Below are 1,064,597 nucleotides of genomic sequence, written 5' to 3'. Positions count from 1 at the left end.
CTTATTTGGGAAAAGTAGAAGACTAACACCTACCTGTCAGGAGAGATTCAAGTAATGGACTGAATACCCAGTTCAGAGAAGCAGCTCCACAATATTCCACAGTATTCGCCACAATTAGCAATAGGGCCCCTCCTGGTATATCTGTCTTTATATTCCCCAGCAGCCCAGCTAGGAGAAACGCCTACAGGTGCTTGCTGGCCACCCAGTGAAACAAACCACTTTGGCAGAGTTATGGATATGGCAGGAGACACTGGACTGCTGGAGGGGGGCACCCATTAGGGACTTGGTGTGAGGGTGGCAGCCTAAAATGATCACACATCTTTGCTGACCCCAACTCATTTCTAAATAACTGAGGAGTATCATCATTCTCACCTAATCATAACCATGAACATGCCCTTGGAGTCCATTGGAGTGAAAGGTGTGTTACACGTTATAGTGTGGAGCTAAACTGCTGCGCCACCCGGGCTGCCCTTTTTGCCCCCTTTTGCTAGGAGAACCCTTTGGCCAGTAATAGGTACTACAGACACACTCCAGGATGGAGGAGAGGAGGGTTCACTGCCACCTCAAAAGTAAAATGCTCATTATTCCATCTGGTTTGAAGATCCCTCTAACACTAGAGGGCAGTCTGGCCTCGTGGACCTAAGAAGGTCTGCCTTATACCACAAGGCCATCCTCAGATGCTCACCTGGAGACTAAGTGAAATAACTTTCAGAAACCAATTTACCTAGAGGATAAGAATGCAGGCTTTTTTTTTTTTTTTTTTTTTTTTTTAGATGAAAGACAGAACAGGTTTGGACCTTGATTCTGCCATCTTCTGGCTGTTTGCCCTGGGGTAAGTGTCTTAACTTCTCAGAACTTTGATAATACTTATTTATAAATGGATTTTCTGAGATTATATGTAAAGCACTCAACACAATGTCCAGCCTTTGGTAAGCCTTCAATAACTGTTAGTTGTTAAATTTATTTTGTTCTAAGAAATATCTTTTTCTTATTTCTGGACATTGCTCTTTTATTCAAAGTACAAACATCTCTTCCTCGGAATTGTGGTTGGGGACACTCTGAGGAGATATCTATTATGTATCAGGCACCGTAGTAGGAGCCTTACATGTGATGCCACAGCAATCTCAATGAAAGAATTATTATCCCTAGGATAAGAGAGGTTGAGTATATTGCCCAAGGTCACACAGTTAGGAAGTAGTAGAACCTAGATTAGAACATAGACAGTCGGGCTTCAGAGTTCTTCCCCACCACAGTGGGCTCTAGCAGTAATATTTCCCTAGAAGCTTCTTGTACCTTAAACCAAGGTAAGTTGTAAGGCTGAAGAAAGAGGTTGCTGTAGCTACTAACTGGACCCCTTTTCAAGTAATCAGATCCCAGGTCTGCTCCAGTTTGCAAGAGGAGATGCTTGTCTGGAAACTCTCCTCAGCACCTGCCCCTGGAGGGAGCCGGCTGCACCTGAATTATTTAAAGAATCTCTAGACACTTGATATGATGAGCAGGTGTGGATGCTTCTCTGACTTTCCCTGACATGCCTTTACTTACCTTTTTTCTCTCTGCTTAGTTGCCTATAAGGAAAAGGAGGCATCAGCCTTCTCCACAGTGTGTACATGTCTATCTCCTCCTGAAAATTATTTGTAAGTAGACCATATTTCTTGCAAATTTCAAAATCATGTTGATCTGAGTGGAAATTAGTGTAACCAAGACTCCAACTAGTAAAAGGATAAGTTGTCTTTTCCTATCGATACACAGGTCCTTTCCCTCTATCCTAAGTTTATGTAAGTCAAACTTGAAGACTGAGGTTGTAAGGATGAAAAAACCCCAGCAGGTAACATAAATATTCATACCATAGATTCCACCTATGTAAAAAAAACAAAACAATTATGCTTAGGAAAAAGACTGGAAGGAAACATGAACATAAAGGTCTATATATAGACTTGGACTATAGATTTTAGGCCATAACAGCATAAAGAATAGCATAATAGCCGTTAATAAATCCAATGATTAGGGTCATGGGCTTTCTAGGATCCGCTCCCCACTCACGCATGCTCACCCAGTTGCTCACATCTACCTCTCGACCTGACCATCCATCCACCGTGTCCTCTCTCTCACTTCCTGTTCATGGACCACTGCGCAACCTGCAGTTGTCCTAGTGGCGAAAAATCATTTCCACATCTGCTCCTGATCTTCTCTATCCAGTCTGTGACTCCATATTGTTATCAATATCCTTTGCAAAAACCCCAATTAGATTTCAATGTGAAATCAGACTGAATCCATTGAATCCTAGTTAATAATATTTTAATCGTGGATCTCTTTACAGTGAACTATTTGAAAACAACTAGCCATTAAAAATCTTGTTCTTCTTGTTGTTTTTAAGTAGGCTCGAGCCACCCAAATGCTCCTAAAAATCTTGTTTTTATTTATTTATTTTTAAAGATTTTATTTATTTATTCATGAGAGACAGAGAGAGAAAGAGAGAGAGAGAGGGAGGCAGAGACATAGGCAGAGGGAGAAGCTCCATGCAGGGAGCCCAATGAGGGACTCAATCCCTGGTCTCCAAGATTACGCCCTGGGCTGTAGGCAGGCGCTAAACCGCTGAGCCACCCAGGGATCCCCAAAAATCTTGTTTTGAAAGAATATTTATTGATGTGGGGGAGAGGCTCACTACAAAAAGCTGAATAGAAAAAAGCTAGGCGGGATCCCTGGGTGGTGCAGTGGTTTGGCGCCTGCCTTTGGCCCAGGGCGTGATCCTGGAGACCCAGGATCGAATCCCACATCGGGCTCCCGGTGCATGGAGCCTGCTTCTCCCTCTGCCTGTGTCTCTGCCTCTCTCTCTCTCTCTGTGACTATCATAAATAAATAAAAAAAAAAGCTAGGCTATAAAATAGTATAATTTTTAATCATATAATTAATATTTCTCAATTATCGATATTTGGTTAGAAAAAAAAAAAGACTGGATAAAAATATGTCAAAATATAAAGAGCCATTCTTACCAGTGAGACTACTAGTGAGTTTTGTCATTATTCTTTTCTAAACTTTCCAAAGTTTCTACATTACTGACTGAATTATTTTTAGAATATTTTTCCTTTTTTTTTGGAAACAACAAACTTTATAGGATAGAATATTTTTCCTTTTTTCACAGCTACTGGTATTTATTCCTATGGGAAATTATTGGTATGATGGCAAAAATAAGGTTTGTCATAACAATCTTTTCAATCTAAATAGAGGTTTATGTTTCTATGCCATCCACCTTTGTAAACTGTCTTTTACAGGCAAGAAATCAAGGCTCAGGGGATAAGTCCAGACTGGCACCCAGGGATGGTGGCCCAAAGGAGAGACTGAACTAGTTAGTTCTAGGGCAACCCTAGCCTGTGGCTGTCTGCTGATGCTCTGGTTTCCCCTGACCTGTGCTCACAACCCTCCCAAAGCAAGAGAACTTCAGAAAGCCATGAAGTTTTCTTGCTCCGGGTACTTCTCTGGACTCTAGTTTTCCTTCTCTAACTCACAAAGAAGGCTACATCTCTGACTCTGTGTTTCCAGATTCTGTTTCAACGCAGGCAATTAGATGGTAAATAATTCAAGAGAACGGAAACTGGCAAAGTGGTGTGTGATGTCCAAATAGCTATCTTGTTTACCCTCTGGTGTAAACCTCAGGCTCATCTGCAAGTCAGGAGCCCCAGGAGTAGGTAAAATGTACAAACCCAGGAATCTTCTATTTCCATTCCTTCCCATCTTTGAGTGTTGAGGGTAGGAAGCAGTTTCCCAATTTGGTTAACATATAACAGCATGGCTTTGGCAGACAGATTTGGATAACTTCTTAGGCAAGTCTGAAGTTCTTCCCATAGTAGGCTGGGTATCCAGAATTCAGAAGCATCCATCTCTTTTTGTGGTAAGGATTCATGATTCAAAGTTGAGATCTCAGCACTAGTCAGCAACCATCCCCCATCTCTTCCTACTGTGCAATAAGGGAGATAGCTTTCACTAGGCCCTTCTACACCTGCCCATCATTAAAGAAGCAGTCTTATTTAAGACTCTGAGTTACAGGTAACATAAGCCACCTTTGCTTTGCTTAAGAAGGAAAGGATAACATATCATATGGACCTAGAATGTTTTATAAACTCAAGGGCAAAAAACACAAAGCTAACTCAACCTCTCAAGAGACTGGAACTAGCTTTGGCAAAAAAAGAGATCTGTGGCTCTGGTAAGCAAACCACAGCAAACGTGAATGAGTAGAATCAAGGACTCCAGCATCATCTGAGAAGCTCCTGTGCTTCTCCTTTCTGCATGAGTGCTTCACTTCCTCCTGCTAGAAACTGGCTTATTCCCTGAGCATGAGACTGAGCCAATGGAAACTTCCAGACTTATTCTCACAGCTTTATCCTACCTCCCACCCACTGCAAAAATAAAAAGGCTCTGGCTCCCAGTTCCAGTGCAGAAGAACTTTGGTTGGTCTACTTGGGCCACTTGTCCTCGCTGTAGTAGAAATGCCGGAGAGGAGCTGTGCCATGATCTGGATTGATTCACCCACATATATCTCTGTATGACTATGCATGGCTAAATCTTGAAATAATTTCATAGGACTTCCTCTCTGGATAGGATGTAGCATAGGTAGCAACAATCCAATGTTCCTGCTGAAGCAACTAGAAAAAACTGGGTAAGTTATAGAAATCATATTTTAAAAGACATTGGAGAATTGTAGCAGCAAGAAAGACTGATTAATTACATTCTAGAGAGAGGGATGCCTGGGTGGCTCATTTACTTAACTGCCTTTGGTTAAGCATCTGCCTTTGGCTCAGTTCATGATCCTAGGATCCTGAGATCTTGCCCCATATCAGGCATCCTGCTCAATGGGAGCTGCTCCCCTTGCTTGTGCTCTCTCCCACTCTGTATGTCAAATAAGTGAATAAAATCTTTAAACGTAAAATAAAATTCTGGAGAGAAAAGAGACTTTTCTGAATGAGGTGATAATCTGTGACCATTTGCTTCCCTGGGGCAGGCCAAGGATAGAGGTTGGCCCAGAAGTAAGGCCTTTACTGGGACAAAATGAAACTGGCAGAGCTTTTGTTGGTCAATGTGATCTGGAGCAGCCTAACACTGGAATCTAGAGTAGTTCTAAGCACACAGCCAGTTTTCCTCCTGGGGACATTTGCTGAATTCTGAGATGGAGCAGGTGACGCTGGGCTAGAAGTATCTACTAGTGAAGGAAAGTTTTCAGGCCAGCAGTATGTAAGAAACAAAGTCCTGTTAGAAGGAGGAGGGTTGCATCAAACACAAGATGGGTATCTCCCTCAAGATATTTGCTAAATTTTGAAACTGTGTGGGGCAAGAGATCAAAAAGCCTGAAGTCCTAGGAATAGAGCTGAATCTTTCACAGGCTTTGAGGGTTGGAAAGACAGAGATCTGTCAGGCTGTCAACCAAAAGCTTACATGGGCTCTTTCTAAGGAACAAGATAACTCAGTGTTGGAATGGACTCATAAAGATGTAGTCAAGCCTCCATGCAGCTGAATTCCTGACTAGATTGGGGTGATCTGTCCCTCACCTCATCTCCTATCAGATGAAAAAGAGAATCACTACTGGAGGAAAATAATATCTATAGCATTTATGGTTCTTTTATATAATTATGAGACATGGGAAGAGCAGAGAAATAATGAAGAGAAAAATCAGACTATGAAAGCAGACCTACAAACAATTCTGATATTTGAGTTAGCAGACAAGGACTTTATAATAAGCATTATAAACATGTTAAAAAAAAAAAGGAAAAGGATACAATGCATGTAAAGATAAAGAATTTCAACAGAGAATTAGAATCTAGAAAAAAGAATCAAGTAGACATCCTAGAACTGATAAGTGCAGTATCTGAAATGAAGAACACATTAAATGAAATATTTCCATACCGGTTAATTAATGCCTACTGGTCCCAGTCTCTTGAGTTTCCTATCCTCCCCTTCCATGGCCATGTGGCTCTTCCTGGAACAACCTGGATTTCCTCATGATCCAACAACTCCAGAGAGTTCTGTGCAACCCAGCCAGAGGCCTCCAAGACCTGCTTTATTACTGTTGCAAATGTCTCTTCCGATTGTTTTGGGGTTGTACTTTCCCATTGTCATCTATTTTGATGTCTTTTCTTGGCACTGTCATTTAAAATCCCCACTAGAACCAAATGATTAAAGCTTGGTAGAAGGAATTCCCCAAAGGAGGCAATACCAAAATCAGAGGAAAAATGGGAGGACAAGGAAAGGGATGTTTGTTCATTTATGATACTCAGAAAGCCAGAAATCTTGGATTGGAGCCTGCTGTTGTTCTATATTCCTTCTCCACCATGGCTGAAGAGAATTGAGCAAGCAATTGGAGAAGGGACTAAATGAGGTGTTGGACTAGCTGGATAAATTTGCTCTGTTGCTTGGTCCCTTGAATCTGACTTGCTGGGAGTTCCCATACCAGTTGTTCTCAGGTTAACAGCCAAGATAGCCTTAGTGACTTGAGTTCTTCAAAGGCCAAAGAATCTAGTGAGGACTGAAAAACAAAACAAAAAGCCCAGAACCTAGTGAGGACTAACTGCTTCCCAGAGCATAGGTTAAGAAACTCGGTTTGAGAGACAGTTCTACGTTCAGATTCCATTTGCCATTAGGTTAAAAAAAAATAAAGATATGATGATAGGATGTAAGTGTCAGAGGTAAAGGAATGAATCTGGGTGCTTTGGCTCCTTAGTGCTCCTTTTTTTCTTTTTTTTAAGATTTTATTTATTTATTCACAAGAGGCACAGAGAGAGAGAGGCAGAGACACAGGCAGAGGGAGAAGCAGGCTCCATGCAGGGAGCTCGATGCGGGACTCAATCCCAGGAACCTGGGGTCACGACCTGAGCCAAAAGCAGATACTCAACCACTGAGCCACCCAACATCCCACTCCTTTTTTTTTTTTTTAAAGATGTTTTTTAGTTATTTGAGAAAGAGAGAACAAGCAATGTGGAGAGAACAAGAGGAAGAGAGGAGAAAGAAAGAAGCAGACTCCTTGCTGAACAGGATGCCTGATGGAAGGCTCGATCCCAGGACTCTGGAATCATGACCTGAGCCAAAGGCAGCCACTTAGCTGCCTGAACCATCCAGGTGTCCCTCCCCTCCAGTGCTCCTTATAGCAATGGTTTTATTTATTTATTTATTTATTTATTTATTTATTTATTTATTTTTAAAGATTTTATTTATTTATTTATGAGAGACATGTAGAGTGAGAGGCAGAGACACAGGCAGAGAGAGAAGCAGGCTCCATGCAGGAAGCCCGATGTGGGACTTGTTCCCAAGTCTCCGGGATCACGCCCCGGGCCAAAGCCAGATACTTAACCATTGAGCCACCCAGGTGTCCCCTAACAATGGTTTTAATTAAGAGTTTTGTGCACGTGCATGTGTGTGCACATGTGTGTGTGCATGCAGGCAATAGAAACTGACTTAGATTAGCTCATACTAATAAAAAATAATCTTTTTGAAGGCTGTTGAGTGTGTCACCTATCTGGAGGAAGAGATGAACAAAAAAAATAGAGGCAAGGAAGACATTAGGACAACTCCAGGCTGCTCAGTAGCCAGCAGCCATGGACCTCATGCCATTGATGTGACTGCTTCAGAAATGCTTGGCCTCTGCATCTCTCCATCTGAAGTTCTCAGATGAGAGAGTTTGCTTGAGGTGTCTGCACCAAGAGTAATGAGCTATGGCCAAGGGGCAGAGTCATGCAGATATGACCATTGAGGAGGTCCCCCTTGGTTATCAGAACCCTTCTGAAACAAGGCAGAACTATGGTGAGCCCAAAATATGCCTCAGGCTGCTGCCACTATGCTCTTCCAAAACTGCAGGTTTCCACCAACTTTAAACAAAAAGCAGCAGCCCCAATCCAAATTCTAAGCATGCTCAGAATTCAATAATGCCAAAGACAGACTGCTTTCATGATGCCTTGGAACAGAAGAGGAAGAACTGGGTTAAGGGACTAGACTGGACTATAGAGTGTAGAGCTCCTTCCTTAGAGCATCCAAACACTGACTTGGAATGTCCAAGCCAGACGGACCAGTGCTGCCTAACATTTGTAAAAATGCAAATATTGCCCCATGTACCATATGCCTAAAAGTGTAAAAGCTATAAATTAAAGCTATGCCCACTTCCATCCTGTGCTCCAATCAAGCTTTTCCCTCTCCCCATAGCCAACTCCACTTCTTTGAGATATGGAAACTAAAAGAACAAGGTTCTCCCTGGGTTGTTCCTGTCATCTGGACACCTGAGTCATAGTTCTCATAGACATGCTGGGGAGGATGGAAGCTGGCCCCAGGAACCTGGGGGATGGCTGGATGCATCCAATCCCAGGATACAGACTGATTAAAGTTAGGGCAGGCAGATACCCTCTTCCACATCTTACTTTTCCAATTCAAAAGTGCCAGGCAGTTCTAAGCGCCTCCCAAATCTATGGCAACCCAGCCAAGGAACAGGGAGTGGGGAAAGGGGAATGTGCAGGAAGGTAGTTACAGAGGAATGAGTTCAGTAGACACCCATTTGGGTTGATTTGAGGGGCCAACTTTAAATTGAGGTAGGCATGCTTTCTTTGATTTTCCTGGGCAGAGGCTATGATTTTGTCTCCCATTCTTCCTCTTCACCCCTCCTGGCCAAATCTTTGGCAGCCTCAGCCCTCATCCTCTGGCCTGAGGGGACCAGTTGGGCTCACACATGACCCCTCCCCTCCCTGATTCAATCAGTCACCTACATTTCAGAAAACTTTCCTATGAGACCTGAAAAGAGGAAAAAATACTTTGTGTCTCAATGTATCTAATATATATGGCCAAGGACAAGGGCTCCTATTTCCCTGGTCCAAGGGCAGTGGTAAGGAGGACATTAGAGATTATCTCTAAAGTTGAGTCTACAGAAACTAAGAACCTACCAACCACCACCAGAGCTGGTCTGCAGGACTCAGGAGCAGATTGGAGGCTCCCACAATGCCACTGGTCAATGATGGGATAATCAATAAGGATTATAATTGCATCAAACTCAAACTCCTCAAATATGTTTAAACCCATGAGTTCATAGTAATGCTTAAAAAAAGACCCTCTCATTTATCATCTCTTGAAAGATGCTAGGGCATCAGCCTATTATTTTGAAACTAGTAAACAAAGGGAAAGAAATAGCATTTATTCTGCTGTTCTTACTCCAGCAGTGTGCCAGAATAACAAAATAGTTGATTAGGAGAAGTTTTTCTGTATAGAAATATGCCGGATATAAATATAAAGTTTTTCTTTATAGAAGTAAATGAAGAAGAAATGAAGCTAAGACATGAATTCGCATATCAACATTTTGCAACTGAGCCACCCAGGTGCCCCTAGATTAAGTTTTTTGATCTAACTACCAGTTTATAGGAAATACAAGGTAAATAATAAAATATACAAGGCAAGGGGCAGCCCAGGTGGCTCAGCGGCTTAGCACTGCCTTCAGCCCAGGGTGTGATCCCGGAGACCTGGGATCGAGTCCCACGTCGGGCTCCCTGCATGGAGCCTGCTTCTCCCTCTGCCTGTGTCTCTGCCTCTCTCTCTCTCTCTGTCTCTGCATCTTGTGAATAAATAAAAATAATTCTTAAAAAATTATACAAAGCAACCAGCAATATCCAGAATTTGGGAAAGTCTAGGGCAAGGGATCTGGTCCCTTCAACAAGTAAATCACAAGGAATATATGTGTAGGGGGTTTCACGTAGGGTGACTCTAGATTAAACAAAACTTTTTAAAAAAGATTTATTTATTTATTCATGAGAGAGAGAGAGAGAGAGAGAGAGGCAGAAACATAGGTAGAGGGAGAAGCAGGCTCCCCATAGGGAGCCCAATGTGGGACTCAATACAGGATCCCAGGATCACGCCTTGAGCCAAAGGCAGATACTCAACTGCTGAGCCACCCAGGTGTCCCTTTAACAAAACTTAATATACATTTCACCCAGTTTGCAATCTTTAGAGCTTAAACAAACCTTTAAAAAATATCTAGGACACAATCAGGGACATTTGAATACTGAATTGATATTAGATGATATTTATTTTAGGCATGATGATACCGTATTTACAAAATGCTTACTTTTCAGAGTGACGCATTGAAATGTTTGTGGGTAAAATTATATGGTATCTGGAACTTGCATCAAATAATCTGTGAAGAGGTTTAGAAGTCACTTGGGTAGAAGCACAGAAAAGCTAGAAGAATCATTTTTGATACTGAGTGATGAGTACACAGGAGGTTATTGGTGGTCTCTCTGCATCTGCATTTGATGGAAACTTAATGAGCACTTAAGGAGGTGCTGTGCTGGCAGTAGAGATCTTTAAAACAAAGCCAGCAGGGTCTCTACTCTATGGTGTCTTACAGTATAGTTCCCAAACTGTTACTGCCGAGTACCTCTTTTTCCTGATGAGCTTCATGTTTGAATGATTCTGATCACTAAATAAATGCACTTGTTATGTAATACTTTAAAAGTACTATATCCTTTGTGTGGTTTGAAATACTCATTTTTCTTTTAGAAAACCTTAAAGGAACGCTTAGCTGGGAACCCCACAGTGATCCAAGTTTTTAATTTGACAGAGTTGGAAACTGAGATAGACAGGGAAACTGCCAAAGTCCCTCTTTGGCAGGGGTGTCACCAGAGCCTCCTTCTAAACTGAGGCTATTGCTTTTTCCAGGGCATCACTGTCCACTGAGCACAGAAGGTGTTTTTGGAGTGTGTCGATGATCTAGTTTACTGTTCCAGAAACAGTCACTATATTAGCCTGTCACTTTCTCTTTTTAAGGCTGAGGTATGTTAGTTCCTTCAACTTTTCCTCATAGATTTTATTTACTTGTCACCTTCTGAGACTATTCCAAAACTGTCTGACACATTACCAGTTGGTTTGAATTTTCCCCTTATGACGGGTTACTTAGCACTTACTCTCCCACCCCTCGTCAGTTAAGAGTGGAACTAATTAAGGAAGTCAAGCACAATCAACTCTTGGTGATCCAGGAGCAGATTGACAAATTTTCTGTCAATCATGGTAGAAACAAAACAAAAAACCACAAAGCCACCATGTAATAGGAATAGAATAACTATCAATAGATGCCACACAGTATAATTCTGCTTAGCATGTCCTTTCCTTTCACCAATTCCACAGTATATGCAGGTTGGTTTATTGAGAAATATCTGAGTGTTTAGCACTTTATTCTGGATGTGTGTCACAAATGCTTTTACCAAAGTTTTTCATTGTTAAAGTGTACCTCAGCAATGTTTCGATTGCAACCTCTTCTCCATCAGAAAAGATTTTCCTGTCAAAATGGCAGAACCACATTTCTATCAAGCTGACAATACAATACAGAGTGAGCAAGCCAACCTCAGTTGCCAATATTCTCACATGCAAGATTGAAATCTTTAAAAGCCATTTTGGATGGTACTGTGGTCAACTCTTGTCTCTGTTGGGAATTATTTGGTTTCCTTCCTGAATTTCCATCGGGGGGAAAAAAAAAGAGGCTTGATCTGCCCACAGCCAGAACAAGAAGTGGCTTTCACAGCAACTGATTGGAATGGAAAACCAGGATCAAATCCACCTCCAAAAAGCTTTCACGTGAAAAGGGATGAAGTTTCAGTTATGTGCTCCAATTCAAGAAGCTCCAAAGGCTTCTTGAAAATCCAGAATTGCGTATTTAAATTAATAAAAGAAGAAACAAGAACTATAACTAGAGCCAAGTTTTGTCATTGCTACCCTCAAGGGTCTAGTAGAGTCTTTGAATCACAGTATCACACCTGGTCTGAGAGCAGAGTATGAAGAATACTATTGGTACCATGACAGTCCCTCAGGACCGGATGCTGCATCATCCTCCAGCCTACCTGCTTGGCCTTAATTCTTTCTTCTGATATTCCTGGGCTACCTCCCAAACCAACCTACTTATTACCCTGCTTTCCTGGTTTTCAGTGCTTTACTTCCAATCTAGAAACTCAAGCCTACTAACCACAATGACATATCATGTAAGCTTAGCAAACTAGATATAAAAGAGAACTCTCCTCATTGGATAAAAGCTATTTAGCACAAAGCCGAGGGGGAAAATTCATAATTAATGGGAAAATACTAAAGGTATTTCCATTAAAATCAGCCTGCTTTTCTTGCCCTACCAGACAACTATCACCGTTGTGTACTAATGCAGTGGGCAAGAAAAGCAACCAGAAGCACATGCATAGGGGCAGGGGAAGGAGAGCTTCCTATTTCTCCTCTGCCCTCAGAGCTGCTGTCTCCTCATTCGACCTTGAATTTTACCACTCAGTCTGTGGCAAGGAGCAGATAGAAAATGCCTGTAGCTTAAGATGACTATGTGGTGAGAAAGGTAGCATGTACAGATTTCATTGTCACCAGGTCAATCATTTCCTCTTGGTTCTCTGGAGCCCAGGTAGAAAGCAGAATAAAAAATGGAAAAAAGAGAGAGAGAGAGAGAGAAATTTCTGGTTAGAGTTTCTATGACATAAAGAAAGATAAAGGGGGCAGGGCTCCTAGGTGACTCATTCAGTTTAGCATCTGCCTTTGGCTTGAGCCATGATCCCAGGGTCCTGGGATGGAGCCCTGCATCGGGTTCCCTGCTCTGCGAGGGGTCTGCTTCTCCCTCTCTCTCTGCTGTTTCCCCCACTTGTGCTCTCTGGCTCTCTCGGTCAAATAAATAAAATAAAAATCTTTATTAATAAAAAAAAAGAAAGATAAGGGAGAACACAAACAGCAAGAAAGAATTAAGTGAGCAAGTAAGGAGGAAAGGGAGGATGGATATGTGGTGGATATGCATGAGCAGCAAGGAGTAGAAGTAGAATCCAGAGGTGGAAAGTGAGGAGAAAAGAGGAGAAATAATAACCAGAAAAACATCTGGATGCAGCACCTGGAAGCCTCATCATGACTTAAGGGGTGCAGAGGTGTCTGAGATGGAGCTGGGTTAGCAGGAGGATGTGACCAGAAAAAAGGAGAGCTATCATCAGATCAGAGGTAAAATCTGGGGAAGCTCCCAGGTGTGGTACTCTGCTCATGGTTTATATATGTTGTCTTAGTTCATTCACCCTTATACCAGCCCTGTTACTTAAGTGCTTTTATTCTTCGCATTGTACAGATAAAGAAATTGGGGTCAGAGAAACTAAGTGTTTCACTCCAGATCAGTGATTTAACAATAAGGATTCAAACCTGGGTCTGCTGATTCTGGCTAGGTAAGCTTTGGTTTAGCTCAGATTCTTATCTGGCTTGACCCAATTTACCTTCCAAGACTGGGTGTATTCGGCACAGTATGGGACAGATAGCTCTGCATTGTGTAGCTAGGTAAAAAGATTTTTCTCAGAGCAGTAAAATTATGGATGCCAACACTCTAAAAATCCATGTCATAGGAGGAACTTTTGGAAGAGCTGGTTGATTAATCCGGAAGTGAGAAGGGTGGGATATTGGACATTTAAGGGACTGACAGGACAGAGGCCATGGTTTCCTGACTTGTCCCAGAGAGGAGACCAGTTGGTGCGACAAAGAAGCAGAGTACAGTTCGGTCTTGGGACAGGCTTTCTATCCTAGTATATATGCTGCCAAAGCGAGCACTGGGACAGGCTTTCTATTAAAGTTTCCTGGAAGTGGGATGAGCTGCTTTATGCTGTAGAAGATCCGCATTGCTGAAGGTGTCCAAACCAATTCCCATCATTCACCCATCCATTGATACAAATTTTTGTGGAGGATTCACAATGTGCCATCTCTGTTCTGTGGATTAGAGTATGAAAGGCAACAGGACAAACGTACTAACTACACTCCTAGCGAATTCATTTTAGTGGGGAAAAGAGACAATAGGGATCCCTGGGTGGCGCAGCGGTTTGGCGCCTGCCTTTGGCCCAGGGCGCAATCCTGGAGACCCGGGATCGAGTCCTGAGTCAGGCTCCCGGTGCATGGAGCCTGCTTCTCCCTCTGCCTGTGTCTCTGCCTATCTCTCTCCCTCTCTGTGTGACTATCATAAATAAATTTAAAAATTAAAAAAAAAAAAAGGAAAAGAGACAATAAACAAGTAGAGAGAGACAATTCTATAGACTACTTATAAAGTAGTGTTCTGAAGGAAACGAACAAAGGCCTGAGACAGGACATAGGGAGGGAACAGGAGAGGACCCAGTTGGCGCTTTGTCAGGGGTCTCTGTCATGCTCTCATCGTGCCAGTCTCCCAGCTTCAATGCACTTTTGCTAAAGTGACTGGTTCTTGCAACTTAGTTCCGAAGATAGCCCTTGAGTCCCTGAAGCTCTTGGGCCACAGAGAGCTCCTCCTAAGCCTCCTTGGCCCAGGACTCAGCTAGTAGAGTAAGAATATGAAAGCCCAGCCCTTATCTTCAGCAGGAAGGACATTCTGGAAACAATGTAGGCTTCCAGACTTCTTTGCTTGGTGTCTTGTGTTTCCCTGCTCAGCTTCCCCCAATCCCTTACTGGCTGTTCCTGGAGCATTTTTATTTTATTTTTTTTTAAGATTTTATTTATTTATTCATGAGAGACGGACAGAGAAAGAGAGAGAGAGGCAGAGACACAGGCAGAGGGAGAAGCAGGCTCCATGCAGGGAGCCCAACATGGGACTCGATCCCAGGTCTCCAGGGTCACACGTGGGCTGAAGGCGGCGCTAAACCGCTGAGCATTTTTATTTTTATTTTTATTTTTTAAAGATTTTATTTATTTATTCATGAGAGGCACAGAGAGAGAGAGAGAGAGAGAGAGAGGCAGAGACACAGGCAGAGGGAGAAGCAGGCTCCATGCAGGGAGCCCGACGTGGGTCTCAATCCTGGGCCTCCAGCACTACGCCGTCGGCAGAAGGCAGGTACCAAACCACTGAGGTATCCAGGGACCCCCCACCCCCTGGGAGCATTTTTAAATGAAAACACTTTCTCATGAATCCTTGTCTCAGGGATTGCCTCTGGAGAACTCAACTTGAGGTAGAGAGAGAGTCATGGTCAGATTTACAGTTTTAAAAAATAGCCTGCTTGGGATCCCTGGGTGGCGCAGCGGTTTAGCACCTGCCTTTGGCCCAGGGCATGATCCTGGAGACCCGGGATCGAGTCCCACGTCGGGCTCCCGGTGCATGGAACCTGCTTCTCCCTCTGCCTGTGTCTCTGCCTCTCTCTCTCTCTCTCTCTCTCTCTCTCTGTGACTATCATAAATAAATAAAAATTTAAAAAAATTTAAAAAAATACCCTGCTTCGGGGAGAGAAGAGATTGGGGAGTTGGAAGTGTGGGCAGAAGGAGGCCAGTTGGGGCTAGTATTCTAGGCAAAGGTTAGAGGAGGCTGGCTCTGGGAGTGTGGCAAAGGCAATAGTGGGAAGAGGAGAGATCTAAGATCAGTTCTTTTTTTTTTTAAAAAAAAGGTTTTATTTATTTATTCATGAGAGACACAGAGAGAGAGGCAGAGACATAGGCAGAGGGAGAAGCAGATTAAGATGACTGGGAGAGGGATGCCTGGGTGGCTCACCCGTTGGGCATCTGCCTTTGGCTCAGGGTGTGATCCCAGTCCGGGATCTAGTCCCATGTGGGCTCCCTGAGTGGAGCCTGCTTTTCCCTCTGCCTGTGTCTCTGCCCCACTCTGTGTTTCTCATGAATAAACAAATAAAATCTTAAAAAAAAAAAAAAAAAAGGAAATGATTGGGAGAGAGTGGGAATCCAATGACACCTGGATGACTCAGTGATTGAGCATCTGCCTTTGGCTTGGGGAGTGATCCTGGAGTCCGAGGATCAAGTCCCACATTGGGCTCCCTGTATGGAGCCTGCTATTCCCTCTGCCTGTGTCTGTGCCTCCTTCTCTCTGTGTATCTCATGAATAAATATAAATCAAATCTTAAAAAAAAAGAAAGGGGGAATCCAGAGTATCTCCAAGGGACATATAGGGATATTATGCATAGAAATCCCCTCATTGGGTTGCCTGGGTGGCTCAGCAGTTGAGCGTCTGTGGTCTGCTGTGATCCCGGTCCCGGGATTGAATCCCACATCGGGCTCCCTGCATGGAGCCGGATTCTCCCTCTGCCTATGTCTCTGCCTCTCTTTCTCTCTGTGTGTCTCTCATGAATAAATAAATAAAATCTTAAAAAAAAAAAAAAAAAAGAAAGAAAGAAATCCCCTCATCGAGGGGGAAGTAGAATCAGGTGACTCCAAAGTCCATACATCCATTTGAAAATATATCTGCAAAGGCTGGATTTAGCATTGAAAGATAGCTACACTTGAGAGTAAACATAAAACACAGGGAATGCACAGACTGGCAGGTAGCTTGCAAAACTCATCAAAGCCCCCCAAATAAATTTTGAGTCATCTAATAGGGGGTTTCCATGTCCTGCTCCTGTGGACCCCACCCACTTGAATCCAGACCACACCTGGCCTTGTGGAGTGTGCTGGGCCTTGTCTAGGAGGAAAGTGTGTGCTGGCCTTTTGGCTTGGCTGTCTCATGCTCTTGCTGACTGATCACCTTGCTTTTTTAAAGAACGGATGCTAAGCTGTTGTCATTCCTCTGATTGATTGAGCACTTGCCAAGCACCAGGCAATTTGCTTAGTTCTTTGGTTGTATAACCTCATCTAACAGCTCTTCCAGGTGGTGCTCTTGCAGCCCTTTTGGAGGCTGAAACCATCATGACTTCGCCACTTGTCTAGAACCAAATAGTCTAAAAGTGGCTATGTTGGGATTGGAACCCGAAGTCCCATACCAGAACCCAAGTTCTCAACTGGTATGGTTGGACCAACTGAAGAAAAGTTGGAGTCTGAATGCTCCCTCTGCCTACACAAAACTGCAGTCACTCCCCGCTGTCGAGCTCCAGAGCGGCAGGGCTGGTTCTCATCCCCATCCACTGAGCCTCTCAGTAGACAGACGCACCCACTGCCCTCTATTCCCACCCAATCCCAGCCACCCCATTCCTCAGGGCACCCATCTTGATCTGCTGTACAAAACAGGGCTCCCTGATCCCATTCTTAGGTTCCTAGTGAACAACACAAGCTCTTGAAGACATTCACCCCCTCCATGGTTTAGGAATTTCCTTGAAGACCCTAAAATAATCCAATTAAGGGCATTTCAGATCCATTCAACCCGTGTTCACCAAGTACTTGCCATGTGCTAGACTCCATGTTTGCAATGAGGGGAGGAAAACTGGTAAACATTGTCTTTGACTGCAGGGAACTCAGAATGAAATGTCAAGCATGTTGCCAGGTGACATATATCTAGAAGGCTGACTATCCTAATTCTCTGGAGAGACTTCAAGGGTCTTTTCTAGTCTGAGGGGCTAACAAGGGCCGAAAAGCTTCCTGGCACAGATGAAAACAGTAAAGGATTGGTTAACTCACTGATAGAAGGTTCCATACCAGGAAACATTCTTGAAGGCTTTCAAAAGAATTCTGAATCACATGGGTTCCATAATATATTGTTTGGATACTATGATACCATTTACATTAAAAAAAAAAAGATAAAAAAAAAAAAGATAAAAAAAAAAAAGATACATGGTGTTCCTGGCTAAGAGGGACCTTAAAATAGTGAAATTCCTGATGGTTTTTGTTTTCTTCATTATGATTGGCTTTACATATTTGATTTGAAAATAATTCTCTCGGGAGAAACATGCGGCTGTTTACTGCGAGGCTGTTCTCAGGACCTCCACCTTCGCCCTCAGCCCTCAGCATTGCTCTACCAACACATCAACCAGGGGAAGCTATGGAAACACATCAAGCACAAGTACGAGAATAAGGACTAGTTCCTTGGAGACCCCTACCTACACTGAAAGGACCAGATTCACACACCAGAACCAGGTGCCTCAGATTGGAGATGATGCTCAGGTTGCTCTTCATCAGTCACCTTTAGCTGTTGGCAGGAAATGGCTTCACCTGACAGACTCTAACTTCTGCCACATTTGAAGTATGTTGGAGTCGTCAGCAAATAAATGTAAATTATCCTGAAAAAATTTTTTTTTCTCAGAACCCTATCTACAAAGGCTATACGTACTGTGAGATTCCAACTCTAAGGCGTTCAGAAAAGGCAGGACTATGTGGGAAAGATCAGTGGTTGCCAGGGCGTTGGGTGGAGGGAGGAGTGAGGAATGAGTAGGTGGAGCACAAAATTTTTAGGGCAGCGAAACTACTCTGCATGATATAGTAATGATGGATACATGTCATTATACGTTTGTTAAAACCTATTAAACGTACAACACAAAGAATGCCCCCTATGTGAACTATGGACCTTAGTTTTTTAAAGATTTTTATTTACTTATTCATGAGAGACACAAAGAGAGAGAAGCAGAGGGAGAAGCAGGCTCCGTGCAAGGAGCCCGATGTGGGATTCCATCCTGGGACTCCAGGATCACGCCCTGGGCAAAAGGCAGGCGCTCAACCGCTGAGCCACCCAGGGATCCCCTGACCTTACTTAATAGTAACGTACCAATATCAGTTCCATGGTAGCCAAGACACCACCTCAGACGAGGTGTTCCTTCCTAATGGGGCGCCTGTGTACGCGCTGGGAGAGGGCTGAGAATGTGTAGAGCTCCCTATACTTTCTGCTCAGTTTTTGTAAGCCTAAACTGGTCTACAAAATAAAGTCTGTTAACTCAAAAAGTAATAACCTATTCTACACATGCAGAAAAATACAGAGACTATAACGAGCACACATTTATTCACCACATAGATTTAATGTCTTAAGATTTTGACATATTTTCTTTAGATCATTTTTCAAAGAAATTACAAATTATAGAACCAATCAAAGCCTCTTTACATCTGTCCCTAATTTCAACCTCTAACCTCCCTCTCCAAAGAAAATTCCTTCTATTTTATTTTCCTAGACCTTTTACATGTTTGTCAACATTAACAATATATAACATAAATGATATACAGTTGTATTTGTGAATATTACCTTTTTATTAATCTTATATCAAGAATCATTTGTTTATATGGGCACCTGGGTGGCTTGGTCGGTTAAGCATCTGCCTTCAGCTCAGGTCATGATACCAGGGTCTTGGGACTGAGCTCCACATCTGGCTCCCTACTCAGTGGGGAGTCCACTTCTCCCCTTCCCTCTGTCTGCCACTCCCCCCTGCTTATGCTTGCTCTCTCTCTCTCTCTCTGTCAAATAAATAAAGTCTTTTAAAAATGAAAATAAAGGGGATCCTTGGGTGGCTCAGTGGTTTAGTGCCTGCCTTCAGCCCAGGGTGTGATCCTGGAGACCCAGGATCAAATCCCACATCAGGGTCCCTGCATGGAGTCTGTTTCTCCCTCTGCCTGTGTCTCTGCCTCTCTTTCTCTCTGTGTCTCTCATGAATAAATAAATAGAATCTTTAAAAAAAAGGAAAGAAAAAATCTAAAAAAAAGAACTATTTGTATATATGTGAAGTTCTAGGTTATCCATTTTAACTGCTGTATAGTATTCCATCGTGTGAATGAATATGTCACAATAAGAAGTTTTAAAATAATGCTTGGGAATATATCTTAATAATAAAGGAAAGCACTCACAATATTAAGTGAGAAAAACAAGACATAACATATTATTTACAGTCTAATACAAAACACATACATTCAAAATACAATGCTGCAATGACAAATATAAAAGTTAAACAGTGCTGTTTTTGGATTGTGGATTATGGATAATTTTTCATTTTCCTAACCTTATACAGTGAATAAGCTTTGATTTTATATTTTTTTTAAAAAAAGAAATAAGGCTAAAAACATGCTGCATTACTGAAACAGGAACATGAGCTGCATGTCCTCTGGAATCATTACCCCCTCCCACCTCTGGAGGCAGAGCCCCTGGTAATCTGTAAACCGCCCTGCCCTGTTTTCATCCATTCATCTCACAGGGCAGCTGCTGGCCCAGCAGCCCCCATCCCAATAGCCCTATCTCCCTGGACTCTGCAGCACATTTGGTTGTTTTTTGGTGTCTGATATCCGCATCGCAATTAGAGGATTGGCTATAATTATGCCTGCAGCGATATTATAGGATTGGATATAAATATACTTGCTACATCTGAAGAGATTTTATTTCTGCTCCCAGTTTACCATCTGGCTGCGGCACACCCTTTCCTAGCCGGGAGGGGGAGGAGCACTATTCAAGCCAGAGGTGAAATGGGAGTCTGATTTGAGGATTTAAATAATCAACTTCTGAAAACTCATTTCAAGGTACGAGGTGGGGCCGTAGTGTCAGGAATGACAGGAGGGAGGTGGCAGGTTTATACCAGGTCTATCCTGTTCTTTCTCTGCTCAGAGCCTGGAATGTAGTTCAGGTAGGGGGGTTCAGACCTTCCTAAATCATGGTAATCCCTGCAGGTTTGTGGCCTTGCTCCTCACAGAGGCAGCCCTGTGTCCAGCTGGCCTTCACTACCCTCTGCAGCTCAAATCCCACATTTCTATTTGCCTACTGGATTGTTTCATCTTCCTGTCCTTCTGTATCACCAAACTAAATTCAGATTTTTTTTAAACGATTTTATTTATACATTCATGAGAGACAGAGAGAGGCAGAGACATAGGCAGAGGGAGAAGGAAGCTCCTTGAGGGGAGCCTATTATGGGACTCCATCCCAGGACCCAGGAATCATGCCCTGAGCCGAAGGGAGATGCTCAACCACTGAGCCACCCAGGTGCCCCTAAATTCAGAATTTACTTCTCAGATGCCCAAGTTAGGTCTTCTGATTTCTCTGTTTCTCTTACCGGCAACATGATGATCCTCGTCATCTAGGGGATCATCTTTGGTTGCTCTCTGTGTAGCAGACAGTCACTTGTATCCCAGCAGGCGACAAGTCTTGCCATATCTTCCTTTATGAGTTTGGTGACTAGATCTAGTACAGTATCTGGCTCTCAGTGATTAATAAATACTTGTTGATGAATGAATGAGTCAATGAATGAAGTGTCTCTTTCTTTCCATTCCCATGGTCACCTCCCTAGTTCTAGTTCTTATTACTTCAGAGCTGGACTATTGTAGTCACTTCCCATCTGTTGTTCTGTCTCTGGCCTTTCTTGGCACTAATTCATCTCACTGCTGCCACCAGATAGGTGGCACCATGCCACCTCTGTCTCACCACTCCCTTATTTAAAAACTTTTTGTGACTCCTCACTGGCTGTTAGATAAAATTGGAAATCAGGGGGATGCCTGGGTGGCTCAGTGGTTAAGCATCTGCCTTCGGGTCAGGCTGTGATCCTGGAGTCCTGGGATCGAGTCCCACATTGGGCTCCCAGCATGGAGCCTGTTTCTCCCTCAGCCTATATCTCTGCCTCTCTCTCTCTCTCTCTGTCTTTCATGAATAAATAAATAAAATCTTTAAAAAAAATTTAGAAATCATGAGCTTGGCTTTCAAGGCCACTGTACTCTAGCCTTATGCCTAAAACTCCCATTCCTAGACCTCAGTTCTGTTCTCACACATCTCATACTCAACGATCTCTGGGATGATTCTCAGGCCCCTCTCTTGGTCTGGACTGACATTCTCAATGTTACCTGTTCTCCAGAGGAGATAATATCTAAGCTAAGATCAGAAGCATGAGGAGGAGGAAGTAGAACTATCATTCTATTACTTAGCAAATACTGAATTTCCACTCTGCTGGGCACTGGAGCTGGCATATGTTGCTCCAGCCCTTGTTCTCAAGGAGAGTTAAACTACTTCAGATTATCCACAGGTTCTCTGGAACCCTAGAATGGCCTCCCCCTGAGATTCCTTGGTCAGACTGAGTTTGGGGGTGTTAACCTATGCCCTTGGTTTTTTGGCCGCCTTTGAGTTTTACCTGCTGACCCTGCAGGAGAAATGGGCCATTGTTTAGCTCTAATGGTTGCCTTGGAGCGAGCTGACTGGTGAGGCCTGTTGGACTCTCCTTGTCTGGAACCCTGTTCCTGCAGGACACCCCTGGTCTGGGATCAGACTTCGTGTGACCTATGTCCTTCCCCACTTCCCTGACCTCAACCCTTCCAGCCAGTCCTTCCAAGGACTAAATGGGCTTCCAAACAAACAGGGCAGCACTGGGGGCCTGGCCTTCCCAAGCAACTGTGGAGAAGGCCTTCTTAGAATAAGCAATTCCAACATATCACAATTTTTTTTAAGTAGGTTATATAGAACAGATATGTGTTACCTGGTTTTATTTTATTTTTTTTAAAGAATTCTATGTGGAGAGAAATCTGGCAAGATATACATAAAATTTAATAGAAATTATTTACATTATAAATTTTTGCTCATCAATAGTTTCTAAATTTTTCACAATGATCATATCTCACCAGTAGAATATTTAAGGGAAAATAAACTTGGTGGCACAAAGAATGATGGAATATTAAAAACATCACTCTATATTTTATGTTTTATAAATGTGAATTACTAACACAATACTTTTGTGATTTGCTCTCCTGGAAAGTTCATAATTATGTTCCCTGCTAATTACATCACCTGTTAGAAGGGGTGGTTTAGAAACACAGGTTAGTGTTTGCTTACAAAACTAAAAGTCCTCATTTCTCACATGTTGGCTGCCCAGACCTCTTTGTCATAGCCACTAGATCTTGGCATATATCAAGCCCTGGGTACATGAAACCCTGGGTGAGGGAGTTCTCGTGGCCTGGCCTACAGAAGCTTAGACAAGAATTGCCACAGAAGCATCAAAACAATAGAATGTGATGTCGTGGGCATCCCCGGGGGGAAATGACAGTAGGTTGAAATGCATTTTTGCATCATTGATTTTTCCCTGCTGATTGAGCCCTGTTTATCTCATTTGGCAGATCAGCCTCAAAGTGCATGAACTATTTGTGCCTCATTAGTTTCCAATAGATTGATTTTGCTAGGATTGCGAATTGGCCATCTTGAATTGCAGGCTGCAGAAGCCAGCTCTGGCTCAGCCTCGGGGGCAGCACACCCAACACAGCAGCTGCTGTAGGCTCCCCCACCAGAGAAAGAGGCCGGAGAGCTGGTGTGAGGCTACAAAGGCAGCGGCGCCTTCAATTTTTCTCTGCAACCAGACAGGATAAAATATGGAGCTATAAGAAAGCAAACAAGGGTCTTGTCTGCTCTTTTTTCTTTTCCGCTCGTGTATCCTCCTTGACATTTCACTCCTCAAATGCTTCTCTCTCTCTCTCTCTGTCACCTCTGCACCCCCTTCAAAGGTAAGAAGAATAAAAATAACATTTTAAAAAGAAAAACACAAAATAAATTTGAAGACTACTTTATAAACCAGTGAACGCTGAGCTACTTATAATATGATGACCAGAGAGAGAAGGAGAATATAAAATACAAAATATAGAATATATTAAACTGAACATACGACATGACACTGCTTCTTTAAAAAGCATACAGAGGAAAAAAGAAAAAGTTTAAAAGGAAAAAAGCCAAGTGGGAACAGTGGTAGCTTCAGGCAATAGGGATATGGATGATTTTCATTTTTTTTTTCTTTTAAGCTTTTCTGTATTTTCAACATTGTCCGAAATGATTAGTAGTATCTTTACCCTCAGGAAAATCTTATAGAAATATGTAAAGCAGTAATACACACACAACTAAGTAAAGTGGTCCATGCCTTTCACTCAGCAAGGTGTATTGGCCTCTGCCAGTTAAAATAGCAAAAACTTAATACAAGTTAGTCCAGCAGTTCCTCAAAAAGTTCCCATATGGCCCAGCAATTCCACTTCTAGGTATATGCCTGAGAGAACTGAAAACATATGCCCACACAAAAATCTTCATTATGACATTATTCATAATAAACAAAAAATGGAAACAACCTAAATGTCTATCCACTGACGAAGGGGTAAACAAATTATGATAATACACGCAGTGGAATGTTATTCAGTTGTAAAAAGCAACAAAGTGCTGATACCGGCTATAGTAAAGATGAACCGTGAAAATATGATAACTAGGGGCACCTGGGTGGTTCAGTGGTTGAGCGTCTGCCTTCGGCTCAGGGCGTGATCCCAGGGTCCTGGAATTGAGTCCTGCATCAGGCTCCCTGTGGGGAGCCTCCTTCTCCCTCTGCCTATATTTCTGCCTCTCTCTGTGTCTCTCATGAATAAATAAACAAAATCTTAAAAAACAACAACAACAACAACATGATGCTAAGTGCAAGGAGCCAGACACAAAAGGCCATATATTCTATGATTCCATGTGTATGAGATGTCTATGACAGGCAAATCTATAGAGATAGAAAGCAGATTAGTGGTTGCCAGGGACTGAGGGGAGAGGGAAATGGGGATGGCCTGGGCAGTAGGGGGATGATTGCTGGTAGGTATAGGGTTTCTCCTTGTGGTGATGAAAATGTTCTGGGATTTGATTATGGTAGGGTTGTACAACCTTATGAATATGCTAAAAAAAAAAAAGCCACTGGATCATATACTTTATTTTTTTATTTTTAAAGATTTTATTTATTTACTCATGAGAGGCAAAGAGAGAGAGAGGCAGAGACACAGGCAGAGGGAGAAGCAGGCTTCATGCAGGAAGCCAGACATGGGACTTTGATCCCGGCTCTCCAGGATCACGCCCTGGACTGAAGGCGGCACCAAACCGCTGAGCCACCCGGGGTGCCCTGGGTCATATACTTTAAAAAGATAAATGCTCTGCTATATGGAGTACATCTCAATTTTTAAAAAATTTTCTAGAATACTGTCTTGTAAATTTTTTTTAATTTAAAAATTTTCTAGAACACTGTCTAGTAATTGCCTGTAAATTACTAGAATGCCTGTTTTGTGTGGGCATATGTTTTCAGTTCTCTCAGGCCTGTGTATTTATTGGTCTCTCCCAGTAGCTTGTAGTGTCTTGAGGATTATTCTCTGGTTTTTCAGCACTGAGTAGAGGGACTGGAACACAGTAGGCACATGATATTGGTTAACTGAATGATTTGAGAGTCCTCTTCCCACAATGCCAGGGCTACCTGATGGCTCAGCTCCCCACTCTCAAGGAATCACCTGGGGGTTAGAAGCTCTCATCCAAATATAGAATACTCTGGAACCAAAGAGTGGAGCAGCTTATCCCAGCAGTCTGAATACCAACTGGTGGTATCACATTGTTTAACTCCATTGAGCTTTGTCTTAGGGTCACATTGAGTTCAATAATGGGGCTGGCATTGACCTCCCAGGGGTCCTTACTATCTTCTTATTGGAGGGTTCACCAGGAATAATAACTTCCTTCTTTGAAGGTGACAGCTTGGGTTGTAACAGGTTTTGGGAACCTCATTTTAGCATGCTTTCTGGTTCTGCTCTACTTCTAATCAGGGTCAAATGAAGGAATCCTTGGTTCTTTCCGCCTAAGGGAGGAGATCGTTTTATCTGTCCACTTCTCTCTTGTAGAAAGTACAGTTACCTTCAATCCCTTGGCTGTAGAACACAATTCTTTCAGATTATCTCCTTCTTACAGGGCCAGATAAGCAGGTAGGCCACATAAGCACTGCTGAGATAGCCAGTTTGAAGAGGGCTCCAGATATCCCTGGAAATAGATGACTTTCTGAGACTTCTTGTCACAAAGAGCTGTTGTATGCCTGGGTGAATCGCTTGGTTCTGCCTGATGGAGAAGCAGATGGTAAGATCCCTAAGGGAATGGCACGATGACTAGAGGTGGTCACTAAGCTGCTATTCACAAAAATGGGTTGAGGTGACCCAGGTTTAGGAGACAGGGCAAACAAGTTTGAGGGCAGAAGAGATTTGCTGAGGTCATGGAGAAGGGGCTGATACCTGGTGGGCACGCCCGCCATCTTTCCTCCTGCCCTTTCCCCACACAGCACTTGGCATCTCCCCTTGATAAATGCTGACAAAGAGTTATTAACCTTCCCAGGGCATCCATGTGACTCAATTTGGCCCTATGTAATGAGTTCCTTCAGTGAACTCTTCCAATCACCTCTGACAAGCTTCCAACAGCTTCCAGAATGTCAGTTATTCCCTTAACACCATTGTTGTTGATTTTTTAACCTTGTTAAGGTTATAACAGTTTAGTGAGGCTAGTTGCCCTGTTTCTGAAATTGTGTATTTTTTTTTTTTGGCCTCAGGACATTCAATGATCTCTCTTCGTCTTACTTGCCATTGCTCTCACTTTCTCTTGCTCTCCTTGAACCACCTTTTTTTTCCTCCTCCCTCCTTGTTCCTCCTTCTTGGCTTCCTCTGTTTCTCTCTCCAGCCTCAGTCAGAATGCCTGTCTCAGAGTTGGCAGCTGGATCCACCAACCTTAAAAGTGCTTTCCTCAAGGAAATACTTCATGGGATCCCTGGGTGGTGCAGCGGTTTGGTGCCTGCCTTTGGCCCAGGGCACGATCCTGGAGACCCAGGATCGAATCCCACGTCGGACTCCTGGTGCATGGAGCCTGCTTCTCCCTCTGCCTGTGTCTCTGCCTCTCTCTCTCTCTCTGCGTGACTATCATAAATAAATTACAAAAAAAAAAAAAAGGAAATACTTCATTGCCTAAATTACTTTAGAGTAGTAGAACTTCTAAAGTAAACCCAGCATATTCTAATCAATGAATCCCTTGCCCAGTCAGATGGCCCCCTCTTTCCTCCAAAATTCCTGACCTAGTCAGGCCCTCCCATTAATTCAGTGACAGTGGACAGACATGTGTTTCTGTACTTCTGATTTCTCTCAAAGGTCCACCCAGGTCAATTGTTTGACATTTTAAATGTCTTATTTTGACTAATTGCAGAAAAAAATTCTCAAAACCAAACCATATGTACTTGGTCAAATACAATTGCATTGAATTAGAATTCTATTACGTACACGTTTTCTTTTTTTTCTTTGTTTCTTTTTTTTTTTTTTAAGGAGAAGCAGGCTCCATGCAGGGAGCCTGATGTGGGACTCGATCCTGGGACTCCAGGATCATGCCCTGGGCTGAAGGCAGACGCTAAACCGCTGAGCCACCCAGGTGTCCCCGTACATATGTTTTCATCCAAGAAACAACACAAGATATGCTGGAGCAAGTATTTTTATCTTCTATATTTTTTAAAGATTTATTTATTTATGGAGGGAGAGGGGCAGAGGGAATCTTCAAGTAGACTACCTGCTGAGTATGGAGCTCCATCTCACAACCTGAACTGAAACCAAGAGTTGCATGGATGTTCAACCTAATGAGCCACACAGGTGCCCCAGAGCAAGTGTTTTTAGATTGATAAATGGAAGTCTGTCACTAGACTCTTGGGGTTACTGGTTCATACTCATCTCAGTGCTGCTTTCTAAGTCATCACCATGGCTCCTCTCATTTCTGGTCCCATAGACTTCTGACCAACCTCCACCCATTTCATCAAACTTCCCTAAGGCAGTATCTGCCAGTCCTGACCTCCAAAGAATGTGGAATTCTTGGGTCTGGCCTTCCCCTATCTTCAAGTCAGTTCTGTGCCCTTAGGCATGAGAGTGAATACTCACTTTTTCTCAGTAATTAACCAGCAAGAAATAAGAGAATCTTTTTCTTTCTTTCTTTCTTTCTTTCTTTCTTTCTTTCTTTCTTTCTTTCTTTCTTTTTCTTTCTTTCTTTCTTTCTTTCTTTCTTTCTTTCTTTCTTTCTTTCTCAAATATTTTATTTATTTATTCATGAGAGACACACAGAGAGAGGCAGAAACACAGGCAGAAGGAGAAGCAGGCTCCCTCCCTCCTGATGTGGGACTCTATCCCAGGACCCCAGTATCACGACCTGAGCCAAAGGCAGACGCTCAACCACTGAGCCACACAGGTATCCCAAGATTCTGTTCTTTAAGGAAGTTTTGCTCTTTCCACTACTTGCTTCGCTTTCTTCAAGATGTTACAAAAGAAACTAGGTACAAATGGTCACCAGAGCTTTAGTGATATATCAGCTAAACTCTTTGATACATAATTCCCTTTCTCTTAGCCTATTTTCTTCTCCCCCATCCTGGCTTTCTCAAGCTGATATTTCTGAAAGTGATTATGGTTCAGCTTTTGGGTAACTGGGGAAACAAGTTAACAACGCCAACACATTTTAGGAAAGCATCTCTCATGACTTGGCCTCCTAGTAATATTAGTAATAATATCCACTTACTGAGTGCTTATGCGTCAGGCAGTGTATAAGCACTTTATATGCATGCTTTCATCTACAGCTCACAAGTAAACCTTGGAGGGTTGTGTATTCCTCACGTTGCAGACGAGGGACCCAAGAGCTTACATGAGATTCCATATTAGGTGTTGGAACCAGGATTCCGTCCACAGGCTTAACCACCATGCTCACTGCCATCTCTAGATCGTCTTGTTTACTTCCCTCTCCTGCAGTCTGTGTGACCCTAAAGATGGAGGAAAGGCTGACAACTCTGGCATTTCCTCTGCAAAATTCTCTCTCTTCCCCTAATTCCTCACAGTTACGGCCTGCTTGGGGGATGCTTCCTACAGCATGTTTATGATGCCAGTTTGTGTGTTCAACTCTCTCGCCTGATACTGTTATTTCTCTCCAGCAGCGGAAGGACTGCTGGGAATAATCTGATGCACATGAAGAGAAAACGAGGAGTTACTAATAAGATTAAATTAAGTTTAAACACATTTTTAACAGTATGTAAAGCACAGTGCTAAGCACTGTTGGAGATGAGTAGACACAAGCCAGGACCTCATGGAATTTACAATCTGGTAGGTAGAGAGGATGAAGAATAGGACTATACACATATGTACGTGAGTTCATGCCAAATATGGTAAATTCCATGAGAAAGGAATAAGTGAAGGACTGTAGGACTGGAAGGCAAGAATGCTCACTTTCCCTGGGAACCAGGAATGAGCATGTGATATTAAGATATGGGATGAGATGGGGTGCCTGGGTGGTTCAGCGGTTGAGCATCTGCCTTTGCTTCAGGGTGTGATCCTGGAGTCCTGGGATCAAGTCCCACATTGGGTTCTCTGCGGGGAGCCTGCTTCTCCCTCTGCCTGTGTCTCTGCTTCTCTCTCTCTCTGTGTGTCTCTCATGAATGAATAAACAAAATCTTTTAAAAAAGAGAGAGAGAGATGGGACGAGAATGGAAAACCCTGAGCTCCAGGCTTGGTTACTAATACACTGAGAACGGCTTGGTGTTTCTCCTTCCCAGGACAGGCCCCAGAATTTACAAGACACAGTACAAAATAAAAATGTGAGGCCCCTCACTTGACATGAGGCATTTCAAGATGGTAATAAACCGAGAGCGGGACCCTTCTCAGCACAGGTCGGACACCCACGGAGCTGGCCTTCCCTGCTGCTGCTTCCTCAGGGGTTACCTTTGGGAGGTAGGGAGTTGGGTCTCACCAGCCCAGCAGCACAGGGCCCGAGACTCAGATGAGTCAGTGAATGACTGGAGACAAGAATGAATTGACACAATTATGTCTGCTGATTTCTTGGGTGACTTTTAGTGTTAAGATGTTATTAGACCGTGACTCTGAATACTTTTTTGGAGGAGACATTTGAAATGAGCCTTGAAAGATAGTAGGATTTTTCTTTCTCTCTGTTTTCTGTTCTTCTCTTCTTCCTGTCCTTCCAGTATTTTTCCATTTATCTGAAAACATACAGGCTGGAACCAGCAGAGTTTGATATCTGAGGGATGACTCAAAGACTTAGACTTCACTTAGGATTCCTCAAGACACTTTCCCACTTATAGCAATAGCCTTGTCTATATATAGAATTTCCAGAGGTACAGTCCAGTTTTGCATTTTATAATTATTTTGTTTTATTTTAATTAAACAATTTGATAGATGTTTATGATGAAAAAGCAGAGATGAGTAAAAAATAATTACTTGCAATCCCATAGAACTCTAATGGGATTGCAGTACTAAACTAGCTTTCAATCTACTTTCCTGTCCAATAAGGTATTCGGTACACCTTTACGGGTCAGGGTCATTTTTCGTGGCTGTGTGGTAATCTGTCATATGGTTGTACTGAATACATATTCATATGCAACTAAAACTGGACGTTTGAATTGCTTTGATTTTTTTTTCTATTCTGAATGGCATTGCCCTGAATTTGTGAGCTAGGCAACTTATTTAGTTTCTCTACCTATTATTTTCCTCTTCCGTGGATAACCTCAGGATAACCATTGGACTCCATCTCCAGGGTTGTTGTGTGGTGTGAACTAATGCATGTAAAGCTCTCAGTGCAAGTATAGAATAGTGCCTAGCAGACTAGATGTGCTTGATTAAAAGTCATGCTATTACTTTACAGGCCCAGAAGGAACTGCCTTGTCTGGATCGTGGAGTAAGCCAATCGTAGAGCCTGGGAAGCCTGATTCCTAATCTAGTCTTCTTTGCAAAGCAGCAGGACAAGGTGAAAGTGGACGGAGACATGGGCTGGGAGCTCCCTAGACTGAGTGGTTTCCTGGTGGTGTCTTGTCTCCTCAGCTGTACAATAAGCTCCCAGGTGGCTATGAGTGTTCTAACTTTTTTTTCTTTACACAGAAGAGGACAGCCGATGCTCAGCAAAAGCTTGTCACTGTTCATTGACATCTAAGAACCTTAGCAGATGTGTTTCCTATCAGCCCATGCAGTCATTAAGGCCTGTCTTTACCTCCCCACATACAGCTTGTTAACTGGGAATGTGCTTTGGCTGAAGATTCTTGTCAATGGCAGCTGACAAAAGTCAGTTTTGTTCAGCCCAAGGGATGACTGCTCTATCTTGGGGGATGTCTCAGGGATGCTAGAAGCTAGGCGTGGCTGCTTGCGGCCCTGAGACCTTGGGCAAGCAACTTCCCCTCTCTGATTCCTTTTCTGTAACACTGAGGGGGTATCGGAGGAGGTCAGGGTGTCCAGCAGTTAGCTCTGAATTCAACCTAACAAAGGACGCTTCTCTTCCTTGCATATTACCTTCTCTTATTTTATTCACTCAGTTTCACATTGTAGTGATTTTATTTTTTCACTTGTCTCCCTTACTAAAATGGAAGCCTCATGAAGGGAAACTTCACTGATTTTTGCTAACCCCAGGGCCTATCATATGCCTGTCATGGAGTCCCTAAATGTGTGTTGCCTGAATGAAATCTCTGCGCCTGGGTTCAAATCCCAATTGCGTTGCTTTCTCTGTAATCTTGAGCAAGCCATATAAACCTCAACGGTTTTTCCACTTGAAAATGGGGGTGTGTGTGTCTGGGTGTCCCAGTGGTTGAGCACCTGCCTTTGGCTCGCGTCCTTATCCCGGAGTCGCGGGATCGAGTCCCGCATCAGGCTCCCCGCAAGGAGCCTGCTTCTCCCTCTGTCCATATCCCTGCCTCTCTGTGTCTCTCATGAATAAATACGTAAGAAATCTTAAAAAAAAAAAAAAAAAAAGAAAGAAAATAGATTAGTGACAGTGCCTTTTTAATAAAGCTCTGAGGACCAAATGAGAAAACATCCAGGAAGCATTAAGGACACTGCTAAGAGTATAATTATGACAGTCGGCCAGGCACTGACCTAAATGCTTGACGTAGGTTAAGTGTGTTCATCCTCGCTGCGTCCTACTGTTAGGCCATTTTACAGATGAGCAGACTGGGCACAGGTTCAGTAACACGTGCACTCAAGACAGGTTGGCTGTTGTCTTTATGCCCTGGGTTCCCTCCCAGCTGTCCGCGGCGGAGCCCTCGCAAGGAGCAGAGGGCTCGCGGGGCCAGCCTCGGGGCTCGCCGACCGCGGGCCAGGACAGGAAGAGTCACCGAGGCCGCGCGCGCCTAGTCGCCGAGCATCCGCGGGCCCGCGCCCGCCGCTCACAAAGCCGCGGGCCGGGCGGCCGGGCGCTTCTCCGCCTCCCACTGGCGCACACGCCCCTTCCTGTCACGGCCGGCCCGGCCCCGCCCCCGGCCCCGCCCCCGGCCCCGCCCCGCCCCGGCCCCGCCCCCCGCCCGGGCGCCGCCGGAGTGGAGGGTTCCAGACGCATGCTAATGAGGGGGCGGCCGCCGCAGCCCATTGGCCGGCCGCGGAGTGTCGGTGAAGTCAGCGCTGAGTCCCAGAAAAACAGAGCGGGGCCAACTGCGGCGTGTAGTGCGAGTGGGGCAGGACGCGCGCCGCCCGCCCGCCCGGAGACCCGCAAGGTAAGCCCGCGCCGGCCGCCCGCCCGCCCGCGCTCGCCCGATCGGCGGCCACGGCGCCGGGGGCGTGCGGCGGCCCGGCCCCCGCGGGCGGCGCCTTTGTTCCGCGCGCGGAGGAGGCGCGTTTAAAGGGCCAGCTGTCGGAGGGACTCGGGGGACGCCCTCCCCCAGAGCATCCTCCGCGGTCTCGGGGAAGGCCGTGGTTCCCCCCGGGCCGGACCTTCCTTCCTACGGGGTGGACCCCCTGTCTCTCCAGGGAAGTTCCCCAGGGTGCGGGCGGTCCCCGGGATTCAGGTTCTGTTTTATTTTTGGTGGGTGGGGGTTCGTACGATCATGGCCACTGCTAGGAGACAACGTCCGCCTGCTTCAGGCTGGCTGCAGTATGGGTGGGTGGAGGAGACATCAAAGCCCGGGTAGGTCTGCGCTGTAAAGTGAAACTACCGAGGAGGGGCTCCTCTGCAGCAGCCGGAGGAAGAAGGAGGGAGCGAGCGGCAGGATGGAGGCGTCGCAGGTGCGTTCATTCATCGGCATCCCCCGGACGAGAGGGCGGCAGGGGGTGCGCCAGGACGATCCGTCTGGCCTGCGACCCGCCTGAGGGAGCGGGGGGTGCGTGGGTCCGGGGACCCCGTGCGCATCCGCCAGGCCGCTTCATCCCCCGGAGTGACGGGCATCTTGCTAGGCAGCTCGCCACCGACAGGGACGGAAAAGCAACTCCTTTCCCCGAATTCCCCGGCCGTCCCTGGCTCCCACCTGGCTGCTTTCCGATGTGGCTTCCTTGATGAGCGGTAGCGCCATTCAGGATTGAGGGGGAGAGAGGCTTGAAGTCATTGTGCACCTTTCATGGGGGAATGCACTGTCGAATTCTGCCTCTCCCCTGTATCCGCTGCTGTAAGATGGCTTTGAAATTCACCAGTGCGTGCTTCCTTTGGGCAGACAGAATTTATTGCGCTATTACATTGCTACATGAAAGCAGAAGGGATCCCACTGAGTGTGGCTTCTTTTATCCAGACCTTGGGTTTGCCCAGCATGTTCTGGTTGAACCTTTGGATTTTTTTGTTTTAAAATGAGCGCTGGGATGCTCCTGTTGTCACAGGGCCGACCTGCTGAAATTGCCAGAATTGATTTCACTGCCAATAGGAGGGAGGTTCATTTAGAGATATCATGGAACCTATCTGGCAGTCAGGCCTCTGACATCACTCCCCCACCCCAAACCTTCGCGTCCTTTTTCCTCTCATAAGTGAAGGCCAGGGATGGCTTGTCTGTCTCCACTCTCCTTGGTTTTCAAGTTCCTCTATTTAGATTCAATTTATTTATTTATTTATTTGTTGATTGGAAAGGCAGCTTGGTGGTGATTGAAGAGAAGGGGATGGTTTAAAAGTGGGGTGGGCAGCAGATGGGGACAGCAGCCTCAATGACAAAAAGCACATGCTGGACATTTGGAGACTCCAGATCTACAGCCCTTAGAGACACAGGTGAGATAGATGGCTGTCTACCCACTGAGAGGCGTGTGTGTGTGAGTGTGTGAGCTTGAGGGAGGGGTGGAGGAAGAGGATGCTGCCAGCAATTTTCTGCCCCACCCTCTTGATGCTGCCTTAAATAGCTCCTTGCCAGCCAAGCTCTGCTGTCTCAGGCTCTTGGCCTGAGGGGATGGCAGAGAAGGGTGGGTCTGTTGGCACTTTTGCTCTGGGCACTTTAGAGTGGACGGTTAGCAAAGGGGTAGTTCTGGGGTTGTGGAGAGCTCATTTCTCAGCTGGAGGGCCCAGAGTTGAGTTGTCTCTGTGACTTCCCCTCACGGAATATGCAACTGAAAAGAAATGCTTTCTACCCTATAGGGCAAAGCTATGGAGGGTATTGTCATTTTCCCTTCGACCCCACCCCCTGTTGGCCCTGTCTTTTACCTGTTCTCTTTCATGCTAGTTGGAGAGTTTCTGTGAACTTTTTTGAAGGGATTGGGAATAATGGGGGAGTGGGGAGGTAGTGAGGTTGGAGTTCTGGGAAGGGATGAGCAGATGCTTCTTACTGGCAGAACAAAGAACTGTTCAGCCTCCTTAAAATAGGGTTCCATATAGATAGTGGAGTCTGGGGTTTTCTTTGCAGAGCATGAATAGGCAGGGTTCAGGAAAGAAGGCTTTTATTAGGCCACATTGGTCTGGTCATCCAAACTTAGCTCTGGACCCTTCCCTGGACATGGAAATAGATTTGCTGTAGAGGGCACTCACTAGTCATTTGGGATTTAATCTGTGTCTGTAAAAGGAAATGGATGGTCCCAAAAAACTTTGGTGGAGGAGCTCTGGACCAAAGATAGGACAGCTGGCTTTGAGCCAGGGCCACCAACCTGCTTTGGGATAGTGGCTTTCACTCTCTGGTCTGTGTGCTTGTTGGAAAAAAGGTAGAAGGCTCTGGAGGGTTTCTGACAGCGTTACTGTTCTTGGATTCACAAGTCCAGTTTGTAAGAGCATTTTAAGATTGTTTTGTTTGTTAAACGATGTTAAATTCATAGTACTGCTCAATGGCATGAAAGAAGTATTCCAGGACTCGGGCTTCTGGTGGCTTCAGACGTACCTTTTCTTTGATTAGTATGATTTATGAGGATTTACTGTATGTCCATAATTCAGAGCCAGAATGGCCTGGAGTGAGAGGCACAGACTTTCTGAGGCGCAGTGGGCTGGGGAGACTTGAATTGGCAGGATGCTAAGGAAAAGGAGCCTCTAGAATCCATTCTGTCATCCTGCGTATGTTTAACTCCCTGCTTTATTTATGATTATACAGGTGAATGTTCAGGGATTTAGAGTATGAGCCTTGGAAGAAAACCCTGATTGCCAGGTTTCACATTCCCCTCCCCCCACTGAGGAATTTGAGGGATTGGGGAAGTTTGGTGATTTGTCCAAAGTCACACAGGTAGCAAGATGCACAGCTGGGGCAGGAGGCCAGGTGGGGAGTTTCTAGGTCCTGTGTTCTAGATGTAGCTCTTGTTCCCTCCTCCTCTGATGAGATTCTAAAATGGGATAGAGAAAGTGAGGAGGAAATGGGGCTGAGGAAGGGAGAGATTGGAGGCAGGTCAGGTGGAGAAGGGGAAAACACAGCCTCCAAACTTGGAGGAGGGAGGGATGGAGCTGAAATGGGGCTCTGCCAGCGGTGAAATCAGGTTTCAGCAGCTCTTGGAGTGAAGGAAGAGAGGAGAGGCTTGACTTAGAGGATGGAGTGGGTGGACCGAGAGGCCTGTCGGGGCTGGGGCTGATGTGGGGTCTCCTTAAGACCTCTCCCGTTGACCCTCCAACCGCTGAGTGTGGGAGAGGCTGCTTTGTTTTAGGGTCAGCTGAGCTGAGGCCTTTGGAGCCACTGGGGTACATGGAACCTGAACATGCAGGAAGTCAGGTGTGCTGCTGGTGATGCAGGAGAATGCTGAGGTGGGACCCAGTTATGCTGAAGTCCCAGGTTTTTTTTTTTTTGTTTTGTTTTGTTTTGTTTTGTAAATGCAAAACGAAAGAAAGTTCTCTGTGGTATTTATTTTCAACTCAAGCAGTGTTTTCTCCTCTGTCATCGGTATTTTGCATGTTTTATGGGACCCCGCTTCCCATCCTCTCTTCAAAGGGCAGGCTTGGAGGTAGCTGATTCAGGAGGTGGCTGATTAACTGAGCTGTAGCTCACCTGCGGGGAGCTTCAGGCCTGGGACAGAGCTAAAGCCTGGGAATGTTTCAATGAGCAATTAAGGAGCTGTGAACAGTGGTTAACCGGGTCAGTAACCATTCAAAGGCAAGGATGAAAGGTGATAATACTTTGAAGTCTATAGCCCAAGCCAACAGCTGGCCTGTATGATGTAGTTTCCTTTGGCTGGATATTTTTTTCATGCCTCGGAAGTGTCTGTAGATTCCTTGAGTTGTTCCCTCTTTTTGTACATGGATAGGCATGTGTGTCTGTGTATCTCCCCGTCTTCCCATTCTTGCTTTCCCATGGCTTCCTCCTCTCTACATTTCTTTCTCTCTCCTCCTGCTCTTCTCTTTCTTCTTACCTTCCTCCCCGCCTTCTTTCTTTACTGTCAATAATAGAGCTTTGTAATGTATTTTAATGTATTTACTGTTATTAAAATTTAATCTTCTCTGTTCTTAATTTACAGTCAGTTGAGTTCACTCTCTTTCGATGTGTGGTTATGTGTTTCACACACAAAACAAACAACCCTAACCCAATTAAATTGCTTTTTACTTCTTTATGTGTGGCCCTCCATTGATTCTGCTCCCCCCCCCCCCCCCCCCCCGGCCCCTTTTCTTCTGGGGTTGGTAATAGCTCTTTATAGAAAAAGAAATTTCCCAGCTCACTGTCATGTGGATATTATTGTTTTTATAACAAAAACAGTTACAACAATAGAAAAAGTTTCCACCCCTGTATTGTGGACACAAGGGACACCCTCTCCCAAGAGATGTGCCCTATTTCTTGACTTCCTTCCATGGAAAGAGTGTCTGTGATGTATTCTCCAATAGAAGTCTGTACTGTAAAAGTTCGCGGTGCTGATGGTGAAGCTGGGGCTCTTGTCTGCGATTCTCGTAATGCTTAGAGTCCAAGAGGGGGGTTGGCTTAGGACCAAGAGGGTACATTTAAGAATTCATTGTGATGGTTTTTCTTTGTTTTCCTAAACTGGGCTAACCCAACAGTCAGTGTAAAGATCCAGATCGCTTTGGAAAAGAATGAGATGTTTCTCAACTTTCTGATTCATTTCGGTTGGGACCCAGGTTAGGCACAAGGAGGATAGGTATCCACCCACAGGTTGCAGGTATGAAGTCCCAGGTGCTTTGTTGGATGCATGCATGTTGTAGTGCTTTAAAATTTTCTTCTGACTCAGATTAATTACAGAGAAGATTGAGTCTTGGTGCTCAGTAGTCAGCAGGTAGTTTAGCATCTACAGCTGGCCTTGCAAGCAAGTAGTCACCTTGAAATCTCTAGTTAATATGTTAAAAATTCACATGAGTTTTGTATTCTACTCTATAATATGTCAGTGCTGGGTTTAGTATAAAGGTATTTGAAATGCTTTACTGTTGGGGTGCCTGGGTGGCTCTTTCAGTTAAGCACTGACTTCGGCTCAGGCTGTGATCTTGAGGTCCTGGGATGGAGCCCCATTCCAGCCACCCACTTAGTGGGGAGTCTGCTTCTCCCTCTCCTTCTGCCCCTCTCCTTGCTAATGCTCTCTCTCTCAAATGAATAAATCTTTTTTTTAAAAAGATTTTATTTATTTATTCATGACAGACACACAGAGAGGGAGAGCGAGAGGCAGAGATACAGGCAGAGGGAGAAGCTGGCTCCATGCGGGGAGCCCGATGTGGGACTGGATCCCGGGTCTCCAGGATCTGGCCTTGGGCTGAAGGCGGCGCTAAACCACTGAGCCACCCGGGCTGCCCTCAAATGAATAAATCTTAAAAAAAAAATGTGCGTTACTATTGAGTACAAGTGATGATCCAGGAAAATGCTGTGTTTATATTGGGCTTTCAGTTGTCCATGTCCACTTTAATTATGCACAGCAGGTCCCAAACCCCAGCTGGAGAAGCCAGCAGTGGGGCAGGCATCAGACCTGGTGGTGTGGAGAGCTGCCCACTGCCTCCAGCTCTTCCAGAACCACTGAATATCCCAGTCGCTAAGACCTCATCCACGTCCCTAAAGACTAGGTTCTCCCTCCCACCAGGGCTTGTTCCCTCACCACCAGGCCTTTTTCTGCTTTGCCTGGGTGACTCCTCCTTCTCCTTTCAGACCCTCCTCACATCTGAAAGAGGTGCTTTTCTTTCTATGTTCACCAGTAGCTGGTTCCCTGTCTCTCTTTTCTACCAGATTGTGAGACCTGGCAAGATAGAATCTGTGTTTTATGTCTTTTTAAATTCATTTTTTAAAATTTACATCAAAGTCTTTATTTATATATATATGTCTATATATGTGTGTGTATTTAGTGGGTATATATACTCTTAAAAGTGTATATATATATATATATATACACACACACACACACATATAAGTATATATATGCGTGTGTCTATACTTTTAAAAGTCAAGTAACACTGCAAGGCTTATAAAGAAACGCTGTGTCACCCCTTCTCATTCCAGGGATTACTCCCCAGAGTCAGTCACTGAGATTTTTTATTGCTGCAGTAACAAATTACCACCAGCATAGTGGCTTGAAGCAAAATACATTCATATTTTGGTTATGTAGGTTAGAAGTCAGAAAAGGTTCTCACTGGACTAAAATAAAGGTGGTAGCAGGGCTGTATTCCCGTCTCCGAAGAGTCTTTTTCCATGTTTGCATCTTCTAGCTTCTAGAGACTGCCTGCATTCCCTGGCTCCTGGCCCCCTTCCTCTGCCATCAGAGCTGCCAAAGGCTCGTTGAATTCCATCCCATTGCTTCACTCTGACTTCTCACATAGTCTCTCATCTTCCTCTGCCTCACTTCTTTCTCCCTCTTCTCTTATTTTATTATTTTTTAAAGATTTTATTTATTTATTCATGAGAAACCCAGAGAGAGAGAGGCAGAGACACAGGCAGAAGGAGAAGCAGGCTCCAGGCAGGGAGCCCGATGCGGGACTGGATCCCTGGCCTCCAGGATCATGTCCTGGGTCGAAGGCAGGCACTCAACTGCTGAGCCACCCAGGCGTCCCTTAAATATATTTTTTTATATTTTTTAATTTATATTTTTTAATTTTTATTTATTATTTATGATAGTCACACAGAGAGAGAGAGAGAGAGAGGCAGAGACACAGGCAGAGGGAGAAGCAGGCTCCATGCACCGGGAGCCCGATGTGGGATTCGATCCCGGGTCTCCAGGATCGCGCCCTGGGCCAAAGGCAGGCGCCAAACCGCTGCGCCACCCAGGGATCCCAAATATATTTTTTTAAAGTAATCTCTACACTCAACATGGGGCTTGAACTTCGAACCCTAAGATGAGCATTACATGCTCTACCAACTGAGCCAGCCAGGCTCCCCCAGTTTATAATTTTAAAGTCAATTATTTCTTGTTTTTCATTTTATTTTTGTTTTACTTTTTGAGAGACCTCTTCAGCTTCATTCTTAGCCGTTTTGAATTTTCAAATTTATGTTTTCATGGTTTTGCATGAAACATGCTTGCATGTTTACTTTCTAGAACTCCCTAGTTTGAAGCTCATTTTTTTTTTTTTTAATAGTATCTTGTTCTTGTTTCATGGGTGCAGTAAGTTCACTCAGGTTAGGTGTTTGTTTTTGTTTTTGGTGTTTTTCTGCTGTTTTCTGCTTTGTCTTTCTTTCCTCCCAGCCCCTTTTTTGGCTTGTTTTGGTTACTGAATTTCCCATTGGAGGTGTTCTTCCACTGATCCTTGACTGTCCATTTATATTTTAAGAGTGCCAATTGGTCATTTGTGTGACAAAGAAGGGGGCTTGACTTCATTGTAGGGGTCCAGGAGAGAGCCTACTTTATGTTTTATTTTTTTAAAGATTTTATTTATTTATTTATAGAGACACAGAGAATGAGAGGCAGAGACACAGGCAGAAGGAAAAGCAGGCTCCATGCAGGGAGCCAGACGTGGGACTCCATCCAGGGTCTCCAGGATCACGCCCCGGGCTGCAGACAGCGCTAAACTGCTGCGCCACCCGAGCTGCCTGAGAGCCTACTTTAAACATCAGTGCCTATACATCTTTTCTCTGGGGTGTTGGGTTTTCATGGAGAAAAATGTGGCCTGGGGGTATAATAGTTCAATGCCTTGCATTCTGGGAGCCTTGATGGGGAAAGAGGCTGGGTACCCCATTTGGTATGCAGATTTTCACTGGGCTCTTTCCTGAGGTTGCCCCCTGCTCTCCCTTCTTATCTCTGTTGTGTCCCTCCCTCCACTGTGTCTGAATCCAGAGTCGCTCCAGTAGTTTGCCTAAACAGTGCATCTCTGCCTTCTTTCCCCTGGGCTGCAGTGGCTCATTCAACAAACTTTTAGCAGACTCTCTTTTTAGCCCCTGTCCCGTTGCCTCTTAGCCCTTGGTGCCTCCAATTCCTGAGGCTTCTTCTGTGTCTGTGGCTTAAGCCCCCACTTGTTTAGTGTTTTCCTTCCCTGCTTGCACTTAGCAGAGCAGAAACCTGAATCAGCTACTGCAGGGCAGTCAGCTGTCTGTCTTCCAGAGTTTTGTTGATAGATCCCATCTGCCTTTGTCTTCTTTCCATCAAAAAATCAAAGCTTTCTCCTGTCCTTTCAGTGGGGTTCTAGGAGAGAGTAAGGATAAATACGGGTGTTTAAGCTTCTGATTTGACCAGAAGTTTCATCTCTTTATCCAAACCCTTTAATTGTTACCTGATAGATGTAGTGTATATTTTGGAGAAACACAGGTTCACATGTTTCTAAGATGGCATTCATACAGTTAGTCATGAGATTTCAAGAGAGTCCCAAGCACACAGTCTTACAAAAAAAAATCCATTGTTTATTCTGAGATAGATGTAGTAACAGGCAGTGGAACCTGCCCTGCTGCCTGTGTGGTGTAGGATAACCACAGTGAGGCAGCGTTGTAGGCTGTTGGGCTGGAGAGTGACAAAGCTCAGGTGCTATCTCCAGCCCCATCACTCATGACCTGGGTCACCTTGAAAAGTCACTTAACCTATCTAGATCTCGGTTTCCCCAGCCTTAAAATGAGCTCTTGGTCAAGATTTGATTCAGTTCACTGCCATAAATACCTGCGGTGTCAAGGCCTGGTGCTAGGATTCTTCTGGGTGTCTCTTCTAAGGGAGTGAGGTCAGTTAGGGCATTTGTCACACTGAATGACTGTGGCTTGTCTGTCTTTCTCCTGATTGTAGTTCTGTGCCTTGCACAGTCAGTACTCTGCAGATTTGACCTCTCCAGATGGCAGGCTCCATGTGAGGGCCACATTGCTGTCATCTTTGTATCTTTGTGTCTGACATAGCCCTTGGTACATAGGAGGTATATGGTAAATGGTAGGCTTTTCCACAAGGAACTATGAAAACGGGAGTTGCTCTGCCAGATTCCCCAGACCCTGCTGGAGAACGAGGCCTTGCTCCTTGGGAGTCCAGCTTGCATACTTCTTGGCTCACTTACAGAGCTGGGGGCTCACATCTCAAATGACTTGATGGTAAAGTCAGCAGAGATGGTGGTTCTGTACCACAGCCCTGACATTAGAGGATTGTCTCCCCTAAACAGGTCACAGTCATGTATTTGTTTAACTAGCCTCATACTGTTACAAGTTAAGATCAGATTCATCTTAACTAAGAAAGTGAATTGCAGATAAAATCCTGTGTTTATAGTGTTTACGAATGTTTAAGTGCTTTTTCATAATTTATTTTGGTTTTCCTAAACCTGTGAGCTAATGTGCCAGAACTAGTAAGTAGTAACTTCAGGGAGATAAATTTGGCTTCATAGAAGCACTTTTCATCGTGAGAGCCATTCTCTGCTGTACTGCATTTGGGAGGCCCCGAGCTCCTAGTCAAGCTGAGGTTAGATGTCCATTGGCCAGCGAGCCTGGGAAATCAATCCCGGAGTGGGAGATGCCGTCTCATTAGAGCATCTGAAAAGTCCTTTGCTTTTGATTTGTTCAACAAATAATTACTGAGCACCAACCATACACCAGGGTCTGTGCTGGGCTCTGGCAATATAGCAGTGAGCAAAGAGACTTGGCACTGCTATCCTAGAATTTATACACTAGAGCTGAGCTTTCTAGTGTGGTAGACACTAGCCATATTCATTTTAAATTAGTTGAAGTGAAATACAGTTTGTCTTTTTAAAATATTTTATTTATTTATTTGAGAGAGACAGCAAGTGAGAACATGAGTAGGGGGAGAGGCAGATGGAAAAGAAGAGGCAAGACTCCCCTGCTGAGCAGGAGCCTGATGCGGGGGCTCCATCCAGGGACCCTGGGATCCTGACCTGAGCCAAACACAGATGCTTAACCGACTGAGCCACCCAGGTGACCTGAAATACATTTTAAAATTCAGTCTCGGGGATCCCTGGGTGGCGCAGCAGTTTGGCGCCTGCCTTTGGCCCAGGGTGCGATCCTGGAGACCCGGGATCGAGTCCCACGTCGGGCTCCCGGTGCATGGAGCCTGCTTCTCCCTCTGCCTGTGTCTCTGCCTCTCTCTCTCTCTCTCTCTCTCTATCATAAATAAATAAAAATAAAAATTCAGTCTCTTGGTCACACCATCCATATTTCCAGTGCTCATAGACACAAGTTCCCGTCATCTCAGGAAGTTCTCTTAGGCAGCCTGTGCTGGACTAGGGAGCTAAGCTTCTGTGTTCCTAGACCGGGCATCTGGGATTAGCCTTGTTTCACAGTGGAGGCAGCTGGTACAGAGAAAAGCCATTTGTTTAAGGTCATGTCACTGGATGGTCCCGAGTTGGAACAGATCTCTTCTCATGGAGCTTGGCTCTTCTTGCTTGGAAGTGAGGTGGGGAGCAGAGTGACCGAGAATATGGTCTCTGCTCAGGCTGCTTGGGTCCAAATCCTGCACCTGCTGCTTCCTAGAGCAGGTTATACTCCACTGTGCCTCACAGGCTTCACCTGTCAACTGGAGGAAATAATGGTACCTACCGCACAGGATTATGGGTGGTCCAACCCAGATCCTGGGTACTTTGGTGGTTGGATCCTAGGCTTTTCTTTGAGGTTTCTGTTGCTCGATGATTTGCTCAGCCTTGCAAGCAGGTCTACCTGGTGGGGCATGATGCACTCGAGGTGCCCTGTTTCGAGGAGGAAGAGAGCTCTGCTGTTAGCCCCTGGGCCAGGAGGGTGCCCCATTTGATAGGTGAATCCCTGCTTTCACATGGAAATTTAATTGAAGAAGTGCTTTAATAGCGATGGGTGCATTTCATCTTTTGAACAAGTGTTGCTCAATGTGTAGACATGGCCCCCACCCTCTTGGACTTTTTTCCTCCTTAGCACTGAGAGTGCAGGGCTCTTGTCTTCCCCTTCAGGCATTCGGCAGTTTGTCGCAGGTTTTGAAGTAGGAAGGTTCTGGTTTGACAACGTGTGTGTGTGTGTGTGTGTGTGTGTGTGTGTGTGTTTGTGTGTTTGTGGGTGTAGGGGGGGCAGTGGCGGCCTTGGAGATGCATGTAACTGATATGGCATCTTGCTTCAGCCAAGTGAGGCACACAGGGCAGGTTCTGGAGTAGGGCCAGGGACAGACCTGAAGTCAGGTGTCTGCTGATGGTGGCCAGGGGGCTGAACTGTGTGGAGGCCACTCCTGGCAACCTGGATTCCCATCATGCCATAACCATGCAGCCTGAGGACCCACGATCCGGAGGATTGAGCACTTGCGCGTTAACCTCTAACTGGCTTTGCCGATCTCGTTCTCGTTTGGGTCTTCACTTTCCAGCATTCATGGATGATGTGCTAGCTCGGAGCAGCTGTAACAGGCATGGGTGCTTAGAAGATCCCGGAATTGCCCACGTGTCTGTGCATAAACTCATTACTCATTTATATAATGCCTCGTGCATTGATTATTAACATTAGCCTGTAGGCCAACCTTTGAGTTGGTTTCCCAGTAGGGTCACTAGGACATATCTTTTGAAATCCAAATAGTTTCTCTTGTTGCCTGAAATTTCTGCAGAACCTGGCAGCCTATGAGCAGTTTCTTAGTGTGACATGTAAATGGGTAATTCATTCGCAGATTTCGCTTCTCCATTTAGTTTGTCTTTCTTGGGGGCAGATCCAGGCCTGGGTGACTGTTTCCTGTGAGCACAGAATGATGGTCAGGGGTTTTAGCTATTTATGTGAACTTGAGGGGGACAGGGTAAACATTTTCATGTTATGTCGATGTTCAGGAGTCTTTCCCAGGCTGCTGTAACATATACACTATTGGCTGTTCTGTGCCTGCGCCTCTTTTTATAGGCTGTACACATAGAAAGCTGGCCATAGGAGAGGATACCGCAGCTGGTGCAGGAGGTGGTGAGGGATGGGGGGTGGGGAGGTGAGACAGGCCCGAACTGGAGTTGGGAGATCTGTCACTGCCCCAGGGGCCTAGGCAGTGGGCTTGAGAGCAGGCCAGGGATCTGGATAGAGAAGCCAAGGCAAAGTGGGAACTGGGCCGCTCTAAGCAGGACACAATGAATAGAGTCTCCAAAGAAAGAAAAACCCCACCAGGGACAGAAAATAGAGTAGCTAGAGAAAGCTGGACTCGGGAGGCCTGAGGGCCTAAGCAGGGTTGGGTGCCGGCTGCTGACAGTCAGGTTGCCAGGCCCGTGAGCCTGGGCCAAGACAGTCTCAGGCCTTCTAGGACAGTTGTGTATTTGCTTTGTGGGGCCTTTATGTTGGGCATGGTGCATTAGTGAGCCAGGACTGGCAGGTGTGAGGGGGCGAGGTCCCCCAGGAACTGGGAAATGTTAGTCATGCCTGAGCACTGATAGAAGATACGGCTCCTCTTCAAAACAGCTGCCGCAGGGGGAGGCCTTGCAGCCCGCCAGCCTACGTTACAATCTACAGTCTTGGTTTTGTCTTAAATTATTAAGGTTGTGGGCTATTTCAGCACTCACCTGAAGCATCATTACGAATAATTTTCCCTTCCTGGAGTCGAAGGAGCTCTGGTAGAGAAGAGGTTTTGTGACCATGGTTCTGGATTCCCCAGGCTGCTCCCTCAAGGAACATACACCTGGCAACCAGGAAATCCAGAGGTTACCCTGGAGGGCAGGGTATGCGCCTCCTTGGGCCAGCTTGTAGGGTATTTTTGCTGGGTGTTCCTTTCGACTGTAGCAAGGAAGAAACAGTGCTGTTAGGAGATGTAAAATATTTAATACTCTCTTTAAAAAATTAAACTGCCCAGGAGCCTTTGATTGGTGGTGCCCATAGCAACATGCATGGTTTTTTACCTAAGAAGGAGAGCCTTCTTAGGGCTTTTCAGCTTCTTAGGAGGGGTGTGGGACCCCGCTCCTGGCAAGACCACCTGGGAGGCCTACAGCCCACTGCCTGCTTGGTTCAGAGGCCCAGCAGTATTAGGACTGAACGACTCCTTTAGAAGCTGGAAGCTAGAGTCTGTTTTGGTAAGTAGTGAGGAGTAAAGGGGGGGAGAACTTGCTATCCTTTTGGGGCTTGTTGTTTTATTGGCTTGTTAGTTCCTGGCATTCATGCTTCTCCACTCAGCTCTGGACTTTGGCCTGTATGGTTTCCTTAGTCTGGAGCATTCTTTCCTCTCTTTACCTAGTTAGCTCTGCTCATCCTTCAAATGTCATCTGCAACACCATATCCCTGGGGAAGCCTTCTCTGATCCTCTGGACAGGTTAAAACCTCCTGTTTGAGGCTCTCATGATTCAGTGGTTCTGGACAGATCATTTTTCATAGCATCTGTCTCGACTGCTTTGTTACACTTGTTTGGGAAATCATTGTTTGTCTGCATCCCCCTCCACCAGTCTGTAGGATCCAAGATGACAGTGGCCACATTCTGTCCCAGTGCCCAGCATGTGCCTGGCCCACAGAAAGGGTTCACTATCTGTAAGCAAATTAATTCATTTACTAAGTTTTGGCTTCTGTAGCAGCAGATTCTGGGAATATAAAGAGAACAAAACACCCCTGCTGTCCTCACGTTGTTCCTAATCTGGAGCAGTGGGTGAGCTCTCAAGAGATCGATTGAGTGGCAGGAAGAAAACATCAGTTAAAGTTCTATTTATTCTTTAATTCAAACATAAGAAGAATGTATCTTTCCTATTTATAGTAGCACAGATTTTATAATTAACTTAAAAGTAAATATGCTCAAAGCTATTTTATTAACAGGAAGGTATGATCGAAAAGTTTGGTGACCAGTGGTCTGACGGGAGAGGTAGGCACATAAAAAGGTTTTTGGGCCCAGGTGTGATAAACACTAAGTCATTAGGACAAATACCAGGGCCACCATGGAGGTGGGAGGGGGCTGGAAGAGGACCAGAGGAGAGTGTTCCTGATAAAACACAGGGGTGCCAGCATGAACAAAGGCAGGTGGCATGAGAAGGCTTTGTATTGAGAGAGGTCAGTACTTTAATAATAGGGCTGGGAGTCTAAGGCCGTGGTGGTGGTGGTGGTGGTGGGGGCCCTAGATGCCCCTACTGGTTTGTGGAGGGATTGAGATTTGGGAATACCAAGATCGCTGAGACAGGGCCCCTGCTGGCAGGGTGGATGGCAGGGTGGATGTAGTCTAGTTGGGGAGAGAATTGGCACACACACCCTAAGGGGAAGACAGTGAGTGAGTGCCTGGATTCCGAAGAAGGTGGATATTTGGATTGGAAGGTGGATCAGACTGGGCATGCTTTCAAAACTGTCCTTGACCAACCACGCAGCCTTCTCTTTCACAGAAAGGGAAGGGGCCAGGCTGGCCAATGATTTCAGGCCTCTTTCGAAGCCCATCTCTGGGTTAGCTCTCCATGAAACTCTCCATCTACGCCTACCTGGTGAGATTTTTACCTTAATGTGACTTAGACACCTCCAGGGTTATTTTCTGGGTTACAAAATTGTATATGAACAGAAAAATGGCATATGGTATGTAGAAATATGTGTATTTGATGTGTTCACTTACCTGTGTAATCATAGTCCTTTTTCTTTCTTTCTTTCTTTCTTTCTTTCTTTCTTTCTTTCTTTCTTTCTTTCCTTTTTTCCTTAAGTCTCAAGGCTTGAAGTAATTATGTAATTAGAATCCACATAGAGTGTGGTTAGATAAGGTGTAATTAAAGAGGAAAGCCTAATTTTGGAAGAATGATAAGAGGTCATTTGATTCAGTCTGGGCCCAGATCCAATCGTGGAAGAACAGTAAGAGGTCGTTTGGATGTACGGAGCTTGGGGCCACCCAAGAACCCAGACTGGCTTGGGAATTGAGCTGATCCTGTTTCTTTCAGTTCATTGTGAAAGCTACTCATTGAGCATCTTCTTGGTATAGGGTATTGTAGGAGGCCCAGCCAGGGGTGAGGAAAGGAAAGTCTGGATCCAGGGAGGACATGGGAGTAGTGGGAAGATTGGCTGGGGAACAACCAGGAGGTCCTAAGGTAGAGAGATGAAGATTCCTCTGTGGGGGTGAGGGAGATGGTGGGGAGGTTGGGGAAGGATTCACAGAGCAGGTGGCATTTAAGATTTCTTGAAGGGTAGGAGGGTTTCAGGAGCAAGGACAAAGACAAAGAGTATTTGTGAAATGAATGCCAGGCTGAGGTTGGAGGTGGAAGGAAAATGACCAAGTTGCTGGGTGGCCATTTACAGTTTGGTGATGAGGTAAAGTTCATTCAGCTCAGGCAGGACGGGGACAGCATGAGACCTAGAGGACACCAGGCCTTTAACTACCTAGCGGTGACTAAGTGCAGAGGAGTTAGAGATTGCTGTGGGCTGTGGAGGTCAGGGGAGGTGTCCTCATGGAGGGGCCAACAGGATAGGAGGAAGAGGGGAACAGAAGACTTGGCAAAAGAGGGGAGTGACATGGGCAAAGGTCTAGGGAGGGAACCAGGAGATCATCCAGGAGAGAGGCGAGGGGGCACATAGGGGAACAGGGCAAAACCAGGTGGGCTGGAGTAGGTGAACTAGATTCCCAAGCCATGGTGGGTTGTTGGACAGGAGAGTGGCATGGCAATGGTATATTGAGGGAAGAGGAATCTGGCCCTGCTGTGTAGAATGGACTTCTGGGAGTTCAGCCTAGGTTCTTTGTCATGAGGTGATGGGAACCAGGCAATGGGTTTGGGAGGGTGGGGCTGGCTGTCTGCAGGCCCTGATTACAGAGCGCTACTGGTCTTGGTGATAAGATGAGAGAAATAGGGCAGGGGAAGAAGCAGAGGTGACCATGGAGTCATTAAGTCCTAGACTTGGGGCAAAAGGAAGGGTCTGGACTGGAGATTTGCAAGGCCCTCCCTTTGGGGTGGGGGGAGGAGAAACCACATAATCTTCTTCCTTGCCTTCCTGGAGTGAGTAGGCAGTGAGCAGTGGGAGGGACTCTGGGTGACCGAGTTTTAGGGGGAGAGGATGCTGTCCCGACTCATCCTGTCCATCTCAGGGCAGTTATGAGACTCTGGCGTAATGAGTATGTAAACTCCAGGCCTACACAGATGTTGTGGTCAGTGTTCCATTTTGGGGGTGGAGCAGGGGAGGGGTTAATCTTTCTGAATTCACTGAAAGGAAATTCTCAGGGCAGGGAACTTCTTCCCCTCCTCTCCTTCCCTCCCCAACCCAGTCTATGGGAAACTTATGGCCTTGGACCTTTAGAGACAGAGTCCATGCAGAGAAGGCTTCCTGGCAGAGGAGGACTTGGGCAGAGCCCTTGTAATGGAGAGAAGGAAAGACTTTCCAGAGGAGGAGGAGGATGACATGGGGTTATTATACAATTTCGAATAGAGTCCAGAAAGGAAAAGATAGGTGTGTATACCAGCTCCGCACCAGGTGCTTGCATGATGTTTGTCTCATAATCTTTACACCATTTCTGCCTCTATTATTATCCCATTTTACAGATACGGCGACAGTATTAATTTGCTCAAGGTCTCAGTGGTCTGGTTGGATTTCATTTTGTTCAGACCTGACTCCAGTGGCAACAAATACCCACTAATATATTCTGTAAATACTATATTCTTCTGTCTCTTGGGGGGATGTAGGGCAAAAGATACTGATTTATCTTTGTGACCCTTCTGCCCACTTCACGCACTTACTTGAAATGTGGAGACAGCTGGTGTCCACACACAGCACTCTGACACAGATGGCATCTTGGAGAATGGGAATGGGAATGGGAATAGAGCTCCTCATTGCACAGATTAGGAAACAGACCCAGCAAGGAGAAGGCGTATGCCAGAATCTGGGCAGAGGGGGGTAAGAACTAGAAGAGTCTGGAGGCTTCGAGACTTGTGGCTCTTTTAAGGCCTCCCTGTGGAAAAGTTTGTTTTTAGACAACAATGGAAACCTTTGTCTGGTGAGTTGGTCTGGGCAGGGTTGGATCTGAAAGGTTCTCTGTGTGTGCGTGTGCGTGTGTGTGTGTGTGTGTGTGTGTGTGTCTTTCCTTCATTTTAACCTCAGATGCCTTTGAACCAGCAGGAAGGATTCCTTAAGACCAAAGGTTAAGAGCAAAGGCATTTAACAGGTGGAAAGGGCAGAGGAAGAAGGGGGAAGATCAGAAGCCCCAGAAATAGAAGACTACACTCTAGGCTTGACTAAAAGGAATTTCCCAAGCCCATACATAATCACTAACATTTACTGAATGTTAAATTCACTTTCCGTGCCAGGCAATCTTTACATTTCATGTTAGGTAATTGCCAGGGCCTCCCTATGAGGTAGCTGTTTTATTGCTCCCATTTTAAAGATGAAGGAACTGAGGCTCAGCGTGGCTAAGTGACCTACCTAAAGTAGCAGAGGTAATAAGACACAGAAAGGCAGGGCTCCAACCCAGGCCCACCCAATCCAAAGGGCAGTGTTACCCCATGGGCCATTTGGCAACGTCTGGAGAGACGGTTTCTGTTGTCGCAGTGTATAGGAATGCTACTGGCCTCTGGCGGGTGGGGGCCAGCGTGCTCCTGAACTTCTTACAATGCACAGGGCAGCCCACAACAAAAAAGTATCACATGCCACGTGTCAGCGTGTTGAGATTGAGGAACTTTGCCCTTTGGGGACCTGGTTATGTTTTTACCTCAGAGCACAGGGCTAGTGGAAGGCCATTTGGAGAGTCCATCCAAAGAACTCAGGTTGGTCTCTTACCTTCAGGGACTTATGTTGTTGTACCTTAGTGGATGTTTGTAGTTTGGGCCCCCACCTACTGAGCCCTGAGAGGCTGGAATGGTGGTGATGGTGGATGGAGGCCAGGAAGAAAAGTTCTAGCATGGTGTGGCAGGCCAGGGTGGCCCAGGGCTGCAGATGAGCCACAGCAGGTGACAGGCAGGTGGGGCCCAGGCCCTGGCTGCTGAGAACCAATTTGGCTGTTTCTTTGCATGTAACGGAAATAACCAAGGTCCAGGGAATTGTGTCATTCAAAATGCCTTTATTAAATTATTACTAGGACTACTCAGCATCGGAAAGGTCTGAGAAAGGGGTACCCGTGTTGCACATGTAAACTTGGGTACTACCGTGCTGCTTGCCAGACTCCTTTGTTACTGTATAATCTGGTCTGCCCGGTGCCACACAGGGCAGCGCAACAAACAAACTTGGAGAAGCCCCAGGACCCTTGGCCTTTACCTGAGCTTCTCCGAGCAGCTTCAGCTGAGCATTGCTGAATCCCAGTAGGCTGGCCAGAACGGCCCACTGCTTGGGCAGTCCTGTGGAAAGCCTGCTTGCTTCACCCCAACTGCTCTTCCTTCAGGCTTCTCTGTCAGGTCAGACATGGAAAAGCTGTGTCTGTGTCCTGGGCTTAGATGGTATATACATCACCAGGTAAGATTCTCGCCTCCTGTTGTGACCCTGGTTCCTAACAGGCCCTCCCTGGCCAAGCTACCTTCCACAGTGCCTTTCTTCCTGCTGGCCTCGCTGACAGAAGCGGTCCCCCTACTATTTTCCAGCCCTGGGCCCCACCCCAAAGCTCTCTGGCCACTCCTGCTAGCAGGATCCCCTCCCTCCTCCAGATACCCTCTGCTCCATTGAGTCCTTTAGTCTTTTTCCAGTTGTTAAATTCTAGGTTTCATGTGTCATCTTTCCAGTGGTTCAGTCACTAGCTGTGTGACCTCGATGAGTCAGACAAGACATTCTCTGGTCCTGGTAGAGAAGGCTTGAGCCCAAGAAGGCGCAGTAGTGTTTGAAAAGGAGACCTCTGGAGAAGCAGCATAGGATTGAACCAGGTCAGGTGACTTCAGTTTGCTTCCAGCATCAGTGTTGAATGAGAATCACAGGTGTAGGACCTGGGGCGTTTCTCTAAGGTTGTTTGCAGTTCAGGTTCCCCTTCGATCCCATGCAGATTCATGGAGGACTTAGAACTGCTTATTAAGAAACTATCTTCAGACCAACTAAGCAAGCTTCTTTAATATTAATTCTTTACTCAGCAAATGTTTGTTGAGTGTCAGCTATAATCAAGGGTCTGTGGTAGGTTCAGTAGGGCTGTAAGATGGGGCCTCTTGGGCTTTGTCCTCAAGGAGCTCACAGCCTTGTAGGGGCCAGGTATGTCTATATCATGACAGAGTAGACTTGCCAACATATCACCCCCTGTCCATCCTTAGTACCAGTTATCACAATTGTACACACACTCACTTTCCCCTGCCCACGAATTAAAGTTCTTTGGAGGTTGAATATCTTCAGTCTTGTTCACTATGTACGTAACACAGAGTGAGCAGTCAGATTTCTGTTGAATGAGTACAGTAAAAAATGGTGCCATTGACTTGGGTTTTGAAGGAAGGGTAGGAGTTAGATCCACATAGATGGGGGAGGGGGGGTTATGGAACTGATGGGGGATAGATATCTGTGGGTTGGTGGCAAGAGAAGGAAATGTATAAGCAAATCACAGATGTAGCAAGGCCCAAGGTATGCTGGGTAACTTGCCAGTCCATTGTGACTGGACCCTGTGATATGATCAGTATCAAAAAGGCTAGAAAGGTAATTCAGGAGAGTCCTGAATTCAAGCTGTATTAAAAAAGGATTGGATTTATCTGTCCTACAGTAGGATGACCTCATATTCCAGTTTCCCAGTGTGGCTTTGTCGGTTGTCCCCATGTCATTAGTAATAGTGCCCCCTTTCTCTCGTAGGTGTCCCTGTTTGGATGATAAATTGTATGGCCCTGCAATCCTAAAGGCTATGTGGAGTCCCTGAAGGGTTCACAATGGGATGTGGTCCCGCTGGTGTGGGGAAGGTCAGTGCTGGGTGGCGCCTGGAGGCAGGAGACAAGACATTCTCTGGTCCTGGTAGAGAAGGCTTGAGCCCAAGAAGGCGCAGTAGTGTTTGAAAGGAGAGGGTTGCAAAAGGACTAAGGCCAAAGTGACACCACCCATGGTCTCTAAGATGGCCCCAGAGTGGCTCTTCTGACGATAGATGCATTCTGAAGTTCAGACCTGCTGGATAAGTGGTATTCTAACTTGAAGTTATGACTGATAAGAAAAACATCTACATTGTGCCTGTTTCCTGAGCAATTAAAAGTCAGAGAAGCTTCTCCCCAGCCTCTCAAACGTTCTGGTGAAAACACACTGGTATTCACTTTCCTAAACCCCAGCATTGTTCCTTGGAATTTAAAATAGGTTATGAATGTGCTTGATGTCAGGAAAGATAAATCTGTGAGGAGGACTGTAGTCAATACATTTCCTTTTTAAGTAGAAACAATATAAAGAGCTTCATTCAGTCCCGAATCAATCTCACTTTGTTGCCATGATTGTGTAAAACCTGAACTGCTTTATGTCCGTCTCATGCTGTTTATATTCCCCTGATGTTCCCCATCTCAACTGGCCCTGCACGGAGTCAAAGCCTTTTTAGGCCATGTACAGCTCACTTCTCACAGGGCTGTTTTATTGCATGCTGCAAAAGGGCTATGCTCTGGGCAGTGAGTTCATTTTGTATCTAGGGGTGCTCTTCAGGGCAGCTATTCTGTGGTGCCCCCAAATGAGCTTCCTCTGTCTCAGAGTCGGAAGGCCAAATTCCTTGGTTCTTTAAATTCCCATTAAAAAGATGGTTACATTTTAAGATTTTTTTTTATTTTTGAGTAAGTCCTACACCTAGTGTGGGGCTTGAACTCACAACCCCGAGATCAAAAGTTGCACACTGCACTGAGCCATGCCAGACACACCAAAAGATGGTTACATTTTAAAGTAGTTGATACATAACATGGTTCAGAAGTCAAAACACTAAATGTATGCATTGAGAATTTTCTTTGTTTTTAATAGTTGAGAGAGAGCATGCATGTGCGAGGGAGTGGGGGGCAGAGGGAGAAGGAGAAGCAGACTCTCTGTTGAGCAAGGAGCCCGATGTGGGGACTTAATCCCAGGACCCCAGGGTCAAGACCTGAGCTGAAGGCAGATGTTTAACCGACTGAGCTATCCAGGCTCCCCTGCATTGAGAATTTTTATTCTTACTCCTGTGATGTCCACATCATTCCCTCCTCCAACTTGGCCCCTGGTAGATGGGCTGAATATAATATTCCAGTTTACTTATGACAGCCCTAGTTTGTGTTCTCCATCCCAGTGAATGATCAGTAACACCTGTTTTCACCCTAAAAAATGTCCCCGTTTAGGGGCACCTGGTGGCTCAGTGGTTGAGTGTCTGCGTTTGGGTCAGGTCGTGATCCCAGGGTCCAAGTCCCGCACCAGGCTCCCCATAGGGAGCCTGCTTCTTCCTGTCTGTGTCTCTTCCTTTCTCTCTGTGCCTCTCATGAAAAAAGTCCCAGTTTAGGTATTAAATGATATACGGACAGGTAATTATTTTTATTAGTTTCTTAGATTTCCTTCCAGTATTTCTATATGCAGATATATATGTCAGGAGTGTGTGTGTGACTTACGTTGCCTTTGTCACTGAATATCCTTGGAAAACTACCTATCAGTAGAATTGGGGTGTCCTCATTCTGCTGAAGTATCTTTGTGTTTGTAGAGACTAGTTAGGCAGTTAACTTCCCCTTATCAGTTTAATTGCTATGTAGGAGTTGCTTCTGTTTACTGAGAGAGAAACAAAAGACTGTGGGAAATGAAGCCAGCTTCCTTCCCTTAGGAAAGCCAGTTCAGGAGTAAACTCATCCAGGAAGCTTTAAGGCACCAGCTTGAATGAGGTGGGTCCTGCCTTTATCTCCACTTCTCTAAATGTTTCAAGATCCAACTCAGATACCTCAGCCCTACAGGAAGCCTTCCTCGATTCCTGGTCAGAATTCTTTGGCATCCCCATCCATCCACTCATCCGTCCACTCATCTGTCCATCATCTATCCATTCATCCATTTCAGTAACCAGCCTTCACTGAGTGCATCCTTGTGCCAGGATCCTTGCTAGAGAGGAACAGATGAGGGGCCCCTGCTGTAGCAGACAGAGGCAGGTGTGTGAGCAGGCAGTTACAAGGCAGTGCTCAAGCTGTTGAGGAAGCACAGAGTGAAGGGTGCCCAAATCCTATTGAACTTGGGGAGGAACAGGGAAGCTTTCTGAAGACATTTCCCGTAATGGGACTTGCTTTTTACGTTCTTCTCTATTTACCTTATCTTCACTATTACACTGAGGTCCTTCATATCATCCTCAGCTCTGGCCCCTTCCCCTGTCACTGCACACCTGGTGTAGTCATTTGCATTTAATAGTCATTTAAATATTTATTGAGTAAAAAAGTCCAGATTAAGGAGACCTCGCCTCAAAAATCTTAATATCAAAAAAGAGCAGGTGAGATGTTCTTTGTTGCCGTTGTCCTTCATGCTTTATGTAGGTAACTGGTATCCTGCCAAAGCCCCTCTAACTTAATGCCTGCCCCCTCTTTGATCTCCTTCCCTCCATGCCAAGCGTCCACCCTCTGTCTGTTACTTTCGGGGTGGTAAGGAACCTGACTGACTAATGCTGACAAGAAAGAGCTGTGTGAATGGGAGCCCCAAGTCCCACCCTCCCTTTGGTCTTGGTTTTGCCCTTGGAATGAGGGGGGTAGGGTATGACCCCCAAGGACACTGAATGACACCTCTGACATTTCAAACACAATGATTTCAGGAATCCGCTGTGGCTCAGCCAGCTCCTTCTTTTATTTCTTCTAATAAATGCAGCTTCCCCTGCAGTTTCCTGGTGCCACAGGGGGTGATCAGTCCAGGATAAGAAATAGCCAGGCCAGGAAAATGACCTTTTAATAAAGTTGAAAGGGCCACTGGGAGAGAGCAGGGATGGCCAGACGTGTGGCCGGCAGCCACCGTGCTGTGTGCTGTGGTCTGCACTGAAAGAGTCCCAGGTAGTGACTCCGGCAGCTGCAGCTGCTGAGGAGGGAACAGAGTCAGGTTGTCACGGAAGAGCGTTTTGGCTCTTATGTTAGCAGATGTTTTTCTAAAAATGTGCAGAGCAGCCTTTTGCTGGAAGAGGTGAGATTTGTTTGACAACTTACACTCTTCCTTCTCTGTTGCCCTCATGTGCTCTTCCTGCAGTATCTTTATGTAGGAAATAGGATGGTGGGATGGTGTTTCTCAGGTAAGTCCACTTTGGACTGATGCTTAGTGTTGACTGCATGCCTGGCACTGCACTGGGCGTCTTCACATTCTGCTCCAGCAGTGGTTCTTAGACTTTGGGGAGCATCTGAATTCATCTGGGGTACTTGCTAAAAATTCATAGCACTCCCTGGTGAGGCCCAAGGATTTGAATTTTTAACATGTTCTCTAGGTCATGCAAGTTATCTCCGGATGTTGTCAGCTGCGAACAACAAACTCCAGCTCAGACTGGCTAATAGCAAAACTCGTTTCTCAAATGGGAGGGGTACATTGTATAACTCCAAGACCCACCAGTCCTGTGGGCTGTGGATTGCTCCCCCTGGAATTGGCAGGAGGACGCTTCTGAATCTAGAGGTAGGTGGGCTTGTTTCAGTGGCTCAGTGACGTCAGCAAGGCCCCAGGTTCTTCCCATCTCTCTCATCTTTGGCGTTGGCTTCACCTGCAGAGAATAAGACGGCTGTAGCATTTCCAAACATCTTAGTTAGACAATCATAGCCAGAGGAAGAAGAGGGTTCTAGATGGACTTCTGGCTCTCCCCAGAGCCAGGAAGCTTCCCGAGGCCCCTCCAGCACTCTCCCATGATGCCCCCTTGGCTGGAGCTTGGTTTCACGTCCACCCCTGAGTTCATCACTGTTGACCGGAAGGTGCTTATGCTTCTGGAGCCATCTGGAGGAGAGACAGGTATCCGAACAAAATGGAGGCTCTGTGAGGAAGGACAGAGCAGGGGCTGGAGGTTGGGAAGGCGATTACCAGGGCTCAGCATGCAGGTGGCCCGAGGGACACCGCCTCCATCATCCTGAGCAGCCAGGCTGTGGGTAAGGTTATCTCTGTTGTGCAGATGAGGAAATGAGACTCCCTGAGCTGCAGTGCCTTGCAGATAACATGGCCGTAGCATGTGGGGCTTGGCCGGGAGGGAGCTTGAGGTGTTTGTGAGTCCTTCTGAGCCTGAGGAGAATAATCATACTTTTGTTTTTTTGTTTTCTGATGCGTCGGAGCAGCCTCCTTCATTTCTGATTTCTCTTCCGTGAGTGCCATTATTCATGGCAGGGGGCCTTCCTCTCTTTTTCCTATGGGAAGATTTCTCAGGGTGTGAGGAAAAATCTATACTGTGCTTCCTCCACATCCACTTTGGTTGTACCTGAAAGCAGTTGAGATCACGATTATCGACTCCCAATTTTGGGGGGAAAGGGGGTGGCTTCCACATCAGCCCCTGTGCTAGATGTAGTGCTTTCATCATCTTAAGTCCTGGCAACAACCTATGAGGTTTTATTCTCCTCCATATTTTATGGATGGGGAAACTGAGGCTCAGGAAGGTGAGGCCGATTGTGGTGGGTTGCACAGCTCAGGGGCAGTGGAGTCAAGCCTGTGGCTCCAACTCCATGCCTTTTCCCTGTTCCACACTGGGGCTTATCAGCGGCTGCCAGCCTTGTTTATGCCCCTGGAGGAAGGGTCTCAGGGAAAGGGGTTTTAGTGTCAAAAGAGTTCCTAGGGGCTGAATGTTTCCTATGGGAATAATTCTCAGGGCACCAGGAAAAAAATATCCTGAGCATAGTATACACAAGAAAGAAACAGGAAATCTGGTTTGTTATAAAGCAGCTAAAACGCGACTAGGAAAATCCTCAAAAAAGCCTAAAGTCCTGTTGGATGTGAAAATGGATGGCCTCGATTGAGAGGGTTGGAAACCCCCATGGGTTTGGGAAACTGATGAATGTGGACCATGTGGGAGCCAGAAGGAGTGCTGGGTGGAGAGTGAACACCTCGCTTTTTCCCCGGTTCAGCTTTCCACTGGGTGATCTCGGGCAAGTCACTGAGCCTTTCAGAGCAGCGTCCCGGCTGGCAGCCAGGCAGGCAGGGGGGCCAGAGACGTAAAGGGTGGAGCGGGCCTGGCCAGCCATGCAGGGCTTTGCAGGGGTGAAGGAGTGTCAGGTGTATGCCACAGAGCTGACACCCGAGTGTTAGACTTAATGCAGCTCTCCCTAGTTGTGAGCTATTAGTTGCCGAGTGCGGGCATGACAGGGGCTGCTGAGTCTGGCTTCGGCTTCATCTCAAGGAGAAATCAGCCTTGCCTGGTGGGGGGAAGCCCCCTTTTCAGCTCTGGACACTTGGAGTCCCTCCCTTAGCACATTGCCCAGCCTACACCTTGGGGAGTATTGTCCACAGATGCCCAGGGGGAGATAACGATAGTACAAAGTGGGCCGAGATAAGTGCCCCATGCTCAGTACAGAAGGTACAGGCCATGACTGCTGTGGGAGGACCCTGGGGACTCAGGAAGTGCTGGACAAGCTGGGAGGACGGAGCTAGCAAGGTATGTTGAGGATGGATCACGGGTGTGTGTGTGTGTGAGAGAGAGAGGGACAGGTGAGGCCGTTTCCAAGGGCAGCCAACATACCTCTCTGATTGTGGTGGTGCTCCAGACATAGTGACCTGACTTTTCAAATATGAGTGTAGGAAATAATAGGGAATCCCCCCACCCCCATGAAGCATATTTGCAGCTTCATAGGATTTTGAGTCTGCAGTAAGAGATTTAGGGTTAGTTTCTCCCTCCCAGCCTTCCTATCCTTCCCATTTATATGTGACAACTTCTGCATAGCAAGCTGAGCTTGGTGCTGAGGTTTCAAAGACCAAAATCATAGCCCTTGAGGAGGAGTCTTGTAGATAAATGGGATTGTTCCAAAACGGTGTGATAAGTGTTAACAGGTATGTACAGGGTCCTCAGGGAGAAGTAGGAGGGAACACCTGGTTGGGTCAGGTGAGGGAGGGCAGTTATTTCTCAGAGGAGGCGACACCTGAGCTGGGGCTTGAAGGCTGGGAGGGAAATGTGCCAGGTGGACCAGGCTTTTGGAAGGGAATCTAGGCAGAGGGTAGTAATAGCTTTCACCTGACAATAAAAGCAATTCCTGAAAGCCTGCTGTGTGACAGTGGTGAGGCAGAGTTGATGGGACTCTGTCCTGGCCCTGCAGGTGCTCACAGTCAGGGGTGAATCAGAAATGACAGTGCAGGTGACAGTGTGATTGGCATATGGACAGAGTCTGTGGAAACTGGGGCCCTGCTTAAGTCAGTTGTGATATTTGCTTATCGGCCATTTTCCTAGGAGGCCCCTTTGCCGGTCTTTCGTTGGTGAGAGGCTCTGTTGAGGGAGCTAGTTTGCTGAATGCTGCCCTGGGGTGGACTGTGTCCTCCAACAATTTGGATTATTCTGTGAGACATGTATTCATACAGATTTTTTTCCTTGTGGAGTCTGCGCTGGGCTTAGGAATTTGGACTTAGGCAAAACCCTTCACCGGTCTGGGCTTTTATTTTTTCTCACTTATGAAAGAAAGGCTGTTGGATCAGGTCAGTGTTTCTCAGACAGCAAGCCAGGGACCAGCTACTTTAGGATGGCAGAGGTGCTTGTGGAAATGCAGAGTCCTCTTGGAGTGGCACCTCCTCTCTGTTCATAACGCCATCCCTCCCCGTAAGGCCTGGGATGTTGCATTTGACAGACACTCCAGGTGATTCCTAAACATCTTAGAGTTCCGGGACACCTATACCACATGATTGCAACCTCTGATCCTTTCAGCCCTGATCTCCTCAGTCACATATATGTCCACAGGAACTGGGAAGACAAAATGTTAGCTTCCTTAATGTTTTATCCATACAGTAGATGCCTTCACCAAGCTGCTTCATAGTTGAGGTGTCCTGGCTGGACCTAATCCACAGGATGGTTTTGATCTTGCTGAAGAAAGAAAAGCTTTGCTAACCCACACCCAAATGTGACTGTCAGAATCTGTCTATGAATCATTACGATCACCAACACATCTTGGCTTTTCATCTTGCCTCTGAATGTTTGACCCACTTCCCTCTTCTGGGCCCTTCCCCCTCAGCCACCTGCATCCTTACAAGGTCACCTCTGCTTTGACTCCCTTCCGATCATTGCGAGGTTATTAAGGGAAGTTCATAATATTTTAATAACTGCCATGTATGAACTTATTATTTGATATTGTATCTGAACACACAGTCTGTAACATTCAGAGTAAATAAGGGCTATATAGGGGCGCCTGGGTGGCTCAGCGGTTGGGCATCTGCCCAGAGTGTGATCCCGGAGACTCGGGATCGAGTCCCGCATCGGGCTTCCTGCATGGAGCCTGCTTCTCCCTCTCCCTCTGCCTATGTCTCTGCCTCTGTGTGTCTCTCATGAATAAATAAATAAAATCTTAAAAAAAAAAAATAAGGCCTGTACATAGCTGCCTGGGAATCTTCACCATATTCTTATCCAACCCTCCCATCCACCACGAAAGTCTAATAGCCCCTGAGATGCCACAGTGCCGGTCACTTTGAGAAGCTATTGCCTAAGACCACTCTCAGTCTGACCCCCTCATTGTATTCAGGTGTGAATGAGGTAGCCTTCGGTGAAGGCTGGACGAGGCACATTGCTGTAGTTTGGCCCATTGTAATGATGAATGAAACCTAGGCACCTGGTATTCCAGATCTTAAAAATTGAGAACTTTCCTCTGGATCTTGGTTCAATTCTGGTTCTACTATTCTGTGTTATGGTTTTCCGTGTCAAAATCAATCCATAAACACAATTCTATACTAGTAAATTCTGACGAACGTTTCAGCATTACCCAGGTGGGAGAAATCCAAAGCTGGTTTTAAACGATGTAAGTGGTAGATGTAGGAATGCGTGCAAGCAGACAGGGCTGGCATGACGCTTCTCTGTCTTCCCTGGGGGGCTTTCCCAGTTCTCTGCCTATGGTGTGTGCCTGGTGTGTGGCTGCTGGGAGGATGGATTTTTAAAGAATGATAGACTGGTGATTAAACTGGTGAAAATATGGAATTCAAAGGGTGAACAGTATGATTTTGAATTTGCCCTTGGTTCTTAAGTTTAATTTTCATGGAAATATCATTAGATGCAACATTAGTTGCACTGCTGAATGGCAGCAAAGAGAAAAGGTAGACGTGGTGTGCATGTTAAGTACTTTGGTACATCTGTTAGTTGTTTATTATTTGCCAGTCATTAGATAATCCTCAGAGACTGACAAACCCCCTCATTTTGTGTCCTGGGAAACTGAGGCATGGGAACGAAGTAATTAGTGTAAATGTCCATAGTGAAGCTATTGGCAGACCAGTTGACTAATAATCAAGGAGATTTAGGGTACCATTCTACTAGAATACACAGGAATTAAAGTTTAGCTTTGCAAAAGCTGTTAGGGGTGCAGGAGGTCACCTTAGAGTCTATTGTTGCTTTGTGGCATTTCTGTCACTTAGCTGTTTAGCTTTTGCTGGTGTGTCTCCAAGGACAAGGAGCTCACTCACTATTCATGGAGACAGTTCCTTATATTTTTTTAATGCTTCTAATTATTAGAATTGTTTAATACGAGCTATCATCAACTTGTCTATTAATTTTCTCCTTTAGGACACATTTCTCACTATATTTGCATGCCACGATTCATTCATTCAGGCATATGCCTTGAGCACAAGGTAGGTTTTATTTATTTATTTTTTAAAGATTTTATTTATTTACTCATGAGAGACACAGAGAGAGGCAGAGACACAGGCAGAGAGAGAAGCAGGCTCCATGCAGGGAGCCCGATGTGGGACTCGATCCGGGGATTCCAGGATCATGCCTTGAGCCAAAGGCAGATGCCCAACCACTGAGCCACCAAGATATCCCAAGGTAGGTTTTAGATTCAAAAGAAATAAGAGTAAATAAGATAGAGTTCTTGCCTCCTGGAGCTTAGAGTCTCATGTTAGTATAGTGGAAGGAGCATTGAACTAAATGTCAGAAAATGAAGAAATTTACTTTAAAAGGAAGAAAGAAAAAAAGCAAAGGTTTTTGTACTTGCAACCTGTGTGAACTTGGCTAAGACACTTGAGTACCACTTCAAGTACCACTTCATCTTACAGAGGACATTATCCCCTCGGACCTTCTAAAGCAGTAAAAGTTCATTAGGTTGATGTATCTTACAGAGTATTAATTGATGATTATTACTAGGAGCAGTGGTAGCTGTTGCTTCTAGAGCAGTAGTTCTCAAACCTGGGGTTGGGGAGATACCCAGGCCAGCAGCATCACCATCACCTGGGAGCCAGCTAGAAATGCAAATTCTGTAGTACCACCCCAGACTTGCTGGCCCAGAAACTCAGAGGGTGGGGTGGGTGCTGTAAATTGTTTTATCAAGGGCTCCAGGGTATTCTGATGCCTGCGTAGTTGGAGAATCATTAGACTGAACTGCGCCTTGGATTCATCGGGGAGCTTGATTTTTCAGCCTCTGGCTGCTGTGCCCTGAGGAGTTAGGTCAGAATCCGAAGGCAGAGCCATGTAGAAACTGCCTGGGAACTTCTCCTTCGCAGCCAGGCCTGGAGGAACCAGTGGTTATAGGGTAAGGAGCCCAGGTGGTGGAGTTACTTTGCTTTGAGTCCTGGTTCTGTGCATTATCAGCTCTGTGGCTTTTAGCAAGGAGATTCTGGGCTCAGTTTCCTTATCTGTATTACAAGGATAAAAATGCCCATCCCTTAGGGTTGTCTTAACAGTCAAGTGGGATGATGTCTGTGAGTCTCCGAGGATGTGTCTGGCATACTGTTAAGTGAACCAAGGACTGAAGTTACTGGTGGTAGCGTGGATCTTTGAAGTTGATGTTGCTTGTCTTTTCTCCCAGCCCTCTTTTCTCCACACTAAGCCTCTGTTCTTCCTTCTGGGACATAGTTTCCTACTCCCTTCTTTTGGGAAACTCCATTTTGTCTATGACTGTCTTTAAAGGGCAGCGCCCCATTTGACAGTATGCATCACAATTACAGATGCCTCTGCTTTTTATAGTTTCTGTGCTCAGAATTTGTCCTACAGATAGACTAGCAGAAGTGAGAAATGATGATGTATGTTGATTTCTTACACACTGAGGTAGCCAAAGACTGGCATAACCTAAACGTCAGTCTAGAATTTCCATGCAGTTGAATCCTGTGCAGCCCCAGGAAGAATGAACCTGCTCTTCTGACACAGGCAGGGAACTCTGTAGGATTGATTTTTTTTTTTTTTTAGGTGAAAGAAGCAGAACTGCATATATGGTATGCTACCATTTGTGCATTAAAAGGGGAGGACAATATATATTTATGTGCTTGTATATGCATATAGTACCCATATGCAGGACAGAAAAATCTGTAACATTGTCTCTGAGGAGGAGACTGGGTGGCTGCAGGATTGGGCAGATTGGGGACTTTTCACTGTAACTGTTGGGTGCCTTTTAAATTATGTGATTGTAACCCATTGAAAAGATCATTTGAAAAAAAGTGTGGCGTCCTGAGCTGAGTCCTCCACTTGTGGCTGGACCGCTGCAGGGTACAATAGGAATATAACTACTTTCTTGTGAATTGGAAGTGTCCTACTTTTGATGCCATTTAAGATTGCATTACTCTTGGTACTGTGGCCTCTGATGGACCTTGTTTAGCAACAGCACCTAGCTGTGTTTTGTGTGAGTGGCTGCCAGGTCAGGTCCCTCAGACTGGAGGAAGTTTGGAACTGCCCCCAGTCTGTATTTTTGCACAACTGGCTTTGTATCTGGCCCAGGATGCTAGGCTGTTGGGATCGTTGAATCTAGATTTGGTTGCCTGTAGCATTAGCTCTTCTTCTCAGCTTTGTGCCATCTGGGGGTTTGATGAGCCTGCCTTCTGTGTCCATCTTTAGTCAAGTCATCATCAAGAAGACATTGGACAGGGTGTGGCTGAGAATTGAATACCATGTCATGCTGTCAGTGACCTTTCTCTAGCTTGTCATCAAGCCATTAAAGATGGCAGTGTTTACTCACCAAGTATTTAATGTGTGCCTGCCTGTATGTGCTAGGCACTATGCTGGTGCTGAGGGCATACAGAGGCGTGAGAGCACCTTCTTGCCTGAGAAGAGATCATCATTTGGTACAGATGCTAGATAACTTGTTTCTAAAGGGCCAGATGGTAAATATTTTTGGCTTTGTGGGTCATACATACAGTCTTTGTCATAAACTCTTAACTGCCTTTGTGGCACTAACATAGCAACAGACAACAGGGGAACAAATAACATGGTTGTTCTAGTAAAATGTTAAGTGGCTGGTTGGATTTGGCCTGTGGGCTCTGGTGTACTGACCCCTGGTCCAATAGGAAGGCAGACTACTATCAGCTTAGTTAAGTTTAATAAGTGCTATGAGAGGGGTATGGGTATGTAAAAGAAGAACAGTGTGACCCAAACAAAGCAGGAGGGAGTGATGTATATTTTGTGGAGGTAGTTGCTCAGTAGGCTACATAGTCCTCCACTAACACAAGCTGCTTGACTCTATTTCCCTAACTGGTGAATCATGCAAGTTGAAGATGCTTTGCTGACATCATGATACATTTTATCTCACATTTTACCTGGCCTACCAATTTGGTTATCACAACAAGAAAACATTGATTGCTTTTTGGCACAACTCGATCATGTACCCGTGTTCATATTCTTTTCTAACTGTCCTCATATCATTTTTTATATAATTTTGCCAGGAGTCATTATTGGTTTGTAGTCTTCAGGGCTTATTTATTTGTAGGTGTCAAGATCACCTACTTTGCTACTTTGAAACGGGGACATTTGCCCATGTCACCTGCCATCAGACCCTTTTCTCCTTTGTGTGATTTTGAAGTTGACCAGTTGCAGTTCTAAGAAACTTTTATAGTCAAATATGTGTGAAAGAAATTATAGATTGTGTAAAGAAAATTTGGAACCACATCAAAAAAGTGGAAGGAATGCTAAAATAAATCAGTTCTGGTGCACCACTCCAACTTGGCCCCTGGTAACATTTTGGTTCATTTCTGCCAACTATTTGAGAAATAATCAAAGCTTACAATCAGACTGCTTTGGAAGTGCTTTGGTTTGTAGGGCAGGGAGCCTGATGTATAAGCTTATTACTAAAATTTTAGAGGAGCATGGTTCAAGTGTGTTCAGAGGGTAGAAGCAAAGAGGAGCAAAGGGTCAGTTTCACCTGGGTAGGGAGATAGCTTAGAAAGGCTCCACTGAACAGGTGACTCTCAATAATCAAGCAAAAGCAGTAGTTGGAGGAACAGGAAACTGAATTGTATATAAGCTACAGTCACAACCATGTGCTAAATGTATGTGTGTGTGTGTGTGTGTGTGTGTGTATATAAAAAAACTCGCAAGGAAATGTCCCAAAATAATACTGTGGTAGGAATGTTGGCGAATGTGGTTTTATTTTCTCTGGTGTTCCAAATGGCAGTATATTGCCTCTTTGTTAGTTTTTTTCCTAATACCGCACACATGTGCCCCAGTCTTCGGTGAGTCAGGGTTGCAGAGCGTGGCTGCAGGCCTGCTGCAGGGGCAGGAACTCGAGCCAGGACGGCAGGGTTCATGCAGCCCTGTCACTTTCATCTGCGGTACCTGAGGGTGAAGCTGAGAAGCTGATAATGCTCCAGTAGTCCAGATCCCTAGGAGTAGTCCAGTATTAGCTTTGACATTTGAAAGTTCTAAGCAATTCTTGGATGTCACTTGAGTAAAATGGCACAGGTTGCCTCTTTGCAACCCAGTCTGATTAGGTCAGACCTTGCTTTTCCATGCTGTAGTCATTTACATACCAAGAGTTACTTTCAAAATGTTCAAGTGCAAAAGCTTGAGATAATGGTTTGAGAGGTAAGTGACATTACTGGGGACATAAGATGTTTACATTCCCATTTCTCCCTCCCTCCCCCCACCCTTAAAAATCATGAAAACAACCAGGAATTTACTGCCACCATGCCTCATGATACTTTTGGCACCTAGATTTCTGGTCATCAACATTCATTTCCACCAGCCATGTCCATACACAGAAAAAAGGCACTTAGAACTGGGGAAGGCCTTGCCACATGTGCTGCAGACCTTGAGTCCTGTCTCATCCCTCGCCTCCACTGGGGAGAAGAGAGTTGTTGGGTCACCCTGGGTCCAGATTTGGCTTTGCCTTTTCCTTGCCGTGTGACTGTAGGCAAGGTGTTTGTGCTTGGTTTTCTCTCTCCATTAAATTGGGATGGTAAAAATTGACCTCACAGTTGTTGCAAGGATTGGACCAAGTAATGTACGTAAGCACTGGCCTAATGCCCAACCTATGAGCAGGTGCTCAATACATCATGGCAGCTGTTATTCATTATTACTATTTGATTGTTAATGCCAGCCTTGCAAATCAGCTCATGTGTGTCCTGGGGGCGGTTGTGCAGAAAGAGCTCTGGCCCTGCATTCATTATCAGTACTTTGCACTGATGATTCCGAATACTGACATAAAGTTGGTTGGGTGTGGGGTACTGATGGGAATTGTCCACCTATGTAAAATAACATTTGGCAGAATTTCACTTGGAGAGATCATGTTTCATGAAAGACTTCCTACAAGACCCTTGAAGGCTGGATGTCAAAATGTAAGGTGCCATGTACAGTTGCATTATGTTGATGATCAAGTGGGGAAAAGACGTAAATGTTAAGGCTTCAGGGCAGCCCTGGTGGCTCAGCAGTTTAGCGCCGCCTTCAGTCCAGGGCGTGATCCTGGAGACCTGGGATCGAGTTCCGTGTCGGGCTCCCTGCATGGAGCCTGCTTCTCCCTCTGCCTGTGTCTCTGCCTCTCTCTGTGTGTGTATGAATACACACACAGAATAAATAAATGAATAATAATAAATTATTATGAATAAATAAAATCTTTTAAAATAATGAATAAATAAATAAAATCTTAAAAATTTTTTTTTAAATGTTAAGGCTTCAGATATGTGTTGATTGACTATAAAAACAAAAGGGGAATAATCAACGGGAAAAGAGAGAAAAGGTGGCCCTTCTGGGTTGGGTCTTGGGACCCTGTGAAAGCTCCTCACCCTTCTTGTCCTTCTCTAACCTGTAGAGGGAGCTGGCTCTGAGCAACTGTCAGCCTCTTAAGATGAAAAAGCCCTCTTGGGGCACCTGGGTGGCTCAGTGGTTGAGCATCTGCCTTTGTTTTGCTCCTGTTGTGATCCCAGTGATCCTGGGGTCCTGGGATCGAGTCCTATGTGGGGCTCCCCACACAGAGCCTGCTTCTCTCTCTGCCTCTCTCTCTCTCTCTCTCTCTCTCTCTGTGTGTGTGTGTGTGTGTGTCTCTCATGAATAAATAAATAAAATCATAAAAAAAAAGAAACCCCCTCTGAATTAGGGCTGACCTGTTCCTCCATTACATGGAGCACTGAGCTCTTGCTGTGTGCCATGTACCTGGTGCTGTTAGCTATCAGCTGTAACTGGAGGCATGGTGTGACCTTCAGTCCTCTTCTTCCATTCTTACCCTTGGCATGGCTGTTTGGGGACTGGGAAGACAAGGAGTCAGGCAAAAGTGGGACCTTAGCCCTGAGAGTTGGCATGCAATAGTGTTCATTAAACACTTCTGTCTCGGCATCTGGCACGGGTCTCATTTGTGGTAATTATGTTCGATTCAGGGCCCAGATAGAACTAGAACCATCCTTTGGGTCTTCTTAATATGAACAGGCAAGGAGATGTTATTCAGAGGACTCAGGTCAGTGTATCAAAACTACTTTAAATATCTTTGTGGAAATAACCGTGTTAACTCAGTTTCTAGAACGTGTAAATCTGTCGTTCTGAGTTTAGCTGTTCACATCCCTGTTTCCTGCTCTGTGGGACCAGAGCTGTGGACTTGACAGCTGAGGTCTGTTCTCGATCTTCCTGCAAGTCCCTGCCAACCCCCCAGCATTTATGCCCAATCCTGGCAGTTTGCTCTTTCAAGTGTGCATGCAGTAACACTTGATGTTCATAAACCTTCACATTTTTACTTTTTAAATGTGTATTTTGTTATGTAAAGGGGTTGCCTGCGTATGTTTAGGCATTTAGAACTTATTTTAGGAGCTAGAAAATGTCTTCAAATTCTGTGTCTGGTATCTGGCTGATGGGTCCACCCCAGCATTTGTCTGTTTGCTTTTCTTCTTTTGCAGGAGATTGGGTGCTCATGTAGTACAGTTGGGTTATCAGTTTGTTATGTCTGTGATGGTTGATGTTTAGGGGGAATCGCAGACCTCCCTCCTCAGCAGCCTGGGTAAGTAGGGCCGAGGCAGCGACCAGGCTACCCAGACAGCTTTGGGGGCTGATGTGATCCTTGGCTTCCTCCAACCCCATTCTGTTTTTCCTTCTCTTGTGTGATTTTCCTTGTTTCTCTGGACTCCTGTGCCACTGAAGTATTTTGTATATGTTGCTAGATTTAGCACATTGAGGCTTGTGAAGAAGGGGGATGTTCTATCCCCACTCTGCCTTCTGCTGTTCATCCTAGTTCAGGCGTTATTTACTTTAAAATATGTTTATTTGTTTAGCAATCTCTATACTGAACGTGGGGCTCCAGCTTATGATCCCGAGGTCAAGAGTGGCATGCTCTTCCAACTGGGCCAGCTAGGTGCCCCACTCAGGCTTTATTTTGATGAACATTTTACAAAAAGGCTTTGGTAATTTCCCTATGCCTTACTGTGCTTGTAGAAGTCTGTATGGATTTTGCAAAAGATGTGATGGCTCAGGGGTCAGCAACCTTCCCAAAAATGGATGTCAACTATTTGTGACTCCTATTTTGGTGCTAGGGGTGGCAGTGCTCACCCTTGGCAGGGACTGGAAGGAGGTGGTGACTTTCACAGGGGATGGTGGCCAGCACCAGGTTCTTTGGATCCTGCTGTGCCCGTTGCTGACTCTGCTTTTCAGCTCTTGGGTTTTGGCTTCTGAAGTGTCGTTTGTATTGGCCATCAGGTCTGTGCTGTTCCACAGCCTTTTCATCGTAGGAATTACACAACTTGAGCATTTTTGACCTTGTAAGGCTTGGTAGAGAGACTGTAAATCCCAGATCACTCTGTACAGCAATGCAGGGGCTGACACCAGGGAGAGATCATTGCTTGAATGGATGGCTTTGGCCTCTGAAGGCTGATCCTTCAGTTTGCCTTGGCTTATATGTTGAACACATCCTAGAGCTGAGCTGATACTCTCTAGGTTGCTGGTGGGTATGAGCCGAGGGAATTTAGGGATAGACACTTGCTTCTTTGACAGCAAAGGATATTTTTTCATTTTCTTGCTGTGGAAGGGAGGTTTGTGTTTAATGAAACATATGGTTTCTTTTATTGCTTATCCTTGGTTCAGTCCAAGCCAGCTTTAGGGGGGCTTGTAGAAAAGTCAGTGACCTCTGTCCTTCCTTCCCGACCAGAAAGCATAAGCTCTTTTGCTCTAGTCAACCTCCACTTTGGGGGGAGGGAGCAGCCACATGGTGGGGTCCTTGGTGAGAGCCTAGCAGATGTGATCAGTTTGATGGGCAGGTGTTTGGATGTGGCCAACAGCACTGGCTCTCCTCTTGTAATGCTCATTGGTCCTCTCTTCTATGTTACTGGGAAGGAAGTTTCTCTGGAATCCAGGGAGGTAAAATGACTTACTCTGGGTCTCATGATAGCAGAAGAACCCAGACTAGAATTGTCTGCTTTCTGCAGTGTGTTTATGCCATTACATTGGCTCACCAAGGCCTGTATGTCCTTCACAGTCTGGAGAAACTTGCACCACATCAGCATGGGGATAGGTAGCTGAATATGATTAAGAGTAAACACTTTGCAATCTAATTTGGGTTCCAATTCTGGCTTTGCTGCTTATTAACTATATGAGTGTGAGTATACTCCTAACCTCCCTGATTCCATTTCCTCATCTCTAGAATGGCAGCCATATCCCTGTCTCAGTTAGGTTTTGTGGATCACCCTGGACCGTTCCCTGGCACATATAGACAATTATTATGTTGCAGCTAGCAGTAGCAATTGCCATGCCTTGGTTCTGAGTTCAGGCTGGGATGAGTGTGAAGTCTTCCCTCCACTTTAACGGATATTGAGGTAGGGAGAACTGGACTGGACTCCAAACCTGCCTGGACCCCTGCACCATCTTTGTAAGGGACTTGCCCTGGGAGCAGAGGAGGCTCTGGAGGATGTGTGCCCATTGGAAGAAGACGCCTGTGGGTTTCACAATCCTCCTTTACTGGCTGAGGGATATGGCAGAGGCAGATTGATTTTATTGGGGCAGAAAGAAAAGAGTTGCATGCTTCTCCAGGTAGGCCTGCATCTCAGACCACTGGCTTCTGAGTTATCTGCACATGTGAACAGCCAGCTGCACATGACCTCCTGTTCCCTGTACCCATCCCTGCCCAGCTGCCCTGGTATGATTCATTCTCTGAATGTTTGAGTACCTGCTGTGTTCAGGCACAGGGCAAGACACACTGGTGAGCATAAACAGACCTAGGCCTTGATTCCATGGGGCTTATGAGGTTGTGGGGAAGATAGATGTTAAGCGAATAATAAAGTTATTATAATTGTAAGGTTGTAAAGAAGTACTTTGGGGGCCTTTGGAGCATACACTATAGAAATTTGACCCAGTCTGAGAGGCCAAGGAAGATTCCCAAAGAAGTCACCATGGAACTAAGAGCTGGAAGACCAGAGGGGAGAGTGGTGGGTGACCAGCCACCTTCCTTCCTTTCCCTTTGTCTTTTAGGGAGGCAATCAGCCCTCCTCCAGTCAATCCTTTTATAATTTCAAATGTTTGCTGTTTTTTTTTTAATTGCATAGTTTTTAGGGCAAAAATATAGTATGGGTGCTACTTTAAGAGTTCAGCAAATGGTGGGATCCCTGGGTGGTGCAGCGGTTTGGCGCCTGCCTTTGGCCCAGGGCGCGATCCTGGAGACCCGGGATCGAATCCCACGTCGGGCTCCCGGTGCATGGGGCCTGCTTCTCCCTCTGCCTGTGTCTCTGCCTCTCTCTCTCTCTCTCTCTGTGTGTGACTATCATAAATAAATAAAAATTAAAAAAAATTTAAAAAAAGTTCAGCAAATGGTTATAGTTTATATTTTTACATGTCTATTGTGTGGCAAGCACTGTACATACAATGTCATTTAATTTTTCTCAATAACCCTGTAAGGTGAGGATTCTGATTTCTAAATGAAGAAACTGAGGCTCAGAAAGGTGAAGGGATTTGAGCTTTGTCTTCTGTTGGTTAATGATGGGAAAATTGGGATCCCTTTTAGGCCACTGCCAAATCTACCTGTGCCTTCTGCCTCTCCCTCTTGCAGATAGAATTTTGTGGCTTGACCTGGAGATCCAACCACTATCTCCATATTGTGTCCATGGGGAAAATGCACTCAGTGCCAGCCCTCCAACTTATAAATGAACTTTTGGAGCATGGCCCACTTGTCCATTGAGGATTGTGTCTGTGTCAGGTCAGCACTGAGATTAAGTGGACCTGTCTCACAGTGGTTTTAAAATCACTTTTTCAGTTCAAATCCAGCATTAATGGAGGATGGTCTTAGAAATGGTCACTTGAGATGAGTGACAGTGGGTCAAATAGAAGAAATGCCAATTTCATTCCCGCTGCCTGCAGTCTCCCTGTGGAACATAGGGAAAGAACTTGGTGTGGGCTGGTGATTTTTAATTACTTAGAGTTAGGTCTCCATCATTCTTCTGTGGCTTGTCAGTGAGTGGGCTCTGGGGGAGGGTAATGTGTGTCAGTCACTTCATCTCTCTGAGCTTCCATCTCTTTACCTATTAAATGAGATGGTAATGCTGCTTTATCTCTTCAGCATTGCTGTGAGATTCAAATGAATTATAGGACCATAGGACTAGAAGAGGATATCTATAAGATAATGTTTAAACAAGCATGTTTTGTAGGCCTATGTGAATGGACGCCACTCTTGTTGATTTACCATTATGGTTCATATTATTAATAGCATAGCATGTTGCTTCTCAAACTTCAGCTGTATCAGAATCACCCAGAGGGCTCATTAAGCCACACGTTGCTGGGCAGGTCCTCCAGAATTTCTTATCTATCAGCTCTAGAGTAGGGCCAGAGGATTTCTATTCTTTTTTTTTTTTTTTTTTTTAATTAATTAGAGAGCATGTGTGAGAATGAGGTGAGCAGGGGGAGGGGGAGAGGGAGAGAATCTTCAAGCAGACTCCCTGCTGAACACGGAGCCTGACACTGGGCTTGATCTCACGACCCAGAGATCGTGAACTGAGTTGAAACCAAGAGTCAGAGGCTTAACTGACTATGCCACCCAGGTACCCCAGGATTTGTATTTCTAACATGTTCCCCTGTGATCTGATGCTGTTGGGCTGGTATGACCACACTTTGAGAACCACTGAAACACGCCAATTAGATCTGGAGCCCCTTGGTCCTGCCACTGCCCAGGCCTAGAGAGTGATTGGTGAAACCCATTGACTGTTGGAGGATGTATGTGTGGTGGTCCGTGCAGGCCCAGGTTGTAGCCACATGGAGCTGCATGGCATTGGTGACCCTAGCTCAGTGGCTGTGGTGTCTAGAGTTAGGTGGGAATAGCTCAGTGTTTCTTTGAATCCCTGAGGACTTAGGATGGCTTTTGGTAGTTCCCACTACTCAGGGGCAGAAGGTATCTCTTGCAGGTTGCTTTGGGCCAAATTGGACAGTCCATCTGCCTTGGTTGAACTCTTTCATTCTTTAGACTGGTCCAGATCCACCCTGGGATCCACCCATCCAGATCCACGCTGGGCCAGTCTAAAGCTGAGAAAGCCCTCTTTGGTTCCACTAAAGGAATTACCTTTCTTATGATCTTCCATAGGTTGTAGTGGAGGGAGAGCATCCCTGCTAGGTGGGCTAGGTGGCTCATCTTCATATTCTCTCTCTTACCCTAAGAAACTTCCCACTAATTCCTCAACCACTTTCCTCCCTCTTTCCATGACATGTGTGGTTTCTACTTAAATCTCTTTCCTAATTGAGATACCCAGCCTTTCTCATAATTACCCCCATTTCAGAAGAAGATAGGCTAGCAGCAATTCTCACACTTTTGGGATCATAACGAGTGGCTTGCTTAAAAAATAGATTCCCAGGCTATACCCTGAAAGACTGATTTCTTAGGTCTGGAGAGATTTTTAGGGATCTGAGACCTAGACTTAGGGAGACAATTAAAGAGAAATTTATTTGGGGCACCTGGGTGGCTCATTCAGTTAGGTGTCGGCCTTCAGCTCAGGTATGATCCCAGGGTCCTAGGATTTAGCCCCACATTGGGCTCCCTGCTCAGTAGAGTCCACCTCTCTCCCTTTCCATTTGCCCCTCCCCCCCTCAAGATAATAAACAAAATCTTTTTTAAAAAATTAATTTATTCATGATAGAGAGAGGCAGAGACACAGGAGGAGGGAGAAAGAGAGAGAGAGAGAGAGGCAGAGACACAGGAGGAGGGAGAAGCAGGCTCCTATGCCAGGAGCCTGACGCAGGACTCGATCCCGGGACTCCAGGATTGCACCCTGGGCCAAAGGCAGGCGCTAAACCGCTGAACCACCCAGGGATCCCCAATAAACAAAATATTTTTTTTTTTAAGATTTTATTTATTTATTCATGAGAGACACAGAGAGAGAGAGAGACAGAGACACAGGCAGAGGTTCTGAGAAGCAGGCCCCATGCAGGAGCCCTATGTGGGACTCAATTCCAGGTCTCCAGGATCACGCCCTGGGCCAAAGACAGATGCGCAACCACTGAGCCACCTGGGCGTCTCCCCAATAAACAAAATCTTAAAAAAAAAAAAAAAAGTTGACTTGCTTTTCAGTCTGACAACATGTGGTGGGCACTCCAATCACCTAAGAGCCGCCGCTTGGGTGTCCGTCCTCCTTTGAGGTTATATTCCATCCTTGAGAGAGAGAGCTGTGAAACTGGGAGGGGAGAAGGTTTGCTTAATGTTGGGTTTCTTGGACCTGGCCATTGGTTCTCTAGGGAGAAGAAAGCCTCGGGTTTCTGTCTTGGCCTCTGAAGAGAGCTTTTTCCCTTCCATCATTCTACTTACACAAACTATGCCTACCCCAAGGCCCGGTGCAAAGTCTGGGTGACCTTTGTAGCTAACACTTGATCCATCTCTTAAATTCTTGTGACTAGTAATGGGTTTTTAACTTCTTTTGTTTTGGTTTATATTGCTGTCTCACTAGCTCTCACTAGGCTGTTTTTATCTCTGAATTTCTATTATAAGTGTCAGGAAAGTTATAATGTCTACATGGCACTGGGCATATAAATCTCTAATCAGTGGTGGGATAGGTGGGTTTACTCTGACATTTCTGGGTTGGGATGGCCACTACTGATGCCTGTCCAGATCTCACAATCATGGCAATGAGGGCCTAGAACTGGCTTATTTCCAGTGTCTTAGATGGAAAGTCTTTTGTGTGTGTGTATGTGTGTGTTCTTTTTAGTACAGGCCCTTTTGAAATTTACTGTCAAATAGTACTTCCAAGGAGGGAGCTCCAGGCAAGTCTGGGCCCTAAATGAAGTTTGAGGTTTTAACCACAAATAGACCAGCATCAGGAAGGGAGCTGGTCAGATAACTGTTTCACTGCATCAGTGGTTGGCAGAGGCTGCTGGCTACGACGGAGTTAGCTGGGCATCATCTCTGGCAGTGGATTACTCATGAGGCTAGTTGAGTGTGTGTGTAGGAGAAAGAAAGAAAAGGTCCTTACTTCAAACAGCATTCTTCCTGTGTCTCCCAAGGATGGATTTTGTCCCTTCAAATGCTTCTTTTTTTCATTTTTTTCTACATAATAGTCAGTGTTCAAGATTGTGGGGAAAATTTCAGGCAACAACCCAAAAACTCAATTTTCAAAAGTGCCTGGGCAAACCCTCAGCATTTTGCAAAGGGCTCTTTCTAGCCTAGATCCTCTCTGTGGTGGCATGCCAGGTCCCTCCGGCAAGATTGTCAGTTGCTTTGCCCATTTCTTTGCTGCTGGCCTAAAGTAACTTCTCAGTTCATTCTAATTTTCATGGCTTCTTGCATTTGGGTAACTAAATTTAAAGTGAGAACATGGAATCCACAGACCCCAAGACTGTCAGAGTAGCAAGAGTTCTTCCCAGATGGTCCTGGCTGGCCTATAGAGATCCTGCAGCTGCTTGGGGCCACTGCCCCTAAGCCCAGGTGTCCTGTGTCTGAATGGAATACTCTTCTCCTGCCCATGCTGCCATCGCAGAGATCCTGGTTCCTTCTACCCCGCCGCTTGGTCCAACTCAGGTGTGGCCAGTGGAGAACAAAGGGCTTCCAGGGCCAAGGGCCGATGGAACCACTTCTGTTCAAGGAGACTAATGAGGAAAGGGGTGGTGTTCAGATCGCATTTTAAAATGAGTTGGGAATAACACTGGCTGTAAAAACATGATCAGAAATCTGCAAAATCAACACTCTTTCTTCCTGGTAAACATGAAAGCCTGGCAGCTGCACCTCCCTCACACGTGTTTGGCCAAACTGTTGTTCAGGACATCATGCCTCCTGCGGTGGCGTCTGGGAGCTGACTGAAGCCAGGCTTGGCATTCCAGCTCTTTGCTGGGTGGGACAGGGCATTTCAATGCTCTCAAAAGCTGTACCAGTTCAGGTGGTTGTTGAACTTAACCTGGAGTACATATGCGCCCATCTGGGGTTACATGGACACTTGGAGATGGCTCCATGTCCCTGGTCAGCTTTGTCAAGTCAAGACCCAGTGCAGGTGGAAGAACGGACCTCACGTATAGTCAGAGGTGATTTGTGTGTGATTTCTTTTCCGTCAGAATCCTCACCCTCTTAGTCACCCCTAACCTCTGTTAGACAAGAGAATTTTGTTTATTTCAGAGAATCAGCCCACACACAGGTTTGAAGCAAATCCAAAAGGAACATTTGCCACTGTATAAAAACGCGTCTCATCTTGCTGCTCTTTGATGAGAACTGGTCCATCCTTCTATTCCCCCCTCCTTACTCCCTCCCCCAGTTGCCTAAATCTTACGTAGAAACCTTACTGGTTTATTACCCATACCTGAAGCTAGTGCTTGACTTTCTTAAGGAAAGCAGAACCGCTTTATTTGAGCTCTCATTTTTCTTTTTTTCCTATAAGTTTTTATTTATCTTTGTGAAGAGATGGCTTGGGGACAGTTACGGAGGAGAACGCAGCAGTAAAGGACCAGTATTAATTCCAGGAGTACAAGCCTGTCAAACAGATCATATTCATTTTTAGGCTCTGGGATGTGCAGGAGATAACAGTACCGTGTGTGTTGAAGCGGCTAATGGGAAGAAGCTCATTAGTAGCCTATGGCTAAAATGGGAAATGAGGGCTGGGTGATAAAGCTGCAGGTAGATTCACTGCTGGCCAGATAACCACAACAGATTCGCATTCTCTGTGTGGGAGACTGATTGTTGCAGACCTAGGATTGTGCCTGGGTCTGTCCTGGTTAGTGTTTTTCTCAGACACTTGGAGCTGTTGAGGGCAGCCATATGAAATGCACAGACCTCTTAGGGCTGGGAGAGAGTGCTTACATTTCAAAGAGTAACCAAATCCAAAAAGCTCTTTTAAGATATGTCCAGCATCTGGATTATAAAAAAATCTCATATGTGTAGGATGGGGGTGACCTGATTTTAAAAGAAGCTCTTGTGGGGGAAAAAAGACTCATTTTGGAAGATCAGAAAAAGAGGCAGGTCCCTCTTAGAAGGATGGAGAGAGGAGTAGGTGGTTCTTTAGCTGGATGCCCTGACAGTTTTAGGTTTCCTTCTGGAGCTACTACTCCTACCCTCCAAGGTAAAGCTGGGCTGGGTACATGCCCTTTCTGCCTGCAGGCAACCCAGGTACAATGTGAGTTGGCTTTGACATTGGTCTTCCTCCCTGGCCTCTCTGAGAAACCACCACCTTGCCTACACAGAGCCTTTTACATGTTTGCACTGGCTTTTCCATGTAGGGGTCTGAGCTCTTATTTCTGAAGGTTTCCTCATCAGGCCCTAGGCCCTGGGGCTAACAGCTGCCTTTGTTTAAACACACACACACACACACACACACAAAACTGCAGCAGCATCTATAGAAAATGGATAAAGGGAATGCTTTGTATTTGTTTTAAACTTAAAGACAATCTGTTCTTCCAGTGCAAAAAATAATTAGAATATGAGTTCAGTTCCATAGTGCACCAGGTTAAGTAAGGGTGGAGGAGGAAGGTGCAAGTGTGTGAGAGGGGAATAAAACAGGAAGTGGGGGAGAATGTGGGAAAGACAGCTAGTGACAGGTAGGCTGGGAGAGAGAGAGAGGCAGAGAGACTTGCACAGAAGGAAACAAGACACAAAGAGTCAGAAAACAACACAATTTGAGATGAAAGCAATTTGCCTCTCCCTCCCTCCCCCCACATTGCTGCAATTTTATGTCTAGGAATTCTGAGGAAATCCCAACCACTGTCACAAAAGGATTTGTTTTTTCTTTGTTAATGTACCATGTAGTTAATAGGACAACTTGATCTGCCTGTCTTACAGAAAGAAGTCTTTATTGATGGTTTAAGAAGCTAAGACCCAATTTAATACTTTGGAAAATATTCTTTCTCCCTCAAAATAAAAGCCTTATGATCATTGGATGAATCCAGAGTTAATGAAATTTGTTTTTATTGATATATGTATATACATATGCACATATGTAAAAAGAAACTACTTCTAAACCATCTAGTGGTTCTCTCTGGATGGTGATAAGTATTTTGTTCTCCCTTTTTTGGAAGGGTATTATTTTCTAACTTTTTTTTTTCATTGAACAGTATTACTTTAATCAGGAAAAAAGTTATTAAAACATACTCTGGAAAATGAGAAATAATATCATTTAAAGTATTTTTCTCCCTCCCCAACCCTAAAATATATTTTTTAAAGATTTTATTTATTTATTTATTTGAGAGAGAGAGAGAGAGAGAGAGAGAGAGAGCAAGCACAAGTGGGTGGAAGGATAGAGTAAGAGGCAGACTCCTTCCTCAGTAAACAGGGGGCCGATGGGGGGTTTGATCCCAGGACCCTGAGATCATGACCTAAGCTGAAGGCAGCTGCTTAACTGAGCCACCCAGCTGCCCCTAATGTATTATTTTTTTTTATAAAAACTTAAGTTGGGAAATAGATGCATCCAAGGTACCCTAACCTTCCCCCCCTTTTCTTTATTTTAAAATTTATAGTTCTTATCAAAGTTACACATGTGTATAGTTTCAAGAACCAAATAGTTCCACCGGGTGCAGTTTCCTGTCTCCTCACCTCTACCCCAGTTCTCCAGTAGCACTCACTTAAAAATCTTAATGGATTCTTCTAGTATTTACTTCCACATTTTTCAGTAACTTGCATGTTTTGCTGCTTTGGGGCATTATCTATTAACTCCTCATCACAGAAGATGAGCATTTAGCTCTCTCTTCCCTCCTGTGCACTACTACTGCCTTTTGACTCTGAAGGGAGAAAAATCCTGTCCTCTCTAAAAGTCCTGATTATCATGCCTTATCCCAGAGGGACAGAGTTTCCTTATGTGGAGTGACATGCACATTTTTTGGCTTTTCATGATCTTGCCCATGAGACTTTTAAAGTAAGTCCAAAATTCTAAGCTCTTGGTTTGAATTGAGCCACGTGTTGTTTCTAGCTCCATGGACCAACCAAAACCAAGAGTCTTTTGGAATCTGGATTGAATTAGGGCATCTCTGGGATGTTGTTTTTTTGGACCAAATATTAACTTATTCTGTTATCCTTTGCTTTTCCATAAAAATAGAGTGTAGAGAAAAATCCAATGTCCTAATTAATGGTGGGCCATTGTTGGCTAGACTTGGGGATCTTGGACACTCTCAAGGAGATGGCTTCTGTCTACATTTCATTGGTGATTACCAAAGTTTGTGAGATGGTAATAGGGTGTCTGGGAACCCTGAGGAATTTATATGAAGTCTTCAAAGTGCCACCTTTTTCAGAAAAGCTGCTACAGTCCAGGCTCTGGGTAGAGCATGTAGACTCTACTCTTGGGTCTCTAAAGTTTCACTTTGTTCCCAGAGCCACCAACGGATACCTCTGAATTCTTTATCCAAACCTAGAGGGCATTCCTCTGGCCTTACTTGTTTTCTCTAGGCTGGTGAGTGACTTCTACCTCCTGTCATTCGTCTCTGTTTATGGCCCTTCTAAGTTCTGGAGAAGACTTCGCTAGGCTTACAGCAGTTGATCTTTTTCTTTCTTTTTTATAAAGATTTTATTTATTCATGAGAGACACGGGGGGGGGGGGGGGGGCGGGCGGGCAGAGACACAGGCAGGGGGAGAAGCAGGCTCTATGCAGGGAGCCCGAAGCAGGACTCCATCCCCGGTCTCCAGGATCAGGCCCTGGGATGAAGGCAGGTGCTAAACTCCTGAGCCACCCGGGCTGCCCTGATCTTTTTCATTCATAAAGAATGAGGAGGACAACAGGGCAGGACTTCCACTGTAAGAAATGAAGACTTTGAATCTTAAAGTTGTAAGGAACCTTGGAAACAACAAGGTTTGTTCAGCTCTGTGTGCATACTTCCAGCAGTAAGGGGGCTACTCTTTCAAGAGGCTACCTCTTGCTTGCTTGCTTGCTTTCTCTTTCTTGCTTTCTTTTTTTCTTGCCCCCCCCCCTTTTTTTTTTTAAAGATTTAGTTTATTTATTTATGAGAGACACAGAGATAGAGATACAGAGAGGGGCAGAAGGAGAAGCAGACTCCCTGCTGGGAACCTGTTGTGGGACTTGATCCCAGGACCCTGGGATCACTCCCTGAGCTAAAGGCAGACACTCAATCACTGAGCCACCCAGGCGTCCCAAGAGGCCACCTCTTTCAATGTGGGGTGCCTCTCTCATTGGGAAGTTCTTTCCTACCAGACTGATGTCCTTGTTTGGGACTCCCACTAAATAGGTGAGGGCAACCTTGAAGGTACAGTTTGTTGAAAATAGTCAACAAATTATTCCTCCTATTACTCTAACATAAGCAGTATTAAAAAGGGTTTTAAGAGGCAGCTGTAAAAGATGCTGGTAAAAATTAATGTTTTCTAAGCACCAAGTTATTTTGCCAGAGAGGTTCAGTTTTGTTTTTCTTTTTCATTATGATTTTGATTTGAGTCTGATAGAATGGTATCAGTGGCATGAAGAATAATTACAGTATCTTTTGAAATTCTATCCTGGAACCCCATCAGGAACCGACCCAGATTCATGCCAAGGAACACTTCATAGGTTTTGGGTTTTTAAAAATGTGTTTTTAAAAATGCTTGTTTGAAATGCTAGACTTTCTGATACTTAAAGAACATTGTTTTAGAGGGTGTAGTTCTTTTTTGATCCTCTGACTTTAAACTTCTTAGTTCAGGGGTGGTGATAGTGAATAATCCTGTATTGTGAGTTTAAGAGGCCTCTCAGAAGTGAGACCTGTGTGTGTGTATGTGTATTTGTGCACACTCGCCCACACGCATGACTATCTCCCTTTATCAACCAGGTCTAAATTTTCCTTGATTCCTACTGCTTTTACTAATTTTTCAGGGATTTTTGCCATCTTAGGAAAAGTATATATATTCTTCTACCTTTTTATTTTCTCAAGATTTTGTTTGTTTATTTGAGTGGGAGAAGCAAAATCCCTGCGGAGCAGGGAACCTGACATGGGGCTCAATCCCAGGACCCTGGGATCTTGACCTGAACTGAAGGCAGATACTTAACCTACTGAGCCACCTAGGCACCCCATGTATAATTATTCTTTAAATAAAAATGACTTGCCAGAGGGATGCTTGGGTGGCTCAGTGGTTGAGTGTCTGTCTGCCTTTGGCTCAGGTTGTGATCCCTGGGTTCTGGGATCGAGTCCCACATTGACCTCCCCACGAGGAGCCTGCTTCTCCCTCTGCCTATGTCTCTGCCTCTCTCTCTCTGTGTTTCTCCCGAATAAATAAATAATAATAAAAAAAATAGTTTGCCATAGCGACACTGGCAGCAATAAATTAACATGTTAACTTTGGTAGTTGGATCATTGTGTTTCCTTTGAGACTTCCTTTGTTTGCACAGCTTTCTATGATGAACATATATTAATCTATATTAGAGAAAATTATTTGGGGTGGGGGTGGGGGGAAGCATGGTTGCTTTCAAAATTATTCCTAATCTGCCAATGAGGTACTAAGGTGGAGAATACAGGAGGGATAACAGATTGGAACCCAGGCACGTTGGGAGCCAGCGCTGCCATGGGAACTGTTGGCCTTTTTACCATAAAAGATGCCTCTCCTTTATTTTTATACTTATTTGTCTTCTAAATGTCCCTGCTTTGAAAGATTTCATCTAACCCAACATTGTGTTTATTAAGTAGTAATTCCCCCATGGTGGATCCCTCAAGGATAGACTAATTGCCTATAAGAGTTGCCTGGGTTGCTTTATGGAGTTGATGCCGTTCCAGTTGGGGATGAAGATATGATGTTTGGTGCTCCTATTAGGCAATCGTCTATGTTCTCCACATTTTTTGCTGCCTTTGTGGGATTTTCCGAGCCAGGGACCCAAGATTCCGGTTCTGCAGTTAGAGCTCTTATATGTTCGGGCCCAGGACCCTGTATTCCCTCTAGTACTGATATCTCTTCCATAAACTTGCCTTGATTTTGTTTCTAATGCAACAACATCGAAACAGCCCCAAACCAGTACTGCAGTAAGGCTTTGTGACTGTGCTAAGCTTTCTCTGCCTCGTCATTATCATACGATGCTAACAGTTGGCATTCAGTTGAGTGAGCACATACTGAGTACCAGATCCTGTGTTAAATGTCTACACGGATCTCATTTGATCTTCACAACTCCTCTGTGAAGCAAAGACTGCTCATTAGCCCCCGTTTTATTTTTTTATTTTTATTTTTAAAAATTTTTTAAAGATTTTATTTATTCATGATAGACATAGAAAGAGAGAGAGAGGCAGAGACACAGGCAGAGGGAGAAGCAGGCTCCGTGCAGGGAGCCTGATTTGGGACTTGATTCCGGGTCTCCAGGATCAGGCCCTGGGCCAAAGGCAGGTGCTAAACCGCTGAGCCACCCAGGGATCCCTAGCCCCCATTTTATTGATGGAGAAACAGGCTCTGAGAGGTTGAGTAACTTGTTCAAGGTCATGAAGCCAAAGAGCTGCAAAGCCAGAATTGAAATTGCTTCTTATCTCTCACACCTTCCATACCCTTCTCTTTAATCCCTTTCCTCTTTGATCAGCTCTTTCTAGATCAGGACCTCAGCTTCAGATTTTATTCACATCCCAACACATCACCTGCTCGTGGGTCTGGAGTCTGTGGGCTCTGTGTTTATGGGTTCTCAGCAGGAGGCACGTGGAAGGTGGACAGACCCCGACAGTGGGGTTGTGGGGCTGTGGCTGCTGCCTCTGAACCCTGACCAGCCAGGCCGAGGGGGCTTATTCCCAAGTGTGTGAAATTGGAGTTGGGATTTAGTCTCTCCTTCTAATCTCCCACTTTTAGAATGGAGGCATTGCCCAGCCTCAGGAATGATGACTTTGTACCTTCAGTGCTGTTCACCGAAGTTCTTGCTTTTTTCTTCCCTCCAGGAGTACGGGGCATAGAAAGCCTCCAATCCCTTTCTTCTGGAAAGGAGAGGAAGCTAGGGGAGATAACTTCTCTGCTCAGAGGATCATATCAGTTCCATTAAAGAAGATGTGGAACAGAGATTTTTTTTTTGTTGGGTCCCAGACCCCTTTGAGAATCTGATGAAAACTTTGGACTCCTCCCTAGAAAAACTAGAGTAATAATAACTAATGTTGTGTTATAAGCACTTAAGCACGTATTATTACCTCTTTTAATCTTCCTCTTAACCCAATGAGGTATGGATACTCTTGTTTTCCCTATTCTACAGTCAAGGAAACTGAGGCATTGGGATGTTAAATGGCTTGCCTGTGGACACGTTTAGAAAGTGGTAGGGCCTTGTCATAGGATATCGGTTGGACTCCAGGAGCTAGAGTGCCTCAGTTCTAGGGTACAAACCACCTCCTGCTTTGCTTACAGATGGAAGTGTGTATGTATAATAAGATAGCAGGTAGATACCTCCCCTCTCCCCCACAGTTGGTGATCAACCTGCTCAGTCAAGGTGGTGGAGGAAGGAAAGGCTGCTCTTGGCTCCCCTTCCAGAATCTTCCCCCATCCTCTTGGACCAGTTAGGTGCATCTGCGTGGGATTTCTAAGTGTCCCAGCTTTGCGGGGATCCCACACAGTTATCTAATTGGCATTTCATGGTGGGTGGGGAGTCAGACAATCTGGGCTTCTCTCCTGGTTTTGCCCCTCCAAGCTGTGTGGCTTCTGGAGTCACTCAGATGCTTCTGGGCCTGTCTGCTCACCTGCAAACCACAGCAGATGAACTCTGGCCTTCACTAGGATAAGGAAGGTCTTACCACCGTGGGAAGAAGGCACTGCCCTTAAACAAATGGCCTGTGCCAAGTACAGTGTGCACATCGTTTTGTTAAGATTAGTGAGTCCAGAGACTGATCTGTGGTTGCTAACCATGTTTGACAATTGCAGCTTTAGAAGCTAAGCGAGTATTTTCCAAACCGTGACAATGAGTGATCCTAACAAGATTTTGGAATAGTTTGTATTCTGTACTCTTCTTCGAGGCTGCCTTTCTATTCTCTACCAGTTTGTTCATGACCCCCACAGCAGGTTTCCCTAAAATCATAGATACCTGGAATGGGAGTGCTGGAAAGGAACTCCGATCACCTATGGCCAGTCTTCTTATTTTGCAGGAGTGGAAATAGGCTCACAGCGGTATAGGAACTTGCCCCAGGCCACACAGCTAATCCATGGCAGAGCCAGAATTTAGGTTAGCAATCTTTCAGTTATGTCATATGGCTGTCCCTGTGTCAAGCAGATACAACTCTTCATCGGTTTTTCCCTTATCCCTTCTACTTGCTTCCTTGAAAGTAGAGGCTGGGTCATTCTCATCATAGTTTCTCCCTCTTTCTTCTCACCGCCTCAGTGAGTGGCGAATGAAAGAACCAAGCCATCTGTGTAGGCAGAGCCTTCTCAGGAGACCTTTATGGTGCTAGGCCCACAAGTTCCACACATTCATATCCCTGTAACTTTTCCATGCACCTGGATGAATTTCTGCTGTTGACAGAGATCTGGGAGATACTCTACTCCATATGCTACATTATCCCCATTAATGTGATCGTGAATTTACCCAGCTGATGTGTTACTGGAAGCTTTTGGAAGCCAAGCTTGGTTTATTAATGGCTGTGCTGGTCTGCTGTATGCAACAGAGGTCTAATCTGAATATAAAGAGCATCTTTTCTGAAGCTGGACCAGCCGATCTGCATGGTTGACAGCACTACTGAGCATTAGCTTAGCTTGCACTGCCCCTTGCCACAGGTCACTGAATGTCCGTGGGCTTTCTCTTCTCTTTGCTAAACAGGTCACCCACTTACTCTACATTCTTTGGAGAATTTTATCTTGGTTACCTCAGTTCTTGGGCCTTTTTCATCTAGAATCGGGGCAAGAAATAGAAGCAGAGGTGGAGGACCAGGTGCTGGGGGTGAGATGTGTGTGTGTGGTAAGTGTGTAAGTGTAAGGAGGAGCTGTATTCATATCTGAGAAGGCCCAATGCTTGTGTGACAGAAGGCATGCAGGATAAAGGAAAGGAGAGGGCGGGAGAGGTGTTTATGGGGCTGAGGGTTGGGAAGAGTGGGGAGCAGAGGAGTCAACTTGGAAGAATAATTGCTGTGTAGAGGAGGAGAGTTTTAAAGATCACTCTCCGTGCATGAAGACTTTCATTCTCCCCCACTGAAGTTCAATAAAAGATGCAGTAACATTTTGAATTGTTACTGTGTTTAGACTGGGTTGTTCGCGTTCATGGCCACCAAGTGGACACCGGGCTACGTGGAGAGCAGGCTGTATTAGTGTTCCTCTGGTGTGTTCTGTCTGGGAGATGGAGGCTGATTGTGGGGCACAAGCTTGTGAGAAGCAGACTCTAGAGCAGGCCAATCTGGGGGGAATGCCCTGTCGTGGGGTTGGGTGTGCTAGAGGCCGTGTGCAGATTGTATTCCTGTCCTCTGAACAAACTCTAGATCATTTTCCTGCACTATAAATAAATATGTCAGAGTTCTCAGATTCAGTGGTTAATTGCTTTAGTACCATATTTGCAAAAAAAAAAAAAAAAAAAAAAATACAAGTCAGTTCAGACAGTGGAGAAAGAGTGCGGCAATTCATTCGGATTGTATTTTTTCCAGAGAGATTTGCCCTAAGAAAAACGACAATGTTGAGTTTCTTGGCTATGTTTTACTGACAGAACTCTTATTGGGGAAGAATATTTAATTTTTGTTCTTTGAGAAATTGCTCTCTTGTGCTGAGTTGAGAGGGAGATGGCTTAGCAAACAGGGTTTTTAAACCAAGGGAAGAAACAGTGACAAGTTCAGATAAAAGTTCTTTTTTCTGCCAGTGTGCCTCTAGGGGCCCAAATGATGTGTGAGCTCTGCTGTCCTGCCTTCACATTCAGTAAGACCCTTCTTCCAGCACCTGGAGGCCCTGGAGGAAACAGGCTGTTGGAACTTGCAGGTCTGTGTGTGAAGTCCTGGCCCCTTCCTGACCTCCAAGGAGAGCTGAGGAACGCTTCTAGAGAAGAGCCCAAAGCATTGACCTGAATTCAGAGAGTTGAGGCAAGCATTGGTGTTTTTGGGTAGTAGGCAAGGGCAGAAAAAGGACCTGCCCTCGTTCCTCTCATGTGGCTTGGGAGGGTGGGATGCTTAGTAGAACATTTTTTGTTGTTTCAGCTCAATTGCCAAGCTATTGGGGACCTTGAAATTATATTTTTTGATCCTCTTAAGGGGCTTTATGTGAGGGCAGGAAGTGTCAACTGCCTTCTGGTGTTTGAAACAATGTTTAGGGCACACGGTCATTTCCTACCTAGCCTTAAAAGATGTCAGGAAAGCAGCACTCTGCAGGGGAAAGGCCCAGCTCAGTTCCTGGCCTCTCCATGGGCCACACCTGCCTCGTTCAGGCTGGCCCAAATCACTGAGTTCAGGACTCTGATGTTGGTCACATGGATTTCTCAGAGGGACTCCTAGACCATGGGCATCAGAATACTCCATGGCTCTTGTAAGTAATGCATATACTAAGTAGACAGAGTCGGAGTCTCTGGGGGCCGGGGCTTCCTGGGTGATTGTTTATACCCACTGAATGGAGAACCACTCTGCCATCTGTAGCCAGTGTGTAGAATTGGACATTGTGGTTAGTAAATTTGATGCCAGGAGATCCTGGGTGCAGATTTTAGGGCCTTAAGGAAGTCGGAGAAGGAAGGGAAGTGTGCAGGAGTATCAGCTGTTGGAAGATGCATTGCCATTTTTATTTATACTCAACCCAGTGTGCTGGATGTTATGATGCTGTGTACAGGGGAGGAAACAGTATCAGTTTAGTAACTTGCTTAGGATTGTGCCCTGGAGTTGGTAGGTGGAGACCAGGCTTGTCCAAAGTCCTCATTTTTTTCCATTATGGCTGTGATCCCCATGTTGGAATGTTGAGTGTGTCCTTGAATGTAGCTGTGAAATAGAAGTACAGTATGAGCCATATATGTTAAGATTTTCTAGTAGCCACATTGGAAACGTAAAAAGAAATAAGTAAACTTAATTTTAACTACATATTTTCTTTAACCTAGTACATCCGAAATATTTCAGTATTTAAATATAAAAATGTCAACAAACTATTTTACTTTCTTTATTTCCATATCAAGTCTTAAATCCAGTGTGTATGTTACCTTCACAGAACATCTCAAGTCACACTAGCCACATTTCAAGGGCTCAGTGGCAATGTGTGGCTAGTGTCTACCTTACAGAACAGCACAGTTCTAGCACCTCTGGACTGGAGAGGTGCTTCCTACCCTGCTGTCTCAGGTAGCAAGGGGTTTCTAAATTAATGGTTTACAAAGGCAGCAGGAGGACCCAATGCTGGGCAGTCTGCATGAGTGTCACCGGAGGAGGGGGTTTTACAAGTCCTCCGTTTAGGGTCCCAGGTGATTCTTCTATGTAACCTGATTGGAAACAGCTGCACTAAATGCATTCCCTGGGCAATTTACCTGGGTTCTGTGGCTTTGTCCCGCCCCCTTTTCAGGGACACTTGCATTCCGAGCACGTTCTCTGCGGGTGGGGTGGTGGTGTGATGGGAAAGGTGGGGGAATGTGTGCCCTGAAGGCTCTTTTCCTTCCCTACCAAATAGAACTGCAGTTTCAATAGAAAAAAAGGACTGCTTATTTATCTGGATGTGATCATGCATAAGGGGTGGGACCTTCCCTTTTGGTGGTGAGAGCAGGATCCTGTGTTCTGGGGAAAGGTAAGATGAAAAGAATAAAAATATTTAGGGGAGAAGGGGATACTGTGTATACTTAAACTGTGTTCTTTTCCAGTGGTTTGGTTTTTAAATATTTGCTGACTTAGTGGAAGAAGTCTGGTCCCAAAGAGTTACGGTCCTGGGGTCCAAACATCAAATGCCTCTGAGGTCCGGCAGGTAACGAGTGATGAAGGGCAAGAGATTTCAACTCCTGTTTTAGGAATGTTCTTCACTTTCACAAAGATATTGTGGTCTCCCCTTTTTTCTGGAAATCCAAGACCCTCTTGGTCTGTCCTTACTGTTAATAGAGAAATATTTCTCTAAGGGAACAAGCAGTGCAAGCATCATGATACATGGCAGTGACACACACTTGGTGTTTAGGGAGACTGATCTAAGAGCCTCTAAGCTACTACTCAGCCTCATCTAAGCTGTTGTCCTTGACACCTAGCATTATCAGATCTTGTTATTTTAAGGAGAAGCTACACATCTAGAATATTTAAAAGGTAAAAATCTTGGTCCTTCTTTTTTTTTAATTAGAAATACAGATGAATCTTGAGCAATAGAAATTTGCATGGATTTCCCTCACCCAGATTATTTACAGTACTGTAAATGTATTTTTAATTTTTAATTCCTTAGTTATTTTCTTAACATTTCCTTTTCTCTAGCTTTGTTGTAAGAATACAGTATATAATATATATAAATGTAAAATATGTGTTAATTGGTTATGTGATCAATAAGGTTTCTGGTTGGGCAGCCCGGGTGGCTCAGCAGTTTGGCACCGCCTTCAGCCCAGGGTGTGATCTTGGAGACCAGGGATCGAGTCCCACATTGGGCTCCCTGCATGGAGCCTGCTTCTCCCTCTGCCTGTGTCTCTGCCTCTCTCTCAACCTCTCTCTCTCTCTCTGTCTCTCATGAATAAAGAAATAAAATCTTAAAAAAAAAATAAGGTTTTTGTTCAACAAGAGGCTATTGGTAGTTAAGTTTTGAGAGTCAAAGTTATACATGGATTTTTGAGTGAGGAGGTGGGTGCCCCTAACCCCTGTGTTATTCAAGGGTCAACTGTAGTTATAGGTTCACAGGAAGTTGTAAAAAATAAAATAAGTCCAGGGGTTCTTGTATGTCCTTCCCCCAGCTTCCGCCAATGGGAAGACCTTACATAATTATAGCACAGCATCAGAACCAGGAAATGGTTACGCTTGCAGTCTACAGGGCTTAACGTGGGTTTCACTAGTTGAGTTTATATATGCACTCATTTGTGTGTGCGCATGCATGTGTATATGTTCTACGTTAATTTTATCAAGTGCAGATTTGTGTCCCCTCCTCTACAGACAAAGTCTTTGGCTTTTCAGTTCTGCAGATATATCAAAAAGTCTGTTTAGGTCTAAAGCACATGCCCTAGGCCTGGTGGAGCCTGCTGAGCCTTCTGTTTTCAACCTCCGTTCTAGTCTCTCCCTCTCTCTCTCTCTCTCTCTTTTTTTTTTTTTCACATAAAATTCATGTAACAGAATTCACTACTTTAATCCTTTTAAATTATCTAATTCAGTGTTTTTCAGTATGTTTATTATGTTGTACAACTGTTATTACTGCCTAATCCAGAACATCTTCATCACCCCCAAAAGAAACCTATGCCCATTAGTGTTTGCTCCTTCTCTCCCTCCCCTTATTCCCTGGCAACTGTGTATCTACTTTCTGCCTCTATGAATTTGTCTTTTCTGGACATTTCATACAAATGGAACCATAGTACTCTATGTACTGGTCTTCTGTGTCTGACTAGCCCTTTCATTTTGTAGAGAATGAGACTTGAAGCCAAAGAGGGAAAGTGGTGTGCCCACTAATATACTGCTAGTAAGTGGCCAAGGCTGGACTTGAACCAAGAAACAGTACTCTTGGTACCATACCTTTCTGCCTCTCACCATTCAGGTGTTTGTTTTTATATGATAAAACTACTTTAATAAACATGTAACAACAGAATGTCTTCTATTGTGCTGAGTGTTAAGGTTCTTTAGGGAGTCACTGTAGAAATGAAAATTGTCAAAGAGAAAATAAGATAATACAATTCAGTATGCTTTTACTGGGTACCTACTGTGTACCAGGTTCAGGCCAAGAGGGGTGAGTTAGATTGGACCCTAACCAACAAAGAATAGTCAGTTGAGGGAAACAAAAGAAAAAATTTCAGGATATTAAGGTAAATATTATGACTGTGGAGTAGAGGGGAAGAGCACCAGGCCCAAAGTGGGGGGGCTTTGAGGGATGCAGGAAGCTAACAAATACTGAGGCAGCAGGAGAGGCCTGAGGAAAAATTTCAACTATAGGAATGGTAGGTGCCCACACCTTATCAGTGAGCTGATTAGTGGTGATGGGGATGGAAATGGGGGAACTGGGGCATTGGAGGTATAGCTGGAAGAGTGGGCTTGGGTCAGAGTTCTGCAGGTCAGCTATCCCTGTGGATGCCTGATTTTTCAAGCTCAGGATGGCTGGATGGAAGCAGAATATGAGAAACCAAACTTGGGAGTTGAGTCTTTGGAGGAATACCCAAGTCTGAGCAGTTGGGGTAGGGGAATATACAGTGGTAGAGCTTCACAGGCAGAGAGAATAGCAAATGCAAAGGCCCTAAAGGGAAGGAGTTTCTGGCCATCTGCAGGTGAGCACTCAGGGCTTTGTCAAGATTTTCTCAAGGGCCTCCAAATCAGAACAGGTATTTTGTGGAGGTATCCTGTTTTGGGAGTGGAGGGGGAGGTGGGAGGGAATCTTTGTGAGGAAGAAAACCATATCCCAGTGGAAGAAAGTATGTAGTCATGCATACTTAAATGATTCACTTAAAGTAGGCGTGCTTTTTTTTTTTTTAAAGGGGAGCTAAAAATTATTTTGCTATTTTCCAACTAATTTTATTTTATTTTATGAGCTTTGTGTCATTCACAGAACTTGGAAACCTTCATTCTGCTTCCTACTGAATCTGAAGTAGGTAGGAGGGCTTTAAAAAGTTCCTCCAAACTCACTTTCCTCTGCCAATGGGTGGAGAGGGAGGACAGCTGGGTAAGGGGACCAGAGGCAAGACCTGTTTGAGCTACCTTGGCATTGAGCATCTGGGCATGGTCCCAGTGGGATTTGTTCTGGGAAATAGCAAAGGCTTTCCTGGCCAAAACAGTTCATTTTGCATATATTAGAAAATAATCTTAAATAAAATGATAAACACTGCACAAAAGAAATAAAGATAATTATTTTGATTTGTTTCCTTCCCAAGTTGGTCAGCCTCACGGCCAGTTGGGGATTTTCTTCAATTCTAGACTAGGTTTCTGAACAGAGTTCTTCAGAGTCTACTAAATTAGTGAGCTAGTTCGTGGGTGCCTAGATTTCAGAGGCAAGAGGCAGAGGCAGGTTTGAGTAGTGGGGGGGTGGGTTGGCTTGATCATCCTTCAGCTGGGAGATATGAAATTTGAGGTGTATCTTGAAGGAACCTGGAGGATTTGAAGGCATTATATTCACATACAGTAATTAGCTGGGCAAACAAGCAAAAGACTCCTTAAAAAGTAAGCAACAAAAGTGGTAAGCATGAGTCAGTGCTTTGTGCTATGAAGGAGAGGTACATGGTGCTCTGAGGACCTATAACCTGAGAGGCTTCCATTGGACCAGACCTGTTAGGTGGTCCTAACCACCTGGTCTAGATTGGTAGTAATGAAGGTGGCTAATGTGACTTTCACAACATCTAGCATTGTTCTATATTCTTGGGGTAGGATAGAGAGGAGGATGTAAATGAGAGATCATGATTCAAGGTGTTTGGCTGGGCCTGGGGCAACTCTTGTGATTTCTTTTGGAGGGATAAGTCAAAGAGATGTCTTGTTTTAGGCAAGGAGAATGTTACTGCAGGAAACAATGGATCTCCTAAAAATTGATGACAGCCAGTAGGGGCAGATTAGTATCTTGAGTTTTTCCTAGACTTCCTTTCTCACCTATGTTCTCCCAAATTTGCATTATGGCTCAAGTGGAGGACCCTTAGGTTGAAGGGGATGTGTAAGTGTCCTTGTTCTGGTGAAGGATACTATGGATTGCTGCTGGGCCTTGGGATCAGGAAGGCTGACATTGGTCATCATATCACGTGCCCTCCCCAGTGCCCATCACCCATACCTACTCTCTGCATGATGTGATGAACACTGAGTGTTGTGCACAACTGATGAATTGTTCAGCTCTACATCTGAAGCTAGTGATGTACTATATGTTGGCTAATTGAATTTTAATTATAAAATGAGGAAAAAAAGGAAGGTTAATGTTGGTCAGCCGTGGGTTTCCCTGGTGCTAGGCTGTCTGGAGGTCACCTGGTAACATCTGGTGATATCAGGAAAGAGCTTCTGTAGGTTGGCTGGAACCAGCTTACTACTGTCTGTCATCTTTGTGGCACACAGCATTTACTTTGCCCTTCTTGGCTTGAGATTGCTCAGGCCATCAGTTAACCACAAAGTGGAAATCTAGAAAGAGAAGTGTTTAGCTGGCATGGGAGGTTTCTAGGCATTGCATTGATCTTCAGCATCTTGCTCTTTGGTGGGCAGTAAGGACTTGTGGCAGAGTACTTTGTGCCTTAAAGCTGTTCCTCGAAGGCCGTTTTGATGACTGGATGCTCCCAGACCCTTTGCCCTACATGGTGAGCCTGCATAAGTGTGAGGACTCCAATCTGTGGAGACTGGACAACTCCAGTAGTTTATCTAGAGGTGCTTGCATTGGGTCATGGTATACAGCGACTGAGGCACAGGGAGCCCCCTTCACTGATTGCTGGCATTCTATGTTTATGTATTTAGAATGAAAGGAGTTAAGTGATGGCTCTCATAATTGATGTAGGGAGTGGGTAAACACACTAAGAATGTACAGTTCCCCCAAAAGTTTGGATCCTTGCATCCTGCCTGGAGGATGCTGAATTAACGAGCTTGAGGAGATTGTTCTGGGGCTCCTGAAGCACCTGAGTGAAAGTTTTTTTTTTTTTTTTTTTTTTTTTTTTCCAAATGGGTAGGAGTCTGGGCATCAGAATCACCTGAACAATGCTTGGGTCTCCAAATCAGAGATTCTGACTTAATGAGTCTGTGGTCCAGGATTTTTTTTTTTCTTGGTGATTCTAATTTTTAGCCAGATTTGGGGTCTGCCCACCAGTTACAGATCCAGAGAAGCTCTTCTTCAGGTGAGGTGAATTTTGCCTCCTTGCTTGCTCAGTTTGGCTTGAACCCTGAGCAGCCCTAACCATGGCCACATCTTTACTCCTCTTTATGTCCCTTTCAAAATGTGTCTTTTGGGGGTGCTACCCCCTGGCTTTGCTTCAGCCTAGATTGGGACTGCTGTCTCATCCCTATCCCTTCCATGAAGAATGGAAGAACTCCACCTGGGAATTTTGATGGGCAGGTATTTGGAACCTTTTCTTAAAAAAAACTTCCTGCTGGAGGCTTGACTGTGTAGTATATTCTGGCAAGAGAAATCCAGGCCCTGAGGTAGATACAGGATGGTCTTGTGACTGGCACAGGACAAAAAAGCAAGCTATCAGCTGTCTTCTCAGAGACATCATGGAAGTGCTAAAAATACTAGAAGGGTCAGTATTTCTATGGTCATGTTTCTTGGACCCTGCAGGCTCTGGAACAGCATTGGCTGCCCTGAGGGAGTCATAGGTGGGCATGCCCAAAAGCAGGGCTGATTTGGTGGCATTCTTAATATGGGCACTTGAACAGATAAAGGTCCAAGAGTGTACATGACATCTCAGCAGATACTGGGTCAGGTGGCAGGGGCTTTTTTTTTTTTTTTTTTTTTTTTAGAAAGAGCACAAGCACAAGCTGGGGGCAGGAAAGGGGAGAGAGAGAACCTCAGGGAGACTTCCCATTGAGGGCAGAGCCTGACGTGGGGCTTGATTGCACGGCCCTGAGATCATGACCTGAGCCAAAACCAAGAGTTGGGCCCTCAACCGACTTAACCACACCCAGGTGTCCCCAGTGGCAGGGGCTTTTACAACTGATGAGGTAACGCGAAATCTGGATGAGACCGAATTGGAGGGGCTCTTCACTCCTTGCCTTTGCCCATGTTGCCCCGTGGCCTGTAATTCTCACCTTCTCCTCTGTTGTCACCTGCCTGCTCCACTCTCTCTTCTCTGCTTTAGGATTTCCTCAGTGTCTGTCCGTGCTGGGAGGTGTCTGTTTACCTCAACTGCTCTGGGAGCCCCAGCTCAGTGCTCTTATGTTTAGGCTTACCCATGTGTTAGAGCTCTTTGTGAGTGTCCCATCTGTGTTTTACCTTGACAGCAGCTTCAGGGCTAGGACTGGGTCTGGTTCATTGTTGTGATTCCATCACCTTGTACATGCCTGGTGTGTAATAGGGTTCAGTAAATATCTGTTGAGTGATCCGTGAATCAATACATTCTTTGAGGGGATGATATAAATATCTCCTACCAAGATCTTATACTTGAACATTGTTTATTATAGCCTAGTACCTCTATAAACTTATTTGTAGCCTTGTATTCAAAATGGATTTTTTAAGATTTTATTTATTCATAGAGAGAGAGAGGCAGAGACACAGGCAGAGGGAGAAGCAGGCACCACACAGAGAGCCTGATGTGGGACTCGATCCCAGGTCTCCAGGATCACGCCCTGGGCTGCAGGCGGCGCTAAACCGCTGCGCCACCAGGGCTGCCCCAAAATGGATATTAAGGGACATTTTTCTAGCATAAAGAGTATTTCAGATAGCTTGGGACATTGGGCACTTTTGAAGTAGAAGATGCATGCTATTTATGAGAAATTAATTCTTAAAGGAGCAGTTTTCTTGAAGTGAACCCTTAGGGAACTTGATGGAATTGACCTTCATTTGTCAAAGAATAGAAGAGGGTGGCAAGCCTTTCAGTGGAGTGGGTTGGATACTTCAGCGTAGCTCCTTGAATTTAGTATTAATTTTGAAAGACCCATACATACATGCATGTGTATATGATATTATTTTTGTTTTTTGTTTTATGTTTAATTATTTATGAGAGACAGGCAGAGACACAGGCAGAGGGAGAAGCAGGCTCCTTGGGGGGAGCCCAATGCAGGACTCGATCCCAGGACCCTGGGACCATGTCCTGAGCCAAAGGCAGGTACTCAACCACTGAACCACCCAGGTGCCCCAAAATATTTTTTGTTTTATAATATAAGACTACTATGTGGTGGGGCATAGAGGAAGAGTCCTGGATTGGCAATCAAAAGACCTAGGTTCTAGAATTCGCTCTACTTTTAACTGTGGGAATAGGCAAGTCAGTTTCCTGCTTACACTTTTATAATATGGAAGTGTTGTCTTATTCAGGGATTGCACATGTCTTCCAGAGTGGGAGTACTGACTTACGTTGTCGTTGGTGCTGTGCCATTTTTTTTTTCCTCTTGCAACTCTGCCCCTTTTTCTTTTAGGTTTCCACTTTTGTTGGGTAGAGGGAAATATTTCTGTATCACACACATACAAAAGACCAAAAAGCCCAGTAATATAAGGGCAATGATAGCCATAGCGCTCTCTATGGTGAGACATTAGGGAGTGGTAGGGACTGTGGCATTTTGGTGTAACCAAGCCTGCCTGTGAAAGGCAGTGCTACTTAGCATAGCTGATCATTTTTAGACTGTATGAGGGCCATGTTGACTGATTTTTTTGTTTTGTTTTTAACAGAACTTAGAAGTCTGGGTTTTTATGTGACCTGTCTGATTTTTAAGTTTTGGCTCAAATTTTCTAAATTTTCTCTCCTTAAATCAATGTAATACTGTTATAGGCTAGATGTAACCCACTGGACTTTCAGTTTGTGATCCCTGTTTAGATGATCTCTAGAGCTTCTTTTTGCCCAAGGTCCATTGATTCCAATGACGGCCATTTCAACTGGTGAACTAAGGATTCTTGTTCTATTTGGGGAAGTCAGGGTGAGAAGGGAATGGGGCTAGAAGAGGAGGATGGGGGCTGAAGCCGAAACAGGATGCCTGCCAACTGGTTTTTTTGGCTGGCCTCCTTGGGGAGAGGCCATAGGGTGCCTGATTCACACCAGATATTTTTTATGTGTGTCATTGCAGGAGCTGGCATTTGTTGGAGGAGTCTGTGAAACCTTCTCTCTGCCCAGAGCTCAGGACCAATGCATCCCACCACCTTAAACTGGTAAATACATGTTTTGTTTTGTTTCTTTTTCTCTTCTCTTCTCTTCTCTTCTCTTCTCTTCTCTTCTCTTCTCTTCTCTTCTCTTCTCTTCTCTCTCTCTTCTCTTGAGAGGGACAGCACGTGCGCAAGCAGGAAAGGATCAAAGGGAGAAGGAGAATCCACTGAGTGTGTAACCTGACATGGGACTCGATCTCATGACCCTGAGATCATGACCTGAGCAGAAATCAAGAGTTCGATGTTTAACTGACGGAGCCACCCAGGCGCCCCTGTTTCTTTTGCTGTAGCAAAAGGAAATATTTCCGGTGGACTGTAGAATGTGATTTTCAGGAAAACACACTGTCCTTACTGTTACAGAAGGAAGAACACTGGGCTGGGCCTAAGGCATATCTGGGTTCTGGTACCTACTTGGTTCTGTCACTTCTCCTGTGGGATCTCAGGTGAATTGTTTGACCTCTCTGGGCCCCAGGCAGAGAAGTGAATCCTGCCCTGCTAAGAGAGATTATGCATCTGAGAATGCTTCAAACAGAATAAAGTGCTGGACAAATATAAAGTAATCCTATTTAGCTTTGAGATGTAGAGCTGGGCACTTCTAAGCTAACAAATTAAAATGTGAACACATACGTTGGAAACATGAATTTTAAATACCTGTTTTCTGAGTCTTCCAGAGTGGTCCTTTAAGATATTTGCGTTTCCTTTTCTCCCCCTTCCCAGCACTGCTGCAACTGCCGTTGTCTTGAAAGATTGAATTAACTACATTTCACAATTACCTTCATTTTTATGTGAGATCAGATAATTTCAGTAACAGATGTTCTTCTTTTTTCCAAAAGAAACTTAATTACTCATCACAGCAGGTAAGCATCTTGCTTCTGTGGCAGTTGAAAGAGGCAAAGTTACGTCCTTTACAGTAATGTGCATCAGTGCTGAGCTGAGGATGCTCCAAGACACCCTGGCTAGTTGTTGTTGAAGGTGTTGAGAGAGCTATTTGAGGAGAAAGGACCACATGAGCCAAAGAAGCAGTAGGACCTGTGTGTCTTAATTCTCATCACTCTTTGTTGAGAAAAGCTGGTTTATTTGCTGACTGTTGCCTGGTCAGCTGCCACCCTGTGGACCAATGTGCTCATATGACCCAGTGAGACAAGTCCCAGTGACATGGTGGTGTGGGGAGCTTGCTGAGTGCTGGTGTTGGTACAGGAAGGACAGGCAGTTAGGATAGGCAGGCCCAGGGTTAGAGATCCAGCTGAGGCATGGGAGACTAACCAGATTGGTGTGTCTAAAACGACACAATGGACATTCTGGATCACACAACCAGAGTCCCATCTGGTGGGCAAGAAGAGCTCCATGGTGGGGATCCTCAGAGAAGCAAAAGGTCTCAGGTGTACAGGATACTACCCATTCAGCAACTATGCATTAATGCCTACTCTGTGCAAAGGCATTGCTCTGGGAACTGCAGATTCAGTGGTCTCTAGGCAGACTGTGCATTATCTCTGGAGCTTAAATTCAAGTCGGGTGGCAATTAAGAATGTGAGCTCCATGAGGGCAGGAATCTTTGCTTATATTGTTCACTGGATATCCCCAGCCCTTAGAAGAGCACCTCGAGTGCAAACATGGTGGGTGCTCACTAAAAATTATTTTATGAACAAAGTAAATCACTAAATAATAATTTCAGGTAGTAATAAGTGCCATGTGGTGGACGGAGAATGACAAAATGAAAGGCTAGAGGGACTGTTTTTGAAAGAGTGGCCTGAGAAGACTTCTGTGCATGGGGGAGAGAGAGGAAGAAATTATGTGCAGAGATCTGAATGAAGTGAAGGAATCTGGGGGGAAGTGTGTAGGCAGAGGGAACAGCGAGCGAAAAGAGAAGCCTTTGACGTAAGCTGAGCTTGGTGTGATAGAGGAACAGGAGGGCAGCCGGTTTGGCTGGCCTTGAGCTGGGCGGTAGGTATGGGGAGAGTGATACGAAATGAGATCAGTGGCAGGTGGGAGCCAGATCTTGTTGGCCATGATAAGGAGAGTGTGATTGGATACCAGTGGAGAGTTTGAGCAGAACGGTGATCATCTTTGTGCTTTACAATTATTTCTCTGGGTCCTGAGTGGAGAACAGACTATAGAGGCAAGAGCAGAATCAGTATAAACTGAAGGGGTCCAGGCAGGAGATATGGGCGTGACCTGGATTAGTGTGGGGATCATAGAATGATGTGAACGGGTCAGGCTCAGGATATATTTTGAAGGTTGTCCCTGCTGGATTGGGTGTGGGGTGTGAGCAGAAAGAGTCAAGGGTGAGCCCAGTGTTTTAGGCTGGGTGAATGGTGTTGCTGTTTACTGAGATGGGTGACAAAGAGGGATATGTGGTGAAGGACCCTGAGGGTTCAGTTTGGACATGTTAAATATGAGGTGCTTATTTGGTATTCTCCTGGAGACCTCGAGTTGGCTGGGGCTGGAGATAGTACCTTTGAGAGTCATCAGCCTGTGGATGGTATTTAAAAGCTATGAGACTGAGATTACTTAGGTAGAGAAAGGAGGGCTATGTCGGATTTGGACAGAAAACGAGGGAAAGGGTGGGTTTTTTCCATATAAAATCCCTTAAAAGTGAGTGAAGACACATGCTAATGAATATGGTATGACTTCATGGAATATGAATATGAATTACTCAAATGAGATAATGATATAAAAGTAGTAAAGCCTCACCTTATATAAAAAACTTGAAATACCCAAATCAAGAGAATTAGTTTTAGTTACATAATTTTAAATCAGGTCAGCTGAGTGAATTATAAACTGCATTTATGCAATTGGCACATGGCTTGCCTTTGGCTGGCAAGCAGAAGGTTCCAGCATCTTTTGCCATTAATAGCCTGTAAACTACACTGTTCTTTATCTGTACTGGAATTTCTGCAAGCCATTTTGATGACTAAGTTTAATTCACTGTTAATACATTTTGGATTTTTCATCCTATAACCATACCATCCAAAACTTCGTGGTTTTATTTTGGGGGGGGGGGTGTGGGGGGAGAGAGAGAGGGCGGGAGGGAGAGGGAGAGAGGGAAGCAGGGGGAGAGAGAAAGAGAGAGAGAGAAAATATCTTAAAAGCAAGTTCCACGCCCAGCACAGAGCCTGATGAGGGGCTTGATCTCACAACCCTGAGATCATGACCTTAGCCAAAACCAAGAGTCAGATGCTTAACTGACTGAGCCACCCAGGTGCCCCAAAAGTTCATTAGATGAAGGCTCACTAAAGTGAAAAAGCATGAAGGTCATTTCTTGTGCAAAGTTAGATGTGCTAACATTGTGTGAAAAGGCCAAATGCCTTTTTTTGGTTTGTAGAACCACCATGTAGAAAATATTTAGAATATCTCTGATATATCAAGGGTAAATGTTATAAGATAAAAAAAAAAAGCAGCAAAAATATACCATGATGAAAAAAAAAAATATATATATATACCATGATGGTTGTAGGATAGAGAGGTGTTTCAGGTAGTACCCATATCCCTCAACTGTTGTTGACTGATGGGAGGTAATCGGTTCTGAATCACATACATTTTTATCTATTTGTGGGCTTTGGTCACAAAATGCAGCTGCTTCATATTGTATTTGTCCTCTAAGAGAAATCACCCCATTGAGCTTCCTGTACATTCTCCTTGGGTTCTTTAGTTTTTCCATTTATACGCCACCTGGTGAGTTTCTTTAGTCTTGTAATCTCCAGGCCCCATGGACCTTTTTAACCTTCTCGAAGTCACCACTCAAAGTTGGCTGGCCACCTCCCTGTCAGCCTGGACTTCATCTCTGGCCTCCCTGGTGAGCCTCCCAGCTAAGCCCTCCCCAGAGGCTTTTCAGGATCTTTTAGGAATCCGTTCTTTCTGGACACTGTCATTTTTCCTCCAGACCTAGTCTTTTCATGCCTTTTGTGGACATGACAAAAGAATAAGAAACCCATGCAACTGTTGAGGGCAGTGTGATAAGCAACTAGGTTCTAGGATGTGCTGTTTCAAATTGCTTGGGCAGTGGGTAGCCCTAACTCGTATCTTTATTTTATTTTAATTTAATTTTTTAAAAAGATGTTATTTATTTATTCATGAGAGACAGAGAGAGGCAGAGACATAGGCAGACTGAGAAACGGGTTCCTTGTGGGGAGCCCAATGTGGACTCGATTCCCAGACCTGGGATCACAACCTGAGCCTAAGGCAGGTGCTCAACCGCTGAGCCACCCAGGCGTCCCAACCTGCATCTTTATGTATTTCAAAGCCCTCATACTTCACTGAAAATATTCTCAATGGGACTTCTGGAGCATCTAATAAGCATTGATTATGTAGCATTCTCTACTCATAACCAATGGTTTATGGGAAAATGAAGGTTTCAGTGGAATGGTATTCATGATGAATTGACACCAACCCAGGGTTTGTCTTTTCTCATAGAGTGGAACTTAAATATGATTAAAAAGAATGAAATTTACTGACAGTCATGGGAAGAGGATTTCTCCCTGCCTGATTCCTTCTTAGTAAGTGCTTTTAGAAATTTAAAAAAAAGAAAAAAAGCAAGCACCTTATCATACCGCCTGGAGACTGAGTAGTCAGGCATTAGAAAATGGTGGTGTTCTCAAGTTGAAAAGCAGAATGGTGCTTCAGTGCTTGTATGCTTGTAGACCATCTCAGGAGGACATGTGGGAGAGAAATAGCCTTGTGGGGAGGGCAGTGGTGTAAGAAGGATGCTTGCCTTTCACTCTATACCCTTTTATACTTTAAAAAAAAGAAAAAAGAAAAGATCCAAAGTGGAGTCACTTGTGCTAAGGCCCATGTCAGCAAACCAAGACTTAATACCTAGCCTAATTATGTAATCTTTAAGAGTCAATCTGGAATTACCTGGTCAGCACTAGTGAGGAGGTAATCTGTGGGATAGACCCCTCTACCTCCCCCCACCCCCCCAAGGAAGGCAACCTTGCCTGGAACAGTCCACTCTTTACTAGGATAACTTCATTGCCCCACCTCCTTCTGCCTATAAAAATCTTTCATTTTGTCTAGTTCCTCAGAGCTCTTTTCTGCTACATGGGGCACTGCCCGATCTGTGAATCATTGGATAAAACCAGTAAGATCTTTGAACGTTCTCTGTTTTATATTTTAGCAACTTATGATAGTTTTTGTTTTTTGTATCCTGTTTATGTATTAGCTTTAAAAAGCATGGAAAGGATCCCTTTGAGCTTTTTTTTTTCCTTTGAGCTTTTAATACATGATCTAGAAAGCTTAAAGTTCCTTCATTACTCAGTTTTCTAAGTACTTGTTCAACGTGTATTTTGATTGAAGACTACCTGTTGAGTGTCCATTGCCTTTATTCATTCTGAGGTTCCATGTTCATCAATAGGTTGGGACTGGGCTTCTTGAACTTGAATTTCAAATTTTGCATATATTTTGCATAAAATCAGTCCAGTTGCTTTCTTCCCTCCTTCCTTCCCTTCTTTGTAGAAAGGATTTAAGGCTGTTTCTAACTAATATTTTATTCAGCAGCTTTAGACAAATGTGAATTTGAAATGCAGTGGACTTGCCATGAATAATTTGTGAACTACAAATTATTGCTGCTTCACCCAGACATCTCTCGGCCACCCTTTAGTTTAGAGCAAAGTATTGTTGCACTATGGAATAAGACACGGGATTTGGAATCCAGTAATTGATAGTTTCTAACCCCAGAGCTCAGTCCAATTTAAAAGCAACCTAAACTCATATTCCTTAAGAATCTCAGCTACTAAAGGGATATGCTTGACATGGAGTTTGCATGAGTTGTCACCTTTCTTTAAGTGAAGAAATTCAGGATGTAATACCTGAATGTTGCTGGTCCCTATGCCTCTGTTGATTTGTGTGAGCTCTTGGGGGGCAGCTTCTGCAGAGGTCACTGTCTAAAAGTATCTCTCTGGGCTTGCTGTATTGGTTTGTGTTACCAGACTTTCGTATGGCCACGTTTAGGCCAAAGTTATCATGTCCTGCAAAGAATGCTATCCATTTCTGTCAGCAGCAACATTTTTGAGGTATTGGTATTTCTCCAGGAGATTTACACATTTGATTTTGTACTTTTCAAACAGGAAGTTTTATCACATTTGTCTGCCACATGTGAAAACAAGGTATTTTCTCCTTTTCCATCCAGTGATTACAAATAAAGAGTGAGTAACCTCTTTTGCCTTTCTTTTTCCTCCCTGTCTTGGGGAAGTAAACATTAGATCGTACTTGTGGCCGTCACTAAAACGGAGAGCCCATCATCATCTCCTGTGATTACTGAACATCATGGGAAGAAATGATTCTCATCCCTCCACTGAGTAATTTGGACAAGGCACCATCTGATACCTACCTCTCCGCGTGGTGCCCTCATCCTGCAGTCTCCTAATCAACAAGGAGGTGACTCACTCTGTTTTCCTCCCTCAGAGAGATTTTCTCTGGTTTGCTGATTATGGCAGTGATTAAATAAAAGATGGTTCCTGCAGAGGTACACTTAAAAAAAAAAAAAATGACTACATTATTTGTGCTCGAACTTGCACAATTGAACTTTCACTATTATAATCAGGTATTAGTTCTTAGACATTTTTGGAAGAGAGATCAAGAAACCCCTCTAAGGTACATATGCACATACCTAATTGGCATATGTCATATGTTCACATTTTTAGGAGGTGACACCCAGTTGTCCTGCCTTACTTAGTCATACAAACCATTAGCATATCCTTATAAAAGTGGTTCTGAGTGGCAGGTTACCTGCTCTGCATGACATTTCTTTTTTTCTTTTTTCTTTTTTTTTAAGATTTTATTCATTTATTCATAAGAGACACACACAGAGAGAGAGAGGCAGGGACAGAGGCAGAGACATAGGCAGAAGGAGAAGCAAGCTCCCTGCAGAGAGCCTGATGTGGGACTTGATCCCAGGACCCCGGGATCATGACCTGAGTCAAAGACAGATGCTCAACCACTAAGCCATCCAGGTGCCCCTCTGCAAGACATTTCTATTAGAGAAAGATTAAGATGATAGCTCTGTTCAAACCAGTCTAACTTCATTGAAATTTGCAACTGCCAGATTTGTCCCAATGTGGACTCAAAAGCTGGAAATACTCTTGTATTATTTTAATACAAAAAAGGTAAGTGGCACCTTTATCTTTTTTACTTTCTGACAACTAATTTCATGTTTTTCTCAAGTTCATTTATTCCTTCTTTCTGCCTCCCTCTTCAAGAGAAGAGTTATTATGGAGGAATATAGATGTAAAAAAAGTGTAGAGTTCAACCTTCGTTTTCCAACAAAGTTTGGGTTTCTAGATATTGCATTTGTTTCCTGAGTTAATTACGTTTATGGCATCATATCTGTTGTGGTAGGTTGCAAATTAGCTGCCCACAAAACACCAGTTTTAAGTTTTTGAAGTAAGTGGCCAGAATTTTAAAAGTCAGGAGATTTCACGTAATTTGATTTCTAAATCCTCTTGACAATTAGACTATGTTGTAATATCGAGCTGTATTCTTGCATGGGAGCGCCATGGGTAAAGTGAGAACCAGGGACTGTCCTCTCCTTGGAGGAGTGCAGGGGCGGGGGGGGCATTCAGGTCCTAGTTTGCCTTAGTCTTCACACCACCCACTTGTTACCTGGTTGGCCCTCTCAGACTTTTGGTTTTGTAACCCATGATTAAGAATATCAGTTTAAAGCCCTATCTGAAAAATCAGAGGATCTTGAGATTCAGCGAAACATCATTTTGCTATCTTCCTTTCTGCATAATGGAAACATAAATTTAAAATGATAGGGAGAAAAATATTTGGGGCAGTGGAGTAGTGAAACAAATATTTTTTCCTTAAAGAGATTTGTGCGTTTTTAAATGGGAGGAAGGAAAGAAAGCAATAATGTAATTTTTAGAGCATCCTTTACAAATACCAAGTCATTATATTAGTTTTGAAGTGTATCATGTACTCTGCATAATATGGTTTGCCTGTAAAATTACCATGTTGGGAACATTTGTATAAATCTAATTATGTTTTCTCTTAAATATTTCCCCTTTTCTTCTTTCAAATAGACCTGAATTAGTGAACTTGAAGGAGCTGAACATTTTTAATTTTTTTTTTTTTTTTTTTTTTATGATAGTCACAGAGAGAGAGAGAGAGAGGCAGAGACACAGGCAGAGGGAGAAGCAGGCTCCATGCACCGGGAGCCCGATGTGGGACTCGATCCCGGGTCTCCAGGATCGCGCCCTGGGCCAAAGGCAGGCGCCAAACCGCTGCGCCACTCAGGGATCCCGAGCTGAACATTTTTTAGTTTTTTTTTTTCCCCCCTTTTCCCCTTTGTATAATAAGAACAAAACCTAACACTGGAAGACAGAAGTCACCATTTTCATGGAATACAGTTGTTAGTTTTTGAGCCCTGGTACCTTCCAAAGTAACTAGTAGGTTACAGGAGAGGAACTTCACACAAACATGATGAAGCAACAAGCCAACCTAAAACTTTAATAACCATGTGATTTTAATCTGAACCATTCTCATTTTATGAGCTTTGTGACAGGCAATTTGTTTCTTGTAATAATGCCTTTTTTTCCTCTTAAAATTATTCTTGTAACCTTCTGAAAACAAAATGCTATCCAGGATACAGTGTCTCTGTGTTTCAGCTTTCTGGTTTAGAGTGTGAGCCCATCACAGAGGAGCCTGGTGTCCTCACCCTGGCCCCCTGCCACTTACCTTAGAACCACCTCCCCACCCTGGGCTTCATTTGTTTCTTGTATTAAGTGAGATCGTATTTGGGTTTCCCCTCAAAGGCTAACTGTCTAGAATTCTCTTGCTCTGTCACATGTAGCACACACTCAGTTCTGGGCATGAGTTTTGGGAAACTCTGGTGTACTGGCCACGTAATAGGTTCTGTGGGGCTTAGAAGAGCGGAGTCTCAGTGGAGAAGCATTCCTCGTGTCATCATGAATTCCTCGTGGTTGCCTCTAATATCCATGGGAGAGCTAAGGGTAATGAAATCTGTACTCTGTAAGCTTGTGGTACGACCCCGCACTCACCACACTGGGAGAGAACTTGGTAGCTCTGCTTCGTGGATGGGGCAGAAATGAACTAAGAAGGAGGATTTTTGGGCAGCCCTGGTGGCTCAGCGGTTTAGTGCCACCTTCAACCCAGGGCGTGATCCTGGAGACCCGGGATTGAGTCCCACGTCAGGCTCCCTGCATGGAGCCTGCTTCTCCTTCTGCCTGTGTCTCTGCCTCTCTCTCAACCTCTCTCTCTTTCTCTCTCTCTGTTGTGAACAAATAAAATCTTTAAAAAAAAAAAAAAAGAAGAAGAAGAAGAAGGAGGACTTTTATCTTCTTGCCATTCTGTAGGATATTTCCGATCATTGGTGCTCCCAGGTGTGTAAGTGGATCCATGTTCACTGGCTGGACTGTCACAACACTTGAATTGGACAGCCCTGGGTCATACTTTTCCTTTATGTCCTTGTGGCAGGTACATACCTCTTGGCTCCTGTGTGGCAAAGCTCTTGACCAGAACAAAAAATAAATGCCCAGCAGAGAGGCTTTAACAGAATAAACGATCCATGTTTTAGAACGTGATCAACACAGGATGGTGCCACAGAGGCTGCTGTGTTTTTTGTTGGGCCTGTGTCCACAGTTGGCTGAGAGTGTGGTCTGCTTCTTTTTATTGGCTGACCACTTATAATGACACAAAGAGCATGGAAATATAAAAAAAAAAAAAAAAAAAAAGAAATATAAATATATACACATATATACACATACAACATATGTGATATATATTAAATGTGTATGTATTTTATATTAAATATATTGGTGTATTTTAGGAAATTTCAGAAATAAATGGCACTACAATGATTCTGTGCTGCTTAGGGGGGCGCTAAATGGGCTGTGTCTGTAGGGGCCCAGCAGGGACCAGAGTCTAGGCTTGCAAGGGCCTTGGGATTGTTTTAAAAGGCTCTTGGCAGATTCTAGGCTACATTCTTGGTTCACATGTCTGAAGGTACTGTGGATTTTGCACGCTTGAGATTGTCTCTTCAACATCAGATTTCTTTCTTCCTCTCTCTCTCTCTCTCTCTGTCTCTTTCTCTCTCCTCTCTCTCTTTCTCTCTTTCTTTCATTGATTCATGAGAGATACACAGAGAGAGGCAGAGACATAAGCAGAGGGAGAAGCAGGCTCCCTAAAGGGAGCCCAATGTGAGACTCGATCCTGAGCCTCCAGGATCACGCCTGAGCCAAAGGCAGACACTCAACCACCGAGCCACTCACGTGTCCCAGATTCACTGATTTCTTTATTGGTTTATTCAGACAACAGCTCTAGAGTAGCTGATACTTATGTAATGTTGTTTGGCATATGGAGTGTATCTATGTACCTTATCCCACTTAGATGTGTTCATTTCAGAGTCCAATCAGATGCATGGGCAATAGCCTGCATTGGTTGATGACTGTGGTTTTTGTTTCTTAATAGAGTCTTTTTACTTTCTTTTGTTCTTGTGAGCAGATATACCCACAGCTTGGCCTGGGCTATTTAGAAAGGAAATTGGGACAGGTGGACAGAAGGGTTGCTATGTGAGCTGGGCTTGGACAGTCATGCCCAGGAACGGACGAGGTAGGAGTCCTCTGCTGAGCATGAGTGGGGTGGGTGGGATGCGCTTGTGGTTCTGAGGAAGATGGAAACTATTTGGAACAGCTGCCATGGGCTGGGCATTAGGGGCTGAGTGAGAGCTGGGAGCAAGGCCTGAGATGAGAGCGCCTGGGAGAAAGCCGTCGTGGATAGCAGGTGTGACTTGGCTGTGTGACTCCGGGACAAAGGGAGAGGCTTGAGGGGGGGAGGGATTGGACTGTTGCTTGATGGTTGACTGGATATAGGCATACCCCAACCCTGAGACTGTGGCCATACTGGGAGCTGTAGAGGTAGACAGCAGAGAAGTTGTGAGGGGACCTGGAGGTGCTGGGCAGTAGCTCTTCTTAGTATGGCATGTAAGGCCCTTTACCTCTACATTCCTCCCACTGTGCATGCCCTGTTGGGCCACTCCTGTGTGCTTTTATATATATTATACCCCCCAGCCAAATTTTTCCCTCCTCCAAGCACTGACCCAGTCATTATTGCTAGGAAGCTGTTCCAGCTTGCACTCTGCTCCAGTCTCTGCTGGGTCAACTGACCCTTCGCCCTGTCCACATGTCTCTTCCATGGTGCTGTAGAGAGTTGTTTACAGGCTGCTGGGATCTGTGGATCGATTGGTTTCTTGAGTACAGGACTGTCCTAGTACCTAGACATACAAAATGCATTCCACAAATGTTTGCTGAATGGAGGAACAACTGCTATGTTGCAAGGTTAGTTTATAACCGAATATAGACCTGGAGGAAAAGTATAAGATCAGCTTGTCCAACTTATTCTTATGGTTCATGGAGAACTGAAACCCAAAGAGGTTGAGTGCCTGACCTGATGTCATCACTGCTTGCTCAAGGCAGAGCTAGGTAGGACTCACACTCACCTCCTCTGACTCCAAATGCCATGTTCTTTGCACTGCACCATGGCATTTTCCAAATGTGTCTGTGCATGACCTCTAAGCGCGTGAAGATGGCAGGCCTCTGCCGAGCGCGTGCTTACAGCCTCATGTCACTGTTCGTAGGGGTGTGTTATCTCATTTTTCTCCTAGGGAGGAAAACCGTGTCCTGACAACCTAAGGAACTTTTCCTCTGCATTGTGCCAGGTTTACAACAGCCCTTACCTCACTGCTTCCCCTTCCCTTTCCGGGTTTGTCCTGGTTTATCTTTGGCGAGGGCAAGCATCAGCAACTGTTTCTAAGTAAATAGAGGAACTGCAGATTCAGGGTTTGTGGTTTCCAGCTTTTGGTGCTTTCGCCTGTCCCCTCCTGGCTGCTGTCTTTGCTGCTTCTGTCTCCCAAGTTGCCCTGATTTAGCACGTATCGAAGACTGGTAGGGCACAGTGGGAGTCTCCTCCTTGGAGCAGGCAGAACGGACAGAGCTCTGAAAAAGGAAAGCTTCAGAGAATGAGAGTGGGCCTAGGTCTGAACCGTTCTGTATCAGAAACCTAAGGTATCTGTTGGTTTCCAGACCCATCCTTGGAGAGTGGGATAAGTTTGGGGGTACCTAGAAATGTTTGTTGTATATTTTCCATCTCTAGAACTTATCTTTGAGCTTTTGGATCATATTTAATGTTTAGAATGTCCTGTCAAGGGTTAAAGTCTCAGTGTGACAGAGGGTGGGGTGTGGCTAGTTCTCTTACTGCCTATTCATGGATGACGCAGTTTTGTGAGGTTGGTTCCAGTTCACTGCAGATCATCTCAACTCCCTGCCCATCACCCTTGGTCTGAAGTACCTCGGGGTCAGTTGCAGGACTAGTAGGTCCACTCAGTCAGTGCTGGGGGTGGGGGTGACTGTTTTGAACCTTTGGGCTCCTCTGTAAATTGACCAAACAATATATGGCAACAATTGCCCGTTTTGGGGAAAAATGCTTTGGAGACTAGGGTTTTCAGATTTTTAATTTTTTATATTTATTTAGGGAGCTCTGCAGTGTTGCTCTCCCTTAGCACTTCCATATTCCCCTTATCTTTTCTCTTCTCTCTTCTCCTCTCTTCTCTTTTCTCTCTTCTCCTCTCTTCTCTCTTCTCCTCTCTTCTCTTTTCTTCTCTTCTTCTCTTCTTCTTCCCTTCCCTTCCCTTCCCTTCCCTTCCCTTCCCTTCCCTTCCCTTCCCTTCCCTTCCCTTCTCTTCTCTTCTTTCTTCTCCTTTTTCTTCTTCCAGTGCCCCCTTTAGCTCAGAAATCCTGTGGCTTGGAAACAAGCCCAGTGTCTTTGGTTTTATAGGGCTTCTGAAGCCACCGTGGACCTTCTTGGCTCCCAGCCACTAGGGGGCCTGTTTCTGATTCTCCCTGGGCTGGTCTTGAGTTCCAGGTATTTGAGCTGGAAGTACATGAGCCAAGGATTTGAATTGCATCAGGAAGTATTTTGATTTGCTGTATTTTCTGCTTGGCATCTACTCATTTCCTTCAGGGACATCCCCTTCCTTGGGAAAAATAACTCCAAAGATGCTTGTTTGACCAATGAGCTAATAAGAAGGCACTTCCCTTTAGGAAATCTTGGTTTGTCAGTCACAGGTCACTGGGTGAGAAGGGTATCACCAAATGTAGAATGCTCCTGACATCTGCTCCTCCTTGATCCACCCTGCCAGCAGTAGTTCATGTGCTGGCCAGTTAGTTTGAGAATGGCATTCCTGGGGCAGAACCAGCTTTGACTATAATAGCAGACCAGAAAGTATTTCTAAGGTGTCAAGTCGTCACACTGCTGGTATCTCCTCAAGGTACCCTAAGTAGTGGCTTCTCTGAGCCCCAACTCTGAGCTCTCATCCAGGTGTGTGTAATCTTTCTCTGTAGTTATGAATGAGAGCATTAGAAGGGGCTCTGCTGGGGTCCCAGAACTGTGTTGGGATCTCATCTGGAAGCTCTCTGAGGATCATCACAAGGAGCCTCCTACGGTTAAACTTGACTGCTCTTCCCAGGAACCACTTCAGGCTCTAGGTTTGTGTGAAGCATGTGGTCAGCCGAAGTACTACCTTCTAGTCCTCCTCCCCAGTTTTCCCCCAGGAATAGGTAGACTTCACAGGTATTCATCATAAATCTCATCTTGTTAGATTCAATTCATCTCACAACCTACAAGGAACTCTTCATAGCCAGCCTTTGTCCTCTAACAAGGTGACGAGCCCTCCCTCGTATATATTGCCTCTAGATACAAGTTGTTGACTCAAATGTACAAGACAAGACTGAGTCTGCATGTGTACAGACTGGTGGCTCATTCATCTCTATACAGATCTGCCTCATTACTCGTATTCACATTTGCAAAATATCCTTGAACTGTTAAAGCCTGGTTCAAGGAAAGTTATGCTCATCTGAACTATCAGCCTTATAAATCTAACAAACAAGGGAATTGGTCAGTCTGATATTTACAGTGAACCTCTGTCTGTTTTTGGTGATTGTCACTCTTACGTGGGTATTCACCTGTTTATACTCCAGGCTAGAATTTTGCTGGTCGCTAATGCCAAGCCTCTTGGCGTATACTTCTAGAAGTATATATGTTCTTCCTTTTGTTAATTATTTAGTTCCTGATCTTTGAACACCATTCCTTTCTTTGACGCTTCTGAAGGACTCCTGACAGTGATTCATCTATGACATGCGTCCATACTTTGGCTGTCTGTGGATGTGATTCATCTGAGCCTAGAAACCTGACTTGACTTAAAGTGGTTCTGGCTTTCTTAGCTCCACACCTGTCTTCCGCTTTAGGGATTTCTTACCAGAGTATGAAGAACATTCCCTCAGCACAGGCGAGGAGCTGCCTTTCTTCCCTGCTCTCTGTAACATTACACTGGGCTGCTCCAAGCAGGCCTATACTTCTTTGCTTTCCTTGTCACTCTGATCGTAGCTTTGCAAACAAACCAACAAACAGAAATCTACCCCGGATGGTTATTCACATTTCTCACATGTTTTAACTCATCCTGGATGTTAGCCTTTTGGACCTTCTTCTGACTGATAAATGCTACTGTCATTTGTTCAGCCTCAACTCTCTTCTGTCCTCCTGTGGCCCAGACATGCAAATAGAGCATTCCATGCTAGGAGTGCTTTGCAGCCGTTTAAAGGACTTTCCAGGGCCGTCTGGCTGTGGTTCTTCCTGGCCTCTTCGGACTGGGAGAGTTTTTCTCCAAGTTCAGATAGCCTCTGCCTCTCTGTTTGCCTTCCCAAAACTTCTCACGTGACGTCGTGTTCTCTCTAATTTTAAATAGTGACTGGCTTCCTGGGCTGCCTGGTACATAACCACACAAGGCTGAGTTAGTCACTCAGGACCGGAGTCAGCCATGTTGACCGCCCAGAACTTGTATTCCCACCCTGACTCCCCAAGAGACCAGCTCTTCCAGAACTCCCACCCAGGGCAGGACTGGGCTGGGTCCACTGATACGTCTGCCAGAGTTGAATTCTCAAGGAGCATGTGGGCCTCTCCCTGAGCTGAGGCAAAAGACCAAGGCTGCCCCAGCCCCTGGGTCAGAGAGCCAAAGGAAGGGAATAGTCCAGGGGTGGGCCAGCGGAGCAAACGGGCTGGCTGAGCTGTAGGAAGGACATCTGAGGGAAGCTGGAAAGTTTGCTTTCTATAACTCTGAGGACTCTAATCCAGGCGGGCAGGGGACAGCAACAGGGCGTTCCACTTTTTTGTAAGAGGAACTCAGAATTGGGAGCATGCCCTCTGAGTTGCCATCCTGTTTTGGGATGAGTAAGTCAAGGAGCAGCTCTATCCTGGAGCCTGGAAGTGCTTCACATTTCCTCGTTTTAGACTTGCCATTCCTATAGAGAAAAGCATCTTAACTTCATTACAGATTCTGGATCAGTAAGACTCAGGCTGGGTGAAAATTTATTTCTTTACTGTCTATGGACAAGGATTTACTGAGAAAAATCTCAGTTAAGGAATGTTGGTTTAGGGAGAGCTTTTTAGAGGACCCACTTTAGGAATGTGCATTTGCATACAAACAATGAAAGTGCTAATTAAAATGATTCTCACATAGTCATTTTAGCAGTGCAGGGACTGCTGCTTGGCAACACTTGTATAGTGGAAATGAGTGTACTTGGAAATAAAGTATTGCTCCTTTCATCCATCTAACCAACTAAGACATATTGAGCATCTTCTGTTTGCAGGGAACTGGGCTAGAACCAGGGGGTTGGGCATGAAAAGGTCAAGAGTACAAAACCTGATGTTTGTCCTCTAGGGTGACTGACCGACCAAGGGGTTTCCTGGGACATGAGACTATTAGCAAAGTCCAGGGAGAACTGGGGTGATCAGTGACACTACTTCAGAAGTTGAAAGATTAGTAGGAATTAACAAAGTACCTAAAATGTTCTACTTGTTGATAGAGACCACACCTGTTCATACTGTTTTAAAAATTGTCTGTTTTCTGCCATTAGGGTTTTTCTCCGTCCAAATTGAATATTCAGCTTCCCTTTTGAAACTACATACTAACATTGAAAGTATTTCTGTCATCATCCTCCTCCTTGTTGGCATCAGCTATCACAGGGCACCTGCTGTGTGCAGGGCTCTGGGCTTTGCTGTGTAAGGTGGGGCTGCTTTAGCATTGAGGTGCTGTGAAAGCCAGCTCCTGAGGGGACACCACTACCAACTCCTTGCCTTTTTAAAAAAGTCTTTTAGGGCACAGAAGGTGCAGAGTAAATATTTATGGATCAAAGCTTATTAGCTTTGCGGTTAAGCGTGCAGAGTCTAGAGTCACATTGACTCAGTTTCAAATTCTGTCTGCCATGTACTCGCTTTATGATTTTGGCTTGCTTGCAACTTCACCTCTGAGCCTCACGGTCCTCATTTGTGGAATCGGAATTAATACAAGGGGTTTATTATAATATGTCATCATCATCATAACAAATACGATAGGCTGTGTAGTATAGCGTATAATAGAACATACTCTGGACTCAGACTGCCGAAGTTCAGATCCCACTCCATACTTATGTGACCACGGCAAGTTACTGAGCCTCTCTGGGCTTTAGTTTTCTTATCTATGTAATGGAGATAATCCTAGTACCTGTATCAGTGGATCGTTAAAAGTTAAGACTTGCACGTGAGTCCGTGAATCTTCCAAGTGATGAGGGTAAGTTAGTATGACAGCATTCCAGGCAGCTCCTGCCTGCAGTTTTGGCAAAGTAAAGCCATTGTTTGGGTCTCAGCGTTCAGTGAAAATTCCGATGTAATCTCAGGCCTTATTTTTAACCCTGCCCGCCCTCATTTCCCCTATTCTGATACATGATCATGTATGTCTAAATGCTGTATATACATGTGTATCTTAGAAAATGTACAGCTCATACACCACCTTGTGCCTGGCATGTTGTGTTACATAAACATTTGCTAAATTTTTTTAACTATTTTTATTTTTTTTAGATTTTATTTCTTTATTTATGAGAGAGGCAGAGACATAGGTAGAGGGAGAAGTAGGCTCCCTGCAGGGAGCCCCATGCAGGACTTGGTCCCAAGACCCCAGGACCACGCCCTGAACCAAAGGCAGATGCTCAACCATTGAGCCACCCTGGTGTCCCACGTTTGCTGAATTTTATAAACTATAAAACTTACTTTATTTTGGTTATTCTAGAATTGCTGTAAGATTAGACAGGGCTGATGTTACTCCCTTGTCTATTTGCTGTTACATTTGAGGGGCAGAAATGAGAATCTGGTGGGTTAAATGGTTTGCTGAAGGGAAGCTGCCTAGTAAATGTTGAAAGTGAAAGTGGGCCTAAGATCCATGGTGTTTGCGATAAAAAGATACCAGTGTACCCATGCACATCAATCGAGCATATGGGTGTGCACAAAAACATTAAACGTCTGATATAGTAAATCTAATGACAAGTGGATAGTGTATTGACTTCTGTACCCACTGCTTTTGCTCAAATGTGCCACGATCCTCTGGCATTCTGCTAACTGATGCCTTCTGTGAATTACAGCATTGGGCTTGTACCCTCCGGTCGTGTCTCTGAAGATTACTAAGGTTGCCAGTTTAAACCTCGTCCAGGGGCATCTGGGTGGCTCAGTGGTTGAGCATCTGCCTTTGGCTTAGGTAGTGATCCCGGGGTCCTGGGATCGAGTCTCTCATCGGGCTCCCTGCAGGGAGCCTGCTTCTCCCTCTGTGTATGTCTCTGCCTCTCTCTGTGTGTCTCTCATGAATAAATAAAATCTTAAAAAAATAAAAATAAAAAATAAACCTCTTCCAGATTCTAACTGCCTACTCTGGTTGGACTCCCTTTGGAGACCAAAAGATCCTACTGTATTTAGGTACCTTATATCAGAGCCCCTTCGAGGAGCTGTTTCATTCAAGGGGAAGCCCAGGCTAAATAGGAACACCCTCCTCCCCCTGCCTTTGTATTTGATAGTGACATTCTTCACTTCTTATAAGAAACTGGATTATGAAAGGGATGTTTCAAGGAATGGGAACATAGGCTTAAAACATTTGCATTTGCCAGTCTCTCATCACTTAGGCAGATATCCTTAGATTAAAATATGTTCACGTGTGTTCATGAACACGGACACTTAAAAAAAAGTGCTGCAGTGTCGGGTTAAAATATAAATATTCTATATGAGCAGTGAAAGGTGGTTTAGTACTTAAGTCCTATTTTTGAGCTCTGGAATTCAATTCCTTCCTGTTACCAGCTGAACCTGGGGCTGATGTATTAGATGAAAATATAGTCCTATCTTCAAACGTGGACAACAGGACATTCTGTCCTCCAAATTTCAGCGTTTGAATCGGGTGTTGCAGGAAACTTGGCACCCTCTCTTTCTTTTCAAAATAATAAACAGAGATGATGTGGCCTCAGGTTTCATCTGATGGGGCTTAGATGCTCTTGCCTCATAAAGGCTGATTCATAGACAAATGGGAACTAATTATAGTAACTTAAAAATAATGTCCCCATTTAAATTTGGCAAGACAAGATGCCTTGCATGTTTTGTAGGACATGAGAGACTCCGTTTCTTTAGTGGCATGGAGGTGACATACCCATTGCTATTTTAACCACACAGTGGTTGTGCTGGGTCACTACCTGTCGTCTTTATTTTTTTAGGGAGTTTTCATGCTCTCTCATGTACACCCCATGCACAAACATTGAGATACCTCTTACTACCATCTACACAGGAAATTCTTTCTTGCTGTTTATCCATTGCATTTTTTAAGAAGCAAGTGTCTGAAGTGAAGAAAGTGGATGGCATTTTTTTTTTTTAAGATTTTATTTATTTATGAGAGAGGGAGAGAGAGAGTACCAGCAAGGGGGGGAGGCAGAGGGAGAGGGGGAAGCAGGCTCTCCACTGGGAGCCTGACTTGAGCTTGATCCCAGAATCCTGGAATCATGACCTGAGCTGAAGGCAGACACCCAACTATCTGAGCCACCCAGGAACCCCTGGATGGCATTTTTTAAAAAGATTTATTTATTTATGATAGACATAGAGAGAGAGAGAGGCAGAGACACAGGAGGAGGGAGAAGCAGGCTCCATGCCGGGAGCCCAACACGGGACTTGATCCCGGGACTCCAGGATCACGCCCTGGGCCAAAGGCAGGCACTAAACCGCTGAGTCACCCAGGGATCCCTGGATGGCATTTTAAATTTATTTTTTAGCTCTAACTATTTCAGAATTTCTATTATGAAAAATTATTGGTGAAATGAATAGAGAATTGTCCTGGGATGTTCTGGTCACTTCTCACCCTCCTACTGAGAATTATTAGGCTGAAAGACCTTCTACAGTGATTTTTTTCAAATACTTTGTGTCTTTGAATTTGCTTTAAATAAGTAGGTAATACATGACCATGTTCAGAATTCAAAAATCAGAAAAATATTTGTGACAAAAAGTAAATCTTTCCTCTCTCTGTGTCTCTCTCTCGATTCCTGTATCCAGCCCTCTCTTCAGAAGCAATGCTGAGCACAGGTTCCTTATAAACTATGCTGGAGATTTTTCTCAGCCTCTGTAAATCTGTGTATGTCTATTTTCTTCATACAGATGACTTTATACTATTCACAGTGTTTTGAACTTGGTTTTTCTATTTTACCATAATCTTAGAAATAATTCCATCTCTGGGCAGCCCCGGTGGCTCAGCGGTTTAGCACCGCCTTCAGCCCAGGGTGTGATCCTGGAGACCCAGGATCGGGTCCTACATTGGGCTTCCTGCATGGAGCCTGCTTCTCCCTCTGCCTCTGTCTGTTCCTCCCTCTGTCTCTCTCTCTGTGTTTCTCTCATGAATAAATAAATAAAATCTTAAAAAAAAAAAAAAAAAAGAAAGAAAAGAATTCCATCTCACATTTTGAGCTACCTCATGGTCTTTAACAATTTTGTTCTTTATGGTGAGTAGATGTGTCAGAGCACATAAACAGTAGTCTGTGAGTAGTATTTAGTCTGTTTTCCTCTTTTGCTACTAAAATCATGGAATACTGACAATCTCATACATCTGCCATGGGATAGGCACCGCCTCTCAGTGGTTATTGGGGTGAGCTTTAGAACCAAGGGCCTGGGGTTAAGTCTTAGTTTCTCCATTTACTGTTGAACTCTATGGTCTTGCCCAGTTACTTCTTTCTGGGCCTCAGTTTCATCATTTCTAAGATAGTATTTGTCTTTGTGGCAGGCTGTGATAATTAACAACCTTAGTCTTACAGACAAGCTAATAGACAAGCTGATAGAAAGCTTATAGACAGTGCCAGGCATGCCAACAGATGTCTAGTGATATTGTTTTACATGATGTGGAAACATCTGAATTTGAAGATGTACTTATCTCTGTATGTTTCTGAACCACTAGTAATACACAGTTTTTGATTGTGTGGGTTCTGTCTCCTAAATTTACTAAAAGGTCATGGTCTTCCTCCCCTTCCCCATTTCTTTGTGTACATCCTGGAGGAGAAAAGGAAAGATTGTATTTCTGGACCCTCTACTCATGTGTCCAGACCCCTTCAAACGCATAAAATATATTGCCCATGGTGATCATTTTTAACAAACAGTTCAAAAATTTCCCCCATGCATAACTAGCTTAGAATTTTATGATACTAAAATATAATTTAGGCAAATACCTTGTGTGTGTGTATGTGTAGGACTCATTTATTTAATGATTTCACCATATTTGAAATTATAAATCTTTGGCAAAGACTGGAGAGTATACTGACCCTGGTTTAGTTAACGTCAGTGGAAGGTACAGGGTCTTATGTCACCTGTAAATCTTACATCATAGAAGACCACCACTTCTGGATGCAGACAAACCAAAGCTAAAGTCCCCATGTTGGTGTCTGCCAGCTGTTTGATCTTCTCCTTGCCAGGCATTGTAAATGAAGACATCCATCCATCTCCTAGGACTTTGAGGATGATAGGAGGGGTAGGTAAAGGACCCAATGGTGTATGGCACAGAGCAGGTGCTCACAAATCATCAGTTCTTTCCCCTTACTGTCCTGCATCCCACTGCCTCCTGCCATCAGCACAGTGCCTTGGAAGTAGACTCTTCCACCTAAACCCAGTGTTCTTCATCTCCACTCTCCTCCTGACTTGCCCTATGATGAACCAGTGTGCTTTCTTTGCTTCAGCTGGGAGGGCAGTTGATATCTCAGTGATTCTCAGTAGCATCTTACCTTATGTTAACCAGTTGTCAGTGAACACCAGCAAGTGAGTGAGAGTCAGGCTTGTCATTTACCCGCCCTAGTGAGGTCATTACTGTTTGTTTGAAAGCAGTAGCTAGCAACAACATTGTGGGATTGCAATTAGGGGCCATGGTGAGTTATATGCTAGCTCCTGAAGTGATCATAGCGAATGGTATTTTCATTCTTGGCTATTTCTTTTGAGAAACTTTGCTATAGTCAACTTATAAAAATTGTTTTCCTGGATCATTCTTTTTTGGGGGTAGGGGTGTGTATGGGGGAGATGTCTTGAAAATGCTTCACTTCATCAAAGCTCCATTAGAAGGCACTTGCAGGAGGACTGTTTTAACTGTTTTATACCCACTTCCTAAGAAAAGCATGAGGCAGCTGATTTATAGACTTAGTGACTAGCTTTGGTTGGCCCTTGGTTTAATGTCTTAGAGGTGGGCTGCTGGGGACCCAAGCAGGGGTAGTGAAGCTACCACTGGAAAGGGAGCAAAAGACCTTTGCTAGATCCTCCAAATCACTTCTTGGGAGGGGAGCTGCTTTCTTTTGCATGGAGTGTTTTGTCTAAATTTTTGAAATAGCAGTCACACCCATATTCAAATGTGAGAACCAGGGTGCTCTCCAAAGACATGCACAGCCAGGTCCCTTCCATTCTGCAAACAAATATTTGGATAATAGGAACCATTGTTGCCACTGGGAATGCTCTTCCCAATTATCTTTAAAAAAAAAAAAAAAAAAAACTACTCAGGCTTTCCTATCCTTTCACATCTAGGTAATTCCCACTGTCCAGTTTTTTAGTTTTTTGACTCTGGGCTGTTTGGCTATTTGTTAGTTGAACTGGTAGTTTATTAACCTTGTCGCTAGGCTCTTTCCTGTGTTGATACCTTGGCTTCCCCGCCAGGTCTTCCCTCCTCAGGCAGCTCCTGTGCCACTGTAGATGGTGGGCAGAGCAGGGGTTCTCAAAGCGGGCTTCCCTCCTATAACCGCAACCCCCACACACTCTTCGAAACACACACCAGACCCACCAAATGAGACAGTCCGTGGGCAGGGCTCAGCAGTCTGCCACTTAGCAAGCACTCCTGGCTATCCACTGTGATGAAGTTAGAGACCCTCTGGTACCATGAGAAGGACCAGGGTTTGGGGGTCGGAGAGGTCTAGGCCTGATGCCACCTCTTCCATTTACTAGCTGACCTTAGGGAAGGGAGATTTTCTGTTTCTCTTCTGTTCCAGGGGTAGTTTGTAGAAATTTGTTCTGCAGGATGTTAATGGGTGCCCCAGAGGGAGGAGGGGTAAGCAAATAGTTCCATGGGCAAATATATTAACAGAATGCTGCTTTAGTCCATTTCAACAGGATTCCTCATGGCCAGACTTCTCAGATACCTAAATATTTCACTGAAGGTCACTGAGAGTCGCCATGGAAAGATGTTGTGAATGTGTCAGATTCTAGAACATCTTTTCTGCTGTATGTTAGCTTTTCTGGCAACAGGGTTTTGTGGAGCATGTTTTGGGAGTTGCTGGCCTACGTGATGTGGAAGGGTCCTGTTAGCCTTGTGATTTTACAACCCTGTAAACAAATGTGAAACTCTGAAACTTCAAACATAGGGTAAATCAGACATGATGCCAGAATTTATAATTTGGGTAAACCAGACTTACACAACAACTTGGAACAAAATGGAAGTAGCTAAACATTGAAGAATAAAAGGTTATATATTTTTAAAGCAGTGAGTTTTTCTTAGATAGAAAACCATAAATACTAGGGGAGAAGAGGGGAAGACAAGGAAAATGTCACTTACTGAGCATATTTGGAGTCCTGGCAGGAATCCTATGGCACATTCAAATCAGGTAATTTAAGGAGATTTAAATAAAGCAACTATTTATAAAAGATGTAGGCAGAGTTTGGTTAAAGCAACAATGGTTGACACAGGGCTTATCCCTCTGTATATGCAAGGTTTTTCACCTATCCAGTTCAGTCCTCAAAATCACCCCAAAGTTAGGTTTTATTATTTCATGCTTTGCAGAAGAGGAAAGTGAAGTTCAAAGAGGCAGAGGAAGTCACCCTTGGATGTTAGCTGGGGAATGGAGGCACAGTTCTAACTGCTCCGTCAGATTTGCCACCCTGCACTTTCCCCACACTTTTCTTTAGCGGAATATCCTCTTTCCCTCCATCTTTCTCTGTGTGATGAGGCTGAAAACACTGCTCTCCAGAAGCTCGTGTTCTGAACCAGATGTGTTGCTCTGAGCAATCCAAGACAGGAGAAGATAGTGCATTAGACAAATACGTAAATTAACAGAAGTGTGCAGCCTCTGTAAATGAGGGAGAAAGAAAGGCGGTCAGCATGTAGTTCCAGTGTCCAGGTGGGTTGGGGCTGTAGAAATCTGTCATCCATCCTTTTTTGGGGGGCTCGGTCCCACTCTAGAAAATATTTTTGGAAGGCTATAGGAGCCATTTGAAGGGCATGAATGAGTCAGCTTAGCTTGTTGGGGCTGGGACAAGGTAGAGGGAAACTTTTGAGACATATGGCACAACTTGGGAAGGCTTTGTTATGGGAGTAGCATGAGAGTGCTCTATTCCTAGGCACCTCCACCAAATGGAAATGGTGCTGGTGGTAGGAGGTGGGCAAGCATGTGGGAGATGGAAGAGGTCATGGTGGGACCCTCAGGTGCTTCTGAGTCCACTTTTTATATTAGGGTCCCACTGGTCCAGTGAAGTCTCCTTTTTTTTTTTTTTTTAATTTATTCATTTATTCATGAAAGACAGAGAGAGAGGCAGAGGGAGAAGCAGGCTCCATGCAGGGAGCCCAGTGTGGGACTCAATCCTGGGACTCCAGGATCATGCCCTGGGCCAAAGGCAGGTGCTAAACCGCTGAGCCACCCAGGGATCCCCCACTGAAGTCTCCTTTAGCCCAAGACCCTTGTTAGAAAATGGTAAGGGTTGAATTTTGTAAGACCTGATTTTACCGTCTTCAGGAAGTTTCAGATATGAATGCTTCATTCCTCTTAGACCCTAAGAAAGAACATTTTAAAGTCCTGTTTTTGAGGAGGTTACTTTCCCCATGTCATTTTGAATTTGGGTTGGCTTTTACTGCTCAATTAGAATGTATCTTATGGTCAAGCCCTCTTTATTCCAGAAAACAAAAACACCTCTCAAATACTGTGCACAAGCCCTGCCTTTGAAAACATCTGGTAAAAATAACAAGTCACTTGGAAAACTGTGATTCTCAGAGGCGACCCCTGCCTCTTTATTAGCAGGGAGTCAGTGGAGTAAACCTTTATTTCCTGTTGCTTCCACACAGCGGTCCTTCACGGAAATATTTTGCATGTTTCCTTAGGCTGCAGGGAACCTTGCAGGGCAAACAGAGTCTGGAGGCCCCAGATAGGAACAGAGATGCTGTCTTGGCCCAGCCATGCCTCGGAGGGGCCAGGAGAGCCTGCCTGGGCTTTGGAGCTTTGAAGCCGTGCCAGGCCTCTGCCCCAAACCGCTCAAAACTTCAGCTCCCCCCCAGGCACCAGCAAGGCCTGACCTGCCACACCTCCAGCTCTTTTTACAAGAGAGGTGTTTTAAAATAGTCTTAAATGTCAGACGTATTTTTTTCCCCACAACATTCCTCAGACATCTCATAAATTATTCTGCAGTGAAACTTTAATGGGGACACTTAGAAAATGAGTTCTGTCAATGGAGTTTTTGGTAACTTAGTTGTTAACCCTAACCCCTCCTGCTTTCTCTACCCCAGAACTCATTGAAGATGATCATGAAGTAGAGATAATTTTCCTGAAACTGTGCTTGAGGCTGTCTTTGACTGAGGTCTTATGTTCCCTCATGACATTGTATGTTAATTTGAGTCATGTGATAACCCAATATTTGACTCTTTTTGACTACTCTAAGGGCATTTGTTATGGTTCAACCTGATAATAGTAAAGAAAGTTGAGGAGTTTGGTCTTGGTGTTTTCTGGCTTCACATTAATATCATGAAAAAAGGGGGGTTTGGGGGGTTTGTTTTTTAAGAAGTCTGTTACCGACCTTCTTAGGAAAATAGGTGATTAAAGATTCTGGTTGTAGAATTTGCGTTGCTGCTCAATCTGTGTCTGCTGTCACATTGGCTCCACACTGGGGCTTTTACAAATATGTAAAAGCCACCCAGGGATCCCCCACTGAAGTCTCCTTTAGCCCAAGACCCTTGTTAGAAAATGGTAAGGGTTGAATTTTGTAAGACCTGATTTTACCGTCTTCAGGAAGTTTCAGATATGAATGCTTCATTCCTCTTAGACCCTAAGAAAGAACATTTTAAAGTCCTGTTTTTGAGGAGGTTACTTTTTTTTTTAGTCTATTTTGTCTAATGGTTATATTTACATAATGCTTACTGACTTTATTTGGTTACTAGTTTCTGGAAAACTGGAATTTGGCGGAGAATTTAAATTATTTATTGGTGCAAAGAGAAAATTTGAATTTGGAGCTGGCCTAATAGTTTTTAGTATGTGATACAATGCAGAATCATGGCCATTGATGCCCAGAGTCATGTTCTCTAGACACCTTTTGGTTCAGAGAAAGGTAAACTGCATTACGGATGCTAGGATATGTCATTTCATGTTATTTCTCATTTTTCAAAAATTGGACATTGTACTTAACCAGTGTCTTAGTTTTTTCAGGCCACTATAACAAAATACCACAGACTGGGTGGCTTCAATACTGTAGAAATCTGTTTCTCACAGTTTTGGGACATTCTAGGTCAAGGCACCCGCACGATTGTGTTCTGGTGAGGATCCTCTCTCATGCTGCAGACTTTTTGTCATTGCCTCACATGATGGGAGGGAAGAGGGATCGCTCTGGGTCCTCTTTTAAAAGGACACTAACCCCATTTATGAGGGCTGCACCATCATGAGCTAATCACCTCTCAAAGACCTCACCTTCTAGTATGATCACCTTGGATGTTAGGTTTTCAACATATGAATTGGGGGGGGGGGCAAGCCTTTAGACTATGGCAACAATTTTTATCTTCTAGAACATCCCATTCTTTATTTGTATATGGAAAGTTAGTATCTAGAAGAATTTTTCATAGGGTATATTTCTTAGCATCATGTGCCTTTTTATATAAAATCAAAATATACATTGCCTCTTTATTTAAATTCAAGGCACTGTATAAAAATTCAGAAAGACTAATTGTAGTAAAGAATTTTGTTCCTCTCGAAATATGATGTTAGCATGACATTCTCTGTACCATTTGGCCAACAGAAAAATGAGGCAACATCCTTTGGGGGAGGAAAGAGTGCTGAATTGGGAGTTAAAAGCCTTTGTTTTATTCCTGTCCAGGTCACAAGCTCACTCCAACCATGTGGGCAGGCTTCTCCTTTCTCACCTGGATTGCTTTCTCATCTTTACAGTGAATGTGTCAAGCTGGATTATTTCTAAGGTCTTTCATAACAAAATAAACCCAACATGATTCTTTTTTTAAGATATATTTATTCATGAGAGACACAGAGAGAGAAACAGAGACATAGGTAGAGGGAGAAGTAGGCTCCCACAGGGAGGACTTGATCCCAGATCCTAGGGTCCTACTCTAGGATCAGCCGAAGGCAGATGCTCAGTCACTGAGCCACTCAGGTGTCCCCCAACACTGATTTTTATTGAATACTTCCCACTTTGTAAGTTACAAAGATAGTTCCAAATAAGTATGAGAGTCTTGTACTTCTGTGAGTTTTTAAAGGTTCCTCACAGCTAGATAAACAGAAACAAAACCCCAGAACATTTATTGACCATCCCATAAAAGCAGACCACTGCAAAGAATAGAGTGAACATGTAGAATACTTAGCCACCCTTCAGAGAACAATCCTTGTTTTTACAGAAGAGTGAACAATATGAGAGTCGACACGTAAGTGGGGAAAAAAGTGGATGAGGCAGTGAGTGCCCTGAATCAAAGCTGTCATTAGTCAAGCACTGCACTGTGCCCAGCTTTGTGCCAGGTGCTTCCAAGTGTTTTACCAGTGTTACCCCAAGCCAAACCTCCACATGAGAGGAATGCTGTGATTACTCAATTTACAGATGTAGAAACCGAGGTAACTTGCCTAAGTTCACAGTAACTCATTGATACTGAACTACGTTCTTAATCACCAGACCTCGGAGGGAAGGTGAGGGCATGGGGGGAGGGAAGCAGCAGGCCTCTCTCACTGAAGGAAAGCATGGACTTGCCAAGGGTTAGTGATGGAAGAAGAGGACACTCATGACCATGAACCACCAACACAGACCCATTTTCTTTGGTACTCTCACCTAGGTCACCTTCCCTGCCTTGCTCGGTCACTGGGGAATACTGCCTCCCTGGTAAGGCCGTAGCCCACATTTGGCCAAAACCACCCCTTCTCGCCTCCCCCCAGCACTCCTGCCAGAGCTAAAAAGAGCCGTGTGTGTTTACTGGAACTTGGGATATCTTTGCCACTTGAGTTGACAAGAGTCAAATCAAGGAAGTAAACAGCTGAACATAAACAACTACATGGTATTGGAGAGTGACTCTGACAGCATAACTATAAAAAGTTTTTAAAGATTGTTTTCAAATTTTCCAAAACTCCATTTTACTTCAAACTAACATTTCCCTTTTAACATCTCCATTTGTAGAGCCCCAAAATTCTACTTTTGGAATCTGCTGTGAAAGGCTAGTCCTTAACTAGTTCTCAGTTAATTCCATGGACCAGAGGGGTCACTTGTATCTGCTTGCAGGCGTTGGTCCAAGCTTCTGTTCTGTGTCACTCTCTCAGCAGCCAGCCACAGACTCTGTCTAGGATCACATGGCCTTCACAAAACAAAAAAACACCATCTCGCTTTCAAATACCCTCCACGGCTTGGATTGTAGGCCCCCCGAGGGCAATGGTGGCATTCATCTCTGTAGCCAGTGCTGAGCGATGTGTATGGTACTAAGCTGACACTTCATAAAGGCCGGGTATGTCTGTGGAATGATTTGTCGCACTCATTCCCTTAATCACCGAGAAAAAGGAATGCTGGGTACAAAATGAGTGGGGGAAGTGGGAAGAAGAGAAATGTGATGCGATCCTAGTATGAGGTGGCCTTTAAGAGTCTGGGATTTAATGTCCCATCAGGTTTCATGTCACAGTTCCACAGCATACTGGTCATGTGACCCTGGAAGACCTTGAACCATTGCCTCCTTCCTTTTTTTTTTTTTTTCTAAAGGATTATTTATTTGAGAGAAGGAGAGCAAGTGTGAGCACACATGGAGGGGAGAGAGAAACTCAAGCAGACTCTGTGCTGAGTGCAGAACCCGATGCGAGCTCGATATCACAACCCTGAGATCATGACCTAAGCTGAAACCAAGAGTCAGACCCTCAACCAGTTGAGCCATCTACGTGCCCCAGTTGCCTCCTTTTTACACTGGTAGCAGCAATACCTACATCATAAAGGTTATTAGTGTTAAATGAAATATCATATGTAACATGCTAAGCATAGTGCCTATGCTTAAAAGGGGAGCTCTTGATTGATGGTAGAAATAATTATATTTTATTTATTGCTAGGGGGACAAGTCAGATTTGGCTACCTTTCAAAAGAAACAGCAGACTTGAGTATATGGCTCTCCAGCAACCCAAGTTAAAAAAGTTTACATATTGCAGAGTGGTGTAATTCTGAACACCTGGCAGGGGAGGAGTGGTATTTGTCAAAGTTTTGTCCTATAGATGAAGAGGTAGTGTTAGGGTGGTAGCAGTATGGATCTTTGTCTTTAATTTTCAAATGTTTAATTCTCTGCTTATATTTATTTTATACTGTAAAAAAAATTAAAAACCCATTAGATCTAAAAAGAACTACTACTCTGAGATGAAAAAGATTCTTCTAAAAAAGAGTTTAATGCTTAATCACTTTTTGAATTTTTTCAGTTTTAACTGCTTTTCTAGAAACAGTTTAGAAGATAGTAATCAAATCTAGAATAGAAATCTATCTAGAAATTTTTTTCAGTTTTAACTGCTTTCCTGTTGCTGAATAGTTAATAGAACTGTCTAGTGGAAACACACTGAGAAGTTAGGAGTTTGACTTGGGTAAAACATTTCCCTTATAATAATATGATAAAGTATTAATGGACTTTTAGAAATCACAATCTATTTTTATTTTTTAAAAAGATTTTATGTATTTATTCAAGAGAGACACAGAAAGAAGCAGAGACATAGGTAGAGGGAGAAACAGGCTCCCCTCAGGGGGCCCAATGTGGGACTTGATCCCAGGACTCTGGGATCATAACCTGAGCCAAAGGCAGACACTCAACCATTGAGCCACCCAGGGGTCCCTCAAAGTCTGTTTAATTTAAAAAAAAAAAAATTGCTCTTTAGATGGCATCAACAGATGTATCAAAGTATATCTTTTTTTTTTTTTTTTTTTTTTTTAGAGGATAGTCGTTTTATGACTTATGGCATGAAACAGTCCTAAATTTGGGGTACATTTGATTTCTTGGCTTTCTCAATTATCGAGTTTAGGAATATTTAAGCTAATAGATGAATGTACTCCTAGTAAGTCTCTCATTTGGAAACCCTGTGCCAGACAGTGTGCAGATGGGGCAGCAATCATGCCTGGCAGGCCCTGAAAGTGGGATTGCATTTGCACATTGTCTTATGCGCTGCGAACATTTTGCAGGGAAAAAAGGAAAAACTGTCGCCTTGCTTAAATGAAATTCTGACACAATCGATGCAAATTATAAATTATATTTAATTTGATGCAACAAATTCATAGTCATTTCCAGCTTTGTGTCAAGTATGGTGGTGGAGCTGTTGGGCGTTTAATACTTGATGCTACAGTAACTTGGTCATATTGACTGGTGTTTCTCAAAGTATGGCCTTAAACCCTATTTGCCAGAAATGCAGATTCTAGGCCCCCCTGGAACTTCTCTATCCATATATCTGGGGGCAGAACCTATAATCCACATTTTAAACAAGTGCTTCCTCCACATGATCAATGTGCAGCAGTTTTTGCAGTCCTCTAATACAGAGGGAACATTTTTGCAAAGGTTATTTTGGTTGTAATTTGAATTGAGAATATTTTTAAACCCAGAGAATTCAAATTTATAATAAAAATTGAAGTACAAGTTAGAAATTTAGCTTAAGGGCATATTGTACAAATAATTTTTAAAATGTTCTTTTGTGAATTCGCTGATTTGTCAGAGTTGACTAGGAATAGCATCGCAAGTAGTACTTTAAGAAAACTTTTTCCGTATCCACAAGAAAACTTACATTTGGGGAAATCAATGATGGTTAAGTCATTTTTTAATTTAACAGATATGATTTATTTGGCGGCAAAAGTAAAGACAATAGCCAGTTTTCTACAAAAAGACAATGATGGTTTCAGTAGGCTCTTCCAACCACATAGCATTTTTGGCTTTTAAAGCAATGAAAGTAAAGTAATGAAAGTATCCATATTATGGATACAGCTTTTAAGGAAAAACTAATCAGCACATGAGAGAAAAAAATCACGTTATTTTAAAATTTCTTTGACTTAAAAAATGACTTCATATAACATATCCATATTTAAATATAATTTCTTACTGTCATTTGTTTAGATTTCAGTGATAGAAGAAATGAATAAGAGTTAAACAAAGGCTTTTTACTTTAGTGAAGAATTTTATATGTATTTATATAACTTTGATAATAATTCTTGTAAAGAATTGGTATTTTTTGTTGAAATATTGAGTTGGTCTGCTATTCATCGCTGTTTTACTGGTCTTTGGGGACTCCCTGCCCTTCCGCCTGTATCTTCCTCCATCTGTTCTCCCTCCCCAATTACAATGGACCCAGCACATTCTAAGAGAAGCCACACTTTATTTCCAGTAGGAGCAGAGCAGCACTCTAATGATTTCCTTATCTTTCATACGGTTGCCTGAAATCTGCTGTCTAGCACTGTGATCTGTGAGCTCCCAAGACTCAGGCAGTCCGTTTTCTTTGCTAGGAATTTCCAGAGCCATGGCTGGGTCACCCTTTGCCTTTTCTGGCAGCTGGTTTCACTCTGAATTTAATGAGGGAGCCAAGCCGAATGGCTAGAGGAGGGTTTCCCTGTCTGGCCCCTCATTGGAAGGACTCGGCCACTTGTCCATGTTCAATGAGTAAATGCCCACTGCTGTGCAATTCCAAGAATGGACCCTGCCAGCTGGTTTTTGTCTGGTCAGTGTCTGGGGCACCTTCCTGAGCCCGCCTGATCCTCCCTCCCTTCTCTTTGGACTTTGGTGTAACTAGCAGTGAAGCAGGAGCAATGAGTATTTTAAATCACACCTATATGTAAATTTTGGCATCACTGGGATGCTCTGTCCTCACTCACTGGTTGGACATGACAATCTAGCAAAACCTGTTGGCAACCTTCATGTAGTACTCCTGGGTTTCATACTCTCCAAGCCCTCACTGCACCTGATTCTCGTATTTAGGTTTGCCAGTTCTTTTTTAGAGCTGTGATATTAGCAGGTGGGAATTTGAAATGCTTCATCACCATGCTGAGAGTTCAAGTATTTTTCATGTCTGTTTTTAAGAATTTTAAGCTCTTATTTTAGTTTCTTCCCCTTATAATGGAGTGTATTTACTTAGGTTTTACATTTTTACATAAGAAAAAACTTATTTTTGTGCTTTTATTATTAAACAGGAAGAAAGTCTATAATTATGTGCTTCTTAAACTGGATTTCCTCCAGAAGTGTAATATATTCAAAACTCCACAAATACTGCAGCTCTCTGGAAGAAGATTGGGAACCAACCCAAGAGTTCTAAAGTTACATTTTTATGACAGATTTTTGTTGCATACTTAAAGAGCAGGGGAGATTTTGTATGGGACATTTATCTTTCCTCCATCTCTGCAGTCTTCTTAAAATGCCCTCTGTTAGAATCTGGTGGTTTGACTTCCAAATACGTATGTAACAACATACTATAAGTTAAAATAGAAGAACCACTATTCATTCCTCACATTTAGTGAACTTTTATTGAATGAATTAATGGGTTCAGCCAGCACCAAAGGGCATTTGATTGTGTACTTGCCTTAAATTAATGATTTATTTTTTAAAAAGGAGAAATCCATGTATTCCCCAACTTTGTACTTGTTATATAAGATTTTAGATTTTCGTTTTAAAGACATTTGGACTTATAAATGTTATGAAACCTTAAAGTTTAATTTTCTATTGCCTTTTTTTTCCTTTGAGGAAAGAGAATGCCATGATGAAAGTTTTAAAGATTTTATTTTTTTATTTATTCATGAGAGACATAGGCAGAGGGAGAAGCAGGCTTCCTGTGGGGAGCCCGATGTGGGACTCGATCCCAGGATCATGACCTGAGCCAAAGGCAGACGCTCAACCACTGAGCCACCCAGGTGCCCCAATTTTTTTTTTAAGATTTTATTATTTTTTTTTATTTATTCAGATGAAGGTTTTAAAAGCCATTTAGAATACTTTAATGCCCTCATGACTTACAAACTCCTGTGATCACAGATGCTTGTCTTCAGGGAGCTTAGCTTCCAGAAAGCACAGCAGGACCACAAGCATAGGAGTTGTAACATCTATCGCTGACTTGCTTGGCTTTCCCCCATAACTCATCCGGTTGGAAGAGTTTGTCAGGGTAGGGGTTCTTTCTGTTTCAGAGAGGAGGAGATTTGCTTTCTCATTTCAATGGATTGGTCAGGACTTCAAGATTCACAGCATTTGGTAATTGTGCTCCTTTCCAACCCTGACATATTCTGATGTTCTGGGAGTCCTTTGGCCACATGAAACCTTCTTAAAGACAGACCACATTGCATTTTTTTCCTTTTTCTTTTTTTAATTGAACTCAATTATCTACCTTGCAGATAGCCAAGGGCACTGCTGTTCTATAATCTGCAAAGTTCCGTACAAATGTTGGGTGCTGGGTGGAACTGTCACAAGTTTTGTGTGTTTTTTGTCCAAGACCAAAAGCCTTCATTCTTGGCAGTACCCCTGCCTCCTTCTAGCAGAATCCCAGTAAACTGTTGTTGTGGTAAAACAATGACTGACTAGAGCCTTTTATTAACCAGCATTTCCACCCACATCCTACTCTCGTTTTTAGAGTTAGAATGAGACAAATGAGAAATAAACCAATTATGTCAACACAGGATCGTTTGAGTTCTTACCATGTGCAAGTACTGTGCTACATGGATGATGCTTGGCCCCATTAATCCTTAGAGAAGCAGAGAAGTTCTATTTTAATCCGTGTTTTACGTGGAGGGGAAATGGAGGTTCATAGTGGTAGGATCACTCACTGCCTAAACACCTAGAAGTATTTGCTGAAAGAGTTCAGTGTGAGGCATTTAACATTCTCTTAATCAGGATCTCAGAGTCATCACTTCCTCTTCCCCCCAAATCCCATATTAACTGTAGTTGGAGACATAGTTCTCTTCTTCCAGCATGTTTTGTCATATTTGTGTGAGTAGTGAATTGTGAATACAAGGCCATTTTTGTTGAGAACTGTTCTCTTTAACATGAGTTTGAAAATGATAACTGACTCTGTCATCTTTTATTCTGTTTTAGGTGTTAATTGTAGTGTGTCTGGTTAGTGAGCTTCTATGAGTTATAAAGGATTTTGGACACCTTTTATTTTCTGATAATTTTATGTCAGCCACCAAGGCAGTTGGGCAAAAATAAAGGTTGGCTGTGGGCAAAAGTGGCAGAATGAGATTTAAGGAGTAAGCTCAGAAAAGCAAATTCTCTGTGAGCAGCAGTTTTTGCTGCAAATAAGACAAGACAAATGTAGAGATTCTCAGCTGTGGTTTCTGTAATCAGTGCTTGTGTGGAGCTTTTCACAGCCAAAAAATGGGCAAAACAAGTTTGCTGGAAGCTGCTTTCCTGGGCAGAGAGGGTATACATGTGGTTGATGGAAATTGGAAGAGGAGATATGATAAAAAAAATTGTAGAGGTCAATGCCCCTCCTTTGGCCTGGCCTCACCTCACATACTCCCTGCACCAGTGCCCCTACCTGTGTAGTTCATCCTACATGCCTCCCTCAAATTGATCTTGAATTAGGACAGTCTACAGAATTCGTCTTGGGTTCTGTGGCCTGATAGAAGCAAGCACAGATGCTGTTGCCTGGCATCTGAGGCCAATTTGTGGCCCATGTGCCCCATCTACCCGATGTGATTTCCACACACTCTTCAGTAAAAATCCTTTCTATCAGCTGGACTGGACATGGGTTTATTCTGAATACATTCCATGCTGTGGACCAAACTCCATCTATGTGGAACCTGCCTTGGAAAGCCCAGCTCAGGCACTTTTGTGAGAGTGGCTTGTGCCTCCCAAAGGACACAGAAGATGATAAATTTTATATGGGGGTTGAGTGATAGCCTGGAACGTCCATGAGAATGAACTGATCTGTGAAAGAGTAGGCCAGTCACACGGTCTGTCTTTCCCCCTCCCTGTTGATGAATATCTGCTCAGAGAAGCCAGCTCAGGAGGAAGTGGTTTTTGAGCATCCCTATTAGATGCTGCTGCTGACGATCACACTGCAAGCAGCTAACTTTTATTGAGCACTTTCTAGTCCTGTGATGGGCCCTGGACATGCTCGCTTTCATGGTTAATGCTCACCATAACCCTCTGAGACCAATGGCTGCTGTCATTCCCATTTTATAGATGAGGAAACAGGCTTGCGAGTCTACCTGGAAAACCTCACATCAGGCCTCTAGTAAGTGGCAAGAGCAGCAACTGAAATCCAACTGATTTTAAGAGATCTCTACACATGTTTTAAGGTGTGTGTGGAGGGCATGGGGTTTTGGTGGGTGTCACTGGTTCCTAAAGGCTGCTAGAAAACGTTCTGGTTATCACATTCAGTGTGGCCTCCTCTAATAAACACTTTCTAGAGAGAAGTTGATATGAGAACTGCAGGGTGTTCTGCACATTCAGAAAGGGGTGCTTTGGTCAGCACGTCCTGGTCTTTCCCAGGTAAGTCCCGAAGCATCCTCTTAGCTTGCATATTTGTACAGCAGATGCCAATCCGTAGGTCCTCTTCCATGCTGTCTTCAGCCATTCATCAAGGTTTCCAGGTGCTCAGTCTTCTCTCTCCAAGTAGAATGTAAAGTCTCTGAGGGCAGGAACTGTCTCTTGTTTTGGTTGATTAATTTGATTATTGCCACAGCTGGTTACAAATGTGCATGAGATGATCATCTCTCTTCTTTGGTCATATGTTCTCTGAACAGCCTTCAGGTTGGAGTATCTTTCTTCAGGCAGGGACCATGTTCTGCCTCTCTGAGGCCACTTTGTGGAATGGGAATGGGATGGAAAGAGCACAGACTTGGGAGCCAGCCAGCGCCAGAATCTGTATTCCATTTTCTTTCATTGCTTCTGCAAGACTCTTTCACTTTCATTGAGGCTGAGTTTTTCTATTTGCCAAGTGGGTATGGAAATTTTACAAGGTGCTCTCAAAATGAGAGATGACACATGTATAGTGGTTGGTTCATCTATCTGCTCTGAAAGCATGAGCACAGCATCTCGCCCAGAATGCATGCGCAATAGATGGATCTGGGTAAGAATGGCTGGGTTCCTTGAGACCTGACCTTGAAGAGAGAGCAACCATGAAGTATCTTTAAAAACCACAAAACCTTTATTGAGAGTGTCCTTCATTGCCTGACTTTGCACAGGGAGGCAGAGCCAGGGATGAATTTCTTGGTTTTTAGATGTGACTTCAGTTTGTAAAGCTTAATGTTTTGTACAGGTAAGCATTGTCAAAGCAGTAGACAAAGGGTAGCAGGATTAGACCAGCATCTTCTTTGCTAGAACAGTTTGTCTTTTATAACACAACTTACAATGTTTCGTATATATCTAGATCGTAGAAACCCCTTCTGAAATTAGGCATATCAATTTCCTTTTATAGGTGAGTAAACTGAGACTGAGACACTAAGGGATTTCCCAATTTGCACAGCCCTGGCAAGGTTTGGATTCAAACCCCATTCTCATCCTTGATTTTTGTTGTTTTCTTGCAACCACTAAACACATGTAGCAATTGTTAGCATGGTAAATTTTCTCTGTGCATTTATTTTTAATCCATATGTGTCTTTGTAGTCAAAGTGGGTTTCTTAGAGACAACATACAGTTGGCTCTTGTTTTTTTTTTTTTTTTTTTTTTATCCATTCTGACAATCTGTCTTTTAATTGGTACATTTAGACCATTTACATTCAAAGTGATGATTGGTAGAGTTGGATATACATAGAGCAACTGAAGTCAGAAATGTGCCCGTGTATATGCATATATATATATATATATATATATATATATATATATATATATACAATTTCTATTTAAATGAAAATACATAATAGATGCCAACCTATTTCTAAGTAGTCTAGTGTGAGAGTTGTCCTATTTAAAAAAATACTTTTATTGAATGTTGGCGATGTTTAAGCATTTCCTTAAAATGCTACTATATTTTAGTGGTTATAGCGTAGTTTGAAGAAAACCCATTTTGGAAATTTGTACTGTATTCTCAAATGCTTAGATGCATTTGAGAGCTTTTATACTGATATATTGAAAATTTTCCTAAAATTAGTACAAAATAAAATGGTGAGAATAGAGAAAGGTAGCTTAAAAAATAATTACTGACTCTTCAATGATTAATGGAAGTCAGAGCCTCCCATTCATTACTAGTTGGGACGAACGATCTGACGAAGTCCTCAGCCTCTAAGACCTGAGTTAAAGCATCATTCATTCTGGGCCTGTCTATATGTGTTTCACCTCAGTTATTAAACAGATGCCACTAAGAAGAGATTTTCTCAGAAAAGATACTGTTTTCTGTGTTTCTTCTTGGCTCTTTGCTAAATTAATGTTACTTTCAGTAAAATTTCAAAACTCCTTAAGGAAAACAAGCAATTCCTGAATAAGCCAGTATTATGAAGTATTTAAGTTATGTATTTGCAAAAGACCCAGAGTCTTTTTACTGAATAGAACTTCTGTTCCTTCATTCCTGAGCATGGTATGGGCCTATACCGCAGATGTCCATGTGATATATGATGTGGTACATAGTCTTAGGAGTTTTGTGGTTCAAAAGCCAAGCTGAGTGGGAACTATGGACTGTCTATAAGAGTGGACACCTCTCCTGCAATATCAAACCCACCCTTCTTTTCTACTCTCAGCTTCTAACAGACCTCTTTTCAGCCTTTTAGAATTTTTTTTTTTCAGCCACACACATTAACTTCTTAGTCTCCTTTTCCTGTATTGCAAACTCTGGTCTATCCTTGACTCTTCTGAAAATTTAGAATGCCCATGGCTGTGCTTTCCCTACAGGTCAGCATCGCTTAGTGATCTGCAGAAGAAAGGCATTGTCTGTATCCTGGACTTTGAGGTTATGTGTTTGCAATTAAAACTAGCTAAGATGTTTTCCTTTTATCTCGAGAATTTGGGAAATCTGCTCTTGTTTGAATTATCTAGATGTCTCAGTGGAGAGTTCCAAATGTGCAGGATGCTGCAATTAGACATCTTTGTTTTGGTTCTGTAGACACAGCCATATTTGGGAAACACAAATGGACCAGTTTTTGTATTTAAGACTTGTCTTGGTTAACAATGCATGTTTAAGAAACTTCGTGTGCCCAGAGTTGTACATATAAAGAGTTTGAGAAGGAGCTCAGGGCTCTGGAATGCCATGGAGTTGGGTTAGGGGCAGGGAATTGGCAGCAAGCAGGCCAAGGGAGCAATGGGGTACTGTGTGTGTTGTCACCTGGCAGCTCCTGCTGACTATTTTAAGATGAAACGTTTTGGTGCAATTGCTTCTTAGGAAATCTGGCTGAACATTCTAATCATTTTATTGCCCCACCTTGTCCTCATAAGGAACTACATGGGAATAGTTTGGCTTCATTAAACAAAATCTATCACTGGCGATTAATGATGGAATCCCACATTTGGGGCATTTGCTATTAGTCCTGTAGAAGATTGCATCATGTGGGGCTGCATTCTAATGGACAAGATTGTTAGTGGCGTGTTTTTTTAGTTTTTAGTTCGTCACCTAAATTTTCTCTTGATTGTTCTATCACATAATTGCATTTAAAATGCTAGTATGAGCTTAATAAAATTACTTTTCATTTAAAAAGTAATGCATTATAAACAATCTGGGGAATAGAAATAAAATTTAAAAGTTGCCTGTAATTCCACGCCACCAAATCATTATTAGAATTTGGTCATATTTTCTTTCAAATATATGTCTATGTCTTTTTGTTTGTTTTGAAGATTTATTTATTTTAGAGAAAATGCGCATGAGCCTAGAGGTAGGGGCAGAGGGTAAGGGAGAAAGAAACTCTAAGCAGACTCTGCACTGAGCTTGGAGCCCAACGTGGGGCTTGATCTTACAACCTGAGATCACAACCTGAGCTGAAACTGAGTCAGACACTTAACCGACTATGCCACCTGGGTGCCCCTGGATAGGTTTTATTTTTTATGTAACTATAATCACAAATTTCACACAGACCTATACCCTACTTTCCTCACCTGCCCTTACAAGAGGTGTCTTCCCATAATGTGTGGTCTACGTGACCATTATTTTTTTTATAACTGTTCAGTAGTCCACCTAGGGGTGTGTGTGGCCATATAATTGATCCCCTGTCACTGAACACCAGAGAATGTCCAGGTTTTCACTATTATTAGTAAAGCCATGGGAAACATCTCTCTGTAGCTTCATTGTTATTTGGGGGTCCTTTCTTTGGGCTAGATTCCCTTGAAAGCACAAAGGGGTTGAGGTGTATAGCTCTTAATGTGCTGTTCTCAAAACAGGGATGACAATTTACAGTGTTACTGGCCATGCAGGTAAATGCTAATGCCTTTGCTTTTGTCCACAGTGAGTGTTAGTTAGTATTTTTAAATTTGTGGACTAATTTAAGAAGTGGAAAAAATAGTTATTATTTGCATTAAAAAAAAAACAAATCAGGTTAAGTGAACATTTTTCTGGTGGGTTTGTTTGAATTTTTTTCTGGGAATTATTTCTTCATGCCTTTAAAAATTTTTTTCCTGGCAATAAATATGAGCATACTGTAAGTTAAGGATACTAATCCTCTCTATAATGTATACTGCAAACCATGTATTTTAATACATAGATAACATATGATTACAAGTTACCCAAATTCTGTTGTTTAAAGCTCAAATAATATTGCATTTATAAGCCTTGAAACTATTTGAGGGCTATATTTTGCTTATAGGCAATTTTGTTGGCAGAATCAACTTTGTATGTTTATTTAAAGGCTCCATTTAAGTGTAAAAGATAGAACATGCAGCTAGGTAATTAGCTTTCCAGCTCTAGATCTGACCCGTCTCTCTGGGAAGGGTCTGGGATGAGAGTGTGATGATTTTAGTGGGAACTTGGGCATCAGATTTCTAAATTCTGAGATTGGAAATTAGTCTCACTGAAATGAGTTCCTTAGTAGCATGACTTCTAGCGGGGATTAAAAACAAAACGCTACCCCCCCAAAACCCTTTCCTTTTTGTTGGGCCAGTGCATTGGCCACCTAGGGTTGGCATTAAAGGTTGGGGAGGTGAGGGACTGGGTATTAGTGGGACAAAACCACGAGATGAAAGATTGGAGAGGGGAACCCTTGGTCAAGGTGCAGCAGGGATGGCAGATCCGGCACTGTGGAGTTCAGGGCTCACTGAGTACATGGGGGAGACCAGCTGGAAGACTCAACTCACCGGGACCTTATCCTACATGGCCTTATGGTGTGCTCAGGAATCTGGACCTAAGTTTTCAGACCAGTGTTTCCCAAAGTGCGATACCTGAAGTTAGCTGAGCAGTATGTCACTGAACATTTGAAAATGTTAGCATTCATTCCTTGATTCTCTGTCCCCTTGCAGAACGTATTTCTTCTCTCTGCGGTCTTGAACCTCTTAGTTCAGATTGCTGGCAGAAGGGCTACCCTCATGTTATATATTTCAGTGGGCCGTGCCTGTCACCCTCCAGCTCTGCAGTGACCTCAGAGACCGCAGCTGTGTGATTCATGCTGGTCTCCTCTGGGCAAAGCACCGTCCTGGGTACATAGCAGGAGTGAGAGAAATACCATTTGAACCATATCACCAGGCCTGTCCGTGCCTTAGCTACCATTATTCTTTTCTAGGAGTTTTTGTGCCCTTTTATCGTTTTGCCCTGTACTGCCCAGCCAGCCCCTCTGAGCTCATAGGGGCTCTCTGGATTGTTTTCCCTGTGAAAATTTGACCCCTAGAAATCTTCCATGGCTAAAGTCACAATGTGGCGCTCCTGGGCAGTATAGGGTGGTTCTGAGGCTCCTCAGGCCACTGTAATGGTCTAGGAATGAGGTGCTAGAATACATTGTGGGATTGGAAAGGCTGAGGTGGCTGAGGCACATGACTCATGAAGAAGGAAGAATTGACTAGACCAGGCAGCTCGTCAGGTGTGGGGTGAGAGGGGAGTGACAAGGGAAAGAGGAGAAAGCAGTGCATTCTGACATGTGTGGGGGCAGTGATTCACTCCACGGTTAATTGGGTGCTTGCCAGGCATCGTAGCAGATATTGGGACACAGTGATGAGCAAGACCCTGCCTTGCTGGAAGGTGCTCACTGTTTGTGGGGCTCAGTGCATGAGGCCTGATTGGAGGGGCAGAGAGACTGGAAGGCAAGATGGGGGCAAGTTGGGTAACCCATCTCTTGTAGCTGATTATCAGGACTTGGTGTTCAATGAACAATGGGGTGATGTTGAAAGGATCTAAAAAGGGAAATGGCCCTGGCCAGTCTGTGCATTAGCTGTGGAGGACTGATTCTCATCTGGAATTCTGTATCCATTGCCAAGAGGACAAAGGCTGTAGGTGGCCTGAGGAGGAAGAAGAGAGATAGGGGGCTAAGTAGAAGGAATAAAAAGCAAGATAAAGAGAAACTTTTTCTGAATCTCGGTTTTTGTACCCCAGTAAGGGTGTGGATTAGATTTCTGGTTTTTGAGCCTTTTTCTTTTTTTTATAGCCACAGGGCCCAATCATCCAAGGAAAACTCAGGAAATATAGATGAATGAAATCAACAAAAGCACAGCTGCCCTGGTTGAAGTGAAAGGTGGGGAATGGGTGAGTGGGTTACCAGCAGTATGGCACAAGGGGACTCATGGAACCTCCTCCAAAACAGGCAGAAAACCAGAGAAATGGGTTGGGTGAACTGCATGGGTCCTTCTGGCTCTCGTATTCCAGAAAAAAAATCCCCAAGGAAGTGAGCAGGAAGATAGGAATGAAGACCCAGTGTGCAGTCTTCTAGGTCTTTAAACTCCTAGAAGAACTGTGGAAGCCCTGATCCAGAAAGAAGATCCTCATGGCCTGATGTAAACCAGTCCACAGTGACACTTAGAAACAGGACCAAAAAGTATTTGTGGGAGGAAGAAGGAGTTAAGTGTTTTAAATTCATTGGAAAAGGTCAGTGAGGCCCTGACCAGTGCAGAAGCCAGTGTTGGGCTTGGCCGTGGGTGCACTGGAAATCTTTCTGAAGGCCATTTCAGATAATTGGTTAGAGCGGAAACCAGTTGGAGACACTCCAGGAGGAAATGAGAGGATGTGGGGGATGGCCTTTCTGATAAGTTTTTCTATGGCTCCCTCTCCAGAAGCATTGGTCTCTTCACAAAATCCTGGTTTTTGTGAAAACCACAATGTTTTGAGCTCCCAGCTATGCCATGGGGTTCCATACCTAAGTTAATGTCAGGGCTGAGTATGTATTCTGTCTTCCTCTCCTTGAAAAAAGGCAATGTCAGCGACTCGGTGTTTATCCTTTCTGGCTTTCTGAAGAACCTTCTGCACCCTCTTCAACAATGTAGAGAGTGCATTGGGAGGGAAATGACCATTAATAGAGATTGAGAAGAGGATGAGCTGTTGAGAAGTTGAAGAATTTTGACTTTGCTGTGTGGGTCAGCAAAGTGTAAAAAGCAATAAGGCCAAGCATTTATCCTGGGGCTTTGTGAGCTATTACTGTTCTTTTCAAGCCATTGGAAGGAAGTAGCTACAGTTCTATATCAAATCAAGTCCCAGATTGGATTTCAAAGCCAGAGTATAACCAGAGTTTGGTTGGAATGGGGAGCTGGCTTGTTTTTAGGCAGCTACATAGGATTTAAGGAGGGTCCTGGTTATCTTGAAGTGAAGACTCCAAAATTTGTTCTAAAGGCTAAATAGAGACAGGACAGAGTTCATGACTGAGCACCCACTGAGTACTTGGCCCTGAGGATGACACAGTTTCTCTCCTATGGAAACTTAAAAGTGTGTGTGTGTTGTGTATGTGTACATGTGCACATGTCCTTAGTATGTATGTGGGAGAAGCAGTAGAAGCCAAACACAAAGGGCACAGGAGAAGCTGGAGCACCTTTTGTGAGAGGTCTGTCCAAGATTCCTTCTTCTCCAAGAATATTTGCTGGACCTTGAATTCATTTTTACAGACAAACTCAATTCTTCCTTGAACCATCCATATAAGGAAGGATCTTCTTTCCTTCCCCAATAAACAGCCCATATTTAGTTATTGGATCCTATTTGAGCTGGAAGCATGAGTATAACTTTTGCTTTTTAGTAATTATTCACTTTGTGTCATCAAGACTTATCTCAGAATTATAGGGTCGTGGAATTAGGGAGGGACCATGCAGAACCATTAATTATCCAGATGCATTCTTAACAAGCCTGGCTACTTCACATTTTGTTCTTCTGGTGGAATGTCTATGTTGATGCTGTGGCCCTTTACCCAAGTACGGTAGGTCCTGACTGCCCAAGCTTGATCCTTGCTGGCGCACCCCAGCTGTGACACTGTGGAGGCTCCTGCCATTTCCTGTCCATGGGATAGCTGTCCATGTTTAGCTGTGTGGTTTTGCCACGAGATGGCACTGTTCATCTCTTTGGCTTTTACCCAAAGGTGCCTGCCTCCTTTGGAGGCGACTTGTGGGAGAAATTCCAAAGACATGCCATCATATTCACAACCAAATCAAACCCTTTACAGCTTAGTTTTTAAGTAAATATTAAGTGTCAGGAGGTTTTATGTAAAATAAACTCTCACATTCTACATATGATTTTAATAGCTTGCATTATCTCTGAATAAACTGCGGAGACTAGATTAGGATGTTCAAGGCTTACGTCCTGCTGGTCAGACTCCATTTGTGCAGCTTCCTGATCCCATCCTCGCAATGCTGACTCTGAGCTCTCCAGGTTGAGAGACAAAACCCTTAGCTGGGGTTCAGATCTGGTTGGCCTCACTTCAGGGGAGAGGAATGAAGATTCTCCTCTCAGAAAAGAAACCTTTGGGACTCTTTCCTCCCCCTTATCTTGTGTCAGTCAAGATTCTTGGGTTGCAAATGACCAGAAACTGCCTCTAGTTAACTCAAACCAAAAAGGGATATATTGGTAAGATCTTGGGTAGTTCAGAATTTGTGGGAGGCTGGAGAACCGCACTCAGAACAGAGGCGGGAATTCAGGAGGCTGAGTTAGATGCAGTGAGAGCTGAAATCAGGCCCTGCAATAATCTAGATAGGAGGTCATGACCATAGCCACCACTGGTGAGGACTGGACACTGAGCACCCTCCTTGGCACAGCTGCCACTGCCACCCTTGCTGCAGATTTTATTTTAAACTGCCCCCTCCTTCTTTGTGTCACCTGCTACAGATTTAGTCACCAAATGAGAGCATGCAACAGAACCTACTACCCAAAAAGTCTGTATCCAGAGCTCGTGCTCCCCTATGCATGGTCATTGTCACCTATCACTGTCATGCTAGTTCTGAAAGTATTAAAATGGTATCCTACCACCCTGGGTCCATTCTCCTTCCGTCTTATGATCTAGCCACTAACTAGTTAACACCTGGCATTGGGGTGAGGGGGCCTCCCAGAGAATGGCTACAACTGGCAAGTTGCTGGGCACTTGTGGCAAAGTAATGGTACTTTGGTTATTTTCCCTGACCTGGATGTACAGTTTGTAAGCAAGAGTGGGGTTGACACTTAGAAATCACTAGTGTTTATTTGAAAAATATTGCATGTGCAAAGGGCTACCCACATATGACAGTGATACACACTGTGTGTGAGTTGAGGCATCTATTTCGTCTGGTTCGTGGGACATTTCCATTCATCTCTTTCCTAGCCTGAGAGGCGTTTGTGCTATATACTTATTTTTAAAATTAAGATGAATTAAACTGTTCAGAGGGAATTGGTAAATGAATTATGGAAGGTACATACAATAAAATATTATATAGCCATTAGAAGAATGGATATGATAGTAAAAATCCAGAAAAATGTTCTTGAAATCTTTGATTTAAAAATTAAAACACAAAGCTGTCTAGACATTACATTTATGACTGTGTAAATGCTACTCCACAGATAGAGGTCAGAAAGGACTGTAAAGAAAGAAAATACACATTCTATTAAAATAGCTTCATGCTTAGGTCACTTCTTTAATCGCTTTAGAAGGTAAAGAAAACCTGGGATGCCTGGGTGGCTCAGCGGTTGAGCGTCTGCTTTTGGCTCGGGGTGTGATCCTGGAGTCCCAGGATCGAGTCCCGCATTGGGCTCCCTGCATGGAGCCTGCTTCTCCCTCTGCCTGTGTCTCTGCCTCTCTCTTTTTGTCTCTCATGAATAAATAAATAAAATCTTAAAAGGAAAAAAAAAGAAGGTGAAGAAAACCTTAATGAAATTATTAAAATTATTTTAAAAATGAAAACATTTGGATGCTATCTTGATAGCCCTTTGGCCTTTCCTGGAAGCCAAAAACCTGGGTGCCCTGAAACCAGGATTGGAAGCCACTAGAGCATACAGAACACAGCGAGTTGTGTTCCTTAACGAAAAGAACAAATGTTTGCACAGGTTGGAGGCTATGGAAGGTCATGGATAGTCTCAGGTGTGTTTGGCAGAGACAAGCTACTGCTTATTTGGGCAGCAGAGGACTTGGAATGATTTCCTTTTGCCCTTAGCATTCTACTCTGTTCCAAGGACAGTAAGCAAGGCAGCCATCCAGAAAGGAAGCCGGTGCCTGGCTTCAGTGTGTTAAAAAGGAAACTCCTCACACAGACCCTCAGACCATACCTTGGCTGCCTTATTGCAGAATTCATGAACTACAGAGTTGATTTCATCTCCCTCATTGATTCTCACATTTTAAAGTGCAGAGAGACCAGCTGGAGATCTTGTTAAAATGCAGATTCTGATTCAGTTGGTGCAGGGTCGAGTCTTGAGTTTCTGCATTCTTAATAAGCACCCAGCTGATGCCAGTGCTGCCATTCTGTGGACCACACTTCAAATAGCAAGGTTCTGCATATCCCAAAGTCTTGCTTTTCACATTGTCCTTCCAGTATGTTCCTCTAGGCTTTTTTATCCAAAATATGTGCAAGACCAATGCTTTGAAAACTACAGAATCTTGTGGAGAGAAATGAAAGACCTGCATAAAGGGACAGAGGGTCTACTCTCATGAATTAGAAAATTCAATGTTGGTAAATGTTAATTTCCCTCCAGATTGACACATAGATTCAACACGATCCCAATCAAAAGTCCAGCACGATTTTTGTTTTGTTTTTGGTAGAAGTTGGTAAGACTCTAAACTTTGTGAGAATGCAAAGGATCTAGAAGAGCCAAAAATGATTTTGAAAAAGATTGAAGTTGGAAGTGTCGTACTACTGGATTTCAAGCTTAATGCTAAAGCTAAAGTAGTCAAGACAATGAGTTATGGGCTCAAGTCAGATCAGTGGAACAGAGTAAAGTCCAGAAATAGATCCACACACATACGGCCAGTTGCTGAATGGTGATATGCTAAGTGAGAGAAGCCAGGTGCAAGAGGTTCCATACACTGTGCTGCCATGTGTATAACGTTCTAGGAAAAGGGTTAGACTAAGGTGATAGAAAGTAGATCAGTAGTTACTTCAGACTTGGGATGCGACCATACTAAATGAGGGGGGTAATTATCTTTGTGGATAGATAGAATACATTCCTACCTCAGGCCAGTAGAGTATAGAACCTAACAGTGTGGCCTTGGAGGCGGTCTGTCTGGGTTCCAGCATCCCTCCCTGTACCTCAGTCTCCTTATCCATGTAAACTAATACAATGTCCGTGCTTACTCTGTAGGGTCACTGGGAGAATCAAATGAATATATTTAAAGCATTTAGAACATTTCCATATGCACAATAATATGTGTATGCATGTAACTTACTATCTTTTGATAATCATTTTGTGTTGTGATTCTACTTTTTCCTAAAATTTTGTTCTTTCTTTCCTTTACCTTCTCCTTGACCCATGTGCATTCATGGAGCTTGAGGTTTTTAGTAGAATCTCAGAAATAGATTTTAGTAGATTTTAGTAGAATCTTAGTAACCAAGGAGGAGACCTTGCTTAGTATCTCACTCAACCAAGTACGGGCGACAAAACCGAGGCCACAGAGGTCGAGTGCTGTACCCAAGGTCAACGTCATGTTGTAGGTAGCCAACCAAGGACTAGAAGCCTGGCCAGGTGACTCCTGCTTCTATTCTGTTTTTTTTTTTTTTTTTAATTTATTTATGATAGTCACAGAGAGAGAGAGAGAGAGACAGAGACAGAGACACAGGCGGAGGGAGAAGCAGGCTCCATGCACCGGGAGCCCGACGTGGGACTCGATCCCGGGTCTCCAGGATCGCGCCCTGGGCCAAAGGCAGGCGCCAAACCGCTGCGCCACCCAGGGATCCCTCTATTCTGTTTTTATCAAGAGTTATATCCATGGGGATTTACTGTGACCCTGCATTCATCAGCTCTCTTGTGTTGTTGTTTGTTTTCCTGCAGAGCAGTTTGGAGCCCCAGTTGTAGAAGACTTGTCCTGTCACCACCATGAGCTCTGGTAAGTCATTTTAAACCCTGTTTTTCGCTTCTGGACAAATCTACACAACTGAGTAGTTTATCCAGGTTTCCCACTTATTCTTAAGGCCCCAACTGCATTTCATTTATTTTTTGAAACCTGGGCAAGTGCCAGAGCTTCATCATAAGTTATCTTTGCTACCATCACCTTCATCATCAATGATTTAATGAGTGCCTACTATGTGCTAAGCACCAGGCTCTACATTTCACGTGCATCATGTCCTAATTGTTTTTAATATCTCCCTTTCTCTCATTTTAGACAACTTTATTGAGATATACTTGGCTTACAGTGAACTGCAGAGATTTTCAGTGTACAGTTTGATAAATGTTGACATGGGGGGCATTGTTTAATCTGGGTGATGGCAGCAAAAGTAAACAAATTGATAATTGCCCTGGGGTCCCAGCTAATAGAACACTTCCTGCATTGAGTCCAGAAGAGCAGTTTGCTCACATTTTTGGTGTAGGCCTTTGGTAGTGGAAATCAAGACCTAAAGAAATGACCGGTTTTGTGTGTTTTTAGTCTAGAGCTGGGGTAGAAAGCACATGGCTGGGTAAGTCATAGAAGGAACAGGTCCCTGCTCATTGTGCAGCTGTCAGCTTTCCAGCCCAGAATTCAAGACAGAGAAGTTTCCATCTGGAGATTAAGGCCCACCTTGGCTCTGAGTGTGCCCAGGGGCCTCCTGAGGCCCACAGGCTGTGGGGGTGTTGGGCAGATGACCAAGTAGCAGCTCATTCAAGAATGGATCTCCTAATTCTGCATTATCTCTGGAGTGTGATCAGAGATCTCTGCAGATTAAAAACAAGCCTTTCCATTTATTTTTTTTTAAGATTTTTACTTATTTATTAATGAGAGACACACACACACATAGAGAAAGGCGCAGAGACACAGGCAGAGGGAGAAGCAGGCTCCGTGCAAGGCTCCCGATGTGGGACTCGATCCCGGGTCTCCAGGATCAGGCCCTGGGCTGAAGGCAGCGCTAAACCGCTGAGCCACCCAGGCTGCCCAGCCTTTCCGTTTATTGACATAGTGCCCTTTTAGCTGAATCCTAAATTGTGCCAGACACTGTATGCTTAGGACCAAGGAGGACTCCAGGTGGAACAGTGCAGGGCTTGGTTCAACTGGGCTTCCTTTCAGACCAACTGTGTGGCCTCTGGGCGGTGGGGAACACTTCTCTGCATTCTCCTCTGTGAAACAGACATCATGAAAGCACTGGCTTGTTAGGACTTTGTAAGGATTAAGTGACACAGTCCTTCTGAAGTACTAAGCCCACAGCATGGCCAGTGTTCCATCCTAGGCTATTAGCTCAGATTTCCTCCTTGCAAGGAGGGGGACTTGGCTTGTTCTGATTCCTTGAGCACTTTTGCTGCAGATGAAGAGGCTACATACCCTCTTTTTCCCTTCAAGCCAACTTGGGTACTGCCAGGAGCTCCTGCTTTGTAACTCATTATTTCTTTTTATTTGCTTGTTTTTTTGGTTTTGTGGTCATTTAAAACAATCCAGGATGCTTTTCTTTTGTTTTTGTTTTTTAAAAGATTTTATTTATTTATTCATGAGAGATACACAGAGGCAGAGACATAGGCAGAGGAAGAAGCAGGCTCCCTGTGGGGACCCCGGTGTGGGATTCGATTCCAGAATCCCAGGATCATGCCCCGAGACAAAGGCAGATGCTCAACCACTGGGCCACCCAGGTGCCCCCTCCAGGACGCTTTTTTTTTTTTTTTTTTTTTTTTTAAAGCTTTTGCTTCGCAGCTTAAAATTTCTGGATCTTTTGTCAGAATTTGCCTAAGCTGGTATTGCCAATCCTGGCATGCTTAAGGGCAGAAGGAAGAAGAAGGGAAAGGCCCGGCAGGAGGGTGAGGGTGTGGACAGGCCTGTGGGACTTCTCCCAGGTTCACTCTCAGGCGTGGTGCTAGGAGGCATTTCATAGAAAGAGTCCAAAAAATCAAGACCCTTTGACCTGATAATCCTATTCTTGGGAATTTCTGTCTTAATTTGGAGTAAACAAACATCACCCACATGAAGGTGGGGAATGAGTCAGTTCATTATGTGTATTTACTTAATGGAATGTTATGCCACCATTAAAAGTGATCATTAGAAAGAAAGCAGCTATATAGAAAACATTTGTGTTTTAAACTTTGGTGCAAAGAGAAGCATGAAAATGATGCATTCTTTTTATTTCAAGTTTGGACTGGGCTGCCAGTCAGCAGGGGAAGTGCTTTGCCTGTGTTCTCTCATTCACTCTAGCAAACCTGCAAAGGCCAGCATGGTGTGTGCCCCTCTCACTCTGTAGATGGGGAATCTGAGGCCTGAGAGGTTGAGGATTTTTCTAGGCTAACCAGCCAGTGTGTGGTGGCGCTGAGGCAAAGCCAGGCTGTGGACATTAACACGCTGTGCCACAGAGGTTTGAATTGGAGGTGCTGGAATTATTTGGCAAATTTTCTTCAAGTTTCTCTATGTTTCATGAGAAAGAAGAAAAGAAAGGAAATGCTTGGGGCCAGGTGTGTAGCAGCTTAGAGCCGGCCCCAGTGCTAGCATGAGGGGCCCTGAAGCGAGGCTTAGAGCCCCAGAGGGGAGATAGTGAAGAGGAACTAGGACAGGTGCAGGGAGAAGAGAAAGTTATGGAAAGAACAGATGGGGTGATGGAACCTGTGATATTTCTTTCACTTGGATTTCTGGCCTTCTTGCCAACACTCTCCTTCCATCCACCCCTAAAATGTAGGTGCGAGGGAGATTTTGGCATCTGGGAGAATTAACCTTCATCTGGAGGTGGAAGGGGGCAGCGAGTAACACAGAACCTGTGGGGCCAGTGTTCGGAGGTCCAGGCTGCTGGTGGGGAGGGTCAGTGGCCCTGTTTGTGTCTGGATCCAGGAGCATCTGGGCTGGCCCATCAGTATGAGCTGTGTCAGGGAGGGTGACCTAGTCTCAGCCAAGAGGAGCACCTGGGATTTGAGGAAATAGTATATAAGCTATTTCATATAGAATATATTTAGTTTGTGTTTATAGAATATATAGGAGCCGTTTTTTTATTTTAAAAATTTTTTAAATGTTTCTTCCTACTGGGGGCAAGATGCCCTGTGGGATGGAGCAGACCAGAATTCAGACCATAACTTAGGGATCTTGGACAAGCCTGGCATCCTCTCTGAACTTCAAATTTCTTATCTGTGAAAGAGGAGTTCCTAATTCTCAGCTCCAGGAGACCGGGTCTAAAGGATAAAAATAAGATGCTAATTATGGAATGTTAGCATGGATCCTCAGATCCAGGCAAATAGATGTTTAAGAAACCATAGCTGTTATGATTATATTTTTGGTTTGGTTGGCTCTTGGTTGTTGGTGGGGGCGGTTACTCCAAGCACACGGGTCACATGGCTCAGGGCAGCAGGTCCTGTCTGCCTACCCACTTGTCTTCCTGGGCCTGCCTGCATGGGTTCTGGGATGTGGAATGAGGTGGGACTTAGATGCTCTCTGAGCCTTTCTTTAGCTGAGCAGAACTCAGAAAGGTCTCAACTGACCTAGAGGTAAGCAAGCCACGAGGAGAATCTCCCCAAGGTAAGGAAAGGGGAGGGAGGTGTTCCTGGCATGGGCCTTGCAGGGAACCAAACCTAAAGGACTGGAAGTATCTGACAAGCTCAGGGCTTCGGAGGAGATGGGCATGACAGGCAGGGGAGGAGGGAAACATGGCAGGAAAATGTTAGGACCAACGGGTAGAAGAGCCCAGGATCCAGCATGAATCGCCAGGCTTTGTCCCCTGGCGAGCAGCTGGCCACTGGGTCTTGTTTGCTTGCTCTTAATTATCAAGAAGATCCGGGATGCCTGGGTGGCTCAGTGGTTGAGCATCTGCCTTTGGCTCAGGTTGTGATCCTGGGGTCCTGGGATCAAGTCCCACATTGGGTTCCCCATAGGGAGGCTGCTTCTCCCTCTGCCTATGTCTCTGCCTCTCTGTGTCTCTCATGAAAAAATAAAATCTTAAAAAAAAAATTATCAAGAAGATCAGTTAAGTTAAATATAACCAGGTAAGCCAAGATAAAAGTCCTTCCACTTAATAAAAAATTTGTATTCCAAACAATCATTTGACCATTTTGGGGAACTCAGAATACATTTTTTCTTCATAGAAATAATATATGTGACTGAATTCCCAACAAAAGACCAATATTTTTGTTTTCAAAACAGAAGTAAAATACCATCTACTTAAAGTAGAGTTGTTTTTAGAAGATCCTATTGCAGTGTCTTGTTTCACTTTCATCTGTCCTGCACCCTGTGGCTTTTTAACCCAGGGAGGGCCATGGTTAGATCAGGATCTAGAAACTGCTGTTTGGATGCAGACTGACAGTGTAGGAGAAACGAAGGGACAGAACGGAGTGGGGGGAGTGGTCAGGAAGCTATGTCATCTCTGGGACAGTGACATAAGAGCCTCAATGGGGGACAATGGACAGTGGGCGGGGGAAGAGAAGCCATGTCCAGAGATGTTCCAGGGGGCAGATAATATGCCTCTGATGTGGGACAGGGGGTGAGACGGGGGAAAGGGGGATGTGGGTGGGAGGAAGGGAGGTGTCAAAGATCCCGAGGTCTCTGTCGTCTAACGGCTCTCACTCTGGATGCCCCGGGATACAGTTGAGTTGGCCTCTGAATGAGTAGATAAGCCTTTGTCATTCAGGAAGTACCATTTTGGGGGAATTAAGCAGATTTTTTTAAAAATGTCAGAAATGAAGCCGTAGCAAGGAGGCAGGAGAACTTAGGTCACCTATCGCATACCTTCCATCGCCAGACAGCTTTTGCATTCTCTCCTGGTTCAAGCCACAGAACATTCTCAGAATTTTCCTGTGGCACCAAAGGGGGCCCTCCCCAGGTATGAGAAAGCCAGCATGTCCCCAACATGTCCTCCCAGCAGGACTCAATAAATGTCGGGGAGTCATAATTATAAGCCTTATTCTCCTTGTGTGTCTTTCAGAATGTGATGTTGGTGCTTCTAAAGCCGTGGTCAACGGGTTGGCACCAGGCAGCAATGGGCAGGACAAAGGTAAGCTCTTGAAGGGAACCCTGGCTGGTATTCAAAAGCAGTTCTAGATGGGACAGAGTATGTGGGGCCTGGCCGCTGACCTGGGACGAGCAGTCACTGGTTGCATTGGTCTGTGAACTGGAGACCTGTTTCCGATGCCGACTTTGAGACTGGGCACATGTTCTTGCATCTCACAGGTCCAAGGCCACTCTTTCCCGCTGTGGGGTCACATGTTAAAAACTGTCCCTCGCTCACAGGATATGAATAACAACAGGTCAAGTACACAGATGAGGCCTTTGCCAGGTGCGAGTGGCATTTATCAACCTGGAGTCTCCTTTCCCGGCATTTTACCTTCACTGGCAGTAAATAGTGACACGTTCACAGTCCTGACCCTGAGGCAAGAACCTCTGATTGCTGAAATAACTTATTTCCATGGCATTTGTTTCATGTGCATCCTCAATGTTTAGTTTTTAAAAGTTTTAGGACAAAAAAAAGATTTCACTGGGAAGTGAATGGTGGGTCAGATGACCTTTGAGGTCCTGTTTGCCCTGTGGTTTCTTATCCTCAGCGTCTCAGCATGGCTGCCCAAGTAGCCAGGCTTCAGGGCCCCTATGTCACTTCGGCAGTGTGCCATGGGTGGAATGATGAGTCCTGGTTCTGCTCTCACAGACAGACATCTGGGGAGGTCCATTGTCTTTACGGGCATGAGTTCCCTTATCTAGAAAATCAAGGAATTAGATGTTCTGCAGTGCTTATTCCTGCTTCAAATTCTGGGTTTTAGTGATTCCATCCATGCTCATCTCACTAAATTTTGTGGTATCAAAGAGAGGGAGTAAAAGTCCTGTCATTGGGCACGCAAGTCAAAATGCACCATCTCTCAAAGAATAATTTCAGAAAGTGACATGTGTGGCCTTTGTAATTTCCATCTGGTTCAGCCAGGTATTCCTCTTGAGACGAGGTAAAGCATAAAGTCGGGAAGAGCAGCCAGGAAGGGAAGGCATAGAACACATGAGGAGCTGGGGAATGGGGGACCCAGTGAGTTTGGGGGTCGGTTCCTCTGTGGCAGGAGGTATCTCCTGCTGCTGCTCTGTGCTTCTTGCCACCTTGCTCCCTCCCCAGCTACCCTTCTCCACTCATTGTGTGGGACCATGTTCTCAGGGCCTGGGACAATTTTACTCTTGGGAGTTTTGAAGGGCCATGTCTATTGAGAGGCCCCAGGGGCATGTTTAAGTATCTAGGGAGCGTAGGGAGGGCTTAGGGCTCTGATGCTTTTAAAACCTGTGGGGCCATTAACCCCATCCCTGTGAATTCATCCGTAGAGGACACTTGAGGGCTGTGGGAGAAGGTGGCAAGTGGGGGTGGATTCCACTCTCAACTTGGGAAGACTCAACCCTCCTTTGGAAAGGAGGCAGCAGATGTAACCCTGAAGGTCATCATGGTGGCCTAGGGATGTCACTGAGCCAGGTGCCCAGACAGCTGAGCTCCAGCCTCTTCGCCTAGGAGCTGGATGACTCTGAGTAGCTCTGAGCCTCTTGCTTCTTCCTCTGAAAATGGTGACATGAATCTCCCACCAGCCAGTCTCCCAGGTGGTCATAAGGAGCAGACAATGGAATTGTGCAAGCATGTTTGTATCTCGATACATGCAGCCTTGTCATCGTCTACTTAGTCGTCAATGGCTTTATGCTATGTGACTGCCTTTTGAAGCGGCAGCATGATGGACTGGAAGGTGAACTCTCCATGGCTGACGGGCCTGCCTCCCACCTGTCCCCTTGACAGCTCACTGGCATGATTCTGATGTACTAGTGATAGTCTTGCTTCCCAAACAGCCCTTACGCCCCAGTTATTGCATAGATGTGGGGCCATGAGACCTCTGAGTTTTGCCGTTGGGGTGACCCTGGTGCCATGGCACATGACCTCCCATCTCTATTTGCTGCCATTAGAGAGAGAAAGAGTGAGGGGAGGCTTCCCCACAGGCTATGAGAAGGAGAGTTTGGGATGTGCCCACCATGGAGGCTCCAGGGTCTGGGAAGGTGGGGGGCCCAGGGAGGCCTGCAGATGGAGAAGTAGGGGCACCCTACAAGGAGAGCAGCCTTGACCACGTCCCAAGAAGTTATGCTAGTTCTCTGACAGCCAGGCGTCAGGAATCCTGGGCTGTGTATTTGGGTGCAGCCCTGAGTCTTGAGTATGCACTGGATACCTGGCAACCTCTCGTCCTGGAAAGGCTGGGTTTAGGCAAGACCATCTGCTGCCCAACAGATGGAGGTTCTGATTTGCTCGGGGACAGAGGACCATCGTTGTCAGAACAGACACAGGAAGGACCCCAGAAGTTGTGATGGTGGGGAGGCAGCTATGATGTCTGAGAGAACCGGGCAGTGCACCAGCTTGTTCCCTTCTGTCCCCCATTCCTCACGGTCCTCCCCCCTGGCACAGACACCCCAGCATCCTCCCAGGAGCCCCTTGGACCCTGGGTGTTCTCCCCTTCCTCTATGTGCCAGGCCATCTGTGTGTCTGGAAATCTCCTTGTCCAGAGCTTTGGCACATTCCTGGTGTATGTGACAGGAGACACAGATAAACGCTGACCCTGCGTATGGTGTTGGGGCTGGGGGTTTTGCCATCTTGGCATAGAACTCAGCAGAGAGAAAGCAGGCTATTTTAAATGACCACATCTACTGCTCTTCATATTGTTCTTTTTGTGTGGGTGACTTCCTCCTATTGTCCCTGCCCAGTTCCTCAACTGCTCGAGTGTTTCCCAAATGTTCTGTCTGGATGCACCATTTATCCTTTTGTGTTTTCAGCAACTGCCGACCCTTTACGTGCACGCTCTATTTCTGCTGTTAAAATAATTCCCGTGAAGACAGTGAAAAGCTCTTCAGGCCTGGTACTCCCTCCAGGTATCTCTCCTTGGGTTGGTTTCTCTTTTTCCTTTTTTTTTTTTTTCTTTTTTTTTTTTAATTATTAGCAGATCATGCATGGTTTTCCTTTCTTCTAACAAAGACGTGGAGGCTTAATCCTTGCATGTTTAGGAGCTATTCCCTCTCACATCCTTAGCCGGTTTCCTTTCTTCCTGTGCATGTGTGCGTGTGCGTGCGTGTGTGTGTGTGTGTGTGTGTGTGTTCTGTGAGCCAGCAAGTCTGGGGAAGAACTGACTGATGCCTTGCCCCTCCTATCTTTAGGAGAAGGGTCAGTCCAGAGGCTAAACACTGATGCTGCTGTGGGTCTCTGGTATGTCGGGTATGTGATACACAGAGGTGCGTGAGGTACATGGCTCTCCCTGGCAGCTTCCAGCTCCCAATACTTTATTTAAAACTTCAGAGTTAAAAACAAACAAACAAACTTCAGACTTCCCTGAGAATAAATGTGTCTGCACTGGGAACCTCTGAGTAGGGCTGAACTTGAGGCAGCTGCCTCAGATGCCAGTGGCTCACTGGGCCAATTCCCTCCCCAACCCCTGACTTCACCTGCGGTCACTTCCTGGCCCTCCTCTCCAAGGAGGGGGTTCTGTTCCATTGTCAGCTCTGGTGTACAGCTTCCTTCAGTGTGAAACGGCCTAAGTGAGGCCCAGGTAGCGCTTTATCCCAGTGGTGCTTTCGTGAGTTGGGCAACTCTGGCCAAGCATCCAGGAATCTAGGATGGGCTAGATTTGTCATTTGGCTGCTCGTCCTTTTTGAAAAGACCATGTAAGAGTTTGCCCAGTACTTTTGTGACCTCAGTCACTTATCCTCTTGATAGGTTTGGACAAGTCACATGGTCACCAAGGGCACTGCCTGCCCTGCCATACATTGTGTTTTTGTGCTTCGCTTTCAGTGGGAAGAGGTGCTGATAGGGCAGATCTGTTCTCTTCTGTAACACCAGTGGTCATTCCGTCTGAATTGGAGAGGCTGCTGGCCTGGAAAAGGAGGAGAGGAGGCTGTGTTTCTCTCTGCCCTGGCACAGGGATGGGGAGGAGTTGACGTCTGAGCCTGCATCCTGCCCTTTGCCCGCCTTAAGCCTTACCCCATAATCCCAGCCTTGACAACTTTAGGTCAGAGATCCAGGCTACGCTGTGAGCAATTTGAAAAAAAATGAGCTGTGGGATTCAGTTCAACTGAGCTGTATAGAAGGAAACACAGGCCTTTTAGAACTGTGTGGTTCTACATTAGTTTCTTGACTCCTCATCACTGGTTTTCCTAGAGGAGGAGCATCCGGATCTTCTGAAGCCTATTTTGAAATCCTTCTCAGTGGAAATCTGAAAGATGACCTGAGTTTGCTATAAGCCATTGTGAAGTGTGGGAGAGGTCGGCCCAGGGAAGGCTCAGCTGGGGGCCTAAGGAACGCTGTTCACTGAAGGGTTTGGTATTTCTTGTCATTTTCTTTGGTGTGAATTTTCTTCATTAAGTTTGGAATGTGAGGCTCTCACCCATGATCTTTCTCCACAGGCAGCATATCCTGTCATCATTTTAAGGATCTTGACTTACTGGTAGAAGCTCTTCTTTTCCTTTTTCCACTGGAGAACTGCAGGGAGCAGTGATTTTTTTTTTTTTTTTCTTTTCCATAGAACAACTTGATTCCCCATGTTGCCAACTTGCTCTTTCATAAGAAGGATGGAACGGAAGCTTGAGAAATCTCTCATAAACTCTTCCTTGAATTGTGCCTTACTAATTGGTCAGAAGTCTGCTCACCAACCTAAGTCTCATCTAATAAAAGGAATTAACCTGCTTTCATTTTGAAAGGTTTCAGCTGATAATTATAACTCATACAAAACTCATTGTTGCCTCCATTTTCCCTGAACCTCATGATATGTGGTAAAACCTCTGAAACCGGGATTTATCTCTCTTCCACCCACAAATTAATTCTCATTGACCACCACATTGATCATAAGACTTTGCGTGGCTGTCAGCAGGTTCATCTCATTCCCCGGCTATAATGAGTTGCTAACTGACTATTGCTTTAATCTTTCAAGAGCCTTGGATTCAGGCTTTTCTTTTGCATCTTTCCTTTTCAGACATGGATCCTACAAAAATCTGCACTGGGAAGGGAGCAGTGACTCTTCGGGCCTCATCTTCCTACAGGGAAATCCCGAGCAGCGGCCCCACGAGCCCTCAGGAGACCCCACAGCATGAAAGCAAACCAGGTGTGTGACCTCTCCCTGGGAGAGGTGTTCACAGTCCCACTGGGAGGGAGCGAGGCTCTCATGCTTTTGCTCGGAAGGGTGTGAACTCACCAGCTGCCTCCCATTATCCCAGAGGTCTCTAGAACACCAGCGCCTTGTTCCATCTATGTTCCATCTATGATGGGTGGTGATCGGTGCCCTGAATTAATAGGTACTCACTTGCTTCAGACAGAGGAATGGCAGTAGCCACCATTTTGTCAGCTTTTGACCAGAGAGAGGGGGAGAAACCTCGTTACAGAACTGGTGGCTCTGCAGACTGCATTCCCAGGGACCAGAGGTGTCTTAAGGACATGGGAGGAGAGTGGTGAGATGGGCTAGAGATTAGGTTTGTCCGAGGCCATCCCTGCTTTTGGGAACAGGGCTGGGGCGGTAGAGGGAGAGAAGCCAAGGGAGGTTAAGAAGTGCAGGTGCCTGACTGACCTAGCTCCGGGGGGAAGAGGTGGGCAGGGGTGGGGCGGGGCTCAGGCCTGGGGAGGAGACCTGGCAGCTGAAACAGCAGGATCAGAAGAGCAATTCCAAGGCCGCTGCACACCAGGATCTACGGGAGACAAGCCCATCTGTAGCCCACCTCCCATTGTGATCCATTGTTCAGGGTGTCTAGAGAGTGGTGTTGAGACCTGGGACTTTGGAACCCAATAGATCTATGTTCACATCCTGCCTCTACCACCTGTGGCCATGCTGTTGTGGACAGGACATTCCCTGACTCAGCCCTAGTGGTCTCTATAGAACAGGCTTGATAATTGTACCTGCCTCATAGCATTACTTGAGCATGGAGTGTGTACAGATTTTGCACCTGCTAGTAGCACAGAATGAGCATTAGATTTGAGCTACTTTTAGGTTATGATTGTAGTTATTTTGACCTCTCTACAAAGTGTTCCAGAGCTCCCCGACGTGTTCTGGGGGTTGAGAAGCACTAAGGTGTGACGGGCAGCTAGCTTAGGGTGGGGCAGTCCCGCCCCCCTACCCACTAGTTCTCACACCTGAGCCGCATCAGAATCACCTGGAGTAAAAGGCCAGGGTGCTGGACCCCAGGCCAGGGCTTTAGGATTAGCAGTTATTCCCATTTACAGGTCTGAGGTATAGGGTCTAAGGGTTTGCATTTCTGACAAGTTCCCAGTCTTGCTGATGGCCCAAGGATCATATCTGAGAGCTCCTGCTATAGGGGAGGGGGATTTTCTTATCTTTCTTGAAGGAAATGAAGGGAGAAAGGAATGAGGGGTGAAGACTACTCCTTGGGACTGGAGACAAAAGGCAGTGGGGCACACAAACTCTGGTGCAGTGGGGAGCAGTGTGTTGTGATGAGATGGAATTCTGGGGAGGGGGATGGCCAGCGCCCAGCATCCTAGAAACTGACTTCCTGTCCCAGCCACCTATAAGTAGCACCAAAGCAGATGCCTAAGGACGAAGTCAGGCTAGGGTTTGCACATCAGCCCCATTCTGATAATGTTGTGCCCTGTGGAGGGCTTCTTTTTTCCTGGTCTCAGGGAAGGCATAAGTGGCCTCTAGCACTACAGGTTGAAAGTAGCTTCTTGGCCCCATATCCCACAACCTATGCCTGACTTTTGCCCCACTCCAGTTGGCCACTCTAGCCTCCTAGAAAGTAGAACAAGGAGTGAAGGCAAAATTTCTTCCTAAGGCTAGCTTAATCCAGCCTCTCCTGGCCTAACTAGGAAGATCCAGCTCTCCCAACGATGTTTTGGGGAAGAGAGAATCCTAAGGGATAATTTGAAGGAAAAGACCATGGCTATAGCCCATGGCTCAATAAAATGACCTTATCAAGTTCAGGTCCCTTCCTCTGGTGGTGAAAGGTAGCACCAGTGGGAGGAGAGAGTCCTTGAGCTCCCCCTCCTGGTTGTAGGGTAGCACTAACAGAACACTGGAGAGTAGCCTTCACCCAGCAGTCTGTGGGCTTGGGCTTACAGTGCCTTGCAATAATTTGAGCACTTTGGGAAGCTCCCTAGTCTCTGAATAATTGTCTATCTTACAAATTCTGACAGCTAATTTGGGTGGAAAAAAAATCTTGTTTTAAAATGAATACACTGAAGAATTAGGGGATAGCTGTCAGTCATGCACACCTCTACAGTGAATCAATTTTCATAGATTATTTCTTCCTGGTAAGTGGAGATCATTGATTCCAAGTCAACAGACATTCATCTCTGTGCCAGGCACTAAGTAGTCACTGGGAATTGTGGTGAGAAAGAGAGAGAAAGGAGGGAAAAGGAGAGTAATTCTGGGTGCATTAGATGAGGACAGAAGTCCGTTTGCTTGCAATGGAAGAGTCAGGTGTGGGCTACTAGCCTACTACTGAGTTTTCTGACTGTGGGGAAGCCACACCTTTGAAGCCCATGTAAAGCATGATGGATCTAGGAAAGATGGTTTCCAAGCCTTTCTAGTTCTAAAATGCTCTGTGACCTTGGAAGTGTGTGAATTAACCTCCCACAAACAGAATCCCATTCACTGAGGACAAATTCGAGATTACATACCAGGGCATTTTGGGTGGAAGGAGCAAGCTGGATTTGAGCAGAGAGGAGTTCCAAAGAGGCTGGAATGAGTCAACACTGGAGTGAGGTTGAAAAGGGATGTCACTTTAGAGATGGGACCTTCCAGCTGGAGATCTTGTCTTCCTACCATACTGCTCATTGACCAGCAGTCTGCTGGCACTTGACTGGCTGTGTCTGTGTGGCTCCCTAGTTCCCCTCTCATTCCTCTCTGCTCCTTGCACCTGGGCCTCTGGATGACAACTTGCTTTCCCCCATCAGTCTCCAGTACTGTCATAGAGCCTGGGAGTCCATAGACCTTGATAGGCCTCATGAAAACAGGTTCCTACAGTATTTGTAGGCAGCCATGTCCAGCCTGGACCAGGAACCCAAATATAAGGCAGCAGGTGTCTCTTGCCAATGAACGATTGGGCATGCTTCCTACTCCCAGTGCCTTCCCAAAAAGCTAATGTCACAGAGTGTTCAGCTCCCTTCCTTATCCCCAGGGCCAACCTTTGTCCCCTAGCTGCTCTGTCTGCCTCCTCTCTGCCTTGCTCCCTGGCTTCACCACCTTCTTCTTTCTCTGCAGGTCCACAAGTGGCTGATCAGTTGCCCAGACTGGAAGTTCCAGTCTTGTACTACTGCCCAGCACCTGTGTCCTGGTTTCTTCCCTTTCATGACCCCTTCACACCCACATTTCAGAAGTGTCTCCTATTCCCACTCCTTCCTCCAACTTCCTCATCTTATGAGACGTGGTCTGGTTTTACAGTGACACAGCCCCCCTGTCATGGCTCAGCTCTGCCTCTTCTGTCTTTGTGATGTGGGCAACTCATTCAGCCTTGGCAAGCTTCAGTTTCCTCATCTAGAAAGTGGGAATGACCTTGGGATTCAGTGAGCTCTTTCATACCAAGATTTAGCGCTGAGCCCGGGCACATAGCAGGTGTTCTTTGATGGCAACCTTTCTAGTTATGCACAGCCGGAGGCCCTGAAAGCCTTCCAATAATTTCAGTTAGAGGCCACAAGGGCAGTGGAAATGAGAAACTGGGGCCAGGGTGAAAGTACATTTGGACGAGTGAAGTGAAGTGGCAGTGCTCCATGCAGTGTGTTTGAGGAGCACTGAAGGGCAGGACTCCCTGCTGAGTAGGCGTTGTTTCCCCTGGTTGACCAGGAGAATGGTATTGTGTTCCTGGAGACTATGGCTTTCTGGAGGGAGAGAAAGGAATCTTGAATTCCATTGTTGGACATACTGAGTTTTGAGGCAAGGGCAGGACTTCTAGGAGGAAGTTATTTGTTGTTTTAAAGATTTTATTTATTCATGAGACGCAGAGAAAGGCAGAGACAGAGGGAAAGGGAGAAACAGCCTCCCCTTTGGGGAGCCTGATGTGGAACTGGATCCCAAGATCCCGGGGTCATGACCTGATCAACCATTGAGCCTCCCAGGTGCCCCTAGGAGGAAGTTTCTAATAGGCATTTGGAAATTTGGAGTTCAGAATGTGGATTTAAGAATCATATGCATCCAGACGAACACTGGGAGGATGGAGGTGCTCTCTGAGGTGGAGCGAGATGGAGCCCTTGGAGTTGCCCAGTTTAAACCTACCCTCCAGACTCTTGCCTACAAGTGGTACCTTGACTCTGGATCCCCAACCATGGCTTCCTGGCCAGCCTTCTAATCTCTCAATGTGGACCTTGATTGTTGGATTAGAAACATCTAGAAAGAGCTTGAGTAATCTTAGTGCTGACTCCCTTCCTCTGGGAGAGGTGTTACCTTATCCCTGCTTCCTGATATCATTTGCCTACCAGGTCTAGATAGAAGAGACAGGAAGCCTAATGAACTGGTTGGTGTGATACTAAGCTTCCTTTCTGGTCTAGCCTGAAGGTTATCAGTCCCTGTGTTCTGACTCACAAGCCAAAATTCAGTTCATCCCTTACATTTGGTTAATCATGTGCCAGTTTACTCCAGTCCTTCTTGGTTCTTGACTACCATATTAGCTTTGGAACTAAATCAACCCATTTCCTCTGGTTTGACTTACAGGTTTGTGCTCTAGAAATGGTAGTAGCAAAAAGATACTATGAGAAAATTGACATGGAAACAGTTAAAGACACTCTCTGCCCCCTAATAACTCAGAGTCCTCTTTATGAATGTGCCTGTACAAGAATTTGGGCTGAACTCAGAAGTTGGAAGGAAAAGTCTCCATAACGGCAGCCCCGGTGGCACAGCGGTTTAGTGCCACCTGCAGCCCGGGGTGTGATCCTGGAGACCTGGGATCAAGTCCCACATCGGGCTCCCCGCATGGAGCCTGCTTCTCCCTCTGCCTGTGTCTCTGCCTCTGTGTGTGTGTGTGTGTGTCTCTCATGAATAAATAAATAAAATCTTTTTTTTTTTTAATTTTTTTTATTTATTTATGATAGTCACAGAGAGAGAGAGAGGCAGAGACACAGGCAGAGGGAGAAGCAGGCTCCATGCACCAGGAGCCTGACGTGGGATTCGATCCCGGGTCTCCAAGATCACGCCCTGGGCCAAAGGTAGGCGCCAAACCGCTGCGCCACCCAGGGATCCCAATAAATAAAATCTTTAAAAAAAAAAAAAAAAAGGAAAAGTCTCCACAAGAGAACATCCTTACTACTACTTTTTTTTTTTTTTTAAGATTTATGTATTTATGAGGGAAGGAGGGACAGAGGGAAGAGAGACAGAGAATCTCAAGCAGACTCTCCACTGAACACAGAGCCCCATATGGGGCCTGATCTCACAACCCTGAGATCATGACCTGAGCCAAAATCAAGAGTTGGATGCCTAACCACCTGAGCCACTCAGGCGCCCTGAGAACACTCTCACCTCTGACACCAAATGCTAGTTGAAGGGATTCCTAAAACTACCCTCAGGTTTTATAATTTGCTAGGACTCAACTCATTGAAAGTTATTATACTCGTAGTTATGGTTTATTCCAGGGAGAAGATACAGATTAATATCTGCCAAGATAAGAAGCCCAATGTGGAGTCTAGGGAAGAACCAACCATGAGGCCTTTCATTGACCTCTCCTAGGGAGTCAGGATGTATTACTTCCCAGCATTGAGATGTGACAGTGTATTTAGACTGTTGTCCAGGAAATTCTCCTGAGCTGTTGTGTCCAGAGTTTTTATCCACTGTTCATGTGGCTGATCTCACTCTCCAGTCTATTTAGGAGGTTGAGCTCTTGATGGCTCAAAGCCTTCATGCTAAATCATGTTACTGATCTGGCACACAGACCTCTCCCCCATTGGGATGACATTCCAAGGGTTTAGAGATTAATTCCCAGAAGCCAGAAGGCAAAGGCCAGACCTCTTTATGGGTAAGGTTAAATTCTTTACCACACAACTAGAATAAAAAAATAAACACAAATGAGATTTGGAACACCATTAGGCCCACTTTTAATACCTCATCTAATTCTTAGATACTCCATTAAAACACATCAGATCTGACTCAGTAAAAATTGTCCTAAGATCCCAAGAAGAACTGATCAGCAGAACAACTTTAAAGCAGACCAAAATGAAATTAGCACAGAATGAGAGAAAAGAAAATATCAGGAGGCTGTGGCCACAGCTGTATAAAAAAAGAGAGGGAAAGATAAGATAAAACAAATTATACTTGTCCTGGAAAGTCTCAGTCTCTTAAAGGGCTGCGAAACCTATCTAGAATCCAACTTTCCTAGGTTCTCCTCCCCCTTTAGGAGCTTTGAGGTAACACTTATAGAAAGAAGCATTTTGACAGTCTTTTCAACCAAAAGTTAATAATTGATGATTATGTATGTAAAATCTCACCTGCCACACTCAGGTACAAATGGCTATGGGCTGCTGCCAACCTTGAAGTTACAGAAGACTAGGTAGCAGAGGATGATATACGTTAGAAATTTAACTTTCCTTCAATAAGGAAGAGAGGAATGCCTAGAGAGGTCCTGGGAACTGCCTTTTCTGGGGCAGGATGAGGGGAATGGTTTTAATGACTTGGAATGAGAAGAAAAAGAGGGTTGATCCCTAAGGATATTATGTTCTCAAAGCTATCTGTCACACAGCAGATGTCAGCAGCTCTTACTTATTTCTGTGTTTGGGGAAACTTTTTCCATATTCTTTGGAGTCCAATTTTACTAAGCACATACTTCATGCCAGATATTCTCATTTAGTCCTCATGACTCAAAATAGGTAGATAACCCCTCGTTTCACAGGCAAGGCTGTCATTGGCTGCAGGATGTGCAGTTAGCAAGGTCTCAAACAAGGCAGTATGATGCCAAAGTGGTAGTCCCTTTATGACTAGCGCTTTGGAGAGACAGACTCCACTCAACTGTCCACGACACATCTGTTAGTCAGTGCCACCTGAGACAGAAGCAACCCAACCAAGAACCAGAGAGCATGGAAAATAATGTGTCCCCATATCCACGTAGAAAGCTCACATCTTTCACTGGATGGCCTCTCAGAACCTCTTGAGATTCAGGATGTGTGTGTAGATATAATACATTTGACAAAGGTGGATAAGAAATAACTTAGGAAGACAGAGCAGAAGTTGATGGATGCAGGGGGGTAAGGGTGGGGAGTCATTGTCACATTGTATCACCTAGTGGTTGATGGCCTGCCAAGTGTAAGGAGATGTCTGGGCCAGGGATCTGGTCATGTTTAGGGTCCTTCACATGCCTGATCTCTAGATCTTCAGCAACCATGTGAGGTGTCCATAGGGTAAAGATCATATTTTATAGGTGAGAAAAAGGAAGTTCGGAGTGATTAGCAGCCTGCCATCAGTCACAGAAGCCAGTACATTGTAGTAATGTGTGTAAAACTCAAGTCCTGTAAATTCTCCAGCTATGTGATTGGAAAGAGAAGACAAATACCTAAGGATTATGTATAAGGGGATGGCAGAAATGTAACCAGCAACCCGCTAAAGGAGTATACAACTGAAACATGCTGTAAAAACTCTGCTTTAGAGGAGAAAAGAAAGCAAAAATGGATATGGGATAGTTAAAAGCTAATAGAAAACAGGTTCCAGAAAAGATGTTTTTTGAGTATCCTTTTATCATGGTTTTCAAAGTGTGGACTGTGGACCGGAAACCTTACCATCACCTGGGAATCGTGTTAGACTTGTCAAATCTCAGGCTTTACCTCCTCCCGTCAACGGAGTTAGAAACGCTGGGGGTGGGGCCCAACAGTCTGTTCTAACAAGCACTCCAGTGATTCTAATTAAGCCAAACTACTGTACTTGGATGCAAATCATTTGAAACCTTTACCTCTGTGCCTTGCCTTCTGTTTTAGCACCTTCTGGCTCCTACCACCTCCCCGGAACATTGGCGGCTGATGGTGGGGTTGGTGGCTGATGGTAGTAGGCAGAGTGCTGCGCTGGATTCTGGAAACCTAGGCTACTTTGTGTTTCCTGGCTGTGTGATTTGTGGCAAGTCACGTGGCCTCTATTTCCTCATTGTTGAAGTCGAGTGATCACCTACCTCGCAGACTTGTTGTATACACTAAATTAAATACTAAATGGGCACAAAAGTGACTAACAGTGTCTGGCACTTAGATTGGTGGTCAGTGATATTGGTAAACTCAACTGGACACCTGGAAAGCCCACCCCCTGGTCCTTGCAGGCCCCACATTGAGATGGGGCTAGGGCTATGAGAGCTGCTGTGTTAATCCCTCTTCGTCTCTATCCGGTAAGATCAGAGTAGGTAGGGCACAAAGAAGGAAGTTAAGGGATTGGCTAGTTCAGAAGTTGGCAAACTGGACTGAAGGCCAAATCTGGCTCATACCTATTTTTGTACAGCTCATGAACTAAGAATATTTTTAGGAAGAAATGGTTAAAAGGAAAATCACAAGAGGAATGGTATTATATGCATATGAAAATTATATGAAATTCAAATTTCAGAGTCCATAAATAAAAGTTCTTTGGAATACAGCCATACTCATTCATTTACATATTATCTGTGGCTTCTTTTGTGCTAGGACAGCAGGGTTGAATAGTTGTTGGGACTGAGACTGTATGGCCCACAGTGCCCAAAATACTTATTGTCTGGACCTTTATAGAAAAAGTGTGCTGACCTCTGGGCTAGGTGAAAGATAGAGCATAGAGACGAGGTGATGCGGAAGATGATAAATAGCAAACATTTACTGAGCTCTGGCAGGCACTGTGCTAAGCATTTCTCATGCATTATGTCATTTAATCCTTATAGCAACACTTAGGAACATCATTATCCCCACTTTTCAGATGGGAAAACAGGCTTAGAACTTGTATGGGTCACAGAGCCCATTGGTGGTAGATCCAGGATTTGAGCTGAGGTCAAGCTGGTAACCACTGTGCCCTGCTGGCTCTTGGTGCTAGGTGGGTCATGTTAGGAGAAGTTCTGGGCCTCTGAGATGGGCATGGCTGGGAAGGCAGGATGGTAGCCGGCTAAAGGGAGACAGGGGTGCCTTGTAGCATGATGAAAACTCAGGGTGATTAGATTTTGAATTGTTTATGTGGCTCATTTAATGGAAAGAAGAAAAGCAGGCAGGGAGAGAAAAGAAAAAAAGTCCTTATCACAGCAGATACCTCTGGGCTTAAATCATGCTCTCCCCCTAGCCCAGTGCCAGTCGCCACAGAAAAAGTGCTTATCAACTTCTCCTCTCCCGTGTCTGTTCATTAGCCCAGCCTGCTAATGAGGAGAGGTCATTCCAAAGCCCACATCAGGGTTGGAAAAGGGGAATGGGAGTTACTAGGAACCAGGAGGGGAGAGTTCTGTTGCCTTTTTGTCTGTAAAATAAGAATGTCAAGGAACAATTGTTTCTTCATTACTGTGAATGTGAGCCTTGTGTTTTCAAAGGTCAGCGCCTGTGAGCACATCATGGTTTAGAGTGGGTTCCTATGGTAATTAGGCCATCGTGACTGAGGGCATTTTGTGTCCGGTGACGGGTGCTGGATTTTCCTCTTTCTCTGTGGTACATGCTTGTTTGCTGCAAGTGTAACCATTTTTATTTGCCCCCCTTTTCTTCCTGTTTTCATCCTTTCTGCACCACACGTAGTTCTGGACTCAGAGACTCCCTCAGCAGGTAGGGCTTGCATTCTTTCTGCCTCTGCCTACCACCTGGGACTTAGATTAGAGGGGAACCAGGGAGTGTACCCTCTGAGTGAGGGGTTTCTCTCTTTCTTTTCCCCCCCATCTCTCAGATGAGTGGAGGCTTTCTTCCAATGCCGATGCCAATGGAAACGCCCAGCCCTCCTCACTTGCTGCCAAAGGCTACAGAAGTGTGCATCCCAACCTTCCTTCCGACAAGTCCCAGGTAGGCATGTGCCCACGGGTGGGGTGGGGAATCTGTGAGTGGCACCTGTTCTTGAATCTACACTTGTGACTTCCTGCTTGCCCAGCTGAATAACAGACTAGATTCTGAGTCATGCTTTTGGACAGCTCTGGAAAAGCTCTCGAAGGCCAGAGTGAGTAAAAAGTTGGGGGTCGAGAGTAGCAGAGGCATGGGATGAGGAGGGTCTATACCAGGGGATAGGAAATGTAAGCCCAGTGTTTTCTAGGGTTGAAACACATGTGGAAATGCTCTGAAAGAGTCCATTTAGCTCTGAGGAAGGGGGAAAAGGTCTGAGCCTACGTGTTTAAAATTCTGGATTATGATAGTCAAAAGAAGAATACATTCTTGTGTTTATTCTGTTAATTTGCTGTAAGGGTTCCAGCAACTCTAGCCATACAGATCATGATCAGGTAACTGTGGGCAGCCCTGAATCCAGCAGCCCAGAGCAGGCAGACAGAAGTTTGGCCGGCAGTGCAATACAGCCTCCACCACCCCGTGCTAGCCTCCGGAAGAACACCCCTAAGCTTGTACAGCTTGCAGTAGGGATAATTTTGCTTCAGTCTATCCCCTAAGTTGTTTTCCTGATCTTTCTTCCTTTTCCTCCCTGTTGCTACTCTGCCATTTTGATGAACCTGTTTTAATTCAGGTGATACGTGAAGAGTGTTTTTTTACATAGGAGTCACATCTGTGGAACAGCAGTACTTTCTTTAAAAGCAAGCTGTGCTACTCAAAAAAGTGTGGGGAGACTGTGTTCCTTGTGTGGCCCACTTCCCTGGGCCCGTCTTCTGTGAAGGTGCTCCCAGAACTCACGAAGAGTGTGTGGATTCTGAAGGCCACTCTGGTTCCCACCCCACTTCTCCAGTGATCCTCTGGCTCCTGCTCCTGAGGGCATAAAATTGCACAGAGTCAAAGATGATGTCTTCCTTCCTCTCCGCAGACCCTGTCTTTCCAGGCATAGAGGTGTCTCTGAGCCACTTCATTAAGCTTTCCCACCACTGCCATGCTCGTCTCCCCTAGGCACAGCCATGTGCATGTGAGGCCGGAGCTGCAGGTGTGCTTGGCCTCCTGAATCCCTCATTGGATGCAGTTGTCTAGTAAACGACTTACCATAGTTGTTCCATTTCCAAGACCTTTCCTAGTGTGTGAGTGTGCTGCCAGGCTCCTATCTCTGCAGTCTCAGGAATGGGTACAGTTGGCTCTATATGAGTTAGGAAGTGGTGCTAATTAATTCAAGGCAAATTTGGAAGCCCATCCTCCTCCCCTATCAGTGACTTAGCCCAAAGGCTAATTCACTCATTCCTTTTGGCTTCTTAGTTCTTCTAAAAGAGAATTTTAAAAGCCTATTAAGTAAATAAAAATTCCTCTTAAATACATTTATTACTGCAGCTTTATTGAGCATTTGTGTGTTCAGATCACGATGTGAAATATTGCTGTCAAAATGAGCCTTATCATGAGGGTGAACATCCTGTAATATTGCCTACAAATCGTGTATTTTATTTTCTTTTTTTTAAGATTTATTTATTTTAGAGAGAATAAGAGGGAGGGTCAGAGGAGAGGGGGAGAGAGATAATCCCAAGTAGACTCCTCACTGAGCTGGGAGCTCCATACAGAGCCCTGTCTCATGACCCTAAGATCACAACCTGAGCTAAAATCAAGAATCAAATGTTTAACCGACTATGCCACCCAAACCCCTACAAATAGCATATTTTCTTGTCTGTCACTATCCAGGATTTTTTTTTTTTTTTTTTTACTGGGGTGTCTTAAAGGGAACCTGGCAAATTGCTGATACAGAGGTTTTATTCTGTATATTCAGTATAAAATTGACCACTATAAATAAATAAATAAACAAACAAACCACCCACCCACCCAACTTACAAGAACTTTAGGTCATACATTATTTCTTGGATTTGTTTTCTGAAAGCAAAAATGGCTTCTTGTCCATATAGCCATTGCCAAAGCTGTTAAGTATACACTGGCTCAGACAAAACCAGTTGGGTTAGGCTAGTGACTGCCCTGGCTCAGTTTCAGATGAGGACAGCTCTTAGAGCCCCACAGGCCTGGCATCTCCTTATAAGGAATGGGTTGGGGTCCAGGACACCCAGGGGCCAGAGGGGAATCCTGTCTCCTGGAGCTCCCTTTTGCTATCTTTCCTCCTGCTCGTATGGACCTGCTACCCTGCTCTCCTCATCTCCAAGAACAGGGAACCAGGGCTTCCCTCTCTCTGACAGCATCATGGTGATCTCCAGTGGAGGCAGAGATTGGTAGTTTCTGGAACTATATAAACTAGGAACATATCCAGTTCTTCAAGCAGCCCCATTTCTTCCCCTCCCCCACCTTCTACAAAGATAAATGGAATTTCATCAGTTGCCAGCTGATGGCAGGAATGGAAACAGTGTATGTAGTTCCTGCAATGTTTACAATAAATCAGAAAGTTCCTTCCCTGTAAGATGACAGTGTCTGTCCCCCTCCTTCTTTAAGACAGGAAGGCCTTTGGCTCTGAGTACATTGTCAACACTCTGGGGAAGCATTCTCGCTACAGGGCCAAAGCCCTGGGAGGGCTTGTGCCTGATGTAATGCAACCCTGGCACCTTATATGGCCATAACCAAATTAAGTTAAAAACTTATTGAAACTGATTCCTATCTTTGGACAAGAAGGAATCACATGTGGGACACTGGAGCTCAAAATAGAGTAAATCTGAGCCAAAGTCAAAGTTATCTTTTGCTTACCTCCCTGACAACCATCACTCAACTTAGCCTATAGTCCCTTTGTTGCATGCTAGTTTGAGTGTTTATTATTTATAGAGAGGTATTGTTCAGTCTGAAACTGCCACAACCTCCAGTGCATTTCACCGAAACTAAGTCAGTCCCAACTTGAGGGTTTTAGCCCTACTAACTACTGATATGGGGCCACTTGTTTTTGTATTTTTGGCTGGTATGCATGGCCTCATTCCACTGGCACCATCATGGGCACCCTGTGGAAAGGATAGGCATCGAGTTAACCTAGGCTATCCAGCTCATTTCTTCTTGATCCAGGTTATTTGTAGCTAGAGAACAGAATTTGTTATGGGATAGGTTGTTCCCTGGTTCTGGGGTTGATATTCTAATCCAGACTCAAAATGCTTGATTTCTTGCCTATTTACCCTTTGCCTTTCTACCTGCAATCCACAAAAAATAAAAAACAACCTTCAGGTAGACCCGTACCCCTGCACTCTCCCAGTTTGGGGATATAACCCATATACTAGGTAGTGACCAAACTCTTAATAAACCTCATCTATGCAATTTAGACGACATTCTGGTTTTCCTCTGGTACCTGGCTCAGTTTCAGATGAAGATAGCTCTTAGAGCCCCACAGGCCTGGCATCTCCTTGTAAGAAATGAGTTGGGGTCCAGGAGACCCAGGGGCCAGAGGGGAATCCTGTCTCCTGGTACTCCCTTTTGCTGTCTTTAAAGATAGGATAGGTACCTTTAAAAATAGGAACCAGTGAGGAAAAATCTAGGTGTCTTAGCTTGGGCTGCTATGACAAAATACCATAAATAGGAGTCTTAAACAACAGACATTTCTTTTTTTTCTTAAGATTTTACTTATTTGATGGAGCACACAAGCAGGGAAAACAGCAGGGAGAGGGAGAAGCTGATTCCCCAATGAGCAGAGACCCCGATGTGGGGCTTGATCCCAAGACCCCAGGATCACGACCTGAGCAAAGGCAGATGCTTAACCAACTGAGCCACCCTGACACTCTCAGACATTTATTCTCACAGTTCTGGGGTCTGGGAAGTCCAAAGTCAAGGTGCCAATTGATATGGTTCCTAGTTAGGGCTTTCTTCCTGGCATATACTTTTTCACTGTGTCCTCACCTGATGGAAAGAATGAGCTCTCTTCTTCTTACAAGGACATTAATCCCATAATGGGACTTCACCTTCATAACCCCATCTCACCCTAATTATCTCCTATAGGCTCCATCTCAAAATACCATTACTTGGGGCAAGGGGTTCAATATATGAACTTTTGCGGGGACATGCACATTTAATCCATAACACTAGGAAATAAGCTGTTCTCATTTTATGGTCCAATTTCCAGTTGAGCCACCAATTGACAATTCTCATTGAAATGAGGATTGTTCAGGAGATTTACCCCGTTTCCTCTACCCCACTGAGACCCAAGGAGGAGCTAGGACCTGTGTTGAGGGAGAAGGAATAAGATGTGACCTACAGCTTCCTCTCAGTCTAGAACCGAGCTTTGGGCTGAAGCCAGGAGTGTGGGGCTGGTCACCCCACTGTGTGATTGTCTGTTTGGTGGTGCTCTGGATGGGAATGGGGCAAGGGCTGGACTTTGATGAACAGTCCAATTCGGTACTCAAATCAAGTGCTTCATTGTCTGGTCCCTTTGTTCTGTGTGCATCAAAATGGGAGACTACGTGCTTTTAATCTTACGCCTGTCTTCCTCCTAATAATTAGTTCCATCAAATTGTTTCCTTTGAGAAAAGAGCACATGTGGATTCTAAATCCTTAGCATTCTCTTCTTGGTGAGCTTTAATTTGTTATGCTTATGGAATTGAGTGCTAAATCTCAGTGATTCAATTAAGACATCTGTCTCCTGTGAACACAAATAAGGATGCTTCTTCCAATTCTCTATTTCCTAAGGGAAGAGAATGAAAGACATTCAAGTGTTTCAGTGAACTTAAACTTTTAGTGCTAAGGGCATGAAGAAGGAAATCTTTGAGAAGAGTTTGAGAACACTGGGGGGCTCTTGGGGCCTCTTGCCCCAACCTTGAGACCTTGGGCACCCATCAATCAGGAGGGCTGACGAAGGGTGCAGGTCAGCCAAGGATCGCCGTCAGACTGACTTAACACGTGGCCTCTCCTGGGCTGAGATGTGAGAGAGTCAGGCCTGCCTCTCCAGGTGAGTAGGATTCAGCCGTTGGCCTCATCCAGAGGAGAAATGTAAGGACCACAAGGAGTCTAAGCTCAGGGTTTGCTTAGAAACATATCAAGAATTGTTTTTCTTCACATCATGTTATGCTGTTATTTCTAATGGTCATCCTTCTTTCCATTTCCTTCCTCTTTCTTTTTTCCCCAATTTGATACTATTTCTTGAAGATAATGCTAAAGGTTCTCTCCCCCCCTCGGCCTCCTCTCCCTAAAGAGGACCGCTTTGCATGGCAGTGTCCCACCACCCCCAGTCCCTCCAAGGACTCCCTCTACCTGAGCTCACCAAAGCCTTACGTCCCCCCCAGCACCCCCAGCCAGCAGAGGCCCTCACGACCGCAGCCTGTCCCCATCTCCCTGGCAGCCAGATCCACTCCCAAATGTGTGCCGCACCCCAGGCCGTCGCTTCCAGGGTCCACATTCTCCCGTGCTTCCTCCCAACCCTGGCACTACTGTGTGGCCACCAGGACAGTTGACAGTGAGAATGTGAGCTCTAACCCACGTCATGAGGCAGTTGGGAATAAAAAGGTCAGCAGCTTATATGTACCTTGTTTATCCAATAACATCTGCCGGGTGGCAGCGGAAAAGGCCTCTCGTGTTGCACGTGACCCAGCCACGGGCACTCCCTCGGAAGCTGCAGGCGCTCGAGCACCGGCTCCCGGCATTGTCCCCCGCACAGCCAGCACGGGAAAGCCACCCTCTGCTCCTCCTGACCCTCCCAAGCTATTCTCTGACATCCATAAAGATGCTGCTAACTGGGGTGCGAGTCCTTCCCTGTGTGCCCGGCCTCCGTTCCCAGCTGCGATGAGACCACCACCTGTGCTAGGGCCCCAGCTTTCCTCTGCTCCCGAAAACCGGAAGAGAAAAGAACCTTACCTTTTGCAGCCGTGTTATCCAGACAAGGCAAGGACTTAGGAATGTGTGTGTGTCTTCTACACCATCTCTCTTGAGATTCATGCAAGCAGCTCGCTCGTTTTCTGGGCTGCCTCCCCTCCCTCTCCTTGTCAGCATTGCTGCAGCTTGAGTCCCGAGTTCTTCTCTCTAAACACCTCGGCACAGTCCTCTCTGTCCCCTCCCTCTCTTTCCTGGTAGTATGTAAGTATGCTGGAGTGTGGGATCCATATACTAATAACGTGGTGAGATTCGGGGTGTCGGTGTTTTATCACAAGGTGCCAAACAAATTGTATTTGCTCCCAAGCTTTTGGGCTCTGCAAGCGGTTTGGGGGTAAAACACAGCCTGCCTGCCTGTTCTGTTGTTCTTTTTCTCTCTCTCTAAAGTGTTAAAAGGAGTCAAAAATAGATGGATGGAAAGTAAACTTGGATGGGGTTCCCTCTGTGTCATGGAGTGTCAGGAGGCCAGCTGGCCAGCACCGGCTGTCTCATGTACTCTGAGGAGCGGGCACTGATTAAATAGTTCTCAGAGTACATCACTGCATGTCCAGTCTCTACTGTTTAAATATGGAATTCCTTCTTCCCTGCCATGCCCCTTTACATAACGACCCCCTTATTTCCTACAGGACGCCACTTTCTCCAGTTCAGCCCAGCCTGAGATAATAGTTGTCCCTCTCTACCTGGTTAATACTGACAGAGGGCAAGAAGGCACTGCCAGACCTCCAGCATCTCTGGGGCCTCTTGGCCCCCCAAGCCCGGCGACTGCCCCTGCCGCCCCACTTCTGACCTTCCCGACTCTAGATGATTTCATTCCCCCTCGTCTGCAGAGGCGATCCCACCACAGCCAGCCAGCCAGCGCTCCTGGCCCCCACTCCCCCGTTAGCCAGACACCACCATCCTTCTCACCACCTCCTCCGCTGGTGCCCCCGATACCGGAGGGCCTCCGCAGAGCCTCGGAGCCTGACCTCACGGGAGCTGTTTCAAGTACCGTAAGCTTGCCGGAACCCCCTCCTCACAGCTTTCCTGAATGTCTGCTCCTGGCAGTGAAAAACCCCTTTGTCACTGAAGTACTAAGTCGTGAGGAAGTGTCCACTGCCACTGTGCTCGTGTGGTGACTGGACCCCTGTTTGCTTTCCTCAGAGTGCATGCCTCCTGTGCGTGTGCGTGTCGTCTCCTTCAGCTGCTCACGAGCCCCTTGCGTGCCTCTGCCTGTCCTGTTTGGAATGCACATCTTCTGGAAGAACCCCGTTTTCCCTCTGAGAACCTCCGTGGCCTTTCCTTTGGCTCGTGATGCTCTTGAGAGGCCAAGCAGATGTGGCGTTGAGAGCCGAGGAAGGCTGAAGAGCTATGTAGGAAAGCCAATGGCAGCCTCTCCACCAGGGAGCAGTGAGCTTCTAGGGGAGGAAGATTCCCTCTTTTGTTGATTTAGCAAGTAAACTTTTATATATGCCAATGGCAGAGAATAGTTAAAAAAAAAAAAAGTTGAGTTTAATTGAGTAAATGGCTCTAAAAGACTTGCACAAATGTTGGGACTGTTTTCTCCAAAGGCAAAAAAAGTGCTGCGTCCCCCTGACTAGTGGCTCTCAGGGGCCTTTGCGGCAAAATGTTGCCTCAGGGGTCAAGTGAAGGTAAAGGGCCTTGATACGTCAGGTCCCATCCCTTGAGGGGTGAGTCCCCATTGTAGGTGGGGAAAGTCCAAGTGCTTTACAGGAGAGGTTGAATCAGGGTCTTTATTTCTCCTCAGGAGTCCTGAGAATCAAGAGGATCTCAGAACCTCAGAGTGAATTGTAAAATGGGAATGTGTGGATCTACTCAGGGGCCTGTGGGGTGCAGTGGGACTGAGCCTGTTAGAGTTGCTAGGATGGTGCTTTCCCACAGAGAGAGAGAATGCTCGATAACTGTTAGCTACATCGCTGAGGACTTGCCCTTGCAAATGGGGGCCAGAGTCCCTCAAAAATAAGTTATTGGCTAATTAACAATTAATGAGCTCCTACAATGTTCCAGGCATATTGCCAGATTCTGTAGGTACAGCTATGAACAAGGCACAGCCTTTGTTCTTGAAGGGTTTTTTTGGGTAGCATATTGGCTCCGAAGCTTAGCATACATGGGATTATCTGAGAGTCAAGGAAGCTGGTTTACATCGTCAACTCTAGGTTATACTCCTAGAGTCCTAATTGAGTGGATCTGCAGAGGGGCCTAGGGCTCTGATTTCATAACCCACATCCTGAGGATTCTGATGCTGAGGGTCCTTGGACCACATTTTGAGATATAGTGGGTCATGTAATTGGCTGATGCAGCTAAATGCTTAGTAACATCCCTTTGTGTAAAGGTGTATGCCTACCAAACTGGCTCTCATGATTCATTGAGCTGAAGCCAGTCATGCAAAAAGCAGAGAAACTCCTTTTTGGCTTGTAGAAGAATTTGTAGCCAGATACCAGGCACACCAGAGCTGGGAATGGCTTCATTCTGGTCTGGGACCTCTTCTCAAATCTCTAGGTGCGACACAATGCAATTAGGTCAGGACTCAGCCAAACATGGTCCAGGGGCTTTGGATATCCTTTCAGCTTTGAGCTTTGCAGCTCAACCCTGATGAAGGAAAATGCTAGATTGTTTCTAAGCACTCCCCTCACCCTAGCCCAGCTTATAGGCGTATTGAGAAGCTGCTCTTATTTCGGAGGGCACCCGAATAATCTGTAGATATTCTTCCCTTTGGCACAGGGTGTTTCTCCAGAACAGTATATAAAGTGAGATGTTTTTAGTGCCATAGTATACAATTGTGAGTAGTTTTGTTGTATGCTCTATAACTTATCATCTGTATAGATCTAGATGTTCATACTGAGTTTTGTTTCAGGGGTGCCAGGACAGGTCAGTTAGGACAGTGTCCTCAGTTTCTCCAGCCTGACTGATCAGCCTGGTATAGACTTCCAGGGGGGACTTCAGCTGATGACTTATTTGGTTTGGTCCCAAGTAATCGTAAGGTGAAAAAGGAAACTGTTTGGGATCCTTCACTCAATGAGAACTGTGAGGAAGAGCACGAGCCCCTGGGGATGGTGGCCAAGCCACAAGTTGAGATTTGCTCCATCTGTAGCTATTTGAGAATAAGAGGGAAGAAGAAAATTCATGTGAATTGATCCAGATTCTTTTTGTTTGTAGCCATTTTTGTGATGTTCCAGAAATAAGACTTGGGCCACAGAATAAAATTTTGTAAAATACTTCATGTTCACATGATCTATCCAGACATCACAGTAGGCATTTATACCTTAGGGAGCCACATGCCTGATTTTTGTGTGTGTGTTTCTCAGGTGCATTATGGCAGTGTTTTCACGGGTGTATCATTTATCTTTATTAAATCACTTGGGAAGTAAATTAAGGCAAGTGTAATTTTTTTCTACTTTACAAATGAAAAAATGGAGATGAAGCACTTCTGAACAAGATCATATTATGCCTCTCAAGCCTTGGGGAAAGATTTTATTCACTAAATTGAGCTGTTGCTCATAACTAGCAGCTGCAACATTAGGGCACTTTCAGAATTGACTGAAGCCCCTACTGTGCGTCAGGAGCTGTCCCTGGTCCTGATACGTTCTTTCTTTTATGGTCACATGTTTTCTTGCTGCAAAAGTTGTTCAGAAACACCTTTACAAAGAGATGGCTCCAGTCATTCAAGTGATATTTATTTAACAAGCAACAACTGTCTGCAGAGTCTTATGCTAGGTGCAGGGGTCAAAAGGAGGAAGGGAGGCATGGCTTTCGTCTTCTCTGGAGCATACTAATTGCTTTGAGCCATACATTAATCTGGAGAGTAACAATCAAAGTCTTGCCTTTCAAACTCCTTAAGAATGACATTCTGATATATAAAAAAAAAAAAGAGAGAATGACATTCTGGCTAGAGGTCCAGAATAGAAACTTTCTAAGAGTTACAAGTGTGATAGGTGAAACTGTGTATATATCCTTACTTACTACATATTGAGGTCTTGTTTTTCTGTCTTTAAAAAAGACTAGCATCATTCCCTTCATGCAAATTATAATGTTAATAGTAACAGTTCTATTGGTTTTTATAGCTGAGACCTCAGGTTTTTGAAGTCAGGATTTTCTTTTTTTTTTTTTTTTAAGATTTTATTTATTTATTCATGAGAGAGACAGAGAGGCAGAGACATAGGCAGAGGGAGAAACAGGCTCCTTGAGGGGAGCCCAGTGTGGGACTTGATCCTGGGACTCTGGAACCATGCCCGAAGGCAGAGGCTCAACCATGAAGCCTCCCAGGCGTCCTGAAGTCAAGATTATTATGTCTTTACCATTTCAAAGATCTTTGTCATTCAGTACTGGAGTGGGGGGGAGGGGGGGAACTCAGGATAGAACCAGGTAACACCCAAATCTCAGAATCAAGTGCTAGTAAGGTTGTTGAGTGATGCAAATAAATAAGAGTGGCTTTCTAGGAATACCAATATGTAACTTTTCCCTACTCACATCAATGGCTTCTTGTCCTCATGTTGTCTCATGTTTCTTTAGACAAGTATACTAAACTTTCCTGATTTTTCCCTTAAACCAGCTCTCATTCTCGGATCACATTTGGAATTGCATGAGTCTTGCATGTTGTTCTATTTTGTTTTGAATTTCCTTTTTCAGTAACCGGATTGATCCACAGCTATTACCAGGCGAAAATAATGATGTTGCTCAGACTTCAGTTACACTCACCTTCCCTCTCTACCCTTACTAACACCAACAAAGAGACTAAGCATTCCAGATTAAACTCCTAACTGGAATTAGTGACGTCTCATTGATTACATTTCTTTTTATAATTAAGGTCCTTGTAAAGCTATACATTTCTTCTTTTTAAAAAGAACATTAGGTTTCACATACTTACAGTTGGTCACAGTGTTTGTTCACTTTTCAGGATTCAAGTCCTCTACTAAATGAAGTTTCTTCATCCCATGTTGGAACCGATTCCCAGATCGCTGCACCAGTTAGCAAGTCATCATCTGCCTACCCCTCTACGACAATTGTCAATCCTACTATTGTACTCTTGCAACACAATCGAGGTAAGGGAACTTCTCAGAGCGCCCCCCACTCACTGGCATCAACAAAGCTATTCTGTGACTTCCAGGGGCAAGAATTCTCCCATTCCAGAGAAATTGTCACAAATCTCCTCCCTTCCTCGATACTGTCTGCCCCTGTTTAGTCACTCCCATGACCCACAGAGTAGACCACAGCAGGGAGACCGGCCCCTGATATGAGATGATGTCAGATACCTGTGTAAGTAAGCTGGTGTAGCGCGTATTCCGCACCTTGGGTGTTTACGGTTGTTTTCAGATGGTAGCACCAAAAGAAAGAAAAGACAGAAGGGAAAAAGTCTGTGCACCTTAACTCCTCATCATGAGAATTTGAATCAGAGCTTTGCTGGGTAAATCTAGGTATAGCAATAATATCTCTTTTAATAAGTCATGTAGTTCTTTGACATCATGAATTTTCTAGAAAGCAAAATTTTGAGTACCCAATTTTTTTTTAACTTTTTTTTTTACTTTTTATTTATTTATGATAGTCACACACAGAGAGAGAGAGAGAGAGAGAGAGAGGCAGAGACACAGGCAGAGGGAGAAGCAGGCTCCATGCACCGGGAGCCCGATGTGGGATTCGATCCCGGGTCTCCAGGATCGTGCCCTGGGCCAAAGGCAGGCGCCAAATCGCTGCGCCACCCAGGGATCCCGAGTACCCAATTTTTTTTTTAAAGCATAATGGGTGGAGACCTTTATAAAATATCAAACATGTTTTTGTGCCTCTAAAGCAGGCACTGGACTTTCTCTTAGTGACTCGCTGGCCTAGACTCTTGCCAGCATTTATCACACTGGGCTGTCATTCAGTGCGCCCTTTTGGGACATGAGACTCACGTGGCTGTGTGTGTCCCGTATGCTGTGTGGCCGATAGAGCTCTGCTGAGGGTGTCCACATTTGTTTTCTATAGTTCTCTTACATCTTCTGGCTGGTTCTTCCCTTCTCTGAAAGGGCATTTAGGTAAAGCAGAAGTGCTTTGAGGTAATAGTTGTCTATGTTGACCCTTCTGCTTTAAAATTTCAGAAGATGACCTTAAGTCTCAAGTTTTTACTAGTTGGAATTCAGTAGAGAGAGAAACTTTTCCTTCACAAAAATCCTTTACAGTGTAAAGTGTAAAGTTGTCAAGCTGTTTCATAGAGCAGAAAGGGTTTTTTAGTCTGAGTTTCAAAAAAGCTAGGCACCAAACCTCTCCTTTTCTTGATGCGCTGTTTGCCTACTGCATAGCTCCCCCTGCCCCACCCCCACATTACTTGGATCAGAATGGAACTGGAGTCTATTTTTAATTGTTTTCCATATTAAATGGAGTTTTCTGTTTCCTGTTTCTAACTTGTAAAACAGATGAATGAAACATTTCCTCTCACTTAAAATCTTCCCACTTGAATCTTAGTTATTTTAGTAATTTTATTTTTTTTTTCACTACGCATAGCCTCCATATTAACTGTCCTCCACGAATCTTGTTTTTTCAAAGATGATAAGGGTCCCAAGCCCCACACTAAACTATATAAGACTCCATTCTCCTTTCAGCAGGGCCATACTCCTTACTGGCAAGAGCTTTCTCTGCCCAGTGTCCATAATGCAGGACAAAGTGAAATTTTGGTTCTTTATGAACTTCTTTATGACTTGTCTTTTTAAAAAAAATCCAGAAACAATTTAGTTCAAAGAAGGAAAGGCAGTTTCTCTAAAAATGGGATTTATTCCCAAGGCAACTTGGTTTTTGGGAAATGCCAAGTGTAATGTCAGCTGCTTCCACCAGGTCCCTCTGTTGACACCTAGTGAGACATCTTTGGGCACAAAAATGCTTGTAGTTCTTTTTTGTTTCTTCCCTGGGCAAATGGATTCCTCTTACTTGCCTAAATGCCTTTGGTTCTTGCCTTTTTCTTTTGTGCAGTCCTGCCCTTTGGGTTTAAAGATCAGAATTGTGCTGCCTGAATCACACATCCTTCAGTAAAGGATACAAGTATATTAGTTTTTTGGAATCAAAGTAGCTTTTCTTAAAGAGCAAACCATATGTTCCCTGTGGAGGTGGAGCAGGAAGAGAAGAGGAGAATGGAAGCGCCTTGCCACCTAGCCTTGGATTACTAGTTGTCACTGGGGTTTAGGTCATGTGTTTCTGGCCTTGCTTTGGAATTTACCCAACCTGACAGCAGTGCTCATAGAAAGTACCCGTAAAAACAATTTAACTATTGCAAAATCTCCTGAGAGAATGATAACTTTACTCTACTTCTGGAAGTCTAGTTTAGTCATCCTAAAAAAGATTCCCTTTTTTTCTGGCCTAGAGGGCCAGGGCACAGTGTGACAACAACCCTCTCTCTACAAGCTAGGTCCCCCAACTGTAGATAAATGAGGGGGTGCTATACATCTGCCCTGGCACTGATGAGTATGCACAACACAGCTCCTCGTCCCTCTTCTCATACCACATATGTGAGGGCAGATGACTTACAATCAGTCTAGAAGGAGGATTTGAACCAGAAAACTCAGGACTGAAGAGGTGCATGGGTCCCCTAGCTCAGAGCTTCTCAGTCTTTGGTGTATGTGGTCTTGGGAGTACATACTTGCAGATTTGGATTCAGGAGGTCTGAGGCAGGGCTGAGATTCTGCATTTTTTCAGCAATTTGCAGAACACATCAGTGCTTCTAGTCCATAGACCACACTGGAGAACAAGAGCTTAGTGGTTCCCAGACTCTGGATCTCACGGTCACATGAAGCAGCCTGGAGCCTACCCTAGGGTTGCTAATTTCTAACTATAGTAAATCACAACTCTGAAAAACAACTACTGTTATCCATATCACATGTCATTCTCTGAAAGAAGGGCCATTTCCACTGTGAGCCTCTAGCTCAGCAGTGCCTGGAAAGGGGGTGTGAGCAGGCATCAGAATCTCCTTCTCTGAAAGAAGGGCCATTTCTCAGAAGTAGGAACATAGTCTTTTAAGTTGAATAAATTTGCTTTTGCCTGGTGAGGAAGCCCTTGCATCTGGTTGGCAGACTGGACTCTGGAACCATAGATCCGGTGGACATTTTGATCCAACAGATGAGGAAATTAAGGGAAGAGTTTACATGATTGGCCAACATGCTCTAGCAGGTTGCTGGCAGAGCTGAGCCTAGAGCTCAGCTGGGCTTATGTTATCCAGCTCGAGTGAACTTCGTCCACATCCAGAGGTGGACAGGCTGTTCTGCTGGCTGGAAGCACCCCTGCTGCTCTGTTTACTTCTTGCCCACATGGATTCTGGAGGGAGGGTGGGGCCGCAGCCAAGGGGGATGATGACAGCACCCATGGGCTGGCAAATGCTCTATTTATATCTATGTAGCTGCTTTAAATTTAGCAGCTGTGGAAGGTAAAGGTCATTTTTGTGCTTATCCCAAAGCACGTACACACAGAACTTTCAAAAAGAGAGTGGCCTCCGTCCGCGGGTGCCCAAGAGAGTGAGGAACTGATAGACCATCGTGTTGGGGAGCATGGTGGCCTGGAGATCAGGATTGAAAAGAATTCTGCACTAGGAGTTGGGGACCCAGGTTCTAGGTTCCCCCTCTGACGTTCAGCGACATCATGGGTAGTTTGTGCTGCTTATCTGAGATGTCTCAACCCACTAGATTTAAAGTGTTAACATGTGTGAAAGCTCTTAAAAACAATGTCTGGTGTTTGGTAAAGCTCTCAAGAGGTGGTAGCTGCCATGACAGTTCTATTTCCTTCAAACTTAATGAGACTGGGGTCATTATAAGGTCCTGGTCCCTTAAAACCAGGGGAGTTAAGATAAACAAACAAACAAACAAACCAGGGGAGTTGGGAGGGTCTCCTTCCGTGATCAGATCACCTTGAAACCAGGTGTGAACAACAACCAAACAGTGACTGTTCCCTGAATCTTGGTGCAGATGTAGGAGGGAGGCTTGGAGACACCACACCTGGGTAACGGAAGCCACGTCAATGCCCCGATATCCAGCTGGGGGTGGTGGCTGCCACACAACATTTCAGCATCTAAGCCCAAGGGACAGTTAGGATGCCAGTTTGGGGTGCTAACAAGTTGTGGCAGGACTTCCTGGTCTTACCATGTCTGTGTGAATCTCACAATGTGTATCTTTTCTTTTATCACAGAACAGCAAAAACGACTCAGTAGCCTTTCAGGTAGGTGCCAAATATTTATTTATATGCTAACACCTTTGGTGTGTGAGCCACAAAGTCTGAGGAGTTCCTCCAGTGTGCTAGGGATTCTGTTGCTGGATCACAAGGACGATGGAAGCGTGACAGTCCTGCCTCCTTGCAGTTTGAAGGGGTGGAGGAGGCACACCAGATCAGTAACCCCAACTAGCACACATGTCCTGGGCAGCCGTGATAAGTGCCTTGATGGGTAAGAACAGGACAATCTGAATAAAAAAGAACAAAAAGTTATACCTTAGGTGGAGCATTCGAGGCAGGCCTTACTAAAGAAGTCCCCTTTCTGTTGATTCCAATCCCTCTTCTAGAATTGAGTCAGTCAGGGTTAGGGAATGTAGGCAAGTTCTTTTCTTGTTGAGTGGCAAGCCCAGGTGCCAGTAAATGACCCTGCATGACAGACCCGGGTGAGAGCCTCTAGCCTAGCAGTGCCTGAAAGGGGGTGTGAGCAGGCATCAGAATCTCCTGGAAAGCTGGTCCAAAACCCAGATTCCACAGCTCCAGAGATTCAGATTTAATGTGTTGGTGAGAAAAAAATAATAATGTGTTGGTGAGAACTTACGTTTCTACCCGGGTCCCCAGTGATGCTAATGCTGCCTGTGTACTGACCACCTTAAGGAGCGAGTCCCATCAAGAACTGGCAGTGGTGGGCATTGATCTGCTAGATAATCAGGTGTCAGGGTGCCCTCGCTAATAAAGTGTGGCCACACATGGCCAGAACTGTGGGGAAACCCAGGGATGGGAAGGTTTCACCGTGTCCTTACGGCTTTCTGTAGCCATTCTGCTTTGAGTCCTTCCCAATGGTTAGGGGCTGGCAGCTTTAGGCAGGCTGCTAATGATCTAAATCACAGGTCAGTTCTTATCTGCCAAATGGGAAACGCAGTAATGCCTCGGAGGTTCTGCTTATGAGCAGCCTACACCGAGCATTGTCACTCACTAAGTGCTTGGTGGATGTGAGTTTCCATTATCAGCAGGCACCTCCATGGATTCATGCCTCATTTTATTGTCTACTCTGTATCAGGCCCTGAACCAGGCTCTGTATCCATATCTAGGAACTGTGCTGCCCCCCAGCAGCCCACAATGTGGTATAATGGTTCATAACCATTTTTTGGTGGTGGACTCATTTGGAGAATCTAATAAAGCCGGTAGATTCATTTATAGAAAAAGCCTCAAGGTCAAGTGTGCACCTGGTGGATTTACAGATACGTGTGAATCTGGAGCAAGAATCCCTTATCTGGTAGATACACAAAAGCCTGAGCTGCTTCACGATTTCTCTGTTACTTCATGTTTGCTGCCCTTGTGATTCATAGAGAGCCCTGTGGGGAGAACATGGGGTTCTCACACCCTCTCAGCTTTATCGGGACTTGGCCCCAGGGCCAGGAAGGCTGTGGTTGAACACAAGGTGCCCTTCACTGCCCCCTCCTGACTCTGCCACACCAAATCACTTCATTCCCTGGCCCCAGCCCGGGTTGCTGAGAACAGGGTGGCTCTGAAGCAAAGGTAGCTCCTGTGAACACCTTCCTGCCTTTGGGATTTGGAAAAGAGCCGTGGAACAGCTGAAACAGGTGCACAGACACAAGTTAGGAGGCACACAGTTGGGTCCTGGCTCTCTCCTCTTATGACGTTGTTTATCCCCAGGTAAGTGACTTTACCTCTCTATGGCATAGTTTCCTCATGTGGGAAATGGGGATGATAATCCTCATCCTTTCCTCAGAGTTGTGAGGATCGTGTGCGACAGGAAGCAGGGTATGCTTTGCACACTGGAAAGTGCTATGCAATGTTAGGGCTTCTCCACCAGTCTGGCAGGCTCAGGCCACTTCCTTGGCTTCAGAATAAGCCTAATGTTTCTGTCTTCCTTGAGTTTTGGAACAGACCCATTAACGATATTTGATAGAGTGGGACGTAAAGTAAGTGCTCAGTAGATGTTAGTTTTTGTTGAAAAAGAAGGAGCACCGTTCTGTTCAGAAGCTCTTGAAGGAAGAGGGCTGGCTGGGCTCCCTTCAGTCTGCTCCCTGGCAGCAGTGGGGCTTTGCCCATCATACCTGTCATGATGGCACTTGATGGGCCAGCCACCTCCCTTGACACCCCCCCCCCCATCCCATCCCAATCTTAACAGGTTTTTATTGAGCCTTTATGGGGCTTTTTATTTTTCTTTTAAGATTGTATTTATTTATTCATGAGAAAAAGAGAGGCAGAGATATAGGCAGAAGTTGAAGTAGGCTCCCTGTGGGGAACCTGATGCGGGATTCAATCTAGGACCCAGGATCACAACCTGAGCCAAAGGCAGACACTCATCCACTGAGCTACCCAGGTTTCCTCTTTATGGGGCTTCTTGTTCAATGAGATTCATTCAGAATCGAGAGCCACATGGTGTTTGGCCACCTCAAGCTCATGGTTCCCTTGGGGAGATGGACAGAGAAACAAGTCAGGGCTGGGGCAGAGGGTCTAGCCTTCCTTAGGGAGGTGTCGGCATTTCTGTGGTCCTCAATCACTGAGCTTTGGGTGTGAAGGAAAGGAAGCTGCCCACAGGCACTGAGGCCCTGTGCCAGGTTGCCAACATTGTCACTTATGTAGTGATCCTTTCCAGCACCTTCCTTTTATAAAAGCTCAGTGTAAAACTGGAAGGAAATGCTCCAGGATGTCCTGTTGAGGTTTTGGTATTTGCCTCGTGAGCTATTTCTCACGAAATAGCTCACGAGGCCCTCATTGTCCTATACATGCCAAATGTAGTCCTGTCACCCTCATGGTACAAGACCTGTTGTGTGAGGTTTTCACTATATGTAAAACAAGAAACAACTTTCTTTCTTTGAGGCTGCAGTTCATCTCTCTGTACACTGAAATCCACTCAACCAGGAGTCACATGATCACAGTCTTCCAAAGTAAAATAATTCAGGGCTAATTTTTGTAGAGCCGAAGAACTCTGATAGCTTTAGAACAAATCTATGAACTGTCAACTTGAGTTTTGTAGTTAAGTGATTGTTGTTGGAGCCACCTGCTCCAACAATTTAAAACATTTCTCTGGGTCTGGAAACCCTGAGAATGCCAAGTTTGTGATCTGTTACTTCTTAAGAGAGGATGCTGGAGTGAGGAGTGTCAACGCCCCCAAGTACCAGGTGAGACAGTTTGAAATCAGCCTCCCCTGCTGCTTCCTGGTGACACTCAGGAAGACCTTCCCAGGCAGGAGGAGAATGCTCAGCAGAGCCATGTTTAGGGTAGACTTCAGTAACTTGAAATCCCCTTGCACTTCCAGGCTTCCTGCCAAATCCTTGGCCTTCTGTGGGAATTGCCTAGGAACATGAGAACTCATCCCAAGAGTCCAGTCTGGTCTCAACATCCTTCAAAGCTCATGGCTATGATGCCAGGGATCCAGTTGTCTGAAGCATACCCTGAGCTAGGTCTTGCACAGAGGGTTTAGAAACCATTCTGCCGTCACAGAATGAGTACTTGTGTGGGAAGTCAGTTTGAAATCCAGGCAGGGTAATGCTACCAGCAGGGCCAGTGGTGAAGGTTGTCGTACCTGAGCATGTGGACGTACTGGTTCCCCACTTCCCCAGCCCCTCCTACACGCAAGGACATCTCTGACTAGGGCACAACCTCACATGTGCCCTCAGGCCCCTCCTTTTTTACTGGATTTTGGTCTCTACCAGCACTCTGCACCCTTTCCTTTATCAAGGATGAGATGCTCTCCCTCAGTCAATGAACAGAAGCTGACTGAGCACCACCTGATTGCCAGGGTGCCTCTTGGCCCTGTTCAGCCTCCCCACGGGAGCATCACCACTAGGATTTTGACTCCCCTGGCTTAGACCTTTTCGATCCCTAACCTCTCGACTTCTGTGGTTCCCACCTGCCATTGTCTGTGCTTGTGTGCTGACCCCCTCCCTAGATACCTCCCTACTTCCTGCTCACATGTTCATCCCTTTCTCTGCGGTCTGGCCATCCATCCCACTGCCCTCTGAACTTGAACTTGCTCCCCCCCCAGGTGATCCCGTGACTCTTTTGCCTAATGGAATGGCCCTGTCTCTGCTTCAGTTTCCCTTCCTCCCTCCCTCCCCCCTCTTCCCTCCCGCCCTCCCTCCCTCTCTCCCTCCCTCCTTCCCTCCCTCCCACCCACACCATCCATCCATCCATCCATCCATCCATCCAACCATCCATGGGTGGAATCACTCACTTCTTGGAATCTTGTCCTCTCTGGCTTCAGTGAAGCCTCGCTATTCCTTTCTGGTTCATCCCCTCTCCCTCTGATAACCCCTACATCCTTTGGGGGATCCCTTTTGCTCTCAAGCCTGTCACCGTAGCATCCCTCAGCATGTGACGTCAGCCCTTGATTCTGCTCACGTTTACTACTCTACAAACTCTTCCATCTATCTCCCTGACCTCTTCCATCACTTTTATGCTGATGGCTCAGGAATTGCACTCCTGCCTGGGCCCCTCACAAGGGCTCCGCTCCCCTATTTCTTCTAGGGCATTTTTATTTGGACATCTCACTGTCTGAGTTACTGTGTTGGAATGGAAGCAGCCATCCCTCCCTGCCTTCCTAGCCTAGTCCTTTTACTAACTTCTGTTTGAATCAGGCCGGGCCTGAAGCCTTGGTGCCATCTTTGAGGGAGCTACGACAGGATATGGCTCAGAGAGAACCAGTGGAGTCAAGTGTCCCTAGAGCAAGTCCCAGCTTGAACACATGGCAGCCGTATGACCTCAGCAGGTCCTTACTGTTTTTAAAAATGGACAGGTAATGGTTTCTTTCTCATAGGATTATTGGGAGGAGAACTGAGATAATGTATATGAAGAATTTAGCACAGTGCCTGGCACCTGGTAACCTCAGAATAGTTCAGAGGCTCCTTGCATTTGCTAATGCTGTTCCCTCTGCCAGGGGTACCCTTTACTTCCTGTTTGGCTCTGAAAGGTCAGCCCTGAACCTAAATTCCTCAGCTAAGTATGATGTGGACTCTACCCACCTCTGATCATCTTGCATTCTCATAGCTACCTCTCTTGCCCTTTCTGTCCACTGGCCATTAGCTCCTTGAAGGCTTGCACTCTGGGAGGTTTGCCCTCATGGCCACAGGACATGTGCATGCATAGCCACAATGCCTTCCCATAGTAAGTGACAGGGTTTGGGATTACAGAGTATACAAAGTAGTTTTATAATCTGTGGGCTACACCTGTTATGTTTATTAGCTCTCTGTAACCTCTAGTTCTGAATCAAATTTTATTTTATTTATTTTATTTTATTTTATTTATTTTATTTTATTTATTTTATTTTATTTTTTTATTTTATTTATTTTATTTTATTTTATTTTATTTTATTTTATTTTATTTTATTTATTTTATTTTATATATTTTGTTTATTCATGAGAATACACAGAGAGGAGAGAGAGTGAGAGGGAGAGGGAGAAGCAGGCTCCATGCCGGGAGCCTGACATGGGATTGGATCCTGGGTCTCCAGGATCAGGCCCTGGGCTGTAGGCGGCACTAAACCACTGAGCTACTGGGGCTGCCCCTGAATCAAATTTTAATGTGCATTTAGCAGTTTAAAGGGTTAGGTGATAAATATTTCAGTCTTCGGGAGCCATAGTTTCATTTCTAGCTACTCAGCTCTGCCACTGTAACTTGAAAGCATCCATAAATAGTACATAAACGAATGGATGTGGCTATGCCCCAATAAAACTTTACAAAAACAGGTGGCGAGGCCATAGTTTTCTGACCCATGCTCTAAGTGAAACTCATTCCAATTGGGAATTTGCAAACACACTTCCTCCAGCTGGATTGTTTGGGAGAATTTTGCTTCACAGCCACCAGAAGAACTTCAGCTAATGACTACTTCTCACTTCTAGATCCTGTGTCAGAAAGAAGAGTGGGAGAGCAGGACTTGGCACCAACCCAGGAGAAACCCACCTCCCCTGGAAGAGCTACTGAAAAAAAGGCAAAGGATGACAGCAGGCGGGTGGTTAAGAGCGCTCAGGACCTAAGCGATGTTTCCATGGATGAAGTGGGCATCCCACTCCGGGTATGAATACTGACCCATGAGTCCTACTTAGGCTTTTTCCTACGCCAGGGACATGTGTGTATCCAAGTACATGTGACCCCACTTGTGGCTTGCAAAGCCCTCATGAGAAAATCCTCACTTCTGTCCACTCTCTAAACCCACTGAGGCCTGCAGAGCTTCCCCGAGCTATGTGCCAGCATCCTATCCCACCTTGGTCCTGGGCTCAGAGTACAGCAGCTTTCTCCAAAGCATGTTAGGCACTAATGAATCTCATGAGAAAAAGGTTTTGGGTTCAAGTGACACGAGGAAAAGCAGGGTGGAACACAGGTAGAGCAGTTTCTCTGCAGCAGCACTTCTGAGAAGCTTCAGGCTGGTGCATGTTCAAGGGGAGAACATTGTGGGCGGTGTCTCCCAGTCTCTGGCTTTTGTCCTTGGAACATGCTCAGAAATTGCAGGTCCAGGAACCCTAGGGAGAATGTGGGGCTCAGGGTCTTTGTTTATGGGTTTATGAAGAAGTTCCCCCGAGTGGGAGATACCCCATCATTCAGGGTAAGCAACAGACTCTACAGAAGCCACAGAATGAATCCAGGCTGCCCCAGTTCTTACCCCTGCACAGATGTGCTGGTGTTCTGCAGGCCCTATGGAATTCAAGGGAATTTGAAACTGGATTATGGTGAATCCCCTTTTATTCCATGGGCCCCTCAGAACACTAGCTACAATATGTTTCTCTCTGGTCTCCATGTAATGAATGGACTGTTTTTTGTGTCCCTTTGGAGGAGGAGTAGAAACAACAGTGGGCTAAGCCTTGAAAGAACTGTTGTTTGGTCCTAAGTAATACTAAGTATATAATAACAATAATAAGTAGAGAGGGAATTTTGATAGTAGAATGGTCATTGCCACTACCGCTTGCTGACTGCATGATCTTGTCATTGACTCTCCAAGGTGGACACTGATGTAATTCCCATTTTAGAGATGAGGAAACAGGGACTCGGAGTGATTATGGTCCTTGTCCAGGATTGTACAACCTGTGAGTGATGGAGCAGTCTCTCTGACTCCCAAACTTGTACCCCTAACCATCATGTGAGGCGGCCTTCCCACTCACCTTCTTACCAGCTCTATGACTTTGGGCATCATTTTGACTTTGTACCTCATTTCCTCATCTGTAAAGTGGACGTGAAAATGCCTGATCTAACCACCGATCTGCACCTTTCATTGTATTATTTTGGTCTTAAATCAACAACAGCCCAGCTTTGTGGTTAGGATGAAAACTCTCTGGCATTGGCATTGGCTGGCAGAGTGGGATACGTTTGAATGTATGTGTTCTAAATCTGGCCCTCTCCTAGGTAATATAGCTACACTTCTACAGAATAACCCAAAATGGGTAGGTGCATGCAAATATTCTTTGCCTCTTATGTTTCTAGGAGGCTTTACTTCCATTTAGTTGTCTCTCTAAAAAATGAGATTTTAGGGATGCCTGGGTGGTTCAGATAGTTAAGTATCTGCCTTTGGTCATGATCTCTAGGTCCTGGGATTGAAGCCCATGTCAAGCTCCCAACTTAGCAGGGAGTGTCTCCCTCTGCCTTTGACTCTTCCCCCTGCTTATGCTCTCCTGTTTCTCTCTCTCTTAAATTAAGAAATAAAAAATATTTTAAAAATGAAATTTAAAAAAATTGAATGAACACATTTCAAGAGGATCTTTGTTTACTTTTTCAAAATCTGCATGCTTTTTGGCCAAATATTACTCTGCAGATTCAGATCTGAGTCTCTCGGTTTAGCTTTTTCTTTTTTTTTTTTTTTAATGATTTTATTTATTTTGTTTTAGAGAAGGAGAGAGTGCATGTACATGAGCAGAGGGATGGGCAACGGGAAAGGAAGAAGGAGAGAAGCAGACTGCCCATTGAGTGTGGAGGTTACATGGGGCTCCATCTCACGATTCTGAGATCATGACCTGAGCTGAAATCAAGAGCCAGACGCTTAATAAACTGAGCCACCCAGGCACCCGTTGGTTTAGCTATTCTTCCTCAAAAGTTTTGCATTTTTAATAAAGATTTAACTGTGGGATCACTAACATGTATAGAGTTATGTGAGTTTTGACCTCAGATGTCACTTTCCAGTATGATTTTGTCATCATAGAAGTTCTGAAATGTGCTGACATTTCCATTGTATTTTACACTTTGCCTTTGTTTTTCTCTAGAACACCGAGAGATCAAAAGACTGGTACAAGACCATGTTTAAACAGATCCACAAACTAAACAGAGGTACTAATTTTGATTTCTAGAAGCTATGCTGTGTTCGTACGTTGACTATCATAGTGAGGACTTAAACTTGGTTTGTTAGGATGTCGAGAGACTGGGCCTGACACTCAACTTATTGGGCACCAGCTTGCCTGAGCCCAGCCATACATCTGCAGAGCAGGGAGGAAACGCTTGTGCCCTGCCTTACATGGGGGATTTGAGGTCAGCTCTCCAGTCCTGCCTCCCAGATGTTGTGGGAGGTGGCAGGTTGAGCCCAGCACTCTGCCTGTGCTCCAGCATCTGCCTGCCCAAGATGTGAGCAGCTCCGACTCCCCCATCTGCTTCCCGCTTTAGATGCAGCTCCCTGTGTCAGCCCATGACTGCCTTGTAGGCAGAGCAAGTCACTGAACTAGGAGTGAAGAAAAACTGTCCTCACCTGGATTCAGTACCCCCAAGCACACATGTGACCCCGGGCCAGTCATGTAGCTCCCTGCATTCAACCCCCCTCCCTTCCTCCAAGGGCTGTTGCAGGGTCCAAATGAAACCAAATTCTACCTTATAAAGTAGAATGTATGGTACACCTGTAAGGTGGTGGTAATATGAAAAATAATCTTCCCCACCTGGGAGCCAACACTTGGCAGGTAGCCCAGAGAGTCAGTCAAGAGCTGACACACCAAAACCCTCACAAGCTTCAAGAGAAGCACTTCCAAATCGGGGGCAGATGATCCAGCATGGTGGGAGAAGCCCAGGCCAGTGCTCGGGCAGCTCCTGACCCCACCAGCTCCCATCAGCCTGTGCTGCCAGTCAGCTGATAGGCAGGAATGCAGCTGCACCATGGGAAGGGCACCACTCTTCCCATGGGCAGAGCATCCTGTCGTTCCCTGTAACCAAATCCAGTCTGGCCGCCTGGCACAGATGACACATGAAGGCAAAGAAAAAGCATTCTGGTCGGTGTCGGCCTAAGCCGCAAAGAACTAGTCTCTCTGATTAGCTGCAGATACCAGCTAACATCACCGTTAATGAGCTCCTGCAATGTTCACAATGAACCTGGCTGTGCCTCTCTTCAAACTCTTTCAAAATACTGAGATGTTCGGTGTTTAGTGTCTCTAAACCAAGAGTAAATCCACTATGGTTGGATGGATAAGCTCAGTCATGGTAGTGATGCCAAAAGCTGGGTCTCTGATTGGGTGACATCAGTTCTATTGGTCACTTCCTAAAGCCCAAGTCCTTTTCCCCCAGCACTCTGTGACTCTGTCATCTTGAGACCTGGCTTTGGCAGCCCAAATGCCAAGCCACAGGTACATATGTGAACAGTATGTGATTCTGTCCCTGCAGGCAACATCATTTCTCTTCTGTTAAAGTGATTAACTCAACCTAAATTACATGTTCTAAACAAAACCAGCTGCCCTAATGGTAGACGGAGATATGTAAAAATTTAAGAATCTACTGTTTGTTTGGAAACTTGAAGCTTACTAGAGCCTGTATTTATGTTATTCTTTGTCCAAGAGGAAAAATGATATTGTCTCTTTAGATGTGTCTCAGTAATTCAGGCAAAAGGACTGGATTTTGCAATCTGAATTCTTTCATATCGCTAGTGAAGCTTAGTATGTTCCAGAATTCAAGGAGCCTTAACTGTGTGTGAATCCCTATTCGTTCATTCTCTCCATTTGTATCTTCCTCTATTCTCTCTCCCAAACCTGCTCCTCTGCCTAGACACTCCTGAAGAAAACCCTTATTTCCCTACGTACCAATTCCCTGAACTTCCTGAAATCCAGCAAAATTCTGAAGGTACCACAACCTTAGACAGTGTATCTGTTGTCCTAGCCTTAAATTAATTCTTATAGTTCCATTATAGGAATAAGGTTTGGCTTTTAGATTTTGTTTTAATAGTCCTTTTTGGTTGGTGGAAATTTTTTTTCACTCATTTGCATGATGTGCTGTATTAAAATAACTAAGACCTTTCTAATTCATTAATCTCATTTTAAGTGTGATGCTGTGTGCTTTAATAACACTAAAATAGGTAATCGTTCAAAAGAATCAATTGCGGATTTGTCAGTTCCTCCACTTCATGGTGGGTAGTTTCAAAATCCACTGCTTTTCTCTGCTACAGAGGACAATCCTTACACTCCTACCTACCAGTTTCCAGCATCTACTCCTAGTCCTAAATCTGAAGGTAATTAAAGGAAATCATGTGCCTCTCTTTGTATTGGTACTGTTACTTTCTTCTTCACCTTGGGGTTCTTTCTGGTGACTAATGGGCTGTCTCCCAGTCATTTGCTTCTCCCAGCCTTGTGTTTTGTGGTGTAGTCTCACTCCTCGCTGACTGTATTACCTGAGTCTATCCAGATGAGTATTAGTACTGTTCTCTTGGAGTTTACATGATTAATGGGGTAACCAGTGTAGCTTATATGATTAATGGGGTAACCAGTGTAGCTTAGTTATAATGTTTTGAACATGTGGGGCTCTGGGAAAAGCTGCCAGTATTTGGGGTGGTCACATGGTGCTGATGGCTGGGCAGTGACTCAGGGAGGCAATCATGATGGCTGGTACGGAGTGGGTAGGCATGCCTGCTGTCAACAATAGAATAATTACCCAGTTTCTATATGTGCAACAACCCGTCACTAGGCCCTCTTATCGTGGACCTTCAGGGCATATCTCCTTGGTAGGGAATTTCCAAAGAGGTATCCAGGTATGAATTTCATTCATGGCAGGAGATGATGTCTCTTAAAAATAAGGGTTTTTTGGCCAGCTAGAAAATGTTTCATGGAAGAGGTGGCTAGGAATTTGGACCTGCTGGGAAAGATGGCCACACTTGTATCTAAGAGATACTCTTTTCTGAGGCAAAAAGTCTGGGTATCAAAGAGGGTTCTAAAAGGTAAGTTAAAGGCACCATCCTGAGAATTACCCTAGTCTCCCAGAGATTATCCGATCTTTGGATGAGTGACCCGAAAAGAGGGAAGTAGAAGGGGTATGCAAGAGGAAATTTCATTAAATGCTCTCCTAGGATGAGATGTTGAGCACTCTGAACTTTACTTATTCGACTAGTACTGAACACTTGCAAGCCCTATGCATTGTTGTTGGAACTGAAAATAGTGCCATGAGTAAAGATATGTCCTCTGTTCTCTGCATATCTGGCAGGGATTGGACAAGGCCCTGCACTATGTCCAGTGTGGTGGCATTTGCAAGAGCATGTGTCCAGAAGGCCAGAGGAAAGCTGGTGCAAAAGAGATCCTCAGTATATACCTGGTGAATGTTGATGAGTGAGCCTTGGGACTATGGTACCACAGTTCTTTTTTAGGGATGAAGCCCTGTCTTGCCACCTCGGTATTTCTCTGCTCTAATTAGCTGAGCAAACCATTCTCCACAGTCCTTCTCATCACTGGTAAAGTCATGCATTCACTCTTTCACCAAATTCTTATTACCTCTCATATATGAAAGGATGCCTTGGGATGCATTAGATACGGTTTTAGTTAAAATACCAGATTCCATTTTGGTTCTCCCTTTGATGTGCTTGCTGGTCAGTGGTTTCCAACCATTTCATATCTGGTTTTGAATGAGAAGTCTACCAAACAAACCCAGACTTCCAACTGGATGCTGATGATTTCATTGTAATCAGTGACCTCCTCTTCCAAAAAGAATTTGTTTAGCGTGCGATAACCTTGTCTTTTTATCCTGGGGTGCTGATTCTAGCCAGAGGCATTGCTTAAGGAAGAACTGACTGAGCTGAATGAAGGAGACATTTGGGGGAGTAATTTTGACTAAATGTGATTTTTGACTGGTGCTTCATTTGCACTTGAGAATCCAGCAGCCCACTTCTAGAGTAGGACTCCCTTGTGGGGAAGATGACAAGTGCATGGCAAGCCTGAAGGCAGAGTGTCTCACAGGCAGGGGAAGGCCACCTGGAGAAGTCCTGTGGAGAAATACAGTGACTCCGTCAAACTGGAAGAATGCCATAGGCCACCGTAGGCGGTGCCAGCAGCTTCCACAATCAGCCTGGCTATTGGTCTGAAGACGGTGTTTCATGGCTTCACACCCAGAGCTGCCATGCCATTAGCTGCTACACTTAGCAACCCTGGCTAACAATGACGTCTGCTTTTTGGTACACATCAAGTCAGGCACAAGAGGGAATTGGGGTTATTTTGCCTTGAGGCATAAACAGTAAGGGACAATACGATAACATTTCACCTATAATGTAAGAAGCAGACCTTCGTATTTTTTATTTTCAAAGACCAAAAAGGATGAAATTGTCATAAAAGCTCAAAAGGAAAAAAGTTAGATTGAACATAAAAGATTAATAATAACCAAGATGATTAGGCTTTAACACAAGCATCGGAGAAGTTTTCTTCCCTGGAGATCTTTTAAAAATAGGGGAGATTTTATCTCAGCCCTGCTCCTGCTGAAGATGACAGATCCAGACATAGGCCACATATGTATTCAGTTACATGAAGGCTTTTCACAAATGAGTGAAATGTTTGAACTAGATCACTTTAAAGAATTGCTATTTTTCTTTCTTTCTTTTTTTTTTTTTAAAGTAATAAGAGATTCTCTGGTCCTTCTCAGCCCTGTGCTTCTGACAGGTGGCCCTGGGCTCTGCACACCCTTCTTAACGTGGGAAATATTTATGCCTATCAAAGAAAGGTGTTAAGGACAAATTAGCACCTAGCCGGGGTTCTACCCACACATTTTAATGAGCATTAAAAAGTAGATGGCTTTACTGAGAAATGTGAGCTGTCATTCCAGAGTCTTGTCTTCTGCCACAAGGCAACTCGTTGATGCTGGGTTTTTTGTTTTGCTTGAACTCAAAATTTAAAACTAGGATTATTTGCAGTAAACCTACCAAAACCTAGCATAAAGGCTGCCTCCTCTAAATTCTCGTTGTTCATACAGTATAAAAAAAGCTTTCTAAGTGTCTGAAAGCTGATCTTCCTAAATAGTAAAAGATTATAGGAAAGTTTGTTTATGCCGGCTTAGCAACCTTCCCCTTGCGCTCCCCAACTATAATGAAAAAGCAAATTTGTCCAGACTTTCAGAAGATAAGTAGAATTTATCACGTCTTAATCCGTGAAGTTTAAAATGTAGTTGAGAAGAAATCAGTAAACTCCCAACAGGGAGCAGTCCCAGCTAATCTCATGGTCTCACACCCATGAGACCCACCGTGGGACAGGAGCAGATTGCTCTTTGTTTCATGAGGTAGTTGGGAGAAACTGGGGCTAGGGATTTGAGGAAGAGCAGAATGAATTCAGGAGACTGACTTCTTGAAATTTCATTGTGTACCCTGGTCACTTGAAAACTTATCAAAAATAACTTCCCAGAAATCCTTTGGGACTAACTTCCGAGTAGGGCTAAGCAAATGAGTTTTTTCTTTCTTTCCTAATCTTCCCTTGACCCACCCTCTCCTCCCCATCATTCCTTCCTCTGTGACCCAAAGCTGCTTGTCTGTGAATTCCATCCTGTTCTCTCTCTTCGAGGCAGAGAGATGTCCTTCTATATCATCTGAGATGTCTGGTCAGAAGGATTGTGGGGGTGAAGGGTGTTGACAGCCACCCGAACCAGCCCCACCCACTGCCACACCCAGACGTGGAGGGGCTGCAGGGGTGGGTCTTCAGATGCCCTGCCCATGATTTCCTCCTGGAGTGGGAGCAGGAGTGGGAGGAGCGAGCTGTGGAGGAAAGGCCTTAGACACGCTGCGGCTGCCTATTCCTCTGCCTCCTGCTTTAAATAACAGCAGTGTGGTGGCTTGGACCTCAACAGCCCACAGGCATAATAATATTAATAATAATAACAACAGCGTAACCACCACAGCGCCTTCCACGACTACTATTTATTTAGCCCTTACTGAATACAAGGCCTCACATGCCGAGTGCATCACAACTGTTACCTTGTTTCGTCCTCGCAGGGACCCCACGAGGTAAGTCCTCATTTCATCAGTAGAGGCTGTAAGGCTCTGGAAGGCTAAGTAATTTGTACAAGATCACACAGTAAGTAGCAGAACCAGGTTTTAAACACAGATCTATAGGGACCCCAAACAGGACCACTTTCTTACTCTGTTCTGCTGCACTGCTAATTCCTTTACCTCTCCTTGCTGCACTCTGTATTCTTGACTAACCCCTCCAGCCAAGGGCTGTCTGACCCCTAACTCCAGCATCCAGCTTGCCCTGCTTCTAAATCAGTCGTGTTTCACTCAGCTGAGCTGGGGTCTCCCACAGTGATGTCTAGGAGTGTGTAGTTAAGAAACGTCCCCAAGTGATCTAACACATGGCCAAGACTGAGAACCACTGGAACGAAGGAATACCACCCTTCCCACACTCCAAGAAAGAGGGCATACTCGCCAGTGCAATCTGGGGGATTTGGATACAGAATTTGAGTGGAGACTACAGATTCAAAAGAGCTAGCCTTCCCACTCTGAACATGGCCAAATGATGTTGGCTCTCCTGATGTGCTTTGTGTCCACAAAATGGCAGAGCTTTTCAAATGACGCCTCCATATCAGCACAAAACCGAGTATCTGGTGTGTTATTCCATGGTCCATGGCCTCTGAGAATACATTTGACCTTGTCGGAGTGGAGGACTGTCCTGTCGGCGAAGGTTGAAGTCCCAGAGACCAGCTTTTCCTCTTGCATTTGGATGCTGATGGCGACCACTGCTGCCTTCTGGTGAAGTGTCTCAAGGCATCCCCAGGTTGTGGTGACCTATCATGCCATGGTGATCTGTCTCCTGGAGCTTTCTCCTCATTCCTAGATGAGGATGTACGGGGACAAGGAGTTAGGAGGCACGTCTATATTTGATTTTCCCAGGCACATCTATATTTGAGGAAAGTAATCCTCTACTGGCCTTACAGGATTTCTAAGAATAGCCTTATTTCGCTTGAGTTCAAGCAAATAGTTCTATTGTGAAGATGCCTGGGCAGGATCTGTGCCTCCTGCCCATGGCTCCAGCTAGCACTGCCCGGGGGAGGCAGGGCCGGGGTGGTCACCTTTGCTCTCCTGGGGAGAGCCGAGCAGGGCTCCGCCTAGCAAGTGCTGAGTCCTGGCCAGTCTTGCAGGATAGTTGAGAGACGGTAGCAGCTACTCCCTCTCCACCTCCACGGGCCAGGAATGCCGCTGGAGATGAGGACGGTGAGTCTCTTTCCAGCCCTCTGGTCCTCCCCAGGTCTTCCTCCTTTTACTTCTTTCCTTCTCCCATCATTCTCTTCTGCTTCAGATTCTTTTTTTTTTTTTCCCCTAATTCCTTAAAATTTGCCTTTAACCAGAACATTAGGCAGCTTTGGGAATGCTTCCCCAGCTCCCTGGACTATTCCTTATTCCTGACCACCTTGCCACATTTCTCCTTTTGCTTATTCTTCCTCTCTGATCCCACCCAGACTTTGTCCTCACTTCTGCATACATCTTTTTCTTTGCATATTTTTGTGGGGTGAGTGTGTGTGTCTCTCTTGACCCCTTGATCCTTTCTCTTCCTAAGTGTATGAAGTAAAAGCAGGAGAAGGAATTAATTTGAGCTATAGAAAGAGATTGTGTCAAAAATGAGCCCCTGACTTTAGAAGAGTAAGATTGTTATAAATTCTCAAAAAAGAAACCCCCCAAATCCGGAAAAAGTCTTTTTTTCAATGTTCATTTAAAGTCACTGTGATTAAAAAACCAATTATGTACTTCCTGGCAGTTTTAGGAGTAGCTGATCCCCAAATTGAGCCTCCAAGGATAGATTGCCAAAACCTAGAGGGCAGTCATCAGTGTGTAAACATTGGAGCCCAGCAGGAGCCTTTGGGTTCCAGAAGTGGATTGTTCACCCTGAGTAAATCCCGCTGAGCATTAGAGCTTCCTGGAAGTTGTTGGCACCGGAAGTTCTCGTTGTTGCTGCCAAGGCTTAGTGTTTGCTGCTTGGGGCTCCGAGGGGCATCGTCAACATGTAGTGCTGCCACAAGCAGGAATCACAAGATCCCAGCTCAGCTGAGCCCCCTAAGGCACAGTTTTAAAGAACCCTTGGAAGAAACCATAAAGGCAGGATTTCAGACATAGACAATGTCTGTGTTCACAAACAACTTGAAAAACCTTTCATTTACTATGCCTTAACTGTACTTAAAAACATACAGTCCATTTGCCTAACTCTGCAGAAATGCAGGAGAAATTATCTTCGTACCCAGTTTTCCCATTCATTGGTATTTTTAACATCCTATCTATCCATCTCCCCCAGTGTGGACTTAGCCTGCCAGGAGAAGGTAGCAAGAGAAGCAGCAAGTGGGTAGCAAGAGTGACTCAGTTTGGCACATTGTCCCTGGAGACCAGCAGAAAAACCAAAAGTGGGTAACTTAGAAAACTTGCTTAAGCATAACCAGGGAGAGGATGATGCAGAAAAATAGAGCAAAGGCTTCAAGGGCTAGAAGTCAGTCTGGCCAACACCATAGTGTGTGACTTGAGTTTCAAAACAACACCCCCCCCCCCACCTCTTCCACAATAAAAATTATAATGGAAGGACCACAGCTTTTCCCAGGATTGGGTAGATGAGGCTAGGGGAGAAGTAGAATAAAGCACACATACCTGTCATAGGGCTTAGAGGCAGCACAGGGAAGTGTAGTTGGATAGAGCTTGAATTCATTCCATTTGTCTTTTTCTCACTGTGTGGCTAAGGGCACATTTTCTTAACTTCCCTGTGCCTCATTTCCTTGTCTGTGAGATGAGAGATTTTATGTACCTCCAGGAGTGTTTGTGAGGATTAAGTGAGAGATCATTAGGAAATTACCAGGTACTGTTCGGCACTTAATGGAAGTTGCTATTATATGTATTCATAAGCAGAGGTAAAATTTAAGTAAATTTTACATCCCCTGGAAGTTGCCCTAATTGCTTTGCTAGTGTCCTTTTGTATCCGTGAACTTCTGTTTGCCATCTTAAAAGTCAAACTGAAATCCAGATGTCAGACTCGGATCCCATGGACACAGAAATGAAGAGCTTGCTCACTCAGAAGTGCTCCTGGCCTGTGTTGGCCTTAGCTGGGTGGCATTTTTTTTTCCACCCCCACCAAATAAGAAGTAGTATTAAGAGTGTTCAGTCATTCGAATTCTCTTTGCCTTCACCCCTGTTTAATTTACTCCCCAAGCTGTGCTATTTTTTTTCCCATCTTGTAAGAAGTATTTACTTCCTTCCAACAAATCTTATAGAATTCTACATAAGGAAGCTCTAGAGAGAAAAACTGATAAAGAGCTTAAACTTATTTTAAATCTAAATGCCATGTGTACCCCATGAAAACTTTGCTTCTTACCTCCAAGAACCAGGTAATAATTTTAAATTAACCCTGACCTTACTACCATCTATGGATAGGCTGTCATTCTGTGATTCAGAGAGATACAGGGTTTTGAGCTAAAATGCTAGGCTGGATTTTAAGCAGTACACCCATTGGTTCGTAAGTAAGCTAATTTCTCATTTGGCAGCCACCGTTTTTCCAGTCAGATCTCTGTAGGCAGAGCTGATTTTTTGTTTTCTTTGACATCATGGTGTTTTCAGTAGGATAATCAGAAGTTCTATTAAAAAATAGAGGGCACCTGTTTGGCTCAGTGGTTGAGCATCTGCCTTCAGCTCAGATCATGATCCTGGGGTCCTGGGATCGAGTCCCATATCAAGCTCCCCATGAGAGCCTGCTTCTCCCTCTGCCTACATCTCTGCCCCCCCCTCCTCCCTCTCTCTCTCTCTCTCTCTCTCTCTCTCTCTCTCTCTCTCTCTCATGAATAAATCAATAAAAACTTTTTTAAAAATAAAAAACAAAAACAAGCAAGACAAAATTCTTCAGAACAGTACTCCAGAAATACATTCCTGGATCTCATTTTACTTCTGCCCTATTCTCAATAGTTAATGTAAATCAGCTTGCACCCTGCATTTATAGCAGGGTAAGTCTTATCCAACTTTGGTATCAAGTTCTTATCCTTGAAGCAGAAGGATGGACGGAGGGAGGGAAAGATAACTTGGTACTATATACCTTTCCTTTAATTGGGCTGGGGAAGACCTGGGGCAGATAAAAATAAGGAGAGGAGAGGAGGGGGGAAGAAGGACTGCCAGAGAAGCCATTTTTGAATAATACTCAGAATAATAGCAGTGTTAATTTATACTTCACAAAACATCCCAGCCTTTCCTGCTCTGAAACAGAATGATTTGCAGAGAGATAGGACTTAAGACTTGGTCAGCGTGTGACTTTGGATTTTTTGGCTTGTGTTTGCAGGTGACTTCATGTTCTTCATTAAAGCTTTAAGGGAGGGAGTTTGGGTCTTCATTTCCTACTTAAGGATTCTGAATTCGGGTTGACAAGATACTAGAAAACGGGATAGGAAAAAATAATAATTAAAAAAAAAAAAGAAAACGGGTTAGGCTGATGGATGCAGCCTCACTCTTATTTGAAAAGTGCTTGGGGAGAGGGGATGATTATCATGGGATATAGTGACTCAATATCCTACATCCTCAGGACAGTTCCAATTTAAAAATCCATTTCCGTAAACGTACATGCACTCTCACTTTGAGTTCAAGGCTGCCACTTCCCTGAGGGGCTCTGCTCCCGTCTCAATTCTGTAAGTGTCCATGTCCCAGAGTTCTCTGTATCAAGGGATGCTTGTCTCACCCTTGCAAGCAGTCCCCAAAACCGTGTGAGTTTGATTTGTTGCAGAGTCCCAGTGCAGACACTTAGCCTGAGCAGTACCTTTGCAGAGCAGACCTGCAAGGGTGTGCTGTGTTGCGAAGAAAGCAAGCTACTCCAGGAACTGGGTTGAGGTGGAATCAACACAAGTGATCAGGAGGGTCTTCTCAGCCCGTTTTCGTAGCCACAGCCCCTCTTTGGTAAATGGTGTTGTGTATGGGACTGCAGCACATAAGACAGGTCACAGCCAGTGTGGGCAGCTGAAACCGCATCCCTGGGCCTCCCAGGCCTATCCAGTAGTGGGCCTGGCCGGTTCTGGAACTCAGCAGACTGGACCAGAGACTCAGCATGAGCTTTCGGGGGCCTGTCCCTGCTCCTGTTTCCGACCCTGCCTCTTTGTCCCTATGCTTCCTTGGTGTCAGGTGGCAGTCAGCCCCATGTCATGAACGGACCTCCCAGAGTGCGGGTCGGCAGGCCCTGTTTGGGTGGGTGGGCTCTCGGGGGGCTAACGGTGGTGTAGCTTCTGGCCCTGGGCTCCCCCTCGGTCTTTTGGGTTCCCGGTGTGGCTGCGTGCCGGTGCAGGATGGTGCAAGCGGGGGACATGCCACTTGGTTCCCTTCCCTCAGCCGGATTCCTCCTGATTATGTTTTGTTCTGTTCACTAGATGATGATTCAGATCTGTACTCACCTCGGTACTCCTTTTCTGAAGACAGTAAGTGATGGAGAATTTTCTGCTTGTGGGGGAGAAAGAGGGGGTGGCAGGTGAGGGAAGACATCTTCCCATTTTTGCTTTTCTTCACTGTTGAAAGTCTTTTGTACCCACTTTTCTTCTCCAGCAAAATCTCCCCTTTCTGTGCCTCGTTCAAAAAGTGAGATGAGCTACATTGACAGTGAAAAGGTGGTTAAGAGATCGGCCACCCTTCCCCTCCCAGCCCGCTCTTCCTCACTAAAATCAAGCCCAGAAAGGTAAGTGCTCCATCATAATCAAGCTACCAGTGAAGTGCCCTCTCTCTGCTGGGTCAGGCAGCCTTAGAGGCAAGAGTCACGCAGACCTGATTTTGAATCCCTGTGACTTATTCTGAGTCTCAGTATCCTCATCTGTTAAATGGGGATGTATATGGCAAGGATAAAACAAGGATAAAACGCCTAAAACGTTCCTAGTAGTGCCCGGCTCACAGTATGGGCTTAATTAACGTTGGCTATGATCATCATGACTTTTTACCCTTCTCACCAGAGAAATCTTAGCTATAAAATGTATCATGTGTTTATATACTCTGTGCATACTGACAGGGCTCATACCAGAGAATATAATTTTAAAATGAAGTCATGCTTACTTTTTTTAAAGATTTTATTTATTTATGTTAAAGAGTGTGTGTGTGCGCGCACAAGTGAGCAGAGGAAGGACCAGAGGGAGAGGGAGAGAGAATCTCAAGCAGACTCTATGCTGAGCACAGAGCCTGATGCTTGAGCTCAAAAGCGATCTTGACATCATGACCTGAGCTGAAATCAAGAGTCGGTTGCTTAACTGACTGAGCCACCCAGGCACCCCAAAGCCATGCTTGTTAATAATTATGCAACAAGACTCATTGAAACATAAGGCTTGGAGTGGTTCTAATGATAGTGTTTGTCATCTCCTAATAGCTGTGCTGAATGACCCATTTTTCTTTATTGAGTTCTTTTGTGGCACCTTTTTATGCCATCTGGACTGATGTCCATGCATGTTCTGGCTCCCTCCTCACCACTTCCCAACAAGGCTCTGGCCAAACTAAATTTTTTTTTTCTAAATACACACTCAACTTCACACCTCCATATCTTTTCCATCTTGATAGACAAATGATATGAATTTCATATATGCAAGTGGCATCTGCCTAAAGGTTTTGATAGTCAATTTGAAAGGAAGGCTGGGTATACCCTTAGGTTCTTGTGGATACACACACAAGTGCATGCATCAGGCATCTTCTAGGTACATTCTGTATGCAGATTGAACCAGAAGCTGTGGGGGAATATAAGTATATATAAATCACTGATTCTGCCTTCAAGATGTTTATAGCTTTGCAGGGGGAAAGTAACTATACTCACAGTGCCAAATGCAATAATGTATGTGCATTAAAAATTGGTAAACAGCTTCCAAAGGTTCATGTATGCTCTGGAACCCACTGCTGGCTCAGGTTAAGTACCTGCACCCAAGACTGTGATTTGGGTGACTGCTGGGCCAGGGTGTGGAATAGGGAAGAACATGCTTATTAATAGCAAATCCCATTTATTCAGTGCTTACACCATGGGTCTGGTGCTCTGCTAAGTGATTTACGTGTACTGTCTCATTTAATCCCTACAACAGCTCCATTTTTCAGATGAGACTAAAGTAGCCATGGGCAAGGTATGTGGCTCAGATCACCAGGCTAGTGAGTGGTGTAGCTAGTAGCTAGCGAGTGGTGTAGGCTAGAGACTGGAACCACAGCAAACTGGCTTCAGGACCTCCATTCTCTCAGACTGCACTAGCAGGAGTAGGAGGTTCAGGCATGTTTGGGGATCGATAAGCTCCTGAGTGGAGGGCCAGCTTTGCTGCCACCGCTTCCCACCCTCCTCCTTGTGTTCTCTTGTCTGTGTGTCTGGTGCCCGGTTTTGAGCACGGGACACCTCCAGCCCTTTGTGAAACGAACACAGAGATGTAAGTGGTTATTTTGAGAAAGAAACCAGCACAACTAAAGGCTTCGCACAGAGCCCGATTTTATGCTTCAGATATAAAAACTCCTTGATTAGACTGCAGTCAGCCAAAGTCAGACCATGTCGGATGCCAATTTTCATGAAAATAGCTCTAATAGGATTTTCCTTCTACAGAAACGACTGGGAGCCCCCAGATAAGAAAGTGGATACGAGAAAATATCGTGCAGAGCCCAAAAGCATTTACGACTATCAGCCGGGCAAGTCTTCTGTTCTGACCAACGAAAAGATGGTAATGTGTATATTCAAGTTCTTTGTCTCCCCTGCCGTGTTCTCTAATCCAGATGCATTGTGCACTTGGATGACATTTTTCTCCCCTGAGATAGATTTGCTATGTTTAGAAGACAATGAAAAAATGAAGTATTTTTACCGTTTTCATTTCTGCAGGTGTCTATAAAATAAGTCCTGAGAGTCTGCTATGAAAGAAGCCATATTGTGCTTTGTTGTTTTTTTGTGTGTGCATGATTTGAACTAATTTAAAATGTTCTGCTAATGGAAGGATTTTGCTGCTGTCTTTTTAAAAACATCTAACCATTAATTTATCAGGCTTATTACTAACTGGCCTAAAGTGAGGGGTTTTTTTTTTGGTGACTCTTATTTGAACGTGCATAAATTTTGTAGAAGTTACGAGCACATCATTAAAAGCTAAATAATGAATATGATGTTGTGACTTGGGAAGAAAAGACCTAGGCCATTAGAATATGTCTTGTAGGTCTTCCTTTTCTGACAAGTGCAATATTGAAGATGAATTTCATATTCAGTCTGGTTTCTCATTCTCTACACACATTCACATTGCCAGGCAATTGGCAGTGGGGCAAATGGCCTATCTGGGCATAAAAGACCACCCTAGAAAAACGGCTTCTTCTGTGAAATGGGAAAGAATTTTTACAAACTGATTAGTTTCTTATCTGCCACTCACGCTTCCTTTTATTCACCCTTCATTAGGAAAGCTGGCTCAGAATTCTGATCATGGTTAAAGGGATTCTCCAAAGCTCTATAAATACTGCAGCCCTCCAGCCGTGCCAGCAGGATGGAATTATCATGCTGGGGATTGGTTTTTATTAAAATGCGGTTGCCACACTGAGAACAGATTAAGTAGGCCTCTGAAATGCAGGTTCAAATTATTTTCCCTCCACCTCTTCTGCTCTACATGGTTTAAGTGATAATTGATTTGACTTTTACTAAAATAAAAATGTGACATCTTTAAAAGCACAAAGGGATAAGTAATTTTAATTAGGAAGAAAGGTCAGCAGTTCACAGAAGTGCTTTAGAGTTGTCATTCTTTAGCATTTACTGTGCGCCACAGTTATTTTAAGCAAAAAAAGTTCAGAAAGGAACAGAGAATTTTGCCTCTGGCTCTACCCTGCCCTAGGGGTTGTCTCCCTGTTAGATCCTACACACAGGTGTGCCTAGAAAGACAGTCCTGTGTTTTAGGAACATTCCTGACACTTGAATAACAAGCCAGGCGTGCACCATCACATAGCCACACACTTAAATGATGTCGGAGACTCCAGAGCCCTTTGGATGCTTTTGTTTGGGGGATATTATTGTTCCTAGGTGGTCATTGCTCTAATGGAGGGCTTGCTACCTTTAATTCCTCCATTTCCCTCTCCTACCTTGGTTCCTTATAATTTGACCACTATTCAGCATTGAGAAAAAAACGAGTTTTGTTTTTCTCGTTGATACCACATTGGTTACAAACCCTGGAAAGTGAGAGTAGTGCCCCTGTGGGGGGCCTCTGGAGGGTTGTGGCGACCGCGCTAGGGGACTGCGAGGCACTATGCAGTGCTTCTAACACAGGAAGCTCTCCTGTGTTCCAGCCCTGGGCCAGCCCAGTGACGAGATGGGGGGCGGGCGGGAGGGGGTGGGGCACCAGGGCAGCCACTTAATTCCATGCGGTTGGCTCTTTAGTGTTGTTCTTCCCAAGAGAAGCCTTTCATTTTAGAGAGAAATTTCAACCAGCTCTGCATGTCATAGTCTCCTGTTCCCAGCAGTTGAATTAGTCCTTTATTCGCTTATTTTTTTTCCTTGCTATTTTTGCCACGTGAACAGGAAAGTTGGAATGTGTCAGTGTGGCCTGCCTTTCTGCATCCAGTATCTGGTCTGCCAGAATTCGAGGACACCTCCCACCCCCACCCCCACCCCAACCACCACATACACACACTTTTGTTTTGTCGTCAACTGTGGATAAGTGTGCTAACTAGTAACAGATACAGAATCTAAATTTGCTCTCAGAAACGCACAACTCTTTGAGGGGAAAGCTGTTTTGTTTTTCCGATTTGAAGCACTCCTGTCCTGTTAGCCTACAACTTAAGTGATGATGTCACAGGCACATGTGCCTGTTGTTTACAGGCAGGGTTGATGGTAGACAATAAAGGCCACCTAAGAGCTTGTCTTGTCCTTGGGACAAACCCAGACATCACAGCCAGAGGAAACATTGTGCTACCTTCAGGATCCCCCCGAGTAGATTTACAGCCTTATGACCTCTTCAGCCATGTCGCAAACTCCTGTGACATTTTTCATAACTCCTGAGCTGCCTGTCATCGCAATCTGAGTCCATCGTCTTGTCCTCTGGCCTTGGGATTGGAGATCTGTGGTCAGGCCCTGCTTTGTCCGAAATGGCCTCCTTTGGGCTTTATCTCTTTTACACTCCAAAGTTCCTTCTAGAACCTCAGCTCAATTCAACAGACATATATAGAATGACTTTTATGTGCCAAGCCCTGGGCTAGAGGTTGGAGATCCCTGCTGCACGCACAGGGTTATACTGGGAAGGAGAGACATTAAAATAGAACTTATGGACACGATACAGATTCGCGGATTTACCCAACTTGGTTTTTCCCCAGTACATGGTCACTTGGAGTTCCTTCCTGGCTTTTCAAGTTTGTCACTTTCCCCTGTTTTAGCTTGGCATCCTCTGCAAACGCAGAGGGTCTACCTCCTTCTCAGGATGTTGAGAAGGGGCATGTTATATACCGTAAAAGAGCAGTGAGCTAGGAATTGGAAAATCTGAGTTCAAATTCTGCCTTCAGCTGTCTTGGGGCAAGTCCTTTAACTTTTCACAGTCTCAGGGTTTTCATCTGTAAAAAAGAAGTATTACTTAGTCTGCCACTGCTATTGAGCAGGATTGCATACTCATTGAAGTATGGAATGAGAGGACTAAGGTGTGGTAAAATGTGTAAAAGCTGTGAACATTATAATGGGCTGAGCAAATGAACATACCACACTCAGATTGTTTAATTAAAAATTGAAGCTAGCCTCTGGCTCCCGTCCAAGAGGAAAAAAAAAAACCGTCCTTGAGGAGAATCAGGCATTTTTCTGGCAGGACATCTGCCCTTTCCAAGGATTTTGCCAAGCTGGGGCAAACAGCCCACGGTAGCAGATAACTTAGCCTGGCATTGCGGAATCTGCTCTGCTTGACAGTACAGAGATCCTGCTCTGCGTGTAGAAGGAACGTTTCCTATTTGTCTGTTCTGTAATTGGATCTACAGCTGAGTTATAAATGACAAAATCAAATGCAGATGTTAGTGCTGTGTGGTATTACCTCTTTCACTTTCTCCCCAGGCAGCTGCTCTGGGCCTGAGCAGTTGACATACCTCTTGATTCAGTTCTCAGCACAGTGTTTAACCTCCACAGGGAAAACAATCCGCAAGCACCCTTCGGCAGTAAAATGGGCTGATTCTTTCAGGACACTCAGGCCATTTCCTGAAAGGGTTGGTACATTTTATCTAAAACAACAAAAACCTAACCTATTCACAGGGAGCAGTTTATAAAGTGTGTTTAAAAATAATAAACATGAGGTAGGTTTCATGAAGCTCCATCCTATAAGGATCTAGGATGTCCCAGTGTCTGAACTGTGCCTCCTGAAGAGCTGTGTCCTTATAGATATTGTACCTCATTTCACTGAATAAATAAAGAATCCATTTGGAATCCAATGTTTCACACTATTTCACACCATTTCAGAACCCAGTGAAAAGGAGCATACCTTCTCCTTCGAGATTTAAGCCCCTGGGTCCCTAAAGATAGTTAGAGGAGGTTTGAATCTGGATGCAAGAGGACAGACTCTGTTGCAGTAGACATTTCCCTCTGATTTCCAACTAACTTATGTTCAGTGAATTTCAGTTAAAGAAAAGTTCTCTGTCATATCTTCGTCCTTTTAAAACAAAAGTAGAATTAATGGTAAAGACCCTTCTAAGGATTTTAGAAGAAGGGATTGGTGAAGGTCACAAAGAAAGCTTACAGCCTTTTCTACAAACCACAAAAGGCCTGTTAACAGAACATTGAGAGAAACGTGTCCCTGAGGAGCTGCTCTGTGAAGCAGTGGCGTTGAAAGTGTGGCCAAGTGTGGCCAGGGGACTTGCAATTTCCTCCACGTGTTGTTGCCCTGGGGGAGTGAAGTTTCTTATGCATTGTTTCCAATCTAGGTGCAAAGTGTACATTTTGTATTTCATATGGCTGCCAGAAATTCACCATGTCTCTGTCCTTTAGTGACTGCCCAGGTATTTTGAAATGGATATGCATATATGAATTTCGTGACGCCATGAGCCTCTAACGCTTTTTGTCTGATGTGAACTTGCATCTCCAGTTTATGAAAGGGAAACCTGATTTGCTTTCCAGGCATTCATTTCCAACTAATTATTTCCAGATACACATGTTATTCCACAGAGCAAGGTATTAAGACTATAAATATCTGACTCAGTATGAAACCCCATGGAATCAAATTTTCAGCCTGTGTGAACTGCCTCCTCGAGTTATATGAAGTTGAGATATCTGACTTATTTTTGTAACATAACCCAGAAGTTTTTTCCGCCCCCTGTTCTGCTGTCTGTCTTGTTCAGCTTTTCCCTCACTTTATTTTTCCCAGTTCTTTAACATCTATTTGTGAAAACACGAAGTATATTCTGTCTGTATTCCTCCCCTACGGATGCTCGTTTAAAATGTGTTTGCACTTGTGTCCTCTGTTTTTACTTACACCATCTTCCACTTTATTGTGTATGGGACATGATTTCTCACCTACTCATGTGCCATTAAAGATGCAGTATTAACAAATTGGCTTTGATAAAGTGTCGGTATTTGCATTTATTTTGAAAGCCTTAAGGCAGCTTTGTAAGTCAAGTACTAAAACTATACTAGCCAATAAAAATTATTTGCTCTACTCATCTGGCATAGATGGCTAAATGTTTGGTGTGCTCACCAGGTTATTTGCTCCTAACAGTTCTTCCTAAAGAGGAAAAAGAGGGCTTTCTTTTCTCCAGATGCAGTTACTGAGGAATATGCCCATGTTCTGCTCTGTCCTGGAGGGCAGCAGTGCGGTGCAGAATTCTTCTTGTGTGGCCCATTAGCCTTCTGCCTTAGGGCTGAGAATGATTCACTCACTGCTCCCTGCCTCCATTTTTCTGTTTTTATAAACTCATCCTCTCCCACCTGTTGTAGCTCCTTGTTTTTGCTGATGTCCGTAAAATGGATGATTGCTGCGATTGGATACAGTTGCTGTATATCCCTGGAAACCACTGCATCTCTACTGGCCTGTTCCTATGTAATCTCTGCATAATGTTATCCTTCTCTCTCTTCCATTTCCCTATCACCAACCCCTATAGAGTCGGGATATAAGCCCAGAAGAGATAGATTTAAAGAATGAACCTTGGTATAAATTCTTTTCGGAATTGGAGTTTGGGAAACCGGTAAGTTTAATAGCTTCAGTGGTTATAGACACCTTTTTAAATAATGCTGTTGATGCATTGCTGCTGCTAAAGAATCAGATCTATTTGTAAGGAATGCAGGAAGTGGGGAGCAGCCATTTCAGTGGGCAATAGTGGGATTGTCTCTTCTCACTACAACCTGTAAGCTTTCCCTCACTTTGTATCACCAAGAAATGAAAGTGAGCTCTGGGATTATTTCTTGTCAGAAAATCACAGAGGAACATGACTAAATCATTGCTTGTCTTAGGACCTCCCATCACTAGCAACACATTTCAGACACCTCGTAGATGGCATTATTTGGGCCATTGGTTCAATTACTTAACCTAAGTCTTCATGGCAAGCTGAAGACAAGCTGGAAAATGCATTACATACTAAGAGGAGCAACATTGTTACTGCTTTACAAAGATTTAAGTACATGGCAAAGGAAGTGCCCAAAAGAACCACTGTGTGTAGATATGATCCACAAATGCCTACCCATTATGAGGAATGATCTCTATGAGTTAGGGTAATATTTTCTAAAACTTGAAATGGGACTTAGGCTGAATGCTGTATTTGCTAGAATTCCTGTTCTGCGTTTCCCTGTGGTATTGCAGAGCTGGCCTTTGGCACTTAAGGAGGATTTTCTTCACCCTGCACCAGACGTTGTTATCAAACAGAAGGGAGAGTTCATTTTTCCACTGGAGAGAACTAGAAACTGACTTTAAACCTCCAGTGACTTTAACATCTTACTACAGCTGCAAAAAGAATTTACAGGTGGAGGAAGTAAATGTATAAAAATAAGATATTTTGTTAGATGTTTGCATAAAACTTTAACCATTGGAATCACTGCAGTGTGAAATGATAGTTTTATTTGCAGACAGGAGTTTATAGTTCAACAGAATGTTAAATTCGACGGTGTAAATTTTTCGTTAAGATGAAGACAAAGACAAATGAAGTGGGTGCTGTGGAATTGCTAGTTTGATTCAGCAATGCTGAGCTTTGTTAGAAAGTTGAGGCAGCTTCTGAGTTAGGAGCGCCTGACTTGCAAACATCCTGCTAGCGTCCTTCGTGTCCGGCCCCCACTCCGCCCCACCCCCTCGCTGCAGGAAGGAGCTTTCCTCCTGCCTTGTCCTCTGCTAGACGCTGGCTCCTGGTAGCTGCGAAGCTGTCCTGATCAAACAGCACCACCTAGTGACCAGTGCAGAGGGAAGTGTCTAACCTGGAGTCTGCACCATTCTCTCCCCAAAGCTCTGGTGCATAGCTCATTTCTCCTTTCTCTCCCTTTTTCCTATTCACCATTCAGACATCAAAGAAGTCTACCTCGGGCAACCACCTCCACACTCAAATATTGAACAGTATCTTACCCCTTGTCTTTTTCCTAAAACTTGCTCAATTATCTCACACAGAAAGCTACTTTTGAATTGTGTTGTCCCTTCCCCCCTCTGCCAAACAAACAAAGACCATGGCCAGAATATGTAATAATAATGCTATCCTTTCATCAGGGAAAGCAAAAACTATCAGCTTTAAATTATGTATAATAAAGAGTCTGTGACATTGATTTTGGAAAGCCCCCTCAGAATCTACACATTTCTAGCCATTTCTCACTTGCTGAATAACTTAGTTTTATATGAAATATTAACTTTTAAGGAAAGATATGAAACAATCCTTATACTGTGATTAATTTGTTTTACCTAATCTGTCATTGCAAATGATTCCATTTTTGTTAGCAAAGGGCAGTCTCTGAGTCCCGGCATACATTAAATCAACTCTATAAATAGCCTGGTAGATTAACACTGTTTCTGCTGGAAACCGTGGTCTGAGCACCACACAGCCCATCTAAACAAATATTGAGAACATAGTCCATTTGTGTAGTGGGACCTTCCTAGAATTTGTAGCTCTACTCTGTTGTTCTAGCTGCCTCTTAATTATTTAAATGATGCTTTTCTAAAATGCCATTTCTTCTGAAGCTGTAATGTTCCTTGCAGAGACTTTAGAGTCCTCCTTAAATGGGACTTTTTGAGAGGGTCTTTTAAAGTAATAAAGGATAATATTGTTGAAGACTTGCCAAAATAACTCAATCAGTGCCCATATCCTGAAGAACAGTGCTGAGATGAGCAGTTCCTTGTGGTCTGAAGCATCAAAGGGTGGGCTTATCATCCAGTCGAAACGACTTAATGCCTGGCTCTTACTCCCAAGGTTGAGGAAGAAGGTGTGGTAGGGAGAAATTTTTTCTTTACTTCTGTCCTACCTTCATCACTCTAGGCTATAATAAAAGTAAGAGAGACAAAGTGGTATAAACCATGGGAGTTGTTTTGGAAGGCTTTTTTCAGTCATTTAGAAGCAGAATGAAATTAAAACTCCTACCGAATCACGTGGATCATCATTTCTACTTATTTTTTATTTCATACCAACTCAGGACCCACTTCCCCCAAGTGAAGCCTGCCAGAACTTAGACACTAAACATTTACCCTGAACTCCTTTCTTCCTCAACTCTCGCACTTAAAGCCCACCACCCAGAATGAGCTGAAATTTTAGCAAGATCCTGGCTATAGTCCCCTTTAGCTCTGATATGTTGCTATAGAATGTCAAATAATTCAAGACTCCGAGGACCATTTTTGTAAGAATTTAAAACCAATTAGATTTGTAAGCATTGCCTTATTATTTTTTTTTGTAGTAAAAGAAAGGAGTAGGTATCATAAGTAAACAGTCTGCTTCTCCAGGTGAACAGTCTAAGTGTACTAAGTGCTTAAAGATGGATGATAATTGTTAATAGCACGCACTTTACAAATTGTAGAGTATACATCTACAGAGATAGCATTACTGACCCGTCACTGTCAGTGATGAAAGTCTCTTGGATGCAGATTACTTTTCATTTGCAGATTCATTACTAAGAGTCTGAATGTTAGGTTTTTTTTTCTTTTTCCCTCCTCTAATTTCTGCAGAAATCCATGTGATTTCCAGAAGTAAGCTTAAGGCAAAATGCCACAATGTGAACCAGTATGAATGCTTGCATAGAGTTAAAATGATATTTGCACAAAATGCCAGGAGCTACTAATGATCTCATTTTTTTCAGGGATCATTATATAAGATGTATCAGGTCTAAGTAGAACAAGAAGGTCTAGACGGTGGGGGAGAGGTTCCAGAATTACAAGTGGCTTGTAATTTCCAGATGTCCTACCCTCTGAACCCTTCCCTCCTTAAGCTCACAGTTCTGGCAGTTTTGTTTGAGGAATGCAGCTCTAATTTTAACTTACAGAGTTAAAGGAGAAAATGAACATAAACCTATAGTCTGCTGTTCAAATTCAAATTATAAATTGTTCTCTGAGGTAAATGGAAGGCATAGCTGTACCACCAGCCATGTTATCAAAGTCTGGTCAAGCTGTAAAAGGAGACTGTAAGTGTTGTCTAGCAGAATTGTCTAGTTACACAGTACATTATTGAACACCTATTATGTACACGGGTTTTATTGCCACAAACCACAGAAAGCACATTTGTCTCAATTTATCCTCCCCTGGCCAAATCTCCAAAGTCACACATTTATTAAACATAATGAATTTTGCCATGGAGAAGACTGCTTCATAAACGTAGACTCTCAGTGTCAATCTCAGTTTGAAAACAACAGTGAGGATGTGTGTCAACTGTACTTCAATGTAAAAAAAGAAAAATAAGGAATTTTAAAGTTTTGGTTTTTGTTCAAATTGGTGGTAATGCTTTCTTTTTTTTTTTTTTTTCTATTTTCTTTATCTGTTTTTTTTTTTTTTTTTAAGTTTTCAATGTTTAGAATCCAATAATGACTTACTCTTGAGATGTAGACCTAGAAACTTCCCAGTTAATGTTTCCAGCTCCTAAGTTCTACAGAATCCCTCCCTGGGCAGCCTCCTCAGGAGGCAGAGTGCCCACTCCCTGTGCTTTTGAGTTCACTTTTCTGTGTTGATACAGTTCTAGCGTGCCCCTCTTTGTTTGAGCCAGTCTCCATGTTTGTCTTTATGTCTTTATGCTCATTTCTTCATTTCCTCCTCTGCTTCCCGTCAGCCTCCCAAAAAGATATGGGATTATACTCCTGGAGACTGCTCTATCCTTCCTAGAGAGGATAGAAAGGTAATTCTGCTGTGCCTCCTCCGTGGGCTGTGTGTGTGTTCTCTAGCCTGGTTAGTGTGAGTGTGTTGTGGGGTTTGTTTTTTTCTTTTCTTAAATCACTTTTTTTTTTTAACTTGATAACTTTTTTTTTTTTTTTTTTGGCTTGGTGATAAACTATTTAACAAAGTCTCTACGACTTCTACTAATGTTGAGAGGTTTTTAAAGCAATGCCTTACTCTCCTGACCTATCCTATTTGTCACAGTCACTATACTCTGAAAAGAGAAAAAAAAATAGGTCTTCTGCAAAAGGTAGGTTTTCGTGGTATTTGTAGTTCTCTCTAGCAAGTAGAATAGACTTTTGAAGCTCTGATAACTTCGGGATTTATATTTTCTCTGCCTAATGTTGCATTCTCTGTTTTCACGTCTTTACCTGATTTCTAGTGAGCTCTTGTGTTCAGTCATGCCATCTTTGCCTTATTAAAACATAGCACTAAACAAATTCATTTTTCACATTTAACCTGCCATTCTTTCTGCCTGTTCTCTAAAATGTTCTTTCCCATCTTTTCTTTCTTGAACCAGACTAATCTAGAAAAAGATCTCGACCTCTGCCCAGCAGAGTTAGAGGCACATTTAGAAAACACGGAGACACTTAATAAAGCACCCAGTGCAAACCTGTCCCAGGTATTTCCTAGTTTTTCTCACGCTGTCCATTCTCCTTCCAGCTCGGTTTTTTTTTTCTTCTCTGCTCTCTGGTTTCGATATAGTCGAGGCAATGAATGGTTATGCTGGTTCTTTATAAGCTGCATGGCTTTCTGACTCCTGTTTTTCGATTCCTCTCCCCCTTACCTAATTTTTGCTTGGATTTCTTTTGAGCTTGGGATCTTCCTTAAAGGGAGTTTTTCAAATATATGCAGGGTGGCTGGTGACTTAAACGATCCCACCCCCTTATCATTCTGTTTCTCTGCTCTCAGGAGGTGACCCTTTTAACTTCCCTTCCTTTGCCTCCATATTCTTTTTCCAAATTTTCAGGGAGCCATTTTTGGGGGCAATTTCCTTGTCTTTGTTTGCAGCCCTGGGAGATACCAACCTCAGAGATCATTTTCAAAAACATGGTGGCAGTGATTTGAGTGCCTCTTACATGCATGGTACTGGCAGAGTAGTTGTATTTGTCATTTGAAAGGTCAGAAAGTTCTCAGTGAAAAGATGCACTCCAGAGACCAGACAGCCTGACCACAAACAAGCATTTGAAACTCAACCTGTATTGACATTTTTAAAGGGGGCTATGTCAAAATGTGATTTATTAAAGGATGTGTCAGAGACTCAGTCCAAGGTAAACAGGTTTCCAAGGGGAAGAAAAATACCAAGTATTTGGAGAACCACCACCAGGGCTCCCTGACAAAACAAAAACTTTTACAAGGAAAGAATATCTTTACAGAAAATAAAAAAGGAAGGCAGACTCTGCTAAAGAGGCTAGGAAGACCAGCAGGAAAAGTGGAAAATGCTATGGGTTGTGTTATATTTAAGCAGAACTGAAACAAAGAGGGTCAGATCACCAGCATGAGTGACTCAGGTTATGAAAAGTCTTGAATGCCAGACCCTCAAGCCAGGGAAGAAGAGAAGAACCCACGGGGTTATGCTGGCAGCTAAAGAGGGCTGAGATAAGGTCAGATGCTGAGGAACTGCAAGCAGATCAGGGAAGTTGGGGTTCGGAAATCCAAAGTCACGGAAGGATGAGAGCACCCAGGTCCCTCTTCAGAACTTGAGGGAGGCACAAAGGTGAGCCACAGTGTGTGCACAGTCAAGGCAGATAGGTTGTGGAGCAAGAAAGATAGGGTGCTCAGTTTCAGCCAGGGTGGAGAATGGAACCAACTGTAGCCACTGTGGGATGGAAGGTCTGAGCTAGTTCAAGAGTGAGAACTAGGCAGGTAAGTCCTAAAGTGCTGCGGGGTGGGAGGGGAGTGCTAAGATTACAGGTCATAAAAGGAATCAAGGGTCACTCTTCAGAGTAGTCTAAGAAGAGCAGCTCTGTCACACATGTAAGGATGGAGGGCAGCTGGAGGATAACTGAGCATGTTGAGGCCTCTGTGAGGTTAGAGACAGCTTCTAGTGCCTGAACTCCTACCCGGGGCAAGGTGAGCACAGGGAAGGGTCTGATGCATGAATGGGTCCTCTTCACATTGGTTCAGTTGCATGTTCCCCAGCAGTCCCTCATATGTATAGGACGTGCTGAGAGAGGCTCTGAATCAGCATGGAAACAACTCTGCCTTCAGGAACATGACCATGTAGGCACACGCAAATTAAAAATCCCCCGAGTACACAGCAGTGTCTGTGAAGAGCTGAAAGAATGGCATGGGCTCTAAGTGTCAGGAGGAACAGTGATCTTGTAGAAAATTAAGGCAGACTTCTCAAAAAAGCCAGGACAGGATCCATACAGTGTAAGTAGGTACATGGTAGAAATGGGGAACATCCATCTGAGGCACAAAAAGAACACAGAAGAACGTGTTTAGCATGTATTCAAGGAATAAAGTAGGGGTGCCTAGGTGGCTCAGTTGGTTAAGTGTCTGCCTTCATCTCAGGTAGTGATCTCAGGATCCTGGGATAGACCCCCACATCGTGCTCTTTGCTCAGCAGGCAGTTTGCTTCTCCCTCTGTCCCCCCACTCTCATGCTCTGCCTCTCTCAAATAAAATCTTTGAGGGGGAAATGGAATAAAGTAAAAGATTCAGCTGTAATAGAAAATTTGGGGTGGTAGTAGTGATAGGTGTGGGCAAGAGGGTTGACTCTGGATTGTTCACAGCATTAGAAAATACAGTTCAGGAAATGATTTTGTCCACAGACCAGTGATGTAGTTCAGGAATTGTTTTAGAAAGGTCAGTGTCCTTACTCTAGAGAGGCCAAGTTAAAGGGAGAACCTCCAGTTGGAGGTGCAGAGAGCGAGGAGGCCACTATGCTAGTCAGGCCGTGGAGTGATGTGAGCACATACTCCAGTGGCACCAGCATGAAGGGAAGGAAGGGGTAGGTGTGAGAGTGCTCACAGAGGACATTGCAGTGGGACATTTTAATTGGCATGAAGAACAAAGAATCCGGGGATGGAATGGGGATAGAGACAATGCTAAGGTTTTGGCCAGGAAGCTGGAAGGATGAAGACATCAGTATGTCACAAAAGAAAGATGAGGAGAAGAATCAGTGCAGAGGTAAGATGGAGTTATTTTTAAGTGATTTATTTTTGAAGTGTTGATTGGGTATCTCCTAGGGGATATCCAGTAGACAGCTGGAAATAGAAGATTAGGTCTCCTGAGAGAATGGGGCCTACAAAGTCCATTGGAGTCACTTGAAGAGAAGTGATGGCTGAAGCCCCAGGAGCAGATGAAAGGTTGAAGGACAGGAAGGACGAGAGCAACACCTACCCCCTGGGATGTTGGGTGACATGGAACAGAAGGGGAGGATAGGAGGGTAAGCATCTCAGAGAAGTAGGAAGAAAAGTTGAGTGGTGAAACAAGAAAGTAAGACAACTACCTGGTGCTCCAGAGAGGTCCCTTGAAAGTAGACTCTGAGGAAAGGTTAGTGGATTTGATAACCAGGAGGTTCCTAAAAACCTTGGAGGCTCCTGGGTGAGTAGTTGCCGGACTAGAGTGGGGAAGTACCCTGGGGATCCCCCAGGGGTACAGCACTGATTGAAAACATGTGATTGTGGAAGGAGGGAAGGAAGGGGGACTTCCCAGAGGACTCTGCAGGGTCACATAGAAGTTTTTCTCAGATGGAGACCAAGGCATCATCCTCAAAGTGGATGAAGACCCAGAAGGGGACGGGTGCCAAGGTGGTAGATGAGCAGAAGACACCAGTGGGGGCAAGAGGGCTGGAAGGATGGATGTGGATATGGATGTACCTTCTCTGAAGAATAGTGGCAGACGGCTGGGGCTGGGGGAGGGCAGAGTCCTCATCCTAGGGCAGAGGTGCCCTCCAAAGTGAGAGGACCCCACAGGTTGAGGGTGGGTGTTCAGCAGGCACCGAGTGGGGGAGCTCCTGGTGAAGATGGCTTACCCTCCCATTCCTCTCTTCCCTCTTGGACAATCTACCTTTTCCTTCTGCTGTTTCTCTCCTTTCCCCCAATATCTCGTCTCCTCCAGATAGCATCTTTTCCTTGACGTGATCAGTATTAGAGATAAGAGTGTCTTTAAAAGTTAACCTTTTCATGATTTATGCAACTACCACATTATTTTTTAAGAAATATATTGAGCCCTTTGCTCTTTTTTTTTTTTTTTCCCCTCCAAGACAACAGAAACCTTAACCTACTTGATTATGTTGCCTTTTCGCTGCATGTAACTCTTGGTTGGTTTCTTTCTTTTGCATAGTAGCCTGTAATTTTATAAAATGCTCCCCTACTCATAGGTTTTGTGCAACTGCATTTCTCCTCATTTCCACATTCTAAATATACAGGAATGAACAAATTATCTAAATGCAGTATGGTCTTTTCAGATGCATTTTTGTATTTTCTGTACCTAAGGTGTTGGGTGACCCTCTTTCTGGATATGGCATCTGGGGTGCATGAAGGAGTCTCTGGTGGGCTTGGCCAGGGGCTCGGAGGATTGGGGTTAAGCTGATGAAGATGATATTGTCCATGTCACTAATGCATGTTGGCCAGATGGTGGGCTATCCACTTCGTGGATCTATATTTATATGAAAGATAAGTCGAAGCCAGGAGACCATCTTCCACTGCACCCAGAGAGCGAGAGTGCCCGTTGGCCCAGAAATCCTCCAGCACCAAGACCTTTCCAGCCAAGGGCCCCATCTCCCAAAGGTCCTTGGCTACATCAGGAAAGGAAAAGGGGCTGCTCTCTTTCCCCCTTGACTTGGAACATCTGACACAAAATAAATGATCTACATTTTTTTCTTTGTTTGTTTGACATTTACAGAGTTCGGCAATCAGTCCCAGTCCGGAAATTTCTTCAGAGCTTCCTGGATAGTAAGTTGCCAGCACATATGTGGCTTAATGTATTAATGTCAGAAACGGGAAGAGGCTTATGTTTTGAATCCAAGTATGTTTTATTTGTATCAGTCTAGTAGCTTTGGTGATAAGTAGCAATTTAATCACAGCCTTGAAATTATTTTTCTTCTGTTTTCTCCTCCTTCTCCAAATTAATTTTGTGATGATTCCTATTGCCTTTGGTAAGCTTTTGCCTATGTTGGCATCTTTACCTTTAGAATGTGAGTTTGAATTTGGAACCAAAGCTCACATCATTTGCTGGTTCTTGGGTGGGATGTGTGACTTGAGGCTGCACTGGGTATAAAGGTGGGGGGATGGTGGGGTTGGGTCCTCAGGTGGCACCAGTCACAGGGAAAGATGGGCCCAGGAAGGGCCTAACTTGACTGATGCTGAAAGGTGTGGATTTATTTCCTCATACCAATCATAATTCTGCCTGGGTGATAACGTGCATACCCCCTCACTTCGTGGCATAACCACCAGCCTCTTTTCCCCCTCTTCAGACCATCCTGAGCCCTGTGCCAGATTACTTTTCTCAGTACTTTGCCATGTGGCCATCATCCCAGTTGAGAGGTCTCAGTGCTGTCCCCCACCCCTTCTCCATAGTACACGTAGTGAGCACTAAGCTCCTATAAATAAGCCCTGAGCCTGTACCCAGTTTAACGTTAAGCCCTCTTATGGCACTTCTTCTGTCACTGGATACCTGAATCGTACTCATGTATTTTTATGACTGCTGATAGACTCCCTGAAGGCAAGGGCTGCATCTCCACAGTACCAGGTGCACCCAGTGGGTTTGGGAACTTGTTCTGATGGGAACAACTTCTTATCACCATCATATCTCTACCTCATTCTTTGAGGTATGATGAGGAGGAAAGGCACATCTGTTGCTTGTTGCTCCCCTGGGGTTGGGTAAGCTCACAAGGAGGAAAATTCACCTCCTCAAATAGAAGCCTGGCTTGATCTGAATCAACCAGCTGGGATTAAGGTATTTCAGTGGAAAACTGGAAAAATCTTGTTTCTTTTAGCATAGTGACCAAATCTCTAACCAAATCCATTCTGTTCATTTTTCTTCTATAAATATGTGTTAATGATGATGATTAATTTGCCCTGGCATGGGAATTGAGAAGACATATTAGAACAGCAGCTAGAAAGGAAGCTACCTGCCTTAGGGTACAGTCCAATCTTGGAAAAATCTAGGCATAAAATCTTGTGCCTCCTGTGGTACCGTGGGGTTGATCATCAGGCCAGCAATGTGACAGACATCACAGCTCAGATACAGCATCTGAACGCCCTTCCCAATCTCCCTCCACCCTGGGCTCTGAGGCTTGCTCTATTTAAGGAGCTAGTTGAAGGATGCCTTCTACAAGAATGACAAGTCATGGGTCCTCTCGGTCCCCAGAGACGTGCTTTCAGAGGTGAAGTCCACCAGATGACCTTAGGCTACCTGCAGATAAAGCGCTTCTTCAAGGCCACGGCTCCCTGCAAACTCTCCTTGGTCTCTGAGGCTACCTGGTTGTCACTGGACAGTCCTGACTGCGCATTAACTGCTCCAGATCTCTCCCTGCCCCTACAATCCTGTTTTCAGGGTTGCCCAATGTTAACCTTTCTGCCTGGTATCCCCCATCAAACCACTTTCCTTTCCCCATCTCCCCAGAGTGCACAGGACAGGAAAGGCCATTTCTGGTGGCTGGCTCAGTGAATCCCTTAGTCAGTTCCCTTAGTGAATTCTTACTAGATATAAGGCACTATGCTCAGTATTATCAGAGGAGCATAAGATACAGTCCCCTTAGTAGTTTTGGCAACAACACCCCCCCCCAAAATGTTGGTAAATGAGAAGGCAAAGTGGCAAATGAATGAAGGGGGCCAAGGATTAAAAGTATTCGGGGTTGGGCCCCCTGAGGTATAATCTATCAACATAATAAGTTAATAAATATAATAAATTATAATTAAATCATAAATGTATTCAGAAGAAAAAGCAGTGCCCACAGGCTGTCAAAGTTAGGAATGTAGGTCTTGAATGAAGTAATTCTAATGATTTATTGGACATTTACTATGTGCCAGGCCCTACAGTTAGCATTTTATGTACATTCCCCCATGTAATCCTTTCACCATTCCAGAATCGAGCATTATTTCAACCCCTACTTTATAGGTGAAGAAACAGGCACGTAACAGCGTGTGATGCCGCAGCTGGTACCTGGCAGAGCTGTGGCTGGAGGTGGAACAATGATGTTCCAGGCTGAGGGATAGTGCTAGCAGTAAACTCTCCTCTGCACCATCCTGATTCAGAAGTGGGCAGTAAATTCACAGAAAGCATGCTGCAATTCACTGGTTTTGAATGATTAAAAAAGAATATAAGTAACTATTTGTAATACTGTGTTAGTAGGATTGAGGGGGCCTAAGGCAAACTGCTTCAAAGAGCAAATTGCTTTCAGACATTCTGAGTATTTGTGTACCTAAAGATACTGGCTGTGTTAATTCATCAAGCACTCTTATTTATGTCATTGAAACAGGTCTCCAAAGACCTCTGTGTTTCAGCCATAGCCTGGCTCTCATGAGCTACTTGGCAGGAATAGATGGGTTCTATCCTCCTGCTGTTCTACCAGTTGAGGATTTTTCAGTAAGTTAGGTGGGGTTTTCCTCCAGTTTATTCAAATGAGTAAGGTTTTTCTGTATTTGGAATTGGTGGGGAGCCAGCCTCCATGCAGTGCCTGACACACAGGGAAGTGCAGAGCAAATGTTTGCTGAATAAACAAATGTGCTTGTGAGTCTTAATTCATGAACATCCAACTCGCTCAGCACCGAGGCCAGCAATTTGCGGACTGAATCCGGCCCCTCTCCCTGGATGGTTGGAAAGGATGTGTTGAAAGAAACATTGGCAAGACTTGACTTAACCCCAGGGATTGAAGGAGAAGACTCAGGACAGCCCAGGTTCAAAAACATTGATTTAAAAAAAAAAAAAAGTGGTCACTGGAGAAGTTAAGTCCACTTTCATATCTTGGACAGACTTGCAGTTTAGAATTTTATTAATTAACACAATTACCTATTCACAATGTTAAAAGAACATGGGTATAGAGAGGAAGAGATTTATAACTGCCAGTCCTTACTCTCAAAAAATATGTTTTTACACTTGCCATCAGAGTGTTCAATTTTGTATTTTATTTCCCTAGAGCTATCAGATCTTAAAGCAGTCCTGAAGATTATTTTTTTTTTTTTTTGGTCTAACCAAAGAGCTTTCCTCTATTTGGCCAGCAAGTGGCACTAAAGAACAAGCTGCTTTTTTCCTCAAAAACAAAACAAAACAAAAAAACCTACTTCTTTCTCTTCACCTAATATCAAAACACGGATCATTACCTGAAGAACTAAATGAAACATTAGAGACTCCCCTGGGCCTTGAAAATGTAATTTTCATTTCTCAGAAATCTGCATGGAAGCATTTAATTTTATAGAATCATTTGTTCTACTAACATTTATTGAAAAGCAGTGCTGGGCACCAGGCACGCAAAGATTGATAAGGTAAACCACCTGTCCTCAAGGGGCTCAGAGTGTAACGGGGACACAGACTTGTAAATTGCAATTAGAATCCAGTGTGGTACATGCAGTGATGGGACCCAGGAGAGAAGGAATAACTATCACATAAATCTAAAAGATCATTTCTTTCATGCAGTATATAAAGGCTAAAGATGAAACTACCCTCCCCAGATTTCCTAGGCTCCCTCCCCCAAAGCCATAGTTAAAAGCAATTGTTGTTGTTTTCCCCCTTTCTGAAAACCACAAATGGTTTTGGACAGTGAATTCAGTGAAGCTAGAATTTTTTGTCTGTTTTGTTCCCTGTTGAAGCTCTGCCTAGGAGAGTAATTCACATATAATAGGTGCTCAGTAAATATTTGAGTGAATAAACTGAGCAGTGGATTGACTTCACAAGATCTTTTCTAGAAATATCCCTAGCAGTGAGTTGACTCCAGATGACTGACTGGAGGACTGAAGGTTCGGGAGTGGGGGTATGCTTACTGGAGAAGCCTACGTGAGCAGTGGTGAGGTGGTGGCCAGGGAGGTCTGGGGAAGGCAAGGGATTAATGCCAGCTGTGTCAGGACTTGGTGACTACTTAGGCTTGGGGAGCAAGGAGAGGAAGAAAGGGGTTGCTCCCTGGCCTTTCTGGCTTGGCTGATGGGAGACAAGGAACAGAGTTGGGTCTCATTTGGGGGGCGTGTGGGGTTTAAGAAACCTGAGAAATACCCACATGAAGGTGTCTAGAAGGCAATTGAATGTATATGTCTGGAGCTCAAAAGAAAGGTCTATGTGATAATAGATTTGAAGGTGGATTTCTTGGACAGTCTTACCATACCTATTGGTTTTACAGATGCAAGAACTTGAGAAACAGATTGTTTCCAAGTGTTCAAATAGAGTGGGTTATCCTTAGCTCATTGGAGTCAGACTGGAGTCCTCTAAAGCCCCTCTGGTCACACGATTGCAAACAGTTGGCCCTAAGAGGATCACGCCATTCTCTCCCTTTATTCTTCCAGTGAGTGTGTTTTTGTTGAATCCCCTTGAAACTCAGCCGCCTTTGCATCTTAGCCAGAGATGGAATTGATGAAGCTGTCTCCTTCTGGCCTGCTGTCTTTGAACTGGGAACTAGCTCAGCCCAGGCTGCTGAGAGCTGAGTTCCAGTGCTGAACTTGGCTTCTTCTGTTATGTGATTGGTAGCTGCCAATACTGATTAGGTCTTTCTCATCAACCCCACTGCTTTTCTCATCCTGTCTGATCTGTTTGAACACGGCAAAGACCCAACAGCTCTGTGACCTTCGGCACTCTGGTCCTCAGTTTCTCCTTGCCACAGTGGGACAAATGAGATCTGTCTTTACACCATTAGGAGATCTGAAACCAAGGATGCATTTGAAAACATTGTTCCAGAGCCTGTAGATGTGTTTGTAACCAAGGAGGGCCTCAGTTGGGAAGTATTGCACATCTGGAAAAAGTGTGTTGGCTTTGGTATCAGAAAGAAAACAATTAGGTATAGCAAATCCATTCTGAGAGGTTTCCTGAGTGCTGGTCTGTCATTCTGGTGGGGAAGCAGGACAAAATGGTGATAATGGATGGAATAAAGCCAGAAAGTAGAGTGGCTGCAGGTAGGGAGGGGATTTCTGATGAGTGGTGAAGTAGGGGAGATACCAAGTCAGGCAGCCTGGGTACACCCAAGAGTTGTGACCAAATGAAGTTAGGCAGAGCTGGAGAAGGCTGCCATGGAAGTTATGACCAAGGCTGAGGCGCTTCAAAGGACAGCAGGATAGAAGCCTCTGGCGATCCCTCTCCAGAGCTGAGGGAGCTCTGGGGACCCCAAACCAAGGCCAGCAGGGCCTAAGAGACTGTGTCCTCACTAGAGCTGTTGGTGGCATGGCTAAAGGATACCCGTACACAGATATTTTAGAAGTTTAGGTTGTATAAAAAGGAGTTAAACTGAGGTTAATTGAAGGACAGAATCAGAAAATGCAACCAAAGCAAGGATAGGCTTTAAAAGAGAAACTATAATAAGGAACAGATTTATCTTTACTTATGAAATTCAAAGTTAGAGTCAGTTTAGATGAGCTTACGTTGATTTAAGTTGGCATATAGTGCCACATCCTTCCGAGTCACCTTTAACGGTCCTCCTGCCGTCTAGCTGGTGTTGATGCTTTTATCAGTCAGGAGGCTGGAGGAGATATCTTCAAGCACCCCTATAGGTAGGAGCGGGAGAGCAAAAGCTGTGTGGGTGGCAGCCCTTGTCCCAAGGCCTGTGAACCTGGCAAAGCCAAGCCTCCACCTCCAGGGGTGAGAGTGGAGACATTCAGTGAGAGGCTAGGGCACCGGTAAGGCCAGCCAGCCTACACCTGGGCCGTGCTCATTCCCTGTAGTCACTGTTCCCACCATTCTGATGGCTCCACAGTCACCGATGTTAGCAGCCAAGAGCTTAAGTGACTGTGATGAAATTCTCATAGAAAAATTTCTAGAAACATCTTAATCAGATCATGTTTGCCAATTTTACTTTCAGAAAATGTAACTTCATATTCATTGAACAAATATTTATTGCGTGTACTCATGGGCCCTCTCGTGGGCCCCTGCAAATAAAAGCACGGCCTGGGGGAGACTTGCCCTATCATGCCCCTTACGGAGGTTTCTCCTCCCTGAGACACACCCTGGAGGCTACTCTCTTAACTTACTTCAATCTGCATGCTTTTATGGTCTCAGCTTTGAGAGTTGATTTTCTTTTCCCTTAAATGTTCAGTAATGTTCTGTCTAGGCGGAGAAAAGGGAAAAAGCATTTGATCCCCTGACGTAAGCCAGAGAGAATGAAAAGAAGGGACTGGAGGGAACCCTGACCGCCTCCGCAGGCTGCTGAGCATGGAAAGTCCTGAAAGCCAGTGTTGGGCACATGATAAGAGGCTAGGAAGTGGTGGCTACCTAGTGCCAGAATCAGTGTATTGCTCAGGAAACTTACCTCCCCTGAAGTGGAGACATTACTTGTTGCACCAGAGTCACCCCTTTTTTATTTCTGACTTCTGGGCTCTGGGGCCTCTTGTCATGGCAGGGGACAATTGGCAGTGATGTGGAGCTCCAGCATCCTTAGGCCTCCTGTGGTGTGCAAGCCTGGGCTCCTGGAAGGCACTACCTCCTCGTTCATAGGGAAATGTTCTATTTAAAACTGTTGTCGGGGCAGCTGTGCAGTTGTAGCCCTGCCATTCCACGGACCTGCTTCGGCAAGTGCTTGGATCTCCTGGTGCCTCCTTTCCTCGTCCAGAAATGGGAAAAGAAGGATTGTTTGTGAGGATTAAAGAGAGGATTGTCAAGCCTCCCACATAGGACATCTCACCAATTTGGATAGAGTCGTTGTTGCCATTATCTGTGACCACAGGGACTGAGAGGTTGTGTGAAATTAAGAATAATTGCATCACTGATGGATGGGTAGAGGGAAAGAGATGGATGTGCGATACAGCAAATGCAGCCTAGTTCTGTGTAGAATCTAGGGGTCCAGGATATGTGAGGCTTCACTATTATAATTCCTTAAGCTTTTCTATACACTTGATAATGTTCATCATAAAATGCTGGGACAGAGAAATTCCATCAAGCTCTTTACATCTTCAGAGTTAAAAAATAAATAAATAAAATCAACATTGACACCAGTCAGCTGAATTCCATAGGACTGAAAAGCAGCCAAGCAGAAGCCTGAGTACTTCTGTGGGAAAGGGGCCATTCACTCATCTGAGTGAGGGTGTATTCTGTGTGTCTCCATGTGTCTGTGGGCGAGGGCAAAGAAAACTGGGATCAGGAGAAAGGAGGGGCACAGTGAGTAAGCGCTCTTCATTTTTTCTGTGCCCTACCTCATTCCTAAAAGGATTTGTGGTAACTTGCAAAAATACCTAGAATTTCAACAAGGTAAAAATATATGAAAGATGTAAGTGAGCAATAGTTTATGCTCCTATTGCATGTCTTAAGGCTCTGACTACAAATTTTGAAAGAAGCTGATGGAGAATGTGGCTGGGATGCTAACAGTGTATACAATCCCAGATTCCCCTTTCACTTGGTGGCTGACTTTCCTGGAGACCCAGAAAAATCATTAACGTCAACCAAAGTGCTTGTGAAGAGTAATCCAGCAAGATAATCCAAGTGGTGAACTTGAAGTCACCAACTCTGGCTGGTGACACGTCAGAGGCTCCACTCATGTCCTGGGCTGCACCATCTTGTATGTAGCCACTGGGCCCCCAGCAGCCACCCCCGCCCCTCCTCCCCAGGTGAAGTTTCTCAGAGTTACTCTTTGGAAGCCCACATGCAGTCATCTCAATTAGCACTTTGCTGTTCTGGGCAGATTCCTGAGCATTGAGGGCCACCCTTGGCTAGACATCTTGTCTGAAGAACTCTATCTTAGGTAAGAATGCCCTTTAGAAAGGGCAGTGCTTGCCTAGGGTGCCAGAGAATGTGCTGCTTGTCCTCAGGTGGTAACATGCTTTTTAGAAAAATGTCAAAAATTCTAAGTCCCATTCTTTTTTTTTTTTTTTCCTCTCTTCTCTATTTTAAAATTACATTGTCTTTAGTCTATATTCTTCCAACTTCCATGCAGTGAAGAGGGAATCAGATGGGGCTCCTGGGGATCTTGCTAGTCTGGAGAACGAGAGGCAGATTTATAAAAGCGTCTTGGAAGGTGGAGACATCCCTCTCCAGGGCCTGAGTGGGCTCAAGCGACCCTCCAGCTCAGCCTCCATGAAAGGTAACTGGGTGAAGCCTGCGGGGCTCTGGCCCAGCCACATAGTGGTCCGGATGCCTCTCGCCCGTCCAAGCCCGTGTCGGGGTGTCAGTAGCGGGTGACTTCCAGCTACTGGGATATCCTTTGCCTTGTGTGGGTCCGTTTCCAGGCCTCTGAGCCCCTTCCCCCAGTGTTCACCGGCCATTTTTCTTTCTGGTAGTATTTTCCCTTCCTTTGAACCCCAACCTTGCTCTCCCTAAAGCATCTCTCTCTTTTTTGTTCTGATTCCCTTCTCTTAGAACTTAGCTGAGCCTTACTTAGCCTTTCATAACTCTAGCAGGGTGGCCATTTTTCGTTGCATCTTTGCACCTGCTTTGCAGCACAGATTATTTTGCTTCCGGACAGCGACTGGAAATTAAAACAACACACACATAAGAAAAAAAAAAAACCCTTATGATAAATAAGCATGTGACCTCTCCTTTTTTTTTTCTTTTTTTTTAAAGCAGCTTTCAGCTTTAACCTAATGGGTCTGTTTATTTTATTCTGCATGCTTTCCAGTGGATCGTAAAGGTGGGAATGCTCACATGATTTCTTCATCTTCAGTTCCTAGCCGAACAGTTAGCGCTAGCAGTGCATTAGGCCCCATGTGTAAGCACAAGAAACCCCTGTCCGCTGCCAAAGCCTGCATTTCGGAAATCCTTCCCTCCAAATTCAAACCCAGGCTCTCTGCTCCCAGCGCTCTTTTGCAGGAACAGAAGAGTATCTTATTGCCAGCAGAAAAGGCTCAAAGCTGTGAGAACCTTTGTGTTTCACTGTCTTTGAATGATTCCAAAAGAGGTCTCCCCCTCCGAGTTGGGGGGAGCATCGAGAACCTGCTCACGCGCTCCCGGAGGGATTGGGACAGCAAGTCGAGCAGCACCGTGAGCCTGCAGGAGTGCGGCACCAGCGCCAGGAGGCCCTGCCCTCTCTCCAGAAAGGCCGGGATGCAGTTCACCATGTTCTACCGGGACATGCACCAGATCAACCGTGCTGGCCTCTTCCTGGGCTCCATTTCCTCCTCCAGCGTGCGAGATCTTGCCTCCCACTTTGAAAGGAGCAGCCTGGCGTTGGCCAGGGGCGAACTGGGCCCCAGCCAGGAGGGCTCGGAGCACATCCCCAAGCACACTGTCTCCTCCCGCATCACCGCTTTTGAGCAGCTGATTCAGCGGTCCCGGTCCATGCCGTCCCTGGACCTGTCCGGGAGGCTGAGCAAGTCCCCCACGCCGGTGCTGTCCCGGAGTGGCCTGACCTCAGCCCGCTCGGCCGAGTCCCTCCTGGAGTCAACCAAGCTCCGGCCCCGGGAGATGGACGGTATGAACCCCGGGGGGCTCTATGCCTCCCGCACGTGTAGCAACGTGGCCGAACCCACCTTGGGCTTCAGGGGCCTCATGCCTTCTGAGCCCCTCTCTGCGTGCTCTGACGATCTCGACCACTGTTCAAACGTCTCCAGCGACAGCAGAGAGGGAAGCAGCAGCAGCGTCCACGGAGACTTTCCCAAGCACCGCCTCACCAAGTGCAAGGGCACCTGCCCGGCCTCGTACACCCGCTTCACCACCATCCGGAAGCACGAGCAGCAGCAGACGTCCAGACCGCCTGACTGGCGCCCAGATCTCAGGGGGGACAGGAGCACCCTCCTCAGGAACATCTACCTAATGAGCCCCCTCCCTTTCCGGTTGAAAAAGCCCCTCCAGTACCACCCCCGGCAGCCTCCCCCTGGTGACTTCTCAGCCCCCCCGGCAGGCCAGAAGCCAGACCTCCCCAGCCAGCCCCGTCAGGACGAGACCCCCTCTGGGGGGAAGCCCTCGGTTCCCAAACGCCTGTCTTCCCGACACACCATGGCGAGGCTGAGCCGGATCTCGGAGCCCCCTCAGGGGAGACCCGCAGTCCCAGAGGACTGCCTGAGGGCCTTTCATAATGGCAACTCCATGCCGTACTCAGACCCTGGCCTGGACAGGAACAACAACCCACAAAGTGAACTGGGAACGTCCCTCGGAGGTGGCATTTGTGTATTTGCCCAGTCTCACCTCCCCCGTCTCTCTACTCTGCTTGCTTTGTCCCTTCTTCCCCCTGTCCCCGTGGTGCTCATTTTCTGGTCTGTCCTTTGTTTTCTGTTTGTTTTGCTTGGCAATTAATCATGGCTCGTAGTGGCTGCACTTCTTTAAAAACAAAGCCCCCCATGTCATTCAGACTAACCACCAAACTCTGTTTCGAAAGAAAAATTGGCCGTTTAGCTCATCTGAGAAATTTGTCCATTTGAATTCTTGAACCCCATGGAATTCACACCAATCCTCAGTCACCCTGTGGTTTTTTGAGAGGCAGCCTCTTTCGGTGGCCCTGTGCGTGTGTGTGAGTGTACGGTGTGTCCCTGTAAGATCCTGCACGCCTCTTAGTAGGGACACTTTTCAAAGAAGGTCCTCTCTCTGCTCACTTTTTGCCTTCCAATTAGTTTTCTTTGTATTAAACTGGCTTTATAAGTAAATCCAAAAGCGGGGGGTGGGGGGTGATTGGTTCTTCGGAATTTGATTATTGAGCAATAATCCATGAACTGTAAAAACATGTCTAACGGATGCAGGGTGAAATCTTCTCCCAGTCTGTTTTCCCACTAAATCTTTGCGTGTTTTAATTCTACTTTATTATTTTGAAGATTCAGAATCACCAAGACATTTTATACCTGCCGATTATTTGGAATCCACAGAAGAATTTATTCGGAGGCGTCATGATGATAAAGAGGTAAATGCCATCTTTAAAATCTTTTAGCTCTTAGAGAAAAATACGAAGGAAACAAACATTCTAGACATCTGTCAGAGAGGTGATATGACCTAGCAACGGGAAGCAAAGCATTTTCACAAATGGCTTTTTATGTGGCATAAGCTCAGTTGTTCCACCAGTCCAAAAAGGAGGACTGATTTCCCCACAGGCAGTAGATTCTCAGTGCAAAGTCCCACTGGCTGGGTAGGGGCTGGGGGTGGAGGGAGGGTTCACCACTGCATTCAGTGCCATGTGAGGGGACTCCCGAGTTGGCTCTATTCGCTCATCCCCTCCCCAACCCCGGCCTTATTATTTCTCTAGGGAAATATTTCCCCACATATTTCCCCAGTATTTCCCACTCTCCTGTTGGCACAAAGCACAATTCCTATTGGGGAGGGTACAGCAGGAGAAAGGAAACCGAAAAATAATAACTAATGACCACTGCATGATACATTATAAAACAATTTGAAGAAGTTGCCTTTAACTCAGAAGAAGAGATACCCCCTTAGATGTTGGGAAACCCCCAAGAACTTGAGGACATGCACCTCTTCTAGCAGCTGCTGAAATGTCTACACTGCAGTGAAATCACTGACCAGGCTGGGGGAGGAGCACATTCTCTTGAGATTTCAGGAGAGACAGTTCTGCGGATCAGTTCCCTGGGCAAAATCACAAGCTTCTGCTGTGATAAAGTGGTGTTTTGAGGAATGCTTTCTGGATTTTGCATTTTAGGAGAAAGGGTCCTATAGATTAAACCAGCTCCAATGACCAGTTTTCCTGTATCAAGTTAGGAAGGTAGAAGAATTGCGCTGAACCTCGTGGCAGGAGGAGAGCGTGCCTGTGTGTACACAACTCTGTCCCTTGCCCTGTCAAGTCTGAAGCCCCCTTCCTATGTTCTGTTTTGTTGAGTGCTTTCAGGGTTGAGATGGATTTTCCTTAAGGACTTAGCATGAAGGCTGACCCTGAGTGGGTCTGGATGATGATAGTCCTTGCTGCTGAGACAGAAAGACCATAGCTTTCCCCCTCTCCAGGCATAATACAGTCTTCATTAAGACTGTATCTGTCCAGGGAGAGAATAAGGAAGCAAGTGATGTGCAGACTTATTGGTAATAATGAGGCAACAAACTCCCAGTGAGTATCCATCAGGCCACAGACCATTTCAGTTCTAGTTACTGTCACTGAGATACAAGGTTCCCACCAATGTAAGGTAAAAGAAGGTGACATTCCATGTCATTAGTATAAATAGGAGTATCCAGCACGGAAGCCTTTGTGATAGGATCATGCCTACCACACAGGAGACAGGTTTTACTTAGTTGGTTTAACAATTACTATGTTACAAGGTGCTTTCAGAAGGTGGGAAGCCTGTTCCTTGAATAACACTGGCTCACAGATTCTTAAAAACATTGTGTCTTTATTCATGGTATTTCGCTTCCATGGTTAAACTGTGGGAACAATGGATTTGCTGAGGTCCAGTTCAAGAACTGGGTTGGGATCTCCACTCCCATTTGCTGTCCCTGATCTTCTGTACCCATGGCCCGAGCGCCAGGGGCATGGCTGCCTCAAACATCAGTCCATTCCCCTGCTACAGAAACAGCTCACACTTCCAGCTAATGGAGTGTCAGTCCTGACATTTTTCTTTGCAAATGCTTTGTTACTAATATTGACAGTGGTGGCATTTCAGAAAGTGAGTACGTGTCAGTCCTGCAAGGGACACTAGTAGTTCTCTGGCCAAGCCCCTTGTTTTAGCCAGGAAAGGACTCCAGTGGGGTAGTGACTTGCCCAAGGTCACGCAGCAAGTTAACTGACACCAGAGGCACAGTTAGAAACCAGGGCTCCAGATTCCTGGGCCAGTGCCCTTTTCATGGCACTGGGCTTTGCAAAGCACTTTCTCATGTCTTTTCTCATTTAATCTTTACAACAACTTATCCAAGCACTGGACATCCCACAGCCATTTGAGAAGTTGGTTTTTGTGGGTTTTTTTTTTTTTTTTTTTTTGTAAGATTTTATTTGTTTACTTGAAAGAGAGCAAACTAGAGAGAAAGAGGAAGCCGGTGCAGGCAGGGCAGAGGGAGAGGGAGAAGCAGAAACAGACTCACCACTGAGCAGGGAGCCTGGCACGGGGGTCCATCCCAGGACCCTGGGATCATGAGCTGAGCGGAAGACAGAAGCTTAACCAACTGAGCCACCCAAGTGCTCCTGATTAAGTTGTTTCTTGAGTATTTGTAGCCCCTGGAGAAAAATGGAAAAAATCAGGCCCACTATCCTTTGAGGCTGGGTGTCACTTGAAGCATTTAACTGCCTGCTGGAAGAAGACTAATGCCTTACTGAAAATGCTAAGAATTACCAGTCCTAATTATTGCTTTTCTTCAAGGAATGTTAATCCCAGGAATGTATGATTGATACAGAATTAAAAAACACATTAAAATTCTGTTCCATAGGGTCACTTCAATAGGAAATGAGGACATTTGGTAAAATGCAACATTGTTTAATTATTGAGAAAGCCTTTAGAAATAGAAGTAGGTGACTATTTCCTTACTTTGGGAGAGCATATTTCTTCTAAACTGAGGTGTTATTATTCCGAGTTCATCTTTTATATTTATATTCTACATCACTCCTTTAAAGTCAGCCTCATTTCACCGAATGAAGAAAGAGTTACATAAAAAGTCCAGTAAGAAAGTAATTGATGTTGTCTCTCTGTCACATAGGCAGCCTTTGATGCGTGTACTAAGGCCTCCTAGACATTGTGCCCAGAGGAGGGGTTGGCCAGCCTCGGAGAAGGGTACCATAGTTTCTGAAATGGGCACCTCTACTCTCTGGAACATATTAGAGTAACAGGCCTAGGAAGTGCAAAAAAAATGACCTAGTTGCCATGGATCCTGCATAGTAAGAACCCAGATTTGGGTGGGAGGAATTGGCCAGCCCTGGCCCCACCATGGGAACACACTGGGAGCTCAACACTGCCTAAGTGAGGTGAGGTGGGCAATCCCAGCCTCCCAGCCCAACATGTTTGTGGATGCCCTGGATATAGCCCCCCACCAGAGGGCGTGGACTTCGTGGCCATATATTGGGGGCTGGAGGCTTTGGCTGAGCCAGGGGATAGTTTTCCAGACAGTGTGACTGGAATTCATCCCTCCTCCGCGTCCCCAGTGACATCCCCAAGTATCCCGTGCGCAGTGCTGTCTCCCTCCTCCGTAGAGCACGTGGGGTGTGGCTACACAGGAGACGTGGTAGTTGTGGCCAGAAAGCCCCTCCTACACCTGACCCTTAGTGTTTCCTCCCTCTTCACCCAGCACCTTTTTCCTTAGTTGTTTTGTTGGCAGTTTTCCAGTACCCTGGACCAGATGATTCACTGCCCATTTTATGCAATTTCATGGCAGAAACTTTTAGCGGACCAGAGACGACTTAAGCGTGAGCAAGAAGAGGCCGATATTGCAGCTCGTCGCCACACGGGCGTCATTCCGACGCACCATCAGTTTATCACTAATGAGCGCTTTGGGGACCTCCTCAATATAGACGATACGGCCAAAAGGAAATCTGGGTCAGAGGTCTGTTTTGGTTGCCTCAATCTGCTGCTTGACCCAAAGCAATATCTGCCTCCCCTCAGCATTGCCTTCCGTAGGCCAAATTAGTTCTCCGAACGGCATCTGTCATCCTGGCTTCCCGTAGGCTTGCTTTGGCTCTTCTGTGGCTGGTCATGGACATGAGTCACATTATGTCCTGTGCTCTGTATGTTCAAGCATGCCTGGCTGTGGGACCGAATCTGCTGGCGCACCGCCCCCCCCCCCCATGCATGCTTTGAGAGCATCGGCTGCCTTCATGAATCCAGTCCTCTACATCTGCATTTTATCATGACACCATGTTGCCTGTGCATTCTGCCTAGAAACCTTAAACCTTAGTCCGTGTGTGTTAGTACCTATAGTGTGGGCAGTTACAAGATAATTCTTTGAAGAAACAGTTTTGTGAATCTCATTATAAAAGTTAGCAAGCAGTGCGTTGTTTACGCCATTTACCCAGGTCCCGAAATGTCAGAGAATAATATTGCCACTCGGTATTGGATGAATTCATTGAATAAGGTGTTTAGTAGTGCTGAAGACTCACTGAAGAATTTTGAAACCCAAGGAGTTTTGCAGTTAGGATAAGTCCATGGAGGGTAAGAGAGCTCTTTGAGAGACATTTCATTTGTTCCCTTCATTTTGACATTTCTTAGCTGAGATTACAAAGCTTAATATTATAAAAGACGCGAAGAAAGCACAAACCTTTGAAGTGATTTTATCCAGGCCTTGGCCTCCTGTCCCAAAGGCCGTGTTGAAGTTCTTATGCCGGCCAAATGCTGCTGCTTGTGTCAGAGTATGTTTTGCCATGTGACCCCAACTGGTCCCCTAAGGGTTAGCTCCTTTCGGGGATGTGTGCATGTCTGGGGCTTGGGAGGTAGGGAACTAGGGGAGTGACACCAAAGCATATACAGCTTTATAATGTTTCAGTGTGATAGATTAGTATTCATGCTTCTGCCTTCTGAGTGACAGAGGCACTGGCTATTCATCAAATGGTTTGGTTTTTATTTTGTTTTTAAAGAAATGGAAGGTTTCTTTGACAAAGGAGAACCAGAATGAAAGAAAAGCAAGGAAGAAGGGGGAGGACACTAAGGTGATGGAGAAAAAAAAAACGTAATAAGGAAGAAGTTAGCAGGTGTTACTCAGATGCAAGGGAAAGACAGCCCTCAGCATCCCAGCTCCTCCAAACCACCCTATTCCAAAGCCTCTGGTGATAGATTATCCTTGTTCACACACCTGCCCGCTTGCAAGTGATAGAAAAGAAGAGAACATGCAGGGCACCATAGGGCTGCATAGTTACATGTATAGGTGACACGTGCACACAGAAATGCCACTGGGGTAGAACAGCCTTGGAGAAAAGCAGGCAAACTGCCTGACCGATCCCACCTCCTTTCCAAAGCTGTGATTCACAAACCTGAGCACTCATCAGGATCTGCCAGGGACTTGTTAAAATACAGATTGCTGGGCCACATCCACAAATGTTGTAATTCTGGGGTGGCACCCAAGGATTGCATTTCTAATCAGTTCCCAGGCGATGTTGTTGATGCCAGTTTAGAGACCACACTTGGAGAATCACTGCCCTAGATGCTGAGTGACAGACATGGGAAAACAGGAACCACCAAGGCCCAGATGCATTTCACTCCTACTGAGTAGAATGTAGTGACCACTAATTCTGTGCAAGACCCTGTGTAGACATGGAAATTAGGGCCCAGCCTGTGCCCTTGGGAAGCTGGGAGACTGGTAGGGGAGGGCACCCTCATGATCTTTGTCTCTACTGGAGCCACGGGTGACATGGGCAGGGAAAGAGGGAGATGCTGCTTTGCACAGACCGATGACTCATTGTCTGTCTCAACAGTGCCATGGAATCAATGTTTCTTAGCTTTGAGTAACGTATGAATTATGTTTAATGGAAAAAACAATTGTTTTCACCAATCCCCGGTATGGGTCTAAGCCAATTTATAAATTAAGTAGTTGATTTGTGTAAAACTTAACTAATTTAGCCAGTAGGTGATATCCTTTTGACTAAACTCAGTTGCCACTCAAAGTGGGAATATGGTGCTGTTTGGTATACATTTTGTAAAGTTCCCACAGCTCTACAGCTGGCTGTCCTTGGGTAACCACCACTTTTTAAAATTTTTTTTAAATTTTTATTTATCTTTTTTTAATATTTATTCATGAGAGGCAGAGAGAGAAGCAGGCTCCATGCAGGGAGCCTGATGTGGGACTCCATCCTGGGACTCCAGGATCAGGCCCTGGGCTGAAGGCAGAGCTCAACCACTGAGCCACCCAGGCGTCCCTTTTTTTTTTTTTTTTTTTAATTACTGTGAAATTTTTGTCCTCACAATGTTGGTTGTCTGGCTTTTTCTTGTGAACTTGTCATTTATCACTAATTCCACATCCATTCTTTTTTTATTTACATTTATATAGAGAGAGACAGATAGATGGAGACAAAACATCAACATGAAAATGTAAAAATAAATTCCTGTGGGGAATTCACCACCCTTAAGAAAATCCCTACAAGATCCCAGCTTGAGGAGCCTGCAAAAAGGGGACATATCACTGAGAGGTTTAGGACCTAAAACTAAGCTTGATGGAGCTTTTAAATACCACTCTTCTCTCACTGAGTCTCATTCCCCCTCCCCCTCCATTTTGTCCTCTAATGTTGAAGAGGAAGTGTGTGAAATTGGGGAGAAATCACTCAAAGACCTTAACCCACGTCAGGAATTGAAATTTGATCTGAGGGATACTTGAGAGCCTCTGCCAACTTCAAAGCAAGGAAGTGATGGAAGGAAGTATTTGAGGAATGTTATTTGTGCTCCTGAGTAATAGTAGATGAAAGTGAAGAAAACATGAAGTCAAAGGAGGCTTTGTGTGTGTGGGAGCTCGAAGTCAGACTTGAGTGTGCTTGTGGAGGGTTCTAGAGGGAGGGTTGGCATGACTTAGTGACAGACTTGAGTAGCTGGAGTCTGAGGAGGACTTCCAGGCCTGGAGTCCAGAGAGAGAGAGCTGTCCCAAAGGAAAGGAAGCTTTAGAGAAAGAGAAGGAAGTCAGGGCTCACTTTGGCTTTTGGGATATCTCATAGACCATGAGAAATTATATGGAGTCAAAGATGACGTGAGAGGTGAATCGGGGTTTCATCCACTTGCGGATCATAATTAAGTCAGTCGAACAGAGGATGTCCCCCCAAAGAGTAGGCATGTCTGAGAACTTTCTGGCTGACTGGTGTGTGTGCGTGTGTGTGTGTGTGTGCACGCACATGCACACATTGTTTTTAATATCCATGATCAGCATTGGGGAGCCAGCCCTTCAGCTTTGGGACTTCTCAAAGCATCTCCTCCCTAAATCTGGCCCTCCTTAGGGATATTCTCATGCATGACATAGTTGATCAAACATTCATCTAATGTTCTGCTGAGATCAGATAAGTGGAATTTTGCCCAGATTTCTACACCAGAATGAACTAGTTAGAGTGAATTTTTCTGCTTTGCTTTCTAGAAGCTTATGAAAATGTGTCCTTTTCATTGTACATAAATTGTGGTTTTAAATTGTCACTGTTTCTTGTGTTTAGATGAGACCTGCTAGAGCCAAGTTTGACTTTAAAGCTCAGACCCTAAAGTAAGTACCACCAATTTGTTTTGTTTTGTTTTTAACTGCCTCTTTGAAGCACAGCTCACTTGTGAAGAGATGGAGAAAAACAATGATTCAAAACAGTAATTTATAGAGTTTGCTACATGCCAAGCACCATTCAAGTTACTTACATATGGTAACCAATTCAGCTCTCACCAGAACCCTCTGGGGTTGGTGCTGTTATTATCTGCCTCACACTAATGGGGAAACCAAGAGTCTATGGGGTTAAGAAACTTGCCCAAGCTGGTCAGTGATAGAGGCAGGGGATTCAAACCTGGGCAGCCTGGTGCCAGAGTCTGGGCTCCTACCACTGTGCCACCCTGCCACCTCCTATACAGGGACTCAGTTTGCTTGATGAAGTGGTGGCTTGATCTGACCCACTCTTTATATGGAAGGAACTAGATCCAGGATCTAGGATGGTAACTTTATCAGTTTTGCTACAACATCTTATGACATTCAAAATTTGTGGGAACCCACAGGAAACCAGTATGTTCCTCAAGAGGCTAGCTCTGTAAAACATTTCTCAAAAAGAGTCTTCCATCCTAGAAATGAATCTTCCATCCTAGGAACCACTGCACGCTATGTCTATACTTCCCCATGCCCCTTTCTCCCCAGAGAGACTTTGCTATTGGCATTGTAATGGCTCTAGAAGGCTTTCAATGAAGAAACTTGATTAGCTTGTTTAACCCAGTGTTATCTAAATTTAGATAACCAGGAAGCCTTTCTCTTCCATGGAATGAAATTTGGAAAAGCTACCAAAGACTGGGTTCTACAAGGAACCTGCTCACTTCCTATCTAATTATGGAATAAAGTGGACCATGAATTTCTGTTGGTAGCAATAATCAGCCATCGCATTGCCCTGATGAGGAGAAGCCCTACCTCTCCATTCTTGATGATGAGAGGAGAAGCTCTCCATTCATTGGACACTGAGAAATGCCATGATGAGGCAACTCACCCATAATTCTTATCTCCTCTAACACAAAATGAGTGACGAGACAACAATCTCCAGACGTTGGCACAAATCTGGCATGTTGGATTTGTTTATAATCACTCCAGTCTCTTAGCTCATCAACTAACAAGAGGCTGCAGCCTAGTGTGCTGGAACGATGGGCTCTAGCATTAAGAAGTCCTGTGTTTGAGTTGTGACTGTGCCTACTATCTCTGTGACTACGAACAAGTCACCAACCTCCACCTCAAATTTCCTCATTTATAAAATGGACATAAAAATGCCACTTTGCAGGGCAGCTGAGGTAATATTTATAAAACATTTTGCATAATGTAGCAAAAGTCAGCATCTAACAGAGTTACATAAATTAATTTTTAGCCTAATCAAGCAGTACCTTTTCCCTTTCCCCTTTTTTTCTTTGAATTAAGAGAGGTCCACAGAATCATTGAATGGTATTGTGATGATAATATATTTATGTAGGTTTCATTAAAAAGTCTTAGATCAATTTTCTTCTTAGAGCAACTTTGTCAGATATAAGAGGGGAGAATTCCCGATTGAGAGGGAATTGTCACCATTTATCAATAGTGCTTATGAGGGGTGCCTGGGTGGCTCAATCAGTTAAGAGTCCAACTCTTGATTTCAGCTCAGTCACGATCTCAGGGTCATGAGATCAAGCATGTCAGGCTCCGCACTGGACGTGGAGCCTGCTTAAGATTCTCTCTTTCCCTCTCCCTCTGCCCCTTCCTACCCAGCACATTCTCTCTGTCTCTAAAAAAAATAAATAAATAAAATAGTGCTAATGCTGGAGAGAAGAGTCCTTCCTCCTAACTCGGTGCTATTATTATCCCTTGCTCCCTCCCAGAAAAGTTAATAAAACTTTTTTTTTAAAGAGTAAATGACAGATCCATTGACTTGAGTCTTCTAAAAACGTTTAATCACTGGCTTCTACTTTTCTCTGTAGTGTGTTACTCAAAAAAGTGTTCTGTAGGAGCACTGGAGTCAACAAAGTTAAACAGGTTTCTTAACCTGCAGGACTTCTGCAAGCCTCTACCATGCTAATATACATGGTGACACTCCAGAAAAGATCTGAAGTATATCATATTGGTTCTCGTACCCTATTACCACCAGACCTTAACATGTGGTTCTCTGGGAGATGGGTATGAGGTCCACAGTGCAGGAAGGATGACAGCCCCAAGCACCCTATGGCACATCTCCTTTGGCCATGACTGCAGACCTCTCAGCACCCCCACAAGCTGTCCTCCTTGCTTACTTACCAGTGGGGCTGTGACACTCCCACCTGCCTCTACAGCTGCAAGTCACTTAGTGTGGCAGAGTGGGGAGCATACAGATCTGTAGCAGAGGTGGATATGCCGAGGGCCCTGCACATCCATGTGCCCATGGTTGGGGGGTAAAGAGAGGAGGGAATTCAGAACACCCCCAAGGAGAGCTATAGCAAAAAACTGGCCAGAGATATTCTTACAGAGACACATGCCCCAGATCCCCTTCATGGGCCTCCTCAGGATTAGAATCTTGGCTACCAGTGTGAGACCCACAAAGGCTGCCTTGTTCTTGCACTCAGAACAGTGCTGACTTTGTGTAAAGTCTTCCAGATGTGCCCCCATTGTTTAGCCAGCATCCCGCACATAACCGTGGGACTTCCTGGCACGCTGCAAAGTAGGCACATCCCCTCCAAATTGCAGTGGAGCTTTTCTTTCCATGCTGTTGGTTTGATGCAAATTGAAAAGATCTAGGTCAGTTTTTTTAAATAATTTTACTTATTTGAGAAAGAGAAAGAATGTGTGCACACACAAGCAAGGGGAAAGGGAGAGGGAGAAGTAGGCTCCCCGCTGAACAGGGAGCCCAAAGCTGGGCTCAGTCCCAGGACCCTAGGATCATGACCTGAGCCCAAGGCAGCCACTTAATCGACTGAACCACCCGGACGCCCCTAGGTCTTTTTTTTTTTTTTTTAATTCAAAAAACTTTTCAAGGTACAATTGTTATCTTCCTTTTAAGTTTCTATTTTGCTTATAATTTATCTTTTTAATCTTTCTTTTTAAAAAAAAGGACCCTGGTTAGAGGAAAACAGCATCATTATTAAGGCAAACAAAGGGATGGAAGGAGATGGAAAAGCTGCAAAAATATGTGAAGAATATTTTAAGGAAAATCCATTTTTCTTTCCAAGGTTCCTTTCCCATGTTGAGGGGGATGTAATGAATTAACACTTACTGAGTACTAACCCTCTAATCACAGACACTGTGCTAGGTGTTTTTTTTGTTTTGTTTTGTTTTGTTTTGTTTTGTTTTGTTTGTGCTAGGTGTTTTACTTGCAGTTTGTTGCTAAATTTTTTTCAACAACTTGAGTTAGCTCTTATATTCAGATAAAGTATCTCAGAGAGATCAAGTATCTCACCCGACATCTCAGAGCTAGTAAATGTTATATCTGGCCTTTAAGCCCAGATCTGCCTGATTTTAGAGCCTTTTGACTACATGATGTAGATAAATGGATGGATGCAGGGTGATGTGGAGGGTGGATGGCTGGCTGGCGGATGGAACAATATAAGGATGTCAGTATATCACAAGTAATTTGAAGGTAATTTCAAAGAGGGCATAGAAGGAGGGTAGTGAAGGCAGTGAAAGTATCCACAAGGAAACATTTGTCATCGTTCCCTGGACATCAGCTGAGTCTTCTGGGTGCATTGTTATGTGTTGCATTAACATTCTGAGCAGCAGACAGCATTCACAAAAAAATACATTGAGAAAACCCCAACAAACCCATAAGGCCTGTGAGCACTTTGGAGTGGGGAGTCCCTTTGAAAGTTAACATCCGTCCCACGGAAGACTGGAAAGATGCCAAAGGAGATGTAACTTCCTGAAGAGCGGGCTCCACACTTCCAAACATGGAGCCCTGTCTTCTATCATTTGTCCCCTCTGACCTCACTCCGAGTCTCCTTTTGCTAAAAAATGGAGTGTCTTCATCTTACCCATTTTGAAAGCTCTGCTAAAATGCCTCCACCCTCTTTTGACAGGGAGCTTCCACTGCAGAAGGGGGACATCGTTTACATCTACAAGCAGATTGATCAGAACTGGTACGAAGGCGAGCACCACGGCCGGGTGGGCATCTTCCCGCGCACCTACATCGAGGTACTGTAGCTCCTCCTATTCCCATGGGACGGCCCGCTCACGCCCGCCCGAAGCACCACTCATGTCCCAAGAGCCTGGGTCTCGTAGCCTCCCTTCCTCTCATCCCCTCACTTCCTTCCTTTGCCTTTTCTGCCTCTCGCCCTTCCTCAGCTCCTTCCTCCTGCCGAGAAGGCTCAGCCCAAGAAGTTGGCTCCGGTGCAGGTGTTGGATTATGGAGAAGCTGTTGCCAAGTTCAACTTTAATGGTGATACGCAAGTAGAAATGTCCTTCAGAAAGGTAAGCGCCCTCTCTTCCTGGCCCCTGGGGCTCCGTTGGATGGCCCTGTTGTTGTGGGGAAGTGGCATTACCACGATGTACTAGTCTGGTGGCACTGTCGGAGGGCCTACGAGATGTGCCCCACTGAGGATTGCATTACGGGCAAGTGGAGAATCTTCCGAGGTGAGATATTTAAAAAATAAACCCCAGGCTTAGTCAGGGTTTAATTACATTAAGTTCACTGACTAGAAGCAGTATTTCTGGAGTCTCAGACCTCTTCAGCCAACATTTATTGAGCATCCAAAGATGTGATAAGTGTTCATGACTAGGTTTTATGACATATTAATATGGCCTACTGGAAAAGAGAAAGTCCTTTGATGACAGGAGGAGTTTAAAAAACTTTGAAGCCAAAAGTCACAGGTTATCAACCATGCAGCTTTTGGGGAGTTAAAGAATTTTTCCAAACCACTCTTTGCTCATATGTAAAAAGAAGACAAATGGCCTTCCCCTAGAGCTGTTTTAAGAGATTAAGTGAAACCACATCTGTGAACCCCACAGCATGGCACATGGCATCCAGTCAGTACTCAGCAAACAGGCCTTGCCAGAGTTCTCATCATTGCCCACAAGTAGCTCACCGTGCTCGTTTTGCATACTAGTCAGGTGTGCAGGGATGCCATTCTTCTGTGGGACCAGACACTCTCTTCTCGTGTCAAAACTCTCTGGCTTGCTAAAGTTATTAGTCACTAATTTTAGTGAGGATTTAGGGAAATGAAAACCTGCCTTAGAAAAAGATGAACTACCTGATGGAAGAGAGAAGCCCTGGAAGTACCCTCAGTGCCCACTATCAGGAGACCAGGAATTAAGTCATTAGATGTGTGTACAAGAATAGCCTGCAGTGGGCCATGACGCTGTTGCTGCAATAGCATTAAAAATGTAGAATTCTATTTCTTGACAAAGAAGGAGGTTCACTCTACATTATAAAGTATGAAAAAGAAGGTTGGAAAGGGGGATGCAGTGCATACTCAGTTTTCATAAGAAAAAAAAAATGTGCAAGTCTAATTCACTTGCCCAGAATTCAATCTAGGAAATACATCAAAATATTAACTGTGGTTACCCCGAGTGACAACCTTATGGGTAGTATTTGTTTTCTGCTTAATGTTTGTGTTTTAACATTTTTATAGCAGAAAAGATAAAGTTCTAAAAAGGAAGAAAAAACGATAACCCTCAAAACCTTTGCTTTAGCGAAATTGGAAATCAGTTTTGTGATGGATGAGGCAAAAACCCTACCCTTGGCTGTTAGCTTGGGGGGGATGAATCTGACTTACTCCTGCGCTGCAATATTTAAAGACTAAGCTTGACTTCCCAGCTTCCAGGTAGCTCTCCTGCTGTTAGCATCTCCATCTCAGCAATACTAATCTTATCCGGGTCTAGCAAGGAAGGTTTTTCTAAACAAACGTGATAAATAATGAAGGATAGCATAGGGTGAGGTAAGGCCCTCAGACATGCCAAAGCACAAGGGATCAAGGACTCTTGTCTCCCATGTCTTGTAGGGTGAGAGGATCACACTGCTCCGACAAGTGGACGAGAACTGGTATGAAGGGAGGATCCCAGGGACATCCCGACAAGGCATCTTCCCTATCACCTATGTGGACGTAATCAAGCGGCCACTGGTGAAAAACCCCGTGGATTACATTGACTTGCCTCTGTCCTCCCCAAGTCGTAGTGCCACCGTGAGCCCACAGGTACCTAAGCTTCTTGACACCAGTTTCCATGCTCCTCACGACAAATCCACAGTGCTGATGGCACACAGCCCCTCTGGGTGCTTCTTCAGCACTGTGGTTAAGAACCATCTGCAGTAGTGCAGAATATACACACCAGGGTTTGTTTTCATGTGTACAAATGACATTTTTTGAGAACTTGGGAGGGAGAACTATTATCTTTGGGAAAAGAAAGAGCTTAAGGTGATTGTTCTGGGGATAAGATGATTAGGACAAAAGAAATGAGACTTTATCAGTTGGTCCAACACTCTGTGTGGGAGCATCCTACCTTGGGTGAAGCTGGTTGTCTGGGGACCACCAGGGTCCCAAACATACAATGACCCAGTGTGGTTCTCTTCATCATCTCATTAGTCAAGGCTGGCCTGCAGAAGGCAAAGATTGAGAGAATGTCATGTTCTCATCCTCACACTTATAGACCATATCTGGAGTATTCTTTGCAAGCAAGAACCAGACTATGAAGAAAGGTATAGCATCTCCATCTACACTGGGACAAAAGGAAGTAGGCTTATAGACATACTAAGATGTTCCTAAGATGTTTGCATCCCTAAACATTAATTATGAACAAACTTGTTTTAAAAAATACAAATTTTTCCAAACCTATCCCCAAAGCCAAGAAAGAATTAGGACGTTGGGTTCAGAAGAGGTATGGTGGGGTGATTTCCTGTGAAGGACACTAAGCATACCACCCTGGTAAGTTGTAGGGAGAATGGCCAGAGGAGTGAGAGCAGGACCTGGACCCGGGATGACACTTGGATGGTGCCTCTTTTCTGCCATCCTTTCATTATTTCCTCCCTCTTCCACCTGCGCATCACTGACCCCAGGGATGGTTCTTGGCAGAAAGCATTAGACGGGCTGGCTCAGGGCTTCCTGCACAGTGAGATCCGTCTTGTGAGATCTCATGGAGAGAGGGCGTGGGGTCGGTGCAGGTCATTCTGCTTTGTACTAAGAAGAGGAACTCAGCGAGATTTTTTGCTTCACTGTAGCCAAGTACAACTCTAAAACAAGAGGACTCCACTGCTCGTACCCCTCTCTGGAAAGCTCTTTGCTGAGAACTCTAGAGAAAATAAAAGCCCAAAAAAGGGGCAGGGCAGTGGCAGGGCACCTTTTTCCCTTTGTGGTTGCTGGTCAGGGCTTCTTCGGTTGCAGAAGCGGTTGGGTGAGGTGGGGTGGAAAGCTTTGAATGATCCCTCTGAAAGTGTGATTCTGCAAACCGGGCCAGTGCCATCTGCAACCTCCGTGATGCACCCCTTTCTCCCATCTCCAGACCCCCTGCTTCACCCCTCCTTTACCACCTGCACACACCATGCACCCACACACATGCACCCACATCCCACTTTCTCTCCAATCTAACTAAACGATTTCATTTTGGGGGCACCAGAGTGTCCTCGTCCTTTGCATTCCATTCCTCTTTTTGTACATCCCTTGTGATTATTTTCCTCTTTTCTTCTTTATGCTGACACTTGTACCTTTTGCTTCTTTCTTTGTTTTCCTCTCTCTCCTTTTCTTTTTAAGTTTGCCAGTCACAGCAAGCTCTTCATGCCAGCCCCCTCATCTCTGCCCCATCCCCACCGAGCCCTGTCCCCCGAGATGCACGCTGTCACCTCTGAGTGGATCTCCCTGACTGTTGGGGTTCCAGGCAGGCGACCTCTGGCTCTGACGCCACCTCTGCCTCCACTGCCGGAGACTTCTGTCTATGACACTGACCACTTCGCCTCGTGGGCGAGGCCCGGTTCCTCTCTCTCTCTCAGCCTTCCCCATTCAAGCTGGCCAGACCGTTCCGTCCCTCGCTCCATGGCTTCCCCACTGGCCCTGCCTCCCCCACACAAAGCCTCCTCCTTGGCGCCTGGTGCCCCAACCTCCCTTCATGTCAACGGGGACAGTGGTGTCCACGTGCCACCCCCGGGTGTCCGCCAGGATAGCTTCTCGCAGCTGCTGCCGGGGAGCTCTGATAGGGTCATCTCGGAGCTCAGCAACGCCTTTAGCAGCCAGGGTAAGCGGCAGCCGAGGCGAGAAGAGCGCGGACAGTGTGACAGGAGAGCAGAGCGGGAGGCAGGTGAGAGATGGCCCGGAGCACCCAAGATCTCTAAGAAGAGCTGCTTGAGACCTTCAGACGTGGTCAGGTGCCTGAGCGCGGAACAGAGACTCCCAGATCTCCACACCCCCGAGGAGAGCCGGCCCAGCAAGCCCCTGGGTAGCCCTTTTCCGGGAAGGGAGGCTGAGCAGACAGAGCTGCATAGAGGTGGCGAGCAGGCTGAGAGGAGGGCCACTCGGAGTGCTGTGAGCCAGGTAGGCCTGCAGCATGACCACGTGTGCCTTGGCATCTCAGTTGGCAGGGTGGGCTGGACGTCTTGCCCGTGGCCCGTCTACCACGGCCCAGTGGATGCCGGTGAGAGCCCTTTGCTTGTCTTGGGGGCAGAAATATTATTACCCAGGAGGGAACGGAGGGGTCCTCGGTTGAGGTGTCAGGCTGGGGACAGTTGGAGGCAAATGACAGTCTGCACTCTGGCCTCTGGAGGGGATTCTGGAGTCACTCCCACTTTGGGTGCCTCCTGGCCTAGTGCAAAAGTCCCATGGGAAGGAAGGCCTTCCTCACGCCCATTCATGCCTTGGAGACTTTCATCCATTTGCTCTAACACAGCTGAGAACACCAGGCTTCAGTCTGGCTCTGTGTGGCTTGGTTTTGTGTGAGATGCACTTTGTTTCCGTAACCCATGGCGCTCTGCCAGTGTTCGGCTGTCAGGTCTTCGTCCTGTCTCATGTTCGTGTGGGAGCACAGGGCTTTTGTTCACTGATGAACAAATGCATTTTGGTCCTAAGGTGCATGCAGGCCCAGCACTGGGGCCCTGGCAGGTATAGAGTCCTTGAATGGGCACACCAGGTTTTTGGGTAACTGTCCCATTTTCTCTCTAGGTCAGCTACCAAGATCTCAAGGACCCAAGTGGCCTTAGGGTGTTTTGAGGGCTAAAAACTGGGGATGGGGATGAGGATGAACTTGGCAATTAGAGCATGATTCTAATTTTGGCTTTGCTGTTTAATGCCCCCAAAGTCAAAGACTTTGGGCAGCTTTTCCAAAGTAGCTGGGGTTGAGTGCCTGTTCACCTCTTACCATCTACAGAGAGCTACTTCCCCTCTCTGAGCCTCATCTGTAAAACAGAGATGATAACCTGCTTCACAGTGTGGTTGGTTGAGAGGATTCCACGAAGTGAGTGTATGAACTGCCAAGGGCAGGCACTGGGAACAGAACGTGGTCAGCACTTTGGAAGCTCTCCATTTTGGGTGATCTAGAGCTGCTTCTGGCACTGAAAACATTCTAGAATGCCTTTAGTGTCAGATGGAATTCTTGAAGTCTCATTTTGTCATTTACCGTGTACAACGCCCACAGTAGACTATGCTTGATCCTCAGACCCACAACCTTAGTTTTTCTCTAAAGTTTCATTTAGCCACTTGGCAGATATTTATTTGAGACCTGTAGACACCGCTCTGTATCAGGGCAGGGTTACCAGGGTCAGTGCCTTCTCGCTGGAACACAGACACAGCAGCAGTATGACTGCAGTATCAGAGATTTGCTGAAGGCCACAGGGCCACAGAAGCTAGAGACACAGACGAGGTCAGACATCCAGGTCCAGCCTAATGGTTGGGAGAAGGTTGCTCCCCACAGGAAGAGCAGTGTGGGATAGTGATAAGTAATCAGACTGCGAGCCATGGTTTTTTTATGTGCAAAGTAGGAGTGGAGTGAAAGCGGTCTCTCCTTCATCAGGTGGTTGTAAGGATTAAATGAGGTAAGTGTGGTGCCTGGCATATGGGAAGGCTCCATAAAGTAGATGGTTTCCCAGCTCTGAGCGTGGGGCCGAGGGGCAATAGCAGAACCTGGGGAAGGCCTTGCCTGGTCCAAAAGAAAAGACTGTCCAGTTAAGCAAAGAAGAGTTGGTTGTAGAGAGATGGTGAAGGGGCTAGTTGAAAAGAATTCAATGTCTCTGACACGGAAACAGTTCCGTAACCATTCTAAGTCAGCCCACAGTGCCTGGAGACCTCGTTATCATCAGCCATGAGTCATCAGCACAGCCTGATTCCAGGACCCAGCGTGTACAGGAAGTGCACATAGGCCCGGAGCTCTGGGCGAGCTTAGAGGTATATACTTTCCACTTCCTAACAGAGGATGGAGGGGCAGTGGGGGGAGGTAGCCGGCAACATGGAAAGACAGGCCTGTTCAAATTGGTTTTCCTTTCTTGGTGGGCCTCCAGAACTCAAGTGTACCACTTCCTGTCCCCTCCCTTCCTGCTGCTCTCCCAGCGCCAGCCCTTTCTCTGTGGGTGTGCCTAGCCCTGGCCCTGGTCTTGCTCCCTGGTGAGAGCTGGAAGGTTGTGTGGAAGGGACCCCTGCGCCATGTCTCCCGCCCAAGCCCTTTACTTTCCCCTCCTGTGGGAATAGGAGCCAGCCACTCGCAAAAGGGGGACCTGCAGAAGCCCCCTGCCCCTTGAATGACGGAGCTAATAATGACGGGAAGGACTACAGGGACAGCTGTTCTTTGGTGGCCTGTCAGCTTGCCGTGGCCTCAGGCTGTATCACGTATTTGAGCAAATGCATTCCAAACCAGTGTGTCTGATCAGGAAGCTTGCCAGTCACCCTTCTCCTTGCTGTGGCGAACTGAACAGAAGTTCAGTTTTAGCTGTTAGGAAGCTATGTTGAACGTCCAGTAGGTAGAGGGACTTTAGCTGAGTAAATGAAAAGACATTCTGAAATGCTATGATCATTCTTCCATGCTAATATATTGAGGGTGTCATGTGATCTGGCTATTTAGACAGCAAGCCAGCTGCACCTTCCAGAGCCTCCCTGCTGGTTTGCCTGGATCATTCCCACCTGTCCTTCACTTCTCCACTTAGATGTTACTTCTTCCAGGAAGCCTCTCCTGCCAGCTTCCCCCTGCCCCAGCAGGACTGGATTAAGTACTCCAACTTTGTGCTTCCATGTCCCCTGCACCTGACTAGGTCAGGTGGGGGCACTTCTCAGCTCTATTGTCTTCTTACCTCTGCTTGTCTGTGTTGCCATTAGAGTGTTAGCATCCTAAGGTCAGGGACCATGACCCCTGATATATGGAAGGTACTCATAAATATTGGTTGAGTGAAAAAAATATTAAAAAGTGACCCCAGGGATCCCTGGGTGGCGCAGCAGTTTGGCGCCTGCCTTTGGCCCAGGGCGCAATCCTGGAGACCCGGGATCGAATCCCACATCGGGCTCCCGGTACATGGAGCCTGCTTCTCCCTCTGCCTTCGTCTCTGCCTCTCTCTCTCTCTCTCTGTGTGTGTGTGACTATCATAAATAAATAAAAATTTAAAAAAAAATAATAATAATAAATAAATTAAAAAAGTGACCCCAATTAAAGCTATGTATGCTCTCCATTGTGGGGGGAGGGGATAAGATATATTCACAAATAATTATAATACAGACAGAGTCCAATAGTTCACTCTGGAAGTTCAAGATGAAGAGAAATAATAAGCGACATAGAAGATGGCAGTCTGGTAGACTTTGTAAGAAATGTAACATTTGACATGGGGCTTAAAGCACAGGGAGATTTCTAATCGAACAGCATAAGGGTATCATTTAAGGCAAACCAGTAACCCAGCCAAGACCCACAGGTGGGAACGCGAAAGGGAGTGTGAGGAATCATGAGAATCATGAGCTTTGGGTGAGGCTTAGGGTGTCCACAGGTGGGTAGAAGGGGAGAATCCGGGAGCAGAGCTGGGAAGGGCTTCTTGGTACGGCACGTAGACACTCACCAGCCCCTCCTAACACTGACCAGTCCCCTTCCTCACAGTCACATGCCCCTGGTGAATCACTTGTCAGACATCCCTGTTCGGTGCTAAGTCCCTGCGTAGCTATTTCCTTCCCCCTTCATTACCTGTCCAGACCCACCCTTGCCACCTCCAACTCTCTGCAGATGTGTGAACACTTGTGAAAAGGTCTGGCTTTTCACTCCTTTGTAGACTCCCAAACTGAAACGACATTGGGTCAGTTGCTCATGTGTTTCGGTGGGTGTTCTTTAGACAGTGGAAGGCGTGAATGATGTACAGGGGATGTTTAGAGGAACCACGATATAGTGGGGAGAGCACTGTGTTGGAAGTCAGGACCCCAGGCTCTGGTCCAGCTCTGCTGTTGGCCTGCCATGTGTCTTTGGATGAATCACTTCCCTTCTCTGGGAGCTTTCTCATCCATAAACAAAAGATGTAGACAAGGGAATTAAAGGTCTTTTTAGCATTGGTGTTCTATGATTAGCTAAAAATCCCATGTGAATAACAGAAAAAAAAGGACAAATGCAAAATTTTAAGTAAGGGGTTTACTGAAGACCTTTAGGCCTTCACAACAGAAAAATGAAAAGTTTTCCCCTTGGTTTGGGGAGTGTAATAGGACAAAAACACACATACAAAATGCTCAAGAGTTCAGAATTATCAACAGAATCCTTGGATTTAAAAAAAAAAAAAAAAAAAGAATTCTTGGATTCTGTTGGGCATCATTTTGGCCAAGAAGATTTAGGGTGATCAAGACAGTGAAGGGGAAGATCATCTTACAAATCTCAGTCATTAGCATCATCATCAACTTACTGAGCTTTCCCAAGAGAGAGGCACTGTTTGCTGACTGGCATCCAGCCTTGGTTTTTAAGAGTTCCTAAAATTGGCATGGGAGATCTCATAGAATGTCTGAATTAAAAAGAATCTTTGCAGATCATCTACTCCAGTGACTCATAGCCTTTTCTGGATCACAGAACCTTTGAGAATCTGAGGTCAGCTGAGGACTCTAGGCCAGTAGTCTGGGGACGACGAGGGTAGCACACACCCAATTTTGCGTCGAGTTTCAGGAGATCCACTCCTGAGTCCATCTGAGAGCTTCCCAGGAGTCTGTGCCCCCTAGGTCAAGAGCCCCCAGCCTATTCTACTCTCATGATGAGATGAGAATAGTGACAAAACTTTTGTAGTATTTATTTGGGTTCTAAAGGGAAGGAAGCACAATCAACAATAAAATCAGGGCAGCTCCGGTGGTGTAGCGGTTTGGTGCTGCCTGCAACCTGGGGTGTGATCCTGGAGACCCGTGATCCAGTCCCACATCGGGCTCCCTGCATGGAGCCTGCTTCTCCCTCTGTCTGTGTCTCTGCCTCTCTCTCTCTCTCTCTCTCAATAAATTTCTTTAAAAATCCTTATGAATGAATGAATGAATGAATGAATGAATGAATAAAAATCAGTATTCAGGAAAGCCGTATATCCTCAAAGCATCTGAGAAGCACCAGAACAAACTACTGCATACCCGTAGAGAAAGATACTCAGGTGATGACAGAAACTGGCTTTGGGAGATTCAGAGGGAATATGCCTATGTGGAAGCTAGCTTTGTTCCCAAAAAAATCAGCACAAAGACAGAGGCCTGCTCTGGGCATGGAAATTAGAAATAGAAGGGAAAGCATGTGATGCAAGTTACAAGAACAAAAAGGAAATAGAAAGAGGTAAGATACCCAACTAAAAATGGGAAACATTTTCCTTTGACTCACTCAGAAGGGAAATCTCTAAATATGTACAGAGAGTGTTTAACAATTTACAGGATGGGGAGAGGGGTTGGCTACAGTTACAGAAATAACCAGCGGGTATTCTATCAACACTTGAGGTACGGAAATAAGAGTTAAAGTTGGAAGTATCCACCCCTAAAAAGGTGTTAGGAGCAATGGTAGGTACCCAGAGCAACCTTGGTGCCAGCTACAAAGTACTTCCTGAGATGACCTCCTTCCTGATCAGTGACCCCTCCAGCTACTCTGATGTGTCCTTCGAGTACCACACAAGCACAGAGAATCAGGGTATAGTGGGACACAGGACTTGGGGTCTGAGAGCCCAGGTTTCACATCCTGGCTCTTCAGTTCCCAATTCAGACATGTTGGGTCTTAGTTTTGTAAGGTGAGATAAATGTGGACCACCTTGTTGACTTACAAGGATGAAATGAGAGAACATGGAGGCAAACACATCCAGCACAGAGCGTGTCACTGGGACTCAAAAAATACCTGTTGTGTGATATCCAGGTAATGGGGCAAAGCAGCGGAGGCAGTTTGCTTTATCCTCTTTACCCCATCCCACCTAAGAGGAGATGGGGGTGGGGGGAGAGAAGAAAGTAGAAGAGGGAAGAATCCCTCCACTTTATGTGACACAAATCCAGAATCTAGAAAACTGTGAATTTGCCTTCTGTAGACGTAGTGCTTCTTCCTGTTCTCTCTCACCTTGAGTATGAAGGCATCCTTTTGGAAAGATTTCGGTTTCTTCATCTTTGGATATACGTTTGCCATTCCTTGTGTGGTTACTTTAGGGGAGGAAGCAGACCACACGCTACAGACCATGACAAGAAGGCTGAGCGTCTGAGTTTAGTGTTGCAATCAGATTCAAGTTACAACAAAGGCGTGTGTTCTCTGTGGAGTGGTTGGCAAGGGGATTGTGTCTGGGCTAGGTGGGGAACACGTGAAGCAATTGGTTGTAATTTATTTTAGGGGTAATCTGGGATCTTTTTCTTAAGCTCAGGGAGAACTTGGAGGGGTCCTGTTTTGAGGGTCCTATGGAAGTGTTCTAGAGCCGAAAGCCAGGAGCCCGAATCATTCAGGCCTCCAGCTCCTCTGGCCGAGTTTGCCTATGGTGTTCCAGGAGCTGCGACTCTGCTGCCATCAGGGCAACCACTCCCCTCCCCCACCTCTGTCCACATCTGGAGGCTGCAGTCAGAGGCCCTCTTCCCAGTCCTCAGTGGGCCTCAAATGAAGTGCCTCCATTCTTAAGCCAGGTCAGCCCTGCCCCCCCACCTTGGTTCTCAATTCACAGGGACGCATGCACTCTGACCCATATGTTAGAACCTTGGAGCCAAAAAGGATATTTACATAACTCATGTCCAATCCTCTTATTTTACTAAGAATTTGAAATCCAGAGAAATTAAGCATTTTACTCGAAAGACAATGAATATTAGTATCATAGACTGGCCTGGACCTCAGATTTCCTTGCACCCAGTCTGATCTCCCCTGGGATGCCAGCGGAGGTCCCCAGAAAGAGGGGTGGGGTGGGCTCTGAGCAGATGACAAGATAGGGATGTGCAGTGGGTTGAGGAATGCCATCTCTGAGCAACTTGGGGTGGGGGCATTAGGAGGGCAGAAGTGACCTGTGATGTTTCCCGGGTGTGGGCCACACTGAGGTTGAGTTCCTTAATCTTGTTCACATCTCCAGGACTTCCTGCTGTTCTTTACACTGTGGATGGTTTATTTGGGATTTCAAGGCTTTGGCACATGCCCAAAGCTGGGACAGAATGCGTACTAACTCCTTGGTAGCACCAGGTGTTTTGTGGATCGAGGGATGAATAGGGGGATCCCTGGGTGGCTCAACAGTTTGGTGCCTGCCTTGTCCGGGGCATGATTCTGGAGTCCGGGGATCGAGTCCCGTGTCGGACTCCCTGCATGGAGCCTGCTTCTACCTCTGCCTGTGTCTCTGCCTCTCTCCCTCTCTCTCTTTCTCTCCCCGCCCCGCCCCCCGTCTCTTATGAATAAATGAATAAAATCTTTAAAAAAAAAAAAAAAGAAAACGAAAACAGGGATGAATAGTCCCAGGAAGGCCAGTGTGTAATTCTGGGGGGGGGTCTTCTGTGAACTGAACATAGAAGGGCAGCAGCCCAAGGATTCATGCAGGATTGCTTGCTCGGGGGGAATAAAACAAGCACTCCAGTCCAAGGGGGGCGGTTTATGAGTGCATGTGCAAATATGGACTTAATGCAATTTCCGGATCAGCAGCTAAGCACCTAACCCCTGCTTACTGTTCGGCCGGGTTGGGGGCGGTGGTAGGGGGCGGTGCATCGTGTGTGTGTGTGTGTGTGTGTGTGTGTGTGTGTGTGTGTGTGTGTGTGTGTTGGGCTGATGGCTGGTTTTCTAAACGTGGGGAAAATAACTGGGGTGTATTTCCAAAAGTCTAAAATATACTTGGTGTAAGATAATACTCTCTATTCTTAAAAAAAAAAAAATACTCTCTATTCTTAACCCTGGATGAAGTCGTAGTTAGAATTTTGTCTACTATGAGGCTTAAGGAAGGGCAAGAGAGGGTTCAGAGCAGAGCAGCACTATCCAATAGGAATAGAACATGAGTCACGTATATAACTTAAACTTTTCTAGGGGCGTCTGGGTGGCTCAGTGGGTTAAGCATCTGTCTTCAGCTCAGGTCATGGTCCCAGCATCCTGGGATCGAGCCCCATGTCGGGCTCTCTGCTCAGCGTGGAGTCTGCTCCTCCCTCTCCCTGCTGCTCATGAACTTTCTCTCCCTCTCATTCTCTCTCTCTCTTAAATGGTAAATCTTAGGGAATGCATTTCAAACAAGGAGAAATTGACTCTTAGCTAATAGGATAAATGTTTATCTTGCCTTTGTCCTTCATTCCACAGACTGTGAGGAGTCAAACCATCCTTACCTCTCAGGGATGACTTAAATTTTACTAGATGTCAACTTTGTCTAGAAGGCTGTGATGATGATTATCCTCTGATTGGATATGACCCCAGACCAAGGAAAGTATTAGCCGAGTCAGTATCCCTTCTAGTACAGTGAATCCTTGAGTTAAGGATTGGACCATATCCATTACCACACACTGTACCTTTTACATAAAGGAAAGGTATTCAGGAAGAAAAGTGACAGCGCCTGTTGTCTCAAATGGCAGAAGGTAGGTGTTGCTATGGTCATAGCTATCCCACCGGACTGGAGAGGAAGGTGCTATATGTCCATTAGACACCGAGGACTCAGTACTCAGTGGCTTTGTCCCCTTGTGCAAATCTTCACACTTTCTTGAGCCCTAAAAGTCCTTTTCTACTCTCTCCAAGTCAAAGGATTAGTACAAAAGTCAGATGAGGTAATGGACCTCTCTGTGCTTTTGAAAGCTGTTGTTATTTGTTTTTAAAATACTAGGTCCTTTTTACTATATCTGATGTACCAAACCTCTCTTAAGCACCAGATATTTGCATGATGATCTAGTCACTCCTTTGAGATTGAGATCATTAAAAGATGCTACAAGGCTTCAGTAAGCTATGGACAGAATGTGAAGAGGTTGTCTTGTCCGCATCCTCTCTTTGATCTGCCTTTGACCTGAGGTCATTAGGCTACTAGCCAGAGTTTGGAAATATGTTGGTTATTATGAGAACTTTCATTTTCATGTGGTGTGACCCACACTGATCAGTCTTGGCACACTGTAGCCAAAGAATCTCAGTGAAAGATAATGAAGGTCCTCTACAGCCTTATTCCCCGAATTGGTGTGTGGACCTGCATCATGGACATTACCAATAGAAACGTAGAGTCTCGAGGGCATGTGATGTAATGAGCACTGGGTATTATATACAACTAGATGAATCTCTGAACTCTGCCTCTAAAATTAATAATATACTATATGCTAATTGACTTTAAATAAAATTTTAAAAGTAAAATGTAGGGTCTCAGGATGCGCCCCATGTGTGTCAAGTCAGAGTCTGCATTTTAACAGGGTTTCTGGGTGATAACAGCATATACAAAAGGTTGAGAAGCAGTGCCCCACAGCATCCCATGGAGTGATAGCACAGCCTGTTTCACCAGCCACTGGGATAGGTAGCTCTCTCCCTCCCCAGGCAGCCTTTCTACTGGACAGCTCACACTTTTAGAGTTTTCCCTTTTGTCAAAATCTGCCTATAGGTATCACCCAGAATATATTTCCTTCCTCTACTACATCAAAGCCCACATAGCCAGAGCTTGGAAATGTCATTACTTTCCTCTGTTACACAGAAGCCTTGATCCCGAGGCTGGATGGGCGGTGAGTGGGGCCACACAAGGTCACCTGGCAAAGGCCTGCAGATCCAGAGACATTGGAGAAAAACCAAAGAAAAGGCTCCTTGCAGTTCCAAATCTTCCTTTACTCCTGCCAGACTCCCTGGTTTAAAGGATTGCAGTTTTGAAGAAGTTTAGAGAACTTGAAGAGGTTTCCCAAAAGGACAGGAGTATAGAAGTGATATCTGGGGTTGAAGTTGGTCCTATAAGACATGCTAAAGGATGAGGCCGTTTACAGCAGAGACGAAGGAGGGGATGGTGTGGTGACATGCAAGAGGCAGCCCAGCAACTCGACCTCTTGCTAGCCGTGGGACGTTGGGGCATGCACTAAGCCCCCTGAGCATCAGCTTCCTGGGTTTTAAAAGCAAATAGGATGATAAACCCTATTCTGCCTGTTTTCTGGGTTTCTGTGAGACTCATGGAAAATATTATCAATGAGCACTCTTAATGATGTGGGAAATGGTCCAAGGATAAAAGAGAAGGTCCAGTGGAACAGTAGAAGAATCCAAAAAACAAATCTCCCACTGACTTGCTGTGTGACCTCAGGGAAGGCACTGGGCTTCTCTGTGAATCAAGTGGGTCATGTATAAAAGATCTCTGAGTGCCCTTCTAGAAGGACCTGGAGTTACCATGATTTGTTGCTATTAGTACACATTACCTAGAGTATTTCTCCAAGGAAGATGGCTCGTCAAATATTTATTTAGGGATATTTCTTAGAGCTTGGCATTGAATCCTTTCTCAGGGAAATGATTCCAAACACACTTCCTGACCTATCTGTTGGGAGACCCAGTTTAAAAGTGGGTCTGCTTGGCCATAATTGCACCTGTGTTTCCATATCAGCCTATGGTACCTGAGCTGGTGAGTGAAGAGGGATGGTTTCATTTCTATGGCTGTGTCAGAACCCACAGTCCTATTTCTGGAAGCAAGCTCTGCCCTGTGAGATATCTGAACTCATACCTGGCTGCAGTGTGTCATGTGCAGACTTCTCCAGGGGAACAGTCTTGTTTGATACCTCAGATATTACCAAGGAGTTTTGCAGAAGCATTTCTGTTTGTTTTCATAAATACACAAATGTGGCATACCTGTTAGTGTTCTGAGGCTTCTTTGCCAAAGGAGGCTTCCAGTCAGTAAGATAACTGAAACCAGCTTTGGGTACAGCAGCCCTTCCAAAGTTGCTTACCAGGTGAGAGCAAAAGGACCAATGTCTGTGTTTCTGGAGGGTCATAACTGTTCCTTAAGGCAGCCCTTCTGTGTCTCTTTCCTGCCAATCTGGGGACCCTGTGTTCGTTTTCAACTCATGCACTCATATTCCTAACTTCCCATTTCATTGCCTGGATGCTTGCTTCTAATTCTGTGCATTGCGTTTTCTCCTGTGCACCCACCGTGTTGTCATGGAAACTTGATGGCCATAGGCCACGAGTATCCAGTGTCATTGAGTGTGATGGTGTGGTACGTGTATTTGCTCACACTTTTATTTTGAATCCGTTCCAATGTGACATCTGCTAAAATGTCTCCCTTATAATTTGCTTGGTGATCACAGCCTTCTCATCATTCATTGAGAGCAGGACCTGATCTCACAGAATCTGAAAAGTGCTATGTGGTAAGATGCCTGTTGAATAAGACTGTAGCTTTTCTAAAGAGAATCCTTACTGACTTCTAGAGTCTCCATTGGAGTAATGCCTGGCTAACTCACAGAGGCATTATTTGCAAGAATTGTATGACTATTGTCCTAGAGGGAAATGTTCGGCCACCCCCTTCCCTCTCAGAAAGCAGAGGAATTTTAGAGGCAATATTTGTACTCTGCCTACATTATGGGATTAAATTAATGGTTAGTGCATGACTGGGGATACCTACTTGCATTTCTATCCTGAAGTTATTCCATTTGTGGTAATTACTCACTAATTACAGGCTTTTATGCTGCTGCCCCCCTTTTTTTTTTTAATATTCATACTAAATTCCAAATTCTGTATCTTACCTGTTTTTTCCATGCTTACGCCTGGATCCCTCCTGCACTCCACTACTGGAATATCTATTTTTATAACCTGGATCTTCAACTCTGTTGTTTTCCTGGACTTATGTGCTTCGTCTGGAATGTTACATCTCTTCCTCTTTCTTTCTTTTTTTTTTTTTTTTTTTTTTTTGTTGTTGTTTTTTGTTTTTGTCCCCACGTTGACTGTTTTATGGGGGTTTCTGGATATCTCGGGGCCACTCACAGGAAGCAGTTTGCAATGAGATCATAAACATTGCCGAAAAATCTGTTCATTACTGCAGCACTGTTTCTCATCCCCTTGACTTTCATCACAAAGTATCCCCTTCTGACAATAAATCATCTTTAATCATTTCTCAGCAACCTCAAGCCCAGCAGCGAAGAGTCACCCCAGACAGAAGTCAAACCTCACAAGATTTGTAAGTACACTTGGCGAGCTTCCCTTCTTACATTCTTAGTAGACTGTTGGTTTTAGAGAGTGGGTCATTGACCAAGTATGGGGGCAGCCATCTGGGGGGAATGAACAAGTCACCCCCAGCTTCTCTGAGGATTTCTAGTTGAGGCCATGTTTCCCATCAGCCAACATGAAAAGGTGGTGGGCAGGTGAATAAAGGAGATCACAGACTACTGAGAGATAGAGACCAGGAAAGAATGAACTGCCATCCAGGGGCAAATGAGGGCAGTGCTGACTGGCTTCAGTCCTAGTGTGGGAATATAGAGGAATGAGTCATTGGTTCTGCCTGAAGAATAGTGTTGATCCACTCATTAAAAAACGACGACAAAAAGGCGACATTGGCTATCTCCTATATTTTAAGCATATAGAGGTAAATTCCATTCCCAGAAGAAGGGAGATTTGGAATGAGCATTGAAAGACAAATTGAAGGGGCCGCTGACTGGCTCAGTCAGTAGAGCATACAATTCTTGATTTCACGGTCATGAGTTCAAGCCCCACATGGGTGTAGAGCTTAGTTAAGAAAGAAAGACAGAAAGACAAATTGGGTTTGAGAGCTAGAAAGGAAAGTAAAAGATCTTCCCAGCTGAGGAAACCACATATGCAAAGACCCAAGATAGACAGTGTGTTTGGTGAACTCGGAGAAGGTCCATGTGGGGAATGGACTCAATGGAACAGCACCCTGAGCAGCATGAGGCTCATCCAAAATTAGAGTTGATTGGGAGACCCAAGCAGCAAGGTTGTGGGATGTTGGCCCAGCAGTCTCAACTGTCTGGGAGTAAGGATAGAGAAGCAGGTATCAGGAGTTATTTCCCAGGGTTGAGGCTAGCAAGGCAGCCACAGTGAAAGTTAAGAGAAGGATAAGACATTCTAAGGAGTCCAAGTAGTTGTATGGAGACAGTAGGCAAATATGGAAATATCAAAAATATGTTTGCTTACCAACTGGTAATCTGTCTGCATCTCTTAATTCTTCATTGGAGACAGTTCCATCGACCAAATTATCAATAAATTTGGATAAATGTATAAAATCAAATGGTCCCTTTGTTTTAGCAGAGGAAAATGAACCTCTCATTCCTGGGGGCTGGCTCCTTTTACGTGTGTCTAGTCTCATTTGCCCACTCTCTGGAAATCACTGGCATCTACTGGAATTGGTACATGGTTCGCTCATTTGCCAAGTTTTGCCCTTTGTTGTGTTTTGAATAGTAAGTACACAGAATTGTAAACTGGTCCACCATAGTTGCTCCTTAAGTATTTGTCAAAGGAATAAATGAAAGTTTTCCTTGGTGCCCAAGCACATACGGGATTTTACCACACTTAGGCCAGGCTTCTCCAGTGGGCTGCTGTCAGGACAGACAGAGCAGCACCGATGCACTTGCCTTAGGCCAACTAACAAGTACATAAAAATCTGAATTGCAAACATCACTGGGACAGAAAGAAAGCAAAAAGCTTTCAAGAATTTCAGAAAAATGACATCATATTTAAAAACAATTAATGAGGAGCCCCTGCCTGACTCAATCAGAAGAGCATGGGACTCTTGATCTGGGGGTTGTGAGTTTGAGCTTCACTTTGGTTGTAGAGATTATTTAAGTTAATAAATAAATAAAATCTTTAAAAAAATAGAAACCATTAACGTACTATGTATCAGCATACTAAGAAACTCAAGGTAAGCAATTGGAATGTACTTTTTACATCTTTAAGTCAATACAGCAATTTTATATGTATACAGCAATTGCTTTATGCTCTCCAACATATATAACCAGAATATAGTGTTTATCTCTGGACCTAAGGAACTTCTGATTATATTATCCTTGATAATCTCTCTCTATTCTCCTATATTAAGAAATAGCCTTGGTTAACTTTAAGGAGGAGACATCTAGACAAAATGCTTAGCTATGATAACCAAATGAAACTAAATAAAAGGACTGATCATAACCTTGCTTGTCAGAGGCTCCCTATCCCTGTCAGTCTTTATTTCCTTATTATATGCTGAGTGGATCTCCCCAAATGCTACAGTATTAAAGAAGTAACCAATAAAATAACTCTCATCCCCACTGATGTGTACAAAAAAGTGTTGATTTAGCTGAAATGGGCATTGAAAATTCATTATTTGATCCTATCCGTGTTTGACTCAATGTCTCTGATTTTTAGATTTAGCTACCAAGCATTATATAGCTATATACCACAGAATGATGATGAATTGGAACTCCGAGATGGAGATATTGTTGATGTCATGGAAAAATGTGATGATGGATGGTTTGTTGGTAAGTGATCTCCTCATGCTATTTTTTTTACTAATTGTGTATTGAAGGAGTAACTAGGAATGATGAGCCACACAAAAGGCAATATTCTCTGCACAGAAAAAAGAGCATTCTCAGATCTTGTACTGCTGTCAGGAACACTGGGCCACCCACTCTGTGCTTGTTCTGAAGACAATGTGGATGATACTAATGATACTGGACCCAAAACCCAAATATGCCAACACAACTGCACAGAAGGGCAATTGTCAAATTCATTGAGTTCTGTTTGTATTTCTATTGTGCATATATCTGTTCTACATTAGAAAATTTAATTTCGGGATCCCTGGGTGGCGCAGCGGTTCGGCGCCTGCCTTTGGCCCAGGGCGCGATCCTGGAGACCCAGGATCGAATCCCACATCGGGCTCCCGGTGCATGGAGCCTGCTTCTCCCTCTGCCTGTGTCTCTGCCTCTCTCTCTCTCTGTGTGACTATCATAAATAAATAATAAAAAAAAAAAGAAAATTTAATTTCTTCAAAACTCTTATGAAACAACATGAGAAAATTTGAGCTATGATCTCAACTATGAAACTCAAGTGTATGTATAGAGATTCTAAAGACCTCATTTACTGCAGGCTTCTAATAACTTTGATAAAAGCAACCTGCTTAATACAAAAGATTCACCATTATAGAACAGGAGAGGAGAGGTCAACATTTTTTGAGATTTTGTTACAAAGCAGATACTTCCCCACACACCCCCGCCCGCCCCGAGGGGTGGGCAGCCTCTCGGGCCTTCTTATCCTCTTCTTTCCAGCCTCCCCCACTGCCAAACACACAAATGAACCCTCTGTGCCCAGCCCCTTCACGGTCATGAGACCAGGAACCCAGCCCTGACACCCACCCTGTCCCCCTTCCAGATCTCCGCTCCGCTCCCTCCCGGTCACACTGAGTGATCTCAGGGATCTGCTTAGCAGGCCCAGCCCTGAGAGCTGAGGCAGGCTCCTGAGAAGTCCAGACTGGTAGGCTGAAGTCTTCAGTGACCGCCAGGTCCCCAGAATGGGAGAGATTGTGTACAAAAGCCCCAAGTGTTGCAAGGATTGGTATGTGAGATTCCCGAGTACACAAGGCTCCAAATATGAGGTGCCTGGAAGAGAGTGTGTGTCCATGCAGTGGGCTGGCCCCCATGGCCCCAGACGTGTCTTGCATGCTGGTAGTCATCCCCAATTCCTGTCTCCCCTTCCTCTGGCCCAGCCCCCAGCCCTATCCATCCTCACTGGACACCTACTCACAATTCCTGACAGGGGAAGACAGCTGCAGGAATGTCCTAGGGGCTCAGTTAAAAGGAGAGTCTCGGACAGGTCTGGAAATCAGTCAGAAAGAAGCTCATGGAAGGTCTTGGGTCCCAGGCAGCCTGACAGCTGGTCTTGGGTATTGGGGGCAGGACAGAGAGATCACTCTTCAACCACAGTTGTCCTTTAAAGGCTGCCATCTCCCACCCCTCGTCCCTGTGTGCTGTGAGCCCCCACAAGTTCCCTTCTGACCACTCAATACCCCTGTCCCCAGCCCTCTAGCCAGTTTTTGGCTATCAACTGTCACAATATACATTGATAATAAAATCCACCCCCCCAAAAAAGCAGATACTTGCTTAATATACTTATTGAAGTTCTCAACAAACAGCCTATAAGACAAGAATTATCCTAAGTTCACAGACTCAAAACCAAAGCCCAAAGGTTACATAACTAGCCCAGGTCACCCAGGTAGCCAGTAGCAGAACCAATACTTGAACTCAGGTGTATCTGTCCCCAAGCCTCTATTCTTTCTCCTCAAGCATAAATACGCTATTGGGAGGCACTGACTTACTTATTGCCTCTGTTCTCCTCTTCTGCAGATAGCTTTACCTTTATCTTCTTTCTAAGACCAGCTCTCTCCTGATGCCTCTAGAAAAATATTTGCTAAAGTGAAGTCCTATCAGGCCTGGGGTAGTAAGAATGGCAAGGCCACAGCATAAGTGGGAAACCAGAAGGATTTGCCTGGGCCTCACCAGCCTCTTAGAAAGCTGCGCCATCCTCCGCAGGCTCCCAGAAGCCTGTGGCCCCTCACTACCTTGAATTGCTCTGATCAGAAGGAGGCCAGGTCTGGGGCACCTAGGTGGCTCAGCAGTTGAGCGTTTGCCTTTAGCTCAGAGTCCCGGGATTGAGTCCCACATGGGGCTCCCATGGAGAGCCTGCTTCTCCCACTGCCTGTATCTCTGCCTCTCTCTGTGTGTTTCTCATGAATAAGTAAAATCTTTAAAAAAAAAAAAAAAGAGGCCAGGTCTGAAAAGTCAGCAGCACTCCAATGGAGTGCAGTCCAATGGAAACAGAATACAAGCCATGTGTGAAATTACAAATTTTCTGGCAGCCACATTGAAAGAAGTAAAATGAAACCAGTGAAATTAATTTTAGCAATATATCTTATTAAAACCAATGCATTCAAATATTATCATTTGAACATGTAATCAGTATAAAAAATTGTTAGTACAAAAGGAAGAATGTAGAATATCTCACTAAGCCTTAGAAGTCTGGTGCATATTTTACAGTTACAGTGTAGCTGAGTTCAGACTAGCCCTGTTTCAAGTGCTCAGTAGCCTCTTGTAGCTATCGTGTTAGAGTGCAGCTCTGGTATAGATTAGCACCTCAGGGTGCCTGGGAGGCTCAGTCAGTTAAGCACTTACCTTCAGCTCAGGTCATGATCCCAGGTCCTGGGATCAAGTTCCACATCAGGCTCCCTGCTCAGCGGGGAGTCTGCTGCTTCCTCTCCCTCTGCCACTCCCTTTGCATGCACATGCATGCTCTCTCTCTCAAATAAATAGATTTTTTTAAGATTTTATTTATTCATGAGAGACACAGAGAGGCAGAGACACAGGCAGAGGGAGAAGCAGGCTCCCTGAGGGGAGCCCAACATGGGCTCCAACTCGATCCCAGGACCCCGGGATCATGACCTCAGCCTAAGGCAGACGCTCAACCACTGAGCCACCCAGGTACCCTAAATAAAATTTCTAAAAAGTAAAAAAGATTAGCTGTTAAACTCTTTCAAAAGTAGTTATATTTTTTACAAGAACATGGGGTAGGGTGATGGACACCAATTCTCTCCTGGAGGCATGCCTGGCAGCTAGGTAAAGGAAATATTCCTCAATCCCTCAAATGCTTTAAAACATAGCCTTGTGCTTAAAGTAAAATAAGAAACCCATGGAGCTCATTTTTCTCGTCCATAAGGAAAGCTGTGAGTCTGCTGTAAGGAGCCCATCTCTAGCCCTCATCTCAGTTCTCTGCAGCCTCTTTGGCAGTTCTCCCTAGGGATTCAATAGTTCTTTTCAATGTCTTTAGCTTTGACGCTTTCTTTTAGCTTTGGGCAATGACTCCAATCTACTGGTAGTGACTGCTTGAAATGCTCTGTTCAGCAGGGTTTTGAAGCTGTACCCAAGCCAATTGGGAAAAGGATGCAGTCATCAAATTGTGATATCTGCCAGTGAGGGGAATAATGATATGGCACGTATCTGCCACCACCCTCACCCCCAGCTTTAGAGAGTCTGTTCCAAGGGAAGAAAGTAGGTCAGGGATTCGGCAATTGGGGATGTGGAGCAGCAAAGGAAGGGCTTTGTGCCCAGGTAGCTCAGTGCTCCTGGCTCAGCAGGAACCTTGACGAGGTTGGCAGCAAAGACAGGGAGTCGATCTGGGGCTTGGGCACAAGCTTCGAAGAGGAATTTCCTTTTCATGTGTGGTCATATCCAGTGGACTTTTAGAAATCCTACAGTTTGGAAATTCTAAATCGTTGGTATCTTGTGTTGAATAAATGTACTCATTTTTCCAAAAAGGAGAAGTATCAGAAAGAGTAGTGGGTTGGGAGTCAGAAATCCTGGGTTCAGAGCCTGCTTCTGATGCTTGCTAAGCTGTGAGGCTTAAGCTCTCTGAGTTTTGCATTCCTCATCTGAAAAAGGGAGTATTGAGAATGCCTGCCTGGCTTATCACTCTTTTGCAGCCTAATTTTATCTCTATTTTGAGATAAGATAGAGAAAACCATACACTGTCCTTCATGCTGCAGGGTTGTTATCAAAAGGCTCTCTCCAGGGGCGCCTGGGTGGCTCAGTCAGTTGAGCATCCAAATCTTGACTTTGGTTTGGGTCATGGAGTCAGGATCATGAAATCGAGCCCCAAGTTGGGCTCTGCGCTCAATGGAGGAGTCTGCTTAGAATTCTCTCTCCCAGGGCACCTGGGTGACTCAGTGCTTAAGCATTTGCCTTTGGCTCAGGTCGTGGTCCTGGGATCAAGTCCCACATCAGGCTCCCCCACAGGGAGCCTGCTTCTCCCTCTGCCTGTGTCTCTGCCTCTCTCTCTCTCTCTCTCTCTCTCTCTCTCATGAGTAAATAAATAAAATCTTTTTTTAAAATAATTCTCTCTCCCTCTGCCCCTCCCCCTGCTCGCTCATTTGTGCACTCTCTCAAATAAATAATTTTTAAAAGGGGGGGGCTCTCTCTGAACTCACATGGATGCATCTGCTGATTTTGCTAATGTTTTGTTTTGTTTTGTTTTTTTATAGGTACTTCAAGAAGAACAAGGCAATTTGGTACTTTTCCAGGCAACTATGTAAAGCCTTTGTATCTATAAGAAGATTGAAAACCAGAGATTATTTTTATTGGAGGATGAAGCATAATTCATGAACTGGTCTCTTTATTTAAATGTTGAGTCAGTAGGAAAACTAATGCAGTGGATAAAATGAGAAGCAAAAGAGAGGGACAGAGAAGTGTTGTGTCTGAAGCTGGAGCCTATCTACACTTCAGTGTATCAGGCAGGCCGAACTGAGGAAAAAGAAATGAGGCAAATCTGTATTTACTTAGCTGCTTCTGGGAGCCACTCCAAGCCTTCCCTGCCTCTCCCCCTCTTGGGTAATCTGACCTGTAACACAGTCCAGGATCAGTGAGGTCAGAGACACCTTTTGCTGCCCCAGCCTCGACCAGCTCTGGCTCAAAGCAGTCATTTAGCCTGAAGCAGCCCTCGGAGTGCCAGGCAGATAGATCCCCAGCCATTCTTCAAAGGCTCCACACCCCAGCTGCCCCGGATCCCACCGATTTCCCAACATTGCTAAAGATCTGTGTGGGCTGCCGAGCCATCCCTGGACGGTGACAGAGGTCCCCAGGTGACCCAAGACCATGTGCCTTGCACCCAGGTACACGGGGAAATGGAAGCAGAACGTAGGTGCCCTGTACATTTCAGCCTGCGTGCAGCATTGCCCTGGATGACCCAGGTGTTCAGACAGAAAAGCACATGAGGTTTGCCCATGGGAGTGGGGTGTATTTGTAAATTTGCATCACCAAGTGACTAAGTGAAGACGTTCTATAGCTGTCAAGGTCACTTGCAGTATGGTCCTTTCCTGTTATCACTGACTTTTAAAAGCGGTCACCTGTAGCACAGTTTGATTTATCAGAATGCCAATGCTAGCCTTTCTTTTCTGGATTGTTTTGGCCCGGGCAGTTTGAGGTTGATAGGCGTATTCTCACAAGAGAACCAAGGATGGCGTTCAGTGAATATTTAATATACATTGATGTACGCTGATGCCAGGGCCACTGACGAGCAAGATGTGGACTCACCGCGCCTTCATTTTTACTCCCCGCAGTAGTTCAGGGACAGCTCACAAGGTAGTAACCCAGGGTCATGAATCCCATGCACCCTGGTGAGGCTCCTCATCGGAACAGAAGGCACACACGCAGTGGCCCTGAGTGCGAGGCAGCATTTCTGCCACTCCTGGGACGTCTGTCCTTTGTGGGGCCACCTCTGAGGCGGGGGGAGCCTCTGTGTGACACCTGGAGTGCTTGGTCACAATTCCATCCAATTCAAGGATGTTTACCAGCCTCTCTGTTAGACCCCTTGAAGAAATAGAGAATGACCCACCCACCTGCCAGGAACTCCGAGGTGATTGGAGAGGCAGACATACAAAGATACTGGATTAAGAGAGACTGTGATACGTGCTAAGAAGGGTATGAGAGAGGAGGTGATTACCTTTCCCTGGAGAGACTCTAGAAAGCATTCTCGTATTTCTCCATTAGCTCACTCTTGAACAACTGGGCTGTGAGAAGAACCTTTATCTGAGGATAGTTTATGGCTGGAAATTCTCGGAACTGTTTCCAGAGTCTTCAAACTCTCGTCCTCCCCACAAATACACATCCAAGGTCACAAATAGGAACAGCAGTTGTAGGTGGTAGGGTGTATACAGGAACCCTGGCCGTCTGCATATAGCTCATAATTGCCCCAGGACCATTGTCCCAAAGTCTGGAGTCTTTACAAGTAGGTGGAGAGTTTGTCTTCAGTGCCTCTGCCATCCATCTGCTACCCATCAGCTGTGCACCACCCCCACCCCCCCATCAGACAGCCTCATTCTCTCCCTGTCCTCCCTTCCAGTCCCAGTCTCAGGAAAGAAACTGCCACTGACTCCTTGACACTGGGGTGGAAATGAGTGATAAGAGGAATGTGTTACTTCTTCCCAGAGACATTTGTTTTTTAACTAGGACAGAGCAGAGCCTTAACCTCAAAAAATGAGGCTGTGGAACTAACTGTGATAAGGGAGTGCAGGTGGCGGTGGAGGCGCTTCCTGGGTAGAAGGAGCCTTTTTGATAGTCTTTGACTAAGACTCATTGTTTTGGAAAGTCCACTTCACCATGCCAGGGCGCTGTTTGACTCTCCCTGAAGGAACATAGTGCAAGTGCATATGCACGTGCGTTTTGCACAACAGCATCTCACTCATTTTTGGAATGTAATTCCTCTATTGGCTAACGTGTTTCCTGGTCTTTCTTAGATACAAACCATTAATAACGACTTTATCCTAATAGTTTTTTTGAGGGGTGCTTCTTAATTAAGTAGGTAATTTTGAACACCTCTTTAAATACAGCTAGAAAATAAAACCAATTTGTAAAGCCACATTTGCATATGATGCCAGCCTCATGCATTTGTAGATCTCCAGATACCCAGGTATGCCTCACCAATTTGCCCGTCTTTAACAAAATCATGTTAAAACTTGCATCAAACTTCAGCTTCCTATGTATGACAAAACAAGGAACAAAGGTTTCCAATTGCTCTTTTTGTCTTCAGACATTTAGTAATATAAAATACCTATTTTTATGCTGAAATATTTATACAAGTTTATTAATAGCAAGTGCAACTAACTGGCACCATGCCTTGCAACACATTTTGATATATTCGCCATGCTTCTGGGTAATAACAAGCCCCCAACTACTTATCTTTTGCAGTCTCTCTCGGATCAGTAAAAGAAAAAATCACATGCCTAAGAGGTAGGACTGTAAATATGTATATTTAACTTTGTATAGCCCATGTACCTACTTTGTATAGAAAAATAATTTTAAAAATTTGAACTGAAGGGGGGTAAAATAAGGAAGTCATGAAGTTTTTTGCATTTTTATTTAAATGAAGGAATTCCAAATAACTCACCTGCAGATTTTTAGCACAAAAATAGCCATTGTATTGTAAAGTGTTAAAATTTCAAATAATCATTCTGGGAGAGAAGGTAATATTGTTATCTCAGTTATAGGGGGTTTTTTGTTTTTTATTTTTATTTTTTTGGTGTTTTTTTTTTTTTCAGTCCTATTTATCTACAGTAGGTATTAAGTTCTTTTGCTAGAATAGGTTACTACAAAGAAGATTATATGCTGAAAGAAAAATAACATTATATATAACCAGTTAAAGTGTTGCCATTTTACACACGGAGAGCATGTACTATGCCGACACAGATTGTTCTATTCATTTATTTTTCTTTATTGCCGTGGATTGATTTGATAAATGAAGGTGTTGAGTTACTACATTTGCTGTACATATTATTTAATAAACTTTATTCAGAATTGGGTGGCATACGTTTGTTCTTAACATTCTTGTTTCTTTCCTTCCTTCACCATGTTTCTCAAGGGAGGCTTATATTCACTGCTTCAGTATCGCATCCTCTCCTTTTCCATTCTCAATCACATACCATCTGGCTTCCATCCGGCTCCTGGAAGACCCCGCTTCTTACCTTACTACTTTTTCAATAAGCTAACTGTGACCTTCTCTAAATTGACTGCTGTTGACCATCTCACCATTCTTTCTATTCTGATTACAAAAATAATGCATATGTCTTTAAAAGCAAAAGTGAAAAGATGTGTAATTGGTTTTGATTTGCTCCGCAAAACATGGGCACAGGAGATGATATAGAATTTGGTTTTTCTTTTTTTTTTTCTTTTTTTTTTTTTTTTTTAGAGAGAGAGAGATTGAGAGGCAGAGACACAGGCAGAGGAAGAAGCAGGCTCCATGCTGGGAGCCTGATGCGGGACTCAGTCCCCGGTCTCCAGGATCATGCCCTGGGCTGAAGGCAGGCGCTAAACCACTGGTTTTTCTAAATTGAGCTAAATTGGCTATGAGCCTTCTCTTGCTGTGGTGGGTCAAAATGCAGTCAAACCAAGTGTGTCAAGATGGTGGCATAGGCCTCCAGCCTCCCCTGGCATCCCAAGGCAAGGACCCCACCCATCTCAGTGTGGGGCAGGGCCTGTTGTGCATAAACCAAACCTCCACCTGGTTCTGTCCTCCATCTCTGTCAACTCAGAGCACTGCCACCTCTGGTGGTGACTCAGTGGCATCCCTTTCAGTAGGCTTAGGCCTCAAGTAGTCATGGGAGAAGGGTTGTCTTCTTGGGGTCTGACAGCCCCAGGACTGAGCCTGGGGGCACAGGCACTACTTTCATGCTGTTCATCCCTTACAACAAATGCATCAGCTGTACTCTCAGAGTACATTTAGAATCCAATCATGACAAGTCATTTTCTTTCTGGATCCTTGCGCTCACTTTCTAACTCACCTTCCTGCTTCTCCCACCCACCACCCATCCCCTTGCTCCCTCTACTCTGGTCTTTTTTTTTTTTTTTACTCTGGTCTTAACAGAGCAACCAGAGTGATCATTTGAAAGTGTATCCAAAATCCTCTAGTGGCTTCTCACATCACTAAGTAGTACCGTGTCCTCAGGTCCATTATTATGCTGTCCGACCCCTGTCCCTTACCTCTGGCTTCATTTCTCCTTGTTCCTTCCACCCACACAGTCCTTATGGCCTCAGAATCATCAAGCACACTTCAGGATCTTCTGTCTGTATCCAGAAGACCCTTTCTGCTGGAGCTGCATGGCTTTCTTCCTCCCTCCTTTTACATCTTTATGTTGCCTTCTCAACGAGGCTTTCTCTGAACACATTATATATAACAGAACCCTACTGTTCCATACAGCATCCTCTCCCCCTTCTCTTCCTCTGTGCTTCATAACTTGTCAGCATCTGCTCTTTGTTTCACAATCCTATAGAACCCATGAGGATAATGATTCCATTTGGCTTTCATATACCCAGCACCAAGAAGCGTGCCTAACAGATAGCACTCAGTCGCTTGATCGAGTAAATGAGTAAATAAATGAATGAACCCCTGGGGCCGGAGATCTGAGAACTCACAATACTAATAGTGAAAGAAGGGATATGTTATTAGTCCTTTTCCTTACAGCAGCAGAAATAGAACAGCAATTAATCTCAAATTATTCTGGGCTCGTACAAATAGGTGAGAATTTTCTGTAATGACAGTCCCCTCCCCACATACTACTGTGGCTGACTACCCGCTATACAGTCCTCTGAGGTTACTTTGCACAGTAAGCACACACGTCTATAAACAAATGCTTCACATAGTCTTACATTTTTTCCCCTTAATAATAGAGCTTGGACATGATTCCATAATTTACTTAACCAATCCCCTATTGGTGATGCAAATACTGCCAGCTTTTATTCCCCACAACAAACAATGCTGCATTGAATACAATCGTTGGCTCAGAAAGCGATAACCTTTCAAATCTTGAGATACTGCCAAAGTGCCTTCCAAAATAGATCACACACCAATTTCTATTCCCGCCAGGTCCATGGGAGTGTCTGTTTCCACACCACCCAATTATCTGCTTCCATGGAACGCATGGTTCGCTTGCCTTTTCACTGGCCAGCCCTCTCTCTAGATCTTCACTTGCATTCCCAGCCATCTGTTATTTTCTCTTAACACATCCTTCTTCAGGGAGTAGATCCCTCACGATGTAATTTGGCAGAAAGAATCAGTTGTATGAAGGCTCCTGTCAATGATAAGTGGTAGAAACCTAACACTACTGGCCATTCTTGGGTGAAATCACCGGAAAGAAGGGAGTTGGAACGAGCCTTAGGCAGGAGTGAATCCAGATTCTCAAACTCTCGTATTTGTCTTATTCTTGGCACTGTTGGTCTTATTTGGCTACATTTTCGCCTACTGAGTGCAGCAATAGGAAACATGAGCTGTAGGCAGCTCTGGACTCATTCTTACAGATCTCTGACTCCTTTTTCTAGGCAAAAGGGCCTTCCTGTTGCACTTCCCTGAAAACAATTCCAGAACCTGCCATGTCCAACTTGGATAGTTATCCTTCCTTTGATAATCACTTGCTAAAGCGGGTTGCAGTGTGAATGTCAGCCTCACCAGCACCATGTGGACTGGGACAGAGTAGGAGGCCAGGGGAGGGGTGTGCTGCTCTAAGAAAAAAGAAGGCAGCTGGATCGATAACCCAGTGGTCCACACTGCAAGCTAGACTCTGACAAGCTTTGGTGACAAGCTTTGGAAAGTGGAATACTATTGCCCTATCAATACAAATGTCAGTGAGCTCTATGTAGGCCACATACTGAGGCTCTGCTGGCCAAAGTCTTGAGAAAAACACAGGCACAGGATGGCCACCCAGACAAGTGGTTTGATGTGATCATGAGGGCACGACACAACTGTATCACATGCTAAAAATATTAGCACTCTTCTGAAGGAAAAAGGATTAGCATCCCAAAAGTCAAAGAATGTTCGTGTGAGTTGTACATAGGTATATTTGCTAAGTCTTAGCATGTAGAGATCAAACCTGTCTCAGGAACGGTTAGCTGAGGCCTTTAAGACAAATGAAAGAAGTTACTGCTTGATACAAGTCATCTGTGGAATGGATTAGCCAGGCAGATGGTTCAGATTAAAAATATTCAAGAAAATTTAAGAGGAACCCAATAGATGGAAAAAGCCCTTGATGAGATACCTCTGAATAACCATGTAACACTGGTTTATGATGTCTGTCCTGGAGGACAACCACTGCTCCTCCAGCACTCTCACCCTGGTGTCATCAGAGGCAAAATACTGGGCAGATTAGGAGTCTCTGGCCCTCTGGCTTACTGGTTTTTGAAGTGAGACTGACCAGGGCTCCTGGCTGGCTCAGTGGGTGGAACATGCAACTCCTGATTCCATGAGTTCAAACCCTAAGTTGGGCGTAGAGACGACTTTTTAAAAAAATGAGACTGACAAACTTAGATGAATCTGCAAAAATGAGATAGAGCTGAGAATCATCTTTCAAAGAGTAGCAGAAAACAGGTAGATTGACATGAGCTTGTATCATCAAGGTCACTGAATCCCCAAGTATGGTCTGTGGACCTGTTGGAGTTCCCAGGCCCTTTCAGCAGCTTTAAAAGTCAAAACTGTCTTCACAATAATGTTAAGATGCTCGTGGTAACCAGCTTCCAAAAATGCCTTTGGCAAAACCCACCTCCCAGTATTCACACCCTTCTACATTGTCAGAGCTGATCGTGGAACCAGTAGAATGTGACAGAAGAAATGGTGTGTCACTCCTAAGGCTAGATCATAAAAGCCATTGTGGCTGCTGTCTCTTGTTCATGGGGACAAGCGGACCACACTTTAGAAGTTCTAAAACCTAGTAATCTTACTGGATAAATGTGCTAATTCTTCCTGGAAGAAGAGGTATTAGAACAATGGGCTGAAAGTCAGAAGGCCTGGGTTCAAGTGCTGCCTCTGGTACTTAGGTTGTGAGACCTCAGAAACTCCACATCAGCTCTCTGAGCTGGGGTGGAGGAGGAGACACCTGAACCAAGGTTGGTTCTGTTAAGAAGGAGGAAAACAATGTGATGTTTGAAAGGCAACCTGCAGTGCCCACCATGGAGCATCCCTGTCCCTCCAGTGTCTACCCCGTACCAGCATTTCTCATGCATTTTTTCATTAATTTCTCATGCCGACCCTATGAGGTAGGCATTCTGATCTCCAATAACAGGGGAGGCACCTGAGACGGAGGGTTTTGGCCCAAGGATACCCAGCAAGTAACTGGATCACACCGCACTGCCTCCAAGGGGCAGAGAGCAGAGAGGGATCTGCCAACCAGTACACCTCGGAACACCTAAACTTCACCTAGAGATTATAACGTCTCCAAGAATGATCTCATGGAATAACGACAATAGTGATCACCATTTGATGAACACTTATTGTGTGCTTAAACATTAAAAGTTCAAAAACAGGTCTGTTTCCTCAGTCTCCTGCCAGGGTCAAGATCGCAGCAAAGGCACAGAAGAAGTCTTCAGGTATCCCTGCTGACTACATGTCGTCATATCTCCTACCACTCACAAGCCTCTCAGAAGTGTGGTCCAGCCTCGTGGCCTGTACTTCCTCACCACACCAACCCTTTGTCACCTGCACAGTGCCTCCTGTATGTATCGTTTATAGATCTGCAAAGCTCAGAGGGGCCCGAGAACTTTGTACTCTCCCTATTATCTGCCAGTGAATGACTTCAACCACAATAGCAGATGGCCCCCAAAAGTGACAGTTTATGGTGACAGATGTGTCTCATTATCTCACAGAAAAGAAGACAGGCTCTGGGTTAGTATATCTGACTCCCCCCCGGCCTTTCTCTCGTGATTACAAGCTGGCCAGGTGGCAGCCCCAAGCATAGCATCCCATACAACTGCATTTGAAGGCAGGAAACAGGAAACAACACAGGACAGAAGTTTGGTCTGTTCACGCCTTCCTGGAGGAAGGAAAATCTTTTCCGAAAACCCCCAGTACATATTTTCCCACATCTCATTGGCTGGTGCTGATCCCATGGCTACTCCTACCTGTAAAGAAATTGCCAGAGGGCGATGGGCGAGGTGGAAGACAGTTGGGAATGACTTTGGGTAGCTAACCAGCAGTGAAGATCACAAGCAAGCCATTCCTGGCATTCACTTGGTCTTTGGCTTCCATCAGATCTTCCTGCCTTTCCCCTCACTGGTTCTTCAAATTCTTTCTCAGCTTTTCCTCCTCTACTCACTCCTTCAATATGGATGTTCCCCAAGCTTCTTCACATAATCTGTTGCCTGGGCAATTTTATCTATTCTCCTAACGTTAACATTACCCCCTTTTTCTATGTTACTTTTTTCCTACTTTTTAAATTAAATAGTACAAAGTTATCAAAGCCATACACTTATCATTACCATTGAGATATAACCTCCTGTGTTCTACACATACGTGTGTGTGTGTAACCTGCTCTTCTCACTTAACAAAAACACCTTTCTTGACAAGATATATTCACCCCTACACCTTAATTTAACTGTTACATGGTATTCCACGGTATAAATGTGCCATGATATACCTTGCAGTCCTCTATTATTGACACTTAGGATGTTTCCAATATTTTGCAATTATGGACACTTCTATCATGAACAACCCTTTATATACTCTTAGTACTTTGAATGCCTACTTTTTTTTTCTAGGCAAATTCCTAGTAGTGGAATGGCTAGATCAAAGGGCACATCATGTTTAGGGCTTTCAACACATACACATTGTCATATATAACTGTTGACAAGACCTGTCAGTTCTTCCTTGGCACTTCTCTTGGATTTGTCTTTACCTCTTAGTCATTAAGAATTCATCATCTTACACCCTCCGTCAACTGATAGCTCTTCCTGAAAACTCTTCTTGCTTTATACCCACAAAATGATCATGGGTTTAGAAGTGCCCTCATCACCTTCAGCTTGGGAGTCCAATTGTAGATGAATGGCTTTAGTATTCTTGAAAATTTCCAAAGAATTAAAGTGGGGCTCCTTAACACAGGGCATTGGGATCAAGGCAAGCAGTCATAGTACAGGTGTTAGAATTTTGCTAGCCTACCAAAGCTCTTAGTCATGACCTTCAATGACTTTAACAGCATTAATCCCATGGACGGTTCTCAATTCTCAACTCCTTGGACTTTCACAACACACCTGACTACTCCTTCTTCCTTGAAATACTCTCCCCTTGGCTCCCAGGACGCCGCTCTCTCTCTCAGTCTTGGTCCACCTCACAGCTGGCTCCTTCCCCATCTGCTTTGGCAGCTCCTCCTCATAACCCATTCCCTGGGCCAGCATTCAACGTCGGGGCTCCAATGCCCAATCCCTGGCCCCTGCTTCTTGCCCCCCTCCCCAATGCTTTCATCCACTCCTAGGTCTAAAATCCTTCCTGTGCCCATCTCTTGCCTGGGTCTCTCCCAGGCACCCCAGACTCCTACCTACAACTGCCCGTTCCACATCTCCATGGAAATCTGTACCAGGCATCTGATACTTAGATATGTCCAGAACCAAATTCCTCAGCACACCCTCAAAGCTGCTTCTCCCACAGGCTTCCCCATTTCAGTGAATGGCAATTCCATCCTTGTAGCTGCTGTTCAGGCCAGAACACATGAGCCATCCGTGATCCCCCTCCTGTACTGCATTTCCCATCCATCAGCAAATGCTTTAAAATAGAGCCAGAATCCAAGCACCGCTCACAGACTCTGCTCCCACCCTGAGACCCCGCCAATAAACACCTCTCGCCTAGATTATTGTAACAACCCACTTACTGGTCCCCTGCTGCTGCTCTTGCCTCCTCTTCCATTTGTTTCAGCACAGCAGGGTGAGGGAAATGAAAGGCAGATCATGTGAATCCACAGCACAAAGCCCTCAGACCTTCCTCTTGGCGGTTCTTAGGCAGTTCTTAGACGGCCCACGCAGGAAGCGCAGGAAGCGCACTGCCCAGCCAGGTGCCAGCATTCCTCTGACCTCACCTCTACACCTGCCTGCGCTCTGCTCCAGCCCCCTGCCACCTTGCCAGGCTGGTTCCCATTATCTTCATGCTATTTCCTCTGCCTGGAATGCTCTCCGCCACCCCCCCCCCACCCCACCCCCAGATAGCTACATACTCACTCACCTGTTCAGGTCTTGACTCAGATCACTTTCCTGGAGAAATCCTCCCTCATCACTTTCATTATTAACATTTGCAATCCATACTTTTCTGCATAGAGTATAATACCTTTCCATAGAGTATAATACCATCTGTCATTCTATATGATTTCCTTTAAAAAAATTTATTTGGAGATCAGTTCAAGATCACAGAAAAGGGGACACCTGGGTGGTTCAGTGGCTGGGTGTCTGCCTTCCGCTCAGGGCGTGATCCTGGTCCATGGATCGAGTACCAAGTCAGGCTTCCTGCATGGAGCCTGCTTCTTCCTCTTCCTATGTCTCTGTCTCTCTCTGTGTGTCTCTCATGAATAAATAAAATCTTTTAAAAAAAGATTACAGAAAAGTTCCAAGAATAAGGACAATACAAAGAATATCCATCTATCCTTTACCTGTCTCATTTGCACCCTCCCTCCCTTCACACAAACACACACACATAAGATGTACTCACCCGCAACTTTTTCCTGAACTATTTGAGAATAAGTTGCATACACATTCCCCTTTGCCCCTAAATGCTTTAGTGTTCATTTCCTAAAGATAGGGATATTCTCTTACACAGCCATAATCTAGTTCTCTACCCATAAATTGAACACTGATACAATACTTTAACCTCCCACCTATATCCATTTTTCCCCTCCAGTCCAGGTCAAGTGTCCTCCAAGATACATTGCATTTATATGGTCTGACTCTTTATTCTCCTTTAGTCTGGAATATTTCTAGAAACTTTGTCTTTATGACATTACCATTTTTGAAGAATATGGTTCCTCCCCGATCCCTTTAGATTTCAAAGGTGGTGGTATGATGTTTCCTTATGATTAGCGTTAGAGTATACATGGAATGTTACATGAGTAATATCATGTCCTTCTCTGGATTCCATATTTGAGCCACACAATGTACTTTTGCCCCTTATCAGTGATGTTAATTTTGACCTTCTGGCAAGGTGGTGTTAGATTTTGCCACCTGTTGTTATTTTTCCCTTTGCATCTAATAAGCAATCTGTTGGGGAGATACTTTAAGATTATTCAGGGACACCTCAGTGGCACAGTCTATTAAGTGTTCGACTCTTGGTTTTAGGGTATGATCTCAGGGTTGTGGGATCGAGCCCCGTGTTGGGCTTCACGCTCAGTGCAGAGTCTGCTTGCAATTCTCTCTCTCTCCCTCTTTCTCTGCCCCTCCCTCCCATACTCTCTCTCTCTAAAATGAAGAAATAAATCTTAAAAAAAAAAAGACTATGCAAATATCCTGCTTCTCATCACACTCTCATCCTCGATTTTGCCTTCAGCGATGATTTGTGCCCAAATTGATCTTTACTATGATAGCTTCACAATGATGATTCTCAAACTCTGTTACGCCCTCTACATTTACTGGTTGGAACTCAAAATTCTACTGTAAGCGATAACCTTTCCTTCCCCTTCCTTCCTGCCTCCCTACCTGCCTTTTTCTGTCTGTCTAATCTCTCTAGCTATTTATCTACTGTATGGACTTTTAGATTCTTATTTTTCCCAATAGGCTAGAATGCCTTATTATTTAATAAATTGTCTCAGACTTGGCCAGGGAGAGCCCTTTCACAGGCTTCTGTGCCCCCTCCACATTTTCACCCTTCCTTACAATATAACAATCTATCCCAGGTTAAGCATGTAGCTCTCCTGCTGCAGCTCTAGAATTTCTTTGAGAAGTCCTGGATTCCTTTTATGGTATTTAGAAACCAAGATCAGGATGCCAGGTATGCTCATTGCTCTGGAGTATCTTTGTTTATAGGCCCTTTTGGCCGGAAAAAAACATATGCATGTAAATACACATACATATACTTATTTAAATACATGTACACCTACATAAACATACGTACACAAAACATACCATATAGTTTACTTATTTTGTTTGTCCATTACACTAAAATGCAATAAGCTCCACAAGAGAGAAAGTCTGTGGCTGTTTAGTTTGCTGTTGATTTTCTAGCACATAGAACGGTGGTGGTGCGTAGCAAATGGGATAAATCGTTGTTAACTAAAAGAGAAGAGAGAAACAATAGGCTACATGACTTGTCAAATTGTCACAGCTGACAAATGGCAGAACTCTCTTTTCATGATGCTTGGAGGACACAAAATAGAAGCTGAACATCTGACTAGGGGAGCAGTTATCTTCATTTTCTCACCTTAATTTTTTCTGTACTTTTCTACCAGAGTAGAAGAGTACAGACAGAAGTCTGGAGATTTATAACTTCAGGTGGTCAACAGGTGGGAAGTGAAGGCAGAGGCTAGGTGGCTAGACTTGGGAGTAGAAGACCCCAGGCCCACATCACCCAGTGGTGAGAGCTGAGACCTCTCCTCAGCCTGGAATGTGGTCTAACACAGGGAGTAGGGTGACAGGTGGTGGCATTATCATCACTTGTTGGCCTCTTGCTCTGTTCTCACGTGGCACCATCCCTGATGCTAAGGAACCACTACGTGGAAGTAGAGAGCTAGAGGTTATAGAAAAGGAGATGGACCCAGAGCTGGTGGTGGGGACCCAGCAGGGAGGAAGCCACCCTGTAGGAGCCCTGGCGTCATGGAAACTGGCCCTGCCATTCTGTCTGTCCTCAAATACTATAAATAGTTGATTTCAGTATCAGCCACTGCCAGACCACGCCAGCAGCACAGGCCAGCCCTGAGAGGAAATGGATTCGGGGGAGGATATCACAGAGAGAGAGAGAGAGAGAGAGAGAGAGAGAGAGAGAGAGAGAATGGTTGGAATGAGATGAGGCTAAGGGAATGCCTTTGCATGTCCCGATTACACAACACATCAGGTCACTGACATTCAGAGCCCTCCCCACAGAATTTTCCAGCCTGCCTGACATCCAATAATGTCACTCCAGCTGACTGTCTCCTGCCCCTCCTACTACCTTGTCCTGTTTCCGCCACTTGGTATGGACTCTCTACTTCCATATGTGCTAATACTTTTAAAGTTTATTGCAGGAGTGCCTGAGTGGCTCAGCCGGTTAAGTGTATGCCTTTGGCTTGGGTCATGATCCTGGAGTCCTGGGATGGACCCCCACATCAGGCTTCCTGCTCACTGGGGAGTCTGCTTCTCTCTCTCTCTCTCTCTCTCTCTCTCAGTGCCCCTCCCCACTGCTCATTCTTTCTTTCTCTCTCTCTCAAATAATAAATAAAATCTTAAAAAAAAAAAAAAGAAAAGAAGAAAAAGCTTATTGCAATTTCTACTTCCTCCGTGGAGGAAGTCCAAAAAGCCATTCCTAAGGATCTAGTCTAGTTGATTTGCTGGCATTTGGGCTATGGGAGTCCTTGCTGGTAAAACAGGAAGATCTGGCCCTTCATGAATTCTGGGCCTGAGGCATCTTTCTGGGATCCTAGGAACCTCTGAATAGCCTCCTGCCCCTCCCTCTTCTAACACAAAGCCCTTCAGACCCTATTGCTCCTCTCTACTTCTCCAGCCCAGACTCTGCCCTGTTACTTGGCTACTGAGTGATTTTAGGAAAGTCTCTTAACTTCTCTGGGCCTATCGTAGGCTGGGTTCACTGGTCCCAGAGACAGTGTGTAGCATGCAGGATATTTATGAAGAAGGGTCCTTATAGGGACACCTGGGTGGCTCAGCGGTTGAGCATCTGTCTTCAGCTCAGGGTGTGATCCCGGAGTCCCGAGATTGAATCCCACATTGGGCTCCTTGCACGAAGCCTGCTTTTCGATCTGCCTGTGTCTCTGCCTCTCTCTGTGTCTCTCATGAATAAATAAATAAAATCTTGAAGAAGAAGAAGAAGAAGAAGAAGAAGAAGAAGAAGAAGAAGAAGAAGAAGAAGAAGGAGGAGGAGGAGGAGGAGGAGGAGGAGGAGGAGGAGGAGGAGGAGGAGGAGGAGGAGGAGAAAGAAGAAGAAGAAGCGTCCTTATATGTCTGTGGAAGAGAGTGGGGAGGAAACTGGATTGAGCAGACGGTGTATGAGCTGCCACCTAGACCTGACAGACTCGACCTATTCCACAGGGAGCTCTGGGGCCAAATGATCCATCAGAGTTGTCCCATCTTGGGCCAAACGGTCACTTCATCATCCCCACCTAGATCAGTCACCAGACACAGGCTGCCTGGGGCTGGGCATGCCCTTGGGCAAGGCTGCTCTTGACAGTTGGAGGCAGCTGGAGGCCTGAGGCTGCTCACCTCCCAGGAGCTGGAACAACAAATCCTCCCATGAAGGGGGTCTGGGCAGTGGCCCAGTGCCTCTGCTTCCTCCCATAATAAGGGCATCAAGACACTTCTCTTGTCCTGATGAAATGAAAGGTTGTATGTCAAGTTCTAGCGCACACTCTGACTCATAGTCACTGTTAGTAACGAGGACAATGTTTATTGTCTGGGTATAGGGCTAGAGTCCTGGGATTGGGTAACTCTGACCCCAAGCTACCTTTCCTCTTTGGCAAGGGGGAGGAGCAGAAAGGTGGCTCCAGGTGAGCTAAAGACTCAAATTCAGACAGGAAATTTGTCTAGATGAGGTTACATATAAAGCCACAGAAATACAGAACACAGCAATGAAATATGTTCATCACACATAAATGGGACCTATAAATTCAGGTCCCATTAGCAGATAAATTACATTATTAATCCATTAATTATCTTGTGAACAACACTATTACATGACATTGTCTTTTTGTTTTAACTTCTTCAATATAAGACTTTAATGTGAATCACCTATCTGTGATCCAGTTTTGGAATTTCTTCTCTTTTTTAAGATTTTATTTATTTATTTGAGAGAGAGGGGGACAGAAATGGTGAGAGAGACAGGAGCTGGAAGGAGAAGGAGAAGCAGACTCCCTGCTGAACTGGGAGCCCAACGAGGGGCTCCATCCCAGGACCCTGGGATCCTGACCTGAGCAATGGCAGATGATGAAACCGACGGAGTCACCCAGGCGCCCCTGGAATTTCTTCTTTTACTATGCAGGGATGCTTGAAAAATGGTAGTGGTCCAGGCATCTTCTCTGCCTTTGGCAACTTTTGTGCCACATGTCAAGGGAGCCAGGAGGCGGGTGGACTAAAGCGCTGCTTGTCTGCTCTGCACAAGGCCAACCCGGACACCAGCCCACCTGTCTACACCCCCCCAGGCCCCGGAGGCTGCCGCCGGTCGCTGCTGAGGTGTCCTTACGGCCCGGGGCGCCACGGGGCATGCTCAGAGCGGGCTGGAATCCCGGGGCGCCCAATCCCAAGCGGCCACTTCAGGGTTTCCCTCGGGGCTGCGGCAGGAAGTGGGAGAAGAGCGAGCGTTAGGACCGCCCGCCGCGGGTCGCTGGCCCAGCCCGGCGCCCGGAGCGCCCGGAGCGCGGATCCTAGTGAAAGGTCCCGCTGACCCTCGGCGCAGGGCTGGGGACTGGAGGAGACGACTGCCGCGCTCGGACGGGGCAGGGAAAGCTGCCTTTGCCAAGCCCGTGAGCGGGGGTTTCGGATCTTCTGAAAGAACAGAGGAGCTAGTGGCCGGGATGTGGTTTGACTAGGGAGCCCCAGGCAGCTGCCCCTGTCTGGGGACCCGGGAGCTGCTGCGTCCCCCTCGGCTGCCCCAGGGCGGGGCCGGCCCCGGGTCCCCGCGCCCCCGCGCACGCAGCCCCTCCAGCCTGCAAGAACCGCCCCGCCCGGGCCGGGCCGCGTGGCCACCCCAGGGATGGCAGCTCTGCATCCTCTGGCCGAGTACAGGACTTGTCCTGGAGATTAAATAAAATCATCGTATGTCAAGCCTAGGGGCACAGTCCTGGACTCCCAGTCCTTAAGACCTAGGGCTGTTGTTCCAGGAAGCAAAATCTCCGCAGAGAGGCTCTGGAGGGTCCTAGCAGGGGCACCCTGGATGGGGGGTGCTAGCTCTGCAGAAGGCAGCCGGGACCCCACCGCAGTGACCTTCCACCGGGTCCACATTGTAAAATTGAGAGCTGGGAAGGCCCACTGTCCCCCCGACTTCCTAGACCACTTCTTCCTACCCTCCTTGCTTCCATTTCTCCTGAATTCTGCAACCCTGCTCCCTCCATACTCAGATATTTGATGGAGGCTGTTTAGGTCAACAAACGTTTATGGAATGCATAATAATAATAACAACCACCAGGCAACTGAATTTCAGAGAGATTGCTTAAGGCCATTCATTTAGTATTGGGCAGGAGTTAAGGGTGAGAGGGAACTAGAGGGTATAGATAAATAAGTAATAGTGTTGAAGTTAAGACAAGGTTGCTTGCATTTGGGGTCAGAGCTGTCAGTCTGTTAGGGGGTATTTTCTGAATACAAGCTGTGTGCCCAGCTCAGAGCTCCTTCTGTGGCACAGGAAGAAAGATAAAAAAGATAGCAGATGAAGTCCCTAGCCCCCACACAAAGATTAGACTAGCCTTTAGTCTCCATCTAAGGACCTTGATTTTTATTTTGAAAACTTTACATCTTCATTACAGGAAATGATCTTTTAAACATCCCCAGTTCCACCCCCCAATACAAAGTTAGTTTTTGTACTTTCTCCTAATTTTTAACAACAGGTAGACATGGTTTTTATTTATTTTTATTTTTTAAAAAGATTTTATTTCTTTATTCATGAGAGACATAGAGAGAGAGGCAGAGACACAGGCAGAGGGAGAAGAAGGATCCCTGCGGGGAGTCTGATGCAGAACTCAATCCCAGGACCCCAGGATCACAACTGGAGCCAAAGGCAGACGCCCCCATGAATTTTATTTTTTAACATAAAATTTACAAATAATTTTGTTTATAAATCAAAATATTGGGTTTACAAGTAATTTTGTAAACTTTTTTTTTTTTTTTTTTACCTATTTTGAAAGCACATTTCCTTGCCTGCGCATAGTCGTCACTGTTCTCATTTTCATGCTGTGTACTATTCCCTCATGGTGATACCATATTTAGCCACTTTCTGCTATTGCTTGATTCCAGTTTTTTGTCATTATAAATAATGTGGCTATAAATATCTTTGTACATATAGCTTTTTTTCTTCTTTTAAGTTATGTCCTGGGAATCAGTGCCCAGAAAGAGGATGAGTGGGTCAAAGGGTTGACGTTTATAGCTCTCACTATGGAAAGCCAGACTGCAACTGAGAACATTTAACAGCTAAATGAAGCAACTTGACTCCCAAGTGCTCACAGAAGTACTAGTGCCCTATATGTGTAAAGAATATTATATAGAATAAGCACTTATTGGCACCTGCGATGTATCAAGTTCGTGCTAGCATAATACCTGGGGGTAATAAGAGGCAGCCCCCACCTTTGGGGAGCACAGAAGCTGTGGCTTTTCAACCTTCTTCTCCCCCTAGGATACAAAATATTCAAATTGGGTGCACATCTCAGGGCAGACTCAGAATTTAGCGATTCTCCAAAAGTCTGCGCGGACTCAAAACACCAACATGTTTTCTAATCAATAGAATCCAATCAAAGAGGGTATCTTTTTGGCTTTGACAAAGCAGGGGACTGGTTCCTGGCTGTACCTCCATCCCTTTTTCTCAGATTCAAGAAAGAATTCCAGGATGCAAGGGAATGAGAGGGATGTGTAGATAACATAAATCCACTCTGATTTCTAAAAACAAGCAAACCACTCCCAGATATATGCATTTGTGCCATGACACAATTGGACAAGGGAGGTAATCCATTTATGTGTAAATCTGTGCACAGGACTCCTTGGCAGGTATGCCAGGATTACAGGGAGACACAAAATGCGTTGAGCATGGGGTCTGTGCCAAGCATCATGCTGGGGCCTGGGTGCCACTATGAATGAAGTGCCAAGAAATCTATGAAGACCCTGGCCCCACAGAGGGCCAGTGATCATAAGGTTGGCCAGTGTATTGCATTCTTAGATACTAGGTGTCAGGCACTATTCTAGACACTGGGATACAGCAGTGATCAAAACAGTTAAATACTGCTACCCTCATGGAAGTAATGCTTAGGGATGGGAATGGGACAAACAAGTAAAATATTAATTATGTCACGTGGTAATAAATACAGTGGAGAAAAATAATGTAGAGAAGGTGAGAGGGCAGTCTAGAGAGAAGGTTTTAAATACAGTGCTCAGAAATGGCCTCACTGGTGTGATGACATCTGAACAAAGAGAAAGCCATGGACGGCTGGGAGAAGAGCATTCCAGACAGAGGCCCTACTGGGAGGGCCACGCCTGGAGGCAGGAGCCAGGCCTGTGTGGGGTGGGGGGCAGCAGGAGGATATGAGATCAGAGAGGGGGCTGGGCCATTCTGTGGGTGGCCCTATAAGCATTTTAAGGACTTCAGCTTTACTTGGAGTGGGGAGACCCAGGGGACAGCGGGGGTCTGGTCTGGCTGGTCTGGTGTGGGGAATGCACGCAACGGCCAGGATGGCAGGGAGCCCAGTTACAAGGCTGGTAGCAAGCTGGGAACTCAGGTTTTTGTCCTCAACCCAGGGGTCTTTCCATGCACTTAGCTTTTGGCCCACCCCAGACCCGAGGTCTGATTTGTTGGGAAGGTCAGAACCTACAGGGAACTCCGGCCTGGAGGAGCAGTTTCTGGGAAAGTTTTGATGTCCAGTTCCAGCGGCGTGCGATGGTCTTATCAGCATTAGAAAAGTTCCAGGCTGAGGTTCTCCAGCGCGCGGAGCCCCGGCAGCGGTACGGTCACGTCCCGGGGCAGCTGTGTGCCCCCGACCCACCAGTCTTCTAACTTGGCGGGCCCAGTTACTTCATCTGTAAAATGGGGCTGAATGCCCTGACTGCTACATCGCATCAAATGAGATCATTGGAAAGGACCTTTTAAACATCATTGCCCCTTACAGGCGGCAAACGTGGAAATGCGCTGGCCTCAGGGGGTCGCGCTGGCACCGCACTTCCCAGCTCCCCTCTGAGAGCGCCGAGCCGGGCTGGGGGCTGTCCCCGGGCACCCGCGGCGGCGGCGGCGGCGGGGAGGGGGCGGCCGGGCGCGCGCTGGGGCCGGGCCGCGGCGAACCCAGGACCCGCCCCCCGCCCCGGGCGCTCCGGGCGGGGCGCGGCCGCGGACCGCGGGCCTGCGGGAGGCCGGACGGCGGGAGGGCGGGAGGGCGGGCGGGGCGGCCGAGGCGGAGCCGCCCCCGCCCCCGCGCGCTCCCTGCTCCCGCCCGCCCAGGCTCCCCGGGCCCGCGCCGCGCGCTCCTCCTCCGACAGCTGCGGGGAGCCCAGGCAGCGCGTCCTGCCGCGTCGGTTCCCGCGGGTCGCCGCGCCATGTCCACCCAGCAGATCGTCCTCCAGGGCCCGGGGCCGTGGGGCTTCCGCCTCGTGGGGGGCAAGGACTTCGAACAACCCCTGGCCATTTCCCGGGTAAGGGCGCGCGGGGCGCGGGGCGCGGGGCGCGGGGCGCGGGGCGCGGGCGCGGGGCGCACCGGGCTGGGCGGCGGCGCGCGGGGGCGGCGGAGAGGGCCGGGCGGAGCGGGCGGCGGCGCGCGTCCAGGTGCGCCTCGGCCCCAGCCCCGACCCGACCCCACCCCGCAGCCCGGTCCCCGCCGCTGCTCGTTGGTTGGCCCCGAAGCGCGGCCCGGGAGGGTCCCCGCAGACCCCGCGCGCCCGCAGGTACCCGCCCCGCTCCTCCGCGGGTCTCCCGGTGGCGCGAAGCGGACTGGAAGCGGCTGGACAGCCCCGAGGCGGGGCGGAGTGGGCGGGAAGGGTGCCCGGGCAGGTGTGGTGAATTCCCGAAACCACCGGTGAACGCTTAGCTCACTGGCCAGATCGCACCTCCCTCATACGTTTTGCAGAAAAGCCCAGATTTTTGAGACAAGCCCAGATGGGCGCCCTGGGCATTCCCTTCCCGCCGGGAGGTGGCCGCGCCGTATTCTGCCCCGCGTCCCCAGATGGTCAGGCGAAGAGCCGCCGGTCCGGAGTACTGCGTGGGGCGGGGCTCCCACCCTGCGCGCCCGAGGGGACGGGTACCTGAAGACTTTTTTGGCCGGGCCCCCTTGCTTTGGGAGCGCCCAGGTTCGATCTGAGACCACCAGGCCCATTACCCCCCTCAATAAAGCAGAAACCCCAGGGAGACTCAGACTCAGGGTTTGGAGGCCCAGGCTTTGGTCACCTGGGCTGGACTAACTGTGATGTCCAGGTGGGGGTTGCCCTAATCACTGCCTGCACCTACAAAGTGGCCAATAAATACTTTCCGACCTAAAGAAAAAGGACAGCAAAAAGCATTCTGTAGTGTTCACGCCCTGCCTAGAAGCCTCCCGTTCCATTCTTGGGGCCATCTGCTTGCTGAAGCTGACCCTAAACTTGCCTCCTCCGCTATCTGAACATCTCTTTATTCTTTAGTAGGGAGGATGGAGTGGGAAGGGGAAGATCCCTGTGGGGTTTTGTTTTGTTTTCTTTGTTTTTGTTTTTTTTGCTTGAATCCCTGCCTCCAGTAGCTGAAGGAATATGGTGGGGGGTGCAGGAGGCAAAGACTTGGCTTCCCTGCCAGCCACAGTCCTGGCCACATTTCCTTCCAGTGGGTCTAGCCCAGTAAGCAGGTCTTTTCTGACCATCCCATCCCCTAAGGGGCAGATGCCTGGGTTCTTAGGCCGTATCCCCCATCTCTTCCACCTGCTGTCCTGAGGAGACTTCTTTGATTATCCTTGCAGGTACATGCTGTCTGCTCAGCCACCAGGCGAATTACTCAAGCGTAGATACTGTAGACCCCCCTCCCGCCCCCCAAGCCTGGCATAGAGCCGAACCTGGCAGTTCCCAGTAAACGCTGGCAGGCTTACTAATAAGTGTTGTCCAGGGAAGGCACATTTAAACTTGCTTACCTCATAGTCCATTTGTCCTTGCTCTTTGTGTCTATAATTAACCTGTCAGCCCTTTCCACTTCTGAATTTATATAGGACACGAAACCCTTTTTTAAGAGGTGGAGGGTAGATTGCCAATCTGTTAAAAGGGCAGTTACCGCCTATCTTTTTAAGTGCTTTAAAAAGTCAGCGCGAGTGGCACTGTGCAGGAATGACAACGTGGCGTGGAAAGCACAGCACTGAATTCATTGGTTTGTACCTTCATGTATTTCTTCATTTCTCTATGAGCACATGTTTAATGAGCATATACTGTGCAAAGCCAGGGGAGGGGTCCCCAGATATGAGAGGACACAGCTCCATTTTCAAGGTGTTCATGGGGAAGTGAGGGAAGCTAATCTTTACAATGCCCTTGGCAGTTGCTTTAATTAAAAAGTGAAAGTGACTCAGTGGAGGTGACACTCGTGCTCAAGGTAATTCACTTGTTTTTTCATCTCATTATTTCCACACGGAAGGAATGTGTGCCTCGTCACCTCTTGGGGACAGGAACGTGGTCATAGAGGGGCCTGTGGTGGTCTGGTTTCTGCTGCTTACTTGAGCCGTAGCTGGATGTGAACATTCTACTAGCTGAGGCTTCCCCCTCGGTCTCTGAAATGGGGATGACCCCAACCACTGGCTGTGAGTTAAAGAAGATGAAAGTGCTTTGTTGTTGTTGTTTTTTGATGAAAGTGCTTTGGAAGCAACGGACAGGAGTGAGGAGGTGTGAGCAGTGACAAAGAGGTACACACACCTTTTGGTTGGTAGGTGTGCTACACTTATCATTGTGGGCAGATACACTTTGTTAGTATGGTATTATGTGTGTAGCCTGTGAGTCTCCACACCAAAGCAAATGCTAAAATTAGGGGAGGAAAGGAGTGCCTTTCATTTAGGTAACAATGTTTGCTTTCTCTTGCATGAATTATTCTGGTTCTGGCTCCAATCTTCTGTTAAACTGCTAAAGCTCCTGAATGTAACTGTAATCTTGTGTGTACTTGAGATTGTTTTCTTTTTCTTTTTTGAAATAAAAAAGTCATAAAATATAGCTGCATGGCCAACACTTGTAAATACCTGTGTAATCTTCCACCCAGATCAAGAAATAGAAGGTTGCCAGCACCCCAATAAGAAATAGAACAAGCACACCAGACATAATCCTATCGTGATTTACAGTAACCAACTTTCTTGTTTTTCTTTATAGTTTTACCACCTAAATGTGCATCCTGAACACCATAGCTTAATTTTGACCTGTTTCTGAGCAGAATCCTATGGAGCATAGGCTGTGTTTGTGAGAAGAGCTGCTTTCACTCATTGTTTTCATGTGTGCTATTGTGATAAGCTTAAAATTTCAATCCAGGTTTTCAGCTTTAAATGGACATGAGCCAACTTTCTTCCTTTTCCCAGTTTTTCACTTGGGCCCCCTACCTTGGATTCCCTGATGATCTAGCCACACATTGTTTCTGTCCCCTGAGATTTTTTTTCTGTTGCTTCTTGCTCCAGATCTACAGTTGTCCATCTCCTTGAGGTTGTGTGTGGGTTTTTTTTTTTTTTTTTCCCATATCAATTTCTTATTTCCTCTAGTTGCTTTCAAGGGAAGCCTTCAGAGAATCCACACCCAGGCCAAAATTGCTGCTCAATTTATGTTGACTGTTTTTCTCTCTCAGCAACTGACAAAAGACAGGAAGGGGTGGGGCCAGAGATAAGGGGGTGCTCTTCAAGGGAGGAGCTGTCATTTGCCTCTTGAGTAAGCCTTTGCTAAGAGCAGTGTGGTTTTATGGGGGAATGCCTTACCCTTTGTTCTGGCATCCTAAGGGAAGCTCAATAATGGACACTTTGTAGCCAAAGGGTCTTCTCAGATTTTTAAGAGTGTTATTTTCATACTCAAGTAGATTTATATCAGGTCCTAAAGGTGGAAAGACGGGGCTCGTGTGTCAAATTGTGAAAGGCAAGACACGTCCATAAAGGCCGATTATGTATTAATAGCCCTCGCCCTGCACTTTTTCACCTGGGAAATATTAGCTGCTCCCGCTGATTGTGGTTGATCTATGAACAGAGGAGGAAGAGGGTCAATCAAAGGGAATAGCCCTTAAGTGCTTCCAAAGAATTTTTTTTTTTTTAAGTAATCTCTATGCCAAATGTAGTGGGTGCCCCTGGAATAGCACTTAAGTGAATACTTGAGCCTGCTGGCATGACATCCACCAAGCTGTGTTGGGACTTTGTGGACAAATATTCTCCTCTTACCCAACCTCCCAGATGTCAGGGTTTGTCTTTGAGGAGAGGGGAGAAAAATGGCTCTCCGGTATTATAGCAAGGCAGATGACCAAGAGGAGATTATCACCTAACCGCTGAGGTCACACTCTCCTCAGCTGATCAGGACTCGGGAGAGCACTGAGAGCACTGCACACGGGGCAGGCTGGGACTGGCTTCCAAGTTGTGCTCATTGCCTACACCATCTCCTTACTCCCGGAGAGGAAAAGAGGGGAAGCTTGGTGCCCATAGGTTAGGAAATTTGCTTGAATTTACATAATTTTTCATTGACTGAACTACTTCCTTATAAAGGAAAGGGTAGAAATTGATTAAAAATGAGCAAAAGCAGCTATGTCAGAAAATTAATTTTTAAAGGATGATTTGACTTCAGTGTGTCTCAGAGGAAAGCCTGGGGAAGCTGCCAGAACATTTGTATGGTGCCTGGTAATGTGTCCAGGGCCAGGAGTCAAGCTGAGCTCCAGTCCAGTCCTAAGCACCACACCGGGTGACCCTGGGCAAGTCGCACACCTTCTCTAGGGGTCAGTTCTTTGTAAAGATAAAATAATAAACAAGCCCACTGGTTTTTACCCTTTGCATATGCGGGCTGATTCTTGTTAAAAAAAATGTTCCAGCATATGGCATTGGTTGTGCCTTCAACTATGAGTTGATTAAGAAAATGTATTATGAATTCAGGAATGTTTTCAGATGGATTTACCTTACGTTACTCATCTATGAATATCCGTGTTAAGATGACTCTTGTATTATGGGTGCCTGGGTGGCTCAGTCGGTTAAGTGTCTGCTTAGGCTCAGGTCATGATCCCAGGGTCCTGGGATTGAGTCCTGCATTGAGCTCCTTGCTCAGTGGGAGTCTGCTTCTGACACTCCCCCTCCTAGTGCTCACTCTCTCTCTCTGTCAAATAAGCAAAATCTTAAAAAAAAAAAAAAAAAAAAAAAAGATTCTCATATTAATCACAAGAGTCTTGGTTTGTACTTGATTGTGTGAGAAATATTTTTTGACCAGCTTGTGATAATGACCATAGTTAAAATGTATATAGGACTTTTTATATGCCAGGCACTGTTCTGTGTGCTCAGTATATTCCCTTAGTGATCTTTACACATATCTTATAAAGCAGATATAATTATTAAGATACCCATTTTGCAGATGAGGAAACTGAAGAATGAAAGTGTTCAGTACAAGGCCTACTCCATACAGTAGTAAGAGATGGAGCTGGAATTGGCTGACTGGTCTGGCTTCAAAACCCATGGCTTTAATCTCTATTTCATGATAACCTATTTATTTATTTATTTATTTATTTATTTATTTATTTATTTATTTATTTAGATTTTACTCATTTATTCATGAGAGACAGAGGCCGAGACACAGGGGGAGAAGCAGGTTCCTCACAGGGAGCCTGATGTGGGACTCGATCTCAGACTCCAGGATCATGCCCTGAGCCAAAGGCAGATGGTTAACTGCTGAGCCACCCAGGTTATCCCCATAATAACCATTTTAATAGTGGCTAACATTTCTTGAATGCTCTCCCTGTGCTATGTGTGCACTCGCATTGTCTTCTGTGCTCCTCACAACCCATGACACAGACACACAGGGCAATCAGTAAATTGACAAGCTGGGATTTGAAGTGAGACAGACTGGATCCCAGGCCAGCTTTAACCACTATATTCTGCCTCTTGACAACCCATAACTGTTGGTATTTCATTGGTGATATCTTGGCACACAGCTCTGCTCCAAAAAGTGCTAATGATGGTGCAGGTATAATATGAGAGGTAGAGAGGACCCTCTTGGGCTCCTCACCCGAGAGCCTGCTGTACCCATGAGGGTTAGCTGTGGTGGCCTCCCACCTGCTTTGTGGCCTCAGCCCTGGGGCTCCTGGGGCTCAGAGCATCTCAGAGAGTACCTCTGCTCCCCAATCCCCTGAAAAGCCAGAAGCCATTGCCTCACCTGCGAGAATTGACAGTCCAGCTGTGGGATTCCATGCCCACGTGGACAGTGGAGAACAGAAGTGCAGAGGATTGGAAGGATTAGAGAGAAGGCTGCCAGGGTGGGTAAGAGGGGATTTGGGGACAATTTTTGTGTCAAATGAAGATGACTAGGGATAGACAGATCCAGCCTGCCCAGCCAGTGGGCCTGGAAAGTTTTAGCCAAGCCAAAGTCAGAATGAAATATACCATGAACGCCTAAGGGAAAAGAAGGTAATTTCTGTATGGCACTTAACACCCTGTGTGATTGTTGATATTGTTGTTAGCCTTATCGTGGGTGAGCTGGAACACTCCTCTGTACTGAGGCCTGCAGTGTACTTTCATGGATATAGTACACCACCTTCTTGGTAAATGTGATAAACATTAAAAATGATTTCCTGAAGAACTCTAGTCTTGAAGGAGCCCGCGTACTTGACCATGGACTCAGGACCTAGTTCTTACAGATATAACTGCTCATATACCACATGAGATGATAAGGACTTAGATATGATGTATAGAAGATAAAGATGTCTAAAAGGTAATCAGATGGATCAAATTCAGATGGTGCTACAATGATTTATATCCATTTCTTTTTAAAACAAATTATAAAAGATACTCATGCTTCTAAAGCTGAACATACCCATGCCCTAGGACCAACAATTCTGCTAAATACTCCATAGAAATGTGTCCACATGGGCACCAAAAGACATGGCAAGAATTTCCAAAGCAGCACTATTCACAGTAGCCCCAAACTCAAATAATTTCAGTGTCTAACAACAGTAGAAGGGAAAAATAAATGGTAGTATAGTTATAGGATATAAGACACCAACAGCAATTGCAGGAATTGCAACCATGCACAATGTCATGAATGAGACTGTGTTGAAACACTGTGTTGAAAGAGTTCAAACATAAAAGGGTACATATTATGTGATTCCACTTGCATAAAATGAAACTGGCAAAATTAACCCATGTGTTAGAAGTCAGGGTCAGAGGTTAGTGAAGGGAAGAAAGCAGGAGGGGGCTTTGGAAGTTCAGGTTTTTTTGCTTTTTTTTTTTTTTTTTAAGATTTTATGTATTTATTCATGAGAGACACACAGAGGTAGAGACACAGGGAGAGGGAGAAGCAGGTTCCTGTGGGGAGCCTGATGCGGGACTTGATCTCAGGACCCTGAGGTCATGACCTGAGCTGAAGACAGACACCCAACTGACTGAACCACCCAGGCGCCCCTGTTTTGTACTTTCTGCCTTATTTTTACTGAAGCAAATCAAGAGTTAAAGACATCTTGATGTCTTGGAGAAATGCAATCTCAGAATCAGCCTGCTCTGGGTTTAGATACTGTCTTGTCCATTTCTTAGCTCTGTGTTAGCACCCTCACTTGTAGGGTGGGGATAATAGTACTTGTATTCAAAGGCTGTGGTGAGGATTAAGATGACGTATACGGAGAGCCTAGTGCTGTGGCTAACATCTAGAAGGCATCAGGATGCAATGGTATTATTAAAAAAAACACCAGTGGTGATCTGTGTATTGAGTGCTTATTACATGCCAGACACTGTTCTAAATTCTTGACACCTATGATGTCATTTAATCCTCCCAACAACCTAATGAGGTTGATGCTAATTATGAATTTCATTTGATAAATGAAGAAACTGAAGTATAGAGAGCAACTTGCCCAAGGTTATGTGTTTGGTCAATGGTTGGGCTTTGGGTTATGGGTGCTAATTATTGGAGCAATTTAAAAACATGGGGTGGGGCACCTGGCTGACTTAGTTGGTAGAGCATGTGACTCTTGATCTCAGGGTTGTGAGTTTGAGCCCTATGTTGGGTATAGAGATTACTTAAAAATCTTAATAAATAAATAACACGTGGGTTCATAAGGGCTTGTTTTAGAGATTTGGTGATTTCTTGACAAATTAGGGTGTTCTATTTTTTTAAAGTCATTTTTAATTATGTTCCTACCTAAGAAATGATGTTTGGTCTTTCAGACTAGGACAGCAGTCACTCTGAACTGCCACCATTCCTTAGTGTGAGTAGCTTCCTTTTACAGTGAGCTTCAGCAGGACTAAGGCACAGCTCATCTACAGGCACCTGATCCCTACTCTGTTACCTCTTTTTTTTGTTGTTAATTAAATGGTTATAGAGTAACCAAGACTGTTTTGAAACATTCTTGGGGATTTTCAGGGGAATTTGTATAAACTTATACAGCTTCTGTGGCTATAATGTAGCTTCAAAGTCTGTGCCATAGCCTGGGCCCACAAACAAATTGAGCCAGAAGTCTGACTCAGGAGAGTTCAAATTCCATATCTAAATGGCATACTGCAGGGTTGGGTGCTGTGCTGTTGGCCAGCTCAGAATCTTTTAAATTTCTAAAAGAAATTTAGAAATTTATCTTCTACTTTGATACAGCCATTAAATCAATGGAGGTTGACCCTAAAGACACATGGCACTGAGACTGATTTTGAATTCCAACTTCCCTTATACCAGTCTTGTTTTATATAATGGTGAATTGTAGCAGTATTTATACTATTGCACCTAAGAGGAATTTAAGGTGATTTACAACACGTATTTACAATATTTCAACACAAAAACACACATAATAATATTTTTTAAAAATTGGAACATAATAAAGGAAAAAAATGCACCAGGACCTTTAAATCAAGTGGTTTCTGTAATTGCATGTTGAGCTGTTAGGTTCTAACCAAGGCAAAATAGCAACCATGTTGAGTGATTCAACATCTGGAATGAAATTGCTTTTACACTTTGCAGTTTCTTTTTTTTTTTTAAGATTTTATTTATTTATTCATGAGAGACACAGAGAGAGAGGCAGAGACACAGGCAGAAGGAGAAGCAGGCTCCATGCAGGGACCCTGACGTGGGACTCGATCCAGGGTCTCTAGGATCACGCCCTGGACTGAAAGCAGAGCTAAACCACTGAGCCACTGGGGCCGCCCTACTTTGCAGTTTCTATATCACCTTCAAGGATATTGATCATGTATATACACATGTGCATATATATATACACCCATTATGTATGGGGCCATATACATACAACATATATATGTATATATAGGGGGCATATACACATAATATACATATATATTCATATATATATATATGTTGGCCCCTATCATATTGTTCACACACACACACATACACACACACACACACACACACACACACACATATATATATACTTTTTTTTTTACTCTATTTTAGTAAGATACAGAAATACTATTCTAATGTTTCTTTCAAGGGCCTTCTACATCACTTAATAGGAGTGTAAGCCCTTGAGGTTGTTTCTGGAGGAGCTAATATTTTAGAGTCTAAGTATTTTTATCTTACAACTTCATTCAGGGAGAGAGCTTCAGGATAGTCACCATCCTTCTGAATGTTTCCAAACCTGGAGAGCTTCAGCATTTTCTGGGAAGCTTTACAAAATAGATAGGTTCCTGGCATCTGTGTAGAACCTCTTCAGCAGATTTGAGGTGGGATGTAGAGATCTATTTATATTTTTAAAAACTCCAGGGGATCTGATGACTGACCCGCTTGGGCACAGTTGCTTCATCCTTGCAAATATCAGAGTTCTCCTGAATTACTGGTGAGTTGGGTCCGTTTCTAGCTTGAAGTGTAGATGCCAATTCCAAGGGGCAAGGTTAACAGTGTCCTGTGAACATTCAGGAAATTGCCCTATATTCCTGTCCACGGGTAAAAACCTGAATAGAGATAATTTTTCCCTTAGGGAAAAAAGGCACTGCACAAAACTGTTTAAACAATTTGACAAATAGTTGGCTAAAATCCCCTCTCTGTCAAAAGGGCCTATAATTCAGTTTATCATCCAGACTGGAAGACAGGTAAAGGTGAAATGGGGTGCCTTTCATAATGAAGCTGGGAAAATAGGTTAGTGTCCTGGGCATACCAGGATATTTCATGGTCCTAGTTATAAAACATTTCTCCATTTAATTTTGTTTTACATAATTTTAAAACTAAGCCAGTGGTCACAGGGACATTTGCATGAAGGGGTCAGAAAGCACTACAAATGAGTTTTGGCTGGAGGGTGAGGTCATAAGAAAATTAAATTAATAGCTGCAGGAGTGGTTAGTGGTTTCTGTAATTGCACACTACATCCAGCTGTGAATTTTCTGATGATCAATGGCAACTGGTACAACGTTCCCGTTTCCATACTGTCAGGGTCAGTACAATGTGGTGGGGACTGTGCTAAATGAAGAGCCTATGCCTTATCTAAGAGGGCAGAGGCTCCTCAGCCTGTGCTGATTATTTGGGTGCAGAATTGCCTGATTTTTTACAAGAAGCTGAGAACGTAGGGGTCTCAGTGAAATTTACCAATATGTAAATATTGGCAAGTTTTCCATTGTTTGTCAAAGTACAATCTTGCAGAGTCCTTACAGCCTCATCCCCTTCTCTCCCTTTACTTCCTGTGTTTTATCCACACAGGGCACACTATTCCCCACATCCTCTAGTGCCTTTACACGGTTTTAAGCAACACCTTCTCTTGGGAGTCTTCCCTGATTCTATCTTTAGGCTCCCACAGCCTCTTGCTTTTGCCATCACAGCACTTACCAGCCATGGTACATGCCTGTCTCCCCCAGGAGATTGTGGTAGGCACAATCTACCTGTGGTGCCTTGATGGTAGGCACCATCCTTTTCAGGCCTTTGTTTCAGTGCCTTGTGTGGTTCCCAGAATCTATAAACAGTAGCTTGTGTTTCTAGAGCTTGACATTGTACTCTGCCTGAATCATTTCATGTATCCTCCTAACAGCCTTCCCATGCCAGGACTGTTACCACTCCTGTTTCCTAGATGAGAAGAGGTGAAACATCCTGCCCAGGGACACTTAGCTCACAACTGGCAGAGACAGGACTCGAACCCTGGCCGTCTGTCTCCAGAAGCCACATCTTTTTTTAATAATTTTTAAAAATTTTTATTTATTCATAAGAGACACTGAGAGAGAGAGAGGCAGAGACACAGGCAGAGGGAGAAGCAGGCTCCATGCAGGGAGCCCGACATGGGACTCCAACCCGGGTCTCCAGGATCAAACCCCGGGCTGCAGGCGGCGCTAAACCGCTGAGCCACCCGGGCTGCCCCAGAAGCCACATCTTAATCAACAAGCTACATTCTCTTTCAGAATGTACTTAAGGAATGGCTGGTGAATGAAAGAACAAGAAAGAGAAAATGAGGAAGAACAAGAAAGAACAGAGGAGGGATAAAATAGAAACCTGCCATTATCACAGAGGAGCAAGAGTATCAGTTCACTTACGGCCAGAGGGTATGCAGTACATTCAGTTCTGCAGTACAGGGTGGTTGTCCAGGTTGGCCACTGAGCAAAGTGTCTGCCTTGGGGGCCTGGAAGGGTGAGAGAGACCTGAGTCAATTCTGCAGAAAATGGCAGGTTGTTCGTTAGTGGAAATTGTCATGCCTAAACCCATTTTTTCTCATGCAGCAAGAGTTATGTTGTATGGTCTCTGGGGAATAGAGCCAAACGAGAGAGTTTTCGAGGATGTTCATTGAGCTAATGGATCTATTTCTTTGGAGGGACATCCAGAACTGAAGCTGGCTCCATTGTGAGCTGGTTCTAATGGCACTTGACGGTCGGGAGGAAATTAAACCAGACAGTGTGGGATCCTGGGTTAAGTGGATGGAGCCCCCCAGCTGTGTAGCCTCATGCAGAGGGCTTTAACCTCTGCTGCTTCATTGCCTCATCTGTAATGATACTGGTACTCGCCAGCACCGTGTGAGGAGTGGTAAGTGAAGCCTTGCCTTTAAATACTTAAACTGTGCCTGGCAAGAAGCACTTTGTAACTGACAGCCGTGATTATGATTGATTATGATTATAACAGTTATATGTCATGAGGCTCAGAGCCCACTGTTCAGGATAGGGACTAACCAGGGTTGGAGAACCAGGGCTCTTCTCTTTCTTAGAGACCCTTCCAGGGTTGTGTTCTGATTTGGGTATTTTAGTAGGGTGGGGTTACTGGGCCCCGCCCTGTAGAGGGCAGTTGAGATGATTGTCCTGCTATGCGGAGACACCCAGCCAGCGGCAGGGGGTTGTGACGCCAGTTTCTCCAGTGGAAGGCCACAGCAGAGGAGACAGAGGTGTGGCTTTAAATTTGGATTTCTCTTTGGCTCTGTCAGTTAGATTGTGAGCATCTGCTTGGTAAACAGAAAGGGAAAGGGATTTGGAATGAGGGCATGTGGTTTCAGGTTCAGGCTCAAGTCTTTAGCTGTGAGCACTTGGACCAGTCACAGCTTCTCTGAATCTGTTTCCTTATCTGTGAAGTTATCTTATATGTTGGTGGTAAGGTCATCAAAATGAGATTGTATGGAAAAGGGCTTTAGGATTGTTTAAATTCATTTTTCCCCCAATAGTAGATGGCTCAGAGAATGTGAACTTCATTTGTTTCTGTGTCATTCCATTTGAGTCCCAGCTGATGATATTGTCTTGTAACTTTCTGATACTAACTTTGACTTCCCATCCGTTTGTCGAAAGAAAGAAAGAAAGAAAGAAAGAAAGAAAGAAAGAAAGAAAGAAAGAAAGAAAAGGAAGGAAGAAAAGAAAGGAAGGAAGAAAAGAAAGAAAAAATCAGACCAAAAAATGGGATGGCCAGGCCTCGGTTACTCCAGCTTGGGACTCTTAAGGCTGGTTCTAGCTTGTCTAGGACATGTCTGGATGATGTACTTAACAGAATTGCATCTCACACAAGACAGTTTGAATCAATGCTGGAAATTTCAGAGTTCTTAGCAGCTGAGCATATGAAAGGAAAAGAAACTTCTATTTTTATTTTCTCAAGCTTCCCCCCCCCCCCCCCACTACCCTTGTCTCATCATTTTAGTTTTGAGGGTGGTCACCTTCCAGGATAGTGATGTTGAGGGAAATGATTATTTGATTCCTTTTGAAATAGTCATTCCTGAAAGAGTATAATGAAGCAGCATGATAATATATTTAACAACACTAGATATTTTAGATTCAGTCATTCATTGGACAAATATTTATTGAGCATCTACTATGGATAACACAGTGCAAAGGGCAAAGTCCTGCCCTCCCACACCTTACTGTTTAGTAAATGGGCCCTGAGACATTAAATAAATAAACCCACAAAATAGATTTGTAAACATAATGTGACAAGTGTCATGAAGAAGAACAGTGTGTTAAAAGGAAGGCGAGGTTCTACCTTGGATTGGAGGTCAGGAAAGGCCTGTGAATGGTCATTTACGTGTGACCTGGAGGAAGAGTCAAGGTTAATGAGGCAGAGGTTACAGTAAGTGCGAAGACCCTGCAGTGGGAAAGAACTAAGGAGGGCTATAGCTAGAGCTTTGTTGGAGGATGGGGAGGATGGTGGCATGAGGAGGGTGAGGAAGGAAGCATGGTCTTTATGGGCTTGTTAGTGATTTTGGATTTTATCCTAAGGGGACTTTTTAATGCTCTTAGATTTCATACTAATCGATTTCACACTATTAGATTTCATGATAGATGGATTCCATCAGGCTGCTGTCTCCGGAGACAGAATTTGCCAACAGGATTATTAAAGTCCCAGAGTAATGCTTCAAGGTCTTTTTTAAATTTTATTTATTTATATTTTATTTTTTAAGTAAAGCTCTACGCCCAACATGGGGCTTGAACTCATGACCTTGAGATCAGGGCTTGCATGCTCTACCAACTGAGCCAGCCAGGTGCCCCATCTAGGACCATTTTTTTTTTTAATTTTTTTTTTTAATTTATTTATGATAGTCACAGAGAGAGAGAGAGAGGCAGAGGCACAGGCAGAGGGAGAAGCAGGCTCCATGCACCGGGAGCCTGACGTGGGATTCGATCCCGGGTCTCCAGGATCGCGCCCTGGGCCAAAGGCAGGCGCCAAACCGCTGCGCCACCCAGGGATCCCTCTAGGACCATTTTTAAAACAAGAGGGTATATATGGTTCTTGAGAAAAAAAAGTGAAATATACATGAAGTCGCACCAGATCAGTCTTCTCAGGGAGAGGGGCAGAAAATGAATTTGTTTTCAGGTTCATCCAGGGACCGACTCTGCCATATGGACTTGGGGAGAGCAGCCTGCCCTTGCCTAGATAGAAGAGCTTTTCCCCGTGGCTGGATGAGAAGAATGTCTGAACCTTGGATCAGGGGCTCTTGCTTTTTGTTTATATATTGTGTATTTTAAAGATTTTATTTTTTATTTTCTTTTTAAGATTTTATTTATTTGAGGGAAAGAGAGCACAGGAGAGGGAAGGGGCAGAGGGGGAGGGAGAAGCAGACTCCCTGTTGAACATGGAGCCAGACACAAGGCTGGATCCCACGACCCTGGGATCATGACCTGAGCTGAAGGCAGACGCTTAACCAACTGAGCCACCCCAGCGCCTCTTTAAAGATTTCATTTTTAAGTAATCTCTATACCCAACGTGGGGCTTGAACTCACAGCCCTGAGATTAAGAGTCACATGTTCCACCAGCTGAGCCAGCCAGGCACCCCAAGGGCTTTTTGCAAAGACAGATCTCTAGTAAACAGATGATGGGAAAGCCAGAAAGGGAGGTTAGGAGGTCAAGATCTCTGCTCTGGCTTCCACATCCTGCTACATTCCAGAAGAATTTTGCCTGATAAAGTCATAGCATATGTGAACCGGAAGAGACCCCCAAGTATCAAGCCATCCACCCTTTACTTTATGGGGTCAAGGAGCTGGTGGTGGGGGAAGGGGGGGATGGACCATGACAGCAGCATCACAGCAGCTACCTCAGAAGGGGCCAGTCCCTGGAGATACCACAGCGCAAAGGGCAGACAAATTTTCAGATTCACAAGGGCTGATTAGAAACCATGGCTGCTGAAAACTGCATCAGATATGGAGGCCTAGGGTGTAAAACCTTGTGTTCTAGTTTGGTGCCTCAGGGGGCTTCTTACTCATGGTTCAGCCTTGTGGAGACACTCAGGTGTTCACAAGATCTTCCACAGTTGACTCCAAAGTGGAGGTGGGGGTGGGGTGGGGATAGGTGTTGGGTGGGGATGTGGGGGTGTAGGGGCGGGGACTAGGACCCTGTGAGTGCTGGGGGTCTGTCTGTGTGTGTTGCCACTATTCTGCACCTGGAGTTCTTGCAGTCCCATCAAGGAAGGTCTTTTTTTTTTTAATTTTTAAGTTTGTTTTTTTTAGATTTTATTTATTCATGAGAGACAGAGAGAGAGGCAGAGACATAGGCAGAGGAAGAAGCAGGCTCCCCATGAGGAGCCTTATGCAAGACTCGATCCCAGGACCCCAGGATCATGCCCTGAGCTAAAGGCACAGATCCACCTGTGGATCCCCTGAGCCCCCTGAGCAACCCAGGCATCCCAAGGAAGGTCTTTTAATATCAAAGTCATGGACCAATACTGGGACAATAGTAGTATTTTTAGTATACCTTGGTTTAGAAAATACCTAGTAGCAAAATATTGCTCTGTGGTTAGTACTACTGCAGAATGAGTTTGTGCCTCATTCATTACAATATCCTCTGTAATTCACTTGAAAAATAGCTGCACATCTGTGTGTGAAGCATGAGATTTATTCCATCCATGTGTCATGCTCAGCTGGCAGATGGATTTGATGGCCCACTGTAGTAATGGACTGGCTTTCCCCAAGCATTGGTAGCCCATAAATTTGGCTGGTTTGGAAGATTTGGCCTGCAGAAAACTAGACACCTATAGGGGATGATCCTAGTCATAATCAACTTCTTGGGTGAGAGGAAATGGACCAGTAAGCCATATTACCACCTTTTAAAATATTCTTTATCGTTTTTTTTTTTTTTTTTTAAGGAGGCTGCAGGCCCAGTGTGGAGGTCAACATGGGGCTTAAACTCATGACCCTGAGATCAAGAGTCAAAGGCTCAACTAACTGAGCCACCCAGGCATCCTTCTGTTCCTTTTTTTAATTACAAGAGTAATCCAAGATTATTGTAAAAAACAAAAACATTACAGAAATATATAACTGTGAACAGTTTGCAGTGTTCCAATTTTTTCTGTGCATAAATAATGTATTAAGATTTTTCTAGAAATAGGCTGTTGCTGTACATAATGTTCTCTACATGTATGTGTGTCTTTAATGTACTTGGTAACTTATTTTAAGGAAGCAGTGAAGTTCAGCCAGAAGAACTTTGGGTCTGGCTTCAGGGTTGGGTTCTGGCTCTGTAAATATACTAGTTGGATGGCTAGTAATACGGTGATACACTAGTTGGATGATCCCAGGTACATCACAGATTTTTCTGAGCCTCAGTGTCCTAGTCTCTAATGTATGTGTCCTTTCTTAGAAGGTTGTCCTGAGGATCTGATGACAGGATATATAGACAGGGTATATGGGGCTCTGTGACCCATAACGTATGATGTGGATGTAAAGGGTTGTTATTATTGAAACGTATGATTTCAGCCCTCTTGTTTTTCAAATGCTCTGATCCACATGAGCGAATACTTCACCCAGTAGTGACTTCCTCAGTGGTTTCCTTGGTGGCAAAGAGGCACTAACCTGCTCTTTCGTTTTTTCCAGGTCACTCCCGGAAGCAAGGCTGCGGCAGCTAACTTATGCATCGGAGATGTAATCACAGCCATTGATGGGGAAAATACCAGTGGTATGACACACCTGGAAGCTCAGAACAAAATCAAGGGCTGCACGGACAACATGACCCTCACAGTCACCAGGTGAGGCCCATGAAAGCGCTCAGCCACCCGCTGGAGGCTGTGTATGGGCAAGGTTGCCACCCCCAGTCCAGTGCCATGTGTGCGCGGACAGGCTGGCAGGTCTGTAGGAGTGGAATTTCCTCAGGTTGCTCATTTTCCTCTCACATTTCCCCAGTGCTGCTTCTAGTTGGACCAAGAGTGGGTGTCGTTCTCTAGGAGCTCTGCATTTTCACTTGCTTCAACACAACCAGCCAAAGCTTTGGGGAAGTAAAATCAGTTAAGTATTGTTAGGTGAGGGATGTGTGGGTGGCTCAGCAGTTGAGTGTCTGCCTTTGGCGTAGGACGTGATCCTGGGATCCTGGGATCGAGTCTTGCTTCGGGCTCCTTGCAAGGAACCTGCTTCTCCCTCTGCCTATGTCTTTGCCTCTCTCTCTGTGTCTTTCATGAATAAATGAATAAAATCTTTTTAAAAAAGTATTAGCTCAAATAAATGAAAATTTCTTCCTGGAAACCATTGGGAATCTCCTGAGGGTGCTGCTTATGCCACCCCACACCAAGCAGGGGGTACCATGCCAAGAGGTTATAGTCGCAGAGAAAGATGTCAGCAGCAGCTTACACAAAATGCTGCCTGTGAGCTTCTGTGTGCTACAGAGAGGGAGAGTTGGATGTTCTCAGGGGGTTGCCATGTGAGGAGAGGGCCCTGGGAATTGTGACGGGGTGAGGTCTTGGGAGGGGTCCTACACGGGCATGATTTCAGGAGAGCTTCGGTTTAACCCTTACTGGCTCCCTCTTTCCTGTTGAATCAAGTCCATACTCTTTATTCTGATCTTCTGTTAACCTGCTGTTTGGTTGTGGGTTTTTAAACAAGACTTTATTTATTTATTTAAGAGAAAGCCTGAGCAGGAGGAGGTCAGAGAGAGAAGCAGATTCTCTGCTAAGGGGGAACCCAATGTGAGGTTTGATCCTAGGCCCCTGGGATCATGACCTGACGTGAAGGCAGACGCTCATCCAACTGAGCCATCTAGGAGCGCTGTTAACCTGCTGCTTAATGGCATTAACCTTAGCTTCTACTGTTTGTTTTTTTTTAAAGATTTATTTTTATTTATTTATGATAGACATAGAGAGAGCAAAAGAGGCAGAGACACAGGCAGAGAGAAAAGCAGGCTCCATGCCTGGAACCCAACGCGGGACTTGATCCCGGGACCCCAGGATCGTGCCCTGGGCCAAAGGCAGGCGCGAAACTGCTGAGCCACCCAGGGATCCCTGCTTCTACTGTTCTTCATTGTGAACATTTGCTCAGGTTATCTATGAAATAGGTTTTATCGCTTTTTCTACCTTGTAGGACTGACAGGGAGACCAAATGTAGGGGAGGAGGTCAGGATACTTTGTATACTTCAGAGCCCTGGTCCCATAGAAGGTGCACCTTTTTTTTTTTTTTTTTTTTTATAAGTAGGCTCTACACCCAACATGGGGCTTGAACTCATGACCCTGAGATCAAGAGTCACGTGCTCTACCTACTGAGCCAGCCAGTTGCCTTGCACCATTTTTTTCCTGTCCCCTCAAAAGCACATTTGTCCCTCATTCTCATCTCCCTTTCTACCTCAGTCCAAATGCTTTCCAAGACATTCATTCGTTCATTCTTTTTTTTTTTTCATTTGCCAGTGAATTCAACAGGTGTATCTTGTATCGGTCCAGCACCGTGCTTGGCACTCTGACCATACAGGATAGACATAAATGTTCTTTTTCTCAGAGAGGAAAGAACTACACTATTGAAAGCTGGGACCAGACTAAGGTTGTTGCTGTGTGATCAGTACAAAAAAACCCTTTCCCGCTCAAGATGGGAGGCATTGCTGTTATTTGGGCCAGCGTGGTGACCTGTTATTCACAAATAAGTTGGTTATGTGGTATGGCTCAGGAGCCCTGGGAGAGGGAGAGGAGAAGCTCGTCTCGTCCTGATAGAGGTGGGACGGCATGAGGCTGCCCAGGAGCAAGGCGGAGGCCCGTTCGCAGGGCCGTGGCCCAGGGTAGTAAGAGCAGGTGAGGCTGGGAGAGGTCCGAGCCACAGGGAAAGTCCTTGGGAGTGGTGCGGCAGCCGGCAGACGAGATGTCATCAGGTTGGTGCTTTGGAAAGACCTGCTGGGGGCGCGTGGAGGGAGGGCGGCCCAGTGCTGGTTTGGAGGCGGGGGTCAGGCAAGAGGGCACATTTTCTTGACTTCAGGATATGTTATTTAACATGGATGAAACAAGCACGTTGTCAATCTGTCACAGGTCTGAACAAAAAATCTGGTCTCCCCTGGTGACAGAGGAAGGGAAACGTCATCCGTACAAGATGAATTTGGCCTCGGAACCCCAAGTAAGTACTCGGTCGCCCGCCAGCCTGCCGAGGTCTCCCCTTTGACACGGCTTAGCGCGCTCCCATTTCTCCTGCCCTGAAGGCCTGGGCGAGGCTGAGGCCTGGAGAGCCCCGCGCTGACGCCGCAGGGACCTGGCTCTGGTTCCCTTCTTCCCGTAAGGAGCGGGAGGATGGCGCTGGAAAGCCCCAGGGCAGTGACGCCTGAGTGTAGGAAGTGATACAGGAAGTGGGCCGAAGCCTTCCTGCGCGGAACAGGGTGGCAGGACAGCAGTGAAATAAAGGAGCTGGCTCGGCTCCCGGTGGGTTTCAGATACTTGCCCATCATACCAGGGAGAAGACCAGTGTAGGTCCTGAGGCCTGGAGCCGAGAGGCGAAACGTGGTCGTCACCCCGCCTCTCCTCCCTGGGCCCCACTCTCTGGTTGTCCTGAGCCTTCCAGTGGAACTCTCTCCTCTTTGTAGAAGCGAGACCCTAAAATCACAAAATAAAGTGGCAGTTCAGACTGACACTGTGGTAGGCAGTCAGTGTACGGCTTGTCAGCCAGATAGAATTTCTGAGCAAAGTAGACTATCTGAAGATCCCGTATTTGTAAACAAATCTCAGTAGTTAGATCAAAAGTGGTTTTATTTCTTTATTCCTTAATTGTATCTTCTAAATTATCTATAACGAATGAGTATTCTTTTGAAATAAGGGGAAAAGAAACTTCAGAATGTTTAGAACATTTTTGCAAAATTCCTCATGCCTGACCTGTCTCCCTTTTACAAAGTTTGTGTCTTGGATACATGAATGAATTGTTAATGATAAGTTAATAAAGAGGAGAGCCTGGCTGACTCAGTCAGTGGAGCACTTGACTCTTGATCTCAGGGCTATGAGTTCAAGCCCCATGTTGGGTGTAGAGATTACTTAAACAAACAAAAAGTTAAAGTTAATAAATTGATAATGGCTTTTAAAAACTACTCTTAGGGGCATGTGGGTGGCTCAGAGGTTGAGTGTCTGCCTTTGGCTCAGGTTGTGATCCTGGGGTCCTGGGATTGAGTCCTGCATCAGGCTCCTCTCTCTATGTAATTACTCTATCTCACGAGTAAATACATAAAATCGTAAAAAAACAAAAAACAGAAACTACTCTTAGGGTGGTTTGTGATTGTTGTTATACATTTAACCCCATTTGAAGATTTGAACTTTAACTTTTTTTTTCTAAATTTGGGATATGACTTTTTATGGTGAGTCAAGATAAAATAAAAAGATAGCACGTAGCTAGCTATCCTTTATACATGATGGAAACTTCTATGAAAATGAACTCATGGGCAGCCCGGGTGGCTCAGTGGTTTAGCGCCGCCTTCGGCCCAGGGCCTGATCCTGGAGACCCAAGATCGAGTCCCATGTCAGGCTCCCTGCATGGGGCCTGCTTCTCCCTCTGCCTTCTCTCTGCCTTTCTTCTCTCTCTGTGTACCTCATGAATGAATAAACAAAATCTTAAAAAAAAAAAAATGAACTCATGAAAAAAAGAAAAGAAAATGAAATCATGGAGTGTATTGTGTGAATAAATTGAGTAGTTGTTTATAAGTCCAGTTTTCTCAAAGGTATCTGTTAAAATTTCTGAAATGTAGTTACACAAAATTTTTTTCAGTAATACATAAAAGTCATACTCAGGAAATCCTAAGAGTTATATTAAGGACCATTTTGCATCTGGCATTTCAAAACTGGCATAAACATGTTTTTCCGTATAGCTTTGTAAGGAAAGCTGATAGAATGGCACTCAGCCTATAAACCAGCAGTTGTACAAACTAATTTTATTTTTTTATTATTTTTTGAAAGTTTATTTATTTTATAATAAGGTCTACACCCAACATGGGGCTCAAACTCACAACCCCGAGATCAAGAGTCACACACTTTTCCAACTGAGCCAGCCAGGCACACCTCATGTAATATGTCACCATTAATTCCAATTTCCCAAGGAGTTCTTTCTTAGCTACTTCACTGAATTTACTATAAATGTTAAGTTTTAGTGTGTTATGTTCTCATACATTTTATAATACATAAGGAATTTTGTTTTAATTTGGTCTACCTAAAATCTTATCTTCGCTTAAATAAGGTAATACTTAATGTTTCAGTTAATACTTTTTATATGTCTTATGCTTGAGTTTTCATCATAAACATATAATCTGGTCCCTGTATTAATATTTTGGAAGGTACTTCCCTTCTTTAAAAAAAAAAAGAATTTAAAAAATTCTTTACAAATACTTTAGCATCTAACTTGAGTATATTTTTCTTTTGATTCCAGTAATTCTTCATTCCTATGAAAAACTTCCCACTCTCCTTTTTCCAAAACCTTCCACTTCCAGTCATTCTAAAATAAAGGAATGAGTAAGAGCAGAGTTCATCTATAATTAAAAGATCTGTTAGTTCATGTAATGCCAACCACCACCCCAGCTTATCTGAGGTCAGAGTAGTTACACACCTAGTTTATATTTCCTCATTATTGAGTTTCCTTGGAGACTGATAAATACAAAGCCCAAACAATTACATCATCCTTCCCAAAGGCCCTGAATTAACCGCCTGACTTCTGGACAGACCAGTATTCACATGGGGTTAGAGATATTCCTTTTATGTACAAAACAGATACATTCTCAGAAGATTCTCTATAAAGTGAAAACTCAGAATTTCCAACTGGAATAATTTTCTGTTGACGTCCGTTCTAATTGGAAAGGTGTTTGTTTCTAGGGAGGGAGAAGGGACCCAACACTGGTTGAATGTCTGCTACGTGCCAGTCACTGTGCTTGGTATGCTAGTATGTCACACCAAGTCCTTATGGACAAGGTTTTATTTACTTCATTATAAAGATGAGAAATGGGTTCAGAGAGCTAGAACTTGCCCAAAGCCAAACAGGAAGTGATGGGAAAATTGAGTGGAGACAGAAAAATAGGAATCTTCCTTGGTGCTCAGCATCCTGCTCTGAGGAACTGCTGCAGAGAGAGAGAACAGAACTGCGACTATGGCTGTGTCTGTGTGTCTATCCCACGCTGCCCTGACGTGCATGCACCAAAGTCCCGAAGCCACCACCAATCTACAAATCCACCGCTGATCTACAAATCCCCTGCTGTTAATGACTATTCCTCAGGGGTAGTCATTCCGTAAAATCCACTTAACCATGCTTTGATTACTGCTGAAGTTACTCTCCTAACTAATTAGACCTCCCCCTTTATGAAGGATCTATGTGTACTTTGCTTTTGTCCAAGGTGGACAAAGTGAACTCAGCCTTAATTTCTTTTTTTTTTTTTTTTTTTTGTATTTATTTATGATAGTCACACAGAGAGAGAGAGAGGCAGAGACACAGGCAGAGGGAGAAGCAGGCTCCATGCACCGGGAGCCCGACGTGGGATTCGATCCCGGGTCTCCAGGATCGTGCCCTGGGCCAAAGGCAGGCGCTAAACCGCTGCGCCACCCAGGGATCCCTCAGCCTTAATTTCTACATTAAAACCTCACTGTTTCCAACTGGTTAAAAAGGAAGCCTATCTGAATAGTGAAAAAGAGACTGTAATCAAAATATTTTCTTGTGGTCTTTTATTTTAAATCAGTACATGGTGAAGTAGGCCATTACTTTTCATCATAGTGTTTTTAAGAAGGCACAAAAGACTTGAAGTTTTGACAAAAAAGAGAGAGGGGGAAAAAAAGGAAGAGCAACAGAAGACCAGAACTCTTTGGGGGCCGGTTGTTATCGGCCTTGGTGTTAAGAAAGAGTACACGGTTCAGGAAAGTTCTGTATCGGGGAACACAGAAAACATGGTGCATGTCGAGTTCAATAGCTGCACAGTCTGTGTAGTCGGGTTGGTCCAGAATATTTGTGCGGAAAGCATCTTTCCAGTTGGATTGTCAGAAAAGCCATGATTTTTAAGAACAGGAATGTTAGTTTAAAAAGTGTGTGTGTAAGTGTTTGCAAAGAAGCTCTGGGCTGTTGTAGTGGCAGGAATTACCCAGGGCTCCTGGCAGCCCAGGGAGGGGTGGAGGGCACTGGCTCACGTTCTGGGAGGGGCCGGGTGCAAGGAGCTCCTGGACGTGCCCCTCTAACCGGTAGCTCCAGCCTCTAGCTCCAGCTTCTGCCTGCCCAGCCGAGCCGTGGCCTTCTCCTGCAAGCAACCGTAGACCCTGAGCTCCTTCTACCCCTTCCTGCCAGAGCACCAAGCCACCTCTGTCATCTCAGCAGCTGCTTTGCCCGGTGGCCTCACAGGCTTCTTATCTTGCTTGTCTGACCCACTGGATCCTGGCTAATTTGTTTCCACATTTTATCGTTTCCTGCTCCACACTGACCCAAGCGACTGCCTGTTCTTCTCCTCCTTGTACCGTAATCCCTCTGGAATGTGCCCTGAAAGGGTGTATCAGCTCCAGCTTGAATCATGACAGCCCAAGGCACCTGGGGGTGTCGTGCCCAGGGGTGCCCAGCTGCAGATCAGGCCTGACTGGGCCCCAGGGAAAAAGGAGAAGCTGGAGCTGGTGTGCGACCCAGGGCCACTGTAGCTCATCAGAACACCTTTCTTTCTTTCTGCAATCAGCCTGCACTGTCCCTCGAGGGGTGTGCACCAAGTGCCTGCTTGATTTCTCTTCTGATCTCTGCCGACAGGAGGTCCTGCACATAGGAAGTGCCCACAACCGGAGTGCCATGCCCTTTACCGCCTCGCCAGCCTCCAGCTCTGCCCCCAGGGTCATCACAAACCAGTACAACAACCCAGCTGGCCTCTATTCCTCTGAAAACATATCCAACTTCAACAACGCCTTGGAGTCAAAGACAGCAGCCAGTGGGCAGGAGACAAATGGCAGAGCGTAAGTAGGCCCCTGAAATCCCCCACAGACCAGTCCTGGAGAAAGCTGTTCGCAGCAGGACCAGGTTTGTCCAGACAGATAGAGGGAGGTTGAGTCTCCAGTCCAGAGAGGAAAAAAAAAAGTCTCCTTTAGTGCTGTTGTCTCTGCATTCATTTTCCTTATTTCTTTTATTTTTATTTGTTTTCATTTTCCTTCTTTCTATAAAGGGGCAAATACCACTGCCTTGTAGGTCTGCTGTGAACGTAAGAAGTAATGTGTGAAAACACCTAGTACTGTGCCTGGCACGAACTAATCAGTTATTCACTGAGACCTGTGTTGTTCTTTTCTGGATTTCTCTGGTCATTGCCATCTTCTCAGTGATCATATTCCTTCTTTGACAGCCCTACTGATTTCTTGAAAATTCGTTAGTATTTATAGTTTGGGGCTTCTGCTTGTGTTCACCATCTGATCTGAGCAAGGGACAAGTACTTCATGATGCAGTTTTTGTGAACGAGTGTTTGCTTTCTTCTCCAGAGTGGCCCAGTGGAAACAATAGAAGAGAAGTTTGTGAGGATATAAATGTGTGTCAGTCAGAATGGGTTCTGATCTGGGGCAGAGGTGGGTTGGGGGGAGCTGCAGGTGGACAGGGTAGAGAGGTTTAAGGAAGTATCTTCCTCAGGGCTCAGGAGGCCTGTCCCCTCCTGTCACCAGCCATGTGGCCATAGTTGCCTCCGACTCTTTATCCGAAGTATCCTCTGGCTTCCCAGCAGAGAGGGCCCAGTGTCTGCTCCATCCCAGTCTCCACTCCATCCCAGTCTCTTTGTTTGTTTGTTTTTTGTTTGTTTGTTTTTGTATTTTATTTATTCGTGAGAGACACAGAGAGAGAGGCAAAGACATAGGCAGAGGTAGAAGCAGGCTCCCCGCGGGGAGCCGGATGCGGGACTCGGTCCTAGGTCCCCGGGATCACGCCCTGAGCCAAAGGGAGACGCTCAACCACTGAACCACCCAGGTGTCCTGGTTGGATTGTTTTTTAAGTAGGCTCCACACCAAGCATGGAGCCCAGTGCGGGGCTTGAACCCACAACCCTGAGATCCAGACTTGAGCTGAGATGAAGAGTCGGGTACTTAACTGACTGAGCCACCCAGGTGCCCCTTCCCAGACTCTTTGAAAATGAACCCAGGAATACTGGGGATACCACAGCCCATAGCAAAGGATCTGGGCTTGAGGATGGAGAATAAATAGGAGGTGGGACCAGTTCTCTGTGAGTGAAAAGATGATGGACTAAGTCATGAGTTGCCCCATCAGGTGCCCAAAGTGAGAGGGAAGATAAGGACCTGAGGGCAGAGCTCAGAGTGCAGACAAGGGGACACAGAGTGGCCTATAAGCAGCTGAACGTGCAACACGCCCAGAGTGGCTCCCGCAGCTCTGCTCAATTAGTTTCTGCTGATTTAATTTCACTGAAATGGAAGCTAGAAAGCCTTTTTTTTTTTTTTTAATCTAAGACCTCCTAATTTTTAAATGTAGGTGACAGATTTGTTGGAAAATACCATGTGGTCCAAACCTTGTCTGATCTCTGTTCAAGGTTACTGACATTGTAGTAATCGAGGCAGAATGGCTTACCTTGCTTTTGGGTGCTTCTTCCCCCAAATTCTGATTTCCGCAGGGCCTTAGTGGCTTAAGATGATGATACCCTTCGAGGTGACACAGTACTTGAGAGAGAGCATCATGCTGCCCCCAACCCTGGGCTTTCCATGAACATGACCTGAAGGGAAGCTTTCTCTTAGGCAGCTCCGTTGGGGAGTCAAATGGCCGAAACTCCAAGGGCTATGATCCCTGTTGTTTGCTGCTTTGGGGCCAGGGGAAGCTGAGAACATGACCCTCTTTTACTGTCCCGCAGTGGAATGTTCCATGATCTGGGTTTAATAACCCAGGAAATGACACATCCTTAATTGAAAGAGCTGCTATGCATTGGGAGAAATATGAAGCTGGGGCGTATCTTTAGTCTGGCTTTGGTGGCTATTCCTTTCTTAATGTCTTCTTTCTTCTCTCATGCTCCCCACCTGCTCCCCCCTTCCAATCTGAAACAATTAAGTCTGAAACTGTCTGGGCACTTGCAGGCCTTTCCTGTAGCCCCTGTCCCCTCCTGTCATGGACTTTCTGGCTACAGCAGACTCTGAGTCTTCTTAGTATCACGGCTTTCTTTCCAGATTTTCTCAGCACAGGGGGCCGAGCTTCTGCCTCATTCCAGACTCTGAGGATAAATCTAGAAACAGATACCAGCAGCCCATGGCAGAGGCAGAACCCGAAAGGGCCATGCTGCCCGTCGTGGGGCTCTGCTTACCAGCCCACTTTAGAGAGGCCACTGGTGTGTTCTCAGCAGAGAGAGACTCCTGCGCAGCCAGCAGCCCCTGGGTAGCTTGCTTGCTCAGTCAGCAGAAGTACCAGGCGCTCACTCAACTCCCACTGTTTAGTCTGTAAAATTCACTGAGGTTCCAGAATTGGCTCACTTCATACTTTGCATCTGAGGTCATCACCGATTCCCTGGGGCTCACTCTGAGTTTCTTTGTCCCATACACTTCAAAGCAGCCTAGGGTGTGTGTGGCTCCCTGTCTCATTGGGCATCCCCATGTGACAATACAGACAGCATTGCTGTTTCCAAATTAATTAAACTGGGATGGCAGGCAAGAGGGCACCATCTGTCGCCTGTCCTCCCAGCGCGCGGGCACACACACATACACACACACACACAGCTGAGTGGGAGGGCCTTGGGGGCAGTTCAGCTTAACAATCATCTATTGAGTACCTACTGTGTACCACGTGGCTGGAGGAAATATTGCTCAGGTCAGCCGAAAGCTTTTACCTGCCCTCTGACCTCTTTGAACTAACTGACTTTAAGGGCTCTAGTCATTTTCTGATAATTCAGGGCCTGGACTTCCTTGTAGATGTGATGCTGCTTTATACTATCCTAAAGGGACAGGCTTCGTAGACAGAGGGCAGGTGAATTCCGGGTAGGCCTCAGACCTGGGGCAGACCATGTAACTTCTCTAGACTCAGCCTCCCCATCTCTGACATGCACCTAATACTTTCTACCTCATCAGCAGGTCATTTAAGGAATGCAGTGAGGTGTGCAAAAAAAGCACCCAGCACAGCCCCTGGCCTCTGGCAGGTGCTCAGTGAATGCCGGTTATTACTGATTTCACTGCCTGTGAGGACTCCATACCCATCACTTCTGAGTACTGGGGGCTCTGGAAGGCTAGAAGCACATAGATTAATGTTCTGGGGAAGATTTTGCTATGACTTATGGTAGACTGCCTTCTTTTCAACATTGTAGCTTAAGTCCAGCTAACCAGCACAGTCTATCGCCTTCCTGATGGAGTGGTGGCCTCGCGTGGAAAGAGTGGGCTCCCTTCACCAACACAGTAGTCCAAGGATACCAGCTCTTCCGGCTTGTGTTCTCAGGCTGAACCCTCCCCCCACCCCCCCCATATACTCAGGAGGCATACTGCTAAGCAGGTGCAGTGGGAATAAAGGGATGCATTGTTCTCTATTCAAATGATACCAGAGGGATTATATTAACCCTGACTCATTCAGAGCTGGATCAGAAGAAAATCTCCATCATGATGGTGACTGTTTACCCCCTAGCTAAACTTGCTCACAGCCCCCAGAGAACTGGCTCTGGAGTCTGGGTGTTCCTCCCTCCTCTCCTGGTGCCCATAATCACTCCTCTGGTTTCTTATTACAGGTCCCTCATCTAGGCCTTTGAAGACTGAAACTTAGGGAGACTTCTAGCTAGGCTCCTTTCCCAAAAAGGATTAGCTAGCGTTTCTCAGTGCTGTGTGTTTTGGTGAACAATGGGGTAACCACGTTGAGGCACCTCCAACATGAAGAGGTTTTCTGAGTCAGCCTGCATCCTTCATCCCCGCTGACCTAACAATCAAGGACCAAAATCTCTCCATTATTTCCAGTTAGTACTTAATGTCCCTCGTGTGGGGAAAAGATTTCTTAAGCTTAATTGAACTTTAAAAAGATTTTTATTTATTTATTTGACAGAGAGCAAGAGAGTATAAGCAGGGGGGAAGCAGAAGGAGAAGCAGGCTCTTCACTGAGCAGGGAGCTCTCACATGGGGCTCGATCCCAGGACCCCCGGGATTATGACCTGAGCCGAAGGCAGACACTTAACTGACTGAGCCACCCAGACGCCCTAAACTTTTTATTTTAAAGTAATTGTAGATTTACGTGCAGCTGTAGGAAATAATAGAAGTCCCCTATGCCCTTTGCTCATGGTACCACCTTGAAAATTATAGCACAATATCAAAAGCAGAATACTGAGGTCAGTAAGGCCAAGACAGAGATTTCCTTCACCACAGGGGCCCTCATGTTGTCCTTTTATAGCCACACCCAACTCTCCCCACCCTCGCACCCACCTTAACCCCTGGCAGCCACTAATTTGCTTTCCATTTCTATAATTTTGTTATTTCAAGAATGTCCTATTAATGGAATCATACAAGAGTTGACCTTTTGGAATTGGCTTTTTTTTACTCAGCATAATCCACTGGAAATTTGTTTGATTTATTCAGATTGTTTCATGTACCAATAGTTCCCTCTTTTTCCTGTTCTAAGGATTTTTTTCGTTGGGGTAAAAAATACTTAACATAAAATATGTGATCTTAACCATTTTTATTTATTTTTATTTTCTTAAAGATTTTATTTATTAGAGAGAGAGAGCTAAAGAGAAAGAGAGAACACAAATGGGGAGGGGGGAGAGAGAGAAGCAGACTCCTGCTGAACTGAACAGGGAGCCCAATTCGGGATTCCGTCCCAGGACCCTGGGATCATGACCTGAGCCGAAGGCAGACATTTAACCCCCTGAGCCACCCAGGTGCCCCATCTTAACCATTTTTAAGTGTACAGGACTGGTAACTATATGCACATCATTATGCAACAGATCTCTAGAACTTTTTCATCTTGCAAAACTGAAATTTTGTATCCACTGAACAGCTCCCCTTTGCTCTTCCCCTCTTTTTTTTTTTTTTAAGGGAGGGGGCAGAGAGAGAGGGAGAGAGAATCTTAAGGAGGCTCCTTACCCAGGGAGGAGCACAGTGTGGGCTCCATCTCACAACCCTGAGATCATGACCTGAGCTGAAATCAAGAGTCTGATGTTAACTGAGGCACCCAGGCACCCCTTCCACTCTGCTAGTAAGAGTGACCACTTTAGGTACCTCATATAGGTAGAATCATGTGGTATTTGGTGTGTTGTGAAGGGTTTATTTCTCTTGGCAATAATGTCATCGAGGTTCATCCACATTGCAGCATGTGACAAGATATTTTTTTTAAGGCTCAGCAATATTCCATCCTCTGTATGTACCACATTTTCTTTATCCTTTCATCTGTCAGTGGACATTTAGGCTGCTTCCACGCCTCAGCTATTGTGATTAATGCGTTGAACATGAGTGTGCAAATATCTCTTTGAGATCCTGACTTAAATTATTCTGTGTAGATACCAAAAATGGGATTGCTAGATCACATAGTAACTTTATTTTTTATTTTTTGAAGAACCTTCATAGTGTTTTCTATATATAGGGCAGCCCCCATGGCACAGAGGTTTAGCGCCACCTGCAGCCTGGGGTGTGATCCTGGAATCCCACGTCGGGCTCCCTGCATGGAGCCTGCTTCTCTCTCTGTCTGTGTCTCTGCCTCTCTCTCTCTCTCTCTCTCTGTGTGTCTCTATGAATAAATAGATAAAATATTTAAAAAAAGAACCCCAACATAGTGTTTTCTATGGCACTGTGCTATTTTACATTCCTACCAACAATACACTGGGTTCCAATTTCTTGGAATCCTCACCAACATTTGTGGTTTATTGGTATTTTGTTTTGGTTTGGGGATTATTTATTTATTTGTCACAGGTGTTCTATATCCTTTCATATGGTTGCTGGCCAGTGCGTGTCTTTTTGGAGAAATATCTGTCCAAGTCCTTTGTCCATTTTTAAAATCAGGTTATTTGGATTTGGGTTTTTTGTTTTTGTTTTTTTTTTTTGTCCTGGAGTTGTAGGAATTCTTTATATACTCTGAATATTAACCCCTTATCAAATATATGTTTGTAAATATTTTTTCCTATTCCATAGATTGCCTCTTTACCCTGTTGTTTCTTTTGCTATGTAGAAGCTTTTTAGTTTGATATACTCCCATTTGTCTAATTTTGATTTTATTGCCTATGCCTTTGGTATCATGTTCAAGAAATCATTGCCAAGACACTTGTCACAAAGCTTTACCTCTGTTTTTTTCTAGCATTTTTATGGTTTCAGGTCTTATAGTAAGTCTTTAATCCATATTTTAATTCATTTTTGTATCTGATGAGATAAAGGTCCATTTTCATTATTTTATATACAGATACCCAGTTTCTCAACACCATTTTGTGAAGAGACTATCCTTTCTTTCTGCATTGTGTATTCTTGGCATTCTTTTCAAAGGTCATTTGACTATATTTACCAGGTTTTTTTCTGGGCTCTGTATTTTCTTCCATGGTCTATATGCCTGTTTTTATGCAGGTACCACACCATTTTGGTTACTATAGCTTTGTAATATGTCTTGACATTAGAAAATATGATCTCCCTAGTTTTGCTTTGCTTTCTCAAGATTGTTTTGGCTATTTGGGGTCCTTTAGAGATGTCATATGAATTTTAGGATGCTTTTTTCTATTTCTGCAAAAAACACCATTGAGTTTTTTGTTTTTTTTTTAAAGCACATCAATAGTAGGAAGTATTTTTTTTTTATTTTTATTTATTTATGATAGTCACAGAGAGAGAGAGAGAGAGGCAGAGACATAGGCAGAGGGAGAAGCAGGTCCATGCACCGGGAGCCTGACGTGGGATTCGATCCCGGGTGTCCAGGATCGCGCCCTGGGCCAAAGGCAGGCGCCAAACCGCTGCGCCACCCAGGGATCCCACCATTGAGTTTTTGATAGGGATAGCATTGACTCTGTAGATTGCTTTCAGTAATATGTATATTTTAACATTATTATTTCTTCCAGTCTATAAACATGGATGTCTTTCCATTTATTTGTGTTCTCTTTAATTTCTTTCATTGCTGTTTTTTAGTTTTCATTGTACAGATTTTTCATCTCCTTGGTTAAGTTTATTCTCACAGATTTTACTCATTTGATGCTATTGTAAATGGGATTGTTTTCATAATTTTCTTTGTGGATTGTTCATTGTCAATATATAGAAACACAATTGATTTTCATGTGTTGATATCAGAATTGATTCTGCAGCTTTGCTGAATCCCTTTATTCTAACAATTGTTTTGTTTGTGGATCTTTAGGATTTTCCACATATAAGATCATGCCATCTGTAAACAGAGATAATTTTACTTCTTCTTTTCTAATTTGGATGATTTTTATTCCTTTTCTTGCCTAATTGCATAGGCTAGGATTTCAATATTATGTTGAACAGAAGTAATGAGAGTGATCCTTGTCTTTTTCCTGAGCCTAGAGGGAAAGCTTTCAGATTTTCACCGTTAAGTATGATGTTAGCTGTGGGCTTGTCATGCATGACCTTTATTATGTTGAAATAATTTCCTTCTATTCCTGATTTGCTTAGGGCTTTTATCATGAGAGTGTGTTGAATTTTGTGGGATGTGTTTTCTTGATTAACTAAGATGATCTTGTGGTTTTTATCTTCCATTCTGCTAACGAAGTGTATTACATTGATTGATTTTTTTTATGTTGAGTCATCTTTGCATTCTAGGAATAAATCCTACTTAGTCATGGTGTATAATCATTTTAATGTGATGTTGGATTCCATTTGCTGAGGATTTTTGCATCAGTACTATTAGAGATACTGGTCTGTAGTTTTATATTCCTGTGGTATCTTTGCCTGGTTTTGGTATCAGGGTAATGTTGGCCTCTTAGAATGAGTTTGAAAGTATTTCCTCCTCTTCTGTTATTTTGAAGACTTTGAGAAGGATTGGTGTCAATTCCTTTTTAAAGATTTTTTGAGGGGGGAGAGAGAGGGAGCATGAATGAGCATGGGGAAGGGAGAGGCAGAGGGAGAGGGAGGAGGGAGAGAGAGAATCCCAAGCAGATTCCCCACTGAATGGGGAGCCTGACACAGGGCTCAATCCCACAACCCTAGGATCATGACCTGAGCTGAAATGAAGAGTCAGACGCCCAACTGACTGAGCCACCCAGGTGCCCTGATGTCAGTTCTTCTTTAATTGTTTGGTAGAATTCTCCAATAAAGCCATCTGGTCCTGGTTTTGTTGTTGTTGTTGTTGTTGTTGGGAGACTTTTGATTACTGAGTCAATCTTGTTAATTATTATAGGTCTGTTCAGATTTTTTCTTTCATAATTTGATTTTCGCAGGTTGTGTGTTTCTAGGGATTGATCTGTTTCTTCTAGATTATCCGATTTGTGTATATTGTTCATAATAATCTCTTTTGACTCTTTATTTCTGTCATCTCCACTATAATGTCTCTTCTTTCATTTCTGTTTTTTGTTATTTGGGTCTTCCCTCTTTTTCTTAGTCTAGCTAAGAGTTAATCAATTTTGTTGATCTTGAAAAAAACTCTTAGTTTTGTTGATGGTTTCCTATTATTTTTCTCTTCACTATTTTGTTTATTTCTGCTCTGATCTTTTTTTTTTTTTAAAGATTTTATTTATTTATTCATGAGAGACAGAGAGAGCGGCAGAGACAGAGGCAGAGGGAGAAGCAGGCCTCATGCAGGGAGCCTGAAGTGGGACTCAATCCCCGGACTCCAGGATCATGCCCTGGGCCAAAGGCAGGCACTAAACTCCTGAGCCACCTAGGGATCCCCATTCTGCTCTGATCTTTATTATTTTCTTCCTTCTGCTAACTTTCGATGTAGTTCTTCTTTTTCTTTTCCCTTGAGGTATAAAATTTGCTTATTTGAGATCTCTCTTCTTTTTTAATTAGGTATTTATTGCTATAAAGTCCCCTCCTCGCTTTTGCCACATCCCATAAGTCTTAGTATGTTGTTTTTTTTCACTTTTATTGGTGTCAAAATATTTTGTAATTTCCCTTGTGATTCCTTCTTTGTCCCATTGTTTGTTCAGGAGTGCATTGTTTAATTTCTAATTTTTGTGAATTTTCCAGTTTTCCTTCTGCTGTTGATTTTTTGCTTCATTCCATTATAGCCAGAAAAGATACTTGGTGATTTCAGTCTTCATAAATTTAGGATTCTTTTGTGGCCTAACATATAATCTGTCTTGGAGAATACTCCATATGCACTTGAGAAGAATGTGTACTCTGCTGTTCTGAGGTTTAGTGTTCTATATGTCTGTTAGATCCAATTGATCTGCAGTGTGGTTCAATACCTGTGTTTCCTTATTGATCTTCTGTCTAGCTGTTCTATCCCCATTTGTCTTTATTCCACGGTATGGATGTACCACAGTTTGTTTAACCATTCACCCACTGAAAGACATCTGGATTATGTCTTGTTTTCAGCTTTTATAAATAAAGCTGCTATAAACATTTATGAATAGGTTTTTGTGCAACCATAAATTTTTATCTCTTTGGGATAAGTGCCCAGGAGTGCAATTGCTGGGTCATAAGATAGTTACATGTTCAATTTTGTAAAACTGCTAAACTGTTTTTGCAGAGTGTACCATTTTACATTCTTACCACAGTGTCTGCATAATCAGGTTTTTCTGTATCCTCTCTAACATTTGGTGTTGTCACTATTTTTTATTTTAACCATTCTTAAATAGGAGTATAGTAATTATCTTATTGTGGTTTTCATTTGCACTTCCCTAGTAGCTAAAGATGTCAAACATCTTCATGTGTTTATTTGTCATCGGCATATCTTCTAGTCCTTTTTTGAATATCTTGTTTCAGTTGTAGCTTCTCAGCCTCAGCTGCTTTTTCAGAAGCTGCCACCCTCTAGGGAAGAGGAACAGTAGGCCTGATGGGGCCAAAGAGCAAACGTCAGGGGGCGATGCAGTGTACCGATGCAGACAGTAGGTTTGTGCCCAAGCACATGGTAATCTGTGGGCAACAGAGCTCTGTGCTGCCCAGCCTGCCAGGCCACCTCCCAGGTTTAAGGAGGAGGAGGCAGCGGCCCCAGCAGTCTTCCTCAGCAAGCCTAACTACTCTGTCTTTGGAGCTGAAGCCACTTTTACAAGTGCAAGTGAATCACGCCACTGACATTTACTCATTCACTGCCCACCCACCCGCCCATTGTGTCATTTGTTCACGTTCCCTTTTAAAAAGAAAACAGGTATATGGATAATTATAGAGATAATTCTCCTCAGGTTACTTCTCCTTCTCTCTCTCTCTCTCTCTCTCTCTCTCTCTCTGTCTCTTTCCCGGTCAGCCTCCCTGGGACACTTGGGGTACTCAGGTCCCAGCTGGAAGCAGAGTCAGCTGCATCAGTGAAAGCTCAAAGAGTGGAAATGCTATGCTGCTGCCAGGGAAGGTCAAATGGAAGTAGGGAGACTCATCAGCGGGTCACTCATGCTGGCTGCGGTGGGGGGAAGGGAAGCCAGCCACCAGCCCCGTCCACTGCTGCTGGTTGGTCCCTGCCTTTGTCTCTCTCCCTCCTACCCACAGGGGCCTGTGGGAGCCTCCCCTCCCCCAGGCAGGTGATGGGCTACCTGGATGAGCGGTCTCCACCAAGGGCCATGGTCTTCCTCTTGGACCACCTGTTCAGCCCTGTTATTTGATTTGTATGTCTCTCTCTGTGGGTCCTGAGTTCTGAGCTTGCCCTATATAAATATATTACATTCTTTTTAATAAATCATTTTTCCTATTACACTTAGAACTATTTTAAAATCAAGATCAGACCCTGGAATGTTCTTCGGAGAATTCTTCCCCTTCTTTGGTGTATGTTGTTATGTCTGGAAGCCACCAGGGGAACACTAAAAATGACAAAACTCAAACCATAAGGTCATCATGTACTCTTCCAACAAATAATCCTATAATATGTTTCTGTGATTTAAAAAAAAAGGAAAACAATTTACTATTTATTTTCAAGTACTGATTATATTACTCTACCATTTGACAATTTATAAAGCACATTCAATATCCATTCCTTGGGCAACCTGGGTGGCTCAGTGGTGTGGCGCCACCTTCAGCCCAGGGCCTGATCCTGGAGACCCAGGATCAAGTCCCACGTCAGGCTCCTTGCATGGAGCCTGCTTCTCCCTATGCCTGTGCCTCTGCCTCTCTCTCTCTCTTTCTCTCTCTCTCATGAATAAATTTTAAAAAATCTTTTTAAAAAATAGTATCATTAACAAAACAAAGAATAAAAAGGACAAACCAAAAAACTCATAACTATAGAGAGAAGGAACTGATGGTTACCAGAGGGGAGGAGGTGGGGGAGTGAGAGGATGGGGGAAACAAGTGATAGGGATTAAGGGGACACTTAAATATACTGGGATTTAAAAAAATCAATATCTTCTTTAAAAACAAAACAAAAATAAAAATAATATCCTGAATATGTTAAAAAGTAATTCCAGAACAAAAACATGCCTAAGAAATGGAGGAAAAAGAAAATCATTCTCATTTTTCACATATGGTGAGAACAATGGAAGAAAGGATTCTAGTGATAAGGGTTCAAAAATATAATGGATGTGACTGAGTCACCAGGAAAAAAGGAGAAGGGGTCGCTGAAAGTTACCACATTCTTCTGAACTCAGTCTTCACCATTTTTAAAAAAGATTTTATTTATTCATGAGAGACACAAAGAGAGAGGCAGAGACACAGGCAGAGGGGGAAGCAGGCTCCTCAAGGGATGCCTGAACATGGGACTTGATCCTGGGACCTCAGGGATCACAACCGGAGCCAAAGGCAGATGCTCAACCACTGAGCCACCCAGGCATCCCCAGTCTTCACCATTTAATAAGATACAAGCTTTTAATCAAACAAAACTCCTTCAAAAGACAGACAGCTCCAGGATGCCTGGGTGACTCAGACTCCTGGCTCTGGGACAGGATCCACACAACAACCCTGGGATGAAAATCCATTCCGTCGAAACAATGAGGTGGCCAGAATGGAGATGGGAGGGGCTCTTTAATTTTTCTAAAACTTGAGCCAGCACCTGTGCAGCAACTCGATGATGTGTCTATAAATCCCAACTAAGAAAAGCAGGCCGTCCAGACTTCCACCCTCACCAGGCTGTGACCAGGATCATGAGGACCTGCCAGGGTGGCATCGGAAAAGGCCCAGGTTTCAGCCCTATGCAGCCGAGACGGAAAATCCTGGTGGCCTGGGCAGCCCGGGTGGCTCAGCGGTTTAGTGTTGCCTTTAGCCCTGGATCTGATCCTGGAGACCAGAGATCGAGCCCCATGTTGGGCTCCCTGCATGGAGCCTGCTTCTTTTTTTTTTTTTTTTAAAGGTTTTTTTTAAAGATTTTATTTATTTATTCATGAGAGACACACAGAGAGAGAGAGAGGCAGAGACACAAGCAGAGGGAGAAGCAGGCTCCATGCAGGGACCCCAACGTGGGACTCCATCCCAGGTCTCCAGGATCACAACCTGGGCTGAAGGCGGCACTAAACTGCTGAGCCACCCGGGCTGCCCATGGAGCCTGCTCCTCCCTCTGCCTGTGTCTCTGCCTCTCCCTCTCTCTTTGTGTCTCTCATGAATAAATAAATAAAATCTTGAAAAAGAAAAAGCCTGGTAGGAAGAGAGGACCCGGCCCACCACTGAGCAGTAACAAGGCTACCACTCAGCCCCAGCGACGGCGGTGGGGGCCACGTGGGCAGCCAGACCTCTCCCCCTGTCCAGCGCTGAGGAGTAGCCTTGAGTAACCTCATGTGTCTCAGAGGCAGAGTGGGGACACTGGACTCTACTCGAGTCCACCTCAGACCACTCATCCAGGTGGCCCATCACCTGCCTGGGGGAGGGGAGGCTCCCACAGGCCCCTGTGGGTAGGAGGGAGAGAGACAAAGGCAGGGACCAACCAGCAGCAGTGGACGGGGCTGGTGGCTGGCTTCCCTTCCCCCCACCGCAGCCAGCATGAGTGACCCGCTGATGAGTCTCCCTACTTCCATTTGACCTTCCCTGGCAGCAGCATAGCATTTCCACTCTTTGAGCTTTCACTGATGCAGCTGACTCTGCTTCCAGCTGGGACCTGAGTACCCCAAGTGTCCCAGGGAGGCTGACCGGGAAAGAGACAGAGAGAGAGAGAGAGAGAGAGAGAGAGAGAAGGAGAAGTAACCTGAGGAGAATTATCTCTATAATTATCCATATACCTGTTTTCTTTTTAAAAGGGAACGTGAACAAATGACACAATGGGTGGGTGGGTGGGCAGTGAGTGAGTAAATGTCAGTGGCGTGATTCACTTGCACTTGTAAAAGTGGCTTCAGCTCCAAAGACAGAGTAGTTAGGCTTGCTGAGGAAGACTGCTGGGGCCGCTGCCTCCTCCTCCTTAAACCTGGGAGGTGGCCTGGCAGGCTGGGCAGCACAGAGCTCTGTTGCCCACAGATTACCATGTGCTTGGGCACAAACCTACTGTCTGCATCGGTACACTGCATTGCCCCCTGACGTTTGCTCTTTGGCCCCATCAAGCCTACTGTTCCTCTTCCCTAGAGGGTGGCAGCTTCTGAAAAAGCAGCTGAGGCTGAGAAACAGGAGAGATCTGGGCCCAGGAGGCCGGGCTGCCAATCCCCACCACCCTACGCTCCAGCCCTGGCACACCCCTAGGAGGTCCTGCTGCCCTATAGGCTACCCTGTGATGCCATAGGAGTAGGGATAGGGTGTAGCAAATTGATATATTTGGCCTTTTCCCTTCACTCCCCTCGTACCTGCTAAGCTCTGGCCCTGTGCCAGGCACTGATCCAGGAATGGGACTGTGCTGGTGAACAAGACAGACCAAGACCTGTCCTCATGGGGTTCACTGTCTGAAGGGAGAAAGGCAGTGAAGAAACCGTCAGATGCATGTAGAGTCAGTGGGACAGGGGTGAGAGACAACAGGGGAATGTGCCATAGAGTGAGGGCAGGGGTGGGATGGGAAGGGGGGTCCTCTCTGAAGAGGGACATCTGAACAGAGATGGGGAGGGGAATGCGGCTGCCCTGGGCAATCTGGAGAGAGAGCCCTCCAAGCACAAGGAGCAGTAAGTGCAGAGGCTCTGAGGCTGCCTGTGTTCTGGAAACAGCACGGAGGTTGATGTGACTAGAGCCAAGCAAGCAAGGGCTGGCAGGCCATGTGTTTGGAGAGGGAAGCAGAGCCACATTCTTCAGGGCCTTTCTACATTCTGTAATGAGTATTTACTCCAAAGGAGATGAAATTGATTAAACTTGCATTTTGTTATTAAAACTGTAAGTATTTGATTCTAAGTCAGATGAGAACCCTTGGAAGCACATCCCGACACAGTGCAATTCTTGTGTTTAATAGATTACTGTTTGGAAATAAGACTGTCTCGGCACTAAGAATGGCAGCTCAGGGACAGGTGACAAAGGTGGTCCGTTGCGCTGGTCAGCAGTAGCAGCTTGGCCACATGGTGGAGGTGGTGGTGCTGAGCCCCGGGGGGTTCAGGACACACTGTGCAAGTAGTTGACTGGAGTCTCCTTCCCTTTTACCCCTTCTGAGAGCAGGCAGCAGAGGCCCGTGGCCTGGAAAATGAGCTCTGGGGGCAAGTGGCCCTCGCTCGGCCTGCCTTGTCCTGGCCTGGGGTCCTGAGCTCAGGCCTCAGCCCCTCCCTTCCATCGGACAGCACTTACTGCTTCCGGACACTTGTGTTTTTCATCCTTGCCGCCAACCCTGGGAGCTGCTCTCTGAGTTGTCGGTGAGGTGCCCAGAGAGTTTCTGTGAGAGTTTGTGGAGATAGAAACCCACTGGTATCACGTCGAAACACATTGATATCAGCAGGAAGAACACTGATTTCTGCTCCGTGAGAAGAATGCGTGCGGCCCATACCGAGGGGACCCAGCCGAACTTTTAGTGGTCAGGTTGTGGCTAACATTTTTCCTCTTCTAAATCTTCTTTTGACGTAATGTTGTTTATGTAATTAAGAAAGAAGCACAGCATTCCCATTCCATGGGATTAGGCCAAAAAGTAATCAAATTACTGAAACTATTTGGGGAAAATGGCCTCTTACTACATTGAAGCAACAGCCAGCCCTGACTACGGACACCTCATAATAGTGGCAGGCAGTCTGTGGCTACGTTCAGAGAGGGCTTTGTCCAATGGGATCATTTCTAGCCCCCCCCCCTTGGATTCAGGGGTGTCTTCATGGAAGGGGGTGAAATTTTTCTAACTTCTGACATGTCCTAATGAATTTCCAAACATTCTTTACAGCTTAGACCATTCTCAGCCTCCAAGTGGACTCGTCATCGACAAAGAATCTGAAGTTTACAAGATGCTTCAAGAGAAACAGGAGTTAAATGAGCCCCCCAAGCAATCCACTTCATTCCTGGTATTGCAGGAAATCTTAGAGTCTGAGGAGAAAGGTAATCAGCCCTGCATGCATGCATGAGGTCAGAGACTCTTGGGCAAGACCCAGGTCAGGGTCATTCGTAGCTGAAACAAAGGTGAATACAGTCCTGAGTGGGTGGAAGAAGCATGTTGGAAAGCATGGCTTTTAAAATGCTAAAAGCTCTGAGAGAGAGAGAGAGAGAGAGAGAGAACGCATGAGCTTCCAAATACACCTGGCCAGCTGTTTCCTATTACATGAGTTTAGGAGGCTGACGTCAGGGTGAGCTTCCCTATGGTGGGATTCTGTTCGTCTGTCTGTTGTCCATTAGTTTGATTTGAGCCCATACCCCATGATTCTGTGGTGGCTGATGTATGTGACTGGGCGAAGGTCGTGGCCGTGGCAAGCAGAACGAAAAGGAATCAGCAACACAGTGAAGCTGCTGGGTGGTGCATTTGTTCTTGCTCTTGGGTAGATGGACTGATGAGAGCCAGAGAACCCCCATTTTGGCCACATCCTCCCTGTGTGACCTTTCTGGGCCTGTTTTCTCTTTGGTCAGTCAGGGGCAGAAGTACTCTCCTCTAAAGTTGGCATGAGGATCCAGGTCCTACACAGCACCAACACCTGCCAGCGTGACCAGCACGCAGGTGGTGCTTCATGCCTCTGATTTTGTTTTCAGACCTTGTCAAGAGGCACTAGGCCAGCCTCAGCTTGTCCCAAGTGTGCACTCTGATGTACGGCTCTGCATGGCCCACAGCACACACACACACCCGCCCCCCCGTGTCCCTGGCCTTCCCTGAGGCTCAGGTGCTTCCCCAGAGGCCTCCCTTCCCTGTTCTCTCCCCCTTTCCCAAGACGTGCAGTGAAACCTGCTTCACCTCGCCCCAAGGAAAGGAGCAACTTGCTTGCTCTGAGCCGCCAGTGGGAGCCACAGCCCAGCACCCCCTGCCAGAGGAACCTCCTTCTCCCTGACCCCCAGCTCCAGGTTTGGCTTCCTGGGAGTTCTTCATGAGCTGAGAGTTCCCTACTGAACAAACCCAGACCCAGGCTTCCTCCCCACTTGGGTGGGTGTACCTTAGAAAAATTGGCAATTTATAAGCACAGGAAGTTACAGGAAAAGTTCTCTTTTTATGCTAAACGGATATTGTTTTACCAGCAATTTCCCCCCTTTGCTTGTTGTACCTGTGCATTTTGGAAGGAATGAGTCATAGTCTATATTAAGTTCCAGTATTAGGGCTGTCAAGTGATTTCGGGACCAACCCTGGAGGATGACAGTTTTATCAAACATGAGAAACCACAACTTATTCTACTCTGATTCAGTGGGTGCAAAACCCTTCAATTAAGGGAGGAAAAGTCAGTCCATTCTAGCCCAAACTCAGACATAGTGCAGAACACATCTAGTCAAATGCCCTCATATCGTAGAGAAGGACCTAAAGCCCAGACTCAACCAAGCTGCCCTGATATGGCAGTTCCATGCTCATCAAGATCTGAACTCATTCCATCTTGTTCTCCATCTACCAAACCCATGGCTTCCATTCTCAAGATTATCTCACGGCCCTGGTTGGCAGCTGGTGCTCCAGCCGTCATGACCACATCCAGGCACTGGGAAGGAAGAAGCTAAGCAGGGATTCCTCCTTTCAGACACGCCAGCTGCTTCTTTCCCAGAAGTCCCACACTAGCATTCCATTTCACATGACCAGAATTTGGTCACACGGCCACATCTAGTTGCAGGAGAGTCTGGGAATTATAGTTCTTTCCTCCTTGGGATGGATATCTTCTTGTTCCAAAGAAAATAAAAATTTTGCTAAAAAGAAAGGAGATAATGGATTTTATAGTCTCTTCCATTCCTCTTAATATGTAGTTGCAGTAAATTTTCACCGAATAGAACAGTATAAGTTCCAGTCCATACATCCATCACATACATGCAGAAGGCTCTCGGGGGAAGGAGCGCAAATGCCTATTTTTATTTGAGATGAAATGGTCGAAGTTCAGAGCAGTGTCTGGTCCGTAACAAAGCACTCAGTGAGGGCTACCGTATTTCAGGAAGGCCTCGGGTTCATGAAGCAGCAGTGCTCCAGCAGCACTGGCATCCAGTCTCTGCCTGTGATGTGCCTGGAGACCCCAAGCAGGCTGCCCATCTCTCTTAGCCCTAATTTCTGCACATGTCCCAGGAGGGAGGTTAATAATGGCTACTTTACAGACAGTTTAGAGTGTTAAGGGAAATGGTGCATGGAAAGCGCCAGGCCCACTGTCAGTGAGGCCCACATGGGAGGCTTGGCTGCAGCAGGGTTTGCCAACAAACCTCCGAAAACATGGGTCTTCTTATTTTGGGTGAAATTCAGCCTCTGGACTAGGTGAAAGGGCCCAAGGTCTCTCAAACTTCATCTTGCTCTGGATGAAATGCCAAATTTACAGGGAACAAGGATACTTTTTTTTTCTTTAAATTGTGGTGAACTATAGCTAACATAAGATTGACTGTCTTGAACATATTTAAGTGTACAGTTTGGTGGCAGTAGTTACATCCATACCATTGTGCAATCATGAGCACTGCCCACCCACAGAACTCTGTCTTGCAGAACTGAAGTTCTGTACCCATTGAACACTAGCTTCTCAGAGCCACTACCCCCAGCCTGTGGAAACCACTATTCTACTTTGTTTCCATGAATTGGACTACTTCAGGCACTTCCTGGGAGTAGAATCTTATGGCATTTGCCTTTGGTGACTGGCTTGTTTCACTAAGCATCATGTCCTGGAGGCTCATCCATGTGGTAACAGGTGTCAGCATTTCCTTCCTTTTGAAGGCTGAATATTCTACAATGTGCCTATAGCACATCTTGTTTATCATCCGTTCGTCCATTTAAGGGGACTTTTAACAAGAGGAAACTTAGAAGGAGGCATCAAGGACTGAGAAAACACAGTGGGCACCAGGGGCTCTGAGATGACTTGCTCAGGATGTATCAAGGTATCCAGGGCTGCAGGAGAATCCTCACATCCTGGAGTCCCATCCTGGAAGACCACCAGCTGCTTAAGGACCATGAATTGGGTTCTTTGATAATGTGGACCCACGGAAGGTGGTTGAGCAGTGAAGTAGATAGAGAAAAAGTGGATTAAAAGGGGGCTTTACTGAAGGAATTTTCACTTTTTTTCCCAGAAAGCTTTGACGTGCAAGTTTCCACAGAAAAAGAGAAATTTGGAAATTTTTATAGCTTCGCAAAGTCTAAAGGGGGCTAATATTTTTACTCTAAGCTTGTTCAGAAGGACAAAATGAAATTTCTTTGGGTTTGCAGTATTGTCTATAAGTGAGAAAAGAAAATGGAGCCAGCAGGTGGAGCTGTGGGTCTGAACACACTGCTGCTGGTTGGCTATGTCCTGCACACAGCTGCCTCTTCTCAAGCTGTGCCCAGTTTGTTTGTTTTTCTTTCTTTGTTAAAAAACCATGTCTACACCTATCCTGGGGCTTAAACTCATGACCAGAGATCAAGAGTCCATGCTCTACTGACTGAGCCAACCAGGTGGCCGCCCCCCCCCCCCCCCCCCATGCTCTGGCTCTGTTTTTTGTGTGTGTGTGTGTCATTTTTAAATTTTTTTTCAAATATTCATTTATTCAGAGAGAGAGAGAGAGGCAGAGACACAGGCAGAGGGAGAAGCAGGCTCCTTGCAGGAAGCCCGACGTGGGACTCGATCCCAGGTCTCCAGGATCACACCCCAGGCTGCAGGTGGCACGTTGCTAAACCGCTGCACCACCGGGGCTGCCCTCTGGCTCCAGTTTCATCCAGTTACTTCTCTTTATTTGAAGAAGGGATATGGATTCTCCTACCAAGTTGGGCTCTCATATTCTTCCTTCCTTCTCGCCTCCCCTCTTGCAAATGCAACTCTTTCCTGATAAATTTTCTGCTGATCAAATGAATTATGTGAAAAACAGCCCCATCATCTGAAACCACAACCTCACTGAGCTGGTTCCCTGGGCAGTCAGTTTCCCTTCCAAGCCATCTGGGTATGCAGAGATGCCACAGAGATGCTGCATTTCCTTCTTTCCCAGGGTAGGCAGCCCGGGTGGCTCCAGCAGCAGGAGCCCGCACATGAGGATGAGACTGTTTGGGATGCCTGAGTCATGATGTTGGCCACCCAGGCCTTTCTGAGATCCCTGTAGGGATCCAGGATTAGGGTGACAAAGAGGGAGGCATTTGCCTTGGGTATAGAATTTAAGGAGTCACCAAAAACCTCAATAATCAAGACAAAAATGATACTTCAATGCAATATTTTTTAAAATTACAACGCAAAAAAGTCTGTAACAAAGTTGGGACTGTGGCCAAGGAAGGGAGGAAGGTTTGGGAAGGCAAAAACATACTTGGGCTTGGGATTACCAAAGCACCAAAGGCACCTGATGGGGGGAGGCGGGATGGTGACTGGGCCCCAAGCCTTTGCTAAGCCTAACTGTAGAGCTTCTGGCTGAAAACAATGGAAACTCTGGAGCTTCCTGACATCTGCCCATTCTCCTGTGTCTCCAGATGGACATCTGTGTCGATCAGTTTCTTGGCGCAGGATGCATCCCTGCATTAATGGGGGAACCCTGAGAGACCATGCCATCAGCATCCATGATAGGACATTTAAAATGGGCTGCTTTTAAATATTCCCTCTTACCAGTCTCCATAAGGCATCAAAATATCCCCAGCGAGCTGTCAGCTTGCATTAGCCAGCAGTGGGCTGCAGGATGCATTTCTTGTTCATGTTCTATGGGGGCTGCCAATCGGGCTATGGATCGGCCCAGTTTGGCAAGGCTGGGCGTGGCTCCATGAGTCTTCCCATTCCAGGAGCCCAGCAGAGGGAGGTGTCACTCTTGGGGCCTTGCTGTTTTTAGGCAGAGGTTGGAAGCTACATAGGGACAGGACCAAACAAGGTTTCTCAGCTTGGTGCTATAGGTATTTGGGGCCACATAAGTCCTTGTTGTGGGGCTGTTCTGTGCATTTTAGGACATTGAGCAGCACCCCTGGCCTCCACCCAGTGGCCAGAAGCACTGCTCTCTAGTTGTGACAACCAAAACTTCCCTGAGGGGCAAAATCACCCCCAGTAGAGAATCACCGATCCTACTGGGATGTGTGGCAAGGGTAGGGACGGTATACATAATTGTGGACAAAATATACAGTTTACCATCTTAACCAATTATAAATGCCCCTTATTTGAATTCATATCAATTTTAGGTCAACATATGGGGACTTATTTTCTAAAAGAACAAGAGAACCAGACCCCTCATTTGTCAGCCCCAGGATTGCCCAGCCTGGCTGCAGCTACAGGATGACTTTCTTCACCCCCTCACCTTATACAGAAGACCATTTTCTTGCTCTTGTCCAGTGGTTCTCAACGTGTGTTTCCTGGGCCAGTAGCATCAGTGGCACCTGAGAACTTGTTAGAAATGCAAATTCATGGACCCTACCTCAGGCCCACTGAATTAGAAACTGGTGGGGAGGCCCAGCAAGCTGCAGGGCCTTGAGTCAGCCTTCTACATCATTCTGATGCACAGAATGAATTTTAGAACTGCTGCTTCAGTTTGAAGAAGTGGGTTTTAACCAGGGACATAGAGCAGGGTCTCCTGAGGCCCTGTACCTGGAGATGTGCCTTCTGCAGCATTGGGGAAGAGCCTGGTCTGTGAATTTTAGGAAATCTTTCCTGGTGCCTGGCATGCTCACAGATGCCTGTTCAGAACCATTGGTGTAGAGACTTCTCTGGCTTCTGGGGCCACAGTATGTTGGACTAAGGTAGGGACCCTCAAGTATCTGTCACGGCATTTTACTGTTCATTTAGCCTCTAAGTCTCATGCTAGGCTTATCAGTCTCATGCTAGGCTCTGTGCAGTATTATGAAGTATATAAAACAGGGTTCTGGTGTCCCGGGAATTAGCAGTCCAGTCACAGAGACGTGTAAATAGCTGACAACAGTACTGCTAACCAGCTGAATAAATACAATAATTTTAATAGCCTGCTATTGTTAATAGCTACCATGATATAGGGCTCTGAAGACGTGCTGGACTGGGCTTTGGTTCAGTACCCAGCGACTAGGAGCTTATTTTATGCATACAAGGCTGATGGCAGGAAGGTTGCTTTCTCTACTGTGGAGCAGGTGAGTTTTATCTGGCTGCTTGTAGATGCTCAACTGTAATGATTTTGTACTTCTTGTGATATGGTTTCTTTCAGCGTCTAAATACACTTTTTTTTTTTTTTTAAATACACTGTCTTTTGATCATCAGAGAATTTATTTATTTATTTATTCCAACTGTATAAGTCATTTTTAAGCTCCCAAATCCGTATATGCGTGCATCTAATTAGAATGAAATGTAATTTGTGTTTTGAGGGCTGACTTTTTGCCAGGTACTGTGGGAGGGCTTTCTGTGTATTTTTTAATCTTTTTGTGCCACTGTGAAGGGAAAAATAATCTCCTCTATATAAAAGGAATCTGGGGACCAGAGAGGTTACGTAACTTTTTCAGGATCACGCAGCAGAGTCAGGTCTGTTGGATTCCAGGAACTTGCTGGAATATAGTATAAGTGACTCTGAAAAAGCTAAATGAAATTTGTGCAATCCCACCCTTCCTGGCCAACCCAAGTGTTTTCCTTGTTATAGGGGATCCCAACAAGCCATCAGGTTTCAGAAGTGTTAAGGCTCCGGTCACCAAAGTGGCTGCGTCTATTGGAAACGCCCAGAAGTTGCCCATGTGTGACAAATGTGGCACCGGCATTGTGTGAGTATCAGCCTCGCCCAGGCATTGGACGCCCTGCAGGCTTGGTAAACCATGCTGGTGTGGAAAGCGCCAGATACTGTACATTTTGGGTGTGATGGGGAAGAGTTCCTGCCTGGAAAATGGAGTAGGGAGGCCACGTAGGCCCTCTGTCCAGAGCCAGGTGTGAAGGTTTTCCTTGGCCCTGGAACCTTAAGGGTTGAATGATGTGACGCCAGAATAAGGGCTGCTCCGTGGAAGCAGGAGGGCTTCGAGAGCAATGTCTGTGGAGCCCAGGAGTGAGCAGCTGCTTTGTGACTGGAGGCCGGGTCTGAGGCCCTGATCCACTTGTGGATGGGCCTCTTGGAAGGACCCCCATCCCGTGCCCCCAAGGCCATGATGCTTCTCGCAGGTGCTTGTCACTAACGGAGCCCTTTCCTGCCTCCCCCTCCCTCCTGCAGCGGTGTGTTCGTGAAGCTCCGGGACCGCCACCGTCACCCTGAGTGTTATGTGTGCACTGACTGTGGCACCAATCTGAAACAGAAGGGCCACTTCTTCGTAGAGGATCAGATCTACTGTGAAAAGCATGCCCGGGAGCGGGTCACACCCCCTGAAGGCTACGACGTGGTCACAGTGTTCCCCAAGTGAACCGGCAGGTCCACACCTGTTGCAACTCGATCTCTAAATGCTCTGGCCCTCTCCTCTCTTAAAAGTTCTTGCTGACTCTGGTTTTATCCCTGCTCATTAAACACCACGTCTCCCTGCCTCTGCTAACTGACTCACTGGCTGTGTGACGCCTGCTTTTACAATTAACAGAGGATTGTTTTGTTCAGTGGCCCCCTTGCCAGCATCCCTGGGTCTTCTCTTTACCTCAGTTCATTTCTGCTGCAGATGGACATCAGCCACATTTGAACCAAACCGAACTGAATATGTCTGACATTGATTTGTTTTTACTCAATAAATTTATAGACTCCAAGGCGGTGTGGTGTCTCTGTCATTTCCCCATGCGTCCTCTTTCCTGTCTCAAGCCAGGTGAGATTCCCGAGGCCTCCCCTCTTGTTTTGGGTTCTGCGCTTCTCTGAGCCTCACAGGCCTTCTCCAGGTGTGAAAAGATTGACATCTGAATGAGCCATATTCTCACCTTTCTTAGAAGCTTGCTCCAGATGATCTTTCTCTGGTGCTAACATAAGATCAACCTCATTATGTTGTAATGAAACAATGTCTTTTCTATCTGGCTGCTCTGGGACGGGAGTTTTACCAGCTGGCCTTAGAGTGTTCCCTAATGAGGGGCACCTGGGTGGCTCAGCGGTTGAGCGTCTGCCTTGGGCTCAGGGTGTGATCCCTGGGTTCTGGGATCGAGTCCCACATCAGGCTGTCTGTCAGGAGCCTGCTTCTCCCTCTGCCTATGTCTCTCTCTGTGTTTCTCATGAATAAATAAAATGTGTAAAAATATATATATATTCCCTAATGAGTCCCTCTCCAGGCTGGTTGCTGCCACCGTGGCCCCTCTCCTTTGTGAAGGGAAGCAAACTGAGGATGGTTATCACCTACATGATATCAGACACCTCTTGGTAGTCCCTTGTGGCATTTTGATGGCAAATAGACAAGTTCAGCAGTCACAGCTTAAGGAGGACATGGGACCAGTGGTTAGGGACCTGCAAGGATGAGGCTCTGGGTCATACTGTCAAGTAAGCCTCAGACACACAGGCGCTGGGTGAGGGTGAAGGGAATTTAGAATGTGTGATGGAAACTGGAGTTAACGAGCCTGAGTTACCAACTGTCTTAAGGGGCAGAGGCTGTATCTCAGTGACCTTCCTTTTCTAAGCTTCCCACAGGAGAAGCTGGCCCACCAGAACGTAGGCGGGGCTGCCTTCAGAAGTTGCATAACACTGAAAGTTGACACCTGCTGCATCACTCAGATACCATCTCAGAACCCAAGGACTCTGTTCTTGAGCTGCCAGGAGAGTTGCCAGCAGAGGGCACGTCCATCAGGCTTCTTCCAGAGTGTCTGAGCTGAAGAGGCTGCACATGTCGCCTTTCTCAGGTGGTCCAGTGCTTGGGGAAGCAGGCATATCTGGGCCTGGCCCCCTGCCCCAGCCCTGGAGAGCTTTGAAAGTGTCAGCTGAGGCCTTCATGCAGGCTGTATTGCTCATAGCCAACTTCTCCCCCTGCCTAATTCTACTTCCCTCCCTCCCCCACCCCCACCACCCCAGGTCGTGGTCCCAAGGGCACCCCTCCTAAACTTTCCTCACACTAACCACCAGGTCACAGTTTGCTTCCTAGGAAAATCAACTTGTGACAACCATGACAGAAACTTTGAATTTTTTTTTCTTTGATGGGATTTATTTGGAGGTTTTTTTTTTTCACAAGGACATACTTTAAACTGACCCATTCAAATGGCTGGTTTTATTCCATGTCAAAAACTCACCATCATGGGCAAGAGGGAAACAAACTAGGCCCAAACTACTGCCTTGGTCCAGGTGGGGAATGGAAAGACTGGCACAGGGTAGTGGAGGTGGGAGTGGGGAGAAATCACTGGATCTGAGGCAGATTTTTAACATAGAACAGGCTGGCTCGGGCTACCCTCTTCCTGTCTCCTTCCTCGGCCAGACAACAGCGTCTCCCTCTGCAGTGGGCCCCTAGAGCAGGAGACCTGTCAACTCTGCTGGCCCCACTCCTCTATGCCAGGAGCGCACAATGGCAGGAGGAAGTGTAGCAGGTGCAGCCTGGTGTCCCCCATCCCTCAGGCATGAGCTGAGTTCGCTCCCTCAGCTGCCCCATCATCCACCTCCGGGAGTCCTGCTCTAGAGGAAAGAGTAGCATCTAGAAAGTACATCAGGTATGATGGTCCCTTACACTGATGGTACTTTACAAAATGCACTTATATTTGTTGTGTTGCTGTGAGAGCATGATAAACCCTACTAACAGGCGATTTCATGGGTGGGGAACCAGGGACTCTGTGCAAATGAGAATTAGAATGTATTGAGTCATGAATGAGCATGTGCTGGAAGTTACAGCAAACGCTGAGGTTTCTGCTCTGGAAGAATGCCTGTGGCCAAGGACTGAGAGCTTCAGGGGATTTGTTGCGGTGGTTAGGTTGTGGCTGACTACCCTCCTCCCTCTAAATATTCTCTTGGTGCCATGTCATTGAATCAATTGGAAAAGAATTAGAGCTTTTCTAGCCAATGGGATTAAGCCAACAAGGAATTGAATTGCTGAAACAATTTGGCAGAAGACACTGCATTGAAGCAACAGCCAGTTCTGGTGATAAATATACTTCAAAACCTTGGCAAAAACATCTGTTGAATTAAGAGAAGGTTTATTCCATTGTGGCTACATGTATATATCCTGAGATTTGTGTTTAATGTTTTCTGAAGGGAGATGCATGGTGAATTGTTTCTAACTTCTGACACATCATGAATTTCCATACACTCTTCACAGATGAAAGCATTACACTCTTGGCAACCTTGGTGTAGGCCAAGAATCTGAGGTTTGTGAGATGCTACAAGAGAAACAGGAGCTTAAAAAGTAGTCCACCTCATTCCAGCTTCTGCAGGAAGGCCTGGAGTCCAAGGAGAAAGGGCAACCAGTCTGCATGTGGTCGGAGGCTGCTGGTCAAGGCCTGGCATGTGGGTCAGTCATTGCTGAAACACAGGTGGGCAAAGCCTAGCAGTGGGAAGAAAGAAAACCATGTGGGCCATTAAACACTGATAAATAAAGTAATCTTGGTCTGTTCTTCTTGCCTTGGCCTGTTACAGAAGCTGCACATCTGGCTGTTTCCTGTGGTGTGTGTACCATAAATTATGAGGTAAATTATTTTGTGGTGGGATTCTGTTGGTTTGTCCCAGAGGCCTTCTTTGATTGGATTTGAGCCTGTCTATCCTTCCTGCAGTAGTTGGTGGGTGCAGATAGCAAAGGCCAAGGGCAGTGGAGGGACTGAAGCACAGCGAGTCACCAGCAGAATGAATCCGGGCTGTAGGCTCCACCTTGTGGCTGAAGAGATGACGTGTTCTTTTTGTGCTCCAGTGTGTTGGGCACGTTGGAGTCCTGTTTCTATTGCTCTCCCCTCTCCCACTATACCTGTCTGCCATGGGAGAGTCCTCCCTCCTGAGAGGGATCTGGAGACCTGGGGACTCATGGAGAGAGACCTGTCTCTGCCAGATTTTCACTCCCCTGGACTCACCCCACTCTGAAAGGAACCAAGCTTTTCTCCCAGGGCAACCAGTTCCACCACTCCTAGCCATGAGAACTTAGCCAAGTCACTCACCCCTTCTTGACGTAGGGACCCTGTATTGTAATTTGTGTCTTCTGTCCTCTGGATCAGTCTTCTTTTTCGTTTCTATTTGACTTCTGTAGTCATCTTTATTATCTCCTTCTTTCTCTTTGCCTTGGGTTAGTATGATCTTTTTCTGGTTATTTTGAGGTAGACATTTAGATCAGTGGTTTGAGACTTTTTTTCTTTCCTCACACAAGTGTTTAGTGGTATATATTTCCCTTTATGCACTCCTTTGGCTGCATGCCACAAATTTGATAGGCTGTGTTTTCATTTTCATTCATTTCAAAATAGTTTCCCAATTTCTCTTGTGATTTCTTCTCTGACCCCTGGAATATTTCTCTTGTGATTTCTTTTCTGACCTCTGGGATATTGTGTTTAATATCTAAATACTTGGTGGTTTTCTGTCTTTCTGTTACTGATATCGAATTCAATTCCACCATGAATTGGAACTAAATCCTTTTCAGTTGATCAACTCTCAGTTTCTTTTATAGCCCAGATCATGCTCTAAACCGGTGACTGTTCTATGTGTACTTGAAGAAGATGTGTACTCTGCTATTTAGGATTAAGTATTTTATAAACTACATTAATTAGGTCAAATTGGTTGATAGGTTCAGGATAATTAGGCTCAAGTCTTCTATCTTCTTACTGATTTTCTATCTACTCGTTCAGTCATTTACTGAGAGGGGACACTGGAAATCTATAGCTATGATCATGTCTTTTGGTTCTGTCAGTTTTGTTTTATATCTTTTAAAGCTCTTTTTTAGGTGCATATACATTTAAGATTCTTCTATTTTGTAATGAGGTAACTCCTTTGTGCTTATGAAGTGAACATCTTTATCTCAGGTAGTATTCCCTCTTCTGAAATTACTTTGATATTAAAAAGCCGTCCCAGCTTTCTTTGATCAGTGTTTGAATATCACATCCTTTTAATTTTTCTAGTCTTTGTATTGAGTTGATTTTCTGTAGAAAGCATTTGTTTGATTGAGTCTTGCTTTTTCATTCAGCCTGACGATCTCTACTTTTTAGTTTTGACTATTTTTATTTCATTTACTTTTTACTTTTTACTTTTTCTTTTTTTAAAGATTTTATTCATTTGAAAGAGAGAGAGAGAGAGCATTAGTAGGTTGGGGAGGCAGAGGGAGAGGGAGAAGCAGACTCCCTGCTGAGCCAGAAGCCCAATGTGGACTGATCCCAGGACATTGAGATCTTAATCTGAGCCAAAGACAGATGCTTAACCATCTGAGCCCCCAGGCACCCCTATTTTATTGAATTTTTTTATGTCATTGGGTAAATGTCATCTTGCTACTGATTTTCTCAGAGTCATTTTTGTTGTTTTCTTTTTTTAACCTGCAGTTTTTGGATCAATTGTTGATTTTTTATGGTTCCATTTTATCTCAATTATTTATAAGCTCCATCTATTCTTTCTGTTGTTGTTTTTTAGTGGTTTATAATTTATATCATCATACTCTATCAAGCATGGTATATAAACCTTACAGTAGCATAGTCATTTCTTGCCTACCATATTTTATATTGTTATATATTTTATTTCTACCTGTGTTTAAACCCAACAATAGTCTTTAAAAGAAATTTAAAAGTTAGTCTATAATACTCTAAACAATTTTATGTAAGTAATTCCTTCATGACTCTTTCCAGTGGTCTTCATTCCTTCCTACAGATCCATGCTTCCATTTGGGATCATTTTCCTTTAGCATGAACAATTTATTTTAGTCATAATCTTAATGAGTGTGGTCTGCTGTGATGAATTTACTTCATTTTGGAATGTCTGAAAATCTTTTTATATAGCCATTTTTATTGAGGCATATTTTCAATATATAATTTTATGTAGTTTTAAAAAATCAATTGTGAATTGATTTATAAACACCAAAATGATATAGGAGTGTAAGGAAATGTGAACTGGGTTATGAGGCTCATCCTTTTGTTCTTTCTGGTGTCATTGAGGTGAGTGGGCAAATACTACTACTTGAAAAGCATTCGTGGCAGCAGGGACCTTGTGCAGGGACTTACACTAAGCATCATGGGGGACTTTCAGTCTTGTAAGGGTAGAGAGAGAAAACATGGTCCTTGTTTGGTAAGTGGTAAAGGTGTAACTGAAGAAAGGCAGAATATATACATTCTTACATCTTGGATGAAATAATCGTCCTTTTTAAGGAGCAGCACACACAAAATACCGTGTTCTAAGGTGAAGCTGTGATTGATGACTGACCAGAGTGCAATCATAGTGTACTTAAAAGAAATGATGGCAGAGTGGCACTGGGATGGTGCGTTCGGTGAAACGTCAGACTCTTAGTTTTGGCTCAGGTGGTGATCTTAGGGTCGTGAGATCAAGCCCCACATCAGGCTGTGTGCTCAGCTCGGAGTCTGCTTAGGATTCTCTTTCCCTCTGCTCTGTCTGCTCCCCAAATAAATAAATAGATCTTAAAAGGAAATTAGGGATGGCATAAATAGGCCAGGAAGGATAAGGAAGGTAATTTCAGATGGGGTAAAGACAAGCTCAACTCTGGACAAGTGGACTGGGAAGGAGACTGGGTAGAGAGAAAGAGGACTTTGGACTGACAAGGAATTGGAGTTTGGTATTTATGGTCTGACCTGAATACAGAGTTAGAAATTTTTAATTTGAGGGCAGCCCCGGTGGCACAGCAGTTTGGCACCGCCTGCAGCCCAGGGTGTGATCCTGGAGACCTGGGATTGAGTCCCACATCGGGCTCCCTGCATGGAGCCTGCTTCTCCCTCTGCCTGTGTCTCTGCCTCTCTCTCTGTGTCTCTATGAATAAAAAAAACTTTTTAAAAAATCTTAAAAAAGAAGAAATTTTTAATTTGATTAGATAGAAATTTGAGCAAGAGGGCAGCCTGGGTGGCTCAGTGGTGTAGCGCCGCCTTCAGCCCAGGGCCTGATCCTGGAGACCCGGAATCAAGTCCCACGTCAGGCTCCCTGCATGGAGCCTGCTTCACCCTCTCTCTCTCTCTCTCTCTCTCTCTCTCTTTGTGTGTGTGCGTCTCATGAATAAATAAATAAAATCTTAAAGAAAAAGAACCGTAAGGTGCCCCGGAACCGTAAGTAATTTAGCAGAGTGAAGGAATTTACAACCCAAATCTCTCATGAAGTTTACCCATGAGAAAGAAGTCAAATTACCTATACAGAATCCTTCAGAGATTCAAGATTTGAAAGTGCCAGTTCTCAAGGAAGACAAAGCATAGATGAAGCTAAAAGAGTACAGTGTATTAAGATTCTGTGTTCTGGGGCGCCTTGGTGGCTCAGCGGTTGAGCTTCTGCCTTTGGCTCAGGGCGTGATCCTGGGGTCCTGGGATCGAGTCTCACATCAGGTTCCCCACAACGAGCCTGCTTCTCCCTCTGCCTGTGTCTCTGCCTCTCTAAGTGTCTCTCATGAATAAATAAATGAAATCTTAAAAAAAAAAAAAAAAAGAAATTCTGCATTCATAGCTGTTGCTACCTCCATTTTTCCGCTATCCTTTGCAGAGGATGCACATCATGTTTGTTCCTATAGGATATAGAATGTTCACTCTCTAGAGTAGGGATTCTTTACCTCAGTACTTGATATTTTGGACAAGTATCTGTAGTGGGGAGCTGTTTTGTGCATTGTACTATGTTTAGCAGCATTCCTGACCTCTACCCTCCAGATGCCAAAATTAATGGCAACAAATAACATCTTAAGACATTGCCAAATTGTCCTTTGGGTTGTGGGTGGACAAAAATCACCCCAGGTTAAAATCTGTTCTAGAGAAACTAAAACGAGACCCCCTGGACCTGGAACAGCTGGCATAGTGAAGTCAGAATGAGGTACAAGGATGAAAACCTGGGCATTGGACAATGGTTCACATATTGATTTCTGGGATCCCTAGGTCCTTCTTCCATTCTGCTTCCAGTAACCCAGGAGCCAGGTAACAGAAGACTATAGGATTCTTTTCTAGGGAAACTAAATATCCCCAGAGAAAAAACTTCCATATACTGATACCTAGATAGAAAGGGACTATAAAGCTCACAGCACAGTGAAAGAAAAATCTCAAAACACAACGATCATAAAACTTTTGATTGCTTAGATTAAATAAATCTTAAAAGCTCCCAGAGAGAGAAAGAGACATGCAATCATGTTTTTGGAGTCAGAGTGCTTTCAGAATGTATAATCATCACTGGGTATATCAACAGCGCAGCCATAGCTGCATAAAATTCTGAGAGAATAATGGTCAACTAAATTAGGTATCTTTGATGATAAATGTTAATACCTTGTATGTCCTGATCTGCACCTTGATTTTCGAGTTACTAGAATAACTTGGAAACTGTTTCACATCTGTTCACATAGATCTACCTCAGTCAGAGGCAGGATAGTATGGTGGTTAAGAGCTCAGACCCTGGAGCCAGTGCATCAGTTCAAATTCCAGCTCTGGCGCCTACTAACCATGTGATATTGGCATACTGGTTAGTATCTGGAATACCATGTTTTCATCTCTTCAAGGAAATGAATTATTACAGTATTTCCTTCATTGGGAGTTTATGTGTGTAGAGTGAATCAGTGTGTCAACCTAAAGTCAGCTGATTGTCCATATTAACCACATCTCCAAAGTACCTTTACAGTAATATTAAATTAGTATTCAATTAAATAATTGAGTACTATAGCCTAGCCAAGTTGGTACACAATACTAACCATCACAATCCACCTCTTATAAATTTGGCACCCATACACATCTCCTTAAATCATACGTAATCTCTAAATAAAGAAATAACAGAATCATACTTCTATCTAACATGATACAACTATCCTGCATACTAAAACAAAACAAAACAAAAAACAAAAAACCCCCAAACCAAAAACTAACTCTTTAGACAAAAGAAGATGTCAAGTCCTTGGGTGATGTTTATTCTTCTCATTGATATCCTAACAAAGATCACACACACACACTTATAACAAAGTGTAGCTGTTCATAATAACTACAGTCCTTGATTCTGCAACTGGTCATTTGATTATAGCTAATTTCTTCCTTCCTTCCTTCCTTCCTTCCTTCCTTCCTTCCTTCCTTCCTTCCTTCCTTCCTTCCTTCCTTCCTTCCTTCCTTTCCCTCTCTCTCCCTCCCTCCCTCAATCCCTCCTTCCTTTGTGGGACCCAGGAAATTTAACAAAAATCCCCTACCCCTGGACAAGCAGAGCAGGCTAACTCCATTTTGTATTACACCCGCCACCTCCTGTATGACCCCCACCTGACCTGCTTATTGCTTAAGGCGCTGCCCCACCCTAGTCAACCGCTGGGCGCACCCTTACCAGAAATCGGCTCATAACAATGTAACCCTGCCTTGTGCCCGCCAAAACTGCGCGCCGATTCTGACCACAGTAACAGGCCAGCTCAAGTGGATACTATAGGGTAAGGTGTAATTCAATCGGCCACCTGCGTGTGGACCGACATGACCGAGCAACTACCTGCGTATCCCATGGCCCACTGGCCCCTATAAACCTGCTACGCCTCTTAGCCTGGGGTCCAAGTCCCTGCTCCAATGTGTCAGGTGCACTTGGACCCAGGCTCGAGCTTGTAAATAAACCCTCATGTGATTGCATCCGTGTCGGCTCCTTGGCGGTTTCTCGGATTCGCAATCTTGGGCACAGCATTTGAGGGCTCGTCCGGGATCCGAGAAACCCCAGGACCCCATCCGGAGGGTTTCACGCATGGTGAGTGCACTCAACTTTTCCCACCTTTCCCGTGCATATTCTCTGAGAGCTCTAACCTGTAGGAACTCCAATCTGTATTGAGTCGGCATTGCCGTAGGCGGACGCGCTGGCGGGCCCTCGACCGGGGGTCTGGAGGAGACGTCCCCCGTCCTCCAGGCGGGGTCCTCATCTTTAAGGAGGACGGGGGTCCTCGTCTGTAGGGAGGCCGGGGGTCCTCGTCTGTAGGGAGGCCGGGGGTCCTCCTCTGTAGGGAGGACGGCGGTCCTCGTCTGTGGGGTCCTCGTCTGTAAGGAGGCCGGGGGTCCTCATCTGTAGGGAGGCCGGGGGTCCTCGTCTGTAAGGAGGCCGGGGGTCCTCGTCTGTAGGGAGGCCGGGGGTCCTCGTCTGTAGGGAGGCCGGGGGTCCTCGTCTGTAAGGAGGCCGGGGGTCCTCGTCTGTAGGGAGGCCGGGGGTCCTCGTCTGTAGGGAGGCCGGGGGTCCTCGTCTGTAAGGAGGCCGGGGGTCCTCGTCTGTAGGGAGGCCGGGGGTCCTCGTCTGTAAGGAGGCCGGGGGTCCTCGTCTGTAGGGAGGCCGGGGGTCCTCGTCTGTGGGGTCCTCGTCTGTAAGGAGGCCGGGGGTCCTCGTCTGTAAGGAGGCCGGGGGTCCTCGTCTGTAGGGAGGCCGGGGGTCCTCGTCTGTAAGGAGGCCGGGGGTCCTCGTCTGTAGGGAGGCCGGGGGTCCTCGTCTGTAAGGAGGCCGGGGGTCCTCGTCTGTAGGGAGGCCGGGGGTCCTCGTCTGTAGGGAGGCCGGGGGTCCTCGTCTGTAGGGAGGCCGGGGGTCCTCGTCTGTAGGGAGACCGGGGGTCCTCGTCTGTAAGGAGGCCGGGGGTCCTCGTCTGTAGGGAGGCCGGGGGTCCTCGTCTGTAAGGAGGCCGGGGGTCCTCGTCTGTAGGGAGGCCGGGGGTCCTCGTCTGTAAGGAGGCCGGGGGTCCTCGTCTGTAGGGAGGCCGGGGGTCCTCGTCTGTAAGGAGGCCGGGGGTCCTCGTCTGTAGGGAGGCCGGGGGTCCTCGTCTGTAGGGAGGCCGGGGGTCCTCGTCTGTAGGGAGGCCGGGGGTCCTCGTCTGTAGGGAGACCGGGGGTCCTCGTCTGTAAGGAGGCCGGGGGTCCTCGTCTGTAGGGAGGCCGGGGGTCCTCGTCTGTAAGGAGGCCGGGGGTCCTCGTCTGTAGGGAGGCCGGGGGTCCTCGTCTGTAAGGAGGCCGGGGGTCCTCGTCTGTAGGGAGGCCGGGGGTCCTCGTCTGTAGGGAGGCCGGGGGTCCTCGTCTGTGGGGTCCTCGTCTGTAAGGAGGCCGGGGGTCCTCGTCTGTAAGGAGGCCGGGGGTCCTCGTCTGTAAGGAGGCCGGGAGTCCTCGTCTGGAGGGAGGACAGGGGTCCTCGTCTGTAGGGAGGCCGGGGGTCCTCATCTTTAAGGAGGACTGGGGTCCTCGTCTGTAGGGAGGCCGGGGGTCCTCGTCTGTAAGGAGGCCGGGGGTCCTCATCTTTAAGGAGGCCGGGAGTCCTCGTCTGGAGGGAGGACGGGGGTCCTCGTCTGTAGGGAGGCCGGGGGTCCTCATCTTTAAGGAGGACTGGGGTCCTCGTCTGTAGGGAGGCCGGGGGTCCTCGTCTGTAGGGAGGCCGGGGGTCCTCGTCTGTGGGGAGGATGGGGGTCCTCGTTGTAGGGAGGCCGGGGGTCCTCGTCTGTAGGGAGGCCGGGGGTCCTCGTCTGTGGGGTCCTCGTCTGTAAGGAGGCCGGGGGTCCTCGTCCGTCAGGAGGCCGGGGGTCCTCGTCCGTAAGGAGGCCGGGGGTCCTCGTCCGTAAGGAGGCCGGGGGTCCTCGTCCGTAAGGAGGCCGGGGGTCCTCGTCTGTAGGGAGGCCGGGGGTCCTCGTCTGTAGGGAGGCCGGGGGTCCTCGTCTGTAGGGAGGCCGGGGGTCCTCGTCTGTAGGGAGGACGGGGGTCCTCGTCTGTATGGAGGGCCGGCTGCCAGCCCTTCGGATTACTTTCTGTCTTGTCTCGGTGGCCGCAGTAGAACGTTTGTGTGTTACTGTGTTCTTGTTAACTGTGCGTTTGACTGTGTTATTTGTTAACTGTCATAACTGTCTGTGCCTTGGTGTGGACGGGGCACATATGGGGCAGATGGAAACCATACCCTTGTCTCTTATGCTCTCCGACTTCTCGGATGTTAGGGAAAGAGCTCGTATTCTGAGCATAGACCTACAGAGAGAGAGATTGCAAATTTATTGCATATCAGAATGGCCAACCTTTGACGTGGGATGGCCCCGTGAAGGAACTTTCCACCTACCTATTATCTTACAGGTTAAGGCCGTGATCTTCAGGGACAAACCAGATGGCCACCCTGACCAGATGCCCAACATCTGCACCATGTTGTACAGCAGATATCTAGAACTTTACATCTTAGGTAACTGAAACTCTTTGCTCATTGAATAGCAACTCCCTATTTCCTCTTCCCCCGAGCCCCTGGCAAAGACCATTCTAGTCTGCTTCTAGGAGTTTTGGCTATTTTAGATATTTCATTTCAGTTTAATCATGCGGTACGTCCTTCCATGACTATTTTATCTCACTTAGCAAGGTCTGGCAGCAAGGATCAGGCCAACGAAGGGCTTGTTGGCTGTTGCAGGGCCCCTGGCTGTGTGTGCTGTCCCAGGGCTGCACACTCTCCTACCAGGTGTGCACGCTGCAGTGAAGGTGGGTGCACGGCTGGAGGGGCTAGCTACAGGTGCACATGGTGTTGCAGTCTGGGACGAGACAGGGCTGACCTGGGCAGCTGCAGAGGCCTTGGCTGTCAGCACGTGCCCACATGGCTTCATGCTTGGCCTTGGGAGGAGGGGGAGAGTTCTAAAGATTGCAAAGGGACAAACTTTTCTGAACTCTCCTTTTTATTTACCCACTGTGAAACTGTCAACTCTCTAACTAAACAAATTGTTTAATGTCAAAATCAGATTGCAAGATACATGGTATTTACTCGACAGATGTTTGGTAATTTAGTTGAAATACTTTCCAATGCAAAGTTCGTAAAGTCATAGAGTTTGACCCTTGAACAACACAGGGGCAAGGGAGTTCAACCCCTGTGTAGCTGAAAATCCACATATAACTTGACTTTGAGGGCAGGACACAGCTCTCAGAATGCTGACACTCCCTTCATTCTGTATTATCTTAAATATTTTATTTAAAACATCTAGAATTGTAGCCCCTTCCTTTTTAATAAAAAATAACTTAATTTCTTTAAGCTTTACTACCACATTATGAGTTAATATTTAGATTCAAAAAGTCCTCTGTCTCCCCATATCACTGTCTACAGTTGGTCTCTTCACATAGTGGTATCTGTTTGTCATTGTGATACTGGGATGGCCTTGGGTACAGGGGTCTCTCTTTTTGGTTTGTCATCCCTGAGGGCCCCTGGGAACTTTGAGTCTCATTTGTGAAGTTCCTGTGTCTAGGGCCGTCACCGATCTGCACAGCCAGGTTTGCACTTTCTTCCCTCTCACGTATCACATCAGCAATGAGATCCAACACTTGATGTGAGACCCAGGGAGAGGACTGAAGATTCCCCAGCTGTACTAGTCTGGAGTGGCTATCTTGGTTTTCACTGTGTTGTCCTCTGTAGGGCTGGCAGCCACGTGAAGAGCTGGAGTTCCTAGCATCTCCTGATTAATTTAGACCCTTTTGTGTTTGCACTTCCCCTTGCAGCTCAGGAGCAATAAAGTACCTTATAGAATGAGAGCAGTGGACAAAGGTCCAGTTTCCCCTTTGTTTCTAAAGATGGAATGACTCAAAACTTCTCTTTCCCTGCCCCTAGTTTACAGTCTCCTTTGGGCCTAGGAGCCTCGTTCTCTCTCCATATGGGGCCTTCATTTGTGCAGTCAGCTCCTTCTTTTTGAGACAGTGGAAACAAGGCCAGTTCTTTGGCCTCTGCTATGGGGACTGGGAGTGGGGCTTTAGGTTCCACTGCCTGGGGTCACTAGCTTACAGGACAATTCTACTCACTGGTCAGAGTTCAGGGGTCCTCAGCACTCAAACAGTATGGCTGAAAGTAGGAGGGATGGGGGTGGAGGGGAATTAGTTTGTCCTAGCTAGAAGGTGCTTTGAAGAAAAGATACATAGCTTTTGATGCAAAAGGAAAAGCCACAAAAATTACCATTGAACCTATTAATGGTTATTTCTTTTCCCTGCATTTCTGGAAAAACAAGCCTATTTTAATTTTTATTTATTTTTTTAATAGATTTTATTTATTTATTCATGAGAGACACAGAGAGAGAGAGGCAGAGACACAGGCAGAGGGAGAAGCAGGCTCCATGCAGGGAGCCCGATGTGGGACTCGATCCCAGGTCTCAGGATCAGCCCTAAGCCAAAGGCAGATGCTCAGCCACCGAGCTACCCAGGTGTGCCTCATATTTGAATTCCAGTTTGGCATAGAATAACAATTTTGAAAATCATTTCCTATTGAATCTTCAAAGACCTTACCGCACTGTAAACTGTCATGTAGAAGCATCATATATGGGAAGCCTTATTCTAAACTGAGTGTTATCCTTTATAACTTATTTTCTGCTCCAGAATTTTTTTAGGGTTTTGTTTTTATTTCTTAATGTTCTAAGGTCTCAAAAGATTATGGGAACATGAGTCTTACTTGAATCCTGCTACTAACTTGGTGGATCCTTTGGATTTTTCACAAGTTTAGGAAATTTTTTCTTGATTTCCTTTGCTTATTTTTACATTTGACTATATTTTCTGTCCTTGAAACTCCTGTCATAAATTCACTTGTACTTCTAGAACTATTGTCCAACTTTGTTTATAGTTTTCATTATTATTATTTTGTACTCTATTCTTGGAAAACCCCTGGTTTCCCAATGTCTTTCTGCTAAGTAAATTGAACTGCAGCTAACTCTAGTTTATTACTCAGCGTATTTATTTACTTAAAAAAAATGTTTTTGAAACCATATTAATTCCAAGATCTTTTCTTTTTCTAATAACTTTTTCTTTTCTAATAACTATTTTTATACTGCTAAATTTTATTTTATGATATTAATCTTATTTTTTTATTTCCAAAATTTATTTATTTAAATTGAAGTTAGTTAACATAGAGTGTAGTATATTGGTTTCAGGAGTAGAATTTAGTGATTCATCACTTACATATAACACCCAGGGCTCATCCTATCAAGTACTCTCCTTAATGTCCATCACTCATTTAGCCTATCCCTCCACCCACCTCCCTTCAAGCAACCCTATTTGTTCTCTATATTTAAGAGTCTCTTATGGTTTGCTTCCCTCCCTGTTTTTATTTTATTTTCCTTCCCTTCCCCTATGTTCATTTGTTTTGTTTCTTAAATTTTATGTATGAGTGAACTCATGATACTTGCCTTTCTCTAATTTCACTTAGCATAATACACTCTAGTTCCACTCACATTGTTGCAAATGGCAAGATTTCATTCTTTTGGACTGCTGAGTAATATTCCATCGTGTATATATATATACCATATCTTCTTTATCTATTCATCAGGTGGTGGACATTTGGGCTCTTTCCATAATTTGGCTATTGCTGATAATACTGCTGTAAACATTGGGGTACATGTGCCCCTCCAAATCAGCATTTTTGTATCCTTTGGATAAATAGTAGTGCAGTTGCTGGATTGTTGAGTAGCTCTATTTTTTTACTTTTTGAGAAACCTCTATACTGTTTTCCAGAGTGGCTGCACCAATTTGCATTCCCACCAACAGTGTAAGAGGGTTTCCCTTCTTTGAATCCTTGCCAACATCTATTGTTTCCTGAGTTAATATTAGCCATTCTGACAGATGTGAGGTGGTATTTCATAGTAGTTTTGATTTGTATTTCCCTGATGATGAGTGATGTTGAGCATCTTTTCATGTGTCTGTTAGCCATCTGGATATCTTCTTTGGAAAAGTGTCTATTCATGTCTTCTGCCCATTTCTTAACCGGATTATCTGGTTTTGGGGTGTTGAATTTGGTAAGTTCTTTATAGATTTTAGATACTAACCCTTTCTTTATCCAGTAAGTCATTTTCAAATATCTTTTCCCTTTCTGGTGGTTGCCTTTTAGTATTGTTGAGTGTTTCCTTACTTGCAGAAGCTTTTTCTCTTGATGAAGTCTCAATAGTTCATTTTCGCCGTTGTTCCCCTTGCCTCTGGAGATGTGTCTACTGTGGCCAAAGTCAAAGAGGTTGCTGCCTTCTTTCTCCTCTAGGATTTTGATGGTTTCCTGTCTCACATTTAGGTATTTCATCCATTTTGAATTTATTTTTGTTTATGGTGGTCCAGTTTCATTCTTCTGCATGTGGCTGTCCAGTTTTTCCAACACCATTTATTGTGGAGACTTTTTTTTCATTGGATATTCTTTCCTGATTTGTTGAAAATTAATTGACCATAGAGTTGAGGGTCCATTTCTAGGTTCTCTATTCTGTTCCATTGATTTATGTATCTGTTTTTGTGCTGGTACCATACAGTCTTGATGATTATACCTTTGTAATACAACTTGAAGTCCAGAATTGTGATTCCTCCCACTTTGCTTTTCTTTCTTTTTTCACTTTGCTTTTCTTTTCAACATTACTTTGGCTGTTTTTTTAAGTGATTTATTTATTTATTCATGAGAGACACAGAGAGAGAGGCAGAGACACAGGCAGGGGAAGAAGCAGCACTCGATCCCAGGACCCTGGGAACATGACCTGAGCCAAAGGCAGACACTCAACCACTGAGCCACCAAGGTGCCCTGATACCCTATTTTTTTTTTATTGGAACATTGAGTCCATTTACATTCCAAGTAATTATTGACAGGTATAAATTTAGTGCCATTGTATTACTGTAAAGTTGCTGTTCCTGTAGATTGTCTCTGTTCCTTTCCAGTCTTTGTTGCTTTTGATCTCTTTCCTGCTCAAAGGGTCTCATTTAGTATTTCTTGCAGAGCTGGTTTAGTGTTGATAAACTCCTTCAGTTTTCACTTGTCTTGGAAACTCTTTATCTCTCTTTCTATTCTGAATGATAGCCTTGCTGGATAAAGTATTCTTGGCTGCCTTTTTTTTTTTTTTTTTAAAGATTTTATTTACTTATTCATGAGAGACACACAGAGAGAGAGAGAGGCAGAGACACAGGCAGAGGGAGAAGCAGGCTCCATGCAGAGAGCCCGACGTGGGACTCGATTTCAGGTCTCCAGGGTCAGGCCCTAGACCGAAGGTGGTGCTAAACCGCTGAGCCACCTGGGCCACCCCCCTTGGCTGCCTGTTTTTCCCATTTAGCACATTGAATATATCATATCACTCTTTTCTGGCCAGCTAAGTTTCTGTAGACAGATCTGCTGCTAACCCTATGTGTCTACCCTTGTAGGTTAAGGACCATTGTCTTGTACTGCTTTCAGAACTCTATCTTTGTGTTTTGTAAGTTTCACTCTGATATGTCTTGGTGTTGATTTGTTTTTGTTGAATTTGAGGGGAGTTCTCTGTGCCTCTTGGACTTGAATATCTGTTTCCTTCCCTAGATTAGGGAAGTTTTCAGCTATAATGTGTTCGAATAAACCTTCTCCCCACCCTTCCCACCCGGGATTCCCGTGATATGGCTACTATTGTGCTTTATGGAATTGCTAAGTTCCTTAAGTCTATATTCATGATCTAATAGTTTTCTTTCCCTCTTCAGCTTCATTATTTTCCATAATTTTATCTTCCCTATCACATATTTGATCTTCTTCTTCCATCCTCATTGTGATTACATCTGGTCAGTTTTACATCTCAGTTATACCATTTTTTAAATTTCAGCCTGACTAGTTTTTAAGTCTTTTACCTCTGCAGCCAGGGTTTCTCTGGTGACTTTTGTGCTTCTTTCAAGCCCAGCTAGTATTCTTACGACTATAGTTCTAAATTTTTTTTTAAAGATTTTATTTATTCAGTTGAAACAGAAACACACACACACATACACAGAGCATGCTCATGAGTAGAGGGAGAGGCAGAAGGAGAGGGAGAAGCAGACTCCCCATTGAGCAGGGAGCCCAATGTGGGCCTCAATCCCAGGACCCAGAGACCTTGACCTTAGCTGAAGGCAGATGCTTAACCATGTGAGCTATCTAGATGCCCATGTAGTTCTAAATTTTTGGTCAGATATCTTACTTATATCTGTTTTGAGTAAATCCTTAGCTGTGATTTTTTTCTTGATCTTTCTTTTGGGGAGAATTCTTCCATCTTTTCATATGTCTAAGTTTCTGTCTTTTGTATACCAAGAAAGCTTATCATGGGGAATCCCATGATAAGGGTGGCTCAGTGGTTTAGTGCCACCTTCGGCTCAGGGCGTGATCCTGGAGTCCAGGGATCGAGTCCCACGTCAGGCTCCCTGTAGGGAGCCTGCTTCTCCCTCTGCCTGTGTCTCTGCCTCTCTCTCTGTGTCTTTCATGAATAAATAAATAAAATCTTAAAAAAAAAAAAAGAAAGCTTATCATGTTACCTGCTCCTGAGAGTAATACTGTATTAAGAAGGAGTCATACACTGTCCAGGGCCTGGGGCTTCAGGAAGTGTTCTGGTATAAGCTTTGTGCACCCCGTTGTTGCGTTTTAATGGCTTTTTCCCACAGGTCAGTCCTCCGCAGTGTTCCTCCTTGTTTGCAGTGGGGAGGGTTTGGAACTTTAACTAGTTGTGCTTTGATTTGTTAAGATAAGCCTTGCATCTGCTACATCATCTCCCTTCAATCGTGTATATTTGTTTTCTTAATCCTCAGATTAATTCCCTAGTTGTTCAAAATGATTTGATGTTAATCTGTGTTTGAGGGATGAGGCAAGGTCAGGGCCCTTTTATACTCTGCCATCTTAACTCCTCCCTGAAGGCAGTTTTAATACCTCCGATGTTAAACTTATTTTAATATTTTTTTCTGTTTTCTCAAAGTTAGCTTCTTCAGGAGTTAGTGTTCTGATTTCTAAGTGTGATGTTGGTTATGCCTCATTGGATTTTCTCAAATACTTTTTTGAGTCCTGAAGTTTTGTTCATATCTGTAAGTTTCTAGACAGTTTCAAATATAGTATTGAACGCTAGAGTATATTTCCTTGCCTAACTGAGAACCAGCATTGTAGGCTCTGGTTATAGGACTCTCACTGGAAATGGATGTGCAGGGGGAAGGATGGGTAATATCACCGAAGGGACTTGCCACTGTTTGAGTGATTTCTTTCCTTGACTTGGTAGATTTCTGTCTCCTATCTACCATCTGTGGATCCTGCAGCCCCTTTGGGAGTTAAGTGTCAAAACTCTTGACATACGGAAAAGGGCTCTGCCAAGAAAGTTGGGATATCTCTCCTCTTCTCTAGGAGAGACTACCTCACTATACCTTTCTTTTTTTTACCCTGCCTCCTCCTTTCTGTCTCTTAATTCTCATTTTTCCTGGATTTTCTGGGAAAAGGCACTAGGAGTGCTTCTTTCTTCTGCTCATGTACTGATAAATTTTGGCGTAAGATATTCTTTCATCATTTGTCAAAATCATGAATTCCAGCCCTTTGAAAATCTGATAGCTTTCAATTTTACTATTAAAATATGACCATCTCTGAAGTGTTATTGTTTTAGTTGAAATTACTACTGAAAACCTAGATATTTATCAACACTAAGATGACTGTTTTTGTTTTAATTTCTACCAATGGGTCAGAGTCCACTGAAGATAAAATAATTATTTACCCAAAAGTTCAAAGACTTTGTGCATATTTGATAATCAACTTGTATTTATAAAATCTTTGGATTCCAAGCTTTCAACTGCATTTACACAAAGTGCAGCAATGGATCTCTTCATAGTTCTGGTGATATGTCTTTCTTGTTTGATTTCTTTCTTTCTATGGAATCAAAATCGTACCAAAGGGAAGCTGCCACCTGGCCCCACTCCTCTCCCAATCATTGGAAATATTCTACAGATAAATACTAAGAATGTCAGCAAATCCCTAAGCAAGGTAGGTATGATTACTTTCCTTCCAGTTGTTTGAAGTTACAGCCCAATATCTAAATAAAATATGATCCCAGACACCAGTTTTAAAGAAGTGGTTTGAAAGGGAAGTGTCAGGATGTCTGGGTGGCTCAGTGGATGAGCATCTGCCTTTGGCACAGGTCGTGATCCCAGGGTCCTGGGAGCTCATGAGGAGACTGTTTCTCCCTCTGCCTATGTCTCTGCCTCTCTCTGTGTGTCTCATAAATAAACAAGTAAAATCTAAAAAAGAAAGAAAGAAAGAAAGAAAGAAAGAAAGAAAGAAAGAAAGAAAGAAAGAAAGAAAGAAAGACAAGTGTCCCTTGTATATTCAGATGTGACTTTAACTGGTATACAGCTGGAAGGCTGCCAGAAAATAAATCCGTGAGATAATTGTTGAAATTTCCAAAAGAAGGAATTCCCTGTCTGTAATGTGACTAGTAATTATTATTTAATAATTATTCTTTGGTAAACTCTAATGGCAATGAAACTGCTTTCAGTTAAAAAAAAAAAAAAAACAAAACAAAGTTCTACTGATTTACAGAGTCACAACACTAAATTTTCCTAAAAGCACACATTGATTTTTTTTAAGATTTTATTTATTTATTCATAAAAGACACACACACACACAGAGGCAGAGACATAGGCAGAGGGAGAAGCAGGCTCCCACAAAGAGCCCAATGCAGTACTGAATCCCAGACTCTGGGATCACAACCTGAGCCGAAGGCGGACGCTCAACCATTAAGCCACCCAGGCATCCCTCAGCCCAGGTCTGATTTCAAGGTCTTGAGTTCAAACCCTGTGTTGTGCTCCACAGTGGGCTTGGAGCCTACTTAAAAAAAAAAAAAAAGAAAAAAAGAAGAATATTGGTCCTTAGCATTAGAGCAGTGTGATGTCATCGACTCTCATGTTAGCATTTGCCTTGTGAAAATATCACTCTGGTTGCTTTATAGAGAATGAATTGTAAGGTAAGTTGAAAAAGTATAAGTCCTACATCATTTAGTGTACCAAATAAGCTGCCATGTCAGAAAGATCCCAATAACACAATGGCTTTAAAGAAAACAGGAACTTATTTCTGTCTCACAGAATGATATAGAGGTGAGTGCTTCTCTTCCTTGAGGTCATTCAGAGAACCAGTTTTTCTCAGTCTTGTAGTTTACCATCCTGGGCGCCTGGGCTATTGTTCTCATGTGTATGAACACAGTGGAGCTATCTCCTTGCTGTCAAATTTCAGTCCATGGGTAGGGGGAGAAATGGAGGGCATGCATTTACCATTAAATGCATGCCCTACACCCAGTGTAGGATTTGCACACATCATTTCTGTTAATAGCAGTTCATGCAAACTTAGTCATATGGCCACATAGGGAAGCTGGGAAATATCTATGACTATATTGTCAGATCCTTATGTATTATTATGTAGCAGTCTGTGTACTAAAAAGATGTGGAGAGGGGATAATGAGGGATGATTATGTGTCTACACAGGGGCAAGAGGAGGTATTTCCCTTAAACAGGACAAAAAATACATCATTTATTGTAACTATAGGAAGGAAGGAGAAATTTGATGCAGTTATAGGTCTGGCAGATAAAAGCTAATAAAATAATATGAATAAAATCCATAATATAGTCCCTGTCACATAGTAGAAGCTGAATAAAGGATAACTGTTGGTAATGATAATAATAATAGCAACATTCTAACAATATAATGATAATTACCACTTAATATGATTTATTAAATTACTATTTCTAGAAGTTGAAATCTTTTGTAATGGGTGAATGAATATTAAAATGCCTCTTTGGTAAGATTAAAGCTATTTCCCTCACTTATCTACATTTCTAGTTTTGAAATTCTACTACTCTTGTACCTCCTATTCCTTTCCCAGCTAGCAGAGAATTATGGCCCTGTGTTCACTGTGTATTTTGGCATGAAGCCTACCGTGGTGTTGTACGGGTATGAAGCGGTGAAGGAAGCTCTAATTGATCGCAGTGAAGAGTTTTCAGGCAGAGGCCATTTCCCATTGTTAGACTGGACCATACAGGGATTAGGTATGTCTCAATTTGGGGAACGTATGTGGGTTTGTGTGTCGCAAAGACTCTGAAACAGGCTAAGGGATTGAGACATTGTAAATATTTAGAGAAATTTATGAAAACGTCATAATTCCAACATTTTTCTGTAAAGGATCATTAATCCATATTTTAGATTATGAAGGGGACTCAAAGTCTCCGTGAAACAGTAGATGCAATGGAAGCAAATCATCTCACTGTTAGTGTTGTATGAATTTGTGTTCATTTTAAATTATGGCCAGTTAAGCTAATGTTAATTTCAGTTAAGATAATAAGAGACTGAGAGAAAAGAGAAGAGAGGAAAATGACTCAGTTATCCTAGTCACGAAACATTTTGCTTTCTGGCCTGAGTCATGGTGGCCAAGAGGCTATTTTAGGAAATTCATATAGTATGCATGGAGCCAACATAGGTTTAAGATATTTTCAGCTTTGCCTTCAATCTTTTATTTTTCTAAAAAAAGCATAAGATATATTTGAATCCAATAGAATACAATGCATAAAGTACAAATATGCTCTGAAAAGAGGTTTAGGGAAAACAGCATAGTGAGTACATATGGACTGCAAGTGATAATAGGAAAACCTTTTTAAATTAAAGTAATTGAACTGTCTTCCATTTGTTTTTGGAGCTGGCCTTATGCTGTCCGGCCCTCTGGTGGGTCACTGGGTTCTGCAAAAAGAAATAAGGCCTGAATGGGGTCACTTCCTCTTCCACATTGTTCTTTAAAATCTTTATGGACAAGTTTCCTATGAAAATTGTTTTTTCTCCTGATTTTGTCGTGGCTCTGGAAGTCTGACTGAACTTCCATGGTATTAAGACCATATTTCATGGGGGCACCTGGGTGGCTCAGCAGTTGAGTATCTGCCTTTGGATCCTGGAATCCCGGGATGAAATCCCACATCAGGCTGCCTGCATGGAGCCTGCTTCTCCCTCTGCCTACGTCTCTATCTCTCATGAATAAATAGAATCTTTTTTAAAAAAAAAGAAACCATATTTCATGGAAAAGACAACACAGAGAGAAGAAATGTGAAAATGAGGAGGAATATATTTTCACGAACTTCTTTCCAGTGCGCTCTCTCCTCCTCTTGAGAACTGACTCTTTTTGTTGCCTCGCCTACAATTCATTTACAACATACAGAAACCAGCCCTGAAAATTTTCCCTATGACTTGGATTCACAATGACCTGTGTGATCACAGAGCATTTTGTCTCCATGATCATCAGTAAAATGCAGACAAAACATTTGGTTCACAGTTATTCTGAGGTTTGAAGGAGCCAACAGATGAAGAAGGGTTGAGCAATATGTCAAACCCAGAGTCTTGACAGATCCTAGGCTGGGTTAACAGGAGGCTGGTAAAGCAGGGCTCATTGGAAAATCCTGTGGCTGGCACCACTGTATTTACATCCCTGTTTACATGTGATTATTATTTGCTGAGATAAAGACTCTCAGCTGGAATTCATGGTAATGGAAGTCATTCTCTTTAAATTTTTTTTTTTATTTTTTAAAATATTTATTCATGAGATACACAGAGAGAGGCAGGGACAAAGGCAGAGGGAGAAGCAGGCTCTCTGTGGAGAGCCTGATGCAGTACTCAATCCCGGGACCCCAGGATCATGATCTGAGCCAAAAGGAGACGCTAAACCACTGAGCTACTCAGGTGCCCACCCCATCAACTTTTCTTCTGATAGGAATTGTTTTCAGCAACGGAGAAAAATGGAAGCAAACCCGGCGTTTTTCCCTGACGGTTTTGCGGAATATGGGGATGGGAAAGAAGACTATTGAAGACAGAATTCAAGAAGAGGCTTTGCATCTAGTGGAAGCACTAAAAAAAACCAACGGTGTGTATTTCTTTATGTAGTTAACAGTAATAGTTTGGGAAGACTATATGCTGTTTCAGATAGGTTACAGAGCGACCTGACAGTTCAAGCACAAAAGAAGTTTCTATTTTGCTCCCATAGCAGTATTAAGAGGTGAAGTCATTGGCATGATAGCCTTTTCAGACACTAGCTTGATAAGAGACCTGATGTCTTTCTTCAACATGTGCATTCCAGTGTCATCCAGAATTTATCTCCTTGCATGGTAGCAGAAGGAGCAAAGACCCAAGAAAAGGGTAAATTGTGTTTTCAGTAGGCTAGGTATGGCCATGGGACACCAAACTCCATTCCCATCCCATGGGCTCTAACTCAGTCACAGGGCCACACCAACTCTAAGAGGAACTGGGAAATGTGGTTATCTGTGTGCATATGACAATGAGGAGAACATGGATTTTGGTAATGAGCTAATAGTTTTTGCCACCACACCTTGCAAAATGAAGTAATTTCTCTAGTAAGTTCTCAGGAACATCACAAACATTTCACTATAGCTGTATGTCAGGTCATTATGCTGAGCACCATAAACTTACTCAGGGCTGTCAATGTTACATTCGTAAAACTGGGGGAAAAAGAAAGCACTGGTGGTTCAGGGGTAGGATTCACGCCAATCCTTCTCAGTGCTTAGGGCTGCATTATAGCTCACCTGGAGGAGTGTGAGCGTGAATGGAGGGAGCTTCAGTAGCACGAGTTGGCTTGGTGCGTGCGTGCGTGTGTGTGCGTGTGTGTGTGTGTGTGTGTGTGTATGCAGGAGTGTGAGAGGAGGTGGAAGAGAATGGGGTGGGCAGGAGGCTTAGGGAAGGAGGAAGATCAGGATAATAAGATATATGTGGTTTCTTAACCTCAATATTTAAATATTTTCCAACTAAATAATCCTATTTTTGATATGGTGAATTGCCATTGTTTCAAATATATATACACATATGTATTTTTTTAGAAAGAAAGAGAGAATCTTAACCAGGCTCAACACTCCGTATGGATCTTGACACAGATCTTGATCTCACGATCCTGAGATCATGACCTGAGCTGAAAGCAAGAGTCAGACGCTTAACCAACTGAGCTACCCAAGCGCCCCTGCCATTGTGTTTTTTAGCTAATATTACGTATTGTCCCGACAGGTTGTCCCCCCTCCTCTTTTTGCTGCTATTAATATAAAAAATGCAATTATTACAAATATTTGCATGATTCTTGTTTCTTCCTTGGAATAAATTTCTGGAAGTGGCAGTAGAGTGTCAGTGACTATCATTTGGACTTTTTTTTTGTTTAAAATTTTATTTATTCATTCATGAGAGACACTCAGAGAGAGGCAGAGACACGGGCAGAGGGAGAAGCAGGCTCCCCACGGGAAGCCCGATGTAGGACTCGATCCCAGGACTCCAGGATCACTCCCTGGGCCAAAGGCAGGTGCTCAACCGCTGAGCCACCCAGGGATCCCTCATTTGGACTTTTGATGTGTGTTACTGAGGAATAGGTGGGAGACCTGGCAGAGGAAGGGATAGGAGCATATGTTGTTTTTTACACTTTCAATGTAATATATTATTTTCACGTGATTAATTTATGTTTGTCAAGAGCATGATCAACAGACCAGTGCAGTATTCCACTATTTTGGATGCTCCCCATCTATGCTTACCCAGCTTCTGCCCGACCCCACTGAGCTGGGGGCCCTCACACTCTTGGGTAACCCATTTCACCACTGCGGAACTCCTAACTATCGAAAGTTTCCTTTATATGTTGGACAGAACATTTTTCCTTATAACTTAGACTTTTTGATCCCTGCTAAGTCTTTTTTTCCTTTTGGAGTTAGTGTTGTAACAGATAAGATGTACCTCCCATCCACAATTTGGTTTAGATGCTGAGACTAATGGTACCACACATACCCCATTTAGATGTTAAAAGTTGATGACTCACAAAGTGAGGCTTTCTGTGGAGAGCGGGGCGGCTCTTAAGCAGGTTAAGAAACGACTTGAGCGGTGCTGGGTGGTTCAGTCAGTCAGGATCCAGGGCCCTGGAACCTTGGCCCCACGGTGAGCTCCCTGCTCAGCAAGGAATCTGCTTCTCCCTCTCTGCCCCTCTCCCCTGCTTGTGCTCTCTCTTTCTCTCTCAAATAAATAATAAAATATTTTTTAAAAACCCACAGCTTGAGAGAACAGAGAAAGGTTCTGGCTTGATGCTTTTATGGTGGTTAAGGGCCTCCCATGCTGGTGCGCTCTCTCTCTCTCTCTCTCTCTCTCTCCCTCTCTCTCTCAGATAAATAAATAAAATCTTAAAAAAAAACAAACAACCCACAGCTTGAGAGAACAGGGAAAGGGTACTGGCTTGATGTGTGTTTTAAGATTTTATTTATTTATTCATGAGAGACAGAGAGAGAGGCAGAGACACAGGCAGAGGGAGAGGCAGGCTCCATGCAGGGAGCCTGATGTGGGACTCGATCCCGGGTCTCCAGGATCACGCCCTGGGCTGAAGGTGGCGCTAAACCACTGAGCCACCCGGGCTGCCCTGGCTTGATGTTTTTATGGTGGTTAAGGGATGAGGTAGGGAATGAGAGTTTCTGTGTGCAAGTCAGTGGTTGTATAGTTTAAATGTCTTATTTCCAAAGGAAGGAACACGAGCTTTTTTATCAGTTTGTCCAGATGTAAGTAGAAGAAGAAAAGGTGAGGTTCAAAAGTTATTGGCAGCCAAACATCAAAAAATGGAGTCATGTTGGGCAGCCCAGGTGGCTCAGCGGTTTAGCACAGCTTTCAGCCCAGGGCATGATCCTGGAGACCGGGGATGGAGTCCCATGTCGGGCTCCCTGCAGGGAGCCTGCCTCTCCCTCTGCCTGTGTCTCTGCCTCTCTCTCTCTCTCTCTCTCTCTGTCCCTCATGAGTAAATAAATGAAATCTTAAAAAAAAAAAAAAATGGAGTCATGTTTTGTATATAGGAAGCCAGGTTCCAATACTATATAATGTATTTCTTCAAATATCCAAATGGAACTCCAATTTCTCTAATTATTTTTCTCTTCTACAAGAAATGCACACCCAACTTTTTTTCAACTATGTTTTATAAAATACGGTTTCAAGTATCTCCAGGCTCCTGATTTTCTTATTTGGTTGCTCAGCGTCCTCCAGGTATCATGAAGAAATATCCACACCAAAAGCTAAATTTTACAGCTTTCAAGATACTTTATTTTATTTTATTTTTTTAAAGATTTCATTTATTTATTTATTCATGAGAATACACAGAGAGGAGAGAGAGAGAGGCAGAGACACAGGCAGAGGGAGAAGCAGGCTCCATGCAGGGAGCCTGATGTGGGACTCGATCCCGGGACTCCAGGATCACGCCCTGCGCTGTAGGCGGTGCTAAACCGCTGAGCCACCGGGGTTGCCCCTTTCAAGATACTTTATTTATTTATTTTTTTTTAAATTTTTATTTATTTATGATAGTCACAGAGAGAGAGAGAGAGGCAGAGACACAGGCAGAGGGAGAAGCAGGCTCCATGCACCGGGAGCCTGATGTGGGATTCGATCCCGGGTCTCCAGGATCGCGCCCTGGGCCAAAGGCAGGCGCCAAACCACTGCGCCACCCAGGGATCCCCTCAAGATACTTTAAAGTGACTTCCTTCCTTTGAATTATCCAGTGGCTCTTATTTGGAGAATAACATAAATAGAACACTTGGAGAAAATTAATAAATGGGCTGGCTGGATTAGATAGCTTTGTTTGGGCAAACCATCAATTTTAGGCATGTTGAGTTTATGGCAATGATGACACATCCAAGTAATTCCGATATTTAAATGAATCTCCAAAGTCAACCCTTCTCAATCATTTTAAACAATCACCTTGAGATTTATATTAAAATTGTGCTCTTTTAAATTATGTTGTTTTAGCATCTCCCTGTGATCCTACTTTCCTTCTGGGCTGTGCTCCCTGCAATGTGATTTGCTCCATTATTTTCCAGAATCGTTTTGAGTATGATGATAAAGATTTTTTAACCTTGTTAAAGTATTTTCATGAAAACCTTCTAATTTCAAGCACCTCCTGGATACAGGTAAGGTCAAGATTCTCTTTAAATGGGAAATAAGGGGATCCCTGGGTGGCTCAGTGGTTTAGCGCCTGTCTTTGGCCCAGGGCATGATCCTGGAGTCCCGGGATCAAGTGCTGCATCAGGCTCAAGTCCTGCATCAGGCTCCCTGCATGAAGCCTGCTTCTCCCTCTGCCTGTGTCTCTGCCTGTGTCTCTGCCCCTCTGTGTGTGTGTCTCTCTCTCTGTGTCTATCATGAATAAATAAATAAAATCTTTTAAAATAAATAAATAAATGGAAAATAATTTTCTAGCTAATCTGTTGCTCATGCTTACCTCATCCCTTTGTCCTGTTTCCAAATGGCTAAAGTAATGTTTACCAGACTATCATTTGCAACCAATTAGTGAGTGAGTTATCAAATCAATTTAATGTATTGAAATGAAATTTAAAACATGAAATATAGTGGGGCACCTGGGTGGCTCAAGTTAAGCATCTGACTGGTGATACTGGCTCAGGTCATAATCTCAAGGGTCATGGGATTGAGTCCTGGCATCAGGGTCCATGCTTAGCAGGGAGTCTGCTTGAGATTCTCCCTCCCCCTCTACCCCTTCCACCTGATACTCACTTGCTCTCTCACTCTATGAAACAAATCTTTAAAAAATTACTTTAAAAACCATGAAATATAGTGATAGAGAAATGTAGTATAGTACATCAATTATAGCAAAGTGTTTTTTTGAGAAACCTTTTCTATATCCAATAGATGAAGAGGGTGATGATATGAAATGTGTTTCTTACTACAGTACAGTCTCAGAAAATGTTAGTAACTTATGTTACTAAGAACTAAAATCATGTGTGAACCGTAAGGTCATGATGTGTTCCCCCTGGAAAGGACTCTAGAGAACAAAGAGTCTACTCATTTTCTGGAACAAGAAACTATCACTAAAATAGCCTAGCCAAGACAAGGAATGAGCTAGACCTGTAATCTAGAGTTCTCAGTTCTCTACGTAGTTTGATACAAGCTACTGGAATGAACAAATTGCTTCACTGCCACCAAGAGCATTAATTCATGAGGTACTGTCTAAAGTGGAATCTGTATATTCTAGGACTGGCCATGGGCTGATGAATAAGGGCAGTGTGCATATTCCTGAGAGTATAAAATCCCTAAATAACTAAGTAATTTGGGCATTTCTTTAATCTCTCTGGTGCAGTTTCTTCATTACAAAAAAAAAAAAAAAAGGTTGTAAGCCTTGTAAACTTTTTTAGGTGACTCTGTAGAAATACATGTAGGTAAACTGGGATGAACACTAGGTTCTAACTCTATTACGAGATTGATGTCTCAGAAGGTTGACTGACCTTTCTGAACCTCAATATTCACCTTTGGGAAAAGATGGTATGCTTCTGGATTCCTTCACAGAGTTATGGTTAGGAAAGAAATTTAAATGGTTTTGAAATCACTTTGTGACTCGTGCATCCTGTAAGTCCAGACATTGTGTCAGTTCCCTGTCCTTCAAACTCCAAGTTTGGAAGGAAGCATATCTTACTCCTCTTTATATCCTCAGCATAAACTAAGTGTCTGATTCATAACATAGTCCTGTAAAACTTTGCCGAGTGAATTAATGAATGATTCTTTCCTCTTTCAGCTCTACAATGCTTTCCCTCTTTTAATACATTACCTTCCAGGAAGTCATCATGTGTTATTTAAAAACATTGCTAACCAATTTAAGTTTATTTCGGAAAAAATAAAAGAACACGAAGAATCTCTAAACTTTAGTAACCCTCGGGACTTTATTGACTACTTCCTAATCAAAATGGAAAAGGTAAAATGTGACCCTTTATCTTTGTGGGTGGTGTGTGTGATTCATGGATTAGATTTGTTCTTCCCAGTGAAACTGCAATATTAAAACAAATGGTCCTTCCGAAAGATGTATTAATTGCTTGTCTGACCTCTTGCTTGTGCAAACGATATTGGGTATCTTGAGATATAGCTAAATTCTCACTGAAAATGACTTTGCAGGTTTTATATTTATCATGTTAAAGCTGGTTCTTTATTTGAGGGCAGATTGAAATATACACTCACACACTTCAAGATTAATGATACACAACACATCATCCTTCATTGAATAAACTCAGCAACTGGAAGATGTAACCAGAGAGGGAACACAGGAATGGATAGGGATCTACAAAGGCTTACTTTGGAAAAGCAGTAGGAAATCTTCACAGATGAGGTAGGTTTTGAAGAAACTTTAGCTTAGATGAACAGAGACAACATAGTAGGTCCAGGGAACAATAAGCGCAGTGATCAAGTGTGTGGAATTTTCAGAGAGGTGATCTTAATTGTAACTGACGAATTGTCATGGATGTAATGATTGATGAGTTGGGAATAACGATGCACTGGCGGGGTGAGTGGTTCAGATGGCTTGAATGGGAAAATTAGACATTATTAAATAGGCAATAGATGCTAGAAGTGACAACGAGTAGCAGTGAGGAGTTGATAAAAATTGTGTTTCAAAGAAATTGTAGAGCAACTGATCAATTCTAGGGGATGAGAAAGTGAAGAATTGGAAAGGACTTGTTGAAAGTTTATAACTGATTATATTTTAACTGGAAGGAACCCTAACAACTTTCTAATTGACCTGCAGCTGTAGCACTCACACCAAATAATTATGTCATATTGAGTTAAGTCACCTCTGAGACTCTTATTTACCAAGTAATTGTAAAACATTGTTTGTAGGAAAAACACAACAAACAGTCTGAATTTACCATGGACAACTTGATCATTACCATATGGGATGTGTTTAGTGCGGGAACAGAGACAACGAGCACCACCCTGAGATACGGACTCTTGGTGCTGTTAAAGCACCCAGAGGTCACAGGTATGGTCACAAGTGTTGGGCAGGGTGCAATTCCACATAGAAAGTGACAGGTGACACTGACAATTGTCCCACTCTTCACCTGCCCTGACAATACACACAAAAATTTTTCTATCTTTGGTACATCTTCCCATCATTGGATAAATCAATTCAAATTCGTTTATAGTACATAAAAGGATATGAAATATTCAAGCAGCAGCAGAGATTTGAAGGGCAGAGCTCACCATTTTCCCTGCTGTGGTGGAATGTCCCTGATTTGCTTCCTAACAGATGCAAATAGCAGAGTTGTCTTAGGACCTGGAAGAATCAGTCTTCCACTTTCTCTAAGAAGATACCACTTGGGGGATCCCTGGGTGGTGCAGCGGTTTGGCGCCTGCCTTTGGCCCAGGGCGCGATCTTGGAGACCCGGGATCGAATCCCACGTCGGGCTCCTGGTGCATGGAGCCTGCTTCTCCTTCTGCCTGTGTCTCTGCCTCTCTCTCTCTCTCTGTGTGTGTGACTATCATAAATAAAAATTTAAAAAAATTTAAAAAAAAAAGAAGATACCACTTGATACACTTTCCATGTCCAGATAAGTATATTTTTGTCAGAAGATATTTCTACTCAAATTCACTTGCAATGTAAGGATTGACTCAACAAAAATTACAGTGTCTTTATCAAAGAGACTCACTCTCTAAAAAAAGTTATATACAAATAAATTATTTTCAAATATATCCTTTTGGGCAAATAAATTCTTCCTCACAAACATAACTTCTCTTGCAAATGCAACCTTTCCCCTTTTGCTTCTCTTTTTTATTGAGTACTCATCTTTTTTTTTTTTAATTGAGTACTCATCTAAGGGGATATTTCCTTTCCTACTATATCATGTTCTGTGCTTTGGCACACTGAGACACTTTTTTAAAAAAAATGTATGTATTTATTCATGAGAGACACAGAGAGAGAGAGAGAGGCAGAGACACAGGCAGAGGGAGGAGCAGGCTCCAGCAGGGAGCCCGACGTGGGACTCAATCCTGGGGTCTCCAGGATCACATCCTGGGCTGAAGGCGGCGCTAAACCGCTGAGCCACCCGGAGACACTTTAACACAGTTACATCTCAGGAGGCTTATCCCTGTGACATCGGCGCCACATTACTCTCCTTTGTGTGAGGTCCTCCTGTCCTCCCAAGGTAAGTAAGAAGTGCTCTCCAAATGGTGCGATTTGGAAGCATAGCTTTGAAATTCCTTTGCTCTCACTCATGGGATATAATACTGTGTTTCCCTTAGGTGACACAGACTCTTTCAAGTCAAGTAACTTCCCTCTTATTAGACCCATGTTGATTATGACTACAAATACCGTATGACAGTTGTCTCTAGACCTTTACATCTTGTGTACATTGCAAAAGCCCGTTTTGTGTCCTAGCTCCCTATTGCTTCCATGTTCATTTCTTCTTGCATCATATCCATTTATATTTTTTCTTTCTACCTATTTTCATCCCTCCCTTCGTCATTCTCTAAGCATTCTGATTTTATAAGTAGGTTCCAAACCTCTTTACATAGTCACTCTCTTCTAGATGAAACTCCAGCTTCTCAATCCGAGAAGTTTAACACTTCTCTAGAATTCCTGTCTTCCTTATAGCTGTCAAACCACAGAATTGTCACATGCTCCATTAATAAAGACATCTCTTCAGGTAGTAGATAAATACCATTTGACCAAATAGCAACACGATACTGGAGAAAATGGGTTCTAGACTAACTACAGTGACTTCAGATTCTGACTTTATTAGTAGGTATCTATGTGATCTCTGACTCATGACTACTCTGCATATCTTGGTCTCTCATCTGTTTAGGGGAGATGATACATTCACAGAATCTTTCCCTCATAGGAGAAAGCTAATAAATGTTTAACTACTGAACAGTCCTAGTAAAAGAGCATATTTTGCAATATTTTGCAAATAAAGGAAAAATTGTAATTTGCTAACAAAATTACTTTCAGTAATATTACTCAATGAGAAAGACCACATATCACCTGGGTGGCCTTAAGGAATATATTTACTTGTATGAGTCTGTTCCCTTATTTTTGAGACACATAAGATAATACCCAACACACAGGACTGTTTTGAGGAATCATAAAGTAATGTAATACATTGTACAGCATGCCTGTCATATTTTGCATTCTAAATAAATGTTAACTTCCTATGTGCTGAGTCAAACATCTTAGTTGTTCTATTTATTAAACATTTATTGCACTGGGTAGTTCTTACTCTCTTGGAACTTACCTATTTAAAACAAAAACTGGCATATACAAAGTGGTTAAACAGTATGGTTTGTAGTGCGCTTTTAAGACCCCATATCCATGAGTTTCAAAAGTACACAAAATAGAGAAATCAGAGTTGGATCTCATGGTATGGTTTGTTTTATATGTACATTTATTTAATTCTCTAATGAGACTCCAATTTGCCCAGGAAACAGATTTCTTTTTCTCTCCCCTGTGGAAGTAGCCATATGTGATTTTCCCCTTTCCGAATATCCTCCAACAATGTAACCATGATTAAGATCAAATCAAGGGGTGCCTGGGTGGCTCAGTCAGTTCAGTGTCTGACTCTTGGTTTCTGCTCAGCTCATGATTTCAGGATCATGAGATTTGGTTTTGTGTCAGGCTCTGAACTGAGTGCAGAGTCTGCTTGGGGTTCTCTCCTCCCTCTGCCCCTCCCCTCAAGTGCACATGAGCTCTCTCCCTCTCTCAAATAAATAAAATCTTTCAGAAAAAAAACAAAAACAAAAACAAAAACAAAGGAAGACCAAATCAAAAGACATTTCCATTTCACATAAATTCTGATTCCTGTCTTGCCAGCTAAAGTCCAGGAAGAGATTCATCGTGTAGTTGGCAGACATCGGAGCCCCTGCATGCAGGATAGGAGCTGCATGCCCTACACAGATGCTGTGATACATGAGATCCAGAGATACATTGATCTTGTCCCCAACAATCTGCCCCATTCAGTGATTCAGGACATCAAGTTTAGAGAATACCTTATTCCCAAGGTGAGAGATATTTCATTGCTACTACTTAAGGAATTTTAAAAAAAAATTTTTAAAAATATGTATGTATGTATGTATGTATGTCTGTATATATATATAGTTGAGAATGCAGACAGGGGGAGAGGGAGAATCTCCAGGCTCTACACCCAGCCTGGAGCCTGTCCAGGGGCTCAGTCTCACGACCATGAGATCATGACCTGAGCCAAATCAAGAGTTGGAGGCTTAAGCCACTGAGCCCCTCCAGGGCCCCCTCCTTAAGAATGTTAGGTTATCAAGTGTCACAACAGTAGGATTATAGATTACCTAACCATGTACAGGTATGACAAAGTCATAACCCAGGCATCTTACCCTCTGGCCACATGCTCCATTCTTTTTACTTTCTTGATAAAACTTTATAAATAATAGTGCTTAGACTCCCACAGGATTTTCTTCATAATATTCATTAGCAAGACTGCTTCCTACCTGTTTTCTTCTGAAAGTTTTGTGGTTTTAGGTCTTGTGTTCAATTATTTAATTCATTCTGAGTTAAGTTTTGAGTGTAAGATATGGTCCAGTTTTCCCAACACCATTTATTGAAGAGATTGTCTTTTCTTGATTGTATATCTTGGCTCTTTTGTTAGTAATTAACTGACCATCTATGCATGGGTTTATTCCTAGGTTCTCTATTCCTTTTCATTTATCTAATGTGTCTATTTTTATACCAATATCATGCTGTTTTAATGACTATAACTCTATAATACAATTGGAAATCAAGAAGTGTGATTCCTCCAGCTTTGTACTTCTTTCTTATGATTGCTTTAGCTATTTAGGATCTTTTGTGGTTCCATACAAATTTTAGAATTGTTTGTTCCGTTTCTGTGAAAATGCCATAGGAATCTTCATAGGGATTGCATTGAATATATAGATGGCTTTGGGTGGTATAGATATTTTAACAATATTAATTTTCCCAAACCATGCACATAGAATATCTTTCCACTTATTATGTGTTGTCTTCCATTTCTTTCATCAGTGTCTTATAGTTTTCAGTGTACAGATCTTTCACCTTAGTTAAATTTATCACTAGACTTTTTTATGCCATTGTGAATGGGATTATTTTCTTAATTTCTCTTATGGTTTATTATTAATGTGTAGAAATGCAATAGATTTTTGTATATTGATTTTTATCCTGAATTCACTTATTCTAACAGTTTGGGTGCAGTCTTTAAGGTTTTTTTATTTTTACTCTTTAAAGAAGATTTTATATATTTATTCATGAGAAACACAAAGAGAGGCAGAAACATAAGCAGAGGTAGAGGCAGGCTCCCTGTGGGGAGCCTGAGGCAGGACTCGATCCCAGGATCCCGGGACCACAACCTGAGTCAAAAGCAGACGTTCAACCACTGAACCACCCAGGTGCCCAGGGTTTTTTCAAATCTACAGTATCAGGGATCCCTGGGTGTTGCAGCGGTTTGGCGCCTGCCTTTGGCCCAGGGCGCGATCCTGGAGACCCGGGATCAAATCCTACATCGGGCTCCTGGTGCATGGAGCCTGCTTCTCCCTCTGCCTGTGTCTCTGCCTCTCTCTCTCTCTCTGTGACTATCATAAATAAATAAAAATATTTAAAAAAAAACAAATTTACAGTATCATGTCATCTTCATACAGTGGCAGTTCTACTTCCTTTCCTATTTGGATGCCTTTTCTTTCTTTTTCCTGACAAATTCTCAGACTAGGACTTTTAATACTATGTTGAATAAAAGTGGTGAGAGTAGGCATCCTTCTTTTGTTCCTGATCCTAGAGGAAAAGCTAAAGCTTTTCCCTACTGAGCATAATGTTAGCTGTGGTCTTATCATATATGGCCTTTATTATGTTGAGGTACATTCCCTCTATATCTACTTTGTTGAGCATTTCTTTAATGCTTTTTTTCTGCATCTACTGAGATCATATGATTTTTAGCCTTCATATCACAATGATTTGTGGATGTTGAACCATCCTTGCATCCCTGGAATTAATCCCACTTGATTACAGTATATGATCCTTTTATTGTACCATTCAATTTAGTTTGCTAAGATTTTGTTGAGAATTCTTTAAATGTTTGGTAGAATTCACCAGTGAAGCCATCTGGTCTGGGAATGGTGTCTGTTGAGAGAGTTTTGTTTATTCAATCTTAGTTATTGTTCTGTTTTTGTTTTTTGTTTTTTGCTCTTTAATTTTGGGTCAGATGTCCTTCTTTTTCACATGTTTAATAATTTTTCGCATGCTTGTGGTACCTAGCTAGCTCAGTCAGAGGAGTGTGCAACTCTGATTTTAGGGTTGTGAGTTCAAGCCCCACATTAGGTTTGGAGCCTACTTAAAAAAAAAAAAAAAAAAACTCATCTATTTCAGAGTGAGTCCCGCCTCACCGCATTAAACAGGGATGTGAAAAAAAAAAAATAATAAAATAAACAGGGATGTGTTCACAAAAAAAAAAAAAAAAAAAAAAAAAAATTTATTATATGCTGAACATTTTGAATGATGCCTTGTGGAGAATCTGATTATACTATCTTCCTTTAAAGGACATTGACTTATTTTGGCAGGCAGCTAAATTACTGACAAAAGTTTTTCAGTCTGTTAGGCTTACTATAATTCTTTCATTGTGGGTTAGTTTCACTTTTGAATTTAGTTTTTATGCATGACCCTTAGTCCAGTGTGGGTTCTTTAACCTAACAATTTACAAATTTGGGGGCTACCACAAAAAATCTGAGGTGCCAAGAAAGTTTTCTTCACCCTAGCTGGGTTGGAATCTCAACTCCCCCATCTCTGCATAACATCTTATATCCAGCTTCAATTTTCAAGCAGTCATACAGGGACAGGCTTCATGGAGTTCCCTCCTGTGTATGTGTCACCCAACCCATAACCATGGACTTATAGAGAATAGTGTAATCTTTTTTGAGTGAAAGCATGTGAGCAGTGGGGAGGGGCAGAGAGAGAGAGAGAATCTTTTTTTCTTTTTAAGGATTTTTAAAATTAATTAATTAATTAATTTATTTATAGCTGGCATAAGCAGGGGGAGGGACAGAGGGAGAGAGAATCTCAAGCAGACTCCATGTAAGCCCAGAGCCAGATTCAGAACTCAATCTCATGACCCTAAGATCATGACCTAAGCCAAAATCAAGAGTAGGATGCCCAACTGACTGAGCTATCCAGGCACCCATAGCATGTGGTAAAATAATCTTTGTGCAAAAGTATTTCTTGTATTATATCATTTTATGTGTGCAATGTATTGTTTACTAGTGCAGATTTATTGTTTACATTTTACTAGTTATGAAAATGTGGCATGGAAATGTTAAACAAGTAACCTATAATCACAGAGCTTAATTTAATAGAAAGATTTGATTGATTTTGAAAACTAAACTCCAAATCGTTATGTTACACTGTATCTGTGAGCTTAAGAAAACCCTACTAGAAACCAGAAATGCTCTCATTTCAATAAAGATATGTAATAATTCAACTGAAAGAGCACAATGGGAGGAGGGGATATTTAACCATTTGTCATCTTTTTTTAAAAAAAATTATTTTTAAGTAAGCTATGTACCCATGGTGGGGCTTGAAGCCACGACCCCAAGAACAGGAATTGCATGCTCTATTGACTGAGCCAGCCAGACACCCTCAGTTTGTTATCCTTGAAAGTGAAGGGAATCATACTCAAGTATGATTTTGAAGACCTCATACTTGGTTCCAAAGAGAAAGAGCTGATTTTCAGTGGCATTAGCACTTTTAGATAATACTGCAATTTATTTGTCAGGAACAATGCATTCTAGGGAGCTCCCTTAATTTTCTTAAAAGAGCATGCTAGAGTCAGGCCACAAACTGAATACAATGACTTTGGAATCAGTTAATAGTGCCTTGGATTGGCATTACAGAATTTAAAACCTGTTAGAGTTGGTCATTAGTTTGTTCTGTGACATGGAGTAAATAAGTTCTTTTTGTACCTCTCTCCTTATCTATAAAACAAAAGGATTTCAAGCTCCATGACCTTCATTATAATTCAATTTATCTGTTTGTTTTTGTTTTTCATATCAGGGCACAACCATATTAACATCTCTGACTTCTGTCCTGCATGATGAGAAAGAATTTCCCAACCCAGATCAGTTTGATCCTGGCCACTTCCTGGATGAAAATGGCAGCTTTAAGAAGAGTGACTACTTCATGGCCTTCTCAGCAGGCAAGCAAGTTTCATTTTTATCTATATATCGGGGTAGTGAGATGAGGAAGGGTTTTGCAGGGCGGCTACTCTGGGCTAGAGAAATTGTCATTTGCATGAGGCTAAAGGCATCACTCCCAATGCCCAGGTTATTTCTTGTTTGATTGGAGGCGGCGCTTGCCAAGTTTGGCTCCAGAACCCACCACTGAGGTTCCTAAGAAGGCGCAGTGGGTAGAGTAGATAGAAGGTAAGGGAAATTTGAGTATCGCCCTTTAATTTGTCAGAGTCCTGGGAAGAAACAGGTGGCATATTCAAAAGTTAATTAAAGAGAATTTAATCATGAGACTATTTTCAGAGGTATGGGCAAGGTAAGGTAGGTGACAAGGTGTGATAAAGCATTCAGGACCAGCATCGCAGGAAGATGTTACCATCCTAGGTCAGGAAGGATGAGAGGAGGGCATTACTGGAACCTAAATAGAACTTTAGGAAAGAAGGAGTGGATGCCTCAACAGGAAATGTATCTATAGCAGAGCAATATAGCCACTGCCTAAATTGTAGCCTGGCAGGGTGGGATAAGGGAATAAATACTCTGACCTTGTTAATATCTAATGCTCTGAATTTATTCAGAATCCAGAAGGGAACTAACTTTTCGGTTTATGCAGTCCATAGAAATCAGCTTCCTGAACAGAGTAGGCACAAAAGTTAAACACAAAATGGAGCTGGAAAGTGGGAGAAAGGAGAATATTCAGCACATTCCAAAGGAGAATAAAAGGGGGAGGGAGGAGGATAAAGGGCCTTTCCTGTAGAAGTAATTGAAACCGAGACAAAAACAGATTTCCTTTTGATTGAATATATAAGAAAAATAAGTATCAAGCAACTCTTGCACAAGATTATGAGCAATGCCCAGAGATGATCACAAAGCAAGGTACTATTATACTACTCCTTATCTTTCTTCCTATATTTTGGGCCCATTACTGTATAATGAAGAGAAACCTCAAGGAGTCTCAAGTCACAGGGCTTGTAGACCTGCATTTGCCCTGACACTGTGGGTATTATTACAAGATCTGAGGCCTTACCTTAAGAGCTTAGGCTCCAGTATGTGAGACAGATAAATAATTATAATTTCATCTGAAATGTGCTATTTTAGAAGCATTAACAAGTGTTGTGGAAAACAGAAAAGGGAGTTATATACTCGAGCACATCAAATAAGTTTGGGTAGATGAAATGACATTTGAGCTAAATCTAGAAGGATATGGAAAATATCAACAGGCAGAGCAGAGAGGAAGGCTGGAGGACTGACTGGAATCCAGATAACATTAGAAACTGGAGATAAGTGATTAGTTGACATGCTTGTGGCTAATTTGTAATATTTCTTTTTTTCCTACCTCCTTAGTTAGGATGATATATATACCTCATTTTGCCTGTCTTTGGAATTTCTAGGTCTGTGTATATTCTCTCTACATATGAAATTAAATTTGATTTTCTTCTGTTAATTTGTCTCATGTCAATTTGATTCTCAGTCCAGCTAAAAGGACCTTGAAAGGAACAGGGGATTCTTGCTCCCAACAATTGCTATGTCAGCTGGATACCTTAACTCTCTGGACACTGCTCACCCCATACACCTTCTGCTGACAGAATGTAATATTTCCTACCATGTCAGTCTCTCAGAATATCTAGAGTCTGATGGAGCGAGAATGCTAAGTCCTATTTCTCTCTTTCTAAATTTAGATTAGCAGGAGAAAATTTTTGTGGAACTAGTTCCTTGGGCTTAGTGACTCTTGGTAAATTTGGTAGAGTCCTCTTTGGTAACTGATCTCTTTTCCTCCCAGAGATGCTCTTTGTTTTCCTTTGTGTCTTTTATGTTGTTTGTCATACAAACTTTAATATAGGTTAATGGGCCCATGAGGTAAAGCCTGTTGCTTAAGGACATCTTGGAAGCCAAAGCTGCAGAACTGGCAGACACAGATTGAACACTTAAAAGCTGCTAGAACTAGGACACCTGGCTGGCTTGGTTGGTGGAGCGTGTGACTCTTAATCTTGGAGTTGTGGATTCGAGCCCCATTTTAGGTGTGGAGATTGCTTAAAAAATAAAATCTTAAAAAAAAAAAAAAAAAAGCTGTTAGAGCACTCACCACCTCAAGAAGGCTCCAGTGATAGGATAAGTTGGTCAGAGAACATAAACTTGAAAAACATTTATCTTAGTTTCTATCTTTCTGAGTTTTTAGAGTGCCCAATCTTTATGAGCGCTTGCCTAGGATTGACAGGAGGTCACCTGCCAGCCTCAGGAAAACTTCTGGGCAGTAAGATATATTGTAAAACAACACATAATCCCCACAGCCGCAGTGGAGGGGGAAAGAGCGGGGAAGTGGTGGCCAGGAGGGCAAGTGGGCTTTTTAAGGGGTTGGTGTCTGCTGGGGTGACAGGTATTAGGCTTATTACTGGTGAGATCAGCCTGGGGCGATGACTGCCCGTGCCCTTATATGGGGTCTGGGTAAAGTACGTTCAGGCTTCCTGCATAGGTCCAGGCTCCCCTGATGACGTGTCCGGTGTCCTCCGGGGGGTCCGCTGCTGCTCAGAAGGTTCTGAGGTGGGGGCCACAATGGGGGGGGAGGGGGTCCACCGCTGTCTTGTTGGTGCCCCCCCATCCCCCACCCCCCTTGATCCCGCCGGCCCAACAGAGATAAACTTATGTTCAGTACTTAATGTCTCATTATTTTATCTTACTTGGAAATGATCTAGATATTCAATTAATTTAGCTTAACATTTAGCAAAACTTTAAACTTTTACAGAACTACCAAAATCTTTGGTAACCTGAATTTTTACCTACACATGATCTCAAAGTTGCAGGATCAGGCTCCTTGTTGGGCTCCATGCTCAGTGTGGAGTCTGCTTCAGATTCTTTATCACCCTCCCTCCCCTGCTCTCTTGCTCTCTAAAAAGTAAATAAAGGGATCCCTGGGTGGCGCAGCGGTTTGGCGCCTGCCTTTGGCCCAGGGCGCGATCCTGGAGACCCGGGATCGAATCCCACGTCGGGCTCCTGGTGCATGGAGCCTGCTTCTCCCTCTGCCTGTGTCTCTGCCTCTCTCTCTATCTCTCTGTGACTATCATAAATAAATAAAAATTTAAAAAAAAAAAAAAAAAAAAAAAAATTAAAAAGTAAATAAAATCTTTAGGGGATATCTGGGTGGCTCAGTTGGTTAAGCATCTATCTGCCTTGGGCTCAGGTCATAATCTCAGGGTCCTGGGATCGAGCCCTGTGTTGGGCTCCCTGCTCAGCCCCCTGCTCATGATCGCTCTCTCTCAAATGAATAAATAAAATCTTTGAAAATAATAATAATAATAAAAGTTTGCCTACAAACCTTTTTATCTTATCTACATCTAATTGACTTGTTCTGAACAGTTTAGACTATGTATAAAATATTTTGAGGCATCAAAGTCAACCATCATTTTTTTCTCATAAAGTTTGTGAGAGATAATATGAATTTATTTGACTTTCAGTAAACACGGGCAGGCTACAAGTTGTATATTTAATCCTGATAACTCTAAAGACACAGCTATTTTAATTAAACCAATAACTTTAAGTTAGTTTTATTTTTATTTTTTAAGATTTTATTTATTTATTCATGAGAGACACAGAGAGAGGGAGGCAGAGACACAGGCAGAGGGAGAAGCAGGCCCGTGCAGGGAGCCTGTGGGACTCGATCCTAGGTCTCCAGGATCACGCCCGGAGCCAAAGGCAGCCAAAGGCTCAACCGCTGAGCCACCCAGGCATCCCTTAAGTTAGTTTTAATACTGAGTATTTTCCCTGATCACATAAATTTGAAAAACATTTATCTTAGTTTCTTTCTGAGTTCTTAGAATGCCCAATCCTTACGAGGGCTGCCTTCAACTAAATGGAACTCTTTTACAAATTCAATTTAGCAAATTGAAATGAGAGAAAATATCTCACATTTGCAGCATGGGACACATACACACAAATAAGATTATATATATATATATCCCAGGTCCCCAGGATCACGCCCTGGGCTAGAGGCGGCACTAAACCGCTGAGCCACCCGGGCTGCCCTAAAAATATTTTTATAGCTTAGGTTTTTACTAATATTTGTGGGGAGGACATCATAGGCCCAATTTTCAAATACCTCCCTCTTTTTCTTATTTCTAATTTCTGTTCTTTTATCTTGTCAATGGAGTCCCTGAGGCTAGCCATTAAACTAGGACAATTGAAAAAACAACAACAAACAAAAGTAGGACAATTGAGAGGTCTCTATTAAGAAAGTTTTTCTTGGGCAGCCCGGTGGGCTCCGTGGTTTAGCGCCTGCCTTCAGCCTGGGACATGATCCTGGAGTTCCGGGATCAAGTCCCACATCAGGTTCCCCGCATGGAGCCTGCTTCTCCCTCTGCCTGTGTCTCTGCCTCTCTCTCTCTCTCTGGAGAGAGAGAGAGGGAGAGAGGGAGAGAGAGAGGAGAGAGAGAGAGAGAGAGAGAGACTCAGTAAATCTGTGACACCGGGCATGTGCTCCTGTAATGGAACTTTCCAGCACTAACAAAGATTGAGAACATAAAGGTTCCTATAGGCTGAGACCTCTCATGACAAATACCCTTGAGAGCTGGCATGGTCAGAGAGAGAGAGAGAGATAGACTCAGATCCCCATTCTGTTTGGCTGGCCACCAAAGTGCACCCTGGCAAGTGCATCCTCTGGATGGTGGAGACCAAAGAGAATATTCTCACTGGTCACAAAGCTAAGCTCTTGGGACATAGAACAAGACAAAAGGAAAAACTTTACCTAGTTTTTCTTTTGGCTAAACTTTGGGTCTCTTGGATCCACACTAATACTTAAGAGGGATGTGCCACAGGGTTAACGATTTACAGTGTGTTTTTACAGTGTGCCTCACTGCACACCTCATTTTCTTGGGTTGGTAAGTGATCAAGTGTCAATCTAACCTGTTCTGTGACCAACTTATTCCACTCATGCCTATCAATTGTGGAGCTTTGGTTTCCAAGATGTCCCTTGGCAACAATCCTTAACCTACAGCAAACTTTATCTAAACAGGTGCCAGTCTGATGAGAACCATGAACTCACCAGCCTGTGGGGCTGGCTCAAACAGCAGGCTTATAGGGCCTATGCCTACTTTCTGCACTATGGTAATTGCTTTTTATTACAAACGACATAAAAGACACAAAGGAAAATGAAGATCATCTCTGGTTAATCTGTTTCCCCCAAAGAGGACTCTACCAAATTAACCAAGAGTTGCTAAAAACAAGGAACTAGTTCCACAAGTATTTTCTCCTGGTAATCTAAATTCAGAAAGACAGAAAAAGGACTCTCACCATTCTTGCTCCATCAGACTCCTCAGATTCCAGAAGACTGACATGGTAGGAAATTTTACCTTCTGCCAGCTGTATGTCAGATGTCCCAAGGATCTTCTGGCTGCAGTTGTGTCTGTGGCAAGCAGTGTCCAGTGTGTTAAAGTATACTACCAATTCTGCCAGCTTTCTAGGAAGAGGAATTTTCCTCTGCCTTTTAAGATTCTTCCCACTGGGACTAAAAATCAAATTGACATGAGCCAGATTAAGAGGAGAAAATCAAATTTAGTTTCACAGGTATAGGGAACCCATAAAGACATGAAATTCCAAAGATAGTAATATAGGCCTCTGGGACATTCTGAGCTAAGGAGAGCGGCAGGAGTCTGGGGATTCAGGGGAAGAAGCCATTAGCATGTGAGAGGAGAGGTTTCAAAAACAAAGGTTGCCCTGTTATACAGAGAAGTCTCTTAGATAAAGAACAATCTGTTAACTGCTCTCTTCCTGGGACAGGCAGACAGTTGAAGGAGAGGTAAGGAGCTTTTTTGAATTTGCTGGGTTTTAATTGCTTTTAATTTAAAATAATCTTTATGCCAAAGTGGCCCATCTAGGGGCAAGCTGCCCTTGCCCCTACATGTGCACACAAAAATACGTACTGAGGAAGTGAAGGAAGCCAAATTTCCGTGTAGATAAAAGAAGCCATGGATTAATTAGTCTATTAACATATTTATTTTCTCAGTCCATATTTATTTAAGCTTCCCTGTGTGCTAATTCAGAAACAGAATTAAATGAATATTGAATTTATGTGTTGTTTTTAGGGAAGAGAGTTTGTGTTGGAGAAGGCCTGGCCCGCATGGAGCTGTTTTTGCTACTGACCAATATTTTACAGCATTTCACCTTGAAACCTCTGGTTGATCCAAAGGACATTGACACCACCCCAATTGTCAATGGGTTGGGTGCTACACCACCTTTCTATAAGCTCTGTTTTGTTCCAGTCTGAAGAAAGGCCAGGCCGTCAGATTGCAAAGCCACACTGACCTCACCTGAACAAGCCAGATGCTTTTCTGTCTTGTGTGTCAGCCACCATCCACCTCTCCTTTCACATCAGGAAGGACATTCCTGACCCTTTCTTTTCATTGTCTTTATCCTTTAAGATTCAGTTCAAATTTCCCTGTATGAAACAAAATTCTTTTTTGTAATCCAGTCCTAAGATTTCATGCTGTATCTCATATGCAGTGTATACCAATGTAAGGTATTTTATTAATGTCATATTTTCTTCCATTAAAAATGAAAAATTGGGACGCCTGGGTGGCTCAGCAGTTTAGAGCCTGCCTTCGGCCCAGGGCCTGATCCTGGAGTCCTGGAATTAAGTCCCATATTGGGCTCCCTGCATGGAGCCTGCTTCTCCCTCTGCCTGTATCTCTGCCTCTCTCTCTCTCTGTGTCTCTCATGAATAAATAAAATCTTTAAAAACAAATTTTTTTTAATGCATGAAATTCACTCATTTCTTCCTCTTATCTCTTGATAGTTTAGCATGTGTAATTTGTTTTTTCCCAGTGGTTATTAAAAAATAATTGTGATACACATTTGTATAGGTATGTATATATGAGTATGTCTATGCAGGGAGAAAACAGGGGAAGGTCATTCCAGGCAGGGGCAATAATGTGTGATAAAATATGAATTTGTTGCTCTGTCCAAGGATGCCCTTCCTGCTTCCCCCTACTGGTTAAACACACAATTGGAGACACATACATACATAGACATAGTAAGGCAAAGAAGAGGGGAGGATTATATGTATATATGATTATATTTGAATATACATATACAGAAATATGTGTTTTATGTATGTGTATATACCTATATATTTATATATCATATACCTATGATTTGGTGGTGAAATTTATATAATAACATTATAGGTATTTTTACAAGTGGTATAAATATAATACCCTGTTGCAATGGCTATAATAATTTTTTAAATTGGCTCCTTATTCAAGAATAGATTATTTTTGAACTTCTGTTAATATAAAAGTCCCATATGCATATATCTTTCATTATTCTTCAGGAATAGATATGAAGTGGCTGCACATATATGTGAACTTTATTTTTTATAGATACTGAAGCATAACAGAAGAAAAGTTATGTATCAGTTTAGTTTTCTATCATGAGTGTAATAAAAAGACTATTTGACCAAACCTTTATACTGAGGATTGAATTCTTTGACAGATTTAGTAATTTTTAACTAAAAATTCAGATTTTCAAGTAGGAAATCTTATCATCTGTTAACATTTCATTGAAATAACCAGAACTTTCCAAATATAACATCTATACCTATGTCTGTGTCTCCTTCTGACTTATCACACAAATGTACATATATATATTTGTCAGTATGGGAAGGCAATGAAAGCTGTGAAGATTCGTGGGGACAAAATGACAGAGGGCTTGGGAAATCCATATTTGGAAGCCTGATATTTGTGTGATTTTACCATTGAGGTGATTACTGACTTGAAATCAGGTGCTGAGGGGATCCCTGGGTGGCTCAGTGGTTTAGCACCTGCCTTCAGCCCAGGGCATGACCCTGGAGTCCCTGGATTGAGTCCCACATCAGGCTCCCTGCATGGAGCCTGCTTCTCCCTCTGCCTGTGTCTCTGCCTCTCTCTCTGTGTGTGTGTCTTTCATGAATAAATACATAAAATCTTTAAAAAAAAATGAAATCAGGTGCTGAGAGGCTGAAAGGCTAACTATATAAAATATCATTTAGGAGCCTTAGAATCTGGAAAGAATTTTTGCAAATTCTCTGGGCTAAAAGAAAAAAAAATGCGTTCAGAGCTGGCCAAATAAGAAGAACCAAGTAAACCCCTTGATTTGAAGGCCTGAAGGTCTTGATGACAGTCACCCAAGGATCAAGAATAAGCCTGAAGCTGAACAGACTGATTACTAGGAAATTGAATCCGTAATCAAAAAACTCCCAATAGGGCAGCCTGGGTGGCTCAGCAATTTAGTGCCGCCTTCAGCCCAGGGTGTGATCCTAGAGACCTGGGATTGAGTCCCACATCGGGCTCCCTGTGTGGAGCCTGCTTCTCCCTCTGCTTGTCTCTCTCTCTCTCTCTCATGAATAAATAAATAAAATCTTAAAAAACAAACAAACAAAAAAAAAACCACCTCCTCATAAACACAAGTCCAGGACCAGATAGCTTCATTGGTGAATTCTACCAAATATTTAAAGGAGAGTTAATAGCTATTCTCAAACTACTCCTAAAAAATAGAAGGAAAACTCCCAAATTCAGTCTATGAGGCCAATGTTACCCTGTTTCCAAAGTCAAAGACACTAACAAAATACACAAAAACTATAGGCCAAAATCCCTGATGAACATAGATGTAAGAATCCTCAACAAAATACCAGCAAAATGCATTCAACAATACCTTGAAAAGATCATTCATGTGGCACCTGGGTGGCTCAGTGGTAGAGCATCTGCCTTCTGCTCAGGGCATGATCCCAGTGTCCTGGGATGGAGTCCCACATTGGGCTGACTGTAGGGAGTCTGCTTCTCTCTTTATGTCTCTGCCTCTCTCTGTGTGTCTCAAATCAATCAATCAATCTGTCATCTTTTTTTAAAAAATCATTCACCACAATCAAGTGGGATTTATTTTGGGGGAGGCAAGGATGGTTCAATATCCAGAAATCAATCTGATAACACTACATTAATAAAATGAAGGATTAAAAAAAGTCACATGGTCATCTCAATAAATTCAGAAAAAGCATTTGATGAAATTCAACATTCACTCATGATAAAAGCTCTCGACAAAGTGGGCTTAGGGAAGCCTGGGTGACTCAGCGGTTTAGTGCCACCTTCAGCCCAGGGCGTGATCCTGGAGACCCGGGATCAAGTCCCTCGTTGGGCTCCCTGCATGGAGCCTGCTTCTCCCTCTGCCTGTGTCTCTGCCTATCTCTTCCTTGTGTCTCTCATGAATAAATAAGGAAAATCTTAAAAAAAAAACAAAGTGGGCTTAGAGGGAACATATCTCAACATAAGAAAAGCCACATATGACAAACCCACAGCTAACATTATTTTCAATGGTGAGAAATTTAAAGCTTTTTTTCTAAGATCACAAAAGAGATAAGCATGCCACTTTTATTCAATATAGTACTGGAGATCCTAGGCACAACAATCAGATAAAAAAGGAAAAAAGCATACAGATTGGCAAGGAAGAAGTAAAACTGTGCTATTTGCAAATGACATGATACTATACAGAGATAACATGAAAGCCTCCTCTGTGTATAACTTTTGATTCCCCTCAAAACTATTAAAGCCTACTGTTCACAAGAAGCCTTACTGATAACATAAAGTTTATTAACACTGCCTTCAGCCCTATTAACACCTATTTTGTATGTTATATGTATTAGGTACTGTATTCTTACAATATAGAGAAATAATATTAAGTAAATCATAAGGAAGAGAAAATATATTTACAGTACAGTATTTTATCAAAAAATCTGCATATAAGCAGACCTGCACATTTCAAACCTATGTTGGTCAAGGTTCAACTGTATATACAATGGAGTGTTATTCAGCCATAAAAAAGAAAATCTTGCCATTTGAAACAACATGGTTGAAACTTCAACACCCTATGTGAGATAAAATAAGAGCAAATAAGGAAATAGAAATCTGGTTATGAATTCCCAATGAATTCCTTAGCTAGCTCAAGAGTTTGATAAAATTTTTCCATGTTCTGAGTATGAAATATTTTCTCAACAAATTAATTTACTTTTCCTTATCTCCAAATTAGATATCTAATGAATTAGATCATAAACTTTCCTAAATTAAACAAAACTTTGACAATAAGAATAAACATATAAATTTAAAAGAAAATTTCTAGAAAAGAAAAATGAATCTTCTAACACTTTAAATGCAACTTTTTTTTCTCTGTAACTCAGAGCAAAAAAATTTAACTGTGCTTTAAAGTAAATGGCCTAAATTACTAGTTTAAAAGATAATAAGCCAATTAATGTAAGTTGAAAGAAAACCATACCAAGTAAACTTTAGTAATTTTTAATATATAACAAGAAAACCCCAAATACATGAAAATTCAACCACACACATCTAAATCATCAGTGGGTAAAAGAATTAAGTCACAAGAAAAATATTTTTAATTGAATAACAATGAAAATACAACCTATCAGAATTCATGGGGATGCAGCTACCCAGGACACTTAGAGGAAAACTTAAAGCCTTAGGACACCTAAAATAGAAAAGAAAAATCTCAAATCAATGACATCTTTCACCTTAATATAAAAGAGAATATTAAATTTAAAGCAAGCAGAAAGGTGGAAATAAAATATAAAAGCAGAGATGGATGAAATAAAAAAGAGAAAAGATAAAAACTAGAGAAAGCAGAAGCTGATTTTTTTTAAGATTTTTTTTTTTAAAGATTTTATTCATGTATTCATGAGAGATACACAGAGAGAGGCAGAGACACAGGCAGAGGGAGTAGCAGGCTCCACGCAGGGAGCCCGACGTGGGACTCGATCCCGGGTCTCCGGGATCATGCCCTGGGCCGCAGGTGGTGCCAAACCGCTGCTCCACCAGGGCTGCCCGATTTTTTTTAAGATTAATGAGACTCTGTCTCTCTCAAGTAAATGAAATCTTAAAAAAAAAAAAAAAAAAAAAAGGAGGGGTACCTAGGTGGCTAAGTCAGTTAAGCATCTGCCTTTCACTTAGGTCATGGTCTCTGGGTCCTGGGATCCAGCACCTCTTCTGGGCTCCCTGCTCAGCAGGGAAGCTTCTCCCTCTCCATCTGCCTCTCCCCCTACCCTCCCACCCCTGTTGTGCTCTGTCTCTCTCTCTCACTTTCAAATAAATAAAATCTTTTTAAAAAAAGATTAATAAAAATCATAAACCTCTAGCTAGAAAAAAAAAAGGAAAACATACCAGTATCAGGAATAAAAGAAGGGATATCACTACAATGCCTTCAGAACATAAAGAGTCAGAGATTATTACAAACAACACTTTTGACAACCCAGCTGAGATGGGCAAATTCCTTAAAAGACACAAAATCCCATATCTGACCCAACAAGAAATAGAAAGCTTGAACAACTCTATACAAATTTTAAAAATTGTATTAGCAAATAAAAATAAAAACTTCCCAACAAAGGAAATTCCAGGCTCATATGGCTTCATGGGTTAATTCTACTAACAAGTAAAGGAAAAAGAAAAAAAAAATCAATACTACATAAAATCATTCAGAAAAGAAGTAAAGACACTTTGAACTCATTTTATGAGGTCACTAATACCCTGATTCCAGAACTAAAGACATAACAAGGCAGAAGAACTACAGACCAATAACTTTCATGAACCCATATGCAAAAACCCTTAACAGAACATTATCAAATTGAGTTCAGTATTAAAGGGATCATATGTCATGAAAGAGTGGAGTTTACCTTCAGTGTGCACCACTGGTTTAACATCTGAAAATCATTCAACATAATTCAAAATATTAAAGGAGAAAAGTACATGATTTTTTTCAGGGGATGCAGAAAAAAAATCATTTAACAAAGCTCAATACCCCTTTTCCGTGTGAAAATGAAAATCTGAGGCCCCAAAAGGAGTCACTTACATTAAGGTCTCACATGAGCTACTTGAGACTTAATGCCTAGCCTAACTGCACTTTCAGCCCACCCAAGAATGTAATCTTTAATCAGTCAACATAGAATTGATTGGTCATGACTAGGAAATTCATTGATCAACAGCTTCTGTTCCCCTTAGGCGGGTACCTTGCCTGAAACAATGTGTTTTTTCCAGCTCCCTCTCTGCCTTTAAAGATCTTTTTCTTTTCTTTTCTTTTCTTTTCTTTTTTTTTTTTTTTTTTTAAGATTTACTTATTTATTCATGAGACACAGAGAGAGGCAGAGGGAGAAGCAGGCTCCTCACAGGGTGTCTGATGCGGGACTGGATCCTGGGACTCCAGGATCACACCATGGGCCCACGGCAGACGCTCAACCGCTGCACCACCCAGGCCTCCCAAATCTTTACTTTTCTGCTGCACCACTGAGCTCCTTTCTATTTGCTGGATGGGATGCCTCCTGATCATGAATCATTTGATAAAGCCAATTTGAATTTTAAATTACTCAGTGGAGGGACGTTTGGCTCAGTTGGTTAAGCTTTTACCTTTAGTTCAGGTTATAATCCCAGGGTCCCAGGATCAGGCTCAGTGGGAAGCCTGACTCTCCTCCCTCTTGTGCTCCCCCACGGCCTCTCTCTCTCTCTCTCTCTCAAATAAATAAAATCAAAGGAAGGAAGGAAGGAAAGAAGGAAGGGACTCAATTGATTTTCTGTTGTTTAACACATGATTAAAAAGTCCCAGCTTCCTTAGGAACGAAACTTTCTCAACCTGGTCAAGAGCACCCATGTAAAACCTACAATTAATATAAAATGAGGAAAGCCTCAAGTTTTCTGCCAAAGATCAGGAATAGAGGAAAGATACCAGTCTCACCATTTTTATTTAACATTGTACTAGAGATCCTAATCAGTTCATTAAGGCAAGGAAAAAATAGCATTTCAGCTGGAAGAAAGAGATACAATTGTCATTATTCATAGATGAAATGATCCTGTAAGCAAGAAACACCAAGGAATCTACAAAAAAAGCTCAGCAAATGTAAGGCCAATGTATAAAACTCAAGAAATGTTCTGCATACTAGAAAACTATTAGAAAATGAAATTTCAGGGCAGCCCCGGTGGCGCAGCAATTTAGCGCCGCCTGCAGCCCAGGGCGCGATCCTGGGGACCCTGGATGGAGTCCCACGTCGGGCTCCCTGCATGGAGCCTGCTTCTCCCTCTGCCTGTGTCTCTGCCTCTCTCTCTCTCTCTCTCTCTCTCTCTCTCTCTCTCTCTTTCTCTCTCTGAATAAGTAAATAAATAAATCTTAAAAAAAATGAAATTTCAAAAAGAATTCCGTCTATCAATAGCATCAAAAATAATAGAAGATTTAGAAATAATTTAAGAAATGATTTGAAAGACACACAGGAAGCTGTAAGACATTGCAAAGAGAAATTATAGAATAACTTTCAGCTTAATTTATAGAATGACTTTCAACTTAATTTCAACAGGCAAAATAAATTGAGATTTTTGTCCTATAATGTGGAAAGATTCCTTGAAATCATATTTAGAACCCCAAAGTTCAGCTATTTAAAAAAAATTTTTTTAAGTATGTCCAATGTGAGGCTTGAACTCACAACCTTGATATTAAGAGTCACATGCCCTACAGACTGAGCCAGCCAAGTGTCCCCCAAAGATCAGTTTTAATGGAGAAATCATGCCACCTTTTGTGATTTTTTAGTATATTGCCATATATAATTGTTTTCAGTATAAATTTCAGTACTATCTTTTGAGATTAACCTCCAGCTTACACTTTGAGAGGGCCTCCACTGATTTCATGTCACTTAACCAAGGCAAAGAAAAGTTTATGAAATGGGATGGTTAAAACTCATCAATGAAATGTATTTACTAAAAAATAATAAAATAAAATAAAATAAAATAAAATAAAATAAAATAAAATAATAAAATAAATAAAATAAAATAAAATAAAATAAAATGGATTTACTGAGATGCCTGGGTGGTTCAGTGGTTGAACGCCTGCCTTCTGCCCAGGGCCTGATCCTGGGGTCCTGGGATTGAGTCCCATGTCGGGCTCCCTGCGTGGAGCCTGCTCATCCCTCTGCCTGTGTCTCTGTCTGTCTGTCTGTCTCTCTCTCTGTGTGTCTCTCATGAATAAATAAATAAAATCTTTTTAAAAAATAAAATAAAGTGTATTTACTGAACCACTACTATCAATAATAGGAAATCTTGGGATCCCTGGGTGGCGCAGTGGTTTGGCGCTTGCCTTTGGCCCAGGGCGTGATCCTGGAGACCCGGGATCGAATCCCACGTCAGGCTCCCGGTGCATGGAGCCTGCTTCTCCCTCTGCCTATGTCTCTGCCTTTCTCTCTGTCTCTCTGTGACTATCATAAATAAATAAAAATTTTTTAAAAAAAAAATAGGAAATCTTTTGAGTCAACTAACTCCTTTTTTATTTTTTTTAAGATTTTATTTATTCATTCATGAGAGACACACAGAGAGAGAGAGAGAGGGGCAGAGACACAGGCAGAGGGAGAAGCAGGCTCCACGCAAGGAGCCCGACGTGGAACTCAATCCCAGGTCTCCAGGATTAGGCCCTGCCCCAAGGCAGGAACTGAGCCACTGAGCCACCCGGGCTGCCCGAGTCAACCAACTCCTAAAGAAAGTTCCTTTTCAAGTGAAATACTACACATTCTAAGTTTGGAGCAGAATTTTGTATTCTTTGGAGAAAAAGACTAAAGTCACTAAGAAATGGTTTCCTTTCATTAAAGGCCTGAGAGACACTTCAGAAGCCAAGCTGACCATTGAAGCCACTCAGTGGCTCTAGTCCAAACTCAGCCCAGGCCAGTGAGAGATGGTCACAGGCACAGTAATCACAGAGGTCATGATGCTGGGAGGGGAGTTGGTGCAAAGAGCCAGCTTAGCTGGAGGCCTAAACAGAGTGGTTGACCAGTTATACAGCTCCAACGCAATTTCTTTAAAAGAAATAAGACTTAAGGACAGATTCACAGAAGACAAAGTGAACAAAAATCAGGAAGTAATTAAAGTAGAAATCTGTCAAAAGACAGCACCAATCTCCATCACTCCCTAAAATTCATAAAAGTAAAAGCTGGTAGTAGAGAATCATTCTGCTGTTGTTTGATATGCTCTGATTTTTAAAGAAATAAAAGCATATTGGATTGGTAACTTGAACTCTGACATGGAATTATCCTTCACAGGTGGCTTGTAATAATTTATATTTAAAGACTTAGAGGTACCTGGGTGGCTCAGTCAGTTAAGCATCTGCCTTCAGCTCAGGTCATGATCTGAGAGTCCTGGAATTGAGCCTGCATCTGGCTCCCTGCTCAGCGGGGAGCCTGCTTCTCCCTCTACCCCTGCCTTTGTTTGTGCTCTTTCGCTTGCTCACTCTCTCTCACAAATACATGAATGAAATCTTAACCAAAAAAAGAGAGATTTCGTGTAGATAACAACATCACCCATTGGATGATTATAACAGCTTGTAACTCAAGCTTCTTATCTCTCTGACAAAGGCTTTAAGTATTTTAAATTTGTTTTAAAAAAAAGTATTTTAAATTTGGCTAAAACACTCTGTAGGCAAGCAGATTCTCCCCATACATACGCAAACTTTGCTTTCTATAGCTCAGTGCAGCCAGGATTCTATGAAAAAAAAAAAAAAAAAAAGCAACTTTTCCTCCATGTCTAACAGAACTCCAGGCACCCAGCTCAGGAGACAGTCCTCTCTGTAGATGGTGGCAAGGAGAGGCCAAATGACAGCAACATGCTACAGGGTCAGTCCTGTCTTGTCACTCCCTTCCCAGCAGCTCCCAATCTGGCTTCACTGCTTTTCTACTCAGGGGACTATGTTAGCAACAAAATGTTCAGAACGTACGAAGCCAAAAAGCATGTTGCAAACAAATGTGTAGACACCTTCCATTTTAAAGAAATAGGGATTTTCCTCTAAGTTTTTAAAAGAAGTCACTGGGTGGTGAAATTATGTGTGATACTTTTCTTCTTTTTAAGTATCTGATGTTTTGACACTTTCAGCACAGAACATGTATTAGTTTAATATTTCCTTTAAGTAATTTTACACCCAATGTGGGGCTTGGATGTAAACTCTGAGATCAAGAGTTGCAGGGATCCCTGGGTGGTGCAGCGGTTTGGCGCCTGCCTTTGGCCCAGGGCGCGATCCTGGAGACCCGGGATCAAATCCCACGTCGGGCTCCCAGTGCATGGAGCCTGCTTCTCCCTCTGCCTGTGTCTCTGCCTCTCTCTCTCTCTCTCTCTCTGTGACTATCATAAAAAAAAAAAAAAAAAAAAAAAAAAGTTGCATACTCTATCTAGTGAGCTAGTCAGGTGCCCTTGGGACATGTATTAGTTTATTTGAAAAGAAAAAAATAGTGTAAGTTACTTGGAAAGAATGGCTTGATTTTTTAAAAGACTTTTTAAAAAAAGGTTTCTGCATATGCACTTACCATCTTGTCTTAAATATTTTATTATTTGGCATCAGAAATCATGTTTATCAAGATTAATATTTTAACCACAATGCAAAGCTGAAGCCAAACTATATCTTGAAAGTAATACAAGCAGGCCGGGTCCAGAGACCCAGAGAGGATCCAGTAGGACCAGACAAGAGGGTCCTTGGCTTCACTCAGGATGTAAGTCAAACATGAGGCAACAGGAGGTGAAAGCAGAGTTTATTGGCAATATAGAGAGAGCAGATACAAATTGAGTGTCTAGGAGACTCAGAAAGGAAAGGAAGGAGTCTTGTCCTTGTTTGGAGTCTGGAGTTTTTATTGGTGATTGTGATCTGGTGCACATGTCCTCTCAGGCATCCAAGAACTGCTCAGAAGAAGGACAGGGGCCAGGAGTCCTTCCTATGTCACTTGTTCCCTGAAGCCAGGGGTTTTGCAGTCAAGGTGTTTGGAGTCAATGGTCTTAGAGAAGGTTTATGATGATCCTGTGTCATCACTCCTTAGATGTTACCTATTATGCTGGAAGACTCCAAGGAAATCATTAACTCCTTGATCTTTACAAGGAGGACACACATTAAGGCATGTGGAAGGTAGGGGTGCAGGTCTTAGCAAGAGTATAAGCAGGAAAAGCAGCTAAGAGGGAAAAATGGCTTTTTTTTCATGGGGTCCCTTCAATTTCTGTGTCTCAAAGGACAAGTATAAACATAGGGTCAGACTAGATCAGAATAGATGTAAGAAATTAATTTCAAGGACTTGAAACACATTCCCTTTTTGAAATAGCCTTAAACACTTTGCTTATTTTGGGGGGCCCTGGGGCCTTCTGATAAGAACTGATGTTACAGCTTAGTTTTGACAAACACCAACACCCAAGTAACCACATCCTATCGAGGTATAGAATAATCTTATCCCCCTGGAAAACTCCTTTCACATGTCTTCATGGCAATCCTCCTCCTCAGAAGCAAACACTGCTCTGGTTTCTAACTCTATTAAATTAGTTTGACCTCATTTAGAACTTCATAGTAGTAGAGATTCTTGAATGATGAAATTGGATCTTTCAAACACCATATTAGAGGTCTTTAAAATTATTTTTAATAAAATTAAAAACGATTGAACGAAACCTTCTAGTTTTGGAAGTCTACCTAGATACTCTGAGATTAGTCTCATGACTCAACCACCAAATGCTATTATATTCATATAACAGAAGAATAAGATATGGGTATCCTACATCTAATAAACTTAGGGAAAGTAATTATTGGGAAGTCTGGGTGTGATTTGCATCTGTTTCTTTTTAAAGAACAACTCCAAAAAAGATCAGTTTAGGGGATCCCTGGGTGGCTTAGTGGTTTAGGGCCTGCCTTCAACCCAGGGTGTGATCCCAGAGTCCCGGGATCGAGTTCCGCATCAGGCTCCCTGCATGGAGCCTGCTTCTCCCTCTGCCTATGTCTCTGCCTCTCTGTCTCTCATGAATAAATAAATAAATAAAATCTTAAAAAAAAAAATCAGTTTAAACAAGCCTTGTTAAAAAACAAAATCCAACTGAGGAAATTTGAGGATCTATCTAATTGGCTTTATTAAATGATTTTTAAAAAAAGAATTTATTTATTCATGAGAGATACAGAGAGAGAGGCAGAGACACAGGCAGAGGGAGAAGCAGGCTCCACGCAGGGAACCCGACGTGGGACTCCATCCCGGGTCTCTAGGATCACACCCTGGGCGGAAGATGGCGCTAAACCACTGCCCCTATTAAATGATTTATGAATCAAGCAGCATCCCATCTACCAAATAGGTGGCTCTCTAAAGAGATACACAAAATAGAAGGTTTTCTTAGAAGAAGGGTGGGGGAAGAGAGCTACTAGCTGCAGAAAAAGATTGTTTCAACATGTGGCTGCTTCCTAAAGGGAGAAAAGCAAGAAGTCTGACCATGCAGATGGATTCACTTTCTTTGAGGGGGGGTGGAGAGGACCCCAGGTGGCAGACTCATTGCTGCTGATGGAAGAATTCTGGATGACTAGTGAAGACTACATTTCTGAGGTTGAAACTGCAATTAGATTATGTATTTAGCCTCAGTTTGGGAATTCAGCCTAAGTGACACCATTTTGCGGCTGTAGTTTATTGTGTTCTTTTGTAAACAGGCTTACTGAAATTTGGGTATTTTTCCTTATAGAAAAAAAATAATTAGGATATACAAGGACTTGGGACCCCTGGGTGGCTCAATGTTTAAGCACCTGCCTTCAGCCCAGGGTGTGATCCTGGAGACCTGAGATCAAGTCCTGCATTGGGCTCCCTGCGTGGAGCCTGCTTCTCCCTCTGCCTGTGTCTCTGCCTCTTTCTCTGTGTCTCTCATGAATAAATAAAATCTTAAAAAAAAAAAAGATATACGAGGACTTCTCACAGGAGTTGAGGGAACTTCTTTTATCCTAAAACCCTCTTTAAAGGTCTAAGCTTACTCTTTCATCTATGTTTATTCAGTAAATATTTACTGTACATTTTAACACCAGAGTCTGGGCTAGGAATTAAGGGAAATGTATCCTATATTTACCTGTCTAGATGTCTATGTTCTAATCCCCAGGACTTGTGATTATATACCTTAAAGGGTGAGAGGAACTGTGTAAATATGATTAAGTTCAGGATTTCTTTTTTATATATTTTTTTCAAGATTTTATTTACTGATTCATGAGAGACACAGAGACACAGAGAGAGAGGCAGAGACACAGGCAGAGGGAGAAGCAGGCTCCATGTAAGGAGCCCTATGCGGAACTCGATCCCGGGACTCCAGGATCACATCTGGGGCCAAGGCAGGCGCTAAACCGCTGAACCACCCAGGAATCCCCGAGTTCAGGATTTTAAAATAAGAAAGTTATCCTAAATTAGCCAGATGGACCAAATTTAATCACACCAGTCCTTAGGAGGGGGAGGCAGGAAGATCAGAGTGAGGAGAAGACAAGCAAGAGGATGAGAGTGATGGGAGGAAGGAGTTATGAGCCAAGGAATGCTGGTCACATCTCAAAGCTATAAAGGCAGGGCAATGGATTCTTCCCTAGAGTCTCAGAAGGAAGCAGCCCTGTCAGCACCTTGATTTTAGCCCAAGGTCACATATACTGGACTTTTGAACTCTAGAATTATAAGATAGTAAATCTGTGTTGTTTGGAGACACTTGGTGGTAATTTGTTATAGCACCATTAGGAAACACATACAAATATTATCCACCCCCTGGGTTTATGAGAAAGGTTAATTAACATGAAACATGCAAAGTGGCAAAAATATCATAAAGAGCCTCAAAAGCTAAAAGAGAGGGAAAGTTATGATGGAGTAGAGTTTACAAGTTTACAATAATCTCAGGGCAGGGGTGCCTAGATGGTGCAGTCATTTGAGTGTGCAACTCTTGATTTCCACTTGGCTCAGCTCATGATCTCTGGGTCATGGAATTGAGCCCATGCTGGGCTCCTGGTGAGTTCAGAGTTTGCTCAAGTTTCTCTCTCCCTCTGCCCCTCCCCACCTCTCTCTCTCAAATAAATAAACAAATTAATTAAAAAAAAAAAAAAAGAATCTCAGGGTATAGGCTTCACAGAGAAGATAACTTTAGAACAATACACAAGACTGCTTAGTGGCACACACATTTGCTAATACTTCCATTAAATCCTTTTTTTTTTTTTTTTTTTAAGATTTTATGTACTTATTCATGAGAGACACACACAGAGAGAGGCAGACACAGGCAGAGGGAGAAGCAGGCTCCAGCAGGGAGCCCGATGTGGGCCTTGATCCCGGGTCTCCAGGTTCACACCCCGGGCTGAAGGCGACGCTAACTGCTGAGCCACCCAGGATGCCCACCATTAAATCTTTTCATTTACTAATCAAGGTTTAAAGGAATATAATGTAGTTTTAATTTGTACCTTTTATTTCTATTGCATCTCAGCTTTTTGGCTAAGGTCAAGTGTACCTTTTGTTTCCAAGATAATTTTCATGTACCTAGTCACCATTTCATTTCCTTTTCTGTAATTTGTCCATTCAAATCATTTGCCCATGTTTTTATCATTTAAAAATTTCCCTGGCAGGACACCTGGGTGGTTCAGCAGTTGAGCGTCTGCCTTTGGTTCAGGGCGTGATTCTGGAGTCCCGGATCAAGTCCCACATCGGACTCCCTGCATGGAGCCTGCTTCTCTCTCTGCCTGTGTCTCTGCCTCTCTCATTCTCTCTGTGTCTCTCATGAATAAATAAATAAAATAAAATAAAAAATAAAGACTTTAGGATCATAGCATCACACATGTGTTAGATATAAAACAATGTGGTGGAAGTGAAGTCCTCCACCCACTGCCCCAGGGATTCTGTTCTAGGTCAGGGAGCAAAGAATGACACTTAGAAGATTTGATTAGCAATATGAAAGCATATGTTAAATCTTAACTCTAAGTTCGAAACACAAACTAAGAAAATGTCAAATCTTTCGTGGTCACACTGGCCCAAAGCAGAGAAATGAATTCTACACTGATTATTTTTTCCTCCCTATCACTGATCTTCTCACTATTACCTGGCTCCTGGACACAACTTTTCTCACTTTCAAATCCAAGCTTAAGGAACTGTAGATGGCACAAAGCCAAAAGAGCTTTCCTGCCCTTTCCCCCTTTGCCCCTCTCTGTGCTTATCATCATGAGGACAGAGTGGCCTCTTTGGACTCTATTTTCTTCCATTTCTTACCAGTATTGTGCACAAAAGAAGGAAAGTCTAAGAACTGGTACAGCAAATGATAATGGTTTCCATTTAGAACATGCAGAGGACAAATGGCTCTGTGTTTGCTTTTACTAATCATTTTGTTTCATTTCACAGGGATAACATAATAACAGCTCAATATTAGATAAGTATTAGCATATGTGGTGGCAAATACACGTGTAACAGAGTATAAAAAACAGCACAGCATTTGTGCAAAGAAATTCTGGAGACTTTCCTTTAATGGAGGTTGGATGTTCACTGGGAATGGAAGGAATGGGGAAATATGAGATAAGGTCGGGGAAAGCATCCCCAGTAGTGAGAGGGAGATGAATGATACCCCAGAGGAAGAGGATCTACAGACAATAGCACAGCAGCAGGCAGGTGGTCTGCCTTTCCTCACACGGGAATGAAGCAGAGCTGGTAGGTGGGTGGGACATGGCCAAACCCACTGGCAAGTGGGGTGGTATCAATGTCCTTTGGATCGACCAGAGGCTTCAGAGTAAATTTTTGTAAAATGGTGGTCAGGAATAAAAACAGCTCCATGCGGGCCAGTCCTTCTCCCACACAAATTCGTTTTCCTGAAAATAACAAACACAAGGGATTTGTTCTTTGAATGCTATGTTTTGAACTGCCCCAAAAAGTATGTCACAAAAATTATCTGATGGATGACTATACTGATGGATAGCCGTAAGGAAGGTTAGAGGGACAGATGGATAGAAGGATAGAAATGGTTGCTATTCACGGAGTATCTTCACGGGAACTTTTTATTCAACAAATATCTCTTGAGTATCAGGCCTATATCAAGCACTTCATTATGTATTCCCATATTATAATTGCTCTTTTCACATTTCCAGTTTCCACAAATTCTTGTAGAAATACATCCACCTGTCCAAGTGCATTGGAGGGAGGACTAAGAGAAGGGAACTCATATATCTGTGTTTCCCTTTCTACCTTGGGCATAAAATTTAGACAAAGATTTTTTTCCCTTCATGTGATTTCATTTTTTAAGAAATATTTTATTTATTTATTCATGAGAGACACAGAGAGAGAGAGGCAGAGATACAGGCAGAGGGAGAAGCAGGCTCCTGGTAGGGAGCCCCATGCGGGACTCAATCCCAGACCAGGATCACACCCTGAGCCAAAGGCAGACCCTCAACCGCTGAGCCACCCTGGTGCCCCCTTCATGTAATTTCAAAAACACATGTTTACAAGTGTCACTCTCTCACTTTAAATTATTCAATGTCTCCTTAATTTGTCCTATGATGAGGCCAAATGGGCTAAATTGGCCCTCCACATTCTGTTCCCAGTTTGACCTTCCATATCCCTCCTTCCATCCTCTGTACCCTCTACTTCCAGTTCTAGCCAAACACACTCATCATCAATCTCCAACACTCCACGAAGTTTCCAGCTTTATCTCATGCTGTTCCCTTTGGTTAAGGTCCACTTCTCTTATACTTCTTTCAGGAACTATGTCTCATGTCATTTCCTCTATAATCTCCTGCTCCTATGGTCCACAGTGTGCTGCCTTCTCTTCTTTTCTTGCTCCCTGTCCCCTGTGAGGCAGCTCAAATTCCTTTTTTTAAAAAAAATATTTTATTTATTCATTCATGAGACACAAAGAGAGAAAGAGAGGGAGGCAGAGACACAGGCAGAGGGAGAAGCAGGCTCCACACAGGGAGCCCCACGTGGGACTCGATCTCAGGTCTCTAGGATCACACCCTGGGCTGAAGGTGGCGCTAAACCGCTGAGCCACCTAGGCTGCCCTCCTTTTTTTTTTTTTTTTTAAAGATTTTATTTATTTATTTATGAGAGAGAGAGAGAGAGAGAGGGAGAAGCAGGCTCCATGCAGGGAGCCTGACCTGGGACTCGATCCCGGGACTCCAGGATCACGCCCTGGGCCAAAGTTGGCGCTAAACTGCTGAGCCACCCAGGCTGCCCTCAAATTCCTTTTCTGCTGTTAGAATGCTGTTTATTCCACTTTATGCCTCACTGTAGAGTATGAATGAGCAGGAAGCAGGCAGCTTCCTCTTCTGGTCTCCTTGTTTTAAATATTTTATTTATTATTCATGAGAGACACACAGAGAGAGGCAGAGACATAGGCAGAGAGAGAAGCAGGCTCCCTGCAGGGAGCCTGATGTGGGACTCGATCCTGGGTCTCCAGGATCACACCCTGGGCGTGAAGGCAGATGCTCAACCACTGAGCCACCCAGGCGTCCCCCTCTTCTGGTCTCCTGAGCAGCCTGTGTTTTTCTCTCCCACAACACTAGTCTTACTAGATTTACTAATTTGCCTCCCTCACTAGAGTGTGAGCCTCTTTGGTGTCTGTTCTGTGCTTATGGATACTTATATATATTATATAACTGGGCAGTAAGTGATATCACATAGAAGATATCTTTTTTAAAAGATTTCGTTTATTTATCTATTTATTTGAGAGAGAGAGAGTATGAGTGGTGGGGAAGGGCAGAGGGACAAGCAGATTCCCTACTGAGTGGGGAGCCCAAGGCAAGACTTAATCCCAGGACCCTGAGATCATGACCTGAGCTGAAGTCAGACACAGACATCCCACATAGAAGATACTTAATTCAAAGTTGAGTAGTTATATATGGCCAGAGAGTAAAGTCTAAATGAGTTTCATCTGCTAAGAGGAGCTCTTGGTGGTTCAGTGATATATCTAGAGGCCGAATTCAATGAACTTAATTCTCTAGCTTTCTCACGGGGTCACCGAGCCAAAGTTCCAATAATGAGGATGTATGGTGAGTAGGGGAAAGTGCATTGGCATTGGGACTGATGCTTCTGGTCATGGACAAAGAACAATTCTATCCAGCCTTGAGCAGGTATCATGTAAGTTTCAACTGATTCCCCCAAAATATTTTCTCCCCTTCAGCACCTAAGGAAATTAATTCTTATTACCTGCTGAGAAAGCCATGAAGTAGTCACTCTTCTTGAAGTTGCCGCTATCATCCAGGAAGTGGGCAGGGTCAAATATCTCTGGTCTGGGGAATTCTTTTTCATCAAATAGCACAGAAGACAGTGATATTAATATAGTTGTGCCCTGGAATGAACAGATGAAGATAAGCTGGGTTATAAAGAAGGTGTGGAGCTGGAAGAAATGTCGCAAATCACTTAGTTCCATATTTTGATCTATATGTGAGGAATCCCACGTCCAAAGAAGAGCAATGGCATTTTCAGCTAGACAGACCAAGTAATAAACTGGGATGATATTAAGGCCATGCTAGTCAGGATGCTAAAATGGCCTCCAGTAGGGTCTGAAATACTGAGCACTTGGTTACTTGGGCACCAGACCTCTGAATCACCTCCACTGATCACAATGTTTGGACGCTTGTGTCTGTCCACTCACTGCTCTATTTCATCGCCTCAGTTTTCATGCACCTCATGTGGATTATGGTTTAAAATGGAAGTGTCTTGGGGTGCCTGGGTGGCTTAATTGGTTGAGTGTCCAACTCTTGGTTTCAGCTGAAATTGGGATCTCAAGGTCGTAAGATCAAGCTCCAAGTTGGGCTCCAAGCTCAGCACAAATTTGGCTTGGGATTCTCTCTCTCCCTCTGCTTCTTCCTCTTCTCTTCCCCTTGCTCATGTTCTCTCTCTCTCAAATAAATAAATACAATCTTTAAAAAAAAGAAATAAATTTTAAAAAATAAATAAAATAAAAAATAAATAAATAATAAATTAAAAATAAATAAATAAATAAATAAAACCGAAGCCTCTGTTGGCTCTTGAAAAGTCGGGAGTATTACTAATCTGTTCATAGGACTTTTAAAAATAGAGGTCTTGGGCACCTGGGTGGCTCAGTTGGTTGGGTGTCTATCCTCGGCTCAGGTCGTGGTCCTGGGGCCCTTGCTCAGTGGGGAGCCTGCTTCTCCCTATCTCTCTGCCTGCCACTCTCCCTGCTTGTGCTCTTTCTGTCAAATAAATAGATAAAATCCTTAAAAAAAAAATTGAGGTCTGATCTGATTCGAAATGACTCTGGTGGAGCAACCTAGCTGGCTCAGTTGATACGGCATATGAGTCTTTTTTGTTGGTTTTGTTTTGTTTTGTTTTATTTATTTATTCATGAGACAGAGAGAGAGAGAGAGAGAGAGAGAGAGAGGCAGAGACATGGGCAGAGGGAGAAGCAAGCTCCATACAGGGAGCCTGACGAGATTCTATTTTTAAAATGTATTTACTGAGACGCCTGGGTGGCTCAGCAGTTGAATGCCTGCCTTCAGCCCAGGGCGTGATCCTGGGGACCTGCCATTGAGTCACATCGGGCTCCCTGCATGGAGCCTGCTTCTCCCTCTGCCTGTGTCTCTTCTTCTCTCTCTGTCTCTCTCTCCCTCTGTGTCTCTCATGAATAAATAAATAAAATCTTAAAAAAAAAAAAAGAAAAGAAAAATAGAATCTCAGCAGTAGACAATTATGGCAGATACCTCCTTAATAAGTGATTTCCTTAGCATCACCAATAATGGTATAAATTGATATTACATGTCTCTAGCCAAAATGTGATGTAGTGGGACATATACATCATCTATGTAATTTTCTTCTCCAAAACACAGCTTTGGAATCTAATCTCAAAACAAAACCAAAACCACACCAAAATAGACTGAGGAATATTCTACATGACAACTGTCCTGGACTCTTCAAAACTGTAAGTGTACTGAAATGAAACAAATAAAGGAAGAGGAACTGATCTTCACAAAAGGGGCCAAAAGGGACAGATAATCAAATTACATACTTATTCTTTGATTTGACAGAAGATGCCCCCACGAGAACCTGGGTGGCTCAGTGGTTGAGTGTCTGCCTTTGGCTCAAGTCGTGATCCTGGGGTCCTGGGATAAAGTCCTGCATCAGGCTCCCCAGAGGGAGCCTGATTCTCCCTTTGCCTGTGTCTCTGCCTCTCACTCTCTGTGTCTCTCATGAATAAATAAATAAATCTTTAGGAAAAAAAAAAGATACTAGATGCCCCCTCAAAAAAAGCTATAAACAATATTTTAGGATAATTGAAAAAAATATAATTATAGACTATATATTAGATAAAATTATTGTATAGATGATAAATCCTTAAGTGTGAATGCTGTTATTACTCTGAAGGAAGCCCTTGTTCTTAGAAGGCACATACCGCAGTATTTAGGAATGAGAAAGATTGATGGACATAAGTAGATATGCACTTAAAATATGAATGTATACACATTTTCATATATATTATTTATATATACATAAGACATTACAGAGCCATTGTGTGTGTTTAAATGCTATTTATATTTTTTAATTTTTTAAATTAAAAATTAGAAGGAAATTCCATCTTCTAAGTTTCTCATATTTAAAATCTATAATTTTATTTTCAAAATTATTGCTTTATATATCTTAAGACAAGTAATACATATAAGTGTTACTGTAAGATTTAAAAAGCAAGTATATTTTCAATAAATGATTCTGGGACAAGTTCTGGATATCCAGAAAAACAACAAAAAAATACAATTACCACTTTACACTATAAGTAAAAATGAACTGTAAATGGGTCACAGACCTAAATATAAAAACTGAAAGTATAAAACTCGTAGAAGAAAACATAAGGGCAAGTATTTGGGAACACATGTCAGCAACAAATTTTTAAGGTAGGACACAAAAGCACAAGTCAAAAGAAAAACAATTGATAAATTGGACTCCAACAAAATCCAAAACTTCTGCTCTTTGAAAGACATTCTTTGAACACATAAGGAAGAAAGAAAAAAAAAAACAACAACCAACAGGTTGAGAGTAAATATTAGCAACACCTACATATGATATAAGACTTACATATAAAATATATAAAGGATTGCAATAATTAAATAAGTAAATGACCTTACCTTATAGGAATATTACTTCAGCATTCTACCAAAAAATATATATGAATAGTCAATCAGCATATGAAAAGAAGCAAAACATCATTGTCCATCCAGAAAATAGAAGTAAAACAAAATGTGATATCACTACACAAGCACTTTTAGTATCTAAAATGTAAAAACACCAAAATGGCAAGTGGTGGAGGGTATCTAAAGCAATTGGAACTCTCTTCCTCTACACCTCTCCTTCCACTTGTGCTCTCTTTTGCTTTCTCTCTCCCTCAAATAAATAAATCTTTAAATAAAGTAAAATACTCCCAATAATGTAGTACCATATAATCAAACACATTGATATTTCCTTTTTTTTTCTTTTTTTTAAGATTTTATTTTAAGTTATCTCTAAATGCAACATAGGGCTTGAATTTACAACCCCAAGATCAAGAGTCACATGCTTCACTAACTGAGCCAGCCAGGTGCCCCCACATTGATATTTCTTTAGCAAAACATGATATTTACACAAAGTGGCATCAACAAGAATATAAATAGATTCACTTCAGTTCAAGTTAGGTTTTGGTCCCTGGATGAAATTGCAGCAAACATATTTATTTTTAATTTTTGAGTTTTTAGTATTGCAGAATTAAGGATGGTTTTAAGATAAGATTTTAAGTATTACAGAAAAAAAAAAAAAAAAAAAAAAAAACAGAACAATCCTGTCCAACACAGTGGCTGTGATCCATGGTTACTTATCTTTAAATAAAATTTAATTGTAACTATATAAAATTTAAAGCTCAAATAGTAGTTATTAAAACAAATATTAGGGATCCCTGGGTGGCGCAGCGGTTTGGCCCCTGCCTTTGGCCCAGGGCGCGATCCTGGAGACCCGGGATCGAATCCCACGTTGGGCTCCCGGTGCATGGAGCCTGCTTCTCCCTCTGCCTGTGTCTCTGCCTCTCTCTCTCTCTCTCTCTGTGTGACTATCATGGATAAATAAAAATTAAAAAAAAAAAATTTGGAAAATTTACACAACCAGATACTGAAACCTGTCGTAAAAATGTATAGCCTGGGGCACCTGGGTGGCTTAGTGGTTGAGCATCTGCCTTTGGCTCAGGTTGTGATGCTGGGGTTCTGGGATAAAGTCCCGCATCAGGCTCCCTGTAGGGAGCCTGCTTCTCCCCCTGCCTATGTCTCTGCCTCTCTCTGTGTGTCTCTCATGAATAAATAAATAAAATCTTAAAAAAATTTATAGTCTCAAACTGGAAACAGCACAAAATCCATCAAGCTGCCACAAGTATGATTTTCACACTTTTCTCATAAATATTGGTAGAGGTTTGAAACCATACTGTGAATATGGGAACTTCATGAGCGCTGAAGTCAGGTGTAGGAGAAACACATCTTACCTTGGGGATGACATAGTTTCTAAATTTAACGTCACAGGTCACTGCATGAGGCAGGCCGTTTGGGACAAGGTCAATGTATCTCTGGATCTCATGCAGTACCGCATTCGTGTAGGGCATGCGACTCCTGTCCTGCATGCGAGGCCTCTGGTGTCTGCCAATTACACGGTCAATCTCTTCCTGGACTTTCACTGATAAAATACAAATGAGACTGATGAACGAAGAGACAAATGCATACATACGTTTACATGCCAATTCAGGTAATATGAAATAGAGATGTCAGGTATTCCAACATCATTATAAACATCAGTTTTATGGCCCAAAGCACACTCTGCCCACCATGCTGGCCATACCTGTGACTTCTGGATGTTTCAGCAGGAGCAGGAGACCATATCGTAGGGTTGTGCTTGTTGTCTCTGTCCCAGCTCCAAACAAATCAGTGGCAATAGTTCTCAAGTTTTCGAAAGTGAATTCCAATGGCTGGTTGTGTTTTTCCTAGGAATTATTTGGCGTAAGTATTTACTGGTTCACCAGGATATGTGATTACAACTAATCCAAAGTAACACATCGTTATAAATTTAAGCAAACTTAGAAACTGCAGTGTTAAAATAACAACTGTACGGTATGGAAAATTGTCTGGATTAGTTGACCCAATCTTTATTTCCTATTCCCTTATTCTTTGCTTTCCTACAAATTTCATTTCCTAGCCTCTTTTGCAGCTAAATTGGCCAAGCAATCCATTTCTTACCAATAGCCTATTGATGTCACTTTCTTTCTTTCCTTCTTCTTACTGCAGAGCTACACACACATATAGCAATAGCCTATTGATGTCACTTTCTTTCCTTCCTTCTTCTTACTGCAGAGCTACACACACATATAGGTGGAGGCAGTATAGATATCATCTGGAAACATGAACATGAAGCCTACATACTAAGAATGCTAAATAAAGGGGCACCTGGGTGGCTCAGTCAGTTAAGCATCTGTTTTTGGCTCAGGTCATGATCCCGGAGTCCTGGGATCAAGGCCCGAATGGGGATCCCTGCTCAGCCGCAAGCTTGCTTCTCCCTTTCCTCTCCACTTTCTCTTGCGATCTCCTTCACTATCTCGGTCTCTGTCTCAAATAAGTAAATAAAATCTTAAAAAAAAAAAAAAAAAGCAAAACAAAGAATGCTAAATAAAAATGGAAGAAAGCACCTGAGTCCATGATACTTCAGGACTACTGTACAAGTCCTGGACTGTTCAACATGATATCCTCTCTATATGAGGTAAATAAACCCACTATTTCTTTAAAACATTGTTAATTGGGTTTTCTCTTGTTGGTAGGCAAATGCAATCTTAACTGATAGAAATGAGTAAATTAGAGCCATATCTTGAAAAATGGCATAAACCATGATCAAGAGTTTGCAATTCTCCTCTTCTGTTATAGAATTTCTATGGACTCTATATTGCCTAAAAACTCATTATGTAGTTAAAAATATGCAAAAGCTAACATGGCAGCACATTCGAGAACAGATTATTGTGAGAATGGATTTACAAAGACAAAAGGGGGCCAGCTGCTATTGTATTCCAGATGTGAGGCAGGAGGCAATTTGGTTTAGGAAACAAGTGCAGGAATTAATGGGGATACAAATAGAATATTACAGACAGAAAATTTGAGCATTAACCACCCATAGTGGATGAAGGAGAGTGAGGCAGATGCTGAGGATAAGAGACTGACTACAAAGAGATCTCATAAATTTTTTTTTTTAAATTTTTATTTATTTATGATAGTCACAGAGAGAGAGAGAGAGGCAGAGACACAGGCAGAGGGAGAAGCAGGCTCCATGCACCGGGAGCCCGATGTGGGATTCGATCCGGGGTCTCCAGGATCGTGCCCTGGGCCAAAGGCAGGCACCAAACCGCTGCGCCACCCAGGGATCCCCAGATCTCATAAATTTTAAGTGGAGTAAAAGCACCTCACAAGGACAACTGAAGTTGGTTTAAGATAAGGGTGAAATGAAATTGACAACAACAATGTGGCCATTTGAAATATTGACTAAGAAAGTCACTAAAATACACACAAAAAAATTTCTTCCTATCCAGTCCTCTAGGCCAACATTAATAAGATTCTTACAATGCCCAAGACCTGTGGCATGCCTAACATGCCATCAACTCCATTAAGGCAGGCTTAACCTCAATGGCTCTATTGCTAGACCCATTGGTAACATCAACATCACACACTTTTCTAACCTTGCCAACCCCAAATTACTGTAAGGCCAGGAAAAGGAATAGGTCAGTTATAAACCATTATTAGCATTTCCATCTGTTGAAGTAAATTTGAAGAATCAGTGCTTCCATACACATAGGTTATCAACTTTATGCCTAATTTTATGCCTAAGGAATGAAGTGAAAGAAGCTAGAACAAAAGACTATATACTGTATAAATCCATTACTGTGAAACATCCAGAATAGTAAATCTATAGAGACAGAAAGTAGAATAGTGAATCCTGAAGCTGGAAGGCTTTGAGAATAATGGAATGAGTACTCAATCTTATGGGGCTTCTTTTGAGGGTGATGAAAATGCCCGGTAATTGATTATGGTGGTGGTTGCACAAATCTGAAAATACACAATTACTGAATTGTGCTTGAGATGTGGGAACGGTATGGTATGTGAATTATACTATGTGAAGACATTAACAACAACAAAAGGAATAATAAGCTAGAATCTAAATACTATCATGAAGTCCAGAGGAGCAATGCAGTTTTTAAATATAGTATTAAGGAAATACTGCTAATTGAAGTATGAGAGATATCAGAAACTTCCTTAGCCTAGAATCAGTGGAGAGTCTTACTAGCATTAAGGAAATCCCTCAAAATATGTGCAAAATACAAAAACATGCACATAGGTATATTCTTCTGGGAAGGTGACCATACTTTTAATAAGATTCTCAAATCAGCTGATCGCTAGAAAGATAAAAATCATTGCCCTAATGGCAGAGAAAGCAGAGAGTGGAAGTAATTCTCTTCGTTCTTCTAGTTTCTTCAAACCACTTGACCAGTTTCTTCACTTCATTCCACCTAGAATATGTGATTTGAGCAGTTCAATTGAAATCCAGGGACAATTCTTTGACAATCATCTTCATCATTATCGTTGACATCTTGCCATGTTAGGCTACTCACTGGTTTCTCATTTCTGAGCAGAGCTACAAAGTGATTGGATAAAGTAATGATGGCCTCAGATGAAGGAACTTCCTTCTCTAGAATTAGCTCTTTACAACACATTCTATGATGCTCAATCCAGATCTATGCATACATAAGTACCTAAAGTGCTTGTCAAGCATTTCTTACCTGACAATTTAAATATCCTCAATAAGCAGAGAACAAATCAGTGAACCAAAACCACAAGTAAACAAATAACTGATCTGCATTTTACCTGTTCCATTTTCATCAGGAAATAATCAATGAAATCACGAGGATTGTTAACATCGAAGGATTCTTGGTGTTCTTTTATTTTCTCCAAAATATAACTATTTATGAAAGCAGTATTTTTAAATATTGTGTTATGGCTTCCTGGGAGATAATGAAGGAGAGCAGGGAAACTATTGTAGGCCTTAAAGATAAAAAAAAATTAATAAAGTAAAAAAGTTTTGAAAGCATATATAAAACGTGCCAAGCCCTGGTTAAAAAATGAGATGAAGACAAAATGGTCTCTGTCTTCTGGGGGAGCATTTTGTATTGTGTGTATAAAGTAATCCTCTGTGCTCATAGAGAACCTGAGGGGAAACTCTGACCAGATGATGATACATGATATTCTCCTACACATCATACATCAACCCTATAGTATTAAAGCATCTTTACATCCATTCTCTCATTTTAATATTAATTCTTCCCTACAACCTTGAAATATAGAATGCCATGAATTACTATGATTCATATTTTATAGATGAAGACTGAAGTTGGGCAGCCCGGGTGGCTCAGCAGTTTAGCCCCTGCCTTCTGCCCAGGATGTGATCCTGGAGACCCGGGATCGAGTCCCACATCAGGCTCCCTGCATGGAGCCTGCTTCTCCCTCTGCCTGTGTCTCTGCCTCTCTCTCTGTCTCTCATGAATAAATAAATAAAATCTTAAAAAAAAAAAAAGACTGAAGTTAAGGGAGGTTGGGCAAAACCTAATTCATAGCACAAGCTACTCCCTCATCAGTGTTCCCTGGTGGCATCCATGGTCCCAAAGGTTTTCTCTGCTTGAAGGAGATATTCTCCTCCTTCCTAAATTAACATATTTCTGTGAAGGAATATGATGAAGAGGTCACTAAGTGTGAGTGGAGGACAAACCTTGTGGGCAAAAGGAACCTTTCAGCAAGGACCTGAATGCCCATTAACTGCTGTGGGCATGTTTCTGGACAGTTACAAAACTGGGCCTTGGAAAGACCACTGGCCAAGGAGTCAATGGGCTTGAATTCCACCAGCTCCACATTTGGATATTTGTCTTCTTGTCTGTGAAATAAAGGTTTCAACTATCCTTCCCAGATGTACACTCTATGACGCTTGCCCTGGGCAGGAGAGGAGTATGGTATTCAAAAATTCACTCCACCGAGTATGACCAGTGAAAATGTTAGAGTACACACCTTCAAAGGCAGGACTCTCAAAAAAAAAAAGGCCGAAAATTTTTAGCAAAAACCAGGATACCTGGGCAGCTCAGTGGTTAAGCGTTTGCCTTATGGCCCAGGGTGTGATCCTGGAGACCGGGGATGGAGTCCCACGTCGGGCTCCCTGCATGGAGCCTGCTTCTCCCTCTGCCTGTGTCTCTACCTCTGTGTGTGTGTGTGTGTGTGTGTGTCTCTCATAATAAATAAATAAAATGTTTTTAAAAAGTTTTAGCAAAAACCATAAGAATCAACTTGTCAGAACTCTAGAAAACAAAGGCTTATAGCCATCATGTGAATGCTGAATCAAGAAAAAGATAACTTGAAAATGGTGGGGAAGCTTGTGGAATATTTAATTTGCCCCTGTCCCACCTCCTTCCTCAGTTTGGCAGTGGTTTTAACAAGGGCAGCTCCTTGTGTGGGACTCTGGTTTCTAGTTCAAGAGACTAGAGCAGATTTTACAAAATATTGTGTTTTTACTCTGTTGCAATTTCTCTGGGGCAATCTGAAGGACTGACAAAGACTCTTGTCTTTGTTTCATCTAACCTAGAACTCAGGGTGGGAAAGCAACAGGCATGTCTCAAAACTTCTGTAAGGCAAATGAATAATCCACAGCCTCCTGAGGCAAAGATTATTTAAGATAGAGCACCAGATGCTGGGAAGAAAAGCTGGGGAGAGAATATCTTCTAGAAATCAGGGCATTCAAAAGTACCCATGTATACTGAGGAATTTAGACATTTTAAAATTCAGAAAACAGGACATAGGCTAAGAAAAGACCTCAAAAGACCTTAAGCTTTCACCTCTGGCTGATATTGGCTCAGTGTGTAAGCAACAGGATTGAGAAAGAATTGAAAACAGTCTGATAAAAGCACTGAAGGGAGTGCCCCAGCACAGAACCGATTTGGAAGAGTTCTTTAGTCTGTCCTTCCCTCCTTCCTCCCTTCCTCCCTCCCTCCCTCCCTCCCTCCCTCCCTTCCTCCCTCCCTCCCTCCCTTTCTTCCTCCCTTCCTCTCCCTTCTTCTCTCTGTCTCCCCACACCCCCTCCTCCTCCCTTCTTTTCCGCTTGTCCCATTCAAGGAAAACTCCATCAAAACACTAGCTGAACACAGTTAAAGAATCAAAGATTTCAGAGACCATACATGACAGAGACTTAGCAAACCGGTTCAGAAAAGTCACTAAATATACATCTATAGCCTATAGAAAGCAAAAAGCAAAATAAACCCATAGCAAGCAAAACAAATTAAAAAAAAAAATCTCAGGGAGGATGAAGAATTTCATTTCCACAGTTACCACATTATAATATCCAAATGCCCAGTTTTCATTCACTTCACAGAATGATCCATACACAATTTTGGACTTGTCAGAGAAAAGAGAGGATCTTGACCTCACCTGGATCCATGGGGAGCTCAAAATCCTGAAGTTTTCATTAAGTTTTTCCAAGAAACCAATTAAAGTCTGATCTGTATAGTCAAAACGATTCTGGAAAATAATGGAGCAGATCACATTGCAGGAAGCACAGCCCAAGATAAAAGTGGGATCACATGGTAAGGCTAAAGAATAGGAAAAATTTATAAAATACCATTAAAACACGCATATAAAAGTCTTTATTGTTGATAATAGGTAATGACAATTTTTAGGATCTCTAAAGCAATATCTACCTAGCAATCCCTTTTATCAGCAAAAATTTCAGCATGCTTAAAATCAACACAACACTTTTCTCTTAAATGCAACGTCCATTCTATCCTAGTTTGTTTAATAATAGTTCTCCAAATACTCCAATTAGATCACTATCTTTGTTTACTTGATTCGGACCCAAGGTAACTATTATTTTGAAAAGCAAAGTGGCTCAGTGGTTTAGCGCCTGCCTTTGGCTCAAGTCATGATCCCGGAGTCCCTGCATGGAGCCTGCTTCTCCCTCTGCCTATGTCTCTGCCTCTACCAACCACTCTACCTCTGGCTCAACCACTAAGCCACCCAGGCGTCCCAAGAAACGGGATTCTACCACAGGAGGCACATAAACACTTTCATGAGAGACTCAGAAAACATAAATAAGCAGGCAAACAACTATATAAAACTTACTAGTACAGGGACATAGGCAGAGGGAGAAGCAGATTCCCTGCGGGGAGCCCAATGTGGGACTTGATCCCAGGACCCTGGGATCACAACCTGAGCCAAAGGCAGATAGATGCTCTATCACTGAGCCACCCAGGTGCCCTTTCAATGAAATTTCTATAATCAAATGATCAATAAACTTTATCTGTAAAAACCTTCAACTTCATATCATCAATGTAATTAAAGGTGACCAGAATAAAAAATGAGGAAGGAGAGGGAATTTTAGTTAGCTGTTATTCCAGACCCCTTGTTAGCTGAAACATGCAAGGACACTAAGCTTTCAGAAAAATTTATTTTAAAACCTAAGGGATAATTTGGGAAGATCTTGAGATTTCTGTGTGTGTGTGTGTGTATGTGTGTGTGTGTGTGTGTGCGCATGCCTGTGAAATTCACAGCTAAAATCTGGTTTAAAAAAAAATCTGGTTTTTAATCTTTCACTTCATTTGAGAGAAAGAATTTAAAAACAGAGTAATTTGGAATCCAGACTGACAGATTCATTGTGACAAGCACTTCAAAGATCACAGATTTTTAACTGTAGAAAGCAAACTAATGGTTAGTAGAAGGGAGGTGGGTGGGGGGATGGGTTAAGCAAGTGATAGGGATTATGAGGGCACTTGTGATGAGCACCAGGTGACATATGGAAGTGTTGAATTATTACATTGTACACCTGAAACTAATTTTAAAAAACCTGTATGTTAAATAACTGGAATTTTAAATAAAAAATTAAAAAAATAGTTGTTGGGGTACCTGGGTGGCTCAGTCCATTAAGCATCTGCCTTGGGCTCAGGTCATGATCCTGGTGTCCTGAAATTGAGCCCTGAATCAGGCTCCCTGCTGAGCAGGGAGCCTGCTTCTCCCTCTCCCTTGGCTATTCCCCCTGCTTGTGCTCTCTGGCTCTGTCAAATAAATAAATAAAATCTTTTAAAAATAAGTAAATAAACAAAATAGTTGTTGACAGGGACATCAAAATTAATGAGGACAGCAGTAAAGATGCCTAAGCAATTACAACCATAAAAAGTATCATTACTAGCCAGAAATGTAGACATAGACCTTAGAAAAAACGCTCAGAAGATCAATGAAGTTGACTAAACACATATAGACCAATTAAGTAAAAGCACATGTCACTGGTTTCACGAGCACCATAAGGGTGTGATGAGGTAGCTTCCACTGTGTCCACTTAACAAGTACACTCTGGTGACATGTTCTGAAATAGGTAACCCACGTTTACAGTATAGGAAAAAATACTGTTCTAGTTCTGTAAAAAAAAAAAATGAGTCCATGGGATGCCTGGGTGGCTCAGCGGTTGAGCATCTGCCTTTGGCTCAGAGGGTGATCCTGGGGCCCCAGGATCGAGTCCCATATTGGGCTCCCCGCATGGAGCCTGCTTCTCCTGCCTGTGTCTCTGCCTCTCTCATTCTCTGTGTCTCTCATGAATGAATAAATAAAATCTTAAAAAAAAATTTTGTTTTTAAAATGAGTCCCCTAATGTTTTACATTTATGATGTAATGATTTGGAAATAAACACACTTGGGACAGAAAAGGATTAAATGACCTTTTATACCCACACTGTATGCACAAGTCATGAAAGGACACACACAGCAAGCCTAGATACATAGAAGATCCTGTGGCTCTCTGCTACACCCGTTTCGCCACATAAGGCTGAAATGTTTCCAAGGACATCAGGAGACAAGAGAACAATTGGCCAAGGCCAGAGCTATAGAATCACTCACCATTGGTTTTTCTCAACTCTTCTACAAGGTAGCAGGCTTCCTCTTGAACTCGGCTCTCAAGGTCACTCTTCCCCATCCCCAAATTTCGCAGGGTCGTGAGGGCAAAGCGTCGCATCTCCTTCCATCTGTTTCCACTGGTGAAAAGGATTCCTACCAAAGGGGGAACAGAAGCTGGAGGGAAGGCCATAGGCAAGGAGGAGGAAGCGGATACTTGGGCGACTCATGATGGGCCAAGTTCTGCTGAGTTCTTCAAATTCCTGTTTTCCATCCTTCCCAACCCTATAACCGGTGCTGAACACATGTGTGCATGCACACCTACCGTGTCCTTCTCTAACTTTTTCGCCTATTGGGAAATGTCCTCTTGCAGAAAACTCTTCTCCCAGATCAATCAGGGTTTCCTTCACTGCGTCATACCCATGCAGTACAACAGTGGGTTTCATGCCAAAATACAGAGTGAATACGGGGCCATAGGCTTTTGAGAGCTGAGAAATTCAAAGGAAAAATATATATTAGCAAAAGAAGTCACAATTTATATTTTGTGCATGATTTTTGTATGTGTGCATGATTAAGCCTGATATCATCATATTGTCGATGTTTTTATTCTGCACGTGGCTTCAATATTTCTGGATCTTATATATGAATAAGATTGTTACAGCTGACACATATAGAGGGCCTCTGATGTGACAGGCAATGGCCTGCGCAATTGGTACTCAGATTATTACAACTAATCATCACATTAACACCTTGAGCTAGGCTTATTTACCCTGTTATACAGATAAAGAGGTTGAAGATCAAAGAATTTCCTGTATAATTCCAGTGTCTAATAACAGAACACTCAAATTTCAACCCTACTTAGGTTGGCCAACCTCTGATGTCTGAGCAACTTACGAGTCCCCAGTGCCTAGCTTTGGGACCAGTACCGAACTGTTTCAGGATCACCCGTAAAGCTTGTCCCCTGGAGATTCTTTTTTTATTCTATTTTATTTTTTAAAGGATTTTATTTTTAAGTAATGTTCACACCCAACATGGAGCTTGAACTCATAACTCCAACATCAAGAGTCACAAGCTCTATTGAGCCAGGAACCCCTAGCCCCCGGAGATTTTGATTCAGGAGCCTTATGATAGATATTAGAAATTGTTTGTTTGTTTGTTCGTTTGTTTGTTTTAAATCACCCCAGATAGTGCTAATGCCCACTCCAGCTTGAGATCTGCTGGTATGACTAACATGAAAGGACACACAGTATCTCATGGAAGAACAATTTCTTCTATTCTGCACCGTTCACAGGATATGGACAGCAGCTTTGTACAGAATTGGAGGATGCTGACCCTGATGATTTCCTGTTTTTCATTCATTCATGCTAGTTCTGAACCTAGAGTTCTCTCTTTGATATCAGGCACAATTGCTTCTCCAGACTTCAATTTCATGGCTATTGAACTAAACACACAGACTAGTAGATGACTTCTTGAATGAAATCTCTAATCACAAAACACCTCTCTTACCATTTATCTTCAGGCAGAAATCATAGCAAAACGCTGTGAAACAAACAAAAAAGGCAGAATTCCTGTCTTTTCTCTTTTAGACAGAGAAAGAACATGAGTGGGAGTAGCAGAGGGGCATAGGGCAAAGGAGAGAATCTTGAGCTGTGCTGAGTTCGGTGCCCAATGACAGCTTGATCCCTGAGATCATGACCTGAGCAGAAACCAAGAGTCAGATGCTCAATCACCTAAGCTACCCAGGTGCCCTGAACTTTATTATTTTAATGCTACCACAGAACAGCCTAAATATTTCTCTATTCATAGAACACATTATGTTATTCCACTATTTCTTTTTTTTTTTTTTTTTTAAGGAATCTCAGTGCCCAATGTGTGGCTCAAATTCAGGAACATGAGATCAAAAGTTGCAAGGTCAGGATCCCTGGGTGGTGCAGCAGTTTAGCGCCTGCCTTTGGCCCAGGGCACGATCCTGGAGACCCGGGATGGAATCCCACGTCAGGCTCCCGGTGCATGGAGCCTGCTTCTCCCTCTGCCTATGTCTCTGCCTCTCTCTCTCTCTCTCTGTGTGACTATCATAAATAAATAAAAATTAGAAAAAAAAAAAAAGAGTTGCAAGCTCTATGGACTTAGCAAGCCAGGCACCCCTATTCCAGTAATTTTTTTTTTTTAAAGTAAGCTTTAGGCCTGATGTAATGCTTGAAATAAGGACCCTGGGGATCCCTGGGTGGCGCAGCGGTTTGGCGCCTGCCTTTGGCCCAGGGCGCGATCCTGGAGGCCCGGGATCGAATCCCACATCGGGCCCCCGGTGCATGGAGCCTGCGTCTCACTCTGCCTATGTCTCTGCTTCTCTCTCTCTCTCTCTATCATAAATAAATTAAAAAAATAATAATAAAAAAAAAAAGGACCCTGAAATCAAGAGTTGCATGTTCTACTTACTGAACCAGCCAGATGCTCCTTTTTCTGCTATTCTTGACTATGCTTCTCAAGGAGTATTTGCTTTACAGATATATCTCAATATTTTTAATATATTTTTTTAAATTTTTATTTATTTATGATAGTCACACAGAGAGAGAGAGAGAGAGAGAGAGAGGCAGAGACACAGGCAGAGGGAGAAGCAGGCTCCATGCACCGGGAGCCCGACATGGGATTCGGTCCGGGTCTCCAGGATGGCGCTCTGGGCCAAAGGCAGGCGCTAAACTGCTGTGCCACCCAGGGATCCCAATATTTTTAATAGATTAATTTTAATAGACACATTTTATTTAAAAGTAGAGATTAACATACATACCGTTTGCAAACTGCTGAAGGAGCATAAAACATACTTACATTGCTTAAGGATTTGTTGAGGTCTTTATCGAACTGTAGGATATTTCCAATAAAAGGGAGAGGTGTGGGGCCAGGTGGGAGCTTCCCCTTCCTCGAGCTCTGTTTCCAGAGTGAAAGGAGAAGGCAACAGGAGAGACAAAGCACCAGAACCACAATTGGATCCATGGAAGCTTTCTTGGACAACTGTGAGCTTGAAATCTAAAGCTTTTGTAACACTCCCTGCAACATGTGACTCATAATCCATCAGCTGGATTTACTTTAATCTCTCTTTTTAAGGGACTTTGGTCCACTGATAAAGATAAAACTATGGTGTTCTTTTTTTTTTTTTTTTTTCTTTTCTTTTGCTTCTATCTAATACTATGCCCGAGGTTCTGATCTAACAGGTCTGGGATGGAGTCCAGGTACTGGTAATGTTTTGGTTTTTGTTTGTTTGGTTTTTTTTTTTTTTTTTTTTTGAACACTTTAGGTGGTTCCAATTGAAAGCCAGTAAATTATTTGATCACAAGAACTGCAAAACAGGGCAGCCCGGGTGGCTCAGTGGTTTAGCACTACCTTCAGCCCAGGGTGTGATCCTGGAGTCCCGGGATCGAGTCCCACGTCGGGCTCCCTGCATGGAGCCTGCTTCTCCCTCTGCCTGTGTCTCTGCCTCTCTCTGTGTGTGTGTCTCTCATGAATAAATAAATAAAATCTTAAAAAAAAAAAAGAAATTTAAAACATTCTGGATTCTCAGATTAATGACCAGTTGAGAATTCATGATTTGGGGGAAATCCTTATATACAAAAAAAGTTTATCCTTGGATGTTTTATTGAACATCAGTATATTTTGTCCTAGAAAATGAAAGCCTTTTGAAATATTTTAGTGTATTGTACTAACATTAAGAATGAACTAGATGGGTGCCTGGGTGGCTCAGTTGGTTGTCTGCCTTCGGCTCAGGTCATGATCTCAGGATCCTGGGATCAAGCCCTGCATCAGGCTCCCTGCTCAGCAGGGAGTCTGTTTCTCCCTCTCCCTCTGCCCCACCCTCTGCGCCTGCTCTCTCTTAAATAAATAAATAAATAAATAAATAAATAAATAAATAAATCTTAAAAAACAAAACCAAACCATAAGCTAGGTAATGTAACTCTTGAATGTCCAAAGATGTATCAAGTAATTAGCTAAGTAGGTTTATATATATCAAACTCTGGCATCCCCATCCCTCAACAGAGGGAAAAGGGATTTTTATTTTTATTTTACAAATGGAGAGAGGGAAATCTGGAGACAACAGGAGACTCAACCAGTGTTGCACAGTTTATAAATGACTAAAATGGGATTTGAATTTAGATTTTTTTGATGCCCATTGTTATGCACTATGGCTTATATCACAGTTGCCTCAACAATTCTAGGAAAACAAAACCAAACCCCCAAAACATTAGTGCCTCTGTATGTATACCTCACTGTTCACAAAATAACAGGCTTCACTAAGCAGAAGCCTTTATTTGAGTCTACAGATAAAAGGGCCATAGGTTTTCAAGAGAAAAAAAATAAAAGATAGGGATTCTTCCCTTTCCATCACTGTGGAGTGAAACTTGCTCAGATAACAGAAGAGCCAATCTCCAATAATTTAGGAGGTTTGAGAAAATATTTCCTCCACCTCGCAGTGACCTCTAGACATAGCACCTTCTGTTGATTTTTTTGGCCTGTCATTGTAAAAAATAATGGAATGAAGTACGCACAGCAAAGGAGGGAAGATTTTATTTATTTATTTTTTTAAGATTTATTTATTTATTTACTTACTTACTTACTTATTTACTTATTCAGAGAGAGAGAAAGAGAGGCAGAGACACAGGCAGAGGGGGAGAAGCAGTCTCCATGCTGGAAGCCTGACACGGGCCAGTATATAACCAGGATCACACCCTGGGCTGCTAAACCACTGCGCCACCCACGGATCCCCCAGCAGGGAAGATTTTAAAACAAAAGCCAGAGAATGGAATTCAGGGAATTCATTAAATTGACCCACAAAACTGGGACATCTGGCTGGCTCAGTGGGTGGAGCATGGGACTCTTGATATTCAGGGTGTGAGTTTGAGCCCCACATTGGGTGTAAAGAGTATTTAAAAATCTTAAAAAAAAAAAAAAAAAAAAAAAAAGTCCTCAGAAGCACTACAACATGAAGACCTGAATGGATGACATTCAGTGGTCCTGAAGGTCTAGATATCACTGGAATAATAGATGTGCATTATCAGATCACTAATGGTAATGTTTGTACAAAGTGATGTTCTGTAAATATATTTCCTCTAAATTGATTACTGCAGTTATTTCTAAGCTCTTTTACTAAACAAGTTTTATCAAGACCCCAGTTACGTTTTATCACTCATGATTACAGATATATTGATAATTTACAGAATTTTCATACCTATCATCATATTTTTTTAAAGATTGTATTTATTTATTTGAGAGACAGAGAGACAGCACATGAGTGGAGGTGGTGGAGGGGTAGAGGGAGAAGCAGACTTTGTGCTGAGCAGGGAGTTGGATTCAGGGCTAGATTCCAGGACCTCAGGATCATGATCTGAGCCAAAGGCAGATGCTTAGCCCACTGAGCCACCCAGGTGCCTCTTATCATCTCTCTTTTGATACTCAGTTACCTTTGCCTAAAATAATATTCCCATTTTAAGGATGAGGCAGCTGGGCCTCAGGGCTGTAGCACCTTTGCCAAGGACACACAGGTTGCAGGTGGTAGAGTTCAGAGCTCACATGCCCTGAGCGGCGCATACTTCCCAACAAGAAAAACATTCAGTTCAACTAAGTTTCTCCACATTTATTGAATGTACACTGAGTATGATTCAGTATTCCATGAACTATCTTTGTCAGTGACTTTCAAATAAACATTTGAGTCAATAATGGCAGAATGCATTGATTAAAACAGGGGTCAGAAAAGATTTATAACCTTTAAAAATTGAGTCCAGGGCTTGCTGAAACTTTGTAATTTACCAAAGACAAAAGAGAAGCATTAATTTGCTGACTCACTCACCTAGCCCTAGATCTAAAAGAGCCACACTACTTAATGAACTCCATAGCCTTTCTTTCTTTCTTTTTTTAAAAGTAGGCTCTGCACCCAATGTGGGGCTAGACCCACCACCCTGAGATGGAGAGTTGCATGTTCTACTGCCTGATGCAGCCAGGCACCCTTCCTTGGCTCTCTTAATAGCAATCATTTTATTACTTGGGATTTGAGTGTCCCTGCTTGCTCCTCCTTCCTCTTGCTGAGGCTCCTGCCTGGCCCTTTCTCTTTATAAAACAAAAGAGTGACAGATGATTCAAGATGGAAGGAATCAAATCCCTAGTGTCATCCCTACATTCATTTTTGGAGTGAGGAATTGGTGACTTGGTGAGGTGAATTGTCATCAATTCATCCAGTATAAGACCTTGTCTTAGAATTCAGCTTTTTAATTCCCAGTTTGGTAACATCACACACTGAAGGGATTTCCCATCACGGCCTGAATGGATGGTTGGGGTGGGGGTGGGGTATAGGTAGGGGGCTTCAGCAGGAAGCCCTCCACAGTGACAGAGTACTCTAGATATAATTGTTTCTTTGTAAATAAACCTTTCATTGAAGCATGATATATATAAAGTCTTAAAAGTTCTGCTCAGGGAGTTATCATCTGAACACACATACTGTGAAATCAGCACACAGACCAAGAAAAATTTGCCAGGACCCCAGAAGCCTTTTTGTGCCTATTTGGTAGCTTCTCCTCCTTAATGTATCCAGTATCATGTCAAAGGTTAGTTTTCCCTGCTTGTGGACTTTATATAAGCAAAATCCTACATTTAGTATCTAGTTTCTTCATTTCATGTTGCTGCAAATAGCATTAGTTATGTTTTCTTATAGTGTCTTTAAAGATTTTTTTTTCAAGATTTTATTTATTTATTTGAGAGAGTGAGAGAGCAGGGGTTGGTCAGAGGGAGAAGCAGACTTTGTGCTGAACAGGGAGTTGGATTCAGGGCTTGATCCCAGGACCTCAGGATCATGACCTGAGCCAAAGGCAGATGCTTAGCCCACTGAGCCACCCAGGTGCCCCTAGTCACTTATTTTATAACTATTTCACTATTTTTTTTCCATCATATTGTGATGGACATGTGGGTTGATTCTAGTTTGAGAATATTATGAAGTGTTACTCTTATAGATGGTTTTTGTATCCCAATGTATTGAATTTCTGCTCAGTATATATCTACAAGTATAATTGCTGGAGATGTAGTGTTCTCTTTGCCAAATACTGACAAATAATTATCCAAATGGTTGATTAGTTTTACTGTGAGATTGGCAGTTGCTCTACTTTCTTGCCAACACTAAGTATATTCAGTTTTTCATTTTATCCATTCTGACAGATATATAATACCTCACTGTAGTTTTAATTCACGTTTTCATGACACTTCATGATGCTGAGTGCTTTTTCTGATGTCCTTTGGCAATATCAATTTACAAAAACCCTTTACAAAAGGGTTTGTATAGTTTAGATATGAGCCCACTGCTGGCTTCATATATAAATATGTGTATTAAAGATATTATTTATTCATGAGACAGAGGCAGAGACAGAGGCAGAGGGAGAAGCAGGCTCCCTGCAAGGATCCCGATGTGGGACTCGATCCCAGGACCCTGGGATCATGACCTGAGCCAAAGGCAGACACTCAACCACTGAGCTACCCAGGTGCCCCTACTGGCTTGATATGTGTATTTTTATATATTTTACTTTTAATAATCCTAAGTGTATAGATTAGTTCAAAGTCTGTACAAAGAATTTCCTTTACTTTGAACATCTGAGAGTAATTTACTGACCTGAAGTTCCAAAACCAAAATACTTTGATATGGTTATATGTAATTCTCCCATATAACCATAATACAACTTTCAAAATCAGGAAACTAAAATTGATGTATTGGGACCACCCAATCCTCATTTCTATTAATGTTTCACCAAAAGTCCCCATGATATCCTTCATATTCATTCAGAACCCATAATCACATGTTGCAAGTAGTGGTCATGTCTCCTTAATCTATTTCAGTCTAGAATAGTTCCTTAGCTTTCCCTTGACTTTCCCTTGACCCTGCCACTCTTGAAGATATATGCTGAGTATTTGTAAAATGTCTCTCAATTTGGGTTTGTCTGGTATTCCTCATGATTAGATTCAGTTTATGTACCTCTCCCACCCCCAAAGATCTTTAGTAATTTCTACATCCAACTTGGGGCTTGAATTTACAACCCTGAGATCAAGAGTCACATGCTCCAACTGCAGCCAGGTGCCCTGAGGTTATGCATCTTTGTCAGGAATATCAAAGAAGGCTTTTTCTTCTCTTTGCATCCTATTAAGATGACAAACAACTACAATCTGCCCATTATGGGTGTCAACTTTGATTACTTAAGAGTGCCTGGTAGTCTCTTCCATAAAATTATTTATTTTTATTTTTAAAATAAAAAAAAAAAATTGGGCAGCCCGGGTGGCTCAGCGGTTTAGCGCCGCCTTCAGCCCAGGGCGTGATCCTGGAGACCTGGGATCGGGTCCCAAATTGGGCTTCCTGCATGGAGCCTGCTTCTCCCTCTGCTGTGTCTGTGCCTCTCTCTCTTTCTCTGTGTCTCTCATAAATAAATAAATAAAACCTTTAAATAAAATAAAATAAATTTATTTATGTATTTGACAGAGTAAACACAAGCAGGAGGAGTGGGAGAGGGAAAAGCAGGCTCCCCGCTGAGCAGGGAGTTACATTTGGGGCTCAATCTCAGGACCCTGAGATCAAGACTTGAGCTGAAGACAGATGCTTACCTGACTGAGCCACCCCCACCTGAGGCACCCCTACCATAAAACTATTTTAATAGCATTTGTAATTAAAAAATAATTGGAGGAGACACTTTGAAACTATGTAACTATTCATCAAGTTTTCTTTTTCTTTCTTTTTTTTTTTAGATTTATTTATTTATTTATTCATGAGAGACACAGAGAGAAACAGAGAGGCAGAGACACAGGCAGAGGGAGAAGCAGACTCCATGCAGAGAGCTGATGTGGGACTCGATCCCGGGTCCCCAGGATCATGCCCTGGGCTAAAGGCAGACGCTAAGCCACTGAGCCACCCAGGGATCCCATCAAGTTTTCTTTTTTTAAAAAATATTTTATTTATTTGTGAGAAACAGAGAGAGAGGCAGAGGCACAGGCAGAGGGAGAAGCAGGCTCCACGCAGGGAACCTGACCTGGGACTCCTTCCCAGGTCTCCAGGATCACGCCCTGGGCTGAAGGGGGCGCTAAACCCCACCCAGGCTGCCCCAAGTTTTTTCTTTTTTTTTTTTGCCCCAAGTTTTCAATTGTATTTATGAATCATCATGGAATCAGGCATTCACTTACTTTCCAATCCATTACAGATTTGTTTTTCAACTTGTCTAATGACCGAGTTCTTTGTCCTCTTCACATAACCCCATCAATCTTTGAACAACTCCTTATTTTCTAAAGGAACGATACATTCCAGTCTCATACATTCTACCGCCCTTCTCTCCAATTAGCTATTTCTTCAGAGAGTCCTGGTTCTTAATAAAAAATGTAGTTTAGGGGATCCCTGGGTGGCGCGGCGGTTTAGAGCCTGCCTTTGGCCCAGGGCGCGATCCTGGAGACCCGGGATCGAGTCCCACGTGGGGCTCCCAGCATGGAGCCTGCTTCTCCCTCCTCCTGTGTCTCTGCCTCTCTCTCTCTCTCTCTCTCTCTGTCTATCATAAGTAAGTAAATAAATAAATAAATAAACCTTTAATAAAATGTAGTTTAGAGGGGCTGCTGGGTGGTTTGGTTCATTGAGCGTCCAACTTTTAGTTCCTAATCAGGTCATGGTCTCAGGGTTCTGGGATCAAGCTCCATATCAGGCTCCAAGTTCTGTGGAGAGTCTGCTTGGTATTCTTTCTCTGTCCCTCCCCCTGCTCACATGCTTTCTCTGTCCCTCTCTCTCAAATAAACGGGTAAATCTTTAAAAAAAAATAAGTGGTTTAAAACATGCGTGTAGATGGGGATCCCTGGGTGGCTCAGCGGTTTGGCACCTGCCTTTGGCCCAGGGCGTGATCCTGGAGCCCTGGGATTGAGTCCCACGTCAGGCTCCCAGCATGGAGCCTGCTTCTCCCTCCCTCTGCCTCTCTCTCTCTCTGTCTATCATAAATAAATAAATCTTAAAAAAAAAAAAAAAAAGTGTGTAGGGCAGCCCCGGTGGCCCAGCAGTTTAGCGCCACCTGCAGCCCAGGGCATAATCCTGGAGACCCTGGATCAAGTCCCACATCGGGCTCTCTGTATGATGCTTGCTTCTTTCTCTGCCTCTCTCTTTCTCTGTCTCTATGAATTAAAACAAAACAAAACAAAACAAAACATGTGTGTACTAGGTATGCTCACTGTTGTGGAGTGCAACAGCTCCCAGGCCTTCTCAGTTTATAGAACTAGGGGATATATGCATTGTATACACATGCATAGACATATAAAATGTCCAATACATGCATACACTTATACCTCTATTTATTACACTACCTATATATACTGACTACAATGAATTCACACATATATTCTATTCTGATCCAACACCATAGGGTTTATCTCTGTTTTCTCCCTTTCTATATTTTTACCTCCCTTTGCTGATAGTGATAAACTTAGCTTCCCATTATTCTTAACATATATACTTATTTGATCAATTCCCCTGTATGAAACCAATCTGTTTCTGCCACCAAACCCTCCCCGGGCTAAAGATTTCTCCTTAATATGTTTGGGCTACAATAATTGTGCCAAGCCAACCCTTGTTGGAATGCAGTGTTCACCCATGTAAGGCACTGATACTCCAACTGGGGACAGTCATTTGTGGGGAAGCCCTTCTTATCCTGCTGGGTTTCTGATCCCTATATCAAGGTGACATGCCCATGAAGACATTTTCATCAACATGAGTGGGCATTGGCTCCCCAAACAAGACAGCTTCTATCCTGTCCTTGTAGGTGCCCTTCCTGCCTTACTTGGACTATGATGCCCTATTCTGGCTGCCTCTCCATGGGGATGCGGGATGCCCTCTTCATACCACGACTCTAGGTCCCATTGCAAAGCAGCCCTATCTGCGTTAGTAACCTCCTCTCCTCAAACTCTGACACCTCAATGAATAAATAAGTAAATCTCAATAATACAAAGAAACTTAAAATGGGCAGGACTTGAAAAGACAATTGACAAATAAAGCACATGGAATGTGTGAAAAAGTGATAATTATCATCAGAGAAATACTAAAGAAAACCACAAGGAGATACCACTCACCACAAATGTATTGAAAAAGATTGAAAACAAGAATCAGTGAAGATGTAGAGAAATTATAACTTTCATGCTCTGCCGGAGATTGTGAAGAGTTACACTCACTTTGCAAAGGTCATGCAAACAACATTCAGGTGATCTCTGCTGACTAGGGGTTAAAGTGACAGGTGCACCTGCCTCCCAGGCTAGTGTTACCAGATCTGACCCATTGGAACACCCCAGGAGGGCAAGTTCAGAGGTTCATGGAAAACTAGTTTCTGGGATGCCTGGGTAGCTCAGAGGTTGAACATCTGCCTTTGGCTCAGGTCATGATCCCAAGGTTGGGGGATTGAGTCTTGCATCAGGTTCCCTGTAGGGAGCCTGCTTCTCCCCCTGGTCTCTCATGAGTAAATAAATGAAACTTAAAACAACAACAATAAACAGTTCCCTCCTCTTCCCAGAGTGCTCTTCTCAGAAAATGAGTTGGACTCACATGACCCCCAAACCTCCCCGGAGCATGTGCTTTTCCACTAGGATCTTTTTTTTTTTTTTTTTAAGATTTTACTTATTTATTCGTGAGAGACAGAGAGGCAGAGACATAGGCAGAGGCAGAGAAGCAGGCTCCCTACAGGGAGCCCGAAGTGGGACTCCATCCGGGACTCCAGGATCACACCCTGGGCCGAAGGGAGGTGCTCAACCGCTGAGCCACCCAGGCGTCCCTCCACCAGGATCTTAAACTGTGCAGGGGAACTTCCTATAGAGACCACAGAATTCACTGGGCATCCAGAGAAGAAAAATAACCCAAGAAGCAGTTCTTACATTTTTGTATCAGAAATTCTGAAACTTCTAGGACGCCTGGGTGGCTCACTGGTTGAGCGTCTGCCTTAGTCTCAGGGTGTTAATCCCGGTGCAGGGATCAAGTCCCGCATCCGGCTCCCGTTCGAGGAGCCTTTTTCTACCTCTATGTCTCTGCCCTCTCTCTGTGCCTCTCATGAATAAATAAGCAAAACCTCTTAAAAAAAAAAAATTAAGGGCAGCCCCGGTGGCTCAGCGGTTTAGTGCCGCCATCCGTCCGGGGTGTGATCCTGGAGACCCGGAATCGGGTCCCACCCACATCGGGCTCCCTGCATGGAGCCTGCTTCTCCCTCTGCCTGTGTCCCTGCCTCTGTGTGTGTGTGTGTCTCTCATGAATAAATAAATAAAATCTTAAAAAAAAAAAAGTCTGCTTCATTAAACCATGAGGTTTTTAAAAAATAAAAAAAATTAAAAACATTAAAAAAATTTTTAAAATTCTGATTTCCAGAGCCTTAAAATATTTTATTCCAAAAAATTTTAACTTTTTTTCAATTTATTTTTAAGCTACATTATTGTTCATTTTCACATGCTTTTCATACACACTCTTAAGTATTAGATGGCACTTTCTTCAGTGAATGTTGGCTCTAGTCTACAGTGAATACATCCATTGTTAGTATTTTAAATTATAGCGCAATACTGTTTTGGGTGCCTTTTTTGAGCCAAAAGACTTAGGAGTTACGATTCCAAGCAATTGCTCTATTTAAGTTCACATGTTGTTTTTAATTATCCTTTAATGGGATTATAGGAAATGATCTCCATTACAGTAATTTTTTTTTAAAGATTGAGACTCTTTTGTAGTCCAAAATGATGAATTTTGTTACATGGTCACCTGCTATTAATTAACATCTATCCAGATATTTACAATTACATCACTCCTCTATTCTTTTACAAGTAGGCTCCATGCTCAGTGTGGAACCCAGTGTGGGGCTTGAACTTATGACCCTGAGATGACCTGAGCTGAGAACCAGAATTGGTTGCTTAACTGAGCCACCCAGGCACTTCTCTATTCTTTGTCTATAGGAGTTTCAAGCACCTACTGAATCAGCTGAACATTATGTGTGAATCTCCAGGGATGGTGAATAATGGATATAAATTTTAGGTTGTAATTTTTTTTTCCTTCAATACGTTGATAATCTATCTCATGATCTTTTAATTAAAATAAGACATGTGCCATCTATTGTATCTCTGTGCCTTTGTAAATGAGCTATCTAGCTTTAGAAGATTCTCTCTGATGTTATTTTATCTACAATGCACCCTGATATAGTTTCCCTTGTCTTTTCTGTTTAGCACCTGATAAACTAATCTAATAGAGGTCCTTCCTCTTTAATTTTAGGAGAGTCATTTTTTAATTTTTTAAAAGATTTATTTATTCATGAGAATCACACAGAGAGAGGCAGAGACACAGGCAGAGGGAGAAGCAGGCTCCCCAAAGGGAGCCTGATGTGGGACTCGATCCTGGATCCTAGGATCACGACCTGAGCCAAAGGCAGACGCTCAACCACTGAGCCACTCAGGCATCCCCTGAGAGTCAATACTTTTTAATCCAGTGTGTTTACCTGGTTCTTCTCGGTAAATGTATTCTGGTTTCATGATTCCAACACGCTCTATTATACCGTGAACAAGACCTATACAGTACACGCTACCTCATGGAGATGAGGAGGCTGACAGATTGGGAAGTGAGTGAGATCCTTTGGGAGGAAGAAGGGACAGAGGGACATTCATTCAAAAGTGAACTGTGAGCTGAGACTTGAATGAAAGGGAATTACCATGCAGATATCCGATTGAGGAACATGACTAAAGATCAAATCCAAATAATAATTAATCAATGAATTATGAATTTTTGATTACCTTTGGTACTTCCAATGCCTCTGTTAGAAAAGCAAAATAAACATAACAGACCTGTTTTCACTGGGTTTTCTTACCATTTGTTTTATCTGTACTGGAAGAAGCGCTTTTTATTAATTTAATGTTTCCCAAGCTTCACTGATTCATGTACCTGACATAGATTTTTGCAGTGTAGAATTAGTTCAGGTGATAAAGATTATAAGAGTGGTTACAAGAGGGCAGCCCTGGTGGCTCAGCGGTTTAGCACCGCCTTTAGCCCAGGGCATGATCCTGGAGACCCCAAATCAAGTCCCATCAGGCTCCCAGCATGGAGCCTGTTTCTCCCTCTGCCCCTGCCCCTGCCTCTGCCTCTCTCTCTGTCCCTCATGAATAAATAAATAAAATCTTAAAAAAAAAAAAAAAAGAGTGGTTACAAGAGAGAGTTTAATAAGGAAGAACAGAAACTCCTGAGATGCTAGCAACAGTAGATCATAATCTAAATGGCAGTTACACATAATCTAAATGTGCATACAACTGAGCACTGAAGATTCTGTACTTTTTTTTAAAATTTTATTTATTTATTCATGAGAGACAGAGAGAGAGAGAGGCAGAGACACAGGCAGAGGGAGAATCAGGCTCCATGCAAGGAGCCTGATGTGGGACTTGATCCCAGGACTCCAGGATCACACCCTGGGCTGAAGGCAGCGCTAAACCGCTGCACCACACGGGCTGCCCCGATTCTGTACTCTCCTGAAGTTATATCCCCATAAGTAGAAAAAGATCTGATATTTTCTCTAAGGACTATGCTATATATATATATATATATTTTTTTTTTTTTTTTTAAGATTTTTATTCATGAGACAGAGAGAGAGGCAGAGACACAGGCAGAGTGAGAAGCAGGCTCCATGTAGGGAGCCCAATGCAGGACCCGATTCCAGGACTCCAGGATCACAACCTGAGCTGAAGGCAGACACCTAACAGCTGAGCCACCCAGGTGTCCCTATTTTTATTTCATTAAAGAACTCTAAAGCTAAAAAGGAATGAAATCTTCATTTGACCACCTTAATTAGGTAGGTGGTGGCAGAGTACTGAGCATGAAGAGAGGCAGGCATACTTTATAAAAGTTCTGAAATACTCTAGAAAGAGGAGCAGAGCTCATGAGCTCATGTAACAAACCCCCTCCCCTCAATAGATGGTCATATTTAACCAAAATAGTGATGGATAGTTAACAAGACTCAGGAAGAAGTAAACAAGACTCCAGAGGCATGACTTGGAGGGTCAATCTGTTGATTGATCTGGCTAAGACACAACAGATTTGTGAAAGAAAGATCAGGAAAAATTATGGACAATTTATGCTTTAGGGCTTTCTCATAATGGTCTCTGTGGACATAGCCCAGGAATTTGAGCTTTTAATTATGTATTCATTTCACAAAGGCAGGCGCTAAACCACTGCGCCACTCAGGGATCCCCATTTCAATCAAAATCTAAACAAAATGTACACAAGCACATTCTATTTTTTTTAAAGATTACTTTTAAAATTTATTTATTCATAGACAGAGAGAGAGAGAGAGAGAGAGAGAGAGAGAGAGGCAGAGGGAGAAGCAGGCTCCCTGCAAGGATCCCGATGTTTGGGACTCGATTCCGGGTCTCCGGGATCATGCCCTGGACTGAAGGCGGCGCTAAGCCGCTGAGCCACCAGGGCTGCCCTATACAAGCACATTCTAGATCACATGAATGACCAACCACTTTATAATCAAGTACAGTGGTCTATAACCTGGATTTAAATGCTTGTAGTTTCAAATTATGTTGGTACCACATAACACCTAGACAGCATTTATCATGTAGCAGTGGTGTCTTTGCTTGACACTGCTGTCGAACTCCTATCCTAGTCACACACAACTGGACTATATTATAACATGTAGTAATTTAAGCTTTGTTTGTCAACTATAAGCCAAACTTTCGTAAAATTCTAAGAAAATGTAAAAATATTTTTAATAATTTTAAAAAATCATTTAAAATTTTATTTTTTATAATATTTTATTTATTTGACAGAATGAGCACAAGCAGGGGGAGTAGCAGAGGGAGAGGGAGAAGCAGACTCACTGAGTGGGGGGCTCAATTCCAGGACCCTGGGATTGTGACCGGAGCTGAAGGCAAATGCTTAACTGAGTCACCCAGAGGTCCCTATTTATTTGTTTTAGAGAGACCAGGGAAGAGGAGCAAAGCAAAAGGGACAAAGAGTCTCAAGCAGACTATGCTGAGTGTAGAGCCCCACATGGATATTGATCTCAGGACCCTGAGATGATGACCTGAGCTGAAACCAAGAGTCACTCAACTGACTGCACCATACAGGCGCCCCAAAAATAATTTTATCTTTTAACTAAACCTGTTTAATTAATTTTTAAAGATTTTATTCATTTATTCATGAGACACAGAGAGAGGCAAAGACATGGGCAGACAGAGATACGCAGGCTCCATGCAGGGAGCCTGATGTGGGACCTGATCCTGGGACTCTAGGATCACGCTCTGGGCTGAAGGCAGATGCTTAACCGCTGAGCCAACTAAACCTGTTTAAAGTTCACATTATTAGCTAAATGAGAGACATAAATGTGTAAAAAGGAAAGACGACTGGGGCACTTAGATGGCTGTTGGTTAGGCATCTGACTTTTTTTTTTTAATATTTTATTTATTTATTCATGATAGTCACAGAGAGAGAGAGAGAGAGAGAGAGGCAGAGACATAGGCAAAGGGAGAAGCAGGCTCCATGCAGGGAGCCCGATGTGGGATTCGATCCCAGGTCTCCAGGATCGCGCCCTGGGCCAATGGCAGGCGCTAAACCACTGCGCCACCCAGGGTTCCCAGCATCTGACTTTTGAACTCAGCTCAGTCTTGATCTAGATATCAGGAATTTGGGCCCTGCATTAAAGAACACACATACACAAAACCCTCAAAACAGGGGATCCCTGGGTGGCGCAGCGGTTTGGCGCCTACTTTTGGCCCAGGGTGCGATCCTGGAGACTCGGGTTCGAATCCCACATCGGGCTCCCGGTGCATGGAGCCTGCTTCTCCCTCTGCCTATGTCTCTGCCTCTCTCTCTCTCTCTGTGACTATCATAAATAAATAAATAAATAAAAATTAAAAAAAAAAAAAACCCTCAAAACAAACCCCCCACCAAAACAAAACAAGCTTCACTAGGTTTTTTTTTTTTTTTTTTAAGACTTTAGAGAGAAACAGGACAGTGCAAGGAGGAGGGGCAGAGGGAGAGAATCTCAGACTCCACATTGAGTACAAGCCCAAAGTCCTTGATCCCAGGACTCCAAGATCATGACCTGAGCCCAAAACTGAGTTTGATGATTAACTATTAAACACAGGTGTCCCAAGCTTCACTAGATTTTGACAAGTACATAGCTGAATGTAACAGTAATGATAGTAAATCAAGTTGTGACAGGAAGTGATTCCAAAGAACTGAAGATCAAGAGATTTTTAAAAATTTTTACTTTTTTTAAAAAAGCATTTTATTTATTTATTCACAGAGACACACAGAGAGAGAGGCAGAGACACAGGCAGAGGGAGAAGCAGGCTCCACGCAGGGAGCCTGATGTGGGACTCAATCCCGGGTCTCCGGGATCACACCCTGGGCTGGAGGCAGTGTTTACGCTGAGCCACCAGGACTGCCCCCAAATTTTTACTCTTAAGTATGATTCATTGGGCTTAAATTGGTAACCATAATTAATGGTTAAGCAAGAAATACAGTATGTTGTTTGTAGAAATGTAATGCTTAAGATAGCAAATAGGATCATAAAAACTTAACTACCATTAATTTAAAATGCTCAAAACCAAAATAATTCTGAGAGTATGGACCTTAAAACAAACACTTAATATTTTGAATATAAATTACTTTTCATTCTCATAAAGTATCTCTTCAAACTGCTAAGACTAAAGAATCATATATATTTGCTAAGACATTAGTGAAAGATGCCATCAAACACGTTTACTCAGAAATATTCAAGTTTCAGGGCGCCTGGCTGGTACAATAGTTAAGCACCGGACTCTTGGGTTTTGCTCAGGTCACAATCTTAGGGTTGTGAGATTGAGACCCACCTCAGGCTCTGTGCTAAGCACAGTCTGCTTAGGATTCTCTCCCCCCTTTCCCTCTGCCTCTTCCCCACTGGTCTCTCTCTCTCCAAAGTAAATCTTTAAGAAATGTTCATGTACCACTTTCACTATACCTCTCAACACATTAGGAACTGTCTAGTGATATGGAAGACTCAATGAACAAATAAAGCTAAGTCTTTTTCATGACAATTTGATTAACTGAAGACAAATACTGTTTTAGGAATATTCTTTTATATAAAGACAGAAACAGAGAGTATTTGTTTCAGTATCACACAATTAGAATATCTTTTATTTCTGCCCCTTACTAAAATCTAGAACTAAAAGAAAATGAGAGAGATGTTAAACTCCCAGAAGAGAACAAAAGAGACGGCAACACAAGATTTTTGGAAGCTAAAAATAAAGTTCATGGGTTCTCATAGTCTCAAAAGGCTGGAGCACGAGTTCATAAGCTCAGATTTGGGACAGTTTGAGTAATCAGGCAACCAAATAAGAATGTCAAGTAGTCAGCCGGATATGAGTTCAGGAAAAAGATTCTGGCTAGAGATAGAAATTTGAGTCCTCTATTTAAGTCAGTGAGATAAGACCATCAAGGGAGCCCCAAGTCTTGCTTGGGACATCCTAATGTCTAGGGGCCAAAGACAATAAGGAAGAAATAGCTAAGGGGACTAAGAAAGAACAAGAGAAGTAGGAAGGAAAACCAGGCGAGGTGTTTGCTAGAAACTGGCAAACTAAAGAAATTACAAAGTGGAGGTAACACACTAGAGGTGTATTATTCTAGGAAACGTTGCTTAAAGCAAACTGAGGTGACAGATACCAGTAAAAATTGTTCCAATGGAAAAACAGGGATGAAAATCTGACTGGAACAGGTTCTGAAAAAATAGAACAAACAAAAACGTGAATACAGACAACTTTCCAAAGAGTTTTGCATAAAAGAAAGAAACGAGACACTTGTTGGCTCGAGCTAGGATAATATATCCATAGTAACAGGAAAGAAGGACACATGAGCACATATACTGGTAGTCTTATAGATGCTGTTGTGGCAATTTTTTCAACTACTTTTCTGATTCTATTTTTCAGCACCAATAGGGAGCAAGGTGAGAGAGGAATTACTATAGATGTGAGGACAGAGGTGAACCGAAGAAATAGTCACTAGACAACATAACAGTACAGGCTAGGGAAACTTAGTAGAACTACTAAGCAACCAATTTACAGGGATGATTGGTCAGCATGGGTGACTGGTAAACATTTCCACTTAAAACACATACATTAAACATGTTTTTGCAAGAGACAAACAACCTACACAGAAATGGTTCAGAGAACATTCAGGAACTCTCTGCCCCATAGTCTGATATACACACACACATACACACACATATTTGGCCTAAATTTTTCCCATTTTTACCTTTATGTTCCTCTATCGTATACTATGAATTTTATTCTTCTCTCGGGTACTATTTACCCCCCTCACCATACATTTTCAGGGTCTCTTCTTTCTTGTTCTATTCTTGTTTTGCATGATGTACTACCACTTCCAATTTCTGGTCTTTTGTCATGACCCTGCAATTTTTTTGAGAGCCTGCTCTGCATTAACCAATGTCCAGATGAAATCTTTATATATGTGTATAGTACTAATGAATAAAATCAAGTCAACAATGCCAGTCAAGACTTTTGCTGTTATTTTTCTGAAAGAATAATTTGATGAGACGGTCTTATAACAAACATTTATTTGGTAAAGTATTTTATAGAAATAGACCCTAAAATCAAACAATTTCTTATTTAAACAAGAGAAAGCATAATCCCAATCTTTCCCCCCATCAAAGCCTACTCCATAACTGAAGTACCCCAAACCCATGAACTGTATCGCTAAAAAGGGGGAAAAAGACATTAAACTTCCACAGGAAGACTGTATAAATCTGGCAGTGGTTAAGTACAAATCAGCCTGTACCCAAGAGTATTATTGAGCCTGAAAAATTAACGGAAAACCTAAAGTCACTTTGAATACTTCTCTGTTCTTAATAAGGCTCATAAAATTACTATGTATTAATTATGCAATGGAACTAGTTTCATTATGTAAACTGATACAATCAAAATAGTAAAGTGGATAATCTGGATTTTAAAACCAATACAGGTAAATCACTAGATGTAACCAAGAACTTTAAACTTTAAAAAGACAGTCTTTAGCTCCAATTTAAAACAAACATTCAGGACTGGAATCCTCAGAATTTTCTAGTATCTTGAATATCCCCATCTTCTCTTTAATCGGTCCTGAGGCATTCATTTGATCTAAGAAAAAAATATATAAACAAATATTTATTTTTTAAAAAGCATAAGAACCCAAAAAGGAATCTTTTTTTAACATACTTTTATTTTTTTTAATTTTTATTCATTTATGATATGCACACAGTGAGAGAGAGAGAGGCAGAGACACAGGCAGAGGGAGAAGCAGGCTCCATGCACCGGGAGCCCGACGCGGGACTCGATCCCGGATCTCCAGGATTGCGCCCTGGGCCAAAGGCAGGCGCTAAACCGCTGCGCCACCCAGGGATCCCCCAAAAAGGAATCTTAAAAGAGATGTCCAATATGTTGTCATGAGAAGAGTCTGTCCACAATTTAAAAACCCACAGAAATGTGGGGCACTTTATTCCTTAATCATTTATAGTCAACATAGCAAAAGTGAGAAAGTGTACTCCTCTTATTACAAGGAGAACTGACCTCTAAGGAACAAACATCAGTTTGCTAATCAAAATCACTTCTGCTGAATTTAAGATACACGAGTATAGAGCACCAATTCGAAATTGCATTTTTGGATACTTAAAAAAAAATAAAAAGCCCAATCATGGTTAGTTTAAAAGTTGAGAGGCAAGATACTATGAAAATTATCTCCATACACATCCCCCACGGCTAATATGTGGTCTTTTACATTTTTTTAAAAAAGATTTTATTTAAACAAATATTTTATTTATTTATTCATGAGAGACATTGAGAAAGAGTCAGAGACATAGGCAGAGAGGGAGAAGCAAACTTCCTGTGGGGAGCCCAATGTGGCACTCAATCCCAGGACCCCGGGGGATCATGCCCTGAGCTGAAAGCAAACACTCAGCCACTGAGCCACCCAGGCATCCCACTCTTTTACATTTTTGTGAATGATAGCTATGGAGTGAAATCTCTACTGATTTTGAATGGCATTACTCCAATTTCTTTGGCTGTTGAAATATCTTTGTATGTTCACTGGCCACTTCTTTCCTGGGAACTGCGCAAGTTGTCCATTTTTCTTGCTTTTAGTTATCTGTATGTAATAAATACTTCCTGCCTGTTATGTGTTGCAAATATTTCTATGGTTTGTCTCTAATCTCTGTTTATGATATCATCTGTTTTTATATAAGTCTTTAAAGTAATAAAATCTATTGATTTAATTTTGTACCTTAATTCTTTCCCTGAAACGCCTGGGTGGCTCCCTGCATGAAGCCTGCTTCTCCCTCTGCCTGTGTCTCTGCCTCTCATGAATAAAGAAATAAAATCTTAAAATAAACTTAAAAAAAAAAAAAATTCTTTTCCTGTTCTAAAATCATACATATAGGGGATCCCCTGGGTGGCTCAGAGGTTTGGTGCCTGCCTTTGGGCCAGGGCGTGATCCTAGAGGCCCGAGAGTCCCACATTGGGCTCCCTGCGTGGGGCCCGCTTCTCCCTCTACCTGTGTTTCTGACTCTCTCTCTCCCTGTGTCTCTCATGATGAATAAATAAAATCTTTAAAAAATAAAATAAAATCATACATATATATATATATATATGCCTATTTTTAAAAAGTTTCGCTTTTAATATTTAGGTTTTGACCAGTTAGATTAATCTATGTAGAATTTGTTGAGTATGAGGTCTCTCAGATGTTGATTAGAAATGTCCTTATAGGGATCCCTGGGTGGCGCAGCGGTTTGGCGCCTGCCTTTGGCCCAGGGTGCGATCCTGGAGACCCGGGATCGAATCCCACGTCAGGTTCCCGGTGCATGGAGCCTGCTTCTCCCTCTGCCTCTCTCTCTCTCTGTGTGTGACTATCATAAAAAAAAAAGAAAAAAAGAAAAAGAAATGTCCTTATATCATGCATTTGAATAATAGGAATTCCCTCTCTCTAGTCTGAATTGCCATTTCTGTCATTTACTGATTTTCCATTCAAGTTTGGTTGACTTTCTGGATTCACCAAACCACTGGTCCACTTATCCTATCATATGCTAATTCTGGTCTTGATTATTATGCCTTTATTTATTTCTGGTCTTGATTATTATGCCTTTATATTATTTATGCCTTTATTTAGAGGCAGAGACAGAGAGAGGCAGAGACAGGCAGAGGGAGAAGCAGGCTCCATGCAGGGAGCCCGATGTGGGACTCGATCTCAGAACTCTGGGATCATGTCCTGAGCCAAAGGCAGATGCTCAACCACTGAGCCACCCAGGTGTCCTTTTGTATTTTTTTTTTTAAAGATTTTATATAGGAGCCTGCTTCTCCCTCTGCCTGTGTCTCTGCCTCTCTCTCTCTCTCTCATGAATAAATAAAATCTTTAAAAAAATTTATATATATATTTTAAATTTTTTCTTAATACATGGTATGGAATATTTTGTTGTTCTTCAAAATTGTCCTGGCTCTTTGGCCTTTACTAATCTTCCATATAAATTTTGAAAACTGCCTGTCATAGTTCTTTAAAGAGACATATTGGGGCTTTATTTTTTTTTTAAGATTTTATTTATTTATTCATTAGAGACACACACACACACAGAGAGAGAGAGAGAGAGAGAGAGAGAGAGAGAGAGAGAGAGAGAGGGCAGGCAGAGACACAGGCAGAGGGAGAAGCAGGCTCCAATGCAAGGAGCCCGACACGGGACTCGATCCCGGGACCCCAGGACCATGCCCTGGGCCAAAGGCAGGTGCCAAACTGCTGAGCCACCCAGAGATCCCCTATTGGGGTTTTAATTAGAAAATCATATAAAGACTATTAAGTTAGGGAAGAATGACTTATCCTTTAACATGTACATATTTACCTATATTCATAATTCACCTCCATGAATATAGTTAAATCATGTACATTTATTCTGTCCTTCTAGGCTTCATAATTTTGCCCATAATGGTCTTAAAGAAGCTATTGGAATCATTTTATTTTCTTTCCTTTCCTTTTTTTTTTTTTTTTAAAATATTCTATCAATCAATCAATTAGACACACACAGAAAGAGGCAGAGACATAGGCAGAGGGAAAAGCAGGCTCCTCATGCGAAGCCTGAAGCAGGGCTTGATCTAGGACTCCAGGACCACAACCTGAGCCAAAGGCAGACACTCAACCACTGAGCCACCCAGGTGCCCCTGAAACATCTGATTTTCAAAATAATTATTGCTGATACACATACTAATAATTATTAGCAACCTTCTCAACTTCTATTTTAAAAATATCTAAATTCCCTAACTTTCTATGGAGATGATTATATTATCTGCAAATACTACACTAAAACCAATTACTACTCCCCTACCTATTTTATTTTATACCATTAGTTAGGACTTCCTTGTAAATTATACAATGTTGTGTACTGTACAGTGGGAATGAGAGCTGTTATCCTTGATTGCTCTTGATTTTAGGAATTTACTGGATGAATGCATTTTACCAGATTAACAACATTCTTCTCCCTATCTTTTTTTAAAAAGATATTTATTTATTTATTCATGTGAGAGAGAGAGAGAGGCACAAAGACACAGGCAGAGGAAGAAGCAGGCCCCATGCAGGGAGCCTGATGTGGAACTAGATCCCGGGTCTCCAGGATCACGCCCTGGGCTGAAGGCAGCGCTAAACCGCTGAGCCACCCAGGCTGCCCATTATTCTCCATATCTAATTTAAGAAAAATGGAGGTGAAAGATTTAAATTTTTGTATAATCTCTATACCTAATGCAGGGTTTGAACCTACACCCCAAGATCAAGAGTTGCAGACTTCACAGACTAAGCCAGCTAGGCACCCCTATATGGCTGATTTTTATTTGATAATATATTTAAGATTTGGCCATAGGACTCATCTTTCTCTTATTTTTTCATGAATATTTGAAAACTAAAGTAAACATGCAAAGAATTCAAAATAGCTAAAACTTATTTTGAAAAACAACAAAATTGGATTCACTCTTCAGTTTCAATATTGACCACAAAGCTATAATCAAGACAGTGTGCTAGTGGCATAGGACTGACAAACAGATAGATGAAGGGGCCAGAATTGAGAGTACAGAAATAAACCTGAAGATTTATGATCAATTGACTTATAATAACAGTGTCAAGGCAATTCGATAGGGAAAGAATAGTCTTTTCAACAAATGGTGCAACATGCACAAGAAATTTAAACTTTTACCTCATACTCTACAGAAACATTAACTCAAATCCAAGAACTAAAACTGTAATTCTTCAAAGAAAACACCATGACCTTCACCAGGCAAAGATTACTTACACATGACATCAAAATCCTGAGTAGTAACAAAAAAAGATCAACTAGACTTTATCAAAATTAAACATTTTTGACCTTCAAAAGACACTAATTAAGAAAAGTGCAAGACAAGGGGTGCCTGGCTGGCTCAGTAGGTAGAGCACGTGACTCTTGATCTCAGGGTCATAGGTTTGAGAACTACACTGGGTGCAGAATTTAGGGGGAAAAAAACAAAACAAAAAAACACGTATTGGATAAAGGATTTACATCTAGAATATATAAAAAGAAGAGGTATTTGAAACGAAGTTGAAGACACCATGAAACTAAACTCAGTAATGTGCTCAGAAATGTTTAATAATCCACTTCCCTGATGCCCTGCCCACCAAAAGGCCCTGATTTGTAGTTTTTTTTCCTATCTCCATGGAATTAAATATCCCTACCATCATCAATACCAAGCTACCACCATAACAGTGTTGAACTAGGGTTCGGAAAAGATACACAGCAGTACACCATTATTTAGTATTTCTACTCTATAGATACACACAATTGAGAGCATAGATATTAGTACTGTTATAAACTAGGAAATGATGAGTTCAAAATATTTAGTATATTTGTTTTCAAGATAATTTATGGTTACCATTGTAGGCATCAACTCATTATTCTAAAGATTGATAAATAAAAGAAACAATTTATCCTGTACAGAGTAACCAAAGAGTTGATAGGGAAAAATTCTTAATATAATTCTAGCTAATAAAGGAGTAACAAAACAAGAAAGTCACCATTTTGCAATCCTTAAGGAAATAATGGTTCTAAAAAAATCATCATTAGTGGTTACTAAAACCATCAGGTTAAATAGAACATAGAACTTTATAATAAGATCAGCCCGAATCAGCTGGCTAATCTTAGCTCACTAAAAAGGAGAAACTCAGATATATGTGCCTCTTGGGAGGATTTAAACTACGACAACAGCTCCTTTGTCTTGGCTGCTAAAATAGCATCCATGGGGATCCCTAGGTGGCTCTGCGGTTTAGTGCTTGCCTTCGGCCCAGGGTGTGGTCCTGGAGACCCGGGATCAAGTCCCCCATCAGGCTCCCGGCATGGAGCCTGCCTCTCTCTCTGCCTGTGTCTCTGCCTCTCTCTCTCTCTCTCACGAATAAATAAATAAAATCTTAAAAAATAAAATAAAATAAAATAGCATCCAGACTATGGAAGACCTGGAAATGTCAGGATGTGAACCACAACCAAAATGACAAGTACCAACAGCACCCAGAAGGCCAGGGTAATGCTGGTAGCATCAACGCAGGATCAACTTCAACAAACATCACCCAGGTTACTTTGGGAAAGCTGGTATGGTGCATTACCCCTTAAAGAGGAGTCAGAGCTTCTGCACATCTGCCAACCTTTATTAGCAGACACTGGCAAATAAATGCAGGAAAAACAAGACTGAAACTGATTCTACCACTAACAAAATGCAATCAAGTCACAAAGTTCTGCAGAAGGGAAAGCTCCCAAATCAGCCTGTCATCACAGAAGGTTAAATTCTTTAGCAGAAGAGCTGAGAAGATTAATAGTGGTGGTAGTGGTGGGGGATGTCCTGGTAGCTTGAAGCAAAATGGAAGGAGACTCATTAAACTCTAACAAGTGGGCAGCCCCTGTGGCGCAGCGGTTTAGCGCCACCTGCAGCCCGGCAGTGTGATCCTGGAGACCCGGAATCGAGTCCCACGTCGGGCTCCCTGCATGGAGCCTGCTTCCCCTCTGCCTGGGTCTCTGCCTCTCTCTCTCTCTCTCTCTGTCTCTCATGAAAAAATAAATAAAATCTAAATAAACAAATAAATGCTAACAAGTGCTTTTCTCAAAGAGAGAAAGAACAAAGTATTCCTAAGAAATGGAACCTGAATCTAAGCCTGTACAGCTATGTACATAGCTATTACCACTTTTCAGAAAATAAGTAGACTGAGGAACAAATCAAAGAACAATACAAAAGGGGTAAACAAACAAACAAAAAAACCCCAGCCAATTCCAGAATGTAGGTCATTATATAAAACAAACAATTCAGTTTTTGTCAATGACATGGTAAAAGTGAGGAAGGTGTTACGGAAGAAAAGAGAGTCAACAGTGAAATCTGGATCCTGAATTTAAAGATTTGAGACCACTGGGGAAATCTTGACATGGCCTCGGTAGATGATATCAAAGGTTTAGTGTCAGTTTTCTTAAATGTAATAACGTAATTACGACATAGTGACCATGTTTAAAGACATGTTCTCAGTAAAAGATGCCTGAGTGAAAGAGTAAAATCTCATAATTTAAAGATTCTGACAAAATTTTCACAATGAAAAAAAATATGGACTAGTGGCTAAATGAATTACATAAGAGTATATAGTATTACTATTCTCTCTTCTTACATGTCTGTTTCAGTTTCTGTTAAAGAAAATAAAAGCATGATACTTGCCAATGAGATCACTTCGATCTAGCAACAACTCCAGATCTTTATCACTAATGACCTTCTCTCTTGATCCCTTTACTTCCCTGTAAGGAAACAAAATATTCAAGTCCTTATGATAAATCAAAACTGAATTACATTTTTCTCAAGTTAAAAAAAAGCTTACCTTTCATAATCTCTAGATTTTAATAATTCCATTAATTCCTTAGGGTCTAAGAAATTCTTAGATTGATTTAATCCAGACTGACCACCTTTGAAATGATCTAGAAAAAATTGTCAAGAAATTGAAAACACTGAAAATTACTTTTAAAGCCAAAATATACATTACAAACCAGTAAAGAATGGCTTATGTTAAAAACAACAAGCAAAGTCAAATGTTAATAAGGAAGAAAAGCAACCACAACTCTCATACTCTGCTGGTAGAAGTATAAAATGGTATGCCCACTTGGGGAAAAGTTTAGCAATTTCCTATAGGTAAACATATACTCATTCAAAGACCAAGAACAAAGGCATATGTCCACAAACACTTGAGCAAACAAGAGCACCTTACTCATAAAAAACAAAATCTAGAAAACAATTTAAACATTAATAAAGAATGGATAAACTATTAACTTTTAATACACACAACATCAACAAATCTTAAAATATTATGAACAAAAGTAGCTCCATACCTACAAATGAATTCACATATGAGATTAGGAAAACTCTCTGTGGCAGAAACTGAAACAGTGATTGCCTTTTACTGAGAGACAAGTGAACATGGAAAATGATGCACAAGGAAATGCTTTTGGATGAACCAGAGCTTTGTTACCTTGATCTGGAGGATAGTTACAAGTGTATACATTTGTCAAAATCCATCAATCTGTACACTACCATCAGTATTTTACTGTATGTATATTACCTCAACAAAGTCAGTACTTAAAAAATTCCTTTCAAATTGTTTTTTGATATAAATTTTTCAAAATGCTGAAAACGGAATTGGGAAAAGAAAACTAGACATACATTTTACTGAATTTAAATTATACTCCATAAAGAAAATTTATTTCATCACTAAAATTTCTAAATAAACACAGGTGAAAAAATTTTAATTTGCACAAAATCTTATTAGAAAAGTTCTTTTTTCCTCCAGTGTAAATTCCAAGTACAATCTGAATGTTCAGTCAAGTTAAATTGAAGATTTCTAAAAGCTAACCCACATTTCCTTCAGTCATATATGTGAGACAAAGTATTTAAGTAGAAAGCAGTGGTCGGCTCCATAGCTCAGGGGTTAGAGCACTGGTCTTGTAAGTAGAAAGCAGGTAGAAAAGTAGTAGAAAACAAACTGATAGTGATTTTCAACAGTATCATGTTCCTATTTCTCTAGGCTTCACAACTTATAGATGTTTTCAACTTTTTTTAAGGTAGCCATAGAGCCAATTTCTCCAAATAGAATTTTATATTACACAAATAAAGGTAGAATTTTTCTAAAGAATCTTAGGGAATAAAATATAAAACACCAATGCCTTACTTCCCCTACTTCTCAGAATCTTTTCTAGTTTATAAACACTGTATTTGTGCCTGGGTGACTCCATTGGTTAAGTATTCCTCTTGATTTCAGCCCAGGTCATGATCTCAGGGTTGTGAGATTAAGGCTTGCACTGGGTGGGGTCCATGCTGGGCATGGAGCCTGCTTGAGATTTTCTCTCTTCCTCCCTGTCTATCCCCGCAACCCTCTCTCCCCATCTTCAAAAACAAAAACACACCATTTTAAAAATACTAGGTTTAAAATGATGAAAAGAATGTTCTAGAGCCAAATATTTTTTGAAAAAGTGAGTTCAACCAAGTAAATACATTTTTTAATAGCGCTACTTCAATGTATTTTTAGTATTTAATATACTGGACTTGTAAGAAATGGCTTGAAGTCTTCATAAAGTCTTTTGGCAGGTAGTCTCTTACCAAAAATAAGCATTAACATCATGCCAAATCCCCAGGACAGAGGTTAAGATATAGCACTTTGAAAGTGTCCTGGAGTTTTCTCTGCCCCCTCTGCTCCTTACCTAGATACTACCATTAGTTTTTTCTTCATTTCTGTTTATAGTATTACAAACCTAGTATAGGTCTTTACAGCTGTAAATTCCCCACTATTTATTTTTTTAAGTAGACTTCAGGCTCAGCATGGAGCCAAATATGGGACTTTAACTCATGACCCTAAGATCAAGACCTGAGCTGAGATCGAGAGTCAGATGCTGACCTAACTGAGCGACCTCTTCATTAACTCTTTAAATCCTACACTAAATTGTGCCAATTTCTATTACAAGAAAATAACAGTAATGAAATCTCACAATATACAACAGACAACTGAAATAAGCAAAGTACTACAAAGTATTATTTACTTTTGTGGATGATCAACTTTTCCAGTTTTCTTTTAGCAGCTGCTCTTTCCACAATTTTCTGATCGATAGTATTTGCTGTGACAAGACGATATACAACAACTGGCTTTGTCTGACCAATTCTATGACATCTATCCTGGGCCTGAAGATCCGACTGAGGATTCTTAAAGTGATAGAGAAAAAAATAATATTTAATAATATTTAACAGTTTATTTATTATTATTTTAAAGATTTTATTTATTTATTCATGAGAGGCAGAGACCTACAAAGAGGGAGAAGCAGTCTCCATGCAGGGAGCCTGATGCGGCACTCGATCCTGGGACTCCAGAAGCATGCCCTGAGTCAAAGGCAGATGTTCAACCGCTGAGCCACCCAGGGGTCCCAATATTTAACAGTTTAACATTGAAGTTATTTAAACTCCTACTAAATGGGTAAAGTCAAATGCATGATCCAATCGAATCTTTTAAAGTCTCCTAACTCATTTTAGATTCCTAGAATGGTTCCAATGATAAAATATGTTCAAGTCTTTACATACAGGGCACTTGGTAATGATTTTTGTCTTAAGATGGGATACCCTTTCAAAACAGATAAAACTGCAAAGCATACAATGAAAGATAATAGATAAAACTGCAAAATGCACATTGAAAGATAAAAAGTTCAGAATGGAAATATAACAGTATATTGCCATACTTCCAACTTACCCAATCACTATCATAAATGATAACTGTATCTGCTGCAGTCAAATTAATGCCCAGGCCACCAGCTCGTGTACTCACTAAGAAGATAAATACATCTGGATCTGTGTTGAAGCTGTGCATCTAAAAGCAGGGAAAAAAAAAAAAAAAGTAAAGAATAACCAGCATTCTTCAAACTAAGTATGAATTCTTCAGTATCTACAGCACTTTCAATATGGAGTAAATAAATACTGAAAAACCCAGAAGTCATGAAAGTTGAAAAAGACCAATTTGCTGAAAAAAAAAAAAGAAAGTTATCAGACTCCCCTCCCATGGGGGAAAAAAAAAAAATCGCTAAGCATACCTACTGCCCAGGTTGAGACAGTAAACCGGGGAAGCACTCTAATCAATTTGATCTTTAGAGGGCCTTGAGACTGGGTAACTCAGGCCAGTCACACAGATACATAATGCCTATGTGACTAACCTTCAATGGAAACCCTGCACACCAAGGCTCAATGAGCTTCTCTGGCTTACTTCACATGTGCAGTTACAAACTGCTGCTGGGAGAATTAAATGCTGCCTATGTGACCTCACTGAAAACTCACATCTAGTTTCTCCTAGACTTCACCCTATGTGAGTCGACTTTTTTGCTGATTTCTTTTAAAGATTTTTTATTTATTTATTCATGAAAGACAGAGAGGCAGAGACACAGGCAGAGGGAGAAGCAGGCTCTGTGCAGGGAGCCCAATGTTGGACTTGATCCCAGGACTCCAGAACCACATCCTAGGCTGAAGGTGGCGCTAAACCATTGAGCCACCCAAGCTGCCCCTTTTTGCGGATTTTAACCTGTATCCTTTCACTCTAATAAATCATAGCAATGAGCATTAGAAATAAAAACAGAACTAACGCTAACCAAAAGAACCAAAGAGGAAAATTATTTTGTTACGACAATTAAAAGGTGTATCCACTGGAGACTGAATCAATCATTCAGATCTAGCAAATAATTAGCTTATAAACATCTTTTGCTTAGGTTAATTTCATTTGTTTTCCAAGCCCCTCTTTTATTAAGGACATTTTTGTTGGGGCACTCGCGTGGCTTAGTTGGTCAAGTGTCTACTGGAGGCTCAGGTCATGATCTCTGACCCTGGGGTGGAGCCTCACATCTGGCTCCCCTCTTCGGCTCCCCCTGCTTATGTTCTCTTTCACTCTAATAAATAAATAAATAAATTCTTAAAAAGGGGGGGAAGGGGCAGCCCGGGTGGCTTGGTGGTTTGACGCCGCCTTAGGCCCCAGGGCATGATCCTGGAGACCCAGGATTGAGTCCCACATCGGGCTCCTTGCATGGGACCTGCTTCTCCCTCTGCCTGTGTCTCTGCCTCTTTGGGTCTCTCATGAATATAAACAAACAAACAAACAAATAAATAAATAGATATTTTTGTTAAAAAAGAAAACTCCCACATCACAAGGGAAGTTTAAGGAAGAATATTTAATAAAACTATTTTTTTTTTTAAAGCCTAGGTCATCTTTTCTTAAGAAATAAGGACCGAACAACAACAAAAACCCCAAGTGGTTTCCCAGGAGATGGGGTAGGCAGGTAGGTTGCCTGAGAGAACTTTCTGAGCTGATGTTAAGTTGTTGTACCTTGATAGGAGTTTGGGTCACACATATATACATTCATTAAAACTCAGATAATAAACACTTTCCTTTATTCACCTCAGGATATGTAAAATTTACCCCAAAAGAAAAAATATGCTGAAATAGAAGTATCATCTGTAATTTATTTTGAAATATCCCCCAAAAGATAAAATGTTAAGTAGATACAGAAATGGACTGATTCTTGATCACATGTATGTGACAAAAAAGGAATAGGATAAGCTAACAGCAGGTTCTCGGTGGATTTACAGTTGGTTCCTGTAAAATTCTTCAACTGCTATAGAATTTAAATTTCTAGTGAAATGTTGGAGTAGAGGGAAGAGCCAAACTCAGGAGAAAAAAAGATCCGGTTATCTCAATATCCTTACAGTTACAGTGGTAGTGAAGTAGGAAATTAAGTCAAGTTGGACCAGAAAATATACATAATTTAAGAAACATTAAGGATTACTAAATAAAAATGCTTATATTTTTGACCCTGCTACAAGGTGTTTAGTCTACCAATTTGAGGGTCTACTCTGAACATTACATTAGAAATCAAGACAGTTACAAAAGAGAATTTGGTACGTATGATGTAAACACTCTTACATTTTTTTCTCTCTCTGAATAAGACATGGATCCATCAAGCCTGCTAAAGTTGAAATTTCTGAAGTGGCAATAATCCATCAAAATGTCCAACATTCTTGTCATTTGTGAAAAAAGCAGCACCTGAAATTTAAATATATCAATTTATGTATCTGTATCAATTAATAAGAGGTAATTAAGCAACTGAAAATCCAATCAAAAGTATCACCTTGTGACCTCTGGCTTTTAGTTCTGGCAGCATTCGATCCAAAATTAAGAATTTCCCAGAATTTGTTACCAATTCTTCATCAATCTTAAAAAAGCAGGCAAAGAACAGAAAAATCAGTCACAATAATTACTAGTAATCTGTCTTTTATCAAAATAAAATCCAGGTAAAATAGTTCATTTTCAATGACAAGTCCCCATTAAACTTTAAATAAAAAAAAAAAAAAATTGAGGGACGCCTGCCTGGGTGGCTCAGCTGTTTAGCGTCTGCCTTTGACTCAGGGTGTGATCCCAGGGTTCTAGGATCGAGTCCCACGCATCAGGCTTCCTGCATGGAGCCTGCTTCTCCCTTTGCCTGTGTCTCTGCTTCTCTCTCTGTGTTTCATGAATAAATAAAATCTTAAAGAAAAATTGACCTTATTATTTGATCTTTTTAAATCAGAAGATAGTTCTTTCTCAAGGAAAGATACACTCTAGAATTTAAAATTGAGGGCACCTGGATAGCTCAATCGGTTAAGCACCCAACTCTTGATTTCAGTTCAGGTCATGATCTCAGAATCATGAGATCAAGCCCCAAATGGGGCTCCACACTGAGCATGGAGGCAGCTTAAGATTCTCTCTCCCTCTGCCCCTCTCCTGTTTACACACACATACTCTCTCAAAAAAATAAATGACTTCACAAAAATGGAAATCAATTAAATTAAGTCCCCCCTTGATTTATCCTCCCCGCTCCTCTCCCAAATGCTTTATTTTTTAAAAAAAATTTTATTTGGGCCACGTGGGTGGCTCAGTGGTGGAATGTCTGCCTTCACTCAGGTCGTGATCCCAGGGTCCTAGGATCAAGTCCCACATCAGGCTCCTCATAGGGAGTGTGCTTCTCCCTCTGCCTCTGTCTCTCATGAATAAATAAATAAAATCTAAAAAATAAAAAGATTTTATTTATTTATTTGAGAGAGAGAGAACATGAGTGGGGGCAGAAGAGCAGAGAGAGAAGAGGAAGACTCCTCACTAAGCAGAGAGCCTGGCACTGGGCTCAATCCCAGGATGCCATGATCAGGACATGAGCCAAAGGCAGATGCCTCACCAACTGAGCCACCCAGGTGCCCCTGAAAGGCTATTTTATAATAGGAGAACTGTAAGTTTAAACTTACTGCACAGATGTCGAAGTTTATTCTTTTTTTAAAGATTTATTAATTTATTTGAGGTGAGGGAGAAAGGGAGGTGGTAAAGAGAGAGACGAAGAATGAATTACAGAAATCAGAACAGTACACTATTAAATGGTATTCACCTTAAACTCCTGTGTGACTGGGTCTATAGGGTATTCAATCAAATATGGATGATTACAACACTTACGAAGGAGCATCATTATATTCTGCAGTTTCAGATTAACTTCAGATTCCACAGGGATATTTGTTTCCACAACAGCTCTACCAAAAACATAATCCATGAATGTGAGAAAGACAAAAAGGATCAGTTTAAAGAATACTTAAATTTATTTTAAACTCACACCTTTCTCGGTCTACTTCTGGCTGCATTTGACTGATCAATTTTTCCAATTCATTAGGGAAATCATCTATTTTGCTGTAATTTATTGACTTTCTGGCTCGCCGTCTTGGTCGTCCAGTGGGACTTAGCTCAACAGTTTCTTTCTAAAAGTGAATTTAAAAAGGAATGTATGTTTAAGAAGCTATACCCTTAAATTCTAAACATATACAAAGCGGGTTGTAATTTCTTTAATGTGCAAATGTTTTTAGGCATAAGGAAAAAAATAATGGTCTTTCATCATCAAGTTTAGTGATTTCCAAAGGCACAAAATCAAGGATCTATAAATTTTGGCCAACTGCAAATGTCATGTGAAGTCGAATTATTTTAATGCTTACGACAGTATCAGAGAATTAAGAGTAAATGCTTTCATATATCCACGGAAAAAATTAAGGATGATGTAACTGTTTTGAACTTATATAAAGAAATTTAATAACTTAGGGCTAAATTAAGGGACTCCACATATTTGCGTTAGAGAGTATTTCTTTGGCTTTAACACTGCAATGAAATTCCTCATATTAAGTAACGATTATAAAGTTCTAGTAGCTAAAAAGACATATCCTCCCTTTAATTATAATAAAAATTGGGGAAGATAATTTAATAGTTGTACAAAACAGAAATGTATAGAGCCACTAATGTTTTGAAAAGAAATAGGTTCATGGCATACAGTAAAAAATCTAGGCATTTAAACATAATTTACAGGTCTTCTAGGGCAGCCCCAGTGGCTCAGCGGTTTACCGCCGCCTTCGGTCCAGGTTGTGATCCTGGAGACCCGGAATCGAGTCCCATGTCAGGCTCCTTGCAGGGAGCCTGCTTCTCCCTCTGCTTGTGTCTCTGCCTCTCTCTCTCTGTGTCTCTCATGAATAAATAAATATAATCTTAAAAAAATAAAATAAAGGTCTTCTAAACTTTAGTTATAAGATAATCATATTCCACTTTAATCTTTTATAATATGGTGGGTGACTAAAGAAGGTTGTTCTTTCAAATAAGGTATTCTATTAAATTTTTTGGAGATCAATCACTTCCTATAAAGGGATTATGTACGTGGAGGGGAGACTGGTCTAGCTGAGAAAACTCTTAGTATATACTATGTGCTTGTACAAATATATTTCCAAGTCCATCCCCAAATACCATGATCAGGGTTAATCTAGGACACAATAACAAATTTTAACAAACATTCCAGATAACTATAAAGCAATTAATGCATGAGCCATCAACTGAATTTTAGTAGGATCACAGAATTACTAGGTGACAATTTTTTGTTATTCAACTTATGCTTTATATGCTAGTTAGAACTAGTTACCCTCTACAAGTCCTAAAAAGAGGTGATAAGCACTAAGATTAAAATCAACCATGAAATTTCCAATGCCAACTGTTATTTATAGTTTATTTCAAATCTACACTCTACCTCACTGCATCCAAACATGTTTGCAATTGTACGGTTCACAATGGCTGTATAAAAGATCTCTTGTTTCTTTGAAAGTGGTGCATAAACAACTACTTCTCGTTTAGGAGGAACTTCAAGAGCAACATCAGATTTTAGTCTTCTCAGTAAGAAAGGTGTTAGAATCTAAAATTTAAACATAAATAAAACATGTGAATGTTAAGCATTCTTATACTTTCAAGGAATACTCTCTCCACATACCTCTTTGTCCTCTTTTTTCCTTTATAAATGCTATTAAGTTTTGAAAGGAGAGATAAAATATCTTCTTGAAATTTCTTCAGACCAGACCACATGACAAACTCATAGTTTTTATCCAAAACATTTCAAAATTTACCAATTTTTCAGAAACTCTAATATATCTTGAATATTTGAGAAAGCAGAAAGATGACATTAATGCCTCTTAGGATTAAAGTTACAGCCCACAGCATTTAAAGTGAGGCTTTGGACTAGTAGAAAACTAACACACCAGGATGCCTGGGTGACTCAGCAGTTGAGTGCCTGCCTTCGAATCAGGGCGTGATCCTGGTGTCCCGGGATCGGGTCCTTCAACGGGTTCCCTGCATGGAGCCTGCTTCTCTGCCTCTCTCTCTGTGTGTGAGTCTCTAATGAATAAGTAAAATCTTTAAAAAACAAACAAACAAAAAACCTAACACATATGGATGTGTGAATGTAGAAATGGATGTAGAAAAGAGTTTCCTTCCAGGGGTTCTTAAACTTCAGGGGCGCCTGGGTAGCTCAACTGCTTAAGCATCCGACTTTGATTTTAGCTCAGATCTTCATCTCAGGGTCTTGAGTTCAAGCCCCATGTTGGGCTCCAAAATACAACAAACTAGAAGTTCTAAACTTCAAGCTTAAAATTACTTTTATTCATCTTACTGTTATGTGAGGACATGTAATTTTCACATTTATAAACACAGAAACAAGAGTTCTTTAATTGTATATCCTTTATAACCTTACCTTGAAATACAAATTGATAACTGACTTACATAAAGAAAATCCATTTTAGGGCTTTGTACTTAAATACTCCACAGGTATAGAGCCAAGCACAGAGAGACCTTACCAGTGACAGAGGAATTACTAGCAGTTTAAGAAAGAAAAAAAAAATCTGTAAATAGGAGCCCAGAAACAAATACACCAATTATCAGGGAAAAAAAATACAAATGATTTGGTAGGGAAAGTATGATTTGGGATTTTATTTTTACTTGCCATTTTTGTACTATTTCACATTTTTATCATGAATATGTAAACTTTAAAGAAAAAAATTATAATGGATTTTGAATACAACTGTCAAAGCACAATTGAGAAGTTTTTAGGCTCACATATGAAAATGACTAGATCTTTGTTGGATTATGTTTGTCTAAAGTCAAGAAGAAGGATGGGTGAAGACTGCAGGGAAAAAATATGGATCATGCAAGGAAGTGAATTACTCAAATATTACTGGCAAACACTGGGTAAAAAACACTCATTTTTTGGCTGATAAACCTATGAATAACCACAGGGATAAAAAGCATCTACATGAAAAGGACAAAATTTTGAAAAGCACTTTGAGCTCTGTTATAAAATGACTTCTGGGGGTAGGGGAAAAGCAAGGGAGAAAGTAAATCTGAGAGGTTCATTAATCTAGGGGGTTCCTTTTTTATTCTAGGAGTCCACATTAAGAAGAGTAAGACAAAGTCATGACCTGGTGCAGCATATGCAATACATTCTGTTCTCTTTCTTTAGCAATAATATCTTCAGCAGTTTCAGAAAGACTAGTGATATCAAACCAAGATTCAAAGCTGTAAGAGAAAAAAATGATTACAAGTTAACCTATCACATAAATCAATTATATTGACATATAATTGATGTCAATAGAACTTGCCAAAAAGCTATCATTTTAATCCAACTACCTAGAAGAAAGGAGTTAATTCTAACTAAGAGCACAGGTTTGAGTAGGTTAGAAAGAGGTATAGAAGATAGTTAAATAATTGGCTTACCTACCTTTTCAAGTCATCAAATACATCTGGCAACAAAAAGTTTAGCAATGACCAAAGTTCTGACAAATTGTTTTGCAAGGGAGTACCAGTCAAAAGAAGCTTGTTATCTGCATTGAATCGTTTTAACTCCCTGATTAGACGGCATTTCATGTTTTTAATCCTGTGTCCTTCATCTACTATTAAGTATTTCCAATAGCAGTGCTAGAAAAGGAATTTAGGGAAAAACTTTAAAATGATGATCTCACAATTTTTCCTAAAAACAATTCTAAAAATAAAACCAGGGATGGATGTTTAACTTTATCAAATGGCATTTCTGTATCTACTGAGATGATCTTATTTTCCTCTGATCTATTAAAAGGATAAATAAATTCCCTAAAACTGATGTATACCTGTGTTTCTAAAATAGACCTCAGGAGATCCCTGGGTGGCTTAGTGGTTTAACGCCTGCCTTTGGCCCGAGGCGCGATCCTGGAGTCCCGGGATCGAGTCTCATATTGGGCTCCCTGCGTGGAGCCTGCTTCTCCCTTTGCATCTCTCATGAATAAATAAATAAAATCTTAAAAAAAAAAAAAAAAAAAAGACCTCAGTTGGCTATGTCTAATTAATATCCATCTACTTTTAGATTATTTATTTCACTTTTATTTATTAAAAATGTTTTAATTCACATTTTTTAGTCAAAGAGGTCAAGTCTTCAGTTGGCCTCGGGAGTGCAGTCTGTTAAGTGTCCAATTTGATATTGGTTTAGATTGTGATCTCAGGGTCATGAGACTGAGCCATGCATTGACTTTTGCACTCAAGTGTGGAGTCTGTTTGGGATTCTTTTTCCTTCTTACTCTATCCCTCCCACTTGTGCTCTTTCTCATTCTCTCTCAGAAAATAAATAGATCTTAAAAACAATGAAACAAAAAACAAAACCAGCAGTCTGAGTTTCCCCTGTGTAATGCTTTGTCAGGTTTTAATTAGTGTTATACTAAATTCCTAAAAAAGAACTAAAAACTTTTATATATTTATAGAATGTTCCACATGTTCTGAAAAATTAAGAGAATTTTCATTCTTGAGGCCTACATCTGAAATTGACACTTTCAAGGTGTTCTCCATTTCTTACATAACTATTGGGTTTGTTTAGCATTTCCCTTTTATCTGGAGGCAGTTTTAGTAATTTCTATCCTCACAGAAAGCCACCCATCTATTTTCATTAAGATATCATAAAAATTATTTTAATTTTTTAAAAAGATTTTATTTATTTATCATGACAGAGAGAGAGAGAGAGAGAGAGAGAGAGAGAAAGGCAGAAACACAGGCAGAGGGAGAAGCAGACTCCATGCAGGGAGCCCAACACGGGACTCAATCCTGGGTCTCCAGAATCAGGCCCTGGGCTGAAGGCAGCGCTAAACTGCTAAGTCACCTGGGCGGCCCAAAATTATTTTAATTTCTTTTTTCAAAACCTGGTAAAAAAAAAAAAAAGTAAAAACAACAAAACCACAATCTTATTCAGAGCTTTATAATATCAAAGGAGAAAAAAAAAAACCCTGTAGAAAAAGCAAAAATGACAAAAAAATCTTATTTTTATTATCTGTACTTTCTCTTTTATCTTGATCAGGCAAGCATAAAGTTCATCTCCAAGTAGGTATCCTCGGAGAATAGGATTGGCAAATTGGGGGAAGAGTATGAAATGAGGCATTTTTTGCATTTCACTTTATTACATTATAAATGTAGTAATTTCGTATAAATGTTTGCTATAAGCAGAACAAAACAGCTTTTTTTTTTAACATAATACTGACTTTTAATTTTTTATTTTTTTAACAAGTATGTAGAAAACATACTCGTCAACACTTCTTTCTTGTGTTCTTTTATTTTTTATTTATTCAGAGGCAGAGAGAGAGAGAGGCAGGCAGAGAGGCAGAGACACAGGCAGAGGGAGAAGCAGGCTCCATGCAGGGAGTCCGATGTGGGACCTGCTCCCGGGTCTCCAGGATCACACCCCAAGCTGCAGGCAGCGCTAAAGCGCTGTGCAACCGGGGCTGCCCCAATACTGACTTTTTAAAAAGAAAAACAACTTGAGATTTCTTTTGCTGGTAATACCAAATAACCTGAATAAACCTCTCACTATAACACATCTCCATAAAAAAGCGAAACAAATATAAATGAATATACGAATGCAAAGAGAAAAACCCAATGCAACAGAAACAGTGAGGGTTCTGAAAAATGATTTATTAACAGATATTTCTGTTGCCACTCAGCAATAAATAGGAGCCCTGCACCCTGAAAATGAAGATCCTTAAAATGATATCCTAAGGGGCACATGGGTGGCTCAGCCAGTTAAGTATCTGCCTTTGGCTCAGGTCATGATCACAGGGTCCTGGGATTAAGCCCCACATCAGGTTCCCTGCTAAGGGGGAAGTCTGCTTATCCCTCTACCTCTGCCATTCCTTGTGCTCTCAGGCTCTCTCATATCTGTCAAATAAATAAATAAATAACATCTAAAAAAAATGATATCCTAAGTTCAGTGAAAGGGAGAATTACAAAAATTCTAGCCACTAGCAAATGGAATTGATAAGAAAGTTTATCTGTTCCAATATGGGTGGGGTAGGGAGGTCAAAATAATTATATCTTCATGTTATATTATTTAGTAGAAAACTGAAGTTTCAAGATACAATGTATCGATTATATCTATATACTAATAAAAATACTTAATACAGCAGCAGCATTCTCAGAATTGCTTTGAAGTCTGTATGCTTTTTCCTACACGCAATGTATACTGCTTTTAATATGAAATAACATAATTGCAATTCATATTCCAAATTTCCACTAGCACACAAGTAAAATTTGATATACCAACCAGAGGAAGGAAAAAGAAATTAGTAAAGAACCTATATGTGATATAGGTGGAGCAGTAATAGAAAAGTGCAAATATCAAAAAATGAACAGGGAAAAAAAAAAAAAAAACAACAGAGAGGCAATGAGCAAAGGTTAACTTTCCAACTATTTTGTAATGTGGGCACTGATAAATAAGTAGCTATGGCACACACAAAAAACAGGTATGCCATATATCCAGAAGTAGTGTAAAAATAATTTGTCTTCATATATTCTATTCTTACTTAAAATTAAATGGACAAGTTCTATATACTTAAAACATAAGTCAGATATATCTGTAACATACTCAGATTAGATTTATGCCTAGCTGATATTATAGCTATAGGTCAAGTGCCATCAACTTTTTAAATTCTTGTTAGAGACTACAATCTTCTCCTCAATCTATTAATATAAACTTATGGTTTCTAGAAGAATCTGCAGAACACAATCTATTGCTTTCATCAGAAAAAAAAAATTACACAAATGCTTACTGGATGGTAACAAAGTGCTATGAACTAAGAAAAATGTGGTTTATGGATTACTAAGAGTTTAATAGAAACCAATCGTACCTGTAATGCATTTCGGTCTCTCATGGCTATTTCAAACGAAGTAATTACCACAGGATGAATCTGCAGTGTCCCTTTTCGCTTGTGAATATTCTTTACCAATTTTCGACGTTCCTGCTGGGTCCCATGATACAACATAGTAGGAATCTAAAAGATTTTATATTGATTTATACAAACTTTAGAACAAAATGCAAATATCAACAATTTGGAAAATACACAATTAATCATTTAGGAGAAAAAAAAAAGATAATTTAATCTTAGCTCTGTCTATAGCAAAATGAGTCAATTCCCTTTAATATTCTACTACTGTAAGAGAAAACAAGCCATAAAAACAAATCAGGTTTAAGGCAAGGATATGGCTAAGATGATACGTATAAATGGAAGGAAAACACCATAGAAAGAGAAATAATTTCTCTTTAAGTTCAGTCTTAAGTGAATGAAATTATCCAATGCACTGAAAATGATCCAGGGATATATTTGGCAAATATTTGAGATTACTAATACCTATTCTTCCATATACACATAATGTGGATTTTGCTAAAATTTGAAAAATAACTCAAGTACAGGTGCCTGGCTGGCTTAGTCAGAGGAGCATGCAACTCTTGATCTTGAGGTCATGACTTTAAGCCCCATCCTGAGTGTACAGATTACTTAAATAAACTTAAAAAAAAAAAATCCTCAAGATATAGTGTTTCTGTAGTGCAGAAACCATATAATTATAGTAACAATTCTACAATTGAGGCAACAAAATAAAATATGTGAAACTATAATATAGTCAACAAAAGGAAACACAGCTTACATCTGGTGTAAACCTCTGGAATTCAGCCATCCAGTTAGGAAGTGTAGACAAAGGGCCACATACAAGAAAAGGTCCAGGTACTCCTCTCTGAATCATCAATGCGATTGTAGCAATGCATTGAACTGTCTTCCCCAATCCCATTTCATCTGCTAAAATGCCATTAATTCCATTTTCCCAAAGCATCTGGACAAAATAATACACAATGTATTTAAATTCTGATATAAACACCTGTTGGATTCCCAATAGTTTATTTCTTCTTTTTACTCAAAGATGGCAATTATGGTAAGACTGACATTCATTGTTATAATAACAATTGTGGGAAGTTGGTTATCAAAGCCATAAAAGTGCTGGCAGACTTGAATAAAACACTTGAATAAAATTTAGTGTAGATAAATTAGAAAGTATCTACACGCAAAAGTTTCACATTTAATAATGAAACATGAGGGGTGCCTGGGTGGCTAAGTCAGTTAAGTGTCCGCCTTTGGCTCAGGTCATGATGCCGATCCTGGGATCAAGTGCCATGTTGGGCTCTCTGCTCCGCGGAGAGCCTACTTCTCCCTCTCCCTCTGCCTGCAGCTCCCCCTGCTTGTGCTCTGTCAAATAAGTAAATAAAATCTTAAAAAAAAAAAACGATACTTGGAACTACTCAAGTTGTGCTACAGCACATTAATAGGTTATTATGTAGAAATGAACCAGTATCTTGTATTAAAATTAAGAATTCATTACCCTAAGCCATTCCATGCCTTCCACTTGGTACCATCGCATCACTCCTCCTGTGAAGTGTTTTGGTTGTTGAAAGGGTACTGGCTGTCCATTACATTTCCGAACTGGGTCAAAAAAGAATTTAGTGTTCTGCCTAACTGCTTGAGACAATCTATCTTTAATTATACTATTTGAATCTTTGTTTTTCTGAAGGTCTTCTACACAGAGATTAGAAGAGGAGCTTTCTTTCTGTAAAGAAACAAGCTTAATTAGAAGTTTGATACATAATGCTGTTACCTTCTATTTATCAGAAAACTTAATCAAAATTTACCTAGTCCTATAATCCATTAATCAAATATGGAGAAATAAAACCATTTGTGGAAGAAAACCTAAGAGACAGTTAACCCCATTCTCTTACAAATGTAAAGCCATTGGCAAAAAAAAAATCTGAAAATAACTCTTTCAGATTACAGGCACACGCTATTGAAATGACCTTTATAATTTTACCTCCCATCCAAACCTCTAAAATTAGCTACTCAAGAATTTATTAGGGATCCCTGGGTGGCGCAGCGGTTTGGCGCCTGCCTTTGGCCCAGGGCGCGATCCTGGAGACCCGGGATCGAATCCCACGTCGGGCTCCCGGTGCATGGAGCCTGCTTCTCTCTCTGCCTGTGTCTCTGCCTCTCTCTCTCTATCATAAATAAATAAAAATTAAAAATAAAATAAAATAAAATAAATAAAATAAAATAAAGAGTTTATTAAACTATTTTCTTAATAGTAAGTTCTTTCACCCAAAGCAAAGATAATGAATAATGTCTGTTAAAAACAGAAATGAAAAAAATTTTCCTTTCAAGGAAACAGAAACATTTACTTCCATCTAGATAATTACTTTCACTGTAGGAAAGGGGGAAATTAAGTAAAGTTTAAGAACTCACTACATCACACTTGAGTATCAACTTATCTGCAGGGACTCATTACCAACCTATGACCAATGACAGATTTTATTGGTTAGCGATGTCCACAGCCCTATATTAAGAATGTGAACATGAGGATTGAGTCAATTGAGATGGGAAAGTCTTATAAATGAGAAATACCAAAAATAATGTCACTAGATATTCAACTGGAAAATTACAAACCTGAGTTTCACTATTCCATACATAAAAGTAATCAGTGATGAGCATCCCAAACATCAAAACCAGAGCCGTAAAGCTTTTAGAAGAAAATAGAGGGCAGCCCCGGTGGCGCAGCGGTTTGGCGCCACCTGCAGCCCGGGGTATGATCCTGGAGATTCAGGATGGAGTCCCACGTCAGGCTCCCTGCATGGAGCCTGCTTCTCCCTCTGCCTGTGTCTCTGCCTCTCTCTCTGTGTGTGTCTCTCATAAATAAATAAATAAAATCTTAAAAAAAAAAAAGAATATTGATAACCTCATGATAGGCAAAAATTTATTATAAAAGACAAAAACGCTCTAACCACCAAAGGCCAGGGTGGGGGAATGATAAACTGAGCTACTATAAAACTTTAATGAAAGTTCTGGGGTGCCTGGGTGGCTCAGTGGGTTAAGTGACTCCTGGTGACCTGGGATCAAGCCTCACTTTGGGGTTCCCTGCTTAGCAGGGAGTATGCTTCTCCCTCTCCCTCTGCCCTTTTCACTGCTACGCTCTCTCACTTACACTCTATCAAAACAAAAACAAAACAACAAACCAAACACCTAAGAGTTCTGCCTATTAGAAGATACCGTTAAGAAAATGAGTAGACAGGGATCCCTGGGTGGCGCAGCGGTTTAGCGCCTGCCTTTGGCCCAGGGCGCGATCCTGGAGACCTGGGATCAAATCAAATCCCACATCGGGCTCCGGGTGCATGGAGCCTGCTTCTCCCTCTGCCTGTGTCTCTGCCTCTCTCTCTATGTAAATAAATAAATAAAAATTAAAAAAAAAAAAAAAAAAGAAAAGAAAATGAGTAGACAAGCCACAAACTGAAAGAAAGTACAGTACATAAATCTTGACAAAAATCCTATACAGGACACCTGGGTGGCTCAGCGTCTGAGTGTCTGCCGTCAGCTCAGGGCATGATCCTGGAGTCCCGGGACGGAGTCCAACATCGGGCTCCCTGGATGGTGCCTGCTTCTGCCTCTGCCTATGTCTCTGCCTATGTCTCTGCCTCTCTCTCTCTCTGTGTCTCTCATTAATAAATAAAATCTTTGAAAAAAACAAAAAAAGAACCTATACGTTATATAAAGAACTCCTATATCAACAATAAAAGATATCAATAGAAACTTCTATAAATTGTATAAAAGAAAACACACAGCCATTAAGAGGATGAAAATATGCTTTACATCATTAGTAATTACGAAAACACAAAATAAAACCATACAAGATTCATTCACATTCAGTAAAAAGGCTAAATAAAAGACTAAGTGAAATGCTAGGAATAATATCAACAGAAACTTTTGTATATTGCTGTTAAAGAGTGAAATGCTGTGTTCAAGAAAAGATCTTTATTTTCTTATAAAGTTAAACATACATTTATGATATGACCCAGCAATTCCATTCCTAGGTATACAACCAAGAACATGAAAGCATGTCCACACTGACTTGCACACAAATTACCATGGAAGTCTTATTCATAAGTCACAAACTGGAAACAACTCAAATACCTATCCAGAAAATGGATAAAGAAATTATAATATTCATTCAATGGGATTCTACTCGGCAATTAAAAAAAAAAACTAGTAATAAACAATATAAATGAATATCAACTATGCTGAGTAAAAAGTAATAGGAAATAAAAGACTACATATTTAGATTTTACTTGTATGAACTAGTCTGTAACAAAAGTTAAAAAAATTGGGCAAAACTGGTCTGTGACAGAAGTTAAAAAGCAGCTGCCTCTAGGTTTGGTGGTAGGAGAAATGACTGGCAAAGGATACAAGGGATCCCTCTACCATATGAAAATGTTCTAAATCTTGATTTGGGTGATAGTTACACAGATGTATGTATTTATCAAAATTCATCAGAATTAACACAAACATTGTATACATTTACTTATACTTACTTATAAAATGGTCAAAATTTCATAGCAAATCACGGGAAATGAGATTGAAGCTCTATCTTTAAAAAATACAACTGAATATTTTAAAAATACATGCTTAGGGATACCTGGGTGGCTCAGCAGTTGAGTGTCTGCCTTTGACTCAGTGTGATCCCAGGGTCTGGGATAGAGTCCCACATCAGGCTCTTGGAGAGTCTGCTTCTCCCTCTGCCTATGTCTCTGCCTCTTTCTCTGTCTCTCATTAATAAGTAAATCTTTAAAAAAATATGCTTAATCTCATTTACATTTAATATTGTTGAGTTATAATTATCTGTTAATTATCATAAACTAATTCTTATACTGAACAAAGAATAAATATCAATGCACTTATACATAAGATGTAAATTTTGGTCAAAATTATGATGGGTAAACAGAGTATCTCTCATTTTATAATCATGTCATCAATTTTCCCAAAAGCCTATTATTAATCTTAGATAAGTAAGTTAATTGCTATATCCCCTGGTGAACATTTTCATGTTACAATTGTTTCTGCTTCCCAAAGAAATCTTGTAACTAAAGGGACTTGGATAGTGATTACTTAGGTAACAAGGCACTTCTTCACATAAAATGAGGGTGGGGTGAGAAGCCTTCCCAAAAAGATCCAAAGACAATATTTAATGTCAAAAACAAGATTAAGGCATCTTTCAGAGTTTCCACAAGCTGTGGAATATATACATATGGAATGCACATGGTTACAGGCACTTGCATTACCACTTAAACTCTCAAGGATCTATAAACTAGTATTTACACATTAAGAAACATGCAACAGGACACCTTAAGTTGATACATAAGGAAGAAATATGAAAGGATAAAAAGTAAAATTTTTTAAGGTTAAGAAAGAAAGTACCTGCCGAGAAAAAAATGTACACTAGTAGGGTGCCTGGGTGACTCAGTCACCTTGGGTTCAGGTCATGATCCCAGGGTCCTGGGACTGAGCCCCATGTCTGGGGTCTCTGCTCAGTGGGGAATCTGCTTCTCCTTCACCCTCTCCCACCCCCTTGATCCTCGGCTCATGCACACACTGTCTCTCTCAAATAAAATCTTTAAAAGAAATAAATGTACCCTGGAGATTAAAGGAGTTAATAATCAGGGAAACAAACATGGCTCCTACATTTAATATCTCTCATAAATCTCTTACCTCATTCTCCTTTTTATTTTTTTTAGCCACAGACAAAATTTCCTAGAACATCAAGAAAACAGAAATAAAGTAACAATGTATGTAGTTCATTCATTTATTTACTAAATAAACATTTATTCTAACTTCATGCCAGGAAATGGGGATAAGGCTCTCAAGGTAATTAAAATACAGAGGACTCAAACTGGTGGACCTCAGGCAAAATTAAGGCTATAGTGTCTTATAAAACTATGCATTAATTAGTAACACTTAAAAATTGGGATATTTCCTAAATGTTCCAGGTTTTTTAAATTTTTTAAGCCAAAGCTTATCTGAAGAGATTTAAGTCCAAATTCACACATAACAGTAATCCTCTACTACAGGGTTTGGCAAACTATAGCCTGTAGACCAACTTCAGGTGGCAGCCTGTTTTTGTAAATAAAAGTTTAAGTAGAACAAAGTTGAGCATATCTGCTTAATTTGTCTATGACTGCTCTCAGGCTACAACGGCAAAGTTCACCTTTGAGTAGTCACCCACTAAACTATTCAAAACCAAAAACTACCCAGCTCTTCACAGAAAAGGTTTTCTAACCCCGGCTCTAGAGTCTAAGTTGTGGCTATTCCTGGTATTTAAGAAATCACTTCCAAATGTATTATAGTCTCAACTCTAGCCCACTTTATGCCTCTGTGGACAGACATCTGAGTTTGCAATCTTGAGCAAAGCAAAAGGCAGAGACAAATAAATTAAAAACACGAATAAAAGTACTCTGATTTTGAAGTGCCTAATAAATCCTAAGGGTAGGAAGACAAGCAATACCTGAGTGCAACTTGATGAATTAGGTGAGTATTGTATCAAATTATCTGAAAAAGTTATCATTAGGGCATAATCATTAAAGATAGGGTATGTTTCAAGCAGAGAATAGCACATGCAGAGGACAAAGGGGATGAAATGGTAGATATTCAAAGTTTCTTGAATTTAAGATGCATAGAATAATAGAACACATCAGTTAAGTGGCTGACATTCACATAATGTACATGCTTACATGTGTTTCATGTCTGTATGTAAAGTACTTGTAGATATATATTCATACCCTAAGGCCGAAGGGATACAAGGAACTGACAGGAGAGTGGTCTTTTAAACTAAGCAAAAATAAATGACTAGCTAAGCTCACCGTTTTTGAAAAACAATGTGTGGGACGCCTGGGTGGCTTAGCAGTTAAGCATCTGCCTTTGGCTCAGGGAGTGACCCTGGAGTCCCAGGATTGAGTCCTACATCAGGCTCCCTGCATTGAGCTTGCTTCTCCCTCTGCCTGTCTCTGCCTTTCTCTGTGTCTCTCATAATTTAAAAAAAAAAAAAAAAAAAAGTGTGAATGAATCAAAAGATAAACATAATACCATCTATGAAGTACTGTTAAAAATTAAACCCTTTAACTAAACTCCTGACCTTGGGCAGCCCCAGTGGCGCAGCGGTTTGGCGCCGCCTGCAGCCCAGGGCATAATCCTGGGGACCCTGGATCAAGTCCCACGTCAGGCTCTCTGTATGATGCCTGCTTCTCCCTCTGCCTGTGTCTCTGCCTCTCTCTGTGTCTCTCATGAATGAATAAATAAAATCTTTTTAAATAAATAAATAAATAAATAAATAAACAAACAAACTCCTGACCTTGTTTACCTCTATAGTTTTCATTCTTCACCACCTTTTCATTTACAATACAAACTGGAAACAAAAATGTATTTTTAAGTTTTTTGAACTTGTCCGGATTTCTCCTGCCTCTGGACGTCTGTCAAAGAAGTCTTTTCTCTTCCTAGAACACCTCACTATTATCTTCCCTGTATCTTACTATTTCCCTATTAACTCTCGCCAACCTTTAGATGATTTTGCTTTTCCCCTCAAGTCACAATTCAGATGCCACCTTCTAGATAAAAATTTTATGAACCTAGTGCCTGAGTTTAGAATCCTTTTATAGGTTTGACAACATCCAATTTATAATGGACTATTTACTTCTATAGATTTCTCACTGGATGGAAGTTAAGGAAAGACACTGTCTACTTTTCTTGATCAACTGATCTTCTGCATGTTAGGACAAAGTCTGCCTACAGCTGATATGCTACCAATATCTGATAAATTAACAGCTGGATGACTGGCTAAATTTCAATAAATCTAAGTAATACTTAAATAACAGTGTTTTTCAAATTGCATGCTGTTTCATATCCAATTAAATGGGTCCTGACCATCATTTTTAAATGAAAGAAGAAAAAAAAAAAAAGGAAAATATCAGAGTGCATCCTTAAAGTATTATGTGAAATTTCTTATTTTATACTTTATGAAGACTTTAACAGTTTGAATTTCAAGTTAAAGAAAAATGTAGTTAGAATTTTGTTAAATTTAAGAATGTAACATATTAAAATATGCTTAAAGAATATTTACGGTCTCAGGGCACCTGGGTGGCTCAGTGGTTGAGCATCTGCCTTTGGCTGAGGATGTGATCCCAGGGCCCTGGGATCAAGTCCCACATCAGGCTCAGCATGAGGAGCCTGCTTCTCCCTCTGCCTGTATCTCTTTCTCTGTCTCTCAAGAATAAATAAATAAAATCTTAAAAAAAAATAATACTTAAGGTCTGTTATAACTGAACATGCTTTTTAATTTCCATTTTATGAGTTATTAAGTAAGAAGGTAAAAAAGGATCTGTTTTTTTAAGTGACTATATGGGAGTGACTGGGTGGCTCAGTCAGTTAAGCGTCTGCATTCAGCTCAGGTCATGATCCCAAAGTCCTGGGATTGAGCCTCAGGTCGGGCTCCTTCTACTTCTCCTTCTCTCTCTAGCTTATACTCTCTCAAATAAACAGAATCTTTAAAATATTTAAAATAAAAAGGACTATATGATTTCAGTTCCCTAAAGGTCCTCGACAAGGAACAAGAACAAAGTTCTCAATATAAGGTCTTTTTTTTTTTTTTAAAAGATTTTATTTATTTATTCATGAGACACAGAGAGAGAGAGAGAGAGAGAGAGAGGGAGAGGCAGAGAGAGAAGCAGGCTCCATGCAGGGAGCCCAATGTAGGACTCAATCCCAGGGCTCTAGGATCATGCCCTGGGCCGAAGGCAGGCGCCAAACCGCTGAGCCACCAGGGATCCCCTCAATATCAGGTCTTGAAGTTTTAAGAAATTAAAATAATTTCTGATAATAGCCATTTCTTTTTTATTATAATAATTTCTAATTAGGCCAAGCTCATGTTTTTTTAACAGGAAGATGGTGCCATTTTCTTCCCTGAAATAAGCCCTTACAGACTGAAAAGCTGATTGACAGCAATTCACACAGCTTTAATACAGTTCAAAATCTTCAACAGGTTTTACTCAACAGTGAATCTTATGTGCTTACTCCATTTTATTTTTACCTCTTTTGACATGACCTCTGCAATATTGTAGGATTCATCTTCTCTTCCTCTCTTCTTTCTCATAACTATTAAAAAAAATTATTTTTAATAGCAATAAAAATAAAAATATAAACATATTCTTCAAAAGTAGAACAAGGAAGTTTACCTGGATTTTCCTCACTAGCGCCAATGGAATTTTTACCCTATAAAACAAGAATTTAGGATATTATTTTTCTAAGGTCTTCTATGGTATTACATATTAGAAGACACTAAGTAAATGTTAAAAGTTCCTTGCAGTTGAGCCACATCCACAACTCTTTACTATTATTCTTACCAACATGCCATCTTTTTTCACATTTCCCCACTAGAATTTGTTTATAACCATATTCCTTTCTCTGGACAACTCTACTTTCCTCAATTTTTTCCCATTTGAGAGATTTCCAAATTAAACATAGAAGACATTTTCATTCTGAAACCACCATGTGTTATCTTCTGTAACTGTAGGTTTATGCTGAAGATATTCAATGGGTATGGTATGGGACTACTCATTTTCAGTAAAATTTTTAAGTTAAATAAAACTGAAAGCAGAAATAAAAGAGAATACTGATTTAAAAATATTAGTGAGGGGGAATACAGGAAAGAGACATTCAAAAACAGTTTCAAAATGAGAGCTGGAAAAGAAGCTCAAGAATAGGGAGAAAATATGTATGAGAAATCAAAACAACAGAGGTAAATTTTATTTTTTTTTTAATGTAAATCCTACACCAACATATGGGGCTCAAACTCACAACCTGAAATCAAGAGTCATGTGCTCTACCAACTGACTAAGCCAGCTAGGTGCCCCAAGAAGATAAATTTTAAAACAAAGTTAAAAGTTAGAGGATTAAAAATATAAAATAGCAAAAGGGACTGGTGAGACGGAATAGGCAGAACTTAATGGTCGACACCTTTAGAATATAGCAGGTGGGAAAAACAAAACCCTGGTATAAAAAGTTAGCTAGACAAAAGTGAACAATGGATTAAACCTATAGGTTGAAAAGTAGGTAGTAAATGATTAAGCAAGTAAAATTATAAGTATATATTCTTCAAAACCCCAAAATAAGGACACCCGGGTGCCTCAGTGGTTGAGCATCTGCCTTTGGCTCAGGTGGATCCTGGAGACCCCGGATCGAGTCCCACATCGGGCGCCCCACATGGAGCCTGCTTCTCCCTCTGCCTATGTCTCTGCCTCTATCTGTGTGTCTCTCGTGAATAAATAAAATCTTAAAAAAACAAAAACAAAAACAAAAACCCAAAATAAGTCCCTGGAATTAACAACTGAGTCAAATATTAGCAGTTTTCAATAACTTTTTATTACAAAATTATCTACTTGTACTCTAAAGAATCAAGTGGACTTAAAGGTACTCTTGTTGGCATCTTGATATTACCTGATAAAGTCAGGTTAGCAAAGAAATGTAAGGTCAGAAACCAACTCAGCATTACTATTTATTGAATAAGTGACTTTCAGCAAGTTATAGTCAATTCTCATTCTGTTCTATATGATAACTAAGAATACTGGATTAGTGAATACTGAATCACTGCTTCAAGGAGAAACACAAGCTTAGTTTCAGCAACCTCCTGGGCACTTCATCATTGATGAAGACATAACCCCATTTTATATGTGTTGTTACTTAAGGACATTTTATATACATGTTGATTAACACTGAACTCAGAGCTAACAGCCTGAAGGAAACTTAGCTAACATTTTCTCCATAAGGCACATCACAGTCTCCTTCTATCAGAAACACTAGCTGACAATTCAGTACCATGTGGCCAAGGGTGGTTTTAACAGCAAAATCAACAATACCGGGATCCCTGGGTGGCGCAGCGGTTTGGTGCCTGCCTTTGGCCCAGGGCGCGATCCTCGAGACCCAGGATCAAATCCCACATGGGGCTCCTGGTGCATGGAGCCTGCTTCTCCCTCTGCCTATGTCTCTGCCTCTCTTTCTCTCTGTATGATTATCATAAATAAATAAAAATTAAAAAAAAACCAACAATACCCACAAAAATGCAAAAATCATGACATTAAATAAACCATTGAAAGGGCATTTGTTTACAGTGTAACAGCTTAAGAAAAGCAGAGCACCACTTTAACTTTGGTTGGGAATGTGTGTTAGAGACTCAAATTTTTCCCATTCTGCACAAGGCGCATGCCTGTTGAGTGACCATGAAAACCCAAATACTGATTTTGGAACTGCAAATAAACTTCAGCAAGTAGGCTAAGAAAAAAATATGAAATCTGTGAATGATGAGGATGGATCATACTTTTTGCATCAGCTGTTTTATATGTAAAATAGGGATAAAAACATTACCTCTACCTAAAAGAGGTTTGAAAATTTACCCACCCAGGGCAGCTCAGGTGGCTCAGTGGTTTGGCGCTTGCCTTCAGCCCAGGGTATGATCCTGGAAACCCAGGATGGAGTCCCACGTCAGGCTCCCTACATGGAGCCTGCTTCTCCCTCTACCTGTGTCTGTGCCCCTCTCTCTCTCTCTCTCTCTCTCTCTGTGTGTGTCTCTCTCATGAATAAAGAAAATCTAAAAGAAAGAAAGAAAGAAAGAAAAGAAAGAAAGAAAGAAAGAAAGAAAGAAAGAAAGAAAAGAAAAAAGAAAAGAAAAGAAAAGAAAAGAAAAGAAAAGAAAAGAAAAGAAAAGAAAGAAAATTTACCCCCCCCAAAAAAGAAAAAAAATGTTGAGGCTAGCTCAGTCAGTAGAGCATGTGACTCTTGATCTCAGGGTCTTGAGTTCAAGCCCCACACCAGGTGTTGAGCTTACTTAAAAAAATAAAAAATAAACATAAAGCTTAGAATACATGACACAATAAGTACTCAATAAATGTTGCTTTTATTATTTCTCTTTTCACTAGTACAACTGTTCCTTATACAATTCCCAACAATATGACATTAAACAGCCTCATGTTAAAAATAAATTTACCCCAAAAGACTGTATGTATCTAAAATTCAGGGTATCCCTAAATGAATCCTCTATTATCTGAAACGTTATTAGGAGATATGCCTAATCCGCTCCAATTTTGGCTCCACTGCTGCAGCTATTCACAAGACACAAATTTATATTATTATGGATCCAAGCTGACATGATGAAGTTGGAAGCATTAAGGAGGAAAGAATAATCATTATGAGCACCAAAAGAGCTGGCCACTTATAAGAGCAAAACTTCGTTATCATGAAAAATAGAATAAAAAACCAAAAGGGTTATACTTTAGCTCTCCTTTCACATCTAAAAATAGAGAAAGAGTTTACATGTTTCTATGCAGCTTATAACAAAGATAGGTTTTCAGATAAAGGTTAAAATTAATTAGATGATCTATATGGGGATCCCTGGGTGGCTCAGCAGTTTAGAGCCTGCCTTTGGCCCAGGGCGCGATCCTGGAGTCCCAGGATCGAGTCCCGCATCAGGCTCCCGGCATGGAGCCTGCTTCTCCCTCCTCCTGTGTCTCTGCCTCTCTCTCTCTATGTCTATCAAAAATAAATAAATAAATAAATATTTTTGAAAAATTAGATGATCTATAAAGTTAAAACTAAAAAGTTTCTTCAATATTTAAGGTAACAGGATTTTTCTAGCTTACTATATTACCTTAGTAACTTTTAAAGATTCCTTTTTTCTCTCCAGTTTCTCTTTCTTCTTCTGTTCCTGTAAGATAATTTTTTCAGAGTGTCACAAGTGGAAAGTGCAAAGTATAAAACATACATCTCGAATAACACGTGCACAATGAAGAGCTATATAAAGATTTAAAAACAAGGACGAACTTACACTTCAAAGCCTTTATGGAGCAACAGGGAACAGACTTACCCTCCTCTCTTAAGCAACTGAAACTCAGATAAAATATATTAAACAGTCCTTTTCAGACAATATGCAGCAAAGTAGAGTGAACACTGATAAAGGGAACCAATGAGGCCAATCTTGATTATTCAGTTTACTGCCCTGAAGGTAATTTCCAAATGCAAATAATGGAGAAAGAATCTTAACAGCTCAGTTTCCCTCAGTTGAAGAGACAAAAGTATAAAACAAAGCAGCTAGCATACCTAGGGTCAGGTACCAGAGAGGAGAGCCACACACAAAGAAAGCTCTCAATATATGCAGTTAAGTCTTCAGGCTGAGTATTGGTCAGTGACAGGACTGTAAGAAAACCAAGGCCACTAGAAAATAGCCAAGTAGAATAATCCCCGTGCTTACAGGGGATCAGGAACAGTTTGCACTCATCAGGCAAAGTGATAACAAGAAAGTACTCAGAAGAGGGGCCAAGTTATTACCAGACTAAAAGCTGGTGGTCCAGGGACACCTGGGTGGCTCAGTGGTTAAGCACCTGCCTTCAGCTCACGGTGTGATCCTCGAGTCCCCTGCATGGAGCTTGCTTCTCTGCCTCTCCCTATCTCTCTCTCTGTGTCTCTCATGAATAAATAAATAAAATCTTTAAATAAATAAATAAATAAATAAATACATACATACATACATACATAAATAAATAAATAAAGCAAGCAAGCTGGTCCATCTGCACCCTAACAAAGCTTTAAGACAGACTAAAAGGGACTCAAACCATTCCCAAAAGGTGGTTAAAAGATATATGCCGTATAACTCATTGTGACTTTTATTTTTCTTTACCTGTGTTTCATTTTATCACACAAAGGTTTAAAAGGGATTCAACAAAGGAAAAAATATTGATTCATAATTGTGAAATATGAATGATGGGGAACATAGGGAATTACTAGAGCCTTGAAATTTTCACAAATTTTAAATCTTTATATGTTCTAGTGGGCAATAAATAAATTATATAGTATCTTAGATACTAGCACAATGGGAAGAACAGAACAAGGTGAAGGGGATCAGGAGTGTGCGGGTGGAAAAAGTGTCAGATAGCAATTTCACTTAAGGTTGTGAAAGCAGGCTTCATAGGAAAATGTTTGCACCAAGGCTTAAAGGTGATGAAGTCATCTATGCAGATATCTATGAGAAGATGGTTCCAAGCACAAATAGTCAGTACAAAGGCCCAAAGGCAGGAAACACTTAGAAGGAAGTCTTGAAGGTAATGGGATTGAGGGAGGAACCTAGACTGTTTATAGTCTTTTTTTTTTTTTGACCATTTATAGTCTTATAGACCAATCATTAAGATTTTGGGTTTGTTGGGGAACCTGTAGCTCAGTTGGTTAAGCATCTGCCTTTGGCTCAAGTTGTGATCCTGGGATTGAACCCTGTGTCATTCCCTCTGGGGAGCCGCCTTCTCTCTCTCTCCCTCTGCCCCTCCACATCCCTGGCTCCAGGCTTTCTCTCTCTCTCAAATAAATAAATAAAAATCTTAAAAAAAAAGAAAAAAGATTTTGATTTTAATGTAAACTAGAAAACAGGGAAACATCATAGGGGTGGGGACACCCAGGCAGGAGAGCAGAAGCACTGAAGAAAAACAAATTCTTTACTCAATAAAAATCTTTCAAAAACAAAGACAAATGAAGACTTTTCCAGAAATATAAAAGCTAAAAGAACATATCACCAACAGAAAATGCAAAAGAATCTATTAATAATGGAAAGCAGGGCAGCCCCGGTGGCGCAGTAGTTTGGCGCCACCTGCAGCCCAGGGTGTGATCCTGGGGACCTGGGATCGAGTCCCACATGGGGGTCCTTGCATGGAGCCTGCTTCTTCCTCTGCCTGTGTCTCTGCCCCTCTCTCTGTGTATATCTCTCATGAATAAATAAATAAAATCTTTAAAAAAAAATAATGGAAAACAAATCAGTGGCTATTTGGTGATGCAAACAGGAAGTGAAGGATGGGAGAAAATTTAAAAAGGAATTCAGCCATAAAAAAGAATGAAATCTTGCCATTTGAAACAACATGGGTAGACCTTGTGGGCATTATGCTAAGTAATGAGTCAGACTTGGACAATTACCATATAACCTAACTTGTGGATTCTTTAACAAAACAAAACCGAACAAAACCACTCCAAACTCATAGATACAAAGATTAGACTGATGGTCTGGTGGTGGTGGGAATGAGTGACAAGTCCAAAGTATAAATATCTAGTTATAGGGCAGCCCGGGTGGCTCAGCGGTTTAGCGCCGCCTTCAGCCCAGGGTGTGACCCTAGAGACCTGGGATCGAGTCCCAGGTCAGGCTCCCTGCATGGAGCCTGCTTATCCCTCTGCCTGTCTCTCTCTCCTCTGTGTATTCTCATGAATAAATAAATAAAATCTTAAAAAAAAAAATCTAGTTATAAAATAAGTAAGCCAGGGGTATGTACTATACAGCATAGTGATTATAGTTAGTAATATACTATGGCATATTTATTAGTAATACTCTTGCATATTTAAAAGTTGTTAAGGGGCAGCCCGCGTGGCTCAAGGGTTTAGCGCTGCCTTCAGCCCAGGGTGTGGTCCTGGAGACCCGGAATCGAGTCCCACATCAGGCTCCCTGCGTGGAGCCTGCTTCTCCCTCTGCCTGTGTCTCTGCCTCTCTCTCTCTCTATGTCTCTCATGAATAAATAAAAAAAAATCTTAAAAAAAAAAAAAAAAAAATAAAAGTTGTTAAGGGAGTACAGCTTAAAATTTCTCATAAGAAAAATATTTTGTAACTATGTATAGTGACAGATGTTAACTAAACTTACTATGATTTCACAATATATACAAATACTGAATAATCTGAAACTAATATTATGTTATATGTCAATTATCCTCAATAAAAAAAAGGGACGATTTTTTGAGTTGATGGTTATGTTCATGATCTTGACTGGTGGTTTCATGGGTGTATACACACCAAAACATACTAAATACATGTGTTTTGTATATAACAATTATATTTCAAAAAAAGCAATTAAAAAAGAGAGACAAAAAAAAAAAAGAAAAAAAAGAAAAAAAGAGAGAGAGACTATGCAACATTAAGTTCACAATTTCCAGCATCAAAAACTATCACTAAATAGGATAAAAATCAGAAAAATAAACAGAGGGGCACCGGGGTGGCTCAGTGGTTGGGCGCCTGCCTTCAGCTCAGGTCGTGATCCCCAGATCCGGGATTGAGTCTCACATTGGGCTTCCTGTTAGGATCCTGCTTCTCCCTCTGCCTGTGTCTCTGCCTCTTTCTCTGTATCTCTCATAAATAAATAAGTAAATAAATCTAAAAAAAAGAAAAGAAAAGGCAAAAGAAACAGAAAAATACATGGTTTATATTCATATAATGCTTCTCAAGAGTAAAGAGAATGAAACAGCCTACAGAATAAACATGAGCAAATCTCATATGCTGAGCTGAAGAGGCAAGACACAAAAAAGTGATTACCGCATGGTTCCATTTATGTAATATTCTAGAAAAAAAGCAATACTAATCTATACTGACAGAAAACAGAAATGAGTGGTCTGGCGTCCAGGCATGGGGAATCACTGAGACAAGAAAACTTCTTGAGGTAAAGGAAATGCTCTTCATGTTGACTGTGCTCGTCATTACACATGTCTATACACTGGTCAAAACTCATCGAATAGTAAATTTAAAATGTGTACAGCTTACTGCATGTGATTTATATCTCAATAAAGTGGTTTTTAAAAAATTTAAGCTACTAGTTCTAATTCATTACATACACATACCTCTAGTTGCTGCTGTTCCATTTTAGTCAATAAAAATTTGGAGTAGATATTGCTTTTCTCAAGCAAATGTTGAAGTCTGCGGTACCGAATGTCCATGGACTCCCTGTCCCAAGACATGCGAGCCTATCCAAAAGAAAATTACCATAATTATTAGTTTTCTGACACATGTGATGTTTTGAATAGGATGTTTTAAAAAAAGGCTAAATAAATGCTCTTTGGATTTAATACATTTCCTGTAATGAAAGGGGAAAAAATATTTTTATATTATTAACTTTACTAACAATGGTTTATTTTCCAAACCAAAAACTAGAACAAATAGCTGAAAAAATCAGATTCCTGGGTTCAACATGCCGTTTAGTATGATGCAGCTTGGATACAAAATATTGAAATTCCAGACTCTGGACAGGTTTAGTGGCATCCACTGAATGGAGGGCCCATTTTTTAAATATATAAAACTAACATTAGAAGTAAATATTTAATTCAAGCAGATTTAAGTTTATTTTTTTAATTTTTTTTTTGATTTAAGTTTTTAAACAATCAATTGATTTCAGAATATATTTACATACCAGTTTTATTTGAAAGACCATTAGAATTAAAAAATGACTGGCTAGGAACTAGAACAACTATTTTTAGAATTTTAAAACTGTATTGTCTGTCGGGGGATGCCTGGGTGGCTCACTGGTTGAATGTCTGCCTTTGGCTCAAGTCATGATCCTGGGGTCTTGGGATGGAGTCCTGCATGGGGCTTCCCACAGGGAGTTTGCTTCTACCTCAGGCCATGTCTCTGCCTCTCTCTGTGTGTTTCATGAATAAATAAATAAAATATTAAAAAAAAAAAAAAACCTGTATTGTTGGGATGCCTGGCTGGCTCAGTTGATAGAATATGGGACTCTTGATCTCAAGGTCATGAGTTTGAGCCTCAGGTCTAGAGATTATTTTAGAAAACAAAAACACAAACCCAAACAAAACCACATTACCAAAGCATTTCAACATGCTAAACCTACTTATGAATATAAAGCTACTTCTTAGGGCACTTGGGTGGCTCCATGGTTGAAAGGCTGCATTCAGCTCAGCTCATGATCCCAGAATCCTGTCGTCCATTTCCTGTCCCCCCCTACCCCACTGGGCTCCCAGCAGGGAGCCTGCTTCTCCCTCGACCTCTCATGAATAAATAAATAAAAATCTTTAAAATCAATCTATCTACTTCTTCCTCCTCAGTATTGTGTCTCCAGAGTTTTGCCCTTCTTTTTAAGCTTTTGCTTCTATTCTGAGCTCTTTCACTTCTGTACACCTTCAAATTACAAGCCTGCTTTCTGTATTATTTTCATACACCATTCATTTATTAAGTGATTTCTACATCTAAAATAGTCTAGTAACTGAGGAGAAATCCTCTCTCAGCTCACTGTTAAAGTAAAATATTTTAAGGGAATACCAGACACAAGATGGAAAACATAAAAGCAACAAATAAATAGCATAGTTCAGTGATCCACAATTTTTTTAAGAGCCAAATTTTTTCTTATTTAAATATTTAAATACTTGAGCATATGGCTTATAAATACTCAATTCTGCCTTTTTGCACAAGAGCAGTAATAGACAATATATAAACAAATGAGCAAGGCCATGTTCCAATAGGACTTTATTTACCGAAACAGGAGCAATCCAGTTCATAATCTGTCAACTCAGTATAATCTGAATTTAAAAACAAAAAAACCCACAGCTCACTAAGTGAGCTGAAGTGAATCCAGTTAATTTCACCTTTCAAAGCCAAATACACGCAAACCAGCAATTCTACTCCTGAGACAAAGTGTGTGTGCATAAGGGTTCACACACACACACACACCCATGCACAGAGGCTGAAACAGCATAACCAAGTTAACTTTAATGCTTAAGGCCTGACCTTTTAATTTAGAACCATTGTATATTGGCTTTTACTTCTTCCTAAATGATTTTATCCTCTCTCTAGCTTCTCTTTCAAAATAAATTTTTCTATTACAAAAGCAGTGACAGTAAAATCCCTAAAAATAAATCCAGTAAAAATAAACGTACATTTTAGAAAAATTAAATATTTAAAAAACACCCATAAAGCAATCCTATCCATGCAGTTAATCTGTTAACATCTTACAAACTATTTTCAGTTCTTTTAGGACAGTCTTTCTTTTACTATTATCAATGTTACTGTGATTTCAATAGTCCATGAATGAAATGGGTATTATAAATTGGAAGATGAAATTGCTTGGATTTTGGAAAAAAATTTTTTTTGGTAAAAATTCACTTTTAAGTAACCTCTACACCCAACATGGTGTAAATATGAACCATTTTCCTTTTGCCTAACACTTATCCCAACTCTTACCTTTCCCCTCCCCCACTAAATACACATTAATGCTACTCTTAAGTCTTCTAGACTAACAATGACTTCTTTCAAAAGGAAATGCAGGTGAAAAGCCAAAGAAAACAACTGTAGCAAATGAACCTCAAAGCCATTCTCTACTCTTTATAAACTTTACAATCTCCTAAAGCAAAGTAAAAGCTTCTCATTAAGGAATTTAAGCAAGCTCTTCTTAAGTACTTCTAAATACATGCCCATAAATACTGTATTCTTCCAAAAAAAAAAAAAAGGAAATCTATTTTTGTACAGGGAATTTTTTTGGCCTCCAAAGACATGTAGGGAGAGACTAATTCTTAGAATTTTCCCCATGGTTAAGTAAGGAACAACTTAAAGTTTAAAGTCCAAAACTTAATCTTTCAATACCTATACATAAAAAAGCATTAATAGACCATAATACTACTAGTTTTGGCAAATCACTCTTGTGTGAGAATTGAAAAGAGCCATACAATTTATTCATGGAGGGACTGAAAATGGATAAAAAGTGCTACTTTAAGTTCTATGATGAATAACTACTAAAGAAAAGCTAGCCTTTACCATACCTATCCCTCAAGAATAATAATTCTAAAAAATTTTCAGACTGATTACAAAATGTTTGTTCAAAAGCTTAAAAATTTCACTGAAAGTGTAAGTCATCTTGATTCCCAGTTTAATCAGCAAATATTTACGGTACTATAAATTTTGAGAGATCTTTCTAAAATGTGGAAATGGGGGCACCTGGCTGGCTTAGTTGGTGAACATTTACCTCTTGATCTTGGGGTTCTAAGTTCGAGCCCCACGTTGGGTGTAAATATTACTTAAAACTTTTAAAAGAAAAATGTGAAAATGTTTCATCCATTGAATTTATATATTCTGGAAATATTTTCTTACTGTACCTCATAATTTTTCTTCAGATAGTACTTTTGTACCCAACGGTCTTCATGAGTCACAAAACCAAAGATATACTACTAAAAATGAAGGCTTTATCATTCTTACCACCTCTGAAGTTGATTCAATTCAAAATACTTGCCCCAGGATGCACCCCTTATAATTATCACCTTGTTACATGGCTAGTAAGTACATTTATTTTATTTATATAATCATATACATTGATATGTAATATATCATGAAATATTCTTTTTCCATAGTTTGAAATTCAATAAACTGTTTAGCGATTGCCTATTTGCTAGGTGGACAGCCTACAAAAATGAACAGTAGGGCAACCCTAGTGGCTCAGCAGTTTAGCGCTGCCTTCAGCCCAGGGCCTGATCCTGGAGACCTGAGTCCCACGTTGGGCTCCCAGCATGGAGCCTGCTTCTCCCTCTGCCTGTATCTCTGCCTCTCTAGAATAAATAAAATCCTTAAAAAAAAAAAAACCCAAAAAAACAAAAATGAACAGTAAAAGACATGTTCTCAACAAACAAAATGAGAATCAAGTAATGATAATACTGTGGAATAAAGTACAATGAAAATAAGTGAAAAGTGGTTCATGGCTGACTTCTTGATTCTATTAAAATTTCTTAAGATTACCGTAACTGATTACGGTCAACTGTGGATGGTAAATAATAATGAAACTAGTATTACTGGAGTGAAAGTACAGCATGATGGTTAGAAAGTGTGAATTCTGGAATCATATGGCCTACATTACAATCTTGGCTCTACCACTTAAAGCTGTGGGATTTCCCCTCCCCCCACATCCTCTACAAGCAAGTTTTCTCATCTGTAAAATGAAGCGAAAATAGAACTTATTTCACAGAATGCTTTAATGATAGTTTATACTAGTAATTAAACTAGTAAGTTTAATAATAGTAAAAATGAATAACATTATAACCTAATTAAGGACTCAATTAGTTAAATACATGTACAACAATCAAAACAGTGTTGTAGGCGTGTTAACAGTACTGGCAAAAGAATCATTATTGTTGATATAAAATCAGGGAACCAACTGATTGTCTTTTGGGTGCATTATTTCCCAATTTAAGTAATTTTGTAATTACATGAATTAAACATTAATGTATATTTCCTTAGGTATAGGATTAAGGACAAGAATACAAAAGACAGTTCAAATTCGAGTTCACTGGTGTGTGACCCCCAACTGCTCCAGTTTCCTCATATGTAAATGGAGAGATACCAAAAGTCCCGATAGCATCACAGTATTGGAAGAGCTAAATAAATTATGACAGGGATCCCCGGGTGGCTCAGCGGTTTAGCTCCTGCATTTGGCCCAGTGCGAGATCCCAAATCCTGGATACCGGATACCCGGGAGTCCCACATCAGGCTCCCTGCATGGGGCCTGCTTCTCCCTCTGCCTGTGTTCTCTGCCTCTCTCTCTGTGCGTCTGTCATGAATAAATAAATAAAAATCTAGAAAGAAAGAAAGAAAGGAAAGAAAGAAAGAAAGAAAGAAAGAAAGAAAGAAAGAAAGAAAGACAAGAAAATCATTTAGCTGGCAATACCTAAGTGCTAGTGGTTATCATTTCTTTTTCTTGCATATGCAACCAGGTGGGGCTTTATTAACGGAATGAAATACACGTTAAGGACTGAGTTTTCAAGTGGTTAAAAACTGCTTTCGGAGATGAATGAATAAAGATGTGGTCTATGTATACAATGGAATATTACTCAGCCATTAGAAATGACAAATACCCACCATTTGCTTGGACGTGGATGGACCTGGAGGGTATTATGCTGAGTGAAATAAGTCAGTCGGAGAAGGACAAACATTATATGGTCTCATTCATTTGGGGAATATAAAAAATAGTGAAAGGGAATAAAGGGGAAACGAGAAAAAATGAGTGGGAAATATCAGATAGGGAGACAGGAGAGACTCCTAACTCTGGGAAATGAACAAGGGAGTGGAAGGGGGGGTGGGGGTGACTGGGTGATGGGCACTGAGGGGGGCACTTAATGGGATGAGCACTGGGTGTTATGCTGTATGTTGGCAAATTGAACTCCAATTAAAAGAAAACTGCTTTCGGTAATCTACAAAATATGTACTCTGTACAAGAAAACCACCTATCACTGAAAAAGTACACCCCATTTTTATCTAAACAATCTTACTTAGCACTCGTTCAAGAAACCAAAGGAAAATGTAAAGCAAGTTTATCACGTAGGTGGCAAATGGCACTAAAATACCTAAGAAATTCACTACCCGTTTTGAAGAATAACTGGCCAAAGAAGCAACCTGAGATGCTCACAGACCGAGACTACGTCTCACAGAAGCATCTTTCAAAGTACGAGCGAAGGTGTGTCCCAGAGATAGCGTGAGTAAACATACCAACAGACAAGTAACAAAGCCCGTTTGAAAGGGTCTGAACCAAGCTGGCGGAAGAACAAACCAAACCTCCGAGGAGTTTACCACTGGCTCTGAGGACGGTGAACCTGGTTCCTAAATTACCTTTTCGATCATCTTCCGCTCTCTCTCCAGCCCAGCAGCCTCAAGCTGTTCCTCCTCCTCCAGCATGGCTTGGGTAATCACGGCAGGCTCCGGTGCTTCAACCGTATCTGGAGCCAGGGACCCTAAGCGGGGCGAAAGTTCTTCAACTGCAGTTTTAAAACATCACCACTCACCCCCCGCACCAAACAGCATTACGCGGCATCCGGGGCAAAGCCGACCCATGGGGTCTCCAGCATCAGCACTCCGAAGGCAGCCTGCCTGGATCTCCACAACGTCAACAAGCGGTCAGGACCTCAGTTTACCAGTCGGGATGCTCGCCCAAATGCAGCCCCTCTGTATAAAGCCTCCTATATCCCGCACATACGTGCGACTCCGGGCGCCCCCCCGCTCACCCTCCACAGCCGCTTGCCCTCCTTTCCTCAGGCTCTGCCAGGAGGCAGCGCTCACCGACCAATCTCGGCTACAGCCTCCATGCTGCCCCCCCCCCCCACCCCCCGCGCCCCCAGCTCGGACGCCGCCGCCTGTGCTCGGAGGGTCTCCTCACTCACCACCGCTGCTTGCGGGCTGCTGCGCCGGCATGGCTGGACACACACTCGGGCACCTGGTCCTCGCCTTTCCGCGTCCGCAACGCCGCGCGCCCAAGTCTCACAGCCGCTGCCTGCCCAGCCTCCTGACCAAATCCCCGGCAAGGCAAAAACGCGCGCTTCTCCTTCGCGGGAAAACGCCGTCATCTCGCGATACTTCGTGCTCCCCTCCCCGCCCCCGAATCCCGGAGGCGCGAGATTTGGCGCAACTTAGTTTTCATCAGAACTCACCTGGGCAACGGTGCGTGATTTCCTGAATGTTTTCTGGGGAAACCGGGGTTCTGCTGCAGAAGTTAGCTTTTAACGAGGTGCGTAACGCTGGACGGGTGAGTCTGACTACCGTGGAGAGCCCAGTTTCCTCACGTATTGGATGATGGTTCAGAACTACACAATACTTTAGTTAGCGCTGTTTGCAAGGCACCTTCAGACGCTGGCTGTTACGATTAAATCCTGCCAGCCGACGACCCCTTGGGCAGGAAATATGTACGCGTATTCAGGTGAGGAGGTCAAAAGCAAATACTGCCAATCTTGCCCACCGTCCTTAGTCCACGTTTTGGGTGAAAACTCAAAATGACCTAGAAGCTCTGAGCTCCGTTGTGAGATGGGAGAGAAAAATAGGAAGGTAAGAGAGTGGAAGAGTTCAAGAAAAGTGTTTCAGGATAAGGGAGAACTGAATGTGATGATAAAGCCAACAAAGTGGCCGTAGAAAAGACATGTTTCAGCTCCCTGATGATCTTGAGGGTCACGGGATGAACCCTGAGGCAGGCTCCCCCGCTTAAAGGGGAGTCGGCTTGAGATTCTCTCCCTCTGCCCACTCCCCTCCCCCACTGGCTTGCTCTTTAAATAAATCCTAAAAAAAAAAAAGAGAGAGAGACCAATAATTAGAATGGGCACCTGAAAGAAGGAACAGGACTTCTGTTGCTGATTTTTTACTTCAGCCTATAACAACACCCTTTCTTGTCTGCAGTCCTGTTCAATAAATTCCTTGGCTCCCCTCCGCTTATGGGAATTTGATATACCTGCCCTGTTACCACCTGTTTCCTTAATTTCTGAATCAGGACAACTTTAATAATTGTACACAGTTAAGGGCTTGCACCATATATCCATCATAAACACCTTCAACTTTCATAACACTCTGAGATTAGATTACTTTTCTTCCTTTTTTTTTTTTAAAAGGTTTTATTTATTCATAAGAGACAGAGAGAGAGAGGCAGAGACACAGGCAGAGGGAGAAGCAGGCTCCATGCAGGGAGCCTGATGTGGGACTCCACCCCAGACCTCCAGGATCACACCTGGAGGGAAGGCAGGCACTAAACCGCTGAGCCACCCAGGGATCCCCAGATTACTTTTATTCCTATGTTGTAGGTGAGAAAACGTGCTCAGAAAGACTGACTTGCCTAGAGTCCTAGGATCATTTTGTAATAAAATGGGAGCCAAACCCAGGCCTTTTGACTCCTACTTCAGTACTATTTTAAGATAAAATATAGCCTTGATTAATACTCTTGGGCAGCCTGGGTGGTTCAGCAGTTTAACGCTGCCTTCAGTCCAGGGCCTGATCCCGGAGACCCTGGGATGGAGTCCCACATCAGGCTCCCTGCATGGAGCCTGCTTCTCCTTCTGTCTCTCTGCCAATCTCTCTCTCTCTCATAAATAAATAAATAAAATCTTAAAAAAAAAAATACTCAAATCCTACCTTCTTCTAACCTAAGGCAATAACTATTAATCTCACTTAACATTTTTTACTTTCCCAGCCTATCCCCTAAAATTTCCTTCTCCTTACTTCTGAAACACAGCTTTTCACAAGGTTTTCCTTAAGGGTTTTTTTTAAAGATGTTTTTATTTATTCATGAGAGAGGCAGAGACATAGGCTGAGGGAGAAGCAGGCTCCCGGTGGGGAGCCTGATGCAGGACTCCATCCCAGGACCCCAGGAACAGGACCTGATCTGAAGGCAGATGCTCAACCACTGAGCCACCCAGATGCCCCTCCCCTAATGTATTGAAAATCTCCTTTTGAATTCAATTGTGGTCCAGCTCCCAAAATCTTTCCTCTATTTGTCGCTTTTGTCTATATACTTTGTACTTGTAGCAGCTGCTTTACTGGTTTCAATGATCAGCTCAAGGCTGACAACTAACCTTCTAATTCCTGAGAGAGAGAGTGGGTAAAATTTGTCTAAACACACATGAGATGGAGTTCAAGGCAATTTCATCTGATTGAAAGGAAAGACATCTAACATCTGGCCCTATACTTGTTAATATAAGTGCACTGGTGCATCTATTTCCTGACACATTTGCCATCATGCAGGCCTTCCCTGAGTGGCTATTCAAAGCTTTGTTCACTCATTTTTATTTAAGGGCCTATTAAATGTCTCCTGGGTACTAGAAACATTTCCAGGAGCTGTACAGCAATGAATAAAACAAGATCCCTGTTGATACAATTCTTACATTTTGGGAGTTAAGACAAGTAAGCATGTGTAGGAGGGTGTGTGTGAGGAGTACTCTGCAAAATATTAGAGTGGTGTAAGAGTAACTGGGTAGTCAGGTATCTGAGGAAGTAACTAACATTTAAGCTGAGAAGTGAATGTCAAACAGCCAGCTAGCCCAGGGGAAGATAGTTGTAGGGGAGGAAAATTTTTCTCTATTAGATTCTTTTGTCTGGTCTATTTATTAAGTTGACATATGACAGATTAACAGGAGAAACATAAATTTACTTACCTAATTAAATATGGGAGTCCCACAGAGTCAATGAGAGGCTCAGCTCAGTCAGGCAATTGAGGCTTATATACCATTCTAAGCTAAGAAGGGAAGGAAAACAATTCACAGGAAGATAAGAAGAGCAAATATTTGGTAAACAAATGTTTGCCATGCCATCCAAAGACAGAGAGAGACTGGGAGAACTTCTAACAAACAGGTCCCCAAAATTCTCCCCCATTTACCACCACACCTAGTCCTTAATCTCTGTAATTGTTTCTGGTGATAGCTCTCTTCTCAGCCTAGGCCCTCTATGTAAATTCTTTTAAGCAGTTGAGGGGGGAGGTAAAACAACTTATTCTTGACTCTTGGGCCTTAATTGTCTTTAGTTTAAAATAATCAGCATGCCAAAATGGGTGTACTCTGGGGAAACTTGTTCTGAACCACTTGTTTTAAACTTTCCTGGAAGTTGCATATATTAAAAGCTAAGCTTAAAAAAAAAAAAAAAAAAGCTGAGCTAGTGGCCATGGACAGAAGAATCAGGTGAGTAGCTCAGTGGTAAGACATCTGCAAAGGGAGAAAAAAAAAAAAACAGAATGAAGATGAACAAACAGAAAAGAACAAATCAAAGCACATTTCCCTACAACCCATTCAACCAGTCTCTCTCAACCCTGGGACTACATCAGTCCAATAAAATGGCTGTGCTTCATTTATCTGATGGAAAGTGTTAATCTTCTCTCCCTTCTTAAAACATTTTTTTAAAAAGATTTATTTATTTATGATAGACATAAGAGACAGAGAGAGGCAGAGACACAGGAGGAGGGAGAAGCAGGCCCATGCCGGGAGCCTGATGTGGGACTCGATCCCGGGACTCCAAGATTGCGCCCTGGGCCAAAGGCAGACGCTAGACTGCTGAGCCACCCAGGGATCCCCAAACTTTTTTTTTAATTGAGGTAAAGTCCACATAACCTTTGCCACTTTAACCGTTTTAAGTAACCTCTACCCCTACCATGAGGATCAAACTCACGACCCTAAGATCAAGAGTCCCATGCTCTACCAACCCAGCCAGTCAGGCACCCCCTTCTCTTCCTTTTTTTTTTTTTTTTTTTTAAAGATTTTATGTATTTATTCATGAGAGACACACAGAGAGAGAGAGAGGCAGAGACACAGGCAGAGGGAGAAGCAGGTTCCATGCAGGGAGCCTGACGTGGGACTTGATCCCGGGATTCCAGGATCACACCCTGGGCCGAAGGCAGGCACTAAACCTCTGAGCCACCCAGGGATCCCCTTCTCTTCCTTTTTTTGAACATAAACTCAAGATTTTATTATTTTCAAGGGTGCCTGGGGGGGGGGTTCAGTCAAACATCTGACGTGTGAGTCCCCCATCCAGCTCTGCACTGAGTGCAGTTCTGTTCCTCTCCCTCTCACCCCCAACCCCTACACACATGCGTACATATATGTGAGTACTCTCTCTCAAATAAATAAAATCTTTTTTTTTTTTTTAAAAAGATGTCCTCATAATAAAACAAGATATGAAGCTTAGAACTGTATCCCATGGCCTTTGCTCTTCCTGTCAGGTCAAATGTTTGCTTATTAGCCAGCATTCTCTTAGATCTGAGGTTGGGCTCAACACATTCAAGCCTCAGTACAACCTTTTTTGTAGTTTTAATCTTTTTTTCTAGAAAATTGGCTTAGTCTGCCCACCACAGCGACTCTGCTTCTTGTCATGCTGCTTTAGCATATAGAGAATCTTTGTCCTTCTTGTACTATGTTACTTTGTGGGGTTGGTGCTTGCCACACTTCTTACAGAAAGTCCAGTGGGTTTTAGGAATGTTTACCATGTTTGTAAGAGCACTATTGACATGGAAAGAAAGGAATCAGGCAAGAAATAAAAGTATTAATATTCTTTTAATAGATATAAGTCAGTCACTGTCCTGTCTCATTTACACAGAAGCAGCATTTTTCTTTTTTTTCTTTTTTTTTTTTTAAGATTTTTAAAATTTATTCATAGAGACATAGAGAGAGAGGCAGAGAGAGAAGCAGGCCCCATGCAGGGAACCTGATGTGGGACTCAATCCCGGGTCTCCAGGATCACACCCCGGGCTGCAGGCAGCACTAAACCGCTGTGCCACCAGGGCTGCCCAGAAGTAGCATTTTTCACCAATGACTACATAAGCTCCTCTTCGTCGAGAGTCCTTGTGTCCGGAGCACATCAATTTTGGAGTACCACAGAGGCTAGGCTATTAACTTCTGATTGGAGTATTTTCAAAGTTTGCATAGTATATTGAACTCTTGTTCTATTACCATAGGGAGATTTAAGATCACCTTTTTCAAGTCATAAATGACAAAACTTGGGAATAAGGTCTTCAACATTGAAAAGAACTCGGGAGTGCCAATACATGAGTGGGTTCCCTGTGACTTCTTGCTTAGTATGTTTATGTGGCATACCCTTATGAACAAAGGAGTCCAAGTTTGCAATTTGGTTGGCATTTAAGATGGAGTATCTGGTGACAAAGGATGACAATGGTCCTGAGCATTTAAGTAGGAACCCTTTATAAATTTTGTTCCCACGTAAGATAAAAAGGCCAGTGTGGTTCATAGACAAGGTCAGAGTGGAATATGTGATCTTCCAGATTTGGGACATCTTCTGCCCTTTACTGCTAGTACTGTTAGCATTCATACATCCTTACTTTCCATGTACTCCTGCCAGTTTGTAAGAGCAGAACAGGTTGCAAAATATCTGCTATAGGAGCCTGCAGTCTGGCTTTGGCAGCTACAAAGCTTGGTGGTGTCACCTGGCCAAGAGTTCAGCTTTTTGATCCACCTATATATAGTTTGGAACATTGGCCAGTCTAGTCAGGGGAGCAGCTAAGATACCCTGAGTTGTACAAGGATGGTCTGTGAACCATCCAAAACATTTGTCAAACATCTGTGCTGTAGAAGATAGTGCCAGAGTCACTTTTAATCTCCTTGACAGGTTTGAAGATACCATTTGTGGAATCAAACCACAGGGTTTGATTGTAATACTGTTCTGGTATGCCAGGAAAGGTCCAATGGCATCCTTTTTGGATACAAAGGTAAACTTTTTTGCCTATTTTATTTGGGCAAGGGACAAATCCTTGAAAAAAATTTTTTTAAGGTTTGAGAGAGAGAGGAGGAATTCGAGCAGAGCAGAGGGAGGAGCAGAGAGGGAGGGAGAATGAGGGGGAACAAATCCCAAGCAGACCCTGCACTGAGCATAGTGCCTAATGTGGAACTCAATCTCATGACCCAGAGATCATGACCTGAGCTGAAACCAAGAGTCAGACACTTAACCAACTGAGCCACTCAGGCACTCCAGTCCTTGAACTTCTATAGAGATTTTCCTGGGTCCAAATAACTCCCCAGAAGAGGCAAAGTGATATTTTTCTAGTCATGGATACCTTACCCTGTCATACATCCATCTTTCATATTTAGTCCACCACATATTCACAGTGACAGGAATGAAAAATATTCAGGTTCTTTTCCACTATGTAGATGTTGGACATAATCAACAAACTGATTAGTTAACGTGGCCATGGTTTGGTAAACTGGCATAAGACTGTGTTTGGTCTGCCACCTACCTTTTTGGAAAAGTGAGTTTTATGAGACTTTTGATCTTGGGGTCTTGAGTTCAAGTCCCACATTGGGCATAGAGCCTACTTAAATAATTGTTGGGGCACCTGGCTGGCTCAGTCAGTAAAGCATTTGACTCTTGATCTCCGGGTCATGAGTTTGAGCCCCACATTGAGGACAGAGATTACATTAATTCTTTTACAAAAATAAAATCATTTAAAAAATTGTTACAATGACATAAGATGATAAAAGTGTTGGCCAAAGGAGCCTATTCATAAGTAGTTGTCATCATGTAGAGAGATGCTATGTCTTATGAACTTATAAGAGGGCAGACACAGTATGACATAGAGGTGAATGAGGTAGCCTAATGTAAGCCTACTGGCTTTATCAGTCAGCTGTTGCACACAAACATGGGGGCATACATGATGCCACAAGGTCTAACTGGCACGAGAAATATGCCATAGGATGTATCTGGAAGGCAAAAGATTGTTCTAGGACACCTGCAGCAATCTTGTTATTTTCATGGCAGTATAGATAAAAAAAAAAAAAGTTTGTCAAAATTAGGTAAACCAAGAACTAGGGGTATTGACAATGTTAATTTTAAAGCTTTAAAGGAGATTAGTGCCTCTGAAGGCTAGGACATGGTCTCTAGAGTGGTATGCGGGAAGAAAAGCAAGGGCAGCAAAATTAGGAATCCATTGGCAGCAGTAATCAGCTGGCCCGAGAAATTTACATCGCTTTTTTCATTTTCGGAAAAAGGATGGACAAAATTGACTCAAAGCATTTTGGGGTGATTTTTTAAGTTTTATTTAAATAATCTCTATACCCAGCATGGGGCTTAGACTCATGACCTGGAGCTCAAGAGTTAGGTGCTCCTCTCACCAGCCAGGTGCCCCTTGGATTGAGCTTTTGAGTGCCCTGACATATCTCACGTCCGAAGTAGGTAACAGTTGTTTGTACCCATTGAAATTTAGTTCTGGAGGCTCTATGACCTCGTTCAGCTAGTGCCTTTAGGGAATGAGAGCGCTCTATAAGAGCTCCCTGCCTTGTTTGATTACAAAGTAAAAGGTCATCAACATACTGAACAAGAGTGGAACCTTGAGTGAAGGCTACAGAATCCAAGTCAGCTTTAAGGACTTGGAAAACCACAGACGGAGATTCACAATATCCCTGAGGTATGGAAGTCCACATTAACTCTCTCCCTCTAAAAGTAAAAGCCAAGAGAAGTTGTGAGTCAGTATGCATTGGTATTGAAAGAAAATCTGAGGAGAGGCCAATTACTAGAAACCAGCCTGCAGGAACTGAGGTGAAGAATAGTAGCTGGATTATGGACTAGAGGGTTGTGAAGAATTATAAAAGTTTTTATGGCTCTTAGGTCTTCTACAAAATGATGTTTGGTTCCTAAGTCAAATTTACCTTCTTTACTGGCAAGATAGGAGTCTTATGGGTGAGGAAGTAAAAACAAGTATACCCTGCTGCAAAAGAGAGTCTATTATAGTTCCAGTTCCTCACTCTGCATCTCTGGGAAGAGGATGTTGGGCTAGTACTGATGGAAATGGTTTGTTTTCCAAGTAAGATGCACAGGCTCTGCACTCAGTAAAAAGCAACTTCATTTGCATGTGTAGCCCAGAGATTAATTTGGACTGTACAGATGTATGTACGTACATATGTATGTATATATTTACTCAAACTCACAACTGCATGATCGAGAGTCACATGCTCCACCAGCTGAGCCAGCCAAACACCCCAACTGGGACATCTTTTAAACATTTATCCTCTTCAGAGGAACTTTAAATCGAGATTAAGTAGGAAATTCAGGGTTTGGTTTGAGGATAGGGGGAAAAAAAAAACACCTTTCTTATTATATTTTATAGTGGCATTAAATTTATATAACAAACTTCCACCTAAAAGGTTTGCTGGTGAGGAGTTGAACACTAGAAGAGCATGATTGGGGGCACATGGTTGGCTCAGTCAGTTAAGCATCTGCCTTCAGCTCAGGTCATGATCTCAGGGTCCTGGGATCGAGTCCCAAGAGTCCCAAGTTGGGCTCCCTTCTCAGCAGGGAATCTGCTTCTCTCTCTCTTTTACCTTCCCCCCTCCCCATTGCTCGTGCTCTCTCCCCCCCCCCATCTCAAATAAATAAAATAATTAGAAAGAAAAGAGAGAAAGAGAGAGGGAGCGAAAAAGACAAAGACAGAAAGAAAAAGACAGGAAAAGAAAAGGAAAGAAAGAAAAGGAAGGAAGGAAGGAAGGAAGGAAGGAAGGAAGGAAGGAAGGAAAAGAAAGAAGGAAGAAAAGCAAACAGGCAAGCAAACAAGCAAGCAAGCAAGCAAGCATGATGGCTGTTAAGAGGGCCTAAGGATATTGGGTTGAGCTGGGATATGGGCAATGAAATATGTTGCCCAGAGACTACTACAGCTTGAATAGAATCAGAGGTGACAGGGCTCCCTGGGTGGCTCAGCGGTTTGGTGCCTGCCTTTGGCCCAGGGCATGATCCTGGAGTCCTGGGATCAAGTCCCATATGGGGCTCCTTGCATGGAGCCTGCATCTCCCTTTGCTTATGTTTCTGCCCCCCCCCCCACCCCGTGACTCTCATGAATAAATAAATAAAATCTTCTAAAAATTTTTTTAAAAAATAAACTGCTTAAAAAAAAAAGAATCAGAGGTGACAGAGATAAATTCTCTGAGCAGAGTGTGGAGAAAGTTACACCAGTGTCAATTAAATCCAATCCCAATCCTCTATTTTAGGCTTAATGGCAGACTCTGGGATGCCAGTCTCACTTGCCCCTGTCATTTGAGGGGGAACTGTCCCACAGGAGGAGGAAAAACCTTCTGGAGGTAAAAGAGTCTAGGAAGATTGTTTATGTTCCTTAAATTTTCCTTTCTCTTACATGCAGGAGAATTTTTCTTCCAAAATTTCTGATTTTTTCAGTATCTGCAACTGTCTCGAGGCAAATGGGGAGGGCTCTAAGTAGATTCTGAGTTACTCTCAACACCATGCTTTTGCTTTTATAAAGATTCAAATTGCAAAGTAACAATTATTATTTTTAACTTGTTTCCTCTTGTTTTGTTTTGTTTATTTATTTATTTTTTAAGTTAGCTCTAGGACAGCCCAGGTGGCTCAGTGGTTTAACGCTGCCTTCAGGCCAGGGTGTGATCCTGGAGACCCAGGATCGAGTCCCACGTCGAGTCCCAGTCCCACGTCGTCCAGCTCCCTGCATGGAGCCTGCTTCTCCCTCTGTGTCTCTGCTTCTGTCTCTCATGAATAAATAAAATCTACAATAAATTTAAAAATAAATAAAGTTAGCTCTATACCCAACGTGGGGCTTGAACTCACAACCCCAAGACCAAGAGTCACATGGTCTACCAACTGAGCCAGCCAGGCACCCCTCCTCTTGTAATCCAGTAAGCTATTTTCAAAGAATTGAGTAGCTGCCTGCCTGCCTGCCTTATGATGCTCAGAGATTTGCAGAACCACCATACTTTTTTTATGCTAGGGAGAAAATTTCCCACCAAAGCAAAATTAAAAGACTATGTCCTGGGTTTTCTGGGTTCAATGCAGTATGCTATTGGAAAGTCTGTATTATATTAGTAAATATATATACAAATATACAAATATTATTTATATTACAAAACATTCAAGAAAGATCTTTGCTCTCCTTTCCGAGGGCAAAATTCAGTGTTAGACCAGTTCACTCTGGGGTGAAGGGGCAGTCTCCAATATTGCTCCTATCAAACCTTGAATATGAGCTTCCAGCTGAGCCATTTCCTAGTCATTTATAGGTGGACCTGGGAGAAATTCTGGCCATCTGTTTCCTCTGTGTGTGGGGTTTTCCCCTGGTGGCTCTGTGGCTTGTCTGATAGTTACAGTATAATCATGGGCAGGAAGAACACCCCTTAGTAGCCAATATAGCCATATAACAGCCATATAACCTGTGAGTGGGGTTGTTAATGACCACTAATATTTCCAACTCTTCTCTAAATTTGTTGAGATCTTCTTAAAGTAGAGGTAAAAAGCCTTTAAAATTCAGAAGATCTGCTGCTGTCCAGGGGACATGAATTCTTTGCGGTAGGGGTCCAGGATACGTCTACAAAGTACACTTCATTTGAATGCCTGAAGCTGGCAGAGACTGGTTACAGAGACCTGGAAAATAGGAGGAGCTATTAGGAACAGCAAAGAGAGCCCTACTACCTACCCTTCTTGGGTGCTTGTGCTAAGCTCACTTCCTGGCTTTTAGTATTTATGTATACCCTGGGCCTAGAGATCAGGCCAGAGCGCTCTTTGTAAATCTTGCAAATAAGGGGAAGGGAAAACAGGCAGTTGGCTATTTAAGGGACTTTCTGGAGAAACTGGAGAAGTTTTAGGATCTAAGAGAATTGGCTGAGGAGGTGGTGTAGGGCTTTAAGAGAAGGGGCTTGGGGGATCCGTGGGTGGCGCAGCGGTTTGGCGCCTGCCTTTGGCCCAGGGCGCGATCCTGGAGACCCGGGATCGAATCCCACGTCGGGCTCCCGGTGCATGGAGCCTGCTTCTCCCTCTGCCTATGTCTCTGCCTCTCTCTCTCTCTCTGTATGACTATCATAAATAAAAAATAAATAAATAAATAAATTAAAAAAAAAAATAAGAGAAGGGGCTTGGACCCAGGGCCCAGAGATCCAGAAGATCTGAAGGACCAAGGACAGAAAATCAGATATAAAAGTGTATAAGAGGAAGGAGAAGAGGGTAGCCTGGGTGGCTCAGTGGTTTAGCGCTGACTTTGGCCCAGGGCCTGATCCTGGAGACTGGCAATCGAGTCCCACATCGGGCTCCCTGCATGGAGCCTGCTTCTCCCTCTGCCTGTGTCTCTGCCTCTCTCTCTCTCTTTCTGTGTGTCTCTCATGAATAAATAAATAAAATCTTAAAAAAAAAAAAAAAAAAAGAGGAAGGAGAAGGGAGGACTTACATAAGATGTGGTTTTTAATTTTTGTTCTGTTTGATTTCTGTTCTTTTCCTCTTATTAAGGGAATCCCTAAGGCTAGCCATTTACTTCTTTATGTCTTCTTTTGGTCTTCTCATAGGCACCAGTGAAACAGTTGTTTAGGATAAGGGTTTTCGTTTTTAAAATATTTTATTTATTTATTTGACAGAGAGAAAGAGCACACATGCACACACTAGCAAGGGGAGCAGTAGAGGGAGAGGGAGAAACAGGCTCACCACCAAGCAGAGAGCCCAATGCAAGGTTCAATCCCAGGACTCTGGGATTGTGACCTGAGCCAAAGGCAGATAGATGCTTTATCAACAGAACCACCCAGGTGCCCCTGGATGACAGCTTTCTAAAAACTTTTCAAATGTAAAAGTTTTTGCAGTTTGAGAAATCTATCATCTGGCCATTGATGAGTAAGACTTTCAATAGTATGTTTATTCTAAAGCAACTCAATTCAATAAGCCTTTTTGTGGAAAGACCCAGAGATAACTTTTGGGATCAAAATAAATCTTTACTATAAAACAACAGGCATCCCTGGAGTGGGTGCAGAAGATGCAGCCCCATGATCCAAAAAGTTCACTGCAAAGATAGTCTAGGAAAGGAAAGCCCCTCATCACAGGGTTATAGGCGTTAAGATGTAGTGAAAACAATCCCTGGGTGTCCCACAAAATGTGCCTCCAGTAATAGACCCACTAATGGAATGTGTTTTTTTTTTTCTTTTTCTTTTTTGTTATTTTTTTTTCCAGCACCAACAATAACAATGAAGATTGAGATGCCAAAAGCCCCCTATGATAAGCTCCCCTGAAGCTGGCACAGTCAGATGAAGAGAATGCTGCTTGTGACTTTGTGACTGGGAAACGCAGTCTATTCAACTGGCTATCAAAATGCACACTGGTACACATACCTTCCAGTTGTCTAAGACCAGATATAATATTCTCACTAGTCATAAAGCCAAGCTTTTAAGGCCTAGAACAAGACAAAAGGAAGACTTCCATCTGGTTTTTCTCATATGCACATTACCAGCTTTAGCTAATCCTTGGGTCTCTTGGAGCCAAACTAGTACCTCAGCAGGATGTGCTGCTGGGTTGGGGTTTGTGTGGTGTTTTACAGTGTACCTTGTTGCATGGGTATTTTCTTGAGGTTGGCAGGTGACCTTGGTGTCAATGCAACCCATTCAGTGACCGACTTATCCTAACACATGTGTCTTTGAGTTTAAGTGATAAGCTTCTAACAGTTCTTAAGTGCTCAATCCATGGGCACCAATTTTGTAGCTCTGGCTTCAAAGACGTCCCTTAGCAAGAATATTTACCTCATGTGCCCATTAGCCTACAACAGTTTGTCTACACAGATGCTGGTCTGGTGAGAACTGTGAACTCACTAGTCTATACGGCTGGCTTGAATAGCTGGCTTATAGGGCCTGTGTCAGAGACAGATGGAGACAAAGAAAAACAGTGACTATTTCTGGGAGGAAAAGGATCAATAAAATCAAGAATAGTCATAGTAAATCTTTTTTTTTTTTTTTTTTTAAGATTTATTTATTTATTCATTCAGAAAGAGCGAAGAGAGAGGCAGAGACACAGGCAGAGGGAGAAGCAGGCTCCACGCAGGAAGCCGGATGTGGGACTCGATCCCGGGTCTCCAGGATCACACCCCAGGCTGCAGGTGGCGCTAAACCCCTGCGCCACCGGGGCTGCCCATGAATAGGCATAGTAAATCTTTACCAGAGTTGCTATACCCAAGAACTAGTTCCACAAATATCTCTCCCTACTAATCTAAATTTAGAAAAGGAAAAGGACACTTGCTTCCACCAGACCCCGCAGGCAAAGACCCGGGAGATTGATGTAAGAATTCTTACCTTCTGCCAGCTTTTTTTTCAGAGGTCCCAGGATCTCTCACCCGTAGCAGCCTCAGAGTAAGCACTGTCCAGCCAGTGAAGTTCTTCCCTTTGTGGTAGCCAACTTAGAGGAAGAAAATTTTTTCCTCTGCCACTCTAGGTTCTTTCATCTGGTCTATTAATCAAATTAACATATGACAGATTAACAAAAGAAAAACATATTTAATTACTTTCATACATACAGGAGCCCCACAATGAAAAGGAGAGATTCCATGATAGGCACTTGAGGCTTATATGCCATTTGAGCTACAAAGAAGGGGATGGGATCTGGAGCTTCAAAGAGAAGGAAGACAATTCACAAGTAGATGTGAAGAACAAACGTTTGGTAAACAAATGTTCACCATGCCATGCACAGGGAAAAGGACACAGAGAGAACTTTGAACAAACAGGCCCTTCCCAGCCTCCCATATCTAGTCCATACTCTTTGTAACTATCTTTGGTGATTCTCTTCCTAGACTGGGCTCTCTATCTAAATTTTTAGTCAATTGAGGGGGGACCTAAAAAACTCTTCTTTTGGGCCTTAAATGTTCTTCAGCTCAAAATAATCAGCATGCAAAATTGGCATTCTGGGGAGACTTGTTTTGAACCCCTCATTGAAGTCTAAGCAGAAGCTATAGCTAGTGCAAAAAGAATAAGCTTGGGCATGTTTGAGTATTAGAAGGCGGCCAGTATGAATGAAGCAGAGTTGGCTTCAAGGTGGGATACAAAAGTCAGAGGTAGACTATCCAGATGAGGCACTAATATTTACTTCTAAGATGTTATAAGTCATTATTTTTCCCTACCCACATAAAATGTCTTCCTCTCCTAGAAATCCCTTTCATATTAATGGTTTCACCCATCTACCCAATCATAGAAGTGGGAACAAGAAAAACTCAAATAAAAAAAACAAAACCACGTTCCTTCTTGCTATACTAGATGGCCCCACTTCCTGCCTACCTCCCAAAGTAAACAATAGCTACAGAACTCCCCTTTCAGGTTCTCAACACATTTACAAACCTACCTTCATCTAAACACCTTTTCCAATTTCCCTAATGTCATGCTTTGCATCCATTTCCCTACAGTTTATTCAGGAATCTTAGATTACATATTATCCCATTCTCTCACTCTTTCTTAAACCTCTACTGAATATCTTCTATTAATATTTAAATAACTCCCATCTTAAAAAAGGGAAAGGGGCAACCTCCTTTTTTCCTGCCAGCTATTTACTTTCTGCTTTCTCTTCCTCTTTACAGGTAACTTGAGAATTATCTATACTAGCAATCTTATTTTCTTGCTTCCCACTGATTCTTCAACCATTTGTCTGGATGCTACAGGCAAAATACACCAAACTAGAGAAATCAATAAGCTACACACTGCTAAATTTAATGGGCATGTCTCAGTCCTCATCTCAACCTCACCACCACCTGACACTATCATTCATTCCTTTATGGAAATACGCTTATCTCTTTTTTCCTGACCCCAACACACTCCTGATATTCCTATTTCTGATATCTCTTAGTTCACTCTCTTCTACTCAACCTTTAATTGCTGAACCTTCTTTCTGAATGAACCAGAAATATGACTTGGGCTTCTGGCTACATGCATCATCTAACAGATACATTTGAAATGAAAGGTAAGTTTACTGAGGACTGGCCTAAAATAAAAACAATCTATCCATCCATACCTATTATGACTAGTGCCAAGCACTACTTTGGGTACTACCAATTCAGTGGTAAACAATGACAATGTTTCTGACCTCAGAGTTTACACTGTAGTGGAGATAACAAACAATCATATAAAACAACATCAAGTAGTGATAAGTGGCAGACACTAGAGATATGAAACAGAGTAAGGTCATGAGAATGATACAGGATGGATATTTACAGAAAGGTCTGTAACTCTGAGGAGGTGACATGAAGCAGGGACCTGAATCAAAATAGTATATAAGCCATACAAAGACCCAGGTTAAGAGCATTTCAGAGGGAACAGCAAGAGTAAAAGCCCTTACGAGATAGGAGGCTGGCAGATTGAGAAATGGCAAGAGATCTACTAGGTCTGCAGTAGAGTTGAGGTTAAGTGATAGTTGGAATTATAGAGATAAGCAGAGAGAACAGTTCAGATAGGACTTTGTAGAGCAGAGTCAAACAGTTTGGACTTTTGTTATTAAGAATGCCACTAGAGGGTCTTGAGCAAGGAAATGGTAGGATTTGATTTACATTTTTTTTTTTTTTTTTTTTTAATTTGAGAGACAAGAAGAGAGAGAAAGAGAGAGCAAAGCCAGCATGAACATAGGGGAGGGCCAGAGGGAGATGGAGAAGCAGACTCCTTACTGAGCGGGGAGCCTGAAGCAAAGCAAAACTCCATCCTAGGATCTGGGGGTTAAGGACCTCAGCTGAAGGCAGCGGCTTAACTGACTGATCCACCTAGGCCCAACTGATTTGCATTTTTAAAAGAGTGTAAAACATTAAAACTTTGATGAGAACTGTTTACTTTTCAAGGGCTCATATGAGTGGCTTTAAAAATCAAATCAGAAGAAATATTACTACAAAATAAAGAGAAATTCCCTTTCTACACTAAAATTTAGTTAAAAAATCACTTAGTAGGGGCAGCCCCGGTGGCTCAGCGGTTTGGCTCCGCCTTCAGCCCAGGGCGTGATCCTGGAGACCTGGGATTGAATCCCACATCAGGCTCCCTGCATGGAGCCTGCTTCTCCCTCTGCCTGTGTCTCTGCCTCTTTCTCTCTGTGTCTCTCATGAATAAATAAATATTAGAAAAAAAATCACTTAGTATACTTTTAGGACAGAACAAACCCTATCATTCAAAACTTTCCAATTTGTTTTCTCACTTTCAAAGTCCAAACACAGGCACCCTACATATAATCTACAAGATTTTAATTCAGTCAATACTTCCCTTTCAAAGTTTCTTAATAATTTAGATATTAAAATTAAAAGCCTTGGGATTTATGTAATAATCAAAATACATCATTTACTTACAATATTGATTATCAATTTTGCCTAGACTGGGAAAAAACAGGCTTCACTTTCTGCTTTTATAATACCATTATGTATAGTATTTTACCTGAAGATGAAAAATGAGAACATATATACACCATTGTTGTCAATTTTACATACTTTTTCAAATCTGTATTAGTTTACATTTACATATTTATTACAAAAATGATTTTCCAAATACAATGCAATAGTACAAGTCATTTTACTTTACATAAAATCGTGCAAGTACTGTTTATTTAAATGTTCAACAAATGCAACACGTTGTAATGCAATTTTTTTGAAAGTCAAAACTTCTTGTACTTATTAGAAAATAAACCTTTCCCACAGAATGAAATGCAAATAGTAAAGCCTTATTAATTGAAACAGAGGGAAGATAAATATGAATGGTTAGAATGCTTGGAAAGAAATGCAATTTTGCTAACTTCCCAAGCCTTGCAATTTTAGCCTATCAAAATATTAAGAGGCAGTGTTTAGCAGGGCTTAGCAAACATTCCTACTTTCATTCAAAATACCAAGTAGTTCACTTCTACTGTAATCACACTGTTTGTTTACTAACAATATTTTTAAAGGGCCAGGCTTTCTACTCTCTCTGAAGTGTAGTTTAGTTTCCCTAAAATCTTCTATTTTAATTTTTGTTTTTACATGTTGTGAAACAGCGAAGTTCTAATTAATGAAGTTTTACTACATTTGGGATTTGGGCACTGCTTTGACAACATCAAAATAATGAATTCAGTACAAAAATCACTTTTCCCCGGAGGTAAGACTTTTGTTTTCTGACACTACATATGTCAACTAGTCATGGCAAATGAAAAGCTGATTTCCCAATGCTGTTTTGTCACATATTTTTTTGCCTCTTTTACACCCATCTCTGCTATCTGAATGTGCTCATGGAATACAAAATAGTTTTATCCAATCAAAAATAAGAAAAATAAAAATAAACCACATGGCATTATGAATATAAATTATTCCATGATTATATACTTTAGAATTTATATCCTCCAACAGTATAGTCTCTAAAACATTGACTGCTTTAGGTAAAAAATAGCATTAATTCCTAAGATACAATGAAAACTGTTATTTTTTTTCAATATTTTATTTATTTGAGAGAGAGAGACAGACTTGAGCTGGGGCAGGTGAGGGGGGGGGGTAAGCAGGCAGAGGGAGAGGGAGAAGATGCTATCTAACTTTCGTAAAGTCAAACAAATACACCCAGACCAATAATATTATATGAACATCATCACTGCAAAAGAAATCAGCAAAAACTATGATTATATTCTATGACTTTTAGAAAAAGTCATACTAGGATCTTCTAAGTAGCATTTAAATAATACAATCTGTACCTGGGCTGAAAGGACAATGAAGTGAGAAATTATCTATATATATTTATGTAAAATAATAGACAAAGGAAACATATTATACATATTAAATTTCACATAATCTTAAAGATTTTAGGAAAACTTTTTTTTAATATGTATTATAGGCATAAAGCTATTTTATTTATTTTTTTAAAGATTTTATTTATTTATTCATGAGAGACAGAGAGAGAGAGGCAGAGACACAGGCAGAGGGAGAAGCAGGCTCCATGCAGGGAGCCTGATATGGGATTTGATCCCAGGCCTCCAGGACATTAGGCTGAAGGCAGGCGCTAAACCTCTGAGCCATCCAGGGATCCCCTTAGGAAAACTTTTTAATTGAAAATCAACTTTAACCAAAACGAAACAAAATTGTCATACACTGACCGTGTTGAATAACCCTATACTGCCTGTATAGGAGGTTCAAAGGAAGATACAGGATAATATTTCAGCTGCCAGTACTGAGTCTCAAGAGGCTGAAGGACCAAAATATCCCTTCGAAGAGAAATTTGTCCAAAAAAAAAAAGAAAAAATTTCCTTTTCCCTCCAAATGTGGTTAAATAAACCAGTTATCCCCAAAGTAATGAAGACTCATTTCAAGTAATTACTCTGCTTACAAGTTTTATTTACACAGTAGTTATTAATAGTGGTATTTAGTGAATTCCTTGTATTTACATTTTATATACACATTTATACTTGAAAGGTAAAGAAACTGTACAATAATAAAAATGAGAAAAAGAAATACTGGGAACAAATACACAAACGTAAGATTAAATTTAGGCAGGTAGTATAACTTCAATGAGATTACTGCCAGGGGTTACATTCCCTCTTATCAGGGTCACCAATATCGAGGAAGTAGTTACCAGAGTTAAAATATCATTCTGAAACCTATTAAGACCCTGGGTACTCCCTCAATATTTATTACAATACTAGTTTCCACTAAGTAAGCTCCTAAGATAGGAGTTAACTTCTGAGGGTTCCACTAGTGGTCCCTAGGCTAGAATGACCCATGGGGTAAAAATATATGGACATCATCTGGTCCCATACTCCTGAAGAGGCAGTCACTGAACTAACAAGGTTCACAGGCTTGTTAGTTTGAAGACTATATATCACTAACAGAAATAGTATGCTCAAGTGTTGTTTTAAACTAAACTGCAAACATAAAAGCACACTGTAACATCTAATTATTAACCAAAGAGTATGTTATACAGATACCACTTATAATACTCAAGTGATTTATTTTAGGTTCAAGGATTAAACATATAATAATAAATTTCATGTTGATTTACCAATAATTAATTTCTTTATCCACTATATCATCAAAGTTAGACTCATTAGAAAAAAGTTAATTTTATCTTTTTCTTTTACTCTTATTTCCATTGATTAGAAAATTATGCACAGTGTTTTACAAGTCATAGACTTGGCTACATATTAAGATTTCAAATTTAAAACTGGAATTAAATTTTGTTTCTATAGACAGTGAAGGAATTTTAACTAAAAAAATTAAAGTCTTGCCAAGTAGCATGCTATTTCAGCTCTCAGAATTCCTATGTTTTACTTTTACCAGTGGAAAAATCTCATTTATATTTATGGACTTACTTCCAAAATCAAGTCTTTAGTCCACTAAAGTGCAAAGAACTTTCCTTCTACCAGTTAGCTCTCTTAAATTACTAGAATAACTCCTTAGACTAGAAACAGAAAAACTAGAATTCTTTGACAGGAATTCTTTAAGAAACAATTTCCCTTCAAAAACAGACAGACATGATACTGTGGAAAAACACCTAAACAAACATGAAACAAGCTCCCACCAGTATTTCCAGTTCCCAGAAAACCCAAATTTGCCCGACCTGTGAATGAAGGTAACAACTTCAGTGACTTAAATACTTTACAATCAAAGTTGCTTTCTCGTGGTCTCTAATATCTTCAAAAGGTCAGAACTGAAGATTATATTTGTATTAAGGTGTTTATTTCAAATAGTATTTTGGAAGTTAAAGTAATATTCAACAATTCTGCTCTGACTTCCAAAGTGCTTTTATGGTAATTGTTAAAAAAGAAAAGATGTAAAAATCTGAATAATCTCCAAAGCTGTTAAAAAAGTTTATTGCATTAAACTGTTCACTCCAAATTATGGAGTACTAACTAGCCATTTAAACTTTTCCTTTTGTAAAATGGCTCTCCCTACAAAATACTTTTTTATTAATACTGTCAATCAGTTACTCATTTCATTTACTTCAGCCATGGAATTCAAAATCAGCAGTTTCCCATGTCTTGATTCTTTTAAGTTTCTCCAACATTTTCTTCCATGTTTTTTACATAGGAAACAAAAAACTTTTATCAAAACAACATTATTTATGTTTCAATTAGTCTGTTAATTCTGAAGATTAGCTTTTCAGAGCAGGACTATTATTCTTGTCTCCTTCTTTAATATCCTTCATTACAGATGCAAAGACCTGGAAATTATATAAAGGAAAGATTAATCCTCAAAATAACTACTGCATAGATTAAAGAGATTTAAGTAACTATAGTTCATTAATATGAAAAACTTTAGTATATTTACCTCTGCCCCTGGAAGACTGCCATTCTCAAATCCTCTTGTTCATTTCAACCCAATTTTATGGTATATAATTAGATTCCAGTTTTCACTTGCCAAATATTCTGAAATTACTATTGGTAACAGAACATCTTCTGGACCCATATTCTTACATTTCTTTTTCATAAGCAATAAAACTGTGAGCTTATGATGCCTATTGTCTATCATTCAAGGAGCAAGTGATTATGCTATCTTTTATGGTACTTAACTTAGATTGCCAACATTTGCTTCCCTAACAGGACTAACCATCTAAAAAGCCAGTATCATACATTATATTCTTTCTATTGCAAATCCTTAGTATAAGGTAGGTGGTTTGTTTTTTAAGTATGTGCCACACCCAGTGTAGAGCCCAACATAGGGCCTGAACTCATCACCCTGAGAGCAAGACCTGAACTGAGACCAAGAGTCAGACTCCTAACGGACTGAGCTACCCAGGTGTCCTGGGTCCCTACAGTAGGTGTTTGATACACTGTTGTCTATTTAAAATTTGAAGAAAGAAAGAAATGTGAAGAAAGACAGAAATACCAAAGTTACATAAAAAGAAAAAAAAAAAAAAGCCACAGATTTGGAAAGAGAAGCAATCTGCTTTAAATTCTTGCCTTTTCAAAGTAAAAAAATTATTTTTTAAAAAACTTTTAAAATTATGCACTAACATTTGAGAAATAAATAGCTCTTAAAAAAAAAGATTTTATTTATTTATTCATAGGCACAGAGAGAGAGGGGCAGAGACACAGACAGAGGGAGAAGCAGGCTCCATGCAGGGAGCCCGACGTGGGACTCGATTCCGGGTCTCCAGGATCACACCCTAGGCTGCAGGCGGTGCCAAACCGCTGCGCCACTGGGGCTGCCCCGAGAAATAAATAGCTTTTATAAGAAGGCAACTAATTGTCTTAACACATCTTTTAGAATAAGTAGGAAAAAGTAACTCTACCTGAGTCCATTTTTTGGTGCTATTCTGCATCTGAATGGCTGCAATACAGCTGAACAGCTTTTCTGATGTGATATCTTCTGGTAATTTAGTTAGAAACTGTGCTATATGAATAAAGTCCATTTGTAGGAGAATATCTTCATATAATCGGAGGATTCCTAATCCAGTCCTAAATAAAAATTCCTCCCCATCTCTGCAAAATACATCCCAGACTCGACAGGCCAGGTCAAGTGGTAGTGATTTGCTATATAGTGTGAAGATCCTAAAATTAGGGAGAAAACAGTCATTGATACTTTTCATTCATTTATTCATTCACTCATTAATCATCTCTATATAAAAAGAACAGTGTTTAATTAGGGATTAGAAGGTAAATACGATACGATTCCTTCCTTCAAAGAACTTGAGTAGTGGGAAAGGAGTAATTTACAACCTCCCACAGAGACCTGGCCTAACACAAATTAGAGTGGCAAAACACCTAGTGGTTAGGGTTGTGGGCTCTGAAACCAGAATGTCTGAGTTTGGCATTAGGAGTGTTACCTTGAGGAAGATATATACCCCTGCTGTGCCTCAGTTTCCTCATTAGTAAACAAAGTATAATATTACCTCTCAGGATTGTTTTGAAAATTAAAGGAATAAATGCAAAGTATTCAGAACAGTGCCTGGCACATAAGAAATGTTCAATAAAAGTTACTTATTATTTTATGAGGAACCCAAATATCATCTTTTAGTAACCTAAATACAAAATTGTAACATCTGACTTTTCTCTTTTCTCCCACCATAAACATATACTGGGTTGTTGTTTTTTTTCCTTTACCAAACTTTACTTACTACTTCTTTTGGAGTATATATGGTTCCAACAGAATCACTAAAATGGTTTTGCCATCCTTTCTGACAATGTCTGATCATGTAATTCTCTATCAAGTGGTACTTTAAGGCAGCATTTTGGTTGGGGAAATAGGGAGAGCAGATGCTAGAGAACTTCTCTTGAAGCAGCCTTGGCAAAAGTTTTTTGGGTTTTTGTTTTTTTAGATTTTATTTGTAAGTAATCTCTACACCCAACATGGGGCTCAAACTTATAACCCTGAGATCAAGAGTTGCACACCCCACCAACTAAGCTAGCTGCCCCCAAAGTAAGACTTTTTTTTTTTTTTTCCAAAGACTGTGTTTATCTGAGGCAGTGCTGATGAAACTTGAGGGAGGGAACTAAAGGCTCTTCCCACCCCTACCCTTTAGCACTGCCACTTACTTATTTCTCTTTTTTCTTGCATGACTGATTCTGGAATTTGTCCGCAGTAAGTTCAACAGAGGCAGTTAAACAAAAATCCATGTCTATTTCTTAATTATAAACACATTTAACTGCATAGCAAAAGCACACCCCTGGTAGTACAGAGAATGGTAATTCATTGCTCAAAATGAGAGAGGGTACCAGCAGTGCCTAGGAAGTACACAGTACTATTAGTTACATCCTGCTCCCTGTTATCAACTGTGATACTTGTTGGTCCTCAAGACGGACAATTGAATACCTTCCCCCCTCTCTACAGATTTAGTATTTGATCTTGGTCCTCTGGGTCTCATAACATACAATCTTTCTCCTCCCCATTATCTTGAGTCCTTCCCAAAGGAGCTCTAATGTTCCTAGTGGGAACTGAAAAGAATACACTGAAAAATAAGTTTTTAAAAAAGCTTAAATAAACCAAAAACAACTGGGAATATAGCATATTTGATCAAGGCCATTAATTATTTTTCTATATTAAAACTTAGTATTATTTATTTATTTATTTATTTATTTTTTAGCCGTCCTCTGGTCTTATCCTGTGGACATGCCCATATTCATTTCACTCCTCTACTCACCCACCCCCCAGTTCTACCAGGTAAGTATTTTTTTTTTTTTTTTTTTTACTTATGATAGTCACAGAGAGAGGGAGAGAGAGAGGCAGAGACACAGGCAGAGGGAGAAGCAGGCTCCATGCACCGGGAGCCCGATGTGGGATTCGATCCCGGGTCTCCAGGATCACGCCCTGGGCCAAAGGCAGGCGCTAAACCGCTGCGCCACCCAGGGATCCCACTTAGTATCATTTATATGAAATCAACTGAATTTGATAATTGGGATTTTATGGCAATGTGGGGGAGGGGAGAGGGGAGGGGCCCCAGCCAGGAGCTTCTGAAGGGGAGGTGGGGGGGTTTCGGCTGGGGGGTGTCAGGTGTCTCTAGTTGCAAAGGATGGTTGAATGGAGGCACTGGAGGCATGGCCATATGGAAGGTCTGAATGTTTCATATGTACTCTTTTTTTTCTTTTTTTTTAAGATTTTATATAATCATGACAGACACAGAGAGAGAGGCAGAGACACAGGCAGAGGGAGAAGCAGGCTCCATGCAGGAAGCCCTACTGCAACACTGGACTCCATCCCAGGTCTCCAGGATCACACCCTGGGCTGAAGGTGGCGCTAAACCGCTGAGCCACCCGAGCTGCCCCTTAACAACCTATCTTAAGATAATTGCTGCTCCCTTTGGCACAATTCACCACCCCACCATTCTGTATCAACTGGCAGCCTCATATAAGAGTCCTCGGCAAGCAAAACAAACAAAAAAAGAGTCCTTGGCAAGGAAGACGTATAACTGTAATGTTGGGAAAAAAGAGTGATCTCTTCTGTCAAAAAGCTGGATTAAAAAAAAAAAAAGGCTGGAGAAAGTCTTGAAAAAAACAAAGCCCTTAGTGAAAACAACAACAACCCACTATCATAACTATCGCAAGTTCTTGTATGTTAAAAATGATAAAGACATGGCTCTTTCTGGTACCACAGCATGTAGATATTGAAGGAGATAATAATCCATGTAGAACACTCTCACTACAACCCAAGATACAGGTATTATTCTGATTTTATACATAAGAAACTAAAATACAAACTGAGAGATTCTGATTTCAGCCCATAATCAAATGCCTCCCCACAAAAATGTGAGAGTTTCTCTATTTGTAAGGGAAGGAGTTTTTATCGTGTGAGATTTACGCTAGTTCCTAAAATATACAAAAAAGTTATACTTTGTTTTCTTTTAATTGTATTTTATTTATGTTATGACTTACCAGTCTATCAAGTATATGTCTGGTGTAAGACTGTAAGATTTAAAATGAAGAAATAATTTGGAGAGATTTTCTTCAAAAAATACTTCAAATGTTGCAAAATATTTCAACATCTAAAGACAGAAATACCAATAAAGTTATTGAGAAGTATACTTTAGAAATAGAGAAATTAAATCCTTAATAATAAATTAAGAGAATATCTTGCTTAGCACTGTTTTCTGAGTCTTTTCATCAATGATTGGTAGGAGTTTTCAATGAAAAACTTATTTTAGATCAGATTATTTTGGTCTTCTAATTACTGTTTTTTACCCTGAGCATTCAGACTATAAACATGAATGTCAAAGGAAAACACAATTCATTCCAAATGTTCATACCATGTTGTGATCCACACGAAAAAAGGCCAACTGGCATGGCTTGTTGAGGAGGTTTGCAAATGCAATGAAGGCATCTGCCTCTTCCAAATTGAGAATGAGAACTGCTGCTATGAAAGACATCCCTTGTACCTTCAAAGAGAAAAGAAATTAATCAAAATGTGCTAACAATAATTCTATACAGTTTATCTTATTGTATTCTTTTATTTTTTTATTTTTTTTAAAGATTTTATTTATTTATTCATGAGAGACAGAGGCAGAGACACAGGCAGAGGGAGAAGCAGGCTCCATGCAGGGAGCCCGACGTGGGAAAATTTAGGGAAATTTAGGGAAATTTAGGGAAAATTTGTGAAAAAAATTCTGAAGAAAGTATCTGCTTTTACTTGCTACAAAAGCCTATCTCTGTGTACTAATCTCACTTTCATTTTCTCTCGGTCTGAAGTCTTTCAAAGTAGAGGATAGAGAAAATCTGGTGATTGTCTTCATTGTCACAGCACATCTGTCTGAGGTAGAAAGTGAGGAACCAAGAATAAAAGAGATGAGAAGTGCTGCTGATGTTCTAAGACAGTAGGGGTGGTGGGAGGGTGAACAGTAAGGCTAGGTTCCTGGAAAAGCAGGACGAAAAAATAAGAAAAAACATTCCAGGGAAGAAAAGAAATATAAGCAAAGACACATAGGACCAGCCCAGCTGGAGCACAATCTTTATATTGAGAGAACTTAAGTAGGATGCATTTACAAACAGTGAAAAGCCCTGAGGAAAAAGATCGGCCACACAGATGCTTGCTTGTGAGTTATGGAGAACTGCTGTACATTTTTGAGTAGGTAAGTGATATGGAGCCACTGCTCATTCTTTAACTAAAAAACTTCATCAGGCACTTATTTCTGGTAGAGATGTGCATAACAGACTTACACAAAACAACACTAACAGTGTTTACAATGAAACCACTGTCTTGGGATCCCTGGGTGGCTCAGCGGTTTGGCGCCTGCCTTTGGCCCAGGGCGGGATCCTGGAGAACGGGGATCAAGTCCCTCATCGGGCTCCTGGCATGGAGCCTGCTTCTCCCTCTGCCTGTGTCTCTGCCTCTCTCTCTCTCTGTGTGTGTCTATCGTGAATAAATAAATAAAATTTAAAAAAAGAAAGAAAGAAACCACTGTCCCATTTTTTTTGAAGGTTTGCCTACAATCACTATGTCTCCTTTCTCAGTACACTTCAGTTTGGATTCCCACTCCATTACTATACTATCTTGAAATTCCTCTTGCCAGGATGACCAATAACTTGTAAAATGAGTACTTTTCTACCCTCAGAATTCCCTTTGCTTCTGTGATCCGGTATTTCTTGTTCTCCTCCTACCTCTCTGGCTTCTTCTGGGTACTCTTTGCAAAATCTGCAGTAATTCCCTACTTGATTTTCTAGAGTATAAATTCCATGAGGATAGGACCTGTGGCAGGCAGAATAACATGCCCAGGATGATATCCACAACCTAATCCTTGTAACCCGTGAAAATGTTACCTTGCAAGGCAGAAGGGACTTCGAAGATGTAATTAAATTAAGGATTTTGTGATGGTGAGATTACCCTGGATTATGTGGGTAGCCCAATGTAATCATCTGGTCCTTTTAAATGACGGAGGGAGGTAGGAGACTCACAGAGAGATTTGAGGATGCTTTGAAGATGGAGGGTGGGGGTGGTCAGGAGTCAAGGAATGTAGGCAGCCTCCAGAAGCTGGTAAAGGCAAGGAAATAAATTCTTCTCCAGAGCCTCCAGAAGGAAAACAGCCCTGCTAATAAACCTTGACTTTCAGACTTCTAATCTCCAGAGCTGCCAGATAATAAATTTGTACTTTTTTTAAAAAGATTTATTTCTATGAGAAAGCAAGAGAGCACGCACGCGCAAGTGAATAGAGACAGAAGGAGTAGCAGAGGGAGAAGCAGGCTCCCCCCTGAGCAGGGAACCCAACATAGCTCAATCCCAGGACCCTGGGATCACCACCTAAGCCAAAGGCAGACACTTAACTGACTGAGCCACCCAGGTGCCCTGAAATTTGTATTGTTTAAAGCCACTACGTTTGTGGCAATTTGTTATGGCCATAATAGGAAACTAATACAATACAGAGACGAGACCGTGTCTGTTTGTTCACAATTATATTTTTAGTACCACAAAATCTGTTGAATGGATGCAAGGGGAAAGCTGTTAGCCATCTGTAATAGGCAGCAAAGAGAAGAAATTAATATATTTAATTGAATCTAAGATGCTGTTTAAGAAACATTATTTTATGTAACACTGAAAAAGGAAAATGCTGCCAATTAAACAATGACAATGCACAATGTGCGGCTTGAACTCACCAACCCCAAGATCAAGAGTTGCGTGCTCTACTGACTGAGCCAGCTAGGCACCCCTAAAATTTTACTTCTTAAACACCTTATGTATAGATCACTCAGCTTAAAAGGCTGGGCACGAGCTTACTTAAAAAAATAAAACTTTAGTCATTTGAAGTACCTGTGTAACCCATCCACTTTCTGTTACTTGAAGTCTTTCTTTATTCCCCTATGCCTGCCTAGGTCATAGGAGGAGGTCATCTACTCAGATTCCCCATTCTTTATTACCCTTACATGCTGCACACAGATCTTTCTTGTTTTAGTTTTGCTGATAATCACTATAGACAAATGGAGAACTATAATGAAAAATCAATGTGGGAAAGTTACAAAGCTTACCAAGGTCTTAGAGTAAAATCCTTGTCTACAGTTTTTTACTCCTCCTGAGCTATTAGAAAATGTGTCTTCTCACTTCCACTTTTATGATTATGAGACACACCAACTTTCCAGCCCCACCACCGCACAAGCCCAGTTCATAGTAGACCCAGTCTAGGCAAAATAATAGCTACCTACTTCCTTGCTGCAAAGGAGAAAGCCTGTGTCAGAGGACCTTACAAACAACTGATACTCAAGACTCTAGAGTTTTATTCTACTCAGAAGGAACCTATAACCATTTCTTCAAAGCAGAAAACGAATACAATTCAACAACCTAGACAGCAGTGGTCTTAAACTGGGAAGAAGGTGCCCTGGAGACACATAAAGAACTTTCCAGAGAGTACATGGTACACCGTGATGGATTATTTTAGAGAAATCCATTCCCAGATCCTCCATTTACATGTTCGCTTTCTATACATGGTTTGCCTAAGAATATCATTACATTCACAGTACCAAGTGAAAGTCACGGTCCTCACCCATTCTCTAACTTATGATGGTGAATCGCTCTGAACCATGAATGCGAAACAAAAGATAATTTGAAATACTGCTTGGAGGGAGCCCTATGGCCTCCTGTCACATATGTGAATAGAAATAGGACTGAATTTCAGTATATGTAGAATAGAGAGTAGTAGTAACAGCTTTCATTTGGTGACCTCACCTTTTCTATACCACTTTCTAAAAATGCACAGCGACTGAGGGAGAGAGTCCCAAGGAGAACAAATAAAAAAATAGTAATATAATATAGATTGGTGCACCCTTGGTTCTTTTAAACATAACTGGAATATGAACCACCAATTTTTTTCAAGATATACTGAATAAACCCCAGAAATAAAACTTTTGTGTGGTTTACTGATAGATTCAGCATGTGTTATTAATATAATTAAAAACCTATTCTGGGGATCCCTGGGTGGCTCAGCAGTTTGGCGCCTTTGGCCCAGGACGCGATCCTGGAGACCCAGGATCGAATCCCACATCAGGCTCCCGGTGCATGGAGCTTGCTTCTCCCTCTGCCTATGTCTTTGCCTCTCTCTCTCTCTCTCTCTATCATAAATAAATTAAAAAAAAAATTAAAAAAAAAACCTATTCTGTCAAATCACAACATGAAATATATATTCTAACATAGTTTATACTATTATAAAATAAATCTGACTTGGCTAGTTTGCCATTAAGGCTTGGCATTACCACAGTTAGGTTATATTGTGTGGTCATTTTACATAAATTCAAAGAGATAATCTGTATAATTTGTAAACTATTAATGTAGAGCTTGTTCATATATTTTTCTTTTCCTTTCTTTTTTTTTAACATTTTATTTATTTATTCATGAGCAACACAGAGAGAGAAGCAGAGACATAGGCAGAGGGAGAAGCAGGCTAACCACGGGGAGCCCAATGAGGGACTCAATCCCAGGACCCCAGGATCACGGCCTGAGCTGAAGGTAAGGCTCAACCACTGAGCCACTCAAGTGCCCCTGTATTTTTCTTTTTTTAAATTGAAGTATAGTTAACATATAGTATTAGTTTCAGGTATACACCATAGTTATTTGACAGCTGTATATGTCATATATTTTTCTTTAAGTGGATAGTATATATATAATTATATTATTATTATTTTTTTAAGATTTATTTATTTATTTATGATAGACATAGAGAGAGAAGCAGAAACACAGGAGGAGGGAGAAGCAGGCTCCATGCCAGAAGCCTGAAGTGGGACTCAATCCCGGGACTCCAGGATCGTGCCCTGGGCTAAAGGCAGGCGCTAAACCGCTGAGCCACCCAGGGATCCCCATTATATTATTTAAATAGCTACACTTTTTAAAAAAGATTGAGTGTTTATTTAATTTAATTTAATTTAATTTATTTTATTTTATTTTATTTTTTTAATTTTATTTTATTTTATTTTGAGTGTTATTTTAAAATAACATTTAGCAAGTACTAAAAATTAAATCCTTTATAAACTCATGACGAGGGATCCCTGGGTGGCATAAAAATTAAAAAATTTAAAAAATAAAATAAAAAATAAACTCATGACGATAAAATTTAAATGTCAACTTAAAAACGTGAACGCCGGGATCCCTGGGTGGCGCAGCGGTTTGGCGCCTGCCTTTGGCCCAGGGCGCGATCCTGGAGACCCGGGATCGAATCCCACATCAGGCTCCCGGTGCATGGAGCCTGCTTCTCCCTCCGCCTGTGTCTCTGCCTCTCTCTCTCTCTCTGTGACTATCATAAATAAAAAAATTTAAAAAAAAAAAAAGTGAACATTACAGGAGCAGGCTCTGGGTAGAGCCTATAACTCTTGATCTCAGGTTGTAAGTTCAAGCCCCATGTTGGGCGCAGAAATTACTTAAAAATAAATCTTTAAAAAATATGAACATTACATAATATTTTTACATTTTATGATGTAATAATACATGAGCAAGAGTTTAGACTCTTCATACAAGTTTCACTTTCTCCATTACAACTACTTGACCATCTTTTTTTTCTTTTTTTTTTTTGACCATCTTTAATATAAAACCTGCCCCATACCCAAACTTGGCACTTCCCCCCTTTTTACTATGTCATATTTGTCCTGTAGCACTTATCACCTTTTTTTTTTTTTTTAAGGTTTATTCATTCATTCAGAGAGAGCGAAGAGAGAGGCAGAGACACAGGCAGAGGGAGAAGCAGGCTCCATGCAGGAAGCTTGATGTGGGTCTCGATCCCGGGTCTCCAGGATCACACCCCAAGCTGCAGGCGGCGCTAAACCGCTGTGCCACCGGGGCTGCCCACTTATCACCTTTTAATATAATATATGATTTGTTTGTGGTCTGTCTCCTCTTTCTACATTCTAAGTGTCAGAAGGGGAGGAATCTTTATTTTCTTCACTGAAGTACCTCAAGTGCCTAGAACAACACCTGACCTACAGCAATGAGCACACAATAAATATTTGAGTGAATCAATGAACTAATGTACAAATGAACATGGAACAAAATAAAGTTGCACCAGACAATCCTATTCTCTTAAATTCTTCTATTTTAAGACAAAGGTGAGATGAGGTTTTATGACTTCCAATTAAACATGGCAAACTGAACACTTACATTCTTCTATGTTCCCTCCAAAATCCAACTAAAATGACAGTAAAGAAAAAGAAATACTAGGAGGACAAAGAGAATGGAAAATAATATAAACAGTAAATAAAAATGTTACTAGAATTCTAGAAATTGTGACTAAATGGAGAATGTTAAAACTAAAATATTTGCAGAGGAGGAAGCCAATAAGCCAATAAGCAGTACACCAATTCAGCCACAAATCTGGAAGGCTCAGAAACTGGTTATCAGGCCCTTCTGAAACTGGGGGTCTGGGGGAGAAGAAGGGGAGTTTAAGCTAAAACTAAGATTGAGGGATGCCTGGGTGGCTCAGTAGTTGAGCATCTGCCTTTGGAGTCCCAGGATCGAGTCCCACGTCCAGCTTCCTGTGGGGATCCTGCTTCTGCCTCTTCCTGTGTCTCTGCCTCTCTCTCTCTCTGTCTCTCATGAATGAATATATAAAATCTTTTAAAAAAAATAAAACTAAGATTGGCTGAAAATTTATAAAAGGAGAAAATCCCCTCCTCTATTCTATATGGACGGATGCCCATCTTTCCTTCAACCTGACATAATAGATGAAATTTATCTCTGGAGGCACAGTGAGAAGACAATAGGCACCACCCCAAGAGCAGTGGCAATTAATATGAGTTTGCAGAGTGAATAATAAAATTCTCAGCAGCTCTTCCAGAAATCTGGCAGACTGTCTCACAAGCCTAACCCTAACCCTGCAAAGATTCCTCTCTGGGTAAGTTGATGAACCCAAGAAAAACAAGACCTAGCGATTACATACATTTAGGAGCTAGTACAACATAAAATACTTTGATAACAGATAAGATGTTTATGTTCAAAAACCAGATTGAAACAAATACTTACATAACCAACATCAGGTCTGTAACAGGTATATGCTCCTAAGATACTATGTAAGACATCATGATATGGGCCACCCTTAGGAGAGAAAAATGAAATGTCAAACTGTACAAATAATTGTCTCTAAGTTAATTCCCAAATAATTAATTTTTAAATAAACTTTAGCATTTCCTAAATGAGTAGTTTTAGTAAATTGTATCACTGTCAGTAATATTCTGACACTCTAAGATGTTTCCTCTAAAGAATTAATAAAAAAAATTTAATCCTGAACAATAAAAAGCCAAATAAATTCACTTGATGGATACAAGTTATATAGTCTATGTACCATTTTACAGTTTCTAAATTTGATACACTAAGATTATGATGAAAACAGACTGTTTCCTTTCACACAATATAATTTTAGCAAAAAGAAATCATCAAACTATACCAAATTAAGTTTGTTAAGAATTTTAATCTTAGTGGTAAAAATTTTTTTTTTTTTTTTTTTTTTAGTGGTAAAAATTTTTATCTCATTTTATCAATCTAGAGAAATTCCATGTGTGAAATATAAAGTATACACAAATGTAATCATTTCTCAAATTAGAAGCAACTCATGACAGCCTCTGCACAAAATCATTTTTATGAACCATTTTTTCCTATTTCCATAGTAATTCTGGAAAACTAAGATTTGGGAAAACGTTCTTTACATTTTAACAACTATTAAGTAAAAACGTTCGAATTCAAATATCTTACAGAATAAAAGTAAAAGAAATTCACCTTAATGAATGAAGTCATTATGGGCTATGCTAACTGTAATGCATTTAGTCAGTAGAACAAAACAACAGAAATTCCTTTAGAATTTTCCTAATAGTTTCACATTTTTATATAAAGGTCTCCAACTTTTATAGTTTAGCCTTCTAAAAAATAATAGCTATGCATTTTACACTTTGTTGCCTAGAATTAAAAAAAATTTTTAAAGTAGTTCTAACTGGTTAGAAATCCTCACCTTTTGAAAGATGTAAAGGGATGGAAATGTACGGGATATGTCCAACTTAATTAATTCCAGACTGGCCTCCCGATCAGCAAGAGATACACCTGTATTTGCCAGGCAGATAAAATTAAGATGATTACTTGGCTATAACCATTTAAATCTTGTACATACAGATTGATCGATCATACAGCATAGATATGTTACTTAAGGAAAGTTAAAAGCTGAATAATCAAGAAATTTAAAGAAATGCCACACAGCTTTTCCTCGAATTTAGACCCTCTTACATGAAGAAAATATTTATATATTTGTCAGAAAGGTTTATGAAAGATTTCTACCTCTAGTTTTTTTAGGCAAGAGAAGAGCAGACTATCAGGGACACCTGGGTGGCTCAGCAGTTGGGCATCTGCCTTTGGTTCAGGGAGTGACCCCAGAGTTCCCAGATGGAGTCCTGCATTGAGCTCCCTGCAGGGAGCCTGCTTCTCCCTCTGCCTATGTCTCTGCCTCTCTGTCTCTAATGAATAAATGAAAAAAATCTTAAAAAAGTAAAAATTAAAAAAGAGCAGACTATCGCTCCCACAATAATAACTGGGAAAAAACAAGTAAGTTTCAAATAGGACAAGTTTGGTTTTTTTAAAAGATTTTATTTATTCATGAGAGACAGAGAGAGAGAGAGAGAGAGAGAGAGAGAGAGGCAGAGACACAGGCAGAGGGAGAAGCAGGCTCCATGCAGGGAGCCCAATGTGGGGCTCCATCCCAGGTCTCCAGGATCAGGCCCTGGGCTGAAGGTGGCGCTAAACTGCTGAGCCACTCGGGCTGCCCGCACAAGTTTTTTAAAAAGGTGTAAGAATGCTGTGGACATAGAGATATCTAAAAGATTTAAATCCCAGGAAGAGAAGAATTTTTCCAAGGTGGCCATTTTTCTTCCTAGAGGTATCTGCCAAGTCTAGGCATGAGTTCAGGACTGAGCTTACCATAGACAAAGGTACTGTGCTTGGGAAAAGAGAAACCAAAAGAGCTTTTCATGGCCAAATAAGACTGCTGTGATAGAATCTGCAGGAGCCTGAATGTATAACTGGTTTATCCATAGGGGCTTTTGCTGAGTGCTAGTGTAAGGCAGAAGGCAGGGCTGGAAAGGTAGAAAGAAATTACTCAAAATCACAAGGCCTTTGGGAGAGTATTTCAGGAGAGGAAGAAGCTGAGAATAAAAATAGAACAGTTCTTCCTACCAAGATATTTGAAACCCACGATGAACTAAGTTCATCTAAAGCTGAAACCTTGGCCTAATGTAGCTCAGTTACTGATTGAGCTGAGGTGATAACGCAACTGCCTGACAGAAAAGAGAATACTTCATCTGCAGGGGAAACCTCAACTTCAGTTTATATATATTCTTATACACAATGATTGATGTATAATAAAAAAATTTTAAGACATGCAAAGAAGCGGGAAAACATGACAGGCTTGTAATCAAGGGGAAAATGAGCCAACAGAAGCAGACCTAAAGATGACTCAGTACTGAAATTAACAAATAAGAATATGAACTGTTAAATGTTAAAGAAAATAGAGGAAAAGATGGGGGAAAATGTATGGGACGGAAAGATGAATAATTTCCACAGAGATATAGAGTCTACAAAAAGTACCAGGTAGACATTCTAGAATTACAAAATACCTGAAATTAAAGACACATTGGACAGATCTAATAGACTGGATATAGGAAAATAGAGGATTGGTGAAATTGATTACAGGTCAATAAAAATCATTTAAACCGAGTCACAGAAAGAAAAAAATACGTTTTTTAAGTGAAAGAGACTTGTAGGACACTGATAAATGGTCTAACACATATGTAATTGGAGTCCAAAAAAGAGGAGAATTGAGGCAGAATATTTAAAAAAAAAATGGCCAAAAAAGTTAAATGACAACTGCAAATTATAAACACACAGGGAATAAGAAATCAATAATTTAGACAGAAGATGATTTCTAACTGGAACAATTCTTCATTTACATGCAATTAATTTCTACTAAAGTGCAACTTTTACCATGTAATCATGACAATGTCTCAAAAGTAAATGCTTATAATTTTAATTCTTATATTTTCAGTATTTCATAAAAATGAATTCAAAAAGAATTATGAAACAGCGAAGGTCCTGTCAGTATAAAGCGTCTTACACCTGCACCTTCCTTGCACTTTTAGTTTCCCACAAATAGCTGACATAGCTAACAGGTCTCAAGATGACACTTACGTGAACCCTTTTCAAATCAAGTCTAACACTGTTTACTTGATTTTCCCCACCCTACTGTTCATCCTTCTAAAATAGAACAGTATTCAAAGAAGTTAGCAGAGTCGTTTACATACTAATAGAAAACCATTTCTCTATTCTAAACCACATTCATTTTTAGAGTTTTACTTACTGGCAAGAGAAGAGTGTTTGCTATCTATGAAGCAGAACAAATATAGAAAGAAAAGTGGCAGACAAAATAGCTCTCCATATTCAAGGCCAAGGGATGGCTGAATAATACCTATGTTTTTTTTAAAGATTATTATTTATTCATGAGAGACAGAAAGAGAGAGAGAGAGAGAGAGAGAGAGAGAGGCAGAGACACAGGCAGAGGGAGAAGCAGGCTCCATGCATGGAGCCTGACATGGGACTCAATCCCGGGTCTCCAGGATCAAGCCCTGGACCAAAGGCAGCACTAAACCGCTGAGCCACCTGGGCTGCCCTCTACCTATATATTTTTATTCTTTTTAAGATTTTATTTATTTATTCATGAGAGACACAGAGAGAGAGAGAGAGAGAGAGAGAGAGAGAGAGGAAGAAACATAGGCAGAGGCAGAAGCAGGCTCCATGCAGGAAGCCTGATGTGAGACTCGATCCTGGGTCTCCAGGATCATGCCCTGGACTGAAGGTGGCACTAAACCGCTGAGCCACCCCCCAGGCTGCCCTCTACCTATGTTTAAGAAATAATGACAACAGGAAAAAAGTGTTCCTATCTTCTCTAAAATGATTAGGAAAGAAAACTGATGAGAATGAAGGGAAAGATGACGTCTATGAGTTAATTAAATGAATAAAAGCTAAGGCATGATAAGAATGATAAATAATGTATTAGGGAGTAAATGAAAGTCAGTGAGTGAGGTAATAGGAGGTCATAAGTGAGGAGCGAAGACCATCTATTTTTAAGTTAAAAGTTGGCTTAAAAATACTTCACTCCATCAGTCTTACTGTTGTGAACAAATCCTGGGTTCCCAGGTCCAAAAATCTGGGTTTACCTCACAGCTTCATTGCTTACAAGTTAACTACTTTGAGTCTCCTCCTATACTTTTTGGGATAATATCACCTACTTAAAGGGCTATTAATGTTAAAGGAGATAATGCTGTAAAGCAATTACTACAGTTCCTGACCCATGGTAAAAAACCACACTAGTATCTGACTGGATTTTCACCCAGAAATTTTTACTAAAAAGAAAAATCATACCTTCCATATCATTCTCTGAACTTGTTTCACTGAAGCTTTTCCACCGTTCTTTTGCTCTTGAGAGGAAGATTTCATAAAGTTCTAGGGAAAACAAAAATTAGTAAGTAGTAGGAAAAATACATTCATATACTTTAACTTTTTTTACTTTTTTTTCCCCTGGTCATGGAAAGGTTCATTTGTAAACTTGGGGCTACACATGTAACAAGGTAGTTTTGAGAATTAAGTGCTGTGAGAAATACAGACATGGAATCGTGGGATCACTTGGAGAATTTCCCAACCCAGATGGGAAATAAAGGAAGGATTCTTAGAGGAAGTGATGAGCTGAGCTGTCCATAAGGAATAGATAGGAGTTTTATAAATGAACAAGGTGGAAGAAGGCATTCTAAGAATTCTCATCATGGGCAAAGTCACAGAGAAAAAAAGAGATCATGACTTATCTGGATGAATTACAAGAGATTTCAGTACTCTTATATTATAATGGGTGAGGGAGGAAGAGGAAATGAGGAGGTTGGATGACAGAGGCAAGCACTAGTTCTTGACAGGACAGGACTCAAATGGTATGCTAAGGCGGGTAGAGTTCATCCATAGGTGCAGGGGTATAGCACAGTCTGATTTATGTGATTTGTGTCAGTTATGCCAGCAGTAGTGTCATGGGTAGGTTGAAGCTGAAGTTTTGCTGAAGGAAAGTTAACAGTTTTATTGTAATAGCCCAGGCAAAAGATGATGAGGCTTGAACTTGAGCAGTGATAGTGCAGTTGGAGGAAAGGAATGAACACAAAAGATATTCAGAAAGTAGAAAATCCAGAACTTGTTGAGAGAGTGAGGGGAAGAAGGCAGACTCATTAGGACTCCCAGGTTTCTGGTTGGAGTAGCTGGGTAGATAATACTGCCAATGAGAGAATGAACACAGAAGAAGCAAATTTGTGATTTGTGGGATGTAGGAAGATGGTAAGTTCATTTTTAGATAAACTTGATTTGAAGGTGGCACATGTGGACTGGAGAAAGAGTTTGAGGGGCATCAGCATATAGGTGGTGATTAAAACCACTTTCATGTGTGTTCAAGATTATATAGGGCAAGAAAAAATGAGAAATATGGATTTCCAGAAAAGACAAATACTGAAAGGGTAGACCCAGGAAGAGGCACATCCGAAGGAGAATAAGAAATGCACAAATAAAAGAGAACCAGTTGTCTTAGAAACCAAAGGAAAGAGCATTTCACTAAGTATACATAGGATAGGGAGTTGCTGTGTGGGAGTTGCTGTGTGACACTGGACAAGTTACTTAACCTCTTCTAGCCTCAGTTTTTCATTCATAAAGTTGAGATAGTACTAGTACTTAAATCCTGAGGTTTCAGATATTAAATGAGATAATATATGTAAAATCTTGGAAGCATTTGGATGTAAGCTACAAAGAAGGAAGTGATCAACTGTCCAGTATCTTATAGCAAAAGTACACACTGGAATTTGTAGCACAGAGATCATAGGTGACCCTGGTGGGAGCAACATCTGAAGGTGGAGGGGGCAGAAGCCCAACTGCAGATATCTGAAGAACCTACAGAACATACCTTCTAGCTAACAGATTGGATATATGGGGGTAAATGAATTCTGATTTAACTTTTAAAAATAGAGAAAATAGAGAAAAATCTTATCACAGCTTCATATAGCAGGCATCAAAAGTGTGGCAAACTGAAGAACCTGATTTTACCAAAACTATTTACTACAATAACTGGAAAGATTCTGATAATTAACAAGATAATTTTCATAAAGCTCTTGATACCTTACAGACCCTCAATAAATGCTAGTATTTACTTTCCTTCTCTTTTCAAACCGGTTTCTCCATTATGATATTGCTATCTAAAGCTACCTAAACTTCAGATTTGGTCGGAGAGCCTGAATTCAAAAATCTCTACTCCTATCTTTCAAGTGCCCAATCAACTTTTGAAACTACCACTTTATGCATCCAAACGCAGGATCTCAATACAATTTCAAGAACAGAAGAAACTAAATTTTTTTTCAATTCTCAGATTTTAATTGTCTTTACTGCTAACCATTACTGAAATTCTTAAATTACACAAAAACAGAACATTTCAATGACAGATGAATAGCAAAAAAACATATCTTACCAAACACCAACATTTATATATTGCCCATAATACCAAGATCATTTTTTTTTAACCAAGATCATTTTTGCTTCAGTTTGTCTTTTTTTCTTAAAGTTTGTTTAAAGGCAATAGGATGAATATGATTTTTTAAAAATTCAAATAGTATAAAACAGTATAGAATGAAAAATAAATTTCTTTCCCTCAGATGTAACTATGCTTAGCAGAAATCTAAAGATGGAAATATGTATGCACAAGTATATTCAGACCTATCTTCCTCTTGAAAAAAGTGTGGCAACATATTACAACACTGACCTGCATCTTGCTTTATTATATTGGAAACGATCCCTTATTAGGAGAATAAAATTGCTTTAGTTTTCTTTTTTTTAAACAACTGCACAGTATTCCAATGTATGACTGTACCATAATAATAAATATTCTCATATTGCTAAGCATCAAATCTTTATTTAAAAAAAAAGCTGACTAGATATATATCTAACAGACTCTTAACTCTATTTGAGCTCTTCTCCCTTTTCACTTTTCATCACTCAAAGATTTAAGAAGAAAGTTTTTTTAAAAAGTCAAAATTTCTATTATTTGAGTCCATCAACAATTTGATAGAAGAGGTGGATATAATTTTTTAATTCAGATATACAATTTTTTTTTTGCAGTTATCAGATACCAAACTGAAGTTCACAATTTCTGATTTCAAATTGATTCCAAGCCACATCCAGTTTCACTATTCTACTCAAATTTTAAAGCTTCGAGAAGAAAAATGGCCCACAGAATAAATCATCTTTGGGAGCCCCAAAATTGATCTAATAATAAGAATGTGGTAATGCACTTTAAAAAAATCAAAGGACATCTCTCCAGGGAAGATTTATGGTGCTTATTTACTATAAGAAGACCTGAAATCTCAGTTCAATTCCATGCTTGACTGACTCCACATATCTCATTTACGTTATTCTGAATCTACAAATGTAGAACCTGAAGCAGACTTAAAGGTGTATCTTGGACTTGAATTACGAACTCTTTGAGATCAGTCTATGTTTCACTTTCTCATTTTCTGACGATGATGTTGTATATACTCTCAGCAAATTTTACTTTCACTCTAATTTTATATTCATTACCACAAATAACTGTTAGAGCAATCCTTTGAGATAGCTTAATAATCTTACCTCCATTTACAGATGAAGAAAATGAATTCTCTTAGATGTTAAGTAATTTGCCCAAGGTCACAAACCTAATGTATAGTGGAATCAAGATTTGAACCACATTTGACTGACTTTAGAACCCTTACTCTTTTTCTCTATTCTACTTATTCTAATTCTACTATTCTATTCTTATTCTACAAACCCTTATTCTACTATTCTCTAAATGTTTATAAATTTCATGATTAAATAAGTAAAAAGTCAAACTGTTAAGAATCATTAAAAGTAAACAAAATCATCAAAAGCACATTTACTTTCGGGGACTGGGGTAGCTCAGTCAGTTGAGTGTCCGACATTTGAATTTGGCTCAAGTCATGACCTCAATCAAGGTTGTGAGATCAAGCCCTGCATTGGGCCCCATGCTCAGTGCACATGGAGTCTGCTTCAGATTCTCTGTCTCTGTCTCTGTCTCTGTCTCTCTCTCTCCCCCCAAGTCACGTTCTCTCTAAAATAAATAAAATTTGGGGGGTACCTGGGTGGCTCAGTCAGTTAAGCATCTGCCTTTTGCTCAGGTCATGATCCCATGATTCTGAGATCGAGCCCCACATCAGGCTCCTGGCTTAATGAGGAGCCTGCTTCTCCTCCTTCTCCCCCTGCTCATACTCTCTCTTCTCACTCTCTCTCTCAAATATATAAAATATTTTTTAAAAAATTAAATCTTAAAAAAATAAATTTACTTCAATTGAAATTTAGCTTCCTTCCTACCATTAATAAAAAAGAATGATCACCTAATCCATTCCTGAATACACAACTATTTAGTAGAGAAAATATAAAATTACTTTCAAAATAAATAACTTGGTTATGTTACCAACTTCATAAATTTTAAGCTTGAAAAAGAACTTTTTGATTATACTTTCACAAAAGGTTAATACAATTTAACCATTATTTTAATGTAGAAGTTATCAGGACACTTAAAATCCTCACTCCAAAGTTCTTTTTTTTTTTCTTAATTTTTTTTAAAATTTATTTATTTATGATAGTCACAGACAGAGAGAGAGAGAGAGGCAGAGACACAGGCAGAGGGAGAAGCAGGCTCCATGCACCGGGAGCCCAATGTGGGATTTGATCCCAGGTCTCCAGGATCGCGCCCTGGGCCAAAGGCAGGCGCAAACCACTGCGCCACCCAGGGATCCCCTAACTCCAAAGTTCTGAACAAAACTGCAAAATTTCAAATAGCCATCAATACTTTATCACCTCATTTGTCTGCAAAACCTATTTTTAAGGCTTTAAACAATTACAATATGTCCAATAGTCCTTAAATTCAAGGATTTTATCTGAGAGTTCTAACTATAATACATATATATATATATTTCCTTTTGTTTCAAGCACAGAGGGCAAAACAAATCTCTGTTCTATTTGGAGGGAAGGGTTGAGTTAGGTAGACTCTAACCTTTCTAAGCTAAATTAAAAACTTAATTCTTCCTTTATTTTTTAATTTATTTTTGTAAGGGATGCCTGGGTGGCTCAGCAGTTGAGCATCTGCCTTTGGCTTGGGGAATGATCCCAGAGTCCTGGGATTGAGTCCCACATCGGGCTCCCTGCATGGAGCCTGCTTCTCCCTCCACCTCTGTCTCTGCCTCTGTGTATCTCTCATGAATAAATAAATAAAATCTTAAAAAAAAAGATTTTTGTTAAAGTGAACTCCTACTCCCAACACGGAGCTTGAACTTACAACCCCAAGAACAAGAGTCACATGCTCTAGTGACTGAGCCAGCCAGGTACCTCATTCAATTCTTCCTTTCAATTATATTAAAAAAAAAAAGTCTAGTTTAAAGTAAAATGTTCATTATGATACTTGTGAAAATCAATGTTAAAAATCATTCATAGGGACACCTGGGTGACTCAGGTGGTTAAGTATCTGACTCTTGATCTCAGCTCGGGTCATGATTTCAGAGTCATGAAATTGATTTTTCATGGGAACAGAAGGGATTGAACCCTGCATCAGGCTCTCCACTCAGCAAGGAGTCTGCTTATCTCTCTCTCCCTCTGCCCCTCTCCCTGGTTTATGCTCTCTCTCTTAAATAAATCTTTAAAAAAAATCATTCATAATCATGTTATTCAAAGTTGGCATCACTTTTAAGATTATTGTTATAATTCTGTCTAGTTAAAATAGAGCTGATTTGCTACAATGGGCATCCTTGTAGAAAAGATTTTGTACCCAATCCTGTTAATTTTCTTACTTTTAGAGCAAGAATATATAGGTCAAAGGTTATTTTTTGAGGCCTTTGATAAAAATTTCTATATTATTATCAGTCATATTATGTGGTGATTCTCATTTATTTTAATCACTTTTGAGAGGTAAAAAAACAGTACATGTTGTTCTTTTAATATATATGTCATTGATTTGGCTATCACTAAGAAAAGGATTAAATAAATTATAGTACAGCCAAACTGTGGAATACAGTGCAGCTATAGTATACATAAGGTACATTTGTATGTAGTGATATGGAAGGATGTTCAAGACAGAGTATAGTTTGAAAAAAAAAAAAGCCACAAAATAAAGCTTATGGCACACATTCCTTTTTGGGGGGGGGAGGGAGCCTTAAAAATTATCATACATTGATGCACACTTTTTTAATGTGCATAGGAAAAAGATCTAGAAGAACATACATTAAACTGCTAACTTATAGCAGGATCAAAAGCAGGAGTTTGAGTAGAAGAGGGAGAAGAAACATTGCTTGTACCTTACTATTGCTTGTCTTTTAAAAAATTAGCATGTAATAACATTTTTTAAGTAACAGCAACAATCTATTATTCACATTACTATATACCAGAGTCCCTAAGTCTTTCTGTGGTGCCACTGTCTAGCACTGTCATTATCACTCAGACCTATTTAGTAGCACCTTTTATTACTAACTACTTTACATATTCCTCTATTTGATATTATCCTAATTTTATATAACCTTTCTTTTTTTTTTCTTACTGCCTCTAAACCACTCTACATTTTACTTTTATCCTTTAAGGTTTTAAAAAGCATAAGAAAAAAAACAGTTCTTGAGAGTCTTCTTTTTGTTTTTTAAATTTGAAAATTGTCAAATAAAAAAAATTCAAAAGGACTGGTTTGGATAGAGATGCAGGAAAAGAAACTTCTAGCCTTCCACCAATATTTATGTTTTTTTGAATAACTAGACTATTTTACTTTTCCTTGTATATACATCCACTGCTACCTAGAATCCCAGAAGTTATCTGCAGTGAAGATATTTAGATGTCAATAGTATTACTGATGGTTGTCAACTAAAGGAAAACCCATAAATCTCATTTATATAGTAACTTACTCATTAAATCATAAAGGTTTTAGAAGGAGTGGGAATGAAGCATGCTCTTAAAATGACATTATATATGGTAATGTCTTTTTAAATGGCCAATCTAGTAATCTGCTTTGTAACTCTGGAGATGGCTATTCACATGTGTGGGAGTAACTGAATATAGAATACAAACCAGGAGTGATATTTAGTTCATTTCCTACAGCTAGACTCCAAACTTTCCCACGAACACTAGGGGGCAATCCCTGCCACCACAATTCTCGAACTCTTCTTGTACTACGCCTAGAATTAAAGGGGGAGAAAAAAAGGAAAGAGTTACTTTTTATACCAAAAACACTAGTTGCATGATGGTTTACCTAGTCTATGGCCAAGTGACTGAATGATTTTTAAGAACACAGTTAAATATGTGGTGATCCCTGGGTGGCTCGGTGGTTTAGCGCCTGCCTTTGGCCCAGGGCGCGATCCTGGAGCCCCGGGATTAAGTCCCGCGTCAGGCTCCCGGCATGGAGCCTGCCTCTCCCTTTCCCTCTGCCTGTGTCTCTGCCTCCCTCTATATATATCTATCATAAATAAATAAAATCTTTAAAAAAGAAAAAAAAGAACACAGTTAAGTATGTGATGCATTCTTTCCATGGGGTTCATGTTTGTAGGCAACAGAAACCTAAAGAATACATAGCACCCTATGGAAGACAATAGTAATTTAAAGGGAGCTGCCTTCAACAGCTGCCACTTATAGGGTACAATGAGAGAATCAGAAATATGGGACAATCACAAAAAAACAAGATAAAAGGAACATAAAAATGTGTCGTCAACTCAGTAACAAAAAGACAACCACAAGGTATTTACTATGGGTAAGGCCTTTGTCTTTGAGAGGCAGTGCAGTCTACTGAAAGTTTAGGCTTTAGAGTCATAGAGACCTGAGTTCAAATCTAATTTAACTATTCATTAATTGTATAACCTTGGGCAAATTACTTAACCTTTCTGACCCTGAGCTTCTCTAAAATTGGGAGATCATAAGAATCAAATGTGATTAATGTAAAGAGTCTAATTTGTTATCTATCACATAGTACCAATATTAACAAATTCCTCATGCATATCCTACACTAGGCACTGCAGAATACATCTCCAACCCTCCAGTCTAGAGAGAAGATAAGGTATATACAAAAATATGATCAGAAAATAAAAGACAAAGTAAAGCAAGTAGTACATTAGTCTCAAACTATTATGAGACATTATAGAAGGGAAAGGTCATATATAGCAAATTTATGTTTATGAGAGAAGCATATTAAAAATCACTTTAATATTTAACATTTAATAAATGCATCTTACAATGAATGTATGTCTTTAATATTTTCTTTACAAAAACCTGCTATTACATCAATAGTGCATCTTGTGACAAAGGATATGTCAGAATTAAGAAAATACGGTAACAGGAAATTACCATTTCACGGATCAACTAGCATTCAGATGGATATCTTCAAAGGAGAGATAAGATTCTGACAGGCATAGAGGGTGGTCAGTTAGGGAAGTATGTATTAGAGACTGAGGGATTTATAAAATTAAAGGCACAGAAATAATCATGAAATTTTTCAGACACTGATTCACAGTTTCATTTAGCCAAAGCATAAGATACATGTTGGAAGTAATAAAAATAGAGTATTAGAAACATGAGATCTTTGGAGACAGACTGGAATTCAGGAAAAGTCTGCTTACTTACATTACTTCCCAATTGGGCAGTATTTCATTGATCCAAATTACCATTGCACTTGCGATATTTTCTTCCTGTTTAAATCGTTCTTTCATTATTTTTTTCCTTTTATAGGCTTCTTTAATTTCTGTTTTAAACAAGTAAAAATTAATTCAATACAAAAAAGTTAGGTCATATGCCCTTTTCTATCTAAGTCTAAAAAAGAGGTATTAAAAATGACATTAGGGGTAGCTGGGTGGCTCAGCTGGTTAAGCATCTGACTCTTGGTTTATGCTCAAGTCATGATCTCAGGGTCATGAAGTCAAGCCCTGCACTGGGCTCCATGCTCAGCAAGGAGAGATTCTTTCATTCCTTTTCCCTCTGCACCTCTCTTCCTGCTCATGCTCTCTAAAATAAATTTTTTTAATGATATTAAAAAGTAATTTTGCCAATGGTACTTTTACAATTTACCCTTTCTACTATGATGTCTCACTTTACTAATTAGATTGAAATTTAAAAAACCATTAACAAATACACAACACTCCTCTGAAAATCAGAAGTCACAATTCTGAAATAAGAGGTGCCTCAAAAAGAAAAGTGATTGGGGCACTTGGGTGGCTCAGTGGTTGAGCATCTGCCTTTGGCTCAGGTTGTGATCCCAGGTCCTGGGACTGAGTCCCACATCAGGCTACTCCCTCTGCCTATATCTCTTCCTTGCTCTCTGTGTTTCTCATGAATAAATAAAATCTTTTTTAAAAAAAAGAGAGAAGTGATAGATATGTACATTAAAAAATATAATTACATCATACTGTTAAATATAATACATAATATAATAATATATATTTAAAATATAATATAATTTTTAAAGATTTTATTTATTTATGAGAGACAGAGAGGCAGAGGCAGAGGGAGAAGCAGGTTCCATGCAGGGAACCCAATGTGGAACTCAATCCTGGTACTCTAGGATCACACCCTGAGCTGAAGGCAGACATGCTTAACCTCTGAGCCACTCAGGCATCCCATCTGTTTATATATAATTTAGAACCAATGGGGACTTCAACGGTCAGCTAGCCTAAATGTTTACTAACTGCGTTTCACAAATACCTCAGTAATCATTTTAAGGGGTAAGCAGGAGGTCAAGTAAGCAACTCCTCTTTCTTTAATTTGTTGTAAATATTAAAATCTATATAAGGTTTCTTTTTTTTTAAGATCTATTTTATGAGAGAGAGAGAGATACAGAGAGACAGAGAGAGAGAGAGAGAGAGAGAGCAAGCAGGTGTTGGGGCAGGGGTGTGGGACGCAAGGGAGAGGGAGAGAATCTTGAGCAGACTTCCCATTGAGCATAGAGCCTGACCTGGGGATCGATCCCACAACCCATGAGATCATGACCTGAGCCAAAACCAAGAGCTGGAAGCTCAACCAACTGAGCCACTTTGGCAATCCTATGTAACGTTTTGTTGGAGAGAGTTCCATTGCTTTTAAATTAAAAAAGTGTTATAAAATAATAAAATAAACCAAAAAAGTATAGACAGAGTGGCTTGAGAGCCTAAATCTAGTCAACCTAGCCCCCCTCCCCAAACTTCACAGTCTTGAGAAAACTAACATTAGGTTTATTTACATGCGGTGTCAAAGAAGATTAAAGTCATTACCTTCCGATTTCCCAATTTAATGTTATTTCTATCATATCATGTTGTTAGCATCACATACTTATCAATAACTATCTTAAACATTAATCAACTAGTAAAGTCAAAGTTCAGAGTCAATTAAAATTTGTTGGGTATGTTAGGAATATTTCAAATTTGAGACAGTAAAATAAACTCAACCAATGTTTAAATGATACAGCTTTTAGAAAGATATAACTGGCCTTATAGGTTTCTTATAACAGTTAAAAATTAACTTTATTTCCAAAATAAAGCCACAAGATAGAAATGTATACATTAGTATTCTATTAACTTAAGTCAAAGAAAAAAAATCAGTTAAAAGGCATGTGTCTAAAAATATATATAGCTGTATAATATTTTCTAAAAATGTATCCTGAACTAACAGTGGTTAGTAAATAAATACTGCTAAATTATCCTTACATTATACTTTTTGGTTGGAGGAGAGAATAAATAAATGTGCGAATTTTTACACCAGAATAGACATTTATGTGCCTGTCCAAATGACACTTTTGGGATTCTAGAGAGACTCCATTAAGTCACATTAGTAAACTCCAACTTCAAATCATATTCTCACAGTCCTATAGGAAGTTACCTTAAAGTGTTAAAAGTATTAAATTATAATATTTAAAAGCTTAAAAACTGTACAAGTGAATTTCATGAAATAAATTCGTATCACTTTCATTCATAAGTTAAAATAATAGTAGTCCAAGGTTTATGACTGCAATTAGAAGAACCCTCTTAGTCTACTGCCTTTCTCCTCATAATAGTTTTATAAAATTACTTGCAGAAAAAAAAGTATGACATTTTATTTTTATTATTTTTATTTTTTTGACATTTTATTTTTAATAACAGATTTAGTTAGAAAAATGAGAAATCAGCATTTTATTTATTTATTTATTTTTTAAACAGCATCATTTTAAAGATGGACTTAATTTCTCATCATCCTTCCTGTTGAAATTTAACCAACGGGTTAGATTCCTATTGACATTAGTAAGTTAAATATACCAATCAGAGTTAAACTTTATACCTCGTTTTTTAGCCTCGGCCACCATCTCATCATATTCTTGTCGGTGACGTAAAGCTTCTTCCACAGATTTGGCAGGAAGATTTCTGGAAAAAAAAATGTCTTAAGCCAATTTTTTAAAAACTAACTTTTAAATGTATAAATTTCTTCCTTTTAATAGCCAAATACAAAGAATTTCTATCCAAGCTTCTCGTTTCATACCTTAAGTAAAAGGTTGAAAAGAACTCTGCATTTTAGAAAATAATCAGAATCCATGTTGCTAATATTTGTTATATAAACGTTACTATATTTATATTCTGATGTAGTATACTTGTTTATATATTATTTAAATGTGTCAGATTCAGCCAATATTTCTAGGTAGTTTGTTAAACCCACTTACTAGGTTTCTTTAGTCAACTTTTTGAGGTATAATTTTCATACAATAAATGAACACATTTCAAGAATACAGTCTGACAAGTTTTAACAAATGAATATACTTGGTGCAACCAACATATTAATCAAGATATACAACAGTTCCTTCATTCTACAAAGTTTCCTTATGACTATGACCCCTTTGCACTCAATACTTACCCACCTCCTACCTTAGGCAATTAATTACATCTCTGATTTTCGTCTCTATACATTAGTTGGTTGCCTTTTTTTTTTTTTTTTAAAGATTTCTTTATTTTAGAGAGAAAGACAGAGTGAGTAGTGGGGCAAGGAGAGGAGCAGAGAGACCAAGAGAAATCCTGAAGCATACTCCCCCTTGAGTGTAGAGCCTGACATGGAGCTGGATCCTAAGACTCTGAAATCATGACCTGAGCCGAAGCCAAGAGCCAACACCTAAAAACTGAGCTATCTTGGCACTCACAGTTGGTTGCCTTTTAAAGAATTTCATATAGATTGTTTTGTGTCTAGCTTCTTTTGCTGAGCATACTTTTGAAATCCATCCATGTTATTCTGCATATTAGTAATGTATTTCTTTTAATTGGTGGGCAGTGCTCTATTTATCCATGTGAATGAATATCTAGATTATTTCCAGTTTAGGGCCACTACAAATAAAGCTATTAAAAATTCACCCCCAAGTCTTCATGCAGGTATATGTTTACTCCATGGTACATTTCTCTAGGGTAAATACCTAGGAGTAGAACTCTTGGGTCATGTGGTAAGTGCAGGTATACTTTTATAGCAAATTGCTTCCCACTTTCACAGTGTTAAGATAACATTCTAACAACAAATTTGATAATCAGTTAATCACTTGCATATAATATATTTTGGCTTATAAAATTAATGGCTTTGGACACCTAGGTGGCTCCGCAGTTGGGCGTCTGTCTTTGGCTCAGGGCGTGATCCTGGGATCCAGGATCCAGTCTCACATCGGGCTACTTGCACAGAGCCTGCTTCTCCCTCTGCCTCTCTCTCTATCTCTCATGAATAAATAAATAAAATCTTTTAATAAATAAAATTAATAGCTTCACAGAACAGGTGATTTAGATATATGACTATGCAAAAGAAGGACATCTGAGTATTACCATATATCCAAATATATCATTATAATGTCAAGTTTGAGGGGTCAGGTTTTTTAATTTAAAAAAATTTTAAGGGGATCCCTGGGTGGCTCAGCGGTTTAGCGCCTGCCTTTGGCCCAGGGCGCAATCCTGGAGTCCCGGGATCGAGTCCCAGTCAGGCTCCCTGCATGGAGCCTGCTTCTCCCTCTGACTGTGTCTCTGCCTCTCACCCTGTCTCTCATGAATAAGTAAGTTAAATCTTAAAAAAAAAAAGAGGGAGGGGAGTCACATGCTATATGCCTGAGACACCTAGGTGACCCTCAGTGTTTTAAATTATTTTCAACAGGGATCCCTGTGTGGCGCAGCGGTTTGGCGCCTGCCTTTGGCCCAGGGCGCGATCCTGGAGACTCGGGATCGAATCCCACGTCAGGCTCCCGGTGCATGGAGCCTGCTTCTCCCTCTGCCTATGTCTCTGCCTCTCTCTCTTTCTCACTGTATGCCTATCATAAATTAAATTATTAAATTAAATTAAATTAAATTAAATTAAATTAAATTAAATTAAATTAAATTAATAAAATAAAATAAAATAAAATAAAATAAAATAAAATAAAAATAAATTATTTTCAACAGGCTAGGATGGGGAAAGATAAGTGACAAACTTTCAAATGATACATTTTACCTCTCAAGGTAGATTCTTCTTCTCCAGATAGATTCCTCATGTATGTTGTAACAAGGAGGAATGACTTAAGACTTCTTTAGACCATAATGGAATAAGAGGAAAAGGCTTACCCTCTGCTTGATTAATTAGAAAAATGAATATACTAAGCAATAATTCCTAGACAATGGACAATAGGCAGCACAAGACAGTGATCCTTATGAGAAAGGAAACAAACATGGTAATGCTACAAATACAAAAGCCTGAGCATAAAAAGACTGGGGCTTCCAAGTCTCAGTGCTGGAAGGAAGTACCCAGGGCTCATCAGTCTTGCTGAGTTGAGGAAACAAGGTTTGGAGTTGAGGAGGCTGAGACAGCTAGACTTTGCAGGTCAGAGCACAGAGAAAGGGGATCTACAGAGGGGGACCCTCAAATTTCTGGCCGAGTACTATTTATGCATGTGTGTGATCAAATTACAGTAGCCAAGGAAAGAAATACCAGAAAAGGAAAAGGCAGAACATTCTCAAAGATCACACTGGGCCATCCAGAGTGGAAAGACCTCTTAATAGATAGAGTATCCAGTGAATAGTTAGGATATTGCTTCAGTAGTAAGGATACTAGTCCTAAACTAAAGGCTCTTCTAGCATCACTCTAACAACAATTAGATTAAAAGGGTCAAACCAATTCCAAAGAACTTCATATGAGACTAAAGCCAAACAACATTTAAAGGAACACAAAAAGCCCAGCATCCAATTATGTAAAGTCACAAAAGCTAGGGTCCAATAAAAATTGCTAAGGAAGCAAAGAAGCAGGAAAATACAATTTATACTGAGGAAAAAATCAGCAGAGATAATGCAGAAATATCAGATAACAACATTATAACTCAAGGATGATAAACTGCTATTGTAAATATACTCAAGAAAGTGGAAAACAGCAGGAACATGATATGAAATACTCAAGATCCAAATCGCATCTCTACAGATGAAAAGTATAATTTCTTAACTGAAAAAAACACAAAAGATGGGCCTGACAGATTACAAACTGCAGAAAATAAATGAGATTTAAGATATAATAGAAATCTCTGCAAAATGAAAGACAAAGGAAAAAAAATCCCTTAACCCCCACCCCCAAAACAGCCTGAGTTGTGGGATATGAATCGTAGTAAGCAACATAATATATGTTTAACTGACTCAGAAGAAAGGGGAGAGGAGGCAGACAAAAAAAAATAGTTGAATAAAGCTACAATTTCTCCAAAGTTGATAAAAAATGATAAATGCAGACACACTGAAGTTCAATCAACCCTAAACAGAAGGAACACGAGGAAATCCACACCAAAGCCTATCATCAAATTCATAAAACTCAGAGATAAAAATCTTAAAAGCATTTCAAAGTAAAAGTATTAAGAGAGCAGATCAGCACTACAAAAAGTGTTAAAAGAACATTCAGTGGGCGCCTGGGTGGCTCAGCTGGTTAACCCTCTGTCTTTGGCTCAGGTCATGATCCCAGGGTCCTGGGATTAATCCCCACATCAGTCTCTGCTCAGTGAAGAGCCTGTTTTTCCCTTTCCCTCTGCCTGCTGCTCCCCCTGCTTATTCTCTCTCTCTGAAAGAACGAAGGAAGAAATGCTCAGGAGGCACCTGGGTTCCTCATTTAGTTAAGCGTCTGCCTTCATCTCTGGGTCCTGGGATCAAGCCCCACATCAGACTTCCTGCTAGCAGGGAGTCTCTCTCTTCCTCTGCTCCTTCCTACCACACTTTTTTTTTCTCTCTCTCTCTCTCAAATAAATAAAAATCTTAAGAAAAAAATTCAGTAGAAGGAAATAATAGCAGATAGAAATCTAGTTACAAAAATTCTTAGAAGATAAAAAGTTTAAAGAAAAAATAACAAAAATGTATGGTAGATGTAATGATTAGTTTTGTGTGTCACTCTCTCTCCCACTCTTCCTGCCTGCCTTTGAGCTGGGACATGGGTCTTCTCCTGTGAACTTGGACTGGAAATTGCACTTTCAGCTTTCCTACTTCACAGCCTTGGGACTTGAACTGGAACATCAGCTCTCCTGGGTCCCCAGCTTGCTCACTGCAGATCTTTAGACTTCTCAGCCTCCAAATTCATGAAAGCCACTTCCTTCTAATAAATCTCTTACATATAGGATATATATAAAGAAGAACCTTAATACATGGGATTTCCATTTCTCCGAAGAACCCTAATACATGGGCTTTACAACCTGTAAAGCAGAAGCATATTGCTATAGCCTTATATATTTAAAATGTATATCACTTGAAGGTAGCCCATGAAGAGTCAAGATATAAACTACAGAGAGGGATCCCTGGGTGGCGCAGCGGTTTGGCGCCTGCCTTTGGCCCAGGGCGCGATCCTGGAGACCCGGGATCAAATCCCACGTCGGGCTCCCGGTGCATGGAGCCTGCTTCTTCCTCTGCCTGTGTCTCTGCCCCTCTCTCTCTCTCTCTGTGACTATCATAAATAAATTTAAAAAAATTAAAAAAAAAATAAATAAACTACAGAGAAATTACTAATACAATATTAAAAATATAGGCAACTCACCAATAATAGATGAAATTAAAAAATACTTGAACAAAATATTTTATCCAAAAGAAGCCCAAAAAATAATTTTAAAAAAGAACCTTGATTGCCATCCTATAATAAAAGACCAATTTCTCCATCTCCTTAGCATCTAGCTTTGTTTTTGTTTTTTAAAGATCTTATTGGGGATCCCTGGGTGGCGCAGTGGTTCAGCGCCTGCCTCTGGCCCAGGGCGCGATCCTGGAGACCCGGGATCGAATCCCACATCGGGCTCCCGGTGCATGGAGCCTGCTTCTCCCTCTGCCTATGTCTCTCCCTCTCTCTCTCTCTCTCTGTGACTATCATAAAAAAAAATAAAAAAAAAATAAAGATCTTATTTATTTATTCATGAGAGACACAGAGAGAGGCACAGGCAGAGGGAGAAGCAGGCTCCATCCATGCCGGATGTCTGACTTGGGACTCGATCCCAGGTCTCCAGGATCACGCCCCGGGCTGAAGGTGGCGCTAAACCACTGAGCCACCGGGGCTGCCCAACAGAAAATTATTTGATTGATAGCTATACTTCATCTACCTTTAGAAATCTGTATTTTACCAGCAGAGAAAATAGCTTAATTCAAATTTCAGGGGATCCCTGGGTGGCGCAGCGGTTTGGCGCCTGCCTTTGGCCCAGGGCGCGATCCTGGAGACCCGGGATCGAATCCCACATCAGGCTCCCGGTGCATGGAGCCTGCTTCTCCCTCCGCCTGTGTCTCTGCCTCTCTCTCTCTCTCTCTCTGTGACTATCATAAATTTAAAAAAAAAAAAAAAAAATTTTTCAAATTTCATTTCTAGTTTTTGAATTATAAATCTACTCTTAAGACTTCTCATCAGTTAATACTATTTTCTACCAAAAGGACCTGATCATTCGCTTCAGTTAGAATGCTGCCTGCTTCTCCTGGTGTGAATCTTAATGCTTTTTGCACTTTCATCCCTTCCTGTTTCTTTTCCACAAGTCTCAGCAAAAGAGTAGTCTAGACTTAAGAATACCATTTGGGGGATCTGGTCTTCTATTTATTAAGAAAGCAGAATTTATAGAACTAAATAGATCAATCTCTTCTCTGCACAGTCTCACAGTCTCTTCTCATGGTCTAGACCAGTACTAAAACTTTCTGCAATGATAGAAATGTTTTGTGCTGTTCAGAATGCAGCAGCCATCAGCCGTTACGAAGCTACCAGGCACCTGAAGTGTGGCTAGTATGCCTGAGGGAATGAATTTTACATTTTATTTAATTTTAATTAATTAGACTTAAATTTAGATTGCCACCTGTGACTAATTGCTACCATAATGGAGACTACAGGTCTAGACTCTAGAAAAAGGAGGAGCAGTAACTTGCTATCTAAATCCTCTATGTAAGAAAATAGAACTAGGGATCCCTGGGTGGCGCAGTGGTTTAGTGACTGCCTTTGGCCCAGGGCGCGATCCTGGAGACCCAGGATCGAATCCCACGTCGGGCTCCCAGTGCATGGAGCCTGCTTCTCCCTCTGCCTATGTCTCTGCCTCTCTCTCTCTCTCTCTCTCTGTGACTATTATAAATAAATAAAAATTTAAAAAAAAAAGAAAAAAAAAGAAAATAGAACTAAACTGTGAATAAGCACAAAGACCACAGATTTTATGTAATACAGAACTATGTCTCCAAACCATGGTTATAAAGGCCTAATTAATAAGAGAATACAGTCCCTTTATATACATGTTACTGTTTCACTGATCATTCACACTTTGATTTTTCCAGATAGTTCCCCAAACTATGTTGACCTAGTCCTGAAAGATTTTGAGAAGAGGCTAGGTGATAGCTTTATTTATATCTGTGGTAAGCATGCCAGTCTTAGCATGAAATGATTTACAGAAAGGAGTTAAACACCATTCAGGAAATAGAACTTTTCAGATAGTCCTATGTCACGTTTTTTTTTATTGTGTTTTCAGTTTTTTTTAAGTGAGGACTTATATAATCTAAACAAAAACAGTACATAAATAATCATTGGCTTATTAATTATTCTAAGTATTCTAAGTATTGGCATCCCCTTCTTCAAATCATCACAAATGCAAAAACCTTGGTACATCGTACATATCCAATAATTATGCTCCAAAGGTGAATGGTCCATATGGTAGGCATCCTACTAATAGTTGACATTCTGAGAAGCTCAGAGCTTTCACCACCCTAAAGGCTAAGTAATTATAGGCTAGACAGTGAATGAATAAAGCATAAAAACAAATACATATATTATTTTTGTGTTTTTTTCTCCCCCCTGCCCCCCCCCCAAAAAACCCCACTGATTTTGCATTCATTTGCCTAGAGAAGTAAATTTTAAAAATAGGATTATTTAGTCTTAAAAATCAAAGCCTGGGATGCCTGGGTGGCCCAGTGGTTGAGCGTCTGCCTTTTTGGCTCAGGGCATGATCCCAGAATTCCGGGATCAAGTCCCACATCGGGCTCTCTGCATGGAGCCTGCTTCTCCTCCCTCTGCCTATGTCTCTGCCTCTCTCTGTGTCTCTCCTGAATAAATAAAATCTTAAAAAAAAAAAAAAGAAAAGAAAACCAAAGGCTGAGTGAATATAATCACTCAGGAAATATTAAGCACCTCACTCAGTACTCTTAGTCACTCTATGAAAAAAGATAAAGATTATTCTTATCTCTTATAAAAATGTAAATTAGTTATGTGGTCAAGAGAAGAAACCATCAATGAATATCTAAGGTAGTATATCATGCTAAAATACATGGTATGAACATTTTCTGCCTTTCAAAGGTATCACATAAAAACCTTACACTGCACTTTGTCAGCCTTCACTTGTATCTTAAGGATTTCTCCATTTGGTTTGGTACTGTGTATGCAGTAATTCAGTAAGGAAGCCAGAGGAGGGATCCCTGGGTGGCTCAGCAGTTTAACGCCTGCCTTTAGCCCAGGGCTCGATCTTGGAGTCCTGGGATCGAGTCCCACATTGGGCTCCCTGCGTGAAGCCTGCTTCTCCCTCTGCCTGTGTCTCTGCCTCTCTCTCTGTCTCTCATGAATAAATAAATAAAATCTTTAAAAAAAAAAAAAAAAAGGGAAGCCAGAGGAGAAAGAGGAGGTACCTCTATCCACTGGTGGTTTTAAAAAAGTCCTATAAGCATCACTGATTTAAAACATAGAAGAGGCTCTCAACAACACAGTCACCCTGTATGGATGCCCTTACCTTCCTGTCCAAGGCTAGCTTTATTGCAAGGTGGATTAAGATAGCAAAACATAAACAGAATATTAACAACCAAAGGATAAAATTACAGAAATTCCTACATTTGAAATCTTCTGAAACTTCAGATGATTAAATACTATAGTTGCTTCAGATGTAAAGAAGTTCTGACTATAAAGATCTATGCAGTAAATGACTGGATATTTCTGCAAAATTACAGAGACTAAAGAAGGAAAAGTAGCACCAATTCACAAACTTCCTTTGCAAAGGGAAATTCCTCCTTTCCTCCTACTATCACTGTGACCTATGAAAGAGGAAGTTTCCAAAATCAATTTCACACTGAGGAAAAACCTCTTCCCCTTTCTTCAACCGCACCCAGATGCCACCTCATAGATAAAGTAGTAGTATTAACAGAACTTGGCTGCATCCAGAAACAGAACTACAGATTATACAAGGCTCTGCTCCAGCTTCTTAGCCCATGAAGGGATGGATGTGAACTGGCCCAAATATGCTAAGAGAGTATTCTGAAGGAGATAAAGTAGGAAGTGCCATTTATTATTTATTTATCTTAAAGGTTTGTTTATTTTAGAGAGAGAGCAAGCATGAGCAGAAAGAGGGGCAGAGGGAGAGGTGAGAGAATTTCAAGTAGACTACTTGCTAAGTGTTGGACTCCAATGTGGAGCTTGATCTCACGACCCTCAGATCATGACCTGAGCTGAAATCAAGAGTCAGATGCTCAACCAACTGAGCCACCCAGGCACCCCAGAGTGCCATTCAATAAACAAGTTGCACCATGCCTTCTCATCTGGTCTTACCCTTAATAAAGTGAAAGTTTTCATTCTCACTGGTTCTCTAGATCTACCATTCAACTGTTGAAGTAGAGGAGGGATGAGCGATTTCCATATTCTAACACCATGGAAAGCTTTTGTTTGTTAGCTTTAGTTACATAAATGTAAAGACCCCTCCAATTGTAGAAAGGTGAACAAAAATTTTAAATTATAGCATCTCAGAACTGAGGGGAACAGTAGCTATCAAGTTGATCTCTATATTACAGATAAACAAAATTACAGAAACAGCATAGAAACTGTAACATTATAATTACCATATTAATTTCAGATGGTAGCATGGAAAAGAAAGTCATTCTTTCAGTTGTTTATACATTTTCAGAACACTGAGATCTTATAAATTCACTGTGTCTAGTGTACTATTTCAAGTTCCAATTTTGTGGAACTGCTTGTACAAGTTATAAGAAAAATTTAAGAGAAGCAGAGATCACTGAAGGTTGAAGTCAAAGACGTGACTGGATAGAAAAGATAAAGCCTAGTCATTAAAGGGTTAGGTAAGTGAGAAGTGGATATAAGAATTGCACCTAAGTGAGGGCAATAAAGGAGCAAAGGGATGAAGGCGTGACTTAAAGAAACAGGTTTCACTGCAGAATAAAATATGGCATAAAGAAAAATATGTCCCAAATACTGTTTAGGACAGATCTTTTGCATAGAATTTTTATGAACTCCTGGGAAGAAATGAACAGTCCTGGTAAAGAGCTTAATCCATTTTGGATGAATTTCAACCAGTTTAAGAAAACTCTAATGGGAATTTAGTTATTTACCTGTTCAAGCTGACTACCTGGGAGAGTCTGAAGGTCTTTCAACCAGGCATTCTTTTCTCACTCATCTAACCACTATGAACTGGCCTGACAGTAAGACTGAAATAAAACTCTGACATGGTCTCATAACTAAATCTCTGAAAAGCTTTTTTTTAACCAATGGAAAGGAGTTATGACTGTCCTGATCACAGTTCCTTAGTGTGAAGGAATGCAATAGGAATAAAAAATAATAATAATATACTTATGTCCAAACTTTCTTCTCTCACAATGTCTAAAAAATATTCAATTTAACCTCTGCCTATTTGGATCTAGACTCTTTTATTATGTTCCTCTTGATAATGGGTGGGAAAAGCTGCAGACCAGGAAAATGACAAAACAGGTTAGGAATTTTTATACTGGAAGGAAGAGAAGTCTAAGAGAAGAAAAAGAGTATATCCAGAGAGCCCAAGAAGGGGAAAAGAGTTAAGAATCAAAACATCTTGGGGATCCCTGGGTGGCTCAGTGGTTTGGCGCCTGCCTTTGGTCCAGGGTGCGATTCTGGAGTCCCGGGATCGAGTCCCGCGTCGGGCTCCCAGCATGGAGCCTACTTCTCCTTCCTCCTTTGTCTCTGCCTCCCTCTCTCTCTCTCTCTATGTCTATCATAAATAAATAAATAAATAAATAAATAAATAAATAAATAAATAAATCTTAAAAAAAAAGAATCAAAACATCTTGCTTTAGGGAAGGTGTCTTTTGTTTGATAACAAATCAAAGACGGTATTTTGAAGAACAGCAGCTTTGTGGAAGGCTGAGATGTAAAGGGCAGAAAAAGCAAAAGGAAGAATTTAAAACGTTTGCTGGATATTAAGAATATATTCTTGGGGTGCCTAGGCGACTCAGTCAGTTAAACAGCTGCCTTTGGCTAAAGTCATAAACCCAAGGTCCTAGGATCAAATCCCTCATGGGGCGCCCTGCTCAGTAGGAAATCTGCTTCTCCCTCTCCCTCTGCACTTCCCTCCCCTGCTCATATTCTCCCTCTCAAATAAATAAAATCTTAGGAGGAAAAATGTATTCTTTATAATAGTAAACCAAAGAGTTGATAGTAATTATTTATTTCCAGTTCCGATTTCAAAATTTGTCCAAATGGCAAGAACACACGTGTCTTATGTACATACTAAATGTTAAGAAAGGAAAAATAATTGCCTTATCTTGTTAAGATAAAGCAGGAGGGTTGAAATAAGAATAGATATGAAAAAGCCAAGATTTTCTGTTTCATACATTGGTGCAGAGATACTTCAAGAAAATATGTATAAAGTCTGGACATCAGTAATATATTCTTCACAATAAGTTTTAGGATACATGACTGAGATTTTTAAAATTTTCTAAAATAAAGCCATTTCTATTTTTAATTTCTCAATATATTTAAATTGAAATTTATATTGAAGTTTAAAATATAAACAGTGTGCCTGATGACAACCAGAATACTTACGATGGTCGATCCTCAAGAATCAGGGCAGTGGTAGAAAGTGGCTCAAATTCAAAATTCTTACGTCTTGAAGACTGAGGTGGTGGTTTACAGGTCCTCCCTGTTCGTGCTTCATACTCCTAGAGTAGATAAAAAATATATATACTTTATGCAGAATCTTTTCCAACTTTGCTTGCATCATTAAATCTGTATCATTGGATACACTATAATAAAAGACACATACAACTGATACATTAATTTGATAAAACTATCAGGCAGACCAAAAAAAAGTCCCTTTTCCCTGAAGCAATCTAAATCATGAATTTATATTACATATAAAGTATCAAAGTATGTTAAGAGAGTGGGGAGATACAAATACACTAGGTTAATGAGGTAAGGTTTTAGGGAGAGGTTTCTGATTGCCTTCTATGGTATCAGCTATCCAAGTCCAGCTTTGAATAATCTACAAGCAGATAAACGTACTTTCCAACCCTTCAGACAGATCAATAATGGAAATGTTGACACAGGCATAATCCTACTGTGATGCCTTGAAGATCTCTCCCAAGATTAACACTGTAATCAAACGCTGGTTTTGAATTTTGACCTACTCTAAATCTAAATACTATACAACTACCTATTTAAAGGTAAACAATTCACCATCATTTCTTATCCAAAAATATGGCAAAAGATTGTGAAATGTACCACTAAAATCATGAAACTATTGTTACAGTATTTTTCTAATTCATCTGAACAGATAACTTCTCAAAAGAAAGTGAATGTGACATGGTATGTTCTTGGTAGATAACTTTAAATTTCTATAGATGAGCATTTTTTTTCATAAATGTTCACAGACTTCTACTGAAATTATTTCCAGAATTTCAACAAAAATCAGTAACAAGCTTACAGGCTTAGAATTTCCAGAACCAAAAAAAAAAAAAAAAAAAAAAAAAGAATTTCCAGAACCTACATCTTTCCCTTTCTAAAAAAAAAAAAAATAGTAATAATAAATAAATAAATCTAGATTTGGCCATTCCAGGTAATGAGTATATTTTTTATGAAATTCTCAAAGGGGCACCTGGGTGGCTCAGTTAAGTGTCTGTTGACCCTTGGTTTTGGCTCAGGTTGTGATCTCCAGATCCCAGAAAGCCCTTCATTGAGCTCCGTGTGGGGCTCTGCACTCAGTGAGTGTCTGCTTGGGTTTCTCTCCCTGGCCCTCTCTTTCCCTATCCCCATTCACATGAGCTCTCTTTCTCCCAAATAAATAAATAAAATCTTAAAAAGAAAAGAAATTCTTAAATATTATACAACAATTTCATGGGTAGATTTGTAAGTCTGGGATCCCTGGGTGGCGCAGCGGTTTGGCGCCTGCCTTTGGCCCAGGGCGCGATCCTGGAGACCCGGGATCGAATCCCACGTCGGGCTCCCAGTGCATGGGGCCTGCTTCTCCCTCTGCCTGTGTCTCTGCCTCTCTCTCTCTCTGTGTGACTATCATAAATAAATAAAAAATTAAAAAAAAAATAAAAAAAATAAAATTCGTTAGATTTGTAAGTCTTTGCTGGCAGCTAGAGAAGACATTAATTTAAATGAAGAAAATGAAATGCACTTAACATGATCAAGTGATCCACTTACTGGCTGCTTTCCTACCATGGCCTATAATTCTTTTTATATTATCTTTTTCCAAATCAAAGACTATTTCTCCCTACTGAATCAAACAGTTGTAAAATAATAAACTGATGGTTCTATCTCCCTTAGAAATTTGATGGTCTTATTGAGGCTTAATCTTCCAATTTGCCATATTACTTTCTAAGAAATTTATGCTGCCTTAAACATCTTTAATAAACTCCAGCCTACTTTATAGTTACTGCCAGTGCTTATAAAGGTTTGTATTACTGTTTTATAATTCTTTAGTTCTGCCTCTCCCCTTCCATCTAGTAAATCTATGCTGTTAATCTGAGAGCATCTTTGGATAACTGCACAGGATTTTTAAAGACTTCTTTCTCAAGTTCATTTATACTACCTCCCATCGCAAAGAACTACATAGCTTTTGAGAGTCAAAAGGTCACTCATTTCTTTTTCATAATTTTTTCTCCTAACATCTAGGATATATATATTTAATTAGGTTTCTTTTCTTTGTTACAAACTCAAATGTAATAAATCCCCTTTTCTGCTAGTATTTTTCTTATTAAAAATCAGATGCTAGACATAGATGAGGGTTTTTTTAATCATTTAAATGGCACTTTGTGGGATCCCTGGGTGGCTCAGCGGTTTAGTGCCTGCCTTTGGCCCAGGGCGTGATCCTGGAGTCGCGGGATTGAGTCCCACGTCGGGCTCCCTGCATGGAGCCTGCTTCTCCCTCTGCCTGTGTCTCCACCTCTCTCTCTATGTGTCTATCATGAATAAATAAATAAATCTTAATAAATAAATAAATAAATAAATAAATAAATAAATAAATAAATAAATGGCGCTTTGTTTTCCTACAATGTGACCTGGTCTCACTGACAGACAGAATATAATGATTATTATTTAAAAAAACTTCCCAGGCCAAAAAAAAAAAAAATGCTAATGCACACAGTAAAATAGCACTTCTAAATCAATATATTAACAATATTTACTGACACAATGTACCATGCACTGTTTCAAACATTTAACACATTTGATGCTTGAAAGAACCCTGTGAGGGAGGCACCTAACCACAGTAGAGGCACAAAAAGATGCAGTCACTTGCTGAAGGTCATAAATGGCAGACAGTATAATTCCAGAGCCTGGCCTTTTAACAATCTATACTTTACTATATTAACAGTAGCTGTCTATTAACAAGTAGCTGTCTATGACAATTTAAAAAAAAGAGATAAAATCATTAAGTGAGAGAATAATGGGGATCTGTAAAATGGGTAGATCAGACTGACAATACACTGATCCAACTAAACATCACAAGAAAAGACCACCAGATGATGTTTCCTCTTATGGTGCAGTATGAAGTACATACCACAATTCCTGAAATATTCTTGCCAAAAGAAAAAAATCAAACTTCAATATGATTAAGCCTCTAGAATTGTGCTCTCTGATGTGGTAGTCAAAAGAAGTGATAAACAAGTATGTCACATATGCTTAAATATATGTAGAAAAACAACGGGAATCTGAATGATTAAGAGGTTCTCCTCTTTAATTCCATGTGTCTTATCATATCATAAAAATCCCCCATATATTTCCTCAACAGAAGTTTAATAATGAGCTAAACACTGTGACCTGGTCCTTTATAACTTTACAATCTATAAAGCTATAAAGGAATTTTACAATATTAAAAAGCAACTGGAAATATCATAGTCCAAAGAAATCAGTAAATAATGCTAGCCATAGTACACTCACCATCTGAAAATACTCTAAGGTTCTGCTCCATTTTCTGCCAACAAAGCTGTTTTAACTGACCTATTTTATGAGTAGCTGGAATCTATCCACTAAATGTAAGAGAAGCAGCATTTAACATATGGAATGTATTTCTATGGGATGTTGTAATGAAGCCTATTTATTATTTTTGTAATTTATTCTTTCCTTTTCACTCAAAATATTTTGTCCTATAAACTATTTTTACTTTAATTGAGATAACTAGAATAGTAGGTGAAACCAATGCTAAGGGCAGACAGGCCAACACCTGTAGAATAATTTATTCTGCTACTGTAAAAAAAATATGCATCAAACAGGCAATCATTCTAGTCTGATCAAAATATGGTAGGCAGTTGTTGTCATCTCCTTAAGTATAAGGTAGAAAAAATGTCTTACAATTCCAAGGTAAAGAGATATTCTATACATATAAAAAGAAAAGATATTTTTTCCCAAAATTATCTCTCAGAAAAGACGTAGCCCATTTGCTAATAGCATCTTTTATACTAGGTACTTTCTATTAATTTTGAACAGCAAATTATTAGAAGACACATATCTTGAAATTATCTCAATCAGTGTGGAAGGTCACTTGTTGATGAGCAGATTTTTTTATTGTTGTTTGCTTAACTGGAGTAGGAAAGGAAGAAATTAAACGTAAAATATTTATTTCTGGAGTTATAACCATCTGATTGTAAGCTATCATCAAGAGTCTTTAAATATATAAAATTATATTGTATCAAAAAATAACATAGTAAGAGACTTTGCTATAGTGATAATTTTATACCTATAGAATGAAAGAAAAAATGTAATGCATTTGGAAATTTATGGCTTGAGACAAAATTTCTCATAGAAGATAGTACAAAGAATCAAAAAGCACTGTATCTTTGGGGTGCCTGGGTGGCTCAGTCAGTTAAGTGTCTGACTCTTGATTTCAGTTCAGATCCTGATTTCAGGACCAAGAGTTAAGCCCCATGTTGGGCACCACACTAGGCGTGCAGCCTACTTAAAAAAAGGGGGGGGGGCACTGTATCTTCTACAGCTTGGACAAAAGTGAAAATAATGTGCTCCGGGATTAGAGACCCCAAAACCAGTTACAGTGATCACAGTGATGCTAAACATTGATGTTGAAGATATAACAGTTTTTTTTTTCTTTTTTAATAACACAGTTTTGAACAGGAAAGTACTAGTTCTTAATACATTATTTTATATACTATATCGTAATCGTTTGAATATGTAATTCAAAACTTAAATAAGCATTTTATTTTCATCTACATTCCTAAAAATGACACGCACGCATACACACATAAACACAATGGCTAATTCTTTACAAAGATAGGGTAAATTCCCACATGTGTACTGGGTAATTCATAGCACCTTTCTTGCTGAAAATAGCCTTTGTGATGATCCCTGACAAAGGGGAAACAAGATAAGCCTAGCATCACTCCACTGTGCATGAAGGCTACCCTGGACATCAGTACAGAAAGGGGAAATTGAAACAAAAAATGACTGTTAGTTTACAGTGGCTGAGAAGGGCCAAAATTTGTGTGCCAGACTAGTGAAAAAGAAAGCATTCCACTGAGAAAGAGCTCCAGGAATCTGCATCGGAGTCCTGCTGAGTCTCGGCTGAACACTAACCTTCAACGTGTAAGGCAAAACACAAGACTAGGCAAAAACAGCTCCTGGGATAAGAACAATTACTGGGGAGCAGTAAGAGAAAGAGTCCCCAGAGCTCACTTAGAGATGAGAAGTATTCACATTCTTACGAACCAAAATGTAAAGTCATTACTGAATACATAGAACATTCAGGAGAGACCTGAACGTTCAGAACCATCTGAAACTATGCAAGTCAGAAAGAATGGAAAAAGCTTTAAAATGCTGAAAGAAAAAATAAAACAATGAGGGGGGAAAAAACCTTGTTGACTTAGAATCCCATACCAAGAGAAAATATATTTCAAAAGCAAAAGCATAATAGTAATAGGAGTGCCTAGCTGGCTCAGTTGGTAAAGCATGCAAATCTTGATCTTTGTGTCATGATTTTAAGGCCCATATAGGGCATAGAGTTTACTCAAAAAAACAAAAACCCAAAAGCATAGTAACTTTTTTCAGACAAAAGCTGAAAGAATCTGTTGTCAGTAGACCTGAACTACATTTAAATGAAAATTTTCAGGCAGAAGGACTGTATCATGTGAAAAAAGGGGCTTACACAAAGAAATGAAAAGCATGAAAATAGTAAATATGGAAAAATATAAAAAGACATTTTGGAAAAGACATAAAGGACAAAAATACAGAAGTCACTTAAACATTTTTCTTAAAAAGATTATTTATTTATTTACTTATTTATTCATGAGAGACACAGAGAGGCAGACTTAGGCAGAGGGAGAAGCAGGTTCCCTGGGGGGGGAGGGGGGCTGATGCAGGACTTGATCCCAGGATCCTGGGATCACGACCTGAGCCAAAGGTGGATGCTCAACCGCGGAACCAACAGGTGCCCCTCACTTAAAGGATATTTTTAAAAGATATAGAGCTACTGAAAGCAAAAATATTATCACCATATGAAGGGGTTTACAGCACAGAAATGAGAAGGCAAAGAATGGCAATATGCTGTTGTAAGGTTATTACCTCATATGCAAAGTGACAAAACACTACTGAGGGTAGACTATGAGAAAGTATCATAAGCCCTACTGCAGCAGTTCTCAACAGTGTCCCAGAGATGCTTTCATTGGGCCTGCAAAGTCAAAACTATATTCCTAATAGTTTGTCTTTGTCAGTGTATTAACATTAGCTCTCCTAGTGCTGAAGTAACATTAAAAAAACTTAACCTGTGGAATCTGACACTGACTCCAAGTAAATAGCGTCAGAAGTGAATTCAATTGTAGATCACCGCACTGCTGTCAAAAGAATTGGTCAGCATGCGGGGAGGGATGGGGGGGGTGGCAGGCGGGGGGGGGGGGGGGGGGGGGATATCCTACCCAGTTGGTGTCAGAAATATTAAGGAGAGAGAGAAAATAGTAGTTTTTCTCGTAAGGAACATGCTGGAAAACACCTGAAAAGTGTACCACTCAAAAGTGTCAAGGTCACAAAAACAAGGAAAAATCGAGAAATTGTCAAAGTCCACAGAGACAAAGAAACATGGTAACAAAATATAATATGGTATTTTATTTTGGATCGGATCCTGAAACAGTAAAAGGATATAAGTAGAAAAACTGGTGAAATCCAAATGAAATCTGGAGTTTAGTTATCAGCAATATACCAATATAAATTCCTTAGTTTTGACAAAGCCCAAAATAATGCTAGTAGAGTTACCATTAATGAAAAATGAATGAATATACAGGAACACTCTGTATTTTCTTCTCAACCTTTCTATAAATCTAAACTTATTCCAATATAATGCTTATTAAAACAAAAAATGATGAAGTGAAGTAACGATTTCAAGAAAAGCAACTGAGGGGATCCCTGGGTGGCGCAGCGGTTTGGCGCCTGCCTTTGGCCCAGGGCGCGATCCTGGAGACCCGGGATCGAGTCCCACATCGGGCTCCCGGTGCATGGAGCCTGCTTCTCCCTCCGCCTGTGTCTCTGCCTCTCTCTCTCTCTCTGTGACTATCATAAATAAATAAAAAATTAAAAAAAAAAAAAAAAAGAAAAGCAACTGAATAATTATTGTCAATAATAAAAGTCAACCTTTCAAGGGAAATTGAAATTCAGCAAACTTATAAATGCCACCATATGTTTGCCAGTTTTCAATAATTTTTTAGATGAAATCAGTGGTGATATTACTATAATTTTTAAATACTGTATAATAAAAATTACATTTAAATGATCTGCAATATGGTAAACTAGTATGTTCCAAATGATCAATGTATGATATTATGAAACCACATGGGGTAAAAACATCCAAAGTGCAGGAGAGAACAGTGGATTTTAATATTGCAGAGTTATATATTTTCAGATTCCACAATATAACTTACCTTTAAGAGACTACCACTTGATAGTTTGAGTGTGACAAAGAAGAATATCCACAAATAACTGAAAAGGTTTTTAAAATGTTCTTCCCTTTACAAAAAGAAAACCACAGGACCAAAATGGAATCATTTAGACCACACAGAGGTTTGATAACTAACCTAACTGCAGTTTTAACCTGCCCGAGAAATGTAGTCTTAATCAGACAGGAATTTTCTGGTCATTACCAAATGGGGTAATCTGTCACATGGGCCCTCTCCATTCTTCCCACCCCCATTCCCCAAGGAAAATGAAGTAATAATCCTCATCATAAGACCCTTCAAGGGGTCATCCCTAAAGAAAGGCAACTTGGCCTGAAATAATCCTTTCTTTTCTTTTGCTAATAATGTCTTGTCCCACCTTTCTTCCAATAAAAAACTTCCATTTTGTAAAGCTCCTCAAAGCTCCTCGGAGCTATGCTGTGAAAGGGATGCTATGCGATTAATACTGCTTAATACAGCCAATTAGACCTTCACAGTTACTCAACTGAATTTTGTTTTTAACACTATCTACATTATCTGTTTAAGGCCAGATTTTCTTCCCAGATATAAACCAAACAACATATAGCAAGAAATTGAAAGCAAGAATAGATATATAATCTAGCCTTTTATTAAGCCAGACTTCAAAGAGGGGGGAAAAAAGGTAAAACAATGCCACTCTTCCCACCAGTTTTTTTTTTAACAGATTTTTAAAAATACAGTTAACATAAATGTTATTTATGTTAACATGTAATGATTTTACTATTATTATTTTTAAATTAATTAATAAATACTTAAACACTTTTCAGTTTTAATTTTGGGTATAGTAATAACTGATAATCATCTTAAGCAAAAATTCTTTGAGGTCTCTAATCACTACAAATCCAAAGGATTTGTGAAACTTAAACACTTGAGAACTGTTGGTCAAATCAATCACTAAAAAACTAAAAGGCGTATCTAATAAACTAATAATGGAAATAAAGTGGAGTACTGAAAATACTCACTTAATCCAAAAGAAGGCAGGAAAAGAGGAAAAAAGAAACAAAGGCCAGATGGGACAATTTGAAAAGAAATAGCAAGATGGTAAATTTAAAACAAGTCACATCAATTATGACATTAAATGACACTTATACATAAAAAGCTCAGCATATCAGACAGTATACAATAGATTCAAATACATGTTATATAAGAAACCCACTTTAAAGATGAGTAAAAAAGAATAGAAAAGCAAGTATCATGCAACCACTAACTGAAAGCAAGCTTCAGTGGCTAAATTAAAGTCAGACAAAAACTTCATAGGTTGATTAATCAAGAAGACAAAAAAAGCTACACGTATAGCAAAAGGAAAAACAGCAAAGTAGATTGTGGTGATTTTATTATTCTTCTTTCAGTAATTCACAGAATAAACATAAAATCAGCAAATTATACAGGACTTGAAAAACACTATCTAGTAAGACCTAACTGACATTTATATAACACACTGCCAAAATCTGCAGAATGCACAATCTTTTCAAGTGTAGAAGGAATATTCACTAAAACAAGCTCTGTCTGACACATAAAACAAGTCTCAAATTAAAAAAGACTGTAATTAAAAAAAAAAAAAGACTGTAATTGCATAATGTATATTATATGACCATAATAGAATTAAATTAGAAATCATTTACAGAAACTTATCTGGCAAATTTTGAAATATTAGAAAATTAAAATGATAAACTTCTAAATAATCATTAGTAAAAGAAAAAGAGAAAACATTTGAAATGAAAATACTGAAACTTGCGGAATACAGCTAAAGTATGGCTAGAGGGAAATTTATAGCTTAATAACATCTGTTGTTTCCTGATTTGTTAATTTTAGCCATTCTGACTGGTGTGAGGCAGTATCTCATTGTGGTTTTGATTTGTATTTCCCTGATGCAGAGTGATGTTGAACATTTTTTCATGTGTCTGTTGGTCGTTTGTATGTCTTCTTTGGAGAAATGTCTGTTCACGTATCTCTGCCCATTTCTTGATTGGATTATTTGTTCTTTGGGTATTGAGTTTGATAAGTTCTTCATAGATTTTGATTATTAACTGAAAGGAGCTATTTTGAAATAACTAGAGCATCTGTTTTCCTTAAAAAGGTTCGTTCTCAGAAGAAACTATTTTATCAGAGCGTAACCTGTTGGGGTTTTATCAAAGCCTAATTTACCTGGGGGGAAGGAAACACCCAACTTCAGCCCACTCTAGCCATCCTCTCCCACCTAAGGGGAGATGGAGACTAAGACATACTGGTAAAGTTCACAATCCAAAGACACAAAATCATCAAAAGACTGAGGTTTAATCATAAGAGTATAGAACTTTCCCTCCCCAAGCCACCTTACTACTATATTACTAAGGGTCTATTTATCTATTTACTATAGTTCCTTTTACTCAGCACATGTGTCCATCTTTCAATAAAAAGTTGTAAGGCATAATAAAAAGCAAAAAACAGTTTAAAGAAACAGAATGAGCATCAGAATCAGAGTCAGATATGGCAGGAATGTTAGAACTAGTAGACAAAGAATTTTTAAATACAATGATTGATATGTAAAGGTATTAATGAAAATGACTGATATGTAAAGGTATTACTGAAAAAAGTAAACATGAAGAACAGATGGACAATATAAGAGAAAGAGAAATCTTAAGAATGAAAAAATGTGAAAGATAAAAAAATAAACCTACAACAGAAATGAAGAGTGCATTTTCTTAAAGATTTTATTTATCCATTCATGAAAGAAACAGAGAGGCAGAGACATAGGCAGAGGGAGAAGCAGGCTCCCCATAAGGAACCTGATGTGGGACTCGATCACAGGACCCTGGGATCATGACCTGAGCCAAAGGAAGATGCTCAACCACTGAGCCACTCAGGCATCCCTGAAGAATGCTTTTAATAGGCTCATTAGTAGATAGGACTATCTACCAGCTGAGAAAAGAATCTCTGAGCTTAAAGATATCTCAATAGAAACCTCTAAAACTGACATAGAGAACAGACTAGGAAAAAAAAAAAAAAGAGTATCCAAGGACTATGGGACAACTACAAAAGTATATATGTGTAATGGAATATAAAAGAAGCAAATTTCCCCAAATGAATGTCAACCACCAAACTACAGATCATCAAACAGAATAAATGCCCCCCCCGCCAAAAAAAAAAAAACTATGCTTAGGCAGATCATATTTAAATTGCAAAAAAACAAAGATAAAGAAAAAAATCTTGAAAGAAGCCACGGAAGGAAAAAATAATCTCTTTCCCTATAGAGAAGATAAGAATTACATTCAACTTCTCAGAAACCATACAAGCAAGAAGAAACAAGAAACATTTAAAGTGTTGAAAGAAAAAAATGCAATGACCTGAAATTTTGTATTTTGTGAAATGATCCTTCAAAAGGAAATATTATTATTATTTTAAAGATTTTATTTATTTATCCATGAGATACAGAGAAAGAGTCAGAGAGAGAAGCAGGCTCCTCCCAGGGAGCCCGATGTGGGACTAAATTCCAGGACAGGGATCATGCCCTGAGCCGAAGGCAGACGCTCAACTGCTGAGCCACCCAGGCATCCCTCAAAAGCAAATTAAATAAAGAAATAGAAAAATAAAGATTAAAAAAAATTGAAGGGATTTGCTACCTAGATCTGCCTTGCAAGAAATGTTAAAAGAAGCTCTTTAGAGAGGAGGAAAATCATATAGGTCAAAAACGTTTTTGAATACAAAGAAAGGAAGAGCATCAGGAAGAAACATATAAAGGTAAAATAAAGGTTTTTATTTTTATTATTCTTAACTGATCTAGTAGATAACAGTTGGTTCAAAATAATGATATATTCAATTACAAATGCATTTATATATATGTATATGTGTGTGTATGTGTATATACATACATCCGTAATTATACGTGCTTACATACAAGTGAAATGAATGACAGCAAGGATACAGGGGATGGAAGGGGGGAATTTGTGTCTTTAAAGATTTTTATTTGAGAGAGAGAAAGAGAGATGCACAGTGGGAAGGGGCAGAGGAAGACAGAGAAGCAGACTCCTAGTTGAGCAGGAAGCCTGATGCAGGGCTCAATCCCAGGACCCAGGGATCATAACCCAAGCCAAAATCAGATGCTTAACTGACTAAGCCACCTAGACACCCTGGGAATTTTTTACTATAAGGTACTCGCAGTTCCTGTGAAATAGTATAAGTTATTTGAAAATGAACTTGGATTAGCTGTAAATGAAATCATATTGCAAACTCTAGGACAAACACTAATGAAATTTTTAAAGGAAGTATAACTGATATGCTAAGACTAGAAATTAGAATACATTTTTTTATTAAAACAACAAAGGGCAGCAAAAGATTAGAAGACAAAAAGAGGTATGAAGAACAAGATACTAATCCAAACAACATCGACAATCATTTCAAATATGAATGGTCTAAATATACCAATAAAGAAGTGGGATCGGGCAGCCTGGGTGGCTCAGCAGTTTAGCGTGGGGTTTAGCCCAAGGCATGATCCTGGGGACCCAGGATAGATTCCCACGTCAGGCTCCCTGCATGGAGCCTGCTTCTCCCTCTGCCTGTGTCTCTGCCTCTCTCTCTCTCTCATGAATAAATAAATAAAATCTTAAAAAAAAAATAAAGAAGTGGGATAAAAAAAATAAGAGCTAACAATGTCTACAAGAAATCTACTTAAATATAAAGACATTTATAAATTAAATGTAAAGGGACAGAAAAAGACATACCGTGCTAAGACATAAAGTAGAAATAGCTATATTAATTTCAGAAAGAGCAAACTTCAGAGAAAGAAAAGTTATCAGGGATATAAAAAAGAGGCATTATATAATGGTAAAGGGGTCAATATTCCAAGAAGACATAAAAATCCTTAATGTGTATGCACTGAACAATAGATATCAAAATTTTGAAGCAAAAAGTGAAAAAACTATAGGAGAAAACAGATGAATCCACTATTATATGTAGAGGCTCCAAACCCCACTATCAGAATTGACAGACCCAGGAGGCAGAAAAATCAATGAAGACACAGCTTCCAGTCAGGCTAAGAAAAAAGAAGAGAGAAAGAGACAAAAACTACAAATATCAGAAATCAAAGATGGAACATCACTACAGATCTGATGGTCATTAAAGGAATATTATGAACAACCAGATGCCCATAAATTTGGTAACTCAGATGCAATGGATCAATTTCTTAAAGATACAATCTGCTAAAACTCATAAGAAATAGATAATCTGAAAAGCTTATTATCTGTTTAAAAAAACTGAATCAGCCTAATAACTCTGGGAAGAAAAGAAAGAAGGAAGGGAAGGAGAAGCAAGAGAAAAGAAGGCAAGGAAAGAGAGAAGGGGGACTGAATCAGTAATTACCTTCCAAAACAGAAAGCACCTGGCTCAGATGGCTTCACTGGTGAATTCTACCAAACATATAAGGAAGAAATTATACCAATTTTCTAATCTCTTCCAGAAGACAGAAGAAGGAGTATTACTTCCTAACTTAATCTATGAAGCCCGCATTATCCTAATATCAAAACATGCAAAAAGACACCATAAGAAAATTATAGACCAATAACTCACATGAATATTGATACAAATATCCTCCATGAAATATTAGCAAATTGAATCCAACAATGTCTAAAAAGGATTATACACAACAACCAAGGGGAATTTATTTACCCCAGGTATGCAAGGCTGACTGACTCAACATTTTAGAGTCAATTAATATAATCCATCAGATCAATAGGCTATAGAAAAACCACATGATCATATAAATACAGAAAAAGTATTTGACAAAATTCAACACATTCCTAACAAAAACTCAGTAAACTAGGAATTAAAGGATACTTTCTCAACCTGATAAATAATATCTACTAAAAATCTGTAGCTAGTAATAGCACTATACAGTGACAGATGGTAGCTATACTATGGTGAGCACAGTATAACATAACGTATGAAACTATCAATTCATTATGTTGTACACTTGAAACTAATGTAACATTGTGTGTCAACTATATTGCAATAAAAATAAATTTAAAAAATAAAATTTAAAAAGAAAAAAGTTATCCCAAAGAAATGATCAGAGGTATAATGGAACAACACACACACACACTTTTTTAAATAATAGCAAAAAAAAAAAATCTGGACCTAGTATATCTAATGGTGAGAAACTCAAAGTTTTGTTACTACAATCAAGAACACAAGTATATCCCCTCCCACCATTGCCTGTCAACATTATATAGAAGTCCTACTTCATGCAATAAAACAAGAAAAGGAAATAAAAAGTATACTGATAGAGAAGGAAAAAATAAAAACTCTCTTTGTTTGCAGATGCCATGATTATCATTGTAGAAAATCTGAACAAATCAACAAACTCCTGGAACTAACAAGAGATTATAGCAAGGTTGCAGGATATAAGGAAAGCCAATTGCTTTCCTATTTGTCAGCAATAAACATATGGAATTTGAAATTTAAAATGCATTTATACATAAGCATCCAAAAGAATGATATAGGCATAAATCTAACAAAATATGTACATGATCTACAAATGGAAATCTATAAAACTCTGTTGAAAGATATCAAAAAGAACAAAATAAGTGGGGAGATATGACATGTTTTTAGTCAGGAAGAGTCAGTATTGACAAGAGGTCAGTTCTTCTCAAATTTATTAATTCAACATAATCTCAATCAAAATACTAGGAAGTTATTTTGTGGGTATTAACAAAGTGACTCTAAAGTTTATAGGTAGAGGCAAAAGACCCAGAATAGCAAACTTAATATTGAAGGACACAAATAAAGGTAGAAGATTGATACTACCTGTCTTCAAGACTTACTATAAAACTGCAATAATCAAGATAGTGTGGTGCTGACAAAAGACAAGACAAATGTATCAATGGGACAGAACAGACAGCTTAGAAATAGACCCACATAAATACAGTCAACTAGTCTTTGACAAAAGAGCAAAGGCAACAGAATCAAACAAAGACAGCCTTGTCAACAAACGGTGAATAACTGGACATCCACATGCAAAAAAATGAATTTAGATACAGACTTTTATCATTCATAAAAATTAACTCAATAGGGAAGCCTGGGTGGCTCAGTGGTTGAGTGTCTGCCTTTGGCTCAGGGCATGATCCCGGGGTCCTGGAATCAAGTCCCACATCAGGTTCCTTGCAGGGAGCCCCCTTCTCCCTCTGCGTCTCTCATGAATAAATAAATTAAAATCTTAAAAAAAAATAACTCAATAGACGTTAAAAAAACAAAAAATACCCAACTATAAAACTCCTAGAAGACAGGAGAAAACCTAAATGACCTTGGTCATGATAATAATTTTATTTTCCTGTAACACCAAAAGCACAGTCCATGAAAGAAATCAGTGAGAAACAGAACTTTATTAAAATGAAAAACTTCTGCTTTGTTAAAGATGCTATAAGAAAATGAGAAGACAAGCCACAAACTGGCAGGAAATACTTGCAAAAGATGTATCTGATACAGAACTATTAGACAAAATATACAAAAAACACTTAAAAGTCTACTGAGTTCTGTTCTTCTTATACATATATATGAAAAATTTACCTATTTATAGAGAAAGTGTGAACAAGCAAGTGTGGGAGGTGCAGAGGGAAAGGAAGAGAATCTCTAGTAGACTCCCTCCCTGCTTATTAGCACAGAGCCCAACATAGGGCTCAATCTGACGAATGAGATGACCTGAGCCAAAATCAAAAGTTGGACACTCAATTTACTGAGCCACCAAGATGCCTTGTCCTTACTGTTATAAAATGAACAATCCAGTTAAAAAATGGCAAAAGATCTGAAGAGATACCTTATTAAAGAAGATATATAGTAAACATAAGATGCTCCACCTCATATGTTAATAGGGAATTGCAAGTTAAAACAACAATAGGATACTACTACATGCCTATTAGAATGCCCAAAATCCAAAACACTGACAACACCAAATGCCGATGAGGATGAGGAGCAATAGAACTCTCATTCACTGCTGATGGGAATGAAAAACGGTACATCCACTTTGGAATACAGTTTAGCTATTTATTACAAAACTAAACATATCTTTACAATATGATCCAGCAATCAGAATCCTTGGCATTTACCCAAATGAAATGAAAACTTATATCCATAAAAAAATTGCAGATGTTTATAGCAGCTTTATTCATTAATGAATAAAGTGAAATTATTCCAATATGATACTATAGTGTCATTATACATTTGTCAAACTCTTCAAATGTACACAACGCCAGGAGTATACCCTAATGTAAACTATGGACTTTGGATGATTATGATGTGTCAGTGTAGATTCACTGATTGTTAACAAAGGTACAAAACAGTGGTATAGGAAGTCAACAGCATGGAAGTCTGTGCCTGTGTGGGACAGGAGGTATACAGAAATTCTCTGTACTTTTTGCTCAATTTTGTTATGAATCCAAAAACACTCTAAAGAAGTTTATCAATTAGGGACACCTGGGTGGCTCAGTGGTTGAGCATCTGCCTTTGGCTCAGAGCATGATCCTGCGTTTGCGGATCGAGCCCCACATCGGGCTCCCTGCATGAAGCCTGCTTCTCTATCTGCCTGTGTGTGTCTCTGACTCTCTCTCTCTAATGAATAAATAAATAAATCTTTAAAATATATATATATATGCAAATCAAATCCAGCAACATACAAAATGAATGATGACTTTGACTAATTGCGAGTTTATCCCAGGAATGAAAAGTTGATTTAATAACCAAAAAATGTTTTTAAAAAAATATTTTATTTATATATTCAGGAGAGATACAGAGAGAGAGGTACAGACACAGGCAGAGGAAGAAGCAGGCTCCATTCCATGCAGGGAGCCTGACATGGGACTTGATCCCGGATCTCCAGGACCACACCCTGAGCTGAAGGTGGCGCCAAACCGCTGAGCCACCCGGGCTTCCCCCCAAAATGTTTTCAACTTAATAAGAAAAATGGTCAGACAGCATCTGAGCTCTGCTCATCTTAAAGGAAGAAAAAACTAGATAGCTAGTACCATCAGGTACCTGAGAGACATAAATTAAAATCTCTCAAGGATGATAGCCTTCAAGTTGTTTTCTATATATATGTTCCAAATATTATATCCAGTACCCAAGCAAAGGTAACTAGGCATGCAGAGATAAAGTAGCATCTAACAAAAACTAGCAGAGGGGCATCTGGGAGGCTCAGTTGGTTAGGCCCCCAACTCTTGAATTTAAGCTCAGGTCAACTCTTGATTTTAGCTCAGGTCATAAGTTGGGAGCCTCATGTGGAACTTGGCACCCGGCAGGGAGTCTGCTTGAGATTCTCTCTCCTTTTCCCTCTGTCCCTTCCCCTATTCATACCTGCTTTCTCTCTCTTTCTCGCACGCGCACGCGCGAGTAAATTAATCTTAAAAAAAAAAAACTAGCAGAAATAATTTTCAATATAAACAGACCTACAGGGATCCCTGGGTGATGCAGCGGTTTAGCACCTGCCTTTGGCCCAGGGCGCAATCCTGGAGACCCGGGATCGAATCCCACATCGGGCTCCCGGTGCATGGAGCGTGCTTCTCCCTCTGCCTGTGTCTCTGCCTCTCTCCCTCTCTCTCTCTCTCTGTGACTATCATAAATGAAAAAATAAAAAAATTAAAATTAAAATTAAAAAAAAAAACAGACCTACAGAATTTGCAGACACTGGAGTTATCAGACACAGGCTATGAAACAACTATACTTACTATGTTTAAGGAGATAAAGGCCAAGCTTGAAATTTCAGCAGGGAACTGTAAACTGTAAAAAGCGATATAGCAGATTTGAAAAAGAGCCAACTAGAAACACAAGAATTGAAAAACACAAATCTGACATTAGGAACTCAATGTATGGGGCTGTATTTTTAATACATTCTCTAGGTAATCCACTGTATTTAGCAACCAGAATCATAGACTATTACAATAAATCTTAATATCCTTGTTTGCCAACCCACTCTTTTCTAATTTAGTTTATATAACACCTCCAGAATTACTTTTCTAATACATGAATTTGATGTCTCAGTACCTTATTTAAAAGTATTTTGGATAAAACCCAACTCTCTAATCTTGTGGCTAATGACCTTTCACCATCTATCCTATATCCCTGATATACTGGCCTACTAACTAAACAAATCTTGTTGATTCCTGCTTGCTTGTTCAATTTCCTCTTTCTGGAATGGCCTTCCCCATCTTGTCTACCTTATAAACTCCTACTAGTTAGCATACTTCAGAACACAACTCATGTCATCTCTGAGAATTAACTATTCTTTCATATGTACTCTTCATACTTTGTTGACAAAGTACTACAGCACTCAAAATCATTAAAATTATATATAAAGCTTTGTCTTGCCTCATAGTTATACTAGAATAATTCAGAGACTAGGATTCATATTTATTTATATCCCAAGAACTCGAGCCATACCTATTATATAGTACATGTCAATGTATGTTGAATTATGCATTTATTGAAACAAAAGCCAGACAATCTTAGAGAAGAATCTAGAATCTGTTCAAGAATTTTATCCTTCAATTTCTGCTAGAGAAAAGGCTTAGAGTTTGCTAACATGAAGTCACATGGTGAGCTGGTAGCAGAATGGTATTCTGCGACACTTTGATGCTGTGGGCTCTGTAGCTAAAGATACCTACCAGAAAGAAGGTGACTAGGACGGCAGTGTGAGAAAAGATCAGACTACGGGTTCAAAGGGAGGGTGGCCAGAGTCTTTGAATAGCTTCTTAAAGAAGTAAAATACTGAACTGGGGAGAAGAAAGAATAAAATAGGAGCTTCTCTTCCAAAGATAACATGAAAACCAAAAGAGCCTGACATAAACCTACTTGACTTTGAATTTCAATAGACAGAACACCTCTCCTAAAGGAGTTAATGTTAAAGCTGCATCAATAAGTAGACCCTCATATTTCTATATGCTGTGAACAGTTTATAGATAGCCAGAGTAATATTTCAGAAATGGAAGTAACTCCCCATGTAGACAGACCTCCCTACCACCTCAAGACCATGCCTGCCCAAGATAAAGAGGCTCTCTTACACAACTTGATCCAAGAGCCAGGGAAACCACCAAGCTTGGAGCCGAGAGGATAAAGCCAATTATGATGCCTTTACTGACTCTAAATTTTATTCCAGAGTCTGTGAATCAGGAGAAATAAAATCCATCGCATAACTAAACCTTAAATGATACCTTGGGACAAAACATTTCATGACCCTTTGGCATACAGGAATGCCTTAGTACACTTCATTTTGGTATAGTTATTAGAACAATTTTGTTTGTTTCATCTAATTTGATGCCTAATGTAATATTCAAGTCTAACATAAAGACAAAATAAAACTTTTAATATAACTTTGACACAAACTGAATTTACAGAATCAAATAACAAGTAGTCAGTATTTTCAGACTATAACCCTTTTCCAAGTATTTTCAGACTATAACCCTTTTCCAAGTCTCTGTCTCTGAGATCAAAAAAACTTTCCTCCAAATCCTGCACAGTTCAATTTGTGAGAATTTTCTGCTTTTATTCTTTTAGTTTTCTTTAACTAAAGTAAGCTTTCTCTTAAGGCTTATACTTTTCTCCTCTCCAAGAAGCACAGGCTGAGCTATTATGAATGCCTTTCTCAGACCATACAAATTAACTTCTATGAAATCAGTTTATTCACACAGAGGAAAGACAATAATTTATCATTAACTATAAAACAAAGAACACACATGCAGCTGGAAAGGTAGTTACTGACTACCTTCTCAAGGTGACATTACCTAGGTAAACAAAGGTGAAAATGAAACACACAAGGGTGTAACAATTTTAAGGACTCTTCTAAAATAAATTCTGAACATAGTCTAGCCCCTCCACAATTTAACCACAAATAAGGAAGTAGGGACTTTTTGCACTACTCAAATTTTACAATGAAGGTACCTATATTTAAGCATAATTAAAGCCAACAAACTGTTTTCAAGTATTCTAATGCTGCACACACCAATCAAGTTATTAACCACAATATTAAACTCTAACACCTTCACAATGTTGTATATTTAAGTATTGCTCACAAAGCACACATATTCTAGTCCTTTTCATAATGTTATTGTTCCTGCAGTAAAACATTTCAAAGGCAATGGCTTAACTGAGGAAAGTGACCTACTCTTTTAGATTTTTAATACATTTTGAAGTGCTCAGATTAAGAAATCAGTATCTTAAAACTTTTTTCCCTTACCTGTCAAAAGCTTTGTGAAAGTGATTCAACCTCTCAACTGAAACTTCACTCAGAAAAAGACAGGAGTGATGAAAAACTGGAAACATCATCTAAGTACTGTAACCTCATTCGCTTATTTCAAGATGCCAATATAAAAACAGTATCCAGCAAAAAAAAAAATCTGTCAGTTTGACATAAATAGGGTATATTCAATCTAGATTGCAATCATGTTACAATTATACATAACATGGCTTATTTGTAATCATTCTTACTTGCAGTTTGGAGGTCATAAGACAATGTAGCTACACTCCAACTTTGGCCGATTAATTTAGAAAAACCAAAAACTTAGGTCAATTGAATACAATATAACTGAAACACTATTTATAATTAATAGATGCAATTCTTAATATGGCTCACCAACTGGTTCAAAAGGCCACAAGCAGGAATTTCACACCTGCAAGAGAACACATGTGATAATCCTCATAAAATAATATTATGAATATTCATATGATTTGGGAATTGATTCAAGTTAAATGCCAAACATAAGTTTGACTTTGCTGTTACCCTAAAATGATTTTTATGTTGCTTTATCCTAACATGAAAGCACTATAATTGATCAGAACTTTAATAAAATTTACTATAATAAAAATTTAAAAAATAACCTACAAATATCTTTCACTTATGAACTTCATGTATCTCTGAAAAGCCAAGGGTGCAAAACATGTAAATATAAATAAGCAAAAAAATTATATAGAGTAATATCCTGTACTTAAAATTAATTATAAAAATATAGATAACACCACATATGTAAAAATATACATATACAATTATATGTGCTTCCACACAAAAAGTGAATTTTAAAAGGCCTAAAAATGTGAGGGGGAAGTGAAATGAAACATATCTTCCTATAATGTTTTATACTTTATAGAGAATGCAATCATGTGTTAATTGTGTAATTAATAATTTAGGAAAAAAGTTTATAAATAAAATCTTACTTTTCCATACAGTTACTTTATAATCTTATAGATCTTTCCACTAAAAAGAAAATTCTGGCCCAATAATATAATTATACTTAAGAATATATCAACTCCTTTCTGAATATCTGCTTTAAAAAATTATTATCCTATGAGATACTACTCTTCCTCTAATCTCTCAGTAAAACTTACTATTATGCCAATCAAAAAGCAAGTAAGGAATCCTTAGAAAGCCCAGCAGAATGTACTTTTGTTTTGTACTTTTAGCACTGCCTCACTTTTTCAGGTACTTTTACACTGGAATTACTAAGCAACCTTCATTTTCTATAGCCTGAATAGCATAAAGCCCTGCCCTAAAACATGAAAGATGTGTTCTGAGGAGCCTGGGTGGCTCGGCCCATTAAGCATCTGCCTTCAGCTCAGGTCATGATCCCAGAGTTCTAGGATCAAATTCTGCGTTGGGCTCCCTGCCTAGTAGGGAATATGCTTCTCCCTCTCCCTCTGCTCCTCCCAGCACCCTCCCTCTCCCTGCTCCTGCTCTCCCTCTCTCAAATAAATAAATTAAGTATTTTTTAAAAAAAGAAAATAAAGACGTGCCTTAACATTCCTCACGTCTTTACTGGTAATACTTTCACTTTTTATTTCTGACTCTGAACATATAGCATTCATTCAAAAGGAGTAAATGGTAAAGGATCTCAAATATACTTTTATATTCATTAATATTTTACAGTTTAAAAGTCAGGGCTGTGGAAACAACAGAGACACAAAGTTATAAATTTGCTGTTACTAATAAAAGAAAATCATGCCCACTTTGAAAATGACAACTGCAGGAAAAAGGGGAGCGAAGTCAGACAAATGAGGATGAGAGAACATACACAGAAATAGGGAAAGAAAAAGCAGACAGGGAGACGCAGAAATAGATTCCATCCAAAGGGAGATACATATTTTGAGGGTGGAAAAGGATCAGAAGAAAAAAGACTTCACTATCTACCAGACCTCCCAGCAAACAAACAATCATGGAAAAGGCACCAAAATACACACTAGCACCTCCACATTGCTGGAACATTCAAAAACTAAAAGTAGCAGGTAGGAGATAACATCATTTGTAAAAGGCCAGACAAAGGACTACAGAGGAGAGCAACTGCATTTAAACTCCACTCTCTCTTCCCACATAAAAATAAGAGTTGTTTTTTCCCTGAGCACTCATCAAATTTTCACACAATATATATGAAAAGAATGTGACGTCTTAACTTTCCAAAATGAAAACTAATTAAACGTATACAGCATATAAGTAACAGAAAATTATCCAACCAGTAATTTAGAGACCTATGGCAGAATGTTAGTTTACATAAAGATATAAAAGTATGCACATGCATATTTAACATAAACTATCATAAAGTCAAGAATACAAACCTTCAATAGCAAGACCACTGTTTTGCCTCTAGAGGGCGAACTTGGTCTTCTGAAAAACTCTAGACAAGAGAAGTTACTTTCAGACTTTATAAAAAAGTTAAAATTTAAGATGTTGAGATAGCAAAAATTCCTAGTTTCTTGGTTAACAGTACCCTTAGTGTACCAATAATTTTTTCACAACTTCCCCTAAACCAACAGAAATGCCTAAATATTCTGTTTAATAAATAGTTATGTCCAACAATTTAATAAGGATTTCTGTCCTAACACTTAATAGTCATTTGAAAAAATAATACATATAAATTGAAGGGAAAAAGGTTTTAATTCTTAAATAACCACAATTACTTATTAGGCATGTATGCTTGTGGTGCACTCTAATTTTACAAATCTTGAAATCAGACTGGACACGATCACGCTCATTTCCTGTTGAACATTGATCTTTGCATAGTATCTGATTTTCATCACAGCAATCTCAGAAAACCAGATTCACAAAGATATGATGCCAGAAAAAATATATAATGCCATTTAATGTTGAAATTGTGTATAATCTGAAGATAATGGTCTGTGCTGTATCCCAACACATGTGGAATATCAATGAGTCTGCCACTGTTCCCCTCTGCATTAGCTGCAGCACATGGGGTACCTGGGCTCACAGGCTGCAAAACACAACACTACAGTTCTAAGTCCCAGCACCTTTATAAACTAGTCAATATTTTAATTGTAAATAAAATTAACTACAACAAATGTTTTTAAATATCTAAAAATTTTCTTGTATTACTTGGGAAACCAGTTTCTCTTTAAGCAATAAAAGAGGCACTATTAAATCCTTAATGGAAGATTGGAAGATATTTTATCCAATTTGAATGACGATTATTGTCTTAATGTGATTATTTTTATACATGATGGTTGTGTTGAATCTGAAAAACTCCGAATGGGAAGGAGAGAAACAGGAAATGCAGTACATACATATCTCCTGAACAACAACTTCTCAGAACTTAAAAATGCCTGTAAATTGATCCAGTCTCACTGATATCCTAGTACTAATGGAGTCAAGTTTTAAGAGCCAAATATCTAAAATTCTTAAGAGCTTCAGAATATGGATATTAATATAGATATTAGAAGAACTGGCTCCAAAATTACTAGAAACAGATTATATACCCACCCATCTCACAAAGTCCTTGGTTTAGGCAGAACACTAGAAAAGTGATCAAAAACAGAGTTCAACCTCAAAATTTACTCAGTTTTTGCTTTCTGTTTCATCAATTGACAATTCTGCATCACTGGCAACCATATGCCACTAGAAATCAAAGTATGTGGTAAGAGTGCTTAGCTAAGAAGAATGAAACAAAAAAGCCAAAAAGCTCTGCAAGGAAAAACTACGGTGAAAAAACCAATGTTCTATCACTTTAGAGAATTTTCAAAACCATAAAAGATAACTGAAAATATGTGCATGATTAAAAAAAATTTACATTACTACAAATATCTAATAATCCCCCAATTTTTTATGTAGAAAAAGTATGAATGAAAGTGGAATATGATTAGTTATCAAAAAGTATTTGAAACACTAAGACAAACCACATGGCTATATTAGTACTTACCTGTTGAATGATTTTGGAAGTTTTCTGAAGATTCTCTCTGGGAGGGACTTTACCAAATAATTTCCAACCAGGAGCACTATGAACAACTGATTTGAGTTCCTTTGTCCTTTTTGGAAAAAGGTTTCTGAAACACAAAAAAGTTACATGAATTGTGTTTCTGATAACCAGAGGACTACTTAATAATTTTTTTAAAGATTTATTTATTTATTTATGATAGACATAGAGAGAGAGAGGGGCAGAGACACAGGAGGAGGAAGAAGCAGGCTCCATGCCGGGAGCCCAACGTGGGACTTGATCCTGGGACTCCAGGATCACGCCCTGTGCCAAAGGCAGGCGCTAAACCGCTGAGCCACCCAGGGATCCCCTACTTAATAATTTTTAAAGTATGTTTGTACTCAAGACAAATACAAAATACTTTTAAATTCTTTTTTTAAGATTGTTTTTTATTAAGTAATCTCTACATGCAACATAGGTCTGTAACTCACAACCTCAAGAACAAGAATTGCATGCTCCACCAAGTGAGCCAGGTACCCCTAAATAAAATTATTTCTATTACTTATACAACTGACTATTAGACTGACGAGACTCAGGGTGCCAGGGAGGCTCAGTGGGTTATGTGGCTGCCTTCAGCTCAGGTCATGATCCCAGGGTCCTGGGGATGGAGCCCCACATCAGGCTCCCTGCTCAGTAGGGAGCCTGCTTCTCCTTCTCCTTCCCCTTCCTTCTTCTTGTGCTCTCTCTCAAATAAGTAAATAAAATATTACCAAAAAATGTGGGATAATCCATAATAGATTAAAAAGACACTCTCATTTCCTTGGGTGTGCAATGGAATTGAACTGATGTAGAGTAATTTCTACTTAGGAGGCCCTAGAAGTTTCATCTCAGGGATTATATAAATAGTAACTCAATTTTCTACTTAATAAGATCTCTAGATTGGAGGTTTTTAATAATGATTATACTAAGGACTGATATTTTTATAACATAAAATTTCAACCCTCAAAGGATGGTCTATTAATTTAAATAATATTTGATATCATGTGTGTAATAACAGAATTTCTATGAGCATTTCTCCTTCAAAATGAATATAAAACTGTTAAATTTTCTTAATAGAGGGCAATGAAGAGACACTATAGGATAAAGAGCTTTCCTGCGATTTCTAGCTGCTGCAAGGTGGGTCAGTGGCACGGGTATGAGGACATCCAGTAGAAATTTAATCAGTCAAGTGCCTGGGACATGTAGTCCTTAAGCAAACTTGCAGCATCAGCAAACTCAGCCTGGAGATGGCTTTTCTGCAGCCCTCTTGATATGGAAACTATCACCCCAAAGGCTTCTTGCTGGCAGTGATATACTTGTTCCCTTGGTAAGCCCCACACAGCTCACTTGTACTCCCTGGGCAGTTCTTACCAAGCCATGCTATGCTGCCCCTACCAGGCTCTCTGTGGCCTGCCTATACTCCAAAGGTCTGCCATCCAGCCATGCTAAACACAGGAGTCACCACGGTTTATGCAAAAAATTTGAACATGACATCAAAGTCATGATAAAATATTTTTAAAATTTTTAAGATTTTGTTATTTGAGAGAGGGAATGTGCATGCTGCATGCACATAAGCAGGAGGAGGGGCAAAGGGAGAAGCAGACTTCATGCTCAGCAAGGAGCTTGATGTGGGGCTGGATTCTAGGACCCCAGGATCATGGCCTGAGCCAAAGGCAGATGCTTAACCATCTGAGCCACCCAGGCACCACTAAAATAAAAAATTGGTAAACTGGCCTTAATCAAATTTAAAACAAATTGAAATCAAATTTGCAGTTCAAAAGCATCACTGATGCAAAATGGAGGAACAGGAAGATCTAGAGCTCAGTTCCTCCCCCAAAGTAAAAATTGAGCTGTAAAGAGCAATTGTAACGAACCATTTTAAAATTCTAGAACCTTATCAAACTCTTGTAACAAACAGGGAAGTACATGAAGGAAGAGGATGTTGATCCTTCCTAAGTCTACAACACGTGTAAACAACCACCTTCCCTCAGTTCCTCAACCCTTCCCTCCCACAGCATTGGGGATTAGGAGCCCATGTTTCTGAAGTTGATGCATCAGGAAGGATAGTTGGGATCACATCCTTCTAAAATTTGGAGTTATGGATTTTATTGGTCTGGCAGTGCCTTGAGGGACCAGCACAGACACCTATATCAGTTCAGTCATCTTGCAGCAGTGGTTTCTACTGGTGGTGTCTACTGGAACATTAAAAAAGATAAAATTCTTTTTTGTCCCTCTTTCTGAGCCAGATATTTAAGGAAAAAAATCCTTCTCAGGCTACCAACTGATTGCAGAAATAAGAACAGAAATTTGAGGGGCACCTGGGTGGCTCAGCAATTGAGTGTCTGCCTTCGGCTCAGTGCATGATCCCAGGGTCCGGGATCAAGTCCCGCATCAGGTTCCTTGTGGGGAACCTGCTTCTCCCTCTGCCTATGTCTCTGTGCTTCTCTGTGTCTCAAATAAATAAATAAATAAATAAATAAATAAATAAATAAATAAAATCTTTAAAAAAACAAACAAAAACAAACTTGTGATCCCACACAAAAAGAAGTATACACTTTGCAAAATAGTTTGGAAATATCACAAATGGATGACTCTAGCATTCAACAAGCAAAAATCAGCAATCACTGAAGTGTAACAGATTTTAAGAATACCCATTACAGTAATAAGAATGTCCAGGTCTCAATAAAAAATTACACTGCACCCAAAGAAAGAGCAAAGTATGAATCATTCACAGGAAAAATAGGATTGGACAAAAACATCCTTGAGGAAGCCCAGAGAGTGGAATTACTACTCAAAGATGTTAAATTAACTATCTCAAAAAACTAAAGGAAATTACAAAGAAATGGTGAGTGGGGAATGTATGAACAAAATAAGAATATCAATAAGGAAAAATATTATAAAAAGGAACCAAGCAAATTCTAGAGTTGAATACTAGCATAATTAAAATGAAAAAAAATTCACTAGTGCAGTTCAACATCAGATTACAGCACGCAGAAGAAAAAAATCAGCAAATGGGAAGATAAGACCAATGAAATTATTCAGTCCTAGAAGAAGAAAGAAAGAAGAATGAATAAAAATGAGCAGAGCCTAAGTAACCTGTAGGACATTCTTAAGTATACCAACACATATACCATAAGAGTCCTAGAAGGAGAAAAGAAAAACAGAGGAGCAGAAAAAAATATTTTAAGAAATATGGCTAAAAACTTCTCAAATATGATGAAAGGCATGAATATATATATATATCCAAGAAGCTCAGCAAACTTCAAGTAGTTAAACTTTGAGACACATTATAGTCATATTGCTAAAACCCAAGGACAAAGAGAAAATTTTGAAAACGGCAAGAGAAGCAAATACGGCAAACAAGAGATCTTCAATAGGATTAACTGATTTCTCATCAGAAACCATGGGGACCAGAACTAGTGGGAATATTGAAATAGAACATATTTAAAGTTCTAAAAGAAAAAAAAATAGCAACTAAAAATTGTATACGTGGCAAATCTCTTTCTCGAGAATGAAAGACAAATGAAGATATTTCTAGATAAACAAAAGTTGAAGGATTTCATTACCAATAGACCGGAACTGTAAGAAATGCTAAAGGGAGTTTTTCAGGCTTGAAAAAAAAAAAAAAAGAGAGAAACTCAAAGCCATGAGAAGAAATAAAGAACATCAGTAAAATTAATTAGGTAAATGTCAAAGCCAGTATTATTGTATTTTTGGTTTGTAAAACTATTTTTTCCCTATATGGCTTGAAAGGCAAATGTATAAAGCAATATTTATAAATTTATGTTAATAGACACACAATGTATAAACATGTAATCTCTGACAATAAGAATATAAACAAGGGACAAAGATGTTTAGTAGTGTGATCTATATACTAATGAAACTAATTTGGTATTATTCAAAATAGGTTGCTGTATGTTTAAGATGTTACCTGTAATCCTTAAAGTTACTGCTAATGGCTTTAAAACATACAGAAAAAGAAGGGAATCAAAATGGTCCTACAAAAATTATATTAAATACCAAAAAAGTGGTAATGGAGGAATTAATGAACAAAAACCATAAAAGACATATTGAAAACTAATAGCTAAATGGCAGGAATAAGTCCTTCCTCACCAACAATTAGTTTAAATATAAGTCAATTAAACTCTCCACACGAGAGATATTGGCAGATTGAATGAAACACTGTCTATATGCTATCTTCAAGAGACTTTTTTTTTAATTGAAATAGTCAATTAGTCAACAGACAACAACAGTCAAATAGACAACAAGAGACTCATTTTATGTATTTATTTCTAGAGGGGGGAAGAGAGTAGAGGATTTGGGGTAAAGGGAGAGAGGGAGAAAGAGAATCTTAAGCAGGCTCCATGCTCAGCATGAGGTCTAATGCAGGGTTCGATCTAACTACCCTGAGATCATGATCTAAGCTGAAATCAGGAGTTGGATGTTTAACCAACTGAGCCACCCAGGCACCCCAAGCGACTCACTTTAGATAAAAAGATACAAAGAAGATGAAAATAAAAGAATGGAAAATTATACTGAAAGCACGTACTAACCAAAGAAGACCTGGAGTGATTACATTATTGTCAGGCAAAATAGTTATTAATACAAAACAGGCTACAAGACACAAAAAAGATTATATGTTGAAAAAAGTTAATCCAATAAGATATAATAACTATTATAAACATATATGCACCTAACAACAGAGCCTTAAAATATGTGAAACAAAATTAACAATATTGAAAAGAGAAATAGACAGTTCTACAATAATAACTGGAGACATCAGTGGCCTAGTCTCAATAATACATACAACAACCAGGCAGATCAAAAAGGAAAAGACTAAAACATTATAAACCAATTAGACCTAACAGGCATACAAGTACACCACATCTAACAGTAAAAATATACATTCTCAAGGGCACATAGGACATCTTCCAGGATGAATTGTATGTTAACCCACAAAACAAGTCTTAATAACCTTAAAGAGACTGAAATCATGCAGTTTCTTTTTCAATCACAGTAAAATCAGAGGAGAAATCAGTAAAGAAAAAAACTGGAAAATTCACCAATATGTGGAAATTAAACAAAACAGTCTTAAATGATCAGGAGGTCAAAGAGAAAAATCACAAGGTTACTTAGAAAACACCTCGGGGGAAGAAAGAAAACACCCTGAGATGAATTTAAACAAACACAACATACCAAAACTTATGGGATACAGCTAAGGGGGAAATTTATAGTTGTAAACACATACATTAAAAAAGAACCATCTTGGGATGCCTGGGTGGCTCAGTCAGTTAGGCATCTGCCTTCGGCTCAGGTCATGATCCAGAGTCCTGGGATCAGGCCCCGGATTGGCTCCCAACTCAGTGGGGCGTCTGCTTCTCCCTCTGCTCCTTCTCCCCACTTGCATGTTCTTTCTAGCTCTGCTCTCAAATAAATAAATAAAATCTTAAATAATAAAAAAAAAAAAACCATCTCTTACTAATTACTTAACTGCATAGATGAAGAAATCAGAAGACCAAACTAAACCCAAAGCTGGCATAAGGAAAGAATAAAGTTTAGAGAGGATATAAATGAAAATAGAGAATAGAATAATAGAGAAAAAAAATTTAAAGCTTTTTTTTTTTTTTAAGATTTTATTTATTTATTCGAGAGAGACAGGCAGAGACACAGGCAGAAGGAGAAGCAGGCTCCATGCAGGGAACCCGACGTGGGACTAGATCCCGGGTCTCCAGGATCATGCCCTGGGCCAAAGGCAGCACTAAACCGTTGAGCCACCCGGGCTGCCCAAAAGTTGTTTTTTTTTTTTTTTTTTAATTTTTATTTATTCATGATAATCACAGAGAGAGAGAGAGAGAGAGAGAGAGAGAGAGAGAGAAGCAGAGACATAGGCAGAGGGAGAAGCAGGCTCCATGCACCAGAAGCCCGACGTGGGATTCGATCCCGGGTCTCCAGAATCGCGCCCTGGGCCAAAGGCAGGCACTAAACCGCTGCGCCACCCAGGGATCCCCCAAAAGTTGTTTTTTTTTAAAGATAAATAAAACTGATAAACCCTTAGCTAGATGACTAGGAAAACAGAGGTAAGATTCAAATCACTAAAAGCAGGAATAAAAATAGGATGTCACTACAATATGAACAACTGTTCATAAGTCTAGCATTGAGGAAAAGCAAATCATAAGCCACAATTAGGTACCAACCACACCCAGTAAGGACGGCTATTATTTATAAAACAACAAAAAAAATAAGTTTGCAAGGATGTGGAAAAGCTGGGACGGTGGGCATGTAAAAGGCTTGGAAAACTGCTGGCAGGAATGTTAAGCGGTGCAGCCATTTTGGAAAACAATTTGGCAGTTTCTTTCATAAGTAAAACATAAATTACCATACAACCCAACAATTCCACTCCTAGATGCCTACCCAAGAGAAATGAAAACATAGGTCCATATGATGGCTTACACAGAAATGTTAACAGTAGTAGTATTCATAATAGCAAAAATGTGAAGACAGTTTAAATATCCAGCAACTATTGAATATACAAACAAAATGTATATACTCATATAATGAAATCCTAATCAGCAGTAAAAAGGCATGAGACAACTGATACATGCTACAACATGGATAAACTCAAAATATGCTCCATGAAAGAAGTCAGATGTATGAGACCATGTGTACAATCCTGTTTATATGAACTATGCAAAAAAAGCCTATTCTATAGAGACAAAGTTAGATTAGTGGTTGCATGGGGGATGAAAATGGGTACAAAGGATCTCTGGTGTGGCAGAAATGCTCTGCAACTAGATTTCAATAATGGCTGTATAGCTATATAAATTTAATATCATTGAACTGTACTCTTATAATGGATGAATTTTATGGAATGTAAACTATACCTCAAGATAGGTGTTAATTAAAAGACTATTTAAACTAACAATCAGATACAGAGGGTAAACACTGCCAAAAGTTGGTCTTTTGTCAAGTTTAATGAAATAGACAAAATTTCCCCTAGGAGTTATGGAAAAAGAATAGAAATAAATAAATTAGGAGTAAAGAGAAGCCCATAAAATCAGATGCAGCAAAATTTTTAAAGGGAAGAGAATCTATAAACAACTCTAGGCCAATTAATTTAGAACATTTCTCAAAATGGACAGAACCATGTAAAAATATAATTTATTGGGCAGCCTGGGTGGCTCAGCAGTTTAGCACTTGCCTTTGGCCCAGAACATGATCCTGGAGACCCGGGATCGAGTCCCATGTCGGGCTCCCTGCATGGAGCCTGCTTCTCTCTCTGCCTGTGTCTCTGCCTCTCTCTCTCTCTCTCTGTGTGTCTCTCATGAATAAATAAGTAAAATATTAAATATATATATATATATATATAATTTATCAAAACAGACTTAGGACAGAAAATATCAATCATCCCAAAATCATTTTAAAAACTGAAGTAAAAGTTAAAATTTCTCTCCCCCAAAATCAGGCATGTAAGTTTTATATGAGAGTTCTACCAAATTTTTCAAGATACAGATTGCATCAAAATTGTATAAACATTTTATAGAATGAGAGGAATCTTTAATCATATCTTTAAGGCCAATATGAACTAACAAAACCAGACATGAACAGCTTAAAAGAGTAAGATTATAGACCAATCTAACTCATGAACATAGAAGAAATATCCTAAAAAAATTAGCAAACGAAATATAATCTGTAAAGATAGATAAAAATATCATGACTAGGTTAGATTTGTCTCAGAAATGCAAAGGCAGTCAAACTTGGTAAGATCTTAAACGTTATTCAAAACATTAACAGGGGCAGCCTCAGTGGTGCAGCGGTTTAGCGCCGCCTGCAGCCCAGGGCGTGATCCTGGAGACCTTGGATCAAGTCCCACGTCAGGCTCTCAGCATGAAGCCTGCTTTTCCCTCTGCTTGTGTCTCTGCCTCTCATTCTCTCTGTGTGTTTCTATGAATAAATAAATAAAATCTTAAAAAAAAACATTAACAGAAAAAAGGAAAATAACTATGATAACCTCAATGCTGAAAAAAGATGGTAAAGTCAATGTGAACATTCCCATTGATGGAAACTATAAAAGATGACTAGAAGAGAACTTCCTTAAGAAAGGATACTGACCACCTTTTCCATTTCTTTTTTTAAAGATTTTATTTATTTATTTGAGAGAGAGTGCGAGAGCACCCACGCGCATGCTGGGGGAGGGGCAGAAGGAGAGGAAGAAGCAGGCTCCCCCTGAGCAGGGTACCCAACATAGAGCTAGATCCCAGGACCCCGGAATAATGACCTGAGCTGAAGGCAGACACTTAATCGACTGAGCCATTGTGGTGCCCCTCAACAAGGTTTTTGGAGAACTTGAAAAAACTCTAAAATTTATATTGAAGAGTGGACCAAAAACAGCCAAAACACTTTGAGGAAAGGAAAAAAAGATATATTTAAGAACATTCAAGAAACTTAAAAGAGATGAGCAGCCTGGGTGGCTCAGGTTTAGCACCGCCTTCAGCCCAGGGTATGGTCCTGGAGACCTGGGATGGAGTCCCACATCAGGCTCCCTGCATGGAGTCTGCTTCTCCCTCTGCCTGCGTCTGTGCCTCTCTCTCTCTCTCTCTCTCTCTCTCTCTCTGTGTCTCATGAATAAATAAATAAAATCTAAGAAGGAAGGAAGGAAGGAAGGAAGGAAGGAAGGAAGGAAAGAAAGAAAGAAAGAAAGAAAGAAAGAAAGAAAGAAAGACAGACTAACTTAAAAGAGCAAAAATCTTTAATAGTCCAAAATCCACTGGCAGAAAAAGAATGGAAAACTTAAATTGTGGCATGTTATTAAATGCAACATTTTTCCTCAATGAACATGAACCAAAGCCATATCCATCAACATGGAAGAATCTTAAAAACAATGCTGAGTTTTTTAAAACAAAAAATCAAAATGCAGAAGAGTACACACAGTATACCATTTTTATGAAGCTCAAAATAATACAATAAGAAAAATGTTATGGCAAAACTATTACTTAAATCACCAAATGAATTCAGGTCAACTGTTACTTTTCAGGGGTGAAAAGGGTAGTAAGACAAAACAAAAAAAAAAGGGTAGTAAGACACAGGTATATCTTCAAAAGTATTGATAACATTCTATTTCTGAGACTAGGCAAAGGGTTCACCAATGTACACCGTGCCTCATAATTCACATATCTGTTACATGTTTTCTTTTGTATGTGTCAAAAAAAATACTAGTTTTTGCTGTTATTAACTTAGCTAATCCCAATTGTAACTCCCTAATAATTGGAGAGCATTATCTAAAATAGTTAAAAGACTGCATATTCTGAATCCACCATTGGGAAGCTATAAAGTCAGCCTTTTCCTACACAGTGCTAGGTATCCACTTTTGCCACAAGCTTAGGTATATTTATTTGGGCCAAAGTTGATAAGCATTTCAGATTTTAAGTACTCTTCTTAGGGTCAATTCACATCTCTATATAAATTTGTCTCAATCAGCATACTGATGTATGTAATTACTGGGTCAGAAGACCTCATGCTAAAAATTAGCTCTTGGGGGTAAAAAGTGTACAATGAACAAGTTTTGTTGGTGTGTTTTTTACAACCACCACCAACTCTAATGACTGACCATAATTAGATCTTTCACTACAATTTTAATTGTTTCAAATCTAGGGACGCCTGGGTGACTCAGTGGTTGAGCGTCTGCCTTTGGCCCAGGGCATGATCCTGTAGTCCCAGGATGGAGTCCAGAATCGGGCTTCCTGCAGGGAGCCTGCTTCTCCCTCTGCCTATGTCTCTGCCTCTCTCTCTCTCTCTCTCTCTCTCTCTCTCTCCCTCTTTCTCTGTCTCTCATGAATAAATAAATTAAAAAGTCTTTTTAAAAAAATTGTTTCAAATCTAAAAGCCTATAAATCGTTTGTCTCCTCATAATATATAAAGAAGATAATTTTATGAAGGGAAAAAATAGCATTTCATTCTCTGTACTAAAAACGCAGAATTATGTATATAATTACAGCAGGCTAACATAAAATAGAAGGCGTTATGCATTCTTTTTAAATGCAGTGAAACATAACTTCAAATAATATGACCTGGCTGAGAATAAGACAAAGCAGCAGAATGAGGAAACCACAAGCATAAGATGCAGTTATACCAAGAGAGAGCAATAATCACAGATCAGAAAATTCCCCATGCATAAAACTTTACAGAAAGCACCCCTTGGAGGGTGCTCATGTCTCTATATTTTTATCTACAGTGAAGGTACTGTAATCACTACCAAACCTCTAGTTTTCTCATATGAAAAAGTAGAGGCTATCCATATTAATACTGTGTATCAGACCTGTATAAGTTACAAAACTCTTCATAAATCACAGCCAAGATGCCAAATATACATGAGTCTTCTAGTAAAGACCATTAGAAATTATCCTGCATCACAAAAAGCCTGTTAAGATGTGTGTTTATGTTTGAAATTAATTTATAAGGATATTTTCAACTCCAAAATTAAAATAAAGGAATACTAACTTCTTAAACCAAACAATAGTAGGCCTTTCTATGGATGTAGTTTCTGAAGAATTTTGAAATGACTGGAAAGGATAAAAAGGAAAAAAGCAAGGTAAATGCATAACCTCCACAACAGAGTATCAATATGGTTTAAATATGTTTTATATTATAATATTACAATGATAATAAGTTCATCATGAAGTTTAAATTTTCATTAAATTATACAAACAAACCAAAGCCAAATACCTTAAGTTTACATATCTGATAAACTTTGGTTACTAGAAGAAACTTCTGTAAAAGAAATAGGAGCCAACAGGTATCCAATTGCTAAGAAAGGCCACCAGATAATGTTCCACATTAATTTCTTATGCCACTAAGAAATTTGGATTAGGTTTTCAGGTTATTCCCTGCCTCAAAAACTGGATATAATGTAACTAAAAGGCATACATCTGCAAAGCAATTTTAAGATATTATTACAAATATATGAGATTAATATAGATCAAATGGGTTCTAGCAGTGTAGGAAAAGAATATCACTCTAAAGTCTTAAGGGAAAACATAACAAAAAGGTTTATTAATAGTTCAAAAATATGTCATATTGCTGTCATTCTTCTTAGACCTCATCCCTCGTTCTCCAATCCACTATCAGGGAACTAGTGAAGTTGAGGTCTTAATGCAAATAAATGTATGGGACTAGGTTCCTCCGTATCATCTTTTGAAAACACACACACACACACACACACACACACACACTCTTCCATTTTTTTCTATCCCCCAAGATATTCAAATTTCTTAAACATAAGTCAACACTAATGGTTTTTAGCAGGCAGCACAGGTGGCTCAGCAGTTTAGCACCGCCTTCTGCCCAGGGTGTGATCCTGGAGACCCAGGATCGAGTCCCAAGTCAGGCTCCCTGCATGGAGCCTGCTTCCCCCTCTGCCTGTTCTCTGCCTGCCTCTCTCTCTCTCTCTCTCTCTGTCTCTCTCTCTCTCATGGATAAATAAATTAAAATCTTAAAAAAAAAAAGTTCTTAGCAAAACAAACCAAATATGTTCAAGCACCTGCACACACAAAAAAGGACAGTTCTTCCTCTCTGGATTCCAGAGGTGAAGCTTGACTGTATGAATGAGATTTATATGGCAGTGTTGGGAGGAAAAGATCACTTCTACTCTGTATTCGTCATGTTTCAAGGGGAGAGATGGAGAGGAGGGACACTCCTGGCTTCTTTCTGCTCCTTCATTTATCTCCTCCACCTGAGGGGTTAAATTTTGGTGACAGACATTGCTGCCTAACAGTAGAGAAGATACAGTTTGGTCTGCTTTCCTAATAATATGAGGTTGTTTCCTCTGTACCCCTCTGCCTCCAACCCCCTAAGGAAAGGTCTGCTGTGCTAGTGACTAGCTGGATATATGTAATCAGGTGAAGTATTTAGGAGGCAAACTGCAGCCAAAGGCATGTCTTTCAGTACAGGTTTCATCAACACAAAGCTGACGTTTTAAGGTCCCATTTATCAGTGTCCAATGTTTTTTTTCTTACTGATTTCAAACTCAGATTTGGTTTGGTTCTCCCCAAACTCTGTAAGTCAAGATTTTAGGAATTGAAAGGATCTTTCTGCTTCAGACACACTGGAGATATTAAAAACTATGTGTTTTCTAGTTTAGGTGTTTTGGTTTTGTTTTTTATTTTTTTTTTCCCCATCCTGTGACATCTTATCTAGAGAATAGGAAATGGTAATGGTAATCGATCTTTTCTCCATTAAATTCATTCTCTTACCCCCAGTCAACACTACTGTTACACTACTGTCACACACACAAGTATCTACACACATAGACACACAAACACACCATCTCCCATTCTCTCCTCAAATCTATGTCCACTCTTTTTTTTAGCAAAAAGAAAATGAGAAAATCTGTTGTACCAGTTAAGAAACAGTACTAGGTGAGAAGTAGCGGTTCAATGTTTCCATATTACTGAAAACAGAAAAATGAAGAAAACACCAAGAAAAAAACTGATGTAGGGATTAGAAGAGAAAGAGAAAAAAATAAAAGACCTACCTTTTTTCTCAGTGGCTTTTATAATAAAGGTTGTATGATTTTTGCTTATTAATATTAATATTTGCTTCACATATCTATGTGTTTCATTTTTCCAAGGTTTCATTTCTTTTACCAAACAAAAAGAGTTACATATGATAAAACAATCAGACCACTTGCCTACTACACTGTATTAAAGGATAAAGCTAGCCAAAAAGGAGCAAAACTTACACAGTGATTTCTAAAGTAGCAGAATCTCCAGGGTTTGTCTTTAAGAATTGGCAAACCCATGTAAACATGACAAAACCATGTAAGTTCTGAGAAAAAAATCATGTAAATTCTATAGTTTCTCAGACTATGGAATTTGACACTTACATAAAAACTAGGACTGCCTAAATCGTCAATCTTCTTACAAACCAACAATGTCAGATCCAGAAAAAAACATTAGTTTTTGCCTAACATTTACACCTATATGACTATTTAAATTCTAATCATCACTCAAATGGGTTTAGAATGCTTTTCTGAGCAGTTAAGAATTCAACTTTAATCAAGAGTAAAAAAAAATCAGGGGATCCCTGGGTGGCTCAGCGGTTTAGCACCTGCCTTTGGCCCAGGGCGTGATCCTGGAGTCCGGGGACGGAGTCCCACGTCAGGCTCCTGGCATGGAACCTGCTTCTCCCTCCTCCTCTGTGTCTCTGCCTCTCTCTCTCTCTCTCTCTCATAAATAAATAAATAAATCTTAAAAAAAAAAAAAAGAAGGGATCCCTGGGTGGCGCAGCGGTTTGGCGCCTGCCGTTGGCCCAGGGCCCGATCCTGGAGACCCGGGATCGAATCCCACGTCGGGCTCCCGGTGCATGGAGCCTGCTTCTCCCTCTGCCTATGTCTCTGCCTCTCTCTCTCTCTCTCTCTCTCTCTCTCTCTCTGTGTGTGACTATCATAAATAAATAAAAATTAAAAAAAAAAGGAAAAAAGAAACTAGAAAGAGGGGACGCCTGGGTGGCTCACGGTTGGGCCTCTGCCATTGGCTCAGGACGTGATCCCGGGGTCCAGGCTCTTTGCGGGGAGCCTGCTTCTCCCTCTGCCTTGCGCTCTCTCTGTGTCTCTCATGAATAGATAAATAAAATATTTTTAAAAAAAAAGAGTAAAAAAAATTAGATAACAAAACTAAACTAGAAATCATGACCTGATCTTCCAACTCTGTCTCAGTAGAAACTGGACTGCTGAAAACACATTAACTTCCTGGACTTTGTACTTAAGTTTCCCCAAAGCAAAATAGAAGGCCAAAAAGAAAACATTATCCAGTGATCATGGAATGCCACAGTTGACTACATAATTGATTCAAAAAGTAAAAGTACTGTCTCTTTAAAATGCTGTACTTTGGCTCTCCTTGAGTATCTTGGATTAAAGATCTGGCATGAAGATTACTTACATTCTTTCCAAACCTCAATCATTTTTCTTGAAAAAGACTTTCAGCTGACTATATACAAAAAAAGTACTTTTTCTGCCAGATAACTGAGGCTTTAATCCTAAGAATTTTCTTTTTCAGGCTGTTTCTGGATCTTCTCTTTGTTGTTATTACAAATTGTAAAAATCAAAAAAATACAAAATTTTTATTTAATATATACTTTTTTTAAAAAAGATTTTATTTATTTATGAGAGACACACAGAGAGAGAGAGAGAGAGAGAGAGAGAGAGGCAGAGACACAAGCAGAGGGAGAAGCAGGCTCCATGCAGGGAGCCTGATGTGGGACTCGATCCTGGAACTCCAGGATCATGCCCTGGGCGGAAAGGGGCAGGCGCTAAACCGCTGAGCCACCCAGGGATCCCCTTAATATATACTTCTAAACTAACCTACATATTCTCAGAGATTGGAGCTATCAAAAAAGGAGAGAACTCAGTAGAATTTATTCTTTGTCAAAGAAACCCCACAGAGAACGTAAAGCTGAAAGTGAAGGTTATAATTTTTTTTTAAAGTATTTTAGAGCCGCTAGGGACAACAGAGAGTAACTAGGTCAAAGGTTCTTCATAAATCAATGAATCTACATGAATGAGCTAGAGAATGTCCACAAGCCTCCTCAAACTGTATGCACAATTTAAAGTAAACAATATAAATTTTACGTAAATTTTTCTTAGGCAGTTGTCTGTAACTTCCATCGAATTTTCCGAGTATTGAATGTGCCACCCCCACCACCCAAAAAAGCCTATAAAATCACTTGTCAAAGTCACATCACTGGAGACCTGAGCCAGGTCTCTTGAACAGTTCCTTTTCTTTCTAACCACACTTGTTCGCATCCTTCATAGAATTAACATGTAAAAACTTCATAATTATTCCTATTCTCTTTCATTCTACACATTGCCAAAATCTTTTTTGATATTCATTTAAAGTTCAAAAATATAAATTATTTTCTTTTTCCTACGTTCATATCAGCAAGTCACCTTATGGTATATCTTATTTCTTGTTTTAAACAAACATTTATTTTTTAAGTAATCTCTACACCCAACATGAGACACAAACTCATAACCTCAAGATCAAGAGTCACATGCTTGGGACGCCTGGGTGGCTCAATGGTTTAGTGCCTGCTTTTGGCCCAGGGTGTGTTCCTGGAGTCCCAGGATCAAGTCCCAAGCCTGCTTCTCCCTCTGCTCATGTCTCTGCCTCTCTCTCTCTCTGCATCTCTCATGAATAAATAAATAAAATCTTAAAAAAAAAAAAAAGAGTCACATGCTTTACTGATTGAGCCAGCCATAGTAAGTTTCAGGCAATGTCTTACTAATAGAGATCTTTTTATACTTTTGTTGCACGGAGAGAATAAAATGGAATACAATTAAAGAGGAAAAGAATTTTTAAAATATTTTTGCGTTTGTGCTACATAGTAATTAAACCATGTCCCGAATGCTTTATAAAGAAAATCTCCATCATACACCCAATGTAGTATCTAAGACATTCAGAGGGAAGACAGAAACCACCAGAAGAAAAGAGGAAGAGTATAGGAAAGGACTTTTAGAACAAGAACATGAGTGGTAACAAGGAAAATATGAGCTGAAATATATGTGACTTTAGCACACCTGTGACCCACTCCCACTTTTTTGTGCATCTGCCCCAATCCTTACTGAAGCAGTAGCCCCATTTGTATCTGCATTTGTATCTTATGGCCTTGTCCTTTGGAACAAATTAATTCATAGGCTGAGACAATCAGAGTCCCAAGATTTTTAAATAAGAGACTTAGAGACTGAGTCAGTTGAAGGCTGGTAGATGCTTAAACTGAAAAATCAGGTGGAGGTGGGACACAGCGTTATAGGCCTTTTGCAGGTGGAAATCATGCACTGAAGAACTAGCAGAGAGAGAGATGAGAAAAACCATCTCTTGAAAAGTGGAGAAACCACTGTTGCAGACACTCTGTAGCCCAGGTATATTTTATTTTCTATTTTCAAAATATCCACAAGATGCCTATTACATGCCTACAATAAACCTTGCTTCATTTAAGGTAGCTTAGATGGGCTTCTGTTCCTTAAAATTAAAAACACTAACCCTAACATATCAGCCAAACTCTATACTCTTTTCTACATATTCCGTACTTTCCTGCCTCTATGCTCTATATATCTTATATACACATTTTATTTCCCCTATTAAATTATAAACTAAGTTGCTTGCACATACTTAGAACTGTAATATAGTCAGTCTAAAGATTTTGAGAGAGAGAATGCATGCACACCTAAGAGTAGGGGGAGGGGGCAGAAGGAGAGGGAGACAGAAATCGCAAGCAGTCTCCGTGCTGAGCATGAAGCTCACAACCCTGAAATCATGACCTGAGCCAAAATCCAGAGTCAGAGGTTTAACTGAGCCATCCAGGTGCCCCAAATATAGCCAAGCTAAAAAGTTCTACTTTTGTGCATCATAAGTACTTTCTTTACTACCAAGAAAGTATAAAGACAAGCCATAGGAGAAAGTATTTCCAAATTATAGATCTAATAAAGGGCTGGTATTCAGAATATATAAAGAACTCATATAACCCAACAAAAATACGAACAGCCCAATCAAAAATGAGAAGTTCTGAATAAACATTTCTCCGAAAAAGATACACAAATATCCAACAAGCACATCAAAAAGATGCTTAACACTATTATTCATTAGGGAAACTCAAATTAAGACCACAGTGAGGGACACCTGGATGGCTCAGTGGTTGAGCATCTGCCTTCGGCTCAGGGTACGATCCTGGGATCCAGGATTGTGTCCCACATCAGGCTTCTTGATGGAGCTTGCTTTTCCCTCTGCCTGTCTGTGTGTGTCTCTTATGAATAATAAAATCTTAAAAAAAAAAAAAAGACCACATGAGATACTACTCTATACCCACTAAGATGGCTTTAACTAGGGGGTAGGGGAAAGGAAAATTATAGGTGTTGAAGAGGATGCAGAAAAAGTGGAATCCTTGTACATTGCTGTGGGAATATAAAATGGTACAGATACTGTGGAAAACAACCGGTGGCTCCTTAATTAAGTTAGACATCATCATATGACCCAACAACTCCACTCCTAGGCATAACACCCAAAATAACTTGAGAAGTATTTAAAAAAAAATTGTACACAAAATGTACATAGCAGCAGTATTCACAAGAACCAAAAGGTGAAAACAACCCAAATAAATGTCTGTCAATGGATAAATAAACAAAATGTGGTATATCCACACAATGGAATACTACTCAGTTATGAAAGATAGAACTGGGTGGCCTGGGTGGCTCAGCAGTTTAGTGCCGCCTTCAGCCCAGGGTGTGATCCTGGGGACCCGGGATCGAGTCCTGCATTGGGTTCCCTGCATGGAGCCTGCTTCTCCCTCTGCCTGGGTCTCTGTCTCTCTCTCATGAATAAATAAATAAAATCTTTAAAAAAAAAAAAAAAAGTAGAATTGTAGTGTGTACTACAACATGGATGAACCTTGAAAACATTATGCTAAGTGAAAGAAGACAAAAAAGGCCGTGTAGTGTATGATTTCATTTACGCAAAATATCCAAAATATGAAAACCTACTAAGACAGGACACAGATTAGTGATTGCCAGGGGTTTGCGGGGAGAAGGGAGTACAGTGACTACTAATGGGAATGGAGGTCCCTTTTGGAGTAATGAAATGTCTTGGACCTAGACAGTGGTGAGGACTATACAACACCATGAATGCCTTAAATGTCACTCACAGTAAATTTTATATGTATTTTACCATAATAAAAAATGTTAAGAGATCTAAAACTAAATTTCCAATTATCAGTTTTTAAAACCTGATCATCAGTTTAAGACTAAATCCACATCTCCCAGTATTAATAAATATGCCAAGCCAAAAACCATATCTAAACTACGCAACTTTGTAAAGTAAGAACTATTTCAAGGAAATTTACTTTTCTCTCTTTTTTCTGGCAGTGTTTGGAATTAAATACATTACACAGAAAATTAATTCCATTGGTTAAGGCTTTTTAAACAAGATACAAAAATGTGTACTTATATTTAAAATGTTTATTCTACATGAGCTATTTTTAAGTTTTATCAATCTAAAATAAAGGCTAATATTTAAAATTATTAAAAAACTTGGGCAGCCCCGATGGCGCAGCGGTTTGGCGCTGCCTGCAGCCCCGGGCGTGATCCTGGAGACCCTGGATCGAGTCCCACGTCAGGCTCTCTGTATGATGCCTGCTTCTCCCTCTGCCTGTGTCTCTGCCTCTATGAATAAATAAATAAAATCTTAAAAAAAAAAAAAACTTTAGTGATGGTAAACAAGTGTTATTTAGTATGGATCTGTAAGAATGAATAAAATGACAAAAGATGAATGTGTTTGCTATTAATAAAGGATTAAAAATATAAGGTAGAGTGCAAGAAAAAACCAGATACATCAACTTCTACTGAAATTGAGAATAATTTGTTTTGCTAATCAAAAAAGCTAAAGAAGGGATCCCTGGGTGGCGCAGCGGTTTGGCGCCTGCCTTTGGCCCAGGGCGCGATCCTGGAGACCCGGGATAGAATCCCACGTCAGGCTCCCGGTGCATGGAGCCTGCTTCTCTCCCTCTGCCTATGTCTCTGCCTCTCTCTCTCTCTGTGACTATAATAAATAAATAAAAATTTAAACCCCCCCCCCCCCAAAAAAAAAAGAATTAAAAAAAAAAAAGCTAAAGAAGAGGCTGAGTTGGTTAAGCATCCAACTCTTGATTTCCCCTCGGGTCATAATCTTAGAGTCATGAGAAAGAGACCCACATAGGTCTCTGGGCTGGGCATGGAACCATGTTTAAGTCTCCCTCTGCCCTTACCCCACTCTCACAGCTCTCTTTCTCTCTCTAAAAAAAAAAGGAAAAGAAAAGTTAAAGGATATGATTTATGTCACAAGTGGAAAAGGTATAAAGGATATTTCAAAACTTGCAACATCATTAAGGCAACATTTACCATACAGAGTTCAATATTTCTATTACATTAACACTGCCAGTTATAGATGCTGTATAATGGATTTCCCCAAAATCTATGTAATAGTTCTTTAGGGGTGCCTGGGTGGTGTAGTCCCTAAAGCTCAGGTCATGTTCTCAGGGTGGTGAGATCCAGACCTGTGTAGGGCTGAGCAAGAAGTCGGCTTGGGATTCTCTTTCCTCTCCCTCTGCCCCTCCCACTTGTGTGTGTACAAGCTTGCACTCTCGCTCTCTCTCATAATAAATAAATCTTAAAAAAAAAAAAGTCCTTTAAATATGGACTGTTTTGCAAACACAGTGATAACTAACAAAACAGTTTTAGGCTCCATCAAAATTAAGCTGATAGAGCCAGATCTACCCAAGAGGCCAAATCTAAGGGTGGCAGACCCGAAATCTTTAATCCTTCAAAAGAATATGAAGGTGAAGTCATTTATGTCAGTTTGTACAAACCACAACTATTTACATATTATGTATAACTATTTGCCTGGGGATAAATCTATTATACCTAGGATATTATTTAAAGTACTTTATTACAGTTAATGTACAACTAAACTTGCTTAGTTGGCTTCTAAATGTATTTCAGCTTTGACTCCCGTCCAACATTCAGTTCCTCAAGTCCTATCTTACATTGGCCCAACTGATTTCTCTCCTATAGAAACATATCCCCAAAAACAAGCACCAAAATACTCTGAGAAACGATACTATTAAAGTAACAAGCAAGGACGCCTGGGTGGCTCAGTGGTTGAGCATCTGCCTTTGGCTCAGGGTGTAATCCCGGAATCCCAGGATCGAGTCCCATGTTGGGCTCCCTGCATGGAGCCTGCTTCTCCCTCTGTCTGTGTCTCTGCCTCTCCCTGTTTCTCATGAATAAATAAAATCTTAAAACAAAAAACAAAAAAAACCCAGCCTAACAGCTTTTCTAGCTCTTTTCCCCCTCATCAAATTCCTTATAAAACATGGCAGACATAACTTCTCGTACAACTCTTCATTTTCATGTTATCCCTCTTCTCTCAAAACAAAACTTAGATTCAAAGTTTTCTTCCATTAAAGCTTCACAAAAAGGCATCTGGTATAAGCATATGTCACTCAATTTGTTAGTGATTCCTTCTGACAAAGACTGAATTTAATGTTATTTATATCAACTAGATATCACATTTTAATAAAGAGACTGACAAGCACCCATATCCTACCACAGTGTATCCAAACCCCGGTTTCACAAGTCACAAATCATCTGCCACAAGAGTCATTGTTCTAAAACACAACTCTGCAGGGTGCCTGGGTGGTTCAGTCAGTCAGGTATCTAACTCTTTTTTTTTTTTCTTTTTTTTTTTTAACTCTTGATCTAAGTTCAAGTCTCGATCTCAGGGTCCCGAATTCAAGCCCCATGTTGGGCTTCATGCTGGGTGTGGAGCCTACTAAAAACTTTAAAAAAAAAAAAGCTATTCTGAGCATGCTGCCCTTGTTTTAAGAACCTATCAGGGGCATCTAGGTGGCTCAGCCAGTTGAGTGTCGGCCTTCAGCTCAGGTCAAGATCCCAGAGTTCTCAGATAGGGCCCACCGTGGGGCTCCCTGCTCAACAGGGAATCTGCTTCTCCCTCCCATTACCCTCCCTGCCCCCCACCACCACCACTTGTGCTTGCTTTCTCTCTCAAAATCTTAAAAAAAAAAAAAAAAAAAGCCCATCAAAGGTCCCCTCGTGAAATCAATTCAATTTGCTTATTTCTGTCATCAAATACCCTCACAGTTCAGCTCCAACATTTTGCCTCAGATTTTGACACTCTACCCCACCTGCCCTAAGGGCAGTCACACTGAGTATCTGCAGTCCCCAAAGCACTGTGCTATTTCATGCATAAATTCTGCACATGTTATTGTGTGCCTGTACGGTCCTCAGTCAGCCTCATTCCAATCCCAACTGTTCTCATTAGTAAAAGACCAAACATTCATGTTTCATCTACCGTGAAGAGTTCCCTAACTTGCTACCCGCAAAGTTAATCACTCCTTCAGTGCTACTGATGCATCCTGTATCTTCTTTTATAACGCTAATCAGGTAATACTGTAGAAGTACTGATTTATGTGACTCCCCCATCTTAAGTTTAATATTGTTTAATTTCCATAGTGCCTCATATACATAATTGAACTCAAAAGCTTTTGTTGAGGGCAGCCTGGGTGGCTTAGCAGTTTAGGGCTACCTTTGGCCAAGGGTGTGATCCTGGAGTCCCGGGAGGGAGTCCCAGCCTGCTCCCCCTCCCCCCCGTGTCTCTGGTGAATAAATAAATAAAATCTTAAAAAAAAAAAAAAAAAAAAAAGCTTTTGTTGAATAAATAAATGATAAGAAAATTGCAAACTAACTCATAAGAACTATGTATGCTTGGGTCAGAGAGTCCAAAAACAAAAAAGACGTTCAGTGGCAATCTTTAAATACCTTAATGGTGATTATGTAAAAAAAACTAATTTGGGCAGCCCAGGTGGCTCAGCGGTTTAGCGCTGCCTTGGGCCCGGGGTGGAATCCCTGCATGGAGCTTGCTTCTCCTTCTGTGTCTCTGCCTCTCTCTCACTCTCTCATGAATAAATAAATAAAATCTTAAAAAAACAAAAACAAAAAACTAATTTGTTCTTTGTGGCTCTAAGGGGCAAATTAGGACCAGAAACATTACAAAGAGATACACTCTCTTCACATAAAGAACCTTCTAACAATACCCTCAATAGGCTGTCTTGAGGAACTTGACCTCCTTGTTAGTAAAAGAATTCAAGCAGAGGCTAAACAATATCCATCAGGTGCCTAAACTCTAAGAATTAAGAGGCAAAAACACACTTAGCTCTAGGGTGGTGGTGGTGGTGGTGGGTTTGTTTTGTTGACCTTTTGCTCAGGCCTGACCTTGAAGTACTTCTAGGACTGACGGTATGCAGGATAGTAAGATTTATCTTCCTTTAAAAAAAAAATAGATCTTATTTATTTATTCATGAGAGAGACAGAGAGGCAGAGACATAGGCAGAGAGAAAAGCAGTCCCCATGCAGGGAGCCCATTGTGGGATTCGATCCCAGAACTCCAGGATCATGCCCTGAGCCAAAAGCAGACTCTCAACCACTGAGCCACTCAGGAGTCCCAGAACTTATCTCCAGTAGCATAGCTGAAATCCCTCTAGTGACCAAGGTAAGTGTCTCTTCTTTCTACATGGTGTTATATTTCCTTTAAACAGACAACCAAATCAAAAGATTATATTTTAGTGGCCTCCTAGAGCAAAACAATCTTATCTCATTAAATATATGGCTAGTTATTATTTTATTTAGAAAAATGAAACAGTGGTTATCTTTTCTTTTTTTAAGATTTATTTATTTATTTATCCATGAGAGACACACAGAAGCAGAGACACAGGCAGAGGGAGAAGCAGGCCACATGCAGGGAGCCGGATGTGGGACTTGATCCCAGTACCCCAGGATCAAGCCCTGAGCCAAAGGGAGACACCCAACTGCTAAACCACCCAGGTGTCCCAATAGTGGTTAGCTTCTAAAATTGTTCCTTCCTGCAGTTTAATTCTGTTACTTGTACTTCCAATTTTGAAAATTAATTGCTGTCCTAAGTATTATTCACAGTATTAATGCATTTCTAGGAGAATATTACAAAGATGGCCATAGTTTCCTGGTTATATGTTCAATTATTGTGCTGGTTATATAACAATTATCTATCAAAAATTTTATTAGTCTTTGATAACAAATTTTGGTTCTCAACACCCAATTCTGAATCACAACAAATCCTCTGTTTTCCAAACACCCAGGATTTTAATCTCTTCAATCCTAGGTAGTACCAATAAATTAAAAAGTCAATCCAACAGGGGTGAGGTGAAGAGTGTCAAGGGCAATGTAAGGGGGCGGGGGCGAAGAGCGTTACATTTTATCACTTACATTTTACAAACATCTACTTCATCACTCTTCAGAAACACAGAAACTACTTAGTTGAGACCTTTTACTTATTTAAAACTTCAATAACTTAACTTCAGAACTTTAAAACTGGGACACCTGGGTGGCTTGGCGGTTGAGCTCCTCCCTTCAGCCCAGGGCGTGATCCTGGAGTCCTGGGATCCAGTCCCATATCAGGCTCCCTGCCTGGAGCCGGCTTCTCCCTCTGCCTGTGTCTCTCTGCCTCTCCCTCTCCCTCTCCCTCTCCCTCTCCCTCTCCCTCTCTCTCTCTCTCTCTCTCTGTGGGTCTCTCATGAATAAATACAGAAAATCTTTGAAAAAAAAAAACTTTAAAACTTCATGGGACGCCTGGGTGACTCAGCAGTTGAGTGTCTGCCTCCGGCTCAGGGCATGATCCTGGACCCAGGATCAAGTCCTGCATCGGGCTTCTTGCAGGGAGCTGGCTTCTCCCTTTGCCTAGGTCTCTCTTTTTTTCTCATGAGTAAATAAATAAATAAAATCTTTTAAAAAAATAAATAAATAAAAAATAAAACTACACAATATATCTTCCTGCTAATGAGCAATTAATTTTCTCCTTATGGGTGAGAGGGATTTTCATTCTGTTTGCAAGATGAACCATGATACTTGTAGATAATTTTCCTTTTAACACTGAAACTCAAGGAAGAACACATTGAATAAAATAGTACTTTTTAATATCTGAATCTATCATACTAGCTCCTAAACTTTTAAAGCCTAAATTAAACCTACATATACATATAGATTATTTTACATTATATATACATAATATATACTCATGTACATATATAAAAGATGTATCAACCATAGTATGTATGTATGTATGTATGTATGTATTTATTTATTTATTTATTTATTTATTTATTTAAGAGGAAGGCACAGTACATATCTTTAAGGAAAGAAGTTGCCAGAAACCTCTACAAAGGCATTGAGGTAAGCAGGGTAGAAAAATAAATATGGGGATAATCTGTAGTAATACACTAAAGCCTAGCAGCCAAAGTATGAGCTAACTTCCAACTAACATGTATTTTCCTCAGCAATTTTTCTCTGTAGAAATCTCTTCAAGCTCATTCTTGTAACAGCTTTTCCTGCCTCTAACTGTAACTTCACACTCTCCAATTTTATCTTTTTCCTTACCACCTTAACTGGAATAGTATGGAAACAAAAGATTTATCCTTAGTAGTTTTATTTTATATTTCCTGTCCTGCTTTTCAAAAGCAAACAATATATGAGCATTTCCTAAAGACAAGGAAATGGACCCTCCCCTCAAGCTTCTAGAGAATAATGGAGCCCTGCTGACACAGTGATTTTAGCCCATTGAGACTTGTTAGGCTTCTAACTAACCTACAGAACTATCATACATGAAATTTCTATTTTTTAAACCAAAAAAAGGATGAGCACTTTCTGTTTTACTTAAAAAAAAATTAAATTTTAGTCTCTGAATACCTTTTTCTTGGGGGCAATAAAAGTATTTCCCCTATTTGACTAGAAGATGACTATAAACAGTCTAGATGAAAACCAGATTTGGAAACTGTAAACAATGCCCAATGTATGATGGGTAGTTATACATTACAGTATTTGGGAAAATATGAGAAAATAGCACATAATTTGATTTCAAAACTATCATGTTCTGTTCCAAACTCATAATGTTTTAATCTCTGTGGGGTTAGACAGGCAGATGGAAATATTTTCTAGCCAATAATGTATCCCAAAATAAAATTCAAATTAAAAAGAAAGTGAAAAGCCAAATTCAAAGGTAAATTTAAACACATTACTAAATTCACTCTCAAAGTAGCTCTAAACTAGGAGTATAACTTGTAACTTGGTTTCCTAAGGTAAACTTCTCTTAATTGCAGGAAAGAGCCTGCTGAAAACCCAGACAGTCACATGGGGTTTCCCTCTCTTTCTTCTTTTGGTCACAGAAATAAGAAGTCCAAGAAGGGCTGAAGCAGCAAATCTAGAGGGGAATAAGCCATGTGCAATCTGCAGGATTTTTTCTTAAAGGCATGGAAAAGAGTTACAACTAGCGGCAGAAGGAAGGAAAATTAACACCTTTTTTGATAAGCTATAAATAAGGAGAGGTAAAGTTATGACTCTACATTGAAGAGATCTGAGTAAGGTTTTCAAAGTTAAAGCTTTTCACAGACCAGGCAAACATGGCTATCTGCACAACATAAAGTGAAAGTAAAAGACCCTTCCCACTAATAAAAAGGAAGCTAAGATTTAATCAGGCAGAGATAACCTTTCAACCTGTTGAAGGCTAGCAAAATACTTCTACATTTATATTTACCCCTGTTCTCTACTGTATCTGTACTTACACTCACCAATTACAGAGGACCTACATATGACCCAATTTTAAATCAATAAGGTAATGAGTTATAAATGCATGTTGCACCTTCTTTCACAGTTGTTATCTGAGGAGATCTACCTATCAATTATTTCAGTAATCATAGCCTGGGAATCACCTGCATCAGAATCACTAGGAAGTCCTTGTAAAATACTTGGTTTACTGCTGGGCCCCATCCAAGATCTAGTGAATCGAAAGGGTAAGTGGGGGGAGCTCAAGAAATCTGCATTCTTAACAACCTCCTTCCTCTAGGTAATTTTAAACACTAAAGTTTAAGAATTATTGTAGTAGGGTCCAAGCAACTATCAATCAGAACTACCTGGGGACAACTCAGCATAGATAGCAGAGTTCCTAGGAAGAAATAAGCTGTCTTGAAAAGGACTGACTTTCCCCTTTCCAATATACTTGGGGAGATGGGTAACAGATGTGTCACCTCAAAATCTCCAAATGTTTCCACTCTTCCCAAAGCTTTCCCACCACAACATACTAAATATGAAATATATGAGTGAGCCAAGCTAAACATTTCATGAACTATAAAACTTGCTTTTGCCTGTTCCTTAAAACAATAAAAGATACAAATATTTTAATCGTTCTCAACATTCCCTGCTTTCAATTTCTTCTCAGATTTGCTTTTTAGTCAAAGCTTCAAGACTTCTGGAAATTTTAGATCACAGCATCACACTCCATTTGAATCAAATTCCATACAATCCCAAATACCAATTATATTTAAAAATCTAGTATACAAATTATATAATGTTACTTCAGGTAGTATATAAAAAAATCCATTCATCTCTTCCTTTCTTTAAACCAATGGATTTCAATGATGAAGTTGGGGAAGGAGCTGCAGCTGTCCTGCTGAAGTCCGAGTAACAACATCTGAACCTTCATTATATGCCACATAAGAAATACAATGCACTTAGAACATTATCTCATGGACAGTCTCATGAGGTAGGTATCAACAATTATCCTTACTTTATGAATGAGTTGCTAAGATCCAGAGGGGCCACGTAACTAGTGCAGAATTATACAGCTAGGTAAACTACTTCAAACCAAGCAGTCTAACTCTAGAACCAGTATTTTTAATACTACACTATCCTGTAGTTTGAATATGCCATCTGCCTAAAAGCAAGTCCCCTGAATCTGACAAAGGAGGGGTTGTGGATTCTGGAGAATCTCTTTTCTTTAAACGTGCTTTTAGGTAATTTTGAAGTATAACAAAAAAGCTTGGACTTATTGTGTTAGGGTATTATTCGCCAAAGTAGAGCACTGGGAACCTCTGAGATATAAATCATGGTCCAGAAGTTAAGGTCTCAAGTTCCAGTACATTAACGAGAATTTACTTATCCTATTTTCCCTCCTATTCCAAAGATATTACAAGAAAAAAAATCTAGAATTTTCTAATTTAAGCCGCTGCTCTATACTATATACATATAAGAAACAAAACTGATTAACTGATGTTTAGCATGATTATTCTGGGTCAGAGTTAGGCCTTTACTAAAAGAGATGAGGCATTTTATTTTCACATATGTATTACTTCCCTAGAAAAAGAATCCCAAGATTTTCCCTCCTGTGTGTTTTCATCCTGTTTCTTCATGGTCCATGATATGAACTGAGGCTGTCACTACAATGAAATCAAACTGGGGGTATGGGAGCTGGTTATTCTGCCATTTTTCTAGATCTTTAAGTTTTACATCAAATCTGGGTCTGATTATTCCACACTTGTTTAGCCTGCCCATGAGGTTCACAACAATTTTCCCAGCTCTGTGATCAATGATCTCAAATTCACCAATGTAACCATGCTGCACCCTCACAGAGACTGGATGATGACTTTGGAGAATGGCATATAAGAATGTGGGGTTTGCCTTTCTTTTTCAGCACTGTTAATGCTCTTAAGAGCATCTGTCAGGACATTGATGCGCACCACTATGGAGGCATGGAAAAATAGTGGAAAGAGCTTTAAGGCAGAATTTAGAGTCAGAGATATTTCTATCTCTGGCAACATTCTCATTTTATGGATGAAACAAACATCCTGTTTTTTAATGTTTTTTGTTTTTTTAAGATTTTACTTATTTATTCATGAGAGACACATAGAGGCAGAGACACAGACAGAGGGAGAAGCAGGCTCCATACTGGAAGCCCAATGTGGGACTCGATCCCGGGACTCTGGGATCATGCCCTGAGCCAAAGGCAGAGGTTCAACCGCTATGCCACCCAGCCGTCCCCAAACACCCTGTTGTTTTTTTTTTTACACCCTGTTTTTTAACTCAGTTCACATTTGTAATATTTAAGCTGGCAAAATTTTGAGGTCTACAATAGTGCTGCAAAAAAATTGTTTAATATAATCACAATATATTAAAGCTGAAAGTGACTCTGAATCTCCTAATTTCACAGATGAGACTGAAGTCTATAAATTTAGTTATTTGCCCAAGGTCATACAATTATTCAATGGCAGAAGCAGCTACCCAGGACAAAAGCCAAAAATCTTATCTCTCAAGCCAATGGTATTTTTACTACACCAAAAGCTATGTTTTCGTTAGTAAACTTCTCATGATTCATAGAAATCAGTATATTAGCTTCAAGCCCTAGGAATCAGATCATTAGTCTGATTCTTTTATTCATTCACTATCTGACTATGGGCAAGTAATTGTAAAATAAAAATGAATCCCACCCTTTGTAGGTCACACAGGAGTATTTCCTGAATTAGAAATTATCATTATAATTTTTTTTTAAGATTTATTTATTCATGAGAGACACACACAGAGAGAGAGAGAGAGAAAGGCAGAGACACAGGCGAGGGAGAAGCAGGCTCCACGCAGGAAGCGTGACGCAGGACTTGATCCTGTGTCTCCAGGATCACATCCTGGGCTGAAGGCAGCCCTAAACCGCTGAGCCAACCTGGCTGCCCAGAAATTATCATTATAATTTTTATTAAAATTGACATAACATTATCAATATAATCTTGAATAAGTATTAAATTATGTAGAATTAAGATATGCTTCCTAAGTTTTTCTAGAGGCAGTTAGGTACTGGTTGTCAAATACTGCCCCAAATAGTATGAAAAGCTTTGAAAATCAATGCCCTCGGTCCACCTAAAGAACTCATTACCATGTTTAACTCATTTCCAATATTAAATTAATACCACCTTACTCGATGATATCTAGCAAATAAGAGATTTCTCTGATTAACAGCACTGTTAATTTTCCATAGGATATTAAATGACGAATAAAGTGATCCCTAAAATCCCTTCTACTTTAAATATTTCTTATTGTACAGTAAAACACAATTGCCCCCTAAATAAAAATCTTTTAGTCAGTATCTCAATGCTGAATAATATGTGAGGTTTAATTAACAGCAATGTACAAATGCTAGTTTCTTAGTTGTGATAAATGTACCACAGTAATCTGATATCAACAACAGAGGAACTGGGTAAGGAGTATACCCAATCATACTGGGTAGGAGTATGACTCTCTACTATCTTTGCAACATTTCTATAAATGTGAAACAATTCTAAAATTAAAAGTATTAAAAAAAAAAAAAGTAAAGCTCTATGCCCATTTTTAATAGTTCAGAGTATTTTTACCAAACAAGTACTCCAATACTTGTTATTGGGATATAGTGTTAAATATGTTAACTTAATTTAGCACTTTAATGCTCAAGTGCTTCAGCAGCACATACACTAATTTAACACTTCAAAATAATATTTGAGCACTTAAAATTATCTTAGTTTCAGGGTATCTGGGTGGCTCAGTCAGTTAAGCGACGGACTTTTTTTTTTTTAAGATTTTATTTATTTATTCATGAGAGACAGAGAGAGAGAGAGGCAGAGACAGGCAGAGGGAGAAGCAGGCTTCCTGCAGGGAGCTGGGTGGGACTTGATCCCTGGACTCCAGGATCACGCCCTGGGCGGAAGGCAGGTGCTGAATCGCTGAGCCACCGGGGATCCCCAAGCGACTGACTCTTAATTTCGTCTCAGGTCATGGTCTCAGGTTGTGAGATGAGCCCTATGTCAACTCTGTGGTGGGCCTGGAGCCTGTTTAAGATTATCTCTCCTCCACCCCCACTGTCCCCTACACCCCCCCCAAATTATCTTAAAGTTATCTTGGTCTCAGAAAAGTTGGGGTTTCTCAGTATTTTCTACCTGATTTATATTTATATCATCACATTTCTAACCATCCACCCTAAAACCACGAATTTCTAAAGTCCTTGAGCCAGAACTGGGTTTCCAGTGCTTTAGCGTTTTGTGTTTTAAGAAAACACTGGATGGTGGAAGCAGGGGGGTATCAGACACAGGGAACAAATACAAAAGGCTTTTGAGCCATTAGTTCCTCAATCTAATATAATGGGTGAACTTCACAATACTCTAAAATCTTAAAAAGTATCTTGTTTTTATTCTAGAGCAATGAATTACATTTTCTTTTCAGCTTCTCTAAAAATTTCAAACATTTTAATTATAATATACAAGTAATGTCAAAATATTTTCATGTTTTTTATAATCTCTTGTAGTAATAGAAATTTAATATTTAAGTCAAGATATTCCTTCATTCTCCTTATAAATAATTACACCACACTGTGCAACAAATAGGGGAGCCCTATATTACAGAGGTTTATGATGGTTCAGTTAGGTGAATCGCGATCTTGCCAACTCAAGTAAATTCTAGGTGGAAAAAGAAATGTTGATTTTGCTGTTTCTGACAACCTTAAATAAAGAAAAATTGTACGGGGTGCCTGGGTGGTTCAGTTGGTTAAGTATCTGAGTCTTGGTCTCACTCAGGTCTTAATCTCAGGGTGGTGAGTTCAAGCCTTGAATTGGGGTCCAGGCTGGGCATGAAGCCTACTTAAAAAAGGGTGGGGGGGAGGAGAAAGAAAAACTGTAATTGTAGGAATTTAAAATTCACTATTATATTTAACAAAAAAATATACATTCTAAACATTTTTTATATTGTGGAGAATGGAGACTGTCTAGATATGAAAAGAAATCACTAGAGGTACCTGGCTGGCTCAGTCAGTAGAGGTGGAGCATGGGACTCTTGATCTCAAGGTCTTAAGTTCAAGCCCCATGTTGGGTGTGGAGCCTATTTAATAAAAGTAAAAATTTAAAAAAAAAAAAAAAGAAATCACTAAAAGAGCCTTCAGTCTTCCTCATTCAACCTAACTGTAATAAAAAGAGTTCCATGAAAATAATTTTTTACCACAACATGTATTAAGTTTCAGACGTCAGTAACTATAGAAAAAGCAAGGTGGATCTGTATGTTTCATAATCTATAACGTCAATTCCCTTTTCAAAAGGAAGGGGGGAAAAAAAAAGGAAGGAAAAAGGGTGCTTGGATGCCTGTCTGTTCAGTGTCTGCCTTTGGTTCAGGTCATGATGGCGGAGTCCCATGATGGAACCCCACCCTACATCAGGCTCCCTGCTCAGCAGAGAGTCTGCTTCTCTATCTGTTCCTCAGCCCCCTCTCTCCTTCTCAAATAAATAAGAACTTAAAAAAATGTTTTTTTTAATAAATAAAAGGAAAAATCTTCAATACTTCCTTCTCAACATTAGTTATGCCCTTTAAGGCCACCAGATTCTCATGATTCACATGAAGACTGTTAAAAAAAAAAAAATTATCAGTACTACCTGGAGACACAGATACCTGTGTGTTTCTAAACAACAGTAACTATGCCAGTACTATCTGAACAAAATTCAAAAGTGTTAAATGGCTCAAAAAAATACATCTATAAAGGGTGTACCTACCTAAAAAACAAACCAATCTAGTCTGAAAAAAAAACTAAGACATGAATTTGCTTGAAGGACCCATAAAAATAATTTAAAATTATTTTTGAAATAGTAATAAGCAGATCCTTGAAAAATGGAGGCTAGCCCAGAAACACAAGAGATATTTTTTTTGAGATTTTTTTTTTTAAGTTTTCATCTTCTTACAGCTAAGTTGGTGATAGTAGGGGTAGTGTACCCACCTAGCACTTTTATTTTATTTAAGACTTATTTATTTGAGAGAGAGCGTGCATATATGTGTACAATAAAAGGGCAGAGGGGGAGGGAGAAGATCTCAAGCAACTCCGCACTGAGTGTGGAGCCAGACACAGGGCTGGATCTCACCACCCTGATATCATAACCTAAGCAGAAACCAAGAGTCAAAGCTCAAATGACTGAGCCACCTCAGGTGCTCCCCACCTAGCATTTTTTTTTTATTAAAGATTTTATTTATTCATGAAAGATAGACACAGGCAGAGGGAAAAGCAGGCTCCGTGCAGGGAGGCCAACGTGGAACTTGATCCCGGGTCTCCAGGATCAGGCCCTGGGCTGAATGTGGTGCTAAATCCCTGAGCCACCTGGGCTGCCCTCCCCACCTAGCATTTTTAAACATTTATGAGCAGGAAAAGATCAAGGATCCGAGGGAATATTACTTCTGGAGCTCCCATCGTCAAGTCGCCATTCACAGAGAGATGCACATTTGAAGCTGAGGGCAAGCCCCCAACGGGGACTGAATTAGAACTTGACTCATCTGGAAGAGAAGGAAAATAGGAGATGGAGAGCAGTCCCATCCTGGACCAAATTCCTTTAGCTCCTATAGAATTTCTACTCTACTCAATGAAGCTTCCGCCAATGATGTGACTTAATTGAAGGTAACTTTGTAGTAACAGGTAAATCACTATAAAATGTTCCCCTCTCTTTACTTTGGTTAAAACAAACATGAAACTATTCCTTTTTTTTTTTTTAAAGATGTATTTATTCATGAGAGACAGAGAGAGAGAGAGAGAGAGAGAGACAGAGGGAGAGAAGCAGGCTCCTCATAGGGAGCCCAATGCAGGACTCAGTCCAGGATCATGCCCTCAACCGCTGAGCCACCCAGGCATCCCTGAAAACTATTCCTTAAAAGTACTTGTTACAGGGCAGCCGCGGTGGCGCAGTGGCTTAGCGCCGCCTGCAGCCCAGGGCGTGATCCTGGAGACCCTGGATCGAGTCCCACGTCAGGATCTCTGTATGATGCCTGCTTGTGTCTCTGCCTCTCTCTGTCTCTATGAATAGATAAATAAAATCTTTAAAAAAAAAAAAAAGGTACTTGTTACAGATTTTTGCCAGGTTAAGAGAAAGAAAGGAAGGAGAAAGAAGGTAAAGATGGAGGATAATCAGGTGAGAGAGTAAAAAGCCACAGGTGAATATAAATTGTGACTGAATGTAAACCTGGTGTGAAAAGAGGAATCCTGGTTTCTAATTCCAGTTCTGCCATTAGCTACCTAAACTTATGTAGACAATGAGTTTCTTCAACAAAAAATGAAGTGGCGGTAGGTAGGGGCTGCACTCAAGAACAAGAATACATCCTAGAACAAGATATCCCCAAGAGGATCCCTCATCTGAAGCTTCAGAGTTAAGAATGACAGTTGTACCCATGAACGGAGGGATAAAACCTCTTAAGTTGCCAAGGCAAAGGAAATTTCTGATCATTCTGCCTGGGAATAGAAGATTTCTTCAAAATTACTTGGGGCTCAGTCGGTTAAGCTTCCAACTTTTGATCTTAGCTCAGGTCTTGATCTCAAGGTCATGAGTTCAAGCCCTGAGCTGGGCTCTAGATGGAGCCTATGAACAAAAAACCAAAATTACACTACCTAGAGAATAGTAAAGAGGAAGAGTCCATAAAAATTGCCAATTCAACACAAACTGAGCAAGGTTCTCAATACCAGTGCTAAGTTACTGTAGACTCAGAGATGAAGATCCTGGTCTCTACCTTTAAAGTGTTCGGAATCCATTTAAGGTTTTAGTTAAATGCTAAAAGAAAGATTGTGCCTCTCTGTCCCTTCCCAAGAATGTTATACAAAGCAGCAACTGACAGAGTAGATTGACATTCAGATCTCAATTAAGAAAAATGAGGCTTAGAGAAATTAACTTCCTGGTACCTATTTTCTGACTTCAAATCCAGTGCTCTGATACACATGATTAATGTGGCTGTATGAATGTAGTAATCTAGGCATATTAACTGAAATCCTATTAGTCTAGCCTATTAGACTAAGGAAAAAAATAATTATATCAAAATTTCTCCCTATTAATTTGCCTTGTTACTGTTCATAATTTGCAATCCATGTATGTGCATTTGTCTTCAAACTTAATACCTACTAGCCTGTACTCCACTGTCCAAATCATCTCTATTCACAAGGGTGGCACACAGCAGGCATTCTGGGTACAGTGGTTGAATTAGTGATTTCCAAAGCTGCTTCCAGGTCTAAAATTGCCTGATGCCTGACATCAAAACATGACCAATAAACACCCAAAGCTCACAAATGTATAAACTTTGCTCATCTTGCATGCTTTTAAAATATTGCCACTATAAGCTTTAACTACATTTTTTTTGTGTATTTTTGCAACTATAGACACAAATGCAAATCTCACTACTATATATTTTGTCCTACTAGTAACACAAAATCAGGATTTCCTAATCTTGATGTAAACAACTTTGTAAGTTTTTGTAAATTCACAGAAGCAGGAAAAACAAAGGATAAGACAGAAAAATAAATATCAGTTACAATGAGAAAATTGTGCCTGTGTCTACAAATATGCACACGGATTGCATAATTCTCTAAAACTAGAGCTGCATAACTTGTTTCTTTCATTTCTATCAAGATCCCTAAGAAGGAAACAAAAACACAGAAGATCTCTGAAAGGGAGAGTTTACAAGTTGGGAATACTTTCCTATTTGACTAGAGATTAAAAGAAAAAAGAAAAAAGCGTATCAAGACATGACTCCAGGAAAATTGGCATTTCATTAACGTGCAATAGGATGAGTATTTTGTTCCTATCAAAACCCTATTCCGAAATCTGCAACATCCAGCACCATAGCTTAATTTCAAGAACAGCAGGTCAAAACTCAAATACAACGGTGTCAGAAATTAAAAAGAAATTGCTGAGGAAAGCGTAGGCCTATTTGGCAGTAGAGAAGACGGATTTTCTAGATAAAGCGCCACAGCAATTTGACTTTAAGGGCTTGGCTCACACTCTAAATTCCAAACTGACTGCATTTTAATAAAGGCCACTGAAACAGTTAAACACTATGAAACACAATCACTTCCAATTTCCAGAATTCCCAAGCCACTTGAATGGGTTAGGCTGCACGCAAATAGCCATCTCTGCAAAACGACTTCCTCTCTCTTTCACCACCACACCCGCACACCCGCCGCGCCCACCCCGCTCCCCCAGCCCTCATCCTCACAGGACAGTAAAAACTAAACCGAGAACGGAGCGGGCTGTCTACTTTTCCCGAGGAGGCAAAACTGCAGCTGTGGCAGGACCGGAATACGCGGAAACCAGGTGTGACTAGCAGGTATAGCCTCCGGCCCGCAGGGGGAACAGAAAGCGTCGCTCCCCACAAAGCCGGCAACTTCTCCCACAGGCAACACAATGCAGACCCAGTTCCCCTACCCGCGGTGACAAATCACAGCCGAGTCCTGACGGCGGCGGGAGCCCGCCCGCAGGCCGCCCTCAAGCCGCTCTCCGCCGGACCCCGGCCTCGACCTCCGCCCCGGCCCCGAGCCGGCCCCGAGCCCGCCCCGAGCCCCGGCGCAGCCTGCGCTGTACCTGGCGAAGAAGTCGGCCAAGCCGCCGCTCCGTCGAGCCCGGGCCGAGGTCCCCGCGGCGCCCTGCTCCGCGGCGGGCGCGGGCACCGGCGGACTGGCGGGGGGCAGGTGGTCGCGGCTCACCTCGAACGTGTTCCGAGAGTTCACGCGAACGTCCGAGACGCCGGGGCGAGGCTCAGCGCCGGCGCCCCCGCTAATCCTCTCGGCGGCGGCGGCGGCGGCGGCGGACGGGCCCTCCTCGCAACCCCCGGCGCCGGCTCCCGGCCGCTCCGAGTCCCCGCTGCTCCCGCCGTCGCCGCCCGCGCTTCCCTCCGGGCCGCCGCCCGCGCCCTGGGGCTTGTCGGCGTCCGCCGCCGCCAGGCAGCAGCTCCGCAGCGGGTCCTCCAGCGGCGCGGCCCAGTCGGACGGGCTGCACGAGCCGTCCGCGCCCTCGTCGCCAGGCCCCTCCGGGCGGAGGCGGCGGTGGCTCGGGTCCCGGCCGCCAGCGCGGGCTCGCCCGCGAGCCTCCTCCAGGTCCCGCGAGTCCTGGCCCGCCAGAAAGCCCGAGTCCCCGTTGGTCATGCCTCTGTGCCGCGGCGCGCGGACGTCCGCCACCGCCGCGCCTCGGCGCTTGGAGCCCGAGTCCCGCGGGCAGGCGTCAGGGCGCGGGGCCGCGGGGGGCGGCGGGGCGCGGGGCTGGCCGGCGGGGAGTGGACAGGAGCACAGCGCCGACTCCAGCTGTCCCCCGCCGGCCGCCGCGAGATAGCGCCGGAGGAGCTGCTGAGGCGGCGTCTCCTCCTCCTCTTCCTCCTCTGCCGGCGGCTCCACAGCGCCGACGCCTCCGCCAAAGCCGCCCGTGGCCCGGATCATCTTTCCGTCCTGGCCCACGGGCTCCAGCGCCGGCACCGGGAGCAACTTAGGGTTTCTTCCCGAGCAGGCTCCGGCATCCTCCGGACCCACCATCTAGGGCCGGGCGAGTGCCACCCGAGGAGGCGACGCCAAGAGTCCCCGGCACAGCCTTGGCCCCGGAGTAACCCTGGGGGCTGGGGCCGCGGCGACGGCCGCCGCAGCGTTCCCAGACCCGCCCCTCCCACCCGGGGCTCCGGGCAGTTGCGGGAGGGCGGGCACGCGCAGGAGCTCGCGCACGCGCAAACGCTGGCCGGGTCCAACCCCGACCTGGAGATTCCGCGAACCATAGAGACGGGAGCTAGAGGGGCCGGCTCCCTAACAGTCCCGCGGCCAATCTGGGCTCCGCCATCCGGACGACGCAGTCTGGTTGGCTCGCTCCGAGCGTGACCGCGCTTACGGAGGCGCCCGCTTGCCTCCCTCAGCAAAAAGTCACTCGACGTACTTAATTTATTGGAGTAGAATACAGGATAGTAGATCTAAGTCCTTCCACCTCCAGTTGGTCACCAGTCGACTTTACGCTTTTTCATGCATCTTCTCTACCGCCATTGCCGCAATTTGGGGCTTCATCGTTTCATCCCAACACCCTCCCTTCCCCACGTCTTCTTCCACGATACTACCAAAGGAATCTTTTTTTATCTAGCACCAGGTTTCATCACATCGCGCTTCCTAGAGATTTCTATTATCACTTGAGGGGAAGAGTGGTGTCCGAGAGAGGCTGTGTGATAATGGATTACAATGGGGTGGTAGGGATCCCTGGGTGGTGCAGCGGTTTGGCGCCTGCCTTTGGCCCAGGGCGCGATCCTGGAGACCCCGGATCGAATCCCACGTCAGGCTCCCGGTGCATGGAGCCTGCTTCTCCCTCTGCCTATGTCTCTGCCTCTCTCTCTCTCTCTCTCTCTCTCTGTGTGTGACTATCCTAAATAAATAAAAATTTAAAAAAAAATGGGGTGGTAGCCGTTGAGTGGAAATGAAAGGCATTTAAAGTAGAAATCATAAGACGTGATAACTGGCCAGCTATAAGAAGCGATTGAAGAGGGAGGAACTGGCAATTACTACAAAACTCTTGAGACCGAAACTAATGTGGTTTGAAGAAATAGAGATTTGGATCTGGGCGGAGTGGGGGGTGGGGGGACACTGATTAATAGAAATATATCTAGTAAAGAAAAAGACTGGGAATATTCAGATATAGTTAGTGTTCTAAAACGGAGTAGGGCTTAGATTTGGAGATACGGGATACGGGTTGAACAGTCATCTGCATATTGCAACAAGGTGAGTCATTAGTGACTTTGCCTGGGAAGAAAGAAAAAAGATGGAGGTGGGGCAGAGGCTCAAAGGTGTCATTATTTCAAGATGGGTAAAGAAGTTGTGTTGCAAAGGATTAAAGAGGAATTAGAAACAAAAATAAAATAAAGAGGAATTAGGGGTAGATAACATGAAGGGGGAAATACTGGCCACTCATTCTACAAGTACGTCAATGAAAGAGGACAAAAATAGGATGGGGTAGTAATGAGAGAAAGCAGCATTGCCAAGCCTTTTTATTTTCTTCTTATATATACAAGAGGGAATATAACCTATACATGAGTGACAGTAAAATATGTAAATAAAATGGACATCCATGTGCGCAGCACCCAGTTTAAGAAACATCAAATGTCTTTTATAATGAGCATATTTGAAGGCCTTAAGGAAGGACTAAGTGGCAAGGGCACAGTTAGCAATATATTTATTGTCAAGATCTTTCAGAAGAAATGACTTGAAGGACAGAGGTGGAAAAATTAATATAGGGGGCAGCCCCGGTGGCTCAGCGGTTTAGCTCCGCCTTCAGCCCAGGGCGTGATCCTGGAGACAAGGGATAGAGTCCCACATCGGGCTCCCTGCATGGAGCCTGCCTCTCCCTCTGCCTGTGTCTCTGCTTCTCTCTCCTCTTTGTGTATTCTCATGAATAAATAAATAAAATCTTAAAAAAAAAGTAAAAAAAATTAATATAGTAAGAGAAAAAAATATTTGTAAATCATACATTAAGCATCTAGTATCCAGAATAAAGAATTTTTAAATTTTTTAAAAAGATTATTTATTCATGATAGAGAGAGGCAGAGACTCAGGCAGAGGGAGAAGCAGGCTCCATGTGGGGAGCCCAATGTGGGACTCGATCCGGGGACTACAGAATCATGCCCTGGGCCGAAGGCAGGCGCCAAACCACTGAGCCACCCAGGGATCCCAAGGATTCTTTTTTTTATTTAAATATTTTATTTCTCTGCCTCTCTCTGTGTCTCTTATGAATAAATAAAATCTTTAGGCAGAGACATAGGCAGAGGGAGAAGCAGTTTCTTCGAAGGGAGCCGGATGTGGGACTCAATCCCGGGTCCCAGGATCACATGCTGAGCTGAAGGCAGATGCTCAAATGCTGAGCCACCCAGGCGACCCTAAAGAACTCTTACAATTTAACAAGACAATCCAATTTTAAAGTGGGTAAAAGACTTGAACAGTCATTTCTCCAAAGAATATATGTTAATAGCTGTTGATAAGCATATAAAGTAGTGCTCAATATCATTAGTCAATAGGGAAATATAAATCAAAATCACAATGACATGGCACTCAAACTGAGTAGAATGGATATATTCAAAAAAGTGGAAAGTAAGTGTTGTAGAGGATGTGGAAAAAAGTACAACCCTCAAACATTGCCAGTAGAAATATAAATGGTATGGCTGCTATGGAAAATGTTTGGTGGTTCCTAATGAGGTTAAACATTGAATTACCATATGACCTAGCAATTCCACTCCTAGACATATACCCAAAAGAAAACAGATGTCCATACAAAAACTTATACATGAACATTTATTAGCAGCACAATTCATAAAAAAAAAAAGATAGGGACAACTCAAATGTCCATCGACAGAGGGATGAATAAACAGAATATGATATTTATACAATGGACTATTATTCAGTCATAAAAAGAAATGAAGTACTGATATATGACACAAGTAGATGAATCTCAAAAACATTAAGTGGAAGAAACAGGACACAAAAGGTCCACATTGTATAATTCATTTGTATGAACTATCCAGAATAGGTAAATCCATAGGGAAAGAAAACAGATTGGTGACTGCCAATGTCTCCTTGAGGGAGGGGGGGAGAGGATAGAAATAGGGTTAGACTACCTGATGGATATGGGATGATGAAAAATGTTTTGCAAGGAGATACAGGTGGTGGTTGCATGACATTGCGAATGAACTAAACAGCACTGAATTGTACATTTTTAAATAGCTGTATTTTATGTAAATTTTCACCTCAATAAAAAAATTTCATTAATTTAGGAGATAACCTAGACATAATTATAGTTACATAATGGTGAAGATAGCTGAGAGAGTCTAATCACAACCTTGTTTCATTTCAACTTTTTTTCTTTCCTTTCTCTCCTAACTTCCTAACTTTTTAAGCCTTTTCTAACTTGTTAACTTACTATTTTCTAGGTACTGCTTTATTTCTCCCTCTATGAAACCACACTGCAATATTTTAAACTCCAGTTTCTCTAAATGGTTTATTTATTTCACCTCCTTCCTCTCCCCTGGTCAATAGCAACAAAAATTTTATGAACCATAATAACCCATGGGATGCTACTGTTTTCTCAGTGAAGACTTCAAACTGAAATACAATTATGTTTTGTAACTTTGTCTACAATAATATGTATTCCATAATAAATTTTAGTCATTCTTAGCAGTTAGTGGTTATATTTTCCACTTTCAAGGTAAGTTTCTGTCTTATCTGATAAGTAATATATGCCATCTTGCAAATTAAAAAAAATCTCCTTTCAAGGAGTGGACTATCCTTTTTGTGGTCCTTAAGAGTTTGACATTAAACATTTTTTTTTAGTTTTACTTACTTAAGTAATCTCTACACCAACTTGGAGCTTCATCTCATTACTCCAAGACTGAGTCATGTGCTCTTCCAACTGAGCCAGCCAGGTCCCCTGATATTAAAATCTTTTGGTACCAAATAAAATAAAATAAAATAAAATAAATAAATAAATAAATAAATAAAATAAAATCTTTTGGTACCATATTATATTACTACAACTGTAGGCATAAAAAACATATCCTGGTACATTCCTATAAATCAGGTGAAACTGTTATCATGAGAAAGGATATTCTTTTTTAAATTGTTTTAATTTAAATTAAATTAATTAACATACAGTATTATTAGTTTCAGAGGTAGAATTCAGTGATTCATCAGTCTTTTTTTTTTTTTTTTTGGTATTCTTGATTTTATTTTCTTAATCACAATTAATAAGCTTTCTCATGCAACATTCCACAGCAGTAGCATAAAAGGAAAAAAAAAATATATATATATATATTTAAGTTCAATTTGCCAGCACATAGTGTAATACCCAGTGCCCATCTCATCATGTGCCCTCCTTAATGTCCACCACTGAGTTATCTCATCTCCCCATCCACCTCCCCTTCTGCAACCCTTTGTTTCCCACAGTCATTTTTTTTTTTAAAGATTTTATTTATTTATTCATGATAGACATGGAGAGAGAGGCAGAGACACAGGCAGAGGGAGAAGCAGGCTCCATGCAGGAAGCCAGATGTGGGACTCGATCCTGGGACACCAGGATCACACCCTGGGCCAAAGGCAGGCGCTAAACTGCTGAGCCACCCAGGGATCCCTCATCAGTCTTATATAATACCCAGTGCTCATCACATCACGTCCTCTCCTTAATGTCCATCACCAGTTACCCCATCCAGTGACCACCCTCCCCTCCAGCAACCCTCAGTTTGTTTCCTATGATTATGAGTCTCTTATGGTTTGTCTTCCTCTTTGATTTCATCTTGTTTTACTTTTCCCTCCCTTCCCCTATGCTCCTCTGTTTTGTTTCTTAAATTCTACATATGAGTGAAATCTTATGATAATTGTATTTCTCTGATTGACTTATTTCACTTAGCATAAACCCTCTAGTTCCATCCACATCATTGCAAATGGAAAGATTTTTTGATGGCTGAGTAATATTCCACTGTATATATATTACCATATCTTCTTTATCCATTCATCTGTCAATGGACATCTGGGCTCTTTCCATAGTTTGGTTATTATGGCTATTGCTGCTATAAACATTGGAGTGCAGGTGCCCCTCTGGATCACTTCATTTGTATCTTTGGGGTGAATACCTAGTAGTGCAATTACTGGGTTGTAGGGTAGCTCTATTTTCAACTTTTTTTTAAAAGATCTTATTTATTTATTCATAGACACAGAGGGAGAGGCAGAGACACAGGCAGAGGGAGAGGGAGAGGGAGAAGCAGGCTCCATGCAGGGAGCCCGACATGGGACCCGATCCCAGGTCTCCAGGATCACACCCCAGGCTGCAGGCGGCGCCAAGCCACTGGGGCTGCCCTCTATTTTCAACTTTTGGAGAAACCTCCATACTGTTTTCCAGAGTAGCTGTACCGGCTTGCAGTCCCACCAACAGTATAAGAGGGCTCCCCTTCTTCTGCACCCTTGCCAACTTCTACCATTTCCTGACTTGTTAATTTTAGCCATTCTGACTGGTGTAAGGTGGTATCTCATTGTGGTTTTGATATGTATTTCCCTGATGCCAAGTGATGTTGAACATTTTTTCATGTGCCTGTTAGCCATCTGGATGTCTTCTTTGGAAAAGTGTCTATTCATGTCTTCTGCCCATTTTTTGATTGGATTGGTTCCCTTGAGAAAAAAAATCCTTTTTTAAAAAGATTTTATTTATTTATTCATAAAAGACACACAGAGAGAAGCAGAGACATAGGCAGAGGGAGAAGCAGGCTCCCTGTGGGGAGCCCAATGTGGGACTCAACCCCAGGACTCCAGAATCATGCCCTGAGCTGAAGGCAGATGCTCAACCAAGAAGCCACCCAGGCATCTAGAGATAGGATATTCATAATCGCTGTTACAAAATATTAATTAACAGTTAAAATATGGAAAACTATGAATATACTTTGTATTCTTGCATTTTCTAAGAACATTTGACTTTCGCAGAATTCTCAAAATACAATTTGTCATATTCTACTTGTATGATCCTTTCCTCATTATTGAACAGTAAATATGGTCCCATTATCCCATAATATTATTTTGCTACAACTGTACTCAAGAAGAGTACAAAGGCCTCAAATAAAAGGCTTCTAGACTCTTTATATCTTTCTTTAATCTTCAACCTTTTTCTTTTGAACTGGATTTCAAAAAGCTTTAAAACATTTTAACTTCTATCATGTTAAATCACCACTATCACCACCCACATACTCTTCAAGCAATGTTTCTCAAACTCAGTTGTACATTAGTAACATTTAGGAAGTTTTAAAAATGCCTATGTCTGGTCACCACCCAAGACCAATTAAGTCAATATCTCTGAAAAGGAGCCTTACACTGGTATTAAAAGCTATTCAAGTACTTCTAATTTACAACCAATGTTGAGAAATACTGGCTTATAGCTACAACCTTATCTCTCTGCTTCCCTGAGCAAGCAAGCTTCTTTAAAAAGCTGTTTACACATTATGCACACACTTAGATGTGATACCCTGAAAAGGACACAGTGTGGCTGAGAATGTATAAACTCAATCTAATCATACAAAAATCATCAAATTCAAAGTGAAGAAAATTCTATTTAAAAAATGAAATGGTGGGGGGGGTGCCTGGGTGGCTCAGTCCATTAAAGTGTCTGCCTTTGGTTCAGGTTGTGATTCTGGGATCCTGGGATCAAGCTCCTTGCTCAGCAGGGAGTCTGCCTCTCCCTCTCCGTCTGCCCCTGACTCCATCTCTCTCTCTCAAATAAATAAATAAAATCTTTAAAAAATACTAAAAATAGGGCAGCCCCGGTGGTGCAGCGGTTTAGCGCCGCCTGCAGCCCGGGGAGTGATCCTGGAGACCCTGGATGGAGTCCCACCTCAGGCTCTCTGCATGGAGCCTGCTTCTCCCTCTGCCTGTGTCTCTGCCTCTCTCTCTCTCTCTCTCTCTCTCTCTCTCTCTCTGTGTGTCTCTATGAATAAATAAATAAAATCTTTAAAAAATACTAAAAATAATAAATGAAATAGGGGACTCCTTTAAAAAATGCGAGTATCCTGAAAGACAAAAGCTGTGGCCATAGTTGAGATGAAAGAAGATTAAAACAAAATGACAATTACATGTAATACCTGCCCCTAAACTTCACTTTGTACTAGGTAGAGAAAAGGAAAACAGTCTATGAAGGACACTATTACATCAACCAACACAATTGTCATATGCACAGTGGGTTAAATAAAAGTGTCAATGTAAATATTGATAGTTACAATTATAATTTATATTTATAATTGGCATATCAGTTCTATGAGAAAATATTTCTATTCTTAGGAAATATACAGTGGAGTATTTAGGGTAAAGGTCTATGATATATGGGATTTACCTTCAAACGATTCAGAAAAAAATTATTCATGCATACACATACATACAGAGCACATGACAAAGACAAATGGGATAGAATGTTATCAGTGGGCAAATCTGGGAGGATATATGAATATTTTACTATCTTTATGTTTGCAACTTTTTCTTTAAAAAAAAGATTTTAGGGAAGCCCAGGTGGCCCAGTGGTTTAGCGCCGCCTTCAGCCCAGGGCGTGATCCTGGACACCCAGGATCGAGTCCCATGTCCGGCTCCCAGCATGGAGCCTGCTTCTCCCTCTGCCTGTGTCTCTGTGCCTCTCTCCTCTCTCTCTATGTGTCTCTCATGAATAAATAAAGAAAATCTTTTAAAATAATAAAAATAAAAATTAAAAAAATTTAAAAAATATTTTAGGGATTCCTGAGTGGTTCAGTGATTGAGCATCTGCCTTCAGCTCAGGGCGTGATCCGGATGGAGTTCCACATGGACCTCCCTGTGGGAAGGCTGCTTCTCTCTTCTTTCTCCAACCATGTCTCTGCCTCTCTCTGTGTGTAACTCATGAATAAATAAATAAATAAATCTTTAAATAAATAAATAAATAAATAATAAATTGAAAAAGATTTTATTTGTTCATTTGAGACAGTGAGCAAAAGAAAGAGCACAAGCAGGAGGAGGAGCAGAGTGAGAAGCAGACTCCTTGCTGAGCAGAGAGCCTGACAAGGGACTCCAGGATCATGACCTGAGCCAAAGGCAGACACTTAACTGACTGAGCCACCCAGGTGCCCCTATGTTTGTAACTTTTTCTCTACGTTTAAGGTTATTTAAGAAAAAAAAAAAGAGATGTTTTAAAGATGTCTCCATTTTCTCACCTCCCATTTTTTAAAAATTTTTATTTATTTATGATAGTCACACAGAGAGAGAGAGGCAGAGACACAGGCAGAGGGAGAAGCAGGCTCCATGCACCGGGAGCCTGACATGGGACTCGATCCCAGGTTTCCAGGATCGCGCCCTGGGCCAAAGGCAGGCACCAAACCGCTGTGCCACCCAGGGATCCCCTCACCTCCCATTTATTCTACAATTCTTTACTCTCATTAATGACTTTACTATTCTTTTTTTTTTTTTAATTTTTATTTATTTATGATAGTCACAGAGAGAGAGAGAGGCAGAGACATAGGCAGAGGGAGAAGCAGGCTCCATGCACCGGGAGCCCGATGTGGGATTCGATCCCGGGTCTCCAGAACCGCGCCCTGGGCCAAAGGCAGGCGCTAAACTTCTGCGCCACCCAGGGATCCCGACTTTACTATTCTTGATCCAATAGAAAGTTTTCAGTCTCCATCTTGCTCTATCTTTCAACAGCATTTACACTGTTGATCACTCCTTTCCCTGGCTTTTAACTTTTTAAAAGAAACACTCTTTTTCCTTAGTTTTCATTGCTGTACTGTTGCCATAGTCTCTCAGTTTTCCTCTTTACCTCTTTGGCCACCTCTTTTCAATTTCTTCCTAGGAAGGCAGGATTTCTTCCTCTTTAATGAAATTTCCTAGCGGAATAGGTCCGAAGCCTCTTCTCTTCTCACTCAACCCTCTGTACCCCAGGAAATCTCACTAATTCTCATGATTTAGATGATCACTTATAAACTGACGACTAGAATTTAACCTACCACTTCCACGTTACAATCCAAATATATGACATTTCCAGATACTTCTAGGCATCACAAACATAACATGACTAAAATGAGTCTCTCCTGGTTTTCTTCCATTGTTCTCTATCTTAATATGGTCTCTTAATAGAGACCAACCACTTGGTCTTTCCAGATCTGACATGCCAACTGTCTACCCAACATTTCTGCTTGCTGGTCTCAAAGCCACCTAAAATCTAATGTGTATAAGTCTAAACTCATAATTGCCTCCTCTAAATCTATTCTTATTATAATATTCTATACCTTACTAAATAACAGTACTGTACATCTAGTTGCACAAACCTAAAACCCAAGAGTCATCCTTGATACCTCCGTCTTCCTTATCCCCTTAGCCAAGTGTAGTGGGTTGAATTGTGTCCTGCCAAGAGATATATCCAAGTTCTAACCTTTAGTACCTATGAACATGACTATTCAGAAAAGGATCTTTGCAGATGTAATTAAGGTAAGGCTCTTAACATGAGATCATCCTGGATTAGACATACTCCTTCTCCCCAAAGAGGTAATAAATACATGTGATAGGTGTCCTTTAAAAGACAGAAAAAAAAAAAACGACACATAGAAACACGGGGAAGAAGGTCATGTGAAGATGGAGGTAGAGATTGGAATGATATGTCTACCAGCCAAGGAACACAACACAAAAAGTTACTGACAGCTAGGATAGCTCAGTTGGTTGAGCGTCCAACTATTGATTTCAGCTCAGGTCATGATCTCAAGATTATGAGATAGAGCCCTGCATTGGGCTCCATGATCAGAGACGAGTCTGCTTGAATTTCCCTTTCCCTCTGCCTCTGCCCTTCCTCACTGTGCCTCCTCTCTCTCTCTTCTCTCTGTCAAATAAATAAATAAATCTTAAAAAAAAAAAAAAAAGAATTGCTGACAGTGACCATAAGTTAGGAGAGAGGCATGAAGTGAATTCTCCCTCAGAGCCTTAGAAAAAAAATCCACCCTGTTAATACCTTGATTTCATATTCCTGGTCTGCAGAACTGTGACAAAATAAATTTCTGTTGTTTTAAAGATACCTAAGTTTTGGTAACGTGTTATACAGCCCTAAGAAGCTAATATACAAAGTAGTTACTAAAGTCTGTCTGGTCTTTTTTTTACCTCCTACACATCTTGTATTTTTTTATATAAAATGTTTTTTCTTGTTATTTTAAAATATATAATAATAGTGTTATTAACTATAGTCATCACGGTTTACATTAGAGCCTCTGAAATTGGATAGCTGAAAGATTCTTACCTACTTTCAGCTATAAAATGGATAAAGTCTGAGGATCTAATATAAATATCTTTTAAATGCATTCACTTCACACTATATCACCCACCCAGACTAAATTGCCATCATCTTTTCCTGGGTGACAGAATTAACTTCCGGCTGCTTTTCCCACATTCACTTGTGGGCACATTCAAATGATTTTCCATGGCTGCAGCCAAGGTACTTTTTTTTTTTTTAAGATTTTATTTATTTGTTTATTTGACAAGAGAGAGAGAGCACAAGCAGGGGAAGCAGCGAGCAGAAAGAGGAGAAGCAGGCAGGAAGCCTGATGTGAGAATTGATCCCAGGACCCTTGGACCATGACCTGAGCCACCCAGGCACCCTGCCAAAGTACTTTTTTTATGAACACAAATCTGATCATGTTACTGCCCTGCTTTTTTAGTCATCATCATGTTAGCCTTTCAACCTTTTTTTTTTCTAAAGATTTTATTCATGAGAGACACAGAGACAGGCAGAGACATAGGCAGAGAGAGAAGCAGGCTCCACGAAGGGAGCCCAACATGGGACTTGATCCTGGGACTCCAGGATCACACCCTGGGCCAAAGGCAGATGCTCAAACCACTGAGCAACCCAGGCATCCCACCTTTCAACCTTTTAAAAGAAACACTTTTTCCTCAGTTTTCATTACTCCATTGTCTCCATTTTTTTCTCCTACATTTTTGGCTATATTTTTCTGGGTACACTTGGGGAGGGTTCTTCTTCCTTAATCTAAATATAATGGCTTCCTATTCTCTTAAGACAAAAGACAAAATCTTTTCTCATGACCTACAAAGCTCTTCACAGTCTATCTACCTATCAAACCCCTTCTTCCTCTTCTTTTTTTTTTTTTTTTAAGATTTTATTTATTTATTTATTCATGAGAGACACAGAGAGAGGCAGGGACACGGCAGAGCGAGAAGCAGGCTCCATGCAGAGAGCCCAACATGGGACTTGATCCTGGGATTCTGGGATCATGACCCAAGCCGAAGGCAGATGCTCAACCACTGAGCCACCCAGGCATCCCCCTCTTCCTCTTCTCTCCCCAGAACCCTGAACTTTAGTCATTTTGATCTTCTTTTCATCTCAGATACTACAAAACTCCTTCTGCAAGCTTGTATATATCTAGGATGTTCTGCATAATGACCTGGGATTTTTGTTATACTTTTATCTGTCTCTTCAGCCTTATTTCTCCTTTCTCTTTTCCCCACTCATCATATTTCAGACACATCTCCCTTTTCTCTGTTTCTGAAATTATGTGCAAAGCCCCTTTTCTCTAAGGGTATTCATGTATGTTGGTCCCCTGCCTCGAGGGTTCTTCCCCACCTTGTAGGGCTAATTCCTACTCTTTGTTCAGGACACACTGTATTTATTTATCTACTATTATTTTAAGTAGGCTTTATGCCCAGCATGGAGCCTAACATGGAGTTTGAACTCTCAGTCTTGAGACCATGACCTGAGCTGAGATAAAGAGTAGGCAGTCAGCTGCTTAACTGACTGAGCCACCCAGGTGCCCCCAGGACTCAGTTGTTAATGTTACCTCCCCAGAGAAGACTTCTCTGACCTCCCTTCTAATTGATTAGACTCCAGTTACATGCTTTCAAAGCATTCTTTTTCTTTGTAGCCACTATCACAGCTCCAATCTTATGGCATTTTAGACTATCATTTGTATATACACATACAGAGACTCACACATACACATACACACACACACACACACACACACACACACACTGTACACTGCAAGCTCTAGAGGAAGGAGATTGTGTCTGTTTTGTTCACTTTCTTAGCAATAATAACTAGTATAGTGCCAAGGACACAGTAGCTATTCAATAAACATTTATTAAAGGAATATAGAAATAAATGGATGAATAAAACTGCCATCAAAATACATATCTAGGGGCACCTGGGTGGCTCAGTCAGTTAAGCGTCTGACTTCAACTCAGGTCATAATCTCAGGGTCCTGGGGTCTGGCCCCATTTCAGGCTCTCTGCTCAGCGAGGAGTCTGTTCCCTCTCCCTCTGCCTCTCTCCCACTTCATTCTCTCTCTCTCAAATAAATAAGAAAAATCTTTTAAAAAAAACATATTTAGATCCCAGGAATTACCAACTCAATAGATTAAATTTATCTATAATCCTCAAAGCCTTTGTTAAGAACTGCCTGAAACGGATTCCCATTTACACTCCTGAACACATACAATTTCATCTCCCATGGATAAATGTTTAACCTAAAGATGACTTCTATTGTATGAGTAGACACTAGTGAAACCTAAAATAACCATAGCTTGTCCTCACTATATACTGATGAGCTTATGAAGTTCGATGATGAACTGATTAAACAAAAATGTGGTCAATATGTCCTTCTGGAAATTGGCTGACAAGACCTAGAATAAATTTGATATCAAAATCCAGAAGAAATTTCTGTAAAGCAATGGGAATGGGCAACCTTCTGTGGGACCATGTGACTTGGATTGATACTGAAATCATCTTCAATGCTCACAAATGGTTTAGTGCCATACATGCTTGGTAAAGCCTCAGCTGGTAAGAGGGGGTGACTAAGTCTGAGATTCTGGATTACAGTTAGATAACAAGTATCGAAAGGATGTGCATTACAGATTAACTCAGCAGGGTGAGATATGTGTGGAAAATAAAGGATAGTAAAATCACAAAGCAGATGCTGTTTGGTAAGCCACAGAGGGACAGCCACAAACCAAGAGACAGATGAAGTGCTTTAGAAATGCATATTGATCCTTTAGAGAAGCAAACTGATGCCACATATTAAGAGGCACTGTAATCCTACTCCTAGGAATCTGTCATAGGAAATCTTTCAAAAGAATAACATAAAAGCTATACAAAAATGCTAATGGCAAAATATTTAATAGTTAAAAATTTAAAATTACTGAAATTGTCAACAATATAGGAAGTATAGGAAAATCTAATATACCAGTGAAATAGGAAGATGATTAAAATGATAAAAATGCAGAAATAGGGAGAAATTTTACAAAATAATATTAAGTAAAAGGTGGAGATACAGTTATATATCATAATGACAATGATGTATAAAACTGCATGTCTAGCTTTATAAAGGCCACAAAGGACAGACATGAAAGAAGACTAATGGAGGTTTTAAAAATTTTTACATTCTTCCTTTTGATGAAATTTTAAAAATTGATTAATGGTAATCCTCCACAAGAATTTAAAATCTTGGGCAGCCCAGGTGGCTCAGTGGTTTAGTGCTGCCTTCAGCCCAGGGCCTGATCCTGGAGACCTAGGATTGAGTCCCACGTCAGGCTCCTACATGGAGCCTGCTTCTCCCTCTACCTGTGTCTCTGCCTCTCTCTCTCTCTTTCTCTGTGTCTCTCATGAATAAATAAAATCTTAAAAAAAAAAAGAATTTGAAATCTTGACATTTTTCCCATATACGTGTCATAATTATGAGTTGTGACAAGAGTTGCAAATGTTTTTTATGCTGCAGGAGGGCATTCAGTTACATTTGGTAGAAAAAGCATCTATAAGCATCTATTAAAGGGCAGCTGGGTGGCTTAGTCAGTTAGGTGTGGGACTCATGATATCTGCTGGGGTTGTGGTCTTGGCGTTGGGAGATCAAACCCTGTATCAGCAGAGAGTATGCTTAAAATTCTGCTCGAGATTCCTTCTGCCCCTTCTCTCTCTCTCTTAAAGAAATAAAATATCAAAAACAAAAACAGTCTATTGACAGATTTGCAAAAATAGTGACAGTTTCTGCAAATAGCTGTCACTGTTATAAGGAAGTGAGTTTTGCATAAATTTAGCATAAGGAGGACTAAATCTGTTAAGTGTTAGTATTTTCAGAAATGTTTGGGGCCAGACCTGGAGTAGATTAAATATTTCCCTTTTTATTTCAGTAAAGTCTTATTTTTATTATAAAAGTATAATAGGAAGGCATTTTATAATAGAAAAGAATATAGAAAAAATTTTAGGTTTTTTTAAAAAAAAGATTTTATTTATTTATTCATGTGAGACACAGAGAGAGGCAGAGACATAGAGGAAGAAGCAGGCTCCTCACAGGGAGCCGCATGCTGGACTCAATCCCCAGACCTGGGATCAAGCCCTGAGTCGAAGGTAGACGCTCAAGCACTGAGCTACTCAGGTGTCCCAAATTTTAGGTATTTTTAGACTATTCTTAAGTATTTCAAATTACTTTGACTAGTAATTAAGGTGAACCTGTCCCACACCCCACCTCTCTCCCATATTAGCCACTTATGTATTTTGTTTTGTTTTGTTTTTGAGACTAAGTCAAAAAGTTCTTTGGTCCAACTTGTTTTCAGTCCACTTAGTGACTAGAAATCCTAAGAAATATTTGTGAATTGAAAGGGGACCATGGAGGAGCATATAAATTATGAGCTGAAAGATAATCTTACAGTACTTTAAATATTTAGAGAAAGAAAACAGAAATCTCCTTTAGAAGACGATGATTATCTTTAGTGTATAAGTGTGTTGTGAATTCCTCAAGGGAATGTGGTAAACTAGCTTTGGGTCTAGACTCCTGGGGGAGAATAGAACTCTGGTGGTTTGCGCTCACTATGGGTATATGAAGGATAAAAGGTGTAAAAGAGAAAAAGAACTGAAGAATCCAGAATGCTCTGTTAGCAGTAGGGATGAAGTAAACATAGAACAGAAAATCTCTGGTAAATACAGCTATTCTGGAGACCCAGCAGGCATGACTTAGTTAAATCAAGTGAGCATGTAACCTATGACCCAGCAATTCCATTCCTGGTTATACTCTTCAGATGAATTTTCTCACAGATCTCTAAGAGGATGTTAGAGGATACTCATTAGGGCAGCCCGGTGGCTTAGCAGTTTAGCGCCGCCTTCAGCCCAGGACGTGATCCTGGAGACCCAGGATCAAGTCCCATGTTGGGCTCCCTGCCAGGGAGCTCTGCCTGCCCCCCTCCTTCTCCAATAAATAAATAAAATCTAAACAAAAAAGAGAAGAGGACGCTCATTAAAGGGTGTGTGTATTGTTGTTGTTGTTTGAGGTGGAAAGGAATTGAAGACAGTGCGGCTGTAGTAAATATATAATAAGTGGTAAATGAACCATGATGGAGAATGATGCAACAATTTGTAACGAGAGATTAGATACACAGAGAAACCTGGATGAATATTAAAAACATAGTGGGGGTGTCTTGAGTGGCTCAGTAAGTTAACCATGCCTTTGGCTCAGGTCATGATCCTGGAATCCCTAGATTGAGCCCCACATCAGGCTCCCTGCTCAGGAGGAGTCTGTTTCCCCCTCTCTTCTCTTGCTCACACATGCTCTCTCTCTCTCAAATAAATAACGTAAAACCAAAAAAATAGTGTCAAGTGGAAAAGAATAACATAATGTTATTTACATAAATTAAAAATACCTATACACAAAACAGAAATGTATCTTTTTACAAGAATAGAAATGCATTTTTAGAATCTACATTAAATGCATTAAAATAGTTGCCTATGGAAGAGAAGAGAAAGGAATTGTTGAAAAGAAATAAAACTGAATATAGTGCTAAATAAAAAATGCAACTGAGAGTCTTTGGCTGGATAAATGATGATACTGTGTTAAGAACTGAGGAAGTTGTTCATGATCCTTCCCATTCAAGGGAAAAAAAAAGAAAAGGAGGAAGGAGGAAATAAGGAGAAAGAAATCAAGCAGAAAACTCTATCTCCCTACTCTCTCACTCTCTAAAATAAATGAATAAAATCTTAAAAAAAAAAAGAATAAGCCAAAATAATATTATGCACTAAAATCCTAAAGTTTTAAATCTAGATCCATGGGTCTCACACTGAAGCCTTTAAGAACCAATATGGCTGATGGATATTAGACAACAGGAAGTAGTGGAGAACAAGAGAATGCGTACTGAGTGTGTGCCCCACCTAAAGGCATTAGAAAATCGATTAAAAATATCACACACACAGACCCACAGAGGCACACTATTTTAACCAAACAGCAATTCCACTGACAGAATGTGGGCCATGGGCCTCAAAGGGCTTATGCCTCTGTCTGTGACTGCTCTAAATTCTAAAGAAAAGAGCTGACCATGTTAAAAATATATATATGTGACAGAAAACACTATTCTAAACCACAGTAATCTAAATTTACAACAATCAAATGAAGTACGTGAGTCTATATTTAGGATTCATCTGTATTCATCAGTTAAATTTAATTCAACAAACCAGTAAATATTATTTGTAGATAAAAAATAATGATCCAGGTGTCAAGGGTTGCAAGATGGAATGAGTCACCATCTCTGTATGTCCTTCTCAGTTCAGATCCTACAAAAGTTTCAAGAATGGGAAGTCACATGGTTATGAAATAACCTCTCTCCTCTGCTCAGGAGAAAATCAGTCCCTCATACTGTCCATGATTTACATCTCACCTCATGAACATTCGGCTTTAAACTATCACAGTCCTGTAATATCTTGTGTTCTAAAGTTGCCTCTTATCTACCTACACAAAACTTCCGATTTCTTTAGTCCTGAGTGACAGAAAAATACTTCGTGTTTGAATTCCAGTGCCCATCTAGGTTCCAATAAAGATGCTTAATAAATGTTCATTGAACCCAACACTGATTTCTTTTAAAGATGTGTTTATTTTAGTGAGAGAAAGTAAGAGCGGAAGCGGGGCAGGGGAGGTGGGGAGCAAAGGGAGAGACTCCCTACTGACCCCTCACTGAGCACAAAGCCAGACCTGGGGCTCCATCCCAGGACCCTGAGATCATGACCTGAGCCAAAATCAGGAGCCAGCCATTTAACCAACTGAGCCACCCAGGCACTCCAGCAACACTGATTATTTTTAAATGTGTCCATAAATGTTTTTGATACTTCTCCCTTTTAAAAATGAACTCTCAAAAAAAAAAAAAAAAAAGTGAACTCTCATTCCCCTATCAAGTGTGGTCTGAATTAAGTGACTCACTTTTAACAAGTTGAATAGTGGAGGTGATGATTTCCAATACTAGATCTTTTTATTTGTTTGTTTGTTTAAACAGATGAAGTCAGACTTCGGGATACTTAAAGCAGGGGCTCTTAGCCTTGATGCACATTAAAATCACTCAAACAGCATTAAAAATGCTCTGATCCCCAGCTATATCCATTCCTATCAAATCAGAATTCTGAGGACTGGTCCTGTATCCGTTCACTAGGGCTGCCATAAGAAAAGTATCAGAGTCTGAGGAGCTCAGGATTATTTATTACCTACAATTTACTTTCTCATGATTCTGAAGGCTATAAGTCAGAGATCAAGGTGTCTGCAGGGTTAGTTTCTTCCAAGGCCTCTTGGCTAGTAAATGGTGGTTTGTTTTTTTTTTCCTAGTGGTTCCTTTACATGGTCTTACCTCTGAACCTGTATTCTAATCTCTTCTAATAAGGACCCCTATTTTTATAAGGATTAGGGTCTACCTTAATGACCTCATTTGACCTCTTTAGAGATCCTATCTCTGAGTTTAGTAACATTCTGAGGTACTGGGGTGGGATTTCAATACATGAATTGGGGGTCGTAGTGGTGGTACAATTCAATCCATAACAGGACCAAAGAACCAGTGTTTTCCATTCCCGCCCCCAAGTGATTCCAAGATACAGCTATATTTGAGAGTAAGTGCCCCACATAGGATTCTCAAACATGGCTGTATTAGAGTCATCTGAGTAGCTTAAAAAGAGTAAAAAAGCACCAAAGCTTAGGCATCACCTTCAGAGATTTGATTTCAAATGTGTGGGATGGGGTACTGTTAGTTTCTGAAAGCTCCTAGGTGACTTAAGTATAACCAGATTTGAACATTGCCATATGAATAGATTTTTTTTTAAAGATTTTTATTTATTTATCCATGAGAGACACACACAGAGAGAGGCAGAGACACAGGCAGAGGGAGAATCAGGCTCTTAGCCTGATTCTCCCATGCAGGGAGCCCGATGTGGGACTCGATCCCCGGGCTCCAGGATCACGCCCCGGGCCGAAGGCAGCGCTAAACCGCTGAGCCACCCAGGCTGCCCCATATGACTAGATCTTAAAAGGCATTAGAACTTTCCCCTTGCTCTCTCTTGGATAACTTGCTTTCGGGGAAGCCAGTTGCTATGTCATGAAGATACTCAAGCAGTCCTAAGGAGATGGGTACATGGTAAGTAACTGAAGCTTCCTGCCAACAGGCAGTAAAGGAACTGAGGCTTTTTGTCAAGAGACGTATGAGTGAGCCATCTTAGAAGTTAATCCTGAAGCCTCAGTGAAGTCTTCAGATGAGTGCAGCCTTAACCAATGCCTAGACTGCAACTTCAAGAACCAGAACCATTCTGCTGAGCCACTCCAAAATTGCAAGCCTACAGAAACTGTGTGAAATAATAAATGTTTATTGTTTTGAGTTGCTAAGTTTTAGGGCAATTTATTAAGCAGAAATAGATAACTCATATTCCCACTAAAGCTGTAATTCTATTATGATATACACATACATCCTTACATTATAGATCATGTTTAAAAACTAGCTATTTTGGAGCATGTCCACTTACATCCTTCCCCACCTTCACGTCCCATTTTTGCTACTCCAGAAGGTAGCAATTTCCTTTTTTTCTGGATGTTAAAAGGTCCTAAATAGCATATTAAAAAGTCCCTTTGGACTAATGGGCCCAAGAGAGAGATTCCGTAGGGGCAGATCTTATCTTCTTTCTAGAGTGACAGCTGTAGGAGGAGATATTTTAGATCATCCAGACCTCTTATCATTCTATTCATAGATAGCCACTTATTTCACTTATGTATCCATTTATTCACCCAAGGGGGTTTTAATTATAATCAGCAGCAGTAACTTGGAAAATGAAAGAAAGCAATCCGAAACATAAATGCCAACTAAGTAGGTCTTCTGTGTGTATGTGGTAAGCCCATGTTATATTTCCAAAGTAGTAACCAGGGGGAGGACTTGAGCTCTGGCAATAGGTGGAATAGAGAATATTAGGGTAAGCGGGGCACCGTTGTGGGAGGTGTGAAATGATCTACATGTTAGTTTAGATGTTAATTTCAATCTATAGTCTCATCCCTGCTCAGCTATACTTCCCAGAAGCTTTAGAATAGAGGTCTAGAGACAATGTGTCCTTGTTTTACAGAACATTCTTTCATAGAGAACTCCTAGCAGAGTCTGGTACAGGGAGGGGAGAGGAACTGTTGCTGCCAAGGGACTATCAGAAACTGTACATGACATTGTGCATGGAATCCACTTCCCCTTCCCTAGAGATTTTGGAGAGCAATGAATAAATAATGGGTCTGAACAACTAATACAAGAAAGAGCAGAAATGTCATGTCATATAAATTCAATTTATTAACAAAAATCTTAAGTAGAAAAGAATACATATTAAAACCCTAGGAAGATCCTCTTTAATTTTTTCCTTTTCTATAATGTAGCAGATTAGGAAAGAGTTTAAGGCATTTGGTCCCTTTTGGTGAAAAAAAACTCCAACTAGTGGAACTAGCATTTTATTACATTTCCCACCTAGTGAAATGCAGACTTTGTTAGAGTATATCTAATCCTTAAGTCAAGAACTTTAATATGGAGCTAATATTTATCTCATAAGATTATTGAAGATAAAATGAAATAATCTATACTTAGGGAAACATAAAAAATGCTTAGTAAGTGATAGCTGTATTAGGTTGGAGTCCCTGAATTGGATCCTGAGTCAACGTTGTATGAATTATGTGCCCCCCAAAAGATTATAAAATCTTGACCCACAGTACCTATGGATGTGACCTTATTTGGAAATAGGAGCTTTGCAGATGTAATCAAGTTGAGATGAGGTCATTAGCATGATCCCATAATTCAATATGAGGGGAAGACAGCCACATGAAGACACAGACACAAGAGAGAATGCTATGTATGAATGGAAGCAGAGATGAAAATCTTGCACTCACAAGCTGAAGCATTCCTAGGACTTTCAGCTGTCACCAGAAACCAGGAGGGAAGTATGGAAGAGATTCTCCTTCAGAGTCCTAAAAAGGAGTCAACTGTGCCAACACCTTTATTTTTAACTTTCAGCCTCCAGAACTGTGAGAGAATAAACTTGTTGTCATGCTACTTGTGGTACTTTGTTATGGCAGCCCCAGGAAGAAATTAATACACAAGGATTTGAGGGCAAATGGTTTCTTTTTTTTTTTAAGATTTTATTTATTTATTCATGAGAGACACACAGAGAGACAGAGGGAGAAACAATCTCCATGCAAGGAGCCTGATGTGGGATTCCATCCCGGACTCCAGGATCACGCCCTGAGCTGAAGGCAGATGCTTAACCACTGAGTCACCCAGGTGTCCCGCAAATGGTTTATTTTCAAAAAGAGTCCAGAAACCATTGATAGAAGGGGTGGGGAAGTGAGACGGGAGGACAGTAAGAGAGCGGGCTGATGAGTAGGTTAGCTTTGTAGGTGGTGCACATGCCTTTCGTGGCTCTCTGGGAGACAATGTAGAGGATGCCTCAGAGTCATCCTACCTCTTAGGAACGAGAACATTGGCATACTGATTAGTATAAATATTGGTGTGTTAGTTTTTGATGGCTATTGCGACAAATTGCTACAGATTTGGTGGTTGAAAACAACAGAAATTTACTTAAAAAAAAAGATTTTAAACTTTTTCTTAAGGAATCTCTACACCCAATGTGGGGCTGGAACCTCTAATTCTGAGATCAAGAGTTGCATGTTCTACCGACTGAGCCAGTCAGATGCCCATAGAAATTCATTCTCTCACAAGTTGAGGGATCAGAAATCAGAAATCGTGATCACTGAAGTCAAGTTGTCAAGAGGGTTACACTCCCTCTGGAAGATCTAGGAGGAGAATATGTCCCTTGTCCCTTCCCCTTTCTGGTGCTGGGACATTTCTTGACTTGTGGCTACATCACTACAATCTCTGCTCTGTAGTCGCACTGTTTCTTCCTCTTCTGTATGAAATCTCCTTCCTCTTAGCTCATAGAGACATATGTGATTCCCTTCAGGGCCTACCTTGATAGTCCAGGATAATCTCTCCATTTCAAGATCCTTAATCACACCTTTGACCAATATAAGGTAATATTCACAGGTTTCAGGGATTAGGGCCTGAGATCTTTGAAGTACATTTTCTAGCGTACCAAATTGGTATATTTATTCTTCAACTTCAATTTATCACTGGTTGGAGGCTGCTCTCAGGGGTAAAAATTCCTTGGCACTTCAGCCCTGCTTTGCAGGGTTTGTGAAAGTCTTCAAGTAAGTATAAAGTTGCAATCACTTGTGGAGGACTTTTTTCTGTGTGTGTAATAACTGCTGAGAGGATGTTGGTGTGTTATTTTTTGGCATTAATCTTTTGTTTACAAATTTTGTTTTTAAGATTTTTTATTTATTTATTCATGAGACACACAGAGAGAGGCAGAGACATAGGCAGAGGGAGAAGCAGGCTCCATGCAAGGAGCACGATGTGGGACTCGATCCTGGAACTGCAGGATCACGCTCTGAACCCAAGGCAGACACTCAACTGCTGAGCCACCCAGGCGTCCCTTATTTATAATTTTAATTCCACAATTAATCATCAGTTGTAATGATGGTTATTAGCTATTTTAACCTAATTTCCTGATGGTCCACAATATAAATTATTTGCACTACCTGTGTGATCTTGCTCAGAAAATATTATCCCATCTATGTGAACTTATAGAACTTGTCCTTTCTGTAAGGGTCCATTTAAGTATACATTGCTCTGTCATTTCTTCCCAAGCTTTTCTTTCTTTTTTATCACCTATACAATTACAATCTCTTCAATTAATCTCTATTTGGTCATACATAATTATCTTTCTCAACTATACATACATTTTTCTCAAGTATATTTTTACATAGCTAAGGAAGAGGCCAATGGCATATACACATTTTCAAGTTCTTGATGTCTGAATTTTGGAGATTTATATTTATAATCTAGCACCATTTAGTAATTTCTCATTAGGAAATAATAACATACCTCCTTTGAGCCTATTATGTGTTTTTAGTTTCTTCAAGGTTCCTTGTTACAACTTCTACGAATTATCTTGTGGGACAGGAACACCAGAATCCTTATTGTTCCACGCATACTTAGTGACATTTTTCAAATCAGTTTATTTATAGACCATGGCCAAGAAAGCCCTGGTTTGTGTTCCAACATTTCTGGAAATACTGGGATTCTAGCTGTGGGTAAAAGAATGAAATAGGGCATATTGGGAGAGGTACAAGTGAAGAAAATAGTTTGGTTCTGAACATGGTTATTTGAAGTTCCATGGTTACTATGTGAAGATGTCCAGAAGGAGGTAGCTATAACAAAGAAGCCTGGAAGGAGAGGCATGGACTGGACAAAGGATTTGGAAATCTTTTTGCAATATGTAGATGGATGAGCTCACACTGGAAGAGCAAGTAGAATGAGAAGTAGAAAAGTGGGTCAAGACCAGAACCTTGAAAATCACCTACATTGAAGAGGCATGAAGAAGAAGGAATGGAGTTGGGACAAGAACTCAGGGAAGAGGCTGTTAGGAGGGCCAAGGACATTGAAAGCGTAATGTAAAAAAGGAGAAATGTGTAGCATCAAATAAAGTGGAGAGATCTAGTGAGGTTAAAAAGAAATGATATAGCTTCATGCACTCTTAAAAAACAGTTTGGAGGTTCTTGGTGACTCTAATGAAAAGGACAATGGAATGTTATAGGCAGGTCCAGATGGGCTCTTAACAGACTGCTCAAAAGGGCTCATAGGAATCTCTGAGTACAATCCCTGTGAAGCTAGTTTGAGGTAGCCCAGTGATCTCTCTCAGCCCAAGCATTCAGGAAAACTCTGGAGGATCCAAGAGGCCCTAGAACCCAAACTGACTTTAGCTATGGGTTGAGTTAATGGGAAATGATACAAAGCTGGAGACCAAAGAATTGAAAAACCATTAAGATTAAGCTAGTAGGAATCACATTAACTTCCATTTTTAAGTTTGTGTTCAAATAATAGATTGCTCAAATTCAAGATGGGAGGGAGTCAGCTTGGCAACAAGTGCTTAAAAATGATCTAAGGATTCAAGTTGATTATTAACTTAAAACGGGCCAAGCAAATGATTTAATTCCTCAAGAAGCTAGCACAAGCTTGGGCTGTCATAATAGAAAAGAGGAAGTAGAGACACCAAAATACCAGCTTTTTGGAAAATGAAACAGCAATTAAAAGGAATTAGTCAGGGATCCCTGGGTGGTGCAGCGGTTTGGCGCCTGCCTTTGGCCCAGGGCGCGATCCTGGAGACCCGGGATCGAATCCCACGTCGGGCTCCCGGTGCATGGAGCCTGCTTCTCCCTCTGCCTGTGTCTCTGCCTCTCTCTCTCTCTCTCTGTGTGTGACTATCATAAATAAAAAAAAATTAAAAAAAAATTAAAAAAAAAAAAGGAATTAGTCAGGGACACCTGGGTGGTTCAGTCGGTGAAGTGTCTGCCTTTGCCTCAGGTCATGACCTCAGGGTCCTGGGAAGGAGCCCCAAGTCAGACTCCCTGCTCAGTGGGAGTCTGCTTCTCCCTCTCCTTCTGCCCCTCTGCTCAGTCTCTCTCTCAAATTGAAAAAAAAAAAAAAAAGAAGATAGGGGCAGCCTGGGTGGCTCAGTGTTTTAGCACTGCCTTCAGCCCAGGGCATGATCCTGGAGACCCAGGATGGAGTCCTGCGTCGGGCTCCCTGCATGTAGCCTGCTTCTCCCTCTGCCTGTGTCTCTGCCTCTCTCTCTCTCTGGAATAAATAAATTACATTAAAAAAAAAAGAAAACAAATTATGGAACAATTTGAATATGGTAATAGGTTGAAAGGAAGAATCCATTGGAGAGGGAAAACAGGAAGGGGATAATTAGCAACACAGCAGTCTGATGAAGTTGGGAGAAAATTGGTTTTGAACAGAAATGGGGATGCCTCACCCTTGGAGACTGGAGGTAAGGCTGGAAGGATGGGAGTGATGAGAGATAAATTACTATGTTTGGGAAGGGATTTGGGCACTTGGGAAGAACACAGGCTGATGTTTTCAATTTTTTTTGATGAAGTAATACTCCAGGGGACAGGCTCTGCTGTTTCTGAGGGTTCTGTGGGGAAGGAGAGAGATCACAACAGGGAAAAACCATTGAACTTGGGAGGGAAAGAATTCCACCCAGATAGAATGGGATTCTTTTTTTTTTTTTTTTTTTTTTATATATTTTTTTTATTTATTTATGATAGGCACACAGTGAGAGAGAGAGAGAGGCAGAGACACAGGCAGAGGGAGAAGCAGGCTCCATGCACCGGGAGCCCGACGTGGGATTCGATCCCGAGTCTCCAGGATCGCGCCCTGGGCCAAAGGCAGGCGCCAAACCGCTGCGCCACCCAGGGATCCCTAGAATGGGATTCTTGGTCTCTGAATTAGAACACAGAAATTGGCAGTTTTCTTCTCAGTCTCTTTAATGCTAACACCCACGAGGGAGATCAGACTTCTGAGCCCCTCCTGGCTCTTCCTACCTGGCTTAGGACTGGAGGGGTCAGGACTCCAGTTGAGACATAGGCTCAAAAATCACTGACTTTATTTCTTTAAAATAAACTGAAATGGCATTCTTAAATTTATTCAGGGAAAAAAAAAAGGCCTTTGGGGTACAAACACTTTGAAAAACACATTCTTGCAAATTACATAAATCCTATTGAAATTAATGACTTTGGCGGATTAAGCAGACAGTAAAATTTACACAAAGGCCATCGTTGTAAAATATGGAAACGCAGGGTTTCACCGACATACTTTTTATCAGACAACGGTTAAAACGAAGGCAAGAAATGTTTCAAAAATAAAATACCAAGAATTCGAGGCTTTTGAGTTCCGGAAGGTCACGAGAAGTCATTCGCCATTCCACAACGTTCCCAGGGAGCCCGGGGGGTGGGGGAGGCCGCGGCCGGCATTCCACGAAAGGAAGAAGCCTTTGTCGGCCTCGCCTCTCGGGCCTCGACGGAGTATCTCTGACAGGAAGACGAGGTCAGCTGCGTGAAGGAAGGCACAACGGGCAGTAAGGTGACTGATAAAAATCAAGCCCTTTCGTTTTGAAAGGCGGAGCCCGACGTCTCCAAGACTTTTAAAGGAAATTGGGCGACAGGGCAAGAATCGCAGACCTTGCGAAGCTCCCCGCCCGCATTCGCTCAGCGCCGACGCGTCTCCACGCGCGCTCTCGCGCGCCAGGGACGCCATCTACCCCGCGCCGCAAGAGGGCGCGCAGCCAAGCCCTTGTGCGGAAGTCCCGCCCCCATTTCCGGCGGCGGAGGATGGGGAGGAGCCAGCGGGGGCTTCCGCCTTGCGCGGTGTGGTACCTTGGGCGCGTGTGTTGCCCCCCCGGATTCCTGCGTTACCTCTATTCCTGGTCTTACCGTAGCGTCGGGACTCCCTTCGTATTTAAGGATGAAGGCGGTAGGTGTCTTGAGGAGCCTGGTCTCTGCGGCTTAGGGCCCCTTTGGCTGACAGTCGCTGCCCGGTGTGGGTTTTCGGGGAGTTTTTGCGCTTGTACAGGAGGCGGTGGCTGGGAGTCGGGCCCCCTCGCGGTTGTGTGCGCTGCCGACCTCCTGGCACTTAGATCTGGAGCCTCTTCGACCGCTCACCTTGCGCACACTTGGCTTCAGGGGGCCGCAGTGAGACGAGCACGGAGTCTCCTCGTGTCTGTAGGGTGTGAGACATTAAAGGGTTCTTCGAGACTGTCTTTCGAACCTTTATTTTTCAAGTGGGTAACTGGGTACTGCTCTCAACGAGTTTATAATGTGAGTCAAGGGACTCCAGATAAGTCTGTTTTTCCCCCTAATGAGTAAAGAGATAGGAAGGTTAGTGATTTGCCCCTGTACTCACAGAAGAAAAGAGCTGGAATTTGGATTTCTGAATGAGGGGTTACCAGCAAGCGTTGAAATCCAAAGATACGAATTCTGTTTTGCCCTCCTTAGTTTAGGAGTCCTTGACAAGTCATATAAAATCAGCCTTAGCTTTCTCATCAGTAATTTTAAGGTAACAGCAATCACTGCTTAACGAGGTTGTTGGAAATCAAATATGTTGGAGAACTTTGCAAAGAGTAGGGCGATACATGAATGTTACTTATTCTAAAGACAACGTTTTGCTCTGAGTATACAGTTTAAATTTCTGGGTATGCAGTACTCCTCTTGTTTTCTAGAGAAGAAATAAAAAACAGATCCCAAGCTTTCGGAAGTTACTAAAAACTAGTAAAGTCAAACTTGAAAACAAGCTAAAAAATAAGCAATTTAAACAACAAAGCACTCTCAAGAAGTACCGAAAAGAACAGAGGAAACTAAGGCAAGCTGTAAAGGATGCTGTGTCTAAGAAACCGATCCCACTGGAGGACCCAAAGGAGAAAAGACCAGGTAACTGAAAGTGTTCATGTCTTACAGTTTCTATTGGTTTGTTCTAAAATGCTCATGAAATAACTGCTTTCTAGTAGTTCCTCTTTTTAGATTTTCCCAAGAGTAGGTAAGGATAGTAGTCCTATCTGCTTCATCACTGTCCATATGAGAAAACATTACAGTATTATAGTATTAATTGTGATAAAGAGCTGGCCTCTGCTCTTAGTTTGTCTAGAAAGCAGATCTGAAGATAGAATACTTGGGAAAACAAACTTAGAGTTGCCGTGTAAATAAATGATGGGGAGCATGCCAGCGCTGCCACTTTGCCATTCATTGGCAATTAGCTAAGGTAAGAACATCGCTTTTGTCTGGGGCATTCGTCACAGCGTTGCCAAAGTTCACTTAGTTTTCTAAACTTCTGGCTTTCTTTTCATGTGGAAACTTGGAGTGAAACAACGGTCAGGGTTATTCTTTTGTAAAACTATTCAAGAACTCCCAAGTACTCAAAACGGGTTAGGAAATATGACCGTTTTGAGTCAGGTCAGTTCTTCTACAATGTTACTAGTACTTTCAGGGTATTCATATTTGATTGCACCTGACCGTTCAGTCTTTTCATGTATATCTCATTCTTTTAAACCTGATCTATTTAGTTTGATCCCTTGGCTACATTTTATTATGATGTATAAAAGGTCGTTGGACTGAAAGTCAGGTAACTTGGGTTTTTCTCTTTTGTTATTAGCAAAATGGCCTTAGCTGGTCACTTACTCTCCAGGTACTTCATCTGTTTAAAAAAAAAAAAAAAGTGTTGGTTGAGTTAGATGCTTTTTAAGATCTCTTTTAAATTTTAGTAGAATTTGAAAAATGTGATATGTTAATAATTATATATAAAAAGCAAAATATTCATTTTTATTTTTTATTTTTTTAAATTTTTAAAAAATTTTTTAATTTATTTATGATAGTCACACAGAGAGAGAGAGAGAGAGGGGCAGAGACGCAGGCAGAGGGAGAAGCAGGCTCCATGCACCGGGAGTCCGACGTGGGATTCGATCCCGGGTCTCCAGGATCGCGCCCTGGGCCAAAGGCAGGCGCCAATCTGCTGCGCCACCCAGGGATCCCCAAAATATTCATTTTTATATGTTGAGCATATAAATGAAGTCTGTTAGGCAGTTTGGTGTAAAATTATAACGTTCAAATGAAATATCTTTTTTTCTTTTTTAAAGATTTTATTTATTTACTTATAAGAGACACAGAGAGAGAGAGAGAGGCAGAGACACAGGCAAAGGGAGAAGCAGGCGGCTTCATGCAGGGAGCCTGACATGGGACTTGATCCCGGGTCTTCAGGATGAGCCCCTGGACTGAAGGCGGCGCTAAACCGCTGAGCCACCAGGGCTGCCCTGAAATATCTGGGTTAGGGAGAATAGTTTTGGGAATTATCTACATATAGATGGTAATTGAAGCCTTAGACTTGGGTAAAATCAATGTGAAGAATGCATAGTGTGAGAACAGGAGAGCCAAGAAAGAATTTAAGGATCCTCAGCATTTAAGAAATGGGTGGATGCATAAAACCTGTAAATGGGGTTTGAGGAGGAGCCAGAGAATTAGGAAGAAAATCAGAACTGTATCTTAGAAATCAGGAAAAGGGTGTTTAAAGAAAGGAGGAAACTTTTTTATGTTCCAACATGAAATAGTCTACAAAATCGTTAATTTTAAACAAAAAGGGTGAAAGCGTGTATTGATGCTTTCACTCACTTGAAATTATAGGCTATCACCATGTATGAGATGCTTATGCCATTTGAATAAAAGGGGAAAAATATATTTATTTTTGAGAATTGAGAATATTGGCACGAGGGCGGTTGAAATGATAACTATGCAGTAGAAGCACCAAAGTGAGGATAGAAACACAATGAAAGATAGAAGTGGAGTGGTTAGAGGATTGAAGGTCTATATATATGGTCACAGAAGTGCAGTGGAAGCAACTGAGTGAGAGCTGGAAGGACAAACGGGAATGGGGGTGAACGGGAGTGAAGGCCAGGGTTTGGGATGTGGCCCATGGAGGGGGTGGCTGAAGTGGAATGGAAGTGGGAGGAGTCATTAGGGATCTAGAAGTGAAGCGGCTAAATTATTGGTTCTCTCACATGCTCTGGAAGATCTTGCAGATTGCGTGGAGGCGTTTTATTTTTTGGTTGTAGCAGTGACTTGGGAAGCCCCCTGGCATTTAGATGTCAGGATTTGGAGATGATAGCATCTAGCTCAGGATACCGCAGTGGAACAAAGAACTGTCTGGCCAATGTGTCATTAGTGCTTCCATTTAGAAGCATTGGGCTAATGTACTAGAAAACCATAAACGTTTCCTCTTCTTCACACAAAAACACAGAGTTCTATACCTCTAATACATGTTTCTGATTTTGTTGTTGTTGGAACAGGTAAAAGAATTGAGAGGGAAGAGGAGGAAGAAGAGGAAGCGCTTCCTTTGGATATGATGGATGAAGATGACTTGCAGTTAATGAGAGAGTTAGGACAAAGAGCCTCTTTTCTAACGAGAGATCTTTCTTCTAGGTAACGCTTCATTTAGATTATAATCATTCATGTCCTTTCAGTGTTAAAAACTTGAATCTGAATTTTAGTTAGGTGATGAGTGCAAGGTGTTCAGCTTGACTGACTATAAGAGAGTAAACCCTGTGACTCAGTTAATTCCCTAAATTAAAGGAAGTTCATGAATAAAACTGATTTTATTTAGTGTACATCTTTATTTTTTTCGAGTCTGAATTGTGAAGTAGAGTGTGCTGGGGAAGAATGCAGTTCTCTGTTTGGGGAGTTGGCGGAATGGTCCTGAGTTCTTAATGGCCATAACCTCAGCTGTTGTTACCCTGTTGGGGAGGTATTATTCCATTTATAGAGGAAACTGATGCTTCGTACAATCACAGGTAGTGGATCTGAAATTTAAACCTAGATCTCTTTAACTCCTAAGACTATGCTATGGTCTGAAGGTTTTTGGGAAAGTAAAATAGGTGATGGGAATCTATTTGGGAATAGTAAAAAGGGTGATGTCACCCTTGGCTCTGTGGAATAGTCTTCAAAAAGACTATTCTTCGAAAAGAATCTGCTGTAACTTTTGCTTCTGTTTTGCATCTGAAGGGAAAACTAGATGTGGCTATAGTCTTTGTGGTACACTACAATTCTTTTATTCATTTACCATTTGAGTCCCTGCTATGTGCCTGATCTAGATACTACTATCTGTCTACCTGTTTCAGTTTGGCTAACAGTTTACTTTTGTGTACTTTTTTAAAATGATAGATCTCTAGGTTCCTTTTTATTTATTTTAAGGATTTTATTTTATTTGAGATAGAGCGAGAGAGAGCAAAGAGAACAAGCATGAGCAGGGAGGAAGGGCAGGCTCTCCACTGAGCAGGAGCCCGACATAGGGCTCCATCCCAGCACCCTGAGATCATGACCTGAGCCAAAGGCAGACACTTAACTGACTGAGCCAGCCAGGTGTCCTTAGATTCCTTTTTTTTTCCCCTCCCAAAGGTTTTATTTATTTATTCGTAAGAGACAGGGCAGAGATGTAGGCAGAGGGAGAAGCAGGCTCCCTGAGGGGAACTTGATCACGACCTCAGCTGAAGGCAGACACTCAACCACTGAGCCACCCAGGCGTCTCTTGATTCCTTTTTAAATACATTAAAAATTGATTTTTTTTTTTCCTGCAGTGAACCTGTTCACGCCAAGAAACGAAAGCATGAGCGTGTTATAGATAAATATGAAAAAATACCAAGAACTCTGCAAACTGCACCAGAGAAGGAACTGATTCACTTGCTTCCCATCAAGGATAAAAGTGGTATAATCCCACAGACCAGGGAGAAGCCAGGTAAATCCTTTTTTATTTCTTTTTAAGATTTTATTTATTTATTCATGAGAGACACACACACACACACACAGAGGTAGAGACACAGGCAGAGGGAAAAGCAGGCTCCATGCAGGAAGCCCGACGTGGGACTGACTCTATCCCTTGTCTCCAGGATCAGGCCCTGGGCTGAAGGTGGCGCTAAACCGCTGAGCCCCCACCCCCACCCCCCCGGGGCTAGAAGCCAGGTAAATCTAATCAGCCAGTGTATTAGTAAACATTTTAGCTCTTTACTAATACCATCATATTTTTTTTTTCACTCAAGATTTAATTTTATTTTTCCTTTTACCTACAAAATAAGGGGTAGCTGCAATTAGTCATATAGTAAGCTTGATGATTTAGGCCAGAAATACAGATGGTTATCTCATGTCTGTGGTACCAGGAGTATAACTGAAGCTACAATGTTGAGGTGATTTTCTTTTCAGATTTTTTTTCACCAAATACTCTTGTTTTAAAATTAGAGCATGTTAGTTGTCCTTTTTTAGCACTTTTTTTTCTTGTATGTATCTTTTTCCTTAAAAGCTTAGTTTTTTCAAAAATAAAACACAGAAGTCTAGAAGTCAGAGTTGTGGCTCGAAGTTATGTGGTTTACCAAGAAACACACCCATAAAGCTGCTATCTGGGCAGGAAATAAATGTTGCCAGCACCCAGAAACTTGTGCGCCCCTCAATCAGTAATTGCTCCCTCCTCACAAAAGTAACTACTTTCCAGAATTTTATGGTCATTACTTTCCTGCTTTTCTTTGTAGTTTTATCACTTATGTGTATTGACACATTTTTTAACATACATGTTTTTCATATAGTTATTGACAATAACCAAGATGAAGAGGATCAAGAAGAGGTGGAACTTGAGGAAGGTATTGGGATGTATTTTATAGTTACTAAACTGTTAATTGAGAATAGTAAATGTGACTTAATTTTAGATAAAGTCTGGAATGTGCATTTCAGAGTGCTGGTCATTTCAAGGTCATTTTGAACATTTCCCCACATGTTGAAAGTCTCACCTTTGAAATTTGATTCTTTATTATGGAAAATTTTATGCAGTTATGTCTAGGTGTGCATGAACAGTCTTATAAATTATTACCATTTTGAAATTTTTTTTGAAGATTTTATTTATTCATGAGAGACAGAGAGAGAGAGGCAGAGACATAGACAGAGGGATAAGCAGGCTCTATGCAGAGAGCCTGATGTGGGACTTGATCCCAGGACTCTGGGATCACACCCTGAGCCAAAGGCAGATACTAAATCGCTGAGCCACCCAGGCGTCCCTCCATTTTGAATTTTTAAAAAATTTTAAGTGAATTTCCTGCCTATTGCTAACTTTTAAAGCTTTATTTACTTTTAATTTTTATTTTTAAAGGTTTTTATTTATTTATTTGAGAGAGAAATGGCACAAGGAGGGAGAGAGGGCGAAACAGAAGCAGGCTCTGATAAACAAGGATCCTGATGTTGGGCTCTATCCCAGGACGGTGGGCTTATGACCTGAGCCAAAGACAGATGCTTAACTGACTGAGCCACCCAGATGTTATTGCTTTTTAGTTTTAAATTACAAAATGATTCTGTGATATGAAATCATTTCACTTATTAGAGCAGTTATACTTATAGATGTTGTGCATATCTGTTTTAGATAATTGAATGTGGGTTTCTAATAACTAAGTTGCAATGAGAGTTAAACTCAAAACATGTTTTATGGTTTGAAATTATTTTTGTTTGAAATTTGCTATAGAACAGCCTGGTTAATTTTTACTATAACTTAGCAAACCTCATTAATAGTGTAAATAAGATTACAGGTCAATTGTTTTCAGTCATCGTTCATAGACTCATTAGAGATTATGCTTGTGTGTTTATTAAATCTAATTCCTTTTGAATTTCTTTTCTTAAAGTGGACATACTTTTGGTAGTGCAAAGGACAGTAACAAGGGAGAGTATTCTATACTTTTTTCCTTTTTTTTTATATACAGATTTTATTTTTTTAAATTTTATTTGAATTAATTAACATAAAATGTATTACTGGTTTCAGAGGTAGAGGTCAGTGATTCATCAGTCTTATATAACACTCAGTGCTCATTACATCATGTGCCCTTCTTAATTATTGTGTTCTTTTTAAAAAACTAAATCAGGTTGCTTTTTCCCTTAATTACTAGGAATTATTATAGGTTTATTAGCAGAGTAGTTAAGAATATGAGCTCTCAAGTCAGACTACCTGGGTTTGAGTTCCATTTCTGCTAGGTCTATGAATATAAACAAGTTATTCTCCCGTGCCTCATTTTCTACGTACAAAATGGATATGATGATTGTACCTGCCTCATAGCATTTTTGAGAGGATCGATCATCTGTAGTAATCTTGGCCCATGGCAAGTGTTCTATAAAAGTTAGTTATCATTATTATTATTTATTATTATAAGAATTTTATTGTATTGATTAAGGTTCTTGTAAATACTTGTAAAGAAATGTTTAAGAGGAGAAATCTAACCTGTTTCAGAGATTGTTGAAGATCCCATTCGAGAACTGACATTAGAAGAACATTTAATTGAAAGAAGGAAGAAATTACAGGAGAAGAAAATGCATATTGCAACTTTGGCATCTGCTATATTATCAGACCCAGAAACTAATGTAAGTGGTACCAATTTCTTTGAGCTCTTCATATTAGATATGGTGGAAATGTATACTATTTTAGGATTCCCTTATAACCTATAAGCACATGCAAAAAGGAAAAACATTAAAACACAATTACTGAGCTACAGTAAGAGTAGACAGAAGCTTAGCCTAGTCCTATATCTGAAATTAATTTTTAATCTTAGAAAAGTCACTTAAACACTTTGTCTTATTTTCCTCATCTGAGTCGTCTTTTCTTTTCTTTCTTTTTTTTTTTTTTTAACGTTTTTATTTATTTATTCATGAGAGACAGAGAGAGGCAGAGACACAGGCAGAGGGAGAAGCAGGCTCCATGCAGGGAGCCCGACGTGTGACTCGATCCCGGGACTCCAGGATTATGACCTGAGCCAAAGGCAGATGCTCAACCACTGAGTCATGCAGGTGCCCTTGAGTCTGATTTCCTCATCTCTAAACGAAGATACTGAGGGGTGCCCGGGTGGCTTAGTCAGTTAAGCGTGACTCTTGATTTTAGCTTAGGTCATGACTCTGGCTCATGGATCTGCGATGGGTATGGAGCCTGCTTAAGATTCTCTCTTCCTCTTTCTCCACCCCCCTCCCCTGTCTCTCTTTAAAATAATAAAAATTAAAAAATAAAATAAAATAAAATAATAAAAATAAATGGAGATACTGGATTTAATGTAACTCTGAAAGTGGTAAATATAAAAACTAATTGGATGAAGGGGAAGGAACCCATTTGCAGATTTGCTTGACTGATTGACAGGATTTTTTTTTTTATAAATTTATTTTTATTTTTATTTATTTATGATAGAGAGAGAGAGGCAGAGACACAGGCAGAGGGAGAAGCAGGCCCCACGCCCCGGGAGCCTGACGTGGGATTCGATCCCGGGTCTCCAGGATCGCGCCCTGGGCCAAAGGCAGGCGCTAAACCGCTGTGCCACCCAGGGATTCCTTGACAGGATTTTTAATAAGGAAGATGCAACACAAAAGTCAGTGAGATTAGTTCAGGAGTACTTGCAAGTGGAAAATATGTTAAGTGAAATAGATCAGAATTATAATGAATTATCAGTGGGCCATGGAAACAGTGGTGAAGATGGTCACGGTTACAACATATGGATTCAAGAAAACTAGAGTACTACCTGTTAGATTTTGGATAAGTCCTTTTAGCCAAGACTCATTTTCTTCATCACTAAAAAGAGGATGGTACCTATTTTAAAACTTTGTTGTGAGGATTAAATAATCAAATATATATGAAGTCATATAAAATGGTACTATTATTACTGTTAATGTTGGTGTTCCCATCATCGTACTGTGAATATATTTGTTTATTGAACAATAAAGTAGATTATTTACATTTGCAGAAAAAAATTTCATCTAAACATGTTTTGGAGTAGTACTTGTTCTTTTTTTTTTTTGTTCTTTTTTTAAACAAAGTGGAAAATCTGGAACAGAATTGGGGGGAAGTTGGTTGGAATATTTCTTATCTGTATCATTTTATTTAATCATTATAAAACCATAAAGAAAAGAACTGTTAATCTTATTTTACAGTTGAATAACAGCCTTAAAAAATTCAAGTAAATTCATTATTATTTTAATAGCCACTGGATTGGAATCTGGGTCTTCCAGCTCTGGAGCCTCATGCTTACACAAGTTAGGGATAGCAGATAGGTGGTGACATATTTATCGTACCCTCTGCTGTGGCAAATGTTGCTAACCAACCAGAGTATTGCTTCTCTCAAGAGATCCAGCAGGCAATAGTAGTTCATTAAAGCAAGCACATTCATTGAAACCATTTTTTTTTACTTCTGCATTACTTCATACAAATGATTTTTGTATTAAAAAAAACAAAAAAAATGATTTTTGTATGAGTCTTGTAGTTAAAGTTAATAGATGCATTATATTTAATTCCTGATTAATTCACAGATATGTGTGTATAACAATTTATTTCAAAAAAGGGAAACAGGACACATGTCTTAAGAAAACCCAATAAAAAGAATTTCAGTGAATAGGTAAATTAATAAATTTAAACTTTTTTTTTAAAGTCTGTATCTCTTCTGACTAACAAAAATATGGTTAGCTTTAGTGGTTTATCTTTTGGTAATGTGGGTAATATCTGGAGTTGTATATGGCTTGACTAGACTCTGAGTCATTATGTGGATTCCACTTGTTCCAGATGTGAGGCTCTTGTCTTTTGTTCATAATTGTTTTACCATGGTTTCTCTGCCCTTATAAGCTATTTGTTTAACAGATTAAAAAATTAAAAGAACTGCGTTCTATGCTGATGGAACAAGATCCTGATGTGGCTGTTACTGTTCGAAAGCTGGTGATAGTTTCCCTGATGGAGTTATTTAAAGACATTACTCCTTCATATAAAATACGGCCCCTCACAGAAGCAGAAAAATCCACCAAGGTAATGATATATACAACTACTACACAAAATAAGCTGAACATTTTGGAGAGCTAGAGATGGGAGAAATAGTAGGAGTTGTTTGTTTTATAGGACTGGGTATATACTCGGCACTCATATTTTGTGCTAATTTAAGGCTTTTGATACATTTTTTAAGTTTTTTTTTTTTTTTTAAGATTTTATTTATTTATTCATGAGAAACACACAGAGAGAGGGAGAAGCAGGGTCCCTGTAGGGAGCCTGATGGACTTGATCCCAGGAGATTAGGATCATGCCCTGAGCAGAAGACACACCCAATGGCTGAGCCACTCGGGTGTCACTGTTTTTTTTTAAGATTTTGTTTAAGAGAGAGAGACAGAGACAAGTGGGAGGAGGGGCAGAGGGAGACAGAAGCAGGCTCCTGGCTGAATAGGGAGCCTGATATGGGGCTGAGATCATGACCTGAGCCAAAGACAGCTACTTGACTAACTGAGCTACCCAGGAGCCCCAGGATTTCGATATTTTGATTTTAAAAAATAATTGATCTTTTTGATTTTTTTCAGATCCGCAAAGAAACCCAAAAATTAAGAGAATTTGAAGAAGGCCTGGTTAGCCAATATAAATTTTATTTGGAAAATCTGGAGCAAATGGTTAAAGGTATATTAAACATTTTTAAAATATATAACATACTTAGCTTTGGTCAGCAAGGGAATTCTATGTTCTTTTTTTTTTTTTTTTTTAAGATTATTTATTTATTCATGAGAGAGACAGAGAGAGAGAGAGAGAGGCAGAGACACAGGCAGAAGGGGAAGCAGGCTGCTTCAGGGAGCCTGCTGTGGGACTCCATCCTGGGACTCCAGGATCCGAAGGCAGGGCCGAAGACAGGCGCTAAACTGCTGATCCCCAAGGGAGTTCTATATTCTGTGCTCTGTGGTGAGAGTCAGTATAGCATGTTGTCAAGAGCAGAGTCTACAGTCTGCCTGGGTTCAAATCTGAGCCTTCTAACTTCTACCCATGTGGTGGGCAAATCACTTAATCTCTCTGTGTCTCCATTCTTTTATAAATAAAAGTACTTACTTCATAAGATTGTTGTGAGAAATTGATTTCTAGATAAAGGTGCTTATAACTGTGGCTGGCCTGTACAGGCCCTATCCCTGTATTGATCAGCTGTTAATATTTTTGTTGCTCCAGGCCTTTCCCTAGTAAGTAGATGTATGTTTCTTTCTTTAGTTGTGAATGGTTGAAAATTATTCTGCTGGTTTTTATTTGGGTAGGGTAATTAGGGGAGAAGTATGACTTGAAATGGATGAAATTAGTGCCTTGAAAATGGACTTAGGAGTCAGTCATAGTAGATGGATGATAAACTCTTCCATCAAACTTTTATTTTCTTTTTCTTTGTTCAGAAAAGAAGGACCTATGAAAATTAGAGCATGAATGGAGAAGAATTCAGTTGCCTAGGTCTGGTGCTTTCACTTAACTCAGTTGGGTTCCTTTACTCAGTAATGAGCCTAAGGATCACCCAATTGCTATCTCAGCTGGAGCAGGACTACTGAATCCTGTTGGGCAGGAAGGAGATGGTGGGACTGGGTGCTGTGGATGTTGCTTCTGTGCTCTGGCCTCCCAACTGGAGCCTACTTAGGAGCCAAGGCCTGGGAGCTTTGTGTAGACCAACACTGTCCGATAGAAATACAATGTGAGACACACATGTCATTTAAAAAATACGTAACCATACTAAGAAAAAAAAGTAAAAAGTAATAAAATTACTATGTATGTTATTATTTCAACATGTAGTCAATTTTAAAAATTAGTGAGGTATTTTACATTCCTTTTTTTTTTTTTTTTTTTTTTTTTTTTTGGTACTAAGTTACAGCACATCTGCATTTGGACTAGCCACAGGTCAACTACTCACTTGTCACATGTGGTTTGTGGCCTCTGTATTGTACCCTGCAGGTGTAGGCCTTTTCTAAGCGGATGGGACCATTGTGAAGTACTTTTTTCAAGTTAAAAAAAAATTATGCTATAAATAAATAAATAAATAAAATCTTTAAAAATAAAAAAGGGGGCAGCCCCGGTGGCACAGCAGTTTGGCGCCACCTGCAGCCCGGGGCGTGATCCTGGAGACCCTGGATTGAGTCCCACGTCAGGCTCTCTGCATGGAGCCTGCTTCTCCCTCTGCCTGTGTCTCTGTCTCTCTCTGTGTCTCTATAAATAAATAAATAAAATCTTTAAAAAATTATGGTAAAATATATGTAACATTAAATTGATCATTTTCACAATTTTTAAAGTGTACACTTGTGTGGCATTAAGTAAATCCAGCATCATACACCCATCATCGCTATGCATCTGCAGCACTTTGGCATCTTCCCCAGCTGAAGTTCTGTGTGTATTTTTTTTTTTAAATTTTATTTATTTATTCATGAGAGAGAGAGAGAGGCAGAGACACAGGCAGAAGGAGAAGCAGGCTCCATGCAGGGAGCCCGACGCGGGACTTGATCCTGCGTCTCCAGGATCACGTCCTGGGCTGAAGGTGGCACTAAACCGCTGAGCCACCTGGGCTGCCCCTAAGTTCTGTATGTATTAAACATGAACTCCTCATTCCCTTTTGCCCCCAGCCTATGGCAACCACCATTCTACTTTCTGATTTGAATTGAATATAGATCTGACTCTAGGAACCTCAACTTATATGTGGAATTATACAATATTTGTCCTTTTTATAACTGGCTTATTTCACTTAGCATAATGTCTTCAAGATTCTTCTAGCATGTGTCAAAATTTCCTTCCTTTTTAAGCCTGCAAAATATTCCTTGCATATATGTACCACATTTTGTTTCTTCATCCATCCATTATGAAGTCTCGTCAGTTTTAAGTAGATGGAAGATATAGTTCTTTTTTTTTAAATTTTTTAAATTTATTTATGATAGTCACACAGAGAGAGAGAGAAAGAGAGAGGCAGAGACACAGGCAGAGGGAGAAGCAGGCTCCATGCACCGGGAGCCCAACGTGGGACTCAATCCCGGGTCTCCAGGATCGCACCCTGGGGCAAAGGCAGGTGCTAAACCGCTGCGCCACCCAGGGATCCCGGAAGATATAGTTCTTATGATGAATATAGCCCGTTTGAGGAAAACTCATATACATGAGAAGCAAGCTTAAAACAAAGGCACTATCATCTATATGTCTTTTTCATCTCTGGTTGTGTATGATGTGGCGGAAGTGTTGAACCTACTCTAGAAAAACCAGTTTTTTTTTTCATATTCAAGGTGCTATGTTATGGTAGCAAAGTATGTGTGTAGAAATTCCTAGAAAAGTACTGTGAATCATTGGCTATTTTGAAGAAAAATTTAAATCTGGACCTCCTGGGTAAAGATCCCATAGAGAGCATTAGGAAGTCAACGGAAATGTTGTTTTAGAGTCTCCAGATCTGATTTTTGGAACATGGAAGAGATGAAGGCTCAGAGTCTGGAGCTTGCTCATATTTACTAGCTAATTAATGGACGACTAGGATTTGAACGCAGTCTTCTTGACTTGTAGTCTTAGTGTTTTGGGGGAAAGCCTGTAGAGCAAGCCTAGGGATTCCTTAAGGTATCCAGCTCTCTGTCTCCCCCTGCCCCGATTTATTCCCTGAGACCCTTTTCTTCTAATAATACATCTTTTAAAATGTATGGAGAGCCAGTTCTTAACATGATGATTAGAGTCCATGTAGATGATGGCAGATAAATTTTATGATCGCGTTTGTACTTGTGTCAAAATGTGGACTCGACTCACTTAAGAGTTTACATAGTATATTATTGCATATTACTGTTGTTGAAGTTTTGATCAATAAGTAAAGTAACTACAGTTATCTTTTGATTAGACTGGAAGCAAAGGAAACTGAAGAAAAGTAATGTAGTTTCCTTAAAGGCCTACAAAGGACTGGCAGAAGTGGCTGTGAAGAGCCTTTGTGAGCTGTTGGTGTCACTACCTCATTTCAACTTTCACAACAACATCATCGTATTGATTGTCCCTCTCATGAATGACGTGTCAAAGTTGGTGGGTTGCTGTCATCCTGGATACAAAATTATAGAGTTTATGATTATTTTTTTCCTCAGAATTCTTCTGGAGCTATTATTTATTGCTAAAATAGTATCACTTTGTTAAACATTGCCTCTTTAAGAAAATTCTTTGAACATAAGTTTGGTATGATGGTTCTGAGCAGGAGGTGGTTTCACCCTCCAGGGAATGTGAGGCTATGGCTGCACGCAGTTTTGATTGTCACAACTGTAGTGGCTTCTACTAGTATCCTATGGGTAAAAGCTCAGTGCTCCTCAACTTCCCACAGTGCACAGGAGCACCCTCTGCCCCCTCTCTCCCCCATGAAGAATTGTCTGGCTTAAAATGCCAGTGGTGCTGAGCTTGAGAAAACTGGCTGAGTGTAACATTTTATTTTTCAGATCTCTGAAATGTGTTGTGAGGCAGTAAAGAAATTGTTTAAGCAAGATAAATTAGGCCAAGCTTCCCTTGGTGTGATTAAAGTGATTTCTGGTTTTGTGAAGGGCAGAAATTATGAAGTTAGGCCAGAGGTAAGCCTTCCTTTTTTGCATTTTATTTGTTTTTAAATTATAAAGTTAATTTTCAGTCATTACAAGGAATTTTATTCTTTGCAGAAGTATAAAGTAGGAAACTCCCTCAAGTATAGGTACTCTTAACAACTTAGTACATATTCTAGATGTTTATAGATATAGATGTGTATATTTGTTTATATATTTTTAAAATTATTTAATACATGCTTAGATTTTAGAATAGAAATGCATTTATTCTATGGACGCTGTTCTGGAGCTGTTTGCATTTTGTGTTGTATGGGATGATCTCATATCTCATTCTTTTTAATGTCTGCTGTAGTTTCCTTTAATTGTTATTACTTTTAAAGATTTTATTTATTCATGAGAGACAGAGAGAGACATAGGCAGAGGGAGAAGTAGGATCATGACCCAAGCTGAAGGGAGATGCTCAACCACTGAGCCACCCAGGTGTCCCTGGATTAAATTTTTAAACTTTAGATGTTGGATCCAACAGTATACACATTTATAAATTTGAGAGGTAATGCCACATTGTCCTGCAAATAGATTTTATCACTATGTTCTCACAGTGAGAACAACCTACCAAATGCTGAATGTTTCTGCCATTTAGTCTTTGTTAGTCTGGTGGGTAAATCTGTGTGTCATATATATATTTTGTTTGTATGTCTTTATTGGTGAAGTTTTACTTCCATATACTTATTAGTCATTTGAATTTTTTTACCCATTTATATTGCTGCTAGTTTTTCTCCTCAGGTATTTGTTTTAATGACATAATGCTTTTTTTGATACTCCTTTCAATAAGTATCAGCTGTGTACTAGGCACTCTTCTAGGTCCTGAGTATATAAAATAGTGAATAAAAGAAACAAAAGCTGGGTGTGTTTGTTGAGGTTACATTGCATATAAGGATAGTAAGTTTTTGTTATGTAAGTCGCAAATATTTGTTTGTTGCTCTACCATTTAATTTTGTATTGTCTTTTTTGTCTTAAAGAAGTTTTACATTTTATTTTATTATTATTATTTTTTAATCTTTATTTATTTATGATAGTCACAGAGAGAGAGAGAGAGGCAGAGACACAGGCAGAGGGAGAAGCAGGCTCCATGCACCAGGAGCCCGATGTGGGATTCGATCCCGGGTCTCCAGGATCGCGCCCTGGGCCAAAGGCAGGCGCCAGACCGCTGCGCCACCCAGGGATCCCCAGTTTTACATTTTATTTTATTTATTTATTTACTTTTTAAAAAAAATTTTATTTATGATAGTCACACAGAGAGAGAGAGAGAGAGGGAGGCAGAGACACAGGCAGAGGGAGAAGCAGGCTCCACGCACCGGGAGCCCGACGTGGGATTCGATCCCGGGTCTCTAGGATCGCGCCCTGGGCCAAAGGCAGACACCAAACCGCTGTGCCACCCAGGGATCCCAAAGTTTTACATTTTAATTGACTGTAATTTTTTCCCCCTTTCTATATGAGATTATATTTTTTGTCATTCATGGAAGGACTTCTTTAATCCTAGGATTATAGATTTTCTCCTTCTAGAAGAATGTTCATTTTTTATTTTTGAATAATCTATTTGACTTTTTGTGTGTGTTTATGGTATAATTGCATATACTTTGTATATGCATATACTTTTTGAAATGGATAGCCGGGATCCCTGGGTGGCTCAGTGGTTTAGCGCCTGCCTTCGGCCCAGGGCATGATCCTGGAGTCCCTGGATCGAGTCCTACGTCAGGCTCCCTTCATGGAGCCTGCTTCTCCCTCTGCCTGTGTCTCTGCTTCTCTCTTCCTCTCTCTGTGTATCTCATGAATAAATAAATAAAATCTTTAAAAAAAAAAAAGGAAAAAAAATGAAATGGATAGCCAGTTACTCCAATACCATTTTCATTTTGCTGCTGATTTAAAATGCTGCCTTTATTTTATTTTAAATCCCTACACAGAATTTTATTTTGAACTCTTTCTGTTCTGTTGAATCAGTTAATCCCCTGTAAGTAATACACTATTTTTTAAAAGATGTTTATTTATCCATGAAAGAGAAAGAGAGAGGGAGGGAGAGGCAGAGTGAGAAGGAGGCTCCCCACAAGGAGCCCAGTGTGGCACTTGCTCCCGGACCCCAGTATCATGCCCTGAGCCAAAGGCAGGTTCTCAACCACTGAGCCACCAAGGCGTCCCAGTAATACACTATTTTTAATAACTGTAGCTGTATATCTATAATGTGTAGTATAGTACATCTATATAGTATACTTGGTAGGATGGTACTGATCAAAATGGGCATTACTGATAAAAGGCATTGGCCCCCTTTTTTTCCTCCAAAATATTTTAAATTACTTTTTATATATTACTTCAGATGGAATTTAGAATGAGATTTTTTGATTTGTCCTCTCAAAATAGTTCACATAGAGATTCTGATTGGAATTGATTCAAACTATAGATTAGATTGGGAGAATTATTTACAGAATTGACTTTTTTCTTTTTTTATTTTTAAGATTTTATTTTTTTGAGAGATAATGAGAGAAAGAGCAGAAGCAGGGAAGGGGCAGAAGGAGAGGGAGAAGCAGATTCCCCACTGAGCAGGGAGCCCAGAGTGCGGCTCCATCCCAGGACCCTGAGATCATGAACTGAGCCGAAGGCAGATGCTTAACGAACTGAGCTACCCAGGTGCCCCAGAATTGACTTTTTTCTATTTGAGAATATGTATCTTAAAAAAACAAAAAACAAAAAGAGAATATGTATCTTGCCATTATTTAAGCCTTCATTTATGTTCTTAAGTGAAATTTTATAATTGTCTTCATTTGGGTCTTACATATTTTTATGAATTTCATTTTTAGTCCTGTAGTTTTATTTTTTTTTATTTTTTTATTTTTTGTGGCTCTGAACGTTTTATCTTAAAAAAAAAAAAAAAAAGAAAGAAAGAAAAGGAAGAAAAAGAAACACCATCCCCACAAGGGGAAAGGCCCCACATGGGCCCTAGTCCTGTAGTTTTAATTTAATTGTGAAGCTGATGTTTTCTACAGTTTTATTTCCTAATTTCAAGTCTTTGTTTGCTATTAATTCTCTTTCGTTCCTTAAAGCTGATAATTTCAATAGGACAGCTAATGTTAAAAATATTGGGCTTAAAGAGAAAATACTTAGCGTCGTTAGTGAGAACTGTAGAGTGATCAGATAATAAGGCTTATATGTGAAACTTGCACAGAGGGAAACAATTTTAGTGATGTTAGAATATAAAGTATATTCTTTAATGTGTTGGGTTTTTTTTTTTTTTTGGTTTATATTTAGGCTGTACAATGTGTTTTAAATTTATACAACATGATTATATATACACACACACACATATATACACACACACATACACATTGTGAAATGATTACCACAGTCAAATTATCACCTCTCTATCACAAATCTATCACCTCTCACTTTTTTTCTGTGGTGAGAATCCTAAAGATTTACTCTTAGCATATTTCAGATTATACAATACAATTTTATTAACTAATTATTGTGCTATAAATTAGAACCCCCAGAGCTTAATTATCTTATAACTGAAAGTTTGTATCCTTTGACTGATATTTATGATATTTCCCACATCCCCCAGCAACCACTGTTTTAGTATACATCTGACTTTTTAAGATTCCCCATGTAAGTGAGATTGTACAGTATTTGTTTTCTCTCTTTAGCTTATTACACTTAGGATGTCCTCTGGGTTCATTTCTGATCACAGATGGTAGGATCCTTTTTTAGTGGCTGAATAATATTCCATTGTATGTATATAGCACAGGTTCTTTATTCATTGATAATGGATACATAGGCTGTTTCCATATCTTTGTATTGCGAATAATGCTGCAATGAACGTGGGAGTGCACATATTTCTTTGAGATACTGATTTCATTTCCTTAGGATATATACCCAGAAAAGTGGGACTACTAGATCATATGATAATTCTGTTTTAATTTTCTGAAGTTTCTATGCTGTTTTCCATAGCTGTACCAGTTTGCATTCCTACTAGCAGCATACAAGGGTTTCCTTTTCTTCATATCCTAATAGTTGTTTTCTCTTAACTTTTTTTTAAAAGTATATCTATTTATTTAAGTAATCTCTACACCCAGTGTTGTGCTCGAACTCATGACCCCAAAATCAAGAGTTGCAGTCTCCTCTGAATGAGTCAGCAAGGCGCCCCTATTATCTTTTTGATAACAGCCATTCTAACAGGTGTGAGTTGACTTTTCATTGTAGTTTTGGTTTACATTTCCCTGATGATTAGTGCTATTGAATGAACACTGTTTTGTACATCTACTGCCCATTTGTTGTATGTCTTTTTTTGAAAAATGTCTATTCAGGTCTTTTGCTCATTTTTTGAATCAGGTTATTTGTTTTTTGCCATTGAGTTGTAGGAGTTCCTCATATATTTTGGATATTATCTTAGATATGTGGCTTGCAAATATTTTCTCCCATTTAGTAGTTGTCTTTTTATTTTGTTGATGGTTTCCTTTGCTGTGCAGGAACTGTTTAGTTTATTGTAGTCCCACTTGTTTATTTATTTATTAAAGATTTTATTTTAGAGAGAGAGAGAGAAGGAGCACAGCAGGGGGAGGGGCAGAGAGAAGCAGACTCCGCTGATCAGGGAGCCCAATGCAAGAGTGGATCCCAGGATCCTGGGATCATGACCTGAGCCAACGGTAGACGCTTAACTGACTGAGCCACCCAGGTGTCCCAGTCCCATTTGTTTATTTTTGCTTTTGTTGCTTGTGCTTTTTGGTGTCCTATCCAAAAAATCATTGCTAAGACCAGTGCCAAGGAGCTTTTTCTGTATGTGTTGTTCTAGGAGTTTTATGGTTTCGGGTCTTATATTTATGTCTTTAATCCATTTCACTTTAATTTTTTGAGTGGTGTAACAGAAGGTCCAGTTTCATTCTTTTGCATGTGGATACCCAGTTTTCCCAGCACCATTTATTTGAAGAGACTGTCTTTTCTGCATTGTATTCTTGGTGCCCTTGCCAAAGATTAGTTGACCGTCTTTAATCTGGAGTTATTTTTTTATTTGGTGCATGATAGTTTATGAGCACATAGAATACCTACAGAATACTCATATTGCCCTTTCTGGTACCTAGCAGACTTCCTGTTTGCTGTTCTGCTTTTAATTCTTGTTTCCATTCTGTGCTTTAAGCCCTGTAAACTGAAATATTCCGATCTCTCCCAAATATACATAATGGAGCATCAAAATAACACAAACCTATAGTTCTCACGTGTTTTTTTCCAAGAATGCTGCTGTGACTGAAGGAGGTCAGTAGAATGGTTTCTTCCAGAGAAAATTAGGATTTGAACCCCTTTTGTCTTTGTGTTTGGGTGATTGCTGTGGTACACAAAACACCAGTTTCTAAATTAGTTTCTGGATTTTTTGAACGGCTGAAGGCAGTAGTTTCATTGTGTTCCTGGACCACCATCAGCTGGGAATTAGAAATACAAATTACGGGGCCCTACTCTAGACCTAGTGAACCAGAAACTTGGTTTCTTGGTGAAGTTGGAGATGAATAACTTAAAGTTAACAACATTGGTCTATGTGGGTTTTTTTTTTTTTTTTTTAATTGGGGGGAAAAAGATGAAAATTAGAACTCCTAACTGCAAAATAGAGGCTGGTTTGGTAAATTAAAGCTGGTTTAGAAATATCTGATTTAGGGGATCCCTGGGTGGTGCAGCGGTTTGGCGCCTGCCTTTGGCCCAGGGCGCGATCCTGGAGACCCGGGATCGAATCCCACATCAGGTTCCTGGTGCATGGAGCCTGCTTCTCCCTCTGCCATGTCTCTGCCTCTCTCTCTCTCTCTCTCTCTCTCTGTGACTATCATAAATAAATAAAAAATAAATGTTTAAAAAAAAAAAAAAGAAATATCTGATTTACATCCTCTCCTCCCATACTGGTCCAAACCTTTTTCTGGCCTGTCCGCTCTTTGTAATTCTATCTACTGATGCCAGGTAATGTGTTATCTCGTCCTTATACTCATTACACTGCAAAATAACATTATGTGTATCTAGCCAAATACTACTATTCTTTTCTAGACACAGATCACCAAATATGTTTAGCAATAAGATATGTTTAGCGTTGTGTGAAAGGTGATAAAAGATGTGTCAAAGGTGTTTTTGTTTGTTTTGGTACAAAGGAAGGAAAAACCTTTTTGAATGCTTTTTCTGTGTAAAGATTTTGAGGGAAATATGAATATTAAGCTCTTTATTGTGTTTTCTTCATATTAGATGTTAAAGACATTCTTGTGCTTAAGAATCAAGGAATTAGAAGTGAAAAAAGATACAGAGGACATTAATAAACCAAAAAAGTTCATGACTTTCAAGGAAAAGAGAAAAACTCTATCAAGAATGCAGAGAAAGGTTTGGTTGATTTCCTTTTTTTGTTTGACTTGAAATTAAAACCATAGTATAAAAAAATAAAAAAATCATAGTATAGGCACAGGCAGAGATATTTATTTTTAATATTTATTTTTTATAGTTTTTTTTTTAAAGATTTTTATTTATTCATGAGAGACAGAGAGAGAGAGGCAGAGATACAGGCAGACGGAGAAGCAGGCTCCATGCAGGGAGCCCAACGTGGGACTTGATCCCGGGACCCCAGGATCAGGCCCTGGGCAGACGGCGGCGCCGAGCCACCCAGGTTGCCCCAGGCATAGATATTTAAATCATAAATACAAATATGTCAAAACCTGATATTTAGAAAATTTTATTTTTCCCAGTTATTGCAAAGAAGTGCTTTATTAACTTAATTAAACTGACAATTCATTGGCAAAAAGAACAATGAAAAAATTTCTTTGAAGTGCTGGCCTTTTTTTTTTTTTTTTTTTTTTGCTCTTCAGATTGTCTTAGATTCATTGTTTCATTGTGATTCTGAGATCCCTTCCTTAACAGGAAGGCGATAGTCATGTAAAGTTGGCAACAAAGTAGGTTTTTGTTAATGTTTCTGTTTTGGCTTTTATTTGAAACCTAGGTTGAAATTCCAGCCCTTGTTTATTTAGTATGAAACTTTGGTAACATTTTTTAATTTTGAGAAATGGAGCTAGTAACAGCACATATCTTGTGGGTCACTGTGCATTTTAATAAGATGATGTAGGTAAAGCATTTAGTAAGTGCGTGACCCTGGGCATGCTTTATAAACGTTAATGACTACCACCAGCATTGTTATTCTCAGAACATTTCTAAGTAGTTAATTAGGGTTATCAAATTGCTTATAAAAACAAAACAAAAAATTTTCAGGGATATCCATCTTTGAATGTATCTAACAAATTTTGAAAAGGGGACAGAAATACCAAAGTAGACTTAATGATTGGAAACAAATGAAGGTAAATATTTTAATTATTTATAGATTGGGTATCCTAATATACCCAATATCCTAAAATAGATTGGGATATCCCTGTTAGAAACAGCATGTACATAGCTGTGGTGTGGAAACAGAGGACCTTCTAAGAACATGGCAGCTCTTTAACTTGCATGAGGGCAGGAAACTCTTTCTCAGTTTGTCCCTGCATGTCAGGCAGCTGAGTAACTGTTTATTTGCTGCTCATACAGCATAAGGATGTGGAAAAACTGATTACTTTGTTGAATTTCTCTCTAGTATCTGGTTTTATGCATTGTATATAAACGCGTTAAGGAAGTATTGTTGATGACTAATTTCCATGGTATAGATGATTTAACAATAAGGATTATTTCTGGGCTCCATGTGTTCCTTTTTCTTTTTTCTTTTGAAAAAACTTAAATTAGAGAAAACTCCAGAGAATAAGTATCCCACGTATGTACCTTTCACCAGGAGCAGATATTTGTAGACTTCCTTCAGTTCCATTCATGAGAAGACACCATTGGCAATAGAGTTAGAGTCCCCATGTCCCTCTCCCCAGTCTTGTTCTCACCATCCTCCCTGGAGGCAGCGCTGTCCTCTCTGTGGTTGGGGTTAGCCACCTCTCCAGGTCTGTGTACTTTTGACTTGTGTTTGTATTCACAGACATTTGTGGTGTGTGTTTCGGGATACATAGTATTCTGCCTCTGAAGCGTGCATTTTCACTCAGTGCTGCATGCTCTTACTCTCCTTTTCCCTGTCTCTTTACAGTGGAAGAAAGCAGAAGAGAAACTAGAGCGAGAGCTTCTGGAGGCAGAAGCTTCAGAGAGCACAGAGAGAAAACTTAAACTGGTAGGCAGTTCACATTCTCTCACGCTTTTAAAATGTTTTATGAAAGGGTTTTAACTAGAGGTTATTGTTGCAACTTGTGGTTGTAGAATCTGGGTTTAAGTCCCAAGGCTTTGATGTGATCATTGCTGGTCTCGTGACATCACAGGGCACATAGCTTCATCCTGTTCTGTTGGATTGTGGAGAAGGTGGGGAGGGGACAGAAGGTTGAGTTTTCACCATCCTTGTTGTGGAAACTCGGAAGAAAGGAGACGGGGTTATACTCACAAGTCATTTTGTCTGCTTCTTCTGCCAGCACACGGAGACTCTGAATATTGTGTTTGTAACCTACTTCAGAATATTGAAGAAGGCCCAGAGGTCACCTCTCCTGCCAGCAGTTCTAGAAGGCCTTGCCAAGTAAGGGCTGTGTAGGTTGACGCCTTTTAGACTCTTTCCAAATAAATAAAAAACCCCATGACTCTTAACGAAGGTTCACTCATGCTGACCCCGTGTCCTTTTCCATTTCTGTTTGTCACCAGCCTTTCCTCGAAACTCTTCATAACGCTGTCTTTTTAGTTTTCTCATCTCAAATCTTTTCTTTTTTAAATCTCCTTCAGTAACTCCTTCTGCTGACTATGTTTTAGGTCGCAGAGGTTCGTCTCAGACTGTTTTGTCTGCACTGTGGTCTGACCCACTGTTAGACTCTTGTGTGGTCCATGTAGGCGACTCCTGAGTCTTCTAATCCTGCTTGCACATCATTTCTCGAGTCCTGTGCAGTCTTTTCTTTTGTAAAGAGAAATCTCTCAGTGTGTTCTGGGCCTGTTGGGGTGGTATAGTAAGCTAGAATAATGGTGGTTGTGGTATTTGAGGTAGTATCCTGTAGGGTAGTGCAGTGGAACTATATTGTAAACCACTTACGGAATTTAAAGTTTTCTGTTATCCACATTAAAAAGGTAAAAAAAAAACTCGTGCAATTAATTTTAATGTATTTTAATATATTAAACTCAGTTTATCTAAAATATTTTGATGTACAGTCAGTACTTATTGAGATATTTGATGTTCTTTTTTTCATAAAAACTGATGAGAATATTTCACACTGACAGGGTATCTCAGTTGGACTAGCCCCATTTTAAATGCCTAATAGCTGCAAGTGCTAGTACCTGTCATTGTTGGATAGCACAGCTTTAGAAATAGGACATATGGTTGGAAGAGAGAAAAGGCAAGTTCTGTTTAGTATAAGAAATTTCTTCCTAATGATTGTAGCTGTTTGGCAATGGGATTTTAAAGTAATTTGGCTGGGACACCTGCATGGGTCAGCGGTTGAGTGTCTGCCTTTGGCTCAGGGTGTGATCCCGGAGTTCCAGGATCGAGTCTCGCATTGAGCACCCTGCATGGAGCCTGCTTCTCCCTCTACCTATGTCTCTGCGTCTCTCTGTATGTCTCTCATGAATAAATAACTAAAATAAAAAAAAGAAAGTAATTGGACCTTGTTACTGAAAAGATTTGACGAGAGGTTGGTCAGACAAGGGATTATTCCTACATTGGATAGGACTTACTGTTTGTTTTTCAATGACCAATTCCTTTATTTAAAAAAGTTTTTAATTATACATTCTTACTTTAAAAATTCAGATGGTTCAAAAGAATATAAAATTAAAAATGACAAATTCTACTCCTAGATATGTACATGAGTCTGTCTTTTTGTCACACAGGTGGAATCATGCTCTGTATGCTGTTCTGTACTTTGTATTTTCCTTGTTGATAAAATGGTTACTTTGGGTAACTTTTCATGTTGGCATGATTATGTCCACTTTTTTTTTTTTTTTAACATTTGGGATATTCCATTTTATGGATCAATAATACTTTTATTTGGCCTGTGCTCTGTGCTGCACTGAAAATATCTTCATGCGCTTGTGTGCATATATTGTTGGCAGGTCAGAGGGTCTGCTCTTTTAAAATTTTGATAAATACTGCCCAGTTGCTTCACAAAAAAGCCATACTGGTACATGGAGAATATATCACTTTTAAGATTTTTTCTTGGGATCCCTGGGTGGCACAGTGGTTTGGCGCTTGCCTTTGGCCCAGGGTGCGATCCTGGAGACCCGGGATCGAATCCCACATCAGGCTCCCGGTGCATGGAGCCTGCTTCTCCCTCTGCCTATGTCCCTGCCTCTCTCTCTCTCTGTGTGTGACTATCATAAATAAATAAAAATTAAAAAAAAAAAAAAGATTTTTTCTTGTTCTGAGATTTACATAGTGTCAAAGGCTCTTGCACTAATATTAAAAAATCTTTAAGTACTTCAATGCCTAGTATTTTATACTCTACAAAGTACTCTCACCTTTAGTAGATCAGATTATTCTTCCTATAACTCTACTGAGTGATTTCAATTATTCCTAGAAACAGTGGCCCAGGACTGAAAGGGATCACATAGGCAAGTAATTGCAGAACTTGAATTAGACTGTATGTCCAATATTCTTTCCATTTTATTTTTAAAGCTTTAGTAAATATTTTTTCTGTATTCCTGTAAAAGTCTCTCCTCCTTTCCCTTTTCCTACTTCTCGTTTTCCCGGAAGCCGATGCTTTTGGCCCTTTTATGATTTAGAACAGCTCGGTAGCTGATAAACTTTCCTTGGGGCATTGTTCATTTTTAAGAACTTGTTTTGTAGGGCAGAAATATTCCTGAAATATTTTCAGTTTATTTAGTGCCTCTTATATATTCCTGCTGAGCATAGAGTATAGTGTCCAGCTGTGGATGAATTGTCATAAAGGCCATTTTCAATTAATAAGAAGTATCAGTAATTACCAGTATCTCCATTGGAACTAACATTGAAATAAGGAATATTACAAATATGCCTTTAAAGTCAAATTTAATTCCTAGCTGTTTTATTTCTGCTTTTAGGTCACCGATTAACTAGAATCTGTTTGATTCTAGGTTTGCTCACCTTATAAATGTGGAGTTTTTTGATGATTTATTAGTAGTACTTCATACTCTCATTGAGTCTGGTGTAAGTAACTCTATTAATGAATTACTTTTTAAGATACAAATGCTGATTATTATCCTTAATGTCCTTTTCTCTCTCTCTCTCTCTCTCTTTTTTTTTTTTTTTGAAGGACCTAAGCTACCGAGAAAGCCTTCACTGTGTACAGACTGCTTTTCATATTCTTTCTGGGCAAGGTAAGATATTTTCTTAATCAAGTTTTGTTTGCTTTACCTGTGGAGGCTGTAACATACCTAATTGTTTGTTGTAATTTCAAAGGTGATGTTCTGAATATTGATCCGATGAAATTCTATACACATCTATATAAAACACTGTTTAAGTTACATGCAGGTATGTACATTTTGATAATGTGTTTTTAATAAATACTTATCTTTTAAGAATATCTTGTGACTGGTATAACAGTCAATGAAAAATGAGAAATCAGAATTGGTGTGTTAAAATGTTGGCCTCTGAGGACCACACATCTATATTTAATGTTTCATAAGAGTTGGAGAGAATTTCTGGAATTGACTGGAGCTGTAGTACAACCCTCTCTGTCTCATGAGTAGTATAGCACTACCTCATTGGTTAGGGAAATGATTTGGGACAGGTATGACAGTTCAGCTTGGGTTTATCTGGAGTGCAGTGAAGTTATGTAATGGAAAAGTAATAAAACTACGTATTACCCCCAAAGTACAAAGGTAGTGATCCAAAGGGGCACCTGCAACCCAGTGTTTATAGCAGTAATATGCACAATAGCCAAACTGGAAAGAGCTGAGGTGTCCATTGCCAGATGAATGGATAAAAAAAGATGTGGTTATATATACAATGGAATACTACTCAGCCATCAGAAAGGTTGATTACCTACTGTTTATACTGATGTGGATGTAACTGGAGGGTATTATGCTTAGAATTGTCAATAAGAGAAAGACAGTTATATGGTTTCACTCATATAAGAGTTTTTTTTTTTTTAAGATTTTTATTTATTCATGAGAGAGACACAGAAAGAGAGGCAGAGACACAGGAAGAGAGAGAAGCAGGTTCCATGCAGGATCGCGATGTGGGACTTGATCCCAGGACCCCAGGATCATGCCCTGGGCCAAAGGCAGACGCTCAACCACTGAACCACTCAGGCATCCCTCACTCATGTGGAATTTAAGAAACAAAGCAGAGGATCATAGGGGAAGGAGGGGAAAATGGAATGGAAAGAAATCAGGGAGACAAACCATGAGAGACTCTTAACTATAGGAAACAAACTGAGGGTTGCTGGAGGGAATGTGCGGGATGGAATGGGGTAATTGGGTGATGGGCATTAAGGAGGGCATGTGATGTGATGAGCATTGGGTGTTACATGCAACCAATGAATTATTGAGTTCTGTATCTGAAACTAATGATATGTTGCTAATTGAATTAAAAAAAAAAAAAACAAAACGCAATGAGAACAGCCCTGAAGGGTATATCCGCTGTTTTAGGTGCTACCAATGAAGATGTTGAGATTGTACTACAGTGCCTTGATGTCATGCTAACTAAGCGCAGAAAGCAGGTTTCTCAGCAGAGAGCCCTTGCCTTCATCAAGCGTCTTTGTACCCTTGCTCTTCACGTTCTTCCAAATTCAAGCATTGGCATTTTAGCAACTAATAGAATATTAATGCACGTAAGTAATGATACAAAGGAGTATAGCTAAGTTCTGGTATATAATATAACAGTGCTGTCTTGTTCGCATCTTTTTTTCCCTATTTGTGTTATTACTGTGATAACGGCAAAATCCAGAGAGAAAAGAAGTATATAAAATTACAAAAAGAAAGCATTCCTACCCTTGTTGACACTCTGCAGAGGTAACCATTTACCATTTGGGGAGTTTTCTTCTTCCAGCAGACTTTTTTTATTCACATATAAACACATACAGCACACATACACAGACAAGACAATTTTTTTTTTTTTTTAAAGATCTTATTTATTTATTCATGAGAGACACAGGCAGAGGGAAAAGCAGGTTCCATGCAGGGAGCCTGACGCGGGACTTGATCTCAGGTCTCCAGGATCACACCCTGGGCTGAAGGCGGCGCTAAACCGCTGAGCCACCCGGGCAACAACACAGCTTTTTTAAGATATATATGTTATTGTTCAACTTTTTTTTTAGTGTTACAATGTTGACAAACACATTTTTGTGTCAGTATAAATACAGCTATAAAGTACATGTGTTCATAGCTCTTTTTAAAAAATATTTTATTTTTTAAGTAGGCTCTATCCATACTCAATGTGGGGCTTGAATTCATGACCCCAAGATCAAGAGTCACTCCTCCACCCACTGAGCTTGCCAGGTGCCCCGCATATAGCTCTTCATATAAGCATAAAATCGAATTAAATTTATTTTAATTTTTTTTCAAATTAAATTTAAACAGAAATGAAAATACAGAACCTAATATTCTTTATGAATATGAATTTAATTCTTTTTATGTGGTATTTTTGCAGACTTTCCCAAAAACAGATCTATTACTTGACAATGAATCTCAGGGCAGTGGGGTTTTCCTTCCTGAGTTGGATGAGCCCGAGTACTGTAATGCTCAGAACACTGCGCTTTGGGAATTGCATGCACTGCAGGTAAGGATGACCTTTTTTCTGTTAGCAGTGTTTTTCAGTTTTTCCCCAAGTAGTTATTTGCCAGAATCCTCAATATAATTTTGTTCTGGGATGGCTTTTTGTAGAATTCTTGTTTTAATAGTCTACATTTCACTTTGGTCTTAAAGATGTTGAGGTACATTTTCTAGGAAAGTGGAAAATGGCAGTTTTGTGGGGTGAAGTTTAGAAAAATTATTGAAATCTTTCCCCAACACTATTCAGAATAGAAGATCTGCATATGGCCCCACCCAATGAGACAAGTTGCCTCTCAGTTTCAAGAGGGTGGCCTGTGTCCTTATCCTTGAGTGTGGACATAGAGGGAGACTCATAGCAGATATGTCTCAGGAAACCTGTTGTAAGCTAACTTTTTCCACTCTAAAAGAGAAATTGCTTTTAGATTACTCTTTTCATACTGTAAAAGCTAGACTAAGCTATGTCACTGGTAACTTGGTCATCAGATTAATGTAATTATGTGAGCAAAGAGTATTTTTTCTTTCAGTATGTGGTTATTGTGAATTATATACGTATCTGTGATTTTAAGAAATAGTGTTTATTAAAGAATATCTTTGCTGTGGTTGGTCTTTTATAAATTACTGACGTGCAAAATGTGGTTGTCCTGTTTGTCCTTCAGAGACATTACCATCCCATCGTGCGGAGATTTGCGGCCCACCTGATGGCCGGAGCCCCCTCTGAAGGCTCGGCAGCGCTCAAGCCAGAGTTGAGCCGGAGGTAGTAGCCAGCCCCTCCGTGTCAGGCCTGCCATTGGTCACTATTTGCTCTGAGAAGTCTGCTTTAGGAAGCCCTAGGTTTGGAAATACAAAGTGCCAGTTGATCTAGATTTGGTCTTGATTCGTATTCCTGAATTGTTCTAAGGAGAAAACATGCTGACTGTGATTTTGTTAGTGTGTTTTTGATGATCACTTAATGTGTTTTTGGTTATAAAAAGTTTCACACATCCAGGTAAATTGAAAGAATAGTGAAAACACAAATGCCCGACATTTAGTAAGATAATGCTGTATTTGTGACGATTCACAAGTCCAGCCACAGTGAGAGTCCCGTGTCCCCTCCTCCCGATGGTCCTGCTGGAGCCAGCAGGGCAGAACTGAGAGAAGAGAAGTGCTTTGGAACACTGCCACTCAGAGAGGCCACAGTTCTCTCCATGGGCCTCGCAGTCCCCTTGGTGTAGTGCGGCTGCATCTGCCCCCCAGCCTCCATTGGATGCTCCAGATTGAGAGTTAGGGTCCTGCTGGGAGAAGTTTCCTTACTTTGAAAAATTTCAAAAGTACCAAACAGTTGAAAGAATAATGACCTTTTTCCATGGAAAAGAAAATGACGTAAGAGACACCTTGTAATGTACTCACAGCTCAGAATTAATAGTTTGCTGTAGATTTTTCTCCTCACTTGCAGCCCCTGGTTTCTTGAATTTGGAGATCACAGACAAGTGACCATAGGCCAGCAGATATTCTGGCCTCTTCAGTTTAAACAAAGATTGAATTTTTTGCTATGTTTTAAATATTGGACAAATACACCTAAAAATAAAAGTTCCAGCTTCTCTTGAAGTACTGGGAGATTTGGCAAAATAGCTGTATATTTCTACATGGCAGAAGAAGTCAGCTGCTTCCTCATTCTAAATGAGGCATAAACTCTAGTTTTCTGTGAACCCTTTTCCTTCTGGGCAGAATAGAGATAACTTTGGCCTTATTAAATGCCATTTACTTTTTTCCCTCATATGTCCTATCTGTCCTCCAGCCTTGTTTTTTTAAAATGGAGAAGAAGAAAACAATTACCCATCAGCTTTCTTATTCATGATCCTTTTCTGGCATTTTTTTTTTTTTAAGATTTTATTTATTTATTCATGAGAGAGACACACACACAGAGAGAGAGGCAGAGACACAGGCAGAGGGAGAAGCAGGCTCCATGTAGGAGCCTAACGTAGGACTCGATCCTGGGTCTCCAGGATCAGGCCCTGGGCTGAAGGTGGCGCTAAACTCGGCTGCGCATTAGAATAATGAGTCCTTCTCTTTGGGTACAGTCTAATTATTTTCTAGATATCCAGATAGAGTGATGTCTTTACATTCCTTCTGTGATTATAGATCTGCTGCAGAACTCTTTGAGACATACAGCATGGCTGCAATGACATTCAATCCTCCCGTTGAATCTTTAAGTTCCAAAAGAAAGGTGTGTGAGATTTTTTCATTATTTTTGTTTTAAAAGATGAAATAAAAACTGTCTTATTAACTGATTCCAACTTCCTAATTGCATTACAGATTTTTTTTTTTTCCCCATGTTCAGGAATTGATGACGGGCTGGATGTGTGGGATTGGGACTCTGTGGAGATGGTCATGAGACCATTCTGTTCAGTGTAGGCATGTAGGATGTGTCCGGGTCCAGACCCAGTGCTTGTCACTATCAGGTGTCATGTGCTGGTTCAGGGTCCACTGTTGCCATTTTCAGTTTTGCTCATGGCTTGGCTTTTGCTTATGGCAAAGAACTTTTAATATGAGTCACTTTTAACTTTTTTTTTCAGAATGAAGTTTTACAAGGGGATTCATTTTTGAATGAAGATTTAAATCAACTAATCAAAAGACATTGCAGTGAAGCAGCTACTCACTTGCCTCTGGATTTCACCAAATATTTGAAAACATCACTACGGTAGAAGAGTGAAGTGTCAGTGGACTTTATTGTATATTTATGTTTGTTTAGGTGCACACAGAGACATACTAGTTTATTTAGGACATTCTCTTTTTATACAAGGGAAGCTTCCTAAGAAAATGCATAGAGGAGGGAGAATTTCCCTTTGCATGGCACAGGGTTCTGCCCTAATTCTGAAATTGTAATTAAGAAAGGAGAATTGAAAGCCCTCCATTCCCATATTTTGAAGTTTTTTAATGACATTGCTTTTTTAAGATTTAATATACATCTAAGGGTGCCTGGGTGGCTCGATTGAGCGTCTGACTCTGGATTTCAGCTCAGGTCATGATCTCAGGGTCATGAGATTGAGCCCCACATCGGGCTCTGCGCTGGGCGTGGAGTCTGCTTAAGATTCTCTCTCTCCCTCTACCCGAATTCCATGCTCTCTCTCTTCCTCTCTAAAAAAAAAAAAAAACCCAAAAAACAATATACATCTTAAGTTATAGTTTAAAAAAGATCTTTGGAGTGAACTTAATTGAATTACAGTTGCTAGATTAAAATAAGGGCATAGAGTGCAGAAAAATCAAGACCACGAGATTGCTTTTTTTTTTTTTTTTTTTACCATTCAGCTACTCTTTATAACCAAACTCTCTCAAATGAAATAAGTACATTTTTATTGCAACACTATAGATGGAAATGAGACAAGTTCTATATATGAGTATATTTTCAGGAAAATTTTTGAGAAAAAAAAATAGCTTGAAATTGGACGCCAAGTTCATTGGCTCTTGCTGAATGACACACTTTAAGAAGTAACCTAGTTTGATCTTATGTAAGAAAATGAGAGTGTTCATTATGGTTACTTTCAAAAAAAGTTTGTGATGCTAGTCTCTTCAGAGTTCGTCGCATTTTCTGATGTGCTCTGGAGGGTGATGGGGGATGAACTCTGGGTGGGAAAACCAAGTTGAAGACTTGACTCTGTTTTAAGGATAAATGGTGCTCTTGAAGGGCTTTTTCTCTTTTCCTTCTCTTTCTCCTATTCCTCTTCCTTCTCTTCCTTCTTCTTTGTCTCTTTGTACAGATAAAGTCCTATTCTTATGAATATAATTAAAAAGCAATATTTTACCTAAGCTATTGTCATATTCTAGGAATGGCCTATGAAGTAAGTTTTTGTAACAACAGGTTATAAATATCCTCTCCTGTGAATAATTGAATAAAACAGCTACTTTTTTTTTGCCTTCTCTTCTTACGTAAGAATTAAAGAAGTCACAGCAGTCCCAACTAAATACATCTCTTATGTCTTCAAAACTATAGAAGCCAGTTCTTTTGGTCTAGAGCTTAAAGCCCCCCCTTTTTTTCCTCATGAAGTAAATGAAAATAGAAAGTTCCTTTATTACTCCAGCTTAATGGAGAGTATCAGCTCAACATTGCATGTTAATCTTTTGGCATGTTCTTACATGTGATTTTAGGCTTAATTATTTTAATGAGAATGTACGATTTAACATACACATATTTGCTTTTAACCTACATTTCAGATATAAAACAGTCCAGAAATGTTATGAATAGTTTTTTGGATGGTCACAGGATCTTTCCCTGGGACCAATACACGTCACGAATCATTCAGTCATTTACTTACTTACTTACTTACCAAACATATATAAATACATTTATCTTTCACTTTGGCAGCAGAAACTGTACTTTAGGTGAAAAATCCATTTTAAAATAGAAATTCATCAACTATTTCACACTTGTATTGTGCTTTTAACCTAGTTACACATATAGAGAATCACAGTGAGACCATTAATTTATACATCTAGTATTTAACTACTCTTTTGGTTTGAGAATGATATCTGTTTGTGCATAAACTTATATGGCCTGTTTGATGAGTTTCATTTTCAGAACTAAATATAGTCATTAACAGTAACATACACACACTCTGAGGCTATAACACGCCACAGCCTTAACATTTTTTTTTTAAACTAGACAAATATCGAGTACCTACTGTGTACTTAGCACTGTGCTAGGCACTTAAAAGTGAAGTGGGGGGTAATATGTATAAGTCCAGCTTCCCTGGACTGGGATAAGATCATTCACACAACATTTAAAAAACTGGAACTTTACCCAATTCAGTGTCAGAGCAAATTATTTCAAAGTTCAGATACCTAGGAAAGGTTTCATAGACCTGCTTGAGCATGTCTATTCTGGAGACTATTTTAGAGATTTTATACATCCAAGAGATGTATATGAATAACTTGGGAATCATGGAGATTCAGTATTTCAGCGACATTTAGATCATCCCACGTCACAATCCTTAGCCATCAACCAAAGACCGATCCCTTAGGACATTGACACTTAGAGATGGCCAAGAACATACAAATTGTTAACAACACACGGTATCATGGGGGTGCTGACCTAAGGCTGGACTTTGTGTAAGAGGCAATCTTCCTTTTCTGGTAACTTTCTGGAGGGTCCCCTCACTTCACTGCTCATGTAAGAAGCAACTGCAAGGGGTCAGAGGCAGCCATTGAGAGAATTGTAGGCTGTAGGCTGCCTCTCACTCCACCAAGTAAGAGATGAGACCCCAGCCAGGAGAATCCTACTCTTCTCTTGGTGTGGTGGCAGTGACTTCGGTTTTATCAGGCAGAATGCAGGCTCTGTGACTTGTCAGAATTAAGCAAGGCCTGTGGGTATCCGGGCAGAGGGGACAGGTCTATGGAGTTAGAAGGAAAGAGAAAAGGAAGGGGAAGATGGCGTTTGAGAAAGGAGTATGTGTGGCAGGAGGGGGCCCTCGTCATCAGTGAGCCTCCAGTGTTTCCGAGCCATGGAGATGGGAGACCTTTGTATGAAAGCAAATTTAAGTAAAAATTCGCTTCTGCTGAGTTGCACTTCCTGTCTACCCCCAACTGGAGAATTGCTAAGCAACTATTACTTGCTAAGGATGATATGAAAAGAGGTATTTCCTCAAGAGGGCATTTGCTGCCCAAATAGTATTGTTACTTCCTATCGATTTGCCCTCAAACTTACCCTCAATTCCTTAACTACCTCACGCAACCTATTACTTTGCAAAACAACCAATTCCAGATGAACAGGTGATCAAGGGGAAATTAATCTCTTTCAGCATCACAGACCATGTTGGATTCTTATCTAATCCTTTCTCACCAGCTATACACATTCTGTAAAGCTGGTATCACCTAGCAGTAACAGAACTCCTGCTCCTTTGTTTTTAGTGAAGTGTGTTAACATATTTTTCTCCAAAATCTTGTAATAAACCTACTTTGCATATTTAAGTTCTCTTCCATATCAACTTTACTGATAAAAGTTTGCTACCCAGATTTTTAGCAGTCTGGAAGGTATGACTTGGTAACTGGTTCAGTCTGAGTGGCTATTTGATTCATTCAAAATAAAAGGATAATTTTTCATTTGGTATACCAACATAGCTATATAGTTCAGAGAAGCTACCAATAAAAATTTCATATATTTGGCAAACACCGTGTTAGTGGACACTACATTTTGAGCAAAATGTGTCCCCAAGACTCTGATACAATGGAGTTTGTACTTTGACCTCTAAGTGGGATGAACAACCAAGTTGGGTTCGACATAGGGAATACATTCACTTGTAAAACCTAGTCTCACTTCTGTCCCAGAAGTTTCAGACTGTCCTGCCACGGAATCAACTATGTTACAGATGGTGGTGGGGCGGGGTGGGGCTGGAGCTTAGTGTCAAGGCCAAGGGCTAAACCTCCAGCGACGAGTCTTGCTTCTCGGCCTGTTTCTCTGCACGGTTTTCATTTAGAGTCCAGCCAGTGAGGCCAGTACCTCGGTTTTCAGTACACGGTAAACCAAAACAGAAAAAAATGCCAAATTTATAGAAGCATGAGAGTGTTTCTGGAATATTTTTTCCAACTGGGGCAGTATTGTGCATTTCTTCTAGACTGAGGACTTGAAGAGAAACCTGTAGCACTGGGCAAACCACATCAAACTGGAATAGCTTGAATTCTGGCACCAGCAAATGGTGGCTGTTCTAGCTAGCATTAAGGCTTTGAGTCAGTAAGAACTTCCATTAATGTGAAAGCTGTCTGGTGTATTTTTTAACACTTCCAATTTTAGAATATGCAAAGAACTGCGGACTGTTTTATTCACGTTTATAATTGCTAATAAATAAATGAAACAAAACCAAACAGAACCAAAAAACCAAAAACTTTCCAAAGAAAAAGGATTTTTGGTGTGCTTTATAATTTGAAGAAAAAATTTTAATACCAGTAGAAAGATAAAATTTAGATTTTGGAGGAACACATTTCATTTTAAAAGTCATAATTTGCTTCATACCAAGAATGAGAAGAATGCTTTACGCTTATGTGATAGTTTATACAGCAAGATTTTAAAGGTAATTACCTTAAATAGCAATTATGGCTTGGATCAATAGCTCTTCAGTTAAAAAGTTAAAGCTTTTTTTTTTTTTTTTTTTTTACATGAAATTCTGTTCCATGTCAGGTATTCAGAGAACACATATTTTTTCTTTTTAGGAGATTTGTCTTCAAATAGAACCACTGATGCTTCTAATCCATAAGCAATATCAAGAAAGCTATGTATAATAAATACATAAGTACAGTGTCAGTACAAACCTTGCAAAATAAATAAATTCGAACACCAACTCAGTCTACTTTTGCTTTAAGAAATGGTTAAATTTCTTGTTAAGATGTCACAACTCAGAAGATAATTAATTTATACATCATTCTAAATTCAGTCTGTGAAAACCAAAAGTGGAATAATCTGTGAATACATAAGCAATAAACTTAAAAAAATCCATCATTCTCTACATAAAAAGAAATGCCAAAGAGTCCACTAATGGTGCACAATATAGAAACTACATTTTACTTTTTAATGAATCTTACAGGATATATTTACATTTGCAATGCCCCAAAGCTTCCGATTGTCAGCCATGAATGTGATGAAAGCTAGTTTGCTTGTGTTCAGACCACTGTGGCTCTTGTTCCCAGTTTTCTAAGTTGGGTCAGCAAACCATGGCCCTGGGCTAAATCCAGCCCACCACCAGTTTCTGTATGGCTCTTGAACTAAGAATAGTTTTACATTTTTAAATGCTTGAAAAAAAAAAACCCAAAGAGGATTACTTGTGACATGAAAATCCTATGAAATTGCAATTTCAGTGTCTGTAAATAGTTTTATTGGAACACAGCCACACTCATGTATAGATGGTCTATGGCTGCTTTTGCACTGTTAACAGCCAAACTGAGTAGCTGCAGCGGAGATCATATGGCCCATAAAGCCTAAAATACTTCTTGTCTGGCCCTTTATGGACAAAGTTTGCTGACCCTTACTCTAAGTCTGTTACTACAAGCAGCTTAGCAATGTTCCAACTGTTGACATTTGTAAAATGGCAATCTCCTGGGCTTCTTTGCTGTATTCATCAAGAAACTGGTTGGTAGGTAGCCCTGTGTCATTTTGCTTGACCTCAGCATGGACCTCACATCATGAGTGAAGAAGGCTTCAGTTCAGAAATCAATTTCCAGTTGAAGTGTAATGAAAGTAAGGAAATTATATTTGTTTCCATCATGTTCACTCTTGACTAACTTCTTACCAAAAGATCTTCACCTGTAAAGTGGTATACATAAGCCTGTTAGTATATTTAAAATGAAGGAGCAGAAACATCTGCAGTGTAGCACGGGTTTAGTGTTGTTCAAGAGAAACCCTCAGGTCTGGTGGCTGCTTTGGAAGGAGAGACTATTTGCCATAAACTCACAGTGTTATAACATGATGTTCCTGGGAGGTGGAACACGAGCCTATTTCTGCCCTGGAACACCACATCCTTTAGAAAGATTTTTTAAAAATCACAATCCAATTTAATCACAATAAACTTCAACTTTTCTTAAAGGTGGAATTACTTCAACTCTGCCTTATTCCAGATAAAAGAGTAAGATAAAATAATTGTTCAGGAGTTCCTAAATTATTGAGGGCTAACTCTTAAAACTTCAGGGGTGAAAATCTGAGTAACATGAAACCTTATGTTCTCAGAAAGCAGTAAAAACACAAAACTGGACTCATGAGCACAGAAAGTCCTCACAAGGATGCCTTTTTGAGGGCATCATCTGTACAAGAGTTCATAACATGATTCATACTCTGAAGGAGGGGGTTGTTTTGAAGGCATTTGTAGTATGGAGGACCATGAATTCAGGACTTTCTCCTTAAATTATAAACATGGGCTCGGTGTATTGGGCCTTCTTTTGCGCTCGTGTAAATCAGATTAGGTCCTGCCAAAAGGTATCAATGAATTCTTTAATTGCGAGCTTCTATGATTTTATGTAAGAAATTCCTGACTGTGATAAAGGCAGACGAAGCTCTGCAGTGTAAGCCGCAATGCCTTCGCTATGCTAGCAGTCTCTCAATTTTAGAACTACAATGGCACAGGTAAAGAGTGAGCTTTACTAATCCCTTGGGTTCATTAAGAAACTAAATGAAAAAAAATCTATGCTTGGTTTCCTTATGTTTTTTGTTTTTGTTTGAGTTGGGGTTCCATATAATTTGTTTAAAGATGGAACAAAGTTTACTCTGTAGATACCTTGCAATGGGCAGGCAACCAAAGGCTGACTTTACTGCCGTTTCCAGATAGAGGCTGTTAGGCAATTTTGCTTTCTTTCTAACCATAAGATCTTGAATACCAGATTTTTATTTTTTAATTGAGGCAGACTAAGGTGAGGTCATTGTGGCTAAATCAAACCCCAAAATGGACAGCATGAAATTAGAAATGCAAGGGCATGAGAGTTGAATGACCCACAACAGTCCTTCAAGAATATCTGTATTAGTGACAGATAATTAAGGCAGTTCCAGGTCTGAACAAAAATGAGGCTGATGTAGTAGTTTGGGCAAGTTGTTGTCCTCTCGGGGCCTTTGTTTAGTTATCTACAAGTGGTCTAAAATGATAAATGCTAAAAGTACATGGATCTTCAGAGCCCTTTTCCTGCTTTTTGGTACAATTCCCATCTGACTTCAGGGGTCATCTTCCTCTGGGCCTGCTGCCTTGTACAGTAGTATAGATGGGCCCCTGTTTCAAAATGGTGCAATGACTCAGTCTACCTGGGTAAAACATGCCAACCTTGGTTATTGTCGGGAGTCTGTGGTATCACTGGAGGACAAGCTGCCTGTGGGCTTCTCCTCCTTGTTTTGGACACTTTCTGAGGCCAAGACCTGAGAAGATGTGAGTCCTCGGGGCTGTTTAGTTGATTTGGTGAACTTCTTGAATTCACTTGCGAAAGAAATGCCTTTTCTTTTATCTTCTCGGGATGCCTGTGGGGGTAAAAAAAACTTTCCATGGGTATAAGGTAAAAGTCAGGATCCTCAATCACCTAACAAGCTATCATGGAGCCCTTTCTTCTTCCTCTCTCAGGAGAGCTTTGGGAAGAAGTGCTGTGGGAATCCCGTCTCAGGACCGCTTAACCACAGCAGGACATTTCTCTTCATGTAGTAAAAACAAAGCCAGTTTTCTCCCAACAATATTCCTTGACTTTGAAACTTTCTCCTAGATTTCACGAGTTCCCAGATTTGATTACCACGTAGTTATGAACATCAGATCCTTTGTGGAGAGAGCAAGAGAGCTTTGAACTTTACCTGCACCTGCTCCTTTAGCCTGAGGATGAATTTTCCAGCACCTTTCCACTTGCTCTGGGCTTGAAACACACACTCTTGGTCCAAAAGGACCCGCTGGGAGGACTTTGGGGTGGAGGACTTCTTGGTAGCATCTTTCACCACCTCTTCCAGAAGCACATAGTCACTCGGGTTGGGGTTACTCAGGATGCTATAGGAATATTTGGCTTTGCATAAGGTCTGAAAGATAAGTGATGGTCAACTGGATACTGACACATCATCTCCAGCACCTGCATCCATTCCGAATGAAACTCTAAGGTGGGAACATGTCACCAACTTTTAGAGAAGGAGGGGAACTTTCAGATTGTATCGTCCTATCCCTCATTTGACATTTGTGTGGTTGTTGCGTATAATATGCTTTCCCATGTTACCTGATGAAGCTTCACAACAGACCCTGATTTACATATTACCCCATTTTTGGACAAGAAAAATGTATGGAGGTTAAGCAGATTCCAGAGAATGCACAGCTACTGAGTAACAGAGTAAGGACTTCTACTGGACTTGCTACATGCACCAAGCCTCATGGACATGAAGGTCACAGAGACCATGAGGGACAGAGTCCTAACCCTTGGGAGCCTCTCTGTCCCAGCAGGCTGCCTCCTTGTCACAGGGTCTTGGATGCGGAAGGCATTTTCGTAATTTGCCTGGTCTCACTTCCCATTTAGTACAAGATCATCTTTCATTTATACATTTACTTGTTCATCAAATGTTTAGTGAGGGCCTTCTGTGTTCCAGATACGTACTATACTTTGGGAGATAAAGGAAACAAACAAACATGTCTAGTCTCTTTTAGAGTCAAACTCTATTAAGGAGGAAAATATTAACCACCTGATCAATGTAGTAATAGCAAATAGCACTTAAATAGTGCTTACCAGGTGCTAGGCATTGAACGCCTTATGTATATTTACTGATTTAATCTTCACAACAACTCTGTGTGGAAAGTACTGTTATACTATCTCCATGTTACCGATGCAGTAGCTTACCACCCAGTATATAATATAGTGTGCTGGAACCAACTCGAACAGGCCATAAAATCAGACATGCTGCAGTATCCATGCAACAGAAATTGGCAAATACTAGGGGTCCATTGAGCGTCTGCCTTCAACTCAGGTCCTGAGTGTCTGCCTTCAACTCAGTTCCTGATCCTGGAGTCTCAGGATTGGCCACATCAAGCTCCCTGCTCAGCAGGGAGTCAGCTTCTCCCTCTCCCTCTGCATCCCCCTACCCCCCTCTCATGCTCAGGCTCTCTCTCTCCCTCTCTCAAATAAATAAAATCAAAAAAATAAAAAAAAAAGAAAGAAAGAAAGAAAGAAAAAGAAAGAGAAAGAAAGAAAGAAAGAAAGAAAGAAAGAAAGAAAGAAAGAAAGAAAAGGAAGAAAGGAAGGAAGAAATTGGCAAAATACTAAAAATCAATTAGGGCTTTTTTTTTTTTTTCTTTAGGAGAGCTGGTTTCCCAGCACACCACTGTAACTGAGGCCCTAGGAAGTAGAGCTGGGATTTGATCCTGGAGCTATCTGATCTAGAGTCTGTGCCATGAACCATTAGCTTTACCACTTCTCAAATGGGCATTTAATAAACACAAACCATCACGAGGCTTGAAGAAAGGAGATACAGTTTTTTGAAACCATCTATGCCAAGAAGCATGACTTAGAGGAGCGAGAGGGCCAGAGAAGGCCTCCAGCATGTCCTCTGTAAGATCTTTAAGAAACAGTCACCAGGGCCTGGCTTAAGCATTTCTGAGATGATGAAATTACTACTCTGTGGAGTCCCCTCTTAAATCTGTTATCAACCCTTCCACAGAGAGCCAGACTCCCAACAGATACTAGGCCAGTGTCTGTTAAAGGAATGAACTAGTATCCCAACCTAGAGACACACTCTCCCTTTTCATTTCTCCATTGTTCTAGAACTTCATTCATAAGACAAGCTGACGTCTGATTTGTCCCAGTGATTTACACTGAGGAGCAGACTGAGACAAGCAAGGGGGAGGCTTTCACCTGTTGAATGACATCCTGAGCGGTGCTGACACGGGGCGCTTTGATGACCGTCCGAGGTTGCTCTGGAGAAACGTCATGCACTTGGACAAAGAAGCTCTCCTCCTCCGAGCTCAAGATCACCTCTTTGTCATCTTGAACAATGCTTTTCTCTTCTAGGTTCTGTGTTTAAAAAAGAAGAAAAGTATGAGTAAATGGTAAGAGGATGTACAGCAAGAAAGAAAAACCCACAGTGGAAACGTGAGCTGTATCTGGGCAATGTAGAAACCATTTCTCAGCTTTCTATTTCATACACTTTAATAGTTCATAAATGATTCCACAGGAATACCCATGTCTTCTGAGGGAAAGAAAGTAATGTAGGTATTTTTCTTTTTTTCTTAAAGATTTTATTTATTTATTCATAAGAGACCGAGAGAGAGGCAGAGACACAGGCAGAGGAAGAAGCAGGCTCCCCGTGGGAAACCCAATGCGGGACTCAATCCCAGGACCCTGGGATCACGACCTGAGCTGAAGGCAAAAGCTCAACCACTGAGCCACCCAGGGGTCCCAATGTAGGTATTTCTGCTGATGTTGACAGACTGCTAAGGTCTGGCTCACAATAAACCAGTACACCTACTCCTACTACCTGTAGATTTTGGGTCCAAGTCAACTGGAGATATATTTGTAAAAGGACAATGTACCAAATTGCCAATTACCAAAAGCCAAATAAGAACACAGTAAATTATATTTAAGAGAAAGCCCATCCATTCCCTACACATTTAAGAAATGCTAGATACCTGAACAATGAAACATGCAAACTGCCCCTCAGCCAGGCTGGAAGAAAAGAACCAGTGGTGAAAAGGCTGAAACAATGGCTGGAGGTAGGATACCCTGAAACGAATATTGACAAAATTCTCAATAATTAAGACAACTGATCATCAGGTTAATTGGCTTTGGTGAACTGGCTTTCAGTAAATTTTACACATGTAACTTTAAGTATATTTAGATGTATCTATAGACATGTACCTTATTAAAATTCTTTCAAACAGTATAGAAATATATTGATAAAAAGCCATACTTTCCCTATTATCAGCTTTTTCACTCCTCTTGTCTTCTCTACAAAAAACCCACTGTTGTTAGGTCATATATACTTCTAAACATCTGCTATGGATATATGTATTTCTGTGTATGTGAACACGTATATACAATGAAGCCCTGGAATTGTGTGAATTTAGATATAATATAATCACCAAATAGCTCCTGTTTGTTGTTAGCTCTAGTCTCAAATAAAGGGTAGGTTAGCTTCTGCAAGGGGGAGGTCTAAAGGAGGGAGGGACAACCCCATCTCAGGAAGTGAGCATTTAGCAGGAAGGTCCTTTGATCTTCAACAGTTTCCTAGCCTAATCTCCTCAGATCAAGCCACTGAAATGGTGCTAACAAACCAGAGAAATCCAAGAATCGCTGTCACTATTCTGGAAGTTCCAACCAGCCTTAGGGACCCAGAATTGTCCCCATTGATATAAAAGTGAGAATGGATATCGTCACCAGGTGGCGCCAAACCACAGCCAGGACCAGAAAGGACTGGTTCCTGGAGCTTGTCAATCAGCCCACAGGCTCACGCCAATCATTTCTTTAATCTTGTAGTCATGGTCTCTACAGTTTTCATGACTTGTTTCTGGCCCCCATTTGTTATATTACGGGTGTTGGGGAGGGGGGAGTTACTGTCTATATTATATTAACTTCACATAATGTTCTGCAACTTGTTTTTTGTCCCTACTTAAAAGACTGTGGTGTTCATTTCGTGTCAGTTCCTAGAGACTTAGCTGTGTAATATATCACTGTGTTGATCATAATATATTTAATCAGTTGGAGAGTGGGGTTGGGTGGTAATTCATCTGACAATTTATAATCTGTATCTTGAAAACCACGAAGCAAGCAAGCATAAAAAAAACAAAAAAGGTTCTAATAGACACATAAAATACCTCAATAAATAACTATGCAATAAGCATGACTTTCAAGAGAGCTCCTTGGAACCTCACTCAGAACCTATTTGTTTGCAAGGAGTTCTCTGCCGCATTAGAAGGCACAGCTTCTATGGCCAGAACAACAGCCTTCTCTTGAAGCTCTTTAGGCTTTTACTAAACATTTTTCTACATATGGTCTATATGTTTGGCATGAGTCTCATGTTAATCTTTTTTAATCAGGTAAAGTAGTTTCTATTACAGATTTACAGGTTAGGGAACAGAGGTTTACAGAAGTTAAACAAGCTGTCCAAGGTCATCTAATTTGTGGCAGAGCCAGGTCTGTCTGATTTCACATCCAGGAGGTGTCACAGGAGGGCATACTGACGGCAGGAAGATGTGATCCTGACCACCTGAGAGCCTAGGAGGTGAGACAACTATACAAGGCGGGCAGGCAGGCGGGCAGAAGAGATCAGAGGTCATAGCAGTTTGGAGACTTTAAATATGTGAGCAAACTACTTTTATCTCACGAGTTCCACAGAATGAAATAAGTGGAAATACTTATAGCTCAGACCTATCGACTATGCTAGTATCTGCTCACTCAATAACTGCTGAATTCATGTATTCAGTCAGCAAATATGTACCTGTATGTGTCACTATGTACCAGGTCAACCTAAACACTTTATTTATTTTTTTTTAAGATTTTATTTATTCAAGAGAGACACAGAGAGACAGAGTCAGAGACACAGGCAGAGGGAGAAGCAGGCTCCATGCAGGGAAACCTGATGTGGGACTCAATCCCAGGACTCCGGCCGGGATCACACCCTGAGCTGAAGGCAGATGCTCAACGACTGAACCACCCAGGCGTCCCAACCTAAACACTTTAAATGTGATTTGTTATCTTAGCAGGAACATGACAGTCACTTCAAAAACCTCTCCACGCCTGAATAGCTCAGTTGGATAAGTGCCTGCCGTTGGCTTAGGTCATGATCCTGGGGTCCTGGGATCAAGTCCCGAATCAGGCTCCCTGCTCAGTGGGGAGTCTGCTTTTCCCTCTGCCCCTTCCCCAACTCCTGCTCTCTCTCTTTCTCTCTCTCAAATAAATAAATAAATAAATAAATAAATAAATAAATAAATAAATAAAATCTTTTAAAAAATCCTCCCACAAAGGCATTATACAGGAGAGCTTACTGTATTTTCCCCATCAGAAAATGCTTGTTAGCCTTCCTTTCTAATTTATCCCCTGTATTCTTCAGAATGTTTCTCTTCCACCAGCCCTTATTAAATATTTATTCCTCAGGTCTCTACAGCCTGTTTTCATATACATTTTATTTATTAAAAAAAGAGATTCTATTTATTTATTTGACACAGAGTGAGCGAACACAAGCGAACACAAGCAGGGCAGCTACAGGCAGATTGAGAGGGAGAAGCAGACTTTCTGCTGAGCAGGGAGCCCGACGTGTGGCTCCATCCCAAGACCCTGGGATCATGACCTGAGCTAAAGGCAGATGCTTAACTCACTGAGCCACCCAGGAACCCCTTTCATATACATTTCAAATATTTTAATTAATTATTTAATTTATTTATTTATTATAGAGAGAAAGAGAGAAAGAGAGAGAGAGAGAGAGAGTGCCAGCGGGGAGAGGGACAAGCAGACTCCATGCTCAGTGTGGAGCCCTATGTGGAGCTCGACTCCAGGACCCTGAGATCATGTTAAGAACCAAAACCAAGAGTCAGAAGCTTAACCCAATGTACCTCAGGTGCCCCTTGTGCATTTTAAGTTGGAGATGGGCATTCTGAGCCTCCACAGCCCTTTTGGCTATATGACACTCAAAACAGCCTGCCCATGTTCTCTCCTACTTGCTGCCTCCTGCTGCCCCCACAGTGCTGGGCACCAGTGCCCAAGAGTGTTGGCTCAGGACCAGCATGGGGAGTGCAGGGTGGGGAACCGGAAAGCCAGAGATGTGAGTTCTATGTCTTACCTTATCATTATTTAACCTTGTGAACCTCCATTTCCTTATGTGTGAGATGGTTTCCATTCCCTCAATTGAAAGCAGTGAGTGAGAACTTTAAACAGTGTAAGTCATTACACAACTAAATGGTTTGAAAATTCACTTACTGACATTATCACTTAGAGAGTAGTTTTTTTACACGTAGCTAGAGAATGAGGCAAGACAATGAAGAATAATAAGAAAAAATGTAGAGAGAAATTGAAGATGGCTTCCAAAGCCCAGGTAAGCCTTCTGATATTTTCTCATAAAGCTATAATTATTAGAACTGCTTGTTACCTGTCTTTACAATGTGAATGTCTGAGAGGGAGAGGAGGCTAGGGAGACAATTATATTTCTCTGCCTAAATGAAGTGTCCTTTCATGGTCTAGGGCAAGGTTAGGAAGAAAGGCAATGGCTGTGGCTCCCAGAGCAGGTGCTGTAGCTCCATGGAGGCTGTAGGCCATGTTCATAATTAGGTACACAGTAAAAAAGTAGCATATGATGCTGAAAACTGCCTCATTATCATCTCCACTGTGTCCCAACATCATGGCCTCTGATGGGCATTGTGCCAACCAAGCTCTATTACATGCCCCAAAGGAGCAATCATGTGCCCAGAGCAGGGCTTGGCTCATATTAGGTGCTCAATAAATATTGTTTACTCTAATTGTTGAACTGACCCAACTCCTTCATTATTGACATATCATGAGGCATGACTGTCTACACTGAGGCAATGACTTTATACGTCATTTTAAAAAATGGCAGTAAGCTAGTGGACTCTCATCAGTTTATTCTGGAAAAAAAAAATCAGTGCTTCATTCACGAAGTCCAACAGGAGCTAACAATGTTAGAATTGTTTCCTTCGTGGGAGTGACCACGGGAATGTTAGTGAATGTAATGTTAATTTTTACTAATTCTGGCTAAGGCTGAGAGATTATTCTTTTTCTGAAGTTATAGAATATTTTCAAGGAACTACTGTTGTTTTTACCTATAAGCACAGAACGTTTTATTAGCCAAAACTTTAGTAGGCATGAAACCAATCTCTAAATGTATAACACCAATGGGACTAGCGTGACACATTACCACGACCCTTCAGACAATGCCTCTTCGCACATAAATCAAATCCTGGACCCACCTACCCCGATGGCATGCAAAAGGAATCCTTTGAATTCTTGCTCCCTTTCTTACACAAAGGATAATTTTTAGACTGAATTTCTGTAGCTTAGAACATTCTTGATACATGCAGAAGAATAAAATCATTTCTGCACATTTACTTAAGAGGAAGAACATAAAGCAACTTCAATTACAAGAAATTCTGAATTAAGGAGGTGGCTAGTGGTGAGGTGGTTAGTCACATACTGAGTTGTTATGGTGTAGGACACACTTACTTCCTGCTGGGTTTTTAAGACAATCCTGCCAACATATCCTTCCTCTGGAAACCAGCTGCTTAAAATCTGCATGATCTCTTCTTCTGGACCGATGACTCTCTGAAATGGTTGTTTCCTGCATTCATTCTTTTCTTTAGATATAAAATATTTTTCTTCCATCAAAAAATAGTCTGTGACAATAGGTTTGGTGTCTTGTTCAGTAGTTAGAATCTAAGGAAAAAGCAAAGGCAAAACTTTAATCCAAAAATAAGCCTGTTTTATACAGAGAACAAACTGATGGTCACCAGAGGGGAGCTGGGTGGTGGGACGGGTGACATGGGTGAAGGGGGATTAACGGTGCATTTATCATGGTGAGGACCGAGCACTGTAGAGAATTATTGAATCATTACATTGTTGTACCCCTGAAATCAATACAACACTGTATGTTAACTATACTTGAATAAATACACACACACACAACCACACACACACAACCTCACAAGATAAGCCTATTTTCACAGTATTTACATAGGCTTGATGTGCCATTTATAAGTGAGACCTACTCTGTAGTGTTGCCTAATTCTTCCTGGAAAACCTCAGAACTCTCTTATATTCAACAAGGATTGTTTATGTTCATTCTGGGCAATGACACAATTTATTCATAATCCCCAGAGAGCATAACTATTTTTCCCACAGCTGGAATGAGAGCTCCTACTGAATTAAGAACTTTAGGCTTCCCAATCTATGAATTTAGCTCTCTGTAATCTTATAACACAGGACCACTGGCAAAGAACCTAGCACAGATTTTACCAACATCTTCTCTTTTCCTTGTGTTGGAAATACTTGTCTTCTAATCTCATCTGATCTAAGTTCCTGGGAATTCTCCTTTCAATTAACTCTTGACACTGTGCCTCCAAGCTTGTTTTCTTTTTTGGCTACTGACCCCAGGCGACCCAACAGAGTGGCTGAGATGAGGCTCTGGAGCCAGACAGACCCGGGCCTTGGGTTTGCCTTTAATACTTATTGGTTGTTGGGCATTGGGCAGGAGACTCAGTTTCCCCATCCATAGAATGGTAATAGTAAGAGTAACATTCTCTTAATTTCGTTTTACGATGGAGGCACTGGTTATGAAGCAGGACACAGACACATTGTGAGAACTTATTCAACACTAGCCAACATTAAGGCTCCTCTGGCTGGGATCCCTGGGTGGCGCAGCGGTTTAGCGCCTGCATTTGGCCCAGGGCACAATCCTGGAGACCCGGGATCGAATCCCACGTCGGGCTCCTGGTGCATGGAGCCTGCTTCTCCCTCTGCCTATGTCTCTGCCTCTCTCTGTGTGACTATCATAAATTAAAAAAAAAAAAAAAAAAAAAAGGCTCCTCTGGCTGATGCATTGCTTCACATTCGCCTCATACAGGTGAGGACAGAATGCTGGACTCCAAGCGGGGATCGAGAAGGCTGCCACCATCTGGCTTGGGTTAGGCAGACACTTTGCTCCTTGCCCGCCAATGATGCGACTACCAGAGCCAACACTTGGCCCTGCTTTATTTGGCTGGGAGGAAGACCAGAGTGAACTGAGGATGGTGGAGGCAGAAGATTCTCAGGAAGACACTGCTCCCTTCACCTCAGTCCTCAGTCTGTAATTGATGCTGGGCTATGGATCCTGTGGGGGCAAGACAGCTACTACTACTGAGTAATTCAGGATGTGACGCTTCCGAGAGTAGGTCAGTCGGTACCTCACCCCAACGAGAGGGCCAGCATCACCCCCTCCTCAGTTCTGCTTGATATCCATGGCATTATTCACACGAGGTGACAATAAAGTAATCGGCTTCTTTTTTATGGGTGTTCTGTGGACATATTGCCATACTTAATGTTTTCATTATAGAGTCTCCAAATCCCCAACAATACTTTGTGAGAGTAGACACTGAAGTTCATGGCCTGATTGCTTTAAAAAACAAAAACAAGGGATGCCTGGGTGGCTCAGTGGTTGAGCATCTGCCTTTGGCTTATGGGGTGATCCCAGGGTCCTGGGATCGAGTCCTACATCGGGGTCCCTGCTTCTCCCTCTGCCTATGTCTCTGCCTCTCTCTGTGTGTCTCTCATGAATAAATAAATTAAAAACAAAACAAAAACATGCCCCCAAAATGAATATTGCCCCCGCCCCCCACTGCAAAGTCTTGGTAGAGCTTCTGTTAGTCTATGAAATCTGGCACTTAAGCTGTTTCCTCGGACTTTAGGTCAATTATAAAATGGGGCAAAATGTTGCCTGTCCATAGAGACTTCCTCTCAAAAACCAGAACTATTTCTCTTGTTCCTTATGGTTGTTTGATTGGTTTTTAATCTTGACCCCCTCCCACCCCATACATTCTATAATCCCAACTACATTTCATTATACACCCTAACTTCAGAGAGAGCCCAAGGGTCACTCCTTTTGGTCACTGCTCCCTTGGTCTACCTGCAAGGAGGAGAAGGGATTCTGAACTGGGTTAGTCTGCAAGGATGTTAGGTCACTGTGCCAAGCAGGGGTGGAGTTTCTAGTATGAAGAGAAAAGACGTCACACGTGGGTTTGGGTTTGCCCCTCCTTTTGAGGAGCTGCCTCCCTCTGGATGCTGCTTTGTTCCCAGCTTTCTCACTCTGACATGTCCTCCTGTGGGGCAGTGGCCCTGCCTACAGAAAGCCGCAGAGATCTCGGGGGGATCCCATGTAGAAGCAGTATCATGTGAGGGTACTCAGGCCAGTGCTGCTGCGGGCTTTGGGGAACAGCTTATCCTTTGGTGTTAGGCCCTGTCGGCATCTTTGCACTACCAGAGGGGTAGGATCTCAAGGGTTAATATCAAGTGCCAGGGGAAGAGGGATAAGGGCAGTGCTCAACATGTAAATAAAGACCTAAATAAAGACTGAAGATGTCTTCTTGGCTATGTGCTCCAACCTGATGCTCTAAAAAGTTGATTCAACTCCTAGGATGGCAAACAAATTCCATTCAGCTTGTGTGCAAATTCTGATTAATCAGTAAGCTCTTCATTAAAAAGGGAGATGGAGCCCAGGTCTAGGCTGAGAAGCAAAGACTACCACGTTTGGAGAGCCTCTCCTTCTGATCTTTACCCTTCCTGAGCCCCGTGTTTTTATGTGTTTGAAGAAAGGTTAAAAATTCTTTCCTAGGGGATCCTTGGGTGGCTCAGCGGTTTGGCGCCTGCCTTTGGCCCGGGGCCCGATCTTGGAGTCCCGGGATTGAGTCCTGCGTCGGGCTCCTGGCGTGGAGCCTGCTTCTCCCTCTGCCTGTATCTCTGCCTCTCTCTCTCTATGTCTATCATGAATAAATAAATAAAACTTAAAAAAAAATTCTTTTCTACAGGTTAGCTTGTCTAGTGGTACCAAGTTCTCGCAGGTCATTCTTAGGGTAGATCTCAGTACTGAATCATACAAATAATCAAAAAGTAGATCACCGGGATCCCTGGGTGGCGCAGCGGTTCGGCGCGTGCCTTTGGCCCAGGGCGCGATCCTGGAGACCCGAGATTGAATCCCACATCGGGCTCCCGGTGCATGGAGCCTGCTTCTCCCTCTGCCTGTGTCTCTGCCTCTCCCTCTCTCTCTCTCTCTCTGTGACTATCATAAATAAATAATAATTAAAAAAAAAAAAAGTAGATCACCAACATGGACTTCGTGTTTTATGTGTGTTTTTGTGTTTGCACATGTGTTTACACATATACACACACACCATATATATTAGACGCTGGACTCTCCTAACCGTGGGCTTAGTGGACTCACCTGTTGGAGAAGCTGCTTTGCCTTCGTGCCTCCACTTATGGAGAAAACAGTAAAGGGCTCTGGACCTGGGACCCCATGCACTGTGACTCTGTGAGTCTGCAAACATTTTCTTTCTTCTGTATTAAACATCTGTCAAGGAAGATAGCATGGTTTCTCATTCATTCTCATTCTCATGTTACTTCTAGGCTATATTCAATACAGAAGGGCTAGTTCTTAGAAGTCTGTAGGGGACATATATATGCGAAAGAAAATCATTCTTCTATACCTGATGTGTATATTTGTGATTGAAAAGGTGATGGTGCATCTTCCTTAATAGTCTGGTGAGGATAGGGACACTTGGGTGGCTCAGTGATTGAGGGTCTGCCTTTGGCTCAGGACATTATCCCAAAGTCCTGGGATCAAGTCCCATATTGGGCTCCTTGCACAGAGCCTGCTTCTTCCTCTGCCTATGTCTCTGCCTTTCTCTCTCTGTGTCTCTCTTGAATAAATTATTAAAATCTTAAAAAAAATAGTCTAGTGAGGATATTAGCTGCATAACATTAAAATATTAATTTATTTTAAATAATAGGGACTCTTTCCATCATACTTAGGAGACTGATGATACTTGAAATGTATGTTAGTTCTTACTTATGAACTGACCTTCAACAGTGTCTCTTAAGTTCTGTTTAGGAACCTGGGTTAGAATTTTGGTTGGTAAGATGATAAACAGAATATTATGGTCTTTGAGAGCTCACTGCTCAGGCACACAAACAATTATGAAAAGCTTTTCTGTTTTAGTAAGAGCTGAGAAGATGTGTAACTCATAACTTTCTAAGCATTTTGTATATTAAGATATACTCATTAATTCAACATAAAAATTCATTGATGGAGAGCTGAATCAGACATTATGCCTGGCCCTGGAATTATTATTTTATTTTATTATTATTTCCGTCCCCAAAAAGGGGACAAAGCCTCCATAAAAACCCCCTCAAAGATGGGGATTGAGAGCTTCTGGTTTGGTGAACACTTCGGGATGCTGAGAGGCTGGTGCACCCAGGGAGGGCAGGGAGGCTCTGTACCCTCTTTTCCATGTATCTCTTCCACTTGGCTGCTCCTGAGTTGTATCCTTAATAATAAATTGGTAATAGTAAAGCATGTTTCTGAGTTCTGTGAATGATTCTAGGAAAGTCCTGAAACTGAGGAGCAGGTTGTGGAAAACCTTGAACTTATAGCTGGTCAGTCTGTGGTATCAGCGACAGCCTGGAACTTGCCACTGGCATGCGAAGTGGGGACAGTCCTGTGGGACTGAGCCTTTAACTCTGGGATCTGTTGCTAACTCCAGGTAGACTGTGTCAGAATCAAATTGAAAGGTAGGACACCCAGCTGGTGTCAGAGCTGAATAAGTGTCAGAAAAGACACTGCATATCTGGTGTCAGAAGTGTTGTGAGGAACAATGATTCATTCATGGCATGTGTGGAATCTTCAGTGCTAATCGGTATGCAGGGTGATGGACTCAGAATATGGCACTAAGCCCTACTTCAGCTTTGTGAAAGTGTCTGATTCTTGCCCTTAGGTACCAGGCAGCCCTGGCCCTGCTTCCCTGTCCTCTGCACATGTAGAGGCAGTGCTCCCTTCACCTTGGCCAAGGTGCTATTCTCGACCTTGGCCATATACTGAAGGGAAAAGGAAGAGAACCTAAGGAAATGAGGTCAGGACAGAGAGAGAGAGAAGACACTGATGAGGTGAGGGGAAGAGGAATAGAGAAGAAAGCTCTCTATTTATAGGATTTATAGGTGGCCATGGCAGTGGTCAAGCTAGTGCCATTTGTGAGCATACAGGACACCTTTCCACAGGTTGTTAGCACTATGATGAAGTGTAAGATTGATGCAACAGGTTATCAAATATGTAAAGAGGTAATCAATGGGCACCATTTTAAATTCATTTCTAAAGGGCAAGACAATGGAATCAACCAGTTAATTAAAGCAGTGCTACTTGTTTAAGTAAACAACCCTGCATTACTGGGGTGAGTGCTGGTCCAATGGTTCTTGAACTTTAGTGGGCATAGAACTTACATGGGGAACGTATTAAAACAGAGAATCTGCAATGGTGGCTCTTTCTGTGGTGTTCCCCTCCCATTTCCAAGAGGGTCGATTCTGCATTTCCCCCAAGCTTTGCTTAATTAGTGTCTTCCCCTTGGTGTTATTTTGGGCTCACCTCCTCAGCAGGCACTATCATGTACTCATTAGGAATATGGGCTCTGGCACTAGAATAACTTGGGTTTACAGTTGTGTGACCTCAGATATACTTGGCTCTGACCTTCCTCACCTATAGAATGGAGATGGTATCAATAGCTACTTCTCAAAGTTACTGAGAGGATTAACCGAGTCAGTATAGACGTAAAGTGCACAGAAAGCAACAAGTGCCGGACGTTATAGTTATTATTACTTCCATTATTACCTAATTAAGAACTCTAATGGCCCGGGTACTGTGCCACAAGAAAGCCTACCCCCAGCATAGCAATCCTTGAAAATAAGCTGAGTGAAATGGAACTTCATTACCAAAGAGGCTGGCGTGGCACTGCTGGAGGAATTTTCTTCCATCCTTCTGCTGTTTATGAATAAACTAGAGATTTCCAAGACTTCATTGTGGAGGTTTCGCAGCTGAAGATGCCGATATCCTGGAATAATGCAGAAGTGGAGAAGCTTGTTAGCCATGTACCCCAGAGCTCTGTGCAAAAGATACCCCAGGAAGGTTAATAAATGGCTAGCAGATATCAGGCCTTGAGATGGGCAGGGAGTAGCAGCAGGCATGCAGCCAACAGATGGCTTTTCATCAGCAGACTGCTGCCCCTGGGGATAGTTCTGGATTGCTTAGTGGTAACTAACTTGTCCATGTACTGTTTCTGACTCAGACTCAAGCTGAAAATCCTACACTCAAACAAAATATATTGGGAAGACCTGATCATTTCTGTATCAAGTCACCCATAGTCACTGTTTTACAAATATTCCTTTTAGAACATTTTTAGTGATAATATTCCAACAGGGGGCTGGCTAAGTAAATTATGGTGTGAATGTTTTAGTATAAAATGGAATAACATGTAGCCAGTAAAAGTGGTGATGAAGATGCATGGCAGTCAACATGAAAGGTTGTTCCCCCACCAAATCAGGAAGTGAGAACTAGTCAGGCTCAAAACACTGAGTGGTAAAAAAACAAAAAACAAAAAACAAACCACTGAATGGTGTTTTGTAAAAAAGCCTATTTGCAAAAAAAAAAAAAAAAATTACATAATATGTATATGTATGTATATTATGTAAAGTATGTAAGAATGTTTTTGCCTCTCTGTGCTTTCTCATATTTCTGCAATAACTGTTATGAACTGAACTGTGTCCTCCCAAAATTCTTATGTTGAAGCTCTTACTCTCAGGACCTCAGAATGTGACTATATCTGGAGGTAAAGCTTTTAAAGGGGGTTAGGGCCTTTAAGGAAGTTAAAATGGGTCATTAGGGTAAGCCCTACACCAGCCTAATTGGTGTCCTTATAAAAAGAGGAGATTAGCACAAAGACAGAGAGACGCCAGGCGCCATGCACAGGGACCAAGGTATAGCCATGTGAGGACACAGCGAAAAGGTGGCTGTCTTACAAGCCAGGGAGAGAGGCCTTGGGAGATATCGATCCTGCAGAACTGTGAGAAAAGAAATGTTTGCTGTTTAAGCCTCTGGTCTGTTCTAGTAGCCTGAGCTGACGAGGGCAGTGCCCAAGTACTACTTGCACCATGGAGAAGAAAAAACAGGAAAAGAACAAAATGTAGGAGCCTGTAACATGTTTGTGCCAGTTGGAGTGTGGCTGTGGGAAGAAGAATGTACTAGAACCTTCTACTCAAAGTAGACGAGCAGGGGCAGCATCCCAGGCATCTTGTTAGAAATGCAGAATCTCATGCCCCACCTCAGATCCTCTGAGTTAGAATCTGCATTTTATTACCAAGAGTCCCAGGAAACTCTGATACACTTCAAGCTGGAGGAGCAAATGCAGTGGTGCTGACTGGGGCAACTAGCTAAAGTTCCAGGAGTGCCACAGCAAAGCCGAACCCCACATCAGGCCACTGGCTCTGGCCTTTGCTCAGGACTCTCCACCTGCCCCTGCTCTGTCCCCAACACCCACCTCCAGGCCCCCCCCCCCCCCACCCCGCCGCCCCATGGTGGGTCCAACTCCACCTTTGGCCTGCCTCTGTGATGAGTACACCCTGGGCCCCCCTCCTCTCAGGCTCTTCTATGCCTGCTTAAACAAAAAAATTTTTTCAAGTAAGCTCCAGACCCAACATAGGGCTTGAACTCAAGACCCTGAGAACAAGAGTCCTGTGCTTTACTGACCAAGCTACCAGGCACCCCTTGGGCTCCTCTCCTAACATCAGTCCCTGCTTTGAACATGCCAAGATGCGGCAGGCGTTACTGGGAAGGAGCGTGTGGGAAAAGGAGCACAACCACTCCTCCCTGCATGAGCAGAAGGAGACGCTGCACTCTTACGGGATGTTGTCAATACCTCTGGTTGTAGGATAATGTAAAAGATAAATCTCTGTTGAGATGTGCTTAAACAGTGTTCAAATTTTTATCATTTCTTTGTGCCTCTTATTTTAACTTTGTACAATGGAAATTTTAAACATACACACAAGTTGAGAGAAGAGCATCAGGAACTCCAGGGCATCCATCAGTTGGCTGCAAAAATTATCACCATTTTGACAATTTTATTCTACCTCGTTTTAAAGCCTTGAGGGGGATGATTCTCTGAGCGGTTATGGCTGAGCTATTGTTTTCCACAACTGCAAAACGCAGGAATATGAGATCTTCAAAGTGAACCCGGAAGAGAAACTGTTCATTCCACATGGGGTTCAAAGTGTTCCGGTGGATGGGTTTTGTGCGGAAGTGGCAACTGTCCAGGGGCATGCCCAGCACGTCCACTTCGATACATGGGCTTCCCGTGCTGCTACTTGGGCACACGTTTTGACCAGAGACAATCTGAGTGGGGAGAAAAGGATCAAAGTCACTGAAGATGCAAAAGAAACAAAGCAACCTCTGTACCTCATTCCTTCCCTTCACCAAGAAAGAGAACACTCTGGAATGAAACGGGGTAAATGGTTAAGAAAGCTGCTTAAAAAAAAGTGATTGTCATTAGGTAATCACATGACTGGAATAATGTGAAAGCCTATTTTGTCAACAGCATTCACCTGACTGCAACCTTTCAACTGTAAAAACGGCCAAATACTTTCAAAAACCAAGCAGTTAAGATAATAAAATTTCTCAAGAAGGCAAGAGAAAAGGGGACTGAAAGCAATGTCACTGAGAACTGGTTATTGACATTCTGCTCAAAATGTTTTAGGTGTCTATATTTGATATACCTCAAATCGTTTTCTTAAATAGTTTAGTTTTGGAGCAGGTCACAGGGAATATTGTTAAAAATGATCCACTACCTTCTGTAAGTAGATGGAACTATGCTCAGTCCAGCTGAAATGGTCAAACAGAAAGGGGCTGCTGCCCTGGTCTTGGGGGCAGAGAAAAGCACTATAGGAGGAACACCTGTGAGCAGGTTCCCCCCCCACCCCGCTGCTCCCCATAGCCCTGGGGCTCTGAGGCGTCATGAGCACAGGCTGTCCAGCAGTCTCTGCAGAGGGACAGACAAGATGTGAAGATGGAGAGAAAAGGTAACTTCGTCCTTCCCTGCCTTTCCTATCACCATCTGGTGGGTTTTTGTCTCTATCAGCTTATTGGGAGGGAAAGAGCAGTGAATAAGTGTGGGTAATAAGCTACCGGGGCTGAGCTGTTAGGGGGCAGCCTGTGGCGTTCTGATGATTAGTAAATTAGGTAATAAAAGGAACAAGGAGGGGTGCAGGGCTGATAGAGGTTAAACTGTAAGGAGAAAAAATATTTATTTGATTTGTATATTGAGGCCTGTCTGATCTTGTAAGAACTTGTCAGAGTTTAAGATGATCTGCTCTAACCAGGAGCTTAATGTTTACAGGATCCCACTCGCAGTTACAAAGCTCGGGGGCTGGAGGATAGAATTAACATTATCAGCATGCAGGTGAAGCAAGGACCTCATAAGTCCACCTACTGGGCTCTGGCAAATATAGGGCCTGGTGACAGTGTACCTAAACCAGAGCCACTGCTTTCTTTTTCTTTACTTATTTATGATAGTCACAGAGAGAGAGAGAGAGAGAGAGAGAGGCAGAGACACAGGCAGAGGGAGAAGCAGGCTCCATGCACCGGGAGCCCGATGTGGGATTCGATCCTGGGTCTCCAGGATCACGCCCTGGGCCAAAGGCAGGCGCCAAACCACTGCACCACCCAGGGATCCCGAGCCACTGCTTTCTGAGAGGTAAAGAAATGCTTTTGGGAACTAAATCTGCCTGAACAAAATTGTGACATGAGACCTCTGTGATGCCTTGAAGTCAAAACCAGTTCGTGTTTAGGAAGGCGTACAGATCTATACCCTGCCAACAGAGGCCATACTTACAGTTAAGGAATACACGGCAGGCTCCATGTTGTCCAGGTCTCTTTCCAAGGGTGAAAACTTCTGGTACATGGGACAGTTCTTGTCCCACAGAACGGGGGGTTTCAAAACATAACCACAGCCACCGTTGGCCTCAAACATGGCAGCATTTAAATGTAAAGGGAGATCTGCAGAATAAAATCAGTACTTCTTGTTACTTGGTGGCTCACGCGTCATCTTACACATTTACTTTTAAGTTCAAAAGAACTTTGTATCAATTCTCCCCTAAGCATGAAGAAGAGATAAGCGCCTATTCATGGCTTAGACTCACTGCGTGCCAATTCTGTGCCAGGTTGTGTCACGCACCTGAGACACAGCTGCTGACATGACGCAGACTCCATCTTCACGGAGCTCATGCTCCATCCCATGTTCTTCCACTTAAAAACTCTTGCAAATAAAAATTCACAACATCCATCCAGAAAAATATTCGAAAGACCTCATTTTATACTGAGGTTTAGAAAGGAATAATGGCATTTTTTTTTATCCCCAAGCAACAAACATTGCAGACAATTTTATGAACAATTCTTGCTTTTCCAGATATAAGATGAAATCTTAGTAATACAAGGCTAAGAGAATAGCCAGAAAACCATACTTTGTCTTTGAAATCTCCATTTCAACCGATAAATTGCAATACTTTTTTTATAATTGTAGTTCAATATGAAAACAAAATCATTATTACATGTGATTCACATCATGTTCACGATCCCCTCAATCATAAATGCCTGGAACTCTCACAACAGCTTTCAGAATTTGTGGCCAAATTTTATTTGGCATAGTTCTTTGATGAACGATTGGATCCCTGCACTGTTTTGGGGCTCTTACACACTCAAATACTCATCTGATGGCGCAAGTCTGTATAAAAGTTGCCCAAATGAGCAAAAAGTTTGTCACACCTGACAAATGTTTCCTCTGATAGATTCTTCCCATGTGCAGAGTAAACTTTGCTACATGGACCAACCTCAAGGAAAAGTGTAGAAGCCCATGGAGGAATGAGAAAGTTGGCTTTCACTTGTCTTGTGTATAAAATGTTTCCGTGTATGTGGAGTTGGCTGAGGCCACATGCAGGAATTTTGGGGGGAAGATGTCTTAGACACAAGAGAGCTCCAGGGGTCCTTATCTACAAAATTAGCACACTGGACCCAACCTTTCAGGCCCATCCAGTCCCTTGCGACTGAGCCATTAAGGCAACAGAGTGAAGCAAACTAGCCTATGCAGATGGTAAATGTGAAATGGATAGATCCTACTAACAAAATTATAGCAACTCACTGCACCTTTCCCATGCACCAGCCCCCGTTTTAAACACTTTGTGTGCATCAGTGCCTCCATAACCCATGAAATAGCTTATTTTAGTATTTTCATTTTTATAGATGAAGAAACCAAGGCACAAGAAATGAAAAAACTCAAGGCACATGGCTAGTGAGTGGTGGACATCAGAGTTCACACCCAGACAGACTGACTCATCTTGAATACCAAACCATGTAATATATATTATCTTAACTACCGAATCTTAACTACTGAAGCCATATAATCTATATCTCACAAGGGTATCATAAAGATAAATAAGATGATGTGTGAAGGCCCCTACCCCAGCATGTGGCACATAGAAGGTGCTTGATAAAAGCAGCCATTAAATATGATTATGAAATCAACACCCATTTGGGGTTGAAATCTGATTTTATTAGCAATGTGTCTATCCTTGTAGCTTTCCAGAACTTTAAAGCACTTTTCCTTACCTAAAATCTCATTGGTGATCCAATATGTGAAACAGATCCACGCAGAGCTGCTCATTTGGAATAAAGGTGAGACCTTAAATCTAGTCCTCCTACGGTCCTGCAGCTGGTTCCAAAACTTCATCTAGGGCTATAGTTTTAAAACCCTTGTTCTAGCCACGTGGACAGGATGTGCAGGAATCTGTGTAACCCCATCATCCCTCTCAGCCAATGCATCTAATGGCAGATCAAGCATAGCATTCCCTTTATGGTCTTTCTTCTTTTAAAAAAACTCTGTATTAAGTAGCCACCACTCTCATAATATTTATCTTTATGTTTGGGGGCTGGAAAAGTCATTAGAAAGAGTGTGACAATCATTTAGGAAAGTATAAGTATTAATAGAAGCTTGTCTTTTAACTAGGGCTAAATGTCTATATACTTGTAGATCCTAGGACATGACGCAGAAATTGTTCTGCCCCAGATGGAAAGAGCTTTGAGGGACTACTGCCAGCAAAAACCAGTCTATCTGCACACCAAGCTCAGACAAGTTTCCCAACTTAAGAGTTGGTTTTACTGAGGAGACCTGGGCTACACCTGGTTCTAGATTACTGCAGACATTCAGGAGTTGATGGAGCCATTAGAAATCTCTGGGTGGCTCAGTGGTTTAGAGCCTGCCTTTGGCGCAGTGTGTGATTCTGGAGTCCCAGGATCGAGTCCAATGTTGGGCTCCCTGCATGGAGCCTGCTTCTCCCTCTGCCTGTGTCTCTCCCTCTCCCTCTGTGTCTTTAATAAATAAATAAAATCTTAAAAAAAAAAAAGAAATCCTGGGAAGCGATCACCCTAAGTCTGTGGACACCCCTTTGGGACATCAGGTTCCCTGAAATTCAGGAAGGGGTAAGGTAGATGATCCATAGAACATATCTGGAGGCTAAAGGGACCCTGGGAGGGGGTTCTGTTATTTGGTTGGGGTCATTTCATAGAATATCAAGCACTTCCTAACCTGGAAATCCTTTTCAAGAATTAAAAATAATGATTCCAATGTTGACTCTTATCAATACGGACTTGCAATTCACAGAGAAGTACCTAGGAGAGATCTGGACCAAAAATCATGAACCATAGGTTCAGACTGCAGTGGGGCTTATAGAGACAATCTGTTTTGGCTCAGTGCAGCATGCATTTCTTGAGCACCTACTGCATGCAAGGTCTTGACCTGGCTCTACCCCCCAGTTTGAGGAAAAGAAAACTATTTTTACAGATAAACACCCTGAAACTGCATGTAGTTGTGGTTCGTCCAGCTTAGGCAGATGTTTATCATTGTTTGCCATATTGAAACCAAGAGAGGATATATGGCAGTACTCCCTTCTGGGAGTTGGAAGGTTTTGCAGAGAAATGTTAAGGATGAACCGCACGATACAACCATCTGCCTCTGCTGAGTAGGTAAGCTCCAACACGCTCTCTGGCTTGATTTGGGCCAGAGGAGAAAGCTTCAGGGGTGTGTGGAGGCTGAGCTGCAGTCTCAGTGTGTGTTTCATATGGCGGGGTGGCTCAAGGAGGGATAATTCCCGTGTTCCCTGTCGCTGTAGCTCCCTTTGCCATCAGTAGAGCCAGGATGTCTGCAGCAGACTTGGCACTTCAGGAGAAAGGACACATACCAAACTAAATGCATTTCCATTTCCTTGAGAAAACCATTTTGCTGGTTACTTCACTTTACTTAAAATATTTCAGTATCATGATAACCAAGGGGACCAGTGGACACAGGGCTAAGGATGGGGCCAGAGAAATGAACCCACAAGCCACTCGGGACAGACTGAAAAGAAACTTTTACAACTTTGAAAATATTTCATTATTATTTCCACTTGAGAGTCCAAATCATACTGTTTTCATAACTTATCAAAAACACTTATGATAGTTAATGTTTGTGGAATGCTTTCTATGTGCCAGGCTCTATGTTGAGTATGGTACTTCACTTGCATTGACTTATTTAATATCAATTGAAAGAAACAAATATGAAAGGGCAAAAACACAGGACTGAAATATCTGACCATGTCTGCAGGGTCAGCCACAAATGAATACTGCTGGTGCTAGTGCCAGTTTGCTAGGTGGTCCCAGGACTAGCGCTGTGGTTTGACATTGGCAGGAGAGAGGGCTGTGTTTTGGTTGATGGGTCAGCATGGTTAACTAGGATCTGATTCAGCGCACATGAGAGGATTGGGGAGGCCGCTCGACTATTCAAAGGAAAGACTCTGGTTTTTGAATGAGCTTCTAGGAAACACTCCTCTTTTATTCTTTATCTTCTGTAGCTCCCTTCTTCCCCCCATAACCAAGTGGAAACAAATGCTTTATCCTCTAAACTCACAGAGTCCTTGAGTCTATTAATTATAATTCATTCTTGTTGAGCAAATTAATCTCTTTCTGCCTTGGTTTGCCCATCTAACAAACAGGGATTATACAAGTAAGCTACCTCATAGGGTTTGCGAAGATTAAATGAGATAATAGGAGGTCAAGAATTCAGCTCAGTGCTGGTGCACAGTAAGCATGCCATAAACAGTAGCTCTTACCTGAGGTTTAGGTGTCATCAGTTACCCTGTTATGAGAGTCTCATCCACAGTAGAGAAACACGGACACTACTCTCACTGTTCATGTGGTTCATATACTGGTTTCCTTTGTGTTAGACAATCCTAGGGCAATGACCATCATTCTCTATTTCAATCTCAAAGGGAAGAGAAGAAGCTAAAATGATTTTACTTTGCCAAGTGTTTGGAGCCACACTAGTTTTTGATGGCAAGAACAAGAGCTTAGCAAGAGAATTTCTTAAGAGGCGTTACCTCTTCTCTACCCCCAAAGATCTTGAAAACAAACTGGACACAACCCTATCAAGAGCAGTCATATGTCTAAAAATGCTTTAAAAATGGGGCAGGAGCAGGAGATGATGAGGGACCCTTCATGGTTCCTATCTATTGCCTTAATCAAAACACCAAGGACCCAATTCCTTATCAAATTCACTTCTGTTGTTGGTCCTCTGTACTTTAACCCTCCTATATGGTATGCCCCATGTGGAATCTTGCTCCCTTTAAGCAATCTTGTTTGTTGTACTACGTTTGCTGAAATAGAAGACGCAGAGGAGAGAGGTGGAGAGGCACCCTGCTGGGTGAAGCAGGCCCATTACCATCTGTCTGGTAGTTGAGTGCCACGAGCTGTATCCCATGGAGCCAGAACAAGAGAGGATTGGGGTTGGAGGAGTCGATGCGTGTGGCAGCCGGGTAAGTCCTCAGCAGCTGACAGGCAGTGTGCTGGATCAGTTTCTGAGAATACCTGCGACACAGACGTTTGGCGGCATTTTCATTCAGCGATGAGATATGGTAACATTTGGGAGTTCTAATGATAGCGCTGAGGGATGTGGTTGGGTTGAGGGGGGAAGAAGATTCCTCCCACGCCTGTCGCATTCCTTCACAGGAACCTAAACCCCCCAAAAGATTAGCCCCAGATTAGTGCAGAAAACTTTAAATATTTTAGAAAGATAAACCTGAACATCCCAGTAGGCAATCATAACACATAACAGATTGGAATACATCTTGCCTGTTCCTTGTGAGTTAGTCTACTACCTTGAAACAAAATGATAGCTATTGTGTTTTAAGATGAGTGTAACAGGGATGCCTGGGTGGCTCAGCGGTTGGGTGCCCGCCTTCGGCGCGGGTTGTGATCCTGGGATGTGGGATCGAGTCCCACATCAGGCTCCCTGAGAGGAGCCTGCTTCTCCCTCTGCCTATGTCTTTGCTTCTCTCTCAGTCTGTGTCTCTCATGAATAAATAAATAAATCTCTTTTTTTAAAGATGAGTATAACAACACTAATTTAAATCAAAAGCCTGAAAGTCCTCTGCCTCAGGAGCTCATCTATTCTATGGATAAATTTGCACAAATACGACAACCATATGTGTCCAAGGGTGTTCACTCTAGCATTGCTTTTTTTTTTTAATTTAAATAACTAAAGAAAACCAAAACCAAAACCAAAAACTCCAAAACCACCCATTACCACCACCACCACCCAGGAAGCAACCAAAATGTTCTACCAGCAAGGAAGTGGTTTAATAAATGACAGTATGCCCACACAGTGGAATACCATGCAGTAAGGTAGATATGTATAGAAAGCTATGAGGAGAGTTATAGAAGTATAAAAGTTATATATGTCTCCTGATTTTAAACTATACAACAAAGTTATAGTAATCAAAACAATATGGTACTGGAATAAAGTGAGACACATAGATCAGTGGAACAGAATAGAAATAGAAATAGAAATAGAACAGAATTAGAAATAAACCTACTTATATATGGCCAACTGATTTATGACAACAGAGCCAAGAATACACATTAGGGAAAAGATTGTCTCTTCAATAAATGGTGTTGGGAAAACTGGTCAGCCACATGTAAAAGAATGAAACTAGAGTATCTTACACCATACCAAATAAATGAACTTGAAACCATTTAAAGACTTGAATGTAAGACCTGAAACCACATAGCTCCCAGAAGAAAACAAAGGCAATAAGCTTCCTGTTGAATTTTTGGCTCTGACTCCAGAATCAAAGGCAACAAAAAGAAAAATAAACAAGTGGGACTACATCAGACTGAAATGCTTCTGCACAGCAAAGGAAATCATCAATAAAAAGAAAAAGCAATCTATGGAATGGGAGAAAATATTTGCAAGTCATATATCCAATAAGGGGTTAAATATTCTTTAAGTATATAAAGAACTCAAGTAACTCAGGAGCAAAAAAACCGAATTTGATTACAAAAATGGACAGATGATTTAAGCAGACATTTTTCCAAAGAAGATATAGAGATGGCCAATAGGCACATGAAAAGATGGACACCACCAGTGATCACCAGGGAAACGCAAACTGAAACCACAAAGAGATATCACCCGTTGGAATGTCTATTATAAAAAAACAAGAAATAACAATTGTGGGAGAGGATGTGGAGTAAAGGGAAACTCTGTACACTGTTTGGTGGGAATGCAAACTGGTGCAGTCACTATGGAAAACAGTATGGAGTTTCCTCAAAAGATTAAAGATAAAAAAAGATTAAAGATAGAAATTCCATATGATCAGCTATATCACTCCTGGGTATTTATTTGAAGAAAATAAAAACACTAATTCAAAAACATACATGTACCCCAATGTTCACTGCAGCATTACTCACAATAGCCAGGATATGGGAACGACCTAAGTGTTCACTGAAGGGTGAATGGATAAGGAAGATGTGATTATCTATCTATCTATCTATCTATCTATCTATCTATCTATCTATCTACACACACACAATAGACTACTACTCAGCCATAAAAATGAAGGAGAATCTGCCATGTGTAACAACATGGATGGATTTGGAGGGCATAATGCCAAGTGAAATCAGTCAGAGAAAGACAAATACCACATAATTTCACTCATATGTGAAATATAAAAAAACAAACAAACATATAAAACCAAACAAGCCTCCTGGATACAGAGAATGGGTCAGCGGTTATCAGAGGGGGAGGGTGAAGGGGTGGGTGAAATGGGTGAAGGGGTTAAGTGTAGGATGATGGATGGCAACTTAACTAGATTTATTGTGGGGATCACTTTGTAGTGCATACAAGGATCAAATTACTATGTTATACACCTGAAACTAGTATAATGTTATATACAATTTTACCTCAAGAAAAAAAAAAGTTATCTAAGTATCTTCAGTTATATCCCGTTGTATTATCTTAAAAAGAATTTTATTTTTCTTGAAGAAAACACAATAAACCTAACACTGGTTGCCTCTGGGGAGTAGAACTGGGACATTGAGAGTGGAAAGGAATTTTAATAATAGTCTGAAATGTTTGAGTTTTTAACTATGAGAATTTATTACTTTTATAATACAAAGTAATTAGAAATAAAATGGATATATCTTCTGGAGTTATAAGGATGAAGAGTTATAAGGATGAGGAGTTCCAAAAACAACTAGAATGTTCCAAGGTGGCTCCAGCTTTTACTTTTGAGGCAAATATGTTTAGAACGTCTTCAGTGAAATGTTATTTTTTAGGAAGGTAAGAGTGTAAATTTGTAATTTTAAATATATTGGTACCACACTTAGATAACGTAAACATTCATGAACATAAAAAAAAAAAAGAAATTAAAAGTTCAAGAGAAGTGCTTAGATGGTCAAGTATTGGAATCATCCAGCATGCAGAATCAGGCCAAAATATCGGAAGAAGGTGACTTTACTTTTTCCAGATGCTTTGTTAAACGATGCTGTCTCCCCAGGGCTCATTCTGCCCGGATTGTTGCCAAAAATGGACTTCCTGCTTTTCCTCTCTTTTCCTCTGTTAGAGCCAGATGCATTTAGAGTTGACAGCCCTGTTCCCATAAAATGAAAATAAATAAGCCAAAAACTACAAGCAAGGGAACTCAACATTTTCCATCCCTGTTACTGTTTATTTTGAAGTCCTACTACTCCCTTGCAGCCCTGGGACAGAAGATCTACTAGCATTTTTAACACAGTTAATAATAGCATTGCAGGCAGTGGTAGCAAAGTTTTTCCTCTCTGGAGGCAAATAGGACAAGAACTGCATGATCATCACAAAATCACAATACATTCACTTGATTGTGCATCAGAAAGATTTTGAAAAACTGCATGAAAAGAAAGCTCCCCAAGTCAATATTTAATTATTAGAACCTAATCACTCAACTTGGAGCAATGAAAGATTGGGTAAAGTCTGAACTTCAGCGTCTCATTGTTTAGGTTCAGTTCTTGCCAGTATGAGGTTGGCATAACATCTACCTTATCCGTTCCTATCTCCTTATCTATGAAATGGGTGTGATGATAGGAACTCACTCATGGGGGGTTAATCTGAGGGTTCGATGGGAAATACATTATGACGATCATGATGTTTCGTGGCTTCTTTTGCTTCCTCCTAGTCCAACCACTGCCTGACCCTTCCCACCTGGCATAGTGCCTGGTGTGCAGCAGGAACTTAATAGCCTTTTGCTGAATGAGGAAATGAGTGCAACCTGGCTCCAGTGCAGGAAGAGTCATTTAAGAGCACTAATCAAGCCAGAGGTGCTGCCTCCAAACCATTCCACTGTGTACAACTGTAGCACTAGAAAGTGTCTCCTTCAGCTGAAGCAGCATTCAGGAGGTCCTCTTGGAGATGAAAATACGCCTTCCAAGAACATCATCAGAGAAAACACAGGATTAGGCGGTGCTTAATAAGAGCGGAGACATTGGGGCTTAAACCCTGTTCCTAGCAGTGCAACCTCACATAAATTACTTAACCTCTCTGCATTACTCCCTCCTCATCTGTGAAAGGGTCATGGTTAGGGTTGAATGAGATCATGTGTATATACATACTTAGCAGAGTGTCTTGGTCAGAGAAAGTGTTCAGTTCATAGCAGCTGTGGGGCTTCTAAATATTTTTTTCCTCTTAAGTATCTGTAACCACAAAGATGTACAAACTTGGACTAGGAGGTTCTCATGCTTTATCTTAAAATTTTGTGTGAATTTTGCACTCAGCACAGTGATATCACAGTAGGTTTTCTCCCAAGGGGCCAGAGTGAGGGAGCTGTTGATTCGGATTTTTGCACACATCCTGGCACACATCAAAGGGTATGTGGACTCCTTTGTGAAGAGCCTGGTTGTTCCCTTGGCTGGGTGATCAAGAAAAGGGAAGGAATCTGTTGATTCCTTTTGAATCACTGATACAGCAATAAGCAGCCTTCTTGTGCCCTGTTGGCCCTTTTATCAATAACAACCACCACTTCCAGAGAGCCAATTCTTTTCTAGATAGTGTGTCAATCACATTATAGACTTTATTGCTAATTTTTACAACCACCCTGCAAGTTATACTTTTTTTTTTTTTTTTTTTTTTTTTTTTTTTACAGATAAGGAATTGGAAGTGCAGAGAAGTTATGTAACTGACCCAAGTCAAGGCCACGGAGGAGGTGTGCTCTGCCATTGAAGCAGGTTCATGATCTTTGGGTAATTAATTTCCTTCTGGGGAAGGTAATACCACAGATCTTTGTGGTCTCACTGCTCTGAAGATTTTTTTGCATGTGGCTCCTTAGAAGGGACTTGGAATGGTGAAGGTGAGATGCATTGAAATTGATAATGTAGCAAAATCAAAGTCAATAGTGTAGCCAAATAAACATTTTATCTGCTTTCCCCATGGGCATTGAAACAAAGCATATAACAATAAATATTTAAAATCTATTAGAACAATGGTTCTGGTAGCACAGTTTTGTTAATTTTGAGAGGAAGTAAGTTTGGGGAGAGAAAACTGTAAGAAACCTCAGTTACTAAAAAAAACAAACTCCCCAAAAACCTCAAACCAAATTAAATGTAGTATACTCATAAAGAACGTGTGCTATATAAACACTTTTAAGAATAGCATTCTTGCAATTTTAAACATAAGCCAAATGACCCCATGCTTATTAGCCTGTGTCTCAAGTCAGAAGTTGGACCCAATGACCTTTTGGCTCTCCCACAATTCTCTACTGATACATAAACTTTCTTTCAGAGTGACTTCAAATATCTTTGGGAATTTGTACTATTTAATCAGTGCTTGAGAAGAACAAAGTCCGTGGAATGGCTTGGGTGTGGTGTCCATAGAATTTATAAAGAACAAGACATGCAGTGATTCTCGAATGTGAGCATGTGAGCCAGCACATGAGCATGTGAGAATGTGAGTGATTCCTGATCTGTGAATGCAGTGGACCTCACACTTGTTCCAGTCATAAAGGACATGCAAGCCACCAGGCTCCTTGACAGGAAAAGGATTTTATCCCATAAGGAGAATGATCTTCCCTGCTGCAAATACGTTCATATCATACTTACGTTGACAGAAAGTCATGATCTGTGAGACTAAACCTAAATAGCTGGGTTCTTACATTTCTTTGAAGATTTTGATTGCTACTTATAAATTCATATCTTCCTCAACAAGATTTGCTATCAGATAAGCAGTAGCAGCTGTCAAATATTTAAAAACAGTTTATGGGGGACGCCTGGGTAGCTCAGCGATTGAGTGCCTGCCTTCGGCTCAGGGTGTGATCCCAGAGTTCTGGGATCGAGTCCCACATGGGGCTCGCCGCAGGGAGCCTGCTTCTCCCTGCCTATGTCTCTGCCTCTCTCATGAATAAATAAATAAAATCTTAAAAAAAAAACAGCTTATGGGAAAAAACCTTAAATTGAGGAACTTCTATCTGTAATTTCTTCCATATGTGTGAAAAGACTGCTATTACCTATTTTTTTAATAGCCTAATACCTTTGTCCTGTTTGTAGGGCAGAGTATGAGAAGTGAGGCATAAGATATGCCTCTGGAGGCCAGGATCTGCATTCACATGCAGGGTTGAAATTTTAACACATCTCTTAGGCCAAGTTTATATACTTCATTTTCCAAAATTTAGATGAATCTCCTGTTTCCAGCTGCTTTTCTGTCCTTAGAAATTTTGTACAAGGGGATCCTTTTTCACAGTATAAGGAAATTAATTTTCCTGACTTTCCTATATTTATGGACTTTCCTGTTTGCCCTGCAGCCCCTGATGCCCCGTTTGTGGGACACGCAATTGGATAAATGCAGAGATCACACTCTTAACAAGAGGGGCAGGATAGTGCAATGGTTAAGAGCAGGGCTTTGGAGATAGACAACCTTCAGAATCATAGCTCTACCTTTTATTAATTGAAATGCACATTTTTTTGGGCGGGAGGAATGGTTTATCATCATTAAGGTCATTGTACTTTTAGGAATAGCCACTTGGGGAAACCTACTCTCCCGCTGAAATCCCACCCTTGGTCCTGTGGTTTGGGTGGAGTCTCGCTACCCAGCTCAAAGATAGGGAATGTGCCACAAGCCCCAGATTGTCAATTGTCAGTCCTGGGGAATTAGTGGGACTGGTTCAGGGATAGGCAAAGGACTCAATGGAAAACAATGAAACTGGTGCTGAAATTTCTGGGAAATTCTTAGACTGAGCTAATCTGAAAACATGTAGTGCTAGCCTGCTGCACCACAAAGGGAACAGGCACAACCCAGAGGAGGCAGAGTGAGAAATGGGGAAAGAGAAGCCCTGGATCAACCTGTACCTGAAACTTGATATCCCTTCATTTTTATGTTTTTATGTTTAACACTTAAGCCAACACATTTCTTTTTTGCTTAAGTCAATTTCTATCACTTTCAAACAAAAGAGTCTTAGCTGATACATTGTGAAGCCTTGAACCAGTTTGTCTTTCTCAGATTTCATTTCATTTCATTTAAAAATGGGAATAAATCCACCTACCTCACAGAATGTAACATGATTTATGCAAAGTCAGTAGTATGATGTATGTAAAATACTTAGCGCAAATCCTGGTACTGAAGGGCTTAATAAATTTTAGCTCTTAAGATGTTATGAATATTATTATTATCATTATTATTAACTATTACAAAAAGACATGATATCTGGAAAATAAACATTTTATGATATTTTTCCCCATGACCATCAAAGCTAATAATAATTATAAAAAATATTTAGAAGGTAGTGTAACAAGGACTTTGATAACACAATTTAGTTATTTTGAAAGCATTTACAGTGTCCAATTAAATAAATGGCACATTTTTATCTTTTGGTATCTTTAAGTGTTATAGATGATATTGTCTACTCTTACCCGGAAACTTTACCGCTTGGCAGTAGATGACAAGGTCAGAAAGCTCTGGTGCAATCTGTCTGCTTTCCTTTTTATTCTGAGGAAGATAAAATTCTTCTCCCAGTTCCATGTCATAAACCTATCAAGGGAAAAATGACACAAGTTTACATAGAAAGTGTATGCCCACCTACCTCTGAATCCCCAAAGATCTTTATCTGTTCCTTTCTCATGCCATCAGTGTGTTTCACGTCGCTCTCTATCTATCCACATACATGTCCCAACACCTTTCCCAGAGTCACAACTTTCTGAAAGTAAGTGATGGGCCTAACTCATCTTCATCTTTGCTGAGGGCACAGTCCAGTATCTTAAATGTGGAATAGTCAATGTATATTTGTTGAATGAGAGATGATTGAATATACATCTTTTATGGCTCACATTTTTGACATACTTTATTATTGAGCTTTCTCACAATGTCACTGAAACTGTGTCTACAGATTTGCTCAGAGTCTACATAGTGTGAGGAGGCACTTGAAGGCAGGGTAGCTCATTTAGATCTCTATTCTCCGTGTCACTCCTCTGTGAACATTTAACAATCCTGGCCCTGTTTATCTGGTTGGTCATCCCAAACACTTTAAAAATTCTAGAAATTCCTTGGATGTACCAGGCTGTTCTCTTGGCCTAAACGTTCTGTTTTTGTCTACTTGGCCAAATCTTTTCCAACACCATCCTCCCTGATGCTCTGATAACACTGTGTAGTCACAGGTCTTTGTATTCATCTACAAATTGTACTCATTTACAAGCACTGTTTACATATTTGTCTCCATCACTAAACTACCTCCTGTGCCATCTCAGTGCCTGTCACACTGTATACCTTCTCCAGCATTGTTTGGATGAACCAGTGGCTATCATTCTACAAATGGCATGAAGGTGTCCCATACATCACCATGTGGGCTTTGGCATCTAAGAGAAAGCAGGTGGAAATGGGAAGGGAAGGGACCAGGAGAGAGTGAAATTCTACCCACAACTGACAAGAGTGCTGTGGCCCAACTGTAACTGAACAGAAGCCATTCACCCACCTTTCCTTTGTTGAAAGCAGAATTATCTGCTTTCTTTATCCTCTTGGGGATTTCTTCGTTATACTCAAACTGAAGTTTGTCATTACATGATTTATTTTCAGGTCTGTCTTCTAGAATGTTGTCTGAAAATAAGTTGGCAGGCTTCAGCAAACAAGAACCAAATGTTTCACTTGAGAGCTTTGTCTACATCATTATAAGGATATCCAGACACTTGTGCTTATCTATTAAGACTGAGGCTCTTGCTACATGTTGCCAAAACAATGGCTTGGAGTATAATTTTTAAAATTTGTTAAATTTGGTCAATGATGTATTTATGTTTAATTGAATTGCTTACCAGTACTTTTGGTACCATATAGACATAATCTAAATGAGAAGGCTCATGTCCATACAGATCACTGGGACTGTACAAACCTTACGTGTGTACACCCTTGTGTCAGAAGCCTCAGCACACAACTTTGGAGAGGACTTAGTAGTAGAAGCACTTTTAGATTGTGCATACAGGAGTTAATCACTCTCATTTTAAAATGAAGCTATTAGCATCTTTTACCTCTAGAAATGTCAAACCCTGGGAAAAAAGATACTGTTATTTGCAATGCAGTTTTCACAATTCTACTTAATTAAAAAGTAGAGTTTTCATAATTGTTTATGAATTTAATAAGCAAAACCTTGAGGACAGAAATTAAAATATACCTAGGAATATCTAAAGCATGACAAATAATCTTACACTTTGCTCTTCTTCTGGTATTTCTATTCAAAATGACCTTAAAGCTGTTAGAGGCACATCACAGTTATGCTCTTTTATTTTTTTAAATTTACTTTTTAAAAAGATTTTATTTATTTATTCATGAGAGACAGAGAGAGAGAGAGAGAGAGACAGAGAGACAGAGAGACAGAGAGAGAGAGGCAGAGACATAGAGGAAGAAGCAAGCTCCTGGTGAGGAGCCCGATACAGAACTTGATCCCAGGACCCTGGGATCACGACCTGAGCCAAAAACAGAAGCTCAACCACTGACCCACCCAGGTGCCCCACAGTTAGGCTCTTTTAAAATGAAAAACAAGAAAGCTCTCATTTCTCACCCAAGGTTCACTAACTCACCAGACCATAAATGCTTACACCAAAATATCCTTATACCAAACAAGGGCCAAGAAGGCTGTCAAGAGTAAACAAGATCAATTACTTCATCACATTTTTACTCATGTAAATATCACGATTTCATGCTAGTCAGGGCTAAGAACCTGAACACGGAATGTCCACATTCATGCAGTTAAAATGCCCAGTTTAAACGGCTTTACCTTCCTGACTGTTAGGAGCAGGAGAAGCAGTAAGGACATCTGCTATAGAAAAACAGAATCAGAAAGAGGATAAAAGTAAGGAAAATTAAGACAAAAGCCAGATAAATTAAATTAAGGTATGAAGCAAAGGATAAATAACAATCGCTTAGATTGTGAGATAAATGAAACAAGAAATCCTCTATTGATTTAATATTTTGACTATTAGAGAGGCCAGGCCTAGCAATAAAAGAAATGCAAACATTGTTAATGTTAATCATGCTGCCATATTCACATTACATATTTTCAGTTACTGACTGTCATAACATTCCCAGTAATGCATTATGTTAAATGGATAGAAATCGACTGAATTGTTAGAATCATGCAGTCACTGTCCTAGAACGTCTATATTAAGTTGCAAATTCAAATCTATACTCTTTACTGCCTTTTCAAAGCTGGTCAAGATAAACAGCAAGGCTGGAAGAAAATACATTTATATTTATTTAATGGAATTTAATAAAATAAATATTCATGAAGGACTTCTTAGCCAAAAGGCAGAGTAGGAATTCCTGAAACACACGGGCCTTATCTGCAACTTCCTTTAGATCTCCTGGAATTAACTGTGTGCTTAGGAATCGTCACATTTTTTATAGCCCAAAGGGGCTGTAAACTAATTCTCTCACTTTATAGACATGAAACTGAGGACCAGAGCTGTCACAGAGATAAACTGGCCACCCAGATTCTACAGATGAGCTCTTCCCCTGGGATGTCTGTGAGGGCTTCAGAAGGCCAGCCACCCTCCTGCAACCGTATGCAGAACTTTGAGAGCATGCCTAGTTCCCCGAGGGTGACAGGTCACAGCTTCTACATCTTCTCAAAAGGACTCATCATTACAAGAAGCTGAGAAATCTCTGAGGTCCCCAATGAAGCTCCAAATCATTCTACACAGAGCAGGCAGATTTCCATTCCCTTCTTATCTTAGTCAGAGGGTGTGAAGATGGTAGAGGGATTTGCACAGAGGTGCGTGAGTGAGGCACCACAGAAACCACACCAAGCCTGCAAGATTGACAGGGCATTTAACAGTAGCATGAGGTAGCCTCAACACAACCAGCTGAAACAAGTTATGGCAAAACTACAAGGCCTGTTTGGGAACCAGCCAGTCAGAGGAATCTGTCAATGAAATGGGAAATACCCATGTGGTGGCAGTGGCTTTCAGCTGTCATAGATCTTAGGTGTTAGTGCTAGAAGAAGGGAGAACACCAGTCAACACTGAACAGAATCTTTTCATTACACATCTGAAGGTCATAAGGCCTAGAGTGGAGACAGGATATTGACCCGACATCTCATAGTTTATTGAAGTAGGATGTAATGAGGCCCCCTTTCCATGCATACCCCCATCCAGGAAGGCAGGTTTTAAAAAAGCATGCAACTATCTTAGAAATTCAGCAGGGTACTTTGGGTTTACTTTCCTAACTGAAATAAATAAATATCTTATCATTTTGTTATTTGCATATCAAAAACTCCTATAATAATAATACTAATAATTAAGAAAAGCCCATTCATCCTGGGCTCAAAAGTACAGAAGAAACACAGGAGTAATTTATGATAGAGTGAATTTATCTTCCAGCAAACTAACTTCTCACAGAGGCAAATGACATCTGGATTAGTTGAGTTCTTAAGTGTGGTTTTGTTTCTTATTTGAATAAATTTGTTCCTCTGAGACAGAATCACCATAATTATAATAGGGATCCATGGGGAAGATTAAGTCAATATAAGAATACTCATATTCCCACAAGTTTTCAGGAATAGGATTCAAGAAATTATCTTGACTTCTTTTCATTTTCCCCCCTTTTTTCCCCATTAGAGATTATGGCCCTCACATTATCTGATGGATTTCAGGTCAAGTAAATTTGGCTTTTAGTTGATGGCATGGAGCAATAAACTATTACTAAGGACAAATATTAAATAGACATAGATTAGTATCATATTTGGGAGGCAAAAGGAGACTGGGCTGTAAGTGCTGGCCCTGATGGAAGCTCATGGAACTGGACATAACTTGGGGGCAATCCTGGAGCATGAACAACAGCTATTTGGAGGAGGGTAGCTTGGCTGTCTTCATGCCAATGGTAAATGGTTGCTGGTCTGGGCATATCTACATATTAGCAAAACAATGATCCTACATAGAAGTAATATATTCTACACATGTAATGTTATTTGTGTAAATAGAAATTTTGGCAATTTTTTATTACACTACTTTTCAAAAGTTACTGAAACAGTTTACCATCAGCAATGGTACCTAGAAAACATTTTGCAATCTATAACCAATTTAGTACAAACGAACACACCTGAAATCTAATTCTCACGTAAGAGGGATCCTTCACCTATAATTTGTAGATAACTCCATTCATGTGACTTTTTTGTATTATGCCGTTAGCCATCAACCATATTTTGTCCCTTGAAGGAGCCAGACAGAAACACCTTGTTGACTTAGTGATGTGAGAACCGGGGAGAGGGGGAAGAGAAATGCTGCTCTTTTAAAAATTTTTTCTATACTTCTTACAAAAAAAACATATGTGAAAGTGGTGAGAGGGAGGAGCAGAGAGCACAGAACCACGATGCTGCCCCCTGCAGGTGGAGAGGAGTGAGACGAGCCAGCAGCCACAATGACTGCCAAGAGCATTAGCTGCCTCAGAAACTGCAAGGGTGAGAATGGGGTCTCTCTGCTGCAATTCCACCTTTTCCTCCAGAAACCTCAGGAATAACCCCTGTGTTGCTTCCCACACCCTCCTTTTCTTTCTTTGAATGTTGGCTGTAGTGGCTAACAGAATCCCCTTCCTTGCTTGGTCCTCCTCGCTAAGCAATGGGATTCAGGAACTCTTGGACAGTGATTACAATAATCTGCATGGTTGGCCTGTGAAGTGCCAGACTCATTTTGTGTGTGTGTGGGGGGGGTGGGGGGAGGAGGAGAAACAAAAAAACCACAACAGAAAATCATCCAGGCATTTCTCTGCACACAGCATAGGGTTGTGTTTATCTTACCATCAGACAGGGATTCATAGTCATAATCATATTCGTCCTCTTCATCCTCCTCTTCCTCGTTATTAGCAGGTGGAGGGTTGACATTTCCCCCATTATAAGCCTGAGCTTGCATGGATGCTAACTGATGAGCCTGGAAGATATCAGTAATTAAAAATTGCATATGCTAAGCTACTGAAGTTTCATTTATAGCCTTCAAAGTGACCACCTAAAAAGTGGCTTATTTTGATTCATTTGAGAGAGAAAATAAAAATCTAGATTCATCTAAAGTTCAGTATCAATACTTGGGAGAATGTTATCCCTATAAAAATAATTCGGAGCCTTAAACAACAATCACAGGGAATCTGTATGTAGTGCCCAGCCACCCGGGTTCCCTGGGGCAAGCCCTACAGAACAAATCTTGGTGCTTAGGAGAACAACCATCACTCCCAAATGATGAAGTGAATCAGGCTATCTAAAAGCTTTTCGCAAGAAAAGGGTTGGAATCCTTATGGACAATGAGACTGAATGACTGGTTGTTTAAATAAAGTTTTTTCAGCAGACTTTATCTGAACCATCAATCAGATTAATCAACTAAGGCTCAGAAACTTCTGAAAATTTGATAGGTGCTATGAGGGAGATCATGTGCCCCTACATTTGACTAGAATTACTGCGAGGTGATAACACAGGACACAGGGCTAATAGAGGTCTGGGAACTTAGCATAGGAAATAAGCAGAAATGTGGGGATCCCTGGGTGGCTCAGCGGTTTAGAGCCTGCCTTTGGCCCAGGGCCTGATCCTGGAGACCAGGGATCGAGTTCCACATCAGGCCCCCTGCATGGAGCCTGGAGCCTGTTTCTCTCTCTGCCTGTGTCTCTGCCTCTCTCTCTCTCTCTCTCTCTCTCTCTCTGTGTGTCTCTCAGGAATAAATAAATAAAATCTTAAAAAAAAAAAAAAAGGAAATAAGCAGAAATGTAAGAAAAGTTCCTTGCATGAATTAAAAACAAGAAACAAACCTAAAATCCAACAATAGAAGAATGGGGCAATAAAATATGGTATGTCTGCTTGAAAAAAAATAAGACTTCAAGATTCTTGACCTACTGTGGTGCATAAATCCATTAAGCAGTCTGGTGAGATAGGATCCTTTCTCAGAATGATATTTTATTTTATTTTATTTTATTTTATTTTTTTAAGTAGGCTCCACACCCAGCATGGACCTCAGTGTGGGGCTTGAACTAACTCAAGACCCTGGGATTGAGATCTGTCTGAGCTGAGATGAAGAGCTGGACTCTCAACTGACTGAGCCACCCAGGCACCCCGACATTTTAAATGCATAAAACAAAGTACAAAAGATTACAAAAAATGTTGAATACGTTATCAAATATTAAAAGAACAAATTGTGGTGCTATAGGAATATGTTTATTAACACAAACAAAAATGTATAAGGGGTAGGTCAAGTGATATTTTTGAAATAGTGATGGGCATAAATTATTCCTGGAGATATTGGAAACCAACTGTGATGTAACAGACAAAAACTATAATTTCTATTGCTGATGAAGATCCAAATACTGCCAGTGTTACTGTGGTTTATTACTGGAGGAAATGCTAAATTTTAGCTGGAGGTCAGTGAAAATGGAGGGGTAATTTTTTTTTCATCTATATCATGCACCCTTGAATTCTCTCTGTGGATATATTATTAATATTAAGAACCCCTATAATATAGGTTGTATTTGTTGTCGGAATTATGGATGTTTTATTTTATTTATTTATTTTTTAAAGATTTATTTATTTATTCATGAGAGACACAGAGAGAAAGAGAGGCAGCGACACAGGCAGAGGGAGAAGCAGGCTCCATGCAGGGAGCCCGACGTGGGACTCGATTCCCGGTCTCCAGGATCACACCCTGGGCTGAAGGCAGCGCTAAACCGCTGAGCCACCCGGGCTGCCCTCTCATGCTTTTTTAACCAGGGATTGCCCCCCCCCCCCCACTTTTCTCAGCATGTTTCATAGCATTAGTGTTCTTTAAACTTTGGGAAATCTGCTCTAGGTAAAAGGGAGCCACAACAGCAAGTCTATTTGTCATGGATAAGAGAAGGGCTGTGACACAGTCAGCATTCAAGGTAGAGCCAAGGGCTGGGAATGATGATGCAAAGAGCCTGGTAGACCCACTGGCAGAAAAGTGTGGGAACCGTATGATGGGAGAGGTTCCATGCAAAGATTCGGGGACTGGCAATATCAGAAAGCAGCATGCCAAGGTCCCTTAAACTCCCAAACACTTCTAGCAATGTAGAAGTATGGAGAGGTGGCCAAAAGGATAACCAGGAGCTGACATCCTTATTCTTTGCAATATCCTACTTTGAGGCAGAAAAATAGCATCCTGGCCCTTGAATAAAGGTAATTCAGACATAGGTCAGGGGGTTGGAGCTGGGGGTCAGATGAGGAGACTGGCTCAGATGGGACTAGGAAGGGCCATGTCTTGCTCTGCTCTGTTCCACTGGCACCTCGCATAGTCCCTGTCATCTCACATGCATTGTTTGTGTCTAGCAGGTTGAAGTGCTGGAGACCATGGAGAAAACTAGAGATCTGATGTGGTGTAGTTAGGGAGACTCAGTAAGAGCCTCAGCATGAGTCTGAGGCAGATGGAAGGCTTCAGAAATCCCCCTGGCTCTGAGGCAACCCACCCTTGTTGAGGGTGAGTTCCTGGTATGGCAATGACCCAGGTAGGTGAGGGGTTCGGTCTGAACATAGGAGCTTTAGGCATTCACTCACCCAGCTTGTGTGAGCTCAGATCACCAGATCTAAAGCCACAATCTGCCAGATGACTGAAAGACCTTGCAGGTATGATTGTTGGTATGGGAGGCTGGAAGTGGTCTTAAAAACTAGAAGTGGGATTATACTGTCCCATTTTTCCAAAAAGAGGAAGAGCTAAATTGTGAAAATTATATAGTGGGGAGCATCAAGGTGATACCTGACAAAGTTTCAGAATGGGTTATTAATTAGTTGGTGTGAGAACACGGAAAATAAAGAGGTGATTAGCAAGAGTTAGTATGGGCTTACTAATAATGCATCTCCAGAACACTAAACTCTTTAGACTTTTTGGATAAGGTAACTCACTTTGTGGGAAATAACAGATAAGTAGTATTTCCAAACTTCCAGGGTGATAAGAATTCTTTTAAAATAAACATTACCCAGCTTTCCTTGTGGAAATTCTGATTTAGTTGGGCAGATATGGGACCTAAGAATCTATGTTTTTAATAGTGTTCCAGTGATTATCAATGCATTCTGACTTCTTTTTTTTTTTTTTTTTTAAAGATTTTATTAATTTTAGAGACAGAGAGAGAGAGAGTATGTGTGAGTGGGGGGAGGAGCAGGGAGAGAAGGACAAGCAGACTCCACGCTGAGCACGGAGTCCAATGTGCAGCTAAATCTCATGACACTGAGATCATGACCTGAACTGAAACCAACAGTTGGATGCTTAACTGACTGAGCCACCCAGGAATCTCTGTATTCTGACTTCTATGTTGCCTTTGAAAGAGTCTTTCCTAAAGACTTGAATCTGAATCCTAGCTCTGCTACTATGAGCTGGGTGGCTTTGAGAAAGTCACATAAATGGCTAGGCCTCAGTCTTCTATTCTACAAATAAAGAAGCTAAAGCAGATTCTGGAGAAATGTGGGCTGCAGGAGAGGAGAGCACTAGACAGGAGTGATAATCACCTAAACTCCAGGAAGGTTCTCTAAGAAGGACCACAGGCTAGGCTCTCTGCTTGCTGATCTGGCTCAAGGGCAACTTGGAATGAAGGCACAACAAGAAAAACTGCTAATAAATACACTGGATATCAGAAGTCAAAATTCACAAAGAACCTTTTTATGAATGGTATACCAGAACCAAGAGGGACAAATTTAACAGAGATAAATGTGAGGCTCCTGCCCGTGAAAGATTAAAATTTACTGTAAACTTGAAAAAGTGGGGATACTAGCCAAAGAGCAGTCCCTGTGAAAATAACTGAACTCTTTTTTGTTTTCCACAAACTCAACATGAACCCAATGTGAGCTGAAGAATTTTAAAAGCGAGAATAGTTCTAGGCTGTATTAACTAAGGCATAAAGTCTAAGTTAAGGGCAGCCCTGGTGGCTCAGCGGTTTAGTGCCGCCTTCAGCCCAGGGCCTGATCCTGGAGACCCGGGTTCGAGTCCCACGTTGGGCTCCCTGCATGGAGCCTGCTTCTCCCTCTGCCTCTCTCTCTCTCTCTCTCTCTCTCACTCTCTCTGTGTGTCTCTCGTGAATAAATAAATAAAATCTTTAAAAAAAAAAAAGTCTAAGTTAAGAGAGGTGATGGCTTTGCTGCCCTCCTTGTGCTATCAGACCCTATGTGGAGTATTGACTTGTTCTGGAAATCACACCTTAAGATTGGCAAATTCAAGAATATCCACAAATTAAAGAATATCCAAAACATCCTTAAAGGAAAGTAAAAGAGTCTGAGCAGCCATATCCTGTGAGAAACAGTTGACACAAGAATGTTTAGTTTGGAGAAGAGAAAAGCTGGTGGGAGACACATGCTAGCTCTCTAGATATGGAATTGGTCTGTGCAGCTGCAGAGTGAAGAAGTAGCGCCAGAGAGTAGGAGGAACAGGAAGGAAGATTTGGGCTCAACATAAAGAAGACTTCTGAAATAGCATGATATATTCATTTGTGAATTGGAGGCCGCATAAGTAACTGCAAATGCCTGCAAAAAACGGGAAAGGCAACAAGCTACAACATTCCAACACATCTAGAAGACCACAGAGGTATACACAGGACAGCTGTGTCTGCCTGGCAGTCAGGAGTGGGCAGTAGTTGTTGAGTAAAGAAAACAAGTATAGAAGAAACAGCACCCCATGGTAGGTAGTCAGTTACTGATACAGCCTTTGTGGACGGCCAGGCCTTAGGGAAAACATGCTAATATTTTAGTTAAAATGACTTCCTAACAAAATCCATCAGCATAGATCTTGTGGTCTCTGGAATCCAAACAGATGCCAGGGTTTCTGGAGCAGCTTTGAAGTCCAAAACTGGACACAGGCAGACCCAGCAGAGGGATCAAACTGGTGGTCCTCATGGCTGACTTCCCCTCCAGATCAGTCTGGTTTGGCTGGTGCAGTGTTTTAAAAAGAATTTAGTTAAAGCTGTTCATTTACAAGGGCATGAGTGCCCCACTCCTGTCCTGACTGCTTCCAGCTGTCATACACCAAGGTGGCCCCTCACATTTATGTTTCTGCTTGACCCCTGAAGGGGGCCACTTTTGCAACTCTTGGCCAAGAGCCACATGTGATCTTCAAACTGTGTACCTCCAGCTACTTCTAAGACTTCTATGTGTGGCTTCATATATTTTTAATGGAATCTGTTTCTAGAGTCAAGATTTTCAAACTCTATGTGTACTCTTTAAAAAATAGGACGGCCTGAGAACAAGCTCACGGCTGGCTGGTTCTCTCTTCCCCACACTCTTGTCATAATTGTTATTCCCTTGTTTAACGAAAGTGTAACTCTTGCTTACCAGTAAAAAAAATCTGTGATGTGGGCAGCCCAGGTGGCTCAGCAGTTTAGCGCTGCGTTCAGCCCAGGGTGTGATCCTGGAGACCCAGGATCAAGTCCCACATCAGGCCCCCTGCATGGAGCCTGCTTCTCCCTCTGCCTGTGTCTCTGCCTCTCTCTGTCTGTGTGTCTTTCGTGAATAAATAAAATCTTTAAAAGAAAAAAAAAATCTGTGATGCATAAGATGAGGTGGAAACTACCCAAGGTAGCAAAGGGTCATTTGAGAATGCAGAGCTAAGCTCCTGAGAGTCTAGAAAAAGTATTGAGGGGAGCATCTTACTTCATACAGGCAACAAGCAAATTCAAGGTTCCATGCCTTTGTCTGTCTGTCTATCCCTGTCTATCTCTCTCTCTCTGTCTTCCCTCCCTTTCCTTCCTTTTGTCTGTCCATCCATGCATCTTAGAATTAATATTCAAAAGTCATATGGTCATTATAGGGATGATAATACAATGCTTAATTGAATTAAAAAAAATAAAATCAGACTCTTTTTGACCAAACATATACTAGCTGACTGGGTTGATTTCTTTGACAATGATGATTGTTTTGTACATTATTATTGGTATATAATTTATTTTATCTATATTTATACATAAGGAATATTATGTTTGAAAATCTATCCTTTGTAACTAAACTTGTGATAAAAATTTTAATGTCAACTTAAATATGTATAAAAGAGGGAAAAATGTGAGAAATACAGTTTTTCAAAAAAATTTTAAGAGGGGATCCCTGGGTGGCGCAGTGGTTTGGCGCTTGCCTTTGGCCCAGGGCGCGATCCTGGAGACCCGGGATCGAATCCCACGTCGGGCTCCCGGTGCATGGAGCCTGCTTCTCCCTCTGCCTGTGTCTCTGCCTGCCTCTCTCTCTCTCTCTCTCTCTCTCTCTCTCTGTGACTATAATAAATAAAAATTAAAAAAAAAAAGAGATATTTGAGCAAAAAAAGTTCAATGACCATAGTTCTAGAGGATCCATGGTAATCCTAAGCCACTCCATTTAGGACAAACGTGATCAGTAGGAATCTGCTGGCTGGATTGGTTTGGGGCCCTTTCTGTAAATATTAGTTTTTCTGTTCAGAAGGGTAAGTCTAAAGATAATGGAGCCTCTGACCTCACCTTCCTCCCCACCCCTGTGGACATCTGAAGTAATTGGGCATTTGGTGAATCATTGAATTTTTTAGCTGATATAATGTAAACCCCTAACTCAGCCTGGACTTTGGGCAGCCTGGAGTCCCACTACAGGTGAGGTGGACAATCTAGGAACTCCCAGCAGACGACAAGATTCTTTAAGGACCTCTCAGGGAAGTAGTAATGTTCTAGAATGGCAAGAAATACTGGAAATAGAGACTGAGAAGTGGAACAATAAAATGTTTACAGAGTGGTCTGCAATTCTGACAGGGGTCCCATGATTCACTTTGGGAAAGATTTTGTGAGATGTTAGTGTCAGAAGGGTCCTATGAAGCTAGCTAGTTACCTTAGCATTCTCATTTTACAGAGAAAGAAATGGAGGCCTAGAAAGATTGACTGGCTCATGGTGACATGGCTGGTTTGTGATAGAGCCAGAGACTAGAAACTGGTATTTTAGCTCTGCACCTAATGCTCTTTCTCCTGTACCATATTATATACCACTTGACTTTAAGCTCAGGCCCTTACCTGTGAGTTCTACAAACTAGGGCTTTCAGAAGATTTGATAATTGTTCCAAATTGACTACTCAACTAGGTAGAGGACACTGGACACTTGACTCAAGTTAGACTTGAGATTTTTTATTAATGACTTTGGATAAAGGGTCTAAATTTGTTGGGCACACAGAATCCTTTTGGTGACTTCTCTGTTCTCTGGAAGCCACTGAAGCAGGATTGGAGAAGGTCCTAGAGACTTGGAGGTGATGGCATAGACAGAAATTAAGAGCCATCGGCCATGACCTAGATTGAACTCTAGACTATCCCGGCTGCTGGAATGGCATCAAAGTGGTGTTTTAGGGCCAATAATAAAGACAAAGCCCTAAATAAGACAAAGAACTTTGGCAGCTGTCATTCTGTGGGATAAGTGCAACTTGACATATAAACTCAGTGGCTCTGGACCTAAACTTTTTCATGGATCCTTGGGCTGAAGGTTCTCTACATAAGCAGGTTTGTGGTCTCTGTGGATAAGGCGGGTATGGGAGTGCCCTGGAGTCCACATGCCACAGTGAAACATTGTGCCAACTTCCATGCTGGGACCACAGGGCTGCTGGGATTGTGGTTCCACTACTGATTTCAGGAGTCACAGACCCTTGTCCAAGTGCTCTCTTTATGGGTCTCTCCCTATGGGGGGGGGGGTATCTCCCTATAGGGGGCTTTATCTAAAGGGGAACATAGCAACCACTGTGGGATTGACAGCTATGAAGTCCAGGTTCAGAAACAAGAGTCACATGTTATTCCTCTCAGAGTAAATTAAATAATGAGGTACATGAGAAATTAACTTCATAAAATAAAATTCTAGATGAATAGGAGGAAAATATTTATCAGTCTTTTAAAGGGAAAGCCAAAACTCAAATTTATCATTCCAGGAAACTCAATCGTCAAAAACTGATTACCCTGCAGGTCATCTGAAAGGTGAGAATAACATTGATTTCTTTGTTCTGGGCACATCGCATACCCATAGCCTTTATAATGAGAGGAGAATACCTTTTGCTTTAAGATATCCACTGGTGTCTGGTGGGCTTTTAGCTTCTTATTTTTAAGAAGCACTTTCCTCCTAAGTTGGTCAGGTGAGGGAAGCATTGGATCATCTGAGAAATCACTCTCAAACAGGAATTTAGCCACCAGTTTTTCTCCAAACACAGTCTATGAAGAATAAAGGAAAATGCATAATCAGTGCCTTTTACCCATGCTTGAATTATTCAACTAGCTATTTCAGCTCAGTTGAATTGTTCTACAAATCCTAGGAAGAGAAAGTATGAAAGAAGTGGTGTCTGCTCCCTGCCAAACCTTTCTTACTGGAAGGAAGGGAGGTGGTTAGAAGGTCAGGAGGAGTGCTCTAGTCCATTCTCCGTGGGCGGGGGTGGGGGGGGGTCACCTCTAACTATTTGCAAAAATGCTCTAGGGTCTGATATCTAAAGAAGAAAAGGAGATTCATTTAGATTCTATGGTTCGTAAAATATGATCCATTCCAGGTGTGGATAAGAAGTCAAAAAGATAGAAACCTTGAAGTAGCTAAGGAGTGGTGACAAAGATGAAAGATTATGAAGAGAATTTGCCACCATTTAGTATAAAAAACTGCACATACCCTTCTCACAAAGATTTTTTGAACACTGGCCTCCAAAGGGGAATGTGTATCCCTCAAGGAGGTGGGTCGTGGGAGTAGGCACAAGACGATCCATTGGGGTAAAGATAGAAAATATGGCAATTTTTATCTTTAGTTATTTTTTAATTTAAAAAAATGGAAGCTTAATAGTGTTTCACCTATTTTTACCTCATTAATGGAATTGAGAAATGAGTACCATGATTTGGCAGGAGCAGCTAATGATAACTCCTTTCCATCCGCATCCATGTTTTACTGCAAAGGTATCTTTAGTGGCTACGATAGCTGTTCAAATCAAATACTGATATACTAAACTAAACCTAAAGCCAGACATACAAGTTGCCAAATCATAAAAATTTCCAAAAATGAACATATTCAATCACATCACTCCCACTAAAAACTTAGGTAATAAATAATAAACTTACTGTTAAAATGTTTTGTGAGAGCAAAAGGAATTTTGTACCATTAATAAATAATAGTATAAGGATTATTCTTTACTCTTTCTATGTTATTTCCTTTCATTGTCTGTTTTTGCATGTTTTAATTAATGTATAAAATATGTTAATAAGTAGGATATATATATAATGCATGAATAAGTCAATAAACATACGATAAGAATACATACTACAGTATTTTACTGACAGAGCATACAATCAAAAAAGTTGAGACCATTATTCTAAATGATGGCAAAAGAAAGGCAATATACAAAGCTGATTAGCTTAGTTGGCATAAGTATTTGGGGACATTTCCCTTTGGCCATGCCATTCCCTCCCCTTGAGAACTATATTTCCATAAGTGCCTTACTCAGTGGAGAAGGGGGAAATATAATGGAGTATTTGACCCTAAATCTGTCTGCGTTATAGTTCATCTGTATAACGAAGGGCCAAGTGTTAACACAGCAACTGTTCTGGCCAGTCTAAGCCCTTTGCCAACTTGGATCCCCATATCTGTAGAGTTAGCCACAAGATTTGCTCTGAGATATTTTTAGCTTTTCCACATACAACAGACAGGTGCCATCCTAGCATCCCTGATCTGTAGGGAGATCTGTAGCCTTGGAGAGTCAGTCCCTCCTTATCTCCTATGGCTTTCTGGAAATGGTCAGGAGACCATACATCAATGCTTCATCACTTCAGCTGGAAAGATGGACCATTCAAAAGGAAGCCCAAGCTCTCAGGGCACCCTTATTTCTTAGGTCCGAGGGACCCTAAATGTAGGTGCTTCATGGCTGAGGTTCAGCTGTGATGTGGTCCATGGTGGCTCCATGTAAAAGCAACAGTGACAAGACCGAGATACCATTCTAAGTCTTAGCTAATAGCTTACCTTGAAAATTTCTGCCATTTTTCGTTGCTGAGGCAACGAGCAGTGGTTCTCAATCGATATGATGATGGGCAGGTCAGAGTTGATGAAGGCACTGCGGTCGATGGCTTCAACCACCTCCTGCGAGAGCCCAAACAGCTCATTAAAGTCCAGATGTCTGTTCAGGCGTCTGAAGAGGTACTTATAGCCACAGAAAGCACCCACACTATTGTATGCAGAAGACTCTCGCCAAAATGTGTTTTTTTTTTTTTTTAAGATTATTTTATTTATTTATTCAGAGAGAGAGAGAGAGAGGCAGAGACACAGGCAGAAGGAGAAGCAGTCTCCATACTGGGAGCCTGACGTGGGACTTGATCCCCGGTCTCCAGGATTACACCCCGGGCTGCAGGCAGCGCTAAACCGCTCGCCAATGGGGCTGCCCGCCAAAATGGTTTTTATCTTTTAAAATGTATTTTCAAATTAAGTAAGATGACAGGCTGTTTCTCGAAACATGTTAAACTGTTCATATTGAGTTTTGTTCACATACTTTATAAGGAACAGTTGTTAGTGTGCCAAATTTAACAAGTCAATATGTATATTGATTACATTTTAGGTAAAAGGCACAGTTTGTTACAGCATCAAAAATAATGAGGCTTAAGATACTTTCCTACTTTCAAGGAATTTATAATCAATCTATTTGGGGCAATAAGACATATATACATATATTTATGTGTGCATGTAAACACAGTTATTAAATCTCCCCTCTTCAATACTGAGTACAAAAGTTTTAAGAGAGATGAATAGGAAAATGAGCTAAAGAGAAAATGCATTTTAGCTGTTTTCCTCAGCATCTAAGACAGAAAAAATAGCATTCCATCCCAGCTCAGCCTCAGTTTAGAGAAGAATGATTTTACACAGCTAAAATCATTCTGAAAGAGGATAGTAATTGCAAATGAACTAATAAACTATTTATAATTTGAAACAAGGGATGCCTGGGTGGCTCAGTGGTTGAGCATCTGCCTTTGGCTCAGGCGGTGATCCTGGGGTCCCGGGATCAAGTCCTACATCGGGCTCCCCGTGAGGAGTCTGTTTCTCCCTTTGTCTGTGTCTCTCTCTCTCTCTCTCTCTGTCTCTAATAAATAAATAAAATCTTTAAAAAAATAAAGATTTTATTTATTTATTCATGAGAGACACAGAGAGAGAGAGAGAGAGAGAGAGAGAGAGAGAGGCAGAGACACAGGTAGAGAGAGAAGCAGGCTCCATGCAGGGAGCCTGATGTAGGACTCGATCCCAGGACTCCAGGATCACGCCCTGGGCTGAAGGCAGGCGCTAAACCACTGAGCCACCCAGGGATGCCCTAAATAAAATCTTAAAAAAAAAAAAGAATTTGAAACAATAATCCAGTGAGACTAGTCTTCCTAGGTGACTGACCTCCTCAGGTGGAACTAATTCTCATTACTGTATAATATTAATTATTAAGCATCTCCTAACACATGATGTTCATCTTTATCAGCAGGACACCAGGATAAATGACTTTTAATTCCTATAACAAGAAAAAAGCCCCTACATTTTATATATCATCTTATGATGTAAAAATTGCAACAATGTTATTATAAGATAACTCATTTAAGGTAATGGTTATTAAACTCTGGTTAAATGAGAGTCTAATGAGACTTCTATATCAACTCCCAGAAAAATGAACGTGTGCACATCCCACACAATTTTGGGAAGTCCACAGACTCAATATCAGAACCCCAACCTCAGGTATAATTTGGAAAAGCCACTCATTTAAAAGACTAATGAAGATAATGACTGTGCTCTGATTTAAGGAACGTTATGAAGCATTACCTTGAAGGGGATCTTGGTTGTTAGTGTGTGTCCGTGATAGATGATGGGCATCCCGTCATCTCCATCCCAGCAGTCCAACTCTACACTTCTACAGCCTTGCAGGAGGACCTGTGTGATCAATGAATGGATCCACCTCAGATGAGCAAATGGACACAGAGCCTCAAATTAAACCCAACACATGCTTTTACATATCAGTGTTTGGATTCAGGGCTAAAACAGAAGGGCAGATGATCTAAAATAAATCCTGCATTTTGGCCAAAGGCCACAGTGAATTAGGGGAGAGAACAGATTGTGGTGGAAAGAATGTTTACCAGAGTTGAATACTATTGGAAGGTAAAATTTGATAGCAAAACTGTATGACTATTTCCCCAGGAACTTTGGTCCCTCAAGGGGCCTACACATGGTACATCCTGAAATGAGGGAGCCAGGCTAGCACTCCAGCTGGCAAATAGAGAGGAGGTGAAGGGGCTGATGATGCAGACCAAAGCAAATGAAGCCAATTGGCTAAACATTTGTATGAATCCAATCAGAATAAAATCTCTATTTAGACCCCAATTCTGCCACTAAGTTAATGCCTTTACTATGAACATATAGTGTAGAAGAAGAGTAGAAGCAAGCCAGTCATCAAGGATTTGTCTTGCTGTCTAATCTGATAACAGAGGCAAATAATCCATAAACTCCCCTCTCCCATATCCACAGCAGTCATCAGTAATCAATCACAATATATGTACCTCCTAAGCTTTCATATGTTATCTAACAGCCTCTTTAGGAAAGTGCTCCAGGAAGCACCACTACTGAATTAGATGAGATAATACCTATTTGCTATCCTGGATGGAGAGCTGGAAGCAGAGCTCCTGACTCGTGTGCTTGGGTTGTAGGTCTATAATATTTGCTTGCAGGAGCCTCTTCTTCCATAGACTCTGTGAACTATCTTAAAAGATTTCTAGTGTATTGGAAGGGTAAAGCAAACCAAAAGGCAGATATATCTGTGAATGGGCCAACTCACTGATTTAAAACTCCATATAACAGGGATCCCTGGGTGGCTCAGTGGTTAAGCGCCTGCCTTCAGCCCAGGGTGTGATCCTGGAGACCTGGGAATCGAGTCCCACGTTGGGCTCCCTGCATGGAGCCTGCTTCTCTCACTGCCTGTCTCTGTCTCTCACTCTCTCTCTCTGTATCTCTTATGAACAAATAAAATCTTTTAAAAAATTAAAAAAAACTCCATATAACTATTTCCATGTGACAGCAATCCAATACTGTGGGTGAGGAGCCACTAGAGTTCTGCAACAGAACTCAGACAGTAGAATCCTTTATTTTAGTATTTTTTATGAACTCCTTTGCTAGATTCTTCCCATTGCATAGCATGTGGCACCCAGTCTTCCCAGGTGACCTGACCCATCTCCCAGATGGAACTGATTCTGTGGCCTGAACTCCCAAGGCTATCAGCTTCCTCTAGCAGCTAAAGTATCTAGAGGTATATTGCTCTGGGCTGAGAATTGTTGTGTCGTATGACAACAGAGCATGAGGATGCCTCATCTCTGTAGTAAGCCACACCAAGGAACGCTCACTGACTGGTGCACATGAGATGGTTTTTCAGCATGAAAAGACTAAAGGTCTTTCCAAAGTCTTCATGACATTAAGACCTCCACAGAAAGCTAGAAAAAGAAAACCAGGGCTGGAAATTTCAGGGAGAACACGGTTTTTTCTCACTTCCGATCTGTCCTGTGGAGTGAGGTGAGGAGGTGACTAGGAGGGCTGAGGGAAAGCAGAGAGTGGTAGGAAATAGGGGCGTCTGGGTGGCCCCACATCTGGGGGGGGGTCCCCGCTCAGCAGGAAGTCTGCTTCTCCCTCTGCCTCTCATCCCACTTGTGCTCTCTCTCTCTCTCAAATAAATAAATAAATAAAATACTTAAAAACACAAATTAAAATCAATCAATAAATAAAATGGAGTGGTAAGTAATATAGTACAAGGGATCTTCACACTGGATTTAACCACCCCTCCATTTGAGGGGTTCTTGTGCCTCATTCAAAGGCTGTGACAATCTCATATTAAATGTCATATTAAAGAGGTAAAAAAACCTCTTGGAGGTCAAACAGGGAAGTAAGATAGAAATTAAAGCTAGGAGATTGGCCCCTGCTCACTTTCCTGGGAGAAATATATACAGACCCACCACATACACTGCATTTCTTTGCCCTAGAATTAGAACAGTGGATTTCAAACCCCTTTTTAGCCTTGGAATCCTCTGTGCAAATGGAGGGTCATATATAAAGCACAGAAGAATAGGACTTTAGCTACAGCAGGGGCGGAGGATGGGGCCGTCCTCTCTGCTGCTATCCTCTCATTGTCCATAGCTGAGGTCCCTTGAGAGAACTTCTATTTTGAAAATCACTACTCTAAGGACACATCTCCATCTCATAATAAAAGTCCTGTAGGGGCACCTGGGTGGCTCACTGGTTGAGCATTTGCCTTCAGCTCAGATTGTGATCCTGGGGTCCTGGGATCAAGTCCTGCATCAGGCTCCCTGCGAGAAGACTGCTTCTCCCTCTGCCTGTGTCTCTGCCTCTTTCTCTGTGTCTCATGAATAAATCAATCAATCAATCAATCAATCAATCTTTAAAAAAAAAAGTCCTTTAGAATTTAGAGTTTAAAATATAAATTCCATATTAGATAAGCTTTGGGCAGAAGTTTGACCCATATTTGAGGAATATCTGGGCTGATCCAGAGAACAAAGGAAACTCAGCTCTGCTGGGTTTGCATAAACAATGATAATTCTCATCCTTGAACACCCTCCTGCGTCACCCCTTACAACCCCATTCTTATATTCTTTGGGCCTAGCCTACCTTCTTCCTGATTAAGTCTTCTTGTAGAAGGTCAGAAAACAGGCAGCGTAGATGAGAAAGTTACAGAAAATAAAACAGAGGCAACTGACAGGCAGATCATGGAGCGTTGGTGTTTAGGTCATAAGGATGTGCTTTTTCTAGTCCAAAGACCCTTACGAGTTTCCAAGAACATTCCCATGAATTTAACTGTGTGGGGACAATGTCTACAGTCTTTGTAGATTTTTGTTCCTTAAGTGAGTTACCATAGGAAAGGACTGACTGTCTAACAAATTGCAAATGAAAATAAACAATACTTTGGGAGTAACTTCATAGAAAGTTGCATTTTCTATTATGCTTTCCCACTATATTGATTTATTTAGCATTTAGTGAAATGATTAATTTTCCCATGGGAAAATCTAACTTTAGTAGGAGTAGGTCAGACTAGGAAGGATTTAAAAGCTGAGTCTCAAACAAATACTTTTTTTTTTTTTGGTGCCTAGAATAAAGGTTAAGTATAGGAGGGAGAAAGAAAACAACTGTATGTGTAGGCAGTTTTCCCACACATTATGTTTTGTCACATTTCAGATGTAATAGTTTGTATGTTATTCGAAGGAGTTAGGGGGTCTGGGTTTTTTGACTTTGGGGGTTACATCAATAAGCTTTAGTGGAAATCACATGCCACACGATGTTCTGTACCTGGCTATAGAGTTCTACCGATGATTCTCCTTTGAGCTGGTGGCCTGTGAGGTAGGTATTGTGTGAAGACTCAATGTAATAGTAGGAGAGAGGCAGCTGCAAATCTTTAATGTTCTCCCGTGACTCATCATTTTTGGAGGCAAAATTATCTTTATCCATCAGAAACCTAGAGGAAACACATTTTCTTAGGACTGCAGGGGGAAAACATGCTCTTAAATGATGGGCAAAAGATATTTTAAAAGTTACCTTGCAAATCCTTCAAAGGACAGTAGGCCCTGATGACACATACTAATGCTAGGCTCGAACTTCTGCAAGGGACACAAAAAGAGTATTATTTAGGTAAAGGAAACCAAGGGGGAAAAAAACCCACCACATCATTTTTTAAAGCTGTTCTGTTTTCATCAGGAAACATCTAAACCAAATATTTGAACTAATTTAGTTATGTAGTGGTAAGACGTAGTGTTTTAGTCCCAAAGAAAACATTTATTATATGTGCGTTTATTATACAAAGCATATTTATTTAAGAGAAAAAGGGAGAGCGAAGGAAAAGGAGAAGTCTGATTCATATGAAAACAAATGGTTATCAGCGTATTCCAGGTGAACATGGGGATAAGCAGCCACGACAGAGTTGGTGAGAGGCAAAATGAGATGATTCATAGAGAGTACTTAGTGCAGTGCTCATACTCAATAATAGTAGAGTGAGCACCTGACTGTAGAATCATAATCGTACATCGTTGGCATTTCCAGTGATCAGCTGCCAGGCAGTGAATCCATGGATTCCCAATCGGTCAACAAGGGAGGTTGGAAACCTAGACTGATTCTGCTCCACGTGGTGTAGCCCTAACGAGCATCCCAGCCCATTTCCTGCCACCCTCTAGTGGAAGCCATCGTCATCATATCTTGCCTGGCTACTGGAACAGCTTCCCACTTGGTCTCTCTGGTTCCACTCCATCATCAGCACAGTTCACTTCCCAATGGGGCCAGAGTGACCTCTTGAATACATAAGTGAGATCCTGTTATTTCCTTGCTCAAAAGTTTCCAATAGCTTCCCATGTCCAATGGACTAAAGCCAAACTCCTTACCATGGCCCAGAATGCCCAGATGATTCGGCCCCTGCCCATCTGTCTGGAATCATGTCTACCACTGCACCTCTGGCTTATGGGGCTCCTATCACACCAGCTTTTTTGTTGTCTCACTCCCACCTCAGTCTTAGAGCTCCCTACTCCCTGTCTGGAATGTTCTTTCCTCAGACCTTCATGTGGTTTACTAATTTAGGGCCCAGTTCCACTGTCACCTCCTCAGCGTGGCCTGTGCTTCCTCCTCTCAGCCTCCCACATCACTAAGTCCCCTTACTCTGCTTGATTTTTTTTTCACAATCTATCAATATCTGAAATTACATTCTATTTTTATTTGCTTATTGTCTGCCTCACCCACTAGGTAAAGATCAGAAGGTAATCTTATTTACTACTATATTTCCAGGTCCTGGAACAGAGCCAGGCTCCTAGCTAACAAATATTTGCTAAATGATCAAAGAGGCTGGAAATCTAGACTACTAATTTTATTACGTGTGCTAGAACAACAAGAAAGAATCATGTACTGATTCCTTATCATAGTCACTAGGAGAAGGCTTGTGATCTCTGTTAATTGTATGTTGGATAAGAATGCATATACTTGGCATTAAATAAAATCCTGTTTCTGTCTCAGGCTTAAATGCTTTGGAAAGAAGTATAGAAACAATATGTCTAGCAGAAAACAATTAGAATAATCAGAGGCTTTCTACATATGTGCATATAAAATGGGTACAAACCTGGATGATGCTGAGGATTTCATCATAAGTGCAGTGTTCTCCCTGGCAGTTGACTAGGAAGTCATTGAGCTGGAGTATGCCGACCCCAAAGATGCCCAAAGATGTGCTCTCGACCCCAGTGCCATTCGTCACGATACTTGCAGCAGCAATGGCATCAGAAATCTGCCTCTGGTTGTCTGACAGCTGCTGTTTACTCTTAATGAACAACCCCAAATCCGAGACGTTTCTGGTCAATAAATCTGAAACAGAACCACCCACAGAATGTGGACAAGTTAGCCAGAGTCTTTCACAAAGTTCATTCGGAGATAATGGTGTTGTGGATTAGTCTCAACACTGATCTAAACCAGCCATTAAACTCAGTGCTTATTCCTGGCTTCACATAGTTAAAGGAATAAAAAAAAATATGAATCAATGCATTAAAGAAACAAGAGAGAACTAGGTCAATGATGATGAAAGCCCATGAGCTTAGGGTATTAAATGAGAGCTAACTGTACATTTAGTTGGGGACTTCAGGCTGAATTTTAACTTTGGTTTTTGAGAATAACTACATGTTTACTTTTAAAGACAATGAAGATATACTCTTAAAATTATAGTTGTTTTATACTTCAAAATTATAATCATAAACATTTGTGTGCAGTTTTCGGTGTGAAAATAAATTTTCACCTTATTTGGGTAAATATCAAGGCATATAATTTCTGGATTGTATGATAAGAGTATATTAAATTTTGTAAGAAACTGCCAAGCTCTTCCATGGTGGCTGTACCATTTTATCTTTCCACCAGTGATGCTTCAGGTGTCCCACATTGGCATGAACTTTGGTACGGCCAGTCATTTTAATTCTTACCACTTTGGAAGAGAAGTTGGCAGTTTCCTACAGGGCTAAAGATAGGCTTACTCATATGATCCAGTAATTGCCTTCCCAGGTGTTTACCCAAAGGAGCTGAAAACTTATGTCCACACAAAACTTGCACACAAATATTTATAGCAGCTTTATCCATAACTGCTTAAACTTGCAAGGAACTGAGATGTTCTTCAAAAGGGGATGGATAAACAAATGGTGATACATCAATGTGATGGAGTATTTTTCAGTGATAAAAAGAAATGAGCTATCAAACTATGAAAAAAACATAAGGGAACATTAAATATATATCGCTAAGAGAAAGAAGCCAATCTGAAGACTACATACGAACTGTATGATTCCAACTATACAACATTCTGGAAAAAAAAAAAACCAAACAAACTAGGGAGATGGTAAAAAGGGATTCACAGTGAAGGTGGGAAGAATTAAAAGGCAGAGAACAGGGGAATTTTTAAGAGATCAAAACTATTCCGTATGACACTGTAATGGTAGATACAGGTCATTATATTTTTGTCAAAACCCATAGCATGTACAACACAAACAGTGAATGCTAAACTATGGACTTCAGTTATAATCAATATATCAGCTCAACTGTCACAAATATACCAGGCTAATACTGCAAGATATTAATAATAGGACAAATGCATGTGTGTGTGTGTGTGTGTATGTGTGTGTGTGTGTTTGTGTAGGGTAAGGTCCACAATGATGAATTTCCTCACCTACGATACCAATAGTACCCATCCCTAAGACAACTTGAAATAATCCCCAGATTATAACTGAAAGGTCTCAAGAGGAAATATTAAATTGTTGCATAAACCTAGGTCAGGCTGAAGATCGCTGGTGTTTTCGTCTATTGTTAGGTTGGTGTAGAGCGGGGCCGACTCAGAGCCGGCCCGATTGCAGGGCACGGCGTAGATGTCAAAGAGATCCTTCAGGTCCTTGCGGCTCCTCACACTGGGCAGGGAATAGAAAACACTCAGGTTTGGTATTGTTACAAAAACGGGGGCTGAGAAAGGGTACAAAGAAAGCATGCCATACCTGAATGATTTGAACAGCTCAACAAATTCAACAAAACTCATGTTACTGTCTGAAACCATGAAGCTCTGAAAACCCTTCATTCCTCCTTTGATCCTTCCATGCCAGCTGCTGCTGCTCCAAGCACTGCAACAAAGACATGGCCTTAACAGGCAAGCCAAGGCTAGTGGTGTCATTCTGCCCCAGCAGATGCCCTCTGAGGAGCAATATGAGCAAAAAAGATGGATAGCAAGTCATTTAAAATTGAGGCTTTTTTCAGACTCTCTTTTCATTTCTCTCCAAATTAATCTATGTTGTGTCAGAATAAATAAGACATATTACACAGTGAAACCACTTCATGTTTACAGCCTATGTAATAAGGTCACAAAGCTAAAATACCCTTTTACTAATCAAAACAGTTCTTTGAAATCACAGGTCAATGGGTAGAAAAACCTTAAGTTCAATGTTTCTGAAGAAAAGTCATTTTTTTCAAAAGTGCCCCAAAGTACTTGAGCATAACCTATGGAAAATTTTGCACATTCTTCCCTATATCCTAAATTACAGAAACACATTTAAAAAGAAAGTCCTGAACATATCAATGTCTTCTCTTTTTCCTTTCTTAACCAGTTATTAGATGAAAACAAGGAAGGACTTTTAATACTAATGGAAAATGTGAGTCACAAAAATAATTAAGAATGGAAAGCAGCCAATTCTGTCTAGAGTATATCTGCACCTGCCAAGGCTGTATATTTAATATAAAAATATCGGCCCACTTGGTCAAAAGCTCAGACTAGCTGTTTCACAACATTTTTATTTTCTATACTGGTTCTCTGAGAGGATAGTATAAGAAATATTTTGATTGGTTTTTAGTCAAATCAATAAATAGGATCTTTCTTTTTTTATTTTTGTTTTTTTTGTGCTTTATTTTTTTACTTCTGAAATATTTCAAACATAGAAGAAAGCATAGAGAATATTTTAACGAATAGCCAGTTTATCCTCAATCTGCTAATAGTGTTTATTTATGGAAAATTATTTTGTGTTGATATCTGAAAGTCACCTCTGTGCATGGAAGAGAATTACAAAGGATAGATTGGTAGTTGTTTGTGGGCATGGGTTGTTGATCCCCAAAGTGGTGTTGGAAACAGAGGGTGGAGGTTCAGGAAGAGGGAAAACATCTGATAAAGTGGCTTATCATTTGCATTTAAGGGAGTACATTCTCTGTCTTCCTCCCTTCTGGTTCCAGGTCAGCCGCTGTCTGCAGGTACCCTTCTCCCTTAGGCTTTAGGAAACTCTGTCCACTCTCTCCCCTTCTAGGTCTCAGGCTTGCTTTCTCCTCGAATAGCATTTGGGCTAATTCTTCTTTCCTTGCCTTATATTTTGGGTTTAGCTTACTTGGTGGGCATGGACCCCTGTCCTCAGGTGGGTGAGCCTTGTGATCCTGAATCTGGCATGATCTCTTTGAAAAGACTTTCCTCCCTTATTCTGTCCTTCTCTTTTCCACTTGTGAGTGATAGAAATAAAGGAAAAGCCACTTTATCCAGGTTCTCTGGCTATTTTATTATTTACCCAGGATATTGTGTAGGCTGAAATAGAAAGAATTCTGATTCTTTGTAGCTTTCAATTTGGTCACAAACCTAAACTTGCAGAAAAGTTGCAAGAGTGGTATAAAGAGGGGATCCCTGGGTGGCGCAGCGGTTTGGCGCTTGCCTTTGGCCCAGGGCGCGATCCTGGAGACCCGGGATGGAATCCCACGTCGGGCTCCCGGTGCATGGAGCCTGCTTCTCCCTCTGCCTGTGTCTCTGCCTCTCTCTCTATCTCTCTGTGACTATCATAAATAAATAAAAATTAAAAAAAAAAAGAGTGGTATAAATAATTCCCATGTACCTCTGACCCAGTTTCACCAAGCAGAGAAATCTAAATGTATAAAGCATTATTTATGTTCATTATTCACATTGTGAATGATGCTTCCCTTTAAAAGATGATTTACTGTAGGATTCTTATCAGTAGCAAACTTCCTTGAGGGAGGGAAAAAGAGAGAGAGAGAGAGAGAGAGAGAAAGAGAAAGATTGTGTGTGTTGTGTGTCTGTGCCTCGCACACGCGGGGGCACACACACAGACACACACACACACACACACACACACAGAGGAGTGTGTAATTAACGTTCCAAAGCCAGTGACTGCACAGTCATTTCTTCCTACCACTCCTCTATGTGATAAAGTAAAGAGTGTTTTATCTTGGTTCTGTCTGGAACCTCTGCATTTCTAAACTTTTTGGGGGGTTGAGGGAGATGGTGTAGCATTCTAATTCCTTTGGAAGGCTTTCACCTTAATATTATTTCTTCTGAGAGGGTAGATGTCTCAAATCTGTAATTTGCATGGACTTTATAAAGTAATTTACTATAATAACAGCTTTAGAATTACCTTAATATACCCAAGTTGCTCTAATACATTTGTTTCCCCAGTCATTTGTATCTTGTCTCATATACAAGAAGAGTTTTAAATATATTTCACCTAACAGCAAAAGGTAAAGTAGCTTATGTTAAAACTTAATTTATTCCTCATTAGAGCAGTGCTAATAGAATTTTTTGCGATGATAGAAGTGTTCTATATCTGCACTGTGCAATATAGTAGCCACAGACCACTTGTAGCTATAAAATACTTTTAATATGCATAGTATGACTGAGGAACTGAATTTTAAATTTTATTTAATGCATTTAAAATTGAATTTAAATAGCCATCTTCTTTGTCCCCCTGTGGCCAATGGCTACTACATTTGACAAGGCAGCTTTAGAAAATCATAGCTTGGGTTTTGGTTAGTCCTATTGACCTCTGAAGGACTGGTCTGTTAAATTATTAGGAGAGATTACTGTAATGCAAGAAGATAAGAGGGTAAAATTGGGAAAATTAGAAGCATTTAAAAATTTGGGGTTTTTCAGTTTTCAATGTAATTTTTAAGTTAAAATCAGAGATAGTCTTTCCACAGAGCACTGGAAGATGCCCTTCTATACAACTTGAATGATGTAAGGGTCCTTCTGTTTTATCATGTTAAGGCCCCACCTGGACGGGCTCTTGTTTGAAGAAGACAGCACAGGGGAGGACACTGGCCTGATGGGAGATGATGTCCCGGCAGACAAATTAGGGGACCCAGCTGTAGTCAAAGAGTGGGCTCTTCTGGAAGGCAGAGTGTTAGGAGGGCTCATGATGGCATTTGCCTCTGTGAGAGAGAAACAAAGAAACCAGACAATGACATCAGCTTACCCTTTCTCTAGTAATCAAAGAAAAACAAAAGCTGCTTCTGAATGTCTTAGCAAATAAGTCTATGCAGGCAATTTCTATAATGTGAAGTATCAAGATATTCTGATGAGTGGACTTGTGAGTTCTCAACCTTGGTTGTACATTAGAATCATCTCAGGAGCTTAAATACATAGAGATGTGCAGGTCCCAGCCAGAGTGTTGGACTCAGTTGGGCTGGGGTGCAGCCAGGGCATCCAGATATTTTTAAAAAATAATCTCAGCCATGGTTGAGAATCACTGATCTAATCTAATCTACCACATTGTATTTTGTGTATCTCACATCCCCTGTCCATAAGGCCAAGTTAATTAATGAGTATTTTCTTCCAAGTATGCTGAGCTTGCAAAAGTACCTCTTGGGTACCACTATCTAGTTAAATACAAAGATAAGTATATTTAACAAGACAAAGAGTTTTGTTAAGAATGTCCACAATATGGGGCACCTGGGTGGCTCAGTCAGTTGGGTGTCTGCCTTCAGCTCAGATCATGATCCCAGGGTCCTGGGACTGAGCCCTGCATTGGGCTCCCTGCTCAGCAGAGAGTCTGCTTTTCCCTCTCCTTCTGCCTCTCCCCGCTGCTCATGCACTCTCTTTCTCTAACACATAAAATCTTAAAAAAAGGCGGGGGGGCAGCCCCAGTGGCCCAGCAGTTTAGCGCTGCCTTCAGCCCAGGGTATGATCGTGGAGACCCGGGATCGAATCCCAAGTCAGGCTCCCTCTATGGAGTCTGCTTTTCCCTTTGCCTGTGTCTCTGCCTTTCTCTCTCTCTCTGTGTCTCTCATGAATAAATAAATAAAGTCTTTAAAAAAAAAGAAAACATTAATAAAAAAGAATGTCCATAATACCTAAATCATAATCCAAAACCAAATGCATATTTTCCCTATAAAATAATAATAGTAATAAAAAATTTCAGGTGTTAGTATGCAGCCTTACCAGATTCTTCTTGCTCATTCATGTCTTGTGGGTCAGAACCACTCCGGCTGCGACACTCCCTGTGCATTTTGGCCTTCCGGGTGGCCATCTCATCGTCGGCTGCCTCTCCACTCTCACCCTGGGAACACACACATACCAATTCCCCTCGGTCTGGGTTTCTCTTCCTCAGGGCCCTGCTGCCGCTCAGGCTGGTCCCCTTCTGACTGCCCCACCTTTAACACGATCCATTCTAAACCAGTATAGAGCTCTGTGTGAAGGCTGGCCCAGTGGTCTCACACTACCCTCTCTCACTTGTTCTTCCCTGTATAGCAGCATGCCGAGGCAAGGGGGCTGACAAGAGCAGGCACATCACCCCTGGCATCTCTGCATAGAGACCAAAGTATGAAGCAGACTAAGCTTGGCTGAGACATCAATAGTCTCCCATACATAAAGCACAGGACTTTTTCTAGATAACCATGGAGAAAATACATTATCGCACTATAGTGATAATCTATATATTGTGTAATATAGAATATATAGTGGTAACTAACCAAATATTTTCTGCTGTGGTAAAAACCAGAAAGTCTACCACCTTAACCATTTTACGGCATAAAGAAGAATAGTGCTAACTCTATGTGCCTTGCTGTGCAATCAATTTCTAGAACTTTTTCCTCTTAGAAAACTGAAACTCTTTATACACAAGGAAAAGCGACTTCTCCTATGCCTCTCCCCTCAGTCCCTGGCAACCACCATCCTACTTTCTGTTTTCTAAGAGTTTGACCACTGTAGGTACCCCATATGAGTGGACTCATGCCGCATTTGTCCTTTTGTGACTGGATTATTTCACTCAGGGTAATGTCCTCAAGGTTCACCCACATTGTAGCATGACAGGATTTCCTTCTTTCTAAAGGCTGGACACTATTCCATTATATGTATACATCACCTTTTCTTCGTCTTTCATTTGTGGATGGACATTTAGGTTGTTTCTCCTGATAATATATTTTCAGTTACGTTCTACGTTCAGCATTTTGGCTCTCTAAGGCCTTCTAAACCGGATCTCTGGTCTTCTTAGCCTTTGCTTGCCCACCACAGAGCCTGTACTCCAGCTTGGAGCATGAACCCAGAACTACATGTGCTTCCTTGAACAAGCCAAGTCTTTCGTGCCTCCCTGCTGCCTCCTCTGCCAGAAATGCTTTTCCCCTTTGTTGTCTGTCTGATAAATCCTATACATCCTCAAGACCCATCTGTCCAATTCCCTGGGAAGCTTCCTCTTCTGCCTGCATCCTAGCCCTGGATCTTCCTCATGTCTGCTCCCACGGTACTTTGTGGATGGCTTCACAATGTTTCTTACTGAGTCCTCACTGTTTTTGGCCCCTGACTTTTCCAGGTGTTGACATAATTCCTAATTGGTCCTGGCGCCAGGAGGTGCTTGGTAGGACTTGAATTTCATTTGTTTCATCTTGCCCCCAACCCAAATGTGCTAAGTAGTTTCTGCTGATGTGGACCATAAGACAGTCCTGGATGACTGGGTCTGATGTGTAATAAATAGCACTCTACCCTTATAAGGATTTTCTTCTTTTTCTTGGTGGTGCTTATGCCCAAGGTGTTGTTTCTCTGCACACTGGGCTTCTCAGCACTCTTTGCAGATGTCCCAGGGCTGGGATTGCGTGTACTCCATCGCCGGCCACCAAACAACTCCACAGCGTGAGCCAAAGTTGGGCCCTCATACCGTCCGTCCTCCTGTAAAAGAATCACATTCTGAACGCACAACGCAACAGCAGGCAATGGGGAAGTCACTACATGAATGGCTTCTAGTAAATTCCCAGAGGTGGAGGAGCACAGGCAGTTACAGAAGACTAGAGATCTGGCCACCCAAGTGGCTGTTTCCTACCCGTCAAGATTCTTATTATGTCCTCTGTTGTCCTGGTCATATCCCTGCTGGGATGTGCTTTAAGGGGCCACTGTTCAAATGGGATTAAAACAAACTTCCTTTCCAGTTTTAGAGGTTACATTCCAGTATTACCACTGTAGGAATATTCAGGAAGATACATTTTGCAAATTAGGGCTTTGGAGGACTGACTGTGTGTGTGTGTGAATCTACTTAAGATCAAGTTCTATATGTATTGTATCATCCTAGGTTTTTGTTTTGTTGTTGTTTGATTGGTTGGTTGTTTTTACCTAGTTTGATGCTTGGGACAATTTGACTTGAAATACAAAGTATGTGGCATATGAGAAATTTGCTTCAGAGGGTTCTGGGAAGAAAACCTCAGAGAAAATATATTATTAAATAGTTGGTGTATACCTGAGGCTAATGTAACATTATGTGTCAACAACTATACTCAGTAAAATAAATACATTTAAAAAAATGGTCTGCTGTCCTCTTGAGTGACTGATACCCAAGGAGAGAGAGCCCAGGGCATGCAGAACAGCATGCATATTATGATACTGTGAGCAGCAAAAAGATACTTAAGGGGCAGGCAGTGCTTCACAATAGTGGTTTCTCACAGGGTAACTCGGAGCAACATACACAGGAACAGCAGAGATTTACTCGTTAAACAACTGCCAACACTTCTCTAAGTCAGGAGGCCAGTTAATAAAACTATAAAATGTCACATGTGAATTAAAGACAATATGGATGATATATAGCAGGTTACATAACATGGACCTTTTAAAATTAATTCCCATAATTTACTATCTTTACTTTCTGCAAGATTTTAGGCCAGCCCTCCTTTGCAACTCCAAAGAAGTGCTTACTGTAAATGGATTTTGTTTTGGTTGTAGACACTCTGTAAATAACAAAAGGGTCTTTGTGTGTGTACTTGTTCCTTCACCCTAAAGTTCAATAGCTATGTGATTTTATGACTTGAGTTGTGACCTTCCACTTCCTGCATCCTGTTATGGATCTGAGGATGCTGAGTAACTTGGATGCTTGATGTGGGAAACCTTTTGGTGATCTCTGATGGATATCTGGGATTTATGCTTGTTCATTAATCATTTCTTTTTTCTCTAACCATACCTCAATTTTACTTTATCTCCACTGGATATAGTCTGAATCTATTAATCAAGGTGAAACATCCTTCCTTGACCAATGGTTAGAACAAGATCCAAATAAGCCAATCAGAATCTCCCTCCCTGGAAAATGAATCTTGAATACAGTGCTACTGAGAATAAAAATGGTTAGAGATCATTCCTTCCTGAGGCAGGCCGGCTCCCTGCTAACAAGTCACTACAATTGACTTCAAAGTGGAATAAACATTTCATGACACAATTTCATAAATAAATTTTAACTACCTTATTGAATAACATATGCTGAAAGAAATTTTGTAAACACTTTACCTATGGATTTTAACTAACTCATTTTTAGAAATTTAATAGATTCTTTCATTAAGATTTAAAACTTCTGCTCTGGGAAAAACATTGTCAAGAGAATTAGAAGACAAGCCACAGACTGAGAGAAAATGTTTGCAAAAGAAACATCTGATAAAGAATGGTTATCTAAAATACACAACGAAAACTTAAAACTCAACAATAAGAAAACTAACACCCCAACTAAAAAAATAGTCCAAAGGCCTCAACAGATACTTGACTGAAGGCGAGATATTGATGGAAAGAAGCATATGAAAAGATTTTCCACATTGTAGATCATCAGGAAACTGCAAATTAAAGTAAGATACTACTATACACTTATTAGAATGGCAAAAATCCAGAACACTTACAACATCACATGCTGGTGGGGATGAGGAGTAATGGGAATAAGGATTCGCTCTGGTAGGAAAGCAAAATGGCACAGCCACTTTGGCAGCTTCTTACAAAAGTAAGCATTCTTTTACCATACAATCCAGCAATCATGTTCCTTGGGAGTTACCCAAAAGTGTTGAAAACTTAAGTCTACACAAAAACCTGAACATGAATATTTACAAGAGCTTTATTAATAATACCAACACTTGGAAGCAATCAAGATGTCCTTTATTTTTTTTTTATTTTTTTAAAGATTTTATTTATTTATTCATGAGAGACCCACAGAGACAGAGAGAGAGAGAGAGAGAGAGAGAGAGAAAGGCAGGCAGAGACACAGGTAGAGAGAGAAGCAGGCTCCATGCAGGAAGCCCAATGTAGGACTCCATCCTGGGACTCCAGGATCACGCTCTGGGCTGAAGGCGGCGCTAAACTGCTGAGCCACCCGGGCTACCCCAAGATGTCCTTTAGTAGGTAGATGGATAAATAAACTATGGTACATGCACACAATGGAGTATTATTCAGCAATAAAAGGAAATAAGCTATCAAGTCATGGGAAGACATGGAGGAATCTTAAATGCATAATACTAAGTAAAGAAGCCAATCTGAAAAGGCTATATATTGTATGATTCCAACTATATGATATTTTGAAAAAGGCAGAGCTATGGAGACAGTAAAAAGATCACTGGTTGCAGGGGAGGAGGGAAGGGTGAGGTAGAGTGGGAATAAGAGATGAATAGGCAGGGCACAGAGAACTTTTAGGGCAGTTAAAATACTCCATGGGGGATATTATAATGATAAACATATATCATTATATATTTGTGTAAGCCTACAGAATATACAGCGCTGAAAATGAACTCTAAGGTAAACTATAGACTTTAGGTGATTGTCATTTATCAATGTAGATTCATCCTTTGTTTAAAAAAAATGTACCATTCTGGTAAGTGATATTGACAGTGGGGGTCACTATTCATGCATGGGGGACAGAATGTTTATGGGAAATCTCTGTACATTCCTCTCAATTTTATTATGAGCCTCAAACTGCTCTAAAAAACGAAAATCTTTAATAAAAAAATTTAATAGACCCATACCATGTATATAAAAGAACCAGCCTCTACTGCTTTGGTATTTCCAAATTCAGAACAACCTAATAAAGGTCAAGCTTTACTCTTTTTTTTTTTTTAAGATTTATTTATTTATTTATTTATTTATTTATTTATTTATTTATTCATTCATTCATTCATGATAGACAGAGAGAGAGAGAAAGAGAGAGAGAGAGAGAAGCAGAGACACAGGCAGAAGCAGGCTCCATGCTGGGAGCCTGACGCGGGACTCAATCCCAGGTCTCCAGGATCGCGCCCTGGGCCAAAGGCAAGCGCCAAACCGCTGGGCCACCCAGGGATTCCAAGTTTTACTCTTAATAGAAATATTTTAGGCCTGGAAAAGGCATATGCCTTTGTTTAATCTTTAAAGGAAACTTTCTGGGAACTGAAATGTAGTTTGACTCTTTCTTCTATTATGTACAAAACAATAAACTTCATTGGGGTGGGTGAAGGATGTACCTTCTCTTTTTAATTTGGAAGACAGTCTACTGTAAGTGAAACTACATTCTCAGTTTTAGAAAACAGTTACTTTCAGATACAAGCATTTTATACTAGTAAACATAAATTGATCTAATGGAAATAGTAACAGGAGATAAAGCAAAAGACAAGAAATTGTGACATTTGTAATGAAGCCTAGGAATATGGGAAACTAAAAGAAGTTCATATGGATATTAGGATCAGGAAACTGATTCCTTAAAAAATATTCATGCACTTTTATCTGTTGGCATCATCTTTCCATATCATATTTTGAAGACAGTTTAATCCTTTAAATAAATTCTTTTTTTCCCCTCGAAGACACTTAGAATCTGTTCATGTTAGTTACAACAGAAGTTCACCTGAGAACCCTGTCTTGAATCTTTTCAGATTCCCAGAGATCTTTTCAAATACCCAAGACTTTGGGTTTTCAGCTCTGCCCATGCAACCTCAAGCCAAAGCTCATGATACCAGTCTTTGTCCCATACCCCACATCAAATCTCTGGGGCTTACTTTCTTTTATTTTCCTGTATTCTTAGGCTTCATTACAAATGTTACTATTTCTTCTTGTCTTTTGCTTTATTTCCTGTTTCTAGTTCCATTAGATCAAATACATTTACTAGTACTAAAATATTTGTATTTTAAAGCAACTTCATGTGGTGCCTGGGTGTCTCAGTAGGTTAAGGGTCTGCCTTTGGCTCAGGTGGTCCTGGGACTGAGCCCCGTACCAGGCTCCTGCTTAGTGGGGAGTCTGCTTCTCTCTCTTCCTCTGCACCCCTATTCATGCTCTCTCTCATATAAAAAAAAACCTTTTAAAAAAAAGAGCAACTTCACATATATTCATCACACTAGAGGACACCAATGTCAGAGAGATTATATTTTCTTTTTCTTCTAAATATTTATTTATTTTAGAGGGGAGGAGCAGAGGGAGAGGGAGAGAGTCTTATGCAGAACTGAGAACCCAGCTGAGGTTCCACGCTGAACATGGAGCCTGACATGGGGCTCAATTTCATGACCCTGAGGTCATGACCTGAGCCAAAACTAAGAGTCGGTTATTCAACCAACTGAGACACCCAGGTGCCCCAGAAAGATTATTTTCTGCGTAAGCCCTTTCCAAACTGGGAATAAAGAAATACTCTTACAGGGCTCTTAAGTTTGGAAGAACTCAAGACTGTTCATAAATTACTTTAATGTATAGATACATTTAAATTAATTTCTTTTGTACCTTAGGACTTCTCAGGAGCTAGTGTGCTAGTGTGCTAAGCAGTATTAAAAGTCACCAAGAGGGGCATTTAACAGGTTGCCTATTTGACTTTTTGTTCTCCAAGTACCACATTGGTAGCATCTTTTTGATGTTCTCTGAGACTATTTGGGAGCTTGTCTACATAATGGGAAACTAATCATTCACTGACCTTTTCCACTTTTTTTTTTTTTTTTTTTTTTTTTTTTTTTTATCTTGAGGATCTGTTTCTGAGACATGTTGCCTTGTCTTTCTGGGTAGCTCACGCAGAACAATGTTTAGATTGTTCAAAACGTCTGTGTTTTCAGAAGTGGCTGAGGTACAGGGAGCTGTTTTGCCTTTACATCATAACAGCTTGTTTCCAAGCAGTGGTGGAGGGATGGAGGCAGGGGGTTTGTAGCTATGTTTGCAACTGGGAGGGACTGCGTTGCCTCCAGGTCCCTTCCTTTGTCACTGACCTGCAGTGCCTTTTACCTTTTCTGCTATTCCTGGTTTCTGCTGGTGCCTCCTTCAGCAAAAACTGAAGGCTGCCAGGGTGAATGAGAAACCAAGTATTGGTTGGTGTTGGTTCAGAATAGGTGTTGATTCAGTTACTTTATGCTATAAAATCAAAAAAGGGAATAAATGGAGCAAATAAACCATGTTGGGTTTATGACTGTGACTTTAACTGAGCTCTGAGACTTTGGTTTATGTCCAGGTTGAATGGATTTATATGATTCTGGAAGGCTGAGAAATGATTATAATTAAAAATCAATATTTACAATAGCTCCTGAAGACCTTTTTTCCAAGCATCTGACCACACTGGAATCTCTCTGCAGAGTGGACAGGAAGCATGTGTTTTGGTTTCTGTTTTAAGAGGAGTTAACTGAGGGCAGCCCCAGTGGCTCAGCGGTTTAGTGCCACCTTCAGCCCGGGGTGTGATCCTGGAGACCCGGGATCGAGTCCCATGTCAGGCTCCCTGCATGGAGCCTGCTTCTCCCTCTGCCTGTGTCTCTGCCTCTCTCTCTCTCTCTCTCTCTCTCTCATGTGTGCCTCTTATGAATAAATAAATAAAATCTTAAAAAAAAAAAAAGATGAGTTAACTGAAACAGGCTTTGGGCTGTGCAGTACTAGCATTATCGTGTCCATAAGCCCATGTGCTCATTAATCAATTACTAGTTAGTTACTCAGGATATGCTCTCGTAAGTATTGCATGGGTGTGGGGAAAGGGGAAAGAGGAGCATTATATATATATGTCCCTACTTACAGCCCAGGGGGGAGAAAATGTGTGAGAAATGTGAAAAGTACATGAAATCAGTCATTTGAGTAATATAAGTTATAGTTCTATTTGTTTTATGAGACTAGTAAAAAACCATAATTTTTTGCCCAAAAGATGGAAATGCATAACAGAAAAACTGAATATTTGGATACAACCCATTTGGAACTGCCACCAACAGTGCCCCCCTCTGGTGGGGTTTCTGACTCACTTTCTCAGCAATCTGCCCTCCGTTCTCTACAAGTATGCTACTCAGGTAATGCCTGTGTCTCTTCTCACATCTCACTCAGGCCAGTCCTGCTGCCACCCTTAGCGCTGAAATACTTGATAATTTTAGGGTTCATGAGAAACACACTCACTTTAAGCAGCTGGCTGTGAGAAACTGCCTCCTCAGGGCAGCTGCCAACAGAAACCCGGTGAGGCAGAAATCCATGTATGAGTTGTCGCACATTTGGGAGGGTTTCTTTTAAACTTAGAAGTTCTACAGTGAGGCAGCAATACACAGTAAATTAATGCTCCGAGAGTGATGTAGTATATTAAGTGATGAAGCTGGATTTCAGTTTCCAAAAGGAAGGCTTCCAATGTATCAGCTCATCCCTAATTAATAATAAAGACATTCCCACCATAATACTTCTGATGGAAACTGAGTAAGTGAAAATGCTTGTATTAACTAGTTTATTTCCTACGTGAGGCGTACAATGACCAGTCGCTGAGTTCAGACAAAATACTAATAGGATCTACGACAAACCAGACACTATTCTTTATACACAGCAGCTGACATTATGGTTTTACACCTACTAACTCAGTTGGGCCCTATAACCATCCTAAGACGGGGTATTGTTATCGCTCTTGTTTTATAGATTAGAAAGCCAGGCACAGAGAGGCGAAGACAAAGGTGCCCAGTATCACTCAGGTAGTAGGTGACCAAGTGTGAGAGCAAACCCTGGTAGTCCAAGTGTGGTTTTGCAAGATTAATATCTTGAGAATCAGGTACTGAGGAGAGGGGGAAGGCTGCGCCCTTACCTGATAGAGGCTAACATACTGTTTCCGCAGCCACTGCTGCCTCTGGTCAGGGAACTTTCTCATCTTCCTCACGGCCCTTGTGAGTTCTAGCAATCCACTGAAGAGCATCTTAGCAGTGTGCTTGGGTGCCACAAAGTGCAATAATCTATTGTCTGTGGTCTGGAGCCCGTAGAGCAGGGTCACGCCAGTCTCTGAGAGAAACATGCTACCCAGTTTGTTCTGGACACACACAGTGTGGATATCGATGCTAGGGTGTCCCATGTACACAGCCTTTGCTGAAAACAGATCCAGGACCCCCTCGGCCAGGCTGCTCAGTCCGGCACTGCCTGGTGACGGGAACTTGCCAGGCTCAGACGTGTTGCTCAGCACACCGAGTTTTGCTCTAGCACTGGCCGGGGAGGCAGCTGTGGGCTTTATCCAAGTCAAGGTGCTATTGTCAGGCTGAAGCTGGAGGAAGCACCGGGCAGAGAGGTGCGTGTCCTGGTCGTAGCGGAGGACGGTGGCGCCCTGCAGCAGGAACTGGTGCACATCTGCTCGGATGGACAGCACGTACCAAGGGATCAGCTCTGTCCCATGGTCAAAGGCTTTCTGAGGCTCTTCTGAGCTGGGAGAGTCCCATTCTTTGGATTGCTCAAAGATGTCATTTTCGGAATCCAACAAATCTCCGATTATAAATCTAGCGGAAAGAGAGAGAAATTTGGTCTGTCTTCTAATCAGAAGTAAGAACATAAAGCTTTTTAATGACACCAGGCATCATTTTTCACTTCACTCGAATTCAAATTAGCATAGGAAATATAAAAGGCTAAAGGTCAGAGTAGATTTTTGATAGCTGCATTCTAAAAGCTTGTATTTAGCAATATGTCTGACCAAAGGCACAAGGAAAGGAACTGCTAGATAAGTTATTGAATTTTTAAAAATATTTTATTTATTTATTTTATTTGAGAGAGAGAGATAGCAGGCAGGTGGGCTCTGTCCCTCCACCCCCTTCTCAAATAAATAAGTAAAGCTTAAAACAAGGCATTCTTCTCAGGACTAATGCCCAAGATAAAACTGACAATTGTTGGTAACAAAGTAAGTTTACGTTGAGAAGGTAACTAGTAGTTTTGTCTTGTAGATCACATGGTGAATGTTATGCATTTCTGTGCCAGAGTCTTTCAGGAGACAAGTTTCTGTGGGTTTACAAGAAGGAGTAAGGCGGCACTTAAAGGGTTATTTAGGAACCAAATAACATAATCAAAGATCAAAAATGTGTTTACCAGCAAAGAAACTACCTTGTCAGGCTTAGGTTCTATGACTCAAGAAGATGACTAAGGAGTGAAAAACAAGGAAAGTTTGTACTCCATCCCCAAAGAAGTTCTGCAGTGTTGGTCAGTTAGAAACCATAAATTGACAGATAAATATTTTTCTAATGTTCTCCAAAGAAATTTTTTTAAAGATTTTATTTATTCATGAGAGACAGAGAGAGAGAGAGAGGCAGAGACACACACAGGCAGAGGCGGAAGCAGGCTCTATTCAGGGAGCCTGACATGGGACTCGATCCCGGGTCTCCAGGATCACACCCCAGGCTGAAGGCAGTGCTAAGCTGCTGGGCCACTGGGGGCTGCCCAACCTGAAGAAAATTTTATACAAGGGGACAAGCGGGCTATTAATCAATCTGGTTATGTATTTTCCTCATAACTGTTTATTACTTCCTAACAAAGTTAATATGATTATAGGATCATAAAGATGATTGGGAGCCAGCCTGCCTGAGGTTAAATCCTGGCCCTGGGAGGTATGAGATCCTGAGTCAAATGTAACTGTTGGAAGATTATATAGTTTAATATATGTGTTTAGGACAGTGTTTGTTCAAAAGTAGTCTCTCAAAAAATAATGGAATGTTAAATGTTACTAATATTTTTATCGTCTCAATTATACTTGCAAAGTCAATATTTCAAAGTGTAGCCACCCAAACATTGCTTTACTGTGGAAATGGTGTCCAAGTTTCAAGTCAGGATTCGAATGATAAACTGGCTTCAATTCAATGTTGAGCAGACAGTGGGAAATGGCTTTCTTTGTTACAGGTCAGAGACATGGGATTGGTCATGGGTACTAGCCCAGGAAGAGAGAGAACAGGAGGGTCCCAACTACCCCCAGCAAAGCCAGCGGTGGTGTGGTGGAGACCATGTTAATTAAGGTCTGGGCTGGCCTGAAGCAGTCTGTGATCTAAAGGATGTTATGAACTGGGTGTTTGTAAGGTTGGGACTGGTCTGTCACCATCCTCTATGGAGAATACCTGGTTTCTTGTCCTTTTATTACTTTGGGCCTGCGTGTTGAATGTGTGTGTGTGTGTGTGTGTGTGTGTGTGTGTGTGCGCGCGTGTGTGAAATGGTAACTATGATTTTTTTCTCAGATACTGTACTTCTTTCTGCTCAGCTTTCTTATTTTCTATCTCTTTGGGATCAGATAATCTTCCAGGCAAGTCTCAAGGAGATTTTTGGAGTAAGAGGGCACAGAATTCAGCTCTCTTCAGTAAAGACGGGGATCATGACTGAGGAGCGGTCCTAAAATGGTGACTGCTGCCAAATGCCCACCTACATGCTCAGGCCCCCAGATGCCTTGGCTTGGCACCAAAGGGTGTGATGGCAGCCATTAACTACAGCAGCCCTATTTATGTGACACTTACAATGTAAACCTGCTTATCCCATCTAATCCTTACAACAACTCTATAATGCGTTATGGCCATTCCCATTTTACAGACAAACAAAACTTCAGATTAGTGAGATTAAGTCACCCACTCAGGTGACATAGAGTGCTGGCAATGTGTCCGCAAAGTTAGAGCTCTTAATCATTTCACGCAGCCTCCATTCTAAGGTTCTGTCTGAACTTGTTATCTACTTATATCCAATTTCTTCAAATGTGCATATCCTTCTTAAGCTGCATCACCTCAAAGAGAGACAACAATATTAAGAACTTGAAGCTCCTATGTGACCACACACTCTTTTCTACACATATTAATAGTCTGAATCTCCATCTCCCTACAATGGCACCACACACTTCTTTTAAGCCTCCATGACTTTTACATACTCACCCAGGCAAAGCTGTTTATTCTCCATGCTGGCAAATTTTAAAAGTAATTATTAATGAGCTTTATAGGTCATACAAAGGGTAACTGAAGTGTTTCTGGAACTCAGATGTTCCTAATCTACAGGAACTAGAAGTTAAAAGAAGCTGAGGGTTAGCCCCTCTATGGTGGTAAGAAATGCCTTGAACACTGCAGGAGAAAAGACTGTGTCCCGCACTGAATGCATGGTCGAGCTTAGCCCCAGCTCTGTAGGCATCCCATCCGTAGGCAAGTGACCAAGTGACCTCACCTCTCTGGACACCACTTCTTCATCCATACAGGGGAGCTGGACAGGTTGACGATATGATGCCACTGACATTTTGAGATTCTCTCAACCCTATTCCTTTACTGCAGAGGACTTGAACTTTTTACCATCACTTTCCTGGGGTTTCTGTGAGTGCTTCAATTTTCTTTTTTTTAATTTATGATAGTCACACACACAGAGAGAAAGAGGCAGACACACAGGCAGAGAGAAAAGCAGGCTCCATGCACCGGGAGCCCGACGCGGGATTCGATCCCGGGTCTCCAGGATCGCGCCCTGGGCCAAAGGCAGGCGCCAAACCGCTCCGCCACCCCGGGATCCCTCTGTGAGTGCTTCAAATGGATTTTTCTGGCAGAGGAGTGAAAGATTTGAGACAAATTATAAGAGAACCCTGCAGGCTGGGTGAAGGAAAGACCATGAGATTGTCACTTCTTTCTTTGGTGTAATTTCCACAGAGTATGCCACATGAACAGGGCTGAAAGTTATTGTTTATAGAGTCTTTGTTTCAGCCAAATCAACAACACAGCATGGTTCCTATGGGTCTTGGAATCTGGAAATCCCTTTGCTATACACAACCTTGTGCTGGAAATGATAACAGGGGGCTCTGATTCAGGAATGGATTCCCAAGACCTGGCAGATGGTTCCGGAAACAGTGCCTGCTGATCTAGTTTCAGTGAATTCTTTTAACACCCCCACCCCTATCTTTTGTGTTCAGTGGTTCTTTTCAGAGAAGCAGTCACTTGAGGTTAAAAAAAAAAAACTATGACTGGTACTGAGGGACATAGCTTTAATGTGATTTCAATATGGCTTCACAGGATATTTGCATTTTTAAATTTTTCCCCTTCTAAGACTGCTTAAAATGGGAAGTGGAAGAGCAATGATCTTGGGATGCAGATGATAAAATGATTAAAAAGGGGGACAGGCTGGCGGGCACTGAGGGGGGCACTTGACGGGATGAGCACTGGGTGTTATTCTGTATGTTGGCAAATTGAACACCAATAAAAATAAATTTATTAAAAAAAAGGGGGGGGACAGGGGATGAGCAGAAAATTGGAAATAAAAATTTCAGAAGTGATGGGATGAAAAAAGGAATGTATCAGTGAAGGAACTCCCAAATTTAAAAAAAAAAAAATGTTACGGGAAACTCAGAGGCCTCTAAGGCTCAATCAAAGGCAGCATTTCTAAAAGTACTTTAGAAAGGTTGATACAGGGCAGCCCAGGTGGCTCAGTGGTTTGGCGCCTGCCTTCAGCCCAGGCAGGCTGAGGACCTGGAGACCTGGAGTAGAGTCCCATGTTGGGCTCCCTGCATGGAGCCTGCTTCTCACTCTGCCTGTGTCTCTGCCTCTCTCTCTCTCTCTGTGTCTCTCATGAATAAATAAATAAAATCTTAAAAAAAAAAAAAAAGAAAGAAAGAAAGGTTGACACCTTTAAGTAACCCCTACCCTGACACAGCCCCAAGAGAATGTTGTTATAAAGAAGAGCCATACAAAATTCATTACTTGATCTATTGAGGGATGATGTCTCCCTTCTAGCAGGTTTTAACAAAGGGATTCAGTCAGGTGAAAAAGGCATGCTGGGGAATCTGGGGAAAAAGGCATGCTTCTTCTCTAAATCACCTGTCTGATTTTTCTTACAAATACTGCAAAACTTATCATGGATCATGTTCTCTTTCCTTTGGTCACTAAGAATTCTCAGAACCAAATTTAGTCACTGTAGGAGATGGTATACATTTCAGTATGTTTTACTTTTTCCTCTTCTGTTTCCCTTTTTCCATAATACCTCAACTACTTATATTTATTCTTATAAGCATCTATGAAATCTTTTGTAGAAGGAGATAGGTATATACCTACATACCTATAAACATGGATAGGTAGATAGAGGTAGATATAGATTAAGGACAGAAATGGCTATGAGGCCCTTCCTGTGCAGACCTGTGTTTATTTGTTGATGGTCCTCTCTATGTATCTGGATTGCTAAGATCAGCCAACAGTTAGTGAGAAAACTTTCAAATAATCTTCGATTTGGGATAATCTTAAAAAGAACAACAACCAAAAAACTGATAGAAGCTACTCGTGAGATATTTGAACTTAAGGGTTAAGAAACTGTGGTAAGATGATTCTTTGAGCATCTGGGTCCTTTGGAGAAATCTGGAATATAGGTTTACCTCCCTCCTCAAAACAAAATGGCATTAGGTATTCAGACACAAGGCATTCATTTCTTTGTTCATAACAGATTCTAAAGATCTGGTGCTCCAACTGCAAAGAAATTATTTTCTAAAAACACTGTTGCCCTTCCCAGTGTAGGCTCACACATAGACAACCAGGAAAGCCTTTGTAAAACAAACCACAATGTCTTCTAAATGCATACAAGTGTGTATAAGGACTCCAAGACAACTGCAAGGTATGACTCATGAGTACTGACTACAGATAAAATCTTTCCTGCAAAGATGTCAAAGCCAGTAGACCTAATGGTTATGGAAGGCCTAGAGGATTACTCCAGCTGGACCAGGCAGGCTCTGCCATTTGAGTTAGGTTTCACCGTGAGCAAATGGCCTTGAAGAGGTATAGCACATGCCCCAAGACTGCTGATTTCTGAATTTCTCATTTGGTTGTGGGTATGCATGTCTAGTGGGGCAGCAATGCCCATGGATAAAGAGCATTTGAACCAACTGAACAATTACAAAGCTACAGATGACACCTTGCAAACCTATGTTTCTGGAAGTGAGATCTTTAAATCACCTAATTTACAATCACCCAGAAGTTTAGGGGAGCTGCTAAAACTACTGACTTCCGGGTATTACTCTAGCTCTCATAAATCAGTATATTTGACTTAAAAATATTTTAACACCTGTCCCTGTGTCCTGCCCAGTAATTAATAAAAACCATTTTTATAGAAGCTATGAAATAAATAAAATATCATGGTTCTAATCCTGAAATTTAATTTGCTGAATTTTAAGAAATGACAGGATAGCTCTAGTTGGTTCTTTTTAAAGAGATAATAGGTGGTAAGAAGTTAAATTATGAGCAATAATCCTAGAACAGAGCAGCCAAATTAGGAAGGTAAATTCTAATTCAGAATTGGTTAAGTTGGAACATAAAGCATGGCTTCCTAATAGAGGTGGTGGGTTTTTGTTAGGAGTCCACCCAAAACCAAACTGAAATAGGAAAAAGAAAAAATGAGCATCTCTCTTTTTAAAATGTGAAACTTACTGCCATCGGGCTTTGTCCCTTAAAGAATTTTTCCTAGAGCTGTTCCCTTCACTGGGGCTGTCCTCTTCCTCAGCCTCCAGACTTCGGCTGCAGCTCCTAATGATCTGAAAGATGCTGTTGACGGTGGACTCCTTCTCTGAATTCTTTAAGCCATTATGCCCCACTCGTTGTAAGAAATTATCTTGTCCACTGTAATCTGCTACAAACTACAGAAAAACATACCAAGAATTTGTTATTGCAAGTTCATGTGCTATGTCTAAATAACCTACCTGGGTAGGGAAATAAAATCAGAGTAGTCATAAATAATGGCATTTGTGCCTATTTTATTGAAAGAAAAAGACAGAGCTTCCAGGAAAAACATATTTTCATTTCACCACGTGAACTATCAGAACTCATTCTTGTTTCTGCTAAGACAACTTTAGTCCTCCTAGGAATCAACACTCCATTTCAAATTTACAACACAAAAAGCAATATTATTTCAAGGTTCCCTAGGGAGAAGATTAGCCACTTTACAGAAAAAGGGTAGGGTTGTTTTATCCCGGTAGTGAGAATTGAGAAAAACCATGACAAAAGTCTATTATTCTGTGGAGCCAGATAAAATTCCTGGGGCCCAAGGAAAACACTGAGAAAGGATGACGTTTTGCTTTATTTCTCACATATCGGACGGTAGCACTGAGACTTCCTGGTGGTTTTAAAGATCTTACCGTGTGTATTCATGACCATTAAAGGTAACAGCTCCTGCTGTGCCGCTGGATGTGGCATCCCCTGCTTTTAAGATGTGAGGGAGCTGGAGTGGGCATAGCTTGGGGGGCTTGCTTTAAGCTCTTTCCTCCATTTATTGCACTTTTATCTCCCCACTTAAGCCAGAGGATTGCAAGCTGGTAGTGTCTGTACCTACCAGAGGATCTTGTTTCCCTGACACCAGGTGATTCCCTGGTTCCCAGGTGACACAGAAGAGGCTGAAGTTTTAGGAGTCATCCCATAGCCACCAAGAAGGGGTATATGTGAGTGTGAGTGTGTGTGTGTGTGTGTGTGTTTGTGTGGTCAGTAGTGATGCTGTTGCCAAGGTGAGAACAATCCTAGATTTGGGTTTGGAACCAACAGGTATGGGGAGGGGTGGGGAGTGGTGGGATGGGGTAACTAAGTGATGGGCATTAAGGAGGGCCTTCCATGTAATGAGCACTGGGTGTTATATACAACTGATGAATCACTAAACTCTACCTCTAAAACTTAAAAAAAAAATCTTGGTGAAGTTCTCCCCAATTTAGTCCCTTCTTTCATTTCTTTTTCCAGTTTCTCAAAGCCCCTTCTCTCCAATGCCTGATGCTCTGAGTCAGATTTCACACACTCCTCTCTGTTCTCAGAGTCAGGAACAAGAGGCCATGGGCCTGGGAGAGCTGAGGCAGGGCCTGGAATCTGGAGCTTGTCTTTTGATGAGATGCCATCTTCTTCAGCATCCTCCCACAAAGGGGGAAAGCAAGGCAGCACTGACCTCCTGCCATGCTTTCTCCCTCTAATTCTGAAAAGCTAATACTCTTGCTTGACTTCTTTTATCCTCAGCATCCAGACATTCCCACCCAATGAGAGAAGAAAGCCTGTTATCCCTTAAAAAAATAAAATAAAATCAGAAAACAACCCCCATTTCCACTTGTACTTACACACTGCTCCATTAAAGTTAATTTAACAAGATTAAGCCCCAGTGTTAACTGACATGCTTTTCTTTGGAACTTCCAAGGACCTAACTGTTGGACTTAACACAACAGTGACAACAGATAACCTAGATTCAGCAGGTTCTCTCTGCTGGCAGCAATGACTCTTCAGATTTTGAAAGGCTCACCTCTAGAGTTTCTTCTTGGGAATTGTACCTTGGGCAAAGCTTCATGAGGCCAGAGGCTCCGTCCAGTACTTCACAGAGCTCCTTCAGAAACACTCCACAGAATGGAACCACTTTACAGCCAGGTATGTGCAGAGCCCTCGTTATCACCTTCCGATATTCGCAGGAAGATTCATGCTGAGCCATGGCGTCCTTCAGGCTCCTCATGGTCTCGAGGTCAGATTGGTCCATAAACTGCCACATTTTTAAAACTTTTCTTGACCTATTGCAAGTAAATGATGATTTTTTAGACCAAAGGAGAAATAATAATACAGTTTACAGTATACATCCTAAATTCCATACAAATCCATTCTCTTTGCCGCAGTTTTCCTTATGTTTTAATATTTATTTAGGACTCCTATCTCTACCTACTTCCCCAAATGATGTATTACTTTTAGAAACCAAAACACAAAATTAAGTCGGGCAGATACAAATAACACGTGTGTAAGGAGTTAATTCCAGAAGATGGGCGTTGAACCTAGGTTTGAGCTTTTCTGGCAGCTGTAGCCAAAAACTTAGTGGGTAATTTGGTTTGTACAGATATTTATGGAGGACTGTCTGCACAACACATGGTTCATCCACTCTTGATCTTTTAAAGGTTATCCTTGAATTAGGTCAGTCCCTCAGTGATATACATAAACCCTGTTTCGGCTTCTTTTGTACAATTGCTTTTAACTAAATCCAGCTTTGACATTAAGCCACTGGCCCATCCTGAGGGACATTATCTTAAAATACTATTTGCATAACAGAATGTTAAATAGGACTCTTCCTATGATGAAACTGCTACGGAGACATAATTTGCCATCAGGGAAATACAAATCAAAACCACAATGAGGTACCACCTCACGCCAGTGAGAATGGGGAAAATTAACAAGACAGGAAACAACAAATGTTGGAGAGGATGTGGAGAAAGGGGAACCCTCTTGCACTGTTGGTGGGAATGTGAACTGGTGCAGCCTCTCTGGAAAACTGTGTGGAGGTTCCTCAAAGAGTTAAAAATAGACCTGCCCTACGACCCAGCAATTGCACTGCTGGGATTTACCCCAAAGATACAGATGCAGTGAAACGGCAGGACACCTGCACCCCAATGTTTATAGCAGCAACGTCCACAATAGCCAAACTGTGGAAGGAGCCTCGGTGTCCATCGAAAGATGAATGGATAAAGAAGATGTGGTTTATGTATACAATGGAATATTACTCAGCCATTAGAAACGACAAATACCCACCATTTGCTTCAACGTGGATGGAACTGGAGGGTATTATGCTGAGTGAAGTAAGTCTATCGGAGAAGAACAAACATTATATGGTTTCACTCATACAGGGAATATAAAAAATAGTGAAAGGGAATAAAGGGGAAAGGAGAGAAAATGAGTGGGAAAAATCAGAGAGGGAGACAGCACATGACAGACACCTAACTCTGGGAAATGAACAAGGGGCAGTGGAAAGGGAGGTAGGCGGGGGCATGGGGTGACTGGGTCACGGGCACTGAGGGGGGCACTTGACGGGATGAGCACTGGGTGTTATGCTATAAGTTGGCAAATTGAACTCCAATAAAAAAATATACCATAAAAAAAAAGAAAGAAAGAAAAAGAAAAGAAACTGCTGCGGAGAACAACAGGTGACGTTGTGCCCCAACTCCTTAAAGAGAGGCACCAGGATGTCACAAGGACACACAAACTGCTCTGCCATCTGTAGTCTACAACTGTCCATCAGCCATTGCAGAAGGATTGGATCTGCGCAGCTAGGTAGGGGGTATTTCTTTGGATAGAGTTGTCAGAGTACTATATGTGAAAGGAGGAGGATCACCGCCAGGGCAGAGGCTTCAAGTGAACTCCATGGAGAGGTTGACCTACGTTCAGAGTTTGCTGATCCCATAGCCTGATGTGTGACTCTTGCCTGGGAAAGTCTAAAGATGACAGGTTGCCTAGAGTTGCCTGAAGGCTCCAGTGAGCCTGTGTTGCATTTGCAAACTTTGGGAGGGCAAAGCACTGAGCATTTTCTGTAAGTCAGGAAGGGACCCCGGGATGGGCAGTTGCAGCTGAGCTGTCTAAAAAGGCCTCCTTGCCAAAGGAAGGGATGCTAGCAGAAAGAGTCTACGAGGGCAGGACCTCCAGAGCTGGATCCTGGGGATGAAGGCCACCCTGCCCCTTGCCGGCTAACGGTGCAGTGGGAGGTACCTACAGGGCATCAGGTAGGGGGAGTGAGGAGGAGTAACTAGGAAGGAACCCTAAAAGCACACCACATCCCTCTCTGTGGGAGCACCTGGGTCAGATTACAACTGTCCCAATCAAGTGAGACCTTTGCTCCCTTTACCTCAACTCCCCCCCTCTTTCTTCTCTCACCCACTTTTTCTGTAGAGACCCTGAGCTGGAGAGAAGAAAAGTAAACCCCATCCTCCCATTCTACTGCAAGTTTCTGAGACTGGTTGAGCTGTGAAATGTGGGGAAAGGGTGAAGCTTTAAATCAAGTGAGAGACTGACATTTTGATTTATATCGAACTGGATTAAAAAGTGATTATGTCATATATCAGACATTCAGAGGACATAGAGAAGTACAACATGACAAACGCCCATGCACTAAACTCACAGTTTAGAATATAAAACATTAATAATGTGATTGAGGCCCTGGTGCTTTCCTCCATGAGCCCACACTCGTCCCTCCGTCACTGAACGGGACCACAACTGTATTTCAGTGTTCTCCGTCCCCTTACAATTCTTTATGCTTCCCCAACATACGTATGTATCACTAAGCAGCATGCAGAATTGTGTGCTTTTAAACTTTATACAAGTGGTGTCTCACTGGAGGTATGCAGGCAACCTGCTTTTCTTGCACAGCTGTATGTTTCTGAGATTTATTGATGTTCATAAGCATAAGAGAATGAGACAAGTTATTCACCAAATCAGTGACTGTGAAAGCTATAGGACCTCACAAGGTGTAACTCAAGAGTTGGGGGAGGGAGGGCCTTATCAGGCAGGTCAGAAAGACAGAAAAATAAAACTGTTTCCTGATTTCACCGCACTGAGTCCAGTTTGTTCTACAAACTGGTTTCTTATTAAACTGGTGAGAATCCTTTTGGCGGCAGGAAATGGAAGTATAAATAAACAAAGTGAATACATGACATGAGTCTCATTATTGGATCATCCCTCTTTCTGTAGGTAATGGGGCCATCCTGGTACACTTGGGGTCAAAAGACTAAGCTCAGCAAGATCAGATCAAATGATTTTTTTTTTGTTAGATTGAGAATTGACATTATTTAAAAGCTCTTATTTCTTTTTATGTTTATAAAGGTACTAGATGCTCTTTGTAGAAAATCCGGAAAATACCCAAAATAAGGAAAATCCACCCATAGTGCTACTATCCACAGACAACTTTAGGCATATTTCCTTCCAGTATTTATTCTATTTGTAGATGTCTGGTCTGACTATTTTATAAATGTTGTATAAATATTGCTGAAGTTATTAAGTAAAGACAGCCTTGTTCCCAGATATTTTTATGCATTATATATTGCTTATTTTCCAGTAACATTAAACATATTTCAAAAACATCATTTTTGGTTGCTAAATAATATTCCATTATAAGGATGCATCATATTATTTCCTTCATTCCCCCACCGATGCTCATTTGGGTTATTTTAAAATGACAAATATTGATTAAATATTGTTCTATGTAAATCTTTTACTTATAATTGCTTCCTTCAATGATCCACACCTCCTGGTACGGTATAGATCCCCCTGACCCCATCAACCGTGCTTTGTCTTATATGATCACTACAATATGGTAGAAGTGACACTGTGTGATGTGTGAGGCTAGGTCATAAAGGGCACTGCAGCTCTTGCCTTGCTTTCTTGTTGCTCACTTTGGAGCAAGCTGGCCACCATGCTATGAGGACTGTCAGGTCCAGAAGAGAAGAAGCAAAGTCACCAGCCAGTAGGCAACACTAGCTTGCCAAGCAGAGAGGCTAAGCATCATTAACATAGAACTATTTTATCAAAAAAAAAAAAAAGAACTATTTTATCATAAGATGATCTTTTTTTTTTTTTTAAGAAAAATAACACAGGTTCTTTGTAGAAAATTTATCACAAAGAAAATCCAGTCATCCAAATTATCCCCTGTTCTCCCAGTACTTTTTCTATTTTTCCCTTCTTTTGAGCCATACCGGATACATTTGTATGGCCATTTTAAATGCCAGTGACAAGATCATTTGAGTTTATTCTTAGTTAAGAAAGTTCAAAAAGACAAAAAAAAAATCCAACTCTGAGAATTTTCCTTTCCTCACCCAACCCAGAATCCCTTTGCAGGGATCTGGAGAATCAAAGAAAAATCTCAATAATGTTATGAGGAAAGACCTATTTCTAGTGAGAACCCTCACTGGGAAGGTGAATCTCAGACGCTAACAACAGGTTAACTCTATGGAGTCTTACTGTATGCCAAACACTTTGTACTATCTCACTAAATCCTGTGTGAGGAGGTAGGTGTTTCTTATTATTAGCATCCCCATTTTACAGATCAAGAAACTGGGGCTCACTGAGTTCGAGAAACTTACTCAGATCACGCAGTTATTCCATTGGGGAGCCAGGATTTGATTCCCTGTTATTCTGACCCAACAGACTTATACCCTTCTTTCCCATACTACCTTGCCTCCCACAAGAGTGAGGGGCAGTTACTTTATGCCAGGTGACTGCGGCTGAAAGGGAATAAGGCAGGAGACTTTATTGATAAAATGGTAATCTTATTATTAGCTTGGGGAGAAGGCATAAGAGCAGGATTTGAGAGGTGAAGGGCAAGGGCTCTCAAATCAAGGTTGCCTGCATTCACATTCCAGACATGCCAGGTGGCCACAGGTGAATGACTTCTCCTAACTTTAGTTTTTTCATTTCTTCCTTCTTTCCCTTCTTTCCTTTCCTTTCCTTTCCTTTCCTTTCCTTTCCTTTCCTTTCCTTTCCTTTCCTTTCCTTTCCTTCCCTTCCCTTCCCTTCCCTCTTTCCTTTCCTTTCCTTTCCTTTCCTTTCCTTTCCTTTCCTTTCCTTTCCTTTCCTTTCCTTCCCTTCCCTTCCCTTCCCTTCCCTTCCCTTCCCTTCCTCTCTCTCTCTTTCTCTCTCTCTTTCTGTATGATGTCAGGATAACAGTATCTACCAAGAAATTGTTCTGAGAATTAAAAGATTTAATGCATAGGAAATGCAGCTAGGTAGGGGGTATTTCTTTGGAAATAGGAAATGCATAGTACAAAGCTTGATACATTGTTTAGTGTTCAATAAAAATATCAAGTGACATTATTGAATGCTTGTTATCAGTGTTAGCCATTCCCAGTCAGTGGCTGGGAGCCTACAGTGCTGAGGCAATTCCAGGCAGAGCTGAGAAAAGACAGATAATGGTGGAGTTTACTGAGCACAGAGAGCAAGTGGGGATCAGTGATGGGGTCGATGGAGTTATGCAACCAGATAATTTTCTCGAGCACAGCCAACAGCATGGGATCAGAGCAGACAGAACCAATTAGGATTGCCACTGGCCACAGGCACTGAATTCTGCTGCATCTCTGAGGGACAAGATTTGTGGTATTAGCAAAGAATAATGTATTTCCCCCAAACAATCACTACCAATTGCCTGGTTTGGGTAAATGGGATTTCCAGGGCAATTAATTCAGTGCCATTCGGCTGGTATCCAGATAACCATCTTCCACACTTCCATACCTGAGACCAGCCAAGAACTCCATGACAGCATTGTAGTTGCCCATGTTCCAGCAGCATTTGGCCACGTGCACCAAATAGGAGAAGACTTCTCGCTTCTCCTCCATGGAGCCTGCCGTGAGGATCAGCCATGTCACCCAGGAGCTCACCTGGAAAATGCAGACAGGGTCATCCACTGAGCCTGCATCCTGCAAACTCAGTGAATATATTTAATTTGATTTATTTATTTGAGAGAGAGTGAGATCCAGAGAGATCATAGAGGGAAAGGGAGAAGGAGAGGGAGAAGCAGACTCATGCTGAGCAGGGAGCCTGACATGGGGCTCAATCCCAGGATCTTGGATCATGACCTGAGCCGAAAGCAGACACCTAACTGACTGAGCCACCCAGATGCCCCTCAATGAGTTTTTTTTTTTTTTTTACAGGAAAACTTTTTCTTTTTAAAAAATCAGTTTAGTATTAGGAAATGAATGACCCAGCTGAGGGATTTGAGGTGAAGCTCTATCTAGGCTGCATCACTGTTTTGCTATGGGATTCTAGGAAAGTCACATAACCTCTCCCTATTCATCATCTTCCATCTTTAAAACAAGGAGGCTCAAAGGTAATTCGTAAACTCCCTCTTGAGCTATAAAATTCCATGAGATGGTAAGAATCTTAGGTAAGGCCTAAGGATAATATTGATTTAAATAAATTTAATTACATTTGACTGATGGACAGCAAGATTAAATGCAATCAATGCACTTAGTCCATCAATTAAAGAATATCTATCAAATAGTAAAATGCATAATATCAAATGAAAAAATGCCAAAAAAATATATTTAAGCTATCCTTCACAAATGTATTATCTATTATGCCTCTCAACTGACAAAGTAATATTGGAAGAACAAATACTTAGCACTTACGAGTTGCCAGGAATTATTCTAAGTACTTTACACATGTCAACTTATCTCTCACAACAAACCTAAGAGTCAGGGATTATTATTATCCCCATTTTATAGATGAGGAAACTGAAGGACAGAGGGCTTAAGAAATTTGCTCAAGCCTTCCACTCAAAGCAGTAAAGCCTGACTTTGAATTTAGGTGTGTGTCGCAGAGGTGGCACTACTAACCACTCCCTAAACGCCTAATGTATATATACAAGCTCTGGGATGAGGGTTATTCTAATGGGATTAGTTTCTTCTACTATATAGACTAGTATATAATATTTAATAATTACCCACTACTAAGTCCTCGCTTTATGATATGCAGCCTCAGAACCCTCTGCTTAATCTCCAAGGTTATTTGCTGCTACCTATACTTTGGTGCTAGGATACTAGACTTTAAGTCACTTTCTCCATCTTGGCTAAAGTTGGGGCTGATAAATTCAGTTGTTAACAAACCACAGCCTTGCTCTTAACCCCATACAGCCCCAGTAGCTGTACGGGTTCAATAGCAGCGCTGAAACCTGGGGCCAGCTCATTTCCCTGGCCTGAGAGAGAGTGAGGCCTGAACACTAGAGTTCATGGTCACCCATGGCAACTGCAGAAAAAAATTTAAGGTCCTTGGCTAGTCCACCTCCTCCCCGCCCCCATCGAGGAAATGGTAGGAATGAATGACATTCAGCGCTGGCAGCAACCACAGAGGGCAGTCCAAACCCATTTTTTCCAGATTAAGAATCTATGGCTCATGGGAGAAGTGACTTTCTGAGGTCACAATTCTTGATGTCAAAATAAGGACTCCCAGTCGGGTGCTTTTTTATCTGATGAGGGGTGACAGTTTCTTTAAACTTGGCACCGCTTAGGTTTTTCTAAGCACTCAGTTAAGAGCAGTACCTCTGAACACAGAGTTGGAATAAAAGAAGAAGATACCAAGAAGAGTACCGAAAAATGATGAAAGCATAGAAAAAAGCAGGACAGAACACCCCTTTCCTTTTCCTACATGAAAACAATGGGGAAACAGTGGCAACAGGGACCTTTGGTGATAAAACAGGGTCACGCTGTGGTACCAGCCAGCAATGCTGAATGTGGTGGACCACCTGCCACTCCTGAGCCCAGCCCAGGCCCAGTGGACTCTGAGCATGCATCTCTGCTCTCTACCTGCTCCAGACTTTGTGCAACATCAGGAGAACAGATCTGGAATCAGACTCCAAGGACAAGCCCTGGTCCAGATCATCCTGGAAGGAATTCAGAGCCTCTTGGGAAGAAGATAACCTAAGATAACTATTTGTTCTGATCTCCCGGAGCTGTTTTGAGCACACAGGAACCTTCTGGGAGCCAAACTCTCACCTGTAGCTATGAGCAACCCCTTGATCACTGTCTTGATGCCTGGTCTCCTCATCACCTGCTTACCCAGTCTGAAGTCACCTTTGTGAAACCCGGGCTCTCTAGAGCAAGAAACTGTTTTGTCAATAAAGATTGTCACTGGTGCTCTGGTGCAGTTCTTGCTTTCTTTTCTTTTCTTTTCTTTTTTTTTTTTTTGTATATTTTTTTTATTGGAATTCAATTTGCCAACATATAGCATAACACCCAGTGCTCAACCCGTCAAGTGCCCCCTTCAGTGTGTGATTTGCTTTTGATGAGACTATCCTACTTGGGAAGCCATGAGCAAACACTTAGAATAATGGAATTACTGACTCTTTGAGCTAGAAATTCAAAACCATATCCTTACAAGTAAAAGTGAATCCCCAAAATTAAAATGGTTCCTTAGACACTCATTGCATTAATTCCTTTTTTTTTTTTTTTTAGCTTCTTTTTTTAAATTGAAATTGATGGCAAATCAGTGGCTCTGGAAAGTCACGACTCCTTCAGGCTATTCTGGTACCGTGCAGTGACTTCCTAGTCTAGCAGCCTGAAAAGGTTAATTCACCTTTCCTTGGAGAGGCCTGATTCACGAGCAGGCACAGGCCACCACGTGGTTTGTGTCTCAATCCTGATCATGCATCCAGATTTATTTCCTATCCGTCAAATCATTTTCCATATACTTTCCCACAATGCTAGGAAAAAAATAGCGATACGGTATTTCACATGGAAACTTAATTTAAACCAGCCGTTCCATCTCCAAGTGTGAGTCCCCAGGGCCTGGTTGTTGGGATTATGTAAGCACTGTTATCATAAACACACACACACACGCACACACACACACACACACACACACACACACCATCTGCTTACAGACATATCAGGGATAATTCTTATTGTGGCCTAATGTATTCATAATTTCATGGGCATTAAGTGATGAGAGTTTCAGTCTTAAATATGAAAAATAAATGTCACCAAAAGTCCCATGAGAATTTGGCAATGACTGAAAAATGTTACACCAAAACAAACGGTGATCATATTTACTAAGTGGAAAATAGGATGTGTTGCAATCCAGAAAGAATTTCAGGACACTGAAATCACACAGAAAAACATAAAAATCCCATACATAGAAAGTACTATGACTCAAGCCTAGGGAGCATCCCTAGAAGTAGAAAGGTGTTGAATGTGGTAGATTATTTTGCCTTTTTGAATGGTCAGCACAGAAGAAAGACAGACTCTGACCCCCAGCCCATTTCCTCCACAGTTCCTCCAGAGGCTCTGTGCTTACCCCAAGGGCCCAACCCCCGGTTCATGCCTACAACTCTTTCACAACGGCTCTTCTCCTGATGTTTCTTTTCTTCTGCCCTTGCCTTTGTCAGTACTCTTAGGCCAAACTGAACAGCCTGCTCTCCTCACATCAAACACCTTATTGGCATTGCACAAGCTCAGATTGGAAGGAATGTTCTTGCTCCATTCATGATTATCTTTCCCTAGCCCACCATGACTTGCCTACGGCCTTTGTAGAGCCAAATCCTTACCTTGGCTCCTGGGTCCCTGTTGGTTCTCCAACCTCACCGTGGCTCCCCCATACCTCTACTTTTAGGGAGATGACCAAGGCCTTTTCTCATTTCAGGGGTCTTCTATGGGAAGGCAGCCCCCCAATCCTTGATCTTTGGTTTAGCTAATGCTTACTTATCTTAGACAAAACTGCCCTCAGACTCTGCCATCAGGATTCTTGCCCTGGGCTCCATGATTTAGAAGGCCCATGTTGGGGTGGAAGGGAATGTCTCTGCCTAGAGGTTGTACATCCACTTACAGATCATTCACCCCTGTAGACCTGGGACCCTGTAGATCTGCAGACCCCAAATTCCCTGTCCAAAACAGCTCAATCCCACTTCTGGGCCTGTGAGAGTCTTTTATCTGGATCAGCCCTCCTGTGGGTAGATCATAACACTAGGCCCAAAGGCTGGCTGAGTGGCCGTGGGGTGAGGATGGAGTTTGAACCTGAGGTCTGAGGTATCCACACATAGTGGAATACCTCACACAAGGCAGCATGGAAGGAGAAGGTGGGTAGGTCACAGGCAGGGTCCTTCTCTGTGCTTGGTCCTTTGTCTTTACTCCTGGCTCCCCTAAAGTCAGAAGCAGGGCTGCCTTTAGGAATCTGATAAAAACATCACTTTCTGGAGGAGGCCCACTCTGTTTCCTTTCTGGGCTACTTCCACGTGCTGGGCCATTGTGGTGCCCCCACAATCCACACAAAGGCAGACATGGGGTCTGCCCCACTCACCCATGGCAATGCCTACCTAAGCACTCCGTGAGATCTGGCAAAGGAAAAAATGGACTTCCTCTAGGAAGGCTGTTCTCATGGCTCACCTCGCAACTCACATCCAGCTTCTTCCTGTTTCGCCTTGTCTTACTTACGCTGGACCTTGAGACGGAACTTATATTTGCACTGGGACTCTCACTGCTGCAAGGACTTGCATATGTTTTATTTTTATTATATTTGTGTGCATGACTCTTTCACATGGGTCTGTTCTATCTCTGCCACTAGACCTTAAGTCCTCAAGGACAGAGACCATCTTTCCCACATCTCCAGCGTGGGGATGCTTGGTGCCTCTGACCAACAGGCAGGCCACCCAGAGTCCCAGGAGGCCTCGGGCAGAGAGGATTCTCAGCCTCCAATCGGTCAGAGATTATATTTGGGAAAAGGCTTGAACACTTCCTACTGCTATTCCCAGGTCCAGAAAAAAGAGACCAATGTTTTGGTGCCAAAAAGTTTTTTTTGAACATGTGGAGCAATTTTCATGGAAAGATGATCCTTTGAGGTGGGTATCTGGTCACCCTAACTGCAAGGGCTGGGTTCGAATAGTGGGGTCTATAGAAGACAATGAAAACCTGGACAAGCTGTTCTGAAGTAGTTTATGTGTGGTGCATGGTGCACCTGCCCTCCAGGAGCTTTCCTAAAACAACGCTTGAACTGTGGTCACATTGTCAGACACACACACACACACACACACACACACACACACACACACACCTGCCTAGGCAGCACTCTTCAAAATGCGCACCACTGGCCTCAGAACCTCTAGTGGTAGTAGTAGGGTGTTTGTTCAAATGCAGATTCCAAGGTCTCTCCCAGGCTCTCTGAGAGCAGGGCCCAGGAATCTGCATTTTAAGACAACTCCCCAGTGAATTTTATGCACATTTAGGTTGAGAACTGTCCCAGAGCAGAAGCGTCCTTGGTGTAGTACCAGTCCAATACTATGGATCATCATCTCTGTAACCTACTTGAGCTGGAGGTGTAACTGTCACCCACCTGCAAGCAGGCAGGAGCAGTCACAGGGAGGTGGAGAGCACTGTGGTGGAGAGCATGGCACTGGCCCAGTGGACCAGGTTCACTCCCGTTCCACTGCTTCCTTGTGTCTGGCCCTGAGGCAAGTCTCCTAGCTATCAGCCTCAATTTTCTCTTTAGTAAAATGAGAATGATAGTATTTACCTCATAGAGAGATCGTGAGGATGAGACTAGAGACTGTAGGTGAAGATCAGAACACCCTGATGCTCAGTGTGTATGTAGTTAGGGCCTCAGTAAATGTTTACAGCGTGGACTGCTCCTGCCATGGGGATGCTGTTACCTGAGTCAAGGAGCAGTTGAATTCCAAGGAGTAGAACACAGGAATCCTGAAGAAAGGAAGCTCTACGTTCTCCTTCTAACCACAAGGAAGGAAGCAGTCCAAGGCTGGACCAGGAAGAATCTCATTGCCTCAGAAGTGTTTGCCCCGAGCACAGGCCTTTCCTAGAAGAAGGGTAACTCACATATTTCCTCTTCTCTGAAGGCTTCCCTGACTCCTCATGAGGAGTAAAGTGCTCCTTTTTTCCTCTTTAACCTCCCAGTCCCATATATATGTGTGTATATATACACACACATATTTATGTACATATTCATATGGGTATATTTCTAGTGCTTTGTCTGAGACAATCTCCAGCTGTGAACTCCTTAAAGCAGAGGCCATGACGTGGTCACAGTGGGGGCTCAGTGATGAGGATGTAGAAGCCAGTAAGTTACATGTGCCCAGGCATCCTTCTGGATGCGAAGTGGCTGCAGGAGAGTCTCTTGAACTCCATGTCTGGCTTGGCATGTTTCCACTGGTGGTGACTTTTGGTTTAGGAGGGACACAGAGGGGAAAAGAGAGGCCTTTAATGGTGGCTTCTGGAGAGGCTCTAACTACATCCTGGATTATACCCTCTCTTCTCCTTCTCACATTGCATCATAGTTGTCTACAGAATGAATTCAAATCTTCTTTTTTTTTGATTTTCAAACCTGGCACAGCATCTGATCTAAATTTACATCTTCAGCACTTAATTCCCACTGCTGCCCACCACTCATCTGTCGATATTTCAGCCCTACTATGTTTTATATCATCTCCTACTCTCTGCCTAGTCCTGTCTCTATGCGACTGTCTAATTTCCGTGGGGTGTGAATATACAGGGGCTTTTGTTCATTTGGTTTGGCTGTCCAATGTCTCTAAATTGAAATCAGCTTGCCTCATCTTGATCTGTACAGAATTCATGAGGTTGCTCCTCCCCAGCTTTTAGGCCTGGTCTCAGGGACTTGTTCAAAGATGAGTATACGAGCCATGCCAGACACCCCCCCTTGACTGAGTTCTTCCTCAAAATGACCAGGAAAAGAGACACAATCTTTTTGTTATTATTGTAAACTGTAAAGATATGAGTTGGTTGTATTTGCCACAATATCAGGAGAGCCTACCTGGGAATGAAGACAACACAAAGTAAAAATGAAGATTGGGGGTGGGGGGAGTGGTGCACCTGGGTCGCTAGGTTGGTTGAATGTCTGACTCTTGTTTTTGGCTCAGGTCATGATCTCGGGGTCCTGGGACTGAGCCCCATGACAGGCTCTGCACTGAGCCTGGAGTCTGCTTGTCCCTTTCCCTCTGCCCCTTCTCCCACTCGCATGGGCACACATGCTCCTCTGTGTGTTTGTGTGTGTGTGTGTGTGCTCTCCCTCAAATAAATACCTAAAATTTTTTTAAAAAATGAAGATTCCTGAGGTCCTTAGTTAGATTTCTAGATCAGCCATACTTGAAGCCCTATGAAGAGTCCATATACATAAACCAAAATATGCCCTTATTTTGTTGAAGCAGGTTTGAATTGGTGTTAACTTGCAACTGGGGGAGTGGAGGGGAAGCCTTGACAAATAAATCTGATGACCCTCCTTCTTTCAACAAATACTTAATGAGTATATTGAGTATTTACTATGTCCTGTGTACCATGCTTGACACCAGTAAACATGACAGACAAGGCACCTGCTCTTGGGGAGGCTGGAACCTCATGGGGGAAATAATATCTGTAACTAATTAGGGAGTGGTGTAGTGGATACTGTGACTGGCTAAGTACTAGGCCAACTTGACCCATTTCTATGCTACTGTGATTGGAAGTCAGTCTTTTTACCTTTCCTTGGTCCCCACTGCTGTCCCAAAGTACTGTATTCATATCTCTGTAACAGTGCTAATTCTTCCTAGAAACTGTAACTGTGTGCCTGAGCATATGCCAGGAACTAGGCTAGGCAGGGGGGCACAAGGAGTTGGAGCAAGTATAAGAGAAAGAAGATATCATGTCCTGCCTTGCAATTAAGTCCGATGTATTTATATATATATCCACCTTCTCTAAATTGTCAACTCCTTGAGGATAGAAACCATAGTATTCTGGCCATCCTTCTCTTGTTTGCAGAATGTTCTCTCCCTGGTTTGCAAAAAGATGTCTGTTCTCAAATTCTTTAACTAAAAATTCCTGAAATTCTAAATTTCTTAGAATTGTTTACTGTTTCTCTTAAAATGTTTTTTTTCTTTATTTTGGTTCCATTTAACCGACAGTTTGTGTCAATAAACTACATGTAAATATTCTCAATGTGAATTCTACAGGTTTTGACAAGTGTTCAATTCCACAGGACATACTTAATTTAAACTGCTTTTCTGTACAAAGAATACATTTATTCAAAGTTTTGAAAATGTTTTGCTGTTCCGCTCTCTGTGACAGTGCACTCCTTTTTTAAGTTGAGGTATAACTGACATATAACATATTAGTTTCAGGCAAACAACATGATTCAATACATATCTATATTGCAAAATGATGGCTACAATTAAGTCTAGTTAACTCCCATCACCATGCATAGTTATAATTTTTTTTCTTGTGATGAAGACTTTTACAATCTACTCTCTTAGTAACTTTCAGATATGCAATAGATATTATTAATTGTGATTACGATGCTGTACATCACATCGCCATGAGTAAAATTTTATTTATTTTTTCATGAGAGACACAGAGGCACAGACATAGGCAGAGGGAGAAGCAGGCTCCCCACTGAGGAGGGAGCCTGATATGGGACTCAATACCAGGACCCTGGGACCACAACCTGAGCTGAAGGCAGATGCTCAACCACTGAGCCACCCAGGTGCCCCCTCACCCAAGACTTAATTATTTTGTAATTGGAGGTTAGTACCTTTTGACCCTCTTCACCCATTTTCCCCACTCTATAACCTCACTTCTGGCAACCACCAATCTCTATATCTATGAGCTTGGTTTGTTGTTGTTGTTTAATTCTGTATATAAGTAAGATCAGAGGTATTTGTCTTTCCCTGTCTGACTTATTTTACTTAGCTCATTTTCTCAGGTCCATCTATGTTGTCACAAATGGCAAGATTTCATTCTTTTTTATGGCTACTTAGTGTTTTAAAAGCAACTAGAGGAAACATTTTGACTTCAATATGCAAATACAATTTCTAGTTAAATGGATTGCTGAGAACTGCCAAGGGCTATGCAGGATGTGTTATCCTCCACTCCCTTACCAAGCTCAATTGAATGGATCATTCATTCTGAAACCAATTATTAAATAGTATTCAACAGTGAGTCTCATATCATTCATATTCTCTCCTCTGGTAAAGGTATTTTATTGATAGCCCTAGAATAGAGTCTTTGTTATTTCATTTCATTTCACTTTATTTATTTTATTTTTAAGATTTTATTTATTTATTCATGAGAGACACATAGAGAAAGAGGCAGAGACACAGGCAGAGGGAGAAGCAGACTCCGTGCAGGGAGCCCGATGCAGGACTCGATTCCAAGACCCCAGGATCACGCCTTGAGCCAAAGGCAGCCACTTAACCGCTGAGCCACCCAGACGTCACTCATTTCACTTTAACAATGGGATTAAAACCCATGCTTAGGAGTTTACAGAAAAAGTCTTGATACAAGTTAGCTCCAAACTATCCTGATAGGATCAGGGCCACTTATGACTCAATTTCTTCTTCTCTTTGTATGATTTTAATAATAATACTTAGAATAACTACAGCTTCCATGCAGTGGGCATTTACATGTGAAAGGGACATTGCTTATCCTTTTTAATCCTCAGGCTTACATGCTAGTACTTATACTGTTCCCATTTTACGGATTAGTAAACTGAGGTTCAGAGTGGCAGAGCTAGTTTGTCAATGTTACACAACCTATAAACAAGGAATGAGCCAAATCAAAATCCTCTGCTTTTAAACTACCATGCTTTACTACTTTCCATTTTCTCTTACGTGCATTAGACCAGAGTGAATTCATTTAGCTTTTAAAACTGTATTATAGCCGCAACAGCTACCCTGATCTAGTGAGCAAAGAAATGCGTTAACAACACTATAGTGAGCTCAGCTCAAAGAAGGAACATCCCCTTTAGAAACAGAATACTGGCATTCTGAAAGCTCAGAGAGGTGTAAGCATGTGCCAATTGTCTACAAATGTTCCCATTCTGTCACCTGTCTAAAATTCCATGTTTTCTATGACATGCAGAATAGGACAGGATTTCATGAATTAGAGAATCTGGAAGGGAGAAGGTCTATGAGATTCTATCCTGCAGCTCACTTGCAGAAACAACTTGGTGTCCCAGACAGTCAAGAGATGCCCCCAAGAAACCTGCTCCCCAAACTGTGGCCACCACTGGAGTGGCCCACGTGCTTTCCCTGGTCCCTGCAGCTTCTTAATGGCAGCTGAGCTGCAAGACCTTCAGAAAATCTATACTCATTAAGCAAACGGAGGGCTCTTCTGTCCTTAAGGAGCTCATACGCCACTCATTGGGCAGTGCTCTGGCCACTGGGGCATGCAGTGAGTAAGGCAGCCGCGACCCTTGCCCTCCCAGGAGTTGGTGGCATCTGCACCACCCAGCATGATCCATTCCTTCCCATCCTGGTTGTGATCTGGCTCCCGTGTGGGCTCTCCTTCACTTACTCACTGAGGGCCAGTGGGCACGGAGAGGCCTGATTGTGTCGCAGGCTCTTTTTCCTTTTGCCCTTTTCTGAAATCAGTGGAGGAATAATGCTATTAAATGCTCTTTTACCATCTACTTAAATAGACTGTTTTAAATTTTTTATTAATTAATTTAATGCATTAAATTATTTAGTAAGATCAGCTAAATTAAGCTATTGGGCCCATACTCTGAAAATGTTGGTTTATATCCTTCCCGTACTACAACAACTCAATGAGGTATATGTCATTATCACCCCATTTTATAGATGAAATGGAAGCACAGAGAGGTATAGTCACTTGCACAGGGTCACACACCCTGTGCAAGTAGTAAGTTGTGAAGGTGGGATCTCAACCGAGGCAGCCCAGCCAGCCCCTGAGCCCATGCTCATAATATTATCCTCTGTTGGCACAAGTCAGTTCTTGAATGCTGGTATTTCTTGGGGGTTCTGCCCTTGGCTCTTATACTGTCTCTTCTCCCTAGAGGATTTCCTTCACTAACCTCGTTTTACACCTCCTGCCCCCACTGCTATCTCTGAATATCTATCTCTTGTCCTGTATATCCAAGAGTTAACTGGGCATTTCTAGCTGGAGGGCCCAAAGGCTCTGTAAGCCCACCCTGACCCCAGTCCCTGACTTCTCCTCTCCCTACCATCCCCATATCTCACTGGTTGCCAAGTAAGCCCAGTTATCACCTCCTCCAGGAAGCCTTCCTTGAACCCTCACATTAATGCGTCCTCTGTCCTAACCTAACTTTATCACTGCACTGTGACCACTTCCCCCCTGGCTTCTGGCACTGGAGTTCAAGCTTCCTGAAAACAGGTATTGGTTGTCTCACTCATCTATTTCCTGGCACAGGGTCCAGCTCAAATGGCAGGTGCTTAATGACCTCTTGTTCTGAGTCGTGCACAAGGCACAGCTGCCACAGCAGCCGACTCAACATCAGTGCTGCTGTTCTCAGAACAGTGTCCAAGACCTGAATGCCATGGTATCTGGGGGCTGCAGTAGGGGAAGTGAGGCTAACAGCCCCACCCCATCAGCTGGCTCTTCACCCAAGAAGCTCAAGAGGCCAGTGCTGGGGAAGGATACCCAGGGAGCAGTGACATGGAAGGCCTGTGGGTAATTTGGCCCATGACTGGAAGATTCTGTTTTCCTTGAGATAATTAGGCATCAGAGAGTGAGGGTAATGGTGACCTTCTCATCTGCTCTGGAATTGGTGAGGCCCATTCAAGGAGCCGTGAGTAATGCACAGGAAGTGGCCCCCCCCAGGTTACTTATGTCCCCTGGATGGGGAAGTCACTGTGCATAGGTCATACTGCTTGGGAAAAGGAGAAGAGTGAAGGCTGTCTTTCAGGGTCACCAAGTAAGTCCAGAGGTTCTGAGACATGCTATAAATCACTATGGGCCCCGGGCAGGTGGACACCTGTCACAAGAAAGTAAAAATGAGCCCAGCAAGTCACTCTTTGACTTGTAGGGCCCAATATCAAATGTTTGCTGATTGCAGTGAGGATGGGGAGCAGGGAAGAGCAGACTAATAATGAAACCAACACTAATGATCAAGCAGGAAGGAGAGAATGCAAGGAAATAAAATGGTTTGCATGTTTTGGCATATGTTCCCCTGAAGATAAATCTGTGTGAAGAAAGAAAGGATATTGGCATCCCACCAAGATCAATTACATCCTGGCCAAGCTGGACACTGGTGCATATAATAGATCATTAAGGAGGTAATTCAATCTACTGTCTGTGCAGTACATGTGTGGAGGGGTGAGCTTCTGTGAATGAAACTTGTTAGGGAATAGATTTGATGAAAACCATAATTCCGTCTCTTCAACTTCCCTGTTCTAAAGGAGGGTGGGGGAGAGATGGGAACACAGGCTGGGCAGCCAGAGACATGGCAGGTTCATTTCTTGGCCCGGCTTTTTTATTATTTCTATGACCTTGAGACTCAACTGATTATCCATAAAATGTTAATGATAAACCTCCTATATTATAAGGAGTACTAAAAAAGAGTCTTTTTTTTTTTTTTAAAGACATATAGGTAAAGGGCTCTATTGCCTGGACAGAGAACATACTCAATAAATGTCAACTATTGATAATTAAAAAAAATAACTTCTTTTTCAAGATCTAGTCTTTGTAGAAAACAATGTTGGCCTTTTTTTATTACAGTGCTAGATTCTCTTCTCTTTAGCAGAGAGGAACTTCCTAAGGTTAAAAACCCTCAGAAAAGAATGAGCCTTCAGTTCTTTTAAAGAGGTCAGAAAGGAGAAGCAGAGAAAAAGTGGAAAAGAGGCAAGAAAAGAAATTTAGGAAAAACGTATCAATAGAAAGTCTAAGGAATGTTTGCGGAAGAGTGGGGGGTGGGGGGTGGATGGAAAACAGGTAATGGGGAAAAGGGGTGTGGGCAGGAGCTGTGTGAGGAAGTGAGGACACAGAGATATGGCTTTGTTCCAGGGGAAGTGCTTGGAAAAATAATAGCTAATCACAAATAGATCCTAGAAAGGTGCCCTGGGAACCTTGGCCCCCCTGTCCGGGAAACATCAGGTACACAGGTCTGCAATGACACTTGATTCACTCTGGGATCAAACAACAGCATGAGATGTTGGCCATATCAATATCAATATCTTTCTTACTTTGGGAAAAGGAGGTCATCTCTTCTGGGGAAAGAACAGATTCTAATTCCAAATAAAACCCAACGGAGCAGTACGTGTAAGGTGAAAATTCTAGGTTGGTCAGCACAGGATAATATTACTCAGTGTGCCTCACCAACCACTTAATCTTAAAAATAAACAATGAATGTCCTGCTTTGATATCATGTAACTGGGAAAGGTAACTGCCTGGTAGAGCAAAGCAAAGAACTGGAGACTGACAGCTGAGAGCAGGGAAATTCAACTCGGGAAGTCAGACCACTGCCTTGTGGCCTGGCTCCAGTGCTCCCAAGTGGCACCTGACACTTCATTTGTCTTGTTTGTTGACTGGCATTCTTATTCCCGTCCTGTCCCTCTGCAGCTTTAGATTTTGAAATCCTGGCTGCTAGACAGGTGACCTGCCAATTTTTAATTATTCCCATGTGCTCTGAAATACAGAAGGTGCTCAATAAATACTCCAGTATCTCTAGTTATCCCTTTCTGCTCTGAAGACCCAGATAGAGATAGGTCAGGAATGTTTTGGGGCAATGCTTCCCAAACTCTGTTCCGGGGAAATATTCTACCAGATGTAAAAGTATTTTGTGAACAAAGTATCTAAGGCTCTATAAATTTGGAAAGTGCTAGGATAAATTAAGATTTCTTTACTGGCAGGATTTCTTGGAGCTTTAAATATGCTAATGCACATGGTGAATCTCCAAGAAGGAGCTAATATTTGGAGTTTCTCAAATTCTTCTGACCATGCAATTTTTTTTTCTTTCCCAAAGGAATACTTACATTTAGAAAGACCCTGGGATATTGGCACTGGGTCTCTCCAAACTCCTTTATCATGAAGTGAACATAGCCAGACAGGCTCATCTCCACTGGCAATTCTGGAGACCTCTCCTTGCATCTGTCCAACCTGAGAACACATTCTTTCATCTCTAGAAACTACATGGTATGAGTAGACTTCGAGAGGTAGAAATAGTCAGAAATGGCAGCATCTGATTTTATAACTGGTGTCATAAATTTGGAATCAATATATCACTGAAGGAATTTTAAAACCGAGACACAGGAAGATTTTTCTTATAATCCAAAATGAGATGAAGGTACCTTGGCAACTCTTATTTCATACCCAAAGCTGTCATGAGGACAGAGCTGAGTGGACATGTGGTTTTAGACATGTGGTTCTACTACAAAACGTGGCAGCTAATAAATCAAAAGACCTTAGCAGTTATTTATCCCATTTCTCTTATTTTTTAGATGAAGAACCCCAAGAAGCAGAGGGGTTAGGTGACTTGTCCAAGGTCACCCACCTAGTCATTGGCAGTGCCAAGGCTAGACCCCGGGTCTCCTTGCCCTCAGGACATACTGGGCTTCTATCATCTCTGTGAAGAGGATTTGTGAAAAGGCCCCTCCACCCGTGGTGCCTCAGAGAAGCAGGCTCACTTGAGTGAAGAAGTTGATGGTGAGGAAAAGGAGAGCTGGTAGCTTCAGGAATTGCTAATGATGCTGGCTCAGATGGTCTGAGGGATGGTGGCAGTGGCTCCTAGTTGGGCAAAACTCAAGGAACAAAAGGAAGAAGAGTCAGGGCTATGAAACCAGAGTGGCTAGCACAGGGCCTGCCATATCACAGCCCTCAACAGCAGGCACCTGCCTGTGGGATTTCAGACATGCTGCACCCTGAACTCTTCCCCTTCCAGCCACACATTCCAGCTGTGCCCTGCAGACCAGCTACAGAAGGGGAAAGGGCTATAGGAGAGTGCAGATTTGGGACAGAAGGAAAACAGGAGCAAGAACACATTAAAGTTGATGTGGTTGCTATGTGTCTTTACCAGGGATGGCAAGAGAGGTCAAAGGAGGAGACAAGAAACCTCCTCTGCTTCCTGGAGGAGAGGGGGTTGGCAGGAAGAACCTTTCCAGAAAAATCCAGCCAGGATCTGTTTCAGGAAGGGAAGAAGGTGGCTGCTCAGTGGTAGCAGCAGTGGTCATGGGTTGGGGACCCTGATTCACAGTTCAAGGGCACAAACCCCAGAATAGGAGCTGCAGAAACTCAAAACACTGGATGTGGGAAAGTTGACGTGAGCTTCAGACCAGCAGAAGAGGGATTAATTTAGCAAATGGGGGCTATGAGGCTGGCAGGACTTGGGATTTCGCCCAGTGGGCTGAAGTTAGAGCTTGCTCCTTGTCATCAGGAGAGTCCGTAAAAGAAATCTGGGAGTGTTGACAGTTTCGGGGGTGTGTCAACAGTCTCTATAAAAGTGAACGACCTCTTTGGGGTTTGGTAATTTAAGGGGTACATAGAGCTGTGGCAAGATTGGGGGCGGCGGCCAAACACCAGCCTTACTTTTCCTCTCTAGAGGGGCTGACTGTTCACTCTGGATGGGTAAAGATGTGTTCCATTTCTGGCTTGAGAAATCTCTTTAGGGAAATATTTACTTGGAAAGTGCCAAGGGTGTTGATGACAGAAACTAAAAAGTAAAAAACACACTGTTCAAGTATTAGAAAGTGACCCGTATCATACCAAAAAAATCAAAGCAAGGCAAACCAAAATAAGATCATGTTTTGGAGGATCCCTGGGTGGCGCAGTGGTTTGGCACTTGCCTTTGGCCCAGGGCATGATCCTGGAGACCCAGGATCGAATCCCACGTCGGGCTCCCGGTGCATGGAGCCTGCTTCTCCCTCTGCCTATGTCTCTGCCTCTCTCTCTCTGTGTGACTATCATAAATAAATAAAAATTTAAAAAAAAAAAGATCATGTTTTGGGGATGTTGACTGGACAAATATTCTTTACTACATGCAGTGGGGGGCAGACCAAGCCTGTGTTTGAGGTCAGAGGTGCTGTTTTCAAGTCTAAGCTCTAACACTTAACTGTGTGGTACGGCGCCAGTTACATAGTCTCTCTTCTTCTGTACCGTCAGTTTAAAGCAGGCCTATGAGCAACACCTGCCTTAGAATTGCAGGATTATAGGAAATAAAGCAGATAAGTGTTTTGTATATCTATAAGCCCACTGGAAAGGTTAGCCAATTTTACTAATATTAATGGGCACATATCCAATGATTTGGTTTTGTGTGGTACCTACATTTAATGTGGTTTTTCTCTGAAATTAGAAATTACAACTTTTAAAAATGTCTTATGCTTCCCTTGCTGTTCTCCTCTTTGGCCTCTCCCTGGCCTCTCTGGATATCAGGATGGCGGAGCATCATGTCTTAGACCCATGCAGAGAATTTGCCTACAATACACCTAGCCTCACTCTTTAAATTCTGTATTTTTATATCTTTCCTGTGGCAGGGTAGAAATTAATCAGAGAAGGTGCTTTTTATATCCACAGATAAACTGAAAGATACTAATAAGAGAATAAAGACATATTTTGGCATGAATTGATGAGAATTCAGTGTATAATATAAAACTAAGAATATGTGAAAAATGAGATATTTTCATATAAGATTGACTAAGAGATTTCTATTTTCTCCTAATTTTCTAAGTGTTGGAAAATACAGTCAAAAACTTAAATGGTTTACTCAAATATTTTTCTGACACAAAATATTTGGCTTGCGCAAACTTTTAAAAACTCTAAATGAATAGACTACAGCCTTCTCTCAAATATATCCAACACCTATAGCATACAAACTTCTAAAAATTTCCTAAAAATGCTGGACATGTTTTAGTATTTTAATGATAAAACCCAGATGTCTTGTTTTACATGCCCTAGAAGAAAAGAAACATACAACCTTACAAAGAACACTCACCATTTTAAATCTGATTAAACTTCTACGCCAAAGAAGGACTGGAAAGAATATGATGTTTGTACAAACAATCTTTTAAAAAGTATTTTTCAAATCCACTTAAATGTTCTGGAAAACTCCTGAAATGTGAACCAGCAATATTTATTTACATTCCACCCCTGCACTGGAGTATTAGTTTGGGGTCATGTCGTGGTACTTGGGGGCATCCTGGTGATTATTAGCTTGATTCTCCAGTCCATGTTTTGAGGTCCCTGTTCCAGTCACTTGTACATATGACAGACATCGCCAATCAGAGCCCAGTGGTTCTCCAAATGGCTCGATATCAGAACCATAAAAATATTCAATTGCAGACTTCACCATTTAGCATCCATTTAGCACCCTATTTCAGGATATGGGGGAGGGAGGTAGGAAGCTGTCCTTTTAAATAAAAGTTCTCCTAGGTGATTCTGATAAAGCCTAGGAAGTGATCAAGGGCCCTGGCATTCTCAAACTTAAATATGTACAGGAAGTACTGGGGATTTTGTTAAAATGTAGTTCCTGATTCAGTCGGTGTGGAGTGGGTGCCTGGGGGTTGAGGGGAGGAGTCTGCATTCTCAACAAGTTTCCAGATGGTGCTGATGTTGCTGGTCTGGGGACCCACACCTTGCATTTTGTTCTCAAGTCTGTTCAGTGTCTTCCAACCTGGAACTGTTCTTGCATTCTTCTGTCTTTTGTGTCCTCTGCAGTTTCAAAGATGGCAGGCCTTTCATTCTGTAGGACAGCCCTCAACCTGGCTCCATGGGATATTTCCTCATGACCAGACTTAGCTTATGCTGTTTTGTCAGGAACATTCCAGAACAAAGCTGGGCTTGGCTGGATGCCTCATATTAGAGAGCACAGGAGGATGTCAACACTGCACCACTTGGTCCTATGGATCTTGATCATGTGTCCAGTTTTCGCCAATGTAAAATCACCATTTATCTATTGACTGGTACTTTGTGGGGAGATAAATTGACGATTGCACTGGAATCCTGCTCCTTATCAATCCTCTGTCCACCTGCCTTCTGCTGATGACTACCACCGGGATCAACCATCTACCTCTGTGACAGCTGTCAAATGGTGATTTGTATTTCCACCATTCCTTCTATATTTACTAGCTGCATTCTTTGGTAAGAGTGAATTCACCCTTTCCCCCATTTATCTATTTATTTATTCACTTATTTAAATCTGCATAGACTCATGGATGCAATTTTTTTTTTCACTATTTGGGAATCCATGACTATCATAATAAAATTCAAATTGTTCCAGTGGCTCATGAGTCCTTTTGATATGTCTCCATCATCACTGGAGCATTTCCTTGCTTTCTAGCATAACAAGATATTGTAGACTTATCTTAATTTTCTCAATCTCAGCTGTGGGATCACCCATTTCTCCAAAAAGCCTCTGGATGGTATTTAGAATCTAGTATCTCTGTGCTAAATGTGCTCACTGCTACCAAAATGTCATTGTTTCTAGTCTCCAAGCACACAGAGCTGGAACACCCACACCCTCACACATCCCTAAAACTATTCCTATAATCTATGTGTATATATGTAAAACACAAGTTCATAATGAAATCTACATTTCCATTTAATACCTCAAGGTTCTTTCTAGCCTTCTTCCTCTCTAGGATTGTAAGTATCTTTTCCAACAGTGATACACCTGGCTTCATAGATTTGCCCTAAATGTACTTACTTATTTACCTAATTATTTGCTCAAAGTAACCAATCTCCCTCCTTTTCTATTTACCACCTATGTGGCCCCTTAACTGTCCTGCATCCTAGGACACACCATTGATGTACCTCTGTGTGGCTTCCAGCCCCTCACCTCATTGAGGTGGGCCTGCCCCAATTCCTTCGTGTTGGGAAAGAAAAGGAAGGCTATTCATCCTTTGTCAATGGTTCAACAGTGTCCTACAATTAAGCTACAATGGTTAGTGAATTCATAATTGTGAAAGAATATTTGGCCTTTTTAATTAAACATTTACTAATGAAAAAATAAATATAAAAATAAATATAAAAACACACTTTAAACATTGTGTATTTGTGTGTGTGTCTGAGAGAGAGAAACATCTTTTAATGATAGAAAGATAAAGAACACTCAGTAGAATAACAGAGCAATAAGTGAATCAACTATAGCTACATACATCACTAAGAATATTAATTTCAACTGCCAGTAGCATGTCACACCGACCTCCTTACTGTTCCTTGAATGTGTTAGGTATGTGTTCCGCCTCCACCCTCTCTCCACAGGGCATTTGCACTTACTGTTCCGTCTGCCTGGACTGCTCTTCCTGCAGTCTCCAGATAGTTCACTCCTCAACTCCTTCTGGTCTTTACTCAGATACTAGGGTCTCAGTGAGTCTTCTCTCACCACCCTCCTTAAGCTTATAATAGCCACCCCTCCCTAATACTCCCCATCCTTCTTCCCTGCTTTATTTTCTCCCTAACACTTATCGTTCCATACATTTTACTTATTTTTCTTATTATCTGTCTCCACCTAACTAGAATGTAACTCGTCAGTAGAGAATTATGTTTTTTCACTGTAGGGATCTCCAAAGCCTAGAACAGTGCCTGGCACATAGTAGCACTCAAGGAGTATTTCTGGATGAATGACTGAAGAAACAAATTAAGGATATTCCAAGAATGGCCTCAAGAAGCAAATGAAAGCACTAGCTGAATGGTAACAGGAGGAAGGGCTCATTCCCAGGTTTCCTGGATCAGAAGAGGCACTCCTGGCAGCCCACCTCTGACATATAACTCTGGTTGACAGATGAACCCATTTAGGAATCTGGGGGATGCATTTTGGGGCTGCTCATCCTGGAAGGGCCTGAGGATGCTGCCGTTTTCACAACAAAGTGTTTTAAAGAAGCCACAGTACATTTGTTTCCTAGTTGAAACAGCTTGGCCTCCAGACTCTCACTAGCCAGTGCTCTCTTCCATTTCTATTTATTTCATCATTCAACAAATATCTGTGGAGCAATGTCTAAGTGATAGGACCACACTAGGGCTTCATATGCTAAGCAGACCTTTTCAAATCTACTTGCATGTAACTGTGCTTTATTTTCATTCTTTCTCCCTCCCTCCTTTAAGTGAACCCGTGCCATCCCCTCCCCCGCATCCCCCCCTGAGAACTCCAAGGTCCCCGGTTTAATTGCTATTGTTTTGAGCAAGTCATGTTTGTTGTAAAAAGAAAATCCAGTAATACAGCATTTTATATGGTAGAAAATGAAATTCCCTCCCTCCATCCCTCACTATTCCCTCCCTCCATAATAATAAAGTTTACTGGCCCTCTCTGCAGGTAGATGTCCCCAGAATCCCTGAGAAATAGGAAGGTGGGAGAAGTAGGAGAATGTTCACAAACATGAATTACTTTTGTATATGAAGGGTCTTGCCAGGAATCTCAATTGTCAACCATCTGTAGCACATCACGCCTGTCAAAAGCTTGGCTGAGGCAAGTGGTATTTGAGAAAGACATTCTAAGGGTCATAACGGGCCTTCATTCCTTAGATTTTCTAAGCTCTCCCCGCCAGCACCTGGATCAGATTATTTTAGCCCTCTACACGGATATCTTTAGAGAGCCATGCATTTTAATGATGTCCTTTTATTGAGGGTCGATATAAAATATGGCCGGAGAAAGACTGTTTCCAATGTTTTTGTTCTGAAAGCTCCTCTTGAAGACTATCCATTTTCTATAGGACACATAAAACAATTCCTCCCAGAGTTTAGCTTGGCTTTTCTGACAATTTGGTATGCTGCTGCTTTTCCTCCCCTTTCTTCCTCTTCTTCCTTCTATTCCCTCCATTCCACACTCCTTTTTCAGATAACAAGAACAATATAGTCCATCACTTCTCTCTTTTTGTCTGGGCTATCTGGAAGCTTCTGACCAACTTTTGAATCAATGGTATCCGTTTCCTTTTGCCTAGGCATTCTTGCCCACATCATTCCAACTTCGCTTGCGTGATCCTAGATTTTTTGCTGCACTGTTTTTAAAAGCCTCTTGAGGTCTTTTGTTTTGTTTTTTTTCAAGGAGGAGGAGACATAAATGATACATTAACAAACAGTCCAGTGGTGACATTTTACAATTTACAGGTAAGGAAAATAAGGCCCAGAGATACTGACTTTGCTAACAGCCACAAACAGCTGGTTAGGGGACACCTGGGTGGCTCAGTGGTTGAGTGTCTGCCTTTGGCTCAGGGCGTGATCCCGTGGTCCTGGGATCGAGTCCCGCCTCAGGTTCCCCACAGGGAGCCTGCTTCTCTCTCTGCCTGTGTCTCTGTCTCTCTCTCTGTGTCTCTCATGAATAAATAAATAAAATCTTTAAAAAAATTAAAAACAAATAGTTGATTAGGGAAGCTTTCAGACTAAAACCTAAGGGTTCCCACCCTTTCCACCATCCTCTATTGTTTCAAATTAAACATGAGTATTTCTTTTCCCTTTACATGTTGTGGATATTCACTCAGTTTGATTTTCTTTGTGTTCTCTGATTTTGGAAAGAGAAGCCAAGGCTGTGGTCTGTGTGATCTTTTCTTTACTCATCGTGTCAATGCACAGGTTGACAGGATCCAGGGAGATACCTTCTCACATCTTTTCTGTTTACAGAGGACCACCTCCAGGGAAGAGTCTACCAAATTCACTTGGGACTTCAGACATAATAATGGGAACTTGGACAAAATACCTTTAGGAAACCAAGTATTGCCAAGTATGACATTTTTGTTGTGGACTATGGGGTCACCAGAAAGGACATAATGAATTTAATGCAAGCGGAAGAACTCTACATTTTGAAACTGAAAATATGGTAGTTTATACTCCCAAAGCAAATGTGATCAATTGGATTTAAAATAATAATTTCTGCCTAAAACATTCATATGAAGTAAAAAATCCTATTTGTACTTTGATGTTTCCTTGTATATGGAAAGATATAGCAAATCTTGAGATGGGTGTAAGAGTGTTAATTTGGATACATATTCAGGGTAGACAAACAGGTGTCCATAAGTGATATGCAGGAGGGGTAACAAGTCAGGGGGAGCAGAATGGGATGAGACCATGATTTGTCTGCATGCAGCTCTCCCATATGCCAGCTGGGTGCAGTCAGTCGTGTTTTCTAAGTTTGTTGAGCCCACAGTAACTATACTCTAGGGCTGTGCAAAAGATGAATGAAGCCACATGTCCACATGTATGGAGCACACAGCCTGGTGCTGACATTCATGCTCAGCTAATCGTGGCTATTGCCATGACCAGGACAGGCTAGAGCAGCTATCAGTAACTATCAGGCTAGAGCCAGTCAGTAACAATTTTACTTAACCAACTATAAGCAAGAATCATACAGAAAAGCCTGAGAGGACACAGTAGTCCTGGCAGGAACTGAAGGACCTGGGTACATTTAGCTGAGGAAGACTTAACTCCCTGGGGTGGAGACAGCTGCACACATGACTGTTTTCAGACTGAAATTGTGACGAGCCAGACTTATGTTACAATAAATCAAATCAGCAAAGAAACTCCGTACCTGGTAATTGTCTAACTCTGCAGGACTTAGTGCATACTTGCAAATTTTCCTCACCTTGTCATCAAGTCCTAAATGGCCAGCTTAGCATATAATAAACCGAAGTGCCCCTGGAGAGTAATGGGGGGGGGGGGGAACGGGAGTGGGGGACCATTGTTCTAAGGTCAGGGCTCAAGGAGAAGAAAGCCTAGCAAAGTAAGTGGTTGGCAGCCCTGAGTCTTGCTGGTGGGGGGAGGAGGGCAGGGGCGAGGAGCATCAGCTCTTTGGTGGTGGTGTTGGGGGCGTGGGGGGTGGGGGGTGTGTGATGATACTAAAGTTCTTGGCTTCGTTTCATCACAGTGATTTGGATCTGAATGTAAAAACATCTTGCCAGAAACCTTCTGTTACAGGAAGCTCACTAGAAAGCAATGAAAGATGAAACCACTACATATATATCCTTTAAAGGCATCAGTATTATCTTAGGGGAGAAAGGGGACTTGGGGCCAGGAATAAATTAAGTTGAAAAAGGAATATAGGAATTTTCCTTTGGTATGAAACATTTTAATTGATCCAGACAGTCTAGATGTTTGCAAGTGGACATATTCTCCATACCATGGTCACATTGTAAAATATAGAGATCTGTAACATTTGTTAAGTTGATCTTATTTGTATGGTGCTCTTATTTGTTAATTTGAAAAGTGAAACTAAATAACATTTTAGAGAACAAACGAAAACCAAGCTGGATTTTGTTTTTAACTTGGCAGAAGGAGTGGCCTTTGATTTTGTGTCTGATAGTCTGAATAACTATCTGTTCAATTTTTATTTTTTACCAATTCCTTCTCCATCTTTCTTTAAGTTTTTAAAAGGAAATGCCCCCCAAGTATCTATAGTCATCTTTTTTTGGGGTATCTCAATGGGCAACAATAAAAAAAGTCATAATAGAAGTTTCATTTGAAACTCACACAATTTATGGAAAACAACCTCTGAAAGAATGTATCTTACTTAAAATTTCATCAAGATTGAACTGAAATTCCTCAGGGAATGTTTTCAGTGAGGTAAAGTGTTCTATATAAACAAATGAAATTTTAGGTCTTTCTAGTTCTTATTTTGTAAGGCAATAACTTTTTTTAAAGTAAGTTTTTATTTTAGAATATTTTTAGATTTCAGAAAATGAGGATAGTACAGAGGATTTTCATATATACAGCACCCATTTTTCTCCTTTTATTAACATCTTAAGTTAATATAGTACATTTGTCACAATTAATAAAGCAAATTGGTATATTATTAACTAAATTCTATACTTTATTCATTTTTTCCTTAGTTTTTTTTTTTTTTTAATTTTTATTTATTTATGATAGTCACAGAGAGAGAGAGAGGCAGAGACACAGGCGGAGGGAGAAGCAGGCTCCATGCACCGGGAGCCTGATGTGGGATTCGATCCTGGGTCTCCAGGATTGTGCCCTGGGCCAAAGGCAGGCGCCAAACCGCTGCGCCACCCAGGGATCCCCTTAGTTTTTTACCTAATGTCTTTTTACTGTTCCAGAATCCTGTCCAGAATATCATATTGTGTGTGTGTGTGTGTGTGTGTGTTTTAAGGTTTTATTTATTTATTCATGAGAGACACAGAGAGAGAGAGAGGCAGAGACACAGGCAGAGGGAAAAGCAGGCTCCATGCAGGGAGCCCGACGTGGGACTCAATCCCAGAACTCCGAGATCACACCCTGAGCCAAAGACAGCTGCTCAACTGCTGAGTCACCCAGGCGTCCCATATTATGTTTAATCATTGTGTTTCCTCAGGCTCCTCTTGACTGTGACCGCTTCTTCAGACTATTTTTATTCTTTTTTTTTTTTTTTTTTTTTTAGAGAGAGAGACAGGACAGACCTCACATGCATGCAGGGGTGGGAGGGATGGGGCTTGGCAGAGGGACAGGGTTAGAGAGAATCTTAAGTAGGCTCCACACCAGCATGGAGCCTGATGTGGGGCTTGATCTCACAACCCTGAGATCATGACCTAAGCTAAAACCACAAATTGGGTGCTTAACTGGCTGAACCATCCAGGTGTTCCTCAGACTCCTTATTTTTAATGACCTTGGTTATGAGAGGTATTGGCCAGGCATTTTGTAGAATGTCCTTAGTTGGGATTTGTCTGATGCTTTTTTCATGTTTAGACTGGTGTTAAGGGTTTGTGGAAGGAAAACCACAGAAGCAAAATGCCTTTCTCATTATATCACAACAAGGGCATAGGTTATCAACATGACTTTTGCCTGTTGATGTTAACCTTGATAACCTGGCTGAGGTAGTGTTAGCTTGCTTCCCTCCCTGTAAAGTTACTCATTTTTCCTCCTTTTTCATACTGTACCTTTTGGAGGGAAGTCACTACGTGCAGCTCATGCTGAAGGGGTAGGAGGTATGCCAAACCTCTCAGAGGGTGGAGTTTCTACAATAAGTTATTTGGAATTCTTTTGTATAGGAGATCTGTTTACAGTTGACATATGAACACAGAGGTTAAGACCACTGACCCCCCCCCCCCCCCCCGCACAGTCAAAAATCCACATATAACTTTGGACTGCCTCAAAACTTAACTCCAAGAGCCTACTGTTGACCAGAAGCCTTACTGATAACAGTTGATCAATACGTATTTTGTATGATGTGACTTCCTGAAAGACCCTGCTCTTTCTGGTTTGAACTGAGTAATCTGGCTTTAGCACAGTAACCCCAAAGCATTGCTCTGTGGACCCTAACAAAGGCATGTGCCCCACATCCTGCTTCTCTCTCTGCCTGCAGCCTGCCTTGACTTCCCAGAGTGGCTCTTGTAGGCATGCCATGCTCTTCTTCCAGCACCTGTGAGTAGTAACCTTCTTTATTTCACTTTTCCTTGTGGTCTTTTGTTGAAATGTGGCTCACTTCCAGACACTCCAGGGTCCCACTTAACAAACAAACAAATGTTCATTTAACAAAATCACAACAGGCTATAACCTAATACTACTTCATTTTGTTCAAATTGCTTTAGCTTTGACCATTGGGACCTTTTTCAGTTGGTTCCTGGCCTCTTTGATATACCCCATTCATGGTGGGTTTTTGACTATTTCCTTATATACTAACAATACCAGATGCTCCAGGTTCATCTTAGTTATTTCCAGTTCAAGTCTTAGAATGAAGTATTCCTCTATGGAGTCCAGGTTCCTTTTTATTGGAAAAAGGTATTAGATACCAAGGTCTGGGGATAAGATGTGCTTATTGCTACTGGGGTATCAGCTGCTACTAGGCCCTGTCGGATGACAGAACAAGAAAATGTACGTATGTACACTGACCAATGAATATATACATATCTCTAAATATTTCTACATGTAACCATCTGTAAATTATGGTAATTATTAGTTCACACTGAAGCCAAGGAGAAAACCTTGGCTTGTTTGTTTCCTATGCCTTTCTTGTTCTAACATGGAAATCAGTAAATTCCAACATTTGAAGAATGTTGAAGGGCTTTTATTGTCAGTTCTCCTACCCACCTCTCTCACCCCTAATGCAGTAGAACATTTTAGACAGCCAGTCCTTTCAGTTACTTTAGCCATCATAAATGCCTTGCCCTGGGGACACTGCCTGGCTAAGTCTGCATGTATTTCTCCCACAGCACGTCATACCGTCTGTCCTGCTGACTCCACTCCTGCTGACTTCCATCACATAGGGTCATTTTTCTTTACAAAGCTGACTCACACTTGATGATTTACATCTTGGTCATTTATCTGCTTCTGTGAAAAGTTCAAAAACTTTGAGCCAAAACAAACTCTAGAATGCATCTAAGGCAAACCTCTTGCTGCTTTAGACTTGCCATAACTCACTTTGTCTGCCAAGATGTAGAGGGAAAAATGAAACATTTGGCTCATGTGGGAAACACAATTTTATATATAAAGTGGGCATGATCACTCTCAGCAGCATTTACTCAGCTGTAGCACTTCACAGTTTACAAAGCACTTCCACTTATGCAGTTTCACTTTTATTTCTATCCAACAGTCCTGTGATATTAAGGCAGTGTTTGCTGTTTCATTTACTGATGAAAAAACGAGTTTGTGATAAGAGGATATGGAGCAACTGAAATTTACACATATTGCTGGGAATGCCAAGTGATTTAGACAATTTGTACATCACTTTACAAAATAGTTTAGTATTTACCCAAGAGATATGAAACCTATATTCACCTGAGAATATTTTTAGTGGCTTAATTCATAATCATGAAAAATCTTGAAAATAACCCAAATGTCTCTCAACTGATGAATAATAAACTATCATAGATATATGTACAATGGAATACTACTCAGAAAAAATTACTGATGTATGCAATAACAATGATGAATTTCCAATGCATTCTGCTAAATGAAAAAAGCCAAGCTCAAAAGGCTATCCACCACTGTAAGATTCCATTTAAATGATATTCTGGAAAAGGCAAAAGGATAAAGAGAGGAATCAGATCATTATTCCCAGAGGTTTGCAGTCAGGGGAAGAGATGGACTACAAAGGAGGAAAGGGAACTTTTGGAATGAGAGAAATATTCTCTATCTGGATTATGGTGGTCCATCACACAACTGTATGCATTTGTTAAAATTCAAATGGTACAACAAAAAGGGTGAGTTCTATTGTAGGTAAATTATACTTCAATTAAAAAAAGGAAGGATGAAATATGAAAGGGGAAGGTGATGGAAAGGAAAGTTTAAAGAAGCTTAGTTACCTACCAAGCAAGTTGGTCACAGTCACCAAGCAGAACCAGAAATTGAACTTGGGTCTTCTACCTTCATGTCCAGAGCTTTTCTGAGAAAGGACACATTTCTAGAAAACAACTGATTTCCAGTCTTCTCTGCTTATGGATTAGAGTAGAAATCCTGAGTGATGACCCCTCTCTTCTTGTTCACACTTGGAAGTAGAGCTCTCTCACTTTCCTTCCTAGGACACATATTCATCCTTAAGGACTTGGAATGACAAGAGCCAATCTATGAAGGATGAGACTACATCTTAATGTCTTGCGTTTCATTGTCAGAAATGTTATGGGAAAGGATTTGAATGCAGGATTTCTCCAAAGAAGGTACACTAATATAAGCACATGAAAAAATGCTCAACACTATTAGCCTACTTAGGCAAATCGAATCAAAACCACAGTAAGCTGCCACTTCACACCTATTAGAATGGCTGTAAGAGAAAATGAGAAGAGCAAGTGTTGACAAGGATGGGGAGAAACCAGAACCCTCATTTGTTGCTGGTGAGGGTATAAAATAGGGCAGCCACCTTGGAACACAGTTTGGCAATTCCTCAGAATGCTGAGCAGTGAGTTGTCATATATACCAATTCCACTCCTAGGTATATACCCAAGAGAAATGAAAATACACATCCACACAAAAATATATGAAATGCTCATTAGAGCATTATTTATAATAGCCCCAAAGTGGAAGCAACTCTAATGTCAATCAACTGATGAATAAACAAAATGAGATATGCCATACAATGGAATATTACTTGGCAATAAGAAAGAAATCAGTATTGATACATGCTGCAACATGGATGAAGCTTACAAACAATGTTGAGTGAAAGAAATCATGCACAAATGACCCCATCTTAAATGATTTCTTTTGAAATGTCCAGAATAGGCAAAACCATTGGAACAGTGAATAAATGAGTGGTTTTCAGGGGGTGAGGTTAGTGAGGAATAAGGAGCAACTGCTAATAAGTATGGGTTTCTTTTTGGAGCAAGGAACATGTTCTTTTTTTTTTTTTTTTTTTTTAAGGAACATGTTCTAAAGTTATAGTGAAAAAAAATAAAGTTATAGTGATAGTTATACAACTCGATGAATATACTAAAAAGTCACTGAAGTGTAGCCTTTATTTTTTATAATTTTTTTCTTTAAAAAATTTTTTAATTCTAATGTATAATACACAGTGTTACAGTGATTCAGCAGTTCCATATATTACTCAGTGCTTATCTAAACTATATACTTTAAGTATATGTATGTATGGCACTTGGATTATATCTCAATGAAACTTTTATAATAAAGCATACTGAAAACAACAAATAAACCAAAAAGCAGTGTTGTCAGGAATAGAGAAAATAGCCAGGAAGGTGGACGGGCATTCTGGGCTGGGCAGTTCCACCTCAGTAAACCTGAGTGGGACCTTTCTCCCTAAACTTCTCCCATAAAAGGCAGGTAATAGATCCTACCCTACCATTTTAAAAAAAATTTCCTTCACTCAAGCTAGGAGTGCAGTTGCTTCTCCTTTAGGGGCTCTGCCCAGCTGTAATAATCAGGATAAAGATGAACTTGTTAGAAACCATCACCTCAAAGTAAGGAAGAAAACACTGCATGCTAAAATATATTGCAATAACAGAACCCTCAGTGTCACTCCAACCCCACAGAATGAAGCCCCCTGAGCCCACAGCTTCAACTGGCCCACTCAGTCCCTCCCTCTCTTTTTCCTGCAAATAGAGGTATAGGAAGTGGGTAGTACATATAGGATATTTTAGATTTAGTATTACATTAAATTCACCCTATACATTAAGCATCAGAGGATTATAATAACAATAGATGACATTTCTTGATCATAACAATCCTGTCAAATCCTTATTTGACAGGCAAAAGGAGGCTTAGAAATATTTAGAAACCCAGGTCTTATAAATAATATAGCTGGGACTTAACTTGGGGAGGTCAGACTCCAGAGCTCAGGGTCTAAGGGGGTCTTGGAGATCATCTTGTCTAATCCCTTATCTTATGGTCAGAAAATGATGCACTCAGGCTAAAGGACTTATTCAATATGACATGGCTGGCTAGAAGCAAAGTGAAGATTCCAGACTCATGATCTTATTAAAAGTTGCCTTGATCTTTTTTAGATTCATGGTACAGATATGAAAGCAATTCCCTGAAGTCAGAGTCTCACATCTATAGTCCAGAGTTTTCTAACTTGGTTCCTAAAACCATCCCAAGTGGATGGTGTGTATTGTTTTCTTAAGGGTTTCTAAGAAAGATGTTCTTAATATCTTTAGGGAGTTATACTGCTGTAGAATGTCCTCCCTCCCACCAATTTCATTTTCCCAACAGAAAGGGAATCATTGGATATGGTGTTCTCCTCCTCAGACATGTCATGTCATGTCCCTTCTCTTCCATAAATAAACAGATAGATGATAGATAGATAGATAGATAGATAGATAGATAGATAAGGTCCCCAATTCTTAGGGTGACATTCTCAGGCCCAAACTTCTGTTTCCGTCATCTCTCATTGTGTCCCTTTCCTGTTAGGAGAAGTTGGATCTCCAGAATTGGGACATTTAGTCCTTAAATCACAAAGTACAAGAAATAGAAGAGCCCTAGTGGAACTGGACTAGTCCACTATTCTTTCTCTTTGACTGTGATTCTCACCTTGGGGAGGTGGGTGAGGACAGTCCTGGCCAGGATTGGGGCAGTGCAGGTAGGGGAGAGGAGAACATGTAATGTTTGAAAAATGTATATTCAGTATTAGAAATGGTTTTATTCATGCTACTAATTAGATTTGAAAATTCCAAAATCACAGTAAATGTAGATATGACAGGTCTTTTTTAAATTTTTTAACAGTCTGAAAGAAGATATGAGTTGAAAATGTTAGAAAACTTTACTTTAGATGCAGTTTCTCTGTTCTATGAATCCAGATAGAGACAGTGGAACTAACCCTAATATCAGCACCTCTATCTATTCAAGAGCCCACTGAGGTGTGCTAAACTGTTGAATATGGGAATCATTTCCCCAAACTTTTTGAGAGCTTGTAAGTAGTGATCTTAAAATGTTATAGAATTGGAAGCAAGGAAAATTTCCTTACCTGTTCTAAAAGTAATCCAGAGTTATTAGTTTTCTAGCATCATCTTCATCATATATAAGTAACTACTTATAGAATTCTTAAGTCTGGGTCAATCACTGTGGCAAACGTATTCCCCCCAAATTATCTCTTTTAATTCTTGAAATAACCCTATTTGTTAGGTGGGTGTCATTAGCACCATTTTACAGAGGAGTCTGAGGTATAAGGTATAGAGGTACAACGGGGATTCCAATTCAAGTCTCACAGCCAGTGGTCTCAGCCAAGCTGCTACTTTGTGCAGAATGTGAATGGTGACCTCTGGAATTGTGCAGTGTCTCCATTACTTCCTAGGGAGTACAACAGTAACTCACTGAGGCTGACAAATGTGAAAGGGGCATGCAGAGATCAATGGACAAGAAAACTGGACAGGTAGGTTGTAGAGCCCCTTGCATGTGGCTAAAATGTCTGCACTCTATTTGCTTGGCAATAAAGAGCTCCTAAAGAATGAAGAGCAGACACCTATCTCTTAGTAGTGTTAAGGGACAAGGAACACATGGGAAAATCAAATGGATGAATATAGCTTTTGTTCATAGTCACACAATTCCCCTGGGAATGGATGCAACCTTGTTAGCCAAAGTAGGATATTTAGTTCTGCGTGGGTTTTTATTAGCAGAATATCCCTCACAGGCATAGGTAACAGTTAATTTACATTGGGCTACATAATATGTATCTTGCCTTGTTTGGAATAGGAACAGAAACTAAGTCCCTGTGTCTGGCTTGAAATGCTACTGAAATAACATTATGCCTCAAAGTAGTGTGAAGTAAACATTTTGATAACTGTTACAAGATGTTAATAAGGAAATCACACCGTAAGAAGCAATAAAAAAATGTACTTTAAAAAAAAAGATAGTTTCATACCACACTTTCCATGGATTTAGCCTGCTTATCTCATCCGTTGGTGGGGGACCAAGCTTTTGAGAGCCTAGCAGGGAAGCCCGCCTTATGTTTATTCTGCAGGAGAGAGAATTAGTTTCAACTCACTTGCAGAAGTGGATTTCAGAGGAAGGGATTTGACAAAGTTGTTAAACTCAGTGGAGGCAGAAGAGGAAAACTGGGCTGATTATGTATCTGAGCAGTGTCATTTTGAAATTCATTCTGGCCCCCAGAGTATAAATACACTTCAGTATTTTTGTTAGGATTGCCAGAAAATCAGCAAGTGTTCACTTTCTTTGGCCAACAAAAGCATGACTCTCTGTGCAAAAATTTTCTGCACATTTATAAACAAGAACATTTAGAAAATCCCCTCTTGCTGAGAGATATGACAACAGATATATTTAACTGTGCCATAAAATAAAGCAGATACTAAGAATACCGGTAGGTTCATCAAGCACAGGAAAAGTTTTTATGTCTCGCTTCTGACACAAACGAATATACATCTTCCTATCACCCGACAAATACCTTCCCTGTTCTGTGCTGGTCTGATGAGCCATCAGCCAGGTTTTACCTTTGTGTTCTGTCAGACTTTTCAAATAAGTATTCCCAATCCAATATCTACATTTTCTCACCATTGTACCCAGGTTTTCCACCCCTGCAGGCCGTGGTGGTCTCGAAGTGACCCCTGGCCTCCCACCCAAATTTAAGGCAAAAACTTTCCTCTCTCACAGAATCTCCAGTTGAAAAGAGGCCACTAGATGATCTCAAACCTTTTGGCAAGCTTGTCCTGTAAAGGGCCTGATGATAAATATTTTAGGCTTTGTGAGCCATTCAATCTTGCTGCAATACTCAGCCTTGCCATTACAGTGCCAAAGCAGCCACAGACAATATGTAAACTAATGAGTATGGCTGTGTTCCAATAACATTTTATTTAGGGACCCTAAAATTTGAATTGCATACATTTTCGCCTAATATTATTTTACAAAATATTATTCTTCCTTTAATTTTTAAAAATCATTTTTAAAAATGTAAAAACAATTCTTAGCTTACAAGCTATATAAAAACAGGTGATAGAATGGATTTGCCCTTTTTGCCATGATTTGATCTAGGTCAACCTTCCAACCCAAACCAAGAGTTTCTTCCCAGTTTTGCAGCCCATCAGCCAGACTCTGTATGAAATTTCTCCAGTTATAAGATACTCACTGCCTCAGAGGCAGCCTGCTCTAAAGCACTATCCTGAGCTGAGGTGAAATGACTAGACTTAGTTCCGCCTGCTAACATCACAAAGAATAAGTCAACTTCATCTTTGTGGTAACTCTTCAAATACTGAAAAGTACCTATTCTGACATCTTCGAAGTCTCCCATCATGTGACAACAGTTCAGGCTTCCACTACTGCTGCACGGCATTTTTAGTTTCCTCTCTGCTCTGGTCTGTAGAAATCCTTCTGCAAATCTGGCCTTGCACTACATTGGGGTGTGGCCCAGTTTAGGGGATAGGTTAGTAAGGCCATGTCATTCTCTGATCTGCTCACCATTGCGGCCTTTATAATGCACTTCTGAACTTCCCTGGCTCAGAATATGATACTCATCTTTGAGATTCTTCCCCCTTGGTCCTCATTACTCACGCTGCCTGATTTTCACGTGAAGCCCACATTCTCCTTCTCCTTGGATCCTTTTACCTGCCACAATGGTGGGTGTTACCAAAACTGGATCCTTACAATCTGTGATCTCTCTCACACCTGAGGTCTTAGAAAACAGATGAATTCTCATGGTGCAGCCATCCTTCTATAGGGATTATTCTCAAATTGTATCTGCAGCTTCAATCTCCTAGTATATGAGCTCTAGGTTCCTACCTTCCACACTCTTAAAAACCTTACTTTACTCTTAGTATAGCCTTATAAGATGATGATAATAATGGTGATAACAGTAGCAATAATAGAAATAACAAGTAACATTTGTTGAGTACCTATAATTGTGCTAGGCACTATCCTGAGCTGAGGAGTAATTATCTTAACTTTTACAACAACCCATCAGGAAACTACCCTTAGCTCCCTTTTATCAGTGAGGAAATAGTCTCAGAGGAGCAACATAATTTGGCCAAATCCATTGTGCTAATAAGTAACAGGGTTAGGATCTGAAACCTTGTATGTGTGAATCAGAGCATGTGCAACTTGACCATCGTAGATGGACTTTGTTACTGTTCAGATGGTATCACAGGTGCCTCATGTCTTCCAATGCCCTGCCCAGGAAGCTTAAAGTCAGTCTTGACCTTTTCCTGCATTCAACCTTCCTACCCAACTTGTCACTATACTAGTAGGTTTCTTTTTCTAAACAACTGGGAGCCATTTTCTCCTTTTTTGCTCACCAGTATCCTATACCAGGGCTCTCATCGTCATCCCTTGTTGTTTACAGCAACTCTTCCTGATGGCTCTCTCTTCCTGGTATCATGGATGAGCCTGCCCAGAATATGTCTGATCAAGCTAGTTCTCTCATTTGAAAGATCCTCCCCGCCATCCACCTCTTTGCCATTCATTCACTTGGTCCACTGTGGAACTGTCCAGCCCTAACTAACCCAGAACCCTCATCCTAGGGAGGAAGGGAAGAGGGAATACTAGAATGTATTTCAACTGTCATGTAACTTAAATATTTCACATGTGTACTTCCTTTCCTGCTCCTTCTCCAGCTTTTGAGGGATCTGTGGCTAAGCTGCTTTTGGGAGGCTGAGGCATTAAGGTCCAGACCTACTTCCTCCCCTGTATGACAGACCCACCTATCTCCCCTACATGACAGGATTTCCTAAAGCATGTTCTATTAGGTACCAGATACTCAGTATTCAAGTATGTTTGTCAAATACTGCATTCTGAGAGAGTCTCAATAAACATTAGCATAATAAATGACCTGAGAAGTCCTGCAATGAAAAAAAAAATCCTACCTTCATTATCATTGCTTGCGCACCATGTAGCATATATGTTAGACCATTTTTCCACAGAATGCATATTGACATACTATATAACTCACTCTGGGAAATGCAATGCTGGTCTTACTTAGTTACCCCCCAGATCCCTCAAACAAACTGGCATTTTATTGCCCCATTTCTTTATTCATGGTATCTCATGACAAATGTTTATTGTGCAATTAGATGTACAGTTCTATATATAAAGCAATATAACAAAGAGTTTGGGCTTTGGGGTTCATAAAAGCCCGAGTTTCATCGTGGCTTAGTCACTTCCCAGTAATGTCATATTGGGCAATTTATGTAACTTTTCTGAATCTCAATTTTCTTATTTGTAAAATAAAGCAGTGATTTCCATCTATCAGGATTGTATGAAAGCCAAATGTAATGTATGTATGTAAAGTATTTGGCAGAGTGCCCAGTGTAAGAATTCGCAGCAGCAAATTAATTTCTCTGTCATCATCACCATGATCACCATGATTACCATCACAATCATCTCCATCATCACAATCACCACCATCACCATCATCACTACCATCATCATCACCATCACTACCACCTAAATAACTGGGAAAAAAAGTTAGACATCTTCAATTGGCTAACTGCCAAATTAACCACTCTTTTCTTTCCTCTTGAGAGGAAAATTTGACTTACATATCAAGGATGTGTCTTGGTTTTAGGAAATTATTTCATGGAGTATCTCAAGTTATAAGAAGAGACAAAATGAGAAACCTCTGTTGGATGATTGCAGCGTTAAGGAAATTCATACCTAGCTTAAAAACACTCTGCAAAGAGGGGATTAATGGTGTAAGGCCAACCTGATGAGCACTCTAATGATGTACCATTGGGCTTCCTATTAATCCTTATTTGGTTTGACATTTTTATGTAACAAGCCTGAGTATGAAAAAAAATTGGAAGTGGTTAGCTAACTCAATAAATAACTGAATTAATAGTAAAAAACTTTTTGACAGGCCTTAATGCCCCCAAAAGATAAAATTTAGTAGACTTAAATATAAAGAATTATATCCATGAAAGAAAACAACAACAAAAAAAAAATCTTTGCACAAAGAAAAGATGAACTTAGCCATTTGCATGCTCAAAGTCTAAGGGGGGCTAATAATTAAACACAGCTTATAGAAAAAAATAATCAAATTAGCAGGCATTCAGAGCAGGATAATGACCCAAGTGCAAGAAGGGAGGTGTTCAGAACAGACTAGGGAACTTCATTTTTAAGAGGGATATTGAAAAATGCTATGTTTTGACAATATGGGGAATGTCCAGCCTCAAGAGAACCAAACAAAGGAAGACAATTTCTATTATTCCCCCGGGAACGACAGGTGGAATTTATAAGGAGGCAGATTTCAGTTTGATTTAAGGAAGAATTTTAAAACAAATTGAATTCCATCAACATTACAGGCTCATTAAAATGAAGTGAACCCTGTCTTTGAAAGTTTTTAGCAAAAACTAGGTAAGAATCTACAACAGAGAGATTTCTACATTTGGTGGATGATGGGTATGTAACGTAACCTCTGAAACCTCATCAGTGATAATGTTCATAGTTGTGTCTGGCAAAAGCCTTCCCAACCACTAAGGTTCTGAAGCCTTTGGTCATCCTTAAGTGCAATGTGCCTGGTGCCCTCGCCCTTCCTCTCATGGTACACACAGACCTTGCTTCTCATGCATCATGGAATCAAACTAGTTACTATTTAGTATCTATTCTATGCTATTCTATTATCTTGCTTAAATGTCCCAACAACCATGTGAAGATAAAATTATCCCATTTTACAGGTAAGAAATATGAAGCTGAAATTAGTTTATGTCACTTACTTGCCCAGAGTTCTATAGTGAATAAGTTGTAGACCCGGACTCAAATCCAGATGTTAGGAATAGAATCATACTCTTTCCACTAACCCATGACAGTCCTCTCACCATGATCTCACACATGATTGCTGATGCTTTACATTGCTTTTTTTTGGTGTATATTTATTCAATATTTTAGGTCTTATATGCTTTGAACTAGATTATAAATTCCTTGAACAAAAGGGCTATGTCTTGCTTTTCTTTGTATTTCCAATAGCACTTATTTCAACAACTGTTAACACCAACTAGCATTATGCATTCATAAGTCCTTATTTATTGAGCATCTATTATATAACTGGCACTTTGCAAAGAACTAGACATATAGCAGTGAACAAGTTTAAAAAGTTTCTAAGGATGAAAAGCAAATGAGTCAATAGTTTTTCTGACTTTCAAGGTGAGACATGACTAAGAGAAGACAGAAGTTGGGTATGACCAGGGTAAGAAGGTCTTAGGCAGAGAGAACAGCAAGTGCAAAGGACATGTGGAGAAGACTAACTCTGTATGTCCAAGAACAGACTAAAGGTCAACGTGGTTGGAACGGAGTCAGAGAGAGGGGTGGCTGGTGTAAAGTTAGGGTGACGTAGTTGGTCATAATCATGCATGGTCTTGGCATTTTGGATTTTTTTTTAAATTTTTATTTATTTATGATAGTCACACAGAGAGTGAGAGAGAGGCAGAGACACAGGCAGAGGGAGAAGCAGGCTCCATGCACCGGGAGCCCGACGTGGGATTCGATCCTGGGTCTCCAGGATCGCGCCCTGGGCCAAAGGCAGGCGCCAAACCGCTGCGCCACCCAGGGATCCCGGCATTTTGGATTTTATTCCAAATGCAAAGGGAAGCCATTGGGGGATTTTCAGCAGGGGGTGACCTTATCTGCTTTATGTTTATAAAAGATCACTCTGGGTGCTGGGTGGAAAATGAATTACAGGGTATGCAAGCATAAAAGTAGTACTGAAGGTGAGGTGCAATGGTGGCCAGTGGGAGCAGGTGAAATACTAAGGAGTGGGCCAACTCAAATATATTTGTCAGTAAAGAAAATGGGACTTGCTGATAGTTTGGATGTTAAGGGTTTGGAAAAAGAGTAAAATGTAGGAGTCCTAGGTTGTTAGTCTGAGCACTTGGGTAGATGATAAGATGAGGAAGAAAACGGGTGGTACATGAATGAAGGGGTGGAGATGTCAATACTATAGTTCTATTCTTATCACATTTGAGCTGCCTTTTAGACATTGTTAGAATGGAAGCTTTGTAAGGCCAATGGCTCTGTGTGTCTTGTTCTGTGCTGAACCCCCAGGCACAAATCAGCACCTAGTATATAAGTTGGTACTCAATAAAATCTTGTTGAATGAAAAATGCCAAGGGGAGGCATTGAGAAGGCAACTGGATTTATGAATGTTTAAATCTCTTGCGCAAATGTAGATTCTTGGCAAAGCATAATTACATTCCTCTTTGGCTCCTACATTTGCAGTAAAGATCTCTGAGAGAATGGTTTTTTAAAGAGTTGAATTAAATGTCCTAATAGGGTCATTTAATGCAGACCTGGAGAGAGACTTAAAATCCTAGTCTCTGATTAAAGCCTACCGGGTCTTCCCCACAGTTTCAGTGTCATTGAAGTCATATATGTGATGGCAAAGAACAGTGTGCTTTGAAGAGACACTGGGCTGCCTCTCTGAGTTACGTTTACTATTTGTAATAATAATAATTACAACAATAATTAACAGCAACCGCAAGAAAAATACTTCTTGCATACATTAAAATTCTTATTTGTGTATCTGCTAATTTCCATTGATTTTATTCTTATTTCTACAGGTCCCAAGCTTGAAGTACTGACTTGATGCCTGCTTTAAACAGAATAAAAGAGGCCTCCAATGGTCAACTGGAAGTTCTCATTTTGGGTTGGTTAAATCCTAGAGACATAATGGGAGCTTTAAGAAGTGTCACTAAGGGGACACCTGGGTGGCTCAGTGGTTGAACGTCTGCCTTCAGTTCAGGCATGATCCCAGAGTCCCAGGATCAAGTCCCACACAGGGCTCCCCTTGAGAAGAAGCCTGTTTCTCCGAGAGGGTATGTCTGCCTCTCTCTCTGTCTCTCTCATGAATAAATGAATAAAATCTTTTTAAAAAAGAAACTTAAAAAAAAAAAAAAAGAAGGGTCACTAAGAATGAAAATATCCGGTCATAGTAACAAAACAGTTTTTAAATATTTAAGATTTCAAGCCAAGTTCTCCACTGCAGCATAAGTACCAAAGAATGAAAAAAAAATGCAGAAAGAAAAAAATAAGGAAGGAAGGGGAAAAATAAAAAGAAGACAAGCAAGTAAGCCACCGCATTTATTAAAACTTACTTTGGCCAATTCTCAACTAGCTGCATTAATGGATGACCCCAAAGACAGGAATCAGTGTCGTCCTATTTGCTTTGGGACACAGCTTTGTTCTTCTCTTTGAATTCCAGTGGGGCTAATGGTCTAGAGCAGTGACTCTCAACCATAGGTGGCATCAGAATTATCTTGTGGAGCTTTTGAAAAATACAGATCCCTGAGCTCACCACATATCCATGGAGTCAGAAACTCCTGGGGGGTAGGCTGCAGGCATGTGCATATTTTGAAAATATTTCTAATTCCTTGCTTTATTTGGCTGATCAGTGAAAAACCACTGTTCAAGGAAATTGCATTAGATGTTTAAAGAATGAGTACAATTATCCATATGATCTCACTCATATGTGGAATTTAAGAGACAAAACAGAGGATCATAGGGGAAGAGAGGAAAAAATAAAACAAGGTGAAATCAGAGAGGTGACAAACTATAAGAGACTCCTAATCACAGGAAACAAACTGAGGGTCACTGGAGGGGAGGAGGGTGAGGGAATGGGGTAACTGAGTGATGGACATCAAAGAAGGCATGTAATGTAATGAACACTGGGTGTTATAGAAGACTGATGAATCACTGACTTCTACCTCTGAAACTAATAATACATTATATGTTAATAATTGAATTTAAATAAAATGAAAAAAGAAAGAATAAGCACAGGCATGGTGTGTGGCAGCCCTTGTCCACCACCTTCTCCTGCTGTCCCCGCACTGTGCACAGACTCCCTCCCCCCTGTTATTTTTGGAAGTACATACAGAGATAGGACCTAAGATTTTGAATTTCAAAAACCATCCCTGTTGGGGTATAGGTTTCATGCAATATAAAAGTGGGGAATGAAATAGAAACATGACAGAGATGGTATGGTGAAGAGAGGAAGATAAAGAAATAAAGTAAAACCTGGATTTATTTTTTGCATCCTACATTCTCAGGCATCTGGTACCTCAAGGTCTTTAAAAGCCAAAGACCTAAAATCCCCCTTCTGTTTGATCCTGTGGAAATAACAAAGTATTCTAATGTTCTTCTGGGACAATATTCTTGGACACCTCAAGATAGGATTATCTTCTCCATGTCAAGGAGCACAGCCTTCCAATTCAAAGGAGATACCACATTTTCAATATCAGGAAGTGAGCACATGTATTAAAGTCAGCAAAAAAGGTTAAATTCAACAAAGAGGTTAAATTCATTTTATATGTTGAAATCATAAAGAATATTTTGAGTCCTCCTATGAAGAAAATGGCTTTTTTTCAGTATAAGAGAACTAAATTGAGGAAAAAAGTCTCCTTAGCTTTTGATTTAATAGCACCAGGTAGACGATCCAAAAACATTAGCTTCGGAAGCCAGATCACCTGGATTCAAATCCTAGTTCAAATTCACGCGTCATTTAATTAGCTTCTCTGTGCTTTAGTTTTCTCATCTGTTAAATTGGGTGGGGCGGCGGGCGGGGGGAACACAGTTATTATAATAAAAGAAATGGGATTCGTTATTACTCGTTATTTTAGTTTCAGGTTTGTTTGTTTTGTAACCAACATTGAACCATTTGTGTCTTAGGTCCTCATGCTTTACAACACACATTATCTCTCTGAACATTCACATAACCCAGATGAGGTAGGTACTATTATTATCCCCATCTAGAGATGAGGGATTAGAGAGTTAGCTTGAGGTTCTGCAGCTGGGAATGGTGGATTAGACCCCAGGCAGGCCGATCCTAGAGCTGCAGCCTGAATGATGATGCACGGTGATGCTGCTCTTCATTCCCAGCCCTGTTGTTCACTGACCATTACTGTAAATGAGTAAAATCCTGTGAGTGCTGATTGCCAAGAACTGCCAATCACAATTTGCTGTCAATCAGCTCCAGGACAGATTAGCCTCTACTAATAACACTACTCAGAATACTGCCCTACACAGCTGAGTCCTTGTGGTTTAACTGCCTACTCTATTTCTTGGTCCAGAAATTTCTGGACTAAAATTTCTGTTAACTCGGGAATGTGTGCTGAAATGTTCTGGAGAATGAATGTAGTATCTACTTTCAGAGGTGCCTCTAGGGAGATGTGCTTTCCCAAGGAGAAATCTGGTTTTCCACAGTGAGCTGCAATTTCCCTTACCCTGAGGGTGCTTCATTAGCAATGCACCCCATGAGTATTCAGATATGAGGAAGTTTGTATAGCAGCCCTAAACAGATGATTTACTTGGCTGTCTGCATAAAAGGAGGGGAGAAAAGCTTTGATAGTAACTTTTTCTAACATGATTGAATATACAGATTTAAAAAAAAAACAGTATTTTTTTTTCCAAAATATTTCAAATGAAGAATATATTTGGGCATGAGGATACTCCCCCACCCTACTCCCTGCTATTATCATATGTCATGCATTTTCCTTACTGTGCAGAAATGGTCTCTCCTTGGCTATGATGGAGCATACTTTTAGATGTTGGAAAATGCCAAATTGATCACCACTTATGAAATATATAAAGGATTCTGGCTGAAAGGACCCAGGCCAAAACAGTTCTCTGGCCAGATGGTTTACTTATTCTTGTGATTCTCTCCCAGAAAGTTAAGCTGCACCTTGGCATTGTTCATAGAGGGGATGGCCTTTAAGCCATTGAACTGAAATCTAGTGAAACCTACCCAACAGAAGGAACAAGTAAGAAGTTAGTGTCACTTTGGGCTACCTGCATTCATGTGGCTAAAGAAGCAAGTTGATGCCTGCTTAGGTTTACCTGGGAAAGGTCACCTGGGGCAAAGAGCTAAGTGGAATCCCTCCAGGGTCGTCCGGGGGCTTGGAACAACTGTGAGCTCATGGGCTCATGGCCTTCCCCTGGACTACCTGATCCAAAAGAGGAGCCCAGATGAATGCTCTTGCTAAAAACTACTCTGAGCAAAAACTATTCAGACCACAGGGAAAAGTGAACCTGCTAATGGCCTTTTGAGCTGAAAACCAGTCTCCAGTCAGAGAAATCAACTATCTATTACACAAAAGATCATCTGGCAATGGTGTGGGCAGTGGTGGTTATAGAGCCAAAAATTCACTTTTTTGGTAGGTCCTGAGGCCCAGTTTAGAGGCAGCCCACGGTGAGTTCCAACTTCCAAGGCCATCAATGGGTGCACAAGAAATAAGACAAGAAGCAGAGGCCATATTAAAGATATTAAAGAGGCATAAGATTTGAGAACCCGTGACTCAGAAATTCAATCCCACAACACCACCCACCTGCCATGTTCCACCACCATCCCCAGGGGTGGTGGGGGAAGAAAGGCATGAGAACAAAGGAAGTAAGGATGATCTTCAATCTTTAATAGCTTCTAGTCATGTCTTAGCTCATGTGCTAAAGTATGCAATCTCTTCAGGGAAGTTATCTACAAAAGCACACCTCTCTGTCTCCTCTAGAAAAGATAAATGGCTCTGGAATTTATTCTAAAAGAAATGAAAAACAAAAAAACCTGTAAGATCAAAAGGAATCTGCACTAAAGGCAGAGGCTGGATACTGGAAGAGAGTAGGGGGAAAACCCCCCAGGATGATTGGAGACTGTCAAAGTAAGAGACTTTGTGGGTGGTCAGGATGTAAGGTTGCTCAACCTGAAAAAAGAAAGAACGCTGGTGTTTCTCGGAGACTTATTAGATCAAGAGTATGAATGAAGAGAGATGTCCAGATCAAAAGGGTTCAGGAAGACCTGCCTCCCAAATCAAGCAAAGCAGGACTGAGTTTATCCAAATACACCCCCAGCCCCACCCCTGCTATCCGACTACCACTGGCTTCAGGGCTGACCCCCAGCATCTTCCATTTAGTTGCAAGGATAAAGAGTTGACTGTCTTGAAGAGGTTACTCTGATGTGCATCAGTCCTGATGTTGTGCAGAATGGGGAACAGAGAGAAACACTGTTTTCCAAGCCAGAATCTAAACTGATTTTGAATGATTTATCTCCTGGCCCTCCTTAATGTAAGCCATTTTCTTCAGTTATTTTATGATTGTACTTTGAATTGCATTTTAACCATATTTTCCTAAGAACAAATGTTATGCAACACTGCCCAAAAGGCATCAGGGGTTTTCCTTTCCTTTCCCCACATTACAGTTAAGTCATTGGGTAAAGAGTTGTTAGAATCTGGGAAACTTCTAGATCAGAATAATATTCTATTGACGATCAGGAGCAAGCTTCCTCCCTAGACAATAAGTCTTGCTCATAATATCAACTGGCTGTCTTCTTAGTCTGGAATATTTTCCCTTTCCTGTGATGTCCCCCCTCTATCCCAGCCATACCTCAAGGCCCAGCCCCAACCTCCAAAGCCGAGCAGAGAGGGCTCTGATCACCCACCTAGACACCTCAGCTCCCACATCTGTGCCACTCACACTGCACGGACTTTCTGCCTTTTTTGGTAGTGATTTGTGCCTGACTACAATTTAAGACTGGTAGCTTCTGGCAGCCGCAGACTGTTACTCATTTTCCTCAGTGCTTATCCACCATGGTGCCCTGTTTCTGAGAAGTGCTGAAAATATGTTAACTGAATAATTGAATGCATAAATAAATGCATTTACCTCTCCCCTAAGCAACTAGCACTCCTGCCATGGAGCTAATATTCTGTATCTTGTCTTTGAGATTCTCCAGCATTCCAAGCAATATATATATATCTTCCTTCCACTGAGGAAAGTGCATTTATTTTGTGTATCTGATTTTGACAGAACCAAAGTATGGTCTTATAATGTTGTAGATTTTTTATCATATACTGATAATTTCTTAAACGAATATGTTTGACGCAGTGAAAAAAGAGAAGGTTATAGCATAGGAGGTACTCAATAAATAAGTCTTAAATGATGAATGAATGAATGAATGAATGATAAAGGAGATTAGATAAAAATAGAAACAGAAAGAGGAATAGAAAAATAATAGACAGGCAGCCCCGGTGGCTCAGTGGTTTAGTGCTGCCTTCAGCTTGGGGCGTGATCCTGGAGACCTGGAATCGAGTCCTGCGTCGGGCTCCCTGTGTGGAGCCTGCTTCTCCCTCTGCCTGTGTCTCTGCCTCTCTCTCTCTCTCTCTGTCTCTCATGAATAAATAAAAATCTTTAAAAATAAAAAAAAAGAAAAAAGAAAAAGAATAGAATGTACAGGAGACTTAGAAAGGAAGTGGGAAGAGAGAAAAGAGAAAGGAGATTCAAGATTAATTAAATTCTCAATCAGCAATTCTGGTTTTACTACAAACTTGAACTGGGTAATTTAACAAGCAGAGAGGAGAGGCAAGGAAGTGTGTTAGAAGAGAGTAGACTGTGAAGACAGATATCTGGATTCTGACATTCACTTGGCCACTGTGTGACTTTGACCAAGTGACTTAACCTCTCTGAGATGCACTGGTATTTTTTTTTTTAACATTTTATTTTGAAGTAATTTTAGACTTACAGAAAAGATGCAAAAATAGTAGACTTCCCGTATACAGTTCACCCAGCTTCTCCTAATGTTAGCCTCTTTCATAGCCATAGTACCATTGTCAAGACAAGGAAATTAACATTGATCCTCTAATACAAAATAAACCATATGCCTTGAGAATTTCACCAGTTGCCCCATTAATGTCTTTTTTTTCTAGCTCTGTATCCAGTAGGATCCCCCACAGCATTTTGTTGTCATGTCTCTTTGTCTCCTCTAGTCTTTGGTAGTTTTTCTCAGTCTTTACCTTTCATGACCTTGATACTCTTGAAGAGTAGAATATCCCTCAACCTGGGGTTGTTGGATGGTTTCTTTCCCCCATGATTAGATTTAGGTTATGCCTTTTTCTTTTCTCTTTGTGTCAAGAACATCATAGAGATGATGTCACAGTCTTCTTAGTGCGCCACAGCAAGAGTTAACATGTCAATATGTCTTATTACTGGTTGTGTTGATCATGAGCACTTACTGAAGGTGGTGCCTACTGGGTTTTTCCACTGTTCTATTTTTCTTTTTGTAATTAATAAATATTTTATGGAGAGATACTTTGGCTTTTTATTTATTTTTTTGTTTCTTTAAGTAATCTCTACTTCCAATGTGAGGCTTGAACTCATGACCCAGAGATCAACAATCAATTGCTCTACCAACTGAGTCAGCCAGGTGCCCCTTGTGGCTCTGAGTCACATATCTTGTTTCTCATCATATTTTTGCCCAATAATATTAGTGTTCATCAGTGGTTCTTGTATGTAACAATTTATTGCTGGGGGTCCTAAAAGCGATTTCCTATTTCTTTCATACCTCTACATTTAAATTTGATTCTTTTATAATTAAGTTTCCCCTCCCCTCCCCCTGATGAATTTATTCATTTATTTTTATCAGTATGGGACTCAAGAATACTTATTCTATGAACTATAATCCAATACTATCATTATCTGTTTTGTTACTAAGGTTTCACTTCCTTTGTCTGGGAATCAGGGATAATGGTAACAGCCTTACACAACTATGAGGATTAAATGGGATTTAAAAATGTGAAAATGGCCAGTCCAGAAGACTTAGTAAATAAATGCTCATTCCTTTCTTCTCTTTTCTTTATAGAAAGTAAAGCCACACTACTTTGAAGGCAAGACTCTTCTAATTAAACAAAAATCTTAAGAATTCTCTTTTAATGTAATGCAGCCTTTCTGCACTAAGGTATATAAAGCAATTAGTATTTAGCTAGCCCAGAGTTACCTACTAGAGGTCGTCTTGGATCTGCCTGTGACTATAAAAAACTGATTTTTAATCAGTATCCATAATTTGTATGAAAATAGATGCTTGAGAATACTTGAAAACAGACTGTTCTCTTAAGTAGTTTAAGTGTTTTCCCAGAAGTCTTGTTTATGTTCTGAAGTTGCTTAGCTAAACTATTTTCAGCGATAGTCCAAAGCATACCTCAACTCAGCTGTGCTTTGTATCATCACTAACTCTGAATTAGTGAAATCACTGCTTCATCTTTGATTCCTGAGGTTATGGGAGTGAATAGAAGAAACTGAAATTTTCTTTCCGCAAAATTAATTTAAAATTAGATTGTAAAAGTTCAAGCAAGGCAAATTTCAGGTAGAATTTAAAATCACCACAACAATGGACAAGGGTAAGGTCCGAAGGCTGTGAGAGTGAGTAAATCTGGAAGTTTAAAGCAATACACAACATATGGTAAAATCCACAAAACACTCAATGTTCTGGAACTTCCATTTTCCATCCTGCTTTTATTAGTAGGGAAAATCAGATTTATTTTAAAAAGCAATGTAAGGGCAGTGTGGTTCACAGGCTCTCAAGTGGACTCCCAGAGAGTCTGTCTTGCTCAGTTTGGAGTAGGATGAGGTGCCAGCCTTTCACATGAGCCTGATAGTGGTAGAAGTATAGTAGTTTGCAGCCCAGGCTCTGGGTTCTGACTATGTAGGTCTGAATATCACTATTGCTACCTATCATCTATGTAACTTTGGGCAAATGACTTCATCTTCCCGTGCCCTAGTGTCTTTATTTTTTTTTTATTTTTCTTTTTTATTAAAGATATTCCTTTTTTTTTTTTTATTTTTTTTATTCTTGAGAGATAGAAGGAGAGACGGAGCCAGAGACACAGGCAGAGACAGAGCCAGAGACACAGGCAGAGGGAGAAGCAGGCTCCATGCACCGGGAGCCTGACGTGGGATTCGATCCCGGGTCTCCAGGATAGCGCCCTGGGCCAAAGGCAGGCGCCAAACCGCTGCGCCACCCAGGGATCCCCCTAGTGTCTTTATTGGTAAGATGGGCTTAATGAGAGTATCTGTCTTCCAGGGTTATGAAGAACAAATAAATGGTACATGTAAAATGATGAGCACGACAATGCTAGATGGTATCAGCGATTCCTATGGATAACAGATCTTCCTTTGAGGAATGGTGTTTGGGGCATGTCTGGACACAGAACTGCTTGGGCTCTGCCTCTAAATCTTTTTGGATCCATTGGGCCTTATCAAGGTCACTGACATTTACTACCACCATTGTGCTCATGATAGGCAGGCTATGGAGGCTGCAAGGTGAGCTGCCATAGTTGGAAAGGGTCTAAGTAACAAACTGGATTGACCCTCCATCCATCTGAGATATTCAGAACACAGAACAGGAGCAACCTCAGCATTCTTGTAGTTTACTAGATGACTAAATTTGGAAACTATTATATTTGAGGAGTTAAACCAACCAACAAACACAGATGGAAATCTTGTGTTAAGCCTAAGAAATAGGCTTAAATTAAGAAATAAAATGTAGAACAGAAAACTCTTGGTGTGGGGTTATACTGTGGAAAGTGTTCTTTGAGTGAAAGAACGCAGTACCCCCTGACCCCAGTACTGGATAGAAACCTGCCTTTCTTTCCTGTCCCTCATCCTTGTTCCAGGGGCACACCATGCTAACCATTGGCTCTTTTCCTCCAGCCCCTAGACCTCTCATAGTGCCTTCCTCTCAAGTGCCTTCCCAGACTCTGGTCACAGCTCTCCTCTCCAGTATTGGCTTCTGGTAAGGTCTTGGAGGAACTTTCTGGGATTGAGGATCTTGATGGGATACAGGGAACAGGAGTGGGGCAATCGATTGTCCCTCAAACCCACGTTCCTCCCCATGCTTCTGGCCCAGGTGCACTGGTTTTAAATTTCTGCTGAGGAGCCCTGACAATGGAAGAGGGGGTAGGTTAAACAGATCCCATGGCCAGGGATCACATTGTCAGAACTCAAAATTGAGACATTTGGTTTTAAAAGCACCTGTAAGAACAAGTTGGAAGAATACTGGAAAATGACTTCAGGGAGAATATTTTGACAGGGAGAGGGGAGAAGAGAGCAGGGACTGGTGGTCCAAAGGGAGAAGGCCCATAGACAGAGGTGAGGATAGGAACGGTTAGGCCTAGTGCAGTTTGGAGTGAAGTGACAACAATGTGTTGTCTATCTCGTTGCTTGGGAAGAAAGCAGCCATCATGAAAGTGGCAAGAACAACCGGTAGATGAGACACCAATAACACACAAACCTAAAAGGAGAAATGTATTTAGAGTTTCGATTACAAGTACATCTCCAAGTGGCTTCTTACCTCATTAAATCTCATCACAAGATCTTCCAGGGCATTGTGCTCTCCGTTCTGGGAGCTAAGAATTGAAGCTGAGATGGATGCTTTGAGGCAGGGCAGGGGTGTCTGGCATTCTGGAGTGCCCAAGTCCCGGGTCAAGAAGTAAAGATAGTCAACTGGTAAGACCCTTCGGTAAATGTTCTGTTCCTGCTCCATCAGGATGCTGGCGACTTCCTCTGGGAACTGAATGAGAGGCTGCAAGTCAATCAGCTCCTTGCTGATTCCAGCAGAACTTGAAGGGAGGGCACTGGAATTGGCCATGGAGGTGCCTGGCTGGCGTTCTAAAATAAAGCAACAAAAGTTGTGGTGACACCAAGGTTGATATCCCCACAACAGATATTTACTTGAGAACCATTTCAAATCTTACAGGTTTCTTAACCAAGTTTTTGCTTGGTGAATAGTTCTCTACTACCCTTCTTGTTTTGGAGACCCTTCAGATAACTGTCCTGCCTGTATGCTCCTGCCCCCTGGGGGGTGGGGAAAGGCTCAGTTCCCCATTTTCAGAAGGAGAATTGATCTCACACACCATGCTCTAACCAGTTCACTATGACACTTTGCAGAGTAGTAGAGAAGTCAAATGTACCATTTGTTTCCTCATCCTCCAATGCTAAGCATCAGAGTGAAGAGAAATGAAGGTGGGTGTGGGTATAGCAACCGAGATGGAAGAGGAAAGAAGGCTGGGGGTGGAGGATGTATGTGGACACATGTGCACATAGTGTGTAAACATCAGGAGATCCCTGGAACCCAATGCACACAAGGTCCAAAACTTCATGATCTACCTGCTGACATTCCACCCTCAAAGACTGATTCTGCTGAGAACCATTTGGGGTTTGCAGGGACAGAACCACCTATGAAAGTAAGGGAGGAACAGGTAATAAGGAGATGTGTCTAAACAAATAAATCTTATTTCCTACTCCACAAGTGGCAGTAAGAAGGCTGTGAGGGAGAGAGCACAGCAAGTGCACTAGACAGAAGTACCAAATGCATTCATAGGCTCCAAATTATTTGCTTGGCATAGATTCACATTATTTTGACCACTTCCCTGATCTGAGAGTCTCATTTCCTACCCACAAGCCATTCATTCATTCATCTGCTTAACCATCCATCCATCTGTTCAAAAAGCTTTGAAAATCTCTGATGAGCCCTACAACAAAATTTTCCAAAGTATGATCAGTTTTATGGCTAAACTGGGGAAATGTCACGTATGTCATAAATCCTCCTTTTGGAAACACACAAGGCACATAGGTACATTGTTTAAGGCTCTAAGGGGTCTTGTGGTAAAGAAATCCATTTATGTTACTTAATCCAGTGTTCCCCAGAGCCCACTTTATAGCACACCTACTGGGTCACTCTGTGGGACTAACACTGCTTGGAGCCCTTCAGGAGATGCTGCCCTGAGGGCCAAGCTGCTTCCATTCCTTGTCCAGTTCCCACCTTTTCCTTCCCAGCAGTCCCTCTTTGGCCAGCCCCCCTTCATAGTGCTTCATGAGGTGACCACATTCTACTTCCCCAGAATCTTTCTTACATTCTTAATTTCTTAAAACATTCTCACTGACCCTTTTGCAGAATAAAACCCTTTTGATGGTGTGGCATTCCTCACTGCCAACTGTCACCTGTCTTGGACACTGAACAACAGCACAGTTCGTAAGGAAGGCTTCATCGACGTTCAGATCTCAGCATCCTTGACTCTTTTTTAAATCTCTACTGCAGACAACCTTGGAATCGTCACTCCAAATGCTCCATCTCTGTAATACTGAACTCTGAAGTTCTTGGCCTTGAATTTGACTGCCTTTTCCCTTCGACCCTCCTCCTAAACCTTCTCTGTCCTTGGTAGACTTCCATTTCCTTGGTCTTGGTTTGGATGCATGGTCAGCATTTTAACATGGCACCCACAGAAGCCAGGATGCCCTCCCAAGTCTCCCTGAACTTCTACCACATGTACTTTCCAATCTTCAGTCCTAAACTCAACCATTCGTCCTTGACTTCTGGGCTGCTGTAAGATGACACTGACATTGCTGCTACTCAGTGATGGGATCCTTGCTAATTTGTGTTACCTCACTTCAGCTGGCCCTCAGGGCAGCTTCAGGCTTACAGGAATTTATTTGTTTATTTTCCTCAATAACTCACTGTCTTCTTTATTTTGGCGGGGTAGCCTTTCTATTCTTTTCACACTCCCAAACCTATCTTTGTTTTCCTTACATTTGTTTGATCATTTCTTTTTTTAAAATTGTCTTTGAGTGTAGTTGACATACAACATCATGTTAGTTTCAGGCATACAACAGTGATTTGGCAAGTTTTTTTTTTTTTTTTTTTGATTTGGCAAGTTTAAACATGATGCTGTGCTCACCACAAATGTAGCTACTGTGTTTAATGCTTACCACATGTTTACTACACTATGATAACTGCCAGGTGTCAGGGACTCCTTCCATTAGTTTAGATGCCTCTATGTTTTTCATTTTCTCCTCCTGCTCTGAGAAAGGTGTGTGTCTCCTCTCCAATGCCCACCTAGGTTTGTGATTAAGCCTATTCAACTTGCCTCAATGGTTATCTACCCATCAGTCCTTCTCTCCGTGGACTCTTCTTTGCCTACCCAAGTGTTTGGTTACCCTTACCCTTAAAAACAAGCCCATGAAACGTCCCTTCTCTCTTAAACTCCAAATCTTCTTTAGCCTTCCTTTTACTGTGTTCCCTCTGTGGAGGGTAGTCTACATTCCTCTATAAGTATGGTGACCATATCTTCTGATCCAAAAACTAGGCCATCCAATCTGCCCAAATTAAGAAACCAGTAACAATGTGGGAGAGAAAAACAGAACCTGGGAGCTCTTAGTTCTTAGACCACCCTGTTGACAGGGCATCTCTGTTGATAGTCTGGGCTCTGACATTCTTCCCTCACCCTATCCTCTCCCATGGAGCCCACCCATCACCTCTGAAGTATAGTTCAAGAAAATTTCTTGGTGATATTTGCTGTTTAATTGAGTTGTTCCCCTTTTTCAGAAATGCTCTCAGTGACAATCTAACAAAAATTGTAAGAAGCAAACTGTAAAGTTTGAATAATACTTCTCTCCACTGATACAAGCCTGATCCTATTTTAAATATATTCCAGTCAGAAATTCCTGTTTTGTCTTCTGTATAAAAACTGTAGTATCCAAATTATTGTTTCTCTTTGATTCTAAAAGGTGAACAAGTGAGTAAAGAGCACAATGATTTATTGTAACCATTTTATCCATTTTTTTTTTTTTTTGGATCAAACAGTGGAAAGCAAGGACTACCAAGTCATATTGGTTCTCTCTAAGCTTTTATTTGAAAATAATTAAAATATGGCAAGTGCTCAAATCTACATCGACATGGCTCAAATCTACATGGCTTAAATCTATGTGGCCTTACTCTTTAACTTTCTGAATAGGTTAGAAAGTACTGGATTTCCTGAAAATTGACTCAGAATGTGGTTTGATGACAGGCAGACTATAGCTTCTGGATACTGATAATTTATGTTTAGTGGAATTAGCCCTATATGGGAAGTCTTCCCAGAAATAACCAACTCTGAAACATTATTTCAAAGTACAGCACTCTCTGATGGAAATGAAAGTAAGTCCTAAATCTTGTGAAATTGCTTATCTAATATGTAAGAGAAGAGATAATTTAATAAAATATATAAATAACATAAGATAATATATTATAAACTGTAATATATCTTGAGATAAGACTCACATGCTGCTACAATGAATAAAGAGTCTAGTGACTGGTGAGAAGCAGCAATAAAGGAGACCTTCAAAAATCGAATGAAAGAAGAAAAAAGAAGTCTGGTCATTGTAACCTTAATAAATACCACAGCCCCATGTGTCTCAGGATAAGCATGACAGGGCATTCAAAGGAAACACAAATCTGATGTTAGAAACCTTGAAACATAACGTAGACCTTTCCTGTGGGTTTCCTTAAAGCAGAGGTACTCAGGGGTTTTATATCATGCACTATAATGAACATCCCAAAAATCTTGGGGCATAATTTTCTGTCCCACAAGTTCCACACTTTATTTTTTTTTAAAAGATTGTATTTATTTATTTATTCATGACAGACACACAGAGAAAAAGAGAGAGAGAGAGAGAGAGAGAGAGAAGCAGGCTTCATGCAGGGAGCCTGACATGGGACTCATGGGACTCCATCCCGGGACTCCAGGATCACACCCTGGGCCAAAGGCAGGAGCTAAACTGCTGAGCCACTCAGGGATCCCCAAGTTCCACACTTTAAAAACGTCCATTTTCTATCGTTCTTGCTGAATGCTCCTCATAATCTCCTTCTTCCCCGTCTCATGCTGCACAGCCCCAGCTCTACATCACTGTCACACCCTCCTTTCTGCAGGATGGACAACTCTACGATGGATAAGAGACCTAGTAGCAATATGACCCCCTGGCATTTCCTCATTAGTCGTGGAACAAAATTCATAAAACCCGCTAGAAGCTGCAGTTCTTCTCTTGTGAAAAAGTTTGTAGAAAATTTATGGTGATACAATTACCCACCTCAATCACAGTCAATGTTTGCTCCCAGCTCTATGTTCTTCAGTTAAACAGCTATTCTACAGTAGAAGAGGGCTATATCTCTAGGCAAGGTCACACCCTGGAAGTATTTACCATGAGACACAGTATATGTAAGTTCTGATTCTCTGCTCAAATATTAGCTTCCTGAACTAAGTATTTTATAAGGATTAATTCAAGAGGAAGATAGTATTATTATGTGAGGCTCACAAGAAGTCACATGGAAGTAAGCTGGGAGCTGGGGTTTGAATCAGGGTCTATTGGACTTTAGGACTTATGTTCCTGATCACTCAGCATATGGCCTCATGGAACAACAGAATGCCACACTGACATTCTGATTTTTAGAGGCATCTGGAGTGATAGTATAAATCAACTTCTTGTGCTTGGAATGATCTGATAAAATAAACTCTTCAAACTCCAAAGGTAAAGGATTTGACCCTGAAGGGTAAAACCATCATGTCCACCACCATAACCACACTTAAAGGTGCTCTTTCCTTTCCTTCTTATAAGTTCAAAAGAACATTCCCATGCTTTAAAACAGTATTTCCCAAAGAGTATTATACTAAATTTCTGCAGAACATGGTTCCTTGGTTAATAATTTAGAGATCTACTGGGTTAAACAAATTTAAACAAGACTCTGGTTCCTCCCCTCCCAATTTTAACTGCAGGACTTCTCAGAGCCTTTAATAATTCCCACAAGGGGACTGTACTATCACAGCAGACAGTAGCTGTCCTCAACCTTGTCTATATATCATTTACATGGAAATTCCAGTCCCTTCAGGACTTTTATCATCACACTCAGTGACTGTCAGTGGGGGAATAGGGCTTATGGTGTTTGTGAGGTTACTTAGTATCCAAGGAAGTTTAGACTGCCTTATTGTTGGAACTCTGTGTAAAAGGTCAGTGGGTGAGAGGCACATTGGCTTATTTAGAAAACCGCAGGTTATTCCTTACAGGCTGCAGTGTATCTTAGAAGAGATAGAGGATCACTGTAGAAAATGAGGAATGAAGCTTTATTTTCCAGAAGGCACTAGAGAACAGGTGTGGCTCATGACAAAACCATGTGGGTAGTGGGAGGATCAAAACATCTACGTAAAAATACATCACCCTAGACTTTAGGGTCTCCAGTTGGATCCAGGCAATCACCCTGCCTCCTAGGGCTTCCCTTGAGTGGTATCTACCCCTGCCATTCCCAGAGGCCTTCATTCCTGGCTTCCTTTCTGGTAATCAGAAAGCCCTCAATTTTGATGATAAGCTTCTATTTCCAGGGGTTGTCCACATATTGTGCAGTCCAGATATATCCAGAAAAGCCTCTCAACTTGATGAATGACCTGGTGTACAGCCACTGGGGAACTTCTTCCCCAAGAAACCCAGCCCCTCCCTCAGGGTTAGCACTTGCTCAGAAATGCGAGTTTGGGTCCAAGCCCACGGAAGCGCCTTGGGCTTGGGCTCAAGCCCAGCATAACCTGCCACTTACCATTTATTTCTCTTTTTGCTTTTTGGTCCCAATCAAAACTAAAAGCATTTGGTCTTTCTTCCTGTGCCACCCAAGAAAACCTAGAGTTTACCAAGGAATGTCACATAATTTCTTGCATAACATGAGGATGTCTGGACAGGCAAGCATTGCTAATGTTGTTTTTTACAAAGCTTGAGTTAAGTTGCTATGTGATTTGCCCAAGAATACAGTTTGTGAGTGGTCAGCCCTGAAACTGGCAAAGGCTGAGCGGGAATCAGAAGATTCTGGCTCTTGGCCCAGTACTCTCCATCACCCCAAGCCAAGCCTGAGTTACCTTGGGTGTGATCTGTATCCCAAGGCCAGCCTCATTAGCTGCCAGTACATCTGAATTGGTTTAAGAAAGGCTTATGTAGAAACTCCATGCATCATTCATTCATTCATTCACTCATCGATTCATTTATTGAGTGCCTATTATGTGTTGGACTTTGTTTCAGGCTACACTGATGTTGGGATTTAGTGAACATGAAAAGATCCCTGTTCATACACAACATTCTAAGAAAGGAGACAGATAAACAATATAATGCAAGGTGGGGAGGACAGAAATGGGGGCGGGGGTGGGGGAAGAAGGTGTAGTGTTACATGGTATATATTAACTATACCATGTTAGCAATTTCATTAGGGGTTTTTGCAAAAGTTTTAAAAACTTTATTATACAGGATACCCTTGGCTAATACCCTAATCCTTTTCTAGCCTCTGAACAACAGCTACTCACCTACCTCTTCCTCCTCACCATTTATTAGCTCTTTGCACCAAGAAACCCATTTAATTGCTACAAAGAACACTGTTTTAAGGCAACTGTGATTAACCTTATTCTATAGATGGCAAAACAGGAGTCAGAGATGTTCAGAAATTTGTCTAAAGACACTCTGCAATTGAGACAGAGATGGAATGAAAATTCAGCTCTGATTCCAAAGGTTGGCCCTTTGTTATCCTCATTTGAGGGATCTTCTGCAGGGAAGATGGAGTCCCTTGAATTCTTGCTGAGTCTGTTTAAAAAAAAAAAAAAAAAGCCACAGGCCCAAGGTGGAGTCATTTGTCCCTGGGACAGCAAACCCAGAGCTCTTTAGGAGTAGGATTTTATGCCAATCAATCTAGAATTTTCTGGTCAGCACTCATGAGGTCATCTGTCATGGGGGCCCTCTCTATTGCCCATTCCTCTCCCCCCCCAAAGATGAGGTAATCCACCTAATAAGACCCCCTACCCTTTTCCCCAAGGGAGAATGATCTGGCCTGAAACAATCCATCATTTCTTTTACAAATAACCTCTTGCCTCACTCATCTCCCTATTAAAACCTTCCCTTTAATACAATTCTACTTGCTAGATGGGGTGCTGTCTGATTTACAAATCAGTTGCTTAATAAAGCCACTAAAATCTTCAATTTACTCAGTTCAATTTTTATTGTTTCATCCAGGATTATACCTTACAGGAATCTGACTTCAGTGAAAAATTGAGCATAGTACTTGTGTTATATTTTGATGGTAATTTAGCATTTGTTGATGTGTTTGTTTTTGAACTGAGGTAAAGCTTTGGGAGAACCTGTTTCTGAAACATGACTTTTTACTTTCATTCTCTGTGAGTGTTGGTAAAATGGGCATAAGCTTCTTGGGAAGGGCAAACCAAAATTTACATAGTGCACCTCTTGTTTTAGCAATTCCACTTCTAGGATTTTATCCAACAGAAATTCTTGCAAAAATACAAAGTGAGGTAAACTTATATGTACGGACACTGACATTTTTTTCATGATAAATTTAGGTAAAAAAACTCCACCACATTGGGAACAACAAAATATGATGCTGTTGGAGGAAAAATAATTTTACAAATGTAGGTATGTATTTGCGTATCTGTCCAGTACACACCACACTAATAGTGTTTATAGATTGCACATTTTGTTTTAACTTTTTTTCTACTGTACATATGACAGTGTTGAGAAAAATGTATCAAAATGATATCTGAAAAATTCTTCCAGAGAACAAAATTTCAATCTTCTCATGGATAAAAGCTGGTTTAACATCTGTGCTGTTCAGATTTTTTCCTAATAAATATCACAATATTGTTTTTGAAAAGTTTCTTCAAATTAGGAAGTAGAAAAATTTCTATCATATCTACTGTATCCATTTTTTTGGGTTAGATTAATTTTGTAGACAGCCTGTTTATTTTTTTAAGCTAAGCATTAGATTTATCAACTGCACATTTAATGGACTTTGAGTGGTACAATTCCAATTATAAAATAAGACAGGAGAGGAAGGATGTTGATTTTTTTTTTTTTATAAAAGACTTAGAGGTGGTTTAGACACTAATCTCAGGCAGAATTAAAAATTGCTTTTAACAGGGAAGTAAATGGGTTCAGAGAAAAGTTAGGTAATTGGTAATTCTTTCTCATTATCTGTTATTGGTAACTAATCAATCTTGCAACAAATGTGTCTGGCCTATCCTCAATTCTCATTATCTGTTATTGGTAACTAATCAATCTTGCAACAAATGTGTCTGGCCTGTCCTCAATACTACAATGAAAAAGATGAGCTCACAAAATCAATGTACCATATTATTTCTAAGTTGGTACTTAAAAAAAAAAAGAGACAAAAAACCCAATATGCCTAGATTGAAAATTAAGCCACATTCTGATAAAACAACAGACTGAAAAGACTCAGAGAAGAAAAAAAATCTGACACTTCTTATTAATAAAAAATAACTTCTGCACTCAGATTTCCAAAAACTATAAGCTCACTGTGAAAGTATAAAAAAATGTAGAGAAGCATAAAGAGGAAAATTAAAATAATCAATAATCCCATACCCAGAGATAATCTGTTAATATTTCTCTTGCAACATTTCATGTGTTTGGGTTTTTTCTACAAATACACACAGTATTTACCAAATTAGAGAGCAGAGTAAACATACTTTTTTCTAACCTTTTAAAAAACTTTACTTTTCAGTATTCATTTATCCAACTCTAAAATGAGCTTTCTAATATTTTTAATGGCTCTCTAGTAGTCAATGTTATGTTTATAATTTTTTCTCAATAAAAGACTGCCACTACAAGCCCTCAGTGGCAACCCTGTGGGGACCATCCTCACTTGAGAGTTTTCTCTGTATCTTTGCTCAATAAACTTCTATCACTTTACTCACTCCTCCTGTGTCCTGGAGATTCATTCTTCGACTCCATGAGACAAGAATCAAGCTCTTCCGTATCACTAGTAGGCAAGGATGATTCTAGAACTGAGACCATGCAGGCCACCTAACCTTCAGAGTCTAATGTGGCTGGGCTATTGAAACATACACTAATTTTCCTTAAGGGATTTTGTGTCTCTATGTTATAATTATAACCATCAATAATAATAATCATAATCATAAATCAATTACTAATAACATAATAGTGACTACTTACTATGCTATTAAGAAATAGATAATACCTACATAGTATGTAGTATGTACTAGAACTTACAGAAACCTTAGTGCTCACAACCTCTCTGTGCAAGATGGCACAGCACGCTATGCTATCATTATCCCCATTTTAGCAGACAGTGGCAGAGGTTAAGGAACTTGCTGAGATTACGATGGAACCAGTATCACATCAGACTGACACCAAAGACCAGGCTCCCCAAATTACCACCTTACACTGACTTGATGATTATGTTCTTTAGTGTCTCTGTTACAACTGAATCTGACATTTTTCTGAGTGGACTCAGCCAGACACTGGACTCAGCCCAGATGCTCGAGCTGGAAGGAACTACAGGGATAGTTGAGATAAATTTTCCACAATTCACAAATCAGGGAATATGCCTCTGAGAGGTCAAGTTCCTTACTCAAGGTCACAGAGCTGATGAGGACAAAGCTGGACTAGAATCAGGCCCTGGATTCCAATTCTCAGTATTTCCTCTCTACACTGCTGCCTCCCAAATTGGTGTGGCTAGAATCTCAGGAACTATAAACTCTTGGGGGGATTTCTCCTCCAGAAGAAGGTGATGGCATAGTCCAGTGTTTATGAGTGAGGTCTTGGGATCACACAGGTATGGGGTTGCAGCCCAGCTCTGGCACTGACATGCTGTGTGATCTTGATTAAGTTTTCAACAACAAATGTCACAGTGATAATGGGGAAATTAAAATGAGAAAATGCATGTAAGAAGTTTAATATGTATTCAGTTCTCAGTAGTTAGTCCTTTTTATCATCAAGTCATCATTTGAAAGAATAAGAAAGAATTCTGAGGCCTTTCATCTTAGAAGCCAGAGGAAGAGACTGTCATGTATCAAATCATTTCAAGCTATGGAAACTTTTGCTTTATTTTTATAACCTGCAACTTGTACCCTTTGGTGTGGTGCCTACCATAATAAAAAAAATTTTTTTTAAGATCCCTAATGATACCTCATTTGTTCATATAATAAGAAATGTCTGTATCATCTTGCCATACATTGTACTAACAGATTACCTAATTTTAAAAAAGCCCCTCCATCAAACCCCTGCTGTTCCGAACTCTGTAGCTCCTCCCTCTGTAAAGTGAACATTCGTATCCCTTCTAACTTTCATTATCAGCAAACTCCATCAAGATGTCAGAGCAGTCTCAGAATTAAATCTTTTCATGCCAAAATACTGCTGAGCTATTTGTGTCCATTCTTTCTTTTTAAATTAAGATATAATCCACATACCATAAAATTCATTTTTGAAAGTGTACAATTCAATGTTTTTTAGCATATTCATAGAATTATACAACTATCACCCTAGTCAGATTTGTTAGGTATTCTGCTTTTGATACTATTGTAAATAGAATTATTTTCTTAACTTCAGTTTCCAATTTTTCATGCCTAGTGTACAGAAATACAACTGAGCTTATACCCTACAACCTTGCTGAACTAATTTATTAGTTCTAATAGTGTTTCAGTGGATTCCTTAGGATTTTCATTTATTTTTATATGGCCGAATAATAATCCATTTTATGTATATAACAAATTTTGTTTATCTAATTCATTTGTTGATGGACAATCAGGTTGTGTCCACTTTTTGGCTACCACGAATAATGTGATTATGAACATTTGTGCAAAAACTTTTATGTGAATATTTCTTTATTTCTCATGGGTAGATACCCAGGAGTGGAATTATTAAATCATATGGTAACTTTAGCATTATTTTGAAGAATGCTCCAATTGTTTTCTACACTGGTTGTACCAATTTACATTCCCATCATTAGTGAATAGGGCTCCAATTTCTCCACCTCCAGATGAACATTTGTTTTCTTTCTTTTTTAAAAATTATAGCCATCCTACTGGCTATGAAGTGGTATCTTATGGCCCTGATTTGCATTTCCCTAATGACTAATGATTGAGCATCTTTCCATGTGCTTATGGGTCATGTACGTATCTTCTTTTGAGAAATACCTATTTAAGTCCTTTATTCATTTTTGAATTGGATTGTCTTTTTGCTGTTGAATTTTTTTATGAAATCTTTTTAAAAAAGATTTTATTTATTTATTTGAGAGAGAGACAGAGATAATGACAGAGACAGCACACATACAGGGAGAAGAAGAATAAGTAGGTTCCCTGCTGAGCAGGGCACCTAGTGCAGGACTCCATCCCAGGACCCTAGATCATGACCTGAGCCAAAGGCAGATGCTTATCTGACTGAGCCCCCCAGGTGCCCCTGTTGTTGAGTTTTATATATATTCTGGATACTAATTTCTTATATATGTAGTTTTCAAATATTTTAACCCATTCTGTGGGTTGACTTTTTACTCCACTGATAGTGTTCTTTGATGCACAAAAGCTTTTCATTTTGATGTAATCCAATTTATCTATTTTCTTCTTTTGTGGCTTGTGTCTTCAGTATCATGTCCAAGAAATCATTGCCAAATCCAGTGTCATGAAGCTTTTCCCCTGCTGTGTTTCATAATTTTAGGTCTTACATTTAGGTTTTTGATCCATTTTGAGTTAGTTTCTGTACATAGTGGAAAATAAGGGTCCAACTTCATTTTTTTACATGTAGATAATTCAGTTTTCTTAGCACTATTTGTAAAGACTGTACTTTTCCCTATTGAATGATCTTGGCACCCTTCTTAAAAATAACTCGACCAGATATGCTAAGGTTTATTTCTGGGCTCTCTATTCTATTCCATTTATCTATATGTCTGTCATTATGCCAGTACCACATGTATATTACCATATATTTGCAATAAGTTTAGAAATCAGAAGTATGAGTCCTTCAATTTAATTCTTCCTTTAAAAACTTATTTTGGCTCTTCTGGTTACCCTTGAAAGTCCATATGAATGTTAGAATGAGCTTGTTAATTTCTGCAAAAAAGGCAGCTGGAATTTTGACAGGGATGACACTAGATCAGTAGACTGCTTTGGGGAATACTGTTATCTGAACAATATTAATCTTTTACTCCATGAACATAGAATGTCTTTCCGTTTATGTCTTATACAATTTCTCTCAATGATGTTTTGTAGTTTTTAGTGTACAAGTCTTAGAATTCCTTTGTTAAATTTGTCCTTAATATTTTGTTTTTGATACTATTGTAAATGGAATTGTTTTCTTAACTTCACTTTTCAATTTTTCATGCCTAGTGTACAGAAATACAACTGAGTTTATATCCTACAACTTATACAATTTCTCTCAATGATGTTTTGTAGTTTTTAGTGTACAAGTCTTAGAATTCCTTTGTTAAATTTGTCCTTAATATTTTGTTTTTGATACTATTGTAAATGGAATTGTTTTCTTAACTTCACTTTTCAATTTTTCATGCCTAGTGTACAGAAATACAACTGAGTTTATATCCTACATCCTTCCTGAACTAATTTATTAGTTCTAATGGTGTTTCAGTGGATTCCTTAGGATTTTCTATATATAAGGTCATGTTATCTGATAATAGAGATAGTCTAACTGCTTCCTTTCCAATCTGGATGCCCTTGTATTTATTTTCCTTGCCTAACTGCCCTGGCTAGAATCTCCAGTATGATGTTGAATAGAAGTGGTGAGAATAGATATCTTTGTCTGGTTCCTGATTTTAGGTGGAAAGCATTCCGGCTTCTCCCATTATTCATTATGTTAACTGTGGATTTTTCATAGATGCACTTTGTCAGGTTGGGGATGTTCCCTTCTATTCCTATTTTGTTGGTTTTTTTTCATAAAAGGGGGCTAGATTTTGTCAAATGTTTTTTCTGCACCTATTGAGATGACCATGTGGTTGTTATCCATTAAGGCATTAATAGTGTATTACTTTGGTTTTCATATCTTTAAAATGTCCATTCAGTTTTACATTACATGTTTAAAAATATCTGAGAAGAACCTTGTACAAGACCACCAGATATTTATTGTCTATCTGCAATTCTAGCCCTAAATTGGACTTGACATTGGACAAGAACAGATGACAAACTGGGACGTGACTGTAACCATGACTTCACATCACAAACACTCTGATATTTTTAAAAATTGTATTTGTTTTAAAGGAAATATATATTTTTAAAATTCATGTTGGACATGCACTCTGTATTATTGTTACAATGTGAATTTTTAACCCTTGACGATATGAGTATCAATTAAAACAGCTCTATGACTTAAAAGAAAACTGGTGCATGTAATTTCTAATTTAGTACATATTACTGCAGAAATGACTTGGACCAGACTTTAGGTACGTCGAAATCACTTAATAAGAAAAACACATATGGGCCTGGAAATTTTTTTTTTCCCTTAGAAGGCAATAATAATGGTACTAATAGTATTACTTGCTAACATTTTAATTATCACCATTAGCCCTGTCAGCACCTCTGTGGCCTATGTAAGATTAGTATTCCATTTATAGCTGAGAAAACTCAGAGAGGTTAAGTAACATGCCTAATTATTCACAGGTAGTATGTAGTGAGGCCAGGATTATGGCTCAGACCCATCTGACTCCAAAGTCCATCCTCTTTACCATTTTTTTTTTTTTTTTTTTTACTTTGGGTACCTGAGGTTAATTTATGTACATATTCAAACTAATTCCCTTTTTCTTTTCTTTTAAATTTTTAAAATTTTTATTTATTTTATTTTACTTATTTTATTTATTTCCCTTTTTCAACTGAAATGGCACCAAAACCTGGAAGGTCATAGGATTCACAGGGTCTCACTTGTTGACCAAGTACTATTTCTTAAGTACTCATTAAGTACTTACTATGGGAATTCAATTCAGTAGTGGATGAGGCTATACAGGAACTGTTTTGTATTTAATTAGGCAGTTATTGGTTTTTTGACTATGTTTGATGATATAAATAGAAGATATTTATTGACAAAATCAAACTCACCTTAACAGGAAAAAATAGCTATCTATGCCACTGTAGCTAACAATAGATTTGAGAATATTATGATTTGGTGCATTAACATCAACAGAGAGTTGTCATGTAGCACGAGTTTCATAATCTACAACTCTAAGCCCAACACCATGGACTTTCCTGAGTTCTGGCTCAGGGCACTACACTCTATTGGCTTTCCTCTTAACTGTCCAGCCATGGTAGTGGTTTCTGCCCCTTCTTGCAGCCCCTCAGTCTGAATGTACATGTCTCAGTTCTCTGCTTGTCTTTTTCTCTCTCTTCCAGAAAAGCTCATGTCAAGCTGTCACTATCACGGCCAAGCAGATGACCTGCAAATGTCTTTTTCTCTCTCCTCCAGAAAAGCTCACCTCAAGCTGTCACTATCACGGCCAAGCAGATGACCTGCAAATGTACAATTCTAGTTCTGATCTCTCACTCAGATTCAATGCTGGTGCTTTGGGAGCATCTCCTTGAACATTCCAACATCTCAAAGTCAAGATATCCAATATGGATATACTTCTCACTTTCTTTTTATGGTACCACTTTCATCTTTCTGGGTCCAAAATCTTGGAGGTGTCTGTTATTCTTTAACATCCTGGGAAGAGTTCAAATCCATTCAACCACCAGTTGTCCCAAGAACGGGTCCCTTCCATCCTATTTTCATTGCTTTCTCTCAGCTACCACGTGGATGTCTGCAACAGCCTCCTGATTGTCCTTAGCTGTAAGACACCAAGAAGAATCCTTATAAAACTCTTCCTAGGCCAACATGTCAGGGGTTAGAAAGGCCATTTGGTCCTGTGAGGTGATGTTCACGATGGCAGTGGGAGGTGGGAGAAAGGTGGAAGCCAGCCCAATAAAATGTGTAAAGAAAACACACAGGTTTATACATATCCTAGAGAAACTTCACACTCCCTTCCTAAGGTTAGTTCCTTTCTGACTTGGTATAAAACAGTCATAGGAACTAGAAGAACAGGTGTTGACCTCTCTCCCATGAGTCTGAGCAGCAGAGACAAAAGAGGTGCTGGTGCCTACTGATGGACACAGACAGTCCAGGCCCACCAGCATCAGGTATCTGTGACTTGCTGTTGGACTACGGCCAGCTCTCATCCTACAAACCAGGGCTGTAGACATAAGGGTTTTGGGCACCTTCATTCGTGTGCTTCTTACCAGAAGCACGGGGTAATAAGGAAGAACCATGGGCTTCAGATGCAACACAGGAAAATGCTCAGGTGCCAGGTCTCTGAAGTAGGATGGAACCAAGTTCAAATCCATGCTCCCCACCCTTGAATTGCTTAACCCTGTGATTAATCTTTCGGAGCAAACCAGGCCATCTGCTCATCTTCCTGTGAACTCCTAGCTAAGAAGGAGTACAAACATCATCAAAGAAAAAAGATGGGGAAAATAAATTTTCCTAATCTCCTCACAAGTTAAAATATCATGCATGGAATGAATACTTTGACAAACCTCTGAGGTGGGAAGGGGTGGGATTACCATGAGGTTCCCTAAATGTCTTCTAAAACAGGGGCACCCAGTTAGCCCAAGCATAGAGGCTTGGGTTTGCAGACTGGGGTAGGCAAATTTGGGGCCAGAAGGGAATGGCTCAGGACAACAGAGTGTAAAGCCACTTGTGATCCTTCCCCTTCCCAATTTCTTAAGTATAATTTAAAGGGGCACCAGTTTATAGCCTTAAGTCTCAGTTTTCTCATCTTTAAAATGGGGATCAAGATCCCACCTCACCAGGTTGTTTCTAGAATTTCATAGGATGTACACAAAAACACTCAGCACAGTGGCTAGGCCATTAATAGAAGCCCTGCATGTTTCCATGTAAACTCTGAGCAGATTATCATATATACTGGGAGTGTGCTGATATTCACTTATTTAGAGGCATATGAGAGTTGGCAAAGGTGGAAATAGGTCTAAAATACACATAAGGCATGTGACTCCTTCATTCTGTTAAAGGCCCAATTACTCACTGGTCTGTTATTTCTTTCAGGGTGACTTCCTTTTTGTCTACAGTTACAGATATAAATATAAATAATACAAGGAGATTATATTCTCTGACAGCTGGTGGGTCATATCTATTCTGTAATTTCTTCACCTAAAGGGACTCAACTGGCCACTTCTGTTGTCTTTGAAGGAACAATCACAGACCGAGTGATTTCCCTCTGGCCTCTGAGTCTTAGAGTCACTGGCCACTAATCATGGGCATCAAAGAGAACTCCCAACATTTTTATCAAGGGTGATTATTTGAGGTCTTTTTAAGTTGATCTTGAAACCAAATGAGACCAAGGGACTGAGGATGGAAGGTAGGGGAGAAAAGATTAAAGTTGCAGGATTAATGGGTGGCATAGCTAGGACTTGAACTCGTTTGTTTGTTTGTTTTTAAAAGATTTTTAAAATTTATTTATTCATGAGAGACACAGAGAAAGGCAGAGACACAGGCAGAGGGAGAAGCAGGCTCCATGCAGGGAGCCTGATGTGGGACTTGATCCCAGGACTCCAGGATCATGCCCTGGGTCAAAGGCAGGCTCTAAACCGTTGAGCCACCCAGGTGTCCCTGAACTCATGTTTTTACCTAGAATTCTATTTCTTAAAATAATGCAGATACTGGGGTGCCTAGGTGCCTCAGTTAAGTGTCTGCCTTCAGCTTAGGTCATGATCTCAGGGTCCTGGAATCAAGCCCCATATTGGGCTCTGCCCAGCGCGAAGTCTGTTTCTCCCTCTTGCTCTGCTACTCCTCCTACTTGTGCTCTCTCTCTCAATTTCTCTATGTCAAATAAATAAAAAGCTTAAAAACAAATAATGCAGACTCTGCAGTCAGTTTTCTGTGATTTGCTCAGATCAGTGTCCCAGGGTTCAAAGACAGATTCAAGCAGAGTGGGTGAATGGACACCTCTTCTGAGCTGAGGATCAGACGTCAAGGTACTGTGTAATGAAAATTCAGGAGAACATAAAAAAAAAAAAATACTCTGCCTCCCAGATGTGGCAGTAAGCAAAGAGTGCTGCAGGAGGATGGGGTTTTTGCTCTGTGTGGCAGATGGCTATCCTGCTCCAGGACCAGATATAGACCTGTCAGGGAAGCTCCTGGCCTTCAAAAGGTGAGTTAGCTCTCCGCAAGCAAAGGTGGGAGACAAAGAAGCCATAAGACAGAGAGGTCCCTTGAGGAGCCTTTCAGGGAGAACCTTAAGTCTTGAGACTCAATATGAGGGCCTTGCCCAGCAACAACTGCACTGTAGGGAACCTCATAAACATTGAGGATCTCATCCCATCCCAGACCTAGTGAACCCAAGCCTGGATTTCAGTAAGTTTCCCAGGGGACCCAGATGCACATTACAGTTTGAGAAGCTCAGCTCTGTCTGAAGGAGTTTCATTACGTGTCAACACAGAAGCATCCAGACATAGAGAGGTTGAGCTGGCTGGCTTTATAAACCTCACCCATGGCCACAACTACAGCCATTGTTTTACTTTGCTAATAGTAGTAGCAAAGGCAGTTTACATGTGTATAATTGTTTACAGTCAACAAATCAGATGCCTCTGCATTCCTTTGATTTATAGGACAAGCTATTATTTCTACTTTGCAGATACAGAAAACTAACGCTTGGAGAGACAATAATCAAATTTGAGGTCCCCCAAAGTGGCACTCTGAAGCTACACTTCAAAAATCCATTTTCAACAAAGAAGCCTAAATCAAAGTTATTTTATTATACATTGATCACTTCATAAATACATGGCTTTCCATTAATTTGTACTGAGTAGTAGAAAAGATTAAAACTAGTAACTATTTTTTTTTTAAGATTTTATTTTTTCATGGGAGACACAGAGAGAGAGAGAGGCAGAGGCATATGCAGAGGGAGAAGCAGGCTCCCTGCAGGGAGCCTGATGTGGGACTTGATTCTAGGACCCCAGAATCACAGCCTGAGCCAAAGACAGATCCTTAACCACTGAGCCACTCAGGTGCCCCCCTAGTAACTATTTTTAAAGCAATATAGGCTTTTTGATTTTAGGTTTAAAATGATAAAGACACAAGAATGATTTTTTTTGAAAAGCAAAATCACCAAATTTATATCCAAGTAGACACTAAAGCAGTCGCCTCTGGGTACTATACTTGTGCTACAAAGGTGCTCTCTCTAGGTAGCCCTAGGTTCTTTCTCAGTGCTGTGTTCAGAGTCCTTGGCACTGGTGTTGGGCCTCCTACACCTTATTTTGCTGTCTCCAGCCCCTGGCAGAGTGCCCACAGAGAGGAGAGCTCAGTAACCATCACCAAATAAATACATGGAGAGATTGATAAGCACAAAGGAGTGTGACACAGCCTAAGATCAAAGAGATCCAAGACCTAGGGTCCTCTGTGAAGAGGTCAGAGGTTCTGGGAGGGACATGGCAGCCAAGTCTGCAGATTTTCCTCAGAGAGCTAGTGTAATCTCTCCAAGTCCAGACATTCAGGGAAGAAGCAAAGGATAGGAAGAACAGGAAGTCCTACAAGTGGAATCCATCGTCAAGGTTGATCTGGGACCCACTTTTGATAAATAAGCTAGTAAGTCTGTGCTTTGCTGAACTTTGCTATTTTGATATAACCTTCCCTTACCCCTTCTGGTTCCATTTTCCTTCCTTTCTTTTCATCCATCCCTTTCCTCCTCCCTTCCTTCCATCTTTTCTCTCTTTTCCTTTTGAAAGGAAGCATTTGTATTAAAAATTCCAACTTTCTCATGCCTGAGCTAGAGAAGGAGAGGAAGGGATTTATCTGTGTATCATCCCACTGTGCAAGCTAGGAAGATTAAAAAGACCTTCTGGACAGGTGGAGGTGCTGTCTGTGGCTGATGTGGCTTGAAATCACGGGGAGGAGTAGGTATGGATGGGAGAAATGAGCTCTGAAAGCAAGAGTTAGGAAGGACTGTCATCCAGAGCCCTGTCTGCCCCCTCCCCGAGCCTCCTGCTCCAGACAAGCCTCCAGACCAGGGCGCTCCATTTCTCACAGTCCCCTCCATGTTCCCTTGCTCTGCTTCTGCCAAACCTGTCCCCTCCTTCTTTGCTGGTCCCTGTCAGGGGACCATTCTACAGCTAAGCCCTTGTTCTCGGTATTTTGGGAATGTCTTTGTCCCATCTCCATCTTGTTAGCTCTGTTTTTTATTTTTGAGAGTGTGCTAATCACCTTATAGTCATTAGATTCATTTATGGTATACCAGTCTAATTCTCTGAGGCAATTATCTGCATTGTCCCCATTTTACGAGCAAGATGATGAAATTTAGGAACAGAGGAGGTAAGTAATCTGCCCTGGGTCACACAGCTTGTATGTGGGTTTAGGTCTGTCTGTCACCAAAGGACACACCAACCTTAGCCTCATATGTATCATGCTACAATGTAACCACAACGAAATCACTAACTCCCGGGGATTAAAAACACTGCCCTTTTTTCCCACTGTTTTTATCCCCAACTAGAACAAAGCCACAGCCAGAGCTCAGGAAATATTTCCTATATTGTGCTATATTACAGTGTATTTCCTAAAGGCAGACTGGACACAGGGTAAGAGCTCTGGTCTAGCTTGAGAGTAGTTCAAATCATGCTTCTCTGGCCTCTGAATTTGTGACCATGGAGGGCTTGGTTCTTTATCTCTGTGCTTGGTTTCCTCACCCTCTGTCCACCTCCATGTTTAGTGGATCACGAATAACAGGGTATTAGGGGAACTGTTTGCTCTTCTTCAACCCCCTCCCCCTTGTCTGTCCCCAAACTGCCCCTAGCAGGCACTGAGGCGACTACTTAGTGAACAAATGAACATTTGTAATTCTCTCTGAATCTGCCTCCCCATTTTAAAAAAAATCATCGGGATCAAAAAAAGAAAATAAGCCACTTCACAGTTCTGGGGAGTTAGATGTAAAGTTATATGATGCTATGCATATAGAAAACTAACTAAACTTATGCAGCTGGAAAGAGTGACAAAGGATATTGAAAATAGAAATTGAGGTTGGGAACTTAGCAAGACCCTGTCTATGGAAAATGTGAATGCTCTCTGGACCTTTTCCAACCGAGTTCCTGGATATATAACACACTTCCAGAAGATCTAACTTGGGCTTTAAAATCCCGCTAGCAGGGAAAAAAAAATACTGTCTATGTGATAGGTTCAGAATACAATCCATTTGTGGATTTGCATGTGAGGTGTTAAAATGCTCCAGAAAAGGACAAAGACTTAAGTCTCATCAGACTGGAGCAGAGTAGCTGAAACAAGACCTAACCCCACTTGAAGACCCTTGAGGCTTCCAGCCTCTCTCCTTGGATAAGTCTGAAAGGCATCCAGCAAGTTCCAATTTGGGCAGGGGTTTGTTTATTCTGCTTGGTTCAAATCAGGGCTACGGATCCCTAATGGTTTTCATGTCCCTAAAGGTTTTCCACATTTGGGCAAGATCTATGCTTTATGGAAGCCAGAGGAGGCCCTGCTCCCAGCCAGATGGGCTGGGCCAATACGCCAAGAGCACTCAGATGCCCTGACTCCAGGAAAAGGTTAGCAGCCTCTCTCCATTGGCACGAGCCTGGAGATTTTCACAGCGGTGCTGTGTTGTAGTAAAAAATGCCTCCATTCTGAACCAACTGTAATTTTTATTACATTTCATCTTTCTCCCAGCGATGCTAAATTTTCAAGACTAGTCTTTTTCTTGTAACCACTGCACTGTGCCAATGAAACTACAAGGGCTAGCATCAGCTTCTGGCTCTTTATTCTGGGTGTGCCATTCCTAATCTGGGAATAATCTTTAGGCTTGTGTTTGTCTCTCTCCTTCCTACAGAGTGTGACTCTGCCTCCAGGCTCTTGACTCCAACATGCTGCTGTTGGCCTGACCTTCCTAATATTCAACCTTCTGAGAGTCAATGACGGCTCTCTAATGCTTGAGGTCCAGATTTTCATCTTGCTCTCAGAACTGTAACCACATCTACCAAATGAATCTTACCTCTTGTACCCACTCATTAGATTGTTGCTGAGAATCATTTCCTCATTGTTTCCCAGATACTGCACTCATTCTGACCCTGGAACTTCATCTCATGTGCTTTTCCTGTCTAGAACAACTCCTATGCCTCCCAGGGAGATTCCTTACCCCCACCCCACCCCCACCACCAGAAGCCAGTTCAAAGTCAACCTGTTTGTGTTTACAACTCTTCTCCTCTTTGTCCAAACTTGTTGCCCAGCTTCTTAAACCCATGACCTGAAATCCTCCAGAGCCCGTGCATATCTCAGAATACAACCCAGGGGTCCCAAATGTAGATGCCTTTAAATACCTGGTACTGACCCACATGTTATTATAAACAAATTATAAGCATTATGTTCTATAACTATTCTATTATGTCCTATAGCTGTCCGATGGACAAGAATTTTCGTAGTTCATTTAAAATTCTTTAAAAGATTAAAGAATCCAAAACACTCAAAAGGATTAAGTTACATTTACTGCAAAAATCTCATTTAATTTTATGCATCTTCATAAATACATACCAATTTTCACCTGGGCATTAATTTCTGTACCAATCACAGATTTTAGACATGCCTCTTAATCCTGGGAATAAATGCTTCACATCTTTTCCTCTCTGAAGGGGAGAGAGATGATGCCAACAAAGAACGAAGTAGAAACAACAGAAGCTTGACAATGCAGGGGAGGGCTTGTTTTCCATGGTGAAATAGGGCTTCACATTTCTCCAGGCTTGTAAATGGTTTTAGAAACAGCCTTCACTTGAGATGGTACAGGAACTTCCCTCTGAGCCTCTACATCTTGTGCTTACTGCAACTATAACATTTATACCCCAAAACTGCATGTTTATCTGTCCGTCTCCTCCAATAGCAAGTGAATTTCTTGAAAGTTAAGACTATATCTTATTCAATATTTTGTCCTTGGGACCTAGCATAGTGCTTCAAACACAGTAAATGCTCAATAAATATTTGTTGAATACACAAATGAATGAATAAATGGCCTGATGCATGGGTCCTAAGGAAAACCTAACTGAAGAGTTTACATAGGGGTGGGCCCCCATGCTGCAAATACCTCCTTTCAAGTGTCCCTTAAGGTGCTACTGCTCTGGGTCTCCAGCCATGGAAACCTGGAGGGTGTCTTTCCTTCTGTGTGCATCTGTGACTGAGCTAAGAACAGAGCACTTGAATTAAGAACAGTGGAGGGCTGACATTCCAAGGTGGCAGCAATCATTACCACCACCATCATCCTCAGCATCAGCATCATTACATTTATTATGCACATATTAGGTGCCAGCTACTAGGCTAAGTTCTTTATATACAGTATCTTATTTAATTCTCAAAACAACTTTGTGAAGTTGTGCTCTTATTTTCATTTTACAGATATAGACATTGAAGCCTCGAGAAGGAAAGTCACCTATTCAAGATAACACAGTGTTGAAATCAAGTCTCAAATCCAAGACAGAATGATGCTCGCATTGCATTTCTTTAAATCAGGAAGCAACTCAGAGGCTGACAATCCTATCAGAACAAAGAAGAGCCTGAAATCACACTAGTCTTACTCACTCTGAGACCCTCTCCCCACCCTACTTCAAAGAAGCCTCTGGTCCTCCCCTCTCTGTCTTCTCATTTGAATGATAGCCCCAAATGGTCTTCAGTATGGCAGCTGGCAATAGTGGTACTAGAAATGAGGGGCTTGAATCCATCAGAATCCTCACATAGGCTCCAAAGGTCTCTTTTAAAACATGATCCATGTAGTATGTGCTCATGGAAATCAACATTTGAACAGGGCAGATGAGTAGAAATTGACAAGCAAAAGGCTTCTCTTGGGAGTAACCATTTTTGCTTGTTTCTGTGTCTATTCTTGGGCAGTTATGTCCTTACACTAAAGAAAGTTTACATCCCTATTTATATATTCCCTTCCCTTGAAACAAGAATATATTCAATCATTTCAATGAAAGATAAGGAATTGGGACTTAGAAAAATCATCTTTTAGGACTTATTCATTTAAAATATTCAGAGTTCAATTTTATTTGTGTCAAATGAGTATTTAGGGGAAGGCTTGGAATTTAATTGCTGTTTTGTCTTTGGGTATAGAGTTTCAAATAACTATCTTCCAAATGAATTTCTGGAACATGGACCATTCTGAGATTCTGTAACTATGACCAGCTCAAATACAGAGACCCCAAGTGGTTACCTGGGGTTGTTGTCCTCACAAATCACCTTTTTTTTTCTTTTCCTTTTTTTTTTTTTTAAGATTTTATTTATTTATTCATTCATGAGAATACACAGAGAGGAGAGAGAGAGAGAGGCAGAGACACAGGCAGGGGGAGAAGCAGGCTCCATGCAGGGAGCCTGACATGGGTGGGACTCGATCCCGGGTCTCCAGGATCACGCCCTGGGCTGTAGGCGGCGCTAAACTGCTGAGCCACTGGGGCTGCCCACCAATCACCTTTCTGAATTCAATAATTATGACTTTTTTTTCATCATGGAGAATTTATTAGTTTCCTATTTTGGAGGTTTTAGCACTTAAACTCAATAATTATTATTTAATGAATGCTTAACCTCCTGATTTCTTAAAGTGATGGTGGGTACAGGGTAAGAGTGGGCATATGATTCAACAATCCTATTGATTTTTAACCATTAATAACAAATTGGAAGGATATTTTTAGAGGTAAAATTAATGGTCATCTTAGGCTCAGCTGCCTTTATCTATACTATAGATAAATTCAATCTCCACATTCTATTAATTTTACCCCTTACATACACCTCTCTGCTGCTTTCTCAGGATTCAGACTTTTTGATACAGTGAAGTTTTTGCACTGCACAAAGGTGCTTACCTGAATGGAAAAGAGGTCTGAAATCCAGCCAGCATGCTGTGCACTAAATGATATGCATGGGTATGAGGCTGTATTACCCTACAGAGAATGGGGAGGGGGCCTTTTTGTAATTTTTACCAGTGGCTAAATGTGCCAGAAACACCCTACCAAGAAGAATGCCTTGGCAATTTCTTCCTAAGTGCTTCAATTCTCATTTTCCTTTCTCTCCACCCACCTTCCACACCAAGCAAACTCACCTGTAGGATCAGAGACTCAGTAGGTTTGGGGGTAAAGCCCAGGAGGCTATACTTTGGAACTTAGGCCGGGGTTAAGGATGACACACTATGCAGCCCCACCCCTTACTGTAGCCAGATGGATTTTTCTGAAAACACAATTTGATCAAATCACACCCTTCTTTACTAATCGTCAGCATTTCTTGTTACTTGCAAGGTGAAATTCAAGCTCTTTATTATTAAATATAGCCCCCTGGAGACCTATTTTCTCCCCCAGCCCCAGCCCCAGCCCCATGTCTTCCTACTTAGCCTCTGTACTTCCCAAGCTGCAGCCAGGACAGCCTGGTAGACCAGCAGTTACCTGAACACATTGTGTCTCTTCCTGTCTCATGTCTTTGCACCTGTGTGCCCCATTCCCTATGCCAGTTGCCATCAGCTCTTCCATCTGTCTCCAGCTCTCCCAAGGGAGTCTCCCTCATCAGTCAACACTCCAGAACTCTATTCTAATCCATCAGGGCATTTTGTTCACAAAGCCCAGCTGGGATCCACTACAGAAAGAAGAGAAAATGATGTTATTATGGGGACATGAGTGAGGAGTGGATGGGCTGGTATAGTCAAGGTGGCTCTGGACCTCCAGAGGCAGTTGGTGCCTTGGAAGGAGAGGAAAGGGGAATTCAGACAAGAGTAAGGGGGGTGCCCAGAGATAGCCCTGCAACCATTCCAGGGCCCTGGTGCTTAGAATGGCTTGCTGAGACACTGGAAATGGCTTTTGTGCCAGCTCAAAAACTTCCTGAATATATTTGCATTTTTAAAAAGATTTTATTTATTTATTCAAGAGAGACACACAGAGAGAGGCAGAGACATAAGCAGAGGGAGAAGTAGGCTCCTTGCAGGGACTCAATCCTGGGACTGGGATCATGTCCTGAGCCAAAGGCAGATGCTCAACTGCTGAGCCACCCAGGCGTCCCTGCATTTTTGTTTTGTATGAGTTTGATAAGTCTCTATAACCTACAGTTTATGATATGTCTGTATAACCTACATATTTGATTCCAAAATTATCTCATTCAATTAAGTGTTATCAAATAGCAATGACATGTTCCTTGATTCTGTGAACACATCCACTACTCGATTCCATGAAAGTTTATGCCAGATGGGTCTTTCTAAAAACCCAATCTGATCAAATCACACCTTTCCTCAGAACCCTCCAGCATCTTTCATTACTAACAAGGTAAAATCTAAGCTTTTTTATCATGAAATACAGCCTCCTGAAGACCTAATCTGTGCCTGGTCCTGTGCCAGGCAAAGTGTGTGTGGGAGGAGGATGAACATCAGAGCTTATTACTGGAAAAACGTCCAAATAACTAAAACAAGGTGGAGATGTACATTGCCACTGGAGAGCTGCAAATATGTCTCCATCATAGCTGTGATCATGAACCTTAGAGAAGCTTGGTCTAGGTTGCCTGCACACACTAATGGTTGTGTGACACTGAGCAAGTCATTTAACCTCTCTGAGCTTCAGTTTTCTGGTGCTAATAATTTCCTCTTCACAGGATTATCAAAAGGACTGTCTTAGTTTTCTAGTGCTGCTGCAATAAGTTATCATAAATGGAATGGTTTGTAACAAGAGAAATTTATCTTCTCCTAGTTCTAGAGGCTAGACATCCAGAGTCAAGGTGTTAGCAGTGCCATGCCTCCTGTAAGACTCTGGTTGGAATCCTCCCTTGTCTCTTTCCAGCTTCCGGTGGTGGCTGGCAGTCTTTGACATTCCTTGGCTTATGGTTCCACCACTCCCATCTCTGCCTCCATCATCACATGGTGTTTACCACAATGTGGGTCTGCTTCTATGTCTCTTCTCTTCCTCTAACAAGGAAAGCCAGTTGCTGGATTTTGGGCTCACTCTCCCTGAAAATGAGCTCATCTTCACTTGAGTATATCTACAAAGACCCAAACAGGTCACATTCATAGGTACTAGGGCGTAGGACTTCAGCGTATCTCTTTTTGGGGACACAAGTTAACCCACAATAAAGACTAATCTAAATAATGCAGTAAAAGGACTTGATGCATTGCCTGGAACGTGGTATGCACTCAAGAGGCTACCCAGATTCAAGTACTCACACTATCCTGACTACCTCTGTACCCAGGTGCAAGATTCTTAATGTCTCTGGGCCTCAGTTTCCTCATTAGTAAATAGTATCTCCTTCACTGGACCACTGAATGGTTTTCAATGAAATGATACATGCAAAGCACTCAGAGCAATACCTGGCACTCAGCAAGAACTAAGAAAATGTAAACAAGTAGTAGTACTGTAATTCTACCTTACTCTAATCCGTCCCTATGCCCAATTTTCTCTTTACAGAAGAGTTTAAAATTTCAGAGATAACAGTAATGGGGATGTCATCTTGAAAAAAAACAAAACAAAAAACAAGAAGAAGAAGAAGAAGAAGAAGAAGAAGAAGAAGAAGAAGAAGAAGAAGAAGAAGTAGTAGTAGTAGTAGTAGTCATTCCTCTGCTCCACCCTTCTTCCCCTTCAAAATATCCATAATTGTTTTGGCTTAAGAAGCATCATGTCTCTACTACATTTGAGGTACATGACTTCATTCTTCCCTGGTACTTTGGAAGCATCCCCTGGTTATAAGAAGGGGTACAGAGTCACAACCCTAACACCTGGCCATGAAGTGACTGACATGTGTGGGTCATGTGTGGTACTTTTTACTCTGAGGTTCTACCTAGGAGGTAGAATTGCACTCCTAAGTCACATCTGAGCAAGTTTAGGTCACACCTAGACATAGAATCACATTCGTGGGTCACACTCAGGCACAGAGTCACAGTCCTGGATGACACCTGACTACTGTACACCGAAGGCATAGGGCCTTGTCCTATACCCACCAAACCTACCCCAGGAGCTACAGATCCTGCCATCAATTATGTAGCCCAGCACTTCATGAATCTCTTAGCAGGTAGTAAGAGCTACTTCAGTAGACCTAATATTACATTTTCTCTGGAGTGAGAAATTGAAGATTAGTTCAAGTTGAAGATTTCCAGATGTAATCCTTTGCATTCTTCCCAGAGGTGATATGGCACTTGGCCACGGTGAATGAATACTTTCTAGTTGATTAACTGGTATAGAAACATACCCCAAATTACATGAACACATACCAAGAAAATAATTTCAAGGCCACAAAACTAATAAGTCAGAGGATTTCTTTAAATAAATCTGGGAATGAGAAATATGCATATGCTTTCCTCTGTTTGGTAGGCATGGAAAGGGTAATTGTTTTGATTATGAGGAAGTCAACAAAGACAGTCTTTATAAATTAAATTATTTATGAGGTACAGCCACATAGTTCAAATGTGTGTGTGTACTCTTATTACAACTTCTTGTTTTTATCCTTGAAGATATTAATTTTAGAAAAATAGACAAATAGAATATCCTTATTGCAATAAAAGAAAAATTTATTAGACCTTTCTATCAGAAATAAAATACTGTCTACTTTCAATAAGAATATTAAGTATATAAGGCATTTTTGTTTTCATATTAATATTCTATTTACACTCTATATATGACCAATAACTTTAATAGCTATTCTCTACATACACACATACTCAAACTGGTTAAAATGAACAATGGAGTTTTCTTTTCTACTACATAATTTAAATATGAATAACTAAGCATTGTCCTGGTTATATGTAAATACTTAATTCTTAAATTTACAAATTTACTTAGCAACAGTTTGAGAAGGAAAAATTGAGTTTAATGTACCAAATTTATTATATTGGCTGGTACAATCTGCACATTTGAAAACACTTAGCTGCCTTCTAATGAAAAATCCTTTCCCTTACCACTACTTTTTCTAATTTTACTATCAGCATTAATATCAGTGATCTCACTTTTTTACTTTTTTCTCTCCCTTGTTACTTATCTTGCTTTTTGTAATTTTCAGTAGATAGTACATATAAAAAAATAGAAACAAAAGCAGGTAATGGGTTTAGAAAACCTCCTGATTATTGACATCAATAATTCTTTTGGCTGTCACTGCTACAGGTGGTTGATCCTGAGATTCTAGCAAGGTTAATGGGGAGAGGGAGAAACGGACCTAGACCAGAAGGAGATGGTATAAATACTCCATTTCCCATTTGGAGATAACACACCTTTGATATCCAGGGCATATTCTTGCTAATCAATGCTTCATATCAGAAAATGTTTCTTGTTATTTGGCAAATTTTTGACTTAATAGATCATCCTTAGTGATCCTGAAGGCGGGAAACCAGGAATGTTTGTCTCCTGACTGGTGGCTGTCTTTCTAGAGTCACCTGTATCATTGGAGGTGTGGAAGCTCGATGAGATGTTGAAGAGTTAGCAGAATCCTGTAGTCTGTGGTAAAGCTGCAGGGCTGCAGAACTCTGGCCAATCAAGCCTTGAGTCACCAGTTCCTGACTTGTGAATGCCTTGTGACTGGTGAACAACTGATTGGACATTTTCTCTTCCTATTTTCAACTACTGCAGGCTCCAAACCTCATCTTGTAATCACAACCATTCCAGAAGACAAATTGACATGCTTCCACCCCACCCTGGATGTTCACATGAGAAGCTGTTTTCGTATTTCCTTTTTCCAGAACCTTGATTCTAACATCTTAATAAACCTGGGACCAAAGACCTACATAACATCTTTGTCCTCTTTTTAAAATATTTTATTCTTTTTTGAGGGGGAGGAGAAGGAGGTTTAAATACATATAAAATGTAACATCGTAACCACTTTTAAGTGTATAATTCAGTGGTATTAGATACATTCATACTGTTGTGCAGAACTCTTCATCTTGTAAAATGGGAACTCTATACTCAGTACCAATGACTCTTCGTTCCCAGCCCTTGGTCTTTATGATGCTGACTGTTCTAAGTGCCTCATATAAATGGAATCAAACGGTACTTGTCTTTTTCTCTACCTTTACCCAACCCATTTAATCTACTTCAAATATGACCTTTCTCATGGAAGAAGTCATTCTTTTTGAATCTATTCCTAACGTTTTCCTCGGGGGTTGAGGGGGTGGGGAATTAAACCCTGCCCTGCCTCTCTTTTTCATTCCATTTATAAGCCTCCATTTAAAAAGGGGGGAGAGTAAAGTCTTGGAATAATAATTTTCTGATTCTTATATATAGGTATGAGTTTTGAAATGTGATTAACCATATAAGAGAACTAGATGCTAATATCTAAAATCTCTAAAATGGCCCAAAGTTCTTTTCAAAATCTTCATAGAAGTTTCAATTTAACTCTGTTCACCTGGACTAAATGTATTTCCCTTACACAAGAAGTTTCTTTCAACTCATTTGTATTGCTTTTTCTTTGGAGGCTGATTCTCAGTATTCCAGTACTAGTGTTACAAGAGAATAAAAAGAATACACTTCCATGGGAAGTCTATAGATTTCAACTGTGTTGTGGGTTAAAGAGGCTTTTGAGGACTAGAGTCAACCAAATCACAATGTTTAATACTGTGTCGCTAGTAAAGAATTCTAAGCTCCACACAGCTCCTGAGAAACGAACTTCTGGAATACAAGTTATTTATAAAATGGGACGGAGTCTGTGTTATATACTTCCCAGAGATTTTCATTAGTAATACAGAGCTGAAAGCTGTCAGCCAACTCAATGCCACAGGACACACAATGAACAATAAAAGAATCAGACAACCAGGTTACAGTGCCAGTGTGTCCTCCAGACCTCCTGCTGGAGTATATGGCCAACAGAGGTCAAGACTCAACTAGTCAGTATGCTGAACCTATAGATTCTATAAACATTCTATGATTCTGGGACACCTAGGTGGCTCAGCGGCGCAGTGGTTAAGTGGCTAAGCGTCTGCCTTCGGCCCAGGGCATGATCCTGGGGTCCTGGGATCAAGTCCCGCATCTGGCTCCCTGCATGGAGCCTGCTTCTCCCTCTACCTGTGACTGCCTCTCTCTCTCTCATTCTGGTCTCTCATGAATAAATAAATAAAATCTTAAAAAAAAAATCTATGATTCTGAATGCTGATGTGGTTTTTTGGATATAATTTCTTCCCCTGCATGTTAAAGAAACATGTTTCACTATGGCATGTATAGACTCTGAGGACCCCACAGGAGAAGGTACAGAAGTTGTAAAAGTTTCCCAAGGAAAAAAAAAAAAAAAAAAAAGTTTCCCAAGAAAACAAGTCAGAGCTACAGAAGTAAGCCTGGAACAGAAGCCAACCAGCTAATTGTATTATTCAGCAGAAGCTACTTACAGAGGGATACCAAAAACCATTAAAGAACTACAAAACAGAAAGTTAAAGAAACTCCCAACTCTTGTAAAAATTGCCAATTTAAAGATAACACATTAGCAGATGGGCCAATGAATCTCTGAGCTAAGAATGTTGATCAAAAAGTTCTGATCTGGGGGTGCCTGAGTGGCATCTGGCTCTCTGTTTCAGTTCAGATTGTGATCCCAGGGTTGTGAGCTCGAGCCTGTGTCAGGCTCCACACTCAGTGCAGAGTCTGCTTGGGACTCTCTCTCCATCTCCCTCTAGCGCTCCCTCCCTCCTCTCTAAAATAAATAAACAAATCTTAAAAAAAAATGTTCTGATCTGAAGGGAGAAGTACAGATAGCAATTGAGGTCAAGTTACTATCAGGGCAACAGACATACTAACAAGCAGCCTCCTTTTTTTCCTAGAGGTCTGTATAAGGCTGGAGGCAGCTGCCTTAGTTGGTGAGTCTGAGATCTGTCCCTTTGCAATTAACAGAGAAGAAAGAAAGTGGCTTTTACTGATGGTTGTTTGTTTGTTTGAGGTCTCATGTTTTGGGCCATGCCATTTGTCATAAAGAACATTAACTCCCTCTCTAAACTCTTTGAACTACTGGAGGCACTTTCACACTATTTAGCACTTAACTCTCTCTAGTCTTATATTATTCTTCGAATACTTGGTGCACACAACACTGGCCTCCTCATTAGGATCATAAACAAGTTAAAGGCAAGTAAACTGACTTGTACGTCATTAGAATCTCCCATATACCTACATTGCTGGGCACAGATGGGGTATCTGAGAAACACAAGTTGATTAACTCACAGGATGAGGTCCCATAGAGTCACAAGCCTTGAAGCAACAATAACTCGGCATACCAATCTCAGCCCAACTTTCTAGGAAGAGCATGGATGGAGAATGGAAGTTTGGCAGTCATCAGGAGCTACAATAGAGTAGAGAAATCCTGAGTCCTGTGCATAGAGGAAACTGCTTACCATCTAGAGACTACAAAGCTCCATGGCAGCAGGAACTGTTTTTCCCTACCCAGCACCAAGCACCTAGTAGGAACTCAAAAAACATATGAAACCCTTTGGTCACCTGGATTAGTGTTCCCACAACTTGTGTTTTCCTTCGTTCATTATTTTTAACCAAGCTGCAAAATTAAAATGGTTCCAGAAAACAAACCTACATGGTACCTACATGGTACACAGGGAACTGTATACTTCCCCTTGAGCCTGCCCAGGTGTGTGTGGTGTGGAGTGGGAGGGTGGCCAAGGATTGAGGAGGAAGGCCACTGGTTTGCTAGCCATAGGTCTGGGGCTTGCTGTGGAGGGGCAGTAGCTGCTCTCCTTGAGAGAAACGGCCGGATGTCAGATCAAGCTCTTGGCAGCCCCCAGGCAGTGGAACGTAGCTTTGCATGGTCCCCGTCTGGATGGCAGCTTCCTGCCAGGGAAGACTGCCAAGCGGGTTGTGACAGCTGTGCAGTGCACAAATCTCCAAGGTTCTTTGGTACACTGCCATTTCTGACCTGCCTGTCTGCTACTCGTGGGAAGTAGCTGGGAAGTTCTGGTGCTGAGGCACCTCATTTTCCATTGGCTTTCATGTTTTAGCAGGATGCCTGACTATCCTTTTTTTAAAGATGGGAATCATTGGAAGATGGCCTTTAGCTTTTCTGGTCAACATGAACTTATTGATTCTGTGTAGAAAGGACTACATTTTGCTCTGTTCCATCTCAGTGTTGGTTTTCACTGTGACCACATGACCACACTTGTTTTTAAGCATCTTATCACATCTTATCACATCACATCTGTCATAGACCACCACTAGGAGAAACCCTTTGTCTGAATAGTTTCTTTTTGATTAAAGATAATCTTGTAATCAGTTATACTGCTTTTGAAAAAACAATCTCAAAATCTTAATGCTTATTGTTTGGAATGTTTATACCTTAAAGGATTTTGATAAAGGACTATCTTTTTTATAGCTTACGACAGCGACAAACTTTATTTAAAATTGCCAAAAAGTACACTCAATTTTCCATGAGGAGATGCATAAATGCTAACTTAGATTCCTTTCTGCACTGAAAGGGTGGAAAGTGAAAAGTAAATCTCAGACATTACCTTTTAGCATCATTCGTCCAGTGGATCCTCCAAAAGTACTGAGTAGGCCACTTCTCGCTCCTAAAGATGTGGTTGCTTCTAGGAGCGAACCCGTGATGTACTGAGATATGGACGTCCTCTGGAGGGTGGCACGATACTCACATATGGTGTCTCGGACACACTGCTTTAGGCATGGACCAACACTAATCCTTTCACGGGCTGTCTTGGAGGCTGGGAGCTTGGTAAAGTAATGGAGAAGAGATCCAATTGTATTTTCTATTTCTTCTTCCCTTCTCACTGCATTGTAGATCTGTGAATAGCACAGAGTACAGGAAGTATTAATCTAGTTTCTTAGAAAAGCAAATTAGTTTGTTGACAAAATGCCAAGATGACTTATTAAGAAAGAAGGCCCAGTTGCTCTAAGCACAAACACTCTTGAGCACTGGACTCATGCATTAACCTGAACATTCTACAGACACCATTTATTTGGAAAAGCTATGTGCAGTTATGAAATCGGCCATTCAAACAACTCTGCTATCAAACAGAACACTTACAAGTAGTTCCAACCAAAAATATATTCAGCTCCAATTTCTCCTCCTCCTCCTTGGCAGAGCAAAGCTCTTCTGCAGAGTGACAAAGTCAACCTTTCCTTTTTGTCCTTTTGAACTCTCCTGAGTGTCTGACTGCCCCAGGTTTGTCTGCCTCCAAGGAACACTTGAGCCGGACATTCATGAGGAATCTTTTTCTCTCTGCTCAAACTGCAGTGAGGATGAGAAGTTCAGGGGAAGTAGAAGTTCTATATTTCTCTCTTGGGCATAATCCTTCAGCCCATCAGCTTGGTTCAAAGTCTTGGAATCCTTTTTCCTCTTCATTTTGTCTCATCTTCCACATCCAATGAGTTGACAGATCCTACCCACTGTTCTTGCTCTGTCTCTGTCACCATCCTGATTTCCTCTCCCTTTTATCACCTGAATTCACCAAGAATTATCTCACAGAGATTGTACAGTTAGGATAGGCTTCCAATCATAATTCCAATACAGTTGCTCAACATGCATTTATATAGATCCTGCTCTGTGTGAGGCAGTGAGCTGAAGGATGTGAGGCATGTACAAGAAGTAGCACATACCTCTTGTGCTGAAAAACTGCACAATCTAATTTAGAAGATGAGGCCTGAAAATTATGAGGTTCTACATTATTGAAGAGAGGTTCTGGGTTTTATGAAGGTCTCTGGGAAGCCTGAGACTGCTGGGTAGCATATAAACAACAGGGAAGAAATAGTTAATTTAGTTTTCTGACAGTGGAGTAAAAGTGGACTATATTGGGTTATCTCCACCTTGAGCACCTTGCCTTGTCATCCATTCATCAAATCAACAAGTATTTTATATTTATATACCAGTTATGTGTCAGGTCTAAGTAAATAAGACAGCTTTTCCCCTCAGAGAGTTCAAAGTCTAGTAAGAGAGACAGAGAGATAATCAAAGAGCTCATAGCAGAGTGAAAATGGAGGTCAATCCCCCTAGTGACATCAGTGAGTACCCAAGGAAGAGAAGACCCTCACATGTCCTCCAGGCTGTGCATGTGCCCCTGTCATGCACAAACCTCCAAACCTCACCTTAACCACAACCCACTGGTTTTCAAGAGGATGCCCACTGGGCTGTGCTAGGTCCTTAGCAGATCCTAGAATATTCCTAGAATACCCCTCATATTCAAACTGCACTGACTCTCACTAGACTTCTACTCTGCCTTTTGCAGCCTACTAATATATATTTGCCACTTGAAGGGCAAGTATGAATTCTTTCCTTTCTCTGTCATTAAATTTCTGGTGGCCCGTGTAGCCATGGAGATGGTGTGCTGAGACAGAAAAAGCCCAGACTTTTGGGTCAGGAATGTGAGGTTGTACTGCTGGTTCTGCCTTGACCAGCTAAAGAGAGGGCCATAAACATGAACAAGCTGACTTGAATGTTTAGAGAACAATGCTTCCTCTTCTGTAAACTGGGGATACTAGTGCCCCTTCTTAGAGAAATTGGGGGGTTCACCAAGACTATACATGTAAGTGCTCAACCTAGTGTCTACAAATGGCACTGATTACTCTAAGCAAGAAGAGAATGAACTCTTCTATCCTCAGGGAATAGCAGCAGGTGGTTGCAGAACAACAGAGCATAGTCTATGAAATTCACTGTGATGGGGTTATACCCTTGTTCTTATGTGCTGCTGAATAATATCATCCTAACCTTATTTGGGTGTATTGTGAGGGCAAACCGGGGTTGAGAGTTGCACAGCTCAGGACATGCCTTTCTTCTCTCAGTTCCCAATCATATAAGCAATCTCCAACACACTAAGTCTCAAACGAATCCTTCAGAAATTTAAATGCTCTAGAAATTCAGAGAAAAAAACTGTGAGGTTTGATGGCTAAGGAAGGCTTCTGAGGAAAGCAGATTTGAGCTGTGCCTTGGAAAATAGGCACAGCTCTAATCGGAGCAGCTGGGAAAGGCAACTCACAAGGTAAGCAAGGGTAAAGAGGCTGGAAAACAGAAAATGCCCTAAGGACAGAGTGCAGAGCAGGGTATTTAGAACAGAGAATAAGTATAGGACATAACAGGGAAATCAGAAATGTCAGTTGGCCTGATAAAGGAGAACCTTGAATGTCAGGCAAAGAGGTTTAATCCATGAGAAGTTGGGGACCCCTTTACTTTTTTTGGTTTATTCATTTTTTTAATAAGTATTTTTTTTAATTTATTTATTCAGAGAGAGACTGAGAGGCAGAGACACAGGCAGAGGGAGAAGCGGGCTCCATGAAGGCAGCCCGACGCGGGACTCAATCCCGGGTCTCCAGGATCAGACCCCAGGTTGCAGGCGGCGCTAAACCGCTGCGCCACCGGGGGTGCCCTGGTTTATTCATTTTTATCAGAGGAATGATGCTAAAAGGCTTTTATTTTACAAAGTTAAGATGCTGATGGTTCTTAGTTACTAATGGGTTTACCTACTTTTTTACATGCTAAGCTGCTCCACTGGCTTATCATGCCTCATTCATTACCTTATGCATTCCAGTTTCCATATCACTCCTCCAGAGAGTCCCAGTGGCTCACTCATTCAGTCCCTTATACAGCTTTCCCTAAACGTTTTCCCCAGGTCATTAGATCTAAAGGAACTGTATGAAATGATTCCTTGATCACTGAAACAGTACCTATTTCTCCTTTTGAAGATTTACATTGCATATTAGGATATTAAAGACAATGAAAAGGGTCAGAGTAAAGAAATTGATTTTATTTTGTTTAACTGAGTGTTTGGAGTATTTCTCATGTTACTTGCCCACGGCTTGCTTTTTCTTTTCTTTTCGTTTCTTTTTTCTTTTCTTTTCTTTTTTCTTTTCTTTTTCTTTTTTTCTTTCTCTCTTTCTTTTTTAAAAACACAGCCTGTGAATGCAGTGTTGTACCAAATAATCTACTCGAATCAAATGATCTTTTTTTATTTTCATTTCCTTGACCTCTGTGAAATCTCTGAAATAGACAATTTTCCATCTTTCTTGAAGTTCTGCCTCTCTTATTATCTCATTGCTCCATCTCTGCCTTATTCTGTGGTTCTCCTTCCTTCTTGGGCCTTTAGGACAGCTGTTATACAACAGAGATGCCAGTCAGCGCCTGATGTAGGGGGTGACACACTGGCTGGCCATGGGTCAGATGTATCAAAAGACCTGTTTGATTTAACACATAGTGTTTTAAACTCAGGAAAGTGGAGTGCCTGGCTGGCTCAGTTGGTAGAGCATGCAACTCTTGATTTCAGGGTTGTGAATTTGAGCTTCATGTTGGGTTGTAGAGATTATTTAATTAGTTAATTAATTTTTTATTTTTTAAAAGATTTTATTTATTTATTCATGAGAGACACACACACACACACACACACACACACAGAGAGGCAGACACATAGGCAGAGAGAGAAGCAGGCTCCATGCAGGGAGCTTGATGTGGGACTCGATCCTGGGACTCCAGGATCATGCCCTGGGCTGAAGGCAGGCACTAAACCACTGAGCCACCCAGGAATTCCAATTAATTAATATTTTAAAACATCAAATCAAATCAGGAAATTTTACATACACATTTGAAGTTACAGCATTTCCTAAAAACTAGAACAATCTGGCAACACTAAACATTCCCATGCGGTGTCAAATGGCTAGACCTTTCCCTGTTACCTGAGGCATGAGTTCTCCAGTTCTACCCCTCTCTAGTGATTACATGTTGCCAATATCTGGTCACTATTAGTATATAAGTGTGTGATTCCTTGCCTTAATGGGACATGAACTTGGTGTAACTATATACAATAAATATATACTGAGCTCCCATAACATGTCTTCTGGGTGTTCTTCCCTTTGCTAGTTGCCAAGGAGACAAAGTCACAGTCTCTGCTTTCAAGGGGTATTGCATTTTACCTCCAACATATATATATATATATATATATATATATATATATATATATATATATATATATATATATGTTATGTATTTATTTAGTAATCATTCAGCATCACCATAAGTCACTTGTTTCCAAATCCTCAAATTTCTCTGAAGAAATAAAGATGAAAAGTTCTAGAATAAACTCCACACCACTGCTAACACTCCAACCACTACAAACAAAAAATAATCAACAGGTTCAACCAAGATCTGGACTAACACATATCAGCCATAACAATACTGGGTAAGCTTTAATAAGGTGCCTGTTGGAAGAAAGCTGAAACATGGATGAAGTGGTGACAGATATGAAAATGCTCAGGGAACATGTTAAATTCAGGCTATAACCTCTTCTTATTAGATCATCCACTTAAAAAAAGAAACAATCATGGAAAGTCCTACATATGTAGAGTGGGAAGAGGATGCAGTATAGAACAGTCTTATGAACGTGGATTGAAACCAACATACCAACATATGAATGTTGGTTTGAATCCTTGCTCCCTTGCTTCCCAGTTGTGTGACCTTAGATCAGCTCCTTTGTCATTCTGTGTCTCTGTTTCCTTTTCTCCAATATGGGGATATAATAGTATCTGCCTCATAAGGTTGAGGTAAGGATTATAAGCTTTTTATAAATACAATCAATTAGAATAGCACCTACCACTTAAAAAATACTCAACAAATATATTTTTTTTTTTACAATGATGGTGACAGTTCTGATTGTGTTAGACTGTAAAAATGGCCATAAATTATTTCTTTCACTGATTCTGAGCCAGCCTTGTGATTTGCTTTACCAATGGGAATTTAACAAATGTGATGCATATAGAGTCTTGAAAAATACTTGTTCTTTGGACCTTGCTCTCTCTTGTTGCTTTTGGGAACTCTGTAACAACTGCTATCTGGAGAAGCCAGAACTAGTTTGCTGGAAGATGAGAGACCATGGCCCAGTCACTCCGGGTTATCCTGGTGGATAGCCTGTCAACAGCCAGACACATGGCGAGGCCATCTTAGATCCTAGCTCATCCAATTGTCAGTCCAACTGTCATCATAGATATATGAGAGAGCCCAGCAGAGATTAGTCAATCCAGACCAGGTGAGCTATCCAGATAAATCACAGAAACACAGAGCTAAGTAAATGATTGTTGTGAAAAATCTCTACATTTTGGGAGTGCTTTGTTATAAAAGTTAACTGACACAATGATGGTGTGTTGGGTACAATGATAAGTATTTACTTACATGAGATTTGAATCTACACACTAACCCTGTGAGGTTGATTTATTTTTGCAAATAGAAATAGTAAGCTTAGAGAGATGGAGAAATACAGCCAACTTCACCCAGTTAGTAAGAGGCTGAGCCAGGACTGAAATCTGGTTTGTCCAGCTCTGTGGTCTGGCTTTATCCATTGCACTAAACTTGGTTACACCAAAAGCCCAAACAACGGGATTCAAGAAAATATTGTTATTTGGCAAGATATTTAAGTGGTGTTTATAATGCTGTTATTGTTTTGATTCACGATAATTCCTTTCATGGTCACCCTAAAACTACTTTTGAAAATAAGCAAGTTATGATTAGTGAATGACCAAATATGCTTCCTTTATATGGAGATTTATAGTTTTAGAGTACAATGTAAAAAAAAATACATAAACTTTATCTCACTCGATTAATGTGATATTAAAGATGCTGAAAACTAGACACCACTACCCTGTATAGGCCAATATCTTTTTTGAGATAAAATCAACATGTCACAACACAGCATCTGAGTTTGCCAAACAGGAATGTGTCCACTCATTCACTCAACAATTGATTTATATTTATTAAGCACATATGTTAAGTCAAGCCCAATTACTGGGTATCCAACAGTGAGCAGGAAGAGCTTCATCTTAGTGTGCAGACAATACATATGTGGGCCAAACAAGTTAATTAAATGTTGAAGACTGTTATACAGTCAAGATATATTTTGAATAGATTCCACAGGACTTGCTGAAGTGTTGGGAATGAGGAAAGAAAAGGAGTCAAGGTTTTTACATTGGGTCATTGTTAAATTCTTAGAGATTTAAGATTTACATAGATAGCTATATAGATCAATGTTGCCAACAGCACCCCTCATGGCTCCGCGTGACAATGACTGCGGACTGTGATTGGATTTTTTTCATGGAGGTACACTATATTCCCTTTATGCCAAGGTGCTACCTTTGAGCAGGATGACCTTGATATTATGAAGTTACTTGCAGAAAAGCAAGTAATGCTTGGACAAACTTAAGAAAACATTTGCGTTCCTTATGACTCAAGAAAGAGGGATACCTTGTAGAAACCAGCACTGGGACACAGAGTTCAGAACTAAAACAAAATAAAAGAAACATCCAAGACTGAGGAGAGCTGGGGCAATTCAGATAAGACAAAGCCAAAGACTTTGGTGCATGGAAAGGCATGAAGAAGCCAGATATACCACATCCACAGCACTCACCCAGGAGGAGAGCTCCTTCTACATAGCTACCAAGAGCTTTGTCTTAATTTGACTTCTACTGGGATCAAAGAGGGTACTGGTCCAGGGGAGTAAATTTCATAACTTGCTCTGCTTTAAAAGCTATCTTTCTGGGGTCAGAGTTATGGAAAATTATGATGTTCCTAGATTTGATGGCATATCTTCTGAAATCTTTCAACAAGAAGACGGCTTGTTACTTAGGTATCTATCGACCATCAGATAGTCGATATATCAGATAGATATATCTATCATATCTATCTATGTTGTAATCACAGCAACATTTACTGAGTGCTTAAAATGAAGTGGGTACTGAGTCTCGAGCCATGACTTCATTAAAACTTCAGAACAGCTCTAGGAAGAGAGATTACCACGACTTAAAGAACGAGTATGCACAAAGCTAGGACTTAGCACTAGGATTCTCCATCAGTGCTACTAACCAGTTAAGGAATCCTATACTACAGTTGTCAAAGAAATCACTTTTAAGAGGGATCATTGTAGGATTCTGTTTATTGGCTGTCTCCTCCATCTGGAATATCAGCTTCAATAGGATTTTGCTTCTTTTTTCACGGCTCTATTTCTAGTGCCTAGGAGTGTTTGGCATAATAGTTTCTCAATAAGTTCTTGATTAAATTAATAAATGTCTCTATTCCATATCTTCTCCAAGAACTTGGCTAGAATTCTCCAGTTTTTTGGTCATGAATCTATTGGAGTCATCTGAACTACAGGAGACATTGTAATGTCACTCGTATTTGCTGAACATCAGACATGGGAATCACATGAAATGGCATCAAATGTTTACAAAGTATCCAGAATAGCTATACCCAAATGAGGCTCCTAATTGCTACTAACCAAATGTGGCCTGTTCTGAGATATTTGCCAATAGTTTAACATTATTTTATTATAATTTGCTGATTGAGAATGCTTAATCTGATCTATTTTCCATCCTGATTCTGCAGGAAAATGATGATTTGGAAATATTGGGGCTTAAAAAAACAGGATATACATTCATATCTTGACTCTCCTAGTTCAGCTTAATTCAAAGAATATTCTTCAACATAAAGGGTTAGCCAACAGTATCTTCAATTATCTTAGTGTTACTGTTCAGTGATCCATGCTTCCTAGCCTTCTTAAATGGGAGATGGAGGAGATTAACCTTAATTTTGATGACAATTTTGATCATTATTTTCTAATACAGTGTAGAGTTAGGGTCGTCTTCTTTTTTTTTTTAAGGGTTTGTTTATTTATTTGAGGGAGAGTGTGTATGGGGTGGGGAGGGGCAGCAGGGAGAGGGAAACTGACTCCCTGCTGAGTGCAAAGTCCCACACTGGGCTTGATCTCATAACCTTGAAATCATGACCTGAGCAGAAACCAAGAGTTGGACACTTAACTGACTCAGGCACCCAGGTGCCCCTAGTTAGGATCTTCTGTTTCCCTCTATCTTATCAGTGTTCTTTAATATCAGTTGTCATTTGTCACTAGTGACAATTATGCACTTCTAATAGCACCTTATCTCCCCATAATGTAATTCTTAAAGTAGCCTGAGCCAGAAAACCAAATAATCACATTTATTTGAACTATGTGTTAACTGTGAGTAAATAGGCTGGGTAACAATGCAGTTAGGAGCTGTGGTTTGGAAACCCCTTTTACTGGTCTCCTGGGCCCTTTTCCTAACTTCTGGAATCTAGAAGCAGTGTTTAAGAAGGTTGAAAATACTGGAAGTTTGAGGGGTATGTGTGTCTAAACAAAATGGAATGATGGAGGAACTGCCATATTTCCTGAAGAGTCAACAAAAGCAATGAGGCTGTTTTAGGGGATAAGGGCTGAAGCAACCTGCAGACCTAGTGGCAGGAACAGGGAGCAGGATATTGGTAGCAGGTGGTCGTTTCCTCTGCTCTTCATTCCACATTCCATTCAAGTGCCTGTGCGGAGAATTCCATTCTACTGAGAATATTCAGACCATGCACGAGACGCTGACCAAACACAGCTTCAGGGAGCCAAAAATAAAGGCTTTGCTAAGGCCAGGCCAATTAACCAGAGCTCCGCCATTTGCTTCAATGGGAAGTAAGCTGAACCTTTATTATTGCAGGAAACATCTAAGAAGGAGTGTGAGAGGGTGTCCCAGGACATTTGATAACTGGGAATTTAACATTTGGAAAAGCCCTTCCACATAACTTCTTTCAATCCACATTTTATCCTTGCATTCAGACTTTGCCTCCTCCATGCAGCCTTCTCCAGGCACTAGCAAGAAAAGACCATCTTCTTTTCTGTGCTCCAACTGCCCATTTGCAAAACTCTCTAGAGGCACGTCTGTGACATATGGAAGTCACTGTTTTATTCCCCTCCCAGGCTGTGAGTTCCCAGAGAGGCCTGGGGCCATGTCTTATTTAACAGGCTATCTCCAGCACAGAGTGCACTGCTTAGAACCCTGCAGGCTGTAGAGAAAGGGAGCCAACAGAGAAATCACTGAAGGTTTAGAGCCAGTTTCCCAAAGTACAGTTCCCATAATGTCATCATTACCTGGGAACTGGTTAGAAATGCAAATTCTTGGGCCCTACACTAGGCCTAGTGAATCAGAAACCTTTGGGCTGGGGCCTGAAATGTGTTGTAACAAGTCCTCCAGGTGACCTTGATTACTGATAAAGTTTGAGAATCACTACCTAAGACTTTAAGTAGAACATGTCACTCTCGGGATCCCTGGGTGGTGCAGCGGTTTGGCACCTGCCTTTGGCCCAGGGCGCGATCCTGGAGACCCGGGATCGAATCCCACATCGGGCTCCCGGTGCATGGAGCCTGCTTCTCCCTCTGCCTGTGTCTCTGCCTCTCCCTGTGACTATCATAAATAAATAAAAATTTAAAAAAAATGTTACTCTTTATCTCTGCACTTCTCATTATCTGTTCCATAAATACTCACATTCATGTCACCTTTCTTTCAGAATGGGAGCTCCTGAGTCAAGGGTGAAGTCCATATCTATATTCCCCAAAGCCCCAGCTTAGAGTCCAGGACAGAGTAAATTTTACAAATACTAGCTGAATGATGGGGCATCTATCACAGAAAGTCCTTGTGATTGGAACAGGCCTTTCTGAAATGATGCTTCTGGCTTAATATTACCAAGGATGAATCATGTCTGAGATACTAATTCTAATGGGAATTACCATACAGATGAATCATATCATAATGAGAAAACCTGGCTGCTAAGGACGCCTCTTGGAAAGAAAAAAAATCAATCAAATCAGGACAAATGGATTATGTTGTGAGGCTTGTGATGTCAAGCCATGAATTAGGCCGACAGAAGGGATTTAATGACCTGAACTACCAGGCTCCCTGCAGCTCTAAGGAGCAATGGGTCAATTAATGAATCACATGGGGACAAAGCCCCTGTAAGGAAAAAACAAACTCACAAATCCTGCGGACCATGATGCCTTGGCTCAGAGGCTCAGAAGCAACATTCTTGCTAAGCTATGCACATGTGAAGCTGTGAGGGGGGCAGAAAATTCCTGAAATCCCATGGCTCCAGGCTGCTGTGTGTCCACAACAGGTGGAGGGGACCAAGGCTGACCCAGAGGGCCAGGCTGCTTGCTTCTTGTGCGAACTGAATCCCCCCACTCACTCTGTCCTGGCCTCTTCTGCCCTGGACTGCCTGGAGTCATTGCTTCTGGACCAACCAACACTGCATTTCCTTCTTCTGCTCTTTGCCTGAAGACTGCCGAGGCTGATCTCCCAGAATATACTGCTCTGACCACCAGAGATGGAACAGCAGAATAGAAGCCTGGCAGTAGAGAGGAAAGAGCCTGGTTTTTGTCTGATCGTGTTGGACTCTTTAATGCCACCATCTAGTAGCAGTGGGGAAGTAATCTGTCGTTTTTGTTTTCTTTTTTTTCCCAGATTTTTATTTAAGTTCTAGTTAACATACAGTGCAATATTGGTTTCTGAAACCCTCCTTAATCTCTTTCATTCATTTAGCCCATCCCCTACCCACCTCCCTCTATTCACCCTCAGTTTGTTCTCTATCATTAAGAGTCTCTGATGGTTTGTATCTTTCTTTTCTTCCCCATCCCATATGTTCACCTGTTTTGTTTCTTACATTCCACATGAGTGAAGTCCTATGGTATTTGTCTTTCTCTGACTTATTTTGCTTAGCATAATACATCTAGTTCCATCCAATGTCACTGCAAATGGCAAGATTTCATTCTTTTTGATGGCTAAGTTATATTCTAGTGTATATATACATATATATATAAAATATATAACATATAATATGTATATTATATATATTATATACATATATAATGTATCTCCTGTGGAGATATCTTGGCATATATATATGTATCCCCTCTTGGTTCATGTGGCAGTTAAAGCAGGCTTCTTTATTCCTCTTATTTCTCTGTTTTCTTTCTGTCCAGGTTGCTCCTGGGGATATTTTCTCCAACTTTCCCTGGATCCCCATGGTTTCTTCACTCTCAAATTTTTTTATTCCTCCCCAATTTCAAATCCCCTGATATTCCTATCTTCCTCATGCTCTCGCCTTGCCTTCCCTTTATTCCCATTGCCTGTGTCTCTCCTCCACCCCTCATTTCTTCTCACCACCTTTCTTTTCTAAAAAAAGATTTTATTTATTTATTCATGAGACACACAGAGAGACAGAGATATAGGGAGAGGGAGAAGCAGGCTCCCTGCAGGGAGCCTCATGTGGGACTTGATCTCAGGATCCCAGGATCACACCCTGAGCTGAAGGCAGATACTTAACCACTAAGCCACCCAGGCGTCCCCTCCCACCATCTTTTGATGGGGATTCTCTGAGCTTCATTTCTGAGGGCAAAGGAAGAAGGTAGGATAAAGAAGTGTTGACTAGTAGGATCTGTAAGCAGAGACCCTCCTCTAATTGTCAGTAGATAGTTGTTCGTCATTATTGAATGTACTGCATTTCTTCTACTGGAAATCTGTGGTGGTTTAATCCTTGAAAGTCTCTCCTCTAATGGGGGCTAAATGAATGGTCACCAGAGAGGAGCTAGGGACATTCTTCCCCCTAATCTCCAAGGAATAGAAATTTGGTAGTGATCCAACATTAGACCGACCCTGAAACACAGCACCCTGTGTAAGTTGACTCCTGGCCTTAACTCATCAAGCTGGCTGCAGGCATGACAGCACCCACTTCAGAGCCTCATGCTACCAGTAAGACTTGAGAGTTGTTTAGAACTAGCAGTATAGACTTTCAGGTTTCATCCAAGGTAGAATCAGGCTTAACAACTGGTTGACAACAACCACATGCTAACCAGTGAACATGCTTCAGGCAAAGCAAATGGACTGGGCCATGATGAGTGAATGGAGAGCACCAGGTTTCCAGGAGACAGAGTGATCATTGAACTCAGGTCAGGAAGACATGGAGCCTGGGAGAGGAACTGCTGAGTCTAGGAGAGAAAGGGCATCAGGAGCCTGGACAGGATGGAGAGTTGAGGAATGGTATAGGAAAGGGGTATAGCCCAGCTTGGGGGGAAATCCTAGGGACCCCCATGCAGAGAAGGGCAGTCTCTGACAGAACGTAAGTAACAACCAGGTCCCAGGCAGGAGCACTCACTCAGGGGAATCCTTGGAGTGGCACAGATTGGCATGCAAGGTAGACATGGACAAAGTCTCTGGCTGCATCCTAATCTCTGAAGAGGAAGAAATCTATGCCTACGAATGTCTTCCTTGTTTGGACTCCATTCCTTCATTCACTTAACAAATATTTACTGAATGTGGACTTTGTGCCAAACAGTGTGCCAGAAGAAAATGATGAATAAAACAGTTTTTGTCTTCAAGAGAGTAACCAAGTATCCGGGGAGGTAGGCCAGAAAATGAGAAATTCTTTTATAGCATGCGATTCTGCAATGGTGTGACCACAGAGTACTTTGGTAACACAGAAGAGGGTTTTAGAAGGCCATGGAGGTGGGGGAGTGCAGAGCTTTTCCTAGGCTGTAACAACTAAACATAACCTAAAGACAGTAAGAGTTAGCCAGCTAAAAGTGAGGGCAGAATCAGGTATGAGAAAAGAAAACACTTTTTTTTTTTTTTTTTTTTTTTTTTTTTTGAGAAGAAAACATTCTAAACAGAGGGAACAGCAAGTGCAGAGTGGCTCCCTGTGGTTGGAACTGAGAGTGAGTAATGAGCCTTGGGTGTAGACAAGGTCTTTCTGAGTTCTGATAAGCGAATGCAATTAGCCCAGAACTATTCCCTTTCACAAATATTTCCTAAGCTAACAACCATGGAAGTAACTTCAGTAGAAAAAAAAAAAAAGTTTATAGCTGGAGGATTCTATCTCCTTTGTCTGCGGACACCAATACCCTTTTAGGGGTAGCATGCTAAATGCTGAAGATGTAATATCAAATAAGATCCAGTCTCAGCTCTCAAGGAACCAATGGGATAGAGATGATCACTTTTTTTTTTTTTTTTTTTTTTAGGATTTTATTTATTTATTTCAGGAAGAGAGAGCAAGCATGAGTGGAGGAAGGTGCAGCGGGAAAGACAAGCAGACTCTCCCATTGAGCATGAAGTCCAACGCAGGGCTGATTCCAAGACCCTGAGATTATGACCTGAGCCCAAGTCAGACACAACTGACAGGAGTCACCCAAGTGCCCCAAGATGATCACTTCTAAGAGTTCTTACATTGTGATGGTTTCCTTGTTAACAAAAGCCAGTGGGAATGGACAAAGTGCTCAACATTATCTACCAGCCTGGAACAGGAGAGAGACCACTGACCTCATTCACACCTGCAGTGTAACAATGAGACAGGCATCTGACAAAGTGGGTAGCGATTGAGAACTTTCCCTGTCTAGCTGGATGTATAGAGCCAGAAAAAGATAGGAAAGACTGAAGGAAACACTGCCTTCCTCTCCATCTTGGGAATATAGAAGTAGAAATGTAAGCCTTCAAGAAGTTTCCAAAATAATGGAGAACTGTATGCAAGTTAATGAAGAAGAGTCAGGGACTCTCTCCCCCAGATAGAGGGCTTCTGTTTTGTTAGAGAGGCTCTTGGCTAACGTGTGTGCATAAGCACATATGCTCAGGAATAGGATCATATGGAAAGATCGAAGGTCAAATATAACATGCTCAGAGGTATGAGAAAGCTATTACCTTTCACTTCATCTGTGCCTACTCTGTAGTCAGATACAAAAGATATAGTCACCATGAGGTGCATTCCAAAGAACTACATGGATATTATTAAAACAAAACAAAACAGCACCTAAAGTTCATCAAAATGGAGGACTACACTCATATTAAAAAAAAAAATAAAAGCTTCTAATTTACATTCCAAAAATAAGGCATTTTGGCCCTTACATTTTGTCATTTAAAAAGCCTGTTCTGTTGTCTCTACTGAGCCTAAGGTTTTTCTTGGCTATCAAAACAAAGAGGTCTTTTGTTGACAGAAATAGGCGACAGTGTTTTGGTAAAAAGATTATATACAGAATAATGGTATGAAGCTCCATTGTGTAAAAAGGAAACTTAAGAGCTCTCTCCTTGTCTCCAGATTCTCTGGGTTGCAACAGTCTAAAATACCTTTGTCTTTCACTTGCAGAGACCCTGAATAACTGAATGCAGTAATTATTTTCTAAGAGCTTGTAAGGGATACTATACAGATGTGACTACATATAATTAAAGGCAATGCCAACAACAGTGTGTCTCCTGACAGGCATGACTGACCCCACTGGGATCAATCACTGGTGGGTGTCTCAAGGATTTTCTCCTTTGCACCTGCCATGATCCAGTGATCTGCTGCATACAGTTGGAACTCATCATATATTCCCTGAATTGATTCAGCTAGCTCTTGGCATCATTACTGGACATTACCAGTAATGACAAAGGAAGGAGGCAAAGATAATGCAGAGAGCATCATCGCCTCCCTAGAGGGAGGGCAGGGCAGCTTGAGGCTCACTGTCAGCAAAGGAGGTAGGAACTAAAGGAGGCCTAGTGCATGCAGTACTGAGCTGGAAGAAGGAGACTTCCGATTGGGCCATACTTCAGTGTAAATCCCAGTCATTTCTGTGGTTTCTTTGAACATCAGTGGGTGTCTTCTGGAGAAAAAATGAGGGTTCAGCTAGAGGGTTCTATCATCAGGCTATCTTTTGTAACTGAGAAGCTCATTCCCTGTGCTCTTCCATTTCTCAAAATCTTGTGCCCTCACTATAAAAACCCCAATGGTGCTTAGCCATTTACTTCCTGTGAGTGAAGGGGAGAGGAAGGAGCTATATTTGTGCTCATCATGGATGGAGAAGAAGCACTTATGGGGACCTGGCATGGAGCCAAACTGATGGAGAGACCACAGATGACCCTCTTAACTGTTGCTGATTTGTGATATAGCAGTGACTATGATGTACTACAAAATAGGAGGTAGAGGCATTAAGAATAGAGAAGAAACAGGCTCCAGGAAGTCAGGGGTATAGGAGTTCTTTTCTTTTGATGCCCTCCCTCCAAACTGCTCCTTTTCCACTCTTCACCTGTCAGCCATGGAGAAAGCAGGAAGTAGGACATATTCTGTGTTAGGAAGGAGGGCATGGCTATCCTTGACTGGGCTAATTCTGTTTCCGTCAGTTCCTCCAGCAGGTTTCCTCATCCATGTTTTGCCCAGGACACATTTCTTAGAATTCTTAAGACAGACGGAGCAACCTTTTCCTATCAAGGCCATGAATCCTTTCTCTATTTCCAAAATCAATCAAAGGCCACTCACAAAGCGTTAAAAAAAAATCATATCTAGTATTATTTTCAGACACGAGAAATAAAAAATAAGCAAAGCCAAGAAGTGTATGTATAGTGAATGTGAGGATAAATGAGATCTACTGTATGAGCAGTTAAGAATGGGAAAGAATTTGACAAGAAGAGAATCCTAGAAAGATGCAGTTTTGAAGCTCAGGATGGAAAGAAGGAGTTGGGGGCATGAAGAAGAACAGTGAGTCTGAGATAAGTCTGCTCTGGAGGCACCTGCTGTTTGCCTGGTTTTGGACATCAGAACAATTATCACCCTCCATCCTATGAAGCACCAACCTATGAAGCACTCACCCATTAATCAATGACTCACCCCTGCTTCATTGAGTGTCTCTTACATGACCAGAGGTGGCTGGAAGGCAGGTCAGGTAATAGGGAAAGTTAATGAACAGGATGTGACAGGAGATAATAAGTGAGAAGAGAAAGGTTCAGGTAAGTGGACAGGATGTGACAGGAGATAATAAGTGAGAAGAGAAAGGTTCAGGCAAGTGGAACAGGCTGACTTCATGGGGGAAGTGAGTAGCTACCACATCCCCCAAATCAGGCAAGGGCATGAGACAGGGTGTAATACATGAACCTATAGTAAGGCCGGTGGATGAAAAAATAAGGCAAGAGCAGCTGTACTGTGAATTCCTGATTATCTGGGTAACATGGAGATCATAATAAAAAGCAAAGTTACCTGTAAGGTATGAGGAGCTATGAAGCTTGTTATAAATATCCAAGCAGGAGAGGAAGTCAGAACAGACAGCAATCTGAAGGAAAACCTTCCTGAATGAACTAAGCTCTGAGATGGACAACACTGGGCTAGGAAGGTGCACAGGGATGAGTTTATGGGGATGAAAAGTTGCTGGCTCTGAATACAGGTTGGGTTGGAGATCAGACTGTCAGCCAAAGATGCTGGATGTCCTTCCCTCCTCTGCCCTTGTTAGCTGCATTACTGTTCATCCCTATCCATCCCGGTGGGAAGGGGGAGAACGCTGGGAAGCCCAACTTGCTCCTGTCTTGAAGAGAGTGAGGGGGTCAAAGGAGAACAGTATTTTCCTTCTCCTTTGTACAGAGTTTGCCTTTTCATCCAGGAGGTCTGACGCTAAATGTTCTGAGCATTCTGGGCTTGGGGAGAGCCCCTGGGCTGGGGCTGTGGTATCATGGCAAAGAATTTAAGGTTCTAAGGCAGGTCCTTGGAGGATCTGTAGTTCCCCCAGGTTGTTGTGACTTCTCTTTTGATGGCTACTCCAACCAGACGCCAGATCATGGGGTCAAGTGGGATGGCAGATCCTGTGGTGTGTCTTACATGAGCACCAGGTAAGATGTAGATGACACTGGGTGGTGCTCCAGACAATACACTCATAGCTGCTGCTAAACAGACCCAGAAACACACACATCAGACAGAAACACATACCTGAGCATTGAGAATACATGGCCTTCTTAAGCCTCGGTTTGACTCAATCATCTCCAATGGTGACCACCCCACGGCATCTTGGGATGTAGTCATGACAGTGCCTCCATCATCTGTCCACCCTTCTGGACTCATTCTCAGTTACTACCCTCCAGGGATCCACTGCTCCTGCCAAACCAAGCTGCTTATTACCACCATCCCTCCGAACTCAGCACACCCAAGCTTTCCTTTGTCACCTATCAGAATCCTATCTGCTCTTCAAGGCAATCTTAAAGTCACTACTTGGCTGGTTGCATGACCTTGGGACAGTTACCTTCTATGTGCCTCATTTCACTAAGGAGAATGGGGATAAGACTGTGGTGATTATATGAATTATAAAAGTAAAACACTTAGGAGCCCTGGGACTGAGTCAGTTCTATGAAAGTTCTTGTTTCTTTCTCACACATTGGATGTCCTAGGACATATGCATGGCTCCTGGCCCATCTTCCTGTCTCATCATTCACATGCTATCTGGAATACAGGTGATAATTAAATGTCACCAATCGGGATTTACTTCATTTTGCTTTCAGAATTGTCCCCATTTTAAGTTCTGTCAATTTTGAAAGGAATGAGGGTATAGCACTGAGTTTCTCCTTTGCCAGTCCCAATTCAACTACTCAGTGTGAAGTCCTCCCAGTGAAGGATACTTGTGGCTTTTTTTTTTTTTAATAGCAGTTTTATTGAGATCTAATTCACAAGCCACACAATTCATCCATTTGAAGTGTACGGTCAATAGTTTTTGGTATATTCACTGAGTTGTGTGATCATCATCACAATCAATTTTATATCACTTTTATTATCCAATAAAAGAGTCCCATACCCATTAGCAGTCACTCCCCATTTTCTCCCCAACCTCCCCAGGCCTAGGTCACCACCAATCTACTTCCTATCTATATAGATTTGCCGGTTCTGGACATTTCATATAATCCTATGGCTTTTTCAAGGGTCCAAACTCTTCTCCTTTTACTTATCATTAATCTGTTTCCCCCAAATACCCAGATCCATAGGTCCAGGCACATAGTTGGCACCCAATAAATGTGCTACTGAGTGAAAATGAAAATATGGGTTCAATCAAGTTAAGTATAAATTTTTTTCACATTTCATCCTTGGAACTTGGTTCAAAACAAGTTCAGAAAATAGATCAGGAGCAGAGTTGCTGTTTTTGTTTTCTAGGGCCTAAAAAAGCTTTGCTAAGACTGCTTAAAGTGGAATTTTAGTGCATGGTTCTCAAAGGTAACTGTACCTTAGTGTCACCCAGGGGACAGAAGGTAGTGAGGCATGAGCCTTTCCCCTTTTCCTTCCTCCCTCCCAAGGCTCTGACTTATCATCCTGTAGCAGGGGCCATCAGTATCTTTGCCCAATTTTAAATGTGATTTTATGAACAGCCAGGGCTAAGAGCTCTTGTTCCAATGGAAACACCAGCCTAAGCAAGAATAATTTGTTGAATTCCAGCCATGCCCAGAAGGATACACAGCCAAAGTTTTCAACTCTGTCTTCAGGAAAATGAATCTCTAAATTTTTAAGAAAGTAATGAAAAGCAGAATATTCATTTCACAAAAATTTTCTTTATAGCCAACATTACTATTAAACTGAATCGTACAAAATTGCTGATATCTGACCATTTCTGAGCTATAAAATGGAAACTTCATATTATTCAAACTAATTGAATGGACTTATTTCATGAAAGAGAAGATACACATAATATTCAACTGAGCCACCATCTTACTCATCCACCTATTCATCTTCCTGTGCTCTACACACTTTTTAAAAAGAACATTCAAACTTCATTAAATATACATTTCTAGTAGAGGATAGAAAATAAATTAGCCATTGAAGAAGACAAAAGCATGAAAATTCACGAACAGATAAAACAACACCAACCTTACAGACAATCTTTACTTTGTGTCACATCGTTTCTGGAAATCACGCCATAAAGTGGATTGTCATAAAGTATATTTTCCCAAATATATGTTTATTATTTGGGATTGTGTTCCTGACTAGACATCATATAAATCAGAGATGTGATCAAAAACAGGTCACAGAAACAAAGCTGCAACAGCTATGAACCTCTGTAAACATTTAAGATAATAAATTTAAATAATAAATTTATTATTTAAACACTATAAAATATTAAAATCATGTTTTACCCATTGATCATTATACCGTCATTTTGGAAGGTAATTTAGCACTGCATATCAAAACTCAAAAAGTGCACATTCTTTGATCATTCCTATAGGAAAACTGACTCTGTCTCTTCCTGTCCTCACAGAACATGTGTAACGTCTCAATCGAGACCTGAGACCCTGCACCATCTCACTTCCACCTGGCTAGTGCCCTCAGGGCTCTTGCCCATTCAGCCAGCTCCCCCTCTGAGGCTCTGCTTCTTCCACCTGCCAGCTGTGTGTTGCCCCAGGTTCGGAGGACAATCCTGTTCGGAGTCAGGAGGAATTTAAGGAGCTTAGGTCTCTGGTGCAGGCTCCACCATGTCTAGTCAAGTGCGCTTCTGCTTTCATTCCCATCTCTGGCTGGGAAGTCAGGGGTCTACCTCCTTCTTGTGACCGGAACTGCTCATATTTCTGTTCTTAGGAGCCTTGCTGCTTGGCAGACTCCTTCCTCACTCCACCTCTGCCTGCAAGAGGCTGAAGACCTCTCCTTGAACCCCACCCTGGAGTTCTGCTACCTCCTGCCGTACTTTTTTAATGCCAAGCACCTCTCTGGCAAACAAGTGTTTCATGAACGAGAGAATTTCCAGCCCTCTCCATGCTGTGCACAACTGAACAGATACTGCTAGCTCTTGGTGCATGTCTCGGAGTCAGGTTGCTTCTGGACTGCCAGCACCATGGCCTCTTTGTGAAAACAATGTACTGTGAACACTGTACCTGCTTCCCCTTGGAAGGGTCTCCAGGACTCCTCTCTCCCTATCTCTGCCCCTTCTTCACTACACTGACCTGAGGTCTTACTAGCTCCAGGCTTAAGTCATTCACCAAAACCCCCTGGTACATACATTCTCCTTCCTGGTTCACCATCTCTCTGGTCCCTCTTACTGCAGAGAGGAGTGGACATTTGGTAAAGTATCATGATCCTAGAACAGTGGTTCTCAGCCATTTTGCTCCCCTAGGGAATATTTGGCAATATGTGGAGACATTGCCAGACATTGTTGTCACAGTTGAAGACGTGCTACTAGCATCTAATGGGTAGAGGCCAATGGTACTGTTAAACATCCTAGAATGTCCAGGACCACTCCCACAAGTGTGAATTATCCAGCCTAGAAAATTGGCTGAGGTTGAGAAACTGTTCTAGAAAAATCAAAGAAAACTTTTATAGCACTACAAATCCAATCAAACAAAATCACCAACAAAAAAGGATAATGCTCCTATATTTAGCCCCCCAAATGTTTCCCATCCATTCCCCTCATTACAGAAAAATTAGAAAATTAAGAAAAGCAAAAGACTGCCTGTGATACCACTGTCCTTATATTTTCACATGTAATAGTTGTGATTGTATTATACACCATTCATATTCTGCTTTTTCTGTATAGCATGACAACCAAGTTTTCTCCACATTAAGACACTACTTTATTTGTTATGTAAAGCTGCTCCCCATGATTCAACCACAGAGTAATTAACCTTTCTCTTTGTAGAGTAAATTGTAGTTGTTCCAGGTCTTCAGCCTGCTGTGATATACATATTTGTGCATAAACTTTTTCTTCATGAGTGGTTATTTTCTGGACAAATCTTAAAAAGGGTCTATAATCCATGTACAATATTGAGAGGCAAACAGGATTTGCGAAACGATTCTATCTAACATCAAAACCCATGTGAAACATTCCCCTGGACTCTGGTTCTGCGCTAGTCTAAAAACATACTCCAAACTTGCAACTTAAAGTGTTTCCATTTGAGGAACATCAAAGGACCTAGAAAAAAAAATTCATCCCACAACTTTCTGAATAGAGCACTGCAGTAGACCATGAGAACAAGAATGAAAGGCTTGTGATTTTTGGCACGAAGAGACCTAATATGCCCTTAAGATGGCAGGACTTGCTGGTTACAGAGGCAAATGATTTTATTTACAATGTCTTTCCTATAAGCATAAAGCCATTTTCTGTTCATTAAAGGAGTTTCACTATTTTATTTTTAAACATTTTGGGTTGCATTTTCTCTTTATCTCAGGTGTTTCAGCTTTTGGGAATGCAATGATTCTGACAAAAATCTTAACAGCTGTTGATTGGGATCAATTTGGGAACATTAAAACAAAAATAAGGTCAAAGATAAAATTTTTTTCATTAACACCCAAACCAGTTCTTCCTTATGTTTTAGAAGCTTATTATAGGATAGCTACAGAGAAGCAGAAGTTAAACTGTGACTTTCTCTTCCTGCTCCCAGGTTCAAAGGGAAACCTGCAAGTATATATAAATCAATTCAAAGCAATATGTCTTGATGTGTAACATGTCCCCAGCTTTGTCACTGACATCTGAAATGTTCAATTCAAAATAGGAAGACTATCAAATATGAATTAGTATATGAGTACTTTTGGAGCTACATACTTCTCTAAATGCAATAACAGCACAAAAAGGGTTGTTATTGGGGTGCCTGGGTGGCTCAGTCAGTTATGTGTCTTGCATTTGGCTCAGGTCATGATCTCAGGGTTCTGGGATGGAGCCTGGGTTGGGCTCTGCACTCAGCAGGGAGTCTGCTTCTCTCTCCCCCTCTGCCCCTCCTCCTGGTTATGCACTTTCTCTCTTTCAAATAAATAAATAAATTCTTTTTTAAAAAATAGAGTGTTGTTATTATGTATTCCCGTGTATTGTGTGCTCTCCTTTATGATGTCAACCTAAATACTGTCAAGCACAGAAAAATCAGTCTGATCAGGCAAGCTGAAGAACTGGAAAGAAATAGGAAGATGTCTGGGTGGAGAATTAGTGGTTCACAATCAGGTATCATGGCAGGAATCAAAAGTTCCTTCCAAGTCACAGGTCCGGGACCAGGATGTTGGCAATGATGAAAGGAGGCATAAAAATGACGTATCATCACAGCAACCATGATCACTGAGGACAGTTGAGGGTATCCCTCATTATAGGCACTCTGCTAAAGTGTGTCATTTGCATTATCTCAGCTCATCCTTGCAACTGCCCCAGAGGAACCTATTAAAATAGACACATGACCAAGGTTTGGAGAAAAGTTTAGAGTATTGTACATCTTACAGCTGCAAGATGGCCATGCAGAGATTTCAACCCCATCTTCTGACTCAGAGACCACCACAAAGGCCAGGCAAGAGGAGGCATTAAATAAGGAACTCAGAGGAGGCATGAACTTGAGTGAGGTGGACGCCGAGGCCTCCCTGACTTGTCCTGGGGCACCCAGCGGGCAAAGCTTCCAGAGGCCCCCAGCTGCAGAGGAGCTCAGACCTTGCCTGGGGCATAGTGGGGTAGGGGCCAGGAAGTCTGATGAATAGACTGGGCTTGTTCTACCAGGACCAGGGAACAGCTCCTGCTGGCATACTTGCCCTCTCTTCCCTGCCCTCCCCCGTGAACAGACAGGGTCAGGAATGGACAAGGAGCCCAACAAACCCCAGCCTATGCTATGGAAGTGAGAGAAGCAACAGTGGAGCCTTGGTCTGCGGTAAATCCACCACAGTTGGCTATACCCATGGTCCATTTAGCCTGGGGCTCATCTCCAACAATGAAATCAAAGAAACTAATGCAATGGCTTGTGGACTTTTTAAATAACAACAACAAAAAAAGTATTTTCAAGAGAAATCTCAAGTAGAAGTCTAGAATTTACAAAAGATAAGTAGTAGAGAGACTGTGGTTTAAAGAGCGATGAAGGGGGATCCCTGGGTGGCGCAGCGGTTTAGCGCCTGCCTTTGGCCCAGGGCGTGATCCTGGAGGTCCGGGATCGAATCCCACGTCGGGCTCCCTGCATGGAGCCTGCTTCTCCCTCTGTCTGTGTCTCTTAATCTCTCTCTCTCTCTGTCACTCATGAATAAATAAATAAAATCTTTAAAAAAAAATAAAGAGAGATGAAGGAATCTCAGAAGGTCCTCTTTCCAACCATTTCCAACCTAGATAGCTTCATGGACACTAGGGCCATAAGCAGCGTTGGATCTCTTGGCATCAACAAAAATGGCTAAGGACCCTAAGCAACCTATTACCATGCAGTTTTCTAAAACCTTTAAAAATAATCTATTTTCCCATCGGCACCACACTTCTGGTTATAGAGTCCAGTGTTTACTTGCCACTTTGAGAAGTACTACTTACTACCTTTCTCTTGTACTAGACTGGCTCTGCCCTCACTTCAAGGGGTATCTTTTCTTCTTCCCAGTAGTTACACTAGAACTATTTATGACTTTAGAAACTTTGTTCATATCCTCCTCATTTTTCCAGACAGAACATTCCTCATCTGTTTAGTCTGTTCTCCCTGGAGGACTAAAATGCAATAATGTATGTAAAGCACCAAGCAAGCTAAGAGAGTGGCACAAAGGAGGGGTTCAGCAAGCATTATGCCTTTATCCTTCCTCTTCCATGTCCTTCATCAATTAAAGGGCCCTTGCCTAGTTTTGCCTTCCACTGTAACTCTTTGTTCCTTTCTTAGTCATACTCACTGCTGTGCCCCAAATAAGGCTGAACAAGATTAGGGGATCATTTTTACCTACACAAAGAGTAATGCTGCAAGACTGTGAACCCCGATCTCAACTGGCACGAAGGGAAGTGGCATCACAGCCAGGAATACAGAGTTCACTCTTTTCTAAGTAGCTTCTAAGTTCTCTTGATAAGAAAATTGCAGCAAAGAACCCTTCGTCCCAGTGAGGATCCCTATTATTTCTTTGCATAACTGAGAGAGGTCAACAGAGGGGCTGGGGAAGCACAAGCGAGAGGGACTGAGCAGGGGGGGAATCTGATCTAGCTGAGCCATGTGGGAGGAAGAAATGTTTCCTCTGCAGAAAGAGAGGTGTGAGAAGCAGAGAAGTTCTCTGAGAGGATTGGAACTATTAGGAAAGTCACCAGTGTTCACTTCCTGAACTCATTTGAAAAGGAAAAGAAAGTCACGGAGAACTTCAAGACATTATGGGCAGGAGGATAAATTGGCACAAGTTTTTGAGAGGACCACTGATCAATATCCATCACAACTTTAAGAGATTCAGCAACCACATTTTTAGGAATAAAAATTTGCAGAAATATTAACATTGCACACATAGTTGTACAATGATGTTCAGTCCAGCATTGTTCCCTTAGGAACAACTAAGTGTTCAATGGGACTGATTAAATCATCTATACAATGAATATTAGGCAATAGTTGAAAACAGTGAGGTAGTGATATTCTACTAACATGAAAAGTTCTTAAAAATACACTAAGTGAAAAAGGCAAGTTGTAATACGAGTCAATTTTTGTTTTATAATAATATAAATACATCAATATGGAAAGATACACATGGATTGCCTCGATTTTCTTGGAGAGGTAGAGGATTGTCACTTTTTACTTTGGGTACTTCTAGATTGTTGATATCTGTAATTAAACATAAACAGGAAAGCTAGTTACAGCACAGTGATCATGTGCACAGACTATGAAGCCATTCTACTGGGAGCTTGAATCCAGTTCTGCCTTTTCCTACAAGTGATAGGTAACTCCACTTCTCTGTGACTCAGTGTCCTCATTTGTAAAATGGTAATAATGACAGTACCAACCTTGTAGGGTTATTGTGCCAATTAAATGAGTTAATATACACTAAAGTCTTAGAAAAAGCCTGACATATTGTAAACGCTCAGTAAATTGTTGGCCAAGGAAAAGAATGATTTGGTTCTTTCTTTAATGGCCAAAGGATGGAAGGAGAAAAGTAAGAAAAGAGTAGTGCCAGATGCCTTGCACACCAGGCAAAAGAGTAAGAACTAACTTATTCAATAGGAGATAAGTATTCAACAAATATTTATTGAACACCTTCTATGTGTCAGGCACTGTTCTAGATGACTGGGACACATCAGTAAATGAAACAGATAAGAGCATTTTAGAAAAGGACCAAGGTAATCAAGACTGGCCTTTTGGGCATGTTAGTTATATGTCTTAGAAGTATTTTGTGTGTGCAGGTGGGGAGATGATCCAGAAGATGGGGGCTGTCAGTCAGGAGGCCATTACATTGTTCAAGTGACCAGGGCCAGATACATGAAGGGGATTCCAGGCAAAGTGCAGAAGAGGTACCCAAGGACAGAGATTATAGACAGGCAATCTCCAGTGTAGGCAAGGCAGCTGAGGGGAGCGGCTAGGGAGGGAACTGTGGTGGCCAGAGAATCTCTTAGCACCAGCTTTTCAAAGCTCATCCCAGCATCATCCAACTCAATTGGCTTGGACCTGGCTCTGGTCCCATGTCCACCACCTCTGATGTGAGGGGCCCCAGAGAATCAAGTTTCTCTGAGTCTCAGAATCCTTTTATAAAATGACAGGGTCACCTCTGATGATCTCCAGGGCCTCTTTTGGCTCCAACATTCTATAGTTTTCATGTCATTACAAAGTGGCAACTGAATGGGACTTCCTTTCCCATTACCAATATATTATACTAGAGTCAAAAGAGAAGTCATCGAAACATACGATTCAGATGTACAGGATAATGTAAGAGAAGATTGTTTACATTCATTTCCTTTTTGAGAAAGCACATACTGAATTTTAGGCCAAATGTATGTGCCAAGGTCTGAAAACGGGTTACTCAAATAATTTCCTTCCACACATGCAGCTGTTCTAAAGCATAAGCCACATTCACCCAGTAAAACCATCATCTGTTCCATAAAGAATATAAGCATTTATCTGGCCCTTATTTTTAGAGTGAGAGGTCAAATGTACAAGGGGTGAAATATAGTCAAGTCCCCTGTGCCAGATGCAGAAGGGGGCTGAAGGCCAATTATAGACTGAAATATCTGAATTTGTGGGTATTTAGATGTCTTAAAAGATCAAAAGAAGGAAATCATGGAATAGCTGGGTGGCAGACAGAAGCTGCAAAAAGCCTGTTTCATTTGTTCATTCATTCAACAAATCTCTCTCACAAAGTAAACCACCAAAATCAAGACTCTGACTCATTTCCCATTGCTTGCTGGAGCTGGGTTCTCTCAGGGTCAGGAGATACATGAACTTCAGCCTTACTCTCTGCATGAGAAAAACCCTGCACAAAGATAATCAACTCGATGTTAGAAGAGATTGCAACTTTCCACTACCCACGGGAAACCAGCACAGAAGTCAAGTGACCTGAGCCCTGAGCCCAACCCTGCTGCTCACTACCCACGTGAAAGTTACGTACCTCCTCCTCTTCAGTCCTCCTCCCATAGGGTTGTGATGAGGATTTACTATTTCTACATTATTTTGAACAGTGCCTGCTACGCAGTAAGCACTGTCTATGTGTTTGTAAGAGAAGTCTTAGTTGCTAGAGGCAACACAAGGCAGCTGAGAGCAGTTGCATATTGATCCTCTTAAAGGATACTTCCTCTCTGCTCATCCTACTCACTCACAAAAGTACCACAGAAAACCATACATTAGACAAGATAGGGATCGGCTGTTCTTCATTTGTACTTAGGAAGGACTAGGAAAAATTTACACTAAAAACCTCCTGCCAGAATTGCTGAAATCAAAATGACTCTTCTCTTTATAAAAGAGATACAAGTTTGTTGATAGAGATGAAATTAGAATGCCCTGGCATGGTGCCCACCAGCCTCAGAGTCTGTAATTTCAACCAACTGTTTGCTTGAGTTATTTGAACCCATTTTATTCTTGGCCTCTCTGAATAAGGGGTGTGTGTGTGTGTGTGTGTGTGTGTGTGTGTGTGTGTGTCTGTGTGCATGTTTGCGTGCACGCATGTTTGCACAAATGCACGGCAGTGGGGAGGGAAACACCCCAGGAGACTTGATGCTTGAATGCCTGAGTCTGGGTCAGTTTGGCTACAAAATGTAGAGTTGTCACCTAGAGCAAATTACCTAACTTCTTCTTTTTTTTTTTTAAAGGTTTTGTTTATTTATTCATGAGGGATACAGAGACACAGGCAGAGGGAGAAGCAGGCTCCACACATGGAGCCCGGCGTGGGACTCAATCCCGGGTCCCCAGGATCACACCCTGGGCTGAAGGCAGCGCTAAACTGCTAAGCCACCAGGGCTGCCCAATTACCTAACTTCTTAAGCCTTAATTATTGGAATTGAAAAATGTTCTTGGGGGATCCTTGGGCGGCTCAGCGGTTTAGCGCCTGCCTTTGGCCCAGGGCACGATCCTGGAGTCCCAGGATCGAGTCCCGCGTCGGGCTCCCAGCATGGAGCCTGCTTTTCCCTCTGCCTGTGTCTCTGCCTCTCTCTCTCTATCATAAACAAATAAATAAATCTTAAAAAAAAGAAAAATGTTCTTGACAAATGGTCCTTTGGATGCTCTTTTTAGACCTATTCTTCAAAGTGGTTGGGATAATTTGTTTTCATAACAACTACCCCCTCACAGGCCAGCCAGAGGGCTGCAGCCACTGCACCATTTAAGGGACTAGAGGGTGTCTGGTAACATAAATAATTAAGAGCACAAACCTTGAATTAAGAGTTCAAGCCCCAATTTTGCCACGTATTATCTTGCGACCTTGAAAAAAAGTGCTGACTCTCCCTAAGCCTGAGTTTGCCTAGCCATAAAATGGTGATAATGGTAATAACAGTATCTATCTTATCAGGTGGCTGTGAAGAATAAATAAGAGTACTCAAGAAGCACTTAGCATGACACCTGACAGTGCTCACGAAACAGGAGATTTCGCAGTAATGGCTGTTTTTGTCTCCGAGTGCTCCAGGGAGATCTTAGGTATATTCTTCTCTGGATTGTGATGGGCAGTTTATTAGCTAGTTTTTATAATAGCTTTTAAAATCTTCAGTAAGAACTCTTTTAAAACATGCCATCTGCCTCTTCTGCTGTTTTTCTTCTTTGCATTTTTAAAAATTATTATTTCAAAACAAACCAGCTATTTTAAAGTGTGTCTGAGTGGTTGCCTATTACTCATCAGAAGAGATTCCAAAGCTTTTTGTAGGAAGGATTCCATGTCAAGATCCTTTGGTCAAGGAGCTGCCTATCTTGTTCTTTGTTCCCCTGGAACAGCCCCTGGAATGAGGAGAGCTTCGAGTACCTCTCCTCAAAGTGGCAGGTTGAGGGGTGCTGAAAGCTCAGCTATGGGGCAGAAGGCTGGATAAGTCAGTCAGGAGACCCTACAGTGGAGTTCTGGCCTTGGCCATTCCAACAACTAGCTGTGTGACCTGAGACAGGCCACTTAACCTTTGCCAGACTGTATTGTATTCATTTGTGCCATGAGAGGGCCAGCAATGGGCAAAAACCAGGAAGACAATTCATTCACCTGGGAAGACAAACAGTAAATTTTGTTCCCTTCTCTAGTTGTCAAAAAATTGCAAATTATAGGACAGCCATAATGTTATTTATTAAATGAAGACATTATGTTTCAGTTTATTAAAGTATAAATGTGAATACAGTGTCACTTTTCTGCATTACTGGGAGCACTGGTAAATTGGCCTGTGTGGGACTGAAAACCACAATTCATATTGTGCCTCATGAAAGAGAAGGAGGTAAATGTGGTATGAATCCTCATCTTTTCAACTCACTACTTTTGAGGCCCAAACTTTTTGAGACTCCACTTCTGCAATGGAGGGGGAAAATGAATAAAATGGCAATAATAAAAATAATGCCCACCTGATGGGTTGCTGGAAGGTCTGGAAATAATGTAGGTAATGGAGCTAGCCTAACATTTGACACCTACCAGATGTTTATTGTTACCAGGATAAAGACGATGATGATTCGCCCTGGTTCTATAGTATTATAATGCTGCTGGAAAGAAAACCCATTCTCCTCTCTTCTCTAGGATTCTTTATCAGAACCTGGCTTCTTGGCAAGCAGAACAGACAAGCTGCTCAGCTGCAGCCCCAAGCATCTAGCTTCCTAGGGGATTCTGGCCCTTGGCCTCAGAGGTCTCTAGGCAACACCAAGTACATGCCCCAAACAGACATCTACCACACACACACACACACACACACACACACACACACCCCACTAGGCGTCAGACCTCCATCCTGCCCTGCCTGGCCTGGCCTGGCCTGCCGGCACTCACTCAGCTCTACAAATGGCCTTCTGGCTTCAAGAGCCAGACCCCTCCAGCGCCTGAGCACAGAGCGAAGGGTGACAACTTCCTTGTGCCCTTCAGCCTGCATCTTCCCACAAGCAAACACAATCCAGCCCCCTCCCCGCCCACAGAGCACATGCTCTTTGATATACATCACCAAAACACTGCCATCAAAACATTGCACATCTGTGCAGTCCCTGGTCATCATCTTTACTAAGTAACCCATTCCACCCTGGGGATGGCCCTCAGACACTTGTTTCCAAAGGCCCCTTTCCCTCTGAGGAGGGTTTTTCTTTTCTTCCTCTTTCTCCTGTGATTCAGCTCTTGTTTTTTGGTAATTCAAGCTCAGCACTGACTTGAATTGCCATGGAATCTTTATCTACTCAATATCAAAGATGTCTCTCCTTAACTGTTTTTTTTGAATTCTTTCTCAATACCAGGTTCTGTTTCTGTTCCCATTTTGCAACCTAATAAGGACTGAAATCTGTTTTCAGTAGTTACTTGATTTTTTTTTCTCAGCTTTAAAAATAATTTCAGAGAGCCATGGAACTGAGGAACTGAAAGGAGCTCATCCAGTCCCTGTTTCATTCATGAAAAAACTGAGGCCCCCAAAGGGGGAGCTTTGTGGTGGTCACACTGTGGTAAGGCACTCAGGAGAAGGAAAGCAGACCACACACACCTACGTTACTCGTACCTCTTACCCCACCATAGATCCTATTTCCTTGTTACACCAGGTCCAGGTTCTACATGGCATGGCTTCTGACAATGACTGCACTTCCCTCTATGGGGAGATCTTCCGAGGGGCTGGTACATTTGCAGAAGTAGCTCCCTTCAGGTGTCCCAAATCCATCATGGACTTATTCTTTCTTCTTGACTTCCAGGCTTTTGTAAATGCCATTTCCTTTTCCTAATAACTTTGGCTATGTCACATTCATTCTCTAGGTGTTTTCTCCAGGAAGGCCACCTGAAGAAGAGCCTTCCATTGGAAAGGAAGAGCCTCCAATTCCACAAAGGCAAGGGAGTCCTCCCATGTTTCCCCAGCAGTGAATTGTACACCTTCTCTCCAAGATGAGTTTTGCTCACCAGTTTTGCAACAGATCATTAACCTCCTTGCATCCGTCTTCCCTTAGAAGTCTGCCTGCAGCATGAGGGCAGAGCCAAAGCAGTTGACTGACTCATACAAAACAAAGTGTTAGTGACCTTTAAAATCTCTCTTATCTGCAGAGATTCAGGCACCAAGCACTTGAAGAAAGGAAGAGTCCCAAGGGTAGTCAAAAGCTCACAGACAAATGATTTAACAACTTCAGACTGAGGGAGCTTCTTCTAAGTTTTTCTAGAAACCGGGGATAGACTTCTTATCCAAGCAAATACTGGGGGTGGGGCGCAGAGCAATTAACCAGGTCCAGAGAAGCATACTTAATCCCTCCTCTTGATTCACACCTTTTCTTATCCCGGGCCGTGTTTCTACCAAAAGGAATAAGCCTTTGAGAGCATCCTCCTGGTGCAACATCCCGGTGCTTTAGTCAGCTAGCCTTTGACCCAGGGTGACCCAGAGTCCTGGCTGCCCTTCAAGGAGTGAGGGGAGGGGAAGGCGAGGCCACAATAGAGGCAGGAAGCACCATATGGAGGCCAGAATGGAAAAAAACTCTGGGTCTTGACTTCTATGGATTCTTTCCCCACATGATATAACCCCCCCAAGCAGCCCTAAGATGTAAGTCCTTTATGATCTCCATTTTACCTAGGAAGAAATAATGGAATGCAAAGTTCAGTGACTCACTGAGATCACAGACAGACTGGTCAGAAGTTGTGTTGAGCTGCACCCAGAGCAGCAGGCTCCTAACGTCCGCCCCTTTCTCTAATTTCTTACAGACCCTCCTGAAAGGGGTGCAGGGTGTCTATGTGTGTTCTCTCTGACCATCTAAACACTCACTTGCACTAATAAGACACTAAGAAGTTTAAACTTCTAGTTTAAACTAAAAATAGTGTTCTTTTGAACACTATTTTTTCTATCAAGTCTTCCTGCTTGGGCTGCTCTCCCCTCTTGCTTTACATCTTTATCTCCTGTGATAGTCAAATCCCAATCCCTGCTGGGGCCTACCTGCCTCCTCCCCTGCCATAAAGGCTTCAACCCAACTTAAAGATTCCTTTCTCCATGCTCCTAATACACCTGCAGATGGCTCTGCACAATGTAATAGTCCACAGCATTGTCCAACAACTAGTATAGTAATTTATTATTTTATAACAACTGTGAAAACAAATACTCTTGAGCATTTGCTACCTGCTGAGTATATTTTTCTTGTTTAACTTTCACAATACTTCCATAAAGTGGATATAATGTTTCCCTCCTTACATACAAGGGTACTGAATTTTGATAAACTTGGATGGGAAAAGTAATATATCCCAGCAGTTTGTGTAAGCTCCATATTAGTTTGCCTGTATTCAATCCCAGTACACTAAGTAGGTAAATGTGCACAAACTATTCCTCTAAACCTCAGTTTGGCCATCTTTAAAACGGATCATGAAGTTCTGAGGACAGGACTGGCATGGAGCGAAGTGTGAGTACTTAATTCCACTAGGAAGAAGCAGAGCTTAGAGTCAGCTCCTGATGGTCTTACTCCAGGGCCCACACTTCCCACTTCTCATATAATCCTGAGGTAGGCATAGTTTAATGTCCCTGTTTTAAAGATGAGGAATTAGGTTCAGAAAGATGAAGTGACTGGTTTGTAATCACACAGCTGTTAAGTGTCACAGCTGAGGCTGGAGCCAAGTGCAGTTTAATTGGCTTCTCAACACTGCGCTGCCTTGTGTTAATCAGACTCTCTGATAGGAAGTTCTCTGGGATTTACCACCTGATGGAGTTTCTTTCACGCCTTTGTTCAACACACATGTATTAAGTTCCTACTGTGCGTGAATTCAATTTGTCCCTCCCATTGTTGACACTGTACCTTCTGACAGGTGTTAAGTTATGCATCTTTTCAGTCTGCCTTATAAAGGCAAAATCATCTTCTTTCCAACTGAGTGATAAGCTTCTCAGAGCCATGTGAAGGCAGTTCCCTATCCCCCACATTTCTCAAATGGCCTGGCACAGCATTACCCATGCTTTGTTCTCATTCTACCACTGGTAAAGCAAATACGGCTGCTCTTGCTCAGCCTGGTACCCAGCCTGCTCTTCAAAAACATAAGCAGCATTGGCCATGATGATGGAGACTCCTGAGAGATACTTCCAGAGTCACCAACAATTGTATGCCCAGTGCACTTATAAGAAGTATAAGGGCAATTCAAGATGCTTTAAAAGAGAAAGAATGTTCTATGGGAAAATTGCTCCATCTTCTTCAACACGTAAATCATGTCTGAAAAGAAAGGAATCCGTTACAGAGTAAAAGACTTAAGAGATACATCATTCAAATGTAATATTTCTCATCTGATCTCTGATTCCAAAAATCAAATATTAAAAGCCATTTTGGGGACAATCAGGGAAATCTGAATAGAGGCTCATTATTAAATTGTAATTTAGAATTACTATTTGTTTAGATATGGATAATGCTGTAGTTATGTTTCTATAAAAATCTTTATAAGAATATATAATAAAGGGAACCCTGGGTGTCTCAACAGCTGAGTATCTGCCTTTGGCTCAGGGTGTGATCCTGGGGTCCTGGGATGGAGTCCCACATCAGGCTCCCTGCGTGGAGTCTGCTTCTCCCTCTGCCTACGTCTCTGCCTCTCTGTGTCTCTCATGAATAAATAAATAAAATTTAAAAAAGAATACATAATGAAGTATTTATGGATAAAATGATATAAACCTGGGGTCTATTTTAGATACTCCAGCAGGAGTGGCAAATACTCCTGGGAGGTGACCAATGAAACAACACTGGCAAATGTTGATAAATGGTGAAGCAAGGTGATGGGCCCAAGGGGATTCACTATACTATTTTCAATATTTTTCTGTTTGTTCAAAAACTTGCACAATAAAGTTTTTTTGTTCATTTAAAGAAAGAATGAATGGTGTGAGTCCCCAGAAATCTTGTTTTGTTCTGCAACTACTTTTTTTCCAAGAGAGCTCGGTTTCCTTGATGATATAAAGTTTCTCAAATGTACATTCAAGTGAGGTTAAGCATCTGTCGTGATGATTGCTCACCTGGACCATTCTACCTCCCCTTCCACAAATAGGCTCACTGTCCCTGCTATCCCGGCTCTACCATTTCTACTCTCTCCTTCCACTCTTCTGGCTAGAAACCTCAGCATCACCTTGGTCTCCCCCTCATCCTCTATCCCAGGCAGCCAGTGATAATGCACACAAACTTGATCTAGCCACCAAATGTCTCTGATCCTTGGTTTCATCATCTGTGAAATGTACTTGGTAGGATCCAAGTTATGATCAGTTATGATCTTCTTGGTACTTTCTTTCATTGAAGGAATCGTGCCCTATGCCTAATATGTTATATTACCTAAGTGTTTGGAGAGCTTCCCCTTTATTATAGCTTCCAGCTGTTTGCCTGACAGGGCAATCAGACTCTGATATAAAGTTCCTCTCTGGGATTTACCACCTGATGGAGTTTCTTTCACGCCTTTGTTCAACACACATGTATTAAGTTCCTACTGTGCGCCAATTCAATTTGTCCCTCCCATTGCTGACACTGTACCTTCTGACAGGTGTTAAGTTATCATCTTTTCAGTCTGCCTTTATAACCATTATGTTATTCCATACCCAGGGCAACCAGAAGAGACAACTGGGTAGAGTTTATGGTTGGCTGATCATTTCACAAATGAGTCAGCTGGATAACCAACAGACTCAAGACCAAAAAGCAAGTAAAAGGCAGGGGTATCTAGAATTTAGGTCTCCCAAATCCTGATCCTAGACTCTTGGGCATCATTCCATACTACCCATGGTAGCAGCAGGACAGAGGGGAGGGTGAAGAGAACCAAGGTCTGGCCTTGTGAAGACGTTTCAACAATGTTGAATGATCAGTGAACTGATGGTTCAAATAAGGGTGTATCTGGATCACGAGAAGCCCCCAAGAACAGCTGGAGATGATAACCTCACTTTTAGTCCTGGAGGTCATTCCAGTCCAGATCTGCCATGCAGCCTGAGAAGCCCCCCAACCAGTCTGTCCTCATGGTGTAGGATCTGGGCTCTAGCAAGGACCACGGGGTAGGTGGTTCCTCCAGAATATGGAAGTAGAAGGCACATGGGATCAGTCTAAAAGGTGGGTTCAGATCCCACCTGTAACCCTTAGTAGCTGTATGAAATTAGTCCTGCTACTCAGAGCGCCATACTTCCCCAATGTGTTCATTGTTGTATAGACCGGAGGCAGACTCAGCCCATGGCTCATAGCCCCTTTCCTGGTGGAAATAAAAACCAGTCTCTCTACAACAGAGTTGGTTCAAAAGGGAGGAATTTGAAAGGTGGTTAAAATGTATCCTTTGTAGTTCCTGAAAGAGTCTGTAGTCCCAGCAATGGAAAGCAATTCCTGGGGTAGCCTTGTGAGAAAAGGTTTTGCTGGGATCCCTTGGTGGCTCAGCTGTTTAGTGTCTGCCTTCGGACCGGGGCATGATCCCGGGGTCCTGGGATCGAGTCCCACATCGGGCTCCCTGTGTGGAGCCTGCTTTACCCTCTGCCTGTGTCTCTGCCTCTCTCTCTCTCTGTGTGTGTGTCTTTCGTGAATAAATAAATAAAATCTTTTTAAAAAAAGTTTTTGCTAACAAGTTTTGAATCTGGCTCTAATTTGATTAGATTTGCTTATCAAACATAGATACTAGAGCTGAAAGGGGCAATTAGAGTTTTATGGAAAATACGCCATTAGAGACCCATTTCTTACCCTATACTTTTGACAACCGGCTAAACATTTCTAAACCAATGTTGCTACTCATCCAGTGGCGGCTGCTTTGGTGTAATTGCAGCACCCAAACGTGTTAATCTGCTGGTGGATCCTGGGAGTAAGATGCTGCCTCTTGGGGATAAGGGTGTGCACCAAAAAGAATATCCACCACCCACGAGTCACTACCCAGCTGGCCAAGGGCTTCTTCCCTGTCTCCAGGCCTGGCTGTTCCCTTTGCCTGAAGGACATCCTTTCCTAACACTCCTCTTCCAAACTTGCCCTTGAGGACCACTCACTCCCTCTGTAGCTCTCATCTTAGTTATGAGTTGCTCCAGAAGCCTCCCCTGCCCACCAGGTCTGGGTTAAGAGGACCTACCAGGAGCTCCCATAATTAATTGCCCGTTCTTTCTCCCTTCAGGCACTTATCATACCTTACCTCAGTGATGAACCACTATGGACAATTTTGCCTCTAGGGGACATTCAGCAGTATCTGGAGACATTTTTGGTTGTCACAGTGGTGTGTGAGAGAGGATACTCCTAGAACCTAGTGGGTAGAGGCCAGGGATGCTGCTAAACATCCTGTAATGCACAGGACACCTCTACAACGAAAAATTATCCAGCTCCAAATGCCCCTCGTGCGAGGTTGTGAAATCCTGCTCTAGTGTCTTTATTTGTTTATCTTTCCCACTGTGGCTGTCTCATTCACATCTGTATCCCTGTATGATGCCTGGAATATTCCAGATGCTCAGAAAAGGCCCTCGAAATGGCCGAATGACCTTCACCTCAGCTCCCATCTCGTTTACTGCTGCTTGCTTTGCCCCTGACCAACTCCCTTTACTGGCCTCTCCATGTCACTCAGCACAAATTCTGTTCTGACTCTGGCCAGGGTCCCCAGCTTAACTCCTGCTCTGTGCAGGCCATGGATGATAGAGAGCCAGGGCTGCCTGCAACAATTCTGAGAACAGGGTGTCTGGACTAGCAGTTGAGCAGGGCGAGACGAAGTCAAGGCCATGAGAAAGGGAAGAAGTCCTGAGCCAGCTGGGAGCAGGGCCAGACCACCGGGCAAATTGGGCAGCTGGACTGTGCACTTAGGGGCTCAGAAGCTGATTAGTTTTCAAATCCTCCACATGCCTTTTAGGTAATTAATGGACATTGAGCGTCCATTTCCGAGGTTGCAAGAATCTTCTCTCCCTTTAGCAAAGCAGCTCTGTATGATAAATACTTTCTCAAAACACTGAGTCACTGCCCATTTCTTTGTGCTTTTGCTACTGAGTTCACATGAACAATTATAAGCTTATTTTACATGATCCTAAGGGGCTGGGTAATTCTCAGCAATTTCAAGAATGAAATGTTCACAAAGACTTTCAAGACTGTGACACAACAGGGTTTGGCAATTCAAAATCACTGCTGTTTAAAACATATTTTCTTATTTGGTATATTGCATTTCATGTTTTACACATATAATTTATGTTCAAATAATGTAGTGCAGAGAGTGGAGGCAAGCAATTTTATGAGACAAAGAAGGTTAGGGGATTGCTGGATTTTTGAAGCTAAAATTTAGATGCTTTGACCAACAGTCCCACGATTTCACCCCTGAATTCCTTCAGAACTCTTGGATGAATGCCAACCTGTCCCCGTGATTTATCCACACCCAATTTATCAACTAAGTCCAGAACATTCTGTGCATTGGCTACTACTTGATCTAGTACCTCTGCTTCTAAAGATACTTTAAGAATGATATTCATTTTGATATATTTCTCTGAAAATTTCAGGGCACATAATTTATTATGTCTGCTGGCTCTTTTTCCAAAATCCAAAGGAGTGTTCTGATCATCTATCTACAAAGGTTCTACCAGGTAGTTGGCTGGTTTCTTCATTTCAATTACTTTGAAAGATCCTCTTGTTTCTTTTCTAATGTCTGATTCTTATAGGATGCTCCTTGAATTATGTGGGATCCTTTCTGTGCATTTCCTGAGAGGGTTCCCCTGATTTTCCAACTGAATTAACTTTTTGTTTTTTCTGAAGATATCTCTTTCTTATGAACGTGCCTTTGTCTTCAGCAATCCTGTTTTGGCTGATTCTGTAAATCATGATTATTATCCCAGCCTCCAGGGCTATGAGAGTCAAATGAAGTAAGGCCAGAGAGTGTTGTGCCTGCTGCTTGGTACAAAGTAAGTGTTTAGCAAACTCTTATTTATTCTTTCTGTGTTGGCCAAAGAAGGTAAAGTAGGAAAAAAGTTGGTTCTTTCCAACCCCCCCCCCAAATGATTTCTCAAATTTTGTCATACTTTGTGCCTCCTAAAACACGTTTAGTAGTGTTTTCTAAAAATTAGCTGGCAAGATTCTTGAGGCTGATTGACATTTTGTTTATAATTCCTTTTCTATTACTGTACACATGCTTTTCTTCTCTTGTTACGTACATATTATCTTCATTTTCCGTTCTTACACCAGACTGTTCATCTTAAACTTATTAGAGTTATTAAATTACAGTAGTTACACACAGATACTCTCTGCACCTCCTATGGTGCTTCTCTTCCTTTTTTTCTGTAAAATCATTAGGACAGGAAATGATCATTTGTCCTAATTCATCCCAGGGAGATATTTTGCCAATTTACAAGTGAGTAAACACTCTCATTATTACTAATTGGCCTGATTCTTTAGCTTAGCCAGTCCTATTGCAGTTCCCAGCTCAATCTCATTATCCTTGTCAGGTGGCTTATAACCCCTTTCTACTGCCATATTTTCATTAACTGTTGGCTACTTCTACCCACTGGACATTTCCTGATGCCATTTTTATGCTGAGGCTCCTTGGATTTCTCCAGTGCTCTGACAATCTGTTTCATAATTCTGGTTTCTTACCCTTCTTTGACAGCTATCTCACAACTTTGATTCCTAACTAAGAAACACAATATCCCTGTATCTGCTTTTACCAGGACCCTTAAATTCCACCTGTTTCCATCTGTGCTATGTGTGATAGCCATCAATGGACTACAGCCATATATATATATATATATAGCTCAGCAATGATTACAAAAGGTTTGATCTTCAGCCTCTTTTTCAGCTTCCCAAATTAGCCTTCAGAACTCTATTATTTGCTCCCAGGTCATGCTACTGGGACTAAAGGAGAGAGTTGGGAATTTACCTTTGAGACATGCACAGGATAGTTTCCGACCTCTGCCTTCTCCATTTTCATCAGATTGTCCTTACCCAGCTAGTGCCAGCGTACAACTCCTTCTGCCAATTGTTACAAAGATGGAGTCCCTGTTCTAGAATGCCCTAAGGCTTCCCCTTGTCCACACCTGCCTAAACTTGCAGTGGTTGCCACAGTTCTTTCCTCATGGTGCAATCTGTTGACCCCTTCCTGGATTCGTAAGCTAGATGGACCCCAGTGGAGAAATCACTCAACATACATAGCCTCTGGCAAAACCCCTCTCCACCCCACAACACACACGTGCACCTGCTGTTTCTTTGTATGTCTCCATGCAGCAGGTGAGAATATGAAGGTTATTAGTATTAGATATCCAAGCCATTTGAATTCAAATGGCTTCTTGTGGCAAAGCATGGTAGGTGTGCAATGAGCACTAAATACAACATAGTAGGTTGTTTTAGCTTTTGGTTCTTCTTGCTTCAACAGCTCCTTTGGGAAGTGGCAGAAGAGGGTACCAGAAACAAGTAATTATATTTTATTATCCAATCCACATCACATTATCACCGAGGGTCCACAATATATGGGGAAGTTCTATGAAAATGAGACAGGGCTGGACAGTTGGGAGTTGTATCACCTGCCCCTGAATAGCAAATTTCTTGAGGGCAAGAACTATGTTTTACTTTCATGCGTGTCCCCTATAGTCCTAATGTTATGACTTGCACTGAGTAACTATTTAATTGAACTGAATATGACAGTTCAATTAAAGGGATCCATCCACCCAACCAGTCATTTACTGGAAGGGATCCATACACACAACCAGCCATTTACTAAGCATATGCCTCATACATTATTATTCTCCCTTTCTCTCCCTCCTCCATCTCTGTGCTGGACTACTCATCTCCCTTTCTAAGAATCTCTACTATATCTAAAGCTTCATGGGCAGGGACCATGTCATCCACCTCCCTGCTGCATCCACATCCTTGGCAGTGTGTGGTGTACCAGGCCCCCACTAAACATTTATTGACCCAGTAAATAAAGGAAAACAAACCTGTTTCTAATTTGGGCTGGTTTCATGGAAAACACTGCTCAGTACCACAGAGTGACCTGTGTTCACTTGTGTCAAACATATTCACGTATGTCATTTGCCATCAGACAGGAGATATGATGGCACTTATAGGGAAGCAGAGGTGAAAGGGGACAGAGGCTGGGTCGTTTTCCCAGTACATACATAGATGTGTGTGTATACATATAATTATGCCAAATATTTTCAAAATTACAACCTGTAAGAAGATTTTTCATGGAGGTGGTGCTCACCTCAGTTGCTGGCACCATTTTAGGCTGTAATTGAGATGTGAATTTACAGTAGACCAACTGTAAGGCAATGCCCTGTACCCAGTGTGTGTCCATCACACACAAGGCCTTAGCCCATCGCCACCCCCTCTCTCCAGCCAAATTCTATTTACAGATGTGTTTTATTTGTCACCACAGTTTTCTCCCAGTGGGTTACCAGGGCTGTTGATTTCAGCCATTCTGAAAAGTAGAGGAAAGAGGGTGGGAAATGGACACAGAAAAAGGAGGACTTCACTTTAAACTGGCACTGTTCAAAGTGTGATCCCACCAGATGGCATCAGCACCTGGGAAACCATGGAGAATGCAAATACTGGGATCCAATCTCCTTCTTCCAGAGTCAGAATCTCAGGGGCACAGGAGTGTAGGGGCATAGGGGGAGCCCAGGAAGCTGTGTTTTCACCAGCTCTGCAGGTGTTTGCCCTGGCATACCAAGCTTGAGCAGCACAGGTCTAAAGGGCTGTTTACTCCTTTTCAGAATTCTTTCAGTTACCTAGAGGGGAAACGGGGTGTCTGGAACCCATGGAAGAAGCTTTTCATTATTTACCCTTTTTGTACTTAAAAAAACTTTTTTTCAGTCATGTGACTATCTTGCTGTTTTAATAGAAATAAAAACAGCAAATACACTGAATCTCTATCAAGAGCACACTGAAAAGGAAAGGATAACTCACAGCAACTACTCTAGAATGTTCCTAACGATCATTCCTCAACTGTTTAGCTGGACAATTTCCCCTCTCTCCTAAATGACAAGCAAGGAGGAAGAAGATAGAATGAGGATAAGGTAATACATTGGCAAAATTATATTTTGTTAACAAAACATATTTTGTTTGACATTTCTAAAAATATTAGAGGACTCCAGATGTCCCTTAAGAAGATATCAATGTGACAATGAGGAAAGCCAGGATGACATACCGTTTCCACACTATACAGCTTGATTTTTTTTTTAAGCTCCATTAGGGAAAGCAGTTGTTACGATAGCTTGCCTACATTCTTCAATAATCGGAAGAGAGTGTACACAGCACAATTAAGAGTCTGCGTGCATGTTTTAACCCTTGGCCTGATTTTATTTTCCTAAAGATGATAGCTGCTCTCACACCTTGCATTAAGACTGCCTTATTTTTAGCCATCTTGCTAAAAGAAAAAAACACAATGGCTAAAAAGCTAAGTTAAAGTAATATATGAGGCTAAGACTCTACTGTCAGTCTATTTCCAAAAGAAAAACCAGAGGACTTCATGAACTAAAGGGCTCATCAAACAAAAATAGTAAGAACAACTGGATGCACAGACCTTACCCCCCTCACCCAAACAAAATTGAAGGCAGGGTCAGAGATCCCTACACTGAACAAAAACCGTTTACTTTCAGTAAATAAGAGGGATCACGAGTCCTTGCCTCTATCAATCACAACAGTCCAAGGAAGTCACTCATTGTAATGAGGGGGGCCAAATGCCCCCCTCTCCTCACTTTGGCAACTCGGCAATATGACAGACACTGGAGAACTGAATCTGTGTCAGAAAATGGACATGATTTTTCATGTTATTTTCTTAGAGTTGTTATCCATCCCCCAAGGCTGCAGACTAGGAATGAAGACTCGGTGAAAAGTTGAATCTTCATACTCACAAAACATCCTCTGCTCTTGAAAAGAGTATAGAAATTCAAAGATAGAATTGAGCAAACCATTTCAAGAGGAGTCCTCATAGCTTGAATTCCTTAAACACAGTACTTTGCAATGAAGTTAGCCAAATACAGAGAAACAAAACAGTTTTCAAGTTTTATTCTGGGTTATTTTTAACTCCAGAATTTTTTTTTTTTTTTAAGAAAAGGAACAGAATTTGGAATTAAGTTGGTGGTGAGCAGAAACTACTCTTCCAATGATCTCTTCTTGAGCTGATCTTATCAAAGGTCTAACTTGCTTTTACTGCTTGTAAATAAATAGCTTAACCACACAGATAAGCTAAACCACCTTTCCCACCAGCCACAGATATTTACACTGGAAAAATTTTTTTTAATAAAGTATATCTGAAGCATCAAAAACATGTAGTTCATTTAAAACAGGGATCCTATAAAATATGATTGAATTGAACTCTCTAAGTATATACTTTTTCTTCTTAAAACTTAGCTATACTTAAAGATATTCCTTACGGGTACCATATGCACAAAAGGCAAAAGATTAAGAAAGAGAAAAAAAACAAATCAAATCTGCAAAAAGAATATCAACTTATTTGAAGAATATAACGAATTACTCATCTTCATTACACTAGATGTTGATATATAACACACCACAGGTCATTATAAAAGGAAGGAAAACAAACATCTAGTACACCATCAAGATTCTTTTCAAAATCTAGCAGATTAAAATGCAAAGAAGTAATCTTAAAGCTGTGATTTCAAAGAAAAAAATTGCATCTCTATAGCTAACTATTTTGGGCTAAAACATTTTAGAAATTTTCTTAACTAAGAAAGAAACTTCCCTGATCTTCTCTGTGAAACGTCTCATAGGAATTGTGTTTTGGCTAACACTGCACAGCGGTGTGAGTGAAGAAACAGTCCCCAAGATTCCATGCATTAAGGAACTGGGGGATTTGTGGACAATGGGAGCCCTTACCTCGTCTTCCTTAAGCCTCCAGCATCCATATCCATCCTTTAAGAAAGGTAAAATTAGGTACTGCAGAGAGAGGGAAGAGCCAACCAAACCTCAAGGCAGGCTGAGAGCGTGCAAAGCCCCAGCTGACAGCCTGCTTCCCTCTCGCCAGGCTCTCTGCCTAAGAGGCTGCACAGAAACCAAGTCAGTGCCAAATCTTAATCCCTTTGCAGAATCTCACATGAAGCTGCCTCACCTCTTCCATTCCTGCAAAGCCTCTTCCTGCTACATTTCCTTCTGAAACTATCAGTCACTGCAACAACCTAGATCCACCAAATGAAGCCCAATCTCAAACTGTACTGAAAAATCCTGCAACACACAGGGTGATGAGTGTTTACATTAGCTGAAATAAAATGATGTAATATCCAGAATCAGGGGAGGGCCCTGATCCAGAGTCAGGACATTGTAAGAATTGTTGTGAAATACAACTTTTCTAGATGGAGAGAAAAAAATATATATTCATCTTTGGATTTTATTAATCTGGCCTTGGTGCATGGAGAGTTATTTGGATTGTTCTGGTCTCATCAAGAGTATATTTTCCAAAAAGATATTCAGAACTTCTCAATTACCCATCGTTTTAGTCAAGAGAATAAAAGGTAGCAAACAGAACCCAAAGTGAATCTGTATGCAAAAACCCTAGTATCAAGAGGGTAATTGGAAGGCACCAATCCATGGATGTGGGAGCCTGCCGTGCTACAGGTATGAGAGGCTCCTAAAGGTGCAGATGCCTTCAAAGTAAAGGTAACTCCCAGGAAAAGTGTTGTTTTAAGCCGGAAGTCCATTTTTCTTCCTATAACTTTTGATGAATAAGAAAGCCTAAGGGTTCCCAATACCTTTCCCAACAGACAACTGCTATTGATTACTTTAGGATCTTACAGTCCCTGAAACAGATGGAATGGGAAGACGTGAGAAGGTTTGAGGAGAGGGAAGAGGGGAAAGGCACTTGCTTGGGGGAGAGATCAACTAAGGTTTCATAACTGCTCACTGCCTGGCTTGAGACTGGTGGGGATGCTAGAGGCAGACGATTTGGTTTTGGATGTATTATTGATCACAATGTGAAACTTACAAAGTATTTATTATGTGCTAGGCATTGTGCTAACACCTTACTCACTGAGCCCTCACAACAATCCTGCAAGGTAGATACTATTATTGTTCCCATTCTACAGATGAAGGAACCCCCAAACACAGAGGAATGAGGTGGTGGTGAACTGGTAAGTAGTGGTACCAGATTTGTGTGGTGTGCTCCTTAACCATCAGCCTATTGCTCCTGCCAGCTTCACTAACCATCACCATCACCACTGCCACCATAGACATACTAATAACAATAGTAATAACAATATCATTCCCATTTATTGAGTTAGTGTACTATGCAATAGGCACCGTGCTAAGGACACTATGTGAATATTGTCACTTGCCCTATAAAAGTCTCTATGAGGCAGTATTATCATCCCTATTCTGCAGATGCAGAAATGAAAGCTCAGGGGAATGAATGCCTTATGGGGCCAGCCACACAGCTGGCTAAGGGGGTGAGTAGGGATTGGAGCCAAGCCCGAAAGATTCTAGAGCTCCATATACTACACTACAATACCTATTCTCCCAATGATAGTCTTGTCACTCAGAGAAATTCTGGAACACCTCTTTGGAAACGTCCTTTAGAGCCTGTCCATCCCATTTTAGTAAATACACATTTTTGAATATCTTTTCCATGTTTGTCACTGCAGAGAGTGTAACTGTATGGTCCTGTTTTCCAAAGGCTCCCCACCTGGTAGGGCAAGTGGAAGCAGAACGAGGTTATTCTACCAAAAGGGAGCCTGGGCTAAGTGTTACTACAGAGCCACCAAGGGTGATGGGAGTTTGGGCAAGTGAGAAATTATTTCAAAAGTATCCAAATTACTACTAATATATTCAATGGTGGTAAATATCCATCCTAGGAGGGTGGATGTAATTTTGGCTCACAGGCAAGTCAATCAGAGCCAAGTCTGGGGAATAAAGTGGGTCATTAAGCTGGGCAAAACCATTTTTGGTCACAGCTAGGTGTGGCTATAAAATAGTGAGATGGATTTTCCTGTGTGGCCCAGACTAGCCCTGAAGGCGATTCCTAAAGGGCAGTTCCAAAAATGTTTTGAGCAATGATACCATCTCCAGATTAAAGGGAGAGTCAACCAAAGTGATTCCAAAAGACAAGGCTTCCCAAGCACAGCACTTGACTGTACCAGGGGCAACAGGCTGCATAATCATTTGCAGTGAGCTCCCTATCAGCATGCCCAGATTACCTTGCTTGGTACTGTGCCCCCAGCACATGGAATGAAGCTTGGCACAGGGGAATGCTTTAACAGATATTTTTGGCTGAATGCGAGATACTTTTGAATGTGAAATGTTAAAAGTTGTGTTATTATTTGGTCATACCTGGATATCTGCATACTGACTGTGGACATATTCCCAGCTGAGTCCAAAGGCCAAAGTAAGGCTATACTTACCTAGTCTGTCTACGAGGCCAAGCCCTGGGTGCTCAGCCTGGCCATGACAACTTCCCATCCTGTCCCTACACATGGCCAGTCTTGTATTCAGTGGGGAGAGGAGTGAGGACAGGCACTAAAGATGCCACCATGCAGGATCAGTTTAGGGCTTGTGGCTGAATGGGCTGACAGGTTCCTCCATTAGTGCCAGCTCTGGAGGTCAGGCAATACTGGGAAATGTTTCCACAACTCTGTTAGGGGTGGGCAGAGTTTGTGCCCCACAGCCAAGCTGGACTCCTAGTAAATCCAAGTATGAGGGAATGTGGGACATCCCAGGAACCATTCCCCAACCACAGCCTGACTCCATACATATTCCAAAAGAGATGAGCCAACATCTCTGAGACTCCACAGGGTTCCTCAAACAAATAGGCTCAATGGGAGTTCAGGATTGATCTTAGGAGAGTCAGAATCCAGACGTTTCCCTTGTCTTTGGTGGTCATCATTTCTCCCCTTCCCAACCTCATGTTTATTCCTGGTTTTTGTTTGCTTGTGCTTGGCTTACTAATTACCCACATAAACAAGCCAACACCAGATGGGCCAAAGCCTCTCTCCCACTCAGACTCCCAGGGCCAAAGGAATTCCTTGGATCTAATGGGCCTGCCTGTCCACTAGCAGTGACAGAAAGGAGCGGTCTTTCATTAACTCATTCACTTGAGACTTTGTCCAGCTACTTAACCTTCTGGTATCTGACTTTCCACACTTTTAAATAAAGAATGTAATAATACCCCCAAACACAAGTTTGTTGAATGAGAAAATACATATAAAAGACTTAGTGCCAGGTCCAGACCTCACACGTGTTGTTATTGTTTCACACTCACTGGGAGTTGTGAAAGAGGGTGACAAAAGAAGCTACTGATAGTGGGGGGACAGCATTTGTGTATTTCTGCATCTAGTCACTACGTCATTCTGTGTCAATGATTCATGCCCTGTTGAGTGCCACAGAAGGATTTGGTTTGGTTTCTGTATTATGGTACATAAAGTCAAGCAACAATAATATTCAGCTCTGAGAAAGATTTCAAGCTCCAAGTTGTCTGAGGGAAGCCACTATTGTTGACCACTGTATTTAGCTCTTGAGCCTCTTGGCAAAGGAAGTAAGAAGAGAAACAAATGGAGGGGACAGCACAGATGTCATCCAATCCAAAAAAAAAGTAAGGGTTCAAGCTGAGAAGCAAACTTTTTCCTGGCTCCAAATTTTGAGAGGAATTTATAAGCTGCGATATAGGGCACTGGGTAATATGAAGGACAATCCCTTCCCTGGGACTTGCATACAAGATACAGAGACATTTTTGCAAGGGCCCAGACTTACATAGCTCCTCCATAAAAGCTGAGGGCCCATGTTAAACTGCAGCTCCAAGGAAGCGTTTATGGTTTCACAGAATGTCAGCATCAGGAGGGCCCGTAGTCCAGCTCCCTGGTTTTATGGAGGCAGAAAGAGTGCCAGGAGCTCCAGGGGTCGCTGGCTGAGGACCTAGGCTTGGTGCTCCCACTTCAGTGCTCATCCTCCACCCTGTACTCTCACCTCTCCCTCCTCTCTTCCCCCAACAAAAAAGAAGTTTCCCTTGGTCTCTTTCCCTGTGGGAAATGGCAAAGTTGAGGCAGCCTCCTTCACACTGTGGGAATCCCTGTTCTTTAAGTTTGGTTAAAAATAACTTGAAAATGTTTAAATTTTCAAAGTCGGGGCTGGCAAGTGTCCAAGCAGCCTTTGCCATCCGCCGCACAAAGCTGCTGTGAGCTCTGAACTGCCAGCTGTGTCTGCCTGTTGTCAGAATGCACTCCCTACCCCAAAGGTGGTGTGTTTAGCTGCTACCATTCTTAAAAGCTTTCTAAGTGCCCCAAGGCATGTGAAGTGCCCTAAGTGATAGGCCTAGTTATTCTTTCCAAGACCAGTATGAAGAAGGTTCCATATTCAATCAGGCTCTGAACTGGACTGGTTGACTTCAGAGTCCAGCGTCTTCACTACAAACTCTGTTACCTTTGCAGAATGAGAATCCTATGAAGCAGGAGTAAGCCTGGCAACTGTGCTCATGTCAAGGCTCCTGTCTGAGCAGTAATGTTTCTGAGTCTAGCACTTGGCAAAGGCTGTACAAACTGTAGCTACTTATCCTAAAGTTCTAGGAGATTCTCTGGAAAGATGATCTTAAAATTGGGGCGATTCTTTAACTGTGGTGTCCTGAGGACAAAATCAAAACAAGGCCCCCAGAGACCATCCAACATACCATAGCTAACAGGGAACATCACTCTTGGCCAATCACAGGAAACCAGTGTTTGCCCTCATTGGGCTGGAAATAAGTGGGAGCAACATAGCAAGAAGGTTGAGTGCACAGGCAGCGTGGCTCCCGGGGGCAGGCTGTTGTTCTTGACACTGTCACATCTCCTGTGTGACCCTAGACAAGTGGCTTAACTTCTCTAGGCCCCAGTGTCCTCTTCTGTAAAAGGAGAAAGTCAAAGCAGTGCCTCTTTTATAGAGCTAAGGGCCTTACATGAGAGAACATCAGTGAAGCTGTTTGCAAAAATGTTAGGCACTCATAGTGGGCTCAATAAAAATCTGCTAACGACAACAGACACATTTTTTTTATTTTTAATTATTTATGATAGGCACACAGTGAGAGAGAGAGAGAGAGAGGCAGAGACATAGGCAGAGGGAGAAGCAGGCTCCATGCACCGGGAGCCCGACGTGGGATTCGATCCCGGGTCTCCAGGATCGCGCCCTGGGCCAAAGGCAGGCACCAAACCGCTGCGCCACCCAGGGATCCCAACAGACACATTTTTAAGGCAGGTATCAGAATACAGATTAATGGCTGAATTCAGTAATTAATAAAAGGGTCCTATTAGATGCTGCTAATCATTTGAGGCAATTTCCCATTTTCCACATACATCCTGATTTTTTTCTACCTAATATACCCTTTCCCAACTCACAAAGTAATTATGGTATATTATAGATTCATCTAAGTTTCTAGCAATACCCTTTCTTGGCAACATGTAATATTTACCCTTCAGATTCTTTTTTTTTTTTTTTTTTTTTTTTTTTTACCCTTCAGATTCTTAACCAAGAATGAAAAATCCCGATTCTCTGCTGTTCCTTCTTACCAGGAGCTTGGATGCAAAAAGTAATGATCAGAAAGAATTGCCAAAAGTATGTCTGGCCTAGATATTTCTACTAAAATTTTATATTACAGTCTTTGATCAAATCAAATCATTGGAAAGCCACATACTTAAAATATCAGTATTTCTACTTCCCCTAAAATTGCTTTTAATAAATTTGCTCCAAAAAGTAAATAAATAAATAAATTTGCTCCAATGTCTTTTCAATGATGTTCTATAGTTCTCAGAGTACAAGTCTCAAAACTTTTGTTAAATTTATTCCTAAGCATTTTATTCTTTTTGATGATATTATAAAAGGAATGTTTTTCTTAATTTCATTTTGAATTTGTTCATTGTTAGTGTAAAGAAATATAATTGATCTCTGCATATTGACCTTATATCCAGCTATTGGCTTTTACTGACGGATGTTACAAAACATACTCATTCATTCAAAAAATATACCCTGAGCACCTACTATGCATCAGGCTCTGTGCTGAGCTCTGGTATATGATGAAGGATAAAACAGATATGGTGCTTGTTCCCTCAAGAGCTCAGGGTTGAGTAGAGGAACTGGGTACAGGTGATGTGTGCTTCCTGAGAAGATGCTGGTAAGCATTGCCGACATCTTCATACAGGGTCCCTGTATGAGACCATGGCAGAAGTAGGAAATGCTATGTATGTCCTTAGCAACCATTCTATTTTGATCCCATGCTCACTATGAATTGTATAGTTGGACAGATTTTCTTTGCTTCAGTTGCCAGGATGCTCAGGTCTATGTTGTGGCCAAACTCTTGCAAATGACGCTAAAGCAAATATTAATTTTGCCATATTTATTTTTCCTTTTTTCCTGTTTTTCTCATCCTATTATTTTATTTTGCTTTGGGCAGATATGTGCAGGATGCCTCAAATCTTTTATGGATAGAGGCTGGGAGGGAAGGAAGAAAAGGAGGAAAAGAGGAAGAAAGGGAGAAAGGAAGGAAGGAAATTCCAGTTACTTGTTAATATTTCCAAGAATGTTAACTTACTATGAAGATCTACTTCTCCTTTCTAAAGTTCCACCAACATAGGACTTTTTTTTTTTTTTTTAAACCTGCGTGAATGCTTACACCATCTGGAATAAGACCTGTTCCATACTTACAAGGTTCTTTAATCTGCTTTTGGCAGGTCTAAATTAAACAAAGTCTATGGGTTTTGTTCAGACACACTGGAAGTGCTTTTCTGGCATGACTTCAATAAAATCTCCTTTCCTCATTATACATAGAGAATCCAGGCAAGAGTAGACAAGGTAGAAGGAATATCTTTTCCTCAAGTCATTTGTGACAAGAGGCAGTATAAGCAGTTCAACTTTGTAGTCACTCAGAGTTGGAATTGAATACTGACTCTGTTACTTATTTACTGACTAGCTGTGTGATTCTGGGAAGGTTATTCATCCTCTCCAAGTTTTGGTACCTTCAGCTATAAAGTTGAAATAACACCTGCATTACTGACTATTACAGTAATCAAATTAAATGAGATGTAGTATAGGGCTGAGGACACATCAATTTAATACTGCACTGAAAGTCCTAGGCAGTGTGATAAGACAAGAAAAACAAAGAGGAAGTATAAAGATGGCAAAGTTAAAAATACACCCAACTGTATGTAGCAGCTTGGTAGAAATCAACTCAAAAAAAAAAAAAAATCAACTCGATTTCTACTTAATAACAAAAATAAATTCCAGATGAATGAAAATTCAAAACATGAAAAGTGAAACATTTAAAGACATTTTGAGAATATCTTTATAAACACAGGGCAGGGAATATAATACAAATACAAAAAACAGAAATCAAAGAGGAAAATGTTAATTGGATTGCATTCAAATCTAAAATTTCTATACAACACATGATATTTTGAACAGATACAAAAGAAATAAAAGTTATGGACTAGAAGAAGGTATTTGCAACACATATAAAGCAAAAGAATAATCCAACTACACAGGGAACTTTACAAATCAATGAGAAAAAGACAACCAAACACAAAAATGGCAAAAGATATAAATAGACAATTTAAAGAAGCAACCCAAGTAGCCAATAAACTGAAAAATGTTCAACCTTACCAGTAATCAGAAAAATATAAATGAAAACAAGAGTGAGATAGTATTTCCCATCCATAAGGCTAGCTAAAATGTCAAATTTTCTATTTTCTTTCACTTCAAGATTTTCCAGGGACTAGTCTGACAATTGTCCCCATAGTGGTTATCTCTGAGGAAGGAAGATAGAAAATAGGTCCCTTTAACATTTCATTTCTTTAAAAAATCTGAGGCAAACAGGATTTGCAACTCTAGGCAGTAGATACATGACTATTTGTCATAAACTTCTCTGTGCTTTCCTATATGCTTGAAATAACAGTAATAAGTGAGCATAAGCAAACAAACTATATCTAAAACAATAACTGTTGACATTGAGGAAGAATGACATAATAGAAAAATGCCTAAATAAGCCAGTTTTTGAACATGCTGACTAGGTCCAGATGGGAGCTAGGATGCCTTGGAGAGGGATAGTGCAAAGGCTGGCAGGTGGGGGCAGCAGAAAGGACAGGTGAGTGACTAGAAGAAAGACTTACATTTTATTTTATTTTTTAAAAGATTTTATTTATTTACTCATGAGAGACACAGAGAGAGAGAGAGAGAGGCAGAGACACAGGCAGAGGGAGAAGCAGGCTCCATGTAGTTCCCCGATATGGAACTCGATCTCGGGATTCCAGGATCTGGCCCTGGGCTGAAGGTGGTGCTAAATTGCTGGGCCACCCGGGCTGCCCAGAAAGATGCACATTTTAGAGAAAATGCTGGTCTAGAAAATAAAGTCTAAAAGCACAGGACCTACTTCTCTGGTAACACAGAGCAGTACAGGCCTTGCTTATCCACTCATTGCACAAATATTTATTGTACTGGAGTATTTTGCCTGGTCTCTGGCCTAATACCATGTCCAGTCTTATGGTAGAGACAGACTTATGAGATAATCAAAGTAATGTCTGGTCTTGGCAAGGGGAAGAGATATGATTTTAGAAAGCCTTCTCTGAGGACATGAACTGAAATTAACCACCAGATACAATGAGGTAGTAGGTAGAATTGTGCATCCTAGGCAGAGAAACCAACATGTGCAAAGGCCCTGAGGCAGAAAGAAGCCTAGGGCTATGTGGGTGTTAGTGCAGAATATATAGAAACCTCTATTAAAGGTTCTGGGGTGCTGTGAGGATGGGCACTTTGATCTTTCTCAAGAATCAAAGAACCAGAGAGAAATCACCCAGGGTGAAGAATCAGGTGTAAAAAGTTGAAAGACATCTAAAAGCGATAATAAAAGCTGGGCAGGAAAAGGATTAACAGGAGAACTTAACTGGTCTGCATAGAGTTCATACTGTGATACTGCCTTTCACTGATGTAAAATAAATGATAAATTTGAAAACAAGTCAGTAGGTTGAACTGCAGAGGACACCCTGGGAAACGTGCATTGAGGAACGGGGATCTGCTGAGGAATGGGAACGTTTCCTGCACACTGAGTTTTGGAGGAACTCCTAGAGCTAGAAGGCAGCAAAGTGGATTATGTCAGAGGCAGTTAGGAAAAAAAAAAAAAAATCTAGGAGCATCCTTCTTGGATGCTACCTTAGCTGAAGCTGGTCACACACAAAAGATTCAAGAGTCAGAAATTCCAATTGGCCTGGGGCAGGAATTTCTCCAGAGGGTTCCTGAATTGGCTCTGCTATAGAGAACAAAAGATAATATATTTTACACCTGCAATTTTCATAATGGAAAGTGACATCTTCTTGGGATTAAACCAAGAGAAATAAAACTGAAAGCTTTCCCCTAATATCAGCTCAAATCCAGACTCCAGGGAAGACATTAGCATTTTCTCATTTCAAACAACGCTCGATACTGGAGTCCTCTGGAGGGAGAGTGTGTGACCTCAGATTTGCTCCAATGACTTTCTCTTAACATTGTGATGAAAATATCCACTAGACTCGAGTGACATTCACCTATTTGCCCTCAAGTCCAAGTGCAACTTCCTTGAGAGAAAAGGGAACTTGAAACTATTTTTTTTTCTCAGAAAATTTTAATGGCCATCCATGTAGAAATACTAAAATTCTGCTCCACACAGGGGAAAATGAATTGGACTAACACTGGGGAGGGATGCAGCACACACTATTGCAAGCTTGGGTTCTGCTTCTTTTTGCCATATATGTTACTTTGCCTAAGTCATCAACTGCCAAAGCCCATTCCCTCAAGTATAAAGAAAGCTAAAAACACACCTCTTAGGGACACCATGGTAAAAGTCAGACTTGGTAATGTTTTGTTTTGTTTTTTAATTTATTTATTCTTGAGAGACACAGAGAGAGAGAGAGAGGCAGAGACACAGGCAGAGGGAGAAGCAGACACCCCACAGGAAGCCTGAGGTGGGACTCAATCCCAGGACCCCAGAACCACAACCTAAGCCAAGGGCAGATGCTCAACCACTGAGCCCCACAGGTGCCCCCTAGTAATGTTTTTTAAGCATGAACCACAATAAGCAATTGTTGTAGTTATTGAAAATATTATAAATATACTCATAAATATCAAGGCAAAAACTGCTTCTCAAGGTCATGCTTGCTGTTTTCTGATGGGCTAAGAACCACAAGGCACTGGCATTAATTATGACCTGAATACATGCAGCTCTTCTTGATACAACCAAATTACCATTAAAAGGAGGTTTTAGATGCTGAATACAAAACCATCAAAATCATCACTATCTGCTCATGAGGATTATAGGGTCTAAAGGCAGCACATCACTACAATATCAGAAAGTTTAGAAAACTTCGGGATTCAATCTTTTTTAAGATTAAAAAAAAAAATCAATGAGGTACTTCTACTCTAACATTCCTATCAGAGACAGAGGCAGCATTCCATAATCACAAAGCATCTGAATATTCCCATTAAATAGAATAAATGAAGACTGTAACTAGCCTCATGCCAGTTCAAGTCAGGTTTTGCCACCAAATGAGCTTGCTAGGAACTTAAGAAACAAATTTTTGGTTTTAGATCTTTTACTTTTAAAATAAAATAAAATAAAGTTCCCATACTCAGACATTTTACTTTTGTGTCTTTATCTTGTAGAAACAAAATCTTGATGGGATGAGCACTGGGTGTTACACTATATGTTGGCAAATCGAACTTCAATAAAAACAAATGAAATGAAAAAAAAAGAAAAAAACCCACCATTTGCTTCAACGTGGATGGAACTGGAGGGTATTATGCTGAGTGAAGTAAGTCAATCGGAGAGGGACAAACAGTGTATGTTCTCATTCATTTGGGGAATATGAATAATGGTGAAAGGGAATATAAAGGAAGGGAGAAGAAATGTTGGGAAATATCAGGAAGGGAGACAGAACATAAAGACTCCTAACTCGGGGAAACGAACTAGGGGTGGTGGAAGGGGAGGAGGGCGGGTGTTGGAGGGGAATGGGTGACGGGCACTGAGGTGGACACTTGATGGGATGAGCACTGGGTGTTTTTCTGTATGTTGGTAAATTGAACACCAATAAAAATTAATTTAAAAAAAAAAAAAACCCAAAATCTCACAGTGCACAAAGATGTTAACAACATTTGCTAGGACATTTTAAGAGCAAAGGGTTGGAAACAGCCTTAGGGGACTGCTCCTAGGAAGACTGATTAGCACAGAATGGGAAATCCACACCATAGAATACTGTGCACCCACTATACTGTGCACCACTATAAAGAGTGAGGCTCTCTAGAGAAGGGCTTCTTCAGGACACCTGGGTGGCTCAGTGGTTGAGCATCTGCCTTTGACGCAGGGGGTGATCCTGGAGTCCTGGGAGGACTGTATTGGGCTTCCTGCATGAAGCTTGCTTGTCCCTCTGCCTGTGTCTCTGCTTCTCTCTCTCTCTCTGTGTGTCTCATGAATGGATAAATAAAATCTTAAAAGAGAGAGAGAGAGAAGGGCTTCTTCAAACCCAGTAGTATCGACATGGGGGGCTGGATCAATCTTTGTAGTGAGGGGCTGCCCTGTGCATCACTGGATGTTTATCAGCATCTCTGAGCTCTACTCACTAGATGCCAGGAGCACCTCCCTCTACCCTCAGTTGTAACAACCAAAAATGCCTCTAGTCATTGCCAAGTAGGTGTGATGTATACGGGGAGGGGTGTGTGTGCAAAATTGCCCCAACTGAGAACCACTATTCTTCAGATAATCACATGCATGGAGAGCCGTATGCCATGGGTGGCAAAGGCAAGATACAGAATAATGCTTATTACATGATTCTGGTTTTATATAAATGAGGATCTATCATAGTAGACATACAGAAAAATGTCTGGGTAGCTATGCCACAAACAGTTAGTGAATACTTTGAGGAGGTGAGGGGGACCATGAGTGGGAGACTCCCCCCACCTCTTTTTTAAAGATTTTTAATTTATTTTTTCATGAGAGACATGGAGAAAGGCAGAGACATAAGCAGAGGGAGAAGCAGCCCCCTTGCAGAGAGTCCAATGCGGGACTTGATCCCAGGACTCCAGGACCACAACCTGAGCCAAAAGCAGATGCTCAGTCACTGAGCTGCCCACGCATCCCAGACTTTTGCCTTTTATTTGTTCATTTATGCACTTATGGTAAGTTTTTATTTCAGAAATGTGGTTTAAAAAAAAAAGATGATACACAAATTGAGAGTAAGTACAAAGGTTTAAAACTTGGAACAAAAGCCTTAGAAAAGGGTATGTGGCTGGGACAGGGGGAAAAAACCCTACTTGAAATGGGATGTCCAGCAGTGCTCACAGGACACCCAAGATTGCCAGCAGTTGCTTCCAGCACCTGGCCTTGGAAGAGGCTCAACCCATTATCTTACCATCATGCTGGAAATACTCCAGTTTGACTGCAGAATGCCACCCCCTAACTGCACACTCCGAACTTCTCCTGAGGGCTTTTTTTTTTTTTTTCCTGCGGTTCTTTTGAGGCAGAAATTAAAGGAATCCTGCTGGGATTCAGCTGGAAGAACAAGGGCTGGAAGATTCAGTTCTGTTTCCACCTACTGGCAGGAAAGAAGACAGCAAGACCCAGTTGAGGAGAGGCAGCCACAACTCAATTTGCACCGACCCCCTCCAGTCCTAACAGAGACCTTTGTTCTCTGAACTCCTACTGCAACGGACCAAAGTCTCAGAAATCACCTGGCAGTAATATGAACTCAAATGGATTCAAAAGATCACATTATTGATCAAATCAAGCACTGTACAGTTTCAAAACAGCTGGAAGCTCTCTCAAGAAAATAGAGAACATTGTCTTCATTAACTTCCCACTGAACACTCTAATAAGGATTCCCTGACCCATTCTATGTAGAGCTCTTTTATGAAACTCTCCAGATTTCCCACAGAGGCAGCTTAGCATAGAAGTAAAAGGAAAGGCTTTATATAAAGTTAGGAAGACCTGGATTCAAGACACCGAGTTTCCCACTTTCTTGCAGCTGACCTTGAGCGAGTCACTGGGCTGCCAAGCTGCCATTTTCTCTCCAGTGAAGGGGGAATCCTAATGTTACCACTGTATAGGGCTGTTGTTAGGACTACATGAGCTCATGTATTCAGCACAGTCCTTGACTCATAGGAAGTAAACACTATTTTTATTACACAATAATTCCACTGACTTCCACCCATTTCTCACATGGAAAACTGAGGCAAAGGGTAATGCTCAAGAGGAAGGGAACTTTGAACATCAAGACCCATTCTGAATGTACTCTCTCATCCAGGTCATGATGCAGGCCTCCCCACACTCCCTGCTTTTCCCATTGTACTCAGGAAGAGGATATCATCTGTTGTCCTGTTAGAAATGCCCACATATTTGTCTCATGACACGCATGTTTCCAGTCATATGATCCAAATACATTCCCCTTCACTCAAACAAAGGTAGGCTCAGCTTGAGATAGACACTAACACCAATGCTTTCACCCCATGGCACTTTTATTGTAAAAAACAGAATGCCAGCAGTTTAGTCACTAGAAAAACTACTCAGTCTTCCAAGACTCCTGAAGTCCACATATATGTATTTGTCTTCTAATTTTATGTCAATTTTGCTTTCTCAGGTAAAACAGCACAAACTTTGATACCTTCAAACAAAATGAAAATTCTCCTAGGCTAGAAGGACATGAATCCAAAAGCCTGAGACCAGGACCTGAGCTGAGATCAAGAGTCATGTACTTAACTGACTGAGCCACCCTGGTGCCTCTACTAGCCTAGTATTTTTAAATGATGTCTTACTGTAACCAAAAATAAAGAATGCATCTGGCCCCTACACTGTGTTGGGTGATGAGGAGGTGAGGTACTCAGCTGCCCTCAGAAAGCTCCCTGCCCAGCTGGAGAGTGGGCATGTCCCGGGCTAACTAGCCATTCTGCTAATGGTGCAAATACAAAATGCTATGGAGCAGAGAAGAGGGACACTAAGTCTGATGGTGGATATGGAGATTTAAGAAAGATATCACAGGAAGATAATACTTGAGCCAGTTCTTGGAAGATAAGAATTAAATGGCAGGAGAGAGAGAAAAAGGTAAGCAATGAAGGGAATTCACAGAAGCCCAGACACTTAAAATCCTACTGTCTTTGTGGAAAACATGTGAGAGCTGTACTGTCCAGGCATAAGTGATCTATTTGATGAGAGAATTAAAATTTATCAATAAAGCTGTTCCACTTGGTATTATAAAATTATTCTTAAGAAAATTAGTACCAAGTTCTGGGAAATGGATCAAAGCAAAACTGAAATCTGAGAACAGTAACTATTAACATCAGTAACTAGACTGATGTTCTTTTCTAAAAGCAAATGGATTCAGGCATCAGTTAAAAGGGCTTTGGTGTATCACTATGAAATTTATATCCCAGATAAACAGTATCCTATAATTTGAACAATTATATTAAAGTTGTTATAAATAGATATTTAGATTTTTAAATAAATTAGTCATAATACATTTCGATTTAGAGATAAAAGTCATTAAATGCAGGCCACGAATAGCAAAATGAATTTCATACTGCATGCCAATTCTTTTTTTTTTTTTTTTTTTTTTGCATGCCAATTCTAATCAACTGGTAGAAGTGTTTGGATGTTTCATCATGAAGGAATTTTAGGCCTTATCTGGACTTCTCCCCCACAAAGTGTCATGGTGACTAGTAAGGTCTGCCCTGGATGTGGTGTGTAAACAGCAACATGTCTGCCCAGCATTATCATCCCTAACTTAAAATCAAAGAAAGTTGAGAGGAGGAGAAACAAATCATTCCATTGGAGTCTGTTTATTTAAACTATTAGGTAAAACTCTCTCAACATGTTTGCTCCTCTCTTCTCCTCTTTGCTCTCCCCTGTGAGTTCTGCTTCTGTTTCTTCACTTCCTCATCTGAAACATCTCCCTTTCTGAACTCTTGCATATCCCTCAAAATTTAACTTAAGACTCACTTTCCGTGAAACCATTCCTGATGATTTTTAGCCTTCACTAGCTCCATATGATTGTAGTTATACCAGTTACAAGTTTGTAAGTCAGTTACTTGGAATTCAGAACCTGTTCACCTATGAAAAGGTATATAAATTTGATTAGTATCCTGAGCTAGCCTATAAAAATCTAAATAATGACATGGGGAAAAATGTATTTGCCAGAATGTTCATTTATAGGTAAATGCAGGGCAGCTCAGGTGGCTCAGCGGTTTAGCGCCACCTTCAGCCCAGAGTCTGATCCTGGAGATCCTGGATCGGGTCCCACGTCGGGCTCCCTGCATGGAGCCTGCTTCTCCCTCTGCCTGTGTCTCTGCCTCTCTTTCTCTCTCTCTCTCTCTGTCTCTCATGAATAAATAAATAAAATCTTAAAAAAAAAAAAAAGATAAATGTAGGGACTCCTAGGTGGTTCAGTGGTTGAGCATCTGTCTTTGGCTCAGGTCGTGATTCTGGGATCCCAGGATCAAGTCCTGCTTCGGGCTCACTGCAGGGAGCCTGCTCCTCCCTCTGCCTATGTCTCTGCCTCTCTTTCTGTTCTTTCATGAAGAAACAAATAAAATCTTAAAAAAAAAAAGATAAATGTAATAATCTGCTTGGGGCCAGTGGGTTACACTCCAAGAAAATGCCCAAAGCTTGAAGTGGGAAGTTGGGTAGGAAAGGATGAAGACATGAGTATGGAGAGCTGGATGCTCTCTGGGGTGGGAGATAAGGGGCAGGGAGGAGAAAAAGAACTCCTGGCATCACCTTTGCAGTTGGAGATGCCAGAGGGGAAGTCGGAGTTGTTGCTGAGGGGAAAGTGATTAAACCCTCTACTCAGTAAACCTCCACATCGCCAACCAATGCTTCTGAGTCTGGAGTGGTCGCTTCTGGGGAAACTCCACGACGAGCGCCACCTAATGACATCAGATGACATTAATTTAACCCTCATTATATGAGAAAATGAAAACAGAAGCAACTGACCCAGTAATTGGGCAATCAGAGCCTGGACTAAGATAAAGAGAAGAAAGAGAAGGAGCAAATTGAGAGACTAGAAGGAGAACAACCTGGCCTGGGCTGGAGGATCATTGTTCCTGGGGAAGGGAGGGTAACCAGCTCTTCCTTTTTAGGGTGAGGCTATTGACAGAGGGTGTGGGTACAGAGGAGGAGTCTCAGACATATGGATAGTCCTAACATTGATGTTCTTAACATGTTTGCTCAAAATTTACTTGTTAGACCAAGGACAAAGCTGATCTTCTATTAAGAAAATGTGCATCTCATTCTTTATGCTTAAAAGAAGGATGTATTACTTTCTGGCAAGTATTTTTTTGAAACCAGGAATCTTAACTCTTCATAATTTAGATAAGTATTACATCATGCATTATTCAGTTTTAGAATTGGTCGGTGGCACCTGCTGATGACAGCTGGCCATTGTCTGGATTGATGCTGATGCCAATGGCAGCAGTTACACTCTGCTCACTTTTTTAAAAAAGATTTTATTTATTTATTTTATTTGAAAGAGAGAAAAGAGTGCTCATATGAGCAGGGGGAGGGACAGAGGGAGAGGGAGAGAATCTCAAACAGACCTTGAGCTGAGCATGGAGCCTGATGTGGGACTCGATCTCACAACCCTGAGGTCATGACCTGAGCCAAAACCAAGAATTGGATGTTTAATTTACTGGGCCCACCCAGATGCCTTATCTGCTCACTTTTTGAAGAGTGGCCAGCACTGGTGCGCATACTTCAAAACAGTTTTTATTTGATGGAAAGAGACTTGCATGGGAAAAGACAAATTCCTCTTTCCCTAATCATTTTAGGAGTTGACTATGGAAAAGCTGAGAAAAGTGGCATGCTAATTCCAATATATTCTAGTGATATTTTAGTAACTCCTTATAGAATTAGAGTCCCCAGATAGCCATCCTATAGAATTGACTTTGATCAAATCCTTCCCCATTCCTTGGAAGGCACATTCCTTAAATCATAGCTATTTTCTGTTTATTCAAGTTGTGGCTTCAAAAAGAGGTACAATGGGGTCAGATGCCTGTCCTCCAGTTCCAGAACTATGGTTCTTAAATTACAACTCTTTGGATAGTACCTTGAATTCTGACTTAGAACTTTCTCCCTGTCCCATACCTCCATTACCACCCCTCCAGCACTAATTTATTTTTCCTGAGTAATTTTTGCTTTGGGTCTTGACCTCAAATGGCACCCAATCTCCTTTGAGTTATCTGAGTTATGCTAGATCCATAAAATGCTAAGTGGTTTGCCATGTTTTTCTTTGGGAACAATTGTATCGCATTAAAGTTTTGTATTCCTCTTGGAAGTAACCTGATAGTGGGTGGGGGGCATGGACTTTATCATCAAGCAGAACTGGATTGACATTATAGCATGGGCTATGCCAGTGAAAGTTATTTAGCTTCCCTGAGTTGCAGTCTTTTCAACTGTAAAGAGAAAATGTTTGCAAAAGATTTCTCTTCCTTCACCCTTCACTCATTCCTTCCATTCATCATCTATTAAGTAACTCCTATTTGCCAAGTTCTATGCTAAGTACTGGGAGAAGGCGGGGGGAAGTGAAGAAAAAAATATATAAAACACCATCCTATCCTTGGTAAGTTAATAGTTTAGTAAAGGAAGACAGACATGTAAATAAATTAATGCAAGTCATATGGTACTGGTGCTGTGGGTTTCTATGGCAGAGTGATTAGTAGTTAGAGCCAGTTTTCCTGGTTTCAAATCCTGGATTTGTGAATTATTAGCTAGGTAGTTTAGTGCAATTTTACTTAACCACTCTGTGTCTCAGTTTACTTGTCTGTAAAATGGGGATACTAAATTTTTATGAGGATTTAATCAGTTAACACATGCAAACTTCTCAGTACTTAGCATATAGTAAGCACTCCCTACATGTTAACTATTATTATGATGATGGAATAAGTGTGAGGTATTATGGAAGCAAAAAGGAATGTGGCCAATTCTACTTGTTGAGGAGGGTAAAGGAAGTCTTCATAAAGATGGTGCCATTCAGGTTAGTTTTGCAGAAAGTGTGGCAGATGTTAGGTGGATAAGAATAGAGTGGGCATTCTAGGCAAAGTAGGTAATATGAGCAGATAGATACATGAGCAAAGGAGTAGCCTAAGACTGCTCCAGAGCCCCAGAAACCTACAGTGGTTACTGGGAAGGACAGGAGGCAGGAAGGGACAGCCTGATAGACACTATATACCCATGAAGGTTTAGTTCCTAGCACTAGCTAGAAATACATGATAGGTAACTTCTATTTATGTACCCCACCTATCTCTCCTACTTTCCCAAATCCTACTCTTTTCCCTTCTCCACCATGTTCTATGCCCTGAAGTTGACAAATATAGAGTGTGCCACTGGCTCTTTGCCTCATCCAATGGGGAATGCTGGCAAGAGTTCAGAGGGATGCTGAATTCACTGCTGTAGGTTGGATGCACCTTTCCACTAAATGCAGCTCAAGTCAGGCAGCTCTCTCTCCCTAAATAAGTAACCACTCCCTCCCCTTACCCTTTCAGGGTTCCTGTTATTAGCCCTGGGGTCCTGCTCAGCCCTCATTTAGGTCCCTCTCTCTGCCATACCTTTAAAATATGACCTTCAATAAAGTCTTCAAATTACCCATTTTGAGTGTGCTATGTGCATCCTCCCTTGACCGTGACTTGTTAAAACAAAACAAAACAAAACAAAACAAAACAAAACAAAAAAACCTGCTAAAGTGCTTTTTACAGGGAATGATGTGAGTAAATTTGCACTTCAGAAAGGTCTTTCTGGCTCCTAAGTGGAGGATGATTTGGGGGCCACAAGAATAAAAGAAGGAAGGCTTCCCAACCCATGAATACCTGCTACAAATATAGATTCCAGCCCCCTACCCCACTGAAGACTCTGATTCAGTAGGCCTGGAAAAGGGTGCTCAAATCTACATAACTATGATGGACTCTCACAGTTTGTCTAGGAACACCAATCAGTATTGTGGGGAGGATCCAGAGAGAACCAGAGGAGGGGGGAGGATAGCTGATGGAACACCATCTGGTCCTAGAGGACCTGGAAGGATGGGGAGAAAAATCAAAAGCAAAGGTAGGGTAATTTGTTTTGAGAAGGCCATAGGACACCTTTTCTTTTGAGGGCTGGCAAAACAGAATGTAAAGAGTTAAAGAAATTCTTGCCTTGTAACTTCCTTTTCCTATGGAAGCATGAGGCAGAATCACACACTATAACTGAAAGAGCAGGCAAAAGTGAGGGCCTAGAGTGATGTAGGTTGAAATAGACATTGTGGGGTATCGAGTAGAGTGATGATAACATTTAAGACTTATTGGTAAAGCTAATACAAGAGACCGCAAATTTGTGTGTCATCTGAGGGCTCAGTTTTGTCACTTCTCTCTGGCAGTATTTGGTAGTCCACATCTAGAAATGGCAAAGGCAGTAGTTGGATTGGTTCCAGATGGGAGGGTTGCAGAGTAGGTGTGATAGAGAGATAAGGGGCCCAGGATGTTGAATCACACACAAGCATGGGAGTAGCAGCACTAAAATGTGAGGGGGAGCGGCCAATGGATGCTGTCCTTGGTCCTGAACTATCACTGCACACCAAAGTATGGTCATTTCACTGTGAAGTTGGGGTTGGGTTGGTCTATGTTTCCCTGTTCCTCTGTAACACCCCACCATACAAGATTCATGGTGTCAAAGGACTGTGCTCCCAGACTTGTACTACCCTGACTGGTATGAATACAGGGCCTACAGTCTGGGCATCATCATTTGTTGAAGACACAGTTCTAATATTTAAGGAATATTTAGGGAATTAATTCAATAAGTATTTATTGAGAAGTTCCCATATGCCAGGAAAGGGAAAGACCAATGAAAAATACAGAGAAAGATTTTTCCCAGGTCAAATCTTTTATTTGCTTTTCTTAAAGAACACCAGAGAGGCTCATTCACTCTTCTCTACTCTCTCCCAATTCCTTTTCACCTTTTAGCAGCTGCAGAGCTCTCTCTGCAACATGACCTCCCCCCCACCCCAAGTTCACTCTCTCTCAACACAGATCTCTGTGATTTCTGAGTCCTCCTTCCCCTGGGTGTCCATTATTCTAGAGAAGAACCTAGCTTCTCTCTCAGCCACCCAGAATACTACCTCTTTTGGAAGAGACAGAAAATGCAACACTGAAAAAACAAACACAGACTTTATCTTTATCTTTAGCAGGCTGGAGGGGGCGGGGAAGTTGTGAAAATCAATAGATGAACTTTTGTGCATGTTGGTATCTAGGAAGTTCTCTACAAGCAAAGAGGCCATGGCCCTGACTCTATCAACTGACCATGGAACCTTCCCCCAAATAATCTGAAGATGACAATGCTATCCTAGCCCTGATGCCCTCTGGCAGCCAATGGTCCTATGCACAAGAAGTGGAAATAGTGTGAACCTTCCTGATGGTGCAGACTAACTGCAGCTTTTCTGGAAGAGTGACAATTTCCAATTAATTTTGAAACATCATTTATTAAAGGTCTTCTTTTATTTTCCAGGGCCTGAGCTAAATTTTGGAACATAGAGATAATTAAGGACATTTGCTGTCTTCAGAGATTTCATAATTTAATGCGGCAGGCAAATATGCTGCAATAAGTTTTACATCTGCAACCTGACCAAAGTACAGAAAGAATGAAGCATATGGAGGTAAATTCTGTTTTAGGTTATGTTGAACCAAAACTGGTGGTGGGAACCCAAAGACCTGTCTCTTATGTAGGAGGAAATAAAGGCAGCAACAGTATAAGGTTTTACTCTAAGGAGTAAGGCCAAGAGAAGGTTGGACATGAGTCTGGGTGTAGGACTGGAAAACAGGGGTTAAGTTTCCTCAGATGGTAAGTATCTACACAGGCCAGCTTTGGCTCAGAGCCAATAGGTCAAAGGAAGAGAAAGGAATGCATACATTGTATCCCGTTTCCAGTGCAATCCAAGAGTATGAGACCAGATTAATGGATCATTGAAACAAAGACAACCAGATTTCAATGACTAGGACAGACAAAGGTACAGAACCCAGGTCAGGTAGAGGCAGCAGTTGAGTGAGTAGTTGGAGTGGGAGATATAAACAAGGAGAGTTACAGAGACAAGCTAGTAGAAGACCTAAGAACAGACAGTTTCCCTAAGGAGTACTGAGTGAGAATCAGAGGCCAAGACTAAACATGGACATCAACTTACTGATCTCTTTCCCTCGCATTCTTTCCTTTATAGCTGTTTCATTCCTAACTGAAGATTTCAGATACTCTACAGTCTTCACTTATGGAAGCCTCACTTTCTTCATGGGGAAGGAGATCTGCCTTTCTCACTGCCCTGTGCTGGGAGTAGGCATTGAACTGTCACCTTCTCCCCAACTCTTACAGGATATTCATGTTGTCAGTCCTTGCCATAATATTGCCATGTCTCATTTCCATAATCCCAGATTAAACATCTGGAACAGAGCCTGGTATATAGTAGGCATTCTTCTAATATATGTTGAGTGAACTGAATGAATTATTATCCCTAAGGAGTTTAATCAATTGGCACATTTTTTTTTTTTTGCTTTCCCTCACCCCATTTACTTATCACTGGTTATTCACCCACTTAATAGATATTTATAGAGCTGCTAGGAGTGCTTCACCAATCAGAGTGTGGTCTTCTCCTGAGACATGCCATTTAGTGAGAAGATACATTGCTTAAATTAATTAGAGTTGTATAGACATATGAAGAAAAAGTGCAGGGTTCTATGGGGTTTAACCTAGTGGGGAATGGGGTGGTTATTAAGGGCTTTTGTAAAGAAGTGAGGTTCATTTGTGTGTACTAGGAGGGGGAATAGTAATTGGTTAGGTCAAGGTGGGTGAGAGAAGCAGGGAAGAGCGTTCCAGGCAGAGTGAATACAATGTGCAAAAGCCCTGAGGTAGCAAGGAGCACAGCACACAATGGAGGTGCTGAGGAAAACCAGAGGTATGGGAGCAGGGGTGATGGCTGCAGATTGTGATAGGTGGGCAAGGGCCAAGCCTGGGGGTTTAAGCAGTCATTTTGATAACACTTTAGATTCTGTAACATAATAGCCCTTAACTTTGTACATCATTGCCCTACATGTTCCTACACATTATATATTTTTATCTCTATAAAAGCATTTTGCCTTGTCTCCAATCCAGGGTGATCACAATGACCAGACTTGGAGAGATTTACCATAGTAAAGCAGGTTAGTTGGATGACTGAGAGCAACAGACTTGCAATCTGGCAGAACTGTGGTTCTGATCCTACCTAGCTTCATCACCTAGCTGGGTGATCTTGGACAACTTACTTAACCTCTCTGAGCTTAAATTCTCTCATCTGAAAACGAGCGTGATAATCATTACCTTGTAGATTTGGTGAAGATTAAATAAATGAATGCAGTAAAAGCATTGATTACAGAACTTGAGTCATATTAATTGTTCATTACATGGCCAGGCTTCTTGAAGGCTGAGGAACATTTAAAAGCCCTTATGGGGCAGCCCTGGTGACCCAGTGATTTAGCACCGCCTTCAGCCCTGGGGTGTGATCCTGGAGACCTGGGATGGAGTCCCACACCAGGATCCCTGCATAGAGCCTGCTTCTCCCTCTGCCTGTGTCTCTGCCTCTCTCTCTCTCTCTCATGAATAAATAAATAAAATATTTTTAAAAATAAAATAAAAGCCCTTATGCTATAATAAATAGTAACCTATCCCTTTTCCTGCCTCTTCTTGACCTTTCTCAGCAGAGCCCTGAGCAATAACTGGGGTAAAAGTTCAGTGTTTTTGATATTTGTTCTGCATCTGTTTGTTTGTTTACAGTATGATCCAAAGACTTTTTTTCTCATTCCTTTTTCTACTCTCAAGGGTAGACTATCTTTTTGTTCCCCATCGTACTCCCATTGGATAGGAGCGACAGTAGTGAGTAAGGCAGAGATACAGGATCTGCTCACAGCAGAGAGCAGGAGGAAAGATAGCAAGAAGTTAGTGGGTGGGAAAAGAGTCCAGGTAAGAAAAGGCTGCATGTGTTTTTGGGATTGGGCCAAAGGTAGCAGGAGGGGAGAAGGCATGGAGTGGTAGGTGTGAAACCAGGGCTGAGCCAGCAGAAGATAAAAGGAAGTAAGAATATCAGAGAAGGAGACTCATGAGATCTGCTAATAGAATCACATGTTTTTATGAAGTTCAGAAGAACAGAGTCGAGCATCCTCTGATGATTCACATACTTTCCTGGAACCTGATGTATTGCCAAGATTGGCTATAGAACAGTGTAGTCTGGAAAGTTAATTCAGAAAGACAATAATTAACTCTGTTGTTTAGGCACCAACATAAAATCTGGGAAGGATCTTCCTACAGTAGAGGGTAGAGATAAACTCCTATAGTTGTCACCTTCAGATTTTCCAATTTTCTGCTTGAGGGCTAAAAATGGTATGTTTTAAAGGCAACAAAGATATATTTTTTAAAAATCTACAATAGCTAACACTTATTGAGTGCTATATACTAGGCACTGTGTGAATGATAAAGTGTCATTGTCACTTGTCACATCGTTCCTATAAAGTAGGTAACATTGGTATAATCATTTGACAAATGTAAAGACTATGAGAAGTTAGGTAACACATCAAAGGTCAAGCTTCAGGCCATCTGAGTCCAGAACCCACACTCTTAACCACCAAGTTATCAAAATAATAATAGCTAACTCATACCTACTGCTTACTCTGTATGTCACATAAAACACTTAATGTTTTACATTTATTACCTCTTTTCAATTCTTACAACCTGAGGTGGCTCCTGCTATCCTGCCATTTTAAAGATGAGGAAATAGAGACACAGAAAGGTCTAGAAACTTGCCTGAAGGTACACAGCTATGAAGAGGTGGAACCTGGATTCAATCTCAGGCAGTCTGGCTCAAGAGTCTTCACTTTTCATCATTATACTGGCTCCTCATGTGAGCAGTCCCTCCAAATGGCATCACTGGAGGCATGTAAAAACAAAGACTAACTTTTTTACTTGAGTTTTTATGGTGCTACAATTTAGATATTACGGGTTAAACTTTTACTCCCTTACTTGCCTGAACAAAAAATAGACAGAAAATCCTGGGGGATAATTTCCTGATTGTGTAAGCATAAAAGACATTTTTTCTTTGGCTAATGGCACACACATCATAAGAAATCCAACTACTCTTCTATGTGATGTTAATCCCTGCTTTTTGTTTGTCCTGGGTGTCTTGCTTAAAGGCCGGGTCCTTAGTACACTTTAATTCCCATCCACAGAAACACTGTATTGGTTTTCTATGGTCTCTTCCATTTCCAGACTCTGGAAGAACTACCACTTAGAGATTGGCTGCTCAAGCTAATCTTTTGACTTCCAATAAAGGAACTTCATTTTCACCACAACTTGTTATAATCTTCCTACACAACTGGTTTCTCCAGCTTGTTTTGGTGAGAAACATGTCTTGTGGAAAGTTTTCTCAGACCAGAAAAAAACAAAACAGGTTTTGCTTGAAAGTTGCCACGTGGAGCATCCAGTGCCCTTGTCCCACGGCTTCCTCTTCGCTATACCTTGGAGCCACATTTTCTGCCATTTCCTTAGTCTCATAACTGGGAAACACAGAAAGGGTTCATGAAAGTTGGAAAAGGGCAGGAAAAAAATCTAAGCCCAGTAATTGTGCCTGGATTCATGCTAACATTAATGTATCACAGCTGCAAAAAATATTTCCTACTTTGCAATCAGAGAATCCAGAAGTTCAATATAAATGCACTAATCCTTGTAATTTTCATGTAAGGCCAGCCACAAGTGTACTCATTTCTTCAAGGCGCAGGGAAGTTTTGCCAAGCTCACAAAACTAAGAAACAGACATCGAGAGAAAGGTAATCTTATTCTCATATTCTTCTTTATTTTTATATGTCTTTATCCTTTTGTATATAATTAAAATTTTAACTAGTTCTATCAGCGGTAGACCTCACACATTTCCATTGCTAGTAATAATGGTGATAATAATAGTCCCTATTTATTGAGTACTTACCAGATGCCAGGTACTATGCTAAGCCTTAAATGTATCCAGTCTTACAACCACATTAGGAAATAAGTAGTATGGTTATCTCCATTTTAGAGCAGAGAAATCTAGAGCCTAGTGAGAAAAAGTAACTTGATGGAGACCAGGCGTGTGGTAAGCCTGCATTTCAGAGCTACATGGTCTCTTGCACCACCTAAGCCCTGAGTTAGGGCTTCACATGCCATTAAAGCCATGAACATGGAAGGAAGTACCTATATGGATATTGTTTTTAGCTGCCTTTTTATTTTAAGAAGGCAAACAAAAATCACAAAGAATGTTTCCACTATAACCTGATGCAATTTAACAGTGTGCAAATTTAATCAAACACAGGCACTCACTCTTTCAAGGGCCATGATGGAAACAAACAGCAAAAGCCATCGGGAGCTGGAAGAGCATGCCCAGTATTTGAGTTGAAAAAAAGATCACTTATTAATTTCACAAAAGTATAAAGAAATAAAATGGAGCTTGAAAAGTGGTATAAGTGTCCAATATTTTGGAGCACTGTAATAAATTCACCTTCAAACAATGTAGAAGATATTTTAAATGGAGTACAAAGGTATCTTCCCACTGCAATAGTACCTGAGCAAACAAGATTAGCATAGAACACAGATATTTCTGATAAGAGAAGCAACAGAGTTATTTTCTCTGTCATACTTCTCAACGTACTTGCCTGCCCTGCTTATTGGCCAGCTCTATTGGGCTGCCTTGGTACCCTTCCAAATTTCAACATATCTAGTAAAAAGTGCCATTTTACTTCTGAGTCACCATTTCTGCTTACCCACCTTGTCAATACCAACAGTATCACTTCCTCTTTTGAGATCTCCACCCTGGAGTCACCACTGGTTCCGCCTTCTCCCCCAAGAGTCAGAGTTCATGAGTTACCATGTTCCAACAACCCTTCCTCCACATTGCTCTTGCCCTCACCCGGCACAGCCCCATCTCTGCCCAGCAGGTTGCTGCCATGGCCTCAGTCCTTGTCTTATAGCAATTCTCTCCTCTGATCTATCCTATGCATCACAGCCTGAGAAATTCAGCTAAACTATATTTGTCATGATGTTATTTCTATACTCAGGAAGTACTGCCTATCAGCCCCACAACATTCAAGGCTCTCAATACATTCCTTTCCACATATCTATTATCTCGCTTTCCACCACAACTATCTCTGTTCAACCAAACTTCTCTCCTTTCCCCTTTCATTTTGTCACCACCCTGTGGGTCCAATATATGAGAGCACACCAAACTTGTCATTTAGACAGATCACTGTAAGCTATGCTGATATGGGCACATGTTTATGCTAAGGGATATTCAAAAATTCATGAGGAAAGATTTCCATGATCCAACTGCTTCTCTGAGGGCCAGTAGATGACTTTAATATTTTGGTTTTGGTTTTAATTGTTTTATTTTCAGCAAAGCTGTGTTTACCAGAAGTTTTTCCTTTACACTTTTATAATAAAGTAAATGATGGAATCCCATAATGTTAGAACAGAGACTTTAAAGTGTAATTAATCCCTCGATGCTCAGTTTACCAAGGAGGAAATAGTATCCTAGACAAGTTAGGTAATTTTTTCTAGATCCCCTGGTCATCACCCAAGTTTGAGAAAACCCACTGAGCTGTGCTTAACCTGATTAATGAAGAGAAAGAGAGGCATAAAGCAGCATTGCCTATAGCATGCTCATTCCACAGCCAAGGAAAATCTGATGTAGTAATTCAAACAAGCTCTTTACTGAAGAACTTTTCAAGTGTTCATGTGTACTATGACTTTGCAGAGGAGCACATAACGGATTAGAAATAGGAAATGTATTTGTTCCCAAACTTGGCTATCACGGGATGCTTGGCTCAAAAATACTTTACAGAACACATTTGCAAAAAAAAGGCCATCATAGTTTTTGACATCTTTGTCATTGATGTTTCTGATTCCAGAGACTAGCATAATTCTCAAAAAAGAAGAGTATTGAGAGACTGCACCAAGTTCCCCCCAAATTTACACACCAATAACAATAATACAGCTAATTTTATGTGGCACTTGAAATTTTAAAAAACACGTTGACACACAGTAACAAGCAAAAGCATAAATTCTCCACTGAGAAAATGTTTCTTTGTCATTGTTAATTGAAGTATACTTCTGAAAGGCTGTATTAGACCAGTTACAATTAGGTTTTTGTTGCAGAAAGAAGGTCAAATAGATAACAATTAGTAAAATATTATAATTAGAAAGGTCTTAATATTAATCTAGTCCACTCGTTCTCAAACTTGTACCTGCAGAACTGCTAAAAGTGAGTACCAGGGTATCTTCTCCTAATTCAAAGACAAAGAAAGTAATTTAATGAATAGAAAGTGTGAGAAGGAAATGAATTCTAACAACCAGTGAACTTGGAAGAAGACCCCCGAGCCCCAAATGAGTATGGCAGCCCTGGCTAACACCTTAAGTTTAGCTAGGTAAAAACCTGAGCAGAGGATCCAGCCACACCACACCAGACTTCTGCTCTACAGAAACTGAGATGATAAATTTGTGTTTCTTAAAGGCAAAGCACTTGTAGCATTTACTATGCAGCATGGAAAACTAACACAGATTTTTTAAAAAGAGAGAGAAGTAGGCTCCATGCAGGGAGCCTGACATGGGACTCAATCACGGGTCTTTAGGATCATGCCCTGGGCTGAAGGCATTGCTAACCCCCTGAGCCACCTGGGTTGCCGTTTTTTCTTTCTTTCTTTCTTTCTTTTTTTAAGATTTATTTATTTATTTATTTATTAGAGACAGAGAGAGAGACTAATACAGATTTTTGCTAGGTTCTCATTAGAAAAAATGGGCAAAGGACATGACAGAGCCATGCACACAGGTTGGTGAAAGCGTAGGTTGTTAATCCTTCTTAGAGGAAAATGTCACACTAAGTAATAAGAGTCTAAAATACGTTCATACCCTGGGATGCCTGGGTGGCTCAGTGGTTGAGCAGCTGCCTTTGGCTCAGGGCATGATCCTGGAGTTCCAGGATCAAGTCCCACATTGGGATCCCTGCATGGAGCCTGCTTCTCCCTCTGCCTCTCTCTGTGTGTCTCTCATGAATAAATAAATAAAATCTTTAAAAAAATACATATCCTTTGACCTAAACACTCTACTTCTAGGAATTTACTCTAAAAGGAAGAGGGATGGGGGCACCTCACTGAGCTGGTGAAGCATGTGAGACTCTTGATCTTGGAGTCATGAGTTCAAGCCCCATGTTGGGTGTAGAGCCTACTAAACAATAAATAAATAGATGAGTACATACATACATACACACACACACACATACACACACACACAGTCACTGCATCATCATCATCATCATCATCATCATCATCATCATCAATGTCCAGCATTAGGAAAATAGTTGACTTAATTATTGTATAACCACAGGATGGAATATAGGTCAGCTATTAAAAATAATATTTGCAAAAATAATTTAGTGACACAAATGATTGTGATAAAATGCTACATGAAAAAGCAGTCTATAAAACATTATAAAAATGGTGAAGTCATTTTGGAAAACAGTTTGGTGATTTCTCAAAATTTTAAACATAGAATCACCACTTGACCCAGCATTTCTACTCCTAGGTATATACACAAAGGAACTAAAAACATGTTTGCAGAACAATTTGTACACAAATATTCAGAGCAGCATTATTCATAATATCCAAAAGGTTTAAACAATCTAAATGTCTAAAAATTACTGAATGGATAAGTAAAAGGTGGTATACCCATATAATGAAATATTATTCAGCTAAAAAAGGAACAAAATAGTGACATACATGCTACACATAGAGGAACCTTGAAAATGCGGTGCTAAGTGAAAAAAAGCCAGTCACTAAAGGCCAATGTGTATTCTGCTTACTGTATAATTCTGCTTATACAAAATGCCCAGAATAAGTACAGAGAGAGAAAGGAGATGAATGGCTTCTAGGGTTGGAGGGAGGAAGAATGGGGAGTAATTGGTAACGGAGTTTCTCTTTGGAGTAATGAAAATGTTCTAAAATTGAATATGGTAATGGTTGTACAACTCCACAAATACACCAAAAACCAGTGAATTACATATTTTAACAGGGTGAATTTTACGTTATGTAAATCGCACCTTAATAAAACTTCTTTTTTAAAAAGGCTAAGAAAAAAACATTAAATAGGATAGGACTCACAATTTGAGGGGATAAAAAGTATATGCTACAAAGACTAGAAGGAAATTCACCAAATACTAATATTGGCCATTCTTTGGTGGTTTAATTCAGATAACTTTCTTCCTTTTCTCTTTTTTGTATTCTCAATTTTGTAGGAAGATACGTAATTGTTAAAATTTGAAAAATCAATTACTTCATACATTTCTTATACTACCCATTACAGTCTATCCTATAATCTAAAATAAGAAGGTACTGGGATGCATAGGTAGCTCAACTGGTTAAGTGTCCAACTCTTGATTTTGGCTCAGGTCATGATCTCAGGGTTGTGAGACTGAGTACCCTGTTGGACTCCGCACTGGGTGTAGAGCCTGCTTGAGATTCTCTCTCTCCCTTGCTCACATGCTCTATAAAATAAATTAAAAAATAAAATAAAATAAGGTATTTAATATATAACAATATTCCTGATTATTTAATATTTCATAAAACAATTTCATGGTGTCTGACAAAGAGAATCATAAATTCTGGGTACTCTTTCAATCACATTAAAAACTAGTCCAACCCTCTCTCTCTTTTTTCCACTCTATTTAATCTTGATAAAAATCCAAGAGTAATAAGTATAAATTTAAGCATATGGTGCTGCTCTTCCATAATGAAGTCAAAAGAATGAATCTTAACTTTCAGAAAATTCTATCTTACTGAGGTATGAAAGAGTCTGCTAAAAAATATAATCATGCTGCACTGATATCCATAAAATAGCCATGCTACAGAAATCCACTGGATATAGACCTAGATCACTGCGCTGAGCTGCACAGCGCCTCACAATGGATTGAAAGGTCCTTTGACAATTCAAACTGATACAAGACCACAACAGTGAAACAGTCACTCATATTCACATGAAATCACATATGTAACACCTTGAATGGTTATTACTTCTGTGTGTATATCTTGCCTTCCTAATGATAGTAAGGTCTCTATGAGCAGAGTATGGAGGCTAACATAGTAATAGCTCAAGAAAAAGTTGCTCTAAAGCAGCTTGAAGAGAGAGAGGCCATTAACTCATTATGCACTACATGTGGTACTGTAGAGGGAACCATAAATTGTCTCCTTACTCCTTACAATAACTCTATGAGGCATGTATTGTTAGCAGCCCTACTTAAAGGTGGCAAAATTGAAGTTCAGAGAGGTTAAGTAACCTGCCCAGGTTACAATAAGAGGTAGAGTTGGGATCTGAACACAGAAAGTATAACTCAAAAGTAAGACAACAAAAACAGTAAATGTTTATTACAATTCGGGCAATGTTTTATGTTTTATTAATTTATGTGTGTAATTATTAGCTTATTTACAATACAACACTTAGTCCTCGGGATAACCCTATGATACAGGACCAAATATTATCCCATTATACAGCCTCCTTCCATAATAAAATCACATCAGATCATGGTGCTCAAATTTCAGCTATTCAAAAGTGACTGTAATTTATTTAGGTTTGCTCTCATATTCTCTGACTGAGCAGGGCATTTTAATTTCACCTGAATAATTTGTGGGGTCATTTAATTTTCATCTGTTCGCTCTGATAGACTAAGAGCCTATGAGGGAATGTTATTAATGGCTAAGATGATTCTGACTGTTGTTAAGAGTCAAGTCCTGAACCTCTGAACCCTCAAAGGCTCCACAAAATAGTTTGTGTCCACACAGTTAGCTGTGAGCACTCAGCAGGAAGATTTCTACATGGTGATTCAGCAAGCAGACTCCTTGCCTTTTGCCCTCCACCTCTCCTGGGTCCCCAATCCTGCATCTCCAGCAGGTGGATGTGAAAAGAGAGCTGGCAAGAGGATCAACTAGGAAGTTTTGTTTATGGGCCCCATCTAGATGTGGTATACTTCCAACTCTGTCCATTCCACTGGCCAAAACTTGGGCACATGGGTGCATTTCAATGTGAGGGAGTCTAGAAATGTGGTCTGGCTGGGAGCTAAAAAGAAAAGGAAGACAGTTTTGGCAGACAGCTAGCCAGTCTCCTTTACAGAACACATCTTCTGCTATTGTAAGAGACTGTGCAGAAATGAGGGTCTGTCCACCCTTCCATGTGACCTCTTGCTTCACCTAGTACTGTGTCAGTAATTTCTATGACAGAACAAAGGTCCTATTAACCATAAGCTCCACCAAAGAAACTGGTTCTATCTTGTCTTATCCTTCATAGTATGCCAACAAACTTTTTAAGGGCCTACAGAAAATAACTAAGCCCTGAAGAAATAATTGGTTGGCTCAAATATGAAAGAAAAACTACAATACCAAAATTATAAATGAAATTTCTCCCCCAAAATAACATGTCCACTAACTACAAGTTCATTCTACATGGTCATGTAGAAACTTAACACACCTTAAATCACAGCAAAGAATTTATTATTTTAAAAATTCAAAATAATGAAAAACCCTTCAAAAACCTAAAGCAAAAGCCATATTTAAAATGGTTTATATAAAAATAGTACCAGGAAGGGCTTCAAAAGTAAGAGTGCCTCAAGGTGCCCTTGGATGGGCAGCCTTGTGCCTTCACCCTGAGCTCTGCCTCCCCTTTGTAACCTCAAGCTGGCTCCCAAGTCAGGGCTTCTGGGACAACCTGTCCTGGGTGTCTGTCTTTGCAAGATTGAGGACCTACACTGTCCCTCAGGGTGCATTTATGTCCTGCCTGTTCTGGAAACTCCTGCCTTGATATCAGCCCCTCACTTCAGCCCACCCCACCCCACCCTGGGACAGCTCTGACCCAGGGTCTCTGCACTTTCACTGTCCCCATGGCCTGGGGGATGCTGCAAACAAACTGCTTATACTAGGAGGGGTTTGCCCCCTTGTGACCTTGCTGGAGAACCCTCTAGCAGAGGTGTGGCATGGGGGTGGGTACACAGCTGGACAGGGGGAGAGTGATGTTTTGATGTTTTCTACAAATCAAATTTCTACATTCCAACTTTTATATCTTTTCTTGGACTCCATGTTCTATGATTCAATAATGATTTTATTATTTAAAAAAAAATGCATCATGTGGCAAAGGGAGATGTAACCCAAAAATCCTCCTACAGAGAGCACTGGTCATGTGGAAAGTATTAGTCAACATTATTGAATGCTGTTACATTATGTTTGAGAATGGCATTGAGGACATTTGGAGGTTCTTTTCTAAATTTTTAAAAAAAGATTTTATTTATTTATTCATGAGAAACACAGAGAGCGGCAGAGACACAGGCAGAGGGAGAAGCAGGCTCCTCGAGGGGATTCTGATGTAGGACTCAATCCCGGGACTCCCAGATCACACCCTGAGCTGAGGGCAGATACCCACCCAGGTGCCCCTTTTTCCCAAATTTTTAAAAAAATTATTTATTTATTTATTCATGATAGACACAGAGAGAGAGAGAGAGAGAGAGAGAGAGAGAGACAGAGACACAGGCAGAGGGAGAAGCAGGCTCCATGCCGGGAGCCCGACGTGGGACTCGATCCCAGGACTCCAGGATCGCGCCCGGAGCCAAAGGCAGGCACTAAACCGCCAAGCCACCCAGGGATCCCCTCTTTTTTCTAAATTTTTATTAAATTTTTGTTTTAAAAATTATTTAATTTAAATTCAATTTAGTTAACATATAATGTATTATTAGTTTCAGGGGTAGAATTTAGTGATTCAACAGTTGCATATAATACCCAGTGCTCATTGCATCAGGTGCCCCCCATAATGCCCATCACCCAATTATCCTATCTCCCACCCACCACCCCTCCAGAAGCCCTGTTTATTTCCTATAGTTGAGTCTCTTATGGCTTGCCTCCTCCCTCTCTGTTTTTACTGTATTTTATTTTTCCTTCCCTTCCACTACATTCATCTGTTTTGTTTCTTAAATTCCACGAGTGAAATCATATAGTACTTGCCTTTCTCTGACTGACTTATTTCGTTTAGTATAATACCCTCTAGTTCCATCCATGTCATTGCAAATGGCAAGATTTCATTCTTTCTGATGGCTGAGGAATATTCCATTGTGTGTATATATATACGTATACAATGGGTGTGTGTATATATGTATGTATGTACGTGTATACACACACACACACACACACACACACACCCCTTTACTCATTCATCTGTTGATGGACATCTTAGCTCTTTTTGTGGCTATTGTGGACATGGCTGGTATAAACATTGGGATGCAGATGCCCCTTCAAATGGCTATGTTTGTATCCTTTGGATAAATACCCAGTAGTACAATTGCTGGGTCGTAGGGTAGTTCTATTTCTAACTTTTTGAGGAACCTCCATACTGTTTTCCAGAGTGGCTGCACCAGCTTGCATTCCCACCAACAGTGTAAGATGGCTCCCTTTTCTCTACATCCTCATCAACATCTATTGTTTCCTGAGTTGTTAATTTTAGCCATTCTGACTGGTGTGAGGTGGTATCTCATTGTGGGTTTGATTTGTATTTCCCTGATGGCAAGTGATGTTGAGCATTTTTTCTTGTGTCTATTAGACACTTGTATGCCTTCTTTGGAGAAATAAATGTCTGTTCATGTTTTCTGCCCCATTCTTGAGTGGATTTTTGGGCTTTAGGTGTTAAGTTTGAGAAGTTCTTTATACATTTTGAATACTAGCCCTTTCTCTGATACATCATTTGTCAATATCTTCTCCTATTCCACAGGTTGCCTTTTAGTTTTGTTAACTGTTTCCTTTGCTGTGGAAAAACTTTTTATCCTGATGAAATCCCAAGGGCTCATTTTTGCTTTTGTTTCCCTTGCCTTTGGAGACGTGTCTAGCAAGTTGCTGTGGCTGAGGTCAAAGTGGTTGCTGACTGCATTCTCCTCTAGGATTCTGATGGATTCCCATTTCACATTTAGGTTTTTCATCCATTTTGAGTTTATGTATGGTGCAAGGAAGTAGTCCAGTTTCATTCTTCTGCCGATGGATGTCCAATTTTCTCAACGTGATTTGCTGAAAGAGACTTTTTTCCATTGGATATTCTTTCCTGCTTTGTCGAAGATTAGTTAACCATAGAGTTAAGGATCCATTTCTGGATTCTCTGTTCTGTACCATTGATCTATGTGTCTGCTTTTGGGCCAATAATACTGCCTTGTTTTTTGTTTGTTTGTTTGTTGCATACTGCCTTGATTATTACAGCTTTGTAATACCACTCGAAGTCCAGAATTGTGATATCTCCAGCTTTGGTTGTCTTCTTCAATATTATTTGGCTATTTGGGGTCTTTTTTGGTTCCATACAAATTTTATAATTGTTGTTCCAGCTCTGTGAAAAATGCTGATGGTATTTTGATAGGGATTGCATTGAATGAGTAGATTGCCTTGGGTAGCATAGACATTTTAACAATATTAGTTCTTCCAACTCATGAGCATGGAATGTTTTTCCATTTCTTTGTGTCTTCCTCCATTTCTTTCATAAGTGTTCTATGGTTTTCAGAGTACAGATATTTTACCTCTTTGGTTAAGTTTATTCCAAGGTATCTTATGGTTTTTGGTGCAATTGTAAATGGTATAGATTCCTTGATCTCTCTTTCTGTTGATTCTTTGTTAGTGTATAGATATGCAATAGACTTTGGTGTGTTGATTTTACATCCTGTGTCTTTGCTGGTGGATTCCTGCTATCAGTTCTAGCAATTTTTTGGGTGCAATTTTTAGGTTTTCTACATGCTGTACCATGATGTCTGTGAAGAGTAAAAGTTTGACCTCTTTGCTGATTTGGATGCTTTTTATTTCTTTTTGTTGTCTGATTACTGAGACCGAATTTCCAGTACAATGCTGAACAACAGTGGTGGGAGTGGACATCCCTATTGTGTTCCTGACCTTAGGGGAAAGCTCTGTTTTTCCCTGTTGCAGATGATATTCACTCTGAGCCTTTCATAAATGGCTTTTATGATGTTGAGGTATGTTCCCTCTATCCCTCTATTTATTCATTAGAGACACAGAAAGAGGCGGGGGGCAGAGACATAGGCAGAGGGAGAAGCAGGCTCCATGCAGGAAGCCCGATGTGGGATTTGATCCCGGGACTCCAGGATCACGCCCTGAGCCAAAGGCAGACGCTTAACTGCTGAGCCACTCAGGCGTCTCATGGAGGAGAGTTTTTATCAAGAAAGGATGCCATATTTCGTCAAATGTTTTTTTCTGCATCTATTGAGAGGCTCATATGATTCTTATGCTTTATTAATCTGATGTATTTATTGATTTGTGGATGTTGAACCACCCCTGCAGCCCAGGAATAAATCCCACTTGGTCGTGGTGTGTAATCCTTTCAATGTACTGTTAGGTCCTATTAACTAGTATCTGGGTGAGAATTTTTGCACCCTGTTCATCAGGAATATTAGTCCATAATTCACCTTTCTGGTAGGGTCTTTGGTTTTGGGATCAAACTAATGCTGGCCTCATAAAATGAGTTCAGAAGTTTTCCTTACATTTGTATTTTTTTGTAACAGTTTCAGAAGAATAGGTATTACTTCTTCTTTAAATGTTTAGTAGAATTCCCCTAGGAGACCATCCAACCCTGGACACTCGTTGGGAGTATTTTGGTTATTGATTCAATTTCTTCGCTGGTTATGGGTCTGCTCAGGTTTTCTATTTTTTCCTGTTTCAGTTTTGGTAGTTTATATGTTTCTAGGAATTTATCCATTTCTTCCAGATTGCCTATTTGTTGGCATATAATTGCTCATAATATTCTCTTATTATTGTTTGTATTTCTCTGGAGTTGGTTGTGATCTCTCCTCTTTCATTCATGATTTTATTTATTTGGGCCTTTTCTCTTTTCTTTTTGATAAATCTGGCTACGGGTTTATTAATCTTACTAATTCTTTCAAAGAACCAGCTCCTACTTTTGTCAGTCTGTTCTACTGTTTTTTTTTTCTTTTATTTCTATATCATTGATTTCTGCTCTAATCTTTATTATTTCTCTTCTCCTGCTGTAGTTTGGCTTTATTTGCTGTTCTTTTTCCAGCTCTTTTAGGTGTAAGGTTAGGTTGTGTATTTGAGACTTTTCTTATTTCTTGAGGAAGGCCTATATTGCTGTATTCTTCCCTCTTAGGACCATCTTTGCTACATCCCAAAGGTTTTGACTGTGGTGTTTTCATTTTCATTTGCTTCAATGTATTTTTTAAATTCTTCTCTAATTTCCTGGGTGACCCATTCATTCTTTAGTAGGATGTTCTTTAACCTCCATGTGTTTGTGGTCATTCTAAATTTCTTGGGGTTGACATCAAGCTTCATAGCACTGTGGTCTGAAAATATGCATGGTATGATTTCAGTCTTTTTGTACTGGTTGAGACCTGGTTTGTGACCAAGTATGTGATCTATTCTGGAGAATATTACATGTGCACTTGAAAACAATATGTATTCTGCTGCTTTAGGATGAAATGCTCTGAATATATCTGTTAAGTCCATCTGGTCCAGTGTGTCATTGAAAGCCCTTGTTTCCTTGATAATCTTCTGCTTAGATGATCTGTTCATTATTGTGAGTGGGGTGTTAAAGTCTCTACTGTTATTGTATTATCATCAATGAGTTTCTTTAATTTTGTTATTAATTGATCTATATATTCAGCTGCTTCCAAGTTAGGGGCATAAATATTTACAGTTGTTAGATCTTCATCTCTTATTACACTCTTTGTTTTAAAATCTAGTTTGTCTGATATAGGGATGGCTACTCCAGCTTGCTTTTGATGTCTATTAGCATGATAAATGTTTCTCCATCCCCTCACTTTCAATCTGGAGGTATCTTTGAGTCTAAAATGAGTCCCTTGTAAGGAGCATATCGATGGGATGGGTCTTGTTTTTTTTTAACCATTCTGATACTCTGTGTCTTTTTTTTTGGGGGGGGGTACTCTGTGTCTTTTGATTGGAATAGTTAGTCCATTTACAGAGTAATTATTGAAAGCTATGAATTTAGTGCTATTGTATTACCTGTAAAGTGCTGTTCCTATAGATTGTCTCTGTTCCTTTCTAGTCTTTGCTGCTTTTGGTCTCTCTCTCCACTCAAAGGGTCCCATTTAGCATTTCTTGTAGGGCTGGTTAAATGTTCACAAATTCCTTTAGTTTTTGTTTGTTCCAGAAACTCTTTATCTCTCCTTCTATTCTGAATGACAGCCTTGCTGGATAAATTATTCTTCGCTGCATATTTGGCACATTGAATATATCATGCTAGTTCTTTCTGGCCTGCCAGGTGTCTGTGGACAGGTCTGCTGTCAGCCTTATGTGTCTACCCTTGTAGTTTAAAGGCCTTTTGTCCTGAGCTGTTTTCAGGATTTTCTCTTTATCTTTGTAATTTGCAAGTTTCGTTATAATATGTCCAAGTGTTGACCTATTTTTGTTGTTTTTTTTTTAAAGATTTTATTTATTTATTCATGATAGACATAGGGGGAGAAAGAGGCAGAGACACAGGCAGAGGGAGAAGCAGGCTCCATGCAGGGAGCCTGATGTGGGACCTGATCCCGGGACTCCAGGATCGCGCCCTGGATCCCCTATTTTTGTTGTTTTGAAGGGAGTTCTCTGTGTGTCTTGGACCTGAATGCTTGTTCCTTTCCCCAGATTAGGGAAGTTCTCCGTTATAATTTGTTCAAATAAACCTTCTGCCCTTGTTCCCACTCTTCTTATTCTGGGACTCCTATAATTCAGATATTATTCCACTTTACAGAATTGCTGAGTTCCCTAAGTCTACCTTTGTTGTCTAGTAGTTTTCTTTCCTTCTTCTTTTCAGCTTCATTTTTTCTCTGTAGTTTTACCTTTTGAATCACTGGTTTGCTCTTCTGCTTCGTTCATCTTCATTTTTATGACCTCCCCTTGGGACTGCATCTCAGTTCTAGCATTATTAATTTCAGCCTGACTAGATTTTAGTTTTTACCTTTACAGTAAGGGATTCTCTATTGTCTTTGATGCTTTTTTATATTTGTTGTTTTAAACTCTAGTTCAGACATCTTACTTATATCTGTATTGATTAAATCAATCCCTGGTTGGGAGTACTATCTCCTGTTCTTTCTTTTGGGGTGAATTTCTCTATCTAATCATTTTGTCCAGAAACAAAAAGAAAAATGAAAAAAAAAAACCCGCACAAAACCAACAATAACAAGAATAGCAAAAACTTCAGGAAGTGTTTCTGGTATATGCTCTGTACACTCTGCTCTTATATTATGGCTGCTCTTTCACGTTGCTCTGTCCTTTACAGAGGTCCTCCTTGCTTGTATTGGGGAGTATTTGGATCTTTAACTAGGGGTGCTTTGATTTGTTTGTTAAGATAAGCCTCTGTTGTGTTCTCTTCCTCCAGCTATACAGATTGTTTTTTTAATCTTCAGATCATAATTCTAGGTGTTCAAAATAGTTGGATCCAGCTGTATTGGAGGGACAAGGCAAGCTCAGGGTTCCCCTATTATACCATCTTAACTCATCTCTGAGAAGATGAGTTTGGAGTTTTTAACTGAAATCCCAGAAAAGCAGAGATCTGAGGGGAGAAAGGAAATCAAAGATTTAGTGGAGATGAGTTGGAGGTAGAAGCACTGGCCAGCAGAGGAAAAAGGAATAATTTTGGATTTAACATGGTCTCTTTCTCCCCAAACACTTCCTGGAGCCCAGGGTTAGCAGGGAGGACCTGTCACCTCTTTAATATAGACTGGAGAGATTTTTGCATTTTTTCATTTTACTTCGGTTTGATTTCATCCTTGTTGGCTGGAAAGATCAGCAAGGCAGACGTCATCCACAGTTAAAGCCTGTGGAGCTGACCATTCCCATCTCTCACATTATGAGACTTTCTCAATTATATCCTGAGACTCTCAGACTTGCATTTTTCCCTTGATGATTTTATCATTTGTATGGACACTCCTACCACCTGTTTCTTCAACCTGGACTCTGGCAACTTATGAATCTGAATTTCAAGTTGTATTCATTTACTTCTTGTAATTTAAAATATTTACTAAAAAAAAAAAAAAAAAAAAAGGAAGAAAGAAAGAAACTAATCTGGCCATCCTGTAAAAGAGACTAACTTCTGCTTTCCAAATCTGCTTTACTTTTCAACTTTATTTAGAAACTGGAAGGCTGGCTCTTACTACAGTGACTAGCACCTTGGCAGCCCCAGTTCCTGGTTGGAATGCAAAAATCCTAAATCCCTATCCCTGGCCTTCATTCAACAATTATATATAAATATATAATATAATTATATTTTCTAAGAGAGAGACTTTACTCTGGTGCAGGCTGGAACCCAGCTTCCACCTAGGATTTCCCAGTGCAATTCAAGAAACTCTTCTTGAGGGGTGCTGGGTGGCTCAGTCAGTTAAGCATCCAACTCTTGATTTATGCTCAAGTCATGCATGACCTGAGGGTTATGAGATTGAGCCCCATGTTGGGCTCCATGCTGGGTGTAGAGTCTGCTTAAGATTCTCTCTCCCTCTGCTCCTCACCTGCCTCCCCGACCCATTCTCTCTCCTTCTCAAAAAAACCCAGAAAACAAAAACAAAAACAAAACAAAAACAAAACAAAAAAAACCCCACACAACAAAACACCCCTTCTTGAGGACCTGCTCAAAGCAAGCCATCCTGAGGGTCTACTGATAGATGCAAAAGCTAGTATATAGGAGCAGGTCAGGAGGGGTACAATCTAGGATGGGCAACAGGCTATAAATGACTGCCATCTAACAGGGTAAAAATGTCACATGCTACATAAGATAACAGTAACGCACACACTATTTGCTCAGGCACAGCATATTCCTCTACTATGGGGCTTCACAGTCCATTAGGAGTAGCAGTGACAGTCACAGAGAGAGGTCATAATCACAATTGCAGCCACTGAAATCTCTTGGGACAATTACCAAGTGCTATGTTTAGTGCTTTTTCAGATATCCAATCTTATATCTCTGAATTAGGTGTTATTTCCACTGTTCTCATTTTACAGGTGAGACAAACTAAGTCTTAAGGAGATCAAGTAAATTGCTGAAGGCTCCACCACCAGTTAATGGTGGAACAGAGCCTGCTTCCAGAGCCTCACTCTTAACTGCTCCCTCAGCTGCCTGTATAACACATTCCACTATTATGAAAACTCAGAGAAATGGAAGGCCTTCAAAAATTTTCCCTTCGGAAAGCACTCCTCAAGACAGTACATCTCAGGTTCACCGGAAGGAATGAAAGGCATATCCATGGCCATTAATCAGAAGCAGCAAAGGGCTTATTATAGCCCAGACTTTTTCAGTTTGCAACTGCCAAAGAAACGTTTAGTCATGGGGTTAGAGGATAATAAAATTAAAATGAAACCTTGGGGAAATAATATGAATCACACCTTAAAACTACATATTTTTTAATCTTCTGAAGTCATGATTCTTTATATTTAAAGACAACTACTGGTTAACTAGAAATGAAACATCATGATCACTACCTTTATTCCCAAAGCAATAACTAATTTTTTAGTCCAGATAGGAAGAGATACTTTAGACTTTCTTTGGTTCATTTCCTTTTTTAATTAAAAAGGAAAAGAGAGAGGGAGGAAAAGAAAGAAAGAAAAAAAAAAGAGTTCCCAGCCCTTTTGCTTGAGGAAATAAAATACAGTATGTTTAAATTGCACTGTGGAGTCTAGATGTGTTTTTACCAGCATAATTTCAACTTCCTCTGAAAACATCTGTAAAAGAAATTACCGATAAAAGCACCCCACAGCAAATTTTAGAGCCAGCCAGAACAAAGTTAGAGATTTATCTACTGCTAGGGCCCCTCTCCTGTCGTGCCCACCTCCTCCTTCCACAGGCTCTTCACTAAGAGGGAAGATGTGGGAGAGGAAATCACACATAGCTTTGAGAAAAGGTTTTGTTGATGATGTCTTCATGATTTTGTACTAAGGGGGAAGGAGGAAGTAGAAAAATAGCACCCAGAATGTTCCTTAAAAGGTTATTAGCAATATTTCTCGTCAAATGCAACTCTGAAAATATTGCACTTAGCTTCTCACAAGGCTCGAGGTTTCCATTTGGGTATTTTCCTTCCTGAACTCTATTTTATCAATCACTAGTCAAATCAATCAATCAATATGTATGGAGAACCTGTTCTGTGCAAAGCACTCTTCCAGGTAGAAATGATTACAAAGTTAAACAAGAAGCTTAAAACCTAGATAGAATTCTTAGGAAAAGGTCTGGAGCCAGAACAAACAGTTAATTTGGAGGCAAAATAGGGGTAGGGGAGTTTGGAGAAGGAAGAACCAATCACTTTGAAGATTTTATACACCATTTTTTCTTTATAAGAAATATGTATTACCCTTTTTAAAAAAAAAATTTAAGGCCTTAGTCAGGGAGATAATATATAAAAATACAAGGGCATTCAAGTAATGAGTCAGATGACCATAAGCCTACTGGTGTATAGGCGGTTTGCCTGTTACTGTTCAATTTTAGTCGTGTTGATGAGAATACTGGTGTGTTTGACATGCTGAGAGATCTTCAAGAACTATGGACTCCATTCAGTCCCAACACATTTCAATTTCTCTATCCAGGTTTATTTTACTAATGGTGACTTTAAGTTTCAATTTCAGTAGTCTCATGATGAAGAATATACTTTCATAATGCCCACCGGTCTCTAGCACTGCTCAATGTTTGACCACATAATCAGAAATTTCTGGCTTGCTCTGGGATGTATACGCTCATTGCCAAGATTGATGGAATGACATATCTTTATGATGAATATAGTTGTTTTTCAGATGGATCAGGTTCTCTTATAATGAGCTACAATGATGGAGCTGAAGTTTGATCACCCAGACAAGCCAAGACAGCTGGCAAAATCTTAAAGTGTGATTCTTACTCATGAAAAACTGTGATTCTGGGATCCCTGGGTAGCGCAGCGGTTTGGCACCTGCCTTTGGCCCGGGGCGCGACCCTGGAGACCCGGGATCGAGTCCCACATCGGGCTCCCGGTGCATGGAGCCTGCTTCTCCCTCTGCCTGTGTCTCTGCCTCTCTCTCTCTCTCTCCCCGTGTGATGACTATCATAAAAAAAAAAAAAAGATATCCTTTAAAAATAATAATAATTTTAAAAATTTTAAAAAAAGAAAAAGAAAAACTGTGATTCTCTTCTGCAATTAAGTAACTCTCCAAGTCTGTGAGCTTAGAAACACTTAGAAATGTGAGAATTACATATTCTCCATATGACTCCTGATAAAATGTCACCTAATCAGAGAATTATTCCCTCTCTTATTAAAATAGTACCTTTTTCTTCACCTTTATCCTCTATTTCTGTATGTTGATTTAACACATATCATCTGACTATATAATATTTGTTGTCTAATGTGTTTTTCCCTGTACTAGAATGTAGCAAAGACTACTAGTCCTCCAGTATACACTCTCCCATAGACATAATGCCCTTGAATTTATCTGTGTCTAAGATCTTTCAGAATCAACACTCTATTTCCCAGTTTTCTTTGGAATGAGGTAGTAATGATCATGTAACAAAATTCTGGCTAATGGCATGTTTTGGAAAGTGATGTAGACAACTTCTGGGGTGTGTCAAAAGGAATACGCAAAAAAAATAAAAATAAAAATAAAAATAAATAAAAGGAATACGCATGCCATTTTTTCCTCCTCTTCTTCTTCCTGTCATTGAGAACATGGATGAAATGCTGAGCCATCTGGACCATGTGGATAACAGAAATACACCAGAATGACCCTGAGTCCCTGGAGGATGTTTGTAGGGTAAAATTTCTAAATAACCACAGACCACTCTTAAGTGACAAAGAAACATATGTCTATCTTATTTAAGCCACTTCTATTTTTGGTCATTGTTAAAGATAGAGAACCTATATCCCAACTACCATACTTCAACAGTGCAGAGATGCTTCTGTTTTTTTTCACTGTTTCTCTAGCTCCTTAGCAGTACTGGCACATAGTAGCAGGTGCTTGATAAATATTTGTTAAATAAATGAATTAATCAAAAAATGTTCAAGTGTCATGTCCAGTTTGAGTCTGAGCATCTTTACTTATTTTAACAAATCTGCATTACATTGTTTTTGTTTGGTTTGGATTTTTTTTTTTTTTTTGCATCTTCTAATTAAGTTTATTCAGATCCTTGTCTCATTAGTAAAAAAAAAAAAAAAAAAAAAAAAAAAAAAAAGATGCATTTCAAACCACTACTGCACAGAGCCTTTTGGTCCCCAAAGTCCCTAATCTGAAAAAACAGTTGAGGAAATCTTTTCAACAAGTTTCCATTACATAGCCATCTGACAGCATTAAAATCAACTAAGTATTAATAATCTGCTTCAACTTCTTCTAAGTATCCCATCCCATAAACTGGCAATAGTTAAGGGTAGAAGCGCATAAGTCATTAACAACTTCAGTCATTTTCTCCATTACATCATGCTATGAACCTGGCCTACACTTTCTCCTGAGAAGGATGAAATGGAAATTGGTTATCCCCATTATCTCTTTGACATACACAAATTCTTGGGAGCTTTGTACTCCATCCTTTCCTTGCATATGACTAAAGTGAACTCAATGTTTACATGTTTAGGAAAAATTTTTCCAATTCTTCCCTGGCAAGTAATTAGATCTGATTAGTTCCTATCTGCCAGATATTAACTGCTTTGTAAAACTTTCTCATTTTCTCCTTCTCCTCTTCCTCCTCCTCTTTCTCCTGCAAAAAACCTTCCAAGTATTGCAGTTAGGGTTCAACTCATGAGCTACAAGGTTAGATGCCCTAACAGAGAATAGCTTGGTATACTGGGATGGTCTATGAAAGATTCCCAAAAGGGATGGGCCTTACTTACCAAGGCTTTATAAAATGGCCAGAGTCTTAAGTAGCAGAGGGAATGGAAGAATAACAGGAAGAGGGAATCAGCTCAGGGAAGGGCTTGGAGGCTGGCAGGGTACAGAATAGTACTATTCACAATAGCTTCAAACTGAGAACAACTCAAATGACTATTAAGAGTAGAGTATATAAAGAGTAGGATAGTCATGAAATGGAATGGAATAGTACATAGCAATGAGAATGCACAAACTACAACTACAGGGATGGATTGCACAATATAATGCTGGGGGAAACCATACAAAATAGTACCTTCTATGAATTCATTTATATGAAGTTCAAAAATAGGCCAAATGAATGTATGGTGTTAGAAGACAAGACTGGTTACTTTTGGGGGACAGAGAGAGAGAGACTGGAAGATGATTCAAGTAAGGCTTGTGGGGTGCTAATTTCCATTTGCTGATTTTGGTACCAGTTACATCACTGTGTTTCCCTTTGTACTGCTTGTATATTTCTCTGTAACTATGTGATGTTTCCGTCCTCAGTCATCGGTCATGATCATCATCATCATCATCATCATCATTGATTGCAAAGAGTAAAGAGCCAAGAATAGTAAGGACACTTCTCAAAAGAAGTTGTTATACATCCTAATGTTATTGGCACAGTGATGGATAAACTAACCAAAGAGCTAGGTTAGGAGCTCAGAGAAGACTGGTGCATGTATGGAACTTTGATATATGACAAGAGGGGCATGTCAGATTACAGCTAGAAAATGGATACTGATATGAAAACAGATTAAAGTGAAATCCCTGCCTCATACCATATATAAAATCAAGGATTTAAACAGACTAGAGAATTAAATTGTCAAAAATAAAACTCATAGTAGAAAATACAAATGAATACTTTTAGCTTTCAGGTAGAGAAAGTTTTCTTAAAAACAAAAAGCATTGACCATAAAATAAAACTTAAATAAATTTGACTATTTAAATTAAATTTTTGTATATCTTATTGAGAGAAATTTTACCAAAAAAAATTTTAAACTGGGAAAAATATCAGCAATACATGCAAATGAAAATGGATATCAGGAATATACAAAAACTACACATCAATCAGAAGCACAAGCAACCCAATAGAAAATGGGCAAAAGATCTAAGGCATTTCATAGAAAAAGAAACAATGATGGTGCCTTGGCGGCTCAGTTGGTTAAGTGTCCGACTCTTGATTTCAGGTCAGTTCTCAATCTATGGTCATGAGTTCAAGCCCCATGTTGGGCTCCATGCTGGGTGTGGAGCCTACTTTAAAACAAAACAAAACAACACACACACACAAACACAAATAAAAAAACAATGACAATGTAAAGATATGATTAATATTACTAGTGATCAGGAAATACCAAATGAACCTCAGAGAAAAGTTTTTAAACCTGCTTGACTGGCAAAAATAAGTTGGAATATACCAAGTATTAGAAAGGATACAGATTCATAGAATCTTCTATATATCACAGGGGGTGGGGGAAGGGGCAGGGCATATAGTCTAAATTGGTGCAGCCACTTTAGGAAACAGTTTACCACTATCTTCTAAATTGAATATTCACATGCCCTATGTTCCAGCAATTCCACTCCTAGGTATACGTCCAAGAGAAAATTTTAGACGTGTATAACAAGCAACATAGACAAAAAAAAAGTCATGGAAGAACTATTTAAAATAGCATAAACATAAAAACAACCTAAATGCATATCAACTGGAAAATGCCTGAGGAAGCTATGCTATATTTACACAGAGGAATATTATACAGCAATCAAAACAAACTAAAACATATAACAGTATAAATAAAACTTAGAAATATAATGCATGGGGATCCCTGGGTGGCTCCGCAGTTTGGCATCTGCCTTCAGGCCAGGGCATGATCCTGGAGTCCCGGGATAGAGTCCCACAACAGGCTACCTGCATGGAGCCTGCTTCTCCTCTATCTGTGTCTCTGCCTCTCTCTATCTGTGTCTCTCATGAATAAATAACTTATTTTCTTTTAAAAAAGAAATATAATGCATAAAAATTTTAAAAATTACACATACTATGCCTTTATGAAAAGTTCAAAACAACTAAAACTAAAAATGCATATTTTTAAATTTAAATTTTATTTTATTATTTGTTATTTTTTAGTTTTTATTTAAATTCCAGTTTGTTAGCATACAGTCTAATATTAGTTTCGGATGTACAATTTAGTGATTCAACACTTCCTTACAACACCTGGTGCTCATCACAAGTGCACTCCCTAATTCCCATCACCTATTTCACCCATCCCCCATCCACCTCCTTTCTTCTAACCATCAGTTTGTTCTCCATTGTAAAGAGTCTGTTTTTTGGTTTGCCTCTCTCTTTTTCCTCCCATGACCATTTTTTTTCTTTAAAAATGCATAGTTTTTAATATTAAGGTGAAAATAATGTGACATACAACTAATTAACTTTTAAAGTATAAAATGCAGTGGAATTTAGTATTATTATATAGTTCTTAAGTATACACATACATGCAACAACCTTGCATACAAAAGAAAGTAAGGGAATGACAGAAATGAGATTCAGGTAATGGTGCCTGGACAGATTAAAATTGGGAGAGCCAAGAGAGGAGGCTAGAAGGCTAGGTGTAGGGTTTTCCTAGCCTCAGTTTTAGATGGTGAGTCAGATAGGTGCTCATTTCAATACCAAAAACCAACTATATGAACAAACAAACAGACCAGTCCTTTTTGCTTTACATCAACAGATGCTGCCAACAACCTTTGCAAAGCATAGAAGGCAATTTTCACAAGAGGTGCTTTGAAAACAAAACAGGGAGATTCCTATTCTGTTGAGAAAAATTATGTCACTTTAAATTTTATATGAAGCAATTTCCTTGGGGGAAAATGGCTAAGGCAAGATGCCAGAAGGCCTCTGAAATCAATATTACATTTGGAATAAACCAAATGTGGACTTCAGCAAGAAGAAAGATGGTCAATTTTCTTATGATGGAACACTTTGCCCACTGTAGGCAGAACAATCCTAACTCCTGACAGAACCCAAATGATAGCCCACCTCCTCCAGGAAGCCTTCTCAGACTATACAAACCCCCCTGCCACTCTTATAGCACTTGGAGACTATCCCACAATTTAGAGTTATTCCCTCAGGGTTCCTAGAGAAAACTTTGTATTTGTAGGGAGATAATTCAGAATTTTCGTTAAAAATTGAGGCTTAAGAATCAAAAAGAAAATAACAGCAGTGCCAAGAACTGTTCTAAATGCTTTAAAATTAATAACATTTTTATTAACATTTGTTAACATTTAACATAGAACAACCTGTTAATCTTACAACAATCCCAATAAGTAGGTTAAATTATAATCCCCACTTTAGAGGATAGGAAATAGAGGCACAGAGAGGTTAAGTAACTTTCATGAGGTCACAGTGCAAGTAAGTAGAGAGTCAGATTTGAACATAGGCCAGCTGGTTCCCAAACTTACTTAACCACTATGGAGCCTTATACCTCGAATAACTTATCTGTTATAATACAATCAATTCACTCCTTGCCTATGGTCAGAAACAGTGTTTGGCATCTGGCACAGGGCAGGAGAGTTGGCTTGGGAGCAACCCAGATTCCAGACCTGGCTGTGAAACTGATGCCTGAGTGGACCCAGGCCTTCCTTTCAGCCTCAGTTTCCTTCTCTGTAAAATGAAGAGCTGGAGTTGGCAGTCTCCAAGGCGCTTCCAGTGCTAATGTTTTATGAGCCTGGGATTGCTGGCTCAATTACTTGGGCCCAGTTTGGCCCTTCCTGCTGGGCTCAGTGTCTCTCACTGGCTCCACATCCCATAAATAAGAGAAAAAGAACACAGGAAAATATCCTCCTGAGAGACTGGGAGGGATCCCACGGCTGCTCCATATGCTTTGAAGACCTGGTCGTTAACCAGAGAGCTACCTGCCAAGTGAAGGATGGAAAGAAACTAGACGAAGGGGAGAAATGAACTCAACAAAACTTGGCTACACTCAAATTTAAAGGGCACCTCAGAGTACTTAAAGAACCGACAATGTTATTGCAATAAGATGAGCCAGCTTCTTAAAGAACTGAAGATAGGAAAAGCTGTGAAAACTGGAATGGACCAGAGAACACAGAAAAAAGGTAACTGAATATGCACCAACCACGATCATTTACAATCTGGGAAAACTGTGGAACAAATGAAAGATAAGGCACGTGGCCTCCACCATTATTTATCATGAACTATGCCAGGGCAGGTGACGTATCAGGAATCCATGTCTCTGGCTTTGGGGTTCAGAATCAGCTGACATTAATAGAGCACCTACTATGTGAAAGGCTGTATCATATATTTTCATCCTATTTTGAGAGATGAGGATCCAGATTCTAGTTCTGTGTCTTCCATTATTAGCTACGTGAATCTGGTCAAATAATTTCCACTGTGGAGGGACTTGTCTACTTTATCCATAAAATGAGGGAGTGAAAAAGGTTATAGAAGATGGGCCTCCAAGCTGGAGAATTCTACAGTTCATGAAGTTATCAAATACTTATTTTATATTTACCTAGAAAAGCATTTGCACTATTTGTTTATATTTCAGACCACTAGAACTTACAGACTCCATTGTGCTGAGCACATTATATACGAATCCAAGAAAAAATCCAATTATAGCTTTGTTCTTCAGTAGCTCCTCTGATTGTCTTCCACATGGTATGGTTCACCAGGATCACCTTGTATGGTTGAGCAGGTGCACCCTGTACAAGAGCACTTGGCCAAGAAGGCTTGTGGAGATGGGGCTAAATTTCATTCTCACCTGTGATATGAGCTTCGTGTACATGAGACTGAGTACAAGCCAAATGGGCATTGTGGGTTTGTGGGTATGTCCGAACTATCCATTGATACTGAGCAAGACTGTGAAGCAATGACCAAGTTTGTATACCAGTTCATGTTGTATGCAGAACTTATAATTTTACCTTTACTCAAAACATTTCCAGATACCTCCTTTCACCTCTTGTCTGTTTATAAGGCCCCTAATAAAACCAATCCTATCCTTCACAGTCCTATATCAAATTGAGCTAAATCACCTTTAGCTAGGATGCTTGAATGGACTGTTTCTAAAATGCCCATCCAAGCTCAAAGGATGAAGACATTTTGCATAATGGTAACATAAGTGGAAAATGGAGTCTGCCTTTCAAGGTGATTTCTTAGAAAGAGACAACCCTTATTTAGCTGAGCATATCCTAGTCTTTCAACGAAATCTATTTTACTACCTTTATACTTCCAAAGCACAGTAGCTACCAAGTACTTGGAAAAAATACAGAAAAACAAAAACTTTGAGAAAAACATTTGCTAGATTCTGTTCTGGGCTTCTAATGTGTTGTCTCTACAACACACTTAGTACCACTACCAAGTCATTCATTTTGAAGCTCCTCATTTTTCTTGCAACAAAGTAGATGTGCTCTAGTTCACTCACATTCTTTCTCCTTTGTATTGTGATCAACAGCAACTCCAAGACCAATCATTCTGGATTTCCTAAGTCAGTCTCAATTTCAAATATTCTGCCCCTCTGTCCTCTCAACAAAAAGTTCCCAACTTTTTATTTGGAAAAGATGGTCGCCACAATAATGGCATTACCCTCACAAAATATTAGTCATGGCAGAGTCATACCCACACTACAGTGCCCTTATTTGGTATGTGGCCAACAAAAGAAGAACTTGCTGGTCCATCCAGGACATGAGACCATTTTCTTTGGCCCCATTAAAGAGAAAAATAATGAATCTGCTACTAAGCCAGTTTTGGATCACCAATTTAGAACTCAAATGAACACTTCTCTTATTCTAGAAGAGTTTTTCAAGGCTAAGTTTTTCAAAGCTAAGAAATTACTATGTGATGGAAGGGTACACAATCTGGAAAAACTGAAGCCATGGGGTTTTCCAACTGCCAAACTCCCACATGCTGGCTCTCGAGACACATCCACATTCACTGTTAAAGTGTCACTGTTTATAATTTGATGCTAAATTTTCTGAAGGTAGGCTGCTCAACGTGGTATACAAATAAATTGATTCCTTGTTTTATTAAAACACAGGGATAGGGGATCCCTGGGTGGCGCTGCGGTTTGGCGCCTGCCTTTGGCCCGGGGCGCGATCCTGGAGACCCGGGATCGAATCCCACGTCAGGCTCCCGGTGCATGGAACCTGCTTCTCCCTCTGCCTATGTCTCTGCCTCTCTCTCTCTCTCTGTATGACTATCATAAATAAATAATTAAAAAAAAAAACATTAAAAACACAGGGATAAGATGAAGTAGGTGTTGGTGACAAAAATCACCTAATCTCAAGTTTAAAATGAAGTTATGAAAACTAGGCCAGCCTCACAATGAGGAAACCAAAGGGTCAGGTTTCAGTAAGCAGGTTCCCCTGGATGCTTACAGCGTTTATAGAAAGGAAACAGCTGACTCTGGCTTTGTTTTGCTGCCTCCAGAATAGTTTCGGAATCCCCTTTTCCCCCAGGTACCTCAAGCTGAAGCCTCAGAGCCTGGAGTAAGAAGAGAAAACTTATAACCCCGGGGTCATTTTATAATGTTTGCCAAGCATCTGAATATACAACCAGCCTCATTTTTTTTCCCTCCAACCTTACAGCCCTGTGAAGGAGGTGAAAATGGTGGGACTACGGAAAGAAATGTTCCTGAGCAATGTTTTTCATACTTAGGGCAGTTGGTCAGAACCCTCAAAGATCACAGAAAACTTTAAATTAAAATGGAAAAATACTAAACTATGTTTGCACCAGTTTTGGTCATTCTAGCATGATCATGAATAAGCTATAGATTCTGAGTCAGATGTGTGCAGTTTGCTTTGGACTCTGTTCTTGCTTACTTACTTATAAAACTCTCAAAATGTACTTTTAAATTACAGCAATTCAGTGAAAAATTCAAACCTTTGGGCTTGGTTTCCTCCCCCTAGCAGGCTGAGTCATAAAAATAAATCTTAGCCATTTCAAGAGCCAACACACCCCTCACATTAAGAATTGGTATTGTTCCCCACATCTTCCATTTCATCCAAAGGTCACACCCAGATCACATTTGAAGACAGAGAAACAGCTTAAGGGCTCATCCAGCTCAAAGTTTGCACAGTTAATAAGGGAACAGAACCTCTTGCCAAGTTATAGGGATGAGTTACATCAGAATCTTCCAGAGGAACCTCTGAGGAGTGGTTATGAGAATGGGCTTTGGAGACAGCCCAACCAAGGCTGGAGTCCTCACAATGTGTGACCTTGGTCATGTCTGGAAAGCACAGTGCCTAGCATACGGTAAAAGCCCACCAAGTGCTTGCTTTTTTACTGCTATAGGCATTTCAGGGCTTAGCCATTGATGAAGAAGCATCTCTCCTGCGCCCATTCACTACTGCAAGTGCTGGAGAGGGACTACAACGTTCTCTCCAAATCAAGCCTCTAGGAGGCACTGCTGCGGGAGGTAGAATATTTACTCCACCATAAATCCAGAGTTAAGACTTAAATCAGGAAAATCACAGATTGTTGGGCTTTCAGAGATAAGATGAAATGTGTAACTTATAATGTATTAACATATGCAAATTTTATAGCACACAGCAGACAGTGAATACATGTCTGCCCTCACTTTTTAAAAAAGTATTTATTAATTTATTTAGAGAGCATGAGCAGGGGGGAGGAACAGGCAGAGAGGGAGAGAAAGAATGTCTAGCAGACTCCACACTGAGCAAGGAGCCAGATGCAGGGCTGGATTCTATAACTCAAGATCATGGCCTGAGCCAAAATCAAGACTCAAACGCTTAACCGACTATGCCAACCAGGCACCCCTATCCTTACTTCGTTTTCAAAGGAACTAAAAATCTCAGCAGTGACCTGCTTAAGGTCATACAACCAGTTAATGGGAGAGCTGGAATTGATACTTAGGTCTTATTTTGGGTGTGTGGGGGAGGATGCTGCCTCAAGTTTATTCCTGATAGTACTGGGGGTCAGATGGTATGAAGAAACTGACCAAATACCTCCCCAACTTAAGAATGATCTCCTCAACACAGCATACTGACCCTATCCCTTTACTACCAACCCCACCTCTGACCACCACTGAGAAACAGAAGCTAGATCCCCTCTGGTCCATGGTGGAAATCTGTGCCTGTACGGGACTACAGGTTCCGAAGGACAGGGACAGAGCTCCAGGATCTTTGAGGAGGGGGTTTCTTTCCTCTGTGGCCCACTGCAGATAAACAGCAGTCTTAGATGCTCCCCTTGTAAACGCAAAACATATGGAAACTTTCCCAGGGGGGTTTGCAATTGAAATGGTCACAGACAAGGAGATCTACAAATGTCCCCTCTTTGTCTTTCAGGCCAAGTCTGTGGAGGTAACAAGCATAGGTCTCTGGGTTCACAGGACTGAAAAAGGCCTTTCTGAATAGCAATGGGAAATTCTGATTCTGTCCTAGATATTGCTCAAAGAAAGTGTTTCCAAGCTCCAATGGTCAAAGGGAGGACAGCTTATAAGCCTGCACTGGGTCTGGGGAAGGAGAGAAGGAGACCTCAGCAGTGAGCGGAAACTGCTTTTCTTTACTTATAATTCAAGGAATCATTCGAGAAATACATATCGGCACTGGCTGAAACTCTGGACTGGGGTCCATGCTGGGGAGGGGTTCACAGGAAAGGACCACCAAGAGGATGTGAAATCTAAGCTCAGGACTAAAGGATGTGTAGAAACTAGCAAGGTAGAGAGGGATGTTCTAAACCAGGGGGAATTTTACTTTACAGGGTCAGATAATAAATATTCTAGTCTTTCCAAGACATATAGTCTCAATTAGCACTCCCTGACTATGCTGTTACAAGGAGAAAGCAGCTACAGAAAAATACATGAGTACTAAAAGGAATGAATGAGGCTGTGTTCTAATAATCTTCATTTGTGAACACTGAAATTTCAAATCCATATAATTTTTACATGCCATGAAATATCATTCTTCTTTTGATTTTTTTTGAATGCTTCAAAAATGAGGAACCATTCTTAGCTTGTATTTTAACAATATGTGCATTAAGGTATATGAGAGGGATTAGTCAAGGCCATTCCTGAGCTAAAAAGATGATAGGCATTTCTAAACCACAGATTCTCTTAGATCCTCTACCCAGGTCTGGGACTAAAGTGAGAAAAGTGAGCTAGGTATAGGGCTCAAAATTTAAGGAAGCATTAGTTGATAAGTAGAGAGCTAACACCAGCCAGACCCTGAGATTGAGTGCCTCCTTAAAAGTTACCACTCAGGCATCCTGCTCGTTTCAGCCTAGTCTTGGTCCCACCACTTGTACATAATGAAGTACATTACTGTAAAGTGGTGACCTCCTTAATCAGCCTTGCCTTGGATGCATTCCATGTAATGCACAAGTTTGCAGATGACAATCTGCCATTGCTCTGGGGTGCAGAATTTAGATAATAAGAAAAATGGCCTATATAATACAAGCTCAGGCAGAAGAGGAGTGAGAAACTATGCAGACTGGAGTTCAGAAAGAATTTGGGGGAGAAGGAAGATACAAAATTTGACTTAACCATTGTTGCTAGTAGGGCAAATCTGAAAAAGACGACTGAGAATGAGATCAATGTCCAAAGAAAATACTTAACAAGTTTCACTATGAATTAAAGTTGTAAGCCTTCTTTGCTACTTTCTTGACTTGCATTCATTATATCCACGTCCATACCTGTACCTCTATACACACACACACACACACACACACACATACGTGAAAATAGACTTCTATCCAGAAATATAAAGAATTCAATAATAAAAGAAATTTAAAAATAGGCAAAAGATTTGAATAGGCATTTCTCCAAAGATGTACAAATGGCCAATATGCACAGCAAAATGTGTTCAACATCATTAGCTATCAGGAAAATACAAATCAAAACTACAATGCAATATTACCTCATATCCATTAGGATGGCTATAACCAAAAAGGCGGACACTAAGAAATGCTGGTCAAGATATAGAAACCCTCACACACTGCTAGTGGGAATGCAGAAAGGTGTCGCTGCTTTGGAAAATAGTCTGGCAGTTCTTCAGGAGGTTAAACACAGTTATAAAACTCCATAATTCCACTCCTGGATATGTACCCAAGAGAAATGAAGACATATGTCCACACAAACACTTGCATATGGATGTTCACAGCAGTATTATTTATACCAGACAAGAAGTGGAAAGAATCTGATGTCTAACAACTGATGAATAGATAAATAAAATGTCATATGTTCATACAATGGAGTATTATTCAGAGGTAAAAAAACAAAGTACCTACACATGCTACAGTAGAGATGTACCTTGAACCTTAAAAATATTATATTGTGTTCAGTACACTGGTATTAAAATTTAAAAATACATTATGCTAAGTGAAAGAAGCCAGTCACAAAAGAGTGCACATTCATATGATGGTCTAGAATAGGGAATAGGGAAACTTAGAGATCAGAAAGTAGATCAGTGAATGCTGCTGGGTGGGGGAGGGGAGACAGCATGAGGAGAATGGAGGCTGATAGCTAGAGGGTATGGGGTTTCCTTATGAAGTAATGAAATTGTGGTGATGGCTGCACATATCTGTGAATAGGTCAAAAACCACTTAATAAAGCTATCAAAATAAAGAAGACTATCAATAAAGTTATCAAAAACAGAAGTAATCAATTTCTCCTTGCCTCCAAAGAGATCTGCTTTAGGGATTCAAAGTATGGGCTCTCCTTATCCTTGAAAGAAAATGCAATCTCTGTTTTGCTGAAGACTGTTTGAGGGGTGATGGCCTAAATGACTGGGATGGGGCAGGGGCTCAAGGGCTAAATGTTGGCTAGGGTTTGGGATTTGGATGCCTGAGCTCTGCAGGACTCATATTTAATATCTGGCTCTGAATGCATCCAGGCCAGCTGCTAGAAAAAAGAACCAATGGATGGAAAACCATATTAGTGTCATAAGGGTCTTCAAGACCAGAAAATGACCCAGCACCACTGTCTGAGAAGAGCTTTTCAGGGAGGGCCCTCCCCTCATGAGTCATGAGTTAGTCTAGTCATGGAAGAATCAGGGGATAGTCACCCCTCACTCCCAATGATGCTTCAGTCCCTGATGCTGGATCCCGTGGTCACTGGAGAAGAAACCTCCACACTACTCCAGAAGGCCTATAAGCCTTCGAGGGGACTTATATTTGAATCAGCACCCAGGGAGAGGACCATGGGAAGAGGAACACTATTATCACTCATGACTACAGGAGGTCCTTCTATGGGCAGCCCAAATCCCTCCTGCGTAAAAATGCAGAGTGTGCATTAGATCAAGACTCCATCTGATAGTCTTATCCTGGCCTATGGGTTCTGATTCTTTTCAGGCCACATTTTAACCATGGTCCATATCCAGGGATGAGGCCTAATTCTCATTATGCAGGACATCTGGGGAAAAGGAAAAAAAACAAGCCTAGTGCTGTTACTGTCCCAGGCTACTGTATGAGTAACAGTAGCCATGAATATATTCACCTTAAATTTAGTGTCCAGGGTCAGCATTTTTCATTTTCATTCCATTTTTTGCCGAATCCTAGCCAAAGAGCTGGTAGACAGAGATATGGAAGCAAATTTATCCTAAACTGCCCCCATGCAGCTAATACGGGAAAGCTGTCCAATCACCACAGTGTCAGCCTCTGACAGCCTGTCACATTTTCCACTGATGCACCAGACGTGACTAAACTGTGCAGGGGCTGTCCGTCCGGGATCTGGGTTCCCTTTCACTGTGCTCAGCAGGAAGGGGACAACATCGTCCTATATCCATGTCACGAACTTGACGTGACCCTTAGAAATGGAAGAGGGGGCCTGGCATGCCACCAAGCCCAGGCTTTTAGTTTTGCCTGCACACCCTGTGAAATTTTAATTATTTCAAGGTCCACATTATACCCAATGTGTAGGGAGACCAAATTTCCAGAGGAGAAAATGAAACATATTGCTGTTTCAGCAGCCACCTATGACAATGCTGGACAGCAGAGCCCAGTGGATATCTGATCATCCCTGAAAGTTACAACTTGCAAGAATAATTTATTATTGGTTGGTCCCTTGGTACATAACTGAGAAAATATGGACTCAAAGATATATATACTGACAAAGGTATTTATGTTAAGCCACTCAAAATTTTTTCATTGCCTCCTACATTTAAATTTTCTCTGCAAAAGAGTAGAATAAAATGTGAAGAAGAAAGATATATTTTAGAAGGAAAAAAGAGGATAAGAGCTAACAACACAGAAGCTGGTTTGACTTTCTAAGTTACAGTTTTTGTAGTCTGATTATTAAAAAAATGAATAAGACTTCATTTTTTCCTATTTTGACACCCATATCCTTTTACAATAAATCCTCTTGCAGACCACAGCAGAGAGATAAATTAAGTGATAGTATGGGAGCTGGTGGCCCGTCTGCCCTGGCCACCCTCCCCTCCTCCATGCTCCATTCTTCAGTGTACATGGAACTCTGCTTACATGAATGATTCCAGCACAGGCAGGAACTTCTGGTCCTTCATCTTCAGAATAACTCTTAAGTACCCTAAACTCCCCCAAATTCAGGCAGGGAGAGAGTTTTTTAAGAAGGAAAAACACTCTAAGCCTACTTTCAACCTGGAGACTTGAGCCACACCTGCCAAAATATACCCTCTTGTTAAGCCAATAAATGTAGAGCAGGAGAATAAGGAGTGTGGCTGTAACTGGATAAGAGATAGGATTTTCATTTCTCACAAGCAGGGGGAGGAGGATACCAATATGGTTAGTCAGTCAGCAAGCATTAATCCTCATTAACATCTTCCATTCTTCCTGCACAGCTGTGCAAACATAAATTAATTGGGTCGAAGCATACATGAAAAAAATTTCAGTGTGAGGCAGAGGAACTAACTGGACACATAACACATTCTTTAAATGTGCAGGAAGGAAAAAAAATAAATGTGTAGGAAGGACTATACAAGCTACCACATCATAAACTGAGAGACATACATTCAAATTCACCTCACCATAAACTCCCCTATGGGAGAAGCTCCAAAGAACAGAAGGCGGTGGGCACGTGTTCATGACAAAGCATGTAATAAATTGCCAGAGTGAGAACAGTGGCTCCCACTCCTTGCCAGATACTGTGCTGTCAACTTCACATGGCCATTACATTTAATCCCCTAATATTATGATTACTTCCAGTTTACATATAAGGTAATTAGAAACAAAGGGGTCAAATAACTTGCCTGAAATCACACCTAGCCATAAATGGTGAAGTCACTGTGGTCGACTTTCAGTTCAGGCTGGCTGACTCCAGAGACCATGTTCCTAAGATGACACTGTCCTGTTTTTCACATACTTGGCATTATGCTTGCATCATGGAGAGTAGGAAAATGGTATGGCCACTTCTTGTCCTTAATAAATTTATAATCTGATTGGGGAACCAGGATGGCTACATGTGAAATGATCAGGAACGGGAGCACTGTACTAGGGTCTGCTTTGTTCAGGTCAAGGAAGCTGCTTATAGGAGTTGGAGGAAGTGGCTATAATTTATCTGTGCAATTTTGAGAAAGATTTCTACCAGACTCTATGCTAAAAACTGAGATACTGAGAGAATACTATACTTTAGAAAATACGGAGTCATTCCTGCCATGGTATGGTTAGAATATTCAAAAAGGGCTCTCCCTTTCAGAACTCTCCCTTCAGAAAGGAGTGGACCATCAATCCATTCCCCAGCTTCATCTTAAGTGTTAATAAATTTGCCCACAAATTTATTGCAAACCCAGTCAGAAAGGAGAAAGGACTTCCTGGAGTTCACTCTGAGGTGTGGCAACCTCTCCCAGCCTCCAGAGACTAAGGGAGGATGATTTGCATCATCTCTTTGGTTCTTTTCACTGGAAATTACCCATCCCAGGGCCTCTGACTGACAGAAAGGGGCTGAGTGGAGCTAGGGATCCGTGAGCTTTCTCAGGAGAAGTGGCAATGCTCCAGAAAGTGGAGGAGTGAGTATGGTCACGCCAGAAATGATCCTGCAATTACTTACAGCAGGCTCATGACCCTTGTGCCTGAGTAAGGGGGAAGGGGTGGGACATGTGGCCTGTGATAACGGTTCTCAATCAATCAGCTTACATTCTCTTTGCTGCATTTAAATTTCTGTTGCATTCTTAACATTCAACTTCAGGTGTGCATGAATTTTTTAAAGTCCTGCATTTTTAATTGGGAAGACACATTACTGTGATGAGCTCCTTTCTCTTTGTGTGGATAATTTAGTCAGAAGAGCTGGGGAGCCTGCGTGTCACTGACATCACCTTGCTTGTAACTCACGTTTTATGAGGAATAAGGTGAAGCGGTAAAAACGAATCAGCTGACACTTGCTGGGTGAATGGTAGGTTCAATGCACAGAAAGAAGGGCTTGTCAGTCATCACTTTTCAGGCGAGCTTTCAGCTCAACCCTGCCACTTCTGAGAACCCAAGCAGTGTCAGGGACTTTAAGACAGTAAATATTCCCCAAATGTCCTGACCAAAGAGCAAAGAGCTCAGTTAAAGCTCCTGGACAGTGGTTCTCAACTCCATAGAATCATAGAATCACCAGGGAAACTCTGAAAAAACATTCACGTTGTACCCTACCCTACTGATTCTGATTCAGAGGGTCTAGAGTGGGGCCTGGACACTGTGGTTCTAGTACAGAACCAGGGTTAGAACTGCCACACTGAACACAGCTAAGCCCATTAAGCATCAGTGAGTATGGCTACTCAATCAACAGACACTGAAATGAACATAATTCTTCTGTTCCTTTAAAAGCTTACTCTCAATTTTCTTTTTCTGGATCTTGAGAAACTAAGAGTCTAGGCTCCTTGGATTACAATCCTTAGTTATACCACTTAGCAGTTAACTAACCTTGGACAAGGTACGTCTCAGGGGAGACTCCATTTTCTTAGAAAAACAATGGGGTTAATACTCATACCAGTATCCGAGGATAGCTGAGAGGATTGCATCAATAATGTAAATTATGTAACCCAATGTCTGGCACATGTAAAATGCATGGTAAGTATTAATTACCATGACTGATGATGATGATAGTAAAAATATACCAGTTGTGTTCCAATAAAAATAATGTTTTTCTGAACTGGGTATTTATTCACAAGGCCAGGTTTCAAAGAATTGTGAAATGCTAAAATGTGAGAATTAGACATTTAGCATATCTTTCAATTATGAATATAGGCAACAAGCCTCAGCAGTAGGAATAGCATCTGTGATCTTGTCACCAATAGAAATCACAGATATTTCCATATATTACAGTCATGGTCAAATTCCTAAAAGAGTATTTATATTCAGGGTCACCAACTGCCCTGGTCTGGCCAGGACTAAGGGGTTTCCCTGGATGCAGGATTTGCAGTGCTAAACTAGCAAAGCCCCAGGGAAACCATTCCCTACTGATATTCCTACGACTTTGAAATTACAGTAGTTATCGCCTTACTGAATGCCACTGTTTAATGTGTTAATAAGGAAGCACCTACCATATATCACAATTTCAAACAATACCTTGATAAATGTACATATGGCCACATAATCTGTGTCCTCGCTAACATTTTTTATTTCATTTGATGCATTTAAAAGCATTCTTCGGGGGATCCCTGGGTGGCTCAGAGGTTTAGCTCTGCCTTTGGCCCAGGGCGCAATCCTGGAGTCCCGGGATCGAGTCCCACGTCGGGCTCCCGGCATGGAGCCTGCTTCTCCCTCCTCCTGTGTCTCTGCCTCTCTCTCTCTATGTCTATCATAAATAAATAAGTAAATAAATAAATAAATAAATAAATCTTAAAAGCATTCTTCTGAGTCCAGAGGCTTCACTGAATTGCCAAAGGGGTCCATGGCACAAAAAAGACAAAGAGGAAAGAAAGTGGGAACACTGGTTGGAAAATGGAGGAAACCAGATTTTTAGTTCTTTTAGGCCCTGCAACCTAAAAACATAGGCATGTACCTCCAAAGGACATGACTAGATAATCAGTCAATGGAGCTTCTTTACCACTATCAGGAGTCTGTCTTATAATCTTACATACAGTAACTAGGGAATCTCCCTAATTTCTGCACTCCTGATGACATATATATGTATATTTAGTTACTTAAATCGTTGCAAAGTTAACTCAATCTTAACAGCTATCAATTGGAGTATCTGTTAGGTCTATTAGTTTCCAGTAACTACAAATGCTTCCCCTAAGAATCACAATTTGACAGAACTTAAAACTTTCCATGAACTAAAACAATGGAAAATTGGATTTTTAAAGATCAAGTTTAAAGATGCGGTCAAAAAGAAACTTTAACTCTTACCCGATACCACTGGGCTTCTGACAGGCACTGGCTCCCATCTTGCCTAATTGCCACCACTGGCAGCTGTTCCAGAACTCTCCCACGGGGTAATAAGGGACCACTTCTCTTCTGATCGATGTAACTGTAAGCTTCCAGCCCAATGTGACCAGAAGGCAGAGTTCTCATGATTGCCCTTGTCCCAGTATACACAGATTTCTTTACTTCTCTGTCATTTTTACAAAATCTCCTCACTAACAAAGTGGATCTCTCCTTTTTGTTTTTTAAAAAATCTTCTACATCTTCACCATTATCAGGGAAGTCTTCAAAATGGCTCAGAAAGGTCTTGGCAGGTGGACTGTTAGTTAGGTCGTCCCTACGAAAGCTGTCACTTGAACATACCACACTGGCCCTTTGGCAAGAATCTTCAAAGCACAAGTATTTGTCATCCAAGGCATCATAATTATCACACTGCAGCTGTCCATTCTCATTATCACAGTGTTCAGCCAATTCCATGAGTTTACAGGTATATGCCACGTAATTTTTCTTTTGCTCCCCGCCAAAACCAGATGACAGTGGCACACAGTTTCCACAGTCATCCAATATCAAGTCACCTGACAGGGTACAGAAAGTGTCTGACATCCTTCTGTCAACTTCATAATTAAAGATTTGAAATGCTGCTTTGTTGCTGTCAGGGTGCGCCTGGCCAGTATCTACAATGGCTGACTGACTTCCTAAGGTACTAAAGTCCATTAGGCCTGGAGGCCTAAAGTCCATGGGAGGTCTGTTGACTTCCAGTTGAATTCCAGGGAATACCTTTCTTTCCAGTGAGGATGAGATTCCAGTTTCCAAACATGGGTCTTCCTCCATGACAGAATTGCACGTGTCATAAGACTGGCTCTGAGGAAGGACGCACTGGCGGTTTGTCAGGATGTTGTTATGGTTAATGTTAAGGTTTTTCACAGAAACTGGTGTGCTTTCCGTCCAGCACTCTTCATTGCTGTTCTCATCACTTGCTATTTTCTCCCTTGCTATGGAGAGAATTTTGGGCAAGTTGCTTCCAGAAGATTCTTTAAGCTTGTTCATCCACGGGATGGTAGAAGTCTGCTCACTCTGCTTGACACTATGTGCCTTTGGAACACTGACGTCTGAGACCTTTTCACTACTTTCATCTACAGCCGATGGAGCAAATGTCACTTTTCTTTGAGTCACAGGTGTGAGAACAGAAGCTGCCATTTCTTCAGAAGTCATCCTGACCCACACACACAGGTTTCAGCTATTGCTGTCTCTCTTCCCTGGCGATCATGTCAAGATTTTTATAAAACAACTTATTGTTAAAATAATCTCAGATATACAAGTCCTCTGAGAAGCACTGTGACAATTTCTTTGATTCGGGTGCATTAAGAGCCAAATATATTTCCCTAGTTGTCACTTTCTGTCATGTGCAATACGTTTTTCTAGACCAGGGTTTCAAGGTGGTAGTTCAACTTTCTTTACTCTGTTAGTTGAATGAATTCTTTTTGAGATTTTTACTGGGGATTGCATTCTGTAAATTCTGATCACTGACTTACTAATGTTTTAAAAATCCAGTTTGAATGTTTCCTGTAAGAAAAAGACATGATGTCAAACACTGTGACATGAAATAAATTTTTAAAACTGAACTCATAATAATTCTAAGCTAACACAAAATATGAACTAATTTTGAGGAAGGAGCTTTGCAATCTTATAGTTACTTTTAATGTTTTAGGTATTTATTTCTCTGATTTAATATTTCAGAAATTCTGTTTCCAGACAAAGTGAAGTCATAACAGAGACCAGAATTATCCCCCCACCTTAAACAACTGAAAAAAGTCATAAAAAAATGGTTTTTACGTATTGAACAACAGGTAACACAGAATAGTGATTCCTGAAATAAGAAAAAAACGAAATGAGGTGAGTCCTATAAATGCCCTAATTTACAGCTTGAGAGTTTTTAGGCTACAAGGGAGGAAAGGGGAACTCAGGTTGAACCCAACAGAGTGCTGATATAAAGAAAAAAATTAAGAGTTCAATAAGCCCATAAAAACTGGAGAAAGAAGACAAATTAAATGGAGAGAAGCAAAAATAAGAATGGCAGCAGGCTTCTCATGAGGAACAATGCCATGGGGAGAAAAGTGGGGTGGATGGGCGAAATAGGAAATGGGGATTGAAGAATGTACTTATAATGATGAACAAATAAAATAAAATAAGAAACAATACAGCCAGATGAGAGTGGAGTAAATCTTTAAAGTACTAAAAGAAAAAATACTGCCAACTTAGATTTCTATGCTCAGCAAAAATATCTTCTGAAAACAAAAATAAAATAAAAACTTTCTAGACATACAAAAGCTGAAAGAATTCATCACCAGCAAATTTGCCTATAAGAAATGGTAAAGGAGGGGCAGCTCCGGTGGCGCAGTGGTTTAGCGCCGCCTGCAGCCTGGGGTGTGATCCTGGAGACCCGGGATCAAGTCCCACATTGGGCTCCCTGCATGGAGCCTGCTTCTCCCTCTGCCTCTCTCTGAATAAATAAAATTAAAAAAAAAAGAAAGAAAGAAATGGCAAAGGAAGTACTTTAGGTAGAACAAAAATGATACCAGATAGAAATCTGGATCCATGCAAAAGAATAAAGAGTATGGAAAATGTTATTAAATATGTGTGTAAATACAATTTTTCTTATTGCAAACCACTTAAGACAGCTGATCTTTTAAAACAAAAATAATAATAATGTATTGTGGCGTTTCTAACAAATGCAGAAGAAAAATAAATGACAATAATAACACAAGGTCAAGAGAAGAGAAAAGGAAGTATATTGTTGTAAGATTATTTTCTACATTAATTGGTATAATTATACTTAAAGGCAAGCTGTCGTAAGTTAAAGATGTATACTGTAAGCCCCAACACAACCACTTTAAGAAAAAATACAGGTAATAAGTCAAAATATTAGAATCATAAAAAATTTCAAGTAATCAAAAGGTAGAAAAAAAGGAAAAGATGAACAAAGAAAAATGTGGCAAATGTGACTGTGTACTCCCTCTGTTTCCTTTGAATAAGAAATTATTGGTGAATAATTATAAATTATTCTATAATTTATATATATTCGAATTTCTTATAAGAAATTATAAGATGAATATAAGTGGACATAAAAAATTCAATTTATGAAAAGCATTATGAAAAATGAATTCAGTTTATCTTTATTCTCCAAATTATTGAACCCTGTTCTATACTGGGAAATGTATAATGGGCTAGATATCCAGGACCTGCTTGCAAGTCTATTGAGAGGGAGAACTGAACAAATGTCAATTCAGTATGGCAAGTGTAATTATCAAGAATATACAAGTCACTATGAGACTATGGTTGCACATCACAAGTATACTATTCCTTTGTAGATAAAGCTGTCCTTTCCAAGAAAATTGATGAGCATTCATGTTCTGCTGTTAACACCAGATTTGACCTATCTTTGCCCTTTGCCACACAGGTGTCCCTCCTCCCCTTGCTTCTCTCTTTTCCTGTTATCCCGAAGAAGTAGCAACCCCTCCTCCCTTATATATATGGCCCTCAAGTGCAATCATATGCAATCATCATATGCTCTAGCATATGCAGTCTTCACAACTATCTTAAAAAAAATCAGAGGTGGGCAACCCAGGTGGCTCAGCGGTTTAGCGCCACCTTCAGCCCAGAGCCTGATCCTGGAGACCCAGGATTGAGTCCCATGTCAGGCTCGCTGCATGGAGCCTGATTCTCCCTCTGCCTGTGACTCTGCCTTTCTCTCTCTGTGTCTCTCATGAATAAACAAATAAAATCTTTAAAAAAAAAAATCAGAGGACACCAGATACTTCACAGGGAGTCAATTGGCCCACAATGAGCAGCAATGTACTGATTCAACTTAAGCCTTCCACCTTTCACATCCTCCTCCCAGCTTGGTTTCTTTTTTATTTTCTTTGGGGAAAAAAAATGCCTCTATTATTTTTGGAGATATATGCTCAGTGTAAACCAACTCAAATGATGCAGAAAACACAAAGAAAAAAATTTTCAACTTAACATAAATCCCACTATCCAGAGATAACCACTATTAATAGTTTGAGGAAATCCCTTTCAGAAGGCTCCCTATGCATCAACACACAGAGATATAGTATATAATTACACAAGCACCAGATCATGCTGTATATCCTGCTTTACACCTGTTTTTGTGGTTTTTTTTTTACAAATTCAATTCATGAACAGCTTTTCATGCCAAGAACTACATAGATAATTTTATTTTTTTTTATTTTAAAGATTTTCATTTATTTATTCACTAGAGACACACACACAGAGAGAGAGAGAGAGAGAGAGAGAGAGAGAGAGGCAGAGACACAGGCAGAGAGAGAAGTAGGCTCCATGCAGGGAGCCTGACACAGAACTCGATCCTGGGACTCCAGGATCACGCCCTGAGCTGAAGGCAGGTGCTCAACTGCTAAGCCACCCAGGCATCCTAGCATAGATAATTTTAATGGCTTATGGCATTAACTTGGTTTCAATAACTTTGCTCTATTTTTTAGAGTAACTTTTAAAGCCAAAGCCTTCAGACTGACGGTTAATCTGTCCTTTTTTACCTATAGGAGGAAGGTAATTCAAGGCAAGTGCTGCTTAACCCTGTTCTAAGCACTTCAAAATTATTCTCATGTAGTTCTCACTCAACCCTACAAGATAGCATGATGGTTTTAATTTTTTTTTTATTATTTATTTATGTAGTCATACAGAGAGAGAGAGAGAGAGAGAGAGGCAGAGACATAGGCAGAGGGAGAAGCAGGCTCCATGCCGGGAGCCTGACGTGGGATTCGATCCCGGTCTCCAGGATCGCGCCCTGGGCCAAAGGCAGGCGCCAAACCGCTGCGCCACCCAGGGATCCCAGCATGATGGTTTTAAAATATGTCCACAAATTCTCTGATACTCCTTTCAAAAAGTGGAGCCTAACTGTCTTCCCCTTGCATGTGGGCTGTATGTAGTGACTTCCAACATACAGAATGTGATCATTTTGAGAATAGATCATAAAAAGTTATAAAATCATTGGGGTTTCCTCCTTGCTCTTCCTCTCATTTGCTCTGGGGGAAATCAGCTGCCATGTCGAAAACAGAGTTCCAGGGGGCAAGAACCACTGGAGTGAGTCATCTTGGAAGGGGATCCTCCAACACCAGTCCAGGCTTCACATGACTGCAGCCATGGTCTACATGTCTACATATTGATTCTAACCTCATGAGCAAGCCTGAACCAGAAGCACTCAGCTCCCAAATTCCTGAACCACAGAAAATGTGAGATAATAAATGTTTATTGTTTCAAGGCACCATTCTGAGGTAATTTGTTGCACAGCAAGTGAAAACTAATATGGATCATTCTATCGTTATCTACATTTGACAGATTAGAAACCAAAGCAGAAAGAAGCTAGGTCACTTGCTAAAGATCACCCTGCTGGAAAATGATGGAGCAGGATTCAAACCCAAGAAACCTGATTCCAGAATCTATGCTCTTTACTATAGTTATGATGCTTTCTTGCTACCTAGTTTGAAACCTCATGGGTTTGAATTCCTAATGTCCACTGGCTGCAGAGATTCATGGATCCTCTTTTTATTTCAGTTTTGTCTCTGGAAGGCTGAGATCTTTGTTTTGCCTCCAGCTGTAATTAAGACCAAGGACTGAAGACTGCAGCTCAGGTCATTCTTTTATTAACCAAATTCTTATCAAGTACAAAAATAAATGAGGCAGAATCTGTCCTTGATCTCTTTATAAGCTAATAAATCATCAGGTAAAGTACAGTGCAAATAGGGCTATAATCTGGGTTAACACAGAGAAAAGAGCACCTAAATCAGATAGTGGGGACAAGGTGGAAGTTATTGCCAGGGAGGATTTCCTGGAGAAGATGATGATCTAGCTGAAAGATAAGAAGGAATTAGCTAGATAAAGAGGTGGGGTGGACTTTTTAGAAAAGAGCAAATGTGGATTCTCATAGAGAAAAACAGTAAGACATTGGCACCTGGCACTTCAGGCAAATATTTTAACTACTTTGGGTTTGGTTTGATTTCCTCTGCTGTAAGACAGAAATAAAATCAACTATTCCATCAGACTGTGAAGAAAATGCTTTGGAAACCAAAAGTTAAGGGCAAGTGTTTCTTATTCTATGCCTTGTAAAGTTTAGCGGCCCCATTGGTAACACGGTGTTCAATTTACTTTTGCCAGATTGCACTCACTCCACTTACCAGGTTCACTCAAATTTAAATTTCAATTCTATAACTGAGTTGGACTCCCTGAATCCAGCTGCATGACTATGAGCAGGTTATATGATCGATCCCAAATTATACTTTCCATTTCTATGACATTAGAATAAAAATCTATGTATTTTATATGTCAATCAATAAATGTTAATTTTCTACCTACCACCTCTTGGTTTAGGCCTAGGCTATCTGTGAGACAATATGTTAGGTTAAAGTTATAGTTAGCATTAGACAGTTGGCCAAAAAAACCCTGAAGCACTGAATAAAGATCGTAGTCTAATAGTTCTGAAGAAAAAAGAGGTGAAGAAAAAGATTCTTCTTTTCTTAATGTGGTTTGTAGGGAATACTGGAGAAGGACCAGCCTGGGAGAGACCAAAGGATATGTGGGTTAAGAATATGGAAGAACCAGAGGTAACTTGTCAAGGTAGCATTTCCAAGCTGGACATGAGCCAGGATGGGTAATATGTCTAGGAAAATGATTGGCCATGAAGTATGGCTATGGAGATGCAGGGAGTGCTGGAAATCCTAGCCAAAGTAGTAAGACAGGAAAAAAAAAAAAAAAAAGAAAAGGTTTAAGAAGAATCAGAAGTGACATAGAATAAGTTTTCACCTTCAGGATGGAGAAATAACAGTCACAAATAGCCTTGTTAATAAATTTCATGGGCTAAATCAGGCTGGCAAACTGCAGACCAAGGTCCAAATCTGACCTGCTGCTTTTGTAAATAAAATTTTATTGGAACACAGCCATAGCCATTCATTTATGTAATGTCTATGGTTTCTTTTTGCATTACAATGATAGAGTTGAGAAATTGTGACAGAAACCATAAGGCCTGCAAAGCCAGAAATATTCACCATCTAGTCCTTTATACAAAAAGTTTGCCAAACTGTGTGCTAGGTAAATGAGTTAATAAAATGTCTAGTTAGAGCCAAAAAGCTAAGTAGAAGCCTTGACTGCCATCTTCATATATTTGAAGAGCAGAGATGAGGAAAATAGGCTGGTTATTTTGTTTCATAAGGTAGGATCAGGGCCAAAACAAATGAATTATTGAGGAGGTATGCTTTGGCTTAGTGTGATAAAGTATTCCCTAACTTTTAGATCTGTTTAACAAAGGAGAAGCTATTCTGGATGGTAGTCTTCTCCTCGTTGTTGATATAGAGATTTAAATAGAAAGAGGCACAGGGTACACCATAGCAAGTGTTCAATAGGTGTTGAACAAATAACAGAGTGAATGAATACTATCTATAATGGTTAATTATAAAACTAATGTCTCATAAGTATTTACTGAGCATGGAGTGTGTGTCAGGCATGTTCTAAGCACAGTGTACATAATATCTGATTATAATAACATTATCAGTAGAGTGGCAGAAACTAGTAATTGAACCCAAAATCTGTTCACATTTTTTTCAGTAATAGAACCTCTGAATTTTAGCCAACCATATGGCCATCCCTATATCAGCCTTATAGCCCTTATAGTTAGATATAGCCATACCACTAAGTTATTGCTAATTAGATATAAGCAGAAGTGGTTTGCTATTTCTGGGAGATGTCTTTGAACCACAAGGTGTGCCTTTCTCCTCCACTTTTCTCCTTTCTGCTGGCTGGAGGGAAGGCATGATGATTGGAGCTGAAGCAGCTATCTTAGACCATGAGGTAAACTAAGAATGGATGCCTTTCATAAAGAAATAAGATACAAACCTGGGTGGTTGTTTCCTGGATTTGAGGGAAAGAAAAATAAAATTTTATGTTGTTTAAGCCACCAGTATTTTAGGTTTTCTGTCACATCCAAACCTTTTCCTAATTAATAAAGGAATACTATTATCACCCCCATTTAATGGATGATGTTCAGAATATTTGAATGGCTTATCTAAAAGTAGAGATGTGATATAACAAAGAAACTATAGAGAGAATTCCTGCATTATAGAGAAAGTTATATTCACTAATTTGCAGTATGTCTCCAATTTTATGTTTCTTTTTTTCAATTTTGTTTCTAAACCAGATGAAATCCTTTGTGCCATAAAGAATTAAATGAGAAAAATGTTAAATACAAGCACATTGTTTTTTATGATTGTAAATGTCAGAAGGAGGTGGGATCTAACAACAACAAAAACTATCAGACAACTGTCAATTATTTATTAAGCACCTGTCACATTCCAGAGTTCAGAAGCAAGGTTCAGAAGCAGGAGGTCAGTAAAGCTCTGATGGAGGGGGATTTAAGCTTGAACTTTACAAGAGGTAGCAATTACTAATATGTATCATCAAAAAAGAGACCTTGGGTAAAAGGAACAGTGTACAGAAAGATAAAGAAGTAGGAAAATACAATGCATAACTATGAATTCATCTGAAGCTCTTAGGAAAACATTTAATTCAATCAAAGAAAGCAAAAGTAATTTCATCATCATAGAAAGAAATACTAGGACAACTGTCAGAGCTAGTAATAGGATGTAACAGTCCTATTTCATCTTTAAACTTAAAGGATTTTATAGATGCACTTATGGTATCACATATATGACAGATAAACAACCATGCCACAGTTATTTACTTATGCATTCTCTTCCCCAAAGCCCACTCTGCAAAGAGATTAAAGAAAATATTTTGCCTACACAATCCTTCCTCCCTTTCTCTCTACTGCAGGCACACCCACACCCAAACCCTACAGGATGAGTCAGTCTTCACTTTCTTCTCCACTGTCTGCTCCTCCACTCCCTCCTGACCTCCTTTCTCCAAACTATTATGATGGAAACTCCATAACTTACAAAGAAACAAAGCTTTTAAAACATTCTCCAAAGGCACTGGTGTACTATTCCTGGGTTCTTTTCCAAGGCCCAGACTTAACCTTTTATGACTTTCACCCCCTTTATCAGAAAAGTTTCAAAGTCTGGGATGCTATACTTGTGACCCAGAAAACCCAGAGATACCCCAATCTTTATATACTGAGTATATTAGATATCAGGAGTTAACTGATAGGTAGATGACAAAGATATACAAATATTTTTGAGCTAATACATTGATGAGGTCGCCAATATAGTAAAATGGAGGATTACAAAAAAGTTTGCTCATAACAGGTTAATTCTCAATTGTAAAACTCACAAAGAAAGGAAATCCTCACTGCAAACACAGTCTCCATCAGCCTGCAAATGACCCCTCTCACCTTATTGCTCTCCCAGAAATACAGAGTCATAGACATTACTAGAACTTTAAGCGAAGAGTGGAAGCAGATAGGATTGCAATGTTGTGACACTTACAGGATTCCCTCTCCTTTGCTGTAGTACAATCATGTCAAGAAATTCTGGAGTTCTGTGTATGCGCGTACACACACTCATGCACACAAAGATGCATGTTTTTGATAAGAGACGTAAAGGGAGAAAAGTGAGTAGCAGAAGGTGGCATTAGATCCTCCATGATTTAGTCCTAGTCTATTTTCTCCTGCTTCATCTCTAACCGATACCCCCAAGGAGAAGATCTCCTGTCATACTAGTCTTTTTTTCCATGTATGGAACTAGCCTAGCATTAATGCCTCTGTGCATTTTCCTTTCCATTGTTTTCTAACTCTGCTAAGACTCCCTAGCCCAGTGTAAATGGCATCTCCCCCCTGTAGCCCTCCCTGACGCTGACTGGACAGCATTAATTGCTCTCATCTGTTTCCCACAGTTCTCCCTACCTTTCACCAGTACAGCATGTCATGAAACACTATACCGTAGCTACCGATTATATAGGACTACTGCTTGGATTGAAAGCTTGTGAAGAGCAGAGACCTTGCATCCTTAGATTTAAGGGTTTTAGAAATACTCTGCACCCTACATTCCTGGCACAGTATCAAGGTATATAGTCCCAATAGACATTTTATTCTTTCTTTTCCATGGCTCTTGGAACCCACTCCTTGTCCATTAGTACCTGGATTCCTGAAGAGCTTTCAGTTTCCTAAATGTTAACCTCCTCCTATTTCAGTCCATCCCATATAATTTTCAGAAAAATATTCCCTCACTTCTCAGACTTTTGGCTAAGAGAAAGTGCAGAAAAATACTTCCCAAACATTATTCTCATCATATTGTCACTCCTTTACTTGAGAAAAAACATAGTGCCTGTTATCTAGTACAGTAAATCCACACCTTACCCCAATCTGGAGAATATCAATTTAAAAAATTCCTATAGCAGTAGGGTCCACAACAGCCAGACTACGGAAAAAGCCCAGATGTCTGTCCATTGACAAATGAATGGATAAAGAAGATGTGATACACACACACACACACACACACACACACACACACACAGAGGAATATCACTCCGTCATCAAAAAGAATGAAATCTTGCCATTTACGACAACATGGATGGAAGTAGGAAGTATTATGCGAAGTGAAATAAGTCCATCAGAAAAAGACAAATACTATATGATTTCACTCATATGTAGAATTTAAGTAACAAAACAGATGAACATAGTGAAAGGAAAGGAAAAATAAAATACGATAAAAACAGAGAGGGAGGCAAACTGTAAGAGACTCTTAACTATAGGAAACAAACAGGGCTGCTGGAGGGGAGTTCAGTGAGGGGATAGAGTAATTGGGTGATGGGCATTAAAGAGGGCAGGCGATGTAATGAGCACTGGGTATTGTTATATGCAATTAATGAATCACTAAATTCTACCCCTGAAACTAATAATATACTATATTTTAACTAAACTGAATTTAAATTAAAACTTAAAAAAAACAAAAATCAAGAAAAAATAGAAACCATTTGAACTGAATGAAGATGTTAATATCAGAATTTGCTAAAGCAGTACATACATACATACATACAAATCAATGCCCTCTGCTTCTATCTTAAGAAACTAGAGAAATGGGCAGCCCGGGTGGCTCAGCGGTTTAGCACTGCCTTCAGCCCAGGGCGTGATCCTGGAGACCCGGGATTGAGTCCCACATCAGGCTCCCTGCATGGAGCCTGCTTCTCCCTCTGCCTGTGTCTCTGCCTGTATTGCTGCCTCTCTCTGTGTGTCTCTCATGAAAAAATAAATAAAATCTTAAAAAAAAAATAAACTAGAGAACAAATGAAATCTGAAGAAAGAAAATAAATGATACAGAAAGATCAAAACATTTATGAAATAAAAAGCTGATTCTTTAACAAGATCAATAAACTTAATAAAACTCCTATCATACTGATCAGGAAGAGAGAAGACACAGATGATCAATATTCAGGAATGAGAAAAGTAATATCACTATAGATTTTATAGGTAATAAAAGGATAATTAAGGAATATTATTAACAGTGTTATACCTATAAATTTTCCACTCAAATGAAATAGACAAATTCCTTGAAAGTCACAAACTACCAAAACTTATTCAAGAAGAAACAGAAAAATTGAATGACTTTTAATTTATTAAAGAAATTGAATTTGCCGTTAAAATCTAACCTTAAAATAAAACCCAAACAACAAAACTTCAGGCCAAGATGGTTTCACTGGTGAATTTTACCAAACATTTAAAGAAAATATAATACAAATTCTACCCAAACTCTTCCAGAAAATTGAAGAGGAGGGGATATTTTCCAATTCATTCTGTGAGGGCAAATCTCTGCCCTGAGATCAAAAGTAGACAAAGACATTACATGAAAAATACTATAGATCAATGTCCCTTGTGAGCATAGATGTAAAAATTCTAAAGAAATATTTAGAAATTACGGATCCCTGGGTGGCGCAGCGGTTTAGCGCCTGCCTTTGGCCCGGGGCTCAATTCTGGAGACCCGGGATCGAATCCCATGTCGGGCTCCCAGTGCATGGAGCCTGCTTCTCCCTCTGCCTATGTCTCTGCCTCTCTCTCTCTCTCTCTCTCTCTGTGTGTGTGTGACTATCATAAATAAATAAATAAAAGAAATTAAATGTACCAATATATAAAAAGGTTAATACATTAGTACCAAGTGGGGTTTAATCCCTGGAATGAAAGTTTAACATTCAAAACTCAATATAAATTATATTAATAAACTAAAAAAAAGAGAAAAGCTCCTGCAGGAACTTTGCTTGGGACTGGTAATGTAAATTAATGTATCAATTTGGAGGGAAATATCATTTTAAAAATATTGAGGTTTTTGTTTTATTAAGATTTTATTTATTTATATGACAGAGAGAGAGAGAGCAGGTGTGGTTGTAAGTACAAGCAGGGAGACCGGGAGAAGCAGGCTAGCAGGGAGGCAGATGTGGGGATTGATCCTCCAACTCTGGGCTCAAGGCCTGAGTCAAAGGCAGAGGCCCAAGTGACTGAGCACCCAGGCGCCCCCAATATTGAGGTGTCTAATCCATAATCATGATATAGCTAGCTAACACTAGAGTTCTTTCTCTTTCTCTCCATATATATATATATATATATGTATGAAGAATATACGTATGGGCATGCATATATATATATGCACATAGATATAATATCTATATATATGCAGATATATATATATCTTTTGCCATTTGCTATTTTATTGTGATTTAAAAGCTTTCCATAAAACAATATCTGATATCCTCAGAGCTAATATTTAAGTTGAAATACCTTTATATTATAACTGCCCTGGACATCTAATAGTATTTTAAAAATAAAATATTGGGAAAAAGATGTGCCCTATACTTAAAGTGGCTTTTCTTAAAAGATTTTATTTATTTATTCATGAGAGACACAGAGAGGCAGAGACACAGGCAGAGGTAGAAGCAGGCTCCATGCAGGAAGCCCAATGTGGGACTCGATCCCGGGTCCACAGGATCACTCTCCCTGGGCTGAAGGTGGCGCTAAACTGCTGAGCCATCCAGGCTGCCCTTAAACTGACTTTAAACTGTGTTTAGGTGAATTAACTCCTGCATGTTTCTTGTTTTTATTAATAGGACATATTGTGTGATAGCTGGGCCTGGCAGCTGTCTCAGTTATGAGTGACACTATAAGAGCAAACTCAAAAAAAGAAAACTCTAGATCCTGGGGTAGTGGAGAGCCCTTCTTGACTATTTTCTGTATATCATGGATGCAAGAGCTGCTGCATGGCCACACTGTTTATACAATGTGTGTGCTGTTTATGGAATGTCACACAGCTGAACTGCATTTGCTCAAAGGAGGCAGCAGCGGACAGTGGCTGAGTAAACTGGTTATGCTGTGTAGAGGTGGTGGCAGAGTCAACCACGTAGTTCTGTGGAACCTACGCAGGAAAATCAAGTCATGCATGGTATTGTCTGAATATGAACTATTTTTTTAAGATTTTATTTTATTTATTTGAGAGAGAAAGAAAGCATGAGAGAGCGAGCATGGGAGGGGGAGAAAGGGGGAGAGAGAGAGAGAGAGAGAGAGAGAGAGAGAGAGAATGAGCAGGAGGGAGGGTTAGAGGGAGAAGCAGACTCTGCTGAGCAGGTAGGAGCCCAACGCAGGACTTGATCCCAGCACCCTGGGATCATAGCCTGACCTGAAGGCAAACGTTCAACCGACAGAGCAACTCAAGCACCCTAAATATGAACTCTTAATAAATTATTAAAACAAAGGATTATTTCATAGTCCCTCAACAATTTTTGGTTCATCTGGAACTTTCATAAAGGTGCTAAAGAGCTACCAAGGCATTAGACCAAGGAAGTCCAGAGAAGAGAGTCTGACATTTGCTGCCACTTTGTTCCACAATGAATTTACTGCTTTGAAAATGATGGCTGAGAGGATGAGACACAGATTACTAGTTTATTATAAAACTATAACTCAGGAACAGCCAGATGGTAGAGACGCATAGGGCAAGGCATAGGACAATGTCAAGTAGCTTCCATGCCCTCTCCAAGCACACTACCTTCCCCAAATCTCCATGTGCTCACCAACAGAAATCTCCACGTATATTTTTTAAAAATTTATCTCAGTAATATTTTGTATTTATCTATAGAGGTCTTGAATATCTTTTGCTAAATTTGCTCCTATGATAGTGTTGCCATTATATGCAGAATTATTTTATGTTTCATTTTCCAGTTGTTTGCTGCTAGTATGCAGGAATACAACTGAATATTGTGTGTAAACAATACAACTTATACTCTTGCTAAATTCAATTATTACTTCCATAGATATTTTGTAGATGACTTAGAATTTTCTATACAAATACCATGTCATCTTCATATAAAGAAAGTTTTACTTATTTCTTTTCAAAATGCATACCTTTTATTCTTGCCTATTGCACTGGCTGGGATCTCCAATTATGATACCAATATAAGTATAAAGACCATACATCTTTGCCTTATTCTCAGTCTTTGAGGGAGAGTATTTAATACATCACAATTTAATATTATGTTAACTGTGTCTTACAAATATCTTTTATTAAACTAAGGATGTTTCCTTGCATCCTTCATTTGCTAGAAGTTTTTATTACAAATGAGTTTTTGCTTTTCCTCCACTTATTAAGATGACTATATGAGTTTTCTCCTTGGTAAACTATACTGATTGATCTTCAAGTAATGAAACAATCTCACAAATTCATGTAAAATGTAAAGGACCTAGAGTAGCCAAAATAGTTAAAAGAACAAATTGGAGGAGCCGCCTGGGTGGCTCCCCGGTTTAGCACCACCTTCAGCATGGGGCATGATCCCGGAGTCCCGAGATCAGATTGAGTTCCACATCCGGTTCCCTGCAAGAAGCCTGCTTTCCCTCTGCCTGTGTCTCTGTCTCTGTCTCTGTCTCTGTCTCTCCCTCTGTATCTCTCATGAATAAATAAATAAAATCTTTAAAAAAAAAAAAAAGAACAAAACACACACACACACACAAAAGAACAAATTGGAGAACAAGTTACACAGTTTGATTTCAATACTACTACAAAGCCACAGTAATCTAAACAGTGTGTTACTGGCAAAAGGATAGAAATTTAGATCAATAAAATAGAATATCCAGAAATACACCTATACACAGTCAATTGGCTTTTGAACAAAGATGCAAAGGTAATTCAGTGGGAAAAGGATAGTCAATAAATAGTACTGGATCCAAATAGAAAAATAATGAACATCAACCCCTATATCGCACCACACACAGTAATTAATTCAAAATAGATTATAAAGCTAAAACTAAAATCTAAAACTGTAAAACATTTAGAAGAAAACAGGAAAAATCTTCATAACTTCGGGATGCTGAAAAATTTCTTAGGACACAAAGGGCACTAACCACAAAGAAAAAAAAATAAAATGGACTTAATCGAAAGTTTTTAAAAAATTTGTAAACTTCGGTTCTTCAAGAAAGAAAGAAAGAAAAGGAAGGAAGGAAGGAAGGAAGGAAAGGAGGAAAGGAGGGAGGAAGGGAGGAAAGAAGAATGAAAAGCCCCAGAGTGGGAGAAAATATTCACAAAACACATGTGAAAAAAAAACAAAAAACAAAAAACAAAACATACATGTGAAAAAGTTCCTGTATCCAGAATATACATAAAACTCTTATAACTCAGTAATAAGCACTTAACACAATTTTTAAAAAATGAGCAAGAGACTTGAACAGATACTTCATAAAATAACATACATGAATATTTCTATATGAAAAAAATATGATGTTCAATCCCTTCCTCACACCACACACAAAAGTTAACTCAAAATGGATCACAAAATGGATCCTAAGTGTAAAAGTCAAAATTACAAAACTTCTAATAGGACACATAGGAGAAAATTTTTACAACTACTGGAGTAAGCAGAAATTTCTTAGAATGAACACAAAGTACAAATCACAAAAGAAAAACAATTGATAAACTGCAACACAATTAAAAACATCTGCTCTGCAAAGGCAAGCCATTATTGTATGGCAGAAAATATTTGTAAGATAAATATCTAATAAAGGATATGCATCCAGAACACATAAAAAACTCTTACAACTCAGTAATAAGTAGACAGACAACACTATTTTTCAAAAAGGGCAAAAGTTTGAATAAGCACTTTATAAAAGAATACAATTGGCCTACAAGCACACAAAATGATGTGCAATGTTATTAGTCATCAGGGAAATACCAATTAAAATCACAATGAGATAGAACTTCATTCCCACTAGCATTGCTAACATTAAAATGGCTGGCCATACTAAAGTTGGTACAAACTTGGAGAGCCTGGATATTGTGGTGGGATATAAATTGGTAGAGCCACTTTTGAAAACAGTTTGGCAGCTTCTTATAAAGTTAAATATACATTTACCAGATGACCCCAAAATTCCACTGGTAGAAGAAAAATAAAAGCATACATCCACAAATAGACTTGTATGCAAATGTCTTTAGCAGTTTTATTCATAACAGCCCAAACTGGAGAAAACCTAAAAGCCTATCAACAGATAAATAAACCACCTGTGGTATAGTCATACAATCAAAGACTGCTCAACAATAAAAAGAATGATCCCCTAATTATGTAACATATGTGGATGAATCTTAAAAACATTAGGTTGTATCAAAGAAGCTAGGCACTGAATGATTCCATTTATTTGAACCTTTAGACCTGTGCTAATGTAGTAGCTTCTAGCCATATGTGGCCATCTGAGTTTAAGTAAAAAACTTAATTTAAATTAAGGAGAATTAAAAATTCAGCTCCAAAGCTGCACTAGCCACATTTCAAGTGCTCAATAGTCATATGTGACTCATTGCAACTGTAGAAAACAGCACAGATAAGATGATAAAATGGCACAAAGGAGTAGTAGCTGCACAGGTGTACACTCCTCCAACTGTATACTTTACCTCCTATCAGCTTTTCAAGTGGACTGCAGGCTGCATTTCAATACCACTTGTGCTCTCGGCCAGGCACCTCCAAGCACTGAACAACCTGCTCAACTGCATAATATGGTGCTAACATAGCACCAGGGCAGTGGAATCATTCAATCTGAGTTTGGATCCCATCTCCATTTAACTTTGCTAAGGCTTAGTTCTTATATTTGTGACATGGGAGGAAATAATAGTTTCTCATGTAACCCTCACAATAATCCTATAAAGTGGTAATCTGTCAAAAAATAGTACCCTTTATTCTTATCATTATATCCAGTGTCATCACATATTTCTGCCTGATGTAGAACCATGTTTATTTCTTTTAAATCACTTCCCAGGACTACAATAACAAAGGCTCAATAAATATTTGCTCATATATTGTTTTGTATAGAATATTACTTGTACGCAAAAGGTGATTTTTTTATCTCATCCAGTGGAAGCAGCTAAATTAGTTTTTAAGTTTAGCTCTACAAATATACTGGGTGTTGGCACATGTGCAAGGCACTACATGGCTCCACAGGAAGAAAAAGACACAATCCCTGCCTACAGCAAAATCCTTCACTATTACAGAGCCATAAAGAAAAAACTTAGGATATGAGCTGATATCATAAAATACTGAATAACCCAGGCAGTTAAAAAGTCAAAGAATTGGCCGCCACCACAGAGATCAGATGGCTGGGAGACTCGCCACCTTCCTCAAGGATGCCTGGGCCAAATTGCCGGTGCTGCTCGCATCCTTCACCATTGGAGGCCTCACTGTGATTCTGCCCACCCTCAGTCCCTTCGCCAAATATGCCACCATGATCAACCAGGCCATGCCCTACAACTATCCAGTGCCCCTCTGAGATGATGGGAACATGCCTGACGTGCCCAGCCACCTCCAGGACCCCCGGGGCCCCAGCCTGGAGTGGCTGAAGAAATTGTGAGCATCTCCCGGTGACATGGAGGCAGCCCCTCCTCTGTAGCCAATAAAATGCACAGAGTAACCCCAGGGGGGAAAAAAGTGAGAGAATCATTCAATAGTGTGTGTACTAATTGTGCAACTGATAAAAAGTGAAGATAAAAAATAACAGCAACTCAAGTCTTTTTTTTTTTTTTTTCAAGATTTACTCATTTATTTATGATAGACATAGAGAGAGAGAGGCAGAGACACAGGAGGAGGGAGAAGCAGGCTCCATGCCAGGAGCCCGATGCGGGACTTGATCCCGGGACTCCAGGATCGTGCTCTGGGCCAAAGGCAAGCGCCAAACCACTGAGCCACCCAGGGATCCCAGGAACTCAAGTCTTAACAGCAAAGACTTCCCAGAGAATATCATAGTCTTTAAAAAAGGACTCTGGCCTGGGAAGTGAGGCCGGGGAGAACATGGAGAAGAGAAGAAGTTTTGGCCATGTTTGGAGATGGGATGGAAGGTTGCAGGTTGACTGGCATGTGGAGGTTACTCTACCCTTGCTAAGCATAATGGCAGCAGCAGGAGTAGAACCATCCCGGAGAGGTGCTGGAAAGTTCTCACATTAGGTCAAGGCAACATTGGAAGTCTTGCAATGAAGGGGAAGAGAAAAATGAGAAGAACCCAGAGCTGCTTTCTCAAAGCCCTTGTATTATCCATCCTATGCATTAAAAATGTAACAGGCTTCCCCAAGCAGCCAACCGCCACCATTCAGCATGCTCATATTACAAGCAAGTTTTAGTTAATTAACAGTTCACAATATCAACACATCCATTCACTAAATGTTCTTTTCAAACTGGTATTCTATAAGTCATTCCTCAATTAATGTAATTGTCTTTCCAAAGAATTAAAAATACATGTGATGAAAACTAACTCACTCTGGATGAGATAAACATAAAAGAACTGCTCTACTACCTAACACATTCTCACATTACAGTCTCTCAGTAAAATGATCCTGATTTAATCAAAATAGGATATGATTCAGCTCCTGCAAACTCTTTTCTTCATGGCTATGCTTCTTGAGCTCCCTCCTACCTGGCTCCCCCACATCTGATACCTAGCCTACATTTCATCATCTCACAGGGTAAAACATTTTCCAGACTAAATAACTCTCCAGTTTCAGAGAGGCTCTCCCATAAAGCCTTAACAGATGGAAAGCATTTTGAATCCACATACCTAACTCATAAGATAACCATTTCTAGCCATTTTCTTTTTTATATTTGCATTATATTTAACATTATATTTAGTACCAAGAAGGTCTTCAGAGGTCCTCTGGTCAACAAGCTTAAAAATAATTCCTGTTCCTTATAAACGTCCACCAATGACATCAAATTCTGGGTGGAAGCCCAAGCCAACAGCTGAGGAGCTGATACTATTCTAATGGCTTATGTAAATGGAATACCTCATTAAAACTCAAAGTTCAGGGGCACCTGTATGGCTCAGTCAGTTGACTGAGTTGACCGAGCCTTCGGCTCCGGTCATGATCCCAGGGTCCTGTTCAGCGGAGAGTCTGCTTCTCCCTTTGCCCCTCCTCCCTACTGTGTGCTCTCTGACTCAAATAAATAAAATCTTAAAAAAACAAAAAACCCTCCAAAAACCCTCTCAAAGTTCATTTTAGCTGTGCCTCTGATCTATCACTAAGAAGTCATCCAAAAGGGAGAAGAAATATTACTTATACTTTTTTGTATTTGAAAAAAAAATGAAGCACATAAGTTTTGGGGGTTTTGTTGTTGTCATTTTAATTTTTTTAGTCTGTAGGCAAATACCTTGGCACTTTTGCTATTTTTCAGGGTAGTGTAACTCAAGTACAGAGCTGTTTGCAGAGTCCACAATCTAAAGCAAGCAGGGTGGCTCTGATCTGCATTGCCAGCTTTCAGGACACTCATGAGCCTCTAAAAGGTGATGAAGGGCAAAGGGTATCCAGGGAGGGTGAGGATATGCAGGTGGAAGCAAGGAGCCATGGGATGGCCAATCTCGGAACCTGGATCGCATAAGCTCCTCAGTAAATCAATAATGTCACATGACACTTGGTAAGGTATAGTTCATTTTTTTTTTTTTTGTGGTATAGTTCATTTTTGTTACCACTATATCATTATTCCAAATATCAGTTATGACTTTTATGAGTTCTAGGGCTAAAAAAACAAAGCAAGCTTTGGCAAGACTGTTATACCACATTCTATACTGTTTAACAAATAACATATGTTATATTTTTCTGATTATGAAAGTAGATTTACTGCAGAAAATCTGAAAAAAGTCTAATAAGCATAAAGTATAAGGATAAGATCATTAGGTAAGATCATTAGGTAAGTCCTAATTTTCTTACAGCTTGCTTCCAGTTTTCCCCCATGAACATACATCTATACAGAACTAAAATTATATCCTGCTTCTTTTGTTAAATATTAATATTATATTGTCCAAAGGAATAACTTTTGAACACAATGGAATCTATACAAACATCAACAATGTTCCTTTCCCAATGTTCTAAATATTATTTTAAAAAGGAGGAGATCATGGAAAATGCTCCCCTGAAGTCATGCCTAATCTCACTTGTTTGATATATTTGTAATACGGTCCTATCCTTGGAGTACAATAACTTCCAGATCGCTCAATCTTTCCTGCAAGGGCTGGTCAGCCAAAGGGTATATTTATTCACTTATTTAACAAAAAAGTTTTGAACACCTAACTATGTGCCAAATCCTATGCTAAGCACTAAGTACAAATGGGCCATAAAACTACTGATTCTAATTGAAATTTATCAAAGAGACATATACTAGATTCAGGTGATATTTTATATTAAACTAGTCCAAATAGAGCCCAGTTTGAAGGTGATCTAATCAAAACCACTCTCCAACCCACCAGTTTGACACTCACCTCAGCTAGCGTGGTCTGGTCTGCTACTCCCTGAACCTGCATTCACCTCCACTTTTGTGTCCTGTTTATCACTCCTTAGCCCCCTCTACATTCCTTTCTGCAGAGCTACATTCTACTGAGGAAACTTCTTTGACAAGTGACTATGAGACTCACTTTCAAACTACTCTTGCATCAGCCACCCAGAACATTCTTTAAGCAAGCTTTAATTGCCCTTGTTCCAAAATGGGGTGGTGGTAAGTATCAGGGACAGATACCAGAGCCTCATTTTCTTATTTCCCACAGCTAAGTACTACATGCATTACTACTCATCACCTAACCATCCTCTGAGGAATTTCTTTTTTTTTTTTTTTTTTAATTTTTTTTTTTAATTTATTTATTTATTATAGTCACAGAGAGAGAGAGGCAGAGACACAGGCAGAGGGAGAGAAGCAGGCTCCATGCACCGGGAGCCCGACGTGGGATTTGATCCCGGTTCTCCAGGATCGCGCCCTGGGCCAAAGGCAGGCGCCAAACCGCTGCGCCACCCAGGGATCCCCCTCTGAGGAATTTCTCCACACAAATCCATCTCTGAAAAGATTTTTCAAGAATACTGTACCCTATCAATTGCTGCAGGCGTATCTATATATTTCCTATCCTAACTAAAACTTTGGTTCCTTTCTTGCAGTGGGATGACAGAGAAAGATGAAACACTTTTTAAATCATACATTTTGATCCACTTTGCCCATAACTCCTCAAGAAAACAGAACCACCCTGTGTAAAGTAATCTCCTGGGTCACTTTGCCACCTCTAGGCCACATCAAGACCTGAGAACGTCCATGCGAGGCACCCATCTGAGCATCTCATGTCTTATTCAATCATCACAGCAACTCTGATGAGATACATACTAAGACCACAATTTCCAATTTAGAGATAAGAAAACAGGTTTAGAGATTAAACAACTTGCCCAGAATTATTCAGCTAGCCACTGGGGAAGCAGATATTCAAATGCAGGTAGCTACTTCCCCATAGCAAGCCCTTTATGCCCTCACTAATATTCTTCTTCATGTGCTCTTCCCATTAGGCTGAAACTAGTGATTCTTATATTTAGGTCAGCATTATAATCATGTGGGAGACTTAGTACAAATACACAGGTTTGGGTGAGAGGTTCTGATTCAGGAAGGACAGAGGAGATCTAAATTTCAGCAGGCACTTCCCCTTCTTCTCCCTGCCAACCAGGTGACTCTAGTGCCAGCTATGTTCAGACTGCTACATCGATGACACTGCATTAAACACAAGGAGGATAAACTCACTGGAGGGTGCAGGTGGTGGTGAGCTTTTGTAAAATGGCATTCGTTTCTTTACCTATGATCCACCAGAGCTTTAAAAAAGGTGGCAGGGGGCAGCCCCTGTGGCTCAGGGGTTTAGCGCCGCCTTCAGCCCAGGGCATGATCCTGGAGACCTGGGATCAAGTCCCACATCGGGCTTCCTGCATGGAGCCTGCTTCTCCCTCTGCCTGTGTCTCTGCCTCTCTCTCTCTCTGTTTGTGTCTCTTATGAATAAATAAATAAAATCTTTAAAAAAAATAAAAAAGGTGGCAGGGAGTTAGTGAACGGGTACAGAGTGTCAGTTTGTGATGATGAACTAGTTCTGGTGATGGCTGGTATTGGTGGCTGCACAAGAATGTGACTGCACTTAATGCCACTAAACTTTACACTTAAAAATGGTTAAAATGGCCAGTTTTATGTTATGTATACCTTATCACAATAAAAAAAAAAAAAAAGAAAGAAAAACAGGGCAGGATGATAACCTCTTACCTGCCTTGTAGAGGAGTTTGTGATACCCCTTCCTGCTGATCTGGAAAGAGGTGAGGTTTACTCTTAAGGGATCCCTTGTGAAATGGACCTACTGAGAGACAAATGATGAAGAAATCTGGCCCCTGGGTGACCCCTCTTCAAATCTGGACTGCCGTGTACTTTCTAAGGCTAGCTGACAGGGCCCATACTTGGTCAGAGTTCCTGGCATGCGTTAGCATACCTCATCCACTTCCTGCCCATAGCTTGTACCCCAACATACTCATGGGTGTACCTGGACATGGTAGAGAAGGAAGAGAAGGGCTTAAGGAACATCGGGGAATGAGCTTGCTTCACAGCTTCAGGGCCAGCTCCACCCTGGGACTTTCAGCAAGTCACTCCACTTCCCTCAGACACCATCTAGCCAGTTGCTTCTCACCTTTCAGATTTCAGCTCAAATGTCATCACCTCAGAAAGGCTCTGCAAGCTCTAAAGTGGCCTTCTCCCACCCATTGCTTTCCATCCTATTCCACTGCCTGATTGTCTTCTGAGCATCTACCACCACTGGAAATTAAATGTATTACTTATTTGTATACTAGCTACTGGTTGGCATCCTGCAACTAGGACCAGAGCTTCCTGAGAGCTGCAAAAGTAGTCTTGTCTACTACCATGTTCCCAAAGCAGAGACACAGTAGGAACTCAATAAATATTTGTAGAATAAATAAATGAATTGGCCTCACTTGTTAAATTATGTATACATGGGTTCTGTCTACCTCCCAAGATGATTTACAGGAAAGGACACAAGAAATCAGCTGTGGCCAAGGTGCTTTGTAAAAGGAAAGACTCCACACGATAGGTGGGGTTATTGCAGCGGGTTGGGGGGAAAGGCAGTTCATGACACCCTGACCTTGACACAATGATGTGGCTCCTTACTCCAGCACTCTTCGTAGGCAGAGATTTGTCTGGAATCTAAAAATGATGATGCTCCACCCTGCAAACCACCCAAACTGAATGCAACACAATTATTTATTATAAGGCAAGGACTCTCAATGCGTTTCCTCACTTATAAGGCATTATTTCTCAAATAATAAGATGTTACTTAGGAAGTCAGGGATCTGTCAGGTAGGCAAACCTGGAAGAACCACAAAGATAATCCCTGCCCCAGGTCATCTGAGTTCAACAAGCATAAACTGAGTGTCCAGTATATATTCCAGGTCCTGGGGCAGAGAGGTGACTCAGACTGTCATCCTGGAGTGGAAGACACAGATACTAAACAAAAAGCTCAAGGTCAGTGACATGAATATGGTATTAGATGTGTGTGTGTGTGTGTGTGTGTGTGTGTGTGTGTGTGTGTTGGGGAAGGCTTTCTAGAATGACACCTAAACTTAAAGTACAGAAGAAAGATGGATAGGGAAAAGTGAGCAGCCCAAGGTAAGACACAGAATGGGAAGACCATGTGTTATATTTAGGGAGCTCCAAGTAGTGAAAGCATTAGGCATCTGCTGCTGGGGTGTTCAGGGTGCCAGGAGATAGGTGGGGATCAGAGGGACAAAGGGGGCTGGGACATATACCCAAAGAAGTGGGTACCAACCACTTTTCTGCAAGTAGCAGATGAGAGCTGTGCTTCAGACATATCCCTGTGGAAGCCATGTGGAGATGAGCCTATTCAGTGTCCAGCAGCCCTGAGGGCCAGTTTGGCTTGGCTAGGAGTAGACTCCCTGCATTTTAGCCCAAAGTGGAATGAATCTTCTCTGAGTCCTGAGTGAAGAAGGCAGCAGAAATGAAGAGAAGGAAAATTAGGGCCCTGGTGTTGTTGCATAAAACACCTATGCCCCAAACTTGCTCACTAAATGTGGTACAATCGATTCAGAGCATTAAAGGCAGGAAAAGCAGAGAAAGAGGAAAAAGGAAAAGAATGGTTGAGTTGAGATAAAACAGTTACAGAAGGGGTTCTTCTTCCTTTCCTTTTTTTTTTTTTTTAAGATTTTATTTATTTATTCATGAGAGACAGAGAAAGAGGCAGAGACATAGGCAGAGAGAGAAGCAGGCTCCATGCAGGGAGCCTGATGTGGGACTCTGATCCCAGGACCTCGGGATCACAACCTGAGCCAAAGGCAGATGCTCAATCACTGAATCACCCAGGTGCTCCTTCTCCCTTTCCTTTTGCTGCTGTCCTTACACTGGAGCTGCCTCAGTCATACGTACTCAAGAGAAAAGAGAACAATGAACCAGTTTCTCACAGGTGGATATACCCTCAGAAGCTCTCAAGTGTGAACTTAAAGTTTTGTATATTCATTTTGATTATGTTTGTGATAAGAAAAACGTTCTCAAACCCACTCTACTCCCCCACAATCAATTACTATAACTTCGTTTGGCTTGAACCTGGGGATAGAGGTGGAAGCCCCATCTCATTAGTATAGGCTAATCCTTTCCCTTTCTCCCTGCTACTTCCAAGTCCTCCAGCTTAAGGCGCTGAGAAGGCTCTGGCATGGCTGAACACAGCAAGTGGCTGAGGCTGACAAAGAAATTTTCTGTCATAAGGTTAACAGCATATTCATAGTTGACCCCTGGAAGATGTGCTTCTCATCAACCCCAACACTTGCAAAACCCTAGCTTACTATTTACCAACATACCTAGTATTTACTGGGCAGTCTCCTACATAGCACAAGCAATAAATATCTGTAGGATGGACAGATGCAAAAGTTGAAAACATGGTATATTCCATCAATAAGGAAATGATTAAATAAAACAGTATATTCATACCCAGGAAAACAGATTTTTTATTTGTTTTTATGACTCAGATCTAAATAAATTTACTTGGAAAGAGTTTCAGAGCATATTGTTTCATTTTTTAAAGTAAAAATTGGGGTACCTGGGTTGCTCAGTTGGTTAAGTGTTGGACTCTTGATTTTGGTTCCAGTCACGATCTCAGGGTTGTGGAATTGAGAGCCAACTCAGGGGCCTCTGCTTGGGATTCTCTCCCTCTCCCTCTGCCCTTCCCCCTACTATCTCTCTCTCAAATGAATAAATATTTAAAAATAAATAAATGAAAATAAAAATTAAAGAACATTTTATGAACTCATTTTTTTTATGAACTCACTTATATAAAACCAAACCATATGCACAAAACCAAAAGTGTATCTTTATGTGTATATATGGGTACAACTATATAAATGCATAAAAAAATTTGTAAGAACACCCACTGAACTTGTAACAGTGATTACTTCTGAAAAAAAAGTAAAATTGGACACGGGTTAATGTTAATGGGGGCTTTTACTTTATCTGTGTTTATACAGTATTTACATTCTTTCCAATCAAGAAGGTATTACTTGCATAACTAAAAATAAACCATAATATACAAATCAAAGATATGATTTTTTTTAAATCTGATATTATTTTATGTGGTTTTTTTCATCCTGTAAAACTGCTTGAATGAGTTAAAGAACCTGAGGAAGGCAGTAGAACTAGTTCCCACTTGGGGAAGGGTTTGTTTATCCTGCTTATCTTAAGTTAGAGCCAACAACGCTAATGATTCTGAATAGCACCGGCCACTCCTTGGCCATCTCATCCCCTCCCACCCACAACTTCAACTATCACCTCTATGTGGATGACTCCCAAATGCCTCTTTCCAGACACAGCTTCTCTCCCATAAGCTACAGTCCTGACTTTCCAACTTCCTGTTGGGTAGAGCCAATACCCCGTGTACAAAACCAGACTCCTGCCTTCCTCCTCTCCCTAATTCAATTCTTTTGCCTAACTTCCTGCTTCCTAGTAACTGGCGCCTTCTTTTTCCCAGGAACCAAGAAAGGAAACTTCTCTTTCATCTCTGGCCGTCTTTATCCACATATTTACCCAGTTAGCTGCTATATTCTAGTGATTTTTCAAAAAAGTTCTCCCAACTGTTAACTCTCTTCTGTTGTCACTGATACCACCCAGTTCAGGTCCTTTCCATCTCTAACCTGGAGGAGTGGAATCATCTTCCAACTGGTCTCCTTGCTCCTGACTGCTTGGATCCATCTGCTAGATGCCTGACTTCCCATGTCAGCCTGTTGATGTCATTTTGAGCCTCCATTCCATCACCTATTATATCAGCTATTTCAACACTGAGTTCTCTGCGAATTTAGGAAATCAGGCTTCATTAAAGTATCTGACAAAAATGTTAAACTGAGCTGAGCCAAAGACAAGCCTCTGGATCATACATCTCTTTCCAACGGAACCCAGAGCTTATCACTGGAAGAAAGAGAGTAACTTAAAAAAAAAAAAAAAAAAACCAAAAGAACAAATTAGTGTCAGACACTTTTCATATACGATTTTACTTATTAATAATACCTTGTACCTTGTCAGATACTTTTCATATACTATCTCAGTTATTAATATTACCTTGTACCTTACAACAATTCCTGGTACAAGGTATTATTGTCCTAATTTTAGAGTTTTTTTTTCTTTAAGATTTTATTTATTTGAGAGAACATATGTGTGTGCACGAGCAGGGGGAAGGGCAGAGGGAGAGGGTGAAAAAGACTCTCCACTAAGCAGAGTGCCCGATGCAGTGCTCAATCCCAGGATCCTGGGATCATGACCTGAGCCGAAGGCAGGCACTTAACCATTGAGCCACCCAGAAGACCCTCAGTTTTGGAGGTTTTAAAACTAAGGTTGAGAATGGCTAAGAAACTTGTGAAAAGCCTCACAGCTATTAAGTTGTAGAGTTCTGATCTGAACCCATATCTCTTGATTCCAGAGCTCATGGTTTTTCCACTGCATCGTTGGAAACTTTCATGGATCTTCATCTTCTGAAAGATAAAGCATAAACCTCTTAACCTGTATTGAAGACCTTCAATGTTCTAGCTTCCAACCTAACTTTGTAACAGTATAGAGTATGCACCTGTCAAAAACACTAATAATGTTTCATGTGCTCTATTTCATTTAATCTACCACAAATCTATGAGACAGGTACTAGGATAATATTCATTTTACGGATCCAGGAACTCAGATTAAAAGTAGCTTAATCTGTAAATCAAAAAAATTATCCCAAAATAAAATTTAAAAAATATCAACATTAGCCAGCTTATAAACAGCAAAATTGGATTTCAAACTGAGGTCTGCTTAACTAGAGAAATATTTAGAAGGCAGGACAAACAGAAATTCAATTCACACAGTCAATCAATCAACATCTGTCAGGCTCAATAGTGCTGGGACTGGAGATAAAAGAAGTGAACACTGACAGTAGTCCCTGCCCCTGGCTTCATGGAGCATATACTCTACGGGGGAAAACAGACATTGAAATGGGGAGAAGCCCCCAGTGCTAAAAGACCATGGGCTCCAAAGGGATAGCCTTGGAGAGTTGAGGTTTCTGGTCTTGGTAAGTAGGTCGATATAAGCGTTCTATTCACTACATTAAGGAACACAGGAGAAAGAGGTCTGGGAAAAGACTGAGTTCAATTGGTGACACAAGTTTTGGGAAGATGTCACACAGGCATTTGTACGGGCAGATCTGGAGCTGAAGAGTAAGGAGTGGACCACAAAAAGATCTGGAACCATTGATGTAAAGGTGAAAACTCATGGAGGTGGATTTACCCTATGGAGCTCCAACATTTATGCAGGGCAAACAGGGAAAAAGAGAGCCTCAAAGGAGACCCTGCCCACCTGGGCTGTGCTCTCCTGTGAACAAGCCTTCTGAGACTACTTCATCTTTTCCCAAGCAGGAACACCATTCTATTCTATCAAGCCATCTATTCTATCTACCCTGCCTCAGTCAAGCCCTCACTCTGTGCCAGAAAATCCAAGCCAGAGCTCCCTCTCCTGGACTCAAGACATTTAACAAATGGCCACAGACTCAGACATTTCTTCACAAGGACACTGAAAATTTTAACTATTTGTGCCCTGTCTCCCTAGCTGGACTAAAAGATCTTTGACAGCAAATTTTGGGTATAAAATTAGGAATATAGTCAACATCTTCTTTACAGAATCAACCAGCAGCAGTCTATTTCAAGAAGTGTATGTAATAAAGTAGTAAATCAACAGACAAGCATTTATGTCAACTAGTTACTCCGGAAGGACCTGAGTGCCTTCCTCAGGACAACAGAAACCAACATCCTGGACATTCTGACAACATCCAACATCCAAGCTTTCCCCTGAGCCTCTGCACAGAACAGAGCCAGTCACGAGGTGACCACTTGCCTCCTCTTCTTGTGCATTCTAACCTATTCCTTGGAACTGGCCATGTTCTTCATCCTAGCGCCCTTGCTTCCAGAATTCTTCAAGTTGAAAAGAAATGTCTTCAAAAGGGAACACATGGGGCAGCCCAGGTGGCTCAGTGGTTTAGCGCCGCCTTCAGCCTAGGATGTGATCCTTGAGACCTGGGATCAAGTCCCACGTCAGGCTCCCTGCATGGAGCCTGCTTCTCCCTCTGCCTGTGTCTCTGTCTCTCTCTCCCTCTGTGTCTCTCATGAATAAATAAATAAAATATTTTTTTAAAAAAAGGGAACACATGAAGATGAAAATGTTTTGCTCAAGAAAACACCAAGTAGCAGTATAAGAAGCCTCTTTCTTGTGAGGTGAGCTGCAGTTTTCACCAAACCCCTTTGACAAAATATGGTCGTATTTTATGGCTTGTAACTGATTCCTCATCTGTGATGTTTTATACTACCCTTTCATAAATAAATAAATAAATGTCTGAGATAGAAAGGGAGAGAGTAACACCTTGTTTCACAAATCCCAGAAATTGTCAGGCTCTCACCTACATTACTGCTGGCTCAGTAAGTCCAGGTAGGCAGTAGCTGTGGGGGTCCTGCTCATCTTACCAGGCACCACAGTGCCTGACACACTGGAATGACTCAAAATGACCTCTGTGTATATCATGGTGAATGGATGAAAAAAGAAGGTTGGGAAAAAACAAAATTGTAGGAAAAAATGAGGAGACAGGGAATGAGGGGTAACATGTAAGTAGCAAGTGTGTGAAGAAGGCGAAGGTGAAAAGACAACCAACCACCTCCCTACATTTGAAGTTCATATGATCTTCAGTTTCTCCACAAAGACACCTACACAATAACTACATTTTGGGGTCAGCTTCTCAATCCTATAGCGGACAAACTACACACATATAGTATTCTCCATTTAATATTCTTAAGTTTTGTAACTGCTTTCTTTCTTCCTTTTTATGTGCCTTAGGAACACTTTTTTTTTTAAGATTTTATTTATTTAGTTGAGAGAGAGAGAGAGAGAGAAAGAGAGAACACAGGCAAGAGCTGGGGGGAGCAGCAGAGGGAGAGGAGAAGCAGATTCCCCACTGAGCAGGGAGCCCAACACTGGGCTTGATCCCAGGACCCTGAGATCATGACCTGAGCCAAACACAGACATTTTACTGACTGAGCCATCCAGGTACCCCAGGAATATATATAAATACATATATATATATTTATAACCTTTCACCTAAACTAAGCCTTGACACTGAATTTAAAAACTGCTAGGTTCTTAGGCGATGATGCAGCTCATGCCTGTCCTGTGGATTTGCTGCTGTGCTACTCAACATCCCACTGCTCCAGAAAAGGAGGTCTGCATTCAGTGTCTGGAATCCTCTAACAGCAGAATTCCAATTATGCCCATCTTATGAGAGACATAAAGAGGTAAGGGCATCCAGGTTAAAAAAAACAAAGGTACTGATTGCATTTTTAGGACACTGAAAAAGCCTCAGTTAATCAGTCTCTGATAAATACTTTATCCTCCTTACTCTCCACGACACAAACAGCGACTCCAGCTCCTTACACATGGGAATCTGCCCCTGTCACTCTCAGGAAGGCACAGGGGTCTCTTGGAATCCAATCTATGCATAGACAGGAGAAGCAAGCTAATTTTAACACCAGGCTTTGATGACCAAAGCTAAAATAAAGCTAGCTAAAAAAAAGTATAAAGTAAAATCTAAATTGGTTCCAGATTAATCTCTATCTTAGAGATGTAACTCATTAACACCATGATAATAAAGTGTCACCACATGACTGCAGCATGGTTTAACAATAGGAAATTTGTTATAAAACACACTAGTAGTCAAACGTGGAAAAAAATGCATATAATTACCTCAAAGATTACCTTTTTGGCATGTGACATAATTCTTTTCTCCTTTATTTCTTATTTAAATCTGTGAATATGAAACTACTTTCTCAAAGTGATTTAAACTTTTTAAAACCAAAAGACAACATTGTATTTCCTAGTGAATATTAAAAGCATTTCCATTAAAATCAGGATTAAATAAAAAGGTCTATTATCCTTATTCTTTGTTATTAATGTTCTGGGATCTCTGATTCAAAAGGGAATAATGCTTACTTGCAGATAATACAATTCTTTACCTAAAAAGCTCAGGAGAATCAACTAAAAAATTAAGTTGATTAAATAAAAAATACAAAACATTTTTTTAAATAAGAAAACTAAAAAAATAAAAACCTAAAAAATAAGAAAACTATGATTAATATGAAGATCACTACAAAATTTAATGAGGGATATAAATATATTTGAGTAGATTAAGAAACATACTGAAAGGATAAAGAAGATGTGAGATGTGATACACACACACACACACACACACACACACACACACTAAAATGGAGTATTACGCACCCATAAAGAAGAATGAAATCTGGCCATCAAGCATGGATGGATCTAAGAGGTTATTATGCTAAGTGAAATGAGTCAGACAAAGAAAGACAAATACCATATGATTTCACTTATATATGGAATCTAAAAAACAAAACAAAACAAACAAACCTTTAAATACAGAAAACTGGTGGTTGCCAGAGAGGAGGTGGGGGAGGGGGAATCACAGCATAAGGAATATAGTTAATAACACTGTAATAACATTATACAGTGACAGATGGTGATTATACTTATTGTGGTGAGCACTGAGTAATATAATAGGACTGTCAAGTCAATATGTTGCACATCTGAAACTAATATAACACTTATGCATCAATAATAAGTTTTCAAGAAAAGGAAATATAGTAGTATATAAAGACTAAATATTATAAACATATTCATTCTTCCTGAATTAGTACATAGGTTTCTTATAATCCCATTCAGAATTTCAGTGGATTTTTGAGATCTCACAAAATATCTCAAAATTTAATTGGCAAGAATAAGCAAAAAAGCAATAATAAAGAAAATTTGAATAATTATGAGAGAGAACTGCCTCTATGTGACACTAATATACATTATAAGGCTAACATAACTAAACAGTAAGGTACTCAAGCATTTGTGGATAGATTATTTTAGGCTTAAGGCAGACTTTAGAATATACAAAATAAGATTAGGTATTGCCTAGGATTATCCAACAGATATATTATTCAAGGAAATTATATAAGGAATGTAAATATATATATATATGAGAAAATAAGTATATTTTAAGGAAAACTAAGTATTTAGAAAATAGGTTAGGTCTTCAACTCATAAAATGGACAAAAAACTGATTCCAAATGAAAAGCTCAATGTAAATAAGAGCCTGAAAATCTAAAAAATATAACTAATCATAGGAAATAGATAAAGACTACAAATTTAAAGGCCATGGAAATAATTATCAGGGAAAACATAGATCTGTGACCATATAGATACTAAAATTTTCTGTACATTAAAAAACATGCTAAACATTTCAAAAATATGGTATTTCATTAATATTTTTATATAGTATCCCATAGCAGGGATAAGCACAATCTGCTTAATTATGATTGACATAGTTACACGAAAATGTATAAAACATGAAAATATGATCTCAATTTGGAGAAATAAAAAAACACAAGGAAAAAACCCCTAGAAAGCCATGAACCAAATGTTCTAATTACTCTAGATGGTAGAATTGTGGGTAATATTTGGACTTTTTCTTTATTGAGCTTTTCTATTTTCCAAGTTATCCAAAATAAACTTGTATTATATTGCAATCAGGAAAAAAATGCTAGTTAAGAAAAACAGCATCAAGTGACAAAGATAGGAAAATACTTGCAAAAATATAGAATGCAGGGATGTTACATTCTCAATTCATTAAGAAATCTTAAGTTAAAAAAGAAAAAGGCAAATGGGGATGCCTGGGTGGCTCAGTGGTTGAGCATCTGCCTTTGGCTCAGGGTGTGATCCCAGCATCTGGGATTGGGTCCGGCATCAGGCTCCTTGCAGGAAGCCTGCTTCTCCCTCTGCCTGAGTCTCTGCCTCTCTCTCTCTCATGAATAAATAAAGAAAATCTTAAAAAATAAAAGACAAATGGACAAAACTATTAAATAACCAAGAGAAAGCACATGATGATATATATATTATATATATATTATATATTATATATATAATCATTTTATTTCCAGTAATCAAAGAAATGTACGTTCAAACTATGAAATACCAAGTCTGGTATCTTTCACTTACAACCATTGGAAAGACTAGTGTAACATTAGTAGAAGTGCAAATTGGTACAACCTTTTTGGAGAGCATTTTGGCAGGATGTACTCGAAGTCTCTAAAAAAGTTCTACACTTTGGGGCACCTGGGTGGCTCAGCAGTTGAGCATCTGCCTTTGGCTCACCGGGTGTGATCCTGGAGTCCCGGGATGGAGTCCCACATCGGGCTCCCTGCATGGAGCCTGCTTCTCCCTCTGCCTGTGTCTCTGCCTCTCTCTGTGTGTCTCTCATGAATAAATAAATAAAATATATTTTTTTTAAAGTTCTACATTTTGATCTGGTAATTTCACTTCTAGGGCCTCTGCTAAAGAAAGAATTAGAGATCTGAGCAATGGAGAGGTATTTAAATAGAAAAAAATTGGGGATCAACAGCTAAGTGTCCAGCAATAGGGGAATTCTAACCCCCTCCACGAGACAGAATGAGACCCAGCCACTGAAATCAAGGTTTGAAAATACTGAATGATATGAAAACATCTTAATGATGAAATGAATATCAGGCAAAGAATCCAGGATTCAAAATTATGTATTATGTATCTACAGTATGGTCATAATTCTATTTGAAACAAAGGTCTCAGTTTTGCTGTCCCCCAGCTAGTTGGCTTTGGTCAAATCCTGAGTCTCTCAAGAGACCAGTTCTTTAAACTTTAAAAGTGAGGTGGGGCGGCGCCTAGATGACTCAGTCAGTTGAGCCTCTGCCTTCAGCTCAGGTCATGATCCTGGGGTCCTAGGATGGAGCTCCACATTGGGCTCCCTGCTCAGCCAGGAGCCTATTTCTTTCTTTCTTTTTTTTTTTTTTTAAGATTTTATTTATTTATTCATGAGAGACACACAGAGAGAGGCAAAGACATAGGCAGAGGGAGAAGCAGGCTCCTCTAGGGGAGCCTGATGTGGGACTCGATCCCAGGACTCCAGGATCACCCCCTGAGCTAAAGGCAGACGCTTAACCACTGAACCACCCAGGCATCCTCAGGAGCCTACCTCTACCTCTCCCTCTGTTGCAGCTCCCCCTGCTTGTGCTCTCTCATGAGTGCTCACTCTCTCTCTTTAATAAATAAAATATTAAAAAAAAAAAAAGTGAGAAGAGGAAACTTGGATTCCTCCTTTCTAGCCCTCAATTTTCATTGTTGGATGACACAGCATAGAATAAATAAGTAATAAACAAATCATAAAATGGATATACAATGTCCATTAATAATTAAAAGATAAAATTTTAGTTAAAATTGTTTGGATTAAAGATTTTTTTTAACTAGTATCTCCTAAATAGGTGACATATTTTAGATGTGACTGCTTAGATAGTGATAATTCATTAGAACTATACAGTGCGGCTAGAAATAAGCACACTCTCTTATCCTCTGTAACTAATTTGATCTGGGCCTGCCTGCCTGGGTTGGGAACACACTTCACCTGTTGTCAGCCATCCCATGACTTGGCATTGGTGAGGCCCAGCCTATTCTCAGTCAGCAAAGGGCAGTCAAAGTCCTAGATCCAAGAGATGTCATGGAAGAACCTTCAGGGCTGTCTGACTACTATGTTGCATTGATGGTACATGAAGGTCACCTTTTAGGGTTCTTTTTGTAAATTTCTATAGCTCCTATATAAAATAGCTTAGCAAATTCTTACCTTCCTCTGTTAGATTCAAACATTAATTGAGCATATTTCTTTCACAACTGCCTGGAACTTTACCAATCCCTCCCACTGTGAATTTTAAAGCCATGCCGAGGCATGATGAAAAAATAAATCTCAAGCACAGTAATCCAGGCTGAGTTAGGGACTATTGAGCCTGCTGAGCGGCAAAGAAGTGAATCGGAATCTGCTCATACTCCAACAGTTAACAAACTACACACAGAGTGAGATTTATGCTTTGCTCTGTCATCCAAGTTCATTCTGCTTTTAGGGGGAAAAGGGAATACAATTTCATGCCAAAAGTATTTAACTTCTGTGAATTGTATCCACCTCTCTGAGATTGACAAACCAGACTACCAGAGAGGGCTTCAATTCTTTTAGGCAAACATAACATAGGTGAAAATATGTTCATCAATGAAATGTGAGTTCATGTCATTAATAATAACAAATGAATAAAGACTTCTTTAGAAATGACAGTAACTTGAACCAATTCCAGTGATATCCAAATTAAACTGTGTTATATGATATTTTAATCCCAGATGTGTATAGTATGCACTTGGTCACATGTGTTTTTTCCAATGATTTTTTTTCCATTCCCTGGATTTTCCATAGTCGGTGATATTATATAGTTTAAACATAAAATGAAGTCATCAAAACAGAGTCTTTCCTTGCTTCTGCCTCTTCCTTAATTCTGAATATTGCAGCCTTACTGTTTTATTATTATAATGTAGCTGTTCCAAAAAGGCATTAAAAATTTATAGATTATCATGTTTTGTTATACCTCTGGACTTGTGAGCACACATCATCAGCCCCCTCAGAAGGAGACTTTCCAGTATTTTTATAAATGGAGCACATTTGTCAGGGCCACCACGTAGCAGATCATGCCATAAAGTACACAGCAATGCTACCACTGAGCACATAATGGCACTGACCACTGCCTGACCAATAACCCTGTCAAGCTTAACCACCCTGTTTATGTTTACATTTTGTTAAGTCCTAAGGGTAGAGGGGAAAGGGTTCAATAGTATTCAGTCTGTATTATAAATCAAAATGCCTTGGAAAAGAAGCAGGGAGAAGACCGGGGTTTCATTCTACCTCTCCCATCCCAGTCCCTGCATCTGGCAGGCAGGGGAAAAAAGAAGAAATGTCCTACAAATCCTAAAAGTAGCAGAGACCCTGCTTCTTGGCAGAAGCAGCGAGGCCTCAGAGACCCTGAGTGTGGCTGCTGTGCCCATGAGAGGCAGCCTTCTGTCACTGTACCTGAAGTCACCTATAATCAGGGATGAGGGAAATTTCAGGAGCAACTTGGCAGAGAAAGAAGGAACAAGAGACTCCCCCGCCCCCCCCAGCTGCAGCAGCACAGGAGAGCAGAACCCCGTGAAGACACGAGGCTGCCTGCTTCTTCTGCAACAGCATTGGGAGACTGGGTAATAACAAAAAGGATCCTGGGAGCTAGGGTTAGTTGAAATCTTACTGTGTATCGGGCACTAATCTAAGCCCTGTACATGAATTATCTCATTTATTACATAGGTTCTACTATTGCCCCTCCCATTACATACATAAGGAAGTTTGGGCCCCCAGAGGCCAAGTTTTGCAGAAGGTTGTGCAGATTGTATATAAATAGTGGAGGCAGGATGTAAACAAAGCTAAGCAATATGCATCCAGACCCCAAACTTGCAAAATGCAATTAGAGAAAACACAGATTTCTGTATCTTGCACACCCCAGTCTCTGGGCTGAAGAAATACAGAGTGCCTTAACATGCAGTTTTGTTCCTCTCAAATGTCTCTGTCTCTAGCAGTTAGAACTGCCTTTCCACGACAAAGCTAAGACAGAACCTCAATAGAGAAGTAAAATTAGTAAGAGCGGGCTACAAAAGCAGGGTGAAGGGCTGAGGTCTTCCCCACCACACCCCTCACCTGGTAGGGGCTCCACATACTCCTGGAACACAGTTTGAAAGCCACTGGTCCCAACCAATACCGCTCCGAATTATGTGCCTGAGAGACCAAAGAAGCACAGCTAGAAAACTAACAGCAGCCACATAAACCAAAGGAAAAAGGCAAAAATAACCTCCCCCTGCAACCTTAGCAGTCACAAAGGTCCCTCACAATCCAGTCCTTGACGCTAACCATCTCAGTCTGAGCATTTGAGGGGCCAGAGGGAGGTGGAATTCAGGGCTGGAGCAGAGAGTCAGGAATGAGGCAAATCCAATAAACAGGCAGAGGTGGGAAGCAGAGCCAACAGGACGCCTGGGCCAGCGGTCTGTGGTGAGTGAGCGAGGCCGCTCTAAGAAGAGAGGTGGGAGCATGAGAGGAGAGGGTGGCCAGCACAGGAACTGCTCCCAGAGCCAGCGTTCTCTAGCTCCGGGCTGTCCACACATATCATAGGAGATAGCAATGGCAAAAACTTACCAAGCATTTCAATATCAGGCTTTTTTTTTTTTTTTTTTTTTTTTTTGGAGGGGGGAGGTGGTGTTAGGAGGACTACATTGCCCTCCTTCTCACCAATTCAAATATTCTTTTCATTCCAGACAGTCCCATACCATTCAGTGGCCGATACTGTCAGACCTAAGAGACAGAAATGCTTGCTTTGGGGAGCAGTGTGGGTAGCACTTAAGAGTGCCAGACTACTTGGATTCATATCCTAGCTCCACCACTACTAGTTGTGTAGCCTCTGGCAAATTACCCAACTTCTTAGAGCCTCAGTTTCCTCTTCTCTGATATATAGATAACAAAAGTACCTATCTCAGAGGGTGGTCATGAGGATGATGGGTTAATACATATAGAGCACTTAGAAGCGTACCCAGCAAGGTCTGCACTACATGTTGGCTGTTCTCATTCCCTCATTGGAGAGTTTTGTTTCACTCCCAACCACCTTCTTGTTTCTCTTCTGTGCCATATTAGTTTCTTATCGCTGCTGTGATAAAATTGACACAGTCTTTGTAGCTTTAAACAACACAAATTCGTTATCTCAGTTTTCGAGGTCAGAAGTCTAAAATGGGTTGGTAGGGCTGCATTCCTTCTGGAGGCTCTAGGGAAGAAGCCATTTTCTTGCCTTTTCCAGCTTCTGGGCAGCCTTGCATTCCTTGGCTCAGTACCCCTATCTCCTACTAGGGACTCTGATCCTTTTGCATCCCTTTTATAAAGACCCTTTTGATCAGACTGGGCCCATCCAGATAATTTCCTCATCTCAAAATCTTTAATCACTTCTGCTGAGTCCCTTTGTTATGTAAAGCAACATATTTATAGGTTCCAGGAATCAAGACTTAGACACCTTTAGGAGGCTATTGGCATTATTCAGCCTACCATACACACCCCTCCAAAGCCTAAAATTGCAAACTAGCAAGACAGGCCCAGAGGGCAAGAATAAGAATCTTAGTAGCTAACTTTGTGAGCACTCACTATGTACCTGGCATTATGCAAAGTGCTGTAAGTGAATTATCTTGCTTAGGTCTCACAGCAACCCTGTAAAAATCACTATCCTACAGAAAGGCTAATTGCTTATAAGCAATTAACTAAGCTTATAAACTAGTAGGTGACAAAGCCTATGTAAACTAGGTAAGTTTGATTCTAGTGTCTTTGTATTTCACCAATCGAGTGCTGTGTCCCTACAGCTTAAGTCATTATAACTTGGGGGGGGGGGGGGGTTGTACCATGACTATTAGGGACCTTGGTGACTGCGCTATAAAAGGCAAAATGCTCCCTGGACACAGACAGAGGTTCTGTGGAGCCCATACTAAAAGATCCACACAGACAGTGGAACACTCAGAACATTTTCTTATACTCAAAGGAGAACGTTGGGGGTAATTAAGAATTTCTTCAAATGTGGGTGACTGGGTGACTCAGTCTGTAAGTGTCCCACTCTTAATCTCAGCTCAGTCATGATCTCAGGGTTCTGGGATGGAGCCCCACATCTAGTTCCCTGCTGAGCTGCTTATCTTTCTCCCTCTATCCCTCACCCTGGACACGCTCTCTGTTGTCCTCTTCAAATGAATAAATAAAAATTTTTAAGTAAAAAGAATTTCTTCAAATGTTGTCAAGAAAGGACCACCTATTCCTGCCACCACTTGGGGAGGAAAAGTGAAAAGTCCATTCCCGACCCCAGGCCAGGTCTGCAGTTCTAGTCAACCTCCAAAAAGAAGAGAGGAATTTAGTCTCCCCGGAGAGACTTCCAAATTAGTCAGATGGATCCAGATCCTCTGAAACCATCCCAGGAAGTCTCAGAACCCCTGCAAGCCCCAGAATGGCCTCATCAGTGCTCAGCAGTCAGTAGATACCAGGACCAAACCATCTCCTGCCTCCTACCTCATAACAATCATGAGTATATAAACCCCCATGTGCCACTGGTTTCAACAAAGGCCCAGTAGCTTTACCAATGCCACAATGAGGGCCTCTTTTGCTATTGGTTCTCATACAGCAAATGGCTCAAAATAAATTGCGATTGGCACGAGGTAGAAAGGGGCAAGCTAACCATCACTAAGCGTGCCTATTATAGCAGTTTAACTACCCATAGCATTTCAATCTCAACTGCTTAACAATTTAGCCAGAGCTCTACCTGAAGCTTTCTAATGAGCTGAATTAAAGCTATCTGGCTTCACCCAGCCAAAAAAGTGGCCAGTCATTTGTTCTGGATGATGAGACCAGAGGCAGGATAGCAGTAGTCAAGGGAATGGATCCTGAAGCCAGCCTGTTCCAACAGACTCCTGGCTCTGGCACTTTCTTGCTATGATTCCACACAAGTTGCTTAACCTTTTAGTTCCTCAGTTTTCCTTTCTTCAAAATGGGCATGATAATGTTGGCCCATACTCCTTTTTCCAAAATCAGAAGGCTTTTTTTTTTTTTTTTTGGTTTTTATAATGGTAAGACAGTACCATAGACCATATATTACATAACATTCTTGATAGGATCCACAGCAAACATGTCTATTCTTTCTGAAATAAAAATGTATGAATAATTCTCACCAGGTCAGAAAAATAAAGACTCTAATAATCTCATGTCAACTCAGATTAAGTTTTGTAGCCAAACTTAAGAAAACCAGTTTTCAGGGATCCCTGGGTGGCGCAGCGGTTTAGCGCCTGCCTTTGGCCCAGGGCACGATCCTGGAGACCCGGGATTGAATCCCACGTCGGGCTCCCGGTGCATGGAGCCTGCTTCTCCCTCTGCCTGTGTCTCTGCCTCTCTCTCTCTCTCTCCCCGTGACTATCATTAAAAAAAAGAAAAAAGAAAACCAGTTTTCAGAGCTTGTTTTGATTTTGGAATTGCAGGTAACGGACAGGTCTCTGGCACTTGCTGCCTCATGTTAGAATGAAATGAGTTAATAGATGTAGAATTCTTAGAACACTGCCTGGCATGCAGTAAACACTACAAAAGCGTTACCAACAACTGCTACTATTACTTGCATCTAAATAGATTTGCTAGAGGATTATAAACAGGAACATTTTAATTTATGACTGAATTGGGTTCTGACATCAATATCTTGGGGATTAACAGGCATGAACCCAGGACCTAGGTAGCTCAGTCGGTTACAGGTCTGCTTTCGGCTCAGGCCATGATCCCTGCTTCTTCCTCTCTCCTCAACCCCCGCCCACTGCTCTCACTCTCTCTCTTAAATGAATAAGTAAAATCTTAAAAAAAAAAAAAAAGGCATGAATCCTTTAGAACAATATTCTAGGATGGGGTTTCTGAAATGATGGAAATGTTCTACATCTTTATCGTCCAGTAGGGTAGCAACTGGCCACACATAACTACTGAGCACTTGAAAGGTAACCCATTAATTTCATTTAATTATTCTAATTTAAACTTAAAGCAAATAACCATACATGACTTGTGGTTACCATACTGATAGCATAGCTATAGAGGGCTAGATTCCAATCTGGCCCATGAAAACCTATTTAAGCCATAACACAGATGAACTGTAGCTTTAATAAAAATAAGTCTGCATTCTGCACCTGAAAGCAAAGAAGACCACAGGAAGCTGAAGAGTTTTCTCTTCCTTTTTAGGCTCCATGGTTGGCCCACGGCAAAGTACATTTTTGATATTATGTTTACTCCCTACTTCTCCATCTCCAACTTCCTTTTTGGGGACCCCTCTTAACTGGGCCACATTAATACCTCCCAGCCCTTCTGCCAGAGTGCCATGCTCCCCATCACCTGCCTTCCTCTTCCCAACTGAATTCCCACTTGCTCAATGCCAAGATCTTGACCAAATGTCAGCAGGAAAGCAAATTGATGAACCAAGCTGCTACTGCTTTTTCTAGCTTTTCTCCTACTTTTCCTTCTAATCCAGCTCTAAATTGTTGTATTCCCTGGGAGCCCCCTGCCCCCCCCCCCCACTCACCCCCAGTAGAGGTAGGCCCAGGCAGAGAGAGACAGAGTCTGGACTGAAGCAGCTGTTGTCCTACCTAGGCTGCTTGCCAGCCAGGTGTGTGGAAGACTGGGAATGCCAACACACACACGTGCAGAGCAGCCTTGCTCTGTGCAAATATCTCCTCTTGCCCAAGCATGGGAAACATTCCCTGCTCTCTGCTTTACAAAACATCATGCACAACTCTTTTCAATTATCCTTTATTCATTTAGAAATGTATAACAAGTTACACATCAAATTCATGTTTTAAAGTATACAACAAAAGCCCAGAAGGGACTGTAACTAACCACAGTTGCAAACAGAAAAAGAAAACCAAGCACCTTCACTGGAATCTAGCTTCACCACAACACACTTGAGCATGGAATTTTTAATGACACAGGTCAACCTTGGAGCACATCCAAGGAGCTTATGTTACTAGAAGGACTGGAAGAACGTCCCTCAGCTCAATCTCACCTCTCACTTGGTCCCAAAGCATGGATCAAAGATAATTATTATGCATGGCTCCTAGGTACAAAGAAAAGTTCCTCTGTGGGCCTGTAAATGGTAAATATTATGTTTTTCAACAAATTATACTTTCAATTATATTATCTCCTCCAAAATAAAGATTGGTGTTGAAGAACCAAAGTCTTAACATTTATTAGCAGCCCACAATTATTTCCAAGGGTCTTATGGCTAAAAGCACTGTGCTTGGAAAGCCACAGTTAATGCCTTCAGTAGGGAAAAGGAGACCTGCACACAAATAACTCTCAAAGAAAGAGAATGGAGGAAGGTCTGGAACCTAAAATGCTGCAGGAATCCCAGCAGGGCACAGTCGACTATTTGAGGCTGGGGTTATCAGGGAGGGCCTCACAGCAGCAACAACATTCAGCTGGAAGGATGGTTAGGGTTTAGAGTGGTGAAATGGGTGGGGAAGGGCATTCAAGAAGAGGAAAATGGAAAGGATGTTCTAGATGACAGCATCTTCAGGCATTCTTTAGGAAATATCTGTGAAGACATGGCTGCATACAGTATCCAGCGATAGCTCCACTGCCCTTCTCCCGCCCTGACGGTATCCATGGGGTCACCTGCGTCCACCTCCCAAGACCGGCTCTCAACAACTCTCCCTGGTGGGTCAAGCGTCCCTGGCGTCCGCTGCGCCCACCCCGTGGCAGTGGCCTCCCCCTACACCGCCGGGGGCTCCGACAAGAAACACAAGGAAATGCGCCTAATCTTGCAGGGATCTAAAGGACCTACCAGCCAATTCTGCAAAGTGCAACCACCATTATAAAGGGTGTGCAAAGACCACTTTTCAATGAAGTGAATGCCCCATAACATCTATTCAGGGAGCTCACTATCGAAAGTGACGCCGATAAACCTTTAAATGTAGAATCTTTCTTACACGGAACAGTTTGGTCGAGTCTGTTGCACCGACCGTCCCGCGGCTGAAATACTAGACACGGGAGGGGCGGGGAACCCACACATTCGTACTGTGCATTTAGGAGTGGCCCCGACGGAGGGCTCCCGGCTCCCGGCTCCCGGCTCCCGGCTCCCGGCTGCCCCTATCAGCGCCAGAGCGCCGTGGAAGGACGGGGCCATCCTCGTAGCCATCAAGTGAGCCCGGGTCCAACGCGGCGTGGATCGGTCTCTCCAGGAACAATGCCGCAGGCACCTTCCTCGAGATACAGTCGCCAGGTGCCGCCTCCCCAACAGCTTATGTTTTCCGCCTCCGCAAGTCCACGGAAAAGGCGGCGCGGACGCGGGCGAGGCGCGCGGGAGCGGAGCCCGCACCCAGGGGGCCCGCAGCGGGAGCGGCCTGCGCGCCCCGGGCCCGGCCTCCGTCCGCGGGGGGGGGGGGGGGGGGGGGGCGCCAGGTGCCGGCGCGCGGCTGCCCCCGCGGAAAGAGCCCACGTCCCCCTGCGCCACCCTCGGGCCCGGGCCACGCAGTCGTCTCCTCACCTCCTCCTCGGGCCCGTCGCGCCGGAGTCCCCAAGTGCAGCGTCCGTCCGGGACGCGCCTGCGGCCGGCGGCGTCGGGGTCCCCGCTACCGTGTGTCGCGGCCGAGCGGGGCCAGCAGCGCGGCAGCCAGGCGAGCGCCCGGAGGCAGGGCCCGGGGCGCGCCGCCCCCCGCCCCCGCCCCCGCGCCCGCGCCCGCCCCCGCGCGAGCCTGTGCGCCCCGGGGCGCCGCTTTCTCGCTCCGCCCGCGCTGCGGGTACGGGACGGCGGGGCGGCAGCGGGGCCCCCGCCCTGGGCAGGCCTTTCCCAGAACCCGCCCGCCCGGGGGAGAGGCCGAGAGCGCCGCCGCGGGCCCCGGGCGGCGGGGGGAGCGGCCTGGGGCGGGCCCGCCCCCGGCTCGGGCGGCGCGGAGCGGGCGGGGGGGGGAGGGGGCGAGGGGCGGACCCCGCAGCCGCCCGCGCCCCGCGCCCGCCGCGCGCCCCCCGCTCCCGGGCCCCGGGGAGGCGGCAACCCTGGGCCCCTCGGGCCGCGGGGACTTCAGCCCACACCTCCCCGGGGAGCGCGCCTGCCTGGCACTGCTGGAAACTGGGGCTCGTGGCGGGCGGGTCACTTGCCCGCGGTCACCCTGGGAAAGGCAGCGCAGACCCTCGGACCCGTTCGGTCGGGCGTTGACTTAACACATTTTCTTGAGCGCCACACGGTGCCTGGCGCTGTGCCAAGCACTGCTCTCGCTCCAGGGCCGCGGACTCCAAGTCCAGTGCTCTGTCGTTGCTGAAGCAAACGTGGGGATGTTTGTTCACCCACCGCCGACGCTGCAGGCCCTGCAGAGTCTCCCCTAGGGCCGGGTGGTTTGACTGCCTGTCGACAGTCAGGAGATGCGGGGACCTGAAGAAAAGTCGAATTATCATCCCTTCCCCTCTCCCCTAAGCCTGTTCTTCTTTACCTACTTTGATAGACACATGACCTTTCCATAGGTCTGACATCTGGTACCTTCAATCGGGATTAGTTCCTGAGGCCCATCACCCCTCTCCTCTGTCCTCTTCTTGGATCCACAGTCATAGGGTTTTCCCTCTTCTACAACTTTAATCTGTGCAGAAGCCTTCAGAGGCTCCCCACTGCCTTCCAAACTAACTCCCCCGACTGTAGGAACCCGCCTCATCCTGGTTAATATGGACCACCCAGCATATGTCTCCCACTCCAACTCTATACGTGTGTTTAGGCTGAGCCTCTAACTAGGACATCCCCACCTCCTCCCACACTTTCCTCCTGCTCAAGTTTGTTTTTTTTTTTTTTTTTTTTTTCAGGTTGATCTTAAAAGTGACTTCCCCTACTTTGAGCCTCCAGGGCACAGGAGAGGTTGGAGCAAGAATGCACCAGAGGACACCAAAGAATTTCTGCCGGTAAGAAAAATCTGCCAGCCTGGTCCTTAACTGTTTTTTTGCTATTTTCTCACCACTAGGATTTTACTGAAAATTAACATCACTGCCTCCCTTGAGAGCTGGTTTTGAAAAGGTCTCTGCAGAGGACACTGAGGAAACTCTCTGTTCAGTAAGCGCTTGAGATCTCAGCACTAGAGTAATAGGGAGTGGTCAGTTACTGCAATCCCTGAGTCCACACTGGACAGGTGAATGGAGGAGCCAGGAAAAAAGGAACCACTGCTGACAGTAAACAAGATTAATGAATTAATTAAATAATTAAATAAATTAAATAAAACAAGATTAATGAATCTCATAATGTCAAATATCACCAGTCACCTAGAGCCTCCAAAGACTTGCGTTGTCTTTAAAAAAAAAAAATAGGCACATGGGAATTAGATTGCTACAAACTGGTAGATGCACAAGCAGTTAACATTGAATCCTGCAAATGAGTCATTGCACTGTTAGTAACCAAGGCAAATCTAGGTCCACTGAACGGGAAGGTTACCTGAGTGTGATAATCAACCATCCCATCCATGCCTGGGAAATAGCACCTTCCTCAAATCTTTGCAAAGAGAGCACATCCAAATCAATGTCCTTTGCTCGCCCCCTCGCTCCCTCTCTAAATGAGACTGGAGGGAGCCGTGTCCCTGAGGCTGCCTCACCGCATTGGAATGTCTGAGCTAACAGTGCTTCCAGAGGGTTCATTGCTCCTCTGAACAGCACTGCCCAGACTTTCTGGAGATTTTAATTCACTTCCCAACCTCGCCAACAGTTGCACACAAGGTGCCTTTTTTACACCCTGCTCTCTGTTCAGTGAAACATGCAGACCATCTCAGGGGAACAATGGCTCCATTCAAGACTTTTTCAAAAGTGCAGCATATAACCTCCATGCTGTGGGTTGCTGCCAGCCATTATCTGGAGGAAGAAAGACTGTCAGATAAAGTGGGGGGAATTGAGGGAGCACTGAATAATTTCCATGGAAAATTCAGCTTCAATGAAGTTATGCATCTTTGTATACAAGATGATTCTGCATCTTCAAAAGCAATAAAAGCAAACCCCCAAGAAATAATGCTGTGGAAACTTTATTTAAATATAGTGTGTCTGTGTTTGAAATTTCAGAAGAAAGCACACTTATTTTCTGAACTTGTTACATAATGGTCTCCATTTGATAGAAATTGATTTAAATAAGTTATAAATGTTGGGACTAGGGAATTTAAGTCATAAAACCATTTTAAGAAATGGAATCATCTCCCTATTTTCTTCCTCTCCCATCCTGTAATTTTTCACGTTGGTGGGGGGGGAGGGTGTCTCTGACTTCATGGTTGTTGCTGCCAATAGGAGGCCCCACACTCCCTACTGCACATATTACAGAAAAAAGATTGGCCCTTTGCCACACTCAACAAGACAGCCATCAGTTAACCCATTTATAAACAAGCCCCAAGGTCTGCACCGGCATCACTGACAAATTTATTGGTCTCTGCTAAACAGTAGCTTATTGCCAGGCAGAGGTATTTGCCAACAGACATCTTGGTAGCCTTGAAAACCAAGAATGGAAGCAACAAGCCAGCTTTTAGTTTGAGAATCACCATCTTCTCTCCTTTGAAGTCCATGCATCAGATTGTACTGGGTTTACCAGCTCTCTGCAAGTAGGCTAGGAAGTTCAGACAGTGGAGTGAGCACCATTAACAAGGTTTTTAGAGTTCTGTCATATGTGAAGGTGAAGTACTAAGGCAGTTTGAGGTTGTTGGGAAAAAAAACCTTGTTTGTTAAAGTAGTAGGTAGCTCTACTTCTCTAAGGTGCTTAGGAGTGAGGGTAGAGGAGATCTAGTGGGAACAGTGGGCAAAGCCAGGAGAGGCAGTCCTAAATGTTATCTCTCAGCATAGCCAGTATTAGGGGCATACACTAGTATGGGACCACTTGAGTTGAAATCCTCAATCTGTCTCCTTGGTGTAGGCCCTCAGGCTAGTTACCTATCTGCCTCTGCCTCATTTTCCTCTTCGGTAAACTATACCTATTTCTAAGTGTTGTTATGAGAATTGAATGAGTTAATCTATGTGAAGCACCTAGAACACAGAAGGAAGGGTTCCGTCTGATGGCCCCAGACAGGATCCTAGCTGACCACCAGCATTAACCCTCGACCTGTGAGTGAGTGCGACTTCATAGGGTTTCCAGACCTAGCCTTCAAGCCATCCTAGCTCTAGCCAGGGTAGCAGACAAAAGCTATCCTTGCAAATCCCTGCCCAAATTGTAGTTTTGTGAGTAAAATAAATGTTTTCAGTCTTTTAAGCCACAAGTTTTGGGATAATTTTGCTCTGTAGCTTTAGCAACTAGAAAAATAGATATGGATGTTGGGAGGTAGGTAGAGTTTTTAGAAGCTTCTGAAAGTTTTCTACTGATTGCTTCTATGTTCTCAATGAAATGGCAAACAATGTCCTCAGGTAAGAGGTGCAAAAAATTTGAGAGAGAAGGTGTAAAATACTCATTTAGGAAAGTGAGAGAGCGAATGTAATAATGAAATATAATGCCAGGCATTAAGAGTTCAATTGTGGTCATAAATGTAAAGGGAGCCCAGTCATTGGGACAGTACATTTTTATTCAGAGGTTTAGCCACATGGATACAATGGAAGAAAAAAGGTACCTCCTGAAAAAGAAGAGGTAAAATTATGATTATCTGCAGAAAAAAATGTGTTTATGTTTCTAGGTAATACAAGACAAAACTACAAAATACTTAGAATTAATGAGAACTTACTAGAGTCACTGGATATATGTGAAACATTAAAAAAATCAACAGCCTTCCTACATAACATTAATAACTACTTAGAGATATATTGGGGGTGATCTCATTCATGATAGCAACAAGAGCATTAAAATATGGAAATCAGGGATAATCATAATGATATACATACATCTATATACATGTGTGCACACACGCATGTCTAATTATTTTGGAGACATTAGAGAGATTTGAATAAGTAAAGAGACATACTATTCATTCATGAGAAGACTTAAAGATTTAAAAATATCAATTTCTACTAAGTTAATACTTAACATATAACAAAATCCCGGGGATCCCTGGGTGGCACAGCAGTTTAGCGCCTGCCTTTGGCCCACGGCGCGATCCTGGAGACCCAGAATCGAATCCCACGTCGGGCTCCCGGTGCATGGAGCCTGCTTCTCCCTCTGCCTGTGTCTCTGCCTCTCTCTCTCTCTGTGACTATCATACATAAATAAATAAAAAAAATTAAAAAACAAAAAACAAAAAAACAAAAAAATCCCTCCAGAATTTTTTTTGAAAAATTTGCCAGAAAATGCTGATTTGCTGAAACTGAGGTGATCATCACATTGAATTTCATTATAATATTCTCCCTCCTTTTCCTTTTGTTTAATATTTTCCATATTGAGAAGTTTTAAAAAGCTTGACTGAACATTTCAACAAATCGTTAAAAAAAAATAAATGATTAGCTAAAAGGTTGTTGTAAAAGAAAGACATTAGGACGAGAGCAAAGGTGACATTTCAGCATCAATAGTGACTGTCCACAGGTAAAGGTCATGTGGTAGCAGTGAATGTCCAGTGGAGAAACACCAGCAACTTGTCCTACTCTGGCTGCTCCTGTCATATGAGTGTGGCTATGTCTTTTATTTCTTGATTCCAGCCATTTTCTGAGCCTGATTCTCCAGGCTTCCCAGTTATTCTGGTATATTCCTTTTATACTTAAGCTAGCAAGAGTTTGTTTTTGTTGTTTGCAATGAGGAAGTTTGGCTTGAACAATTTAGAAAAGAAAAAACATATTTCTAAGTAATTAATAGGCTAAATAAAAAATCATAACAAATTCTGAAATATTTAGAACTAAATGATAATTTTTTAAAAATAACAAACTATAGGGATCCCTGTGTGGCGCAGCGGTTTAGCGCCTGCCTTTGGCGCAGGGCGCGATCCTGGAGACCCAGGATCGAATCCCACGTCGGGCTCCCGGTGCATGGAGCCTGCTTCTCCCTCTGCCTGTGTCTCTGCCTCTCTCTCTCTCTGTGTGTGTGACTATCATAAAAAAAAAAAAAAACTATATACCTAAACTTGTTGGCTGTACCTAAAGCAGTACTGAAGGGAAATTTATAGCTTTCAAATGCATTTATTAGAGGGGCTCCTGGGTGCCTCAGTCTGAGCATCCAACTCTTGATTTCAGCTCAGGTCATGATTTCAGGGTCCTGGGATCAAGTCCTGTGTCAGACTCTGACTCAACAGGGAGTCTGCTTGAGGATTCTCTCTCTGCCCCTCCCCACTGCTTGTGCACTCTCTCTCTCAAAAAATAAATAAATCTTTTAAAAAGCATTTATTAGAAAAGAAGAAAGGTGTATATATATATTTTTTAGAAAGGTGTATATTAAACTGTGTAAGCATTCAACACAAGAAACTAGTCAGAGAACAACAGATTAAAGCCTAGAAGAAAAGTAATACATTATTTAAGTAGAAAACCAAAAAAAAGCTGCAAATTTAAAAACACTAATAAGCTAGGTAAGCTTTTAGCAAGAATAATTAAGATAAAAGAAAAATACATAGAAAGGTGATTTAGTGTCAGAGGAAGTATTTGACATGACTCATTTAATCCCTACAATCGGCCTATGAAATAAATGTTCTTATAATTCCAGTTTACATATAGGAAACCGAGGCACAGAGGAGTTAAGTAGTTTGCTAAAGTTTCATGGCCAGTTGCCAAAGACCGTAGGCAGTCTGGCTCCAAAGAAGTTCGACGTAACTAGAATTATAGTAGAGAGTAAAAGATCATGTGACAATTGTATGAAAAATCTTATGCCATTAATTTTAAAAAGATTAAATGGACAATTTTAAGTGTGTTAGGTTATTGGTTTTTTTTTTTAAGATTTATTTATTTGGAAAAGAGACAGAGAGAGCACAAGCATGTGTGGGGGAGGGGCCAGGGGAGAGGGAAGAGACAATCTCAAGCAGATTCCACACTGAATGTGGAGCCCAATGGGGGGCTCTATCCTAGGACCCTGAGGTCAGGACCTGAGCTGAAACCAAGAGTCTGATGCTTAATCAACAATGCCACCCAGGCACCCTGGTTCTTGTTACTCTTTAAAACAAATTTATTGGAGCGCCTGGGTGGCTCAGTTGGTTAAGCGACTGCTTTCGGCTCAGGTCATGATCCCAGGGTCCTGGGATCAAGTCCTGCATCAGACTCCCTGCTTGGCAGAGAATCTGCTTCTTCCTCTGCCCCTCTCTGCTGTTGTTTGTGTGCACACACTGTCTCTCTCTCTTTCTCTCTTCCCCACCCCTCCCACACTCACGCAAATAAAATCTTTCAAAAAAAATAAATAAAAATAAAACAAATTTATTTACTTAATAGCTATCACAGGCAGTGTGATTCCTTTGACTTTGTTCTTTTTTGAGTTTGTTTTTGCTATTCTGGGTCCCTTACATTTCCATATGAATTTTAAGATTGGCTTGGCAATTTCTGCCAAAAAACTCAGCTGGGATTTTGGTAGGGATTGAATCTGTAGATCAATTTGAATCAGTTTATATCTGTAGATTAAGGAACATGGACAAATTTTCAAAAGGTGCAAAAAGTGAATTTCTCTCTCTGCATTTCCCTCACCCTCACAAAACCATTTAGATATCCTCCTAGGGCTGTTCTATGCAGATTCAAATATTTATTTGTACCTTATTTCAAAAAAGTGTCAATAACCCACGATGTTTTATGTACCTTGATTTTTTCACCTAACAGGATGCTGTAGAGATGTTCCCATAATAGTACAGAGTACTGTTTCCTTTTTAAACTAACAGTTGCACCCCAGTATATAGCCATCTCATTATTTACTTATCCAGTCCTCCCTTGATGGACATCTAAGTTGTTGTCTAATCTAAGTAATTGACATCCTCTTGCAATTACAAAAAGGACTGCAATGAATAGCCTTGTATGCACATCATTTTACTAATGTATGAGCAGTATTTCTATAGGAGACATTGCTGTAAGTTGAACTGCTAGGTTTCAAAGTTTTCAAAAGTTTTAAATTTAAAAACTGCAGGATTGACCATGATAGGGGTTGTAACACTTTCTATTTCCACTGACAATGTATGTGAGTACTTGTTTTCTTGCCTCCTCCAATAAATTGCTTCTCAAACTTCTTTAGGCTCTTCCAACATGGAATTATAGGATTTCCCTTCAGGGTGTGTCATTTTCTTTGGCATCTTGCCTCTTTTGTGGGATGTTTGCAGCCTTGGGTGTCTTCTTTAGGGACCTTCCCACACCTGTTTAGCTTCTGCGTTCAGCATCCTTTCTGCATTTATTTAAGAAATGTCTGAGGCCAATCTCAACTTATTTTTTTTTTTTTTTTAGGTAATGTGATCTCTTACTTTGGTACCAAAAGGACTGTTATGTTTTCTTTGGCATCTGACATAGAAGAGCCAGGATGACTCTGTGATAGTGGATAAAGGAGCGAGATATACCCTCTCAAAAAAACTTTGAGAAAACTTTTTTTAAAAAGTTATAAAAACTTTATAACTTTTAGAAAAGAATATAGGATAAAGATCTGCAGTCCCAGGGTAGAAAGGCAGTTTTTTGATGAATGTCTTTAAAAGCTAAATAATAAGAGAAAATTGGTAAATTTGGCATTTACTATATAACCCATATAAGCATAGGCATCGCTAACAAAGTTAAAATCCAAAGATTGAAAGAAGAAAATTGCAACATCATAGCGAAAAGCTTTAGAATCCTTTAAAGAATGTCTTGAAATCAGTGGGAAAAATAGAAAATGGGCAAATGATATGAACAGGTAATTGATAGGAAAAAATAAAAGGACAGTAACATGAAAACATGCTAAACCTCATTTATAATTTTGGAAAAACAAATATATTTTAAAGTGAGATTTTTTTTTTACACCAGCTTTTTGGCAACAAAAAATACAGTTTGGCAAGAACAAATGTTAGAATTACAGAACGTGGTAATATATATACTGTTTCTGAGACAATAAATTGGTACAAACACTTAGAAGAGCAGTTAGGCAGTATCTGGTGAAGTTGAAAATATCCTTATGCTTCAAATCCAGTTACACATCTAGGTATATACACAGAGGAATTTCTGCATATATACATGAAGAAACATACTATACTTTCTTTGCAGCCTTGTTGTTAATTACCCAAAGACAGAGAGAGAGAGAGAGAGAGAAAGGAAATTAATTAATTAATTAATTAATTAACACAAGCCTGAATGTTTGAATGTACATCTATGGGATAATGTATTAACACATTTGCTTTTGTTTACTCATGTAACAGAATGCTATGCAATGATTTAAGTAAATGCATTAGATCCATAAGTATCAAGATATATCTAAAAAATAGGCTGAGTGAAAAACAAAAAATGCAGAATGACATGTACAGTAGGATACCATTGCTGTAATTTTTAAAAACAAACAAAATGGGCAGCCTGGGTGGCTCAGTGGTTTAGCACTGACTTCAGCCCAGGGTGTGAACCTGGAGGGTCAAAATTGAGTCCCACGTAGGGCTCCATGCATGGAGCCTGCTTCTCCCTCTGCCTGTGTCTCTGCCTCTCTCTCTCTCTGTGTGTGTCTCTCATGAATAAATAAATAAATAAATCTTTAAAAAAAATAAAAACAAACAAAATAAGATTATATCTGGCTCATGGGCATACATGAAACGCAAGTGTAAAAACATGAATAGGATGTGTGAACAAAAAAAAAAAAGGATGTGTGAACAGAAAACCCTTTTTGTGAATGACAGTAATTTGCCTCTAGACAGGCAAAGGAATGAAAGGGAAGGATATAAATATCACTTTAATTATATCTGTAATGCTTTTGGTCTTTAAAAATATCTGAAATTGGACTTCATTAAAATTAAAAACCTCTGCTCTGTGAAAGACAGTCAAGAGAATGAGAAGGTAAGTCACAGACTGGGAGAAAACATTTACAAAAGACACATCTGATAAAGGACTATTATCCAAAATATAAAAGTAACTGTAACTCAACAATAAGAAAATGAACAAACCAATTTTTAAAATGGCAAAAGACCTGGACATCACCAAAGAAGATATACAGATGGCAGGTAAGCATGTGAAAAGATGTTCAACATCATATGTCATTAGGGAATTACAAATTTTTAAAAAATGAGGTATCATTAGATACCTATTAGAATGGTTAAAATCCCAAACATTGATAATACAAATGCTGACAAGGATATGGAGCAATAGGAACTCTCATATGTTGCTAGAGGGAATGCAAAATGGTAAAGTTACCATGGAAGGTAATTTGGCAGTTTCTTATAAAACTGAACATCTTCTTTACATGCAATCCAGCATATTAGTATATACTAAAATTAATAGAAAATTTATGTTCACATAAAAACCTGCACACAGGGATCCCTGGGTGGCGCAGCGGTTTGGCGCCTGCCTTTGGCCCAGGGCGCGATCCTGGAAACCCGGGATCGAATCCCACATCGGGCTCCCGGTGCATGGAGCCTGCTTCTCCCTCTGCCTGTGTCTCTGCCTCTCTCTCTCTCTCTCTCTCTCTCTGTGTGACTATCATAAATAAATAAAAATGTAAAAAAAAAACCTGCACACAAATGTTTATAGCAGATTTGTTTATAGTTGCAAGGACTTGGAAGCTACCAAGCTATCCTTCAGTATGTGAGTAAATAAATAAACTGTGGTATAATCAGACAATGGAATATTACTCAGTGATAAGCAGAAATGTAATAGCAAAGCATGAGAAGACATTGAGGAATCTTAAATGTATATTACTAAGTGAAAGAAGCCAATCTGAAAAGACTACATACTGTATAATTCCAACTATTATGACATTCAGAAAAAGCAAAGCTATAGAGAGTAAGATCAGTGTTTGCCAGAGGTTAGGTGAGAGGGACGGATGAATGCTAGGTGCACCTAAACTATTTTAAAGCAGCTGAACTATGCTGCATGTCATTATTCATTTATCAAAACCCATAGGATATATAACACTAAAGCTGAACCCTAATTTAAGCTATGGACTTTAGATAATAATGATGTATCAATGCAGATTCATCAGTTGTAACAAATGTACCACTCTGGATGGCTCAGTCCTAGTCTGCTTTCTGCAGGTCATGATCCCAAGTTGGGCTGCCCAGTAAGCAGGGAGTCTGCTTCTCCCTCTCCTCCTCCCCCCGTTTCTGCTCATGATCTCTCTTTCTCACTCTCTCAGCTCTCTCGTTCTCTCTTGCTCTCAAATAATTAAAATCTTAAAAAAAAAAAAGTACCATTCTGGGGCAGGATCTTGATAATGGGAGAGGCTGTACATATGTGGAAACAGGAGGTTTCTGTTCAATTTTGCTATCACCCTAAAATTGTTCTAAAAATTAAAGTTTGTAAACTAAAAATATCTGAAACAAATATAATAACATTTGTTCATTCTGAGGGGTGGATACATAATTTTTATAGTTTCTGTACATTTTAATGTTTGAAAACGTTCTCAATTCTGCAAAAGAAAAATATATATAATATGATCACAAGCCTGAACTGAACAAAATAATAGAAAAGATGGTATGAAAATAACCCAAATACACACACACATATATAATATATCTGGGTTTAATAAATGATAAATATGACACATTAATGAGAAAAGGATGAATTATTAAACAATGGTATTAAAAATTTGGCTATTTGGCAAAATATGAAGTGAGAACCTTGCCTCACACACATATCAAATAAATTTCAGAAGAATGAATAACTAAATGTTAAAATGAAACTATTAACATAAAAAAGTAAAATAAAGTGAAGATGAATATTTCCTTGGTCCAATTTTGGGGAGGGGCTTTCTAAGTCTTAAAAGCAATAGAAGAAACTTGAGTGAATATTTAAAAACATAAATATTTAAAACAGCATGTTAATGTATCAAAAACAATTAAAAACACAAAAACCAAACTGCCTAGTGAGCAGGTATGATTATCATGGTCTGAAAATAAAAGCAAACTGAAGCCATGCAATAATTCTGAAGGTATCCCCAGTTAGCCTTCTCCTGACTCCTCATCCAATTCATGTCACTGCAGAATTTTCCCTGATCACCAGACTCAAAATCAGGAATCTTTAGCTGCTCAGAACTTTTCTCTACAATTCCATCAATACATTGGCAAAAATATTTTGAACTATTACTTACCGAGTATGTGCTATGTATCAATCACTCTTCAGGTGCTTTTCATAGTTTATCTTATTTCCCATTCTACAGCACCAGCATTATTTCCTTTTCATAGATGAGGTATCTAAAGTTCAGAGATAAGTAATTTTTCTTAGTTCAACTGTGGGCTGCAACTCATTAATAGGTCATGAGGTCAATTTAGTGGCCATGGCTAGCAGCTTTGAAAAATGAAATAAAATAGCAGAAAAAATATCAAAATACACCATGCTGTAAGGGTAAGAACTGTTTCATTAACCTTTGATTCAGGAGTTGTGTGTGTGTGTGTGTGTGTGTGCGCGTGTGTCCTGGAACACAATGTAAAACATCGTTTATACTGTGTGTCATATTCAGAAAAGTTTGAATGCCACTGGCTTACTTAATATGAGAGCCAGTATTCATATCCAGGGCCTGGGCCTCTAGAGCCTATAATCTGGCGTGTTACTGCTTCCTATTCAACCTGACATTTGAGGCTCTCCATTATCTTCCCCTTCCTATCTTTTCAGCCTTATTCTCCACTTCTTTCACTCAGCCATAGATTACCATTTTTCTACATTTTCTCAGGATGTTCTATGGTTAAGCCTTGTATCAAACTGTTTCTGCCATTGGTAACCTGCCACATCTCCAGAGAATTATCCTCTCATCTTTTACATGAGCCATACAACCAAATACTTTTCCATTTTGATTTTAGAGAAGGAGGATCCATTTTTATAAATAAGATTTATAAAATACATGCCTTTATGGGAGATTGCACTTTGGTGGAAAGGTAGGCACCCTTTGACACTTTCAGGTCACTATGTTATTGAGTAAATTTGTGATAAACCAAAAGTAGCTAACATTTACTTACTATGAGTCAGACTCTGAGCTAAACCCTTAATAGCCATTACCTCAGTGAATCATTGGCCCCATTTTATAGATGAGAAATCTGAAAGTTAAATTTGTCCAAGTTTGCATAGCTGGTAAGTGGAAGATCTGGTTTTCCAAGCCAGGCTGTGTTTTTCCAGAACCTGTTTGGTTAACCCCTATTATTATACTGCCTTTAGGCTAATGTCTCTGAAAAAACTCTCTGCTTAGTTTTCAAGCTCATGAAAATGGAGTAGGGAAAGCTTGAGGGGTGGGGGGTTGTTCACATGGGTAGTGCCTGAGGAAAAGCTGCTTCAAAGGGTTGAAGTGAACTTGGAGGGTGGTTGATCTGATCTGATGTGAGGCAACAGCACAGCTGGCATGGATGGAGAACAAGAATTATTGTTGGAAGATCCAGGGCCACTGATGGGAAAGTGAACCTGAATGTCGAATCTAAAATTAAAGACAAGAATCAAGGGCAGCCCAGGTAGCTCAGTGGTTTAGTGCCGCCTTCAGCCCAGGGCCTGATCCTGGAGACCCAGGATCCAGTCCTACATCGGGCTCCTTGCGTGGAGCCTGCTTCTCCCTCTGCCTGTGTCTCTGCCTCTCTCTCTTTCTGTCTCTCATGAATAAATAAATAAAATCTTTTTTAAAAAAAAAAGGCAAGAATCAAAATGGAACAGTGAGCAGCTGGGAGAAGGTGGTTTGGAATTAAGGCAGCAAACAAGCTCAGACAAGGAACTTGAAGATTGTCAGAAGTCATGGAGTGCTGTCTCCCCTGTGCCTCACTGGGGAATAGCAGCTTGGTTTCTGCCAAACAGATACCCTGGGATCAAGCAGGTGACAGTGTGCAGGAATATTCCTCTGAAGAAGGAATGTTGCTGTTGTCATTGCTGTGGGCACCCAACATGGGACACAGATGACCTTTCCAATCACAATCCTCTAACCATGAAGACTTGGAATAGACCATTGCCTAAGTGAAACCAACTGCTGTGTATTTGTAACTTCCACTTGCCCGGTGAACTCAGAACACCATGGAGGGCTGAACATTGACAAATAATGAATAATAATAATACCTATTTACTGTGTGTCTCATGTGTGAAGATCTTTTAACACATTCTCATCTTTTGCCCTAGAAAGAACAAACAAGTTCATCTTCAAACTTACAGGGGAAACACACTCCAGCTTCTACCTATGAGCTATGCCGAAGCTTCATAGATGGAAGGGCATTTCTCAAGACATCTTCCCATACTTGGAAGGTAATCATTCCACAGGGTGATCAGTAGTGAGTTTTTAAAGCTTATTTCAATTTTATCACATCACTTTATTTTAGTTTCTACATAGCTGTTTTTTTTAACAGCCTGAAATAGAAAATATTTTTCTATTTATTTTTTTTGTTGTCTGACTCCACTCATTATCATTTCCCAACTCCTGTGCTATAGGTGGTACTAAACAGCATCTCAGTGGATACCAGTCAAAAGGATGAATGCGTAAATAAGCAAAAACCAGAAGTTAGAGCTATAGTTTAAGATACTGCTTATAAAGATATGCTTCCAATTAAACAAAATCATTTGAAAAGGAGTCACTGTAGTTTTTTTTTAAGATATTATTCATTTCTTTATGAGAAACACACAGAGAGAGGCAGAGACACAGGCAGAGGGAGAAGCAGGCTCCTCACAGGGAGCCCAATGTGGGACTGGATCCCCGGTCTCTGGGATCATACCCTGAGCCAAAGGCAGAGGCTCAACTGCTGAGCCACCCAGGCGTCCAGTAGGGTATTTTTAAATAGTCCCACTGATACCTAAAAACATGACTAAAGTACAGAAATGATTTATTTCACAAGGGATTGGTGTATGCTCTCTTTTTCACGGAATACAGCTACTGTATAAACTATAACTCCTTTGAATATATTATCTAGAAAAAAATCCCTCACTATATGATCCAATTAATGTAAGTAAAACAAGCACCACCCAAGTGACTGAAGTGGCCAGAAACATGAACCAGACAGGGCAATAGTACTTGCAGAAAACTGCCTGGGACAATTTACAGGAGAGATTTGGGAGCATACTCTGTGTTATCAGGAAGTATCATCCCAGAGGTAAAATGGAAGTACTGATACCTCATTGAGTGGTGAAGACTATTCATTTCCTATTGCTGATGTAACAAATTATACAAATTTAGTGGCTTAGAACAACACAAGTTTATTATGTTATAGTTCTAGAGGTTGGAAGTCCAAATCAGTCTCAGTGGGCTACAGCCAAAGTATCAGCAGGGTTGGTCCATCAGGAGGCTCTAGGGAGGATCTTTCTTACCTTTTCCAGCTTCCAAGAGTTGCCAGTCTCCTTTAGCTTGTGACCTCCATCTTGGCTTCTGCTGTGGCATGTCCTTCTCTGATGTCCTATCTCCCTCTTCTAAGGATCCTTGTGATGATCTTGGATCACCCCAATAATCCAGGATAATCTTCCCATCCCAAGACCCTTAATCACAGCCAGAAAATCTCTATTGCCATGTAATGTAATATATTCATAGGTTCTGGGGATTAGAATGTGGATGCTTTTGGGGTAGATCTTAACTAGAGAGAATTAGCCCTAGGGCTTCACCTTGTAAAATACCAGGTTCTTTTCAATTTGATCTCTTGGTAGCTGTCCTAACTTATCTTTGTTCTTCATTTAGCTATGATTTTATCATATAATAACATAATATACCAGCCACTATTTTATGTACATCATACATTTTAACTCATTTAGTGTCAATACAGAAATATTAAGTAAATTAAGTAGCAGAATCAGGATTTGAACCAAGGCAGTTGCTCCCTACGGTTAGTAATGACTCTCTCTTGATCTTCAATGACCCACCTTCCTCCTGAGCACCCTGTTGCTGAATGTGGTATCTCTCTTGAGCCATTTGACATCTCATGACATCTTTCTTAGACTCTGGCTCCCACAATGATACACCAACAATCTCTGCTCTGGGCCATATGCATCCTCAGGCAGGTCAGGAGCCTCCTTTAGGAAACTCCTGGGTCAACAACCAGATGAAATCCCTGGCTCTACAAGACTAAGGACCAGCCCTTGGTGATGGTAACTCCGTAGAGGATCAGTTATTGAGATGCAGCCAGATACATTCCTGCAGCCCTTATAAAGGAATTGAAAAAGTATGACTTTTGGAATTGGGAATGTGACTCATGCTTTTATTTTTTATTGAATACATGGAAGCAACAGTTAATGCAATTTGGTCTGAACTCTGAGCATAATTTCACTGTTGAAGGAGCAGGCATGTTCAAATTTATTAGAGGCTGGAGGCTCTGCCACAGTTCATTAAAGTTTTTCATTTTTCATTTATATTAAGCTACATGCTTTCTGGTAAGTCAAACAACATAGAGCTATTGCTCTGCTTAGATACTTTCCTTAGACCAGGAACTCCTAATCTGAGACCTTGGACACTTCAAGTAGCCTGCAGATGCACCTGTTGGTCAGTGGTTGGTTTCTGGGAGTCAAGAGCTACCAGGAAACCAGTAATGAAGCTCAATTATGTCCTGCAAAGTTGGTGTTCCTTTCTCACAACCTCCAGTGCCTGGACCCACTATTGTCTTTCACCTGCACATCTGTCAGCAGCCTCCTCTCTGGTCTGTCTGCTTCTGCTCTTGCCACCTACCATCTAGTTTCCTCACCACAGCCAGAATAATTCCTTCAAAGTGTGAGTCAATCCCAATCACACCACTCTTCTACTTGCAACCCCCTAGTGGCTTCCATCTCATTCACAAGTCTTTCCTCAGCCCACAAGGCTCTACATGACCTGGTCTCCTGACATCTTTCTCACCTCTTCCCTTTTGTTTTTCCTCTTCATCATATTTAGCTTCTGGCTGTTTTTAACATGTTGGGCATGTATCTACTTCAGGGAAGGTGAGTGAGTAGGTTCTCAATAAGCAGATACAGACTCATGGCTAAGATGCTGCCTAGACTTAGACGACCATGGCCCAAATCCTGTTCCCCTCTTACTTATGATAATAGTATTTACCTTCTAGTATGGCAGTGAGAAGTAGATGAGCTGATAATTAAATGCCAGGAAGAGAGCCTGATATGTAGGAGGTACTTGATAAACATTAACATAATTTGTTGAATGAGCCAATTCATAAGTGTGGCATAGTTCTAGACAGTTCTCCCTAACACCTACTTCAGAATATTAGAATCCAGTTAGTTAATTCAACACTCCTGTCACCAAAGACTTGTATCTGTAGATTTTAAGTATTGTGAGGGAGTCAAATGGCCAGGACTTCTGAGTGAGATGGCCTGGCTTAAGCAAGTGTTTGCTAGCATCAAATCACTTTGATTGGTCTAGCTGGGACCTTCCCCTGGTCACATCCTCTACTATAGGTTTAGCAACTGCTTTCTCAGGGACAAATAAGACTGCACCCTCTATCTTCCTTCCCTTGCTGACCACTTGGTTATTAGAAAAATGTAAAATCTTCATGACAAGAGTATGGAGGGAGAGTTCAAAGTATAGCTACTGTTATAATCTACCTGTGAGTGTGGGCACTTACAGGTGAGGAGTAGGTGAGTCTATGAAATCCTAGAAATGTCATGCAGATGAATTTCTCTGCAAAAGTTTTCCAGCTTTTTTTTCAGATTTTCAAAATGGCCCAGACCCAATAGCATTTCAGAACTACTGAATTAATATCTCAGAACGTCAGGTTCTTACCTTTAAAATGGGCATAATAATCAGAGAGTGTGAGAAGGAAATTAGGTTATGTATGTAGGACACCTAGTATACTTCCTAGTAAGTGGTAAGTTCTTGGCTAATTAATATGGCCAAGAGTTAAGCTTAGGCCTCAAAACATCTAACATAACTCTATCTGAAAATATCTGAAAAATAGGTAGTCTAAATTTACCTCAAAGATATAAATTAATATATAAATAGACAAAACACACTATATGCACAAAGTTATCCATCATAAAATTATTTGTAATTCTCAAATTTAAAATTTTGAAAAAAACCTAAGTCCTATTTAGGAGGCTGGTTGAATAAATTATGGCACATTCATATAACAGAATACCATGTGGACATAATAAAGAATGTTAAATATTTCTAATAAGTATTGAGTGATTTCTAGGATGTATTAAGTTAAAAAAAACAAAGAATTTTTCAAAAAGTGGTGTTGGACAATTGGATATCCATATACAAAAAAAAAAGAACCTCAATTCATGTCTTACACTACTTAAAAAAATGGTACACATATCTAAATTCAAAACCTAAAATAAAAAACTTACTGGAGAAAATGTCTGTGACTTTGGATTAGCAAAGTTTTTGTTTTTTTGTTTTTTTGTTTTTTTGTTTTTGTTTTTTTAGATACAGCACTTAATATTTGATCCATATAAGAAAAAACTGACAATTGGACTTCAATGAAATTAAGAAATTCTACTCTTCTAAAGACACTGTGAAGGAATGAAAAGATAAGCTGAAGACCAGGATAAAATATTTGGAAATTATACATCTGATAAAGGACTTGAATCTAAAATATATAAAGAACTCTGAAAACACTATAAGAGAACAAAGAACCCAATTTTAAAAATGGGTAAAAGATTTGTATGGATTTTTCCAAAGAAGATATTTGAATGGCAAATTATTGCATGAATATCATTAGTTATGTTAGTTAATTAAAATTGCAATGAAATAACCATACAAATCTAATGAAATGGCTAAAGTCAAAAAAATTGATAATGCAAGTGTTGTAGTTTATTGGTAAAGATATGAAACAGTTGAAACATATATTACTGGTAGAATGAAAAATGGCATATAAACTCTAGCAGGGTGTTTTTTTTTTTAAGATTTATGTATTTATTTTAGAGAGAGAGAGCATGAGTGGAAGGGGCAAAGGGAGAGAGAATCTCAGCAGACACCAGGCTGAACTCAGAGCCTGATGAAGGGCTTGATTTCAAGACCATGAGATTATGACTTGAGTGGAAACCAAGAGTTGGAGGCTTTACCAACTGCACCGCTCAGGCTCCCTAAACTCTTGCCATTAACAGATACACCTAATATGACTCAGCAATCTCTCTTTTAAGTGTTTACCCAAGAGAAAGGAAAGCAAATATCCATACAAAGACTTTACATGAGTGGTCATAAGAGCTTTATTTGTGATTTGTAATAGCACAGACTGATGTTTGTGTCCTTTTCCTATGCCTATGTTGGAGCACTAACCCTAATGTAACAGTATTTGGAGGTGGAGCCTTTGGGAGGTAATTAAGTTTAGTTGGGATCATGAGAGTAAGGCCTCCATAATGGGCTTAGTCTCCTTAAAAGAAGAGAAAGAGAACCAGAGCTTACTCTACCTTGTGAGGACGCATGAGAAAGTGGCTGTCTGCAAGCCAGGAGGAAGACCTTCATCAGGAGGTGAATCAGCCGACACCTTGATCTTGGACTTCCCGTCCCCAGAACTATGAGAAATAAATGTTTGTTGTTTAGGCCACTCAGTCTATAGTATTTTGCAATTAGTAGCCTTAGCAGACTAAGAGAAGTCCCAAACTGGAAAAAAAAAAAAAAAAAACCATCAACAGATGAACAGGAAAACAAATTGTGATATATCCTTACAATGAAATACTGCTCAGTAATAAAAAGGAATAAACTGTTGGTACATACAACAATATGAATGAATTTCAAAATAAGTATGCTAAGTGAAAGAAGCCACACAAAATACAATATGAAAAGCAGTATATGTAGTATTATTCATTTCTGTGTAATTCTTTAAAAAGTAAGCCAACCTATAGTGACAGAATCAGCACAATAGTGATAAATCAGTGGTTGCCTGGAACAAGGTTGGGGTGGGGCAGGAGGGAAAGATTACAAAGAGACAGGAGGAAACTTTGAGGGTGATGGACCTGTTTATTATCCAACAGTACTATTGGTTCAAGTGGGAAATACAAATTGTGGGTGTTCTCACTTATTTTTGAAAACACACAATTAAAATGGTTTCTTAAGGGGGAAAGAGAGAATGGGATGAGAAAGAAAAGATGAGATGGCAGATTAAAGGTGGCCACAGATTTTTTGACATCTTTCCATCAAGAGGTGGGGTCTATGTTCCTATTCCTTGAGTATAGGTAGATTCTGTGACAGCTTTGGCTAACAGAATTCAAATGGAAGTAATACTGTGTCAGTGTACGTGCTTGGACCTTAAGAGAAAGAGAGCTTGCTCTGGTCTCTTGGAACACTCACTCATGGAGCCCTGAAATGCTCTGTAAGAAGCAACTATGCGGTTGCCATATTGCTAAGGAGCCTTAGTCATGTGGATGGCTGTGTGTGTGTGTGTATGTGTGTGTGTGTGTGTGTGTGTGTGTGTGAAGAGAGAGAGACGGAGAGGTGTGTCCAAACAGCTTCCCAGCTATTCTAGCTTGTAACATTTATTTTTTTAAATACTATTTTTTTATAAATTTTTATTTGTTTATGATAGTCACACAGAGAGAGAGAGAGAGAGGCAGAGACACAGGCAGAGGGAGAAGCAGGCTCCATGCACCGGGAGCCCGACATGGGATTCGATCCCGGGTCTCCAAGATCGCGCCCTGGGCCAAAGGCAGGCGCCAAACCGCTGTGCCACCCAGGCTAGCCTGTAACATTTAGATCAACCTAGCTGAAGCCTCAGATATTGTAGAGCAGAGTCAAGGCTTCCTTGATATACCTTTCCTTGATTCTTGAACCACTAAAGAGTGAGATATAATAATAATAAATTATTTTAAGCCTGTAAGTTTTGGGGTAATTTTTTGTGCAAAAATATACAAATGGAATAGATGGGATTGAGACTTCTCTGTGAATATCTTTTGTTTTGTTATCTATTACAGTGTAACACCCCAAACTTAGTGGCTGAAAACAATAGTAATCTGTAATTTCTCACGATTCTGGAAGGGTTCTTTTGCTTCACATGGTGTCAGGTAGAATCACTCATATGGCTGCCTTAAGCTAGAAGCTCAGCTGGGGTGCTTCAGTTCTCTTCCTGGGTCTTTCTACCTGGTCCCTGTTTCTAGCAAGAGAGCCTGTATTTCTTACAGTTTGGTGGCTGAGTTCAAAGAATGTTCCCAGACAACAAGTCTCAATGTAAGATTTAATCAAACCTCTCCTTGAACATACGTGTTTGTCATCTGGCCAAATCCCATGTCACTGTGAGAGAAGACTACACAGGACACTAACACCAGATACTATAGTTCATTGAGGGCTACCAATAGAATAGCCTATCATATTTTGTATATAGTTTTAACCTTAGAGCCACATAAAATGTTCTGTATTTTCAAAAGTAAATTTAAATAAAAATGATGAAAAAAGCAAACTATAAGATTCAATATAAGTAGATACCAAACTGATAATATACCTACACATTAAAATAAATTAATCTAAGAAAATTTTTAGCATAATATTCTAATGGTACACCCATATGAGATATAGTTAAAGGACAAACCAACAAGAAAAAATCTTCAAGATCTTGAATTTCACTTTGTAGTTTTTATTTTGGTAGTGATATTGACATAGTAATTCAGAAACTATTTTTTCATGTTGTGTAATAGAGCAATATGTTGATATATTGGGGAACCAGAATTTTCACTGTGGTAGAAGGGAAATACAAATGTGGAGTAGGGGAAGGTGAGGAAGAATCTTGTGATGATATGTTTGAATTGGAGGTATCAGTGTGAAATCATGATTTCAAATAGATACATACACATATATATACACACATGTGAAGCCTTTCCACAGACAGGGCCTAGAAATAGTGACACCCCAGTAGCAATGAGCACAAATACCCCCCAGATCTTGGTTACTACATACCACTTCCCCCTAAAAGGAACAAGGTTTCCTTAGAGAAATTACTTATCCCAAGTCTGGGACAATGAGAGTACAAGGTGAGCCTATAATGTCTTTTTGTGCCAAAATTCAAAGAAGAGCTGAAAGACCAGTGGGAACATGTCAAAAGGACACAGGAGTTAGCTTGAGAAGCTCTTATCCAGTCCAATTTGGGACAGCTTGAGCTTCAAAATCACTAGCAATACAATGAACTTTAACACTGCATTGAAAAAAGAACTCATGAGTTCACACTAGTATTTTAAAAGAGTTGTAGCTCATTTTTATATAAGAATATCAGTTAATATGTAAAAAGGAAGAATTGAGTTAGGAATCATCATTTTGTAGCCATTAATGTAGTAACTAATTAGGAAGCATTGTCAGGAGATCCCAAACACTCTGGGTGAAATGTTGGAGAACATGATATTCACACAGTCTTGAGAATCAGAGGGAGAGAAAAAGTGCTTTTACAACAGACAGTACAATTATGAAACTTAGCATAAGCAATAATTGTACAACCTGGTATAATGTGCTTCCTGATGAGATGCAATGGGAAGTACACACATCATCACATGTGTAGTGTTCTTGACCAAAATGTTTGACTTGAATTTAATCATGAAGGATACAACATGGCAAATCCAGAACGTGGAATATACTCTGAAACAGTTGGTAAAGACTGTTAAAAAAAAAAAAAAAACACACACACACACACAAAAAAAGTTTCTGAAACAGTTAAAAGTATGACAGGGCACTTTTCTAGACAGCTAACAGATGCGACAAACAAATGCAATGTATGAACCTTGATCAAATCGTGGATTTTAAAAAGCAGCTTTTTTAAAAAAAAGATTTTATTTATTTATTCATAAGAGACATAGAGAGAGAGGCAGAGACACAGGCAGAGGGAGAAGCAGGCTCCATGCAGGGAGCCTGATGTGGGACTCAGTCCCGGGACTCTGGGGTCACGACCTGAGCCAAAGACAGATGTTCAACCGCTGAGCCACGTAGGCATCCCAAAAAGCAGCTTGAAAAGGCATTTTGTGGGGCACCTGTGAGGGTTAAGTTGGTTAAACATCCAACTCTTGATTTCAGCCCAGCTCTTGATCTTAGAGGTGTGAGTTCAAGCCCCACTTTGGACTCTGTGCTGGGCATGGAGCCTACTTAGAAAAAAAAAAAGATATTTTGTAATTATTGAGGAATTGGCTTCTATACTATATATTAGACACTACGTTGTATCACAGTTACATTTACTGTGAATGATAATGGTATTATGTAGGAAACACATGATGGAGTGTTTAGGAATAGAATATCATGATGTCTACAGTTTTCAAATGGTTCAGCAAATAAATTGTGTGTGTGTGTGTGTGTGTGTGTGCATATGTTGAGAAAGGAGGAGAAAAAGAAAATGTGGCAAAATATTGACAATAAGTGAATATAGGTAAAGGGAATATGAGATTCACTACATTCTTCTTTCAACCTCTGTAAGGTTAAACATTTTCAAAATAAAATGGATAAAATAGCAATAGAAAAATAAACAGCTCAAGAAAAACAAATCCCATTTTATGCCTATTAAACCAGTTCCTCCCACTTCACTGTGCTTTGTTTTTTAAAATAATATCCAGTACTGCCAAAGTGGTAAGAAACTATAGTCTGCCAAGGGCATGACCATAGGCTCAGCCCATGTGGACTAGAATGGAGCAGTGCTTACTAAGCACTGAAACATTTATAATGATGGAGTCAATCATTGCCCTGAGGATTCATTTCCAGAAATTAGGTTGACAAAAGCAAAATGCTGGGCTTGACAATTGGAAGTGGAAATTAATGTCTAAGGGAGCCCCGGTGGCGCAGCGGCTTGGCGCCGCCTGCAGCCGGGGGCGTGATCCTGGAGACCCTGGATGAGTCCCACTAGGGCTCTCTGCAGGGAGCCTGCTTCTCCCTCTGCCTGTGTCTCTGCCTCTCTCTCTCTCTGCATCTCTATGAATAAATAAATAAAAATAAAATTAAAAAAAAAGAAATTAATGTCTAACAATAAGTGTTAGCTTTAGGAAACTATGCCCGGCCAAGAGATGGAATATTATGCAAGCATGAAACATCGGTTTTAAGACTTCCTAAAATGGAAACCAAACTATTAATGGTTAGCATTTAGTTCTTAAAAAAAAAAAAAAGGAATGCAGAACCATTGTGATTCCAACTTTGGGAAAAAAAGTATGTATGCATATGCAGCAAGACTAACAGGTAATATGTAAACATTAAATTTATTGTATTACAGTGTCAGAATTATGGGTGAATTTTTTTCTTTAAAGTCATTTAAAACTGTTGCAGTTTATGCAATAAAGAAAAAATAATCTCAACAAAGTTAAATTTATTTCTATAAAAACTTTCAAGGCATGGTGGATAAAGGCCCCATATTTTAGTGTACCCTGTGGGTATTCTAAAGATCAAGTGACAAATTAGTTAATCTTGTAAAAACTATGTATGTGAAACGTATGGACTGGAAGGAAATTTGAAACTAGGTGCCACTGTGGTAGAATCCTGAATATTATGATTTCTCTTGATGCTATTATTTTATCAGTACATTCAAAAGTTATTTAAACGAGAAACAAAGAATGAAACTCATAGCTACCATTCATTCTGCACTTGCTTTACATATTTTATCTCTTTAAAGCTGTAGACACCCTCTTTAATATAGGCACTTTAAAGTAAGTTGGCTATAGGGGTTGCTTTTCTCTCATCTGTCAACTTGCTGGCTTCTATACCTTCATTGGTAGACCTCTGTTCTGTTTTTTTGTTTTTGTTTTTGTTTTCCTTTCTCCCTCCACTGGTAATAGCGCCTCCAGTCTTGCTTTGGAGAAATTATTCCTCTCTGCATGTTAGCCACATGCTTTTCTTGGTGGAACTAATTCTATACGTTGCTCCTTAACCAATAATATGTGGTGGAAGTGACTTTCTGAGTCTTCCAAAACAAGCTCATAAGAGCCTTACAGCTTTTGCTTGGTTCTCTTGGAATACTCGCTCTTTAGAGCTGCCATGTGTGAAGTCCAGCTATCCTGCTGGAAAGATCATATGGAGAGTCCCTGAGACTACATGATGAGAGAGAAAGGTCTAACCTTCCAACTGTCCCCATTAGGGTGCTAGGCATATGAGTAAAGCCATCATGAACGCCCCCAGACCAATCCAGCTATAAGTAAAATACCACCTAGCGATTGTATTAGATGCCATAAACACCTGAAAAATCACCCAACAGAGACCTCTCCATGCCTCAGACTCTTCCAGTGATTGTAGAGCTACGATGGTTAGGGTTTGTTTGTTGTTTAGTTGATTGGTTGGTCGTGAGCAACAGAATCCAGCTTTGCCTAGCCTATGCCATATTTTAGTTCCCTATTTCTGTTGTAATAGCTGACTTAGTGGCTTAAAACAATACTATTTTATTATCTTATAATTCTGAAAGTCAGAACCATAAGTTCAGACATCCAAAATAGGTCTCATTGAGCTAAAAATAAGGTGTTGGCAGTTTTGCATCCCTTCTCAAAGCTCTAGGGTTTCTAGAGGCTGTCTACCTTCCTTTGCTCATGGCTCCTTCCTCCATTTTCAGAGCCAGCCATGCTGCATCTTCAGATCTCTCTGACTCTGCTTCATGATCACATCTCTTCTCTGGCCTACCCAGAGAATCCAAGACTACCTCCCTATGTTCAACTCCTTAATTTAATCATATCTGCAAAGCCCCTTTTAGTAGATAAGGTTCATTAGGTTCCAGGGATTAGAACTTGGATATATTTATTTGGGTGACTATTATTCCTCTTACCAGATGCCATAAAGGAATATTTTGGAAGGACACTGCATTATCTCATGAAAATCAAGAATTTGAACCACTGAGGTTTAGAGAGGGAAGGAGGCTTGTTATCTTCAATTAATTGATAACAGCATTAACAAATAGTCACAATTAAAAAGGTCCTACTATGCATCGGGCACTCCTAAGTATTCCATGTATATTAACTCACTCAATCCTTATATCAGTTGTGTGTGGTAGATATTGTTATCTGCTTCTTTTTACACATGGGGAAACTGTGGCAGACCTTCTCACTAGTGCTATGCCGTTGATATGAAGAGGCTCCAAGGGCTTTCTAGCCTCTTTCAGTTCACAGTTTCAGATTCTCAGGAAAGATCAGCCAGCGTGGGTCATGAAACAACTCTGGACTGTGGCTGCTAAGAGGGTCTGGTGGCCCTGTCATAGCTATTGGGTGCCACTCTCAGAGAAAGGATTTGTATGAGTCCTACAGCCATTTCCAAAAATGTCCATGGCAAGAGTAAAGATGTGCTCCTGAGACCTTGGGTAATAAAGAAAAATATGTATGAACAACCCAAGTTAAATCTGACACATAAAGTGGTCTGCAGAAATCTGTAGACAAATAAGGTTTTCATTACCTTCAGTACTACATAATTTCATTTAGCAATTGGCCAATTAATGAGTAAGAGATTGGGGCTTAAATGTTACTTTAAAACTGGTGGAATGATTTGTTATTCCATTGTAAATTGAGCAATAGTTTCCAAATACTGGAGAGCAAGGATTTCTGTGGTTAGAAAGTTTGGGAAATGTAACATCTCCCTCAGAGATTTACATCTCATTTTAGTATATTAAAGATTAACTGAAAGAAGCCTGGTTTACTCTATTTATTGGTTAAACCAACAAACCAATTTTCTTAGCACAACTGTTAACATATTGTCCCTTGCAATATTTTCATCTTAATACCAATTTGGGTAGCCCCAAGGTAGTGCACATATAAACCAAAATATTGGGATGCGTGGCTGGCTCAGCAGTTAAGCATCTGCCTTTGGCTCAGGATTTGATCCTCGAGTCCTAGGATCGAGTCCCACATTTGGCTCCCTGCATGGAGCCTGCTTCTCCCTCTGCCTATGTTTCTGCCTCTCTCTCTCTCTCTCTTTCTGTGTGTATCTGTCATGAATAAATAAATACAATCTTTAAAAATAAACAAACCAGAATATTTATGAAATTTCAGCTTTTCCTGTCATGTCATGGCAGCTGAAATTTAAATTTCATTCAAATACAATTTCTTTGCTAATAAGATACTGATGTTTATTTATTTTTTTAAAGATTTATTTATTTATTTATTTATTTATTTATTTATTTATTTATTTATTTATGATAGACATAGAGAGAGAGAGAGAGAGAGAGGCAGAGACACAGGAGGAGGGAGAAGCAGGCTCCATGCCGGGAGCCCGACGTAGGACTCAATTCCGGGACTCCAGGATCACGCCCTGGGCCAAAGGCAGGCACTAAACCACTGAGACACCCAGGGATCCCAAGATACTGATGTTTAAATGCGCAGAAGCAATAATTCTCAAGGTGTGTTCCTAAGACCAGCAGCATCAGCATGACTGGGGAACTTGTTAAAAATACAAATTCTCAGGCTCCACCTCAGACCTACTGATTTGGAAACTCTGGGGGTGGAGCCCAGCAATCTGTGTTTTAACAAGCCCTCCAGGTGCTTCTGATGTAGACTCTTGGGTGAGAGCTACTATAGAGTCTTCAGTGGCCATGCTTGATAATACTGAACTCAAACAGTCCTCATAAAGGCCATGAATCCTAGAGCAAAACAGTTGGCTGAGAGTAACCAACCGTCCTGGTTTGCCTGAAACTAATACATTTTCTAGGATATAGAACTTTCAGCTAAAACTAGGCAGTCCCAGACGAGCTGATACGGCTGATCACCTTCTTCCAATCTGTATCTCCCATTTTACGAGTGAGGAAACAGAGGTTAAGGGACTCATCTAAAGTTGTAGAACTGAGACATTATAGAGGTAAGACCCATATGTAGGAAGTTTAGTTCAGAGACTGGGCTTTTATCATCATGCTACGCTGCCTACTAAATGGGTCAGAACCATAGCTGCTCACTGCTCAGTGGCATAGTGGCAGTCAGCTGGAGCTGGCTTTTCAGAGCCCAGACCCAGAGTTGGCCTCCATCTGAGGGTTGAAAAGAAGTTCCATTCACAGAGATCAGAAAAAAACCGACCTCTCTTTCATCTCCCACCGATTATAATATAGTATAGTGATGATGGCCTGACTTTTATTTCTAGCTGCACTTATTAGCCCTGTGGCCTTAGGCAAACTATAACCTCTACACCTCAGTTTCCTTATTTATAGAATGGAGATAAAGATGGTACCAAAGGAGTAAGTGTGTGAATGCACATGAAGTCCTAGACACTGTGCTTGGCACACAGTGAGCAGTCAATACATGTAAACAAAAATAACGAGGGAGATCACTCTTGTCTCTTCCATTCACACCTTGATACCCAACACCCCTGGCAAGCTCTCTTTCCCACTGCACTGCAAAAGATGGCACAGAACCAAGGGATGGGAGACTGTTCATTCAGCACTGTATGCTGATTAGCTGCAGCAGCCTACGCAGTACTAGCACACAATACATCTCCAATACATGTTTTTGAGTGAATGAAATGCCTGATATAAGCCAAGTGTGATATCAGGTCTTGAGGATACAGGGATAAGCATGGTAAGCCAGACTCTGTAGAAACAATCAAATAGGGGATATTTTTAAAGGAAAGGTAATAACAGAGTACAATAGTCATCATGAGAAGAAGATGCAGAATGAGATTGGGTGGATATTAGAGGAGCACCAAGGAAGGAGCTAACCAGGACTACAGACGAGGGGGATCAGGAAAGGCTTCCAAGGAGGACAGTATAAGCCAAATCTAGGAGACTGTCTTGAAAGAAGTGAGGTGTGGTTGTCCTAGTAGAGTGACAGTGTGGACCAAGGACAGAGACATGAAACCACTATGGCTTTGTGAAACAAATAGAATGTGAGTATCCCTTTGTTTGTATCGAAGTACTGTTGACATACAATGTTATATTAGTTTCAGGCGTACATTCCCAGGAGGGTTCCCTTTGTTCCACATCCTCACCAACACTTGTTATTTCTTGTCTTTCTGATAGTATCCCTTCCTAGTGGTATGAGGTGATATCTCATTGTGATTTTGATTTGCATATCCCCGATGATTAGTGAGATTGAGCCTCTCTTTATGTGTCTTTTGGGGAAGATGGACATCTATTAACGGCTGGTTGTGAGAGAGACCATTAAACCCACCATATCCAGGGTGCGTCAGGAAGGAGTGTATGTCGTCCCTCCTCCTGTCATGCATGTGCACTGGGTTTTCTGATCCAGATGTGGCTGATTGTCAGGAAAATTAGGAGAGTGAAGGCCCCTGTTCTCAGCTTCAGAGAAAATTTGTTCTTTATTCATTTTTTTTCTCTAGAGCCAAGTTCAAGCTTCTGCAAAGACTGGGTGTTCCCCCAAATGCTTCAACAGACTGGAAGAGCAGTGACACAGGCAGCCAAAATTGAACAGGCACCCCAATTGTTCTAGGGACTTGCTGTTCTCTGGTCCTTCACCCTGAGGGGCCCTGGAAGCTGGGATGTGCAGGCCTGGTATTATCCCCATTGACAGAAATAGACTCCCATGAATGGAAAGCAAGCACACAAAGGGAGATACATACCCAGCTATGTGGGTGTGTACCTCTAGATGTGTTTTTACCCCTAAAGTAGAGACTGGATATTTCTGACTCTTCTACAAAGCTGAACTTGGACAAAACTGCATGTAAACAAATCCATTTCTCCAAATCACTGTCTTTCATCATTTCCCAATTAGATTGCAGTTTATTGGTTTCTAGAATTAGATTAAAGCAGTCGGTAGGCAAAACTCTTACTAAAATAATATCTGCCAAATGAAAGGCTCCAAGTTGGTTTGAATTCCAAATGAATCAAAATATATCCACATCTTCTCTCTGATGTCTCTTTTATAATCCTATTGAACTCTGAATTTTGTATAAGGTTTATTTGTCCTGTTCAGAAGCTTAGTAGACTAAAATGGAATTACAATACTTAAGACATATGGCTCCAAAAGGGACTAAAACTTGTTTTCTTCCTTAGATTTATAAGACAGTCAGTTCCAGCTCAATTGACTTAACTTCAATAACCATTTTTTCCCCCTCCTGGGGAGGTCAAGTGGGTTTCAGTTGCAAAGAAGCATACTGATCTCTTTTATTGAGAAAGCACAACGTTAACAAAATTAAAGCAAGCCACGTCGGAGTGAATTGCCCTTTCAGAACAAAACAATGCCATTTCTAAATGACTACAGCAATTTACATGTAGTTGTTTTAACCCTCTTCCCCGTCTACAATAGCAAACAAATATAATAACTTGACGAAATAAACCAGGCATAAATATGTCTACAAAAGGGAGGCAGAATGGTTTAACAGGCTCTAATCTCAACTCTAGCATCTTCAGAAAAGCTTAAGAAAGCCACCAAAATTTCTAGATCTCCTTGTCTTACCTTCCAATGAAGAATGTAAGAACTGAAAGTAGATTTGGTTGTTATGTGCTGGGGCCAAGAGGAAATAAGGAGAGACTCCTAATGGGGATGGGGTTGCTCTTTTGGGATGATGGAATGTTCTGGAACTAGACAGTGGTCATGATTGCACACCTTATGAATATACTAAAAACCACTGTATGCTTTAGTGAATTTTATTTTATGTCTGTTATATCTCAGTTTTAAAAGAAAATACACATGCTACTTCATGTTTATCATTAGGAAGCTGAGGGAGCATATGCATAAAACCTCTGTAAATTATAGTGTCATTTTTAGTTAGGATCAGTTGTATTAGTTGGGAGGGTTTTTTGTTGTTGTTGTTGTTGTTTGTTTGTTTTGGTTCTGTGTTTGATAGAAATCTAACTTGAGACTTAACTGATTCATATAACCAAACTACAAGCCCTAAAATTAGAGATTCGAAGTAGGCTACATTCTCTCTACCTCTCATCTTGGCTTTTTAGAACATCACCTTCATTCCCTTGGTTGTGGCAGAGGAATAGGTATCTGTGGCTGCCAGATAAGCAACTTCCATTTTATCACCAGAGAAGTCTCAGAATCTTTGGTTCTATGGCCTGAAGTTCAAAACTGTTGCACAATTGCTCCAGTTGACTCACTTTGGGTAAATATTCAACCTTAGACCAATCACAGTGGCCTGGGAGATGACTTCTATAGGAAGATTGGCAGCTCCCATTAAAATCACACAGTAGAGGTATACTCCCAAAAAAGGTGGACAGAAGGCTGCCTTCACCAGACAACACAACAAATGTCCCACAGTAGACCAATGACTCAGGCTTCCCATGTTGGTGTCAGAATGGATCTCAGACATCTTAGAGTACATCTCACCCAACCTCCTTATTTCATAGAGGAGAACTGTACAAGAGAACTAGTTAGCAGAACTAAGACTAGCTCTTTTAACTGCCGATTTAGTGAATGAAGCTAGATTGATGATTCTCAAATCCATATCACAGCATAAACTGAGGACCTTATTAAAAATATAGACTACAAGGCTCTCACCTGAGACCTAAGTAAGAATTGGGGGACTGGGGTGTATGTGAGTCTGAATTCAATTACAAGGGCCCCAAGTTATTCTGATGTTTGGGCTTTACCACTTAGGAAAGAAAACCTGATACCTAGATCTCTACCCTGAGAAGCTCATGTGCTGAGCTGAGCTGTGGGGGTCCCTCATGTGCAGCTGAGTTTGAGAATCACTAACTTAATGTGACGTACATTAGAATCACTGGGGAGGCTTTATTAATACTTCAAGTGCCAGAGCCCAACCTTTAGAGGGTTAATTGGTCTGGGTCTCAGGGCACTGATATTTTTCAAAATCTCACCAGGTAACTCTGAGGTTTGGTTAAGGTTGAGAACCATCATCTCAGATCTCACTGCCTTCCTTGCCCAGGGTTTGTGAGATATGGATATGGTAAGTTATTTTCAATGAATGTGTTGCAAAGTGTGATGATAACAATGATGAAGATGTTTCTTGAGTGCTTACTATGTAACAGGTAGTATCCTAAGCATTTTATGAGCAAAATCTCATTTAATCTTTATTAAATTGACATTAACAACATTAGTGTTAATAACTGATTTAATTAATTATTAACATTAGCCTCCCAGTGTTATTTTCCCTTTCCCTTGATTGTGACATGTCACCAGTGGAAGACTATGTATTTCTTAATAGTTATTAGAGAGTGTCTGTTGTTACTTAACAAGAAAATATGGAGATTTCATCAGTCCTCCAGTGACTAAGGTTTGCTTTACTTAGAATAAATGTAAATGTAGAGTTACTTAAGATGAAATGCAAATAAACACATGCAGTGCTACCAAATGCAAAGTGATATGAACTGAACAGATACCTTTATGGAAATTTCTAAGTTCTCCTACACTCACAAATGACATTTATCTCCCATACTGGGCCTGGAAGCTGGAAAATTTATTTAGACACATCCCATCTCAGGAGTAGTAAAATATAGGAGGAAATGTATATCTTAGAGTCATGGAAATACAGTACTATCCCTATTTTCAGATGAGGTTCTAGAAGATTAAATGACTAACCCAAAGTAATGTAGTTCATTTATGGCCAAGCCAGAAATACAACTTAACTAGAGTTCTCCAGAAACTTCCCTATGAACAAACTTTCCATTTACAAACTTTCCTTGACAAAAGCAAAGCAGTTTGCCAGAAGAAAATCTTGTCAACTCTGCCTGCAACCAGCAATTGGAATTAGGAGTCCCCTGGGGCTTGCTAATGGACACAGTCCAGGACCTAACTGATCCTGGACATAGTGGTGGGCTTTTAAGACCTAACTCATCCCAACGGTGGAGTTGGTATGTCTTTCATGAAATGTAGGAACTTCCTTTAAAGTATTTTAAAGCAGGTACAATTTTAAAGTATTTTAAACTGAAAATTTGGAGCCCAAAAGATGGAAATGCATTTATCAAGAACAACAGTTTGAAAAGTCAAGACAATTAAAAAAGGAAAATAGAATGAGACTATAAGAATGTGGATGAAAATAGTCAGTTGCATCAGTTTTATGCTTTGAGCATATCATTGTCAAATTGTTAGCCTGACCAAATTTATCTGACATTGTATGGTTCTCTTCCTTCTTTTAAAATTATTATTTAGTTATAAGGAAATATAATGTTCATTAAAAAAAGAAAGCAATAAAGTACAATCCAGAAATAAAAAGAGTAAACATTATTCTTCCTCCCCGCTCTTATAAGACATCAGTTTGGTATATATTTTTTTAGAATATACATGTCTACATTGATTTTTTTTTCTTGGATCAACAGTATGCAGTTCGTAACTTGCTTTTTTTCATTTGACAATATGTAGTGACCACCTTACATCATTTTAACCTGAAGGTAAATTAAACAACTCACTGTAACCATATTGAATTGCTTATGTGGTGCCAAATGTTTGTTCGACATTGCAGAAATGTCCCTAAATGCAGTCCAACTCTCTCAGCTTTATTAAAACTCTATGAATCAAATCCAAAGTTACTGGACAAAATGGCACATTCTTTGTTCTTCTCTGACTTTCAACATTTGTAAAGTAGCAAAACCCCATCCCTAATTCCTCAAACTGACAGGAAATGTGCTGGCAAACTAGCTCTGGGTGAGGAGGGAACCCTGATTTGTAGCAGGTTTCTTGATTTCCATGTTGTAAATACTCCCATTGTAGTTTGAAGTACCAACAGTTTAACAATTGGCTCCCAAAATTCCTGAATATTTAACATTCAGCTCTGAGCTGCTGGAGCACACCGGTGTCCAGCCACTCAATGATCAATTATGGCACCTACAGGACACTTTTATCTTGATATAACACTATTGCATGCTGATTTCCTACATAGTCACCTAAAAGAAAGGTAGGTATAATGGAACAAATGACCAAAAACCAAAAATGGGAGGAAAAAAAATGACTTAGGGAAATACCCCTCTCACATTTATTTCCTTGGAATCTCTAGATTCTAGATAAAACCTTGAAATATAATGAGATTCTTCTGTTAGATGTATAGGTATAACTATTATTATGCTAACATTTTTTTCTTTTCCCAGATAAAAAGTAGCCCATAAGTCTGGTTTTATGTCCTATTAGAGGCTCTTTGCAATTTTTCCTTTCCCAGATGTTTAATAGCTTTTTCCCAGATGTTAAACAGTATTTTTTTCCTGCGTAGTGATTTTTATGGAAGCAAATATAGTAAGCATTTTAAAGTCTTACCAGTTGTAACAATAAAATAATAGGACTTTGAAAATCTAACCATGCATTTGGAAATATAGGAAAACCATACATTTATTTCTTAGGAAAACACATGTTTATCCTGGTGAGGATGACATTGCTTAAATGTTTTGGAAATCCTCTTTTTGAATTGTCTTTAGCCCAAGATTATCCTAGTGTGTATTAAAATTAGTTAAGTTGCTCCATACTACTGCTTCATATATTTTAAATTAAAAACAGCATCTCTGATATGGAGTAAAAAGCAATGGATTTGGAATCAGATCTGGATTCAAGTCCAGCCTCTGTTTTGCAATTCTGCACATCTTTTAACTGCTTCAAACTTACTTTCCTCCTCTACAACTAGAGAATAATAGTGCCTACTCCAGGGGTTGTCCTGGAGATTAAATGAAACAAGGCATTGTTATAGCATCTCGTGAAATGAAAGGCTCTATCCAAATGTAGGTTATGATTGGCTCAGCTTAATTCTAATTGAATGGGCTCGGCTATTCCAAAATTCAAATGCAACCACTGAAAGCATAAATTTTCCATCACTGAAAAAAATTCAAATGAATATGGAAGAGGCTCTGATAATGCAGGTCAGTTTGTAGAACCCCAGTGAGAAATCAACTGGGGTCCAGATAAATCATATCCTGTGCAAAAGCCTTCCTTACTCTCCAGGCCCTAAGCATTCTCATTTCCTCCTGCTTCTCTCCTTCCCAGTGCCTACTCCATTGGATCAAAGTAGGAGGGACACCTGGGTGGCTCAGTTGTTGAGCGTCTGCCTTTGGTTCAAGATCCCGGGGTCCTGGGATCAAGTCCCCGCATTGGGTTCCCGGAGGGGAGCCTGCTTCTCCCTCTGCCTGTGTCTCTGCCTCTCTGTGTGTGTGTGTGTCTCATAAATAAATAAATTAAATTTTTTTAAAAAAGTGGGAAATGCTGCCTAAATGCAGGACATTTATAACAATGAAATTTGAAAGGATCCTTGCTGGGCTTTTGACAAGAACATCTTCATCTCTCTCACACCCAGCAGCCTAAGCCAGCCAGCCCTCCTCCTTTTTAGATTGGCTCCAGTCCTGCTCCTAATCTTGCCATTTTAAGATAGCCTCGACCTGAGGGGTGAGACCACAAGTTCTACAGTGGAGCACAGGGCATAAGCAGGATGTTCTGTAGAGTCTGAAGCAATGGGGGAGAAATTAACCCCAAGCCTTGGCTAAGCCACAGTCACCAGCACTGCTAAGCAAATCCCAGCCATCCGACCCCCAACCTCCTTGATCACGTGAGTGAAATATTTAGCCAGGTTACCCCAAGTTTCTTGCTGTAAAACTAATCCTTTGAGGTCTGCTGGAGCCATTACTGAATCTGTCATCTGCAATACTCCTTTCAGTACTCTTCACGTATCTTCTCTTTTTGTATTTCGTGTTAACCAAAACAATAAACAGCCATCACTTAGGTATTTCAGCAATACCTTACCACATATAGTCTGCAAAATAGAACAATAGACAAATATCCATTTACGGTATTCTGTATCTTTTTTTTTTAATGTTTTTAAAGTGTGCTTTCTGTATAAGCAAGTTAAGAGGGGAAACTGCTTACCATTCTGATAGGGTAAAGAAAACCTCTCACATTTGGCTATAATGTTTTCATTTATGGTGGTGACTTGTCCTGCATCACAAAAACCTTATTAACGGAGGTTTGCTGTGGCCACCCTCTGTAGACTCCACTGTCTGTAGGTGTAGGGCTTTGTAGGTAGTGCAAGTGGAGTATGAAGTGCCTTAAAAGAAAGAATTTTTTAAAAATAGGCAAACACAAATCTAATAATATTTGAAATAATTTACAAGATACAACTGTTCCATTAGTAGATTAAACACAATAAATACTCTAACCCAAGGTTTAGTAATCCTTGATTAGAGCCACTACAGATTATTAAAAACAAAAACAAAAACCTCAGCTTTTTTTTAAGGAATCCTTTGAGGTGGAGGAATCTTGATGTGACAGCTCTAATAGTATTCTGTAATCATCAACTTAGAAACTGAGTATTTGATGTTTGAAGGCAAATTAGATATTGAAAAAGCAGACCAGATGTTCAAATGTTCTCATCCAGCAGTAATCACTACCTCAGGCCTGTTTGGTAAAGCATTTAGTTATATATCTTCTTATTTCCTGTTGCTGTCTGCAAGCATTTGCAAAATGTGCATAACTGCTCTTGTCTCTTAGTCCCATCAATTATTAGTTTCTCAAACTCAAACTGAATCTTCGCAGTCTTGGTATGAATGTTAAACTACTTCATTGGGAAATATTTAAGCAATGATGACATTAAACATTCCTTTTTTTCCCCTACTGGAGACTCAATAGGTCTTCCCAATGAGAATTTTTAAAATATGCATTTTTAACTGTAAAAGTAGTTCCTGTTCACTGTTGAAAAATACAAAAATTGAGATTAAAAAATAAAGAAAAAAGGCACCCATAGTTTCACTACCAAAAGAACAACTTAACACTTTTGTTGTGTGCCCTTTGAGAAATAATTTATTTCAACTGGAAATATTTTTAATGAGTGTTTAATATATGCCCAGAACTGTTTTGGGTGCTGAGAGAAAAAGAGATGAATGAGGTAGGGTTCTTTCTTCCCTAGAACTCACAAAGAGGGCATTTGAGTTATTGATCAGGAGCTAGTTTGTTTGTAGGAGGATTAGTTGACATTTTGTAATTTTTCAAGTTTTGAATATTTATATTTTTAATCCTGATTAAAGACAGTTTTAAACCCCTAAAGTCCAGGCTATGCCCAAACTAACTAAACTAGACTCTATTGGCGGAGTCCTGGCATTGACCTATTCAAGATTCCAGGTGATTCCCGTGTGCCGCCATGGTTGAAAACCGCTTAGAGAAACAGGACCTTTTTTTTCTTTAAGCATCTGTACTTACCCAATTAGAAGATGGCATCACCACCAAGTCCAATGACCTGGTGTCCTCACTTGGAGGGTATTGCTGGAAGTAGAGGTCTGTCTTATTGGCTAATGCCCACTTTTTGACCTCTGGGACTCTGGATTCCAGCCTTTGACTCCTAGTTCCTGCCTGCTCAGGTGTCCATGGACACCTTGGGTATTTGCCCATTTTCCTCCAGGCCAGCTCTATGCTATGAAATTATTCTGATTGGCTGCCAGGCCCCTGCCATGTGGCCAACACCCAGTGAAAACAAGACTTTGGCCCTTGGGCTGTATAGTCTATATCCTGAACTTTTTCAAACCATCCCACTTCCCACTGTGTTTCCAGACCTTTTTAAATCCTAACTCCTGGTCTCTTGCCTCATTCTTGAACACAGTCTCAAATTGACCTCTTGGATCTGGCAGCTGTTATTGCTCCTTTGGCTCCAGTCCTTGGCTCCAAAAGCTGCTGTGCCCCATGCCTCTATCATAGCAGTCTCCTCTACCCCTGAGGTACCAGCCCCTTCCAAAGCAAACCAGGACCCCTCTCCAGTATCAGCTGTATGAGCCTCAGCTTGTGAAAGGGGAGAGGGCAGTTTTATCCTCAACTGTACCTGGCCTCACCTAAATGTGCAGTTTGGGCATGACCACTCTCACTTGGCTGGTCTGACCCTTTGACCCAGACTGGCCATCTTTATTTTGTTGGACATCACAAAGAATTGGAATTAAATCAGAGAAAATGCCCGGACATGCATTAGGCTAAAGGCATTATATCAGATTTCTGTGCTTTGGAGGGGCTGGTGTCTGCCCTGCATTCCATTCCACTGACCATGTGGTGCATTCTCAGTGCAGGCGGCTGGATGAAGTGCGTATCAGAAAATACAGCTGCTTACCCTCAGAGCTCTAAGTGTCCTCTCTTGTCATCTGCCTTCCTCAGCTCCAGCCTGCCCCTTCCTGGCCTAGACCATAGCTTTGGTCCAGGGTTTATCCTCATGTGTCTATTCATGGCTTGTATTTGTCCCTAGCCCCAAACCTGTGTCACAGATCCCTCCAAGGGGACAGTAAGGCCAAATTCTTGACATTGGGTTCATGGACATTTGTTGTTTTTGCCTGCCCAGCTTCCTCTCTCTTCTTCTGGTAACAGCACCCAACTTTTGCTTGGGGGGTTCTATGGTCACCTCTAATCAGAAATAATATAGATCCACTGTACATGAGCAGTGGATGGCCAAAGCAGGGCAGAAATTCTAAACTAAATCGTTCAGATGCTCTCTCTCTCTGAAACATTATAGTGGCCCCAAACAGTTAAACCTACTGAACAGGAAGATGATGTTTCTTTGTTTCTACTACCTAAAACTTCCTAGTTCATTCCTATTTCTAAGCTTCATTCTATTGCTTTTACTTCAATTTCCAGTTTCTTTATTATTTTACAATACCAAGAACTGTTTCTATCATTTATGACCAGTAGATACAACTAATTTACAGCCAACATTTTTTTCCTTTTTTTACAATTTTACAGAATTATTTGGGAAGTGTGATTGGTTGATTTTAAAGATTTTATTTATTGTTTTTAGAGAGAGAGAGAGTGAGCAGGGGGAGGGACAGAGGGGAGGGAGAGATTCCTCATTGAGCACAGAGCCTGATGTGGGGCTTGATCCCAGGACCCTGGGATCATGACCTGAGCTTAAATCAAGAGTCAGCTGCTTAACTGAGCCACTCAGGTGCCCTGCCAGCATGATTTATATCCCAGGATCACATTAAAGGGCTATAGAGCAGAACTAGATTGCAGATCTTCCCATATAGCCCTCATATCCTGCAAATAAGGAAATTGACATCTTAGGAATTGAGGTAACATGTAGCGTTCTGGTCATCTAGTTACTGAGTTCATATTAGGGGAGGTATCTATTAACTACTTCTGACATATGGGGAGGGAACCTGGCCCCCATACAAAATTTAAATAATATATTCACCTAAATTTTCTTGCAAACAGCACTTCAGAGCTTCCAAAGTTCACTACAGACTTTTCCTTTTAGAGAGGTGCCTTATGATTTATCTTTGGTGATTTAAAATAAAGGAATTTGGTCAGATTTTTCAGTTTTTCATAAAACTCTCCAGTTACAGGATAAAATATCCTCCTTTTTTTAGAAAAAGAATTGTAATTATTAACACCTATTATCTCCAATACATATTGTTCACTTCATATGCAAATATAACATTCTAGATCCATAAGTGAATGTGAAAGATGCGTTTGGAGGGTGAAAGAGTGTCCAATCTTTGGGGGCCCATAGACTTTGTCCATGACTTGTATAATCCTCACAAAGGTAAGCTTTTTACATCTTAGAGCCTCAGCTGTCCTCATTTATGAAACAAAGTATGCCAGTGATACCTGTCTCATGGAGACCCAATGCAGAGTGTGAATGAAAAAATGTTAACCAGCTCCTGCTTGCAGGCTAGGACATCAGAGGCAAATAAACGTTTGTTGAATGAAGCATTTACATATTACCTCCCAAGTCCACTTCACTCTCCCAAGACACTTTCTTAACATTATGCAGTGGGCAGGGACACCTTGGTGGCTCAGTGGTTGGGCATCTGCCTTCGGCTCAGGGTGTGATCCCAGGGTTCTGGAATCAGTCCCACATCAGGCTCCCTGCAGGGAGCCTACTTCTCCCTTTGCCTATGTCTCTGACTCTCTCTCTCTCTCTCTCTGTGTGTCTCTCATGAATAAATAAATTAATTAATTTTAAAAATGCAGTAGGCAGATGTTGAAAAATTGTTCCTGGGACTTAATCATAGCAAATATTTCAGACAAAGTACATTTTGGGGTATTTGGTCCAAAAACATAGCCAGTGATTTTGCAGGTGTATCTCTCCAGCAAAAACAAGGCCTTTGGACAATAGGACATCTTATTATCTTATTACCTTGGCTTTTTGTCTGTTTTGGATTGTTCTTGTTCTTTTTTTTTTTTTTTTTTTTTCTTTTTTCTGCAAGGATTGTTCTTGTTCTACAGATAGTCATATTTAGCCTGAAAGAGCCTGGGGTCTAAAGTCTAAACCCACAATCTTACTAATGAGGAAACCAAAGTACAAGGGAACAATGTGTGGCTTATTCACAGACACGATGTCAATAGGAGTAGAAAAGGCTTTATTATTTTTTTTAAAGATTTTATTTATTCATGAGAGACACAGAGAGAGAGGCAGAGACCTATGCAGAGGGAGAAGCAGGCTCCCTGCGGGGAGCCCAATGTGGGATTTGATCCCAGAACCCCGGGATCACAACCTGAGCCAAAGGCAGACACTCAATTGCTAAGCCAAACAGGCATCCTGAAAAGGCCTTTTTAAAAAAATATATTTTATTTATTATTTTAGAGAGAGAACATCCCGGCATGTGCAAGCAGGGAAGGGGCAAAGGAAAACATGAGAGAGAGAATCTCAAGCAGATTCCCCGCTGAGCATGGAGCCCAATGGGCTTCATCCCGGACCCTGAGATCAGAGATCAGACCTGAACTGAAATCAAAAGTTGGATGCTTGAGCCACCCAGGCACCTCTAGAAAAAGGCTTTTGACTCTCTAACTCCTTCTGCCCGCCAACATTTGAGGAAGTATGCTAAGTCAAGCCATAAACTGCCTGGATAAAGAAATGATAGAGAAACTCGTCTCATTTCAGGCAATGCTTCAGTCTGTGACCATTATGAAAACGACAATAAGAGGTAGGGTGAACACTAGTTTTCCACAGAGCAAAAGCTATGGCCAATCAGTCTGCAGAGTTTTTTGCACTTACCCCCACTCTATTTCTGATAATGAGTATGTTTTAGAAAAACTGGAAGACACTAAAATAAATAATAATAAACTTATGTTGATGTTGATATTTTTCAGCCTTCCAGTTTCTGCCTATGTCTTAGAAACTTAAAAGAGTTAAGAGATAGCATTCATTTTTTAGAGCCCAACTTAGCTGTAGTTGTTGATACACACACACACACACACACACACACACACACACAAAAGAAAAAAATTAAATCAGCAAGGGTGTAATTCCCCTCCACGTAGATTATGATTGTCAATAGGCCAAATAAGGCACCTGTGTGCTGTCTGGCTCATGAAGGCACTTAATAAATATTTGTTGAATGAGTGAGTGAATGAATGATAAACACTTGCATGAGCAAATCAAGTCAATTGTTAATTTTTATGTTGGATCACGGAATATGGAGCTACAGGGTGTCAGGAACACTGGTCCAATCCTGACATTTTATAGAGGAGGAGCTGGGACCACAACGTGGTTGTTTGACTAAGGCACAGGCTGGTGATAGCTCTAAAAATTTTCTTCCTTCCCTGTAAGCTATCATTCCAAACCTCTTGACAAAGTGACCTATAATGTGTACACAATCAACTTGCTGATTTAATAGATTTTCCTCCCTTCAGTTTGCCCTAATGATACTAGCACTATTTAATTCATGCAGTGTACATGTATTGCTGGCTACCATGTGCCAGTACTAGTCTAAGCAGTGAACAAAACAGACCAAAAATCATCTTCAGGGAGCGTATATTCTGGCAGGAAAAGAGCAGGCAAAAGAAAAGAAAGTAAGTAAATATATATCAGATAGTAAAAAATGCTCAAAATAAAGTAGGATAAAAATAATAGAGATCTACTACTAGGTATATACCTATATACTAGGTCCTGCCTCTCTGTGTCTCTCATGAATAAATAAATAAAATTAAAAAAAAAAAAAGAACTTGTTGGCTGAAAAAGTTTCTCTGAGTGAGAAGGGCCCCTGGATGCTTTTGAGCAGAGGCGTGACATTGTTTTTAGACAAATCACTCTGCTACCCTTCTAGTAGACCAGAAAATTAACTGGTTTCATAATAGAATTCAAATAAACTTCTGGCTTCACTTTCAGACTTTCTTTTTTTTCAAGATTTTATTTATTTATTCTTGAGAGACACACAGAGACATAGGCAGGGCCTGATGTGGGACTCGATCCCGGGACTCTGGGATCACACCCCGAGCCAAAGGCAGATGCTACCCAGGCACCCTAAAGACTTAACACAAATTCAGAACATAAATGGAACCAGGTCAGGGGTCTCCCATTCCCAGGTCTGCTGAGAACATCGCTCATTCTTCACTGTTGGAACCAGAGGCTAGGGAGGAGCTTGGAGCTCTGAGGCTAGATCTGACATAATTTCATCTGGTTTTAGAGGGACTTTCTTTAGGAAAGGAGGCAGCCATCAGATTAACCAGCAATTGTATTTGACAATAAGAATGCCAGGCCTTAAAAGGATTATCTGATATAACTGGAAGGCCAAGAATAGGGATGAGCAGTGGAAGCTGACTTCTGAGTCCTTGCCTAAATTAAAGATTGGCTGAGGGAAGATAAAATTACTGAGTTCACAGACTTTAGAATCCACTTATCTATCTTTAACTTCCGCTCTCTGTGTGCTCTTTACCAAGAGACACTGCAGAATCAATGGGGGCCAGAAGCTGTGGTGGGAGGAAGGAAATGATGAGATGTATTTACTTTACTGATGACTTATAATTCCTAATGGTTTTTCAGAAATATTTTTTCTATTTTTTCTTCCTCCACATTTTACAGTAAACTATTTTTTTAATGTGTATTTGAAAGCATCCTATTTCTATGAGTAAAATTTAAGGAATAGATTTTGTTTTCCTCTAAGATTTTTATCCTGCTTATCTAATTTCACTATTAACAACTTGCATTTATTTAAATAAAAGAAATAATAGGGCTGCATATAAGATATTTTGACAGAATGGCTAGTGCTGTGAATACTAGAGAATTATGTTTTAGGGGGTGAGAAAGGCCCTTTTGAATTAGTCATTCTCAATTTCTCGGATGGCAATGGTACTAAACAGAAAATCAGGAAATGCTGATTTTATAAAGAGCTAGGCATGTATTTTTTTCTCCACTCCTAAAAATGAGCCATCCAAAATGTAGTCAATAAAACCATGCACACTCTCAAAAAAGCACTGGATAATTAAGATGAATAACCTATCATAGGGATATTTCTACCTGGAGTGTGCTCATTATTCTTGAGGAGATTCAGACATGTTTGGGGAAAGAAGATCCTGTGGTTGATTTTATCAGGGTACCCCAGGGGTTGGATCCAAGGTATAAGGGATCCAGCTGAATAGACTAGAGAGAAGTTCCAGAGGCTTGTGGACATAGGCCAAGGAGGTGTAGCGTTTGCACAATGAGGATGTAAGATGAGTTCAGGCACTAGGGTTGGGAGCGTGTAGAGTGGTCTGAGGAGGAGTCAGCATTAGGCTTTTCCTTTCCTATCTTCCAGGACATTTGTCTCTCTCATTCCCTCTCTGTTCCCCTTTCCTTCTCTCTCTTGGCCTTTTTTTGCCATCCCATTTTATCCATCTCCCTCCATGGATACTATTATACACGCTGAAGGCTGTTTTATGGATTGTTGTATTTACTGAATAAAGTTTTATGTTGTTTATTTTTTCATTCAGCCTCTTGCAGGTTGCCTGAGAAAGGAAAACAAAACAAAACAACAACCAAACAAAACAAAGAACACTCAGCCAGATACTTCCTTTTAAAAGTGAACAACTTAAATTTTTTTTAAATAAATAGATGTCTTCTTTGTCGTGGGTCAATGGCTTTTCATAGGGGGAAAAATAAAAACCTCCCCATTAACTCCAAATCTACACAAAAGTGTTCAAAAAGATTCCTTTGGTCAAGAAGAAAAGTGGTGAATTAGAAAACTAGGGGAGGTCATCCTATTTCTGTGTGTTATATAATAGGCAGAAATTGATTTTTGATAAGGAAGTAAGCAACTGCAAATACTGAAGTTCAGCTTTCGTGAGAAATGGTTGCTCTATTTTAGGGTTCTTGCCAAAGCTGAAACAGGTGGTGACTTTTTTTCTTTTTTAATACTCATAGCTCACGGGGGCTTAGCTGGTTGGAAGGAGGCCCCCACTCAGTGGACTTGTGCCCAAATGGGATGTTGTTCAGGCAGCACAATATGCTCCAACCAGCTTGAAGCTCTGATACAATTCCCAAAGCCCTTCTTGAATAGTTGGCTGGGTGGACTCCCACCCATATTAAAATTAGCATCACACCTGCCACATCCAGCATGTGTTAAGTTTCTGAAAATACTGGAGAAGGAAATGGCAAAAATATTCATACCAATGTCTTTAAAGAGATGGTAGCTCTGGGACATTGTGGGTGGGGTTGCGGTAAGGGAGCAGGCATCATCAATGACTTTGTTTCTCAAGTCTTTAAATGAATGGGAATCCTTTGAGCCAAATTGTGGTAAAACATTTGTTTATGCCTCCTTTTTTTTTTTTTTTTTACAGTTTTCAAGCATTAGCTTAGTTTTGCCAAACTCTGAGTGCCTGATACTTATTTTTAAAACATTGTGAAATTTTACTGAGAACAGAATACAATGCAGAAAGTACAAACAGGAAGGTGAAGGTGCTAAGTGGGTTTTCAGAGGTAACTGAGTAAAATTCGCAGTCCACATATGATGCCACGAGCTCAAATACTTACGGAGTTTGCAGGTCATGTAAAGGAGAGACTTGGCCCCGGGGTAACAAAACTGGGAGTAGGTGGCTGTGGTAAAATGAAGAGGACGTGAGGCCTGTGAGGCCACTTAGCTCCACCAGCTGTGCCTGTGTGACAACATGGCTCATGGCTGCCAGATCTTCTGAGTATTCAAGAGAAGCTGGAAATCTGAATGCCATATAGGATTTTTTCATTTTTAAAATATTGAGGAGGTCTTGGGGTACCTGGGTGGCTCAGTCATTTAAGTGTCAGACTCTTGGTTTTGGCTCAGGTCATGATCTCAGGATTGTGAGATCAAGCTCCATATTGGGCTCTGCACTCTCTTCTTGAGATTCTCTCCACCCCTCCTCCCTAAAATAAAGAAATCTTTAAAACACTGGGGAGGTCAAACAAAACATATCTGCCAGCTTATATAGCCTGGGGCTTCTGATTAGTGACCACTGCCCTGCACAAGTCGGTGCCCCCATACCATCTGCTGCTCACCAAGTCTCCTTCTGCACCAGTGTGAATCATTGGTTCCAGTATGGCCTGGCTTTGCCCCATTCTGCCAGCCACCCCATTCTTCTCAGGCCCAGAGTGTGGTCCCCATCCTTTCTCATTAAGTTTTAGCCTTCACTTTCCCTCCCACTTTTTCTGATGGCCTTTTTGGGCATCCTCAGTCCATTCTTTCATTTAACACATGTTTACTGGTGCTCTATTATGGGCCAGGCACTCTTTTAGGCATGGGGTCATATCAGTGTAGGATAGGCAAAAAGCCGTATTCTCGTTGATGTCACATTCTAATCTCTCTTGAGCTCTGTTTGCCCCTAAACCCACAGAACTCACAGGGAACATCCCTGGCACCTAGGGGCTAGATCAGATTCCTGGTGAATGTCTCTAGTGTGTAAATTCTCCCCTGACTGAAATGAGAACTTTTGACAGCAGAGACCGTAGTTTCTACTTCTGGAAATCTCATAGCACTCCCCCAAATGTCTAAAATTGTCCACTGCTTGATTAATTGAATTGATTTTTATCATAACTGGTGGATTGTAGCATATTAGAGCAGGTAATCACATTTTATCACTGTCCTTTTTTTGTTTTGTTTTGTTTTTAGAGAGAGAGAGAGAGAGCAGGAGGGAAAGGCAGAGGGAGAGGGAGAGAGAGAATCTTAAGCATGCTCCATGCCTAGCATGGAGCCTAACATGGGACTGAATCTCACAACCCTGAGATCATGACACGAGACGAAATTAAGAGTCAGATGCATAACCAGCTGACCTACCTAAGTACCTCTTATCACTGTTCTTTAAAGAAGAGATTTAGTGGAACTTTCTTTCCTTTAATTTTCAAATTACAGCATTTTATTTTGAAGCATAGGTGGATTAACCTCTGAGGATAAATAGCTTGGGCTTTGGAGATTCACTGTGGGAACTTTGTAGTGTCCAGCGGATCATTTTGTACCACAAGGCTCATAGAGAAGCTAATCAAAAGGGACCAGGGGAGAAGGGAGAACCTGGCTGCACTTCTCATCTCAGTGATAATGTTCCAAGAGTCTGCATGGCTTTGTGTTTTGAAACTTTTAAGGCTGCTCATTCCACAAGGCATGTAGGTACACTTGAGAACACAAGTCTCATATCTGCCCATCAGCATTTTTCATCCTCTCTGACTACTCAAGTCAGTTCAGTGAGATTTAGTAGTGGAAGAATATGGAATAGTTGGACAGAAATATCCTTATTTCTGCTGAATTAGAGAGCTGTATGGGGCTACCATATGGAGAGTCAGCTTAAGAAAGAGAGTAGAAGAAACAGTGGAAAATGTATTTACAACATAGGAAAATAAGGCCAAGGGAGAGAATGAGAGCAAGAAAGAGAGAAAGTCCAGATCTTAAGGACGTTGATTGAGCCCCTGGATCCAGATATGCCCGAAGCAAATATACCTTCTGACTTTATAGTTAAATGTACTGACTTCCTTCATCACCTAAGAATTTTGAACAGGATATCTTACAGATCAAAGAGTCCTGATCAGACTTTCTCATTTAATTTAAGCGTTTAATAAACATATGTTGAGCATCTATTATATTCCCAAGGTTAGGCTAGGGGAGTCCTGGGGATACAGAATTGAGGAAGACAATTTCTTTATAAATTAAAATTTTGAAAACTTAGCCTTTTATTAGCAATTTGATACATTTGTCTTTCTCTCTCTGTCTTAAACACACACACATGTTCTTCTTTTTTTCTAAAGAAACATTTAAGAGTAAGCTCAAGAGAATAAGACCCTTTACTGCTAATGGGTATGTCCTTAGAATTATAACTATTTTGGGATCCCTGGGTGGCGCAGCGGTTTGGTGCCTGCCTTTGGCCCAGGGCGCGATCCTGGAGACCCGGGATCGAATCCCACGTCGGGCTCCCGGTGCATGGAGCCTGCTTCTCCCTCTGCCTGTGTCTCTGCCTCTCTCTCTCTCTCTGTGACTATCATAAATAAATAAAAAATTTTAAAAAAAAAGAATTATAACTATTTCTTTTTGTGTGTGTTTATTGTTTTGTTTTTTAGGTTCCACATATGAGTGAAATCATATGGTATTTATCTTTCTCTGACTGACTTATTTCACTTAACATAATACCCTCTAGGTTCACCCATGTCACCAATGGCTAGATATCATCCTTTTTTATGGCTATGTAAATATTCCTCTGTGTGTGTGTGTGTGTGTGTGCGCGCACCACGTCTTCATTACCCATTCATGTACTAATGGACCCTTAGGTCGCTTCCAAATCTTGGCTATTATAATGATGTAATAAACATAGGGGTTCATATATCTTTTTTTGGATATATCTTTTTGAATTAGTGTTTTCATTTTCTTTGAGTAAATACCCATTTGTGGAATTGTTGGATAGTATAGTATTTCTATTTTTAGTTTTTGAGGATCTTCCATACCATTTCCACAATGGCTACATCAGCTTACATTCCCACCAACAGTGCACAAGGTTCCTTTTTCTCCATATCTTCTCTAACATTTCTTATTTCTTATTATTAAAAAAAAATTTATCTATTTGAGAGCTAGAGAGAAAGCAGGGGGAGAGGGAGAGGGAGAAAGAATCTCAAGCAGACTCCATACCAAGTGTGGAGCCCAACACTGGGGCTCCATCCCAGGACCCCAGGACCATGACCTGGGCCAAAACCCAGGGTGAGCTGCTCAACCAACTGAGCTACCCAGCACCCTCTTCTTTGATACTAGCCATTCTGACAGGTATCCAGTGATCTCTCATTGTGGTTTTGATTTGCATTTACCTGATGATTAATGATGTTGAGCATCTTTTTCTGTATCTATTGACCATCAGTATGTCTTCTTTGGAAAAATGTGTCTTCAGGTGTTTGCCCATTTTTTAATTGGATTTTCTTGGGGGGGAGGATGTTGAATTGTATAAGTTCTTTATATATGTTGGATATTAACTCCTTGTCAGATATATCACTTGCAAATATCTCCTCCCATTCAGTAGATTACCTTTTTGTTTTATGGGTGGTTTCTTTCACTATGCAAAAGCTTTTTATTTGGATGTAGTCCCAATGGTTAATTTTTGCTTTTGTTTCCTTTGACTCAGAAGGCATATCTAGCAACATATCTAGAAAAATGTTGCTATATCTGATGTCAAAGAAACTACTGCCTTTGTTCTCATCTATGATTTTTATGGTTTTAGGTCTCACCTTTAGGTTTCCAATCCATTTTGAGTTTATGTGTGTAGTGTTAGAAAGTGGTCCAGTTTCATTCTTTTGCCTATAACTGTCCAGTTTTCCCAGCACCATTTATTGAAGAGACTATCTTTTCCACATTGTATATTCTTATCTCTTTTGTCATAGATTAATTGACCGTATGAGTGTGTTTATTTCTGAACTCTATTCTGTTCTGTTGATCTGTGTATCTATTTTTGTGCCGGTACCATATTGTTTTAATTATTACAGCTTTGTAGGACATCTTGAAATCTGGAATTGTGATACCTCCAGTTTGTTCTTCTTTCTTAAGATTCTTTTGGCTATTAGGATCATTTGCAGTTCCTTAGGACAGTCTGTTATTATCAAATTTAGGAAAATTACATTGATCCAATAAATATTATTATCTAAAATACAGTTTCTAACAAATTTTGCTGACAGTCTCAATATTGAATATAACAATACTTTTCTTCACTAATCCAGGATTTAACTCAGGACCACACACACATTCCATTTAGCTGCCACATCTCTTTAGTGTTTTTCAATCTGCAATGGCTTGTCAGCCTTTCATTGTTTTTCATGACATTAACATTTTTACAGAGTACTTGCCTATTGCTTTATAAAATGTCCCTCACTTGAGGTGCGTCTGAGTGCCTCTGTGACTTCATTATGAAGATGTGTTCTTGGCAGAAATACAACATGGTAAACTCTTTCAGTGCATCAGGGCAGATATCACCTCATGTTCCTTCATCCCACCTTGGGTGATGTTAATTTTGATCACTTGGCTACAGTAGTATTTACAATATTTTTGTAAAGGTACCATTTCTTCTTCTGTAATTAATAAGTAATCTTTAAGAAGATGCTTTGAGTCTGTATACATATTCTAGTCCCCAACAAATTTTTTAAATATTTTATTTATTTATTTATTTAGTTTTTGAGGATCTTCCATACCATTTCCACAAATTTTTTAAAGATTTTATTTATTTATTTATTTATTTATTTATTTATTTACTTACTTACTTAGTTAGTTAGTTAGTTTTTGAGGATCTTCCATACCATTTCCACAATGGCTACATCAGCTTACATTCCCACCAACAGTGCACAAGGTTCCTTTTTCTCCATATCTTCTCCAGCATTTCTTAGAGAAATGTGGTCCAGTTTCATTTGGAAGTGAAATGGAGTTCAATTTGCAACATATAGCATAACACCCAGTGCTCATCCCACCAAGTGCCCCCCTCAGTGCCCGTCACCCAGTCACCCCAACCCCCCGCCCACCTCCCTTTCCACTACCCCTGTTCATTTCCCAGAGTTAGGTGTCTCTCATGTTTTGTCATCCTCACTGATATTTTCACTCATTTTCTGTCCTTTCCCCTTTATTCCCTTTTCCCCAACAAATTTTTGACCAATAATGTTAGCATCCATTGATGATTCTTGCCTGAATCAATTAATAACACAGTAGTTCAAAATGCTGATTCAAGGGGATCCCTGGGTGGCGCAGCGGTTTAGCGCCTGCCTTTGGCCCAGGGCGCGATCCTGGAGACCCGGGATCGAATCCCACGTCGGGCTCCCGGTGCATGGAGCCTGCTTCTCCCTCTGCCTGTGTCTCTTCCTCTCTCTCTCTCTCTCTCTCTGTGAGACTATCATAAATAAATAAAAATAATTTTTAAAAAAGACAAAATGCTGATTCAAAAAACTATTGTACCTCATACGTTTTGCATTTGACATTTTTCTGTAAATAGAAACTTTCTCTTTCTCCTTACTCCTTTATTTATGTCTGTTTATTTTTAGGAGAAGTGTGGACTTACAGAATCTTTTTTTTTTCTTTTTGAAATAAATTCAAACTTAAAGAAAAGTTGCAAATATAGAACAAAGAGTTCCCCATTACCCAACTTTCTGAGGAAAAGTTGAAGACTTAATGTCCATTACCCCTGAATACTTTAGAATTCTTTTAAACAAGGACATGCTCCTGCAAAACCACAATACAACCTTTAAAATCAGAAAATTAACATTGATGATTACTATCTAATCTACAGACCCAATGCATGTTTCTTCTTTGTTCCATGGACGTCCTTTGTCACAAAAAGATCCAATCCAGGAATACATATTGCAATTAATTGCCATACCTGTTTATCTTTCCTTGACTTTTATGACTTTGACACTCTCAAAGTTGTTATTTTGTGGAATGTCCCTCAATTTGACTGCTCTATGTTTTTTGTGATTAGATTCAAGTTTTATGTTTTGGGAGGGATATCTCAAAAGTGATCCTGTATATCTTCAATATATCCTATAAGGTAGCATACAATTTCAGTTTTCCTATCATGGTGATGTTAACCTTCATTACTTGATTAAAGTGGTATCTGCTGCAAGGTTTCTCTACTATAGTTACTTTCTCTCACCTTATACTCAGAAAGTATTTTATATAGTTATTTTCTGATGATGTAAGTATTCTGTTCCTCATTAAACATTCACCCACTAATTTCAGCATTCACTGATATTTCTTGGCTGAATTTATTACTATATTGGTGGCCAACTAGCAATTTAGTGATTTTCTAATTCTATCGTTCTATCCACATTTATCGATTGATTTTCCAGTATAAGGAGGTTTTCTATCTATCTATATCTATCTATCATCTATCTATCTATCTATCTATCTATCTATCTATCTATCATCTATCTCCCTATCTATCTATCTATCTATCTATCTATCTATCTATCATCTATCGTCTATCCATCTTCTATCTATCCTTTAATCAGTATGGGCTCATGGATTCTTATTTTGTTTAACATGTTATAATATGTTATAAATATCATTAGTAACTAATGATATTTATTTATTGCTCAAATTGTCCCTGACTTGAATATGAAACTTTTGACATGTCCTCATATGTTTTGAACTCTTCTTTACACAACAAGGTAATCCTTTTGTGTTTTCCATGGCTAGTGCTACAATCAGCCATTTTTTCCAAGAAGCTCTGGTTTTCATTAGTGGGGAATGGAATTTAGAAACCAAGATTTGGGCACTTAGTGTGCTTATTGCTTCTGGGTTGTGATTTCTTGTAGACCTTTTCAGCCAATATAAATAGTAAATCTATACCTATGTATTTTTAAATCGTTACTTTACAATGATTCCTCTGATACCAGTCCAGCAGCACAGAGTTCTTCATATCCATGCCCCATTTATATTTACACATTTGTTTTCCAGCAGCAAAGCTCTGATCTCCAAAAACTTCAATATGAGGTTAATTGTTTGTTCTATCCTATGATATTTATAAAATACTCTAAGAGTACGCCCATAATGCTGCCACTAAAAAACTTACTAAGCAAAAGTTAAAATTTGTTTCTGGTTCTTTTTGTCTTTAGAGTATGTTTATATGTTCAGAGTCCTAAATTAGTTTCCCCCATGCAATTATATTATCCATTTGATATACAGCTCGATATATTTGGTTTTGTTTGCATTCAATTTTAGTTTTCATGTTAACTTGTTGATTTAATTTTTTTGAATATGTAAAAACATTAGCATGGTTCCAAAAGTCAAAATAATACACAAAAGTTTACCCAGAGAAGTGACAATATCTCTTCTTCCTCTCCTACCACTTTTCCACTTTCCCTTTATAAGGGACATTATCATTAATATCTGGTTTATCCTTCTTGTGATTCTTTTTGCTAAAATAAGCTGCCGTATGCATATTTTTATTTACCTTGTTTCTTACACATATATTACAAATTTGCACGTTGGTTTTTGTTTTTGTTTTTTTTTTTTTTTGGTTAGCTTTATCTTAGAAATCATACTGTGAGGTATTCAAGAGTTCTTCCTTATTTTTTTTAGTAACAACTTTATTGAGATATAGCTCTCATACAATATGGTTCACCCATTTGAAGTATACAATTTAATAACTTTAGTATCTTCACAGAGTTGTTTGACATTTTCATCACCCTAGTACCCATTAGCATTTACTGACCATTTCCCCCAAATCCACCAACCTAAAAAATCACCAATCTATTTTCTGTCTCTCTAGCTTTGCTTATTCTAACCTTTCATGTAAATGGAATCATACAATGTGTAGTCTGTTGTGTCTGGACTGTTTCATTCATCACAATGTTTTCAAGATTCATCCATGTTGTGTCATCTATCAGTATTTGTTTCTTTTCTTTTTTTTTCCCCAGCTCTCCATTGTATAGATATGCCACATTTTGTTCCTCCATTCTCCTTGTTTCTCCATATTCTTGCCAACACTTGCTGTTATCGACTTTTTGACTAGAGGATGTGAAGTGGTATCTCCTTGTCTCTTTGGTTTTCATATCCCTGAGGCCTGATGGTTCCTTATTCTCTTTGACTGCAGCATGGTACTTTTTTGTGTGATGTAACATAATGAGCAAGGCAATTTCTTGAGTCTTGTGCCCTCTTGGGAATTCACTGACCAGTAGGAGAATCAGACTGTTAATTTAATCCTTAAAACACATTGCTAGTACAATTATTTAAGCAAGAGCAGCGCACCCGGTAGTAGAAAAGAGGGAGAAACGCATCCTAACTGGGAAGTGAAAATCATAAAAGATGGTGAGCCTAGAAGGATAGCATGGAGGTGGGAGGATAGCCTTTGAAAAGGCAGAGAAGTTTCAAAGAGCTGTGTGCTGAAGGAGACATCTTTCCTCCTTGAGTTTCACTGATCTTACTACATCACACATAAGCTACTTATGAAAATGAATCTTTTTTCCCCCTGTATAGCTAATTTTAATTTTTCCTAATAATACAGAAGGTCAGTGAAGTACTGGCAGGAACTTAGCATTTTCTGTGGTCATGTTGGCATGTCAATAAATAAAGGCATAATGAAACAAAACATTGAATGCCATGATATGTCTAAATTAAATACTTTGCAATACATGCCAAATCATTCCCTTCATGTATATAAATACATAATGATAATCTAGATTTATTTTGCTGGCATCTGACCATAATAAAATGAACTTGGATTGCTTTCATTTCCTTAATCAGCTTCCAAATTCCTGCTAGGTAAGTTACATATTGGCTAGCCTGTCTATGGGAAGGAGAGTAGAGTTCTGACTTATTCTAATTTACTTGTGGCTGCCTTGGCTAAGAGAATACTGCATCTCACCACGTGGACTCTCTTCTTTTTTCTTCAGGGATCTGTCTGGGTGCCAGGACCAGAACATTTAAGATCAAGTTTATTCTGTCACCATCCTAGGTGCCTGGTTGTGACAGGAAGAGATCTGGTATCTAACCTAGTTTCCAAGCCTTGTTCTTTGGACCAACTATGGACATATGTCCAGTTTATGATGGTCCTCTGCTTGGCTCTACCCGGAACCTTGGGATGGGTGAGGTAAGAGATAAACAGGAAAGACAACCCTAGTCCCTCTGCTGGCTCTGCTGGCCCTTTTGACCTTTATCTGCCCATTTATTCCAGAATTCCATTTTCAAATTCTGCTAGGACGATGTTTACTAATTCCTGATGCTGACACTGGCCTTAACCAGAAGAACACAGAATCCTTTTGTTTCCTTGGTTCACCAAATCCTGACCTCAGACTTTACAAATGCTTGGACAAGATTGTCCTATTGAAATCCATTTCCAATGGAGGTGACCCCAAAAGACCTCAAAACCAATAGTTGGAGCAAGGGACCAGGACTGCAGTTGTGTGGGGATAGGAAACATAATGCTTAACTTCTCTGTAGTATGTATTTTGTTTTTCTTTACCAGCTATATGTATTACTTTCATGAAAAAAGAAGACAAAATAAATTCACTGTAAACTCTAGCCTGGAAGCGATTTTTTCCCTTCAGATCACATTGGCATCATAGCACCTCTGGGCAGCTTTCCTCAGAGGCCTGCAGCAAGAGTCTTTCTCTGCTAACATTTGCCTTTTCTTGTACTGAACTTTAACACTTTCTCTCCATTTTCCAGATGTCAGGAAAGAAGAAAAATAGATTTAATGAAGGGCATCTCCCTGCTAGGAACAGACACTGTGAGATCATGCAGTGAAGTGGTTAAGAACACCACGTGTAAGAGGTGCCTGGATGGCTCAGTCTGTTAAGCGTCTGCCATTGGCTCAGGTCATGATCCCAGGGTCCTGGAACCAAGCCTCATATCGGGCTCCCTGCTCAGTGGAGAGTCTGTTTCTCCCTCTGCCCTTTCCCCCTTCCCCTGCTTGTGCTCTCTCTCTAAAATAAATAAATAAAATCTGGGATCCCTGGGTGGCGCAGCGGTTTGGCGCCTGCCTTTGGCCCAGGGCGCGATCCTGGAGACCCGGGATCGAATCCCACGTCGGGCTCCCGGTGCATGGAGCCTGCTTCTCCCTCCGCCTGTGTCTCTGCCCCTCTCTCTCTCTCTCTCTCTCTCTCTCTCTCTCTGTGACTATCATAAATAAATAAAAAATTAAAAAAAAATTAAATAAATAAATAAATAAATAAAATCTTAAAAAAAAAAAAAAAAAGGAACACCATGTGGGAGGGTTACACAGGTGAGACAACTGATGAGCTACTTGTTGCTCAGCAAGGCCTCAGAGAAGAACATCCTTCAATTTGGCTCTTGGTGGCTTTTGCTTCTCCTTTGCTTAAAAGAATAATAATCCTTAAAGGTTATTCAGTATTAGGTATTATGCTAAACTCTATTGTCGTGATCCTATGTAATCCTTGCAACATCCCTGTTACTTAGGGACTAATAAACCCATTACACAGATGAAGTTTAGGAAGGTGATGTTACTTGCTAAAGATCATCTAGCTAGTGATGAGGCTAGGATTCAAATCTAGGTTCATCAGTCTCCAGAGCTGGAACCATGAGCTACCATGCTTTACTGTTCTTTTGGTATAACACACTTTTCAGGTGTGTATTGTAACATTATGAAATGTTCAACAAAGCCATTTTGAAAATATTCAGATAGTCAGTTTCTGTGTCAGTGAAGCATTTACTTAAAATTTTAAAACAATCACATTTTGTTTTATAGATTGCATAAAAGAATGTTGTGTTTAAAATTTCACCCCTGCAATTTTGTCTACATTGTAAGATTGGTACAATTGTGTTCCGCATTGCCAGATTAAGCTTAGGTAGCTCAATTTGAAGCTATTTGGATTTCCTGTTTTGAATAAGATTTGGGTTTTTTTTTGTTTGTTTGTTTAATAAATTTATTTTTTATTGGTGTTCAATTTACCAACATACAGAATAACACCCAGTGCTCATCCCGTCAAGTGCCCCCCCAGTGCCCGTCACCCATTGACCACCCCCCCCCCCCACGCTCCTCCCCTTCCACCACCCCTAGTTCGTTTCCCAGAGTTAGGAGTCTTTATGTTCTGTCTCCCTTTCTGATATTTCCCACACATTTCTTCTCCCTTCCCTTCTATTCCCTTTCACTATTATTTATATTCCCCAAATGAATGAGACCATAAAATGTTTGTCCTTCTCCGATTGACTTACTTCACTCAGCATAATACCCTCCAGTTCCATCCACGTTGAAGCAAATGGTGGGTTTTTGTCATTTCTAATGGCTGAGTAATATTTCATTGTATACATAGACCACATCTTCTTTATCCATTCATCTTTCGATGGACACCGAGGCTCCTTCCACAGTTTGGCTATTGTGGACATGGCTGCTATAAACATTGGGGTGCAGGTGTCCTGGCGTTTCATTGCATCTGTATCTTTGGGGTAAATCCCCAACAGTGCAATTGCTGGGTCGTAGGGCAGGTCTATTTTTAACTCTTTGAGGAACCTCCACACAGTTTTCCAGAGTGGCTGCACCAGTTCACATTCCCACCAACAGTGTAAGAGGGTTTCCTTTTCTCCGCATCCTCTCCAACATTTGTGGTTTCCTGCCCTGTTAATTTTCCCCATCCTCACTGGTGTGAGGTGGTATCTCATTGTGGTTTTTTTTTTTTTCATTGTGGTTTTGATTTGTATTTCCCTGATGGCAAGTGATGCAGAGCATTTTCTCATGTGCATGTTGGCCATGTCCATGTCTTCCTCTGTGAGATTTCTCTTCATGGCTTTTGCCCATTTCATGATTGGATTGGTTGTTTCTTTGGTGTTGAGTTTAAGAAGTTCTTTATAGGGATCCCTGGGTGGCGCAGCGGTTTGGCGCCTGCCTTTGGCCCAGGGTGTGATCCCGGAGACTCGGGATCGAATCCCACATCAGGCTCCCGGTGCATGGAGCCTGCTTCTCCCTCTGCCTATGTCTCTGCGCCTCTCTCTCTCTCACTGTGTGCCTATCATAAATAAATAAAGTAAAATTTAAAAAAAAAAAGAAGTTCTTTATAGATCTTGGAAACTAGCCCTTTATCTGATACGTCATTTGCAAATATCTTCTCTCATTCTGTAGGTTGTCTTTTAGTTTTGTTGACTGTATCCTTTGCTGTGCAAAGCTTCTTATCTTCATGAAGTCCCAATAGTTCATTTTTGCTTTTGTTTCTTTTGCCTTCGTAGATGTATCTTGTAAGAAGTTACTGTGGCCGATCAAAAAGGGTGTTGCCTGTGTTCTCCTCTAGGATTTTGATGGAATCTTGTCTCACATTTAGATCTTTCATCCATTTTGAGTTTATCTTTGTGTATGGTGAAAGAGAGTGGTCTAGTTTCATTCTTCTGCATGTGGATGTCCAATTTTCCCAGCACCATTTATTGAAGAGACTGTCTTTCTTCCAGTGGATAGTCTTTCCTCCTTTATCGAATATTAGTTGACCATAAAGTTGAAGGTCCACTTCTGGGTTCTCTATTCTGTTCCATTGATCTATGTGTCTGTTTTTGTGCCAGTACCACACTGTCTTGATGACCACAGCTTTGTAGTACAACCTGAAATCTGGCATTGTGATGCCCCCAGCTATGGTTTTCTTTTTTAAAATTCCCCTGGCTATTCGGGGTCTTTTCTGATTCCACGCAAATCTTAAAATAATTTGTTCTACCTCTCTGAAGAAAGTCGATGGTATTTTGATAGGGATTGCATTAAACGTGTAAATTGCCCTGGGTAGCACTGACATTTTCACAGTATTAATTCTTCCAATCCATGAGCATGGAATATTTTTCCATCTCTTTGTGTCTTCCTCAATTTCTTTCAGAAGTGTTCTATAGTTTTTAGGGTATAGATCCTTTACCTCTTTGGTTAGGTTTATTGCTAGGTATCTTATGGTTTTGGGTGCAATTGTAAATGGGATTGACTCCTTAATTTCTCTTTCTTCAGTCTCATTGTTAGTGTATAGAAATGCCACTGATTTCTGGGCATTGATTTTGTATCCTGCCACGCTGCCAAATTGCTGTATGAGTTCTAGCAATCTTGGGGTGGAGACTTTTGGGTTTTGTATGTAGAGTATCATGTCATCGGCGAAGAGGGAGAGTTTGACTTCTTCTTTGCCAATTTGAATGCCTTTAATGTCTTTTTGTTGTCTGATTGCTGAGGCGAGGACTTCCAGTACTATGTTGAATAGCAGTGGTGAGAGTGGACATCCCTGTCTTGTTCCTGATCTTAGGGGAAAGGCTCCCAGTGCTTCCCCATTGAGAATGATATTTGCTGTGGGCTTTTCGTAGATGGCTTTTAAGATGTTGAGGAATGTTCCCTTTATCCCTACACTCTGAAGAGTTTTGATCAGGAATGGATGCTGTATTTTGTCAAATGCTTTCTCTGCATCTAATGAGAGGATCATATGGTTCTTGGTTTTTCTCTTGCTGATATGATGAATCACACTGATTGTTTTACGAGTGTTGAACCAGCCTTGTGTCCCGGGGATAAATCCTACTTGGTCATGGTGAATAATTTTCTTAATGTATTGTTGGATCCTATTGGCTAGTATCTTGTTGAGAATTTTTGCATCCATGTTCATCAGGGATATTGGTCTGTAATTCTCCTTTTTGGTGGGGTCTTTGTCTGGTTTTGGAATTAAGGTGATGCTGGCCTCATAGAACGAATTTGGAAGTACTCCATCTCTTTCTATCTTTCCAAACAGCTTTAGTAGAATAGGTATTATTTCTTCTTTAAACGTTTGATAGAATTCCCCTGGGAAGCCATCTGGCCCTGGACTTTTGTGACTTGGGAGTTTTTTGATGACTGCTTCAATTTCCTCCCTGGTTATTGGCCTGTTCAGGTTTTCTATTTCTTCCTGTTCCAGTTTTGGTAATTTGTGGCTTTCCAGGAATGCGTCCATTTCTTCTAGATTGCCTAATTTATTGGCGTATAGCTGTTCATAATATGTTTTTAAAATCGTTTGTTTTTCCTTGGTGTTGGTAGTGATCTGTCCTTTCTCATTCATGATTTTATTAATTTGAGTCTTCTCTCTCTTCTTTTTAATAAGGCTGGCTAATGGTTTATCTATCTTATTAATTCTTTCAAAGAACCAACTCCTGGTTCTGTTGATCTGTTCCACAGTTCTTCTGGTCTTGATTTTGTTGAGTTCTGCTTGAATCTTTATTAACTCTCTTCTTCTGCTGGGTGTAAGATCTATTTGCTGTTTTTTCTCTAGCTCCTTTAGGTGTAAGGTTAGCTTTTGTATTTGAGTTCTTTCCAGTTTTTGAATGGATGCTTGTATTGCGATGTATTTCCCCCTTAGGACTGCTTTTGCTGCATCCCAAAGATTTCGAACGGTTGTATCTTCATTCTCATTAATTTCCATGAATCTTTTTAATTCTTTCTTAATTTCCTGGTTGACCCTTTCATCTTTTAGCAGGATGGCCCTTAACCTCCACGTGTTTGAGGTCCTTCCAAACTTCTTGTTGTGATTTAGTTCTAATTTCAAGGCATTATGGTCTGAGAATATGTAGGGGACGATCCCAATCTTTTGGTATCGGTTCAGACCCGATTTGTGACCCAGGATGTGGTCTATTCTGGAGAAAGTTCCGTGTGCACTTGAGAAGAATATGTATTCAGTTGAGTTTGGATGTAAAGTTCTGTAGATATCTGTGAAATCCATCTGGTCCAGTGTATCATTTAAAGCTCTCGTTTCTTTGGAGATGTTGTGCTTAGAAGACCTATGGAGTATAGAAAGAGCTAGATTGAAGTCACCAAGTATAACTGTATTATTATCTAAGTATTTCTTCACTTTGGTTATTAATTGATTTATATATTTGGCAGCTCCCACATTCGGGGCATATATATTGAGGATTGTTAAGTCCTCTTGTTGGATAGATCCTTTAAGTATGATATAATGTCCCTCTTCATCTCTCACTACAGTCTTCGGGGTAAATTTTAGTTTATCTGATATAAGGATGGCTACCCCTGCTTTCTTTTGAGGACCATTCGAATGGTAAATGGTTCTCCAACCTTTCATTTTCAGGCTGTAGGTGTCCTTCTGTCTAAAATGAGTCTCTTGTAGACAGCAAATAGATGGGTCCTGCTTTTTTATCCAGTCTGACACTCTGCGTCTTTTGATGGGGTCATTAAGCCCGTTCACGTTCAGAGTTACTATTGAGAGATATGAGTTTAGTGTCACCATGATATCTATTCAGTCCTTGTTTTTGTGGATTGTTCCACTGAACTTCTTCTTAAAGGGGAATTTTAAGGGGGGGGGGGGAATTTCCCCCTTAAAATTTCTTGCAGAGCTGGTTTGGAGGTCACATATTCTTTCAGTTCCTGCCTGTCTTGGAAGCTCTTTATCTCTCCTTCCATTTTGAATGAGAGCCTTGCTGGACAAAGTATTCTTGGTTGCATGTTCTTCTCATTTAGGACCCTGAATGTATCCTGCCAGCCCCTTCTGGCCTGCCAGGTCTCTGTGGAGAGGTCTGCTGTTACCCTAATACCCCTCCCTATAAAAGTAGGGATTTCTTGTCTCTTGCTGCTTTAAGGATCTTCTCTTTATCTTTGGAATTTGCAAGCTTAACTATTAAATGTCGAGGTGTTGAACAGTTTTTATTGATTTTAGGGGGGGATCTCTCTATTTCCTGGATCTGAATGCCTGTTTCCCTTCCCAGATTAGGAAAGTTTTCAGCTAGGATTTGTTCAAATACATATTCTGGCCCTCTGTCCCTTTCGGCGCCCTGGGGAACCCCAATTAAACATAGGTTTTTCTTCCTCAGGCTGTCGTTTATTTCCCTTAATCTATCTTCATGGTCTTTTAATTGTTTGTCTCTTTTTTCCTCAGTTTCTCTCTTTGCATCAACTTGTCTTCTATGTCACTCACTCATTCTTCCACCTCGTTAACCCTTGTTGTTAGGACTTCTAGTTTGGATTGCATCTCATTCAACTGATTTTTAATTTCTGCCTGATTAGCTCTAAATTCTGCAGTCATGAAGTCTCTTGAGTTCTTTATGCTTTTTTCTAGAGCCACCAGTAGCTGTATAATAGTGCTTCTGAATTGGCTTTTTGACATTGAATTGTAATCCAGATTTTGTAACTCTGTGGGAGAGAAGATTGTTTCCGATTCTTTCTTTTGAGGTGAGGTTTTCCTTTTAGTCATTTTGCTCAGTGCAGAGTGGCCACAAGCAAGTTGTATTGGGAAAAGGAGAAAAAGAGAGGAGAGAAAGAAGGAACGAAAAGAGAAAAAGAAAAAAGAAAAAAGGAAGAAAAAAAGAGAGAAGAAAAAGAGAAAGAAAAAGAAAGGAAAAAAAGGGAGAAGTAAACAAATCAAAAAGCAAAAAACAAAAAACAAAAACAAAAACAAAACAAAACATTCTGTATACTTTAAGTCCCTTGACTTCCCCTGGAACTGGTCCGTCCAGCTGGTCTTCTGGGGGAGGGGCCTGCCGTGCTGATTTTCAGGTGTTAGCACTTGGGGGAGCTGCTCTGCCCCCCGCCTGGTGCAGGGCTCAGTGGGGGCTGTTTACCCCGTGAGGCCCCGGGAGGAACAACCGCAGTGGCGGGGCCAGCTCTGCAGCTCTGGAGTCAGCCCCCGCAGTAACTCCGGGGCTCTCGGTCTGCAGGGCCTGGAGGCTCCGGGGCGGGGCCGCTGATCTGCTCAGCTCGGGGCAGGAGCGTCCTCGCTGTCCTGGGCCCTCCCGGCCTCTGCCTGTCCCGGGGGAGGCCGGATCCTGGGCTGTGTCCTGGCGCCCTGTGCTCCGGAGCCTGTGCTGTTGGATTCACGCTCCCGCCCCGCAGCCCCCTCCGCGGAGCCGCTGCCCGAGCCCCTCCGAGCTGCTCCGGGTCCCACCGTGCGCGCTGCAGCCCTTAGGGAGCTCGGCGCACTCTCCCTGGGGGCGCAGGTGCCTGTTAGTGTCCCCGGGAGCCCGAGGGCATCCCCGCCTTTCTGGGGATCCTGCTCCAATTCCCCGGGAGGCCTTTCCGCCCGGGAAGGTTGGAGCAGCTCCTGCTTCTCCGGGACGGGGCTCTCCTGTCCTGGGGACACTCGCCCCGGCCTCAGGCCGGCTCCTCGCGGGGCCCCTCCCCCTTGGAGGCCTTTTGTTTCTTTATTTCTTTTTCCCCGTCTTCCTACCTTGATAGAAGCCGAACTCTTCTCACTGTAGCATTCCAGCTGGTCTCTCTCTAAATCTCAGGCTGAATTCGTAGATTTTCAGGATGATTTGAAGGTTATCTAGGTAATTTGGTGGGGACAGGTGACTTGGGGACCCTACTCTTCCACCGTCTTGCCCCTCCTCCTGAATAAGATTTGTTAAATAATTATACATTTCTATCTATCTATCTATCTATCTATCTATCTATCTATCATCTATCTTTCAGTTGACTTTTAGTTCTTAGGTTACTTATTTCAAAAATATAATAACATTTATAGTTAAAAGCTAAGCCATATGTGTCTAAAACTTATAAATATTATAAGTATTGTTGATTGGACAGGCAGGACACCAAAATTGTAAGAGCTAAATCTATGTATAATACAGTATAGCTATGATAAAACATCTGATGTGTTCTCTTGCTATTGCACAGTTTGTAATTATGACCTTATGAGCACCTGCACAAAACAGATGGGCCTGAACTTTGTCCGACATTTATTAGAGAACAGCTCCCTGGGGCTGGAGGTGCATGCGTCCTTGGGCAGTTCCATGTGAGTGGTCCTGAACAGCACCTGAATTTTTTTTTTTTTTGAACAGTGAAGAACTTCAACCTCAAAAAGTAGTTTAGAAGAAGTTCAAATAATCTCTCCATGGCAGAAGCTTCATTCCACATTGTTCACAATTTAAGCTACTGATTCAAATGAACATGTTATGGATTTTTAATACATATAAATTTGTTTTTAGTACAGTTTTCAAATGAGTGAGGTACATCTTTATATTGTGACATGGAAAATGCCCATGATAGAATGTCTGGACAGAAATTACAGGGTAGAGTGTATAATATAATTCCATTTTTGTGAAGATCAATCAAACAAATCTATATATGTAAGAAAGAATCACTGTACTACTTAGCACTTAGGGAGGTAAACTGGGATTTGAGCCTTCCATTTATATTTTACACATCCGTGTTGTTGAATTTCTAAAGTATAATTTTTAAAAGAGTGAGGAAGAAAACATATACCTTGTTTTAAATAAAAATATTTCAAAATATGTTCCCCAGGGGGAATATATATATATATATATATATATATATATATATATATATATATTCCCCAGGACATTTGAAAGCCACTAGATTCCACCTCTTTGCCACCTGGGACCAAACCACAAGGGGGTGCTGTTGGACTTTGGACAAGTCCCTTCCCAGGCACCTCAGTTTCTTGCTCTGTAAAATGAAGATAACACCCACCTATCACCAGGGTGGGGAGCATGGAAAATGTAGCCTTGAAAGTTATTTGATGTGCCTTGGAAGCCTGCATTTAATTTTCCTAAATCCGAATGAGAGTTTAGGGAAAATGAGAGTAAAGAATCCTTCTGCTAACACAAGATATTTATAAAACCAGAACAAAGAATTGAATGCTTGATATCGTCCTTTCACTTAAGTCTCTTCTCGCACTCATTATCAGCGTGCTGGAGTGGAAGGAAGCTTGGAAGTCAGCTAAAAGTCTCCTGTAAGAATCTGATGAAAGTTAGGCACTGGAATCCCAGAAAATTGCATGGAAGACTGAATTTTGGATACAATTTCTGGGGATTTCCAGGCCCAGATTATGGATGCTTTATTGATTTAATTTAATTATTTTATTGTACCCAGGAGAAGAACAGAGTCAGGAAAAATCCTATCTAGCTGATAGGGAGAGCTCAACCCCATGTCCTTGCTCCTGCTCTGCCCTTCCTCACCCTCACCCCATATCTGTAAGCAGTAGGAAGGCAGGTGACCAAAGCTTGTGGAAACAATGGATGGTGCCCACACCAGGGGAAGGGATGCTCTCTAAGCTGAGCTTCCATGTCACATAATTAAATTTAGATGTGGTCTTTGAAAATCAGTAGCTAGTTGGGTGCCTGGGTTGCTCAGTCCATTAAGCTGCTGACTCTTGGTTTCAGCTCAGGTCATGATCTCAGGGTCCTAGGATCAAGTCCTTCCTTGGGCTCTGCGCTCAGCGCAGAGTCTGCTTGTCCCTCTCCCTCCCCCTCTGCTCTTCTCCCGTGCTCTCACATGCACTCTCTCCCTCTCAAATAATCTTTAAAAAAGAGAAAGAGAGAAAGAAAAAAAAATCAGTAGCTAGTTAACATTAAGAATATAAAAAGCTATGTTCTTTGGAACACCTGGGTGGCTCAGCGGTGGAGCATCTGCCTTTGGCTCAAGTTGTAATCCCAGGGTCCTGGGATCGAGTCCAGCATCAGGCTCCCTGCAAGGAGCCTGCTTCTCCCTCTGCCTGTGTCTCTGCCTCTCTTTGTGTGTCTCTCATGAATAAACAAATAAAATCTTAAAAAAAAAAAAAAAAAACAAGCTATGTTCCTTGATGGTTCTTATAGGGCCACACAGTGGTGTCATTTAATGCTCATATGGCTTAGTTGTGGCTACATGGCTTCATTGACACAACAGGACCAGTGCAGATCTTCTCTGCTGTTGCACCCTGTGCCCTGCTGCTTTGAACTTGGCTGTCCATGATTCTACCCTTCTCTCCCCAGCCCCCAACCCCAGAACAGCTTGGAGAAGGGAATCACCTGTAACACTAAGATATAGTTTCTGTTCCAGTGCACTCCCAGGATCAGTAAGAATGAGACTTTACCTAAAACCACATCCTTGCCTCTTTCTCTCCCTACTTTTTTCCTCTCAGCTGTCACAGGCTCTTCCTGAAGAGCACAACCTAGCAAATCATATAAACCCAAATCCCTGTCTCAAGCTCTGCTTCTAGGGAATCTGAGCTAATACAAGTACTAAGTGTCACTGATACCATGTCATGGTTCAGAAATTAATGACTTGAGTGATGACAATACATTGGTAAGGTACTGAACTGCTCTCTTCGCTTTGTGGAATCATACTTAGAGCCTCAGAGCGCCTCTAGTTATTTTACAAGATGACGTGGATGTATATATACATATATGTACATATGTACTTCATATGTATTATACATATATTTGCTTATACATCTTTATTCTGATTTTTCCATTTAATGTCACATCACAATTAATTGCCTTTAGTTTTGTCTTTATAAACATAATTGTAAAAGGATGCTTAGGATCCTAATCTATGGATGTAGTTTAAAAAAAACTAATATATTCAAATAGGAGTATAGTTCTTTATATTTTATTATTATAAATTATACAAAAAGATTATCTTTATGTAAAGGGTTTTTTTTTCCTGCATTCAGACTGTTGTCTTAGGAAAAAGTCCTAGAAATGGAATTCCTGGGCCACAGGATATGACATATATTACAAATTTATTTTCAGAAAGATTTTACAGTTTACACTGCCAACCACAGTGCCATCTGGCAATTTGCACCCTCTTGCCAATATTGCGTATTATTAAAACAAAAACAAAGATTCTTACTTAAAGTGAAAAGAACTCATTGCTGTATTAATGTACTTTGTCAAAAAGTTGAAATTTTTTCATATACTCGTTAGCCATTTGTGTTTCCTGTTTGGGGAATTCTCATCCTCTGTAGGGCTTTAAAAACCAGTTTATACACTTTTTGAAGGCTTCTCTGAAAAAAGGTACTGGTTATGGACTTGTTTATTAGATCGTCAGTTAAGAGATTTTTATCTTTAATTTCTCCACGGCAGCATTTTCTACCTGCTCTGAAGCAAAGTGTATGAGGGAAGATTTGAGTCTGAAGAAATTACATTAGTAATTAACACTCAAACAGATTTACCGCCTTTGCTAGAAGCAGGATGGAATGTCTCAAAGAGATTTCTAAACATAAAATGCAATGAGATACTTTTTTTTTTTTTTAAGATTTTATTTATTCATTCATGAGAGACACCGAGAGTGAGAGGCAGAGACACAGGCAGAGGGAGAAGCAGGTTCTATGTAGGGAGCCGGATGTGGGACTCGATCTGGGGACCCCAGGATCAGGCCCTGAGCCAAAAGCAGAGCTCAACTGCTGAGACATCCAGGCATCCCTGCAATGAGATAATTTAACAAGCTATTTTAAGTGGAATGAGGCAGAAATGAAAACATTCTGGTGGAGCCAGGAAACGTGTACACGGTTAGGAAGAAACACAAGGCAGGCAGATGACATTGTTCAAAAGGTAAGATTTAGGGCAGTACAACCCACGTGCCTTGAAGGTACTAGCAAACGCAGATGTTTGTTTTACAATTTCAACTTGGGGTTTGAAGCCATTTCTTACTTGGTTGTTTCTTTACTTCAGAACTGAGATGACTTAAGAAAAAAAAGTTAAATAGATAATCAAGGGTAGCCCCGGTGGCTCAGCGGTTTAGCGCTGCCTTCAGCCCAGAGCCTGATCCTGGAGACCCAGGATCGAGTCCCATGTCGGGCTCCCTGCAGGAAGCCTGCTTCTCCCTCTGCCTGTGTCTCTGCGCCTCTCTCACTGTCTCTCATGAATGAATAAATAAAACCTTTAAAAAAAAAAAAAAAAAAGCCAACTCTGAGAGTCGAGTAAGCATTTCAAAGAAGCCGCCTCCTCCTCCATAATGTAATATTATCAATTATCTATTTTTGTGATAAAAAATTTAAGTGCTGACAAATTTTCAAAAGAGAAGAGTAGAGGGGCGTCTGGGTGGCTCAGTTGGTTAAGTATCTGCCGTTGGCTCAGGTCATGATCCTGGGGTCCTGGGATGAGAGTCTGCTTCTCTCTCTCCCTCTGCCTCTCCCTCCACTTATACTCACTCACTCAAATAAATAAATGGGGTCTTTGAAAGGAAAGTGTAAAGCAGTACCAACTCTTTTTTTAAAAAGCAAGAGAGACAAGACTAGATTAGAAAATAAGCTCAACTAATTCTAAGAAGTGGAAAGAAAGATCCTGAAATACCCTTCTCTTCTCCAGACATATTATTTAACCTAACACATTCCTCATAGCAGCTGCTCTAAATCTTCTCAACTTTCCCCGAACCTTCCTAAGCTATGTGGAGAAGACAGAGACTGGGTGACCTTCCTCATTCAAGTCCCTCCTCATTTCCAGACACCCCTCCCCACACTCCTGCCACTCAATTATAAATTCTAAGGGCACTCGGCTTCTTTCCTTTACATTTCTCTTCTAGCACAAAGCAGAGTACCTCTTTCATAGGCATGATTCAGTTAATTAAGTTTTTTAAAACGAATGGGGCAAAATGAACTTAAGGTTGAGTCTACATGTAATCTATGGTCAGACTCTGCCTAGAGCCTGTTACCTGGGAATAATAACCTAAGAGAGCCTGGCAGAGTGCTTCATCCAGGGATGGGTTTGGATCTGGTTCTACCATTCGTTAACCGGGTGGTACTAGACAAGTTGCTTGACCTCTAACTCCCCACCAGCTATTTTTCAGATATTTCATCTATAAAAGTTAGGACAATAAAAATTCCTGCCTTATGAGGTTTTGAGTGGATTGAATCAGATAAAGGACTTGGCAGAGTGAGCTCCTTAGCAAGAGTTCAAAATGGATATAATGCATATTCTCATATGAAATCAGTAGCAAACCTCTGAATAATTCTAAACTTTCCCTAATCTCTGTGTTTTATGCAGGCAAACCTCAGTTTAAAAAAAGATGGTGGGTGTTGAAGGAAAACTAGTGGGAATTGTTTCTTGGCTCTCTATCCCAGATTTTAGAACTTGCCTTTCTCTGGTGCCAGGAAGATCTGTCTCTTTCCTATCTCTTGGATGGAGGACAAAACAAGTGGCCTATGCTTCACTTTCCCACGGAACTCGACATATCACATCTTGCTCTTTAGTAAAACTGAGCTCAGTGTAGAGCAGCATCTTACCTAGCAAGTGGGACAAGGAAGTTATGAGTGGATTATTTCAGGCAAGGTTACTTTCCCTTAGGGCAAGCCCAGAGGCCTTATTATGCAAATGACCTCACTAGTGGGATCAAGAAATTCCAGACTGATTGGTTTTAAAATTCCACTCCTACCGGAGGCTGAAACTGCAGTTAGGTTACATGTTAGGTCTTGGTGGGGTTTAGCAGAAGTGGCTCCAATTTTTGGTTTGTTTCTTTTGTTTATTTATTTATTTATTTATGATAGTCACACACAGAGAGGCAGAGACACAGGCAGAGGGAGAAGCAGGCTCCACGCACCGGGAGCCCGACGTGGGATTCGATCCCGGGTCTCCAGGATCGCGCCCTGGGCCAAAGGCAGGCGCCAAACCGCTGCGCCACCCAGGGATCCCGGTTTGTTTCTTTTTATCACTTCCCTTCTAGGTTCTTTGGCTGGTCAAATAAATTAACATAAAACAGATTAACAATAGAAAAATTTAATTTAAAATGTAATGTACCTATATGGGAAACCTATAAAAATATGACACTCAAAGGGCAACTAGGTAGTTGAAACATAACATCTTGAGCTAAGGGAAAGGGTAGGAATCTATGGGTACAGAGGGAAGGAAGGCCATTCAGAGGAAGGGCAAGGAGATGTTCAGGGAACTAAGGTTGCCCCGTGTTACAGGTAAGTTTCTTAGGTAAAAAGGTATCTCTGATAATAGCTCTTCCTGTAATGTTATGTAAATTTAGGCATTTGAAAGAAAGGTAAAGAGCTTTTCCTGAATCTACAATTTCTTAACAATAATCAGCCTAAAATAGTCTTTATGCCAAAGAGCCACATTTTAGGGTGACAAATTCTCCTCCTCTTCACCTATCAGAGCATAACTCAATTATAAAAATTTCCAGGTAGAATAATTAATATACATTGGTTATTCATTAATTCACTCAACAAATGATTATTAGATGCCTACTGTGTTTTCTTAAAATGAAGAGTACATGTTTAGATATAGAAGAGTAAGAGTTAGTTCGCTCTCCCCCTGCCCCCCCCCCCCCATATCCTTTGAACACGAATGAGGTCACCTTTTTGTGTTGTTCTAAAATAATGTCTGACTATAGCGACATCTACTGGTAAAATTGAGCTCTAAACCAAGGGCGGCCTGAGCCTATTGTGTCTAAGGTATCTTGACGATTCTTTTTTTCCCTAAAGTGTAGTCCAGGCACATGTCCAAATCAGCATTCTGTGATAATGGTAACTTCTAAACCATTTCATTGAAGTCACTGTCCTGGGGCCTCCTAGGTGGTTTAGTCGGTTAGGACTCTGCCTTCAGCTCAGGTCATGATCCCAGGGTCCTGGGATTGAGCCCCAAGTCCGGCTCCCTGCTTAGTGAGAGTCGGCTACTCCCTCTCCCTCTGCCTCCCCACCTCTGCTCATGCTCTGTCTCACTCTGTCGTTCAAATAAATAAATAAATAGATAATCTTTAGAAAAAAATGAAGGACCACTTTCCTGGAAATGATTTCTGAATTTTAAAAGCTTTCTTTTTGAAATACTATCACTGTCTTTGCTGAAAAATCATAGCCTGAGCCTCTGGGTAGCCTTTGAAAGGACCATTTTAGGGGTATGATGGTTGATTTAATGTGTCAACTTGGCTAGGCTATGCTGCTCAGTTGTTTAGTCAAACATCCATCTGGATATTGGTGTGAAGATATTTTTAGGATGTGACTAACATTTAATTTTTTTTTAAAGATTTATTTATTGGGCTTCCCGGGTGGCCCAGTGGTTTGGCACCACCTTTGGCCCCGGGGTGTGATCATGGAAACCTGGGATCGAGTCCCACATCAGGATCCCTGCATGGAGCCTGTTTCTCTCTCTGCCTGTGTCTCTGCCTCTCTCTCTCTCTCACTCTCTCTTTCTCTCTGCTGTCATGAATAAATAAATAAAAGCTTTAAAAAATTAAAAAAAAGATTTATTTATTTATTTTTAGAGAGAAAGAGGAAGGGGAGAGGGAGAGAGAGGATTCAAGCAGATGTCCTGCTGAGCACAGAGCCTGACATGGGGCTCAATCTCAGGACCCTAAGATCATAACCTGGGCTGAAATTAAGAGTGGTATGCTTAACTGACTGAGCCACCCAGGCACCCCAATGTGATCAACATTTAAATCAATAGACTTTGAGTAAACCAGATTATCATCTGTAATGTGGATGGGCCTTACCCAAGCATTTGAAGGCCTTACCCAAGCATTTGAAGGCCTCAAGAGGCCTTATCCAAGCATTTGAAGGCATTTAGGCTTCCCAAAGGAGAAGGAATTCTCAAGACTGCAACATAGAAAGTCTATCTAAATTTCCAGCCTGCTTGCCTGAAGAATTCAGTTTCAAGACAATATCAATATCAACTCTCACCTAAATTTCCGGGCTACCAGCCTGCTCTACAAATTTCAGACTTGCCAGCCCCTACAATCACATAAAATAATTCTTTCTCAAGATTTGAATATATGTCTTCTATTAGTTTGTTTCTCTGGAGAATCTTGAATAACACAAGACCTATATGGCATCATGTGTATAACTTACTCTTAAATGTTCATTCACTCTTGGGGAATCTGGGTAAAAGGTAATGGGAATTTATATAATTCTTACAATGTTTCTGTAATTCTGAAATTAAGTCAAAATAAGAAGATAAAAAAAATACTTACTTAAAAACCAGTTTGGAACATAGCTTTTCTCTTATACATAAACATCTAACATGTAATAGAACCAAAATCCTGGGCCCTCCCAAGGTGATTTAATAGGAAGAAGGCAGTACCATTTTCACAATAATTCAACCAGAAGAAAAAACTTTAGAATTGAATAACAGATTTTAATTAATCTTTATTCTGGTGGAGAAGCTATTGATCATTGTTGAATATTCAAGTGCCAGTGTGAAAAACTGGGGGGAACAGCTGCGAGATTGAGGAAAGAATGGTAACTAGTTAAAGAAGAAATAGATATCGGATGTATTTAGAGGGGAGGGAAGGAAAGTTTAGGGAAGATTCCATTTAATTTGATTTAATTGGAAGAAATGTGAGCATATTTATAGGCTAAAGGCATGGAGCTCTGGTAGAGGGAGTAGTTAAAATTAGGAGAAGCAAAAATCCAGTATGTATGAGAGCGGATAGAATCTTAACCCGTGATTTTTTTTTAAATTTTTTTTTTTTTAAATTTATGACAGTCACACACAGAGAGAGAGGCAGAGACACAGGCAGAGGGAGAATCAGGCTCCATGCACCGGGAGCCTGATGTGGGATTCGATCCCAGGTCTCCAGGATCATGCCCCGGGCCAAAGGCAGGTGCCAAACCGCTGCGCCACCCAGTGATCCCTTAACCTGTGATTTTTAAAAGTTTACCTACCACTAAGAATTTTTCTTAAATAATAAAACTGAAGGACCAAATAAGGTTGTCAACTTCTATATTTGCTAAGTAAAGATATTAAAAAAAAAAAAAGACAGACAAAGCCATCCAAACAATGGTTATACACTATTGCCATCCTTTCATAAATAAAAAGTATTTAAACTCTAAATATAGAAAAAGCATAATGTAAGCATGTGGCAAATTCAGCATGATGTTCTCATTTCACTGAGTTCTGTTTAGATGAGCTCTACCTTTTGGGGTCAGTCCTTGCTGAGCATGAGTAATAAGCAAGTGTGTCTGCCCTGACAGCCCACATGGATCTCACCACCACATGTATTCTCACAACACACCTTGGATGGTTGCACACTCCCATCTCCTTTCCCATCTTTGGAGACCTTGGGTCTCCCTCTGACTTGCTTCCCAGCCAGTCTGGGTAACCCCTGACCTGGCTCCAGGGCTCTGGTTTCTCCTCCTCCCAAGGGTAAGCTACCAGGTGGGACCTATGGCACTCACTTCCGCTCACTTTATGGAAATTGCATGTTTATCTGCCAGGGTTATGACTGTCTTATATCATCAACTCTGCCCTTTGCTAATGTTCAAACTCATTTATCTCTTTCCGGTTAGTGTAAACATTTCTCTTGTTTTCACCTTGCTGATCTCCTCACCATTGCTTCTCGTGGGTGTTTTTGGCTGGGGAAATCAATTAGCCCCTTATCCCTGCTCCTCTCAGTTCCATAGCAGGTGTCTCCTGCCTTCACAGGGAGCAGCTGGTTTGGTACACATCTTACTGGTGGTATGAGTATTGTTCCTCTGGACTATGTTTAGGCTCTGCCCTGCTTCTCAACCTGTAGGGTAAAGTCCAGACCAATTAAACTTTTTGTATTATAAATGGGAAGCATGAGATCAATTAGAAACTGCTTCAAGTCAAATAGACCTATGTGTGGCCTGCTCTACCTCTGTCCTTTGCTGGCTGTGTGACTTTACAGAAGTCTCTTAAACATGCTGAGTCTTATCTTTCTTATCTATAAAAGAGGGAAAAGAACATCAATCTCATAAGGTTATTCCAAGGAAAAATTGAGAGGAAATTTTAAGAGCTTTGACCTGCATTATGCTTCTACTGGACTGTGCTATTATTGTAAAATCTTGATTTTTGTCTGTGAAATAGAAAAGGTTGACAAAGTATTGTCTGAGATTTTTCCTTAGAGATCACTCCTGGATATGATTCTATTGCCCACATGATACCCTTGTTGAGGATATCATGTTGTCTTTATCACTTATTTGGCCTTAGACATCTGCTTTATATTTTTAATTGCTTTTTTTCATAGAAATTTCATGTTCATAGAAATTCAAAGACGGCTTGTAATGAGATAAAGTGGTGTCACCTGAAAAAGATTGGTCAGACACTGCATCAGATACCCAAGGGGAGGCACCACCTCAGTGAAATTATCATAGTTCAGGGCTGAGTCATGAGGGAGTGAGAATTTGGTTGGTCAGCATATAGATAGCAAATTTTATCTATTTGGGTTACAAGTAACAGAAACTGATTCTACTTTAGTTGTGAATAGGGGATTAATTGGAATGATAGTGGTGAGCTCACAGACTTGACTAAAGAATTGGACACCTCTTGCCAGCCAGCACTCAAGGCCCACCTCACTGAACACTGCTGTCAGACAACTCAGCTATGTCCCTTCTTCTGCTCTGGTGACTCTGCTTAATGTTCAAATGATCAGGAGAGAGAAACTTGACTTTGTTGCATTCAGGTCATAGGCCCACCCACTCCTTAGGCCATCATTGCTGATGAGATTCTGTATTGCCAGTTCGCTAGAACTATATGGAATTAGGTTTGGGTGGTTCTCCAAAGGGATGGGGTTGCAGTACAGATACTGTTATATGTTCACCAAGTTCTATTTTCTTTTCCTCTTCCTGGAACCAGATGAAAACCTTATTTCCTACCTTCCTTTTCAGTTAGGTTAAGGTCAGTAAGATTTAGGTGTAAGTGATGTTCCACATATGCAAGTCCATGTGGTAATGAAATCTGCAGCAAGCTTAGAGGTTACATGTTTAAGAAGTTAGGACTTTAGGATGGCAGGAGCCTGGAAGCCTGAGTCACTACTTAAAGGAGAAACTACAGAGAGCTTATAACTTGCAACTTAATCAGACTGTGATATAATTAAGAAATAAAACTCTATTGGCACATACCTGAGATTTGGGGGTTGTTATATGAGCTAGCATAATTACCCTGTGTAATATAGGAGTAATAGCTTAGAAGAAAAGGGATGAGGGATGCTGGGAATAACAATATATCCCTCTGGGAAGAGTCATAATGACTAAGTATATGGAGACCAATAAGTGGAACAATGCCAATTTTACTAGTATATAATGAGAAATATAACAGTGTAGGGAACCAAGGGCTTAATCTTTTGCTTAATCCATTATCCTCTGCATTTAAAGTATATGAGAAGCCAAATTATAATTGCATAGATACTGATAACATGGATATAGAAAGCATAAGGGTTGTGATTTTATAGTTCTAGTTTTCAGTAGCATGAGGACTTAACTGCATAATCATTGGCCATGTTTCTTAAAATAGAGTTGAAGAGTCCCTTGAGCTACTCTGCAGTGTGCCAGGGGGCACATAAAACTTGGGATTTTTTTTTTTTTAAAGCATGGCTTCAGGCTTAGGGTGAGCGGTAGAGGAGCAGAGTCTAGAATGTAAACTTGGAGTTTAACAGACCAGGGTTTTAAGACCCAATTTCCGACTCTTATTAGCAAGTAGACAAGTCACTTAACTTGGACATGTCATGTAACTTCTTCAAGCCTCTATTTCCTCCAGGATGAAATGAAGACAATAAAAAGCCTTCCTTACAGAGTTGCAAGGACTTAATGATCCAGAGTACAAAAAGCAGTTAGGAGAGTAGTTGATACATGAAGGATACAATAAAGGGTAGTGATTATTGTTATTGCCTTGTGATTGTGGTGATACCTCTGTGATTATGCCTCTAGACCCTTCTTAGCTACTGGGGGCACTTTAAGGAGAAAAACTAGGAACTCACCATCTTGGTGCAGCCCATCTCTACAATGGGAACATGCCTGATGCAGCCACCCTTCTTTCCTGTTTCCAAGCCTGGCCAACCCTTATTCCAATTGGTGCATTATATCTTTAGAAATGTTTTTAGTACATCTAGGTAAATTATGGCTAAATGTGGCTGACCCAGAATTCAATTCTGTATCTTTAGGTGACCTTTGTTCTTTGTTTTTCCTTGATTTGTCACCTTAGGAGACTATCTCATTTCGAGGTTCTCATTGCAGCATATATGTATGGATTATTATAGTGTGTGTATGTCATGTTTGCATCCAGTTTTGAACATTTTGAAAGCAATACTTGACAATATTTGATGTTTTCCTGCTTTGATTGTGATTGTATATGGCTATTTCTCAATAAATATTGATAGATTGAAAGAAATAAAACTAAAATATAAGCAGTGTTGTCACCTTCTATTCTTTCACATTCAGCTCTTGCTACATGCATGGGAAAGGAGAGACGAAGAGGGCATACATACCTTCAAATCCCAAAGTCAAGAAACAATCTTTTCACCACAGTGACAAATGCTACAGTGACTCCCTAGTGTGCATTCTATGCCAGCTAGGGAGGTGACATGGGGAATTGGAAAGATCAAATCTTTGTGGTCAGGTAGACTTAGGGTAGTGGCCAACTTCACCATTTACAAGTGAGAGCGCTAGACTTTACTAGGTAGGTTGACCCTATTCAATTTCTTTGAACTTCAGTTTTCTATTCAGCCCATCTCCCAGAGTTAGCAAGGACTGAATGAGACAGAAATCAAGAAGCTCCTGGCCTGGATGGGACATATTTAGTAAATGTTAGTTTCCTTTCCATGTAAAAATGGTTCTGGTGCTATGGAAAGATAGATATTTGGCTCAGGGCTGGGCAATGCTTTCTGGGATCTTGGAAGATATATTTTATTAAGCTGAAATTCAGGTTTTCCTTTTATATTTTCTTCAGCCATGGAGCATGTGGGAATTTAAGCCTGATTCGTGGGCTGAATGAGGCAAAAGGAAGTCAGTAATGGTGAACCACAGTGATGGCTCAGATTAAAGCGGTAAACATTTCTCTATGCATATGTATATGGATATCTCTATTATCTCTATTTTACCCCTTCCTTTCTTTTCTCCCTTCCTTTCTACAAGTCATTTTTTGTTGTTGTTTCACCAGTTTATTTTTTATTTTGTTTTTTGACTAGGTCACATATATACATGGTTCAGAATTTCAAAGGTATAAAAGGGAATTTAATTAAAAGTCTCCTTTCCACTCTTTCAGCCACTAAATTCTTTTCCCTAAAGGCAACCAATGTTACCGGTTCCTTGTGTATCCTCTTGGAATATCCTGTTTACCCTCCTTTTACATAAATGAATACATACTATGCTGTATTACTATCTGGATCTGGCTTTTTTACTTAATAATCTTGAAGATTACTCCACACTCATACGAAGAAAGCTTCCTTGCTCTTCCTTAATTTATTTTTATTGTGTATTTCATTTTATGTATGCATCATAAGGACCAAGGGCAGTCCACCCCAAATATGTCACTTCGGCATATCAAATATTTTAAATAAAAGTTACTTAAGACACAGCCTGTGCAAGAACCCTCAGGCCCTCTTCTGTCCCCCTGAAAACAGTAAAGAAATCTCCCAAGTGCCCTCCCTGTATGAAGAAGTAGAGATATCTTTATCACCAGAGATGGAAATTTAGAGCCAAGAAGGCTGTATAAACAACTCTTGTTACTTTTTACTGATTTATTAAGCCTAAATACTGTTTAGAATTCTTTACTAACTGAAGCTCCCACAGTTATTTTTGTCCTGTCAATTCCTCATAGATTTATTGTCTCTTTGTCTACAAAGTATTAAAACTGCCTGCCTTGGTCATTTCTTTAGGTCTCAATTTCATTATTGGGCTCTGTGCACATGTAATAAAACTTTGTGAAGTTTTTTTTCTTCCATTAATCTATCTTATGTAAATTTAGTTATTAATCCAGCTAGAAGAACCTTGGACAGAGGAAAATTTCTTCCTCCCTTTCAGTACCATTACTTGTTTAGTCATTTAACTCATTACCATTACCATTACTTATTTAACATCAGACTAGCTCTATTTTTTTGTATTACAAGTAATGCTGCAATGAATAAACTTGTACATTTATTTTACAATAAGTATATATATATATATGATACAATAAGTATATATATATGTATGATAAATTCTTGAAATGGAATTATGGAATTTCTGGGTGAAAAAGTACGTTCATTTGTAAATTGATAGACACTGCCAAATTGCCCTTCATAGAAGTTGTACCAATATACATACTTACCTTCCAAGTATCAAAGTCTTCTGACTTTTCTAAAATGCATGTACAAAGGAGCTAAGACACATACATAGGAAGCAACAAAGACAACTTGATATGACCCTATGAGCATAGGCCAATTGGATTTCTTGTTGTTCCTTTGCTCTCTGTCGGGTAGATAATTTGGATCTCTTATGTAGATCTAAGGTTGTGTAACTCATAATTCTAAAATGGTACATCACATTAAAAATGTTTCTAATTTACAAATTGTTATTTAGCTGCATTTCAAACTGTCAGGTTTGAAATGAAAAAGTTGATAGATTTGATAGTGGGCTTAATCATTGCTTTTAAGTTTTTCAAATTTGAGAATTCTATACATTAAATCTGCAGCTTGGGAACTTTTTGGTTTTGTATTCCTTTACTTTCTTAAATATTATTGAGAACTCCAAAGAGCTCTGTTAAGTGGGTTATATATAGATATTTACATTTGAAAGCAAAACTAAAAAATTTTTATTAAAATGATTACATAATGTTAACATAAATAATAGTTATGAAAAATAACTTTAAAAATATAGTGTGAATATCATTCTTTTACATTGTTAAAAATCTGGCTTAAAAGATGATATCTAGTATGGTACCTCATGCAACCCAGTGGAATATTTTTTGTGGACTGGACTTCTATGATGCAACATTTTCTGCCCTGCCTTGACATTAGATATGTCTTCTCCTTACCCTCCTTCTTTCTATAAAGCCTCACCCCAATTTCTAGAAGACAGGCAGCGCCAGGTTTCACAGGCTGTCTGTGAATTGGTTTTCCAAATCCAGCTTCTCCAAACCTTGTGTTCAAATAGGCTAAAACTTGGATAGGTCTTTGTGGATCAGAGAGTCCCTGTTAGGGCAGCCTGAAGAATTCTAAGTGAATTCTTAGACCAAAGAGACCATATAATGGTGTGCTTGGGGTAGTGCCCAGGCTTCATGTGCCCAACCTACACCCTAAGAATCAAATCCTAATGCCCAGTACTGACCACAGCTCCATACAACTACATCAGAGGCCAATATGCTACATAAAGACATCTGGCTCTTACCACTAGATTACCCTTAAGAGACTAATTGTGCTTACTGAGTGAACAGATAAGGGCTAAAAAAGCGATACTGAGTACAGAGAGTAGTGCATGGGAAACACAAAAAATCAGGATCATTCCCCAGCCAGATTCAAGTATAATACACAGGATTAGAGCCAAAGCCAGAACTTTTGGAAAAGTGGCAACACCTATGCATAAGACTGGTGACCCTTGGTACCCATGTGGGCAGATCAGCCAGGAACTTGAGAATTGTCCAACAGTGGAATTGTGTTCTGGCAGGAAGAAGTCAAATGAGGTTTGAAATCCTTTAGACTATTCCTGCAGTCCTCGTGAAACTGCTCAGGACGAAGGACCCAGAACTGGACATAATTTTTAAGAGGAGAATGTTAACCTCTAACTGCAGTTTGATAAGGTAGTGTTATCTTCCTTTGTGGTCTGCAAGTCCTTCTGTGGCACTCCTTTGGAACATGGGTTGGGCAAGTAATATTCTATTTAACAAATGAGGACAGATTGAGATACATTGTGACTAAGTCATCTGGAAAGTGACACAACCACACTCTTATCTTTAGACTCCTTCCTATTCCAGTGCCTTATCCACTCTGTCAGAGTGGGCTAGTGTGGGTGGCAGAAGCTGGAAGCAGCAGAAGAAACAAAATCTCAAGCTGAGCTTTTGGAGGCTAGGAGGTTTATTTATTTATTTATTTAAATATTTTTATTTATTTATTCATAGAGACAGAGAGAGAGAGAGAGAGAGAGGCAGGCTCCATGCGGGGAGCCGCGTGCAGGACTCGATCCCGGGTCTCCAGGACCACACCCCCGCCTGCAGGCGGCGCTAAACCGCCAGGCCACCGGGGCTGCCCTGGAGGCTAGGAGGTTTAGAGGACAAAGAGAAGGCAAAGGCAGCAGGGGAGACATAGGAAGGAATCCCTTGGCAAATGTGGGAGTCTGTGGAAAGATTGATGAGAGTATGGATTTGTGTTGGGACATGGGAAATCAGGTTGGAAAAGTGGGAGTAGGGCCAGAAAAAATAATTTGGATGAGATGTGGTACGTGATATGGCATCATTCTGGTTTTATGAGAACCAAAGTAACAATGAGAGCAGGGCTTTAGGAAGGTCCATCTGGCAGTGAGACAAGGATCTGAGTGGAAAAGTATCAAGCAGTAGGTAACCCATTAGAATATTATTATAATTGTTATAATTCAGCCATGAGGTGGTCAGTCTTGGACTAAGATGGTAGCAGTGGAAATGGCAAGGAAAGAATGAATCCATGAGACAATAAGAAGACAGACACTCCAGGACTTAGTGACATATTAGCTATGGAAATAAAAGTATGGGTTCAAAGCTACTCCAAGCTCTGGGAGTCTACAATGATGAAGGCCTTACTGGAAAGGAAGGTTAGGGTCTTTATTTTAGAGATATTAGACTGGATATAACAGTACCAAGGAAACAAAAAAAACAGATTGAAATTTGAGATGTACATCACAGCTGAATAGTCATTCAGAGATCAATATCCTTTATAAAATGAATTTTGAAGCACATGGATGAAAAAGGAAATAAGTCAGTGAGCACATTTACTATAATCATAAAAACCAACATGTAGCCTTCTTCGATATTAACTTTATTAGTATTTACAAAATAAAAACAATTTACAAAAATATTTTCAAGATATAGAAACTACAATCTTTGTAAAATATACACTTATAATTGTTACAATACACATCCTTGTATATACCTTGGACATTATATAAAAGTGTTTAAGAATGACACCCTGTAAAAGTTGAGAGAAGAAACATTTTCTCCAACCTTGGTCATATATTGTGACATTCAAGTACTTAAACCACACTGTTGAAATAAAACATGTCTCTAGTGTACAGGCCCAAATGGATTTAACTCTCAATGTCCCATAGGTTCTTTTATTGTGCAAGATAAAGAACCAGGAGAGGGTTCCCTGAGTTAATTTACCTTAGGTAGCTTAAGCAGTCATTTACTTTCCATACTTTATCGTGGAAGTAAGGGAGAGGAGAAGGCCATGGAAACCCATCTTGGGCAGATCCCCTCCCCAGCATCCCTATCTATGCAGTGCGGTTCCTACAAGAGGATTTCTAACCTTTGAGTTCTAAAGTGCTCTGATCCTGTAACTATCTAATATCCTTATAAAATGATGCTTCTGCAACTCTAGATCCAAAAATTGTGGGTTAGGCTAAAATTATAATGATAGTGTGACTCCCTTAAGTAGATTTCATTTAGGATTTGTCAGGTGGGAAACATTTGGGGAAATCAGCAAGCTAAAAATTTCCTCTTGAAACTACTAGAAAAGATCCTTTCTCACCAAGGCATAAACCTCAGAAGCCAAGTTCGTTCTTTCTTTGAAGAATTATGATGAAAGGGAGAGAAAGCCTATAATCTTACCAATATACAGGCTTAAGATAATAACAGTTGCTAGGTTGGACAGTAAGAGTTGGAAACCATCATAGTTTCACCAATAAAGGGTTTATTGTGATAAAGAATCATTTGTGTGTACTCTCTACTTCCCGATCAACCTCCCAAGCTTTCTTAAATATTATATTCTCTCCTTAACTGCAGAGTATTGGCCTGATGAAGTTCCAGATATAAAATGTTTGAATTCATAAAGTTCGTATCATGGTGCAGCATTGACATTTAATAACAGACTGATATACTAGAACTTAACAGTGATTTTTTTTTTTCTAATCAAGCAACTACAAAAGTCAATCAACCATGGATTCACAGGTCTTTACATTTAACAAATAACATGAAACACTATTATATAGAATTCCATAAGGGAAAAAGACTATAAAAATAAGTTTAAGAGGATCACTGTATTTTTTAAAAAGTTGTTTTAAAAAAATATATGCCACAGTGTTCTAAATATTTGGTGTAAAGAAGGTAAGGGAGGTATCTATTAGGGTGAACCACAAGAAACTATGGTTTTTGTTAGTTAAAATGGTAAAATTTCAGCAATTTCATATGGTTCAACCTAATAAAATCCTGAGAAAATTTTATTTGGCATCATACTATAAATTCAAAGAGAAGTTATAGAAAATCACATTTCTAGTGAGGGGAAAATACTTCAGGATGGAAATGTGCACACTGGTTATGCCAAGATTTCTCTTGTGGTTTAAAGACCTGAAATCTTAGAAAGTGAAGAAAAATGTAGTGCAGTTTCAAAAAAACAGAGGACAACTTAAAATTACAGAATGACAGAGCTACCATCATGAATGTCACTGAAACAGAAAACTAGCCAAACGGGGTGATCAAAAATGTTTTTTAACTTTACATATAAAAATTCTGGCATCAAAATGAAAAGGCACTCATATGGGTTAAAAGAATAATAATCATTTATAAAAGCCTTGAAAATAAGGCTGATTTGTATTATTAACACCATTAAGTAGGCACCTTTTCCAAGTTTCAGCTTTGGCCTCCTAAGTGGAATTAGGTTTCAAATGAATTTCCAACATAATAATACCAATTATAGCAGCATTATTATCCATAAGTTTCTTAGCCTCTACACTGGTTAAAAGAGGTTCTAAAATTTTCTCCCACCTCTATCAGTACCATCAGTACCAAAAATATGCTTCAAAGAAATCACATACACCAGTCATAAAACATTTTGCAGGGCTTTTTGCAACAAATGATCTGTCCTCTTACCCACGCCACCCCAAGAACAATAAAAAACCCAAACCCAAACCAACACATCATTGAGGGGGAAAAAAAAAAGAAAATTGCTAGACCACACTGACTGGCTAATTCTTAGCTCATTAAAGACATCCCATATTCAGAAACGGTACTTTAATTATGAAATTTATTAAGTATAATCAGTGAAGGAAATGCTGCTTCTGGGCGTGCGCACGGTGGGGCGCGCGGGACGCGAGCTCAGGCTGCGCACACCCGGCGGCAGCACACCCGGCGGCAGCCGAGCCTCACGGCGCACACCGGGCCGCAGCCGAGCCTCACGGCGCACACCGGGCCGCAGCCGGACCTCACGGCGCACACCGGGCCGCAGCCGGGCCTCACGGCGCACACCGGGCCGCAGCCGAGCCTCACGGCGCACACCGGGCCGCAGCCGGGCCTCACGGCGCACACCGGGCCGCAGCCGGGCCTCACGGCGCACACCGGGCCTCACTGCGCACTCTGGCACCACTTCCGAATCGCTGCGCCCACGCTGCTCGCTATGACGCACAGGGCCCCGCCCACCGTCCACCACGTGGGCACATCGTTAAAGAAAATAATCTGCAAGATGAAAGCAAAGACCACATCCATGGTCTTCATTATTGCCACCGGCCCTGCCTTTTCTATCTGGATGGCTTTGGTGAGAAACACCTGACCCCCCAAACCAAACAGGCCGATGAGGATGAGAAACAGCCTGTCCAGGCCGCAATGGGGCAAACTCCACTCCCCCAGGATGAAGAGGACCACGACGCTCTCCAGCAGCCCGAGGACGACGTAATACCAGATGCTCAGGAAGTAGTCCACGGACTTGCCCATCCTGCGGAGGATGACCAGAGTCAGGGCGGCGAAGACGGCGTGCGCGACCGCGGCGAACGTGCCCTTCAGGTGGGCTGAGTAGCTCCGGTCCCCGCTCGCCGCGCTGGCGCCGAACAGGAACGGGGGCCTCACGATAAGGGTCACACCGGTGATGGTGAAGACGGTGAAGAGCGCATCCCAAGGGCTGTATTTCTCCTTGAGAAATATCCAAGCAAAGATAGACGTGAACACGGGCGTGCTAAAGGTGATAACCGTGGCGTCGGCGAGGGATGTGGCCTGGAAAGCGTAGTACAATAGGATCATGGCCGTGGAGCCCAGAACTCCTCGGAGAACGAGGAAAATGCGTTGACCTTTGGGGCCTATAAACCCACTTCTGCAAATTCAAACGGAGGGACGCACATTAAACCAACTTGGCATCTGTTTTTTGATATTGCAGTTCTTAATTAAGCATTATTTTTGAAGTCCTAACTGTCAAAAAATAAGGGAATAGTAAATTAATTATAATAGTGCCCACAGCTTTAAACAGTGGGTTCTAAGTATAGCTAAAAACATGGAAGTGTTCACAGTATAAGCAAAAATAGCAAAAGAGAACTCCATAAATAGTACAATAATTCAGCAAATAGAATTTTTTCCCTATGTTTATACGCTTGCATAAAAGACAAAAAAGGTACTGAAATGTTAATTGTGGGCAAACCTTAAAAATGGACTCATACATAATTTTTCTTTATTTTCCCCTGATTTTCTACACTGACAACATGGAATTTTTATAATCAATATAATTTCAAGACTGAGCTGTCCTACATAAGAAAATTTGGTCATGGCTAGTATGTGTTGCCAAACTTAGGCGTTTTTCTATAAAAGTGGAAGCAATGCTAAAATTTATTTTTGCCATTGAATGTGAGACAACTTTTCATTGTTCTCTGCAGGAAGAGTTAAGCTACTGAATTTTTTCTAAAACTTAAATATTTACCAAGCAAAGTGCTGGGTACGTGTCAGGCTAGGTGCAGCCTGCTGACTATGCCAGCACTGAACATCTGTAGGGTAGCCTGTAGGCCTGACGAGGACCCCTGGATATCTGGAGTTAGAAATGTAAGTATGGGTCACCTTTGACTCATACTTTGAAAATGCTTGGAATACCATATCATCTTCCATTATAATGAAACATAAAATGGGTCAGAACAGATTGGTGCTTAAGATTTAAAAAAATTCTTTGCCTTTCACTGCCAATTCTTTTATTATAGGGAAGAAAATTGTGTTAGCATCAGTGGTCTGTTGCAACCCTAGAAATTTCTGAAGTTTTATCATCATTTCCTAAAATACTGTGACTTGTCCACACTTACATAGGAATTTCTGACAATATAAATCTTAGTAAGTTTTCTTTGACCTTTTTCATCAAATCCTCAGGATACGGAATGAAACTCTTTGAAATGAATCTGTACTGTGTTATAGATACAAGGAGGCTGGTGGCATGCGACTGAAGCATTTAGTTTAGGGTTTAAGCATTTTTTTGCCCAAAGAGTGAAAGAGCCAGACATCCACAAGGGACCCAACTGGTCTCTCCTCCAAGGCTTCTAAGTACAAGGAGTGGGCAGAGGTTATAATGGGGTGAGAGAGGCATAATTTTAACCTGGGAAAGGGAAGGGATTCTATATGGAAAGGGAAGAGGTGCTGTGTGGGGAGAGAACAGTAAGGATGGGGAACATAGTTTTCATATACTGTTACATTCTATACAAAGCGCTCTGATCTATAATAAATTTTATTTGGCCCTTGCAACAAAGGTATATATAATTCCCTCAGTTCACAGATGAGGACACTAAATATGAAACTATTTTAAAAGGCCTTGCTCAAAATTACCTTCTTCCTTTCCCACATCACCCTAGGGGTAGACCTAGATATTATTACAGTAACCTTCTGTATGCCGTGATAACAGAGCAGCCCATTCTACTGAAAGAAACCCTGGTATGAGGAGACACCACCACTTCTCCTCATTTACTTTTTTCTTCTAAATACTAGTATGCCAAGGGAAAGAAGGAAGGGTGGTACAAGATGGAGGGAATTGTACAAGGAAAGCTTCGTTCTCAAAACGGAGGGTGCAGGACAACAATCTCTTTCCCCTCCTTTGCTGGGCATGTGGTATATGCTTATGAGAGCATATTCTGTGGGTGGGTCCTCGAGACTTTTTATTAATCAGAGCCAAAGGATGTAGGAACCTGGTAAATCTATGGGAGGGATAAAGCAGACACTATAGAATAAATAAGCAGGTCAAAAGATTCACAAACATTTGTTAATACCTTCTACTTTGCAGGTAAGAAATACTTACTTTCTGTATATTAAGCAAGGGATAACGACTAGCATTTGGAACACACATCGGAATGCACTAATTTCTACAGCATGGACGTCTTGCACTTTTTTAACAAATAAAGAGCCCACTGAGAAAAGGAAGGCAGACAATAATGTATAAAACAAGCCAAGTCCAGGACAGGGTGCTTTCTTCTTGGCTTCTGAAAAAGATTAAGTTCTGGTTAGTCCTTGCTTCCAAGTGTAGGTTTTATTATTTTCACTTAGGAATTGAGAAAAATGGAACAGTGTTAATAGCTAACAGGCTACAAATACTGTCTCCTAAGCATATCCATTCTCTGGACCCAAGCCATTTCCCCATCAAAAATGAAGAATCATTGATGAAAGCAACAATTTAAACCTGTAACTTTGAAATGCAGTTTTACCCTATAAAATGGATTTTCCTTTGGCTCAAGAATCATCCCTCACTTGTAAGTCAAAAAAAAGTAAAAATGCTTGCCAAGACAATGAGAGAAATCTTTAAGAAACGCCTGTCAAGATGGCTAGAGAAAAATGCTTCCGAGTGATCATTTATATCATCTCACTGGTGAACCGGGCCTTATGAAGAACACATTCCTTCTGGACAACAGTTTATAGCGGTGTCATATGGCTACTTGTTGATTATCTTACTTCCCCCACAAGCCTGTGGACTCTTCCAGGCTGGGACCTCACTGTCTTGTTTATGCCTGGCACACAGAAGACCTTGATTAAATACTTGCTGAATGAAATAATATGAGAGAACTTCATGGAAAGACGCCAAGTCTAACACCACTGGCGACAGCATAATCTGGGAAGGCTCTGTTTTTGTGATTTTGAACTGTTAATCAAATATTTTATTTTTCATGGTTTATGATTTTGTTTCCGTTTAGAACACAAACTCTTTGAGGGCAGGGGCTAGGATATCTACCACCTCTCTGACCTCAAAGTGCTTGAAAATATAGTTTTTAAAAATTAGAACTGCCATTAACCACTAACTTCTTGGCTAGATCTGAACCAGGAAACTTCTGCTTTCTCTAGGGCATCATATTCAATCCATTAATGACTTACTGTATGAGCATTAAACATTTGTTTAGCCACCTCCTCTATCTTAGTTACCTAAGACAAGAACCTGTTTTCAATCTCATACCCTCCCCAACCCTGTCATTCAAAGCGGAGCAAAAAAGGGACAGAGTAAGCAGAGAACTCCCTAAAAGAGAGGTGACACACCAAGGAATATATTAGTTTTTTTTTTTGAAATTAAAAATAAGGGGAGAGTAAGAAGGAAACACTACTGGTCCTTATCAGTTAGGAGCACAGCAAAACGGAAGGGTGTATTGTTTGGGCACTGCCATTTGTAGTAAAACTAGGACTGTCATTCCAGGCTGGGGATTTATAACATGTTACTCAGCTATAGAAACAATATTGCATAATCATGGTTATGAAAAACGCCCTTCTCTGACAAATGCAGACACCAGGTAATACATTTCAACGTCTTTATATTAGCTGGATACCTTTGCCCACAAGTGACAAACACTTGTGAATTGGGACCAAAGTATGATGATGCACTATCTTCCCAGGGGCATATGCTACAGCATGACCTCTGTAGTAAATGAACTAGGGGTGGTGGAAGGGGAGGAGGGCGGGGGGTGGGGGGGGAATGGGTGATGGGCACTGAGGGGGACACTTGACGGGATGAGCACTGGGTGTTTTTCTGGATGTTGCTAAATTGAACACCAATAAAAATTAATTTATAAATAAAAAAAAAAGTAAAAAAAAAAAAAAAAAGATGCGGGTATGCTCAGAGGCCTCTACCTCTTCCTGTTGCAGGTACATGTGCTCAGAGGCCTCTACCTCTTCTTCAAAGAACAGATTTTCTTTAGTCAAAGAAAATCATCTGAAGCTACCAGTTGTCATGTCAAGGGTTATATGTTTTTAAGTGCCAGAATCCTCCACATTCTGTTCAATACCTAGGTGCTCAGATACCACAGAAACAAACTGCACATACTCAGCCCACGAGAAGGAAACTTTAGAAGACTTCCAAGTTAAGTGCCACAAAATACATGCCTTGGCTGTGGTCAGCCTCGGAGTTCAGCTTCTGAAATTTCAGAGTTCAGGTCCAAATAAAATAAGTTAAAAGTTTCTTAAAAGAAATCCAACTCATACATAGAACCTGCAACCTCAGACAGAACAGGAAGATCCAGGACAGAAAACATCTCCCTGGTCTATATTTCAAGGATCTTCTCCAACCTAAACTTTTAAATTTTTCTCCAGGAATATTGTAACTTCACATGATATTTAACTTTTTAAAAACTTAACTTTATACCCCTGGTTCTAATTTTCTTTTGTCTCTCAAAACACTGCCACACTCACATATTTTCTTGCCTATAAACACGTTAAGGCCCATGATCGCTGACTGGGACATGCCTGTTGTTACAAGGCCTGGCTGAGCTTGATTATTTGTTATGAGGGTGAGGCCTGGTTCTACTCAGGCAGACCCGTCTCTTACTGAATAATTTCCTTTCTGCCAATGGAGATGAACAAGAAAGTAGCATAATTCAAAGAGGTATCTGCTTATGTAATGTGCTTCTATGATCATATTCCACTACAAGCATAGCTAATAATTTGGCAACTCTAAATTCAAATTAAGTAAGTGGCCACAGTGTAATTTCCTGAGTTAGAAGAAAATTGAAAAATTGCTCCGTTTCTCTATCCTCTGCTTTAAGCTGGTGATTCACAGCCCTGGCTGGGAATGAGAATCAACTGAGTAACTTTTTAAACTTCAGTTCCTGAACCCACTGGTACAGAATCTCTGCAACTGTAAAAAGCTCTACCAGCTTGAGAACCAGTGCTACACTAGAGAACTCTTTTCAGGAGCAGACGAGGCACAAATCTAGAACTTCTTGCCTCAGTCTAAGATCCACACTGTCCCTTAAAAAAGTAAATAGATGTCTTAAGATAGCTGTATGCTGCCGAGGAAGGCTATCCAAGAAGGCAGAAAAACAGGTAAGGGTCTCAACCTGAATTTGAAAATGAGCTTTCCTGAGATAACCATGATTAAGCCATTAAAATGACACCATCACAAAGTTCAATGACAACAAACAGTACAGTGATTTAAAGTGTTAAAGCAATTCTGTTTTCAGAATATTATCTCGTAATCTTACAATCACTATTACTAAGTCTTACTGTTATTCCTTGAAGTTAAATGCTTTCTTTTAAGTTAAAATACCCCACAAGATTCTTAAGTGCAGTTGCTTAAGATAGGGTTATCACATTGGCATGTGCTGCCCTCACACTGAACAGCAGAAACATTTAAGAGTCTGTATGGACTGACTCAGCATTTCACCAAATGACAGCCATAAAAACTGATAAGGTGAGAAATTCACCTCTTCATGGGCTGCACATCTGGTCAACACAGCTTGGAGTGACCCCTGCTCTGGAGGTACCAGTCATGCATAAATAACCAGAAGTCTGGTCATTTGTTAGTATTGAGGACCAAAATGGAGCAAGAATCATCCTCTGGGGTTCGTCTCCCTATATTACGGGAAGCTCATAATCAATAGGGAGAAGGGGCAAATGGGGTTGGGTTAGAGGTGTAGAAATCTGGGGTCAGAGAATGAGATGATGCAGACGGTGTAACTTTGTCTTGCAACAGGAGATCTATTTCCTCTTCTTTCAGGAAGATGCTCCAGGTGGATGGTGCAGTTTAAAGAGGAATATGCTTAAAGGAGCACTGTGGTCAGCAGAAAGGGCCTTGGCCTGGGTCTCTGGCATGCTGAGAGCATGAGCTTTGTTGTAGCACCCGCCTGTGCTGTGTCTCACTCATACTTACTTGCCAGATCTAGGGGAAAACAAAGCAACCCCCTTGCCCCGCCCCCCCCCCCCCCCCAAGTCCTCACCTTCCTCATTTGTGGAAGGAAGAGGCTGAACAGGATCAGGGTGTTTCTACCCAAGGTACCTGGCTTTTGAGACAGGTCTGAACCTCCTAACAATGTATGTAATATTGTGCCTCTGGCTTGTTTAGCCAACTAATCCTAATTAGCAACTAATGCTAATCCTAGTCCTCCCATGTTTGTTTCAGGTCTATAATATAATGATTCAAATTTTTAAAAATAGAGGGCAGCCGGGGTGGCTCAGCGGCTTAGCGCGGGTCTTCAGCCCAGGGCGTGACCTTGGAGACCGGGGATCGAGTCCCACGTCAGGCTCCCTGCATGATGGAGCCTGCTTCTCCCTCTGCCTGTGTCTCTTTCACCCCCCCCCCCAGCCCCCTCTCTGTTTCTCGTGAATAAATACATAAATAAAATATTTTTAAAAAAAAATAGAAAAAGAATCACAAAATATTCATTATATCATTGATGGACTTTTGGCTTTGTTCAGTGTGAGGTGTTACGAATAAAGATACTGTAAAAACTACAAAAGCAAAAAAGTCCTAACACCAAAAGTTTAAGAACCAGGTGGTTTCCCACTCAACTCTGCCTTCCCAAGAGTGTAAGACTTTAAAGGCAAACATTTTCTAGACTCTGTGCTTTTTTTTTTTTTTTTTTTAATCAAGTAGGCTCCATGCCAGCATGGAGCCCAACTCGGGGCTTGAACTCAGGACCCTGAGATGGAGAACTGGGCGGAGACGGAGAGCCCCACGCTGAACCGACTGAGCCGCCGGGCGCCCCCACTCTGGGCTTTTCAACTTCCCCTGCAGGAAGGCGGCTCCGCGCCCGCATCGCTGCCTCGCGCCGCGCCCGCCCGCCCGCAGCCGGCCCCGGGGGCTCCTACGCGCCCACTGCAGCCTCACTCCGCGGCCCCCGCCGCAACGCTCAGTTACGGGAACGGCTTCAGGGGCCCAACAGGGCTCCCGACACAGCCAGAAACTTTCTCCGCTGTCCGCGCCGGCGGGGCCGTAAGGGGCTTCGGCTCTGCAGACCCCAAGGGGAGCGCTCGAGCGCACCCGCAGGGCGGCCGCGGAGGGTCGGGGCGCGCGCGGTCCTCCCTGCGCCCCCGCCCCCGCCCGCAGATGCGGGCCCCGCCCCCGCCCCCGCCCCCCCCCCCCCGAGACCCGCGCCCGGGTCTGCACCCACTCACCCGGCGGCGCGCACCAGCCGCACGGCGAGGAGCCGCACAGCCCGCAGCGGCCGCGGCCGGGCGTCCCCGCTGCCTCGGCCGCCGCGGGCTCCTCCGCCGCTCCCCGCGGCGCGTCGTCCGGCCGCAGCCCGGGCTCGGGCACCTCGGCGGCCCCGGCGCTGTCCAGGGGCCGCATCGCGCGGCCGGCGCCCTCCCCCGCGCCGTGGCGCCCGGCGTGGCGAGCAGCGGCTCGGCGGCCCGGCTCTTCCGGCCGCGGCGGGGCGGGGCGGGGCGCATGCGCGCGGCCTCCCCCGCCGGGCCCGCGCCTGTCCTCCGCGCCCTCTTACCTCGGGCGCCCGTGACCTCGCGCGCGGGAGCCCGGCCGCCCCCGGGGTGTGGCGCCGGCGCCCGCTGCGCTGCGCTGCGCTCGGCTCCGCTCGGCTCCGCTCTGGCCTCGCTCCGGCCTCGCTCCAGCAGCCAGCAGCTTGCAGGCCGCCTTCCCCAGGCGCGGCAGACCCCTTCCTGCCGTTGCGAGGGAGGAGGGAGGGACGCCCGGGAGTCGTGCGGCCCTCTCGGGGGCAGGCAGCGGAGCTTAGGCCAGTGCGCGCTCCTTTAGTGGTGCGGCGACGGGCTCAGCACCCCTGGACACCTGCGCACCTTGCAAACACTGTGCCTGTCTTTGTCTCCTTGCCAGGTATCCAAGGAAGGTAGAATTTTACCGGTTTTAGGTTAAAAAAAAAAAAAACTGGGGCAGAACCCATTGATGTGTTCTTAGTAGGCATTCATTATCGATTTTTTTTCTTGTCTTTTTGTTGTTAACTGAGACGTCCTAATTTGGTTAAATGTAAGATTGCAATAACCTGATGTAATTGCACCCAGTAAAGTAAAAAACATAGGTCATTTGGCCCCAGGATCCCTAGGATTCACTAATGGGCTCTTTATTAAGTCTTCTTTCATCTCTGCTTGCTTTAAATGTGAAAAGACAGTGTCTTGGAGGGGATGAACCTGCCTAAATGTCCTAAGTCCAAGTGCAAACAGATTACCAACCAAGAGAGTGAAGTTTGTCTTTACTCAGATATTTGCGGAATGGTCGACAGCCAAAAAATACTGGATTTGAAGTCAGGAATCCTGGGTTCTGCCTCTGATTCTGTCCTTAAGTATGTGACCTCAGACGGTCACCACCTACTACTTGAGTCTTGGTTACTTCATTTAATGAACAGAGATAAAATATTTCCCTTCCTGTTTTGCAGAGTTGTGTAGATCGAGTCCAATAATGTGGGCAAAAGCACAGTGTCACCTGAAAAGCACTTTATTGGAAAATCAAGGTGTATTTTTAATAAGGTAAACATATCATTTATCCTCTAAACTGGAACCCCCCTTTTTAAGGCTAAAAGGAGCTCTTTCAAAAATAATGCAGGGCACTAGGCATAAACTGGGATTATTGAAGGCAAACTGGAACAGATAGCCACCTCAATTCTGACTTGGTTAACATATACTTTTGCCTTGTATTAAAAAGAATTTAAAGCTGCTTATAAAAATATATGAAACTGATTTTGTTGTTGGTGTTGTTGTTGGTGGTGGTGGTGGTGGTGATATTTTAGTGGGGAAATTGTAGAGAAGTGTGGTGAGGGTCATAGACCACGATTATGAAACAAGAACCAAAAACCTTCTCCAAACATCTAGACATCAAGTGCAGTTTCACAACTACATTTATTGGTAAGATTTAAATGTGCTGGGGATGCCTGGGTGGCTCAGCAGTTTGGCGCCTGCCTTCAGCTCAGGGCGTGATCCTGGAGACTCGGGATCAAGTCCCACATCGGGCTCCCCTGCATGGAGCCTGCTTCTCCCTCTGCCTGTGTCTCTGCCTCTCTCTCTCTCTCTCTCTCTCTGTGTGTGTGTGTCTTTCATTAATAAATAAATAAAATCTTAAAAAAAAAAGATTTAGATGTGCAGAGTGTTTGAAGAGTTCCTGCAATATTGTGATTTACAGGAAATATATATTTGGTCATTCACATAATTATTTGCTCTTCATCCATGGTTCTGGGCTCACAGCTCTCAAAACCCTTGGAATTTCCTGAGTGACAAGAGCAATGGGAGCAACTTTTGTCATAATAGTTGGTCTCTTGTCCTTAGTTCCTAAAATAGCTTCAGAGCCATAAAGGTGTAATAAGGATCTTGTGTGTGTGTGTGTGTGTGTGTGTGTGTGTGTGTGTGTGTTTAAAAGATTTTATTTATTTATTCATGAGAGACACAGAGAGGGGCAGAGACACAGGCAGAGGGAGAAGCAGGTTCCATGCCAGGAGCCTAATATGAGATTTGATCCCAGGACTCCAGGATGACATCCTGAGCCAAAGGCAGAAGCTCAACCGCTGAGCCACCCAGGCATCCCAGAATCTTGTTATTCATAACAAACCTCTCTCTACCACAACTGGGTTTATGTTAATGAAGTGACTTTCGGAAAATACCTAAGGATAGAGATTCATTGCCAGGGGAACCAACCAGTGGTTAGAGGGTTGGCACTTGCAGTTGCACTCAACACCTGTGGGGAGAGGGAAGGCGCAGGGATTGAGTTCCATCATTAATGGCTAGTTAGTAATTTAATCAATCATGCCTATATAATGAATCCTCCATAAAAACCTCCAAAGGATGGAGTTTGGAGAACTTCCTATTGGTGACCACGTGAAGGTACTGGGAGAGTGGCTCTCCTAGAGAGCACATGGAAGGAAGCCTTGCATTCTTTCCCCATCCATTGCCCTGTGGATCTCTTCCATCTGGCTATTCCTAAATTGTATCTTTATATAGTAAACTGATGATCTAGTGAGTAAAATGTTTCTTAGTTCTATGAGTTGCTCTAGTAAATTCATTAAACCTGAGGCAATGGTCTTGGGAACCCCCAACCTATAGCTGGTGGGTCAGAAGCACAAGCAATAACCTGGACTTGCAATTGGCATCTGAAGGGGTTAGGGGCAGGCTTGGAGGACTGATCCCTAATCTGTGGGGTCTGATGCTATCTCGAGGTAAACAGTATCAGAATTGAGTTGAATCGTAGGACACTCAGTTGGTATCTGTAAAATTGTTGATGTGGGGAAACCTCCTACCACCCACCCACCCCCCCCCCAAGTGGAATTGGGTCCAGGAACCCTGTTAGTTTTCCTTTTCAAATAGTAAAGATAGTGGTTAGGAAGTGTAAGGACGAATCAGATGGTTTGATCAAAAAGTACCTTGACTACTTCACGTTCAATGCCATCCACAAAAAGGGAGAAGAAAATGGGTACCATATCAGTATTGACTAGGGTGACGACAGATGATGGGATGCTTTGGATGAAGGATAATTGGAAGAAAGGTAGGCAAGGACAAGGCTGCCCCCTCCAAGAGGAAGCCACCCTCAAAAGGGTTTTACAGCACCCTGGAAGGAGTCCTCCAGCCTTTTCCATGTGATAGATGACAAAAGCCTGATTGGATGACAGACGCAGGGAGGGTTAATCAAATTAAAACATCCCTCCAGCAAGGCATAAAACCCCCTAGACTTAGAAACCTCAATGGCAATCGTCTCAGGGTCCCGCCCCTCTTGGGGAGCTTTGTACTATCACTTTGCTATTGCTCAATAACCCTGGCTTTGCTGCCCACCACTCCGCCTGGTCTATCTCTTCATTCTTTGAAGCAGCATGACTAAAAACTGCAGACTCAAAGGAAAAAAAATCCTGCAAAATTTGGGCCTTGCACTTTATTCCCTTTAACTTCCTTCCTTACTGCTCCAAGGAATGAGGTCCAATGTTTGTGTTTTGGGGAATATCAGTACTGTGGAACATAAGATCATAATTCTAAATACCATGATAAATGAAAGAGGGAACAAGCAAAAGAGAGGTAGTTTAGTATAAAAGTAGGATAGTACATTGGAGAGCCAAAAATAAACTGTTTGAATAGATGGTAAAAATGATTCTGGAAATATAACAGGGAAAAAAGCCAGAGTCAGTTCCTAAGAAAAATTTCAACCTAGAATTTACCTTATGATCTAGTAATTCCACTTCTGGTTATATACCCAGAAGAACTGAAAGCAGGGAATCTAACAGATAATATGTACAACAATGTTTATAGCAGCATTATTTACAGTAGCCAAAAGGTGGAAAGATCCCAAATGCCTACTAACAGACGAATGGATAAACAAAATGTGGTATATACATATAATGGAATATTATTCAGCCTTAAAAGGAAGGGAATTTTGACACATACTCCAACATGGATGAACCTTGAAAAACATTATACAAAGTGAAATAAGCCAAACCTAAAAGGACACATCCCATCTGATTCCACTTATATGAGGGACCTAGAATAGTCAAATGCATAGAGATAGAAGACAGAATGAGTGGTGGTTGTCGGGAACCAAGAGGAGGAGGAAAAGGGGTGTTAGTGTTTAACAGGTACAGAGTGTCAATCTGTGATGATGGACATTGTGCGGGTGGGTAATGGTGATTGATGGTTGTACAACGATGTGAACTGAGTGCCCTTTAGTTCACATTGCTGTACTAAGTGCCCCTGAACTGGTGCACTTAAAAATGGTTAAACTGGTAAATTTTATGTTGTTTATATTTTACCACAATAAAAAAAAGTTAAAAAAGAAATGCCAGGGGGAAATCTTACTTTCTGAGGGTATGCAACTGACATCCAATAAGCCAGCAACACAGATCCAAAGTTGAAGTAAACCTGAGTCTGCATACAAACCCAGGAGTGCAAGATATTTTCCCCAGCACTAGCCATGCTCTCCTTTCTTCAGTTCTCCTTCATAATTATAGACAGATAATAATACATTAAAAAGTTACATAGTAGAAGGAAAAGAGGTAACAAGGTATAGTGTGTTCTGGGCTTCTGAAACTTTTCCATCCAAGTATCCCTAACAGCTAAAAAAAGTGTGAACACTTGGAACTGTAAACTTTAATTTCTGGAGACGGAGTTTATTTTTTTATATTTTTAAAAATATTTATTTATTTATTATTTATGATAGACATAGAGAGAGAGAGAGAGAGGCAGAGACACAGGAGGAGGGAGAAGCAGGCTCCATGCCAGGAGCCCGACGCTAGACTCGATCCCGGAACCCCAGGATCGTGCCCTGGGCCAAAGGCAGACGCCAAACCACTGAGCCACCCAGGGATCCCCTGGAGACGGAGTTTAAAGCCCTCTTCAGAAATGGGAAATTTCTTTAAAGTCCTTTGTCCTGTCTTAGACATGTATGCAACTTTTCTATTCTATTCCCCAATATATTTATGTTTATCTTAATGCCATTTTCACGTAACTCATTCAACTAATGTTTGAGTGCCTGCACTGGATTACTTCCAGTTCCTAGCAGGGATACAGTGGGGGCACAATACAAGGCTAGAGTCCTCTCTAGGGTGGGGTGAGGGATGATGGGGGAACAAAAGAGGATGAGAGCATTACCTAGCATGCAGAACCCATGCTGTGTGCATCTTGCTTAGCTTCCTGTCCCTGCCAGGTTGACCCACTGGCAAGGAATCAAGACACTGGGTTCCGTGCAGTTGTGCAGGTCTGGATACATCCGCTTGGCCCTTTTGGCTCTCTCCATCTCTATTTTTAAAAAATATTTTATTTATTTATTTGAGAGAGAGCACAAGTCGGGGAAGCACAGAGGAAGAAGAAGCAGGCTCCCTGCTAAGCAGATTCCCCAATGTGGGGCTCTACCCCAGGACCCTGAGATCATGACCTGAATTGAAGGCAGATGCTTAACTGACTGAGCTACCCAGGTGCCCCTCCATTTCTATTTCTTAAGCTCAGAAGTCACAAGTGGGATCCCAAGCAGTCAGAAGGAGCAGCCGGCTGGTCTTGATACCACCAGGACTTTCTCCAGTGACTTGTTTTCCTGCTCTCATCTGTTTTTCCCTGTGAAAGGTAGCTTCAGTAAAAATGATTCATGGCCCCTGCCCTGCCTCTGGGGAACCTGTACCCTCCTGTGGGAACTTGCTTTCTGCTTACAAATCTCCTGAGAATGAGGATGGATGTCTGTACTTTAGACTTTGCCCTAGATGATAAAAGTACAACATAATCCACTTTAACCCCAAATGTATTATAGTTTGGGATTTGGATTCTACCCAGATCTCATTATAATAATTGTTCTTAATTAAATGCTCAAAGTATGCCAACCACTATTAAATGCATTTCATTTAATCCTCAGGTGAACTTTGTCATACATTTTAGTGTAATGATTAACGGAAGGGCTCTTGTCTAACTGCTGGGGCACCCGCTGCCTTACTTACTAGCTGTGTGATTTCAAACAAGTGACTTAGCCTCTCTAGGAGCCTCTATTTTCACATCTATAAAATGGGATAATAACCCAACTAATACAAAAATACAGATTTGAAGGGGTATGCGCATGTGATGTTTCTAGCAGCATTATCAACAATATCCAGACAGTGAAAAGAGCCCAGATATTTATTGACTGATGAATAGTGGTGTGTGTGTGTGTGTGTGTGTGTGTGTATATGTTATATATGTACCATATATGTGTTATATATGTATATATATTATATATACATGTATTATATTACTCAGCCATCAAAAAAAATGAAATCTTGCCATTTGCAGCAATGTGGAGGAAGCTTGAGTGTATTATGCTAAGCAAAAGGTGTTAGAGAAAGACAATATGTGATTTCACTCATATGTGGAATTCAGGAAACAAAACAGATGAATGAAGGGGGAAAAAAGAGAAGGGAGGAGACAATCCTAAGAGACTTTTAACAATAGAGAACAAACTAAGGTTTGCTGGAGAAGAAATGGGTGGGGCGTGGGCTAAATGAGAGATAGGTATTAGGAGGGCACTTGTTAGCACTGGGTATTGTATGTAGGTAATGCATCACTGAATTCTACTCCTGAAACCAATATTACACAATATGTTAACTAACTAGTATTTAAGTAAAAATTTTAAAAAAAGAAACTTTGTTAACTAAGAATCATAACTTAGCTTTATTTTATTTTACTTATTTTTTAAAATATTTTATTTCTTTATTTGAGGGAGAGAGACAGAGTGCACAAGTGGAGGGAGGGCAGAGAGAGAGAGAGAAACAGACTCTCCACTGAACAGAGAGCCTGATATGGGGCTGGATCTCAGGACCCTGGGATCATGACCTGAGCCAAAGCCAGATGCTTAATGGACTGAGCCACCCAGGTGCTCCTACATGGCTTTACTTTAATAGTTGGACTACCTAGTATATAGTTTGCTTCATGAAATACGCAAATTTTTAAAAAATTTTATTTGTTTTGAACTGCAAGGTATAATTTTATGAAATATAATAATAAACATACAAAAATGTTTAAAAATAAAAATAAATGAAATGGGATAATAATACTATACACTGCTATGAGAATGAAATGAAGTAATACATGTAGAATGCCAGATAGTAAGTATTTTAAAAAAAAGTGTGCATTTTATTATCCCCATTTTACAGATAAGAAAATTAAGGCTCAGAGATGTTAAACACTTGCCAAAAAGGCACACTGATAGGGAAGAGCAGACAAAGGATTAGAATACAAGACTGTCAGGAGTCAAAGTCCATAGTCCCAACAACTTTACTTATCCAGGGGTCTTGATTGCCAGGATTGCTGGTTTCTGAAAGGACCTCATTAGGGCATAGTCCCTCTCACATTATATCCTGGCTTCAGCTTTGAGGCCAGTACTTTCACAACATTCCATGACTATGTTCTATACCACAGTGATGCTGTGTGGTTTGTGTTAGGCTTATGTTATCTGTCTAGCATCTTAACTTTCTTGGAGTAAATGCTATGAAACAAAGGAAAAGAGCAATTTTTATAATAACAATAATAATAGAAACCAATCTACTTTCTCATCTGCTACAAGAACAAACATTCTCCAGTGTCCACAACTCTGATCTCTTTCTACCTCATTTATGTTGTCCAAAGCTAGTTTGGCTAGGACCCACAGGGCTGGGGTGGAATGAGAGTTCACAGGCAATTTGCAAAGTGAATAGATACCCATGAGCAATGCAGACCTGATTTTAGTTATTTTCTGTGTCCACTGTCTCTCCAGTGCACTCTACTATTTTTTCTGCTCTATTTCTATTTTCTCATTACTGGATTTTTCCCAACTTTTCATGCTATCAACCAAAAGGAAAAATATTAATTTAGTAAAAAGAGTAATTAATTTTTAGTAATAGGAAGAAGGCATAACCAAAGTGTCAGCAGAAGATTCTGATATTAAACAATAAAGCATTTACTTTCCAGACAAATGGAGGTGCACAGGTTTGCATGCATGTGTGAACATAACACACACACACACACACACACACACACACACACACACAGTTCTTGTTTGCCACAGCCTGATGGAGGCCAGTACTAGTCTTCTGAAACGGCAAGCAGTTTCACCTTCAGTGGTGGTGAGGATGGGAAGCACTCAAGAGAATCCATTTTTTATACAAATTCAGGTATATTTGTTTAACATTTCTACTTGCCCCAGATGTACTTTATAAATTATAGAACTAGGTTTTGAAGTTCTTTTTTTTTTTTTTTTTGGTTTTGAAGTTCTATGTAATATTTAATGAGTGATGAAATTTTTAACAGTATAAAAGGGTATACTATGTACAATAAAATCTTTTCTTCCTTCCCTACAATCCCATTTATCAGAGACAATCGCTGTAAACAATTTCTGTTTTTAACTCTTCTACGGGTTGCCATTAGACTCATACATTCCTAAGTCTCTAATTACTTTAGATGATTTCTTGTATTCCTCTTTGGAAGATTGTAGTGCCACTTGCCACCTCCTGCTTTCCCTAGTTCCTGTCATATCTTTTTGATCAAGCACTGTCCAAACAAGTTGATATCTGGCAAGGTGGGGACACAATTGATTTTAGTGCAGTAATAGTTGTTGTTTGTCAGGTCCTTGTTTGTTTGGTTTTTTTTTCAAAGATTTTATTCATTTATTCATGAGAGACACACAGAGAGAGGCAGAGACATAGGTGGAGGGAGAAACAGGCTCCCTGAGGGGAGCCTGATGTGGGACTCGATCGCAGGACCCTGGGATCACGACCTGAGCTGAAGGCAGATGCTCAACCGCTGAGCCACCCAGGTGCCCCCCATCAGGTCCTTGTTATTGTCAGCCAGGCGATGTGCTAACACTCTATCTATGGTAATTTAATTAATCTTCACACCCATGTTAGTAAATAGGCACTACTTGCATTATACAGATAAGGAAATTGAGGTTTGGGCTAGTTATGTAACCTGCTCAGCGTCTGATAGTTAATAACTGGTAGAGTTAAACTTAACCTGTACTCTCTAATACCCACTCTGAATCTTAACCATTACTGCTCTAGAACAACAGATTCTCTAAGGCCAGTCTGATTCTGCCACAGTGAATATTTCGTTCATCCTGCAAGTTGTATATATGTGCATGTGCTTGTGTGCACATGCATATATATTCACATTTCTACTGTGTAGAAATAAAGTGTATGACGATTATGACAGTGATATCTTAATGAACAGGACAAGGGAAATGGAATATTAGAAGGTTCTTCACATGGAGATACATTGGTTTTTATTTTGTTCAAGAAAGTTATCTTTTAAAGAGATTAAAAATTAGGAGAGAAACCTTTTAGATATATTCAAATATTTACCATTTCCAGCACTTTTCATTCCTTCATACCAATCTAAGTTTTGACATGATGTCATTTTTTTGCAGTCTGAGGAACTTTGAAAAACATTTCTTGTAAAGCAGATATGCTGGCACATAATTCTTTGTCTGAAACATGCCTTTATATCTCTTTTGTGTTTAAGAGATGTTTTTGTTGGAAGTACAATTATAGGTTGACAGTTTTTCCTTTCAATCCTTTAAAGATCTTGGTCCATTTTCTTCTGGCTTGAATTGAATATTCTTATCTCTGTTGCCCTACTTTCTCTGGCAACTTTTTAATCATTGATTTTCATTAATATGCATTGATGTAATTTGTAGTTTTCTCTTCAGGGGTCATTGAGCTTCTTGGCTCTCTGGGTTAATATTTTTCTTTAAATGTAGAAAATTAACAGCTATGATTTCCTTAAATATTTTCTTTCTTGGCCTGCCCTACTACTCTACCCTCCTAATTTTTGAGACTCTGAGTATGTAAATGTTAGACTGTTCTTGTTTCATAGATCACTGAGGCTATTCATTTTTACTCCTCTTTTTTCTCTGTGGTTTGGTTTAGATAGTTTCTGCCTCATGTCTTCAAATTTCTTGTCTTTTTCTGTAGTATTTAAATTTATATCAGGCCAATCTAATTTTTCATTTCAGGTGTTATGTCTTTCAACTCTAGAAATTACTATTGTTAAGATTTTTTAAAAAATTTACTTATTCATGATAGACACAGAGAGAGATAGAGAAAGAGAGAGAGAGAGAGAGGCAGAGAGGAGAAGCAGGCCCCATCCCGGGAGCCCGACGGGGGACTCGATCCCGGGACTCGATGCCGGGACTCCAGGATTGCGCCCTGGGCCAAAGGAAGGTGCTAAACCGCTGAGCCACCCAGGGATCCCCCTAGAAATTACTATTTGGATCTTCTTAATAGTTTCCATTTCTTGCCTTAATATGTTTATGTTTTCCTTTAAGTCCTATTTACAATAATAGTTTTAAAGTGCTCATCTGCTAATTCCATCATCTCTGTCATTTCTGGATTTCCATACTGACTAACTTTTCTCCTAGTTATAGATTACATTTTCCTACTTCTTTGCAGGTCAGTGTTATTTTGTTTGTTTTGTTTTGTTTTTATTGATTAGGATAGAGTCTAGATTTTGTTGTCTTCCTTTAAGAACTATTGAGCTTTGGGATGCGTGGCTGGCTCAGCAGTTAAGTGTCTACCTTCAACCAGGGCATGATACTGGAGTCCTGGGATCCGGTCCCACATCAGGCTCCCAGCATGGAGCCTGCTTCTCCCTCTGCCTGTGTCTCTCTCTGCTTCTGTGTGTGTGTGTGTGTGTGTGTGTGTGTGTCTCATGAATAAATAAATGAAATCTTAAAAACAAAAAACAAAACAAAAAAAACAAAGAGAACTGTTGAGCTTTGTTCTGCCCTGCAGTTAATTTATTGTGGCTCAGCTTGATACTTTAAAAGTTTGACTTTTTACTCCACTAGAAGGGATTCGTGGTAGCTTTAACTCTACAGCTAGATTATTTTTACTCATAAGACTTGGGCTTTCTGGCATCCCTCATGAATGTCCTAGATGTTTAATGAGATCTTTCCACTGTGATTAATCAGAATAGAAAGGTCTCCCCAAATTTTGTGAAATTCAGGGTTGTTCAGCTCCTAGCTCTCTGGAAGTTTTTCTTTCTTCAATAGTTGTCTTCCCCACCCCACCCCCACCCCCCAACTGTATGCAGATTTCTGGAGGTTTTTTTTCTCTGCATAGTATCCTCCTCTCACACATTTACTGTGCAAATTCCAGGTATCTTAATCTCACCAAACTAGAATCTCTGTCTCCTCAACTGAGTAAGGCTATTATGCTTTGGATTCCTCCTCTCTGTGTCAGAATCTAAGTGCCTTTAAGCCTAAAGCTGAGACAATTTGAAGGACTTCCCTCATTTGTTCCCCTTCTCTGAGAGATTATACTCTTGTATAGAGTGTTGTTCACTGTCTAAAAATAGATTTGTTTCATATTTATCTGTACTTTATTTACAGGGGCGGGGGGTGGTCCAGGGTGGCTAGGATAATATACCAGTTACTTCATTACAGCCTGAGTGGAAATCCTTTATTCTCAGAGTTTTGATCTAATGGAATGAAGTGTCCTTTGGTGAGAGTTGTGCTGAATGCTCAGAAATTGAGATGGCCTTATCAAACAGCAAGGCCACTTTGGTGTTTTTTTTTTTTTTTTAAGATTTTTATTTATTTATTGAGAGGCAGAGAGAGAGAGAGAGAGAAAGACAGAAGCAGGCTCCATGGGGGGAGCCTGACGTGGGACTCAATCCGGGGTCTCCAGGATCAGGCCCTGGGCTGAAGGCAGGGCTAAACCGGGGAGCCCTCCAGGCTGCCCACCCTACTTTGTGTTTTGATCCTACGCAGATATATCAGCAACCACTCGGGTTGCTTTAGCTAATAAACCAATGAAGTCTCCCACACCTGAAACCCACTGGCTTCATTCTTTTTTCTCTCTTTTCTTATTAGTTGATTACTGTAGGTTCAATTACTTGCCTAAAGCTTTACTCCCTATCACTTGTAGGAATTATTTTTTCATGTTATTAGTTATCATGTAGTATCATGTATCAGAATTATTTGCATAAAGCAATATTCTATTGAAGTCTAGCGATCGTACAGAAAAATGCAAATAATAAGTTTACAGTGCAATGAATGATCACAAATTTAATGTACTCATGGAAAAAAAAAACACCCCAGATCAAGAAATAGAACATAACCAGTTCTGCAAAAGTCTTCCTTGTGCCTCTTCCCCATCACTACCCCACCTCTAAAGATAACTCTCCAGACTTCTAAAACTTATGCATTACATTTGTTTGTTTATGAACTTCATATGATTGGAATTCTACATATGTACTTGTTTTTGTGTGGTATCTTTCATTCAATATCATATCTGTGAAATTCATCCTTGTTATTATAGGTAGTTTCAGTTGATTTATTCTCTTTACTATATGACATTTTATGACTATATCATGCATCATTATCAATGTTGACTATTATGAAGGGCACCACCACATTTAGAACTATAGTATATCGTGCCAATTTAACATATTTCCATTGGAAAGACTACTGAAACTGAGTTATACTCTGAATATATTGAACTTTAAAACTCAAATTCATAGTAATTCACAAATATTTATCAACTGTGTGCTATGTGTCAGGTACTACGCTAGACGCCAACGCTGTCTAGCATTGAGGATTTTACAGTCCAGTGAGAAGGGATAGACATATGAGTAGATAATCATAATAAATAGTAGTAATATGTTAGCAAGAGCCATAACTATGACTTTATTAAAATTACTTCAAGTGATATACTCTTTAAACATTCATTTTTCATAAAAAGTATCCGGCTGTATTAGGGGACCAGTCTTCTGGAATTTCCCAGAGGTGCCTTTACAGATAATTCAGACAGATTTAGAAAGATAAAAGAAAGTCATTCTTTTCAACGGATATCTGTTCAGTCAGTTGAGAAATCCTATTATGCATCAAAGAAATGCCAATGTTATTCCCAAAGGCTTTCCTTCCTCTATGTTCCCCTTAAATGACCTTGGACCTTTTCTTCTTTCACTTACGTCCTCTCTCAACCAACTCATCCATTCCCTGGGCTTTAACTACTGCTTGTATCTGTCCATGACACCCCCACTCTCCATCTTTACGCCTACTCCAGTCTTGTCTCTGAACCCATACCCTGAATCTCTACCTTGGGTTTCAACTGCCTTTCAGGTACTTCCACTAGCACATCAGTTCAACAGGTCCCTGATAACTGACTCCTGTCTTCACAATCCTCTCTTTCCTCTCCCTCTTATTCCAGTGGAACCAGTAACATTCGACCCAGGTGGGGAGCCATATCAGCCTCTTTCTCTCCCTTCATCCTCCACTTCTAATCAATCAGTAAGGTTGGTTAATTCTACCTTGTGGAAGTCACTTGTAACTATACCTTGAAACTATCCCCTCTTTTTATTTCCATGGCCACTATTATGATGTAAGCTCTTATTATTTTTCTGGGTTGTTGCCGTTGACTCCTTCTAGATCTTTCTGACTTCAATTTTAGTCTTCATACTCCTTTATTTTCCAAATCTTTTCTTTTCTTCTTTCTTCTTCTTCTTCTTCTTCTTCTTCTTCTTCTTCTTCTTCTTCTTCTTCTTCTTCTTTTTTTAGATTTTATTTACTTATTTGAGAGAGAGAACAAGGCGAGGGGCAGAGGCAGAGGGAGAAACAGACACCCCACTAAGCAGGGAGCCCATTATGGAGCTTGATCCTGGAACCCCAGGATCATGACCTGAGCTGAAAGCATATGCTTAACTGACTGAGTCACCCAGGCACGCCTATTTTCCAAATCTTATATTATTTCCTAGCTTAAAAACTTCAGTGTTACTTCATTACTCATAGGAGAGCTTCCCAAAACATGTGCCCCAATTGTGTGTTACAGTGGATTAAGAATGCCAGGGGTGACCAAGTTTGGGCCAGATGTGTTGTCAATCACAAGAAGCGTCAACTTTTTATTCCAGTATGCTGTGTTTTCATTTTCCATGTATGGCATGAATGGAAAGATTAGGTCTAAACTCTAGATACTTGTTGACTTTTCTAGTCCCCTCTCCAGTGCTCATCACCTTACATCTTATTATCTAATGATCGCCATTTGCTGCCATATGCCCAGCTGTTTCATGCCTATATCATTGCATAGAACACAAGCTCTTCCATCAACCTTCAGTGAATCTCTCCCTTTCACTAGCTTTTATACATCTTTTAAAATGTAATTCAGGGGAGCCTGAGTGGCTTAGTCGTTTAAGCGTCTGCCTTCTCAGGTCATGATATCAGGGTTCTGGGATCAAACCAAGCATTGGGCTCCCTGTTCAGTGGGGAGTCTGCTTCTACCTCTCCCATTCCCCCTGCTTGTGTTCTCCCCCTGCCCCACTCTCTGTGTCAAATAAATAATTAAAATCTTAAAAAAAATAAAATAAAATGTAATTCAATCTTGGCTGTCTTGGGTTGGTAGCCTTCTCTGAGTTTCCAGGGTGGAATTGGCCATCCTAGCGTTTATGCTTCCCCTATGTTCATAATCTCCATTAGGGCATCATCACACAGAAGAATACTTTTAGGTTAACATGTTTATCTCCCTTGCTAATCTGTAAGCTGCTTATGGCCTTTCATCTTTGCTTCCCCAGTACCTGGCACCAAGGAGGCTGAAGAAAAGATTAGGTGAAATAAATGCAATATAATAGTTTTTATCAGTCAGGATGGGGTATATGCTATTATTGCAACAAATGGCAAAATAGTAAAAGTTTCTTTCTTAGTCATGCTGTAATCATTCAGATTGATATATATTCCCTATCAACTCATGTTTGCTCTGGGGAATTATATATGCCGTTCATATGCACACACACACACACACATTCATTTTTAAAAATTGTGATATAACACACATTATACAAAATTTATTATCTTAACTAATGTGTACAATTTAGTGGCAGTAAGTATATTCACAATGTTTTGAAACCATCACTACTATCTAGTTCCATAACATTATCACCCCAAATAGAAATCCCACACCCATTAAGCACATTTCCTACCCCCACCCCTCACCCCCAACTCTAGGCAATTGCTAATCTGCTTTCTTTACTTGTCTGTTCTGGATATTTCATATGAGTGGAACACCTGGGTGGCTCAGGGTTTGAGTGTCTACCTTCAGTTCAGGGTGATCCCAGTGTCCTGGGATCAAGTCCTGCATTGGGCTCCCCACAGGGAGCCTGCTTCTCCCTCTGCCTAGGTCTCCGCCTCTCTCTCTGTGTCTCTCATGAATAAATAAATAGAATCATAAATAAATAAATAAATAAATAAATAAATAAATAAATAAATAGAATCATATAATTTGTGGCCTTTTACATATAGTTCCTTTCACTCAGCATCTTGTTTCCTAGCTTCATTTCTGTTTCAGCACATATCAGTACCTCCTTCCTATTTATGGCTGAATAATATCCCATTATGTGTGTATGCCACATTTTGTTTATTTATCAATTGATAGACATTTGGGTTGTTTCCACCTTTGACAATTTTGAATATAGCTGCTATGAAAACTCAGGTACAAGTTTTGTTTAAATATCTGTTTTCAGGGTATCCAGACACTCAATTAAGTGTCTGACTTTGGCTCAGGTCATGATCCCACGGTTGTGGGGATCTTGGGGTTGTGGGATAAAGCCCAAGTCAAACCCCCCATGGGACTCCACGCTCAATGGGAAGTCTGCTTGTTCTTTTCCCCCTGCTCCTCCCCTTGCTTGTGCTTTCTCTCTCTCTCTCTCTCTCTCAAATGGATACATAAAATCTTAAAAAAAAAAAAAATCTGTTTTCAGTTCTTTTGAGTATATACCTAGGAGCAGAATCACTGGGTCATATGGTAAGTCTATGTTCAATTTATTGAGAAACTGTTTTCCACAACAGTAACACTATTTTTATGTTTCTTGTAGCAATATATGAGAGCTCCAGTTTCTCCAAATCTTTGTCCAAACTTGTAATTTTCCATTATTATTGCCTTACATGCTTTTAATTTATTCACATCACTCTGCTCATATTCTACTGGACAAAGCAGGTTACTTGATCACGCCTAGCTTCAAGATGGGTGAGAGGTGCAGTCCTGCCATGTGCCAGAAACAGGAGTGCCAAGATATTTGTGAGAGCCCTAATGACTATCAATCACACAGTTAATATCAAGAGAGATGAGAAATTGAAAAAAATAAATCCATTGTCTCTGAGAGTTCATATGTCCAAACCAAGCCATTATCTCTTACTTAAATGTTATAAAGTTTCCAGGAAGGAAATGATCAGAGACTTAACTGGATAGATGTGAGCCAAAAGAAGAGGAGGGGGGAATAAAGGCCAGAAGGAAAGAAGAGCAGAAATAAACAAAAAACGTCTAAAGTAGAATGCCGTATTTTGTTAATGAATTATGAATACAATTTTGGAAAACACACAAAAGCATGTCACTCTAAAAAAAAATTCCATCTCTTCTTTTTTAGTACAAAATATAGTGTATCCAAATACCACTCAAGTTCTGGTAATTAAGCTTTCAGCCTGAAGTTGGTTCACCTCTCAATGGCTTCTCACGAGTAAATGCCGCAGTATGTTTTGTGAAATAGAGTACCCAAATAATCATTTTCTGATGAAGCTATAAAATCAATCTGAAAATTGTGGAAATAAAAATCTGCATGGAAAGAGTTTCCTGAAAAGGAGTGCTGCATGTCAGCAAGCTTCTCCTGTTACCCAGCAACCACTCCTCTGGAGTTCCCTTTAATGGGGTAATTTCAGCTGGCAGCTGTTGCAACCTTGAAATGATCCTGTTTATTTTCCTGCTTCCCGATATGTAGAGGTCACTGCTGATAATAATGTGGCTGCTGTTCATTATTATCTGGAGTGTGATAACATGACAGAATTGCCTCAAAATGTTTTTTCTATATCTTGACATTAACTCCACATATACAGTGTAGTCACACTAGATGCTCATTTCAAGGCCTACAGGTATTAACATTTTAGGAATAAGAATGACCAGTAGGGGTGTTGTTGGAGGGATAACCATTGTTGTGCTTTGTCCAGTTTGTAGCTGTTCCATCAATAAATAAACAATTATTATTCAAACAGCCCAGGTTTGAATCTCAGCTCCACCACTACTAACTGTATGTTCTTAGATGTGCTTTTTAATCTTTCTATGATGGACCTGAATCATCTATAAAATGGAGCTAATAAAAGTATTCACCATATAAACTTGTGAGGATTATATGATCTCATACACGCAAAGTGCTTAGAACAATGTCTGAAGCCCAACAGATGAATGTAATCAATGACTTTGATTGGGTATTGTGTTCCCTCTTGACAAATCACTCTTCCTCTTCCACCCCTACCTGACTGGATTAGGTACCCCCTGCCATGTGTCTTTCTAGCATGCTGTACTTCTCCTTGGCTAAACAATATTTAAATAGAATTATAATTTTGTTTAATTCCAGCTAGAAGCTAGAAGCTCTGGGTGGGTAGGTATCTGGTCTGTCTTGTTCACCATTGCATCCCAATGTGTTAGACAACTTATTCATATGATGTGCCTTGAGCAAGTTAGTGTGAAGTTGCAGAAGCAGTCAACCTAACCTACTGGGGAACAGGGAGAGAGCAGCAGTTGGCTGAGATTTACCAGGACTTCGCAGGGACTCTGAGAAGAAAACTGCTGAGTCATAGGCATGCATTTAGAGCAGGGAATAATTTTATTTTGAGGTCTTGCAACATTACTGTTTAGGCATGTAACAGGTACTGACTGTCCCACCCGAAAATGAAGACGCACAAATAATCACTATCTTTGAACTCTTTCTGGCAAGTAATGGGATTTACTTGAACTAGCTTCACAAAAGACAAGTGGAGATGGGGGATTACGTATGTAAGGAGAGACAGGGTGTGTCTCAGAAGCCAAAGGTGAGAATGCAGCTGGATCTCCTACAGGATTGCCCTCAGAAGTAAAGCACCCTCTCTCAGACTCTTCTCTCTTTGTGGAACAGATGATTCCATGATGCGATTTCCCTGCCCATCTGCCTTTTTCTTCTCTTTCTTCACTTCTCTGTTCAGTGAAAGAAAAGTCAGCTTTTGGGGTTATTGTGTCCCTCAGTTCCAGCTGCATACTGAGAATAACAAGCTGTTGCTTAGCCACCAAACTTAATTTCCAGAAGAGAATCTGATTGGTTCAGATGGAGCCAGATGTCTCCCTCAATCTGATTTATAATTGCCCGGGATCATCTATTACAAACAAGGTTGCCAGGAGTCCACTTTCATGGAAGAGCAATTCACTGTGAACAGGGTCACTGAGAAATGGCAGATACTCCAGTAGATTTCCACTAAAACAATGTAGTTCAAAATGGTCCCCAACGTTATGCAAAGTTGGGTAAGGGAACTAACATCATGGAATATACAATATATCTCAGGTAACCAGAAACCACTGGATTTTGGTAACTTTTGAGGCTTGTCCCTTTAGTGGTATAAAAAATATACAAACAAAAATAATTTTAGATGAGACATTACTCAAAATGAACTACTACACAGTTCTCTGAAAACAGGAGGGCACACTGCTCCTCCTGTTGCCTGGAACTCTCTCTCATGTTTCATTATTCCCTAATCCCTACCCATCTTCCACATTTCCACTTGACACATTCCCTAGGTAGAGAGTATGTCTTTTTTTCCCTCCAAGGAATTTATTTGAGCAGACCTGGGAATTGGAAGGGCCCTGTATCTAAAAGAGGATGTTGGGAAAATAGAAATAAATAAAAATAATAATAAAAGATGTTGGGCCTCTTAGTGGTGAGGTATAGCATTTATTGTCCACATTGGACCTGGTGAGACACCAGGACCTTGATCTTGAAATCACGGAACTGCTTGACCACTGTTCAGTGGCACTTACTGGCAGCAGTCTCTTCCGCCTTCATGAACTGAATCAAATGGCTCTGGGCTTGATATTGGGAGTCCATGTCCTGGTATCACAGGGTGATGGCACCTGAGGTAATCAGGTCCTAGTACTCCCCATACATCTGCAAACTATTTTACCAAAATCCAGGCAGATAATATGTTTGCACAAATTCAGGTATGAAAAATATGAGCACTTAGTTTTCTATAAGTGAGCTTGATTTCTTTCTTTTTTCTTTTTTCTTTTTTTTTAAAGATTATTTATTTATTTATTCATGAGAGACACACAGAGAGAGAGGCAGAGACACAGGCAGGGAGAAGCAGGTTCCAGGCAGGAGCCTGACGTGGGAATGGATCCCAGGTCTCCAGGATCATGCCCTGGGCCGAAGGAGGTGCTAAACCACTGAGCCACCCAGGCTGCCCCACCCCCCCTTTTTTAAAAAAAATTTTATTTGCCAGAGGGAGAGAGAGAGAGAGTGCACAAACAGGGGGCATGACAGGCAGAGGGAGAAGCAGGTTCCTGCTGAGCAGGGAGCCGGATGTTGGGCTTGATCCCAGGACCCTGGGATCATGACCTGAGCCAAAGGCAAATGCTTAATTGACTTAGCCACCCAGGAGCCCCATAAATCAGCTTGATTTCTGTCCTGAGTTCCCACTCTTATTTGAGTGGTAGCCCTTAAATTCTTAGTCAATCTTTCATCAAGGTTCTAGTATTTTATGTTAAAGTACAAGAGGGAGGAGCATGTGGAATGTCTGGCCTCTGCTGAGAAGTCTTCATTCTCACCTGGTCTTTAGTAAATCCACACAAATTCCACTTGAGTCATCCCTCCTTAGGGCTGGGTCCTTCTCTTAGGTCTGGTGTTCTCTCAGCTCACTGGGTGCCTTCTCCAGGAGCATGGGGTTCCTGGTGTTGCTCATCAAACCAGGCCCAAAGGAATCTTGTTGGATGGTTGCTACCCTTTACTATGCCTGGGATGTATAAGGGGAATAATTTCCTGTATCCATACTTAGCGTGGTATGGGGGTCTCCAGTGAAGATTTCTCAAGCCCATTTGCCCAGGCCACTGCAGCCATTTCTAGCCTGAGGTCTTGCCCCCAGTCCCCACTGAGCTCAAAACCCCAAACCTATTCCCAGTTTCTGCTATTTTGCCCCTCCCAGATTCTACTGGAGAAAAGCAAGTTAGATCCCCCTGCTTTTAGAACTCCAAAACCAATCTGAGATTTCTGTTCTGTACCTCTTGCATGTCCAGAGGAGAATCAGGATGAAATATTCCTCTTAGAACCAAGTGGAGGGATCCCTGAGTGGCTCAGCGGTTGGGCACCTGCCTTTGGCCCAGGGTGTGATCCTGGAGTCCTGGGATCAAGTCCCACATGGGTTCCTTGCATGGAGTCTGCTTCTCCCTCTGCCTGTGTCTTTGCCTCTCTCTCTCTTAAAAGAAAAGAAAAGCGGAGTCAATTTCCTCACTAGTCAAGGCCAAAGAATCCTCAACTAATCTGAGGATGGCAGGTAGAAAGGGAAGTGAGATGAGAGAAGGAAGGAAACAGGAATAAACAAGAAATAAATGCAGAAATGAACAAAATTCAGTTTTAAATGGCTTTCTATGCCTTCTTTATTCATGGCAAAAGTTTAGAAAGTTCTATTTGGTGAATCTTTTACCCACTTGGGAAAGCAATGGTCATTGTGCATCAGCAGGAATTTACTAGCTAAGTTAATCCTACTCACTTTTTCATCATTTACAAAGCTGGATGATCAAGCAATGCTGGAGACAGTGTTGCTGGATTTCAGCAAGGCAGGTGGGAAAGCAGTGGTCACTGGGAGTCAGCAAGAATCCTTGATATTATAAGGTACTTTTATATGTGTTATTTCATTTTAACCCTAAAAATAACCCAAAGAATGGAAGAAAATTAAATATACACTGAAAGTTGGTTACAAGTTTGTATAGCTAAAGAAACTGAATTGTGAGCAGATAATACAGCTCCTCTAAGGTTAAATGGCTGGTGTATTAGCTAAAGACCTTTCAACTGCAAATGATACCTGAATCCTACTCAGTGTTTTAACTATCTATTGCTGTGTAATACACAACTCCATGACTGAGAAGCTTAAAACAACAACCATTTTATGTATTTGCACTGTGGATAGAACTCAGTGGGGAAAGCTTATCAACTGGAACTGGAGCATCCACTTCTAAGAGGGCTCACTCACATGGCTGACAAGTTGTGCTGGCTTTCAGCTGGGAGCCTCAGTTCTTGCTGATAGCTGGTGTGATGGTTAATTTTATGTGCCAATATTACCAGGCTAAGAGAAGCCCAGGTAACTTATAAAATGTTATTTCTGGGTGTGTCTGTGAGGGTGTTTTTGGAAGAGATTAGCATTCAAATTGGTAGACTGAGTAAAGATCACCTTTGACAATTTGGTGGAGAAACACCCATCCATGGAGGGGCTGAATAGAATAAAGAAGCATAGGAAGGACAAATTTTCTTTCTCTACTTGAGCTGGGTTACTTGTCTTCTCCTGCCCTTGGATATCAGCACTCTTGGTTGGACCTCCAGACTTGGACTGGGACTTACATATTGGTTCCCTTGGTTCTCAAGACCCTGGTTTGAAACTGGAACTACACTTCCAGCTTTCCTGGGTATTCAGCTTACAGATGGCAAATCATGGGACTTCTCAGCTTACATTATGAGCCAATCCCTGATAATATATCTCTTGCTGTATATATCTACATATCCTATTAGTTCTGTTTTTCTGAAGGACCCTGACTAATACAGCTAGATTCCTCAGTTCTCTTGCATATGGTTAGTTTGGACTTCCTCACAGCACAACTATCTCAGGGTAGTCGACTTCTAGAGTGGCTGATTTCCAAAAGTGCAGTGGCTCAAATCCTAAGGTTTAGACCTAGCACTTGCACAATGTCATTTTCATCATAGTTTATTGGCTAAAATAAGACAGAGGGCCAGCCCAGATTCAAGGAGAGAGACTGCAAAAGGTATGAATATTGTGAAACATGGTATATTGCAGGTTTTTAAAGCAATATGCTAGCCATATTGGTCTAGGGATTTTATTGGCTCACATTACTGGCAAGTTTAAGAAATATAGCTGGCTTAGGGGGGACCTGGGTGGCTCAGTCAGTTAAGCATCCAACTCTTGATCTTGGCTCAGGTCATGATCTCAGGGTTGTGAGATCAAGCCCAGCTTTAGGTTCTGAGCTGGGCATGGAGGCCTAAGATTCTCTCTCCTTCTTCCTATGCCCACCGCCCACCCACCTCCCTTCACCCCTCCCCCCACCAGAAGAAAAGTATAGCTGGTTTAGGCATGACAGTAGCAAGGCACTCAAATGAGGTCAACTGGAATATGCTTCTCTGCCTCTCACTCTGCTTCCTCTGTGTCAACACCATTCACAGGCAGACTCCTTATTAATGGTGGCAAATGGCCACGGTATTTCTGACTTTTGAGGAGCCATGCAGGACCATGTACCCATCCATCCATGCACCCATCCTGTGATTGAGAGGATGGAATATGCTAATTCGCTAGTCTGGGTCATGTGCTTACCTATGGCACATGCTATTGATTAACTACCTACCCAACTATTATTTCTCTGTCATCTTCTCCATTGCCTAAGAGTCTGAAAAAGCCAAATACTCAATTTCTCAGCTTTCCTTCTAGCTAGGTGTGTTCATGCTATTGAGTTTGGCCAGTGAAGTGAAAAAGGGGGTTGAGCTAAGCTACTCTGGGATTGCTGCCTCAGCATCTATTTTCTTTGGTCAAATGAACTGTAGAGACCTTAAACTAACATTAGCCTCCTCATGCAAGCTCATACCCTAGATAATAGCCTACAGAGTCCTAAGTAAGTGTAAATTTCTGATATGACTTTTGAAATTGCCTTTGTGATAAACAATTTCCCCCAACTCCCAGGGCCTTACCCTTGTACCCTTCCTCTTAGGTAAAACCTCTGGGGAACTTATCAAAAACCCTGCTCTTTTTGGTTTAAATTGATGAAATCTGGCTTGGGATCCCCAAAGCAATTCACCTATAGACCCTCATTAATACATGTGCCCCAGGTCCTGCCTGTCTTTCTGCCTGAGCCCTGCCTTGACTTCCCTGTGTGGTCTCTCAAGGCATGCATTATACTTCCTCTAGTACCTGTGAGTAATAAACCTCTCTATTTCAATTCTTTGTGGTCTTTTGTTGAATCCCAGCTCACTGTCCAGCATCCTGTAGGTTTGTTTACTAATTATCAATATGATAAAGTCATAACAATTTTCTCCCCTGATTGAAAGAGAAACCAGTTTTCTCTATGTGTACCCCACATCCCACCCAGTAACTTCCTGCTCTGCCACTGATGCATGAGAATGAAAAGACTGGAGTGTGACAATGAGAAGGCCAAGAGAATCTCAGAGATATGGAGTTAGAGTTGACATTGTTCAACCACTGCTCCAAACCAGAAACCTCTTACACTTATACAGTCTTTATAATTTAAAGTCATTTATAATTGAGCAGTCCCTTGCTGAACTGTATGGACTGAGAATGTAGGAGGGGTGGCTCAAAAGAAATTTGAATTGTTACCAGAAGCAGGCAAGAGAGTAAAAGCTCAGCAGATGAAAGATGTCCCTTGTAGCTGGTGAGTCCAGGATCTAGGAACAGATAGATCTTGGATTAGTCTGCCCACAGAGACCCCACAAAGTCAGCATTATTATACTCAATTTGTACATGAAGAAACTGAAGCTGAAGGAGATTGGGAGATTTTCTCATTGTCACTCAACCTTGCCACCAAGTGGCAAACCTGGGACTACCACCCAGTTTCATGGATTTTGATGTTATTGTTTCTTCCATGAAGTAGGACGAAGCAAGAGGGATAACTTATTATCTTGAAAGAGAATTAAACTCTCAAAGGATTTTGATAGGATGGAACAATGAGCCAAGTCTTAATAGAATGTGAGAGAAAAAGACTGAGGAATATTAATTGACAGTAAAATCAACATGAATCAACAGGGCAATCTGACAGCTAAAATAGTCAATGTGAAGAATACTGTTAATCTTAAAAATAAAACTGCCAGCTGTTTTACAGGCAAAAGATTCAGGAATTGCTGAGAATTACAATCTGGAACAACCAAAAGATGAGGAAACCACAGCCAAGTCCAGAGAACAAAAGATAGGAATGGCTCTTTCATAGAGCAAAGAGGGGAGTTAGGAGTGGCTGTTTTTAACTAAATCCATTAGAATAAACTAGGAGCTGGAAGTACAGTAGCTTTTCATTGGCTGAGCTGTGATTCTCATTGGCTGGTCTCTTGCCAGGGAAGGAAAAAATCCTCCTTCCTCCTGCTGGGTTAGTAAAATAGTATATAGACTTACAAAGTCTGTCTCTTCTTGTGGGATCTACGACTGATGAGTGGCAGGGTGTGAGAGCTTCTTCCCTTGGCAGCCTTCTGACTCCATTCTAAAAGATGTTTCCATTTATTAATTTTCAGATGGATGTTAAATTGTTATATTTTGGCTATTATATTGTTTATAACTGTAACCAATTTTCTCAGAACTCAGCAGCTTAAAACATATACTTATTATCTTACAGTTTCTGTGGGTTAGGAACTAAGGACTGGTTTGCTGGGTGTTTCTGGCTCAGATCTCATGAAGTTGCAACAGAAATTTGCCCAGGGCTGTGGCCATTTGAAGTCTTGACTGGGGATCTGCTTCCAACATTTCTCATAAGACTGTTAGCCAGAGACCTCCGTTTCTCACACGTGGGCATCTTAGTTGGACCTTTGAGCTTTCTCATGATGGAAGCTGACTTTCCCTTCATGAGAGAAAGAGCAAGCAAGAAACTGCAGTGCCTTTTATGAGCTAGTCTCTGAAGCGGCATCCTGTCACTTCTGCTTTTTTCCCGTTGGTCCAGTGAATACTCAAGGGGAGGGTTGCACCTTTTGAAGGCAATGTCAAGGACTTTGTGTACCTATTTAAATCACCCATCATTATTGCTGGCAAGACCATTCATGAAGCATTTTACATGATGCTGGCCACCAAAAATTAAGATAATTAATTAGTGTAGTTTTTCTTTATAGTATCTATCATGGTTGCAATATTTTTGTGTGAATATATAGCATTTGTCTCTCCTAGACTGTAAGCTCCATTAGGATAGGGATGTAATCTGTTTTTCTCATCATCTTATTCTCAAGATCCAATTTACTGCTTGGTACAAAGCAAGTGCATAAATAAACATTTGTTGAGTGTTGAAAGAATTCACTCCAAGGAGACTTAATTTCTATGCCGCATGAGAAATAGTTGGAGTAAATTGATACTTAGCCTGAGAAGAAAAGACTCACTGGGGAACATGAGAGAACCTGCAGAATGGAAGAGATTCATTTTGGATACCTCCAACAGAGGAAGTTGCCACTGACTGGTGGAAATTCCAAGGTGGCAAATTTTACCTGACTATAAGGAACACCTTTGTAACAACTAGGAACATTTTATAATGGATACACTGCTTAAGGAGGAAGTAAATTGTTTGGGTTCCTGTTGGGAGATCACTTGCTGGGAATATTATGGAAATAATGAATACATTAGATAGGATGTGGGATCAGATGACTTTTATGGAACTCTGAGATCATGTAATTCTGCAATCTTACATGTATGCCGTTTACCTAAGTTTAAAATGTTTAAACAAATGGCTATCAGCCTGTCCCTTATGGTATGCATTAGTTGCTTTGTTTATCAAGCATGTGTTCCTATTCTTTCTCAAAATATACCCCGCCTTTGTTTTGAGGGACTGCTCCAGCTGCCAACCTGGTGATTTAGTGGGCACTGCTAATCAGAGTTCTCTGCCTCTTCTCTCCAACTAAAGTAGAGACCCTAATAGATTGATTAGGGTTCCCTGGGAGTTTTCTAATTGGAACTAAGGAAGCAAATGCTCTCATCTCTGATGTGGGGAGCATGTGAACCTGGGAGATGCTGGCAGAAGTACTCCAGCTTCATGAATGAAGGGAACCCAGAGAAAAGAAACAGATGCTGATGGAAAGTGAAATGAACTTCGAGTTCCTGTGCCAAATGTTCTTGAGACTCCGTGTTATTCCTGCTCTTTCCACAGTTTGGTTCCATGAGCCAAGAGTCTCTATTTTGCCATAGAAGTTCAAATTACATTTCTGTTACTTGTGATAAAAATCCTGACCAGCTGCCTCTACCTTTCCTTGACTTCTCTATTTCTATTACTGATACTCTTAGTTAAGCTGTGAAATCACCAGGACTTCTTTCCCTTGCCTCTGCAAGTGCTGTCAGTACCGTGTCCTGTGAATTCATCCTTCACCTTGCCATGAACTAAATGTCTAAAATCATTGCTTTGGAGAATTACTTGTTACTTGTTCTCAGACCTCCAGGAATATATACTTTAGTTAAATTCTGCTCAGACTATGGAATGATAGAGTGAAAATGTTCACAGATGTCATCTGATTTTTTTTTCCTCACCCTTCCTTCAAAGTTGAAATTAAGTCCCACCTTTATGAAGCTTTCCTGAGCATCCAAATACAAGTCGAAGTCTCTCCTCTCTCTGCAGTTTTGGAACATTTTGTCTCCTCCAGTCATTTGTTAATTATATACAAATCTTCTAGTTGAGTCTTCTGGTTGGCTCAGTAGGTTAAGCAGCTGCCTTCAGCTCAGGTCATGATCTCAGGATCCTGGGACCCTTGCTCAGCAGGGAGTCTGCTTCTCCCTCCCTCTACTCCTCCCCCTCCCTCTGCCCCTCCCAAGGGCGGGGGAGGGAGGCTCATGATCTCTCTCTCTCTCAAATAAATAAAACATTAAAAATTTTAAAAGTTTAAAAATTATATGCAAATCTTTTACTATTGTCTTTTGTCTGTATGTCCTATTTGTCTAATTACATGGAGAGCTTCAAACATGATGTGGTATCATATATATCCCCTGTACCACTCACAACTGCTCATACAGCACTACTTGCTCACAATAAGTTTATTCATTCATTTAGCAAATATTGCTAAGTGTCAGAAACTATTTTCATCTCTCGAGATACAACTATAAATAAGACAGATGGGAAAATTCTACCCTTGGCAAGCTTATATTCTAGTAGAATAGAAACAAAATAAGTGAACATGAATAATTATATTTAAAAATATAACTTTATTAAGCTATAATAAGTATTATAACAGACACATAAATTAACATAATAAATAACTAAAGCATACGATATGTTAAATAATGGTAAGTGCTGTGGAGACAGAGCAGGGGTTGGGGTGGGAGTGGAGAGGAGTGGCATCTATCAATTGACCTTTCCCCTCATATTTCTTTTTCTGTTAAGATCTTTTTTTGAGATTTTATTTATTTATTCATAAGAGACACACAGAGACAGGCAGAGACACAGGCAGAGGGAGATGCAGGATCCCTATAGGGAGCCTAATGCAGGATTTGATCCCAGGACCCCTGGATCTTGACCTGAGTCAAAGGCAGGCATTCAACCACTGAGCCACCCAGGTGCCCTTTTTTTGTTAAGACTTTATTTATTTATTTGAAAGAGAGAAAGCATGAGTGGGGGTTGGGGGTGGGAGGGTGGGGGTGAAGACAGAGGGAGACAGAGAAGCAGACTCCCTGCTGAGCAGGGAGCCTGACCTGAGGCTGGATCCCAGGACTGTGAGGTCATGACCTTAGCTGAAGGCAGCCACTCAGGCACCCCAATTTCTTTAAATT

The 1,064,597-nt window shown here is 41.4% G+C and overlaps 9 protein-coding genes, 2 long non-coding RNA genes and 2 pseudogenes across 77 annotated transcripts; 8 read left to right on the top strand and 5 right to left on the bottom strand.

Moving 5' to 3' along the window:
- The first annotated feature begins 31,673 nt into the window (after positions 1 to 31,673).
- SORBS1 (sorbin and SH3 domain containing 1) lies at positions 31,674 to 260,647 on the top strand. Of its 50 annotated transcripts, XM_072739574.1 has the most exons (32): positions 31,675 to 31,871; positions 93,868 to 93,949; positions 140,713 to 140,767; positions 145,731 to 145,799; positions 148,574 to 148,669; positions 150,760 to 150,888; positions 160,416 to 160,442; positions 160,561 to 160,673; positions 167,135 to 167,497; positions 171,400 to 171,544; positions 175,641 to 175,670; positions 181,529 to 181,701; positions 183,875 to 183,938; positions 185,628 to 185,702; positions 195,186 to 195,233; positions 195,358 to 195,487; positions 197,360 to 197,474; positions 202,837 to 202,920; positions 206,950 to 207,015; positions 207,574 to 207,675; positions 211,907 to 211,956; positions 220,036 to 220,208; positions 222,868 to 222,953; positions 226,346 to 226,513; positions 230,085 to 230,131; positions 234,115 to 234,229; positions 234,380 to 234,505; positions 236,035 to 236,226; positions 237,775 to 238,548; positions 250,432 to 250,490; positions 252,671 to 252,783; positions 257,331 to 260,647. In XM_072739574.1, exons 3-32 carry the CDS (start codon positions 140,758 to 140,760, stop codon positions 257,396 to 257,398), a joined length of 3,810 nt encoding a protein of 1,269 aa, XP_072595675.1. In that variant the 5' UTR covers positions 31,675 to 31,871; positions 93,868 to 93,949; positions 140,713 to 140,757; the 3' UTR covers positions 257,399 to 260,647. The 50 variants fall into 50 exon arrangements, with proteins under 50 accessions (XP_072595680.1, XP_072595698.1, XP_072595699.1 ...); XM_072739575.1 differs by lacking the exon at positions 160,416 to 160,442; XM_072739581.1 differs by lacking the exon at positions 167,135 to 167,497.
- Positions 260,648 to 276,822: 16,175 nt separating this feature from the next.
- Positions 276,823 to 323,612, top strand: PDLIM1 (PDZ and LIM domain 1). Of its 2 annotated transcripts, none has more exons than XM_072739572.1 (7): positions 276,823 to 277,089; positions 293,280 to 293,431; positions 295,679 to 295,763; positions 300,378 to 300,577; positions 315,815 to 315,966; positions 322,543 to 322,660; positions 323,098 to 323,612. In XM_072739572.1, exons 1-7 carry the CDS (start codon positions 276,994 to 276,996, stop codon positions 323,282 to 323,284), a joined length of 990 nt encoding a protein of 329 aa, XP_072595673.1. In that variant the 5' UTR covers positions 276,823 to 276,993; the 3' UTR covers positions 323,285 to 323,612. The 2 variants fall into 2 exon arrangements, with proteins under 2 accessions (XP_072595673.1, XP_072595674.1); XM_072739573.1 differs by lacking the exon at positions 276,823 to 277,089 and adding an exon at positions 278,725 to 278,773.
- Positions 323,613 to 335,590: 11,978 nt separating this feature from the next.
- Positions 335,591 to 336,260, top strand: LOC112932739 (succinate dehydrogenase cytochrome b560 subunit, mitochondrial-like; annotated as a pseudogene).
- Positions 336,261 to 342,308: 6,048 nt separating this feature from the next.
- On the top strand, positions 342,309 to 367,306 carry LOC112917654 (cytochrome P450 2C21). The gene is made up of 9 exons (XM_025995655.2): positions 342,309 to 342,549; positions 344,441 to 344,603; positions 346,307 to 346,456; positions 350,350 to 350,510; positions 352,124 to 352,300; positions 353,215 to 353,356; positions 356,183 to 356,370; positions 360,407 to 360,548; positions 366,648 to 367,306. The coding sequence occupies exons 1-9, from the start codon at positions 342,382 to 342,384 to the stop codon at positions 366,827 to 366,829; spliced, it is 1,473 nt and encodes a 490-aa protein (XP_025851440.1). The 5' UTR covers positions 342,309 to 342,381; the 3' UTR covers positions 366,830 to 367,306.
- Positions 367,307 to 381,820: 14,514 nt separating this feature from the next.
- Positions 381,821 to 400,496, bottom strand: CYP2C9 (cytochrome P450 family 2 subfamily C member 9). 2 transcript variants are annotated; one of them, XM_072739570.1, is made up of 10 exons: positions 400,107 to 400,346; positions 397,609 to 397,771; positions 397,290 to 397,439; positions 396,307 to 396,363; positions 394,837 to 394,997; positions 392,239 to 392,415; positions 389,180 to 389,321; positions 388,830 to 389,017; positions 384,524 to 384,665; positions 381,821 to 382,191 (listed from the first exon to the last, which is right to left on the bottom strand). In XM_072739570.1, the coding sequence occupies exons 1-10, from the start codon at positions 400,269 to 400,271 to the stop codon at positions 382,010 to 382,012; spliced, it is 1,527 nt and encodes a 508-aa protein (XP_072595671.1). In that variant the 5' UTR covers positions 400,272 to 400,346; the 3' UTR covers positions 381,821 to 382,009. The 2 variants fall into 2 exon arrangements, with proteins under 2 accessions (XP_072595671.1, XP_025851427.1); XM_025995642.2 differs by lacking the exon at positions 396,307 to 396,363 and having other exon boundaries at positions 400,107 to 400,496.
- Positions 400,497 to 416,863: 16,367 nt separating this feature from the next.
- On the bottom strand, positions 416,864 to 461,269 carry HELLS (helicase, lymphoid specific). Of its 2 annotated transcripts, none has more exons than XM_025990997.2 (22): positions 461,148 to 461,269; positions 460,333 to 460,454; positions 454,578 to 454,700; positions 450,595 to 450,651; positions 447,131 to 447,167; positions 446,986 to 447,050; positions 443,619 to 443,660; positions 439,417 to 439,641; positions 438,691 to 438,873; positions 437,895 to 438,038; positions 434,477 to 434,673; positions 434,178 to 434,274; positions 432,461 to 432,622; positions 431,020 to 431,159; positions 430,799 to 430,937; positions 429,515 to 429,598; positions 429,310 to 429,429; positions 427,099 to 427,215; positions 426,401 to 426,560; positions 424,195 to 424,291; positions 424,038 to 424,114; positions 416,864 to 417,437 (listed from the first exon to the last, which is right to left on the bottom strand). In XM_025990997.2, the coding sequence occupies exons 2-22, from the start codon at positions 460,396 to 460,398 to the stop codon at positions 417,343 to 417,345; spliced, it is 2,427 nt and encodes an 808-aa protein (XP_025846782.1). In that variant the 5' UTR covers positions 460,399 to 460,454; positions 461,148 to 461,269; the 3' UTR covers positions 416,864 to 417,342. The 2 variants fall into 2 exon arrangements, with proteins under 2 accessions (XP_025846782.1, XP_025846772.1); XM_025990987.2 differs by lacking the exon at positions 461,148 to 461,269 and adding an exon at positions 460,881 to 461,066.
- Positions 461,270 to 477,719: 16,450 nt separating this feature from the next.
- On the top strand, positions 477,720 to 484,346 carry LOC140595700 (uncharacterized). Its single transcript, XR_011997518.1, has 3 exons — positions 477,720 to 477,800; positions 483,708 to 483,784; positions 484,218 to 484,346. It is a non-coding gene; the product is annotated as an uncharacterized lncRNA (long non-coding RNA).
- TBC1D12 (TBC1 domain family member 12) lies at positions 479,000 to 602,823 on the bottom strand. 11 transcript variants are annotated; one of them, XM_072739564.1, is made up of 16 exons: positions 602,693 to 602,823; positions 541,896 to 542,019; positions 540,301 to 540,359; positions 538,331 to 538,367; positions 535,431 to 535,482; positions 518,375 to 518,490; positions 507,419 to 507,501; positions 504,761 to 504,878; positions 503,219 to 503,325; positions 496,472 to 496,552; positions 493,020 to 493,108; positions 492,041 to 492,112; positions 485,364 to 485,492; positions 484,993 to 485,102; positions 481,917 to 482,175; positions 479,000 to 480,845 (listed from the first exon to the last, which is right to left on the bottom strand). In XM_072739564.1, the coding sequence occupies exons 7-16, from the start codon at positions 507,441 to 507,443 to the stop codon at positions 480,777 to 480,779; spliced, it is 1,059 nt and encodes a 352-aa protein (XP_072595665.1). In that variant the 5' UTR covers positions 507,444 to 507,501; positions 518,375 to 518,490; positions 535,431 to 535,482; positions 538,331 to 538,367; positions 540,301 to 540,359; positions 541,896 to 542,019; positions 602,693 to 602,823; the 3' UTR covers positions 479,000 to 480,776. The 11 variants fall into 11 exon arrangements, with proteins under 11 accessions (XP_072595665.1, XP_025846704.1, XP_072595666.1 ...); XM_025990919.2 differs by lacking the exon at positions 535,431 to 535,482; XM_072739565.1 differs by lacking the exon at positions 540,301 to 540,359.
- A 281-nt stretch (positions 602,824 to 603,104) lies between these two features.
- NOC3L (NOC3 like DNA replication regulator) lies at positions 603,105 to 635,273 on the top strand. The gene is made up of 21 exons (XM_025990905.2): positions 603,105 to 603,294; positions 604,040 to 604,247; positions 606,650 to 606,782; positions 607,934 to 608,091; positions 608,930 to 608,983; positions 610,609 to 610,739; positions 612,988 to 613,149; positions 613,689 to 613,782; positions 616,976 to 617,151; positions 617,553 to 617,681; positions 623,907 to 624,038; positions 625,762 to 625,842; positions 626,135 to 626,235; positions 628,749 to 628,821; positions 628,928 to 628,991; positions 629,074 to 629,145; positions 630,267 to 630,448; positions 631,267 to 631,395; positions 632,045 to 632,142; positions 633,507 to 633,591; positions 633,941 to 635,273. The coding sequence occupies exons 1-21, from the start codon at positions 603,286 to 603,288 to the stop codon at positions 634,067 to 634,069; spliced, it is 2,400 nt and encodes a 799-aa protein (XP_025846690.1). The 5' UTR covers positions 603,105 to 603,285; the 3' UTR covers positions 634,070 to 635,273.
- Positions 635,274 to 638,257: 2,984 nt separating this feature from the next.
- On the bottom strand, positions 638,258 to 948,702 carry PLCE1 (phospholipase C epsilon 1). 4 transcript variants are annotated; one of them, XM_072739557.1, is made up of 34 exons: positions 948,535 to 948,702; positions 905,687 to 907,264; positions 803,337 to 803,625; positions 770,637 to 770,953; positions 723,315 to 723,460; positions 717,592 to 717,850; positions 715,755 to 715,960; positions 709,184 to 709,859; positions 701,911 to 702,093; positions 700,375 to 700,492; positions 699,209 to 699,365; positions 696,176 to 696,298; positions 695,955 to 696,091; positions 694,279 to 694,517; positions 692,718 to 692,779; positions 692,472 to 692,637; positions 688,956 to 689,063; positions 687,132 to 687,248; positions 685,196 to 685,354; positions 676,995 to 677,124; positions 673,980 to 674,021; positions 672,687 to 672,808; positions 671,632 to 671,749; positions 667,221 to 667,352; positions 664,145 to 664,435; positions 659,234 to 659,397; positions 657,477 to 657,738; positions 655,287 to 655,405; positions 652,750 to 652,878; positions 649,005 to 649,214; positions 643,692 to 643,850; positions 641,662 to 641,877; positions 641,150 to 641,340; positions 638,258 to 639,651 (listed from the first exon to the last, which is right to left on the bottom strand). In XM_072739557.1, the coding sequence occupies exons 2-33, from the start codon at positions 906,911 to 906,913 to the stop codon at positions 641,155 to 641,157; spliced, it is 6,969 nt and encodes a 2,322-aa protein (XP_072595658.1). In that variant the 5' UTR covers positions 906,914 to 907,264; positions 948,535 to 948,702; the 3' UTR covers positions 638,258 to 639,651; positions 641,150 to 641,154. The 4 variants fall into 4 exon arrangements, with proteins under 4 accessions (XP_072595658.1, XP_072595659.1, XP_025846681.1 ...); XM_072739558.1 differs by having other exon boundaries at positions 699,257 to 699,365; XM_025990896.2 differs by lacking the exon at positions 673,980 to 674,021.
- LOC112914016 (NADH dehydrogenase [ubiquinone] 1 alpha subcomplex subunit 3 pseudogene) lies at positions 923,283 to 923,537 on the top strand (annotated as a pseudogene).
- Positions 948,703 to 1,026,545: 77,843 nt separating the features above from the next.
- Positions 1,026,546 to 1,037,068, bottom strand: SLC35G1 (solute carrier family 35 member G1). Of its 2 annotated transcripts, XM_072739546.1 has the most exons (4): positions 1,036,841 to 1,037,068; positions 1,031,772 to 1,031,952; positions 1,029,085 to 1,029,824; positions 1,026,546 to 1,029,035 (listed from the first exon to the last, which is right to left on the bottom strand). In XM_072739546.1, exons 1-3 carry the CDS (start codon positions 1,037,013 to 1,037,015, stop codon positions 1,029,086 to 1,029,088), a joined length of 1,095 nt encoding a protein of 364 aa, XP_072595647.1. In that variant the 5' UTR covers positions 1,037,016 to 1,037,068; the 3' UTR covers positions 1,026,546 to 1,029,035; position 1,029,085. The 2 variants fall into 2 exon arrangements, with proteins under 2 accessions (XP_072595647.1, XP_072595646.1); XM_072739545.1 differs by having other exon boundaries at positions 1,026,546 to 1,029,824.
- Positions 1,037,069 to 1,037,209: 141 nt separating this feature from the next.
- Positions 1,037,210 to 1,038,370, top strand: LOC140595566 (uncharacterized). Its single transcript, XR_011997295.1, has 2 exons — positions 1,037,210 to 1,037,513; positions 1,038,070 to 1,038,370. It is a non-coding gene; the product is annotated as an uncharacterized lncRNA (long non-coding RNA).
- The last annotated feature ends 26,227 nt before the right edge of the window (positions 1,038,371 to 1,064,597 follow it).

Source organism: Vulpes vulpes, chromosome 15 (assembly GCF_048418805.1).
Source record: "Vulpes vulpes isolate BD-2025 chromosome 15, VulVul3, whole genome shotgun sequence".
Lineage (NCBI taxonomy): Eukaryota > Metazoa > Chordata > Mammalia > Carnivora > Canidae > Vulpes > Vulpes vulpes.
Note: the sequence above shows the minus strand (reverse complement) of the source record. Positions and strands in the feature narration are given on the sequence as shown.

Excerpts from the sequence above, each read along its gene's own strand:
- SORBS1 (XM_072739574.1), top strand. Across the intron at positions 160,443-160,560 it reads CTCAGAGACTCCCTCAGCAG|ATGAGTGGAGGCTTTCTTCC; the intron begins GTAGGGCTTGCA and ends CCCATCTCTCAG. Across the intron at positions 226,514-230,084 it reads AAAGGAAATCTGGGTCAGAG|ATGAGACCTGCTAGAGCCAA; the intron begins GTCTGTTTTGGT and ends TCTTGTGTTTAG.
- PDLIM1 (XM_072739572.1), top strand. The coding sequence starts at position 276,994 with ATGTCCACCCAGCAGATCGTCCTCCAGGGCCCGGGGCCGTGGGGCTTC. Across the intron at positions 277,090-293,279 it reads AACCCCTGGCCATTTCCCGG|GTCACTCCCGGAAGCAAGGC; the intron begins GTAAGGGCGCGC and ends CGTTTTTTCCAG. Across the intron at positions 300,578-315,814 it reads CAGGAGACAAATGGCAGAGC|CTTAGACCATTCTCAGCCTC; the intron begins GTAAGTAGGCCC and ends CATTCTTTACAG.
- LOC112917654 (XM_025995655.2), top strand. The coding sequence starts at position 342,382 with ATGGATCTCTTCATAGTTCTGGTGATATGTCTTTCTTGTTTGATTTCT. Across the intron at positions 353,357-356,182 it reads AAAGCACCCAGAGGTCACAG|CTAAAGTCCAGGAAGAGATT; the intron begins GTATGGTCACAA and ends CTGTCTTGCCAG. Across the intron at positions 360,549-366,647 it reads CTTCATGGCCTTCTCAGCAG|GGAAGAGAGTTTGTGTTGGA; the intron begins GCAAGCAAGTTT and ends TGTTGTTTTTAG.
- CYP2C9 (XM_072739570.1), bottom strand. The coding sequence starts at position 400,271 with ATGGATCCAATTGTGGTTCTGGTGCTTTGTCTCTCCTGTTGCCTTCTC. Across the intron at positions 389,322-392,238 it reads TCCTGATGAAAATGGAACAG|GAAAAACACAACCAGCCATT; the intron begins GTAAAATGCAGA and ends AATAATTCCTAG. Across the intron at positions 382,192-384,523 it reads CTTCATGGCTTTCTCAGCAG|GAAAACGAATTTGTGTGGGA; the intron begins GTAATAAGAATT and ends TGTTATTTTCAG.
- HELLS (XM_025990987.2), bottom strand. The coding sequence starts at position 460,911 with ATGCCGGCGCAGCAGCCCGCAAGCAGCGGTG. Across the intron at positions 450,652-454,577 it reads TGGAACAGCAGCAACTAGAG|GAACAGAAGAAGAAAGAGAA; the intron begins GTATGTGTATGT and ends ATTATCTTACAG. Across the intron at positions 434,275-434,476 it reads GTATTTGATGACTTGAAAAG|CTTTGAATCTTGGTTTGATA; the intron begins GTAGGTAAGCCA and ends TTTCTCTTACAG.
- TBC1D12 (XM_072739561.1), bottom strand. The coding sequence starts at position 577,645 with ATGGTGGGTCCGGAGGATGCCGGAGCCTGCTCGGGAAGAAACCCTAAG. Across the intron at positions 503,326-504,760 it reads CTGCCCAATTGGGAAGTAAT|GCGTAGTACAAGAAGAGTTC; the intron begins GTAAGTAAGCAG and ends CTTTAATTCTAG. Across the intron at positions 493,109-496,471 it reads TTCAGAGAATGATATGGAAG|GTGTATCTCTTGCTGATCGG; the intron begins GTATGATTTTTC and ends TGGCAAATACAG.
- NOC3L (XM_025990905.2), top strand. Across the intron at positions 610,740-612,987 it reads TATCAGACCCAGAAACTAAT|ATTAAAAAATTAAAAGAACT; the intron begins GTAAGTGGTACC and ends TTTGTTTAACAG. Across the intron at positions 624,039-625,761 it reads TATCAAGAATGCAGAGAAAG|TGGAAGAAAGCAGAAGAGAA; the intron begins GTTTGGTTGATT and ends GTCTCTTTACAG.
- PLCE1 (XM_072739557.1), bottom strand. The coding sequence starts at position 906,913 with ATGACTTCTGAAGAAATGGCAGCTTCTGTTCTCACACCTGTGACTCAA. Across the intron at positions 694,518-695,954 it reads CGATCTTCAGCCTGACCTAG|ATTTATTGACCAGAAACGTC; the intron begins GTTTATGCAACA and ends GTTCTGTTTCAG. Across the intron at positions 641,341-641,661 it reads GGCTAAAGGAGCAGGTGCAG|GCATCCCGAGAAGATAAAAG; the intron begins GTAAAGTTCAAA and ends TTACCCCCACAG.
- SLC35G1 (XM_072739545.1), bottom strand. The coding sequence starts at position 1,037,015 with ATGCGGCCCCTGGACAGCGCCGGGGCCGCCGAGGTGCCCGAGCCCGGG. Across the intron at positions 1,031,953-1,036,840 it reads CGGCTGGTGCGCGCCGCCGG|AAGCCAAGAAGAAAGCACCC; the intron begins GTGAGTGGGTGC and ends AATCTTTTTCAG. Across the intron at positions 1,029,825-1,031,771 it reads CCTTGCTTAATATACAGAAA|AAGTGGGTTTATAGGCCCCA; the intron begins GTAAGTATTTCT and ends TTGAATTTGCAG.